Source organism: Pelobates fuscus, chromosome 6, assembly GCF_036172605.1.
Source record: "Pelobates fuscus isolate aPelFus1 chromosome 6, aPelFus1.pri, whole genome shotgun sequence".
NCBI lineage: Eukaryota > Metazoa > Chordata > Amphibia > Anura > Pelobatidae > Pelobates > Pelobates fuscus.
The window spans coordinates 230,596,325-231,671,147 of record NC_086322.1 but is presented as its reverse complement, the minus strand read 5'-3'; the positions used below and the strand labels follow the sequence as shown (position 1 = coordinate 231,671,147).

Sequence of the window (1,074,823 nt, the reverse complement as noted above, 5' to 3'; positions counted from 1 at the left end):
TATGGGGGGGGCAGTGTGTGTATGGGGGGGGGCAGTGTGTGTATGGGGGGGGCAGTGTGTGTATGGGGGGGGGCAGTGTGTGTATGGGGGGGGGGCAGTGTGTGTATGGGGGGGCAGTGTGTGTATGGGGGGGCAGTGTGTGTATGCGGGGGGCAGTGTGTATGCGGGGGGCAGTGTGTGTATGAGGGGGGCAGTGTGTGTATGAGGGGGGCAGTGTGTGTATGAGGGGGGCAGTGTGTGTATGAGGGGGGCAGTGTGTGTATGGGGGGGCAGTGTGTGTATGGGGGGCAGTGTGTGTATTGGGGGGGGGAGCAGTGTGGGCCTGCTTACCTGTAAAATCTGATGTTTTCTCCCTCCATCTCCTGAAGCAGCACTTGTCAGGCCAGGCTCCTCTTCTCGCCCTCCATCCATGCTAGGAGTGCTCCGTGTGAGAGGGAAGCAGCGGGTGATGTCACTTCCTGCCCCCCTCCCATCCTCACACGGAGCACTGAGCAGGCAGAAATAGAGGAGACCTGGCAGTGAGAGGTATGCTGCCAGGTCTCTCACTGAATGATGGGGGGGAGGTATTAGCAGATTGATGGGTTTCAGGGGCCCTTCGACTCATTATGGGCCCCCTGCAACCTTCTTACAGCACTTTCTTTAACTTCCTTCTGCTGTGGAGATCTTTGATCTCCACAGCAGAAGCATGGCTGTGCTGCCGGGCCCCCTGACTGACTCGGGCCCTCTGACTGACTCGGGCCCTCGGTCAGTGACCGATCTGCCCGACCTGTCAGTCCGCCCCTGGGCATGCCACTTGTGGCTGTCTTGCAAAAACACCATGCACAAAACCTGTTATTAAATTAGAAGAGCAGTAAGTGAGCATGCGTGTATGTTACATTCTACACAGCTTTTTTCCCCCCAATGAACAGAATGGGAGACCACTAGACCAGAATTTGGCTGATCTCAGCCAGTTCCTGGTTTCAACAGATGTCACTGGAAGAAGATCATAGCACGCAAGCTTGCTGTAAAAATGGAAATTTCAGAAATGAGCATTTTTATGTTTATGCATAATTTTTCATGGATTTTCTGTACAGTGAATAAAAATGACACGTGTAACCACCACGGAGTTTCTTTTATCATTAAATAAATTGGTGTGGAAAATGAAAGTGTCCTCTACAGATTAACCCAGACAAGCTAAACCCTCCTTTCTTAGTTTGGAATTCAATTCCTGAGATTCCCCTGATATACTATTAGCACATCCTACCATCACAACTTTCTGCCTTTCTTTACTGGTCCTTGGCCTTCCTTCTTAACCTTCAGCCACTGCCCTTTATCTCTTCTGCTTTCTCCTATTTCTCCTAATCCATCATGTGTCTTCTTTCTTAACCCTTCCTTCTCTCCATCTGCAATTATTCTTGCATTTATCACCTTCCTTCTCTGGCCTCACTCTTCTGTTCTTTCATGCCAACCACATCACTTTCCCCATCCCACTGCAATACTTTCTAAATCATAACTTTACCCAAATCATACACCTCCTGTCTACTCCCCATTACCATCAACACTTAGCTTTATTTCTCCCAACTATTTCCTACTTCCTTTTCTATCCACTTCTTCTCACACTATCTCCATCCCACCTTAGTTTAAATTACAGGGACCCTCAGAGTATCACTAGCTTTTACTACATTCTGCTCCTCCTTATCCTATCTTTCTTTTTTTTATTCCACCATTTCCCGAATTCTCTCTGTGACTTTTTATTCTCTCTTTTAAACCCTTCCTCTCTATCCACCATTTTCCGTATGTCTATTCTTACATTTAAACTACTATTGTCCATTATATAAATCAATCCTTATTTCTCTCGATCCTCCTTTTACTAAGTATCTCTCCTTGCAGTGCTTTTCTTGCCTCCCATCCATCCTTTTTCTCATGCCTCCACTCCTGTGACTTAAATCCCATCCTTCTCTCTGTGACTTTCCACTCTCACTTTCTCAAGACATTCTCCTTCCACATTCCATCCACTCCACATTCCATCCTTCTCCTTATGTCTCTCTCTTTTTCCCAACGAATGATCTCTGTCCTCTATTAAGCACAATCCCTTTCTCCAGTCTCTCTTATTTACTATGTATCCCTCCTTGCAGCCTGTTTCCTGTCCCCTCTGTCCTCTATCCTTTCTTTCCCCCCTCCCCTCCTCCAGTGTGACAGCTCAGCACCCCTCCCTGCTACATCCCCTGCCCTATCTCCCCCTTGCCTCCAGCAGTCTCTCCAGAGGAGGGGGAGGGGAGTGTTGGAGGAGGGAGAGGTGCTGTCATCCTGGGAGGAGGGAGAGACTTTCACAGAGAGACAGGGAGCCTGAGAGTGAGAGAGAGGGTCCGGCCATTGCCAGGGATTCCCGGCCCGTCCACCCAATGAATGGCGTGGCTTTCTGCCTGGTGGGATCCCCGTCTTCCCCGTCCTCACAGGTAGGTACTGGAGTGAGGTCAGTCCTCCCCGCCAGCCTGGCAGGAGCTCGGGTACCGCCGGTAATGGCTGGTGTGGAGGGATGTAGATTATTGGGGGCCCTGCTAGGGCGGGGGAGATTTATCCGGGTATCCGTGAATGAGAAGTATTTACTAAACTGCGAAATCATATCCCCAGCCCTACCGAGAAACACACTGTGAGGGACCCCCAGGGACAGCCAGCATGGACTGGGAACACGCCAACATATACCGGTGCCTTGTACAAAAAAATGCCACCCTGATCTGCTGGCTATATGCACAGTTTAATCTTTATCATACTGACAGTGTGTCCGGTGCTGATTATATAGGTAATACTGGCCGTGTGTTCAGTGCTCGTTGTACACTTTACAATACTGCCTGCAAATATGTTCAGTGCTGATTTGCCTAGTATAGGATGTACAGTATGTGCAGGGCTGGTTTATATAGTATGTGTAATAGTGTATATATGTAATAATGTGTATGTATATATCTATAATCTATATTTGTGTGCGTGTGTACAGTTGAGACCCTCACTTTCTTGGCCCACATTGTTTATAGTATGGGCAGTGTAATGTACTCTGTCCATAGCACTGGCAGTGCACACAGTGTTGATTTGCACTATTTTATAGTAGTGGTATGCTGTTCAGTGCTAATGTGCTCTGTTTGTAATAAGTATGGCCCTGTACTCTGTGCTGTACCTCAGTGTTTATAATAGGAGGAGTGAATTAAGTGCAGCATTCCAATTTTTGTAATTGAAGTATGATGTGCAGTGATGAACTCCAGTACTTACAGTATTGGCAATGTGCACATTTCTGAACTGCTGTGTTAGTGCTACTGCCAGGATGCACACTGCTGTACTGTACACTTTGCTGACTATTTGTACATTGTAAATTGTTATAATACTGTAGTTATTATATACAGTGCTGGATTTGGATGTTAATAGTTTAATTGATTTTTATGATTAGTATAAGCGCCAATATGTTCCTCAGAGCTTTACAATTATAGAAAGGTTTTGTTTTTTTTAAGTTGAAGAATGAGTTTACAATCTGAGGTTTACAGTGCAGATAGCTTGTACAAAATAAAACTTAAATGTTTATAATAACGTAAATGTGTACAGGGCTTGATTCCGGTGTTTGTAATACCACCAACTTGAACTTTCACATTTACGATGTTGATAATTTGTACACTGCTGGGTTTCAATGATTATTCTTGCAGTGTGTGCAGTGGTTGGCTTGTTTATATGTAAATCTGCTACTGTAAATGTTGGGTGTACTAAGCTTTAATGGTATCATGTAAAGAGCAGCAGTGTAGGCATGACTATTCCATTCAGACGCTTCCGGATGCTTTTAGGAATGCCTGGGTGTTTGTGGCAGTGGATGCATGTAGGGCTTTGAAGGGTGGTGTGCAGCAATGGATGCATGTGGCATTGGATGCATGTTTGGCTGCGTGCAGAGATATGAAGGTGCGTGTGGCATTGGATGTATGGGTGGTTGTGAGGGTGTGTGCGGCATTGGATGTATGGGTGGCTGTGAGGATGTGTGTGGCATTGGATGCATGCTGGTGTGTGAGGGTGTGTGGCATTGGATGTATAGGTGGCTGTGCGGGTGTGTGTGCGGCATTGGATGTATGGGTGGCTGTGAGGGTGTGTGTGCGGCATTGGATGTATGGGTGGCTGTGAGGGTGTGTGCGGCATTGGATGTATGGGTGGCTGTGAGGGTGTGTGCGGCATTGGATGTATGGGTGGCTGAGGATGTGTGTGCGGCATTGGATGTATGGGTGGCTGTGAGGGTGTGTGTGCGGCATTGGATGTATGGGTGGCTGTGAGGGTGTGTGTGCGGCATTGGATGTATGGGTGGCTGTGAGGGTGTGTGTGCGGCATTGGATGTATGGGCGGCTGTGAGGATATGTGCGGCATTGGATGTATGGGCGGCTGTGAGGGTGAGTGTGGCATTGGATACATGCAGGGCTGTGTGTGCAACAGTGGATGCATAAGGGGCTCTGAGCATGTGTGTAGAGCTGTAATGGGTATTGTGCACAAGTCATGGATGTGTGTGGCTCTGTGTACATGTTGTCAAGGATGTGTGGCAGTGTGTGCATGTTGTAGGGTTGTCTGTGATGTGTGTTACAATGTGCAAACTTGTTGAAGGACTGTCAGTGCGTGTAGTAATGTGTGTCTTGGTGACAAAAATATTTTCTGGAGTGCTCTTAAGGTTAACGGGAGATGTAGGCTTACAGGTATCCTAGTGAAACATTAGCTGAGATACAGGTACAGTGTGTGTACGGTATTTCAAGTGATATTATAAAAAGAATAACCACTACAGCTCATTTGGATGTCTTCTCCCCAGCGTGCATCAAACAGTTATGTGTAGGTTGACAACATAAAAGTGCTTTTCTTGGAGCCCAAGCTGTGACCCTCTATGTGGACGTGAACTTTTTAATTAGACATCAAACTTTTGACTAACCCGCAGCCAGTGCTCTCGGACGGCGATTGCTTTACACAGAGTTGGACAACTTAATGCAGTCACTTACTTCATCATATGCATAGAAGCAGCAAAGGGTCTGGTCTGTAGTCACTGGGAGAGACATGTTTTGGTTGTTGAACCACTGGGGAACTTTTCAACACATGCCTGTGTGACATTACCTAAAATTCCTATTCACCACAAGCCAGTGTGTGCGTGCGTGCGTGCGTGCGTGCGTGCGTGTGTTGAAAGCCACCAAGTATGATTCAAATATAGCGACTTATTGCCTGCAAACAATATGAATACAGTTTATTTGTATTTTTTTGTGATTTCCATTTGGCAGTTAATTATTATTATTACATGTATTTATATAGCGCCAGAATATTCCGTAGCACTTTACAATATTATCAAAGGGGGAGATTTAACAATAAATGAGACAATTACAAAAACTTACAGGAACAATAGGTTGAAGAGGGCCCTGGTCAAACGAGCTTACAGTCTATATGGTAAAACTAGTAAGTTTAGCTACAGATGTGCTTTGTACTTGATGTTTACCTGTAATAATGCTAAAAGTAAATGTGAAATGTACAAGCTTACAAATGTAGGTGTCTCTTGGAAATCTTTCTTTCATTGGAGTGTGCCTTGATCCAGCAATAGTTGTCAAACCGCTCCTCTTATCTGTAGTGGTTGTGGTGCTTAGAGTGTTCCTATAATGTAAACATGGCAATACAGTATTTTGAGTTCTGACTCTGAGAGCAATTGATTCCCGTTACTGGAGATGATCAATAATTGCCACTTCTGGTCGGCTTGTATTTTAACTTTTGCTAAAGTATTAAAAGGAGTAGTGAGGTCCTACATATCCCAGCAGTCTACTACATCATGAACTCCTATGACTTTAGGTCCAGCATTCCATTGCTGGGCTGCTCTGAATCACGTCACTACCCAGTCCTGACAGGGATGGCACTCACAGAAGTTACATGTAAGATCCCTTTTAAGGACTAGCCTGACAGGGAAATGGTACCAGCATGGACTATGCTGTGTGTGTAGATTGAATGAACTGTATTAGTCCACTAGACAAAATACCAGAGAAAAGCTTGTCTTTTAAATATTATGTTAGTCCAATAAAAAGGGTATAATTATAAATATAGTGTAGTGTATATGTATATATATCTGTGTATATCCTATATAACAGTGTATGTACAGTATGTATAAAGGGCTGTTAGTGTGAGCACTACCGTACTGTCAGTGTACAGAGCAGTGAACATGTCTTTCAGTGTGTTTAGCTGTTTATATAGTGCAGTGTGTATCAATGTATGCATGTACAAAAGGCTATCGATGTATGTCTGTATTATCATGTATCTATGTGAGTAGTATGTTCCTCTAGAATGTAAGCTCATTGAGCAGGGCTCTCCACCTCTGTTCCTGTACGTCCAGTTGTCTGGTTACAATTACATGTCTGTTAGTCCACCCATTGTACAACGCTACGGAATCTGATGGTGCTATATAAATAATACAATATTAATGATAACTGTTAGTGTACAACAGAGTATGTATATTGCAGTACTGGTATACATGTATAGGAGCAATGTATGTATTTAGAGGTGTCAGTGTCTTTATCAAAGTACGTATAGTGTATTGTAAGCTCGTTTGGTCAGGGACCTCGTCACTTACTGTTCACGTGTGTCTTGTGTGTTTCTGTAGAATCAAATGTTTCTTGTTTCCTATTGTACAGATCTGCTGAATATGTACGCACTATTTAAATGAATGTATATTTGTTGGGCAGTCAGTGTATAGTAGTGTTCACGCAGTAAGTGGTTGATTCTTTAAACCATAAATTGTAGGGATGCAACAAAAAAGAAGGACACCCCACTAATAATACATATACATGCAAACCTACTGAAAAAGTGTGCCCTCTAAAACACCAAACTAATAGTAATACAAAAACGAAAAAGTAGGAATGCCAAAAGAGTGAAATAATCACTTCTAAGATATAAATGGAAAAATACAACCTTATAAAATGACAGCTAAATGAACAATATCTGTAAAAAGATATATAAATCGCACATAGAATAATAAGAGTATAAATGAATGGACACGCAGGATGTGTATATATATAACTCACAAAATGTAAGTGAATCTCAGGCCCATCATCCTTAGTCAGAAGTAGTCTTCAGAATAATATGTAGAAGATCTTCTTTTGTGCTTGTAAAATAAAGAAAACCAAGAGATAGTGCAGATAATATGAAAAATACAAAGAATTTATTACAAATTGCACTTACAAAGGTCCAAATAAAACCAGCATATAATCCACTGCAGAGTGGAGATAAGAATACAGCAAGTAAATCCCCCAAATGTAGTAATCCAACGCGTTTCGTCCACTGGACTTCCTCAGGGATTGTAATCCTCTTCTTCCCAATCTTTGTTTAAATATGCCGCCACAAACACATCCAATGGAGATCACCTGTGGAGTAAGTCTGTCGCGTACGTTTCATGCTGGAACGCACTGAAGTCATCCGGCGTCATTTCCGGTTCCAATTTAACGAAAGAATATATCATGCGTTCCACGTTGGAACGCAACACACCATTAAAACACAATATATCTGAAAGTGTCCCATCTGGAAAGCGTCTGTATATATAAAGAAACAACCAAATCGAAACCTTAATAGAGTAAAACACATAACTAAAAAAAAATCGCCGTTACTTCCGGTTCCGGAATAACGGCCGAATACACTATGCGTTCTACATTGGAACGCAATAGCAAAAAATGCCTAAAAATAGAAAGCTTCAATCTGATATTATATATTGCCAAATACATGGATCTGATATATCCATAGAGATTCTAGTGGGGCAAAAAGGAGAGAATGTGTAAAACAAAATGATAATGAAATAATAATGTAAAAAATACATGATAATAAAAAACGTTATAAATAAATATAGATGAATTGAATACAAATCAATAATAAATATAAAAGAATCTAATAATGAAAAAATAAAATAAAAAATGTATTAAAGAAAAATTATACATAGCACAATCGAACCGGAAGTAACGCCGATTTTTTTAGTTATGTGCTTTACTCTATTAAGGTTTCGATTTGGTTGTTTCTTTATATATACAGATGATTTCCAGATGGGACACTTTCAGATATATTGTGTTTTATTGGTGTGTTGCGTTCCAACGAGGAACGCATGATATATTCTTTTGTTAAATCGGAACCGGAAATGACGCCGGATGACTTCAGTGCGTTCCAGCATGAAACGCACGCGGCAGACTTACTCCACAGGTGATCTCCATTGGATGTGTTTGTGGCGGCATATTTAAACAAAGATTGGGAAGAAGAGGATTACAATCCCTGAGGAAGTCCAGTGGACGAAACGCGTTGGATTACTACATTTGGGGGATTTACTTGCTGTATTATTATCTCCACCCTGCAGTGGATTATATGCTGGTTTTATTTGGACCTTTGTAAGTGCAATTTGTAATAAATTCTTTGTATTTTTCATATTATCTGCACTATCTCTTGGTTTTCTTTATTTTACAAGCACAAAAGAAGATCTTCTACATATTATTCTGAAGACTACTTCTGACTAAGGATGATGAGCCTGAGATTCACTTACATTTTGTGAGTTATATATATACATCCTGCGTGTCCATTCATTTGTACTCTTATTATTCTATGTGCGATTTATATATCTTTTGACAGATATTGTTCATTTAGCTGTCATTATATAAGGTTGTATTTTTCCATTCATATCTTAGACGTGATTATTTCACTCTTTTGGCATTCCTACTTTTTCGTTTTTGTTTTACATAAATTGTAGGGAATTGAAATTGAATTGCAAAATTAAAGCAAAAAGTGCTGATCTGGAGAAAAACAAAAATCTCCAAGTGAGCTAGTTTAGTCTGAATTTTGTAATTTGTCTGCCACAGTTTACTGTATTGTTAATATACTTTTTTGTATATCATACTGCTGTATATGTATAGTTTATTTTTATTTTATTTTCTCCTATTTTTGTCTATATTTTTGTTAGAGTATTATATAGATGTGTATAAAAAAAACAACTACCCTGTATTATATGTGTAGGCTGTTATTACGGTAGGTAACATACTGTAGTGTGTATGTTTTTGATAATATTTGTATGCTGTTGGTGCGTGTATTTTTGTTGATAGTGTGAACATCAAAATGTATAATGCTTTCTATGTAGGTATGTAGGGAAGTCTGTGTATACAATGTCCTTTTATTCCCCGCTCTCCCAGGTCTGTATCTAACAGTTATTGTACATATCTGTTGGAAAGTCATAGCAAGAATCCTCCTCTCCTTAAATGAATCCTGGATAATTTGGTTATGGTGAAAATAAATACATTTGTCTTTTGAGGAAATGCTGACAAATGATAAGCTTGCTGTAACTTGTTTGTCTCAGGTCGGTCTCTGTGCCCATTCTCCATATTTTAGTGCATTTTTGTGGTTAACAGTGAAGATGTCTGACTTGTTTGCTTGCCAGAATGTGTGGTTACCATGACAACAATCCGACTATAGATCTCTGTGTTTAATCTTTACATCATTTCATTTTCCTGCTTAAGTGCGTATGTTTTTAAGGTGATCTATTTTCATGAATCATTGCATATTTTATTTGACTCTTTTGATTTTTAGATATGTGTGGAAGTTTATTTATTCATTTAGCAATTCTTATCCAGAGAGACTTAAGTAGATTAGGAATGATTAAAATTTTAAAATTCAGTTGTAATACAGTCAGACAGTACTTTATAAATGATTAAAGGGGCACTCTAAGCAAATAACTACTGCAGGTTACAGAGTTGGGGGTGGTCTTCAGGCACTGGTAATAGCCCTGGTTTAGACTATACGAACTCTGTGTGTGTGTATGTATGTATGTATGTGTATATATATATATATATATATATATATATATATATGTGTGTTTGTATATTTCATTTGTATATACTTATGTTTCCTGTACCCGGCCAGACTGAAATATAGTGCTCACTGAGAGAGCACTTCCTGTCAGTCCGGCCGGGTTCAGGATACTGAATCTCCTGTACCGCGGTGTGCACTGCTCCACTCGGCTACGCTACCAGGAGACACACCAGGGAGCGGAGACCAAGGAGGGGAGATACACACCGGGGATCAAGGAGGTGAGAGAGGGACACTAAGGGACGGGGGGAGGGAGACACTATGGGACGGGGAGGACCAAGGAGGGGAGAGAGGGACACTATGGGACGGGGGTCGTAGAACACTATGGGACAGGGGGTGGAGGGGTGATAAGAAACATTATGGGGGAGGGGGTGGTAAGGAACACTATGAGACAGGGGAGGGGGGAGAACACTGCAGGTGATAGAGGAACATTAAGGGAGGACACTAAGGTACAGGGGAGGGAAGGGAAAATGAACACTGGGGTAGGGGCGGGACCACTAAAAGTGAAGGGAGAGGAATATTAAGGGGAATGGGGAGGAGGCAACTAAGATACAGGTAAAGGGGGCCACTAAGAGACAGGTATGGGGTGGGGGAGTTCCTACCGCACATAATTACACACAGACACACACACTGCATCCACTACACAAGCACACTACATCTACTATGCAAACACACACTGCATCCAATCAAATACTCTCACTGCATCCACTACACACACATATAAATATTCTTGAAAACATAAAAAATCTGACTGGCATGTATATTTTGTGCATTTACCACTTAATAAAAAAAAAAAAATACGGTAAATGTACAGAATATCGGTAAGCTATCGGTATCGGCTCTAAAGAAAAAATCAATATCTGTCGATCTCTAATGTGTGTGTGTGTGTGTATGTATATATATATATATATCTATCTCACTGAACAAAATTATAAACGCAACACTTGTTTTTGCTCCCATTTTTCATGAGCTGAATTCAGATTTAAGACTTTTTGTATGTACACAAAAGGCCTATTTCTCTCAAACTTTGTTCTCAAATCCGTCTAAATCTGTGTTAGTGAGCACTTCTCCTTTGCCGAGATAATCCATCCACTTCGCAGGTGTGGCATATCAAGATGCTGATTAGACAGGATGATTATTGCAAAGGTGTGCCTTAGGCTGGCCACAATAAAAGGCCACTATAAAATGTGCAGTTTTACTGTATTGGGGGGGTCCGAAAACCAGTCAGTATCTGGTGTGACCACCATTTACCTCACGCAGTGCATCACATCTCCTTTGCATAGAGTTGATCAGGTTGTTGATTGTGGCCTGTGGAATGTTGGTCCACTCCTCTTCAATGGCTGTGCGAAGTTGCTGGAAATTGGCAGGACCTGAAATATGCTGTCTTATACGCCGAGTCTGTGTAGTGTGTATATAATAAATGCAGAGTGTGTGTGTAAAGTGAATGTAGTGTGTGTGTGTGTGTGTGTAGGTATGTAATGTGTGTAAAATTGGGGGGGGGAGGAGGGCATTTTTATTAAAAAAAATAAATAAAATTTGTAAAAATCTAAACATTTTAGTCCCCCTCCCTGCTTCTTACCTGGCCAGGTAGGGGGGATATGGCATTCCCTGGTGGTCCGGTGGCATGGACTCTGCAGAGGGGGCCCAGCATCACTCTTACTTCCCTTCCCATCAGCTTCCTTCAGCTCCCCTGTCTGGTAACCTGTGGCAACGCTCTGACGGCCGCGGAACTCGCGAGATTTAGACAGGGGAGCTGCTGGGAAGGTTAGTAAGAGTGTGCTGCGGGCCCTCCAGGACGGACGGTTGTCATGGCCTGATGGCGGCCCTGGTTTGCATTATTGGCATATTGGTAACTTTAGGCTGATACGATATTGCTGAAAATTCAGAATATCGGCTGATAATAACGTCCAGACCGATAATCGGTCGATCCCTATCTGCAGCAAATAAAGATCCACCAACTTTCTGCTCAGACTTACTTCATTGTTAGAACTGAGCTTTGTCAAGTCAATTCCTTCTCATTGAAACATTGAGGACAAATCTTCAGTGCAAGGATTCTCATAGTGTTGAGTGGTTTTCACAGATAATTAGGGATTTATATAAAAAAAATCATGCATTATGCCTTGATTAGTTCAAGTGCTAATTTTTATTGTATTGATTTTAATGTGTACACGTGTTTTCTTTATTAGGAAGTTAGTGTTACATAGCCTGAGAGCTGGATAGCAGGAGGTTTCGACTAGCTACAGGCAACCTGTCCATGCCCTTTGGGGTTCGGATGCTGTATATTTTGACACTAGAAGCAAACGTTGCACATAATTGTTATTGACAAACAGGAAGTAAGTATTCCAGCTGACTAACTTACTGTCCAGGGAGGTGGCCCTACAAGCAAAAAAAAGAAGAAATAAAAAGTTGATCATCTGCAGGGTTTTTGCACAATAATCTCTTCAGTCAGCTTAAGTGGCTATAGTGCTTAGAATAATCGTCTAATGGTTTGAAATCAAACCAGGCGATGTTGCTAGGATACTGTAGACATCAGAAACAATACAGCAGGCTGAACTGGGTATGTTGCTTATAGTGTCCCTTTAAGAGTGTATTGCACTAAGTAATTGCAATAACAAAAACAGCTCTGATACCTTCAGGAGTTTTTGCATGTTTTGCCAAGATCCCAGATGGTGCCATCCACTCTGTGCATGTGGCAGCCAATGGATGAATCTGCAGTGAGTTATACTCATTCAGCTTTTCTTTGTGGTCACCTTCTTTCTTCGTTAGGTGATGCTTCACTGCTGTGTTCTCGTGCACGTGTGAGAGTACAGCATACAGGTCTATGGAGGATATTTCAAGGTCTTTCTTGGACCAACTTGTGCTAAAATGCTTGATTCCCAAATTGACAAAACTTGACAAAGGAAGCTCCATCTTTAGTCAAGTTTTGTCAATTTGACGAAGTAGTCACTACTTTGTCTTATATCTTTTTACTGATGTGAAATTTCAGTGACCCTCCAGCATATTCATATTTCAACATATTTTTATAAAGACTATATCTTTAATTTTTTATTTCAAAATTAGTAATTTTATTTTAGGTCTACTTTAAGTGGTCAGGGTGATTGTGCACAAGTAGTGGCGCAGTTATAGCCAAATAGAGAGCTAAGCAGTGCTTGCCTTAATCTAACATGGTCAACAGGTCACAAACTGATAACATACAAAATACGCACATGTAATTAGGCACTTATACCGCAACCTGTCCTCATGCAGAATTCTAGCTAGGATGCAGGTAGAGTGACCTCACAACATGTGGCACCTAGAGTCAAAATATGACCTCACATCCTGATTAACCAACTGAAAGTGTTACTCTAACTTTTTTACTTACATGCTTACCTGAAATCTTGCCCTAGACCAGCGTTTCCCAATTGGTGTTCCGCGGAACCCCAATTTTGTTCTAGAGTTCCGCGGAACACCGATTGGGAAACGCTGGTCTAGGACAAGATTTGTCGATCGGGTGGCCCATTAACTTATGGCCCTCCGATCGGTATCGCTGAAATACTGGGGTAAGGTCACAGTCTTAAATGGCCGTGGTGTCTGACCGGGCCCCTGTATTATTGGATGCTGGGAGGAGCTGACCGCGTGTCACATCCTCCCAGAATTAGAGTGCGCCGAGCGGGACCGAGGGAAGGCAGGAGAAGGGAGAGAGCAGTAGCCAGCAGTGCTCCATTACCCAGCAGCAGCACTCCAGCATCCAGCACTTAGCTCCAACACCCAGTATCCAGCACTCCCAACAGCCAGTATCCAGCACTCCCAACAGCCAGTATCCAGCACTCCCAACAGCCAGTATCCAGCACTCCCAACAGCCAGTATCCAGCACTCCCAACAGCCAGTATCCAGCACTCCCAACAGCCAGTATCCAGCACTCCCAACAGCCAGTATCCAGCACTCCCAACAGCCAGTATCCAGCACTCCCAACAGCCAGTATCCAGCACTCCCAACAGCCAGTATCCAGCACTCCCAACAGCCAGTATCCAGCACTCCCAACAGCCAGTATCCAGCACTCCCAACACCCTGCATCCAGCACCCAGCAGCAGCACTCCAAGCAAGTCACCATCCTCAAGATAAAAATCTGTGTGGATCTGTGTGTGTATGTGCAAGTGTGTTTCTGTTTGTTATTGTGCATGTATATCTATGTAAGTGTGTATGTGCATCCCAGTCATCAAACACCAACACAACATGCAAACACAAACCTGATATACAAAGACTCCCCTGAACTCCAACCACAATTATATATTAACACTCAAACACCCATACTACACACAAATGTACATCCGCATTAAAATCCAACACTACATCCAAACACACCACTGCATATAATTGTAAGCATAACATACAAACTCACCCCTGTATTAAAATGCTAAAATTATATACAAAAAAACTACACACAGAACTACACACCTGCTCCTAAGTACTACAATCTGTTTACTGTCTGTAGAAATTTGCCAAATATATAAAAACATTAAATTTTTTGGGGGGGTTCCACGATGTTGGTACACTATGTCAAAGGGCTCCACGGGAAAAAATAATTGGGAACCCCTGCCCTAGACACAGCTCCTGGCACTGATTTTCATGCCTCCATCCAACATCACTAAGAGCCTTGTGGGGTCTCATCAAATGCTTCTTATAAAAAAGCATTTGACTGGACCATTTCACCGGCCAGAGCGAATGCGTCCACTCTGATTTAAACCCCTGCCCAACAACTAAAGGCAATGGAGGAAGGCGGGTAGGGGCACATAAAGGGAGGGGAAAGCAAGACCTCTTATGGCAGGTGCTCTGCCTGAAAGTGAGAAGCTCATTACATATGTCACCAGCGTGCTGGATTTATATTAAAGGGACACTCCAGGCACCCAGACCACTTCTGCCCATTGGAGTGGTCTGGGTGCCAACTCCCACTACTCTTAACCCTGCAAGTGTAATTATTGCAGTTTTTTATAAACTGTAATAATTACCTTGCAGGGTTAACTCCACCTCTAGTGGCACTTCTTGCATCATAGCACAGAAAACCTGTGCTAGAGCGTCGCTGGACGTCCTCACACTGTGTGAGGACCTCCAGCATCGCTTCAATGCTTTTCTATGGGTAGCTCTAATGCGCATGTGTGGCATTGCCGCGCATGCGCATTAGGTCTCCCCGGCCGGTGGGCGGGATCAGCCTCGCCCACCGGCCGACATAATGCAGAGGAGGAGGAGCGGCGGCGGAGGAAGAAGCAGCGATGTGGGACATGTCGCTGCCTTTGGTAAGTCACTTAAGGGGTTTTCACCCCTTCAGCAACTGGGGATTGGGGGCTGGGAGGGAGAGGGGACCTGCAGTGCCAGGAAAACTGATTTTTTTTTCCTGGCACTGGAGTTTCCCTTTAAACAGCCCGGAACAGAGTTCTAGGCTGCCTAAGTCATGTGTACCGGGGATGTAACTAGCTCACATCACAAAAGTGCAAGTATCTCTGTGTGTGCAGCATTTCAAGCAGAAATGCTGCACTGCTGCACAAACAGACTCCTACCACCATTAACACTTAAATTCACTAAAGTGGTCATGGTGGTTGGAGTAACCATTTAACTAAAGCCATGGTCACTAATGCAGTTAGCATTCCCTTCTGCCCCCTTTTGTTTGACTCCATACTTTTTGTCCAAGACAATTTGTGGAGCATGATAGGCCTGCAACACCAGACTGCCATTTTGTGACATTATTGAATGCCATTTCTACTCATAATGCATCGGGCAATCATCACCTTGAGACTCCTAGCAGGGAGACTGTCACTTACGAGAGCTGTTATTACTGTCACTGGTATAAACCTTTCTCAGTACATGGGTCCTAGAGAGCAAAATGAGAGCTTAACATGTCAGGAAGTATTTTCCTATTGGGCTGATTTCCTGACAGAGTTGGTATTTCTTAACGTGATCCAGGCTCCTTGGAAAGGAAAATGGTCTTCTGGATATACAAGAAGCTGTACTGTACACGTTGGGGTACATTTGTTCGTTTGGAATGCATCAAAACCATTGAGCAAAGGGCATACTTGGCAATGCTGACTATTTTCTGTTGAGTTTAAATTGGTTGGAGTGGAGTACTACAGAGAACATATTTCAACATAAATACACCAACGCCTGTCTGTAAATACTGTGTTTATATGAATCCTACATTTTTACATGCCATCGAGATTATTCACAGAAGCTGAGCTCACTTTCCATTACTTTTAATCTCATGTTATTCTTAATGTTTTTGTAAGAGCCATGCCAGGGCCAGCTTACCTTTTTTATGCAAGTTCTATATTTTTATTTAATGTTTGATGATTTGATGATTTGTCTGCAATGACATTAATTTCAAATGTAAGGTGAAAATAGCCCAACTGAACACAAAACCAAGAATTTACCTATACCATATATACAATATATATGAAACCAGGGGGCTGCACTCATCTGAACATGCATAAATGGGGTGCTGCTGGGGGCCAATTTGTACAATACACAAGATCCAGCGCACTCACTCATCCACTAAACAGCAACTTCAAAGCTCACAGATTTTATTAGTTTTTCTAAATTAGCTTTTTTTTTTTTAAAACACGTAATCTAGGCAACTATCACAACAAGAGGACAAAGTCTTACAATTAGAAGGGCAAAGGTTTAAAAATAATTTCAGGAAGTATTACTTTACAGAGAGGGTAGTGGACACATGGAATAACCTTCCAGCTGAAGTGGTAAAGGTTAACACAGTGAGGGAGTTTAAACCTGCATGTGATAGGCATACGGCTATTCTAGACTTAAGATAAGGCCAGGGACTAATGAAAGTATTTAGAAAATTGGGCAGACTAGATGGATCGAATGGTTCTGATCTGCCGTCACATTCTATGTTTATAAAAATAATGGGGGTTTAGTTACAGTGTATGATCATACATTGCATAAGCCTGCCACAACATCAATGTACCGCATCTTTGGCAGGTACTACTCTAACAGCCTAATGTTTGCTCTTATGAAATTAACCCACTTACTTGGGGGAAAAAATACCATCTCAGGCTCTCTGCAGTACATTTCTAAATAGGGCCCTGGAATGAGGCACCTGTGACAGGGAGGGATGCAAAATATTTTCATCCATTCTAGTGCCGAGGCAAAGTTCTTCCTGTAGCCCAATCCCCCTTCTCTGAGGGAGACTGACGTGAGAGAGGGTGGGCTGAGGGGAGTACTTGGGTGGCATGAGGGAGGTGGGCTGCTGTCATTTGTTATCTGGAGCCAGCATGCATTGTGTGCTGTAATTCGCAGCCACATTTGCACAGAATTAACATTAGCCAGCATTGACTGGTCCCGGCAACTCAACCTAATGATGTGGCTAGAAGTGGAGTTATACCTAAGGCAGCAGAGAATTTTAAACTTTCTATGTGCATCATATCAGCCATATTTAAAGGGATTCTATAGTGTTATGAATACAAAGTTGTAATCCTAATACTATAGTACCCACTGGACCCCTCCCCTTCCGGCATATAAAGAGTTAAAAAAAAACAACAACAACTTTGCTCACTTACCCGATACCAGCACCAATGTGCCTCATCGTTTTGTCTCCTCCAATGTCATTCAACGGGGAGCTTAATACACATACGCGGTGAATGGATTAGACCCTCCCTATAGGAAAGCATTGCTTTCCTATCGAGATTTCATTAACGCTGGATGTCCTCATGCAGAGCGTGAGGATGTCCAGCATTGTTCAGAATCCCTTAGAATCTCGGAAGTGCCTCCAGTGGCTGTCTGATAGACAGCCACTTGAAGCAGTCTTAGACCTACAAGGTAATTCTTGCAGTTTCCCAAAAACTGCAGTGTTTTATATTGCAGGACTAAGTGGGACAGGGACACTGCTCCCAGACCATTTCAATGAGATGAAATGTTCTGGGGCCTATAGTGTTCCTTTAATTATATATCTGCCGGGATAACCTCTTCTATTTAGAATGTATTTTTTTTATATGTTTGAAAGCCAAATTGAAGGATATACATGAGGTTTTATCTGTGTGCAGTATGGTATTGCGTGAGTGTTTGGAAATGGAACAGAGAGTGGGACGTGGTGCTTTCTAAAGACACAAAATGTTTGAGGACCAATGACCTTGAATAGATAAATCCTTTTACTAGGGTTGGATTTCAACAAGTTGAAAATTTTTAGGCACTAGGCTACCAGGATCTGCCATCTCAAACCTATTATATGCAGGCTTTTACTGCCTGTGACCTTGTGATGTCTGTAGCATCTTTTTCCAAACTGGAAATTGCTTCAGTGTGGGTTTTGCCTTCTGGATTAATAGCAGCAACAGGGATAATTGAGAGGTTGAATCTTGGTGGAACAATGGTTTATTTTTCTTCTTCTTTTTCTCTCAACCTAAATAATGTAGTGTTAAGGATTGCCTGCTCTTTTTTTGCTGGATGTCTTTTTTTTAAATTCTATTTTTAAATCCTTTATTTATATCTCAATCCACAAGTGATAAAACTGCCAGAGTGCAAGTATCATTATGCAATTTAGATTAGACAACACAATAGCTACATGCAAATACATGCAAGTGGGGTGAGAGTTGTCTTTTACTAAGATAGCAGTTATCAAAATCGACTGGGTACAGAGATTGCAAAGGAGGCCACGTAGAGTTGTCAGTAGGATGCCATATTGGTATTATGCATGCCTACTGCGTACAGCAGCTGCACAGTCCACTAGAATTTAAGGCCATACCCTCACTTAACTGAAGACCCTGCTTTATCTATTTTTTACACAAGGTGAAAAAAAAAAGTTAAAATAAAGAAAGGCAACCATTTTCTTTTTTGTGTGTGTTTTTTAAATTTTTTTATGGGAGTGATAGTAGATGGATTTGGGAAACTAGCTTCTAAAAGAAACATTTAAAGTGTTATAAATTCCTAATAGGCTGGCTAAAGTGCCCTTGTAAAGAAAAGGTTGATAAATTACTATTACAGACACAACAGGCGTTCCTTAAATACAGAGGCTTCAGATCAATAAAACTTTTTAAAAGCTGAAACGTAGCACTTATATTGGATTTCGTGATGCACACATGCCACGACTAATACCACATGCATTCAAGATTTATTTATTTTTCTCACTCATAGTGCACATATTGGATTATTAACTCTATAACATCACAAGCTAGCAGTCCAGCTGCAAAAGAACATCAGGTAAACAGGAACTGGTTGATTTGTGATATCTAGTTATGGGTGTAAAAATTATATGAAGCTCATATACTTAATTATTAGAGTCTCCTGTCTATAAATGAGGCTGGTAGTGGAGATGATTAACCCCTTAAGGACACATGACATGTGTGACATGTCATGATTCCCTTTTATTTCAGAAGTTTGGTCCTTAAGGGGTTAAAGGGATGCTCCATTGCCCAAATAAAAAAAAATACTGTTTAATAGATATACCACAAATGAAAACATATATGCATTTAAAGGACCACTCTAGGCACCCAGACCACTTCAGCTTAATGAAGTGGTCTGGGTGCCAGGTCCCTCTAGTATTAACCTTTTTTTTTTATAAACATAGCAGTTTCATAGAAACTGCTATGTTTATAATAGGGTTAATCCAGCCTCCAAATCCTCTAGCGGCTGTCTCACTGACAGCCGCTAGAGGCGCTTGCGTGATTCTTACTGTGAAAATCACAGTGAGAGCACGCAAGCGTCCAAAGGAAAGCATTGTAAATGCTTTCCTATGAGACCGGCTGAATGTGCGCGCAGCTCTTGCTTGGGAGGATCGGAGGCGGAGAGGAGAGCTTCCTGCCCAGCGCTGGAGAAAGGTAAGTGTTTAACCCTTTCCTCTCCCCAGAGCCCGGCGGGAGGGGGTCCCTGAGGGTGGGGGCACAAGTATGTTTTCCTGGCACTATAGTGGTCCTTTAATTAAGACTTTGTTTTTATTTTTCTAAAAACATCTTGCAGAAGCTTCAAATTGTCTGCAGCCTTGCAAGCCCTCCCCTTCTTCTCCAGTACAGACTTTATGTGGCTGCCCAATCACCGTCTTCTGAATGCAGTAAGGCAGTTGCTCTAGGCTTTTGATGCCTCTTGAACTTTGTTCCTCTGAGCTACAGGGGGCTGTAACAAGCTATTTGTTCTAGGGTTCTGTGTGTCCATTTTAATCTTTTAATGCCAAAGGTGCATTGCAAAGCAGTGTTTCTTAGTCATTGCACGTGGCCATATCGTATTATAATAAGTTAAGTAAGTAAGTAAAATTATTGGCCTTAAAAGGGAATTGTCAATTTCCATGATTTTGTAAAATTCTGTTTCGCCATTCCCTGTATTTAGCAAATAGTATTGCAGTGTTGTTTAAGAATAAAATGAAACGTGGAAATACACACATATATCCCGCAACTGGACGCTTCCATCTTGGCTCTCTGTCAGTCTTTGTTTATAAGTTGTCCTGTTCTGCCATGGAACGGTTAGTGGATGAGGACAAGCCGGAACAATGTTTCTGTTATCCTCTTAATTTGCATGTGTACACTGGCTATGCCTGGACGGAATTGGATTGTGATGTCACTTGCTAAATTTTTAATACACATTTTAAAAGAAAACGGAGCATTTATTGAAAATAATTTCAACACAATCTATAGATGACTTTTATTGGTGCAGTTGAAAGTGAAAAAAATTTCACTTTAACAAAAACAAAATGCAGTTATTTAGAGGTTTGGTCAATCAATGCTGAAATGCATCAAATTAAAGCTTAACCCCTTCAGGACCGCTGACGGTTCAGGACCGTCAGCGGTAAAACGTGCGTTTGGACCGCTGACGGTCCTGAACCGTCATAACGGTTTTGGGCTACTTACCTGATCGCCGTCGGTCCCACGGCGGCGATCAGCTCTCCTCCCGGTCCAGGGGGACTGCCTGTCTGCCCGGGCAGTCCCCCCTCGGCAGATCAGGACCCCACGGCCATGTGATCACTCGATCACATGACCGCAATAGGGGTCTTTGTATCTGCCTGCAGGGGGACTGTCTGTGCTGACAGGCAGTCTCCCTGCAAGTGTAAAATCATAAAATAAAGTAAAAAAAAAACAATCAGTGTAAAAAAAATTATAATATGTGTATATATATGATATATATACATGTATTATATCTATATATATAATATATGTATATGTATCATATATATAATGTCACACTAAGTGTATTTTTATATTTATATATACGTATATTAATATAAAAATACACTTATATTTAAATTACACACGAATATATACAATATATATAATAACTATATATATGGTATATATATATTATTATAAAATACAAATAATATGTTAATAAAAATAAATAACAAAAAATAAAAATAATTTTTAATAATTAAAAAAAAATTATATATATATATTCAATTTTATTCTAACAGTATTTTGATATTGATATATATATATTTATATCAAAATACACTTAGAATGTAATGATATATATATCTATGTATAAATAAATAAATAAAAATAATACGAAATATACATATGTCCACATACAAAATTACATTATTAATTTCATAAATATACACGTAGACGTCAAATATATAAATATGTATATATATTAAAATTCTACGTGCATATTTATGTAATATTTTTACCTAATTAAGTAATTTTAATGATTGCAATTTGAGGGACCTGCCTGCCAACCCAGGCCAAAAGTCCAGATAATTTAATTTGCTAGCACTGTGCTTAACCCTGTAACTTTCTATGACACCCTAAATCCTGTACATGGGGGTACTGTTTTACTCGGGAGACTTCGCTGAACACAAATATTAGTGTTTCAAAACAGTAAAACATATCACAGCGATGATATTGTCAGTGAAAGTGAAGTTTTTTGCATTTTTCACACACAAACAGCTCTTTCACTGAGGATATTATTGCTGTGATATATTTTACTGTTCTGATACACTAATATTTGTGTTCAGCGAAGTCTCCTGAGTATAACAGTACCCCACATGTAGAGGTTTTATAGTGTTTGTGAAAGTTACAGGGTCAAATATAAGGCTTGATTTTTTTTATTGAAATTTGTCAGATTGGTTAGGTTGCCTTTGACAGCGTATGGTAGCCAAGGAATGAGAATTAGCCCCATGATGGCATACCATTTACAAAAGAAGACAACCCAAGGTATTGCAAATGGGGTATGTTCAGCCTTTTTTAGTAGCCACTTAGTCACAAACACCGGCCAAAGTTAGCGGTTTTTGCATTTTTAACACACAAACAAATATAAATGCTAACTTTGGCCAGTGTTTGTGACTAGGTGGCTACTAAAAAAGACTGGACATACCCCATTGTAAATACCCTGGGTTGTCTACTTTAAAAAATATGTACATGTTAGGTGTGTTTCGGGGATTTATGACAGATAACGGTGTAACAATGTCACTATTGATACATTTAAAATATATATATATTGAAACAGCAATTTCCTACTTGTATTTATAGGCCTATAACTTGCAAAAAAAAGCAATAAAGCATGTAAACACTGGGTGTTTTTAAACTCTGGACAAAATTTTGAATCTATTTAGCAGTTTTTTTCATTAGCTTTTGTAGATAAGTAAAAGATTTTTCAAGTAAAAGTCCAAAAACATGTTTTTTTTTTTATTTTTCACCATATTTCATTATTTTTTTTAAATACAATATATGACATAATATAAATACTGGTATGTAAAGAAAGCCCTTCTTGTCTTGAAAAAAACAATATATAACTTGTATGGGAACCGTAAATGAGAGAGCGGAAAATTACAGCTAAACACAAACACCACAAAAGTGTTAAAACTGCTCTGGTCCTTAACGTACAAACATCGCAAAAACAGGCCGGTCCTGAAGGGGTTAAAAGACAAAATTTAGTCTATAGCTGATCTGGAAACATTCACCAACACAGTTATAGTCCCAGCTTGGTTATTTCAGCCTAAGTTTTGCCATTTGAATTTTAGTATGCATGCAATTCAAAGTTTAGTGACGAACACTCTTAATTTAACACTTTCCTGGCAGAGAAACGGCTTATCTATGACCAGATTCTGCCTGGGTGCGAGAATATTTATGGTGCCACCAGGTGGACGTAGTTATATTTCTAACTCTTTCCCTTCACAAACAACACTTCTAACCACGCCTATTTTCTATGGAAACCACTTCACCTCTTTGTTCCCCCAACTTCACCAAGATTCCACTATCTTCTTGCATATAATGAAGTAATGTCTTATTACAAAGATTATTTACTAAAATGTTTTTCCTCCTAAAGTTCAATACGTTGGCATGAATTTAAAACTGTACTGGAAATTTAAATTTTAACACATTATTGAGCGAATTAACTTCCACCATTTGTGGCTGAAATGCAATTTTTTTTTTTTTTGTCTTTATGAACGTATGGGTCATTATGGCTGTCTGTATATTAGGTGGAGTGTGGTGGTTTGATGCATTCTTTTATGCATGGTATAGAAATGCATCAAATATTCAAAAACAGCCAGTAGAAACTATTAAAAAGAATATGAAAAGTGTGTAAAATTGCTAATAAAAAAAATATACTTTTAATAAGTTTTAATGTCCCTTCATTGTGTTCAAATTAGGGATCGACCGATTATCGGTTTTGACAATATTATTGGCCGATATTCTGATGTTTGTATTTTGTAAATATTGGTATCGGCCGATAATCACCGGCAATACCGATAATGGTAGGGGGGGGGCGCGTCCATAAAGCGGCACAAGTGGCAGCCTTAGGGCGCACCGGCCTCGGGTGCTCTAGAATAGAATGACCGGCCGGACTGAAAGGAAGTGCTCACTGAGAGAGAGTGTAAGCAATCTGTATGTGCAACATTTCTGCTTAAACATGGTGCCTAAACAGAGATATTTGTAAAGTTGTGCCTGGTAATATTTACACAATTGTAACACGTGACTATCTGGACTGACTTGTGTGAGTTCTGTGCAAAAATTATGTTTGACTTCCCCATGCTCCGCTTTTGTTACTGGCCCCACCCCATCTCCTTACATTTTTAAAGCCCAGTCCTTCCCATGCCCACCCTCCCCTATCATTTATGCAATCTTCCTCCTTGGAGAACTGGCAAGTCGGCAGGCTGTAGCGGTGAAATAAGTTGTCACTCATATCATCTTGTCACTTGAGAATGCTCACACAGCGCACATGTGTAGTGTAGCATTAATTTCTTTTGATAAAGGAGCATTGGATTCAATGCTTTTCTATCAGAAGAAGTTGATTGGCGCATTTACAATACTCCCTATGAATGCACCCAAGGTCAAACAATGCTTCTGTATAAAAAGCTTTTGATTGGACTGTGGACTGAAAGGTATTATGCAAAGTGAGTGGATTTAAAGGGACACTATAGTCACCAGAACAACTACAGCTTATTGTATTTGTTCTGGTGAGTATAAGACAGTCCCTTCAGGCTTTTTGCAGTAAATATACGGTCTTCTCAGAGAAAAGGCAGTGTTTACATTACAGCCTAGGGATGCCTCAACTGGTCACTCCTTAGATGGGTACGAGAGGTGCTTGCTGGGGCAGTGTTGCACAGTCATTCAGTGTCTCCACCCTCTGCATAGAGACACTGAACTTTCCTCATCGAGATGCATTGATTCAGTGCATTTCTATGAGGAGATGCTGATCGGCCACGGCTGTGTTTGGCTTATGTTGGCTCTGACCCTGATCTGCCTCCTTGATAAGCTCAGCCAATCCGATCATTTCCTATGGGAAAGCATTGTGATTGGCTGAGATCATCACTTCTCATGATGTCAGCCAAGCAGGCAGATCAGGGGCAGCAGCAGCAGACTGAAATAAAGGTAAGAGTTTATTATATTCAGGGGGGCTAGATTGTATTTTTAACACTATAGGGTCAGGAATGCATGTTTGTGTTCCTGAACCTAAAGGGTTCCTTAACCCCTTAAGGACACATGACACGTGTGACATGTCATGATTCCCTTTTATTCCAGAAGTTTGGTCCTTAGGGGGTTAAACGTAAGTTTGAAGCGTATTTTACAGGTTTTTATGTAATAAAACGTATTCCGTAGGGTCCAAGTGACAAATGGCCTTATGAATATAAATTGTGACATAAGTGATAAATGGCCTTATGACAATACGGCATTATGAATCGAAAAGATGAAAAATGTAAAAAGGATTGGACTAACTCTTTAACACCCCTTCTCGATGACAGGCGTGCTTTGCCGTCCCACAAAAGTAGGGCTTCAATGCAGTAGGGCGGCATAGCACGCCTAAACGATTGGGCCCTCTCCTGATCCTCTGCGGCAGTCGTGGAGACTGCCAGACAACAAAGTCAACCCCTCTGTTGCCAATCCCACACCCGCACAGAGTATGAAAGAGGTAAATTATGGTTAAAAAAAGCTATAGCTCAAATTATAGGTTTTGATTTGTTCAGAACTTTTAAAATTGCCTCCGTTCTTAAAGGGTTAAGATGCTGTATGCTGTAAACCATTTTGGAGAAAGGGGGAGGGGGGAGAGTATTTATTTTATAAAATATATAGCCGTATGTTTTTCTTCATTGTTGTGCATTTACACAAAATCTAAATTAAAACCATATACAATTGGGCATGCAAAAGTACAGCAAATGATTTTAGGCCAGCAAAATGACAAATTGTGTTGGTTCCTAGACTTTATTGTCGTTTAATACTGTACCTTCTCTTGAATCCTCTTTAATCCTGATCATATTTGAAAAAATGTTATGTACCTAATAATAGCAATGTTGAAAAATGACACCATAGCAGATTTCCTACCTTAAGTTGATAAAAGTGGCATTTTCCAGTTAATTATCTCTCTGTAAATTGCCCAATGGATGTAACAGACTGGAAAGGGGCGTGATAGGAGTGTCCGTTTATACTCTGTGTAAGTAATATTCACTCAAGTTGAATTAGCGGTGTTTTCACTGCCACTGAACTGTGAACGCACATGGGAAATCAAAACAAGCAGGTGTCACAGATCATTACGATTTGATTTATTCCTCGGAACATTTTTTTTTCTTGTTCAATAGATGCATTTACCTATGTAAATGTATGCACAATTTCTATTGCATTAGTTATGAAAGTCAAGCCAACAGGATTTGCATTTATCTTATAAGTATTTTTGCCCTCTAAGATAGGGAGATATATTAAAAGAAAAAGAAAATACAAATTCTCCCTACCCCAGTGATCAGACTGAACTAAGTTTATATATTCTCATATTTCATTGTGCCCGTATTTGTCTAAAACTATGTGAGCATAATTTCATGTTATGTTTGTATTAAATAGATGAACTTTGCTTGGCTGTGTTTTTGTCGTGTAAGAGGTTCAACCATCATTCTTGATTATTTAAAAAAATAAAAATTTAAGTGAAGCTGTAAATGCTACCTTAATGTGTTTACAGCACTTGGTGCAATCCTATAACATTGTATTCTATGTGTACAATACTGTGTGTATAAATCTGTAAAACATTTTATGCAGTCCTGAGATATTCTATGTATACAGTACTGAGTATAAATTGTTAATATTTCTAATGAATACTGGTGGTATTGTGTGTGTGTGTATATTAGAGTACTCTACATATATTTGTGATATATTCTATTTAGAATATACTGTGTCTACATCTATAACATTTCGAGTGTTTTTCCTGTGATATTTTGCACTAAGAATGTTACTGATTTGTATAGAATACTGTACACATTTTTTGTTTCCTGTTTACTCGTTGGCCACCCCCAGCATGTTTGGAGTTTATATTGTATTACAGAAACTGTCCACTTCAACATTGTGCATTGTATATTGTGTCTGTACATCGGTAAGATTCCTAGTGTGGTCATGTGGAATTCTGTGTGTACAGTACTGTGTATGTAATATACTGCATATACATTTTTAGCACTAACTGCAGTCATCTGCTAGAACACTACCGGGATTGTTTGGTAGCATTCTGTATAAATTGAATTCCTACGAGAATTAACCACTATATAAAGGTGCCGTTACTTCTCTGGTAATATCACCATTGACTAAAACATTGAAAGTTATTTATAACTTGTGTAAACCTTTTTAATCATTATTAGTTTTCTTTTAAAAGGTGCGTCAAAGGGACTCTCCAGGCACTAGTAAAACTTTAATGCATTTTATAGATTTTGCCTCATTAATATGCTGTATTTTTTTTTTTTGCATGCTCAAATCTTTATAGTTTTTGCAGAAAATAAATACATGTTTTGCATAATGCTGCACCATAAGCCTGCCTCCTTAGCCACACCCTCTCATGCCAGAAATACTTCCTTATAAATAGTGCGAAAACAGTCTCAGGCCCAAAAGTACTGTGTGAGCTGTGTGCAGTTTCCCTTACTGTATGCAATCAGGTTGTAAATTAAAAACAGGGTTTGATATCCTTACTATATGCCTCATTGGGTGTCCTCTGCTAATTTCGCTGTTCAGATCACTTAGTGCTGTCAGTGGCTGAGCTGTGCACATACCTTTTTAACCCCTTAAGGACGCAGGACGTTCTACGCCGTCCTTAAGAAACCGGCTCTAAACGCCGGAGGGCGGCATAGAACGTCCCCGGCGTCCTATGTACTTACTCGGTCGCTGGCGATCGCGGTATGGGGACTTACCTGGGAGCCAGGGAGTCCCCCTCTTTCCTCTTTGGCCCCTCTGGGCAATGTGATTGCGACAAAGCCGTCCAAGACATTGCCAGCAGGGGATGTGCCTGTAATGAAAGGTACTCCCCCTGCTGTCTAAAAAAATAAATTAAAAAAAGCATGTTAAAACAGTGTAAAATGAAATAATATATACTTAGATCATATATATATATATATATATATATATATATATATATATATACACACTTACACATAAATATAACATACATTGTCTAAGTGTGTATTTTAATATTAATATATATAAATATAATTTTATATATACATATCAAAGTACACATAAAATGATATTGACTATATATATATAATTATAAATATTAGTGTTTCAAAACAGTAAAAAGTATTACAACGATGATATCGTCAGTGAAAGTGTAATTTTTTGCATTTTTCACACACTTACACTGACAATATAATTGTTGTGATAAGTTTTACTGTTTTGAAACACTAATATTTGTGTTCAGCAAAGTCTCCAGAGTATAACAGTACCCCTCATGTACAGGTTTTATGGTGTTTTCAAAAGTTACAGAGTCAAATATAAGGCTTGCGTTTCAGTTTTTTCACATTGAAATTCGCCAGGTTGGTTATGTTGCCTTTGAGACCGTACGGTAGCCCAGGAATGAAAATTACCCCCATGATGGCATACCATTTGCAATAGTAGACAACCCAAGGTATTGCAAATGGGCTATGTTCAGTCTTTTTTTAGTAGCCACTTAGTGGCACAAACACTGGCCAAAATTGGCATTAAAATTAGTTTTTTGCATTTTCAAATATTAACATTAACTTTGGCCAGTGTTTGTGACCAAGTGGCTACTAAAAAAGACTGGACATACCCCATTTGCAATACCTTGGGTTGTCTACTTTTGCAAATGGTATGCCATCATGGGGGTAATTCTTATTCCTGGGATACCATACGGTCTCAAAGGCAACGTAACCAATCTGGCGAATTTCAATGTGAACAAACTGAAAAATGTAACATGCTATATTTGACCCTGTAACTTCCCAAAACACCATAAAACCTGTACATAGGGGGTACTGTTTTACACGTGAGACTTTGCTGAATACAAATATGTGTATTTTATTGCAGTAAAAGCAAACAGTATTATGACACAGTTAGAATGTCACGTAGAACTAGATTTTTTTTAAAAAAATTCTTATTTTTTCCCCCATTTTTTTTTACATTTTATTCATATTAAATTATGTTTCATACCTACATATTTGATGTTAAATGAAAGCCCTGTTTCCACTGAATAAAGTTATATATAAGAAGTGTGGGTGCACATAATAGGAAAAGGCGAATTACGCCTGAACAGACATAGAGCGCAAATTCAAGTTTTTGTTTACGTTTTGTTTTGATCACAACGTGTACATTTGGCTCAGTCCTTAAGGGGTTAAAAAGGAAGTCTTTTTTTTCCTGGCATGCGAGGGTGTGGCTAAGGAGGCAGGCTTATGGTGCAGCATTCTGCAAAACGTATTTATTTTATGCAAAAAGTAAAAAGATTTGTGCATGCATTAAAATATAGCATATTAAGGAGGTCAAATGCATTAAAGTAGTATTGCTGCCTGTAGTGTCTCTTTAAAACACAGCTAGGGCACACAATGCAAATGAGGAGGAGAACAGAAACATTGTTTCAGTTTTTTTCTTTTTCTAGTATCTATCAATGGCAAAAAATGGCAACATTTATAATGACGTTTGACAGAGAGCCAAGATGGAAGCTCCCAGTTCCAGGATAGAAGTGTGAATTGTTATATTTAAAGAGACACTATAGTCACCCAGACCACTTCAGCTCAATGAAGTGGTCTGGGTGCCAGGTCCCTCAGGTTTTAACCCTTCAGATGTAAACATAGCAGTTTACATAGCAGGGTTAATCCAACCTCTGGTGGCTGTCTTCCGGACAGCCGCTAGAGGCGCTTCTGCGACGTTGGATGTGAAAATCGCATCCAGCGTGCAGAACGTCCATAGGAAAGCATTGAGAAATGCTTTCCTATGGACTGTTTGAATGCGCGCGCATTCCCCTCCACTCGGGTGCTGACGCCGGCGGGGGAGGAGAGGTCACCAGTGCCGAGGGAGCCCGGCGCTGGATTAAGGTAGGTAACTGAAGGGGTTTTAACATCTTCAGCGCCAAGGGAGGGGGACACTGAGGGTGGGGACACCCTTAGGGCACTATAGTGTCAGGAAAACGGGTTTGTTTTCCTGACACTATAGTGATCCTTTAATTTTATTTTTCTGACCGCACACAAACAGTTGCTAAATATAGGGGATAAAAGACATTATAATAAAAACCATTTAATGCAGTTCTTTTGCACACACTGCAGAATATGTTGTTGCATAATACATAAAAGAGAGCATCTGTGGACAGTTAGTATTTAACATTCTTTGTGTTGGTTTTTCATACAGTCGTGTCATGTTCAATATTGCATTTTTTCCTTTAGACCAGGATTCTAAACGTACTGATCTAAAGGGCCACCAATCGTGGAATAAAGAGGTGTATGTGAGTCTAAGGAATACCTATTAATGTTCCAGATTGCTGATGGCAAGCAATCATGCCCTTATTAGCTGTGGTTGAGGGGGCTGGCCAGCTGTGGAACAGTGTTTGCATGCACTGTGTGCTACTGCAACAATCCTCAGTAAAGTTCTGGCATTTGTCAGTTGTGAACAAGAACGTTATGGCTCTGTGGCCCTTATTATGGCCAGTGGCCCCCATGTAAATGGACTTTAAGATCCCTGGTTAACACAGCGGTGTCATTGAATAGTGTTATACAGATTAAGTCTGGGTCATTATCAGTACTGTACAAAGAGAAATAAATTGATACTTTAAGAAAGGAGATTTCACCGACAGCAGTAAAAAAGGCTAACCCACTCCCAGTGGTCTCAGCCAGTCATTGCTGTGCAAGGTTAGACCATATCACACTTGATAATGTGGTAATTTCTGCTTTGACAGAGTTATTTACTAAACTGAGAATTGTTAGGAATTTAAGGACCATGAATTTCATATTTAAGTTCAAAGTAGCCGAATTGGAAGTGTAGCACCTTCCCTCCTTTGACCATTTCAGGTACAGTCAAGTACAAATGTCACCTTAAAACTCCTTTTTTTTTTTTTTTTTTTATAATTAATCCTTTCATCAAGTTCTGAAAGAAAATAGATGGGTTTTGTAAATGAAGTGAAAGAACTGTGTAAAATCAGCCTAAAATATATATTTATCACCAGGCTGTGGCTCCTTAGCCCTCAGCAGATACTGCCAACCACAGCACAATGAAATCAGACCACCCAGTTACCTTACTCTGCCAGACAATGTTTCGGGGAAAACGTGGCACCTCTTAAACCGGGTGGTGAGTCTACCATGGACATTAGATCAGGGTGCTATATTACCAAGAAGGGCGCTCAGGGACAAGTTATTTGATGACTGATGGGTGGCCAGCTATAATTCAAAAGTTACTTTGTGGGAAAAGGAGAGAGGTTCTGGCAGGGACACTGTGGTCGAGTATTGTAACTCCGCCACAAAGTATATGTAAAAAAAAATCTCTCATCCCTAACTTTAGTATATGACCGGATCCTTCCACCACAATCATAGGGCTCGCACCTTTCTTGAAAGAAAAAAAAAAAAAACAGCCATGCTAATTTGCATAATAAATTATATATGCATGACATCACATTATGCTGTAAATCGCGAACAAATACTTTCTGCTGTGTAGTGGGATTGCTCTGCAGTTTAGGAAGATTGAACTGCTCTTTTGAGTGGTCATTCAATGGACCCAGCAGTAGGCTGTCAGCATCACATCCCTGTCTGCATCATAGACAATATGTACAAATATACATGGGGTTTATTCACTAAACACCAAATTGTAATGAATTGCAATCCAAATGATGGATGTAAGAGCATTATGGGGAATGTAGTCTACAACATCTGGAGTGCCGAAGGTTGCCTATCCCTGGTAGACCAATGAGGGATGTATGTATATGACAGCCCTGATCTAGTCCTATTGTGCTTGTGGTGTATGTATAAGTAAAGCAGCAGGTGTTTCAATGCATTTATTGAGCATGACATGCATTTTAGATGGTTCTAGGCAGTGTGCACTGTATGTATAGTTACTGAACTGTGCATTTATATTCACGTCATTGTTCTGTTTAGATTCCATAAACAATATATATTTGTCTACTTTGTCTAAGGTTCGTTTTGTTAACCCAACTGGGAACTGTGGAGAATTGACCGACATTTTAGTCAAAACAGCAGAAGTGTAAACATTTATTCTCCAACGTTTCTGTTTTGGCAGAGGTTTCTCTGTGAAATTGCATTTTTTTTCCCAACATACTGGCGGAAACCTTTTTCCTCCTGCACATTTCACTTCCTGTTACAAATTGAATTGGGAAACTATCTGTCAGTATGGCTTTTTAGGTCTCAAAAAATGAATGCTCTTAAACGGGTACTGACAATGCTATAAGGCAAGCCTTTTTTTCTAGGAATTTGATGGATGATGGGGATAATGTTTTGCAGGGCCGCCATCAGGGGGTGACAACCGTGACGGTTGTCACGGGCCCGGCGGTCCTGGGGGGCCCGGACTGCTTTGGCAGTCCAGGGCCCCACAATTACACTCTGCACATATATATAGCGTTCATTGCTATATATATGTGCAGCCGCGGGCCCCCCGGCTCCCTGTATTTGCAGAGGGGGCCCAGCGGACTGCAGAAGCACTTTCCAGCATTTCCCTGCGTCAAACTCCCGCGAGATGTGCGGTCGATAGAGCGTTGCCATGGGTTACCATGGCAACGCTCCGCGCGACGCGCAAATCACGTCTCGCGGTAGTTAGACGCAGGGAAATGCTGGAAAGTGCTTCTGCAGTCCGCTGGGCCCCCTCTGCAAATACAGGGAGCCGGGGGCCCAGAATGCCACCGGACCGGACCACCAGGGATCAAAGAATCTTCCCCCCTCCCTGAACAAGGTAAGAAACAGGGAGGGGGGAATAACGTTCATTACATTACATACATACACTAATAAACACACTAACACACACACTGCATCCACTACACTGACACACACACTGCATTCATTACACTGACACACACACACTGCATTCATTACACTAACACACACTGCATTCATTACACTAACACACACACTGCATTTATTACACTAACACACACTGCATCCACAACACTAACACACACTGCATCCACAACACTAACACACACTCTGCATCCACTACCCTAACACACACTCTGCATCCACTACACTAACACACACTCTGCATCCACTACACTGACACACACTCTGCATCCACTACACTGACACACACACTGCATTCATTACACTAACACGCACTGTATTCACAACACTAACACGCACTCTGCATTCATTGCACTGACACACACACTGCATTCACTACACTAACACACACTGCATTCACTACACTAACACACACACTGCATTCATTACACTAACACACACACTGCATTCATTACACTAACACACACACTGCATTCATTACACTAACACACACTCTGCATCCACTACACTAACACACACTCTGCATCCACTACACTGACACACACTATGCTTCCACTACACTAACACACACACACTGTATTCACTACACTAACACACACACTGCATCCACTACATTAACACACACACACTGCATCCACTACACTAACACACTGTATTCACTACACTAACACACACACTGCATCCACTACACTAACACACACACACACTGCATTCACTTCACTAACACACACTCTGCATCCACTACACTAACACACACACTGCATCCACAACACTAACACACACTCTGCATTCATTGCACTGACACACTCTGCATCCACAACACTGACACACACACTGCATTCATTTCACTAACACACACTGTATTCACAACACTAACACACACACTGCATTCACTACACTCACACACACTGCATTCACTACACTAACACGCACACTACATTCACTACACTAACACACACACTGCATTCACTACACTAACACACACACTGCATTCATTACACTAACACACACTCTGCATTCATTACACTAACACACACTCTGCATCCACTACACTAACACACACTCTGCATCCACTACACTAACACACACTCTGCATCCACTACACTAACACACACTCTGCATCCACTACACTAACACACACTCTGCATCCACTACACTGACACACACTCTGCATCCACTACACTGACACACACTCTGCATCCACTACACTGACACACACTCTGCATCCACTACACTGACACACACTCTGCATCCACTACACTGACACACACTCTGCATCCACTACACTGACACACACTCTGCATCCACTACACTGACACACACTATGCTTCCACTACACTAACATACACACTGTATTCACTACACTAACACACACACTGCATCCACTACATTAACACACACATTACATTCACTTCACTAACACACACTGCATCCACTACACTAACACACTGTATTCACTACACTAATACACACACTGCATCCACTACACTAACACACACACACTGCATTCACTTCACTAACACACACTCTGCATCCACTACACTAACACACACTCTGCATCCACTACACTAACACACACATACTGTATTCACTACACTGACACAAACTCTGCATTCACTACACCGACACACACTCTGCATTCACTACACCGACACACACTCTGCATTCACTACACCGACACACACTCTGCATTCACTACACCGACACACACTCTGCATCCACTACACTGACACACACTCTGCATCCACTACACTGACACACACTCTGCATCCACTACACTGACACACACTCTGCATCCACTACACTGACACACACTATGCTTCCACTACACTAACACACACACTGTATTCACTACACTGACACACACTGTATTCACTACACTAACACACACACTGCATCCACTACATTAACACACACACTACATTCACTTCACTAACACACACTGCATCCACTACACTAACACACACACACACTGCATTCACTTCACTAACACACACTCTGCATCCACTACACTAACACACACTCTGCATCCACTACACTAACACACACATACTGTATTCACTACACTGACACACACTCTGCATTCACTACACCGACACACACTCTGCATTCACTACACCGACACACACTCTGCATCCACTACACTAACACACACACTCTGCATTCACTACACTGACACACACACTCTGCATTCACTACACTGACACACACACTCTGCATTCACTACACTGACACACACACTCTGCATTCACTACACTGACACACACACTCTGCATTCACTACACTGACACACACACTCTGCATTCACTACACTGACACACACTCTGCATTCACTACACTGACACACACTCTGCATTCACTACACTGACACACACTCTGCATTAACTATACACACAGCATCCACTACACAAACATCCTGTATTCACAGTACACACACTACATCCACCACACATTTAAACATTCTGCATTCACTATTCAGAGACGCTGCGTCTAAAACACACACTACATCCACTAAACACATTGCATCTAGTACACACAAAAACTACATCCACTACACAAACACACTACATCCACTACACACACTGCATCCTGCTACACAAACACACACTCTGCATTCACTGCACAAACAGTATCTAATACACACAAACACTACATCCATTACACACATTCTAATTCCACTATACACACCACATTCAGTCCTGCATCATTGTTTGCGGACTAGGTAAGAGTCCTGTGGGCGGACTCGTGGGTGGGGCGGGGGGGGCCCAGACCTTGTGCTTTGTCAGGGGCCCCAAAATTTCTGGTGGCGGCCCTGATGTTTTGTGACCTAAAAGCAGCTGTTAAGGCAAAACCGTTATGTCCCATGATATTTAGTATCATGTTTACTCATTCCCTATAGTATATGCTTGTAAGGGCTGAAAAGTAAAATTAAATTAAAGTCGCCAGGGGGCAGCAGTCTTTTACCTTGAAGGGTTAAACTGTCTTGCAATGATTAAATCCCAAAGGTGGAGATTAGGCACCCAACACCACTGCCCGCAGCTTAATTTATCTCTGCCTCTACAGTCATAGGAAGTTTTTGCCTGGTGGCCGACTCTCTCAGCCTATCACTAGCCACCTATTGAGAGAAGTAGTTCATATACCCTTATGTTAAACCAATGAAAAATTAGGCCAGTGATGGGCCGAGAGTGTCAATTTTGGAGTTAAACTGTTTAAAGAAACATTATAGTGTCGGGCATACAAGCTAACGCAATAGTGTTCTAGTAGCTTTTTGGATTATTGGAACCCTTGCGTGCATTGGATAAAATAGACCATATGGATTTTCCCCCTCCCCGGTTGAGATTATCAATACTGATGATGTCAGCCAAAACAATTCTTCTGAGTTTAGTGATCTGGCACACCAAATCATTGCACTGTGCTAATCCGCATCTCCTCAAAGAGACCACTATAGGCACCAAGACCACTTCAGCTCAATGAAGTGGTCTGGGTGCCAGGTCCCTCTAGTTTTAACCCTGCAGCTGAAAACATAGCCGTTTCAGAGAAACGGCTATGTTTACACTGAGGGTTAATCCAGCCTCTAGTGCAGAGGTAGGCAACCTACGGCACTAGTGCCATGCACGGCACTCGAGGTGTCTTTGCACGGCACTCAAGGCTGCTAGAGACAAATAGGCTCTGGCCTATTAGGAGTCCCAGTAAAACTTCAGATATCTGCTAATCCGAAAAGGTGGTGAAGGACAATCCTCAATTTATGCATTGCAGCACGTAGGAGGTAGTGATCTCAGATCACTTCCTCCCAGCACTTGTGAATAGGAATCCACACTGTAGTAGAGCAGCTCGCAGTTGCTGTTGCAGCTCCTGTCCTTGATATGTACCTGGCCGGTCTGGTCCCCACTGGAACCCAGGGAAGCCACCCAGACTGCTAGATATACACAGGAATGCAGAATCCTGCATTCCTGTGTAATCCCTCATACACATAGTACGGACAGCCCACACACAAACATACACATAATCTGCACAAACGCAACACCACTAACAATCCACATACATGCACACAACCCCACATGCAGTCTCTCACATGCAATACCTCAAACAGCCACCACACATACTACCAAACACACAATGTGACATATCCATCCACACAATTCCACAAGCGGCCCCCATACACAACTCACATTCATATGTATCATACACAATACCATAAACTACTCATGAACATATACAATATAATAGCTAATATACACAGGGCCGTCTTTAACGTGGGGCAAACTGGGCAGCTGCACCGTGAGCCCCGCTGGCCTCAACTATTTCTAACCCCCGGCCGGTAATCCGCACACTAAGGAGGCCCACCGGGTGGCCCGTGCACAAAGGGCCACCCGGTGGGCTTCTGTCAGCAGGGTCCCGGTGGCGCACTGAGGCGCTTTAACAGCGCGAGCAGGCCCCTTGATTTTTGGCAACAGGCTGGGAGGAAGTGACGGCCGTGCATCACTTCCTCCCACAAAGAGAGGAGCGCGCGGGAAAGAAGAGTAGGCAGAGTGGAGGGGGGCTGGCCGAGAGAGCCAGACCCCAACTCCCAACACCTTTAGCCACCAGCAGGAAAGGTAGGAAACTGGAGGGTGGGTTTAAGAGTGTAATTTTTGTGTGTGTCAGTATATCTGTGTGTGTGTGTATATGTCTGTGTCAGTATGTCTGTCAGTGTGTGTGTTAGTATGTCTGTGTGTGTCAGTATGTCAGTGTGTGTGTGTCAGCATGTCTGTGTCAGTATGTCTGTCTGTGTGTGTGTCAGTATATCTGTGTGTCAGTATGTTTGTGTGTCAGTATGTTTGTGTGTCAGTATGTTTGTGTGTCAGTATATCTGTGTGTGTGTGTCAGCATGTCTGTGTGTGTGTGTTAGTATGTCTGTGTGTGTGTGTCAGTAAATCTGTGTGTGTGTCAGTATGTCAGTATGTCTGTGTGTGTGTTTCAGTGCGTATATATCTCTGTGTGCGTGTATATGTGCATACATCTCAGCATTCACACACTAACACTACACACAAATACACCCCTACATTCAAATTTCAACACTATGTACAAACACATGTCTGTGTTACACACCAAAATTATATGTAAATACACCCCTGAATTCAAAAACCAACACTACACAAATACATGCTTGCAGTCACGCCAACACCACATACAAACATATTCCATACAAAAACCTGTTTACATTCGAACACACAAAAAACGCTTAGTGCTAAGACCTGGAAACATGGGTAAATGGTAGAACCCCAGCTGTCAATGCATTACTGGAGTTGCACGACAGATGGGGATCTACCTTTTAATCACTCGTGCAACAGGGAGGCCCAAAAAAATTCTTGCACCTCTCTACTTTAGGTCCGCCACTGCGTTGAGGTGGAGGACGTGATTGCACACCTGGGGAGGGGGGACAGGGTCCAGTCAATATTAAAGACGGCCCTGCATATACGCACAAATACAACGATACAAAGCAATTACAGTAAAATAACACAAGCAGGATACGGCAGCATACACACCTCATTTAAAAACAAAAAATAGGACCGGCACGCTACGGGACATCACAATCCTATATCGGCACAGTGCTGCTAAAAGGTTGCCTACCCCTGCTCTAGTGGCTGTCTCACTGACAGCCACTAGAGGCGCTTCCGCGATTCTCACTGTGAAAATCACACTGAGATGATGCTGGACGTCCATAGGAAAGCATTGAGTAATGCTTTCCTATGGGCGGTTTGAATGCGTGTGTGGCTCTTGCCGCGCATGCACATTTGGCGCTGACGTCGGCAGTAGGAGGAGAGTTCCTCAGCGCAGAGGGAACCCTGCGCTGGAGAAAGGCAAGTGCCTGAAGGGGCTTTAACCCCATCAACCCAGCAGGAGGGGGGCCCTGAGGGTGGGGGGGACCGAAGGAAAAACAAGTTTTTCCTGGCACTATAGTGGTCCTTTAAGTCAATACATCTGTTTGGGGATTGTTCAGCATCTCCATGAAAAGCGAATTTGCAGGTCCAAACCCAGGTAGTCCCTCTAGTGGTTGCTGGAGTAAAAGTAACTAGAGATGGCGTTAGGCAGCAGTGTAAACACAGCCTACAACTCCAAATGTAAAACCTGGGCGAATCAATTAGTCCTTTCCTGAAATAAAAGGAATTTGATACGGACAAAAACACCCGTTTGCCCAAGTCTAGTATTTGCCCCTATTACGGATGTGGCCACCGCCATCTTGACTACCTGTCAATCATTGTTCTAAATGTTACCCTGGTTTGCCATTGAAAATGGCGTTCTTGGTAACATGTTTCTTTTCTCCTCCTCATTGGTATGAGTTTGTCCTGGCTGTGCCTGGATTGGGATGTCCATTACTTAATCCTAAAATAGACGTTTTTAAAGGATAAAAGAACATCACATGATTTAGAAAAAAAGTAATAAATTGGCATATATTTGTAGGTGATTTTTCAATGTTTTATTAAATGTGTTAATTTGCAGAGAAGTGACTGCTCCATTTTAACAACATATTCACATACCCCGTAATATTTCAAACAAACTTAGAGGGACACTTTCATTTTAGGGGTATGTCTGGGGGTTTGGCAGGGCTATTATGAGAAAGTTTTGGTCACTTAAGAATAACAATTTATGCATCCTAAATGTAATTTAGAACAAGAACAATGTATCTTATTTACACGATTTCTACGCACTTTTATTTTATAGTTTACATTGTTTGTAATATACAGTACTCGGTTATAAACTTAGACACATCAACAATATGCAGGAACAGTGGAATTTGGGGCCAAAATAGGGACTGGCCAAACTAAATAGAGACACTTGAGAGGTATGAATATTTTTCTCCGCCCGCAATTTCATGCAACTAGGAGTAAATAGGTTCTGTGGATGGCAGTTTATTTTTAAAATTGAGTTCTTTTGAGGTGGTCAAGTGAACAATGATACTCAAGTCAATATGATTTTACATAGTGAAATTATTTATTTAAAACGTGTTTTACCAGGATAAATACACTACATTTCTTTCCTCTTCCTACATGTCCTGGTGAGCAGGAACAATGCAATAGTTTAAAGCAAGCATGTTAAACTCAAAATCTAGCAAGGGCCAAATAAACAAGGTCTAAGTTTATGTAGGCCGTAAACCACCCCACAAAACCTAAATTTTCATAGAAACGTAGGTTTATTTTGAAAAGTACAGTATTAAAAAAAACAAAAAACAGCATCCCCCTCTACTAAACCACAGCACCCCCAATATAATAAAGCCCAACACTCCCCTCTAGCCAACAAGCAGACTCTACTCACATTGCCGCTGCCAGTATGTGACTTTGGAGTCCGGCCTCTGGTATACCCAAATTGGCACCGTCCGCACCCTGTGCCAAAGCGGATCCTCCCGCTACTTCTTGAAACCCTGTGAAGGTTGAGCACGTCGTCGTCACGTTGGAATGTGACGTGGCGTTGCATGCCTCCATGCACCTCCAGGTCCTCCACTGTCCAGCTACGGCCAGCACAACACTGAGTGACACACACACACTGACAGACACACTGACTGACACAGGCACACTCACTGACTGACACACACACAGACACACACACTCACTGACAGACACACACACACACACACACTCACTGACAGACACACACTCACACATTTACACATTCTTGCACACACTCACATTCGTGTATTTATCCCTGGGGTCCAGTGGGGATCTTCTGTCTGGAGCTTAGCCTTCCTGCTCCTCACTGCTTCCTTGTGCGCAGTTTAGTGATGCCGGTTGCCGGAATATGACGTCATAGTTACATAGTTACATAGTTACATAGTTAGATAGCTGAAAAGAGACTTGCGTCCATCAAGTTCAGCCTTCCTCACACCTGTTTTTTGCTGTTGATCCAAAAGAAAAAAAAAAAACAAAAAAACCCAGTTTGAAGCACAATTTTGCAACAAGCTAGGACAAAAAATTCCTTCTTGACCCCAGAATGGCAGTCAGATTTATCCTTGAATCAAGCAGTTATTACCCTACATTGAAAGATTATATCCTTGAATATTCTGTCTTTGCAAGTATGCATCTAGTAGCTGTTTGAACATCTGTATGGACTCTGATAAAACCACTTCTTCAGGCAGAGAATTCCACATCCTGATTGTTCTTACAGTAAAAAACCCTTTCCTTTGCCTTAGACGAAATCTTCTTTCTTCCAGTCTAAACGCATGGCCTCGTGTCCTATGTAAAGTCCGGTTTGTGAATAGATTTCCACACAATGGTTTGTATTGGCCCCGAATATATTTGTATAATGTTATCATATCCCCTCTCAGGCGACGTTTTTCTAAACTAAATAGGTTTAAATTTGTTAACCTTTCTTCATAGCTGATATGTTCCATTCCTTTTATTAATTTTGTAGCCCGCCTCTGCACTTTTTCTAGTGCCATGATATCCTTCTTTAGAACAGGTGCCCAAAATTGCACAGCATATTCAATATGTGGTCTTACCAGTGATTTATAGAGAGGCAAAATGATATTCTCGTCCCGAGAATGAATGCCCTTTTTCATGCATGACAATACCTTACTGGCCTTGGCCACTGCTGATTGACATTGCACATTGTTGCATAGTTTGTTGTCTATAACAATTCCCAAGTCCTTTTCGTGTGTTGTTATCCCTAATTCGCTTCCATTAAGGGTATACCTTGCTTGTGTATTCTTTACGCCGAAGTGCATAACTTTGCATTTTTCAACATTAAATTTCATCTGCCATTTGAGTGCCCAGTCCTCCAGTCTATCTAAATCCTTCTGCAGCAAAGTAATATCTTGCTCACATTGTATTATTTTACAAAGTTTTGTGTCATCTGCAAACACTGAAACATGACTTTCAATGCTGTCTTCAAGATCATTTATAAAAATGTTAAATAGAAGGGGTCCCAGAACAGACCCCTGAGGGACACCACTTGCCACCTCTGTCCAGCTTGAAAATTTACCATTAACGACAACTCTTTGTATTCTGTTTTTAAGCCAATGTTCTACCCAAGAACAAGCATTTTCATCGAGACCGATTTCCTTGAGTTTGAACACTAATCTTTTGTGTGGAACTGTATCAAATGCCTTGGCAAAATCCAAATAGATCACATCCACTGCAACACCCTGATCTATACTTCTACTTACTTCTTCGTAGAACGCAATCAAGTTAGTTTGACATGACCTGTGCTTCATAAAACCGTGCTGATTTTTGCTGATAACCATATTCTTCTCAAGGAATTCTTGAATATTATCCCTTAATAACCTTTCAAATATTTTACCAGCCACAGAAGTTAAGCTCACAGGTCTATAATTTCCAGGCAAGGATTTTGAACCCTTTTTGAATATAGGAACCACATCTGCCTTCCTCCAATCCTCCGGAACACTTCCTGAAAGAAAAGAATCTTGAAAGATTAAAAACAGAGGTTCACTTATTTCTACACTTAGTTCCTTAAGTACACGTGGATGGATACCGTCAGGCCCTGGAGCTTTGTTTATATTAACTTTCTTTAGTTGCTGCAGCACATTGTCTTGAGTTAACCAATTACAATTATTCTGCAAGTTTTTAGTAGCAATCATTTGCACATCTATTGCCATGGGTTCTTCTTTAATATATACGGAGGAGAAATAGTTATTTAGAATTCCTGCCTTTTCTTGGTCTTCATTAACTAACACCCCCGTTTCAGTTTTAAGTGTACCTATACTTTCATTTTTGGGTTTTTTGGAATTTATGTACTTAAAAAATGCTTTGGGGTTGGTTTTGCTCTCTTTAGCTATCATTTTTTCATTTTGAAGTTTAGCAAGTTTAATTGCCTTTTTGCACGCATTATTTGCTTTCTTATATCTTTTATAAGATGCATCTGATTTGTCTGATTTAAATGCTTTAAATGCCCTTTTCTTATTTTTAATCTCTTGTTTTACTTCTCTACTAAGCCACATTGGTTTTAATTTGTTTCTTTTATACTTATTTCCCAATGGTACATACTGAGAAATGTACCTTTCTAATATTTGTTGGAAGATGATCCACTTATCCTCAGTGTTCTTTTCACTAAAGAGTTTATGCCAGTCAATATATTGTAAAGCTTCCCTTATCTTATTGAAATTGGCCTTTTTAAAATTATATGTTTTAGTGTACCCCATGTGCTTTTGTTTTTTTGAGTTTATTTCAAAAGTCATATTCCGGCGCCCGACATCACTACAGACGGCGCGAGAGGGGAAAGTGGGGTGCAGTGGGGAAAGCCTCAATATGGGAAAAGCAGGTGCCTACTCTGCTTGGAAAACCAGGCATGTACTCGCAAAGATGTCCTTTGTGGGCCGCGAGTTTGACATGCTTGGTTTAAAGGTTACATACATTTATCTTAAACATTCATCACAATTCATATTTGATAGGAGACAAATAAACTCATACTTTTTTCAAAGATTTTTACATGGAGGAAAATGTAATGTTATTGGAGTGTTTGTGGAATGTTTGTGACGTGGTAAGTGGAAATGTGGTAAATCTAATAGCATGTCAGAGTGCGTTACTGGGTCACAGCAACCTATTAACAGCAATCCTGTTACTGGCCTTGAATGAGTTATGTTTTGTGGTACAATGAGGGATATTTTTGAAGCTCTTGTGTATATACACAGAAGACACTAATGGTTGCATTATTTTTCAGCTTAGAGGTATTTTCGACTAATACGTTCCTTGCCCCAATCATCTCACTTTCTAGTAGGTTTATTGGGAGACACTAAAGTGCTCGGAGCACACGTAGTTAAAGAACTAGATTGGGCACCATAACAACTTCATTCAAATGATATTGTTATAGTGCCAGGAGGTCCCTGGCGCTAGCTCACCGTTAGTGGTTAAACAGTTAACAAATGTTTCAACCAGAAAGTCTGTGTTCCGGTGCCAGGTCTCTCTGTCCACTCTGAAAAGCTTTAAACAGAGGATTATGGCTGCCATGGGCAAGGGTGCTTATGCTCTCAACCAATCACTGGCTCATTGGCTCTTCATTCACAAAACTACTTGAAAAACTGATGTTTTTTGTTTTTTAAGGGAAATGCACCTAGAGGATGTGTGTAGGACTGTATGTTTATGCAGTACTTACTTTTTCTTCCAAAGTAACACTGTAGTATTATGAATGAAAATATTTATTCCTAACGCTGTAGTGTCACCCTACATATTTATGTAGAGTTTCTACAAAACAGGAATGATTTACATTACATGGTTAAAGCGACAGGGGCACTGCAACCATACCAGCTCATTCAGATAAGGTGGCCAGGATGCCTTTTAATGTCCCTGTAACTGGTAAGGCTCAAACTGTAGCAAATTAGATACAGGTTTTATATTCAGTGGTTTGTTTTTGGGGTGTATTTCTGGTTATGAGTGTTTTGTTGTTCTTTATTATAACAGCGCCTCAACTGGCATATAAAATGGGCATTCATAGCCCCCTTTACTATGGACACTTATGAAAAATATATTTGCAATAATATTGGTGCACAATTTTTGGGTTATTCCCAGTAGTGTGAATTTTTAAGAATTCAAAGTGGATTTAAAATTTTAGAGCAAAATAAAGAAATATTCTCGAAGTCAAATTGTTTTCAACTTGAATATTTTGGCCTAAAATTAGAAATTTGAAACAATGCATACTTTAGTGAATGCTTGTGTAAGTGCTGTTTGGCCAACTGCCTAGGCCTCTATACAATCTGACGACCATCTCTTGCCTTGTCGCCTTGCCTTGTAAAATCTTATCCTAAATTATTTTTATAAAGGCCTGCGTCAGGGTGCTGGAAGGTTTACTCGATACTGTAAAGTTCCAACTATTACCGGCATTCTAACTGTACATTTTCCAGGTATCATTATATAGCATCACAAGAGAGCCCTGTGACCAAGCGTGCACGCACTGCAGGAGGCTTGTAGTAAGTTTATATCCCCCTGACAGAGGGAGGGGGCTGGATAGACTGGGAACAGGACAGCAGGGAGGAAGGTGGTAAAATTGCCACTAATATCCTGTGCTGACTCCACAGGAACCTGCAGCCTGCAGAGCCTCTTCCTGCTTCCATTGCTGGGATCAGTGACATAATCAGACATGGATCACATCCACAGGACTCGGGGCTGACTGCTGCTCACTATTTGGCAACCCCACTTGCTGCTGTTTTTTATTTTTTTCCCATTCAGTTTCACAAACAATATTTTAAAAAAACTTGTAAGGTTAATCAAAAATAAATATTTCATTCCAATGTAGCACCTACAATAATTTTTGGTGCTTAGATCCACTTTGACTCTGAAACACTAATGTATTATTTTCATTTACTCTAAAATGGTAATCATTGGCAACGTTGATTTACATTAACTCACTGAAGAGCCATGCAAGTGCTGTTGCAGCCTGTGTAGTTTTTAGATCTGTTGTGTGATTTCAGAAGTCTAGGGACCGGGGAGAAGGGTTCATGAGCGGAGATGTGTGCAGGTGTATATCCCTTTTTTGTACTCCTACTTACCTCTAGGCCTGAATTCCAGTGACATATTTCTGTGCCACCCTCATTGTCTATGTCTGCTCACCCCCAAATAATGAGATGCAATGTGTTACTGACTGCGCAAGTTATAATGTGGCAAATCATGCATGGCAGTGCAACTCTAGCTTCTATTATTACCATACATGTGTAAACATGTTCTAGTACAAATATACATATTGCTGACCAACTATAAGGAACATGTGTGTGGCATAACCCTCGATGTAACTCTGGGACGTTTTGCAAATGAGCCCCTCTGCGATCCTTAGTGCTTTGTGTGGTTGGGGCATTCTATATCTTTCCGTTATGGGTTAATTCCCATATTCCCACTCCCCTCCAACCCTCTGCCCCTCTTTGTCTTGAATCTGTATGAATAATTAATTTCTAACTCCCACTTCTGCCAGTACTTTCTAAGGCATTTGCAATGCTATGTGAACAATGGGAATGATGTGGGAACATTGTTTTACTGCACACTCCTTGCCTAGTGAGCTTACTGTTCAACGAATGAAGCCTATGTGAAAGAACAGGGTTTTGTAGGGGAACCTGCACACAGTTATCATACAATTTCATGGTTCTATGTAAGAACTTCATTATTGCTAATTCGTTTCTCTGCAATTTTTGTTTCATCTGCTAGATAGATGTGTCTGTGTTTTTCCTGTGTCCCGATTTCCTTCAACCATGTCTACTGCTCTCCCCGTTGGTCCCTTCCCTGCCCTTTTTGTTGCTCCTGTTTTTCTTCTTTCACCTCTCTTTTACAGGCCCTCACCTATCTTTTGTTCTTGCCCATGACTGTCACTTGCTCTTTCCCACCCTGGTGTCCTGCTTTCCCCTTGTTTTGGTGTCCAGCTGTCTACTATATAGTCAGACCATATTGCCCACTTTTTCTACTTCACTACTTTGCTGCCACAGTCTCCTTTCTGCTTTGTTTCACTGTATCCCCCTGTCTGCCTCATATCCATCCATTGCCTTTATGATTGTCTTTTTTCATATTCCCCTGTTTAATTCTTTAACAGCCCCCCCCCCCTTTATTTCCCACCTTAAATCGTGTCTTGTACTTCTGTTCTTTTTTTTTTTTTTTTAACCTGTAGATTGAATTCTATTACAGTATATCATATGCTGGCTTGAGGTTCCAATTTACTTCATGAACTGCTATCAAATTTATACAAAAAAACTGTTAAAACTCTCTCTGGTTTTAGTCCACTGCCCACACCACACTCACTCTCACCTTGTTGCCATAGTCACCGTCCTCTTTTTCTCCCTGTCTCTCTTCCAGGCGTCCTGGCCTTGATTCCATATTAGAACATATTCAGGAAGGAAGGAAATGTAAAAAAGACAGATAGAGAACAGAGTGAGTGGAATAGAGGGAGTCGGAGGATAAGTGGCAGCCGCCAAGAACGGAAGCCAAGAAGAGTTCAGACAGATTTTGTAAACTAACAGTTTTTTCATTTAGGGAGTTATTCACTAAACTGGAAATTGTGGAGCATTCAATTGCATATTTGACATCAAAGTAGCTGTGTTGGAAAAATATCAGACATAAAGAATGTTCCCAATCTGACTTTCTGCCTAAAATTTAAGATCTCTTGATATCTCGTTCTTAAGTAAATAAACCCTATAAAGTAATCCTGTTTTGTTTATTCCTCCAAAGTATCTGAGATGGAATGAGGAAGTTTAATTTCTGAACTCTTCAGATTTGCCCTTTTCCTCTGTAAGGCAGAACACGTGCCTTATTGCGCACCCAGCCTGAAACTCTCAATACTCAGACCAGTAGTTGCTGCTTTTAATAATAAGAGATTCAGTCTGAATCTTTTGAAACAATTAGTGTGGCACCTCTAAAATCAGACTTGCAGCCTAGCCTCCCCATAAATTCTAAAACAAAATGATTAAAAAAGACCTTTAAATAAACCAACCTGGCCCACATCACTGGCATGAGCAGACAGTCTGGGCATTTTTGATGGGCAGGTTAAGCCTCGTGGCCCCCCCTCTCTCCACCCCCCTTCCCTTGTGCTGCTGTCAGCTATGGGGCTGGTAATGGAGGGGTGTGGAGAGCGATAGACGAAGGGGTGTGGAGAGGGACAGGGGTGGGTAGTGGGGGGGAGAGGGACAAGCAGGGTGGGGTGAAAGACCGTGGCAGCTGCCTCCCAGCCGGCCAGGAGTTTTCCCCTGTGTGTCTGGATGTCTTTCTCTAGCTGTGCCTCTCTCTTTGTGTTTGTTTCTGAGCCACGGGATGTCTTTGGCTACCTTTCTGTGTCATAATTTCATGTCCCTCTGTAGCTGTGCTTTTATTTCTATGGTTGTTTGTCTCTGTTTGTCTTTCTCTCTGTGTGTGCTGCTTGCTGTCTTTCCTTGTGATCTAGTATCTCCCTCGTGTCTGTGTGTCATTATGTGTCTGCTAGATCTGTCAGACAGACAGCTGAGCTGTTACTCTGTGCTTCCGCTCAGGGACCATCTCTTTGTGCTTCACTGTTTTCCCCTCTGTACTTTTGCTTTCATGTCGTAGGCCTCTTCATCTCCGCTTACCCAAACCCCACTTTCCAAATCCTGCAGTGCTATTTGAGAATCTGTCAAAGTTTAAAAGGGTTGCGCTCTTCCCTCCCCAACTAATTGCAGGGGGGGGGTTAAAATATTATGAATGAAGATGGACATGCCTGTCATGCAGGATAGTCTGTGTGGCCCCCAGCGTCCCGTCTGGTGTTGGGAAAAAGCAGTGGGAGTAGATTGCAGCTCTCCAGAGCCATGTTGCATTTGGCTCGCAAGATCAACGAGCAGAGAAACTGTGGAATCATCTTTCTATGATCAGAACAAAAGCCCCCACTGGAGTGGCACGCAAGGGGTAAGATGTGTGCCCCTTTAAACCTGTGTTAGAAGTGCAGATTGGAGCTCTATGAATATGTTTGCTCAGCCCAAATGTTCGACTGCAACTATGCAAAAAATGTCTAAATATATGTATACATATATCTATATATATATATCTACAGCTATGCAAAGAAATGTATAGTATGTAGAACAGGGCAATGCTACTTATATCATTTGTAAACAATGCCGAGTATGCAAGCTGTGTGCATGCGAAAAGCTATGGAGGCGTACAGGGGAAACCTGATGGATGTCACTTTGCTTTGGGTATCACTATTTTATGTTGTTTGTACATATTTGCTGGTATTGATTGGGTTCCACTTTAGTTCTGGTTCAGCTAGAAATCTTTTTGTTTTCTTACTGCAAATTAGCTTTTTTTTCTGACTGCAATATGCTTGTCTGTATACTAAATTCTAAAATCCGTTTTTGAGTTTACAAACTATTTTCCAACATCTTACAACGCAAGTAAAACTATCCACTTTTAATTCCTGACAAATCACACTTTGGTGAATAACCATAGTAAAGTTTACATGGTCTATGGAGAATCTCTAAATATTATCAAGAGGGGATTTCATGTGAAACAGTTATTCCCCACCCCCTTCTTCTGGATAACAAATATTGGACATAGGAATGTTTAACTGGATTAACTTTGTGGTTAATTGTGAAAATTAACACAAACACACTTGCATGTACATACAAGGCTGTGCGTTTCCTCTGGTCCAAATGCTTACGAGGAGTGACTAAATGTCGCAGGCAAGTTAGAAATTCTAATCTTGCTTTACAGAAGGATGGGTGGGCAAGTACATCTTTTTCCACAAAGTGTTAGCTCCTACCCCTTCAAGTGCCATTTCTTACTTTTTCATTTTAAGGTTAGTGTCTAGTGTTTTGGGTATTTTTAATTTTATTTTATTTTTTGTGACATTCATTGTACTTGTGTATCCATAATGTCACTTGTTATATCAACAAAGTTTTTTTTTTTTTTATTAACGCTGACATTGGATTTACCATGAAACGAGTTGCGTTTGCCTCTCATTATAAAAGTTATTAGGGCAAGGAAATTATTCATAGGTTGCAAAATGTTTCTGTTAGTACATTCCTTGAAATTATTTCCTTGAAAATAAGCGCTTTAGACACTAATCACTTATTGTATTGCAAAATTTAACTCATTCATGTCCAGAGACAAGACAGTTGTGACATGTTGGGTAATAAGGAATTTGTCTAAATCTGGTCTTGAAGATAGTAAGTGGTAGCATAAAGCTTTATTATGCTCCGTGAAGAAGAAAATTATTGTTTAACCCCAATGTCATGGAATTCAGTTTTTTTGCTATACCACCAGATTGTAAGATTGTTCTTGTTAGCATGGCACTGTGCAGTGTATTCTTCTTCCTGTTAGAGATACCACGTGAAGAGTATCCGTCAGATGGCACTGAGGGATGTATCCCTCAGACTGGGAGAGATGGCACTGAGCGTTTTATCCCTCAGACTGGGAGAGATGGCACTGAGCGATGTATCCCTCAGACTGGGAGAGATGGCACTGAGCGATGTATCCCTCAGACTGGGAGAGATGGCACTGAGCGATGTATCCCTCAGACTGGGAGAGATGGCACTGAGCGATGTATCCCTCAGACTGGGAGAGATGGCACTGAGCGATGTATCCCTCAGACTGGGAGAGATGGCACTGAGCGATGTATCCCTCAGACTGGGAGAGATGGCACTGAGCGATGTATCCCTCAGACTGGGAGAGATGGCACTGAGCGATGTATCCCTCAGACTGGGAGAGATGGCACTGAGCGATGTATCCCTCAGACTGGGAGAGATGGCACTGAGCGATGTATCCCTCAGACTGGGAGAGATGGCACTGAGCGATGTATCCCTCAGACTGGGAGAGATGGCACTGAGCGATGTATCCCTCAGACTGGGAGAGATGGCACTGAGCGCTGTATCCCTCAGACTGGGAGAGATGGCACTGAGCGCTGTATCCCTCAGACTGGGAGAGATGGCACTGAGCGCTGTATCCCTCAGACTGGGAGAGATGGCACTGAGCGCTGTATCCCTCAGACTGGGAGAGCTGGCACTGAGCGCTTTATCCCTCAGACTGGCAGAGGTGGCACTGAGCGATGTATCCCTCAGACTGGCAGAGGTGGCACTGAGCGATGTATCCCTCAGACTGGCAGAGATGGCACTGAGCGATGTATCCCTCAGACTGGCAGAGGTGGCACTGAGCGATGTATCCCTCAGACTGGCATTTGGCAGCTGTTGCTGTTCGGCGTACTGTGAATTAAACTCACAGAAGAATAATAACAGCTGAATGAAGGAGAATTGAAACAAATTGAATCAGACAAATTTGCAAAAGCAAATTTCTGTGTTAAGTGAAAAGATCCGATTATTAGAGGGCAGTCCTATTTAATTCCTTTTGTAGCATGCTGTCTTTATACTGGGGCAGACATATCACTATTTCTTTTTTTATGAAGCTTATGCATTTTGTTGGGCAGACTTTAAACATGCTGTCCATGTCACACAAAAAAAAGAAAACATCAGAAAAATGCCAAACCTAGCTTGGGGCAACTGCTTTTCTCTATGATGTTTTTGTAAAAAAATTTTTTATTCTTCATCTTAACTTGTACACTTTTTGACACCAAGCACATGCAAATCATTACTATTGGAGCAAGCAATGAAAGAGTGCAGTCACTTGTGAAATGTAATTAACACAGCCTTGTTTATAAGCATAGAAAAGACACCTGTATGAGAGGTAAACATGTCCCTAGCGTCATGCAAACATTCACCCTCCCTGTTTTTTGTTTTTTTTGTCCGAGTGGGCAAAAGGTAGATCATCCACTAACAATCTGGAAAAGCATTATAGGAAATGTATATATTTACATAAACATATTCTAGGCAATGTATTGTTTCCATAGGAAATATATTGGACCTTAATTATAATTTATTTTCTTTCAGTCACAGTTGGAATAATTTCTAGGTAGGCAGGTCCCATGTCCTCTGCAGCAGAGCTAAAGTCAGAAAAAGCTGCTACCTGGTGCCCGGCACTACATGTCCCGGGGATTGGGTGATAGTAACTCAGATATTCATGGCAGCATATCCAGCTGTGCGACACAGCCAGCTATTTATTAGCACATTGCATTGGGACTCTGAATGGATTGTTAAAGGTAGTAGTGTTGCCTCAACACTAATATTGGACCTATTAGACTTGAAGTCCCCCTCTCCATCTTGTAGAGAATTAAAATAGGTCTGAAAATGTTAAGAGTTTGTATCTGATGCAAGTCAGATTTGACTATTTGCATTACAAGGTCCACCATGGCTCTTCTTTGAAAGGGAACTTATAGCCTTAGGAATACAAACCTGCATTTCTAATGCTATAGTGCCCCTGTCCCTAGTAAAATGCTCTGCCCCTCAACTGGAATAAAAAAAAAAAAAAAGCTTTACTTACCTTTTGATCTCATCTCTCCACTTCCGTCAACATCATCAAGGAAGCATGACCTCTTCCCCCAAGGTTCCAATCCAAGGCTCCTAATAGTTTAGAGTATTGGGGACCTGATGCACATGTGTGGCCAGCGTGCACATCCAAGCTTCTCTGTAGGAAGGCACTGTATTTCCCATTCACAAGGATAAATAAAGTCACTGCAGTATGTTTGTGTGGGTATTTAGTGCATGTATAATGGATGCAAGATGTGAATGTATGTGTGTAGTGGATACAGAGAGTGTGTGGATGTGAGAGAACACAGACAGATGAAGATCATGGAGTCTACGGAGTCCTCTCTTCAATATATTACACAGTAGGAACCACAGCACACATATATATATATATATAGCGATACTCCCTCTATAAATCTGTGTGTGTGTGATACACACACACTCACACTCTTCCTTCCTTCCAGAAGAGAAATGAATGTGTCTAATGAAAGTTTTGCAATGTATTTATAGTGTTAAAATTTAAGAAAGATTCTTCACTTTGAATTTTATAATAGACGAGCTAATGTACTCTTCATGATGTGTTCCCATGAAAAAAAAGGCTAAATAGCACTGTTATAAAATATCATGGTGCATGAGGACATACCAGCATATATCTATAGGTAGTTTATTGTTTATTCTTTTTATACATTTTAATTGATCTTTCTGTAAAACGCTTAGATAGCCGTAAGGCGTTAACATTTTTGTTTAGAGGATGTTGCACAGGGTTAAACGTTGCCCTTGGTTTTTCTGGCACAGGTTTTAAAGCAGATGTGTGTGAGTCAGGGGAATGGGTTGGCCAACTCATATACAAATTCCAGCACTTTATTATTGTGGCATTAGCATATGTGTTGCCAAAGTAATAACGCTGAAAGATATGTCCAGTAATAAAAGAAAGATGGGTGGGATAATATGGTATAGAGACGGTGCACAATGTGTCGTCACTGTTTTTGTTTTTTACTTAGATATTTTTTTATTTGGTGTCTGTTCACGTGGCTCTTTTGTTTCATATGTTGTCGCAATTTTTCTGACATTTCTGAAAAGTTCCCTCCCCGTGTGCTTCTTGCTCACTCATTTGTGAATTGTTAATTTGTTTACAACTGCGTTTTTTTCCCTTTGAATATATTTGTGTTTAATGCAGTGCAGCAAGATATGTCTGCCACTCTGTCTCTGCTGTTGTACTGTGTATGTACTAGTACTACTAGGGGTTACTAGATGGGCAAATGCCAAGTTGTTGTTATTGATCTGCATATCATCCCATGATATCTTGCAAGTAGTGTTCTTCATTTCAGCAGTACCTGGTCTGTATACGCTTCCCTGTTTGTGATTTATGTGTGCAGTTCTCTGTTTTTTGTTGCCGATCCCAGACCCTTTTATTTTATTGTTGGATATTTTCCTTTAACAGTAGTTTGAAGTACTTGCTCCGTTGTATCCTGTTTGTACAGACTTCTGAGCATCTTTTAAGTACAATTGCCTGCTCTCTTTCTCTTTGGTGTTTTGTCTCCTCTGAGAAGGTCTGGATTTCAGTTAAACGTGAATATCACATTTATAAGAAAGGGTTGTACAATGTTCATTAAAAAACAAAAACATAGAAAGATAGAGTATACAATGACTATATCAAGTAATTACTTTGCATACAAATAAGAGGTGCTTGCTTGCTAGCTGCTATCCTGGGTATGAAACACAATGGTATGATTGCTGATATATCCCTGGTGGTAGACCTGACTGTTGCCATCAATAAAGGTTGTTGCATCATCTTTAAATTGCTGGAATCTTCACTGTGTTCCAAAGCCCTTTGTGTCACTAGCTCGTACTAGTCAGTTTAATTTCGGCTCGTGTCAAGTCATCCAATGGCCTAAGAGTGGAAAAGTCCGGGATTGATTTTGATACAAGTTAGTGATCTCTCGCTAAAGTGATTTGGGGAATTGTCCCTGTGTCTGTGCATTCAGTAGATGGGATATTACTCATTTAATGCAAACGTATGGGACCAGGTACCACTAAAACAACTTTTAAAGGTTTGTTCATTGGGATTGATGCATATAATGATGGAAAAAGTTGCCTCACATATTTCTGTTCAACAGTGGAGTTGTTTGGGGGTCTTAACTCCCTCTTCTATGCATCCAAGGTAAGCTAGTTTATGAGAAGTGGTCTATTTGTATGGCTTATAATGAGGATAATTTACCTTTTGGAGCAGTGTATTCATGCATTTAATCTCAAAGGGAGTGGGTTTTCACAAGCCTGTATGGTACATGCAACATTCCTAGGTCTTGGGTACAGTGTTTCTTCCAAATACTTTTAAACAGCAATTGTATTGGTGTGTTGAGTCACACACCCTTTCATTGGTCCATGGAAAGTACTTGGTAGTCTGTCCTGGTGATAATTTATAAAGCTTGCTATAGTAATTGTGAGTCCAAGATGTTATGGACCTTAGAAGTTATAGATGGAATTTCACACAGGTGATAAGATTGTGGGGACATTTTTGTTATCAATTACTTTTGTTTCTGCAAGTATCCGTGAAGATTACAGTCATTTAGGGCTATTCGTTAAAGTGTGAATTGTTGGAACTCCTCAGGCAAACATTTGCCATTTTGTATAATAACAGCCGACCTGAAAACAGAGCTAACAGAGATTTTTTATTTTTATAAGATGACACATGGATAGGTTCTCTTTGAAGAGTTGAATCCATAAAGAGAATTAAACAACAAACACAAGTGAAAATCTGACGGTTGTCTTGCTTGAAAAGCTATTTGTTACGATGTTGGCGTTAGGATAGTGTATGACTGTTCGGAATTACTTTACACAATAGTTTTGTATTTCATTTTCAAGTTAAAAGGACACTGTAAGCACTGCAACAGTTTCATTTAATTGAAGTGGTTATAGTGTCTGGAGTCCCTTGGCGTCGTCCTTTTAGTCAACCTTAAAGAATATTTCATTTTTATGATAAAACAGAGTCCTCGGCAGCTTATCCCTGTGTGTTGCTCGGGCTCCCGAGGAAGCATTATCCTGTGCAGCGAGCCGACTCCAAGCACTATATCCCAGAATAAATGGTTATAGTTTCCCTTTAAACAGCCAATAAAACGTTTGTAGCAGTGTCCCTCAGTTAGTCAAAATACACTTTATTATCCATGTACACTACAGCATTTTTAATGAATATCTGTACCATTTATTTTTGGGCCTTGGTAGTGTAAGAGAAATTTCTTCTAGAAGTACCGTAAGCTGTGTTAAGAATTGCTATAGATTAATTTGCTAACTTTTAAAATCAGTCAAATTGGCCTCTAGATAAGCCTATATGACTCCTGCATTTAAGGAAAGTTTTCTTTTTGAGTAGTTGCAAGACAGCTTGCAAAGCTAGAGTCAGCTGTGACCATCTCTTTCCATCTAATCACAGCTTGAGCCAGAAGGATGTCCATGGAGCTGTACTCCTGCAATATATGTGCATGCGATGCGAGTGCCGAACATGCATTAGACCAGGGATAGGCAACCTTCGGCACTCCAGATGTTGTGGAATACATCCCACATAATGCTCTTACACGCATAATGCTGGTACAGCATCATGGGAGGTGTAGTCCAAAACATCTGGAGTGCCAAAGGTGGCCTATGCCTGCATTAGACCTTCACCCATAGAACAAAAAAACAAAAAAAACTCAAAGTGGATTTTGAAGACTCTGGGCATCCTCAGGCAAAGCATGAGGACATCCAGCATCATTTTACAGAGTTAAACTTTGTGAAAAGCAAAGATGTGCCTGTAGTGGCTGTCTGAGAGACAGCAACTAAAGGCAGTCGTAACCCTGCAATGTAAACTGCAATATTTTTCATTGCAGCGCTAAGGGGACCTGGACACTGCACCCACATCATTTTAATGAGAAGAAGTGGTCTAGGTGCCCTTAGTGTCCCTTCAAGAAAATACATTTTTATACTGTAAATACATATACTGGGTTAGGGTTACGTTTCACTCCTGCTCTTGTAAAATAACAATTCATATCATGCACAACCTGCAAACATTTGACTGATGAGCAGGACAATAGCTGGACTGGAAGGGATTATATAATCATATAAGCATGTTTTGTTCTCTGAGCTGGCACGAATATATCTGCGCTCAGATCTACAACTTCAGCCATGCAGTATCATTGTTCGTTCTAAGATCCAACTCATTTAGAGTTAGCATAACTAATATTTATTCATCTATTTATTTCCAAAACTGAACAGTTTACCAGGAACCCTACATAGAGATTTCTCTAACTTTACTCGAGAAAAAAAAAACCCAATGTAATAGTTGCAGGGATATGTAAACAAAAAAAAATAAAAAAATATATATATATATATGTATGTTTATGTAGTGTGTGTGTGTGTATGTGTATATATATATATATATATATATATATATATATATATGTAATGAATTACATGCTTAGAAATACAAATTTAGGTAATTCTGATATTATAAAGCTGCAAGGTTACTTTTCAAGCCTTTTCGAGCCAGTTTTTGTTAGAACAGTATGGGTGATCTGACAATACTTACATTAAGCGGTTCCACTTCTGACCCATCGTCTTCTATGGCTCTTGGTGACTCCATCTGCCTGAAGCCAATATCACTACTGACAAAACTCAGTGTATGGAGGATCTCACAAGAATGAGGAGTCTTCCATAAGTAGTCTCGCAGATGTACAATAAGCAACTAATGTGTATTGCACAAGATGATATCTGTTCCTATCAGCTGTTGCTGCTTATCGGAACTGATGTTGGAAACTCTGCCTTTTGCCAAAAGATTGACAGTCCTACTTTGTCTCAAATATATTTCGATACACCTGTCCAAAATATATTTTTATAAAGATTCTATCTTTTGAATGTGACCGAGCCTATTTAAACTGTATGTTTAGGTTTTGTAAGGCTCCGCTTTGGTTTGTATAACAAAACTGTTGACTGCTTTACTATTGTTTTGGGGGGGGGTGGTATATGGGCTTGAATTCTGATTCAGATGAATGTTGCTAGAAGGCCCAGCTGGGTGGATAAAGAGACTGTGCTGCTTCAGTTTGTTTTTGCTATTATTAAAAAAAACACAAAAACCAACTCACATTTTTAGAAGATCAAATGTATGGGAAAGTTATCCAAAATGTCTGTTTTCTTTGTCCAGGAAGTGTTTACAGCAGGGGGCCGCCACTTCATTCCCATCTGTTTATTTTCTGGTCACTGACCACGTCACATCTCTGTATTTGGTGGTCACTGACCATAACATATACAGTATGAAACATGTACTACATATGGGGGGTTATTCTACACCGGGTTCAAAAAGACTTTTAAAACTGAAAATACAAAAGTATTTGAGCACCAAATACAATGTCTTACAATTTACCAGATCAGATACGTATCTCACACTCCCGGTGGGTGTTGTTTTTAACAAGTCCCACCATTTAGTGGTGTCTGTTAGTTCCAACTCTCTTGAACAGGTGTAAATTGCTACCTGAGCCTGTGCTGCCGACAGGTGCCTGTGTATATATAATTCTGATTAATTACCTTTGTAGAGGGTAAATGATGGGTTTAACCATGCTTGGCTTCCTCCGTTGTGGTAGGAGGGTCTGTCAGCTACTTTCTAGTTGCCTTTATGAAATGAATTGCTGTGCATTGCACTTTCCTGGCAGCTTTGTGGCTACAAAAGAAAGTGTATTGTTGAAAGATTCAGCTACCAGTGGTAGTCTGAATAGATTGGCCAATGGATTTCTGTCTGTCATCATCTATGTTTCCATGTTTTGCCTTTGCTTTTGTGTTGTGTGTTTTAAGAATAAAAACACAAAAGGACTTAATAGCTAAACAATGAGTTGTGGTAAGTTAACACAGACCTGCAAAATTAGTGCCAAAACAGCAAAGTTGGTGAGTAAAAAAAATCCAGATTGCTGAGTTACATTTACTTCAGCTTTCAATATGTTCCACGTGAATGATCGCAATCAGCTCAACAGGTTAATAATACATATACTAGCATAAAGGAAAAGTTTAGTTCATATTATTTAAATGACATCAGCTGTTGGTGTATCGCGCTGGGGTTTAAATGTTTCTTGGTTTGTTTCAGTCATTCGTTACAGCTTTGTGCTAGTAACCAAACCCTACTTTTTGATGCTCATTGCTTACCAACCATGTGCTCCTCTCAATGTGCTCCTCTCAATGTGCTTCTCTCATCTGTGTTGGTCCAGTGAGCAGAAGGTAGGTGGGTTCTGCTTGTGTGCAAAAGATTGTTGAGAAGATCTGGTAAGCAGGTAAATACTGTTCTAGGCGGGTGTGCAAGAGAGAGAGGATAGGGAGGTGTGCAGGAGAGAGATGGAAAGTTCCAATGATCAGGCAAGAGATTGCCATATTGGTGTTCAGCAATGATTTTGGAAGGTCCAGTGAGTACCTGTATGATTGTATGGTTCAGTGAGCAGGTGAGATAATGACTTTGTGGTGTGCAAGAAAGATATTGAATGGTCGGTTTAGCAGGTGAAATATGGTTAGACTGGTGTGCAGGACAAAGACAGGATTGTCTAATATGCCAGGGTAGTGTGCAGAGACATGGATTCTTCTACACGAGATGAGCTAAAGAGGAACATCCCAGGCTGGTGTGCAGGAGAAAGTTGATAAAGTCCAGTAAACAAAGAAACTGGATGGTCCGATGAGCAAGTTAGAGATGGACTGTGCTGGTGTGCAGGAGATGAAATTGAATAGGTTGTGTACAAGGGAGATGGGCTATTCTAGTGAGTAAATGAGAGACTGGGTAACTTGGTGTACCACAGTAAGATGTGATAATCTGGCGATGACAAGGTGATTGGTGTGCAGGAAAATTATGATCTGAAGGGCTAGGCTAGAGTGCAGAGACATAGTGTTCTATAGATCAGATGAAAAATGGGGCAACCTAGTGTGTAGAGAGATGAATAATTCAAGACGGACTAGACTGGTGTACAGATGAGAAATGGGATGGGATAGGCTATGTGCAAGAGAAAAGGACTATTTTACTGAGCAGATGAGAGGTTGGGTAGGTTGGAGTGCAAGGGAGAAATGGGAAATGTCCAGGAGCATTGTTAGAGTTGATGGGCAAGAGTTATACCAAGCTGGTGTGCAGAGGAGAGCTACGGACAGCTGGAGCACGGCATGACTTGCCTGTTCCTTGGCTTCTAAACTCTACAAATATTTGTCAACATCTGTGTTAGTGAATCTCTGTAAAGTTTTGATTTTTTTTTTTTTTTTTTATTTAGGAAGCCCTGAGTTTCAACCTGAATATGAAATTTGTTCCTTTTGGCACTTTAGTAAATAGAATACATACATTCAAAAAAAAAAAAAAAAGAGAGAGAGAGAGAGAAAAAAACACAATTATCCCCAGTAGCTTAGGAGTGAAATCCCAAACATTTACTGAATTATTATTATTATTATATTATTTATAGAGCGCCATCAAATTCCGCAGCGCTTTACAATGGGTGGACGAACAGACATGTAGTTGTAACCAGAGAAGTTGGACACACAGGAACAGAGGGGTTGAGGGCCCTGCTCAATGAGCTTACATGCTAGAGGGAGTGGGGTAAAATGGCACAAAAGGTAAGGATAGTATTAGACTAGAGACAGTTGCAGAAGAGAAATCAGTTGGGAGCTATTAAGAGTTTAATTGATACGCTTTTATGAAGAAGTGGGTTTTTAACGATTTTTTTAAGGAGTGGAGACTGGGTGAGCAGCTAACGTAGGAGGGAAGCGAGTTCCACAGGAACGGTGCAGCCCTCGAGAAATCTTGAAGGCGATAAGCAAAGAAACGTGTCCATTGGTAGCATAAGCTGTCAGTGAGCACAGTGTTAAACAGTGAACAGATGGGTATCTCCAGATCTCCATACAACCTGGAAGAAGTCCCATTGTCCCATCTATTAACCCATAATGGGTGGTTATTAAAATGAACGTCCTCAAACATAATATGTAACCAATTAGCTCTCACTGCATGTATGGTCTTACACCTTCCATGCAGGCTGTGCTATGGGAGGATTTCCCTACACAGGGTTTACCAAGACTAACCAGGGAGAGCAGATCTTTATATAGCCTGTCTTCACCATCTATACAAGGTGTGAGGGGTTGCTAAAGCCAAGCAGGGGTTACCAGGCTGTGCTAATGGACATTTGATTAATGAGCAGTCAAAACCTAAAATAACATTTTCCTACTTGAAATCTGTATGTATAGAAGGGGACTCTGAGCTCCACCATGGGTTAGATTTACCCTAAATTTACTAGTTTACTAAAGTTCTTTCTCTCATGGAATGAGGGATGGTGTTACATTAACGGAGCACTAACATCGCCCAGACCATTTAGTCACAATGAAGAGGTCTAGGTACAGTGGTCCTGTCTTACTTACAGTACAGGGTTTAATCCACCTAGAGGTGCTTCCTACTGAAAAACAGAATGAAATTCAGTCCAGGAATTAAATGCAGCTGATATAGCAGCATTTGATTGGAGGAGCGCTGTGTTTTACTGCGCATGGAGCAAGTGACGTCAGCTTGGATGCTGACATTCACAGAGGCAGAGCTGTAGGCTGCAGTGGAGAAATGAAATATCTTTATTTAACTTCACTTTTACTGAGCAATGGGGGGTGGGAGGGAATAGTTATCACATAACTATAAGGGAACCTGTTGTCTCGAAATAACAATTATTTTCTGGACTATAGGTCCCTTGTAAAATGTCAGATGGGTAATGGGATCATGAATACTGCGTGTCAATAAAACTACCTGCAATTGTATTAAGTTATACTTACCCAAAGATTGTATTATACCTTCTGCAAAATACACTCACTGGATGTTCAAACACCTGCCCTTAAATATTCCACCAATCACGCCACAGTGCATGTCTCAGTTGTCATTTGAGGGTTGACCTCTACTTATTTAGCAATTCATATCTGTTCTCTGGTTTGTCATGAAGTACCAGGAACACGTGTTATATTACGAAGTAATAAATGTATAATCAAGTATGAGCTAACACTTAATTTCAAATATGAAGATCTCTAAATTGCTACAATTCTCCAATGAAATGATTTTATTTTTTTGCTGATCCTGAGAGGACTTAAGGCAATAGTCCCTTTGATCCATCTTTATAATATAATTTTAATGCCATTGCTACCTTTGTTGAACAAAATAGTTTGCTAAGTAACCCTGGTGATATGTTATTCCAGTTAAAAAATCCAATATATCATTTATAAACAAATTATTTAATATACATTTGTATATAAATGTGGATACAGTGTCTCTAATCTCTCGCTACTGTCCGCTTTCATTTCAAATTTATATGCTGACACAATGGCATACTGATTGTAATCATTTAATCTTTCTATGAATTTCTAAGTTTGTCCTTGTAATAGCGACACAGACACCATGTCCCAGAATCCCATGCAGTCTGTCTCCTGATGCAGGCAGATTATAGCAGTCAGATGTTTTCTGTTTTTTTTTTTTTTCCGAATTGTGACACAGTTGTCTGGCAAAAAAAGAAACCTGTAGCTGGTATTGCTAAAGCTTACCTCGTAATAGTCTTGAATGTTCCATAAGCACATGAACAACTATCACAGAAGGAATTTGTTAGATAGAAAACCTTCAGTTCTTTTTATAGACAAACACAGATGTGATCTATAGAAGAAAACAAACATCTGTCCCTTTATCATCCCTTCAACATCTGTCTTTAGGCTGTTGTAGAAATGAGCTTAAATAAAACTTATAAGAACTCCAAAGATGGGCAAAAACTCTATTGGCCATCAATTAGTCCCCATTACATGATCTAGCTCATGTGTGGCATTGCAAAGGAACTTATACTTTTTGTATAATGGCTTCTGCAAATTGAATAAAAAAATAAAAAATAAAAAAAGGAAATTGAAAAACAAAAGAAATGGATCTATACTATAGAGCATGATACACTGACCAATCAAAACGGCTTGACGTGGGATATTGGATTTACGTGTGTGTGTTTATTTTGTTCTTCTATATATAAGTTAGCATATAAGATATGTATTATTAATATTATTATTGCCATGTATATAGCGCCAACAGATTCCGTAGAGCTTTACAATATTATGAGAGGGGGGATGTAACTATAAATAGGACAATTGCAAGAAAACTTACAGGAACAATAGGTTGAAGAGGATATAGGGTATTGACTCCTGCATATGTATTGACCAAAACCTCTCTCCAGTGATCTGTATAATATACAGTACTGGATAGGGAGTTTTCTTCCTGTATTTGCCTTGCTCTACTGTGTGCCAATCTAAATGTCTCTTTCCCTGCATGTGGGACAGCATAATTCTGTGGATTCTATGGGGCTAATCTATATATACGATGGTGCAGAAGTGACCTGTGCATTGTATAGGGGCTGTCCTGCCACCTGTAGGCTGGCACACAGTAATGGGATGTTGAGACCATGTCTCGCTATATACAGGCTGACACAGTAGGGAGTTTTTTTTTTTTTAATGTTTTAGTGCATTGTGCTTTCTGTGTACACCCAGCCACACCCCATGCATCACCCAGATCGAGCAGTCTGACTATATACGTAAGACTGTATAGTAAGTGTATCACATTGTTTATTGTGTATAAGTGCAGGTCCCACCTACCTTAGAACGGTGCAGTAAGGCAGTGGGTTAGTCTGGGAGTATACACGGTGTAAGAAAAGGTATGTTGGTGTATAACGATATAATTAGCAGAGCTTGCAGGCTACTCCCCTTTTCTTCACATGTCTGGAAAACTGTCTGTGCCAGTCGGGCATTGTTCACAGCTGTGTCCTTGAAACCCTCCCTAATTCGCTGCCCCCCCCATTAGATCAGCTGTATGTGGAATTGAATCATTTCCAGGATGTCTCGGTCTGTCACGGCTCCCCCTCCCCAAACTCCATATTAGAATGTTGTCATTGCTGTATTTAGTCTGCAGCAAGGAAAGGGTTAATTAATGAAAGCCGTGAACCGTCTCAGAAAGCAATGTGTTCATTCATTTTCTCTGGCTTTTTGGCAGGCCTGGGGTAGAATACTCTGCAGGAGCATTGGGTGTGATGCAGCTCTGTAGTCAAAGAAGGGCTTTATGAACTTGCTTGTTCTCTTTAACCTGAATAGGCACATTCCAACTACTGTGAGCCATGTCAGTCTAATTGCTCAGCCAGTTAAGAGTCTGACAGTGCCTAATAATTGTAGTCCACAGCTCCAATAATGATAGTTGGTGTGGACTTGGTTTCCTCTAATGCGCCCCTTAAAGACTGTGCCAATACAATACTGTATCTGCAGAATGATAATTTGATTATGATATGGGGAGGATAGCTCATGGGATATGTCATATGCATTTGGTGTAACCAGCACGGCCCTAAACGTACACTGTCTCAGTATTTTATACTGCACATGGGCTTTATTTATTTAAAATTGTAGCTAACTCTGTTAGAATCACATCTAGACCGTTTTAGCATTAAGGCGGCTCTGTCACCATCGAGGGTCTTGGCAAATTTTGTAAAGACCACAGATATTGACTGCTCCACTTAGTGTCTGGTGGCCATAGGGGATGGGGAACCCTGTACTTTGTGGCTGCCGCTATCTTCATCCGGTCTATCCTCCTCATCCCCCAAGAGCCTTCTTGTACACTTACACATAATGGGGTAATGTTGGATCCTCCATAGACAATGCCTTTTCCCCCCTCAGCTGTCACTAGTGATGGTCAGGGGAAATTAAAAAACTTGATGGCGGTACCTTCACCATAGGGAATATACTAAGACTATACTAGTACCTACTTTGTCTTACTATATCTTTTGGCTGCATTAGAATCTCTGTGAAGTTCCAAAACGTTCAATGTTAGTATTTCGTGGGGCGGGGGGGTTAAAGAGCCACTTTACTTTTGCCAATTTAATTTCTATTGGCTACAATTAGGAGTTACCTGAATAAATCCCTATGTGTGCCACTTGTATGCCGAGGTGTCTGTCTGCCAAGCCTGTTCCATGTGTTTAATATTGTTTTTTCCATTCTCCTCTATAGACCCCCTTGGTTCAACGAGATGGCAGCTGCAGCACTAACTCCCCACCTCTGGATGAGTCTTTCACGTGGGTGGGACCCAGGACTTTGGTCATCAGGAAGACTCGGCAAGGGTTTGGGTTCACACTGCGCCATTTCATTGTGTACCCCCCAGAATCGGCGGTGCATACCACACACCAGGTAAGTAGCCGGTGTAGCTAAATGCCCTCCTTATTCTTGCACATATATAAATTAAATTGTCTATTTTTGCAAGTAAACCTTTACCTACGCTCAACAAAAACGTACTCTCCTCGGCATACAATCTGTAGCCAGCATATTCTGTCCACCAGGGGTTAACACCTTGTGATTATCGAACCATTGTTAACTTGAAGCTACCATCATCCATTAGCTACATATAAAGAGTTAAAGGTTGGGAAACGATGAGCAATAAATCCATGACTATGTTGGATCATTTTAAGGAGGGGTTAACAAAGGTTCTATATAGCTAGATGTTATGATGGTGCCATTCAGACAGATGGGTCGATAGCTTGAAGTGATTGAGATCTATGGATGGGGGAATTACTGTAGTTTAAATGTAGCCTGTTACGTAGCCGTTATTACATATCCATTCTTTAAACAATACAGAGGTTTCAATGCTGAAGGGAAGAATTTTCATGTCCCTTGGGTGGAAGCAGGGGGAGGGAAGCACTGACCATGTTATTAATGATGTCATCCTTGTTACAATGGAAATGGGGAGGGCAGCATTATGCTTGTGCATGAAGTCAGTAGAAAATCCAGTCTGAGGAGGGCAGTTGGGAATAGTGGAGTGAATGAATGATGAGGGGGTGATTAGGTCACTACTAAGAGGTCAGTGGGGGTCTGGTAGGAAAGGGAGATACATGTAGGCTAGTGATTAGCATAGTAGGCAAGTGAGAAATTACAGAGAATATGAAGATGAAAAATAGAGAACATATAGCAAGTAGCTCTGTCCGTAAAGGGACATTATGCAAAGCACAAAACTGATTACTGCGTAAACATGTTTTTTTGAAGTTTGTGATAGCCAGAATTGTACAGATTATCCTCAGGAAAAATGCAGTAAATTTCTCTTAAAGGGTTATTACATAAAACACTGGTTTTCGTTGGCATAACCCTTGCCATGCTGGTCCCACCTCCAACCATAAAAAAATAAAGCTAAAATTCTCCTCAATCCAGCGCTGACGCAGCTACCTGATCTTCCACAGCTGACGTCACTCCCAGGAAAGCCGGGCTAAGGGAAGGGAATGGCTGGATTAGGGAGGGGAGAGGGGGGCATTCTGTCATTGCCAGTGACCATCAAAGCTGCAGTGCCCAGAAACCACCACCATTCAATGAAAGTTGCACAGAATTAACATTAGCCAACCCGGAACCCTCGTACTGGGCTGGCTGATGACACTCCAATGATGCTGCTGGAGGTGACGTTATTCCTCCGGCAACAGAGGGGTTAATCCCAGTATGTGCAGCCTTTAATAGAGAAATTATGCATTATCAGACTCCAGGCACCCTGGCCACTTTAAATCAGTGAAGTGGTTGTGGTGCTTGGAGAACCATGTAATCCCTTTAATCTTAGAGCAGCACCAGATCATACATGCCCGAACTGCCTGAGATTGGTGGGAGTTACATTTCTGGGTAGCAGCTGTTACTTCCTTATTGCTGTCCTCCTCTTATTACTGAGCTGATAATAGAGGGGTTAGAGGTACAGACGGTGGGATTCTCTCCATAGTTTCAATGCTGGCATAATCCTAATAGGAGAGGGGCTGAATAAATGGTGCATCTGGAAATAATAGCTAATTAATGGGAGTGTAAAACTCACCAAACTTGGTCAGGCCAGGACATACAAGTTCCAGTGCAGTGAGGGAAAAAGATTGTATGCTCAGTGTAGGTTATAATTTTTTTATTTATTTATTATTGCCATTTATATAGCGCCAACAGATTCCGTAGCGCTTTACAATATTATGAGAGGGGGATAATGTGCCATAGTGGTTTAATTGCATGGATTGCATTATTTACTACATTGCAAATGCATTGTTTCTAAGGCACTGTTAGTTTCACACTCAATCTTTAGTAACAGATGGCCAAATCTCCATTAATGTGTCAGTCTAAGCACCCAAACCACTTCACCGTAATAAGAAGTTTTGGTGCATAGCTCCTCTCTCATTTTTCTGCCTTTAGGATTTAAATTACGTTGCAGCCCTAGCCACACCTCCCTTGGCTGTCAGTCACACAGCATGTATTGACTTTATCTGAAAAGAAGTGTCCAGCCATTTGTTACCTTTTATCTAAGTTCAGCATCAGTTCACGTCAGAAAAGTAAGACATAAAGAAGGAAATAAGTCTTTCTTTCCTCCCAGCTTCAGAGCTGTGACGCTTTAATTGCCTGATAATTGAAGTGTTTATGGGTCTGGAGTTTCCTTTAACATAAACGTTATCATGCAGTGAGTAGAGAGTATTTGTGTAGAGTCAAAAATGCCCTATTTGTGCTGAAAAGGGGACATGCATATTTTAGGGTTTGATGTTGCCATAATTTATACGAAGCCTAAAATATTTGAAAACAGTCATTGATAAAAGTGACAGTGTATAAACTAACAGAAAATCAGACCACTCATACCAAAGTACTTACAAATATTACCTCGCTGTGAACCACATTGGCATTGTACCTCATGTTATGGAACATCAATGCATCTGATATGATTATCACCCTACAACACCTCTTCATTCTGTACCCCATACTTTTCTGTTAAAAAAAAAAAAAAAGTGACAGTGTATGTTGACACAGGCCTCTGTGCCCTCGTGAAGCCAACCAACCCCCACCCCGAAATAGAGTTAACCTTAAAAGGTTTAGAGTTAAAACTATGTTTTATGTTACATATATCTATCATGTTTATGAAGGCGATTATTTTCTTCCACTTTGCACGACTCCCTAAAAACGTGGGTTATACGGCAGTAACTCTGGTCTTTCTTTTTCTGCAGGAGGAAAATGGCAGCCCAGGTATGTGGCACACAACACATTGTTACAAGCTGTCTCTTTCTAGAGGCAGTAAATTCTTCATCTCTCTTGTCTCACACTCTCCCTGTATAAAATTATTGCAATAGGAACTTTGGCTAGCGTTGGCTGGAGATCCTTCTTGTATAAGTGACTAAAAAATGTAATTCTCCACCAGATTGCAAGAACTATTAATGTTAAGTCTGCCCTAGGAGCTTGCCATATTTTTGAGGTTGCACAACTCTTTTTCATGCTAGCTTTGCTGCTCCCTTTAACAAAATATTGCGAAATCTCTATTAAAATTTCATTTTATTTTTCTGTGTATATGTAATTCTGTACTTCTTTAATTTTCTAGTCTATTTTTCTCCCTAATCATTCATCAAACCCACTACATTTAACTATTGCAGAATTTTCCTCTGCGGCCAGTCGCCTGGAGCCAATGGACACCATCTTCGTTAAACATGTGAAGGAAGGTGGACCAGCGCAGTTGGCGGGGTTATGCACAGGTGATGTTTTAGTATAATGAGGGGGCAGGCAAGCAAATCACTGTTTAAAAACATGCCTGGTTTAAACACATTTGTGTCAATCATTAGCTCTTGATCAAAAGGGCACATCTTAGCACCAAATGATTTGAGGTTATGTTATGCAACCTCAAAATCTGGTCTTTAAAGATGTTATGCCAAAATGGTTCGATCTGCTGATTGAGCTATGGCTATAACTCTGTAATCTTTAATTGACTTTGTCATTCCATTTTGGAACAGTAACAGTATACTATTAACAAAAGATATAATGAGCAAGAAGACCATAATAAATCTAATTAAATATTTAGAACGTAATTAACACAAAATTAAAAAAATAAATACATAACGATGTCCATCTCCCACAGCTGGAGAATGTAGCTTTTGTTTCTTGAAATATTAAATATTGACCAGTAAACGTTAATGCGCAAGGATAAATGTTCTCACATGTGTGATCATGTAGGTTTTTTCCTTCTTGGAAAAGGAGGGCTATCGTTCTCTCTAAAATGAGAGGGATTTTGACTGAAACTGACTAGTTCTCAGTACATCTATCATAATGTTTGCCTAAGACATGCCCTGTTAATATTATCAAAAAGTCAGAGTAGCAAAAGAAATTAGGCTGAGAACACTTGGCAGAAATTCTTTGTTAGCCTGCCGAGAGTATGTTTACTAGTAGAGTCTGTCTGTTTCCTATATTTCTGTCAATGTCTGCAGTTGCATCTGTTTTAGCCCCACAAAAAATTTCTCTGTTTTCTGAAATCTGCCTTTTTTTTTTTTTAAATAGTGGAATGTTCCTTTTTATATTTAAGAATATCTTTTAGATTTCCTTTACTTTCATTTGTATTTCTCTTTCATGTTTGCTTGTTTTTATTTTTTTAAGGCGATCGATTGGTGAAAGTTAATGGAGAAAGCATCATTGGGAAGACATACTCCCAGGTTATCGCTCTCATACAAAACAGGTGTGATGTGGGGCCTGGGGAAGATGAGACAAGGAAAGAATGTGTGTGCGTGCGATCATGCTGGATTATAGACAGTAGTGTATGGACAGATTTGGAATCCATAAGTTCCATAATTCTAGATTCTTAATATCCTAACTACGTATTTATTTGTTTTTTTCCTGCAGTGAAGATGCTTTGGAACTCTCCATTATGCCCAGGGATGAAGATATATTACAACTGGTGAGCAACAGTCATCAATACTGTCAAGATTCTTGTTACGAACTCTTGGAGTTGTGTTGTGTATAAACTATAGGCAATTAATTGTTGGAGAAGGTAATCATGGGTATTGTGCAGGAATAGGATATCTTCATAACGTTATACTAGTATGTCATGTTTTTTTTTCTTGTTATTCTGTTTCTTTGGATGCATAGTCATGTTTATAATCTCTATCTCAAATTTCCAGGCCTACTCCCAAGATGCATATCTGAAGGGGAATGATCCCTATCGCGGAGGTGCACACAGCATTCCTGAGCCCCCTCCTCTCTTCTACCCATTGCGTGGTCAGACACCAGAACATATTCCTGGGTATCCAGCAAGCTCCAGATTCCATCATCCTAGCTTTGATGATGTCTCATCACCTCTTTATAGCGAGTTTCCAAGGTCCAGTCCAAGCCATCGTGACTACTCCCAGCCTGCTCCTACCATACTTCCTCCACCAAGGCCCTACTTAGGGTCACCAGCCTCATCAGACAGATTCAGAGGGCCTGGACCACCAGGCATGTCTAGTCAAGGGTGGACATCCCGCCATATTGCAGAGCCACCAAGCAAAGCATCTCCTGATTCTTGGGAACAGTTGACCAATCCCCGTTGGGTGAGTCAGTGGGAGCGGCATCAGGCCTTGTGCAACTGGATGTCCCATCAGACTCCTCGCAGGGGGACTGCTGCCCTCCCTCCCCGAAGACGGAGTGCCTCTCAAGATCGGCTTGGGGAGGTTACTACCCAGAGAAACTGGCCTCAAAGTGTGTCACAGGACACTCTTCATCAACCTCCCATTAATCATTCTTGGGGTCACCGAGCACAGTCTGACAACTTCCTGGCTCATTATGGACGATCAGTAGAGAAATTAGACTTATCTGGTCTGATTTCCCCACCCTATGAGCGCCCTATGTGGTCTTCAGATCACCCCCCACGGACAGCTCCTCCACTTTCTCGCATTCCTCAAAGCCAGACTGTAGCACCCGGCCCACGGGAACCTGTAAAACCCCAGACTCAACACCCCAGCTCTGGAGACTCTGGATACATTGGATACCGGAGTTACAGTCCATCTTTTCAACGTCGGACTGAACATCTCAATGCCTTCTCTTTTCGGGAGACTGCTTTTAGTGGTCTCCCAACTTTTAGGACAGCACAATACCCTGTTTCTCCCCCTTCTCCTCCAGTAAAGAGGGAGCAGTCAGTTAGTGTTAGCTCCACAGATGAGAGCTGCATCATTGGAGAGAGACGAGAGGAGGTTGTGCTGAGACAGAAGCCCCCAACAGGTCGCAAGGCTCCTCCTGTAACACGCCAAGTGAACTTAATTTTTCCAGAGGATGGAAAAGACCTTAAATATCCTACTTCTACTTGCAGTGATGAAACCTCTAAAGAAAAACCACTGCAAAGAGTACCTCCTCTTCCATGTTCTGAGGAGCCCTTAGCGTCTATTCCTTTTATAGGTAAGACAGTGGTGCTTGTTACATTCTGATATCATGACCAGGCATTTAATTCTGTGGTTCTCAGACAAGCCTTCAAAGAAACAAAATGGTCCAGGATTTCAGCATTATTGATATGTTCAACTGTTAATATTGGTCCCTTAACTGGGACCATTAGGTGGATTTTGAGGCATGTTTCGAGAAACCCTACTTTAATGTTTTGAGCCATTTTAGCACAGCAACTGTGCCAGGCAAAACTATACAAGTTAAATCATAGTTCATCCCCTATCTTGCTTGTCAAGCCCTTAATTCACAGCTGACTTCCACACATATGTTAGAGTTGCTTCCCCAGTGCTAACACAGGCTTTTATCTACTGCACCTGCACAGATTGCTGGTTGTCTTTATTCATATTGCTCACCTTATCTTTTTGTAGCAGACTGGACGTGCCAGTCTCCTCTTCATATAAATGTACCAGTCTGATTATATGTAACTGCACCATGTGTTTACATACTTACATAACTTTATGTTTGAATCTGTTGTCAGCCTCCTCATGTCAGCAAGTAATGAAATTTATGAAACTGCACTGCTTGCCTCAAGTATGCACGTCTTCATATGTGAAACTGTACCGCTGCCTGCAGTACCAGACTCCTCCATTACACATATGACTGGGTTTTCCTTTTGTTATCTCTCTATCTTCAGATGAGCCAACAAGTCCAAGTATTGACTTACGAGCCAAACATGTCCCTGCTTCCTGTGTTGTGTCCAGCGCCATAAACTCTGCACCTGCTATTTCTGCTAGTCCTTCTTCCCCAACATTCAGCTTTTCCATGAGCCGCCATTACTCTCAGGATTGTAGTAAGTTTCTCTACCACCAACAATTTTCATTTATTTTTTTTAACCCATCGATAAAGTCTCCTCCGTGCCTTCATCACTTTTTATTTCCATTTTCATTTTAAATTTTGTTTTTTGTTTTTAAATTTGACAGTTTTTATTAGTTTGTCACAGCCATGTATAGACAAATGCTTGGTACGGACATGCAATGTTTATAGGTGATGGTCCTTTTGTTTTAGGAATTCCTCCCATCTGGTTCTAGCTCTAGTGTTTTTCCCTCCAAACTGGTGCATAAAAATTAAGTCATACGTCCAGTTTATATCCACTTGGTTTAGTAAGTGTCCGAGATCCGGTGACGAATCCGTCTTTCATTTCCTTGCTGTTAGGAGGTTAGCCGAGATTAGAATCTGACATATTAGCGCATGCTGCTCTTTGGATAGCTTCACCAGTAGCATAAACAGGAGGCAGAACTCTGGTGTAGCAAACGTAATTTGCAGAAGATCTGACATAAGTTTCGCCACCTGATTCCAGAAAGGACAAATAATTCACGCCCCCACCATTATTGGAGAATGGTACCCATGCTGTGTTTACATCTTTAGCATATGTTAGATTTTCTGTAATTTTTTGGGTGCTAGGTACCAATGATAGAGGATTTTTCTTTGTCGCTCTAAGTGTTGTGCGCAGGAGCGGAGGTCTTTATGTATGGAGAAAGTTCTAGTCCAATTCTGTTTTAGGACTTTATAGCCCAGTCCTTGTCCCAAGCGTGTTTGAATGGGTCAGTATGCGAATAGCATGTTAGATGAGAGATTGTATTGCTACTGTAAACTCTGGAGGGACTGTAGTTCTGCACCTTGGTATAAGTGGTGTACTAGCGTTATACCACACGCTGTCCACGGTTTTGGATTGAATGCAGACTAGCCTCCCATATGATTAGCTGAGATCTTCTACACTAATGATGTCAGCCAAAGAGGTGACGTGGCAGGATAGAGATTGTCACTGAGAGGGCTTGAAGATATATAAATCTGACCTTTCAAACCCTTGCACAGTAGGGGGGGGGACACCAGAATAGAAAGGGATAACATTGAATTTGCTTAAATCATAAATTGGCTGGAAAGGAGGCGGGACCAGTGCCAGCAGACATGCAAGTTTTTTTTTTTTATTACCTTTTAAGAGGGATAGAAGTGGGGTAAGCCACCTAAATGTTTTTAACACTATAGGGTCAGGGATATGTGTTCCTAACTTTATAGTGTTCCTTTAATCACATTTTATTTACTGTTAACCCATCTCTATCGTGGCTTTCTATCACCTCTCTTTTCCATCCTCAGTCTCAATTCACTTTAATGAGCACACTTCTCTGTACCTTGTATCTCTACTTTCTATTTCCCTTTCTCTCATGCCTCTCTCTCTTACTTAGGCAGTATTAAGTCCAGTCGACGATCCTCATATCTCCTCGCTATAACCACCGAGCGTTCCAAGTCTTGTGATGATGGACTCAACACCTTCCGTGATGAGGGAAGAATTCCAAGGTGCGTGTTCTTGGCTAAATGTATAAAGGATTAGTATCAAAGGCCATCTGTATTGTGATTAATGGTCCTCTCTAAATCATAATATAAGGAACTAATAGACATTTTAGCCTGCAAATTATTCAGATTTTTGTTTTTTTCAACAGAAGACCCGTAAGCAGAGTTCCAAGCCTGAGGATGTTGCGTAGCTTCTTCACGGATGGGGTGAGAATTGTTTGTGTGTAATAGATGTCTGCATATAAGAATGACTGGCTAAAAATAATAATAATATTTTGGACATAAGGGTAGGATTTGGGATTTAAGTTTGGGTATAAACCTCCTCATGTACAGTGCCTTCAATTAATATAAATATGAACAAAGAAGGCTGTGAAAAATTGTCTATATTGTCTAACCTTTTGATCTTCTGTTCAAAAATGATTTCCTCTAATGGATATCAATCAATTGCAAATAAAATCATTGTTAAATATATGTGTGGCACCTTTTAGTCAATACTTTGCTACCTCCCTTTGCCAAGATAACAGCTCTCCTATAGCATCTGATGAGGTTGGAGAATACATATTAAGGGATCTGAGCCCATTCCTCCAGATTCTTCATATTCCAAGGCTGACACTGGTGAATTCTCCTCTTCAGTTAACCCAACAGGTTTTTTTTTTTTTTTTTTGTGGGATTCAATTTAGGGGACTGAGATGGCCACGGCATGACTTTGATTTTGTTGTATGTTTTGGATCATTGTCCTACTGGAAGATCCAACCAAAGCCCAGTTTAAGATTTCTGGCAGAGACAGTCAGGTATTCGTTAAATATCTCTTGATATTTGATAAAGTCCATGATGCCATTTATCCTAACAAAATGTCCAAGTACTCTGGCAGAAAAACAGCCCCAAAACATTAAAGAGCCACCACCATATTTAACCATTGGTAGGAGGTACTTTTTCATATGGCTAGCTCTAAGTGTGCACCAAACCCTTCTCTGGTGTTTATTGCCAAAAAGCTCTATTTTGGTTTCATCTGACCATTGAACCCGATACTATTTTAAGTACCAGTAGTGTCTGGCAAACTGAAGAATTTTGAGCTTGTTTTTGAATGATTCTAAACACCTTGTGGTTATGTAGGTGTTTTGGAGGCTTTTTGACCGCAAGACCTAATCCAGTTCTGCAATTCCATCTGTGATCCTTGAAGATTTTTTGGCCACTTGAACTATCCTCTTTACAGTGCCTTGAGACACACGTCCTCTTCCAGATTGATTCATAACATTTCCAGTTGACTAGTACATTTTCAGTGCTTTTCCTATTTTCTCAACATGCTGCACATCACAGCTATATTCCTTGGTGTTACCCATTGTGATGAATGACTAAGGAAATTTGGTCTATGTGTTATCTCATATTTATACCCCTGTAAAACAGGAAGTCATGTCTGAGCAATTTCCTGTTTCTAGTCACCCAGGTGTACTAAAAAATGTAAAAGATCAATAAAAAAAAAACTTTGAATATATTTGTCTCATATTCATAGGGGTGTCAATAATTGTGCCACACATACTTTACAAAGACTCTTATTTTTGGATAAACCAGTATTGTGTTTTGCAATTGTTTGATATCTATGAGAGAAGAGGAGTTTTGTGTATTTTATGAACAAAAGAGCAAAAGATGAAACAATACAGACATTTGTTTTAGAGATGCACTGAAATGAAAATTTTAGGGCGAACCGAAAATTCAGGATGCCCTTGGCTGAAAGCGAAACCGAAAATGACTTTAAATTTTTTTTTTTTTTTTTACTATATTTTACACAGTGTATGATGCCATGTAGTGTTATATTGTTTATCCCCACACACACACAGACACTATATATTGTATATCACACAGTATATTATATTTACTGTGTGATATATAATATACCGTATATACTCGAGTATAAGCCGAGTTTTTCAGCCCATTTTTTGGGCTGAAAAACCCCAACTCGGCTTATACTCGAGTCAAGGTCTGTATTATGGCAATTTGCATTGCCATAATACAGACCGGGGGAGAGGGGTGCTGGCAGAGCTGTAACTTACCTTTCCTGCAGCTCCTGTCAGCTCTCTCCTCCTCTGCGCCGTCCGTTCAGCACCTCGGTCAGCTCCCAGTGTAAATCTCGCGAGAGCCGCGGCTCTCGCGAGATTTACACTGTGAGCTGACAGAGGGAGCTGCACAGACCGCGCGGAGGAGGAGAGAGCTGACAGGAGCTGCAGGAAAGGTAAGTTACAGCTCTGCCAGCACCCCTCTCCCCCACTGAACTGCCACTGGACCACCAGGGAAGGAGAGCCCCCCTCCCTGCCATATATCAAGCAGGGAGGGGGGACGAAAAAAAAAAATATAAATAAAATAAGAAATAAGAATAAAAAAATAATAAGAATAAAAAAAAAAATTAATAATAAAAAAAAGGGGTATAAGGACCACTATGGGAGGGAGGGGGGGGGGATAAGGACCACTATGGGAGGGAGGGGGGGGATAAGGACCACTATGGGAGGGAGGGGGGGGATAAGGACCACTATGGGAGGGAGGGGGGGATAAGGACCACTATGGGAGGGAGGGAGGGGGGGTATAAGGGCCACTATGGGAGGGAGGGAGGGGGGGTATAAGGACCACTATGGGAGGGAGGGGGGGATAAGGACCACTATGGGAGGGAGGGGGGGGGATAAGGACCACTATGGGATGGAGGGGGGTATAAGGACCACTATGGGAGGGAGGGGGTGGGATAAGGACCACTATGGGAGGGAGGGGGGTATAAGGACCACTATGGGAGGGAGGGGGGGTATAAGGACCACTATGGGAGGGAGGGGGGTATAAGGACCATAATGGGAGGGAGGGGGGGTATAAAGACCGCTGTGGTAGGGAGGGGGTGGGATAAGGACCACTATGGGAGGGAGGGGGGGTATAAGGACCACTATGGGAGGGAGGGGGTGGGATAAGGACCACTATGGGAGGGAGGGGGGGTATAAGGACCACTATGGGAGGGAGGGGGGGGTATATGGACCACTATGGGAGGGATGGGGGGGGATAAGGAACACTATGGGAGGGAGAAGGGGGATAAGGACCACTATGAGAGGGAGGGGGTGGGATAAGGACCACTATGGGAGGGGAGGGGGAAGTAAGGACCACTAGGGGAGGGGAGGGTAAGGACCACTAGGGGAGGGGTGAGTCAGGACCACTGGGGGGGGGGGGGGGTGAAGGAACACGGGGGTGGGGAGGTAAGGACCACTGAGGGAGGAGGAGGGGAAGTCAGGACATATGGGGGGGGAGGGGGCGGCAAAAAATTTTTTGCCTACGGCGGCAAATATCCTTGCACCGGCGCTGCACACACTGCATTCACACACTGCATTCATACACACACACACTGCATTCATGCACACACACACTGCACTCATACACACACGCTGCACTCATACACACACGCTGCACTCATACACACACACATACGCACACACTGCATTCATTATACACACACTGTAAATAAATATTCAATTAATATATTTTTTTTAGGATCTAATTTTATTTAGAAATTTACCAGTAGCTGCTGCATTTCCCACCCTAGTCTTATACTCGAGTCAATACGTTTTCCCAGTTTTTGGGGATAAAATTAGGGGCCTCGGCTTATATTCGGGTCGGCTTATACTCGAGTATATACGGTAGTAATAATAAATATAATATACTGTGTGATATATAATATCTAATATATAATATACTATGTAATATATAGTAATAATAGATATAATATACTGTGTGATATATAATACATAGTAATAATATATTATACTTATTACTATATATTAGATATAATACATTACACAGTATAGTATATTATATATTACACAGTATAGTATATTTATTACTATATATTATATAATAATTGTACTATACTGTGTAATATATAATATACTATACTGTGTAATAATATATCATAAATATACTATACTGTGTAATATATAAAAAATAGGGTTTAGGGTTAGATTGGGCAGTTTAAGATTTAGGATTAAGTTGGGAATTAAAGGAGTATGTGTTTTCAGAATTTTTAAATCACTTCCTCATTACGAGCCAAGTAATGTGTTGTTGAGAATGTAATGGTTGTAGTGGCATAATCTAGTTATACTGTTCCTTATGGAGTTAGAGTTAGAATCGCGCTGTAACCTTACTATCTGAAAAATGCTTTTTAGCTCTATTATTCTATAGCAGTGCTTGATCAAATGAGGGCTTTCCCTTGATCAAATAAGATTGATTTAATTTCTAACATAAACAGATTAACTGTCTTTATCTTAGTGTCAGAAGCATCGCCCTAAGCATGTTACACAGACACCAAGGGATCGGCTGATGTTTTGAACACATTCTGTGTTAGGAAACAGACCCAGAGCCATGTTTAACATATCATGAGAAAAAAATCTATTGTAGTCGAATAAGTGGAATGACTGTTGGGATTCTTCAGCCTCCAGACGTCAAACACCCCCACAGTGTCCAAGACTGTACTAAATACAGCAGGGGCAGTGGTCTGAATGACTATGGGTGTGGATTACTTGCAGTATGTGTATAATTATCCATAATATAACATTATTTTAGCATATTTATCTGATCGTTTTAATGTAGAAGGACACTTCTCTCTCTCTGAATGGTGCTGGAATGCCAATTATCCACATTTTCTCTAAAGTTGTTTAGCTTGGACCAAATCCATTAAATAGACAAGAATAATCTTTTTTACGCAAATAGTCTCCCTTATTACGCGTGCGATAACTGTGTCTCATGGATGCACTGTTCTGTGAGTAATATTGTGTATTGCACCTTTTTACACTATCCTTTTTTCTTCTTAAGCCACCAACTGATAAACAGAGTCCCCCCTCCCCCCCAAAAAAACACCCCAAAACATCTAACAAATCTTAGAAGTGATGAGCATAACAAAAAAGAGAGCTTAGCTTCATTTAGGGGAGAGAGAGTGTGTATTATTCTAATACACGCTTCTTGTCCTACACAATAAAGAGATGAGCAGTTCCCCTTCTCCAGGTCTGATGTGCTGAACCTGCACTGATTGTGCTGGGGCCAGGTGTTCCCAGACCTCCTGACTCTTTCCCACCTACTGCCCAAGTTATCTTGCCCTATTCACTGCAGTATTTGTTGAATACTATAAGTTAGTAGCATGTGATAGACATTTTTAATATTTTTAGTTAATTTAATTAAAGTATATCATTTTCATATTAATGCATGGGAAGATTTTACCTTTAGCCATCCAGGCACGATTGCATTTCCTTCTGCAGCATACTTATTATTTTATATTTTAACAGTCAGAATTACATTACAGGGTTTATATTCACTTCTGGCTGTAGTAACTGAAGAATATGAAATACATTATTTTTACCCTCTAATCACTTTTATGTCTACCCCTTCCCTTATAAGAGTCAAAAATTGATTACGTAGTATATTTTTTAATACTGGGGGGGTTGTTTTAGGCTCGAGGTCCCAGCCACGTGGGTGTACGGGTGGGGTGATAAGCGTTTAGGAAGAGTGGACTGAGCATCCCCTGGCCTTGTTATCTTGGGTAAAACTGGACGTTGTCATATGATGTCTTATGTAGGTGCCTGTGTAATTACTGTGTGACATATTATTATGTAGCGTATCTATTTGCTGCCATGTGACTCAATCTTATTGGTTCCCAATACGATTATATAAATGCTGATATTTTGTAATATACTCTTTTCAGTCCTTGGATAGCTTGGTAGCCTCAGAGGATGGCCGGTCAAAACGTCACTCTGCATCTGAGCTGTCAGACACCGAATACAGTGATGTACGCAGGGAGGGCTGGCTGCTCTACAAACAGATCCTTACCAACAAGGGAAAGGTATGATTGGCTTGTACAAACACGTTTTCATTCTGGAATGGGTGGTTGAATGTGAGCATGTGACCAAACAGTCTTGTAAACCGCATTAAATTGCTCTCAGTTCATTATGGTGAAAGCTTGAGTAGCCAACATGCAAAACTTTGAGGTATTGTAATGCTACGGTTCCCATCATGCATTGCCAACCTATAGACCTTGAACTAGAAAACAATAATGAGACTTGTAAATCTTCTAGAAGACAACAGGTGTCTACCCTTAGAGAGACCAACCACTAATTTTTAGATTGGGAATGTATAATTGATGCATCCTACAGGACAGGAATGTCTGTATGAGATTCCAACAAAATGTGAAATCTGGTCGTCTCATTTAGGACTTTTTATCTGTGTCAAAATGATAATATATATCACATCACTGCTGTGGATATATAATGTGGGTCAGTAAGGATACCATCTCTCTTTTCTCTTTGGTCCCTCAGAAGGTTGGTGGTGGCCTGCGGCAGTGGAAACGAGTGTTCTCCATCCTCCGCCCTCACCTGCTCATCCTGCACAAGGAACGTCCTGAGTCACGAGGTCTAGGGCCAGGTGAGGAGGAGCTGCCAATCAGCATCCTCGGAAGCCTGGTGGACATCTCTTACAGCGAGACCAAGAAGAAGCATGTGTTCCGGCTAACTACACCTGACTTCTGTGAATATCTCTTTCAGGCCGAAGATCGGGATGATATGTTGGGCTGGGTTAAAGCTATCAGAGAGAATAGCCGAATTGAGGGGGAGGTAATGAGCAGCTCAAAATACACCAATATACACATTTGTTTAAACTCAATCATGCCTGCCGTTTTAAATGTATTCACTGCTTCAAACCTTTGACAGAAATCTTTTCATAAAACAAATAAATGGAATGTAACTGAGAAAATGTGAGGCTTCGAAAAATGTTGGGCATATATGTTTAAAATATTAACTGCCTATTTAATTTTCAAACTGTTTTTTACTTACAGGACCCCGGCTTTGCCAGCCAAGCTTTAATTAATAAGAAACTTAATGATTATCGCAAACTAAGGTAAGATAGCTGCAAAGTTTTCCAAACCACTGTTCTTCGATGGCATACATCAATAAAAAAAAAAAAAAAAAAAAAAATCTTTTATTATTTTATATTGTCACAGTATTTCTGGGGCCAAGCCTGAGACTTCTCCTAAAGGGACACGGAGTTTAGGGATCCGACCAGATCTGCTGTGGACTTCAGGAATTGGTGCTCCACGATCTCCAAAGCAAGACAGTGCCAGTAAAGGTAGGACCTGTACTCAGATTTAACCAAATTCTTGGCCATAACATTTTTGTTTTAATTTATTTAATTTTTTTTGGTACACAAGAAGACAGCCTTTTCTTATGTTTATATAAACAATCCTGCAACAGCCTTGTTTTGGGTGTTCTATAATTTGTTTGATGGCATAGTACTTGGCTTCTCACTACACCATGTCCTTGTAGATGAGGGACCAGCTTCCAAAGTTGCTTGGGGAATAAACCTGATGAAGAAGAACAAAAAGTGCCCTCCGAGAGCATTTGGTGTGAGACTAGAGGATTGTCAACCGGCATTAGAGAATATGGTAAGACTTGGTAGTGGGTTCTAGTGAAAGACAATTGTTTACCCGTTTCTGAAAACTGACACTTTTATCTTCAAAGGGTTGAGGGGCATATTGAACCAGGTTATGATTAAGGAAACCTTTCATGCAATTTGTTCTAGAAACTAGATTCTAGAACAATTCTCGTTCAATTCTCTTTTTTAATTTGGCGTGCAGATTTTCAACTTTTATGCTACATTTAGGAGGTCACGTGGAAAGTTCCCACATGATTGGACCACTTAATCTAAGACAACTAAAGCTTTGTCTTGCCATTCATGAGTAGGGTGAAATTGATGAAGCTGGTGTGGTATTTATTAGCAAACACTTAATCTTCACTTGGAATGTAGTAGTCCATGCATACCTTCTAATGCTATAAGAAATAGAAAACTGGTGGCCTAATTATTTCTAGGCTAAATCAGAAGGATCTGCAAATCTATTGGACTTGGAATCTGGAACACACTTAGCTAATGGTCACATCATTGCCCCATTTAAAAACCTATCAGAGAAAAGGTTCTATTATTAGTTCAACTTGGACACCATTACATTATTGTCAACCTCTCCCAGGAAGTTAACTGGATCATAAATGCCTAACATTAAGGCAAGCATAAGACTATGTGAATATCGCTGCTGAATTGTATTTAAAGGGACACTATAGCCATCAAAACATCTGTAACGTAATGAAGCAGTTTCGGTCTTTAGATTATGCCCAGGCAGTCTCACTGCTCAATTTTTTGCCATTTAGGAGTTCAATTACTTTGTTTATGCATCCCTAGGCACAACTCCCTGCATGTAACCTATGTAGCCTTCCTAAACACTTCCTGTAAAGACTCATGTAATGTTTACATTTCCTTTATTGCAATTCTGCTGGTTTTTTGTTGTTGTTTGTTTTTTAGAATTTCTTATCTCCTGCTCTGTTACTAGCTTGCTAGACCCTGCAAGAGTCTCCTGTATATAATTAAAGTTAGATCTACACAGCAGCAGATAAAAACTTTTAAAGTAAATTAACAACGGATTGAAAATGAAACCATTTTGTTTTCATGCAGGCTGTGTGAGTCACAGCCAGGGGAGGTGTGGCTAGGACTGCATAAACAGAAACAAAAGTGAGTTAACTGCTAAATGGCAGTGAATTGAGCAGTTAAACTTCAGGGGCATGATCTATACACTAAAACTGCTTCATTAAGCTAAAGTTGTTTTGGTGACTATAGTTTCCTTTTAATTTTACCCAAGTTGTATTTCCTTGTTTTTGGGCTCGGGTGAGAGATTGCTTTATTTTTGCTTTTGTTGCAATAATAGGACCAAAAACTTGGATTCTTGTTTATGACATTGTGGAACTCTTGGGCAACTCTTTATGCCCCCCACCGCCCATATGGAATAGTATACATGATCATTCGACTTCAATTTTACTGACCCTACAGCCAATACTTCTATTCTTCTATGGGATCCATTATTGGGAAATGGGGGAAAGCATAAATAAAAGGTGACTGTTGCTTTAATATGCTTCCATTGACAATATTCCGGTAGGGAGTTAATATGTACCACTGGGACTGGAGAGGATTTTTGTTCTGGGTCATGTGACAAGCATGTTGAAACCATTAACGCCAGGAGATTCATTAAAGCTTAGATAGTAATCCGTATTTAAGATTTATGCTGATTGTTTTCTTCCCATATTAAATCCTCCTCTCCTTTTATACCAGTATCATCCAGAGGATCCAGGACAAGTCTTTAAAACCTCTAGTTTGTGCAGTTTTACCATGTTCTGCCTAACTATGTTGTACATAAGACTAATAGCATTATCACTGTATATATTTTGAGCACATTTACTGGTTGGATGGGTCTTAGCAGGGATTCCATTGGCGCCTCTGGATATGTTGTATTTGCGCCTGTCGGGGTTATTCTGTACTAAAATAACCAACCTGGGGGCATAGCTTTTTTTTTATTGTATTTTTTTTCTTAGTTCAGGTGTTTTTCCTTAAATTTGAAATTCTCTTTGAATTCTCACTTTAGTAGATAAGCCTGTAAGCGTTGGATTTTTATCCATGTCATGCTATGTAACTTAGTACAGATTTTTATTATGACTCCGAAAAAGTTCTATTTAAAAATGTTCACATTCTGTGCCTTATCATTCATTCCCTCTGAATACATTTTGTCTTGTAGAGGGTTCCTCTCATTGTTGAGTTGTGCTGTACGCTGGTGGAACAGAAAGGGCTTGAATACATGGGAATATACCGTGTTCCTGGAAACAATGCGGTTGTGTGCAGTCTGCAGGACCAACTAAACAAAGGACTTTGTGAAACCAACATACAGGATCAGGTGAGACATTCACCTGACAAGCTTGCTCTGATTTTGCCGATATATATATTTAAAAAAAAATGTGTGTGTATATATTCAGTTGTAATCAAAATTATTCAATCCCAATTTAAAATCAGGTTTATTGTCAAAACTTACAGGCTTTCAGCTGTTTGTAACAAATAAATCAAACTTCAAGTGGTTTCCCCAAATTGAAGGGAAAATGCAACTTATATTTACTTCTCCAGTCTCAAAATTATTCAACTCCCTGAATAGAATCCCTCACAGCAGCACAAATATGCAAAACAATTGTCTCAAGCACACCTAAGGCAACTAATGAAGGGGTCTGACGAGTGTCACGTTCCATTGCATGTTAGCAATATGATGAAGTCAAAAGAATGGTCCACAAAGTTAAGAGAAGAGATCATTGCCCTTCACAAACAAGGAGCAGGATACAAAAATATAGCAAAGGCACTGTATGTTCCTAGTGACAACGTTGGAAGCATAGTTAGCAAGCTCAAAGTTGAAGTAACAGTGCTAACACTACTTTGACGGGGCAGAAAAAGGAAGCTGTCAATGGCTGCAACCAGATTTCTGAGAAGGCAGGTTGTGAAAAGCTCTCGAGCCCTCACAATCATACAAATAAGCTACAGAAGTTTTAAACTGAAACTTTTCGACTTAATGGATCAGCGGTATGTCTGGAGGAAGAAGAATTAATCTTATGCTGACAAGTACACTCTGCCTACAGTTAAGCATGGTGGTGGCCCAGTAATGCTCTGGGGCTTCTTTCATCCTGTGGAACTCGAAACCTGCAGTGTGTGGAAGGCAAGATGGATTAATTAAAGTATCAGGAAATTCTAGGAGAAAATTTAATGTTGTCTGTGAGTAAACTGAAGCTTGGACATCATTGAACCTAAAACAAGACAATGATCCCAAGTATACCTCAAATTCCACCAATGCTTAGTTTGCAGAAGAAGTCCTGAAAAATTCTAAAGTGGCCATCACAGTCACCTGACTTGAAACCCATAGAAAATCTCTGGTAGTATTTGATGCACGCAAACCCAAGAATATTACTAAACTGGTGGCCATTTCTCATGAGCAATGGGCTAAGATTCCTCAGGAACGATAGAAGCTGGTGGCTGGCTATGCATCTCGTTTGCAGCACATAATAACAGCAATAGGGTGCTCTACTAAGTACTACAGATGCTTGCCATGAAGGTGTGGAATAATTTAGAGACTGGACAAGTAATTATAGGTTACATTTTCAGTTGAATTTGGGGAAACCACTTAAAGCATTCGTTGTGCTGAGCTATTTCAATTGCTTTTGTTTGATTTATTCTTTGCAAACACCTGAAAGTCGGTAAATTCCGACAATAAACCTTATTTTTTTTTTTTTTAGTTTTTTTTTGTGGGAGGTGAATAATTTTAATTACAACTGTATATATATATGTGTGTGTGTGTGTGTATATATATGTGTGTGTATGTGTGTGTGTGTATATATATATATATATATATATATATATATATATATATATATATAATGCCAAAATACCAGCGTATTGTAGTATGCAATGATATCTTTTTTTTTTTATTGGACGAACATAATATTTCAAAGACAAGTATTCAATGTTTGTCTTTGAAATATTATGTTAGTCCAATAAAAAAGGTATGATTGCATACTGCAATCCTCTGATATTTTGGCATCTTGTCTACTGGACTAAAGTGGCTAATCCAATCCTCCCCCCCCCCCCCCATTAATATTCAGTCTGCATGAAGAACTCAGTGTTGATTTATTCCAAAATGCACGAGCAATCGAGAGCAAATACTTTAGCGCACGTGGCTGTATTTTTTGCTTCAGTGACAAAAACTTTGCAGGGCCCTTCTGTTTGTTTGTTTTTCACAGTTTTCTCTTGGATGTGGAGGACATCAGGCGTCCCCACTTCATAGGAACCTCCACATCCCTGCATAATACCCAGCCCTGCTAAGGGTTTTTGGACATACTTGCATTCATTTTGACCATTTAATGATTCAGGATTGTCACTTACCACAATCCCCGGTATTTACAATGTTCATCTTTCTCCTTTCTGTTGCTAGTTTACTCGGATGCTCTATATGTTTTAATCCCCTCTGTAGAAGCACTGAACCTGGTTTTTAGGGAACCCAAGTAATTCTAGTGGTAGAATCATCATTTCATGTGCAGGCAGATTCGTAAAAATGTTAGTCGTTGTAAAGAACACCTTCCTTCTTCTTTTCAGCGGTGGCAGGATCTGAATGTGGTCAGCAGTTTGCTCAAATCCTTCTTCCGAAAACTGCCTGAACCTCTGTTTACAGACGGTGAGTATCTATATCATTACTTTTGTCCTGTTGTCAATGTTTGAAAATAATTGTTAGTGAAGAACATGTGGAGTAGGAATTGAGCTCTGTCATGTTTACTCATGGTCTAAGGTGGTATAAATAAGTGTTGCATTTTGAAGGCTTGAAAAATGTTAGACTGGAGAGGGTTTGGGTTACTTGTACGTCAGCAGGAGAGGGTGGACTTATTTTCATAGTATGTGAGATTCTGTAATCCGTACATTTTGAAGAGAAGTGAATATATTACTGCGATTTGTGAAAGATTGCAAGAAAGGATAGACATTCGGACATCTTGAACGAATGGGGTGTTTGTGAGCTATAGTGAGAATTAAGTGGACTTTGCGAAGGAGAGATGTTATTTAAAATTAAGGGGAAATGGTGCAGGATTTGGGAATATGAACATGGGAGGGACTGGACTGATGGCCTGTACAGAGAAGGAAATTGGCTCTTAATATACAATGGAGGAAATAGCAAGGAAACGTCATGTTGTTGCCTTTCACTGTGAACGACGTGTGGCTTTCTTGTGCAGGATTCAAGGGTTCCTATTATATGAGGAGAATGAGATCATTGTAAAAAGTGAATGAGAGATTTACAAGTTCTCATTTAAAAAAAAAAAAAATATTAATTCTGTCTGCTTACCAAGAGAAATACAGATAATGGTTATGGGGAGACTTGGTAGATGAATAAACATGTCATGCAGACTTGAAATAGATAGTGATGAGTTTGTGTTGTATGAATGAGGAATGATCTAATCATGACAATATTGGAGGTTAGTTTTGTCAGTTTGATGTTTTGATTCAAGGCTTAGTTGATTCCTATAACGTAAGATGAAATGTGTTTAAAATGTGTTGTTTGTGTTTGTTTTTTTGCAGATAAGTACAATGACTTTATTGAGGCAAACCGTATAGATGACTCCAGAGAGAGGTTGAAAACGTTACGGAAACTGGTAAACTGGAAACTTGTGAAAAATTATCCTTTGCGATTTGTTTTGCAACCATCTATCACCATGTTCCATACTTTTACAATGTCTACCCATCCTTCTGCAGAGCAGCATTTCTCTCCTAGTTAAAATTCTTATAGCCCACACTCCATCTTTCCAACTCATTGATCATTCATGCAATGGGATCTTCACTTTACACCAGTTCGTGGTGTTATAATGAGGGAAAAATCAGTATATGATCTAATTCAAGGAACACTTCATTGAAAATAGTTTGTTCTCTGTTATACTAGTGTTATACTAGTATATATACCAACAGAAAATGTTTTTAAAACATTTTCTGCATGTATTCTTTGGCAGTTTATAAAAAAACTAACAAAAAAAAACAGCTTTGAAAAACCAGAGACCTATGTGTTTGGAGTGTTCCTTTTACCCTCCCTATACTTTCACAAATGGCTGTGCTAAATCCATTTAGTCTTCGAGGATTGCTTACAATCAGCAAAACATTGCTTCTAATAAGTCACGTCTCTTCAGAGCATTGATCAACCTATTCCAAGTGTGTTGTTAACTGCCAGTAGATTGACTTTTGTAGAAACAAACAAATGGAACTGCACTCATCCAATAAAACCACAGAATGGGTGGGATTAGGGGTCAGCACTATCCCTATAGTGTAGATAATCAAAGAAAAGAAACAATCTGGGCATTCCAAGGCTCAAAGCAAAAGGCACAGTTTATTAGAGCAAAAGTGAGCAGAGCAACGTTTGACCCCAATGTCTTTGACAAAAACCCCTTGGGGTTGAAACCTTATTCTGTGCACTCTTGTTCTAATAAAATGTGCCTATTAATTTGAGCCTGGGAGTGCCCGGACCCTTTCTTTTCTTTGAGTAGATTAACTTTTGTCATGAAATCAGTGAACTGCATATGTGATCCTTTAATGTACAGAGATCATATGGAAAAGGTGTTGACTTCATGAGTGAGATATATTTATTACAAAATGATACAGCCACATAATGTGTTTAAAATGCTCTTTGTTGTGATGTATTCATGTTGCACTTTATTTCCTATTATATGTTGGAGATACAACAAATACAAATATAATTGATTAAAGGATTACTCCAAGCGTCATAATCACTAGAGCCCACTGTAGAAGTTATGATGCCAATGGTTAACCCTCTTACTTTGGTTCCCACGGGCTTGTAGGTCCTATTGTGCCAGTAATAACTCCCACCAACCACTCGCTCGTTTAGAGCATCAGCTGATCAGTCTCGGCCACTTAATGCATTTCTGTGCTTAGGAATATATACAGAATTGACACTAACCAGCCTGGAACTCTAGTTGCTGGATGGCTAATGATGCTGCCGAAACTAGAGTTGCATCTCTGGCAGCAGTGGAGCTAAACTCTGTAAATGCAGCGTTTTGGAGCGCCAATGTTGCACATACAAACTGCAGACACCATGACCACTTTAAATCTTGGATTGGCCATTGTGGTTTGAGTAGCCCAAATCCCAATATGTTGTAGAACTACAACTCCCATAATGCTCTGCATGTCTTTAGAATGACAAAGCATCATGAAAGCTGTAGTTTAAAAAAACCTCTGGGGATCTACCTTTTGGGCACCCCTGTTTTAAACCTCCCAGTATTTTAAAGGACCATTTTATACATCTTGCTGAGGTGCATTATGGGTAAGAAGTATCCTATTTTAACCCTGCTTTTTAAAAATAGGGAAGCTTCTAAAAGGTTATTTCCCAATGAGACTGAAAGTCTATTTTGGTAAGAAAAGGGGGGACTTGCTAAGGCTGCAGCCTTTGCAAGCTCCTTTAACATATACCCCCAATGAACACATGCATGTATCAATTTGGGGTATATCTACTAAACAGTGATTGGAAAAAAAAATCCGCACCCCAGATGTTGTGCACATCTCCCCAGCATTATGACTGTAAGAGAGAGATGTAGTCCACATCTGTAGTGTCGAAGGTTGCCTACCCATGTTTTAAACACTTCTTTAAAGCTCTCTTTTCATAGAAGCAAAGGTTTAATAATGATTGCCCTGTGCATGAAGATAACATGTTGGTTACATTTAAACACATGTTATTTTATCACCTTCAGCGAAGTCTATCTGCTTTGCTTTCCGGGTTATTCACTGACGTGTGATTTGTTGAGAATTAAATTTGAATCCATAATACATTTCAAAATTTAGACCAAAATAGCAGATTTGGAAAAATGTTCATAGTCCATCTATGTTTTTTTTTTAGTTCAAGTGATTTGGCAGAAAATGTGAAATATACTTTAAATTCCAGACAAGTCACACTTGAGTGACACTATCTGTGACTGTAACCCATCTATAGGTTGCTCCAAGAGGAATCCATTTGATTTTATTCTGATTTGTTTTCTCTTTCATGTAACAATAGCATTCTACTTTCCTGTCACTGTGTTAGTGATGGCAGGCAAATGATTACACATCACTTTAAAAACAGCAGTGATAAAGCTATAATGAGGGTAATTTCTGTTTAAATGTTACATTTCCCTTAAGGAATTCTTCTTGAGAGATTTGGAAAGCATGCGTTCGAGTGTGAGAGAGAGACGTGATCTGAAAGTAGAGGTCAGGGCTATCAGTCCCAGAGGAAATGGCAGGAAGGTCTCACTAGTTCCAGGAAGAGTTAGGGATTTGTGGAATAGCCTTTCGGCAGAGGAGATGAAGGAAATACTTGAGATCTTTTATTTTGGGCAGAAAATCAGGGAAAAGATCAGATCAGGTTTTACTGCACGTAGTGAAATGGTAATATGGCAGACAGAGCGAAGAAATACTAGATTTAATGAAACATTGGGATGAAATATTTGCATGTTCAGTACAGAGCGTATGTAAATGTTATGTGGACACCTGACAGTAATAATTTATTAAGTGGAAACAAACACTTCCTCTAACATCATACACCATCCCTGCTCATTGATTTCGTAACCCTGACCTCCTCTCTGAGCTGCTGCTGGATATCAAAGTTTTGCTGTGACTTTTAAGGCTGCCAGGAAGATTGATCTTTCCTATATCTCCACTCGTGCCTTCAAATACTGTCGCCAAGACAGGTTAAAAATAGTTTGTGCAGATGGACAAATAAACATATGTATAGTATAGGTGTGATGATTTATAACGTATAACAGGTCTGATGATAACCATAAAAAAATCTTGGTCTTTGTATGGAATGTTTGGTGACTATTTATGATTCTGTATTCCTTGATATAGCTACACTGTGTGAAAGGTGTGCGCTCTGTCTGTCCACCGCCAAAGCTGTTCCATTTCTTGAGATGCAAGTAATACAGCAGGTATTGCCTGCTTCTGACTGCTGACTCTGCACATGCACTGGAGAAAATATATTATTCCAACATAGCTGGATTGAGTATGGAAGGCTAGTTTATGGATTTAAATACTTACATGTTCCTTCAAACCAAAAACTAAATGCATGTTGACTAGGTGTGTAGATGGGCTCATGACATAAAAACGGCATCTGACACTTTCCAGCTGACCATTTGTAGCACTTAAAATGTGTTGTTTGCATTTTGTATATGCTTAAATAGTGTAAACATAATTTACAAAACAGGATTCCTTTCTTTCCTCTAGATTAGAGAGCTCCCATCATATTATTTTGAGACCCTTCGCTTTTTAGTTCGACACCTGAAGACAATCGCTGATCACTCAGAAAAGAACAAGGTGAGAATATCTGTGAACTAAACTCTGTAACAAACATGGAACTTAAAGCCAATAACATGTATAACTGAAAAGCAAGATAATTTAAACTGCCTGCCCGGAGATCTGTTACTTCTTAGGTAAACACAAGGTGCTGTAGGATCTGAGTGAAAATTAAACCATTTTTATGCAGGCTGTGTGAGTCACAGCCAAGGGATGTGTGGCAAGAGCTGCATAAGCTAAAATATTTGACTCCTAAGTGGCAGGAAATTTAGCAATGACATTGCAGGAGTATGATCTGTACCCCAAAACTGCTTCATTAAGCAAAAGTTGTTTTGGTGCTTAAGGAATCCATTTCTCTCCAAATCCCATTTTTTCTCACTTTTGATTTGAATTTGTTTGCACATTTTTATGTAATGCTGGCACCCTTTACAGTTCATCTCTATCTTCTTTCAGATGGAACCACGCAATCTGGCCTTAGTTTTTGGTCCCACTTTAGTTCGCACATCTGAGGATAACATGACGGATATGGTGACACACATGCCAGACCGATATAAGATTGTGGAAACCCTCATCCAACATGTGAGTACATAACTTGACAACAAAAAGCACTTTGCTAAAACATGTACACACAGGGAGTGTGAGACCAGTCTGGCACAAAAAGTGTTATAGAAAGGTAAAATAGATCAAGAAAATCCAGTGAAACTGCATTTTTCTTAGGAAGGCCTCATGCAAATTACCTTTTTAAACACAGAAAAAAAAAAATCAGGCACATTTATTGCTTCTTTTGAAAAACTAGTTAACTGAAAAGAAAACAAACAAAACATAAAACAAATTCGAAAAACTTGTTCTAGAAATCAATAGATTGTACGAGAAATGTACGAGAAAAACATTGAAGCGCTGCAATAAGATGGGGAGCTCCTATTTAATGGGGGGAGCTGTTTGATTAGCATCGCTTGTTGCAGGTTCAGTAAAAGTAGGGATGGTCACTTTTTTCATTCTTCAAAGACACTTACAAAGTGCGAAACTGCAGGATCTTCCACATGATTGTGTTGTCACAAGCAGACAGTGAGAGCACCTACCTGTTGACACATTTTTATCAAAATCTTGTTCACAAAATAAAGTACTCCCTATTTTATCTTATATATGTGTGTGTGATTATGCTGGGATTTCCTTTCATTTTACCTTCATGAGAAACTCCAAAGTAAAGTGATAGTTTGCCTTTCAAATAGACAAATATATATATATATATATATACATATAAACAATTATTTTTTTTTATTCTTCACATTGTCTAAATAAAATTCACAGCCACCAGAAATGAATTGCGCAAGCAAAAGAATACAGGTTAAATATTTTACTTAATATGTCCGTGATTAAATAAGCTTTCCAAATGATTTAAATTTGTTAGAAAAGTTTCCAAGTGATTGATCTACAGAAGTCACCATTAAAGTCTATAGGAATTTATTAGATCCACAATTAGGAACGTTCTTCCAACAGTATTGAATCATTTGGAATGCTAATTAATGTCATAGATTGATATATATATTTTTTGAAATGGCTACGTGATCTTATCCACGTGCAAAAGAGAAAAAAACAAAACTTTGAGATCTTAAATTATATATATATATATATATATATATATGTGTGTGTGTGTGTGTGTGTATATATATATATAATATGCCCAATATGAGCTGGCTTGGACTAAGCAATCTTTGAAATAAATTTGCTAGTTACCCTCCCAGACACAGACATTTTTTTTCACGCCTGTATGTAAGCTTTCCCTGCACACATTGTGGCGAGTGGTGCAGGGAAACAATTCATCCCCTGTCCGTTTAATAGGTCTGGAATCTGGATTCATTGTTTTAGCAATTCACCCTATAGTTGAAGCAACTGGGTCACTTGTTTGGCTCAGTTTTTTTTATGTACAGTTTTGTCTCCATGGGACAGTGTTAATAGGCCAGTTTACAAAAAAAAAAATTGTATTAATTACATTTTTTTGAGCTGATGTTTGAGGGTTAATTAGCTGCCAATGTGACGTCTATGTTGGTTGTGTTTTTGCATGCCAAAGGCAGTTATGTGAGGGTACTTGGTAAGACACCTTAAATACATAGAGGCACAGGTATGGCTTTGAACTCTACCCACATTTATTCTTTAAGAATACAATACAGAGTGGTAGAAGCTGCTGGCTGCAAAATGTGAGGAATGTATGTGTTTTGTAAGCTTTCAGATATATAAACTTGCACCAACATGTTCCCTGAATGGGTAAGTATATCAACATATGTATGATTGGGGAGAATAACGAAGTGGCAGTGGGTTAGAAATGTTTCCAAGTATGTACAGGAAACCTTCAGGCCAAATTCGATAACCAGTAGTAACAGGGTTGTTCACTAAACACACAGCACTAGAAACCAGCATACAAATAGTTAAATAACACTCAGTGCTGCAAGTATTAACTACGAGGCAGCTGGACAGGGCTTACTAGCCAGCCACCTTATTAAAAATAAATAAAATATCCTATATTAGGTTTTAAATATCCAATATCCCTATGCTCCAACCCATGGCCAGTGGGTGGGTACGCATACTACCTAGTGCTCTCCCCCCCAGCCCTCACCCATTGGTGGTTGGTGGGGGCTATTCTAATATAACAGTGGAGGGATCTAGTGTTCCTATCCACTTTTGCCTGGTGGGGGCTCTACATAATCATTCAATTAGGGGCTTTCTGTCCCCTGCCCCCACTCATGGGATGCACATGAGGACATTAAATAATTATACAATTGTACCATGCCAATCAGTGGTATAGTCCATAGTAGGCATGCCCATATACTTTTGGCGATTATAGCACATGTGGCGTAACAATTTTATGCTGAATATTGCTGGTGGGAAGCTCGCATATAAATTGTATTTTTTTATTTCTCTCTCCTTCTCTTTGCTACAGTCTGATTGGTTTTTCAGTGAAGAGCAGGAGAAGACCGAGAAGGTGAGTGTCTGGATAACCTTCTATTCATACGTCTTGTAAGAATTCACTTACTTGAGTACCTCTCATTAGCAAGAGTGGTTACTGAAATTTGTGATCAATTATTGAGAAATATGATTTATGAAGATCATGAAATGTCTTAACTGAGAGTCATTTGTTACAAACCTGTGACTGATTCTATTTGTACAGAACATTGGCCATCCTTTTGCTCTGCATGTTCCTTCCTCATAACCTTGTTTCCTGTTTTAGACGCCAGTGGATGAATCAGATTCACAGTCTGTACCAAACATTGAACATCTTTTACCGAATATTGGACGGACAGCTGGAACTGGGGACACCTCGGGTAAGTCCCATGTCACTGGTGCGCATGGTAGAACATTAGTTATATATCCTGGTATTTAGTATCTTTGTTATGCAGTAGTGATTATTATATTAATGTATTCCTAATTCATTGGCAGCAACAGGATTACATGACACTAATTACATCTCTAAATATATATAGCAAGATATGATCATGTAACAGGCTGCTCAAACTTTGGCTAATTTTCTGACAAAAAAATTCAACTGCAAGAACATTGCCATTTATCCTCTGGAACCTTCATTGCATGGCTCCATGGGTGCCACATACATTGCATTTCAGTGGACTACAGTAGCCAGTCATCTTCTGAGGATATCTCACTTGGAGATTCCCTCACATGTAGAAACAAGAACCTCCACCCATCCTGGCATGTTGTGACCTGAAGTAATTCCCAGCCTTTCTTCCTTTCCTCCTTCTCCCGGCATCTGCTCTTCCTCTTCCTCTATCGTCTCTCAGCGGACCTTCTGCAGCTGTGATACGGGTATGGTTTGGTTTCTACCATTTTTTTTTCTATAATCCCTTGGGTGGTTGTAAGAGAGATGGCAGCTGTGCAATATACTACATTGAAAAAGGTAGAAAGCTGGTCTTTAGGTTGGCCTGTGATTGTACCAATATGGAATGTTAAGTCTGATTCAAGGTGTTGCACCTTGAAAATAGCAGCACTAATCTGCTGCTTTCATAAGATTTGATGTGCCACTGGCTAGAACATGGAGAATCTCATTAATGTAAATGAACCATTTATTATGGATTCTACCCTGGACCATAAAACCCTTTTTTTTCTTACGGTGTGCACAGTTGCAGAGTGGCGCTCATAATGGGGATTAATTATCAAAGTTCACAGAAATAGTGTACTAGCTGCTCTTACAGGCATCTCTCTTCCTTCCATCCCTTGCTCGGAGGTTTTAACACATCTCATGGCTTGTGCAGAGTTGTCACGCTGATGTCCTGTGTCACCTGCTGCTCTCACACACTGACAGAGCAGATACTGAGAGGTATATGTAGGCTCCCAATAGTAGAGACACATTCTGAACTATTTTCCTGCTTTATTTTTTCCTTCACCTAAACAAACCTCATTTGTCTACCGCTGTGCCCCACGTCCTGCTTTCTTCCCGAACTTTTTTTGTTTTCGGGCCCCCCTACCCCTTATAAACAAATCTGGTCTCTTCTGGTGGAGCCTGCAACATCTTGTATAATCCATGTGTCTACCAGTAACAGCAATTCAGTGTCTACCTGTGTGGTGTTTATAAAAGCTTTCTGTAATCCAAGAATACAATGTAACCCGTTACAAAGGCAAACATATTAACTCTGAACAGTCCGCAGCTGATATGTTGTATTGTGCTTGTGAATACTGTTTGTCATACTGTGTAATGTTGGCTGCTTGTGTGTTGTGACACTTTGCTACATGTAAACAACATGTTTCTTGAGAGAGGTAGAGGTGTGTACTTTACAGTGACAAGGGGCCGGGCAAATGAATCCGCACTTGCATATGGGTATAAACTTGGTGATAATGTCTTAGTTCAGCATTAAACAACATGCAGTCATTTCTTTGTGATGAAAGCTGGATACAAACAACTTCGGGAAGACTACTATTGGAATACCTATGTTATGGGCATTTAATAGTGGGTTTCACAGACATGGATCCACAAGCAGTTGTGAAAGGGCAAGTGTTATCATACCAAACCGTTTAATATCCTCCTGTGTTTTATTTCAGATTCAACCAACAGCGATTCTGCCAAAGCAAAAGTGAGTGACCAGTGGAAGGGTGGGGGAGACAAACTATTCATATATCTATGAAATTAAAAGAAGGTTATTGTGTCTTGAAGACATATTACTTTGTTTTTGTGTGCATGTAGAACAAGTGATATGAGGAATAGCACATGTATGCTGATGAAGTATTGTAAGAAAATACTGGCACTTAATTAAATGGTTAACCTTTTTTTAAAATAAGGAAACAATGTTTTTGCTGTGAGAAAATTACAACAAATTTTAATGTTGCATAGATAGGAAAGATACAGTACTGCATCAATTGGAAACTGAAATACATTACAGAAATATGAAATAAATACTAGTCAGTCTGGAATTGTCTCTGTAGTGATGGAGTAATTATATAAATGATTAACTTATCAACCAGTAAAAAGGGCCTAATTTCAGTTTTCAGGTCACATGTATTAAGTAAGTTTGTGCACTGTAACCATTGCAACTCGTTATCCGTGCGAACCATCAAAGCACCAGAGTTTCTAGCACCAGTGCTTGCAGCCTATCGCAACCCCAATTTGGAGGGTTCATATGTAAAAGTCCAACAGGGTAATTCACTAAGCTACTGACCTTAAGCAAATTACACAAAAAAAAGCTGTGGGGGAAACAAAATAATAATTTGATCCTCTGTCGGTGAATTATGTCCACACATAAGCAAAATTTAGGTCACTAATGCAGAAGTAGGAACACTTCTTACCAGAGGACAACGCACTGTAGTGTGGTGCTATATTTGTCAGGCATTTATAGAAAATGTATGTTTAATGCAAATGTGACAACCTATAGATTGTTAAGAAGGTATTAACCCCCTATTATTTGTTTCAGGCTTCTAGAAAAGAGTTGTATGCTCGGGATATCCTGTCTATACCCTTCATCTCTGCTGTCAACCGCAAGCGTAGAAAAAGGAGAGATGAAAAGCGCTTTGGAAGCAGCACAGAAGAGGATGACTCTGAGCAGGAGGTAACCAGGATGACACAGGTCAATGAAGAGGCTGATGTGATAAAGGAACAGAAAGAGGCAGAAGATACCAAGGCTCAGAATGTTCATCAACCTAGTGAAGTTGAGACTATAGGGGAAGAAAAAAGCGCTGAGAATCGGTGGCAGGGTCCAGTAGAGGAAAGAATCCCTGCTGATGCACGATCCATTGTCTCTGGATATTCCACCCTATCTACTTTGTGCTCAGAGCCCGTTTCTAGTGTACGTGGTGGAGATGAGGCTGATGATGAGCGGAGTGAGTTTAGCCACATGGAAACGGACACTGAGCTGGGAGGAGTTAGAGAGCAGGGAGACAGACCCCGCTCTCAGGATTCATTCACCTCTCAAAGGCTTATTCCTGGAGACACACTGGCTCGCAGAAGGTTGGTCAAAGGGAAACTGGAAAGTCCTGGGGATTTGAATCAAGGTCCCACCAGTTCTTCACTGCGCATCAGGCCAGCAGTAGATGATTTGTGCATGGCAGCTTTGAGAAAGCCTGGCTCTCCAGAAACTCGTAGGAGAAAAAGTGCCTGGCGCAGACACACAGTGGTGCTTCCTGGACAATTGACAGATTGCAACTTCAATGACTGGAAGGAACCACTCACAGGAGCCACAGCAGTTACAGAGCCAGGGGTTCGTTTGAGTGGAGGAGCCTGGGCAGAGGGGAGGGATTCTGGGCTCAGCAGCCTGGAATCCCAGAAAGCCAAAGCTCCATCTGTTCAGGAACCTGGAGCCAACAAAGGACCCAAGTCCCAGACTCCTTCTCTTCAGCCAGGGCTCCGCCACTATCTGTAAGTTAAATTTGCTGTCCTTTGCTTCTATTGTAGCCTCTATAAGGACACTACAGCCATGGTCATTCTCTATTCTACACCAACAGGATAGCCAGCCAGCTTCATCTCCGTTGCATTGCCACGTCTGAACATTCTAACTTTATGTCCTTCACTAGATAAAGCTAAAATGGGATCCTTCCTAGATGTTAGGCTTAAAGTTTATTCCAGGGTTGGGTAACTCTGACACTCTGGGTACAAATGATGGGAGTTTTATTCCAAAAAGCCTCAGTAACCTGAGTTACCTAATGCTGGTCTATGCCCATTACATGCCAGTCTAGTCATTCAATACAACAGGTGTCTGGTACAGAATGGATTACGGTGTGATGGCATTTCCTGATCCTGCTGTCCTGTTGGGTGATGCCAAGTATCACATAATTTCTGCTTTGTGTTTCCCACACCCCAGTGCTAAGTAGCTGCTGCAAAGTGCCACACGTGGGTGTCTACACGTGTACTGGACGTCAAAGGGGAAATTGTGTACTCATTCTTACTCTATGTGGCACCTTTTTATTGACAGCAGATGTCTGAGGATCTCATAGAACTTGATCAAAGAACTCTGGTGCCTTATTGCATTAGGTTTACAGATTTAAACCCTTTCACTGCTCATACCGATATTAAATGTATCTAGCTATGTATAAAGTAATATCACACGGACATAAAAAAGCACTGAGGACTCCAGTAGTGATAAAGTGAGAGGTATGTGTATGTTTGCAAGTGTTATTAACTCCTCCACCAATGATATACAAAGAGTATGGCTGCTTACTTTTATTTTCCACGGTGTACTGGTTATGAATATCCATGTTACAGGGCTGGAGGTTCTCAGTGCAGTCTTGCAGCATGTATTTTCATAAACAAACCTTTTAAATTGGAAATCCACTACCCCTTGTCTAAAACCCAACCTTCCTGTGGTATCTCTGCTATGTGACTAATGTCAATGCCATGAGGGTCCAGTCTTCCCCCTCCCTCTCACCAAGAGAAGGGCTATAAGGTTATTTAGAGGATTAACTTTTGCACTGCCGACAGATAAAAGCACCAAACTGGCCATGTATGCTGTTTATTCTGGCAGATGATATTGCTGCCAAGTTTTTAGATGTTTACAGTTATAAATCCAAAGTGTGAGGACAACTTGACAAGCTCAGTCTGACATATTATGCACCATTCTGGCAAACTGTGATTCTGCACCTCTGCTTTTAAACCCATCTCCTAAATGCAGATGCAAAACTTACCAAAGTATTTAACCTATCGATGGAGATTTATTAAAAGAATATAAGGATGAAACAGGATGAAACTTTTAAACCTGTGCTAGTATCTTGCTGGATCTGCAGAAAAAGATGATTGGCAAAATGGCAGAGTTGCTACATTTCCTTAACTGCTCAACACGATTACTGGTTATTGACTAAACCCTGATGCTTTTCCCAGAGATTGCAGCCTTTTCATGTATTTACAGCTGGTAAACATAAACACAGTTTCAGTAATCAGTATTTGAACTATTTAATGGCATAACCAAGGAACTTTCCTCACACAATTAGGAAATGCGCCACCTAGTGGTTGTTTTGAGTCATGATTCCGTTAGGTGTGTATGTGTGTGTTCAGTGTCATTTATTGGTTATTTATTTGTAAAGGGTATAACTGTGCTGGCCTTTCCGTACGCACAGCCACTGAAACCTTGACAAAACAGGTTAGACTTTACTCAAAGGAGAGAAAGCTGATCTGCAGTCAAAGGAGGTAAGTTACTAAACAGTAAATCAAAATCAGAATTGTACATTTAGGCCATGTGACAACATGGTGTGAATTACATCTTTAACTCTTCCCTTTTTACAATGTGGCTATTTGATTTACATGTACCAATTCACAATAAAAAAAACATTTTAAAAGAAAAAAAATAATAATAATTGCTGCAGAATTGTAGCTTTTGGCTTTTACCTCTAGATGTCAAGACATTTCAATGATGCTAATTTAAGTTGGTTTTGCTCTAGCAACAGAAATGGGCATGGGACCAACTTGTAGCACTGTCCTTGTTATACTACCACTTGCAGAGTGCCTTGAAACATCTTTGTTTTGCATAAATCTGTAATCAAAGTTACATATGTTAATATGCTGGCCACATTCCCCTATTGCACTAAAAGGATTTAGGTAAAGCAAAGCCTTTTAATACAACAGATAACACGTCAGAGAGCCTCCAATATCCATGGCAGGGATCCATCTAGGTCCGATTTGCCCTACCAAACCTGGGATAAAGCCTCACTGTGTGCCTCCCTTCATCTCTGAGCTAGAAAGGATTAAAGGGTCTCGCTATAATAAGTGCCATTAACAAAGTATCTTACCTCATTTTGACAGCTATTGTCCCTTCTTACCCCGGCGGGATGCAGACAGGTATTTTTCTGAAACCTCCATGTGCACCATTTTGCTTGTTCCTCATTGGTGAAGTTACCCAAGGCACATTAAAATGCTGTGTAATGCATTTTCATAGTTCAAAGTGGACAATGCATATTAGTTTGACAGGGTTACTCACTAACGTTTTAGGAATTCCATTTTTTTTTTAATTTTAGGCCAATATAGCCACTTTGGAAGAAAAAAAATGTAAATGTATGGCTAAATTTAAAGTTTCATGCTTTGGTGAATAACCCTACGAGTATCACTCAGCCAAGTGCAGTTAGGGTTAAAGATAAACAATCACTTGCAGAATTTTTAATCCCATGTTGACCTATACTTATATATAGTGTTTTGTGAGGTGTGAAATAATAAATATAGACATCCACAACGCAGTACCTGCCTATATTCTGAAACTGGGCACATACATCTTGGCACCCTGTAATCGCATGTCATCGAAAAAAAAGGTTATAGGTGATGGTTATCATCATTTTTAGGTCTTATTCGATGGTATAATTTGCTTTTCCCTATACTTATAGTCTGCAGGTTATTCATGAAATTGGGGCAAATTTAGATGATGGGATTGCTCAGATAGAAGGGGTAGTAAAAAAAGGGAAAAATCCAAGAAACCCGATGTTTCGGGTCTTCTCACAGGCTCTTTTTTCAGGTGTTTGTCAGTTCTGACAATTAAACAAAATAATAAGCCACTTTAAAGTTAACGTGTATTTAAAACAAAACTTCTAGTTCAAACAGTAGGTTGATCAGGGATGACCATGCCACTGTAGTATCAGGAATTCAAAGTGAATTTCTAGGGTTTATGCCCAAATTACCAAACTGAAAAAGTGGTCTTGGAGAATGTTTCCAGTTATGGTGAGGCATATTAACATTTAGTAAGGGGGCCCGTCAGATATGTCACCCGTTGCCTGACTTGGCGCATAGATTACACCACCACATTGTGTCAGCAATTTTGCTGCACTGTACACACTTAACTTATTTACTGTTGTACTTGAATGCTGCTCTAAATTTGATTAAACACCATGTAAAAAGTGGTGTTAAAATAAGATAAAATCTGGAAAGGCAAAAACACGGGGGGGTGGGGGGGGGGGGGTTATCAAAGTGTCATGATCTGAAAACTGTTGCATAGCAACAGGAAATGACTGATAGAGGAGTTGTGGTTGATATTGGGTAGGTAGTATTAAATAGGATGAAGTTAATTGATTTTTGGGGCATAATAGAAGGGAGAGGGAAGTGAGATCCAGGAAATACCATAAGGGAGTCCCCACATGTGTGTGTGACACAGTGCCAATGGTAAAGGTTGTATGTCAAAGCATGAACTGAAAGCTTCAAGTATAGCAAAATGAGGAGCTTGATAAGTTTTGGGATTCTAGCCTTTTCCCTTTATTACTTAATGGCTTTAAACAGTCCTTAGAGAGAGACTAGGGGATAAGTTTTGTTGTAAGTAGGAATCTACCAAAATGTGATCACAAGATTTAATGAATTAGATGATACCGTTTGACCAATGCCACTTATTACATGTATTACAATTTAAAATAAAGCAGGCTCTGATTTGCAATATGAGCTTTTAACGCAGGGCATATGCCATGTCAATTTTAAATTACCTCTGTACATCCCTATCCTTTGATTGTGTTTCCTCTAAGCAGTGCGAAAACACTTTCACCAGGCAGGGTATTATATAAATACATACATACCAGACGTTGCCAGAATGAGGTTGATCAATTTTCATTGCAATATTGCTAGACTGTTAGAAATTATTTTTATTATGAATGTTCTGTTGTCCTTTTCTGTTACGTCAGCTAACCCCACTTCCCTCTCCTATTTATATCTCCTCATTCTCCCTTCCATTTTAATGTTTTTTTGCGGTTTGTGTGCAATATTTATATTCTCCTGAATTTTTATTCCTGTTTAGCTTATTTTGTTTTCTACTACTGAATTTTAAAGGTTTGCATTCTTAGTAGAATCCCATCCTTCTCTTATCGTCTGTATCTTTAGCTTTCCCTTGGATTTTGAGATTATATCTACAAATACAAACACGGCATCCCGCTTTTCCTATTAGGATCCCATCCCTTTTCATCTACTCTAAAACTTGTCTTTCACATTCACTACACCCATACTTCTTCCATTGTATATATGTAGATTTGGTGCTGCTAACAAGCTGTTTAAAACATGTTATACCCAAGTTTGAAGTGGTCATGCAAAGAAATAAATGTTACTTAAAATATCAAAACATTTGTTCACATGGGTTATCCTTAAGTATACGTCTCAAACCAGGTCTTCAGACTTTTTAATAGTCCAGGTTTTATCTCTATGCCCTTTGGAACAGAGCTAGGTAATCCTTTACAAGCACTCTCTAACTTTAAAAATAAATTTATTTTTAATGTTAGAATGTTCCTATTGTTGTGTAGAACTCTGGAAACATAGGGTATACGAGTGGCCATCTGCTCTCTCTGCTAATCAAATGCTTCTCATAGAGAAGCATGAAGTTCAGCTCTTTTCTATGAGAGCATCGGATGTGTTTGGCATCAACATGCTGGTGCTAAATGTGAGGACCTTTTATCATTGAATGTCTTCGAAGAGGAAGCTCCTGTAGTGGCTAAAAGTCACTAGAGGCGTGACTTCAGACAAATGGAAAACACTGCTGTTTCTACGAAAAATGCAATGTTTTATATTGTCTAAATAATAGACAGGGTCTCTGCACCAAAAACATTTTCATTAAGATAATGTGGTGTTGATACTAAGAGCATCACTTTAAATCCTTGGTGGTCAATGCAGAAACATTTGGTTTAGGATAAGTTTGGAGTCACATCAAAAGGAACTTATAAAATAAGTACAAGTTATTGAATATATTTATTTAGTTTCCATCAATGATTTATCAAGCTTTTTTGCTCATAGTGACATTGCCATAAACACCTTAAAATAGTTCTGTTCTCTTCCCATATGTCCATATTCATCCTTCTTTTGACGGCAGGCTAAGAATTAGGAGTGAGAAGAAGCGATGCAAGGGCAGAACAGCTGAACTGAGCAGATTTCGATATTAAGAGTTGTCTATAAGGGACTTTTACAACTTCAAAACATAAAAAGTCAAGTGTTTCTGACTATAAACTGAACATACTTTAAGGCTGAGTGCCAAGATCATATGTCCTATTGCACCAGAGTACCATATCTGGAATCATCCCCAGGTAAGCCCCTAGAAATTATCTATGTCCTCCTCTATGAGACACTGAGGGGCTGTCCGGCACATCGTAGTGGAGGGGCTGCATTAATTCCTGCACAGTTATATGTAGAGCAAGTTAGTTTATAATTCATTTAACTTGAGCCTGAAAACTACGTATGAGCAACCCAGACTGCGTATTAATGAGACTTGTTATGTCAACTATATGGAAGGGATACAATTTCGTACTAATATGACCCAAAATCTATACCGAATGTGTGTTTTGTTTTCTTTTGTATACAAACCATTCCAGATTTGTATTGTGACTAATGTATAATCCTGTTATGCATATAATGTAAAGTTTTATCTTTCTTGTTCTGTAAATATGTTCTCTAATGTGTAACATAATATAAAATGTATAAGGATTTTTAATGTTTTTTTTTTCCCCCTTAAAAATGGAGTTAATGCTGAATAAAGCTTTCTGCATGTTTACTTGTTCTGAATATCCTCCTGTGATGATCTTTAATTTGTTAATAACCGATATTTATATATAATACATGTAGTTCTGGGGTGATATTTCCCTTTCTTTGCCCCAGGATTCCTCTTCATAAATGGAAATAACTCCCACAGATTTCAATGACCGGTAAAAGCCAAGGTTAGACTAGTCTGTCGATTTTAATTAACACATGCTTTGTTTTTAGTTGTGTGCTTTATGATTACAAGAAATGGTCTTTAAATATGAGGATAAATGCTCTTAATTAAACCCCAATGTCTAAATGGACATTAGAATCCCTGATTATGACTACACGGGGCACTTTAGCATACCTTACTATGTCCATTAACATTGACTTGCTTTACATATTTACTTCTTACTTTTAATTCATGTCACCTGGCTGAGGTGCCTGAGCAGCGTGTGAATGACCAAGTAACATTACAAAAAAAGGCACAAGGATACATTTGGAGAAGTAAAATAATTCCTAAATTACTAAAGACGGGGAGAAAAGAAAATTAGAGGAAAACAACATGTTTTATTAAACGTGGAGAAAGTAAATAAGAGATAAATAGATGGCACATCTGAGCTTTATATTTCAGTTTACGTGTAAAGAAAAACACAAGATATTTGTTTTTCACTGAATTTTTATGGCATCCATATATTTATACACAGAGCTATATACTACAAGTGGTAGCATTAAATTTACAAAAATGACATCATTAGCCAGAACCACTGCGAAGAGAGACGCTTTGAGAGGCCTTGAATGTTACACAATACTATCCATGCTTAAAGACAGACACATTGCTAAAAAAAATAAATAAAAACAAACCAAAAACGTCAGTTATCTAAAGATGTTATTTTTTCCCCCTCAAAATGTCAATATAGTTTGTTCCACTTTTTTTTTTTTATTTATTTATTAATATTTTTAATTTAAAACAACATATAGACAATATTGCTAAATTTATCATGCAAAGACCAGGTGTCCACATGCTTCTCCAATCTCTCTTACACAACATCATGAGGACGGTATAGTCTGAATTTTTTTGAATAGGTGATACACAATAAATTTTGATGTTTTCTCGGATGTCTGTATTTTAGTGCTGCAAACCTATTGCTAATGAGGCCTTCAATCAAAGTAAGACTTCCTAGTAGGAAACAAATATTACAACGGAAATTAATTAGGATTGGTGATATGCGTCAGCATCGGACAGACTCACCTGTTATGGAAGTATGGTACCTATACAGCAGAAACTCTTTAAAAATTTACAAAAGTAGATTTTGAGTATAAATAAGGGCATTTAACAATGGCATTCAAGGTTTTCATTGACTACATTTCTAAGATCTGGCTGAGCATTATGGTAAATGACTATTCTCTGCAGTGCCGAAGTGTGCCAACCCTGAACAGAGGCAGTGATCGCTAAACATCACACCTCAACAATTGTGGACCAAATGCCAGATACTCGTGGTAACATGCTCACCATAGTTGACCAATTGAGATCAGAAGTCCAATTAATGCTAACCGTTCTTGAAATGTATACATTTGTGCTTATTTATAAGCTCTCTGTCTAAAAGATTAAATATAATTCAATTTGAAGACAGGCGGAGGTTTCAACAAGAACCTTCTAGCTGGAACTGACACTCCTATAATGCAGTGACATAAAATATCTACTTTGGCTTTACAAGACTTGATCAATAACCGCTAGACCACCATGTGTCGGCCAAACATCCTTTCGTATAACTTGCTAAAAACCATTCCTGTTTTTTTTTTTCCTGTTTAAGAATGCCAGCTCTAGAATGAGCATTACATTGTGCACTGTGAATTTGCTATGTGCTATTACAGATCAGATTTCCATGGAACAGAAATGGCCTTTTAAAAAAAAAAAAAAAAAATCCCTGCCACACACGAGGCACATGCCACAGTGTCTGTTACAGGGTTTTAAAAGGAAAATACCATGAAAATGTTTGCTTTCAATTAAATGAGATAAAATATTTTTAGATAAATATATATATAATTTCATAAAATGTTTCTTCATAAATCACTTGTGCTTACATCTATTATAATATCTTCTCCAACTCACTTGATGCTGTCTAAATCCTGATCAGAATCCGCTATAGAAGAAAAAGAAAAAAAAAAGACACCTGTCCCTTGGAATCAAGAACGAAAATAAACACCTTAGAGGACCATATTAAAGGGAAATCATAGTCCCCAGAACCACTAAAGGGTAAGGTAATGGTTCTGGTGTCTAGAGCATGTCCCTGCAGGGTGAGCACTGGAAATGCTGCCTGTTCAGAGAAAAGACAGTGCATTGCTGCCTAGGAAAATCTCTAGTGGTAGTAACTCAAACGGCCACTAGAGGTGCTTCCTAGCACAGTGGTGTACATTGTGCAGTACTGGCATTCAGTGTCTCCATTCACTGCATGGAGGCCCTGAACGTTCTCCTCCCACCCCCTAAAGATGCATTAATTCTCCTTATCTCTACAAGGAGATAACAACCTAATGCGTTCCTATGGGAAAGCATTGCATTGGCTGAGATCATCAAGGTTGATGATTTTGGCCATGGAGAGGAAGTCAGGTGGAGCGTAGGAGAAGACGTGAGTAAAATCACCTTTTCAATGAGATCTAAGGGGGGCAGGAGATCTAAATAGTTTAACTTGTTTGTATTCCTTACACGATAGTGTTTCTTTAAATAATTGACCTTATTCTGCATTTCACTTAAGTGCACAAATAGATTTTTCATGGTAGTGTCCCTAGAAAATTAAAAGGGATACAAATTGTTTGTGTTTATCGACTTCAATTATATTTTAGTTAAAGCAGCAATAAGGAGAAACTACAACAAATCTACAAGTATTTTAAGATTATTTTGGAATTGACATAAATATGTAACTAATTCTATCCTTTGACTTGCAAAGCTTAGTAATGCAATGTAATGTGTTTTATTTAGAAGTAAGCAGGGTGAAGAAAGATTGGTCATTGTGTCAAAGACCTTACATTTCTACATGCAGCTGCCGGCCTGTTAAATAGAAGTTAAATTAAAACAAATTGATCAGAAGTGATCCAGAAGAATTGCAGACGCTTCACTGATAAAAAGGTCACTCGGTGCACAATCACTCCATTGCATGATTAAAAAGGTAATGGTGCCAATTATCAACTCTGAAAATTGCTTAGAACTGCAGCAATTTGTAAAAAGAGAGTCTTGAAGTACCAGGCTGTCTATAACAATTTTATCCAACTTGTACACGTACATCTTCAACTGAGAGAACCTGACTTTAGACTAATGCGGTTCATTAAACGGAGAACCAGGTTATTGGTATCCTAGTGATGAGTGGAACTGATCTTGGGGAATATACTACTTATCCCATGAACTTCTGTTGTGCAAGAGCTTACGATATAAGAGACTCTTCCTTGTCAGGGAGGGGTATGTTTGCAGCTTTAGGCAAATTCACCAAAAAGGGCTCTGAAGAAAAAAAACTTTGTGGATATGTATATTTTACATTATATTTAAATGCATTATCTATATAATGCATTAACAAATGGGGATTTTTAACCAATAATTTTTCAAGGCATCATATAACATAAATTTTCTGTGCAAACATGCAAGATATTAGGTTTGCCACCCTTCTGCTAACATCCTGGCCAGTCGGCTGTCAGTGCAGGTCCGCACCTCCAACTTTTGTGCAGACCACACTAACTGCTCCTTGCCAGTCTCTGAATGGTAGGGAGCATCGGTATAGAGCTGTTCCCAGCCAAATGACCAGACCTGCACTGTGAGATCTCCCCAACCATCAGCGCAGATACAGGAGAACTTAACAGAGCTGGTGTTAATATTAGCTCAGACTCTGCTGCCTGGGACCCCAAGGGGACAATTTGCTAACTACATTTGTTTGTATAAGTTACATTTTGCTTTCAATATAAAAAAACAAAAAACCCATGTAATCGTGCATACCTTGAGAATCGAGCATACACGAGTTCCATAGTGAAGGTGTTTAAGGGTAAAAATTGCTCCTGTTTCTTAATATATTATATAGATAGGCCCTAGAACTACTACAGCTTAATGTAGTGGATCTGGCGCATGGAGACTGCCCCCTGCAGGCAGAGCATTTTAAACACTGCTTTTTCAGCCTTCGGTGGCTGTCATACGGAAAGCCACTAGAGGGAGCTTCTTGCATGAGGTTCTGCAAAGATTACAAGATTGATTTTCGGCGTCTTTACTCAATGCATCTCTATGAGAAGATGCTGACTGGCGCAGCATGGTGATTTCTGCGCATGTGCACTAACCACCCCCAATACTTCCCAATGGGGAACCATTACCATTGAATTAGCTGAAATCATTAGTATTGATGGCCTCAGCCATAGGAGGAGGGGTGGCCGCAGCAACACTGGCGCAAGGTGGGTATAACCGGGGAGGCACACAATCTAACACTCTAGCGTTAGGAATATATGTTTGTATTCTTAATGCGAGCCTGTTCCTTTAATAATGATATTTACCGTGAATTCCTGACAATTCCATTAATGCAATAGCAACATTGAGTCCAGAAAAAAAGTATATGCTTTTGAAAGTGCTTACTGACTTGTTCTGGAGCCTGTTTACAGAGTCTCTACAAAGTGCTGTGCAATTCTCCAATTAATTACTTTTCTGGTGTTCTAGTTAATTTGTCTTTTTAAGATATAATAATACCATAGTGTAAAACAAATACAACATGCTACAAAAGCCTCCTACACTTTAGGGTGAGTTACTTGCAAAACGCTGAAATAGTTTGATTTATGTAGGGAGTTCCTCTAGTGAAACAATTGGCAGAGGTTTGGTTAAAAAGCTAGTGCAACAATAAAGACAGAGATAAGGATCAGGCATGATGTCTATTCTTCAAGATGAAGAGTATATCTATCTATCTATATAAATATATATATCTGCAAGGCCGGACGCCTGGTTTCATTAAACAGGAGGTGACATGTACAAAGTAAAATGTTTCACCCAGTCTACTAAAGTGTCATTTCAGATGTTTTATTGTTATCACAATATGGAATTGTTGATACGTACATTTCTCAATGCTTCTCACTTGGTCCTAAATGGGTGGAGTCTAATTTGTATAAAGGAACACTCAAAGCACCATAACATGCTGTAGTGGATATGCTGCCATGGTGCCCTCCCAATGAAAGTAGTAGTACCTGGGGTCTGCTGGTTTCCACTACCTGCCTTTCTGCACTCAGCCAAAGAGCAAACCATGCACTGTTTGCAGCGAGTACCTCTCTAAATTGTACTAAGCCAAACAAGGCAGGGTTTGCTCATTGGCTGAGAGTATCAACTGATTGCAGTGGGTACCTCTCTAAATTGGATTAAGCCAATCGGTTAATACTCTCAGTCAATGATCAAACCGTGCCCTGTTTGGGGAGGTTTTAGGGAGGTCCCTCCTGCAATCAGTTGATGCTCTCAGCCAATGAGGTGGTCCTACACTACAGGGCATATCGTGAGGGCTAATGTAACGTCTTAGCAAGAGCTTCTGGCTCTCTATAGGTAAATGGGAAAGGCAGGGATAGGCACCTTTAATATCAAAGTAACAATTATTTGCAATAAAAATAAAAAATCATAACTTTTTAAATTCCTCACGCTCTACTTTATCATTACTTTTATTCTTCCATGTGATAAGATGTAATTATTGCCAAAGGAGACTTGGCACTAAGAAATTTACCTTAGCTTTAAGTGTTCTCCGAGCTAAGCCTTTCAGTAGCTGCCAGTGCAGCGGAACCACCTTTGGCATGGTTCCACGTAATAAGGGGCCAGGCAGAGTTATGCATTTTGCAATTTAAAATAATTTATCTGCCAATTGCTTCATGGATGAAAGCAGAGAGGGTATGAACCCATGGGCACAATGGACAGGACAAAGCAGAATAAGACAAAGAGGATGGAGGAACCCAACAAAACCCTCTATACCCACTCCCACACACATAGATTCATTAAAGACGCTATTAAACTTTTTGGTAGAAATCAGTCTTCTAAGGAACCACAATCTGTATTATACATGGAGAGAACTACATAGTGGCTGTGTTTCTCACAATGGATGGGGTTTGCAAGTCAAAGAAAGATCCTACTACTTTCCACTAACGGAAAACAGAAAGATCCCAAAACATTTATTATGTAAACACTCCTCATACTGGACAAGGAATGGATTCTCTTAAAGTTATATATATTTATATCATATGTCAGTATTTTTATATATAATATGTATATATATATATGTATATATATTTTTTTTCTTCTTCATAAAACAATAGAAAATGTAAAAACACTTCACTGGATGGAGTTACTTTAAATCCAAAACAGTGACCTTGCAGATTGTTTATTTTCTTTATATAAACTCAATATCTGTACAAATGGATGGTTTAACAAAAAGAAAAGAAAAAATGATAAGAGAAAGAAAAAACATGATCCAAGTGATTACAGACAGAAAGAAAGTAAAAAAACAGAATTGCACTCTGGGTCTCTCCTCTGGCCATGGACATACAAAATCACCAACACACATACGTACACACTTCACATATATTAGTGTTATCAGTCTCTGTGCTTATAATATACAATGTTACAAGGAAATGCTCCCACCTACCACCACCCCAAGGACCAATTTTAAGGACAAAGAGCTGTTGAGGTCCACTAACTGCCAGAGTCAAACTATCCAGACTGTTGATGGTGAATGACCAGTGGACCTTCCCTAAACATGAAACCCTGGAGTCTATACCTCTTGCACCTGTCCATGACTTATGTGAGGACAGATATTGCTTTACAAAGTTAACAGTGTTGGTGTCAGGAACATGTCTTGGTGCCACTGTGCTTGGCATTTCTCACTCTTTGAGTGGTCATTTAATACCACCTAAAAACATCAGACTTTCTCCACTCTGTGCTTTCTGATATCTTCCCAGATAAGGAAAGGAACCTGCACCTGCTATTTGTAATACATATTATGCTACCTTGAAAGATAAATGCGGGTACAGTATAGAACATCCAATATACAAACTGCTCTCTTTGCTTATTGCTGGCAACGCAACACACACGCACGCACACAGAAGAAGGTCATCCTGGCATCTCTAGACTTCCACAAAAAATAAATTCTACAAATTAAATAATAAAACAAAGCAACATACAATGCTCCGGAATCCAGAGATAATGTCCGATAAAGTTCTGGCTTCCATAGGTTTCTATTTACATCATTTGGAGAGACGAGCAGCTCTGCAAGTGTGGTAACAGTCAGGCCTGGAGTGGTGGTAGGCACCATGGGACATGTTGGCTGTCTTGTCTGTCTTTCACACCCATCTCCGTGCTTTCAGCCCTTTGGCGCCTCAGAATTTTCAAAGCTGATAAAACGCAGAAGGAAAAAAAGATGAGGTGGTGTCTTTGTGGCAGAAGATGATGGCCAAATAAGACACTGTCCACACTTCAAAGGGTAGGAAAGAGAAGTCTTATGAGAGAAGAGTAGTCGAGCAAAAAGTCGCAATGTAGATTACATTTAGAAGGAAATAGAGGAGTTCCTTGTACCAAAGGAAGTTAGTACAGGAATAGAGGTTCGAGAAGGTGCTGTCTTATCCGACCCCAGATTAGTCTCATTCACACTACCAGCCTCTTTAGAAGGTCTAGCTGCCTGGAAAGAAGAAGAAGAACCAAGCTAAGCACCCAATTAAAAAGAAATATTAACTCAAAGTAGTAGTGTGGATAATGAGCGTGAGGGAGATGGGAAACAGAAACGAGGAAAGGTTGAAAAGATTACAGATGTGGACAACTCTGTCACTCAAAAAGACAAAATATAGATTTAGTATAGTAGACACTTTAAGATACACTGAGCATATTTAGCATACAATTCAAGAAAATCTGAAGTGACAAAGAAATAACACAAGCTCACACTACTGTCAGTAAAAATCAAGGGAACACTAGTTACTACATACAGCCTTTCCACCACTGAAATAAAATGTCCTTTAAGTTTTTTTGTTGTTTTTTTGTTGTTTTATTTTAGTGATGTAACCCCATAATATTATGCATTCAGAGATTGGAAATATCTCCTTTAGTGGGAGACCAAGAAAAACTTACCTTCATTGCACCAATTTTTTGGAATACCATTGCATGCAACGATGCCTGTGGGCATCAAAAGGAGAACATTTTGTATGTGTGCATGCATGCCTGGGTTAATCTCTAGCAGTGGCCTAAGTACACATACCAGCTTTGCAGATATAGTTTTTTTAAATTAATATTTTAACTGACTAACAAACACACAACTCTAAGCCCAACCAAAGGTTAAATGTGAGTTAGCTATCTGATTGTAATAAATGTGCAAGAATTTCAGCTCCTCTTTAAATTGCGCATTGGCTTAGAATTTGAGTGGTGCTTCATATTAAAAACATATTAATTTCTATGTATTAATTGCAAACTAATTCACGTAGGCTATATTAAAATTTCTTTAAATTAAATGTGCACTAAAGACACCCAGACCACTTTATGTCACTGAAGTGGTCTGGGTGCAGTGTAATTTTAGCTCTAGCCCTGCAATGTAAACATTGCAGTTTAGCAGACACGGCAATGTTTCAATTGCAGGGCTAAATACATCTCTAGTAGTTGTCTTCCTGACTGCCACTAGAACGTGCTCCCACTATGAGAACCAAGTCAGACTTTGTACTCACCACCTACTCAGAGCATTTGATTAGAGGAGTGTGGTACTTGCCACACATAGTCTTTTTTGTTTTCCATTGCTCCTCTATAAGGAGCTTTGAATTGAACAAGAAGACATAAAAGCGATGCCTGCCAGGTGGCTACACCGAGTGAGTTTCGGCACAGGGAAAAAGAGTAAGTTGTGTGTATTCCTAACTCTGTGTTACATTAAATTAAATCTGCTAACCAGAAACTGCAACTATGTTATTGTCATCTTAAAGAAAAAAAAAATTCATAAAACATTTAAAACAATATTGCCAAAAGTTTAATAGTTCTATCAAATGATGGCGTGAGTCCATGAACCGTAACATATGGGTTATCAGGAATAACTCAAGACATTGCTCCTTCATTTCAAACTCCCCATAACTATTTTGTGTAAGACCACGGTTGAGGCACTGAATATTTTTTGTTTTCAACTAAAGGACTGACAGATGGTCCCCTAACCCACTTGCAGAGGGACGAGATACTGAATGTTTGGATGCATTTTAGGCAGCCATGACCCAGGAAGGATCTCTAACAACCATCTGAGGAGTGGCCAGTGAAGTTATCACTAGGCTGTAATGTAAACACTGCATTTTCTCTGAAAAGACAGTGTTTACAGCAAAAAGCCTGAAGGTAATGATTCTACTCACCAGAACAAATTCAATAAGCTGTAGTTGTTTTGGTGAATATATTGTCCCTTTAACTGGAGGGAACTGCCCTCTGAGACACAGTCTCCTCTGCACTATTTATTGGCAAAAAATTGCTTAATATTCACAGCAGTTCATCCATTTAAGACTTTGAAAAAGGCTGTACATGTCTATATCTGCTCATGAGGCTGTAATTAAAGGCTCTTCCATGTTCATGGAGCTCAGAAAAAAATCCGATAGCCACTCTCCCTGAGAAGCATTGTTTGATCTGATGGTCTTGCTTGACCTCAAATATTTTTATTCCCATGACCCACAGCCAGCCTTCTGGTAAGGTTATCTATGTCTTGAGCGACCTTCCTGGTCCCTCAATCATAGCCCATTTACAGATAGAATTCTCATGTACTATTAGAATCAGAGAATGAAAAGAAAGTTGCCTATGTCAACCATCAAGGAGGCAATCCGTATCTTGCGGCTACTGAGTGAAGTATCCAGCATTTACACAAGGAGATGCTTTCACTGATCTTGGTGGCAGACTTACTCCATGAGTTCCATTGGAGTAAGGTCTTTATCTGGACCTCTTTGGTTAGGTAGCGCAGCATTGAGAGAGACCATTGATAAATTAAATGGCCTATTTGTTTATGGTCCTAGTTTATGGCTCCAGGCCATGAGATCAAAGAGCCTCTTCATTTTATGTGTTTACTCTGAAAGTAACAATCCCTAATTTTAGGGCTAGGATTTGTCAGAAACAGGCACCAGTAATGCCTATAATCCCTAAATGGCCATGCCTGACTTGGTTTGCTATGTTAGTGGCGATGTCTAGGCATAGCCCATAAAAGCTCTTGCTATGACCATCTTGTCTTCTCTTCCTTTGTTATCTCGACCTCCAAGCATGGTCTCTTATGGCCTGGAGATTGAGGAGATTTAAAAAAAATTAACAGGGAATTTTAAGATAAGCTCATTTAAACTCTAGTGCAAGCAAAGAAACAGACTACTACAAGGATTAGTGAATGCTCCTCTCACGGTAACCAATGGAAATCTTTCTGCATTCCACAAATTTTGGAATTCTTGCAGGTTGGCATTGGATAAAGGATTGGCTGTATGTACCTAGAGAAGACAAAGACAAACTTCTTCTCTTTTAGTGCAGATGTCACCTCGACATTCAAAACTTTATGCAGATCTGATTTGAATAGTTATTTGTCCATGAAGTCTAAACTTGCTTAAACATTTGCTATTTGAGCCCTTTGTAATCAATGGACTTGTTTAAGATCAAGGATGGCAAATGCAAGTATGAACTAGGAACTCCCAAACCAGACAAAACAATTCATGGATGGAGTGTGTTTTTTTTTTTTAATAATAAAAACAATCCATGCAACCAGAGTCTGGATGCAAGTTCTTTATTTAAATTAGCTTGACAAGAGATTAACCTGCTATGGATTTTCAAGGAGAAGTTGGTAAGAATGCTTAACAAAAACAAAACATTTCTTCCCTTTCTCTCTCATTGGTTCTTCTTTCTTTCCTTGTTGGATTGGTCCTGACAACCCACATGTTAAGTTCTTGGGCTCTCACCATCAAAATAAACAAAAAAAGAAAATAATTTATTGCACAAACATACATTTTAGTTTTTATCTATTCAGAATCAGGAATGTCCCCAAAGAAAGTGGTTTGCCTCCCAGTAATCCATTTTACAGAGATGAGAAAATGTTATGCTTGACTAATAAAGAATTGCCCAGCATGCCCACAGAAATTAAAGTTTAGTTAGAAACCTTTGTTAAGTTTTATGCCACCAATGAACTGCTCATTTGTTTTAAAATAAACATGAGACATACACGTTTAAATCCAAAAATAATTGTACAAAGAAAAGGTCGAATAGATATTATGTAACTGCTTAATTTGCCATTTTACCACTGGAGCTGTGAGAATGTCATCTACTTGGATTAACTTTCCCTGCACACACCAGAACATTATACTACCCCTCAAAGCAGTCACTTGACCAACAGTTTCAATTTGGCAGGAGATTGGCAACATGAATTTTAGCACATGACAGGAGGCTTCATATTTTGCATAACTTTTTTTTTTTTACTATAAAACTCAAGCAGCACAGATCAATAAACATTTTAACCAATCAAAACAAAAAGTAATTACAAATATAGACATCTAGAAAATATAAACGTCAAATCCTGTTTTCCAAAGGCAGAGTACAATAGGCTCAGGGCGAAGATGGTTTCTTCAGCAACATATTCTAAGTTCAGAACAAGACCGGAGACTTCCATCCTGTAATTAACCTACAACAACTCAACTCCTTTGTAATGTACCATTATTTCAAGATGGAAGGGATCCATCTGCTTCACAATCTTCTCCGACCGGTTCACCCTACTGGACCTCAAAGACGTGTACCTCTCTGTCCCGGTAGCTCAGTCTTGCCAAAAATTCTTACGCTTCCAGTGACACTGCCGTCCATGTCAGTTCACCTGCCTACTGTTCGGACTTAGCTTGGCTCCATGGTGCTTCACAAAGCTCTTCAAACCGGTTATGGCTCGCCTGCGATCTGGGCAGGGGCTTGCTCTCAGGCACTATTGGATGCGACCAAAGACATTTACAGCTTCTGTCTCTCCCACACAATCAACACTACGTGCGAAATACCTACCGATAATATCCATCCTCACAGCGGCTTGATACTCCCGACAGTGGCGAGATGGCAGTGACGGGCATCTCCATGAGTCAATCTTCAACAAATTGTACGAATGCAGGGAGTCCTCTAATTATCAACCTTTTCGCCTCACAGACCAACTGCCAACTTCCCATATTATTAAGCTGACTACCGGATCCGGAATGCGAAGCAGTAGATGCGTTCCTCCAAAACTGGCAGAGCCTGGCCGCTTACGCCTTCCTGACGTTCTCCATATTGGCGGGGGTGATACACCAGGTTGGAACCCAGATGATCTCCCTGTTTCTACTGACACTACTGTGGTAGAGAAGGGCGTGGTTCCAGGACCTGATAGAATTATCCTACAATCATCCTCCACTCCTACCATAGTTTCCCATCTTTTGTCCAGTCCTTGTGGGAGATCCCCACCCTCTCATCCTGCAAGAACGACTAGAAGTAGTAGCCTACACAGCTTCAGGGGATCTTGGATCGACAGACGGCTTATCGCAGACCACTAAGGATGTTTTATGGGATTCATGGGCACCTGGCACCAGACAATATTACCCCGCCACCTGGAACAAATTGTCCCAGGCAGCACCTATTCCCATGATTTAAGTTTCCTGTCTCACTTATTCTCTTTGGGTTGTTCATTTTGGCCCATCAATTCCTGAAGGGGCTTCTCGGTCTCGAGACGTAGTAAGACTAATTCGACGTCCGGTTTCTACCGTTTTTTTTCCTCCTCAATTTTGCGTGGTCAAGACGTTGCTTCACTATGTGGAGTCTACTGCTTCTTTACGTGGCTCTCTGATGGGTCAACTTCTTGTGTAATTTGCCAGACCGCACAAACCGCTATCTACAGCTAGTCTTGCAAGATGGGTAGGTTGGCTTCTGTCTTTGGCAGGTGTCTAATCTAGTTTTCCCCACTCTGTGCGGGGCGCATCGGCGATACATGCTTTTTCAACAGGTGCAGGAGACTGCAAATATCGTGTGTTCGCTCATATTTTGTCTTGTTCGTTTCTATATGTTTTCATGCTTCTACTAATACCAATGGTTAAAAATTCTATAGTTTAGTTACTAGTCTACGTATGTTTCATGTTTATAATAATAAATATTGCTAGGATTTGATAGTTTGGATGTATTATTTATCTATGGCATATTTATTTTAATGACTAAATCAGTTTATTATGACTAGTATGATATGTATCCTGGACAACATTGTTTATGTTGCCTTACGGTTATTTCAAGTACCTGTGTTCTTGTTCTTTCAGTATGAAAACCTTCATTTGCTTCCGTTGGGATGTTACTTCCTTACAAGCTACGTTACCTCATCCAAGGCTACCAGATTGGTTCTAAAGTTCTACAGTTTTTTCCATTCCTGTTAATTTGACTATCTACGTTCGCATCAAAAAAAAAGAGGAGGAGTTGGGGGCTGTCCTGACTTATATTTATAATGACTCTTTGTTTTGATTGGTTAAAGTTTCAATTGATCTGTGCTGCTGGGGTTTTATAGTAAAGAAAGTTATGCAAAATGCTCGCCTCCTGTCATTATTAAAATTTAGATTATTAACACACTACGTTAGCATAATCTACAATTTCTTGTTACATAATTAAATGTCAGTGCAGACACCATAACTGCTACAAGCTGATGCCATTAAGCTATGAGCAATTACTGGCTTTAACATATTTATTGAAACTGATATGCAATAGCCTGACCTGGGAGCAAGGCCCCATGTGCCTTAGGTTTCCTGATTTTGGTCTCCTTAAAAAAAAGTGTGACCATGAACAGGGATGCAGAGAAAGTTGCCTAATGACACAATAAAGACTTAATTTATGGTGCCAAAACCGGCCCTTCAAATATATATATTTGTTTTATTATTATTGAAACAAAAGATTACATTCAATATAGCCAGAGTGTGTATTATTTTGTGAGGAATACATACAAGTTAATAACCTTTCACTGCATCTCCTGGCATACTCTTGTTTCTCGGTGGTGGGTATATTTAGTTTTCTATGGTCTTAAGCACAGTGTATCTGCTGGAACCAAGCACAATCTGATGTTCTGGATCCATTGCAGAGTGACCTGCTGTCAGGATCGGGACAGGGATCCAACACGCAGAGCACAAACAGTAGCCAGATACGTATACCGGACCTTAGAATGGCCGGACTAACGTAAGTAGTACAGCATAGAATGGTCAAAGACAAGCCGAGGTCGAGGGTAACAGAAGACAGGTAAGCGAGAGACAAGCCGAATCAAGGGTAACAGAGATAAGCAGAGTAAGGTAAACAAGCCGGGTCAAAACCAAAAGGGATAATAGAATACACAAGCACTGAGTGACTAGAACAAGCTAGAACCACGACAGGGCAATGAGCTAATGAAAGAAGCTCTGTTAAATACCCTGTTCAGAGCAGTAACCACGCCTCCGAGGCGTCCTGATTGGTCCTGCAGCAATTGAGTGACAGGTCGTTCCGGAGGAGTGTCCTGATGACAACTTCCTGCCTAGATGCTGTAAAAGGCAGTCACTCCCTCGCGGCCGGCCTTGCATGACCGGATAGACCGTGGAGAAGGGAGCCATCAGGCCGTCTGGATGGAGGAACAGCTAAGTCTCTACCTCTTTCAGAGGTAGAGACCACAGGTACCCTGACAGTACCCCCCCTCTCAGATACGCCCACCGGGCGGAATACACCAGGGCGAGAAGGGAATCGAGAGTGAAACGCCCTGCGGAGACGGGGAGCATGCACCTCCTCCTGAGGTACCCAACTTCTCTCCTCAGGACCATAACCCTTCCAATCGACCAGATATTGCAGTTTCCCCCGGGAGATTCGAGAATCAACAATGGAATTGACCTCATACTCCTCCTGACCCTCCACCTGAACTGAGCGGGGAGGGGCGATCGTGGAGGAGAACCTGTTACATATTAATGGTTTTAGCAAGGAAACATGAAATGAATTAGGAATGCGTAAGGCATTAGGCAACGCTAAACGATACGCAACTGGGTTAATTTGAGACAGTACCCTGTACGGTCCAATATATCGAGGAGCAAATTTCATGGACGGCACTTTTAACCGAATGTTTCTAGTACTTAACCATATTCTATCGCCTGGAACAAACACCGGTGCTGCCCTTCTACGTTTGTCAGTGTGTTTTTTAACCAGCGTAGAATTGTGCAGAAGGATTTGTCGAGTTCGATCCCACAACTTTCTTAAATTGGCAACATGAACATCCACCGACGGTATCCCTTGAGAAGAAGACTCCGAAGGAAGGATGGAAGGATGAAAGCCATAATTCAAGAAAAAAGGGCTAGAATGCGTAGAATCACAAATGAGATTGTTATGTGCAAACTCCGCCCAAGGAATCAAACCGACCCAATCGTCCTGGTGTTCTGAAACGAAACAACGTAAATATTGTTCAACTTTTTGGTTAGTGCGTTCAGCAGCTCCATTGGACTGAGGATGATAGGCAGAGGAGAAATTCAATTTGATGCCTAGTTGGAAGCAGAATGATCTCCAAAAACGGGAAACAAATTGGGAGCCTCTGTCAGAGACAATTTGGGAAGGTATCCCATGCAAACGGAAAATCTCCCTGGCGAATATCTCCGCTAACTCGGGCGAAGATGGGAGTTTAGGTAAGGGAATGAAGTGAGCCCTTTTAGTAAATCTGTCTACCACAGTGAGGATGACAGTCTGCTTTTTAGAGATAGGCAAATCAACAATGAAGTCCATTGCCAGGCAGGACCAAGGCTTTTCAGGAACCTCTAAAGGGTGCAGAAATCCGCATGGAAGCGAATGAGGTAGCTTGGTCTTGGTACAAACTTCACATGCCCCGATGAATTCTTTAATATCCTTGCGTAAGTCAGGCCACCAAAAATCTTTAGAGACCAGCGCATAAGTCTTGCGGATGCCAGGATGCCCAGCCACCTTGCTGTTATGGAGACAGCGTAGCACCTCCAGTTGGAGAGCGGCAGGAACGAAGTGTCGATCCCCAGGGGTCTGTTTGGGTGCCACATGCTGAAACTTCATGACCTCAGAAAGCAATGGAGAGTGAATCCTGAGATTCGTGTTCGCGATGATATTCCCCTTAGGAACTATGGAGGACAGAAGTGGTTCAGTTATAGTGGATGGTTCATATTGACGAGACAAAGCATCGGCTTTAGAGTTCTTAGAACCAGGTCTATACGTAAGTACATAATTAAAGTGAGTGAGGAACAAGGCCCAGCGAGCCTGCCTGGCGGACAAGCGCTTAGCCTCCCCAATATAAGACAAGTTCTTATGATCCGTTAGAATAGTAACAGGGTGTAGTGTCCCTTCCAGTAAATGTCTCCACTCCTTTAAAGCCTTAATGACCGCTAACAGTTCCCTCTCCCCGATGTCATATCTGCTCTCAGGCCCAGAAAATTTTTTAGAGAAGAAACCACAAGGGTGTAACGGTTTATCCACCCCTAACCTTTGAGACAGAACAGCCCCAACTCCTGTCTCAGAAGCATCGACCTCGAGCAAGAAAGGCAGAGTCGTATCAGGATGAACTAGAATGGGAGCTGAGGCAAAAAGTTCCTTGAGAGTCTTAAAAGCACCAAGAGCTTCCTCAGACCAGAACTTAGTATCAGCCCCTTGTTTGGTCTTATTGGTAATAGGCGCAATGATAGAGGAGTAACCCTTAATGAAGCGCCTATAGTAGTTGGAAAAACCAATAAACCTTTGGATAGCCTTGAGTCCTTTGGGCAAAGGCCAGTCTAAAATAGATTGGAGTTTACCAGGATCCATTTTAAAACCTTCCCCAGAAATCACGTACCCAAGAAAGTCTACCTGAGACTGATCAAAACTGCACTTCTCCAATTTGCAGTATAGACCATGTTGCAGAAGTTTGTGTAACACCTTTCTGACCTGTCTATGGTGAGTCTCAATCTCCTTAGAGTGTATTAGTATGTCGTCCAGGTAAACAATAACACAATCATGCTGAAACTCCCTAAGTACCTCGTTAATCAAATCCTGAAATACTGCAGGAGCATTGCATAGTCCAAATGGCATAACAGTGTATTCGTAATGGCCATACCGGGTATTGAATGCCGTCATCCACTCGTGACCTTGCTGGATTCTCACCAAATTGTAAGCCCCTCTGAGATCTAACTTGGTGAAGATTTTGGAGCCCTTAAGACGATCAAATAACTCGGTAATCAGTGGGATAGGATAGGCATTTCTGACAGTTATTTTATTCAAGCCTCGGTAATTGATACAAGGTCTCAGCGTGCCATCCTTCTTCTTAATGAAAAAGAACCCCGCCCCGGCCGGAGAAGAAGACCTCCTGATGAATCCCTTTTCTAAATTCTCCTGAATATACTCTTCTAGAACCGAGTTTTCCTGAACAGACAAAGGATATACATGGCCCCTCGGAGGCATAGTCCCGGGTAGAAGCTTAATTTTACAGTCAAATGACCTGTGTGGCGGCAAAGAATCGGCATTCTTCTTGTCAAACACTGCCCTTAAGTCTAGGTAAAGGTCTGGTATTTGTCTTTCTGTGGACTGAGTAGGATTCTCCTGTATGTTAATATTAGCTAATGGAGAAACCTTGCACAAACACCGATCCTGGCAGCCCTGGCCCCACGAGAGTATCTCCCCTAACTCCCAATCGATAATAGGGTTATGTTCTTTCAACCATGGATACCCCAGAACTATGGGAACGGAAGGAGACGAAATGAGCAGAAGAGATAACTTCTCCACGTGTAGGATACCAACATTTAAATCAATGGGTATGGTCTCACGAAAGATAACAGGGTCTAGTAGTGGTCTACCATCTATGGCCTCAACGGCCAAGGGTGTCTCCCTTAGCTGGGATGGGAAATTGTTTTTACTAGCAAAGGCTTGGTCGATAAAATTCTCAGCAGCACCGGAATCTATCAAAGCCATAGCCCTTACTACTTCCCTCCCGCAAGTTAAGGAAACTGGTAGCAGAAGCCTGTGATCTTTATAATTAGGAGTAGAGGACAATATAGAAACACCCAAGGCCTGTCCTCTAAAGAGACTTAGGTGCGAGCGTTTCCCGGGCGGTTAGAACAGTTCGAGAGTAAATGACCCTTAGCTCCACAATACATACACAAACCCTCTCTTCTCCTGTACTGTTTTTCCTCCTCAGAGAGGCGGGTATACCCTATCTGCATAGGTTCAGGAAGCAAAGATACCGTGGAGTCAGGACTTGGAAAAGCGGGGGCTAACCTAAAAGAAGGTCTCCGGTTCCTCTCTCGAGTGTTCTGTCTCTCTCTTAAACGTTCATCTATACGAGAGATGAACGAAATTAAATCCTCTAAATTCTCGGGGAGTTCTCTGGTAGCAACCTCATCAAGGATTACTTCAGATAAGCCATTCAAAAATACATCCATATACGCCTGCTCATTCCACTTGACCTCTGACGCCAGAGACCTGAACTCTAGTGCATAATCCACCAGTGTTCGGTTTTCCTGTTTCAGACGCAACAGTAATCTGGCTGCATTAACCTTTCTACCTGGAGGGTCAAATGTTCTTCTAAAAGCAGCTACAAAGGCGTTATAGTTATAAACTAATGGGTTATCGTTCTCCCATAATGGGTTGGCCCATCTCAGAGCTTTCTCAATAAGTAGGGTGATAATAAATCCTACCTTTGCCCTACCTGTAGGATAAGAGCGAGGTTGCAATTCAAAGTGGATACTAATTTGGTTTAAGAAACCACGACACTTCTCAGGAGCCCCACCATAGCGTACTGGGGGGGTAATGCGAGAAGAAGCACCCACTGTGGCTACCTCTAGACCTGAACCGACAGGAGAAACAGGGGTATTACGTATCTCCTCTGGTGGGTTATTGGCAGAGATAATAGAGCCTGTAGCGCAAGCGCCATCTGATCCATTCTGTGATCCATGGCCTCAAACCTAGGATCAGGAGAAGCCAGCTGACTGTTTGTACTTGCAGGATCCATTGGCCCTGTCGTAATGTCAGGATCGGGACAGGGATCCAACACGCAGAGTACAAACAGTAGCCAGATACGTATACCGGACCTTAGAATGGCCGGACTAACGTAAGTAGTACAGTATAGAATGGTCAAAGACAAGCCGAGGTCGAGGGTAACAGAAGACAGGTAAGCGAGAGACAAGCCGAATCAAGGGTAACAGAGATAAGCAGAGTAAGGTAAACAAGCCGGGTCAAAACCAAAAGGGATAATAGAATACACAAGCACTGAGTGACTAGAACAAGCTAGAACCACGACAGGGCAATGAGCTAATGAAAGAAGCTCTGTTAAATACCCTGTTCAGAGCAGTAACCACGCCTCCGAGGCGTCCTGATTGGTCCTGCAGCAATTGAGTGACAGGTCGTTCCGGAGGAGTGTCCTGATGACAACTTCCTGCCTAGATGCTGTAAAAGGCATTCACTCCCTCGCGGCCGGCCTTGCATGACCGGATAGACCGTGGAGAAGGGAGCCATCAGGCCGTCTGGATGGAGGAACAGCTAAGTCTCTACCTCTTTCAGAGGTAGAGACCACAGGTACCCTGACACCTGCATGGATTTTGATTGGATAAACTGTGCTTCTGACCAATGCCCTGCTTTCAGATTTTTGGATATATTTTTCAAATTCATAACTACTTTTGAATAAACTTTATATTTAAATATTTGTTTTCAAATATATATAAAAATATCAAATATGACATTAGTTTTCAAAATATTAAATCCTTTCAAAAACGTATCCAAAAATATTAAACCGAGGCCCTGAGTTGGCTACCCCATAAAACAAGAAAAAAACCTTTGGATCAATAAAAAAAAGGTATTTACTTTTATGTATGCAGTCTTTACTTGTATGTACATATTACAGAAACATACACACAAAAACTAGAATACATATGTAATCTTTAATTTTAAATAATATTAATTGATTACTACATTCCTTTAAATTCATCCGATATACTTCCTGATAAAGGACTAACAAATTGTGAAATAGACAGTCCATCTGATTAGAAAAGTAATTATAAAAAATATATATATATTCTATATGCATAACTTTGGAATTTACAGTCTGAATTACACACATTTAACTAAAATCAAAAGTGAATTCAAACATTTTTGAGACAGTTTCTCAAACTCTTGGTGTATTTCTACTGAAGTAAGGGAAGGAAGGAGATTGTTTCAGAAAAAACGGATTTGTATCAGTCAATTCTCCTGGATAGAAAAGGATGTTATGAGGACTACTTATTTTACCAGGGATAACCTACAAAAAGATTTGCAAGCTAGTGGAATTTTTGGCGCTCGTATTCTATACCGGTGGCTGCTTGGGCTCCCCAAACCAGAGTCTCTTTTTTCTGGTAGTGTAGTTAATGTGCAAAGAACGGTGCAGGGAGGCATCGCCTGTAGTATTGTTCTCAGATCCAAGGCAGTATGTGTCTCTTTTATCTCTTTTTATTTTCTTTTACCCTGTTCAACACATACAGAGAGCACTATATTCTGTTCTCTTTCACTCTCCTGTATACTGAGGATGTCTGACTGCCAGACTGCGGCCCAACAACTAAGAACACTGGGAATAACATCTGCATACAAGCACAAGGATTACCACCATATCCACAGATGGGGTTTGTTCAGTCCACGTGCATACATCTGGAGCTGAACATAAGCTCCAGAAAATTGTAAGTGCAATTAGTTTTTTCATATTCAACTAGAATTTACAACATACTACACAATATTACGTTCTCTCTTCTTGTGCCACATACTGCCTTAGATCTGAGAACAATACTACAGGCACTGCCTACCTGCAGCCTTCTTTGTACATAAGTTACAAAAAGGTTGAGAAACAATGGGCTTTATTCACACATCTAATAAAGGTGAATTGAAAGCTGAAATCGCAAATAGAGTTCTATTTCCAAAACAGCTCTTTTAGCTTGAATATTGCAATTTGGTTTTCTGTTCTTAATTTACAATCCAGTGTAAAATGAATACAGAATCAGATGCCTTTGTAAAAGATTAAAATACCCCACTAAATAGTTAGTAAATCTGGTGCATTACTTGAGGCCACTTACAAACCTCCTCCAATGATAGCAGGTATACAACATTAAGAACAAAGACTAATGCAGGGTTAACGTAATTAGGAAATGTGGAAGGTGTCCCAGTAAGTGCTAACCTTGTGTTCATATCTTCTCTAGAGATAAACTACCTGCTGGTGGCCCTGGATCCTCATGTACTCCATCCTCTGCTTGGAGTGTTTGTTACTCTTATCTCCACCACTCTGCTGGACCACCTTAAGCCGAGAGCCCACAGGGTTCACCATCTTCATTGGGGGGATGGACACTCCCCCACTCTAAGGAATTGAAAAGAGTCAGTTAAAACAGGAAACATAACTGGTGGTTTCTTTTTTGTTATTTTGACAATCTATGCTCGGTACAAGCTGGGCAACCCAAGTGGATTCCAAGATCTGGTCAGCACTTCCAAGTTTTATGCATGTTTTATCATCTGATGTGGATACTTTGTGTTTATTTAAAATGTAAAATATTTGATAATTAATAAAAGGAATTAGACATTTTAGCTATGAAGAAAGGTTAACAAATGTAAACCTCTTTAGTTTAGAAATGCATCGCCTCAGAGGGGATATGATAATATTATACAAATATATTTGTGACTAATACAAACCATTGTGTGGAAATCTATTCACAAACAGGACTTTACATAGGACACGAGGTCATGCGTTTAGACTGGAAGAAAGAAGATTTAGCCTAAGGCAAAGGAAAGTTTCTTTTACCGTAAGAACAATAAGGATATGGAATTCTCTGCCTGAAGAAGTGGTTTTATCAGAGTCCGTACAGATGTTTAAACAGTAACTAGATGCATACTTGCAAAAACACAATATTCAAGGATATCATTTTTCAATGTAGGCTAAATGTTTCTTGATCCAAGGATTAATCTGACTGCCATTCTGGGGTCAAGAATGGCAGTAGTTTGCTGCAAAATTGGAAGTGCTTCAAACTGGGTTGTTTTGCCTTCTTTTGGATGAACAGCAAAAAACAAGTGTGAGGAAGGCTGAACTTGATGGTCACATGTCTCTTTTCAGCCTATGTAACTATAACTATGAAGGTAACAGGCAAGGGGGAAGCTGAAGAAACCCCTAGCTTCAAGGCGTGCAAAAGAAAGCAAACTGGCAACGTTTATACTAAGTTTATTACATACTTTTCTTACTTTATTTTAGTTTGTATATTTGTATTAAAGTGTTTACTTGTGGATTTAAATCAATGTAAAGTGATGCATGTCCCTTTAATATAACTGTAAATTATGATTTTTTTTTTCTCTCATATGAATTTCTAAATAAAACCATCCATCTCTGAGAAGCTTTGCAATGAGAGTCATTTCCAGTGCTTCTCTGCAAAACAAAAGCATTTGCTTGCACAATCTTCAGCACTAACAAACTTTATTTTGCAACTATATGTTCCCCATCTATTACAGCACCTTGTATCAGCCATGACAGGGAGGCTGATCACAAGTTATGAACTAGATCAGTCCATATGTCATACAAAGGCAATTCCAATAAACACAGGTTGCTAGTTTCTAACATTGTGGTGATTGTGTTCTAAAGTCCCTAAAAGAGATTAATACACACAAATGTGTTGTAAATACGGATAGGACACACTTACTGTGAAGCTAAAAGGTGCAGTGTGTTAATGCCTATTCAGATCTAAAAAGAGACCATTATGAGCACTCCAACACTAAAGCTTACATTAGGGCACTGTGTGTAGGTGTATGTGTTCATCTTGTGTGTAGGAGTGAGCTGACTCTTAAGGTGTAAAAAGTAACCTACTGTATGACAGTGTAAGTAAGTAATAAGCATGTGAGTAAGGTGTAGCTGGGTAAGAAGTCTGTGAACTTGCCTTTCTGTATGCAGGTATACCATATTAATCATCTAATCTGAACAAGAACTCTGACCATGCTCTAGCATTTAATGTGAACCCCTGAATCTCTTACAATGTATATATTGTTTGTATGCCACACAATGAATTAGAATTTTGAACATTTCAAAATCTGCAGACATGGGTTATCTCAGAACCAATTTTAAAGACTTTACATATTTCTGAGCTTCTGACATGACTTTACAGCTGCTCTTTCACCAAAAATAAACCTCATCATCTAATCTGCTTCTATTTAGCTCCATGTGTCTAAATAATTTATTTTGTTTTTTTCCTCGAGCGCACTGATTTTCATTAAATACATAAAGAGCAGACACTACTTTTTAAAACTTGACAATGGGCGGAGCTTAAAGCACGGCATTGTTCTGTTGCCAATCAGATTTACCCATAATTTATCAGTGATATCAATCCCACAGAAGGGCAAACAGCAGAAATCATGGGCTAAGGAAAAAGATGGCTGCGCCCAGGTATTGAGATTAAGCACAAGGACTAAAAGATAATACATAAAAAAGGAAAGTAACAAGGATGTAATATAGTATAATAACTAAGGTACATGGGCATTAGGAAAATAAAAACAAAATAAAATTCAATGACAGGGTCAATTTAAAAATATATATTTATATATTTCTCTAAGGTCATGTTGGGCTATAGCTGAAACATGTTGAGGTACAGGCGAAAACTTAACAGAAAGGGGGGTACTGAGAAATAATTCTACAGCCTATGAATAACAGGAAATCAAACTGGATTCCACACATTCTCAGTCACCAGGGGAGGGGTGAGTGGAAAAGAGGTTAAGAAGACAAGGGAGCCATATACGAAAGAGTACAGTAGTTAGATAGAGGGAACAGATGAAAGATGTATTGATAACAGTCGCAAGCTCATAAAGCTATTTACTCTTGTATCTTCATACAGTGCCTACCTACGAAGATGACACACTTCACTAAATAGACCATTACAGAGTAATTGAAGCAGCCAAATCACAGACAAGAACAAGGATAAAGAGCAACCACTTAATTACCAAAAACAAGAAGATGAAATTAACGTTATTGTTATTAAGAGGTTCCTCAAAAAACACACAGAGAAAAAAAGATATGCCTAAAAGAGAAGTTTTAACACTATATCAGAAAGAGTTACTCATCAGGAAGAAAATTTAAGAATAAGTATTCAGTTGTGCAGAAAGAGATCTTTCATCAAGGGGATTGTTTGTCACTTCAAATATTAAGGGCTCACTTCCCGTTCACTGTAGTAAAACATGTTCAAACTGGAAGCGTTTGTCTCCTGAGTCACAGAACAGTAATAATGGACACTTCCTTCCCAAGGTCAAGAGGACTATTGTAGCTCAGCCATCAATTTTGTGCATGATTTTAAACTTAGATCAGTTTTTATGCTTAACTAGTTTCTGTTGAGCCTTGTGATTTTCAGTAAAATTAAAGGCTATCAAAAAAAGGGGGCGACATTGGGTGTAGGGCCCATAAGATCTTAGCGATTTCTATGTCTCAGCCAGACTGATGTATCATGATGTAGGTGTTAAAGTGGTCATACCATTCGTTGTGACCCATCAAGCCAGAACTTAGTTTAATTCATAGCTCATTCATTCTCTATGAAAAAGCTCAGATCTTGGCCAATTTGTGTTTTAGGTACAGGTGCGAAGAAAATATAAAAACATTGTTTTAATGCTACCAGCATATGATAAAATGCATGGCTTCATTGAAAGTTTAACTGGCTCCAATCTAAACTCACAATTTACAATTATGAAAGGTGGAAGTGTCTAAAAGATATGAAAGAGGAAGATGTTAAAGTGCACCTTAGTGATTTGTGGTTTTGGAAGCAAAGGTGGTTTGGTTTTGGCCAGTGAGATACTGCCCACACCCTCATCTTCTTTCTGCAAGGCGGGACTTTTCCCTGTTGAATCACTCCCATTCACACCATGTAGATCTAGTGAGCCCAGGGGTCTTGGCTCAGGATCCACTTGTTGTTTGAAAGCCTGCAGGTTATTCTCAGCAGGTACAACCTGGCTAAAAACGTTTTTTTGCTTAGTGCCAATTTCACTTATGGTTATTTCAAGCTCTCTGATGCTTTCCTCCAGGCTATCTAGCCTCTTGTATGTATTCTTACAAATGTCCATACTCCTCCAAGCCACATGAGTTTCATCTGCGATCATTACATCTTTGGTTACCGTAGGGATATCTTGGGCACTTTCTTTTAATTCAGTTGCAATTTGCATTGTTTTCTGAACATCAATGACTCTCAGTTTAGAAGTGTATCCTGACTGAAGGAAATTTGACAAGGCAATGCTGTGTAGTTTAGGGAACTCTATTTTATTGTGCTTTGTTGCTTGGGGTTTTGCTTTTGGATCCTTTCCTTGCAGAAGTCTTGGTTTTGGCACTGGAGGTGTTGTTTTTGACAGAGTCCACAGATCATCATTTGTGAACTGCTGAGTCTGACCTACAAGGTCTTGAGGTGAACTCCGACCAAAACTCCTTTTGAATTCCTCATTTTTCAGTTCAGCGGTGACCTGTTCATGCCGACATCCATCATGCCCTCCAGACCAATCCTCACACTTTGTTATCTCCCACAGTCGTTTGTAAGCAGTTTCAAGCATCACTGGTTCTTCAAATACAATAAGGACAGGTTTGTCATCAGGTAGGGCAGGCTTGCTATCAGGTAAAACATTCAAATCTTCCTCTAAAAGTTCAATGCATGCTCCACCAACAAATCTCACTTGTATCACTCTCACATCTTCAGTTACCTCTAATTTGTTCTTCTCTTCTTGTGTTAAAGAGATAATATTCTCCTTTGTGATCATAAATCCCAATATGTGTTCTCTGGGCTCCTTATTATGCCAATCCAAGGAACTGTCCCTGACCAATTCTGCATCTTCAGAGTCAGATGTAGCTTTGAAATAGGACGAGACAGATACTTGAGTATCTATACTTTCTTGGCTGTTCTTACACAGAGGTTTGTGCTGGGTTCCTACAAAGCCCATACTAAACTGCCCTGATTCTCCAGTGCCCGACTTTGTATCTTGAGCATGCTCTAGTAATTCTGGATATGACCACTCAACAATATCTTCCACTGAAAAGTTAAATATTTCAGCTTTTCCTGATTTAGAGCTATCCGCATCCTCCCTGGTGGGAGAGGGAGGGTTAGATGTCCACTCTGTTAATATAATCTGTGGCAGGGAGGATATCGTTACACTGACTGATGTGGGATCAGGCCATCCCTAAAAAGGACCAACAAAAAAAATGTTATAACAGAACATTTAACAATGATAAATGATCCAACAAACTAGTCATTTTACCTCATAAAACAGAGCTATGCATATGCAAAAAAATAACACTGTAATGGTTACTTTTATGAGCAAATGCTTAAGAATGCCTTAAATGGAATGGACAGGAAACTGATAACATTACACTTCATCTTTTTAATACATGCATGTGGGTCTACATGTCCTAACAAGCCAAGGATAAAAACCAGAACAGGCTACTCTATATCATATTAACATTCTCAGCAGTTTTACATTTGGGAAAGGCCTTTTTCTCAAATTAGATAATTATTAGCACCCATTGCTATTTTTTAGACTGAACTGAAACATTTTCAAATTGGAAAAGCCAAGAATGTCCTGTGTATAAAATGGGCTACAACATCTTCCAGTGCCTAGCTTTATTTACAAATGAGATATGCACATCAAATATTCCTAATGCTGTGGGCTATAACTTCTGGTATCAATTCTTCAACTTGAAATTCAACCCCAAACTCTTACCTTGGTCTGGGGATCTAAATGAAGACTTGGAGGTGTAGGTGCTGTGTCTGATCTTTGGTCTCCCCAGTTGGAGTCTGCAGCCTGCCAGGACATGATTTAATGGCTCAGAATGCCATCAAATAAAACCATGTTATTGTTATTAGAGGGGAGAAAAAGAAGATATGGGCAAGTTCTGCCAATCCCATTAAAGAGAAAAAGATAGAGAGTTGTATCAAGCCGCATAGTGAAGGCAGAGAGAAGATAGAGGCATGTAGTGCGTATCTGAAGTCAGCACAGGACAGGTGGCTGATGAGGTAGTGGCACTGTTAGATTGTAGCTTGATGTTGAAGATTGAAGGTTTAATATGATGAAAGAGTTCTGAGTCCAAGAATGACAGCGAGACAAGGGGTTAGATTCATAATCCAGAATAGAGATCCAACATATACATCTGGTGAGTTCAGTAAACATCAAGAATGTGTTTTATTTCCTTATCTCCATGTGCTGTGGGATGGATTTCTGTCTGTAGGTGTAACTGCAGGTACTAGAGATATCACTCTAAGTATAATTTTGGCACGATGACATATACAAGCTGAAATCAATACCCCCATAACAATTAAGCTCAACACTCCTATGTAGAGAGTTCTCAACTTATCCAAAATGTACATCATAATTTAATGTCTATCATTATACGTTTCTGTGTTGTCCGTTATTTATGTGTGAATATCAGGTATCGTAAGCATCAATTGTGGGTCTGGATACAACTACATTAATTATTTAATTCATTACAACCTTCAGGAGTTAAGGGAAGGCTAAGAACCAAGCAAGACCTGTGGAAACAGCATCTCCATAGGTTTCAATTTAGACATTAAGGAATATTCTACCGTGCAGATTGTCCAGGACTGATCATTATTGATTTGAAAGATTTTGCTTCAGAACTATAAAATCATTGGGGGCATGATCTCCCATTTTAAGATTCATGGACTTTTCAAGATACCTCTGAGCTGTAACCGTAACTGCAGTATGATATGTCATCATTTGAATTCATAAACATTTATTTACATAATTATTTCTATCATGCATGGCCAAAAGAGAGACCCATGTCTGCTGAAGAACTACAACTACCATGACTGTTTGCCAGACTTAAGGTTCTAAATAACAGATTGAAGTAGACTGCTAAGCTACCACTGATGTATCAGATTGTGTTCCTCTCGAAAAACAAAGTGAAGTCTTTCGGACAAGGTCTAGCTTACAGTGTTACTTTTTGTTTTTGTTTTTATTTCCTAGGTGCTTGCTTTCTTATTATATAAAAACGTTATCTTCAACATTCGAAGTTCATTCTTTAGAGCTGTCCATTCACTGCAAGGCGATTATTGGTTAAGTCCTTCCTCACTGCATTACACTGGAAGAATATTATTGAAAGGTATTTAGGCAGGGATTTGATATGCATAATATGTTTTAATTTTAACACTAGATTGTAGTGTGCACTGCCAGCAGTTCTAGGGGATAGCATACCATACAACAACAATAAAATCTTATATCCCAAAAGAATAATAATTAGTTAAAATTAGATATTAGAGCTTCCTTGTAATGTTTTTTATTTATTTAATTCTATATATACCAAAAAGTTATTTTAGGCATAATACCCTATAAACTCAGTGGTGCAAAATTGTCCATTTTAACACTAGGATAGAGTCCTCCTGCTTAGTATATATCATTCAATTATTGGGGTTTCATGCTATTTCATAGCACTAGATCAATATATCCTGGATATACAATAATTTCTATCAATGCCTAACACAGTAGGTTGCTGACTACATCATTACATGATGTCATAGTGTAGTTTCCGTAAGACATTACATCTGTGATGTCACAGGGAATGTGATTCTCCTGGGAGTGACTAGGACATCGAGACACTGAACAGATGTACAGGAAACATGAACACGAGGCAGAACAAACTAGTAGGAGGCATGAAGGGTACAAAATACTCCCAGGTAGGTAGTGATATAGTATATTTCTCTCTTTCTATGTGTATATATATATATATGTTGATGTATTTATGATATATATTTATCAGACTGTCAGGAAAGACAAAGGTGGACTTGCCAGGGCAGGCTTATTGTGAAAATAAAAAAGGCTGAATTGCTGGCAAAGGTATTATATGAGTGAGAAGAGTTGGAGAAAAGGCAGGGCACACAAAATGTTTGTAGTAGGTAAAAGATAGTTTCCAAAAAAAGAAGCTTGTCTGAGAGAAGGAGAGGACAAAACACAGATGGGGAGGAAGGATACGAGGAAGAACAATCTAAGATGGAATACGTTAAGTCTAGGAAGGTTTAGTATTTCATTTCACTATCCGGGAATCTTCTAAACTCAGTCATTATATTACTGGATTGTAATGTTGTCATTTTCGTAGAGCACAAATCCTAATCATACCATGTAAATAGGTCTCCATTTATCACAACATATTTTGTATGATAAAATACAGCAATAACCTACCCTATTCTTATCCACTGCTTCTTAGAACTGGACCATTATGATTGCCATCAGTTAAATATGTAGTTGGCTTCAATTATTTATGTTATTAATACATACATTAAATGCATGCAGGATTTCTGCAGGTAAATTGATAGATCAAGAACAATATAAACCGCATTAGCTACAGACACAACAAACACTTCCTGTATAGAAACAATGTTATGCCCAGCACATGGTTTATTTCACTGTCAGAGGTTTGATTCCAGGGCCATATACATGCAGTTAACAAAGTCCCTGAGCCTGTTCAGCAGGTGTATGGTGGGAGCAGGCAGCATAGCTCTCTGTGATCCATGGCATTAGTAGGCTGGTCAGAATGCAGGCTGAGTTTAGCTCCACTGGTGAAGTGAAGGGGACAGAGAGCAAGTGAAAGGTGTTAGTTGGTTAACCGAGAATTAAGAGGAAAAGGAAAGTGAGGGAGGAGATGGTGAGAAGTGCACAGCAGCTTGGGACAGGCTGCCCAGAGCGCGAGCTGTTACCTTCCATCCTTCTGGTGCAACCATGGCCTCATTGGACCACAGCTGTGCTGGTCGTGGCAAAACATGAGATGTTGCTGTGTGCTCATAATGCAACTGAGGGATAAAGTGGGAGCCAGAGCTTCTCTGGAATACCTGAGGAGTCAAAATACAGCAGGATGGGAGGAAGAAAACCCACACATTTTTAATCATTGGCAGCTACAGCCCCAGTGTCCTCCCACAAAAAAAGTTTCCAGGCATCAGATTATTCCAGTCTGCATAAACTTTGACCAGAGGCACAAGAGCTGAAAAACCTGCACAACTGTTAACGATCTTTTACTCTAGTAATTTATTATAGTCTTGAATATATATATCACCTAGTCTCACGTTTGCCGATTAGAATGTAATGTAACTGTAGCACATAAGACATAGCACCAACGGCATGAGCTAGCACTTGGGAGAGATGTGCAGCAGCTATCAGGCAATGACTGGGCTCATGAGTGAATGAGAACTTCTTGCCCTGCATCTTTTGAACCTTTCTGCAGACGGACAAGATTATAACATTTATTTTAAAACATTTCTATTTCATTGCAGTTCCTATACAAAACTATATTTAAAAAAAATTAAGGCCATTGTACAGTTACAGTGCTAGTAGTGATCAGAAATCAAGATATTGATTATATTGGTATTTACACGGATAAACAATTCATGAAAATTGTGTAGTGTATTCGGACATGAGACTGTATACAACTGACAACTTAAATATAAAATAATAATTTATCTGGAGATTTTTCCAGATAAATTTTTCCATTTCACAGCCTGAATAAGTTTTGATCACTTTCTAGGATTCTTATTGGCTTGCTGGAAAAATGTAAAAGATAATTGTGAATCAGTGATTAGGGAAATAGTTCCCTGACATTGTATGTGAGATTTCCTCTAATGCAGCAGAAACATGAAGACATACACCGTTTTAGCACTTTTTAACCTGAAGACTGCCTAATGCTCACCTCAAGCATTCTTTTATTCCGTGTCTAAATCCTTTACTAATTCCATCAAACTCCTATTCCATTACTGCCATCTCTGAAGAGCAGAGTATAGGGTAAGATTCAATGTACCTAGATACCAAGATATTGTGTCTAGCTCTGGAACCAGTAGCACTTACCTCCAACTCTGCTATAATCCGATCTTCATCGTCATCGTCCTTAATGCCAGAGCCAATAATTGGAGGGGTTGAAGCTGGGCGCACAACCTCAGATACTGTACGGCGCAGCTTGACTTGTGGCTTTTGGCTTTCCAACTCCTCAGAGTCTGATTTCTAGAAAAACAGACTTTGTTTATAACAGGTATTCTCTAGCAAACACTTTATACCCTTCTGTAGTGAGCTTTCAGTATATCAGGGCTTGACAAACTTGCTTGGAATCTAGGAGCCAGCTAGAAAGGTTAGGAGTCAGAGAAATCAACGCCAAAAATACAATTCTTTAAGGGACACTATAGTCACCAGAACCACTACAGCTTAATGCAGTTGTTCTGAAGTCTATATCCTGTTCCAGAACGCTTTTCAATGTAAACACTAACTTTTTAGACAAAAGGCAGTGTTTACATTGCTGCCTGGTAACACTTCTAGCGACAGTCACTCAGAAGGCCTCTAGAGGTGCTTCCTGGGTCAGTGCTTCACAATGTGCATCCCCTACGTTAATGTTCCCTGTAGAGATGCATTGATTCAATGCACCTCTATGAGAAGTTAAACTGGCGCAGTGGCATTTTGCCGTGCATATGCAATAGTCTGCCAATGCTTTCCTATGCCGAAGCATTGGATTGGCTGAGATTGTCAAGATTGATAATCTCAGCCATGGAGGTGGGGCCGGCCGCAGCGTCATCAGCACGGCGTGGGGAACAAAGGTGATTAAAAACACTTTTCCCATGTGATTGTAGGGAAGACACTCACAGATATACAGACACACAAACACACTCACATACATACAGACACACACACACTCACAAGTAATTAATTTATTTAAATGCACCCAGCCTCCTTACCTCTGGAGAGCTGGAGTAGATAGGCTTTCCCTGGGGTCCAGTGGGGCTGCTGTCAATTCTCTACTCGGCTCCCTCTCGTGCACTGTTTAGTGAGCCGGGGCCGGAGTGACGTCATAACCTGGCTCCCGGCATCACTGTAAGCTGAGCAATGGAGCAGAGCAGGGAGATTGCAGCTCACTCGCCGCGGCATTAAGTCATCTGTCCTTCCACCTCCCTATGCTCTCCATTACCCGGCCACCCCCCTTCGTCAGCCGCCTGCCTCCCTTAGCTCTCCATGGGATTGCCGCCCCACTCCCTCCCTTAGCAATAAAGGAGCAAACCTCCCCACTCCCTCTGTCAGCCATATGCCTCCCTCTCACAGCTCTCCATAAGCCAGTCTTCCCTTACTTCTCAATTAACCGGCCGCCTCCCTCAGTCAGCCGGTCACCTCGGGGGCTGAAGAGGCTCACAAATCCCAGGTGCCAGGACAAATTTCCTGGTCACCATGATTTGTTGAGCCCTGCAGTATATGATTTACTTGTCAGAGCAAGGTTGTTTAGACAAAAGTGGTTATTACTGTGCTGCTCGCTCTTATCTAGTTCACTAATGTGCTAGAGTAACATATTTCAGAGTGGACATTAGTACCCATTAATGCAGTATTAATTAGGACCCTTCTTATTTCGGCCTCCTATGTATTGCGTTTCCAATTCTCTAATGTGCCCTCGGTTTTCATTTTTACCACTTTGACTATGTGTTTCCATTCCCTTTTCATATCTACTCCTCATGACATCCATAAACGTTTCCACATCTCCTTGAGATAGGAGCTGGGACATATAAAATTCAGGTATTATAAGGATGGAATTAAAAGCAAGAAGGGGATAGTAATATGGTCTGGGCAATCTCAGGTTGGATACATGGTCCTGCCTTCTCCTGGCTCTATTTGTTTATATCCATGCCTTTTCGTCAATCACTCATGGCATCCACTGCATTCTAACCTTAATGAAAGTGGCATCCTTTTTGCTGGTGACAATCACCTCTCCTGTTCGAGTTGTAGTGAGTCCATGTGAGGATGGAAAGCTTCGACGAGGAGGAGGTGGAGGAGGAGATTTAGAAGGCTTTTCAGTCCGATATCTAGGCACTGTCAGCTCATCTGGAGGTTAAGAAAAGAACAAGACAATCTTGGAGGTTCTACAAATAGGGCCTGACACTATTAAAATATTCAGACTTCAAATATTGTCAATAGTAAAAAAAAATAGCAATGTAGAACCATCTCATTGATCCCCTTACCTGAGCCCCTCCTTCCATTGGGATCTATCTTGGAGCTGAGTTTCTGTGCTGGCAGTGGTTTGCAAGCACGGTGCTCTGGGGTAGATGCAGCACTCCCAGTGGCCTTGTGTTTGGCTGCAAAGTCCAAGTCTGGAATGGCCTTCATTAGTTCGGCCTGGGTCTCCTCTAGCAGACGATTAATGTCTTTGGCAGTATACTGAGTGAGTGCCGCACGTTTCTCCTCCCAGTCCCGTTCAGCAGCCTGGACCAAGAGGGAGTGGAGGGGTTATAAGCACGCGTTGACACATTTTACACTTGCCAACAGTGTTTACAGTTGTCAATTTACCAATGCTTAAAAAGCTCCTTGTACGGATATCAGATTGGCCATTGTTAATATATGGGGTTTAGTTGAATGAAAGCAATAGGATACTTATGTAAACTAGCAACAATTTTAAATCTCTTGTTCATTTTTATAGCTTTTGGCTTAAAGGAACACTACAAGCACCACAGCTTCCGTTAGCTCTACTAACATTGCAGGGATAACTCATTGGCGGAGAGCATCACATCATTGCTCCAAGCCAACGAGCTCTGCCCTGGAGCTCTAGCCTTAGCTTAGGTAGAGAGCTTCTGACTTTCCATAGGAAGTGGTGGAAGCAGGAAAAACCCCAGGAAAGAAGTGAAACCATTTAAAACACTGATGATAACGACACAGACACTCAAGTACATGATATTTTAGTCTTCTTTTTCCCTCTCAACGTCTTAATTTTATTCATTCTATTGATATATACACTTTGTTACTCCAACATCAATGTATTTGCTCTAATGTATGTATGTGATGTATGCTAAATAATCATTTAAATTATCGTAAAAAAAAAAATTAAATACACCACAGCACCCATTTGGAAAGATTCTCTTGTGCCAGATTTGTTATCCTTAGACAAAAGTGCACTAGCTGACTATGAGGCTGCAAATAAATGATAATAGTTGAAAGGGGTCTTGGGAAGTAGGGATAAAGCTTGAACATAGAGTTGGACTGAAAAAGAAGGGACAAGACTGGAGGAGTTGACTACAGTACAAACTGTTAGGGAATGTTACACTCGAGAATGGAAGATAGACATGTCCTGTTACTTTGTCAGGTCATGCGACACAATGTATGCTAAGAACAGATAAGACGGTAGTAACTGATGGCCTCCTGTATATGCCTGGGGTACAGTCTCATGTAACCAAGAAATACAAGCATCTGTGGCCTTGGTAAAAAAAAGAAAAAAAAAAAAAGAAAAGGTACTTCAGTGTATTTTTCTATACATTATTTAACTTCATCTTGTGAAGGGGTGATACCACTTTAAGCTACAATACTATTCTGATGTGAGAAGACTTTCCAAGCTACAGAACTATAAAGTATGTTACCAGAACAGAGATCTGCAATAGCGTACATTAACTGTAGCCCACTTCTTACCTCAACGGACACAGATTTCTCTGCTCCCATTCTTTTGCTTTGCATCTCTGGGACGGTCTGAGTCTTCACTGTAACCATATCTCCACGGGTGGGATTACTGTTGTGGGAGGAAGCATCACTGTGACACAATGCATCCCAACTTTGCGTTGGAGTGTCACTCTGATGGAAGTTAGTTGGGGGGCTTGAAGGCAACTCAAACTCTGCACTTTTTGTGAACTCGCCATCAGATGTTTGTTTGGAAGAAGGATTATTGAGGTTCTCTGGTGTATTCCAAACCCCTTCGTCTACTTGTCTAGAGAAAGAAATAGGTGAGAAGAACAAAAGAATTGTAGAGCAGGACATATACTGATTAAAAAGCAGGCCAATTTGCATGTGCGCAGGAGAGAGAATGGTGAAAATAATGGAGAAGGGGTTCCTTTAGAGTGGTTTTCAAGATTGGAGGAAAGTAATACAAGAAGATTAGGGCAATATCATACTGACATTTTCTGGGAAGTGTAGGAGTCTAAGCTAACGCATGTGGAGAAAATATATAACATAGGAAAGGGCAGAAGAGGGTGGCAAGCTAAAAAAAATGGTTTTATGGAAAGATTGCCAAGTTATAGGTGAATTTCGTTGCAATTTTACAAATGAATGTTTTTCTGCAGCCATGTTTCATTAATGGCTACACCATTATTTAACCCATGACTTGTCAGAAGTGCATATTTAGATGTTCTCATGCTAGTATTATTTTAATGTATAACAACTATGACTTTAATATACAGATTTATGATAACTGCGGTAATGCGGAAAAGCTAAAGGTGTGTGTTGATAGAAAAGAAACAATTTAATGCACGAGCCAATGAAAAATAAAACAATACTCAACAAAAAATGGCCCTAATTAATTCATCACCTCGTTTACAAAGCTACTTTTATGACGAATGGAATCTGAAATCCGAATGCAGGATTGCGGCTGATTAACTCCGTTGCATCGGGATAGCCAACAGGGTATTTCCTAAATGAACCACTAACAAACAACGACACTTTTTCTTTCCTTCCACTATATGCCTGTGGTGGACCGCAAACTGGAATCTTGAATATAATCTGCAACTGGTTTGTGATTAATGGTTTACATATCTTGTTTGTCCACTGGTTCAATTGTTCAAATCAACGTATGCACATTCCTCTTCGTTTCCACCTATTTAGTATATATATGTGAATGTTTTTCAAATAGTAGCTGCTTACAGTCTTACTTGATGGCCAACTGAAATCATTTTAGAACCAAAATAAAAAGTAGGACTGACCCTCTCAGCAGCAATTCGTTATGGAGTTTCACTTGGAATGGCATGGTTCCCATTTAAATAGACACTTTAATGCAGGGGTTGCCAACCTTCCGCACTTGAAATGTTGTGGTCTACATCTCCTCTGATGCTAGGCTTGCATTGTGGCTGTAAGAGCATTTTGGGAGATGTAGTCCACAACATCTGGCGTGCAGAAAGTTGCCAACCCTTGCTTCAGTGAGTATACCAATTTCATCTCATTAAAGTAATGTACTTTACAGCATTTACAACAAGCAAAATTCAAAATTAGACAGTTCACATTTAGGGATGGGATAACAGGACTGGATGATATCTGCAGCATTATCTGTGGAAAGAAAATAATCTCTGCAACATGAAAACAAACTAATAGAAAGACAATGTGGTGAGAAGGATATTTAGAACTTTTTTTTTTATATCTTCTGATTGCTGGCATTCTATTCATAATGCTACCTTAGGCCAGAACATGTGCAATTCAGTCACATATAGAACAAGTCATTGATTTTGAAGACTTTACAGTAGAAGGATCAAGCCATGGTGAGAAATCTGTCTTGTGCTGGAATCTATGTTAGTTTAATTGCGCTTTAAGTTTTTTTTTTTTTTTTTGTGAGGCCAGTAAATCTAAACAGATAAAGGAACACAAATGACTTATGGTAATATAGTACTGCCTATAGGACAGGCTTGCCAAGTTTTTTTGGTTGGAGTAACCCTTTAACTTGTATTTATTTTTGGTTTCCTGTGCTTTTGTGCACTATTTATATAATGCATAGATAATGAGCCTTAGGTTGTACAATTAACGTAAAACTTGGAAAGGTTTTTTATTATATGAAAATTTGCAGGAAATAATCGTCTTTTAATAGAGCAATGATCTACTAGGGTAGGAACAACTAAATGAATTATACATATAGCAAACAAAAACCAAACCAAACCAAACAAACAAACAAACCTGAAATGTGCCACGGGTCATGCTCAATTCCACACACACACAGCAAAAGCACAGGTTTTATTCAGAGGTCTTCGTCCTAGAGTCTAGAATACAATGCAGTTTACTGTGTGTGTACACACAGTAAGCATCCTAGATTTGTGTCTATTAACATAACCCTGTCTCTGGATTTAGTTGAAACATTCTTTAAATGAGAACTGCCACTTCTTTTTTTTGTTTTTATTCTTTATTTTGTCTCTGACAGTATATCATAACGTTATTCTTGCATTGCAGTTGGTGGCTTGCGCAGAAGCCATGTATTCCATTAAGCATTGCGTTTTGATATAGGCTTGCGCGGAAGACGCATTTTCCATTTCAGGTTATTGTGCGCTAGGGGGCTTACGCAGAAGCTGATTATGCGTCTACATTTGCCTTTATCTGTCAGGGTTTTTTGTTTTTATTGAAATTGGTACCCGGAACGTTGTGTACCAAGAGAACTGCCAGTTCTGATGCTTTCCCTCACTCGCTTTTCTGAAATTTCCACCACTGAGTAAAACATTGAAAATCACCTATAACTTGTGTAAAAATTAAAACCGAGTATCTCCCGGGAAAAAAAAAATTGTTAAAGCTTAATTCTGTTAGGACCAGAGTTAATAATGGCGGCAAATTTTAATCTAGTTTTAGTCATAGTCTCATGACTAAAAAGCCAGTTTAGTTTCAGTTGTATTTTAGCCATATAATTGGATTTAGTTTTAGTCAATTAAAATCTGACTAAAATTGTTAGTCGACAAAATTAAATATTGAAGAAGAAGGCATCTTGTTTAATTACTCTCGTCTCAATATGCTTTTTCTATATTGACTGCCAAATGTAAAGGACAGGACTTATTACAATAATTAAAATAAATTTGTTAAATACAGGTCTAGATAAAAATAATATAACAAATTCTGTGAAGTGTTCATTCCCCTTTATTATTAAGAAATAGATTTGTGAGGTGTGATATCAAAATAAATGTAGAAATCGACACGTCTTTATCATGCAACTGGGTGCCTCAATCTTAGCTCCCTGTCAATCATTGTTACATGCCCTGTCCTGTGCACCTGGCAGTCACATTAAACTCATAGATACGATGAGAAATGGTGCAATGTTCTTACTCTTGTCTTCATTTGCTATGGTAGTCCCGACTTTGTCTTGTATGAAATGGAGATTATTTGCTAAATCTTAAATATATGAAAAGGAGACAGAGCATCTCCTAAAAACTAACTAAAGTTACAGATGAAACAAAGTATATAAATAAGAACGAGGGAGTATAATAAAATGAACTAAACGTTTAGGTGATAAACCCAAGACCAAGTAAAAATTGTGAAAGTTTGAGAATATTGTAGTACTACTAAATAGTCAGTAAATGGCCCCAAGTTGACACATATCAGAGCACATGTAAAGAAAATGCATAAATACACATAGTAGTGCAGATTGTTTTAAATGAGAAATGCTAATATCATCATCATTAATGTACCAAAATTCCCATAAAATCCCATATTAATTATGTTAAGGAAATCAGGTATCTGTCACATAATGATAAAGCTCTGTCATAGGCAAAGTGCAAAAAATGTATTAAAAACTCAGTGATAGTAAAAAATAAACAGACTGTCTCTTACAAGAGTACGTGGTGAGTGGGCTCAGCATACACCGTTACTCACTGCCAAGCTTTGTAATGTATCTGGTTGTGGAGTTGGAGACACTGGTTATGAATATGAGCGTGGTACTTCCGAGCTCCTGTAGTCACCATCTCCTTTATTGACGCCAACGCGTTTCTCCTGTCTGTCTTCCTCAGGATAAGATGTTGTCCTCGCCATCTTCAAACAGGGTATTTAAAGGTCTGAAGGGAGGTAATTCTTATTCCTGATAGGCGTTGACTTCAAAGAGGGCTGAGACTGCAGGAGCTTGGAAGTACCACGCTCACATCGTTTAGGCTGCACTGAAGCCGGATCACTACATTCCGGACGTTACAGCTATCCAGAACCAGTGTCTCCAACTCCACAACCAGATACATTACAAAGCTTGGCAGTGAGTAACGGCGTATGCCGAGCCTACTCACCACGTACTCTTGTAAGAGACAGTCTGTTTATTTTTTACTATCACTGAGTTTTTAATACATTTTTTGCACTTTGCCTATGACAGCGCTTTATCATTATATGACAGATACCTGATTTCCTTAACATAATTATTAGTGGCATTTTATGGGAATTTTGGTACATTAATGATGATGATATAAGCATTTCTCATTTAAAACAATCTGCACTACTATGTGTATTTATGCATTTTCGTTACATGTGCTGTGAGATGTGTCAACTTGGGGCCATCTACTGACTATTGAATAGTACTACAATATTCTCAAACTTTTCACAATTTATACTTGGTCTTGGGTAACGTTTAGTTCATTTTATTATACTGCTCCGCTCTTATTTATATACTTTCTTATTTTGATTTGTGTCTTGGGGGTACAACACATTGAGTGTGTTAGCAGCATTATAAATAATTCCTACCAACTCTAAGTTGCATAAAATTTTTAAATATCAGAGCGCTCCAAAATCAAATAAAGTTACAGATGATTGTTTATATTTTTATTCCATTGTGTACAATTCAGAGAAGTGGCAGTCCCTCTTTTAAACCAGTGGATTCTATGTTATATTTCCTATTTATCTGCAATTAGGGTAATATTGTAATACAATATGCAGTTTGGAAATTGTTAAGTTCCAAATATCTATTTATCGAATACCTATTGTTTTATTCCTAAACGCTAGCTTGCTTTGTAACAATAAGATAAGTCTCAATAAGATATTTTAATTAATGGAGAACAATCATTTTGCGCGAGAAGAATGGCACAAACGAACCTTTATCTTTATACTGTCAGAAGAGTACAATCTTCCGCATATTCTGTAAAAATGTGGACATATATTCCAGTACCGCATTCGGATTCCGAAAATACTTTCCAAATTATGGCCATCATTACATGCCACCCTGCACTAGAATCATCCCTTTCCAAATTCTCACTAAGACCCGCAAAGATAAAGTCCTCACCTCTGTAGTGTGTCAGCCAGTATGTCAAGCTCCCTTCTCAATTTCCCGCTGGAATGCACGCTCTTTCTGTAACAAATTTATAGCAATTCATGATCTCTTTAAGTCCATGTCCTTCATCCTAATTACTGACACTAAATTCTGACTCAATGGAATACACCCTCTCTCTTGCTGCAGTCTATATGTAGGGGATCTGTGTGTAAGTCACGGATGTAACCATGGTTACCAAGTAAAGCCCTGTGAACGAAACTTATTTTACATCCACAGCACCAATTTAAGGCCAATTTAGGACTTCCCTGAGTCTTGAAGGTTGCAATTTCCTGCAAAACGGAGATCTTGCTGTCCTAGTTACCAGTAGAGTAGAGTTTGTCTTACTGAAGCTTATGGCACATAGCGTTGCCACTTAAAGATTTCGTTTTACAACAAGGGCCGATGGGCTGTATGGCTAAGAAAGCTACTAACATACGTATATGCTTGTTATGTGAATAATGATAGCTCTTTATAGTGCGGATAATGAATAGTTCTGTTGTGTGGTTTTGTATGTATGCAGATAGTTCTTGCTGTAGTGGTTTAGCAGTTAACATTTCCTCCATGCTTTTAATTTTTGCATCATAGCGAGATGAAGGTCTTGTTGCAGGAACAGATAATTTGCAAAAGTTATAAACATGTTTTGTTTTTTTAATTGTTGTACTTTGTCTGGAAAACTGCACCGCCCAAATAAAACAAAAATCAAATCACTGTTTAGTAGATATACCCCAAATGAAGAGGACATACTTGGAGACCTCAGCAATCTGAATGTACCTTTCCTGGTTAAATACTATGTTGTTATTTAGGCTGTTAATTATGCATTTTTGTATTCCTTTTATATCTAAATGTTTTGCAAAAGCTACAGATATCTTCTCTGCAGCCTTGCAATCCCTTCCCTTCTAAACCTGCCCAGACATTCTGTGTCTGTCCAATCACAGACTTCCCAATGCAGCTCAATAAAAAGAGCTTGCAAGGCAGACACTGTGTCTAATTACTGCCTCTTGGGTTTAGCTGCATTGAGCTAACCAAACAAAAAGTAACAGGAGCAGTTGTTTGCTTGAAAGCCAAATGGGGGCAGGGTGGTGTAACCATTTTAACCCCTTAAGGACCAAACTTCTGGAATAAAAGGGAATCATGACATGTCACACATGTTAAAGAAGTGCCAATTTCTACTGAAATCTGTACGGTTTGTAAAATGAAAAAGAGAAGACACACTATTCACACACAAAGCATTTCATCAAGTTAAAGTGCTTTGGGGGTCTCAAGTATCCCTTTAAAAGGATAATATAATTTGATATTAAATAGGAACAATATGTAACTGTGGAACTCCACTCCTTCTTATCCTGTGACTGGGCACCTCCATCTTAGCTCCCCGACAATTATTGTTAGAAGTTCTGTCCTAGACACCTGGCAGTCAGCATAGCGCAAGCATACAGTAAAGAGGGAAAATAAAAATGCTTTCATTTATTCTCCTCATCTGCACTATTTACTGTGCTTTGTCTAGTCTAAACTGGATTATGATGTCACTTGCTACATCCTAACAGAAAATAAAAAACATAGAGCATCACGTGAAACAAGGTTAACAGCGTTATGGGAGATTTTCAGAGTTTTATTAAATGGTGTAAATTGCAGACAAGCTTTGAATATGTTAGTTAATTTTCAGGATACTGGAGTTTCTTACATAAGAATGGGGGGATAATCCAGACTCCTTGGTAACTGCGACTACAGAGCTGTATCTCAACTAAAGTCCATAATGATTATCTAACAGAAGGCTCCTGTTTCTCGTGTCCAAAGAAGGCTTGCTGGGTAGATCTGGAATGCCCTTAGGGGTGGAGCGTTCTGTAAATGATCTGGAAAGATTTCCTATGTAAGCTCAGTGAGCCAATATTCATCCCAGATGCTCCTGAGAAGGCAATCTATTAACCTGATTTTCCTTTTCAGGTGGTCTTTAATAGATATTGTTTAATTAATCCCACCAGTTAGGGACAGCAAGAGCTCAATGTCTTCAGGATGCAGTAAATAAAAGGCGAATATTAGGATATCACTTCTAAACTGCAACAGCAAGTGCTATAAGACAAGATACATAGACAGATACTTATCTCCTGTTGAGATGATGCCACTGTAGTTTTTTCCCCCAAGAAGCATTTCCTTTTGATCCAAGCCAACTATATAATATATCAGACATTGACCTACACTGCTCAGACACAACATTAAAACCACTGACAGAGGCAGTGAATATTTATTTTATAGTTACAGTGTTACCTGTTAACATCCATATTAGGCAGCAAGTGAACATTCAGCTCTTGAATTTCATGTGTTATGAAAGCAGGAAAAATGGGCAAGCAAAAAGATGTGAATGACTGATAAAATATATGTTGAGGGCTGGACGACTGGGTCAGAGCATCTGCAAAACGGCTAGTCTTGTGTGGTGTTCCCAGTATGCAGTGGTTAGTACCCAACAATAGTGGTGTAAGGAAGGACAACCGGTGAAGTGGCATAAGGGTCATGGGTGCCCAAGGCTCATTGATTCACATGGGAAGTGAAGGCTTGCCTGTTTGGTCCGTTCATACAGAAGAACTATTGTAGCTCAAATTGTTTCAAATGTAATGCTGATCATGATAGAAACGTGTTCGAATACACATTGCATCGCAGTTTGCCGTCTATGGGGCTGCGCTGACGCACTCCGGTCAGAGTGCCCATGCAGGCTGGTGGAGAGGCAGTATTATGCACTGGACAATGTACTGCTGGAAAATCTAGGGTCCTAGCATTCATGTGGACTTTACTTTGACACGTTCCACCTTTTGCAGACCATGTACACCCCTTGTGGCAATGGTGTTCACTGATGGCAGAGGCCTTTTCAGCTTGATAACACACTCTTCCACACTGCAAAAATTGTTTGGGAATGGTTTGATGAACATAACAAAGAGTTCAAAGTGTTACCTTGGCTTTCCTAATTCCCCAGATCTCACAGATTGAGAACCTGTGGGATGTGCTAGCACAGCAAATCTGATCAATGGAGAACACATTCAGAGATCTTGTGGAGTCCATGCCTCGACACATCAGAGCTGTTTTGGCAGAACGAAGGAGACCTACACAATATTAGGCAGGTGGTTTTAATGTTGTGCTGGGTCAGTGTATATTACCTTCCAACAAATCTACCTATTTAGCCCATCTTTATATTATTTTCTCAAAACATTAAATAAAATGATGCTCTCACACTAATTCCCTCTATTTTTTTTTCTTGATCCTCTCCAATATTCATTCTTTTCAAAAAATCCTTGAAGATAGCACGTTTCTTGTTCATTTGGACAGTATGATCACTAATTAGTTCTATTATATCAGCCTTCTATGCTGCATTTGAAATGGTCGACTGCTCATTTCTCCCCAAACACTATCTTGGATCTTAGCTATAGCATAGGGAGGCCACAATCCTCTCAGTGCCCTATTTATGTTCATGTACAAGGTAGAAACGGATGCTTTTTTAAGGCAGGACTGGAATACTCTTATAGAACTTCACTGTCTGCAGTTCCTGTATTCTAGCAACCTATTATAGCTGTATTGTGGCATTCTTTTGCATTGCTTATATGAAAAGAATTGTAATGCCAATCATAAAGTCCCACCTGCAATCCTCAGGTGGCAAACACTGAGCATATTAAATGTGTCCTCAACATCTTGTGGCTGGTGGAAACATGCTTATAAGGAACAATATAATATTCTAAATTAATATGATACTTAAGAATAGCAAAAAACATTTTAAAGGAGACCCTTGTGCCCCATAAACACTACAGCAGGCTGCCAGGCCATGGTGCAAGGAGTAAGAAGTCACACCGTTTGATAACAGTTTGACTTCTCACCTGGAGACCACTGGGCGCCACTCACGGCTACAAGCACCCATTAGCTCTCCTGAGCTAAGCACTGCAGTGTAGGGCACTACCTGGGAGAGTATTCTAATTCTGATCAGCCAATGTGATAAGTCCAGCACCGTCTGGATTATCTCCTAATATAACATGAAACATCAGAAATATGTTTGGATTAGGAGTAAGTAGTTGGATATGATTATACAATATAACAGAGGGAGGTTTAAAGAAAACCTTGAAGGGAGGAGAAACGTTAAGAGGAAAGTTACAACAAAGGAAAATAAAACAGACAGTGCCAAATCGAGTAAACCGTAAAGAGATCAGGTGAGTAAAGGACATATCTGTAGGGTAAGACAAAAGATGGGTGTTATATGAAAATAGCTGGGTGTTCTGAGTAAAATAAATGATTTCACTGTGACAGGTTAAGTTGCAAATGTTACACTAACTTGCGAATCTGAGCCAAGGTGTCAGTGACAGCTTTGCATCTCTTCAGCAGCCCGTCTAGGCGGTGTGGCTCCTCCTTCAGGAACTTCACAGCTTCCACCTCCACACGAAGAACCACACGCATTTTACTCTGCAGACTGGGGAACTTAGCTGCAGGTTACATAGTTAGAAAGTTAGTGAACTTGAAATAAATACAAAGGGTCATTCAGTTCCCATTTTTTTTTTATTCAAAGTTATAAAACAAAACAAAAACAAAACTATCCTGTATATATGATTATCTTATCTTTTATGATGAGCGATATATGTTGACTGTGCAAGATATTCTCTCACTCTAATCAAAAAGTAAAATGTAATTATTATTTTTTTGGTATCATGTGCAGCCAGCAAAAAAAAAAAAAAAATAATAATAATACATAAATTCACAAAACAAAAAACCCACATATTATATCAGTAAGATATCATGTGTATATATGATAAATGTACATATGAAAATGATCACTAAAAGTAGAAAATCTTCAATCTCAAGCATGGTAGCAGTTATCATTTTAGAGGTTTAAATATAATTAGTATTCACTCATTCTAACATAGCAATCACAAAAAGGCAGTATTATGTTTTTGGAGCCTAAAAAATACTACCTGTGTAAAAAAAAGCAATTAAATGTATGTGCCTATAAAATACAAATGGTGTACAATAATGAAAAACTTTTATAAAAAACTAAAAACTTAAATACTAATAGAGCACTCAGAATATAAGAGCTAATCCACCTATCTCTAGTATTGAAATCCTTTTGGGTCTGTAAAAAGTGACCCCTCCCTTATGTAAAGATGGGCAGACTCTTTTTATTGCTTGTAATACTTTAATGAAGGCAACTCAGAAGACATAAAACTGCATTTACAACAATGGGAGATGAGATAAATAACTGTAGTATACTGACAAGTGAAGAACCTTTTTATGTAAAATGGTTCATTACTTTAGCATTGCATGGTAAGGGACCATACCACCCTTTGCAAAGTATATGAAGACTGGATATATTTAAAATAGTATATACTTTATATTGATTTTGCAGTACTAATTACAGTCCTTTTATAAAGAATAAAATTTTAGAAAATACAGAAAAAGATTTTTTGGGAAATGCCATACAAGGGAACGGAACAAAATGAATATAGAATGGTCACTAGTACATACAAAAAGGAGAAGATCTTCAGAAGGTGAGGTAGGAGAGGTACGAGAGGTGGAAAACACTTACAGACATCATCTTAATCATTTTCAATTGTAGGTCGATTTAAATACATTTCGGAGAAACCTTTGTTGAAATAAATATTTTTTTAAAAAAATCCAATAGAAAGAGAAACTAATAATTCTCAGTTCAAATAAACTAACCTCAAAGAAAATCCACTTTTTCCCTTGTAATATGATCTCAGATCAAAATTACTTCCTTTGAATTTGTCTTTATTTTAAATGTTTTTTATTTCCGTCATTACTACAGTTTCAAAGAAAATGTAACTATAAAGAGGAAAAAGCTCTGAAAGAATTAGATAAACTGGGGGAGGGGAGGGAACAGAATTTTTTACTCACCGTAAATAATTTTTTTCTTAATATGGTGGCAGTACGTATGGGTTGTGCTTCCTAATTGGGACAAGGATCTGCAAGATGGAAATTAAGAAAAGTTCCTCCCCCTTTACCCTATAATGGGCTTACCCGGCAAACCCACCTCAGTTGTAGCAAGAATAAGCACCCACACCGCAAGCAAAATTTGTAATTGAAAGGGAGAGAGATTTGTACTGCCACCATATTAAGAAAAAAATAATTTATGGTGAGTAAAATTTTTTTTTTTCTGACATATGGTGGCTATACGTATGGGATATAGCAAGATCCCCAATTGGGTGGGCCTTATGCCTCAACAGCTTGTAGTACCTTATGCCCCAACGCTATTTTAGAGGAAGAGAGTACCTCTAGCCTGAAATGCCTGACAAAAGTGCTAAAAGATGACCAAGAAGCAGCCTTCTGGGTGAAGCAAGAGCTTTCTCTGCCCATGACGTGGGTGGCCATTGCTTTTGTGGAATGTGCTGAGAGAGAAGCTGGAGTAGCAAAACTACTGAAGCGCAAGACATTTTGATAGACCAAACAACAAGAAATATAATTACGAAAGGCTTCATTCTCATTAAACCTTCCTTAGAAGATGACACACAGGTGATCTGGTTCACTCTCTTGGCAGAGGTAATGGCCACTAAGAATGCTGTTGCAGCTTTAGAATCTTAAAAATGAACCACCTCCAAAGTCCAAGGAGACCTGAAAGATTGAAGAAAGATCCCAGGAGGAAAACATAACTTCCTGGGTGGCCTAAGAAGCCTATTGTGTTAAAGAAACTTCAAACTAGCATATACAAAGACCAATCCTTTCCTACAAAGAACTTATTTTGGAATACAATTTGGTCTTAACATGGAAACGCCCAACTTGTGGAAATATCATGAAGGAAGTGTAACTCTGAACCAACGGAAAATGAACTAGAAGACAATGATGTTCCTTACAGTAATGTAGAAACTCTAACCGACTCCTTATGTACAAGTTAGAGGCGGAACGACTAGTAGATTAGACGCAACAATTGGATTCTGCGTTATAAGAACTCAGAAGATGAAGGATCCACTATGCAGTTGCCCTGCCGCCTATTAAACACTTACAGACGCCCATCCTGTCTTCTAAAAGTTTTTTTTGAGATAGGGAGAACAAAAAACTTGGAAATCATCTCCAACAAGGCCGAAAACCAGCTAGTGTTTGGCCAGTACGGAAAGACTGACAGAACCACTGCTTCGTCTGTTCATATCTTTTGAAGAAGTCTTGGGATCAGTGTATAGGAGAAAAACGCAAGCCCGGAGAAATGTCCTGTATAGGGAGGCAAACCTGGGAATCTTCATGTTCTCCCTCCTTGTCATAAGGTCTATCCGGGCCCTCCAAATATCCCTTTAGAATGGTGAGCATTATAGGATCTATAGACATTCTCTTCATCCCACTCCCTCGTGCTGGGGTCGTAGGTACCCATTGTCGGTACCCCATAAGTTGAATGGAGCGAGGACCTCCCAGAGATCCTGAGCCCAGTACACAGTTTGGTACATAGTTGAAACAGACTATGCCACTGGCACCACCCTGTCTGGCGAAGTGAGAGAAACAGTTGTGGTCTGACTGCATCCTACTAAGTCTCTCCATTAACAAAGCTCTAAATCGGCGAGGGGAGTGAACAACTGCCTTATGAGCTCTGAAATTAGTGGACTTATTTTTCTTTGGACCAAAAATGCTGGCACATTACAAAATTTAGAGGAGCACCCCAGTCTTGGATAAATGCCTTATGTATGGAGAACTACCCATTCTATAGGCTGAAAGGTAAAACTTGTTGGAAAAAAACTTGACGTTGTCCACCAGTTAAACCGATGTTCCATGAAAAGAGTCTAGGAGATACAAATCCAAGACCGCCACACTTTTGACCCAGTGAATTTTACACTGTAGCAGCCATATTTTAGATTTTGCCCAGTTGCAGTAAATTTTGCTTTAGTAGAAATTGGACCTTTCCTTTTTAGTGTGGTCAGATGCAGAGATAACGTATTAGGGTTAATCCGAACACCAGAAATCCTGTGTTCCTGGAGGAAGAAATTACTTTTATAGCCTCCGTATCCAACCGTGATCCTGTAGCGTTCTGCTAGCTATCTGAACATACTTAAAGGACAACCGTAACAATTCGAGTTATGGGAGCCAGAAACCTCTCAACTATTCCTGGGCAGAAGACCGTCCAAAAGGGGAGTGTTTGTACTTGAATGAATACTCTTCAATCCACTTATGGATATCTTCCAAAAACATCTTGAGGGACCGCAATAGGGATATGTGGGTATATATTGCTGTGATCTATTTACACAACGCAATTCCCTTTCTGCAGAATAAGAGTTACAGAAGCATCAGTTTCAATTCTGAACCTCAGGAGATTTACCAAATAATTTAAATTCAGGTCTAAAGGAACGATCCAGCTTAGATAGCCAGGAGATTCCTGAGGAACTTGATGAACTTCGTAGTTCACTAGAACCATATCTCCAACTCCTTGTATCCAACAGGGACATTGTTTCTGTAAATAGAGTACCAGATGTTCGGAAGAATGCTAAGATAAACGAGGAATAATGAATTGGGCAGACTCGTAAGAGCAAGCGGTGCCCTCTGTACTAGATAAAGAAACCAGTGATTGTAAGTAGATTCCCCTTAAAAGCCAGGGAAGAGACATTTAGATATATACTGGTTCCCAAATGCATCCTGGGAATGTTAAGTGACCAGAAATGCAGGATTCTGCCTCCAACCTTCTTGGCATCAGAAACAGACAGAGCTTTTTTAGTTTTTGACATAGGTTATAAGATACCCATTTTCCTAATGGGAGTAAATAGAGGACCGAAAAGGATGCTGATTCGCAGTCCGAGCATAAGCCACAAGGACACAAGAGCAACAGAAGATCAACCCATGATTTTGGCTGTCAATTTCAAAATGTATTAGTCATGTCCATCACAAAAGTATGTGGCAATCACAAATACAGCAGTAAACCTAAAAGCTGCTATCTGGAGACTTCCATAACCTCCATTAACTATAGTAATCAAAGTTATAAGTTCTGGGCACCGCTGCACTTGCCAGCAAAGCCTTATACCAAAATTCAGCAGCCTGGAAGATCGTCTGTAAGAGGTCTCGGCCTTCTTGACCACAGGGTATTTAAAGCAGCTATTTCACCTATGGGATTAGGGGAGAGAAATGCAGAACTTTCTGGTTTCCCAGTGTATCTTGGGGATGTAACTTTTACTCCATTTGATGGTAAACATATTAAACGCCGGCCAATAAAGGCTTGTTACACAGTTTTCCCATTTCCTGCATATAAGAAAGACATGAGGTCTGAGGAACAGAGAACCCTCATAAAAGTTCAGCAGATTATCCTGCCCCATGATCGATTCATTCCCAATGAACCTTCTTAGTACATCAGGTGGGAACCAACTCAACACAATATGATGAACCAGGTATGTCTCAATAAGAGGTAGACAAACATACGCCAGAAGCCACATTAGATGTAGCCAAAGGCCTTCTCTTCTATCTGCCTCTTTGAACTCAGGCACAGCAGCTGATAAACTATTTGATTCTCCATAAGAATCCCAAGATTGAGCTTGATAATCTTGATGCCAGGCTAGGAATGATAGCATAGTCTTTGCTTAAATTTTACCAAAGAAATTGCAGCACCTTGGTTACAATTATATACCCCAGTACGATCAGGAAGGGGAATAGCACAGATACCACAAGAAAAACATGTTTATGGAAGAGGCATTCCAATTTGCATATACAGACCATTAAGCAAAACTTAAATTATTCTATTCCAAACACAACAGATTTTCAAAGTAAAGATTAGCCAATCTTACCTTAAAAACCTTTGAGCCGTGTGGGGGGCTGGTGACATGGGGAACCCTTCTGACAAGCGTCCTGCTGCCAGAGGTAACTGCACAGCGATCCGCACTCGGCCGTTTCCAGGAAGCTCTGGTTTGCACATGGGCAGTAGCGCAACCGCAACTTCGGTGGAACGCGACACCGCCCGGGCGTGCTTTTCACCGCTGAGCGCAAGGCCTGCCATGTACTCACTGCGTTCCCGGGCCATGCTTTCTTCCCAACCCCGGTACTTACTTGGCATACAATGATCCTGGTGTTGAAGCTCCGTACCTCCACGGAAGGAGCCTGGACGCTCAGCCTGCCACCCGGACAGCAATCGGGACGCATCCCCCAAGGTATTAACCAGTGTGCCTCACCTCCAACAGATGCCTGATCCGTCCCATGCTGGGACAAGGAAGAACTGAGGTGGGTTTGCCGGGGGAAGCCCTTTATAGGGCTTTTCTTAATTCCTATCTTGCAGATGCTTGTCCCAATTAGGAAGCACAACACGTACGTACTGCCATATGTCAGAAAAATAGTCCTTCTATTGAAAGAATTTTATTATTATGAAGCAAACAAAATTCTAAATGATAAAGACACCTATAAGAAAATGTAAAAAAACAAATCCAATAGAAGCAGATCAGAAAGAATGTTTAAAACTTTAAAATATTCTTGGTTAATCCAATTTCTTAAGCAAAAATAAATTTGAATACTTGTGTATAAAGCATCCAAAAATCAGTGCTCTATTTTCTCCCGAAAGTACACAAGAATACAAATAACCCTCCAGAGAGACTTATGGTAGCAGGGATCGACTCAATATCCCATAGATTATCAGACTATATCGATGTTCACTTGCAACCTCTTGTACAAAAAAAACTACCTCATACATTAAAGATACTACTGCAATTTTAAATATTTTAGATAAATTTAAATAGAATAATGATTTTTTTTTAGTTACATGTGATGTAACTGCTTTATACAGTAATATCCCACATATATGAGAATTTGAGGCAGTTTTATAATTTTGAAATAATTTTATAAAATTTCTGGACCCACAAATTAATTTTATAATAAAACGTATTAAATTAATCTTAGATACTTTTTTTTTTGTTTGTTTAATCAATAATATTTTATTTAAACTAAAGGAACAGCTATGGGGATGAAGTTCGCTCCCATCTATGTATATTTATGGCTTACTGGGAATCTTTTTTTATATCTACCAATCATACCTGGGAGCAGAACATTGTCACCTATGGCCGTTATATTAATGTCATTTTTATAAGGAAAGGAAAAAAACAGGAACTTAAAGGATTTTTTTTTTTTTGATTTCTTTATTTATTTCATTTTTTGTGAAACAAGGAATGGGGTTACAGAAAGGAAGGGAGGCATCAAAAAGTACATTTGTTAATTTTCTTCGTAGCTATGTTGAGCCTATTGTACACATTACCGTGAAATTCCGTACAGGTTAACCTTTGTTAGGGTGCACATGTCATGTAGAGGGCTTGACCCCTTGCCCTTTTGGGCGTCCTGGTGTATGTGTCCTTGTTGTTTGTTTGTGGTGGGTTTGACCTGCTGGATGCTGAGCAGGAGGTGCATTGCTATGGGTTTTTGTGTGCAGGGTTTTTAGGTGCCTGTACTTGGGCTTCCAATCGTCGTGTGTGTCGGAGGGGGGTTTTGGGTGAAGTGTAACTTGGAATTTGGGTTCCGTGTACAGGGTGAATCTGTTGGGTGTATGTGTTGTGGGTTGTGTGGTAGTGTGTGTCTTCCTTCGTGTGGGGTAGTATCGCTGGTACGAGGTTCATTTCTCTTAAGTTTTTGTCGTGAGGTCATGCTGGGATCGGGTGGGTTGGGAGATAGGTTGTGGGGGTTTTCGGGGATGTCTGCGGTGCGATTTTCGGTTCTTGAGCAGTGGGGTCTCTTTGCGGTGGGGTGGTGCATCCGTTACCTCAGATAGGGCACATGTGACTCTGCTCTGTTCTGTGTATCTGGCGGAGGGGCCTGCCCCCGGAGGAGATTTTTTTTTTTTTTAAATATCAATGACTGAGGCATCAAATTAAATTGTACATGGAGCAAAGAGGAGGTAGTATTTTTTGATCTTTTATTTTTTGTTGAAAATAATCAAATTAAAAAACACAAAAAACATTAAGCTACTGGATGCAATAGTTTTATCGATAAAGATAATTGTCACTTTCTCCCTTTGTTGGAAAATGCCTCTAAAGGGCGATTTTTAAGAATTAAAAGGAATTATACAGATGGACATGTTTTTGAGGAACAATCACAGAAAATGTAATTATTATTTTTTTTGGTACAGGGCTACAAGGAAGATAAATTGTAATGAAATTGTAAAGAGCTAGAATGGAAATCAGAAAGAATGAAAAGAATTTGTTAAGAATTGTAAAGTTGCAAAATGAAGGGGGGAGAAAAAAAGCTCAGGTCATCTGTTATTTTATTACCTCTGATAGCAAAGTTAGAGGGATTATTATAAAACATTTGCCAATTTATTTTTTACAGGATCCAATATTACAAAACAATTACAGAATAAACCTGTTTTCCTACATAGGGTGGTTGCCCGCAATATGAGAAATGTTCTAGTAAAATAGTCACACATACAACAATAAAAAGAAAGTAATTACTCTTTTTAATGAGTAAACAGGATTTTTTGAATGCGGAGAGGAGGGGATTTTAATAATTTTATTGGTAAGGTAGAAATGGAATATATTTTAGAACTAAATACACTTACACCATATGGGCTTAATAATGATTTATGGGCTTAGTAAGCAATTTTTTTTTTTTAAGTGATTCTTTTTTTAATTTGTAAAAATATTTTATTTTAGAAATAATAATTGGTATGTTTTTATATTTGTATATATTATTAGTACTATGGTGTGATAAATGACTAATGAATACTATATTTTAAAACTAGATGTATCCCATTGTATTGTAATACATAAGTAGGTAAAGATATGAATTTGTTTATGTTTTCATGTGTTATAACTTTTTTTTTTATATCTTATAGGTATACTTCGTTTGAGAGGTAGATATATTTAAAGCTTTAGATTAGTATTTCTTAAAAAGTACATATGATACAGAGGAGGGACTAATACCCTTGGATATGGTGGAATGCATGTTGAAATACAAACTTTGGGTGGGATAGGGATGGCAGAGTGAGGGAGGGAGGTAGTTGCAGGTGACAGAGCATGGGAGGAAGGGGGTGAGTGGTGGCAGAGTGAGGGGGTGACATAGTAAGAGAGGGGGTGCCTGATGGAGGGGGAGACTGGTGACAGTGAGGGAGGGTGTTAGAAATACCTTTTTTTCCCCTGGTGGTCCAGTGGTCTCTCCATTCTGCAGGTCCAACGCGTGTGAGCTGCAGACTGTGTTGTATCTCGCGATATCCAGAAGTCAGATTGTTGCCGTGGTAACTCACGGCAATACTCTGATTGGCCAGAGATCGCGAGATACAGCACAGTCTGCAGCTCACACCGAGCCGAGCTGCAGACGAAAGGGGCCTCACATCCAGCGGCATACAGGGCAAGCCGCCAGGCCCACTCCCAATGATGGGTCCTCGGTCATGGACCAAGGACCTGGCAAGTCACTGTCTGCCCTATTTTTGCAGATTTGACCAGTTTTGGGCCGAAATTGGATAGGTTCATTTTCGGCTGAAAATTTCGGCAGCCGAAATTTCGGTGCATCCCTAAAGATGAGTGATATTTGTTTAACACTATACACTACTGCACATTGAAAATAACGCTCCAGTGTTTTCTGTTTTTCGTATTATGTATTAGCACAGATTTTGTTTGCTTTTTTTTCTAATACAGTGAATAACATAATATGAACAATTTGTTCCACTTGTTTAGATTTTTGTTAAACATCTCCTTTAAAATACATGGTTGGTATAGTGAAAACTGTGGAGGAAATCCCCACATAATAGAGGAAGGGTAATCCTCATCATCTGTCTTTTTAAACAGTACATAGTAGGCATATATAAATACTAGCAACTCACACCTTAACACATACCTTTGCATGCTCCATGATATGCTACAACTGTCTATTACAGTTATTCACTAAAGTTCGAATTGCAGAGAACCTAAAGTGAATTTTAAATGAAAGGACAAAGCAGTCGAACTGACAGCTTAGGTGACTAGCAGAATTTTTCTGGTTAAGCTATTTTGACATTGAATTTGAAATTCACTTTGAGTTATCTGCAATTCCCACTTTAGTGACTACCCTGTATCTAAGAAATGGCAAAGTTTGTCAAATCTGTTTTCTTATATTAGTTTGTCCTTAGAAGAGAACTGACAAAAGCCACTAACAGAAAAAGATAAAGCGAATGGAGACGTAGTTTCATAGTGTATCCACCAGGTGGAGCTCCACTTGCACTAAATGTATCAAGAGGTATGAAAAATGCAGTCGTACTGCATGGAAATTACTTTCTAAGCAGTCATTCTTCAGATGTGAGAATTCCTGCACCTATTACTGCTGCACAACAAGTGTCAATGGTTTTACCGACAAAAAGATTTACACATTTTTATTCCTATATTTGTGCTGAAGCGCAACAAATTAGTATAATATAATCACGTTGCTGGAGCATTTATAACCTGTAAACTTAAATGATAATGAGCCAAATCTAATATTTTTGGATAGGTTTTTAAATAATTTGGAATATTTTTTAAAATATTTGGATGAATCTTTAAAATAATTTCAGATTTTGAAAAATATTTAATCCCTTAAGGACGGAGGCAATTCTACACGTTCTAATTAAAACAAAACTTTGATTTTGCGCTATAAGTCTGTTCATCCATAATTCACCTCTTTCATATTCAGTGCACTCACACTTAATACATATCATTTTGTTCCGGAGAAACAGGGTTTCATTTTATTTCACATCTAATATTCATATATGAAACATAATTTAATATGAATAAAATCTAAAACAATTTGAGAAATTAAGGAATGTTGTTATATTTCAAGTTCTGCATAATATTTTAACTGTGAATGTCATAATAGGGTTAGCTGTTACTGAAATAAAATACACATATTTGTGTTCAGCGATGTCTCACGAGTACTATAGTACTATAGTACTAGTGAGACATCGCTGAACACACACATGTGTAAGTTATACATATGTACAGATTTGAAGGGGTTTTAGAAAGTTACAAGGCTAAATATAAGGCTTTCCCCAACAACCGTTTTTACACACTAAAATTTGCAAGATTGATTTGCTGGGCCTATGTTGTCTATGGGACCGTATGGCAGCCCAGGAATGAAATGTACACCCATCGTGGCATACCATTTGAAAAAGTAGGCAACCCAGGTTATTCGAAATGGCCACATTATTTATGCAATTATGTGTATATAGTTTTGAATTACTTTATTTGTTTATATAATCTTTGTATTCTTTCATTTCAAGTGTATCTTGATACGAACATATTTACGGTATATTATCAAAACACAGTTAGGAAGAGGGGTGGGGCCTGACCTCTGAGCAGAGCGGAAGCAAGTCGATCCAGCTCCCACATTTTGTGTTGAAACTGCCTACTTAACTGCGATTGTAAGGCATAATCTGCCGCATCTCGGATACCCCATGAAAGGGGAAACCACCGTAATCACGGTGGTGAAACTCAAGATGTCTCTACCCACGGAATTACTAAAGCGAGTACTGAGGCCTACAGTGGCTGAAGTAGGGGAGGTGGCTGCCTCCCTTTCCCCACCATAACCATTTTGTTTTTTGCTTCCCAAGCACTACCAAGCCTCAATAAGCAAACCAGTAACCAACCTCATGCTGATTATTATTATGATGTTATTTATATAGCGCCATCAAATTCAGCAGTGCTTTACAGTGGGTGGACGAACAAAAATGTAGTTGTAATAAGACAAGTTAGACGGGAACAGAGGGGTTGAGGGCTCTGCTCAATGAGCTTACATGCTAGAGGGAGTGGGGTAAAGTGACACAAAAAGGTAAGGATAGTATTAGACTACTGACCGTTGCAAGAGAGGAATCAGTCGGGGGCTATTAACAGTTTAATTGATACGCTTTTATGAAGAAGTGGGTTTTTAATAATTTTTTGAAGCAGTGGAGACTGGGTGAGAATCTAACGGAGGAGGGAAGTGAGTTTCACAGGAACAATGCAGCCCTCGAGAAGTCTTGAAGGCGAGCATCAGAGGTGGGAGTACGGACAGAAGATAGACGTAAGTCTTCAGCAGAGCGTAAGGGCCTAGACATAACATACTTGTGTATTAGTGAGGATAGATAGGAAGGAGCAGCATTATGTCGAAATTTGAAAGCAAGAACCAGAATTTTAAATTGAGCCCTATATCTTACAGGAGACCAATGTAGGGACTGGCAGAAGGGTGAGGCTTGGGAGGTGTGAACTGACAGGAAGATGAGCCTCGCCGCCACATTCATTATGGACTGAAACAATGCAAGTTGGGAGCATATAAGACCACTGAGAAGTGCATTACAGTAGTCAAGGCGAGAAAGTACAGTGGCATGGACCAGCACCTTAGTCGCATCTGGCATTAAGTAAGGTCGTATGCGCTCAATGTTTTTGAGATGTAAGCGTCAGGATTTGGCGTTAGACTGAACATTAAGACCTGAAGGAGAGGTCAGAGTGAAAGAACACCTAGGCAGCGAGCCTGCATGGTGGAGCTGATGGTAGCACCGTTGACTTGGAGGGAGACAGACACAGGAGTAACAACACTTGAGGGAGGAAAGACCAGAATTTCAGTGTTGGTCAAGTTGAGTTTAAGGAAGTGGGCAGCCATCGAATTAGAAATAGCAGAGAGGCAGTCACAGATACTAGTCAAGAGGGACAGGAAGAGATCATGAGAGGACAGATAGATTTGCGTGTCATGCGCATAGAAATTATATTGTAAGCCAAAGGAGCTAATGAGTTTACCAAGGGAGGCAGTATAGATGGAGAACAGTAGGGGACCAAGGACTGAACCTTGGGGGACACCAACATGGAGGAGTTGGGGAGAAGAAGCAGAGCCAGAGAAAGAAACACTGAAAGAGTGCTGGGAGAGGCAGGAGGAGGACCAGGAGAGAACAATATCTTGTAGACCGATATTGTGGATGATGAGAAGAAGCTGTTTATGATCAACATCAAAAAGCCGCAGAAAGTTCAAGGAGAATTAGGATAGAGTAGTGACCAAGAGATTTTTCAGCGAGTAGCTCATTGGATACTTTGGTCAGTGCCGTTTCCACAGAGTGCTTAGCGCGGAAACCAGACTGAAGCGGGTCTAGCAGAGAGTTGGACTCGAGGAAGTCTGTCAATCTCGCATACACAACTCTTTCAAGGATCTTGGATGCAAAAGGCAGTAGCGAGATAGGACAGTAGTTGGATGGGGAGCCAAGGTTGGGCTTCTATAGAATTGGGGTTATAGTTGCTTGAAGGGCGATGGAAATACGCCAGAGGAGAGAGATTGATAATTTTAGTGAGAGGAAGAGAAAAAGAAGAAGACAGTACAGATGAGATGCGAGGGAATTGGATCTAGGGAGCAGGTGGTGGGGCGGGAGGACTGGAACAGAGCAGAAATCTCTTCTACTGTAGTGGGTGTGAATGAACATAGAACAGCAGAGGGAGTGAGGTTAGGGGAAGTATTGTAAAGGGAAGAAGAAAGATAAACACAATCTCTTTTCTGATTGTAGAGATCTTGTCAGTGAAGTGAGTTGCAAAGTCTGAGGCGGTCAAGTTAGTAGGTGGAAGAGGAACAATAGGGCAAAAAATGTGTGAAATAGTCGTTTGGGTTCACAGGGGAGAGTGGTTATGAGTGTATTGAAGTAATTTACTTTTGCAGAGGAAAGAGCCAAGCTGTATGAGGCAGTATAAATTTATAGTGGAGAAAGTCAGATGCACAGTGATTTGCATTAACAATGAAATTGCTGTCAATGAGTGGGTCACTGGCTTTGCATCTTTTCCTAAGTTGTGTTTCAAAGCAGTTGTATACAGCAAACACAGACTCAAAGGAATCCATGTTTAACCCCTTAAGGACTGAGCCAAATGTACAAGTTGTGAACAAAACAAAACGTAAACAAAACCTGGCATTTGCGCTATATGTCTGTCCAACCGTAATTCATCTCTTTCATATTAAATGCATCCCCCCTTATTATACATCATTTTATTCAGGGGAAACATGGCTTTCATTTAATATCAAATATTTAGCTATGAAACATAATTTAATATGAAAAAAATGGGAGAAAATAAGAAATGTTGTTATTTTCTTAGTTCTACATGACATTTTAACTGTGAATGTCATAATACTGTTTGCTTTTACTGCAATAAAATACACATATTTGTATTCAGCAAAGTCTCACATGTAAAACAGTACCCCCTATGTACATGTTTTATGGTGTTTTGGGAAGTTACAGGATCAAATATAGCACGTTACATTTGAAATTGAAATTCGCCAGATTGGTTACGTTGCCTTTGAGACTGTATAGTAGCCCAGGAATTAAATTTACACCCATAATGGCATACCATTTGCAATAGTAGACAACCCAAGGTATTGCAAATGGGGTATGTCCAGTCTTTTTTAGTAGCCATTTGGTCACAAACACTGGCCAAAGTTAGCGTTAGTATTTGTTTGTGTGTGAAAAATGCAAGAAACGCCAATTTTGGCCAGTGTTTGTGACTAAGTGGCTACTAAAAAAGACTGGACATACCCCATTTGCAATACCTTGGGTTGTCTACTATTGCAAATGGTATGCCATCATAGGGGTAATTTTCATTCTTGGGCTACCATAGGGTCACAAAGGCAACACAAGCAATCTGGCGAATTTTAATGTGAAAAAAATGAAACACAAGCCTTATATTTGACGCTGTAATTTTTGAAAACACCATAAAACCTGTACATGAGGGGTACTGTTGTACTCAGGAGACTTCGCTGAACACAAATATTTGTGTTTCAAAACAGTAAAAAGTATTGCAGCAATAATATCGTCCGTGTAAGTGCTGTTTGTGCGTGAAAAATGCAAAAAACTTCACTTTTACTGGCGATATCATCGTTGTAATACATTTTACTGTTTTGAAACACTAATATTTGTGTTCAGCGAAGTCTCCCGAGTAAAACAGCACCCCCCATGTACAGGTTTTATGGTGTCTTGGAAAGTTATAGGGTTAAATATAGTGCTAGCAAATTAAATTCCCTATACTTTCGGCATGGGTTGTCAGGCAGGTCCCGCTAATTGTAATTAATTAGGATACCTATTTATGTAAAAATATTACATAAATATATGTGTAGAATTAATATATGTATATATATATATATATATATATATATATATATATATATATATATATATATATAATTTTTTTTATATTTTTATTTATATATAGGTATATATATAGTGATATATACGTATATATTTATGTATATAGATATATATTATTTTGTTCTACGTGTATTGTGATATAAATATATATATATATTAATATCACAATACAGTTAGAACGAAATAACACACATCTATATATTTTTTAATTATTTATTTTTAAATTTTATTTTTTTACGTATTTACATATTTTTTTTATATTATATATAAATATATATATATAACAATAATTATATATATTTAATCAGTATCAGTCTACGTGTTATTTGATATTTATATATATTAATAGTACAATACACCTAGACAGTGTGTGTGTGTGTATGTATATGTATGTGTATATATATATACTTAGATCATATATATATTTTTTACACTTATTTAATTTATTTTAATTTGATTTCCAGCCAGCAGGGGGACTACCTGTCATTACAGGCAGTCCCCCTGATGGCATTGCTGCAGCCAGCTATCCCGGCCATGTGATTGTGAGGTCCTCGTAAGGACCTCACTCTCACATGGCCCGGGGGGGGGCTGAAGAGGGCGGACGTGCTGCGGGGGGGTCCCTGGGAGTCCCCCCAACCGCGATCGCCGGCGTGGAATTGCCGGCGACCGGGTAAGTAAAAAAAAAAAAAAACGGAGGGCGTACAATATTACACCCGGCGGCGTTTAGAGCCGCTTTAAAAAGGACGTAATAAGGCAGGGGTAGGCAACCTACGGCACTAGTGCCATGCACGGCACTCGAGGTGTCTTTGCACGGCACTCAAGGCTGCTAGAGCCAAATAGGCTCTGGTCTATCAGGAGTCCCAGTAAAACTTCAGATATCTGCTAATACGAAGAGGTGGTGAAGGACAATCCTCAATTTATGCATTGCAGCATGTAGAGCAAGTGATCTCAGATCTGTAGTAGAGCAGCCTGCAGCTGCTGTTGCAGCTCCTGTCCTTGACCTGTACCTGGCCAGCCTGGTCCCCACCGGAACCCAGGGAAGTCATTAACACTGCTAGATATACACAGAAATGCAGAATAACCCTCCCCTCATACAAATAATACGAACAGCCTACAAACAAACATACACACAATCCGCACAAACGTAGCCCGCTAACAATCCACATACATGTACACAAACCCACATGCAGCCTCTCACATGCAATACACCAAACAGCCCCCACACATACACACACAATGTGACACATCCATCCACACAATTCCACAAGCAGCCCCCATACACAGCCTACATTCATAAGTATCATACACGATACCATAAACTACTAATGAACATATACAATATAATAGCTCCTATACGCACAAATAAAACAATACAAAGCAATCACAGTAAAAATACCACAAGCAGAATACGGCAGCATACACACCTCAATTTAAAAAAATAGGACCGGCATGCTACAGGACATCACACTCCTATATCGGCACAGTGCTGCTAAAAGGTTGCCTACCCCTGTAATAAGGCAAACGTGATTCTTTGTTAAACTAATGTGCATATGCCCACCCAAAATCCTTTGCTATAAGCACATCACTGCAGACTTCTGATATCTGTGGGAAAAGCAAGTCTTGTGGCTTGACTGGTGTGCAGATTTTTGTTTAACATTGTATTAATTATCCACAGACTTCAGGTGGAAGGGGTTTTCAACCACAATTGAGACACAGACAGACACACACTTTACAGCAGCAGGGAGATTGCCTGAGAGCAAAGACAGTCCCCTCTGCACGCATCTCCATAGACGCTTATTGTGGCCATGTGATCACTCTATGTGGGGCCTGATATAGCAGGGGGTTACTGCCTGGGCTGTCAGGCAGCCCCCCCCAAAGCGGATCGCAGCGGACGTAAGTCCATCGGAGCACCAGGGGCGTTCCATGCCGCCACAACAGCTTTAAAGACCATTATTATGGGGACGACATGGAACGCCGTAACAGCAGGATGGGGTTAAAATATTTATATATATTTTTATAAATATGGTATACACTGGTCAGCCACAACTTTTAAATCACTGACAGGTGAAGTGAATAACCTTAATTATATTCTTACAATGGCTGTGTGCTGCATATAGGGCTGCGAAGCCACAGACAGGTCAGAGTGCCCATGATGACAACTGTCCACCATCGAAAGCACCTTGAATGGGGGCATGAGCATTAGAACTGGACCATGAAGCAGTAGAAGAAGGTTGCCCAGTCTGATAAATCATGTTTTCTTTTAACTCAGGTGGATGGCTGGGTGCATGTGTAATGTTTACCTGGGGAAGAGATCAGGCTGGTGGGAAATGTTCTACTGGGAAACCTTGGGTCCTAAAATTCATATGGATGTTATTTTAACACGTACCACCTACCTAAAGATTGTTGCAGACCATGTACACCCCTTCATGGTCTCTTAAGCAGAATAATGCACCCTGCAAAAAAATTGTATAGGAACAGTTTGAGGAACATGACAAAGAGTTTAAGGTATTGCCCTGGCCTCCAAATTCCCCAGATCTCAATCCCATTGATCATCTGTGACATGTGCTAGCACAATACATCTGATCAAAGGAGGCCAGGGCTGCCATCAGAAATGTTGGGGCCCCTGACAAAGCACAAGGTCTGGGCCCCCCCGCCCCCTCCCTCCCGGGCCCGCCCACGCCCTACCTAGTCCGCTGACAATAATGCAGGACTGAATGTGGTGTGTATAGTGGAAGTGAATTAGAATGTGTGTAATGGATGTAGTGTTTGTGTGTACTAGATACTGTTTGTGCAGTGAATGCAGAGTGTGTGTTTGTGTAGCGGATGCAGTGTGTATAGTGAACGCAGAGTGTGTTTGAGTAGTGGATGTAGTGTGTGTACAGTGATGTAGTGTGTGTTTGTGTAGTGGATGTAGTGTTTGTATGTACTAGATGAATTGTGTTTAGTGGATGCAGTGTCTGTAGTGGATGTAGTGTGTGTATTAGACGCAGTGTCTGTGTATAGTGAATGCAGAGTGTTTCAATTTGTGGTGGATGTAGTGTGTGTACTGTGAATAAAGGATGTTTGTGTAGTGTATGCTGTGTGTACAGTTAATGCAATGTGTGTTTCAGTATAGTGAATCCAGAGTGTGTGCATAGTTTAGTGAATGCAGAGTGTGTGTTAGTGTGTAATGAATGCAGAGTGTGTCAGTGTAATGAATGTAGTGTGTGTGTTAGTGCAGTGAATGCAGAGTGTGTGTAAATGTGTAGCGGATGCAGAGAGTGTGTTAGTGTGTAGCGGATGCAGAGTGTGTGCTAGTGTAATGCATGCAGTGTGTTAATGTGTAGTGAATGCAGAGTGTGTGTCAGTATAGTGGATGCAGTGAGTGTGTTAGTGTATAGTGTATGCAGAGTGCAAGTTGTATTAATGAATGCAGTGTGTGTATTGTATTAGTGTATGCAGTGTGTGTGTGTTAGTGTATGCAGTGTGTGTTGTATTAGTGTATGCAGTGTGCGTGTTGTATTAGTGTATGTGTATGTGTGTTGTGTTAGTGTATGTGTATGTGTGTTGTGTTAGTGTATGCAGTGTGTGTGTGTTGTGTTAGTGTATGCAGTGTGTGTGTGTTGTGTTAGTGTATGCAGCGTGTGTGTGTTAGTGTATGCAGCGTGTGTGTGTTAGTGTATGCAGTGTGTGTGTTAGTGTATGCAGTGTGTGTGTTAGTGTATGCAGTGTGTAAGTGTATGTGTTGTATTAGGGTATGCAGTGTGTGTGTTGTGTTAGTGTATGTGTGATGTGTTAGTGTATGCAGCGTGTGTGTTAGTGTATGCAGTGTGTTAGTGTATGCAGTGTGTTAGTGTATGCAGTGTGTTAGTGTATGTAGTGTGTGTGTTGTATTAGTGTATGCAGTGTGTGTTGTATTAGTGTATGCAGTGTGTTGTATTAGTGTATGCAGTGTGTGTTGTGTCAGTGCATGCAGAGTGTGTGTGTTGTGTTAGTGTATGCAGTGTGTGTGTGTGTGTTGTGTTAGTGTATGCAGAGTGTGTGTTGTGTTAGTGTATGTAGTGTGTGTGTGTTGTGTTAGTGTATGTAGTGTGTGTGTGTTGTCAGTGTATGCAGTGTGTGTTGCGTCAGTGTATGTAGTGTGTGTTGCGTCAGTGTATGTAGTGTGTGTTGCGTCAGTGTATGTAGTGTGTGTGTTGTGTGAGTGTATGTAGTGTGTGTGTGTGTGTTGTGTCAGTGTATGTGTTGTGTCAGTGTATGTAGTGTGTATGTGTGTTGTGTCAGTGTATGTGTTGTGTCAGTGTATGTAGTGTGTGTGTTGTGTTAGTGTGTGTAGTGTGTGTGTTGTGTCAGTGTATGTAGTGTGTGTGTGTGTGTGTGTGTGTGTAAATGTTCAATCTGGGTGGGGGGTGGGGGAGGAAGGGGTATTTTCACATAATTTTTTTTTAAATTAATGAAATTGTTTCTCCCCCCTCCCTGCTTACCTTTGTCCAGGGAGGGGGGAGATTCCATCCTTGGTGGTCCAGTGGGGGGACCCCGGCTCCCTGTTACCGCAGAGGGGGCCCAGGCAGCACACTGCTTCTTCTCTTCTCTCCTCCAATAACTCTCGCGAGACCTGCGGAGCATTGCCATGGCAACCGGGTCTCGCGAGAGTTATTAGCAGAGAGGAGAAGAGGCTGTGTGCTGCCTGGGCCCCCTCTGCGGTAACAGGGAGCGGGGGGGCCGCGGCTGCACACATAGATCGCGATATTCGCTATCTATGTGTGCAGAGAGGGAAAGTGGGGCCCAGGACTGCCAGAAGTCCTGGGCCCCCAGGGGCCGCCGGGCTTGTGACAACCGTCATGGTTGTCACCCCCTGATGGCGGCCCTGAAGGAGGCCCAACCTCGCAGGGATCAAGGGAGTCCCCACCTAGCAGGGGTCAAGGGAGGCCCCACATGTAGGACTTAAAGGATCTGCTGCTAATATCTTAGTGTCAGATACCACAGGACACGTTCAGAGTTTGTGTGGAGTCCATGTCTCAATGAATCAGAGCTATTTTGGCAGCACAAGGGGGACCTACACAATATTAAGCAGGCAGTTTTAATGTTAAGGCTCATCAGTGCATTTTTTTTACATTTTATTATAAATAAATATTTATAAATAAATAAATAAACATTTTAAAAGCTTATCCAAAACCATTAGTAAAATACCATAATGACTTGGATTTAGATCACTAAGTATAGATCAGATCCTTACGTGGAGGTGCATTAACAAAGGCAGCATAATTGTCCTCTAATAAACTTGCTATCACACACTCTGTCTATTTTTAAAAAACCTTCTCCATCATATCCCCCCCCCCCCCCCCGTTATTATTAGGTAGCTATCCAGTTAACTGTAAAGGTTCCCTTAATATCCATCCCGCACCCCCTTTGATGCCTCTATTATCTCCACACTCTCATCAAGTGTAAACAACTATATTCTAATTTGTTCCATTATTAGCATTACCTTACATCCCAGCATGCTATGAGGTTAAATCTGGTACCAAATTAGTACAGTGGCAACATGATTATTAGCTGGATGATTATGTCAGGGAGACAATTAGCTCCATCCTGATTGGATACAGTGCACACTATTATTTGGATGTACAGTCTCCGTATTATCATCAATTCCTTAACCCCTTAAGGACACATGACATGTGTGACATGTCATGATTCCCTTTTATTCCAGAAGTTTGGTCCTTAAGGGGTTAAAGCAACTAGCATCAAAGTGGAGCGGGACATGTCAACATGCTTGTATGGTAGGTAAAGTACAATAACAATGCATCCAGCTCAACTACAAGCTACATCCTCAATGTCATGGGTTAAGATTAAAGAGAGAACTGTGACTTACATTCATGTAAATATGGTAAAAGGCAGTCTGCAAACATTTACTAAAAGTAGCTCGGAAAGATGCATTTTCTAAAAGTATCCCTGAATGAATGATCCGTTTGTTCACCCAAGTTGGATAGTACAGCAGCAACTAACCTTTTAGCTCAGTCAGTGTTTCTCCCAGCTGCTTGAGAACCACGGCTTTCTCTTCCAACTCTTGCACAGAGATAAGGCGGTGATTGTGAGCTAAATCTCGCTTTATTTTTTCCACTGATTTCTCCAGATCACTGACATAGGAAAAAGGAAGACATTTTAGGAAATGGCAGAAAAACACTTGTTAATAAATCCTACGTCGGCGTATTAATAGCATTGCGTTGATCGCCCCTTTCAAAATGGCAACCTAGTCTCTTATTTGCAGAACAGGTACTGCTTGTAATTATATACCTTGTGAACACTCAATTGTAAACTCAAAAGGATAAATATTTTCATGAAAAAAGTAAAAAAACATATATAAGCAATGCCAGAAATCAGAACCAGCATCAACAATTCTGATTCCTGGCATTGCTATATAAGATTTTTACTTTTTTTCATGAAAATATTTATCCTTTTGACACTAGCAGAGCGTCAGACATGTTCAACTTCTGCTTGCATGGAGTATAAATCAAGCTTTACTTTACAGAACACGGCTTAATAAATCACTGGAAGCTATTTTTTTTTTTTTTTTTTTTTACTGTTTAAAGGGTCACTCCAACTATTTTAGGAGAGGTCATGGTGGTATGATTCAGAGCATGTAGTGGTCCTTTAGTTTTTACCCCTGCAATGATATGTCATTAGTGGTTCTCCTCTATGAGGGTCATGCATCTGCGGGGAGTCAATCTTGATGCTGGGGGAAAAAATACCTTTTTAAAAATTTTAGAATTTAGATGGGGGGGGGGGGGGGGGAAGGGCTGAATCTAACTTTCCATCTGAATCTGTCATAAAATTGCAAAGCCTTCAAAATGGCAATTACATTTGTTGCTAATCTTGCACTCTGCCTACTGAGCTTAAGGTATGATAATAAGAGGTAGACTTGGTTTTAAGTAAATAACAGTTTCTGATTTTAGAAGAACTACCGACCGAAAACGGGTGCATAACTTTTGGATTGTGATTGTGTTGAAAAAACTTATGCAATAGCAGCTGAAACTCAGAAAATGTATCGCTCAAATACCGATGCTGGGTCGTGGTCAGGGCCATAATTGGAAAATGCAAAGAACTGCCATGGGTTTTGCAAACTTTAAGCCAAAACGTTTCCATTATGACTATTATGGCCTATAAATCTGCTATTCCTGGTTTAGTGAATACCTTTGTAAGATACACTACTATTGTAGGAGTGGGGTAGTCCTGATCGATGAAGCTGTGAAAAAACACTAAAGAATGAAGAGTATCTCTATACTGAAAATGGAATTCGGACGATTTGTACTACACCACACAGTGACTTTGCCATGCCACTTTATTGTTTTGCTTCTTTATTTATTTTAAGTTTAACAAAGACAGATATTTTTCGATTTTTAATCTTTCCACATAACCATCTCTTCTTTGCAGAGATGGTCAATTTATATAACAATCAAGCTGGTTTTCCTATCCCAAACATATTGTGGTTTAAGCACTAAACAAACCGAATTGCAACATTTATGCCTCTAAAGGAACAAGCCAAGCATAATAAACCCAAGAGCACAAGGTTTGCAGTGCAAGTGACCTGGGCATGGAAGCTGAGCAGTGCTCTGTAGTGGTTATGGTGCTTGTTTTGTTCCTTTACTAGCTGATTAGAAACCATTTTTCAAACTCAACTCAACCTGAATTTTGCATTTGGGTTTTCAGTTCACTAACATATGCTGTTTAGTTAATAAATCCCACTAATTCCTCAGCATGGATACTAAAAATCACACATTAATATTGCTGTTTAGATAGAAACCTAAATCAAGAATTCTCACATTCTCCACAGTTCTGCGAGGAGCCCTGTACAGCTTGCTATTACATGAAGTTCATGAATTGCTCTTATTTTTTTTATAATTCTTTATTTTTCGTGCAATGGATTGTACAGCAAGCCTGCTGTGCCACGACAGCAAGTACAGGCATAGGAAGGCAATTGCTCTTATTTTTATGCCTCTTACTTGAGCTGTTGAGTGATAAGTTCCTCCTCGTTTAGATATTTCAGTCTCTCCTCCTCCACCATAGCACGTTGTCTCTGTAATGGGTCTTCTTGTTTGCGCATGGTGTCTGTCACTCGCGTGCTGATCTCTGTCTCTGTGAGTTTCAGCATGCTAAGCACCATCTCCTGATTTTGGAGCTGGAAAGATAACATATGACATTTTAAAATTATCATGTTTTCCTCAATACGATGGTGCCCCTCTCTATAGATCAAACGCCTGCAGTCTCAATGCTCAATTCTCATTTAGGTGTTAAATCACTTTTAATCACGTTTATGCAGCCCTAGAAACTCCTCATACAACCTCCATGAAAAAAAGGTTTCTATTTTCAATAAGATCTAACAGCATTGTGTTTAGTTGAGTGTGTTCATTGAACTTTTATTACACCATGAGACTGTAGCAGGCAGTTAACAGAGCAGGGAATTAGAAATTCTAAATTAAACACACTGTGCAACAAAGAAACCTGCGTGAGTCTCCACCAAGAGAGGTGTGGCTAGGGCTGTGTAAAAGCGACTTAACGCCTAAACAGTGGCGTACACACAACCCATGGGGCCCCGGTGCGAAAACTGATCCGTGGGCCCCCCCGCGCGCTTACTCGCGCGGGCTGGGGCCGCAACACATGGCGGCGGGCACCTGGTCGCAGGGTTGCGACCCCTGCGACCGTGGTATGTACGCCAGTGCATGCATAAACACATACACTTAAAGGACCACTACAGACACCCAGATCACATCAGCTCAATGAAGTGGTCTGGGTGCCAGGTCTCTCTAGTTTTAACCCTGCAGCTGAAAACATAGCAGTTTCAGAGAAACTGCTATGTTTCACTGAGGGTTAATCCAGCCTCTAGTGGTTGTCTCATTGACAGCCGCTAGAGGATTTTCTGCGATTCTCATTGTGAAAATCACAGTGAGAAGACGCTGAACGTCCATAGGAAAGCATTGAGTAATGCTTTCCTATGGGTGGTTTGAATGTGCGCGTGGCTCTTGCCACGCATGCGCATTCGAAGCTGAGAGGCGGATCGGGGCGGAGAGATCCCCAGCGCCAAGGGAGTCCGGCGCTGGAGAAAGGTAAGTGCTTAAGACACACACATTAACTGACAGACACACACTCAGTGACAGACATACATACACACTCAGTGACAAACATATATACACACTCACTAAGAGACGCACACAGAAACACACTCTAACACTAACACGCACACTCTAACACACACACACACACACACACTTACACACTAACACAAACACACACTCACTAACACACACTCACTAACATACACTTACACTAATACACACTCACACTAATACACACTCACACTAATACACACTCACACTAAGATACACTCACACTAAGATACACTCACACTAAGATACACTCACACTAAGATACACTCACACTAAGATACACTCACACTAACACACACTCACTAACACACACTCACTAACACACACTCACTAACACACACTCACTAACACACACTCACTAACACACACTCACTAACATACACTCACTAACATACACTCACACACACTCACTAACATACACTTACACTAACACACACTCACACTAAGATACTCACACTCACACACACTCACTAACATACACTCACTAACACACACTCACTAACACACACTCACTAACATACACTCACACACACTCACACTAACATACACTCACACATACTTACACTAACACACACTCACACTAAGATACACTCACACTAACACACACTCACTAACATACACTCACACTAACACACACTCACTAACATACACTCACACTAACACACACTCACTAACATACACTCACGCACACACACACACGTTTTTTTATTTTATTTATTTAATCCCCCCAGCCTCCTTACCTGTGGGAGAGCTGAGGGGATTCCCTGGGGTCCAGTGGTGTTACCCGGCTGGCTGGTCCTGCGGGTGCGCGAGGGAGCACTCTCCCCTGGGTGCTTCCTCTTCAGCTCCCTCGCGACGTCATCTTCCGGCTCCGGTTTCAGTGTGGTGCGCGAGGGAGCTGAAGAGGAAGCACTCAGGGGAGAGTGCTCCCTCGCGCACCTGCAGGACCAGCCAGCCGGGTGACAGCAGGGCCAGCCTCAGGGGGCCCTGAGGTGGCCGGCTCTTGGGCCCCCCAGCATAAGAGGCTGGCCCTGTGGGTACATACCTGGGTCGCAGGACGGCCGGGCCCCCTGCGACCCCGGTATGTACGCCACTGCGCCTAAATGGTAGAAAATTGAGCAGTGAGACTTCAGAGACATGCCCTACACACCGAAATTGCTTAATTAAGATAAAGTTGTTTTGGTGATTACAGTATGCCCTAAGGGGAATCAGTAAGATGAGCAACTGGTAATACATCTTGCCTGTGGTTTCAATTAGTTTGAGTATCAATAGTATCAGCTCTTCCATACGCCAATGCAACCTCACACTATCAAACTCTCCCCCCAACCCCCCCCCCCCATTTTAATTTGGGGGTCCGAGAAAATGATAATTGGCAATTGATAAGCTCTCTTTTATAAGATGGGTGCTCTAAAATACCCAAAACCCCACCTTCTCTTTTGCAAATTCAGGCAAAGGTATTGTAATGTGTAATATTACTCATGTGCAATGATTACACCCCTTGAATGATACCTGCGCTCTCTTGGCATTTGGCTCCAGAGGCAGCTCTCTAATTAGGCGGTTTAGGCGGCCGCCTAAGACCTCGCGCTGGCTGGGGCCTCGCGGCCGCCTAAACCACCTGTGGGCATAGTGTGTCAGGTCCTCGGTCACTGGGGGGTGATGGACCTGACACCAGGAGAGGGCCCGGTGGCTTGCCTGGTATGCCGCCGGGTGCGACGCCCCTCCTGGCTGCCCGGCCAGCCACCGCAGACACCGGTCTGCAGCTCCGCAGTGAGCAGAGCTGCAGATCATGTGTCTCGCGAAAACCGGCCAATCAGAGCGTTGCCGCGGGTTACCACGGCAACGCTCTGAAATCTTGCGAGATTACGCGGTCTGCAGCTCTGCGGACCACCAGGGAGCCCACTGGACCACCAGGGAAATTAAGGTAGGCTCTCCCTCACCATCACCCCCCACCACACTCAGCCTCACCCCCCCTTCACCCTCACAATCACCATCACCACCCTTAGCCTCACTCCCCTCAGCATCACCCCTCTTCACTCTCAGCCTCACCCCCCACCACCAACCCGCACTACCCTCAGCCTCACCATCCCCCATCACCCCCCACTTCCCTCAGCCTCACCATCCCCCATCACCCCCCACTTCCCTCAGCCTCACCATCCCCCATCACCCCACTACCCTCAGCCTCACCTCCCACTACCCTCAGCCTCACCATCACCCCCCACCACCCTCAGCCTCACCCCCCCACCACCCTCAGCCTCACCACCCCCCACCACCCTCAGCATCACCACCCCCACCACCCTCAGCCTCACCACTCCCACCACACTCAGCCTCACCACCCCCACCACCCTCAGCTTCACCCCCCACTACCCTCAGCTTCACCCCCCCACCACCCTCAGCATCACCACCCTCCACCACCCTCAGCATCACCACCCTCCACCACCCTCAGCTTCACCCCCCCACCACCCTCAGCCTCACCACCCCCCACCACCCTCAGCCTCACCACCCCCCACCACCCTCAGCCTCACCACCCTTAGCTTCACCACCCCCCACCACCCTCTGCTTCACCCCCCCACCACCCCCAGCTTCACCCCCCACTACCCTCAGCATCACCACCCCCCACCACCCTCAGCATCACCACCCTCCACCACCCTCAGCATCACCACCCTCCACCACCCCCGCCACCCTCAGCCTCACCACCCCCCGCCACCCTCAGCCTCACCACCCCCGCCACCCTCAGCCTCACCACCCTCAGCTTCACCACCCCCACCACCCTCAGCATCACCCCCCACCACCCTCAGCATCACCCCCCACTACCCTCAGCTTCACCCCCCCACCACCCTCAGCATCACCCCCCACAGCATCACCACCTCCCACCACCCTCAGCCTCACCACCCTCAGCCTCACCACCCTCAGCCTCACCACCCCCACCACCCTCAGCATCACTCCCCCCACCACCCTCAGCATTACCTCCCTCACCACCCTCAGCATTACCTCATCACCCCCCTGCTCCCTCTCACCATCACCCCCCGCTCCCTCTCACCATCACCCCCCGCTCCCCCTCACCATCACCCCCCGCTCCCCCTCACCATCACCCCCCGCTCCCCCTCACCATCACCCCCCTCTCCCTCTCACCATCACCCCCCTCTCCCTCTCACCATCACCCCCCTCTCCCTCTCACCATCACCCCCCTCTCCCTCTCACCATCACCCCCCTCTCCCTCTCACCATCACCCCCCTCTCCCTCTCACCATCACCCCCCTCTCCCTCTCACCATCACCCCCCTCTGCCACTCACCATCACCCCCCTCTTCCACTCACCATCACACCCCCTCTCCCTCTCACCATCACACCCCCTCTCCCTCTCACCATCACACCCCCTCTCCCTCTCACCATCACACCCCCTCTCCCTCTCACCATCACCCTCCCTCTCACCATCACCCTCCCCTCTCACCATCACCCTCCCCTCTCACCATCACCCTCCCCTCTCACCATCACCCTCCCCTCTCACCATCACCCTCCCCTCTCACCATCACCCTCCCCTCTCACCATCACCCTCCCCTCTCACCATCACCCTCCCCTCTCACCATCACCCTCCCCTCTCACCATCACCCCCACACCATCACTCCCTCTCACCATCACCCGCCTCTCCCTCTCACCATCAGACATAGGGTCTCAGACAAAAACGCAAACATGCTCACAGAGACATACATTCACACACACAAGGATACACTCTTTCTCAGACACACTCTCAGGCACATACACAGGTAGACAGTGCATCAATGTGTATATGTGACACTTTTTTGTTAGTGGGGCCTCATGTTTGCGTTTCGCCTAAGGCCTCAAAGTCTAGAGCAGCCTCTGTTTGGCTCTAATACAGGTACCTGTAGCTTCTTCAGCTGCTGTAGCTGGTTCCTCAGCTCACTGGCATTGTGCTGAATGTCATGTAGTTGAAGCTGCATGTGCAGGCGATTGATGGCCTTGCTTTGGTCTGCAGGGGTGACAGTAGACCCTGGTGTAGAAGTTGACTGGGGAGTCCCAGCACTATGGTGACTAGAGGCTGAAAAAGAGGTAAGGAAACTGTAGAAACCAGCTGTTTATATATAATAGTGGAATGAATACATGGGATTTTACGTAATAAGTTACATGTTAGATAGATTACATTAGCAACTCCCAAGAAATTGCAATATGTGCTTGTATAGAGGAGGTTAAATATATATAACTCCTCATAACGTTTTACAACAAAAACGTTGCCCATGCAAGGAGTTTCAATGAGGACTCTGGAATTCTGTTTCGTGACTTTTCCTGTTCTTATTATGTTTGCTATCCACTTAATCGGTCTGTATTCTAGTCCTGTGCTTTATATTAAACACTTATGTTCTGAAAAATAAAGCGGCCCTCCCAAGAATCCAAGGGATCCTTTGGATGAAGTTGGCTTTAAAATGAAAAACTACTATGTTCGCAACGTTACTTTATTGAAGAGAATATGAAATTCCAGTACGTGAACCAACAAGAAGGTCCATCCTTTGGAGTACCCTGATAAATGTCCTTAAAATAAATTAAGTAATGTCCATTATACTTACTTGTTGAGCACACTGTTCCTCCATTAGCAGGTTCAGCCTTTTCACTGCAAACCAGAAAATATATTTGAAAGAAAAAAAACGTTAGTAATTAGCAAATATTCTGACAGAAAATACTGCAGCATATGATGGGGAAATATGTTGCAATGCACCATCATAAATTGGTTAATGTATTCATTCTCTGATACCTGACATTATCACTGTCAGACCCTCTCATCAGCGCAGTCTGGACCAGTCCCGTCAAGCTCGCAATCTGTTTTTCCATTGCTTCCATACGTTCTCTGTCAGAAGAGACATAGGGGTTCAGTTGGTAATTAAAAGACATATTTCTACCTTTTCCATCAGCGGTTAACCTGGGGGGTAGTTAAAGGGGGCTTTTGCTTACTGGGGGTACCTGGACAGAGATAGCAAGTGCAGTCTCTGGCTTGAGTCAGTAATTGTCACAATCAATACAATTGTTATGCATAGAATTCTATATAGAATACAGATTTGTTTCCTGTTCACAACTTATGGTTTTGTATATCTGCTTCAACTTCAGATGCCCAGATCACACATGAAAGAATCCCTAAGCAGACCTTTTAATCTAATTAAGAAATAATATCCCTATGAATAATACAAAACCAGAAAAACACTCTAGTGATAAACAGCTAATTATTGGCCAGTTAGCTTGGTGTTATGCAAATGTAGTTAATGCAATAAAGAGTTAGAACTATTAAAGAAAAATAAAAAAACAACATCCTGATGGCTCATGTTATAACAGGGAAAAATAAACATATAATTAAAAATAAACACAACATAGAAAAGTTGTAAATAACCTTGGAAATTACCTTCTACAAAACATAATGCAACTCATATATAAAATGATTGATATGGTTTTGTAAAAATGGGAAATTTGAGGACGAGTACAACTGCAAGTATGGAATATAACTGAATAATCCATGGATTGTTATTTAACATAATCGAAGGAAGTTTGTCTATGTGCCTTATTCTTAATTAAAGCGACCAATTTGTCTCCTTTGAGTGCTCTGGGTGCAGTGTGTCTGTCCCCTTAGCCCTGCAATGTTAAACTCTGAAGTTTAAGTCTTTAAGTCAATTCTGGAAGTTTGATTCAGTGCTCACCTATGAGGAAGGCCTAATGTGCGTGCGGTGCTAACCAGACATGCGCATTAGGTTCCCCACATTGCCGACAGCAAAGGAGCTGGAGGCAGAGCCAGCACTGAGGGACCCTGCTGCTGGAAAGATGTAAGTGTTTAAATGTTTTTTAACCCTTTAACACGAGGAGGGGGTGAGGGATGGAGGGAGGGGATGGTGAGGAGGGGCAGACAATAACTTTATAGCAAAGGGACAATATACCGTTAGGAATAGTGTTGCTTTAAAATAAACTATTTACTTTTTGCCCAGAATCAATATCATTGTACCCACTAATTTGGTATTTTGGTTAATTAGTCTCTCTTCTACCCTTACTGGTGGCTGGCCATAGTCCCCAAACTCTTCCCACTTTCTAGCATGGCAACTGGAAATCTAGGTAGGGAAATGGAACACAATAACAGAAAAACCAAGCCCATTGTTTCAATGCTACAGACCAGTAGTAAAAACTATAAGCTGTCCATTAAATCCAAGACCGTTGTCAAGTATGTGGTTCTTGGGGGCGGGGCCTGACCGCTGAGCCAGATGGACGTGGGGCACCTCGGCTCCGCTATGAAAATAGCAAAATCAGGCAAAACTTACATTTCTTCCCCGAAAAAAAATGATCAACATCCACACGAAGGCAAAGGGGACACAGGCAAATACCCTGGAGGTCAATATCAGCCCCAGTCCTGCCGACTGAGATTGAGGCCTGTCGTGAGGCTCTGGCGGGAGAGGAGGCCGATCTCCCGTGCTCCTACTGAGGGCCCCGTTCTCCCACCCTGTGGGACGGGGGGACGTTATCCCGGACCCCACCGGAGAGGCAGTGACCGCTTCTATCATCTGAGCGGCGACACGATCACACAAGAACCGCGTGGCAAAATCCAAGATGGCCGCCGCGCCCATTGAGTCTGAGCTGGCTAATCACTCCTAATAGTGCTGCTGGAGATGTAGTTTCACCTTTGGCAGCACTGGCCTTTATCTCAGTATGAGCAGAGTTTCATAAACAAACCCTGTACATACACAGTCCAAGGACTAAGACTACTTAAAAGTGGGCATGTAACCCTTTAACATTCACAAATTGTTTTTCCTTTCATTTAATATATTAAAATATTACATATTATATAAATTGAAAATTTCATATTATCAAAAGCTTATGAATTGCTCACCTGGTTTCCACATCTTTGGCGGGAACTGGAGAGCTGAATCCAGACATAGGACGATCTACAGGTCCTGGGAATATATCGTTGTTGCCCGAAGACGAACTAGGGTTCCTTTGTTTGCCAACTGGACTTTCCATAAATACAGATGAAGAAGAGTCTTTGCGAAAAGTCTGGCGCACAGGAGAGGAACGGTTCGAAGGTCCTGAGTAAGGGCTGTGAGGGCCCTGGCCTTGCTGGACATCCACAAGCCTCCCATCTGACACTTTCTGTGGGGAAGATGGTGGAATTCGAAAACCAAGTCCAGGACCATATGTATCCCCATATATTTGAGAGTTGGGTTTGTACATCCCATCTTCTAGTTCAGTCTGTAGAGCAGCTGCTGAGTAAGTGCTTAATGAGCGAACTGACCCACGCTTATACAGTCCTCCTGGGTATGAGAAAGGGTCCCCCAATCCAGCCAATGACTGAGTGGAGGTGATACTGAGTCTGCCCTCATGCACCATGCCATATGGGTCTGAATACAATCCTTCATTCTTTACTAGCACTACATTCTTGTTGGAGAGATCTTCGTCAGGCTTGACATCCCTTCTCTCCAAAATGGCGCTAGGACTAGGAGACACACCTTGAGCTGGGGGCAAGCCTGACATTCGGTCACCATGATGCACAGGGCTTCCTGCGAAAGAGGGTGGACGTCCCCCACTATAAGACATCCGTGAGCGTGCTGGTGAAGAGGACTGTAGAACAGGTGGAGGGGAACCAGAGGCTAAGTGGGAGGCAGAAGACATGCTGTTCAGTCGTCGTGTTGGGGAAGAATCTCTGGAACTGTAAATCATCTCTCGCTGTGAAAGTATAGATGTAGAAAATTATCAGGAGACATAAAGGCCTCATAAATAGAACATAACGTTGCAGAGCAAGTTCTCACAAGTTAGTGGCGCTTTGATTTAGAGGCAAATCTTAGTAAGGATCAAGTCTAAAATAAACACTGCTCTTGGGCTGCAAAAGTAAACTAGGATTTTAATCGGTTTTACCTGTAACCGTGTAGACACATAACCATATTGTGAGATTATATAGTGTACATATAATCTGTAACTGTATACACATGCATACATACACACACTAAGTGGTGATACTAAATAAACAGTGGTTTATATGGCTGCAACTCAATCTGTAAAACATGCAGTCATGGTTAAGACTTTTTCTAAAACATTAGAATGGGGATACTAGATGATCTAAGCAACTATGACTGCTGGTGTCAGGGATATGGAATTCAAAACAGCTGACCTCCTTACTGTAGCATTTAAAAAAATTGTGGAACGCCCCCCCAAAAACATCCAGTGAGTAGCAGTCCTGTGAGTGAATAGAAACTTTGGAAACAACCAAAGACAACCAACTATTCAAAGCAGTGCATAAAGGGTGTCTGAATACACAATGCATCAAACTTTGAAGAGCATGAGCTACAACTATATGACTGTGTTCATTCTACTCAGTGAAGAACAAGATGATGACTCTTCAGTAGACACGTAATGACGAAAACTTGGTAATTGTCTGACTGATCTTGATTTGAGGGAGACATACACATGGAAGGTCAGAATTTAGCACTGACTGTATAAACCAGCTGTGGATAAATGTACTAGAATGTTTTGGCTGGGATAGGGATGATCCACATTTAAGGGATGCACAGTTGAATAGATCTTGGAAAAAAGAAAGAAAGGGTCTTGATTGTGTGGAAGGCAGACTCTGCTCACTTTCTTAAGATGCCTTGTGCCATTTTTTTTTAAATTCTTTATCTTTGTAGTATGTAGGTTAACAGACATGCATGGAAAAACATTTCACAAGAAGGCATATGACAAGGCACAAATACAACAGGTGTATGAAATGTCAAGAGTTGCACTATTTTTTGATATACATACATATATATATATATATATATATATATACACACACACACACACGATACAAGATATAGAGGGAGCTAGGTCAACATAGTGCTCAATAAGTAGTTACTGCTTTTATATGGTAAGAACAGAAATGTCAGCAATGCCTTGTGCTATCTTTATAGGCTGCTCAATGATTAACTGATCGGGAATATGTCTGGTGGTAAATATAATACCCCTTAATACCATCTGAGCATACTTTTAATGAGACTGTTCAACTAGACATGCTGCTAGGGTAATCAATTTATGCCTACTGGGTATCTGTTTTCGACTTTAATTCTTCCTGAAAAACAAGTCCTCGAAAAACATTCATAGTTTAAAACAGGTTCCATGAAAACAGTGGCCTGTGTCATTCCCAGGTTCTCTATCTAGTATATATACACAAAGAAAAAAAAAAAAAAAAAAAAAATCTCCAACCAGATATACAGCAACACACATACAATGTATTTTCAAAACAGACACACACACATATACAGAGTCACAAATATATTCTTCTGTGCACACAATCAACATTTCACTTTTACACAATAACATTCTTAGCACTTCATAATTCACATGCAATGCCATGGTGTACACATAGCATCAGCACAAAGTACACACACACACAAACATCTACACAATTAATTCATCAAATATAGTGGTCACGTTTACAAAATAAGATGCAGAGGGCAGTCTAGCTTGCAGTTCCAAAGATGGATTACTGAATATAATTACTGGCCTTGTTACCACCTTCTAGCTCTCTCAACTATTATGAGGATGTACAGCAAGCATGTCAAACTCGCGGCCTGCGAGCCTAATGCAGTGCACAATGGACATCTTTGCGGCCCGGCGAGCCGCGAGTGCATGCTTAGTGTTATAGAAGAGTAGGCACCTGCTTTCCCAACATCCCTACTCTGCTAAAACATCCTCAGCCGGTGAGGAGGGCCAGCAAGGGAGCTCAGTGTTCCTGCTCCTCACTGCTCCCTCGCACACACCGTCTGTAGTAAATCCGGGCGCCAGAATATGACGTCATATTTCGGCACCCGGCATCACTAAACCGCGCAAGGGAGCAGATAGACAATCACCACTGAACCCCAGGGAGAAGCCCCACATCGGCTCCCAAAGGTATGGAGCAATAAAGAAAATGATGTGTGTGCAAGAATGTGTAAGTGTGTGTGTGTGTGTGTGTGTGTGTGTCAGTGAGTATGTGCGTGTCTGTCTGTCAGTGAGTGTGTGTCAGTCAGTGTTGCATTGGCTGCGACTGGACAGTGGAGTCCCTGGAGGTGCATGGAAGCACGCAACTTTTCAAAATAAGCCTACGTATTTATGAAACTTTAAGGTGTTTATTTTATTTATGGCTCACATAAACTTAAATCATGTTTATGTAGCCCATGCTAGACTTTGAGTTTGAAATGAGGCTATTTTTACCAAACTTGCTCAAACCATGAGTTGCAGTTTGCCAACAGTCCACCAGTCACTACTTTACGAGGTCAGTTCTACTTGGGTAGAGTTTAGACATGGATCTGTATCAAATTATACATGCATTCTGAGAAATCACTTGGCATAAAACATTCACGCATTTACGAGTGTCACAGCACAGCCTGAGCCCTGCAGACAGCAAGGCGTGGCCACTCCTTTAAGAGACCTGGCTGGGTCACAGCTCCAGCATCCCAGTCAGGTTCTCTGCTGTGATATCCACCAGGGGGCTTCAGTATCTGTCTGCATTATTCTTCTTCCTGACCCCTTGCCTGGATTAAGCAGTACTGACCCACCTGTAGCCCTTTTCCAATTAGGGTCAGCTGCATCTAATTAGCAGGCTGTCAAAGTCAGCCATGCCTGAAACCTAGCATCTAGTCATTTTGCCGGTTTGGTGTTTTCTGCCGGATCTCTGCTTTGCTACTGACTGATTTCCTGACCTCTGCCTGCTTTACCGACTTTGTTACTCCGCTGCCAGCCCTGACTTCTGCTTCTCGTCTGACCCTGCCGTTGGATTTCCCCTAAATCTGTACTGCGCTTCTGGTTTTTGCCTCCTTCCTGTGCCATCTCCTGCAACTGGGATCCAACTCCTGGTAAACTGTTGCATAAGTCCCCTGGTGACTGTTACACCGAGCATGTGCCATTCTGTCATATTATTCCAAGGAAATATTGATTTATTATTTTATATTTAGGGAAACAAACATTGATAGTAATATACAAATGTTCTTAAAATTTGCACATGTATGTTTCTATTTTGCTTAATAAATATCCATACAAATGCAGCGTCGACCTCTCTCTACATACTTAAGAGTTTCACACCTATATTTTGCAATAGTGTTTTTCATTTTACAATTTTGGAGTTTTGTGCTACATGTAAAGTGAGCATGTCATCGATTAAAGAAAGTTCACGTTTTGATTGCTATAAGTGTAATCTATGAAATTGCCATACATGTACATTAAAGGGTATACTTACAAGGAGATCGCTCCTGGAGAGTTCCTTCACACACATGATGCTCTAATTGGAGCAGAGGGGTTCTATGTGAAACCTCCCCACCCGAAATGGTGCAAATTGCATTCCACAATTTTAAGTGTCATGACAATAGATATTATTGTGATTTGGAGATCAAGATAGTATGGTATGTGCAACCACTTCAAGCATTGTTATAAGATGTTTATACAACTGTGCCAATGAAATCACAGTAAAGCACAGGAAGTAAAGTACAAAAACACTACTTTTCAACATAATTTGCTAGCATTATGGCAATAGCAATTTATAGATTAACTGTGATGTTCTTTAAAGTAACACTGAGCCAGGTTAGGCATGTCAGATGAACTTTAAGCCTGTGTGGGGTAAAACCCCATTCCCAGTAAAGTGAACATACCCTGAGGAAGATGGAAGGTCTCTGGTAAAAGTTCATTCGACAGCTGGATTACAGTTTAATTTTATCCCATCAAGAATGCAACACAATTAATTTTATTTTGGGGTTATTGCATACAAAAACCTATATAATCTATAACAAAACGAACAAAAGGCATAGATGACTTTAGGATACCAATACAGGTTATAGGAGGGCCAAAAGAGGGCTGCTGATATAATCAATATTGAATAAAGTTCATCAAACAATAAGGAGTTTTCAACCCTTGTTTTTTTTTTTTGCCTCTTACAGTAAAAAAAAGTTAAAAAAGGAAAGTGAAGGTGGTGGAACAATAACTGGTTATGGGGAGACAATCTATTAGTCATTCCTATAGACTAAACTCGATTGAGCAGGGTCCTCTTCAACCTATCGTTCCTGTAAGTTTTCTTGTAATCGGCCTATTTATAGTTAAATCCCCGCCCCCCCTCTCATAATATTGTACAGCGCTACGGAATATGTTGGCGCTATATAAATGGCAGTAAAAATAATAATAATTTAAAGCTTTGAGAAGTTACCAATTGTTACAGCATGGGGAATATCACATAACCAAAAGCCAGAAAAGTGTTAGAAGGACAGTGAGGAAAAATTCAATCATGGGTACCATATTCTGTTATCATGAAGTCTCTCAGTAATTTTCTCCACATCTCACGTCCCTCCATATTTTTGTAATATTTAATCATGAGTATGCGGTACAAAGCATCCCTTTTAAGGTTGACACCAACTTGCTTCCTATTCAAAAGTGTGACAAGAGGGTCAGGCCTAAAATTCAGGTCTTCCTAACAGAGTAAAAACCTTAGACCAGAACTGTGCTCCTCGTGGAGTCAAAAGTATCACCTCAGTGTTTATCAGAAAGCTCCCACGCCAACTGAATCTGATAACATGTTTTCTATGGCTTTGTGAGTCAAGTAGCATAATATTTATCCCAGAAATAGCATGTGAGAAATTCATTAAAAAAATAAAAATAAATAAAAGTGTTGCTTCCTATTGGGACAAGAATGCTCACTGAAATCCAAAGCAATGAAATCACCTCTCTGTGGACAAACCTACCCACATACGTAATCCCACAATTCAACAACAATCCATACTCCTCATTAATGTGTCCACAGCATTTGTGGAATATTGGCTTCCCTATCACCTATAAGCATGAACAGTACTTTATGTAGATCGACATTTCAACCCATTCTGGTCTTTTTCAAGATCAGATCTGGAAAAATACCCAAATGGGTCAAAACATTGATCTACATAAATTTTGTTGAGCATATGCAATGTATTTTAATATTATGATTTTTCCATTTTCTTTATTAGATGTTTTTCACGTATTTTCTCTTATGGGGATGACAGAGGGAGGAGGTGCGGGCAGACAGGAAAATGAAAAAACACAAGTGTAGGCGCTCTCTAGAATGTATGGGTGAACGGCAGCAGTAAACCAGCAGGACTTCCCAATACCTGCTATAAACCAGAAAGTGCAAGAACAAAGTGGTAAACCGCGCCGTCTTGTGGCGCGGTTTACCACTTTGTTTTTGGACAGGAAAATGAGCCTCACCACACTAATTATTATAGACTGTAACGGGGCAAGTTGGGAACACGTAAGACCACCAAGGGAGGATAGCAGCATGGACCAGCACCTTAGCCACGTCTAGGGTTAAATAGGGCCGAAGGTGCGCTGTTTTTGAGATGGAAGTGGCAAGATTTGGTGATCAACTGGACATGAGGGGTGAAGGAGAGGTTGGAGTCAAAGAACCCCCAGGTAGCGAGCCTGTGAGGTAAAGCTGGTGGTAGTGCCATTGAAGTGGACACCTACAGTCAGGGAAGTAGCCCCAATTGAGGGAGAAAAGACAAGAAGTTCTGTTTTGGACAGGTTAAGTTTAAGAAAGTGAGCAGCCATTTAGTTAGATATAGCAGAGAGGCAGTCAGACACATGAGTCAAGAGAGGGATAGTGAGAGATCAGGAGAGGACAGATAGATATGCACGTCATCCGTATATAAAAAAAAAAAGGATATTGGAAGCCAAAGGAGCTGATGAGTTTACCAAGAGAGGCTGTGTAGATCAAGGACAGTAGGAGACCAAGGACAGAACCTTGGGAACTCCAACAGAGGGGGGTTGGGGAGAAGAGGCAGAGCCTGAGAAAGAGACACTGAAAGAGTGCTGGGAGAGGCAGAATAGCACCAGGAGAGAGCAGTATCCTGTAGACTACAGAGGATCAGAAAAATTTGTTGATGTCAAAAACAGCAGAATGATCAAGGAGAATTAGGACAGAATTTTGCAGCAATTAAATCATTGGTCAGACATCTTGATAGAGTGACAAGCACGAAATCCAGATATTATATTCATTATTTACTTGTGCAATCTGATTTCTTGTTATAGATGATACACACACATATCTATCTAGAGAGAGCAAAAAACGCAAAATATTCTAGGTGGGCATATGCAAATTAGTTCGAAAAAGAATCACCAGTTTGCCTCATTATTTCATTTATTTGCATCTCTTCCTGAGTTGTGTTTCAACGCGGTTGTATACAGCAAACACAACTCCAAGAAAATCCATGTTTAAAATTGAATAATGGGTCAAAAATGTGATTCTTTGTTAAAATATTTTGCATATGCCCACCCAGAATCCCTTGCAGTAGTAACTTCACTGCAAATTTGAGATTTCTGTGAGAAAAGCAAGTCTAATGGCTTGACTGGTGTGGAGATCTGTATATATGTGTAACCAGGAAACATTTTAACACTAACCTCAATATAAAGGTATTTAGAACCCATTTACAAATATACCCTGATATGTGGATGTTCTTATACCTCTGCTGTTACTTACCACTCTGTACGTGGAATCTGTCGCAAATAGGCTTGCACATATCCCCTAACCAAGATCCTATACAAGAAAATGTACAGCTCCTGCATTTTTATCTGCAAACATTTCATGACATCTCTGCTCATAAATATCACTCTGCATACACAACATACAATACCTTTGCAAACTGATGATTCAAACTGGCTATAAATCACGACTCAGATCCTTCAAGTAACAATAAAGAAGAAATGAATGTATGCAGCTGTTATAACAACTTATCTTGCATTTACACGGTTTCTTATTTACCTCCTGAAGCAAAGCAATTTATCAGCATTGCTTTTGCAATTAGCATACTAATTACCCATTCAGAGTGCTGACACACCATTCCACTCCTCTCACAGGCAGACTGTTCCCTGTCATGCACAATGATTACTGCTGTGTTTCATGAGAAAAGGATCTATCTATGTAGATTCCTATTTCAATATTACGTAGCTGAGATACAGGAAATAATGTTTATAGCAAATTTCTGTATTTCATTCTAGAATATTTGCCTGTATGGACTGAGAGCTATATATATATATATATATATATATATATATATATACATACATACACACACACAGTAAATACCTGACCCTTGCTCTGTGGACTCAGCCATCTTTAAGTGATCTTGAGCCAGAAACACTACTTTTCAGACTGAAGACCATGCACAATCTACGGCTACAGCTAGTTCAGAGCATATTTGGGAGATGTCTGGCACATATACGTGATGTCAGTCAGAAGCCTGAGATAATGTGTCATTTATAACTGAATTATTATTGTGGTCTACAAACAAAATTCAACCAAGTCAGATCATGAATATCACCAGTTTGCAGATCAAAATTGCTTATTTCTATGGACATATGGTCATACTTTCAGTTGTAGATTATAACAACTCAGGCAATTCATCTCAGTCCATACAGGCAAATATTCTGGACAAACACATCCTCCTCAATATAACAAACAGAAAATGTAATGCATATAATGTAGTATTTTAAATAACAAAAATGATCATATCAGTGGTGCTTTAACTTTAACTCCTTTTTGTGGTTCTTATGTTAACAAGAACCACAAGGAGTGCACTTGACAAGTTCCTACTTCATAGCAATAATGAGCTCACTCTTTATTCTTTGTTAATATGGCAAGGTAAACCATAACCTGGTGTGGCTTTTCTGAACAGCAAAAATACTAGAAGATTACTTGATCCAAATAACAGGCCTATGGACATCTGTGTGTCCTATGTTTAACATTCATATCGCCCCTCATCAAGAGTAAGCAGAAGGATTCAATCAGATATATACAGAGGATGAAACAGAAGAATTGTTATATCCAGAATTAGATGCACACCCAGAGATTGACAGAGATGCTTGCGAAAGATCTGAGTGGTGAAGAGAAATGTGTAGCGTGACATCAGATGCCTGTACGGTCACACAGAGACAGAAGGGAAGCCACCAGGTTGTAAGCTATACCACGATATCATGTTGGGACCTTCTTAAACCTCTCTCTCTCTCGGACATTGGGGATCCTTGATTCTCCCTGGGCGAGACAGTTCCGACTGTCACTTTAGCCACTTGGATCTTGTGAGTAGTTTCCATTTGGTTTGGTTTTATCTATGTGCTTTGAAATGAATGTGTTGCACAATGAATGCTTTAGAGTTAATTTGTAGAAATAGTTTGAAGGAAATTCAAGCCTTCAGTACCTAAGTATTATATTTATGTTTTTTTTCAGCACTTCTATGGATATCTATGTCAGTTCCTGGACATTTATGTTGTTGATGAAATATCTAGAGAGCACGGAATAAAATATGCTCCATGGCATGAAGTCAATATAGATGATCAAGGCAAGTAAGAACTTCAGAGCAGTGTGTAAGCGTAATGCTCACAAATGTATATATATAAAGATGGATTGCAGAGCACATCTGTAAAAGTGATGCTAGCTCCATTGAACCCAGGGGAATGTTACTGCAGGCTGTACTAGCTCTTTACTTTTGACCCCTACAACTCAAGCATAACCCCTAAGAGCGTTGGGGACTGTAATCTAATTTAACCAAAGTCAAAAGCTGTACTGCTAGGCAGACATTGATCACAAATTGTACCTAAAACTCTGTAAGATAGAATTTAAACATAACCATCATTTTCAGTGTGTTGCTGACAGAATCCCAGAGGCTTTTAGGGAAACAACCTAAATTGGAGAGAATTACAAATATTCTTTTATTGCTGAATAGCAGCAGCAAATTGCCAAAACAGATAGAGGGAAATGGGGAGAGAGTTGTGCTTTTAATAAATACATGATACATTAATGGAGTGTTATTATATTCTATTTATATCAATGCTTCATTCTCTTTTGGATAGGAACAGAATAAAACATTTAAATAAGAAAGCAGAAATAGAAAATCCTGAATATTAAAAATGTTTATCACATATTGTCTGCGTCTACTTCTACAACGAAGGTGAATGGGCATATTATCTTCTGCCACCTCGCCATGGAACATTTGTATATCTTCTTTATCCGTATTATCACTGTTGATAATAAATGCTATAGAATTGTATAAACACACATTTCCACATTACCGCAAGACTTAATGTAGAAAGTCTCCAATCATGGATAATTATGGATTTGCTAAAGATACAAATAATATTCTACTTTAAATACTTAATCTCCAAATCTGGTTTAATGGCGTGCACCCTCTGAAAAAAAGCATAAATTTTCAGCAGAGAACAACCAAAGTCTGTTCCATATGCACCAAATTAAAAATAATAATAATAATAATAAAAATAAATATATATATTTATATTATGTCAGATTGTTTCTTGAGAACTTGTGAAATTGATTAAAAGGGAGTCATTAACTAAAATTAGTAGCATTTATTTCCCGAGTTTTCCTCGGTAACCAAGAGTAGTCAAGTCTAAAGATAATTGCTCTTCAGGATTATACAGGATAAAAAAATCCCCATGCCTGATCAAAGGAATACATTAGCTTAATATATTGCAAAGTGTATTCACTGTACCAAGATATTCAAACATATGATTAAGGTGCTTGTAAGAGAACAGTGGTCAGTTCAATTTGTCAGTAAAAGAACAAAGAATTTTATCTGGTTTCCTGATCCCAACACAGCTTGGTAATCTAGTAGGCTCAGCTCTAGCACAAAAACAGTGACCTTGCATCTCTCCAAGATCCTCAGAATTACTACTAAATAGCAACATACAGGCTATTCTTCTGGAACCTCATACGTGACTTCAAATAGGTTCAAAATTATAGATTTATCAAGCGTAGAATAAGATTAGCCCCATAAGGGACATCAATTTGAACAATTTGCAGCAGCTATTTTGGGACATTTTGGTGGTCAAAGATTAATATGTGATGTTTGTCATGCCTGCACCACAACAAATAAAAGGGAATCAAAATCAGGTTATAAACCTAAGCTGTATTACTTGGGCATATTCCATAGCAACATAACGGCAACAAACGATAATCTCTATTTATTCACATGCATGCAGGCTCTTCTAATTTCACAAATATGCACTAGCAGCCTCTCAAAAGACAACTCCATACACGCAATGACACATTTAAAAATTATACAAAGACACCTCACAATAACGCATAAAGTCACTCTGTAACATCACACAGAGACAGCAAGCAACATCACACAAAGACACACATAAAGGCTTCTGGGCTGGGAGCAATTGCTGCCACCTACTTCCAGCCCCCAGCCCAGACCCAGCCAAAGCCGGTGACAGCAGTCTGACCAGGGTTCTTTTCCGCTTACTCTCACGTCCCCGTTGGTGATGTGAGGAGCAGGAAATGAGGAATAAATGGGCTCCTTCCGGTAGATCTTTATAATACTTCGGTCCTGGATGTCTCTGGGAAGAGATTTAAAAACAATAGAAAATACATTAATAATAAAACAATTCAAATACCTAAAGGAATGTTTGGGGAGTAAACAGGAGTAAAGGATGGGGAATATTCATTCTACAGTGAAACAGTAATATCACATTTATAGAAATACAGAAGAAAGAAAGAGAGAGGAGGAAAAAAAGCACAGAGTTGGTCAGTATTCGCTCAGGCTTTTATTAAACACAATATTTCATCTGCCCTAAATGAGGATAAGAAATTAAACATATTTGGTGGGTGCGTCTACAATTGTTACATAAATTATAAACTCTAGACTGGCATCCTAGTTCTAAGAATAATTCAAATTTTGGTTTCTAGGAGTACTACATATTTTTCAGTAATTTTATGTTTTGTACATGAACATATAGGTTCATACCTAGAGAGAATGTGTTTTGGAACATAAACGGTTTTACACACATATAGTCCTTCCATTATTAGAGTTTAAATAGAATGGACTGCATCCATTACAGTTATTCTTGAGTTAATGTACCCAATGTCCAATTACCCATCATCTATACCTCTTTAGGTTGGCATGAATTTCGTTTTGTCCATTGTTGTATTATTACAGTAGAAATCTGAGCTGACATGTCTTTGTCATGTATCCCTAGCTAACTGCTTTGCTTTTTATTCTTTATCTCAGCCTCTCTGTGAGCATTATCCTTGGTGCAGTGATCATGCCACTCTTGGGGAACCAGTCTGCCTGTTGGGGTTTAAATATTCCCTGACTGTGGTGACCCTTGCACAATGGATACCTGACATCCTCCAGTTCATAGAAGACATTGCGAGATTCATCCTTGATCAGGATTGCCGTGTTGTGGGATTTCAACATTCCCATAGTAAGTTTCTGCTGGAACATGTGCACAATGAGTGCATGAAGTGTGTCCATGCTGGTTATCTCATGGGTAATGTGCACACGTCTTGTTTCATCTCCATACTGCAGAAACAAGACACCTGGAGACAAAGAGCATTGCTATTACTATAAATCATTACAAAGAAGTTACCACTATCTTATTCAAGGTGATGTAAAACTCTAGATTTTAGATTTTAATGCTTGGTTTAACCAACAAGCCACCCCTCAACTCTATGTTTCCTTAGACACATACCTGGCATTAACCCCTTAAGGACCAAACTTCTGGAATAAAAGGGAATCATGGCATGTCACACATGTCATGTGTCCTTAAGGGGTTAAGCAGGGCACATTGTACCAGCCATGTGTAATGTAAAGGAGTCCTGTAAAGAGCATTAACCCAAACGCAACGATAAACGTGTTTGTGGAATGTGTAATGTACATTCCACATAAAACTCAACATTCTCCTACATGAGATTAATAATACAAACCCCCCCCCCCAAAAAAAAATAGAAAGAAACTATACATTGTTTTAAACTAACAGAGTTATTTAATTAAGTGAGAATTCAAACTAAATTTCATATATCTGTTTTACATTCAATACCTAAGGGTCCCATCTATTAGCCTGGGCTACAATTAGTGGCCCCAGACTGACAGATGAGCTGTGCACAGCACTCAACCTGACTGCTGCATAGAGCACTTAGAATGTATTTGTCCTCTGCAATCACTAGCCACAGTGAGTTAAAGTTAGACCTCCAGGGCAAGAAAAGACCCTAGTAAAGTATCCCTGCATGCCTCCCTACCATTTTTGCAGGCTGCCCAGCACCAACCACTGTGTGACGGACAGGAACAACAAGCAGGGGCTGCAGCATGAGAGGGACCTCTCCACATCAGCAGAAGACGGAATTCCTCTGAGGTAGGTTAGTGTTAAGCATAAGGTTGGTATCAGGGTTAGAGGTCAGATTAGGGGTAAGGCTAGGTTTATAAACAGCGACAATGTTTGACACTGCACAGTATGGCGACACAGAGCTTGTCATTTTACCAAATCGCATCCCAAGTAAGTGAAGAAGCATGTCAAAGTTAGGGCATGTCTGTTATTTGACGCTACAGTCTTGGTCAAGGTAGACTTGTGTTGTAATTGTATTTGAGAACAGTAGCAGAATATAAATATGTAACCATTATAGTAGTTTGACACACATGGTCTGTGAAATTCACTATGAAAATAAAAACGCATATGAAACACGCAAAAAGATAAATATAACCTTCAGATTTGACCAAGGTTAAAGATAACATGGTTAGATGAAAAATGTCAAAATGTTAATTAAATATCCTGAAAGATCTACTTTCTACAAATATATTTCATATTTCTAAGTAGCATTTTTCGATTCTGTGACTATTATTAAAGTAGTAAACTCAGCACGTCAAATTTTGCAAAGGTTTAGCTTTAGTAGAACATTCTAGCGACAGGGATACAAACATGTATTTGTAACGCAATAGTGTTCTCTAGGGATGCACCGAAATCGAAAATTCAGGATGCCCTTGGCCTAAACCAAAAATTACTGTATTTTTCGCTCCATAAGACGCACTTTTTTCCCTGTGCGTCTTATGGAGCGAATGTGAAGCTTTACTTACCTGTCTTGTAGCGTGGGCCGGCAGAACAGCGCGCACTGCGGTACTGGAACTTCAATTTCAGGTTCCGGTTTCGGGCGAGACTGAAAGGAAGTGCGCACTCAGTGTGCACACTTCCTTTCAGTCCTGCCGGAAACCGGAACCTGAAATTGAAGTTCCTGTACCGCGGTGCACGCTGTTAAGCCGGCCCACGCTACAAGACAGGTAAGTAATTATGGGGGGAGAGAACACTATGGGAGAGGGGGGAAAACACTATGGTAGGGGGAGAGAACACTATGGTAGGGGGAGAGAACACTATGGTAGGGGGAGAGAACACTATGGTAGGGGGAGAGAACACTATGGGAGGGGGAGAGAACACTATGGGAGGGGGAGAGAACACTATGGGTGGGGGGAGAACACTATGGGTGGGGGGAGAACACTATGGGTGGGGGGAGAACACTATGGGTGGGGGGAGAACACTATGGGTGGGGGGAGAACACTATGGGTGGGGGGAGAACACTATGGGTGGGGGGAGAACACTATGGGTGGGGGGAGAACACTATGGGTGGGGGGAGAACACTATGGGTGGTGGGTGGGGGGAGAACACTATGGGAGGGGGGACAATATGGGAGAGAGGAGAGAACACTATGGGAGGGGGGGGAGAACACTATGGGAGGGGGGGGGAGAACACTATGGTGGGGGGGGGGAGAACACTATGGGACAGGGGAGAAAAAAAAATATTCTGAACAAACTGTTCCATAGTAAGAAACATTATGGGACAGTTTGTTCAGAATATTTTTTTACTGGGTTTCCTCCTCTAAAAACTAGGTGCGTCTTATGGTGTGGTGTGTCTTATGGAGCGAAAAATACGGTACTTTTTTCCCCAAATGATTTTCAAATAGTTTTTTCTATAATTTTATTAATATTAGACTTTTTAATGAATTTAATGAATCCAATATGAAAAACTACAAGCAATGTTTCTCTCCCCCCCTTCTTCCACTAGTACATCCACTCTCTCACTTTCCCCCTTCTTCCATGTCTCTCACTTTCCGGGTTTCCTTTCTTTTTCCATCTCTCACTACCCCCCTCTTCCATGTCTCTCTTCCCCCCCTTCTTCCATCTTTTACCTCCCCCTTCTTCCACTCGCTTCTTCTTGCATCTAAGTGGCACCTGTCTCCCTCACAGAGCCAACACCAGCTCTGCACTCACACGGAGAGCCCCCTTCCCTGCTGTTATCCCTATCATGGCGAGGACGGGTGGCTCATTGAGGCGTGCTTTGCATGTTTCAAAGTGAGCACCGGGTAGTCAAATTAAACCCGGTGCTCCATGGTAGAGCGCGAAGGGGATGCGCTCTCTGCCGATTTAGTGCATGAGGTTCTCTTATGGAGCTGCGTGTTACCTTGTTGTGAGCTTGCCACGAACGATCACTTCAGAAGCAAAGGGGGGTAAGATCGCAGCGCAAGAAGGAGCACTCAGTGCTGCACAGAAATAAAACACATCACCGAGCCTTAACAGTTAGCTGCAATGAGGGCGGTCGGCGCCCCCCTTCTCCCACAATCACCTTACGCCTTGGCGCAGTGCACCCTGTGCACCCACCCAGGATCAGGCCTGGTATCATTATAAGCAGATTTTACCTTTTTTCGGCCGAAATGGGATAGGCCCATTTTTGGCCAAAAATTCAGTGCATCCCTAGTGTTCTCCTCACCATTTAAAACCCTAATTCACTTGTAATATTTGTTTTAAAACTTTGACAATTAATTTAAATCCTAGACATATTTTAACAATTAGGACTTATTAGCGAATCTATTTTCTGTTTTTTTTCTTTAGTAACACTTTTTGTGCAGAAATTATTAAATACAAAACTAAAAACTAAATATTTTTTCCTATTTAATATTAACATATGACAAAAGTGCCAAAAAGGCCTTTGTCACAAACGCATTGCATCTCAAAAGACTCTTGGTCCATAAGGCGTGAATGAAGAAAGTAGATAACTGTAAACAGACCTGGTGAACGCAGTTTGGTTTGGCTTGTGGAGCGAGAGAGGGGGAGACTCTGCCTGAATCGATTCATCCTGTTGAAACCCAACGGTAGCTCGGCTTCCGACATGGTCTCCAAAGATTCAGCAGAAGCAAAAGACAACTTGGCTGCTTGATCAGCAAGGCCAGGCTGAGAGGTCTGTGGGTGCCTTGTACTTCTTGTCTGAAAACCAAAAGAGATAAAGTGTAATATATTTACCAGGGGTAAGAGGTTTTGTGTTCATTCATCCAATGACCTATAAGTAAAAGTCAGCTGTTTAGCTACTAGTCCCATCCTTATGCCATTAAGATTTATGTAGCAATGACTGGTTCTGGCACTGGCAGATTATACATTATAAATCCAAGCTAACGATGGTACACAGAGGGTATATACTGGAGGATTATCTGTAACTGACAAAAGATACCAAACAGAAATTAATTATGGAATTTTAAGGTATCTAAAATATGCAATTTAAAATGCTTCCATGATGTTTTTGTTAAAAACAAACAGAAACTAAGACCATAAGCAAGATCTTCAGCTCTCCATGATATAGAAAGTAGCAGCACACAAAGACTCTGCAAAGCTAAAGCATCCTAAAGACAATGGGCATTTAATGAAAATGTTTTATATTTTATTACTATTCAGAATAAATGTTTCAGTGTATTATAGCCTCTGTGTGTATAAATTCACAGGGCATACATATAATTGATGCCTTCAATACCCAAAGAGAGTATAAACGCTTTTAATTTCATCTATTTTGCAGAATTAAATCTAGTCCATAAAGATTTGTTCGCTTTTATTTATATTCTAGGAGTGATTAACAGCCTGTAGAGCAATACATTTCTCAGCCAAAAGCTACTAGTCATTGATATAATGCTTGCATACGTGCTGAAAACTTCTTCCAAACAGTACACAAAGTTTTAATGGATATATCATTCCTACAGTCAAGTAAAAGGTAGGAATGAATAGACTATCAATTTTTGAAATACTAAAGCAATGTTTACAAAGACTGCTAGCAGCACTTTTAAATACCATTGACACTATAGTCACTAAAACAAATTTAGCTAAATGAAGCAGTGTTTGTGTATAGATTGTGCAGCTGAAGTCTCACTGCTCAATTCTATGCCGTTTAGAAGCTAAATAACTTTTGTTTCTGTCCTTGTACCCCTAGCCAACCCTCTCCTGGTTGTGACTCACACAGCCTGCATCAAAGAGATAAGACATTCTAAATTAAACCGGCTGTGTAATAAAGGAAGTGTAAACATTAGATCTCACATTACAGTAAGTGTGCAGGAAGGCTGCGCGCGTTACTTGCAGGGAGGTGTGACTAGGGCTGCATAAGAAAAGTGATTAAACTCTTTAATGGCATAGAACTGAGCGGCGAGCTTGAAGGGCATGATATATACACATAAACTGCTTCATTAAACTTAAGTTGTTTTGGTGACTATAGTGTCCCATTAACTCTATTTACTTTATGTGGACAATGTGCTCAAATGCCGACAATCCTTTTACATTCTGCAGCCATCTTTAGAAGCAGGACTGCTGGTAAATTGCTACATTTCACATGATCTTAGCACAACACATTATTTGTTATTTTGTACACCCCCATGGCTTTCAAGCAGGCAACAGGTCATGTTACCTTTTGCTCAGTGGAGCTAATCTCAAGAGGGAGCAATTACCCAGAGCACCTGCCTTGCAAATACTTAAAGGACCACTATAAGCATACAGAACACTTCAGCTCAATGAAGTGGTCTGGGTGCCAGGACTATCTAGGGTTAACCCTGCAGCTGTAAACATATCAGTTTCTCTACACTAGGGTTAATCCAGCCTCTAGTGGCTGTCTCACTGACAGCCGCTAGAGGCACTTCCGCGCTTCTCACTGTGATTTTCATTGAGAATGCTTTCCTATGGACTGACTGAATGCGCGCGCGGCTCTTGCCGGGCATGCGCATTTGGCGGATGATGTTGGAAGAGGGAGGAGAGTCCCCAGCGCCAGGGAGCCCGGCACTGGAGAAAGGACCTGTTAACACTATAGTGCCAGGAAAACGAGTTTGTTTTCCTGGCACTATAATGGTCCTTTAATTGAACTGCTTTTGAAAGTCTGTGATTGGACAGCCCCAGAAAGTCTGGGCAGGGTTTGAAGGCCACCGACTGGAAAAATGCAGATTTTGCAAGAGGATTTAAGACATAAATCCAATTTAAAAAATGCACAATTAAATACATGCATGTCGTCATTTGTGGTATATCTACTAAACAGTGATTTTTATTTGTTTTTGGGCAGTGAAGTGTTCCTTTAAAGCACTGTACCATCAATTTGCTTTAGCACTGCTAGTGATGTCTTTAGGGTCCTTGCAAATACCTATAAGTATAGTATTTATCTATTATGTCACATGAAAAATTGCATTACTGCTTTTAAACTAACATTTCAGACCCTGCATGAAATATTGCAATATAATGGACACTGTGTGCAGTCTAAAATATTTTATAAAGGATGGACGAATAATTAAAAAATAAAAACTGTGTTACATAATGTGAACTTTAAAGTTTGTCTGCAAAGCCATCCATACACAAAATTTCTCTGTGACATGATTATATACAAACTATACATTGCTTGCTTCAAATATATGTTATGCGAATATATTTTCAATCAAAAAGTGCTCTGTAGTGAAGGGGTTGAATATATTTTAGTGAATCAACTGGTTTGGATCAGGGCCGGACTGGGGATACAAAGCAGCCCTGGAAAAAAATGTTATGCCAGCCCCATAAGTCACTGCGCAATATATTGTCGCATGTAATATGTAAGGCTATGTCTTACCACCCCAGATGACAGATGATTGAGTAATATATATATATATATATTTATATATATATTGCTTTTTCTAATATAAAATATTGGTCCTTTCAGAGTAAAATGTTTAATTATACAGTAAGCATACTCACATGCAGACACTGACATCTCAATGACACACACAAGCTCATTGATACACACCTTCATAGACAAAGAATCTCACTGATATACATCAGCTCACTGACATAAAAACACAAGCTTGGGGGGCGGAGCCAACAGCTGAGCTGAGTGGTCGCATGGCGGACGAGCTCCGGGCCAAAAATCCTGTAATAAGCCTGAAGCCTGCCAAGACCCATAGCAAGTGGCCCCAAAAGCTAGTGCACTGACCCTGGCGACGGGGGGACCACAAACACAGCAAAACGCCAGCAAGGTCTAAGCCTGTACTGACCGCCACGACCTGGGGATAGATCTGCGGCCTGCACGAGGCCTACCTGAACGACAGGGGGGAGACGGCCGCTCCCTCTGCCGATCGCAGCACCAAGGACCGGAGGTCTCCCCAGTACACTCTATCCCCCCCCCCTGCCGGTGAGGGATATCCCGGCATAGAGTGTGACACAGGAGGGAAGCCCCAACAGAGGCCTACCTGCCGCGAAAAACGAGGACGACCCAACATGGCAGATGAAGCATGGGACCCTGCACCTCTGCCCCCTCTGGCGGAGCGGCTAGACCGCCTGTTCGACGCCTTCTGGGCCAGGCTAACAGTGCTTGATACCCCCAGCACTCACGGGTCAGCCGACAAAGCTACTCCAAACCGGGGCTGCCCAAATGACCGAAGACGGCAACAGAAGCGACCCTTACGGGCCTCCGGAGTGGAGGGGCGGCGGATAAAACGCAAGCAGCGGGTGAAACGGATGACCGCATGCAACCCCTCAGCCCAACACACTACTCCTCCCAGGCCCCTGCACGGGCACCCTCCTCCATACTCTGCCCCACAACGAGCACAGTCGAGACCACATCTGCCCACAAGGAACCAGGGGACAAGCTTGAAACTCACGAGGCTGACGCCTGTGCCCATATGCCGGACCTGGGGCCCGACGCACCAATTTACACCTCGGCAGGGCACCCAGCTGAATCACCTCCCGAGCAAAATGCCCATGTCTCACAGCCTCACATCTCTGCAGTCATCCTACCTCATCAGTGCCGGATGGAATCGCTGGGATATGGAGGCTCAGCTGGCTGTGCCGCGGCGAATCCTGAAGTCGGGAGTGGGTTGAATGCATATCAGAGACTGCCCGAGGTTACCCCGCAACCACATGCTGACACTTGAACTTTATTTTATGTTATATGCCTTCTGTTTTAAGTTTCTAACATCACATGGTCCACACTCCAACGCTGTCTGATACTCCACTCTTGTCTTACCCACACACCTCACACATCAGACACACTCTATTAGTCTCTCACTCACTCTACTTTAACCCACGGTTACTGCACGCTGTAAGTTTGCATGCCCAATATCTCTAACACAGACAGACGCACACACACACACACCATGACACACACACACACCATGACACACACACATATACCATGATACACACACCATGACGGACAGACAGACACACACCCCATGACGGACAGACAGACACACACCCCATGACGGACAGACAGACACACACCCCATGACGGACAGACAGACACACACCCCATGACGGACAGACAGACACACACCCCTTGACGGACAGACAGACACACACCCCTTGACGGACAGACAGACACACACCCCATGACGGACAGACAGACACACACCCCATGACGGACAGACAGACACCCCATGGCGGACAGACAGACACACACCATGACGGACAGACAGACACACACCATGACGGACAGACACACACACCATGACGGACAGACACACACACCATGACGGACAGACACACACACACCATACAGACAGACACCATGACACAGACAGACACACACACCATGACAGACACACACACGCACCATACAGACAGACACACACACCAGACAGACACACACACACACACCATACAGACAGACACCATGACACAGAGACAGACACACACCATGACGGACAGACAGACACACACCATGACGGACAGACAGACACACACACACCATGACGGACAGACACACACACATGACGGACAGACACACACACCATGACAGACACACACACACACCATACAGACAGACACACACACACACACACCATACAGACAGACACCATGACACAGACAGACACACACACACCATACAGACAGACAGACAGACACACCATACAGACAGACACCATGACACAGACAGACACACACACACACACCATACAGACAGACACACACACACACCATACAGACAAACACACACACACACACACACACACCATACAGACAGACACACCATAACACACATTACTACTACCTGCCAGGGGGTCGTGCAGTGCAGACGGCTGTCTGTGCTGGTGGCCGCTGGGGAACTTGTGCTGGAGTCTGGCGGCCGCTGGGGAACTTGTGCTGGAGTCTGGCGGCCGCTGGGGGAGGTCTGCTGGCGGCCGCTGGGGGTCTGGTACTGGCGGCCGCTGGGGGTCTGGTACTGGCGGCCGCTGGGGGTCTGGCGGCCACCAGTACCAGACCCCCAGAGGCCGCCAGCAGACCCAGGTGTCTGCCCGGCCCCAGGTGCCGACGGCCCACCGGGAAATTTCACGGTATCCCGGTGGGCCAGTCCGGCCCTGGTTTGGATCCTTTCCATGGGGGAAGCCACATTTAAATATTAGTTAGAGTATAAGTTAGATGCACCAAAGACAATGCATGTAATTAAGAGCAAGAGCACATTCATGAATCCTGGCATCATTTGCATATTCTGACATCTCAACATTGCATTTTGGTCCAGATACAGTCGATCAAATGATAGCAGATAAATGGCACTTCTGAACAAGAGTATTTAAAGATGGCTGCCCTGATGGACAAGGCAGATAGGCAACACACTGAAAAGGAGTGTAAAGTAACATGTATCAATTAATGAAATAATACATAAAGAGGCTTTAATATTTTTATTAATAAAATATTTGTTTTTAATTTATTAATATTTTGTATTAATAACAAAAATAATACATTGTCCTTGAGGAACAAAAAAAATAGATAAACAGTCTGTAGCAGGTGTCCAGTTAAGGCATAAATAAATAAAATATGCACCCTGTTTGTTCATTTCCTGGCTATATTTACAGAGATACTCTAGGAATCAAAACAATATGAGCTTAATAAAGCAGTTTTGGTGTACAGACTATGTCCCTGCAATATTACTGTTTAATTGGGAGTGAAACCATTTTTCATTTCTGTTTCTGCAGCCATAGCCACACTTCCCCTGGCTGTGAAACAATTGTATCATGTGGTCTGTGTGAGTCATTTTCAAATCAGATGTGACAGCAGAGTGTGTTTACTTTAGATGGTTTTATCTCCTGTTCTATGAATTAAACTTTTAGCACACAAATGAGGCTTCTGCAGGCTCTTTAGATAAGAAATTCTAAATGAAAGACTGGGCAATAAAGTTTAAATATTAGATCTCTCTTTACAGAAAATCAGTATGGAAACTGTAGGTCACTTGCAGGAGAGGTGTGGCTAGGGCAGCATAAACAAAGTGATTTCATCATTAAATGGCAGATAATTGAGCAGTCAGACTGCAGGGGAAATATTTATTCACCAAAACTGCTTCATTAAGCTTAAGTTGTTTTGGTACTTAGCGTGTCAAGAATCAAGAAGATGAGCAACTGGTAATATCTCTTGCCTGTCCTTTTTAATTAGTCTAATTTCTTCCATACCCCAATAGACACTTACACTACCAAACTCTTCCACTCTCTCCCCCCCCGTGTCAGTGTGGCATATGTGCCTCTAGCGGTTGTCAGGAAAATAGCCACTACTAATAGAGGTGTATTTAGCCGTGCATTGCAAAGATTGCAGTTTGCAGATTGCAGTTTCTAAAAAAAACTAAAACTGCAATGTTTTTCTTTGGAGGGTTAAGATGATATTGCAGGGTTAATATTACATTATTAGTTTTAAAATGTATGCAAAGCTGACAATCTGCTAGCTGAACATTGCCAGGAGATTTGATGCAGATTCAGAATGACATTAACCAACTGTACATTGGGTGGAAGTCATAAAATACACTAACCATGTTTGTATACTAGAAAATCCAAGCCATCTGGATACATTACAATTTCTGAATCACTTTCAAGTCTTGGATGTGTCAACATACATGTATATGAAAAATAAATAGATAAAAACAACTCTACAGAAATGTTAACGTATGGATGAAAAGTTTGTAATGAAAGAAAAAAAAATAAAGAGAATATTTTTTTTACTGAAATGCCCCATAAATAAAGTACAAAGAAAGTGCTGTACACCTTGTCATGCAAGTCATCTCTTCTATGTGACCTAAGGCCTGATATCTGAAACCATTCAATAACAATGGTTTTGTAGAATGCATTTTAAAAGTAAAAGTATTTCAAAATAAAGAGATACATTAGAACAGGGGTAGGCAACCTACGGCACTAGTGCCATGCACGGCACTCAAGGTGTCTTTGCACGGCACTCAAGGCTGCTAGAGCCAAACAGGCTCTGGCCTATCAGGAGTCCCAGTGAAACTTCAGATACCTGCTAATACAAAAAGGTGGTGAAAGACAATCCTCAATTTATGTATTGCAGCACATAGAGGAAGTGATCTCAGATCACTTCCTCCCAGCACTTGTGAATGGGAATCCACACTGTAGTAAAGCAGCCTGCAGTTGCTGTTGCAGCTCCTGTCCTTGACCTGTACCTGGCCAGCCTGGTCCCCACTGGAACCCAGGGAAGCCACACACACTGTTAAATATACACAAAATGCACAATAACCCTCCCCTCATACAAATAATACGAACAGCCAACAAAGATACACACAATCCGCAGAAACCTAACCTGCTAACAATCCACATACATGCACACAACCCCACATGCAGTCTCTCACCTGCAATACCCCAAACAGCCACACACTACCAAAGACACAACGTGACATATCCATCCACACACACAATTCCACAAACAGCCCCCATACACAGCCCACATTCATATGTATCATACACGATACCACAAACTACTCCTGAACATACACATTATAATAGCTCATATACGCACAAAAATGCTGCGATACAAAGCAATTACCGTATAAATAACACAAGCAGAATACGGCAGCATACACACCTCAATTTAAAAAAAATAGGACCGGCACGCTACGGGACATCACAATCCTATATCGGCACAGTGCTGCTAAAAGGTTGCCTACCCCTGCATTAGAATATGCCAGGTTTAGGTTCCAAGTTTGCAGACAAACTGTATATTGACCTGTTACAAAACTAAAGTATAATGGCAGCATTATTACGCTATAATATATATATATATATTATATATATATATATATATATATATATATATATATAATATGCAACTCTTAGCCACATATTTCCAAACAAAGTTTCAACAAGCTCCTCTAATGCTGTGGAACTGTGGCTGGGTGTAACTGAAAGGGTAGTCAATAGGAAGGGGGGTCTAAATGGCACTATGAAGACCCACAATGACAATCACTTGGCTCCCATCAACTCACTGTGATACATCAAGTAAGATTCAAGTTCCACCTATCTACAACCCACACATTACCCACTGTAACAATCCACAAACAAACCACTTATTAACCCTCCACAAATCTTCATATTAATTTCAACCCAATAACACTAGCACACACTCCCTCCAACCTTTATGGCTATGTTACAGGTATGATTGTTATACAGTAAACTTTATATCATTATTTCAGACACAATAATAAAAATAGATTATTTAATATTACATAAAAGTGATCCTTTATGATTTAATTTAACTGGACATGACAAATACATATTTTAGGTTTGTTACGTGCATTTTGCAGTATTACTTTAAATAAGCCTGTTATGACATAGTCAATGCATAAAGAGACACTATAGGCAAACAGATTGTACCTGAAGCCTCCAAACTGTAAACCGTGCTTTTTCTGGAAAAAGTTAGTGATTACACTCCTGGCTAAGGCCCGCTCTAGCGGCTGTCACTTTGACAGTCATTATAGGGACTTCCTGGTTGAGGAACTGCGAAGAATGCAGGACCTACAATTTAGCATCTCCACGCTCTGTATTGAGACTCTGAACGCTCCCCATAGAGATGCACCAACTCTCTACATTGAGGAAATTACTTTCAGATGGGGAAAGACCTATAAGAATTACAATTAGGTACCGTCTTTCACTGAAAAATACGACCGGGAATTTTTCCCTTGAAAAAAGCATTAGGGCTTATTTTCGGGGATGTCTTATTTTCGGGGAAACACGGTATTGACTGACAGGGAGAGCAGAAAAGACCTCCTACAGTCACAAATCCAGCTCGCCGAGCATAGCTCTAGCACTGGTTAGGGATTACAGGAGAGAAGTGATTGATGTTACTCCATACAGCCGCTAGTGTGCTGGTAACGAAGTTGTGTAAGCGTCATGTTAGTGGCTTGCTTGGTCTGGGTAAGTGCCCATAGAAATATTCTCCAAATCAGCTTTAATGAAATCCTAGCTAGTCTTGCCTGCTCTATGCAATTTTGTTTTCAACTGACTACAATTCATTGTTTAGTAAATAATCCTCTCACTATCCAAAAGTACTTTGAGTCAAAAGGGAGTCTTCAGCATTTATTTTTTATGGAATAAAAATACCGGCCATTAAAGTTGAATCTCACTGATACTACATTCAATACTAAACAATCTTACATAGTACTCTACGTAGAAAAAACATCAAGTTTATCAAATGATAACCTTGAATATTCTCCCCCGTCAATATCTTCCAGGTCTTTTTTGAAAGATATCTACAGAATCTGATAATATTTGTCAATACTGCAGATTCTTTGCCCACATAGGTTCTTAATATTGTTACTTACCCTGTTAGATTAGCGTTTTTCAGTGTTCCATACCCGGCAGTATTAATATTATAGTGTTACACTTCCTTCTCTATCGAAAGAACAAATGATAAACTTTCCACGCAATCATAAAAATTATGTATGTTGTAAAACAAACTGAATGTGGGTGTTGATATGCCGGTTGAGGAACAGGTAAAACTTGTATACAGCTGGGTAACATCTAGATGTGGTTGCCTGGTGGGAGAAAAGAGAGAGTGGGGACATTTCCTGGTAATGACCACCAAAGCAGATTCTTTGCCTGTCTCTGTGGAGATGTTGGGAATCAGCTGCAGAATGGCTTATCTGGAAGAGTCTGTTCCTTCTAACATTTGAGGAAATAACCCCTTGTGTAAGTAAAGGATCCAGAATGGCGTCATGGGTAGATAAGATGCTGGAGAAGGGGACTCTTATTAAAAAGAACAGACATGGTAATCTACTTCATAACCTGAGTGTTGTCTCCCAGGTGCTTGAATTTTTACGGAATAATTACGATAGATGTATTAGTATTGTTGGAGATTACCTACATTTGTATGAATGACAAAATAAGTGGAAGATAGAAAGTCCTGAAAAGGCGTTAAGAGAATAAGGTGATAAACTTTGCATGATATTTTCTAAAACATACATGTACAGTTGTGCTCAAAAGTTTGCATACTCTTGGAGATTTGGTAACATACATACCATTTCTATGCAGAAGAATGCAAATTGTCTGCAAGTATTTTCTGATAACATGCTGCATTCATCTTGCCATCAATTTTTACAAGATTCCCTGTGCCTTTAGCGCTCACATACCCTTAAAACAACCATGCTTTACCGTGAGGTATTCTTTTCACAATAGGCTTTGTTAACTCCTCTCCAAACATAGCGCTTATGGTTGTGACCATAAAGCTCTATTTTGGTCTAGTCACTCCAAATCACAGTGTGCCAGAAGCTGTGAGGTGTGTCAAGGTATTGTTGGGCATATTGTAACTGGGCTTTTTGTGGCATTGGCGCAGTAAAGGCTTCTTCTGACAACTCGACCATGCAGCTCATTTTTGTTTAACCCCTTAAGGACCAGTCTTCTGGAATAAAAGGGAATCATGACGTGTCACACATGTCATGTGTCCTTAAGGGGTTAAAGGGACTCTCCAGGCAGAGTCTTTTACTCACCTCATTCCAGCGCCGGGAGCCTCGTGAAGCCGCGCCCCCTATTTCGTCAAAATGCCGAAATAGGTGGGCGCGAGCAGGGAGCAATCAGACGCTTCCACATGCGCACATACTTCATAGGGCACATTCATGCCGCCCTCTGAAGTCGTGAGCGCACTACCGCGCATGCGAACAGCTGACTGACAGCTCAGCTCGCGGTCTTTGCCCGCCCCCCTCCTCTGCTGACAGGCTGGAGAGAGAAGGCGCGCACACAGTGCCTTCTCTCTCCTGCACACAGACGTATTTTAATACGTCTGACGTGTACAGGGCCTTTTTAGGGCCCTGCATAATAGGAAGTCCCTCTGGTGGCCGTCTGAGTGACGGCCACTGGAGGTATTCCTATCAATCAATGTAAACACTGTATTTTCTCTGAAAATACAGTGTTTACATTAGATTGCCTGCAGGGAGCTATAGATCATACCTGAACAACTACATTAAGCTGTAGTTGTTCAGGTGACTATAGTGTCCCTTTAAGTATCATTGTATTGTGCTCCTTGAAACAACCACACTGTCTTTTTCCAGAGCAGCCTGTATTTCCCCTGATGTTACCTGTGGGTTTTTATTTGTGTCCCGAACAATTCTTCTGTCAGTTGTGGCTGAAATCTTTCTTGATCTACCTGACCTTGGCATCAAGAGATCCCAGAATACTTCTCAATAAATGATTCAGCACGGACTGGTATTTTCAAGGCTTTGGATATCTTTTTAGATCCTTTTCCATCTTTATAAAGTTCCGTTACCTTGTTACGCAGGTCTTTGACAGTTCTTTTCTGCTCCTCATGGCTCAGTATCTAGCCTGCTCAGTGCATCCACATGAGAGCTCCCAAACTCATTGACTATTTATACACAGACACTAATTGCAATTTAAAAGGCCACCAGTGTGGAAAATTAACCTTTAATTGTAATTTTAACCTGTGTGTGCCACCTTGTGTGTTTGTAACAAGGCCACACATCCAAGGGTATATAAGCTTTTGATCAGGGCCATTTGGGTGATTTCTGTTATCATTATGATTTAAAAAGGAGCCAAACAACTATGTGATAATAAATGGCTTCATATGATCACTATCCTTCAATAAAATCCTTTTTTTTTTTGCATGATCAGTCATATTTTCAAACTCAATGGCAAAATTTCACAATTTCTGCAAGGGTATGCAAACATTTGAACACAACTGTAAGTATGTACAAGTAAATGTTTCCCATCAGTAAATATCTTTACTTACCCTTAATGTAGTGGGCCAGTCATCTTTAAAGTAACACTCTGGGCACCATAACAACTTCCTGGCGCTTTCTTAGAAAAAGGGGTCAAACCGTTCTTGAATGGTACTTTTTAGGAATAAGATGCTACTGATTGGCTTAGAGCAAAAGCCGATCAGCGGAGCCCTTGCCCGGCGGCACCCTCCACTTCCTGAAACTGAAGAAGCCGGATACCACTGGGGAAAGGGAAATCTGACTTTGCAGGCATCTTTTGGGGTCAAACCATCTGAAAATGATTTAACCCCTTTAGTTAATAAAGTAACAGGGACCTCCGGGCACCATAACAACGTCATACCATGTTTGTCAGTGGAATTGCTGAAACCAACTCACAAAGGTATGCCTGGGGTTTGCATATGACTTCAGGATTCGAAGCAAATAGGGATAAAGATGGCCAATTGGCCACATTCTTGCAAGGAGATCCAGTGAAAAGAGCGGTTTATTATAAAAGAAAGCATTACAGAATAATCATACAATACTTAAGTTTTAAAAAAAAAATCACATTTCTTTAAACTAGGAAAAAATTAGAGGGCACAGCGGATAAAATGTAGAGAGAAAAAGTGAAAGAGAGCTGGGGCTCAGGGGGTAAGGCAGTTCAGAAGTTTAGAGCAGGTGTGACTCGTGTGATTGGACTAAGGGTGGCAGTCATAAAAAAGCAGGCTGCTGTTGCAGACATGAAAAATATAAACTTATATTTTGGTATGGATAAAGACCAGCTAAAGTAGAGTGGAAGAGAAGTACATTTCATTCTAGTTTACTATACAGCTATATAAAAGGATTTTCTTCTATTATTTTGGAAAAAATAATGTTCTGCTTTCTGCAGTATTAGCATTGAAACACTTCCTGCAGTATTTACACACTGCACATAGTACAATACCTGAGCAATATGCCCTTCAATGTTACACAACCTGCAGTGCTGAGTTGTGTTGTGCGTCCTGCAGCAATAGCCATTATTAATATTATCTACATTGAATGTACTGTAGTTTTAATACTCTGCTTCATATTCTGCTGTAATATTGTACACTGTTCTACACATTGTCTAATATTATTTATGTTACATATTATCTCTACAGCAACTCACACAGATGCATATTGTACAGTAGTATCCATAAAATAGATTACACATCCTGCAGCATTGTTCATATATAACGTTACGTATCCTGCAGTATTGTTTATATATAACGTTACGTATCCTGCAGTATTGTTTATATAATGTTCCATATCCTGCAGTATCGTTCATATAATGTTCCACATCCTGCAGTATCGTTCATATAAAGTTACACATCCTGCAGTATAGTTCATATAATGCTGCATATCCTGCAGTATTATCCATACGGCGTTCTTTATCCTGGATTATTCATACAATATTACTTATCCTGCAATATCATCCATATAGCTTTACCTGTCCCACAGTATTATCCCCCTAATGTTCTATAATCTGCAGTATTAAACCATATTAAGATAGATCTCCTGCAGTATTATCCACACAATGTTACATGCAGTATTATTATTATATTGTTACACATCCTGCAGTATTAGCCATACAGCATTATGTGTCATGGACTATTATCCATGTAGTGTAAAATCACCTGCAGTATCAAAAACATCATAATAATAGATAGTCTTATAATGTCCCATGACCTGCATTATTAGTCTTATAACGATATAAAGTCTGATGACGTCACTTATCCAGCATTATTCCCTTTATAATGTTATGTATATCAAAGTATTAGCCGTAGTATATTCCTGCAGTGTTCTTCATAGAACTATTAGCCTTATAGTGTTCCATATAATACTGCAGGTCTTGCACTATTATTTATAGAGCGTCAACAAATTCCACAGCGCTGTACAAACACGTACTTGTAACCAGGCAAGCTGGACGTACAGGAACAGAGGGGTTGAGGGCCCTGCTCAATGAGCTTACATGTTAGAGGGAGTGGGGTAAAGGGACAAAAAAAAAGGATAGAAGTAGAAAAGTAGATTGGTTGTATAGTATTCGCTGAAGACTTGTGTTTTATTTAATTTTATGATAGTTGCAGGAGAGGAACCAGGGTGTGGTGGTGTTGTGGAGCTATTAACAATTCAGTTGATATGCTTTCCCGAAGAAGTGAGTTTTCCCTCACGTGTGGAGTTTAGTGATGCCGGCCCAGATAGATGTCATATTCCGGTGCTCAGCATCACCACAGAGGGCACGCGCGAGCAGTAACAGACTGCGCTCCCTTGCTGCCACCAAATTTCAGCAGAGTAGGCACCTGCAATGTGGGGAGAGCAGGTTCCTACTTTGCCTTAACAGTGCCTTACTTTGCCTTAACAGTAAGCACCGCTCTGGGGGCCCCCTAGATGGCCAGCTGCCCACCACATGAGCCCCCTGTTATAATACATCTCCCCGCATCTCATGTTTGACATGCTTGATGTAGAGATTAGTAAACAAGTATCAAAATTTGAAATAAAGCCCTATATATTATGTGAAGCCAATGCAGGGACTGACAGAGGGGGAAGGCATGGGAGGTGCAAGAGGACATTAATTATAGACTGTAACTATTAACTTTATAATATTACTTATATAAAATAGTTGCTTTATAAAGTTCATTATCCTGCAGAATTATCCTTCTAATACTATATATCATGTGGGTTATCCTCATATTACAATTTTTTTAATATAAGTGATACGTTGGATATCCTACAATAGTTGCATGATATTATTACAAATTATTACTTGGATCGTGTTGCACACATCCTGCTGTTTATGCCTTACACTATTACAAATTGTAGAAGAGCCAGAGCCTGCTCTTCCCAGTAGTCTTTCTAAATGATTTCCTGCAGAGGTGTGAGTTTAGTTTACCTGCCCTAGTACTCTGCTATCCTAACTTCCATCCAAAGGTTTAAACTCATGCTGGGTATTAGCCTGTAAACGTGTTCGGATCTTCACAATATGTGTCTAATGCTTTATTTGTTAAGCCTCTACATGACTAAAAAGAGATATTTTCAAATCCGAGATGAGAGTATGTAATGCTGCACATAAAAGCATCTATTACATAGATATCACAATGCCTTTAAATTAGACTTTCAGCACATATACAAACTAATAGGGGAGGAAATTGAGGAAGATTAAAAAAATAAACTTGTAGCCGAGTGGTCCCACCCACATATTTCGTGGCTGGGAAGGGTTCAAATGAGGGTTAAAATGAACCTCCTCCCACGATTACTTTACTTATTCCAGACACTCCCTATAACAATCCCTAAAAGATTTTTCACTGCCTTACGCACGTTGACAAGTACCTATATATGGAACGGGAAAAGACCACGTCTCAAATATCAGGCTCTCACTCTACCTAAGGAGAGGGGGGGGTTGGCCATCCCCGACTTCTATCTATATTACACAGCGGGACACCTACGGAGAGTTTTGGACTGGACCAAGACCAATGTCCACAAGCAATGGAAAGCAGTGGAAGAGACAGAGATAGCAGGACCAGTGTCGACCCTACCGTGGTGCTCCGGAGGTGGCCTGGGCCGGGGATGCTCCTCGTTGGCACAACATACCCTACGGGTGTGGCATAGAGCGTCCCGGGTACATGGCCTCACCCGACACCCCTCACCCTTATTACCACTCATCCACGACCGGGACTTTCCACCAGGTCTAGATCCGAAGGCCTTCAGAGACCTCATCCACAAACCCATCCCCAGACTACACCACATATACACACATAACGGACGGAAGACACTCATACAACTGACGGAACATACACACCCTACATTCATGCAAACCTTCAAATACAAACAACTTTCGAACTACATAGACTCACTGCCCGGAGGACAGAACCACGCTAGGGAACCGACCACCTTCGAGGAACATTGCATCCACCCAGACCCCCTTCCCCACAGCATATCTATCCTGTACTCACTACTACAGAGGGAGACTCCGACCGAGACTCCTGCCTTTAAGGGAACATGGGAAACGACCCTGGGGAGGACATTTACTGAGATGGAATGGGACAAAATTTGCTATCTCACACACCACTGTTCCACCTTTTCAAAGACGCAAGAGACGGCATTTAAACTGTTGAGCCACTGGTACCGTACCCCACATAGACTACATGCCATAGACCCCTCACACTCCGACCTATGTTGGAGGTGTGGAGAGGCTACAGGCACCACACTACATCTATGGTGGGAATGTCGTAAGATTAAACCATTCTGGAAGGATATCCACGCTATCTTGTCGAGGCTATCAGACGCACCACCACCGCTAGATCCAGCGGCAATGCTATTACACCACCACCGCCGTCTCCTACCCACCCTGGACCTATGACAAGGCTCCAGGTTCCAGTGGATGAAGTCAAGCAGGAATAGCTCTTATAAGAGCTAGTGATTAGAACCCAGGGGAGTATAAGGAGTATAGCAATCCCCCTCCAATTATAAGACCAAGATACGTGTTGAGGGTTAAGCAGGAACTCAATTTTAATGGAGGCACACTGGCCTTTTATGCAAGTTTCCCAACAAGGGTGACACCCAGGTGGACCTTGTTGGGCACAGGGACACAAAGGGAATAAACCAATAAGAACAGTAATTAACTGTACGACACTCCCATAACACACATACAATCCCTCCCCTCTGCCTGTGAGATAATTGAGGCAGATAATGCATTAACTTAATTATCTCCAGGCAGAAAAAAACACATATTTTTCTAAAGTCTTATAAGTACGCTAAAACACAACATATCCCCTGATGGCCCGGATCTGGGTGAACAACATATAAAAAAAATCACCCAGATCAGAGCAGGGGTTCAGGAAATTCCTGGAAATCTCTTTTTGACCAACCGCACGCATGCTTTCATGCCCAAAACAGTTCCAGAGAATTAGGCTGTGTGGCCGGTCTATTTCAAACCGTCAAAGTACCATTCGAATTACCGAATGGTACCCTTGTTCATGTGCTTCGACTCACCGAACGCCGTTCGACTCCCATTCGAATAACCAGACCATGGAAGGTAACTATTCAGTGGTGTTCGTTCCGTCGCATGTCCGATTTGAGTTCCATGAACTTGACGACCAAACACCGCTGAATTTTATTTTTCACATCAACTGAATGTGAGTAAAATAAAATATGCAATAAAAAAAAGTCTCCTTAATACACAAAGCATGCCAGGCTAAACGTTATAAAAAAACTATATTGTTATGCATACAAATGTGTATTCCTAATGCTAAGTGTTTTGGGGCACTATTCTATGATTGATTCCGGATTTGAACAATGCTGTGTCTGCTGCTCCAGCAAAACACTTCCTGCGTGAGAGACTCAGTGTGAGTGCAGAAGGAAGTGATCCTGTTCACTTCTTGTCCCGCTTTATACACAGACATAGGTGGAGCAGGGACAATACTCTATAACCATCATCTACAGCAGTGCTTTACAAACAATGCGTCACCTATAGTGGGCAGGTGCTTCACTCAAGCAGGGCTGGTAACCCTCCAGCTGTAATGATGTCTGGGTCATTGGGCTGCCAGGCACACCCAGTAACGGATTGCAAACAGAGACAGTAAAATTCAGGAAGGCAGCCAGGCGGCGGGCGCTGCCATTACTCAAACCGCACTAAACTATCTTTTGGCAACTGGCACCTGCTGCACACCACAGTGACTGAATTTGATGTAATACGATGAGGCAACGCGCAGGTGCAGCATCGGTGCACTCTGCCCTGTACGTGAGAAGATGTGAGGAAGGGAACACGGATGGAAGTGTGGCTAGCCGGCAGACCGGTGTCAGTATCTGCTCTACTTGGTGCACTTTGGATGCCTTCTACAGTCTCCCTACTGACACAATGATCCTGTCCATGCCAGGGGTTTATGCTCTAAACAGCTTGTGGTGAGTAATTATCATTTGCTAATATGTGTGCATCAGTACACTTGTCTGTAGGTCAGTGTGAGCTTGTCTTTAGGTCAGTGTCAGCTTGTCTTTAGGTCAGTGTGAGGTTGTATATAGTGAGCTTGTCTGTAGGGCAGTGTAAACTTGGGTGTGTGTCAGTGTGAGGTTGTATATAGTGAGCTTGTCTGTAGGGCAGTGTAAACTTGGGTGTGTGTCAGTGTGAGGTTGTGTATAGTGAGCTTGTCTGTAGGGCAGTGTAAACTTGGGTGTGTGCCAGTGTGAGCTTGTCTATAGTAAGCTTCGGTGTGTCGTGTGAGCTTGGGTGTGTATTAAGACACACATACTGTATTTGACAGTATATGTCTTACTGTATGTCTGACTGTGGGACTGTGTGCATGTGAAAAAATACACACCTGCATTCACACATGGGCCTACATGCATTTTTAGTTTTTAATCAATAAATAACCATCACAAATATCTCACACAGTCAAAACTGCAAGTAGCTCAATGTGAGCATAACCCTTTAATTAAATCATGTTTATTTTTATTATTTCATTATTACGATATATGTATGTGTCCATATCTCTTTTAATTGGTAAGTAGTGGTTTAACCTCCGGTTTGCTAGTAAAACGGATTTACCATGTCATGAAATGATGCATGTCTAAAGAGCGTGTCACTAACATGGAAAGTTTGGAAAGCATTGATCTATCGCACTGGACAGCCTACTTAAGGGACCACTCCACACTAAATATTTTTATTTATAAAAAAATAAATAAAATCACTATAGTAGATATACCCCCAATGAATACATGCATGCATTTTTTGCTGCATATAGTCACTGGGGGTATTTCTTTGCAAAAAGCTGCAGTTCTTCAGACTTCAGCCTTTACAAGCCCTACCCTGTTTTTACTAGCATTCAGTCTCTGCAGGGGAATTAACCAGTGTTGGTCTTCTCATTAAGAAGCCTCAGATTCTGAATTAAAAATGCAGCAAGGGGGAGAGAGGAAGGACTCTGAAACACTGGAGGTAGCAGCAGAGATGAGGAGGAAGAAAACCTGTCTAACAGCCAGGGAGGGGTCTTATAATTGATTTATAAACAGTCATGGTAATGGCCACTCCATACACATAATTTGGAGTAGTCCTTTAAAGCTCCAAAAAGATACGTTATGAGGGCTGAAACCAGGCGGCCCCTTCAGGACAGATGCCTGCCTAATGGCAAATGCATCTCTGATATCAATATGGCAGAGAGCAGGAGAACTGACTGGCAAGGGTCCTCCTATTCTACCACGTTATTTAAAGTAATTGATTTCTACTCCTAGGATTGATTAACAGGTGGGGGAGGAACCAAAGTTTATAAAAGAAGTACAATTCTATACATTTAGCAAGTATAGATGAATTTGAATGCGCTTTAAATTATATCAAAGTTTTATGTACGACACGTACACATTAACATGGCAATTCAACACATAGTGAATTCAATATCTCAAAACGCCTTTCGTATAAAAACATGATATTGCAGCCCATGGAGTAGCACAGATTAGTGGAACAGGGCCTTGACAGAGCTAGGAGGCGGCCATTCAGAATTATGGTGTTTGGATTGGCTAGTTATCTGGGATGTGCAGGCTGATACACATGGGCAGCCATCTTAAAATGTTACTATTCTATGTTTTCTCACAGACTTTGTTGTTGTCCCTCCCACCCTCCCTGATTTTGTGTTAGGTTTGGAGTTATGCTAATGCCATAGCATGCCATCATAATGCTCAAGAGTTCTCCCTTCATGAACCCTTCACATCCCTGGTTGTTAAAATGCAGATTTTGCATTACGAAAGGAAGGAGGTAGCCTTTAACAGTCTTGTCTGTCTAATGCTAAATCTTATTGGAGCCCTGGCAGAGAAATTAAGTTTCTCTACTTTGTGAATGCTGTTGCAAAGGCAAAACTAAATTTAGCTTATGTATAAACTAGGTTTGGTTACATTCAAAGCTTATAGTCCTTTAAAACGAGGACTACTAAAACAGATTTGATGACATTAATTCTATAGTTCCATATTAATATCTTTGAGTGTAAATAAATTAATGGATTTTAAAGAAAGGTAGACAGAACTAAAAATTAGCAGAACTGATCGTAGAATGATATACATATACACACAGTCACAAGCGATACAAGGCTTTTATTCTTTAAGTAGTTACTTGGCTAAAACCAGGCATCTGTACTATAGAGGGCACCACAGGCTGCTATATCTTTCCTATTTAACATCCCCTGGATGTCGGGCAAAAGTAACATCCATAGGACGTACTTGGAAACCAGAGTAATCTGAATGTACATTTCCTGGTTAAATAATGTGTTATTATTTACCCAGAATTCAACTTCCTGCACATGACACAGCACTGTAAGTAATTCCTGAGCTTTGCAGACCCCATTATTGTCGAGAAGGAAATGACACGAGTTACAGTCCCTATGCCTAATGGAGAAGCATTGATCTGAGTTGAAATGGCCACACAGCAATATTGAGAAATGTTGAAATGTGACCAGCCAGTCTTAAAGAGATTCTCCAGGGGCGGGGCCTGACCGCTGGTCGGATCAGACACGTTTTGTCTGAGCTCCTGTTTCTGAGCTTGGAAAACGGAGCTAACTGCGGACCAAAAGCTGAAACCGACCTGGAATTGTGACCACAGCACTACTCAGGCAACAGCAATCCAGGGGACACCTAACAAGACCCCCAGCAGCACCAAAGTAATCCGAACAGGGCCTGAGGCCTACGAGCTTGAGCCTGGGTGAGACGGGCGCTCGCCCAGTTCTCCGACCGGCGCTCTGCCACCCCCCCCCCCCTTGGACCGGGGGGGTCATCCCGGCCCCCACGGGCGGCCACCACAACATGCCGCAGCGCCTCCACCCAGGTCCTGCTGGACACAGAGGTTGGAGCAGTGTACTCCAAGATGGCCGACAGCCACCTCTCCTGAGTGGGGAAACTCCGCCGACACCAAGCAGCGCACCAGCGAATTTGGACTCTACCTCACGGCGGAGTCCTGCAGTAGCCCCCGCGACAAGCCTTATGCCCACTTCACGCCTGCACTGAGGATGAGGGGGTGTGGAGGCGGAGGGGGAGCGGGGATGAGCGGGTCCCCCCAGGGCACACTTCAGATGACACCGCTACCACACACAACGGGCCCACCTGGGCTGAAGGCCACCGTGGAAAGAATCCCGGAGCACTGGCCGCACACGTCGAATATCCGAGGCCGCTGGCGGCAATTACCACCGGGATCCACAGCAGTGCCCCCACAGGGGGAGAACTCAGCCTCCCAACACCCCTGAGACCTCCTACCCAAGAGACTGACCTGCCTCACACGCTGACGACCAAAGCGGCTCCCAGTCAGACACCCTCTCCAGCTACAACACCCCTGATCAAGCGGGGCATCAGCTGAAACAACCACACCATCGAGGCACCAGCCCCACACAGCGAGCGGCAGGCAGGTCAGAAGATCGGCTTATAGACCCCACACACTCGCACGCTGGGACTCTCTCATACAGATACCGTGGATCGGGTATTGCCTGATACGCACCCCTAACATGACTTTGCACAGCATCTTATAATGTATAACGTGTAATGCTCATTTTTTTGTTTCACCAGCTCTAAATTAGCCTGCTTCTCCCATTGTTCTAACCTGCCAGAACTATATTCTAGATGTCACTTCTTAACTTAATGCTTGTAGCCCACTAAATACAAATTAGCATGATATAGTATGTAACTTAGTTATGTCTTAGCAAGCATAGTGGCTATAAAGCATAGCATAGAGCAAACATGATCTCTATTTGTTTAAATGTGATATAATCTGCTGCGAAGTTAACTAGAAGCACTAAAAGATTATCCAAACCAAATGCGCAACATGACGGTTTTATGCTACAGTTATTATATGAAAAAATGTTTATTGCTTGTACCAAACGACAACAAAAAGAAAAATGTGCAGTTCTTTAGTGCCAACTTGCAAAACTTGATGGATAAAACATGCGTGCTGTTGTGGCACATTACAAATGCTTGTTATTTTCATGCACAGAAAAAATAAAGAATTAAAAAAAAAAAAAAAGATTCTCCAGTGCCAGGAAAACATATTCGTTTTCCTGGCACTGCAGGACCCTCTAGAGCCCCTCTCCCTCCCACCCCCTCTCCTCCCCCCCCCCCTCCAATCCCAAGATCCTGAAGGGGTTAAAACTGTCTAGTAGATAATTACACTTGCAGGGTTAAGGGTAGTGGGAGTTGGCACCCAGACCACTCCAGTGGGCAGAAGTGGTCTGGGTGCCTGGAGTATCCCTTTAAGCTGTCCCTGAAAAATGTACATAACTGGTAAGAATGTAAAAGCTGGAAGCAAAGTGTTTTACAAACTCTGCTTTGTCCCTCTGGCACTGAAATATAAACAGCACCCCAAAAATGTCATGGTGAATTCCTGTATCTCCATATCTGGACAACGTTTATTTAACGTGCACAGCGGTTATATATGCTTAGCCACATAAATGAATATAAAGCATTCACAGAATGACTACATAATTTCTGAGGAAGATGTAGGAATGCAAAGTCAAAGGTTTCAGCATTTTGTGACGATCAGATGGAAAGCTGCAGACAGCCCCACAGTGGCATATGCCCTTTCTAGCTAGCTCATCTCTCCAATGTTCATAGATCATGTTTCTTGTAGGCGACACGTTGGGTACTTACTGACAAACCGCACAGTGTCTGACAGATGCAGCAATTTGGTGCTGGCTGTCCCTGACCTCTTATGAACCATTAATCAGTCCCCTGTTAATGGCTTTATAAAAGAGCAGACAAGCGGCTAAGGCAGTTTGGGAGTGATGTCATGTGCTGTTAAGCGAGTACAAAAACACATACAAGTGTTTTTCTGCTTTAAAAAAGCCAGATGTTTCAGAATGGCATTGGGATGGCATTAAAGGCTAATTAGCTCCAATCATCCAGCATACATATGCTGTCGCCCTTTGATTCCTCTTCTAACGTATTTAAATAGATTACATATATTCAAAAGGTTACTTGGCCATAATTAGTTTTCTAATATGTGCATACTCTCCAGATGTGCATATAGAATTAAATATAAAAAGTGCAGAAACAATAGAAGAAAAGTGGGCACACCATACTCACACACACAATAAATCTGATGATTTTCTCAGTCCTATATGCAATGCATATAGAATTTGCAGATGTATAGGCACTTGAGTGAAAATAGCTCAATATAATTGGGGTGGAATTTTGCTTTAGTAAATGATTATGTCCAAATCAGTGACTGGTATCGATAGAGTAGGTATATATAAAGCGGACTTATCTAAACTAAAACAAATAGTGTAATACTGTCATCAAATGTCAGAAATGATACTGTAAGGCAAATGCATATTCTAACATATTGGGAGTGCATCAGATTAAAGTGCCTCCCCGAAAGTAGTGGGGGGCAAAAACCTCTTACTCCTCCTTACAGCTCGACACATGAATTGAACTCCGGAGTCCAAGGTAAGTAATACACAGCTTTTATTTTGAGCTGTAAAAGTTAAAACTTCAAAAACAAATAAAATAAGGTGGATACGCCTTTCATTCTACATGCTGAACCTCTTCAGGGTACACCTTCCATATCAACAAACCAAATAGTCCGTGCTGTAAAAAATCACAACCTTTGACTCTGGAATTTAGTTTCTTTGTTGGACTGTAAGGAGTAAAATGTTTTGGCCCAGACTTGGACTTGCAACTTTGACTGGTAGAGTTACCTCAAATGAAGGGCTGGACTCATGTTGGTGTGACTTGTGGGGATAAAAACGTCCACATGTACATAGCATACAGGCAGATTTATCCTGAGGCAGAAATGCACATCTTACTGCCAGGACAAACATGGTGTGACCTAAAAAGGGGAGCATTAGATGCCCCACTAAGCCATGTACAGGAGGAGCAGAGCTCCTGGTGTAAAATCTCAAATTGAAAGCATCTGGGACAGGGGTTCCCAACGCGTGGTATGCGTAATGGCAGTGGTGCAGCTGCCTGGCACAAGTTGGGAACCTGAGTGAAGGTCCATCAGGTGGCCCCTGCACTCTGGGTAACCCAATTGACATGTGACATGATGGGGAGGTGGGGAGAGCTGCAGGCCCTCATGGCACACATGAGCTTGGTGCTGTGGGGAGCTGGGAGGAAGTCTGGTCCTCATTCATTTCCTCCCATCTCAAACAGACTTTGCTGCAAGGGACTGCGAGCTTCCACACACCCTCAATGTATAAACTCCTCCCACATGCGGACATAACCACACCTCTGTCAACATAACTCCGCCTCTACATGTAGAGTCACACGTCAAGTTATCAGTTGCACTCGCAGGTAAACTTGATTTAAACGCCTTAAGGGGGCCACCCTTGATTGTAGTAGGGGGTTGAGTTCTTCCCTCTGACTCCTCTCCGGCATGGTCCTTTTTGTACCAAAAAATGATTAACCAGCGAATTATTCCGTAAAAAAGGGGATATTTATTTTATAAAAAATAATGATTAACACTTATTAAAAAGATATGGTTGTCCTACGCATTTTGTTCTCCATGAGAATGTCCTCAGGGACCCATATGATGCATGAAACAAATCACAAATAAGTCACAGCCTGTGAACCTGGGAAGAGAAAAGTGGGAGATGGGGCTGAAAATAAATAAATAAATAAAATGATACATTTGAAATAACAGCAACTATATTAGGAACAAATATTTTGCTAATCTGAGGAGTACAATTTATGGAAATGGGCTGCCATGGGGTACGCAAGTGAAAAAAGGTTGGGAACCACTGATCTAGGATAAAGACTAATGTGACCTTGAGGAATCGAACTCCTATGATATACAGATGACACCAGCTGGTACCAAGTGATAGTCACATTAGGCCTCAAATATTTTTGAAGTATTTGTTGCAAAATCTTAAAATATAAAAAAGGTATCAATGCATGAAAAAATATCAAAATATTAAAATATTTTTTAAAACATTAAATCATTTCAAGAGCGTGTACACATATATTAAACAGTGGCCTTATCTAGTCTAACGACAGGGCGGGAAATGGCAGTACACAACTAAAATGATGCAGCATGACTTTACTTGTACACAGTATCCTTTAAAGGAAAACATAATCCTCCAGAGTTCTAGTGTCCAGAGGGGTGACTAGGTAAATGTGCTAAAACATGAAGAAAGCTAGAAGCAGACCAAAGCCTAAGTTCTCTGTAATTTTGGTAAACGAGGATACAATTTGGTGTATGGGAAAGCAGAATAGGCCAGGTACACTGTTCAAAATTACCTTATCCAAGGCAGAGACCTCAGGAGAGGATGCTTTTAGAGCATCAAGAACGGTTATGGTGACCAATACCTTGAAAACCTGAGAGTCCCCATCAGAATCTTTTAGGAAGTAGTACTCCTAGAGAGAACCCTCCAGAAGATTCACCTGATAATCCACAAAGGGGTATGAGAGACTGAGCAGGGGGTTTTCTGGACCAGGACAGGCATGAGTCACACTGTTGGGAGTGGGCAAATTGGCAATGGCAGACTCACCCTGGAAAACATCAGAGAACAGTGACATAACTGTAAATTCATCCACTGGGAGCCCGGCACGCAGATCGACCCTAAACTGGAACATGGCTGGGCTTATCTCTGGAGAATTAACAGAAATTCCGTTTTGATTCCTTACTCCTGGCAGCATAATCACTGCATCGATCTTTAATGATTAGAATGCTTAGAGGGTTCCTTTAAATTACTAATAGTTAAATATATTTTTTATTCATTTTTTTCTGGTTTGAGTTATCTGCTTTTTTAATGTAGAAGGTTGTGATTCTAGAATACATGTGTAACATTCCTGAATTAGTAACAGAGTATCGCATAGGTAACGTTGAATATCAATCACTACATATAACCAGAGGAGAGAGAAAAATAATCTGAATTTTAAATTGCACTAATTTGCTACAATGTCAGTTGATTTATTAAGTGCCTATTAGATACTCTAAGCTGCATAATCAGCAGCTTCAACTAAATTTAGACTAGGAAATATCCAAATCCAAAACTCTTGTTATCTCAGACCCATGGCAGGCACAGCATCTTCTAAATGTCCAATGTGAGGTCCAAATGGTAAAATAAATGGATGAAAAGTGGTGAAGTTAAAAAAGTGATTAGTAGCTATAAAGAAGCAGATGTAGCCAGTTAGAACAACAAATTATGCCTATAAATGTTAAGAACACACAACTCCATTTTAGATGTGGCCTTGAAACTGAATGCCAGAGGGCAATACAGAAATTCCACTAGTGCAATATGATTAGCAGCTATCCCGAGTAGCGTTTTTATGGTCAGGATCACACTGGTTAAAAACTAGCATTGCGACACAAATATCCAGCCTTGGTATTGCGGTCTGCCACTTTCTTTCTCTCATTCGAAATCTGGCTTTGTTTGAAGAGCCCCCTTGCTGGTGTTACCAGCTGCCCGTCTCACGCTGGCACAGAGCTGGCTGTGAGCAGAACTTGGCAGCAGAACCAGAAACAGCTGCAGATGATTTCTGAGCTCAACCTCCCCTTACCCATGCTGAACACCATCCAATTTTTTTTCTAGAATAAAGAGTTTAATACATCTCTGTGGCCAGTATCAAAGGGTAGAAAAAAAATATAATCCATATTTTTCAGACCCGTTTCTCATTAGAATTTGGATACTGATAGGTGAAAATTAAAAAAGCAGACATCACAAAGTAGATGAGTTTAATATATGTCGTCTTGCTCACAAATGCTTCAGACTTGAGAAAGGGAGGTTCTACCGAAAGCTTGTCATGAAAAAAGATACAAATTGTATTGTTTTTTTTTAAACATATTTGTATACATACATACACATATATATATATATATCCAAATATTCATTCACCCTATATATTATACATCAGATTCTATACAAAGAGCCGGCCTTAGACCTTTAGGCGTCCTGTGCAATAAAATCTTCATAGTGCCCACCAGTCATCCCCTTATCAATGTATAGTGTGTGTATGGGGAGTGTAGTGTTTGTATAGGGGATTTATTAACCCCTTAAGTACGGAGCCAATCGTACAAGATGTGATCAAAACAAAACAAACAAAACCTTGAATTTGCGCTATATGTCTGTTCAACCGTAATTCACCTCTTTCATATTAAATGCACCCACACTTATTATATATCATTTTATTCAGGAGAAACAGGGATTTCATGTCACATCAAATATTTGTATAATAAACATAATTTGATATGAATAAAATCTAAAACAAATATAAAATTAAGATTTTTGTTTTAGTTCTGCATGGCATTTTAACTGTGAATTTCACTAAACTGTTAGCCGTTACTGCAATAAAGCAATGTCTCACTGGTAAAATAGTACCCCCCATGTACACCATAAAACCTGTACATTGGAGGTACTGTTACACTCGGGAGACTTCGCCGAACACAAAAATTAGTGTTTCAAAATAGTAAAGTGTATCACAACAATTACATCGTCAGTGAACGTACAGTTTGTGTGTGAAAAAAACTGCATTTTTACTGACTATAATTTAGGGATCGACCGATTATCGGTTTTACCGATATTATCGGCCGATATTCGGTATTTTCAGCAATATCGGTATCGGCTAATAGAGATACCGATATTGCCGACAATATCTCCTCGGACCGCTGGGCCCATTACAAGCCCGGCGGTCCTCGGGGGGTGCAGGAAGCTGTTACTTACCTCCCAGTAGCTCCCATGTCAAATCTTGCGAGTCCCGCGGCCGCAGAGCGTTGCCACGGGTTACCATGGCATACACACTACACAAACACTCACTGCATTCATTATATACACACTACACACTGCATCCACTACACACACACACTACACAAACACACACAGCTCCCCTGCCTAAACACACTTCATCCACTACATGTGGCATGTATATTTTGTGCATTTACCTTTAGAATTAGTTTTTTTTTTTTTTTTTTTTTAAATGGTAAATGTACAGAATATCGGCAAGTTATCGGCCTGAAAGTTCACAGATTATCGGTATCGGCTCTAAAAAAAAAAAAATCAATATCGGTCGATCCCTAGACAATATAATTGTTTTACTGTTTTTAAACACTAATATTTGTTTTCAGCAAAGTCTCCCGAGTAAAACCGTACCCCCAATGTACAGGTTTTATGGTGTCCTAGAAAGTTACAGAAAGGGCTTGCGAGCCAAATTCTCTGGACTTTCTGTCTGCGTTGTCAGGCAGGTCCCTCACATTGTAATTAATAAAATTACTTGATTATGTAAAAATATTATATAAATATATTTGTAGAATTTGTGTGTATATATATATATATATATATATATATATATATAGATAGATAGATAGATAGATAGATAGATAGAAGAATCCAGTATGCTTGCACTCCAGGTTTAAATGGGGTTAGTGCCCGGTGCAAATCCAGCAAAAAATGTAGATATAAAAACAAAATGGAAAGCACTCCAGGGTCTTGATTTGAATGAATAAAATATAACTTTTAATTCATATTGTATATAAAAAAAAAATATATACATCAACGTTTCGGCTCATATCAGGAGCCTTCCTCAGGATGGCAAAGATATGTATATAATTTTTTTTAAATATACATATATACATATTTATAACATAGTTGCATAGCTGAAAAGAGACTTGAGTCCATCTAGTTCTGCCTTCCTCACACTTGTTTTTTGCTGTTAATCCAAAAGAAGGCAAACAAACCCAGTTTGAAGCACTTCCAATTTTGCAACAAACTAGGAAAAAAATGGCTTCTTGAGCCCAGAATGGCAGTCAGATTTATCATTGGATCAAGCAGCTATTATCCTACATTGAAAAATTATATCCTTGAATATTCTGTTTTTGCAAGTATGCAAAGTATAACATCATTCTAAATGTATTTTGAATTATATATATATTTATTAAAATACACTTTTATTAATTATGTATGTATGTGTATATAAAAGTACTTGGATCATATTTAATCCAAGTACTTTTATTTACTTTATTAAACTTTTTATTAGCTTTTAATAACTTTATAAACTTTTTTTGCAGGCATTAGGGGGACTGCATGAGAGCTCAGGCACTGCATAAGCCAGCTACTCCGTCCATTTGAATGCGAGGACCTTGCAGTCACATGGCCGGGGGGAGGCGGATCGGGCAATGGGGGTCTGCCTGAGCTCCCAGGCAGACCCCAGAATCGCAACTGCCGTCGGGGACCTGGTAAGTACAAAGGATGGCGGGGACGTTCTATGCCACCTGCCAGTGTTTAGGACTGCCCCAAAAAGGACGGCATAGAACGTCCCCCGTCCTTAAGGGATTAAATTAATATGTATTTAAAAACAAATATTCAAGCCACACACAAGCGGTGCTTTGCAGTGATGGAGGACCACAGACAAGCCAGAAATGTCGCCATAGACGCAGTGTTCAGGGTACATAAACCCCGGAGGGCACCGGCATCAGCGTCGAGAGACCTGGTAGTAAAATACCACAACTCTGCAGACAAAATGTCGGTCCAGGATGCTCTCAAGGGAAAGACCCCGCTTACATTCTAGAACATGACCCTGTCCTTTTTTTTGTTTTGACAATCTTTATTTATCATTTTTTATGCTTTCTTGTTTCCAAGATCAGGTGGGGGTACAGAAAAGAGTAAAGAGCGGGGGTCAAATTGGTATTCAGGACAAGCATTAGCTATGATTGACAGATACATGCACATGCGGAGATATACAGTAGTTTTTTGACTTCATGCGGTTGTCTGAGGTTGGATGACCAGAGTAGCATTTATTGTTTGTTACAGTATTTCGCAGTAGCGTAGGTCTTTTCAATGTACATCTCACCCATGGTGTTTTTTTTTGTTTGTTTTTTGTGGTTCTGTTGCATTTGACTGTGAGGGTGTACATGGCAGGTGATATATTTTTAGGGATGGTCATTGCAACCCAATTTTCCGGAGCGGCCCCAGCCGACGAGCTGCAACGGAATCTTGTATGAACCTGCAGTGGCTCCTGCAGGCTCCAATACCGTGATGATGCATACTATATATGGTTTATACTTAACGCACTGTTTTTACTCGCTCTTGTGCCTATCTACTGCGCTTTTATTTCATGTTTAGCTTACTGTTATAGCGGGGTATGTTTATAAACTGAGCATCCAGACATTGCGAGTTTACATAGCCTTATACACCCAGCCGTCACTCACCGGAATGACTGACTAGCCTTACACAGCACAACGTTACTATAGTTTGATTCTTACCAAGTTAACTTACCACTGTCCCTCTTAATGCCTCCCCAGACCGGGACAACACCCATCCTATGACAGGAGTGGACTAAATGCCGGGAAGCCACACACCTGCTTCTCCTAGTCACAATTTATCGCACTCTTGTTTAGCCTAGCCTTAGTCTGCATCACACTATGCTACCACAGAGGTCTAAGCTCTGCCAATGTAGATGCCTTCACTACTAGCCTGTTAACCTGGTGTTTATATTTGCTTCAGCTTGTGTACCTACAGAAATATGCCTAGCTTGCCTTCACAGCGTAAGAAATCCCTAGCCAGTTCACACAGATAATTGTTGTTCTTATAACCTTGCTAGTCTTTTTTTTTTTTTTTAAATTCTTTATTTTTGTTGAGGCATGTGATTATAGGGGTACAGAAAAAGAGAGGGAGACTTTCAAAAGTTGTACAGGATAGGGTCGTCATAACATATTATCAACGTCTCCTAGGATTATCAACCTCATTTTATGTATAGTAACATGCTATGGCTAAATACTGTTATCTCTCGCTTTAATACTGTAATCTCTCGCATTAATACTGTTATCTCTCGCTTTAATATTTGTTATCTCTCGCTTTAATACTGTTGTCTCTCGCTTTAATACTGTCATCTCTCGCTTCAATACTGTTATCTCTATCTCTAGCTTTGATACTGTTATCTCTCGCTTAAATATTGTTATCTAGGGTATCAAGCTATTAAACTTTGTTTTCATGATATAGCAGGCTAAGCTAGGCATGCATAGAACAGTGCTGATTGCGCTTAAGATATGGAGCAGGCTGGTTGTTTAGGTGTTTGTCTTCGTAGCGCATTAATGACAAAAAATTAAAAGAGATTAGAGTAAATGATAATAATGAAACTGAACGTAATCAACGTATCACGCTGGTAAACTACAAAAGTGAATGCAGTGCGCTAGTTATGTGAGCAGGCTAGTGCTGGTGGGTCAGGTAATCTAATCATATGCTAAACATACTGCGTGAAACTAATAACATGCATGTCCGGGTAATGCTAAAAAAGATTTGTCGTTGACAGTTCAAATAGGAACACATATTGCGAGGTGGGTGTCCGGGCTGTGAGTTGCTGCCAGCGGTGATAGTGTTCCTTTAAGTTAGCCCCTTCATCCTATGCCCACCCGGCATACCGACCTGTCCAGCATGAGGGTACAGAGCAGGGACTCTGTACGGTCTGGGAAAGAATTAAAGTTCTTCAGCGTAGTCAGAGGCATCAGCCACCAGGGGTGAGTGCTGTACTTGCGGGTGCTAGTCTGCCGTGGCTTTTCCAGTCCTGTTTGTGGTGAGGAGTTGTGTTTCGTCAGATGTGTACCCGGTGGCCTGGTGTCTCTGCCCCTCAGGCCTGTTCGGTTGGCGGGTGGTGTCGGCAGGGGTTTTGTCTGGCAGGGGCGCCCTAGAGTTAGCGGTCTGTTGGGGCCCCCCTTTGTGATGGGCGGACTGCAGTATCCTCTCACCCGCTTCTGTGACGCCTGTGCCCGGCTTTTGTGGGGCGGGTTTGTGCTGGATGCACCCGGTCTGTGTGTTATCTTCCGGGTCTCCGTATCTTTAAACCGCTTTCGCGGTGCTTGTGCTGGGGTCGGATGGCCCGTCTGTGCGATAAGGGGGGCGCACCGGCTTCGTGCCGTTGAGGCAGGTACCTGTACAGGTCGTGGGCTCCCATCCTCGATGCGGTCCCAGAAGCGCTGGCAGATTGCGTCGAATTTAGCCTGGAATGCCGCCGCCCAGTCCTCATCGCTCCGCTGTTGCAGAGGAGCCTCTTTGTCGACTGCCATCTTGGCCAGGCCAGGCCTCGTGGTGCTGTCATGGCTGCGTGGCACGGGTCTGTGTCCCAGGGGAACGTGTCCTATGCTGGAGGACCGGGATGACCCCCACCGGTCCAGGGGGGGGGGACAGGGATCTGTCCACAGCGAAGCCCCCAGTCCTGGCGGGGGGAGAGCGGCCGTCTCTCTTGCTCCCGCCCGTTGACTAGGCCTCCGACGGCCGTCGGGCATAAAACTCTCGTTTCGCCGCTTGAGGGGCATCATTCTGTTCCTCTCGGCATTCCCCATCGATTGCTGGCTCTATCGGCCCGCTTAAGTCGCGTTTGGGTCGGGGAAAACCGGTTAAATTGCGGAGTCATGCAGGAGCCCACAAGGATGTCGACCGTTCGGCTCTGCGGTCAGGCCCCGCCCCACCTTGCTAGTCTTTAAAACATACCGAATATAAGCCTGTGTAAATCAGCTCTGCATAGTCCTGGGCTATCTAACTCACTACTAAGTCGCTTGGCTTCACACTAATATGTCTCCGGACTCACGGCCGACCTAGTTATTACCCCAAACTGGCCGCAACAAAATAAGTACAACTCTACGTAGGATACCTATATTGACTAACTATGCTGTCCGCCAGCTTCTCTGAGCCTGTGAAGTATTCTTGTTGACAACCCATTGCATGTTGTAATGGCACCTCAAGTATGATTGTACCTCTCTTGCATGGAAGTATTATGTATGTGTGTGGTGGAGTGGGCTGGGGGGGGGGGCTCTATGGGTATACGAAGGGTACAGTGGATGTGTGTGAGGAGTGTAGTGTGTACATGAGGGGTGCAGTATGTGTGTGTGATGATTGCGCTGCTGTGTGTGTGAGGGTGCAGGGTATGAGGGTGGTGTAGATGATGTGTGTGAGAGTGCTGCGTGGGATATATGTGAGAGTGCGGGGTATGATGTGTATAAGAGTGCTACATGTAAATGTTAGAAAGGATCGTGTGTTGGGTACTGTGCAGGATGTGTGTGCTGGGTAAAAGAAACAACAAATAACCCACGGACATAGATCTAAGCATGGCATACTCTACCCCTGTATTGGACTAAGCACATGACCTCAGAGTCCCCAATGTAATCAATAGACACCACCTTATTATCATCCTAGATCATACAATCCTTACTGCCCTGTGTCCCAGTGGCTAATAGGCTACCCTTCTAGCGAGTGCTATACACATGATTGTCATTTACTATTTTTTTTTTCTCTCTTTTTATTCTTTTTATATACGCATCTCGCAGCTAATCACTTTATCGTTGAGACATCTCACTTTCTATGCATTAGCGGCTTGTTTAGCTGCATTACTATATAAGAGATGGCATGCTGTCAGCCATACTAACAGTACAAGTATATTGTTAATCCTTCTCATAACTAATCATACTGTTACCTCATGTTGGAACCCCTGTTATATAGTCTAATGATTCTCATACAACAATCTACCCAGAAAGTCATTGCTAACGTAATAACATGTTCATAACAGTTAAAAAAATGTGCCGATACTCTCATGCCGTAAACGTCCAACTACTATGTTTATATCTTTTACTTATGCTGTTGTGGCATTGACAAATGTATTGTTATTCCATGCACAAGAAAAATAAAGAATTAAAAAGAAAATATGCATGTAGGCCCATGTGTGAATGCAGGTGTATATTTTTCCAGGTATATAGTCAAACACACAGTTACAGGCAGCCACATACAGGTATTGTCATTTTTGTTGTCATTTTGTCATTTTTGATGAGAAAATGTAGTCACAAGCTTTACAATGTCCACACCTATAAGTTTCCTTTGTAGATTGCAACCAAGTAGATGTTGGTTTTAACGGTTTAACATGGCTATGCACCAGAAGGACTTTTAAAATTTTAGATCTCCTAAAAGTCATTGGGGGGTGGGGGGGGAGAGCAGGAGAGCTTTAAGATATTATATTGGCCAATTCCCTTTAAAGATTTGTTTCGCTGGTTCCCAGTGTCGATCGAAAGTACAGATGAATCTAATGTTTGTAGTTGTAGTATCACTTTGAATTTTCCTTGAGGGTTTATGTAAGCTCTCCTTATCTGTCAACAGATTTCACTCGTTGGTAAGCCTTATTTAAAAACTCTATTGGGATAACCCAACTCCCTAAATCTTTATCTTAATTCTTTGGCCTCTTTCTCAAAATCTTCCTCTCTAGAGCAATTTTGTCCGTAGGTATTGGCCATACGTGAATGTTTTTTTCTAAATTACGGGGATGGTGACTTTACCAATGTAACAAACTGTTGGTAGGCATAGGCTTTCTAAATAAGGATGTGATGACTTACCCAGTCATTGGTTGACTTCTGACCTCTTTGTCCTAAGGCTTTTTTAATCATTGCAGTATGCAATGATACTGCTAATCCAATCAACACTATATATACATACATATATACACACACACACACATATATGCACACATAGCAAAGGTACACACTACAAACATGCAGCAAATATGCCTTCTCTATGTTAATTGACTGGTGCAAAGGACAGTGTTTATAAAATAATAACTGACAGGGAAATAAGATGGAGGCATACAATTGCAAGACAAAGAGTGGGGTGGACATCTGCCACCTTCCACTCCTAACCAATTGCGGCAGATCAGATCCTTTGTCCCATGTGGTGGTTGCCTTGTTACTAACAACCTAGAGCTGCTAAACCATCTTGCGAGACAAAGAAGCCTCACCTAAAATGGTGGATGCTGCATGTCTGACCAACAACAAGGAGTGCACTGATTTTCCCACGCTTACCAAGGTCTCTGAAGGTCCTTGGGATTATCTGACACAGGGCCTCAGCCAAACTAAGTTGAGAGTGGATTGACCACCCACCCCAGGACTTACCAGCAGAGTTCCAACAAACAACTTTGGCACCGGTCCAGGAGCTAGCCCAAACAGGGATGCGGTGCCGGAGACACTCTGGTACAGCTACCACAATGCATGACCCACCTAAGAGCCCACGTCTTGCAGTCGCCCACGTCCTCAGTCAGCCTCTTCCTCCACACCTGCTTCTCTGGACATGACTGGGGCTGTGGTATCCACCGGCAGTAGAACCACAGAGAGGCTATGCAAAGGAACTGGAGGGCATCGGCTGACTTCCGCTGACTCTCTGTCACTTACTACCAAGCCTTTAATTCGTAGCAATCTATTATTTTGTTTCATCTTATTTTATATTTTGCACTATACATTCCCATTAGCCTCCTGCTTCCTAAGAAATGGACATTTCATAGCTCTCACTCTAAAGCGTTGTCCCCGGGTGACAAATATTTAAGCATGTAACTAAAGCTACTCTATTTTGTTTTACTCAGTCTTTATGACTCCCTCTCAGTGCATACACCTCTACCAGCTACTAGTATTTTGTTAGAAAAGAAAGATAGCACCGAAGTGCTAAGTTCCCAGCTGTTGGGAACAAGAGTGTGTCTGCAGAACTGGTAGGGGGTAACCCTTGTGTTTGTACACAGACTGAAATGGTAAATGGGCGTGATCCGTAAGCTTGGACGGCCTAGGGAGCACTAAAAAGTAGTTCTGCAGATGTTGTTCTGCCTTAAGTAACAATCTTAAAAATAACTTTACTTTATTGCGGGCACCATAAACATTATGATCCCCAAAAAATATGAATCAAAAGAATAAATAAATAAATAAAACTTAATGCACCATCACCACTGTGAACAAAATATGGGGGGGGAGGGGACAGTATAGTCTATGGAAGTATCCAGAGACTCAAGTGGAGAGTAGTGGAGTCTGACGGGAATGAGCCTGCTTGTAAAAAAAAGGCTGTGAAAAATGTCTCTTAATGCAGAGACTCAATATAACAGCAGCAGGGTAAACCCAAGGCTCCAAAAGGGAGAGAGGAACCTTAATAGCAACATAGATGATAATCCAATAACTGAGTGTGAAAAGATGGGAGAACAATGTATCCCTTCCACTCCATAAAGTTAGCAAGTTGCCCAATACAGCAGATCTATCTGTATAAATCCTACTGTGTATACAGGGCTTTGGAAGAGTATCAACTTGAGAGGTTGCTGTGGAAGAAAAAAAGATTCTACTCTGAAGGTACTCTACTAACTGGTTCTAACATTGGTTAGACACCTAGTATACCCATTCCCCCAACCGAAGAATCACATAAAAACGTGCATAGTCTAAAAACAAAACAGTTAGAGGACCTAACGTACGTTTCGGCGCTGCCTAAGCGCCTTTGTCAAAGGTAGTATTTTGTTGTCAAGCCTAGCACTGTGTAGATTTTGCTTACCTCTTTAACAAAAAATATGTGCAGTTCATCTATATCTACATTGTTTACTAGCTATTGCTTCTTACTACTGGATTTACAATGTACGAAATTATATTCTGACTATGCTATGCACATCAAAAATAAAGAATAAAAAAAAAAAAAAAAACTCAAATGCTAGTTTATCCCACCTACAAATGCTACCAAAACACATTTTCAAGGTGAAGAATCACCTCCAGAGTTCAGAGACAACAAACAAACAAAATAAAATAAATAAATAAAAACAAACTCTACATTTTCATTCAGTTTCAAAGCTATCAGTCAGTCATAGGTCTGATGAGTCATACTGTCTTGATACAAAAGAAAAAAAAAACTGCTTTAATATATAAAAGGGTCTCCGGTCAAAACACTTATTTCCGTTCTAAACATAAAATGTTTTTTTTTTGCAATTTGTCATAAAAGAAGAAAAACATGTCACCAACACACTTAAAACCACTTAGCTTTGCACTTGGTGAGGCTTTTCACACTCTTTTCCGAAAACCCTCTCTGCAAATTAACATCTTGTACCTTTTTTAGAACATTCCTATTGATTTAAACAACGTGCAGCGTTTTCGAGTAGCTGAGAGATGGAAATCTATATAGAAAAATAATAAATAAATAGCTTGTGTGCTATATTAGAGGTTGCTCTGCAGTCATCTGTCAGTGTCACACCTCCTTGTTGCATTCGGAGGATATCCCTGTGGGTAGCAGAGCAGCTCCTGTCCTGTGGCAGGGCTAGCCTTCAGCACTTGCTCAGCATAGTGCTATACACTACTGATGGAGAGGACTGTAATGCATGTCAAATTCAATACATGGCAAACGTTGAGAAGCAACATTTAATGGAGAACCGTCAATTTTCTCATAATAGCGCTGGATATAACAATCATCTATAACTATGTGTCATTTTTTAATTTTTTTTTACATTTGATGCTCCAGGTATTAAAGATGTTTATTAACCCCCTCACTACCAATCTTTTTTGGGGTTTGAAGACATATTAGCATAACTGATGAAACAAAACTGCAATTTTGTGTACAGATTTCTGTTCATGCAAACAAACATTAAAATTACCATTATTTAATTTTTCATTCACAATTTGACTTGTTCATTGTGAGAATGAATGAGAGAGATCATTGAATCAATGCTTTCCTATCTGGGACTTGAAGACGCTGCACGTCCTCATGCAAATCGTGAGGACGTCATGCGTCGTCTTGTGGAGTTAAACCCTGTAAAAAAGACAGAAACCGCCTCTAGTGGTTATGTGAACCCTAAAATTGAATTATTGCAGTTTTTCTGAAACAGCAATGTTTTACATTAAAGGGTTAAGTGGACATTGACACTGCACCCAGACCACTTCAAAGAGGTGAAGTGATCTGAGTGCCTATATTGTCTCTGTAAATGTGACTTCTGTAGATAAATAGTTTGGACAGTTTTTCTAACAGAAATTAATCACTTGGAAAGCTAATTAAATCAAAGCCTTTATTAGGCTAAACACAAAAAAACATGACAGCAGCTAGGTTTGAACATATAATAACATTTTATGTATACACATTGTAGCAATTTCACTTCTCCCAAGTAAAGGGAGGTTTATTAACAAAGTTTCACCATGTTAAAAAAAAAAAAAAAGTGATGGATGGATGGGTAATAGAGACTACCGGTATATGTTTTTGTGAGAAGTGAACAATAGATGGGGAAAAAGGAGAAGCAATATATTAAAAACATCTATATATTTAATAAATGTATAATATAAAATAAAAAATAAATTTTTTTACTGCTCCTCCTGGTCCCAATTTTACGTAAAAAGAATAAAGAAAGGTGGCTGGTATCTTCTGCCACTTCCTCGTCTGAGGCAAATATTTCTCCTCCTCCTTCCCTCATACTTGTTTAAGAGATACTGTAGACACTTTACCTGCTTCATCTCATTGAACTGGTTACAATGTCTGGAGGCCCCTGGTGCTGTCCCTTTTATTCTGCATGAAACAGTTTTTATTTATTTTATATTTTAATGCTAAGCAAGTGCCCCAGCAGTCCATCCCCTCTGTGCTGCTTGGGCTAATGAGGACATATTAGCCTGTGCAGCAATAGACTAGTGTGAATAGCCGAGAGTGTCAGGCAACTGCTTTTAGCCTATCCAGTATACATGGGTTTGACCAGGAGGGAGTGTGTAATCTCTGCTTTGTCCACATTAGTGTTGTCGCGAACCCGAAATTTTCGGTTCGCGAACGGCGAACGCGAACTTCCGCAAACCGGCGAACCGGCGATTCGCGCGAACCGCCATTGACTTCAATGGGCAGGCGAATTTTAAAACCAACAGGGACTCTTTCTGGCCACAAAAGTGATGGAAAAGTTGTTTCAAGGGGACTAACACCTGGACTGTGGCATGCCGGAGGGGGATCCATGGCAAAACTCCCATGCAAAATTACACAGTTGATGCAGAGTCTGCTTTTAATCCATAAAGGGCAGAAATCACCTAACATTGACACCTGTCCTCAAAGCCCCTGATACACACTGACACAGAGCAGAATAGAGACTGTTCCCCGTCCTCAGAGACCATGATACACACTGACACAGAGCAGAATAGAGACTGTTACCCCTACATAAGGTCACTTGGCAGATATGGCGGGGTCGTGGGAGGGGGAGGATGACTTTCACCTCTTCCCCTGTTAGATTCCCGTTGTGCTGTGACATCACCCTTATACGCTGTGTAAAGCATACTATTTAATTTGATCAGCATGGCCACTTGAGTTTTTATAGTTTTCACGCTGCTTGTAGTTTATATATGGTTCACAAAAATCAAACAAACGATAAAGTAAACATGTAAGGATTCAGAATATTCTTTCAAACCCTTACACATTGTGTGTACGTATTTTTTGTCTTAAGTTTGTGACTTTAAAGAGGTTCACGTTGTTTCTATGATGTGCATAACATGTTCTTGTAAATGTTTGTTAAATTTTTCCTGGAATTGTAATTTTTTAATCTGAATAAAGATAGTCAAATCCCTGATACACACTGACACAGAGCAGAATAGGGACTGTTCCCCCTACATAGGGTCACTTGGCAGATATGGATTGACACCTATCCTAATGATCCCTGATACACACTGACAGAGCAGAATAGAGACTGTTCCCCCTACATAGGGTCACTTGGCAGATATGGATTGACACCTATCCTAATGATCCCTGATACACACTGACACAGAGCAGAATAGAGACTGTTCCCCCTACATAGGGTCACTTGGCAGATATGGATTGACACCTGTCCTCAGAGACCATGATACACACTGACACAGAGAAGAATAGGGACTGTTCCCCCTACATAGGGTCACTTGGCAGATATGGATTGACACCTATCCTAATGATCCCTGATACACACTGACACAGAGCAGAATAGAGACTGTTCCCCCTACATAGGGTCACTTGGCAGATATGGATTGACACCTGTCCTCAGAGACCATGATACACACTGACACAGAGAAGAATAGAGACTGTTCCCCCTACATAGGGTCACTTGGCAGATATGGATTGACACCTGTCCTCAGAGACCATGATACACACTGACACAGAGCAGAATAGGGACTGTTCCCCCTACATAGGGTCACTTGGCAGATATGGATTGACACCTGTCCTCAGAGATCATGATACACACTGACACAGAGCAGAATAGAGACTGTTCCCCCTACATAGGGTCACTTGGCAGGTATGGATTGACACCTATCCTAAGGATCCCTGATACACACTGACACAGAGCAGAATAGGGACTGTTCCCCCTACATAGGGTCACTTGGCAGACATGGATTGACACCTGTCCTCAGAGCCCCTGATACACACTGACACAGAGCAGAATAGGGACTGTTCCCCCTACATAGGGTCACTTGGCAGATATGGATTGACACCTGTCCTCAAAACCCCTGATACACACTGACACAGAGCAGAATAGGGACTGTTCCTCCTACATAGGGTCACTTGGCAGATATGGATTGACACCTGTCCTCAAAACCCCTGATACACACTGACACAGAGCAGAATAGGGACTGTTCCCCCTACATAGGGTCACTTGGCAGATATGGATTGACACCCGTCCTCAAAACCCCTGATACACACTGACACAGAGCAGAATAGGGACTGTTCCCCCTACATAGGGTCACTTGGCAGATATGGATTGACACCTGTCCTCAAAACCCCTGATACACACTGACACAGAGCAGAATAGAGACTGTTCCCTGTCCACAGAGACCATGATACACACTGACACAGAGCAGAAAGAGACTGTCCCCCCTACATAGGGTCACTTGGCAGGTATGGATTGACACCTGTCCTCAAAGCCCCTGATACACACTGACACAGAGCAGAATAGATACTGTTCCCTGTCCACAGAGTCCATGATACACACTGACACAGAGCAGAATAGAGACTGTTCCCCGTCCACAGAGACCTTGATAAACACTGACACAGAGCAGAATAGAGACTGTTCCCCGTCCACAGAGACCATGATACACACTGACACAGAGCAGAATAGGGACTGTTACCCCTACATAGGGTCACTTGGCAGGTATGGATTGACACCTGTCCTCAAAGCCCCTGATACACACTGACACAGAGCAGAATAGAGACTGTTCCCCGTCCACAGAGACCATGATACACACTGACACAGAGCAGAATAGGGACTGTTACCCCTACATAGGGTCACTTGGCAGGTATGGATTGACACCTGTCCTCAAAGCCCCTGATACACACTGACACAGAGCAGAATAGAGACTGTTCCCTGTCCACAGAGACCATGATACACACTGACACAGAGCAGAATAGAGACTGTTCACCGTCCACAGAGACCATGATACACACTGACACAGAGCAGAATAGAGACTGTTCCCCGTCCACAGAGACCATGATACACATTGACACAGAGCAGAATAGGGACTGTTCCCCCTACATAGGGTCACTTGGCAGGTATGGATTGACACCTGTCCTCAAAGCCCATGATACACACTGGGGGGAGCTACTGTCCTCCCCAACCCCTGCGCGGTGGGTGGGGGCCATAAATCACAATGGGGGGGCCTACTTTCCTCCCCCCCGGCCCCCATCCCTGCGCGGTGGGTGGGGGGCATAAATCACAATGGGACGGACCTACTGATAGGAGTGGAGTATTGTTCATATCAGTTTAATACCTTCCGCGTCTCCTATCAGTGGACATGTATATGGCAGCCATTTTAGGAACCGCACACCTGGGACCCGAGCAAGGTCACCTCTTTCAACAGGCGACATGATTTGGCCCTGTAAAACTATCCTGGGTATTCTCTACAATGTCTATGGATATGGCATTGATTTATGTAACAGGGAGATGGAAGAAGATGCTTGGTCGGTCCTCTTACTTGAAATTTGGGGCACTGCGCGGGCAAGCTAATGTGCCACCAGATAGAAGGGGTGAGTTTAGTATTGTTCATATCAGTTTAATACCTTCCGCGTCTCCTATCAGTGGACGTGTAAATGGCAGAGATTTTTAATTGTTGAATCACCTCCCCTTTTTAGGCCAAGGTGGGAAGATGCTTAGACCACTGGTATATTGGTGCCATCTTGGAGGATTTTTTTTTGGTTTGGTTTTTGAAGCCACAGTGCTGCACCAGTGGGCCTAAAAATTAGGCATGTACACATGCCTGAAAAATTTGGTATTGTTGCAGCCGCTGCTGTAGCAGCGGCCAGAAAAATTGATGTTTGTTTCACAGGCAGAAAGTGCCCTAAAATATGGCGGCTTGAACCCTAGTTGGTGGCGGATAAGTCACGCAAGTCAAACGTCATTCAGAGCTAAAATACAGCAGCGTGTGGACCATTTTTAGCCCAAGGCAGCTCATCTTATCAGGCCTTTTTTAATCGAATGTATCGCCCAGTGTCAGTCCCTTCGGGATCCATCCCTCATTCATCTTAATAAAGGTGAGGTAATCTAGACTTTTTTGACCTAGGCGACTTCTCTACCTCCTGCTGCACTGAAGGTCCTTTCTGACAGGACACTTGAAGCGGGGCAGGCCAGAAGTTCTATCGCAAATTGGGATAGCTCAGGCCACAGGTCAAGCCTGCACACCCAGTAGTCAAGGGGTTCATCGCTCCTCAGAGTGTCGATATCTGCAGTTAAGGCGAGGTAGTCTGCTACCTGTCGGTCGAGTCGCTGTCTGAGGGTGGATCCCGAAGGGCTGTGGCGATGCATAGGACTTAAAAAGGTCCGCATGTCCTCCATCAACAACACGTCTTTAAAGCGTCCTGTCCTTGCCGGCGTGGTCGTGGGAGGAGGAGGAGGATGACTTCCACCTCTCCCCCTGTTAGATTCCCGTTGTGCTGTGACATCACCCTTATACGCTGTGTAAAGCATACTTTTTAATTTATTTTGCAAATGCTGCATCCTTTCCGACTTGTTGTAATTCGGTAACATTTCCGCCACTTTCTGCTTATACCGGGGGTCTAGTAGCGTGGACACCCAATACAGGTCGTTCTCCCTCAGCCTTTTTATACGAGGGTCCCTCAACAGGCAGGACAGCATGAAAGACCCCATTTGCACAAGGTTGGATGCCGAGCTACTCATTTCCCGTTCCTCCTCCTCACTGATGTCATTGAATGTATGTTCTTCCCCCCAGCCACGTACAACACCACGGGTACCAGATAGGTGACAACGAGCACCCTGGGATGCCTGTTGTGTTTGGTCTTGCTCCTCCTCCTCCTCAAGGCTACAATCCTCCTCTGACTCCTCTTCCTCACAATCCTCTTCTAGCGTTGCCGCAGGTCCAGCAAGCGATGCTGATAAGGCTGTTTCTGGTGGTGATGGTGACCACAACTCTTCCTCTTCACGCTCATCTACAGCCTGATCCAGCACTCTTCGCAGGGCACGCTCCAGGAAGAAAACAAATGGTATGATGTCGCTGATGGTGCCTTCGTTGCGACTGACTAGGTTTGTCACCTCCTCAAAAGGACGCCTGAGCCTACAGGCATTGCGCATGAGCGTCCAGTAACGTGGCAAAAAAAATCCCAGCTCCCCAGAGGCTGTCCTAGCACCCCGGTCATACAAATATTCATTAACAGCTTTTTCTTGTTGGAGCAGGCGGTCGAACATTAGGAGTGTTGAATTCCAACGTGTAGGGCTGTCGCAAATCAAGCGCCTCACTGGCATGTTGTTTCGCCGCTGGATATCGGCAAAGTGAGCCATGGCCGTGTAGGAACGCCTGAAATGGCCACACACCTTCCTGGCCTGCTTCAGGACGTCCTGTAAGCCTGTATACTTATGCACAAAGCGTTGTACGATCAGATTACACACATGTGCCATGCACGGCACATGTGTCAACTTGCCCAACTTCAATGCCGCTATCACATTTTTTCCGTTGTCACACACCACTTTGCCGATATCCAGTTGCTGTGGAGTCAGCCACTTTTCCACCTGTGCGTTCAGGGCGGACAGGAGTGCTTGTCCGGTGTGACTCTCTGCTTTCAAGCAAGTCAAACCCAAGACGGCGTGACACTGCCGTATCCGGGATGTGGAATAGTACCTGGGGAGCTGGGGGGGTGCCGTTGATGTGGAGCAAGACGCAGCAGCACAAGAGGACTCAGCCGAGGAGGTTATGGAAGAGGATGGAGTAGGAGGAGTAGAGGAGGTGGCAGCAGGACTGCCTGCAATTCGTGGCGGTGTCACCAACTCCTCTGCAATGCCACGCATTCCTTGCTTGTCAGCCGTCAGCAGCACCAATGCGCAGTGTAGGTGATATACCTGCCCTGACCATGCTTTGCAGACCAGGTATCAGTGGTCAGATGGACCCTTGCCCCAACACTGTGTGCCAGACATGCCATGACTTCCTTTTGCACAATCGAGTACAAGTTGGGGATTGCCTTTTGTGAAAAGAAATTCCGGCCGGGTACCTTCCACTGCGGTGTCCCAATAGCTACAAATTTTTTGAACGCCTCAGACTCAACCAGATTGTATGGTAAAAGCTGGCGGGCTAATAGTTCGGACAAGCCAGCTGTCAGACGCTGGGCAAGGGGGTGACTTGGTGACATTGGCTTCTTACGCTCAAACATGTCCTTGACAGACACATGACTGTGGGCAGATGAGCGGGAACTGCTCAAGGCGGGAGACGGAGTGGCGGATGGTTGAGAGGGGGCAAGAAGGACAGCAGTGGTTGACGTGGCTGAAGATGCTGGACCAGGAGGAGGATGGCAGCTTAGAGTAGGCGTGCTGCTTGTACTCATGTGTTGATCCCATAGGCGTTTGTGATGTGAGATCATGTGCCTACGCAAAGCAGTTGTACCTAGGTGGGTGTTGGACCTCCCACGACTCAGTTTCCTTTGGCACAGGTTGCAAATGGCATCGCTGTTGTCAGAGGCAGACACACCAAAAAATGCCACACTGCTGAGCTCTGCAATGACGGCATTCTGGTGGTGGACACAGCATGCGTTGATTGGCGTGCTGTCGGGCTGACCCCGGGTGCCGATGCATGCTGTCTGACTGTGCCACTAGCTCCTTGCGACGACCCCCCCCCTGCTTCCAACTCGGCTCCTCCTCCTCTCTGTCTCCCCATCTGAACTTTCGCCCTGTTCTTCTTCTTGCCGAGCGGGCACCCATGTGACATCCATGGACGCATCGTCATCATCAACCACTTCGCTTGTATCTGACAACTCAGAAAAGGAAGCAGCAGCGGGTACAACATCATAATCACACCGTACCTTCATGTGTTTAATGCTGCCTGCCTGAGACATATCCCTGTTATCTACATCCTCTAGCAAGAATGGTTGCGCATCACTCATTTCTTCAAACGGGTGTGTGAATAACTCCTCTGACATACCAAGTAAAGCGGCTGTGATGCTAGTTTTGGTGGTGGCGGCAGGCGGGTGAGTGGTATCTTGAGAGATGCCTGAAGCTAAGCTGGAGGAGGATGGTGCGTCAAGGTTCCGAGCGGAGGCTGTACAAGATTGGGTGTCCTGTGTTAGCCAGTCAACTATGTCCTCAGAACTTTTCAAGTTCAGGGTACGTGGCTTCTGAAAACTGGGCATTATTCTAGGGCAAAAGGGAATCACAGCACCACGACCACGACGGCCCCTGCGGGGTGGCCTGCCTCTGCCTGTCATTTTTTGGGGGATTAGTGGTACTATGCGTGCAAGCTACTGTGAGACCAGATATGATTGGCAATGTGAACTGTAACAGTTCTGCAGAGCACACACTGTAGGCCTGAGACACCCGCTTGAAGACAAGTAACTGCTATTCAATCTATAACAGTGAAAAACAAATTTTGGTTTTAAAAGCACGCTATAGATACACCAGATCTATAAAATAGAAAGGTGAACAGCGCTAAAGATCAGAAATTGTACATACGTTTAGTAGAAATACTGGCCAGCGGAGTAACTTAAAAAAAAGGAGAAACAAAGATACAAATAATGGTACAGTATGTATGAACGATATAATTCCACAAGAACAAATGGGTTATATTCACACTCACACTTTGAGGAGCTATATCAGCTCGGTGTTAAGAGCTTGGACGGAATAATCCCGTCTATGGATTTCTTGAGGTTCCAGATCGTTGGTGAGTTTATAGGTGTAAGTATTCGTTATATGAAAAACAAGAGTAAAATACGCCACATGGTCTAGTACGTAAATATAAAATATTGTAGTAAGAGTAGATGATCCTACTTACATATACTAGAGCAACGACCTGCTCTAGTTTGGAGAATTTCAGGTGGAATAATCCCCACCTCGGGATATAGTGGACCCAGGTATAGCAGCAAAGCAGTATTAAATAGGAAGGAGGACAAAAAAAATGACTGGATAGTTTAAAAATTATATATACTTTAAAACAATAAGTAAAAAGTGAATAATACACTATAAAATTCACTTTTGAGAAAGCTTCGGCGAAACGCGTCAAGTGAGGAAGAATTTTGGACTTTTATACAGGACTGGTTTTATAGTGTATTATTCACTTTTTACTTATTGTATTAAAGTATATATAATTTTTAAACTATCCAGTCATTTTTTTTGTCCTCCTTCCTATTTAATACTGCTTTGCTGCTATACCTGGGTCCACTATATCCCGAGGTGGGGATTATTCCACCTGAAATTCTCCAAACTAGAGCAGGTCGTTGCTCTAGTATATGTAAGTAGGATCATCTACTCTTACTACAATATTTTATATTTACGTACTAGACCATGTGGCGTATTTTACTCTTGTTTTTCATATAACGAATACTTACACCTATAAACTCACCAACGATCTGGAACCTCAAGAAATCCATAGACGGGGATTATTCCGTCCAAGCTCTTAACACCGAGCTGATATAGCTCCTCAAAGTGTGAGTGTGAATATAACCCATTTGTTCTTGTGGAATTATATCGTTCATACATACTGTACCATTATTTGTATCTTTGTTTCTCCTTTTTTTTAAGTTACTCCGCTGGCCAGTATTTCTACTAAACGTATGTACAATTTCTGATCTTTAGCGCTGTTCACCTTTCTATTTTATCTGTCCATTTATCACAAGGTAGAGGGAACACCTTGTTGGTGAACTGCTGCTCACCCTTGAGAAGAGAGCGCTTATTACCCTTTTGCATTAGATACACCAGATATGATTGGCAATGTGCACTGGAACAGTTCTGGAGAGCACACGCTGAAGGAGGACTGACAGAGCCGCTTGAAGGACACTGACTGGCTGCTATTAGCTTACACTGGAAAACTTTTTTCTTTGTAAAAGCACGCTATAGAGACACCAGATATGATTGGCAATGTGCACTTGAACAGTTCTGCAGAGCACACACTGTGGGCCTGACACACCCGCTTGAAGACAAGTAACTGCTATTCAATCTATAACAGTGAAAAACAAATTTTGGTTTTAAAAGCACGCTATAGAGACACCAGATATGATTGGCAATGTGCACTGGAACAGTTCTGGAGAGCACACGCTGAAGGAAGGACTGACAGAGCCGCTTGAAGGACACTGACTGGCTGCTATTAGCTTACACTGGAAACCTTTTTTCTTTGTAAAAGCACGCTATAGAGACACCAGATATGATTGGCAACTGTCAAAGTACGCTGGCAGGGTTGTGCAGGGCACACGCTGAAGGAAGGCCTGACAGAGCCGCTTGAAGGACACTGACTGGCTGCTATTAGCTTACACTGGAACCCTTTTTTCTTTGTAAACGCACGCTAAAGAGACACCAGATATGATTGGCAACTGTCAAAGCACGCTGGCAGTGTTGTGCAGGGCACACGCTGAAGGAAGGCCTGACAGAGCCGCTTGAAGGACACTGACTGGCTGCTATTAGCTTACACTGGAAACCTTTTTTCTTTGTAAAAGCACGCTAAAGAGACACCAGATATGATTGGCAACTGTCAAAGCACGCTGGCAGTGTTGTGCAGGGCACACGCTGAAGGAAGGCCTGACAGAGCCGCTTGAAGGACACTGACTGGCTGCTATTAGCTTACACTGGAAACCTTTTTTCTTTGTAAAAGCACGCTAAAGAGACACCAGATATGATTGGCAACTGTCAAAGCACGCTGGCACAGGTCTGCAGAGCACACGCTGAAGTAGGCCTGACACCCAGACGCTTGCAGACAACTAACTGCTCTTCTATTACAGTGAAAAAAAATTATTTATTTTAAATCTAAAGCTATTGTAAAAACAGATATGAGTGGTGGCACTGGGCAAGTGGGCACAGTATCCAATGTGAACCTCACACAGAAGCTGGCAGGCAGGCAACTGCTCTTCTATTACAGTGAAAAAAAATTATTTCTTTTAAATCTAAAGCTTAACCTATTGTAAAAACAGATATGAGTGGTGGCACTGACTGTGCAAATGGGCAAGGCATCCAACCTGACACAGAAGCTGGCAGGCAGGCAACTGCTCTTCTATTACAGTGAAAAAAAATGATTTATTTTAAATCTAAAGCTTAACCTATTGTAAAAACAGATATGAGTGGTGGCACTGACTGTGCAAATGGGCAAGGCATCCAACCTGACACAGAAGCTGGCAGGCAGGCAACTGCTCTTCTATTACAGTGAAAAAAAAATATTTCTTTTAAATCTAAAGCTTAACCTATTGTAAAAACAGATATGAGTGGTGGCACTGACTGTGCAAATGGGCAAGGCATCCAACCTGACACAGAAGCTGGCAGGCAGGCAACTGCTCTTCTATTACAGTGAAAAAAAATTATTTATTTTAAATCTAAAGCTTAACCTATTGTGACCCCAGATATGAGTGGTGGCACTGGGCAAGTGGGCACAGTATCCAATGTGAACCTCACACAGAAGCTGGCAGGCAGGCACCTGCAATTACATTACACAGGAAAAAAAAAAAAAAAAAAAAGCAGCCTGATGTTCTAGCCCTAAAAAGGGCATTTTGGGGTGCTGTCCTTACAGCAGAGATCAGATGAGTCCTTCAGGATTGTAGTGGACACTGAATACCCTAGCCTAGCTATCAATTTCCCTATCTAACCAGCAGCAGCTAAACTTTCCCTCCTCTCACTAAGCATGCAGCTTCAGAATAAATCGAAAATGGATGCTGGGAGGGAGGTTGGAGGGTGTGGAAGGGAGGGAGTGCTGCTGATTGGCTGGAATGTGTCTGCTGACCGAGAGGCACAGGGTCAAAGTTTGCCCAATGATGACTAATAGGGGGCGGATCGAACTGCGCATGTGTCCGCCCGCCGCGGCGAACGCGAACACCGGCGGACAGTTCGGTACATCACTAGTCCACACTTCCAATAGCGGCTGGGCTGTGGGTGGCCAGAGACCTTTATTTAGTGTTAAATGGTCAAATATAGTTAAATACTTAATGGTGGGACATGCAAGGGAATTCCAGGCAGTATAACAAATTTGCAGGATAAAATAGCTATAGTGAGTACAGTGTCCCTTTAATACTGTGTTTTAGTACAAAAAATAGACCGACTCTACAGCAGGGACGTTTTAGCCGCTCGGCAAACAAGGTATTTGCCTTGGGCGGCATTTTCCAGGGTGCGGCAACAAAAGCCGCCCCCAAATCCCCAGGGCAAATGTCTTGTTAGCCTATCAGCCAGCCCAGCCTTCCTGGGGCTGCTGGACTGGCTGATGGGCGGGCGGCTGGCGAGGGAGCACTTTACCCTGAGCTGTCTGCTCAGCTTCCTCGCGCGCCGCCCACAGAGTGGGGCTGGGAGCCAGAATATGGCTCTACAGAGTGAATCTTCCTCACTCCTCACGCTTTTCAAATAAATATTTCAGTGATGGATTGGACGCCATTTGGATGTCAATATTTGTAATTTGCAATATTTCATCAGGCAGGAGAAAGGAATACAGAATGCACTCATTAATTGGAGCGGAAGGTGGGATTGGTAATTCGTTTCTTTACACCATACTTTCTTTGTATACCATATGTGAGGGCACAGTAAACTACCTGTACTTCCACACCAGGAGGCACAAGAGATCTTACAGACACCAAATAACTATTCAAGTTAAGCAGTAAACAGTAAAATTTCTGTACCCGTCATTTCAACTGCACCTCTTCTCTATTTTTCTATTTGTGAATATACTTCAAGTGTATGAATATACTCATGAGACTGCTGAATCCAAATATGTGGTTTTTTTTTTTGCAGTTGAAGCTAACAGTATTATGACATTTACAGCTAAAATGTCTACAAATTATTTTTTAAATCTTAATTTCTCATATTTTTTTTAAATTTATTCATAATAAATTATGTTTAAATTATGAATAGTTCATGAGAAATTAAAGCCCAGTTTCTCCTGAACAAAATGATACCTAATAAGTGTGGGTGCACTTAATATGAAAGAGGTGAATTACGATTGAACAGACATATAGCGCAAATTCCAGTTTTTGTTTACATTTTGTTTTGATCAGAACGTGTACTATTGACTCCGTCCTGAAGGAGTTAAGCTAAAGTTGCTTTAATGACTATAGTGTCATTTTAAATTTAATCAATGAAATGTTGAAACTGCACTTTAAGAAAGAAAAATTCAGAATCAAGGCTATATTTAACTTTGCGTATGATATTTCATCAGTCTATTTCTTCATAATAATTATTTATTTTCATTGTTTGTATTCTATTAAACATCCTATTTATAGAACTCTTCATAATAGTTTAGTTACAGAAGAAGAATACATTATTTTTTATATAAAGTCATGACAGATATAGGTTTGCAGTTTTCTAACCATCTGGCTTGACTCGTGTTATACAATTAAGTGGTTCTTTCCTTAATACTAAATACTTAATTTCAATTACAGCTGTCTCCTGCTGAGAGCAATCAATCATGTTTCAGTGAATGTTAAACTTACTGCAAGACAAACCTCTCCTGCTTAACCCTGTTTGAGAAGCACATACTTGATTCCCATAACAGGTTAAAAGTTCCTAATACTTTATGTTGGCTTTGTAAAGAAAACAAAACTTAACTGTTTTCTCTCTTTACGCTCATATTACCTGTTCAAAGCTTCTACAATAAATTATTCTGGCTGTTTATCTCCTCTCTCTATGCTGCTGCTCTCACACAGAGCCTGCCCCTCCTCCCTACACCTGCTGCTGCTCTCACACAGAGCCTGACCGTCCTCAAGCGGGACAGACACTTGCAGGAGGTTTCCCTGATAATAGGCATGCAGAGCACAGCCTTGTAATGTGGTAATCGGCACAGGTTTGGCAAAGAATTTAGAATCTAACAGAGGAGGAAAAGGGATGTTTTTTCAACTTTTTTTTAGATAAGTTGAGAAATTTGCTCGAAAATTACCTGCACAATAAATGGATGAAAGTTGATTCTCTATCATTTAAGAATTTGTTGTATTTATCATGACAGATACCTTTTAAATGAAGGTACCAAATATAAACAATTCAAAACGTTCCCAAACTTTCTGGGAGATTTACCAGAGTCAGGTTCTGAAAGTGGTGCAACGATCTAATAAGTTACCAGTCGAATTGTCTGATACACCTAGTTTCCATGGTGATTGAACTCACTTTTTGCACTTGGCACCCCTTCTTATCCTTTACTCATGTAAAATCCCAACTCAGTAATATTTTTCTGCAGGAAAGGTTAAAATCTAGCCATGTGACAGGAGCAGTGGGCACTGATAACTTGAGATGTTTTACTGTGACAATAACAGAACAAAAGCTTCCCATTTACAATATGACTAGCGTGATGCTGCAAGTGTTGCAACATTCCAAAATGTTTGACTTTCTAATGGCATACAGTGATAATCTTTATAATTCGGAAGGTAATGTGAAAACAAAGTCAACATGATATTTCTTCAATCAGTGCAGACAATTACAAGAACGATTATACAAGATAAACCCTTTTCCCTGTTTAAGCACAGAGTAAGGGATTTATGTATGATGAGTAAAGGACCTGCTTAATTACGGTCTAATCCTTCATTAGGTGTTCTAAGAGGAAAGATCCAAGCCTGATTTTCTCCAAAAGGTATACAAGGACAAATTCATTTATTTTAAAGGATGTATTGTTATCTGCCATACATGTTTCTGATATGTATCTATTTTCTTTATTCAATATTGCAGTGTAAATACAATTAACAACCCCATTCCTTTCAGATACAATATTTAAGCATTTTGTTCAGAGAGCAAAATGTGTATGTTTGAGACCAAATGCACTTATCAGGAAGCAAAGGCAAATGGTTATTGAAAAGGCAAAATGTATAGGCAATAGCCTTCTCCTGAATAGAATGATATCTAATAAACTGTTTAAAACATCAAAGTCTAGCATCTCTGTCATAACTCTTTTTAGATGTAAAACTCTTTTCCATCGTAAAACATTCCTTGGTTTAATGCCAGGGCTTACATCCTTTATTAGCTCATAAGGAGACATTCCTGCTGGTATTAATCTGAGAAACCCTTCAGGATATTCCAGCTGGTCACTTAGACAGTATGCCTAGCGAAGATAAACTTAAAAAAAAATAAAAAAAAAAATTAAAAATAATGATAATGTCCTAATACCGTCTCACGCTTTATAAGCAGTCCCTACTCCTGGCATATAGTCTAAAACTCTGTAAGCAGTCTTTTCTCCAGGCATACAGCGTAATACTCCGCATGTAGTCTCTTCTCTTTTATAATTATTATTATTTATATAGCGCCAATAAATTCCTAAGCGCTAAGTAGGTTGGTGGAATAGTATTCAGGGAAGACCTTTTTCTTTTATTTGGATTTTTGTTTTTCACATTCATTCTAAAATTTTATAAGCAGTCTCTTCTGCAGGCACACTGTTGAATACTTTGTAAGCTGTATTTTCCTGGCATACCATTCCAAGGCTTTGTAAACATCCTCTCTTCCTGATATACAGTCTAATATTTAGTAAATAGTCTCAGGCGTACAATTCATTGTTTTGGAAAACCTTGCATGGATAAGAGAATTTTCAAAATATTACATTGTGTGCTTGTAGTACAAATAGCTTGTAGTCTTTTCACCAGGACACATGATAAAAAAAAATAAAAGATTGGTATGCAGTTTGGTTTTCTAATGGCCTGATCTCCAGGCAGTTTAAACATTTTGTTGTTAAGCTCCAAAGACTCCTTATTTGTAACAGTTCTTATTTGTCTTTGAGTTGCTGAGCTGTAACATTGTAACAGTGTCAGAGTGAATGTCACCCGTATAGTTGTTCTACAGGGTCTCTTGATTCGAAAAACAGGCTGGAGGCAAATTTATAGTTGCTCTACATTTTCCAATGCTGATGTCTAACAGAAACATTGAAAATGCCATTTCACATATATATGTTAGTATGTTACAAGCATCTGTCTCAGAATATATACCACGCACAGTAGTCATGCACAGCTCATTTCATTAGGGTGTGCACCCAGGTGCGTGGGCATGTCAATGATGCAGATTTCATCACTAGTGACACCCAAAATAGTGGGTCCAACTAGAAAGGAGGCACGCTCGTCAACAGCATGGTGTCAAACTGGCATAAATGCATACCAGACTGACTGACCGCCTCATGGCTAGCCTCACAAAGAGCACATCATACAGAGAACACTGCTAATGAGCCTTCCGCACAGTGTAAGTGCATCTTATTATGTACTAGGGCAGTGTTGGTGTCCCAAGATATGGGACACCGGGAAACCAACCCGTGATGGTGGCACGGGACCCAGAAAGAGGAACTGTCCAGCAGAAATTGGGACGGTTGAATTCTTTCCCTATGTTACTTTTTTATTTTATATAAAATGAATATTTATTAAAACTCTGTTTTGTGTAGGTGCGTGGTGGCTGTAAGTGTTGTAGCTGTCTGTGTGTGATTGTATGTGGCTGTGAGTGATGTGTGTTTGTGTGGGTAGGTGTGCATGATGTGATCTGTGTGAGTGATATGCACATTAGTGCAGTAAATAAAAAAATAAAAACATAATTGTATGTTATACTACTGTGGAGAATTGAAATTCAAATTAGAAAGTTCAAGCCACATTATTCAAGCTGGACACCATTTAATTAGGGACTTTTTTTCTTTTAATATAGTTATTTTGGTCTAGATCTAAAATTAAATATTCTGGTCACCTCAATAAATTGCTTAGTAGATGAACTACATTCAAGAATACATTTTATAATTTTAACCCTTTAATCATCATATACAGAAAGACAAAAATGAAGCAAATTTAAAAAATACAGGAAATAACATAATGTTAAGTTATATGGTAAACAAAATTAGGACTGTATCAAGTATAATAAATACTACCTATGGTGGAAGGAACAGCCTGGTATGGATTCCCTTTATATGCTATATGGACAAAAGCTGGAAAACCTGACCATTACACCAACATGGACGTTAATGATATTACATTCTAAATACATAGACATTAATATGTAGTTGGTCCCCTGTTTGTAGCTGTAACAGCTTCCACTCTTCTGGGGAGGCTTTCCACGTGATTATGGAGCGTTTCTGTGGGAACTTTTGCCCATTCATCTCCGTTCCAGTTCATCCCAAAGGATTAAGGTCAGGGCTCTGAAGGCAACTCAAGTTCTTCCACACCAAACTCATCCAACCATATCTTTATGGACCTTGCTTTGTGCAAGGTGCATAAACACATGGTTGGATAAAGTCGTGCTGGAATACAAGAGCTCCGTCTCCAAACTGTTCCCACAAAGTTGGAAACATAGCATTGTCCAAAATGTCTTGGTATGCTAAAGCATTAAGATTTCAATTCACTAGAAGTAAGGGGCCAAGCCCAAGCCCAAGCCCTAAAAAACAGCCGCATCACATTATCCCTCATTTTATCACAAATAATTGTAAATGCAGACTGCATAGCAAAATGCTTGATTTTATACAGATGTGGTAATTGGATTGAAACACCTAAATGCAATAATTAAGAGGTGTGTCCCAAAACCTTTGTCCATATAGTGTAGTTGCAATGAGGCACAAACAATACTACAGAGATTTGTCATTCTGTATCGTGGTACGTCACATTGGGCAACTATAGAATAATGGTTTAATAAAAAAAAAAAATAAAAAATGATTATTTTTTCCCATACTTTAACAAAGCATGCACAAATTAAAGACACAATGCTAAATATTTTATGAGCATAAGAATAGGTAGTAAAAGTAATTTAAAAAGTGTGTCATAGCAGAAATTGCAGCACATTACAGATTGTAAGAAAAACCTATTTAAAAATATGCCCCACCACTTCACCTGCCAATCAATCTGGGCTTGCCCTCTATAATGCGTGGGGAGAGCAGGACAATTCTACACGTTCCTATTTTGCAAGCCCATTCTGCAGTTACCGTGACAGCAGTAATAAATGTTACTCCATTCTGATCAGGGCTGCCATCAGGGGGTGACAACCATAACGGTTGTCACGGGCCCGGCGGTCCTGGGGGGCCCGGACTGCTTTGGCAGTCCAGGGCCCCACAATTACTCTCTGCACCTATATATAGCGATCATCGCTATATATAGGTGCAGCCGCAGGCCCGGCTCCCTATACTTGCAGAGGGGGCCCAGCGGACTGCATCTGTACTTTACAGCATTTCCCTGGCTCTAAATCCCGCAAGACGTGCGGCCGTAAGAGCGTTGCCATAGGTTACCATGGCAATGCTCCGCGCGGCGCGCACATCACGTCTCGCGAGAGCGAGGGAAATGCTGTAAAGTACAGATGCAGTCCGCTGGGCCCCCTCTGCAAGTATAGGGAGCCGGGGGGCCCCACCATGCCACCAGACCACCAGGGATCATGGAATCTCCCCCCCCCCTCCCTGGACCAGGTAAGAAACAGGGAGGGGGGAATAACAGTTATTACATTACATGCATACACTGGTAAACACACACACACACTGCATCCACTACACGGACACACACTTTGCATCCACTACACTAACACACACTTTGCATCCACTACACTGACACACACTGCATCCACTACACTGACACACACACACTGCATCCACTACACTGACACACACACACTGCATCCACTACACTGACACACACACACTGCATCCACTACACGGACACACACTTTGCATCCACTACACTGACACACACTTTGCATCCACTACACTGACACACACTGCATCCACTACACTGACACACACACACTGCATCCACTACACTGACACACACACACTGCATCCACTACACTGACACACACACACTGCATCCACTACACTGACACACACACACTGCATCCACTACACTGACACACACACACTGCATCCACTACACTGACACACACTGCATCTACTACACTGACACACACACTGCATTCATTACCTTAACACACACTGCATTCATTGCAGGGCGGGAGGCCGGCCGGGCGGGGGGAGGCGCGTGGGGGGCCCAGACCTTGTGCTTTGTCAGGGGCCCCAAAATTTCTGGTGGCGGCCCTGATTCTGATGGTGATATGCTGGCAATGAAACCCAATATTTGCATAATAGGGAAGTGTTTCCAAGCATGGCCAGTCAGGTAGAAAGGTGCATGATGTAGGTGGCAGCCAGGTGTGGGCATTATATTCCATAAAAAATAAAAAATAAAACACAACCAACATTATGAACTAAATATACAATAAAATGTCATGCTTTTGTGTTTGCAGAGTATATAAATCAAGTGAAATTCATAAGAAAACATTAAGAGACGTTCAAATATATATGCAAATTTGTACTCTTGTTGGTCCAGGAATTCTGCCTTTTATAGCAGTTTTTGTTCTCACTGAACCATTTTCCAACTGCATTTTTAATCGTTGAAAATACAAAGAAGCCAGACAGAGTACATCCTACTTCATTTATATTAATAAGGGGAGAAAGGAAATGTTATGGCAGTTAGCAAATGGCCAAGTTGCTTCATTGAAGCCAAAACACTGGAAATGTAAGAGTTCATTTGCCTGCTCACCAATATATCACCAACTACGTAAAGGAACACTATAGCATTAGGAATGCAAATGTGTGCGCCTAATGCTATAGTGCCTTAATCATTGTTTAAGGTTAAACAAGTATTAAACGTACCCTTTTATTCTATCACTGTGTCACTCTCCTTAATTCCTGCAGATAGGCAAGACTTTACTCTGCATGATTAAAATGAGGGGGGAGGGGGGCACATGGCACCCAGACTACTTCATTGAGATGAAGTGGTCTTTGGGTACCTAAAGTGTTCCTTTAAAGGAACATTATAGACACAGACTACCATGCGCAAGTAATAACTGTCTAGAGGTGCTTCTGTGAAATAGAGTAAAACTCAGATGGTCTTAGAGAGACCAGTACAGTATTTTGATAGACATGCACACTAGCCTCCCAATTCTCTTATGGGATAGCATTGGATTGGCTGAGATCATCAAACTCGATGATCTCAGTCAAACAGGTGGATCTTTACCAAGAAGAACATCACGCCTTATTAAAGTAGCTATAATGTCTGGAATCCCCTGCGTCATCCTTCCATTTAGCATTAAACTGTTTTAATGCTAAAAAGAGTTTCAAGCAGCCCATCCCCTCTGGGGCATTTAGACTAATTATGAAGCACTAGCCCAAGCAGAAATTGAAGGCTCTGACTGGCTGATAGTGTCAGCTGATCACTTTCCGCCATTCACAGTTCCTATTGCTGGTATGAATTGGTATAGATAGAAGCAAGTGTGTAATAATAACCACCTCAGTCATTCTTCCAGTAGGTAGCTGATCTGTGCATGGTGAGAAACTGCAGTGTCCCTTTAAAGGAACATTCTAACCCGCTGTGCTGGATACGGTGCCAGGTGTGCCCTTGCACCAACTTGCAGGAAAATGTCAAATCCATTTAGTAAGGTTTGATAAATGACTTAGGTCCTGCCTGATGCGTGTAGCCTCATGCGGTCCTTTCCAGCAAAAGAATCTGGATTGCTCTACAGTACAAAGCAGGACTACGCAGGACCTCAGACATTAGCCGAGTGCCAATGAGGTGGGTCCAGTATCAGCCATAATTTAATTTACATCTGGCTTCTCCTGCTGCAGAAGACTGGATGCAGACAATGTGGTATGGGTGTGCAGTGGAACCCAGGTTAGTTGTCAAACCATACTAAAACAACTTTTCTGTCTAAATTGTCTAATTCTGCCAGATGATTGCCTACAAATATTCTAGAAGTCAGAAGTGTTCTGACAGTCAGTCAATGTAAATGTCCATACTACAGAAAGGAGAAAAAGCAAAAACATAGAGCACGTAAGTGTATACTTGGAGAGGGAAGCTGTTTTAAGTTAATAATTTCACTGCTAAAATGTGTCAGAGATTAGGGTCACCTGACCATGAGATCTGCAGAGCACAATTAGTTGATTAACACAAGCCCCAAATAGAAAGATTAAAACACAGAGAATTACACAGGTTTAGTGGGAAAGCCTGTGCCAATTTACATGGGCAGCAGCTGATAATTATGGCAAGTGGCAAACAGGGACATTTTATTTTTGTTCTACTTTTTATTTATTCATGGCAAATGGCTTAAATTGTGATCCTAAAAGTCTTATTTACTTATTGTTCTATTAGGTGGCTGGTATGAATATTCTTACAGGACAATGGTAAAAAATAGTCAGGGAAGTGAAGGGATCCAGCAAACCGTTCTGTGTATGGGGACGAGGGGAGAAAGACAGGATAGACCCAAAGATGAATAGTCGAGCTGTCGGAGAGCTAGAACTCCAATGAGTGAGGAGCAGGCACACAAGCCCACACATTCATCCAAATTAAATTGTTCTGACGGATATTAGTGACAGTACATTGAACATTATAAGGTCATTGGCACGGGAGATGAGAAAGAGACTGCTTGTTAAATTGGAATTAGAGGCAGTCCACAATTTACCCAGCTGCACAGAGAGCTTGTGAGGAGAGTAAGTGACTGCAGACCTGCATTTAAATTGTCCTCAAAGTAGGGTGTCAGTTACAAAAAGGAGTACACAGTCTCGCTACTCCCTCTAATCTTGCCAACAGTTAACACTTGTTAGTTATGCTCTGTGTTTGCCAGGATAACAAAAAAAAAAAAAAGCATTTTAAACTAACCCTCTGACATACAGAGGAGGACGCAAATCATTGTATATATTGCTGGCACTCACAGAAGAAAACTCTTATTAATCACTTAAAGACCACATGATGGTCTATGCAGTGTAGGGCTTTAAAAGCCTTGCATAGACCGTCATCCAGCAAGATACCACCAAGGTTTAAATCTCTGTTGCTACCAAGGACTCCCAAGTATCTTGATACCTTGGGATCCTCTTGGTCAACTGGGGCTATGATTAGTGGCCCCAAACTGACAGGAGAGAAATGAGCAAAACGCAAAATGAGCTCTGCTCACAGTCCTTTCAATACCACAGTAGCATGATTGCGGTAAATGTAAAAGTTGTCAATGTCCACCCAGCTTGCCATTGTCCACCCCCAGTGTCAGGGGTTTATCTATGCATTTGCTAGCACAGTGTAATGCTTACTGTGACACTGTCACAGTAGGGATTACTTTGTCTCTGTACTTCTCCTCCACCTGACTTTCTTAGGCCAAGGGGACACATCCTATGTGTAAACTGTCTAACAGCCATCACCAGTGACAGTTGCAGGGCATTGGTTATGTGGTCGATGGAGGATCTAGTGGTCTTGCGGAATCCCCATAGACCTCAATGATGTACTCTCGAACATGTGCATTGCGCCCTCAAGTCCTCTGGTTATGCATCTTTTGCAGTGAGTTCTGCCCGGGCCAGAAAATTGTGATGCTTTCCTAACTTTAATGGAACTGCTGAGTTTAAAGGAACACTTCAAGGACCAGAACCACTATAGCACACTGCAGTGGGTACAGAGCCATGAGTGCAATAGCATGCCCCCCAATGAAAGTACTATAGTTGATTGCCAACGGTTTGACAACTTATCTGGATCCCTCCCTAAAGTGCCATTAAAAGATGGAAGGGCCTGCATTAATTCTCCTGAGCCAAGGGCAGCTGTGCAGGGCCAGTTCTTGGGCTAAATCTGCCAGCTGATTGCTCTCAGTCAAAGAGATCCGTCTTGTATTTACGGTCTTAGCTCAATGCACAGAGCTTCTGGCTCCCATGGAGGTGGTGACTGGTAGACTTCAGGGCACTCCTGGCACCATAACCACTACAGAGTAAAATGTTATGATGCTTGGGAGTGTTTCTGTAACAGGCAACTTTCAGTTAAAAACGGACAGAAGAAACAGTCTTCTGTCAGAAGACTACAAAATCACGTGAACCCTTTTTGTGCAGTATTTCAAAATGGTACAATGAAGTATACATCTTCCCCATGACATATTTTATAGATTTATATAGGGTTATAGATGCATTTCAACAATGTTATAGATGCTGTAATTTTGAGGGATATCCTTACATCTAACCTAAACTAAATTGATTCTTTGAGTGCCCCTTTAAAATGTTCTTTAGGAGTGAAAGTTCTCTACATTTTCATAAGGTCAGAACCTGAAACTGCCAGATAAGAGTGTTTCGCAAGAATCCAGCTACTGAATAATCCCCAGAGCAGCTTGACTTCTTAGGCAATGTTTACAATATTTTGAGGTTTGCAAGCCGACTCTTGACCACAGTAACCACGTAACCAAGGGTTCCAAATGCATAAAATCTCTACTGCCATACCTGCCCGCTCCCAAACAAACATCACATGACCTTTAATTAGCTTTAGTATCCAGCATGGAAAGCTGGAACATTACAGATTCACAGGTACAAACACGTACACTACAATCAGCAGTCTCACAAGGGTTCTTACAACCAGATTTATAGTAGAATGTAGTGTTAAAAAGAGGTTTATTTATGGCAGCACTTCGTGATAACCAACACACAGGGAAAATTAATAAAATATATATTTTTCCCCCACTTCATCTATGCATTTGCTAGCACAGTGTAATGCTTACTAGCTTTCCCAGCACATACATAACATCCAGCCCCTCAAAGGAGAAGTATTTTAGATTATCATGGCATTTGACTTAATAAAGATTTAACATTTTAGAGAAAACCAGTTATTTAAATTAATTTAGGATTGCGATTTACATTTTTGGCTAGAATATTTTAGGAAGAGTTACGCGGCTTCAGTAAAAAAGACATTGCATTCTAAATACATTTGAATTGTAAATGGACAAGAACTTACATGGAACTTTTGATATAAAAATCCTCACACATGGACAATATCATTCTGTGTCAGCAACTGTCCATCAAAAACATGTAAATAATCTTATTTTGTATCTCATTGTGATACATTCACTTAATTTATGCCATTAAAGGGATGCTCCTCTGCCCATAATAAATAAATACATTTTAAAATTCACTATTTAATCGTTATATACTCCCAATGAAAACATGCATGCATTTAATTAGCATTTTTTTAATTGGGGTATATCCAATTACAGCTTGCAAAAGTTGCAGATCTCCTTTCTGAAGCCTTTGCAATAACTCCTCTTCTAACCGAGCTAGAGCTGCAACTACTAATCGATAAATACAATAGTAAATCGTGAAAATTGTTGTCAATGAGTCTCATTATAGATTTGTTGTTGCAGTTCTACAAACCCCTCTCGTGGCTGATTAACCTATTCCAGTGATGCATTAAATAAAATCTATACCATGTGGCCAAATCAAGGCCTGTCTAACACTACCCCCTCACCTCCCTCTTCACATTCTCCCTTAGGTTTTCAGAGCCTGCCTTTGGTGATGTGTGAGTCCTTGTTTGTCCGCAAGATGGCAGCTCACGGAGATGGCAGTTCTTCTACTCCTGCTTTTTATTCTGAGATGAGGTCTCTGATGTGCATGAATTTAACATGAATTGGGTGCAGGATTTGTTGGTGTGTATTGGCTTAAATGGTGAAAGTATGTAGACCTCATTTTGTGATCTGCAGTAGGGCTCATGCTGATGAACAGTGACACAGACTGTGAAAGGACAGTCTTACTTTGCTACCATAATTCTTGGCCATACGTTCACCAGCTGGAGTGCATATGAATTCTCCATACTGTAGAGTAGCACTTTTCATGTGCAGCCAATCAAACTTGATGTGCATCCAGGGAAATCTGATGGATACGGCATTACTAGGTTTATTCTATGTTACTAATAATACATAGCTAGACAAAGCAACATGGAAAATATTGGTAACATTTTAGGGTTCATGCAGCTTTAGTTTAGGTCATCGTGTACTCAGGATCACAGAATCATATGCATCCATCCCAATTAAAAAAAAGATAAAAAGTCTAATCTTAAAAATATATATATTTTTTAAACCTTGCATGTGAAACTATACAGGTTAAAACAGAACGGTTTGGATCATAGAAGATTAAATGAACTTTTCGTGGTTCACACGAGTTTATCTTTATACTGAGTGAACAGTGTTTTGTATCTCCATTCATTTGTTCATGCACCCTTTTTCCCAACACACGCTTGTTAGGCTGGAGAGTTGTGTGGACCACTCACCTGTGGGCTTGCCTGCATCCAGCACAGGAACAGTGTGACAGAACTTTGGTAGTGTGGGCTGGTTGTTCAGCCAATTAAGCTCAGTGCCGTCCAAGGGACCAGCCCGTCCACTAGTAAAGCAGGGAGCCAAAGTGAGGCAAAATTCAAATAGCAATTACTGTGAGGGACTCCTTTCTGCCTATCATACACTGTCAGGACAGGTAAGTAATGCTGAAATGTCGGAAGTGCAACTGCCCAAGGCCTGCAAGCTTAAAGGGACCCTATAGTGCCAGGAAAACAAACCCCCAGCGCTGGGTCAGGCTCCGCCCATGCTCAGTGCGTATTAGACCTCTCCATATTATTCAATGCTTTCCTATGGGGAAAATCTGAAGTGAGGACGTCCAGCGTCAGATAACGGACAAAAAGTCTGTTTGGATTCCGGAAGCCCTCTAGTGGCTGTCTACCAGACAGAGGGCAGACTTAGAACTGCAATGTAAACATTGTAGTTCTCTGTAACAGCAATTTTTACAATGCAGCACTAAGTGCAATAGGTGCACAGCACCCAGACTACTTCAATGAGCTGAAGTGGTCTGGGTGCCTACAGTGTCCCTTTAAGGGGCCCCATCAGGTTTCCCTAATACCAAGAATGTAAACCCTAACCCCAAATCCTGTGTCTACCCCTTGAATTGCGTATTTCCCTTACCTGCCACTGCTCGGTGTCCATATCAAAGTGTATATCTTCTCAATATACCTTCTATGTATCTCATCCAAATCCCTCACATGCTCACATGCGGTATCACTAAATATATTTTATCCTATTTAATTGAAAAACAGTAAAAAACAAAACAATTGGCCAATTATGAAAATAATCGTTAGTTGCAACCCTAAACCCAGCCTGGACATTCTGTGACTGTCCAATTACAGACTTGCAGCTCAAAGAGAGGTCTTTGCAAGGTAGGTACGAGCTATTGCGTCTCTTGAGTTTAGCACCACAGAGCTAAGCAAACCAGTAAGTTACATAGTTACATTGGCTGAAAATAGACATGTTTCCATCAAGTTCAGCCTTCCTCATATTTGTTTTTTGCTGTTGATCCAAAAGTAACAGGACAAGTTATGATTGAACACCCACTCTCAACTCCAGGGGTCTGGAGTGTCCATTAAACATTAATCACATCACTCATTATCCCTATTCAATACAGGCTTCATTTACTGATGGAAGAGCGTTGGTTACTAAGAAACACATTGCAGCCAGATGTTAGAAACCTCTCAAACTTTCTGTTTATAAAGCAGGCCAATGATTTCCTCTATCTTTAAAAAAAAAAAAAAAAAAACACCTTTGGCTTCAGCTCAAATACAACCCAGTTGTACATAGGGCAGGTTTAACAGCTTCCCAAATTGTTCTATGGGGATTTAGTCCAGGTAATCAAGTTTGAGCTTCACCATGGTGGCCTATACAGCTGAAATGAACTGATTAGTGCACCGGTCAATGCACATTGTACTGGATAGGATGGCAGAGTATTATAACATGCATATCCTCAAACTCAAGGTTTAGTGAATCAACAGTAATGAACAGTAACTTCAGGGATTGCAATCAAATTGATGAGATTCTGCAACTTCAGCAGCCAATGAATGCGATGTTTTATATTAACTTTCTGAGAGCCAAGAGATACATTGGACTCCATATAGTTAAACTGCTGATATAGTCCACTACAGGACAGAAGAAATGTTAGCAAGTACTATGGTTCCCAATAATGAAGCCAATGATAATAATTGCTTTACTGTTAACTGCGATTTTGCCAGCGCGGTTTTAATTTTAGTACAACGACTATGGAATAAACAAAAAAGATTTTCAGAAAACAAAAAAAAATCCACTGACTGGGTGAATATGGCACACTAGCTTTAAATAAACCTCACAATGTGTCCACATACAGGCAGGATACACAGAAGACGTACACTGTGATAGAAGCACATGCAACACAGAGAGGAAGAATATACTGACCTTAAAGCTCCAGTAGTTTGGTTGCTAACAAAAGTAACAAAAAAAAAAAAAAAAAAAAAAAAAAAAGACCATTAAGATTTGAGTTGATTTATTGGGTAAAACAATAAATAAAAATTAAATATTAAAAAAAAATTAAGGTTCCTACATCAAGTAACATCTCCACTCGCACACAACAGAGTAGATTAAATATCATAATAACTTTATACAACTGTATATTCCTATTTGTTTTCCACTACACTGGATAAATTAAGCAACAAAATCATACACATACAGCACTACTGTAAACCTTGAACACTGCCTCCCATTACACCCATAACATAACATCAATGCCTAGGTACACAACTTTTAAATGCACTCTAAAATTGGTCACCTAAACCATAATTGTTAAGGAGCCTTCCGCTACACTTCAATAATATTCCATTAGATGTAAACTCTTATCACACCACCAGGTTACACAGTGGGACTAAACATGCCTTGCTATCACATCAACCTCCCAGTTACATTTCCAGAATTTTATCTTCTTGGGATAGTGTATCCTGCTACACCATTTAAAGCAAATGACCACTAGAGATCAGGATCAGAGCAGCATGTCCGATTATACCACCACACAACTGGAGTGCAAACTATTCTGCATATCTTTACATAGTGCCCCTGTCCAGTGCTCTTTATATACATTAGAAACCAGTGAAATCAAACTGAATTAACAATGGCAAATGATGAAAGGATGAGTAGAGCGAAGGGTGATGGATATTATGGTGGATGTGTGGACAATAAAATTAGGAGGGATGATGCTTAGATAGTCTGGTTTCCTACTAAGGAAGAGTTTGGAGTCATGAAGGCGGCTCAATTCTGATGACTAAATTCTTATTAGTGTGTTTTTTTTACGCCTACGGTATATTGTCATTACTAGGTACAGAGACTTAGAATTCTTAAACACTCAAAGCCTGGGATATGCAGTTCCATTTGGGGGGCTTTTAGCCCTGCTCCTGGAGAGGACAGGGTTTGAGTAGGGAGCGTAAGGACAGCAAATCCAGCAGGTGCCAATCACAGCAATCTCTCCCTCATGGCCTGGCACGCACTATGGACTGCACCCACTGGAAGTGAAGACAAAACGCTCACCCACTAGACCGCCAGGTAGTTTGACCCTTAATGCACTGCAAACCTCCCATCCTAGAGAAAGCTATGCAAACCATCCCACATACAGTCAAACATCACACAAATATACACATTAAACAAAGGGAGCATACATTTCATAAAAAAAACACACAATAAACACACACACAAACAAAAAACATACAGACAGCAAACATAAAGCGCAGAGTACACAAAGCTGGAGCATATGTACATTACACACAAACAGCACATATCAAAACATTTTACATTCACCGTGCACTCACACACACAGTCACCGCACACACAATAGGATGGACTCTATTTGAGGCCTCCAGGGATAAGTATGTTTGTCTAAACATTTAAATGATTTAATAGTAACATATTCAATCTTAATATTAATATAGCAGAGGTGGAGAATATTTAGAAATGAGCGTTTGTCTCATTAGGATTTTTTTCTATAATTTTTTTTTAAATTAGTGTTGAGTTTAGTGAATAACCCAATGTCAATGTTCAGGGCTCTAGGATGTGCCCCAATCTGAAACAAATGTGTGATTACATTGGGCTACAACTTTAGACTCTTAGACCAGTAGATCTTTTTTCATATATGTTTCACATATTTGTCTCTAGGTACACATTTTCTTACCACTAACAGATAAGCTTGCACTCTTCCTTTTTGTTTAATGTATATAACATTTTTATTAAAATCATTAAAATTGTGAACATCAAAGAAAAAAGTTACCTGCGCTCACTCCTTAGTCCCTATGTATATTAAGACAAATGGAGGTCATTTAGTTACTCCAATGGCCATTGGAGGAAATGCCCGCCTGTCTAAATATACATAGGGATTAAGGAGAGAGCACAGGTAACTTTTTTCCCTTTGGTTTTTACTATATATTGGGGCTGATGTGTACTGTGGTCGTTGCTGCCGCCCAGAAGTGATGGGAGTGAGTGCAGGAATTATCTTTTTGTATTAAAATTGTGAACATGCCTATTTTTTCTAGTAATATTATTCATTATCGTTATTTTTTTTTCTATTTAATCAATGGTAAAATGCATGGACGGGAACAAAATATCTGAGTGATACAGGAATATAAAGTGGCAAAAAGATGGATGCACAAGAGAAATGGTGGTGGTGGGGGGCACCAATATATAATTGTGCATGCTCACAAATCTGGCCCAATGAGTGGAGAGGAATATGTTGATAGTCCATTGTATAAAAATAAAAATGAAAGTGATAGACTGGAAGTTGGGTAAAAATTCAGTATTGAATAAAAGGTCGGGGAGTTTGTTGCAAATATGGAAGTGGGGCATCAGGATGTTCAGGGTTGGCAATTGTATAATAAGAAAAAAAGAAAGAAAAAGAAAAGAAAAAAAGGTTCTGATTTCTAAAACATGGATCTAGGTGTTTTTTTTTTTTTTATGGGACAGGATTGAGGACAGATGATGTAGTTGGCTAGAATGATAGTACAGGCAGTTTATCCGGGAGATGTTCAGATGCATTCTTGCTGGCCACTTTACAGATTTTATAGACAACAATGTAATCCATATTCTACATACAGTTCCTATTGTTCTGACTACATTCTTCAGATGAAATGCAGATACGTTCTCAGAGCTTATAGCATAACCCCACTTCATAACATCTACTTTGTGTTACTTTATGGTGACATTAAGGATGTCTATAAATGGATAACTAGCTTGTTTTTTGCTGGACTCAAAAGAATTAAACAAACTGAATTTGTTTGCATCAAAAAGAATGGTAAACCAGAGACATCACAGCACAGAGTGAAGCAAGAAGAAGTTTTATTAAACCATAAGGACTAAAAAAAAAAAAAAAAACATACAGCGTTCAGTCCACACAGCCTTAATCATAAATTACTGAAATGTTGTATGTTTTTGGTTTGTCCTTATAGTTTAATAACCCTTCTGGCTTCACTGACACGGATGCCTGTGTGTAACTATTATGTTTCTTTCAAACTCTCCCCTAGTCTTGCATCTTTTAAGAAGTGCCTTAAAACCCATCTCTTTAGGAAAGCTTATGGCCTCCAAGACTAACCCCTACCTCACATACCTGCCTCTTGCCCACCTTATTTGATTGCAAATTCCTGTCCTAATGTGTTTTACACCCCACCTCCTATAGAATGTAAGCTCGATTGAGCAGGGTCCTCTTCAACCTATTGTTCCCGTAAGTTTATTTGTAATTGTCCTAGTTCATAGTTAAATCCCCTCTCATAATATTGTAAAGCGCTACGGAATCTGTTGGCGCTATATAAATGGCAATAATAATAATAATAATAATAATAATAATAATGCAAGTCTCTACAACAGAGCTCTAGTGTACTGCGTGCAACATGTCTCTCCCTGAACATGCTGGCATGGTATTTATAAGGTAAACTTTTTTAAGATACGTTTTTGTTTTAGAAGTGTTGTATAAATAATGCATTAGCAATAGTACTGCTAACTATTATAAAACTCAAATGTTTTACACAGCTAAACATATGAGTACACTCTGTGGCCATTAGTCATTATAGTCCAATATTCAAACAATGATGAATTATTATTAAGAAGCCTGACGGGTGCCAAGAAAACATTACTTCACCATTACAACAAACACTAGCTATCTCTACTGTTTGACAAAGCAGGAAGGATCGTGGATTTTTTGCGTGAAAGACATCATTTCATCCATCAGCACGAAGCAGAAATTCAGCCGCCTGCTGAGGTTGTAGACTCTTATTTCTGCTGTTATCTGATAGGACTGGGTTTTCTTTTGTGCTTGCCCCTTTAACGAGTATAGTTTAATGGTACATTGTAAACAGTTATTATTAACAGTTCATTTTTTATTTACAGAGGGGTGGGACAAAAAGGTAGGCGCTAGGACAATGTAACATCCACAGACTAAGGAGAATGGCAGTGCTGGAATGAGGTGCAGAAGATAAGTAAAAATGTAACAGATAAAGAAAAGATTGGCTTCCAAAAAGATTGGCATAGTAAGTCAACTTTTCTCCAAGTTAGATGCACATGCTTTTGTGACCGTAACACCAATGTTAAAGTCACGCATAAACTGTTCATCTGCCATATCCAGGTACAGATAATGGCTTGCTGAGTGCAGGCACAAACACACTGCTTTTCTAAAACATGCAAACGGCTCATCTGCTATATCCATACACATAAAAATCTTGTTTATGCTATGTACAAAACACCACTGGCCAGCTACATGCGCACACAAACCTCTCACCTGCCTATGCGAACATAAACATCTTAGTCAATCAACACACAAGCTGTTTGCCCGCTACATACAGAACAATTTCTATGGAACTGACGCATTTGGTCATCTACTGGTGTCATATACAAATCAGTGGGGGGGGACGTGATTGAACACTGCTTTAACCTGAAGTGAATGGGTAATAAATACATTGTTAAACCCAGATCTGCACAGCAGTCAAGCCATAAAACTTTATTTTCCCACAGAAATCTGAAATTTGCAGTGATGTTACTACCGTAAGGGATTCTGGGTGGGCATATGCAAATTAGTTCAACAAAGAATCACCTTTTTGTCTCATTATTCCATTTTAAACATGGAACATGTGTTTGCTGTATACAACAGCTTTGGAACACAACTCAGGAAGAGAAGCAAAGCCAGTGAACCTCTCATGGACAGCTGTTTCGTTGTTAATGCAACTCATACACACATATGCACACTAACCTCAATAGTTTGTATACACATATCTATCTATGATTAACATACACCAACATTCTTTGTAGACCAAGGATCAACAAAATTTGAATACACATATCATATTGCATCATACACATTCAAAAGGTTAAACCAACCTTATTAAACTGGCATACCAACAAGGTTGCTGTAGCTCTAGATTAAACCGTTGTGTAAGGATTTGACTTTTTGTAAAGGGTTCTTGGCCTCTATGCATTCAGTTAGCTACCATTTAACAAACCAAAATGTCTCAGATGTAGTCAGGGGTTGTCTGGAAAATGTTTAATTTATCATACTGATCTGTCTTGAAGACTGTTTATCTTGTGCCTGCAGCTGGGAGCTGGTTTTCCAGAATCCTTTCTATATCTCCTACTTGTTGATTTCTTTATGAAAACACATTATTGAAGTGACAGGAGAGGAGTTATTCTCTCTATTAAAGAAATAGTGATGATAAAATACAGGTCATTCTTCACTAAGTGAGCATTCTGTTATTTTAAGTACTATACATTGGTCTGCCTATATGTAGAATGGCTGGGCCCAATGCCTGATGTGGTCGTAATAGCTAACTCCTATACATCAGCCATCGCTAACTTAACTTTAACAGAAATACTCATCACTATGAAAGAATAACAAAGTGGGCCTAGGCTGGTATTTTTAGCTGTGCAGTACACACAAATTAATTCTGCCCATAGCAGCATTTAGCATAAAGGCATCCCTCTTTAAATTCTGCACAACATAGTGCGGGAGTGGTAAGGGAATGGCAACTACCAATTACAGAGACAATTACATTTTTTCCCAACCTCCCCAGTAAGGAAATCTTTTCTTATTAGCCTATTAAAAACCATTCTCCATAGAGAATCGATAAAAGCTAAATATTGTGGACCTTAATGCCTTTGATGATATGTGTCTATGCCAACATAAACCTTTATCGCCCTGTTATGCACTATTAGCGGACCTCTCTAGTACACAAAAATTCAAGTACATGTCACAATGGGAGAGGGAACTGAACATACAATTTTCTCTTGAACAGTGTGTCCTAGCAGTCTCTCAAATAAAGGGTACTACTCAGTACCAAAATCCTACTGAAACTCAAAGAAAATTACTCATGAGGTTGTATTTAAGACCCACCCCAACAAATAGCACATATATAACCAAATGTGTCTTCTATTTGATGGAGATGCAAACAAAAGGTCCTTATGCCACATCATTTGGTTTTGTTCAAAGTTGGGCTCATAATGCTCCCATATCCAGGATTTAATAATCACCTTTTCTGCTTAAACTGGAAATATATATTCTTGCCATGCTACCAGGTTATATTCAGAAGTCGGATAATTATAATTATGCATATTCTGGAAGCGGCCAGATGTACCACAGTGGGGGCTTGTAAACCCCCAAAAGCCCCAAATGGAACGGAGGTATTGAAAAGGCTGAGTACTATTAGGCTTTATGAAAAAAAATGATACATAGGATAGAGGGGACTCGTCAAAGGTTTGCTAGGTTCTGGTCCAGATGACACAAACTCAGATAACAATCTTGTAATAATGTTGTACCTAACTGTTTCTGGATTGCATATGTATAATTGCACTGTATGCTTGTTCATTGAGATGTTAATATGTGGAATTATATAAAAAATTCTATCAAAATTTGAAACAGGATTTATAGTATCTCTAACAAAATCAAAACCATTTTAAAATTGTACATGCTTTGTGAAGTAATACAGAGCACATGCAGTGATCACACAATTCTGAATTACATACAAACATGTGTGACATCATAAATGCTGTATTAAACCACTAAGCAAAGCAATGAGAAAGACCAGGAAGCGACAGGTAAAGGTGAGAGATGGCTGGTTAACAGGTATGAGGTTCTGATTTCATCTGTATACTTTGGTTATATATAATGCATTAAAAAATAATCATTTAAATAATAATCTCAGACTTTTCAACATAAATATATATATATATATTTTTTTTATACATTATAATTTTTTTTAAATGAGAACAATATATATATATATATATATATATATATATATTTAAAGCAAAGCTTATTGATATTCTCATATATATATTGAAACTGTGATCATTGCATGGTAGTTAAGAATTCTGTTTCTTAACAACCCATTTTCCTAAGCATTCCCTATGAATTACAGAGCTCTGCTGTGTAAAACAGGTAATGTGGAGTTTAAAATGGCTCCCTCAGCATGCAGAAAAAAAAAATCTGATGGTATTTCAATATGTCTTGTTTGTTAAGGTAAATCTTTGCTGTGATATGAATGACCACTTTTACAGTTTGCAATGTATCATGGCAGAACGTTTTAATCCTCATCAAGCCCAGAATAAAATCTCCCATCTGAGAGCTCTGTGAACACAGACCTTTAGCACAGTCCCAAAGAGACTCATCCAACTTGCCCTTTTCATGTGTTCTTGCGTCACATCCCTGCGTTAGCCTTTAGAATGATTTCTTTTCATTCCCATGGTATATTTTCTCTATTTGAGAAAAATGTGTTGCTAAAATGACCATTTGTGTGCTGTGCCATGCAGTGTGGCACTGGTTAAAATCATGTACTAAATGTGCAGAAAAGCTGAGTTAGTAGTAGCAAGATCTAAAACTGGGCAATCTGAGTGTCTCTTGGGTTTCAACAGTTATTGCAGGCAGAATACAGAATGTTACAGCAGCCTTCTATACAGTGAAAAGAGAGTGCAGCAAATACTGCTTCCCCCATTCTGATAAATACCACCATTGCTATTTCTATTATATGTGGAGATATAGGGATGGTATTTGTGAAAATGCATGCTCATAAAAAGTCCACTTGTATGGTATCAAATACATTTTCCTACAATTCATCAATTTCAATAATGATTAGTAACTCTGCTCCAAGTCTTGCTCACGGACTCACATTTGCTACTTTAGCTGCGATGGACTATAACATTCTTCCCAAAAAGTATATTAGCTGAGCATCATCAGACTTACAATCCAAAGGAGCTAGCTACAGTCCTAATGTTTATTAGTCCCTGATCGGAATGCCATATTATAACATGCTGACATCATATTATGTTAAAATGCTATTGCCTTCATTGTTGTTGACAAAGCCATTCTGAAACTCAGCGTAACAAATGATCTCATTTAACACACAACCTGCCCAAGAGTGGGAGGAGGGAGAGAAATGGGGGCTTACCGATGATGGGTTATCTAGGCACACAGGAACTGAATTATCCTGTGTCTCTCTATACATCAGTGTATCCGAGTTGCAAGAAGTCCCTGAAAGCAGGAGTGGTGAGGAGCCTTGAAACAACTGAGGAGAAAAGGGAGACAGGGTAAGGAAAAAAGAAAACATTGCACGTGCTGAACATTCATAAAATTAAATCCCATGATGATCAGTTTCATTATTTACAATAGGACAGAGTGGATAATTAAAAATTGCCTGGTTAAGTGTTAAGGGTAACTTCTGGAGGCGTGCTAAGGTTAGGGTTGGTTACAATTTATTGACAACGCATATGTATCACAGTTTTTCTTTCTTTTTCACTTTTAAAATTAGGGTCAAATAGAAAAACACCAATTACACATATAGTACTGATCAGGCAGGACATAATAACATAGCAATCTAGATTAAGAGAAAAAAAAAAGACTGCCATCAAGTTTGTCAAATTTTAAGCAAGTAAGAAAAGCAAAATTGGACAATAGATATCACAAAAACAAACAAACAATCTAATAGCCTCACAAATCAAGCCCCATCGTAAGACGCAAGTATCGGACATTCAGAGTATATATGCAGGCAGCTAGGTATATACGGTTTCTTTACATTCCTCAGTTTGAGCAAGCATTTGCACCAACAACTTATTTTAAATTGAAAGATCCTGAATTGGTGAAGCTTTTTTGATACAAATATTTTGGTTGTAACCATCTCTATATGACTGTATATGGCAATATTTCCGATGTAAAGTGGTTTTGTCCCTTTCCAGGATTTGCGTTTAAATTAATCCTTTTAGTTCCTCTATTTCTCCTTGTTTTTCTTATTATTTTGTTAAGTTTCCTTTAGTTTTTTTAATTATACAAAAGAAAGAGTAGGGACTTCTTTTTCTCATGGGGTATATTATCTTTGGCAAATTTAGGAATGAGGTGGAGCTTATGCAATTTCCATTTCAGTTGCTAAGCTGATTTATTCACAAACCATCAGTCAAAGGATCCCACAGAAAGACAAACTGCAAGTGTGATGGTCATGGGAAAACAAAATGGAGGCACAAGGAAGAAAAATAACCCAGACTGATCCCGCCCACCGGCCGAGGAGACCTAATGTGCATGCACGGCGCATTAGCGCTCCCCATAGGAAAGCATTGAAAAAGATTTTCAATGCTTTCCTATGGGGAACTGAGCGACGCTGGAGGTCCTCACACAGCGTGAGTCAGGAAGTGCCCTCTAGTGGCTGTCTAGTAGACAGCCACTAGAGGAGGAGTTAACCCTGCAAGGTAATTATTGCAGTTTATAAAAAACTGCAATAATTACACTTGCAGGGTTAAGAGTAGTGGGAGTTGGCACCCAGACCACTCCAATGGGCAGAAGTGGTCTGGGTGCCTGGAGTGTCCCTTTAACCCCTTGAGGACCAAACTTCTGGAATAAAAGGAAATCATGACATGTCACACATGTCATGTGTCCTTAAGGGGTTAAAGGACCCCTATAGTTCCATGAAAACAAACTGGTTTTCCTGACACTATATAATCCTTAGGTCCCCCCCCCACACTCAGGGCCTCCCTCCCGTTGGGCTGAAGGCATTAAAACCCCTTCAGCCACTTACCCTTATCCAGCGCCGGGCTCCCTCTGCGCTGGTGACCTCTCCTCCCCCTCCGGCGTCAGCACCCGAGTGGAGCCGAATGCGTAAGCGCGCCAAAGCCACGGGCACATTAAAAACGCCCATAGGAAAGCTTTCCTATGAACGTTCTGCGTGCTCAATGTGATTTTCACATTGAGCGTCGGGGAAGTGCCTCTAGCGGCTGTCAGGAAGACGCTGGGTTAACCCTGCACAGTAAACAAAGCAGTTTCTCTGAAACTGCTATGTTTACAACTGCTGGGTTAAAACATGGGGGACCTGGCACCCAGATCACTTAATTGAGCTGAAGTGATCTGGGTGACTATAGTGGCCCTTTAAAGTGCTTTACGGGTCTGAAGGGCCTCTTTAAGGCAGATTAATCATTACACTAAATTCTTTGATGTAGGCACCCCCATTACTTCCAGGTAAACATACTGTAACCCGCGCTATATATTGTCACAGTGAGGATGCATTTATTTTTGTTTTCTCTTACTAGATTTTGTATTCTCTGAAGATAAATCTTACTAAGTGTTTTCGTTACATATGCTTGCTACTATCTAAATAACATTATACATTAATAAGCCACTAAATTTACAATAATACAAAACTGAACAAAAATGTCAAGTAATTGCTAGGATATTAATTATCACACTATGCGTGATGCCAACAGCGTCTTTGCTTAGCCTCCTTCCTGCTGGGGGACACACACCACAAATCTTAGTCTCTTGTGTCGAAACGTCAGCTTCACTTTGTCAAAATCTTGCCAGTTCTTCCCACCAGACTGTGTTCCTCCACAGTAAGCATTTGTTTAATCCACAAGAATGTGTGTATGTCCTAACAGCTAATCTAGAGCCAAGCAAGTGATGTAATGATCATTTCAGTACAGGTTACAGAAAACCCTTAGCCTACCATCTGTTGCACACTACAATTCCCATTTTCTTCTGCTGGCCTGTGAAGCATGGTGGGTAATGTAGTCAGTAACAGGTGGTATCCTAGCAGTCATCAATCCCTTATCTACATGGCCGTCTCTTTGGTTATGAGCACAGAGTATCTCTTGCTGAGACTAACTGTGAAATGCACAATGACACATATTGCACTCAGTGTGATACATTCACATTTCAGACAGTACAATGTCAAATGTTCAATACGGCTCAAGTGGCAGGCAGAACAAAGATTCTATAAATTTAGTAAGTATTTTTTGGCTGAATTAATAAATACATCTATGAAGTTGGCATAATCACGGATTGGGAACTAGAATGCAAAATAGATTCCTGACTTGGGTAGAAAGAAAAAAAAGACAGAAGAAGGGTTTGTTTGTTTTTTACATGATACCATGATTGTGCAATTAACTGTGAACATCATATTAAAATAATACTTAGTCTACGGGCGATGTACACTAAAAATTTAGTTCACTGATTGTAAGGTGGTAGGTAGAGGATTTATTCACTTTATCAGCATACAAATACTAACTGCAGCCATCCTTCTGTCAATATAGCAATAAAATAAATTAAATGCAATATAAATCTATAGGAACACACATCCTCTTTGTGAACATTCAAATTGCTTAGTTCATGCATGAATAGATAGAGAGGAAAAAAGACATATAGCATACAACGGTAAAATTGTATTACAGAGATTATTTTATTGCTCAAAGACCATGAAATTACGTGACATACAAGCAAGATCTAGCAGCAACCGCTAGGCATGAGGAGAGCAACATTTTACAGTCAGTCAATTATAAAGATAGAACTCTTATTATCCTCAGCTGAAGATTGACTGGGGGTGACAGGAGTTAAAATCCACCCTCAATTTTACGGGTGCCCATCTGTAGTGCACAAGGATGGCAATGAGATCCAGTGCAGTGAAAGCAGTGATCAGCAGGTGTAATGCAGTGATAGAGATGAAGTAATGCAGCCAGTGTGTAGTGAATACACTATGCATATTTTATCAACAATTTATGCCAGGCTTTGCATACCACCATGGCACATAAAGGGTTAAGTGAAGGGAGGGGAGGGGGGGGGGGGGGGGGCAGTTGCATGGGAGCGTGGCAGTTACCTGTCAAGAACACCATAACTGGAGTGTGAAAGGAAATACAAACAAATGGGATTGTCTCAGGTTGCTGCTCCCAGCAGACAATACTGGCTCTGTTCTTGTTTACACCTGTCTGCAACAACTCTCCATTTACAACCTGCTACATGATAGCACAAAGAGAGACGGGAAGAAGCCGGTGAGGAGTGGATCACAAGGGGATATGTAATGCCTTGGTGCAAGCTGTCACCAAGGTAGTGATGTATCCTACTTATGATCACTAGACAGGACACTGGCTGATAATATAACAGGAGATGGAATGGTGATTGTCCGTGAAGAATGCCAAGCAGACAATTCAAAAATTCCTTCTTACCTATACAGGTACCAGTCTGAGGCTGTCACAGCTAAATCCTGCCCTGACTGCTAATCCATCACAAGATACATGTCCGTGAAGGTTCGATTACCAGCCCAGCATTCCATACTGACGGTGGTTGGGGGAGAGGGGGGGGGGGGCTTGCTGTATCCCCCCTGCCGGGCTCGTGCATGGAACGTTCACCCAGAGATCTGCAGCTGGTTCGGGCACCGTCCGGCTCTAGCATTCCGCCTGCCTCACTCCTGACCTTTGCAATGTGAGTTGCCTGCTCTCTCCTTATAAGGATGTGGTTGCCGTGGAAACCGGACTCCACCTGTCTCCCTGCACTTTGCAGTGTCGTAACATTGTAGCCATAGCCGAGGGAGGGAATGGCAGAGATGCTGCTGGCACAGGCTGATCAATCCATGTTATCCACAGCCACCTCCAGCAAGGAGAGGAATGCAGATTTTAGGGTTTTTTTACAGCAGCCTGAACCATCATCACTGTGAAAGGGGGAGGATAATGTGGGGGATGGGGTGGCTAATGCTGCAGGGAATGACTAGACCCTCATCTCTGCACAAGACAAATCCAGGATGAAATTGGGGGGAGTTGGAATAATCTCCCACCTGCGTGGTGCAGATAAACATAAGAAGCCCCCTCGTCAGCCAAAGAGAACTAGACAGGAGGTATTTATTATCTCTGCTTCTCCTGCTTTTCTCCATTTATCTGACAAACACACCAAGGCTTGGGTAAGCTCCATTCTCTAGAAACCTGAGCCATGCTATTTGCATTTAACCCTACCCGCGCCACCAAGCCTTGCATTTAGAACGGCCAAAACCCAAAACAAACTCTGTCACAATAAATCCTGGATTAAGGGCTTCATGAGCCCCGAGCTTTACTGAGTCTAATTAAATCCATATACAAACTGGAAATTAAACGAACATAAATATACAAATTGGATAATGCAAGCACTCATAAAGGAATCTCCACATACTTATAAACAGGGCATTGCAGGCAAATATTAAGGCATGGCTACACAAACTGGCTGTAACAGACATATATATATATATAAAAAAAACGAACAAAAAAAAACAACGTAATATCAATTGAGCATTGCAGCCACAAAATTATGTTGACTGTTATTTTGCTGTCCTCAGCCCTGCCAAGCCTCACTTAAAAATACCCGTGACACATATGTATGTAGTGAATGCGAAAACAGTTTCAGAAGTCTTTGGTCGTGCAAATGTAGGAATACAATATACATCATTCATACACATATCAGTGTTTGTGTACTTATAAAAAATCTTTCTCACACAATAAAAAAATATACAAACATCTGCACAAACATATATACAGAAGAATAGCAAACATTCTAACATCTAAAGTCACTATAATCACCAAGTCCAATTAACTGAATGAAGTGGTCTGGGTGCAGTGGCCCTGTCCCTTTAACCTCGTATGACATCCACCGGAGGCACGTTATACTAACTAATGCGCCTCTACTCAAATACTGTACAACTAATGGTGCATGTATATGGCTGTTATACTAAACGTAGTAGGGGTGAGATTTTATCTTTTTTTTTTTTTTTTACATATATATATAGAGAGAGAGAGATTTTTTTCCTTTCAAAACTTAGTGAAATGATTAATTTTGAGGTGAGAAGTGTCCTTACATTTTAATTTTTCATATCTTCTTACCCAAACCCCTTTACATTTTTTCCCATCTAAGTACACAAATGTCTTTGCTTCAGTCACAGTTAGATGGATCCACACTTGTACTTGTACTGTGCATGCAATAACAGCTCTGGCCACAATGCATAGATCCAGCCCAGTGCTTACAATTTGCCTGCAATACCACTTGTTGCCTTGCATGATTTACTGTTCTGGTGATCAAACATCTGTGGTAGGTTTCAGGTGTTTCCAATGGCAATCAAGTCCCTATAAATACAAGACTTGTGCATTAATGCTTTTCAGCTACTACAAACAAATGAAATTCCTTTTAATCTACACATCCGGAATTTGAATAAGTAAATCCCGGATAATCGATTCGTTTGGAATTTGGAATTAAAATGCATTTTGTTCGTAGCAGCTGAAAAGCGTGAATGTACAAGTCTACTGATTTATCCATGTGCAATGAGCATAGAGTTTCATTATGCTGGACAGCACCCTCTATTGTGTACACTACTGCTGACTTCCTGGTTCCTGCCTTCGCCTTGTTAATTGGCTTTTACAAATTTAGAGTTCCCTGATCCTAGTTTATATTCTGACCATCCCATTTTCTATGATTTTGAGCTTCATATATTACTGTTTTTGCTGGCATGTTATTTGTCACCAGGTTTCAGTTACTATACTTTAAGAGGTTTCACACCAAAATCCAGTAATACTTTTTTCTTATTCTTTACTACTAGATCCACATAGCCTTTTTCAGCACTATGGTGCCATTTTCCTGCTGTACCTGCTTGCCATTGCTACTGCTTTCTACTATCCAGCATCCTTTGTTCATCCAATTGACTCAATGCTGGTCTCAGTTCCCCATTTGTCCCCAATACCTCATCACTTCTCAGTCTCCTTGTCACTTTTCCCCCCCAACTCTTGTCTGTATATTCACTTGTTCCTTCCCATCACTGCTACATTTTCCCTATTTCTAATGCAGTTACCTCCACCTTTGATCTCCTGTCCTTTGTTTCGTGATTTATAAATTCACCACCACCTGTCCCATGGGTACTCCCACTTCTAAATATATATTTTTTGCTGTCTCCCACTTCCTTCAGATTAGTCCCTTTATGTCTCCCACCAGGGCCATCTTTACCATTCATTGATCCCAGAAGAAAAGATTTTCCACTACCCCTTTTCAGACAAGCATATACATGATTAGCCACACATAAATAACTCACTACATGCAAACTTCTAATTAGCCAAACACGTACAGAATTAGTCATACATATTTAATTAGCCACACACGTACATAACCAGTTACTCACATACTTATATAACCAGTTACTCACATACTTGCATAACTTGCCATTCATACAAAACTAATTATCACCACAATCACACAGATACATAACAGCACACATCCAATAGCAGATATTGCTAAGCACATCACGCCTACTTACCAATATAGATGATCCCCTATGGGCAGAACGTCCCATGCTGCCTTTAGGGTTCTTTCTTCAGTCTCCCAAAGCTGTAGTATCTTCCATGCTACTCACCATCCAGACAGTTGTTTTTATGGGAAGCCCTGCCTATGTCAACATGGCCACACCATATACTAGTCAAACGTTTCCCCTGTACATTTTTCTGAAGCCAAAATGACATTGTACATATGCAAAATTCACACTATAAAAGCATCAACCTCCTCCTCTAAAATCACACTTCTGTGGTTCATGTGACCACTTTGTGCTTTTTACTTGGCTTTTTTGTACTACTCTAGATTTTTCTGATTTTGGCTATGTAGCAGAACTTTGCAGAGATGCTCGCAGAGACTGTAGAACCTTTCTGATAGATATCACCCTCAAGCTCTGAAAGGTAAACCATCTAGAAAATCTTAGTACAAACATCTGGGCATTTGTATTTAACGGGTTTAATCTCTACAGACACCTAAAGGGTTAAGTCTGTGGCTCATAAACCAGTGTGGACTGAAAAGGTTTAATAGTGTGTTGGAGGGGGGCGGAGCCAGCAGCCATACCGAGAGGACGCATCTGCCTCGAGCTTCGAGGGAAACTCGCCCAAAAACCCTGAAAACAGAAGAAAAATCGTGTTTTAAAAGCAAAAATCAGCCACAGGATCGCAAGATAAACATGGGGCGGCGAAATAAAAAAGCTAAGCCGGACAAACCCCCCTATGCGGCTGACATCGGCAGTGGCGTACATACCAGGGTCGCAGGGGTCGCGGCTGCGACCGGGCCCGGCCCACCAGGGGGCCCGGCCGCCCCTGCGACCCGGTATGTACCCACAGGGCCAGCCTCTTCTGCTGGGGGGCCCAGGAGCCGGCCACCTCCGGGCCCCCCGAGGCTGGCCCTGCTGTCACCCGGCTGGCGGGCGCGCGAGGGAGCTCTGTCCCCTGGGTGCTCCCTCTTCAGCTCCCTCGCGCACCGCACTGAAACCGGAGCCGGAAGATGACGTCATCTTCCGGCTCCGGCATCAGTACGCGGCGCGCGAGGGAGCTGAAGAGGGAGCACCCAGGGGACAGAGCTCCCTCGCGCGCCCGCCAGCCGGGTGACCAGCAACACCACTGGACCCTAGGGAATCCCCCAGCTCTCACACAGGTAAGGAGGCTGGGGGGATAAAATTTAAAAAACAGAAAAAACGTGTGTGTGTGTGTTAGTGAGTGTGTTAGTGAGTGTGTTAGTGAGTGTGTTAGTGTTAGTGAGTGTTTTAGTGAGAGTGGTAGTGAGTGAGTGTGTTAGTGAGTGTTAGTGAGTGTGTTAATGTGAGTGTGTTAGTGTTAGTGTGTTAGTGTTAGTGTGTTAGTGTTAGTGAGTGTGTTTGTGTTAGTGAGTGTGTTAATGTGAGTGTGAGTGAGTGTGTTAGTGAGTGTGTTAGTGTTAGTGAGTGTGTTAGTGAGTGTGTTAGTGTTAGTGAGTGTGTTAATGTGAGTGTGTTAGTGAGTGTGTGAGTGTTAGTGAGTGAGTGTGTGTGTTAATGTGAGTGTGTTAGTGTTAGTTTGTGTTAGTGTGTGTGTGTGTTAGTGAGAGAGTGTGTTAGTGAGTGTGTTAGTGAGTGTGTTAGTGAGTGTGTTAGTGTTAATGTGAGTGTGTTAGTGTGAGTGTGTTAGTGGTAGTGTGTTAGTGGTAGTGTGTTAGTGGTAGTGTGTTAGTGGTAGTGTGTTAGTGGTAGTGTGTTAGTGGTAGTGTGTTAGTGAGTGTGTGAGTGATTGTGTTAGTGAGTGTGTTAGTGTGTGTTAGTGAGTGTGTTAGTGTTAGTTTGTGTTAGTGAGTGAGTGTGTTAGTGAGTGAGTGTGTTAGTGAGTGAGTGTGTTAGTGAGTGTGTTAGTGAGTGAGTGTGTTAGTGAGTGAGTGTGTTAGTGAGTGAGTGTGTTAGTGAGTGAGTGTGTTAGTGAGTGAGTGTGTTAGTGAGTGAGTGAGTGTGAGTGAGTGTGAGTGAGTGTGTTAGTGTGAGTGATTGTGTTAGTGAGTGTGTTAGTGTGTGTGTCTGTTACTGAGTATGTTTGTGTGCGTCTGTCACTGAGTGTGTGTCTGTCAGTAAATGTGTGCGTCTGTTCATGAGATTGTGTGTGTGTGTGTGTCTAAAGCACTTACCTTTCTCCAGCGCCGGGCTCCCTTGGCGCTGGGGATCTCTCCGTCCCGATCCGCCTCTCAGCTCCGAATGCACATGCGTGGCAAGAGCCACGCGCGCATTCAAACCGCCCATATAGGAAAGCATTACTCAATGCTTTCCTATGGACGTTCAGCGTCTTCTCACTGTGATTTTCACAGTGAGAATCGCAGAAAATCCTCTAGCGGCTGTTAATGAGACAGCCACTAGAGATGGATTAACCCTCAGTGAAACATAGCAGTTTCTCTGAAACTGCTGTTTTCAGCTGCAGGGTTAAAACTAGAGAGACCTGGCACCCAGACCACTTCATTGAGCTGATTTGATCTGGGTGTCTGTAGTGGTCCTTTAAGTGTATGTGTTTATGCATGCACTGGCGTACATACCGCGGTCGCACGGGTCGCAGCCCTGCGACCAGGTGCCCGCCCGCCATGTGTTGCGGCCCCAGCCCGCGCAGAGTAAGCGGGGGGGGTGGGGGGGCCCATAGATCAGTTTTCGCACCGGGGCCCGATGGGTTGTGTGTACGCCACTGGACATCGGGGAACTACTGCGGAGGTCTCAAAACTCCCAGAGGCCTGATATGGCGCCGCAAATCGAGGGCCTGTACCATTCGTACAGTGAGGCCATCGAGTCCGAAGAAGAAGACTATGGTATGGGAGCGGCGAGCAGACCGTCCCTTCCACCCCCGAAACCTAGCCTCACAGAGGAAAGGCTTACAGTCATGCTGGGAGAACTGCGCCGCAATATAGCAGCCATCGGAATTTTCCGAGATGAGATCAGCGGAGTGATGGCCCGACTGCAAAACGCGAAGCTAAACACTGCCGCACAAGACTCCCGCCTAACATCGGTTGAACAACAACTTGCCACCCTGCAAAAAACGCAGAAACAACACCAAATCAATATGGCGGCACTCGAGGATAAAAGGCGCGCAAGCAATGTAAAATTCCGAGGCCTACCTGGAGAAGTAGAGCCTACTGAGCTGCCACACCTACTCCGCAGACTGCTCAACACGTTATTCACGCCCAAGAAGGCCAAAGACATGCCGCTAGACAGCTGCTTCCGCATCCCTGGTCAGCACACCGGCACACCGGAGACAGGGAACGATGTAATCGTTCGATTTCAGCATGGAAGAGATCGCCGAGCAGTCATGGCGGCCGTGCGCAGTAAGTCACCTTTACACTTCGAAAACCGCTCACTGACATTTTACCCCGACTTGTCCAAGGCCACCATGGACTGGAGAAGATCCCTGCGACCCCCTGACTACAGAACTCATAGCACACAAAATACCCTACCGTTGGGGCTCCCCTAGGGCCCTGATCATAACCAGAGACACTGGCACCCATAAAATATATGAAGCTACCGAAATACAAGATGTCCTACGGCAACTAGCACTGGGAAGAAACAAGCCGGGTCCCACGGATTCTAGCAAGCAGACGACAACTACAACCTGGAATCCTGCCACAGCACAACCCTTCATACCAGCGGCCCAGCGAGGAGAACCGGCATCTGCCTCGGTGCCTTGACTTTCATGACACCGCCAAGGCCGCAAACCTTCGGCCCAGGCTCTCATCTCGAGCCCTCACAAGAAGCGTTCCATGCTTATGCTTTATGTTTAATGCTCTATGTTTAATGTTTTGTTTGCTCATATATGTTTTACACATGATTTTCAACTGACTACCGACGACCACTGACATTGACATATGTCCTCTCGAAAACTGCAAGTACCTGCTGCAATATCACCACATGTTCTCCCCCTCCCACCTCACCCCCTTTTTGTATTATTAGACGATACGATACACGACCGACTTTGCAGTCTCAAGAGTCCGGGAAAGGGGGTGCAGGTCGCTCTGACCCACTACTAATCTCATAACCTTAGTTTCACCCTATTGACCAAGTGGCGACAGATGTGCCCTACCCCATCAAAGCTTAGAACAGGCACCCGAAGTCGCACTTACTCAGGGGCTGCACACTTGTCTATTCAACACCTATAACTTACAACAGTCACTCCACAGTTAAACTGTATTATGCATCTATCTAATATAAAAAGTGCTGAGTTATGGAAGTTACCACTGTTTACCTATGCCCGAAAGAAATAACTTGTTTCAGCTGTTGTGGCTTGACAAGAATGTTTGTACCAACTATGCACAAATGAAAATAAAGAATTTAAAAAAAAAAATAAAAAAAAAAATAGTGTGTTGGAAAAAAAATATTTTCCAAAGGAGTACTGTATTTCATGTGGCAGAACTAAAAGCGTTAATTGTGCGTTGTGTTAATCTTTGTGTTTTTTTTTTTAAAGGTTTAAAAAGCAATACTCCATTTCATTGTTCTCCAACCGAGTAATCCTGGTCAGTTTAGCCAAAAACGAGTGTGCACCTTTGCGAATAGCACTACTCAGCCTCAAAGCACCAACTCAGCCAGTAATGTCGCAAGTACCCTTTAATTTTCCGGAGCGTGTCTCTTATTATTATTGACATTTATATAGCGCCAACAGATTCCGTAGCGCTTTACAATATTATGAGAGGGGATTTAACTGTAAATAGGACAATTACAAATAAACTTACGGGAACAATAGGTCGAAGAGGACCCTGCTCAATCGAGCTTACATTCTATAGGAGGTGGGGTGTAAAACACATTAGGATAGGAATTTGCAGTCAAATAAGGTGCCCTTTAGGAGAGGGCAAGAGACAGGTATGTGAGGTAGAGATTAGTCTTGGAGGCCATAAGCTTTCCTAACGAGATGGGTTTTAAGTCACTTCTTAAAAGATGCAAGACTAAGGGAGAGTCTGATGGCGGTAGGCAGGCTATTCCATAGGAAGGGAGCCGCCCGCGAGAAGTCCTTCAAGCGTGAGTTGGCTGTACGGGTGCGGACAACGGACAGGAGGTGGTCACGGGCAGAGCGGAGAGACAGAGAAGGGACATACCTATGGATCTGTGAGGAGATATAAGAGGGGCTAGAGTTGTTCAGTGCTTTACAGGTGTGAATTAGTACCTTGAATTGACTCCTATAGCATACAGGAAGCCAATGTAAGGACTGGCAGAGGGGTGAGGTGTGAGAGAAACGACTAGAGAGGAAAATCAGTCTGGCAGCAGCGTTCATTACGGACTGTAGCGGTGCAGTACGGCTTTTGGGAAGACCAATCAGGAGAGGGTTACAATAATCCGTGCGGGAAATTACTAGAGCATGGACAAGCTCCTTGGTAGTATCTGGTGCAAGAAAGGGGCGGATGCGAGCTATGTTTTTAAGATGGAATCTACAGGATTTGGCAACATGCTGGATGTGAGTCTCAAAGGTGAGACCAGAGTCAAGTATGACACCAAGACAGCGCGCTTGCAAGGATGGACTGATGTGGGTACCACAAACTTGAAGGGAGAGCGAAAGAGGAGGATCAGTATTAGGAGGAGGAAAAGACAAGGAGCTCAGTTTTAGAGAGATTGAGTTACAGAAAGTGGGAGGACATCCAGTCAGAAATGGAAGAAAGGCAAGCAGTGACGTCTGACCACTGATGTCCAGAATACTTGTCCTTTAAAGGATAGGTAGCGGATAGCATAATCTATCCTCTACAGAGAGTTCCTCTTTCTTTGGTTTCTCCCTAGTACACACATAGGGACTTGCTCCTTACCACCTCAGCCATTTGCTCAGTCTAGCCCAGATGTAACAAACGCGTTAGCAGGTTCAGGTTTGCATCCAAAGTCTGGTATCAAGCACCCTATTAACAGGCTAGTTATACAAGTTTGTTATGCTGACCAGGCAAGACTCTATATATATTCTGTTTATTACCTCCTTGGAGATATTCCATAACTTCATCCAATCTAAGGTCCTGTACCTACATCTCTAATACTTTATATACTTTACGGTCTGTTCCTGGGCGCTATGACCTAAGTTTGTGTGCTGGGTCATAGTACATCCTAACAGGAAAACGCTAGCATATATTTATTGACATATATACATATATGTCACACAGTAACATCCATTGACAAGGATACTTTTTAATGCCATTATCTATCCTTCTTGTCCACCCAGCACCTCACTTTTAGGCCTAGACTTCAAGTCTAACCTTTGTTCTTTGCATGTATGTGGAACTCTAAAATAGCTGAGTGTATAGAATATTACCAAGTATCCATCACATAACATCTAGTTATAATATTATCTTTTGTAGCTTTGGAATGCAGAATACTGCACTCCACAGAACTATTGTTGTACATTCATGACTTTGGGGCACTGTGAGAATTTGCACTCTGGTGTGGGTTTAATAGTTTGAGAGATGTCCTCAGATGTATAAGTAATGCATCTTAAGATCAGTAAGTTCACGGAGTCCCTCACAGCTTTCCTTGAGCCAAGTTGTTTTCTTTCCGTACCCCCACCTGAGTTTTGCTCTCATCTTTTTTTCACTCATCGCTCACCCGACATGGCCCAACTTCTACCCATACCTTTATTCTACTAACTACCATCCCTGCTCTCATTTCCTTTCTTTTTCTTTCCTCACAAATGGTGCTCCTAGGACATTGTGAGCTTCAAGGGACACTATAGTCACCTGAACAACTTTAGCTTAATGAAACAGTTTTGGTGTATAGAACATGCCCCTGCAGGCTTACTGCTCAATCCTCTGCCATTTAGGAGTTAAATCCCTTTGTTTATGAACCTTAGTCACACATCCCTGCATGTGACTTGCACAGCCTTCCATAAACACTTCCTGTAAAGAGAGCCCTATTTAGGCTTTCTTTATTGCAAGTTCTATTTAATTAAGATTTTCTTATCCCCTGCTATGTTAATAGCTTGCTAGACCCTGCAAGAGCCTCCTGTATGTGATTAAAGTTCAATTTAGAGATTGAGATACAATTATTTAAGGTAAATCACATCTGTTTGAAAGTGAAACCAGTTTTTTTTTTCATGCAGGCTCTGTCAATCATAGAGGGAGGTGTGGCTAGGGATGCATAAACAGAAACAAAGTGATTTAACTCCTAAATGTCAGTGAATTGAGCAGGGAAATTGCAGGGGAATGATATATACACTAAAACTTTATTTAGCTAAAGTAATTTAGGTGACTATAGTGATCCTTTCATCTTAATCCCCCCCACCCCCCCTTGTTTCTACACAAGATCTTATTCTTGCTTTCTTTCTCCCTATGATAATTTTTACAACTACAAAATAAAATTGTCAAAAAAACAAACAAACCAAAACTGTATAATGAAGATTCCAGTAACAGAAGCAGAGCTCTGTAGCCTAGCAGTAAAAACTCTGCTAGCATTGACGTTACACAAGCTGCATATGCAGCTAATGCTGTGGAGCACATTATATATTCAAAAGAGGCAACGAATTCTATAAATGTCTGTAAAGATGAATGTAATCTGCCCTGTACGTTAGCTGCTTTCCTAGCACACTGCACTTAACCGTTCCTTCTACAATATATAGCAGTTTCTCAGAACCATTTTCAACCAAGTACCACTTGTAACAGACAGGCTCTAGGATCCAAGTATTCCTAACAGCAACCGTTTTATTCGAAATGTCACTGACATCTGCAATGTAACAGATACTGAAGTACTATCTGGACATACCTTATAAGATAACCTTGACACTGGTTGCAATGTTTGTGACCAGGCTGTTAAAAACTCAACTAAGCCAATACTGCAAGGAACCACGAAAAAAATCTGGAATCGATTATGGAAGAGACTTTATACTCCTCCTGTCCAAAAACAACCAACGGGGGAGGTGGAACACTTGGGACAGTATACATATTGCAAATAAGTGGTTTTGTGATGGGATTTCAGCAAGGCCCAAAATTTAAACGATGTCACCACTCTTTAAGCGCTAGTATAATGGCCAACAATTCTCTGTTGACAATATCATAATTACGTGCAGGAGACAACTTTCTAGAGAAGTTAGCAAGGTGAGGATGAATATGTTACACCTAGTCCCACATAAAATCTAGAGCCACCCATAACTGCAATAAAAATTAGTCTTAAAGAAGCATTTTACTCACCTTTTTTCACCAGCGCCATGCCTCTCTAGGAGCAGCTGCCTCCTCCAGCTCACGCGACATCATCGTGGAGCCATTGTTTTGTGACTTGTTGTCTAATCCAGTGCTCCTTGCAAAGAAGCACTGAGGAAGTGATGCACACATCTAATCAAATACATGTCAATGTTTAACACTGATGTGTTAAACTACACTGTGGGAAGTTCTACCATTTTTGGCTTCACCACAATTGTTTTGGTACCTAGCTATATGCTCTCAGAGATACTGACATCCAGACTAGAACTAGTGCCATGTTGATGAGATGAACAAGATGGAAACTGCTGTTCATGGCTTGTTTCTGTTCACTGATCCTTTAGGATCATAGCCCATGCTTTGTTTGCTAGCTGTTTTTGTCTTGTTTTTTTAAAAGCTGTGTTTGACCCCTTCAGGACCGGACTGTTTTGGCCATGTTGTACATTAAGGACCAGAGCTGTTTTAACACGTTTGTGGTGTTTGTGTTTAGCTGTAATTTTCTTCTCTCTCATTTACGGTTCCCATACAAATTATATTTTGTTTTTTCAGGACAAGAAGGGTTTTATTTACATACCATTATTTGTATCATGTCATATAATTTACTTTAAAAAATTATAATAAAATATGGTGAAAAAAATTGAAAAAGGAAACATGTTTTTTGACTTTTACTTGAAAAATCTTTTACTTATCTACAATAGCTAATGAAAAAAACTGCTAAATAGATTCAAAAATGTGTCCTGAGTTTAAAAACACCCAGTGTTTAAATGTTTTTTTTTTTGCAAGTTATAGGGCTATAACTACAGGTAGGAAATTGCGGTTTCAAAATATATATTTTTAAAATGTATTAATAGTGACATTGTAACACTCTTATCTGCCATAAATCTCTGAATCACACCCCACATGTACATATTTTTTTTTTTTTAAAGAATATTGTGATGGATTAACTAGAGCTGCAATACATAGATACTCACACAGTACAATGTATCTATACAATGTTCCAGCTCTCTCAGTCTAACTAAGAGCTTCAATGCATGAATTAATAATTGTCCCCCACCACCACCTGCATTCACTTCTCTGTGTGCACTAGCAGATATCTGAAGTCCCATTGGGACTCCTGATAGGCCAGAGCGATGCCTCGTGAGCCATGCAAAGGCACCTCGAGTGCCATGATGGCACACGTGCCAAAAGTTGCTGACCCCTGTCCTGCCCCTGGTACTATGAGCCAATGATGGCCCCTGAATAAAGAGGTCAATAGCATGCATCCATTCATTGACAACTGGCTCTGTTGCCCGAATGGCAACTCAATGGGAGGCCTATGATAGGTCTCGTTATAGGAGACTAGTGCAAAAACTGCTGAAACAGGACAGATTTCTGTCCCATTTATTTGACATATTTAGTTGTGCTCAAGAAAGTTTTTCTACACAGTCACTAATAAGAAGGGAGTGGCTCTGGAAAACTGAAAAATATTAGAGAATTAAAAATACTTTTTTTTTTTTTTTTACACATACGTAGGCAATGAATTATGTTAATCTAACAGTCCCCATAATTTTTAGCTTACCTTCCTCCGCCCCATAAAAATAATCTTAGCATTTCTAAACTATTGCAAATCATTGTTTCCCACAAAAAAAAAACTGGTGGGGCACTGCCACAAGTGCCCCTATGTATCAGCTTCCACTGAGTAACTATATGCACTCCTCCCGGTTTACTAGCCCCCCAGTTTACTAGCAATGTACAAACTGCCTACCAACTCATGTAAATGCCACAATACACTAAAGACTAAAACTCAAGGAAAACTGAGCTAATCAAATGCTGCACTTTTAAGAAGTAGAACAATTATGTTCTTCTTAAACAAACATATTAAATATATTGATATATCAATTCATTAGACTCTCTCCGGAGGTATATCTACTCAGGTAAGATCAAATATAAGATCTCAGTTGACGTAGATGTTCTGCTTGCTTTACAGAATCCTTAGCTTCACTTCCCCCATTGCTCTCCTTACTCGGTAGGTTCTGACTCCTATCAGGATAGAAGATAAATCTTGCAAATGTTGTCTGATTTCATGTGTATTGCTTACTCCTTGTGTTCTAAGTTTTTATTTTTTATGAGCATATATTATTTTACAGATTTTCTCTCTCTCAGAGCCCTCTGTGATGGAACCATTTTTAGTTATCTCCTGTTACCTATTAATTTAAAAAGTGTGCAATGATACTGAATGCCATACAAAGGCCTCTTTATGTCTATTGCAAAGCCTGCTCTAGCTGTTGTGGCTCAGCAAGCCTGTTTGTCCTATATATGCACAGCTAAAATAAAGAATTATAAAAATAAATAAAAAAAATTACAAATCTTTTCAACTCCAGAGAGATGCTGTTTCTCCATCAATCTTTCCCCAGTTGATATTCTAAAAGTTACAAATTATCATGCTTTCATATCTTTCCAGATAAAATATTCACGAGTACATGTGACAACCAAAATCAGTAACTTGTTAATATGTCATAATATTATATTCCATATTCCATGAAACAAAAAAAAAACAAAAAAAAGTTCTGCTGAGCTTATAGGTCAATTTTCTACTCTTTCCAACATTCTATTCTTCACAAATAATTTTGTAATTAATGAAACAGAAGTGACTATTAAGTTCCTTTGTGCATACATGTATGTATCTATGTATGTATATAAAAATAAATAATTGACTTATAAAAGATGAGGCTGGGTTTGTAAGAATCATGCATTTGTTACTATGGAAACATCAGAAGGTAAAAATACATGCCTACTGCCAGAGTGATTTTACTCTGCACGTCCCTCTGTAAAGGGCTACGAGGCGTACTTTCTGCTTGCCCCCTCCATGTGCTCTCATTGAGGTCAATTACATATCCTCTTGTAATGGAAGTGGGATGGCATGAGTCTGCCAGTAAAGTAACCCTACTATATGATTAGATACGATTCTATTTAACTACTCAAAGCCCAATGATAATGCTTACTTCCATTGCTATCAATTTTCTAACAAGTCTATACCAACATGAAATGTTCTCACTTAGCACCAGCAGCTATATAGTGTTCTGCTGTAATTAAATAAGTAGAACATTTAATGATGTTATAAGACAATGATGGACTAACCATTGCACTGCATATGTCTGTGGACCACATTTCTCATGATACTTAGTCAGGAATTAGATCATCAAATAACTGCCGTGGCAATGGTAGCCATTTTTAGTGTAAAGGAACACTCCACTGCCCAAATTTTGTAATCACTGCTTAGTAGATATACCCCAATGCATACAAGCATTATTTTTTCATTCATGTATTCACTAGGTATATATCTTAAAAGAACTCTCAAAGACTGCAAATGTTATGAACTACAGCCTTAAAGCCCTCCCCTTTGTTTCCCAGAAGAGATTTTCAGTCTCTTCACTGGGAAATAACCGTTCTCAATGAGAAGCCTCTAAATTGGTGTCCACTCGCACTGGCTCGTGCACACTTGCATGTCTGGTCTATGGAGCTGAGGAGCTGATCTGAGGTCTGTGTGGGAGGGAACTAACGGAAGGAGGCTGCAAAGCTCTCTGGCTGTTTGACAGCAAGTGAGTGTTTCCTAGGAAATATAAAAGTACTGATTTATCATAGATAGCGGCACTTTTATAAACTGGGGTTAAACTAGGATACTCCTCACCAATAGCGGTGTGGAGTGGTCCCTTAAAACAGGGGTTCCCAACCTGCAGTACACGTACCCTCAGGGGTACGAACAAGTTCTTCCAGAATCTGTAATGGCGGAACTTATTTCCACATCCATTTCCAAATGGCAGTTAGCCATGAGGAGCGCCATATTCTCACGTCACCCCTCTCCAGCCGCCACCCAATGAAGGTCCAGAAGCCGGATGAGAGCAGTGAATTGGTTCACCGTAAATAGTTTCTTGAAACAATTCTCTATGTAATATAATGTAATATTAAATCAGTTTTTAGTGTTGAGACAGCCATATACAGTACACAGTATTATATATAATACTATTAATGTTATTGTATTTTAAATATTGACAGCTTAAAGACCAGTAACATGTCAGTATACCATGATATAAAGGGATTTTTCCTAGTCAGTGGTCTTTAAGAGGTTAGTTGAGAATTGGAAGATGAGAAGCAGTGGTAGCCTGGGGCAGAGGAGGATCAGGGAGAGGGTGGGGCAGAGGAGGATCAGGGAGAGCCTGGGGCAGAGGAGGATCAGGGAGAGCCTGGGGCAGAGGAGGATCAGGGAGAGCCTGGGGCAGAGGAGGATCAGGGAGAGGGTGGGGCAGAGGAGGATCAGGGAGAGGGTGAGGCAGAGGAGGATCAGGGAGAGCCTGGGGCAGAGGAGGATCAGGGAGAGGGTGAGGCAGAGGAGGATCAGGGAGAGGGTGAGGCAGAGGAGGATCAGGGAGAGCCTGGGGCAGAGGAGGATCAGGGAGATCCTGGGGCAGAGGAGGATCAGGGAGATCCTGGGGCAGAGGAGGATCAGGGAGAGCCTGGGGCAGAGGAGGATCAGGGAGAGCCTGGGGCAGAGGAGGTTCAGGGAGATCCTGGGGCAGAGGAGGATCAGGGTGAGCCTGGGGCAGAAGAAGATCAGGGTAGCCTGAGGCAGAGAAGAAGCAGGAGAGCTTGGGGCAGAAGGGGAGCCTAGGGCAGTGAAAAAGGAGAAATGGGGCAGAGAAAAATGTATACATTTGATAGAACAGCAACTATATTAATTACAAACATTTCGCTAATAAGAGGGGTACAATTTATGGAGATGGGCTGCCAAGAGGGCACACAATTGAAAAAACGTTGGGAACCACTGGTTTAAGGTTTTTAATGACCACATTGTGCAATGGTACAATCCGATTTTAATTTTTTTTTAAAATTTTTGTGGAGTAAGTGTGCCACATCAGTGTAGCTTTATAATACCACTAACATTTAATAATCAATTACATATTTCTGTAAACACTCACTAGAGTGAACTAGTCCATTATACATACTACTAGGGAAGTATTAGCTTGGTAAAAACACTCTTCAATGTTAAAATTAATTCAATGTCCCATTCTTTAACTGTAACGTAATACATGACATAATGAGTTCTACAAAACACCAACACTCTTCAGAATATCAAATGGCATCTCCATTACATTGTAGAAGGTAGTACAGCTATTTATTATCAATGGTTGCCTGGAGCTAGATGAATATAATGTGTTTATTCCAACCATTAGAAACCTGTAGTAATATATGTCCTTTCCAGGGCCGTGCGATCCTGGAAGCGATGTCATTCATGCCGGGTCTCTATTTATATGTAATTAGGCAATTTTTGATGGTGTGTGCTTGTATCCCATATGTAATCATAACCAAGCATAGAGTATAAATACTTCCTGGTTGTCCTTGTTTCCTTGCACAGTTGTGGTTCATGTTGCCTGAGAGTGTGTTTATACTGCCTATTAGGTTTACTGTTTTCTGACCTTGGCTTGTTTGACCATTCTTGCACTCTGTTATCCTTGCTTTGTCCTGACTATCGATTCTGTGTATCTCTTTTTTTACCTATACTTTAGCCTGTCTCTCGTTTATGCTCTGTTTGCTTGCAGACATTTTGTTTATCTGTATTAGGCTAGTGCGGCTCTCAGGACTGGTACATTTTCCTTTAAGATTTCCTTTAGATTTGCGTGTTACAGCATCTCCATTCCGGACATGACTTACATATAGAGCATTGACATCCAATTTTGAGTAATGACCCAGGGGTTTATTTTTTTCGACAATGTTTATTTAAGCTTATCAGACAATACAGTTATCAGTAGACATTGTAGGAATTCAACAGTAAAGCAGGGCTCGACAAATCCCAAGTGCCAGGTCATCATGGCGACTAGAAATTTCGCTCTGGAGCCTGGGATTTGTCTGCCCTTTAGTGGGCGGCCGGCTCAGGGAGGATTGTAGCCAGCATGAAGGTGGTCGGCTGAGGCAGCATGCAAGGAAGCAGTGATCTTCCTGCAGTTCCTCTCTGCTCCCTTGCACTGTTTAATGATGCCGGGAGCCGAAATATGACGTAATTCCGGCCCTGGCATCCCTACAGGGAGCATAGAGGAGCTACAGGTGGATTACTGCTCCCTTGTGCGCAAAAAGAGAGAGCAGCCCCACTGGACCCCAGGGAAAGATCCACTCAGCTCTCAAACGTAGGGAGGATTAAAATTAAAAATGTAAATGTGTGTGTATGTCTCTGTCAGTGTTTGTGTGTGTTTAGGTATCTGCCCCCCTCTGATCACAAGAGAGGTGTTTTTACTCACCTTTTTATCTGCACTGTGCCTGTTACGCTGCAGCTTGTCTCACCTCCATAGCGGAGATCATTTATTTTTTATGATCTTAGCGAAGACAATGCTTTCACATAGGAAAGGATATTGTGCATATTGTGCATAGGAGGATATTGTGCATGATCTCTATTGGTAAAATTCAGTGCCTCCATGCAAAGCATGGAGATGCTGAATGTGGCGGACAGCCTGGCACCCCGACTGGGTGCCTCCGCCAATCGCTGCTTCCTAGAACCTCCTATTACTTCCAAGCACTCAACCAGACACTATCAGCACTGTAGTCCCCACTTCCAGCCTTACAGCTTGGATGGGGTCTCGCTGTCCTCTACCCACCCTGGACCCAAGACCAGGATCCAGCTTCCAGTGGGTAGACCTCTCCTCCAAGAGAGTGTAGCAATATGCTCTTAAAAGAGCAAGTGATTATAATCCCAGGGGAGTATAGTGATATAGCAATCCCCAGAGTGATACAGCTGTTCCCCCTCCCACATGAGATGAGACTCTATGTTGAGGGTAAGCAGGAATTAGTTTACTGGCAGCCACAACTGGCCTTATATGCAAGTCCCCATGCAAGGTGCACTCCCCCCTGGACCTGAGAGTAGACTACAGTTAAAACACACACACAATTACATTGGCTCTCAGGTCCAGGACACTCCCGTACAAAATAAGTCAATCCCTCCCCTGTGCCTGGGAGATAATTGCGTTAGCACTGTATTAAACTCAATTATCTCCAGGCACAGAAAACATACATTTTTACAAAACAAACAAAACCCCCACAAAAGTGACATCCCCTGATAGCTCCGATCTGGGTGACCAACATATCCAAAAATCACACAGATTGGTTCAGGGGTTCAGGAATTTCCTGGAAGTCATAATTTAACCGACCGCATGCATGGTCCCATGCCCAAAACAGTTCCAGAGAATCAGGGCTTGCGGTCGGTCTAGTTCGGTAATTTAAAAACCGAACATAGTCAATGTTCTTACCCTGGAGCTTGTTCCCCTCATCCAGACAAACGATTCCACCGAACAGTGCGCTTCTAAGTTGTATAGAACCGAACGCAGGTGAAAGGAAGTCCAGCGGTGTTCAGGAGTTTCTGTGTCCGATTTTAGTTCCAGGAACTCGACGATCAAGCCCGCTGTTGATGCAAACAAGATGGCTGCCACCTCGTGGTCGTTCATGCGAACAGTGGCCACTCAAACAGACAAGTAGATCACTGCGGTTAGAATCGTTACTAAGTGTTAATAGTGTTTAACAAGCTCACGGTTCTCTGGTTCATGCTGCTGTTCGGAAACCAAACCATATAATCCCATTGCACAAACAGAGCCTTTTTAAAGTATTTTAGCCAGGTCTATTGCAGGAGGCCATAGTCCTAAAGAAGGAGGCTGGCAAGCAGGGTCCCCCAAATGCCTGTGGCGAGGTTTTGTTCACCACACTGAACATAGGTGCTGCACACTGACACAGGACTCTCTAGTGACGGTCACTAGAGATCTTACTAGGCAGCAATTCAAATACTGCATCACACTGAAAAGACTACAGGGACAGGCTATAGGCACCAGAACAACTTAATTAATCTGTGGTGGTTTTGATGACTATAGTGTCCATTTAAGAATTGCATAGTTCCATCACCCTCCTTTGGGGGCTGAAGCCTGTCAGGCACTCATATCTCTTGCCGCACTAACGATCACACCAGCGAACCCAGCTCCTCACTTTATTTCTGAGCTGAGGGCCCGCAAGGAGGGACATTCAGGCAGCCAACCATATACCCCTGGGAGAAACCAAGCCACAGAGATCCAGTGGGCTCAAGATTTAGCCTCTTGGAGAAGGCAGGTCAATGGACACAAAGCACAAGCCCTCATTAAGGCCCGGAGCTGGAGTTGTGAAGTAACTCAGAAAGAAGACATACCCCACCTAATGCAGTATGTTGGTAAACAGATTCGGTACAGCAGTCTGGTGGAGGGGTCACATAGCAGTCCTAACGAGACTCTGACAGGCAAAATTTGCTCTACCACAGGGACACCTCACACATGTTCTGTGTTAACTTCTATTGCTTAAGAGCTCTTTCTAAAAAGTGTGCCCTATGCTTTAATGTTATTTGCCTCATGATCTCTCTCACACTGTTGTCTACCCGGTGGTGTTAACATATAATCATATTGTCAGCTAGAGCAGCCTGTTGATTGATTTAATTTACTCTCTCTTCCTTGACAAGTCTAAACTTTATCATTTCATTTTTTGTTATTATAAAAAGTGCAGTATTTTGACATTTCTCAACCTTATTATGCCTACTCTTGTATACTCCCCTGTGTAATGTCACTGTAAGCTTGTCTGTTATACTCTGCACTCACAAAATCTTGCGACTAAACTAGTATAAATGCGGACTAACCATAAAAATGTGCAAGTACTAACATACTCCTGAATGCTGAAAAATGTTCTGTAAAAGCATGTGGATTGCCTTTGGGGTACCCTATGCGTGTTATCTCTTTTGCACTAAAAAATAAAGAATATAAAAAAAAAAAAGAATTGCATAGTTCTCGTTGTAAATTAAACTGTGCTAGTTATAAAAAACAAAACAAAAAACTGCCAAAGTCCCGAACCGAATTGCCGAAGTTCCGGATTTCGGAAGTGCTGAGTCTTTCTAAACCAGACAGCACACCATCACAAATTAGGTCTGCCGATGGTTTCAAAGTAGTTGAGGTGCACCACTTTTGAAGATAGGACCAGAGTCCTCAAAATTGCGTATATTGCAGTGGCCAAGCCCTTTCTATCACAGGGGTTAAACATTATGGGGTTCAGCGGGCTCGGGGTCGTAGGGAGTTCCAACTTCAACCACACCATATTCCAGACCTTTGAGTTGCCTTGATGAAGGGGTATCCCAAAAGCTGATGATCCTTTATGGTGTCAGATAGCCCACTGATGGCAACTTACCTTCCACCTGTGTTTTTCTATGTGTAACCATTTTTAGAGAAGTCACTTACAATCCAATACTGAGTATGTGTGTGGCTCTATAGTAAGTCTGGATTGATGGCAACCCACTTCCCTCGTAACGTTTAGCCAGCTGCAGCAAGGTACGTCTGACTCTGGATGTCCCTCCCCTCCAAATGAACCTCTAAATAATTGCATCCATTGTACCTAAAGAAGGCCCAGGGAAAGATGATCGGAATCGTCTGGAAAAGATATAGCAGTCTGGGCAGGAAATTAGTCTTGATGGCCTTTATCCGGCCAAACCAGGAAACACATAGGTTTCCATCACACAAGTTTGAAGAGAGTCTTTTAACGGGTTACAGTATGTTCCACCATCGAGATAGGCAGGTCCTCTGATTTATAAATGTTGAGCTTTAAATTGGACAAAGCTCCATATTCCAAAAAGGCTGACAGCAGGCAAGGGAGTGACACCATTAGGTAGGAGAGGGGGCATCCCCGACGGGTCCCTTCTCAGATGCTGAAGAGGGCAGATGATACTCCATTGATGCGGATGTTTGCACTCGGGATCGTATATAGTGAGGACACCTAGGCAACTAGGTTCAGGCCAAAACCCATGGGACTACAATGTCATAAGCAAAAACTGCCAATCCATCCCGTCAAAGGCCTTTTCTGCGTCTGATGTTGAAATCGTCTGCCACTATCAACAGACTCTCACAAAAGTTCTCCAAGGTCATCAACGTCCTCTTTGTGAAACTATGTTGTCTCCTATTAGTGGCGTATCTACACACATTAGTGTAGAGGTGTTCTGCAATCATGCTCTTAAGGAAAACGTAATGTCCCAAGATGTCAGCCAGTTCAGCGATGCACATAAATTGGATTGTATTGGCAAATAAGATTGAGACTCCAGCTTTTTTTGCTCACTGGTGATTAGCAAAGTAGCTCATGGAAAAACCTTGTGTACCTCAGTGTGGAAGCCATTCCACAACGGAAGAGTGTTTCTTGCAGAAAGACCACAGCAACTCTAAGTGCCACCTTCTCTCTGGAACGTCCATGCCCCTGTTAGACCAAACATGCAGAGGTGCCGTGGCAAAGCCATCTGCTAAGACGCTGAACATGCAGGGCAGGGAAGACAACAGTGCCAGGTGGCACCCTGGGCAACTATAAAGACTCACAGCAAAGTACAGCAAGAGAGAAGAGGCCAAGCAAAGAGATAGTGAAAAGGGGGAATAGTAAGGAGGGACATAAGATGGAAGGGGGAGAGAGGGGGAAAAAGAAAAAAAGCGGCGGGGGGGGGGGGGGGGGTAAACAGAGGCATGGGGTAGAAAATTAGCTTACTCAGAGCTCATCCTAATGGAGCACCCCACACTCTCCTCTGCCTATTGTAACAACTCTCACCGTGACATCCAGATGTGGTCACCCCAGATGTGCCCAACAGGGGATTTGAACCTGAGGCCGTATGCATCCCAAACCTGCGTTCCTGCTGCTCCGGTCTATCAAGCCCACCTGAAGCAGATATAAATCAGCTTGGTAGATAAGCACTGCCTCACCCTGAGAACTTTGTCAGTTCATTGTATCCTGATTCCTGTTGTTTAAGACTGATTTGGCTTGTGACTCCTGCTTCTGTATCTTCGCTATTGCCTGTTCACTGCCTGCCCTGACCTTTGGAAACTCGCCTGCTTACTCTTCTGGATTTGCCCTTGTCTTTTTCCTCGTACCCGGTTATTGTCCCTGCACAGCTACCGTGCACAGACTCACAGATCAGGTGAATTCCTACCTGACCACCTTGGTCTGTGTCTATTTGCAACGGTGAGACCGGACCAAGCGGACACACCATTGCTCCCCCCAGCCTATCACACAGTGTGACGCAGTGTCTAGTCATTGTAGATGTAAAGGTCTGTCTACAATAGAAGGTATAATAAAATAGGGTTACCAGTTGTACATAATGCAGTCAACATGTAAACATATACCGTATATGGAAAATGACAAAATCATTGCATGTTTATACTTTCTGCCTCCGCTGAGTAGCTGCTATTATTATTTTATTTATATAGCACCAGCAAATTCCACAGCGCTGTACAATGGGACTATTAAATCTACGATGGGGCTTGCTTGATATATAGAGAGAGACAAGTGAAGTCTCTTTCAGTTACCACCTGCTTTGTCATAAACTTGCCAAGAACTATAAAGAGTAGTCAGACAAGGGGTTCACAACCTCATAGTGAGTGGACCAAGGAATTTAAGCCACTGATGTAGATCAGGGTTCAATCACGGTTTGCCTGGGATTTATCAGCCCTTCAGAGGAGGCGGCCATCCAGGGTGTCATTGAAGGCAGCCAGCTGAGGCAAATCTTCCTTCAGTTCTTACTCTACTCCCTTGTGCGCTGCGATGCTCGGAGCCAGAATAATTTTTCAAGATTCTTTTGTTTCAGGTGTTGTACCAGGGGATTGGAGGAAGGCAGATGTTGTTCCTATATTTAAAAAGGGTTCAAAATCCTTGCCTGGAAATTATAGACCTGGGAGCTTAACTTCTGTAACTGGGAAAATATTTGAAGGGCTATTAAGGGATAATATTCAGGAATTCATTGGGAAGAACTTTGTTATTAGCAATAATCAGCATGGTTTTATGAAACATAGGTCATGTCAAACTAACCTAATTGCATTCTACGAAGAAGTAAGTAGAAGTATAGATCAGGGTGTTGCAGTGGATGTGATCTACTTGGATTTTGCCAAGGCATTTGATACGGTTCCTCACAATAGGTTAGTCTTCAAACTAAAAGAAATTGGTCTAGATGACTATTCTTGTTCTTGGGTAGAACATTGGCTTAAGGATAGAGTACAACAAGTTGTAATTAATGGTAAATTTTTCAGGCTGGACAAAAGTGATAAGTGGTGTCCCTCAGGGTTCTGTTTTGGGACCGCTTCTATTTAACATATTTATAAATGATCTTGAAATATGCATTGAAAGCCATGTATCAGTGTTTGCAGATGACACAAAACTTTGTAAAGTAATAAAATGTGAGCAGGATATTGCTTTGTTGCAGAGGGATTTGTATAGATTGGGGGACTGGGCACTAAAATGGCAGATGAAATTTAACGTAGAGAAATGCAAAGTTATGCACTTCGGGGTTAAGAATGCACAAGCAACTTACACACTAAATGGTAGTGAATTAGGGATGACCACACACGAGAAGGATTTGGGAATTGTTATAGACAACAAATTAGGCAGCAATATGCAATGTCAATCTGCAGTTGCTAAAGCCAGTAAGGTTTTATCATGTATAAATAGGGGCATAAATTCTCGGGATGAAAATATAATTTTGCCTCTTTATAAATCGCTGGTAAGGCCACACCTTGAATATGCTGTGCAATTTCGGGCGCCTGTTCTAAAGAAAGATATCATGGCACTAGAAAAAGTCCAGAGACGAGCTACAAAATTGATAAAAGGAATGGAGCATTTTAGTTATGATGAAAGGTTAAAAAAAATACATCTGTTTAGTTTGGAAAAACAGCGCCTGAGAGGGGATATGATAACTTTATACAAATATATTCGGGGCCAGTACAAAACTTTATCTGGAAATCTATTCATATACAGGGCTATACATAGGACACAAGGTCACACATTTAGGCTGGAAGAAAGGAGATTTCATCTAAGGCAAAGAAAAGGTTTTTATACAGTAAGAGCAATAAGGATATGAAATTCTCTGCCTGAAGAGGTGGTTTTGTCAGAGTCACTACAGATGTTTAAATTGCAATTGGATAAATACTTACAAAAACATAACATACAGGGATATAATTTCTAATTAGTGAGGTAATAGCTGCTTGATCCAAGGAGACATCTGACTGCTATTTTGGGGTCAAGAAGGAATTTGTTCCTAGTTTGTGGCAAAATTGGAAGCGCTTCAGACTAGGTTTTTTGCCTTCTTTTGGATCAACAGCAACAACATATGTGAGGAAGGCTGAACTTGATGGACGCAAGTCTCTTTTCAGCTATGTAACTATGTAACTATGTAATATGATGTCACATCAGCCCCAGCATCACAAAACAATTTGTGAGGAAGAAGAGCAGGAAGAGAGGAGCCACACTAGACCCAAGGGAAAGGATCTACTCAGATCTCCCAAAGGTAGGGAGGCTAGGTGGACTTAAATTAAAATATAACTGTCAATAATTTGTGAGTGTATGAGAAAATGTATGTGTGTTTTTCAGAGACTGTGTGTGTGTGTGTCTGTCAGTGAGTGTGTTTGTGTGTGTAAGTCTGCCTCTCAGTGAGTGTCTGTGTAGGGGACCTGCCCCCCTCTGATCGTATGGGAAAGGTATACTCATCTTTTTTCCCATGCTGTGCCAGTTTTGCCGCATCTGTTTTGGCCTCCATGGCTGGGATCATCAGTCGTGATTGTCTCAGCTACGCCAATGCTTTTCTTTTGCACATGCGGCAAAACATAACACTATGCCAATCAGCAGCTCCTCATAGAGATGAACTGAATCAGTGCATCACTATGGGGAACATTTAGCACTGAACGTAGGTGCATCTCTAGTGACATCACTAGAGGTGTTACTAGGCAGCAATGTAAACACTGTCTTTTCTCTGAAAAGGCAGTGTTTACATTGAAAAGCCAACAGGGATAGGTTATAGACACCAGAACCACTCCATTAAAGGGACACTGTAGGCACCCAGACAACTTCAGCTAATTTAAGTAGTCTAGGTGCACTGTTCCTTTCGCACTTAGTGCTGCAATGTAAAACATTGCAGTAACATAGAAACTGCAATGTTTACCTTGCAGCTCTATGTTTGCGCTTAGTGGCTGTCTACCAGACAGCCACTAGACGGCTTCCTGAATTGAAACTGACCTTTGTTCCGGTATCTGACGCTGGCCGTCCTCACGCTCTGCATGAGGACCTCCAGCGTCAGATTTTTCTCCATAGGAAAGCATTGATTGAATGCATTTCTATAGGGAGGTCTAATGCGCGCACTCGTCGCGGGAAGGAGGAGGGGCGGAGCGTTGACCCAGCGGTGAGGGACATCGGAGCTGGGAAAATGTAAGTAAATAAAGAGTGGGGGGAGGGAGGGGAAGCGATAGGGCCAGGAATACAGCTTTGTATTCCTGGCACTACAGTATTCCGTTAAGCTGTAGTGGTTCTAGTGACTATAGGGTCGCTTTAAGAATTGTATTATTTTCGTTCAAAATGAAAATTAGTTTTAAAAAAAACTGGCTCCTAATTTTTTTAGCTGGCTCCTAGATTCCAAACAAATTTGTCAAGCCATGATCTGTATCCTCAAGATTGCAGGCATCTTAGAAAGCCACAAAGAATATGCTTCAAAGATCATACTATAGTCTTCTAACTGTACAAGTAGTACATATTTATGACCTTCATATTCAACAGCAACATATTGCATTATACTATTTCTCTGAGCAATTTAACAGAATCTTCACATACTTTAACTAGTTACCTGTGATATATTGGCTGAACACTCAAAATAACTTTCCAACTCTCTTCTTAAAATAGATTTTCTTATTAGCAAATTCAACAAAGCAAATTGGAACTCATTTTCTTGTTCTTAATGGTAATGAGAAGGGATTTATTTCATGCTGCAGATTAAGTTATGACAAAAAGTATCTCTTCAAGATTAGATTTGAAACCTGGTAAAGTCACTTAGGGATGTAATGATCATATAGAAACAGACATTGAATTCCAATTCTAGGACTTTCACGTTTGCATAGTCGTTTTTACCACTTTGGTCTCACATACTGTAGAACAATTTCTCCAATTATGTAAACCAAAAGAATAGGGTAATGTTCGCATAAATAGTTTTGCAAGACAGGGTAAATGTTAACATCCTATCTAAAAATTAAAACCCACACAGTATAAGCATCTTTTTGACATGTGACCTATGACAAACTTGAACTGGACAACTGGAGTAGCCACAAGGCAATCAATTTAGAGTAAAGAAAACATATTGTATTTGCACTTTATTTCACTATTGTTTCATCATATTAATATTTGTTCACAGATTGTTAAAAATGTTAAATTAGCACTTAAAGGCACAGCGCACTTTTTTTCTTTATATATTATTGGGGTGTTTTTAGAGCAATTTTCACTTTCATTAGTGCTTGCTAGCCTTTTCTGTGGTTTTTAAATTTATCTTCACTAATTTTATAGCGCCATTTTTACTTGATTTTTATATATTGTAAAGAAAACATCTACCAAGCTTAAACTATGCTGCATAGATCTCAGATAATTGATGTCATAAGGAGAACAAATAGAAAATAAGACATAGCACTATACAGAATAAAACACTGGGGGATGTAGTTCACAACATCTGGAGTGCCGAAGGTTGCCTATCCCTGCTCTAGGATATCCTAAGCATAAGTATGTAAAAATAATGTCAAATCATAGGAAGATGACGCTTGTCAATATAAGTAAAGAAACGCACAGAGAAATGTCATATAACTGTAAACAAAAAACAATATCAACCTTCAGCACTCCAGATGTTTTGGACTACACCCCCCATGATGCTTTGCCAGCATTGTGGCTGTAAGAGCATTGTGGGAGATGTAGACCACAACATATGGAGTGCTGAAGGTTGCCTATACTATAAAGCAATTATCCCACTGCGACTACAGGAGAGTGGAGTTGAACCAAAGGTGAGTCACTCTATTAGCGCCTGGCTGTAATACAAGCCAGCACAGGCTGCGTGCAGATCTGGCCACTCCAGTTGCCTGAATTAAAGGTGTAGGAGAATCCCATTGGGTGCTCAAGTCATCATTGGAGGACTCCCCAGTGTCATGTACCATGTTAAAGAGGATTCCCCAAAAAAGCTCACATCCTAGGTGAGTGGTAGACAGTAGCAAGTTGCCTCAACTTGGATTCCAAAGTGAGGCTGGCTGACCAGGGGCCATTGGCTTCATGCTGATTAGGTGGAGTGTAATGACTGCACTGGGCTACGCCTGCCTAGATTCAAACATGGAGGGATAACCTCCACCATTCCAAAGGTTAATAGTGAGAGAAAGCAGAGCAAACTCTCTGTAATCCAAAGACTTGGTCCAGCCAAAGACCAGAGTGTTCTTTTGATGGGAAAGAGTGTGGGTACAGCTGTTAGCAATGAAAAAGTATGAATTAGAAGCTTAAATTGAGTCTGCTGCTAAGGAGCTCAGTCATGCTGCATCCTGCTTGATCGGCTTCTACGTTCCGCCCCTGACATTTGATGTCAGGCTTACTGTATGGCTCCAGGATTCTAAAGATATGGGGACTAGAAATTTTGTCCTGGCACCTAGATGTTCGGCAGATCGTTCAACACTGCTTGCACTAATGCCTGCCGTTGCATGTGATGTAATGTGCAGTGGCAGAACTATAGCAGTCGCTGGGGTCATGAGTGCAATCAGATCCTCAGTGTTCAGCCTGTGTAGGAGGGCCCAAGAGCTGGCCACCTTAGGGCCCTCCTCAAGGCAGGTGGTTGTGAACAATAGAGGCGGGCAGCGAGGAAGCTTTAATCTTTCAGCTAAGTGAAGATTACAGGATCATAGCAGCTCAACTAGACCCCAGATAAATTATCCACTCCAGGTCTCCCAAAGGTAGAGAGGCTGGGTGGATGTAAACTAAAATAAAACAAATAACAATAACTTGATAGTGTGGGAGAGAATATGTGTGTGTCTGTCTGTCCGTCTGTCAGTGAGTATGTGTGCATCTGTCAGTGTGTGTGTGTGTCTGTCAGTGAGTATGTGTGAGTATTAGTACTTTAATTCTAAAAATACAATGCACGTTCAAGGCCACAAAAAGCCAAATGAAAAAAACAGACACATGGCGAGACAAAAAAAGGATGTGTCACATCATAATATATTATCTGCATAATTTAAATGCCCATGATACTTGGTTCTAGTCCTCTTTGTGTGTAAATTTAAGATCTGTTATGTTTGCCATTGAAAATAAAGCTTTGTTAGTTGGTTCCTAACTTTTTTTTAGCTAGCTCCTAAATTCAACTCATTGAAGTTGTGCTATGGGTCTATTGGTGTAACGAGTATATACCCCTACACGCAGGATCCAGCCAAACAGAAGACAGCACAGAGGAGAGATACGTCTACCGGACCTTAGAGTGGCCGGACTCGACGTAATAGGAAAAGACAGAGTCAGGAACGATCCGAGGTCAAGGGCACAAAGAGACAGCGTAAACGAAAACTAGCCGGGGTCTGGTACACAGGAATCAGCAAGCCGGCAAACAGTACAGACAAGGATAAAGCGAAAACGAAGTCAGAATACAAAGCCAAGGTCAAATACGGAGAAACACAACTGAACACAACAAGCACTAAAGGGAACTGTAGCAGAAACCACGATAGGGCAAGGAACTAAGGGAAAAGGGTAAGTATAAGTAGCCTTCAAACTAATGTGATTGGCTACTGTCACTTCCACACCCCCAACAGGTAAGTGTATGGGGTGATTGGCATGACAGGAGCCAATGGGAGCCTTTTTGCAATTTAGGCTCCCACTGTCTCTTTAAGAGCGCGCCTGAGACTCGCGGCGCGCTCTTAGCTGCAGGCGGGACACGTGACCGCATCTCGCGTTCACTGCCCGTCTTCCTGTTAAGAGAGTCGGATGAGCCGCGCGCGGCTCGTGCAGCTGCAGGACCGCACGCGGCTTGAAGAGAGGACCGCGGCCGGCCCCCGGATAAGGTAAGTACCGCTACAGTCCCCCCCCTGAGGACACGCCCTCCGGGCGGGCAGGACCAGGCCTGGCAGGAAAACGCGAATGGAAAGAACGTACAAGGCGGGGAGCATGAACAGCATCCGCAGAAATCCAACTGCGCTCCTCAGGCCCATAACCCTTCCAATGTACCAAGTACTGAAGCCGACCCCTAAGGAAACGAGAGTCAATAACAGCAGACACTTTGAACTCCTCATGACCCTCCACAGAGACAGGAGGGGGAGTATGCCGGGTATAGCGGTTGCGTACGTAAGGCTTCAACAACGAGGTGTGAAATACATTAGATATACGCAGATTCTTAGGCAGACCCAAGGCATAAGAAACGGGATTAACCTTATGTATAATGCGATAAGGACCAATGAAGCGGGGAGCCAATTTCATAGAAGGCACCCGGAGGCGAATATTCAGTGTGGAAAGCAAAACCCTGTCCCCCACAACATAGGAAGGAGCCGCTCTGCGATGCTTGTCAGCCTGAGCCTTCTGGCGGGCAGCAGAGTCCCCAAAGAACGCTGAACCTGCTCCCAAGTGTTACGCAAACCAGCCAAATGCTCATCCAGAACTGGCATGCCCTGTGAGGAGAATGCAGCCGGAAGAACCACGGGATGCTGGCCATAGACAACGTAAAAAGGGCTTTTGCCGGAAGAATCATGAGTGGCGTTATTCCGAGCAAATTCAGCCCAAGGAAGCAGGTCAGACCAATTGTCCTGATGGTGAGACACAAAACAACGGAGGTAGTGCTCCAGAGACTAGTTTGCACGTTCAGCAGCTCCATTAGACTGGGGATGGTAAGCGGAAGAAAATGAGAGAGAAATACCCATCTCCGAACAAAAGGCTTTCCAGAACCTGGAAATAAATTGGCTACCCCTATCGGATACAATAGATAAGGGAATACCATGTAATCGAAACACTTCTCTAGCGAAGATAAGAGCCAGTTCCTTGGAAGTGGGCAACTTGCGAAGAGACACAAAGTGAGCCATTTTGGAAAACCGATCTACTATCATTAGGATGACTGTGTTACCATTCGAAGGGGGTAATTCAACGATAAAATCCATTGATAGATTAGACCAAGGTCTCTCGGGAACGGGTAACGGATGCAACAGCCCACAAGGAACTCTACGAGAGGATTTCATACATGCACAAGTAGTACAAGCACTTATATAGTCAGTAACATCCTTACGTAAGGTATCCCACCAGAAATACCGAGAAACGGCTGACACCGTTTTGGAAATACCAGGATATCCAGCAGTCTTAGTATCGTGATACAGTGACAGAATATCCCGTCTCTCGGGAACGTCAACGAACAATTTATCATTAGGCCTCTCGCTAGGTGCCATGCTTTGTTTCGCTTGTATGGCCTGCAAGAGGGACGAGGAAATAGACAATATAGTAGTTGCTATTATCCTGTCTGGGGGAATGACAGGAGTGACATCAATCTCCTGTTTGTCAATAGTCTCGAATTGTCTGGACAGAGCGTCCGCTTTAGTGTTCCGATCACCTGGCCTATAGGTGATTATATAATTAAAATGAGACAAGAACAGTGACCACCTAGCCTGCCTTGAAGACAATCTTTTAGCTTCGCTAAGGTAGGATAGGTTCTTATGATCCGTAAATATGAGGATAGGATCCTTAGTGCCCTCTAACAAATGTCTCCATTCTTTGAGTGCTAAAATGATAGCAAGGAGTTCGCGATTACCCACATCATAATTCCTTTCTGCTTTGGACATTTGTTTAGAAAAGAAGCCACAAGGATGCAATGGCTTGTCAGGAGACTCTCTTTGGGATAAGACAGCACCTACCCCTATATCGGAAGCATCAACCTCAAGTATATATGGCAATGAGGGGACAGGATGCTGTAAAATAGGTGCAGAGGCGAACGTAGTCTTAAGAAAGTCAAAAGCCTGAAGTGCCTCGGTAGACCAGGCACGTGTATTGCCATCCTTTTTAGTCATACGAGTAATAGGTGCTACGATAGACGAAAAACCTTTGATAAAACGTCTATAATAATTAGAGAAACCCAGAAAACGCTGGATGGCTTTCAGACCTTGCGGCAGAGGCCATTCTATGACCGCAGCGAGCTTCTGGGGATCCATCCGAAAACCCTTAGCGGAAATCAAATACCCTAGAAACTGGACCTCGGATTGGTCGAATAGACATTTTTCTAGTTTGCAATAAAGACCATTAGCAAGAAGGGTCTTCAGAACTGTCGTAACATGTCTGTGATGAGTGTGTAAGTCTGTAGAATATATTCAAATGTCATCCAAGTACACAATAACAAATGAGTGAATAAAGTCCCTTAAGACATCATTAATAAATTCTTGGAATACTGCTGGGGCATTGCAAAGCCCAAATGGCATGACGGTATACTCATAATGACCTGACCTAGTGTTAAAGGCTGTCTTCCATTCGTGGTCCTTTTTTATACGTATCAAATTGTATGCTCCTCTAAGATCTAATTTGGTGAATACCGTAGCATGTTTGAGCCTGTCAAACAATTCTGTTATTAATTGTATAGGGTAAGCATTTTTGATGGTGATTTTATTAAGACCTCTATAATCAATGCAAGGTCTTAAATCACCTTCTTTCTTTGATACAAAGAAGAACCCCGCTCCAGCCGGAGAAGAGGATCTCCTAATAAATCCCTTGTCTAATGATTCTTTAATGTACTCCTCCATGACACGGTTTTCTTGAACCGATAGAGGGTACACCCTGCCCTTGGGAGGTATAGTGCCAGGCAACAAGTCAATAGCACAATCGTAGGGTCTGTGAGGCGGTAATTTGTCAGCCTCTCTTTTATCAAAGACAGTCTTTAAAGATAAATACTGAGAGGGTATAGCCGTAGACAAAGGAGGAATGGTAGGAACATTAATAGAATTCACAGGCGTGACTTCAATAGTACATGACTCATGGCAGGCTTCACTCCATGATTTTATCTGCCCTGTCTTCCAGTCAAAAATGGGATTGTGGGCACGTAACCATGGATACCCTAACACCAACTGTGAAGAGGGAGAGGTGATGACCTGGAACCGAATGGTTTTATAGTGTAGAACCCCTGTGTACATATGTAGCGGTGCAGTCTCGTGAGTAACAACTGGAGATATCAATGGTCTACCATCTATGGCCTCAACGGCCAAGGGTATCTCCTTCTCCCTGATGGAAATATTGTTTTTCTTTACAAAACCAGAGTCTTTAAAATTCTCAGCTGCCCCAGAGTCAACCAGGGCGTATATATTTTCAACTATACAACTCTCTCCAATATGTAAAGAAACAGGGAGAAGCAGTCGGTTAGGAGGCAATGTAGGAGACTTAGAAATCACACCCAAGGCCAGTCCCCTATAAGGTCTTAGGTGCGAGAGTTTTCCGGGAGCAAAGGACACTCCTTTACCATATGGTCTCTCCTACCACAATATAGGCAGAGTCCCTCCCTTCTCCTATGTAATTTTTCATTATCAGAGAGTTTGGCAACCCCTAATTGCATGGGTTCCTCTTCAGATACTTTTACACTCTCCGGTGTATTAACTCTGGGGTGAATAGGTGTAACAAAACGTCTATTCCTGTTCTTGGTATAGAGCCTGTCACGAATCCTATTATCTATATCGATGAGGTAGTCAATAAGGTCCTCTAAGGCAACAGGAAGCTCCTTAGCTGCTACCTCATCCAATATAGAGTCTGATAAGCCTTCCATGAAGGCAGTAGTTAACCCATTGTTGGTCCAATCGACCTGTGAGGCAAGGGTACAAAACTGTATAGCGTAATCAGCCACAGACCTAGAACCCTGTTTAACCCTCATTAATGCTCTCGCGGCATTCTTAGACCTTTTCATAGTATCAAAAGTTCTGCGAAAAGCTGTAAGGAAACTGTGAAAGTCATGCACCATAGGTCCATTAGCCTCCCAAATAGGGTTTGCCCATTCAAGTGCTTTGTCGGTAAGTTGGTGCATAAAGAACCCAACTTTAGACCTCTCTGTGGGAAATGAACGTGGATACATCTCAAAATTAAACTCTATTTGGTTAATGAACCCTCTGCATGTCTTAGAATCCCCTCCATACCTAGGAGGAGGCGTTAAATGGGCCGTAGCATTAGGCACAGTCGATACTTCAGGAAGCAGGGGTGTAGGAGGGTTAGGTGCGGTTGCTGGAATGGTTCTAGCTAAGAGTGTCTGGAGAGCCTGAGCTATCTGATCCATACGGTGATCCTGCTCTACAAATCTAGCCTCATGGGATGCCATCTGTTGAGCTAAATCTGCGGGGTCCATGGCCCTATCGTAATGTAACGAGTATATACCCCTACACGCAGGATCCAGCCAAACAGAAGACAGCACAGAGGAGAGATACGTCTACCGGACCTTAGAGTGGCCGGACTCGACGTAATAGGAAAAGACAGAGTCAGGAACGATCCGAGGTCAAGGGCACAAAGAGACAGCGTAAACGAAAACTAGCCTGGGTCTGGTACACAGGAATCAGCAAGCCGGCAAACAGTACAGACAAGGATAAAGCGAAAACGAAGTCAGAATACAAAGCCAAGGTCAAATACGGAGAAACACAACTGAACACAACAAGCACTAAAGGGAACTGTAGCAGAAACCACGATAGGGCAAGGAACTAAGGGAAAAGGGTAAGTATAAGTAGCCTTCAAACTAATGTGATTGGCTACTGTCACTTCCACACCCCCAACAGGTAAGTGTATGGAGAGATTGGCATGACAGGAGCCAATGGGAGCCTTTTTGCAATTTAGGCTCCCACTGTCTCTTTAAGACCGCGCCCGAGACTCGTGGCGCGCTCTTAGCTGCAGGCGGGACACGTGACCACATCTCGCGTTCACTGCCCGTCTTCCTGTTAAGAGAGTCGGATGAGCCGCGCGCGGCTCGTGCAGCCGCAGGACCGCGCGCAGCTTGAAGAGAGGACCGCGGCCGGCCCCCGGATAAGGTAAGTACCGCTACAATTGGATTCAATCTCCTGGTTTTCTGTTAAACCTCTCTGAGGTGGTTTGACAAAACAGGGTTCTCCCTGGGATAGTGCTATCCTTCTGCAGCCGTACTACTAATGTGGAAATTAAACGTAAACATTATCATAGTGCTAAATCATTAAAACTTGGACAGCAGTAGTAGGACAAGATGGGTTAGCAATGGGCAGGCAGTTCATGCACTAGTTTGCATGTTGATATAACTACTACTTAAGACTATGAAAAGACATTGTTACTTGTTTTAGTTATTTATCAAATAACTGTGAAACACTAGTGGAGAGGCAACCTCAGATAGCAGAAATTGGGTTCCTAATATGGACACATCCAACATTTGGATACACACTGGGAGTCAGAATGCACAATATATTCTATGTTCTCTCAAATAATTTCCTTAATGCATATCAGATAAGAACACACGTTTTTCATGCCATTATAATATCAATTTATGCACAGCATGCTTTTCTCAAATCAGAGTAAATGTTAGGGAAGCAGAGATAGGGAAAGAGGTAAAAATAAATGGCGGAGGAGTGAATTGTATGAGAAATTAGAGTGAATAAAAAGTTAATTAAACTTAAAAAAAAAAAAAAAAACAACATTATTTCCATTTATCAAATGGCATTCATTTATAGCTTTCAATTGCCTAAAAGAACGGAGATAATTGCCTGTGTGGATGTATGGGAGGTGCTTACTGTGAATTCAGGAATTCATGACCTCTATCAGTGGTCTCCATAATAAAGTGTCTTCTCACCACAGATGGAGGGTGCAATCGTTATCTACTTTAAATAAAATAAATAAAAATAAATCATTTATTGATGATAATTTTCTTTTAATCTTCCCACTTGTAGCTAAACTGCCAGCAGGCTTATTCAATACAAGTGCATGTAATAATCCATTTTACTTCTTGCAATATTAATAATCCAGAAAGATTAAGATATATATTAAAGCGACAACTGTAGCTTAATGTAATGGTGCTGGTGTCTATAGCATGTCCTTGCATGCATTTTATTGTAAACGCTGCCTTTTCATAGAAAAGGGACCAGTGACCTAGACGACTATCTTACAGCTATAGTGTGAGGAAGACACATTTGTATTCCTGACACTATAGTGTTCCTTTATAGACCAAAATGACCTTATGTATCCATTCTCAAAAATATTCAACTCATTGTATTCTTGAAACTTAAGTCAAGGCCTGTTTGGTCCATTAGACTAGAAATATGCTATGATTCATTGTAACCTTGAACCACAGGAAGCTGAATGTTAGGTATATTGAAATCTAGTTGGTCACCTTGTGCCTCAGCCAAAGATTTTGCATGAGACAGTGTTTAGAAACTCATAGACGTTGGTAAATAGTAAATTTGATGAGCATTCTTCTCAGCTTAACCAAGCCATTTGAGAATTTGTGGTTGATAATCCAAAAGAATATGTGAGTTTACCCCACTAATAAGAAACATGGACTTATGTAACAGAGCTACCTGTACCCCAGCTGGGTACGTCAACCAAGAACTGCTTCCTAGCTGGTGCTGAGGACCATAAGCACCGCACCGGACACCATAATCGCCATAGACCCCACAAACCGCAGGAGCTTGGTTGGGGTCTCGCCGTCTTCCTGCCACCCCGGACCAACCTCTGATATCTAGGACCGTGTGGGAAAGACCTCTCCTCCAGAAGAGTGTAGCTCTGAAGCTCTTACAAGAGCTAATAATGATAGTTGTATAGCAGTTCCGTTCAATAAGAGACAGAACTCTAGATTGAGGGTGAAGTAAGTCTGTTTTAATGGAAGCCACACTAGCCTATTATGCAAGTTCCAAGCAAGGGATACGCCCACATAGACCTTGGGCGGTGTTCAGGAGTTTCTGCATCTGATTTCAGTTCCATGAGACTCATGCCCAAACACCGCTGCCTGGCGCTTGCGTTCATGCAAACAAGATGGCCACAACCTCGGGGTTGTTCATAGGAATCGCGGCCACCCAGAAGTACATATAGAACACTGCGGTGAGAAACGTTCCACGTTGTTAATAGGTGTTAACAAGTTCCAGGGTGGTCTCTGTTCCTGCGGTTGTTCGGTAAACTAACCATATAGTTCCAGTTGCATGAACAGAGCCTGTTTGAAGTATATTAGCCAGTTCTATTGCAGGGGCCATAGTCACAGGGTAGGAGGCTGGCAAACAGGCACCTCCAAAAACCAGTGGTGAGGTCACTTTCGCCACAACTTAACATTGACATGGCCAAATAGTTGCTTTGTTTGTGTTTTATATAGATTAGATTAAACCAGAGCTTAAAAATATTGTTCCAATTAGCTCTTGCACTCACGCTTTAGTATCCCTTTATGACCGGGTGCTAGCAAGCCAAGGCTAGTATTATCCAATCTCCAAAATAGGTAGCTGCACTCACGGATTTTAAAAGTCCAAAATGTATTGATTTAAATGTTAAAAGACGATCAACGTTGCAGTCCTGCACAGAGGACTTTCATCAGGATCCTACATATATGTATGTATATGTGTGTGTGTATACACACACACACATATATATATATATATATATATATATATATATATATATATAATTAAAAAAAACTAATTTGGCCAGTCATATTATAAGCAAAGTGTAAGAAACCCTTAGCAACAATAGACAACAATCAAAGGGACACTATAGTCACCAGAACAACTACAGCTTAATTTATTTATTCTGGTGAGTATAATCAGTCCCTTCAATCATTTTCATGCAAGCATGTTTTACATGTTTGTTTGTGTTCTTGACCCTATAGTGTTCCTTTAACAGACAAGATATGGGATGCTGAACCACCAATGCAATGGGGGAGGGGAGTGTACGGTTTCTGTTTGTGCATATTACATTTAAACAAAGATTGTAGAAATTACTGTTTTAAAAATAAAATGTGCACCATCTACACACCAATAGGCAGATTTGAGATCAACAATATCCTCTCATACACATAAATCCATAATCAGAAACTTATGGAAGGGGTCCTCTTTCAAAAAAGTAAACAACAAACAGAGGCCTTTATTGTTGGCAACGAACTAGAGTCTAGCTGTCACCTTGTGCAATGTGCCCTTTTGAATTTCACACAATTTCATCTACACCATCTTTAGATTTTCTCCTATTTTGTTTCCTCTATATTATGTTGCTTAGACCTTAGAAAAAGTAGAGATACACACAAACGATCATTGGACTTGCTTATTCATGAAAAAGAGTTTTACTACTCCTTAAAACATAGTAGATGCAATTATGTTGAAGGACGAAAATGGTGCAAGACAATGTATCTTGGTAAGGATACATTGTGTTAAATGGCTCTATAGAAGCCAAATGAATGATCAATGAATTAAATTATTACTACCTAACCTTTTCATACTGCAGAGGTCTAGACTGGATGTTTAGCAGGTAAATGCTACTGTATTGCATCTGTGGAATGAGAGGCCAAAGGGACACTGTAGGCACTATAACAATGTAATTTAAAGGGACACTATAGTCACCCAGACCACTTCAGCTCAATGAAGTGGTCTGGGTGCCAGGTCCCTCAGGTTTTAACCCTTCACATGTAAACATAGCAGTTTCAGAGAAACTGCTATATTTACATTGCAGGGTTAATCCAACCTCTAGTGGCTGTCTTCCTGACAGCCGCTAGAGGCGCTTCTGTGACGCTGGATGCAAAATTTGCATCCAGCGTGCAGAACGTCCATAGAAAAGCATTGAGAAATGCTTTCCTATGGACTGTTTAAATGCGCACGCAGCACTTGCCACTCGGGAGCTGACATCGGCGGGGGAGGAGAGGTCACCAGCACCGAGGGAGCCCGGTGCTGGATTAAGGGGTTTAACCCCTACAGCGCCACTGTGTTGTGTAATGTTTTTGTTCTCTTTTGGTTGATTTCTATGCTGATTACAACACAGCAGCAAAAGACCTCTTTGCCGACTAAATAGACAACTGTGAGGATTTTGTTTACTTACTTCCTTGTTTTCTTAGACTTTCTTACCCGTTTGCCAACTTGTGCCCAAAATAATATGATAATGTAGCAACAGCATGACACTATAATTTTCCTGCTGTAAAATTATTGATGCCGCAAATGATACCCAATGTAGAGTAAGACATATTTGCTTTGACACAAAATGTATGGCACATAATTTATTAATATCACATAATCTATCCATCACTGTTTTCAAAATGTACACTTTTTTTTTTTTTTTTTGCAATGCATATGAAAGAACAAATGTGCATGGGGTACCCCAACGGCAATCCTCATGCTTTTCAAACAATTTAAACAGTGGGGTATATGTTAGAACTTGCACAATTTTATATTTTAGTAAGATTATGCATGTTTTAAATAGACTAGTTGCAGGTAATATATGTTAATCATAGCTTGTTAGGAACATTAAGTAAATAGTGATTAGTAGGTTATGAAAAGGTAGTTTAAATCTTCCAGCTTATAATGTGACAGGTGGGCAATATACGCTGTTTACAAATCAGGAACATGATCTCTGTTCTCTGTAGGTATAGAAAAGTAAAAGAAACACACATGCTGATGCATTGAACCATAGTTAGATTTGCAAGATATGTAAAGACCACTGGGTCCAAGAATATACTCAATAGTGGATGGTAAAATAAAGGTAAGTGCTCATAACATGACAATGCATTTGTGTGGCTTTGGATGAAACAGCCTAATTGCTAGCCTGGCTTGAGGATTAGTCAGCTGTTTTCTAACGCGGCAGAGTCCCAGCCTCCGCCACTGTCAGCAGCTACGATGGAGTCTCTCCACTGTGCCCAAGCGATTATATTACTCAGGGGTTTTCCCCACCGGAAGGCCTCCTCTCTTCCAGCAGGAGTTAGGGTTCGCCAACCGCAGAGCCAATGTTGCTGGTTACCAGGGCGACTTGCCACCAAAACTGGATTGCCTCTGGAGTAAGTAAGTGCACCTGCCTGGTGTAAGGGTGTGGTAGCTGAAGCGTTGGGGTACTGCCCACAGCCTCCTGCATCGTCTCTTCGGCAGTATGATCGCAGCTATGGACTGCCATGAAGACTGTCTCTGAGCTGCTTGGATAGGTAGTGGTGTGCTCTGCGCTCTCTGCCACCATTTTAGGGCCCTCTGAGCTGCGTAAGCCTTGAGCCTCCAAAGTGAGCGTCGTTGGGGTGAGTAGCCACTCTTTTGTATCGGAGCCATTGGTTGTATTTTGCTCTCTAGCTTCTGCCAAAAGTCGGCAAATATTCTGTCCAGTTGTGCCATGATGTCGAGGCGGCCCATACTGGAGCCTGTGCTGTTCTTGGCATCCGCCATATTGGGTGAGTCTTCCCGCCCTTTCTCCGCCTGTATAGCTGCTCTTTGAGCTCTTGCCACCTCAGGGTTACCTCCCGTGGGGGGACTGGGATCACCCCCACGCACCTACAAGATAGGAGAGCGGCCACCTCTCCCACCCGATGCGCACCAGGCCGCAAGATCTGAGGAGAGGTAGTCAGGCTCCAATCGGGTCGCTGATCGCTCTGCATCATGCCCACTGTTGTGAGGATTAGGTTACTTGCGTTACTGGCCCAAAATGTGCAAATCTTTTAAACTGCTGAAGAGTGTAAAAACTGAATCACACATGTATATTGCATTTTACTTTTTTTTTCTGACTGATCCATGTGACAACTCTGCTATTGTGAATGAAAACAGTTTCATTCCTTTAGGACTCCCAATAATGTAAGTTAGCAGATCCCAATTTACAATGAAGTTACCGCCTAATCCCCCACCTTTTCTATTAAGATCCACACTTGTTTCAGGGATAAGTACTTCTACATACATTAATGCTGTGTGTTACTAGTGCTGCCCTGCACCATGTGTACTTCATGTCATGCAGGTTTAAAGGGACTCTATTGTGACGGTAGTCACCGTCACTGGGAATGGAAGTCAGACACTATGTGTGGGACCAAGATTCCTTTTATGTTTTGACCTCCCTGTGCCTTTCCCCCTCCCCCTTTTTCCTATTCTATTGTTTCCCCAGCAAGGCATTGTCCCATTCTCCCAGGGACAATGCCAGACCAGTTTAAACTAGGTACCCTGTCCCTCCTCAATCTTCCATTTGATTCTCAACCCTTACTATTGTCTGGCCCCACCCTTCCTTGTACTATAGTGCTCTATGCACCATATTGTATGTAAATGAGGCGATTGGGGGCATAAATATGTGTTCTATGTATATTGAAGTTAGTTTCTGTTTTAACCTTCACCAAGTGTCGTTGTGTGATTGGGGAAAGGAATATAATCTGCTGATGAAAAGGGTGTCCTGGGCTATAAACACAGTAGCCTGGTCCAGGATGATAAAGGCCCTGAGTGATCTTTATGGGGGCATAAATATGTGTGCTTTGTATATTAAAGTCAGTTGCTGTTTTAACCTTCACCAGGTGTCATCTGGTTTTTGGTGAAAGGGACATAATCTCCTGATAAAAAGGGTGTCCTGGGCTATAAACACAGTAGTCTGGCCCAGGATGGAAAAGGCCCAGAGTGATCCTAATCAAGCCTCAGCGACTAGGTCTGAAGTGCGTAGGTTCTAATCCCACTTCTGCCACCAGGTGTGACAAAGCTCCAGTACTCCAACCGAGTACCAGGGTGACCAAAATGCAAGAGGAATCTGGGGACCCACACATAGTGTATGTCTTCCATCCCCAGTGTGCCATACTGTCACATCTATAACCACCAAAACAACTTTAACTTAATTATTATTTATATAGAGCCAACAAATTCTGTAGCGCTGTACAATGGGTGGACTAGCAAACATGTCACTGTAAACTGACGAGATGGACGCACAGGAACAGAAGGGTTGAGGGCCCTGCTCAATGAGCGTACAGGCTTGAGGGAGTGGGATAAGTGACACAAATGGTAAATTAAGCAGTTTTGGTGTATAGATCATGCCTCTACAGTCTCACTGCTCAATTCTCTGCCATTTAGGAGCTAATTCACTTTGTTTATACATCAATATGCAGTCTCCCTGCATACTTCCTGGAGAGATCCTGGAGAGATCTAATGTTTAAAATTCCTTTATTGCACAGTCTGTTTAATTTTGAATCTCTTGAGGCATTGAGGCAATGCTTTCTTTTATAGAAGGCGTAATGCATGCACGGCGCTCGCCTCACATGCGCATTAGGTCTCCCATTGGCTGATGTTGGAGGAGGAGGACCGTGACCCAGTGCAGAGGGTATATATCTCATTTACCCTGCGTCCCTGCATCCTGAAAATTCTTATAATTCATGTACCCTAACTTAGAATTAACTTTTTGGGGGCGGGGCTCAACCCATGCTGTGAGGACACAGCAAGCTTGAGCTCTGTTAAACTTCATAAACTACAAGAAACAAGGGATTTACCTGACCTGATTATCTATTACCTGCTATTGATACCGACATCTGTCACCTCTTGGGTAACATCGGTGTTAAACTTGGGACTGATTCTTGTACTGTGCCTTTGCAGTGTTCTCCAACTGATTGAGGCCTAGTGCTTTAACTTTGGCGGGAGAAACGTCTGAGCTCCCCAACCAAGAATGCATGGGCCACTCCTCTGCTGTCCTTAGAGCTCCGTACTCCCCCCCCTGGAACGCTGGAGGATATCCCGGTCCCCACCTTCTTGTTGCTCCAGGGTGACGGGCAATAAATTGGGAGGAGAGATTCAACCAGGCGTTTAAAGCTATCTGTTGGCGGTTCTGGGCGAACCTGAATAGGAAGCAGTGCTCAATAGCCGTTTCAAAGATATAGCCTGTTCGCAGAGCCCCGGCTCAGAGATCACATCTCAGACATATATCTCCACAGCCCTAGCGTATAGAGTGCTGCCCACGCACCCAGGCAGAGCTACGCTCCCTGAGGTCTTGAGGACTTCACCTGATGGTTCTAAATAGAGCCGGTAGCTACAGAAGCTGGATAGCAGCGTCAGGGTCTAGAATCTAGGGGGCGACTGGACTCTGCCTGCATGCTAAAGGCATTGGATGAGAGAGCTGTACCAAAAGAGCTGTCTGCTTCAATTGAGACTCTCTGTAGTTGTTATAGGGATCTAAGCCTCTAATTACCTATGCCCTTCCTATCTTCCAATATTGTTCATTTAAGTCTACTTTACTAGCCTCAGATCTAGTGTTTACGCCAGCTGAATGTAATTTTGTGGTTTTATGGACACCTATAGTTCTAGTCTGCATGTCTAGAATTTTGCTTGAGCCAGGCTCTTTATTCAACACTAGGCATGTTAGCACATTTACTATATTACCTTTAAAAATGTGCAGTTTATCTTGACATTTTGTGCTATGATTCTAAGCATGTATTCACTCGTTTTAATTTACATTGTATGTTATTGTTCATCTGTGACTGCCTCACTGCACTTCAAAAATAAAGAATTTAAAATTGAATTAACATTTTTCCCCACAAAATATTTATTTTAAATTAATTAGAGTTTCGATAGCAGTATGTCAGAGTTTAATAACCAAAGACACCAGATTAGCATTTAATTTTTAAATATAACATCACACCACAAGCTGTGCATATAAGAGAACAGTGAGTTGAGACTGAAAATTAAGTTGACATAAAACAATGTGCCAATTCAAGAGAGTTGGCAAAACCTATGTCAGTTAGGTTGAGCTCCATGGTGAAGATATAAGCATGAAGTCCCTTCTCAAGGAATAAATAAGTAAAATAGTTTTCCTATTAATGTGCATATTCAATTGCTCCGTGCATCCAAGTCAAACTGGGGGTTGCCCATGAAGTATGGTAAATTGAAATGTTTGTTGAGTTAGAGATTGCCATTGGTGTAGTGCCACGCATGGTTTTATTTATAGTCTGAAGATCTTCTTTATGAATTTTTCCCATTATACTTCGTTGCCATTAGGATAACCTATTTCTGACTATTGAGTGATTTAGAGATAATGCTTTATGACTTTAACCCTTAGCACTTATTACAACTGCAGAATCCAGCACTATGGCCATCAAAGTGTGGAGTTTAGCAACTTTTGAGGATGGCTGTCCTGCAGGCTGTCCTGCTTGGTCATTCCCTGAAGCTACATTCCTCAATTTCGAACCCATCCTGTTGGGCAAATAACACATTTGTTTCTTAATTCCTTCCAGGGTCTATGCATTAGCACGGAAAACTATGCCTTTCGTACACTTTGGACATTTAGATGGGAAATATGTGCGACATTGAGATATTTTTCCCTCCCTAAATCTCAGCCCACAGAACATGTGAGATGGAACTTGGCACTGTTCAATGGTTCAGCAAAGGGAACATTTGCTTTGTGCCAGTTAGATTTGCCAAGATGCCAAATTAACAGATAATTATCAACAAAATCTTAATTTCAAGATGGGCAGGGACAAGACTACAGATTAGTGAGGCAAAAAAGGAGTGCAAATTAACTTCCAAGACAGGAGGTAATGTAAAAATACATGAGTACGGAGTATCTGTACCTATTCTTACATCGCTGGCATTGCACATTGCTTTGAATTCTCTCACTGTTAATAAACGCAAGAAATATAGTCTTCTGTTACACATTTAGACAAAGTGCCGCACTAGGTTTAAAGTGGCCACCAGCAAATATATAGTCAAAAGCTGTGTGGGATATAGATATGGTTATGTTAAACTTCAATATGGTCAGTCAAGGAATACTAATCAAACTGAACAAATGTATAATTGTATCATTATTCTTATGCAACCAAAATAATAATATTGTTTAATTATATACCATGAAAGGGACACTCTAAGCACCACAACATTTTAATATAGTTATTTGGGTGTACATTCCCATCAATGGTCTGTAAATATATTGCATGCACCAGTATCGCTACTCTTTGGTAAGTAGCAACGTTGGGCACTCACATACCTGCAATTGACATCAGGCTTTGTAGACATTTCTGAGATGGTCTGGCTTTCCCACCTATTCCAGATAAATAAAGTCAATAGTGACTGTACTCATTTGCAGTAGTCCCTTGGAAGGGTAACTAGCAGTATTCTAAACACGTGGAGGATTTTAGGGAGAACCATCATTTTGATCACGTTTATTCGACCTGCCCATGAGATTTTCTCATCATTCCATCGCTTCATCTCCTGTTTAAGGCTTGCAATAGTGGCAGATGGTTGTGTTTATGTAATGTGTCTAGTGATTTGGCTATCCATAATCCCAGATAGACCAAATAGTCCTTGAAAGAGCATTTAAAAGCAAAGTTGTGTTTCATCGCAGATAATAAAGTGTGGGGGTAGGTGTATGAACAATGCTTGGGGCTTTGTAGTGTTTAGCTTAATAAGAGACCTGTCTGAATAATGTCAGTGTTTTCAGGAGGTTCGGGAGAAATATCCTTGGATTTTTCAGAATCATAATAATATTGTCTGCAAACAGCGACAAGCAATGCTCTCTACTCCCTGCTATAATACTTCAGATATATGTGTGCTATCTTAGTTTGTGTACTAATGATTCAAGGGCTAGGAGGAACAAATCTGGGGACAGGGAACAACCCTGTCTCATCCGTTTGTCATAGGGAAAAGTCAGGAAGTGAATCGTGAATTAAATACAATAGCTAAAGGGATTATTATATAAAGCCATAGTGCCTTTAATGAGTTCCATAGGTATTTTTCTACAGCTTTTATCCTATGCAGTCAGTGAAGTCTATCCAAGGTCTTCTCAGCTTCTAGTTAGGGTCGGCGCTACCATAAGGCGGCACAGTTGTGCTAACAATTTTGCTTACCCTTGGAGACTTTGTAATATATGTACCATTTTTAAAGAAAACATGAGTGAGCAGGCAAAACACATTTCTTTTATTTCTTATGGGATTCATATTCAACTGTAGGTTATAACAAAATGGCACAATCATAAAACAAAACGTGGCAACAAAGAAAAAGAAAATGAAATGACCCCTGTTCAAAAGTCTGCATACCCAACACTCCCATTAACCCCAATTACCTACCTTTCCCTTTTTTTGGTTCTTTCTATCTTTTCTCTTTTTTATTTTCCTTTCTTTTACCATTTTGTACTATAATGAAAGCAGGTACAAGACACTACAGGAGCAGGCGGATAGCGGGTGGTTACCACATCTAATTAAGGGGCTTACAAAATCCAAGGAAACATAAAAGCTATGTTTAGATATCTTCTTACATGTTGTATAACCTCCCTAATGACGATGTTGAAATACATGTGTGAAACCGAAACACTGTAAAATTATACTGTATGCTTTGTAAAACGCCTACTGTATGTTTGTACCTTATAAAATACAAAAAAAAAAATGTCTGCATACCTTTAGTTCTTAATACTGTGTATTGCCCCCTTTAGCATCAATGACAGCGTACAGTCTTTTGTAGTAGTTGTCTATGAGGCCCCTAATTCTTGCAGGTGGTATAGCTGCTCATTCATCTTGGCAAAATGAGTCCCCAGAGTGACTCCATGATATTAAGGTCCACGTACTTCTTTTTACTATAGGCCTTGTTGACCCATCTCCAAACATAGCGCTTATGGTTGTGTCCATAAAGCTCTATTTTGGTCTCATCGATTTAAATTACAGTGTGCCAGAAGCTCTGAGTTGTGTCAAGGTGTTGTCGGGCACATTGTAACCGGGCTTTTTTGTGGCATTAGTGCAGTAAAGGCTTCTTCTGGCAACTCGACTAATTTTTGTTCAAGTATTGTCGTATTGTGCTCCTTGAAACAACCACACCATCTTTTTCCAGAGCAGCCTGTATTTCTCCTGAAGTTAACTGTGGGTTTTTCTTTGTATCCCGAACAATTCTTCTGGCAGTTGTGGCTGAAATCTTTCATGGTCTACCTGACCTTGGCGTGGTATCAAGATGTCCCTGAATTTTCCACTTCTTAAGTATTAAGTAGTAATAGTATGCTAGTATTGACCGGTATTTTCAAGACTTTTGATATCTTTTGATATCCTTTTCCATCTTTAAAAAGTTCCATTGCCTTTTTATGCAGGTCTTTTGACAGTTCTATTCTGCTCCCCATGGTTTAGCATCTAGCCTGCTCAGTGCATCCATGTGAGAGCTAACAAACTCATTGACTATTTATGCACAGACACTAATTGCAATTTAAAAAGCCACAGATGGGGGAAATTAACCTTTAATTGCCATTTTAACCTGTGTGTCTCTGTAACAAGGCCAAACATTCAAGGGTATGTAACCTTTTGATCAGGGCCATTTGGGTGATTTCTGTTATCATTATGATTTAAAAAGAAGCCAAAGAACTATGATAATAAATGGCTTCATATGATAACTATCCTCCAATAAGACTTTTTTTTTTTGCATGATCAGTCATATTTTAAAAATCAATGCCAAAATTTCACAATTTCTGCCAGGGTATGTAAACTTTTGAGCAGAACTGTAATCTGATGACCGAGAATAGAGATTAGGGTCTGTTTTTGGCATGTATAGGGTCTTATCGCATTGTGCATATTCTTCAACTATGTGGGAAGAATCTAGTATTTTATTTCCCTTCATATCTAGAAGGTATGACATTTTAGATGCTACTGTTTTGCGCTTTAATTATGAAGCCAACACAGCTCAAAATATTTTAGTTTTAGTTTTTGAAGCTTGAAAGCAGTTTGAGCCATTTCTAATTCCTAATTGATTTCTCACATCTTTCGGTTCTTGTAGCATTGCTTTAGATGACGCCATTTTACTGGCTATAGCTGGTTCGGCATGACATCTTGAAAGGGATAGAGATGTATTCAATTTACGTGTTTTAGCATAACTGACAAATTTGATAAGGACTACCCTTACGTATACTTTATGTGCCATCCAGAGAGAGGTATCAGGGTTTTTGTTGTTTGTTAAATAGTTGTGTAGAAGTGAATGTCTGCCCTCATTTGATCACCTTTTAGTAAGTGTCCATTTAGGCACCAGATTCCATTCCCAATAACAGGGTATGTTTCAGATAGCAACAGAACGACTGGGCATTGGTCTGCCCATGACATGAGGCCAATATGTGTAGAGTCGAACTCTGCAGGAGGACTCAGTCTATCTGGGAATACAAAATATGGACCATAGAATGTATTGTATAGTTAACCTCCAATGGATGAAGAACCCTCCATGGATCTATGTAGTTATGAGCTAGTAATAGCTGGTTTATTAAAGAGCTCATTGTGTGGTCTGGGTGTAACCCTGAAATATTAATTATAGCAGTTTCTTAGAATTAACATTGCAGGACTAAGACTGCATCTAGTGGCTATTAATCAGACAGCCGCTAGAGGCACTTCCTGCTTGCTGGACGACTCCCTTTACTAATGTTGAATGTCGACACACTCTGCATGAGGACATCCGCTTGCCACAAATGCGCATTAGTGTCCCCCATTGAGTGATGTTGGAGGAGCGGAGCGCTGACCCAGGGTCTATTAACCATTCCATTGGGGGGGCAGGGGGAAGTACAGTGCTAGGAATACAGATTAGTATTCCTAGCACTATAGTATCCCTTTAAATTGTCTATTGACCTTTTAATACCCATGGTTTGTTTTGTCACATTAATTATGAGGATGGATCCATACCTTCCTCTAAAAGAAAACTGGAGTCTCCCAACCCAATGAACATCTTACCAAACGCAAGCGATGTGGTCTGGAGTAATTGTTCTAGGAACTTTACCAGACGTTCATGGGGTCCATAGAATTAATCAGGGTATAGGGTAGATTGTCTATAAAACACTATAACAGAAGATATCTCCCTCTCCTGTTGCCCTTTTTAGAAACGAAAGATAAGGACACATCTCTGCTAATTAGTAGAGAAACTAACCATATTTTTTGTTTTGTAGCACACTGCATTCCTTGTACGTAAACAAATTATCTACAGCATCTACATATACTTTATAATTTATACACACACTACAGCCCCTTAACATACTATAACACCTGTATACACAAACTATCACTCTCTTCATCTCCGAGTCACACTTATTACACAATACAACTGAAACTGACCTATTGCATTAAACACACACAATCCCATAAGCAGCCTCCAAACATATGCACAATACACTTCAATGGCCCTTTTGTCTCTGGTATCCCACTTACACAGACCCCAGAGACAAGTCAAAAACAAATTTGCTTGCACTGTGCATTACAAACACAGGGTCCTTTTCTCATTCAAGAGCTCTTCAGCAAGGATCTGCACATGCTCACTTTCAGACAGGGTGTGCTGATCATTGGTGATGACAAACCCACCCACCCCTTCTCTGGCACTTCCCCCTTCACACTGGGTGACTGATTAACAAATTAACAAATGCCCGGGCCAAATTTGTTCCCAGTCTGGCCCGGATGCCAGTTCCCTTTTTGATATATCAGTTCTCACCTATTATTACACCTTCCCATTTTTGCTTTTTCCTTCTTACTTTGTTTTCTCCTTCATGCCAGATTGCCCACATATTCACCACTATAGTCAGTCGTGTTCTAAAAATTACCTTTTAATATAATTTTTAGAATTATGTCAGTCTCAGTCTTTATGTCAATGCCTCCTTTTTATTTAAATTTTTCGATCTATTCCTTTATTATGCCACAATCCACGTCCACGTTTAGATCAGTCTCATTACTTTATGCCTGCATCTATCCTCTCCCTCCTATAGAAAGTATTCCTCTTTTTGTATAATATTACAGACACATTCTTAGATAAAGTCCTGTACCTGTGTAAATGAACATTCCACAAAGTGAAGCAAACGAGATGACATTCTAAATCATCTGTTTTTACTGCAACACTGCAAACACGTACAAAGTGAAGTGTGAATGGGAGCTTAAAACCCACAACACAGTATGAGGTGAACAATTAGCATCAAAAGGGATGTCTAGTTCTTTAACTTTCACAACTAACATAGGAATATGCAATAAAATAAGAGGCATCTCATTAGGCAGACATATGATACGTTTTCCATTTTATGAGACAATGTGCAAACCATGAACCGTGTTTGGAAAACCGTATATACTTTATATGATGTATTTTTACACATTAAGGACCACGTTTTGATTCATAATCTGGTCTCTCAGACATTTGGTCATTGTAGGGTGTCCTGTGTATTTATCTTGGGAATCTCCATGAAGCCCAATTATATTTATCATAATAGGAAATCCTCATTTTTTTTTACAAGATATTTATCAAAAATGTCTAAATGCCACAACATCTACTTGACTACACAGATGTGAGTTAATATTTCTACTTTTTATAGCTACAATGTAATGTGTCGTCAACTGCAACAAATACCAGGCACTGATGGCAACCATGACACATAAAATCCAGTTATGTAGAGGTCACAAAATATTGAGGTAAGGTTATTTTCTTTCCATGGGCAGTGCACATTTTGTCTTCTAAGATAAAAACAAATTATTATATATGGCTCAGGAGACTACATTATATAGCCACACACCCTCCTAATGACACAGAATATAGTGCTTTTTTATCTAGAAGGCATAAGATCTATCTGTAATATGACATCATAAAATAGACATGGAGATAAAACAACTGGTATTATATAGTTGAATTTAAAGAGCTTGCACAGAAAAAAAATACTAGAGAGCATACCTCCCTGGTGTAACTATTTAGTTAGGACAGTACTTATTTTAGGCGCAAATCCCGCTCGGCTTCTTTTCTAACCCATTGTCCCTCTTTTCTAGAAGCTCCATATTGTTGGTGTGCCAGAGTGTGTAACAGAGCTCCACAACAATAACAATCGCAGTAATGGGTCTTTAAAATAGCAAAAATGTGTTTAGAAATCCGTCTGTGCAAATAAGATGCATTGCTTTTGTTCTAAATTACATTTTAGTTCCATAAATTGTTCTTAGAAAGTCACCAAAAAGGAACAGAACAGCTCCACCCCTGGCCACAGGGATTAAATAGATGATAAAACATCTGGATAAAACGACAGTCAGGAACAGAGGCTGCCTATATATAGGATATGAGTTTTGCTCTGCAATTTCACTAGTTATTACTGAAATCAAAACTACGGTAAATAACAAATTATGCAGTATGATTGAAGCATTGTAGAGATTTCATCAAGTTTTGATTAAGGAGGAATCTATTTCTGCTGCAGTTCCAGGACCCTTTATAAGACCTGGGACATTTTAAAATGAACTTACCATAAGACCATTTACAATATTAATACTTATGGCAACACTATAACCGTTTGGTACTTTGACGAATTTGCAAAATCCCCCTGACGGTGACATTGCCACTGGGGGTTCAGTGGCCAAGGGGGAAAGGTAAAAGTGACTCTGCGTGGTCCTTCTAAGCACTGTCGTCACTGATATACTCTCACGCATGTTTTGTTTTTAGTGGTACCCATGAGTGTTCTATTGAAGAAGAATTGTTAGTTCAGCCCCCCCCCCCCCCTGACATTTTTAGCAACATATAAATAGATCGGGGATGTCCTGAAATAATGGTTAGTAGGTCAAAAACAACAAGCCGGTTTTTAAGGGCTGCTAGAGGTTAAATGCTGAGAATAGCAGTTCAAAAATGAAGTCAGAAGAACCATGTGATAATGCAAGAAGGAGAGTCTAGAGTGAACAAATACTGTAACCACCCACAGGACAACCTTAGGGTCTAGGGGGATGGGCTCATAACAAGAAGCAGAAAGAATATGGTATGAATGATACAAGGCACCATAGCCAGATGCCATAAAGAAAGTTAGGTATGCATTATTCTGCTTAACTGGGTTTAAAAGGTCAGTTGGTAGAAAAAAAAGACCCTATTTGGTTGCATTTTTTTTGGAAATCCAACTGCCAGTGGTAAAGGCTTAAGAGAAATATGCAAATATTGTGATGGAGTTCCAGTGGACAAACTGAAAGCTCATTGTGAAAACGGAGAAAGAAAAAAAAATCATTTTTGGAAGATGATGAAACAGCTGCAGTTAAATCTTGCCTGTGAAGTGAATTGTAACCTGAAGGAATAGTTTGGGCATCATAACAACTTAATATAAATGGTATTATGGTGCGAGGATGACCCTGTGCATCGTCTCAAACAGTTAAACCCCATTGCTGTCTCCAGTGCAGATCTTCAGGTCTTCTAGGCTGTACCCAGCTTCTTAATTTAAGCAACTGTAAATGCGGAGTGCAGCCGGGCAGGGGCGCCGGTGAATGGCTAGATACAGTCTGGACCTGGAGTTCGGTACTAGAGGCAGCCTTTGAGGTTAAACCATTTGAGAACGATTTACCACTTAAGCTAAGACAGCACCTCCTGACACCATTGTCACATTGAGTTTTCCTTTAAAACCACACTCACTGACCAAAGATGAGGTGATAGCCAAAATTAGAGATGCCTACCTAATCAGAAACACTGAATCTGAAATTTTTAAAGATCTGACAACCATGGGAGGACCATATGGAAACATGAGAAAATTCACACTGCAGTAAAGATATGGGAAATACCTGACAAGGATACCTGGTGGTGTCCAGTACCCCCCCCCCCCCCCCCCTGAGGACAAGGTGGCAACACTTGACTTAGTATCTGACCCCTTAATGTCTCCCCACTCCCTACCTTTTCTTCACACTCTCCCCCTCTCTAGTGGGCAATGTCACTAGAGACAGTGATAAGAGGTGGCTTGACTGACGAGACACTGGCCAAATAGCCGAATAGGGGAACATGCCTTGTTAAGCTGGGCATTGGGTTCCATACTGTCCTTTACACCTTTATACACACAGGGCTTCTATTTCAACAGATACCAGACGCACGATTTTATGTGGCCACATACGCATGGTCTGGACACAGACAGACACAAAATAGCCCAACATGCAATAGTGGGCATGCCTGACCTCGCCTAGTGACCGGCAAGCTGGCCAAAAGCTTCCATGCACAGTATGCTTCTACAAGTTTCTCGATGTGATCCTTCCTCCCTATACTCCTTACTCGTAACCTCTTACAGAGCTGAGATGACAACAGTGATACAAAACAAGGCTATATGCCTTGACGTAAATATCATGTCAATAGTAAGCCTTTTCGAAAGAGAAAAGCAATTCCCACGATGAAAGTTAAATGGTTACATAATAATACTGAACCTTTCTTTCTGTTAGCACTATATTTTTCTCTTATTTGTCATATTGTAAAACTATTAATAGTCATTGTACAATTATTGGAACTGAGACGTTTTTTGCACATATTAATAGATACGGTTAAGAATAATCAGAATGTAAAAGACAATGTACTGTGCAGTCTTACCTTTCATATGTTTTACGATGTTTGGTATTTGTCATTTTCTGTACTGGCTGTCCATGAAAATAAAGAATTAAAAAAAAAAAAAATGGGCATCATGAATCCTAAATTAAATGAGATGGGGATATGTGCTCAAATATTCACAGATTAATTTCTTCCAAATGTTGTTAAATTCAAAAGGTATACAGGTTTTTTGACAAAAAAAAAAGTGTTCTAGAAAGTATGACATTGAATAGTGGACTGTGTTTAATTCTATGAAAGTTGGACTAAAAGAAAGCGACATGCAAACAGGTGAACAGCTGTTAACTGATGTGGCATCATCAGCTGGAGGAAAACACATATTTCTTACTTTTGGCTTGCACATTCCACATTGAGAAATTGCTTAGGGATAGAAAAAGCTCAATGTGAGCTATGCCATACCAAAGTTGAATGTAACTATGAATAGATGGTCACTCAGTTTTTTTCTAATGGGCATCAACCATAGTCGAGCATTCCATATTATGTATATTGTGGATGCAGTGTGTGTGGGATGGATGGATGAAGAGTGTGTGTGTAAATTTGTGGTGTGATTTCTGGGCAGTAAAAATTAAAAAAAAAATGTTCATTATTTTTTTCCATATTTTATTTCCCCCTCCTTGCTTCTTACTTATGGCAAGGGATTGGGGACATTGCACTCCCAGTGCAGGCTTCCAGCTTGCTTTTATAATGAAGGCTTAGGATACTCCGTGTTACACTTCCGGAAGACAGCAGGTCCTCTCCCTCTCTCGCGAGCCCAGGCATGTGTGCCATATCTGAACATTGCAGTGGTAACCCACAGTTACACTCTGACAGCAGGGGCTCACAAGAGGATCTGGAACTTGGAAGTCTCATGGGCCCCCTCTTCACTATAAAAACAAGAAGTGGCTAGGGAGTACTAGAGTTGATTATATATCTTGATCGGGAGTATATTGTAAGTTCTACTGTGCAGACTCTGGCAAGGTCCATGGAGACGAGGGTAGCTACATTAATACTTCCAGGTAAGGGGCTCCAGAGATATGCGTCCTGGTTACCCATAGGCGCATATTATTGAAGGGGCGGATCCATGCTTTAGACGCTTGCGTCCTGGTTGTCCAGGCAACGCAACATGGCAGACTAATAGATCGTGCCTTGGGGAACTGGGACATGATTATTTCAGCTGTGCCTCAGCCCCTACACATGCGCTCTCTGGATGATAGAACACCAGCCTCCTGCACAGTTGAATGGCGAGTTATTGATTAGGGTCCTATAAATGTGATGTTTGTGGTAATACACTTGTGTTTGTCCTGAGGAAAGTTCCAAATAGGAACTGAAACGTTGACTGTAAGTGACAATTTTTGCAAGTAAACTTTTTTTTCAAGAATCCCTGGAGTGTTGATGAATTACTACTTTGTATACATTTTAGTGCTATCAAGCACCGGGTGTTAAAGACTAAGTGGGAGTGCAAGTTTTTATATATAATATATATATATATATATATATATATATACACACACACATATAAATATATACATATATATAGTGACACACACACACACACACATTGGGAAGGTATGGCCTGGCCCACGCCCTAGAGCTGCAAGCCCCTAATGGTAACCATGGGCTGGAACAATGGGTACTCACTCAAATTCCATACTTATGAAGGTGCAAGAGCAAGAGAATTTAGCAGGGAGGTGTATTCTAGATTAATAGTCGAGTGCAGGGGTAGGCAACCTTTTAGAAACACTATGCCAAAAGAAGACTTTGAGGCCACTCGTACGCTGGTCCTATTTTTTTAAATTAATGTTGCTGTATCGTGCTTGTGTTATGCAAGGGTACTGCTCTATGGGTTTGTATTTGTGTGTATATGAGTTGTGTTATATTGTGTATGTGTGTTTTCTGCATGTATGTGAATGTGTGCTGTGTGGGAATGTCTGCCATTTGTGGGATTGTATGTGTGGGTGATATGTTATATTGTGTGTGTGGTTTTGTGTGTATGTTTGGCTAACTGATTGTGGGGTTGTGTGGTTGTATGAGAGTTTTCAGTAGTGTTTTTGAGGGTTGTTTAAATGTGGGTAGTTTGTAGTATTTGGGTGTTTCTTGAGGCTTCTTCTGGAGCTGTGTGTGTATGTCTGGCTGAAAGGGTAGCTTCTATGGGATCCACTAAGGACCAAGCAGGCCAGGTACCGGTCAGTCCAGCTGCTATGGTGGCTGCTCTCCTCTATTGTGTTTCCTCCATCATAAGTGCTGGTGAGAAATGGTCATTTTCTCCTAGCACTGTATTGAGTAAATTGAGGATTATCTCTCACCACCTGCTACCAATACTGCTGAACATTCAGTTGGAACTAGCAGCTATCTAAAGATGTCCCACTGGGAACCCTGATAGGTCAACTTCAGGGGAGATTTAAGGATCTGGCAGCCTTGCATGCAGTGCCAAACATAACATGTGCCATTGGCTGCTGATCCCTTATTTATGTCTAACCTATGACGTGGTGGGAGTGTCCCTCTACATTTAAGCCAGTTCTTTGAAATATTGTATTGGTAATTGTAATTATAATTGTATTAGTCTTGATAAAGAATTTCCATACAAAAAATTAAACTATTGCTGTTTTGCTTCAATTGCCAAGAATTTGAGTTTGTCTTGTTCTTTTTAAAGGCTCCTTGTGGGTAAATAATGGTCTGTTGGTTTTATATAATTGGGAGTCAACAGCTTCCTTTGCAAACCTCATGAAATTGTATTCAACTGATTAATACTATAGCCAGTGCTGTCAATTTTTCTACTATACAAAAAAACATGGATATTTGTTATTTCTGAAATGTGATAATGGGAAGAGCTTGCATGCCGGTCTCCAGGGAAAGAAAAATGCAGTTGATTTCTGGCTAGCATTTAGAAGTGCACCTGTGCTTTTTGATATTATCAGCCTGCTCATTTTCTGTCTGAGTAATGCTGTCATGCATATAACTGGCTGTAAAAAAACAAATCAAACTGTTCAAATCCAAAGACAAATTACAATTTACAAAATAATTAAACAAATAAGAAATGGCATAAAAACTTAAAACGGGCAAAATTATGAATTTTAATATTATATATAGACATATAAAACCCAAATACTTTTTGTAGCATCGATGAGCAATCCTTTTTATTATATCAAACAGACATTCTAACGTAGAGCTATCTGATACTGTGAAATGCAGCTAACACCTAATTGCTGATTATGTTACGGATGTGTATTGTACTTTTGTGTATCTGACATTCTGAATAAAAAAATGCAGTTTACAACAAAAATGCAGCTGTCAGACATGACATATTTCAGGGTAATATCTAATGCAACAGTAATAAAAAAAAAAGAGGTGTGTATATATAATTTAATTAAAATTATAATCACGCCAAATCCTGGTCATTTGTTATATTCAGAATCGTGAAGATTTTCTCTGCCGTGTCAGACCTGTCTATGTGTAGAAATGATCTGAGCGGCCATTTCAGAAATGTTTCGGGAAAGATGCATCTTAAACTCCAGACACGTCTCAAACTGCGTGACAGAGCCACCCAATCTTATATTCACCACTTCAAAGACCGCGACGGCTTCCACATCAAATTCTCCTGGCTGCAGGAATGGAGCACGATCGGATTTATCAAAGCTAACAATGTTATTGTGTCCCACGGGGCCTTTCATTGCTGCAATCATTTTTGTGAATAAGATGCTTTTTCATTGCTAGCATTTCAAGTAATGCAGAATATTTCATTAGGAGTCCACAAACAGAGTTACTGATCATTTTCCTTTTTGTACATGTGAAAAATGAAGGCAACGTGCTAAACGTCAAGGTAATTGATTGTATTCTAGATAAAGTAAAAAACATCTTTTGCTAACAGTTTGTGGGAAAGTCAAATGGGAAATCAGTGAATCTTGGTCCAAACAGCCCCTCTTACTAGTGGTAAGTAGTTGAAGAACCTGTTGTGGCTCACAACCCATAACTACTGGTTCTTCTTTGAAGCAACTCATCACTAGTGGTTTTCAATCAAAACAAGCTGTTACTAGCGGTTATTGGTTGCAATAACACCAATGCCATTCTGAAATGGCTGCTAATACCAAAAGCTACATAAAGCTATTCAAACTATTACCATCAGCGTCATTTCAGGATATGTAAATAAAAATAACACACCATGCATATTATGCCTGATATATCAATTCCAGCTGGTTTCGGAGCCGATTCAGACTCTATGATAAATGTCCCAAATGTGATCTGGAATAGGCGAATCTCCTTCACTGTTTCTAAGAATGCTTAAAAATTCAGGTATTTTAAAAACTGGTCTGTTATTATTAGCAAAATATGCTGAAGTGCCATGTATTTGTTTCGTATCATGCCCCTTACATTACATGAAAGATATACAAAAAAGGTATGGCATACATACTAAAATACACTTGAAAAGTGAGGAAAATATAAACAAACTGGTATAAGCGGATATGTGGAAATCCTATGTCTATGTAACTCTTAAGCCCGAAGAGGCCCATCCTCAAGACTAAAGCATTCCCGTTTGTTTATTCTGATTTTTGCTATACCTCTGCTGTTTGATAGATGTATCCATATATTATGCTGCATCACACTTAAAACTCAAAAATGTTTAAAGGACCACTATAGTGCCAGGAAAACATACTCGTTTTCCTGGCACTCAGGGACCCCCTCCCGCCGGGCTCTGGGGAGAGGAAAGGGGTTAAAACTTCCCTTTCTCCAGCGCCGGGCGGGTAGCTCTTCTCCTCCGATCCTCCTCCTCCTCTCCTCCCATTCGGCTGAATGCGCACGCGCGGCAAGAGCTGCGCGCGCATTCAGCCGGTCTCATAGGAAAGCATTATCAATGCTTTCCTATGGACGATTGCGTGCTCTCACTGTGAGAATCACGCAAGCGCCTCTAGCGGCTGTCAATGAGACAGCCACTAGAGGCTTTGAGGGCTGGATTAACCCATTTATAAACATAGCAGTTTCTCTGAAACTGCTATGTTTATAAAAAAAAATGGGTTAACCCTAGCTGGACCTGGCACCCAGACCACTTCATTAAGCTAAAGTGGTCTGGGTGCCTAGAGTGGTCCTTTAAAATAAAAATACAACCCTTTTCTGCTCTTTTCTTCTTTCCTATGTTTCTCTTCCCATCTCCCTTGAGGATAGAATGAAACCACGCAATGTTGTTTTTCAGAAGGAAGGTTTACGTTGAATAGCTAAATTGTGCAATACAATCATGAAATTAGTCTCACATAATAGTGAAGGGCTGAACGCCCCATTCAAGCGCCACGCATTGTATAGACAAATTAAAGAATTGAAGATTGATATAATTTTCCTCCAGGAAATGTACTTTAGGAAACGCGACCCATGTAGGTTTCAAAGTAAACAATTCCCATAACATTATCACGCAACCTCTGACACCAAATCTAAGGGGGTTTCTATTTTGGTCAGCAACAAACTAACTTTCTCCCTCCAAGGGGGAGATACTTAATCATAGTAGCCAATATCAATGATGTTGTATTCACAATAGCCAATATTTACTCCCCTAACGATCACCAGAAAGAGTTCTTGGGACAGGTACTCACAAAATTAGATAGGGTAAGGCAAGGTTTTTAATAGTCTGCAGCAACTTTAACTGCACTTTGGACCCCAAACGCGATACCCTCAATTCTAAGACTCCACTGAGGGACAAAATGTTGTCAAATAGAGCAAAGCACTTAGGCTCACTTTTTAAATTCTCGCAATTTATATGATGCCCGGAGGACACTACACCCCACTGACAGGGAATATACTTTTTTCTCCCCTGTCCATAACTGTTACACTAGTATTGATAGATGCTATGTCCTGGGTACTCACTTGCCCCAAATAGAAGACTGCGAAATAGGAGGTTTTGATTGGTCACACCATGCACCGGTGGCCCTCACGTTAGCAGACACATTCACATTCAAGGGCAAACATGGTGACTGAATGAGTCGTGTCTACAAAACCGGGACTTTGCGAAATCCCTGACTGACCACCTCATACAATATTTCTCAGACAACGACATACTGGGAAACTCCACTGAATCTATATGGCAGGCTCACAAGGCAGTGATGAGGGGTCTGTTTATTAAATGGGCATCCCACCTTAAAAAACAATCCCAATGCCAAAAGCTAGACTGGTCCCAGCAGCTGCAGGAACTAAACAGTACCAATCAAGTCACACCCAATAAACAGGCTAGAGATTAAATCCTACAGATTAGAGCGAAAATCACTGAATCAAATCTAAAACACACCAGCTTTAATATGGAAAAACTGAAAATGTGCCATTATACACAAGGGAACAGGGCAGGCAAGGTCCTTCGAAGCAAAGCTCAAGGATCAACAGGCACAAACTAGAATCCCATATCTTATCTCCCTTACAAAGAACAAACTGATTGCCCCATCTAATATTAGCAATGAATTTGTGAGTATTACAGTGAACTTTATAATCTCTCCAATGACAAAAGCCTTGAGCACGCATCAACTGCTGCATCATCCAGGTATCTGGACCCCATTGAGACCCCCACTCTTTCACAATCCCAAAAGGACGAACTGGCTGCCCCTATTATGACAGGGGAAATTATCTCCGCAATTGAAGGCATGCCCCCTAACAAATCCTCTGGCTCCGACGGGCTTAAGAACATATACTATAAATCATTCAAAACAACACTTTCTCCGTACATACGACTGTTTAATAATGCAAACAGCACATCTACACCCTGTTCCAAATTATTATGCAAATTATATTTTTCTGATTTACCTAAATAATTTATGTAAATAATAGTCAGCATAATTCTCATGTTATCAACTATTAAGAGTACAATTCAAATTTTATTGAACAAACCTCCCAATGATAACAGTATTTTTTTTTAAACATTGCACTGTTGCAAACAAGCATTGCAAACAAGCACTGTTCCAAATGATTACGCACAGTAAGTTTCAAAACACTTTATAGGTTGTAAAGAAATGCAAATTGTCATTTGTTGTGTTTGCAGCATATTTACTGAAATCAAAAGCTATTTCAATCAAACTTATAACAACATTTTAACTTTTTAAACATTTTAACAGGTCACGTTTTAACATAGGACCCCTTATTTGATAGCAGCTTCACAAGTCTTGCATCCATTGAACTTGTGAGTTTTTGGACAGTTTCTGCTTGAATTTGTTTGCAAGATATCAGAATAGCCTCCCAGAGCTGCTGTTTGGATGTAAACTGCCTCCCACCCTCATAGATCTTTTGCTTGAGGATGCTCCAAAGGTTCTCAATAGGATTAAGGTCAAGGGAGGATGGAGGCCACACCATGACTTTCTCTCCTTTTATCCCCACAGCAGCCATTGATGCAGAGGTATTCTTTGCAGCATGAGATGGTGCATTGTCATGCATGAAGATGATTTTATTATGGAAAGAATAGTTCTTCCTTCTGTACCAGGGAAGAAAGTGGTCAGTCAGAAACTCCACATACTTTGCAGAGGTCATCTTTACACCTTTGGGGACCCTAAAGTGGCCGACCAGCTCTCTTCCCATGATTCCGGCCCAAAACATGACTCCACCACCGCCTTGCTGTCTTCACAGCCTTGTTGGAACAGGGCGTCCATCCACCAATCATCCACTACTCCATCCATCTGGACCATCCAGGGTTGCACGGCACTCATCAGTGAACAGGACTGTTTGAAAATTAGTCTTCATGTATTTTTCTGCCCAATGCAGCCATTTCTGCTTGTGAGCATTGGTTAGTGGTGGCCGAATAGAAGGTTTATGCACATTTGCAAGACTCTGGAGGACTCTACACCTTGATGTCCGTGGGACTCCAGAGGAACCAGCAGCTTCAAATATCTGTTTGCTGCTATGTAATGGTATTTTAGCAGCTGCTCTCTTGATCCAATGCATGGATCTGGCAGAAATCTTCCTCAATGTGCCTTTATCTGCACAAACCCATCTGTGCTCTGAATCAGCCACAAATCTCTTAATAGCGCGATGATCGCGCTTATGTTTTTGTGAAATATCTAATGTTTTCATACCTCGTCCAAGGCATTAAACTATTTCACTCTTTTCGGAAGCAGAGAGATCCTTTTTCTTCCCCATATTGCATGAAAATGGTGCTCTGCTTAATAATGTGGAACAACCTCCTTTAGTAGTTTTTCCTTAAATTGGGCTCACCAGGTAATCTGATTATCATAGGTGTCCGAGATTATTTCAGTGATCAAAAGACCCTGAGACATAATGCCATCCATGAGTTAAACTGAATAACAAAATATTTAATCTTTGTGACACTTAAATAGAATTTGCATAATAATTTGGAACAGGGTGTAAATTGCCCCAGGAAGTGTTGACAGCCACAGTGGTGACCCTCCCAAAACCGGGGAAACCACCTACATGCTGCAAAAACTTTAGGTCCATTTCCCTGCTCAACTCGGATGCCAAACTATTTGCAAACGTTCTCGCAAACTGCATGAAACTGCTACTCCCTTTATTAATCCACCCAGACCAGACAGGATTTGTAAAAGGCAGACAGGGAACTGACAATACGAGGAAAGTATTAGACATTATACACTCCATGGCCAAAGCAAAAACGTGAGGAGTCCAGTTATCTCTCGAAGCAGAAAAGGCCTTTGATCGCCTCATTTGGAATTTCCTGGAGGTGGTCTTGAGAAAATTCAACTTCCCAGAGGCGATTTCTTTCCGCTGTGAAAGCCCTGTATAGCAAACCCACAGTAAAGGTATCCTATGGTGGATTCCCGTCTAATCCCTTTAATATCACGAATGGAACATGGCAGGGGTGCCCACTCTCACCACTTCTATATGTTCTAGCGTTAGAGCCCCTAGCCATTCTAATCAGTAAGAACGCAAGTATACATGGAGTCCAGATAAGCAGTACTACCCACAAGATGAGCCTATTTGCAGATAATGTCCTCCTTACGATTACAAACACTCAAGTTTCCCTTTCAAGCTTAATTGCAACCCTGAGGAAATATAGCAAATTCTCCTATTACAAATTGAATGAGACCAAAGCACAACTCATGCCGATACACTTACATAAAGAGACCGTTTAAGCTTTTCAAAAAGAGTTCCCATTTGACTGAAGGGACAATTTCCTTGTCCACTTGAGGATTAAAATCCCAAATCGTCTCCATAACCTTTTCTAATTAAACTATGGGAAACTGGAAGGGGAGATCTGTTTTACCATTATCAGATGGAGAGGTAAATTTATATCCTGGATGGGCTGCACTGCGGCTTTTAAAATGGTGTTGCTCCCTAAGCTGCAATTCCTGTTTCGATCCCTTCCCATAGCAATTCCCCCCCTTACTTGTCAACCTTACAAAGGGAAGTAGACAGATTCATCACAGCGAAACAAAGAGCCCGCATCCCTAATCGTACTGCAATGTAGAAAATCACAGACAGAGGGTTTGGGGAGTCCAGACCTTTGACGGTACTTTCACCACACCCCAAAGGTTACTTACCTTCCACATTCTGATAACCACAAATCTAGATAGATTTAGCCAGGGGTTGGAAAACCACAACAGCTCCTACTCAAGAGGTGGTAATAAGGACGGTGTCCCTTAACGGCTCATACAAACGTATGGCTCACATGGGCTCAAACAGGAATTATAAAACAATAGAAGCATGGGTCACTTGGAGAAGAATATTTAAAAATAATACACAATAATATAAAAAATATATATATAAAATAAAATAAATATATAGGCATGAGTAGACACGATTACAGATTACTATGAAAGTGATAAGCACTACTGACCCCTTATAGGTCGCAAGTTACAGATTACAGGTTTCGGGATATGTTTGTACGGACCTTGGACATACAAGTTGACTACACCCATAACCCAGTAAGACCCCTTTACCTCCCTATCCTCTTTCTCCCCCCTCCTTTCTTCTATTTTTCTTCCCTTTCTTCTTTCTTACTTCTCTCTACTCCATCACGCATTAATAAAAGTTGGATGTGGCGACATTCTAGATCAGGATACATATGGCACATCCTATGTATGACAAGGTAGCTCAAAGAGCGGAGGACCCATGAGATGCCATCCCTGTTCTACAACTGTGTTTTGTACCACATATGCTTTGAAGCCGCTTGTAGAAGTACCTGACTTTGATATGTTGTCACCTCTTCCAACAATAAAAGAACTAAAGTTGAAAAGAAATACAAAAAAAAAATGCTGGAGGTTAGTTTGTAAAGGAGCTCTACTACTACTGTTTTGGGGTTCATATCATGCGGCACCCCATTGCCAGGGAGTTAATAAAATAATCTCTGAGTTAACTGAATGATGTCCCAGAAACAGAGGTGCCAGGGCAGGGACCCATTGTTCACTATGATGACCCTTGTGGAGAATATCCCTATAAATATGCTTTCCTTTGGCGGTGTACAGGAGCCACATTACAAACGGTAAATTGTCTAGCCAGCTTCGAGAATTTGTAAGTAAATTTGAACGGTTTTGAAAGCTATTCACTGACTTTGTGGTTGAGCTCCAGCTTCCTTCAGGGGAACAGAAAGTGGTAGTCCTAATCATTTTAGGAGAACAAATTACTCCTGAAACATTATATCCTGAAAGCAATTTACCAAGAGTGGATTGAAGAGCTAAACACAAAAGATGTAACTTTGTTAACGTTATGGGTTACAGAAAAGTTCTATAGTGACTGGTGTGATTCACTATAGCTGGTGCCCAGTATTGATGGGACTGGAAAGTCAATGTTATCTTTAAAGTTGACGCATACACCATGTGCAGTTTTGATGACCTACTTAATATCTTTGAGAGGTAAACTAACATTAAAAAAAGGTTCACAGGTAGATAACTTTTAAGAAATATTCAAGCTTACAACACTTTTCCCAACCGCTATGGCCTATGGGTGTCTATCAGATTCTCTAAATACCATTTATCTTACAATAGGTCCCAGCTACCTTCTTCTAGCTAAAAAAATGATTTCAAAGCAACTGAGGGCATTGTATTGCAGCTGAAATTAAACCATCTCATTAGGTAACTTTGTTATGCCTCCCTCAAAAAAAAACTAAAGATAAAATAAACAGAGAACATAAAATAAATGTGTTGCAAAGAACATGCTTCTGTCTGCCATAGAACACCACTGGAGACTTGTCAGCATTAACATCATTAATACAGCTGCCCACCTTTCCTTTTAAATTGTTGCATGAAACAAGCCTGACGTCACTAAACATGGGAATAAAGCCATTATCACAAATGACACATCCTGCATAGGTGATATTGCTTGCAAGGAAATTCAAGTCTAATTCTATAGCATTGTTGTTACTGTTTTTCTCAAAGCATCAGGGGACAATAATTGTTTCCTTTTAGTTAAACCCATTTTGTTTTTTTTATTGCAGTTATTTAAATATCACTCTGAATGGATTTACATAACTTATTTTGCAAAGCAATTTGGTTACTTAATAGCAGTGAAATTTTTAAAAAAAATAAATTAACCCTTTACACCAAGACAGATCAGCTATGTACTGAGTTTCTTATCTCCAACTCCATGTGGGTGAATGATTAATGCCAGTGTCATTCTCCAGGTCCCCCGCAGCAAAATTAGCTAATAAAATCACCATTTATCAGCTTGGTTTATGCAAATCAGCACTAGATGATCTATAAATTCATTGATCGAGTAGCAATTAATTTAAAGAAATAACGGCATTATAATTAGTCTAAAAATAAACTGCTAATTTAATAAATACATAAATAATAAAGCAATGTTTACCAAGCACAACTCTATAGGATTTCAGGTTTAAGGCTGAATTATTTTGGCTCCGTCTAGAGATGTGTTTCTTTGCAATATGTAGGCAAGTTACAATGTTTAGGCTAGAGCAGTGGTTCCCAAGCCAGTCCTCAAGGCACTCCTACCAGTTCAGGATTTATGAAATACCCAATTGTGTGTAAGGGTTTTGTTTCTTCTAAAATTTGGATAATCCCTATGTTTTGGACGGGTATGGGTGCCTTGAGGACTGGTTTAAGGACCACTGGACAAGAGTCTTAAAGTGAACCATGGCTCGCCTTAACTCTGATCCAGTGCTGTTATGTCCTTACAAGAGTTGGCTGTTACTCTTCTGTAGCACCCACCTCCAGTGACAAAAGCTCCTCATGACAAACCTCCTCTGAGGTTCCAACACGCCGGCTTCACTGTCAGCATGCAGACATTGGAATGGAGTGAGGTTTGCCACTCCGTTTTTTACTCCATACCCAGCAATAACAGTCTCAACTAGGTAGTTACCAATGTCAAAAGAAAAATATATAAAATACTGTGTGTGTGTGTGTATATGAATATGTGTGTATCAGTCTGTCTGTATATGAATGTCAACATGTGTGAATATGAATATGTATATGTATCTACAGATAGTAAGCTCTTTTGAGCAGGGCTTCCTTCACTTTTTGTCTCTATTACAGTCTGTATGTTACTTATTGTCAAATATACCCATTCTATAATTGTAAAGTGCTGCAGAATATGTTGGCACTACAGAAATGCTAATTATAATAATGGTTTGTATGCTTGGAGAGCAGAAGAACCGCCTGTCGGAGGTCTCTTTTGCTCTCCTTGGCAGTCAATTCGGCGATAGGGAGTCTATGTGAAAGAAACGATTGACAGGTGGGAGAAATATCTACTTTTAAATAGGTTTTTCTCGTTCTATACATTAGCTAGCTAATCTGCTTGCAGAATGTATAGATAGAATTGTGTGGTCTTTAAGTTCATAAATTCAAAATAGAACGACAGGTACATTTAAATAAAATGTAACCATAAGTATAGCTGTGTTAGCAAACGTGTGCCACTCCAACTCTTCTACACTGCCTAGTTTCCCAAACCAGTCTTAAGTTTAAGTTTCTTTTTATTGGTTACATTGCTCAAGGTTACCCTGTTTGTTATTCACATCTGATCCAGGAAACACAGTGCTCTTTACATTAAGCCATACAAAATAATGATATGCTTATGTTCATTCAGCCGGTCTCATAAGAAAGCATTTACAATGCTTTCCTATGGACGCAGGCGTCTTCTCACTGTGATTTTCACAGTGAGAAGCACGCAAGCGCCTCTAGCTGCTGTCAATGAGACAGCCACTAGAGGCTCTAGAGGCTGGATTAACCCTCAGTGTAAACATAGCAGTTTCTCCGAAACTGCTATGTTTATAAAAATAAAAAAAAGGGTTAATCCTAGATGGACCAGGCACCCAGACCACTTCATTAAGCTAAGTGGTCTGGGTGCCTATAGGGGTCCTTTAACAAGTTACGAAATATGTTAAAAAATATACAAAAAAAAGTAAACTGCCATACAGCAATAAAGAAAGTTGTATTTAAGTACATATTATAAGGGTAATGCACTCCACATGTTAATTGTGTTATTTTCAATATCTTAAAAACAGCATATCTCATTAGTATTGTATATTATGTATATTCCGTTCAAGTTAGTACACAGAAGAATTTGAGATTCAACATAAACAAACTGTGAGTATATTCTGAGAATCTCGACAAATGAAGCCAGTAGTAGGATGTAATTTTGGCCTTAGTTTCTCCTATAGGTCACTGGAATCAAAGAACCTTAAATTTACATTAACTACCCCAAAAAAAGAACAAGGTCAACATTTTTTCTTCTGCATGTATAGTGAAATATGAAATATTTAGAAAGTCTTGTGCTCTCACCTGATCTCTAATCCTCTCCTGTTGACCTCTGATAGCCAATGCGTGTTGGGGATATTTGTTCTTCAGGTGGTCCATGAAGGCATCTCTCTTCCTTTCCATGTCAGACTTCTGTAGACCAGTTAGTGCTTCGAGGCTCTGGGCAGCAATCACAGTGTGCCGGCGCTCTGAAGTGTGAACAAGGCCCACATTGGAGAAACGGCGTGTCCCGTTACCAAGGGTTCGGTACTCTCGAGGGTATTCAGCATCGTCTGCAGAGATCATATGGGTCCCAGGCCGGCTGGAATCTGCAAGCAGAAGAAAGCATATAAGCATAATCAGAGTTGGAATCTTTCCATACTAATTGCAATGGGGTTATGAAGAGTAGAAATTAAAATTAGAGTTTATACAAAATGAAAACGGAATGAGTAATAAATGAATCCTTCAAGAACTTTATTTTAAAAGCATATGTTTCAAAGCTTTGTTTATTGCACAGCAAGGATTACATTAATTTATGGATTAAGAGGTAAATTATAGATTTTTTTTTTTCGTCAATCCTTTTATTGAAACAAGGCATCAAACAAGTCCGTACATAAACATTGACTTGAGAGAGATCAAGACAGTGGGAAAATAAGAAAGGGAAATGGATTCAAGAGGTCAAAATATACTTGCAGCTGGGGCTCTGCCATTACCAATCTCGAATACTCTGACAAACAATCAGTAAATAGCAGAAAGGAGATGTAAGAATACTTTCTAGGAATCTGCCCTCAAGCTCTGAGAAGAGTTCATGGTTTTAGGATCGATTTATATAAATACATTTTTACACTAGCAAAAACTGAGCACTTGAGTCATGCGTGCCTGACTTATTCTGAACCTTACAAGTTACTGACACAAAAAGCTCTGTTCCAGGGTTTTTTGTTAAACATGGGAATAGGATAGCTACACTCTAAACAACACAGCCTTCAATATTGTTCTCTCCCCACAGCAAGTCTGGTACAGTGTGTCTGCCACTGTCCCCCTCCTATGAAGCCATATACACAGTTAAGGCTCTATTTTAACAGACCAGGAAATGTTGTGTTTCACAGTTATTTAGGTGTATTTTTGTAAATTCCAAGTTGACTTTTATGTCTCTTGCAGTAAGGAGAAGCTTCTGTCGGGACAATCTATCATAAAGGCCATATTGATAGAGTGTTGTAGTGATGGTTGTCCTTAGGCAAATGGTCTCTAGTCAAAGTGTAGAATCATTTCATAGATGTTCCACAGAGATGGGATGCATATAAGCTAAATTTCAAATATTTTTGCCTTTCACTTTTGGGTATCGAGTGTAGATTGACGTAAATAAAAAAAAAAAACTATTATTTTAACCCCTTAAGGACACATGACGGAAATATTCCGTCATGATTCCCTTTTATTCCAGAAGCCCAGCAGACAGACCACAGAATAAAAGAAATAAGGAGTGTGGATACATCGCAGGTACCCTGGGAGTGTCCTCTGTCTCATCTTTTGTGTGCTTACAGGGGAGTACTGCAGAAATTGGTTGGTTTCTTCCCCTTAGAGCTACTACATGGGCGCAGTGGGTGCGGCCCAAGAGATGTGACCAGAGCGCAGTGTGAGATGGAAACAGGCAAATCAGTTATGTGTGGTGTGGATATGGCTGTTCTATGGCTTAGGGACAAAGGGCAAGCCTTTTTGGGGGAGGTGTGCGAACACATGAGGACTACCCCATTCATGGAGAACCAGGTTATGAAAAAGATGAGTGTATGAGGTAGAGGCAAAAAGGAACAAGTGTTGATACGCAAGGTAGAGGCATGTGAGCCTTCTCCCATTGCGTCTCTTATTTGGGGGAGGTGTCATGGCAAGGGTGCATAATTTAGTATTACACTATGAAATATCCTTTAATGTAATTTGCATAGTAAATGGCACAAATTACAGAGATGCTATTGCTGAGGTCAACAGCTTCTTTTGAAGCTGGAACACCCACAGAGGTCCGATGACAGAAGGGGTAGTATGAATGGCATAGGAATGTGAAAAAGATTTTACTATATGGACGGGAAGTAATTAAGGCTCTGCAAGGTATGAGGTTCTACACTTGGAAAAAGTCTGAATGTCTCTTCATCCATTTGGCATGAACCTTGTAAAGGATAGTTCAATCATTTGATATAGTAACAGGATTAGTTTCATGAAGATCCTTGTGTTCCAGTATCTTATCCAAGTGAAACATTAATACTTACCCACAGGTTAATAATTAAGCCTCATTTTTATTATATTTGGAATGGGACAAGCCCAATCTCTTAAGCCTAAACATGAGTTGCACAACTTAAACCGTGTGGCAGGAGTTGTGATGTCTGTCCTATTGGATCTTGGGCGGGACGTGCAACATGTCTATGGAATGGGAAAACAATAACAAATTCATAGAGGCAATTATTATTTCTGTGGCAAGTACAGTAGAGGAGATAAAACCAAAAGTTTATATTTGGCCTGTTGTTTTCTGGAACAAAGGAGGTGGTCACTTAGTATCTCCATAGGTACGCCTTGGCTCCACCCCTAGGTGAGGCGTGATAATCCACAGGGTATATCTCCTGTGATCCTGAAGGGTGGTAGTGTACTTGCTTGGGGGCCAGAATCTAATTCTAAGTGAGTCACCATATTTCCTTGCCAGAGACCCCCTGGACAGAAGTTGTACTTTGAAAACCTAAGTGAGTAATTAGGACTTCTGTATTTTATCCTTTTTGTTTTTTATCTGTTGTTGGTGTAAATAATTTGTTTATCATGTATTGTTATATGCACTGTGATTCATTTTTGCTCACAATAAACATTAATTTATTAAGTTCTGCCTTTGTCTGGTTAAGAATCACGTTACCTGAAGAGACTAGTTAGTATGTTTGTAATTCCTTAAATATTGTACTAAGTAATATTTGGTGGGTTTTATTATTGATTTACCTGGGGGACCAAGGCACCCCATTTATAAATTGTCTTGGTGGTGGCAGCGTTAAAATAGTAATAGTTATATTATTATGTTTAAGTGTGGGTGGTGTTAAAAAGGGGGAATTTTGTCATTATTTCCGGTCTAGTGCAGACAAATAGTGTACTTAAACCCTTTCACCACCACAACTACGTCACGCACACTCTTGGAGTAGGGTGCGTTTGTGACAGCTTGGATTCCACAAGACCTCTGTATATGTCCTATGGTATCTGGCACCAAGACTTTAGCAGATTCTTTAAGTCCTACAAGTTGCGTGGTGGGGCCTCTATGGATCAGATATGTTGTTTCAGCGCATCCCACAAATGCTCAATCGGATTGAGATATGAGGACTTTGTAGGCCAAGGTAACAACTTGAAATTTGTTTCATGTTCCTCAAACCATTCCTGAAGTGGCAGTGTGCTTTTTCTGCTGAAACAGGCCACGGCCACCATTGCTATGAAGGGGTTACATAGTCTCCTACAACGTCTAGGTAGGTGGCACGTGTCAAAGTAACATCCACATCAATGTCAGGACCCAATGTTTTCCAACAGAACATTGGCCAAAGCATAACACTGGCTCTGCATGCCTACCTTATTCACATAGTGCATCCTGCTGCTCTTTTCCAAGTAAACAACACGCATGCACCCGGCCATCCATCTGATCTAAAATAAACTGTGATTCATTAGCTCAGGAAACCTTCTTCCACTGCTGCATGGGACAGTTCTATCACTCAAGTCTCCATTGAAGGCACCTTCGGTGGTGGACAGGGGTCATCATGGGCATTCTGATTGGACTGTGGCTATGCAGCCCCTCACACAGCAAATTGCAATGCACTGTGTGTTCCGACACCTTTCTATCATGGCTAACATTAATATTTTAATTAATTTGAGATATAGTAGCTCTTCTGTGCAATCAGAAGAGACAGGCTAGACTTCATTCCTCATGTACATCAATGATCCTTGGGTACCCACGACCCTGATGCCGGTTCCCCAGTTGTCTTTCCATGCACCACTTTTGGTAGGTACTAACCACTGCATAAATGGAACACCCCCAAGACTTGTCGTTTTGGAAATGCTCTGACACAGTTGTCTAGCCAATTGTATTTGGCCCTTGTCAAAGTCACTCAGATCTTTTCACTTGGCCATTTTACTTGCATCCAACACATGAAATATAAGAACAGACTGTTCACTTGCTGCCAATTTATCCCACCTCTTGACAGGTGCCACTGTAACAATATTATTAATGTTATTCACTTCACTGCCATGGGATTTAATTTTGAGGTTGATCACTGCATAAAGGTACCACAAAAGGTAGTTGAGAATGAAAGGGTTAAGATCCTGAGGGGTTTCTAGATCCAGACAGACAAGCAAGTATTGCCAACCAACCAATCATCGTGGTGGTAGATAGGGAAAGATAGGTAGATAGGGAAACCTTAATATCAAGAAAAAGGTGCACATGAGAACATGAAAAGGTGGACAAATACCATTAACTAAAAAAAAGAGTTAAAAGGATGTGGAAAGCGAAGGACGTTAAATCCTAGTTGTGACAGGAGCACTAGGGACTGTAACCCCCAAGTTGTGAGAATGACATCAGCAAACTCCAGGTGGGACAAGATACCGCACAGAACCCTCAAACTTCCAGGCATCTAATAGAGGACTCTCAAAAATTAGGAATACACAAAAATACCACCAGAAAGTCTATATATGAGACATATGACATACAAGATCTAGCACACTGACTCACTTGGTTTTATTTATATACACACACACACACACACACACACACACCGGTATATATATACACCCCACTTGCTATGCTTATCCATTATTTGTATCATTAACCTCCTGCATGCACTGGTTTATCTGATCACTTTCCACGCGCTGTGACTAACAATCGCAAAGGTTTTCCAGCAATCTCCTGATTTGTCTGTTTAACCTTGATTCATTATTCATTTTCACAAAGGAGGAGAGGATTCATAATGGCTTTTAATTATTTATCTCCTACACATAATCGCTGGTGGGAAAACTTGTTGTGAATCTTATGAATGTTTCACTCATTTGTAGAGAAGGAAAGATGTGATATCTGATTGCCTACTTCTTGGCTATTCAATTATCCCATCTGATTTTTCCATCCTTGTCATCATTAACCCTTTTACACCATCACTGCTGGGTGATTTTTCAGAATTTGCTAACTGCATGTGCTACAGTGACTTCTTAGCGCATAGTGCCAGGTCTGGAACTGCACAAAGTGACAATGAACTTCATGTTCAGGCACATACATTACTTAGCCCCTCATTCCAAATGCTGTTGTTCTAAATTACTTATACACCCACCAGAACACTATTTTAAATGTAATTTATCTAAAAATCAAAGGTCTTAGATTGTCGTTTGCCAGAGACAGCAATGTTTTACTTTATCACTGGGAAGGGAAATGGTAAATTTACCAAAACCACTACATTAAGATGGTGATTAAAGTGTCTCTGTCTCTTTTGGGGTATTTGCCTATTTTTGCAATGACCCTCCCCCCAGCCAGCAAAGGTGACAAGCTATAGGGAGATATACTTATCTGATGCTCCACCACCATCTTCCTACTGGGATCTGTTTTTATTTTCTTGGGCTTGATCCTGACAATGGCCCTTGGTCCGTTATGAGAGTACATAACAGTGGTCTAGCCATGGTTGCTGGGATATGACAGTAGATGGAGGAAGCTCTACCTTTTGTCAACAGCAGCCTTGCCCATAAGACTTTCTACTTTTTCCTATCATACCGTTGGATTGAGCTAGAATACAATCCAATGCAGGCAGTATAAGTATTATATCAACATTTTATCTTTAAGAAATACTCAAAAGTGACAGAGCTACTCTCAATAGTCTGAAAATATGGTCAGTACAAAGGTCATCCATCCCTGCTATAAAGTAAGGTGCTCCAATATACTTTCTTTTACTGTATAATAGTTTCCTGTAGTTTAATTTTGCAAGGACATCGCACTCGGCAGGAGATATACATATGAAACAACAAATAATCTTTAGGGGTAACCTTTCTTTGCTTAACAGATCACCTGCAATATTATCTTGTGAATGTCTCTCTAACACCCTACTGTTCTTTTACACGCTCCCGCACCTCCCATGTTCCGTTCAGGCTTCATTAACCACTAAGAGTCACTTTTGCCCGGAAATGAAAAGTAAATGATGGAGAAAAGAAAAAAAAAAAAGTAGAGTTCTCGTTGACAGACCAATATCAACCGCTTCAAAAGCTGCTCCAAAATCTGAGAGGTGAAATTAGTCCTTCCAAATGTAGGTATTAAATAAACATTACAAAGAACTGCCTGACTACGAGAGAGCCAGGAGGTGTCTTGAATATATGATATAGGATCCGCATAAAACCTATTTGGTTTCAAGCCAGGACCCGTCTGGTTTTGAGTTGGCAGGTTAGCTATAGATAATGGGATTTTCTGCACAATACATTATTACTTAAAGTGTTGCAAAAACAATTAGAAAATGCAAAAGCAAACACTATTAACATTAGGTGGATAATGTAGGAGGAATAACAACAATCCTCCTCATTTTGGTTTAAATAATGCTTACAAATTCAGCAGTGCTACAGATAGCAAATATAGTGTCTGGTGGAAAGGTTAAACACAAAAGACGAGAGAATAGGCATTGTTAGACGGCTGCCCATCAGGAGATACGAGGCCTGGAGTATGCAATTTCTATAATTTTACTTGTAATAGGAAATGCATATCAGTGCTGTCCACTATATAAAACTGCAGACCATACATTGTTCACTGTACACTGAATCCTTCAGAATAATCAATGTGATGTAGTACAGCTTATGAATTTTTTAGGTAAGCTTTGTGACAAACAAGAAGATTTGTAGGTCAGATCCAGCCCAAAGGCCTTTAGTTGCCCTAGGGATATATGTATATATAGATCGCAATGAAGGGAATAGCACTTTGAAGAGTAAAAAAATAATAATAATATTATATGTAACCATGAATGGCCTTTACTGTTTGAAGACTCTGAAAGTTTGTATCTGCTGTATGTAAGACGAGAGTAACGGTTTCCTGCCATTGGCTTCCCCATTTACGGATGCTGTGGCCACTTGCAACCTTGCTACCACTGGCAGCTATCTGTCTGAAATGAAAAGGCTTTGTGCATAACAGACTAGAGCAGGGCTACACAAACCTTTTTATGGGCTTAACCTACTTTTGAAAACAGGAAATTTTTCGAGGCCCACTTGCTTTTAATGCATATTTTAAAAATGAACAGCATGGCAATCAGCTTTAGAGGCATACAATTGGCACACTATGGCAATCAGTTTTATAAGAAAAAATTGTCACACCATATCAATCAGTTTTAGAGGCATATAATTGGCACACCATGGAAATCTGTTTTAGAGGCATACAACTTGCACACCATGAAAACCCGCTTTAGAGGCATACAATGGGAGCATCATGGCAGCTTTAGATGCAGAAAATTGGCACACCATGGCAATCAGCTTTAGATGCAGAAAATTGGAACATCATAGCAATCAGTTTTAGATGCATAAACTTGGCACACCATGGCAACTTTAGTTGCATAAAATTTTCACACCATATCAATCAGTTTTAGAGGCATATAATTGGCACACCATGGAAATCTGTTTTAGAGGCATACAACTTGCACACCATGAAAACCCGCTTTAGAGGCATACAATGGGAGCATCATGGCAGCTTTAGATGCAGAAAATTGGCACACCATGGCAATCAGCTTTAGATGCAGAAAATTGGAACATCATAGCAATCAGTTTTAGATGCATAAACTTGGCACACCATGGCAACTTTAGTTGCATAAAATTGGCACACCATGGCAATCAGCTTTAGAGGCATACAATTGTCACACAATGGCAATCAGTTATAGCGGCATACACCTGGAACATCATGGCAGCTTTAGATGCATAAACTTGGCACACCATGGCAATCACCATTAGATGCATAAACTTGGCACACCATGGCAATCACTTTTAGATGCATAGACTTAGCACACCATGACAATCAGCTTTCGAGGCATAAACTAGGCACAGAGACAGGAGGTGAGGGTGACAGTGTGTGTGCTGGTGACATCGTAGGGGGACAGTGTGAGAAAGGGTGACAGTGTGGGGGTGATAAAGGGTGACAGTATAGGGGGGGGGTGAGAAATGGTTACAATGTGGGGGGGCAGTGTGATCAAGGGTTGCAGTGGGGGGTGAAGGGTGATAAAGGGCTACAGTAGGGGGGCAGGGTGAAAAAAGGGTTACAGTGGGGGGGGTGCATAGAGAGAAAGGGTTATGGTGGGGGGAGGCAGGGAGAGAAAGGGTTACAGTGGGGGGGCAGGGAGAGAAAGGGTTACAGTGGGGGGCAGTGAGAGAAAGGGTTACAGTGGAGAGGGTGGCAGGGAGGGAAGGGGTTACAGTGGGCAGGGAAAGAAGGGTTACAGTGGGGAGTGGGGCAGGGAGAGAAGGGGTTACAGTGGGGGAGCAGGGAAAGAAGGGGTTAAGGTGTGGAGGGCAGGCAGTGTCCTACCTTTATTTTTAATTGAATATTTAATTACCTGGTGGTCCAGTGGGTTAACTCTCTGGTCTGCAGCTCCGCCGGGTGTGATAGAAGTCTCGCAAGCACCCAGAGTGTTGCCATGGTGACGCTCTGGGAGCTCGCGATAAGTCTATTACACGGACTGCAGCTCTGCAACCGGCGGAGCTGCAGACCGCAGGTTGTGGGCTCTCTCTCGGGCAGACTGATGGAGGGGTCCGGCGGGATACAGGGCAAGCCGCCGGGCCCCCTCCTAGTGTCAGGCCCGCGGTCACGAACCAAGGGCTCCACTAATCAGTCTGCCTGACTGTCTACCAGGTCCCCGGCGGCACTGGATGTGTGGGTCAGCGCGACCCACTGGGAATCGCTCGGACGACCCACCAGTGGGTCACGACCCACACTTTGAGAAACCCTGGACTAGAGGGTATGATGCAGAGTTTTAATAGATATAACTTAAAATGGGGAACTGGTTTTGTGGAAAACAGATCACATGAATAAATGTGTTCGCTATAAAGCAAGCAGGACAAATCATGTCACTGATGTCAGCACATTGTCCCTTTAAATTTGAAATTTACTGTCAATTCACTTTGAATTCTCACTGTGGTAAATAACCATATACATTTCACCTTACATTCTCTATGTTTAATGATCACATTAAACAGCTACCATTTAACCACAAAGTCCACTAGTCTGCTGATGAAATGTAGACTTCCAAAGAGTCATGATAGTTTGTTCATGATAGAACTGGTAGACAATTGAATTTGTCATCTGCAACGGCTTTTTTCCCTTCAATCTGTGTATTTGATTTTAAATCTTGAAGCCTAATTTACATCAGCAGAGAGGGTTTGGTGGCAGGTGAGGCAAAACTTGCAGAACTAATTACTCATTCCTGGATTCACCTCCTGTCTCATGACTCCTCTGTTTAGTGCTGTCAGGATCAACTTCAACTAATGAGGAGGACTAAATTAATGGGACGGAATAATCATGCAAATCCTATGACAAGTGATTAAGGTACAGGTTTATTAAACATACAGAACTGTAAAAACGTATATTTAGAAAAATTCAAGGCTAATTTTAAAGCAGCTCTGTAACGATAGTATTTTTTTTTTATGTGCCCCCTCCCCAATTCCTTAACTCTTCAGTGTTCCCAATCAGTGTTTATTTGATCCTTATTCACTCCCATGAACCTTAAATTTAAAACATAATTTTAAACATAAGGTCACTGCTTTCTCTTCCTCATACTACGCATCGTGGGAGCACTTTGGAGATGGTCTCCAAAGTGTAAACCACGTGTGATGCAAATGGAACAGGGCATGTGTGGCTCTCGAAAATGTTGCAAGGCAATGGAGGTGAGTATTGTGGGAAAGTTAGCTTGACAAAGCTAAGCTCCACCGTTTTGTCACAAATGTCAAGTGTAGGAAAAAATTTCACAAATGTCAAGTGTAGGAAAAATATAAAAGACAAAGTAGTCCCTAAGCAAAAGAAAAAGACTAAGGTGGAATGGTTGTTCCACTAGAAATGGAAAAACTGGACATCCATTCCACCAAAAGATATCTCTAGAGTATAAAAATTATTATTAGGTATAACCTTTATTAAAACAATTAAAATAATTCACACCCACTTAGAAAAATATACAGAGTAAAAAGGATATACCACCTATTGCAGATATAGATATGGTGGTTACATCTGTAAAACAAATGAGACATACATAGTGTTTTCCATATAGGTAAAAACAAACAATTGTATCATATGAGGATTGAACTCACAAGGATGGAGCCTCTTAGGCTCTATGTACTTCGCTCTCGGGTGCCTATTCAGGCTTTCGATAATTTTCAGTTGAAGACCCAGACTCCACAAATTTAAGAGTAAATAAGGGTTTATTAATTGATGCACTTTACTGGACTTTTTACTGGGACTTTCATTTGGCGGTATTGTTATTTTGTGTATATGCTGTGGTGCTTTGCTGCTTTTAATTTTGGCCATTATTGCAGTACCATACCACGCTGTATTTTATACATATATCTGCCTATTTTTGTCCTATATTATTAATATTTTATATAATATTTCATCAATTAATAAACCCTTATTTACTCTTGAATTCGTGGAGTCTGGGTCTTCAACTGAAAATTATCGAAAGCCTGAATAGGCACCCGAGAGCGAAGTACATAGAGCCTAAGAGGCTCCATCCTTGTGAGTTCAATCCTCATATGATACAATTGTTTGTTTTTACCTATATGGAAAACACTATGTATGTCTCATTTGTTTTACAGATGTAACCACCATATCTATATCTGCAATAGGTGGTATATCCTTTTTACTCTGTATATTTTTCTAAGTGGGTGTGAATTATTTTAATTGTTTCACTTTACCTTTAGGTGTTAAGGGATTACACCTTTCTGTCACACTTACTTTTATTGTCTATTTTAAGTTGGAAGCGCCTACACAACTATACACCTTGTGTATATTTTGTTTGCTATAACCTTTATTAAGCCGAATACGAATAAAACAAAATAAAGTGTGATAACAGTGAAACACTCGTGAACAACAAGTGAACTAAAAACTGGGTAGGTGCAATATAGATACCCTCAAAAGGTAGTGGGAGTGGCAAAATATCCAAAATAAAGTTGAAAGTAAAAAGTTGTACTAAGTACAACATATAATAAATCGAGTATCGCAAAGCCACTCCTCTAGAGAGAGGTTCCCACAAAATGCAGGATTCTATAGATATCCCGGCTATGTAGAAATGAGTCCACATATATATGTAAACCCTTAAAAATTGTATTTATTTTATTTTTTTATATATTATATAGTCCCTAAGCAATCTCATGTTTTAAAGAGAAATAGAGCAGACATTAAGAAATAAAGAACAAATTTAGAAAGTGGAAACAGGAAAAAGTTAAGTTTTAGGTGACAGACCCACTTTAATGCCAAGAACAATAAGACGATTACAGGCCAACTTTAATACCACTATAAAAATCAACATGGGAGATTACAGGGGCACGCCACTGCCCCCCACCAAAAAAAAATAAACATTCATGCATTTAATTATACATTTCTTCATTGGGGTATATTTAAAAACAGCATATAAAATCTGCAGTTCTTTTGTTTGTAGTGTTTGCAAGCCTTCCCTTTTTTCCCCAGCACAGAATTTCAGACTTCCAGGAATGTAGGTAGGGAATGTTGGTATGTGTGTAAAAAAAGTTATAGGTCCTTGATCATGGTTATCAGCAAAAATCAGCATGGTTTTATGAAGCACAGGTCATGTCAAACTAACTTGTTTGCGTTCTACGAAGAAGTAGGTAGAAGTATAGATCAGGGTATTGCAGTGGATGTGATCGATTTGGATTTTGCCAAGGCATTTGATACAGTTCCACACAATAGATTAGTGTTCAAACTCAAGGAAATCGGTCTAGATGAAAATGTATGTTCTTGGGTAGAACATTGGCTTAAAAATAGAGTACAAAGAGTTGTCATTAATGGTAAATGTTCAAGCTGGACAGATGTGGCAAGTGGTGTCCCTTAGGGTTCTGTTCTGGGACCCCTTCTATTTAACATGTTTATAAATTATCTTGAAAAAAAGCATTGAATGGTCCCAAAACAGTTCCATAGAATTGCGGCTAAGTGCCACTGGAGGACAGACCGGGAACCGCAAGGTTTTCAAGCAGAAAATAGTTCCAGGGCATTCGCGGCTAAGTCCCCCTGAAGTCTATTCGCGGTTTTGGTCTATGCGAACAAGATGGCCGCCACCACGTGTTCGAATGTCGAATGGCAGCCACTTCGATTGTTCGGGAGTTTGAAGTGTCATTTCGAAAGTTCGAACTGTGGCCATATCCAAAAAGGCACAAAAAGTGATTTAAACCAAGTTGTATCACAGGGGCCATAGTCACAGGATAGGAGGCTGGCAAGTATGCCCCTCCAAGAACAAGTGGCGAGGTTACTTTCGCCACAGTAAGGAATGGGAGTAGTAGTAAACCAGTTAGATAAGCCTACCATTAGCATTTATTACAGACTGGAAAAGAGCAATGTGGGTATTGGAAAGGACAACACATAGTGAGTTACATTAGTCAAGAAGGGAAATGATAAGCTTATGAACACTTCCTTAGTTTATATTAGATAGAGGTAAATACAAGCAATATTTTAAGGTGAAGTTACAAAATTTGTATACAGACGGCATATTGAGAAAGAATTGGTAAGCCCAAGGCAGCAAAGCTTGGATGGTTAGAGAAATGGATTTCCATTGACCTGCAGGGAGACAGATGGAATTAGAATATTTGAAGCTCGAAATTTTTTTTAATTTTGGTTTTAGAAAGATTAAGCTTTAGAAAACAAGAATACATACCGTTCGAGACAGAACATATATACACTGTCTATAGTTTGTACTATTGGAGTGAGAGGTAGGATTTAATTTCTACAGTGATTTATTGTCTATGGAATTTCCAGTATTACTGCTGTATTTCTGCTAAAGTAAAAAAAACTTCCAGAAACCGTCATGATATCATGTACAGTTGTACATTTGAAGCAAAAATAACCAACCCGAAGTATGGTGTAGAAGTGTCACGGCGCCGATTAGGCACGACCATGTAACCATGCCTTATCAGCGCGGTCGGTCATGCTAGGTTAGGTCCCTCCAATAAACTTACCTCACAGCAGATTCACACCTGGTCTGCTTGCTGCGCATCTCCTGGCCGAAATGACGTTCAGAAGAATGCCAGTCGCATCAATATGCCGAAGGTGATGCACAGGTGCACGCGTCATCGACACATATACATATTTTCCCATCACATGGACAATTATGACCAATCCTTGCCCTCCTAGGACTGTTAAAATTTAAAGTTGATTTTCAATGGTGCACTGTTGTGGTTTCAATTTGTTTGGCTAAATCCAAGAGTGTGTTCCTTCTTATTATATGTATTTTCTGGCTTATCTGACCTTGGAATTTCCTTGACTATTCTATCTACTTTTGTGGTGGAATCTCAGTAAAAATAAATTTACTAGGACAAGATTGCCATGTGGCATATGTGTAAATGTTGTATCAGTTAGTTAGTTACACGTAGCTAAGATACAATCAACACTGTATTGAGCAAATGCAGAAACTGAAAACACTTCCCCTCCTCCATTGTTCTGGGTGAGCCATGTGGTCTAACAGGTAAGGGAAGTTAGGCTTTGTTCAGCTGATTGTGTAAAGAGTATATGTGGGTAGAGTTAACTATAGGAGGAGCTATATGTCTATATCATGCATTTACACAGTCAGTTCTGGGCTCAGATCTTGCTGTATTTTGGTGACATTAGTCCCTCTGAGCCCCGGTCGGTGAATCGAATAAAGAATCTCTTCCTTCCTGAAGAAACCTGTGTCCACTTCTCTGTGCTTGGCTTCCGTCAGTTTCTCCAGTATCATTTGGTGCATTGGGCCGGGAAGCTCATCGTTCAACGGTAGCTGAGAAGCAGAGGCGTGAGACGGTCTATCTTTGCCCACGTTCTCTACGGCTGCACCCCTGAACTTCTGTGTGGACCTCCCTTCGTCTCGGCGCCACTGGTCTGTTGTCCAGGAGATCATCGGCCTCTACGTAGTAAGTGCTGGGGTGTCCCCGTCGATGAGTGTGAACCCAGGTTCAGGAACGAGGAGGTAAGACGACTGCTGTTTTAGACGGCGGACCCACTAGGGGTATACCGATTGTGCGGTAGGCCCATAAGGGGTTTGAATTGTGTATGGAATCTGCCCCCTCTGTCGGAGGGAAGGAGCGAAGGCGCACCGCTCAATCGAATGCTCTTTAGTAAGACCGTTTGATTTGGTTAGTCAGGCGGGGTTCTGGTGTAAATAGCCCTAGCCGGACACCGGTGTCTTGTCTAGACTAGCGTTCTAGGGTGTATATTTTGTTCGCTAGGTCGGAGGGACCGGGAGACTAAGCGGCGTCTGTGTAAATTCGGTTCGCTAGCTCTCAACCTATCTTGGCTAAGTGGGAAGGCGTGTAAATTTGGAACCCACTAGATTTTTGATAGAGTAATCGACTAAGAGGCGTCTGTGTAAATTCGGTCCTCTAGCTCGCTATATGTGGTGCTTGGGCAGTGTGGCTAACCAAAACGGATGTAGATAGTTTTAGGTAGTCCATCAAGGTACTGGCCAATAGATTAGTTGGGAATTGTATATGTGATAAAGATAGTTTAGTAACGTGTATATCTTGCTAGATAGCGTGAGCTCTGCCGTCTAGCGAGAGTGTTAATAGTGTGTTGCTGTATTATAGTGCACGGTACCATAACCCTGTATATTTACTGACACTGTATATAAGTACTAATAATTGTCGTCTATTGCATGTCTAACACCATAACCACTAATAATTGTATTGTGACCTTAAATTGTACTCTAACCAATGCTAACCGTACTATAACTACTGTTTGTAAAGACGATGTTACTGGGGTATGTTATAGACGGGTAATTCAGATATAGGGAATAATAGCGTCGGTGACTGTATAGTTTCGCCAAAGGGCACAGTATTAGTTACTTAGTGACTGGTGTAACAGCTGTGTGTGTACGGGAATTCCCTGTATGTTTTGTTGTATGAGTTTGACCTAGTAACTGTGCCACATGGTGCTGTTGCCAGGGAAACGAGTGTGACTGTTAGAGGTGTGTTTGTTGTGTTTCTTTGAATTAGACGCTCCGTTGCTAAGTATGGCAGCGCCGGAATTTAAAGATTGTTGATCCCTTAGAATGTATGCTAAATAACTTTAAAAAGGGATATAATGTGTGTGATTTTGGGGACTACCTTATGTAGTAGAGAATGACCAGTTTTTGACTGTTAACACAGTTTGTGTTACTAGATGGTTATCAAAACTGGTCTATCCATCCCCAATGGAATCTGACCCATCTGACCATCCCTCAACTAAATTCTTTAGCAAAAACTGGTGCAGCTGGTATGTCCCCCTGTGCTCTAATTGTCTCTGGCTCTCAGATGCCTGTCCCCTCCTATTTCTGTGCCTACCTACCCCCCCAACTGGTTCTTTGTATTCAGTTTTATTATTAGCAGTCAAAATTGTGAGGAGAATTCTTAATAACAGTAACTGAATCCACTGAAATCAGATAATTCTCAGCAATTACAAAACACCATAACCACTGATAATACCATAACCACTGAAAACACCATAACCACTGAAAACACCATAACCACTGATAATACCATAACCACTGAAAACACCATAACCACTGAAAACACCATAACCACTGAAAACACCATAACCGCTGAAAACACCATAACCGCTGAAAACACCATAACTACTGAAAACACCATAACCACTGATAATACCATAATCACTGAAAACACCATAACCACTGACATAACACTATAATTACTGAGCCTTGTGTGCCTTTAGTAACAGTAAATTAGTTTTGAAATACAACTGGATGAAATGGTCAATGGTATAGGATGCTGGAATACACTTTTACCATTTTTTGTTACTGGTCAGGCTCCTCCTAGCCCTGTCCGAAACATTTTGTTAACCGAGTTACTGACCAGTACAATTAATTTATCCATTTCCACCTACCTCACCACTCCCCGACCGGAACCTATGACTAAACAACCCTATCTAAGTCCCACCCTAACCTGACAAATGACCGGTGCCCTCCAACTTTGACATTTACAAATGCCACTGCAGCTTACCCCTGGTCCCCCACACATTGATATTAATGGTCAATTACAGTTGGCAGACCCTGTATTTGTTTATGTCCCGTTCACCATGACTGATCTGTTTAATTGGAAGACCCATAATTCCTTTACGAAAGCAGACGAGTCACCTAATGCTTTCCATGAGAGATTGCTGGAGTCATATAGATTATATACTCCTTTTAATCCAGAGGCCCCTGAAAACTCTTGAATGAACAACTCAGCATTTGTCAGCCAGACCCAAGGTGATATCAAAAGAAAATTGCTAAAGTTAAAGGGATTTGTAGGAATGTCCATATCACAGTTAATGGAAATTGCAAGTCAGGTGTATATGAACAGGGAGGTGAATAGAGGAGTTGAGAATAGGCTGAGTAAGGGAGGAAGTAGGAATCACTGTGTGTATTGTAGAGAGGAAGGATATTGGAAAAGTGACTGCCCACAGAGGGAATATAAAGCAAGTTATAGATAAGACAAGAGAGAAGGTTACGAGATGGTTACAGAGGTGGCTATAGAGAAAGTCTTGGAGGGAATGACAGTAGTAACAGAGGATGTGTTCAGGGAAGTAGATACTATTCCCCTACCTAGAGATTAAGGGATAGAGAAGAAAGAGATTTTGTCGGTCTGGCTGACACTGTCATGGAAGACTATTGATACCGACTGGGCTCCATCCCCCTTTAGCCGAGTGCAGCCTATGGTCGATGTATCAATAGACGGAAAGAGGAGCTCTTTCATGATTGACACTGGTGCTGAGTACTCTGTGGTAACTAACCTAGTTGCTCCTCCTTCAGGAAGACTATAATTATGATAGGAGCTACTGGGAAAAGCGCTGCTAGACCAATTCTCAGGAGTCATACTTGTATTCTAGGAGGCCATTTGGTTAAGCACCAGTTCCTGTATATGCTGGAGTGTCCAGTTCAGCTTCTAGGACGAGATCTATTATTAAAGCTTCAAGCCCAGATAACTTTTTTTTTTGTTTTTAATTCTTTATTTTTGGCAGTGCAGTGGTAAATATATCATTCGGTAATGACAAGGAAAAGATACATAAACAACAGGCAATAGACATTATTGGTGTGTACATAGTTGAAAGCATTCTGCACTGTTTTTTTTTTTTAAGGGTAAAGTAGTGAAAAACAATATTCATGTACAAATTAGTAACATATCTCAGTTTGTACAGCAGTGGGTCATAAACGTTCAGTTAGCGTGGTAACCGAGACTATAGCGGCAGTCGGCTCCGCATTAGCTGAGTCAGTGATTAATACAACTGTTAACGAAAAGGTAATGTAAATAATAACAATAGTGGGCAAATACTTGTATCCTACATTTTGGGTAAGGACCTATTATTAGGAACATACTTGGTGCTCGACTGTGAGATCCTATGTGAGTGTGCAGACAAGGTAGGGTTAAACTTGCGTGTCCTTACACAGGAGATCCACCCCTGCGTTGCCGTTTGGAGCTTAGGTTTGCCCGAGGGGGCTCTACTATGATTCGGCGGGGGGGGGGGGGGGAGGGGGGGGGCGCATCCCTGATTGCAACCTCTAGGTGGGTATCGGGGTTACACTACACGAAACATCTAAACTGAAACCAAGTAAACCATATCACAACATATCAAAGGTTTGTGTTTGTAAAAGTCTCAGACGACGTAAAGTAAGATCAGGATAAAGCCTTGAACGACTCAAGTCGGTAGGCTGGCCGGTGTTGATCTCCTGGTTTCCCTCGGGGTAAACTCCTTTATGGTAGCCGGGTTGATTCTGGATAGTCCTGGCCGTTCTGCGGGTGCAGCTTGTAGTATACCCGTGGATGTTAGGAGAGAAGCCAGTTCTTGGTAGCTCTGTGCTCTATGTGTGGTCCCATGGTAGGTGAACGATACCGCTCTCGGGTTCCCCCAACGGTAGGGCAGCTCTCTGGAGCGGAGATGGTGCAATAACGGCTGCAATGATTTACGCCAGGTAAGGGTGTTCTTGGTAATGTCCTGAAAAAACGTTAGGCTGCTGCCTTCAAACGAGAAGGGGGTTTTACCCCTCAGTGCAGTAAGGAGTGCTGCTTTGTCTGACACGCTTTGAAATCGCAAGATGAGGTCTGCAGTAGCCTTTGCTGGAGCTCGGGTCGGCTTCGGTAGCCTGAACATCCCGTCAAGCCTCAGGGACTTCGTCTGTTTAGGCGGGAGCAGGGCGCCCAGGAGGCGCCTGATGTAATGGGGTTGCTCAGTGAAGCTGACTGAGTCAGGTATACCTCGGACTTTTAGATTGTGGCGTCTCCTTTGGTCTTCCATGACATCCAGACGGTCTGCTGTGTCATGTTGCTGTTTTGCCAGTTCAGCCACTTTTTGTTCCACCTGTGTTAATCTGGAGTCCTGGGTGCTTGTACAGGCCTCCAGCTGGGCGATTTTTGTCTGTGCACCTTCTATGGCCGCCTTGTAGCAGGCCATGTCGGCAGAAAGGTCTTTGCGCAACTCAGCCAGCATTTCCTTAATTTGGCTTGCTGTGACCGGGTCTCCGGGTGTTTTGGGCCCTGTATTACGGCTTGGTGTTGGCCCGAAGGACGCTGCCTCCATGAGGTCTGTGTCGAAGTCACCGGATGAGTATGAGGCAATATCTTCCTCCAGCGCCATCTTTGACCAAGCGGCCTGCTGCGTGTTCCGTAGCATTTCGCCGATATCTCGTCCGGGAGGGCTTCTGTCGGCCTTTGGTTTTTTAGATTTTCTGCCCATGTTACACCTTGCTTCTGCAGTCGGGTTTTCAGGTATTTTGCGGGTATTTTCCCCCCGATTTAGGTCTGTGAAGGTAAGTTGGAGTCGGAGCTCACAGAGATGCGTCCGGTCCGTTGCGCTGCTGGCTCCGCCCCCCCAAGCCCAGATAACTTTTAAACCCAACGGATCAACGTCTCTGAAGTTTAATAGATCACCAGGCATAATATCAGAATTGGTGCAAAGGGAAGAAGAAAGGCACTTCTACTCTATAATAAAAAATACAGACCCTAAGAGTGATGAATCCTTATTTGACATTTCAAGAATATGAACAGAGAATAATCCTCCAGGACTTGCTCGCAATATTCCACCAATACACATTGAATTAAAGCTTGGAGCGTATCCTGTTAGCCTTAGTTAGTACCATATATTATAGAGGGCTAAGGAAAATATACAAACCTATGTGGATAAGTGTGTAAAGTACCTGTGAATATTTATCCACCTGTTCATTCTTACCATCCAGGGGATCAAGTGTGGATAAAAGAATGGAACACTGTTCCATTAGGTTCCAAGTGGAGAGGTCCCTATGTTGTTCCTTTATCTACCCCAACAGTTGTAAAGGTTGTAGAAGTGACTCCGTGGATTCATCACTCTAGGGTAAAAAAAAAAACAGCGGCAGATTCCTGACAAGCTACCATAGATCCAGAGAATCCTTGCAAGATCCAGTTGAAGCGTGTGACCGAGTTGGATTAAAAGTGGTTTTTGCGAAGATAATATTGTTAAAAGGGAACATCAACAAAGATCTACAAGTGAGTGTTTTTGACGGCCATAATAACGCCTGTCCGCTCACCAAAGTGTTATTAAAAGCCAGGAAAGTCTCGAAGGGACCCCTGTGAAGACGAGCAGAACTCCATTCCCTGCAGCCCTTACATCCTGGAAGCTGAGGTGCCATCGCACGGACGAAGACTGAGGATGAAGACGTCGAAAGAAGTGCTTTTGATAATGTATATTTTTGTGTCTTTTTATATTCAGGAAGGTAGAGGTACCGACACTCCTAGCTGTGAGGTTTGCATTAAGACTACTAAGACAGGTAATCATATTTCCCAGACCCTAATTTGGCATTCACAATATGAGTGTAAAGGTGATGTGTCTAGGTGTATATATCTAGGTATAGAATATAGTGTATGCCATTTAGGAGTAGGAGAACCTAAGTGCTTCAATCCGGAGTATCAACCCCGTACAATTTGGTTGACCCTCAGGAATGGAGATCCACAGGGGACCTTAATAAATAAAACTGTATTAGAAACCATACATTCTTCGGGTGTTCTGCTATTTGATGCATGTAAGGCGATATCAAGTGGTAGAAAACCGTGGAATGTATGCGGGGATCTTAAGTGGGAGAGAACGTATGGGTCTAACGATAAGTATATTTGTCCCAGTAGTAAAAATAAGTACGTAAGCTCAAAATGCCCAGATAGGGATTATAATTATTGTCCATATTGGTCTTGTGTGGGGTGGGCAACTTGGGGACAGACAGCAAATAAGGATATGATTGTTACTAAGTTGCCTACAAAGCCATATTGTAAGTCTAGGGAATGCAACCCAATCCATATACTCATAAATAATCCTGAACAATTTTTAGATTTGGTTCGGTAACTTATTTGGGTTCCAAATATATGGGACGGGTTTAGATCCTGGGACAATATTATTTATAGGGATAGAGACCGATACCGTAGCATCCCAAACTCATCAGGTTTTCCATTCTTTTTATGAAGAGATGAGTGTAGAAAATAAGATCCCCCATAACGCTAAAAACATATTTATAGATCTAGCCGAAAACATTGATGGTAGTCTTAATGTAACCAACTGCTATGTGTGTGGAGGTACTAACATGGGAGACCAATGGCCATGGGAAGCAAAGGAGGTAATGTATTCCGGTTCTGAGACAGTTGAACAGTTAATATCTTCTCAAGCCGATTATCAAATGAGTGTTAGAGGTAAATTTGAGTGGCGATTAAAGACCTCCATTATAGGTTATGTTTGCATAGCAAGAAAAGGAATAATGTTTAACACATCTGTAGGAGAACTAACTTGTCTAGGGCAAAAAGCTTATAATGATAGTACAAAAGATACAACTTGGTGGTCAGCTTCAAATGTCTCAGAACCACCTAATCCGTTTGCAATTTATACCAATTTAAAGGATGTGTGGTTTGACCTATCTGCTACATCTAGTTGGAAAGCCCCAGCAAATTTGTACTGGATCTGTGGTAAGAAAGCCTATTCGGAGTTACCACAGGACTGGGAAGGGGCATGTGTATTAGGTATGCTCAAACCATCCTTCTTCTTGTTGCCAATTGAAACAGGAGAGACCTTGAGAGTTAAAGTTTATGATGTGAATCATAAAAAGAAGCTAGCATCCTTGAATGTAGGTAGCTGGGAAGATAATGAGTGGCACTGGCTACCTTAGCGCGCTTCATTGCCAATAGGAGGGATGTAATATGTGAGGGAACTGGTTAACAGCAAAACTGTATGCCCATGTAGTGTTATTGTATTCTAATACAGGGATTCAAGCCTCATTCTACCATTAGGCAATTATGGATTCCTCTGTAAAGCACATAGCCTTCTTACCAGGTAAACCAGTTGGGCTGTTGATAAAGTCCTCCATTCACTTCCAGTGCAAATAGAAGGAGGAGTATGTGGAAAGTTCAATCTCAGCAACTGTTGTCTGCACATAGATGATGAAGGGCAGGCAGTGGCTGATCTCACAAGCCACATGGCTAAACTGACGCATGTACCGACTTAAGCCTGGAACGGGTACAATTCTAGTAGTTGGTTTGGAAGTAGGTACGAGCAGCTTGGAGGGATCAAGACATTGGTAGGAGGAGTCATGTTGATTATAGTGTGTCTCTTTCTACCATGTTTGGTTCCATTGGTAATTAGGTCCATACAGAGTGTCATAGAGAGCACGACAGAAAGGAAACCAGCTGCGCATGTAATGGCTGTTTGCAAGTATGAACCCTTAGCCCAGAGAGAATCAGAATGAGGAGTGCTAAAGGAATTTGTAAGGATGCTAAGATGCTTACGAGGTCTGTTCTGATTCATGGCAACCTGAGGTGTAAGCAAACTATGGTTAAGTGATGCATCTGGAATTGTGAAATATCAGAAGCATCAAAGGGGGGAATGTGGTGGAATCTCAGTAAAAATAAATTTACTAGGACAAGATTGCCATGTGGCATATGTGTAAATGTTGTATCAGTTAGTTAGTTACACGTAGCTAAGATACAATCAACACTGTATTGAGCAAATGCAGAAACTGAAAACACTTCCCCTCCTCCATTGTTCTGGGTGAGCCATGTGGTCTAACAGGTAAGGGAAGTTAGGCTTTGTTCAGCTGATTGTGTAAAGAGTATATGTGGGTAGAGTTAACTATAGGAGGAGCTATATGTCTATATCATGCATTTACACAGTCAGTTCTGGGCTCAGATCTTGCTGTATTTTGGTGACATTAGTCCCTCTGAGCCCCGGTCGGTGAATCGAATAAAGAATCTCTTCCTTCCTGAAGAAACCTGTGTCCACTTCTCTGTGCTTGGCTTCCGTCAGTTTCTCCGGTATCACTTTTATTGTGCTTGACCTTTGGCTATTCTATAGTTTATTGTTATTTCTGTATCCATGACCTCGGCTAGTCTTGTACTATTCTGCTTAGCGCTTAGTCCGGCCACTCTTTAGCCTGGTAATACTCTTTTCTCTGTTTAGTAATTTTATTTTACTTATGTTCTGCAATTTGAGTACTGGCTCATGTAATATGTTTTGTTATGTAATACTTTTAGAAAGAAGAAAACTAATAAATTAACAGGGTTATCCATTTGAATGACAAAACCTAAATAACATATATGAGAACTAACTTCTGTGACCTGCTTAGCATTCATCTGAGTGGACATATTGCTAGAGACTATACTAAATCATAGTGAAAGCATTGACACTTCTAACGGATCCTGCTGTCATGGGTGATGTTTCCTAAATCTATATATTGGAGAACAATTTGCCAATGATATATTAGCATCTTAATGAAAAGGACTAGGTTCTATTAGCAGATAAATAAATAACTTCAAAAGAACATTTGTTCCTATGCTTTTTTTTTAAATCTTCCTGGCATTAAGATATGAAATAAAGGGTTGGGTTTTTTTTGCTTGTTGTTAAATCTAAAGGTACCTTTTTTCAGTCAGAATTATTTCTGCAGACACCATATCCCACATTATGTCCTATCTGCAGGGTGTCCTGCTGTCAATCTCAAGGTTTAGCGGTGATATGTGTTTCCGCCTCTGGTTTTGGATGAGTTGTTATTACAAGTGTTTGTTCCAAGGTCGGGAACACAAATTTAAACGGAAAAAAAACCAACAATGACTTCTAAAGCAGGATGTAGAATGTCAAAACTATGAATATTATGTACTAATAACCACAAATTTTAGTTGCAACATGAATGTTTGTGCTCTCGCACAATAAGTGGCCAAGATTAAAAATGATAAATGACTGTGACCTAAGGGAAAAATGCAATAGCTTGAGATAGCCAAGGGCGCCAACACCAATGTCAATGCGTAATCATTTTCTTTGTTTAACAAGAATGATCCATTATCCAAAAGATTATAATCTATGTAGTCTGATTTAAAGACACTGAAGGGATTAACTGCGCAAAACTCCAGGCAAGAGATGCAGTGGTTTGGACCAAAATTTCCTCTTCCAGCTTCAGCAAGTCCCTAGGGTTTGTAACAGGCCCATCATATTTATCATCCCACGTAGAACTGCTATACTGCAATTTTTAAAAGGATTTATTTTTCACATCAACCTTCACTCAATACCTCATAATGACAAAGCAAACTAAAATATCACATTTAAATCACTATTCAAACCCTTAACTTAGTAAGTACTGTATATACTCGAGTATAAGTCGAGTTTTTCAGCACATTTTTTGTGCTGAAAAACCCCAACTCGTCTTATACTCAAGTTAATGTCTGTATTATGGCAACTTACATTGCCATAATACAGACAAGGACCGCCGGGCTCATTACAAGCCTGGCGGTCCTGTTGGGGGCTGGCAGGAAGCATTTACTTACCTCTCCTGCAGCTCCTGTCAGCTCCCTTCTCCTCTGCGCCGGTCCGGTCAGCTCCTCTGTCAGCTCCAGTGTAAGTCTCGTGGATGGGCTGTAGGAGGGGGGCTGTCAGCTCCTGTCAGCTCCCTTCTCCTCTGCTGCCGGTCGGGTCAGCTCTTCTGTCAGCGAGAGACCGCAAGACTTACAGTGGGAGCTGACAGAGGAGCTGACCGGACCGACGCGGAGGAGAAGGGAGCTGACAGGAGCTGACAGCCCCCCTCCTACAGCCCATCCACTGGACCACCAGGGAATAAGAGCCCCCCTCCCTGGCCAGCTAACAAGCAGGGAGGGGGGACGGAAATAAATAAAAAAAAATGTAAATAATAAAATAAAATTTAAAAAAATAATAATAATAATAATATAACAAAAAAATTAATATTAAAATAATAATAATTAAAAAAATTATAATAGGGGGCGGAGCTACGACACTGAACTGAACGGTCGCAAACTTGCTGTGCTCCGTGACCAGAGGCCTATTAACCAAGCTTTTACTGACTTCAGCCCCAAAAATCAACTCTACCCGGACCCCCCGGCGACACACATAGCCATGGGTCGAAAAATAAAAAAAAACAGAGGCCAGACAAGCCGAAACCAGGTACCAGCATCGGGGACCTATGGCGGCAGGCACATGGCGCCTTGATGCCTAAGATGGCCGCCTATATGGGGGAGAGTTCCGACCTCTCGGATGACCAAAGTTTGGAGCTTGGGGATCACCATCCACTTGCTCCACGTGAACCGAACCGGAACCCGACATCGGCAACCCCAAAACCGGACTCAACACCGGTTACCAAGGCAGACATGCAGGAACTGCTGGCGGGCCTGCGGAAAGATATCCAAATGGATATGGCGACACTCCGCAAAGACTTACAGGGGCTAACTGGCCGAATAAGCACTGTGGAACATGACTCACACAATGCTAAAGCACACCTCAGCCAACTACAACAAGAGGTACACAAGCTGCAGGGACAACAAACCGCAACAGAGCACCGGTTTGCAGCGCTGGAGGACTCCAGACGCTACAATAACCTGAAAATCAGGGGTGTAGCAGAATCGATCACTGACGTGGAGCTGCCACATTTCCTAAGAAGGCTAATAACTGCAATTCTGCCCACTAAACAGGCGAAAGCGGTGACACCAGTTGACCTGTATCGGATTCCGAAACCAGCAAAGGCACCTGCCACAGCCCCGCGAGACCTGATCGTCCGATTCCAGTCAGGACAAGACAAGGCCGCGGTCCTGGGAGCTCTAAAGGGAAAAACCCCCTACAACTTCGAGAACCTACTACTAACTTTTTTCATGGACTTATCAGGGAGCACTTTGGCATGGCGCAAAACACTACAACCATTCACATTGCTCCTTAGGGAACGAGGCATCACCTACAGGTGGAAAGGAGCACGTACCTTAGCTGTCCTACACGGCAACGTCTCCCGCCCAGTCCAAGACCTTGAAGAGGCAGCGGCCATCTTAGAGACTCTGGGTCTCCCACGAGACTCCCTGATCGGAGGAGAGCAAAAGACAGCGACCGCAACACATGTCTGGGACCCGGCCGGCACAATCCCATTTGTACCGCGAGGATCCGCGGCAAACGCCTACAACGACGCCACAAAACGACCTCCAGATGCCGGACTTTATGGGAAACCTCAAGACAACCTCCCGCCATGATAAAACGGACTCACAACAAAATGCAGTTTAACCTTTATCATTAACCTTTAACTTTTATCTTTATTTCACTGTTTTACTCTAATTTATGTTATAGGTATTATCACCACTAGGCCACCCTCAGCCAGGGCTTGCCACTATACCTGCGGCACACCCCTTAGCTCATAGGGCGGCACACCACCCCCTCTAAGTTTACGGAGCACCAACAGGATAGTTCCCAAGCCTTAGGTGCCACTACGTATCTCACCGTATTGCATTGGAAAAAGCCTACAGGCTATTCAAGATCTACATCGATCTCACTAACTTCGCTAGTTTACCTTAACGGAATGCATGTTCAAGCCTTTATATAAAAAATTCTGCCCATTAACCCTATCTCAGGGCTAACGACTATTAAGAAGGGTCCCCAGTGTATATATGTTATCGTTCAATGTTACCTCCCTACATACCCTCTATCATAAACAAAGTCTTGCCATATTACGCAATATGCTCATTACTAAAATAGTAACGAATAGCACTCAAGTTAAATGTGACAGGTAACCTACAACTTATATCTTGTATTTCATGGTATCTTTATATGACTCTGGAGATCCAATCACATACTGCTAGGCATCCCACCTTGGTTACTGAAGTTGCAAACACTAAGCGAATTCTTACCATACACTTCGAAAACTACTATAGAGTTCACCAAGTATGACGTACGCTTAAATACTTATAACTAAATGATTGCATGACTCTTTGAATATGATATACCACTACTTTAACGCTGACACACGTTAGAATGACTGACTATGTTTATAATTTAAAAATGTGCACACTTCTCCCTGCCAATGTACTGATTGTTTATCAATATGTACGCTATTGTGGTGTGTTGAAACTGAAGTGTACTCACCTGCACAACAAAAATGAAGAATTAAAAAAAAAAAAAAAAAAAAAATTATAATAAAAATGTCTCCCCCCACCACCATGGCTCTGCATCACACACACACTGCATTCATACACACACACACACACACTGAATTCATAATATACACACACTGTAAATAAATATTCAATTAATATAATTTTTGGGGGATATAATTTTATTTAGAAATTTACCAGTAGCTGCTGCATTTCCCACCCTAGTCTATACTCAAGTCAATAAGTTTTCCCAGTTTTTTGGGGTAAAATTAGGGGTCTCGACTTATATTCGGGTCGACGTATACTCTAGTATATACGGTAGTTAAGAATCACCTTTGGGGGCGGCGCCTGACTTCCGGTGCGAATGGCGGCATTTTGTTAGAGCTCCACACAACCAGGCCCTCCAGAAGCTAATATCAGCCGCAATTTTCTTACCAAATCCACCCAAACACCTGCCACAGTGCCATCGACTAGCGGTAAACCCTGTAACGGAGCTCCGTGTACTCCGACCGAGTACCCTCCATTGATGGACGCTTCCTAGCTTGCGCCGAGGACCACAAGCACCGCACCGGACACCACAGCCACCGCAGACTCCACAACCGCCGAAGCTTAACTGGAGCCTCGCCGTCTTCCTTCCACCCTGGATCGGCTTCTGTCCTCCAGGACCGTGTGGGGAAGACCTCTCCTCCAGGAGAGCGTATCCGGAACTAGCTCTTAAAAGAGCTAAGTGATTAAAGCTCAGGGGAATATGCAGAGCATAGCAATCCCCAGTGTGATATAGCAGTTCCCTCCAATAACGAGACAAGGCTACGTATTGAGGGTCAGAAGAGGTCTGAGGTGCTGGCACACCCAGCCTGTTTTTTATTACGGTTGTGCACATACAGAACACACCCAGGGGGAGGCATAAAATAACCAATCAAATAACAGTACAACCCACACATCCCCTCCCCTCAGATAAGCAGTTAACATAATTATTACAGACAGTAAAAATACAGTTTTTACACATACACTGTAACTTTAAAACCATACATTCAATCTCCATAAATTACATATTTAGACTCAGCATACATCAAACATAAACACTTCCAAAAATCACACAAATCCCTCCGGCGGATCAAAAGTTAAGTGGAAGTCCTTTATGACTGACCACAAGCACAATTTCCTATATAAAGCCCCAGCGGTGAAACGCGTTAAATGGTTATTTATATTGTGTTATTTTATAATAAATGATTTTTTGGTCAAATTAGTGTACCACTATCATTTTATATACACAATTATTACTATTATTTTATTTTTTCCTGGCATTTTTATTCTACATATCCTGAAGTGGGGATTATACCACTAACGCTATTACTAAAGTGCAGTGTGATCTGCACTTTACCTGTGAGTATATTTTATCTTATTTTACTCACCACCTTTTAATTTAATCGGAGAGCACTATCTGCTGTTTTTATTTTCCCTCTTCTCCTGAGAGTTGGACGTACCCCTTGGAGGACAAGCAACAATATATCCCATAAGCGGGGATTATACCGCTGTATGCCTACAAACCCTGAGCTGGCTATAGCTCAACTAAATGTGAGTGTAACATATATCATTTTTTACTATCACATTAAGTGTATACACTCCGCACGATTAGTCCTTTTCACCTTGTGTCTTCCATACTACAAGACGGTAGAAAATACTACAACAAGAGAACCTACCCCCACAGCGGAATTAGTGACTATACCTACTTTACCTCAAGACATCTATTGGAACTGACCAACCATTCTGGACTATACCTATTTATATTTTTATTCATTTTTAAATTGTATTGTTGTTTTTACTTTTATTTTTATCCATTTTATTTGTGGCGCAACCTTTTTTCTTTACTGTATAGATACTATAAACAGAGCTACCTGGCCAACTCCCCAGACACTAAGACAAAAGGGGTCGCAATTATACTTAAAACCACATGCCCCCTAACGGAAATCAAGAGCACCATAGACCCACAAGGACGATACATCACAATAGAAGGGAAAATAGGCACAACTCCCTATGCCATAAGTTCAGTATATGCCCCAACCATCCCACACAGCACGTTCTGGCAACAATACGCCACACATTTACAAGCAACGCCACACACATTCCAGCCATTGATAGATCATCACTGGGGACGGATACCCCACAACCATTCAGAAATGATACATACTTCGCCCAATTCCTAACCACGCAAACGTTAGTCGACATATGGAGAGCGCACACCCATCCACCTGAGACTACACCTTCTATTCGCACCCGCACACCTCATACTACGCATATATCACTTCCTAATCTCCCCAAACTTAACACCCCAGATATCGACAAATTCATCTGGAATGGTCGCAAACCCCGAGTTAGCAGAACCACACTCTATGTTCCCAAAAAACACGGAGGTCTAGGGCTACCGAATTTCTCACACTACCACGCAGCCGCGCAACTGGCCCAGATCCAACATTGGCATGCCCCACCACAAACCAAAAGATGGGTAGACATTGAACACATAATCTTTGGCAAAGATCACCCATCCTTGTACATGTGGGTTCCTAAATCACATCGATCCTTACCCCCCACCTCCCCCCCAACCGCCCCAGCCATCACACATTCTCTGGACCTGTGGGACAAGCTACAGGACAAATACGAACTATCCTCATTCCTCTCCCCAATTTGGAGGAACAAACTATTCCCACCAGGGCTCACTCCAACTCACTTTGCCCATTTCGATCAAAGGGACATCGTAAGACTCAGCCACTTATACCCAAATAACAATACAATACTCAGAAATCAAAGACGCTGACACACTGACAACGTTTGACCACTTCCGATACATTCAGTTACGCAGCTTCGCCTCAACCCCGATAATCCAACAAGCAGGTACGGCCAGGGGCGTATTAGCCGCGAGGCAAACAAGGCATTTGCCTTGGGCGGCATTTTCTAGGGGGCGGCAAAAAAAGCCGCCCCCCAAATGCCCAAGGCAAATGTCTTGTTAGCCTTGCAGCTAACAGACATGCTGGGCTGCTGCTGGGCGGTCGGGCGGCGCTCTTGGGCGGCTGGCGAGGGAGCACTTCATCTGAGCTGTCTGCTCAGCTCCCTCGCGCGCCGCACAGTGAGGCTGGGAGCCGGAATATGACGTCATATTCCGGCTCCGCCTCCCAGCCTCACTGTGCGGCGCGCGAGGGAGCTGAGCAGACAGCTCAGATGAAGCCAGCCGCCCAAGAGCGCCGCCCGACCGCCCAGCAGCCACTGGACCACCAGGGAAAAAAGATGCCCCCCCCCCCCCCAGCATTCCCAAAGGTAAGGAGGCTGGGGGGGGGGTTGAAGTAAAAAAAAATAAAAAAAAAGTGTTAATGTGAGTGAGTGTGAGTGTCTGTTAGTGAGTGTGAGTGTGTGTGTGTGTCTGTTAGTGAATGTGTGTCTGTTACTGAGTGCGAGTGTGTCTGTTACTGAGTGCGAGTATGTCTGTTAGCGAGTGTATGCGTATCTGTCAGTGAATGTGTGTGTGTGTATTTAGAATGCGGGACGGGGTAAAGGTTGGGTGGGGGTGGCGCGGGGGGGGGGGGGGTGCCTGAGTTTTGTCCTGCCTAGGGCAGCACAAAACCAGGATACACCACTGGGTACGGCCACACTCTCCCGATTTGAAAAAGAATGCACACACCAACCAATTACACAAGGCCAAATCTCGGACCTATACACAACCCTGGCAACCCACCCCACCCCACCCAAGTAACATTACCTTACATCTTCCAGTCATGGGAATATGCAAACTGTCGGCATTCAAAGGTACATTAGGCTTTGGTGGGGGAGGGGGGGAGAAAGGCAGGGGGTATGCTCGGTATAACTCTCGTAATGTCAGCTTACGGAGCCAGATGTGGGAAACTAATGATTATTGTGATATAAAATAGGCAGAACTTAAACTCTAATCAACTGAGAAATAAAGAAGGAAGTAATAAAAACATATCCATATATTTTGCATGCATGCGTTGGATATAGCACAATGCAAGAGTTCTCTTCAAGGTGGAAAGCCCCTGGGACACAGAGCAGCTGCTTTGGGTACAAACGGGGTTATTCGGTCGACTGAACACTGCTGCCTAGTAGTCGTTGGGAACGATCCTGCTGGTAATCCCAGCTCTTGCAGTAGGATAGTTGCCCCGGAAAGGTGTGTAAGGGAGCAACTTCTGACGTCTTTTTCTCCTAGCAGTCCGTTCTTGCCCCACCTATACGCAAGTGTTGGGTAAGTTGTCGAAGAGATTGCCTCCACAGCACCATGTGTCTGGATGGAACTCGGTAAAGAGTAAGTGTAACGTCTTAAAAACTCATAGATTGGGTTTCTTGTTGCCCCCATGAACAGCCCTCTATCAGAGTCTCGGATACATTTTATTAAAACGTCCCTGGATGTTTCCGGGGTGCGGGGGGGGGGGGGGGTGAGCTGTAGGCTTAGGCAAATAGAAGCAGTAAATCACAGCTACTTGTTTAGCTATTTTTGTGGCAGCAGCATGGCAATGAGACGCCGTACAAAGTGGGGCAGCTCGTTTGCTGGTACTGTCTCAGGAACCCCTCTGAGTCAGAGATTCCTTTCCATGGTTCTATCTTCCAGGGCTGCCATGCGTCACATCATGTTAGCGTTTGCCTTTTGCAGCAAGCCGAGGGCCAAATCAGTGGCAGTTTGTGCTACCTTTGCGGAACCTAAGTCTCCTTCAGCTGTGGCAATTCTGTTGGCAAGTACGGCAACCTCCTCCTTCACTACTGCAACATCAGCTTGGAACATGGTTCTAAACTCCTGGAGCCTTTAATGTCTGCTTTAGTGGAAGCGGCTGTGTCCCCATCAGCAAGGGGCCCCTGAGGCACTGCAGATGCCTTTATATTGGTATTTTTACATTTCTATGTAATGATGAACTAAATCTTTCAATTAAAATGTAGCTATAAGAACACTATTTCATTTTGGATTAGTAGATTTTTCCACATTTTCCTTTTGTTGTTTATTCTTTCTTTTGTGTTTTGTGCTTGGCAATGCATATTTTCAGCATACAGTTTTTACCATTACAACGTCTAACTGCCAGGAAAATCTATACACGGTCTGAATAAAGTCCCACGGTCAGTTTATTTGTGACTTTATTCCAGTCAATTAATCATTAATTCATCCCTGTATCCCAACATGCTATATAACCAGATGGATTGTAAATTACACTGCTAATTTACAGGAAAATGAAGAGAAAATGACATGAACATAGCATGAGCTGACTTAGAGAGAATGCAACACATGAAGAAACCCGTCTGCACCGTGTTTAGCAATTTAGTAGACATCACTCAGCCAGACACCTAATCTTCTAGATCTCACTATCTCTGAGTGGCATCTGCCGGCAGGACAATGCAGTATTCATTATCAGCAAACAGGTGCCAGATATGATCACTCAGATCACATTTAAATTCACAAAGGGTGACATACATACATTTTTATTAGATCAGCAAATGTAGCGGAAGGATGTTTTCAAATGAGGATGCGGTTAACCTCTTGAGTGCCACCCAGGGCTCAATAAAGCGTATTTGATTCTCTGTCATTGCGGTCTCTGCAGACATGGCTGTGTTGTCTGCAATATGACTATAGATAGAAGTGACAACCTGTCTCCTTATGTGTCAAGTTGAGAAACTCTTGGACCAGGGTGTCAAAACTGCTATCAAAGATTATCGCTGGTACTTCCCCTTAGAGTGTATTATATAAGGCACTACAAATGCGCTTTTTCCATGGCTAAAAAATACTGTGCTAAAAAGACTACAAATGGCAAGGACTAGTACATTATTCAAGACGCAAAGATTAGATTCATTAGGGAAGACAAGACAGTCTATGGTGACATTGCATATCCTGGCTCAGTATAAAAGGCCACTTAATGATTAACTTCTACAAATCTATTTTAACATTTAGAAAAGAGATCACGGGGGGCGGGGCCTGACCGCTGAGAGCAGAGGATGCAAACTCGTACGGCTCCTGCTCTGCGGCACTAAATAAACAGATTTAGAAAGCCAAGACGGGATCCGATCGGTTTAAAAAGGACCCCAGAAGACAGGTGAAGCCCAGGGGCACACAACGATGCCACTTAAGCGACGACCCCGGCTTACTACTCCGGCCCCTCCCGTGAGGCCTATACATGTGGCCGGCGTGAGGGAGACGGCCGATCCCCCGCTGGCACTGGCGGCCAACAGGCGGAGACCAGACCCCCATTCCCCCCCATGGACCGGTGGGGGTTATCCCGGTCCACCTTTGGGAGACCCTGAGACAGCCCGGCAAGAATGTCGCGGTGACACAGGGGAGTGCCACAAGCGATGACAAGGCACTAAAAATGGTGGAGGCGGCGTGGTTCCCTAGCTCTCAAAGCGAGCTTCCAGAGGTCGAGCATCGGCTGAACAGTAGCTTCCAGATTTTCTGGGAGAAGCTTGAGACCCTTCTGTTCCCGACAGACCCAGAGGCTGAGCTTGGAACCAAGCCACACACTCACCTGCACAAGTACAAGCGGGAAGCAGCGCCGGCTACCCCGATATCTGACCGTCCAGAGGGCCGAGCAGCTAAACAGAACAGACAAAGGGGCATCAAACACCCAACTCTGACTTGTGGAGCCCAAGCAACAACACTACAGCCCCACTCGAACGGACCACTTAAACCCCCATCAACCAGTAAGAGCCGCAAGCACACACAGGGGGTGAGGCACCGACAACAAACCAGGAACCTACCGAAAGCCTCGGATCCCAGCACCACCACCAGCCTGACAACCAAGAGAAGCCGAGGTATACAGCCACCCACATTGCTCCTAGTCAGCAACGGAAATCTACGACAACCCAGAACTGGGACACCGCAAGCGGAATATCCTCACCGGCTCGAAGCCCAGAACCTGCTGCAAACTTACCAGATGACGCAGGGGAATCCCGCCACCACAAAGGCACCGGAACGGGACTGTGGTATGCCTCCCGCAGGCGTGGGCTGACTGGGACCCTGGAAGCCATAGAAGAGTCACCCACCCCTTGCCTCATATAGACTCTGACTGTAGTTATGGCAAATTTAATGTTTCTAATGACATCTAGTGATGCTTTTATACCCCTATGCTCCTGAGTTATGCTTAACATTAATCTGTTTTGACCACCTCTCCTAGCTAATGATAAGGGTACACCTTCCTGAAGACTCCAAGATGGGGGCCCTCCCTCTTAACGGTAAATTCCTTACCCCTTAGCTGTGCCCACCAACTGCCTGCTGTAACAAGTCTAGCTGTGGCACCCCAAGAGCTGCGCTGGCACCTGAGAACATAGCAACTCTCATTCCACCTTAGGTCTTCCCCTACAGCGCTGTAGCATACTATTTCTACTCATGCCAAATTGCCAACTGCCAGATCAACAAACCTGCTAGCACTACTGAGACTTTCATGCCAAAAGGTTCTTAACCTGTGTTTCATAGAAATTTACTAATAATGTTGAAAGCTCAATATCATATGTGATTAAGACTGCTAGCATACTTACCTTACTCTTAGCATAGTTACCCTCTAACAAAATACTATTGATTTAAAGCAAGTTTTCACACTATAATATAAAAATGTGCTGTTTTACATGCCACGCTATGTACTGTTTTGTTACCGCTTGTAACTGCTGTCGTGGCATTGCATGCCTGTTTGTTACTTTAAGCACACGAAAAAAAAGAATAAAAAAAAAAAATAGATCACTATGCTGTTTGTACTACCAAATAATTTCTAGGATACCATTTGGTGACACAGCATACATATCGGTATCCCTGTCTGACCACATATTATCCATTTTTAAGGGATACTATTTGTAGGATAAAAAGCCATGTCAGAAAGTGTGCATTATCTCCAGTATGTGGCTACTTGTACGTGACAGAGACTTGAGTTTAGTGCAGTAGACCAGCTGTCAGTCCAAGAGAGCACTTTTAGTTTGAGGTGTAAAGTAAGAGTGGTAGCATGAATATGGGGTAACACAACAACATGACTTCTCTACAAAGGGATTTGATAAATTGGGGGACTGGGCAGGCCAGTGTAAGATGGGATTCATTACAGATAACTGCAAAGTCATGTATTTTAAAATAAAAAACCCACAAGCCACTTATATATTAAATGGGGATAAGTTAGGGAAAACATTAAGGGAACACTGTAGAGTCAGGGAACAAATGTGTATTCCTGACCTTATAGTGTTAAAAACACTTTTTAGGTTCCTGCCCCCCATACCTCCTTTAAAAAGTTTAAAACTCCCCTTTTTTCCACCGACGCACGGGTCCGCCGGCACTGGTCCTACCCCTGATCCCCCTCTGTGGCTGACATCAACATAGGAAAGCATTGGATTGGCGGAGATCTTCAGTTCTGATGATCTCAGCCATAGAAGTAGGATGGGGGTGGAGCAAAAAACCGCCCTGGCCAATCAGCATCTCCTCATAAAGATGCACTGAATCAATGCATCACTATAGGGAAAAGTTCAGCGTCTCCATGCAAAGCATGCTTAAGCGCTTAATATGTCTGAAGTGTTCTTTTAAACATATATATGCAGAGGCCTCTGAAAACCTTCTCCTCTTCACTTTTGTCCGGGGTCAGATCCCAGTAGTCTTGGTTGTAAAAGGAGAAGTAGGTAAGGTAGCAGAGGTAAAATGTCTCTAACACACTTGTAACGGATCGCCTGGCACCCCGACTGGGTACATCCGTGTCAGGGTACCTGTAGTCTCTACCTCAGAGGAGGTGAGAGACTTAGACGTTTATCCTCCCAGAGGGGTTGTTTCTTCCGTTCCTCGCGGTTCTCTCGGCCATTTACAAGCCGACCGCGAGGGATCCACTTCCTTATATGACGCGACGCTCAGTAGTCGACGTCATGACGCCAACCCGGGTCGACCTGTCAGTCAAGTCCCGAGCACTAATCAGGACTCGTCGGGGGCGTGATTACCCTCTAGAATCAAGGTATAAAGTAAGGCTTTCGGCATCTGCTCATTGCCCTGTCGTGGTTCTAGCCTGTCTAGTCACTCAGTGCTCTTGTATTCTAGTTGTCTCTTTGGTTCTGACCCGGCTTGTTTGTACTACCCTGTTTATCTCTGTTACCCTTTGACTCGGCTTGTCTCTCGCTTACCTGTCCTCTCGTTCCCTCGACCTCGGCTTGTTCCTAGACCATTTTCTACTTACTCCTTACGTTAAGTCCGGCCATTCTAAGGTCCGGTATACGTACCCTACCACCTGTTTGTACTCTGCGTGTTGGATCCCTGTCCCGATCCTGACAATCCGTTAATGGATTCCTGAGGACTCCAAGCACTCTGGCAGACACCACAATCACCGAATCAGAGAAGCATATGAATCCTCTCAAGCCTCTGAATGCTGTAGACAGTTGAATAGGAACCATACGAATAGGTTTGCACTCCTTGCAGTCAAACTGGAACAGCATGCAATAAATCCTCCCCCAATAATGAGACGACACTTCACTTTGAGGGTTAACAGGAACTGAGGTCTGGCACATCCAGCCTGGCTTTTATTACAAGAGTACACATACAGGCCACACCCAGGGGGAGGCATAAAATAACCAATGACATAGATGTTACCTCCCACACATCCCCTCCCGTTAGTGTGACACACAATCCCATTATTCATACAGTTTAAAATATACTTTTTACACAATATTTATAACTTCAAAACCATATATCACATTCACACAAAATTACATATCCACAATCAATCCATTCAGGGGAACAACATATTAAAAAATGGCATGGATCAGACATGGGGTTCAAAAGTTACTAAAAGTATCTTTTGTCCCTTACTAGCCGCATGGCAAACCGGTTTAGACAGGTTTTACATAGGCCTCTATCCTGGAGACAAAGAGGAAAGTAATCCAATTATCCAGGGCTAGAAGCAGACTCCATTAACCACATGGTTACAGAAAGACATAAAACACTTTAAAATACAGAAAGTCACCTTTTACACATAACACACAGACATTTCACATATCCCCACAAAACTACCGAATATCGCGCAGATCCTATTCACACAGTTCAATTGCCATGGAGCTAAAGTCTTTCCCATAGTCTTTCATTATATGAATAGGCTCCATGGCATAGCTATCTGGGTTAACACATTCACATAAAGTCTGATCCATAGTCCAAAGGCAAGAGGCGGGCAAGCAGCCCCCTCCAAGGACACGTGGTGAGGTCGGTTTCGCCACACTTCTCCCCTTTACCCCCCAGACTAACAGGGTATCTAACCTCCTGCCGGTCAGTGCCCTGGTTAGTCCAGCAACCCACCCACGAAGCACAAACAGCAGTACCTCCCACCCACAATAACTGGTTACTACACCTGGGTAGAGGAGAACTTTGTCCAGGTCCAGGTGCCTCACCACGGCTGTGTGGGGGACTGGTAGTCTGCCTTGGTGGGTTGCTGAGGGGGCAGAGACCAGCGGTACTCTGCCCGGGTGCCAGTACTACCGCGGAAGTAGCCGGGTTGGAGTCTGGTTGTGGGAGGGAGAGACCGACTGTCTCCCCTCTGGTTACACCGCTCTGTGGCTGGGGGACAGGATCGACCGTCCCTACCCCTTGGGCTGTAAGTGCAGAGACTACGGTCCCATCTGCATAGTTGCGGGGCTTAACATCTCCCCTTGGTGGGTTAGGCTGCTGCTGGAGCGAGGGTGTAACAAGCTCCTCCCTCTGGACTGTCAACTGCCGCTGGGGAGAGGGGTTAACAGGCTCCTCTCCCTGACACTCTCTCTGCTGGTTAAGAAGGGGACCAGCTGTCTCCCCTTTCATTATTTTGTCCTGCTGCTGGGGTGTGAGACTGACGGTCTCTGCTCCCTGCAGGACACACTGCCGCTGGGGAGGAAGGACGACACCTTCGGCTCCCTGGGTTACACACTGCCGCTGGGGAGGAAGGACGGCACCTTCTGCTCCCTGGGACACACACTGCCGCTGGGGAGAAAGGACGGCACCTTCTGCTCCCTGGGACACACACTGCCGCTGGGGAGGAAGGATTGCACCTTCGGCTCCCTGGGTTACACACTGCCGCTGGGGAGGAAGGACGGCACCTTCATCTCCCTGGGATACACACTGCCGCTGGGGAGGAAGGACGATACCTTCTGCTCCCTGGGCCACACACTGCCGCTGGGGAGGAAGGATTGCACCTTCATCTCCCTGGGATACACACTGCCGCTGGGGAGGAAGGACCGCACCTTCAGCTCCCTGGGGTACACACTGCCACTGGGGAGGAAGGATGGCACCTTCATCTCCCTGGGATACACACTGCCGCTGGGGAGGAAGGACGATACCTTCATCTCCCTGGGATACACACTGCCGCTGGGGAGGAAGGACGGCACCTTCTGCTCCCTGGGATACACACTGCCGCTGGGGAGGAAGGATTGCACCTTCAGCTCCCTGGGACTTACTCTGCTGCTGAGGAGGAAGGACTGTACTTTCAGCTTCCTGGGATACACACTGCCACTGGGGATCCTCACAGGACCAGTCTAGGAGATCTGCTACCTCGGGTACCGCTGGTTGCTGTTGGGAAGGCGGACCGGTTGTCTCTTCCCGGGCCTCATTGATGAGTCGCAGGTAATCCCCCTCCAGGTTCCATTCCTTGGCGACCAAATACTGTAGGTGTGCCTCAAGGTCAATAGCGCTAGGGAGACCCAGCATGTCCTCTCGGTCGTAACACAGGTCCCAAAAACGAGAGTCGGTCACTTTCCCAAAGTCCTCATCGTCAATATTATCCCAAAATCGGCCAAGGTCAGTGTAATCTCCGCCTTCTGGGAACTCATACTCTGCCATCTCGGGGACACACTGAGCTGCGTACCATTGTATTGACTGGTATGCGTCGTCTAGCACCAGTTCTGCATATACTAGAATCTCGAGTCTAGTCACCCACGCTTCTTCGGTCTGTTTTCTCAGGAGGGGCATCCGTTCTGCCATTCGAGCCAGGATTCGCTGCCTTCTGCTGCGGCGCCGATCCCCTCGCGAATACTGTACTTCTTCTAGGGCTTCGTCCCACAATCTGGCTCTGGCCATCTCTCTGTACCTCAACATGTCCTCCTCTGAGACTGCTCCAGACCACAGGGATACGTAACTGTACAATCTATCTTGAAACTTCTCCTCCATTTTCTGAGTTCCTTTGTAGATGGGGTTGCTGTACGGGTACTAGCGTTGCCCTCAATTTGTAATCCAAACGAACTGTGTCTCCGAGCTGCTTTACCTCACACTAGGATGCCATCCCACCGCTTGCCACCAATGTAACGGATCGCCTGGCACCCCGACTGGGTACATCCGTTAATGTATGCTCCTAGCGCTTCCTGATGACTCCAAGCACTCTGGCAGACACCACAATCACCGAATCAGAGAAGCATATGAATCCTCTCAAGCCTCTGAATGCTGTAGACAGTTGAATAGGAACCATACGAATAGGTTTGCACTCCTAGCAGTCAAACTGGAACAGCATGCAATAAATCCTCCCCCAATAATGAGACGACACTTCACTTTGAGGGTTAACAGGAACTGAGGTCTGGCACATCCAGCCTGGCTTTTATTACAAGAGTACACATACAGGCCACACCCAGGGGGAGGCATAAAATAACCAATGACATAGATGTTACCTCCCACACATCCCCTCCCGTTAGTGTGACACACAATCCCATTATTCATACAGTTTAAAATATACTTTTTACACAATATTTATAACTTCAAAACCATATATCACATTCACACAAAATTACATATCCACAATCAATCCATTCAGGGGAACAACATATTAAAAAATGGCATGGATCAGACATGGGGTTCAAAAGTTACTAAAAGTATCTTTTGTCCCTTACTAGCCGCATGGCAAACCGGTTTAGACAGGTTTTACATAGGCCTCTATCCTGGAGACAAAGAGGAAAGTAATCCAATTATCCAGGGCTAGAAGCAGACTCCATTAACCACATGGTTACAGAAAGACATAAAACACTTTAAAATACAGAAAGTCACCTTTTACACATAACACACAGACATTTCACATATCCCCAGATAGCTGGGATCTGAGCGCACAAAACTACCGAATAGCGCGCAGATCCTATTCACACAGTTCAATTGCCATGGAGCTAAAGTCTTTCCCATAGTCTTTCATTATATGAATAGGCTCCATGGCATAGCTATCTGGGTTAACACATTCACATAAAGTCTGGTCCATAGTCCAAAGGCAAGAGGCAGGCAAGCAGCCCCCTCCAAGGACACGTGGCGAGGTCGGTTTCGCCACAGCACTAATCTCACTGTTGTGTTGAGAAAACCAACGGGAGGTTGGGTACAGAATGTCAGGAATAGAGGTACCCTAACACGCAAACATAAAGGAAACAGTAAAGGAACACGTAACGTCCTTAGAGTGGCCAGGCTAGTGTCTAAGACCGATAAAAGCAAACAGAGAATAAACAGGATGAAGTCAGGATGAAGTATAGGATAACTAGAAACGATAGTCAGGTCAAGGTTAAGATAACAGAGAGCAAGAATGGTCAAACAAGCAGAGGTAAAAAAATTATAAATCTAATACACAGTTTAAATACACTCCCAGGTAACCAGAACCATGATATGGCAAGGAACCCTATACTGGTTACATAGGGCCATGTTGTCACAAGTGTGTATACATCAAAAAGCTCCACATAGACTAACATTATAAAAGGAGAAGAATGGAAGGGTTCCATGTCACATATTATGTCATAATGAGCCACCAGGAAGCTTGTGATGAGTGTGTGTACATCAGAACACAGAAAATACATAATTTCTGTGATCACACAACGCAGCGAGGGACCGGTGTCATGACACAGAATAACAAATGCATACCCTGTAACTAGTTCAGAAGCCAAGCAAAATTTTCAATAGTAAGGCAAGGACACACTTGGCTACACACCTTAAAGGGACACTAAAGGCACACAGAACACCTTATCTCGATGAATTGTGGGAGTTGTATGACAGATGGGGGTTCTATCTATTGACCATCCTTGTGCTTGGGGAAGGGGCCAAAAAAAATTCTTGCTCCAGTGTCCTCTCTACTTTAGTTCCACCACTGCTCACATGGCATTTTCTCACACTTGGATTGAAGGTTAGGAGGAAACAAAATTAAGGTTTTTCTTCCCGAGTGCTGGATTTAGGCAAAGCGATGTGAGGATTTGACCCCATATCACTATCCACTGGTTGGGGTCAGTAAGCAAGGAGGGACGAATGCGGTCACTACCACCAAACCATGAAGAAACTGCACCAAACCCTACTAACATGTTCCAGCTGTAAAACTACCATTGTGGTAATCAAGGGGAAGAAAGGAAAAAACATTAAATCTGAAAATGTGTATGAAATGGTACCCAGATAAATGTTAAATGGACAATTCTCATATCCAGCCTTTAGAACACCAATCTTCCAGATTCTCATTCAGTTATAAAGATATATTTTATAGATTCACTTGCCTTAAGCCACAGAATTGCTTTGAACCTGACTGAAGCAGGTTCTTTAATATTCCCATTGCTTCTGAATAGTCTCATTAAGAGCATTCATCATTACTGCAATGCTTGTACTGCTTGCAAAGGTGATTATACCTCCTGCTGTGCAATATTCACCATTGCACTCAACACCTGTATTTACTCTGGTTGTATCATCCATGGCTTGTACAGTCCACAGAGTTTTTAGTGGTTATGATTTTATCACTACGTGACTAAAGTCACGTTCCGAATAAAAAATAAAATAGTTTTTACAAAAACTATGTAAATCAGAAGAAAATGAACAGCATTGCATGAATGCAGAAAGGGAGACCATGATGGATACATGATGGATCTTAGATCAAAAGTGTCACATACGTATCATAAAATGTTAATTTAAATCTATTTTAGTTTTTAGCCGAAAATTAAAAAAAAGAAAATAAAAAAATCCTCTAACTCCTCTATGTTTTCAATTGGCTTGTATTGACCAGTTTAAAGGGACACTCCAGGCTCCCATACCACTTCTGCCCATTGGAGTGCTCTGGGTGCCAACTCCCACTACCATTAACCCTGCAAGTGTAATAATTGCAGTTTTTATAAACTGCAATAATTACCTTGCAGGGTTAAGTCCTCCTCTAGTGGCTGTCTATCAGACAGCCACTAGAGAGAGACTTCCGTGTTCTTGCCGGAATCCCCATAGGAAAGCATTGAATAATGCTTTCCTATGGGGAGGTCTAATGCATGCGCGCAGCCATTGCCGCACATGCGCTTTAGGTCTCCCCCGCCGGCTGACGTCGGCGTGGGAGGAGCATGGGCAGAGCCTGACCCAGCACCGAGGGACATCGCCGCTAGATTCAGGTAAGCAACATGGGATGGGGGGCAGGAGGGAGGGGGGCACTGCAGAATTTTAATTTAAATGGACTCTCCAGTGCCAGGAAAACAAACCCGTTTTCCTGGCACTGGAGAGTCCATTTAAATTAAAATGTAATGCACCAATCACACTTACAAATGTATATTCAGGACCGGCCTTAGGGGTGTGCGAGCTTTGCGGCCGCACAGGGCGCCGTGGAGCAGGGGGCGCCGTGTGGCCGACACAGCTCACACATGACCAGATGACAGCTGTGCAGGGGGAGCTAATGCAAGTACCGGGGTGGAGGATTTCACTATTCTCCACCAGGGTAAACGAATAAAATAGCGAGGCAGCGGGGGTGGAGCTTACCGAGTGGTGGGGCGGAGCTTGCTGGCCAGCGGAGGCAGGGCTAATATGGCAGTGGAGGTGGGGCTAAAACCTACCAGAAGCCCCTGGTAATAACTGCAGCACAGAATGGGGGAAGCAGGAAGGAGTCCCTGCTTCCCCAACAACTAGAATACAGGAACTGCACTGCCTCCATTCCCCCCCCTGCCAGCCCATAATGGTAAGTGTGTGTGTGTCTGGCTGACTGTCTGCATGTGTGTGTGACTGTCTGCCTGTGTTTTTGTGTGTGTGTGTGTGACTGTCTGCCTGTGTGTGACTGTACTGTGTGTATGTGTGATTGTCTGCTTGTGTGTGACTGTAACCGTGTGAGTGTAACTGTGTGTGACTGTAATGTGTGTGTGTAGAATATTGCATATTCTATGTTTCTATTGATTATATATGGATGTGTGGATTGACATAAGTAACAGCTAGTATAAGTCACAAGTCTTTCTTTGTCTGAGAGCTCTGGAATGTAAGTTAGGGGCTTTGTCCTTATATGGCTAAAGTTACACTCTGACGTCAGTATGGGCATGTAACGGAACCGCTGGCACCCCGACCGGGTACCCTCCGCTGACGGATGCTCCTAGTGCTTTCCGAGGTCTCCAAGCACTCCACCAGACACCATAATCACTGTAGACTCCCACGAACCGCCGCAGCTTGGTTGGGGTCTCGCCACGCTACCCACTCTGGACCCACGACCAGGGTCTAGCTTCCAGTAGATGGACCTCTCCGAATTCCAGAGCGCAGGAACAGGAAACAGCTCTTAGCAGAGCTCAGCGATTATACCCTGGGGAGTATAGTGATTATAGCAATCCCCAGAGTGTAGTTCTCCAATCCCCCCAAACATGAGCCGAAACTTCATGAAGGTACAAGATGATCTGAGGTGCTAGCACACCCAGTCTGCTTTTATTTCCAACTTACACATATAAGACCGCCCACAGGGGCGGGGTAAAACAGCCAATAGCATAACGGTTACAACCCACAAGTTCCCTCCCCTCAGATAACCAGTTAACATAATTATTACAGCCAGGGAAAATACAGTTTTTATACATGTGCTATAACTTTAAATCCATACATCCAATCTTCCTAAAAACCACATATTTAGAATCAGCACACTTTAAACATAAACCCTTCCAAAAATCACACAGATCCCTCCAGTGAATCAAAAGTTAGGTGGAAGTCCTTTATGACCGACCGCAAGCACAATTTCCTGCCCAAAACAGTTCCATAGATTTGGGCTGTGCGGTCGGTCAATTTCATGCCGAAAAAAACGGCTAAGTCCCATTTCGAACTGGACTTAGTCTCTGGAGCTGCAAGTTCCGTATGGGAGAAGGTAAGGGTCAGCGGTGTTCGGCAGAATGTGTAGCCGATTTTAGTTCCACAGAATCTTTAGCATACACCGCTGACCGCATTCGAGGAAACCAAGATGGCCGCCGCCACGTGCAATTAACCGGCAGTAACCTCACAGCCTGGGAGGTAAATTGCCTGCACACTTTAACTTCTGGGTGGTCCGCCTGTGTGGTACTTGGTTCAGTAAGCCCTATTTACTGAACCAAGTGGGGGAAAGCCAGGAACAAGTTATTTTACCGGTCTGGGGACATAGTCTTAAAGGGGCATTGTTCACCAAAGTCACAATATGTCCCCAGACGGTTCTTAAAGGGCCATACACACCAATAAAAGTCCATACGTTTTCAGGGGCCATAGTCTTAAAGGGTATTGTTACCCAAAGTCTCAATATGTCCCCAGACAGTTCTTAAAGGGCCAGCAGCAGTACAATAAAATACCATTCACTGTACTTAAAGGGCCAGCAGTTGCACAATAAAATACAATATGCCCCAAATAATCCAGGGGCCATAGTCAGCAGGTAGGAGGCGGGCAAACAGGTTTCTCCAATGCCCAGTGGCGAGGTTGGTTTCGTCACAGGGCACATCTATATAGTCAAAGGGACACGAGATCTCTCGCTCTCTGGTTGTAACTCTCCCATCAGAAGTTCAGCAATTACCATCTGCTGTTGAACATCTATTATCCTGTAACATCCTTTGTTGTTTTATTATGTATCAGTAACTAAGAATAAACCTTAAGTCAGATTGCGTATTAGTACTTTTCATTAATATAGACATATATTGGGGCGGGGCCTGACCGGGGAGCCGAGCAGACACGCTTTTCGAGAGCTCCCGAGACTGGGCCCGATTTTCGGCGGAAAACGCGGGGAAACCCACCCAATCTGGACCCTCAGCACACCTAAACTAGCACTGAGACAACTGGGGTACGGAGGGGCACTTTTCTGACTCACAAACCCGCTGGGAATCCGGGCTGAGACCTTGAGGCCTACAACGCACGGTGGTGGGGAGAGGCGGCCGCTCTCCCAACCCACCAAATCAAGCAGCACCCGCAGCATCGGGCCCCTCTACCCCCCCCCCTGGGACCAGTGGGGGTTATCCTGGTCCGCTTCAGCAAATACCTTAAATCAAACGCATGAGACACTACGGAGAAAACAACCAAACCTACATGCTAAGCCTGCAGGCCGCAAGCGACACTAAAATGCCGGATGCACAACCTACTGAGGGCCATGCACTGCCAGAAGCTCAGCTTAACCCAGACAACTCCCTACACCTTCGCCTGCAAATGCTGCTAGAGAACTTCTGGGAGAGAGTGGAAGCTCGACATAATACCTTGCAGATGCGGGCACAATTGAACCTGGGTGCCCAGCAGACACGTGAGGACGCCAGTCGGAGGGTGCCCGGCGGACCCCCGGGTATTACGACAAAGCTGGCGACCACTCACCAACTGACCCAATCCGGGCTGAAGGCCCTCAAGGGCAAGAACCCGTTGTATCTCCCACAAAGGTGGAGACTCATCCGCCGCAGGCGGCGGAACATCGCCACGATCTCCAGACCTACCCCAAAGGGAAATGGCCAGGCCTTGAAAAGAACCCGAGCCCGTGGAGCACCGATACTGGCCTTCACACAGACCCGGAGCAGGGGGGCGAGCCCAGCCTCTCCCTGGCTACTCACTGCCATCTGGACTTACCCAACACAACCGCAACAGCCCCCACTCAAAGGCCTATCAAGCCGTAACCGGCCGAAGCTGACAGGACCCCAGGGTCTACCTACTCTCCTCGCCGCAACGATGCCGCAGCAGATCCCCAGAGACTGCAGCGACCGAGGCCCCCGGCTGCAGCAAGTACACGAACTGCCCCTAAGAGGAATAGGCTGAGAGGGACTATCATGACCTGACGACACGGCATATTTCGGAAAGCTGACCTGTTGCAATGGACTATATTGTTTAATGTCTTATTCTGCATATGTATTAACGGCAGTCAAATAGGCCTCGAAGATATGAAGGCGTCCCTTAATGTGGCTACCTCCTTAGCCTGGTCAGCCAGTTCATGTTTAAGACATGTTTATGCATCTTGTTCTTCCTGTTATTAGGTATTATGTACTACGCGAGGTCTAACTCACCAATTGCGATCTGCCTGCTTTCATTTTTTCTTATATGACATTTAATTAGAATAACGCCACTAGGCTGTGAATTAATGCACTTGCCTAGGAAACCCGAGCCAGACTGCCTGGTACTCTTGTAATACCCCCCAATGTCTAAACCGCATTACTCACTCAGTAGACACATGAACAAATTATTATTTCACTTTATTTGAGTACCTTGTGAGCTTTTATGTATCGCCTATATGAGGTAACGATGCTTAGCGTATACATACCCCATTAGCATGTACAGTATCACCGAAGTTCTATCGTTACTTGTTATCTTATTCATGTATAATCCCTTTCTTTACTACTACACGAAACTTCAAAGAATAACTTTCCATAATATAAAATGAGGCTACGAAATATTCAGGGATGATGTAAATTGCACTGTATTATACCCGTAATGTACGTCACTTTATCGTCTCCCTTCTTCTATTCTGTATCCCATATAATTTTATGCCTCAATAAAAAAGAGATTGACAAAAAAAATATAGACATATATTAATGTTGCGAGCATTGGCCCAAGACCATATATACAAAAGATGTGTATATATATCAATCAACCAGAAGAAATTAAGAAGATTTAACATTGACGATATCCAAGACAGATTTTACAGTGTGCGACTTTCTGCCTGTGTGTGACTGTAACGGTGTGCGACTGTACTGTGTGTGACTGTCTGTGTGTGACTGCAACTGTGCCTTTGTGTGTACCTGTGTGTGTGACTGCAACTGTGTGTGTGACTGTCTGTACCTGTGTGTGGCTGTCCGTCTAACTGAGTGTGTCCGTGTGTCTGTCTCTGCCTGTGTGCGTGTGTCTGTGCCCATCTGTCGCTGCCTGTGTGTGTGACTGCATGCCTGTAACTGTGTGTGTGACTGTGTGTAACTGAGTGTGTATCCTCATCACTGGTCGAAATGTTGGTGTTGTCACATAATAAAGGGGCTCTAACTACACTGAGGAGTGCTTCAGCTTTTTATCATTCTCCATGTATTCTCTGAGCATAAAGTAATTGTCAAAATTTGTTCTTATCCTTGTTCCATAGTCAGAACAAGGAAGGCTTATATCTAATAGAGAAATTGTCGTTATGTTGTAATTGAGTCCTTAAGATTCATTAGACTTCTCACCTCAGCCTTTCTTTCCCTACACTCGCTTCTAGCCAGATCAAATGGACTACTCAAACAAGGAAATTGAAGAAAAAAAAAAAAAATCACCCTAGAAGTGTTGATCACATCAGCATCGAGCTCCCAGAGTGTAATTACACGCACGGGAAGCTAAACGTGCCTGCCGGCTTCTCTCCTGATTGTTAGGGAGAATTATGGGACATAACAGAGAGGTGCATTTGTTGGCTATGTCTTTGGGCTCTGTGATAGAGAGAAAAGGAGTTCCCTGAGCAGTGCTTCAAAAGTTGTTTTGGTGCTTAGAGTGCCCCTGTAATATAAATATTGTAGTTTCGGTCACTAAATATTGTTAGTGGATGAGAAGACAATGCTCCTTTTCTCATCCTAATTTGCATCTTTAATAGACATTTTAAAATGAAATGGAGCAACACACGAGCTTATTAAAGGGTTAACACAAGTTAGAGTGGTTTTAGTTGCTTTAGGTGGTTTAGTGTTTTATTTGATGGTGTAGTGAAGGTACTGCTTTAACATGATGTGTTTCAATCACTAAATTGAAAAACTTATTGCAAAATGCAAGCAACTTAACTGAAAAAGTCATCTCTTTTAGGCTAAATTTACTAGTTCCATTTTAGATTCATTACAATTTGATGTTTAATGAATAATTCCTGATGGAATGGTGCTTTTTCTCAATAACTAAAGGGTTTATTTGCTAAACATCAACATCTATATAATGCATCATTAAAAATACAGGAGGTCAGGAGTGAGATTACTGCACAGGATTTTTGTATTTTAGAAATAATATAACAATTCAAACAAGAATACTGTACAGTACTGAGGACAAATCATACTGTCACAAGCTAAGCTCTGTATGCACCAATTACGTGAGTTATGTAATCGAAAGACAAGTATACTGTTTAGTGGGTATGTCGTTGGTGTAAGTAGAAGTAGTAGTGTTCGGTCACATGCTTAGCAGACATAATTAAATTAAAGGAAAATAAAATAATAACAATTGAGTGTCAGCTGCCATGGCGGCATGGACACGCACAGTGTAAGCAACCTGTCAAGGCAATAGCCTGGCTGTGAGATAGCCACACGTGACTCCAGTCCAGTATTATTCAGCCACATGTATAATAATACTAAATAAAATAAAGTACACCAAGGAGTGTGTGACTGTGAATGGAATCCTGTTTAAACAGGAGAGTGACCCTTGTATCTTGTGTATATGGGAGAGGTAGTCAGCTTGCCTATGCCCTCCCTATGGAGACCCTTACTCCAAGGTGGTGTGTTATATGCCTTTTGTTGACTGGGCATGTAGGTGTTGTAGTCTACAGGCATGAAAAGAGTAGGCAAAACATAGCTCATAGGCTTCGGCAATAAGAGGAAGGAGCTGGGTTAGAGGGTAGGAGCCCAACTACCAGCTGCTGGTTTGGTATGTGTTCCCATTAATATCAACTTGTGGCCTTTGCTAGGCATGCTTCACTTTGGGGCGGTGGGGGTGGGTGGGTAGTTAAAGCAAGCATTCAGCTCTAGGTCAGCTAGGAGGGCTTAAGTCTTTCAAGTCGTATTAATGTAAGGTAAACAAAAAATGTTAACGTAAGCTATCAAACTAAACAACAATTAGAACAGTGCCCGATGGGCTATGTGACTTCCCATTCAAGTGGTGACAGCAGCATATGAGTCCAGAGTGGCCCGTCACAGGAGAAATGGGGCACTCCTGGCCGGGTCCTAGGTATGGGGCGCTTGAGGTGCCGTGTGGTTGTCCGGCCAGCTAAACGAGTCTGGGGATAGACCCAGGTCTTCAGTAGTGCCGCTGAACTCTGGAGGTTCAGACACCAGCGGTGTCGGATTTCATGCTTTTGAAGTATGGATGTGAGTGGTTTCAGCGAGCTTCGCCAAGCCAGAGTGCTGCTTGATAGATCTGCATAGAATGTCAGCGACATATTCTGGAATTGGAAAGGTGAGTTCCCCTTCAGGGCTGTGAGGACTGCAGCTTTGTCCCATACATTTTGGAAGGTGGTGATTAGGTCCCTGGAGACCTCAGCTGGTGCCTTGGCAGGTTTGGGGATCCAAAAGATTCCACCCAAGGTAAGTTCAGGGGAGTTAGCAGGGCTGATAGTAAGTGTCTCATACAGTGTGGTAGTTCAGCCTCTGGGACTTCCTCTGAAACTCCCCTGATTTTCAGGATGTTTCACCGCCGGGTGTCTTGAGCCACAAGGCGGTGTTCATGCGACAGGTTTTGCTGCCTCAATTCCTGCACCTCCTGTTGGACCGTGGCTATCTGCTGCGTGCTCAATTTAGATTAGATGTACTCTCCAGAGTTCAGATGTGGCCTGTTAGGCCCCACAGGTCACTGTGGATCACTGTAATGTCTGCCAGTATATTTTTCTGCAGGTCCGCAAGAATGGTCTTCAGGACCGCAGTTGTCACCGGGGAGGCATACGGACCTGTCATAACCATCGGCGCTGGAGCCGGAGCAGCAAAATCCTTTTCTGCGTCCTCCAAGAGCTCCTCAGAGAAATCGGAGCAGCCGCCCAAGTGCATCGCTATCTTGGGCCCAGCGGCACCATGTGCTTGCTTCCACATGTCTCTGATTGTCAGGCTGTAAGTAGGTTTCTCCGGCTTCAATGTTTTCATTTTTTTTTTTTTTAAATTCTTTATTTTAGTTGTGCGAGTTGTACATTTTGCTTGGTTAGCCACAACAGCTAGGTCAAGCGCATGCGTAACATATATAACAACATTATGGCAATTGTGTTTACTGCACATTTTTTTTTTTGGTAATAGTGAAGCATAGAAGATAACCACCGCTTGCAATTATACGAAACCTCGGCAGCTATAACAAGTATAACATGTGTTAGTAAAGCGTCGGTATGGCAGTTATAGATGTTGCATTTTGCTAAGTGAAGTTAGCTAACTCTAGGGTAATGCAGTAGCTTGTAAATATGTAGAAAAGAGATTAGTTTCCACTTGGTCGGTGGCGTTAACGAGGGTAGTGGCACTGTGGGTGCTGCAGGTACCTAGGCGGATGCCTAGCGCATGCCACTACTACGCTTTTCTTTACTGTGTTAACAAGGTCCCCTCCATAGGAGAAGTGTAGATGTGCGTATGTCGTTGGGGAGTTGGGGACACAACTTGGGTTGACCGTCAAAGGGGTCAGTAAGTAAATTATGTAGAGAGTTGCATAGCATTTAAATGGCGTGTGATACAACTCCTGGTCGTTAAACTAAGATAGGCTGGGAGCCAATTGGAGTTGGGGGGGGGGGGGGGTGGGTGGTATACTGGAGCCAGCGTCCCGGGTCTAACCCGGTGTCTACCTACGAACATAAAATTGAAACGTGTGAGAAAATAAAGACATGTAACTTATTGTCCATGTTAAACTGGAGGTAGCGGTTCTTGGGGGTGTCTTCTCCGAAGCGCCCCCTGGTCCGGGATAAACGGAACGACATTTGCTGGGTCCCAAGTAGTTGTAGTTGGAGGGGGGTTAGTGAGGCCCAGTTTAGCCAGTACAGTGTCCATCTCTGTGATATCAGACACTTGGTGTTTAGTGTCCTGGTGTTGTATCGTGAGCACGTGAGCCGGTCCCCAGCGGTACGTCACCCCTCTGGCCGCCAGTAGAGTCGTCAGTGGACGAAGGGATTTCCGCCATTGTAGGGTAGTGCGGGACAGGTCCGAATAAAATGATATGTCCATGTCCTCAAATCTGTAGGGGTTCTTCCCTTTGATAGCACTCATGAGTGCCGCTTTGTCCTGCCCATTTTGAAGCTTGACCAGGAGGTCCCCGGTAGTGGTGCCAGTGAGCTGCGGTGGTTTGGGTAGGCGAAACATGCCATCTAGCTGAACCCCTTTTGCTTGTCTAAGTGGTAGCAAGGATGCAAAAAGCCTGCGGAGGAGATGGGGTAGCTCTGCTGGGGTCACCGTGTCAGGGATACCCCGGATTTTTATGTGCTTCCATCTGCACTTATCTTCCATGTCAGCCAGTTGGTGGGACAGTGCAGTGTGGGCTGTAGTGAGTTCCCTCACCTGTGTCTGGAGGGCTGTCACCTGGGTTGCCTGTGTTTGAGTGAGCTGCTCCACGGTGGTTAAGCGGGCGGTAAACTCCCTAACATCTTCCCTCACTTGGGAGATCTCCGTTGAGAGTGACTGGCGCAGGCCTGTTAGGAGGGAGGTGAGTATCTCTGTGGTCACCGGTTGGCCCCCTGTCGGCTGTACTTGCCTTGTCAGCGTTTGAGAGCTAAGAGTCTCCAGGCAGTGTTGGTGGAAGTCGTCCGAGCTATCCGAGAATTCCTCTGAGTCGGCCGCCATCTTGGGCCCTGTTGGGCCATGCGTTCTCCTCAGTAGGTCGCCGATATCGGCGGATTGCCACGGCCAATCCGGGCGCAGTTTTTTGTTTTTTTTCCCCATTGTTGTTGGGGTGCTCTGGTGATGGTCTGAGGCTGTGGGTCTCCGGTTTCGAGCGGTAGTCGCTGTTTTAACGCCGCCGATTGCCGGAGCGTTGCGGGCATGCGACCTCTCGGGTTGAGTGCTGGCTCCGCCCCCCAATGTTTTCGTTTTTTGCCCCATTTTGCTTGGGACTACCAGGTGGGAGATGAATTGTTTGTAATAATTGCTTTTTTCGTTGTGTATTACCCACAGCTGCAGATTAGTGCGACCGCTCGTTGCAGAGGTCATGCTCTGCCCCCCCAGGAGGTCAATTTTAAGTGTTCAGGCCCAGTTCAAGCTCAATAATCTCACAAATAGATCTGCAGCTCTTACAATAAATCATAAGTTTAAAGGGACACTATTGTCACCAAAACAACTTTAGCTTAATGAAGCAGTTTTCGTGTATAGAACATGCCCCTGCAGTCTCACTGCTCAATTGTCTGCCATTTAGGAGTTAAATCCCTTTGTTTATGAACCCTAGTCAAACCTCCCCGCATGTGACTTGCACAGCCTTCCATAAACACTTCCTGTAAAGAGTCATCTACAATGTATCCTTCCTTTATTGCACGTTCTGTTTAATTTAGATTTTCTTATTCCCTGCTATGTTAATAGCTTGCTAGACCCTGCAAGAGCCTCCTGTATGTGATTAAAGTTACATACATAGTTACATAGTTACATAGTTAGATAGCTGAAAAGAGACTTGCGTCCATCAAGTTCAGCCTTCCTCACACCTGTTTTTTGCTGTTGATCCAAAAGGAAAAAAAAAAACCCCAGTTTGAAGCACAATTTTGCAACAAGCTAGGACAAAAAATTCCTTCTTGACCCCAGAATGGCAGTCAGATTTATCCTTGAATCAAGCAGTTATTACCCTACATTGAAAGATTATATCCTTGAATATTCTGTCTTTGCAAGTATGCATCTAGTAGCTGTTTGAACATCTGTATGGACTCTGATAAAACCACTTCTTGTCAGGGTACCTGAGGCCTCTACCTCTAAGGGAGGTAGAGACTTGGTGGTTTATCCGTCCAGGCGAGCTGTTTCCTCCGTTCCTCGCGGTTCATCCAGTCACTTAAACACCGGCCGCGAGGAATCCACGTCCTTTTCTAGCAGGACGCTCAATACGTGACGTTATGACGCTATCACGAGCGACCTGTCACTCAAGTCTCCGATATCCAATCGGTACTTGTCAGAGGCGTGATTACCATCCAGAGCCAGGGTATTTAAGCTTACTTCTCACTTCAGCTCATTGCCCTGTCGTGGTTCTAGCTTGTCTAGTCACTCAGCGCTCTGGTATTCTTGTTTGCTCTATTGGTTTTGACTCGGCTCGTTGTACTACCCTGCTTCTCTGTTATCCCTTGACCCGGCTTGTCTCTCGCTTATCTGTCTTCTCGTTCCCTCGACCTCGGCTTGTCTCTGACTATTCTCTATTACTCTCGTTACGTTAGTCCGGCCATTCTAAGGCCCGGTATACGTACCTTTCCTCTCTTTGTACTCTGCGTGTTGGATCCCTGTCCCGATCCTGACCTTACGACAGGGCCAATGGATCCTGCAGGTACAAACAGTCAGCTTGGTTCTTCGGATCCCAGGTTTGACGCCATGGAGCATAGGATGGATCAGATGGCCTTGGCACTACAGGCACTTTTGTCCCGTGCTAGTAATCCACCTGAGGAGACACGTACTCCTTCTATTTCTCCTGCAGTCTCAGGTCTAGAGGTAGCCACTGTAGGTGCTTCTTCCCGTATTACCCCACCAGTACGTTATGGCGGGTCACCGGAGAAGTGTCGTGGCTTTCTAAACCAGATTAGCATCCATTTCGAATTACAACCCCGCTCTTATCCTACTGATAGAGCGAAGGTTGGATTTATTATCACTCTACTCATTGAAAAAGCTTTGAGATGGGCCAATCCTTTATGGGAGAATGATAACCCACTAGTCTATAATTATAATGCCTTTGTAGCTGCGTTTAGAAGAACTTTTGACCCCCCTGGTAGGAAGGTCAATGCAGCTAGATTACTGTTGCGCCTTAGACAAGACAATCGAACACTTGTGGATTATGCACTAGAGTTCAGGTCCTTGGCGGCAGAAGTTAAGTGGAACGAACAGGCTTATATAGATGTGTTTCTGAATGGGTTATCAGATGTAATTCTTGACGAGGTCGCTACTAGAGAACTCCCTGAAAATTTGGAGGATTTAATTTCTTTTATATCTCGTATTGATGAACGCTTAAGAGAGAGGCTGAACACTCGAGATAGGACCCGTAGACCCTCCTTTAAACTAGCGCCTACCTTTCAAATTTCTGAGTTCGAGGACTTACGTATTCCTGAACCTATGCAGATAGGCAGTACTCATCTCACAGAGAGTGAGAGACAGTACAGGAGAAGGGAGGGCTTATGTATGTATTGTGGAGTCAGGGGTCATTTACGCCTAAACTGTCCCAATCGTTCGGGAAACGCTCGCACCTAAGTTCCTCTAGAGGACAGGCCTTGGGTGTTTCTACTTTGTCCTCCATTCACAACTACAAAGAGCTCAGGCTTCTGTTACCCGTTTCTTTAAAGTGGGAGAAGGGAGTAGTTAAGACTATGGCACTAATCGATTCTGGAGCTGCTGAGAGCTTTATAGATCAGGGTTTTGCTGCCAAGCATGCTATTCCATCCCAGTTAAAAGAGACACCACTGGCCGTTGAGGCCATCGATGGTAGACCGTTACTTGAGCCTGTTATTTTCCATGAGACCATACCGATTAACTTAACTGTTGGCATCCTACATAGAGAAGACATATCCTTACTGCTCATTTCTTCTCCGTCTATTCCCATAGTGCTGGGGTACTCCTGGTTGAGGAGACATAACCCTATTATTAATTGGGAGTCAGGGGAGATAGTTTCGTGGGGACAGAATTGTCAAGAGAAATGCTTGCGGAAAGTCTCACCTCTCGGCTTAACCAATACAGCGGCTAACTCTGATAATCCTACAGAGACACAAATTCCGTCTCAGTATCTAGATTTAAAGGCTGTATTTGACAAAAAGAAAGCCGATACCTTACCCCCACACAGGTCCTTTGATTGCAAAATTAACCTACTCCCTGGTACCATGCCGCCCAGAGGTCATGTATACCCGTTATCTACGAAAGAGAACTCAGTTCTAGAGGAGTATATTCACGAAAATTTAGACAAGGGATTCATTAGAAGGTCCTCCTCCCCTGCCGGGGCTGGATTTTTTTTTGTTAAAAAGAAGGATGGTTCTCTGAGGCCTTGTATTGATTATCGAGGCCTAAATAAGATAACCATTAAAAATGCCTATCCAATCCCCTTGATTACCGAACTCTTCGATCGTTTGAAGGGCTCTACAATTTTCACCAAGTTAGACCTCAGAGGGGCATATAACTTGGTGAGAATCCAGCAGGGACATGAGTGGATGACGGCATTCAATACTCGATATGGTCACTATGAATATACTGTTATGCCTTTTGGGTTATGCAATGCACCAGCTGTATTCCAGGATCTGATAAATGAGGTTCTTAGGGAATTTCAGCAAGATTGCGTCATTGTATACCTAGATGATATACTCATTCATTCTAGTGACATTGAGATTCATCACAAGCAAGTCAGGAGGGTTTTGCACAAGCTTCTCCAGCATGGCTTGTACTGCAAGTTGGAGAAATGTAGCTTTGATCAAACCCAGGTAACCTTTCTCGGCTATGTGATCTCTGGGGAGGGATTTAAGATGGATCCGGATAAGCTCCAATCCATTCTAGAGTGGCCTTTACCCAAAGGTCTTAAAGCCGTACAGAGATTTATTGGTTTTTCTAATTATTATAGGCGCTTTATTAAGGGCTATTCTTCCATTATCGCACCTATCACTAACATGACCAAACAGGGGGCTGATACTAAGAATTGGACTACTGAAGCTCTCCTGGCGTTCAAAACTCTCAAGGAGCTTTTCGCTTCCGCTCCAATTTTAGTTCACCCCGACACTTCTCTGCCTTTTTTACTTGAGGTAGACGCATCAGAGACTGGTTTAGGTGCTGTCCTATCTCAAAGGTTGGGTGTTGATAAACCATTACATCCATGTGGATTTTTCTCTAAAAAATTGACCGGTACTGAGAGCAGATATGACATTGGTGACAGAGAATTACTAGCGGTTATCAAGGCTTTGAAAGAGTGGAGACATTTATTGGAAGGTACTTTACATCCTGTTACCATTCTGACAGACCACAAAAACTTGTCTTATATCGGAGAGGCCAAACGTCTGTCCTCCAGGCAGGCTCGTTGGTCGTTGTTTCTTACCCATTTCAATTACGTTCTGACTTACAGACCTGGGTCAAAGAATTCTAAAGCCGATGCGCTATCTCGCCAATATGAGCCCTCTGCCTCAGTTGAACCACTGTTGTCCTCCATTGTACCCAAATGCAATATTATTGCTAATACCAGTCTCAAAATCCATTCTCCGCTACTTGACCAGATCTTGAAGTCACAACATCTAGCTCCTGGAAACACTCCTGAGGGAAGAAACTTTGTTCCTCCTGAACTTCAACTGGAGCTCTTACAATGCTTTCACGAAAGTAAAATAGCTGGTCATCCTGGTATTCGCAAGACATACTCTCTGATATCCAAGGATTTCTGGTGGCCTTCACTTCGAAATGATATTGAGGAGTTCGTCGCAGCTTGTGAGACTTGTGCCAAGACTAAACTACTTCATGCATCTCCATGTGGTCTGTTACACCCCTTGGACATTCCTGAGAAACCTTGGTCCTGTTTGTCCATAGACTTTATCGTTGATTTGCCTGCTTCCAAGAGACAGACTGTTATTCTCACGGTGGTGGATAGATTTACTAAGATGGCCCATTTCGTGCCATTACCTAAACTTCCGACTTCTCCTGAATTGGCGGAGATTTTTGCGAGAGAGGTTTTTCGCCTACATGGGATTCCTTCAGAGATTGTTTCTGATAGAGGTTCTCAATTTGTCTCACGTTTCTGGAGATCCTTTTGTTCTCAAATGGGCATCAAATTGAACTTCTCCTCTGCCTATCACCCTCAGTCTAACGGAGCTGCTGAACGTACTAATCAAAAGATCGAACAGTATCTACGTTGCTTTGTTTCCGAACACCAGGACGATTGGGTCGGTCTGATTCCTTGGGCGGAGTTCGCACACAATAACCTTGTTTGCGATTCAACTCGCTCTAGCCCTTTCTTCATGAACTATGGCTTTCATCCTTCGATTTTTCCTTCGGTTTCCTCTTCTCAGGGGATACCGTCGGTTGATGATCATGTCGCCAACCTGAAGAAATTATGGGATCAGACTCGGCAAATTCTATTACATAGTTCCTCGCTGTTCAAGAAACACGCTGACAAGCATAGAAGAGCGGCTCCTGTTTTTGTTCCTGGGGATAGGGTATGGTTGAGTACCAAGAATATTCGCCTAAAAGTTCCATCTATGAAATTTGCTCCTCGTTACATAGGCCCTTACAGGGTTCTCACTCGTATCAATCCGGTTGCGTATCGCCTTGCTCTGCCACCTGCCTTACGCATTCCTAACTCCTTTCATGTCTCCTTGTTGAAACCTCTTATTTGCAACAAATTCTCCTCTAAGGCCTCCTCACCTCGTCCTGTTCAGGTGGAGGGTCGGGAGGAGTACGAGGTCAGCTCCATCATTGACTCCAGAATTTCAAGGGGAAAATTGCAATATCTGGTCAACTGGAGGGGATATGGTCCTGAGGAGAGGAGTTGGGTACCTCAGGAGGACGTTCATGCTTCTCGCCTTCGCAGAGCATTTCACCTCCGCTTCCCATCTCGCCCCGGTTCATTCCGCCCGGTGGGCGTATCTGAGAGGGGGGGTACTGTCAGGGTACCTGAGGCCTCTACCTCTAAGGGAGGTAGAGACTTGGTGGTTTATCCGTCCAGGCGAGCTGTTTCCTCCGTTCCTCGCGGTTCATCCAGTCACTTAAACACCGGCCGCGAGGAATCCACGTCCTTTTCTAGCAGGACGCTCAATACGTGACGTTATGACGCTATCACGAGCGACCTGTCACTCAAGTCTCCGATATCCAATCGGTACTTGTCAGAGGCGTGATTACCATCCAGAGCCAGGGTATTTAAGCTTACTTCTCACTTCAGCTCATTGCCCTGTCGTGGTTCTAGCTTGTCTAGTCACTCAGCGCTCTGGTATTCTTGTTTGCTCTATTGGTTTTGACTCGGCTCGTTGTACTACCCTGCTTCTCTGTTATCCCTTGACCCGGCTTGTCTCTCGCTTATCTGTCTTCTCGTTCCCTCGACCTCGGCTTGTCTCTGACTATTCTCTATTACTCTCGTTACGTTAGTCCGGCCATTCTAAGGCCCGGTATACGTACCTTTCCTCTCTTTGTACTCTGCGTGTTGGATCCCTGTCCCGATCCTGACACTTCTTCAGGCAGAGAATTTCACATCCTGATTGTTCTTACAGTAAAAAAACCTTTCCTTTGCCTTAGACGAAATCTTCTTTCTTCCAGTCTAAACGCATGGCCTCGTGTCCTATGTAAAGTCCGGTTTGTGAATAGATTTCCACACAATGGTTTGTATTGGCCCCGAATATATTTGTATAATGTTATCATATCCCCTCTCAGGCGACGTTTTTCTAAACTAAATAGGTTTAAATTTGTTAACCTTTCTTCATAGCTGATATGTTCCATTCCTTTTATTAATTTTGTAGCCCGCCTCTGCACTTTTTCTAGTGCCATGATATCCTTCTTTAGAACAGGTGCCCAAAATTGCACAGCATATTCAATATGTGGTCTTACAGTGATTTATAGAGAGGCAAAATGATATTCTCGTCCCGAGAATGAATGCCCTTTTTCATGCATGACAATACCTTACTGGCCTTGGCCACTGCTGATTGACATTGCACATTGTTGCATAGTTTGTTGTCTATAACAATTCCCAAGTCCTTTTCGTGTGGTGTTATCCCTAATTCACTTCCATTAAGGGTATACGTTGCTTGTGTATTCTTTACGCCAAAGTGCATAACTTTGCATTTTTTCAATTTTCAAGTTCAATTTACAGAGAAAGAGATACAATTGTTAGAGGTAAATTATATCTGATTGAAATCGAAACCAGTTTTCATGCAGGCTGTGTCAGTCAGTGCCAGGAGAGGTGTGACAAGGGCTGCATAAACAGAAACAAAGTGATTTAACTCCTAAATGGCAGTGAATTGAGCAGTGAAACCTGAGACACGTGTTCTACACACAAAAACTGCTTCATTAAGCTAAAGTTGTTTAGGTAACTATAGCTTTCCTTTAATGCTGTATATGTTAAAATTATGAGAAAACAAGGATTTTCTTTTTGGAGGACACTTGTCACTAAGGGCGTACACAGATGTCAGGGTTATAGTGCCATTGGAAAATAACAGGTCTAGTAAACTTCAGTGTTTTTCTAAATAGCCATTCTTGACATCCTATATTATAAAATGAAAGTGACTTGGCAGTTCAGGACATAAGTTCAATAAAATAATGCAGAAAGTGGAGATGATTCTCTGACTCTAATAAAAGCACTCCAGTTTATCGTGCTTCCTCCACAAGCATAAATGGACTACAAATAAATACGACAAAATGGTGCTTGCAGCGTTTTTAGGCAAGAACAGTTCAGCCAGCAACAGTCATGTTTTTTTCATGATAACCTCAGATCAGCTTTCCTCACATGTATTGCAAAGTATATATTCATAATTCCCTACTTTCAAAAGAAGCGAGTATCTGCTGACAGAGAAGGGAGTTCTATTCTAATACAGAAAATAAAGGGCCTAGTATCTCTTTAGATCAGAGATTCCAAAACTTCTTATAGTGTAAAATTACATACATGGACTTAGTTTGAAGACAAATTATTCAAGCGAAACATATGAAATTCAGCAAAATACCTTAACCCCTTAAGGACACAACTTCAGAAATAAAAAGGAATCATGACGGAATAGTTCTATCATGTGTCGTTAAGGGGTTAATCAGAATCTACTAAAAGAGGGCACCCATATAATTAATCAAATATATTGGGGGTTTTCCCCTATAATCGGAGGATTTAAAAATCAAGATGCAATTATCTATATATATTGGGAAAAACATAATAGTTGCAAAATATATATATATATATATATATATATATATATAAAAATTTAAAAAAAAAAGATACCTCAATCTTGCCTTGTTTGCAAGAGAGAAATATGACATTTGGATGGGGGAAGGGAGGCATGCATTTGTAAAATATGGGAATCAGAAAGGAGGCATGTCAGTCTGGCATGTGCATGCGCAGTATAGTCAGGGGGCCTTGCTAGCCAGCCAACAAGGGATGGCAGATGCAGAGAGCTGCAGATGCACACTTACATGGACTGGATGATGTACTGGAGCTTTATAAGGACAGAGGGATAATTCAGGTTTAGAAGAGATTTACATTCAGTTTTGATTTCTATACTCTGATTATATATACAGTAATATAAGATTGCAGATTTTGATAGGTCAGATAAGAGGTGCACTACTGATACCCCTGGTAATGTTTTGTGTCCCACCTGATTAAAGGATATACTTCTGAAAGTTAAAGGATTACTATAGGGTCAGGAACACAAACATGTATTCCTGACCCAATAGTGTTAAAACCACCATCTAGCCCCCCTGGGCCCCTCATGCCTCCATAAATATAGCAAAATCTAGCCTGAAGCTGTAGATCTGCATGCTGTTTGCCCTTTAGAAAAAGAAGCAGTCAGCTGACATCATCAGAAGTGGTAGCCTGATCCAATCACAATGCTTCCCCATAGGATTGGCTGAGACTGACAAAGAGGCAGATCAGGGGCAGAGGCAGTGGCGTACACACAACCCATGGGGCCCCGGTGCGAAAACCTGATCTGTGGGCACCCCCCGCGCGGGCTGGGGCCGCAACACATGGCGGGCGGGCACCTGGTCGCAGGGCTGCGACCCGTGCGACCGCGGTATGTACGCCAGTGCATGCATAAACACATACACTTAAAGGACCACTACAGACACCCAGATCAAATCAGCTCAATGAAGTGGTCTGGGTGCCAGGTCTCTCTAGTTTTAACCCTGCAGCTGAAAACATAGCAGTTTCAGAGAAACTGCTATGTTTCACTGAGGGTTAATCCATCTCTAGTGGCTGTCTCATTGACAGCCGCTAGAGGATTTTCTGCGATTCTCACTGTGAAAATCACAGTGAGAAGACGCTGAACGTCCATAGGAAAGCAATGAGTAATGCTTTCCTATATGGGCGGTTTGAATGCGCGCGTGGCTCTTGCCACGCATGTGCATTCAGAGCTGAGAGGCGGATCGGGACGGAGAGATCCCCAGCGCCAAGGGAGCCCGGCGCTGGAGAAAGGTAAGTGCTTTAGACACACACACACACACTCTCATGAACAGACGCACACATTTACTGACAGACACACACTCAGTGACAGACGCACACAAACATACTCAGTAACAGACACACACACTAACACTAACACACTCTAAAACTAACACACTCACTAACACAATCACTCACACTAACACACTCACTAACACACACTCACTAACACACACTCACTAACACACACTCACTAACACACACTCACTAACACACACTCACTAACACACACTCACTCACTAACACACACACACAAACTAACACTAACACACACTAACACACTCACTAACACTAACACACTCACTAACACACTCACTAACACACTCACTAACACAATCACTCACACTAACACACTCACTAACACAATCACTCACACTAACACACTCACACTAACACACTCACACTAACACACTCACACTAACACTAACACACTCACACTAACACACTCACACTAACACACTCTCTCACTAACACGCTCTCTCACTAACACACACACTAACACACTCACTAACACACACACTCACTCACTCACTAACACTCACTAACACAGTCACATTAACACACTCACTAACACACTCACTAACACTAACACACTCACTAACACTAACACACTCACTAACACTAACACACTCACTAACACTAACACACTCACATTAACACACTCACTAACACTCTCACTAACACTCTCACTAACACTCTCACTAACACACTCACTCACTACCACTCTCACTAACACACTCACTAACACTAACACACACACACTCACTAACACTAACACACTCACTAACACTAACACACTCACTAACACACACTCACACACACTCACTAAACACACACACACGTTTTTTCGGGTTTTTTTTAAATTTAATCCCCCCAGCCTCCTTACCTGTGTGAGAGCTGGGGGGATTCCCTGGGGTCCAGTGGTGTTGCTGGCCCTGCTGTCACCCGGCTGGCGGGCGCGCGAGGGAGCACTGTCCCCTGGGTGCTCCCTCTTCAGCTCCCTCGCGCGCCGCGTACTGATACCGGAGCCGGAAGATGACGTCATCTTCCGGCTCCGGTTTCAGTGCGGTGCGCGAGGGAGCTGAAGAGGGAGCACTCAGGGGACAGTGCTCCCTCGCGCGCCCGCCAGCCGGGTGACAGCAGGGCCAGCCATGGGGGGGCCCGGAGGTGGCCGGCTCCTGGGCCCCCCAGCAGAAGAGGCTGGCCCTGTGGGTACATACCGGGTCGCAGGGGCGGCCGGGCCCCCTGGTGGGCCGGGCCCGGTCGCAGCCGCGACCCCTGCGACCCTGGTATGTACGCCACTGGGCAGAGGCAGCATGATTCAAACACAGCACTGGCCAATCAGCATCTCCTCATAGAGATGAATTGAATCAATGAATCTCAATGAGGAAAGTTCAGTATCTGTATGCAGAGGGAGGAGTTACTGAATGTTTGGATGCATTTTAGGCAGCCATGACCCAGGAAGGATCTCTAACAGCTATCTGAGGAGTGGCCAGTGAAGTTATCACTAGGCTGTAATGTAAACACTACTTTTTTATCTGAAAAGACAGTGTTTACAGCAATAATACGGAAGGTAATGATTCTACTCACCAGAAAAAATTAAATTAGCTGTAGTTGTTCTGGTGACTATAGTGTCTCTTTAAGGGTTATAGCGTTGAGGGTTATAGCGCTACACCCACTGTTAAGTGTTAGTATTAAAGGACCACTATAGGCACCCAGACCACTTCAGCTCAATGAAGTGATCTGGGTGCCAGGTCCATCTAGGATTAACCCTGCAGCTGTAAACTATGTTTACATATGGGTTAATCCAGCCTCTAGTGGCTGTCTTATTGACAGCTGCTAGAGGCGCTTCCGCGCTTCTCACTGTGAAAATCACAGTGAGAAGACACGGACGTCCATAGGAAAGCATTGAGAATGCTTTCCTATGAACTGACTGAATGCGCGCGCGGCTCTTGACGAAGAGGGAGGAGAGTCCCCAGCGACGAGGGAGCCCGGTGCTGGAGAAAGGTAAGTGTTTAACCCCTTCCTCCCCTTAGAGCCTGGCAGGAGTGGGACCCTGAGGGTGGGGGAGGAGGGGGGGGGGGGGGCACAGAGTTTGTTTTCCTGGCACTATAGTGGTCCTTTAACAAGTTAGGATTTTAACTCTGATGGCCAATTGCAACCATGTTGTACTCAAATACCCATCATTCACAGAGAAGTGGACCTTACTTAAGAATGATTAGAACTGCTGTCCATTATGTCAATGCAAAAATACTGCTGATTTCAATCCCATCACTCCCAGCCAAGTGAAATGTTACTGAGATGAATGGTCTCACATCATCCTCAATTTACACATAGAATTTAGCATGAGGGCTAACAAGTACACAACTTGACAATGTGCTGTGACAAAGTATACAATTGTAAATGGCACTGTAATGATGTTGCATTTCTACAAAGGCACTTTGAAGTTGTTCAGCATTGTGAAAATACCCTAATAATGGCATTGCAATTAGAACTGATTGGGGGGGGGAGGGGGGGGGGGATCCCTGCACTTTATGGCACAGCTATGCTACCTACACACACAGATTTAATACACATGGTGTAGAGTATCCAAATATAGTCTGAACAGCTCAATAAATAGTAAGTCAGGTATAGACAAAGTCAAGCAGCCAGCAACCCTGACTAATAAAACTACCGCTGCTGGATTCTCACTATTAACTACTGAAGTCTATTTTCTTGCTCCCCCCAAATAACTGCCCCCAAGGTATAAATGTGTTTATTACACCACGCAGGTACCAGGCACATGTATGAAATACACCAGGAGCACAAAAGAGATTAGATAATAGGAATAGCAAAAGAATATCCAGTTTGAACATATGGAATGTCTACTTAGAAAATAAAACACTCTGCTGCCACTGCTGGTGGTCACATAACTTGACGTAGAGCAGGTTGTATGGTATTTATTCTCTCACTTAAAGTGCCTTCTACATAAAGCTGCTCAGTACATTCTCTCACTTGAGGTGCCCTCTACATAAAAGCTGCTCAGTACATTCTCTCACTTGAGGTGCCCTCTACATAAAAGCTGCTCAGTACATTCTCTCACTTGAGGTGCCCTCTACATAAAGCTGCTCAGTACATTCTCTTACTTGAGGTGCCCTCTACATGAAAATGCTCAGTACATTCTATTATTTTTGGTGCCTTCTACATAAAGCTCCTCAGTACACCTGACGCTTTTTTACCACGTAGGGACCAGGTAGTGCATATACCCAAACCATTATCACTGATATTATAAACTCTTATAAGCCAGAACCTCATCTCTTTATATCTCTCCTGCTTATACAGCATTGCGGAAGATACTGACACTTCATAAATAAATGATGAAACCAGTGTTAATAGTGGGAAGACTGATAAGGTGACAGGGTAAAGAGATAAATAGGGCAGCAAGGAGTGAGAAGTGGTAGGAGGGTGAATTAGAGTGAAGAAAAACAAACACGAGATGCGAAGGAGGTGATAACAGGCAGCAAAAATCATCAAGGAGAGAAATGAAGGAAAGGCACTCCTGAATTAATGAAAGAGGAGGTGAAGCAGAAGTATGAATGGTAAGTAGAGATGAGCAGTGCACGGATATTAACATTCAGAAGCAGACTCAGCCGTGTGCCAGGTACAGGATGCAGACCTCGGTAACGCACATCAAAGGATGGATGAATGTGCTGCCTCAGCCAGGCTGGGAGAAAGAAGTGCGGGGACCATTGATTTTCAAGCAAAGCTTACACAGTTTATACGGATTATGCCTGACTCCTTCCTGGTGCCAGCCCAAACCTTGGGAGACACGAAAGGCCCTGTGCCACGTACTGCACTCAATATAACTCGATTCCCAGAAGAGCAAAGTGCAAATGGGAACCAAGTCTGCTCCCCCCACACACAGAGGAACCGCACCAGCAGCCGCCCATAATAGAACTACCAGACACAATCATGAAGAGCTAATTAAGACAATAAAAAATGACACAAATTTTCGTTTAAAGCTGATTTAAACAGTTGGTCTGTTTAATTAATTTGTAGCATTTGATGCAGATGATTAGCTAGACACATTTCCAGGACTTCAAGCCGTAACACAGACACAAAATAAATACATAAAATAAAGCCATAGACCAGTAATTCCTTCTGTTACTCCACACTTCAACTCCATATAGCCGCAGCTGGCAAAGCATTTAACCCAGCTGCATTGGCTTCCCATTTAGTGGTAGTGGCGATCCTATTTTGAGTGCCTACATATACTGCTCTATTAGTTTACTGGCAGGGGCCTACGCGTCAGTATTTGAGGGTATGATTTGTGCATTAGAGATTAGGGAACACTAAATGTATAATGACAGGGTAACCATGTAATAGGCTTTCTCCAACCATAAGTCAGTCTTTTCATAAAATACTGGTTGTGCTTAGAGTAACCCTTTATTTTTGTAAAAAAAAAAATGTTTTGGATGTGGTGAGGTGGTCTGTATCCCCCCCAACTTAAAATAAATAAATAAATAAATACAAGAAACACTAAAACTTATCTCTGTTCCATCAATGGCTCAAAATACTCCTAGCAACCTAATCCTGCTTGGCTGACGTCCTCCCCAGAGAAGAAGGTGAGTCAGATGAGACAGACTGATCTATAGACGGCAGTGCTTTACAGTGCTGACATCGACTACTGGCAGCTGAAGCGCCAGGAGCTGAAGAGGATGCGGTGGATCAAGATGACGGCGCCCACAAGGGGCAGGTTCAAGTAAGTAAATCTCAACTTTCAATGCCCTGGCCACGCAGCAGTGATGTCATCGTTGAGTGTCTTTGCAAATTATGCAAAGACCCCAGACAGTGACAAAGCTGCTTTAACAGTATGTAAGGAGGTGGGTAGCTATCCGGCCACCCAACACCTTAAGTTTATACAATTAGTGAGGAAACCAAGCACAATAAACTGGATGATAAAAAAAAAAAATACCTATAAAGGTTCATTTAGGTGCCATTTGTGCACCAAAATAGAGATAGGGTTTTGATTAGAGTTTGTAATCGTAGTTTAAGAGAGACATTAAAGGTCCACTATAGTGCCAGGAAAACAAACTCGTTTTCCAGGCACTATGTAGTCATTAAGTCCCCCCCCCCCCACCCTTATGGCCCCCCTTCCGCTCGGCTGAAGGGGTTAAAATCCTTTTGTCAAGGCCTCAGCTGTCACTAGGCTTTGTCTATGGAGGATCCTGTGGTCTTGCAGGGTCCACCACATATCTCAGGGTTGTACTTTCATGCATGTGCAAGAGTCCAAAGCTGACTCCGGGTCCTGGCAGTTGACGCGCACAGAGATGAAGATGACGAAGATGGTGGTGGTATAGATTAGTTAATAGTTTTGAGGGGGAAGAGCAACCATAAGAAAGCACAAGCGGCCGTCTTAGGGCTTATCAATTTTCAGGGTGAGAGCCAGGAAGGAAGCGCACAGCGCTCCCCCCTCTTGAAGATCACTTTATGTATATGGCCGAGTGAACCGCGATAGAGGATGTTGTATCCTCTTCCCAGTCTGACCGTAAGTGCTCAGAGAGAGCAAGTAGCAGCTTCCTATCAGTTTGGGATGCTACAGAATATCCTCTATCATGGTCTACTTGTCCATGCTACAAAATAGAGGTAAGCAGGAGGAAAGAGTGAAGACCACAAAGGATGGGGGGAAGAGACACACACAGGGACTGGCAAAGGGATGATAGAGACACACAGTAGGGGCTGGGAGGAAAAGACTTACAAAAGGGGCTTTGAGGGACAGAAAGATGCACAAAAGGTGCTAGGTGTGGGAGAAAGAAGCACACACAACGGCTGAGAAAGGGAAGAAAGAGACACAGAGTAGCTGGGGAAGAGAAGAGCACATGGAAAGGGAGAAAGATACACAGATGGCCTGGGAAGGGGAGAAAGTCACACCTAGGGGAAGGGGAGAAAGTGACATACAAAAGATCTGTGGAGGAGAAATACACACAAAGGGGACTGTGAAGGGAGATAAATATAAAAAAGACTGGGGAAGAGCTATACAAAAGGGACTGAGCGTAAGAAACACATGAACGTGTTGAGTGGAAGTAAGAGACACACAAAGGGGCTGGGGAAGAAAGTAAGAGGGTGCAAATCCAGGGTGTTTTTTTCTTTAATGCAATACAAATGTGTAAAGCAACAAAAACTTAACAAAGGCAAAAATAGTTATGGTATTAGAAGTTCTCGGGAGCTTTCCGGTATGAACAGTTACGCTAAAAGGACCTCTGTAGGCACCCAGACCACTTCATCTTAATTAAATTGTCTAGGTGCTGTGGTCCTTTAGTTTTAACCTTGCAATGTAAAACATTGCTGTTTTTTACAGACTGCAATATTTACATTGTAGAGTTAAAATCACCTCTAGTGGCTGTCTTCACAACAGTCACTAGAGGTGCTTCTACCTCACTGACGGAGTAAAACTAACCTCTGAGTAAAAAGTCACGTGATGTGTAAGCTCATAGGAATTCAACTCAATGCTTTCCTATGAGGATAATCAGTTTTTAATGTTCTTCAAGACCCAGATGACATCAAGAGAGGCGGAAGTGTCTTGCAGGAGAGGGGGGGACGACCTAAAACAAACTTGCAAATATTGCACTTTAGTGTAAGGAATACAGGTTTGTATTACAAACACTATAGTGTTCCTTTAACCCCTCAACCATGATAACCTTCCTCTACTGTCTCCTATCTGCTGTGCTCCATTTGCCCAAACAGTGCTGGTTTGTAGAAATTACCATGCTCTTTATAGGAAAGCATTAGATTGGCTTAGTTATTCAGGATTTATCATCTCGGCCAACGAGGCAGTGAAAGACCAGCGTGCCGCAGGATATAAGGTAAGTAATGCACTTTTTTTAACCCTTGCAGGGGTGGCATGAAAATCTAAATAGTGAGAAGGACAAAATAGAATTAGGTATACATGTTTGTATTCCTAACGCTATAGTGTTCTTTTAAGTATATGTTTTTACAGTGTATGTTTGCATGTCTGCATTAGCATATCAACACATGCCAACTGGGATTTTCAGCAAACACATCAACCACAGATTTGTTCTAATTTGACTATTTTGTCTTAAATGTGCAATTTTCTTGTTAGTTCTCTGTGGTTCTTAATTAAAGGAATAAACCCCTATGATCCCTCATCTTTATAATTAACTTGCTCAAACTTCAAAAGAAAACTCATTTTACTAAAAAAAAAACGGTGGCATGCATTTTTGAAAATCGCTATTTAAAATACTGTGGATCTCTGCAATCATCACGTCTCATCTCCTCAGCAAACATGATAAGCTACACTTACAGAAATAAAACATCGAAATCACAGCTTTTCCTCAGGCAGCATCAGAGTGATCTATCAGTAGACTAACAGCAGAGGGCAGGCTGCAGCAAATGCTAGTTAACCAGTTATTGTTAAAGGATGATCATGTGAACTGTTTAATGGAGTCTGTGCTCTTCAGAGCATCATTTTTGTATGACTTTTGTATTATCACCGCATTGACTGTGAAACGATGTAGACTAGCTTAACCGTTCCAGTGATAACAGGATGCACTAGAAATCCTGCATAAATCCTGCAAAAAATGGATCCTGCATAGACGAATGGTGGATACAATAACCTCCATATATCCTGAATTTGTAGGAGTACAGCCAAACCAATCTGTGTATTAGAGATCTAAAGGGTTTATTAACTAATCAGTTAATTATAGTGTAATGGCAAAGTTGGTGGGATGCAATCCATGGCTGAGCAGTATGCCATAGTTCCTCCACCTTGGCTATTCTGCTCTAAATTGTGCAGATGTGTTCAAGGCTTACAAAAATTCACAATTTCTTAAACACACCATACACTTGTCCAAGAGATAAATGCAAGAGGAGTAGGTGGTAGTTATGAGGTGGATAAAATGAAACTAATTGGTGATGAGGTCCAGTAGTTTTGATGAATCATGGCAATGGAGAAAAATAATGCATACATGTTTCATTTAATTATTTTCATAGATAACAGTAATTTGCTATGGTCAGATGGCCTGCTGTGGTTATCATATCAGCTATTTAAAAATGCACTTGTATTGAATGGCACAGGGTTGCTGGCATTCACCAGCATGAATGAGAAATTATCCTGCTATATTAAAGCACCATATGGAAGATATCGCCCCTTTAGGCTGAAAGTTGCTAGCCTGTCCCTAAGAAAATTAATCACAGTTTTTCTACGGGATCTGTGACATGATTTATAGAATTCCCCAATGTTGGCCACATGTTAAGTCTACCTACTGCTGGCATGTACTTGACATACACTGACACACAATCTGTGGCTTTTTAAGTTGTCCAATACTGGATGCATTTATCAAATTATTGATTGATGCATGCCCAGTTGCCCACTATATAGATGGCACTACACAGCTCTTGTAGGAGAAACACCATGTGGTACATAGTTCTGCAGATTTTTATAGAGTTGGCAACCTTTGCCAACAATGGAGTTTTCAATGCCATTGGGAGCATGCCCAAGTAATGCTCCCAAAGCCTGTGTTTTCGAGTGTACTGCAGAACACAGTTTGTACATTTAGTTTTTGTTTTTATGTTTTACTTGTGTGGCATAAAAATACAGAACAACACTTTCCAAAAACTAACACGTCAACATTGCTAATTTTGTAAAATTGTTTTAAAATACATCATAGCTTTTTAAACTAAATACAGCTTTTTTTTAAAAATAGACACACACACATGCATAGTGGCTCTTCATAGTTCTTGCAGTAGTTGCTTCTTTCTGTTTTCTATATTACACCATTCTATAACTTCTTATTTCACTAAATTACACTAACCTACAACATCTCCTTTTGTTGCTTATTACACAATCCTCTAATTCCTCTTTATACATAACACAATAACTTTTTATATTGGAATGTACCGTACTGTGCTATGACTCCTCACACCGCTTTATATTACAACAATCTATAACATATTTATTTTCCTATTGCATATATCTATAACCATTCCCATTACACCATTTAACCCCCTGCCCCCCCCCCCCACCCCCGCCTCCTTCATTTGCTCTATCTGAGACTAGTCCCTGTCATTCTCTAATTTCCTATTACCTGGAACAACCTGCCCTTTACCATTATTTCTCACTCCCCACTTTGATGCCTGCAGACAAGCCGGTGAATTATCTGATCCCAAGTTGTCACAGTCCAGGATCTCCCACAATCCTCCAGGAGCAATCAAACCATGCTTCTTATAGTGACTATCCAGACGTCTAGGAAATCTTTCCAGTGTCAAACTAGGCTTTAAGATTTTTTTCTTTTAAACAACATGAGCAAGAAAATACCAGTATATTGAATCACTACATCTGCATTCAGTCCATGGTTTGCAGACACAGAAAGGGTGCATGCATAATGCATGCTTTTCAGATACACAGAGACTGCATCACAAGACAATATACTCCTTTCCTTTATCGCCCCAAGGTCTCGGAGTTACTTACCTGTACCAGGAGGTAGGTAACACAGGATAACAGTGACAATAAACTGGATATATCATTCTGCAGTCATCTTTTCCAAGCAAAGACTGTGTTCACTCACAAAATACACTGCCCTGCAGCCAAACTGAGAATTGATGTATAGTGTGTTTGGAAGAAGAATAAAAAAATATATATATATTAAGTATATAGTCTGAATGGTCCTTCCAAATGTGTAATCATATGGCCAATTCACTAGATCAGATGGCAAGGATAAAGGAGATAATGAGGGAAAGACAGATGTCTGTAGCTATTTGCATTTCCATCCATAAAACAGAACCGGAATTATCATAAAGTAGAGCTCCTGACACAGTGCACTGCTGCAGTTTTCGTAAATCTTCAAGAGGCGGCCAGACCCTTGATGGAGCATGAACATGACAGCAGGATGTGGAGCATGAAAAATAGATGAAAGCCCATGCATAGGACAAATAATATTGTATTAACAGTACTCTGACAAAGCCACACCGGGAATGAATGGAAAAGGAAGAGCTTGCAGCTAGAGAGTGGGGAAGGGTATAGTGCGGCAGCATTGACAAGAGCCTCGAACCACTGTACTATTCATCACTATTGTATCACTGTACACTGTACTATTCATCCAGCCCCACACACACGCACACACACTGCCTGGGGATAATGCTGGAAATCACAGATGCAGATGGTTACACTACTCTGCAATGTAGCACTCCTGCACCCCATCTCTGGGGCTACGCAAAAATGGGTTACACAACTAAAAACTCTCACTGTTCACAACAATAAATTCCCAACATGAAAAGCAAGCTGACTGTTCTCTCCAGAAGAGCTTGCACTCTAAAAGGTTTATTCACAAAAAAAAAGTGGATTGGGGAGAACGGAAACATGCATTGCAAAATTCAGGCTAAAACAGTGAAATAGAATAAAAAAATAAAAAAAAACACTATAGTCCTATATTCATTGTTTTAATATGAATTAAGCAACTTGGTTTTGAATTCACAAGAAGTCATTATTTGGGGATCTATCCACTAAATGACAAATTGGACCTGAATGAAATCTAAATAGCAACAAAAACAGCTGAGATAGGACATTTCTGTAACTCTGTTCTACTTGCAGCTTGACTATTTTGACCTACATTTTGCATATGGTTTCAATCGGGTACAATTCAGAGTTTAGTGAATAAACTCCTTAATAGTAGCAATATACTTTCTTAAAAAATAATAAAGTAGAGCACGGCGATGAACAGAATTAAGTATATAGATACACAGCTACTGTAACCAGTGATGGATTATTTTTGCATGGATGTCTACCTTAAAGCGGCACTGTCATCCTTCCGCGAAAAAATTGTATTTCATAACGATAGAATCTTTATAAAATACTCATATGGACGGTGTTGGAAATTCAGTGAAATTTCAACCTAGTCAAGAGATATACTGAGACAAAGTAGGGACTACTTTGTATGTGTATATTTCCTATTCCTGACACAGATCTACAGAATTGACGTTGGCTCCTGGTGTGAAGTGGACTAGATGGAAGAAGATGGTGACGCCCATGCGGGACAGGTTCAGGTAAGCAGAATTCACCTTACACTGCCCCTTTCCCTTGTCACTGGACTCCCGGAGACGATGAACCGTTGAGGGTCTTTGCAAATTCTGCAAAGTCTCCAGACGGCGACAGTGCAGCTTTAATGGGGCACTCTAGAAACATACTTTATACAGTTAAATGTAGTGGTTATGGTGTTTTATCAAACTGCTTTTAAGAGCGGTACTGCTGTAGAAAGGTATGGGAGCATTATCATTTGGTGAGTCACTTCATGGCTCACTGAAGAAGCTGCAATGTCTGGGTATTTATGCAGGAATTCAATCTATCCCCCCTCCTCCAATTTTAATCCACTATTGACATTTTTAAGTGAGTACCTAATTTTTACTTAAACAATGTAAGCGCCTGTAAACAACTAAACGCATAACACATACTTATAACGTTAAATAAGTTATTCTTTGAGTATAAAGTTTAAAAGAGCGACTGCGACTGACTCAACCTACTGTAAATGACCTCCTCTACTGGGAGGCGATTCTTTGAAGGTACCACACCAAACCATCTCAATGCTTAATGAGCTCAACTCTTTTAAAGGTTCAGTATGAATCACACAATATGCTCTGTCAACACCATCTTGCATTTCAAGTGGGTGTACATTTAAAACCAGTGCCAAACTATGATTCAAGAATCAAATTAACCAGAGAATTGAAAAACACATTATTCTGTTCTGCAGACTGCAAATTACTTGTGAACTTTCATATATAAATGTCCCTCTATCTAACGTACAATTTCTTGTATACGAGACAATGTTATTACATTGTGCCCACATACTCTATCAGATGCCTGTTTACATAGATAGACTATAAATGTTATTGAAAGCACTCAACTACACAAAATAATTTTTCTCTTCCTCCCTTCATTAGCCTACTCTTTTCAAATACACAAAGAAAAACACATTGAAATGGATTACTTCCTGATAAGACACATTTCAGAAAGTAACGTTACAAATAAACCACAATGTTAATTACTTAAATGGCATCATTTAAAATGTTAAACAAGAAAAATGACATATTTAAATAAATACATTGCGTCAATCATAAAGAAAGTAATACAAAAAGATTGCATTTTTTGAAGTTGAAAGAGTCATATGTCGGAGCTTGGCACAATCTCACACTAAATGTTAAATGCAGATTATGCTAATTATTTTTTCTTTCTTTTAATTCTTAAGTGATTACATTTTCAAATTTACATTATAAACTTGACTGTCATGGCATAGCAAGGGCATAATATGTAAATAACTTTAAGCTCACTGTGCTGTACTCATGAGCACCATGATGGCATTGATGTCTACAGCACTTTTTATGAAATGTCCAGGTGCTTGTCCAGTATTTTTCGGCAGAGGATCAAACATGCTTGAGTCACCCCGGACACGGATATGTACTAGTCTCTTCAGCAAATGATTCAACAGCAATTGCATTTAGAGAGCATAGTTACTCTTTAAAAACAGGTTTGTACTAGGACAAAATACTTTCTAAAAATATTTTAAAATATTTCAGAAAAGGGTTAGTAGATGCATCCAAAAGCCTTCCAGTGAAACTAGTAGAGGCCAACAGTGAATCCATTTAAGACTTTATGGATTGTGCATATGAACATATATGGTGTTGCTCTTTTCAGTTTGAGAGCTTGCTTAAAGGGACACGTCACTGCCGAAATATAAAATAAATAAAAATAACTCTTTAGTAGATATACCCCCAATGATAACATGCATGCATTTAATTATGCATTTTATCATTATGATTATACCTACAAACTGCTTGTAAAACATGAATTTATTTTGTGTGCTGCCTTTGCAAGCCCTCCCCTTCACAGGATTCTGTCCAATCACAGACATTCCAATGCAGCTCAATGAGAAGTCTTTGCAAGGCAGGTGCTCTGGGCAATTGTAGTATTTTGAGTTTAACCCCTTAAGGACTGAGCCAAATGTACAAGTTGTGAACAGAACAAAACGTAAACAAAACCTGGCATTTGTGCTATATGTCTGTCCAACCGTAATTCACCTCTTTCATATTAAATGCACCCCCCCTTATTATATATCATTTTATTCAGGGGAAATAGGGTTTTCATTTAATATCAAATATTTAGTTATGAAACATAATTTAATATGAAAAAAATGGCAGAAAATAAGAAATTTTTTATTTTCTTAGTTCTACATGACATTTTAACTGTCAATGTCATAATACTGTTCGCTTTTACTGCAATAAAATACACATATTTGTATTCAGCAAAGTCTCACGTGTAAAACAGTACCCCCTATGTACAGGTTTTATGGTGTTTTGGGAAGTTACAGGGTCAAATATAGCACGTTACATTTGAAATTGAAATTTGCCAGATTGGTTACGTTGCCTTTGAGACTGTATAGTAGCCCAGGAAATAAATTTACACCCATAATGGCATACCATTTGCAATAGTAGACAACCCAAGGTATTGCAAATGGGGTATGTCCAGTCTTTTTTAGTAGCCATTTGATCACAAACACTGGCCAAAGTTAGCGTTAGTATTTGTTTGTGTGTGAAAAATGCAAGAAACGCCAATTTTGGCCAGTGTTTGTGACTAAGTGGCTACTAAAAAAGACTGGACATACCCCATTTGCAATACCTTGGGTTGTCTACTATTGCAAATGGTATGCCATCATAGGGGTAATTTTCATTCTTGGGCTACCATAGGGTCACAAAGGCAACGTAAGCAATCTGGCGAATTTTAATGTGAAAAAAATGAAACACAAGCCTTATATTTGACACTGTAATTTTTGAAAACACCATAAAACCTGTACATGAGGGGTACTGTTGTACTCGGGAGACTTCGCTGAACACAAATATTTGTGTTTCAAAACAGTAAAAAGTATTGCAGCAATAATATCGTCCGTGTAAGTGCTGGTTGTGCGTGAAAAATGCAAAAAACGTCACTTTTACTGGCGATATCATCGTTGTAATACATTTTACTGTTTTGAAACACTAATATTTGTGTTCAGCGAAGTCTCCCGAGTAAAACAGTACCCCCCATGTACAGGTTTTATGGTGTCTTGGAAAGTTATAGGGTTAAATATAGTGCTAGCAAATTAAATTCCCTATACTTTCGGCATGGGTTGTCAGGCAGGTCCCGCTAATTGTAATTAATTAGGATACCTAATTATGTAAAATTATTACATAAATATATGTGTAGAATTAATATATGTATATATATATATACATATGTGTATATATACGTGTATATATATATATATATATATATATATATATAGATAGATATAATTTGGAAAAAAAAATATTTATATATAGATATATATATTATTATTATTATTATTTTATTACTTATATAACGCCAACAAATTCCGTAGCGCTGTACAATGGGTGGACTAACAGACACATAATTGAGATCAGACTACTGGACGTACAGGAACAATTTTATGGGTGTAACCAGTAAAATTCACAAAAGTGTACATTTCTATTGAAATCTGCACTTTATGAAAAAAGGATACACTCTTTATTCTCAAAACTGTTGAGTAAACTAAAGTGCTTTAGGGTTTTTGAGTGTCCCCTTAAGCTTCCTTTAGTGCCATTTTAGTTGCCTTGCTTATATCTATATGTATCCAACCAATAGTTTGAATCACTTCAAGATGACATCATAATATTCTGTAAGAAACTAAACTCATCAACACTTGGTACTTCTTGATGAACACCTGAAGGCAGGTGTTAACCTAGCCTGCCTTGCGGCTAATCAAACATTAAGCCACTCTCATTCTAAGTGCAAAGTGACTGAAAGATTTGATGTTTTTTCTCTTTCTGGCCTATATACACTTGAATGCCTTCTTCAACGGCATAAAAGAACAAGCTTTAGGGTTAAACTTGATAGACTTTAGACTTTTTTGCAACTTGGATAACTATGTAACATAATGGTTTCCAGGTCGTTTTCATGTTATTGCACTATGCAAAATGTTATGACTCTTATATGCTATGACACCCTAATATGTGCTTAAAGAAACACACCACTTTCCAAATAAAAACAATAAATAAATAAATAAAATTCCTATTTAGTATACATTCCCCAAATGAAAACATACATGCATTTCATTATGCATTGTTTTATTGGAGGTATATCTAAAAACAGCTTCCAAAAGCTGCGGATCTCTTGTCTGCAGCCTAGTCAAACTCTCCTCTTTTAAAACAACCCAGACTTTCTGTGACTGTTCAATCACAGACTTCTCAATGCAGATCAATGAGACGTCTTTGCAATGGCAGGTGCTCTGAGCAATTGCTGCCTCTTGCGTGTAGGTCCACCTGATAAACAAGCCAGGAAGTAATAGGAACGGTTTTCTGATTGACAGCCATGGGAGATGTTACAAGGTTCATTAAAATAAAAGTCAATTTCTATTGATATCTATTGAAACTGAAATAAGCACATACATGTTCCCACAAAGCAACATGGAAGTGAGGAACAGGAAAGTGATTTTCAATTCCCAACCAGACTTTATCCTGGAGTCGCAAACCAGCCTCCTAGGTTGGGGCACAACCTGCTATTGACACTTCACAGGAGGTCTTTGGTCTCCATCCAATGCTCCCTGCACATCAATTGTCTAGGATTGATTAAAGGCTCCTTTGCGATTTGCAGTTTCACCAAGGAGGTTTACAAATGTTTCCTTGTCCTTCATATGCACAATGTTTCCACTTTACGGTATGTGAATCATCTAGAGGGATCCCACAAACGAACTATGTCACTTTTGCATGGACTGGTACCTCCTACTTTGGGTGGAATATCTGGCAGGTACGGACGATCTAGTGGCAGACAGGATCTCCCATTACTGGAGAGACTTAAGCGATTGGCGACTCAGTCCTAAGATTTTTCACCGCCTGAAACAGCTTTATGGTCCTCTAGCTCTAAACCTCTTCATCTCAGTTGATTGCTATTTCCACAGTGCATGTCCCTGTGGACGACTCTTCTATTAGTAAAAGCCCATCCATCTACAGACTTTTACATGTTATACGAATAGCCAGACCTCCTGTAGCAAAATATTCTAAATTTTGGAACATTGCACACATTTTTGCGTTCCTGGAATCGTGGCCAGACAGGATGCCCTCTCTCTGACAACTTTCGGCAAAGTTGGCCTTGCTTCTCTGCTTGAGTTTTTAATATCCATGCCTTTGATGTCTACACCATCATTATTCCTTTTGAGGGTGTGTATTTTACGATTACCTGTCGAATGAAAACCCACTCGTCCTCGGTGTTCTATCTCTACTTTCCAGACAAATCCAAACCTTTTCTGGCTCATTTTGTGTTCATCTTTACACTCTTTGGGCCCCCGGTTCATCTCTTATGAACGTCCTCCTCACAAACCTGTTGCAAGATGGATTAGATGGTTTCTCTCCATGGCGGGTATTGATACACGTTTATGAGCTCATTAAGTAATAGGTGCAGCTGCGTCTTCTCCTGGAGACCACATCTTCAGAAGGATATTGATACTTTGAAAAGAGTTCAGAGAAGGGATACTAAACTGGTTCATGGATTGCAGGATAAAACTTACCAGGAAAGATTTAAGGATCTTAACATGTATAACTTGGAGGAAAGACAATGCAGACATCGACATTCTAGCACACATCAACACTGTGATTGTCCTAAATTCTAATAAATGCATATACCTATGACTTGAGAGCATAACTGATTTGGTGCATTTGCCAAGATTCAAAGAATAAACATAGATTGGTCTGCATTTATATGGTCTGTTTTACTGCCATATATGAACAAATAGATCAATGAACAGCACTTTTCATGGACATTCCTGGTGAAAATGCAAGGGATATGATAAGAGTATGGCTATTTTTACTTTTAATAAAGTTACTGCCAGATATGCCAAGCCTGCATTGCTAAGCAACGTCACTCCTGTTCTTTGGGTGACTGGCAAATAAAGGCATGCCTTAAATGTGGTTACAAGAATTATTGCAACAGCTTAAGAGAGCAGAATTACTGCGAGACTCTAAGAGATGACAGTTAAAGCATAAGAGTAGACAGATTGCAACGCATCTACCATGTATTTACCATGTATTCTCCAAGATCTGATTTTTGCATTAAATTCAGCGAGGAAGACATTGCCGAAATCAGTTCCTAATTGCCCACATGATGCTTTCTGAGGCGAATGACGCTGGCAAATCCATGTAAACGTATGATTCTGTATCTAGCAAACATCAGAGCTAATAGTAAAGGGAAGGAAATGGAGAACAAGGGAAAGCGAAAAATAAAAGATGAAACAAAAAAGAGAAGAAAAAAAAGTCAAATTGACGGAAGGATACTGCTTACGATGTGCCAAGTGGAAAGCCTGAGAGGCGTACACAGTACCTAATTAGCAGCCACTGACTGCAACTTCTTTCCTCACACACAGCTGTGTCAGGTATTGGAAGATGATGCAATGCTAGAAACACAGCATCCACAGAGACCCACATCTGGAAACATGTGCGTGTGTAGGGAACACGTCAGAAGCACACACAGAAAAATGCCCTTTGAATACTAGGATGAGTGACAAGGATGTGTGCATTATGTGCGTAGCAATCTGCACGCCTGCATACAAAACATTCTCTAATTTTATATGCACTAGTCCTCATCTCCATTTAACTAACCCAAACTACTTCTAATTTCTTGTTTGCATTATATATATTTAACATAAAATGTGCTGTCCACCTGCATGTCAAACCGATTTTTATATTTCTGAATTGTGCAATTATTTGAGTTAAGCTTGCAAATGAAAAGCTCATAGCCAAGGAGAGCAAGACCAACCATAAAATGTTTTTTTTTTTTGTTTTTTTTTAAAGTATGTTAATGCCAAAAATGTTAAGAGTGAAGGTGTTTGAATCTATGTCTGTAGATTTGAAAATCCCTGTTACAAAAGCCTTACAGCAAATAGGTGCTTGGGTTACACAGGATAACGCACTTTAGAAAGTATATAGTTCATGTAAACGACAAAGACCCAGGACCAGATGGCATTCACCCACACGTGTTAGGGAGCTTAGTGTAGAAATATCCATACCACTGTTTTTCATTTTTCAGGATTAATTTATTTTAGGAATTGTATCAGAGACAAGCAGATGTGGTGCATTAAGAAGGGTTCAAAAGCAACCTGGAAACTACAGTTTAATATCGTGGTTGGGAAAGGATTTGAAGGGCTGTTAAGGGATAATATCCAAGAATTAATTTTGAACAATAATATCATTAGCATGAATCAACATGGTTTTATGAAAGACAGGTCATAGCAAACTAACTTGATTGTATTATATGAAGAAGTTAGTAGAAATATAGACCAGGGTCATCCAGAAGATGTAATCTACTTGGATGTTACCAAGGCTTTTGATAGTAGAGTGCCACAGGGTTCTGTCCTGTATCCATTTGTATTTGATCTATTTATAAATGATCTTGAAGAGTGCACTGAAATTAATTTGTCGGTGTTTGCAGATGACACAAAACTAGGTAAGAAAATATATTCTGAGCATGATATAACTTCTCTACAGGAGGGATTTGGATAAGTTGGGAGGCTGGGCAGGCAAGTGGCAGATGAGATTCAATACACATAAATGCAAAGTCATGCATTTTGGAGTAAGGAACCAACAAGCCACGTATACATTAAATGGGGTTGAGTTATGGATAACATTAAATGACAGGGTATGCGAACAATTATAGACTACCAATAAGGCAACAGTATGCATTGTCAGTCTGCCGGTGCAAAAACTAGTAAGGTTCTTTCCTGTAATAAAAGAGGTTTTCATTCATGTGATGCAAATATAATTTTGCCTTTTTGCAAATCAGTGGTAAGACCCCGTTTTGAATATGAGGTGCAATTTTTGGCACCAGTTTTAAAGAAGGATATTGCAAAACTCTAAAAAGTGTAGAAGCAATTTACAAAATGAGTAAGAGGGATGAAAAGCATTAGTTATGAGAAAAGGATAGAAAAACTGGATTTGTTTTCTTTAGAAAATAGGCGGCTCAGAGGGGATATGCTAGCACTATACAAATATACACAGGGTCAGTGCAAAGCGCTACGTGCTATCCTGTTCATTAGCAGAAATATACAACAGACAAAAGTCACCCATTTAAACTGGAACTGGGGGGAAAAAAGCTGGTTTTGCTTACAGGGTTTTTTACAGTAAGAACAATAAAAATGCAGGATTTTCGTCCTAAAGAGATTGTGTTATCAATTTCTATAGATAATTTAAAAAAGACTTGGATGCTTTTATGCCTAAAAGATATATTCAAGGATATAATGGATATGCATACAAACAGGCTTTTGATCCAAGGAGAAATCTAATTGCCATTATGGAGTCAAGTAGGATTTGTTTTCCCCTTTTTGTAGCATAATAGTCGGTGTTAATAATAGTCGGTGTAACTGCAATTGGATTTTTTTTTACTTCTTTTGGATCAACAGCATAAAAGAATAGGTTTCAGGGTTGAACTCGATGGCCTTTAGTCTTTTTTCATCCTATGTAACGATGTAAAAAATTAGATTTTTAAATTTATTTTCAAATTTTATTCATACATAATATTGTGTTAGAAAAACATATAGGATATTAAAATAAAGACCTTTCTGTCTGTTTTTTTTTTTAATTTTTTATTTTTGCAGTGCATATTATGGATACAAACTGGCCTGAGGTACCCCAAAGGCAATCCTCTAGCTGCTTAGTATAAGTAACAAGTAGGGTAATCGTTAGACAATGCACAATTTTATATTATATGGTAGCAGTAACGTTGGTGAAACATAAGAGTATTAAAGGTAATTAACAAGCATGGCATGACATATCCCCTTACTGATAAGAGATAGGTACTGTGTGTAGATAGTCATGGTAAGGTAAGGGATACAGTAGAGTTTACCACCCCAGATAGCCCCAGCCCCCCAGCAGAATAGATTATAGGAATAGCAGCAGAATAGGTTGCATTACCCTCTGGACCTGGCAAAGTAAAAGAAGTGTGAGGTGCATCACTAGTAAGTTACACGTGTATGGCAATTAAGAGGTCCAGTACGGCCCAGGTACCCCATACTGGGTAGGCGCTGGGTTCAGAGGCCCATCTTGGTGGTCAGCCTATCCCCCTTATAGGGAATTTAGTGTCCCAGGGTGCTTGGCTTCTCAGGCTGTCCGCCAGGGGAGACTCCTGCATTTTTTTGTGCTGCACTTGCATTCTACTCCTCTCCCGGACCCTGTGCGTTTCCTTCTGCATGTAGCTGGGGTTAAGAAGCTTTGCGGTTTGCCAGCCGGCTAATTTTACCGCCTTACGCTGCTTAGGCCGTCGTCGCTGTCTACGGTGTGTCGGGCTCGTGGTGTGTGCAGTAGGTTGCTTCGGTGAGTAGAGGGATGGTTGTGGAGGTGCCTCGTGGTCTCAGTGGGTGTCAGCCTGCTTTCCAGCTTTTTCCAAAAGGCGTCGAGGATTGCCTCTAGGCGCCGGTGTGTATCAGGAATCTCCCCTCCAGGAGTATAGGGACGCGTGTCGTCCGCCATCTTAGCTGATGCTCCACCTTGCTTGCGGGTGTTTGTGGCTCTGCTGCGGCTCTCCGGTAGGGTTTGGGAGCCATCAGGGTAGGGACCGGGATAACCCCCGCCGGTCCAAAGGGGGGGGTAGCAGGGCTCCAGGTACATGTTCAGCACTTCGGTCGCGCCAGTCTGGGAGAGCTGCCGCCTCTCCCCTCCTCAGCGCTCACTAGGCCTCAGTGAAGCTCGGCGTCTGGAGTGCTTGAAAAGGCTGATGGAAGCATTCGCAAGTCGGGTCTTCTCTGTGTACAGTTAGGGGTAAGTCGCTTGATGCCCGGTTTTGGCTATTTCAGGCAAAATAGCCGTTTTGCTTAGTGTGTTCCTGGGAGCTCACAAGAAACACAACCAGTCGCCATGCTTATCAGGCCCCGCCCTTTCTGTCTGTTAAAATGCAATATGTGATATGTGATATGTGATATATGTGCAATTAAAAAGAAATCCTTAAATTATAGAAAAACAAACATTCTTCATCCATTCTAGATTTTGTTTTGGTTCAGAAGTTGAAACCAAATTCAGGACGGGCATTTGCATGAGGTTCAAGACAGCTTTGTAAGTCAAGGTACAACAAAGTTTCGGCTCCCAACAGAGCATTTTTCAGACTCTGGGCTGGAGGCACTATTGGGATTGTTATAAGCGTGTGCCCTCCCAGAACTGGATTTGGTTCAGAATTTGGACAATTGCTGCCATCCTTAATGGGTTAAAATTTGCAACCAGATATCTTGTTTATGGCTTGTTTATGTGTTACATACACAATGAGATTTCTACAATGTGAAAAGGGTTAATCACTCATATATGGAGAAACATTTAAATTAAAGGTGTGCATAATAATGGGATTAAGGTATTTTTCTGAAATGTATGTTTATTTTATGTTTGCTGTGAAAAAGCACGTTATCTTTGCAGATACAAGTTCAATTAACTTGGATTAATGGAATTTATTAACCAAAAATTTAAATGTTGCATGAATATACAGCCTTATGCTACATAATTAACTCCTTAAGGACTAAGCAAGTTGTACAAGTTGTGATCAAAACGGAAACAAAACCTTGAATTTGCGCAATATGTCTGTTAAGGCGTAATTCACCTCTTTCATATTATGTGCACCCACACGTATAATTTATCATTTTGTTCAGGAGAAACAGGGCTTTCATGTCACATCAAATATTTGTATATTAAACATAATTTAATATGAATAAAATATTTAAAAAAATTGAGAAATTAAGAAATGTTATTTTTTTTTTTAGTTCTGCATGGTGTTTTAACTGTGAGTGCACAATACTGTTAGCTGTTAATGCAATAAAGTACACATATTTGCGATGCTTCACAAGTAAAACAGTTTATACACATTAAAATTTGCCAGACTGGTTATGTTACCTTTGAGACCAAATGGTAGCCCAGGAATGAAAAAAAAACAAAAAAAAACATGATAGCATACCATTTGCAAAAGCAGACAATCCAAGGTAGTACAAATGGGGTATGTCCAGTCATTTTAGTAGCCACTTAGTCACAAACACTGGCCAAAGTTAGCGTTCATATTTGTTTTGTTTATCTGTGAAAAATGCAAAAAACTAAATTGAACGCTAATTTTGGCCAGTGTTTGTGACTAAGTGCCTACTAAAAAAGACTGGACATACCCCATTTGAAATACCTTGGGTTGTCTACTTTTGTAAATGGTATGCTATCATGGGAGTAATTCCCATTCCTGGGCTACCATACGGTCTAAAAGGCAACATAACCAATTCGGCAAATTTCAATATGAAAAAAAGGAAATTCAAACCTTATATTTGACTCAGTACCTTTTGAAAACACAAATATTTGTGTTCAGCGAAGTCTCCCAGGTAAAGCAGTATCCCCCATGTAGAGGTTTTATGGTGTCCTGGAAAGTTACAGGGTTAAATATAGGGCTTGCAAGCCAAATTCTCTGGACTTTCTGCCTGGGTTGTCGGGCAGGTCCCTCAGATTGTAATTAATAAAATGACAATTAGGTAAAAATATTATTTAAATATATTTGTAGATTCTGTGTTTTATTATTTTTATTTATATATAGCTATATATATATATATATATATATATATATATATATATATATAAAGATACATTTATATAGATAAATATGTGTATTTATAATGTAATTCTAAATATATTTTGAGGTTTATATATGTATATTAATATCAAAATCCAGTTAGAACAAATTAAAACTGATAGAAATATTTTTTAAATTGTATTTTTATTATTTTTGTTATTTTTTTTCAATTTATTGATTTGTATTTATATATATATAGATATATATATATATATAGATAGATATCTATATATATATATATTTATATATATTAAATTAACGTCATTCTAAGTGTATTTTAATATTACTAAATATATAATTATATATATATATATATATATATATATATATATATATATATATACAGTTGCAAGAAAAAGTATGTGAACCCTTTGGAATGATATGGATTTCTGCACAAATTGATCATAAAATGTGATCTGATCATCATCTAAGTCACAACAATAGACAATCACAGTCTGCTTAAACTAATAACACACAAAGAATGAAATGTTGCCATGTTTTTATTGAACACATCATGTAAACATTCACAGTGCAGGTGGAAAAAGTATGTGAACCTCTAGACTAATGACATCTCCAAGAGCTAATTGGAGTGAGATGTCAGCCAACTGGAGTCCAATCAATGAGATGAGATTGGAGGTGTTGGTTACAGCTGCCCTGCCTATAAAAACACACACCAGTTCTGGGTTTGCTTTTCACAAGAAGCATTGCCTGATGTGAATGATGCCTTGCACAAAAGAGCTCTCAGAAGACCTACGATTAAGAATTGTTGATTTGCATAAAGCTGGAAAGGGTTATAAAAGTATCTCCAAAAGCCTTGCTGTTCATCAGTCCACGGTAAGACAAATTGTCTATAAATGGAAAATGTTCAGCACTGCTGCTACTCTCCCTAGGAGTGGCCGTCCTGTAAAGATGACTGCAAGAGCACAGCGCAGATTGCTCAATGAGGTGAAGAAGAATCCTAGAGTGTCAGCTCAAGACGTACAAAAGTCACTGGCAAATGCTAACATCCCTGTTAGCGAATCTACAATACGTAAAATACTAAACAAGAATGGATTTCATGGGAGGATACCACAGAGGGAGCCACTGCTGTCCAAACAAAACATTTCTGCACATTTACAGTTTGCACAAGAGAACCTGGATGTTCCACAGCAGTACTGGCAAAATATTCTGTGGACAGATGAAACCAAAGTTGAGTTGTTTGTAAGAAACACACAACACTATGTGTGGCGAAAAAGAGGCACAGCACACCAACATCAAAACCTCATCCCAACTGTGAAGTATGGTGGCGGGGGCATCATGGTTTGGGGCTGCTTTGCTGCATCAGGGCCTGGATGGATTGCTATCATCGAAGGAAAAATGAATTCCCAAGTTTATCAAGACATTTTGCAGGAGAACTTAAGGCCATCTGTCTACCAGCTGAAGCTCAACAGAAGATGGGTGTTGCAACAGGACAATGACCCAAAGCATAGAAGTAAATCAACAACAGAATGGCTTAAACAGAAGAAAATACGCCTTCTGAAGTGGCCCAGTCAGAGTCCTGACCTCAACCCGATTGAGATGCTGTGGCATGACCTCAAGAAAGCGATTCACACCAGACATCCCAAGAATATTGCCGAACTGAAACAGTTCTGTAAAAAGAGGAATGGTCAAGAATTACTCCTGACCGTTGTGCATGTCTGATCTGCAACTACAGGAAACGTTTGGTTGAAGTTATTGCTGCCAAAGGAGGTTCAACCAGTTATTAAATCCAAGGGTTCACATACTTTTTCCACCTGCACTGTGAATGTTTACATGGTGTGTTCAATAAAAACATGGCAACATTTCATTCTTTGTGTGTTATTAGTTTAACCCCTTAAGGACACAATTTCTGAAATAAAAGGGAATCATGATGGAATATTCCCGTCATGTGTCCTTAAGGGCTTAAGCAGACTGTGATTGTCTATTGTTGTGACTTAGATGATGATCAGATCACATTTTATGACCAAATTGTGCAGAAATCCATATCATTCCAAAGGGTTCACATACTTTTTCTTGCAACTGTATATTAAAATACACTTTTATTAATGATGTATGTATGTGTATATTAAAGAACTTAGATCATATATGTGGCAAAACCGACCTCGCCACGTGTCCTTGGAGGGGGCTGCTTGCCCGCCTCCTGCCTGCTGACTATTGCCCCTGGGAGATTTGGCCCTTTAAATACAGTATTTGGGCATATTGTATTTTATTGTGCGGCTACTGGCCCTTTAAGCACAGTGAATGGACTTACTGAAACTTTTTGGACACTTCCTCTTCCCCTCCCCCGGATCCATTGTTCTCCAGCAGGGTGTTGTCCCAGGGACACTGTCAGACCAGTGGGAACTGGTCTGAGCAGGAAAAGCCATGCTTGCAAGTGAAAACAAAGGACTTCGACCTAACTGTTAAACCCCTGAACCTATTCAAGTGAATTTTGGATATGTTTGTCCCCAAGTTATACTGGTTAAAATAATATAAGTTTTATTCATATGTGATGTAAAATCAGGGAGTTAAAAAAATGTAATAAAAGTGTAACTTTTCAGCTTGGAGATAATTGAGTAGATACAGTAATTGACTCAATTATCTCCTAAGCAGAGGGGATGAATATGCTGGGTGTGTTTCTACTGTCCCATTGTGTCTGATTGGCTGTTGTACTTGCATTGTATGTGTGGTAATGTGTTTATTGGTTGTTCTGCAAAACCCTGTGGGCAGTATTATGTTTTGTGGATGGTAAATAAAAGAGGCTGTATGTGCCAACACAATTCCCAGATTTTACTATTAACATGACGTAAAGTCATGATTTTATTAAAGACACGGAGGTGAGTATTATGCATAACTCTTTCTTTATTTCCTCAGCAGCAAAGATAGAGGAATATGAATATTGTAAAAAATGAAGAAAAAACAGTATAGATACACAGGCAACCAATCACATAACAGAGGAAGTGAGTATATAAGGCCTGTGTTTCCCACAATCCCCCTCTTTCTTGCGAAAACCGAAGATCAGGTAAGAAGAACGAAATCCAACTTGTCCAGAACAGTAAACGGTAACCAACCGATAACATCAAGCTAAAAGAGAGAGAGAAATATGGTAATATCCAGAACTCCCAGCTGTAGACTTACCAAAACAAACTGTAGGCAATTCAATGAGAGAAAAACTTGAATCAAAAACATAATGTCGATAGCACCAATCATAGAAAACTGGAATCTGAAAAACATAACGAAAATCATTAATATAACATATAAATGACATGCGGAACTCATAACAAAAGACAGACCGAATTGAACTTACCCGAAGAATCCAATAGCATCTCATCCCAAAAACCCACCTCGGGAGGGTGGGAGGGAATAATACTCGCCTCCGTGTCTTTAATAAAATCATGACTTTACGTCATGTTAATAGTAAAATCTGGGAATTTTATTAAAGACACGGAGGCTCCTATTATGCAAGTTTAAAGCTGTGCTATCACCTGAGATGCGATATGTTCAATAGGTCTGAAATAGAAGTCGCGGAAGGTCGATTCCCTAGACCAGTCCGCTGCACGCATGATGTCCTCCAGTCGACAGCCGACTGCGGACGCTTTCGAAGCCATGGCGCCCCGAACAGAGTGAGGCGTAAAAACCGAAGTGTCAATACCCGCTGAGACAAAAGCCAGCGTACCCAACGCGCCAGAGTCGGAGTTGACACAGGTCGGTGAGGCGCTTTAAAAGACACGAATAAAGGATGTAGGTCCAAGAAGCGGATAGATTGAGTAGCGTCCAGATAAGCCTTCAAGCAGTCAACCGGACACAGAGCCGGACATTCTGGGAACCTAGGGTACACAAACGATTTGGATGCCGATTTTGTCCTTCTGGATATGTTGAAAGCGACACCTTCTGGGGTAAAAGCAATAGCGTCCCAATCAAGGGCCCTAACATCAGACACTCTTTTACACGAAATCAAACAAAGAAGCATCACCAGTTTGGAGGACAATTGCTTGAGGCTCAGTTCATGATTAGGGTACCATGAAGAGAGGAATTGTAACATGATGTTGACGTCCCAGAAGACCGAGAAACGGGATCTAGGAGGGCGAGCGAGACGGATACCCTTGAGAAGGCGACATACAAAAGGATGTCTGCCGACTGGTGAACCATCCAGACCACTATGCCCGGCCGAAATCGCCGAGCGGAAAAGGTTGATTGTGCGGTATGCCTTGCCCGCATCAAATAACAACGTGAGGAACTCCAGGATCAGATGGAGAGGGGCAGATATGGGATCCACTGCCCGTTCCATGCACCAATTATACCATGATTTCCATGAGGCCCGGTAGGCTGATCTTGTACCGGGAGCCCAGGCGTTATCGAGGAGCAGGAGAGTTGACCTCGGAACATCCGGGACAGACCAGGTTCCCCTGAAAGGAGCCACGCTACCAGAGGCAGTTGCTGCAGGAGCACCAGACCGTGCGAGTTCCCGTCCGGATCCAGAAGTAGATCCGGGAAGCTCGGAATCAATCAGGGGTAGTCTATTGACAACTCCAACAGGCGTGGGAACCAAGGCCGGGATCTCCACAGGGGAGTGACCAACGTCAGGCAACAATTGTGGCGAACCAACTTCAAGATCGTTCGGGCGATCATGTTGAACGGGGGAAACGCATACAGGCAACCCGAAGGCCATTCTGTCGCCACAGCTGCCGGGTCCGGCCTCCAACTGTAAAACTCCGGTAGTTGAGTGTTCAGACGGGACGCGAACAAGTCCATCCTGAACCGTCCCCATAGCTTGTCTAGGCTTTTGAATACCGAAACGTGCAAGTGCCAGTCTCCCGAGTCTCTCAAATGTCTGGAGTTCCAATCCGCGTCCGAATTGTCTAGGCCCGGAATGTGTTCCGCCGTCACTGAGACATTGTTGGAAAGGCAGAACTGCCAAAAATCCTTTGCCAACAGGGCTAACATCCTGGACTTGGTGCCCCCGAGATGGTTTATATAGCGTACTGCCGAAACGTTGTCCATCTTGAGGAGCACGCAGCAGTTCGCTCGTCTTGGGGTAAGGCTGCGAATCGCGAATGCCCCAGCTAAGAGTTCCAGGCAATTGATGTGCAGGGATCTCTCTATCTCGGACCATCTGCCTCCGGTGGAAACGTTGCCACAGCGAGCACCCCAGCCGTGTAAGCTGGCATCTGATTCGATCACCACGTCTGGGACAGAACCAAAGATGGCTCTTCCGTTCCAGGCTTCCATGTGTGCCAGCCACCACGCCAGCTCGTCCCTGGACTCCTCGTCCAGTCGTACTCGAGACTCGTATGAATGACCCGACCGGAGGTGCGAACCTTTGAGCCTCTGGAGGGCACGATAGTGCAGCGGGCCCGGGAATATCGCTTGTATGGAGGCCGCAAGGAGGCCAATAACCCGTGCCAACTGTCTGATGGACAGGTCTGCTACGCGAAGAGCCCTTCGCAACTCCTTCCTGATGGCCTTCACTTTTGAGTCCGGTAGGTATAGAAACTGGCGGACGGAGTCCACCCTGAAACCCAAGAATTCCATCGACTGAGCGGGTTCCAGGACCGACTTGTCCCAGTTGACCATGAAACCCAGGTTCTGAAGCAGATCGATCGTCCACCTCAAATGTACTAGGAGGTGGTCTCTGGACTGGGACATGATTAGAATGTCGTCCAGGTAAATGATCAATCGCACACCACGGGTGCGGAGGAACTCCATTACAGGCTTCATGATCTTGGTGAAACACCAAGGAGCCGAGGAAAGGCCGAATGGTAGGCAGGTAAAGCGCCAACGCCTTCCGTGCCAGGTGAAGTGCAAGTAGTCTCTGTAGTCTTCCGCTATCGGGACCGTGAAATATGCGTCTTTCAGGTCCAGCTTGGCAAGCCAGTCTGACTGCTGAAGGAGGTCCCTGAGGCAGTGGATACCTTCCATCTGAAAATGTTGGTAGCGGAGGAACGCGTTGAGAGGGCGGAGGTTTATCACTGGACGTACTCCGCCCCCTTTTTTCGGTACCAGGAAGAGATTGCTCGTAAAGCCCGGAGCGGCGAACGGCAATTCTTCTATGGCGCCTTTGGACAACATCTCCTCGACCTCCGCGGAGATCATCCTGTCCTGATCTGGGGGAAGAGACAGTTCCCTGGGGACATAAGATTGGACAGGTAGAGAGACAAAGTCCAGGTGATAACCTTTCACACATTGTAGGACCCAAGCGTCCGAAGTAATACATGCCCACCCTTGGTGGAACAGAGCCAGCCTCCCCGCTACCCGCCCGTGAGCGACAGGGGAAGAAAGGGTACTCACCATAAGGGCGTCTGCCCGAAGCGGCACCGCGGGGGTATCTGGAGCCCCAAGATCTCCCTCTGGCCGGGAAGAAAGGAGGCGTCTTTGAGTCTTGAAATCCCCGGGACGGGAAAAAGGAACCTCTGGAGGCACGGAATGAGCCTCGGTAACCACGGCCGGGTGGACGGTTCCTGCTACGCCCGGCCCCTCCAAAAACCTTGGGCGCGAACATGCGCTTCATGTTCGCCTGAGCCTTGTCTATGGCCGTAAAGGTTTTAACGTATGACCCCAGGTCCTTAACGAAAGAATTACCGAACAGGACCCCTTCTTCGGAAGGGCCCGGCTCCGCTACCGTCATGGCAGCCAATTTCGGGTCAATTTTGAGGAGAATTGCCTTGCGCCTCTCAGAGGACATGGCGGTACTAGCGTTCCCCACTAGGCATATAGCCCTTTGTACCCAACCGATGGCTACATCAATGTCTAAAATCGAATCGCCAGTTCTAGTGGCGTCCAGCAGCTCGTAGAGCTTTGAAAGTGGGCCCAGGGTATCCAAGATCTTGTCCTGACAGCCCTTAAGGGAGTAGTCTAGGCCCTTTTTGGATTTCCAGCCTGATTTATCCAGGAACTGGGCAATTTGGGGGTCAATATCGGGAGTCTTGCAGGCCGAGCCCGGGAGGGAAGGCCTGGGGCACTCCGCCCGCAGCTTATTGCGACCTTCCTTAGACAGGGGGGTACGCATGCGTCTGGCCACATATTGGGCTATGTGTTCTGGGGGAACCCATTCAGCTGACCGGGGATGGCGTAGGTCGTCGGGGTCAAACAGGGGGTTACCCTGAGGGTCAAATAGCGCTTTACTATCCCCAGCGGGGTCCTGAACAAGGCCCTTAGTAACGGTAGAGGAACCCGAGGGGGTTACGCCCGTAGGGGGCAAATCCTCGTCCGAACCATCCTCATCATAGGAGTCATACTCCATAGCGTCAGACTCATTCTCCACACTCCTGTCGGAATCCGACACATCATTGAGGGCTCTAGCCCGTTTCCATAATCTAGCCTTTTTAGCCCGGCCAGGGGCTCTTTTGCGCGTGGTATGCGCGCTGTCTGTGACCGCGTCAAGCGAGTCCATCATGGCAGGCATAGCCTGCATCGGGGAGTGGGAGCTGACGTGTTTTGCCTTAGCCCTTGCCTTACGGGCCCCAGGCATGGCGGGGGCTGGCGGGGGGGTCCCATCACCCAGGGGGAGGGAGCCGCCAACGAGGGCAAAAGCATACTCTGCAGAGATTGGGAAAACGATGTGGACACCGCTCCCATGGCAGAGGCAAAGGCCTTCTGCAAGGATGAAGCCATAGTGGCTTCCAAGAGGGCATGGAATTCCTGAGAAGCTATATTACCCTCTGGAGCATCCTGAGAAAAGGTGCCAGTAGGGCCTACTTGCCCTTCATCCTTGTCTTCCATAATGGTAACAATTACTCACAGATGACGTCGGAAAGGGTATGTAGAGCAACAGGGTTGATTAACCCACGAGAACAGGGAAAGATGCTGCTAGGTGTGCCAGGGGACCCAGGGAACGGCAGAGGCGGACAGCAGGCAGACCGCGAGCCGCAGAAAAGCAGTGGTACCGGCCGCGAGTAAGCTCCGCCTCCAAAATGGCCGCCGCCCGAGGAGGCCGGCGGATAGCTCTCGCGGTCCGGACCTACTGGGGGAAGGGGCGCGTGCACCCTATCCCCGCGGCACGTATGCCGAGAGGGCGAGAGACATGCAGCCGCGGTCGGAACAAACAGACCGCGGCAAACAGCCGCCCGCGGAAAGATAGCGAGCGAGCACCCAGCGGGGAAAAAACAACCGCAGGGGAAGCAAGGGGAAAATCTCCTCCGCGGAGAAAAAACAGTAATAGAGGGATGGGAAACCCACTAGGCACACCAGGAGAGAAAACGTTAAATACACAATCAAACGAGCAAAGTGTAAACAGCAATAAAATTCAATAAAATCAATAATTGCTGAGAACATGTAGAGCAAGATAAAATACTTAGCTGATCTGAGGAAGCAGCAAAGAAAGAGGGGGATTGTGGGAAACACAGGCCTTATATACTCACTTCCTCTGTTATGTGATTGGTTGCCTGTGTATCTATACTGTTTTTTCTTCATTTTTTACAATATTCATATTCCTCTATCTTTGCTGCTGAGGAAATAAAGAAAGAGTTATGCATAATAGGAGCCTCCGTGTCTTTAATAAAATCAGTTCCTGTTTAACCCTCAAAGTGAAGTGTCGTCTCATTATTGGGGGAGGATTTATTGTTTGCTGTTCCAGTTTGACTGCTAGGAATGCAAACCTATTCGTATGGTTCCTATTCAACTGTCTACAGCATTCAGAGTCTTGAGAGGATTCATATGCTTCTCCGATACGGTGATTGTGGTGTCTGCCAGAGTGCTTGGAGTCCTCAGGAAATGCTAGGAGCATCCTTTAACGGAGGTACCCAGTCGGGGTGTCAGGCGATCCGTTACAATATATATATATATATATATATATATATATATATATATATATATATGGCAAATCTAGCCACTTATAAGACTTAAAACCGTATATTTAAGCAAGCTGTCTATTTCTACTACTGTTCTCTGTATTTTGCAATGTATGCGGTATTCGTGTGTTACAGCACACGAATACCGCTAATGTTAAGCTTGGTTATCCACGAACAGTGAATCACCGCACTGTTCGTGGAATAAGCAAAGTACCGAATGGGAGACCACCCATAGCAGGTTGTGTGTCTCCAATTAGGTACTTTGCACATTGTATCAGTGTTAATTGTGGTCTGTTGCAGGTGGCCGCCATTCGTGTATCTTTGTTTGTGGAAAGCCAGCGGGGTTTTGTCGTAGAGTGCCTGGAACTAAAATCGGCTACTCGGCAACATAAGCCCCGCTGGACTTCCGAGCCGTTCGGGAGTTTACCATTTTCGGGACTTTCATTACCTCCATTCAGGCAATCAGTTAAACTAAGTGGTCCCGATAAGGGAAACTGAACGGCGTTTGGTGATTTGTGCTGGGATCTGAGCGCAAGTTTCCTTAACTGTGCGCTCAGGTCCCAGCTATGTAATCAATGGTTAACTAGCTGTCTAGCACAAATACTATGTTGGTTATGGATTTTAATATGAAAACTGTGTTTCTCTGTACCAAGGGATAATCCCATTAGCAATGCATTCTGGGATAATTATCTCCTTGGTACAGCATTGTATGGGTATTGTGTGTGTAAAACCCAGTCCCCCATGTAGATACCCTACTGGACAAACACTGTATTGTGACTTGGGAAACCCCTTACATTTGTAACCACATAAATACTGTGCCTGTAATTAAAAACCTCAGTTGACCTCCAAGCTATGTGTCGTCTAGTTCTTGGGAGGAAGGGATTGTAACTACGCTACCTGCATTTTGCCTGTTTTGTACCTGCTTCATCCTGTCTACCAGCGGAGATACCGTGGATACTACTACTACTCTGCTACAATATATACACACACACACACATTTATATATATGATCTAAGTGCTTTTTATTTAATTTAAAAACTGTTTTATAACTTTTTTTTAACTTTTAAAAAACATTTTTGCAGGCATTAGGAGGGCAGCCTGAGAGCTCAGGCAATTCTCCTGCAGGCATTGCATAAGCCGGCTATTCCGGCCATGTGATCGCGAGGACCCTGCAATCACATGGCCCTCGGAGGCCTGATCAGCCAGAGTGGGTCTGATTGCGACTGCCGTCGGGGGAATGGTGGGGATCTGGTAAGTACAAAAGACGGAGGGGATGTTCTATGCCCACCGTCCTTAAGGGGTTAATCCCTACTACATGCTGAATAACCTTTGGAGTATACTGTATCTTAAATAGAAAACTATACTTAGATAGATTTTTCCATCAAAAGCATTGCAAAAAAATGAACCCAATTTATATAAAAAAAAATTTAAATCATCGATTTTTATCTACCTTGTTTGTTATATTTGAGAGGTTCTGTGCCACTCTTCCTTCACTAGGTCCCTTTAATAAAATCCCCAGACAGACACACTACATGACAATACAAAGCATGCCTCAACAGTGTATTTTAGGCTGCAAGCGTTATTATGCAGTACCTGCACACAGGGTTGCCATCAGAAATGTTGTAGCCCCTTACACAGATGAAGTGTCAGGATTACAGAATGATCCAGCACGTAGAATTGTGTAACACAGAGGACTGATAGGCAAAGTATACCGGACCTTAGAATGGCCAGACTAACGTACCAAAGAATAGTCAGGAATAGTCGAGGTCAAGGGATACAGAAAGAGACACAACTATAAGGAAAAGCCAGGAGTCAGGGATGCCAGAAAACAGGGAAGTCAAAAACAATGCCAAAGTCAAATAACCAGAATCAATAACGCGCTCTCTCACAACCACAAGGGAAACCACGACAGGGCACTGAGCAGGATGAGAACTGGGCCTAAATACCCCTCCTCTAGATCTGATAGGCTGTAACGGCCTTTGACCCCAAAGTCAGTTACCAGGTTCCTATTTGCATAATTGCTGCTTAGCATTAACCCTTCTATGGATTTGGTTGCTGCTCGGCATAACTTTTCCTGTGTGGACAGTAAATGCCATTAACCACATTTTTATAAGCGGATGAATACGTGACATGAAGGCCTGGGCCCCTTTATATAGCATATGCAGTGTGTGTAGCATACACAGTGTGTCTGTGGTGGATGCAGTGTGTGTATCTAGTGTATTTAGTGTATGCAGAGTGTGTATTTGTGGACTGAGAGGATCTGTGCTGTGGAAATGTCCCCCCAACCAGATCTTACCTCTGGTCAGGATGAAGGGAGATTGCATTCCCTGGTCCCGTGATTTTTTTTTGCCAGGTGTCCATGCTGTTCTTGCCATGGCAGAGTGTTGCGTCGGAGCATTGCCATGGTAACTGTGACAGCGCTCTGACAGCCGGGGCTTGTGAGAGGGAGAGGACCCAGCGGGGGAGCAGATAGACAGCCTACTGGGCTCCCTCTCCTTCTGTTAAAGCCTGCAAACACGGGTACGGAGATCTTTTATCATCCTCCTCACGCTATATATGTATATAGCAATATTCAATAAATATATATATATATATATATATATATATTATATAAAATATGAAATTCCATCTATGCATTATGCTAGTAGTTTTGCTAGCAAATGTATAGATGTGGAGAAACACCTATTTTCTCCAATCTGTCTCTGACTTCCTTGGCAGACGCTCAATGCCAAGGGACTGAGATCCAGGGAGAGCAGAAGAGACCTCCCACAGGACGTCCTTCTGCTCTCCACCCACAGCAATCATAACGCATGCACTGTAGTAGCCGGCATTGATATCATCCACTAGGGAGTATAGGAACAGAGTGACATCATGGCAAGGAAGCCAGTTCATGGAGAAGGTTTGACCTGCATGGGGAAGTGTCCCCAAGAAGGGCACATCAGCGAAAACCTGAGTATGAGTGTCGGCGATGGGTGTTGCAGAAACATAACTCACAGAGTAATACTCACAGTAATGTGTTTCTAAACTACAGTAAATGTGTTTAGAAATCAGTCTGTGTAAATAGGTTTCAATGTTCTTGGTCTAAATTACATTCTATTTGCATACATTGTTAGTAGGTCACCTAAAGTGAGCCCACCCGTGATTACACCCCTAAAATTAAAGTGATTTAAATGTTGGAAGGTATGGGTAACCTGAGTCAACATGGAGCAGTAACAACAAGGGATGGGACTACTTCATTCGGTCTCTGATCTGGTCTTTTTTTTTTTTTTTTTTTTTTTTTAAGATATATATAATCCATTAACAGAAACATTCTATGCAGCAGATGAACAGAAAAAGAAAACTCAACATACCATCATAAAATAACAAAAAAACATATAGATGCAGCATTTATAGATTCATTAAAGAATCAAAAGAAGGTTAGACACTTATTAATGAACATTATGCAAAGCAGTACTTGATGGGGGGGAAAAGAAGGGAATGGTCATGAGGGGTTCCAGATCTGAGAGATTCATTGTTTCTGGGCATGTGTGAAAGTAGACATAATTTCATAGTTATAATTTTAATATGCTTTTCCCAGCGGTGTGCATCAGTGGGACACACTCTTCCAGCTTAGAGCTATTAAATATTTTGTTGCTATTTTTTTGAAAGAAATTGAAGTTGGAAAGTCCAACCGTAGGTATGTATCTAAATTAATAGGAACATCAGAAACTCCCAGCTGCCACAACACCCGGGTGGACACCGTTTATATATAGGCAAACCCAACATATATGTAACATACTTCTGATGTGCGTACCACAACACCAACATGTGTCCGAGGCAGTGGTGTTGCTTTTTTAAAGCCTTTTTTGGTGTTAAATACCAGCAATAAATACATTTTCAATGTGCCTCCAGGTGTGTACAATATCGCGTATGCTTCACAGAATTTAAGCCTGCCAAAATAGCTCAATTAAGGTGGCTGGCACATTCACTATATTTTGAATTACCTTGAATTAACAAGTCAAAGACTAAGAAATGTACCAGTTCGCCTTTGAATTGTGTTCGGCTGGTGGTAGACAGAACATGTGGGCACTACATGTGCAGCTCTTTAATGGAACCTTGAGGTGCAAATTTATTTGCATTCTACAGAAGTCAGAGAGCTGAGTTCATGTAGACTCTTATTAAAAATACATACTTTGGGGCTAAAATGTTCACCCAATGCAGCATTGATATATGTATTTTTCATGGACATATATAATCTGTCCATGTTTAAGAGCACACAATGTGTATGAGTTGTAATACATTACATGCCAGCTTTATATCTGCATTGCACGTTATATTCATTCTGCCATATGCATATTCAGTAGAAATTATTGTTCTTAAAAGAAGAACAAGGGGGAAAAAGTGGTTCTGCACAAAATTGCACATCCTAGTTGAAGCAAAAATCTGTACTCCTCAATAAGACAAACACAGAGAGATTGACGATTAAAGGAAAAGAAAAAGGCATAGAGAAGCTTCATCTGTATCTGTACATCTGCCAGTATGTGCATCGGAGTTCATTAAATATGAATGTCTCCGCAGGGTATATTCCTCACACAGGTGAATTATAGGACATGAATTATCTCTCTTTTTTATAACTTCACTAAGCTAACTCACCATCCATAAATCTGTAAATGTCTTTATCATAAATTTGCCTTGCAGAAAGACACAGATATTATCTCAAACAAAATAAGGTAATCTTGCTGCAAAAAATAAATATTGGTTTGAAATACCCAAAGTTAAAAAACGCATGATAGCACCCGGCCCATGCAACCCAACCAACTAATCTGCTGCAGCTAGACCATAAATGGGAATGTGAGCTGACAATAAGACCTTTTAAATGATTAACTCTTTAATGGTGGATATTGAATTTTAACATTGCAACTCTCCATTTCTGGAAACCATCTGGTTCTAAAACAATTGATTGTGTGGAATTGTACACTCCATCACTGAGTGCTTGGATGGGTGCCTCGAAGAGAGATTATACACCAAGCCTCAAGTTACACAAATACATAAAGACAATATTTTTGATCATATATTTTTTCTAGTGCTAAAAGAAATCCTAACTTAAATCCCAACATGCTTAGGTAGAAATTCTACAGCAAGACCTTGCCTATACGGATACATGATAAATGACATATCAGTACAAAGACCATTCATTGCTATGAAGTTAGCATTTTGCAGAGAAGCAGCTCAGTGATATAAAACCTAGATATTTTGTTTCCCGTGCTCCCCAAAATAGTTCCCAGGAATACCAACAAAAGAAAAACGCCAACATACGGTGTTGGCTATTTTGTCAGATAATACAAATACAAAACACATCAGTCATTTATTAATCCTAACTGAAACGAATCTAAACAAACATTGTAAATATATAGTGCATCCAGAGATATTTGTAATTAAGTGTTGGGGGCTACTGCCACCCCCAGCACACGTGACATTGGTAGCCTAGAACTCTGTTCCGCGCTGACTGTCAGTTCTGTGCATATGTTATGTCTGTCGTCAGTGTGTACTGCACTCTGCCGACAGATGTTAATATCTTCCTCCTTGCAGGCAGAGGCCCTCCCTCTCCGTTCCCATCCACTTCCCTCCATTGCAGGCATTTTACTTTTGCAAAAAAAAAAACACAACGCCCTCCCTCCTCTCCACACTGGCCCGGAGCATGCACATGCACTCTGAGCTGGCATTTAGTCCAACCACAGGCTTTTCTCCCTATGACGTAAGGACGGGACATGGAAGGCAGCGCCGGGAGTGTTGTACGGTGCTGGGGTCAATGTCATTAAAACCTTTTCTTATTTGCTTAATTTTTTTTTTTTTTTTACAGGTTTTACGGTAATCAGAGTGAGGTGGACCTTTTGCATTGTGCCAAATAAGGTCTTTGATACAGAAAAGGTGCCCACGCTCGTAATGGTTAAAGTAACCATTTAAATATAATATACCCAATTTCAACAACTGACATCTTTCTAGTCCGTTTTTGCTACTGCAATATCACATAGATAAAGAGATGGATACCTAAATTATTTCCATTACTGTCAATGACAAACAGGTAAACTAGCACCAAGGACATATAGTCTAAAAAAGATGGATGTGAACCTGTCACATTGTATTTTGGATTTTATCAAGTCAAACGTTTGACCCACATTTCTGGGGCCACAAAATGACAGAAGGCATCTCTTACAGTTTGGTGCTTAAAATCCCTGCCTGTGGGTGCTGTAGCTTGGACAATAAAAAGAGCTGTGAGCATGATTTCTATCTCATGTATCCTAAGCGGCCTGCTGCTTCGGTGACCTATCTTGTCAAGGGGCCATTGTCATCTTCAGTGTCTGCAAGAATGGCAGGGAAAGAAAGGAGGTCATATTCTGAAGTCAAAGGGGCTGACAAGCTAGAGTGCTCACTGCTAATGTGGGTGGTATCTTGAGCTAAAAAACAGGCACGAAAATGATCAAACGAGTCAAGTGTTGCTGCAACACCAGCCTGATCCAAGTGGGCCAAAGTTCATTAATACTGAGTATGCTATCTCTGTAAGACGTGAATATGTGATAGTAAAACATGCTTTTCTCTCTGAAAACAATGATCAATTCTGTCTGCTTTATGCATGGATGACAGTGCTCCAAATGGCCAGAGAGATCAACTGCTATTGTGAATGTAATCCCCCCCCCCCCTCAAATTTACATAGTTTTTTGTTTGGCACATAAGTCAATCAAATACAAATGAATTGGCAACAAAATTCCTTTGCTGTTGGGGTATAAATAAAGAACATTAATACAAACAAAGCAAAATGGACAGGTATAAGCATTATATTCCACAACGTACTTAACAGACAGAAAACTCTAATTAAATGTGGATCTCCACCATTCTGCCATTGTTGTTACAATGAGATCAATGAGCTATTCACAGCTTCATATGAATAATGGCTTTATTGAAGGCCTTCATTAAATTTTTTGCATACCTTTTCATTGTTTACACTTGCAAGTCCCAAAATAAAATAAAACAATTTACTTTAATACTTTACTGCAGAGGGATTTAGATAGACTGGGGGACTGGGCACTCAAATGGCAGATGAAATTTAATGTTGAAAAATGCAAAGTTATGCACTTTGGCGTAAAGAATACACAAGCAACGTATACCCTTAATGGAAGTGAATTAGGGATAACAACACACGAAAAGGACTTGGGAATTGTTATAGACAACAAACTATGCAACAATGTGCAATGTCAATCAGCAGTGGCCAAGGCCAGTAAGGTATTGTCATGCATGAAAAGGGGCATTCATTCTCGGGACGAGAATATAATTTTGCCTCTTTATAAATCACTGGTAAGACCACATATTGAATATGCTGTGCAATTTTGGGCAACTGTTCTAAAGAAGGATATTATGGCACTAGAAAAAGTGCAGAGGCGGGCTACAAAATTAATAAAAGGAATGGAACATATCAGCTTTGAAGAAAGGTTAACATATTTAAACCTATTTAGTTTAGAAAAACGTCGCCTGAGAAGGGATATGATAACATTATACAAATATATTCAGGGCCAATACAAACCATTGTGTGGAAATCTATTCACAAACCGGACACGAGGTCATGTGTTTAGAGTGGAAGAAAGAAGATTTTGTCTAAGGCAAAGTTTAGGTTTTTTTTACTGTAAGAACAATCAGGATGTGGAATTCTCTGCCTGAAGATTGGTTTTATCAGAGTCCATACAGATGTTCAAACAGCTACTAGATGCATTGCAAAATTGTGCTTCAAACGGGGATTTCTGCCTTCTTTTGGATGAACAGCAAAAAACAAATGTGAGGAAGGCTGTACTTGATGGACGCAAGTCTCTTTTCAGCTATGTAACTATGTAACTTAAAAATAATAATAAAACGTGGATCAGGCTGCACCATTTAATTTTATATTTTTTTTCAACCTGAGAAACTCTATCATCAGGCCACACACTGGACAGTTGTTTTAAGGAGAGAGTTGACTCTGGTAGAATGTAAAGAGATCACAGCTTTTAAAGAGAAAGTGCTCTGGCAAACATGTAGCTGGGTACGATCAGTGGATTCTGATCCAAAGGCAAGTGGAGTAAGACCTGCTCGTTTTTTTGTTACCGTAAAAATATAAATATATTTTATGGTAGTAAGACCTAAAGAAGTCTAATGATTATAAGTGAATGTTAGAAAAAACAAAACAAAACATGTTTTGTCTGTGAGAACTACTTTTGTACCTTAGCCCCCCTTCTTATTGATGTCTAAATATAATGTTTAGAGATTAGGTAACTGGTGTCAAGACTTATTTTTACATATAGCATTCTCAAACGTGTTCAGTCTGTTGTAACTGTATTTTTTACATCACTGATTAGTTTTGCACTGAGTAGTCAGTTCCTGGACATCGTAAAAAAAATAATAAAAGTCTGCGCACTGTTCAGTCTTTTAGGTCAGTCATTGGGTAACAGCATTTGGGACTAGAATCAAACCTTTTTAAAGTGGTTTGTGTTTACCGCAAGAGTATCTTGACAGTCATGACAGTCGGGGGTCATGAGGGTTTAGTACACAGGGTGAAATGGACAAAGCCCAACAAATCAGGGAAAAGAGTCAAATTCTGGGGAAAAAGTTAACCAGCCACCACAGGGTGGGATCGATCCCCTGGAACTATATGATCATCTTGGTTGCAGCAAATAAGTCAATGAGAAGCACCTTTTCTTTTCCTAAATATAGTAATTGAGATAATTCTGAAGACTACCCAGTCCGGTGTACACACAGGCAACCTCTGGTCCTATATAATCATAAAAATGGGACACATTATTATGTGGTTGCAAGCAATCTAGTGGTGAACATAAAAAATCTAGTGATGAAAATCAAAAATCTACTAGAAATGTGAGATAAAAAGGGGTGCAATGCACTGGCTCCATTCGGATTATGAGAATTTCAGGACCATCACTTTTTTTTCAGATGCATCTTGCTCTTCTTTACACCCACCTAACTCAGAAGGGGGAATAAAATAACACTTATATGGACTCTGCTTTTAACAGAATTTCCAGGGAATCTCAACATTTATATTTTATTTATTTTTCTGCAGGACATGGTCTTGATCTCTCCTACCCAGTGAATGCAGTAACTGCATTGCCATTCTGACAGGCTTTTTAAGATTTATTACCTAAGAATTTCTTTTTACACACAATGGCTACATTCTCATCTAAAACAACCTATCAGTGAAAAAATCTGAATTACAGGAGAACAACTAAGCAGCAGGAACAAATCACCTATTAAAGCTCTTACCACAACAGGGGACATCTATTAAAGCTCTTAACACAACACAACGGGGATGTATAGTGGAGGAACTCACGCCCGATTTCCTGACTTTCCCCCTACCACCCACTGACCTTATTTATTCTTCTCTTTCTCTCTTATTCTTCCACCTTTCTCTCTCTCTTATCTCCTTCTATGTCTCTTTCTCATCTTTCTTCTTCTCTAGCTTACTAGCTCTTTTACCCCTATCTTCAAAACCCACTGAGAGAGGCTGGTACCCTCTGATCACTCCATTAGCATGGTCAAGTATATCCTCCCCTACCATTGACAAGTAGCTTCGGAGCAAAAACTCCTCCTTCACACCTTCAGCCTGTGCACAGGCACACAGAAAGAAATAAAATTCACAAACTAACGAATACGCACAACCCCCACCCCGTGCTTACACTCAGAAAGTAAAATAATCAGTCTTCGTGGCTATTACCTTCTTACCTCCTCATGACTCCTCTCCCGTGAAATAGGAGATCTTTCTGCCATCATACTGAGACTAAAAAGAACAATGTATTGATATCAACACTGTAATGCATTAATACTTCTCCGAAACAGAATATTTCCCTGGATGTACAAAGGATTCTTTTATTGTACTTTGTTATTGCCTAACCCTAGTGATGTGATAACTACCCTTAATGTAATTTCTTTATTCCGTACCCTACTACCTAGCAAAAATTTCCATAAAGAATTTATAAAAATTATTTTTAAAATTTAAAAAAAGGACCAGCAGCGATAAATCTGAGGTTAGTGATCAGTTAGTGATCCCAGACTGATATCTGGATGGATGATCACAGTGGAGGCTGTCCTTTTCTGGATTGCCAGTGAGTAAAAATGGCAGGTTTTTTTGTTTATAATTTTTTTTACATAGGGGGCCTATAATCAAATGAGAAGGAACATGAGCATTAAAAATAAATATATAGGGGGCGGAGCCTGCAAGCCTAACGAGCGGACGCCATCTCTAAGAGCTCCCACACTCTTGACTCCATCCACCTAAATATCTTTGCAACTAAAGCCCATCCGACCCTCATACCACTTCAGCTGGGTCCCCAGAACCGAACCGCATCGATAGATGCCTTTTTTTCACAACCCGAGGCACTCCAAACCGCGGCGAAAAACCGCGGCCTACTGCACTCCCCTAAGCCTGGGACTGGAGGCCCTCCTCTGCGGCAACACCATACTCCCCCCCGCTGGGATCGGAGCCACTAACCTCTCTCCCACAACCGGAACATCGGAAGGCAATGGGGAGGCGCTCCCAAAAACCCACTGCAGTGGCTGAAGGCAGAGACATAGGGGACATGTGGAGACAGCCTGCACAGCCTAAGCAGACTCCTGCCGGGGACCAGAACGAGGAGAACCAGGCACAGGACGTACAGAGGGCTACAACACCCATTCAGGCAAGTCCACTCCATCCAACTGACATCCCAGATGGGACTGCTCCCACAACAAAACAGGACTTAAAACTCCTGCTGCACGACATTCAGCAAGTATGGACAGCTGACCTCAGAGCACTGAGAACTGACATACAGGCCATAAATGAAAGAGTACACACCTCTGAAAAGGACATACTAGCTGCCAAAACAGACATCTCAACCCTTAAAGAGACAGTACAACACATGCAAAATACCCAAGTCACACTGACATACCAAATCTCAGCCCTGGAGGACAAACAACGCAGGAACAACATAAAAATCCGTGGCATCCCTGCTGCAGTGACTGCAGAAGAACTCCCTCATTACACACGCAGATTACTTGCATTCATACTACCACACACAGCCTCCAAAAAGATGGCTGTGGATGGAGTGTTTCGTGTTACAGGCACTCCTCAAACCCCAACTCCAACTGGAGCGTCACGAGACGTCATTCTTCGCTGCCTAACCTCACAAGATAGAAACCAGGTCATGATGGCGCTGAAGAACAAAACTCCCCTGACCTTCGAAGACTCCACGCTAACATTCTTTCAAGACCTTACCAAAAATACTCTAATCTGGCGGAAATCACTGAGCGCAGTTACCTCTCAACTAAGAACTGCAGCCATACCCTACCGTTGGGGGGCCCCAGGAACTCTTGTAGTAACCCGCAACGGAACTAACCACACACTCATGTCAGTAGAAGGAGCACCGGCCTTCCTCCAGGCATTGGGCCTAACAAGCAGCCATCAGGACCCACAGTCGACCACCCCAAGGGGGACATGGGACCTTGCTCAAGTCACCTCCTTCATCCCGAGAGCTGGAAGCTCACAGGCAAATGATACATGAGGACGAATGAGGACTGGGTCAATACTTATGGCCGCGGCACCTGAACAAACGCGACTGGGCTGAAACTCAATATGAGTCGTTATACTTGTTTTAATTTACACTTGTCTTAATTTAAAGTTGCAACTGTATATTTGTTGTTTTTTTTTTTGTGTTCTTTCATTCCTGACTTCTCTTCATGCTAGCTCTCTCTTACACGCCTCAGACCACCACTTTATTAGTGACCCGCAGAGTCTGGAATCTTGGGGCACAATGACACACTACCCCTCCCCCCCCGCCACCCCCTACGGTTAGGGGTACACATAAAAAGGAGGACATACATCTCCACCCAGACGCCCTGGCAGAGCCCCATACGATACCCAGCCACACGCTCCAACATCTCAGCCACTAGGCAACTGCCACCCCATACACCGGGGACTCCTATAAAACACCACAGGCATACACAAGAGATGCCACTGCAACCCTCCATGCAGAACCTCAGTTGACACTCCCTCACATCACAAGAGCACACCCGAGAGCCTAGCACCTCGAGACACTCCACACACACAAAACTCCTCTCAGAAACGCACACATGGAAGATATTTTTTGTTATTATGCATGCAAAAGAACATGTGATAAATCCTGTTTTAAATTGTTTGATATTATTCTTGTTAAAAAAAAAAAAAAAGTGCAGCACATAATGACTATGCTAAGCGAAACACTGTCGACCTCTCGTTAAAACCATGTAAAAATGCTGAAACGTATACTTAACTCTGCACTCAAAAATAAAGAATTGAAAAAAAAAAAATATATATATAATTTTGTTATGATTGTTTGTTTAAGATTGCCAGGATACTCTATGAAGTAAAAACATAAAAGAAAGCTGTATATCTATATCCTTCTGGTGTTCCCGAAACCATGAAAAGTACACACTGACTGGGCCAAATGACTTGTACTAACAGTCAAATATTTGGTTTTATTTAGCCTGATTAATTCAGTCCTTGGAAAGAACGAAAATAAATATTCAAGGACAGATTCACAAACAGCAGGAAGAACCATTCTCTATGCAGAACCGATTGTATGAGTATAACAATGGGACAATATGTTCTCAGGATGGTTTACAGATGATTACTGTACTACAATACAGACAGCATAGGCACACAGTACAAGGATTCACGTGTCAAGAGAAAAAATAAAAACATTTTGAACAAATGTTAACCATTTGTAGTTTGAGTATCATTGGAATAAATGCAATAGAATACAATGTTAAGGGTATGGGTTCATCAAAAAGCCGTCCCATACAGAATGTAAAGGGAATAAAATATTTTTACAGGGATTAAAAGAAAGGCACAGCTAGCCAGGTTCTCTCTAACAGTATTTACATAAACAAATTCAAGCTGTCTTACCTTAGCGTACGTACGTACGTACCTACGTACAAACAAACATAAAACTTTTTTTTGGTCTCTTTTATGCTACATTTTTCTACACCTTTCAAATCAGACTATCTGGAGGAATCTGCTGGAGGAATTAGTGTCGATCTGACTAACTAAAGATGAAGGCAAATGTCCAAGCTCTGAACAAGAAAGAAAACAAACCTGAAATTTGAGCTATATTTCTTTTCAACCATAAATTACCTCTTTTACATTACATGCACCCACACTTACAGTTATAATCAAAATTATTCAACTCGGTACAACAGGCCCCACAGTGACATAGCACGACTGCGAGGTACTAGTCCCATTGAACATATCACACCCGACTTACTGCAATTCACTTCAGCTTGGTTATAACACGTTACCATTAATCGACACATGAAAAATAAAAATAAAGGCATTAACTCTCTGGAAATGTAATCAACTAACTGTTTTGCTGTATTAACCCGACGATGTAACTCATACATGCATTTCCATATTTTTCATTCTGTACAAAAATCAAACAAAAGCAATTACAATTGCTAAACACGACTGTTACAAGCGGCTTCCTCAAATTCAACTAAAAATGCAAATTATGATTTCTCCAATCTCAGAATTATTTAACCCCCTGAATAGAATCCCTCCCTACAGCACAAATACACAAAACTAGAATTTGAAAAGATTAAAATTTGGCCGAATTTCTGGTAATTCGGACATTCGAGTGCTACCGAATGTCCGAATAGCTGAATTGCCAAAGTGCCGAAATTACCGAATTTCCGAAGAGTAGTAGTGCCGAAGTTCTGAAGTTGCTGAAGTTTCGAGGTGTCAAAGTGCCGAAGTTCAGAAGCACAGTATTGCCTAAGTACTAATATACTTACCCAGTGAAAGAAGAAGAATGTTACATTGTATACAATTTTAAATAAAAAGTATACAAACACAGCCAGGATTCAGCTGTAAGCATTTGCAACACTTACAACAATCAAGTGACATACATTCATATAGAATGTAAGTTACTTAGCCAGTCATGTAATGACAGGAATGAATAAGTAGATAACTGCCTAATTCCCACGGTATTAGGGAGCTATCTACTAAAAGGCTGAAAGTCCTGAATTGGTCTTTCAGCCAAATTTACTAATACTAAGTAAAGATTACTTAGTATTAGTAAATCATGCCCCTACTCGCTATATCGCGAGTAGGGGCATGTCTATTAAACAGTGAGCAGCCCGTGGCCCCCCTCCTGAGCCCCCACCCGCGACGTGCGTGTGGGGGCTTTTAAACTAAAGGGGGGACCTTTTGCCCCCCCCCCCGGCCATCAAATGGTAAGTTTATTTTTATTTTTACAGGTACTTAGTTAAATGTCCCCCTCAATACTTTTAGGGTGAGGGGGGTAAGTAGGGGGTAATTTTTTTTGGGGAGGGGGTGACTAGGGTTTTGGGGACCCCTTGTCACCTGGGGGAGGGGGGGTTAAATTTGTATATAGGGCCCCCACCCGCCGCTCAGGGGTGTGGGCCAGTGGGGAGGATATTAGGTCCCCCCCAATTTGTATTTAGGGCCCCCACCAACCGCTCAATAGGTCCCCCCCCCTTATTCTAGTTTAGGGCCCCTACCCACCGCTCAGGGGTGGGGGCCCGGCGGGAGGACATTCGGTCCCCCCCAATTTGTACTTAGGGCCCCCACCCACCGCTCAGGGGTGGGGGCTAGGGGGGAGGACAATAGGTCCCGCCCCAATTTGTATTTAGGGCCCCCGGCCGCCGCTCAGGGGTGGGGGCCAGGGGGGAGGACATTAGGCCCCCCAATATGTATTTAGGGCCCCCACCCACTGCTCAGGGGTGGGCATTTTTTTTTTTTTTTAACAGTGAGCAGCCTACTCTCGGTATAGCGAGTAGGGGCGAAATTTACTAATACGAAGTAATTTTTACTTAGTATTAGTAAATTTGGCTGAAAGACAATACTGTGGGAATTAGGGAGTTATCTACCAAGCGGCTGCAAGAGAAGTCCCGAAATGCCAGAGTTCTGAAGTGCCGAAGTCCCGAATTTCGGAATGACGAACCGAGCCAAATATTTTCCCCATGCACATGCCTACACAAAACAGGTTTTGTATCAAGCACACCTGATGCAACTAATCAAGGGCCCCATTAGTTGCAACAGGTGTGTTTGAGATGGAACACTTGAAATACCTGAACTGGCTGAGGGTTTGTGGAGTGTCTTGTTTGACTGCATGTTAGAAATATGGCTAAGTCAAAAGAATGGTCCACAAAGTTAAGAGAGGAGATCATTGCTCTTCACAAACAAGGAACATCATACAAAAATAGTGAAGGCACTGAATGTTTCTAGAGACACAGTTGGAAGCAAGGATTTTTGGCTACACACGTGAAGATGCATTTTGCCACCCCATTCCCCTCTCCTCCAAAAATGCATCTTCACCGGTCTCCTAAATCCCCTTCTGAATTTCTTACCCCCTTTAGTGTATTGCATCCCCCATTATGTTGTCTTACACTCCCTTGTATGACTCACACAACCATCTTCTTTCCCACAGCCCTTTTCTGTGTCTCTCTCCCCTCAGCCCGTTTTGCCGCCCCCCCATCCCCATGGGCTGTAGAGGGGAGGACAGGGCAGTATAATGGAGGCAGGGTCTGTAGAGGGAGGACCGGGACTCTAGAGGGGGGCAGGGCCTGTATTATGAAGGCAGGGGCTGCTTTAAAAAAAGAAAAAAAAAGGTTTGATTATAAAAAATAAATCAGGTGGGACGGGCCAGACAGGAGCTGGAGGCAGGAGATCCACTGAAGACCGCTGGGGAGTCTGGGAGCAGTGGAAGCCATGACCCCTCCTCTGACATGATCTGAGGAGGCCGGAAGACTTCACTGCCCAGCTCCTGCTATGTGCTGGCTGCAGGGAAAGCAAGGTGAGTTAAAAATCCGAGTCATTTGGGGCGGGGCCTAACCGTCATGGCGGACAGACATGTTTCGCTTAAGCTTCTCCAGAACCCTAGCATTTATTGCACTAAAAGACCCCACACAGTCTGATCTCAGCGACAATTGGAGCCCACCCAGAAGCCAGACCTTGCTGGAACCGGTGGCAGGGGTCAGAGGCCCGATAGGAGCCGAACCGCCAGCTGGAGACAGGATGCGGCCTGGTGCACACTGGGCGGGAGAGGCGGCCGACCTCCCGCTCAGGGGCTACCCTGCCGCGGCTCCTGTAAAGCATGCACCCAGTTCCCCCCCCCCCCCCCCCCCGGGACCATTGGGGGTAATCACGGTCCAACCCAGGAGGATTTCTCCCGCCTGGAGAGAGGGAGAGGTGATGCCGAGCAAGCCTGCCGACTCACCCAACATGGCGGAAGCCACGCTCCTTCCCCGCCATCAGACCGAGCTACAGGACAAGCTCGAGGCCATCTTCAATGCCTTTTGGCTAAAATTAGAAAACCGGGCACTCCAACAAGCCTCACTGCAAGCAAGCAGCCACACGCCTGACCGACACCCCTCGCACACTGAGCACCAAACCGGGCCTCGAGCTGCGAGGAAGGCCCCAAGGGGAAGGCGGAACAGACCACACACCTCAGCCAAGCACAAGAAACTACACAGAAAGAAGCCGACGGGACCCAGTGTGGAACTCTGCCGAAATCCCACAGCGTACCTGGGCACTCCCACTAAGGGGATTAAACAACCGCACACGACCACACCGGCGCCCAGAGTCCTGAAACTCCTTACCGACCTGCAGTTCGATGAGGTGCCCGCAGCGGGTATCGGGTGACCGACTCAGAGGCAAGCACCATGGGGCCCATGACCTCCCTACATCACCACGCACAGCACCCACAAAGAGGACTGAGCAAAGGTTACCGTCATGATGCCACATCACCCCATGTTGCCTGACTGGCTGGAATCTGCGCAACCTGCCTAAACGGATTTCACCGGCCTGATGCTCCCTTTCCCTGGAGGGAACCTGGAGGACACCTCCTGGGGCAAGCAAACTCTGTGACATTAGTAACATGATTTAAAGCGTTTATTAGTATAATTTTGTCTGTCTCTACCGTGTTATTATGTTTAAAGCTGTTATACTAGGATTAGCATGTTATAAAACACTATGATTGAGCTCAGCATATCTTCGGACAGTAGCATGTCTCTGGATCCCTAAGCATACTAACATACCCAGTAAGCGAATGTCACTAACTCACTCTCAATACCGTGCCTGCTTTAGAACATGCCGTAGCCTGTTCCTTGATACACGTTTCCCATTTCATGTGCCTGGCATGCATTATAAGCGCAGGATTTGCTACACCTGCTCATATAGAAATGTTAACATTGAATCTGCCTAACATGTACCTCAAACGTTGATCTTAGCATTCTTGTGATTACTTAACATGGTAGGCAGCAATAGATGGTCAGACTAGCCTGTTTAGCATATGCTGTGACACTATAACAACGTAAGAATAGGCACTGGGATCAACCTGCTATGCAGGACTCTAATCGAGACTAATGTAATGTAACCTACAATACAGCGAATTACCTAAGTCTGTATATCATATGTTAACCTTTATACATTCTTGATGTTACTCAAAATGTCTATCCTACCGTTCGTAGCCACCAGCTTGATTGAAACTAATGTTATAGACATCTATACCTAGCCTGCTCCCGTTTAAAAAAAAATTGTGCTGTCAATGAATGCCATGGAACTGTATATTCTTTGTTATACCATCGGCTTGTATCTGCTGTCGTGGTAATACACGCGTGTATCATTCAGATTTTTGCACCCATCTGCACTGGCGCCCTAAGAAGGCTGCCTGTGTCGCCTTATGGACGTGCCGGCCCTGGTTGGAAGTATAGTTTGCAAGTTTAAAGTTAAAGGAACAGTCTGGCTGCAGCCAGATTTCCCAGTAGGCAGAAATCGAGGTTGGCAAACTCATTGCTTTGTTGCCAAAGCTGCCACCTGGAGCAGCGGGGAGGGAGTGGAACTGTTCCATGTGTACAAGGGCCACCTTACAGGTGTGGCATCGTATCATGGGAAGACATGCCCTCTTGACATATCCATCCCCACTACTCCCGTTGACACACGACTTCCCACCGGGGCTGGACCCTAACGCTTTCAGGGAACTCATAGACGACCCCATAAACACATATACACCACCTACCTCCTGCTCCTAAAATACAAACAACTGCAGAGCTTTGTTACAACACTCCCACAGGGGAAGGCGCTGTCTCGGGATCCCACATGGCTTGAAAATTAATGCCTAGACCCAAACCCTCTGGCACATGGGGTCTCCTTTCTCTACTCATTTTCACTTTCATGCTACAACCACAAACCCCTACTCAAAAACCAAGCTTCATAGGGACATGGAGTGGGAGAAAATATGTTACCTCACACATCACTGCTAAAGCATTAGCAAAACACAAGAGACAGCATACAAGCTGTTAACCTATGCTGGAGATGCGGTGAGGAAAGGGGCACACTACTTCACCTATAGTGGGAGTGCGTGAAGATTCACCCCTTCTGGAAGGGGATACATAACATGTTAAAGTTGTTCTCAGACTGTCCATCCCCCTTCGAAGTTGCAGATATGTTGCTAAACCACACCAAGGTCACTAGATCTTTGTATAAAAAAATGTTTCACGATCCGTATCCTGAACATAGCTAAAATGGTGATCCCACAATACTGGAAACAGACGGTGGGTGACTCCTCCGCTGACCTTGTGGTTCTCCCAGATGGACGAGCTAGAACAGTGGAGGACCTTCATGAAAACGCAGCTTGCGCACATGAATCATACATAAATACATGGTCATGCTGGCAATTGTTGACAGCTTCTGTAGACTTCGCAGACAAACTGCGGTATTGAGCGAAATCGACATTGACAGACTATGGCCCGATCAACCTATAGTCTTAAGTGACACCGACACTGACCTCGATGTACTAGCACCCACCCCCTTCCTTGGCCCCTCTCTCTGTTTGTGTTCTTACAATTTTAGATCAATAACATACGCAGGTCACCAGGACCCATTCTGAGGCTCCTTTTTGACGATTTCTAATTAACGGTAATATATAGGAAAAGTAAAAGGGGAGAGTACTGAGGTCCGAGACCCAAGAAATGACTCGTAACTGTTAAACTGGAAATGTGAGATCCGGGACCTGAAAGTCCTCAGATGTTTGGGGCCTGTGAGCCCACATAAAAATGCTTACATGAATATTTTACTTCTTTACTTGTCCTACTTGGGACCTGTGAGTTCCGCATTATTTCTTTCTCAATACGGTCAATTATACGAATGTTGATAAAACAATAAAAATTATATTTACAGAAAAAAATAAAGCATTGATAAAAAAAATAAAAGTTAAGAACATGCAATACTAGCACATAGCTAGTATTAGGATCGAAGTAGGTAGTAGAATCGAATTCCTCTCCTCCCTTTGGTAGAAAAGGCATTCTATTTTGGAGGTCCCACATACAAGCTGGGGAAGTACATGTAGGCTTTGAAGTGGTTGTGGAAAGCCCTAGGTCTGTGAACACTTCAGAGGTTTCTTTTGGGGAAGTAATTTTACCTGGGAGTGGCCCAGCAATATTCCACCAGCCGCCCTTATTTGTTGCGTAATGGGGTGTTGAGACTTTCTCTACTGTTATGTCGACCTCGGTAATTCCTGATAGAATGTGAGTTGAGAGGCTTCAAAGTCATAAGGAGTCTGGTCCTGCAGTGCCATCACAATACAACATTTATCCATTGATGCTTGGTAGCGGGCTATGACATCCGAGTAGCTAAAGATGGTGCTTTGAGGAATTTTTTATTACGATAAACCCCATATTTATTACAAGAATTCTGCATCTTTGGTACAGCAGTCTTTTTTCTACTAGTATACTGTCATTTGTGTAATGTGTAGTTTTTAGGAAGTGGCTTTACTACCATGGCACTTTAGCACTTGCACTGTTTTGTACAGTTGCCTGTATGTCTTAAGCTGCTGTCCATAAGGGTATCTTAGCCTTATTTGGCCTTTTATTATATTTTGCACCGTTGTGTGCTATTGCTTAATTTAATTTTATTGCTTTATTTTATTTCTTGTTTACAATAAAGTGGATTGTTATCTCCAGACATTTTTTCCTTTTTTATGTGACTGTGGCGCCCTGTTCACTCTGATTTACATTCAGGATTTTGGTGTTTAAACCCCATATTTGCCTGACTGGAGGGAAGAATGCCTTAGACAGTTAGACAGTTAGTTTAGGAGCTACTCCATAGTGACAGCATCTAATATACACCTAGTTTTAATATTTTAGCGTCTTCGATCATGTAGTGTGCTAGGATAAGTGTATAGTCTCTTGCGTATGTCCCGGGATCCCACACTGTTTCGTGTTGGTGAAGATCTAGAATACCCTCTTTTGAGGCCTTGAGTCTATCAATGACTGCCTGCACTTCAGCCTTTACCAGAGTCACATCCACTGTAAATGATTTCTGTATATCCAGAAAAATAATTTTGATGTCATGCTTTGTTGCAGGGCCAAAAGCATCTGAGTGTCAATGGAGAGCTGGAAGTTTAAGAGGAGGAGGTGGTTGAGTTAGTGGATCAGTTGAGATAATGTCATCTGTCAATATACAGAATCGTTCTGCTTATGAAAGAATTGGCGTTGAAATAGGGCACCTTTTTCTCTGGTTTCATTGTGGGCACTTGCCTATTTATGAGATCATCTGCGCATCTCTATGTTGTTTGGTAACTCATTATGAGGAGAAGTTGGGCCAGGCTTTTCTCCTGTGCAGGTGAGAGTTGAGGTAGGTTCCAAATTGTTGGTGTGGTATAAAAGCTAGCAGGGTATAAAAGAAAGGTATCGATTGAAAGCTTAGAATGTCAGGAACAAGACCCTTGTGAAACATCATCTGGATGCAGGAGTAAACCTAGGATATTTGCCAAATTTCGTCGAGGAGCACAGGAGCAACTTAGTATGGCATCTTCTCTGTCCCATGGCTAAGCTCCGCACCTCTAATTTAACTTTTTTTATAGCCTGTTACAATTTACTGCTATAAAACACTTATATTTGTGCTCATCAATGTCCCACAATTACAGTACAGGTTTAATGGATTTTCTGGAAATTAGAAGCCATATATAGGGTCTGCTCTAAGAGAAGTGAGACTTGAATCATGTCTATAACTCCTCTCCCAAAGGGATGAGTTTTCCTAAATTACTGACAGTTGAGTCTAGTTTGAAAATATGCCAGGCTGCCTGTCCATCATTTAAGCCAGCCCACAGAGGGCAGGACTGAACTGCAGGTTCCTAGTGCCCTGAACATAATATGATCATGTCTAATGATATGTTCAAGCTTTGTTTGTTGGGGACAGTTCTCTGGTATCCCCAAAAGGAAAACACCAATAAATAAGTTGAGACAGAGAGACAGGAACAAAGTAAAAAAAAGTTTTCCTGTTGAAATTGGGATAATTGGGACAGGGCCAGATTAAGAGCCCATTGCGCCTGGTGCTGACAATTATGATGTTACCTCCCAAGTGTCATGCATCTGGTGGAGGTGGTGCTGGAGGGAAACTTACAGGATATGGCTATAAGAAGACACATACCTTGCTAATCGCTCACTTTCATCTTTCAAATAAATCTATAACCCCTAACAGCAGTGTCTGGTGAAGCAGGATGTCAATGGGCGTGGTAAAAGGGTGGGCCACTGACGCAAATAACGTATCCAGAGATTACAATATCAAAATTCCAAAGCCAAATTCATCATACCAAAATAAGGAATGGTCAAGAAAGCCATATAATACATCAAGAATACAATTATAATTCACATACTGGGTCTCAGGAACCGTGATAAAGCTGGCCTAGGCATGAATTAGGCTTTTATACATTCAAGGAGGGTTGTATCACAGCTGCAAGGAAACATTCAAGTGAATAAAACATCAAACCACCACTGCCAGTATGATACTCAGCAGGAGGGTCATAAATAAGACTACATGGCAGAACGTCCAAAATTAGAAATTATAGAGGAGCATCGGGTAATGCCAGTCAAATGTAACTTTACCAAAAGACAGCAACATCTAGGTTTCTCATCTGTGAACATAGGTGTGTACACTGCATATGTCAGGTATAACTAGACACTCCATCATACAATGGGTGAAAGGGAGATCAGAATATTTCACTAACCAGCTCTACTCCCTCTTTTTGCAGCAATGCTGTAGCTCAGCCTGTGACAGAGGGGGGGTACTTTTTTATGTTCTATCCCCACCTCCATCCTCACAGCTCCCCATGCAAATCTCTGTTCAGGAAGGTCAGACCAATGCAATTTTGAAAGGAAGAACAGGGAGAGAGGGACAGGGAGCGAGCAAGGGGAGAATATGAAAAGAGACAGAAAGTGAAGTTGAGAATATAAAATAAAATAAAAAATATGAAGGTGTTAAGGGGAGGAATGTAGAAAGTGTTGAAGGGAAAAATACAGTATTGTAGAACATAAACAAAGGATAAGAAAATGTGGATGAATATAAAGAGAGGTACAGAAGGTGGGGAGAGAATATGGAGATTAGGAGAGAAGATGGAGAAAACGAAAAGGTGTAAAGGTAAAATATGAGGAGAAGGACAGAATATGGGGAATTTGTTATTACGATAAAACCCATATTTGCCTGACTGGAGGGAAGAATGGACACAGGGGCGGGCTGGGCCGGGGGGCAGGGAGGCAATTGCCCCCCAAAATTATTTTAGGACCGGCCGCGGCGGGCCGGCCCTTTAAATGCTGCAGCCGCCGAGCGCTCTGTAAAGAGCGCTCAGACGGCTGCAGCTACTTTTCCCTCCCTCCCCTCCCCTGTAGGTGGCCGAGCTGCACTCCGGTCCGCGGTCCCGGCCGGAGTGATAGGAAGGTGCACTTCCTGTCAGTCCGGCCGGGTACAGGAAACAGAAACTTCTGTTCCGCGCGGAACAGGAGTTTCTGTTTCCTGTACCCGGCCGGACTGACAGGAAGGTGCACACTGAGCACCTTCCTATCACTCCGGCCGGGACCGCGGACCGGAGTGCAGCTCGGCCACCTACAGGGGAGGGGGTAAGAAGGGGGGGGAGAGAGAGAGAGTAAAAAAAAGGGGGGGGGAGAGAGAGTAAAAAAAGAGGGGGGGGGAGAGAGAGAGTAAAAAAAGGGGGGGGGAGAGAGAGAGTAAAAAAAGGGGGGGGGAGAGAGAGAGAGTAAAAAAAGGGGGGGGAGAGAGAGAGAGTAAAAAAAGGGGGGGAGAGAGAGAGTAAAAAGAGGGGAGGGGGGAGAGTAAAAAGAGGGGAGGTGGGGAGAGTAAAAAGAGGGGAGGGGGGAGAGTAAAAAGAGGGGAGGGGGGAGAGTAAAAAGAGGGGAGGGGGGAGAGTAAAAAGAGGGGGGGGAGTAAAAAGAGGGGAGGGGGAGAGTAAAAAGAGGGGAGGGGGAGAGTAAAAAGAGGGGAGGGGGAAAGTAAAAAGAGGGGGGGAGAGTAAGAAGAGGGGGGGGAGAGTAAGAAGAGGGGAGGGGGGACAGTAAGAAGAGGGGAGGGGGGGAGAGTAAGAAGAGGGGAGGGGGAGAGTAAGAAGAGGGGAGGGGGAGAGTAAGAAGAGGGGAGGGGGAGAGTAAGAAGAGGGGAGGGGGAGAGTAAGAAGAGGGGAGGGGGAGAGTAAAAAGAGGGGAGGGGGAGAGTAAAAAGAGGGGAGGGGGGAGAGTAAAAAGAGGGGAGGGGGAGAGTAAAAAGAGGGGGGGAGAGTAAAAAGAGGGGGAGGGGGGAGAGTAAGAAGAGGGGGAGGGGGGACAGTAAGAAGAGGGGAGGGGGGAGAGTAAGAAGAGGGGAGGGGGGAGAGTAAGAAGAGGGGAGGGGGAGTAAGAAGAGGGGAGGGGGGAGTAAGAGGGGAGGGGGGAGTAAGAAGAGGGAAGAGAGGGAGTAAGAAGAGGGAAGAGAGGGAGTAAGAAGAGGGGGGAGTAAGAAGAAGGGGGAAGTAAGAAGGAGGGGAGATAAGAAAAAGAGGGGGGTAAGAAGAAGAAGGGGGGAGTAAGAACAAGAGTGGGGAGTAATTAGAAGAAGGGGGTAAGAAGAAGAGGGGGGAGTAAGAAGAAGAAGGGGGTAAGAAGAAGGGGGTAAGAAGAAGAATGGGGTAAGAAGAAGAAGAGGGGGTAAGAAGAAGTAGGAGGGTTAAGAAGAAGAAGGGGGGTAAGAAGAAGGGGGGAGTAATAAGAAGAACAAGGGGGGGAGTAAGAAGAACACAAGGAGGAGGGGGTAAGAAGAACACAGGGGGGTGAGAACACACAGAGGGAGGAGTGAGAAGAACACAGGGAGGGTGGAGGGGGGATGAGAAGAGCACAGGGAGGGTGGGTGAGTGTGAGAAGAGACCGCTAGGGGAGGGTGGGGGAGAGGAGAGACCACTAAGGGTCAGGGGAGAGCTCTAAGGGACAGAAGGGACAGCTCTATAGGACAGGGGGCAAGACAGGGAGCTCTTTAACACTACGCGCACACACACACACACACACAATGCATCCCTATACATACACAGAAACACACAATGCACCCCTATACATACACAGAAACACACAATGCATCCCTATACATACACAGAAACAGAACATGCTTCCCTTACACACAGAGAAACACACAATACATCCATTACACACACACACAATGCAACCCTTACACACAAAGACAATGCATCATTTGCACACATACACATACACATACAATGCAAACCCTTACACACACATGCAAACACACACACTGTTTTTCTTACATACACACAGAAACACAATGCATCTCTTACACTCAATGCACACACATACAGACACACACCTTGCATCCCTTATGCATACAAACACAGATTCACACAATGCATCCCTCACACACAACCAGAAACACATAATACATCCCTTATACACACAAACACACTGCATCACCTGCACAAACTGGTATCCCTATACACTACATACCATAAGCACACATATGAGATAACACATAAGACATCCCCTACACACTCCACTCCCTGTGAGCGAGCTCATGGGTGGGTGGAACAAATAAGTGGACTTATGAGTGGGCCTTATGGGCATACTCACCGTCAGGCACTGGGGCCCAGACCTTGAGCTGTGTAAGAGGCCCCCAAAAAATGGAGCTGCTTCCAATTCTCCCAGAACGTTGAATTTTGTGACCACAGTTGCAAACAGCCTCCAGAGGTCCTGTTCTACACCAGACCAGTGGAGCCAAACTGCAGCCCATCATCATCCTCATCTAATTGTAAGTAGGCAATCTAGTATATTATTAGTGACACTAATCTATAATTTACCTCACATTAAAGGGACACTATAGCTTAATGAAGTGGTTCTGGTGTCTATAGCTGGTCCCTGCAGGCTTTTTAATGTAAACACACACTGTGTGCAGCACTGGCATTAGTTCATATGGCAGATCATATGGGTGGGGCATTGTGATGTCACATGGGGGGGGGGGGGGGCAAATTTATATTTTGTCTAGGGCGGCAAAAATCCTTGCACCTCTGATCCTGGGCAGGTGCACCAGTCTACTGGTGACCCACAGGAGGGGAGTGCACTGATTGCACTGCACTCTCCTCCTGCCCAGACCCGTCTTGACCGCAGTGCAAGTGCCCTCTGCCCCTAATTTACAGTGGCTCACACTCACAACAAGCAGTGCCTAGAGCCCTTTGCAGAGACGGAAACAAAGAGGTTCTGCGGCAGCTGGCCGTCCTGCAAGCATTACATTAAACAGCTGTTCCCCATGCAGCCACAGATGGCGTTGTGCTGGGAGACTGTGATTACTCTTCACTTCCTCCCAGCCTACAGAGCAGCGCATGGGGGAGAGAGGAGGAGGCATGATTTAATCTTGAATAAATCCTCTAAGCCAACCTTTATAAATTTGGGGGGATCAGCTCTGTTTCCACAGTTTATTGGTGTTTGCTCTCATCTCTGTATTAATATTGAGGGATGTCTAAGTAGTAACATCAGTGTGTGTCAGCAGGGCCAGCCGTTAGGGTGGGCAAGCTGAGCGGTCACGCAGGGTACCATGACAACAGAGGCGCCCGGCGGCCAACACAGCTCACAAGTTGGGTACACCAGCATATTTAATTTAAACGATTCGCTGGTGGTCCACTGGTGCGCACCAGCAGTAGGTGCAGTCAGATCATATCCTCTCCCTCGTGGTTCCGGCGCTCAGTTAGTGAGTCAGAGCACAGGCTCAGAGATTCTCAGCCTGTGCTCTGACAACATTGAAAGTCAGAGCCGTGAAGGAGCGGGTATGGCAAAGAGCTACTGATTAGCATAACATCAATATCCGTTATAAAACCAGGAAAAGGTGGGCATGGATGGTGAACTGATTTGGTGGCGCAATGGGCCACTTGACTGGTTTTGCCCCCCAGGCCTAAGGCGGCCAGCCCTCCCCTGAATGGACACCATAAGATGCCTTAGACAGTTAGTTTAGGAGCTACTCTATAGTGACAGCATCTAATATACACCTAGTTTTAATATTTTAGCGTCTTCTATCATGTAGTGTGCTAGAATAAGTGTATAGTCTCTTGCGTATGTCCCAGGATCCCACACTGTTTCGTGTTGGTGAAGATCTCCACTGTCTAAGGCAAAAGATGCCTTAGACATTGGAGAGAAGGACAAAAGAAAGGTATGGAAAGAGGTACATTACTGGGGGAAGGGGTTATGTGGAAAAATAGAAGGAGCAGATAGGAATAAGCTCACAAGTAGAGAGTAATGGGGAACAGGTAAATGATGTGATAGTTTAATTGTTGTGAAACTTTGTTGCACACTCATACACAATAAATATTACATTAATAAGCACACAGGTTTATTCACTTTGAGGCATACTCTAGGCACTAAAACAACTTTAGTGTATAGGGTATGCCTTCCACAGTTAAGTGCTTTTACACAGCTCAAGGCTTTGATCTCTGGAGGACATCCCAAGCCTGCCCACAGGACTGGCCCCTAGTCTGACTACAGGGCCCAGCAGCCATTCCTCCCCCATCTAACAGACACTCAGCGCTTCAGTAAGCGACTTAGTGTGAGTTTGCAGGAGATGTAATGTGTGTGTGTTTAAGGAATGTAGTGTATGTGTATTGGGAATCCAGTGTGGATAGTGGCTGCAGTGTGTGTGTATATAGTTGATGCAGTGTATGTGTGTATATAAGGAGTGTAATTTGAATATAGAGTGAATGCAATGTATGTGTGTAAAATGAATGCAGTGTGTGTGTATATAGTGGATGCAGTGTGTGTAGTGAATGCCGGATGTCCATGCTGTGCTCGTGAGAAAGGGAGGACCTGGAGGAGGAGCAGACAGGCAGCTTCCCGGGCTTTCTCTACAGCGGTATAAAAGATGGGGAGGGAGATCTCTAAAGGATGAAGATCTCCATGTGGAGAGAGATCTTTGATTACAAAGAGTGCACATTTCAATAAAAAAAAGGCACTTTAAATGATCTTACACCTCCTGGCTGTGAGAGAATCGTTCCAGTTTCTTCCTGGTTTGGTCCGCTCAGTGAGGCAGCAATTTCCCAGAGTACCAGCCTTGTAAAGACTTCTTATTGAGCTGCTTTGGGAAGTCTGTGATTGGACAACCACAGAAAGTCTGGGCAGAGTTAAAGAGGGCTTGCAAAGGCTGCAGACAATTTAAAGCAAGTTTAGTTTTGTTTCTGGGCGGTGGAGTGTCACTTTAACAGTCATCAAAGAAGTAAATGTATTAGTAAATGTATTAGTTGGCTGGTTGCTAGTGGCTTTAGAATTGTTCAAGTATCATTATTTAGTTTAGCTGTAGCATATGAGAATAATTATATTTTGTAATATAAACAGGTATGAAAAAGTGTTGCTGTGAAACAACACAATGCCAGTGTGTACAACAGCACATAGTTCGATGCCATTGGTTACCAAGATCGACAAATAAATTCACAGCTCCTAAATAGATAATAAATTAGATTAGTCATTATAGGAATTATTAGGATAAATTGATGCCTTGCATAATAGCACTGGATTCCTACACTCAATACACAGGACTCATGACTAACATAATTTCATCTAGGTTACAATGCAACAATTATACCTTCCCTACCCCTCTTATAAGATGCCGGTGCTAGGCTTCTAACATAATTAATTGGGATTAACTTGAAAGGACTTTACATAAATTTGGTTTAGAGGCTCATGCTTGCAAGCTTTTCAAATGCTGCATAATCTTCAGCTTCTGGAAAAAAAAAATACTTTAGTGTAAAACACTAAAACTAAGGTGACCGAGCAGTGTTTCTTAAAGTGGAATTGTCACTTGGTGAGAAGTGGCAGTACCTTGCTCCCTCACCTAAGTTACACTACATCACTGTTTTCAGGTATGGCACAGCAGAATTAAAAGACAACGGCCATTACATTTCCACGTTTCATTTTTTAAAAGCTTAGTACATTTAATGAAACGTATGATATATTGTTTTTATATGATCTACATATTTTTTTATTTTTTTTTTAGAAAATGTAATTTTTTTTTTACCTGGCTGACTCTACTGACACTACTGTTATCTGACGAAATGCTGTTCATCCTAACTTGCCTGCTGCAATTGCTCTTTGTGTTCTCTGTGAAACTGTAGCAAAGGGCAAAGGACAACCGTCATCAACTTTTCAGTTCTGTTTTTTGTTTTTTGTTTTTAAGTAAAAAAATTTACTTCCACTGCGTTTTTGTGTTGTGGCAACTTCACTGCAATGCTTTGGGGACATGTGTGTGCACAATCAAGTCTCTAAAAGAGATATGTTGTATGTGTGCATGTGCAGTCTATATTTTCCAGCAGTACCATATTAGTGCTTCATGAACTCTGTATATAAAACTGCAAGAGTTAACCAAGCTACAAATGTTGCTGGGCATGTTAACTAAAAGAAAATTATATTAAAAAAATATATTTTTAAAAATCACTTGACTTTTAGTTGGTTATTAGGTTTAACCAAAATTGAAGAAGTAAAATGTCCTCTTTAAAGAGACATGGTAGGCAAGAATAACCCCCTTTTAAAGTATATTATACATAATGCATAAAAAATATGCAAAAAAATAAAAGTTGGAAACCTCATATTAACCCCATGATGACTCCTGTCCGAAAGTGTCTTCAATGTGGACGTGAGCATCAGAACTGGCCCATGGAGCAATGAAAGAAGATTTTTCTCATCTGTTAAATCAGGTCTTCTTTCAGATTAGGTGGATGGCCATGTGCATGTGCGGTCCTTAACCTGGGGAAGAGATGGCATGCGCTAGAGGATGAAGGCAGGCCGGCAGAGGCAGTGTTATGCTCTGGGCATTGTTCTGCTGGGAATCCTTGGGTCCTGGCATTCATGTGGATGTTTTGACATGTACCATTTATCTAGGGATTAAAACTGCACTGTAATAACAGGGGGAAGAAAAAAAGCTGTCGGTGAAAATTTACAGATGCAGATGTATTGGATGAATGTATTTATACCAAGAGTTGGTGAGTGGTATATCAATCACTGGATGTGAAAATACAAAACCTCATCAATTAATATATTCAGCATTTTTAAAATACAAAGTGATGAAAATATCCAAGTGTCGTGTTCTGAAACGTGTTTATATTCTGAAAAATTGGGCAATCAACATGGAATCCAATGCACTCAGCAAGAACATGTCACTGATGACTATTCCGCTTTTGGTAGCACATTTTGGATCATGCTACTTTGATAAATCTCCACCAATGTTCCTTTTAAAACAGTATTTAGAATGATTTTTAAAAACTAAACCGGGATTCTAAAAACTGTGCTCAAAGCACACTCTTTGGAAACCAGATGAATATTTATCTATGTAAGCTTTACATAATGTTCTATAGAAACAGCAGAAATGACTGCATTTGTAGATTTGTACTAACGTTCAGAAATTTATGAAGAAAGAAAAAAAAAAGATCAGAAATTTGGATAGACAGAATAGTACAGCTCTGTGATTTCTTCAGAACAAGGAGCTGCAGCTGTCTGCAGCCTCAGAATACAAAGACATGGCCCTGTTCTCGTTTCTCAAAAGACAGCAATTAAGACAAGTCCTTATTCCTGTTTGGTTTCCGGCACTTGGCGCAGTGCTGGAAGCTGCCAGGGAAAGGAAGGGAGAGAGTTGGGGGGGTTAGATAAATGTCACCTATTCAAAAATGCACAAAACCAATATATACTAGCTGGAAATCTAAAAAAAAAGGTGACAATTCTCTTATTTGTGTTGGCAGCTACATGGATTGATTGAAGAGTTGATTAATTAATTAGGAATTATATTAGATCCATCATATTCAGCGTCTTACTGCTGTCATCATTCTCGGCAGATACAAATTAACCATGCATAAGATAAATCTTAAGATAGATTTTAGTTCTCCAATTTCCCTCCTAATGACACTCGTCAATGCCAATTAACCTGTTTAAATGCATGCTGTGTACATGTTAAAGTATTATATTAACGTACGTGTGTTAAACGTGATAAAATCTTCCAATGTCCTTCATTCTGTGAAGACTGTATGTCTCTGTGAACTGTCACACATACACATTCACTTGCATGAGCGCACCTACTATACAGATACAGTTCCTGTCATTTTCTTGCCTTTTACCAATTCCCTTTCAAATAGGAAGCTTACCAAAAAACAATAAACAATTACGTTGCACTGATTAAAATGTATTTTTGCCACCAGGATTTCCCATTTCACAACTCAGCCTACTCTGAACTACCAAGACCAGCATTCACAAAGTCCCCTAAGCATTTCAGACAACCACAAAACCCTCTAACTACTGCAAAAAGAACCATGCCAAAACCTCCTGCCAGCTCTAACTGTACACTTAATATCACAATGCATGTCAGACACTTCTGCTCACTTTAGACCACTTCACATCTTGACTTCAGACCCCTACAAAGTCATGTTTACTTTCAGACCACCCTGCGTATTTCAGCCCACTCAACTTACATCAGTCTGTTCTGCCAATATTGGCCTCAATTTAATAAGCTTCACATATGGTTCGATATTGTTACTGAAACTTTCCAAATTATTTCTCTACCAAAATTCTTTAACCCCTTAAGGACACAACTTCTGGAATAAAAGGGAATCATGAAGGTATATGTCCGTCATGTGTCCTTAAGGGGTTAAAGGGGACTTCTGTAGTTACATGATTTGGTACGTTTTTCTAATAGTATTGAATCACTTATATAAGCTTATATAATTGAGGCCATTAACGGCTAGAATGCAGCAGCCTCTACAGGTCCATTCTACATCTGCATGTGATATTTGCCATTGACTAGAAAATGCTGTGCGTGTTCGCATGGAGTATTCCAAGTGGCTAAAATATTCAACAAATCCGTGACAGTGGGCTCCCATAAAACATAAAAATAAAACAAAAACCTTTTCCAAGTGCAGGATTTAAAATTTATATAAGCTTTATAAAACATCTTAAAATAGAACACATTAAGAACCTGGTCTAGACTAACAATCTCTGTGAATATTGAACAGGAACATACAGACTCTATTTTCATAATACCGTATTTACTCGAATCTAATGCGCACATTTTAAAAAAAATACAATGTAAAATAATTTGAATGTGCATTAGATTTGATGGCGCATTACATTCGGGGCAAAATACAAAATTTAGCAGCAAATGTCATTCCTGCGAATTTCATTCCCAACAATTCCCACAGGCGGATTAAAACTGGTGAATTCAAGCAGACAAATTCAAACAGACGAATACAAGCAGACGAATACAAGCAGACGAATTCAAGCAGACGAATTCAAGCAGACGAATTCAAGCAGACGAATTCAAGCAGACGAATTCAAACAGACAAATTCAAACAGACAAATTCAAACAGACAAATTCAAACAGACAAATTCAAACAGACAAATTCAAACAGACAAATTCAAACAGACAAATTCAAACAGACAAATTCAAACAGACAAATTCAAACAGACAAATTCAAGCAGACAAATTCAAGCAGACAAATTCAAGCAGACAAATTAAAACAGGCAACTTTTGTTCCTGAGGGAGGGCTTTAGAAATAATAGACTGAACATGTAACACTAAAATTTAAATACCATAATTGTTACTATGGTATATGGCAATAAACATTTTCATTGTAGCACAATGTTGTATAGTAGTATAGTCTTGTATGAATGCGCATTACAGTCGCTATCAAATGCATTTTTCAGCTTCCAAGTTTCAAAAATTGAGATGCACATTAGATTCGAGTAAATACGTTCATTTTCAACATAAGACGTTAATGTGGCTTTTCTTTGACTGCATACTGAGATACTGAACTGCTGTTTCTTAATGTAAAAGTTTACAATGCTAAACTTCATCCTCCTACATAGCATTAGAAACCATATAATAGTGAAGCATCGTTCAACACATACAGGCAGCCATCAGCAATAATGTGACAACATATCTGCAACATTTTTGTGACTTTTTTGTTTGGTGTGCATAAATGTGATTGATGTTTTTCACTATTACAATTGTACCTTTTGCGTTATTTGTTCGTTTTGATCTCGGATCTCCACCTACACAGCAGAATATAAAAATATTAGTTCTATAGTCAATAATATGTTGAAAAAGAAATCAGTTCTGTTTTTCATTACAATACCTTCCTGTTTACATGCATAAACCTAGACCATTTAAAAACGTTTTGTACCTTCAGTATTTACACTTTTTTGCTACCTCAAGTATCCCTCTCGTTCAGTTTTCAAGGAGCTCAGAACTTCAATAAAGATTTTAGGACAATGACATTTATAATTATCTGTGGCTAAAGGGACACTAAAGAGGAAAACTCTCTTTATCTCATTGAGGTGGTCTGGGTGCAGTGTCCCTGTTCCCTTAACCCTGCAATGTAAAACATTTTTATATTTTAGAGAAACCGCAACTGGGCAGTCAATTTCAGCTTCGAAGACCACCTGTCTAACATATTTATTTATAGCTTACAACAGTTCTGCATTTCTTCTTACAAAGCAATGAACTAAAGTTTCAAGACGTCAGTTCCTAGTACTATAAATCATTAATTGTTGTTATAGTGCCTGTGGTGGTTGTCACCATCACTAAGGATGAAAGAACGACACTTTAAGTAGGTTTCCAGATTGTTCCTATGTCTTAGTCGGCCTGTGCCCAGTATACGTATAGGGTGAGTATAATGTATTTGTTTGTTGTTCAGTTAATTTCTTCCCCCTTTTCATGTCTTATTGTTTTACCAGTAGGCCGTTGTTCTATTTTTCTTGGGCCACTTTCAGATCCGTTCCAAGTGGTAACCCTACTTCAACCCTACTACGTGGTCCTCAGCCCTTGTTATTGTCTGTCATCCCCCCATTCCCTTTCCTGGTAATAACAGGGCTCCATTCACACTGGTTGTAAGCTTTGTAGTGTGAATGGTTGCCATCCCAAGTCCATCCTGTTATTGGTTGACTTGGGATATGCACTGTAATTGGTTGCTATCCTAAGTCCATAGTGCCTATTGTATGTAAATGAGGATGTTGGAGGTATACATTGATGTGTTGTTTTAAAAAATAAAAATAAAATTGCTGTTCTCCCCTAGTGCTTGAGGAGCTGGGCTATAATCCTTACAGCAGCATTTCTTCCAACCTCAGAGGACTTCAGCGGAGATACTTGCTTGGAGTATTGGAGCTCCATTACCATACCAGAATATCACATTTATATTGATGCTGGTATAGTGTTCGTAAGGAGCACCTAATCAGGCCCGGACTGGCCATCGGGCACACCGGGCAAATGCCCGGTGGGCCACGGTGGCCATGGGCCGAGGCCGGCAGGGGAAGGTCCCAGGATCTCCCCTGCCGGTCTTTGCAGGGCCGGCACTATCCGAGCGCCGGCCCCGCTGTGTGCCATGACGGGCCAGTGGGGAGATCAAAGATCTCCTCACCGGCCCCCTTGGAGAGACCTGCGGCTGGGGAGGGAGAGGACCCGGCGGAGCTCTATCTTGCAGCTCCGCCGGGTTCCTCTCGCGAGATCCGGCGCGTTGCCATGGCAATGACCGGATCTCGCGAGAGTGAACTCTAGCCCGCAGACTAGAGTTCACTCACCAACAGGACCACCAGGGATGATGTCACCATGCCGGTCCCTCCCTCCCACTCACCAGCGTGCCAAGCTAAAGGTAAGAAGGGAGGGGGGGATTTAATGCCTGCTTAGATTTATTTATTTGTTTATTTACCCCAAAACACAATCCCTAACATTTACACACAGCACCCTCACACACATCACCCTTAGCACTCTCACACACATAATCCACAGCACTATAACCCTCAGCACTCTCACACACATCATCCACAGCACTATCACACTCAGCACTCTCACACACATCACCCTTAGCACTCTCACACACATCATCCACATCACTATCACCCTCAGCACTCTCACACACATCATCCACAGCACTATCACACTCAGCACTCTCACACACATCATCCACAGCACTCTCACACTCAGCACTATCACACTCAGCACTCTCACACACATCATCCACAGCACTCTCACACACATCATCCACAGCACTATCACACAAATCATCCACAGCACTATCACCCTCAACACTCTCACACACATCATCCACACCACTATCACACTCGGCACTCTCTCACACACATCACACACAGCACTCACACACAGCACACTCAGCACTATCACAAAACACATCATACACAGCACTGTCACACACATCACACACAGCACTATCACACTCGGCACTCTCACACACAGCACCCTCACACACATCACCCTCAGTACTCACACACATCATCCACAGCACTATCACATTTAGCACTCTCATACACATCACACTCAGCACTATCACAAAACACATCATACACAGCACGGTCACACACATCATCCACAGCACTATCACACTCGGCACTCTCACACACAGCACCCTCACTACTCATACACATCATCCACAGCACTATCACACTCAGCACTCTCACACACATCACACTCAGCACTATCACAAAACACATCATACACAGCACTCTCACACACATCATACACAGCATCCTCACACCGCACCCTCACACACATCACACACAGCATCCATCATACACACATGCTGCACCCCTCACATACACACAGAACCTCCCCAACACACTGCACCACCCACATACACAATACTTCCAAACATATGTGTGTGTGTATATACACACACATATATATATATATATATATATATACACACACACACACTGCATTCCTGACATACACACTCTGGATCCCCTATACACACACTAGATTCCTTGTACGCAAACACATACTACACCCCTAAACACACACTCTCTACAAACACTACATCGCCTATACACACACACACACACACTTGCTACATCCCCTATACACACATTCTCTACAGCCCCTAGCCACATATGCATTACATTACACCACACACACAACACAACTAAAACCGACCTTATTACACAATACCACACCACAATCAGCTCACTCTATAAACACACACAATCCCACAAGCAGGCTCCAAATACATGCACAATACTCTTTCCTGGCATTTTTGTCTCCTGGTATCCATTTATAGAGACACCAGAGACAAGTTGCAAGGAAACACAGTGCAGGCATGTTATTAAATTTGCTTGCGCTGTGCAGAACAAATACAGGGCTTTTTTCTCATGCTAGAGCTCTTTAGCAGAGCTCTGCGCATGGTCTGCCCTGACCTGCACTTTGAGAGGGTGCGTGTTTGTCGTTAGTGATGACAAAACACACCCTCTCTGCCCCGCCCCCTTCTTAGTGGGCCGCTGTGATAAAAAAATGCCCGGGCCGAATTTTTATCCCAGTCCGGCCCTGCACCTAATTCTAACTCTTGCGCCATAACATCTAGGGGGGGAATTCCTGAATGTAAATAGAAGGCCTAAAAGGGTGGAGGAACTTTATTTTAAATGGCAGAAAGTATCTATGCATTCTACTAGCGAAAGTGTTTTTAATATTTTTTATTAAAGGATCACTAAAGTCACCAAGGCTACTTCCTCTCAATGTAGTGGTCTTTTAATTTTCACACTTTTGTATTAAGTATGTTTACACTTAGCACTTTTATTATATATTTGTAAGCACTTTACTTTTTTTTTTTAATGCTTTATTTTTCTTTTGCATTGAGTAACAACAAGCGTGCAGAGCCACAACAGCTGCTGCAGGCATTTTCGTAGCATATTTAACAGCACATTTTTTTTTTAACATCAAAATATCTGGCTTTGTAACATCAGTGGATTGGTTTAGTGACGTTTAGGAACATGTTAAATACATGGCATTGCTTTTATGAGAAGGGTTAACATTTATACTTATGCCATATGTACAACAGCTTAAATTCTCGCTTAGTTAAGCGTTTTTGAAAAAAGATAAAACAAGCTAGGAACATCTTTAAAGCTTATAAACATACTGAATACATGCACGTTTTGCGCGTCTATTATGTTGGGTACGATAGTAAACATGCTATGAGTCCTCTGACATATTCGCAGAATTGTACACATTTTTGCTTAGTGAGCAAGAGAGGCACTTTTAAGGCAGGTAGTAATATTTAGCTTGGTTATGAAACAAATGCACATTTTTTATCATAATGAACTTGCTTAGACTAAAGATTTGAAAGAGAGCCCTGAATACGAACGGTGACATCAGGTTGTAATGACAAAACCTCTTCATGCTAGGAGTTATTGTTAGCACTCCCTGTGTTAAGTAGTAGTACATTGTATATTTCAATCTGCCTACTATTTTTCTTCTATCGTTCCCTCTTAAGTATACAATAGGCCGCCTCAGTGGTAACCTGTTTATGCTAGGGATTTAAGAGATTTTGATGCTTAAAGGTAAGTATCAAACCTGCCAGGCCAGGTAAGCGTATAATAGAGTCGGTCTTTTTCGATAGTTATGCTTCTAGATGTGCATGTAGCGTTGCGTTGGATGAGATCAGGGAAGTTTTAAAGAGGGGTACGGCCCTTTCTGCGCATTTCTCAAAGCAATAGATAGTTAACGAAGTGGATTAGTTTTAAAAAGACATAAACTTATATAAATCTAACAGTAATAGATAGCATCGTGAGGCTTCCCTACGGTTACATGTGTAGGCAGGTCGGTCGCATATCTCAAACATTGAGCATACAACTTAGTTGTGTTGTGCTATACAGTGTGGGAGGTTAGGTAGGATCAGCTTGCAAACCCTCCTGCTGTCGTGTAAAGTCTGTCATGGGTTTCTCAGGGGTAGTCGCTGTGTCAGACATGGTGAAGGTTGCGAGGGTATGTGGGGGGGACCGTCCCTAACTTGGCTTACGCTAGACTAAGACTTTTGTGTGCGTCAGGTCCTCTATTGGCCAGTTCCCCATTGCTGCAAGTCAGGCTTGTGTCTAGAGGTGTGTGGAGGTGTATATGTTGGGTGATCTGGTATGTGTGTGTGTGGTCAGTTGTGTGGTAGTGTCTATATTTGTGCCCCCCGGCAGCTCCTCAAATGTTGTGTGTCCATGTCCGGTCGTTTGTGTGATGAGTGTGTGTGAGTGGGGTATATCTTTTCACCACTGGTAGGTTTAAGGGGGTAGTAAAACTACTATACAGCCCTTCACTCGGGACTGAGTCTGTCTATGGGTCTTGTGTGATCAGGAGGGGTCATGGCCCTGCTGTGCCCCGGGGGGGGGGGGGGGTACCACCTGGTAAGTCCAGCTTATACATTACAAGTCCAGGGATAAATCGGGGTTTCTTGTAGGCATCACAGGGGTATCTGTTGGGGTGTCTGTCATTCAGCTTCCGAGGATTGTACAGTCCTTGGAATGTTGCGAGTATTAGGTGGTGACCGCAGCATAGGATACAGGGGTTGCGCCTCTTGGGATAAACGGGTTGATTTTCCCCGGGTCCCAATTATGTTCCGATGTGGTCGGGTGAAGGAGTCTTTCCTGGGTGAGTGAGTCCTGTGGGATGCCCAGAGTCCGCAGAAGGTCCGATGCGTCCTGGATATCGTGGATCAGATGGGAGTCCGTTCCTTGTTGTACGCTGAGAGTCCAGGGGTTCCGCCATCTGTAGCTCATTCCATTTTGTTGGAGCAGAGAGGTGAGTGGTCGAAGCGACCTGCGCCAGGCCAGGGTGCCATTTGATAGATCGGCAAAGAAGGTCAGTCCCCTGTTTTCGAACTGCAATGGGGTTTTGCCCCGGAGGGCCGTGAGGATCATTGTTTTATCTCTTCAATTTCGGAATGTGATTATGGTGTCTCTCGTGGCTGAAGGCGGTGCCCTGGGGGGTTTAGGGATCCGAAACTGGTCTGCAGGGATGATTGCTTCGGACTGTCCCTGAGGCAATATAGCCACCAGTATGCGTCGTATAACGTGCAGCAGTTCGGACTCCAATATCTCGTCTGGGAGCCCTCTAACTTTTAAGTTTTGACTTTTCCTAGTATCCTCTTGAGCCGAGAAGCGGCGTTCATATATGTGCTGATGCGGCCTGTCAGGCCCTGCATTTCTCCCCTGAGGGTATTGACATCCGTCAATATATTTTTATGAAGTCTCGCCAGTAGGGCTTTCAGAACCCCTGTGGTTACCAATTCCGCGTCGGTTCCCGTCTTATGGGCCCTGGTCTTCTGTGGTATGGCTGGGGCTGTTAGGTAGTCGTCCTCGGCATCTCCAGAGAGATCATCTGAAAAATCAGAACAGCCGCCGTGGAGGGCCGCCATATTGGGCTCCGTCGAGCCTCATGCTTGCCTCCACATATCGCCGATCGTCAGCCCGGAGGTAGGTTTGTCTGGCCCCGTTTTTTTATTTTTCTTTCCCATATTGTTTTGGGGGGGGTCTCTGCAGTTGTTTTTTGGGGGGGTCAGTGGTTATTTTTGTATAGGTTTAAGTAGTTTTTCGTCGTGTGATGTGCGGAGCTCTAGTTTCCTGCAAAAGCTTTCCTCGGCAGTTCGGCTCCGCCCTCTACTTTTTTAACTTTTATAGTGTATTTCATGAGCTATTGCACTTTGACAGGTGCTGCTATATTACTTAAAGGGACACTATAGTCACCAGAACAACTACAGCTTAATGTAGTTGTTCTGGTTAGTATAATTTGTTCGTGCAGACATTTTCATGCAAACACTGCCTTTTCAGAGAAAAGGCAGTGTTTACATTGCCCCTTAGGAACACCTCCAGTGGCCACTCCTCAGATAAAAAACAGAGGTGCTTCCCGGGGCAGTGCTGCATAGTAGGCAGCACTGCCATTCAGCATCTCGAAGCTGATGCTAAATTTTCCTCATAGAGATACCTCCTTACCGATTCCAGCCAATCCAATGCTTTCTCTATGGGATCTAAATTTTGATCATGTCACCAAGCAGGCTGTTAAGGGGCGAGCCCAACGCTGGAAATATGATGAGTTTTAACACCTTCTAAGGGGGAGCAAGCCACCTAAATGGTGGTTTTAACACTACAGGGTCAGGAATACATGTTTGTGTTCCTGACCCTATTGTGTTCCTTAAGTGTACATTTTTTTTAAAGAAATAAGTGCCATTATCACTTGGAATTTGTGTTCTTTGTGTTGCATTTAATTTTTACCCTACTAGCGAAAGCATTGCCAATGTGCAAATATGACAATCTTTATAATAAACATGCATCTATGGGCACTCATACTGACAGCCATTAAAACATGCTTCTGCTGCACTGATATGATCTTCAACGTCACACAGATGTTTGTAAGAAAACACTAAATTCAATGCTTTTCTTTAGGGAAGTTTTGATGTATATCAGGTCCCCAAAGCTCCCCTTTAAGGAGCCTTGGATTGGACCATTGCCAGAGGAAGCCATGCCTTCTCCATTACTTCACAGAGAGAGTGAGTTGAGCAAGTCTTGGCATTCTAAAACGGTCCTTTTTAAAAGGGACACTATAATCACCAGAACAACTACAGCTTAAAGGGACACTATAATCACTAGAACAACTACAGCTTAATGTAGTTGTTCTGGTGAGTATAATAGCTCCCTTTAGGCATTTTCATATAAACACTGCCTTTTCAGAGAAAAGACAGTGTTTACATTGCCCCTAGGGACACCTCCATGTGGCCACTCCTTAGATGGCCACTGGAGGTGCTTCCTGGGTCAGTGCTGCCGAAAAAGCAGCCCTGCCGTTCAGCTGAATTTTCCTCATAGAAATGCATTGATTCAATATTTAATGTACTTGTTGTGGTGAGTATAATCATTGCCTTCAGGCATTTTAATGCAAACACTGCCTTTTCATAGATGGCCACTGGAGGTGCTTCCTGGAGCAGTGCTGCATAGTGGGCAGTACTGCCATTCAGCGCCTCCCCGCTGTGCATGGGGATGCAGAATTTTCCCCATAGAGATGAATTGATTCAATGCATCTCTATGAGGAGGTGCTGATTGGCTAAAACTGTGTTTGGCCCCTCCCCATGCTGATTCAACTGCATTGGATTGGCTAAAAATTGGCAATTCTGATGATGTCATCAAGGAGGCGAATCGGGGGCGGGGACAGCGTCGGCAGACCTGTGCGCCTGTTTCTAAGGGGGTTAAGAGGGGGCAAGCCACCTAAATGGTGGATTAAACACTATAGGGTCAGGAATACATTTTGTATACAGTGTTTTTTTTGTTTTTGTTTTTAATCTATTTAGGATGTTCCCTGATAGTTTCTTTAAAACAATTCTAGGGTCAGCAAGAGGTCCTAAGCAGCAATAATAGCTAGAGGTCTAGGTGAATCACACACATGGCTGGGAAAACAGAAATGAGGATAACTAATAACAAGTCATGTCAGCATTACTAAACATAGCAAGAGATGTTTATAAAGGTACGTGGAGTGCAAATTAATGACAATGCAGGGACAACACTATATCATCTCTATGTAAACTCTCAGTTGACACTATCTTGAATCAGTTTTTCAAAATTGAGATATACACCATGCGTTTTTTTTTTTAGCAAAGAGAATGGAATGACAATGCCCTAGGATAAGCAGATGAGGTTTGGAGTCAGATACATTTACATTATCTTGTCTAAGAAAACTGAAATGACAATGCAATTTTAAAGGACAAAATATGCATGAGCCGTTTTGATGACTGCTATATTATAATACAAGACATGGGAAGAGAGAAAAGTTAAATAGGTGTTACATAGAACATATTTTAAAGCTAGATAATTATTACTTCATAGGATATATTAAAAATATAATATGACTATACACACAAATACAATCTATATATATATATATATATATATATATATATATATAAACACGCACACATAGAAGGTGGCCATTTTGTGACATCTACCTGTCTGAGAAATTAAACCATTTTAATTCCTCAGCAGCATGGATCCAGTTTATTAAAATTAGATAAATATAAATCTTATTAAAAGGATGTCTAGGAAAACAATTTTGAACGTTTCAAATATACCAACCCAAGGGATTATATGTTTATATGACTAATTTGCATATCTATACATGTCAGTCAGAGGACGCTTAACAACATAGAGAAGTAATTAGTGTGAGTATTGCAATTTCCCATTCTTGATTTGATGGCAGATAAAAATGAAGTGATTTTTTTTTTTTTTTTATTGCAATTATTCATATGGGTTTAGTCTAAAAGAATATACTATTTGATTTAATATTAAATATTTTTTGGTTGTTTCAGCTGCTTTTTTTATGAGTTTATTTATCACAAATACACATTTAATCCATAATAGTTTTTTGTGTCATACAGACATATATCTTTGTTTTCATTGTACATTTATAGGATAACTAATTAAAACTATTTTCTAAGGTTTGCTGTGGGCCACTAATAAGGAAGTGGTGAAGGGAATGATGATGGAGATAAGATCCTTAAATACGAGAATTGTATAAGAGGCTAAATAATTCGACAGCACTTTAAAATTATACATTGGGGATGCATAGCAGCGTTCCCGTACTGGCCATCTGGCAAACCAGGCAAATGCCCGGTAGGCAATGATGGTCATTGGTCGAGGCAAGGCAAGGGAGATCCTGCTGTCACATGCATGGTGTCCAATGTCAGCTGGCAAATCTAAATGCCGGCCCTGCTGTGTGTCATGACAGGCCGGTGGGAAGATCAAAGATGGGCACTTCGCTTTGGCAACCGGCAGGGAAGGGTGAGGAGAGGACCCGGCGGCTCTAGTCTGCAGCTCTGCTGGGTTCTTCCTCTTGTGAGGTTAGAGCATTGCTGTGGTTTAGTTAATTATGCTGTGTAAGTGTTTGGACAACTTATTTTTTCGGTCTTCATGTGAGCATTTAAAGGGCATCTTTCATGCCTCAAACAACCCATGCCCATTAGATTGAGCATGAGATTTTATGTATACATTGTGGTAGCAGTTTTGCAAGCAAATTTATAGATTAGGAGAAAAATGTATTTAAATATAGGTCTTTCTTCTAGCTGTGAGTGAATGCCCCAGCATGTCTCTGCATTGACTGAGAGAAACATAGAAACATAGAATGTGACGGCAGATAAGAACCATTCGGCCCATCTAGTCTGCCCAATTTTCTAAATACTTTTATTAGTCCCTGGCCTTATCTTATAGTTAGGATAGCCTTATGCCTATCCCACGCATGCTTAAACTCCTTTACTGTGTTAACCGCTACCACTTCAGCTGGAAGGCTATTCCATGCATCCACTACCCTCTCAGTAAAGTAAAACTTCCGGATATTATTTTTAAACCTTTGTCCCTCTAATTTAAGACTATTTCCTCTTGTTGTGGTAGAGGAGCTGTTATACATTGTGCATCAATCAGAGCTTCCCTTCCTCTGTGAGAGGTTACTAGTGGACATATATAGTAAAGTGATCCCTTCCTCTTCCTGTCCAGTCTCATACACATACACTAGAGGAGCTAGACCAACACTGAGTTTTATACCCTCTAAACCTGTCCCTGCTATTAAGACTGACTGGACTACAGAGGACACTCGCCAAGACTACATGTACTTATCTCTCCCGAGTCCCCACCAACATATTAAGTTTAAAAGGCACGTTATAAATACTGAAAACAGGCGCCCCCTAGTGGGCAGATGCCTACTACACATAATGGAAAATCTGGCTGTGTCTGTGGGGTTACTGATAATCCTGAATTTCTATTTGGGTTCTTTACATTGTATGCTTGTATATTTCTAATTAAAATGAATTATATGAGGTGGGTATTCTAGAAATATACAAGGACCACCCTTTTAAATATCTGCATTGGGGTGTTTTGAAACTACTGAAACACAGCAACTTTTTCTGGACATATAATAAATATTGGTTAATGAAAACTCCAGTGTGTATTGTGGATGTCAAATTCCTAATAAAAGTATTATTATATTATATTATTATATATAAGTGCAGATACTATAGTATCATCATACTTATGGTCATATGTGTTTGTTTTTATCAAATAACCAACATTTTGGTACGGTATAATGAATAATGGCGGGGATTGTACAAACCCACTGTGTGTTTAGGTATTGCACTAATAGGGATTTGAAAAAGGTATATTTTAACTGATTTTAATTTAATTCCTCATTTTACATATATGATGAATTTAGCACTTTAAAATGTTTAAATGTGGCATTTTAGTGGTTTACTGCGCAGAGGGAAATCAATCATCTCTCTGACAAACTGTTAACACTGCTCCTGTCATACATCCAAGGGAACAGTGGAGGGAGCTATTGACAGAAAATGTTTCTTTAATAGCTGGATGATATGCTAAGAATAACATGAAGCTGTATGACACATTTAAACTTAAAAGATGATTTAACACAATGACACAATCACAGTAACTAAATGTAGGATAATATATTAAAAGGAGATAGTTTACTGGGGGGGAGGGGGAGACATTAACAGCGTTATTCAATAAAGTCAGAATTCAAAGTGAATTTCAAATTTAGGGTCAAAATAGACAAACCAGAAACATTCTCTAAGACTCTATGCTTTCAGCTGGCTACGCTCTACGTTATATGCGAAATTCACTTTGAATTCCAACTTTGGTAAATAACCCGGTTAGACTAAAACATACTCAAAGACAAAGCACATAAATGGATCAGTGAATTCCATATAAAACAAGCTATGGATAAATGAAACTGGAGTTCTTTGACATAGCGACCAGTTTTTGTTTTTTTTGTGCAATTGTGTGAACGGATATATAGCATGTTTTGTATAGTGTGCATAGATCCCCTATGTATCACAGTGAGCTCAGTATAACACAACCGTGTTCAGAAACGGCAAAATGCATCATTCCTACTTGCCCTGACATACTGAAAAAGCAGCAAAGGTTTAAAAAAATATATATTATCTTTGGATCAGTAAAACCGAGGGATTTTGTGTCCTGTGCTTGTATTTCACATAGAATAAATTCTTCTTCAAACTTCACTGGTTCAGAGGATGAGCAGAGTTGCAGAGGAAAAGAGTGTGTATAAATGCAATCAGGATGACATCTGGGTTCAGAATTTGACCGAATACAGTATACAAAGACCAAATGGCTTTTATCTCGGCTCTAACATACATCTTGACAGAATAGCATATGTGGTACAAGTACCCTAATAATACTGATACATCCAAGAATACACTGAGTTAGCGGATAAACCAATCCCAACATAACTTGACTAGCTGAATCATAAATCTAAATCATGCTCTTCATGGAGACGCTGAACTATCCTTATAGAGATGCATTGATTAAATGCATCTCTATGAGGGGATGCCGATTGGCCAGGGTGGCTTTTGGCCCCATCCAGGGCCGGACTGGGGATACAAAGCAGCCCTGGAAAAAAAATCTATGCCAGCCCCATAAGTCATTGCGCCATATATTGCCATATGTAATATGTAAGGCAATGTCTTGCCACCCCAGATGGTTGAGTAATATATATATATATATATATATATATATATATATATATATATATATAACATAGATTGTGACGGCAGATAAGAACCATTCGGCCCATCTAGTCTGCCCAGTTTTCTAAATACTTTCATTAGTCCCTGGCATTATCTTATAGTTAGGATAGCCTTATGCCTATCCCACGCATGCTTAAACTCCTTTACTGTGTTAACCTCTACCACTTCAGCTGGAAGGCTATTCCATGCATCCACTACCCTCTCAGTAAAGTAATACTTCCTGATATTATTTTTAAACCTTTGTCCCTCTAATTTTAGACTATGTCCTCTTGTTGTGGTAGTTTTTCTTCTTTTAAATATAGTCTCCTCCTTTACTGTGTTGATTCCCTTTATGTATTTAAATGTTTCTATGATATCCCCCCTGTCTCGTCTTTCCACCAAGCTATACATGTTAAGATCCTTTAACCTTTCCTGGTAAGTTTTATCCTGCAATCCATGAACCAGTTTAGTAGTCCTTCTTTGAACTCTCTCTAAGGTATCAATATCCTTCTGAAGATATGGTCTCCAGTACTGTGTACAGTACTCCAAGTGAGGTCTCACCAGTGTTCTGTACAATGGCATGAGCACTTCCCTCTTTCTACTGCTAATACCTCTCCCTATACAACCAAGCATTCTGCTAGCATTTCCTGCTGCTCTATTACATTGTCTGCCTACCTTTAAGTCCTCAGAAATAATCACCCCTAAATCCCTTTCCTCAGCTGTTGAGGTTAGGACTCTATCAAATATTCTGTACTCTGCCCTTGGGTTTTTACGTCCAAGATGCATTATCTTGCACTTATCCCCATTAAATGTCAGTTGCCACAACTCTGACCATTTTTCTAGTTTACCTAAATCATTTGCCATTTGGCTTATCCCTCCTGGAACATCAACCCTGTTACATATCTTAGTATCATCCGCAAAAAGACACACCTTACCATCAAGACCTTCTGCAATATCACTAATAAAAATATTAAAGAGAATGGGTCCAAGTACAGATCCCTGAGGTACCCCACTGGTGACAAGCCCAAGCTTCGAATATACTCCATTGACTCTAACCCTCTGTTGCCTGTCACTCAGCCACTGCCTTACCCATTCAACAATATTGGAATCCAAACTCAAAGATTGCAGTTTATTGATAAGCCTTCTATGTACAACAGTGTCAAAAGCCTTACTGAAATCTAGGTAAGCAATGTCTACTGCACCACCCTGATCTATAATTTTAGTTACCCAATCAAAAAAATCAATAAGATTAGTTTGGCATGATCTCCCTGAAGTAAACCCATATTGTCTCTGATCTTGAAATCCATGTGTTTTTAGATGTTCAACAATCCTATCCTTTAACATGGTTTCCATCACTTTCCCCACTACTGAAGTAAGGCTTACTGGCCTATAGTTGCCCGACTCCTCCCTATTACCTTTCTTGTGAATGGGCACAACATTCGCTAACTTCCAATCTTCTGGGACTACTCCTGTTAACAATGATTGGTTAAATAAATCTGTTAATGGTTTTGCTAGTACACCACTAAGCTCTTTTAATAGCTTTGGGTGTATTCCATCAGGTCCCATTGACCTATTTGTCTTTACTTTTGACAGTTGAAATAGAACCTCTTCCTCTGTAAACTCACGTGTAATAAATGACTCATTTATCCTTTTTTTTTTAACGGAGGTCCCTTTCCTTCATTTTCAGATGTAAATACCGAACAAAAATATTCATTGAGGCAGTCAGCTAGACATTTATCCTCATCTACATACCTTCCTTCTTTTGTTTTTAATCTAACTAATCCTTGTTTTACTTTTCTTTTCTCATTTATGTATCTAAAAAAAATTTGTCCCCCTTTTTTACTGACTGTGCTATTTTCTCTTCTGTGTGTGATTTGGAAGCTCTTATAACTTGCTTAGCCTCTTTCTGCCTAATCTTATAGATCATTCTGTCTTCCTCACTCTTGTTTTTTTTTTATAATTACTAAGGGCTAACTTTTTGTTTTTTTACTATTTTGGCCACATCTGCGGAGTACCACAGTGGTTTCTTGAATTTTTTGCTTTTACTGACAAGCCTAATGCAATTTTCTGTTGCCTTCAGTAGTGCAGCTTTTAAATAATCCCATTTCTCTTGGACTCCATTTAAATTGCTCCAGTCTGATAATGACTCCTTTACACATATTCTAATTTTAGAAAAGTCTGTTTTTCTAAAGTCTAAAACTTTTGTTTTTGTGTGGTGTGACTCAGTCACTGTTCTTATATTAAACCACACTGACTGATGATCACTGGATCCTAAACTTTCACCTACAGTAATATCTGATAAATCTAGTATGGCCTCTTTACGAGTTGGCTCCTCAACGACTTGTTTTTAGAGACAATCCCAGTAGGGAGTTTAGAATATGTGTGCTTCTGGCACAAGTAGCTATTTTTGTTTTCCAATTCACATCAGGAAGATTAAAGTCACCCATGATGATAACTTCCCCCTTCATTGTCATTTTAGCTATTTCTCCAACTAGTAGATTATCTAACTCTTCAATTTGTCCTGGGGCCTATAAATCACACCTACACGAATTACTGTGTGATTACCAAATTCTAACGTAACCCAAATGGACTCTATGTTCGTCTCACTAACCTTTATTAGGCTAGATTTTATGCTATCCTTCACATACAGGGCCACCCCTCCCCCTTTCTTGCCTTCCCTGTCTTTTTTATATAAAGAGTACCCTGGTATTGCTATGTCCCAGTCATTTTTTTCATTATACCATGTCTCAGTAACAGCGACTAAATCTACACTATCAGTTGCCATTATTGCCACAAGTTCATGGATCTTATTCCCTAAACTGCGAGCATTTGTAGACATGACTCTAATATATATATATATTGCTTTTTCTAATATATAATATTGGTCCTTTCAGAGTAAGACGTTTAATTATACATTAAGCATACTCACATGCAGACACAGACAAACTCACTGACACACACAAGCTCATTGATACACAGCCTCATAGACAAACAATCTCACTGATATACATAAGCTCATTGGCATAAAAACACAAGCTCACTCACTCACTAGCAGGCACACACACACGCAAGCAAGCTTACTCACTAGCAGGCGCACACACACACCCACAGCTTTTTCCGAGAAATGGCAGTGTTTACATTGCTTCCTAGTGACACCTCTAGTGACAGTCACTCAGACAGTCACTAGAGGTGCTTCCTGTGTCAGTTCTGCACAGTGTGATTGCACAGTGTGCAGCACCTACATTCAGGGCCTTTGCAGCCAATCCTATGGCAGAGCATTGGATTAGCTGAGATCATCAAGCTTGATGATCTCAGCCATAGAGGCAGGGCCAGTCGAGGGGAGACCAGCACGGCGTGAGGAGAAAAAAAAAAGGTGAGTAAAAACACTTTTTAAATACACACAGACACGCACATACACCATGATACAGACACACACCATGACACAGACACACCATGACACAGACACAGACACACCATGACACAGGCACACACACCATGACAGAGACACAGACACATGGGGCCAGTGCCTGCAGAACCGTGGAGAGCTGGAAATAAAGAAATGTAGAAAGCTATATTGGTTGAGGGCATTCAGTTTGATTTCGAACAGTTGGAGTTGGCCACTGTAACTTTGAGACCACAACCACTAGAGCAGGTTATATAGTGGTGCTTATAGTATCCCTTTAAACTATTTTCAGCGATGACAGGGGGTTGAGACAATGGAACCATTGTCTAACTAGTGGATCTGAAATAAGAAAATAATTCCTGCATACCATACATTCACAACAAATTCTGGTATCTAGTCACATCTACAAAAAACAGAAAACGTCTTGGCTAACCTGGGTACCTGAAATGCTTGTGAGCTACACAAGACAACAACTGAAAAGGTGATGGTAAAACTAAAGACATTGATGACTAAAAGCAATTCACGCTCACGCTGCATAAAAACACAAGTTGCAGGACTAAATCTGAAATCAGATTTGAGTAAAAGGGTTTGTGCCAACTTCTTAATAGCAGTCACAGCTGGAGAATTCAACACTACGTTATTGATTAGGAAACAATTTCCTGTACATGTTAACAGCAGGAATGGCTGCTAGTGGTGACCTTCTCTAAATTCTGTGTGTCTGCAGATAAACCCCTCATCTATGTATTTCTCCAGTTCTCAGTGAAGTGTCCTTCGTTCACACTCTGTTGCCCGAGAGCCAAGCACAGGGAGTGCTGCAAAGCAATTTTCTCTGGAATTGAACCTTTATATTGAGCTGAAGGAGAGCAAAGTTAATCTCAAGTGGGTTAGAGATTTTGGAATCAATATGCAAGCAAATAAATGGTATTTAGTCTGAAATAACATGCCGGGATTTGGGAGGGAAGGTTAGCAAAGGAGACAGGAGACACAGCTGCAGCGAGTGCTAGTTATAATAGGGAAGGAGGTAGAGTTAGCAGAAAAGCTCACCCCTACAAATTTTTGTTTGTTCAATAGAAAAAAGATACTGCAATACTCCACTATTTTGATCTACATTACTGTATGAATATGGCAACTCAAATATTGCGAAAAAAGCTGAGAGAACAGATGAAAGAGGGAAATATGGGAGGATGGGGACAAGGAATCCACAGTTAATGGAAGTTGAAATAAGTAAACTGGTGTATTGTGTTGTAGAATGGGTTAGTGCTTTATAAACAAGGTGAAAATGTATACGTCACTTCCTTACTGCATGGATAGTTTTTGCTACAACTTGCCAGAACTTTGCCCTCCAAACGCATGGATTGGATAATTGCTCAGATGGGAAATAAGAAATACGAGGACCATTCGGAAGAGGCAGCATCACTCCAAATGAAGCAGATGAACTTCGAAACATGTTTTGGATTAAAGGAAAATGCATTCAAATTCATTCCCTAGCTGATTATGTTGTATGGAAGCTGAACATTACCCTTCTGTGTTCTGTATAATCAAGTTAGCCACCCAAGGTGACAATTAAAACATATTGCAGTAGCACTGGGAACTAGGCTTTCCAAATGGTGGAGTGTTGCAGTTCTTATACCATAAGTAAGGTGTGTCTTCCTCTTTTCCAAGTTACTTTTAGATGTCCCTGTTAAATATTTGGGTTTTCTCCCATCCCCAGTATTGTACTGTTCCCAGTATTGAGACATCATTACATTATGTCAAGGCTCCTTTGATATTGCAGCTATGAAGGAAATAACGGCAGTATATACCCCTGAATTGTACCACAATACCGTAGCAGAGATCCATTCCAGAACACACAAACCTATTCTGAGCTCTTAAAAGACAAGTGTATAGACTTCGTAAATAAGAACTTTTAATTGATTCACAAATGATGAACACACTATGGAAAAGCAAACTGTTGCACAGCACTTACTACCTCATACTTAAGGAATACTATAGTGTTAGGAATACAAAAGTGTATTCTTAATGCTATAATGTCCCTCAGCCATTAAGCTATTGTGCACCTCCCTCCCCGAAATGTTTTTTTAAAAAAAAGATCATGTGCATGCATGGTGAGTGCCAGATGCACATCAAGCCTTCCCCATAGGAAAGCACTGAGTCAATGCTTCCCTATAAAGATTTTAAAGACACTGGACTTTCTCAACGGAGTTAAACTCTGTATAAATTCAGGAAGCACCTTTTAGTGGCTGTCTGAGAGCAGGGCCGGACTGGCCCACCGGGCCAACCATTGATACATTTAATCCCAGGTATTGTAGAACAGCAGCTAGTAGAGATATTTTGTAAAAAGATGAACGTCTGATGTCTAACTCTAGACATGTGAAATATAGACATCTGGTCTGCCTCCGTACTAAAATTCTGTTATTGGCCTCTCAATTAGCTTACGTATCATTTCATTTTATGTTATTGTGCTGATAATCTGATAACAATTCTCTTTATTTTTTGATGATGCTGAAGTAAATGATATCCTGCTGACAAGAGCTGGAAACATGCCCGAACATACACAATGAAATGGCGAGATTCCTGCTCTAAATATTCAGGTATTTTGCTGCACATGCTCAGAATAGTTGGCATTGTTAAGCAAAGCAAATTAATGTGATGTTAAGGTAGGATGAAAAAAAAAAAAAAAAAACTCTGGAAAGAAACATACAGCCTGCACTTATTTTTTTTGGAAAACCAATAACTTTTATTTAATACCCAGCTGTCACAGAATGAACATTTCTAAATGCTAAATTGCTGACAGAGTAAGTGAGCATGAATGGGATTGATTGCAGTAGTGAGCAGACGGAACATAAATGGAAGGCAGGAGGAGGTGAGGCATGGGGAAAATGTGTATGTAATGGATGGCGCGTGCACTGACCACCATATTATTGATGCAAATCAGCAATTCTTTTATGAAAACACTTTCCACCACCCATTATGTTTGGATGACTGATGCTTTTTTAGTGAACACTTGCCCAAAGTAATAATTGTACATCTCTTCAGACTAAAGGTTTGCAGAGTTCTGGAGTGTTTTTTTTGTTGCAAATTCTTTATTTTTGGTTTTATCATCAATTAAATTGGGTTACAGAATAGAAAGGAGGGAGGGGTACATTGGTTAAAATATTCATAACAGCAGTTGCCCATTTGACAATACGGTAGGATTTTAGCGTTCTTACAGATCTAAGTGGTATCTTTCCGACAAAAGTCGTTTAGGTGTGTGAAGACTCCACCTTGCTGTTTAAGGATGTGGTCTTTCTGAGTATTTGAGTCTGTGATGGGTACGAGAGGCATCATATGAGGTCTTTGGGGTCTTGGAATGGTCTGGTTTGGTAAGGGTATTCGTGGTGAGGTTAGGTAATAGGTCCCGGGGCGTCCGGTGTCTATGTCTATGGGGGTGTGTGTTTAGGGGGAGAGGGTAGCAGGGGGGTGGGGTTCTGGGAGGTAGATCCTGTATGGGGGTTAGGATCGGTGTAGAGTTGTGTCCGATTAGCGGTGTGTGTGTTAGCTGATCCGAAATCCAGGGTGTAACGGCACCCCCAGGCAAAAAAGGGTTAAACCGCCGTTTAGTAGATCTTCCCCTTCCAGAGACACAGGCACAGCTACTGCAGAACCCCAAACTCCCGTACAGGATACCAAGTGGCACTCCAAACTCCCAAACTGGAACCTCACGAATAGCTGCTAGCAGCTGAACAGGAAAAGCACCCAAGCAGCTTACACTCCTGGCAATCAGTCTCTAACAGCATACAGTAAATCCTCCCAAGAACGAGACAAAGCTCCGTGTTGAGGGTCAAGCAGTGAACAGACAGAGCTGTGGGTTTATTGTTCTTATATACACATTAGTACCACCCACAGGGTTTTGGAAAACAACCAATAAACATGTACAATACACTCAGACACTCCCACACAAAATCCTCCCCTCTGCCTGTGATACAATTACCTTACACAATGGGTAATGTAATTATTACAGGCAGAGAAATACAGTTTTTCCACATTCATAACTTTAAAAGTATGCATCACATTCACATAATGAATTCTTACATTTTCAGAATCAGCATACTCCAAATACAAAGATACATCAAAATCATACAAATTGGTCCAGTGGTTCAAAAGATAGATTGTAGTCCTTTGTGACCAAATGAAGCATGGCTTTTCTGCCCAAAACCAGTTCCACAGAGTCTTCTATCCTGGAGATAATTGGGAAGTAATCCAATTATCTCCAAACACAGAGGCAAAACTCCATTAAGCACATGGCAGTAAAAGGACAGTAAAATACAATAAAATACACAAGGTTACATTTATTACATAAAATACAGACATGTAACATATCCCCAGATAGCTTAGGTCTGAGCACACATTATTACTGAATGGCGCTCATACCACACACATATAGTTCAATTGCCATGGAGCCAAAGTCTTTCCCATAGTCTTTCATTATACGAATGGGCTCCATGGCATAGCTATCTTGGGTATCACCGCTCAAACAGGGCAAGCACCGAATGACCCGGCTTTCATGTCTTTGCAGAGGAAAATCAAGCGTTTCAACATGGGGCCATAGTCTAAAGGCAGCAGGCGGGCAACCAGGCTCCTCCAATGCACAGTGGCGAGATTGGTCTCGTCACACAGGGGTCCCAGGTTTTATGGAAGTTATGGGTTGTTTTGTGACGTACGGCAGATAGTTTATCCATCTCCATTGCTTCTGCGATTTTGCGGTATGGATTGTTTGCCCCATTGTTCGGCGATCGTTCGCCTGGTGGCTAGTGTTATTTTTCCGACCAATTTGTTTTGTGCTCTTATTAGGGGGGAGTGTGGCTTGGAGAGCAGCCAGATCCACAGGTCCTCGGGGATGTCCGTGTGTAGGAGTCTGGAGGTGAGGTCGGTCACTGCGGACCATAGCTGGGAGATATGGGGGCATTCCAACCACTGGTGGATGTATGTGCCCTGGGCTCCGCATCCTTTCCAGCATGCGTCAGAGTCTGAGCGTCCCATCTGTTTCATTCTTAAAGGCGTTAGGTACCACGTGAGCTGTGTTTTGTAGGCCTGTTCTTTGTGGTTTACGCATATCGTGAGTGAAGCCGTGGCTTCCCATATGTCTGCCCAGTCCGAGGGGTCATTTGGTGGGCCTATGTCTCTTTCCCATGCTTTGGTGTATGAGAGTGCGTCTGCTGGGGAGGCTGAGTTCATTTGGAGGTATATGGAGGAGATTTGCCCTTTGTGGACCGGGGTGTGGATACATGTGTTTTCGAATTTAGTCAGTTTGGTGGTAGCTGTGGCAGTGTGGTGGGGTTCATTAAGGAAGCTTCGGATTTGTAGGTATCTGAAGTGATCAAAAGTATTCAGTGGAGTGTTCCTGGGTAGGTCTGGGTTGAGATCATTTGGTGGGCCCAAAAGAAATGGAGGCATCTCAGGAGCCAGTTATCCTCGTAGTGTGCAAAGTTTTGGGGTGTCATTCCTGGGGGGAATTATTTGTTCCTCAGGATGGGGGTAAGTGGTGAAGGGATGTTTACGAGGGGGTATTTAGGGATGGTCCTGTCCCATATTAGGAAGGATGTGTGGAGGGCTGGGGTTGTCCGTGGGGTTTCTGGCCTATCTCGTTTGGGGAGCCCGAAGAGTAGTGAAGGATGGTCTCTACCCATGAGGTTATGTCCAAGGTCTACCCATAGTTTCAGGCCCGGGTGATGATGTATTTGCTGTATTTGTGCCAGTTGGGCGGCCTGAAAGTAGCTATAGAAGCTACCCCCCCCCCCCCCCCAGTTTTTGTGATCTTGTACATTGTAGACCTCTTTATATGTGGTTTTCTGTTAGACCAGATAAAGTTGTCTATCTTAGCTTGTAGAGTTTTGAAGTCTTTGCTATGGGGATGGGCAGGGCCTGGAAAGGTATAGGAATCTGGGGAGGAGATTCATTTTAATAGAGGCTATTCTTCCTAGCCAAGAGATGGGCATGGGGTTCCATTTTTGTAGGTCTGCGTGTGCTTGTTGGAAGTAGTAGTAGTAGTAGTAGTTTAGTGCGTATGTCGTGGAAAGGGCCGTGGGCAGATGTATGCCCAGGTAGTGGATGCTATTTGTGTTTTATTTAAACGGGTGCGAGATTTTGAGGTTGTCTAGGGTTGGTTGTGGTTTTCATATTGGTAGAGGTTCGGTTTTCTCCAGGTTCAGTTTGTACCCTGATAGTTCAGCATATTGTTCCAGGAGTGATACATTTTATAATAAACAGAGGCGGCTCTAGACTTTATGAAGCATTAGGCGAAACTGACAGCATTGGTCAGCAGTTCTGGAGCCTTTCTGGAAGTCTCAGATTAGCTTGGTGTGCCAAGGTTGTAATCAGGTCGCTTACAGTGTTTAAATGTAGGAGGTGCAATGTTATAGTTGAGACGAGAGGGTGGAAATGTAGACAGAGTATCCAGAGCTAGGGCAGGTGAGGTTTGAATTGGATAAAACTAGAGTTTTGAGGTTGATGAAGAATTGATGTAGGTCAAGACAGAGGACATTTTTGCGAGATTGAGGGTTGTATAATTTGGTTACGTGGTATTTATTGACTCACATAGCAATTTTTTTTAACTTCGGTAATGTGGCAGTTGGCTAGTAAGTGCTGGCCAGCCACCTCATGAGTAGCCCTCACACCACTGAGGTGTTTTTTTTCTTTTTTTTAACTTCTAAGCTATTTTCACGCTATCAGACAAATAGTAGTTAAAATCATTTGGTTTCAAAAAGCAAGTGAATGATAATTTGCAAATAGATGCATTCGGTTTATCTTTGGCCGCCATGTGGTGACTGTTAAATCTCCAATTCCGTTGCTCTACATTAGTTAGGATGTGATTATCACTGATCTTATCACTGATCTTCCAAATGGTTTTGGACTGACCAAGTCCTGGCCACATATGGTTGTAGTAAATCTGTAAATTACCAATGCGGTCAGAATTTGGCCATTTTCTGAATTTAGTGAATGTCCCTGCCAATGTTTACTGAGCAGCTGCTGGGAATGGAAGTTGGACATTGCATCTTCTGTAATATGATGTTCGGTGTGCAAAAGCTGAAGTTGGACACAGCACTCTCTGACAGATGTTGAGTAAGCAGCCTCTGGGGATTGTAGTCAAATTCAGCAACTTCTGACAGGGTCATGCTTGCAAGTGGCATGTACTGCATGCATGCCAGACATGACTAATTAAAAAAAAAAATGAAAAAAATAAATAAAAGGATGTTGGCAAAACAAAATCCTCTAATGTCATGGAAGAATAACTGCCAAGCAAAAAAATCAGTTGGCAAATGCTCAAAATGCAGGTTTGATTCCTACCATGGTTAACTAAGCCTTTTATTCTCAATGGGCTGCTGGTTAAGAAATATTACTACAGAGGAGATACAGTTTGCCCTTTTTTTTCTTATTTTAATTAAAGTGACAATATTGTCAACAAAACAACTTTAGATTAAGGAAGGAGTTTTGATGTATAGATCATGCCCTTGCAGTCTCACTGATCAATTATTTGCCATTTAGAAATTAAATCACTTTGTTTATGCAGCCCTAGTCACACCTCCCTGCATGTAATGTGCATAGTATTCGTAAACACTTCCTGTAAAGTGAGATGTCATGTTTCCACTTCCATTATTGCACAGTCTGTTTAATTTAGATTTTTTTATCTCCTGCTCTGTTAATAGTCTGCTAGACCTTGCAGGAGCCTTCTATGTGTGATCCCATTGTACAGCGCTACGGAATTTGCTGGCGCTATATAAATAATAAAATAATAATAACAACAATAATAATTAAAAGCTCAATTTACAGCTCAATTTAAAAATGAAACTATTTTTAGATTGCATGATATGTCAGTCACAGCCATGGAGGAACAAAACAAGAATTAACGTGATTTAACTCCTAAATGGCAGAGAACAGAGCAGTGAGACTGCTGGGACATGATCTATATACAAAAACTGCTTTATTAAGCTAAAGTTATTTTGGTGACTATAGTGTCACTTTAAGGATGTGACAAAAGAGATGATAGACGAGAGAAGACAAAAAATATAATAGAAAAGGAGAGAAGGCGTAAATCATAGCGGGTACCAAGAATGGTTTGAATGGTTTGTTTACTTTGACAATTTAGTTCTAGAATATACAAGAAGAAATGTAAACCATGCATTACGTAGGATGGTGTCTATGGTTTGATTCCTTAGTATTCCTGTTATGGTCCTTGTATTGCTACATATATCTCCTATCAGCTACTTTTCTATCTGCCAGGCTCCTGTTTTAAAAGATAATTTCTGTCCTAAACAGATTAGATAAATAATGTTGAGTGACTTTCATAGCAAAAAAAAAATATATAAAGAATATGGGATATGATTAAGTAACTGAAAGTCCTACAAGTAATCTGCTTTCAAAATGACTTAAAGGGTTACTCCGAACATTATAACCACTACAACCACTGTAGTAGTTATGATGCCAGGAGTATTCTGGCCTTGTTCCCGATAAATGGTTTGCCCAGTTACCTGGATCACCTGCTTCAATGCTCCCTGGTGGTCTGGTGACGTGCTTCCGCAGTCCTGCAAAAACCAAAAGCTGTTCCAGATGCTATTTATTGGCTGAGAGAGTCAGTTGACTGACAATAACTGACAGTCTGCGCAATTAAATATGCACAGAATTGACATTAGCCAGCCAAGAACTCCAGCTAATGACACTGCTTGAGGTGGAGTTACACCTTACATCCCATTGCGCACTGGTCTCTGTGCTGCCGCTCCACCTCCGTGGCTGAGATCATAACTGATGTGAATGTGTGGTAGAATTATTAGTATGCACCTCTCTCAGCACAGTTAAACTGTCTCATATTACGCAATTATAAGACAGAAGGGGGAATTAAATGGTGTACAGCAGGCTTCCCCAAACTCCGGCCCTCCAGATGTTGCTGAACTACAGCACCCATGATTCTCAGCCTATCTACTTCATTCATAGAATCACAGGAGTTGTAGTTCTGCAACATCTGGAGGGCCGGAGTTTGGGGAAGCCTGGTGCAGGGCCGCCATCAGAAATTGTGGGGCCCCTAACAAAGCTCAAGGTCTGGGCCCCCGGTGCCTGCCTCCAAGCCCCGCCCACAGGAATACACACACACAGACACAAAAGGACACAGACATACACAGAGAAAGATACACAAATACTGAAACAGACATACACACGTTTAGACACATACACAGATACACACACATACTGACATAGACATACATACATACATACTGAAAAACAGATATACATACAAACTGACATACAAATATACATACAAAAACGTATATACATACTTACATACACGCACACATACAGACATACATACAGACATACATACACATACATCACACAGACATACATACAGACATACATACACATACATCACACAGACATACATACAGACATACATCACACAGACAGACATACATCACACAGACACACATACAGACATGTATACATACTGACATACACACACAGAAGTACATGCATACTGACATACACACACAGAAACATAGAAACATAGAATGTGACGGCAGATAAGAACCATTCGGCCCATCTAGTCTGCCCAGAATATATACATCTATATACATCTAGTCTGCCCAGAATATATACAGACATACATGCATACTGACATACACACACAGACAAACATACATACTGACAAACAGACATACATTTAGACATATATATATATATACATACTGGATATATAATCCTGATATTTACAGAGTGAGTGTAGCAGGAAGTGGATAAGACAGAGGGACAGTATTTAAGCTCTAAAACTGGAAGAATAAGAGTTCACCAAATCCTATAAAAACTTGCAAACAGTACACAGTAAATGTGGGTATCCGGGAGCTTAAAAAGTTAAATAACAATGAATAAAAATAAATATAAATATAAAGTGCCGATATGAATTATACTTTTCCTATACCCAAGTATGCAAATCGTTAAAGACATATAGGGAACAGCAGATACATTGCTTCTCAGTCTCTCAAACCATATAAATATAACAGTCCATAAGATAATCACTTGAGTAAATATTTCAGTCCCAACAGTGTTAAGAGTCTCTTATTATGTATCATGAACAACCTATATCCTGCTTGCATAAACAATCCAGGATTAGTTAGGTCCTTATATACAGACTGACATATACACACACAGACATACATACTGGCATACATACATACATACATGCAGACACATACATATACATATACACACACAGACATACATACTGGCATACATACATACATACATGCAGACACATACATATACATATACACACAGAGACATACATACTGACATACATACATGCAGACACATACATATACATATACACACACAGACATACATACATACTGACATACATACATGCACATACACACACAGACATACATACTGACATACATACATGCACATACATATACACACACAGACATACATACTGACATACATACATATACACACACAGACATACATACATACATGCACATACATATACATATACACACACACCTCATTTACCAGCCACCCTCATCTTACCTTTAAGTTGCAGGAGGGTGGCTGGGGATGATGGGAGTGGATGCCTCTGGTGTCCTCTGGTGTCCTGTCCTGTCCTGTCCTCTCATCTCATCTCAACTCCTCTCCTCTGCCTCTCCCCCCGCGCGGAGTTAGCTGGGAGGAAGTGACCGGCCGTCACTTCCTCCCAGCAGCACTTGCGGTGTGGCCGCAAATTTTTTTAAAGGGGCCCGGTCGCGCAATTACCCGGACGCAGCGCTGACCGGGCCCCTGAAGATATAGGGCCCATCGGGTGGGCCCCCCAGGGCCGCCGGGCCCGTGTCAACTGTCACGGTTGTCACCCCCTGATGGCGGCCCTGGCCTGGTGTACAGGGATTATATAAGAGGTGAGATATAGAATAAAATTATGCGAAGAGAACCAACATAATGGAGTGAGGCGACATGAGAGAGTCCTGCAAAGAAAAATCATATTGCACCTATCTATAGCGCAAGAATTGCTGCACAGAATTGACATGACAGTTCTGGATTGGCTCATATGCTGTTGCCACAATTAGCCCCCGGCACAAAAGTACTGATTTCTTTGTATGTACAGTGTTTCAAGCTGAAACGATGCACATACAGACTCCTGCCACCATGACCACTTCTAAAAAAACACTGTGAATAATAGCAGTATCTACAGCCTAAATTTCCAGCCCAGCTAGTAGTTAACACAATGGAATAAATTCAAAACTGCCTTTTTGGAAGCAAGCCTCCATAACACACAATGCTTTGTGTGTTCGTGTGTGCAGACATAAACATGCCAAACTGGATTATATACAAATTAAATTATATTCTTCAATCTGAGTTCATGTTACCAGTACACACACAGTATATATGTGTTTATGTATAAACTATAATCATAGCCCGTTATTCTTGGCTATGCCTACTACTTTTTTTAATAGCAAAGACTTGCATATAATCATAATGGTTATAAGAACAAAAAAAATACGGATTCAATTTTTGCTTTGGCTAGCACAGTAAAATGCTGCATTGTTCCTAATTAGTGGTCTACCCTTAATAATCCAACAACATTTTAAATTATAACATCAACAACCCCAAATGTGACTTGAAGTAGCTTCTATGAATAGTCAACCAAAATATCATCACCTCCTGATCAGTGTTACATGCTACTCTCAAAACTATCCTACCCCAGAACCACGACAAGCAACCTGAATATATCTAAATTCTCCCTTCAGTCAGATGGAACATGGAGGAGAGTATTTAGAACTTTCATGGCAGCTGGAGACCTACGATTTGGCCTCAGCCTGATAGAAGACATACGCTATTATGTCTGTGAATTGATAACTGTAGGTTTTTCAAATGAAGATCTTTACCTCGGTCTATGGTCCATAAATTCAGCTGGAATATGGTCAATTAATCCTTTTTGTAATGGTCACTGGAGAAAAATTATAGAAAGGTTTCTTATTTCGCATTTCTTTACTGTTCAAATGCTATCCTTCTGATTTCCTCAGAGAGTACGAGGAAGAAATTATGCCATCTCTGATTTGGACACACATTAAATAGGCATGATGCCAGGTGGAGTGAAGGGCACTGATACTAAGGGGAAAATGGATCTCACCCATTCACATTTCATCTAAACCTTTAGCTTAGGCGTCTTCTGTTTCTTGCTCTGGAATGCCTTGGTCTTTGTACGAGAAGAAGAAAGGTTGCATTCACTATCTTCCAGCCTGTCAGCTAACTCAGCCAAGCAGGAGCGCCATCCGGGGATGTGAGAGATGGGGGCATTTGTGCCACAGTAAATTTTTCCCTAGTTTATTCCATTTATTGCAAGACTTGCATTGTAATCAAACTAAATCAAGCATTAAATGTAAACACGTCCTGCTTTACAAAACGGGCACAGAAACTACGAGAGCTAAAGAGTTCTAAATGCATTCTCCTCGTGAAAGGCGACTAAGGAACACAACATGGGCAACAAGAAAACCGAGGCATTATATTAAATCTTGTAAGATGCATATATATTTTTATTTTGTAAATAAAATGCTAAATTACGCATGCTACAAATGAGAATCGCTAGGCATTAATGGTCAGATCAGTGTGAATAGTTGCACTCTTAAGCCCACAAAGGACTTACTTTTTTAGTTTATATATACACAGTTTTTCTATTTGCATTGGTCACCTTATTATTTGTACAGAGCATCACTAGCCTCATTGATATTCTCCTCATATGTGCAGAACACCTCTTTTTCAGCATTTCAAGAATGGAATTAACATATTCTGTGCAAATGAGAACACAAAAAAGATCACTAATGGTCCTAAAGAAATTTTTTTTGAATCACGAATTTGAGTGACCTCTGGATTAACTGCTGAGCATGAATGATCTATGCGCACTTTATACTTTTTGATATTCCCACAGACCTAGCGCACAATTCTTCAATTTTACTTGTTTTCCATTTTGTTTCACATCTACAACGCTCTTCTGTTTTCTCTATCATTATCCATTTAATACTACACAGTCACATCTCAAAGATGACTAAGCAGTAGATGTTTCTTTAGAATGCAATACATGTCCCACAAGCAATAAAGAAAAAAATTATAAAATATTTTTTTAAAACAAAAAGCAAAAAAAAAGAACTCTGATCTTTGAACATAACCTTGAATCCCAGCCCTTCCAAGTGACTCCACAACATGTCCCACTCACCTATCCAACGTACATGTAACAACAAGAAATATGTAGTCTCCTGAATAATTCACTTAGAAGCACTCATAGATCAGGGTGAATTTCAGAAGCAGTATCAGACTAGAATAATACAAAAAGGAATTGCAGTGGAATGTTAAGACTCATGGAAAATATATCTTGCTAGAAAGGTGAGAATCTCAGGCATAAACACACACTGAGCACTCATCGACACAATAACTCCAGCTATCAAGTAGAATAGGTACCAGTGAGATCACAGATGAGAGTAGGAGGAACACCAGGGGGAAAAATGAAATGAGAAAAAGAAAGTCGTGTAATCAATGTTATGACAGCATTTCAAATAGCAAGTAAAATACATGCAGAGAATTGCATACAGTTAATAAGAGCTATTTAAATAGTCAGAACTCTTTCACACTAGGATTTAGTAAAGATACAGTGATAAAGAATTAGCTAAAGGTGATACTCGAAAAATTAGAATATCGTGCAAAAGTTCATTTATTTCAGTAATGCCGTAGAAGGGGAAACTAATATATGAGATAGACGCATTACATGCAAAGCAAGATAGTTCAAGCCGTGATTTGTCATAAGTGCGCTGATTATGGCTTACAGCTCATGAAAACCCCAAATCCACAATCTCAGTAAATTAGAACATTACATGCAATCAATAAAACAAGGAGTGTACCTAGAACAATATCGGACCTCTGAAAAGTATAAGCATGCATATGGACTCAGTACTTTGTTTGGGCCCCTATTGCAGCAATTACTGCCTCAATGCGGTGTGGCATGGAAGCTATCAGCCTGTGGCACTGCTGAGGTGTTATGGAAGACCAGGGTGCTTCAATAGCGGCCTTCAGCTTTTCTGCATTGTTCGGTCTCACGTCTCTCATCTTTCTCTTGGCAATGCCCCATATATTTTCTATGGGGTTCAGGTCAGGCGAGTTCTGGCCAATCAAGCACAGTAATCCCATGGTCATTGAACCAGGCTTTGGTGCCTTTAGCAGTGTGGGCTGGTGAAAAGTCATGCTGGAAAATGAAGTCAGCATCCCCATAAAGCTTGTCTGCGGAAGGAAGCATGAAGTGCTCCAAAATCTCCTGGTAGACGGCTGTGTTGACCCTGGACTTAATGAAGCACAGTGGACCAACACCAGCAAATGACATGGTTCCCCAAATCAACACATACTGTGGAAACTTCACACTGAACTTCAAGTATCTTGCAGTGTGTGCCTCTCCATTATTCCTCCAGACTCTGGGTCCTTGGTTTCCAAATGAAATGCAAAAGTTGCTCTCATCAGAAAAGAGGACTTTGGACCACTGAGCAACAGACCAGGTCTGTTTTTTTTTTTAGCCCAGGTAAGACGCTTCTGACGTTGTTTGTTGTTCAGGAGTGGCTTGACAAGAGGAATACGACATCTGAAGCCCATGTCCAGGATCAGTTTGTGTGTGGTGGCACTTGATACACGGACTCCAGCCTCAGTCCACTCATTGTGAAAGTCCCCAACACTTTTGAATGGCCTTTTCCTGAAAATCCTCTCCAGGCTGCGGTCATCCCTGCTGCTTGGGCACCTTTTTCTTCCACACTTTTCCCTTCCACATAACTTTCTATTAATGTGCTTTGATACAGCACTTTGGGAACATCCAACTTCCTTCACAATTACCTTTTGAGGCTTTCACTCCTTATGGAGGGTGTCAATGATGGTTTTCTGCACAACTGTCAGGTCAGCAGTCTTCCCCATGATTGTGATTCCTACTGAGCCAGACAGAGGGATCATTTACAGGCTCAGAAACCCTTTACAGGTGTTATGGCTTACTTAGCTGATTAGAGTGGGACACTGTGAGCCTAGAATATTGCACCTTTTCACAATATTCTAATTTACTGAGATTGTGGATTTGGGGTTTTCATGAGCTGTAAGCCATAATCATCGCACTTATGACAAATCACGGCTTGAACTATCTTGCTTTGCATGTAATGCATCTATCTCATATATTAGTTTCCCCTTTTATGTTGCATTACTGAAATAAATGAACTTTTATACAATATTTTTCGAGTATCACCTGTATATGTGGGGCCAGGAGTCCGTCCCTGAGAGATTCTCAAAAATGATATCCTATATAAACCATGTCCTAACCACCTTGACTTAAATGTATACTGTGAGCAACAAAACAAATTTAGATTAATTAAGTGGTTTTGGTGTATAGATTGTGCCCCTAGAATGTACCGTATATACTCGAGTATAAGTCGACCCGAATAAAAAGTCGAGACCCCTAATTTTACCCCCAAAAACTGGGAAAGCTTATTGACTCGAGTATAAGACTAGGGTGGGAAATGCAGCAGCTACTGGTAAATTTCTAAATAAAATTAGATTCCCCAAAAATTATATTAACTGAATATTTATTTACAGTGTGTGTATATAATGAATGCAGTGTGTGTGTGTGTGTATGAGTGCAGTGTGTGTGTATGTGATGCAGAGCCTTGGTGGGGGGTGGGCATTATTATATATTTTTTTAAATATTATTATTTTAATATTTATTTATTTTTATATTATTAATAATTTTATGTCATTTTGTATTATTAAAATTTTTATGTTATTTTTTTTCGTCCCCCCTCCCTGCTTAATACCTGGCCAGGGAGGTGGGCTCTCATTCCCTGGTGGTCCAGTGGTGTGCACTGTGTAGGAGTGGGGCTGTCAGGAAGCGTTTACTTACCTTCCCTGCAGCTCCTGTCAGCTCCCTTCTCTCTCCTTCGGTCCGGTCAGCTCCCCTGTCAGTTACACTGTAAGTCTCATGATGTGACTGCCGCACGGAGGGTTGCCACGACGCTCTGACCCCGCGGCTCTCGCGAGACTTGCAGTGGAGCTGACCGGACCGGAGGAGAGAGAAGGGAGCTGACAGGAGCTGCAGGAAAGGTAAGTAAATGCTTCCTGCCAGCCCCCAACAGTACCGCCGGGCTTGTAATGAGCCCGGCGGTCCTGGTCTGTATTATGGCAATGTAAGTTGCCATAATACAGACACTCACTCGAGTATAAGACGAGTGGGGGGTTTTCAGCACAAAAAATGTGCCGAAAAACTTGTCTTATACTCGAGTATATACGGTAACTGCTCAATGCTCTTAGGAGTAAAAACATTTTGTTTATTCAACTCTAACCACACCTCCCCTGACTACACACATTCTAAAAATTATTTTTTAAAAAAAATGTTTTGCTCTGTTAAAGGCAATTGTCTGCAGCAGCCTCCCGTGCATGATTTACGTTCAATTAGACATAAGGTAAGAATTTCTTAAAGAAATTGTGGATTTGGGGTTTTCAGAAACACTCGGGGGGGTAGAGTTTTGGAGAGGCGAATGCAAGGCTCTATATAAGGGCCACAATATGGCATCCTGCTTTGGGCCCTGTGTGGTCTTAGTCGAGCTCTGAGTAGGAACCTTAAACTCCAGTTCCACAGGAGCATTTTATATGCCCCCAAATTAAGAAATACAGCAATGCAGTAACTGAGAATATGCATCACTGGTTGGCACATAGTAATATAGGGATAATTAGCACTTGCATCATTATAAAGTGTATGCAAGCCCAAAGCCTCAAAAAGAGAGAGGGTGCACCTGGCATCTCTAAGTTGGAATACACTGATGGCCCTTCACAAGTACAAATTCGGTGAATTCATACATCTGTAACATTTTCAAGTATATAATAAATGTTGTACACCATGTAACTGGACCACTTCAATGACACAAACAAATACAGATGGCGAGGAAGTTAGCTTAGCCCTATAGAAATAAGAAGTCATGAGAAAAAAATGCAATTGTAACTTGCATGTATATTCAAATTCCCATTGTTTGTTTGTGACTGTGTATATAAAACTTGGAAGACACAAACAGAGAGTGTACACATTACAGTAGTTGCTGAGATGTTGTGAGAGTGGTTTCACACAGACTGGCAGAGCCATCAATTGAAAATATATTGTGACGACAGTCACCATCACTGGGAGCAGAAGGACACTTTACACTGGTTCCTAAATGGCTCCAATGTCTAAGTCACTCAGGGCTGTATTTGCCATTAGGCAAACAAGGCATTTGCCTAGGGCAGCACTTTCAGGTGGGGCGGCAAAAAACGCTGCGCTAAGTTTTTAGGCAAATGCTTTGCTTGCCTCTCATCCTGGGGGGCACAAGAGGTGACCTATTGGTCACCTTAGGGCTCCCCCAATACGTTCAGATATGCATACTGTAGGCTGGCGGCAAGGGAGCGCAGTCCTCTAAACTCTTCCTGCTCCCTCGCACGTCCTATGATGCCTGGACCTGAAATATCACGTCACTCTGGCCCCGGCAGTGCGTGAGGGAGCAGAGCTCAGTTCCCTTGCTGCCTCCATTGAGCGCCTGCCCGTCACTCTGCCAGCCAATCCTGCAGCCCCAGCAAGGAGCCCGCCCAGCTGCAGTCAGGGACGGGATCCACGCCAGCTCTCCCAAAGGTAGGGAGGCTGGATGGATTTAAATAATTAAAACTAATTTAAAAAAATTGTGAGTGTATGAGGAAATGTGTGTGTGTCAGTCAGTGAGTGTGTGTGTGTAGCTGTCAGTGTGTGTGTCAGTGATTGAGTGTGTGGCTGTCAGTGTGTGTATGTCTTTCAGTGTTTGTGTGTGTGTGTGTGTGTGTGTCTGTCAGTGTGCATGTAGCTCTCAGTGTCTATGAGTGAGTGAATGTGTGTGTCTGTCAGAGTGTGTCAAATCAGTAAGGATGTTTGTCTCAGTGAGTGTATGCCAGTGTATGTGTATCTGAGAGTGTGTGCCTGTCAGTGAGTGTATGTCAGTGGTGGGACAAATTTAGATTAGGTGGGTGCCCAAATTTAGTTGTACCTAGGGCAGCAGAAATCCAGAATACACCACTATGTGTTTTGTGGGCTCTCCTGTCCTGATGATGCTTGTTTTTTCAACTAAGTGGATTTGGCTATGGAGCCTATATAACGCCATCTGTTGGTAGCAACAGCAATATGCACTACCTAACTAGCAAGCCTGGTTAATTTGCATTTCAGGTAGATTTGCATATTGTTAATTCAACAAGCAGGAGAGATATTTTGTGTTAAATATTGTCTTCCCCGCCCCTTTATAAATATATTATGTTATTATAATACTGTATGTTTTTGTTATTTGTATTTTATTAAGTTTGTGAAGCTTCTGCGATTGGGGCTGAAGCGTTCCAGGGTCCCTCCAAGCAGCTAGGAAGCAGACTTGGGGGAGGTACAGGAGCTCCGTCATATACATTATCTGCCTTACTTGTCCCCTATGCTGTATGTCACTGTAGACAAGCACAAATCTGATTTAGGATGGCAAATGTCGATGTCAGGGTTTAGCTACATATGGCCAGCTGAAAAGTTGTGGCATTGCACTAATGTCAGTTCAAATAGTATTAATTATTGGACATTATTGTGACTTCTGTTGTTGTGACTAACAGTGGTTAGTAGTAGTTGCAGTACAAACACAATCAGATGTATTGTGTTGTGTTTGGCTATTGTTGAATGCGGGTTATGTATATGTGTACAAAAATTCTACCATAGTGTATTCAAATGTGTATCTAGGTCATGGCTACGCTGAATATAGTATGCTCATGGTCTCTTCAGGCCTTCAGGGTTACATACCACTGTATTCTCACCGTAATGACACAAGGGCTGCATAGTGATGCAAGTGACAATGTACATGCCTGGAAGCACATTGTAATGCATGGTTAGCTCTGCCTACATCACCAAGGCGACACAGTGGTTTCTTACACATTAAATTAAATGATATCCATATTTTTACTGGTTGAATAAACTCACTGTGAGAGAAGTGATTCTACTAGCAAATTGTAGTACATATCTCTAAATACAGCTATGCAAATGAAGTCTGCTGGGTGTGCCGAGCTAAATGTAGAGAGCAAATAGATACCAGGTGGTATACCATTCTAAGAGTAAAGGGAGACCAGCAAGTGTATCCACCTAAATACATAAAAACAAATAAATGGGAGGGCGGAGCTTGCCAGCGAGCCTGATCGGACGCCATCTCCTTCAGCTCCCGATAGCCTGGAGTAAATCTGATTAATATTGCCCGATTACAGAGCCATCCAACCTAGACATGCCCTACCTTCGAAGCAGCAATGGCTCCGGAGTCTGTACATGCCTTTTTTCTTTCAAGCCTTGAAAGCGGCAAAACAGAAACACAGTTCTGGGGCCTGCAAGGCAGCGCCTTTCCTGGCTAGGACTTGCTCCTCGGCAGAACGCCACTTGAAAGTGCCACAACCGCTCCAATCCAGCCTCTCTATACCCATTGCCTCTGCATTAAAAATGAGGCGCAGAAACCAAAAGCCCCCATCCGGAACGGGCCCTGAATCCAGAGACACCAGAATGCAGTGAATCACCCTCTTCTCAAGACCAAAGCGCTGCAGCTGCCACTCACCTTGACTCCCTAGTGAGAACATCCACCAAGCAAGCTCCTTGACATTCAAATACTGCTGGCAATAGATACGGCAGTGATTAAGACGGATGTTCAGCATTTTACAGACCGCGTGGAGGCCACAAAGAAGGAAGTGATGGACATTCAAGGTTTCCAGCCTGAAGGAAACGCTCCCCACAGTACAATTTACCCAGCATGTATTCACCTCCCAACTGTCTGCCCTTGAAGATCGTCACAGACGCAACAACATAAAATTTCGTGGCATCCCAGCTGCAATTATGGCAGAAGAATTGCACCACTTTCTGCAACGCCTTGTGGCATTGGTGCTACCCCCACAGACAGCTAAAATATTCAACCTTTGATGGAATATAACGACTCCCTGATGCTACTAAGCCTGCCACTGCCGCTCCACTGGGCGTTATTCTTCACTGCAAATCCTCCTAGGACAAAAGGCTCCTCATGGCTACACTGCTGGGCAAGACCCATTCGCATTTGAGGACTCTCAGTTATCAGTGTATCAAGACCTAACATGAGCTACCCTGCAATGGAGCATGTCCCTTCGGAATCTCACTCTTCAACTACGCTAAGCAGTAATTATCTATAGATGGGGGGCAGTTCAATCACTGCTAGTGTCCCATAACGGAACTGTACAAAGACTTAACTCGGCATCAGATGCATCGGCACTTCTGACCAAATTGGGTCTCCCTGTATCACCTCCCACCACGACTCACCAGGCAACACAACACACCTGGGATCCTACCAACATAGCGCCCTTTGTGCAGGCAGCTAGTGGAGCTGCGCCTCTCAACACCTGGCTAAGCCTGCTGTCACGCTCATGCCTATTTATACAGTCACACGTTTACTGTTCTACTTTGTATTTTGCTTTTTTGTTCACAATTTTCCTTTGCACACCTCCCTCACACCTCTGGAGGCTTTCCTTAATTGCTCATATCCCTAGGGGCACTGGAGTGGGTAAAACCACCTGGCGCTCACCGGACCATAAGTGATCAGGGCACATTTTCCTCCTTACTGCTGACAAGTAATGTATCCACCTTTCTCTACACCCCCCCCCCCCTCTCCACAGCCTCCTCGGTTAGGGGCACATAAATTCACCCCCATAGTTACCCCAAACCAAAGTTCTTGCACTACCACCTGACAGCACACTGAGCTAGTTTATATATATCCTTACTGAATGTCTATTGTTCCCCACGGAACAATCATGGATATACCTTAAGCACGCAAGTTGTCTAACCTGAATCTAGTTATAGTACCATGAGCCCATCACAACCCTAAGCCTCGGGTATTTTATGTTCGTTTACCTGTTTGATTAAAAAATGGTGCTGACCATGAGACATGCTATACTAATCTGCATTGTATTATACTTGCTCTCGTGACCACATTCTTATGTCATTGTGATTTTTCAGGTTTTGTGCCTCCCAAGCACCGCTAAAATAAAGAATTTAAAACAAAAAAGCAAGTAAATGTAGGCCTATCACCACATTTACCTAAAAACACATGACTAAATGTAAGTCTGTTAGCACAACTGCCTAGCTGCGTACATCGAGTAAACAGAGGCACATGCATTCACTGTACTAACCTAAGAGCAGAGATAATTGATTAGACTGTAAAGAGGAAGAGAAGACAGAGGCGAGCAACATTAATAGGAGTAAAATGGCAAATACGAAAAAGCTCGATAATGATCCTGCAAGAAGAGGTTTCTCCAGAGGTAACTGTAATTATGAAGAAACGGTGAGCTTGGAAGATTATTATATAGCAGTGAGTCATTTTTTCCCCATGTCAGAATGATTAGGTGATTACATTCATTCATTTCTCAAATTACTTTGACATCTGGGGGGAGGAGTGGGGGTCTAAATGCGTGGCCCCATGTCCTATGTATAGTCCTGTTTATAAAAGATTTCCAGACCATTGTTTGTAGTGAAATAATACCACACTCAAATACTACTAGAGTAGTTACAGAAATTAAAATATACTTTATTTTGTTTCAAAAGGTAATTCATAAAAGCTATACATTCGCCAAAGAGGTTATATGACCTGAGAGTGTAACTGCAATGTTGTACATTATTATATTCAAGTGGAACACTATCTGTTAGATGATCCAATTTGTACTTATTTATGAACATTCATTTACAGACTCCCTAACTGACAACTCAGGGCTTCCTGTATTAAGTGCCGCGATGGAGCCGCAACAGGGCAGCGTAAATTTGGAGGGCCAGGACTGGAAGGCACAATTTGAAGCCAGAGTTGATGTGCTCTGCCAGTCGTTCTGGGCCCGCATTGCGAGCTGATCGACTCACCCTGCCTGTTGCCTGTGTGCCGCATGAGGCAAGCTCTACTGATAGTGCTCTTTCTGGGCTGGGGGCCAACATGGAGACATCTCCACACCAAAGTCCACAAATCCGTGAGGATGTCCAGACCTTGGAGATCCAGCGGGCCGATGATCCTGCCACCTGGAGTAGGGGGATCCGTAGACACAAGGAATGGGTTCCCCATCATGACCCGGAGCCGAGACTGCAGGAGCTTGCAGCGAAACAGACTACCATCTCCTGGGCAGCAACACATCCAGTACCATCCTCTGCCAATAGATGGAAACAACATGCCTGGAGAGGAGCTTTCCTTTCACTTATGGCCCAGCAGTGGAGTAGGGTGAGCCTGGAGGTTCCTACCATTGCACCAGGTGTACTATCTGAACTCTATAGGCTTATATTCATGTTTCATGTTATATATCTGCCCCTTCACCATTGTCACCTTCAACATACACCCAGTTTGAAGTAATAAGTCTCTTAAGTTGTGCACACTCTGTTTACTCATTACAGGACTGGGTATAATGCAAATCACTGTTCTTTACTGCTCTAAACCTCACATTAAGCCTAGTCTTGTCTTCACATCTTGTAATTTAACCATCTTGTAACTTATCAATACAGAGTACTATCTTGCTGTCTACTACTGATCACAACGTTACTCTAGCTTGATTTCTGGAATATTAAGCTTTATTTGCCTATCGACCTTCAGTTTTACTAGCTTGTTATCATAATACAAAAAATATGCAATTTCTCTAAATCCCATGATACTATTATCTGTTTTTCTCATGCTTTGTATTGCTGTCATGGGGTATCCAGCCTATTTGTTATTACTTGCACAACAAAAATAAAGAATAATAAAAAAAAAAATTAAAATAAAATGGCACCAGCATGGCATAACTCACATACATCAGCTATATTCAGAAAAAAGGCTCAAATCCATTCCAGAACTCCACGAGACACACTCACTACCACAAACATTTCCATATCTACAATTGAAAACACTCCTTGCGTGCGCCATAGAAAAAGATCAAAAAGTGAATATCAGACTAACTCCCTTTGAGAAGATGTGCCTGCATATAACCCCACCTAGAAAGACACAGGGTTACAAACTACAAACACATAACTATGCACAAAATAGTACCGCCCTGGGGGTTCATGAGAGACTAGCACACAGACTTAGGTCATGAGCTAACTCTGGATGAATGGAACCAAATCTTCAGGCCTCTCGAAAAACTCTGTACAGGTGGTATGTGGTGATGGCTAAACTGGCTAAATTATACGCCCACAGCCATAGGAACGATGCTCCACATGTGGTGGACATGCCCAGGGGTAAGAAAGCTATGGAATGGCGGCTTTGATACAAGCAGCGACAGGTCTCAGAATAGAATGCATGACAGAGTCCTTGTTACTAAAATTGCTTCCCCTGAACGTACCCAGACCGTACCAGGTAAGATGTCCCTCTCCCTGTCCCCTCACCCCATAAATCCCCAGGTGCTAGTAACTCTTCGAGAAAACAGTGAATATAGTACACCATAACTAGTCCAGACTAGGAATGCCTATACAATCAGAAACCAGACCACCAATCCTACTAACATACTGAACCTTCTCTGATTTCCAAAAAGGAGTAACTAAACGAGGGTACAATTGGCACCAGGCGTACTTACATGTAACTTGATATCTTACGTAAGAGGTGTATAGGATCAATTAGATGTTATTAAAAAAAAAAAAAAAAATAGAGAGAGATAGATCAATTCTCCTATCTTCTTCAGGCCGACAGAGACTTCGATTTTACTCTGTATTATTAATGGACTGTCATGAATATCCGGATGTACCTTTACCCCCCTTTTTCCTTTCTGTACCTTATTTTGAAATGCCAATAAACTTCAAGTTGAAAAAAAAACGAATAAGCTACATGCAGATTACATTCATACGGACAAGAAGGACAATGAGGAAGGACAATGGGTAAACTAGTGGGAATTGGTAGATCGGAAGCCATCGTGGATCTGTAGAGTAAGGTCACATAAAAGACAGCTGATTATTTAGCAGCTGCATAAATACATACAGATCAAGCCCAGTAGTCAAATCTGTTAAATATGACAACATTTTAAAGTGGAAGCAGATGTGTGGATATTTTTAGATATGAAATATTTGGAACAGGCAGGTGGAGGTAACAAAAGGTGTATGCTTATGAAAGTGGATATAGGAATCACATATAGCATATGCTGTACTAAGGGGATGGATAAAAACACATTTTTTGTAGTGGTTAGTTTCTACGGATTGTTTTCAAGTAGTGAACTACACATACCATTAAATCCAGGTTAATTTGGGTCCGGGGAAATAAATGCTCAGAACCCACATTAAAGCAGTGGTGAGCATAGGATTGGCTGACAGGTATCAGCAGCTACTTCCTAGTCTGGGCAGACCTCACTGCAGAAAATTCTAGGGATTTGCAGCAAATATACTTTAGGAGATTGAAAAGGGGGCATATTTCTTAATTGAATTTACTTTTTGCACTATTGCATTATAAATCGGGACAAACTTTAGTCTGAAGTGTACCCTTAAGATGCAGAAAAATCATCCAGTGAAACCACAGAAATCCAACAAGAGGCACAACATTACATCATCTTCAATTTAACCACTTTCAACTAGCTCGAATGCAACGGAAAGGTTTGCTTTTCTAGCTCGAATGCAACCGAAAGGTTTGGTGAGCAAGAGACATGTGCCAAGAAATGCAGTCTTTTTCGTAGAATGCCAAATGATGAGTAAAATGAAGGGTCATCTCTGTCAACATTATGCTACAAGCACTATGAAATATTCAACAAGTGACACTGCCAGGCTGCATGCTGTAATGGTTATGGTGCCAGGAGTACCCCTGCACCCTCCCAAGGTAAGTAGTCAAACTATTTACAAAAAGTTGTTTTGTAGCCCCAAATAGAACAGGAACATAATTTGTTCCTTACCAGGTTCCTCCATGATGTTTTGCCCTCAAGACAGTTTCTTAAAATCATTACCAATTTTAAAGAGGAACGGTCATCATCTGGGGACTTTGCAAAGGACACATAGGACATAGCTGCTGAAGGTTCGGTGCCGGGGGGTTGTCAAAGGTGAAATTAACTTACCTGAACCAGTCTCTCATAGGCATCGCCACTATCTTCCGTCTGGTCCTTTCCTGCTCTTGGCACCAGGAGCTGATGTCATGGATGTACTCTTGCGCATGCTCGAGAGTACAGCATTGGGGTCTATGCAGGATCCCACAAGACTGCAGGATTCTTCATAGATAGAGCCAATCCACTGCAGCCGTCACTGGTGATAGCTGGAGGACTGACACTTATGGACAGTGGTAACTCCTCCAGGTGTCTTGAAGTGCCAGGCATAGGAAAAATACTGAGTCATTATATCTTTTGACCGGGTTAGAATTTGAGTGAAATTGCAACACAGTCAATGATTATACCATAAAGATTCTATATTTATGAAATATTCAATTTGTGGGGTGGAGGGGTGACAGTGTTGCTTTAATTATGTGTTTCTGTGCACACAAAAAAGATAAAGCTATCATATTTCATGTCTTTGGCTTCACACTTGTTTCTGAAAGCTGAATTTGCCCTAAAGTAGTTTCAGAAAATGAGTCTCTTGATGTTCCAGTATTTTTCAATTTTCGCACAGGGTAATACACTTCCTCCTTCACAGACAGCTGTGTCTGCTTCTATCCAACCTCACACGACCTCCCTCCGGTTAGTGCAAGCATGACAAGTGGCAAAGATGGCATCTGAACTTTCAAAGATAGGAAAATAATTGCACGTCATGACAATGATTTTCACAATGTAATTTTGTTCCGAAAGGACAAAAATGGTAGCCTCCACGTGTGAATGTGAAGCACGCAGCCTGCCACCGACAAAAAAGTCTCTTGAATATCCAGTATTTTTCCTTTCCGCACTGGCTGATAAATTTCCACCTTCGTAGACAGACATGTTTGGTTCTCTCTAACCTCATGCAACGTCTCTACAAGCGAGACACGGGGCCAAGATGGTATCTGACCCCTTAAAAGATAGAAAAATAATAGCACATCATGACAGTGATTTTCTAAATTTTGTTCTGTTAGGACTTCAAATTGTCCTTTAATATTTTTTTTCTGAGGATTTGCAATCAGGCATTGTAGACGCCTGGATAGGCTAAAAGAAAATTGTGTTGAAGCCGCAATAACAGAACGATCGCCTTCCAATCAGACCACATTGATCAGGATGAAATTGCCAAAGCTGTGTGCAGAGCCATTATTCCTGGTGAAATGCAGCCACTGGGGGATAATTAGCAACATTATTGCCTAGAGATAAAAATAAACAAAATGCTATCCTCCCCGTAATAGTCCTCTCTAAGCGAGATAGATGCATATTTCTTTTTCTTTATTACATATTAAACACAGCAGCTGGCAGTTAGTATAGCCCAGACTTTTAAAATGTATGTTTGTTTTTACTAAGTTACAATATATTTATTAAACAGACAATCTAAGCAGCTTATTGTAGTGGTTTTGGTCGAAACTGTTTTTCAGTAAAGATCCTCCATTTTGTGTCACTTTGGATCCAGGGTTCTCCTGTTACCCAAAGCTTACCCCTCTGCTGACGCCAAGTTATACCCTTATTATTAGCTATAATTTTACCAGGATCTCTGTAGTTCTAGATGTGTCTGCCTGCTCTATAGACTAGGTTGGACTTAACCTTTCAATTTCTCTGCAGGAGCTCTAGCAAATCTGCTACTTTTTTATTCACATGGCTGAGACATAGAAGTAAAATCGTGTTACAAATGTATATTTTGTAAGTTTCCATCATGGTATCATTAGTCTGGATTTAAATCCTTCGGGGTGATCTATACTATAACTGATTGCTCTATTGATACAAACAAGAACTTTGATTTATGAATATTACCCCCTGCCGCCCTACTGTGTTTTAAGTGTCACTACTCACACATCACCTATTTTTGTACATACAGAGTTATTTATTATTGGACATGTTCTAATATGTCATGTGTTGTTGTTAAAGGAACACTATAGGGTCAGGAAAACAAACATGTATTCCTGACCCCATAGTGTTGAAACCACCATCTAGCCACCCTGCCCCACTCTTGCCTCCCTAAATATTGTAAAATCTTACTTGTATTCCAGTCTGCAGCTGTTGACTCTGCCCCTGTCTGCCTCAGACCTACTGACATCTTCAGAAGTGGTGGTCTGAGCCAATCACAATGCTTCCCCATAGGATTGGATGAGACTGTCAAGGAGGTAGATCAGGGGCAGAACCAGCACAAGCCAAATACAGCTCTGGCCAATCAGCGTTTCCTCGTAGAGATGAATTGAATCAATGCATCTCAAAGAAAAGTTCAGTGTCTGTATGCAGAGGGTGGAGACACTGAACGGCAGTGCTGCTCACTGTGCAGCACTGCCCCAAGGAGCTCCTCTAGCAGTCATCTGATGAGTGGCCAGTGGAGTTATCACTAGGCTGTAATGTAAACACTGCTTTTTTTCTGAAAAGACAGCATTTACAGCAAAAAGCGTGAAGGGAATAATTCTACTCACCAGAACACATTCAATAAGCTGTAGTTGTTCTGGTGACTATAGTGTCCCTTTAATCTGAAGTTGTATTTACCCAATTTTAAGACATGCTAAGAAACACATGATTGTTCTTATATACCGACATGTATAATCATACATTTTAAACATGGTGTACTTTTTTCCCATGACAGTGTATAGATAGACAGACAGAGGCAGAAAACTGCACAGGTATCCTGGCGCTTTAACAACACGGGTGTTGTCATCAAACTAGGACAGGGGCTACTGCTAATTGACGGTTCTATGTGCATTTTCCAAATAAAGGTTAAGTATTATCATTAAATATAAACAAAAGGAGGAATTCTGCACTCTTATTGGAATCTTGATGCAACCAGACCTGGGGTTGGCTGCCCCTACCACAATTTCTTTCAACTATCACAACCACAATTTCTTTCAACTATCCATGTATTATCATAAAGGCAGCTTTTTGAAGTTTCAATCCCAACATCGTTTTGTCTATTAAGAAGATACTTGTGGTATATATTCTTAATTGAATTAAACAAGATATACAAACTGTAATACGTTTTCAAAACTAAGTTACATAGCTGAAAAGAGACATGCGTCCATCAAGTTAGCCTTTCACACATTTGTTTTTGCTAATAAATTGCTAGAATTGCAATTCTATTTCTGGTCACTAGAGGGTGCAGGAATACCAGCCCACTAATTCTGAAGCTATCAAAAAAGACAAATATTTCTAGGCATTTCTTGTCTTTTAAAAAAAAATGATTAATTTAACAAAATATACTGTATCTGTATGTGAGAGACCATATCTATACGTAAGTCTCCCTGTGTATATTTATGTATAGATATAGCCTCTTGCTGATTGCATACATTTGTCTCCAGTGTATGAAACAAAAAATACACACATAGTGAAAGCACTTGGAAATAGTATCAAATATGCAATATAGCAACAAAAAAAACAACAAAAATTGTGGTTTGACAACCACCATATTTATAAATTGATTCTAAATGTATATTCATATATCATTTTATTTATTAAATGTTGGGGGGCGGGGTGTGTACATATGTATAACTGCCCGATATGGCATTGCAGTTCACCCTTTTGTTAACACCAAATTAACACGGTTCTATATGCATATTGTTTCTTAGTCAGACCTTCTTCTTCTTACCTTTTTGCAGCCAGTTTTGCTGAGGAGTTTGTCCTATAGATATACATGACAGTGCACATGTAGCAACTGAGCTCCCATGAGTACATTGTGAGGTCACACAGTGGGTCAGTGTTAATGGAATCTTTTCAGGATGCAACATAGTTTTCTGTACGCTGAGTGGAAATGCATTGTGTGGTCAGCATATGTCTATATTATAGGAATTTCATGAGTGCAATAGACTTCCATTATTTGATACAACATTCATAAAATAAATAAATAAAAACCACATTTTAGCTATTAAAGGAGCATTATCAACCTCCCCTCTTGCAAAATGAGTATTTAAAAATAAAATAAAATAAATAAATACTATATATTGACTGTGTTGGAATTTCACTCCAATACTTATATACGGAAAAAAGTAGGGATTACTTTGTCTCAGTATTTTTGTATGCCTGACACTTCATGACACTGGCCAGTGCTACCGCTGTGTAGAAGTGTCAATTCCACAGCCGGCTGCAGGGAAATTAGCTCTGTCTATGGAGGATCACAAAGAACATAGTGGCATCCGTGAGAGATAGGTACAAGTAAGTAAAACTCTTTGTCAGCCTCCCACCCCCCTGTGGCCATCAAAACCCTATTTGCAATATCACCGTTGGGGGTCTTTAAGTTTTCCTTCAAAATGACAGTTCTATTTTAAGGTACACAAACACAATGGTATGAGCAGTCACATACATTGATGAGCAATATGGAGTCCCTGTGGGGTTCATTTTCTCCAGTCAGATATGGTGTTGATGCCCTGGGCAACTACAGAGGATAATAGATTCAACAGGTGCACATCATGCACCTATGATAAGAACAAGAAAATGGGACTAATGCAAGATAAAACACATAGAACTAAAGAACCATCTACTAAATGCATTTTGTAACAAGTGAGATCTGCTGCCATTGGTGGAATGTATTTGATGGTAGCAAACACAAAGGAAGTGCACTTACAGTGTATAGAATATATGCACTTATGTTAGCTCCCATCAAATAATAGACATACTAAACTATATTCCATCCTTTGTCCTCTTTTTTTTTTGTGTGCATGGGTTGACAAGATGATATACATTGCCACAACAGCAAGCATAATCACAGCAATATCACAGGTTTCTACATATGTGGCAATGGAGTGTAAGCACATTTTTTAACATTTTTAAAAACGTGGTAAGTCAGTCTAGTGATTCGACATACAAGTATCAGCATTAGGAGATATGTTCTTTAAGCATTATTATCAGTAGTGTATTTAAGCTATAAACAGGTTTGAACAGTTATATCCTTAAGATTACATAGCTATGTCTAGACGCTTTTTACTGTTGGTGTTTAGGCTATTAGGCATGGAAAACATAGGCTAACAACATACTATAGGTACATAAACATTCCGAGTGCAGGCTAGCACCGCCCATCCACTGAGTCGGGCTACGGTATAGTCACCCTGCTTCGGTCTATCAACAAGCTTTAATTCTAATGTGCAATTAGGTCGGTCATTACCCTGCCTAGCTGGCTGAAAGTGTGAACACGGTTCCTTGTAGGCATGGCATTAAATCAGTGACATATTGTCATCAACTAAACATGCAATGTATGCAAACCTAAAATATAAACTAACGTAAGGTAGCATTAGTTCAGGTGCTTCTGAGGGGTGCATACTAGGCAAGACCTGGTCAGTGGTGTCTGCAGGAGAAAGTCCCGGCTTGCGAGTATGCATGGCTCGCATGTCAGTCCTCCGACCTGCCCTCTCCTCGCGTTGGAGGGTTGGAGCCTCACCAATGTGGCCCGTTCAGCCGATGCCCCACTTGTGCATGGGTGTTGCAGGTGATGCAGGTGTCTGGCTGGGAGCTGTTATGGTCGACTGCTTGCACAGTAGTACAGTCTCTTGGTTGAGTGTTCTCCAGGGTGCTGTGGGTGTATTGCGGGGACTCCTCGGTTGGTTCCGTCCCGACCGACTGTCATGAAGGGGCTGTACCTGCTCGGATCCTCCAGTCCGGGTTGTAGTGGAGAGCACTTCCCCGTGTCCTCGGGTCCTTTTCCCATATGTGGGGGGACCGTGGGCCCTCCGGAGCCTCGCTCTCCCGATGCTCCTCTGGGTATGTGGACAGTGGGTCGGATTTCGTTCCGGTATGCTCCCCTGCCCAGAAGGAGACTTGTTACTCCGAGTGGTTACGCGAGATTGCGGTCGGGCTTGTAGGGGTGGACAGGAACGTATGCTCTGTTGTGCTCGCTTTGCGCCGGCCATTTTGTGCCCAACTCGTGGTTGCGCTGAGGAGTGATTGTCACGCTTGATTTCGGCTGGGAAGTGTAGGCGCCGTGCCAGCCTGCGCCAGAATGCCGCAAAGATTTTATTTAGCCTTGCTGTGTAGTCAGCTTGATCAGTGAGGATCGTGTTTGGCTCTCTTGTGCTCTCTCTGGGTTGCTTGGGCGTCATCCTCGCCTCAATCCCAGGTGCTTTCCAAAGCCGTTGTGTGCCAGGCTGTAGTGCGGGGGTAGTCGCCCCCAGCGAGGACCGGAATGTCCCCCACCGGTCCAGAGGGGGGGGTTGCAGGGCCGTGCTGAGTGTTTGCTTGCGAGCGTGGCCTGTGTCAGGGGATCGGCCGTCTTCCCAAGTTGCAGGCTCCGCTCTGAAGTAGGCCTCGTGGCCGGTTCAGGCATGTTCAGGTGATTTCGACGCGGGTCAGGGATCATTGTGTGCCCCTTGTGGTTCTGTGTCGTTCTCTGGGCTCCGTTTGGTGTTGGCACCAGTAGTTCGTGCAAGATTTGTGTTTTTGTGCCTTCTATTGCAGGAGCTCTCAGAAAGCACGACCGGCCATCTTGGCTGTCAGGCCCCGCCCCGTCCTCTTTTTTTTTATTGCATATATTTGTATTTGAGGACTCCCTACTTCCCTCTTCCTATACCACGACAAGAAAAAGGAGAGACTGATTTGGGCTGCTTTAGCTACATTTCCCACTACACAACAAGTGCTAGAAAGCTACTCTTACCTTTAACCCCTTAAGGACGCATGACGAAAATTTTCCGTCATGCTGGTCCTACCCTTAAGGACACATGACGGAACATTTCCGTCATGCAGTATTTTTCCAGCAGGGTCCATTACCTTGCTGGTAACTATGAGCCCCAGGTATCATTTGATTCCTGGGGCTCCCCTCTCTCACCTGGGGCCAGAATTAGTGTCCCCAGACTGACTGATGCTCTGTTTGCAGAGCTCAAAGTGAGCGCTGCAAACAAGCATTTAAATGGGGATTTAAATCCCCACTATTACAATTTGGTGTGATCAGGGTTAAATCCCTGCTAACACAAGGGAGTTCCAGGTATCAATGGAAACCTGGGGCTCCCCTCTATCAGCTGGGGACATTTTTAGTGACCCCAACCTTTTTGATGAGTTACATGCAGTGCTGGAAGTCAGCGCGGCATGTATCTGCTTAAATAGGCATTTAAATGCCTATATCTAGATTGTGGTGTAAGCAGGGTTAAATCCCTGCTCACACCAGGAAACCCAGGTATCATTAGAAACCTGGGTCTCCCCTCTGTCAGTTGGGGTCATTTTTAATGTCCACAGACTGACAGCTGAGCTGCATGCAGAGCTCAAAGTGAGATCGGCATGCAGCTGTTTAAATGGGGATTTAAATCCCCATAGAGCACAATGCAGTGTGAGCAGGGTTAAATCCCTGCTCACACTAGGAAACACAAGTATAATTAGAAACCTGGGTGTCCCCTCTGTCAGCTGGGGCCATTTTTAGTGGCCCCAGGTTTTTTGATGAGCTGCATGCAGAGCTCAAAGTGAGGTCGGCAAGCAGCTCTTTTAATGGGGATTTAAATCCCCATAGACAGCAATGTAGTGTGAGCAGGGTTAAATCCCTGCTCACACTAGGAAACCCAGGTATCATTAGAAACCTGGGGGTCCCCTCTGTCAGTTGGGGCCATTTTTAGAGGCCCCAGACTTTTTGATGAGCTGCATGCAGTGCTGAAAGTTAGCACTGCATGTAGCCATTTAAATCCACAAAGAACACTGCAGCTGAGCGATCAAGCTCAGCTACAGTCATTCTCTCAAGTGATCTGGTGCTTGGGAGACCCCCAGGGTCTGAACAAACCCTGGAGGATCACCCTCTATGCCCAAATGCAATTCTGATCAGTGCTGGGCATTTTTAGTTGCCCAGCACAGATCGCATTGCATTGCATTGGGAATAATGTCTTCAATGTAAGAGATGGGAGACTGCAATACTGAAAATAGCCAGTAGATGGCAGCAACATACCACTGTGTTTTAGTTTAAAATCCCTTTACTAATATCAGCACTGATATTAGTAGAGGGAAACCTTTGGGATTAAGATTAAATTAAGGATTACAATTAAGGATTATTATTCGGTTTAGCATAAGTACTAGATTTATTATCAGGTTTATTACTGGGTTTATTATTAAGTTTATGTTTGAGATTAGGTTTATAATTAATTGTAGTATTGGGATTATGTTTCAGATTATGATTCAGATTATGGTTCAGATTAGGATTAGGGTCAGCACGGGCATCCCTTGCTGAATATAGCAAGGGAATTCCTCGGCTGACACCAGCAGGGGGAATCATTTTAACACTATTGCTAAAGGTAGGATTGAGATTTGGATTAAGGTTATAATTAGGGTTACACATGGGATTACGTTATGGGTTAGGATTGTGGTAATGGTTTATTATTAGATTGAGGGTTAGATTTAGGATTAGGATTTTGTTTAGAATTAGGGCTTGGTTTGGGATTAGAGATTTAGATTAATATTAAGATCGCTACTTTCCAAAGATATGCATATGGGGTATATTTGTACTGAGAAGATGTTGCTGAGTACAGCTAAGATAATTTTATGACAGTGGGAAACAGGATATTTAAAAAATAATCATCAGAAATACTATGTGTATGTAAAAATTTTAAAATAAAAATGAATATCACAAACTTTGAAACAAAATGGTAACAAAATGTCACTTCAATAAAGCTTATAATATTTTATATGAGGGTCCCCATGTTGTCCACTTTTGTAAATGGTATGCATTGGTGGCGTTATTTAAATATATGAGCGACTAAAATGCCCCAAAATGAAACGATGACCATTCGTCAATTTGCCATTTAAAAAAACCTGTAATGGGCCGGGTATGATTTTAGCCCTGTATTTTTTCACAAAAAACCTGGCTAAGGTGTACAAAGGGGGTAATTTTGTACTCAGGAAATATAGCTGAGAATAATTTCGTGATTTAATTTACAGTAACATATATCAAGATTCCAAAATTAACTACTAAAATACAACATGTGTGTATTAAAATGCAAAAATAAATCAATATGATAACATTTGAAAGTAATTGGTGCTAACATAACTGTATAATAAAGCTCAAAATATACCATATGACATAGCCTGTGGTGTCTACTTTCACAAATGGTATGCATTTATGGAGTAATTTTAACTGTCAAACTGCTACAATGCCCTAAAATGTGATATAGACACACCAAATCCATTTATCAAAATTCTAATTGTAAAAACTGTAATGGTCAGGACTCGTTTAAGGCACTGTAGCTTCACAGGATAGTGTCAAAGACATACATTGGGGGTATTGTTTTATTCAGAAGAGTTTGCTGAGCATAATTATGGGGTTTTGATCACAGTGGCACATACCAGACTTGAAAAATGACCCCAAAAAATGTAATGTGTATGTAAAAAATGCAAAAAAAAATATTTTACCACAAAGTTTGACATAAACTGGTGAAAAAATTGCATCACGCTAAGGCACAATATATACCATATGAGATACACTGTAGTGTCTACTTTCACCAATGGTAGGTCATTGAGGGATAAATTCAACAGTTAAACTGCTACAATGCCCCAAAATGAGACTTGCTCCATCAAATTCATCTATCAAAATTATCACTGTGAAAACTGAAATGGTCAGGTCTCTTTTATGGCACTATAACTTCACAGGATAGTGGCAAGGACATAGATTGGGGGTATCATTTAACTCTGTTGATATGGCTGAAAACAATATGGGGTTTTCTACAGCAGTAGTATATATCAACTTTATGAAATACACATTAAAAATCCTTGTTTTATGTGTGTATGTTAGAAATATGAAAAAAACACAATTTTACTACACGATTTAGCAGAGATTGGCAGCGAAATGGCTACGTAAAAAGTGTCAGAATACACTTTGGTAAATAGCCTGTGATGTGTGCTTTATATAAATATATACTTTTGTGCAGCAATTTTGCTTTCTGTGATGGCTATTAAGCTTACAAGACAAACATGCCAAATTCTAAAATTGCTCCACATTAAAAAAAGTTTTTACTCCTTGTATTTTGTGACCTGTAACTTTCAAAATAAGCTGAAATCCTAGACATATTATGTACTCTGAAAATCAGAACAACTAATTGAATATTTTTTTAAATTACTTTCCTTAAGCTGCACTTATTATACACACGTTATTATTGCCTAAACTGTGAAAAAAAACAATTTATTTCATTTTTTTTTTCATTTTTTTGAATTTTTTTTAATAATAAATAAGAATTTATATATGTATATGTCACATCAGATTAAAGCCCTTTTTGTCCTTTAAAAAACGATATATAACATGTGTTGGTGTAATAAATAAGAAAAATGCAAACAGAGGTTGAACACAAACAGCAAAAAATGCAAAAAATGCTTGTGTCCTTAAGGGTAAGTCCAGTTTTTGAAGCTGCGTCCTTAAGGGGTTAACTTGTGTGTAGTGTTTGTTTTTGAATGTAGGGGTGTGTCTGTATGTAGTGTTTACATTTGAATGCACAGGTGTATGGGTGTGTATTCTTTGCGTTTGAATGCCGAGAAGCATACAAATACATATACACTGCTATACACACATCTGGATTCACAGATACACATGCAGATACTGCATACATACAGATACCAACACTGACACACATATAGATACACAGGAACAGACATGCATATAAATAGACACACACAGATTCACAGACACATATATGCCGTTACACAGACACAAACTAATACACATGAACATACACACACACACGGATGCACACATGGGCCACAGATACACACACACAGATAAATACACTGACACACATGCAGACAGATAGATACACAGATACACATGAAGACACACATGGAAAATTTACACATTTTAAGGCAACCTCCTAATTTCCTGAGGCCCAGTCAGCTAGCTGAGGCTGCTCTTCTACTCCGCGTACCTCCTCTCTGCCTATTTATAGCATGCGGCTCTGTGTTACCTTGGAAGATGGGACCGGTTTTCACTTCTTTCCAGCGCTGAAGAGATAGCACTTTGAGAAATGAAAACACTTTGCCACCGGATGGCCCTACGTACATTTTGCCACCTGATGCCCCCCCTAAGCATGTGAGCCCCAGTACAGCTGCAGCAGCCATAGTTCTGCCGTTGTTTGCTACAGTGCTTGCCATTCAACACCTTTACCTAGCACTTCTTATCTTGAACTTCCAACTTCATCCTGGTACGGTACTGATGTCTAAGTGACAGCACATAATAAATCACTACAGTGTTTTTAAGGTGCCTTCAAAGACACTTTGCTCTTCTTGGAAAAATCTCTTTATATACATAATTCAATCACTTTGGAAATCAATGCACTGTTTTTGCTAATTGCTTAATGCTTAAATTTCACCCAATGGCATGTATGACTTATAGGGATACTATAGCCACCAAAACAACTTTAGCTTAATGAAGCGATTTGGTGTATAGATCATGCCCCTGCAGTCTCTCAGCTCAATTATCTGCCATTTATTTGTTAAATCACTTATGCAGCCTTAGTCACACCTCCCCTGCATATAACTTACATAGCCTTCGTAAACACTCCCCATAAAGAAAGATCTAATGTTTACACTTCCTTTATTGCACAATCTGTTTAATTTAGAATTTCTTATCTCCTGCTCTGTTAATAGCTTGCAGGAGAGTCATGTGTGAGATTAAGGTTCAATTACAGAACAGAAGATACAAACATGGAGGTTGTGTGAGTCTCAACCAGGGGAGGTGTGACTAGGGCTGCATAAAGAGAAACAATAGTGGTTTAATTCCTAAATGGCAGAGGATTGAGCTTTCAGAATAAAGAGGCATGATCTATAAGTTGAAAGGAATGGCCTGGAATCTTTAAACACCACAATCATAGACCACACTGCCTGCTAAAGACATTGCCCACCACATGAAGCTACATAGCACCTCTCATAGAATTGTATGTTATGCTCTGATAATAACATGGGTTTCAATCTGGCTACATTTGAAACCAAGGCTATATTTTCCTTTAGGCATTTAACAAATATGCCACTTTTTTAGGGATTCTGAAAAACAGGAGTGGGTGTGCTTAATGCTAGACATGTGCAGTTCGTTTAATTCCAAATGTAAATTTGGACGAATTTCGGCAATTCAGACATTCGAATGCTTCCTAATGTCCGAAATGCCGAATTTCCGAAGTGTCGAATTCCGGAAGTGCCGAATCGAACCGAAGTGCTTCAGATTTCTAAAAAGTGTCAAAACAAGAGAGGGAGGAAAAATTACGTGAATGATGACAGGAATCTAACCCTATCCCCTAACCCTAGATGTGTAAATGGTTGTGGTGGCTAGGGTTAGGGGTTAAAGGTAGGGTTAGGGCTAGGGGTAAGGTTAGGGTTAGGAAATTGCAGAATTTCAGAAGTGCCGAACCGAACCAAATTTTTGGCCCATGCACATCATAGTTACATAGCTGAAAAGAGACTTGCGTGCATCAAGTTCAGCCTTCCTCACATATGTTTTTGCTGTTGATCCAAAAGAAGGCAAAAAAACTAGTCTGAAGCGCTTCCAATTTAGCAACAAACTAGGAAAAAATTCCTTCTTGACCCCAAAATAGCAGTCAGATGTCTCCTTGGACCAAGCAGCTATTACCCCACTAATTAGAAATTATATCCCTGTATGTTATGTTTTTGCAAGTATTTATCCAATTGCAGTTTAACCCCTTAAGGACAGATGACGGATATATTCCGTCATGATTCTCTTTTATTCCAGAAGTTGTGTCCTTAAGGGGTTAAACATCTGTATAGACTCTGACAAAACCACCTCTTCAGGCAGAGAATTCCATATCCTTATTGCTCTTACTGTAAAAAAAACTTTTCTTTGCCTTAGATGAAATCTCCTTTCTTCCAGCCTAAATGCGTGACCTCGTGTCCTATGTATTGACAATTTTATGAATAGATTTACAGATAAAGGTTTGTACTGGCCCCCGAATATATTTGTATAATGTTATCATATCCCCTCTCAGGCGCCTTTTTTCCAAACTAAACAGATTTAAATATTTTAATCTTTCTTCGTAACTAAAATGCTCTATTCCTTTTATCAATTTTGTAGTTTGTCTCTGCACTTTTTCTAGTGCCATGATATCTTTCTTTAGAACAGGTGCCCAAAATTGCACAGCATATTCAAGGTGTGGCCTTACCAGCGATTTATAAAGAGGCAAAATTATATTTTCATACCAAGAATTTATGCCCCTATTTATACATGACAAAATCTTACTGGCCTTCGCAATTGCAGATTGACATTGCATATTGGTTAAAAGATCAACATTGTTTGTTATAACAAGATCCAGACAAGCATCCTTTCTATAACAATTCCCAAATCCTTCTCGTGTGTGGTTATCCCTAATTCACTACCATTTAGGGTGTAAATTGCTTGTGCATTCTTAACCCCAAAGTGCATAACTTTGCTTTTCTCTACATTTTAGTGCCCATTCCCCCAATCTATCCAAATCCCTCTGCAGCAAAGCAATATCCTGCTCACATTTTATTACTTTACAAAGTTTTGTGTCATCTGCAAACACTGATACATGACTTTCAATTGCAGAAAGATAAGTCCTGCGCTCACTCCCATTTGACTTTCAATGCCTATTTCAAGATCATTTATAAATATGTTAAATAGAAGCGGTCCCAAAACAGAACCCTGAGGGATACCACTTACCACTTTTGTCCAGCCTGAAAATGTACCATTAATGACAACTCGTTGTACTCTATCCTTAAGCCAATGTTCTACCCAAGAACAAGAATAGTCATCTAGACAAATTTCTTTTCGTTTGAAGACTAACCTACTGTGAGGAACCGTATCAAATGCCTTGGCAAAATCCAAATAGATCACATCCGCTGCAACACCCTGATCTATACGTCTACTTCTTCGTAGAATGCAAGTAGGTTAGTTTGACATAACCTACGTTTCATAAAACCATGCTGATTATTGCTAATAACAAAGTTCTTCCCAATGAATTCCTGAATATTATCCCTTAATAGCCCTTCAAATATTTTCTCAGGCACAGAAGTTAAGCTCACGGGTCTATTATTTCCAGGCAATGATTTTGAACCCTTTTTAAATATAGGAACAACATCTGCCTTCCTCCAATCCTCCGGTACAATACCTGAAACAAAAGAATCTTGAAAAATTAAATACAGAGGTTCACTTATTTCCCCACTTAGCTCCTTAAGTACTCGTGGTTGAATACCGTCAAGCTCCGGAGCTTTATTTACATTAATTTTCTTTAATAGCTGTAGCACCTTGTCTCGAGTTATCCAATCACAAGTTATCTGCAAATTTTTTGCAGCAATCATTTGCATATCTCTTGCCATAGGATCCTCATTAATATATACTGCAGAAAAAAGTTAATTAAAATTTCTGCTTTTTTCTGGTCTTCATTAGCTAACAAACCCATATCTGTTTCCAGTGTACCTACACTTTTTGTTTTTTTAGAATTTATGTATGAATTTATGAAAAACTTTTTGGGGTTAGTTTTGCATTCTTTGGCTATCAATTTCTCATTTTCTAGTTTAGCCACTTTAATTGCCTTTTTGCAAGCATTATTGGCTTCCTTATATCTTCCTTATATCTATATAGGATGCCTCTGATTTGTCCGATTTAAATGCTTTAAATGCCCTTTTCTCTTTTTTTTAATCTCTTGTTTTACTTCTCTACTAAGCCACATTGGTTTTAATTTGTTTCTTTTATATTTATTACCCAATGGTACATACTGAGAAATGTACCTTTCTAGTATTTGTTGAATAGTTTCCACTTATAGTTTATGCCAGTCGATATGTTGTAGAGCTGCCCTAATCTTATTGAAATTGGCTTTTTTTAAATTATACATTTTAGTATACCCCACGTGCTTTTGCTTTTTTGAGTTTATTTTAAAAATTACCATATTGTGATCACTATTTCCCAAATGCTCACCTACTTGAATGTTGGTTAAAAGATCAACATTGTTTGTTATAACGAGATCCAGACAAGCATCCTTTCTAGTTGGTGCTTGTACCAGTTGTGACATAAAGGTGTCATTTAACACATCCAAAAACCTGATTCCCCTTGCTGAAGTACTAGTCCCTCTGTCCCAATTTATGTCCGGGTAATTAAAATCTCCAATAATTAACGTGTTACCCTGATTTGCAGCTTTCCCAATTTCCTCTAACAGTTGTTCTTCCTCATTAATATTTACATTAGGTGGTTTATAACATATCCCAACCAATAATTGTTTTCCCTTTGTTTGCCCCAAGCAGATATCTACCCATAAAGCTTCCACATTTTCCACGTCACACTCCACATGCCTAAGATTTGACTTTAACTCATGGTTGACATACAAACATACCCCACCACCCTTCTTGTTTTTCCTATCCTTCCTAAATAACATGTACCCATTTAAGTTAACTGCCCAGTCATGTGTCTCATCCCACCATGTTTCTGTCATGCCTATTATATCATATTGTTTAGTGTATGCTATTGCGTCTAGTTCCCCCATTTTGTTATATAGGCTCCTTGCATTAGTAAGCATACATTTAATATTATCATGAGCAGGGCCGGACTGGGGAAAAAATTCATCCTGGGCATTTTTTATTCACAGCGGCCCACTGGAAAGGGGGCGGGGCCAGATAGGATGTGTTTTGTATACGCCCCATCTCAAAGTGAGCATGTTGGTTCAATGCTCTTCCAGGGCATGAGAAAAGGGCCCTGTATTTGTTCTGCACAGCGCAAGCAAATTTAATAACATGCTTGCGTTGTGTTTGCTTGAAACTTGTCTCAGGGGTTTCCATAATTGGGATACTCACTGTATCCCATTTATGGAGACACTATGTGTTTGCTTAAATGGAATCTAGTGTGTGCATAGGGTATCCAGAGTGTGTATGTCAGAAATGTAGTGTGTGTGTAGGTGGTGCAGCGTCTGTGTGTAGGGGATCTAGTGTGTGTGTGAAGGAGTGCGTATAGGAGATCTAGTGAGTGTGTGTGTGAGTGCTGCAGCTTGTGTGGGGGCTGCTGTGTGTGTGAGGGGTGTAGTGTGCATTTGTGAGGAGTATGGTGTGTGTGGGAAGGTGCTGTGTGTGTGTGTGGGAGGGTGCAGTATGTGTTTGGGAGGGTGCAGTATGTGTGTGGGAGGGAGCAGTATGTGTGTGTGTGAGGGCGCTGTGTGTGTGGGCGCTGTGTGTGGGTGCTATGTGTTAGGGTGCTGTGTGACGGTTCTGTGTGTGTTAGGGTGCTATGTGAGTGAGGGTGCTGTTTGAGCTAGGGTACTGTTTGAGCTAGGGTGCTGGGTGAGCGTTAGGGTGCTGGGTGAGTACGTTAGGGTGTTGGGCGAGTACGTTAGGGTGTTGGGTGAGTACGTTAGGGTGCTGGGTGAGTACGTTAGGGTGCTGGGTGAGTACGTTAGGGTGCTGGGTGAGTACGTTAGGGTGCTGAGTGAGTGTTAGGGTGCTGGGTGAGTATGTTAGGGTGCTGTGTGAGTATGTTAGGGTGCTGGGTGAGTATGTTAGGGTGCTGGGTGAGTGTTAGGGTGCTGGGTGAGTGATAGGGTGCTGGGTGAGTGTTAGGGTGCTGGGTGAGTGTTAGGGTGCTGGGTGAGTATGTTAGGGTGATGGGTGAATGTTAGGGTGCTGGGTGAGTATGTTAGGGTGATGGGTGAATGTTAGGGTGCTGTGTGAGTATGTTAGGGTGCTGGGTGAGTATGTTAGGGTGCTGGGTGAGTATGTTAGGGTGCTGGGTGAGTATGTTAGGGTGATGGGTGAGTATGTTAGGGTGATGGGTGAGTATGTTAGGGTGATGGGTGAGTATGTTAGGGTGATGGGTGAGTATGTTAAGGTGATGGGTGAGTATGTTAGGGTGATGGGTGAATGTTAGGGTGCTGTGTGAGTGTTAGGGTGATGGGTGAGTATGTTAGGGTGATGGGTGAATGTTAGGGTGCTGTGTGAGTGTTAGGGTGATGGGTGAGTATGTTAGGGTGATGGGTGAATGTTAGGGTGCTGTGTGAGTGTTAGGTTGCTGGATGAGGGTGATGTGTGTGTTTGCAAGGATTGTGCATTGGGGGTAGGCAGGTAAATGCCAATATTGTGTTTTTTTTTTTTTAATTATAAAAATAAATATCCCTTCCCTTCTTACCTGTAGCCTGGAAGGGAGAGGGGGGGCGATGACATCCTTCCCTGGTGGTCCTCGTGGTAAGTGAACTCTAGCCTTCGGGCTAGAGTTCACTCTCGCGAGGCCGGGCCGGTTGCCATGGCAACAGCCCGGATCTCGCGAGAGAAACCCGGCGGAGCTGCAAGTTAGAGCTCCGCCGGGTCTGCCTCTCCAGGCAAGCTGGCTCCCTCCCTCTCTCTCCCAGCCGGCGGCCGCATTTGAGAGCATGTGGGCCGGTGAGGGAGATCTATCTCCCCACCGGCCCTTCATGCAACACAGCGGGGCCGGCGCTCGGATAGCGCCGGCCCTGCATAGACCGGCTAGATCTCCTCGGCCCGTGGCCATCGCGGCCCACCGGGCATTTGCCCGGTTTGCCCGATGGCCATTCCGGGCCTGATCATGAGTCATTTGTAGTTTTTGTGAATTATCAATATTACATACCCCCCCTGTTCTGAGCTTTCCCCTCCCCCCATCTCCACACCCTTCGTTCTGAGCTAAAGCCCATCTCCTTTCTATTCTATCTCCATTTTCTAGATTGCTTTGACCCTCCCCTCCCTACTACTGGTTTAAAATCTCCTCACATCCATACTTAATGCTAATCCATCCATTTCACATTTATATGATCAATTAGGGTAGACCGATAATAAAAGTCAATATTCAGCATGTTACCAATAATTGGTATCGACCTTGTAATTTATCGATATTACTAATAACTAATTTACCTCTCCCAGTCACCACACACTGTCTTCTGCATCCAGAAATTCTCGCTGCCAGCCAAGAGTGATTGGAGTATAGCACTGTAAATGCTGGAATCTCACGGATTACAGAATGTACTGGCTGCCTGAGAGTGGTAGGAGTATGATTGTGGTCAGCATGTTCAATTAACACCAGATTTGTATAGAACTTGTGTTGCTGTTTCAAAAATTTAAATGTACAAAATATTGGAACTAACTCCAGAATAATGAGGAAAAATTACCCCTCCATGAGGGGCCCTTGGTTTCCTCAGAATAACTACCCCCTATTCAATAATCAGTGTAAAGGCTTACAAAATAATAATACACTTTATTAAAGACAAAAAAGGAAAAAATAGAATCAAGACACACACATGCACCCTATAAACTAGGGAGTTAAAATCCCAAAAGACTGCATAGATATATCTCCAGCTAAAAGTGACTAGAGAGCATAAATCCCTGACAAAGTAGTGACTGTTACACAAATGTAGCTAGTCAGTAGTATTAGTCATCTCACATGAGTGAGAGTCAAAACAAAGTAACAGATATGACAAAACATTACAAAGTCACTGTAGGGAAATATAGCCTAAAATAGGTCAAATAATGCCAGAGAAACAGCATGTCGTGCCCTAATATAGTGGGAGACTGACTGGAGGTAGTATATCTATAAATATTGGAACTAGTTATTGGCCGGAAAGGCAACCGATAATGGCAAACAAAGGGGTCTCAACTTTTAGGCCATAATAGCAGCATTATTATCGAATTAGCAACATTTTATCGAGCATTTTTATTTTTCCTGCTTGTACTTCTCAGTATTTTTTTTTTTTAATTCTTTATTTTCATTGTGCATGAAGTGACAATAGGCTTGCAGGGCCACAACAGCAGCTGCAGGCCTTTTCAGAACATTTTAGCATTTTAACCCCTTAAGGACACATGACATGTGTGACATGTCATGATTCCCTTTTATTCCAGAAGTTTGGTCCTTAAGGGGTTAAAGCGTGGCAGAGTAAACAGCACATTTTTTTTTTGTATATAAAACACATAAAAACATTCTGCTTTATAACATTGGTAAATTGGTTTAAACATGTTAAGCTAGGCAATTTTAAAATTAGTTTGGTCTCGTTTAAGGTTAATGATTCGTTTTTTTTTTTTTTTTGTAGATCTACCTGTCATTGAAACAGTGTGCTATGTGGTACCGAATGTCAACAAGAGTAAAAGAGTTAGTGCGTATGGCAAAGGTATGGGCAGAGGCCCAGCGGCACTGAACGTGGTGAGCCCGCAGGAGGGATGTTAGTTGGTGCAGGGATCGTCTCCACGCCAGCGTTGCCCCAGAGAGATCCGCATAGAAGGAGATAGTCATCTCCTCAAAGAGGTAATTGGGATGGTTTCTAGCGGCCACTAGTACTGCGGATCTGTCCTTTAGGGTCTGGAATTGTAGGATCACGTCCCTCGTGGCTGCGGTAGGGGCTTTGATGGGCTTAGGTACCCGGAAAATGCCGTCGAGTGTTATGGCTTTGGCTATTTTAGGGGTCAATAGGGCCGTGAGGAGCCGCCGTGTGACATGAGGAAGCTCAGTGTCAGGTAGGTTGTCGACAACGCCTCTTACCTTGAGGTGTTTTAGGCGGCGTTTGTCTTCAAGCTCAGCCAATTTTAGGTCGTTTTGAATGAATCGCTGTTTTATCTCCTGCACCTCTTTTTGCAGCCTTTGGATTTGGCTGGTGTGTGTGCCTGAGGTGTTTTCCACTGCTCCTAGTCGCCCTGTTAGGCCTTGCAGAGTGTCCCTAATTGAGGCAACATCCGCCCAGATCTTATTGTGGTGTTCCGCCATGAGTTCCCTAATGGCCTCCATGCTCACCGGTGTGGGGGCCGCGGGTGAAGGCGGCTGTTGTGATTGAGCTGGCGGTGAGTTATGTCTTGCTGGGTAGAGGTCCTCTCCGTCGTCCGACGTCTCGGCATAGAAATCAGAGCAGCCGCCGTGTAAGGACGCCATATTGGCGCTCGAGGCTCCTCAGGCCTGCCGCCACATATTTTATCGGTGTTCATGCCCATCGTGGGCTTTTTGGGCCTGAGTTTTTTACTTTTCCTTCCCATCGGGCTTGTGGTGCTGTTGTGATCCCCCAACGGGTGGTTTCAACCCTTGGAGTGGGGTTCTTTGTGGGATTTTCTCGGTTGTTTGCTCGGAGCCCAGCCGACATGCGACCGATCTCCTCCAGAGCTAAGCGCCGCCCTTCTCAGTATTTTTGACCTAAAATTTGAAATTGCTTTGGCAATTCTCTACATTTTACTTAGTAAAGCAATGCTGCCCATACATATTGTTGACATTCACTTTTTGAAAACGAGTATGTTTTAGAAATATAAATTATGCTTGAATTCTAGAGAGGAATCTGAGTCAGGGTAGAAAGATGAAGGAGAAATAATAAAGTATTACACTACACAAATATTGGCAAATTAATTATATTTATCGCCAGGCAAAGGTGATAGCAGAGCAGAATTCATTGGAACATTCAATGAAACTGCTGGACAGACAAAAAGATACCTGTTTTATTAAAAGTGGTTCTGTCACCTCTATGCTCTATGCCTCTTAGCATTCACCTTTAGTAATCCTCCACAACGTGTATTACTATTTTTCCACAACGTCCATTTTAAGATTGAAGTTATTTTACTTAAAAAAATAAATTAAAATAAAAGCTCTGCCTCATGCCCTATAGTGCCTTTTTGTAAAAGTTGCTTAAATTATTCACTCACCGACCTTCTCTGTGTTTTCCCTTCTGAAACTGCAAGCACAAATCATGGGTGGGATTGTTACACAAGGCACTCCAAGATGGCTGCCCCAGTAAGATAAGCCTATCAGACAATGATTGTTTCTTTAAGGAACAGTTAAAACAAGTAAAAAAAAAAATATTAAAACATTTAGTACATGTATATCCCAACATTTTCCTAAGGTAAATCTAACAGAAAAAATAAAAATAAATAATAATTCTGTTCACAGTCTCTAAAGTTATCAAATCTGTTTTTCTTTTGTTTTTTTTTGCACCATTACAATATGGTCAACCTATCAATCACAAATCTGGAGATTGCTAGGAGAAGGTGACTTTAAGACACAAATTGACCATTGTTACATGTGTGCAAAATGTACAATTGTTTCCCCTCGGTACATAATGAACATACTAGTGGAAACAACATGATACGAACATTTCAAGGCATGATCCCTTTATCAATTCCATGAATGGTACTAGACACAGAACACCGAAACAAAACAGTCTCCCCAAATGTTTGTCACAATATTCTCTTCATATTAAAGCTTGTGACTTTTATCAAACATTTGCCTTCTATGCTGATGGAAAAATAATCAAATAAAATTAGCGGGCAACATTGTAGGCTATGCATTTTCTTTTCTTATAATATAGTGGGCTGTGACAATGTTCCAACGGGATGTGCGTTCATTTTGAAGTTTGCCCCAGTATTCTAGCTACCCATGGATTTATATCAAATAACATTTCGGTAGAAAGGCATCTTTTAATGCACTACACATCAAAACCTTGATGCAGAAGAGCCACAACAGCAGACCTTACTGGATTATCTCCTGTTTCGTAGGAACAATAGATGAGGCTACAGTAGGCACGCTTCTAGATGTATAGGGTCACTTTTGAAGAGGTGACCGTTCATCTTTTTCTTTATTGAAGTGTTTACAGAGGTGAAGAGTGCAGCTGATGCATTAAGAAAACGCATAGCACGTGATCACACATCAAGGGGCTAGTCCACCATCTTTCAACAATTTCTGGTGTTGCACAGGCTTTATTATTAGAATTTATATAGCAGCACCAACATATCAGTGCTTTACAATCTACAATGAGCTTACAATCTATGAAGATTTGAGGTAGGCAAATATAAATTGTTAGGTGTCTTGTCCAAGGACATGGACAACATATTTTATAGCACAACTCAACTACCTTTTAGTAAGTGGGCTCTGCAAATATCTCAGAAGTATCAAGAGCATTTTGTTTTCTTGCAATAACATCACAATAGAGAGGCCGAATGTTCAGTTATTCACAATTTGCAATTCCTTAACAAGAACCCTTGCTTATAGCATAGTGGGGTCTATTCACTAAACACTGAATAGCAACCCAACAGAAGCGCAACAATGTTCAGTTCTCTCACTTTTGCGATTTAGAAAAGGCAAGTATTTCCACGAAATTTACTCATCCATTTAGCTGCTGTTTTGCGGTCTGTTAAAATCAACTGGACAAGCATCTCCTGTCTCAGTGCAACATTTCTGTAATGATATGTATGCAGGAATGCATATCTTACAGACAGTTCTTCAAACAATATTTACTTTGCTCTTGCGGCACTGTAATCTTAAAATGCTCAAAACACTCTCGTTTGTCTTACACAATTACACTCTTCCTCTGAAGGAATCTGCCAAGGATGCCTGCACACTAAATACAGACAGAAACCAGCTTACCCTGGAGGGATCCACCTCCCCTCCCAAGTCCCCCCCCCCCCCACCCCACCTCCCCCCAAAAGAAATACTAAATAAAAATAGAACAACAACTTGGCTTTTAATTACTGAAATAATTAGGCTGTCGCTGTGATTAAGTTAAATAATATTGGCTTACCATCCCAGGGAAAAGACAGAATATAGAAAATCAATGAGAAAAATGAGTTATTAAACAATGGCTTTAACCTTTACGCTGCCACGTGGAACAATACCAAAACACAAATGATCCCACAAGTTTACAGGGATTAGCATTTCATTGTTCGCAATATTAATTTGGCCAAATAAATTGCAAGATGTTTCTCACTTCTGCATGTATTTGTTATCTATATAAGCGGTCAGCAACGTTTTAACCTCTTCAGCCCAGCGGGAGGGGGACCATGAGGGTGGGGGGAACCTAAGGGTCAGAGCCGGCCTTAGGGGCCTGCGAGCTGTGCGGCCGCACAGGGCGCCATGGACCAGGGGGCGCCATGTGGCCGACACAACTCGCACATGGCCAGGTGAGTGCAGGGGGAGCTAAAGGAATGAGGATTCATTATTTCCCAACGGGGACTATGAAAGTAAAGGGGCGGGGGTGAGGCTTACCGCATGGAGGAGGTGGGGCTAAAATACCGCTGGGGCGGAGCTTGCAGCTCACTGAAGCTCCAGGTACTTGCTGCATAGAAACAATCCCTGCTTCCACTCCTCCCTTCCAGCCATAAGGGAAAGAGGTAATTGTGTGTGTGACTGTACTTTGTGTGTGTGCGACTGTACTCTGTGTGTGCGACTGTACTGTGTGTGTGTGTGTGTGAGACTGCATTCTGTGTGTGACTGCATTCTGTGTGTGACTGTACTCTGTGTGTGTGAGACTGTATTCTGTGTGTGACTGTTTGCCTGTGTGTGTGAGACTGTACTCTGTGTGACTGTAACAGTGGGGCTAGTGATAAAGGGAGGGCAGAGGGCTGGTGATAAAGGGAAGCAGGGGACTGATGAAGGGTGGCAGGGGACTGATGAAGGGGGGCAGGGTTTTGTTGAAGGGGGTGCAGGCGACAGATTGTGAATGTGCCTAAAATTGTCTAGAGGGGGTCAAACAAAGATGGCGAGGGGGGCGCCACAAGATTGGCTCGCACAGGGTGCCTTAACACCTAAGGCCGGCCCTGCTAAGGGTTATATAGTGTCAGGAAAACAAGTTTGTTTTCTTGACACTATAGTGATCCTTTAAAGTATTTAGAATTGTCTCTAGTTTTTATAAATGTGCCAATGTCAGACAAAACGCCTCACTAGTAATGAAAGAATGATTCGCACTGTCAGTATTTCTAAATGGACAAATTCAGTGTTACTCTTATCCATCACTCAGGGGTCAGTGAATTAAACTGGAAATAGCACGCAAAACAGAAAGGAAAGATAGTATTTATTTTATAGGGAAAAACCTAGTAGATAGAAAGCACAGAATTGCCTTAAGCAATAAACAAAGACTACCAATCAGTAGTAGTATATAGCACTTTATTTTTATCGGTAGAAATAATTATCACCCCCTCGGCCATTTGTCAAACTACAAAGTAAAACAAATGCCACTTGTAATAACGAAGATTTTAATAAATCAGTATGTCAGGTTGTGTTTTTTTGTTTTTTTTTAGATTCTTTATTTATTCACTAGAGGCGACCCGTTTCTTTTTTTATATATTTAATATTTTTATTGTAACATATCTGGGTTAGACATATAGGTATCAGCTTGGTACGTTACATTTTTAAGTGCATACATATATGGTAGGAAAAGTGTTGTACACTTATACAAAGAAACAAGATGCATGATATAACATTATTCCTGCCTAGTTTTGTATAATCTGGGAACAATTGCACATTATGGTGCGGACTGTGGAGAGTCATCAGGTGAACTCGCATTAAATGGGAGGGGATGAGAGTCCCGAGAGAGTGGAATATACCCTGCAAAAATGGTCGCTATGGAGCGATGTGGTAAAGTTAGAACTGAAAGATCAAAAATGAAAATAAAAAATTTAAAATATAGCAGTTCTCTGCATGGAATAAAACAGAGTATGGGTGGTCTTAGGGCCAACTTAAGCATTAGCATTAAAATGGTTAGGTGTACTTTCCCGCTACGGTTGCAAGCGTCTAGTGTCCTTAGGTGGTCCTGGTGTCGTGGCTCGCTTCTGCCTGGGGTAAAACGGCTGGATATTGGCAACGTCCCAAGGTGATGGGGTATGTTCCATGGAGGCAGGTGGGGTATGTCCCTGTACATTCTCCAATGCTGTCAGGTTCAGAGCTTTGAGAAAACGTCCCGCTTCTGAGGCTTGTGTGAGGTAAAATCTCTTTGCGCCGTATCTGCGGTATCTGACTCCATTCTCTCGCAATGACTTTGTGACCGCTTGCACAGATTGCCTCCATATTATGGTGGGTCTGGAGGTATCATTGAAAAAGGAGAGGCTTGCGCCTTCAAAGTGGAAGGTAGGTGATTCTCGGCTGCTCGACTGTAGGAGCTGTTTGCTCTGAAGTAACTGGAAGCTTAGGAGCAGGTCTCGTGGCGCTTCAGCTGGGGCCTTAGGAGACTTAGGAATCCTGTAGTAGTGGTCTAGTTGTATAGTTTTTGCCCTGGATGGTGAGAGCATTGCGCTTACGAGCCTTCTGAAGTAATGTGGGACCTCAGTGTCTGTTATGGAACTACGCGGAGCCTTAGGTTGCGCAGCCGCTTAGAGTCCTCCAGCACGGCTATTTTTTCTTCCATGGTGTGGGTGACCTGTTTGAGTCTGTCTATATCGGCAGACATATTGCTTTGTAGGTCTCTGGTGATGCACCCCTCCATATCTTGGCGGACAAGTGCGATGTCGGCCGAGAAGTAGGCCTTCATTTCAGCCAGCATGGTCTCCATGTGCTGTGTAAGGCTGGTACCTCTGTGTACTGGGGTCAGCTCTGTGTTGGCAGATCTCTGGCCGAGTATGCCACTGTCAGAGTGTACTGATAGACTCTCCTCCGAGCCAGATTCTGAGTCTCCCCTTGCGGGCGCCATTTTGGCGGCGTGCGGCATCGGCGTGCAACGGAGCAGGGCTCCGATATCTTTGGCGGAGGACGCAGCTTCTCCTTTACGGAGTTTAGTTTTCTTTCCCATCGCTTCTGGTTCGATTTGGGAAAGTTTGGAAGCGCTGTGGGTGTAATTTGTCTGGGTTTTTGTTGATCTCCCTCGGGAGCTCTCTGCATGTGCATCCGATCAGGTCAGTGGCTAGCTCCGCCCCCCCGACCCGTTTCTTTTTACAAATACGAAAACATAGCAGTTACATGAGTGAATCAGAGTGAACTACATATGGAAATCACACCAGAATAGCCTGGTATCAATCTAGAGCAGGGGTTCCTCAAGTACCTCCGGGCCCTACCAGGGATTACATTGTTGTGTTTAAAGTGTTTTTTTTTTCAGTTTTCTAAAAACACCTTAGGCACAACTGGGTCTAAATCCTGGACTGGTAGTGGGTACTTCAGGACTGGGTTGGGAACCACTGATCTACAGTATAATTTTTAAAAGGTAAAATGGATTTCACACCTAAGAGAGAAATATAAGAAAAAGGGAAAAAGAAAGCCAAGGAGACATACAATTAATTTGTCCTGGTCCCCTCGGGCTAGCTCTGAATACTCACACAGCTTGCTGACAACCGACACTGCAAGAGTTGGGATCGCAGCCTACTAACACAAGATGGCGGACAAGCTCTCTACACAAGTGCATGAGGCACTGCAGCCTCAAACGGTTCACTCAGTTGCAGCTGACCGAATACTACAGTGACTTTTTTTTATTTGATCTTTGAGTGCTTTTGGGCATAACTATCAGCATCACCATTATATTGAATATCAGCATCACCATTGCACCAAGAAGGTGAATGGAAAGGAGAGAAGCGAGGGCTGCAGGGGCCACCTCTGGGCAACTCATCATTTAAGACACGTTGAGCTTTGTTCACACTGGAGTGCATGGCTCCAAGATGCAGGTCTTACCTTATGCTTGGGGCTATAGACGTGCCCTACCGCAATATTGCCGCACTACGAGATTACCCTGCTTCACCAAAGGGCATTTGCGGACACTGACTCTACCACGGGCAAGTAGCCCACTCAACTCAAAGTCTAATTCCACCTTTCTGTCCTTCTTAGCTCATGCCATTGTTACCACAGACCATGTTTCCTATGTTGCTGATATTTTCATCATAGGTAGTGAAATGCAGTGCTAGGGAGCTAAGTTCCTGAGGTCTCTTACACTCCTGTAATTTTAGCTTGTTATACAGCATTTACTATATGTAAGGTGAATTGGCACAGCCTAATCTATGATGTTTCCTTTCATGCATATAGTAGCCTATTACACACCCTGTCTAGCATATCTCTTTTGACAGATTGCATTACTTGTTCTTTATACCTAGACATGTTTCTCACTCTACATACAGTATATACTACTAAAAATGTGCAATGCTGATCAACTTATGCTGTTTTTTCTTGTACTTGCATGTGCTAATTTGTTATTTTCATGCATGACAAAAATAAATAATAATTATTATTATTATTTAATAATGCTGCATGCACTAATGGCATGTTGATTCAATTAGTACTCAGGTTAGGATATATGATGAAATACAAATTGGTATGTGAGCGCTCCAAAAATAAAATATAATGAAATAGTGACCACTAAAGCACTGTACCTCAATTAATATATCAATGAAAATAAAATAGGACCTAGTAGTAAAACAGGGTTAATAAAAATTAATAAGTAGGTAGCATTAATAATCTTGCCATGTGTCAAAAGTATTAAACATATTTATTAGACATAGACACAATGTGAAAGCAACAAATTCATACCACAAAAATACATATATATCGGCAACATAAGAGTCCAGAGCAAATGTCAGAAAAACAAAAATTAGGCACAGTGTGGGGCCCCCTAAACACTGGCAGATGGGCTACTGGTGAAAAATGTGCACATATAAAAGAATATATGAAATATGAAAAAAAGGAGATGAGAAAAAGGTGGAATGGTCCCCCAGCTCCTGCACTATCCCTGTCGGGGGGAGCTCATAAACCAACCAGGCTATCGGGTCTGGGCTAAGGGGGCAGCAATGGTGAAAACCCAGAGTACAAAGAATATATAGATACTCTGGGAATCAGCCAGAGCAACTTACCCTGTTCGCCCGACATCCGAGCGAGGTAAGGGGAGCACGCCAACCCCTCCACACGAGATGTAAACGGGTGAGAGATCCGATCACGACAGCTACCACAAGTCACGGCCGGACCGCAAATGAAGGTCCGGAACGGAGGTACAGCGCAGAAAAAATAGGTGAAAGACTGTCTACGCGTTTCGTCCTTGCTAGAGGACTTTCTCAAGACAACGTCCAACTATCACCAAAATGGGTATATATACCCTCTCTTAAAGTGGTCACAATTAATCAATTAGAACAGATTAAATAAAACACTTTAATTAAAGCAACAAAAATCCAAATACTGATATACAATCAAATATAAAAAACTTGGTATAAAGAAATGGTAAAAAATAAAATATATAAGAATTATAAAAATACACAAATGCTCACATTTATGCAAATAGGGACTACCTTCACCCCCTTTTCTTTTTTTTTTTTTACAAATATAACCCCTGAGATGGGGAAATATAATTGCTACAAAGATAAATTGATAAATCTATCGATATGTATCTCCAATGTATGAATAAAGAAGTAACCAAAGGGATTCTAAATATTCTGAATATTAAAGATTCAAGTGTAAATAACCTTAAATTATCTTATAAGGCATACATATTCAATGTGGTAAGGAGTAGAACGATATTTCCTAGTACTAAATAAAAAACAAATCAATATATATTAAACCAGACCTCTGAAATTGAGGACATTAACGATATCTATGAAACAATTTCGAGAGAGAATCCCCCTCCATACTTAATACAGGGGTCATAGAGGTGGACAACGATGTATAAGCAACATAAACGTCATAATATGTAAATTTTTAATATAACAAATTTGGAATTTTGGCAAATTTTAAAGACTTACATTCTACTTCTTCATATAACAAATTTGGAATTTAAGCAAATTTTAAACCGTACATTCTACTTCTTCATTCAACCCATAAGGGTTAAGAGTATTAAGCCGAAAGATCCACTTGGTTTCAGCAATAATCAGGGTTGAATTCCTGTTACTGATCTTCTCTGGGATATGTTCAATACCCATCACTACTACTTGAGCTGAATTACTCTCATGGGCCATTTGGAAGTGCCTAGCTACCGGAGATTTCCTATCTTGATTGTGGATGGCTAGCCTGTGCTCCCTAAACCTCGCTTTCAAAGATCTAGTGGTTTAACCAACATATAGTAGGCCACAGGTACATTTGAGCAAATACACCACAAAAGAAGTATTGCAGGTTATTCTAGTGGATACCTGAAAATTCTCATTATTGGAGGAGGAACTAAAATCGGATTTCCCATGGCATATATATTGACATGTAAGGCAACGTGTTGCACCACATTAGGATATATGATGTACAACACTTCTAAAACCTCTGGTCAGTATAATGCGCTATTGCCCTTCACCCAGACCATTTACCAAAGTGATAATAAGCCCTGAGTGCAACCACAGTGTTCTGGGATGTTACCAGTTAAATATGTCAGAACTTTTCTCAACTGGACAAGCTTTTTTGACATATCCAAATACAAAATAATGATGACATTCAAGGGGGGTGAAGGACAGTTCCTCAGAACGTCCCTGTCTATTTTGGGTACATTTCGATTACAATTTACTTAGGTGTGTAGCCCATACTTGACTTTTATGTGTTGTTGTTTTTTTCTATGGTATCCCAGAGCAGTGCTGTGAATGTTCACTTTATCAATCATACAGTAAAACAGCAAAAGAGGAAAAAGGTTGGGTAAAAGGGGCAAAAAGGTGAATAAGTGACAAAAAGGGGTTTGTGACACAGGGAGGTTAACAAACGCAATGGGGGTAAGTGACACAAAAAGGGAGGTTAAGAGACACAAGTTAAGCAAAAAGGGAATTAATACACTTAAAGGGATACTATAGGCATCAAACTTATTATTTTAAGATGAAATAAGGAAAATACTCTTAATATACTTATGGATTAACGCACGCTTGTAAACGGTATACGACAGCAGCCATAAATAAATAAATAAAATCACACAACGCCCTTTAATCTCACCAACAGCAGTAAACAGGTGATAAGAAGTAGCCCACACGATGTTGACCATTTCTTGAAAAGAAATACAGGTGTCAGCACCTGCTGGGAAATTTTAATGTCATTCACAGTTTAGTTGCTACCATGAATTAAAAAACAGTATTAAGTAAACACTGTGAACCACACACAGCCTAAAATGTTCTCTAACAGGTATCGCTAAAAAGGTTTCAAGTGATGTCCCTAGTATATAATGAAAATAATTACCGGTATATCATGAATCAATTTCATTTGTGGCCTTCTCCAATTTACAAAATGGATATTATTTCAAGCACAAGCTACAATTTGGAAAAGTTTATTATTAAATACATTTTTTTTTTAAATGTTGTAATTTTCCCATAGTATAAAGTTTTCTGAATAAATTGCTAAAGCTGTACATGGACTTATGTACTAATGCAGCACAACAATCGTATCCATTGAATGTCTCAGCCTTAAATTCCCCATCACTCCATGCTCAATTCTCCTTTTTATCCTCACAGGGGTTTTTTTTATCTCCTCTAGAATTTTCCCACCAGCTCCATCTTGTCATCTTGTGTTTTCTATTACTTTCATTCTCTTAAAGGTTCCCTCTCCAATTTCAGTCTCTCTGCAGTCCTGAATGTTTAGTTTCCTCTATTCTCTATGTATACCTATATGATCTATAATCTCCCCCAATCTTCCGTCTATCCTGTATCTTGCATCTACATCCGTCCAATGTATTCTACTACTAATCAGATTTAATTTGAAATAGTGTGTGTATGTCGGGGGAAACCGTAACAAAATTATTGATATTAAGAAAAACTGATTTAAATAAAATACATTTTCTTACACCTTGATCACATTCCTGGCTTAGGCCAATATGCACAATGTAAAAGCTGAACCTGACAATCCTTCCAGCTGTGAGCCATAAATAAATATAAATCTGAGTACTTTTATAGAACGAATAATGTGGATGATCAGAATACACAGAAGATTACTTGCAACTGCCCATTACAAATATATATATTTTCACCATACCATGTTTCTAATGCTGACACTCTGCAACGAGGGGAGGAGGATAAAATTTTTATTTTTAATAATAGTGCATGAAAGTATAGACATTATATTGCAGTAAAGAGATTGGACAGTTTTTTGTCTTTGGTAGATAAAAAAACAGATAGATAGCAAATATTTTCAGAACAAAAATATGACATTACATCTTCTAAAAAAACAAACCCGACAGCATAAGGACAGCAAGAATCAAAGGGAACAGAGGGAACTGTTTAATTAGTTTAATTACAGAATATGAGCATGATAAATGCTACAAAATAATGCTGCAAAAGCTGTTGTCATATAGCAGAAAATAGTCAAATAGTAGAAAATGATTGTGTTGTCCAATTATTTTAAATTACAATTGGTCAATAGAAAGCAATCAACCTTGAGAATACGTCCCATGGTCTACATTATAATGTCCTAAGAAAACTGTTGCAAGGAGAGCAGCAATGGGGAAGAGGGGGGTTGGTCACATCAATGAGGCTTTGCTGTGTACTGCCATGTAAAGTGGGTCTGAATAACCCCTGAGACAGACCCAGTTCTTGGATAGAGTGTGGAGTGAGCAATTTGCCATTACCTTTTACGGACATCATAATTAAGATGTGGATATTAAGTAGCACTGTAACTACAGCAACCAAAGCTTAGTTCTGAGTGGAGATGCTTGCACAAAATGTATACTGGGATGCTGTACATAACATCATAGTTCTTTGGTGGCATGCATTTTTTATATCAATGAATAAAGGGATGCACTTATCACCTTTTTAATGGTAGCTTTCATTTCAGGAGCACTGTACTCTAGAGGGAGACAAGTCTAATAATAATGATAATAAGAAATGGTCTTTTCAGTAACATTTCTGCTACGAGAAACTAATCGCCATAAAAGAATAAATGGAAATCAAGAGAGGTTAGTCAAAAACAATAAAAATACCTACTGTGTCATTTTTATTTCTTTCCTCTCTAAAATCTAAATGCTGTATTCGGCCTGAGTTACCTTGTCTTCATTTTGTAAGACAGACATCTCAAGAGAGTAGGTTAGAATATGTCCTTGAATGTCCTTCGGCTTATGAATCTTGTAAAAAGTGTGTGTTTTGGCTCAGGAGTGCCAGTGAATCAAATCTTGCAAGGTTTCCGCAGTGACACAAGATTATTAACACAGTGTGAGGAGCACACTGCAAACAGTGTGTTACAGAGATATACAAACAGACTCCAAAGCGTTGACAAATTAACTGTAAGTTCTACATCCACTTTAAATGTAAACACATTCATATACGCTAGCAGAGTCCAAGCTTTCGTGTGGCAATAAATAACAGATTTATAAAATTTCTCTTTAACATTTGGCTTTTATGATGACGTTCTTAGCTTAAAATGTGTATGAATGTAGATTTAGTGCATTCATTCATAAAATCATGATTTAAAAAAATTATAATTTGACAGTAATTGTCCAGAAGCTGTTGTTCACTTATGAGAGAAACATTCTATGTGTTTTCACTAATTTCATAAAATAAAATTTAACGGGTTACTCCAACCACCATGGCCACTTCAACTTGAAACACTGCACATACTAAGATATTTGCAATTATATGCTGGGAGCTTGATGCACCCACAGCACATGTGACACTGGCAGACCAGAACATTGTTCCTGGCTGCCTAATGTTAATTCTGTGCATAAATTACATCTGTTGTCAACACGTAGTGCACACTGACAATAGATGTAGAAATCTTCCCCTCCCACACTCTCTGCATTCCCTCCCGCCTGCCTCCATTCCACATTGTTTTTGTGTTGTTGTTTTTTTCTGCTGGGGAAATGTTCCAATCACAGGATTCTCTATGATTAGACTGTGCACAGCCCCAGTGACGATGGAGAGGGTGCGGATGATCAGTGCTGGATGCTTCAGGTTTTACTGCAAACTGAGAGGGGGGACTTTCTCCACAGTGCTCAATAGGGCATATTACCCTGGAGAAGTCCCAACTCTCAAAAGGGTTAAAGTAATACTATAATTATCTGCATCTGCTTCTGCCCTACTCTACACAGCATTCCAACAAAAAACAAACTGTTTCTCTTGACATTTCATAAACACATGCACTGTGGGAGATTATGAGATATGTATCACAGTCACTTCTTGGGCCCCGCAAACATTCCATCAGAAGTTGCAGATCCTGGTGATTTGCTGCAAATAATTGGCAATCAAAAGAGATTCTTTTTTTTTATATTTTAACTTTGTTTTCATGTATCAAACACAAATGAACATAACCTTGAAAATACTTTAGTCTGTTTCAAAAAACAAACAAACAAACAAAAAAAAGTACCAGTTTAACAAATAGCAATCAAAAGATCAAAAAGTACCTCAAATGTATTTTCTTATGCCCAGTTTCCACTGAGCGGTACGGTTCGGGTCGGTACAGTCTGGTACACTATTTTGACTGTTTCCATTATGAAAGTGTCCCATACACCGAACCAAACCGCGCCATTCCTGGGCCCCCTTCAGATGTAGATCCATAGGAAATGGTACGGTACAGTAAGGGCTGAGCTACTGGCGTCACACTATACAATCCATTGATTGGCGGACAGGAAAACGTCAATGCTCACAACAAATGACATGCTAGGTGTTTGGTCTAAACCCTGCATGCCCCCTGACGTTCTGACTTGCATTTGAAACGCTCACCTGAATAGGCTTGACCATTGTAACCCTTTCGAACCGTATCAACATGAACCATACCACTCAGTAGAAACGAGGCATGAAAAAAAAAAAAACTGTCTTGCATTCGACCATTTCACAATTTGAGGATCATAAAAACATAATTCTTAACTGGTCAGCATAATCTCTGGATGTCAATCACTTTAAGTCATAGGGACACTATTGCGTTAATAATACAATTTTGTATTCCTAACACTATCATGTTCCTTTGAAGAGGAACAGAAAGCACAATATCAACTATTATATATTATATATATATATATCTACAAGATATTGCTCTCTCCTGGTGCTCCTCCTACCTCTCCCAGCGCTCTTTCAGTGTTTCTTTCTCTGGTCATGCAGATGACACGCAAATCTACCTGTCCTCTCCTGATCTCTCCTTGTCCCAGTGGCGTATTAAGGGGGGGGCAGGGGGGGGGGCGGTCCGCCCCGGGTGCCACTCAGCAGGGGGGTACCAGGCTCTGTACCTCCTGCTCTCCCGCAGCTCCGGCAGACCGGCGCTCAGTTTGTGAGTCAGAGCACAAGGAGGGGATTCCCAGCCTGTGTTCTGACTCACACTGAGCTGCAGGGAGGCTATTTCGGAGTGTACCAGCAGGGGGCGCAGAGCCAGGTTGCTCCCCCTCTGTACAGATCCCCTGCACCTGCTGCCTGCCTGGGAAGGAGCTGCTGCCCATGCACCCTCCTCAATGCCAAATGGTAAGTAACTTTTATACCACCCTCCCTGCCCTATACCCCACCCCCCACTGCCATTATAACCGCCCTGCCATATACCCCACCCCCACTGCCATTATAACCCCCCTCCCTGCCCTGTACCCCCTGCCATTATATCACCCCCCCTGCCCTATACCCCCTCCCTGCCCTGTACCCTCTGCCATTATATCACCCCTGCCATATACCCCACCCCCACTGCCATTATAACCCCCTCCCTGCCCTATACCCCCCATCCCTTATAACCCCCCTGCCATATACCCCACCCCCCACTGCCATTATAACCCCCCTGCCATATACCCCACCCCCACTGCCATTATAACCCCCCCTCCCTGCCCCCCGCCATTATATCACCCCCTCTGCCCTATACCCCCCTCCCTGCCCTGTACCCCCTGCCATTATATCACCCCCCTGCCCTATACCCCCCTGCCATTATAACCCCCCTGCCATATACCCCACCCCCCACTGCCATTATAACCCCCCTCCCTGCCCTATACCCCCTGCCATTATATCACCCCCCTGCCCTATACCCCCTGCCATATACCCCACCCCCACTGTCATTATAACCACCCTGCCATATACCCCACCCCCCACTGCCATTATAACCCCCTTTCCTGCCCTGTACCCCCCTGCCATTAAATCACCCCCCCTGCCCTATACCCCCCTGCCATATACCCCACCCCCCACTGCCATTATAACCCCCCTCCCTGCCATTATATTACCACCCTCCCTGCCCTATACCCCCCTGCCATTATACCACCACCCTCTCTGCCATATACCCCCCTGCCCTATACCCCCTGCCATTATATCACCACCCTCCCTGCCCTATACCCCACCACCCCTGCCCTATACCCCCTGCCATTATACCCCCACCCTCCCTGCCCTATACCCCACCACCCACTGCCATTATACCCCCACCCTCCCTGCCCTATACCCCACCCCCCACGGCCATTATACCCCCACCCTCCCTGCCATTATAATCACTCCTGCCCTATACCCCTACCTCCCTGCCATTATAACACTCCCTGCCCTATACCCCCCGCCATTATACTCCCACCCCTTTACCCCCACACCCCCTGCCCTATACTCCCACCTGACTGCCATTATAACCCCCCTGCCATTATACTCCCACCCCTCCTGCCCTATACCACACCTCACTGCCATTATAACCCCAGAGCAGCCACCAAATCGTGAAACAGACCCTGCTGATCCTGCACCCTCCTAAATGGCAAGGTACTACTATACCCCCCGCCCTATAACCCCCCTGCCATTATAACCCCACTCCCCTGCCCTATACCCCCCACCCTCCGTGCCATTATACCCTCACCCTCCCTGCCCTATTCCCCCATGCAATATCACACAAGAAGTCCCAGACCCCAATCTACTCCGACCCACCCAGGCACATACAACTGTTCCCCTACTGTCACATAGACACATTACACACAGGCTCACATTCACAAATTACATATGCAGTCACACACAATGCACATACATACGCTGTCACAAACACATTTTTTTACACAAGGGACAAGGAAAGATATATTCTGGGAGGCAGTGAGGTTAGTGCGCGCCCTGCAGTAAACCGGCAGCTGGGATAAGATGGCATCGTCATCACTACTGGGAGCACAGGTGAGCTGTGCAGGAAGAGCGCCCAGCAGCAACCGTTAATCACCATGGGGAAGATCCAAAAGCAAGGTAGGGAAGCTGGGTGGACATCTTAATTACTAAATGCGTGTAAGAATGTGATTTTTGTGTGTGTCTGTGATTGTGTGTATCTCTGTCGTTAAGTGTGTGTTTATTGTGATTGTGTATCTGTGATTAGGTGTATGTCTGGGATTGTGTGTGTATTTATATACACACACAACCACAGATGTACAAGTCTGTGTGTATATAAATGTGTATGTGTTTAGTAGATAGCTCCCTTATTTGGTGTCCTTAAATATGTCAATCCCACATAAGGATAACAAATACGGGAGTTATATACTAAACAACTGAAAGATTAAAATTAAGTAAAAGGCTTTTAAATGTTGATCTTTTAGCAGTTTAGTAGAAAATTCCCTAAATTAATGCTCTTATGTGAGATTTCCATATTTAAATATGCCAAATTAGGGTGCTCTTTAGATCTAAATATGGCAATCTCACATATGGATATCAAATAGAGGAGTTATCTGCTAAACAAAGATCGAAGTTTAGAGGTGTCAGCCAGCGCAGAACAGGAAATCTGGGTGGCTAGTATGAATTCTATGCAAATGTGTTGTCTGATTGTGTGTATATATTTGTGTATGTGTATATGTGCATACATCTTAGCATTTTGCCAACACTACACACAAGCACACCACTGCATTCAAACAACACTACAAACAAACACACCTTTAAACATCACCATGTTTTTGATATAACCACACCACTGCCCTATAATGCCAACACTACACACAAATGCATGCCTGCATTCAAACGCCAACACTACACACCCCTACATTCACTCACACATTTTCCATACAAAAACCCATGCTTACATTTAGATGCACAAACACTGCTCAGTGCTACATTCATTGTAAAACAAATTGTTGTTTTTTCTTACATTTTATGGGGAGGGAGGGGGGTGCCATAAGGAGGATCAGCCCCGGGTGCCAAATGCTCTAGGTACGCCCCTGCCTTGTCCATCTTGACTAGTGTCTCTGACTGCCTCTCTTCTGTTTCTGACTGGATGGCTGCCCACTTCCTTAAACTAAACTTGACCAAAACTGAAATTCTGGTCTTTCCTCCCTCAAGTGTTTACTCCTGTGTCTGTCTCCCTCCAAGTCAACGGTGCTACCATCCGCTCCACCACGCAGGCTCGCTACCTATGTGTTCTCTTTGACTCCGACCTCTCCTTCAAGCCTCATGTTCAATGTATTGCCAAATCCTGTCATTTCCATCCGCCCCTACTTAACGCCAGATGCGACTAAGGTGTTGGTCCATTCCACTGTCCTTTCTTGACTACTGTAATCCGCTTCTCATTGGTCTTACGTGCTCCCAACTTGTGCCGTTACAGTCACCCTTCTGTCAGTCCCTACATTGGCTTCCTATAAAATATAGAGCTCAATTTAAAATTCTGGTTCTTGCTTTCAAATCACTACATAATGCTGCTCCCACCTATCTATCCTCCCTTATACACAAGTATGTCCCATCTGCCTCTGTGTCAGTCTCAGCCAATCCTATGGGGAAGCACTGTGATTGGATCAGGCTACCACTTCTGATGATGTCAGCAGACTGCTTGTTTTTTTGAGTCAGGCTTGAATACAGTAAGATTTTGCTATATTTATGGAGGCATAAATGGTGGTTTATGGGGGCTAGATGGTGGTTTTAACACTATAGGGTCAGGAATACATGTTTGTGTTCCTAACCCCATAGTGATCCTTTAATACATAAATACATAATATGGTTATGTGTAGTTCTGTATTACAAAATATACAAAATTAAGCCCTGCACTTTAACTCCCACTACTCCTGGGTGGCAGCAATGACTTTATTACAGCCCGAATACAAACAAAAAATAACATTACTTGCACACTATCCCAAAAGGATTTTTAGTATCAATCCAATGTCCACTAAAGCGTAAGCTCACATGCTTATGGGTTAATAAGTATCTAGGGGTTTAGAAAAAGACCCTTCTCTATCTCAATATTTTGCCTTTTAGCTGATAGCAAGGGAAATTGTTAGTGTAGGACTCACCTAAACGGTTTTGCCTTGATGTGACAGGTGAGCTTACACTTTAATGGCCATTAGAGAGATACTAAACTCCAGGTATTTATTTATATGCACATGAATTTGGTACATGAATTTGGAATTCTTTATTTTTGTGGGTATACGAGAGTTAAACACGTAGTACATTATGTGCAAAAAAAAGAAATAACATGTATGAAATGCATTTGAGATAGTCATCATATAACAGGTATAATTGCACAGAAACTTTGCCACCCGGTTTTTAATAGGTAAAACCCTGCATTACTCCCTCATGCTAGTAACCGTTAAGACGTGCGACTTCTCAGAGGGGCTAGTAGACAGCGTTATGTGCTCTACTTAGGAATGTTGGGGCTGTAGGCTCAGCTTAGGCACTTGTACTATTGGGTAAGGGAGGGTGTTCATTATGGCCATTGGCCATTGATAGGAGTGGTGCAGGCCCTCACATAACAAACGGGATGTCTCCCATTGGGGAGCCTGTAAGTAGAATTTCGGGTCTCTGCATATGCTTTGTGTTAGGGGAGGGGCAGGTCCGCTTAACCAGGATCGGTGGTTGTCTGCTTATGGAGCCAGAGTTGTAAGTATGTCTGATGCTCTGTATCCTTCATAAACAAAAAAACCTTTAATGCCTTAGAGAACGTAAGAAACTAAAAAAAAAAAAAAAAAAAAAGAAATCGAAACCAAAAAGCAACTGCTTTTAAGGTGAGTAGAACGACCAGGTAAGTTTAGCATATAAAAAAAGTGTCCAATATATAGTCCTGCAGTAAGGGACCTATCGGACATTTCACAGGCGCACTTGCTTGTGCGGTCGCTTTTCACATTTTAAAGAATCCGTCATCCTCGGCGCAGTTCCTCTGGGCTGGCCCTTGTTGCTGCTGCAGGAAGCGAGAGTCCCAGTGACTGGAGAAACTCAGGCGCCTCAGATATGTGTGTCAAGTGGGCCGTCTTACCAGCGTGCGCTGTGGTTAAACGATGAGGGCCCCATTTATAGGGGATAGAGTTCTCACTCAGTAGCAAGGTGAAGTGGCGGAGAGATCTGCGCACGGTGAGAGTGTACCTTGAGAAGTCTCTGTATAGGGTCAAACTTGCTCCCTCAAACGTGATGGTAGGAGAGCCTTTCGCGGCTCCCAGGGGAGCCCCCCGATCGGAGTCCCGGACAAATTTAATCAGCACATCCCTTGGTGCTTCCTGGGGCGCTTTGAGTGCCTTGGGGAGGCGAAAGCAGGTGTCAATCCCTACCTGCTTCGCTTGTCTGGGAGTCAGGAAGGTTGCCACAAGCCTCCTAGAATAGTGTGGTAATTCCAGGTTTTCCATCGATTCAGGCACACCCCGGATTCGCAGGTTTCGGGCTCTAGTTTTGTCCTCCATTCCCGCTAGTTGAGCGGTCAGCACTGCACATGGTTTTTGTAACTGTACCAGAGCAGCGTCTGCCGCCACCTGTGCTACTCTTGTGCCCCCGAGGGACTCCTCAACGGAGACCGCCCGGCTTGAAAGCGTGGAGATTTCCCCTTGGACAAGCGCCATGTCGGCGTCAAACATCGCCTTGATATTTAACATCAGTGCCTTAATGTCGGCTTTCGTGGCAGGTGCTGCGTCGCCTAGCTCTTTAGGCTGCTGGGGTGTAACATGTACCTTGCTGGAAGTGTGGAAGGAATCTAGTACACTGTCGTCTGAGGACTGTGAGTTGTAGGCCTCTATCGGCGCCATCTTGCCGGGCACTTGCTGCTGTGTTGGGCACATAAGAGTGCCTATGTCTTTTGACCCCGAGCCAGGATCTGCTCTGCTCTTCTTCGTTTTTTCCCCATAATGTAGGGTGTCTTGGGGATCTGTTTGTCGGGTCCCAGAGGTAGTTTTTGCCGCTTGGATATCCCTTTTTGGGGTCTCACACTCGGAGCTGTGGTGAGTTGCGACTTGCTCGTTTCGGTGCTGGCTCCGCCCCCTGGTACATGAATTTGGTAGTAGTTGATAGTGTGCAAGTAATTTTACTCATTGGTTTTTATTGTATTACAAAAACATTCGAAGCTTGGGCTTGTCACCAGTGGGGTACCTAAGGGATCTGTACATGGACCCATTCTCTTTAATATTTTTATTAGTGATATTGCAGAAGGTCTTGATGGTAAGGTATGTCTTTTTGCTGATGATACTAAGATATGTAACAGGGTTGGTGCTCCAGGGGGGAGAAGCCAAATGGCAAATGATTTAGGTAAACTAGAAAAATGGTCAGAGTTGTGGCAACTGACATTTAATGTGGATAAGTGCAAGATAATGCATCTTGGACGTAAAAACCCAAGGGCAGAGTACAGAATATTTGATAGAGTCCTAACCTCAACAGCTGAGGAAAGGGATTTAGGGGTGATTATTTCTGAGGACTTAAAGGTAGGCAGACAATGTAATAGAGCAGCAGGAAATGCTAGCAGAATGCTTGGTTGTATAGGGAGAGGTATTAGCAGTAGAAAGAGGGAAGTGCTCATGCCATTGTACAGAACACTGGTGAGACCTCGCTTGGAGTATTGTATGCAGTACTGGAGGCCGTATCTTCAGAAGGATATTGATACCTTAGAGAGAGTTCAGAGAAGGGCTACTAAACTGGTTCATGGATTGCAGGATAAAACTCACCAGGAAAGGTTAAATGATCTTAACATATATAGCTTGGAGGAAAGACGAGACAGGGGGGATATGATAGAAACATTTAAATACATAAAGGGAATCAACACAGTAAATAGAAGGAGACCATATTTAAAAGAAGAAAAACTACCACAACAAGAGGACATAGTCTTAAATTAGAGGGGCAAAGGTTTAAAAATAATATCAGGAAGTATTACTTTACTGAGAGGGTAGTGGGTGCATGGAATAGCCTTCCAGCCAAAGTGGTAGACGTTAATACAGTGAAGGAGTTTAAGCATGCGTGGGATAGACATAAGACTATCTTACATAGTTACATAGTTACATAGCTGAAAAGAGACTTGCGTCCATCAAGTTCAGCCTTCCTCACACCTGTTTTTTGCTGTTGATCCAAAAGGAAAAAAAAAAAAAAAAAACAGTTTGAAGCACAATTTTGCAACAAGCTAGGACAAAAAATTCCTTCTTGACCCCAGAATGGCAGTCAGATTTATCCTTGAATCAAGCAGTTATTACCCTACATTGAAAGATTATATCCTTGAATATTCTGTCTTTGCAAGTATGCATCTAGTAGCTGTTTGAACATCTGTATGGACTCTGATAAAACCACTTCTTCAGGCAGAGAATTCCACATCCTGATTGTTCTTACAGTAAAAAACCTTTCCTTTGCCTTAGACGAATATCTTAGATATAAGAGACTAATGAAAGTATTTTAGAAAATTGGGCAGACTAGATGGGCCGAATGGTTCTTATCTGCCGTCACATTCTATGTTTCTATATGGAGCGCATTCTGAGTGCAGAAGTGTATAATATATGCTTGCCACAAACTGAGATAACTGAATTTCTGTAATCATGAGGTTTGGTATTTTTGTTGTTGTGCTGCAAAACAATTAATTAATGCATGAATGTGCGATAAGCAAGATAAGTAAGCAGACTCGGAATAGCATGCCCTGATAATATTAGGGCATCAAGGTTAACTTCATGCTCAATATGACACCACTGGCATGTTTATCATAATTTTATTTATTTTTTTTAATTTCAATTGGCTTAAATTTGCTTTAATTGTGAGCCTTTCATGACCCAGCATAGCACATGCTATGATTAAGAAAAAGTGTGATGGATTTTCGTGATATACGAGTTATCAGCATAGGGTTTGCATAACAAACCCATTATAACAACTGCAAAACTGGTTCCATGGTTAAAAGTACAATTTCCACATAAGCCTCCAAGACAGTTTTCCAAAATAATTCAAAACTATTTTGGAGTCTTCTTGTTCTGAATAGTCCATGTGTGTTAGCACAAAAATGACATAAGAAATGCTATACCTAAAATTAGAGGAAGATCAGGTTCATGGAGAATTTGGCCTTGGCGCTCGAAAAAAAAAGTACGTTTAAGCTTTCTTTTATTATTTATTTTGGTGCTGGTGGAACAGACTACCACAGAATGGTTTACTCTAACCAAAAAGTGTTGGAGTATCCATTTAAGCATGTTGTGGAGTGTGATGGTTTGGGGCTAATGTATTGCATCAGGGCGTAAGCGGCTATTTACCATTCACCCATACTCTGTAGAGTGAATCTGAAGATTTTAGAAGACAATAGAAGATTGTCCAAAGTACATGTACTGTAGCATTCATTGGGCATGTATGGCAGGGGCTTGACCACTGGTACGAAGGGACCTAACAGGTGGCACTCAGTGCTGACGTTTCCGCAGAACAGAATTTGGTATGAATACAGGAAAGGGTGAAAATACAGAGAATAACATGACAAAAGGGAGTTAAAATAAATGGGAATTTAAATGAAATTAGCTTTCTTGGCCACACTGATAGTGTGAAATTAACAATCAAATTCAAGTTCCTCCATTAGACAGCAGTGATTGTCCGAGAGTGCTGGGACAAGTTAGCAGGCCATATTGATTGAGCAGGGCCCTCTACCTCTCTTTTCCTGCCCCACACAGAGGATACGCCACGACTCCATAGCCTGCCAAGTCCTTGAGGAGGCTCAACGACGACTTTGAGCGCTTCTGGGAGAAACTGCAGCAGCGGCTCTCAGCCCCCCAGATGGGAGCTGGAAAAGCACAGCAGCGGAAGATGAAGGAGCCTATTAAGAGAGGCACTAAGAGTGGGAATCCTGTGCAAAAAACAGAAAGTGTTTGAGCGCACACAGTGATTGGGATATTATTTACTTTTTTTTATAAAATATAGAGATCCAATTGGATGTAGTCAAAATAGAGGTCTCTACATAAAATAGATAAACATAAAAAAACATAGTGTAATCTGTATTTAAAAAAATAACAAAAAGAAAGTAAAAATAACAAACGTACAATTTACAGCGCACTTAAAGTATGGCTCTGAACTGTAAAGACTTTTCATCCACTATTGGGATAAACGTGAGGTCTTTGCTGGAATCGGAAGGTTTCCAAAGGGAACAGGAATCAAATTCTTTGTGGTAGAAAACACTTTATTCCATGTACATACAATGCAAACTTTAAAAGACAGCAGCACAACTCGTTTCGACCTATATAAAGGTCTTACTCAAATGCAATCTAGGGTAACAGTGCCCTACTTGCGGCATATATACCCACAAACCAAAAAACATAATTACAATCAAAACAGGTGTAGCAATAATCAATGAGACCTAATATGGTCCGAACCAGATGCATAGTGCCCCACTCAAGATGGCGTCACATACGGCTTTGGTCATAAAGTCCTGAATGCCCCATCCAAGATGGCGGCACGTCACTCAAACGGATGCGTTCTGTTTTGATAGGCGATCGTCTATGTCCATCAAAGGAGGGGGCGGTAATGGAATGTTCCGATTTCGTGTGTCTGCAATCTCACACATCGTTGTAATGTATTTCTCACACATCGTTGTAATGTAGATCAAGTCAAGTCAAGGGTGGGAAACCTGTCCGCTCCACAGCACACCCCACTAAGCCGAAAGCCACAAGGTTCTTACCTGCCCGGCGGCACACTCGGAGACATGAGACTATCGGAGACAAGCGACGGAAGATGGCCCAATCATCCCGCAACCATCAGCAAGGGGTGAAATCAAGCGACACCCAGATCTATGATGCATCAAAGACGGCCCTCTCTCAAGCACGGGACTGGAGGGACTCCCGAACACGGAACACAGCGGCTGCCAGCAACGATACCAAGCGGGAACGCAGGGGCATAGGCTGACTACGAGCAAGGGACTGAGGCAAAAACCCTCAAGCTGCTTAAACGCAAGCAAACATTGCCTTAGTGTAGATATGCCTATCTATCTCTTCTATACACCACTATCAAATTGGTATTGTGCACTATATATTGTACAAAAACCTGAGGCAATATAATATGTTATCCCTCTCTTAACTCACCTTGTTTACTCTTACTAAACATAAGATAGGATTGCCCAGTATGTACCCCGAGCATGCGTCAGACTCGCCTTATACTGCAGTACATACTTTAGTTGCTAGCATGTTTTAATTTCTACTATATTTTTTCGTTTGTACCTGCTATTGATATTCTTTTGGTATACTTAAAAATGTACCTGTTTTCTAATGCTCTTACTGCTATTCATGACAATATGCTAGGGGATTGCTGTTGGGGCACCCTGAGCTTGTACGTTATTACCTTTATGCACAACAAAAGTACAAAATAAAATAAAAAGGTAGAAATCAAGCATGCTGCGTAATATCAGAGACTGTAGCACCAAAGTGTAAATGGCATATAAATGGTAAATCATTGGACATGTAGTGAGAGCAGTCAGTGTACGAAGAAGGAAAAATAAATCATATTATTACTCTGATTGGTGTTTTCAAATACAGGTTAGTGTTAGTGGTTTTGGGATAGAGCTAAAATTTCCCTCATGGTCAGTGACCTAAAAATGCTTAGTGTGACAACCACTATATCAGCTCACACCTCCTTAACCCCTTAAGGACACATGACATGTGTGACATGTCATGACTCCCTTTTATTCCAGAACTTTGGTCCTTAAGGGGTTAAACAAATAAGTTTGAACCGTAATGCTCAGGAATTCCTCTCCTTGCTTACGTGGAGATTCCCGATTAGACCTTAACCCCTCCCACTTACGCTGATAGCTCTCTTTAGAATCCCATGTCATAGGAGTAAGACTCTCAATTGTTTTGTTCCTATATAGTGCTATAACATTACTGTCTTCTTATTTCATTGTTGCCAAACTTTTGCCTGGTATTAACTCACTTTGCTGCTTATTTATCTAGCTTTCTGCTGGAATTGCACATAAAAGGTACCTACGTCTGCAAGCAGAGTTCCAATTATAACAATATAATACAGTATTGCAAGCTTATAATTATTCAGCTAAGAATTAATGGGCATTCCTTTAGGCTTATAAAATGCATAAATATTAGAGAAATACAATACAATTTTTTACATATACATTTATATTCAAGCAGCTCTAAAAGCACTGTTATAAAAGAGCAATTTATGTTTAAGCAATACAATGCATACATTTAAGTCATAAGTACAGGGCACAAAATACTGTACTGGGCTAAAATAGAAAATAAGAAAGTTATCCAAAGAGAGCATAGCCAACCACAAACATTTTTTTTAAAGTACATAAATTCTAAAAAACACAAAGTGAAAGTGTATGTTCACTGAAAACCAGGATTGGCGTGTTAGTTAATGAAGACCGGGAAAATAAAGAAATTTTAAACAACTATTTTTCCTCAGTATTTCTTTAAGGAGGAATCCATGACAAAATATATGCAAATGTTTCTGCAAAAAACCTTGTAGAAATTTTGTGATTGGATGACTCAAGACAAGGTGCTACAGCAACTAAAAGTTAATATAAACAAAGCTCTTTGGCCTAATGGTACTCACCCATAAGTATTTAAGTAGCAAAGTGTAGAAATAAGTATACCTCTGTATGTAATCCTCTGTATGTAATTATTTTCCTTCAGGAATTGTACCGGAAAATTGGAGAAAGGCAGATGCGGTTTCTATATTCAAAAAGAGTTGAAAATCCTTGCCTGGAAATTATAGACCTGTGAGCTTAACTTGTGTGAAAGTACTGGGAAAGTATTTGAAGGGGGATTAAGGTATGACATTCACGAATTCATTGGGAGGAGCAGTGTTAGTAGCAATAATCAGCATGGTTTTATGAAACATAGGCCATGTCAAATTAACTTAATTTCCTTCTACGAAGATGGAAGTAAACAATAGATCAGGGTGTTGGAGTGGAGGTGATCTACATGCATTTTTCCAAGGTGTTTAATACTGCACAACATAATAGATTTGTGTTTAAACTAAAAGAGATTGGTCTAGGTGATTCTTGTTCTTGGGTAGAACATTAGCCAAAAAAAAAAAAAGAGTATATAGAGTTGCCATTAATGGTACATTTTCAAGCTGGAGAAAAGCGGTAAGTGGTGTTGAAATAGGCATTAAAAGTAATGTTTCAGTATTTGCAGATGACACAAAACTCTGTAAAGTAATACAATGTGAGCAGAATATTACTTCAATGCAGAGGGATTTAGATAAAGTAGTGGACTGGGCCCTCAAATGGCACATGAAATACAATGTAGACAAATGGAAAGTTACGCACTTCAGAGTAAAGAATGCGAAAGAGACTTATACCCTATATGGTAGTGAATTAGGGATAATAACACACAATAAGGATTTGTGAATTGTTATATACCACAAACTAGGCAACAATATGCAATGTCAATCGGCAGTAAGGCCAGTAAGGTAGTGTCATGTATAAATAGGGGCATTAATTCTCTGGATGAAAATATAATTTTGCCTTTTTATAAATCAATGGTGAACCCACACCTTAAATATGCTGTGCAATTTTGGGCACCTGGTCTAAATAAGGATATTATAGTACTAGAAAACGTAGAGAGGTGGGCTACAAAATTAATAAAATAAATTAAACATTTTAGTTATGAAGATAGATTAATAATTGTAAATCTGTTTAGTTTTAGACAAACTGCGCCTCAGAAGGGATATGATAGCATTATACAAATATATTCAGGGGCCAATTCAAGCCATTGTCTGTAAATCTATTCAGGAACAGGACTATGACGGTCAGGCATTTAGACTGAAAGAAATTAGATTTAGTCTCATTAGTAAGGCACAGGGAAGTTGTTGTTTTTTTTACAGTAAGAGCAATTTTCTGCCTGAAGAGGTTGTTTTATCAGAGTCTGTACAGATAATCATAATATTCAGGGATATAATTTTTAATTTGTGGAGTAATATCTTCTTGATCAAAAGAGAGATCTGACTGCCATTTTAAGGAAAATAAGTTATTTCCCCCCCCTAGTTTGTTGCAAAATTGGAAGCGCTTCAATCTGGCTTGTTTGCCTTCTTTTGGAATAACAGCAAAAAGATGTGAGAAGGGCTGAACTTGAAGGACATGTCTCTTTTCAGCTTATGTAACTATGACATTTAACATACTATTATTCCATTCACCAAAATATTTAAAATAAATAATAATAATAACTAAAAAAAACAAACACTGTACTTTGCTTTTCTAGGGACGATGACACTTTCCCACCCCCTAAAAACTAGCATATATGAATGATAAAGGATCACAAAATTGCAAGTATATTTTTTTTGTATGGAGAATATCAGAACTAACATTACATCAAAAATATAAAACATCAGAATTCTTGCTCAAGTTCCCATCTCAGAATATATTTAAATTCCTGCAATTTTACTTTTGCTAATAGGTCAGTTTAATCTTTTTTTGAATTTTAAAAAAGATTGAAGGGAAAAAGCTGCTTTGCCATGAACTTTCCATTTTAAAACTTCTGAACGCAGAACAGCAATTGAAAGGGAAATGCGACCAGTCAGGCGAAACCCACAGCTAATGAGCTCACACAATCTCTCTCAAACTCATGACACTGTGGACTGTTGAATGTTGACAATTAGAAAGGAAAAACTTAGGGGAGGAAGGAATATCAAAGAAGGTTTCCATTTATGAACCTGACCCCTGAGATAATGAGGACAGGAAAAGTCACTGCGAATCCTCCTCTAAGTCAATCTTTACCTTTCTCTTGGGACTCAGAATACTTTGTTCTCCATGACCTTCTCTTTAGTGCAACTACCATAGAACACAAGTATCTTGGCATCCCAATCTATACACTATTCCATCAATTAGTATACCAGTTTTGATGTCACAAGATCAGGTGCATCAAGAAGCACAGAATTCTCAAGCGCTATCGAGTCTATAGAATATGTTCTATCTGACGCAGCAGGCCATACACAGATCAAGCTCTCTACTGTAAACCATTGCAAGAAAGAAACAAAAAAATAAGATGGAAGAGGAGGGAGCTGGGCATTAAAACATCATTTGCTTTTTCTTGCTTGGAGTTGAGCTAAACCGCATGTAGTAATGTAGTTATAAAACCTGACATAAACTGAGATTTGTGCCCAAAAATCAATGTTTTCAAATGTCCCTTAGACACCTAAGAACACAAGACAAGTGGGGAAAAAAACAATCACAGATCAGCATGCTGCTAAATTGGCTCCGGTTTTACAGCAGTCTAATGGGAAGAACGGGATTATCTTCACTAGAATACCAAGAGAATTAAAAGAAAAATACATGTATCCAGTCTCATTCTGCTCCTTAAGAATAAAATAAGAATATAATTATATTTGAATAACACTGTAACCTATATGAGCCATGAACCTCTCTTCCCTGACCCACCTCCCCTCCTACTAAATTTAAGCACCAGCGGCACAAAATAAATATTTTAATAAAAAATATAAAGCAGTTTGTAACTGTAACACTTGGCGTTTTATATACCATATATACTCGAGTATAAGCTGAGTTTTTCAGCACTTTTTTTGTGCTGAAAAACCCCAACTCGGCTTATACTCGTGTCAGAGTCAATGCAGCTCCCTCTGTCAGCTCCCAGTGTAAGGCTCTTGCGAGACTTACACTGGGAGCTGACAGAGGGAGCTGCACAGACCGCGCAGAGGAGGAGAGAGCTGACAGGAGCTGCAGGAAAGGTAAGTACAGCTCTGCCAGCACCCCTCTCCCCCCACTGAACTACCAATGACACTGGACCACCAGGGAAGGAGCCCCCCTCCCTGGCCAGCTAGCAAGCAGGGAGGGGGGACGAAAAAAAAAAGATAATTAAAAAAAAATAATTAATAATTAAATAATAAATAATAATAAAAAAATAATAATATAAAAAAAATTTAAAAAATAATAATTAATAATATATCAAATGCCCACCCCCACCAACACATACACAAACACACACTGCATCACACACTCACACTTCATTCATATACACACACTGCACTCACACACACTGCACTCACACACACTGCATTCATACACACACTGCACTCATACACACACTGCACACACACTGCACTCATACACACACACTGCATTCATTATATACACACACTGGAAATAAATATTCAATTAATATATACGCACACACACTGCACTCATACACACACACTGCACTCACTGCACTCATACACGCACTGCACTCATACACGCACTGCACTCATCCGCACACTGCACTCATCCGCACACTGCACTCATCCGCACACTGCATTCATACGCACACACTGCATTCATACGCACACACTGCATTCATTATATACACACACTGTAAATAAATATTCAATTAATATAATTTTTTTAGGATATAATTTTATTTAGAAATTTACCAGTAGCTGCTGCATTTCCCACCCTAGTCTTATACTCGAGTCAATACGTTTTCCCAGTTTTTTGGGGTAAAATTAGGGGCCTCGGCTTATATTCGGGTCGGCTTATACTCGAGTATATACGGTATATATATATATATATACACACACACACACACATATATAGTCATGAGAATAAGAAAGTACACCCTCTCTTTGAATTCTATGGTTTTACATATCAGGACATAATAACAATCATCTGTTCCTTAGCAGGTCTTAAAATTAGTTAACTACAACCTCCGATATTACACTGTGTCATGATTTATTTAACAAAAATAAAGCCAAAATGGAGAAACCATATGTGAAAAACTAAGTACACCTTATAATTCAACAGCTTGTAGAACCACCTTTTTGCAACAATAACTTAAATTGATTATTTTCTGTATGACGTTATCAGTCTCTCACATAGTTGTGGAGGAATTTTGTCCCTCTCTTCTTTACAATTGCGCTCTTGTGTTTTAAAGTGGTCAAACACCATAGTAACATGTAGAATGGATCTTGGACAGAATATCCATAGAACATGATGGCAGATAAGAACCATTCGGCTCATCTAGTCTGCCCAATTTTCTAAATAATTTTCTAAATAATTGACCTGCAAGATTGATGTCATGTAATTACAGATCTTGCCACTCTCTTATGATAGTTACTCCACGTACATCATGTTGAATCTCTGGTTTCCTTTTTTATTATGTCATCAATATGTTATTTTTTGTATTTGTAACATTCAATTTTTTTTTTTTTTTTTAAAAAGCCCTGCAACCCATCCTACTCATCCAAGTCATGATGTTTTATTCTGGAGCAGTTCATCAATTAACACAGACCATATTCCTGCTCCCCATTACAATTTTATTTAACAGATAAGAAGACTTTGAGTATACTGATATGATGTAAGTGTATCTTAGAAAGAAGTTTGTGCTGCCTGTGGTTAATGGAAATATTCTCTGGTAGTCAATATCCTATTAAAGGAATAATGTAACACTATGAATACAAATATACATTTCTAATGTTGGGGTAATTTATGGCCTTTATGACCTATTTAAATTGTTTGGGTCCCCTCAGGAGGAAGACAAAATATAGATTTACTTATCTTATTTCCCACTCTGTCTGAGATCATCATTACTGATGATTACAGCCAATGCAATGCTTCCTAATTTTAGTTTGTTTCCTCATGGGCTGGGCTAGTGTACAAGCACAGCAATGGCAATGCTGTACTAATCGACATCTCTTTATAGAGGTGCGTTGACTCAATGCTTCTATATGGGGAGTGTTTGGCGTCTTCATGCAGAGTGTGGAGTCTGTCCTGCAATATTTGCAGGACCTCATCCAGGAAGTCTCTCTATTGGCTGACCGAGTGATAGCAACCACAGGTAGCATTGTGCAGCGATGCAAAAATAGCCTTTTCTCAGACATTAAGCTGCAATGGTTCTGGTGTATAGAGTGTCCTTTTAGATAAACTTTATTGATCCACCACATAAATGGGCCAGCAGCCATTCAACTCTCAATCTCTTACGCTGTTTTTTCATCTCTTTTCCCCCAATAAAGGCAAGTAACTCCAGAAGAATCACTAGAATCACTAGAAAGCATACTACATCCGACAACACGTATCAAGCTATTTATTTACTACATGCCTCCCGAAAGACACAGATCTGGGAAACAAGGCCCATCATGAGACTCGTTCTGCCACCCTACGTTTTTCTTGTCTGGTGTACTTCTATTAACACAAGAGAAACGTCAACATAATGAGCAGATCTTGAGTATCATTAAAAGTGAATAGTCATTGTTATGCAATACTGTCTATGCAAGAAGTGTTCCGCAGCCTACAGTGCATGAGCAGAACTGTGTGGCCGGTGGTCACTCACTCCAACTTTTTTCACCAGTCACCATAAAGGTACAGAAACATCCCATGACTGTGATCAAAGAGTCATGGGGAGAAGCTTCCCTGCCCATTCGGGCAAATAGTGAAAGAAAATAGATGTTTCTGTAAGTACAAGAAATAGTCTTAAACCTCCTGACAGCCGGTTATGTTTTCACACTTCTATTTCTCATATGCTTTCTATCCAACCTGTCACATCAGATGTTTCAGCCAAGATGCACTTGAACTGACACATAGGATTATTTCTGTGACAGATTTGAAATAATTAATTTTTTTTTTAACGCAAGGCTGCAATATGCGCATCAAGAACAAAGACTTTTCCCCTCCTTTTTCTTCTATTTTTAAACTGAAATGAGAGGTTAATTTGCATCTTTTGAAAGTCAAATGTGGGGAGCATGCCGACGATGGTAAAAATATATCAGCCGCACAGAAAGTGTAGAGGCAAATGACTCATTTTAACAAGTTTTTATCTCATCAGCCGGAGATAATTGTCCCTTGCACCTGCATGCCTAGCAAACTCAAGAGAAAGGAGATGAGGCAGACTGAGATAGGACTGGTGTTAAGTATTAGAAATGAGAGGAATGAAAAGAGTGCATTAAAGTGCAGTAAATAGTCACACAACACACTCCTAAGTATAGACTTGCATAAATGAAATAATAAATAATACACACGCGCTTGCACACACACGCACAAACGAACACACACAATATATGAGTGTGTAAGCAAGCAACATAGATACATACATCTATACACATCATGAAACCATGCTCCCTGCATGCCCTCTCCTCGGTTGGCCAGCCTACATGATTGGCAGGCTTGCTTGTCAATTCTACAGGTGGATCGGTCCCTTTATGGGTGCATCCGTTAGGGCAGAGACAATGATTCTTTTGGGAGGTATACATCGTTAGCCAGTGTGCAACAGGCCTTCCAGGCTAATTTCAATTCTTTGTGTACTGGACATCTGTGCCACACAAGTCCTCCCCTCAGCCCGTCCTCCAGGATGCATCTTCCTCTCCAGTGATGAGCAGATGATGTCACAGGAAGAAATTGGGGTTGGTGGGAGAACTAACCTGTTTTTTTTTTTTTTTTTTTTTAATTCTTTATTTTTGTAGTGCATAAGCTTTGAACAGAAGCATGAGAGGTACCCCAAAGGCAATCCTCCAGCTGATAGTTAACAGTTGAACATAAGGATACATGCTAAGTCCAGCACATTTTTTATATAAGGAGAGAATGGGTGTTGAACATTATATGTGTTCGTCGCCTTGGGTATTCTTACAACAAGATGCTATAGCGTTTTACTATCTAGTTATGACATTAATAGGCTTTATCAGGAACTAGTATGTGCTTATAAGCTAAGCCTAGAAGTAATATTGTACAACATATTCAGGTACATGCCTATAGACTATGTGTCGCAGTTGCACGCATTTTTAAAATTTAAGTAGGATGGCTGCATGTCTTCCAACGTGACTCTGGTGTGTGTAGAGCATTTTCAGCGTTAGTTAGACAGATCGGGAGACCTACTTGAGTGTGTTGTTTAGCAAACTAGCGGGCATATAGGTTAGGGTGACGCTTTTAGGTGAGTTAGTACAGGCTTGTCGTCAGCCTCTTAAGTAAAATTAGAGGGATGCGTCCCGGTTACAGTAGGTAAACATACAGGTGTATAGGTAATAGGCTTTCATTGACGGCTTCAACATTAGTATGAAAGAGATGTTACAGTCAATGATTACTTTGGGTAGGCATGCTAGGTAGAGCTACAGTGTGTGCTAAAGATCAATGGGGCAACAATGTGGGAACAACAATTTAGGAACCATGGAAATAAAAGGGATGGCACATTAAGCTACTTGCTCTGTAGGCTCTATGGTACAGTAAGTATAGTTCATAAGTCTTTCAGCCGATGCCCATAGAGGGATAGTTCCTGTTACCCCTGCGTACTCCGATGGGGACTTTCTCACGAGCCCTGGCCTCCCGGTCGTTTGGCCCAGGCTTCTCCAGGCTCACCCTCCAGCTCTCCGTCCGAGCTTTGAGTCGCGCCTCTGCCATGGCGTACCGTGATTGGGGTGTAGCTCCAGCACTGGGCAATGGGGTAGATCTCCTGGGCAATGGGGTAGATATCCGTGTTGTGGCACTTGTATTTGCCTCGACCGTTGAGGGTGAAGGTGTGCCGCACTGGCTTCTGGTGTTCTGCTCGTTGGCAGCCCTTGTAACTGCACCTTGGTGGTCATCGCGGCAGGCACCACCATTTCTCCACTGCCGAGTTACACTTTGCTGGTCGGATGCTGTCGGGGCCGCTGTGTGTGGAGCGGGTTGTACACGTTGGCGGGCCCCGCACTGGTGTGCGGAAGCGTGGGTGCCGGCTCCCGAGGTTTCCCGCCTTTGCGGTTGACTATTCATGTGTTTTCGAATTACCGCCCTGAAGGTCTGCAGTGGGGATCCGTAGAGGCGTCGGCGGGTCACCGGCCGGAGCCATGATGCCACCATTTGGGCTGCTTGGAGGTAGGACATTCCCCTGTCACACAGTGCCATGTGGAAACTCGAGCAGAGTAGGTCTAGGGCTTCCAGGGAGTGTGATTGGAGATGGGTGCCAGTTTTCCCTCTCTGTGGTTCTTGCTGGGCGGTCATCGTGGATGAGCCCCTGCAGGCTCGTGCCTCTGCCGGTTGTGCAACTGGGGTCCTTTGCCTAGCAGGCTTGTAGGAGTCTTGTGGTGCTGCGCCATATGCTTCCGCCATTTTGGAGGCCCCACCGCACGCCTTGCTTGGGTTGGTCGTGGTTATAGTCAGGTGGTGCCGGGCGTAGGGCTCCACTGTTGGCGGAGACCGGGATGTCCCCCACCGGTCCATAGGGGGGGGAGGGAGTGTTCCGTGCTCACAGGTGGCTATGTGCAGCTTACTGGAGGGCGGCCGCCTTTCTCTGCCGCCTCCCGCTTTTGCTGTGTCCGGTGATTCCGGGCATCGGGTCTGGTATCAGTCGGTTCGGGATGGTCTTCCCAGGCCGATGGGCCCCCTTGCAGGAGGTTAGTGGCATTTTTGCCCGTTTTAAAAGTCGCTTTTGTGCCTGTTCTGCCGGAGCTCGTGGAGTGCACGTCTTCTCTGGTCGCTGGTTAAGCTCCGCCCCCCTAACCTGTTTTTTTTAACGTGAGGGTGCAGAGTAGTAAGGTTTTTTAAAAAAAACAAAACACTGTTTTGTTGTTTGAGTTACCATATAATAGTTAGATTCAGTGGCTCAAATTCATAAACTGAAAAATGTTGGTAGCACTAAACTTTGCACATGGAAGAAAGGAGTAAAGGGAAAAAGAAACAGTAACAGTAACAACATCTGTAAATGGAAGGGTAGGTAATTAAAGAATTAATTATTTTTAGTTGTTTTAACAATCAGAGGGTCCTAGATTACTTTTTTGCAGCAGAGTTGATAATATATATATATATATATATATATCTACATACACATTTCCACACAATACATATACCAGGGGCAGGCAACCTTCGGCACTACAGATATGGTGGACTACATCTCCTATAATGCTCTAAGTCATATTGCTGGCAATGTGTCAGGGAAGTCTACATCATCTGGAATGTCGAACGTTGCCCACCCATGACATATACACATGCAGCACAGACAAGCATAACTACATGAATAAATAGTTTTCCACACCAGCTCACTATTGGTATAAACTAGTGCACTATGTGAAATTACTGGCAAACTAGGTTAAAGGCCCCAACGTATACAGTTATAAAGCAGAATCACATAACGAGACCTTTAACTTGTGCAGAATGACAAAGCATAGCAGCAGGAGATCCGATAACTATTCTTATTTTTGTTATGTACGCATGACCTCACAGATGCTTTATGCAATGCTGACATGTAATGCTTGCACGGTTTTATTATTCAATATAGGTTTGAACATAAAGACAGGACTTCTTAGATTAGGCAGAAAGGCCTTGTTTTTAAGATGTTAATTCTTGCAAAACTGGCAGATGGAGGAAGCCATTTTATACTTTACCTCAGGCAACAAAATGAAAGTCAAACAGAGCCTTCCTTCTGTCACATAGGGTGCTCATCAAGAGTGCTACAATCGATCTCAACTGATTGTGGAGATCGATGCTGTAATGTGGTGGCTGAAACCGTAGGTAGAGTAGCCATGGGCCCTCAGAGTCTGGAATGTGTTAGGGTTGAATTAATACAGCTTGTTGCTGTTTTCTCATTCTGTAGCAACAGCTAAGTTACATCAAAATGTAGTTTGCTGGTTGGCAAATCAGTGTGAAAAGAGCAAGCTTTTTGACCAAAGCAAAACTCCATTGGAAACTCTAGAAATTCAGAGAAGCGCAAAACCATTAGGATAAGTCCCCGTTTTGTCAGGACAGTCTTAAATTTTGAGGTCCTCTTTCAGCATAAAAAAAAAATAAATAGTGCCCACAGGCCCACAGTTTAACCTGCGGAACAGATTTTAGGAGGCAGGAAGGAACAGGGCACTAGGATCATGCACAGGGCGCTTCAGCCACAATGCATGCATGGTTTGCCTTGAGGTAGGGACTGTTTGTCAGCCTTGCCACATACTTTAGGGTGGTCCTACTACCTTATGAGCAGACCAACCCTTTCATGTAAAGTTCCACCCCTCCAGACAGACATCTCCCATAAGTACCCACCTCCATTACAGATGGTGAACTGGCAATGTTGGCAACTATGCCTCACACGTTTTTAAGAAGGTGATGCAGTTTTCCAGTAATAACTGGAGCAGGGATTGTTATGTTTAGCTCCCACAAGAATTAGCAGGTAAATCCTGTACTAAACTCAATTAACATTATTTTTTAGAATTGTATCCTTCTTTTGGTTTTCATACCTTTTAACAAGATGTGGGCTTTGAAACCTTGATTCCCTGGTAGGAAGGGCACTATCTCTGTGTATTTCGCCATCTGACACACAAATTCTAGCAGTGCCCCCTCATTCTGCAGCCACTTACTCTTGAATGTGGCCAGAATCGGCTTCCTCAGGGCATTGCTGGGTGGGCAGGGAGATTTTATAATCCCCTTAACCAGTTAACAGCACTCCTGTAAAGACCAATGTCTTATCCCATTAAGACCAGTGGCACGGCAAATAATTTAAGTGTTAAATGTGTGCATTAGCTAGTCAAGAAAGATCATTGTAACATTACATGCGGTGCCCCTGTAGGTATCACTAACACTCAAATTAATAAGCTGAGCTGCATCACAACAATGAATCAATGTATAAAAAGGAAACAACGGTGTTTATTCACAAAACAGTGAATGGTGGTAAATTAGAAGCAAAATGCAAATGTGAGCTTAAAACAGCTAAGAACTTGCTGTAGAGAAGTTGGGAGATTTATCCAAATCCCTTTCTTATGCCTAAAGTTTAAATACAAAATGTAATTTATTTCAATATGGTGTTTACTGAATAAACCTTAAAGTGTCAAATCATCCTCCTGTCACTACGTATAATGTTCCATTCTATAGCGGAACTAATACTGTAATAAGTGAATACTTTTTATAAATACTAGTTTGTATTCCACACCTTATGCCTTATCCTTACAGTTAAGATTTATATACAAGGAGCAGGATCACACGGGCAAATCCCAAGGAATTTATTGTAAGATTAACGGTGACTCCTCATAAGCTTGGATCAATACACGATTCCCCTTCGGCTGTAATAAGGTGACAGACACATCAGCGTTAATCTTTCTACAGAGCTGGTAAATGGCTTTCCCACAAAGTCACTAACATACCAAGTGAAGCAGTTGACCTTCTTGCAGGAATATATGAAGTCCATGCTGACTTTGTTATTTTCCAATCAACCACAGGATTCCCCAAAACTCTGCATTTACCAGCGTGCAGGGCAATTGTTTGCTTACAGGCAATCAGTAGTGGTGGAGTCTTCCTTGACACTACAAAAGTCCACTTTTTAAAAAGATACTTTTTTCTATTACTGTGGTTGTCCACAATACAAGATGTTTTCATGGACACACATAATTCACTGATGCTAATGTATGGTACTTGAAAACAATTCCCCAGTCGTAGATATAGCACCAGTAGGGGCTCATCCATAGGAGCAAGTGGGGCAGTAACCCCCACCAGATAACTGAATAAATAATAAAACAATAACAAATTAAAAAAAAAAGAACAGAAAATCTATTGTCAGGGGAAGTGTTTAGGCTACTTTTTTTCTGTGAGGTAGGAATTAAAATAAATGTTAAATATACACCTTTAATAGATAGTGTTATTAATCCTGTGCTGTATGTGTCTGTGTGACAGTTCCAGTTCTGCAGTTCCCCTCCCTCTCGTTTGACAGCTGTCAGAAGCTACTAAGGGCATGTCAGAATTTCAGGGTGTCTGGTTAATCTGTCGAAAGAACTAAATACTGCAGCAGCTTCAAGCTTCCTCACTCATTCGATGTCTCTGTGAAAGGACCCTTTTAAACATCTGTTGGAGGACTCCCAGGAATACAAGCCTGTGCAATACCTGCTCTCTTGGCTAAAAGCAGCAGGGGGCCTCACTATTGACGGGAGAGATGATGTCCTTCCTTGTCTTCTTCTCCTCTTGTCAATCCTTACAGCATGGTATTATCATGGTGGGCTTACATTATATCAGCGTTAGGTCAGTGTTTATCTCCCCATTGCCCCTGCTCCCATTCCCTCCTCATCTCTGGTCTTACTTCTGCTATCCATGGGCCCCTTGTGCTCAGTGAGTGGCAGACTATGTCTCCCTATCCAGCTCCTGCAGCTCTTGGGGGGGTGTCAGAAGAGGTTAACCCATGTCCCTTGGGTTGGTTGCCAAACTTTAAACTCTGATGCCAATTTAGACAAGAGCCACCTGGAATACACACTGTTCAGATGTCTCCCCTTCCACTCCCCCCGTGCATATAGTGTGATATGTGGGTATAAACGTTAGCTCACTGTTGAAGAGGTTATCTTCTCACCACCTGTCTTTCTGCTTTTACTTTGCAGTTTGCTTATACATGCTGGCCTTATATTTTGTAGTAATGGACTCAAATGGCAAAGTGCAATTTTTCCTTTTTGTTGAGTCTGAGTGCTGCAGAGCAGGTGCTTGCCATTTAAAAGGACTATATTTATACTTTAAGTGATTATAGAGCATTGTATTTCTATTAAGGAAAAAGTAAAAAAAAAAAACTGTTTTGGAAAAAATATATAAAAATGTTAACAGTTAACTAAACGGTGGTTTGAAAATCAAATTGCAGACCAAACAACAGAATTCTCCAACTTATCTTTGGTTACAGCTGGACTATTTTAGTCTGAAATTTGCAATTAAATTTCCAGTGTACTGTTTCGTGAATAAACCCTTATGGCTAGGATAAATGAATCCATTTACTTCTCATTGTTTGCGTTTGGGTGATCCTGACTGCCCCCTACTTATGCTGACACAGACAGAACCTGTTACTAGCCACCCCATCTGTACACCTGTACCCAATTGTAAAGATGTGCTGTATACAGAGTGTGTGTACTGTCACTGTGCCATTGCATCTGGCTGTATGGATTGTCGTACCCAGTGAGTGTTGTCTGCACTATATCATCTTTGCCATATTATTTATAGATGGTCAACATAAAACTACAGAATGGGGAAATTACAGATTACATCTATGCATACCTCCCAAGTGCCCCATTTAGGAATGATAGTCCCTACTTTGGGCCTAAATCCCTTTGTACCTCTCTAAATCCCTTTGATCCCTCTTTTCTAGAAGCTCCATATTGTTTGTGAGTGTATAACAGAGCACCACAGCAATAATACTCACAGTAATTATAATTCTTTGTCCATTTGAAATGTTAAGAGTTATGTCTATGAGGAAGGGGTATAGACACATGAGGAATGGCATGGCAGAGGGGAGAAGGGATTGGTAGATAAAGGTGTGTCTGTAAGAACCGAACAGTGGAAGGAGAGAGAGAGAGAGAGAGTGAGGTGGGTTATGGAGGCTAGGGACCCGAGTAAGGCAATTGCAATGAGAGGAGTGTCACCCACCAAGATAGCAAAGTTTCCTAAATAGGTGTGTTTGGACTGGAGGACTAAAGGCTAGGGGCCAGTCTGCTGGCATGGGGTATGAAAGAATGAGACAGCCCTTGAAAAATCCTGCAGGTGAGAGTTGGCAGTGTTGGAACCACAGAGCACACTGAACGAGAACATGTGTATTTGTTGAATAAAGAGGAAATGGAGTAGTGGGGAGTGGAGTTACTGGATGAGTTTAGTAGTTTGAGGAAAGAGGAAGCCAATGTGATGATTGGCAAAGAGGTGAGGTGTGTGAGTTAGAAGAGGGCAAATGTGTGCCATACTTTTTAGTTGGCAGACCGGAATGTGAGCAGGAAAGGCAAGACCTGAGTCAGAATTAACTCCAAGGCAACAAGCTTTAATGTTTTGGGTAATCGTTATCCCATGCACATGCAGATAGATAGATGGGGAGTTTAGTTTTAGAAAGATTAAGTTTGAGAAAAAGGGATAGCCAGTGAGAGATGGGAGAGAAGCAATTTGCAATGGGATCCATGAGGGCAGGAGAGGTAAATTTCAGTATCATATAGAAGGTATTGAAATACAAAAGATTCAAAAGGTTTACTGCACATTCAGAAACATTAGTAATTGTGTGCAGGGAGCTAGTTGCACCCCCAGCACGGGTAACATTGGCAGCCCAGAAATCTGTTCCGGGCTGCCTAATGTCAATTCTTTGCATAAATTACATTCGTGCACTGATCGCTGACAACAGACGTTAACCTTGTTAGCCATCTATCCCTCCCACACGCCCTTCCATTTCCCTTTGTCGCTTATTTGTTTGTTTGGTTTTTTTTGTTTGTTTTTTTAAAAGGCCCTTCCTCCTCCTAACTCCCTTCCTCTAGTCGTCGGCCCAGAGAATGTGTTCTGACCCGGCTAATCAAAGGCTGATCAAAGAGAAGTTTAAGACAGGACCACGCACGTTCGCTGTGACGTCACTGGATTTCAGGTAAGTGAAATCTCTTTTTACAGGTTTTACAGTGAAATGATGCCTAATATGGCATATTACACAAGGAAAGTCCCCTCTCTCAAAAGGGTTATAGTAACTTTATGAAGGTTACAGAAAGAGGCAGTTTGTCAATGACACATGAGCAAGATACATGGCAGGAACCGGCCTAGACAAATCAAGAAGTGATATATAGATGCATTAAAGACCTTGACTGGGCATAGCACAAAGGAAAAACAAAAAACAAAAAATTACTTGCTTTGAGGTTACTTATTGGTGGGGATGCAGTGATGCAGAGAAGAGAGGTAAATTTATGAAAAAGGAAAGGAGAGTGAAAGAAAAGTAATGCAGTGGAGCTCAGATTTCTGGTGGGCCAGAGATTAGCTAGATTGTTGAGTGAGGGACACATTGACAGTGCAGGTTAGAAGATAGTAGTCAGACTGAGGAAAACGTGTGTGAAGTTAGAGCCAGAACAATGGTTGGAAAACACAAGGTCAAGGGTATTGCAAGCTATGTATGTAAGGGAGTTAGTCCATTGAGCAAGGTCAAAGGAGCGTGTGATATCTAGAAATCTAGGGGCTATAGGGTTCTTAGATTGGTCAATACGGATGTTGAGGTCAACATTCTGCTCTTGTTGTAGGCTAGCATGGCTGCCTTACAGTGATACCTGGAGAAACCCAACAAATGTCAGGATTTTTCCTTCAACCCCAGGGTGAATAGGAAACATGCCAGGGCCACCACAGAAGCTAAGGCTGAGGTCACCAACATCCGTATGTTGGTGACCTCAGCCTTAGCTTCTGTGGTGGCCCTGGCATGTTTCCTATTCACCCTGGGGTTGAAGGAAAAATCCTGACATTTGTTGGGTTTCTCCAGGTATCACTGTAAGGCAGCCATGCTAGCCTACAACAAGAGCAGAATAGCACACCACGTAAAAGTGAACCACTATGAAGACGTATTGAGTGTGTGTGAAATTCTAAGTACGAATAAGATGATATGCCCTTTTTCACAGCTTGAAATTTTTAAAATGTAAGCTGCTGGCAGGCAGACATTGCTGCTCAGGAACACTCCACCTCATTTTATATAAAATGAAATGTATCAAGTGAAATACTGCTCCTTTTCCCCTGCAATCTATATACTTTTGTTCTATTGAATGCTTGACACACTTGACTAAGCACTTAGATACCAGGTTGAGAATCAGTGATGTGAAATACATTTCAGTGTGACCTATCTACAAGCCTGCACACTACTGATATCATAGAGGAGATTTTTATAACTCAAAAGCTCCATCTGAAATAAAAGCATGTATAGTATGGAACTCCGATATATACACACATTAAATGGAGGTTAAGTATTTTCACAATTGAGCTAACCTCAGGACGATGTAACGATCTCCTCCTTGTATTTAAAGGGGAATTGTCATTTCCTAGAATTTGTAAAAATTATGTTTACGTATACCCTATAGATAACAAATGCGTTTGTGAGATCTGAAAATGAAATGTAGAAATCCACACTGCCAAAATTACTACTATGCTGGAACTGAGCAACTCCATCTTGGCATCCTGTCAATCATTGTTTTAAGTTCTGCCCTTTTACATGTCAATCAGTACAGAGAAAGGAAGAGATATTTCTGCTCATATTTTTCCACCACTACAATGCATGCCTTAGCTGTGCCAGGATTCAACTGTATGGTGACGTCCACTACTAAATCATTAATACTATTTAGAAAAAATTAATTATGGAGCATCACATGAAAAAAAATAGTTAACAGGAGAAGATACACACAGCTCATGTATACATATAATGAGTAAGAGCACATTTTATAAACTATTATCCATTTTATATTCAACCTCCTACCGTCATACTTCTCCCTATTAACCATTTATTATTATGTGTGCTTGCGAGCACACTATTCATGAATATAAAAAAATACGAGTGTTTACTTTGACATTGACTCAATGTTAAAATATTCTACATATGCAATGGTTTGATTAAAATGTCTATAGTATTTGACACAATCAAAATACATCAGTATTTTCCATTGTGTAACTATTCTCTATTGTTATTGTTTGTTTTTAATGTAAAACACATTAAACTGCAGAACTAGAAAAACTGCAGGTGAGGCGAACTACAAAACTGCTAAGGGGTGGAAAGCATTAGTTATGAGAAAAGGCTAGAAAACCTGGTATTATTTTCTTTAGAAGAGGGGATATCATAGCACTATACAAATATATACAGGGTCAGTACAAACCGCTATGTGCTAACATGTCTATTTGCAGGAATATACAACAGACAAGAAGTCACCTGTTGAGAGGGTAGAGGCATTTTTGCTTACAAAAGAAGAAAGGGTTCTTTACAGTAAGAACAATAAATATGTGGAATTCTCTGCCTAAATAGGTTGTTTCGTCAGATTCTATAGATTAATTTTGAAAAGGCTGAATATTAAAAGGATATAATTAATATGTATGTAAACAGGTTGTTAATCCAAGGAGAAATCGGATTACTATTATGGAGCCAAAAAGGTTTTTTTTTCCCCCTTTTTGTGGCATAATTGGAGATTGCTACCATTTTTTTTAGATAAACAGTATAAAATAATGCTTTTTAGGGTTGAACTTGATGGCCGTTTATTTTTTGAACCTAAACAGCTATGTAACTATGTAAAATAAAAAAGAGTTACAAAGATTATTGGTTATGGTGTTAGGAGGCAATATGTACTTTTAAATGTTTTTGTTGCAAAAATGTCAGTTGTTCAGTCTCAGGTAGTAAACACTACCATGACCATGCTTAGCTCAGTACAGAAGTTTCTGGAAGCAGAGTAGGCAGTGGCAGGAGCCTTGTTGACCCCAGGTAAGTTCATAAACTTTTTGTTTTGTTTTTTTACTGGGAGGGCGCCAGGACACTATTGGCACCATAACCACTACAACAGACTCTAGTTGTGATGGTGCTTGAAAAGGTCCTTTAAGCTGCAGGTCTCATTCTACATGAATCTCTTCTATTGCATTTATTATCCCAGGGCCTGTTGTCTTTAATGAAGGAGGAAAGAAAGCTGGAAAACCTATGGAAATATTAATGGAGGATACTTTGATGCGAATAAGACCCAAAAGCATTAACAAGTTGATTGTGACTGACTGAATGATTCATTAATTAATGTCCGCTTTGTTAGTCTGAGCTTGGGCCCCTACCCTACCGCCTAGGCCAGTTAACTAACATCCTGAAATCCATGGCTTAGTTGCTCTACCAAGACAACTCCAGCAATTGCTTTTGAATTTACATGAACTTAACTACTATTTTCCATATCATATCATGTAACATATGCTGAATAGTTCTAGCATGGGATCGGAGGTTTATGCACTACACATCTCAGAAGCTACACTAAGAAAAACAAAATATATTACCGTATTTGTTATTCTTAGTTGGAGAGGTAGCAGATTTTAAATTTTAAGAGAAATCAAGAGATGCAAATATATAGTGTGGAGCTGTAGTATTTCTTCCAGGCCGCTATTGTTGGGGTGTGCACAGATGCAGAAGATGGGGGGGGGGGAATAGTTGAATACAGCTGTCAAAATGGGAAAAAGCCATGTCTGATCGTTTTACGTACCTTTTTTGGGTCTTTTCCAATAGTGGTAAAAACAGATTGAGGTCTTAACCTTGCTAATTTGACTTGTGCCAGATTTATGCACTCATATATACAGGTGATACTCGAAAAATTAGAATATCGTCCAAAAGTTAATTTATTTCAGTAATGCAACATAAAAGGGGAAACTAATTTATGAGATAGACGCATTACAAGCAAAGCAAGATAGTTCAAGTTGTGATTTGTCATAAGTGCGATGATTATGGTTTACAGCTCATGAAAACCCCAACACCAACAGAAGCCTCGCGGCTAACCTTGCAGCTGCTCCAAAGCCTCGGGTACCAAACACCACCCGCAAACAAGCAGTCGTTGCCTCTCGACGAAGAAATGGGACGCAAAACCCCAAAACAGCCAGCGGGAGCTCCCAAAGACACCCGAGACATCAGGACTTTATAATCATGCCAAACTAATCCAAACTAATCTTATTGATTTTTTTGATTGGGTAACTAAAATTATAGATCAGGGTGGTGCAGTAGACATTGCTTACCTAGATTTCAGTAAGGCTTTTGACACTGTTGCACATAGAAGGCTTATCAATAAACTGCAATCTTTGAGTTTGGATTCCAATATTGTTGAATGGGTAAGGCAGTGGCTGAGTGACAGGCAACAGAGGGTTGTAGTCAATGGAGTATATTCGAAGCTTGGGCTTGTCACCAGTGGGGTACCTCAGGGATCTGTACTTGGACCCATTCTCTTTAATATTTTTATTAGTGATATTGCAGAAGGTCTTGATGGTAAGGTGTGTCTTTTTGCGGATGATACTAAGATATGTAACAGGGTTGATGTTCCAGGAGGGATAAGCCAAATGGAAAATGATTTAGGTAAACTAGAAAAATGGTCAGAGTTGTGGCAACTGACATTTAATGTGGATAAGTGCAAGATAATGCATCTTGGACGTAAAAACCCAAGGGCAGAGTACAGAATATTTGATAGAGTCCTAACCTCAACATTGTCAGGATCGGGACAGGGATCCAACACGCAGAGTACAAACAGTAGCCAGATACGTATACCGGACCTTAGAATGGCCGGACTAACGTAAGTAGTACAGTAGAGAATGGTCAAAGACAAGCCGAGGTCGAGGGTAACAGAAGACAGGTAAGCGAAAGACAAGCCGAATCAAGGATAACAGAGATAAGCAGAGAAGAGCAAATAAGCCGGGTCAAAACCAAAAGGGATAATAGAAAACACGAGCACTGAGTGACTAGAACAAGCTAGAACCACGACAGGGCAATGAGCTAATGAAAGAAGCACTGTTAAATGCCCTGTTCAGATAAGTAGACACACCTCCGTTGAGTCCTGATTGGTCCTGAACCAATTGAGTGACAGGTCGTTCCGGGTTGACGTCCTGACGTCGACCTCCGGACGTCATGCTATAAAAGGGAGTCATTCCCTCGCGGCCGGCTTTGCATGACTGGATGGACCGCGAGGAAGAGGGAAATCAGGCCGTCCGGATGGATGAACGACTAAGTCTCTACCTCTCCCGGAGGTAGAGACCTCAGGTACCCTGACAGTACCCCCCCTCTTAGATACGCCCACCGGGCGGAAGTAACCAGGACGAGAAGGGAAGCGAGAGTGAAATGCCCTGCGGAGACGGGGAGCATGAACATCCTCCTGAGGTACCCAACTTCTCTCCTCAGGACCATATCCTCTCCAATCGACCAGATATTGTACTTTCCCCCGGGAGATTCGAGAATCGACGATGGAATTGACCTCATACTCCTCCTGACCCTCCACCTGAACAGAGCGAGGAGGGGCGATCGTGGAGGAGAATCTGTTACAAACTAGTGGTTTCAGCAACGAAACATGGAACGAGTTAGGAATGCGTAAGGTAGTAGGCAAAGCTAGACGATACGCAACTGGGTTAATTTGAGCCAGCACCCTGTAAGGTCCAATATACCGGGGAGCAAACTTCATGGAAGGCACTTTTAACCGAATGTTTCTAGTACTCAGCCATACTCTATCGCCTGGGACAAACACCGGTGCTGCCCTTCTACGTTTGTCAGCGTGTTTTTTCACCAGCATAGAATTGTGCAGAAGAATTTGTCGAGTCTGGTCCCACAACTTCTTCAAATTGGCGACATGGACATCAACCGACGGTACCCCTTGGGAAGAAGAGTCCGAAGGAAGAATGGAAGGATGAAAGCCATAATTCATGAAGAAGGGGCTAGAATGCGTAGAATCACAAACGAGATTGTTGTGTGCAAACTCCGCCCAAGGAATCAAACCGACCCAATCGTCCTGGTGTTCAGAAACGAAACAACGTAGATATTGTTCAACTTTTTGGTTGGTGCGTTCAGCAGCTCCATTGGACTGAGGATGGTAGGCAGAAGAGAAATTCAATTTGATGCCCAGTTGAGAGCAGAAGGATTTCCAAAAATGGGAAACAAATTGGGAACCTCTGTCCGATACAATTTGGGAAGGTATCCCATGTAAACGGAAGACCTCCTTAGCGAATATCTCTGCTAATTCGGGCGAAGATGGAAGTTTAGGTAAGGGAACGAAGTGAGCCATCTTAGTAAATCTGTCCACCACAGTGAGGATAACCGTCTGCTTTCTAGAGATAGGCAAATCAACAATGAAGTCCATAGCCAAACAGGACCATGGCTTTTCAGGAACCTCTAGAGGGTGCAGAAATCCGCATGGGAGCGAATGAGGTAGCTTAGTCTTGGTACAAACTTCACACGCCCCGATGAATTCTTTAATATCTTTACGTAAATAATGCCACCAGAAATCTTTAGAGATCAAAGCATACGTCTTGCGAATGCCAGGATGCCCAGCCACCTTGCTGTTATGGAAACAGCGTAACACTTCTAGTTGGAGAGTGGCGGGAACGAAGTGTCGATCCCCAGGAGTCTGTTTGGGCGCAAGATGCTGTAATTTCATGATCTCAGTAAGCAACGGAGAGTGAATCCTGAGATTCGTGTTAGCGATGATGTTACCCTTAGGAACTATCGAGGAAAGGACTGGCTCAGTTATAGTGAACGGTTCATATTGACGAGACAAAGCATCGGCTTTAGAGTTCTTAGAACCAGGTCTGTAAGTAAGTACATAATTAAAGTGAGTAAGGAACAAGGACCAACGAGCTTGTCTGGCGGACAGGCGCTTAGCCTCCCCAATATAAGACAAGTTCTTATGATCCGTTAAAATAGTAACAGGGTGTAATGTCCCTTCTAGTAAATGTCTCCACTCCTTTAAAGCCTTAATGACCGCTAATCCCTATCACCGATGTCATATCTGCTTTCAGGCCCAGATAATTTCTTAGAGAAGAACCCACAAGGGTATAACGGTTTGTCCACCCCTAACCTTTGAGACAGAACAGCACCAACTCCCGTCTCAGAGGCATCGACCTCGAGTAAGAACGGCAGAGTCGTATCAGGGTGGACTAGAATGGGAGCAGAGGCAAAAAGTTCTTTGAGAGTCTTGAACGCAACAAGAGCCTCCGTAGACCAAGTCTTAGTATCAGCCCCTTGTTTGGTCATATTGGTAATAGGCGAGATGATAGAAGAGTATCCTTTAATGAAGCGCCTATAATAGTTGGAAAAACCAATAAACCTCTGAATAGCCTTGAGTCCTTTAGGCAACGGCCAATCTAAAATAGACTGGAGTTTGTCAGGGTCCATTTTAAAGCCTTCCCCAGAAATCACGTAACCAAGAAAGTCTATCTGCGACTGGTAAAAGCTGCATTTCTCCAATTTACAGTATAGACCATGTTGCAGAAGTTTGTGTAGTACCTTTCTGACTTGTCTATGGTGAGTCTCAATCTCCCTAGAGTGTATCAGTATGTCGTCCAGGTAGACAATAACACAATCATGTTGAAACTCCCTAAGTACCTCATTAATCAAATCCTGAAATACTGCAGGAGCATTGCAAAGTCCAAATGGCATAACTGTGTATTCATAATGGCCATACCGAGTATTGAACGCCGTCATCCACTCGTGTCCATGCTGGATTCTCACCAAATTATATGCCCCTCTGAGATCTAATTTGGTGAAGATTTTGGAGCCCTTAAGACGATCAAACAACTCGGTAATCAATGGGATAGGATAGGCATTTCTGATAGTTATTTTATTCAAACCTCGGTAATCAATACAAGGCCTCAGCGTGCCATCCTTCTTTATAAGGAAAAAATCCCAGCCCCGGCAGGAGAAGAAGACCTCCTAATGAATCCCTTCTCTAAATTCTCACGAATATATTCCTCTAGAACAGAGTTCTCCTGAACAGATAAAGGATATACATTACCCCTCGGGGGCATAGTACCAGGTAGAAGCTTAATTTTACAATCAAATGACCTGTGTGGAGGTAATGAATCGGCATTCTTCTTGTCGAATACTGCCTTTAAGTCTTGGTACAGGGGCGGTATCTGTTTCTCTGTGGACTGAGTAGAACTACCTGGTGTATTAATATTAGCCAATGGAGAAACCTTGCGTAAACACCTCTCCTGGCAGCTCTGACCCCATGAGAGTATCTCCCCTAATTCCCAATCGATAATAGGGTTATGTCTCTTCAACCATGGATACCCCAGAACTATGGGAACAGAAGGGGACGAAATGAGCATAAGAGATAAATTCTCCACGTGTAGGATACCAACATTTAAGTTAATGGGTATGGTCTCACGAAAGATAACGGGGTCCAGTAATGGTCTACCATCTATGGCCTCAACGGCCAAGGGTGTCTCCCTTAACTGGGATGGGATATTGTGTCTAGTGGAAAAGGCTTGGTCGATAAAATTCTCAGCAGCTCCGGAATCTATCAAGGCCATAGCCTTTACTACTTCCTTCTCCCAGGTTAAGGAAACTGGTAGCAGAAGCCTGTGATCTTTATAATTAGGAGTAGAGGACAAAATAGAAACACCCAAGGCCTGTCCTCTAGAGAAACTTAGGTGCGAGCGTTTCCCGGGCGGTTAGGACAGTTCGAGAGTAAATGACCTCTGGCTCCACAGTACATACATAACCCCTCCCTTCTCCTGTACTGTCTCTCCTCCTCAGAGAGGCGAGTATAGCCTATCTGCATAGGTTCAGGGAGCAATGAGACCGTGGAGTCAGGACTTAGAAATGCGGGAGCTAACCTAAAGGAAGGTCTCCGGTTCCTCTCTCGAGTGTTCTGTCTCTCTCTTAAACGTTCATCTATACGAGAAATGAACGAAATTAAATCTTCTAAATTCTCAGGAAGTTCTCTAGTAGCAACCTCGTCAAGGATTACATCTGATAGCCCATTCAAAAATACGTCCATATACGCCTGCTCATTCCATTTGACCTCTGACGCCAGAGACCTGAACTCTAGTGCATAATCCACAAGTGTTCGGTTCTCCTGTCTCAGGCGTAACAGTAATCTGGCTGCATTAACCATTCTACCTGGAGGGTCAAAAGTTCTTCTAAAAGCAGCTACAAATGCGTTATAGTTATATACTAACGGGTTATCGTTCTCCCATAGTGGATTGGCCCATCTCAGAGCCTTCTCAATGAGTAAGGTGATAATAAATCCCACCTTTGCCCTATCAGTAGGATAGGAGCGAGGTTGCAATTCAAAGTGGATACTAATTTGGTTTAAGAACCCACGACACTTCTCAGGAGCACCACCATAACGTACTGGTGGGGTAATGCGAGAAGAAGCACCTACAGTGGCTACCTCTAGGCCTGAACCTACAGGAGAGATAGGAGTAGTACGTAACTCCTCTGGTGGATTATTGGCACGAGATAATAACGCCTGTAGCTCTAGCGCCATCTGATCCATTCTGTGATCCATGGCTTCAAACCTAGGATCAGGAGAACCAAGCTGACTGTTTGTACTTGCAGGATCCATTGGCCCTGTCGTAATGTCAGGATCGGGACAGGGATCCAACACGCAGAGTACAAACAGTAGCCAGATACGTATACCGGACCTTAGAATGGCCGGACTAACGCAAGTAGTACAGTAGAGAATGGTCAAAGACAAGCCGAGGTCGAGGGTAACAGAAGACAGGTAAGCGAAAGACAAGCCGAATCAAGGATAACAGAGATAAGCAGAGAAGAGCAAATAAGCCGGGTCAAAACCAAAAGGGATAATAGAAAACACGAGCACTGAGTGACTAGAACAAGCTAGAACCACGACAGGGCAATGAGCTAATGAAAGAAGCACTGTTAAATGCCCTGTTCAGATAAGTAGACACACCTCCGTTGAGTCCTGATTGGTCCTGAACCAATTGAGTGACAGGTCGTTCCGGGTTGACGTCCTGACGTCGACCTCCGGACGTCATGCTATAAAAGGGAGTCACTCCCTCGCGGCCGGCTTTGCATGACCGGATGGACCGCGAGGAAGAGGGAAATCAGGCCGTCCGGATGGATGAAGGACTAAGTCTCTACCTCTCCCGGAGGTAGAGACCTCAGGTACCCTGACAAACATCTGAGGAAAGGGATTTAGGGGTGATTATTTCTGATGACTTAAAGGTAGGCAGACAATGTAATAGAGCAGCAGGAAATGCTAGCAGAATGCTTGGTTGTATAGGGAGAGGTATTAGCAGTAGAAAGAGGGAAGTGCTCATGCCATTGTACAGAACACTGGTGAGACCTCACTTGGAGTACTGTACACAGTACTGGAGACCATATCTTCAGAAGGATATTGATACCTTAGAGAGAGTTCAAAGAAGGGCTACTAAACTGGTTCATGGATTGCAGGATAAAACTTACCAGGAAAGGTTAAAGGATCTTAACATGTATAGCTTGGTGGAAAGACGAGACAGGGGGGATATGATAGAAACATTTAAATACATAAAGGGAATCAACACAGTAAAGGAGGAGACTATATTTAAAAGAAGAAAAACTACCACAACCAGAGGACATAGTCTAAAATTAGAGGGACAAAGGTTTAAAAATAATATCAGGAAGTATTACTTTACTGAGAGGGTAGTGGATGCATGGAATAGCCTTCCAGCTGAAGTGGTAGAGGTTAACACAGTAAAGGAGTTTAAGCATGCGTGGGATAGGCATAAGGCTATCCTAACTATAAGATAATGCCAGGGACTAATGAAAGTATTTAGAAAACTGGGCAGACTAGATGGGCCGAATGGTTCTTATCTGCCGTCACATTCTATGTTTCTATACCAAGTACTGAGTCCATATGCATGCTTATACTTTTCAGAGGTCCGATACTGCTCTGGGTACACTCCTTGTTTTATTGATTGTGTCATGGTACCTGCCACTCACACCTCCTTCTCCTCCAGCAATTTCGGCACTTTGGACGCCTTTTATGACGCGGCGCAACTCCACCGACGTCATGACGTCAATGACGTCACGACCCACGGGAAATCTCAAACCAGGATGTTTTGGGGGCATGGATATCAATTAAAGAGACAGGGTATAAAAGGTACTCACTAACTGTGAGTCATTGCCCTGTCGTGGTTTCAGCTTGTCTGTTCCCTCAGTGCGTTTATATTCTCTTAGTGTTCTATGGTTTTGACTTTGCTCGTTTCTTGACTTTGCTTACCTCTTCTATCCTTGTACTCGGCCCGGCTTACGCTTACCTGTCTTCTCGTTCCCTCGACCTCGGCTAGTCCCTGACCATTCCTTGTTTGCTTGACTTTAGTCCGGCCACTTTAAGGTCCGGTATACATCTTTATAGTTTTAGTACACTGCGTGTTGGATCCCTGTCTTGATCCTGACATTACGACAGGGCCAATGGATCCTGCAGGTACTAGTTCCCAGGGCTCCTCTCAGGACTCTAGATTTGAAGCCATGGACCATAGAATGGACCAAATGGCTATGGCTTTACAGTCACTATTATCTCGGCCGAATCTGCAGCCTGAGGAGACTCGTACTTATTTTATTGCTCCGGTTAACACAGGACTAGAGGTAGCTACTGTAGGGGCTTCCTCCCGGGTTACTTCACCACTATGTTATGGAGGTTCACCAGAGACTTGTCGGGGTTTTCTGAACCAGATTAGCATTCATTTCGAATTACAACCACGGGCCTATGTGTATAATTATAATGCTTTTGTGGCGCTAGATGTGCGGTCCCACACTAGTCCTATACTGTACAATCATGGCGTAAACACGATGCAGGATGGTCTTGAGGCTCCCTGACTTGAAGCAGAGTCAGACAGCCTAGCAACAGGGAGGTCTTTAGACGCCATTTAATATAAAAATAACCATGGCGACGGAAGCGGGCAACCGCGGGGTCCTCAACCAAACAAAAGCGTAGTCCCACTAAACAATGCTATAGACACACGACAATTATTACATGCTAGGGTACAAACACCTGACAAACTTAGGAGAGATGCCTATATCCCTCCACTAAATATGACTAATACAAAGCGTAACCACACTAGCCTGATTTCTTACCTAGCATTGATTACATGCATTACATAAGTTGATACTAGACTACCACAAGCACTAACCAAGCCTGCGTACAAAGCAACTTACATTAAAGTCGATGTTCTAACGTTAACAATTTTATGTTTTATAATAATACCTCAGAAACGTAAATCAATACTGTTTATAGCCTAAACAAAAATGTGCTTGTTCTAACATGTACCTCTATGTCCAACTGTTTTTAATGCGCTGGAGGATTGCCTTTGGGGTACCTCACATGCGAATGTTATAAGATTACGCACAACAAAAATAAAGAATTCCAAAAAAAATAATGCTTTTGTGGAAGCATTTAGGAGAACTTTCGATTCTCCTGGAAGAAGGGCCAACGCCGCTAAGGCGTTGCTACGTCTCAGGCAAGGAAATAATACTCTGGTGAATTACGCATTAGAATTCAGATCTTTGGCCTCTGAGTTAAAATGGAACGAACAAGCCTTTATGGATGTTTTTCTAAATGGCTTATCTGATGAAATTTTAGATGAGGTGGCCACTAGAGAACTTCCTGAGAATTTGGAAGATCTGATTTCGTTTATTTCTCGTATAGACGAATGTATGAGACAAAGACAGAACACCAGAGAGAGAATCCGTAGACCGTCCATCAGATTAGCTCCCTCATTCCAGAATTCCGATTCTATGGCTCTAGCACTACCTGAGCCAATGCAGTTAGGGGCTACTCGCTTAACTGAACAGGAGAGACAATACAGGAGAAGGGAGGGTCTTTGTTTATACTGTGGACAAAGGGGTCACCTACACCTTACTTGCCCCACTAGGCCGGGAAATGTTCGCACCTAAGTACCTCCAGAGGACAGGCCTTGGGTGATGCGATCTCGTCCTCTATAAATAAACAGAAAGACCATAGGCTTCTAGTTCCTATCTCGTTGATCTGGGAGAAGAGTTCGGTTAATACCTTTGCTCTAATAGATTCTGGAGCAGCAGAAAGCTTCATGGATCTCACCTTTGCCAAGAAACAACTCCTTCCTTTTCAGTTAAGAGAGACACCCTTGGCCGTTGAGGCCATAGATGGTAGACCACTATCAGAGCCCGTGATTGGCTGTTAATTTCTTCACCTTCATTTCCTGTATTTCTGGGGTATCCATAAGAAAACACAATCCCGTCATTGACTGGGAACTAGGAGAGATAACGTCATGGGGTTTAGGTTGTAATGGCAGATGCTTGCAACGGATCACCCCAGCTCCCAGAGCAGACATACCATAACTCTTCGCAGGTTTCTGACTTACAGATACCTCTCCAATACCAGGATCTTAAAACAGTCTTTGATAAAGGGAGGGCTGACACCTTACCTCCCCATAGGTCATTTGACTGCACTATTAAACTTCTACCTGGCACGATGCCTCCCAGAGGTACTCTGTATCCATTATCCACTAAGGAGAACCTAGTACTAGAGGCAAATATAAAGGAAAATTTGGACAAGGGCTTTATCAGAAGGTCTACATCACCAGCGGGGGCTGGATTTTTCATTGTCACGAAAAAGGATGGCACTGTGAGGCCATGCATAGACTACCGGGGTCTGAATAAAATAACAATGAAAAATGCTTATCCTATTCCTCTGATTACCGAGCTTTTCGATAGACTCAAGGGGTTCCAACATTTTTGCCAAGTTGGACTTACGAGAAGCTCATAACTTGGTTAGAATCCGGCAGGGTGATGAATGGAAAACTGAATTCAATACCCATTACGGTCACTATGAAGACACAGTTATGCCATTCGGGCTATGTAATGCCCCAGCTGTCTTTCAGAAGCTAATCAATGAGGTGTTGAGAGAATTCCAAGAGGAATGTATAGTATACTTGGACGATATACTAATACATTCCAGAGACAAGGAGATTCACAACAGACAAGTTAGAAAAGTGTTGCGAAAACCTTTACAACACGGGTTGTACTGCAAATTGGAGAAGTGTAGTTTTGACCAATCCCAGATAGATTTTCTGGGTTATGTCATTTCTGATAAGGGTTTCAAGATGGACCCTGGTAAACTTCAGTCTATTTTAAACTGGCCTTTGCCCACTGGACTCAAAGCCATACAAAGGTTTATCGGATTCTCCAACTATTATAGGCGCTTCGTTAACGGGTTTTCTTCCATAATAGCACCCATTACTAACATGACAAAGAAGGGTGCCAATACCAAAATTTGGTCTACGGAGGCTTTCGCTGCCTTCGAGACTCTCAAGGAGACTTTTGCTTCTGCCCCGATTTTTGTTCACTCTGGCACTTCTCTACCTTTTTTGCTAGAAGTTGATGCGTCTGAGACAGGTATAGGGGCTGTACTGTCGCAAAGACAAGGGTTGGATAAACCTTTGCATCCTTGTGGTTTTTTTCTAAAAAATTGTCTGACACGGAGAGAAGATATGACATTGGAGACAGAGAACTATTGGCTATAATATTGGCCTTAAAAGAATGGAGGCATCTGTTAGAAGGGACTCTACAACCAGTTACTATTTTAACTGACCATAAGAATCTATCTTTTATCAGAGAGGTCAAAAGATTGTCCGCCAGACAAGCTCGTTGGTCCCTGTTCCTTGCCCATTTTAATTACATACTTACCTACAGACCGGGCTCCAAGAATACCAAGGCAGACGCTCTCTCACGCCAACACGAACCTGCCACTTTCACGGAAGTACCTATGTCTTCTATAATTCCCAAACAGTATATTATCGCCAACACTAGTCTGAAAGTGCACTCTCCGTTGCTACTAAATATTTAAAAGGCTCAATGCATGGCACCTATACCCACTCCGGAGGGAAATTATTTTGTACCTCCCAATCTCCAGAGCGAATTACTTTCATGCTTTCACGACAGTAGGATTGCCAGACATCCGGGCATTCATAAGACCCATTCTCTAGTTTTTGGTGGCCTTCCTTACGCAAGGATGTTAGGGAATATGTTATGGCTTGTGTAGTCTGTGCTAAAGATAAACAGCCTCAAACCCTTCCTTGTGGTCTACTTAAACCTTTAGAAATTCCTAAAACACCATGGTCCAGTCTAGCTATGGACTTTGTTTATTGGATACTGGTAATTCAACAATAAACAGTTATTCTCACGGTTGTTGACAGGTTTACTAAAATGTCTCACTCTATCCCCTTACCCAAACTTCCTTCTGCACCCGAATTAGCTGAAATTTTTGCAAGGGAAATCTATCCCTGCAGATATTGTCTCTGATAGAGGTCCCCAGTTTGTCTCTCGTTTTTGGAGATCCTTCTGTTCCCAGTTGGGTATAAAATTTAATTTTTCTTTGGCCTACCATCCCCTACAATCTAATGGGGCTGCCGAACGTACCAACCAGAAGATCGAACAATATTTGCGCTGTTTTGTATCTGAACTTCAAGATAATTGGGTTGATTTGATTCCTTGGGCGGAGTTTGCGCACAACAATTTGGTTTGCGAGTCTACTCATAATAGCCCCTTCTTCATGAATTATGGCTTCCACCCTACCATTCTTCTGTCGGTGTCCTCCTTACAGGGTATACCGATGGTTGATGTCCATGTCGCCAATCTGAGGAAGTTGTGGGATCAGATTCACCGTGTTCTTGGTCACACTTCAGCTTTATTTAAACAACATGCTGATACACGCAGAAGGCCTGCTCTTGTTTTTTACCCGGGGGATAAGGTATGGTTAAGTACCAGACACATAAGGTTGAAAGTTCCTTCCATGAAATTCACCCCTCGTTACATTGGACCCTACAAAGTCTTACGGAGGATCAACCCAGTTGCTTATCAACTTGCTCTTCCTCCTGGTTTATGCATTCCTGATTCTTTTCATGTTTCGCTCTTGAAGCCTCTCGTTTGTAATAGATACACCTCTGCCCCGACTCCTCCCTCTTCTGTTCAGGTTGAGGGTCAGGAAGAATTTGAGGTTAATTTAATTCTTGACTCCCGCATCTCTCATGGATGATTACAGTATCTCGTTGACTGGAAAGGATATGGTCCTGAGGAAAGATCCTGGGTGTCTCATAAAGATGTCCGCGCTCCTCGCCTTCTTCGGGCATTTAACGCCCGTTTTCCGTCTCGTCCTGGTCCTTTTCGCCTGAAGGGCGTTCCTAAGATGGGGGGTACTGTCATGGTACTTGCCACTCACACCTCCTTCTCCTCCAGCAATTTCGGCACTTTGGCCACCGGCCGCGATTGCCCCGCCCCCTTTTATGACTCGGCACAACTCCGCCGACGTCATGACGTCACGACCCGCAGGAATTCTCAAACCAGGACGTTCTGGGGGCGTGGATATCAATTAAAGAGACAGGGTATAAAAGGTACTCACTTACTGTGAGTCATTGCCCTGTCGTGGTTTCAGCTTGTCTGTTCCCTCAGTGCGTTTATATTCTCTTAGTGTTCTACGGTTTTGACTTGGCTCGTTTCTTGACTTTGCTTACCTCTCCTATCATTGTACTCGGCCCGGCTTACGCTTACCTGTCTTCTCGTTCCCTCGACCTCGGCTTGTCCCTGACCATTCCTTGTTTGCTTGACGTTAGTCCGGCCACTCTAAGGTCCGGTATATTCTTTATAGTTTTAGTACACTGCGTGTTGGATCCCTGTCTTTTTTTTTTTTAATTCTTTATTTTTGTTGTGCTTTGGGTAACATAACAAATAAGCTCTTGGTGCCCCAATAGCATTCCTCGAGCACATTTTCAGGCAAAGCAGATGGGACATTAGGATTATCAGCACACATTTTTCTTTAACACGAAAAATGAATATCGATTAAGTCATATTATTAATATTAATAAATGTAAGTCGCAATAACCAGCGTTGTGGGTACAAAAGGTTAAAAACACATAACTGATCTAATCTATAAACATGTACCATTCTTTGCTAGTGCGTCCGTCTTATGAGGCCTATGCTCATTAATGTATACGTGATAGGCAGGCTACACTGATTATCTAGGCATAGAATCTAAGGCTACATTAACATAAAAAAAAATAAAAAAATTATATGCCTAAGGTTTCAGTAAGTTGGTCAAGCGGATGAAACAAGTCTAAGTATAGCAAATATAAAGTACTGTTAAACTATTAAAATATGTTGCATGTGAGCTAAACAGTAGCTTGAGTCATAGAGTCCTAGCAAGACTAGTAGTATGATCATCCTGTCTCATAACTGTAGTATTTAACCCCTTAATGACCAAACTTCTGGAATAAAAGGGAATCATGACATGTCACACATGTCATGTGTCCTTAAGGGGTTAAGGAGAAGCTTGTGTGGCAGGGCGATTAGTAGGTAGAGATAGGTGATAAACTAGTAAAAAGAAATTGCTACAGCGCGTCAAGATTATGAATATGACAAAGAATAAACACGTTTAAGTGACTGACACATTGCATATTAAGAGGTGCCACTGGACATGTAAATGGGCTATACAAGGGCTGTCAGCACTTAGTGAGCTATGTGGTAGTGGAACCTTGCTCAGCCTATGCCTAACATATTATGCAGTTGGACCCGTATAGAGAGATCACAGATGTCCCGCTGAACTGTACCCTTCCAACCCCAGTCCGCTGTACCCGTCTCCCAAGTCTCTAAGTGAGCTGCACACCGAGCATGAACCTGTGGCCAGCCGCCCGATGTCTTCATAGCTTGATGGGTAGGGGCCCTCAGCGGGTGTGAGCAGTGTAACTGGGATTGTCCCATGATGAATCTTGGCCCGTGCGGGTAAAGGCACATAGCAGGTTTCAGAGCATCGTCGGTAGTGACCTTCCGAGGGTATGTCGGCTGCGGGCGAGCAGTGCTCCTTCGTCGCTTCTTCCGCCTGGTTGTTGTGCTGATTATCCGCTCCAGCGGCTTTATTGCTTTAGTCTGGCGCTCCGGCTTCTCGTGAGGGGGTGCACGGTGCCGCACTGTCTATTTGGCTGGCCTCATAGCAGGAGGTGAGTGTTCCCCTTCTAGTTGCTCCCAGAATTTTTGGCATACCGCATCGAATTTCGCACGGAAGGCTGCTGCCCACTCTTCAGCGGTCTGTTTCTGTGCGCTGGCTTCCCCCTCGTCGGCCATTTTAGCTTGACCTCGTGGGATCGGCTGGTCATAGTTTGTCTGTTGGGTGCCCCCGAGATAGGCGTTCTCCTTGGGCTGGTGGACCGGGATTACCCCCACCGGTCCAAAGGGGGGGGAACGGTGGCCCTTCTTCACCGAGGCATCCATTAGTGGCGGGGGGAGAGCGGCCGTCTCTCCCGCGTCCGCCTCCCGAGTAGGCCTCAGGTGCCTGTCCGGCAAGTACTGCTCCTTTTGTCGCTTGAGGGGTCTCATTTTGCTCCGATTAGTGTCCACTTTTGGTGTCTGGCCTTTGTGGCCCGATTAGTTGCCATTTGGGTTGCCAAAAGAGGCTTTCTTTGCAGTTTAGTGCAGGAGCTCCTAAGGTTGTCAACCGCTCGGCTCTGCGTTCAGGCCCCGCCCCCTGGATCCCTGTCTTGATCCTGACAGATTGCATGTAATATTCAAATTTACTGAGATTGTGGATTTGGGGTTTTCATGAGCTGTAAGCCACAATCATTGCACTTATGACAAATCATGGCTTGAACTATCTTGCTTTGCATATAATGCGTCTATCTTTTTTACGTTGCATTACTGAAATAAATTAACTTTTGCACGATGTTCTAATTTTTCGAGTATCACCTGTATATATGAGTGTATAAATCTGGCACAAGTCAAATTAGCAAGGTGAAGACCTCAGTACGTCAATCTGTACCTCAATGCCCTAGGCCAGTGATGGCGAACCTCTGTGGGCACGCGGCCACAGGTCGCCGGAGGGAGGGTGCGCTCTGCCGGCGCAAGTGGCCGCCTTAGGGTGCACCGGCCCGGCGGGCGCAAAACCGGAGTGACCGGCAGGAGGTGAGCGCATAGCGCTCCCTCCTGCCAGGCACTCTGTCTAGCGTGGCCGAGCACGCAGCGGGACAGGAACTTATGTTTTTCCTGTACCCAGGCGGACGAAAATGGAGTGCTCACAGAGAGAGCACTTCCTGTCCGGCTGGGTACAGGAAACTGAGCTCCGCAGTGCGCTCGGCCCCGCTACAAGGTAGGAGATCAAGGACAGGGGGGGAGGGGGGGGATGAAAACTAAGGGAGGGATGGGAGGAGGAAGAAAATTGAAGGGGAAAGAAAACTGAGGGAGAGATGGGAGGAGGAAGAAAACTGAGGAAGACATGGGGGGGAGAAAACTGAGGGAGAGATGGGAGGAGGAAGAAAACTGAGGAAGAAAACTGAGGGAGACATGGGGGTGGAGAATACTGAGGGAGAGATGGGAGGAGGAAGAAAACTGAGGGAAACATGGGGGAGAGAAAACTGAGGGAGAGATGGGAGGAGGAAGAAAACTGAGGGAGACATGGGGGGAGAAAACTGAGGGAGAGATGGGGGGAAACTGAGGGAGGGATGGGGGGAGAAAACTGAGGGAGGGATTGGGGGAGAAAAATGAGTGTGGGATGGGGGAAATAAAACATCGGGGGGGGGGGGACATACACACAGCACCCCTGCCCTACACGTATCACCCCCCACACACACACACACACACATCACCCCACCCACACACACACACACACATCACCCCACCCACACACACACATCACCCCACACACATCACCCCACCCACACACACACACATAACCCCCACACATACACATCACCCTACACACAAACACATCACCCCACACACAAACACATACACTGTATCCCTCAATGCAGTGTGTGTACACTCAGCAGTCTGTCCGTGTGTGTACACTCAGCAGTCTGTCCGTGTGTGTACACTCAGCAGTCTGTCCGTGTGTGTACACTCAGCAGTCTGTCCGTGTGTGTACACTCAGCAGTCTGTCCGTGTGTGTACACTCAGCAGTCTGTCCGTGTGTGTACACTCAGCAGTCTGTCCGTGTGTGTACACTCAGCAGTCTGTCCGTGTGTGTACACTCAGCAGTCTGTCCGTGTGTGTACACTCAGCAGTCTGTGTGTGTATTCAGCAGTCTGTGTGTGTATTCAGCAGACTGTGTGCTCAGCAGTCTGTGTGTGTATTCAGCAGTCTGCTAAATACAGACAGACTGCTAAATACACATACAGACAAACTGCTTAATACACATACAGACAGACTGCTTAATACACATACAGACAGACAGACTGCTGAGCACACACACAAACTGCTTAATACACACACAGAGATGTTAATTAGTTCGGACAACTGTATGAGTTGTTTTTTCTAAACTTAAACCTCAGTATTCAGGTTTAATTGCCGTTTTGGCACTTTGAGGGAAAAAAAATTGGCATGTATTACGGTCTGGGCACTCGGGCTCAAAAAGGTTCGCCATCACTGCCCTAGGCACTATGCTAGTGGTGGTCTGTATAATGGAGCATAAGGGGTGGCAGCCTCCTAGTACCGTGATCTCAATGTAAAATTTTAACAACCATAATTATAATGTATACAAGTTTACAAGACTTTCTTTTTAAATCGGAACACAGTCAATATGCCATGGGTTGACAAATCCAGGATTTAGAGGAAGCGGATTGTGTACCTGTCTATTCATAGTCAATTTGAGCATTTTTTAATATTAAAAAAAGGACTCTTTGTTGCACAAGACAATGGCCAGTCAGCAATCCTTAACAGCTAAACTTGATAAAGGCTGAGGAAGAACACTGAAATTGGAAGACCAGATAGAGAAAGTCATTACTTCCCATAACACAGGAAGTGACCAGATCAACTTCATCCATATGAAAATACTCCAGCTCTAAGATATTGTGGAGAAACTACCAAACATATAAATGAGGAACAATGTACTCTTAAAGGGACACTCCACTGATCACATGAAAAAAATAAAAATTACTGTGAAGTAGATATACCCCACATGAAAACAGGCATTTATTTAATTATGCATTTTATCACAGGGAGTAAATTTAAAATCAGCTTGCAAAAGTTTCAGATCTCTTGTCCCAAACCTTTGCAATCCCTGCCCTTCTAATCCCACACAGACTTTCTGTGGTTGCCCAATCACAGACTTCCCAAAGCAGCTCAATGAGAAGTATTTCCAAGGTAGGTGTTCTGGGTTATTGATTGCCTCTTGAATTGAGCTCCACTGAGCTAAGCTACTGGATTAATTTATAAAAATGTCTCAGTCAGAGATGTATTAACTATCCACTTACTTCAGGTGGAAGGGTTTTTCAATCACTTTTTTCCCCCACCATAACTTTCTTGTTGCATTAACAATGAAACAGCTGTCCATGAGTGGTTCACTGGCTTTGCATCTCTTCCGGAGCCGTGTTTCAAAGCCGTTCCAAGTTTCCTGTTTAATCCATGTTTAAAATGTAATAATGAGGCAAAAATGTGATTCTTTGTTGAACTAATTTGCATATGCCCACTCAGAATCCCTTGCAGTAGTATTATCACTGCAAATCTGAGATTTATGTGGGAAAAGTACGTTTTATGGCTTGACTGGTGTGCAGATCTGGTTTTCAATTACTTTTTTCTCCCCACCATAACTTTCTTGGTTTATGCTTACTGGAACCTGTAGACCTAGGGATTTAATCCCTGGCAATCCACATGTTAAAGGGTTGGATTTATCCAACAAAAGGCACTTTCTACTAAGAAACATACCGTAATACAGGCTCAAGTTAATCTTCTCTTCATACAAGAGACATGATGCTAGATCTGCTCAGGTTAGATTAGCAGATCATATGTACACCAGATAAATTTTCCTGCAATATGAGTCTACAAGGTTAATATTACAAATTCTAAGGCTATGCTCTTCCTCTCCAGAGGGGTTATCGCTAACCTAACTCACTCCTTTGGGCTACAAAATTTTAACTAAGCCTTTGAATGTGTGAATCCATTTCTCTCCAGACCCAACTCATTATGTGAGGCAAACTATATGCTTAAATAGGTTACCTAAAAAGGAGATGGAGACATGGGACACGTTGTATCGCAAAGATCCACATTGTTTAGATTACACTACGCCAGGCCCGGACTGGCCATCGGGCACACCGGGCAAATGCCCGGTGGGCCGCGATGGCCGTGGGGCCGAGGCCGGCAGGGGAGATCACAGGATCTCCCCTGCCAGCCCCAGCAGGGCCAGCGCGCTACCCGAGCGCCGGCCCTGCTCTGAGCCTCCATGGGCCGGTGGGGAGATCAAAGATCTCCCTCACCGGCCCAGAGACACTGACAGGCGGCCGCCGGCTGTGGGGTGTGAGGGAGGCAGCAGAGAGGACCGGCGGAGCTCAATCCAGCAGCTCCGCCGGGTCCTCTCGCGAGGTCTGAGCGTTGCCGCGGTTACCGCGGCAACGCTCAGATCTCGCGAGAGTGAACTCTAGCCGGCAGGTTAGAGTTCACTCTCACCACTGGACCACCAGGGAAGGAAGCTGCAGAAAGGATCCCCCCCAGGCAGAACGGCTCCTCGCAGGCAGAACGGCTCCCCCCTCCCATGCTAAAGGTAAGAAGGGAGGGGGGGATATAACTTTTTTTTTTTTAAATATATTTAAATTTTAAAAAAAATTAATTATTAATAATATATTTAAATTAAAATATTTAAATAAAAAAAAAATCACACCAACAGCCCCCTCACACACACACATCACCCCCAGACACACACAGCCCCCCACCAACACACACAGCCCCCCCAGACACACACAGCACCCAAACACATACAGCACCCCCAGACACACACAGCCCCCCCAGACACACACAGCACCCAAACACATACAGCACCCCCAGACACACACAGCCCCCCCAGACACACACAGCACCCAAACACATACAGCACCCCCAGACACACACAGCACCCAGACACACACAGCACCCAGACACACACAGCCCCCCCAGACACACACAGCACCCCCCAGACACACAGCCCCCCCAGACACACACAGCCCCCCCCAGACACACACAGCCCCCCCAGACACACACAGCACCCCCAAACACACACAGCACCCCCAAACACACACAGCACCCCCAGACACACACAGCACCCCCAGACACACACAGCACCCCCAGACACACACAGCACCCCCAGACACACACAGCACCCCCAGACACACACAGCACCCCCAGACACACACAGCCCCCCCCAGACACACACAGCCCCCCCCAGACACACACAGCCCCCCACAGACACACACAGCCCCCCCAGACACACACAGACCCCCCCAAACACACAGCACCCAAACACACACAGCACCACCAAACACACACAGCACCCCCAGACACACACAGCACCACCCCAGACACACACAGCCCCCCCCCAGACACACACAGCCCCCCCCCCAGACACACACAGCCCCCCCCAGACACACACAGCCCCCCCCAAACACACACAGCACCCCCAAACACACACAGCACCCCCAAACACACACAGCCCCCCAGACACACACAGCCCCCAGACACACACAGCACCCCCAGACACACACAGCACCCCCAGACACACACAGCACCCCCAGACACACACAGCACCCCCAGACACACACAGCACCCCCAGACACACACAGCACCCCCAGACACACACAGCACCCAAACACTCACAGCATCTAAACACTCACAGCGCACCCAGACACACAGCGCACCCAGACACACAGCGCACTCAGACACACAGCACACTCAGACACTCAGCACACATCACCTTCAGACACACACATCACCTTCAGACACACACATCACCTTCAGACACACACATCACCTTCAGACACACACAGCACCCTCAAACAGACAGCACCCTCAGACAGACAGCACCCTCAGACAGACAGCACCCTCAGACAGACAGCACCCTCAGACAGACAGCACCCTCAGACAGACCGCACCCTCGCTCACACACATACACATATATAAAATAACCCTCAGTGAGTTAACAGACAAAGAAAATTAGAAACCTAGAATGTGACGGCAGATAAAAACACCCTCACACACAGCACCCCTCTTAAATACACACATACTGCGCCCCTCACACATACAATACGTCCAAATATATATATATATATATATATATATATATACACACACACAAACACACACACACACACACTACAGCACCCCTCACACTGCACCACCACACACATTACGCTCCAGATACACGCTAGATCCCTTACCCTATATGCACTCTTAATCCTCTATATACACACACACACACACACAATCTCCTATACACACTCTGGGTCCTTTACACACTAGATCTCCTACACACCCTCTCTACAACCCCTACACACACTACGTCACCTATACACACACACACACACTACAGCCTGTATGCACACACTCGCTACATCCCCTATAACACTATGCCCCCTATACACACACTATCTACAGCCCCTAGCCACACATATTACACCACAAACACAAATGAAATTGACCTATTTACACAATACCACACCACACTCTACACACACGCAATTTCACAAGCAGGCTCCAAACACATGCACCATACACTTTCCTGGCCCAATTGTCCTCTGGTATCCCACTTGTGGAGACACCAGAGACAATTTAAAAGCAAACACAGCGCAAGCCTTTTTCTAATGCCGGAGCTCTTCAGCACGGCTCTGCGCATTGAACCAACTTGCTCACTTTGAGAGGGGGTGTGCTTGTCATTAGTGATGACAAAACACACCCTCTCTGGCCCCGCCCCCTTCTTAGGGGGCCGCTCTGATTGAAAAATGCCCGGGCCTAATTTTTTTCCCAGTCCGGCCCTGCACTACGCCCTTAAACTATAAACTATATTTTCATGTTTTTCCAGTTGCAGTACCCAGAGTGAACTTGAAAGCCTTGCAAAGTTCAATTAATTTATATGGAAAGCCCATACTACTAACCCTGATCTCCCACAATAGTTGCTTTAAATGTAAAGATGAAGTGGGTGCTCAAAGGTGCCAGGATCTGTAAAAACAATGTACACACACAAACAATATATGGTTTGAGAACACGTGCATCTAGGGGAGTTATGAAAAGGGGCTTACTACACTTCTATACATCATGTTCTGCAGTCCCGAGATATATACTATTGTCATATGTTTCCTTATGCAAAAAAGTTATTGGGTCCTCCCTGGAGAGCAAAGAGTAGGAAGACAAGTGGGAGTCCAGGCCTAAAGTGTGTGTGGTTCTCCAATGCAAATCACATAAAATGTTAATGAGGTGGTATGTGATCAAAAGCTGTTGGAAGGACTGAGGGTGGAAGAGCTACTTTCTACCAGATATAAGCGTTACGGAATCTGTTGGCGCTATATAAATGGCAATAATAATAACAACAACATATGGTGGGAGTGCACAAAAGTGTTCAGGTATTATGTCAAAGTATAAGATGTGTTCTCAGAAATTTTAAGTATACTAGTTGATCAGTTTCCATGGGTATGCCTTCTCTCCAAGCAGGGCCGCCATCAGGGGGTGACAACCATGACTGTTGTCACGGGCCCGGCGGCCCTGGGGTACCCAGCCGCCCGGGCCACACGTGGAGCGGCGAAACTGCCATCAGGTGGCCCAAGCATTTCCTCCCAGCTTACTATGCGTGGGGGGAAAGGGAAAGGAGAGGCATCCGCTCCCATCATCCCCAGCCACCCTCCTGCAACTTAAAGGTAAGAGGAGGGTAGCTGATAAATGAGGTGTGTGTGTGTATATGTATATGTCTGCAAGTATGTATGTATGTCAGTATGTAAGTCTGTGTGTGTGTGTATGTCAGTATGTATATATGTCTGTGTGTGTGTCAGTATGTCTGTGTGTGTATGTCAGTATGTCTGTGTGTGTATGTCAGTATGTATGTGTGTGTTTATGTCAGTATGTCTGTATGTATGTGTGTATGTGTCTATCAGTATGTGTGTGTGTTTATGTCAGTATGTATATATGTCTGTATGCATGTCTGTTTGTCAGTATGTGTGTATGTCAGTATGCATGTATGTCTGTGTGTATGTATGTGTGTGTGTGTCTGTGTGTGTGTGTCTGTGTATGTGTGTCAGTATGTATGTATAGATCTATCAGTATGTATGTCAGGATGCGTGTGTGTGTGTGTGTGCGTGTGTATGTCAGTATGTCTGTATCTGTGTATGTATATATATGTGTGTGTGTGTGTATGCCTGTATGTATGTTTTCAGTATGTATGTGTATGTATGCCATTATGTATGTATGTATGTATGTATGTATTTATGTGTATGTATGTATGTATGTCTGTTTGTCAGTATGTATGTATGTATGTCTGTTTGTCAGTATGCAACAGCACCACAAAGCCGGGACGCTAAACTCCCAAACTACTGTTTACGGGGAAATGCTCATAATTATGTACGGGAGGGAGAAGAGGAGGGGAGGGCTAACCAACAAACCAGGCAACCATACACCTGAGACAGAGCCTCATCCTAGCATTGGGAAGGGCCGCTCATCGTGAAGGGACCTCCCCACCCAGAAGTGACCCAGAGACAAAGATGCAGAGACATGGAATAACCCAACCCGATCCTGGGGGCACCACAAAGGCCACGACCCGGGAATAAAAGGCCCACGTTCACATCACCAACTAGCATACCATAGTGTAACCCGCCAAAGACCGAACTCAACAGATGTTACAGGGGGGAGATGCAGCACACGCCCCTTACTGACAGCCCAAGAACCGGGGACAGGAAGCCCACCCCCAGGGCCCATAGCACCAACACCATGTCAGGCAACAACAGCAGAAGCACAAGGGAACCTGGGGGGGGGATCCGGGCGGGGGGCGGGCGGCGGGCTAAGGAATGTTAAACTTGTTGTACAAAAGTTATGTTTATGTTCATGTCTACATTATGTTCTAAACCTACCACTCAAATGTATGCTACTCTTAATGTTTAAAATGTTTTGTTCCCATAAAGGGGGAGGAAAGGGAAAACCCAGATGGACAAAAGACAGATCAGACAAGCAGGGGAGACTCCCACTGTGGACGACACACCTATTAACCCCACCACTCCACCGCCGAGGACAACCCCAACTGCGCTTCCTACGGAGACGTTGGACGATACCCCCCACCGCCTGCTGGCCTAAACTGTAAGTCCAGCAGCAACACACAAACACAGACCCGGCTGGTCCGGGTAGCAGAGCCCCGCGCCCCTCCACACCTCCTCCTCCTCCTCACCAACACCTGCCCAACCCACCACCCCAAAGAAGCCCCACGCAGACTAGCAACCAACATGCCACTTCACCTCAAATGCACCTCCATCAATGCAAAGGGCCTCAACTCACCCAAAAAACGACACGCGCTGCTAAGATGGTCCCAGAGACAACAAACAGACATCCTCCTAGTTCAGGAGACCCACTTCACCACACATAAAAACTTCCCCCTCACGAACCGGCTATACAAGACTAGCTTCCTAGCCAACTCCCCAGTACCCAAAACTAAAGGAGTAGCCATCATCCTGCGATCCACATGCCCTCTAACAGAGATATCCGCGAACCCTGACCCATCAGGCCGATTCCTCACAATCACGGGGAGAATAGGTACCAACCATTACTCCTTCTGCTCCATATACGCGCTAGCCCAACCAGACCCAGACTTCTGGAATAAATTCTCTGCACACATAGCCACACTCCCCAACACTCGCCTCATCATAGGCGGGGACTGCAACGCGGTACACTCCCCACACCTAGATAGATCACACCACGCGCAAGACCCAACCCGACCCGCCAGAAACGACACACTGTTCCAGCAGTTCCTCTCCTCTCAAAACTTAATAGACATATGGCGCGCCCAACACCCCTCCACCAAAGACTTCACCTTTTACTCCAACCCCCACAATTCCTATTCGCGAATAGACCACTTCCTGATCACCCCTAATGTCCTATCCCAGACAAAATCCACGAGCATAGGTACGATCTCATGGTCGGACCATGCCAACATCAACTTAACACTATGCATCGCAAACATCACACGACCATGGACGTGGAAATTAAATCCCTTACTATTACATGACCTCCCCCTCACGGACACCATCTCCAAAGACCTATCAGACTACTTTGAACTAAACTCAAACCCAGGAGAAACATCCCCTGTAAGCCTGTGGACAGCACGCAAAGCGGTCATAAGGGGCAAACTCATAAGCCTGGCCTCCGCCAGGAAAAGACACAGAACGCAACAGATCACGGACGCAATAGCGGAAATACACCGCTTAGAAGCCATCCAGAAGGGGGCCAGAGATCGCGATACCTTAGACCAACTGACCGAAGCACAAGCCCTACTGAAACGCATAACCATGGAGGACACCGCAAAAGCCCTCCAATGGCTCAAACAAAAATATTATGAAAAGAGCAATAAAGCCGACACCATGCTAGCAAGGCGCCTAAAACGCCGCATTGAAGCTAATAAAATAACAAGCATACGCGACCCAGACCGAAATATGTGTATCCAACCTGACCAGATAGGCAACATATTCCAAACCTACTACCAACAGCTCTACAACCACGCGACACCACAAGGAAACTCCATGCAGGACATCTCAGCCCTTACACAGACATTCCTAAACACACTCAAACTCCCAACACTAAACGAAGAGACAAGCCAGACACTGGCAGAGGAGGTGACAGTGGAGGAGATGACCATAGCTCTCCGCTCATTTCAGCCCAACAAAAGCCCAGGACCCGATGGATTCGGGGCGATATACTACAAAACCTTCAGCCACCTCCTTCTCCAACACCTCTGCCCGGTATTCAATGCCATGTTACGCGGTGAGAAGCTGCCGACAGACATGGTAGCAGCAAATATATGCCTCCTCCCAAAACCAGGCAAGGCTCTAGATGAACCAGGACACTTCAGACCCATATCCCTTTTAAACGTAGACCTCAAAATCCTTACAAAAGTCATGACCAACCGCATAAACCCCCTCCTCAAGGCCCTAATCCACCCCGACCAAGTAGGCTTTATCCCCCACAGACAAGATGCAGACAACACTAGAAGGGCCATAGACCTCATATGGTACACTACCCACAGACACATCCCTACGACAGTACTCTCCCTAGACGCCGAAAAGGCATTTGATCGCCTGCTCTGGCCCTTCTTTTACCGGACCCTGACCCACTTCGGCTTTCCCACACAGCTCATCTCATTCCTAGAAGCAGCCTACGCACATTCACAGGGATCCCTCCTTCTACCCAGCATCATCCCTCCCACATTCACTATCTCTAACGGAACAAGACAGGGATGCCCACTTTCACCAATACTATTTGCCCTGTCACTAGAACCCCTACTAGAAGCGATACGAGCCGACCCGGACATAATGGGCATCACTATCAGGGACCAGACCTATAAAGTATCCGCCTATGCGGACGATATCCTACTAACTCTGACAAACCCAAACACCTCCATCACCCACCTAATGGCACTGATCCACTCCTATTCCCGCATATCCGGATATAAATTAAACATCACAAAATCGGATTTAATGCCGATACATATCCCCCCCCATGAACTTGCAAGCATAAAAGATCAATTCCCCTTGTGCATTCGCACAACAGCCATCGACTACTTAGGCATAAAACTCACCGCCGACATTTCCACTATATACCAAACAAACTACACCCCCATACTCGAACGGGCACACGCAGACCTCCAGACATGGGCCCCACTAGGGATCTCGTGGCTAGGCCGAGTGGCCTCAATCAAAATGAACCTCCTGCCACGACTACTATACATATTCCAAACACTACCCATAGCAGTCCGAACGTCAGACATAAAAACCTTACAAAACGCGGTCAATAACTTCATATGGAACCACCGCAGGCCCAGAGTCCGACGAGAAACACTGTACGTCCCCAAGCGATCGGGCGGCCTCGGACTACCCAACTTCCTGCACTACCTCTACGCAGCCCACTTATCCCAAATCCAAATGTGGCACCTCCCGCCCATGGAAAAACGCTGGGTGGACATTGAACACTCGATCTTCGGGCGGGACCACCCTTCTCAATACATGTGGACCCCCAGACAACATCGACCCCTGCCCCCCCCAACTGCGCCCACCATATCGAACTCCCTCGATCTCTGGGACAAACTACACCTAAAATACGACCTCTCCTCTGAACTCTCCCCAATAACCTCAATTCTCTGAAACAAACTCTTCCCTCCGGGAATCACAGACCAACATTTTGCCCAATTCGAGAGGAGAGGAATAGTCAGACTAAGCCACCTATTCACAAACAGCCAGACCATCACCTACGAGGACATACCCGAAGCCACCGCACTCACGACATTTGACTACTTCCGCTTCATACAACTCCGCAGCCTAGCAGCAATGCCATGCATCCAACAAGCAGGCAAATCACAGCCCACCAAGTTCGAACGAGACTGCACCACAGCCCCAACCAGGAAAAGCCAAATATCCGACATATTCCTCACAATAGCAACCCACACAACTCACATCTCCCTCCCATATATCAAGGCATGGGAGACCGACCTAGGTGCACCGACAGACACAGGCGACTGGGCGGACATATGGGAAGCCACAGCATCCCTAACGATATGCGTGACATATAAAGAACAAGCCTATAAAATGCTGCTCCGCTGGTACCTCACCCCCCAGAGACTTGCATGCATGCACAAACTACCCACAAACCGGTGCTGGAAGCAATGCGGGGAAGCGGGCACTTTCCTCCACTGTTGGTGGTCGTGCCCAAAGCTCCGACCCCTCTGGCACTCCATAGGAGCAATTCTCACTAGAGTTCTGACCAACCCCTGCCCCCTAGACCCATGGACCATGCTCCTGTCCAAACCAATGGACACATTCACGAGAGCTGAAAACAAATTAATAGCAAGAGTGGCCCTGGCCACATGCAGAGCAATAGGAGAAGTGTGGTCCACCAATACAATACCCACACAACAGACAATACTCCGGAAAATCCAGGACCATATAGACACAGACCAAATCCGTGAAAATTCCAAACAGTTCCACAAAATATGGGACCCCTGGCTGATGAATGACACATCCCTACCTTGGTAAGGCAATCCCAGGATACAAACTTCAAATCTCCACCAATCGGACACGAACTACAACTCTCAACTAACTTAAACACACGCCCCTAGGCCCAACCCAAGCAATACACCACAGCCCACTCTACCCTCCACCTACCCCCCCCACCCCCTACCACCTGGAGGGAGCGCGGGACCCTGCAGAAGAACACACAACCACCACCTGCAGCCTACCCCCAACGGACGAACCCCACCAGACAAATACCCCTGTAACTACAGGAGACCCCGAGACGCGACACAATACGCCAGCACTGACGAGACACACCCCCCCACGAGACAACCACTACCTACCCCGAGGATCTACCTGACACAGTGACAGAGGGGGCCCTACACGGCCACAACAACTCGGAACAACGCTAAATCAGCATTGAAACTAAATGTATGCAAATCTTTGGATGCTACTCCGATATACGATGCCGTAATGCATGGACCCTCTAACCCATCTCTCCTTTTCTCATTCTGTATACCCCCCCCCCCCCCTGAATGCCAAAATTCTACAAATAAAGAATTTAAAAAAAAAATAATGATTTAACTATAAGCAAAAAACAAAAACAAACCTTTTATCCCTTTGATGTCAGTTTACAAATTCTGCCAATGTTTTAGTTAAAAGCTGACCTATGTCACAAGCCACATGTGACTTAGCACAAGAGATGGTGCCAGCACTGCCTTTAAAATAGGGCTCACTTGTCATAACGCTCTCCTGTCAATTTAAGCTGCTCTTTCCATGTTCAAAATCCGGGGATAGCAGTTCAGACAAGACTACTGCAATAGCTTTAATTATCCTCCGTCCAGCAAAAGGCATGCACACAAAGCCAATCACTGTAACCAATGCAAACAGAAAACAGTCTTTAGAGTTACTGTAGCGAAAATGAATACAGCAGCGTCTTTTGTTCTTTCTCAAAAATGAATTCTGGTGCCCGTCCCATCACGTACCACAATGGAAGGAAAAAACTGGATGTCATACTCCTGGCAAAACTATACGGTGAGGGAAAAAAAAGTATTTCATCCCTTGCTGATTTTTAACATTTGCCCACTGACAAATAAATTATCGATCTATAATTTTAATGGTAGGTGTATTTTTACAGTGAGAGACAGAATAAAAAAAAATCCAGAAAAATGTCAAAAAAGTTCGAAATTGATTTGCATATCAATGAGTGAAATACGTATTTGAGCCCTTTGACTTATTACTTGGTGGCAAAACCCTTGTTGGCAATCACAGAGGTCAGATGTTTCTTGTATTTGGCCACCAGGTTTGCCCACATCTCAGGAGGGATTTTGTCCCACTCCTTTTTGCAGATCCTCTCCAAGTCATTAAGGTTTCAAGGCTGAAGTTTGACAACTCAAACCTTCAGCTCCCTCCACAAATGTTCTATGGGATTAAGGTCTGGAGACTGGCTAGGCCACTCCAAGACTTCAATGTGCTTCTTCTTGAGCCACTCCTTTGTTGCCTTGGCTGTGTGTTTTGGTTCATTGTAATGCTGGAATACCCATCCACGACATATTTTCAATGCCCTGGCTGAGGGAAGGAGGTTCTCACCCAAGATTTGAAGGTACATGGCCCCGTCCATTGTCCCTTTGATGCAATGCTGTCCCCTTAGCAGAAAAACACCCCCAAAGCATAATGTTTTCACCTCCAAGTTTGACGGTGGGATGGTGTCCTTGGGGTCATAGGCAGCATGCCTCCCCCTACAAACATGGCGAGTTGAATTGATGCCAAAGATCTGACCACAATACTGACCACAATACTTTCGCCCAGTTCTCCTCTGAATATTTCAGATGTTCATTGGCAAACTTCAGACGGGCCTGTACATGTGCTTTCTTGAGCAGGGGGACCTTGCGGGCGCTGTCGGATTTCAATCCTTCACAGCTAGTGTGTTACCAATTGTTTTCTTATTGACTATGGTCTCAGCTGCCTTAAAATCATTAACAAGAGCCTCCCGTGTGGTTCTGGGCTGATTCGTCACCGTTGAAACTCTACAAGGTGAGATCTTGCATGGTGCACCAGACTGATGGAGACTGACAGTTATTTTGTGTTTCTTCCATTTGCAAATAATTGCACCAACTGTTGTCACCTTCTCACCAAGCTGCTTGGCAATAGTTGTGTAGCCCATTCTAGCCTTGTGTATGTCTACAATCTTGTCCCTGACATCCTTGGACAGCTCTTTGGTCTTGGCAATGGTGGAGAGTTTGGAATCTGATTTATTGCTTCTGTGGACATGTTTTTTTTATACAGGTAACAAGCTGAGATTAGGAGCACTTCCTTTAACCCCTTAAGGACACATGACATGTGTGACATGCCATGATTCCCTTTTATTCCAGAAGTTTGGTCCTTAAGGGGTTAAGAGAGTGCTCCTAATCTCAGCTCGTTACCTGTATAAAAGACACCTGGGAGCCAGAAATCTTGCTGATTGACAGGGGATTAAATACTTATTTTACTCATTGACATGCCAATCAATTTATAACTTTTTTGACATTTGTTTTTCTGTCTCTCACTGTTAAAATACACCTACCATTAAGATTATAGACTAATCATTTCTTTGTCAGTGGGCAAATGTTCAAAATCAGCAGGGGATCAAATACTTTTTCCCTCACTGGATATTGACCACTGTAAGCCTCTTTTTCCAAGCAGAACCAAATAAAGAAGTACAATTAAAAATAATGTGTCACAATAGGTGCATGTAGGTCCGCACACATAGATAATTGAAAATCATCCACAATCAAATTATGTATATAATTGCACCTATTGTGACACATTATCCAGCACCATGGCAAGAATCCTGTTACTTTAACAATGGAATGGCTCACAAGTACAATCTAATATTTCCTGGCATTTCTGAGATAATTTGGTGCTGCGGCTACACATGTGAACGTAATATTTTCTGCTCCACTATCTTTAGTTTATTATTAAAATAAAAAAATAAATTTTATTATATTTAATATATATAACTTATATTTAAAGTATATTTAAATATTACAATTTATAGTGCCTTTCTTAAAGGGAACTGACACTTCTATTTGCACCACTGAATACAACATTATCATCATACAGTGCTTTACAATAATATAAAAGAGGGAATTTAATAACAAATGTTTGAGACGTCATGGGCTATTCTAAAGAGGACCTCATAAAGGATTAAAGACTAGGGGAGAGTCTGCTGGTAGAACATAGGCAGAATGTTCTGTACTGACGAGTTAGCAGTGTGGGTACGAGCAGTGGAGAAGAGAATGTCACTGGTAGAGCAGAGCGGCTGAGAAAATACGTATTTATGAATTAGTGAGGAAAGGTAGCAGGGGGTAGAGTTGTTGAACGTTTTGTAGGTAAGAGTTAATTTTTTTAATTGAATTTTATAGGGTACCGAAAGCCAATTTAATAATTGACAGAGGGACGACGTGTGAGAGGAGCGAGAGGAAAATAAGCATATAACATATAACTTGCTCTGTTTTCTTTTAAATGTATTAAGATTTACCAAATAACATAATAAAACTGCCCAGACAAGGAAATTAAAGTGCAAACATTGAATTGGAATAATTCTCCTCTTCTCTACATGTTTTTTCTATGCTGACTGCTTGGTGCAAAAGAACAGAGCTAATAACAATGACTGACTGTGAGCTAAGATGGAGGCACCTAGTTGTAGGATAAAGATTTCTACATGAAATGTTATTTTTCACATTTACTAATACATATTGGTTAAATAAGGATAAGAAAACAAAATATTAAATAACATTTAAAGAGACAGTTAGAATCTTTAGGAACTCTTGTATACTGCATTGCAATTTCATTGAAATCCTATGACAATCAGAAGATATAATTTTTCCCTCTGTTTTCTTTCATGTAAGACCAAATTGTTGGCAAATGTGGCAATAAGTGATTGAGTGACGGCTATGAACCTGTATCTACTCACACGATGTACGATATCTTATTCTGCACGCATATGAAGATCTCCTGCCGTTTGCAAGGTCTTCCAAGATCTGTCCTGGATGCCGTATTTTACTCTAATATATGTGTGAAGTACACAAATAGTGTGTCTCAAATCAGGTAAAACTTCCAAGAGCAGAGGTAACAAGGTGATAAAGATGTCATCACCAAGGAGGTAGAGGATCAGTGAAGGACATGTCTTTACTTACTCTCCCTCTGGGCATCAACAGATTTAAAATACCTGACAAAATACTATGATTTCATTCAAGTAATCAAAGATAATTAAAGGAGCACTATAGGGTCAGGAACACAAATATGTAAAATCACCATCTAGCCACCCTGGGCCCCTCATGCCTGCCTAAAAATAGTAAAATCTTACTGTATTCAAGCCTGAAGCTGTAACTTTGCATGCTGTTTGCCTCAGAAAAACATGCTTTCTGCAGAAGTGGTAGCCTGATCCAATCACAATGCTTCCCCATAGGATTGGCTGAGACTGACAAGGAGGCAGATCAGGGGCAGAGCCAGCACAATTCAAACACAGCCTTGGCCAATCAGCATCTCCTCATAGAGATGAATTGAATCAATGAATCTCTATGAGGAAAGTTCAGTGTCTGCATGCAAAGGGAGGAGATACTGAATGTTTGGATGCATTTTAGGCAGCCATGACCCAGGAAGGATCTCTAACAGCCATCTGAGGAGTGGCCAGTGAAGTTGTCACTAGGCTGTAAAGTAAACACTGCATTTTCTCTGAAAAGTGTTTACAGCAAAAAGCCTGAAGGTTACGATTCTACTCACCAGAACAAATCCAATAAGCTGTAGTTGTTCTGGTAAATATAGTGTCACTTTAACTAAACACTTTTAGATGGAGATACAAACATATTTACATATGCGTACATATACCGCATGCTACCTGCCTATTTGATTATATTATCATCTATCCTTATAGTCCATAAAAAATATACATGCTGTCTAACCTAAAAAATTAAGCCTGTCAGCTGAGCTCTTTAATAAAAAATTCAGGGTCATTTCATTCAGAAGACAGGTGAAATAATGTATATAATTACAGCCATAATAACCAGTTTTATGACCTACTTGAGGGAATATTGCAATAATTTGAATTATGTAGCTTTTGTACAATATAAACAGCACTCTGGATAAATTCATGGGTGAACAAACATAAAAAGGATTATATGATATATGTTCACATGAAATAGCCAATCAATCACAGGACATGCGTGAAAGTGGAAAAAATTCAATAGATTCTTTCTTGTAAAATGTTTCATAAAATCGGCAACAGCCATGAGAGAGAAGGGAAAGAACCTATTTTTAAAAAAATAAAAAAAAATAGCATTTTTACATTTTCTGTATATATGCTGTAAACATGGATTCCTGACCCTACAGCAAGCATGTCAAACTCAAAGGCTAAGATGGGCCAAATAAACAAGGTTTACGTTTATAAAGGCCGCAAAAAAAACCCCAAGACATCAGTCTTCATAGAAACGTACACTGGACGTCCTCACGCTTGTATGGCTTCAAAGGAAACAAAAGAGCAAATTTATTTTAAGGAGATTGCATTTGCATATAATCCATGTTTCAGTCCAACTACCTTGACATATTAAGAAATATGTGGTAATGGGACTGAAATGGTGAATGTATGCTGTTGCACAGCTGTAAGAAACTAAATTATGAGTGTGTTCTTATCTTTGGCTGAGATCATCAAACTTGATGATCTCAGCCAATCCAATGCTTTCCCATAGGTGTGCATGTGTGTCAAAAAGCGGTGCAGCCAAACAGCATCTCCATGGGGAGCATTCAGCGCTTCCATGCAGACCCAATATAATACACTGCCCCTCTTCCTATTCTAATACACTGTCCACAAATCCAATACATTACCCCCCTCCCTCCACTGATTTACACGGATATGGCTCCTCCCTCCCCCAAGTTAATACACTGTCCCTTCCCTCTCTTAAATGAATACACTGCTCCCCCACCCCCATTTTAACACCCTGCCCCTTCCCCCTCAAACTATTACACTGGTCCCCTCCCTCCCCCAAATAAATACACTGCCCCCTCCTTCCTTCAAATACACTGCCCCCCCTCCCCTAAGCCCCTCTTCTCCTACCTTACAATTTGCTGTCCGTCCTCCAGTTCAAGTTCCAGCCCTGCTCATGCAGGCTAGATGCTCCTCTGGCACTGCGAGCAGGAGGGAAGCGGGAGTGGCTGCTCTGGTCTGCTCAGCAGATACACAGCCACTCTGCCCAGTTGTGGCCGGGAGAGCAAGAAGCAGGAAATATTTTTCCTGTCTTGCGGCTGGTCGCAACCACAGCTGAAAGCAGCACCAATGACAATTACCTAACCTTTTCATGATTAGGGCTATTTTGGACCTCAAGGACTAGAGATATGTTGTCATTTTTGCAGTGTGTGGGTTAAATCACAATTTATTTTCCCAAAAGTGTACCAACAGATATATTGTGGTTTTAAAAGCCACACAGAGGAATTTTTAAATAATGTGCATACTCAATATACAGGTATAGGGAAAGTGTGTGCACGCGTGTGAATGTAAGAGTGTCAATGCGTGTGAAAGGTCAGTGTATTGGCATGTAGTAATAGGTGAGTGCACTAATAAAAAAGTGAAGGGTCAGTTTGTGAAAATCTAGCTTTGTGGAGTTTGCCAAAGGTCAATGTATAAAATTGAAAATATGTGTGTGTGTATGTAAGAATGCAGGGGTGTATTTTCACAGTATTTCTCCTAGTCATGTCACTTCTCCTCTACCTCCACAGCATAAGCAACATGGGATGGAATGTGACATGCGGAGAGCGAGTCACATTTGGAAGATGAGGGAATAGGGACATGAAGAAGAATGCCGTATAGTGCTAGGTTATATTTCCCCTTTATCGTCATATCCCAACTCCATCACAAATGCCCCCTGTCCCTCTCCATCTCACAAGCCCACCCTACTTCTATCTCATCTCACTTTCCCAACGTCACCCTTTATTTAGGTCCCAATTAATTTCATATGTTCCCTATTTCTTTCCAACAACCATCTCCGTGTTTTGTTTCTCTTTTCTTACAAGCCCCTGTCTGTTTTTATTTTTGTTTTGGACAGGGAGTAGGGGATCATCTTTGTTATCAAGCAGAGAGCTGCTGCCCAGAGCTGTGCTTCTTGTGGAAGCGATCACTGTACAGTTCCTGATGAATCATACAGTACAGAAGCCAAACAATCTGTTGGTGTACTGCTTCAATGCAGAATGAGCCACTGAGAGCTACGCACTCCATACTGCCAATAGGGTGTAAGGGGCAAGAACACCTCTCTGCTTTCTTCTTACCCAAGAGCCTCTGATGATCTGCAACAACAGGAAATCAAAACCCTTACAACAACTCAATTTCTACTTATAGGCAAGGGAGCAAGTTGAAAATGTGAGCCTTGCTATCAGCACACCTTGTGAATCCATTATTTGCTGCCCGCCTCAGGGTCTTAAACCTTTTCCAAATAAAAGGTGAATAAAGGGTTTTATTCACCTTTTTTCCAGTGCCGAGACTCCCTCAGCACTGCTCACCTCTACTTCTCCCATGACATCATTTAGGAGGCATTTGTAGCATTTGGGACCTGGTGCGCATGCGCGACGAGCAATGCGCACGCATCCAATACTTCTCATAGGAAAGCACAGAATCCAATGCTTTGCTATGAGCAGTAACGCCACATAAGAAACTTTAACTAGGTCAGTGCAGCGGAAGTGACAGTCAGTATGATATATTTATCCTTTTAGTTGTCTTACCAATTCTCTTCTTAAAAGTGGGAGGCCAAAAAAACAAACCAAAAACCAAGCACCTGTTATCAAGCATAAAACTTTGTAATGTCCCTTTAATCCATGCTCCTACACTTAGAATACAGAAACATGTTTAACGGTTATGACCTAGGGAGTGGCTGCCCGTGAATTGTGCTGATTTTGCAGACAGTCTGTTAATACACTGTTTTATTGGATTTGTGCGACCTTTCTAATAACTGTGAGGAAGGACAAGCTGTCTCACAACCTCGACCTTGAGGAGAGTTCATAGAGGTTAAGTAAAGTGGTAATGAAAGTGTGATTAGGGCTTTGGAAACTAAAGAGGGGAGGAGAACGCATTGTTGAGAACTGCTAATTGAGTATACCTTTATTAGGACTTGCTAATTAGGCTATAGAACCTTCAGTCTCTCTATCAATGTGCATAGGTGGCAGACATATTTTTTTGATCATAATTAAAAACAACAATAACAATTCAAGTATGATTCAAAGACTGTTTTCAATTTGTCAGCAAATGGATAGTTTATTAAGTAAAGCTGCTCCCTCAAGAGATAATTATTTAGTGAAACGTAACAGTCCCTCTGTAGAGTGCCTCAGAACATGCTGGCCCTTTCCAAATAATAACAATATTAATAATCAGGGCTGCACAACTTGCAGAGATTGCTCTCTAATAACAGCTATGCAATCCCAAATTACAGAGTCTGAATATGCTTTTTACATGTCTGCAACAGGAAAGATTTGATTATGGTGCAGAAAACGCAAACAACAAGATTAGAAAATGAAATGGTTCTGTTTATATGGCCCAGTGCTACCTGCTAACTAATCAGAAAGAGTCATTTGCAAGAAGATTAAAAAATGTAGTCATCTTGTCAAGTCACAGTTTTATATCAGTAATCACCACAGTTATATGCAGATCTAGAACTTCTGAATTATATCATTTGTCCTACAGCTTGTCGGTGTTGAAATGCAGATCCCCAGATGTTTTTGGACTACATATCTCATAATGTCAATATGCCAGTAGCTGTCATAGGATTATGGGAGTTGTTATCCACCAGTACCTGGAGGACCACAGTAAAAACTTGTGATATAGCCGACGATTAAGTTGCTTAAGGGGAAACATGACTACCATAAACTTCACAAAACATTTTACGTATTATTATTTAATAGACAAAGAAGTCGTGTGCACACACAGTAAATTTAAGATGTGCACACAGATCTTGCAGCAGGGGTATCTACACATTAATGGGGCCACTTTAAAAACCATAACCACCATAGCTTATTGTAGTGGTTATGTAACTGAAAGTTTATATGAAGCGACCAATTACACTGTAGCCACACTGATCATGTGGAAATTATACCTCCATGTTAATTGTGTATGCTGCCTCAGTTTTAAGATAGGGTTAGGAGTATGACAGCATTCCTACTTTGGAAGGAACCCTAGGATGACTACAAAAGCTGTGGTCTCTATGACTTAAGTATAGGCACCATAGCTCATTGAAGTGGTGTCCCAGGCCCCTTAACCCTGCAACTGTAATTATTGGGTTAACTCTACCTCTAGTGGCTGGGACCTCCGCATGGATAGGTAACCTAACTGACACTGGACGTCCTCATGTTTTCCAGGAGGACATCCAGTGTCAGCTTAAAACCCTATAGGAAAGCATTATACAATGCATTCCTAGGGGGGAGTCCTAATACGAGTGTGTCTCTGGCAACATTAGGTCCCCACTGCCGGCTGAGTCCCTCCGCGCTGGAATCAGGTAAATGATAAAGGGATTTTTAACCCCTTCAGCACCACGAGGGAGAGATGCAAGGGAGGTGGGCACCATAGGGAGCTATACTTGTTTTCCTAGCACTATAGTTTCCCTTTTAATGCAAAATAACATACTTCTGGTTAGTGGATATTTACTAAATACATAGCTCAACATTCTTTCTACTCTCACTGTACAGTGTTACAAAAACAAAGGTTTGTTCACACACCATATACCTTGAGAAAATAGACCATGTTGTAGTGTTTCAGGTGCTGGCATAAAAACTTATAATAGCCTATGTTGAGGTGTATTTGGTAACCACAGAAACCACTTACTGATTTAGAGAATCTAATCAAGGAACTTCAATATCAGTGAGATTACAAAACTATGCCATTTCTTGGTAAAATAGTCTTGGGAATACAGTTTTAGATATCAATGTAGCAATTCTCAAAATGACACTACAAATATATTAAAGAACAAAAATGACAACTTTGCACAGCAGACATTGCACATTTTGTTCCAATAACATTTTGACACATCCCCATTGAGACAAATATCAAGATGTATTATGATAGCATATCTCCAAGCAGATCCCAAGACTTGCATCAGTTACGACCCTGTTGCACAGTGGAATCATGTTGTTTGTATATATTTGCTGACGGAGAAAAGAAAGAACAGTCTGATGCTAGGACAGTTCCTTACCATCAGTCACTGAGCCGCAGACTCACTGTGAATGACAGAAATCCCATATCTTGTAGATTTAGACAGGATTAAGATAGTGTTGGAGGCTTTACAGAAGGCTAGAAGAGAAGACTTGAAAGATTCACACAATATTTTCTATCAGTTTATCTTTAATGAAAAAGTACCACTGGCAAAAAATAAAAATAAAATAAAAATAAAAATATTGGGGGCCCAGGTTCCATTTTTGTCAGCAACTACAAATGGAAAAATAAAGACCGCTACATATGTTAATTTCTTATAGTTAAAAAGGAGCCTACAATCACTTTCCAGTAGATTAAAGTTAGTAAGGATTGTGGTAAGGAGAGGCCTTCGTGTGTCCTCACCTGGAAATATGGTCCTGTCTTCTCAGAGTTTGTCATATGACAATTCCCATTCCCAGGTAATTAAGATTACAGGCAATGGAAAGAAACCAAGACATCTTTCCTCTAGAATGGTAAAAATAGCTACAGTATATGGCTGGTCTACTGAGATGCATGGCAGAACCTCAAGCAAGATTTATCTCACTTGTGCTTGAACGGATAAAATGTTTCCACGATTAAAGACTGGTCTCATTGATAGTCTAGATCGAAAATTCCAGACAGTCTCCCTCATCATTTAAAAAAAATAAAAAATAAAAATTATTAAAGTGCCATCCTAAGTGAGGCGTAGAATTGCTGATGGAGGAATAAATAATAATAATAATAACAACAAAGTATTTAACCAGGAAAGGTACATTCAAATTACTCTGGTTTTCAAGTACGTCCTGGGGATGTTACCTTAGCCCAACATCCAGGGGTTGTTACCAGGCCCGGACTGGCCATCGGGCACACTGGGCAAATGCCCTTTGGGCCGCAGCGGCCACGGGCCGAGGCCGGCAGGGGAAAGTCCCAGGACCTCCCCTGCCGGTCTATGCAGGGCCGGCACTATCCTAGCGCCGGCCCCGATAAATTCCATGACGGGCTGGTGGGGAGATCGAAGCTCTCCCTCACCGGCCCATTTAAATAGACCTGCAGCTGGGAGCTGTAGTCTGGGAGGGAGAGGACCCGGCGGAGCTCTATCTTGCAGCTCCACCGGGCTCCTCTCGCGAGATCCGGAACGTTGCCATGGCATCCTGGTATCCATTTATAGAGACACCAGAGACAAGTTGCAAGGAAACACAGTGCAAGCATGTTATTAAATTTGCTTGCACTGTGCAGAACAAATACAGGGCTTTTTTCTCATGCTAGAGCTCTTTAGCAGAGCTCTGTGCATGGTCTGCCCTGGCCTGCACTTTGAGAGGGGACGTGTTTGTTGTTAGTGATGACAAAACACACCCTCTCTGCCCTCTTCTTAGTGGGCCGCTGTGATAGAAAAATGCCCGGGCCTACATTTTTATCCCAGTCCGGTCCTGGTTGTTACTAAATCACTTTTTTCATAAAGCTATTCACTAATTACCTGCAGTGTTTTATGGGTTGATCTCTGTAAACCAGAATGAGAGCCTGCTGATGGCAGCAAAAGATAGGAAGGAGAGTTTTCTTTTATTTCTTTAAAGGGGGACACCTGCCATCAAGATATTTCAACAACCAAAAACCAAAGTGTTAAAGTACTTTTTTTGGTTAAATGGACACTATAGTCTGGGTGCAGTGTCCATGTCCTACTTGGTCCTGCATTGTAAATCTGTTTTTGAGTTTTTAAGGAAATTTGAGAAATTACAATAATTACATTGCAGGACTGAGACTGGCTCTAGTGATTGTCAATCAGACAGCCACTAGTGTCTCTTCCTGGTTGCTAACAGACTTTTGTTCTCCATGAGGACATCCAGCGTCAGTTAAATCCGCATAGGAAAACACTGAGGCAATGCTTTCCTATTTGGAGGGCCTAATTTGCCGCACATGTGCATTAGCCCCCCTGTCGGATGACATCGGAGGAGTTGGAGCACTTACCCAGCGCTGAGGGATATTGGTGCGAGAACCAGCTAAGTTACTAAAGTTTTGTTGTTTTTTCAACACTTTGGCTGACCGTCAGAGGGGTGTGTGAGGGAGGGGACCAGTGGGCTCTATAGTGTTAGGAATATATATTTGTTTTCCTTACACTATAGCAGTGGTTCCCAAATAGTGATTATGAATGCGTGTGAGTACGAGCGTATGTATGAGTGTGTGTGTGTGTGTGTGTGAGTATTTATGAGTGTGTGTATGAGTATGAATGTTTGTATGTATGTATGTATGTATGTATGAGTGTGTGTGTATGAGTGCGTGTATATGTGTGTGAGTATGAGTGTGTGTGTCAGGGTGTGCATCTGTGTGTGTGTGTGTATATATATATATATAAATATATATATATATATATATATATATATATATGTATATATGTCAGTGTGCTTCGGTGTATGTGCATCTGTGTGTCAGGGTGCATGTGTCAATGTTTGTGTGTGTCAGGGTGCATGTATGTATATGTTGGAGTGTATCTATGTGTGTGTATGTATGTGTCAGTGTCTATATGAATTTGTGTGTATGTTTCAGTGTATTTATGTGCATGAATATCTGTGTAAGTATCTATGTATGTCAAACACCAGCACAGCATACAAGCACATTCCTGCAATCAAACACAAATATTACATACAAACACACCCCTGCATTCAAACTAATTTAAAAAAGTGTATATATATATATATATATATATATATACATATTATATATATACACACATACACACACACACACATATATACACACACACAAACACTTCACACAAATGTACATCTGCATTTAAAAGTGAACATTCAGACACACCCCTGCAATCAAACGCAATCATTACATACAAACACACCCCTGTATTAAAACACAATAACTGTGGACTAATATCGGCCAGCAGAGCAGCACACCAGACGTGTTTATTTGGAGCTCCTGCTTCACGAATACAAAACCGACCCAAAAGCCACGAAAAAGCCGAACCGAGACCCGAAAAGCAAACAGCAACAAACACCAAACCCCCTGCAGAGATATGGGGAAAAAAAATAAGAAAATCACCCGCCCAGAGAGCTCCCACCAGCCCGACATTAGGCGCTCCTTTACAAGGCCGCAACCAGCTATGCAGGCCAAAATGGCGCCGAGCAGACCCCATAGCGACAGTGATTCCGATTCCTCGGTGGAGAGGGAGGAATCCCAGGCCGCAACCCCGACACCCGCGTTATACGGGTCGGAGACCTCGGACTCTGATGACTCACCCTCCACTAAAGGTGACATCAAGAAGCTCCTCATCGATCTCCGAGAGATGTGGAAATCTGACCTGGCCGGCGTAAAGACGGAGGTCGCTGGACTGAAAGGGCGCCTGGACGCAATTGAAACCCGAGAGGGTAACAGAGACAACTCCCTGACGGACACCAAAAGACAGGTAGAGGCACTGACACTTCAGCTGCAGGGGCTCAAGCGCACGGTTACAATGATGGACACACGCCATCGTAAACGGAATGTCCGCATACGCGGAGCCCCTGAGGATATAGACTCTGAGGCCCTACTGGATTACACAAACCAAGTGGCAGCGGCTATGGGAGCAAAACCTGATGGAGACACAAGGCCGATAACGGCCGCGTTTCGAATCCGGAAATCCCCGACCGCCCCAGCGGATGCCTCAAGAGATATAATAGCCGTTACCCGAAACGTCGCAGTTAAAACGGCGATGATGGCCTACTCCAGGAAAACCCCCACCGTTACCGTGGACAACCACCAAGTAAGAGTCTTCGCAGACATCCCATTTACTACACTGCTCGAGCGGAGGAAACTCTCGCCGATCACCCAACAACTGCGAGACAAGGGAATCCGGTACCGGTGGGGCGCAACAGGCACATTGGTGGTCCCACAAAAGGACTCAATACTCACGTTGTCTGCAGACGAAGACCCGGCAGGATTTCTCCAGACCCTCCAGTTACAGCAGCAGACACCCATGGATGGGGAATCAGAGAACCGGGAGGACAAGAACCGAGGAAGCGTCGGCAAGGCTGAGAGGAAAAGGAGCAAACAGCACTCATACAACCCCCCACAGACCTAAACGAGCAGGGAACTTATGACTCCTACCGCAAACCAGCTGCACGGCTGCAAAAGACCTATGGGGAATTTAAGGCAATGACAGCAGATAGAGACTCTGAGCCAGGACTTTATACTTTATAGTTTTGCATTCCTTACTTTACAAATTATTATGATTTTCTTTATGATGTTTCCTTTATTTGCATTTTACTTTAATATTATATATACATGGGGCATACAGCTAAGGGAGGGGAGTCTTGGTGCGAAAGGTATAGGCGATTCTTTCTTGGGCATCAGAGACTTCCAGCCTGACCCAATAGGCCACCGCCAGCGGATACATGCACCCATTAGGCTATTATCCCTCGTTAAGATATTTCAATGGGAGTTAGCCAAACGGCACTACTGGATCCAATAAACACTGTACATAGTATCTCATTCCATCTGGAGCCAGGGGCGTATTAGCCGCGAGGCAAACAAGGCATTTGCCTTGGGCGGCATTTTCCAGGGGGCGGCAAAAAACGCCGCCCCCAAATGCCCAGGGCAAATGTCTTGTTAGCCTCGCGGCTAACTGACATGCTGGGCGGTCGGGCGGCGAGGGAGCACTTCCAGAGGTGTGTTTCCCTGGTGGTCCAGTGGCTGCTGGGCGGCACGGCCGGCGAGGGAGCACTTCCTCTGAGCTCTCTGCTCAGCTCCCTCGCGCGCCGCCCGCAGAGTGAGGCTGGAAGGCGGAGCCGGAATATGACGTCATATTCCGGCTCCCAGCCTCACTCTGCGGGCGGCGCGCGAGGGAGCTGAGCAGAGAGCTCAGAGGAAGTGCTCCCTCGCCGGCCGCGCCGCCCAGCAGCCACTGGACCACCAGGGAAACACACCTCTGCAGAGACACCCCCCCCCAGCATTCCCAAAGGTAAGGAGGCTGGGGGGGGTGTTTAAATAAATTAAAATTTTTTTTTTAATGTGGGTGAGTCTGTGAGAGTGAGTCTGTGAGTCTGAGTGTGAGAGTGAGAGTGAGTCTGTGAGTGTGAGAGTGAGTCTGTGAGTGTGAGTCTGTGAGAGTGAGTCTGTGAGAGTGAGTCTGTGAGAGTGAGTCTGTGAGTGTGAGAGTGAGTCTGCGAGAGTGAGTCTGTGAGTGTCTGAGTCTGTGAGTGTCTGAGTCTGTGAGTGTCTGAGTCTGTGAGAGTGAGTCTGTGAGAGTGAGTCTGTGAGAGTGAGTCTGCGAGAGTGAGTCTGCGAGAGTGAGTCTGCGAGAGTGAGTCTGTGACTGTGAGAGTGTCTGTGACTGTGAGAGTGTCTGTGACTGTGAGAGTGTCTGTGACTGTGAGAGTGTCTGTGACTGTGAGAGTGTCTGTGACTGTGAGAGTGTCTGTGACTGTGAGAGTGTCTGTGACTGTGAGAGTGTCTGTGACTGTGAGAGTGTCTGTGACTGTGAGAGTGTCTGTGACTGTGAGAGTGTCTGTGACTGTGAGAGTGTCTGTTAGTCTGTGAGTGTGTGTGTCTGCTAGTGAGTGAGTGTGTGTGAGTGTGTCTGTTAGTGTGTGTATCTGTCAGTGAATGTGTGTGTATTTAGAATGCGGGGCGGGGGGAAGGGTTGGGTGGGGTGGCGCGGGGGGGAGGGGGGCGCCTGATTTTGTCCTGCCTAGGGCAGCACAAAACCAGAATACACCACTGTCTGGAGCACCCCTTTGTAAGATGGCCCGACACTAGAAGCGCTATATTGTCAGTTAACCAGGGGTCATCAGATCAGTGGTAACCCATGATTTATGTCTCCCACCGTGGCTTGGATGCCGCACAATTACCAGACATGCGGACACGTAGACGTAGCTACTTGTATTATGATCCCAATAGTTCCTAGTCTCGCAAACAGATAGGTCCTCAGCACAACCTTTCCCTTGGTTGTACTGGCTACCAAGCTCTTTAATTTTCAGTGAAATGGGCCGGCAGCACCAGGCTGGGGATTCACCATGCATGCCTAACCTGCTAGAATTAAATGATCCGGCACCCGCATAGTACCCGCTACTCATCCTGCTTAGTAAATATGGCCGGGCAGACGGTTTCACTGTATAACGCCTTGATGTCTATGCCTTGCCTGATGTACCTAGACGCGCCACAACAGATACGCCGTATCCGAACAAATTTGCCCCCTTACATATCCTACCCTTTATTAATACTAGATATGCGCAACTAAGAATGTCTCACACCTATTTTCTCGTTATTAATTATTAATTTTTATGTCTAGATAGACTCGCTTCTATGCCAACTTAGTTTTCACTAACCGCCTAAGCAGTATGATATTTGATTGTTTTCCTTACAAAAATGTACAGTTTCTCTTTGAGACATGTAAAACTGGATACTTCTGTCACTAAGCAATGTCATGATTACTGATATCATTTGTATTATTCTGAAACACAACAAAAATAAAGAATTAAAAAAAAACAAAAAACACAATAACTATGTACAAGCACCCCTTTAAACACCAACACTGTACATTACACTATAGCGCCAGTAAACGCCGGAGCACTGTACAGATATACAACCTAGAAATTTTGATTTGGGGTGCCTTGGAAAAATACTAAAATATTAAAGGTGCTTTGAACCTAAAAAAGTTTGGGAACCACTGCACTACAGAATCCCTTTAATAGCCATTTTCATCTGAAAAACGTTTTGATTAGGTTATCTGAATTCTCCCTATGAATGAATAGTATGCTCGCTGTCCCTTGAGTTATTTTGCCTGTAGCACTTTGGCAAATCATACTACAGACCATCATACATATATTTGCTGGGTTTCTAATGAAAGAATCTGCCAGACACTTCAGTTTTCTTCCTGTTTTGAACCAGCATGATAGGCTCATCAAAATGCATTTTCTTTAGATAGAGTTTGCAAAACTAATTTAAAGAAGCACTATAGGGTCAGGAACACAAACATATATTTCTGACACCATATATGCCCCCTGGCCCTCTCTTGCCTCCCTAAATATAATAAAATATTACTTGTATTCAAGCCTGAAGCTGCTGGCTCTGCCCCTGTCTGCCTCAGACCAGCAAGCTGTCTGCTGACATCATCAGAAGTGTTGTTCTGAGCCAATACCAATGCTTCCCCATAGGATTGGCAGAGACTGTGAAGGAGGCAGATCAGGGGCAGAGCCAGCACTCCTCATAGAGATTATTTGAATCAACAAATCTCTATGAGGAAAGTTCAGTGTCTGCATGCAGAGGGAGGAGATACTGATATGGTGTGACGCACACTAGACAAGACTGAGATGGGAAGCAGCTCTAGCAGCCATCTGAGCAGTGGCGAGTGAAGTTATCACTAGGCTATAATGTAAACACTGCATTTTCTCTGAAAAGACAGTGTTTACAGCAAAAAGCCTGAAGTGAATGACTCACTGTAGTTGTTCTGGTGACTATAGTGTCCCTTTAACATTAATTCTTTCTTATCCAAGACAATGTTGCACATTTTATCAACCTTGAATGATGAAAGTCTAAACTGACACTTTCAGGACTCACATCTACAATCCTAAGGTTTGACCACTCACTACAGTTGGAGCAGTCATCAAATAAGCTCCCTCACCAGCATTCAAGTGGACATTACTTTCAATTAGTGCTGACACGTTAAAACAGTATTGCATTCCCCCCAAACTTTGCAACATTGCCCTCAATTTTCGTAACATTCTTTCAGCTTACAAAAACCAACATATAACAAATGCTTCGGTTTTGCTCGATGCAGGTTGTAATATAGTACACTAGAGGTTCATATGGTACATGGATTTCTAACATACATATACTTTACCTTGCAGCAAAGCGAGAAAAGCGTACTTTATAGTGGTATGCCTATTTTAGACATCTTTAAATTGTATCCTTGATCTGTGGGCAACCTACTTGTTTACTTTCAGAATACACCGAGATTTATATATCATGCTAGAAACCTATTCAGTATTTTTTTCCGGTTTTTGTTTACGAAGCCATATGTTGGATGTATGTATCAAACACAAGCAAACACTGCACTGAATGTCCTTACCACCTGAATACAGACGTCGTAGTATCTTCAGCTATTCACCTGCTGGTAATTTGTCAAATACGTTATATAGCTCACTTTACATGCTCCTTCTAATGTGCGCGGTCATAATTGTATTCCAGGTGGTCGGTAAATTATGGCTTGGTCATGGTTTCGGAGACACTACATAACATAACTACTGCGTTAAATTAAACCATGATGTAAAATGTCTATTCTACATAAAGTCACACCAAGGAACTTTTGGTGCAAATGTTCACTGAGCCTGATAAAAAATATTTACTTCACGCAGCGGGCCAGTGTTTCTTAGACTTTCTTCAACATGGATCCCAACTATACCCATGGTATTAGTTTGACAATCCACTTTTGACTTGCAAAATTAGTTTAGTTATAGAATTTAAAGCAATATTAACAGTGATTTTAAAATGGTCATGGAGTCTGTATGTGCGAAATTCCACTGTGAAACACTGCTGGAGGTTAAATTCCACCTCTTTGGGGGTCATCAGACAGCCCAGAACTAGAGTTCCGGTCTGGATTTGATCAATTCTGTGCAAATGTTTTTAAGCGCAAAGAGCGGTCAGCGGATGTCCAATGCCTGTCGCAAATGTAGTGATACAAAATAATGTCTCAGGGCCCCAAATTTGCATTTTGACCCAGGGAAATCAATACTCTACACAGTAGACGACCCTTTGCACATATTGCACTAAAAATAAGTTTAACCCCTTAAGGACACATGACATGTGTGACATGTCATAATTCCCTTTTATTCCAGAAGTTTGGTCCTTAAGGGGTTAAAAAATAATAAAATAAAATAATACTACTATTTAAAAAGGGGAGCGAAAAAAAAATACTAACCAGTAAAAGTTCTCCTCTACAGGCGTTGCTGGTTGAAGTTTCCCTTATTGGTGGCAACAAGGAAATCAATGGACATTTGCAAACATTTGGGTTTTATAGATATTATTGCAAAAACCTCATTATCTGCTAATCTGTAGCTAATTAAATGTGAATACATGGAAAGCTTCAACAAAATGTAACTTATTTAACTCTGCATCTCTCTCTCCAACCTAATTTATGATGTAGCAATGCAATTGAGACTAATTTAGTGTTGAGCAGTGTGAGCAATGATAAATAGGAGTGGGCTTGACTGCTCATCTATGTTCCAGTAGACAAATTCAATGTGCTGTTCAAGCAGGAGATCTAACAGCTGGAGGATCAATGTAGGAAGTAAATGAATCGGTGTAAAATGTGTGGCCCTGAGTGAAGATTTGTTTATTCCCCTGAGTTTAAAATTAAAACTTTCAGCTATTTAGTACCAAAATAAAGCACAGTAAAGGTTTCTGGTTTCAAAAAAACTCTCAGAGGTCCTTCAGCATTATATATACTTATTGTATGCATACAGATGTGTATGTAATCCTGTTTACTAGTGAACTATCACCGCAATGTGTGTTATATATATATATATATATATATATATATATATATATACACACACACACATTTATATAACAAATATACATATTTACATACATACACACCCCTCGATATTTTATTCTTATAAAGTATCTATAGGATGTGATACCATTTACTAATGATTGTTGGTATTTATATTGAGGATTATATATCTCTGCAGTCTCAAAAATAGAATATATTGATAGGTCACCTGTAAGGGATTCTATAACGGATCTTTACACAACAATACCATTGACATAAGAGTTTATATATATATTATAACTTGTAAAAAAAGGGCTCCACTTGCTGCTGCATGACTTTCCCAAAATAATTAAGGTACACAAGGGAGATACAGGCACAGTAGGCCTGTACAGCACAACATTCTGTATTAATAGTATATATGCAGAGATCGACAATGGTGTACATGAATAAACATGTAGACAATGGTGGGAAGTTTTTTTTTTTCTTCTTCAAGGTGACACTGAAGTGGGTCACACAATACAGATAAGATTATGGCGATAGAAATATTTCACTTCTGCAGAGAACCTCCATCTCTGCAAGAAAACCTCACTCCATCCCAACGTTCCCTACACAAAACATTTAACGGAGACCCGTTGTTTTTTTTTTTGTTTTTTTTTAAACAGAAAATGGCAAAAACCTTTATTATTCCCTACCTCTCCAGAAATATTTAGATTCTTACTTGTTGTGGATATAAAGGTTCCAAGACATCCAAATTCCCAAAACGTAATATACAACAAACATTAATACCACCAACGGCATAATAACATAATCAATTCACTCCCAACCTCAAAACACACAATGCATGTCTGAAGACAATAAAATGTTACTGTTATTCTGTATCTAGCCGTCACAGAAGGCCAAAGACTGCAATAATCTTGTATATCTGACTTGCACAGATAATTTTTTTTGTGAAAACAAAATACACACTCCAGTGTTTTAAACACCCTCTTCAAAACCAATTAATATATACATTTTATAAAATAATTGATCGCACATCTTAAACCAATGCACACTGTCTTGTAGCTCGGGTTTCTTAGTTACAACAAAACCATGAGAATACAAAACATTCTCATTCACAAATATTAATGTCAAAACATATATATTCTTATTTAATCTGTGTGCAGTTTCCAGGGCAGGGAGCAGTGTGGTCCCTTGAGTCATGAAAACCTTGTTTTCACCACATGCTGCTGGGAGCTGCCTTTCGCATCTCGCTTTTGCTACAATCCCCTTTGTGAGAGAGTAGCTGCATCTTCTAAACAACTCCATCCTGCCCTAATCTATTATTGTTCTCAATGCCGCTCTCCTCCTGGTCCTCTGTAAACGTTCTGGCTGCCTGGAAACAGCTCAGCATCTTCTCTTCGCCTGGATTTAACATGCAGCGTCTGCTGCATCACAAACCCCACTTTCGCACCTCTATTACCCATCTGCTTAACACACAAATAAAGAGATACCTGCTACTTAAGAATGGATGCACAATTTGGGGGTGACATGCCTTGAGAAGGTGTGTTTCCCATGTTCTTTTCTTTCTTCTCTTTTAAGCTCTTCTTCCGCGTCGATCAGGCCCAGCCAAGCATTGAGGTGGGAGGTGTGTGGATGCAGGAGAGGGAGATTCAGACACAGGGAGAGAGGGAGTGAGAGAGAAAGAGAGTGAGAGAAGGAGAGGGTGTGCAGTTGTGTGATGTGCAAAGGACCAAACAGGAAGAGCTCAGTCTCTCATGATACATTAATGGGCAGCGATCACGCTTTCTTCTTTCTTTCTTAAAGGGTCCAACATTGAGTAATAGATGTCTCGAATAACACCGGGAGATTATTACAGGAATAAGAAGCAGTGGATTTGTCACAAGCAGGGTAGTGGGGGAAGGGACTGAGAAATCAAGTGTCATTCATAAACATGACATGAACGTATCAGGTCCCTGGAATTCCCTGTAGAAACTACCTCCCACTTTCATTAAACAATTATGAACTAAGACTGGCTTGTAAACCAATATTGATTGGATTTTGGGAAGAGAAAAACATGGACCACTGCATACAGAGCCTCTTCAATGTTTTTTTAGGCCTGTACAATGCATGTTCTTGATGACATACAAACACACATGCATACACACTCACACACATATATATATATATATATATATATATATATCCAAATAAACAGAGAGCACTCCAGGGTCTTTATAACATAGTTAAAATATACCTTTTAATTCATCAAAAAATGATAAAATAATATCAACGTTTCGGCTCACATCTGGAGCCTTCTTCAGGATGACAAATATGAAGAAGGCTCCAGATGTGAGACGAAACGTTGATATTATTTTATCATTTTTTGATGAATTAAAAGTTATATGTTATATATTATAAAGACCCTGGAGTGCTCTCCGTTTATTTGGATTTCTACTAATTTTGCTGGATCAGCACCGGGCAATAGCAGCAGTTTTCACCAGGAGTGCAAGCATATTGGATAATATATATATATATTACGCATACTATGTTGGGAAATGTATATTTATTCAGTACTTAATTATAGAAACACAGAGAAAAAAATCCCTACAAGCTAGAAAATATTCTTACTTTGTGAGTGGTGCAGTAGCCATATCTGAATGTTATAAGCTACCGTATATACTCGAGTATAAGCCGACCCGAATATAAGCCGAGGCCCCTAATTTTACCCAAAAAAACTGGGAAAACTTATTGACTCGAGTATAAGACTAGGGTGGGAAATGCAACAGCTACTGGTAAATTTCTAAATAAAATTAGATCCTAAAAAAATATATTAATTGAATATTTATTTACAGTGTGTGTATAATGAATGCAATGAGTGTGTATGAGTGCAGCGTGTGTGTATGAGTGCAGCGTGTGTGTATGAGTGCAGCGTGTGTGTATGAGTGCAGCGTGTGTGTATGAATGCAGCGTGTGTGTATGAATGCAGCGTGTGTGTATGAATGCAGCGTGTGTGTATGAATGCAGTGTGTGTGTATGAATGCAGTGTGTGTGTATGAATGCAGTGTGTGTGTATGAGTGCAGTGTGTGTATGAGTGCAGTGTGTGTATGAGTGCAGTGTGTGTATGAGTGCAGTGTGTGTATGAGTGCAGTGTGTGTGTGTATGAGTGCAGTGTGTGTGTGTATGAGTGCAGTGTGTGTATGAGTGCAGTGTGTATGTATGAGTGCAGTGTGTATGTATGAGTGCAGTGTGTATGTATGAGTGCAGTGTGTATGTATGAGTGCAGTGTGTATGTATGAGTGCAGTGTGTATGTATGAGTGCAGTGTGTGTGTATGAATGCACTATGTATGTATGAGTGCAGTGCGTGTATGAGTGCAGTGTGTGTGTGTGTGTGTGTGTTGCAGAGCCTTGGTGGGGGGTGGGCAATTTTTTTTTAATTTTTTTTATTATTATTATTTATAATTATTTTTTATTTAATTTCATTATTATTATTTTTTATTATTATTTTATTTAATTATTATTATTATTAATATATATTTTTTTCGTCCCCCCTCCCTGCTTGATATATGGCAGGGAGGGGGGCTCTCCTTCCCTGGTGGTCCAGCATTGGCAGTTCATTGGGGGGGGGGGGGCTGTGGGGGCTGTCAGAGCTGTAACTTACCTCTCCTGCAGCTCCTGTCAGCTCCCTTCTCCTCCGCGCCGTCCGTTCAGCTCTTCTGTCAGCTCCCACTCTAAGTCTCGCGAGAGCCGCGGCTCTCGCGAGACTTACACTGGGAGCTGACCGAGGTGCTGAACGGACGGCGCGGAGGAGGAGGGAGCTGACTGGAGCTGCAGGAGAGGTAAGTTACAGCTCTGACAGCCCCCACAGCCCCCAGTCTGTATTATGGCAATGCAAATTGCCATAATACAGACTATTGACTCGAGTATAAGCCGAGTTGGGGTTTTTCAGCACAAAAAATGTGCTGAAAAACTCGGCTTATACTCGATTATATACGGTAAACTATAGGGTTGAGCCATTCTGTTTTCCTTCATACATGAAGAGGCAGAATGTTCTATTCATATAGCATTTTAACATACATTCATGCTAGGATTTCACACAATGAAATATCCAACTTAATGCAGATTTATGCTTTGCAAAATAAATTGATCCTCATTCTGTCTATACGTGCTTGTGGTTTTTTTTCCTAACGGTCTAGAACAGGGGTAGGCAACCTACGGCACTAGTGCCGTGCACGGCACTCGAGGTGTCTTTGCACGGCACTCAAGGCTGCCAGAGCCAAACAGGCTCTGGCCTATCAGGAGTCCCAGTAAAACTTCAGATATCTGCTAATCCGAAAAGGTGGTGAAGGACAATCCTCAGTTTATGCATTGCAGCACATAGAGGAAGTGACCTCAGATCACCTCCTCCCAGCACTTGTGAATGGGAATCCACACTGTAGTAGAGCAGCTCGCAGTTGCTGTTGCAGCTCCTGTCCTTGACATGTACCTGGCCGGCCTAGTCTCCACTGGAAGCCACCCACACTGCTAGATATACACAGAAATGCAGAATAACCCTCCCCTCATACAAATAATACGTACAGCCCACACACAAACATACACACAATCCGCACAAACGAAACACCACTAACAATCCACATACATGCACACAACCCCACATGCAATACCCCAAACAGCCCCCACACACTACCAAACACACACTGTGACATATCCATCCCCACTCACACAATTCCACAAGCAGCCCCCATACACAGCCCGCATTTATATGTATCATGCACAATACCATAAACTACTCATGAACATATACAATATAATAGCTCATATACGCAGGGCCGTCTTTAACGCGGGGCAAACTGGCCAGCTGCTCCGTGAGCTCTGCTGGCCTCAACTATTTCTAACCCTCTGGCCGGTAATCCGCACACTAAGGAGGCCCACCGGGTGGCTCATGCACAAAGGACCACCCGGTGGGCTTCTGTCAGCAGGGGCCCGGTTGCACGCTGAGGCACTTTAACAGCGCAAGCAGGCCCTTTGCTTTTCGGCAGCAGGCTGGGAGGAAGTGACGGCCACGCATCACTTCCTCCCACAAAGAGAGGAGCGCGCAGGAAAGAAGAGTAGGCAGATTGGAGGGGGGCTGGCCAAGAGCGCTAGACCCCAACTCCCAACACCTTCAGCCACCAGCAGGAAAGGTAGGAAACTGGAGGGTGGGTTTTAAAGTTTATGTCTGTGTCAGTATGTCTGTCAGTGTGTGTGTGTCATCTGTGTGTGTCATCTGTGTGTGTCAGTATGTTTGTGTGTCAGTATGTTTGTGTGTCAGTATGTGTCAGTATGTCTGTGTGTCAGTATATCTGTGTGTGTGTCCGCATGTGTGTGTGTCAGTATGTGTCAGTATGTATTTGTGTGTGTCAGTATATCTTTGTGCATGTCAGCATGTCTCTGTGTGTGTCAGTATGTCTGTGTGTGTGTGTGTGTGTGTGTGTATCTGTGTGTGGGCAAATTTCAGTGTGTATATATCTGTGTGTGTGTGTATATGTGCATACATCTCAGCATTCACACACTAACACTACACACAAATACACCCCTGCATTCAAATAATAACACTACGTACAAACACATGCTTGCAATCACGCCAGCACCACATACAAACATATTCCATACAAAAACCTGTTTACATTAAAACACACACAAACTGCTTAGTGCTAAATACAGACCTGCAAACATGGGTAAATGATAGAGCCCCAGCTGTCAATGCATTTCTGGAGTTGCACGACAGATGGGGATCTACCCTTTTTAATCACCCAGGCAACAGGGAGACCCCCCAAAATTCTTGCACCTCTCTACTTTAGGTCCGCCACTGCGTTGAGGTGGAGGACGTGATTGCATGCCTGGGGAAGGGGTACAGGGTCCAGGGGGCCCCAAGCAAATGCTTTGCCCAGGGTCCAGTTACTATTAAAGACGGCCCTGCATATACGCACAAATACAACGATACAAAGCAATTACAGTAAAAATAACATAAGCAGAATACGGCAGCATACACACCACAATTAAAAAAAAAAAATAAGACCGGCACGCTACGGGACATCACATTCCTATATCGGCACAGTGCTGCTAAAAGGTTGCCTACCCCTGGTCTAGAACATGATAAGTATAAAAACTCAGAATTCAGACTATGAATATAAAATATAAAATATGAAATAATTTAACGCAGTGTCATCTCTAGAAAAAGGTAAGGGACAAAGGTAACTATATTGAGGCATGAAATTTAGATTGAGAAAACATTTCAGTCCAATATGTAACACAGCAAGTAAGTTGTTAAAGGAACTGTATAGATAAAGACAAAAATGCATCGGAGGTTGACTGGCAGGGAAGGGGTTAAAGGGACACTATAGTCACCTGAACAACTTCAGCTTAATGAGGTTGTTCAGGTAAGAACTATAGCTCCCTGCAGCCTCTCTCATGTAAACACTATATTTTCTGAGAAAATGCAGTGATTACATTGAAAGCTAGGAACACCTCCAGTTGCAGTCACTCAGAGTGAACCAGAGGGACTTCAGAGTTGATTGAGGGATAAAACTCCTCAATCCACTCAGATCTGCTGTCAGCAGAGCACAGGGCAGCACTGTGTCTCCTCCCACTGCATGCAGACACTGAACTTTCCTCAGAGATTCATTGAATTAATTGATCTCTATGAGGAAATGCTGATTGGCCAGGGCTGTGTTTGAATTGTGCTGGCTCTGCCCCTGATCTGCCTCTTTGTTAGTCTCAGACAATCCTATGGGAAAGCACTGTGATTGGATCAGGCTACCACTTCTGATGATGTCAGAAGACTTTTTTTTTTTTAGGCAAACGGCATGCAGAGTTACTGCTTCTGGCTTGAATACAGTAAGATTTTTACTATATTTACGGAGGCATGAGGGGCCCAGGGGGGCTAGATGGTGGTGTTAACACTATAGGGTCAGGAATACATGTAGTTGCACTGGTGACTATAGTGTCCCTTTAACACTGGGTAGTGAGGTTGGCTGGCAGGGAAGGGGCTAACACTGGGTAGGGAGGTTGGCTGATAGGGACTAGAGGAGAATGTATTACTTGCATTACTAGGAGGAAGGCAGAGGAGCACATATGGGCTCTAGCTGCAGTGCTGTATGTGCTGTGAACATTCTTTACACTAGATAAGACATGCCTCTATTTTCATTGGCTGCACAAGGTACGTTTCTTTCAGAGAGTGGGAATCTGGAACATGTTGAAATGTGAGAGGGAGGTGGCTAAGGAGGCTGTGTTACACTGCTTAAAGGACCACTATAGGCACCCATACTACTTCAGCTTAATGAAGTGGTCTGGGTGCCAGGTCCCTCTAGGGTTAACCCTGCCTGCTGTAAACATAGCAGTTTCAGAGAAATTGCTATGTTTACATTAGGGTTTATCCAGCCTCCAGTGGCTGTCTCACTGACAGCCACTAGAGGCACTTCTGCGCTTTTCACTATGATTTTCACAGTGAAAAGACGCCAGCGTCCATAGGAAAGCATTGATAATGCTTTCCTATGGACTGACTAAATGTGCGCGTGGCTCTTGCCTCGCATGCGCATTCAGCTGATGCGGCCAAAGGAGGAGGAGAGTCCCCAGCGCCGAGGGAGCCCGGCACTGGAGAAAGGTAAGTGGAGGAAGGTAACCCCTTCCTCCAACTTCAGCCCGGCGGGAGGGGGGCCATGAGGGTGGGGGCACCCTCAGGGCATTATAGTGCCAGGAAAACGAGTTTGTTTTCCTGGCACTATAGTGGTCCTTTAAATCAGCAAAACATTTTAAAGCACTGCAGGAAAACTACACAGAATTAAAAGGTATTTAGAGCTTATTAGCTTTAATTTAAGCTTAACCTGTTTAGCTGCCCGGAGTGTCCCTTTAAGTTTGGAGTCTTCCACTTCAAATGTTGTGGATTCCACAGACCAGGAAACCTCTGCTAGAGGTACAGTGATAGAATGGACATTACAGTACAGTTTTAGGCTTGGAGTTCAGTGAGGTACAAAGCTACCTCAATAACTTGGTCAGTATGTGTAGGGTACAGGGGTTTTAATATGAGTCCTACAAAACAGAGGCAACTCATAAAACGTCAGTGCGAGGACAGGGAGATGGTAAAAGGTTTAAATTAACTTTGGCTATTGTTTAAAATTCACAATACCTATGTATCTGTTGTTACTGAATTACTTTTGACATTTAAAAAAAAAATAGGCTAAAGATAGGAGTTTTAGTAGCTTTATAACAGATACATTCAGTTTAGAGAGAGGTGGAGATTACAAACCACAAACTGACATTTAGTTATAGGATATGGGAAAGAATTTAACAAATATTCCCAAGATTAAATAAGAGATTGGGCAGGTAAGGTATATATATATATATACACATATACAGCGGGGGTAAAAAAGGCCTGAGTGAAAAGGGGGCACGGAACTAAAGATTTGGATCGGCCAACTGAAGTGCATAGTGACCATATATAAATAAACGGAAATCAATCATGGAAAACAGTGCAATATTATTTGCTTACATTTTCCAGTTCGATATTCATCATGGTTTGACTGATCCCTTATAGCGGTCTACGAAATAGGATTATACATTTTTACCAATATACAATGTAGCAATCCAGGCACTACAAGTAAATTAGAGTAACTGCAAACTATAAACATAAAATAAAATGTTAACAATGGTCAAATGTCAATTCTTCATCCATTAGAAATCATTGTTCTTGATTCTGTCTAAGAAATATTACTCCCCTGTGGAGTGATTTCCAGGGGAATGCTTTATTTGCAGCATGAAAGACACTATAAACATAAATAATAGATTAATAAAGCACAAGGTAGTTGGGTTTCAGTATACTTCCATATATATTAAACACATAAAAATGCAACTTCAGAGGGGGCATCCATATTGTCACGATTTGCATGATTATTCCTTGTATTAATTACTGCAGCCTTTGATGATTGCTTCAGGAGTGAGTGAGATGGAAAGAGAGAGGTCACACAATTCAGTGATTCATTAAAAAGGGTTTGAGACTGAAGGTACAATAAGCCAGAAGGTGGAGCGCTACAGAACTAAAACAATTGCTAATGACCAAGTTCTATGGAAACATATCAGTGCTTTCAAAATAAAACAACTAGCTACAGTTTTAAACCAAAGAATGTTACACTATATGACTATAAAGATAATACTATACCTCGCATGAAGGACACACACCAATCTAGGGCTAATCCTCACACACCGGGGATTAGACAGAGTCATGCCAGGGAGACCCCACACCACACATACCAAAATACGCCTCCATAGCTGGTCTCGTTACAGACCTATAAGAAACAACACATGTCCAAAGACACACCCAAAGACAGCACACTCACAGACTCCATCAGGTCTTGGACATGCCCGGAGTACTAGCCGACACCACAACTATATAATTAACATATAAAAAGTGCTGTGTATATGAATGCCGCTACTGTGTTGGAATATGTTGCTAAGTATGCCTGCATAAGCTGTTATGGCAATGTGGACATTTATGTTGAATCTGCACAATAAAATAAAGAATAAATTTTTTTTTTTTTTTAAATTATAATACTATAGAAAACATAGAATGTGACGGCAGATAAGAACCATTTGACCCATCTAGTCTGCCCAATATTTCGAAATACTTTTAATTAGTCCCTGGCCCTATCTTAAGTCTAGGATAGCATTATGCCTATCCCTATCTGTAATTACCAAGAGTGACAGCCTGTCTCAATAGTAATTATAACAATATTTGTTTCAAAAAAACAAAAGCTTGTCTTTTTATTATATGTGCACTTGAGGTCTTGTCATTTTCTGGCGAGTATTAAGGTTTTCTTCCTATTTAATCAATTCATTAAAATTACTAAGGTACAGTGTTATTTACCAAAGTGAAAATTGTTGGGAATCCAAAGTGAATTTCAGATGTAGTGCCAAAGCAGCCAACTTTTAAAGATTCTCCCAGGCAGCGTAAGATGCTACGTCACATTCAGTTTGCCACCTCATGCGTTCAAAAGGCAGTTTATCTTCTCAAGCATTACTGGTGACTTTGCGGCTTTCTTAATGTCTGTGCAACACAAATACACAATCATACATAAGATGGTGGATGCCACGTGCCCCTTGGAACCCAGAGGATTGTCACATAATGTCATGGCTCATCTTCTGGCTGAAACTTGGCAAACATCTGCAAGTTACAGAGATAAATGAGCTAATGCAGGACCTGCCTCAGAAGCAATCGCAGAGTGCGCCTCAAACATAGATGGTGTATAGGGGCTCAAGCCTCTGAACTCACGAAGAGAACAACGAAGTTGCCTTCTTGCCAATGAATATTCAGGAGGCTTATTGCCCTCTACCACATACTCGGGCTGAGGGCCTATAGGGGCGACCCCTGGGATGCAACTCAAGGACTTGGAGGGACTATAACAGCCAACACCAAGTGACAGTACCCTTCTAAGTCACAGATCTTGGTGCCAGAAGCAGCGGATCTGTGGGCAACAAATGCAGCTCTTATTGAGGTCAAAGGCCAGTGGAGTGGATGGTTCTGCATGAGGGAGACAGTGTCTCTCTTTTGTTCCTAGCTTGGGAGTAGGATGAATACAAAATAGGCAGGATAATGAGAAAGGTGATGCTTTTCTTTTCCTTTTTGCATTTGGTTTTCCATCACATTTGCCGTCTCTGGATATATTTGTATAAACAAAGTGAATTGACAGTTAGCAAGGTGTTTACTAGTGATGTTTGTTAACCTCATACAAACCTTAAAAGTATATTCACGCAAGTAGTGCATTTATCATTTATATTTAATAACATACTTGTGTAACCTGCATTTACATATTTTATTTATAGTAAGACTGACATGTTTTGAGGATTGGAGAAGACAATGAAGAAGGAAATATGAATCTGCAAGTTAAAGGACTAGTTTGGGCACCATAACAACTTCATCACAATGAAGTTGTTATGGTGCTCGGAGGTCTCTGGCACTGGCTGACCTTTAGGGGTTAAACCATACTCAAATAGTTCAACCCCAAAGTCTGTGTTCCAGGGCAGGATCTCCCAAACCCTCATTCCTTCCATTTGCTCAACAGCTCTTGCAACTTTGGGCAGCAGCACTGCAGACTGTCTGAGAGCAGTTAGCTGACTCCCTTTCATAGAACTTAAAAAAGATAAGTTACGGTAATATATTTAGGAGATGATGAATGCCACAGTGTGGCTTTTGCAATGTATGCAAATTAGGCCCCAAATTCTTCTGTATAGACAACCATTGGATTGGAAAAAGGCAGTGTCTGTGGCGAGACTGGGGTGGTGTGGAACTAAAGAGAAAAATGGCAAAAAAGTTTTAATGCCATAGCAGAACTTAATATCGTTAATACCTCTCACTTCCTCTTCTGCAACTGTGTCATCCAAAAAATAATAATTATATCAGAAATATGGAATGTCCTGTAAAATGAAATCCATGTGTATCAAAAATACATGAATTGTAATTTGAAAGGAATTGTTTGTAAAGATATAAGAAAATATTATGAAAAATAAAATATATAAAAAAACAAAAACAAAACACAAATTAAACTATAGCCAGTAACTGTGGCCAGCATTTGTGATAAAGAGGCTAGACCAAACAACTCAAAATACCTTTTTTTAAAATACCCTGGACTGTGTGCTTTTAAAAAATTATATGCCACCATTGCTGACAATTTCCTAGGCTGCCATACTGTCACAAAGGTGACATAGGCCAAGAAAATATATTTGTCATATTTCCATGTATGAAAACTAAAATTGGGCAGGCCCCACATTTTACCATGTAACTTCCAAACAAAAAAAACACAAAATAAAATAATTCAACCTATACATGGGGGTATTGGTTTACTTGTAGAATATTGCTAAAAATAAATAAATATGGGTGTTGTATTGCAGGAAAACATAGAATGACAGTGATATTCACACATATAAACACTAAAAGTAGCCACTAAATGGCTACATAAAAAAACTGCAATGCAACACATATTTGGCAAATCAATGGACAGGCCATATATTTCACTAAGGGGCTATTTATATATTGCTAAACATTGCTGTATACAAATATGGATTATGATATAAGCAGAACACATGCAGTGAAAACCACAAAACCAAACAACAACAAAATTGTCCAGGTTGTGTTTCTAAAAAGGTTATTCTAAAAAGGAGGGAGCTCATTTTAAAGCAATGCTCATTGCTTACACTGATTATCAAAAAGTCATTTATATTTGGACAAGGCAGATTCATATCTTGGTCACTTGTCACTCAAGATGGAAATGTATGTTGGCCCCCCCCTCCCCCAAATGTTAACCTTTTGTGGATCTACTCATTTTCAATCCTCTGTGTGTTACTCCTGAGCCTTCCTCTGATGCCTCTTTCAACTATGTGTGTATTTTAACACCTTTCACCTGTGTCTCTTAACTCATGATACCCCTTGTGTAACTCGCGGTGTTTGTGTTTAGCTGTAATTTTCCTCTTACTCATTTACTGTACCCACACATATTATATATGTTTTTTCTCGCCATTAAATGATCTTTCTAAAGATACCATTATTTTCATCATGTCATATAATTTACTATAAAAAATTATAAAAGCTGATGACAAAATGTAAACAAATACACTTTTTCAAACTTTGACCCCCAAAATCTGTTAAGCATCTACAGCCGCCAAAAAACACTTGTTCTAAATAGTTTCTAAATGTTGTCCTGAGTGTAGAAATACTCAATGTTAACATGTTCTTCGCTTGTTTTGGAAAGTTATAGGTTACATAGTAGACACTGATATCCGTCAGGAATCCCTGAATAACCCTTCACATGTATATCTTTTTTAAAAGAAGACAACCTAAGGAATTAAACTTGGGTTATTTTGACTCTTTTCATGCAACCATTTACCACCAATCTATGCCAAATTTTAAAAAATAAAAAATAATTGGTGATTTTTTTGACACACATGTACAGGGAACTTGAGGGTTACTACCAAAGAACACCCCAATATGTGTTCAGCAACATCTCCTGAGTACAGTGATACCCCCATTTATGGGTCTGTCAGGTTCTCTGGGGGCTAAAAGACCTTATTTGAAGGGTGCGCATTTTCAATTTTCCAACTTGGAATTTTTACAACTGGTCATCATGCATCCATGTCCTATTTGGGACATTTTTGAAGCCGGTCAATGTAATTTATCCCCATCAAACCATATATAGTAGATACCCTAGGGTAGTTCAAATGGTGGTATTTTAACACTTTCCATGCACTCATTCTACCATCAGTCTTTAACAAACTTTTGGGTGGGTAGTAATTTTTTTGTTATTTTTCTCTCACATTGTACTTTAGGCATGGATTCTCAGTTCCTGTTACATGTTAATGACAAAGAACACCCCAATATTTGTTAGGCAACATTTTCAGAGTACAACAGTGCCCCCAATGTACAATCTTATGAGTTTTTGCAAACTTACAGTGGTCAAATGTAGGGCTTTCCTCTTTTCCATGTTTGCATATTAAAGTTTGCCAGATTGGGTTGCTGAGCCTATGTTGCCTTTGAGACCATATAGCAGCCCAGGAATGAAAATAAACCCCATCATGGCATACCATTTGTAAAAGTAGACAACCCTGTGTATTCAAAATGGGGTATGTCCAGTCTTTTGTAGCAGCCACTTAGTCACAAACGCTGTCCAAAGTTAGCATTTGTTTTTGTTTTTTGCATTTTCCTACACAAAAACTGCACTTTTACTGGTGATTTCATCGTCGTGATAAGTTTTACGGTTTTAAACACTCATATTTGTGTTCAGTGAAGTCCCCTGAGTATCGCCAAATCCTGCCGGTCAAAAACATGGCACGCATCCAACCCTACTTAACGCCAGATGCGACTGGTCCATTCCACTGTCCTTTCTTGCCTTGACTACTCTAATCCGCTTCTCAGAGGTCTTACCTGCTCCCAACTTGCACCGTTACAGTCCATAATGAATGCGGCAGCGAGGCTCATCTTCCTGTCCGCCCGCACCGCCCACCCCTCACCCTTCTGTCAGTCCCTACATTGGCTTCCTGTAAGATATAGGGCTCAATTTAAAATTTTGGTTCTTGCTTTCAAATCTCTACATAATGCTGCTCCCACCTATCTATCCTCCCTAATACACAAGTATGTCCCGTCTAGGCCCTTACGCTCTGCTGAAGACTTACGTCTATCTTCTGTCCGTACTCCCACCTCTGATGCTCGCCTTCAAGACTTCTCGAGGGCTGCACCCTTCCTGTGGAACTCACTTCCCTCCTCTGTTAGATGCTCACCCAGTATCCACTTCTTCAAAAAATCATTAAAAACTCACTTCTTCATAAAAGCATATCAATTAAACTGTTAATAGGTCCCGACTGATTCCTCTCTTACAACGGTCATTAGTCTAATACTACCCTTACCTTTTGTGTCACTTTACCTCACTCCCTCTAGCATGTAAGCTCATAGAAACATAGAATATGGTGGCAGATAAGAACCATTCGGCCCATCTAGTCTGCCCAATTTTCTAAATACTCTCATTAGTCCCTGGCTTATCTTATAGTTAGGATACCTTAAGCCTATCCAACACATGCTTAAACTCCCTCACTGTGGTAACCTCGAACACTTCAGCTGGAAGGCTATTCCATGCATCCACTACCCTCTCAGTAAAGTAATACTTCCTGATATTATTTTTAAACCTTTGTCCCTCTAATTAAACCCCTTAGCACCGCAGCCAAATGTACAAGTTGTGAACGAAACAAAATGTAAACAAAACCTGGCATTTGCGCTATATGTCTGTCCGACCGTAATTCACCTCTTTCATATTAAATGCACCCCCCCTTATTATATATCATTTTATTCAGGGGAAACAGGGCTTTCATTTAATATCAAATATTTAGCTATGAAACATAATTTAATATGAAAAAAATGGGAGAAAATAAGATTTTTATTTTTTTAGTTCTACATGACATTTTAACTGTCAATGTCATAATACGGTTTGCTTTTACTGCAATAAAATACACATATTTGTATTCAGCAAAGTCTCACGTGTAAAACAGTACCCCCTATGTACAGGTTTTATGGTGTTTTGGGAAGTTACAGGGTCAAATATAGCGTGTTACATTTGAAATTGAAATTCGCCAGATTGGTTACGTTGCCTTTGAGACTGTATAGTAGCCCAGGAAATAAATTTACACCCATAATGGCATACCATTTGCAATAGTAGACGACCCAAGGTATTGCAAATAAGGGATGTCCAGTCTTTTTTATTAGCCATTTGGTCACAAACACTGGCCAAAGTTAGCGTTAGTATTTGTTTGTGTGTGAAAAATGCAAAAAACGCCAATTTTGGCCAGTGTTTGTGACTAAGTGGCTACTAAAAAAGACTGGACATACCCCATTTGCAATACCTCTAAGCAATCTGGCGAATTTTAATGTGAAAAAAATGAAACACAAGCCTTATATTTGACGCTGTAATTTTTGAAAACACCATAAAACCTGTACATGAGGGGTACTGTTGTACTCGGGAGACTTCGCTGAACACAAATATTTGTGTTTCAAAACACGAAAAAGTATTGCAGCAATAATATCGTCCGTGTAAGTGCTGTTTGTACGTGAAAAATGCAAAAAACTTCACTTTTACTGGCGATATCATCGTTGTAATACATTTTACTGTTTTGAAACACTAATATTTGTGTTCAGCGAAGTCTCCCGAGTAAAACAGTACCCCCCATGTACAGGTTTTATGGTGTCTTGGAAAGTTATAGGGTTAAATATAGTGCTAGCAAATTAAATTCCCTATACTTTCGGCATGGGTTGTCAGGCAGGTCCCGCTAATTGTAATTAATTAGGATACCTAATTATGTAAAATGATTACATAAATATATGTGTAGAATTAATATATGTATATATATACATATGTGTATATATACGTATATATATATATATATATATATATAAAAATTTTTTAATATTTTTATTTATATATAGGTATATATATATATATATATATATATATAGTGATATATACGTATATATTTATGTATATAGATATATATTATTTCGTTCTACGTGTATTTTGATATAAATATAAATATATTAATATCACAATACAGTTAGAACGAAATAAAACACATCTATATATTTTTTAATATTTTATTTTTAATTATTTTTTTATTTTATTTTTTTACGTATTTACATATTTTTTTTAATATTATTTATAAATATATATATAACAATAATTATATATATATATATATTTCATCAGTATCAGTCTACGTGTAATTTGATATCAGTCTACGTGTCATTACAGTTAGTCCCCCTGCTGGCATTGCTGCAGCCAGCTATCCCGGCCATGTGATTGTGAGGTCCTCGCAAGGACCTCACTCTCACATGACCGGGAGGGACCGGAGGAGGAAGATCTGCCGCGGGGGGCTCCCTGGGAGTCCCCCCAACCGCGATCGCCGGCGTGGGACCGCCGGCGACCGGGTAAGTTACTAAAAACCGGAGGGCGTACTATTACGTCCTGCGGCGTTTAGAGCCGCTTTTAAAAGGACGTAATAGTACGCCCTCCGGTCTTAAGGGGTTAAGACTATGTCCTCTTGTTGTGGTAGTTTTTCTTCTTTTAAATATAGTCTCCTCTTTTACTGTGTTGATTCCCTTTATGTATTTAAATGTTTCTTTCATATGCCCCCGTCATTGAGCAGGGCCCTCAACCCCTCTGTTCCTGTGTGTCCAACTTGTCTGGTTATAACTACATGCTTGTTCATCCACCCACTGTAAAGCGATGCAGAATTTGTTGGCGCTAAATAAATAACAGCATAATAACATAATAAATAATATATATATAATTTATTTTTAAGTGTATTTTGCTAAAAAAAAAAAGATATATATTAATATCAAAATACAGTTAGAATAAAATTACATATATATTTTTTTAAATTATCTTTACAGTTTTTTATTTTTAATTATTTATTTTTTATAATAATATATATATATACACACAATATAGTTATTATATATCTATTATATATATATACACACACACGTGTGTAATTTTACTCTAAGTGTATTTTTTTTATTCATTTATGTATGTATATATTAATAAAAAATACACTTATTCTGACGTTATATATAAGATATATATTTATATTATTTTTAATTTTTTTTATATTTATTACCTTTACTTTTATTAATGTTTTAATATTTTTACCAGCAGGGGGACTGCATGTCTTTTAGAGCGGTCACATGGCCCCTGGGGGTCCTAAATTGCAGAGGGGGGACTGTCCCCATCAGAAGAAGACCGATCACCGACAGGGGAGCGGCAGCCATTGGTAAGTACATGGGGAGGGAGAAGGAAGGAGGGTAGGGGTTAAATTAAAAAAAAAATGTATTTAATTATTTACTTTTTTTTTTTTTTTTTTTTTTTTTTTTTTACTTTTACTGAGTGCCTTGACGCCTTGAGGCACTCCGTACAGGCAGAGCGTCGGACGTGGAGCAACCCGGAAGTGATCGGCAGAGAGGGGGCGTATTCCAGGATGCCTCGACATCGAGGCATCGTGCAATACCCTTAGAGCGGCTGGAAGCGCTCACGATTGCTTCCAGCGCTCATATTGGTTTTGTAAACAAATAAAAAAACAGGTAAATGTCTGTAAAACTAATGGAAGGGTTATGCTGGAATTCTACAAGAGCTGTATTAGGACACATGGATTTTTCATATACAGGAGCTGTGAGTGTAAGGGAGACAAATGGTGCAAGTCATGAGTGACCTTTTTTTCTGTTAATTTTACATTCCTATCTACTGCAGCTAGTACAATTTAAAATGTTCTTTGACTCTACTTTTACAGTTTTTTCCACTCTAGATACAAGGAAAACACTCACACAAACGATATAAATTACTCTTACATGTCATTAACTAAAGTGAGAATTCACAGTGAATTTCAAATTAAGACTTCGAGAATATTTCCGGGTTGGCTATTTTGACCTTAAAATTGGTAATTTATTTTGAATTCTCATTTTAGTGAATACACCTGTGAGTTATGCAGAGCACTTCTCAATTGTATGTCCTAGTTAGTAGATTCAGAAACTAAAATGTAGAATGTCTTTCAAATGCTGGAGTAATAGTATACAGATTTTTATTTAGTCTCTTTTTAACATTTTCACTAAAGAAGCTTTCTTGGCTGGCACTTGATGTTTAAGAGCATGGTCCTCTTTTTCCTACTGTTCCTGTAAGTTTTTGTAATTGTCTCATTTATTGTTAAATCACCCCCCTCCTATAAGATTGTACAGCGCTACGGAATTAGTTGGCGCTATATAAATGCCAATAATAATATAAGAGAGCTTGTGGTCATACACTACCCCTAGTGACTGCTCGTGCTCTAAATTAGAGAACTATCTGTCATCCTGGAAGGCATTGGGCTGATCTTGCTGCAGTCCAATTGTCATCAGATGGTACCCTGCAAGTAAAATTACCTCTGTTGTATCCAGCTTCAGACTGTGCCAGTTGGCACTCCTCCACCATTAGAGATTGGCCAGACAGTTATTTATCATAATGACTGGATTGTTTGTACTTGGATTGTATTTCTGCTTGGCTTATTTCCAAGTCACTAAATGCACCCACCCCCTTCCTTCTGATTATCCTCTGGTCTACTTAGACTCTTTACTGTTATCTATCTTTTCAATGTCAATATAGCAGGCTACCTAGAGATCCATATCTGTCATTTCTCTTCTTTAAACATGGCAGTTCTGTTAACCAACTGTTTAAAATAAAATTATAGTAATATTTTTTTTAAAGGGATATTTGTGTACAAAGAGCAATAGCAGCCTTACTTATGTTGTGTCAGAATGTCATCTATTGAAGGCATTCACATTGCAAACATGAGAGATAAAATAGATTCACGTGCCAGTGGTGCAGGTGAAAAGAAGCATCATCAGAATGATAATGAGGTTTCTAACTGGGTGGCATCAACTCTTACTAAAAAACCTTCAACAGAAAATTATTAATCATTATTAATATTAATAATTAGCTGCCGAGTTGGTCCTCGAGTAGATATGATTAACGTTTCATTTACTGATCCTACTAAGGTCTCCATTTCTAAAAAAAGCATTGCACTGGGGGGGGGGGGGGGGGGGGAAACGTGGCCATTAACGCCACATTTAGACTCCAACGACCATGACCACTTCAAAATACTGATGTGGTAAAGGTATTTGGGGTAACCCTTTAAAGTGAAGCTGCAGACCCCTTACATATTTCAATTAAATTGCTTTAGGGGTTAAGCATGTCCCTCTTTTCTCAGTTTATAAAAGTATTGATTTCAGGAGAAATCCTGAGAGACAAAAATTCTAACAGTATTAACGTTCATTATATGCTCACTTAGTCTATTAGGGTCATAGTCATTGCATCTGCAGAGTTCAGATTGAGTAACAACTGAGGGCCCGTGTTCTCTAGGGGGCTAACTTTCAAGCTCTTCCACAAGCAATATAATTCAGGTGGCACAGATTTACATGGGTGCGCATTGGGCATAAGCTTCACTTATGAAAGAATTTGACTGGGTGATCGTTTGATCGAAGCATGTTTCACTGACATTCTCCCAGAAAGCAGCAGCAACAGAGAACTTGCCACTGTATAAAAAGGTGGATAAACATTATTTTTTTAGTTTGGAAGGGGGCACATGTAAAGGGTTAAGGAAACACTCTAAACATTAAACCTGAATATTGTTTTTTATCATTGGAGTGTTCATCTCATTTTCCAACCTTTAATTGGGGCAGTCTATTTAAGTTGTAGTACAACAATGACATAGCCGTGTACACCATGGTTTCAGTAAAGGAACAGCTTTGTGGTAGAGATTTTAAAATTAATATAAATAAAATAAATGCAGATTTTTTTATTTTTATAGCTTTCTCTTAGGGATGCCTGTGTCAACCATGACAATTGGCAAATATGACACTTGGTAGACAATTACTCTTTGTAAGAACACACAATTACTGATTACTTAGACTGTTACATCACTAAATCCTGTACCATCATCAGTCCAAAGCTCAGCATGCTGGGTTTAGAACCACAGAGCTGTTTCCGATGTTTATAGAAAGAAGTTATAGTTATGGTCTCTGTGAAATAAATACTCTCCATAACCACTACAGCTCATTGACTGAAAGCAAGCCGCTGACGATTTCAGATAGGAGAAACAATGGAAGCTTTTAATAGAGGCAGTGACCACCTGACAGCATACCACAGGTAAGCTGTCAAGTCGTTGACCAGTGTTAAACTAACTATTTAGGAACGCTGCCTGGCCTTCTTTAGATCACACTGGAAAGGTGTTTTCACTCACCTTTCCTCCCATGCCGCACTGGTCTGGTCGCTGTTGGCTTCATCTCTATGGGCAGTGCATGTAGACACTGAATACTAGTACTGCACAGTGTGCAGCACTGGATTAGAAAGCAACTCTAGTGGCTGTCAGAGTAACTGCCACTAGAGGTGTTCCTAGAAAGCAATGTAAACACTCCCATTTCTCTGAAGAGGCAGCGTATACAGTGCTCAGCCTGCAGAGACAGGCTATATACACCAGAACCACTACATTAGGCTGTAGTGGTTCTGGTGACTATAGTTTCCTTTAAGACGAACTGTTGTAGAAAAACAAAACTTCTATCACACAATATTGAAATTCTTCAATTATTTATATGCCCCAAATAAACAAGTCACACATAACAATATCCAAACATTCCCAGGGTTATTAAAGGGACACTATAGTCACCAAAACAACTATGTAACGACACCCCCAGGTATAAAAGGGGTTTAACGCCATTTAGGAGATATTCCCTTCCAGTTACACAGGCAGCTACTGAGGACACCAATCTCAAGAACTGGAAACCATACAAATACTCCAGCTCCCGAACCGGAACCATACGAATGCTGTAAACAGCCGAACAGGAAAAAAGATTTACACTCCTGGCAGTCGAACTGGAACAGCATACAATGAAATCCCCCCAAGAACGAGACAAGGCTCTGTGTTGTGGGTCAAGCAGTGGTCTGATTTAATGGGGCTACCTGCCCGGTATTTATGCAGGTCTCCCACCAGATGGACACTCCCCTAGGGGACCTGGTGGAAAACTGGGACAAAATGTAGCATTGACCAATCACAGTAGTACATGGATAAACACTCCCATTCATTCCAGCAAAATCCTCCCCTCTGCCTGTGATATAATTACTGAACACAATGGGATAACGTAATTATCATAGGCAGGAAAATACACAGTTTTACACAATATTCATAACTTTAAAAGTATACATCAAATTCACATTCACATACATTTTCAGAATCAGCATAATCCAAATACAAACATTCTCAAAAATCAGACAATTCCCTCCAGTGGTTTAAAAGTTAGGTCGAAGTCCTTTGTGACCAAATAAAGCATGGCTTTTCTGCCCAAAACCAGTTCCACAGAGTCCTCTATCCTGGAGATAATTGGCTTAACTGGGTGTGGTAAGCCAACTATCTCCAGGTACAGAAAATATCTCTATTCACAACAACAGCAAAAATACACAAAAATACATAATTCCTATCTGAACAGAACCCCCACATTCAACCTATCCCCAGATGGCTTGGATCTGAGCGCTCAATATATCCAAACAGCGCTCAAAGCCCACAAACACAGTCACATCGCCATGGGGTTTAAGTTTAGCATGGGCTGATGTGAGGGGCCATAGTCATGAGGCAATCAGGCTTCTCCATAACCCAGTGGCGAGGTTAGTTTTGTCACAAACTACAATATTGTTGTATTTGTTCTGGTGAGTAGAATCATTCCCTTCAGGCCTTTTACTGTAAACACGGTCTTCACAGAGAAATTGCAGTGTTTACATTCCATCCTACTGATAACTCCACTGGCCAATCCTCCGATAACTGTTCAAGATCCTTCCTGGGTCATGGCTGCCTAAAATGCATCCAAACATTCAGTATCTCCTCCCTCTGCATGCAGACACTTTCCTCATTTCCTCATAGAGATGCATTGATTCAATTCATCTCTATAAGGAGATGCTGATTGGCCAGGGCTGTGTTTGACATGTGCTGGCTCTGCCTCTGATCTGCCTCCTTGATAGTTTCAGCCAATCCTATGGGAAAGCACTGTGATTGGCTCAGACCACCACTTCTGATAATATCAGCAGATAGAGAAAGTTCAGAGGTAGAGCCAGTAGCTACAGACTTGAATACAAGTAAGATATTACTTGTTTAGAAAGGCCAGAGGGGCTAGATGGTGGTTTTAACACTATAGGGTCAGGAATACATGTTTGTGTTCCTGACCCTATAGTGCTAATTTAACTTAAATTTGAATTGCCCTTTACCGAGTAGGGGAGCAAATTCCAGACATGGATCACGCTATTAAACAAACTCTTAATTTTGTCTGAGTTTCAGCCAGACCAAATGCTGGAGATTAAATCTGGATCAGAATGCTTCAAATCTGGGCCAGATTAAAAAAAATAAAAAAAAAAATTGCCAGTGGGCAAATAGTTAAATAACCTTCAAGGAAAAGGTTAATTATGTGGTGGCTGGCCAGTAATTGTTAAATGGTTTTCACACAAAAAAAAAAAAAGCAATAAATAAGTAAAAACCCTGTGGGGGTGAATAGTACCCTCATATCACTATAAAGGAGGTTAAAAACCTACCTATGTGGCAGGTGGGGGCATATCTACTAAATGTTTCAAACTAGTAACTGGGCCCTCATTGTTGCCCAGTCACTAGAAAGGCATCTTGCCATGACACAAGCAACAGGGATAAGGGTGGGGGGAACTTTAAAATACATAATCGGGTGTGGACAGACCACTGTCCTGTAATCAGTGGGTCAGTGATCTAATATCAGCAGTCCCAACGATTAGCAACAGGTGGGAGTCTCTAATTCTGATATACAGAGGGGTATCTCCTCTCCAATCCCTCACCCATGGGCAACAGGTGGGGGCTCTAAATAATTAAACAATGGGGGTGGGTGGCATTTTGAGGGGTGGTGACTTGTATAACTTACTACCCCTGGGTGGCTTGCGGTTCCCAGTCTCATACCCCCCCCCCCCCCCCCTTTAAATTTAAAAAAACCTCTACATATTCACCCTCATTCTAATAATAATATGGGGGGAATGGGCATGAAAACTAATACCTGTGCAAAAATAAATACATTATATTTACCATCTGAAGTCTTCTGTCTTGTAAATCCATCCTGACAAAATATGGTGTTTAGTGACCCACCCTACCAGTGTTAGTTACTAGTTTAAGAATTCAAAGAAAATTTAAAATTTAGGCCAAAGTTGCCAAATTGGAAGCATTGCTGACTGAAAATTCAGAGTGTAGTTAAAGGAAATTTCAAAATCAGAATAGATGAACAGGAAAAATGCTCTCTTTGTTGAATAACACAGACAATATATATTGTTTTAGTTAATAAACCTCTACAATTATTGCAGTAAAAAACAAAATTATTGTTGTCATAAAAAATTTGTTTTCTACCAAATAATGAGTTATCCTAAATAACCACAAATAGGCGCAAAAGATTAAAAATGTCACCCAACATCAGGGACAATGGCACATTTTGACAGATTAATTATTAGTTTAAGAATTTTAAGCATTCCTATAATGGGTGGCCTTAACTGCATTTATTCTGTATTAAGCATAAGAGTAAATACAAAATCTGAATTAGATTCTTTAAACCTCAACAAAAATATATGCTATGCTTATATTACTATAATTTCATGTTATACCGTTTGCTTTGCCCTGATGTGACTGACATATCTTCAGGTAACGCTTCAGATCACCTCGCTGGTGCCACTGTACGACATCCATTCTGATACATACTAGCCATCCCTTAATGTGAAATATAATGTTGTAACGGATCCACTGGCACCCCGACTGGGTACCTCCGTTGAAAGATGCTCCTAGCGCTTCCAGAGGACTCCAAGCACTCCACCAGACACCATAAGCACCGCAGGCTGCAGCTATCTCCCTTCAGAACAAAGCAGGAACAAGCTCTTACAAGAGCTCAGTGATTATAGCAAGGGAATATGCCTAGCATAGCAATCCCTTGTAGCAGGTTCCCCCAATAAGACACAGGACTCAAGTTGAGGGTAAAACAGGAACTCTGGACTGGCTCATCCAGCCTGGCTTTTATTACAATAATCCACATACAGGCCACACCCAGGGGGAGGCATAAAATAACCAATCACATACATGGTTCAGCCCACACATCCCCTCCCCTCAGATAACATTAAACCCAATTATCCGGTACACTTTTCCAGCCAAGTTCTGGATGTACCCCAAAAACAGGGGGTACACCTTTAAATCCAGTATTGCTGGATAGCCCTTATTCAGGGGGGAAACATATCCAAAATTCAAGTCATTCGGATGAACAGTTCGGGAGATATGGGGTTCCAAAGATTTGACCGACCGCATGGGTAAAGTATCCGAAAACAGTTCCATGCATTTTGGTCACAAACAAGGGAATGAAAACAGGCGAATTGCCTGTGTTATAGAGCCTGGAGAGGGTTTGAATGAATTCCCTTGTTTGTGGGGTTCTTTCTACCGAACGGCGGGTCATTCGGTAGTTTCCATACGAATTTCTGGAAGTATGGAGGTCTCAGCGGTGTTTGCCTAGTCAAGTGTCCGATTTTAGTTCCAGACACTCGACAGCAAAACACCGCTGTTCGGTAGTTAAAGATGGCCGCCGCCACGTGTTTGTTTCCCGAATGGCGGCCACCCAGAGGACAAAGAATACATTACATGGATTGCCAATTACCTGTTTGCAACATTGTTGCAAACTGTAATTGGAGGCACACTTATTCCTGGGTGGTCTGGTTGTTCGGTAGTTTCACTCAATATAATGAATGGAGTGATTCTACCGAACAATCAGATGAATGCTGCATACATATCCCAGGTTAAACTCAACACATAAATACATATGTAATATTAAAGGCAGTATACTGGAATATGCTCCACAGTCTTAAAGGGACAGTAGTCCCAAAAGTCCCAATATGTCCATCGCTGATTTTAAAGGGCCAGTAGCAGCAATATAAAGTACAATATGCCCCAAATATGTCCAGGGGCCATAGTCGCAGGGCAGGAGGCTAGCAACCAGGCTTCTCCAGTTCACCGTGGCGAAGTTGGTTTCGCCACAATTCTCCCCTTTTCCAATTAGACTAACAGGGTATCTGACCTCCTGCCGGTCAGTGCCCTGGTTAGTCCAGCAACCCACCCACAATAAACCGTTACTACACCTGGGTGAGGGAGAATCTTGTCCAGGTTCAGGTGCCTCACCACGGCTGTGTGGGGGACTGGTAGGCTGCCTTGGTAGGTTGCTGAGGGGGCAGAGACCAGCGGTACTCTGTCCTGTTGCCAGCACTACCACGGGAGTAGTCTGGTTGGAGCCTGGTTGCTGGAGACGGACTGTCTCCCCTTTAAATACACCGCTCTGCTGCTGGAGACCGACTGTCTCCCCTTGAGTTACACCGCTCTGCCGCTGGAGACCGACTGTCTCCCCTTGAGTTACACAGCTCTGCTGCTGGAGACCGACTGTCTCCCCTTTAGTTACACAGCTCTGCTGCTGGAGACAGACTGTCTCCCCTTTGGCTAAACAGCCCTGTTGTGGGGGGGCAGGACCGACCGTCCCTACCCCCTGTGCTGGAAGTGCAGAGACCACGGTCCCATCTGCACAGGTGTGGGGCTTACAGTCTCCCCCTGGTACATTAAGCTGCCGCTGGGGAGAGGTGGTAACCAGCTCCTCTCCCATTAGAACACTCTGCCGCTGGGGAATGGAGACTGGGCTCTCTATTACCTGTACATTAATGATCCGCCGCTGGGGAGAGGTGGTAACAATCTCCTCTCCCATACATACTTTCCGCCTTTGTGGAGGGAGACCGACTGTCTCTCCTCCCAATACAGTGCCCTGCTGCTGGGGAAAGGAGACTGGGCTCCCTATTCCCTGCACATCAATGATCCGCTGCTGGGGAGAGGTGGTAGCAAGCTCCTCTCCCATACATACTTTCCGCCTTTGTGGAGGGAGACTGACTGTCTCTCCTCCCAATACATTGTCCTGCTGCTGGGGGGGGAGGTCGATGCTCTCCACTTTCTGTAACTCCAGCTCTAGTTGGGGATCTGGGCCGGTTGCCCAGCATCCCTGTAGGGCCGGTGGAGAGATCTCGGTCCCATCTCCACCTGCCTGCAGGGGGTCCTCCCAGGACCAGTCTATGAGGTCCTCTACCTCGGGTACCTCTGGTTGCTGTTGGGGAGGGAGACCGGTTGTCTCTTCCTCCAATAACCCATTCTGCCGCTGAGGAGTGAGACCGACTGTCTCCCCTCCCTGTAAAACATACTGCCGCTGGGGATCTGGGCCGGGTGCCCAGCATCCCTGTAGGGCCGGTAGAGAGACCTCGGTCCCATCTCCACTGGCCACTTCGGTTTCTTCCTCGTCCCACTCTACCTGTGGCTGGAGTTTCTCCCAACGTGCCCACTGGCCTTCCCTCAACGCCCTGTGTTGTAGGTTCCGGGTCACCATGTCCCACACGAACCGCACGTATTTCTCCTCTGGATTGGGTCCGTAAAACTTCAGGCGCAACCCTACCATCGTGCCAAACTCTAGTACGGAGTAGCTATACGCCATGCTTGCTGTAGCCACTGCTGGTTCCATTATGTTGCTGAAGATAGGGACGCTGCACAACTCCACACGTTACCGGTGTCTCTGAGCTGCTTCTCCTCGCACTAGGACGCCATCCCACCGCTTGCCACCAATGTAACGGATCCACTGGCACCCCGACTGGGTACCTCCGTTGAAAGATGCTCCTAGCGCTTCCAGAGGACTCCAAGCACTCCACCAGACACCATAAGCACCGCAGGCTGCAGCTATCTCCCTTCAGAACAAAGCAGGAACAAGCTCTTACAAGAGCTCAGTGATTATAGCAAGGGAATATGCCTAGCATAGCAATCCCTTGTAGCAGGTTCCCCCAATAAGACACAGGACTCAAGTTGAGGGTAAAACAGGAACTCTGGACTGGCTCATCCAGCCTGGCTTTTATTACAATAATCCACATACAGGCCACACCCAGGGGGAGGCATAAAATAACCAATCACATACATGGTTCAGCCCACACATCCCCTCCCCTCAGATAACATTAAACCCAATTATCCGGTACACTTTTCCAGCCAAGTTCTGGATGTACCCCAAAAACAGGGGGTACACCTTTAAATCCAGTATTGCTGGATAGCCCTTATTCAGGGGGGAAACATATCCAAAATTCAAGTCATTCGGATGAACAGTTCGGGAGATATGGGGTTCCAAAGATTTGACCGACCGCATGGGTAAAGTATCCGAAAACAGTTCCATGCATTTTGGTCACAAACAAGGGAATGAAAACAGGCGAATTGCCTGTGTTATAGAGCCTGGAGAGGGTTTGAATGAATTCCCTTGTTTGTGGGGTTCTTTCTACCGAACGGCGGGTCATTCGGTAGTTTCCATACGAATTTCTGGAAGTATGGAGGTCTCAGCGGTGTTTGCCTAGTCAAGTGTCCGATTTTAGTTCCAGACACTCGACAGCAAAACACCGCTGTTCGGTAGTTAAAGATGGCCGCCGCCACGTGTTTGTTTCCCGAATGGCGGCCACCCAGAGGACAAAGAATACATTACATGGATTGCCAATTACCTGTTTGCAACATTGTTGCAAACTGTAATTGGAGGCACACTTATTCCTGGGTGGTCTGGTTGTTCGGTAGTTTCACTCAATATAATGAATGGAGTGATTCTACCGAACAATCAGATGAATGCTGCATACATATCCCAGGTTAAACTCAACACATAAATACATATGTAATATTAAAGGCAGTATACTGGAATATGCTCCACAGTCTTAAAGGGACAGTAGTCCCAAAAGTCCCAATATGTCCATCGCTGATTTTAAAGGGCCAGTAGCAGCAATATAAAGTACAATATGCCCCAAATATGTCCAGGGGCCATAGTCGCAGGGCAGGAGGCTAGCAACCAGGCTTCTCCAGTTCACCGTGGCGAAGTTGGTTTCGCCACAAATGTGTTTGTTTATTACTCACCAGATATACTTCTTATAGATCAAGATGAAGGGCCACTACCTGCAGGGACGAGAGGTTTGTTCTCAAACTCTACCACTATGAGACACAAAGATTAAAAACATAATAAATAGAGCTGATCAGAATGGGATACACTACACCTGTAACCCTAGAAGAAGGGGAGGGGAGGAGAGGCTCACCTTGTGCCAACAAGCAGAAACCCACTGCATATATCAGGTATCCAGCCAAAAGGAACATATGCTGCATGCTAATGTGGATACAAACACTCCATTAATTCAGAGGTGATGTGTAAAAGCTAGCACGACAATAGCACAATGAACCTTCACACTGATGCTTCTCTGATTGCTTTTAATGAGCAAAAAATATAATGAATAATATGTTGAGCGAGTCCTCTTTTTTTTGACAGCAGAGGTTGCAAAAAGCAAAGAAAAAGAAGGACTATGGCAGTGTTACAGGCATGGGTAAAACTACAGAGAACTGGCAAACAAACCTGATAAATATCCCGAGCACTGAGGTACTCTATAATGGAAATGATGAGAGTTAAATCCTGCGAAGGCCCGAGGGGTAAGCAAAGCAAGCTATTCATTATCCTTTCTTAACTCAAAGGGTTAAAGCTGGATCCAAACTCCCCAGATGCTAGTACAAGGTTTATGGATGTTGAAAGATCAGTCACCCAGAGGAGATGGTAAGGAATAATAAAATGTCAGCTTAATACTACATACAAAAAATAACTGCCACTGACCAGAGAGGTAAATAGTATATGTAACAGTATATATGAAACAGTATATAATCATACATTGCATACAACGTCATTGTTGGACCTGCCAAGAATGGGGTACATTGATGTTGTGGCAGGTTTATGCAATATATGATAATTTAATGTAACTAAACCCCCATTATTTTTTGCCTGGGGCAGGTGTTTATGGTCAAGTGAGTGCAGCCCTCTTGGATATATATATATATATATATATATATATCCAAGAGGGCTGCACTCACTTGACCATGCATGCATTCTAGGGTGCTGCTGGGACCAATTTATACAACACACAAAATCCAGCACACTCGCTCTAAACAGCAATCTCAAGTCTCACAGAATGTAATAGTTTTATTTATAAACACCTGCCCCAGGCAAAAAATAATGGGGGTTTAGTTACATTAAATTACGTGGGTCAGGTCTCTCAGACTACTCCTTTCAAGTGATGCACCAAAAATGGAACTGATACATAGTTTAAACAAGCACCATACATCGGTGCACTGTCGCACTGGGAGGATTATGCCTTTCGATACATTTCGGTCTGGCAGAGTGCATATCCCATCACCCTCTGCCAGCTCAGATCTCCCGACCTCACTCATTGAGGGGAGATATTGGTGCTTGATAGTAATAAGGAGAGTGTTAGATAAAACATGTGTAGCCTCACTCAGAGACGGTCAGCCGGCCGATATGGTCGTATGTAAAGATGAACTTGTACTACTATACCCCATATGTGGCAGTATAACTCCTCCCATCTGTCTATCGCTGAATCACTCTCCCGTAGCAATAAGAGGGGAGTGGGCAAATACACAAACTATAAACATACACTAAGAATGGGGGTTTATTTTACAGTCGGTTAGTACCTCTTTGTGTTTAGCTATATAAGTATGTTACGGCCATCCTGATGAAAGCCCATGTATTGGGGCTGAAATGGTGATATATTTTTTAATGATACAAAAGAAAAGTTAGATTTTATTTTCACTATTGCTTAGTCCTTGGAGTGCGGTCATTTTCAAAACACACACACCCTCCCTTCCTCTCCTCATCACCTACACATTTACTTGCAATTCTGCTTGCACAATAAATACAAATGGTTTTGACCCCAACCACACGATTTAGGCTAGTGTTTCCCATTGCTTTTACAGTCTTGCATTAATAGCAAAGGATTTATTCCAGAAATATTGTGCGCAGAGGATTCCAGGATTATCATATCGTATACGTTGCTGCTGCATATGATATAGGAAATTGATGAGTGTTCTATGTAATGTCTTTGGAGGTTTGTGTGGGATGGGTGAATGATGGGTGCACAGTGGCACAGCAGTTCTGGATTGGCGTTCAAATTAGTTTTTTGCATTTTTCACACACAAACCAATATTAACACTAACTTTGGCCAGTGTTTGTGACCAAGTGGCTACTAAAAAAGACTGGACATACCCCATTTGCAATACCTTGGGTTGTCTACTTTTGCAAATGGTATGCCATCATGGGGGTAATTCTTATTCCTGGGCTACCATACGGTCTCAAAGGCAACGTAACCAATCTGGCGAATTTCAATGTGAAGAAACTGAAAAATGTAACATGCTATATTTGACCCTGTAACTTCCCAAAACACCATAAAACCTGTACATAGGGGGTACTGTTTTACCCCTGAGACATCACTGAATACAAATATGTATATTTTATTGCAGTAAAAGCAAACAATATTATGACACTCACAGAACTTCGCATTGGTAATTTCTTTGTTTTATTTTTTTCACATACATTGCAATTCAGGTATAAATTCGCAGATCCTGTTTTGTGTTGCTGCCAAAAACACTAATATGTGTCCAGCAATATCTCCTGAGTACAGTGATACCAATGATGCATAGGTTTGTCGGGTTGTTTGGGGGCTACAAGGCCACGTTTGGCAGGTAGGCATATCCGTTTTCCAACTTGGAATTTTGACATGTAGTCAACCTGCGCCATGTCCAATTTGGGACATTTTTGAAGCCGGCCAATGTATTTTACCCCCATCAAACCATATATTTTTGAAAAGTAGACAACCCAGGGTATTTCAAATGATGGTATATTAACACTTTCCATGCACTGAATTTACCACCAGCCTTTCTCAAACTTTTGGGTAGTATTTTGTTGTGTGTTTTTTTCACACACATTGTACTTTTGGCATTATTTAACAGATCCTTTTATGTGTCACTGCCAAACAACACCCCAATATGTGTTCAAAAGGCCATGATAGAGACTTGTGCATGTCAGTTTTTCAACTTGATATATAGGTGTGCTTGGCCTATCTTCAGTTTGGCTTATTTTTACATTTCCCAGTTCATGTTACCATCATGAAAGTATATATTTTTATAAAGTAGACATGCCAGGGTATTGTATATGGGGTATTTTAAGAAAATTTCAGAGAAAGTGCATGGTGGTAATTTTTTAATTCTGCTTTTTGATTTTAGCCAGCTGGTTATATGTTACTACCAGAAAACACCCCAGTTTGTTTTCTGCAAAGTCCCCTGAGTACACCTATGCCCCCCATGCAGGGGCCTACCTGGAGCATTTGGCACCCGGGGAGGATCTTATATTTGTATATTTGGCCAATTTTAAAATGTAAAAAAACACCCACACATTTTTTTAGAATGTATTTAGCACTGAGCAGTGTTTGTGTGTTTGAATGTAAACTTGTTTTGTATGAAGTATGTGTGAGTGTGTGTGTGCATGTAGTGTTGACATTTGAATGCAGGCGTGCATTTTGTGTAGTGTTTTTTTTTAATATGTGGTGTGTTTTTATGTAGTGTTGATATTTGGATGCAAGGGTGTATTTGTGTGTAGTGTTGGATATGCATGCACATATACACATATACTCAAATATACACACACATGCAGATACATAGACACACAGATGCACACACTGGCATATACAGATACACAGACACATAGGTATACACATGCAGATATATAGAAACAGTCATGCACAGATACAAACACTGACACACATACATATAGACACACACAGATACAAACACACATATAGATACAAACACACACACACTTACAGACACACACTGACACACATGTACAGACACACAGCTACACATACACACACACACACACACATACAGATACACAGGCACACAGGTATAAGTGTGTGTGTGTTTATTGTATGCAGTGTGAGTATAGTGTGTATGCAGTGTGTGTGTAGTATATGCAGTGCATGCAGTATGTGTGTGTATAGTGTGTATGCAGTGTGTGTGTGTAGTGTGTATGCAGTGAGTGTGTATAGAGTATGCTGTATGTGTGTGTGTGTGTGTAGTGTATGCAGTGTGTGTGTGTATAGTGTATAAAGTGTGTGTGTATAGTGTATGCAGTGTGTGTGTATGCAGTGTGTGTGTGTATGCGTATAGTGTGTATGCGTATAGTGTGTATGCGTATAGTGTGTATGCGTATAGTGTGTAGTGTCCAGTGTGGTCGCCCCTTGGGAGCCGTGGAAAAGTAACATACAGTGATAATAGTATACACAGCCTATCGTAGGTCAGAACCGGTTACGCTAAGAGTTAAAGTCACTGCGGTGTGGAGCCGTATGGAATATGCGTTCTGCTCCCTAAATTGATCGATCCCAGTCGTGCTAGATAGCAGGTCTAAAATGGTTGCTTATGGACCTGGCGCTGATAATTCTGGAGGCTCAATTTAGAGAGAAATTTTCCACTGACGCCTTCTTTTGGGAAGCAGCTAGAGCACGCTGGTGGGCCGTCGGAGGCCGCAGGTGCAGAGGCGTTAGTGGGGGTGTCCCTCCAGCCCCAGGCTGGTGGGTAGGCCTGCATCTCATTGCCACGTTTCTTCCCCGTGTGGGAGTAATGGAGGGCCTGGTGGACTTCGGCCGCTTGTGGCGTTAGAGCCTCCATGGGTGTGGGTGATGCTTCCGGGTCTTCACTCTTTTGGCCTCCAGCCCGAGTAGGCTCTGGGATTTGGAGATAGGTGGATGGTCTAGCGCTGTGCCCAAGGGTCTGTCCCTCGACCCCTGCTGCCGGCAGCCCCACTCACCCGATGTCTGCGGGGTACCTTGTGCGGTAGGTGCTATTCGCTGACTGTGACGAAGTGCCCTTCGCCACTTGTGCCTGGAGGGGACTACTGGCTAGCCTCCTGCCTTCCGACTATGGCCCCTGTGCTGATAGCTGTATTTTCTCCTGCAGAAAGGTTTATTTGTGTATTTCTGCCATCAGGTCCCCTGGGGGAGTGTCCACCTGGTGGACACTTGCATAAATACCAGGCAGGTAGCCCTCAATAAACCAGACCTACTTGCACCTTTCTTGAAGCCTTGGCTCATGCTTGGGGGAAGGGATACCTACACTCTGGGGATTGCTATAATCACTTACTCCCCAGAGTAAGCTCTTGTAAGAGCTTGATTTGTTCCTGCTATGCTCTCTGGATTTAGGAGAGGTTCGAGACCCCGACGCAGCTGCATCGTTGGAAGTGGGTTCCGCAGTGCTGATGGTGTCGGTTGGAGTGCTCGGAGTCCTCGGCAAGCGCTAGGAGCATCGATTGGCGGAGGTACTCGGTCGGAGTGCCAGCGGTCCGTCACACTGACTGTCTCGTAGTTTGGCCCAGAAGCGGCAAAATATTTCATCCAGGGGCTGCATGGTGCTATGGTGGAATGTTGGTTGAGGGAGCAGATTCTGCAGGAGCAGTGTGCTGTCAGCTGCCATCTTAGGTGTGCTGCGTGGAGCACAGCACCGCCCTGTCGCTGCTGCAAAGATTGATGTGGGCTGATCGCTCCAGACATGCCGTGAGGACCGGGATATCCCCCGCCAGTCCAGATAGGAGGGGGAGGGGGGTAGGAGGTGTGTAAGCTGGGGAGTCTATATTCAAGGTCACCCATGAGGAGAGCGGCCGCTTCTCCACAGCAGGGTCACAAGTGGGCCTCTTAGTTCCCAGTCAGTTTCAATTTAATGCTCGGTGTATATAGATTCACCCGGGTGTCCCCGACTTATCGGTCACCCTCCATTGGCAGTACGTGCCAATTTTCTGAGGTTTTTGCCCCGAATTGTGCAGGGTTTGTCAGGAGCTCAGTCTCGGCACGTCCATGCAGCCTGGAAGCCAGGCTTCGCCCCCAGAAATTTTAAAAACTTTTTAAAGAACAAATGTGCAGGTATCAAATGCACCTTTAGCAGCAATCTCTAAACTAACTCCTGCAAAAATAATCTAACTGGTCATTTAACCCCTTAAGGACCAAACTTCTGGAATAAAAGGGAATCATGACGTGTCACGCACGTCATGTGTCCTTAAGGGGTTAAAGTAAAAAATGAGGAACAAGTATTATAAAAAGGTATATTGTGGTAGAGTTTAAACTAAGTTTCATTACACAGTTCAGGTTTTCTAAGAGCAATCGGGAAAGTAAAAGTCTGTCTTTTCCCCTTTTTTGTAACAGACTCTGCAACGTTTCAAGGGTTGGCTTTTTTTTTTCAGTTGGCGGTATCTTGAAAATGTAATGTGTAGCCCCAACTCTGGACTCATCTAGCACTGTTGTTGGAACTTGACCATCTTCATAAATTATTGTTGAAATCAGCTTGAGCTGAAATTGGAGAAAGGTGGTTCTTCCTGGATTCCTTTTTTTTTTTTTTTTAAAGTAAAAATATATTGTGCGTTGCTACTTGCATAAGATAGATAGCCACCTTTTTATGACAGGCTTTTGTCTTTCTTAAGATCAGATATGGCTGCATCAGCCATATCATCCAAATCTACACCCCCCCCATGTGCCTGTTATAAGCCCTGATGCAAACAGGTTTGGTCTGTACTCTGCCTTGTACAGTGACGTCTGACATTGTATTTTCGTGGATGGTGGTTATTATGTTAACATCCTTTCTGTCCTTAAATTTTATTGCTAACACTTCAGCTTTGCGCAGAGCTTTGCATTCTCCTTTCTTACATTTGGCCTGTATGAGAGGTCTGGGGAAATCTTTGGCATTTTTTCACACAGTGCCGCAGGCCAGTGTCTGCAAACCATACAGTGTTTGAAACAAACGGACACTGCTATCGAAATTGTCCACATAAAGGTGGTAACCTTTATTGAACAAGTGGATCAGTAGGTCCCAAACAATTTTCCCACTTGTCCCCAGAAAGTCAGGACAGCCAGGAGCAGGGGCGGACTGAGAACCCTCAGGGCCCCCGGGCAAAATAAATCAAGGGCCCCCTTACAGGCCCCACCCATACTCCGCAGCAAGCGCCACCCATGTCCCGCCTCCATGCACCGCCTCCAGCCACACCCTACACAATCTTTAGACACAAGGAACAAAAGTGCAATAATCCCTTCGAGGCCCCAGTAGAGACTACAATTTAGGGCTAATGGGCCATGGAAGGGGGTCTTTCTAGCAGAGGCTATCTCAGTGTCCTTTAGAGAGTGTGTTAGAAAGAATTTCCTCCAGGTCCCATTAGAGACTACAATGGAGTCTAATGGGGCCTGGAGGGGGGTCTCTCCAACACTCTGGTTCCTATTCACAATATAGCAACACAACATAGCTCGCTGATACCTAGGCCAAGTTGGCTCCTCTTACCTTAATTACTGTTGCTGGCTGGCAGTCTGTGGGCTTGCTGGAAGGCTGTGGGCTTACTGGCTGCGGCTGGCAGGCTGTGGGCTTGCTGGCTACTGCCGGCAGGCTGTGGGCTTGCTGGCTGCGGCTGGCAGGCTGTTGGCTTGCTGGCTGCGGCTGGCAGGCTGTGGCTTGCTGGCTGGCAGGCTGTGGCTTGCTGGCTGCGGTTGGCAGGCTGTGGGCTTGCTGGCTGTAAGCCTAACTGGTGGCCTGTGGGCTGGCTGGCTACTGGCCAGCCTGTGGGCTGGCTGGCCGGCCTATGGGCTGGCTGGCTGGCCGGCCGGCCTGTGGGCTTGCTGGCTACTGCCGGCAGGCTGTGGGCTTGCTGGCTGCGGCTGGCAGGCTGTTGGCTACTGTCGGCAGGCTGTGGGCTTGCTGGCTGCGGCTGGCAGGCTGTTGGCTTGCTGGCTGCGGCTGGCAGGCTGTGGCTTGCTGGCTGCGGCTGGCAGGCTGTGGCTTGCTGGCTGCGGTTGGCAGGCTGTCGGCTTGCTGGCTGTAAGCCTAACTGGTGGCCTGTGGGCTGGCTGGCTGGCTACTGGCCAGCCTGTGGGCTGGCTGGCCAGCCAATGGGCTGGCTGGCTGGCTGGCCGGCCTGTGGGCTGGCTGGCTTGCTGGCTACTGGGGCACTTGTAGATTATTTAAAGAAATAATCCATGCACAATAACCACTACTGCTCTGTGTAGTCGTTATGGTGCCAGGAGGGCCGGGCCCCCCTTTCAGAGTAAGTAGTCAAACCGTTTAAGAACAGTTTGACAACTTACCTGGGGTCTGCTGGGATATGAGGCTGTAGTAGGGTATAGGAGCAGTGGTGCAATGTGTAAGTGTGTGTGAAAGGTTCAGTGTGTGTGAGGGGGTGTAGTGTGTGAATGTGTAGGGTGTGTGGGGCAATTTGTGTATGAGGGGGCTGTGTATGTGTGTGGCAATGTTAGTATGGGGGGCTGTGTGTGTAGGGGTGTATGTGTGTGTGTGAGGCAATGTGTGTAAATGTGTATGGTGTGTGTGGATGCATGGGGGGCAGTGTGTGAATGTGTATGGTGTGTGGGGGCAGTGTGTTTATGGGGCTAGAGTTAACTCTCACCACTGCGACCACCAGGAATCCCTGGTGATCACAGTGTTGAGAGTGAACTCTAGCCCGTAGCTCCAGGGCTAGAGTTTACTCTCGCAAGAGAGAGAAGGACCCAGAGGAGCTGAAGACTGAGCTCCCGGGTCCTCTCTTCCTCCCTCCCCTGCAGGCTGCCCGCACGGTGCCTGCGGACAGGGGAGGGGGCAATTGCCCTCCTCTTACTCCCCCCTCTCCCTTCTTCGCCCCCCCTCTTCTTACTCCCCCCTCACTCTCTTCTTACCCCCCTTCTTACTCTCCCCCCTCTCCTTCTTCTTACTCCCACCTCTTCTTACTCCCACCTCTTCTTACCCCTCCCCCCTCTTCTTACTCCCCTCCCCCCTCTTCTTACTCCCCTCCCCCTCTTCTTACCCCCCTCCCCCTCTTCTTACTCCCCCCCTTCCTCTTTTTACTCCTCCCTCCCCCTCTTCTTACCCCCCTCCCCCTCTTCTTACTCCCCCTTCCTCTTTTTACTCCTCCCTCCCCCTCTTCTTACCCCCCTCTTCTTACCCCCTCCCCCCTCTTCTTACCCCCTCCCCCCTCTTCTTACCCCCTCCCCCTCTTCTTACTCCCCCCTCTTCTTACCCCCTCCCCCCTCTTCTTACCCCCTCCCCCTCTTCTTACCCCCTCCCCCTCTTCTTACTCCCCCCTCTTCTTACCCCCTCCCCCCTCTTCTTACTCTTCCCTCCCCCCTCTTCTTACTTCCCCCTCTCCCTCTTCTTACTTCCCCCTCTCCCTCTTCTTACTCCCCTCTTCCTCTTCTTACTCCCCTCTTCCTCTTCTTACTCCCCTCTTCCTCTATTTACCCCCCACCCCCCTCTTCTTACTCCCCCCTCTTCTTACCCCCCCTCTTCTTACTCTTCCCTTCCCCCTCTTCTTACTCCCCCCTGCCCCTCTTCTTACTCCCCCCCTTCCTCTTTTTACTCCCCCCTCTTACTCCTCCCTCTCTTCTTACCCCCTCTCTCTCCTTACTCCCCCTCCCTCTCTTCTTACCCCCTCCCTCTCTTCTTACCCCCCTCCCTCTCCTTACCTCCCCTCCCTCTCTCTACCTCCCCTCCCTCTCTCTACCTCCCCTCCCTCTCTCTACCTCCCCTCCCTCTCTCTACCTCCCCTCCCTCTCTCTACCTCCCCTCCCTCTCTCTACCTCCCCTCCCTCTCTCTACCTCCCCTCCCTCTCTCTACCTCCCCTCCCTCTCTCTACCTCCCCTCCCTCTCTCTTCTTACCCCCCTCCCTCTCTCTTCTTACCCCCCTCCCTCTCTCTTCTTACCCCCCCTCCCTCTCTCTTCTTACCCCCCCTCCCTCTCTCTTCTTACCCCCCCCTCCCTCTCTCTTCTTACCCCCCTCCCTCTCTCTTCTTACCCCCCTCCCTCTCTCTTCTTACCCCCCCTCCCTCTCTCTTCTTACCCCCCCTCTCTCTCTCTTCTTACCCCCCCTCTCTCTCTCTTCTTACCCCCCCTCTCTCTCTCTTCTTACCCCCCTCTCTCTTCTTACACCCCTCCCTCTTTCTTCTTACCATATCTAGAGTGAGGGGATGCACTGTTTGAATCCTAATCTCCCTTTATATTTCATGAAAGATATAGCAATTGATATATTTTGTTGGGGGAGTTTAAACTTCAGAAAATTTGTTTTGAAAATGATCTACCAATAGGCGTATTTTATAAAGCCTATCATATTGGGGGTGATCTCTGGGATGACAGAGGGTATTGTCATTAAAGTGTAAAAAGCAGAGCAACAACTCATATGTTGCTCTAGACATGGTTTAGGAGTGCACTGGATTAGCACAGATAGGGTTGGTGCTCCAGTAAGAACGAATTGATGGCTTCTTTATAATCCCCATGAGCATAGTAAGAGCCCAGAATGTTTCAGTTCAGGGACATGCCAAGCATGTTCCCTGACTGCATAGCTACCCGGATTGGTATTAATAAATTGGGTAGCATATAGATTAGTCTGGGAAGCAATCTCCTCCCATATGGTATCCCCTAAAATAACTCTATATATTGCATAGGGGAGAAGTCATGTACATTGACATTAATGCCTGCGTTCGCACTAAAAAGGGGGATGTTGGGCTCAGCTAACTCTGGAGGTACCCACTCCCACATTTGGTGTAGCAGGGAAAGCACAGCTTCTTTTTGCAGCCGGCTCACACACAGATGACGTGTCACTAGACGTGCCAAAAAACTGACCTGGGACAAAATTGGACACAGTGTCAGTGGCGTCAGAGTATGATGCCAAGAAGGCATATGCCTCCTCCAAACTGTACATGCTGTAGCAAAAGCCACTTCGCCACTGTGTTTTGGAGGGGGCTGCTTGCCCGCCTCTTACCCTGTGACTACGGTCCCTGGGCGATTTGGCCCTCTATGCACGGTATTTGGGCATACTGTGGGTTATTGGGCTGCCCCTGGATTATGGGCCCTCTCAGCAGCCCATACGAAACTTAAACCCCATGGCGTTTGAACTGTGTTTGTGGCATCTAAACGCTGTTTGGATATGTTGAGCGCTCAGATCCAAGCCATCTGGGGATAGGTTGAATGTGGGGGTTCTGTTTAGTATAACAGGAGTTATGTATTTTTATGTCTTTTGGTGGTTGCTGGTAACATGTGCTTAATGGAGGCTGTGTTTGTCCCTGGATATAATTAAATCAGCTTCTCCATTGTCTCCAGGATAGAGGATTCTGGGGAACTAGTTTGAGCTTCTAAAAACCATGCTTCCAGAAGGTCAAATGCACATTTGTACTAACTTTTGAACCCCTGGTCCAATTCGTATGATTTTTGAGTATGTTGTTCCCCCGAATGGATTGATTGTGTATATGTATTTTTATGCGAATGTGATGTATATTTTGGGAGTTATGAATGTTGTGTAAAAACTGTATTTTCCCTACCTAGGATAATTGTATTTCCTGTGTGTACAGATAATTAGTTTACAGGTAGAGGGGAGGGCTATGTGTGGGATGTAACTATTGTGTGATTGGTTAATGTACGTTACTGTGTGTGTCCCTCCCCTTCATGGGAGCACCTAATAAAAAGGGCTGCAAGCTAGCAGCCAGAGAGTTCTATTTTTACCCTCAACTTGAGTCCTGTCTCTTATTGGGGGAATCTGCTACAAGGGATTGCTATGCTAGGCATATTCCCTTGCTATAATCACTGAGCTCTTGTAAGAGCTTGTTCCTGCTTCGTTCTGAAGGGAGATAGCTGCAGCCTGCGGTGCTTATGGTGTCTGGTGGAGCGCTTGGAGTCCTCTGGAAGCGCTAGGAGCATCTTTCAACGGAGGTACCCAGTCGGGGTGCCAGGTGATCCGTTACATTGGTGGCAATCGGTGGGATGGCGTCCTAGTGCGAGGAGAAGCAGCTCAGAGACACCGGTAACGTGTGGAGTTGTGCAGCGTCCCTATCTTCAGCAACATAATGGAACCAGCAGTGGCTACAGCAAGCATGGCGTATAGCTACTCCGTACTAGAGTTTGGCACGATGGTAGGGTTGCGCCTGAAGTTTTACGGACCCAATCCAGAGGAGAAATACGTGCGGTTCGTGTGGGACATGGTGACCCGGAACCTACAACACAGGGCGTTGAGGGAAGGCCAGTGGGCACGTTGGGAGAAACTCCAGCCACACGTAGAGTGGGACGAGGAAGAAACCGAGTTGGCCGGTGGAGATGGGACCGAGGTCTCTCTACCGGCCCTACAGGGATGCTGGGCACCCGGCCCAGATCCCCAGCGGCAGTATGTTTTACAGGGAGGGGAGACAGTCGGTCTCACTCCCCAGCAGCAGAATGGGTTATTGGAGGAAGAGACAACCGGTCTCCCTCCCCAACAGCAACCAGAGGTACCCGAGGTAGAGGACCTCATAGACTGGTCCTGGGAGGACCCCCTGCAGGCAGGTGGAGATGGGACCGAGATCTCTCCACCGGCCCTACAGGGATGCTGGGCAACCGGCCCAGATCCCCAACTAGAGCTGGAGTTACAGAAAGTGGAGAGCATCGACCTCCCCCCCCAGCAGCAGCCGGAGTACCAGGGGGAGGTAAGTGATATTTCTCCTCCCCAGTCAACTCCTTTGTTCCCTGACTCCCCAGCAGAAGAGCTGGCAACTGGGCAGAGTGCCGCTGGCCTCTGTCCTCCCTTGTTTCCTTCCCCTGAGCCTGACTTTCTACAGGCTGCCCCAGCGGAAGAGCTGGCAACTGGGCAGAGCGCCGCTGGCCTCTGTCCTTCTTTTTTTCCTTACCCTGAGACTACCCCAGCTCTGACCCCGGAGCAGAGCACATCGGGCATCTGGCCCCCAAGTACTCACAGCCATTTGCCTAGCAAGGCCGAGGGTGCCACAGTTTCACCCCACAACTTGGGACCTACAGGCCAGTATGACTTATTGTGGGGGGGCTATTCTGTGAATTCTTTATTGTGGGGGGGCTACACTGCTAAATTTGTTTTGTGGGTTAGACCCTCTGTGAACTATGTACCGTGGGTGGGCCATTCTGTGAATTCTTTATTGTGGGGGGGCTACACTGCTAAATTTGTTTGGTGGGTGGCCTACTCTGCTAATTTTGTTTTATGGGTGGGCTGCCCGACTAATCTAGGTACTGACCGGCAGAAGGTCAGGTACCTGGTTAGTCTACCCCCGAATGGGAAGATATGTAGCAAAAGCCACTTCGCCACTGTGTTTTGGAGGGGGCTGCTTGCCCGCCTCTTACCCTGTGACTACGGTCCCTGGGCGATTTGGCCCTCTATGCACGGTATTTGGGCATACTGTGGGTTATTGGGCTGCCCCTGGATTATGGGCCCTCTCAGCAGCCCATACGAAACTTAAACCCCATGGCGTTTGAACTGTGTTTGTGGCATCTAAACGCTGTTTGGATATGTTGAGCGCTCAGATCCAAGCCATCTGGGGATAGGTTGAATGTGGGGGTTCTGTTTAGTATAACAGGAGTTATGTATTTTTATGTCTTTTGGTGGTTGCTGGTAACATGTGCTTAATGGAGGCTGTGTTTGTCCCTGGATATAATTAAATCAGCTTCTCCATTGTCTCCAGGATAGAGGATTCTGGGGAACTAGTTTGAGCTTCTAAAAACCATGCTTCCAGAAGGTCAAATGCACATTTGTACTAACTTTTGAACCCCTGGTCCAATTCGTATGATTTTTGAGTATGTTGTTCCCCCGAATGGATTGATTGTGTATATGTATTTTTATGCGAATGTGATGTATATTTTGGGAGTTATGAATGTTGTGTAAAAACTGTATTTTCCCTACCTAGGATAATTGTATTTCCTGTGTGTACAGATAATTAGTTTACAGGTAGAGGGGAGGGCTATGTGTGGGATGTAACTATTGTGTGATTGGTTAATGTACGTTACTGTGTGTGTCCCTCCCCTTCATGGGAGCACCTAATAAAAAGGGCTGCAAGCTAGCAGCCAGAGAGTTCTATTTTTACCCTCAACTTGAGTCCTGTCTCTTATTGGGGGAATCTGCTACAAGGGATTGCTATGCTAGGCATATTCCCTTGCTATAATCACTGAGCTCTTGTAAGAGCTTGTTCCTGCTTCGTTCTGAAGGGAGATAGCTGCAGCCTGCGGTGCTTATGGTGTCTGGTGGAGCGCTTGGAGTCCTCTGGAAGCGCTAGGAGCATCTTTCAACGGAGGTACCCAGTCGGGGTGCCAGGTGATCCGTTACACATGCGCTGCATATTTCACCAACACACTACCTAACTAACTGACTAAACTAACAAATTACTAACATTTTTTATATTTTTTTACAATCTACCTAGCCCTATGCTAAAATGACTAAACCGACCTAATACACAGCTTTTTAACAAAAAATAACCCTTAAGGGTAAAAAAAATAAATAAATACAGACAGTACAAATGCACTGCTGTAGCAGGACTTGGCAGGGAAGGGGTTAAAAAGGAATTGTATTCATTTCTTCACTGGTTCTGGCACTTCTGGCAACAAACTATCATGATCTCGGTCTCTCTCCCTCTCAAAACGCTACAGTGGATAGAGGGGCAGAGATCACTGTCAAAGTGAGTTTTTGTAACAACCACTTTGACAGCAGCCAATAATGAGTGATCGCGTGTACATAATAATTGGCTGTTACTATCTGCCTTACATGCCTGGCAGATAGTAACAGCGGTATATCGTCGGGAGAGATCGAGCTGCTCGTTTTAAGTTATGACGGTTCAGGGCCGTCATCAGTCCTCAAGGGGATGTTTCAAATTATGGTCCTGAACTGTTATCGGTCCTCAAGGGATTCAAATTCTTTTACATTACCCGAGTGTTTCAACCCCCTCTACCATTTGCATATAGTCAGAACTACTAATTGGCCATTGAGGTAGTGTAATTTTGCTGCAGACACAATGTATCTACCTACTGCAAACAAGAGCTGACAAGCATCAAGGTCATTAGTGGGCAAGACGCAATTCCAACTACTGTTTTGCCCATTGGTGGAATGTAAAAAGTGGACTGAGGTGCACAGTAATAGAGGGTGTAGATCAATGCATATAATACAAGTCTTTATGCTGCAGGTAGCAATGATCGCAGCAACAAGACAGGCACCTCTAAAACCAACGCACCTGTAGTCAACTATCGACTTTGTTTACTGTCAAATCCAGTTCTGAACCAACTTCCTCTAGACTGCAAGCTCTTTTTTGGCAAGACCCTTCACCCCTTGATTCTGTTCTCCTTGTGGCCTTGGTGCCATCTCCCTGTCAACCCTGCAACTGAAAACACTGCTATTCCTACAGGGTTATCATCCCTCTAGTGACTGTCCGTAAGACTAAGCCTGCCAATGAAAACATTGTGGTTTCACAGGACCAGGTATGTTTACATGGCAGGGTTAACATGTCTCTAATGGCTATCACACTGACAGCCACCAGAGGGGCTTCTAGCCGAGAAATTCTCACAGAGACCATTTTATTGGAACAGCACAGCGTGTTGATATGCATTGGCCTCTCCATGTTTCCCTTTAGGAAAACATTGGATTGGCCGATATCATCTAAACTGCATAAAACATGCATATCAATAGGGTAGCCAGATGTTTCCTTTAGGCAAAAGACACAAGTTGCCGTGTGAAAAAGAAATACCATCATTGTCCTGTATAATGACTTGGATAAACCACAAAAAGGGAAAATTAGTCACCATACCATCACTTGTTGAGAGTGTTAAGCAATGTTCTGCAGTAACATTCACAATAGAATAATATGAATACAGAAGATTTATCGAGGAAGGAAAAATACTGACCATTGATTCTAGTGTGCAAGTTGCGCACATTGAGGTCCAGAGACAAACTGATGTAATCTTGTTATCCTAGAAGATCTTATCACTTCTGTCCATATGTAGTAACCGGCACCTCATTATTTTTATGTTGCTCCTTATTCCCCTAGAGCCAGGTTCTAAAAAGTAAATAAATAAGACAAATCAATGCCAGCTTCTTCAACTTTAAAATGTAGAATTTGTATAATCATTGTGCATAAAAATAAAGTGAAAGTGTGAATTGTCAGGAATTTAAAGTGAATTTAAAATTTTAGGTACCAATAGCGAAAACTAGATCTCCAAGTCAGCTATTATTTGAGCTTGGACTAGAATGTGAAATTCACTCAGAATTTTGAACAGTTTCCAAGAATTCCTGGTTTATTTGCCAACCCTGAATGTGTGAGCTATCTATTGATGATGCTATAAGTGCTGTCAAAGATGTAAAAACAAGCAAAACTGAAAGTGATGTTTTATTCTTACCTATACAAATATGCCATCTCTTCTACTACTACTCTATCTACTATTAGTATAAGGAGGCCTAACATGTCAAACTGCCCCATGCCAACTTCAAGCGCTGTCTAGATGTATAACTCTAATCCAGCTTCATAACAGCAATGCCATTGTGACATCACTATGTGACAGCCAAGATGTACAGTGACATCACACGTTGTGGCAGCCAAAGTGCTTAGAAAGAAATATACTCTTGATATAAAAATGATTAATGTCTGCAAGACTTTTTGACCCTTCAGCAAAGTAGGTTTTATTCATTTTTACCAGGTTTTTGTTTGTGTGTGCTTTTATGCAAGATGTCTTAAAGGTTTCAGATTTAGTGGTTTTAAAAATTGCAAGTTTGATGTTTACCCACCAGCAGGCAAAGCTGGGTAACCTGCCAACATCAATGTGGAAAAAATTCACAAAAGCTTAGACCTAATAAAGGGGAGAAATCCCACGATAGCAGGGGTTTACTTTGTTTAAAGCAGAGGCTCTATAATCTACATGGTGACTCTGCTTCATTAGACTCCTCCGTCCTCTTTAAAGAAAAAAGGTCCGAGGTTGTGACCAATTGGAATATCCAAGAATATATGTATGTATTTTCTGCATATATAAATCACTAGGCGCGGTATACGCCTTCTTTTCTGTTGCCTATACAGCCAGCACATACCACACACACACAAAACATACAGTGAGTGCGCTTTACATGGAGTCTAGCTGCTGAGATGGGTTAATGGATGTTGTTCTGGACTTCTGTTCAGTAGTCTGCCTTAATTGTTTTGGGTTTTCTTTTCTTTTTTCTTATTGTCTGGCTCCTATTTTTTTACCTACTATTTTGGCTGCTATCTGTCCTTTGGATATCAAATACTTTCTTTATGTGCGCTCTTAGAATAAATGTTTGTACACACACACACACACACACACATACATACATATATATATATATATATATATATATATATATATAAATATAAATATATATATAAATAAATACTACTTAGATGTTTTCCTAAGGTACTGCAGCCTCTATTTTGTTAAGAGGACACTGTAGGCACCCAGACCACTTCGGCTCATAGAAGTGGTCTGGGTGCAATGTCCTATGTCCCTTAACCCTTAACCTTGCAGTCTTAACTCCTCCTCTTGTGGCTATCTACCAGACAGCCACTTGAGGGACTTCCGGGTGCTTAGATGACTTTCGGTCATCTAAATGACGCTGGACGTCTTCACACCATGCACGAGGACTTCTAGTGTCACCAGAATCCCTTTAGGAAAGACTTGATTGATGCTTTCCTATGGGGAAATCCAAATGCGAGTGCGACTATTGCCATGCATGTGCATTACATCTCCCGGCCAGCTGACGTCAGCAAGGGAGCAGCATGGACGGTGCCTGACCCACCGCCAAGGGACATCAGCGATGGATTTAGGAAAGTGACTGAAGGGGTTTTAACCCCTTCAGGAGCGCAAGGGAGGGGGGCACTGTAGGATTCTATAGTGCCAGAAAAACAGCTTGGTTTTCCTGGCACTATTGCATCCCTTTAAGTTCGAATACCCTGGTTTTCTTGTTTTTTGTGAACCAGCTGTCCATGACTAGGGAAGCTTCTATTATCTTGTGCGAACTATACTAGTCGCAACTTTATTTTCTCATACCGATTAACAGGTATAAATGTACCGTTATCTGCGCTCATATATGTTACTTTCCAAAAAGATGGTTCTTTACTACAGTGTTTTTACATTATGTACCCCTTTATGAATCGCCTAATAAAGATTTAATTTTCTTTTTTTTTTTAAGTTCCCTGTTGTCTAACATTCATGACCCAGGAAGGATCTCTAACATCTATCTGAGAAGTGGCCAGTGAAGTTATCACTAGGCTGTAATGTAAACACTGCATTTTCTCTAAAAAGACAGTGTTTACAGCAAAAAGCCGGAAGGTAATGATTCTACTCACCAGAACAAATCCAATAAGCTGTAGTTGTTCTGGTGACTATAGTGCCCCTTTAAGTTAACAAATATAAAATAAATCCAAAAGCCTAAGACATATTACTGGAACTTAGAATGGCTGGATTTAACGTTAATATAGAAAAGTACAGGACAAGCCGAGGTCAGAGAAACAGAAGGTACGTAAACAGTAGATAAGCCAAAAGGTCAAGGGATACAGAAGCCAGAATAGTCAAAAAATAAGCCAGGGTCAAAATATACAAGAATCAATATAAATAATGCGCTCTCTGATAACCACAGCAAAATTGTCTGTGCATGGTAAAAGGATAAACCACTAGTCACTCCCAGTACTTCTAGGCTGCTGAGAAGGGCACTGATGAAGAAGATATAGAACTCTTCTGCACACATAGTAACGAGGAGATTATATCTGACATATTATCTGCATCAAAGTGGTTAATACACTTTCTGATGTTTAACCTGCAAAAACAAAATATGTATGTGTGTGTCAGGCTGTTTACATGCTGTTTCAAGCAGTACCCATTGTTTATGCACATGTATTGGAAAATATTTCATCCAGACTTATTGAGCCAGATTTACAGCCACTTACAGCTTACCATAGAAGCCAGAGAGAGGCTGTGGAATATTGATTTGCGTCCAGGCAGAGAAAGGCAGTGAAGTGTGGGAAATCTAGATGCTATTTACACTCTTAGTCTTTCATCCACCCAGCTGAGGCACACACATTATATCTGTGAGAGAGAGGGAAGGTAATCTGCTTACCCAACTGCAGGAGTATAAGACTCTTTATATGCTTTTATCACTGAATAATGTGTGTGCATGACAAATAAGTAAAAGCGATGGAACCGGGTTCATAGATTTACACCTTGGTTGGTCCAACTGAAAATTCAAAAATATATGTTCCTTGGGGATCTGTTTAGCCTCTGTTTACTAAAGCATTCTGTATAATAAATAGAACAGATATATCCATATTTATAAGGATGTGTCATAGATGAATAGCGCTAGAGCGCAGCAGCAATTTGCGCAGCAGCCATTAAGATAAGGAATGAGCCCTGGAAAGATGCATTCATAATTAGTTATGTAAAAAACAAAACAAAAAACACAACAGTGATAAAAATTTCAGAGCAGAAAATGATTAGCATTTGTCCGGCGCAGCACATATCTCGCTCTCAATTATACATTATTTATAAATCTCTAATATATTCCAATGCCCTGTAGAGGAGGCATTATACAGAAACCTGCAAACGTATTCAACGATTTAGGCATTTCAACATTTTATACGATTGCAATCTGTAATGAAAAGGGATTGCTACTATTCAATTTACACAACACACCTAATAATTGTGACATAAAAATAATTAAAGTGGGCATTAAGCTCCATAACCAATAAAACTAATTGCAGTGGTTATGGTACATTTGGGCATGGTCAGGATTGAGGGCAGGATAGATGGAGCCAAACACAGGGTAACTTTGTAGCAAAAGTATGTAAAAAATTGCAAAGGGTTTAAATGACATAGCAATGCTAAGTACATGCCCAACCTTATTGCCAATATTTACATTTAACCCCTTAAGGACTGAGCCAAATGTACAAGTTGTGAACAAAACAAAACGTAAACAAAACCTGGCATTTGCGCTATATGTCTGTCCAACCGTAATCCACCTCTTTCATATTAAATGCACCCGCCCTTACTATATATCATTTTATTCAAGGGAAACAGGGCTTTCATTTAATATCAAATATTTAGCTATGAACATAATTTAATATGAAAAAAATGGGAGAAAATAAGAAATTGTTATTTTTTTAGTTCTACGTGACATTTTTTTTTTTTTTTTTTAATTCTTTCTTTTTTTGTGCTTAGAGTAATAAACAAGCTTATATTGCCACAACAGCAAATACAGACTGAAGGAATAAAACAGTGTTATCAATAATCATGGCAATCATTATCAGCGCATTTTTTTTTTTTTTTAAAACAAGAGGAGTCAAGCTAGGTAGAACATTCTGTAACTTTACAAGGCAGATATTGGTAGCTTAAACTTTCAGGTTGTGAGAGTTGTGTTGCACGTTAATTGATTTAACAGTGTTTAAACTAGTCTGGGCATCACAGATTATGCACATAAAGCAGAGGAAGAGGAAGAGTTAAACATATAAGTTGCCAGGCAGGCAGCAGTCTAATTAGGATCATGGCCTATGCGTACTGCAATGCATAGTGCAAGTGTGGGAAGAATATCGTGAGCGCTAAACAATTTACACATAATAAAGTGTTGCACAAATACGTTTTAGGGGTGCGTACTAGGTAAAGTCAGATCAATGTTTTCTGCAGGAGAGAGTCCCGTAGTGTGAGTATGTAGGGCTTGTGCGCCAGTCGTCCGACTTGCCTGCATCTCTTGGAGGAGGGCTGGTGCGTTGATGGTGTAGCCGTGTCAGCCGGTACCCCGCTTGGGCAGGGGTGTGATAGCAGGAAGGGGTGTCTGAGTGGAAGCCGCTTTGGTCGTCGGTGTGCGAGGCAGGTCGGTCTCTTGGGTGGGAGTTCTCAGGGGAGCCGTTGGTGTGCGGTAGTGTTTCGCTGTGGGTCTTTGTTGTTTCTTGTGTGGATTCTCCACATGGTGGGAGTTGGTCTTCCTGAGTGTAGTATGGCTGCAAAGGAGTATTCCCTGCTGGGGGGTAGGACGACTCACTGCTGGTCGTTGTCTGCTGTGTCGCGGTTTGTGTCGGGTCATCCGCCACCTCCTTCCCGCCTTTTTAACTTTGCCCTTGTTCCGGACGGGAGCCGTGGGTCCCTGCCCGGCCTCTCCTTGGGTTGCTGCTGGTGGGGTCTCCTCTTCTATGCCTCCTTGGTGGCATATTTTGGCCCAAAAGGCAGCGAACAGGCGATCTAATCTTTCCTCCAGAGTGGGTAGCGGAGTGCTGCTCAGAGGGCTACACGTGGCGACCATCATGGCTGCCTGTGCTGTTTCGGCTGCGTGGGATAGTCACCGCTGTAGGTTTGTCCCTGTGTCTCAGGCTTTGGTTGCCGGGATATCCCTCACCGGCATGGGGGGGGGGGGGGGGGAGTGTGCCGGGGAGACCTCCAGGTGAGTGACTGCTGACAGCGTAGGGATCGGCCGCCTCCCTCGCTCGTCTGAGTAGGCCTCTGGTAGGCCTCAGGTCTATCCCCGGTTAGAAGCCGCTGTGTTCGGTCTGGATGCTTGGCGCTTGATTCTGCAGTTTAGAGCTCCCGTCTCCAGGTCGACTAACTGACTATTTGGTAGGTTTTTGCCCCAATTTTGGCTGATTGCGAGCCTTTTTGCCCGGAGCTCTTCTCATGTGCGACCGCTCAGCGTGGCCGCTTGGCTCCGCCCCCAGTTCTACATGACATTTTAACTGTCAATGTCATAATACTGTTTGCTTTTACTGCAATCAAATACACATATTTGTATTCAGCAAAGTCTCACGTGTAGAACAGTACCCCGTATGTACAGGTTTTATGGTGTTTTGGGAAGTTACAGGGTCAAATATAGCACGTTACATTTGAAATTGAAATTCGCCAGATTGGTTACTTTGCCTTTGGGACTGTATAGTAGCCCAGGCATTAAATTTACACCCATAATGCCATACCATTTGCAATAGTAGAAAACCCAAAGTATTGCAAATGGGGTATGTCCAGTCTTTTTTAGTAGCCATTTGGTCACAAACACTGGCCAAACTTAGCGTTAGTATTTGTTTGTGTGTGAAAAATGCAAAGAACGCCAATTTTGGCCAGTGTTTGTGACTAAGTGGCTACTAAAAAAGACTGGGCATACCCCATTTGCAATACCTTGGGTTGTCTACTATTGCAAATGGTATGCCATCATAGGGGTAATTTTCATTCTTGGGCTACCATAGGGTCTCAAATGCAACGTAACCAATCTGGCGAATTTTAATGTGAAAAAAATGAAACACAAACCTTATATTTGACGCTGTAACTTTTGAAAACACCATAAAGCCTGTACATGAGGGGTACTGTTGTACTCGGGAGACTTCGCTGAACACAAATATTTGTGTTTCAAAACAGTAAAAAGTATCGCAGCAATAATATCGTCCGTGCAAGTGCTGTTTGTGCGTGAAAAATGCAAAAAACATCACTTTTACTGGCGATATCATAGTTGTAATACATTTTACTGTTTTGAAACACTAATATTTGTGTTCAGCGAAGTCTCCCGAGTAAAACAGTACCCCCCATGTACAGGTTTTATGGTGTCTTGGAAAGTTATAGGGTTAAATATAGTGCTAGCAAATTAAATTCCCTTTATTTTCGGCATGGGTTGTCAGGCAGGTCCCGCTAATTGTAATTAATTAAGATACCTAATTATGTAAAAATATTACATAAATATATGTGTAGAATTAATATATGTACGTATGTGTATATATATATATATATATTTAAAATATTTGTATTTATATAGGTGTATATATATAGTGATATATACGTATATGTATGTATATAGATATATATATTATTTTGTTCTACGTGTATTTTGATATAATTATATATATATATATATATATATATTAATATCACAATACAGTTAGAACGAAATAACACATCTATATATCTTTTAATTATTTATTTTTAATTATTTTTTTAATTTTATTTTTTAACGTATTTACATAATTTTTTATATTATATATATATATAAAAATAATTATGTATATATTTAATCAGTATCAGTCTACGTGTAATTTGATATTAATATATATATATATAATTATATAATAATAGTAAAATACACCTAGACAGTGTATGTGTGTGTATGTAAAGGTGTATATATATATATATATATATATATATACACACACACTATATATATATGATCTAAGTATATTATTATTTTTTTTACACTGATTAACTTTCATTTTTTATTTTATTTCCAGCCTGTCATTACAGTTAGTCCCCTTGCTGGCACTGCCTCAGCCAGCTAACCCGGCCATGTGATTGTGAGGTCCTCACAAGGACCTCACTCTCACATGGCCGGGGGCCCCCAGGAGGACGGATGTGCCGCGCAGGGCTCCCTGGGAGTCCCCCCAACTGCGATCGCCGGCGTGGGATCGCCGGTGACCGGTAAGTAAAAAAAAAACAGAGGGCGTACTATTACGCCCGGCGGCGTTTAGAGCCGCTTAAAATAGGGCGTAATAGTACGCCCTCCGGTCTTAAGGGGTTAAGGATTGAGCCAGTTGTACAAGTTGTGATCAAAACAAAACATAAACAAGACCTTGAATTTGCGCTATATGTCTGTTCAGATGTAATTCACCTCTTTCATATTAAATGCACCCACACTTATATATTATTTTGTTCAGGAGAAACAGGACTTTCATATCACAACATATATATTTTTTATATTAAACAGTTTAATATGAATAAAAAAATAATAATTAAGAATGTTTTTGGTCTGCGTGGCATTTTAACTGTGAATGTCATAATACTGTTAGCTGTTTCTGCAATAAAATGCACATATTTGTATTCAGTAAAGTCTCACGAGTAAACTAGCACTCCCCAAGTATAGGTTTTATAGTGCTATGTAGAGGAAACCTTCTAGGGAAAATGTGTCAGGTTACTCAAATAAAGGGGGGTAACCCCCAGAGAGAATTTATAATTAAGCAAAAGAAACACTAGAGTTAACCGCTTAGTAGATGAACCCTTAGTGATAAGAGTAACCCAGGTAAAATATAACTTTTAATTAATCATTTGAAATATTCAATTTTAGGTCTTTGATCACGGATATAATTGATATCTACAGTAGGAGAATAGATTCATACAAAATAAATAATATAATGATAGATAAATATTCAAAAAACGAAAATAAAATATAACAAAAAAACACAAAATCAACAATAAATAATAATTAATTATGTGATGTCTTTATAATTACACCATGCATTGCAATGTGTAGAAAAAATTTAAAATAAATATTGGCTGAAGTTAAAGTAACAAAAAATGATAGAGGTTACATTTGTTGCATAACCAATTAACCAGGAGGGGAGAGACACAACAAAGTAACAAATTTGATACTAGAGCGGGAGAAAGCCCTGCAGGAAAAAAAGTTTGATATAAATGCTGCCTTCCTTACTCTGCTGTGCCTTTGAGGGCACCCCTTAAAAAATGCTAGTCCCCCCACCTCCTCTAAGATGTCCTGCCTAATAGCCTATAAATAGCTAAGTAGCTATAGAGATATCTCATTGGCCTAATCGGCTATAACTGTTAGTAACCAAAGTTGAAGATTAAGAACGGTGAGAAGAGAAAATAAAATCTAATAAGTGAATAATAAAGTATGGGGGGTAATGTCATTAGGGTATTGTTGCATATCGTCCCATATTCCTTAGACCGTTAAGGCTCTTGCAGAAGCCGTCTCTCAGTGTATGTATATGTGTAGGTGTATGACACACATTCAGGTACACAGATACACACACTGACTACATACAGATACACAGATATATTGACACATATACTGTCAGACATACTGACACACAGACACATGCACAGGCAGGCATACTGACACACACAGATACATACACTGATAGACATTCTGACACACAGACACAATGACCCTCACACACACACATTCACATATACTGACATAAATAGTAACACACACAGACATACTGAAACACACAGACAGACATACAGACTGACACAGACAGACATACATGTAAAATTTACATTTTTAAACCCACCCTCCAGTTTCCTACCTGGGGTCCAGGGTGGTGCCTGAAACACACAGCCATTAATGTCTAAACCGTTGGCAACAAAAGTGAGTACACCCCAAAGTGGAAATGTCCAAATTGGGCCCAATTAGCCATTTTCCCTCCCAGGTATTATGTGACTTGTTAGTGTTACAATGTCTCAGGTGTGAATGGGGAGCAGGTGTGGTAAATTTGGTGTTATCGCTCTCACACTCTCTCATACTGGTCACTGGAAGTTCAACATGGCACCTCATGGCAAAGAACTCTCTGAGGATCTGAAAAAAAGAATTGTTGCTCTACATAAAGATGGCTTAGGCTATAAGAAGATTGCCAAGACCCTGAAACTGAGCTGCAGCACTGTGGCCAAGACCATACAGCGGTTTCACAGGACAGGTTCACTCAGAATAGGCCTCGCCATGGTCGACCAAAGAAGTTGAGTGCACGTGCTCAGCGTCATATCCAGAGGGTGACTTTGGTAAAAAAAAAACGTACGAGTGCTGCCAGCATTGCTGCAGAGGTTGAAGGGTTGGGGGGGTGTCAGCCGGTCAGTGCTCAGACCATACGTCGCACTCTGCATCAAATTGGTCTGCACGACTGTCATCCCAGAAGGAAGCCTCTTCTAAAGATGATGCACAAGAAAGTCTTAAAATAGTTTGCTGAAGACAAGCAGACTAAGGACATGGATTACTGGAACTACGTCCTGTGATCCAATGAGACCAAGATAAACTTATTTGGTTCAGATGGTGTCAAGCGTGAGTGCCAGCATCCAGGTGAGGAGTACAAAGACAAGTGTGTCTTGCCTACAGTCAAGCATGCTGGTGAGAGTGTCATGGTCAGAGCCTGCATGAGTGCTACTGGCACTTGGGAGCTACAGTTCATTGAGGGAACCATGAATGCCAACATGTACTGTGACATACTGAAGCAGAGCATGATCCCCTCCTTTCAGAGACTGTGCCGCAGGGCAGTAGTCCAACATGATAACAACCCTAAACACACCTACAAAAGGACCACTGCCTTGCTAAAGAAGTTGAAGGTAAAGGTGTCTCCAGACCTAAACCTTATTGAGCATCTGGGGGCCATCCTCAAATGGAAGGTGGGTGAGTGCACAGTCTCTAACATCCACCAGCTCAGTGATGTTGCCATGGAGGAGTGGAAGACTTTAGTGGCAACCTATGAAGCTCTGGTGAACTTAATGCCCATGAGAGTTAAGGCAGTGCTGGAAAATAATGGTGGCCACACAAAATATTGACACTTTGGGCCCAATCTGGACATTTCCACTTAGGGGTGTACTAGGCCATGGCCATGGGCCGAGGCCGTCAGGCATTGGCGGATCCAGGGGGGGGCAACGGGGCAATCCCCCCCCCGAGAAAATATTGCTGCCCGAGGCTCTCCCCTGCCGGTCCATGCAGGGCTGGTGCCCTGCTGATTGCCTTCACGGACCGGAGGGGAGATCAGTGATCTTCCTCCCCGGCCCACAGGCAGATTGCTGGGTGGCCGGCAGGGGAGGGAGTGAGAGAGAGAACCCGGGGGAGCTCTTACCTGCAGCTCCGCAGGGTTCTCCTCTCGCGAGCACAGAGCATTACCATGGCAACGCTCAGTTCTCGCGAGAGTGAACTCTAGCCTGAGCTGCAGGTTAGAGTTCACTCCCCCACTAGAACCACCAGGGACTGGAAGAGAAAGCAATGTCTCCCCCTCCCTCAGCAAAGGTAGGAAGGGAGGGGGGACATTAGCTATATGTATTTATTAATTAAAATAAAAAATATATAATTAATCTGCCTCCCTATCCCCTCACACACTGCACCACACACAGCCCCCCTTACATACACAGCCCCCCCTTACCTACACAGCCCCCCTTCCACACACAGCCCCCCTTACCTACACAGCCCCCCCCTTACATACACAGCCCCCCCTTACCTACACAGCCCCCCTTACCTACACAGCCCCCCTTACCTACACAGCCTCCCTTACATACACAGCCTCCCTTCCACACACAGCCCCCCCTTACCTACACAGCCCCCTTACATAAACAGCCCCCCTTCCACACACAGCCCCCCCTTACCTACACAGCCCCCCCTTACCTACACAGCCCCCCCTTACCTACACAGCCCCCCTTACATACACAGCCCCCTTACCTACACAGCCCCCCTTACATACACAGCCCCCTTACCTACACAGCCCCCCTTCCCTACACAGCCCCCCTTACCAACACAGCCCCCCCTTACCTACACAGCCCCCCCTTACATACACAGCCCCCCTTACATACACAGCCCCCCCTTACATACACAGCCCCCCTACACACACAGCCCCCCTTACACACACAGCCCCCCCTTACACACACAGCCCCCCTTACATACACAGCCGCCCCCCTTACATACACAGCCCCACTTACATACACAGCCTTCCTAACACACACAGCCCCCCAACACACACAGCCCCCTTACACACACAGCCACCCCTCACAACAAACAGCCCCTCCTTACACACACAGCCCCTCCTTACACACACAGCCCCCTTACACACACAGCCCCCCCTTACATACACAGCCCCCCCTTACACACACAGCCCCCCTTACACACACAGCCCCCCCTTACACACACAGCCCCCCCTTACACACACAGCCCCCCCTTACACACACAGCCCCCCCTTACACACACAGCCCCCCCTTACACACACAGCCCCCCCTTACACACACAGCCCCCCCTTACATACACAGCCCCCCCTTACATACACAGCCCCCCACTTACACACACTGCCTCCCCTTACACACACAGCGCCCCATACATACACACACAAACACACTGCACCCTTAACACACAAACACACTGCTCCCAATATACAAATTGCTACCCCATACATACACTGCACCCCTCTCACACACGCACTACCCCTCCATACACATATTGCGACCCTCACATACACTGCACCACTCACTCACTCACACACACACACACACACACACACTACAGCCACTATCCCAGCAGACCCTGGGTAAGTTATCAAAGTTTTTTTTAAAACACTACTTACACTAGGAGGGCACCACAGCAAATCCTGGCACCAAAACCACTACAGAGAGCTGTAGTGGTTATTGTGCCTGGATTGTTTCTTAAAATGATCTGCCAGTGCCCCTCCCGAGATTAGCTTCTGGATCCGCCACTGCCGTCAGGTGATGTCTATCCGAGCGCCGGCCCTGCTGCATTCCATGACGGCTGGTGGGGAGATCAAAGATCTTCCTCACCGGCCCACTATCACTTACAAGCGGCCACCGGCTGCAGAGGGAGGGAGAGAGGACCCAGTGAAGCTCTATCTTGCAGCTCCGCCGGGTTCCTCTCGCGAGATCTGGAGCTTTGCCATGGCAATGCCCCCGATCTCACGAGAGTGAACTCTAGCCTCACAGTCTAGAGTTCACTCACCACTAGCACCAACAGGTGTGGAGTGAGAGTGCTGGTGCCCCCCTCCCAGGCACCATTGTGCCGGTCTCCCCTTCCCAGGCTAAAGGTAAAAAGGGAGGAGGGATATAATGCCTTGTTATTTTAATTTAAAATAAATAAATTCTGGGGGCGGAGCCTAGCCACAGAAGCAACCGGTTGCATGATTCCTGAGCTCCGAGGCTTGCAGCCCTTCAAAGGCCGAAATACACAGCAAACCTAACCCTAACGGTATCTGAGAAAGCCCCCTGGCCTCTGTAGACCCAATGGGGTGCAAAAAAAAAAAAAAAAAAAAAGCAATTAAACCCAGGGAAGGACTAACAAGAGGGGATCTATGGCGGCAGGCCCAGGGCACACACGGGCCCAAGATGGCATCCCTTGTGGATGACGGTTCAGATTTTTCAGACAATCTATCCTATAACACAGAGCTGGGCATGTTACCTGCTCCGACCCAGCACGCGTCGAACCAGCCAGCATCCCCACAAACAAACCCAGACTCCGCTCCAGTAACCGTGGCTGTCCTGAGGGACCTCCTTGCAGAACACCACGAGAAAATAGCAGCCGATGTAAGAGCACTGGGAGGAGACCTGCAAGGTCTAACGGGCAGAATCAGCAAGCTGGAACATACCTCCCACACGGGAACTCAGCACATCACCTCACTGCAGCACGCAGTGAAGGAACTACAACAGCAGAACCGCTCCTTTGAGCACCGCCTCGCTGCCCACGAAGATGCCAAGAGGAGAAACAACATAAAGATAAGGGGTGTCTCGGAAACAGTGGTGGAGGCTGAGATGCCACACTTTATTAGGCGCCTTATGATGGCCCTGCTGACACCAAAGGGCGCCAAATCAGCGATAATCACCGGCATGTTCAGAGTGCCTCGACCTGCCAAAGCACCGGACACAGCCCCAAGAGACCTGGTGGTCCAATTTCAAAACACCAAAGATAAGGTAGCGGTGATGACAGCTAACAGGGGGCGGCAGTCTTACCAGTTTGAGGAGATGGACTTAACCTTCTTCTCGGACTTGTCGGGCAGTACACTAGCGTGGAGACGCTCTTCTGCGGCAGCACAGCATCTGCTACCAATGGCGCCCCTCCAGAGCCATCACTGTCTTCCACGGAGAGACCACGTACACGATTCAGGAGCCAGACGAATGCGACTTGATCCTACAGAAAATAGGACGCTCCAGCTGACCCGCAGAACCACCAGGTTCGGGATGCTACCCCTAGACTGAGACACCAGTGGAATCCGGCAGGAGCCTCTGAGTTCGTCCCACAAACATCCACACCGGAGTCTTATGTCTTGGCTACAACCTGAACAACGGACAATCTAACCAGAGAAGAGAGAGTGTTTCAGACTCCTGTGGAGCTCTCCCCACTTCTCTAGTATAAGTTTACTACCTTGTTTTTTATCCTTTGTTTCTCTTCTTTTCGTAACATAACATTTTGTAACTGCGCAACACTTATGTGTAGAGTCACACACATTACTCATACTAACCGCAAGATAATAGGAAAGAAAGGACTACACCCACACCGTCTAAGAATAGGCAACAGATGTCAGTATTTTTTCTTCTTATAACGATAGGTGGCTATCTTCATCTTCTTTATATGCACCCAGTCTAGAACATACAGGATATATCTCACTGCACTCAACACGCCACTACCACCAGGTGCACTTCACAGGCCGATAGACTCAGCAGGGCAGTAGAGCAGATAAGCAGCTCACCTAAGAGCAACAGCACGAGGGGCACATAGCACACATAATTACCTACTCACCTCTGACTAACCTTCCCCACACATGGGATAACGTTGTAGACCATCTCACCCAGCGTATTCCCACCCTCACGACTCCGCAGACGAGGAACAGCCTTACAGGAGCCAACCTACTCCACAGGCCACTAGGTGGGCACGAGATACAGGGGGGAGACCATGTATTACACAGAAACCGTAATAACTTAAAAGCTAGTAGACTACAGCTATCACCTGCATTGAATACATAGTCTATTAGACAAAGTACCACAAGACACGGCTCAAACTAGCCATATCATCATACAACATCAACTAATTTAGTTCTCAGTTAGACACAGAACTTAGAGAGCAGCGTTTAGATAAGAACGTTATATACACGATGCAGGTTACTTCAAAAAATCATAAAAAACTGTGCAGAACCCTCAAATGTCACATGGTATATTGTTTGTTGATACCTCATATGTCCTGGCACCGCCGTTATGCCATATTGTAACCAACTGTTAATAAGTGCACAACAAAAATAAAGAATATAAAATAAATAAATGAATTCTTATATAGGCATTAATCTGCCTCCCCCCACCACACAATCCGTCCTAACATATACACACACACACAGATCCTATCCTGACAACCAAGAAATTGTTTTATTTTATTGCTGCAGTACCTGTTTCTCGCCTCTAGTGGCCTCCCTAGCAACTAGTCAATCCTCAGTTGCTCTCACCTGCCTCATGTGATCTTCCAAGTCTGCTATAAAATGCCACACCCAACTCTTCTCATGGCCTGGAAGTCAGTTTTCTGACATTGAAGTCAGTGTTCTGACATCCTGTATCCTGTGAAGTCAGTGTTCAGACATCCTGTATCCTGTGAAGTCAGTGTTCTGACATCAAACATCCTGTATCCTGTGAAGTCAGTGTTCAAACATGGGACTTCTGATCCTGGCTCCTGAAAACAACCTGTATCCTGGCTCCTGAAAACATCCTGATCCTCTATTGATACTGTGTGTTCCGTCACCGGTATCCTCCTGAAACTCTTATCTTCAACTACTGCATCACTGCAAGATCCTGTAAGCAACCTATATTACATTATTCTGGAATCTACTTACCTGTTTCAACTGCTGCAACACTGCATGATCCTGTAAGCAACCTGTATTACATTATACTGGAATCTACTTACCTGTCTCAACTGCTGCAACTCTGCATTATCCTTTAAGCAACCTGTACTATATTATACTTAAAGTACTTACCAGCTTTAACCCTTTCAACCCTGTATCATCCTGAACCTGGCTGCAGTGTGACATTCCACAAATTACTAATCTACTTGGAAATAACGTCAAACCTACTTGTATATAAAAGACTTTATCCATTTATTTTCAAGATATCCTGTTTGTGGCACATTGCCTTTATTCTGTTTTACTCTCAAAGTATCCTGTTTGGGGCTTATTGCCTTAATTCTTTCTTTCTAGGGGATTGTTGTGTCTAAAAAGACAAAGTTTCAACCAATAACCCTGGCAATCGTCTCCTCTCTAACATGTTCAGGAACATGACACACATCACTCAAATCGCACCCTCACACACACACACATTACCCTCACACCCACACACTATGGCCCTTATGCACACAATTTCTACGTCCCCTATACACACACACACACAATACATTACACCACAAACACAACTAAAACCAACCTTATTACATAATACCACACCACAATCCAAACACATGCAGGCTCCAAACACATGCACAATACTCTTTTCTGGCCCTTTTGTCTCCTGGTATACCATTTATAGAGACTCCAGAAACAAGTTGAAACACATCGCAAGCATATTATTACATTTGCTTGCACTGTGCAAAACAAATACAGGGCCTTTTTCTCATGCTAGAGCTCTTCAGCAAAGATCTGTGCATGGTCTGCCCTGGAAGAGCATTAAACCAACATGCTCACTTTGAGAGGGGGCGTGCTTGTCATTGGTGATGACGAAACGCACTCTCTCTGCCCCGCCCCATTCTTAGTCGGCCGCTGTGATTAATAAATGCCTAGGTTGAGTTATTTTGAGTTATTTTGAGGGGACAGCAAATTTACACTGTTACACAGGCTGTACACTTACTACTTTACATTGTAGCAGAGTGTCATTTCTTCAGTATTGTCACATGAAAAGATATAAAATATTTACAAAAATGTGAGGGGTGTACTCAATTTTGTAAGTTACTGTAACTCTAGGATTGCAAGAGCTTTTTACTCATTTGCCTGCTATCTGGTAGGATTGGAGGATTCTCTGGTCCAAGGGTTAATACAAGGGGCTTGGTGATACCCTACTCCTTTTACATAATCTTTATTAAGTTCCAATCTATTGGCTACAGGGGGAGGAAGAGTCATGGATTACTAGCCAGGCTCCTACCTGATTACTATATTAGTGACCATCCCATCCCATGTATATATATATATGTGTGTACTCACTACATGAAGCATCAAAAACAGACTAAGGTCCACACTGCAAGCTGAACAATGTTTAATACTATAAATAGTTTTTTGTTTCTCAAGAAAGAACATTTTGCTGGATAGTATTCTTTTTGTATTGTTCATTGAACCTTTGCAGATGTGGTGGAGAAAGACCGTATCGTACACATTAGCAAGGGTAAGACTAATGGGTCGGGACGAGGGAGTGGTTCGTTCTTTGATACCCCCTTTATGGGATGAACAAAATAGGGATCAATTTATAATAAGTCACAGTGAAATAGAATGTGAGGATTTAGTGAGAGTCGTTCGTTTACATTTAGCTGCTGAGCTGGTTTTACACTGGCAGCAAGTACAGAGAAAACTGTATATCAATAATAGATGATTCATATTATTATTAAATTATTAGTCTTCCAAAATAAAGTCGAGCAGATGTTTCATGTGAGATCCTAAAGTATGCCAGACTTGCAAGTCTGAAATATTGTGAGTGGGAGGCGGCTCTCTTATCTTCAGAAATAAGGTGCTTAATAGGGGAGTCTAAGCACCATAACTACTACAGTATGTTGTAGTGGTTATGGTTCTAGTAAACTATTGGGAATTCCCCAGTTCCTTATGAAAGCAGTTTTAGCGTATAGATCAGGGGTCAGCAACCTATGGCATGTGTGCCATGCACGGCACTAACGGCTGCCAGAGCCACACAGGCTCTGTCCTAGCAGTAGTGTGACTTCAGATGTCTGCTAGCGCAAATAGAGCGGTATTTGCAGTTGTTGATGGACAATCCTCAATTTATGCATTGCAGCTCTTAGAGGAAGTGATTTCATGGAGTAGAGCAACTCCTGCCCTTGACCTGTACTAGGGCAGCCTGGTCCCCAGGGAAGCCACCTGCACTGCTAGATGTACACAGAGCTGCAGAATAAGCCGCCCCCTCATAGAAATACCACCACTGACAATTCACATACACAATCCCACAATCAGGGCCAGATTAAGAGCCTAGTGGGCCTGGTGCTGACAATTATGATGGGGTCTAATTACAGAATCTTATCGACCAAAAACTCTAAAACAATCATACCTCTCAAGCGTCATGTATCTGATGGAGATGGTGTTGGAGGGAAACTCAAAGGATGCGGCTATAAGAAAAAACACATACTCTATGCTAATCTCTCTCTAATTTATGCTTTAATCTTTCAAGTAAATCCATACCCCCTAACAGCAGTGTCCAGTGAAGCAGGAAGTCAATGAGCGCGGTAAAAGGGTGGGCCACTGACGCGAATCACGTGACTAGAACTGCCAAAAGGGGGCAAACATGTCCAAAAAGGGGGCATGTCTGTCCAAAGAATTGGAAGAAGTGTCCCTATGTATCACAGTGTCAGTGCTCCCATGTCGCCCAGTCCCCCAGTGTCTCATTGTCCCTATTTCTCCCAGTGTCCCCATGTCTCAGTGTGTCCCGTGTCACTAGGATACTAGAGGACACCGAGAGACCGGGGGACACAGAGACGGGGGACACTGAGAGCACAGACACTTGGCGACATGGGGGCACTTGTGGATACAGACATGGGGCCTATTCCATGGGCCTGGGCCTGGAGCTGCAGCTCCATCGGCCCCTATGTTAATCCGGCCCTGCTCACAAACAGCCTCTCTCATGCAATACTACACACATACACACAATATGATGTATAATCGACACATACAATTCCATTAGCATACACAGCTGACATATACCACAATCTACTCATAAACATATATAATAAAGCACCCCACATACGCACAAATACAACATAACTGCAGCTCCCATAAATAACACAAGCAGAATACAGCAACATATTCTTCTTATATCCTGCTCTGTTAATAGCCTCCTAGATCCTAGACCCCGCAGAAGTGCCTCCGGGTCTGATTAAAGTTTGATTTACAGAGCAGGAAATAAAAAACTGCTTAACCCCATCCCAATGTTGGGGAGTGCTATGTCGTCCTACTAAAGGAGAGCTGTCATGCCATTAGGCTGGTATAGCGTGCCCAAACGATCGGGACCTCCATGCAGCCCAAACACCCACCCCCTCCTTGTCACATAAGATGGGAGAAATGACAACGGAGACCCCTGCAGTCAATCCTGACGATACCGCAATCACATTCAAATAACCCGGATCGATGTGATTGACAGTTTGCCACATCATATAACAAATAAAAAAAAGAATAATAACAATAATAATATAATTACTTTATAATAGATATAAAATACACTATATATATATATATATATATATATATATATATATATGTATATAAACATATATTATTTTTAATTAAATATATAAATAACTAAATATATTTTATATATCCTTTGTATATAATTATATTCTATTATTAACTATATATTGAGGGATCTGCACTAGAATCCAGGCAGAAATACCAGAGCATTTAATTTGAAACCCAATAAAAACCTGTACGTTGGGAATACATTTGTACTAATGAAACATACACAAACGTGAGTGTTTTAGAGCAGTTAAATATATAGTAATGATGATATCACCAGGGGAAGTGCAGTTTTTGTGTGAAAAAAATGCAAAGAACAAAATATGAACATCAACTTTGCCAGGGTTTGTGACTAAATGGCTCAGGGATGCGCAATTCCTATTGCCCAATGCCTGGGACATGCAGTTCCGGGCGCCAGGCAGGTAGTTATTTTTTTCTTTTAACCCTACTTTGGGCTAGCAGCATAGTGACTGGTCAGGTCCTCGGTCTAGGACCCGATATTGGGAGGTGGCCATGCCCGGTGTGCCGCCAAGTGTGAGGCCCCTCCCGTCTGCCCAATGAGAGATCCAGCACAGTCTGCAGCTCCGCCGGGTGTGAGCTGCAGACTGTAGGGTATCTCGTGATCTATGGCCAATCAGAGCATTGCCGTGGGTTACCATGGCAACGCTGACTTCTGGAGCTCGAAAGATGCAGCACAGTCTGCAGCTCACACCCGGCAGAGGTGAAAACTGGAGAGACAGACCACCGGACCACAAGAGAGCCAGAACACTGGACCACCAAAAAAAAAAAAAAAGGTATATCTAACACCCTCTCCCTCAGTCACTGTCACCAGTCTCCCCCCTTCCTCAGTCACTGTCACCCCCTTAGTCATGGTCACCAGTCACCCTCCCCCCCCCCCACTCAGTCACGACCATCAGTTAACCCATCCCTCACTCTGTCAGTCACCCAATGCCTCACTCTGTCACCCCCTCACTCTGACACCAGTCGCACCCTCTCTCCCTCACTCTGCCACCCCCTCACTCTGCCACCAGTCACCTTCTCACTCTGCCACCTGTCACCTTCTCACTCTGCCACCTGTCACCTTCTCACTCTGCCACCTGTCACTCCCTCCCACACTCTGTCATCCCTCCCTCCCACGCCCTGCCACCTTTCACCCACTCACTCTGCCATCCCTATCCCACCCACACTATGTGTCCTACCCATACTACATCCCTATCACCCCAAACTATGTGCCCTACACACACTACATCCCTATCACCCCAAACTATGTGCCCTACACACACTACATCCCTATCCCACACTATGTGCCTTACGCACACTACATCCCTATCCCACCCCACACTACGTGCCCTACACACACTACATCCCTATCCCACACTATGTGCCCTACACACACTACATCCCTATCCCACACTATGTGCCCTACACACACTACATCCCTATCCCACACTATGTGCACTACACACACTAAATCCCTATACCACACTATGTGCCCTACACACACTACATCCCTATCCCACACTATGTGCCCTACACACACTACATCCCTATCCCACACTATGTGCCCTACACACACTACATCCCTATCCCACACTACAACCCTATCCCACCCCACACTATGTGCCCTACACACACTACATCCCTATCACCCCACACGATGTCCCCTACACACACTACATCCCTATCACCCCACACTATGTCCCCTACACACACTACATCCCTATCACCCCACACTATGTCCCCTACACACACTACATCCCTATTACCCCACACTATGTGCCACACACACACTACATCCCTATCCCACCCCACATTATGTGCCCTACACACACACACACTACATCCCTATCCCACCCCACACTATATGCCGTACACACACTTCATACCTACCCCACACTATGTGCCCTACACACACTACATCCCTACCCCACACTATGTGCCCTACACACACTACATCCCTATCCCACCCACAATATGTGCCCTACACACTACATCCATATCCCACCCACAATATGTGCCCTACACACACTACATCCCTATCCCACCCCACACTATGTCCCCTACACACACTACATCCCTATTACCCTACACTATGTCCCCTACACACACTACATCCCTATCCCACACTATGTGCCCTACACACACTACATCCCTATCCCACACTATGTGCCCTACACACACTACATCCCTATCCCACACTATGTGCCCTACACACACTACATCCCTATCCCACCCCACACTATGTGCCCTACACACACTACATCCCTATCACCCCACACGATGTCCCCTACACACACTACATCCCTATCACCCCACACGATGTCCCCTACACACACTACATCCCTATCACCCCACACTATGTCCCCTACACACACTACATCCCTATCCCACCCCACACTATGTGCCCTACACACACTACATCCCTATCACCTCACACGATGTCCCCTACACACACTACATCCCTATCACCCCACACTATGTCCCCTACACACACTACATCCCTATCACCCCACACTATGTGCCACACACACACTACATCCCTATCCCACCCCACATTATATGCCCTACACACACACACACACACACACACACACTACATCCCTATCCCACCCCACACTATATGCCGTACACACACACTTCATACCTATCCCACACTATGTGCCTTACACACACTACATCCCTACCCCACACTATGTGCCCTACACACACTACATCCCTATCCCACTCACTATATGTGCCCTACACACTACATCCCTATCCCACCCCACACTATGTGCCCTACACACACTACATCCCCATCACCCCACACTATGTCCCCTACACACACTACATCCCTATTATCCTACACTATGTGACACACACACACACACTACATCCCTATCCCACCCACACTATGTGCCCTACACACACACACACACTACATCCCTATCCCACCCACACTATGTGCCCTACACACACACACTATATCCCTATCCCACCCTATATGCCCTACACACACTTCATACCTATCCCACACTATGTGCCCTACACATACTACATCCCTACCCCACACTATGTGCCCTGCACACACTACATCCCTATCCCACCCACACTATGTGCCCTACACACTACATCCCTATCCCACCCCACACTATGTGCCCTACACACTACATCCCTATCCCACCTCACACTATGTGCCCTACACACTACATCCCTATCCCACCCCACACTATGTGCCCTACACACACTACATCCCTATTCCACCCCACACTATGTGCCCTACACACACTACATCCCTACCCCACCCCACACTATGTGCCCCTACACACACTACATCCCTATTCCACCCCACACTATGTGCCCTACACACAATACATCCCTATCACCCCACACTATGTGCCCTACACACACACTACATCCCTATCACCCCACACTATGTGCCCTACACACACACTACATCCCTATCACCCCACACTATGTGCCTTACACACACACCCACTACATCCCTATCCCACACTATGTGCCCTACACACACTACATCCCTATCCCACACTATGTGCCCTACACACACTACATCCCTATCCCACCGACACTATGTGCCCTACACACACTACATCCCTATCCCACCCACACTATGTGCCCTACACACACTACATCCCTATCCCACCCCACACTATGTGCCCTACACACACTACATCCCTATTCCACCCCACACTATGTGCCCTACACACACTACATCCCTATTCCACCCCACACTATGTACCCTACACACACTACATCCCTATCCCACCCACACTGTGCCCTCACACACTACATCCCTATCCCACCCCACACTATGTGCTCTACACACACTACATCCCTATCCCACCCCACACTATGTGCCCTACACACACTACATTCCTATCCCACCCCACACTATGTGCCCTACACACACTACATTCCTATCCCACCCCACACTATGTGCCCTACACACACTACATTCCTATCCCACCCCACACTATGTGCCCTACACACACTACATTCCTATCCCACCCCACACTATGTGCCCTACACACTCTACAAACATACAAACTGCATACCTATCCCACACTATATGTTCCATACATCCATATCCCACACAACACCATGTTCCATGTTCCATACACACACACACACACACTACATCCCTATCCCACACCACACAGTGTCCTTAACACACTCTACTTATCTATGCTGCACCACACCATGTTCCCTACACACACTATATAACCTACACACATACACACTACATCCCTTTCCCGCATCTCACTATATTCCGTACACGCACTAAATAAATACACACCACATCCGTATCCCACCTTACACTATGTTCCTTACACACACTGCATAACATACACACTACATAGCTATTTATTAAAGCTATTTTAAAGGGGGTGCTCTAGGCACCAGAGCCACTACAGTTTAATGTAGTGGTTCTGGAGCAAAGAGATTGACCCTGCAGGCTCAGCAGTGTAAGCACTGCCTTTTCTGTAACCAATCATGTCAATGGATATAAATGGCCTCATTAGGTTGCCTCAGTTAATTATAGTTCTATTTTTTGGATAAAGTAAGCTACAATTCTCATTTGGAAATTATTCTGTTCACTACCTACTTGCATTTGTTAATTGCAAGTATTGTTTGGTCTGTCTCCTAAATTACTATCAATACGGTTTTGATTATTTATTTTTTTATTGTATCTGGACAAGTAGATTCTCACGGCGGACAAGTAGATTGGGCTTTAGTCCCAAGTATTTTTTTTTATTATTATTTCATCACCCCTGTGGCTACAAAAGACTGGACATACCCCATTTTGAAAATCTTTGGTTGTCTACTTTTGCAAATGGTATGCCATGATGGGGATAATTTTCATTCTGGGCTGCTATACGGTTTCAAACAATTAAGGGGTTAAGCTTGTAATTCCTATAGTATCCCTTTAACTTATTTTTGATGTTTTTATCTCCTGCTCTGTAAATTGAACTTTAAATCACACACAGGAGGCTCCTGCAGGGTCTCGAAGGCAGTTAACAGGGCAGGAGATAACTAATTTTAACACACTCTTTACAGGAAGTGTTTAGGATGGCTGTGCAAGCTATTTGCAGGGAGGTGTAACTAGGCCTGCATAGACAAAGTGATTTAACTCCTAAACGGCAGCCTGTACCTCAAAGCGGCTGGATGCACAACCTGTGACCTGCCATTAAGCAAAGCCGCAGGGGCTGCCTTGGAAGGCAACTAGGGTGTGCTTATCATTATGTGCCCCTAAGGTTACAGTGAGGCCAGGTGAATTCGCCAGGTGGGAGAGGTGGCTACTCTCCTGAGCTCTGTAAGACTCAATCCTCACAAGCTTCCTATTTCTGCAATGTCTTGCAGTGTCTAGGGCATAGCTTTTGCTCCAACGCACGAGTCTCCTGTTGACAGTCCACCTAGGCTGAAAGCCACCAGGAGATTTTCCCCAAAGCATCGCCCACATGGCCGGAAGACCAACTGATACCGGAGAAACTGACGGAAGCCAAGCACAGAGAAGTGGACACAGGTTTCTTCAGGAAGGAAGAGATTCTTTATTCGATTCACCGACCGGGGCTCAGAGGGACTAATGTCACCAAAATACAACAAGATCTGAGCCCAGAACTATATACATATAGCTCCTCCTATAGTTAACTCTAACCACATATACTCTTTACCCAATCAGCTGAACAAAGCCTAACTTCCCTTACCTGTTAGACCACATGGCTCACCCAGAACAACGGAGGAGGGGAAGTGTTTTCAGTTTCTGCATTCCTGCACTTGCTCAATACACTGTTGATTGTATCTTAGCTACGTGTAACTAACTAACTGATACACCAACATACACATATGCCACGTGGAAATCTCGGCCTAATAAATTCAATTTCTACCGAGCCTCCACTACATTCCCCCCTTTGATGCTTCTGATATATATAATAATTCCAGATGCATCACTTAACCATAGTTTGCTTACACCGCAGGTTGCCATGAATCAGAACAGAATCAGAACAGACCTAACCAGATCTTAGCATCATTACAAATTCCTTCAGAACTCCTCATCCTGAATATATTCTCTCTGGGCTAAGGGTTCATACTTGCAAACAGCCATTACATGCGCAGCTGTTTTCCTTTCTGTCGTGCTCTCTATGACACTCTGTATGGACCTAATTACCAATGGAACCAAACATGGTAGAAAGAGACACAACACTATAATCAACATGACTCCTCCTACCAATGTCTTGATCCCTCCAAGCTGCTCGTACCTACTTCCAAACCAACTACTAGAATTGTACCCGTTCCAGGCTTAAGTCGGTACATGCGTCAGTTTAGCCATATGGCTTGTGAGATCAGCCACTGCCTGCCCTTCATCATCTATGTGCAGACAACAGTTGCTGAGATTGAACTTTCCACATGCACCTCCTTCTATTTGCACTGGAAGTGAATGGAGGACTTTATCAACAGCCCAACTGGTTTACCTGGTAAGAAGGCTATGTGCTTTACAGAGGAATCCATAATTGCCTAATGGTAGAATGAGGCTTGAATCTCTGTATTAGAATACAATAACACTTCATGGGCATACAGTTTGGCTGTTAACCAGTTCCCTCACATATTACATCCCTCCTATTGGCAATGAAGCGCGCTAAGGTAGCCAGTGCCACTCATTATCTTCCCAGCTACCTACTTTCAAGGATGCTAGCTTCTTTTTATGATTCACATCATAAACTTTAACTCTCAAGGTCTCTCCTGTTTCAATTGGCAACAAGAAGAATGATGGTTTGAGCATACCTAATACACATGCCCCTTCCCAGTCCTGTGGTAACTCCGAATAGGCTTTCTTACCACAGACAGGGCCGGATTAACATAGGGGCTGATGGAGCTGCAGCTCCAGGCCCAGGCCCATGGAATAGGCCCATTTAAAAAAAAAAAAAAAAAAAAACTTTTTTTTTTTTTTTTTTTTTTTACACACTACTCTTAGGTTTGCCACCTGACTGGTATTTTACTGGCACAGACGGTATTTGAGGCTGTCTGGCCGTGCCGGTATTGCGGTAATACCAGCAATACAAATGCAGGTATTTTTTCTCTGAATAAATGGAGATTACTCTGCAATACCAGCACCGGCCAGTAGGGGTCACTGTGTGTGGAGAGAGGCAGGTATAGGAAGTTACAGCATATCCCTACCTCTCTCTACTACTCACTGATCCATGAGGGAGCAGTAACACAGCACAGAGTCCAGACAACAGCTCTACAGTAAGTGAGGTATGGGGGGAAAGATAGTAGGGACACATGGGGACACTGAGACACATGGGGACACTGAGACACTAGGGGACACTAAGGGACATATGGGGACACTAAGGGACTAGGGGACACAGACACTAGGGGACACTGAGACACTAGGACATATGGGGACACAGACACTGGGAGACCTGGGAACACAGACACTTGGGGACACTGGAAAACATGGGGACACTGAGACACTAGGGGACACTGGGACACATGGGGATGCTGAGACACATGGGGATGCTGAGACACATGGGGACGCTGTGAGACATAGGGACATTGGGAGACACTGAGACATTGGGACACGGAGACACTATGTCCCCATTTCTCCCAGTGTCCCCATGTCCCCCAGCCAGTGTCCCTAGTGTCTCAGTGTCCCCAAGTCTCCCAGTGTCTGTGTCCCATGTCTCTCAGTGTGCCTAGTGTCCCCATGTGTCCCTATATGTCCCAGTGTACCCATGTCTATGTCCACAACTGTCCCCATGTCTCCCAGTGTCCCCAAGTGTCTGTCTCCCAGCCAGTGTCCCCTAGTCTCCCAGTGTCCCCTAGTCTCCCAGTGTCTGTGTTCCCATGTCTCTGTGTCCCTAGTGTCTTAATGTCCCCAAATGTTTCAGTGTACCCATGTCTCTCAGTGTCCCCAAGTGTCTGTCTCCCAGCCAGTGTCCCCTAGTCCCCCAGTGTCTGTGTTCCCATGTCTCTGTGTCCCTAGTGTCTTTGTGTTCCAAAATGTTGCAGTGTCCCCATGTCTCCCAGTGTCTGTGTTCCTAGTGTCTCAGTGTGCCTAGTGTCCCCATGTCTCCCAGTGTCCCTATATGTCCCAGTGTCCCCATGTCTATGTCCACAACTGTCCCCATGTCTCCCAGTGTCCCCAAGTGTCTTTCTCCCAGCCAGTGTCCCCTAGTCTCCCAGTGTCTGTGTTCCCATGTCTCTGTGTCCCTATATGTCTTAGTGTCCCCAAATGTTTCAGTGTCCCCATGTCTCAGTGTCTGTGTCCCTAGTGTCTCAGTGTCCCCATTTCTCCCAGTTTCCCTAAATGTCTCAGTGTCCCCATGTCTCCCAGTGTCCCCATGTCTGTTTTGTTCCCGGGTCTCTCAGTGTCCCCATGTCTCTCAGTGTCCCCGGGTCTCACTGTGTCCCCAGTATCCTAGTGACATGGGGACACACTGAGACATTGGGACACTGGGAGAAATGGGGACACTGAGACACTGGGAGACTAGGGGACTGGGCGACATGGGGACACTGACACTGTGATACATAGGGACACTGAGACACTGGGTGACTTGCGAGACTGAGACACTGGGAGACAGGGAGACATTGGGAGCAATCCATCTATACAGCAGAATCAAACTGTGAGTAGTTTGTTTGTGATTTTACAGAATTTTCTCTGATGTCACTCCTTGTATTATACAAATGATTAAGGCTGGTATTTTTTCAAAAGAAAGGTGGCAACCCTAACTACTCTTCACATACTCTTGCTTAAAGGAGCACTACAGGGTCAGGAACACAATCATGTATTTCTGACCCTATTATGTTAAAACCACCACCCTGGCCCCTTCTTGCCTCCTTAAGTATAGTAAAATATAACTTGTATTCAAGTCTGCAGCTGCTGGCTCTGCCTCTGAACTGACTGTCTGCTGACATCATCAGAAGTGGTGGTCTGAGCAAATTACAATACTTGAGACTGTTAACTAGGCAGATCAGGGGCAGAGCCAGCACAAGTCCAACATAGCCCTGGCCAATCAGCATCTCCTCATAAAGATAAATTGAATCAATGCATCTCTATGAGGAAAGTTCAGTGTCTGCATGCAGAGGGTGGAGACATTGAATGGCAGTGCTGCACACTAGGCAGTACTGCCCCAGGAAGCACCTCTAGCAGCCATCTAAGGAGTGGCCAGTGGAGTTATTTTCTCTGAAAAGACAATGTTTACTGCAAAAGGCCTGAATGGAATGATTCTACTTACCAGAACAAATACAATAAGCTGTAGTTGTTCTGGTGACTATAGTGTCCCTTTAAGTTTGGAAGCTTAAGAGGGATGTATGGGAACAAAACATGTGTGGACTGGCTGACCATAAAATTAATTGAGGTAATGCTGTTGGTCTCTCTAACATTGTGGTATGTCCCCTCCTTTCTTCTACACTCACTACATACATCTTTTCTCTGTCTCAGACTGTATACCAGGAACTTCTGCCTGCTAGTAAGAAGATAAGGAGACAAGTGGACCAGTGAGTGCTAGGGGACAGTCCTTAGAAAGCATGGAGTGAGCGCATCATTAGACGCATTTATGTCAAGCTCAGAATGCTGCCAGCATAGTATGCCCTTAGTTGGCCAGCCTGCAGGATTGGCGGGCAGCCTGACATGCATTCATGCCAGGCTGTCCTTCAAATTCTTTGGACAGACATGCCCCTTTTTGGGCATGTTCTCCCCTTTTGGCAGGTCTGGTGACGTGATTCGCACCAGTGGCCCACCCTTTTACCCCGCCCATTCACTTCCTGCTTCACTGGACACTGCTGTTGGGGGGTATGGATTTACTTGAAAGATGAAAGCATAAATTAGAGAGAGATTAGCATAGAGTATGTGTTTTCTTATAGCTGCATCCTATGAGTTTCCCTCCAACACCATCTCCATCAGATACATGACGCTTGGGAGGTATGACCGTTTTAGTGTTTTTGGTCGATAAGATTCTGTAAATAGGCCCATCATAATTGTCAGCACCAGGCCCACTGGGCTCTTAATCCGGCCCTGACCACAGATCCAGTAGCAATTTGCTGGGGCTTTCCAACTAGATGTAGCAGATAGGTCAAACCACACATCCTTTAAACTGGTATAAATTGCAAACGGATTAGGTGGTTCTGAGACATTTGAAGCTGACCACCAAGTTGTATCTTTTGTACTATCATTATAAGCTTTTTGCCCTAGACAAGTCAATTCTCCTACAGATGTATTAAACATTATTCTTTTCCTTGCTATGCAAACATAACCTATAATGGAGGTCTTTAATCGCTACTCAGATTTACCTCTAACACTCACTTGATAATCAGTTTGAGAAGATATTAACTGTTCAACTGTCTCAGAACTGGAATACATTACCTCCTTTGCTTCCCATGGCCATTGGTCTCCCATGTTAGTACCTTCACACACATAGCAGTTGGTTACATTAAGACTACCAGCAATGCTTTCGGTTAGATCTATAAACACGTTTTTCGCATTATGGGGGATCTTATTTTCCACACTCATCTCCTCATAGAAGGAATGAAAGACCTGATGAGTCTGGGTTGCTACAGTATCGGTCTCTATTCATATAAATAATATTGTCCCAGGATCCACCTGTTCCATATATCTGGAACCCAAATAAGTTCCCAAACCTATATATGAATCGTTCTGGGTCATTGATAAGTATATGGACTGGGTTACACTCCCTAGACTTACAATATGGCTTGGTAGGCAACTTAGTGACGATCATATCCTTATCTACTGTCTGTCCCCAGGTTGCCCACCCTACACAGGACCAATACGGACAATAATTATATCTTTATTTGGGAACTTTGGATCCATGTATTTGTACTTACTACTGGGGCAAATATATTTATCATTAGACCCATACGTTCTTTCCCATTTAAGATCTTTACATACATTCCACGGTTTCCTACCACCTGATATCGCCTTAAATGCATCAAATAGCAGAACACCTGAAGAATGTACGTTTTCTAGTATGGTCTTATTTATTAGGGTCCCCTGTGAGAGTCTCCATTCCGAAGGGTCAACCAAATTGTACGGGGTTGATACTCTGGACTAAAACACATAGGTTCTCCTGCTCTTAGATGGCATACACTATAATCTATACTCAAATATCTACACTTAGATACATGTCCTTTACACTCATATTGTGAATGCCAAATAAGAATCTGGGAAATATGATTGCCTGTTTTCGTAGTCTTAATGCAAACCTCACAGCCTGGTGTGTCGGTACCTCTACCTTCCTGAATAATTAAAAACACACATTATCAAACACATCACTCCTGACATCTTTGTCCTGACTCTTCGACTGTGCGATGGCACCTCAGCTTCCAGGATGTGAGGGCTGCAGGGAATGGAGTCCTTCCTGATCCTCACTTTTCTTCACAGAGGTTTTTCCTCTGGCTTAACGTTGGTTGGAGGTCAGGCTTTATTGTGGCCGTCAAAACACCTACTTGTAGATCTTTGTTGATGCTCCCTTTTAACAATATTCTCTTCGCAAAAAACACTTTTAATCCAACTGGGTCACACGCTTCAACCAGATCTTGCAAGGATTCTCTGGATCTATGGTAGCTTGTCAGGAATCTGCCGCTGGTTTTTACCCTAGAGTGATGAATCCACGGAGTCACTTCTACAACCTTTACAACTGTTGGGGTAGATAAAAGAACAACATAGGGACCTCTCCACTTGGAACCTAATGGAACAGTGTTCCATTCTTTTATCCACACTTGATCCCCTGGATGGTAAGAATGAACAGGTGGATAAATATTCACAGGTAATCTATCTTGTACCCATTTCTGTACCTCCTCCATAGTTTTACCCAACTCTACAACCTGCTGCCGGGTAATTCCTTCTCCCAACTGACTCAAATCCCCCCTTAAGTTACCAAGTATGGAAGGTAGATGCCCATACATAATTTTTCAGCAGTACCCCAGAAACAAAAGAAAGCATCTTTGAGGTCTAAGAAGGTATAGTAGGTTGCCCCACCTGGTATTAAAGCAAGCAGATTATAGGGGATGGGTACCACTGGGTGTATATTGACTACTGCATTATTAACTGCTTTTAGATCTTGTACAGGATGATACTCATCTGATCCCAGCTTCTGAACAGGTAATAATGGAGTGTTCCAAGGGGAGGTACAGAATTTTAGGATGTCATACTTTACACACTTATCCACATAGGTTTGTATATTTTTCTTAGCCCTCTATAATATAATATATGATACTAACTAAGGCTAACAGGATACGCTCCAAGCTTTAATTCAATGTGTATTGGTGGAATATTGCGAGCAAGTCCTGGAGGATTATTCTCTGTCCATATTCTTGAAATGTCAAATAAGGATTTATCACTCTTAGGGTCTGTATTTGTTATTATAGAGTAGAAGTGCCATTCTTCTTCCCTTTGCACCGATACTGATATTATGCCTGGTGATCTATTAAACTTCAGAGACGTTGATCCGTTGTGTTTAAAAGTTATCTGGGCTTGAAGCTTTGATAATAGATCTCGTCCTAGAAGCTGAACTGGACACTCCAGCATATATAGGAACTGGTGCTTAACAAAATGGCCTCCTAGAATACAAGTATGACTCCTGAGAATTGGTCTAGCAGCGCTTTTCCCAGTAGCTCCTATCATAGTTATAGTCTTCCTGAAGGAGGAGCAACTAGGTTAGTTACCACAGAGTACTCAGCACCAGTGTCAATCATGAAAGAGCTCCTCTTTCCCTCTATTGATACATTGACCATAGGCTGCACTTAGATAAAGGGGGATGGAGCCCAGTCGGTATCAATAGTCTTCCATGACAGTGTCAGCCAGACCGACAAAATCTCTATCTTCTCTATCCCTTAATCTCTGGGTAGGGGAATAGTATCTACTTCCCTGAACACCTCCTCTGTTACTACTGTCATTCCCTCCAAGACTTTCTCTATAGCCACCTCTGTAACCATCTCGTAACCTTCTCTCTTGTCTTATCTATAACTTGCTTTATATTCCCTCTGTGGGCAGTCACTTTTCCAATATCCTTCCTCTCTACAATACGCACAGTGATTCCTACTTCCTCCCTTACCCAGCCTATTCTCAACTCCTCTATTCACCTCCCTTCCCTGTCTCTCTACACTTATGATAGCTACAGCTAGCATATCTGCCTTCATCCTCATTTTACGTTCTTCCTCCTCCTTTGTTTCAATCTCCCTGTTCATATACACCTGACTTGCAATTTCCATTAACTGTGATATGGACATTCCTACAAATCCCTTTAACTTTAGCAATTTTCTTTTGATATCACCTTGGGTCTGGCTGACAAATGCTGAGTTGTTCATTCGAGAGTTCTCAGGGGCCTCTGGATTAAAAGGAGTATATAATCTATATGACTCCAGCAATCTCTCATAAAAAGCACTAGGTGACTCGTCGGCTTTCGTAAAGGAATTATGGGTCTTCCAATTAAACAGATCAGTCATGGTAAAAGGGACATAAACAAATACAGGGTCTGCCAACTGTAATTGACCATTAATATCAATGTGTGGTGGACCAGGGGTAAGCTGCAGTGGCATTTGTAAATGTCAAAGTTGGAGGGCACCGGTCATTTGTCAGGTTAGGGTGGGACTTAGATAGGGTTGTTTAGTCATAGGTTCCGGTCGGGGAGTGGTGAGGTAGGTGGAAATGGATAAATTAATTTTACTGCTCAGTAACTCGGTTAACAAAATGTTTCGGACAGGGCTAGGAGGAGCCTGACCAGTAACCAAAAATAGTAAAAGTGTATTCCAGCGTCCTATACCATTGACCATTTCATCCAGTTGTATTTCAAAACTAATTTACTGTTAACTATCAAACAGAGGAAGTGAGAAAAGCTCCCCGTAAGAACGGGGTCCTTAATCTCGCAACCACTACCCCCAGTTAAAACAAAGAAAATAACAAAAACTTTAATAGAACAAATTTTATCCAAAAAAGAAAAAAAGTATAATATCAAAAAACACACCACCTATTAAATCACCCCACAACGTGAGGGTTAAAAACAAAATGATGATAAGATGCGACTGTAAATGTAAACTGGCGGACCAGTATGGCTGGGAACCTAATGGGATACAGGCAGCAACAGCAATCACAGAAATGCTAGTGTATCAAGTTTCTAAGCAAGATTACAATTGTGAAGATACATAGTTGCTAATACAGCCTCCCTTGGACTATCATTTGTACCTACTCCATCATTTGACAGATTTAGTTGGATCAAGGATCTCCACCTTTTTATCCGTAAACTGGCTTTACACAAGTTCCATTCAATTCAGAATGAGAAAAAGGCTAGAGATTCATGACCAAAGACTATCAGTGCCTGACCACTCTCTTGTCTCTTTTGGACGAGAACGACCCAAGTACCACCCATAAATATACCGACCTTAAACCTAAGAGTAGATACACACCAAGCTTTGCTGGCTTCAGAAATATTGAACTTTTTCTTGAAGCAGCAAGGAATGAGATCGAAAAAATTAATTTTAAAACTCTCTCCATCCGATCAAGTGACAACCTCCAAAAAAAGGAACAGCGGGCCTTGAAATCACTTCAAAATGATAGTGATATCATTGTTAAACCAGCGGACAAGGGGGGTAATGTCGTGATAATGGATGTAAATAAATATGTTGAAATGGTGGAACACGTTTTGGGTGACTCTGAGACCTATAAAGTTATCAAGTTTGACCCGACAAATGATTATCTCCAGAAATACAAAGAAATTCTGGATGACGGCCGCAGTAGGGGGTTGCTATCTAGGGACGAGTATGACTTCGTCCTTAATCGTCACCCTAAGATAGCAACCTTCTACTGCCTGCCTAAAGTTCACAAAAACAGAGAGAACCCCCCCCGGACGCCCAATTGTTTCGGGGGTGGATAATCTCACACAGAACGGCAGTCTGTATGTAGATAAGATCTTGAGACCTTTTGTCGAAGCCCTCCCTTCGTATATCAGGGATACAAAACAAGCCCTAAACAGACGATCAGAGCTCAAATTTCCATCTACAGCGAGTCTTTGTAGCCTGGATGTTGAATCCCTCTATTCTTCCATTCCCCACGAGAGGGGGATTGAACATGTAGGATTCTATCTTAATGAGAGACCACCTAAGGATGATCCCCATACCACTTTTGTTCTACGCTTACTGGGTTTTATTCTGTCACACAACTATTTTTTGTTCAATTCCAAGTTCTACCACCAGGTGAGGGGTACCGCTATGGGCACAGCGTGTGCTCCATCGTACGCGAACCTTCACCTGGGTTGGTGGGAACGTTGGATATCCACTCTGGAGAATATGACAGAGTACTTACCCAAGATCCTATGGTGGGGTCGCTATATTGACGACGTTCTAATTGTTTGGCAGGGCACCCCTCAGGAATTCTTAACCACAATGAAGAGAATCTCCGCTTTACATTTGAATTTGGGGGACGTTCTATCAACTTTTTAGACGTGACCATCACCATGGACGAGGGGGGTACATTCCAATCCACACTGTACAAAAAACCAACTGCTACAAACTCGCTTCTCCATTGGAGTAGCTATCACCCAAGACCATTGAAGGCAGGTATCCCTACGGGTCAATACCTCCGTCTCCGTAGGAATTGCAGCGATATTCTAGATTTTAAACTCAAAGCACAACAACTCAGAGCCCACTTTAAGGCTAAGGGCTATCCGAATCGCTGCTTGAAGATGGCATACAAAAGGGCATTAGGGACCCAGAGGAGTGTACTCCTTAGTGACCAACCTGACAAGGATGATAGGGAAGCTGGCAAAATACGCATGATCGCGACATATGATGCAGGCTGGCCCGAGGTTAGGAAGTCACTGGACAGATTTTGGCCTCTATTGCTGAATGACGTCCATCTTAAACAGGTCCTTGGCCCTCACATTGATATTACGGCTAGACGGGGACGTAACATCCGAGACATGTTGGTACCAAGTCACTTCTCTACTCCAACACAACCAAGAGCCACCTGGTTAGGTACCCCACCCTGTGGCTCATACAGCTGCGGTAGATGTGTCGCTTGTCGATACATCTCCAAAGGCTCAAAGACTGTAATTGATAGCACAGGTGAAAATTCCGTAAAGATAAAAGATTTCTTTAATTGCAACACCAAGGGACTAGTATATCTTTTATCCTGCTCCTGTGGACAGAAATATGTAGGCAAGACCTTCAGGGCCTTCAAAGAGAGAATTATGGAGCATGTAAGGTCCCCAAGGAATCGTTTAGAAACACCAATATCTAGACACTTAAAGGAACATCACCACGGTGACTCTAATAACCTTAGATTTTGTGGCCTTGAACTGGTAAAAAGGAACCAAAGACGTGGAGATTTCGATAGAATCCTAAGACAGAGAGAATCCAAATGGATTTATCGGTTAAAGACACTCCAACCCAGAGGCCTAAATGAGGGCTTCTCTTTTGCCCCATTCATCTGACTTGTCTATATACGTATACTTAATTTATAATTTATATTTGTATTGTTTTGATATGGACTAAATATTTAGTTTTTTGTTTTTTTAACCATGCCTTTTCTTGTTTCATAAACCACTCTTTCATTGTATACAATCAACTTAGTTTATAACATTTGATTGGACTTTTTAAATTTTATTTATTTTCTCCTATTGATACATAATATGTCATTTATTATGAATTGTTCCTCTCCTAAATGTATGCCCTCACTAGATACATAATTATATGATATTCGGACTAACAAGCCGCCCTACATACATCCGCCTTCCCCTTCTTTAAACAATTTCGGGGATATTGGTTGAGATGCGTAACCCCTATCGTACTATGACAGAGACTAACCATAGATGCCTATTAGCAGACACGGTTTGACCAATGATATCCCGACGTGGGAAGTATATGCCTATATTCTGGGGTCCTTAATACTGCTTAAGGTAATCTTCTCTGGGCTCTTCTAGAGTTCAGACTCCGCTGAAATCGTTAGGGGATACTCCGGTAGGCAGCCGGTTTATTATTTATCATCTATACCAAGTGGACCGCCTGGTTTGGTGATTAAGTTCAGACGCATGTGCGAGAGAACATATTTGTAAGTATAAAGTCCGCACGCATGCGCCAATACTTGACAACGGACAGGCGCACCTCCACGAGCGGATCGCCCAACCCTGAGTCCTGCGCGATCAAACGGACATATATTTGCAAACAAAGTCCGCGCGCATGCGCCGGTATCTAGCAACGGACATGCGCATGTCCATTATCTAGCATGTCCGGTATCTAGCAACGGACATGCGCATGCGCGAGTCCCGACGCATGCGCATGCAAAGGAGGTTTTATACCCACGAAGGGGAAGAAGTTCCCGCGCATGCGCCGGAGAAATGGACATGCGCACACCACCAGCGGTAATCAGTGTATTCGGCTGGCGGGTACTTTGAAATCCCACCTCCTACTGGATTAGTAGGTTGTTTGGGTATATAAACAAAGTAAGGGGAGGCTCATTATGCACTACTATTTGCCCTTGAGAAAGGCGGTGAGACCGCCGAAACGCGCGTTGGGCAGTTTGTTCCACATGATTTTGTAATCGGACACACAGAAAAACTTTCGATGTCGACTGCTTTGACAGCCTGAGGGATACCCCGCAGTCTGAGGTACAGACTAGAGGGATTACTCTGAGTTAGGAGCAGCTATGGTAACTGAATATTTTGCTTAACTCTGTCTAGACTCAGCCCCTTTCATTACTTTGTTTTCTCTATATATTTTTTGATCTCACTTTTCTTTCGATTTACTTTCCTTTTGGTGCATTAGATATACCAGGTATTTTGACAATTGACTAAAGTTAAGCACACCTTAGGACTATCGGAAGTTATTATAGGGATAACTAGATTTCAGCTGTTCCTAGGACTGCTTTAATTGGGGGAATCCCTCGGTTTTTTTTCTGTCTCCTGGCATAAATTAGTGACAGGTAGGCTGAGGTTCCAAGGGAGGCTGTATTAGCAACTATGTATCTTCACAATTGTAATCTTGCTTAGAAACTTGATACACTAGCATTTCTGTGATTGCTGTTGCTGCCTGTATCCCATTAGGTTCCCAGCCATACTGGTCCGCCAGTTTACATTTACAGTCGCATCTTATCATCATTTTGTTTTTAACCCTCACGTTGTGGGGTGATTTAATAGGTGGTGTGTTTTTTGATATTATACTTTTTTTATTTTTTGGATAAAATTTGTTCTATTAAAGTTTTTGTTATTTTCTTTGTTTTAACTGCTTTGATACTAAGACTGGGGGTAGTGGTTGCGAGATTAAGGACCCCGTTCTTACGGGGAGCTTTTCTCACTTCCTCTGTTTGATAGTTATATATTCAGGGTTAAGCCCTATACTACCCCTGTAACCCCTCCTTAACTATTGGTCAGAGTTTTCGCTTTGACTGATAGTTCCTTTGCTAATTTACTGTTACTAAAGGCACACAAGGCTCAGTAATTATAGTGTTATGTCAGCGGTTATGGTGTTTTCAGTGGTTATGGTATTATCAGAGGTTATGGTGTTTTCAGTGGTTATGGTGTTTTCAGTGGTTATGGTATTATCAGTGTTTATGGTGTTTTCAGTGATTATGGTATTATCAGTGGTTATGGTGTTTTCAGTGATTATGGTATTGTCAGTGGTTATGGTGTTTTCAGTGATTATGGTATTGTCAGTGGTTATGGTGTTTTCAGTGATTATGGTATTATCAGTGGTTATGGTGTTTTCAGTGATTATGGCATTATCAGTGGTTATGGTGTTTTCAGTGATTATGGTATTATCAGTGGTTATGGTGTTTTCAGTGATTATGGCATTATCAGTGGTTATGGTGTTTTCAGTGATTATGGTATTGTCAGTGGTTATGGTGTTTTCAGTGATTATGGTATTATCAGTGGTTATGGTGTTTTCAGTGATTATGGCATTATCAGTGGTTATGGTGTTTTCAGTGATTATGGCATTATCAGTGGTTATGGTGTTTTCAGTGATTATGGTATTATCAGTGGTTATGGTGTTTTCAGTGATTATGGCATTATCAGTGGTTATGGTGTTTTCAGTGATTATGGTATTGTCAGTGGTTATGGTGTTTTCAGTGATTATGGTATTATCAGTGGTTATGGTGTTTTCAGTGATTATGGCATTATCAGTGGTTATGGTGTTTTCAGTGATTATGGTATTGTCAGTGGTTATGGTATTGTCAGTGGACTCAGTTACTGTTATTAAGAATTCTCCTTACAATTTTGACTGCTAATAATAAAACTGAACAATAATAAAAAAATACCCTTCCACCAAAAAGGGCCTCAGGGTACAAAGAACCAGTTGGGGGGATAGGTAGACATACAGGTGGACATACCAGCTGCACCAGTTCTTGCTAAAGAATTTAGTTGAGGGATGGTCAGATGGGTCAGATTCCATTGGGGATGGACAAACCAGTTTTGGTAACCATCTAGTAACACAAACGGTTTAACAGTCAAAATATGGAAACTGGTCATAGAATTCAAGCATAATAGATACAGCCACATGTACACGCTGCACTAGATTTAAATCAAGACAGATTACCACAGAGGCCATTCTCTACTACATAAGGTAGTCAGGTGATTTGGAGCCAATTTAACCCCAAAATCACACACATTATATCCCGTTTTAAAGTTATTTAGCATACATTCTAAGGGATTATTAATTTTTGAATCCGACGCCCCCATACTTAACAACGGAGCGTCTAATTCAAAGAAACACAACAAACACACCTCCAACAGTCACACTCGTTTCCTTGGCAACAGCACCATGTGGCACAGTTACTAGGTCAAACTCATACAACACAACATACAGGGAATTCCCGTACACACACAGCTGTTACACCAGTCACTAAATAACTAATACTGTGCCCTTTGGCGAAACTATACAGTCACCCACGCTATAATTCCCTATATCTGAATTACCCGTCTATAACATACCCCAGTAACATTGTCTTTACAAACAGTAGTTATAGTATGGTTAGCATTGGTTAGAGTACAATTTAAAGTCACAGTTCAATTAGTAGTGGTTATGGTGTTAAACATACAACATAGACGACAGTTATTAGTAGTTATTTACAATATCAGTAGTTATTATACATGGTTATGGTACCGTGCGCTATAATACAGTTACACACTATGCACACTCTCGCTAGACGGCAGAGCTCACGCTATCTAGCAAGACATACACTCTACTACAACAATCTTTAACACATTTACAATTCCCAACTAATCTATTGGCCAGTACCTTGATGGACTACCTAAAACAATTTACATCCGTTTTGGTTAGCCACGCTGCCCAAGCACCACAAATAGCGAACTAGAGGGCGGAATTTACACAGAACCCTCTTAGTCTATATACTCTATCAAAAATCTGGTGGGTTCCAAATTTACACGCCTTCCCACTTAGCCAAGATAGGTTGAGATCTAGCGGACCGAATTTACACAGCCGCTTAGTCTCCCGGTCCCTCCGACCTAGCGAACGTAATATACACCCTAGAACGCTAGTCTAGACAAGACACCGGTGTCCGGCTTGGGCTATTTACATAGAACCCAGCCTGACTCCAAACCAAATTAAACGGGCTGACTACAGGGCGTTTAATTGAGCGTTGCGCCTTCGCTCCTTCCCTCTACTGAGGGGGCAGATTCCATACACAAATAACCCCTTATGGGCCTACCGCACAATCGGTATCCAATACCCCTAGTGGGTCCACCGTCTAAAACAGTAGTCGTCTTACCTCCTCGTTCCTGAACCTGGGTTCACACTCATTGACGGGGGCACCCCAGCACTTACTACGTAGAGGCCGATGATCTCCTGGACAACAGACCAGTGGCGCCGGGACGAAAGGAGGTCCACGCAGAAGTTCAGGGGTGCAGCCGTAGGGAGCGTGGGCAAAGATAGACCGTCTCACGCCTCTGCTTCTTAGCCACCGTTAACGATGAGCTTCCCGGCCAATTGCACCAAATGATACCGGAGAAACTGATGGAAGCCAAGCACAGAGAAGTGGACACAGGTTTCTTCAGGAAGGAAGAGATTCTTTATTCGATTCCCCGACCGGGGCTCAGAGGGACTAATGTCACCAAAATACAACAAGATCTGAGCCCAGAACTGACTGTGTAAATGCATGATATAGACATATAGCTCCTCCTATAGTTAACTCTACCCACATATACTCTTTACCCAATCAGCTGAACAAAGCCTAACTTCCCTTACCTGTTAGACCACATGGCTCACCCAGAACAATGGAGGAGGGGAAGTGTTTTCAGTTTCTGCATTCCTGCACTTGCTCAATACACTGTTGATTGTATCTTAGCTACGTGTAACTAACTAACTGATACACCAACATACACATATGCCACGTGGAAATCTAGGCCTACTAAATTTAATTTCTACCGAGCTTCCACCACACAACCAGGGCCTTCTGTTGCTCCCACCAGGGGAAGTCCTTGAAACACCACAGAGTCCGTGGCTCAAAGATGCTGGCCTCCACATAGACCTTGGGATGGAGAAGGGACCTACCTCTTCTCCAACCCTCTGTGGCCTACATGTACCACCTGCCTGTTTGCCCGATTGTGGACATCCTAGCCTGTGGAAAGCTATTGTATTTTAATTACGTACATTATTTTGTTGCCATCTTGCCCATCCTAGACCTGATGTGATCACTTGTTACTGCTAATTGTTATATTTTATTTTCCTTTTATATGTACTTCCTTGTAATTTGCACTGTGTGTGAGGCTGTTCGAGGGAGGTGTGCTGAGCCTTGTTGGTTTTCAAGCATGAAAATTTAGCTGTTGTCACTACTAATCATTGTTTTGCTATGTCTCACAGTGTCAGGGCAGCATTATATTCAGTCCTTCTAACTCAGTACCAACTCATCACCCAGACATGTGTGCTTAGCCTATAATACCTTGTTATATATTATCTATAATAATAAAAAAAAAGTGTGACTTAGCCAGGCATTACTTGTGATACTTGCCGGTTTTATCTTTGTTCATTTACACAATATATGTCTTTACTTGCTCATGTATTTCATGCCGCACATCAAAAATAGAGTGTCGAAGAGAGGTACATGTGAAAAGATAGAGAGAGAGAGAGAGAGGAACCAATGGTGTAGTAATACTTTCAAAACTACTACACCATTGCTTCCTCTCTCGTTCTCGGTCTCTTCACATGTACCTCGGAATCATCCAACAATCGAAAGAAGCAATATTGCTAGGCTAAAGGAAAAAAATAATGGACTGTGTCCCTTGCACTTTTTTTAAAATAATTTTCCATAGACATTACGTGAATCCTGTTATTTCTTTTTGTGTTTCGTTTTGCTATCAATCCCTCCAGACTCTAAATAGCCACCTCTGGTTTGGGAAGTCAGAGCAGCCATCACTATCCATCTGCTAAATTATTGTATAGATAATAAGCTCATGGGCACAAATTTCTCTACCCTCTGTGTAGCCCTACATTAGTCAGGGCTCCACAAGCAAGAAGTAACATACTGCATCTCTCAGAGTCCGAAATACTCTGACTTGATTCACTCTACAAGAGATTTGAACCCTTCCTCCCTACAGGAGCTTACCCTTTAAACAGATATAAGCCTCTCTACTTAGGCGCTGCATGCAAGCATTTAGTTTTTATGAGCACAATAAGAAGTTAGAATTTCTAACCAGAGCCCTTAAGGCAAAGCCTCATTTCACTTTTATAACATCCATACACCCACCCTTGGGCAATACCCATCACCTAACCCGCCAAATAGCAGACATGCTTTGATCCTATTAGGAAAGCCTCCAATAGGAAAGCATGTTCTAATCAGCATCTCCTCACAGAGATGCATTGAATCAATGCAACTCTATGAGGAGCATTCAGCATCTACATGCAGAGTGTGGAGATGCTGAACGTAGGTGCTGCACACAGAGGTGGGGGAATGGTGTTCCGTGGCTGTTGCCAGCATGCAGAGCATGCCAACGATAGAAACCAACCATGCCAAGAATTAACATTAGTCAGCCCAGTACTCTTGTTTCGGACTGGCTAAGGAGGGAACCAGAGGTGGAGTTACACTTCTGACAACTCGTCGCATTTTTCTGTATGTGCATCGTTTACACACAGTGCTGCAAACACTAAGCAACATGAACCCTAAATCTATGAAGAATATTACTCACAACCATCCATTTGCCAGTCAAGTAACTGCAAAAATCTTAATTCACTAGATTATCACCTGTTTTGTTCCATTGCAACCATATACTGAGTATCCAAATAATGCAACTCTATTCTGTAAATATAATTATTCAGTAGTTTTATGCTTTATTGTGAGCTTGAGATGTGTGCAACATGTCTGGTTTCACAGAGTTTGAGCTGTAAATGTGGTTTCTACTTAGGTTTTCCCCTTCTGTTTTACCTTTTAGTACTTCTATTTTTTCTTCTGCGAGCCGTCTTTCTTTGCTTTCTTGCCCTTTTTCTTTCTTTCTTTCTTTGGCTCATAGGCAGCCATCAGGAATTCTTTTTCTAGGTATTTAGACCCTTGTAGAAATTCTTCAGGATTGATGGTATTTACTTTACTTTTTACATGGAGCTTTGAGATCGTTTCCAGCTGCTCTTCATTGATGGGGGCCTTTTTCATCTTCAGGACTGTGGTAAAATTTTCCTCATCGATATTTCCATCATCTCTAGCTACTTTCTGAAATAATTCACGGAGAGCTTTCTGATGTTCAAATGTCCAGTCGTGTAAGGTGATTGCCCATGATGGATTTGGATTTTTCCCTCCTGGCTTGGAATATTTTTCCAGGCGGCTCATTAGTTTACGCATTTCCTTCCCTGCTGCCTTAAAACCAGATTTCTTTGCAATGTCTCTGGCTGTCTGGAATTTTCGATTTTTCCAGTTGAGATTGCAACCCCTTTGTCCTAGAAATTTGCAGCAGTTGGCAAACCCCCCAATTGCAGCGTGGTGAAGAGCCGTGTTTTCCTCTTTATCAAAAATACTCATGTCAGCGTTATATGCCGAAAGCAGCTTTAGAACCTCCAAATAACCACCTCTGGCAGCAAAATGAATAGCAGCATGTTGTTTTTCATCAATCATGTTGACATTTCCACCTTTTTCCAGGATGGCACGAATGACTTCCACTGCTCCGTTTCTAGCTGCCTCCATTAAAGCAGTGAGGCCTGTGGCTGGGTGGACTGCGTTAGGATTAGCTCCTTTGTCCAATAGTCGCAAGCACATATCCTTACAGCCCCAAGCAAGTTCACAGGCCATCAGTAGAACTGGGATGCCTTCAGAGGAGCAGTTGTTGGCATCTGCCCCATTGTCCAGCGCAATATTAAAACAGCGAAGATGTCTATTGTTAGGGTGGATACAGTAAAATAAGATGCCTTTCCCTTCTTTATTGATAACAGTCATGTCAGCTTTTGCCTTAGCCAGTATTTCCAATGGCAAGTCGTGGCCTAGCTGTGCTGCTTTCATTGCAGGTGTATATCCTTTTGCATCCTGAGTATCTGGATCAACTCCGAATTTAAGAAGGGGCTTGCACATTATCCCACAATAATCCTCCACAGCCAAATGCAACGCTCCAGCTCCATTACACGGCTCTCTTAACTGTATTAAATTTGGCACACCAAATTTAATAAGTTTTTCTAACTGGGCAGCATCTTTTTGGCGTACAAATTGAAGGGCTTTGTAAAGTTGTACAAATTCCAGCAAGTCTGTAGCCATAGCCATTTTCAATCCCTTTCCTACAGATGCTAATTTGTGCCTTTCGGTTTCTTCAATAATTGATGTAAATAATTGTCAAACCCCTGAAAATGCTAAGGTTAGATATTGAAAAAGCTTTCAGGATAAAACACTGAACAATCCAGGATTGGAAATTGCACTGTCAAACAGAAATGCTAACAGCAAGTGACTCTGGTTAACATCTCCCTTGTATACACCGGCAAATGTCTTATGTGATATCATTTTATACATCACTATCAATGACATCATCACATGCACTGACAACCTACCCTCTGCTTAAAGGACCACTCTAGGCACCCAGACCACTTCAGCTTAATGAAGTGGTCTGGGTGCCAGGTCCAGCTAGGGTTAACCCATTTTTTTAAATTAACATAGCAGTTTCAGAGAAACTGCTATGTTTATTAATGGGTTAAGCCTTCCCCCTAATCCTCTAGTGGCTGTCTCATTGACAGCCGCTAGAGGCGCTTGCGTGATTCTCACTGTGAAAATCACAGTGAGAGCACGCAAGCGTCCATAGGAAAGCATTGTAAATGCTTTCCTATACGACCGGCTGAATGCGCGCGCAGCTCTTGCCGCGCGTGCGCATTCAGCCGACGGGGCAGAGAGGAGGCGGAGAGGAGGAGGAGAGCTCACCGCCCAGCGCTGGAAAAAGGTAAGTGTTACCCCTTTTCCCCTTTCCAGAGCCGGGCGGGAGGGGGTCCCTAAGGGTGGGGGCACCCTCAGGGCACTCTAGTGCCAGGAAAACGAGTATGTTTTCCTGGCACTAGAGTGGTCCTTTAAACTGAGAGTTGGTTGGTTGGTTTTGCTTGTGATGTCATTGATAGAGATGTATGGAGCTACCAGGGCTCACTGATTGTATTACACAGTTGGTATTGGAAATTTTACGTCTCAATAAATAAACATAGGATCATCTGATAGCTAGTCAAACCAATTTCTAAAAAATGAATGTATATACTGCCTTAGTTCCCATAATACAGGGATAATCACGAGTTGCATCTATTAATAGACTAATCAGTGGATTTGTTTTGTTCAAAATTAAATGTTACTTAGAGTTTAAAGGAACACATAGAGCACTTTAGCTTGCTGAGGTCCTTTATGTGTGAAGAGTGTGTCGCCTTTCTTCATTTTACAAAAAGTGCAGATTTCAACATAAATTTACACTTTTAGAAATTAATCTTTTTACACTCTTTTTAGTGGGCAAATGGGAAATAATCTCTTCCACTTCCTGTCCAGCATCAAAGGCAGACACTGGAGAAGCTGGGACAGCACTGAGCTTTACACCCTCCATAACTGTTCCTGCCAGGGGTGTTGCTAGGTTACAGAATCTAAAGAAAAACATAACACCTACATTAACAGAAGAGTAAGGTTATGTTATGAATTATCCTCTCTTCTATAGGTTATCTCCTCGCTTTTCTTCCAAGAAGAAGAAAACAGTGACCCTTTAAAGGGACATTGCAGGGGGGCGGAGCCTGACGACGAACCTGCACGGACGCCATCTTCCACAGCTCCCAGCCTGTCGCCCGCAATCTTGCCAATATCTCCTACCAGAGGGGCCATCTGCCCAAACAAAACACACACCCGGACCCACAGTGAGAGGGCGAACAGATCGATGCCCTTCTTTCAAGCCGCCAAACAACCTAGGAAGCGGCGCAAAACCGCGGCCTACCACGCGACACCAATCCTCAATCTAGAGGCACTTTTCGGCAGACAAGGGGATTGCGTGACCACCAGGCATACACCCCGCCGGACACATTAAACATGGGCCGCCGCACTCCCAAGCCTGCAACCGGAGCCAGCACCCAAGGTAGGGACATAGGTGAAATGATGATCAGACCAGGGCTGGCCACACCAAAACAAACAGACACCCCACCAAACATGGCCCCCACCCCAGGAACGGAGGGAAGGGGGACCCCAAATGCACAGTACCCTCAGGAGGGCCCAGCCAAACCCCCTGTCTCCCCAGAGGACTCAGCCCCCACCACCAAAGGAGACCTAAAGGTGCTTTTGGCAGACATCCAAAAACTGCTGGCCGCCGACGTTGCCCTGATTAAAAGGGACATGCAACAGATTACAGACAGAGTCACTACCACAGAATTGGACATAACACAAGTCCACAACACCATAACCACCTTGCAAGACTCGGTCCAGCAACTACAAACAGAACAACATGTCCTAGCAGCACAATTAATGTCCCTAGAAGACAAACAACGCCGAACACACATTAAGATCCGCGGCATACCTAACACCATCACCACTGAAGAATTGCCGCGCTACACGCGGCGCCTCCTGTCTACAATCCTGACGCTCCCAGTGGCGGAAAAAATCACACTGGATGGAATATACCGGGTAACCAGCTCAGCCCGCATCTCACCTAACACCTCCAGAGACGTTATCTTAAGATGTGCTACCACGCATGACAAAATCCGAATAATGACTGCCATAAAGGGCAAAACGCCACTAGAATTTGAGAACGCAAACCTTTTGTTTTTCCAAGACCTAACCAGGGCCACATTACTCAGACGCAAATCTTTTGGCCCAGTGACGACTGCCCTGCGTAAAGCCAACATCCCATATAGATGGGGCAACACAGGCTCCTTACTCGTCCATCATGCAGAGACCACCCACAACCTCACATCCCCAATGGGGGCCCCGGCATTCTTGTCCGCACTGGGACTTCACCTGGAACAACCGCACACTGCAGATGACGCCCAAACCACTACCTGAGGAACATCAGCCAGCGCCTCAACCGAACAAGCTGAGAGGAGCCGACAACCCCAGAGCACCTGAACCCACTAAGGGACAGTGAGGAACCAACCTTGAGACTCCTAAACTTAATTTTATTTTTGTATATATATATTACTGTTTTTTTGTTTTGTTCTTTTTTCTTTTTGTGTTTTTTTTTTTTTTTTGGGACTCCTGCAGCTTACTCACTATATATATAAATGTCCCTCCTGCTATTTTTACCTTGCCCTGCAGGCATGGGGCACCCACTCTCACAAGACCGACGGATGGTCCCCCACGCACAATAGCATTGTGGCGCTCACCATGAACACCGCCACTCCGCCCACCCCCCCACCTCCCCCAGGGATAGATAAGATGCCATACAGGTACAACGCACACCGGAGCATCCCACACACATGTCATCCCAGCCAACCTGGTCCCATCAAGAGCTCCACAGGCGAGTACACACAGGCATCCAGAACCACAAACCTGAACCAGCTTGCAACACGTATACACATGCTCCCATACATGACGACACACTGCAGCCCGACCCAGGGAGCACCCTTACACCTCCACACTTGTAGTACACCAGGGGAATAACGCACATAACACCAAACATGTAGCAACCTTACCTACCCCGGGTATGTCACCAAGCCTGTCTGTTATATAAAAATGTGCTTCACAACTATGCAACCTCAATGTTAACACTGTTATACTGTACCGTTTGAAATTGTCCTACCATTTTATGTAGGAAACTGTTAACTTGCCAAACCAAGCGCACAAAAATAAAGAATTTAAAAAAAAAAAATAAAGGGACATTGCAGGCACCCAGACCACTTCTGCCCATTGGAGTGGTGTCATGTTACATGATATTGTTTTAGTCTGGGTGCCAACTCCCACTGCCCTTAACCCTGGAAGTGTAATTATTGCAATTTTCAGAAACTGCAATAATTACCTTGCAGGGAACTCCTCCTCTACTGGCTGTCTACTAGACAGCCACTAGAGGGCACTTCCGTGTTTATAGCACATGAAAAGTGTGCTATAATGTCGCTGGACGTCCTCATGCTATGTGAGGACCTCCAGCGTCGCTGAAATCCCCATAGGAAAGCATTGAAAGCTTTCTCCAGAAACTTAAAGGGTCACTCCAGATCCAGACCCCTAACAACGTTAGCTTGCTGAAAAGCTTTATGTGTAAAGAGTGTGTCTTTTTTGCAAAAAGTGCAGATTTCAATATAGATTGACATATAAATTAACCTGGTTACACACACTTGGCTTTCAAGCAGACAACAGGTAATATTACTTCCTGGTTTCATTAGCTCAATGCAGCTTACCTCAAGAGCACCTGACTTACAAGGACTTCTCATTGAGCTGTATTGGGAAGTCTGTGATTGGACAGCCACAGAAAGTCTGGGCGTGGTCAGAAGGGGAGAGCTTGCAAAGGCAGCAGATAAGAGAACTGCAGTTTTTGCAAACTGGTTTTAGATATATCCCTAAAGAAAAAATACTAAATTAAATGCATGCAAGTTTACATTTGGGGTATATTTACTAAACAGTGATTTATATTTATTTTGTATTTGTAAAGGGGACACTGCAGCCACCAACTCAACACACACACCATCAATTGGTATTGGTCTTCATGTAGGTTCCACCCCCACTTCTATTTGCTTTAGTTATTAACCCGTTAACGCCGTTACGGCGTTCCATGCCGTCCCGCATTTAGTGGGCTTTAAAGCCGTTGCGGCGGCATGGAACGCTGTAACGGCTTTGAGCCCTGGAGGTCCGGCGGTACTCACCTCCGCCGCGATCCTCTTCTGGGCGGCTGCCTGAGAGCCCAGGAAGCCCCCCTCCGGCAAATGAGGCCCCCGGGGGCCATGTGATCGCTCTCAAAGAGCGATCACATGGCCCCCTATAGCTGGCTATGGATCTGCCAGCAGGGGGACTGTCTAAAATATTAGACAGTCCCCCTGCTGGTAGGTAGTGTAAAAAAAAAATATTAGACAGGTTATAAAATAAAACAATATATTTATATATATATATATATATATAATATATGTATATATATTATATATATAAATATATATACATATTATATATATTTAATGTCATACATAGTGTACATATAAGTATAAGTACATATATTAGTATTAAAATACACTTAGAATGACGTTACATATAACATGCTAAAACATGTTAACATTTTACCGTGGGATATTGCCAGGGCACTCCATTACCACTACAGCAGGTTACAGTGGCTATGGTGCTTTGAGTGTTCCTTTAACCCTTTAAGTCCGCCGGGCGTATATTTACGTCCTTTTAAAAGCGTCTCTAAACGCCGCAGGACGTAAATATACGCCCAACGTTTTTTTTTTACTTACCCGGTCGCCGGTGGTCCCACGCCGGCGATCGCGGTTGGGGGGACTCCCAGGGAGCCCCCCCGCGGCAGATATTCCTCCTCCGGTCCCTCCCGGTCATGTGAGAGTGAGGTCCTTGCGAGGACCTCACAATCACATGGCCGGTATAGCTGGCTCAGGCATTGCCAGCAGGGGGACCAACTGTAATGACAGTTGGTCCCCCTGCTGGCTGAAAATCAAATTAAATAATGTTAAAAGTGTAAAAAAAAAATATATATATATACTTAGATCATATATATATACTAGAAAAGCTACAATTTCTGGGGAAATTGTGTAAAGTGTTCTTGCCTCCACCAGTAGTCTACAACTGGAGTGGGCGGAGTAACTGTTATCATTTATATTGCAGATTTAATTGCAACGTTGTTGCCCAAAGTGCTTCACAGTTACATTAAAACATACAGTTATACAAACCATTAGCAGGTGCAAAAGGCCCTGTCTATGACATCACTTGCTGCAGCAGCCTTGCACAGGTCAGAGTATTTTTGCGGTTGCCATCTTCAAACGGTCGTATTTTAAAAACTATACATCCTACAGTGAAGAGCTTTATATTGTGAGAATCACAAGACCCAGACCTACATTTTGATGTATAGTATGTCTCTGATATATTAACAATGAAGGCACAGTCGCAGTTTAGAAATTGCCCTTCAAATGTGAGCTTTGCAGAGTGGAGTTTCAATGAATGTCAATGGACTGCGTGAGTTGCAAACAAATGGTCATATTGTGAAAACTATAAGGACTATGGCTTAGCTGTGGACATTTTTAGTGACAGCAGGGATAGCTGAACGTTTTGATATAAGATTTGTGTAGGTGGCCCTGAAAATGAGGGAGTGGTGGCAGTTTAGAAATCATGTCCTGATTTTTCAGCTTTTGCCAGCTCCCACTCTAGCTTTGCCATTCATTCCTATGGGACAAATTTCGCCACAAGAACGACGATATTCCGAGAACCATTCGGTGAAACATTCCACAAAGTAATAGCAATCCGATCGGGAACAATCTGCACGTTTTGGTATATTTTTGTCTATGTAGTGTAAAAACTGTGGGAGGAGTTAGGGTGGCAAATTTGGCTATAATAAGAATAAGAATAAGAATAATATATATGTGAGATAACATTAAGTGGTCTTGCTATGCAAGAACACTTAATAACTAGAAAAGCTACAATTTCTGGGGAAATTGTGTGAAGTGTTCTTGCCTCCATCAGTAGTCTACAACTAGAGTGGGCGGAGTAACTGTTAGTATTTATTTATATAGCACATTTAACCCCTTCAGGACCGGCCTGTTTTTGCGATGTTTGTACGTTAAGGACCAGAGCAGTTTTAACACTTTTGTGGTGTTTGTGTTTAGCTGTAATTTTCCGCTCTCTCATTTACGGTTCCCATACAAGTTATATATTGTTTTTTTCATGACAAGAAGGGCTTTCTTTACATACCAGTATTTATATTATGTCATATATTGTATTTAAAAAAAATAATGAAATATGGTGAAAAATAAAAAAAAAAACATGTTTTTGGACTTTTACTTGAAAAATCTTTTACTTATCTACAAAAGCTAATGAAAAAAACTGCTAAATAGATTCAAAATTTTGTCCCGAGTTTAAAAACACCCAGTGTTTACATGCTTTATTGCTTTTTTTTGCAAGTTATAGGCCTATAAATACAAGTAGGAAATTGCTGTTTCAATATATATATATTTTAAATGTATCAATAGTGACATTGTTACACCGTTATCTGTCATAAATCCCCGAAACACACCTAACATGTACATATTTTTTAAAGTAGACAACCCAGGGTATTTAAAATGGGGTATGTCCAGTCTTTTTTAGTAGCCACCTAGTCACAAACACTGGCCAAAGTTAGCATTTATATTTGTTTGTGTGTTAAAAATGCAAAAACCGCTAACTTTGGCCGGTGTTTGTGACTAAGTGGCTACTAAAAAAGGCTGAACATACCCCATTTGCAATACCTTGGGTTGTCTTCTTTTGTAAATGGTATGCCATCATGGGGCTAATTCTCATTCCTTGGCTACCATACGCTGTCAAAGGCAACCTAACCAATCTGACAAATTTCAATAAAAAAAATCAAGCCTTATATTTGACCCTGTAACTTTCACAAACACTATAAAACCTCTACATGTGGGGTACTGTTATACTCAGGAGACTTCGCTGAACACAAATATTAGTGTATCAGAACAGTAAAATATATCACAGCAATAATATCCTCAGTGAAAGAGCTGTTTGTGTGTGAAAAATGCAAAAAACTTCACTTTCACTGACAATATCATCGCTGTGATATGTTTTACTGTTTTGAAACACTAATTTTTGTGTTCAGCGAAGTCTCCCGAGTAAAACAGTACCCCCATGTACAGGATTTAGGGTGTCATAGAAAGTTACAGGGTTAAGCACAGTGCTAGCAAATTAAATTATCTGGACTTTTGGCCTGGGTTGGCAGGCAGGTCCCTCAAATTGCAATCATTAAAATTACTTAATTAGGTAAAAATATTACATAAATATGCACGTAGAATTTTAATATATATACATATTTATATATTTGACGTCTACGTGTATATTTATGAAATTATTAATGTAATTTTGTATGTGGACATATGTATATTTCGTATTATTTTTATTTATTTATTTATACATAGATATATATATCATTACATTCTAAGTGTATTTTGATATAAATATATATATATCAATATCAAAATACTGTTAGAATAAAATTGAATATATATATATAATTTTTTTTTAATTATTAAAAATTATTTTTATTTTTTGTTATTTATTTTTATTAACATATTATTTGTATTTTATAATAATATATATATACCATATATATAGTTATTATATATATTGTATATATTCGTGTGTAATTTAAATATAAGTGTATTTTTATATTAATATACGTATATATAAATATAAAAATACACTTAGTGTGACATTATATATATGATACATATACATATATTATATATATATAGATATAATACATGTATATATATCATATATATATATACACATATTATAATTTTTTTTACACTGATTGTTTTTTTTTTTAACTTTATTTTTTTGATTTTTCACTTGCAGGGAGACTGCCTGTCAGCACAGACAGTCCCCCTGCAGGCAGATACAAAGACCCCTATTGCGGTCATGTGATCGAGTGATCACATGGCCGTGGGGTCCTGATCTGCCGAGGGGGGACTGCCCGGGCAGACAGGCAGTCCCCCTGGACCGGGAGGAGAGCTGATCGCCGCCGTGGGACCGACGGCGATCAGGTAAGTAGCCCAAAACCGTTATGACGGTTCAGGACCGTCAGCGGTCCAAACGCACGTTTTACCGCTGACGGTCCTGAACCGTCAGCGGTCCTGAAGGGGTTAATTGCAATGTTGTTGCCCAAAGTGCTTCACAGTTACATTAAAACATACAGTTATAAAAAATTAGCAGGTGTAAAAGGCTTTGTCTATGACATCACTTGCTGCTGCAGCCTTGCACAGGTCAGAGTATTTTGGCGGTTGCCATCTTCAAACGGTCGTATTTTAAAAACTATAAATCCTACAGTGAAGAGCTTTATATTGTGAGAATCACAAGACCCAGACCTACATTTTGATGTATAGTATGTCTCTGAGATATTAACAATGAAGGCACAGTCGCAGTTTAGAAATTGCCCTTCAAATGTGAGCTTTGCAGAGTGGAGTTTCAATGAATGTCAATGGAAGGCGTGAGTTGCAAACAAATGGTCATATTGTGAAAACTATCAGGACTATGGCTTAGCCGTGGACATTTCTAGTGGCAGCAGGGATAGCTGAACGTTTTGATATAAGATTTGTGTAGGTGGGCCTGAAAATGAGGGAGTGGTGGCAGTTTAGAAATCATGTCCTGATTTTTCAGCTTTTGCCAGCTCCCACTCTAGCTTTGCCATTCATTCCTATGGGACAAATTTCGCCACAAGAACGACGATATTCCGTGAACCATTCGGCGAAACATTCCACAAAGTAATAGCAATCCGATCGGGAACAATCTGCACGTTTTGGTATATTTTTGTCTATGTACTGTAAAAACTGTGGGAGGAGTTAGGGTGGCAAATTTGGCTATAATAAGAATAATAAGAATAATAATAATAATATATATGTGAGATAACATTAAGTGGTCTTGCTATGCAAGAACACAATAATAATAATATATATGTGAGATAACATTAAGTGGTCTTGCTATGCAAGAACACTTAATTATATATATATGATCTAAGTATATATATACACATATACACACATACACATACACCGTCTAGGTGTATTTTAATATTAATATATATATATATAATTATATATATATATATTAATATCAAATTACACGTAGACTGATACTGATTAAAAATATATATAATTATTGTTATATATATATTTATAAATAATATAAAAAAAATAAATATGTAAATACGTAAAAAAATTACCAGCGGAACGAGCAAGTCGCACATGGCGGGAGCTCCCGCATCTGAGGCCCTGATTCTGGGCATTGCGCCCGACAACCGCAACGTGCCCGCAGCGGACAACCACCTTCACACCCAGGAGGTGGTGCGGAGTCTGGAGATACCCGGTTCGGGACTCCCCGACGCAGAATCGCCCACTTCACAGCCCGCGGCCTGCACGGGTGGGAGCCGTGGAGAGACGGCCGCTCTCCCGGTTCTCAGGCTGAAGAGGGGACACCCACGCACCGCTTCCCCCCCCCCTATGGACCGGTGGGGGATATCCCGGTCCGCACCAGCACGAGACACGCCAAACGGAGACTTTAAAGCAGATGCTCCCCCAAGCAGTATGGAAGCTGTAAGGCCCAAGATGGCGGACAAGCCACACACCACTACACGTGGCCTGCTGCAACCACAACGCAGCACTGACAGACTCGCAACGAAGAAGATAAGGGAGACGAAACATGGCACAAGGGACACCCTGGCCACCCCACCCAGACACCCCCAGGAGTTCTTTGACCAAATCTGCTCCAGCTTATGGCCACAAATCCGCTACAAGGTCCAGGCCTTCAAACAGGCAGCTCGAGCAGTGGCAGCATGGGTCCGACCAGCTACCCGGCGGCACCTGTGTGAGTATCCACAACGAGCCCCCAGGGCGACCTCTAGAAAGGGACGAAGACAGAAGACGAAGCAGCGAGTAGCTCGCCTCTCAGACGCCAACACTCTTTTCAAGCATCCACAACCAGCACAGAAAGCCCGCGGACGAGCAACAGCCCAGCCCCAGCAATCCCCCGAGGCAAGCAGACAAGCTAAGGGGCCAGCTCAAGAGACTGTTCTCAGCCGGAATAATACAACCCCAGCACTAGCGGTGTCCCCCACGTGGCAAGCCTCGGACCGCTCTCAAACCCACGCCATCAGCCTGCCGCCCACGGGCGTAGGGTAAAAGGGGACATTTGCCTCTAGTTGGCACAATAGTATGACACTGTGCAAAACCAATAGGCTACCTAGCTCTCTTAGAACTTTCCACGCTATTTGTGTCTCTCCCAGATAGGCGTTTATTTTCTACCAACGTGCATTGGCTTATATCAGCATTTTAGACCGCAAGTTGAATAAGTTGAAACATGTCTCTACTAATATGCCTTCTCTTCTCTTCTTCTCACCTTCTCAGCCCTGTATTGCTGTAAACTAAATTGCGCTCAGGCTGCTTATAGACGAAATCACTTTTGGCATTGTATTACTTTAAATACCTGATTCAGTTACGCTAGTTACCTTACTATTTTAATATATGTCAATAAGTCTATCTGTATGTACACCTGCATGTGTAATCCTCCCTGACACATTAGACTAAAGCATTGCAAAGCATACATTAACATGCAAACTACTGATAAGCGAGGATATGCAACAGCAACGTTCACCTTAAGCTACTGTTACCGAGCGATGATGTAATTTACTATAACTAAAGCGAATAACCTATGTGTACCTAGCCTGCCTTAATAACATAAAAACTGTGCTTGTTCTATCTAAATGCTATATAACATGACAAATCTATATGCTCAATGTGTTGGAATATGCTGTTGTGACATTGCTGACAAGCGGTTGTTATTCATGCACAACAAAAATAAAGAATTAAAAAAAAAAAAAAATACACGTAGAACAAAATAATATATATATCTATATACATAAATATATACGTATATATCACTATATATATACCTATATATAAATAAAAAATATTAAAAAAAATATATATATATATACACGTTAGCGGGACCTGCCTGACAACCCATACCGAAAGTATAAGGAATTTAATTTGCTAGCACTATATTTAACCCTATAACTTTCTAAGACACCATAAAACCTGTACATGGGGGGTACTGTTTTACTCGGGAGACTTCGCTGAACACAAATATTAGTGTTTCAAAACAGTAAAATGTATTACAACGATGATATCGCCAGTAAAAGTGAAGTTTTTTGCATTTTTCACGCACAAACAGCACTTACACGGACGATATTACTGCTGCAATACTTTTTACTGTTTTGAAACACAAATATTTGTGTTCAGCGAAGTCTCCCGAGTACAACAGTACCCCTCATGTACAGGTTTTATGGTGTTTTCAAAAATTACAGCGTCAAATATAAGGCTTGTGTTTCATTTTTTTCACATTAAAATTCGCCAGATTGCTTACGTTGCCTTTATGACCCTATGGTAGCCCAAGAATGAAAATTACTCCTATGATGGCATACTATTTGCAATAGTAGACAACCCAAGGTATTGCAAATGGGGTATGTCCAGTCTTTTTTAGTAGCCACTTAGTCAAACACTGGCCAAAATTGGCGTTTTTTGCATTTTTCACACACAAACAAATACTAACGCTAACTTTGGCCAGTGTTTGTGACCAAATGGCTACTAAAAAAGACTGGACATACCCCATTTGCAATACCTTGGGTCGTCTACTATTGCAAATGGTATGCCATTATGGGTGTAAATCTATTTCCTGGGCTACTATACAGTCTCAAAGGCAACGTAACCAATCTGGCAAATTTCAATTTCAAATGTAACACACTATATTTGACCCTGTAACTTCCCAAAACACCATGAAACCTGTACATAGGGGGTACTGTTTTACACGTGAGACATCGCTGAATACAAATATGTGTATTGTATTGCAGTAAAAGCAAACAGTATTATGACATTGACAGTTAAAATGTCATGTAGAACTAAAAAAATAAAAAAAAATCTTTTTTTCTCCCATGTTTTTCATATTAAATTATGTTTCATAGCTAAATATTTGATATTAAATGAAAGCCCTGTTTCCCCTGAATAAAATGATATATAATAAGGATCTTCGCTGATCAAACCCCCTGGAGGAAATTTTTTTTTTTAAAGTTAAATCCCACCCCCCCTTTCCCCTGTTTTAATAAAATTAACCCCTTCCCTGCCAATTGATCACTGACTACAGTGATCAGTTGGCAGGGTATACATTTTAATGTCATCTGATTTTTTTTTTTTTTAACCCCTGAGGGTTTAATTTATTGTATTAATTAATTTAAATATTTAAAAATTATATATTTAGCTAGCTGGGATGGGTGGAAGTTAGTGGGGAATTGGGGAATTTGGTGTTAGGCTAACTAGGGGTTAACGTTAAAAAATGTTTTTTAAATAAGCTTTAAAAAGGTAAAAAAAAAATTTTTTTAACTGTTTTAATAACGTTTAAGTAAAAAAAAAAAAAATACCACCCCCTTTACCCAGTCTAAATAAAAATTAACCCCTTCCCTGCCAGTTGATCACTGCCTACAGTGATCAACATACAGATCGCAGTATTATACTGTGATCTAATTTTTTTTAACCCCTGAGGATTAACTTTTATTTATTTTTTTTAACCCTCAGGGGTTAAATTTATTTAATTAACTAATTTAAATATTGTATAATTAAATATTTTGCTAGCTGGGGTGGGTGGGAGTTATGGGAAAATGGGGAATTTACTGTTAGTGCTGCTTACTGCTAGCTAGGGATTAACGTAAAAAAAAAGCTTAGAAAAATGTTAAATCTGTAAAAAAAAAAGTTTTACGAAAGTTTAGGAAACTTTAAAAAAAATTAATAAGCAAAACAAAAGTTTAAAAAATAGTTTTAAAAAGTAAAAAAAGTTTTAAAAAGTAAAAAAATACATTTAATAACGCTCATTACCACTACACCTGGTACAAGCTAGCGGAAAAATTATCCCACGCTAAGGTTCAAAATATGCCTTTTGAAATACCCTGGGATGTCTTCTTTAAGAAATGGTATGGCTTTATGGGGTATTTGGATTATATAGCCTGGTAAAATACTCTAAAATGGGACATGGGCACAGCGTAAAAATTGAAAGTTGGAAAAAAAAATGGAATGGCTGTGTCCCAAATGTGCCCCTCCGATGTCCACATATACCTGGCAAAGGTACATACGGGGGTATTTTTGTACTCAGCAGACATAGCTGAGCAACATATGAAGTATTATACAGTGGTAGTACACATATGGTTTGCAAAATATACTGTGCAAACTCACTTTGTGTGTCAAAAAGGCAGAAAAAAACGCTTATTACCACTACACCTGGTACACGCTAGCGGAAAAATGATCCCACGCTAAGGTTCAAAATATGCCTTTTGAAATACCCTGGGGTGTCTACTTTAAGAAATGGTAGGCCTTTGTGGGGTAGTTTAAAATTTAAAACCTGCGAAGATGCTTGGAAATTGCACTTAGGCCCGGCGTCAAAATTCAAAGTTCGGTAAAAACTGATATGGCTTGGTCTCCTATATGGCACTGTAGCTTCACGAAATAGTGCCATAGACATACAATGGGGGTGTCCTTTTACTCAGAAGACTTAGCTGAGCATAATTTGGGGGGTTTGAACTTAGTGGCACATATGAAATATACAAAATGCCCAGCAAAAATGCAATCCGTATGTAAAAAATGCACAAAATTATTTTTTACCACATACTTTGGCATGTAATGGTAAAAAAATGGGGGCATGTTAAGGCACAATATGCACCTTATGAGATACCCTGGGGTGTCTACTTTTACAAATGGTAGGCCTTTGTGGTTTTTTTTTGAACAGTCAAACTGTTATAATACCCCAAATGGAAGCATAGGCTCATTAAATCCGTCTCTCAAAATTCTACTGTGAATACTGAAAAGGACAGGTCTCCGACACTGTAGCTTCATGAAATAGTGCCAAAGACATACAATGGGGGTACCGTTGTACTCAGCAGAAGTAACTGAACACATAATAAAACTTTGTACAGGAATAGCACACACCAACTTTACAAAATACACATGAGAAGTTCTTTGTTATACGTTTGTGTGCGAAAACCCCCAAAAAACACAATTTTACTCCAATATTTAGCAGAGGTTGGCGGTAAAATGGCTACGTAGAAAGTGTCGAAACAGCCTTAGGTAAACAGCCTGTGGTGTCTACTTTATATAAATATATACTTTTGTGTGGCAATTTTGTTTTCTTTTATGGCTATTAGGCTTACAAGACAAACATACCAAATTCTAAAATCGCTCCATATTAAAAGTTTATTTTACTCCTTGTGCTTTGTGACCTGTAACTACCAAAAAAAACTGAAAATCCCAGACACATTATATATTCTGTAAATCAGAACAACTAAATGAATTTATTTTTAATTACTTTCCTTAACCTGCACTAATTAGGCACACATTATTATTGCAAAAACTGTAAAAAAAATAAAAATTTCTCATTTTTTTTGCATTTTTCTTTATAATAAATAAGCATGTATATATATATATGTTACATCAAATGAAAGCCCTTTCTGTCCTTTAAAAAACGGTATATAATATGCGTCGGTGCAATAAATTAGTCAAATGCAAATTGCAGTTGAACGCAAACAGCAAAAAATGCAAAAAATGCAGTTGTCACAAAGTGAAAGACAAGCTTCCGAAGCTCTGTCCTTAACCCCTTAAGGACAGAGCTTCGGAAGCTTGTCTTTCACTTTGTGACAACGGCATTTTTTTGCATTTTTTGCTGTTTGCATTCAACTGCAATTTGCATTTGACTAATTTATTGCACCGACGCATATTATATACCGTTTTTTAAAGGACAGAAAGGGCTTTCATTTGATGTAACATATATATATATATATATATATATATATATATATATATATATATATATATATATATATACATGCTTATTTATTATAAAAAAAATACAGAAAAATGCAAAAAAAATGAAAAATTTTGATTTTTTTTACAGTTTTTGCAATATTAATGTGTGCCTAATTAGTGCAGGTTAAGGAAAGTAATTAAAAATAAATTCATTTAGTTGTTCTGATTTACAGAATATATAATGTGTCTGGGATTTTCTGGTTTTTTTTGGTAGTTACAGGTCACAAAGCACAAGGAGTAAAATAAACTTTTAATATGGAGCGATTTTAGAATTTGGTATGTTTGTCTTGTAAGCTTTATAGCCATAAAAGAAAACAAAATTGCCACACAAAAGTATATATTTATATAAAGTAGACACCACAGGCTATTTACCTAAGGTTGTTTTGACACTTTCTACGTAGCCATTTTACCGCCAACCTCTGCTAAATATTGGAGTAAAATTGTGTTTTTTGGGGGTTTTCGCACACAAACTTATAACAAAGAACTTCTCATGTGTATTTTGTAAAGTTGGTGTGTGCTATTCCTGTACAAAGTTTTATTATGTGTTCAGTTACTTCTGCTGAGTACAACGGTACCCCCATTGTATGTCTTTGCCACTATTTCGTGAAGCTACAGTGCCATATAGGAGACCTGTCCTTTTCAGTATTCACAGTAGAATTTTGAGAGACGGATTTAATGAGCCTATGCTTCCATTTGGGGTATTATAACAGTTTGACTGTTCAAAAAAAACCCACAAAGGCCTACCATTTGTAAAAGTAGACACCCCAGGGTATCTCATAAGGTGCATATTGTGCCTTAACATGCCCCCATTTTTTTACCATTACATGCCAAAGTATGTGGTAAAAAATAATTTTGTGCATTTTTTACATACGGATTGCATTTTTGCTGGGCATTTTGTATATTTCATATGTGCCACTAAGTTCAAACCCCCCAAATTATGCTCAGCTAAGTCTTCTGAGTAAAAGGACACCCCCATTGTATGTCTATGGCACTATTTCGTGAAGCTACAGTGCCATACAGGAGACCTGTCCTTTTCGGTATTCACAGTAGAATTTTGAGAGACGGATTTAATGAGCCTATGTTTCCATTTGGGGTATTATAACAGTTTGACTGTTCAAAAAAACCCCACAAAGGCCTACCATTTGTAAAAGTAGACACCCCAGGGTATCTCATAAGGTGCATATTGTGCCTTAACATGTCCCCATTTTTTTACCATTACATGCCAAAGTATGTGGTAAAAAATAATTTTGTGCATTTTTTACATACGGATTGCATTTTTGCTGGGCATTTTGTATATTTCATATGTGCCACTAAGTTCAAACCCCCCAAATTATGCTCAGCTAAGTCTTCTGAGTAAAAGGACACCCCCATTGTATGTCTATGGCACTATTTCGTGAAGCTACAGTGCCATACAGGAGACCTGTCCTTTTCGGTATTCACAGTAGAATTTTGAGAGACGGATTTAATGAGCCTATGTTTCCATTTGGGGTATTATAACAGTTTGACTGTTCAAAAAAACCCCACAAAGGCCTACCATTTGTAAAAGTAGACACCCCAGGGTATCTCATAAGGTGCATATTGTGCCTTAACATGCCCCCATTTTTTTACCATTACATGCCAAAGTATGTGGTAAAAAATAATTTTGTGCATTTTTTACATACGGATTGCATTTTTGCTGGGCATTTTGTATATTTCATATGTGCCACTAAGTTCAAACCCCCCAAATTATGCTCAGCTAAGTCTTCTGAGTAAAAGGACACCCCCATTGTATGTCTATGGCACTATTTCGTGAAGCTACAGTGCCATATAGGAGACCAAGCCATATCAGTTTTTACCGAACTTTGAATTTTGACGCCGGGCCTAAGTGCAATTTCCAAGCATCTTCGCAGGTTTTAAATTTAAACTACCCCACAAAGGCCTACCATTTCTTAAAGTAGACACCCCAGGGTATTTCAAAAGGCATATTTTGAACCTTAGCGTGGGATCATTTTTCCGCTAGCGTGTACCAGGTGTAGTGGTAATAAGCGTTTTTTTCTGCCTTTTTGACACACAAAGTGAGTTTGCACAGTATATTTTGCAAACCATATGTGTACTACCACTGTATAATACTTCATATGTTGCTCAGCTATGTCTGCTGAGTACAAAAATACCCCCGTATGTACCTTTGCCAGGTATATGTGGACATCGGAGGGGCACATTTGGGACACAGCCATTCCATTTTTTTTTCCAACTTTCAATTTTTACGCTGTGCCCATGTCCCATTTTAGAGTATTTTACCAGGCTATATAATCCAAATACCCCATAAAGCCATACCATTTCTTAAAGAAGACATCCCAGGGTATTTCAAAAGGCATATTTTGAACCTTAGCGTGGGATAATTTTTCCGCTAGCTTGTACCAGGTGTAGTGGTAATAAGCGTTTTTTCTGCCTTTTTGACACACAAAGTGAGTTTGCACCGTATATTTTGCAAACCTTATGTGTACTACCACTGTATAATACTTCATATGTTGCTCAGCTATATCTGCTGAATACAAAAATACCCCCGTATGTACCTTTGCCAGGTATATGTGGACATCGGAGGGGCACATTTGGGACACAGACATTCCTTTTTTTTTCAAACTTTACATTTTTACGCTGTGCCCATGTCCCATTTTAGAGTATTTTACCAGCCTATATAAACCAAATACCCCATAAAGCCATACCATTTCTTAAAGAAGACACCCCAGGGTATTTTGAACCTTAGCGTGGGATCATTTTTCCGCTAGCTTGTACCAGGTGTAGTGGTAATGAGCGTTATTAAATGTATTTTTTTACTTTCTAAAACTTTTTTTACTTTTTAAAACTATTTTTTAAACTTTTGTTTTGCTTATTAATTTTGTTAAAGTTTCCTAAACTTTCGTAAAACTTTTTTTTTACAGATTTAACATTTTTCTAAGCTTTTTTTTTACGTTAACCCCTAACTAGCAGTAAGCAGCACTAACAGTAAATTCCCCATTTTCCCATAACTCCCACCCACCCCAGCTAGCAAAATATTTAATTATACAATATTTAAATTAGTTAATTAAATAAATTTAACCCCTGAGGGTTAAAAAAATAAATAAAAGTTAATCGTCAGGGGTTAAAAAAAAATTAGATCACAGTATAATACTGTGATCTGTATTTTGATCACTGTAGGCAGTGATCGACTGGCAGGGAAGGGGTTAATTTTTATTTGGACTGGGTAAAGGGTTTATTTTTTTAAATTTTTTACTTAAACGTTATTAAAACTTTTTTTAACTTAATTTTTTAACTTTTTAAAGCTTATTTTAAAACTTTTTTTAACGTTAACCCCTAGTTAGCCTAATACTAAATCCCCCAATTCCCCACTAACTTCCACCCTCCCCAGCTAGCTAAATTTATAACTTTAAAATATTTAAATTAATTAATAAAATAAATTTAACCCCTGAGGGTTAAAAAAAATAATAATTAACCCTCAGGGGTTAAAAAAAAATCAGATCATAGTAAAATGTAATCCCTGCCAATTGATCACTGTAGTCAGTGATCAATTGGCAGGGAAGGGGTTAATTTTATATTAAAATGGGTAAAGGGGGGGTAAAGGGGGGTGGGATTTTAATTAAACTTTATTTTTTAAACACCAGGGGGCAGGATCAACACTGATCCGTCTCCCTGCACTTCACACTGAACCCGGAAGTGCAGGGAGGCGGAGGTGAGTATAGAGAGCACATGTGCCCGCTCTGGCATGTTGTCAGAGCGGGCACATGTACTCTGACAGCCCGATCCGGTGCTCCCGGTCTGCCTCTAATGCAGAGGCAGACCGGAGCACCATTAACCCCACGATAGCCGCGATTGCGGCGATCTGGGGTTAATTTTAACGGGTGACGGACGAGGTCCGTCACTCGTCGTTAAGGCAATCCCCTGAGTGACGGAAGGGGTTAAGGGGTTAAGCGTAAGACAAGCTTCTGAAGCTGTGTCCTTAAGGGGTTAACAGAGCAAGTTTTTTTTGTTTTTGTTTTTATTGCATATCTGTTTGCAGTAAAAAGAGAGAAAGTTGTTATGGAGTGTTCCCTGGAGTGTTCCTTTAAGGCCAAAGTAGCCAAACTGGAAGCATAGCTGACTTGGAAACTTTCCAGTTTGGCTACTCTGGTCTTAAATGTAACAATTCTCTCTTAAGTGAATAACCCTGTATATGTAATATCTGTAGGCTACATAATATATGTTTTTACTGAGAATTCCAAGAGAATTTGAAATTATAGGCCAGAGTAGCCAAACTAAAAGCATAGCTTAGAATATTTTCCAGTGCGACTATTTTGACCTTAAAGTTGAAATTCACTTGGAATTCTTTACTTTAGTTCTATTACTTTAGTAAATAACCCTATAGGAGTTGCCAGCTTTACCATATTTTCCTGGGAAAATATATTGTCTTCAAGTTGATGGGCAGTATATGAAATGTACTACCCTGTAGCATATGGAATTCATATGTTGCTGGATACGCAAGTAATAAGTTGTTTTACAAACAATGGTATTTGAACTCCACACACTGCAGAACAGCACTTTTCTGTATCTATTAAAATGTGTCCATGAAAACATGGCGGATATGACAGCCCTACAGTAACAAACACAAAACCATGCACTATCCACAGTCTTCTGTCATGCCTCATCACACATGTCCTGAATAGTTTTAGTCTGAGTCCTGGTTTCTCTTCAGGAGAAGGCCTAGGTATATTTGGTAGGCTATATACAGCAAACCTGATCAATACAGAGACTTACCTTTCAGAATGTAGCCCATGGATCAGCACAGCTAAGAGGAATAGGCCTTGACAGAGCCAGGAGGTAGGCATAGCAACCACAGGAAGTTAGTGACAGCTAGCATGCTGGGTAGGGCGGAGCCATAAGGGGAATATTTACACAAGCCATTATATGAAGTGGCCATTTTAACTGAACCTAAGCTTACCTGTCAGCTGTGAAAGCTGCCTGCCCTGGAGGGAGAAGGCAGCAGCATGGAGGCAGCATAGAAGAACAGAGCAGTATTCAGGCAGAAGGCAGCATAGCAGAAAATTTTTAATCAGAGCTTCACTTACCTGTTAATTGTGACAGGTCTGGGAAGTTCTTCTTTTTTCTTTTTCTGCAGGTCCATGGCGTCCCTGGAAGAGATCCTGGCTGGAGTGAGGGCAGCAGTGAAGGACCGTGGGCTGGCCTGGCTGCATGAGCAACTGGGGGCTGCAGTTCCCCCTCCGGCACCAGCGGAGCGCAGGACGGCGCGAAGAGCACGGCCGCCCCAGCGTTTGAGCCCGGGAATGGCGCCCGCACCACGGCGTCGGAGGAGCCCGTCAGAGCCCAGTCAGGAGGCAGGAGGGTCGGCGGTTGCTGGAGGACGACCGGCGCCGTCTGTTCGACGCGGCGCCGGTCGGGCGAGGACGCCCACGAAGCGCGGGCCTGCAGTGGCAAGCGCCCCACTTAAGATGGCGGCTGGCGGCAAGATACCGCGGGAGGAAGGCTCCAGCACGGCAGGAATGGCGGCCGGGATGGCGGAAGAGCACATGGAAGGAGGCAGTTCGCTGAGGCGTCCCGGTGAGTCTATACTTGTCACTGTGGGGCAGGGGACTGGTGGGACAGGTGACGACTCCGCACAGGTGGCTCGGTCAGCAGGATCAGTTCGGAGACGTCCTGGGAGGTGGCCCGGACGAGAGCGGCAGGGGTACCCTCAGGTTGCCAGGGGGAGCAGGGTGTCCCAGAGCCAGGCGCAGCGGGCAACGTTGGGCCAGGCCCAGCGGACAGGGGAGAGTCACGGGGTGCTGCACTGGACAGGGATGACAGGAGCTGCTGCAGCGGGAGGATGGGCCCCTCAGGCTGCTCTCACGGGGGGCACCGCAGCAGGGACACGGATAGGAGGGATTACAGAAGGGAGCGGCGCAGCGTTAGCGCCAGGCCCAGCAGCGGAAGGAGGTCAGCGGGTCGGCAGTGGAGTAGGGACAGGAGCCCGTCACACAGCAGGCGCAGTGGTTCCAAGACCAGCTGCAGGGGGAGGAGAAGGAGGTCCAGTTCCACGGACAGTCGGGGGAGGAGGCGGCGCAGCACATCTGGTTCCTCGGGCTGCAGTGCGCAGGGACGGCGGAGGGCCGCCAGGAGCAAGGAAGTTAGGCCGGTGCGGAGGTGCGAAGCTTGGAACAGTGAAAAGGAGCATAGGGAGGAAGGACGGGTAGGGTCCCAGCGGTACAGTCTACCCAGGTTGTCTTCTCCTTACAGGTCGCGGAGCAATACCCCTACGGTCCTGAGGAGGGATCAGGCGAAAAGGAGTCGGCGTCATCTGGACACTCCGGGGCCTGAAAAGGTGGACGGAAGGGCGGCATCCCCGGGGCCTGGCACGGCCGGGTTCTCCAGCGGTCGAGGAGTGTTACTCCTACGAGCTTGAGGCGGGACCAGCGCGGACAGGAGTCGGCGTCCACCAGATACTCCAGAGCCTGGCAAGGTGGACGGAAGGACAGCACAGACGGGGGTTCGGGCGGTGAGTCAATAAACACACCACACTTTTAAATTGAAAAAATAATTTTAGAGTCATGATCAAGGAAAAAAGGGGCCGTCCCCGCGGTGCGGAAGGGTGGGGTCACCGAAGGGCGGTCGGGAGGCAGAAGTTAGGGCGGTGGTGATGGCGTGCCGAGAAGGGAAGGGGAATAGGGTGTACCGGTACCGGGGACATTCGACGGGGCAGGAGAACAGTTAGATGTGTGTCAATATTCCAGGCGCGGCGTGACGAAATGGGCATGTGTCCATCGCGGGGACATTGGGGGGGGTCACTTGAAGGCGGAGGATAAGTTTTGATTAAGGGATTTTGTTAAAAAAAAAAAAAAATGTTCCTGTCTTCCGCTCGAGGAGTTCCTTGATTTTAAAAGGGGATGATAGAAAGGAGGCCGGAAAAGAAGAGGAGGGGAAAGGCGGAAGTATCACAAGATACTGAAGACTTTGGGAATTGGCTTAGGGCTTTTGTATCCTAGTAGGCGTAATCGGGGTAAGGTCCCCGTTTCCTAATGATGGTGCAGGAAATTTGCTCTTTCTGGGGGCTGCCGGTGCGCCTCCAGGAGCAGGCAAATTCAGTCTGATAAAAAACTTATCACACCCGAAAGGGGCATCGGTAAATGAGGACATCGACACGGACCTGTTCTGTATCTTTGGCATCATTCGGCCTTGCCGTCGAGTTGGTTCGGGGGAGCGGGACGTGTTCGATTATTTACGACCCTTCCATCTTTTGGAAGCGCACCATGTTACTTGGAGCTTCGCCCGGACATCCCGGGTGGCTTACTGGTAAAAGGGGACGGATCGGCGCGGTCACGATTCAATTCACGCAGGGGTTTGTTCGGAGGGGCTTGACAATGTTGGGTTTGGATCCCGGGCACTTTGGGGCCCAAGCTTCCCGGATAATGGCGGCGACAGAGGTGTCCCGCCTGGTTTTAAGTGAGGACCTGGGGAAACGTTTAGGCAAGTGGGAGTCAGTACGGTTTAAGTCCTGTTTACGGCCGGTCTATTTGGTTTAATGGCTATGGACGTATGGGCTTGTGTTTGGGGCTATGCTGCTTTCGTTTCGGGTTTAGTGACATGGTTGGTGGGCCACTCTTCCATCTAAGGGGCGCAGAAGGGAGACGCGGTTCGGGTCAAGCGCAACTGGGCTTTCCTTTGGAATTGGTGGAGCTGGAGTGGTTTTGGTTTTCGGGGGTTTTGGTGGCAAGGCAATAGTGGAGGAAATTTTCCGGAAGGTAACTAGGGGTACTGTCTAGGACATTCTGGTAATCCGCAAGGGTGGGAAGGATATCGGCATGGTCCCGGAAAAGGAATTGAACAGGTGGAGGCAGAGGGAGGTGGACTGGCTATGAGAGCTGGCCACAGGTGTGGTGGTGGTGCGGTCCGAGATGGTTCCTCGGTTACATTGGAGACATACTAGGTACCCGGTCTCGGTGGCGAGGACGAATTAATAAAAATAAATAAATAAATAAAAAAAATAATTTGATGGCGGTATTTATCAGATGTGGGGGCGGTGTAACAGTGAGACACAACGGACTGGGAGGCAAGCTCCCTGGGTACTCCAGGGGGGATGGAGTACGTTTTCGGATGTAAGGTGTGATCTGTTTAAATTGGGCCTTCAGGAAGGCATTTAACAGGCCTTATTCCGGTGTGGTGGGGGTCGCTCAGGAGCTTTAGGTGTCAAGTCCTGAGCTGTGGCGGGGAATGGCCTGGTTAAATCAGAGGGTAGATGGAGGAGAAAGTGGGCATCCTGAGGTTTAGTGTGGATTGGGCAGTGTCGCACGTGGTTGGTAGGTTCGAGCCCGTCAGTGGCTCCGAACCTGGGGGTGTGGTGGTGTCTTGGTACACCCTACACTGGAACTGGTGGGTAGCGGTGTCTTGGTATACCCCTACAATGGATATGGTGGGTAGCGGTGTCTTGGTACACCCCTACAATCGATATGGTGGGTAGCGGTGTCTCGTACACCCCTACAATTTAACCTGGTGGAAATGTGGTCATATTGGATGGCCAGTTTCTGTATTAACATGTTTTTAGATTGTTATCTATTGTTATTATTGTGGGGTCATTGCTAGGGGTATGTTATGTATATGGGGGGATGTTAACTTTAATAAGATTTGTTGGCAATGACCCCATTTGTTATTCCTTAATTATTTTATTAATAATTTAATAAAGCTGTGGACTAATTATTTCCAACAGTATAACCTGTGTCCGTGTTTTAATGGGTGTTTGGGTAAGGTTAGCGCATATGCCGGCAAATCCGACTGTGCGCCTGTCATGTTCAGCGTGTTTATGTGAGATGAAACTTGAATGTGGGCAATGGAGGTGATCATAGTGATCTGTTAGCTGTGCTGACAGATTTAGGATGGGAACTGTTAGTAATAATTGCTACTGCCTAGTCTGTATGTGTTGTAGGACTTCCTGTTGCTGGCAACATTTGGTTATCTGACCTCTATGGTCTCAGTGATACTGCATATGAAGTATTTTGACTTCCTGTCTTTCTTCCCTTCATCTCCCTCTCTCTTGCACTGCAGCCATTTTTTGCCCCGTGAGATCATCATTTATGTGTCCTGCCCAGACCTCTATATGCTGCTGCTGTGTTAATACAACTCTGCTAAATTTCAGCATCTGGGTTATGGCAGTTGCTGTGCCTGTTCCCACATCTACAAATTATCTGTAATGCAAGTTTAAAATGCAGAATGAATTTGGCAGAAATAATCAATTGAGAGAAAAAAGCACAAAATAACAAGAGCTCAGGTCTCTGCTTATGTGAGAACAAAAGACAACAAATACAGGGTGCGCTAAATAAAATAAAGGGAGATGAAAAAGTCTTTATAGGTACAATGTGGACCTTGAGTGAGTGTTCTTATGTTCTTTCTTTGGGATCTCAGTAGTCGAATATGGAATACAAAAGCAGAGAGGGGAGACCAATAGTGCAAAACCGTAATGCGGAAAGGATCACGAACAGCACAGACGTGGAGAAGTGCCAACTTACAATTTAAAGAGCTAAGCCCAGCTCTAGGTAAAACCGCATACAGTGGTATGTAGTACTCCCCACATGTAGGATATTGCTGGACAATTGGAGGTGTCTTCACAAGATTCTTTACACCATCCCAGACAGACGTCTGCTGGTGGGAAGTGTAAAAAAAAAAGATTAGACATGTTATAAAATAAATTAAATGCATGTTTTTATATATTTTATTTATATATATATATATATATATATTATTATTATTATTATTATTTTATTATTTATATAGCGCCAACAAATTCCGTAGCGCTGTACAATGGGTGGACTAACAGACACATAATTGAGATCAGACCACTGGACGTACAGGAACAGAGGGGGTTGAGGGCCCTGCTCAATGAGCTTACATGCTAGAGGGAGTGGGGTATAGTGACACAAACGGGTTAAAGTAGGGGAATTAAATAGTTTGTTAGAGAAGGGTTTATTGAGTGCTTGGTAGGTCATTTTTGACAGTTGCAGGGAAGGAGTCAAGGGGTGGGGGATGAGAAGCCTGCTGACAGTTTAATTGATACGCTTTAACGAAGAAGTGAGTTTTCAAAGATTTTTTGAAGGAGTGGAGGCTGGGTGAAAGTCTGATTGAGGAGGGAAGTGAGTTCCACAGAATAGGTGCAGCCCTAGAGAAGTCTTGAAGGCGAGCGTCAGAGGTGGGGATCCGGGCAGAGGATAGGCGTAGGTCTTGGGATGAGCGCAGGGGTCTCGACGGAACATACTTGTGTATGAGGGAGGATAGGTATGTTGGAGCAGCATTATGTAGGGATTTGTAAGCAAGTGCCAGAATTTTGAATTGGGCCCTATATCTAACTGGAAGCCAATGCAGGGACTGACAGAGCGTGGAGGCGTGGGAGGTGCGACCGGACAGGAAAATAAGCCTCGCAGCCGCGTTCATTACAGATTGCAGCGGTGCAAGCTGGGAACATGTAAGACCGGTCAGAAGGGGATTGCAGTAGTCGAGGCGAGAGAGAACAACAGCATGAACCAATATCTTAGCCGCGTCCGGCGTTAGATATGGGCGGATGCGCGCTATGTTCTTGAGTTGGAAGCGACAGGATTTGACTATCGATTGGACATGGGGAGTAAAAGAGAGGTCAGAATCGAAAAGAACCCCTAGGCAGCGAGCCTGCGAGGTAGAGGTGATAGTAGCGCCGTTGACTTGGATGGAGACAACAGGAGTAGCAGCACTTGAGGGAGGAAAAACTAGAAGTTCTGTTTTGGACAGGTTGAGTTTAAGGAAGTGAACAGCCATCCAGTTAGAAATAGCAGAGAGGCAGTCAGAAACACGAGTCAAGGTGGGCGGAGAGAGATCAGGGGAGGACAGGTAGATTTGCGTGTCATCTGCATATAAATGATATTGGAAACCAAAGGAGCTGATGAGTTTACCAAGGGAGGCAGTATAGATAGAGAACAGTAGGGGGCCGAGGACAGATCCTTGGGGGACGCCGACAGAGAGGGGTTGGTGAGAAGAGGCAGAACCAGAGAAAGAAACACTGAAAGAGCGCTGGGAGAGGTAGGAGGAGCACCAGGAGAGAGCAGTATCCCGTAGACCAAAGTTACGAAGAATGTGAAGAAGCTGTTGATGATCAACAGTGTCAAATGCGGCAGAAAGATCAAGGAGGATTAGGATAGAGTATTGGCCGTGAGATTTAGCGGCAATTAAGTCGTTGGATACTTTGGTCACAGCAGTTTCGACAGAGTGACCAGCGCGGAATCCAGACTGAAGGGGGTCAAGCAGAGAGTTGGATTCGAGAAAGTCTGTCAATCTGGCGTACACAACTCTCTCGAGGATCTTGGAGGCAAATGGGAGTAGCGAGATAGGGCGGTAGTTGGATGGGGAGTTGGGATCAAGGTTGGGCTTTTTCAGAATCGGGGTTACGGTTGCATGTTTGAAGGGTGAGGGAAATGTGCCAGAGGAAAGGGAGAGATTGAAAATGCTAGCAAGAGGAAGAGCAAGAGAGGGAGACAAAGTGCGGATGAGATGCGAGGGAATAGGATCGAGAGAGCAGGTGGTGGGGCGGGAGGACAGGAGCAGTGCAGAAACCTCTTGTGCTGTAGCAGGTGCAAATGTGCATAGGATGGCAGGGGGAGTGGGGTTGGGTGATATAATGATAGGGGAAGGAGAGAGATTAGAGATCTCTTTCCTGATTGTAGAGATCTTCTCAGTGAAATGAGATGCAAAGTTTGTGGCGGACAAGGTGGTGGAAGGAGGGGTAGTCACAGGGCGAAGAAGAGCATCAAAAGTGTGAAACAGGTGTTTGGGTTGATGGGACAGTGTGCTTATGAGGGTTTTGAAGTAGTTTACTTTTGCAGAGGAAAGAGCCATGCTGTAGGAGCGCAGCATAAATTTATAGTGGACAAAGTCAGATGCAGAGTGAGACTTTCTCCAGCAGCGTTCAGCAGTTCTGGAACATTTTTGGAGGTAACGGGTCAGCTTAGTGTGCCAGGGTTGTAGTTGGGGGCGCTTGCTGCGTTTAACTGTAGGAGGTGCCATGATGTCAAGTTGAGAGGAGAGAGTGGAGTTGTAGAGTGAGGTTGCAGAGTTAGGGCAGTTGAGATTTGAGATGGGTAAAAGGAGTGTTTGGAGTGTGGTGGAGAAGTGCTGGAGATCGAGGGAGTTGAGGTTTCTGCGAGGTTGGAGAGTTGATGGTGTTGAAATTTTGGTATGAGGTATGCAGATATGTTAGCAGATGGTGGTCAGACAAAGGAAATGGATCAGTGGAGAGATCAGAGGTGGTACAGAGATTGGTGAAGATGAGGTCAAGAGTGTTTCCTGCAGTGTGAGTTGCGGAGGAGGAAATTTGTGTGAGTCCAAAGGAGGAGGTTACAGAGAGCAGACGGGAGGCATCAGGGCAGTTGAGCTTGTTGATAGGGATATTGAAGTCCCCAAGTATGAGAGAGGGAGTGCTAGAGGAAAGAAAATGGGGTAACCAGGAGGAAAAGTGTTCAATAAATAGTTTAGGGTGACCGGGGGGGCGATAGATGATGGCAATTCTTAAAGGAGTGGGCTTAAAAAGGCGTACAGTGTGAACTTCAAAGGAAGTAAAGGATAGGGCAGGGGCAGGGAGGATAGGTTGAAAGGTGCATTGAGGGGAGAGAATGATGCCTACACCACCTCCTTTACAGTCGAGTCTAGGAGTATGGGAGAACTGTAGACCACCGAAACATAAAGAAGCAGGAGTAGCGGTATCGGATGGGGACAGCCAGGTCTCAGTGAGTGCCAATATTGTGAGCGAGTTAGAGATGATGAGGTCATGTATAGCTGTAGATTTGATGTAATGTATTTTAATATTAATATTAGTATATATATATTAGTATTAAAATACACTTAGAATGACGTTACATATATATATGTATATATATTATATATATATATAATAGATATATACACATATATTATATATATATATATATATATAATTACAATAATAAATAAAATAATTAAATAAATAAAAAACTGTATTTTGTTATTAATATATATATATATATATATTGGTAACAAAATACACTTAGAATGACATTCTATATATATCTATCTATCTATATATAAAATACAAATAACCGCATATATATATATATATATATATATATATATATATTTAGAGATAAATACATATAATTACCGTATATACTCGAGTATAAGCCGACCCGAATATAAGCCGAGGCCCCTAATTTTACCCCAAAAAACTGGGAAAACTTATTGACTCGAGTATAAGACTAGGGTGGGAAATGCAGCAGCTACTGGTAAATTTCTAAATAAAATTAGATCCTAAAAAAATTATATTAATTGAATATTTATATGCAGTGTGTGCGTATGAATGCAGTGTGTGCGTATGAGTGCAGTGCGCGTATGAGTGCAGTGCGCGTATGAGTGCAGTGCGTGAGTGCAGTGCGTGTATGAATGCAGTGTGTGAGTGCAGTGTGTGTGTATGAGTGCAGTGTGTGTGCGTATATATTAATTGAATATTTATTTCCAGTGTGTGTATATAATGAGTGCAGTGTGTGTGAGTGCAGTGTGTGTGTATATGAATGAAGTGTGAGTGTGTGATGCAGTGTGTGTTTGTGTATGTGTTGGTGGGGGTGGGCATTTGATATATTATTAATTATTTTTTTTATTTTTTTTTGTATATTATTATTATTTTTTGTATTATTATTTATTATTTAAATATTATTATTTTTTTTTTTTTAATTATCTTTTTTTTTTCGTCCCCCCTCCCTGCTTGCTAACTGGCCAGGGAGGGGGGCTCCTTCCCTGGTGGTCCAGTGTCATTGGTAGTTCAGTGGGGGGGAGAGGGGTGCTGGCAGAGCTGTACTTACCTTTCCTGCAGCTCCTGTCAGCTCTCTCCTCCTCCGCGCGGTCTGTGCAGCTCCCTCTGCCAGCTCACACTGTAAGTCTCGCGAGAGCTGCACTATGACCCCGCGGCTCTCGCGAGACTTACAGTGGGAGCTGACCGAGGTGCTGAACGGACGGCGCGGAGGAGGAGAGAGCTGACAGGAGCTGCAGGACAGGTAAGTACAGCTCTGCCAGCACCCCTCTCCCCCAGTCTGTATTATGGCAATGCAAATTGCCATAATACATACTCTGACTCGAGTATAAGCCGAGTTGGGGTTTTTCAGCACAAAAATGTGCTAAAAAACTCGGCTTATACTCGAGTATATACGGTACATAAAAGATTACATTAGTATACATGTAGAATTTAAATACCTATAAATGCATATATATTAAAATTCTACGTGTATATGTACCGTATATACTCGAGTATAAGCCGACCCGAATATAAGCCGAGGCCCCTAATTTTATCCCAAAAAACTGGGAAAACTTATTGACTCGAGTATAAGACTAGGGTGGGAAATGCAGCAGCTACTGGTAAATTTCTAAATAAAATTAGATCCTAAAAAAAATATATTAATTGAATATTTATTTACAGTGTGTGTATAATGAATGCAGTGTGTGCGTATGTGTGTGTGTATGAGTGCAGCGTGTGTGTATGAGTGCAGTGTGTGTATGAGTGCAGTGTGTGTGTGTGCATGAATGCAGTGTGTGTGTGCATGAATGCAGTGTGTGTGTGTATGAATGCAGTGTGTGAATGCAGTGTGTGCAGGGCCGGTGCAAGGATATTTGCCGCCGTAGGCAAAAAATTTTTTGCCGCCCCCCCCCCCCCCCATATGTCCTGACTTCCCCTCCTCCTCCCTTAGTGGTCCTTACCTCCCCACCCCCGTGTTCCTTCACCCCCCCCCCCAGTGGTCCTGACTCACCCCTCCCCTAGTGGTCCTTACCCTCCCCTCCCCTAGTGGTCCTTACTTCCCCCTCCCCTCCCATAGTGGTCCTTATCCCACCCCCTCCCTCTCATAGTGGTCCTTATCCCCCTTCTCCCTCCCATAGTGTTCCTTATCCCCCCCCATCCCTCCCATAGTGGTCCATTTACCCCCCCTCCCTCCCATAGTGGTCCTTATACCCCCCCTCCCTCCCATAGTGGTCCTTATCCCACCCCCTCCCTCCCATAGTGGTCCTTATACCACCCCTCCCTCCCATAGTGGTCCTTATCCCCCCCCCTCCCTCCAATAGTGGTCCTTATACCCCCCTCCCTCTCATAGTGGTCCTTATCCCCCCCCCCTCGCTCCCATAGTGGTCCTTATCTCCCCCCTCCCTCCCATAGTGGTCCTTATCCCCCCCCCCCTCCCTCCCATAGTGGTCCTTATCCCCCCCCCTCCCTCCCATAGTGGTCCTTATCCCCCCCCCCTCCCTCCCATAGTGGTCCTTATACCCCCCCTCCCTCCCATAGCGGTCCTTATACCCCCCTCCCTCCCATATTGGTCCTTAACCCACCCCCTCCCTCCCATAGTGGTCCTTATACCCCCCCCCTCCCATAGTGGTCCTTATACCCCTTTTTTTTGTTATTATTAATTTTTTTTATTATTATTTCTTTTTATTTATATATTTTTTTTTTCGTCCCCCCTCCCTGCTTGATATATGGCAGGGAGGGGGGCTCTCCTTCCCTGGTGGTCCAGTGGCAGTTCAGTGGGGGGGAGAGGGGGGCTGGCAGAGCTGTAACTTACCTGTTCTGCAGCTCCTGTCAGCTCTCTCCTCCTCTGCGCCGTCCGGTCTGCTCTTCTGTCAGCTTACACTGTAAGTCTCGCGAGAGCCGCGGCTCTCGTGAGATTTACACTGGGAGCTGACCGAGGTGCTGACCGGACGGCGCAGAGGAGGAGAGAGCTGACAGGAGCTGCAGAACAGGTAAGTTACAGCTCTGCCAGCCCCCCTCTCCCCCCAGTCTGTATTATGGCAATGCAAATTGCCATAATACAGACCTTGACTCGAGTATAAGCCGAGTTGGGGTTTTTCAGCCCAAAAAATGGGCTGAAAAACTCGGCTTATACTCGAGTATATACGGTAAGTAATTTTTTAACATAATTATGTCATTTGATTAATAAAAATTTGATTGACATGCCTGACAACACAGGGAGAAAGTGCAGAGAATTTAATTCGCAAGCACTATATTTGACCCTGTAACTCTCCAAGACACCATAAAACCTGTACATAGGGGGTACTGTTTTACTCGGGAGACTTCGCTGAACTCAAATATTAGTGTTTAAAACTGGTAAATTGTATTACAACGATATTTTAAGTAAAAGTGACATTTTTTGCATTTTTTACAAACAAACGGCACTTTTATGGACTATATTATTGTTGTAATATGTTTTACTGTTTTAAAACACTAATATTTGTGTTTAGTGAAGTCTCCCGAGAATAACAGTACTCCCCATGTACAGGTTTTATGGTGTTTTGGAAAGTTAGAGAGTCACATATAAGGCTTGCATTTCATTTTTTTGACATTGAAATTTGCCAGATTGGTTATGTTGCCTTTGAGACAGTATGGTAGCCCAGGAATAAGAATTACCCCCATGATGGCATACCATTTGCAAAAGTAGACAACCCAAGGTATTGCAAATGGGGTTTGTCCAGTCATTTTTAGTAGCCAGTTTTTTGCTTTTTTCACACAAAAACAAATATGAACGCTAACTTTGGCCAGTGTTTGTGACTAAGTGGCTACTAAAAAAGACCAAACATAACCCACGTTCAATACCTTGGGTTGTCTACTTTTTCAAATGGTATGCCATTATGGGGGTAATTCTCATTCCTGGGCTACCACACCGTCTCAAAGGTAACATTACTAATCTGGCAAATTTCAATTTGAAAATGGAACGTTCTATATTTGACCCTGTAACATTCCAAAACACCATAAAACCTGTTAATGGGGGGTACTGTATTACTCATGAGACATCGCTGATTACAAATATGTTCATTTTTTTGCAGTAAAACCTAACAGTATTATGACATTTACAGCTAAAATGTGAGGCGGAACTACAAATGTAAAAAAAAAAAAAAATCTCAGTTTTTTTAATTTTATTCATAATAAATTATGTTTCATATATAAATATTTGATATGGAATGAAAGCCCTGTTTCTCCTGAACAAAATGATATATAATAAGTGTGGGTGCACTTAATATGAAAGAGGTGAATTACGGTTGAACAGACATATAGCGCAAATTCCAGTTTTTGTTTACGTTTTGTTTTGATCAGAACGTGTACTATTGACTCCGTCCTGAAGGGGTTAATTCATGCACCAGAAACAAGAGAGAAACTCTTTAAAGGGACACTATTGTCAATAAAACAAATTTAGCTTGGTGGAGTAGTTTTGTTCTACAGATCATGCTCCTACTGTGTCATTGCCGTTTAGGAGTTATTCCACATTGTTTATGCAGCCGTAGTCACATCTCCAAGCTGTAGCCATCCTACATACTTACTGTAAATTGATATTTAATGTTTATACTTCCTTTATTGCACAGTCTGTTTAATTTAGAATTTCGGGTCTCCTGCTCTGCTGATACCTAGCTAGACCCTGCAGGAGCCGCCTGTGTGTGATTAAAGTTCAATTTACATATATATATATAGAGGATTCCACCCGAAATCCAGCACCCAGAGTGTAGACCAGCCGGAAGGAAGGAGGTCGGGGCCTGATGAGTGTCAAGGACACAGTCCTGAATGAAACATAGAGCATTCACAAGTACATCGTGAAGATGGCTCCCAAAGATGAACTGCTAAGGGAATGTCTGAGACAACAACAGATAGAGGATGCAGAAAGAGGAGGTTCCATGGCGAGACAAACCTCTCCATGGGGTGTACCACCGGCAGATAGTGGATGTAGCTCACATGACAAAATCCTACCAGTGGTTGGAAAAGGCAGGACTGAAGGACAGCACTGAGGCACTAATCCTAGCAGAACAGGAACAGGCACCAGATCATTAGAAGCTGGAGTCTACCACACCAAGCAAGACCCAATGTGCAGACTGTGCAAAGAGGCCTCTGATGCAAGATGTTAGCAGGAACAGCATACACAGAGAGACACAAAAAAATTGCTGGATTTGTGTACCGAAACATCTGCACAGAATATGGATTGGACCTGCCTAAGTCCAGATGGGAGACACCACAAAGGGTAGCTATGAATAACAGGGCTAAATCCTGTGGAATTTCAAGATCCAGACAGACAAGCAAGTGCTGGCCAAACCAACCTGACATCATGGTGGTAGATCAGGAACGGAAGACTGCAGTAGCGGTGGGTGTGGCAATACCCAGTGACTATAACATCAGGAAGAAGGAACATGAGAAGGTGGAGAAATACCGAGGACTGAAAGAAGAGCTAGAAAGGATGTGGTAAATGAAAACCATAGTAGTCCCAGTTGTGATAGGAGCACTCGGGGTGGTGACTCCCAAGTTGGGTGAGTGGCTTTAACAGATTCTAGTTGGGACATCTGAGATTGTTGTCCAGAAGAGGAACAGATAATGCGCAGAACCCTCAAACTCCCAAGCCTCTGGTAGAGGACCTGAGAATGAGCAATAAACATACCACCCAGGAGGGGTGAGCAAATCAATTTTTATATATATATAAAAAAAGTAATTGTAATAGCCAATGTTCTTAATGTGCTTAAACGAACACTATAGGGTCAGCAGCACAAACGTGAATTCCTGACCCTATAGTGTTAAGACCACCATCTAGCCTTATAAGTGTTGGCTTATATTAGATTGCAATATTTAGGGACACCAAATAAGGGAGCTATCTACTAAACACATACACAGAGATACACATACAATCACAGACACACAATCACATACACACACAAACATTACATACATACACACATTTAATAAATAAGAGGTCCACCCAGCCTCCCTACCTTGCTCTAGAAGGGCTGGAGTGGATCCTCAGTCCCTGGTGGTCAGTGGTTGCTGCTGGGATCTCTGTGCTCTTCCTGCACAGGTCCCTCGCACGCCCTATAATGACGCAGAGGCCGTGATGACACCATACCCCGGCTGCCGTCTCACTGCAGGGCGAAGACCGTCAGATGCACACAGTCACACATTCACAGACAGTCACACACACGCACGCAATCACAGGCAGATAGTCACACATACACACACACACAGTCACAGACAGTCAGACAGTAAGGGAGCATACACAGAGATACACACAATCACTCACATAATCACAGATATACACAAACACAATCATAGGCAGGCAGTCACACATACACACACACAGTCACAGACAGTCAGACAGTAAGGGAGCATACACAGAGATGCACACAATCACTCACATAATCACAGATATACACAAACACAATCATAGGCAGGCAGTCACACATACACACAATCACATACAGTCAGTCACACACACACACACACAATTACAGGCAGACAGTCACACATACACACAGTCACAGACAGACACACAGTCACACACACTCACAGACAGTCACACACACACAGAGTTACACAGACAATCACACACACACACACAGACAATCACAGGCAGTCACAGATAGTCACACACACACAGTCAAAGACAGTCACAATCACAGTTACACACAACACAGACTCTCTCCCCCTTACTTACAGTAAGCTTGGGCTGGAGGAGGAGTGGATTCAGTCCCTCTGGCTCCTGTGTTGTAGTTGGGGAAGCAGGGACTCCTTCCTGCTTTTCCTCTGTGTGATCAGAGAGAGGCTGCATGTAGCTCCGCCCCCGCATCCGGCTTGGCTCTGCCCCCATGGCCGATCTTGCTCCGCCTACAAATCTCCATGCAGCCAGCTGAGCCAGGTCTCCTGCTTGCTCCCAGCCCCTGCGTGTGAGCTGTGTCGGCTGCCCAGCGCCCCTGCTGCTATGGCACCCGGTGCAGCCACACAGCTCACAGACTCCCAAGCCTGGCCAGCCCTGGTGGCACCCCCCTGCCTGATGGCACCCGGGGCGAACCGCCCCCCCCCCCCCCCCCTTTATTCGTTCCCTCAGGTTTGTCTGTATATTTATGATGCAGACTGACAGGGATCTTTCTGTGCCTTCTGGGTCTACAGCACCCATGCAGATTAATTTCAGCTATTTCTAAAAATGAGGCTGATTTCTCTGCTGATTTTACTGCTCCTGCTGATATGCAGGCTCTAATTGACACTTTAATGTCAAAAGCAATGATGAAGCCCCTGGTGTCAGCAATGGGGATTATGTCTGACTCACTTTCACAGTCATTTGCCCAGGCCCTGTTATAGGCACAGAGATCGGCTCGGCCGACTACTCAGACGGCAGCACCTGTACTCACACCTGCTCTGCCTCAGCCTGGCCGTAAGGCCTCATATACGGCTAAGCACTCCTCGAAAACAAATTTTTATTTGTTTGTATGTTTTATCTTTCCCGTTTGGGAGTTATGGTATACGAACACTCTACATTCAACTCCCGAGCGAGGACCACCCTGGTACCCCATTAGAACGTTCCCACCTAGTAACTTAAGTGCGAAACCACAAGGAAATTTTGCCTAACGCACAGCATTTGAGCCACATCAACAGTGCGGCGGACTGGTATTCACGCCACCTCAAAGATTCCAGCAACTGGCACTTGGATTCCATGGTCTTCCAAGATATCTGGAACAGCTTCCCTGTTTTTTCAGTTGGAGACCAGATCCAACAGCAATGGCTACAAATATTTTTCCCCAAGATTGGTCTTCTGCAAGGAATTACACTTTTCCACCCTTTGCACAGATTCCCCCGTTGCCATCTATGTTGACAATCCAGCACCCTGGTAATCATGGCTCCTCTATGGCCGTCCCAACCATGGTTCCCTCCTCTTCTAGAGATGACTATCGACCTTCCACGTCTCCTTCCACCTCTCAAGTGCCTTCTTCAGGACTTGTACAGTCTGTCTCATCCCCTTGTTCTGCAAGGCCTCTTGCATCTCATGGTGTGGTTGATTTCAGGTCTGTGAGGGAGTTTCGCTATTCACTCCGCATGGACGTGACAGGCTTATAGGTCTGCTTGGAACAGATGGCATTGTTGGTGCATGGAACGAAATTTGGATCCCATTTTGACATCTGTGCTCAATTTTCTGATTTCTCTGTGTGGTGAAGGTAAAGCCTATCGCACTGTGAACCTTTACCGATCGTTCGTTTCTGCTGGTCATCAAGGTTTCGATGAGACACCTGTCGCGACATTCTGTGGTATGTCGACACCTTTGAGGAATTTGTTTTGCTCATCCACCCTTACCTCAATACTCTATCTTGTGGGACATCTCTATTGTCTTGAATATTTTCGAATCTTGGCCAGATAACGCTTCATTATCAAACATCTATTGGCCAAATTGGTCATGCTTTTGTATTTAATCTCTTGCAAGAGGGTTCCTGACGTATGAGCTCTTGATGTGGTTCTCCTTTCTTTACTCCAGGTGTCCGCTTTGACATCTCTCGAAGGACCTCTTCTAGATCACTTTTATACCCAGCTTTCCCTGATAGGCCTCTCCTTTGCCCTGTTGCATGCTTACAGGAGTATGAACTTTGTACTATTAGATTACGGAATCCTTTGAAACAGGAACTCTTCATCTCCTTCCAAAAGCCACATTTTTCGGTGTCTACCTCTAACCTGGCCCCGTGGGTCAAATTATTATTATTATTATTGCCATTTATATAGCGCCAACAGATTCCGTAGCGCTTTACAATATTTTGAGAGGGGGGGATGCAACAATAAATAAGACAATTACAAGAAAACTTACAGGAATAATAGGTTGAAGAGGACCCTGCTCAAATGAGCTTACAGTCTATAGGAGGTGGGGTATTAGAAACATTAGGATAGGAAATATCAAGTAGGAGTGAAGCAGAGCTGGAGGAGAGAGCAAAGCACTATCCCATAGGAGAGCAAGAGACAAGTATGTAAGGGAGAGATTACTCTGGGAGGCCATACGCTTTCCTGAAGAGATGGGATTTAAGGCCCTTCTTAAATGATTGAAGACTAGGGGAGAGTCTGATTTATGTCTCTATCAGGTATTGATACCTCTGTATGTTGCCTTATTCAGTTTGTGGGGCAATTGCTTCTAAGGCTTCCTCGGTTGGTTGTCGCTTGGAGGATATTATGAGAGAGGTTGATCTTGGTCTTCAGAGTCTACATTCCGTTACTTCTACTTTAGACCTATTTAACACTTCGCAGGTAACATCATTTCCCAGCTTTAAACTAGCGTAGTGTATTAATAAAATTCACAGATTTTACTATTAACACAAAGTAAAGTCATGATTTTATTAATGACACATTAATAGTATTATCTCTCCCTCCCATCCCTGGAGGTTTGGTCTTCTCTGGGTAAGTTGACTTCACAGTACGTATTATTTGATTACTGGGTTTTATCCTTGTTGTGACTGTCAAGAGCTTAAGGTTTGACTAAACTGAATTTCATGTAATGTATTTATATCCGATATTCCATGTAATGCGATTTTATGCATAAATCCAGTTTTATACTTGGATATTACCATATGGAGCCCTCCTTTCATTTGGATTTGTTGTCTTTGTTCGAGATTGCAAGAAAGAGGAAGTTATTTACCGGACACTGCAAATTATGCTATGGAGAGAATGCTGATTGGCTGTTCCTGTTGGTATGAAGATATATCTCTCATGTTCTTTACTGGTTTTTTTTTTGAGGGGGGGGGGGGGGGGTTACGTCATGTTAATAGTAAAATTTGTGAATTATACTCACCAGAACAAATACAATAATCTGTAGTTGTTCTGGTGACTATATTGTCCCTTTAATGAACAAACTCGAATGGATATTAATCAAATGAGTAAAATATGAGCAGCTTAATAAATTAAACTAAAATCTATATCAGCTTATTATATATAGACAATAGGAATAATTTCGTGCATTTTTTTCACTAAATGGCAAATTTAAGTAAATTAAAAACCTAATTACTAAATTCTCTATAAAATAGCAAAGCAGTGACTATAGCTGAGCTGGAGACTTTTTCCAAAACGGCTATTCTGGCCTAAATTTTTTATTTTTTTAAAATTCTTTATTTTGTTGTGCAGGTAGGTACAGTTCAGCATCAAACGCCACAACAGCGTGCATATACGTTAATAGGATTGACAGTGGCATGAGTAGTTGCACATTTTTATAATTAGGTATACAAGCGTAATGTAACATGTGATGCTTCAAGATAAAGTTAAATATGCCTAGGACAGAAGAATGTATTACAAAAGTATTATATAATTCAAGCAGGCAAGATTCCTAGCATATAGCGCATATAAGCAAGGTTGTTGAACTGTGTCAGATTGAAATCAGCTATATATCTGAGATTTTATAATGTTGAAAACAGGCTAGACTATAATGGTAAACTACAGTGTTAAACTGGCGAGCTGCAAAAAAATAGACAACACTGCTTCTATCTGGAACAAGCTTGTGGCAGGACAAAATCACCCACACAAGCCAGCATTATGCGTGAGAGCTGAGACTCATGATCGTCAGGTGGGGCAGTTAATGTTCAGGGTGTAGTGGCTGCTTGTGAGTACGGCTCTCAGCAGTCATGTTGTCCCAGGGTAGGTCTGATCCCCGCCCCCCTGGCCTAAATTTCGCATTTCTTTTTACAATTCTCTACAATAAAGTGATTAGTGAATACACCCCTGTGATTTCACAGAATAACTGGCAAATCACACTTTAGTGAATAATTCTGCCTATTGTAGTGAACTGAACCCCCAACTGGAAAACAAAATCTCCAGCTTAGTGAATTAACAGGGTTATTTAGTAAATTGTGAATTTAAAGAGAACTTCAAATATATGGTCAAAATAACCAACTGGAACAATGTTTGAATGTTTTCAAACTTGCTACTCTGGCATTTATTATTATTATTATTGCCATTTATATAGCGCCAACAGATTCCGTAGAGCTTTATAATATTAAGTTTAAACTCACTTTTAATTCTCACTGTAGTAAATAACCATGCGAGAATTGTCTAAATTTGTTTTTGTTAAAATAGAGAAATTAACAACATAGCCGACTTGAAGAACTTTCAGTTCAGCTATTGGGGTCTATAATCTGAACTTTACTTTCACCGTTTTTCGTCCAATAAGAGTGCTATGGTTATCGTAAAACTGAAATTGGGATAAATAAATCACCATTGGCTAAATAATTAAACTTGCAACTTCTGCTATCTCTAGTAACATAACTCCCACCATTGTGTATCCCCCAAGGTATACACCACTGCAAAAAAAACATGTTTTTCCAACAATTCAGATAAACATCAAACAAGGTCTGGGGTATGGGGTATGGATATAATTTCACTATTAACACCCAACAAACCATTCAATAAGAAATATGCATATACTCAAAAGTTTTTATTTTTGTTTCTATCGCTTTTAAAAGTTTTGGACAAGGGACCTCAAATAACGGATTTATTGTTATATGGACATATAGACACTTTAAGAAGATTTTGTTACAGACAAGCATAAATTATGAACTTCAATATGGACAAAAAAATGGAGTCAGGAACTTTATGAATATTTGAAGAATTCATTTAATCGTTTTTTGCGCTGGTTTTTTTTTAAATGGGAAAAGAAGAATTAGCAGGTATTGCACCATTCTTATTACTGAAAAAAACCCATCTCTATTTTACTTAAAGGACCACTCTAGTGCCAGGAAAGCATACTCGTTTTCCTGGCACTAGAGTGCCCTGAGGGTGCCCCCACCCTCAGGGACCCCCTCCCGCCCGGCTCTGGAAAGGGGAAAAGGGGTAAAACTTACCTTTTTCCAGCGCTGGGCGGGGAGCTCTCCTCCTCCTCTCCGCCTCCGTTCCTCCCCGTCGGCTGAATGCGCACCCGCGGCAAGAGCTGCGCGCGCATTCAGCCGGTCACATAGGAAAGCATTCATAATGCTTTCCTATGGACGCTTGCGTGCTCTCACTGTGATTTTCACAGTGAGAATCACGCAAGCGCCTCTAGCGGCTGTCAGTGAGACAGCCACTAAAGGATTAGGGGGAAGGCTTAACTAATTGATAAACATAGCAGTTTCTCTGAAACTGCTATGCTTATAAAACAATTAGTTAACCCTAGCTGGACCTGGCACCCAGACCACTTCATTAAGCTGAAGTGGTCTGGACGCCTAGAGTGGTCCTTTAACCCAAATTTCTAGATCCAGCCCAGATTTGTATAATCTTCTGTAGCTAAATTTCCAGGAGCCAGCTAATCGCTGGTTTTCCAATGCAGGATGAAGTGCAGAAAGACGGTTCTGGCAAAAAAAACCTTTTGTAAATTGAGCAAGTAATTTCACCCTTGTCAGGGGTTTCCCAGCAGGGATTTATAGATGGACGCTCTTGATAACACTGAGAAATGTCATTGTTCTTGTTATATGTGTGTGAGATGCCAGGGAGGCACAGAACTTGCCAGCACTCAGCAGGTGGTGAAATGAACTGTGCTCCATACCAGCTGCTTAAAACGATAACAATGCTTTGTGACACACTATGAGTTGTGTCTCTGAAAGTCTAAGGGGGGGGTCAGAGGTCAGCCCCTTTTTGGACACTAAGAAATCCAGTGGCCATAGTTTGTTGTTGAAATATGAGTATAATCTATAGAAGAGATAAAGCTTCTGCTTTACATTTCCTAATTTATTATTATTATTACATTTATTAATAATGTATAATTACATTATTCTAATGTTGCATAATATGCAAAGTAATAATGGACTCCCTCTTAAACAGTCACTCATAGCACTATAATTACCACTGAATCAATGCATCTCTATTGGGGATATTCAGTGTCTTTATGCAGAGCGTGTAACACTGGACTAGGAAGTACCTCTAGTGGCCATCTGAGTGACTGCAGCTAGAGGTGCTACTAGTCTGCAATGTAAACAAAATACAGTGTTTTTACAGTGCTTAGCCTCCAGGGACCGGCTATATACACCAGAACCACTACATGAAGCTAGACACATTAGAGATTAGTGACCATACAGTCAGCACTGATGTTTAGTAAATGCACAACCTATTCCTGCATACACATTGGTGAAATAAAAAATTGGCATGATGTTGCAGGAGGAGGAGAGCGATCCAGCATTAAGGGATCTCAGAACTACAATTAAAGTGAGTGAAAAGGTTGCTTTATAACCCTTTAATCTGGGTGGCAGTGGCAGAAGGACACTATAAAGTTTTTGTACAGTTTTGGATTCCTAACTCTACAGTGTTCCTTTAATTATAGGCATAAATAAATATAAAGTTACAGTTACTATTTAAGCAAATGGAGCAGAGATACACTCCAATGGTATTGAAAAATTTAAATAACAGCAGTTACATTTATTTTATAAATCAAACTCCCCAAGTAGACGCTACTTGAAAACTGCTCCTGGCAATATTGACAGCCTGCATTCACATACGCAGACTTCACTTTGGCTGATGGATTTTCCTGCCTGTTCAAGTAGCTCAGATGTATATTTTTAATTCTATAGCTCTCCACTTCCTATACAAGCTATTGTTTGTCTGAATTCATTAACCGCTTGCAGCCCAGCTCACCTGAAAATCAATTCTATGGATCAACTGTCTTTTATTTAAAATAGTGCTGGCAAAATTTTCAGGACCTATAAAACACAAAGCAGATTGCCTAATTATGGATTTTAAGGGAAAATGGGCAGAATAGATCACTGGCTTTAGTGACAGGAGAACAATAATATGAGGCAAAATTCAATAACTGTATTGATGGAGGTGGAAAGAACAGAGATACAGGAAACAGAAAAACCTTGGAAAATCAAAGCATTGAAAGATGGAAGAGTGGCTGAGGAAGATAATTCGGAAGATTATACTGGGTCAGAGATTATGAAGTGTTCTCCATAAGGAAGTCCCTTGTGTCACGGCAAGGGTGCCTAATTCATTGTTGCACTATGGAATATTGTAATTTATTGTAATGTGTGTAGTGCATAGATAAACTGGCTGCTTGGTAGAGGTGGGATTGTCAATTTCAAAAGGGGTTAATTTGATTGTATGGGAAAGCAGAATGTGTACATCCTAAATTCCTCTTTGAAGCTGGGAACCCAACAGAGCTACTCTGTAAGGTGTGAGAAGTCACACATAAGTGGCCTGGAAGTCTGGTTTAAATATGAACTAACTTTCTAATTTACCATATGTCTAGATTCCCTCTTAGATAGTGTCACGTACCCTTCGTCTCCATGTGACAAACACATAGATAATTACCCCTCTAAGACTAAGAGGAGTGCCACTCAGCAGCCCTCTGCCATAATGCCTGGCATTTGCGACATGTCGTTGGACGCCGGCTGCTGCGGATCCACTCTATTATATAGCCCCACGTCCGTCCACGGTAAAGAAGACGTCGACGTGCGGGTGACATGCAAAAGATGCACACGCACATTTGGGGGTCAAAGGCCAGGTACGATCAATCGGATCTGCAAGAGGGTTATTTCAACTCACTTATTCCTTTGGTTTATTGCCCTGTCGTGGTTTTTCCTTAGATGGTTATTCGAGAGTGTGTTCCTGATCGTGTGTTTGTTTTTTTTTACTTTGGCTTCGTTTTGACTTCCCTGACTTCTGGTATCCTTGACTATTGGCTTTTCCTTATCGCTGTGTTTCGTTCTGTGTCCCTAATCTTGGCTAGTATATTGACTATTCTCTGGTACATTAAGTCCGGCCATTCCAAGGTCCGGTTAGACGTTACCTTTAGTCCTAGTTGTGATACTATTCTGTGTGCTGGATCAACTGCAATCCTGACATTACGACATGGCCATAGATCCTGCACATATGTGTTGGCACATAGTAGCTTGTGGGAGAAAGCTAGAGGAGAATGATCATCGTACGGATCAATTCGCCCAAGCTTTCAATACACTACAAATACGTACGGCTCATTTACAGCCTGAAGTTCCTTCAGCAGGTACATTTCCACCTACTGTACCTATGCCTATCGAATATAGGGCACCTACTATCACCCTATATTTTCACCCGCATTTTGAAGGTAATATTCAGGAATGTCGGGGATTCCTAAATCAAATTTGAGTACCATTTTGAAGCCCTCACCTGGGTCTTTCTCCACGGATAGAGCTAAAATTGGGTACTTAATGAACCAACTACAAGGGTAAAACCTTAGCTTGGGCCAATCCATTATGGGAGAGTAATAAGACTGTTGCCCATAGTTACCAGGAATTCCTTTGCGGAATTCAAGCCAACGTTTAAACTATTGGGAAGGGAGAGCAACGCCTCCACTGCCCTAATGCATATCAAACAAGGGAACCGGTCTGTCTCAGAGTATGTCATAGAATTCCGCACCGTGGCTTCTGAGGTAGACTGGACCAACAATGGATTAATCACCGCATTCTCAGAGGAATTATCCGAAGCTATCCTTGATGAGATTGCAGCCAAAGAACTACCAGGGAGATTGAATGAATACATCACTTACGTGATGCATATAGATAACCGACTTAGGAACGGGGAGATAAATAGAACCAGATGTATGAATATGTCACTGGCGCCTCATTTCTCTAGTCCTGTTGATTCTGGCCCTCCTGTGCAGTCTGAAACTGAACCTATGCAGTTAGGGGTTATGAGACTGTCAGAGGCAGAAAAACAGTTTAGGAGAAGAGAAGGCCTTTGCTTTTACTGTGGCAAGAAAGGACATATGAGAAATGCTTGTCCCATATGTCCGGAAAACTGCTGCACCTAAGAACCATAAGGGGACAGGTCAAGGGTGTGATATAAGTCTCCTGGTACTACCCAAAGTAGATCTCTTCTTGACATTACTGCCCTATGTTACGATAAGAGCTTTTCATGTAAAGCCCTGATGGACTCAAGTGCTGCAGGAAACTTTATCGACATACAGTTTTTCAGGAAACACCTTTTACCTATCAAGGAGAGATCATCACCATTGGCCGTCAAGGCCATTGATGGGAGATCTCTCTCTCAACCTCTAATTACCCACGCAACTTTGCCTAAAACGGGGACTATAGGAGCATTTCATAAAGAGATCATTACATTTCAGATAATTGCTTCCCCTTCTTGTCCCATTATATTAGGATTTCCATGGCTTGTTAAGCACAACCCTCATATTGACTGGGCAAAAGGGGAAATACTGGAATGGGGTAAAGAGTGTAGTGAGAGATGTATGTCACCCATCACTTAAAGAGTGAGCATCATTACTCTACCTACTCCTACGCCTCAGCCTACTGAAATTCCTGTACAATAGTGGGAAGTTAAAGAAGTGTTTAGTAAAAATCACACCGATACGCTACCTCCCCACAGATCTTATGATTGCTCCATAGATCTGTTAGCCGGCACTATACCCCCTAAGGGGGCAGTATATGCCTTATCACCTCAGGAGAGTAGGGTTATGGAGGAATACATCAAAGAATCTCTAATTAAGGGTCACATACAGAAGTCCTCTTCACCTGCAGGGGCAGGGTTCTTTTTTGTATTCAAGAAAGATGGCGGAACTACGACCTTGTATTGACTATAGGGCCTTGAACAAGATCACCATCAAAAATGCTTATCCCATTCCCCTTATCTCAGAATTGTTTGATAGACTCCAGGGCGCTAAGGTACTTACCAAACTCGACCTTAGGAGTGCTCACAATTCGGTAAGGATTAAGGAGGGTCAGGAATGGAAGACTGCATTTAATACAAGAAGTGGTCACTATGAGTATCTTGTCATGCCATTCGACTTGTGTAATGCTCCGGCCGTATTTCAGGATTTCATTAATGACATTCTCAGAGACTACATTTATACTTTTGCATCAGTATATCTAGATGATATCCTCATTTACTCCCCCGATCTCCAGACTCATCATAAGCATGTGAAACAAGTATTGCAAACTTTGCTTGTAAATGGTCTTTATTGCAAACTTGAAAAAGGCATATTTGATCAGACGGAGGTACAGTTCTTGGGTTGTAATATTTTGGCCTCTGGTATTCAGATGGATCCTTGTAAACTGGAAGTCGTCCTACACTGGCCAATACCTAATGGGTTAAAGGCCATTCAAAGGTTTATTGGGTTTGCTAATTGCTATAGGAGATTCATCAAATGTTTCTCTACAGTGATAGACCCCCATAACCAATATAACACATAAGGGGGCTAACTGTACTACATGGTCTAAAGAAGCTAGACATGCTTTTGAGCTTCTTAAGAAATTGTTCACTTCTGCTGACATATTGGTACATCCGGACACTAGCAAATCCTTCATACTGGAGGTAGATGCTTCTGAGACAGGAAGATACTCCTTTGCATCCTTGCGAGTACTTTTCTAGAAAATTGTAACCATGATATTGGTAACAGAGAATTGTTGGCCATTATACTAGCTCTGAAAGAATGACGACATATTTTGGAAGGTTCCAAGGACCCACTTCTGATCCTAACTGATCACAAAAACTTGCCATATATTGGAGATGCTAAAGGCTGTCTTCTAGACAAGCTAGATGATCTTTGTTCTTGTCACGCTTTAACTTTACCATCACGTACAGACCAGGTCCATAGAATGTTAAAGCTGACGCCCTATCTAGGCAATTTGACATAGAATCTGAACAAGAGCCATCCCCTATCATTCCAAATGTATGAATGTATTATTGCCTCTACTGTCCTTTCCCTGTCATCTCTTCTTCTTTGTACTATCATGGAGGCTCAATCTCAGGCACCTAGTGATAAACCACAAGATAGATTATTTATTCCGATGCTGGAAAGAAAGGAGATACTAAGAGTGTTAGTCATGATAATGTGACAGTCATGATAATGTGACAGCTGGACATCCGGGTATTAATAAAACTGTATCCGCTGTCTCCAGATCATTTTGGTGGCCTTCTCTTAGAAAAGACATCAGAGAGTTGTGGAGGCCTGCACTGTCTGTGCAGTCTCTAAAGTTCCCCATAAACTACCATGTGGGTTTTTACATCCACTTCCTATACCCATGGTCCCATTTATTTATGGACTTCATTGTGGAACTCCCAATTTCTAATGGATATACCACCATCCTTATTGTGGTTGACCGCTTTTCTAAGATGGCACATTTCATCCACTCAAAAAGCTACCTTCTTCCCAAGATCTGGTTCGTATATTTATACGTGAAATGTCAGGCTACATGGTATTCCTCTAAATATTGTGTCAGACAGGTTCCCAATTTGTGTCACGATTTTGGAGAGCATTTAATAAAGTTGGGTATAGAATTGTAATTTTCGTCTTTGTACCATCCTCAAACTAATGGTGCGGCTGAGAGGGCTAACCAGTCATAAGAACAGTATCTACAATGTTTTGTTAAAACCACTCAGGAAAACTGGTCTGACTTACTGCCTTGGGCCGAATTTGCCAGGAATAATGCTACCCATGACTCATCTGGACATAGTCAATTCTTTGTCAACAGTGGTCGTCATCCTGCCGTTCTTCCTGCGATATTCTCTGACACGCATATCCCTGCTCTAGAAGAACATCTCGCATGTATACATGAGACTTGGACTAAGGTCCACACGACTCTTGAAACTACTGCTGTTTGTTTCAAATCTTATGCTGACCAGCGGCGTAGTGCCAACCCTGTTTATCAGGTGGGTGATCAGGTATGGCTATCCTCACGGAATATCAAACTCAAGGTTCCTAGCATGACGTTTTCAGATTTATTGGTCCCTTTCGTATTGTTCGGAGAATCAATCCTCCACCAGGTCAGTTTCTTCTCTGCCACCAGGAACTCTGGAGCGCTTCAAAATCAGCCTACAAAACTTGACTGGGTCTCTCATGACTTCTTCTTCAGACCTGGCTACAGTGAATAGAGTTGTAGAAACTTTATCTTTATATAGTAGTGATTATAGCCAAATTGACCCTTCCACCTGTATACAAGTTGAGACTCGGCATAGGGTGAAACACAACTGAGCTTTATTGAAAACAGTAAATCTGTTTATACCCTGTTTAACAGCCTCATTTACATGCAATAGTTACCCTTCAGGTCCCCTGCAGTCTCCCAAATAATAGAGTGAGTCCAAGTCAACCAATAGCAGGATGGACTTGGGATAGCAACCAGTGGAGAACTGTGGTTACAAGGCAGGATGGGGACTAATCATAACACGGGCTGGTACCACATGGGAGATTTAAAGAAGTGACATGGCAGCCACTCTGAATTAGTATGGAAGTGTCCCTGGAACAATGGGACAACACCCTGACAGGAAAACGATAAGACTGGAAAGTGGGTGAGGGAAAGGAACATATAAACTGAACAATCAACACATTAAATTCCAGCTACATAACACAGAATATCCCCACCATTTTAAACAAGATGACAAGCAATTGAAAGTTGGGGAACCGTCTGTTACAATAGTTATTCGTGGAACTTGTCAAACCCATACCAGGGGAAAGAAGTAGTCCCAACTGTCCTCCTATACCCACCTTCCCAAAAACAGAACCCCTTTCAAGGCCAAGGCCCATAGTCAGTGGGGAGAAGACTAGCACTTAGTGGAAAAATAACATGGAAACCAATGGGATTATCCAGTTGATTTATTTTCCATGATGATTGCTCCACATAGTCATAAGAATCAAATGTGTAAAGAAGGGAGAGAGTGTGTGTTTGTGTGTATATATTTATATATATATTGTGAGAGAAAAAGTGGAATGGTTGTTGAGGGAATATATATTAGGCCTGATTTACTAAACAGCAGCCTAAGGTTTCTTAATTAAATGCCCCATGGAGAGATGTTAGGTTTGCAAGATACATTGTTGGTACTCTGCAAACCATGGTTAGGGTCCCTGGGGCGGAGCATTTGGAGAGCAGGGTGGGCCAGTGCTCCAATAGCACTAGTTTCTTTGGAACAGCCAGGCCAGATCTTGTGTATATACCTTAGGAGATCCAGAGATATAAACTAATTGCTACTCCCCTGTAGCTGGTCAATTAGCAGGCAGGCTTTTAAAAGAAGGGATCAGCCTGCTGCAGAGTGAGGGAGAAAGAGCCAGAGGAATGGTGTGTTTTGCAGCTATATTTTGCTATTGTAAATTGGTAAGTGGGAAAGCCACCCAATTCCAGTTAGTGATTACTGTGTTTAGTAAGTGCACAAACAAGAGCAAGGAATTTTTTGTTTATTTTTTTTGACGCACCTGTATATTTTGCATCAAATAAATCAGAAAAACTGAGCTGGATGTGTCCTGGACTTTGATTACCCTAGAAGGCTGTGGTTACAATACGATCTGTGACAAAATCCTACCAGTAAAAGAGGTGGTTTGTTAAAATATATATATATATATATAATCTCCAAAGTAGGCAGGAGCACTCACTTGTTAAAAGTCCAAAGTTTATTAGAACATATTATAAAAAACGATCAACGTTTCAGTCCTGCATAGAGGACTTTCATCAGGAGTCCTCTGATGAAAGTCCTCTATGCAGGACTGAAAAGTTGATTGTTTTTTAAATGTTCTAATAAACTTTGGACTTTTAACAAGTCGGTGCTCCTGCCTACTATGGATGGATGAATAACACTAGCCATGGCATGCTAGCACCCGACCTTTAAGGGATACTTCAAACGTGAGTGCGGGAATATTTTGTTTATATATATATATATATATACTCGAGTATAAGTCGACCCGAATATAAGTCGAGACCCCTAATTTTACCCCAAAAAACTGGAAAACGTATTGACTCGAGTATAAGGCTAGGGTGGGAAATGCAGCAGCTACTGGTAAATTTCTAAATAAAATTAGATCCCCCAAAAATTACATTAATTGAATATTTATTTTGTGTATATAATTAATGCTGTGTGTGTGTGTGTATGAATGCAGTGTGTATGTGATGCAGAGTGTGTAACCTTGGTGGGGGGTGTGCATTTTTATTATTATTTTTTAATTATTATTTTAATATTAAATAGTTTTTTTATATTATTAATATTTTTATTTTATTTTAATATTATTCAATTTTTTATTTTATTATATTATTATTTACATTTTTATTTATATATTTTTTGTCGTCCCCCCGCCCTGCTTTTTACATGGCCAGGGAGGAGGCTCTCATTCCCTGGTGGTCCAGTGGATGGGCTGTGGATGAGGTGGACTGGGAGCAAGCTGTAACTTACCTTTCCTGCAGCTCCTGTCAGCTCCCTTCTCCTGCGTTCCGGTCAGCTCCAGTGTAAGTCTTGTGGTGTGAGTGTCGCGCGGAGCTGACCGGAACTCAGGAGAAGGGAGCTGACAGGAGCTGTGGGAAAGGTAAATTACAGCTCGCTGCCAGCCCCCAACACGACCGCCGGGCTTGTAATGAGATCGGTGGTCCTGGTCTGTATTATGGCAATGTAAGTTGCCATAATACAGACAGTGACTCTAGTATAAGACGAGTGGGGGGTTTTCAGCACTAAAAATGTGCAGAAAAACTAGTCTTATACTTGTGTATATGTATGTATGTATGTATGTATGTATGTGTGTATATATATATATATATATATATATATATATATAAATAGTTGGTTGCACTCTCGGATTTCCATTAAAATATAACTTTTATTCCAATTACTAAAACAGATCAACGTTTCAGTCCATCTTGTGGACTTTCATCAGGATCCTGATGAAAGTCCACAAGATGGACTGAAACGTTGATCTGTTTTAGTAATTGGAATAAAAGTTTATATTTTAATGGAAATCCGAGAGTGCAACCAACTATTTTTCTGTTTGGATGTTTAAGCCCTGGTGCTGCACCCGGTTTGACAATTTTGGAGCCTGAGTGCAAGGTACAGTTTAACTTTTTATATATATATAATTTTTTTTTATTTTTTTTTCTTCTAATAACACAATGAGACTTTATATTTATGCATGATTTTTTTCTTCTCCATTGCTACTGGATGTTTCCCTAATTCAATGCTGTGTTTTGTTGTAGCTTATCCAGAGTTTTGTGCCCTCTACTTGGGCATCACACCAGAGCAGACTATGCCTCGGTTTGCAGTAGACTCAAAGATGATCCTAAAGCCTGCCTTGGATTTTCATTTGGTATTGTTAAATGTTTTAAAACCATGTACACTGAAGTTGCTAATGCATTCGTTTTTATAATGAACCCAGCCATCCTAGAAAGATCATTTTGAAACAGCAAGGGTTTATTCAGTGAAATCATGTCATGGGAAATCATAATTTTAACTAGAAAACCTACAATTTCTGGGGAAATTGTGTGAAGTGTTCTTGCCTCCACCAGTAGTCTACAACTGGAGTGGGCAGAGTAACTGGTTGGAGTGGCTTGAGCAACTGCTGTGTGATTGGAGTGGCTGGAGTAACTGTGGAAAGTTTGGAGTGTGGTTAACTCACTCTACAGCAAGGGCAGACAAGAGCTTTCAAATCTTTCAAATCCCTCGAACATTCCACCAACTGCCAACAGGAACTAATAGATTCCAAATAGGGCAGAGAAGAGCGGTTAAAAACAAACTGCTCCAAATTGCTCAATAAGAATAATACTATATATGTGAGATAATAGTAAGTGGTCTTGCCATGTAGGGATATAAATGTACCAATTTATATCAAAACGTTCAGCTATCCCTGCTGCCACTGTGATGTTTTGTACAAATCAGCCAATAATTCCTGTATAACGAAGTACTCACTTTATTAATACATATATAACAGCATCTTCATATTGCAGCCTTGTTACATAGAGTTTCTGCAGCCGCCATTTCAAATCCTTCGAACATTCCACCAACTGCCAACAGGAACTAATAGAGTTCAAATAGGGCAGAGAAGAGCGGTTAAAAACAAACTGCTCCAAATTGCTCACTTCACTGGCGGTTGCCATCTTCAAACGGTCGTATTTTATAAATCCTACAGCGAAGAGCTTTATATTGTGAGAATCACAAGACCCAGACCTACATTCTGATGCATAGTATGTCTCTGAAATACTAAAAATGAATTCACAGTCGTAGTTTAGATATTGCCCTTAAAATTTGAGGTGGCTAGAGTGGAGTTTCAATGAATGTCAATGGACGGCGTGAGTTGCAAACATATGGTGACATTGTGAAAACTATCAGGACTATGGCTTAGCCGTGGACATGTTTAGTGGCAGCAGGGATAGCTGAATGTTTTGATATAAGATTTGTGTAGGTGGGCTTGAAAATGAGGGAGTGGTGGCAGTTTAGAAATCATGTCCTGATTTTTCAGCTCACACTCTAGCTTTTGTCAGCTCCCACTCTAGTTTTGAACATTCCACCATTCATTCCTATGGGACTAATTTCGCCACAAAAACGACGATATTTTGTGAACCATTCGGCGAAACGTTCCACAAAGTAATAGCACACCAATCGGGAACAATGCGCACATTTCGGTATATTACTGTCTATGTAGTGTAAAAACTGTGGGAGGAGTTAGGGTGGTACAGTTGGCTATAATAAGAATAATATATATGTGAGATAACAGTAAGTGGTCTTGCTATGCAAGAACACTTAATGATTTGAACTCCCCTTTCCCTCACCAAAAAGTAAAACGTTTACTAGAAATCCGTTAAAACTGTATTTCGAATGTGTACATTTTTAAGTAGTACCTTTAAATTTTCAAGATAATTCTATCTTCTGCAGTGTGCATAAGAGAAAGCTTTGAAATTGAAGCATATTGGTTAATACAACCGCTGTGCCCCCTGCAGATTCTCAGAATCTCCCAGAATTCCACTTCGATGGAAAGCTCTTGACGGTGTTCTCGTAGATCAATAAGCTAAGATATATGTTGCAGATAGACCTTTGTACATGGTGTAAAGAGTCATCTCTCTGTATCTGCAGCTTGAGATAAATTAAGCTCATGCTTCTTCTCTCTGTCATATACCAGAATATGTAAAAGTATGGGCCTTTGGGGAATGTAAGAATTGGGGCACTGCAGGCTGCTAACATGGCTGTATGAGCAATGCAGACTATTGTCACCGGAAAAGAATATTGCTTTTTCCAAGGATCTGCTGTGGCTTGGATGTAATGATTTTTTATTTTTTTCCAGACAGTCTGTATGCTTTCCTTGATTACCCTTTGTATTTATTAATTTGTTAATATTGGGGTGTTTTTTTTGTTGTTTGTTTTTTTAAGAAAAAGCAATATACAATGTGACAAAAAGACAAAGCGATAAAGTTATTATGGGGACCAAAGCCATTCGGGGCTTCTTTAAATGCTGGGGAAAGAAGTGATGTTAATAGACAGTCACCTCCCACATATGAAACACAACCTCACCATAAGCACAACACGCAAAGCCTACATGTGAGCCTCCCTTACACACAACACAATCTATTTAAAAGCTGTGGTGACTGCCGGAGAAGCCGGCGGGCCCAGCATGCACCGGCTGTCTGCACTTGAAAGGAAAAATAAGGGACAATTAAATTAATTCCTAGCATGTCCAGCATTTGCCGTCCATTGACGTAATATACCAAGTCTATGCGTGTATTGCTCATTGACATGCTATAACATGTTAATGCATTTTACTGCTCATTGGTGTGTTTGTTTTAAATATTTTTATTGTCATCACTGTATAAACGCGGACATCGAACATAGTACTGTTAAAGCAAATGGTTTCCTGTGCGTGTTGAGGATGTATGGCTGACAATTGCAGTTTTAGAAGAAGTATTTATCCTATAATGCGTCAAACTGGTGTATATTGTAGCTAATCTCGCAACACACATATAGGAATACATAAACAAGCAATTGCAATAAAGAAAAAAAAATGTTCATCCTATAATGTGCAATCTGGTGTAGTCTAGGCGAAGTATTCATCCTATGGCGTGCCATTTTGGTGCAGACTTTCACTAGTTATGCAATACAGGTGAAAGGATATAGAAACAAACAAGTAGGGTAGTAGATAGAGTCAAAGTGTTCATGGCAGAGGACTCTGTAATACTAGGTCCTGATAACATAAAAAGGTGAGTCCCTTCTCTGGAGGTGGCATTGTAGCGCCCGTTGCGAGGGGACCATCCATCACGAGGCTGATGGCTTCCTGGGTAGATTTCGTTTAAGCCTCCCCTACTATAACTTCTGTTCAAACTTGTGACATGGATGCCTATATATGTTGGGCTGGTTGCTCACTACTTGGGCCTCCCAACGCCCCCCCGTGTGGCAAATCCCCTCTGTTCCCTCAGGGCATGCCCCGTCATGCAGCAGAGAGTTCCACAGTGTTGTGGGCACTCAGGGACGCAAACAGTCCGGCCGTCTCCTCATTGGTATATATATATATATTTATTAAATTCATATTTATAAAGCGCCAACAAATTCCTCAGCACTGTACAATAGGTGGGTGTAACGGATCACCTGGCACCCCGACTGGGTACCTCCATTGAAGGATGCTCCCTGCCTGCGCCGAGGACCACAAGCACCGGACCGGACACCACAACCACAGCAGACTCCACAACCGCCGTAGCTTAACTGGAGTCTCGCAGTCTTCGTCCACTCTGGATCAACTTATGTCCTCCAGTACCGTGTGGTGAAGACCTCTCCTCCAGGAGAGCGTAACAGGAACAAGCTCTTAAAAGAGCTAAGTGATTAAAGCTCCAGGGAGTATGCAGAGCATAGCAATCCCCAGTATGAGTATAGCTGTCCCCTCCAATCACAAGACAAGACTACGTGTTGAGGGTGATGAAGAACTGTCTGTACTAGCACATACAGCCTCTTTTATTCACATTCTACAAACATAGTACTACCCACAGGGTTTTGAAGAACAACCAATCACTCCCATTCATTACATCAGAAATCCTCCCCTCTGCCTGTGATACAATTATCTCAACACAATAGACTAACTTAATTATCACAGGCAGGAAAATACAGTATTATAAAACATATCACAGGGACCCCAAAACATGCAATAACGCCATAAATCCTCGGAACCGGGGGATCTGGGTGAACCACATATCCAAAATTCACCCAGACCCGTTCAGTAGTTTGGAAGATACAGTTTAATGCAGATTCCGCAGAACATATACAGGCTATATGAAAAATAATTACTGATAAATGTGTCCCCTGTTCTGTAGTTTAAAACTACTGAACAATGTCATTGTGCACCAAATACCGGCGAGATGGCACCATGTAGAAAAGTCAAAACCGTGTCTGTGAGTTAAAATGGCTGCGATCCATTGTTCTCACCATGTGCTTCATCCATTGTTCTCACCATGTGCCTCTGATACATGAAATGGTGGCCACCCAGTAACTCCACCGTTTGTCTGAAAACACATAGGGAACAGTGCAATAAACGAAGGGAATCATAAAACATATGGACAATAGTCATATTTGTGCACAATCTCCAGTTTTGTCACAGGGCACAAATAGTGTTTTCAAATGCCATATATCCCAGGGCCATAGTCATGTGGCAGGAGGCTGGCAATCAGTCCTCTCCAATGCCCAGTGGCAAATGGCAGTTTGTCAGAGTGGGCTTATAGCTAACAGACATGTAACCAGTGGAGTTGGACACATTTGCCACCCCTCCTTGTAAGGGGCTTTTATTTACGTTTAGACTTTGAGTGCTTAAAGGAGCACTCCACAGTTTGCTGAAGTGCTTTATGGGTGAGGAGCATCACACTAAAAAGGCACGGTATAAAGTGCTGATTTCTGTGAGAATTATTATTTATCTTTTTAAAGCTTTATTAAGGCGTGAACTTTTAGGTATGACACATTAACTTTGCAGTAATGGCTAGTGTGAGACTCTCAAGTCTCCTAGCTGTGAGGTAGCGATGTAATGAGACATGAAGAATGCAATAATTAATTATTCAGATGTCACATACATTGCGATAACATAGGAACTAATAGGATTTAAGTAGTTTTAGTTTTATCAGAGTATGTTCTGTGAGAAATGTTATTATTAAATAGTGAAACACACCATGGCTGAGGTTTGCTTCTGACTTTCGTTGTGCGGAAGTGACAGGTGTGCTTCTACTCTTCAATCCTTTGCTACATTTTTCACACACAAGCAATTATGAACGCTAACTTTGGCCAGTGCAAAAATCTTTTATTCCAAAAAAAGTGTAAAATTAGCGCAAATAAGCGCTTAAAATTCTAAAAGTGAAATATCAGCTCAAAACACTTAATTGTAGGAATACCCCAAACCCCACACACAGAAAAAGTACAAATGTGAGAAAAAATTATAATGTGGAGTGCAAAAAAAAAAAAAATAAGTGCTAGTGCCTTTATATTTATACTTAGTACAATGGTATATCACGGGTATATAACGAATGCATAAAAGTAGTAAACCAAAAACAAGAATATATAGTGTAGATGGTGTGAAGAAAAGAGACCTCAGCTAACCTTTTCTTCTATGTTTTGTGTATTTAATTTCCCTTTTCTGCCTATAGTAGTTTATCCGTTCGGCAGTTTGCATCTACCGAACCACGACCTCCCTCCTTGCTTGTTGTGATCTGAAGCACCGACAATTAAGTGTTCCCTGGGTGGCCGTTGTTCGTATAGCCGAACGCCACGAGGAAAAGAAAACGGCGGCCATCTTGTTCGCACGAGGCGAGTCAGCGGGACTTGGTCGTCGAGTGTCTGGAACTAAAATCGGACACTCGACCGTGCGAAGTACCGCTGAAAACTACCGAACGGCCGGTTCTCCCACTTGCCGAACACCCAGAAGAGCGGCATTCGGTAGTTATATCCGTATGAACCAGGGGAACAATCGCTCCTATGAGCCAGGAGGGTATTTTCGGTACTTTTGACCGCTTTCGCCTTTTTCCCCAATTGACCGACCCCACACACTGAATTCGTGGAACTGTTTTGGGTAGGAGCCTCGTGTGTGGTCGGTAAACTAAGACTTCCACACTTTTTAAGAACCCCTGAACCGATCTGGGTGAAATTTGGATATGTTTGCCTCCCAGATCGGGGCTATCAGGGGATATGTATTTTGTGGGGATACCTGGTGGGGAAAGGGGTGTTCCAATGTTTGGGTAAAATGTGTGCCCTCTGCCTGGAGATAATTGATTTAACCTTTAACTTATCTCACTATCTTCCAGGCAGAGGAAGGGGCGTGTAGTAAGAAAATACTGTACAGTGATTGGTGATATGTTTGTTTTGTTTTGGGAGGTCCTCTTGCATGAGGATCCCCATAAAAGCCAGCCTGTTTCAATAAAGCTTTAGTTCTGTTACACCCTTCATGAAGTCTTGGCTCATGTTTGGGGAAAGGATACTCTAACTACTGGGAAGGATTGTCGTGAAGCTGTATTCATCTCTACCCCCTGCTGGAGCTATGATCACTTATACTCAGCAGCTGAAAAAGGAACAAGGGACCGCAGCAACATCTCCCCTGCAGGTCTTAACAACTGGTGGCAAGCGACGGGATTGAATGGAACGCAGAAAGACAACTGATGAATGGCCCAGCAGTACGAGAAACTAAAAAAGACGACGCTACAAGATCTACTGGAAGCCCGAGGCCAGGTGGCAAGCAACAAGAGAAAAGCTACCCTCATAGCAGAACTAATGGAGGGCGACCAAACCAACAGCGTGACGGACGTCAGCCGAGAGGAAGCGGAGTTCCAGCGGAAGGTGATGTGGAGGCTAAATTTATATGGGCCGAACCCACCACCGGAGGCGATAACGCAAATCCTGGCACAAGTGAATGCAGAACGCAGTGCCCTACAGGCCAGCTTGAACCAAGCAGACAATGCATCACTAACAGGATCTATAAATGGAGGACAGCGGAGAAAAATTAACTATGCTGCATTTAAAAGCTTTGCGGACGGAGAAACAGAGATTGACACATATCTACAGGATTTCGAACGTCAATGCGCTTTGGAGGGTCTGGAATCAGAGCAATGGGCATCGATCTTAAGCAGCAAGCTCACGGGCCGTGCAGCCGAGGCCTACAGAGCAGTTCCTGACACAGCCATACATGACTATGCCAAGGTAAAGGAAATTCTGCTAGCTAGATATGCCGTGACCCCAGAGACTTACAGAAAGAAATTTCGGGCCTTACGGAAAGGGGGCCGAGACTCCTACACTGAGTGTGCTTTTAGGCTGTATCTAGCAGCCCAAAACTGGATACAAGGCTGCCTAGCCACCACATTGGAAGAGGTACTACAGCTCTTCTTACTTGAACATTTTTTTGAGCACACCCCGACAGACACCAGGGATTGGGTCAGAGACCGAAAGCCGGCTACCATCGAAGCCGCAGCCAAGCTGGCGGACGAGCATCATGAAGGCCGAAAGGGGGAAGCTGGTGGGAACCGTCCTCTGGTAAGGTCCAGTGCTCCACCACCAGGACCTGTGACCAACCCCAGACCACCCACACCCCAACCTGGTTTTGCCCGGAAACCTCCACCGGTATGTCACCAGTGCAATCAGCCCGGGCACTTCAAGATCCATTGCCCTCAGCGGAGCCGAACCAGCTGGGAACGGCCCCCACAAACCCCAAGGGCGGCCGCTCACCACTATCAGCACACCCAGGTGGGCGAGCCAGCACCCGACTCCGAACAGTGGGCTGTCCTACATGAGGTAGACCTAGCCAAAGCTGAAATAGACAATCGAGTCCACCACCGACAGTTGGTCACCGTAGACGGTCAAGAAGCAGAGGGGCTCCGAGACACGGGCGCCACCCTTACACTGGTACAACCACATACCGTAGCTGCCAAGGCCCGCACCAACAAGACTGTAGCAGTACGAGTGGCCGGGGGTGCCATCCACAAGATACCCACTGCTCGGGTACAGCTGAATTGGGGCCATGGTGACAGGCCGATGGAAGTAGGCATTATGGCGGGACTACCAGCAGACGTTTTGTTGGGGAATGATTTAGGGTGCCTAACTTCAAAGCTGGTACAATCCGAACCTGCTGGAGCCTGCGCAGTGACCACTAGGGCGCAAGCCCGCCGAGCTGGACCAACACACTCCGAGGAACCACAGGTAGGAACTGAAAACCCCGTAGTCGCCCCTAACCCTATCCCATTCTGGGGTACCCCCCAAGATTTTGGCCAAACCCAACAAACAGACCCCACCTTAGCCGGTTACAGGAAGGCAGTAGGGACACCCAGAGAAGGGAATAACCACGAGGGATTCCAATGGGATAAGGGGTTGCTGTATAGGGTTACCGGGGGAGTGGGGAGGGGGGCAGCACAAGTGATAAAAAGGCAGCTGGTAGTACCCCGGAAATACAGGGCGGAGCTTCTAAGGCTCAGCCATGATATCCCGCTAGCCGGACATCTGGGTATCAAGAAAACTAAGGACCGCCTTACCCAGACGTTCTTCTGGCCAGGGATATCCACCGATGTGCAGTCTTACTGTAGAACCTGTGATACCTGTCAACGAATAGGGAAAAGGGGGGATCACCCTAGGGCCAAATTAAGACCCCTACCTATAATTGACGAGCCATTCTACCGGGTAGCAGTAGACCTGGTGGGGCCTCTCAGCAAACCCAGCTCCTCCGGAAAGCGCTACATACTCACGGTGGTGGACTATGCCACCAGATACCCTGAGGCGGTGGCGCTCTCCAACATTGAGGCGGAGACGGTGGCAGAGGCCCTAGTTAAGATCTTTTCCCGAGTAGGGTTCCCCCGGGAAATACTTTCCGACCAAGGGACCCAGTTCACGGCAACTGTAACGCAACAGTTGTGGCAGAGCTGCGGGGTTAAACCCTTATTCAGCTCCCCCTATCACCCACAGACCAATGGTCTCTGTGAACGATTTAACGGCACGCTTAAGCAAATGCTCACAGCGTTCACGGTGTCCTACGGTCAATGGGAGAAGTTTCTACCTCACCTCCTGTTTGCCTACCGGGAAGTGCCTCAGGCGTCCACTGGGTTCTCCCCCTTCGAACTCCTCTACGGGAGAAAAGTTCGGGGACCCCTGGACCTCATACGAGAGCACTGGGAGGGCAACACAGGAGAGGAGGGAGTCCCAGTCCTGCCATACGTGCTGGAGTTTCGGGACCGCCTGCAAGCTCTCACCGAGTCCGTTCGGGAGAACTTGCGGGCGGCCCAGAAGCGCCAGAAACAATGGTATGACCACGGGGCAAGAGATAGGAACCTGGAAATAGGGCAAAGGGTGTTAGCCCTCAGACCATCCAAAAAGAACAAGCTCCAGGCAGCCTGGCAGGGGCTATTTAAAATAGTAGAGAAGATTAGTGACACCACGTATATCGTGGCTAAATGTTCGGATGAAAGAGTAAGACGGGCCTTTCATGTCAACATGTTGAAGCCCTATCACGGACGCTCGGAAGATGTGGCTGCCATATGCGCCCCATCCACGGACGACAGTGAGGGACTCCCCTTACCAGACCTACTAGCAGCTAACCCCGGGACGGTAGAACAAGTTGGGTTAGGAGACAAGCTAGACCCCCCTCAGCAGGCAGACGCTAAGCACCTGCTCCAGGAGTACGGTGGGCTATTCTCCTCTCTACCCGGATACACGTCCGCCGCAGTACACCGGGTAGAGACCCAGGGGGAAAACCCCTTGAGACAACAGCCCTATCGTATACCAGCAGCAGTACGCACGAGCATGTGGAAGGAACTCCAGGAAATGCTCGAACTAGGGGTTATTGAGGCTTCCCAAAGTCCCTGGGCGTCTCCGGTAGTGTTAGTACCAAAGCGAGACGGCACCACTCGCTTCTGTATTGACTACCGGAAACTAAACGACAGGACAATCACGGATGCCTACCCTATGCCGCGGATCGACGAATTGCTCGATCGCATGGCTAGTGGACACTTCCTGACTACCCTAGATCTGTGTAAAGGCTATTGGCAAATTCCCCTAGACCCGGCTGCCATCCCTAAGTCAGCCTTCGTCACCCCATTCGGGCTATACCAATTTAAGGTTATGCCGTTTGGGATGAAGAATGCCCCGGCTACATTTCAACGGATGGCGGACCGACTTCTGGAAGGAATGCAGGACTTCGCATGTGCTTACTTGGATGACATCGCCATCTACAGCGGCACATGGGAAGCTCACCTGGGACACTTGGCTTTGGTATTTAACAAATTACAGGAAGCCGGCCTTACCCTGAAACCCGAGAAGTGCCATGTGGGCATGGCAGAAGTCCAGTATTTGGGGCATCGGGTAGGTTCGGGTAAACAGCGGCCCGAGCCCGCCAAAATAGAGGCCATAGCAAATTGGCCCCAACCCCGCACTAAGACTCAGGTCCTAGCTTTCTTAGGCACAGCAGGGTACTATCGCAAGTTTGTCCCCGAGTATAGCACTCTAGCCAAGCCCCTCACCGATCTAACCAAAAAAGCCCTACCCAAGCAGGTATTGTGGTCCCCGGAGTGTGCAGCAGCGTTTCAAAGTCTTAAAGCAGCTCTGAGCAAAGCTCCAGTATTGGCGGCCCCAGACCCTAATAAGACATTTCTCGTTCACACAGATGCCTCTATGTTTGGGCTGGGAGCCGTGCTGAGCCAGGTGGGGGAAGATGGCATGGAACACCCGGTGGCATACCTCAGTCGGAAGTTACTACCTCGGGAGGTCAGCTATGCCACCGTAGAAAAGGAATGCTTGGCGTTGGTATGGGCCTTAAAGAAGCTTCAACCCTACCTCTACGGCCGAGCTTTTACGTTACTAACTGATCACAACCCCCTCATTTGGCTCAACCGAGTCTCTGGAGACAATCCCCGGTTGTTACGCTGGAGTTTAGCGTTGCAACCATACAATTTTACACTGCAGTACCGTCCGGGCAAACAGAACGGTAATGCGGATGGACTTTCCCGTCAGACGGACTTGGACTCTTAATGCTACCACCCGGACATCCCCTAGCCAACCCGGCAGGGGCTAGGCGGGTATGCCGACCCATGGAACTAAGGGGGAGTAATGTGAAGAAAAGAGACCTCAGCTAACCTTTTCTTCTATGTTTTGTGTATTTAATTTCCCTTTTCTGCCTATAGTAGTTTATCCGTTCGGCAGTTTGCATCTACCGAACCACGGCCTCCCTCCTTGCTTGTTGTGATCTGAAGCACCGACAATTAAGTGTTCCCTGGGTGGCCGTTGTTCGTATAGCCGAACGCCACGAGGAAAAGAAAACGGCGGCCATCTTGTTCGCACGAGGCGAGTCAGCGGGACTTGGTCGTCGAGTGTCTAGAACTAAAATCGGACACTCGACCGTGCGAAGTACCGCTGAAAACTACCGAACGGCCGGTTCTCCCACTTGCCGAACACCCAGAAGAGCGGCATTCGGTAGTTATATCCGTATGAACCAGGGGAACAATCGCTCCTATGAGCCAGGAGGGTATTTTCGGTACTTTTGACCGCTTTCGCCTTTTTCCCCAATTGACCGACCCCACACACTGAATTCGTGGAACTGTTTTGGGTAGGAGCCTCGTGTGTGGTCGGTAAACTAAGACTTCCACACTTTTTAAGAACCCCTGAACCGATCTGGGTGAAATTTGGATATGTTTGCCTCCCAGATCGGGGCTATCAGGGGATATGTATTTTGTGGGGATACCTGGTGGGGAAAGGGGTGTTCCAATGTTTGGGTAAAATGTGTGCCCTCTGCCTGGAGATAATTGATTTAACCTTTAACTTATCTCACTATCTTCCAGGCAGAGGAAGGGGCGTGTAGTAAGAAAATACTGTACAGTGATTGGTGATATGTTTGTTTTGTTTTGGGAGGTCCTCTTGCATGAGGATCCCCATAAAAGCCAGCCTGTTTCAATAAAGCTTTAGTTCTGTTACACCCTTCATGAAGTCTTGGCTCATGTTTGGGGAAAGGATACTCTAACTACTGGGAAGGATTGTCGTGAAGCTGTATTCATCTCTACCCCCTGCTGGAGCTATGATCACTTATACTCAGCAGCTGAAAAAGGAACAAGGGACCGCAGCAACATCTCCCCTGCAGGTCTTAACAGATGGTAATACACATGAAATTTGGGATAATAAATTATAAGATCCACTCACATGGGCCAGAGCCTGTAACTACTAGCTCTGTAATCAACGCCGTAGCATACCACCATCTATCAAGTGGGTCTCCAAAGTCTGGATATATAAAATAAGAAAAAGAGAACTCCAATGGTAAAGTATATTTCGTACAGAGGCGTACCTAGGGTCTCCAGTGCCCTTGGTGTGGAAATGTATCGGCGCCTCCCCCCCATCATGAAAACACTAAAACTTTTTTCGATCAAAGTTTTCCACCATGTAAAGGGAAGCTAAAGAAATATATCTAGCATTATATTTTGTTTCCTCATCCTCTCTGTCCCATAGAAAACTGAATAAAGAGGGATTGAAAGTTCCTGACGTTTCTTAGGAACAGAGTCCTACCTGTCACCCAAAGCCCCTCCTCTCTGTATGCAACCACTACAAGGAGAACTCCATCAGCTAGTGCACATGAAATCACAAATATTCTTATACAATGCTTTCCCAATAATGCCAATGATAGGGTTTGCTCTAATGAATCTGTGTTATCAGCCTCAATTCATAAATCTATATTTACACTTGTGTGATGATAGTGATGTGCCAGTGGAATGCTTGTCACCATATTGCTAGCATAACACAGGCATATCACACCTTATGACAAGCATAACACAGGCACATCACACCTTTACACACAGGCCATTACACTTTATTTCAAGTACAACAGAGGTAAATCACACCGTTTTACAAGCATAAACACAGTGTGACCATGTGGGGGCAGTTCTTTTGGAGGAGGCAGTGTGTGAGGTAGGTGACAGCGTGGGGGGCAGTGTATGGGGAGGGTGACAGTGTGACAGTGGGAAGGGCAGTGTGTGGAGAGTCATGACATAGGCACTGTCGTTATTCGGCAGGTGTTAGTTTAAAATTACCTTAATAAGACTCGGACACCAGTTATTCTGTTGGAGTATAACGTCCACAGCTTTATTAAATCTCAAACAAATTAACAAATTTAGGGTCATTGTCATTTCTGACATTTTGTTACTATCCCCCCATACAATACCCCTGACAATGACCCTAGCACTTAAACAATAAATAACATTTCAATAACATTTAACTTATAACACACGGCCTACCAAAGAGGCCCCAACCAAACGTAACTGTAGGGGTGTACCAAGACACCCCTACCCCCTAGGTTCGTAGCCACCGAAGAGCTTGAACCTACCAACACTCTTATCCACCTGGCCTACTCCGGCCTAGGCCTTGGCCTATCCACTTCCAATTCCAGCCAACTTCCGACTTTACCATGCCCTGTTCCCGCCGCTGTGACCAAACGGGAACACAACCAAACCTAAAGGGAGGGTGGGTGGGACAAAAACAGGTGAGTGAATTTCTGTTAAAATGGCTCCTCTCTAAGATGGCCGCTATTTAACTCGCTCTTAGACCACCCCCACGCTGCATTACCCTAAGCCCACCCCCAATTCTTTACCCTGCCCACTCTCTGGCCCTGTCAAGGCCCACTCCCCCTCTGCGTTGTTCAGTGGGCTTCAGTATGACTGTGTGGAGCAGTGTGTGGGGAGGGGGCAGTGTTACAGTGGGAAGTAGGCAGTGTAACAGTGGGAAGGGGGCAGTGTGACAGTGGGGAGGGCAGTGTGTGGGGAGGGGGCAGTGTGACAGTGGGGAGAGCAGTGTGACAGTGGGGAAGGGGCAATGTAAAAGTGTGGGGGATCAGTGTGACTGTTTGAAGCAGTGTGACAGTGGCAAGGGGGCAGTGTGACAGTGGGGAGGGGGCAGTGTAACAGTGGGAAGAGGGCAGTGTGACAGTAGGGAAGGCAGTGTGTGAGGAGGGGACAGGGTGGGGGGGAGTGTGACTGTGTGAGGCAGAGTGACATTGGGGAGATGGGCAGTGTGACTGTGTGGGGCAGTGTGACCATGGGGAGACGGGCAGTGTGACAGTGGGGAGGGGGGCTGTGTGACAGCGGGGAGGTGGCAGGGTGTGGTAGGGTAGTGTGACAGTGGGGAGATGGGCAGTGTGACAGTGGGGAGGGGGCAGCGGAGGGGGGCAGTGTGACAGTGGGGGGGCAGGGTGGAGGGCAGTGGGAAGGGGAAAGGGTGGGTGCAGTGGGAGGGAAGTGTTTGGGATGGTGACAGTGTGGAGGGGCAGTGTAACAGTGAGTGAAGCAGTGTAGCAGCATGGGGGAAATGTGGAAGGGCAGTGTGTCAGTGTGGGGGGCAGTTTTTTTGGAGGGTGCCGTGTGTGAGGAAGGTGACAGCATGTGGGCAGTGTATGGGGAGGGTGATGGTGTGACAGTGGGAAGGGGGCAGAGTAGGGGGGCAGTGTGACAGGGGGGAGACGGGCAGTGGGGCAGTGTGATAATGGCGAGACAAGCAGTGTGACAGTTGGGAGGGGGGCAGTGTGACCGTGGAGATGGGGCAGGGTGTGGTTGGGCAGTGTGACAGTGGGGAGGGAGCAGGGTAGGGGGGCTGTGTGACAGTGGGGAGACTGGGAGTGTTTGGGATGGTGACAGTGTGGAGGGGCAGTGTAACAGTGAGTTGAGCAGTGTAACATCATGGGGGAAATGTGGAAGGGCAGTTTTTTTTTGGAGGGCGCATGGGGGCAGTGTGTGGGGAGGGCGACTGTGTGACAGTGGGAAGGGCAGTGTGTGGGGATGGGGCAGTGTCTGGAGGGCCAGGGTGACTGTGTGGAGCAGTGTGAAAGTGGGGAGGGCAGTACTTTCCAAGCCACTGAAGTTATGCTCACAGATCTATAATTTCCAGGCAAGGATTTTTAACCCTTTTTGAATATTGTTCACATCTGCCTTCCTCCAATCCTCCGGTGCAATTCCTGAAAGTAAAGAATCTTGAAAAATTTAAAATATAAGTTCACTTATTTTCACACTTAGTTCCTTAAACCCTTAAGGACAGAGCTTCGGAAGCTTGTCTTTCACTTAATGACAACGGCATTTTTTGCATTTTTTGCTGTTTGCGTTCAACTGCAATTTGCATTTGACTAATTTATTGCACCGACTCATATTATATACAGTTTTTTAAAGGACAGAAAGGGCTTTAATTTGATGTAATATATATATATATATATATATATATATATATATATATATATCTATACATGCTTATTTATTATACAAAAATACAGAAAAATGCAAAAAAAAAAAAAGAAATGTAATAATAATGTGTGCACAATTAGTTAAGGAAAGTAATTACAAATAAATTCATTTAGTTGTTCTGATTTACAGAATATATAATGTGTCTGGGATTTTAAGTTTTTTTTGGTAGTTACAGGTCACAAAGCACAAGGAGTAAAATAAACTTTTAATGTGGAGCGATTTTAGAATTTGGTATGTTTGTCTTGTAAGCTTATTAGCCATAAAAGAAAACAAAATTGCCACACAAAAGTATATATTTATATAAAGTAGACACCACAGGCTATTTACCTAAGGTTGTTTTTTTTTTAAATTCTTTATTTTTCATGTGCAAAAATTTCACATCAAGCGTGTATAGCTACGACAGCATCTGCAGGCAATTTGCATAGAATTTCAAGTCGTAGTAGTTGTCAAGACAGCACATATTTTTAAAATTAACATGAGGTTAACAGGTCAATAAACATTAGTGATCAATAGTTTAGCATGCTAGGGTAAACGAGTGAATAATAAAGAACTGAAGTTTAGACATGTATTACGTTTAAAGTATTGGTTACATGTTGTGAACTGCAGGGATAGGTTATCAGGTCCACCGCTGATTTTTACATTTTTACATACTGATTTTTACAGGTTTAAATTTAAATTCGAGGTGTCCCTCTGTCTATGATTGACTAGTTAGAGAATGCATGGGTGGTTACAGAGATTAACAGCGAAGCACTATGACAGGAAACTCCTCGAGAGGGGATGTACCAACATATTGAGAGCGACTATTGCTGATTAAATAATAATAAAAGATAAAAAATAAGAAAACATTTAGTAAGCAGTATTAATGGTACTAGGCATGGTGTGAGGTGAAAGTCCGGCAGAAATGAGACATGTCTGCTAGTCCTCCATCTCCAGCCTGTTCATCCGATCCCTCTTGGTTGCGATATGCAGTCTCCGGGAGCCACTGTCTCCTGAGGCGGCAGAGGCATAGTCGTGGTGAGGTACTCGGTGTCCGAGGTGTGATGGTGCAGCTGTAGTTTGACGGTCACTTTGTGCTGACCTGCTGGGTAGGGAGCTTCTGTTCTGCTACAGGGTTGTTGCGGCTTGGCTTTGTTACGGGTGTTTGTCGTGGGACAGGCCCTGCGTCGGTGCTTGCGCTGCCAGTTCCTTTGTTGGTTCCGCTTTGAGGAGCCTCTGGCGGCATTCATTCCGCGTTCGCCCCCGGGGATCGAGGGTGCCAAGAGTGTGAAAGCTGGGATAGTCCGTTTGGCTGTAGATTCGGTCAGCGCTCTTTCCGATATCCTGGCCCAAAAGGCGTTAAAGATCTCGTCCAGCTTAGCCATGGTGTCCATTATCAACACTCCTCCTGTTCCCATGCTTGCTGGCTGGTTTGAGGAGGCCGCCATTTTAAAATTGGTGACCCCCGATGCATGCGGTCTCTGGGACATGGGTGTCAGTGGTGGCCCTGCTGCTGCTGCCAGGATGACCCCCACCGGCGGGGGGAGGGGGAGGTAGGCTCGTGGGTGGACCTCCGCAGGTTGGAGGTTTGCTTTTGAGGAGCTCCGGGGTGGGTGATCGGCCGCCTCACCCGCGCCCTTTCTCCTATTCAGGCTTGTGGTCGTTGCGGTAGGCCCCATCCGTGCCGCCCAAGTTCCCAGCGGGGTAACGGTGCAAGAGTGGTCTTATCCTGTTCTCCCCTGCATCCCCTGCTTGGGTGTTGCGTTTTCGATCGGTTTTGTAGCCCAGGAGCCAGGGTTTTTCAGGCAAAACTGGATTATATACGGGAGCTTGTGCTGTGCACGTCTGTGCAGCTCCACAGCCAGGCTCCGCCCCCCTACCTAAGGTTGTTTTGACACTTTCTACGTAGCCATTTCACCGCCAATCTCTGCTAAATATTGAAGAAAAATTGTGTTTTTTGGGGGTTTTGGCACACAAACTTATAACAAAGAACTTCTCATGTGTATTTTGTAAAGTTGGTGTGTGCTATTCCTGTACAAAGTTTTAATATGTGTTCAGTTACATCTGCTGAGTAAAATGACACCCCCATTGTATGTCTTTGGCACTATTTCGTGAAGCTGCAGTGCCATACAGGAGACCTGTCCTTTTCAGTATTCACAGTAGAATTTTGAGAGACGGATTTAATGAGCCTATGCTTCCATTTGGGGTATTATAACAGTTTGACTGTTCAAAAAAAAACCACAAAGGCCTACCATTTGTAAAAGTAGACACTCCAGGGTATATCATAAGGTGCATATTGTGCCTTCACATGCCCCCATTTTTTCACCAATATATGCCAAAGTATGTGGTAAAAAATAATTTTGGGCATTTTTTTACATACGGATTGCATTTTTTGCTGGGCATTTTGTATATTTCATATGTGCCACTAAGTTCAAAACCCCCAAATTATGCTCAGCTAAGTCTTCTCAGTAAAAATACATCCCCAATGAATGTCTTTGGCACTATTTTGTGAAGCTACAGTGCCATATAGGAGACCAAGCCATATCCGTTTTTACAGAACTTTGAATTTTGACGCTGGGCTTATGTGCAATTTCCAAGCATCTTCACAGGTTTTAAGTTCAAACTACCCCACAAAGGCCTACCATTTTTTAAAGTAGACACCCCAGGGTATTTCAAAAGGCAATAAGCGTTTTTTCTGCCTTTTTGACACACAAAGTGTGTTTGCACAGTATATTTTGCAAACCTTATGTGTACTACCACTGTATAATACTTCATATGTTGCTCAGCTATGTCAGCTGAGTACAAAAATACCCCCGTGTGTACCTTTGCCAGGTATATGTGGACATCGGAGGGGCACATTTGGGACATAGCCATTCCAGTTTTTTTTCAAACTTTACATTTTTACGCTGTGCCCATGTCCCATTTTAGAGTATTTTACCAGGCTATATGATCCAAATACCCCATAAAGCCATACCATTTCTTAAAGAAGACATCCCAGGGTATTTCAAAAGGCATATTTTGAACCTTAGCGGGGGATCATTTTTCCGTTAGCTTGAACCAAGTGTAGTGGTAATAAGCGTTTTTTTCTGCCTTTTTGACACACAAAGTGAGTTTGCACAGTATATTTGGCAAACCTTATGTGTGCTACGACTGTATAATACTTCATATTGATACCGGAGAAACTGACGGAAGCCAAGCACAGAGAGATGGACACAGGTTTCTTCAGGAAGGAAGAGATTCTTTATTGGATCACCGATCGGGACTCAGAGGGACTAATGTCACCAAAATACAGCAAGTTCTGAGCCCCGGACAATAGTGCAGGCTCCTTATATAGGCATATAACTCCTCCCATATTAAGCTCCACCCGCACATTCTCTTAACCAATCAACACAAATAAGAATTAACTTCCTGTTTGACCGCATGGCTTGTCCAGCACAATGGAGGAGGGGGAATACTATATCCTGTATTCTTGCACATGCTCCGTACACTACTGATCGTATCTTGCCTCGTGCAACCAACTGATCGATACGTCAGCATATGCACGTACACATGCCACGTGGTAATCTCGGCCTACTAAATTTATTTTTACCGAGATTCCACCACATTCCCCCCTTTGATGCCTCTTGATATTTTACAATTACTTGAGGCATCACATAACCTTAGTTTTGCTTACACCGCAAGTTACCTTGAACCAGACCAGACTTATCTTATGATGTGAATCTTTTAACACTCATCTTCCTGCATTGGTTCTCCTTGATCTAGAGCCTTATACTTATATATCGCCATTATCTGTGCAGCAGCCTTCCTCTCTGCTATACTTCCTATCAGGCTTTGCACAGACCTAACTACTAAGGGTATAAGACACGGTAGGAGTAGACACAACAGTAAAATCAGTAGGACTCCACCTACCACTGCCTTAAGCCCTCCAAACCACTCATACCAGCTACCAAACCAACTACTTGGATTGTACCCTTTCCATACCTGAGTAGGCACATGCGCTAGTTTAACCATATGGCTAGTAAGCTCAGCTATTGCTTGCCCTTCGTCGTCTATTTGAAGACAGCAATTGCTTAGGTTAAACTTCCCACATACACCTCCCTCTACTGCCAAAAGGTAATCCAAGGCTAATCTATTTTGGTAGACTGCTGTCCTCATCCTGGTGTTATGCTTCGCTAGAAGATTGAGTGCTTGTGATGTTTCGTTAGTGATAATCTCAACCACCGCCTGTAATCTTATAATGCGGTTGAGCATATAAATAGGGGTTCTATAACCAAAGGTACCATCCTCAGCCCACGTGGCTGGCCCATAATAATCTATGATACGCTGGGGAGGCCATTCATTATCTTCCCAGGTGCCTATCTCTATGGGTCCCCTTTTCTTCCTATGATTCACATCATACACTTTAACACCTAAAGTCTCACCTGTTTCAATCGGTAACAAGAAGAAGGATGGTTTGAGCATACCCAACACACATGCCCCTTCCCAGTCCTGTGGCAGCTCCGAATAGGCTTTCTTACCACAGATCCAGTACAAATTTGCTGGGGCTCTCCAGGTAGATGTGATGGATAGATCAAACCACACATCCTTTAAATTGGCGTATCTAGCAAACGGGTTAGATGGTTCTGAGACATTTGAAGCCGACCACCAAGTTGTATTCTTTGTATCATCATCATAAGCTTTTTGCCCTAGACAAGTTAATTCTCCTACAGAAGTATTATACATTATTCCTTTCCTTGCTATGCAAACATAACCTATGATGGAGGTCTTTAATCTCCACTCAGATTTACCTCTAACACTCAAATGATAATCGGCTTGTGTAGATATTAGTTGGTCAACTGCCTCAGAACCGGACATTACCTCCTTTGCTTCCCAAGGCCATTGGTCTCCCATGTTAGTACCTCCACACACATAGCAGTTGGTAACATTAAGACTACCGGCAATACTTTCAGCTAGGTCAATGAACAGGTTTTTAGCGTTATGGGGGATCTTATTATCTATACTCATCTCTTCATAAAAGGAATGGTATACTTGATGAGTCTGGGAGGATACCGTATCAGTCTCTATTCCTATAAACAATAATGTCCCAGGATCTAAACCCGTCCCGTATATCTGAAACCCAAATAAATTGCCATACTTATCTAGGAACTTGTCGGGGTTATTAATAAGTATATGGACTGGGTTGCATTCCATAGACTTACAATAAGGGCTAGTCGGCAACTTAGTCACTATCATGTCTTTATCTACTGTCTGTCCCCAAGTCGCCCACCCCACACAAGACCAATATGGGCAAAAGTTATAGTCTTTATTTGGGCATCTAGGACTTACATATTTATTTTTACTACTGGGACAAATATATTTATCATTAGACCCATACGTCCTCTCCCATCTAAGATCCCCACATACATTCCACGGCTTTCTACCACTCGATATCGCTTTACACGCATCAAATAGCAGAACACCCGAAGAATGTACGGATTCTAACACCGTCTTATTAATTAGGGTCCCCTGAGGATCTCCATTCCTGAGAGTCAACCAAATTGTACGAGGTTGATACTCCGGACTGAAGCACTTAGGTTCTCCTACTCCTAAATGGCACACACTATAGTCTATATTTAAGTATCTACATCTCGATACATCTCCTTTACACTCGTATTGTGAATGCCAAATTAGGGTTTGGGAAATATGGTTACCTGTTCTCGTAGTCTTAATGCATACCTCACAGCTAGGAGTGTCGGTACCTCTACCTTCCTGAATATAAAAACACATATAAATAAACACAATCAAAAGCACATCTTTCGCCGTCATCCTCAGTCTTCGTCCGTGCGATGGAACCTCAGCTTCCAGGATGTGAGGGCTGCAGGGAATGGAGTTCTGCTCGTCTTCACAGGTGTCCCTTCGAGACTTTCCTGGCTTATACACTATGTGTTGGTAAGCGGACAGGCTTTATTATGGCCTTCTCACTCACACCTGTAACAATAACATTTGTAATCCACAATAATTCCTCGTTACTCCGACTGAGTAGTGCGTTTCAACCGGATCTTGCAGGGATTCTCTGGATCTGCTGTAACTTGCCAAGAATCGACTGCTGCTGGTTTAACCCTGGAGTGATGTATCCACGGAGTCACTTCTGCTACTTTTATCGCTGTAGGGGTAGACAAAAGAACAACATAAGGACCTCTCCACTTGGGCCCTAACGGTACATTATTCCACTCTTTAATCCACACTTGGTCTCCTGGATGATAACTATGAACAGGGGGATAAATATTCACAGGTAATCTATCTTGTACCCATTTCTGTACCTCCTCCATAGTCTTACCCAACTCTACAACCTGCTGCCGAGTAATTCCTTCTCCCAACTGACTCAAATCCCCCCTTAAGTTACCAAGTACGGGAGGTGGTCGTCCATACATAATTTCAAAAGGAGAGAGGCCCATCCTTCTGGTAGGGGTACTGCGGATTCGCAATAGAGCTATAGGTAAGAGAACGTTCCACTTAAGTTGGGTTTCCTGACACATTTTAGCCAACTGGTTCTTAATAGTTCTATTCATTCTCTCTACCTTACCAGAACTCTGGGGTCTATATGCAGTATGAAGCCTCCACTTTATACCAAGCATATGAGTCAGTTGTTGTAGGCACTGGTGAACAAAAGCTGGACCATTGTCCGATCCTATAGAACAGGGTAGTCCATATCGGGGTATTATTTCTCGTAGCAGGAATCTCACAACTTCTCCTGCTTTCTCTGTACGAGTAGGACATGCTTCTACCCAGCCTGAATAGGTGCACACAATTACCAGCAGGTAACGATGTCCACCCGATTTAGGCATCACTGTAAAGTCTATTTGTAGATCGGACATGGGGAGTCCCCCCATAAACTGGACTCCTGGTGGCTTTACTGGTCCTTGTCTTGCATTATTCTTAGCACACGTTACACATCTGCGTACAATGGCCTGAGTCAAGTTGGACAATCTTGGTATGTAGAAATGTTTCCTGAGAGATTCTTCAGTACTGTCTCTCCCAGAATGTGTCCCGTTGTGATAATTTTGGACAATTTCTACCGCTAGTGATGCTGGTATGACTATTCTTCCATCTTCTAGCTGATACCACTTGTTCTCCAAATACTTTCCCGGTTCAGTCTTTAACCACTCCTCTTCTTGAGTTGTATAAACTGGAGTCCATTGAGACAGTGGGGTTGGTATTAGAGCAGCTATATGCCCCACATACTCCTGTCTTCCTGATTCAGCAGCACGCTTAGCTGCACTATCTGCCATCCGATTTCCTTTGGTTACATCACCATCTCCTCTCAGATGCGCTCGACAATGTATGATACCGACTTCTTTCGGCTCCCACACTGCTTCCAATAGTTGTAGGATTTCAGCTGCGTACTTGATTTCTTTGCCTTCTGAATTCAGTAGTCCTCTTTCTTTATACAAAGCTCCGTGGGCATGAGTGGTTAAAAACGCATACTTAGAGTCCGTATAGATATTCACTCTTAAACCTTCAGCCAATTGTAACGCTCGTGTTAGTGCTATTAATTCTGCCTTTTGTGCTGATGTTCCTTTCGCCAGTGGCCGAGCTTCTATCACCTTGTCTATTGTTGTTACTGCATATCCTGCATAGCGGATCCCTTCTTTCACATAACTACTGCCGTCGGTATAATATTGAACATCGGGGTTCTGGATGGGAAAATCACGAAGATCTGGTCTACTTGAGAATACTTCATCCATTACTTCCAAACAATCATGTTGACTTTCAGTAGGTTGTGGCAAAAGGGTAGCTGGATTTAAGGTGTTTACAGTCTCTAAATGCACTCTTGGGTTTTCACACAACATTGCTTGATACTTGGTCATACGGCTGTTACTAAACCAATGATTTCCTTTGTAATCCAACAACGTCTGTACTGCATGTGGGACTCGTACATAAAGTTCTTGACCCAGAGTGAGTTTATCGGCTTCAGCTACTAGCAGGGCGGCTGCAGCTACGGCTCTTAGACAAGGTGGAAGTCCGCTGGCCACTGCATCCAGTTGCTTAGACATGTAGGCAACAGGTCTTTGCCATGATCCCAAGTACTGTGTCAATACTCCCACAGCCATTCTTCTTTGCTCGTGTACATATAAGTAGAATGGTCGTGTGTGATCAGGTAGACCTAATGCTGGGGCACTCATCAAAGCCTTCTTCACATCTTCAAATGCCGTTTGCTGTTCTTGGGTCCATAAGAAGGGGTCGTGCTCTGTACCTTTGATAGCTGCGTACAGAGGTTTTGCTAGTATCGCATAGCTGGGAATCCATATCCTACAGAAGCCTGCTGCCCCCAAGAATTCTCGCACTTGTCTTCTATTCTTGGGTATTGGTATTTGGCAGACAGCTTCTTTTCTCTCTGGCCCCATAATCCTTTGACCTTCAGAGATATGGAATCCCAGATACTTGACAGTTGGCAAACACAACTGAGCCTTCTTCCTGGACACCTTGTATCCTGCCTTCCAGAGAATGTGCAGTAGATCGTGCGTTGCTTGCTGACAGATTTCTTTTGTAACTGCTGCTATCAACAAGTCATCTACATATTGTAACAATACACATTCTCCTGGGATAGACTCGAAATCCAGTAGATCTTGACTTAGGGCTGAACCAAATAGGGTAGGTGAATTTTTAAACCCTTGGGGCAGTCTTGTCCAAGTCATTTGGCGTTTTGAGCCCGTTACAGCGTTCTCCCATTGGAAAGCGAAAATACATTGACTTTCTGCGGCAATTCGGAGGCAAAAGAAGGCATCTTTGAGATCTAAGACTGTGAAGTAAGTAGCCCCGCCCGGAATTAAAGCAAGCAGGTTATATGGATTGGGTACAACTGGATGTATACTAACAACCGCATCATTGACTGCTCTCAAGTCCTGCACAGGTCGATACTCATCTGTACCGGGCTTTTGAACAGGCAGCAATGGGGTGTTCCAGGGGGAAGTACAGAATTTTAGGATACCATACCGTATGAACTTATCCAGATAGGATTGGATGTTCTTCTTAGCCTTCTGTGGGATGTGGTATTGTCTTAGGCTCACTGGATAAACCCCAAGTTTTAGTTCAATTTTTATAGGTGGAATATTGCGGGCCAGTCCTGGTGGGTTGTTCTCTGCCCAAACTCCTGGTATGTTAAATAATGTCTCATCACTCCTAGGGTTTTGGCTAGTCAACACTGTATAAAGTCGCCACTCTTCTTCCTTTGGTACGGATAAAGTCATAATACCTGAAGGTCCATTAAACTTTAAGGATGTTGTTCCATTTGGTAGGAACGTAATCTGCGCTTGTAATTTTGATAGCATATCACGTCCCAGCAATTGGACTGGACATTCAGGCATATAAAGGAATTGGTGTTTTACTACGTGGCCTCCCAATGTACAGAGTCGACTTTTAAGAACCGGTCTTTCAGCACTTCTTCCAGTTGCTCCTATCACAGTAATAGTCCTTCCAGATGGAGGAGCAACTAGATTAGTCACCACTGAATGTTCAGCACCAGTGTCGATCATGAACGCACTCCTTTTTCCCCCTATTGATACATCGACCATAGGCTCCGCTCGACCAAGGGGGATGGAGCCCGGTCGGTATCAATAGTCCTCCATGACCGTGTCAGCCAATCCTACGAAGTCCCTACCTTCTCTATCGCGGGACCTTTGCGCTGCTGGAATATACCTGTCTTCCCTAACACTTCCTCTGTTCCCATTACTCCCTCTATAACCATTACTCCCTCCGGGGCCTCCTCTACCTCTCGCTCTGCCTCTAAAGTTTCCGTAGCCTGCCCTGGGTTGGTCTCTCTCGTACTGCTCTCTTTGCGGACATTCGTTCCTCCAATGCCCTTCTTCCCTGCAATACGCGCACTGATCCCTACTCAAAGGCTCCCTACTCCATCTATTATTGCCTCTATCTGGGCCCCGTTTATCTACGCCTGCGATCGCTACCGCTAGCATATCAGCCTATTTACGCATCTTGCGCTCTTCCTCTTTCTTACTTTCTGTATCCCTGTTCATATAAACCTTATTAGCTACCTCCATTAGTTGGGTGATGGACATACCTGCAAACCCTTCTAACTTTTGTAGCTTGCGCTTAATATCTCCGTATGCTTGGCTGACAAAGGCGGAGTTAACCATTCGGGAATTGTCTGCGTCTTCCGGATTAAAGGGGGTATACAAGCGGTATGCCTCCAATAATCGGTCATAAAAGACACTGGGCGCTTCATCGCTTTTCTGGATCACCTCAACTGTCTTCGACATGTTAATGGCTTTCTTTCCTCCTGCTTTCATGCCAGCAATTATAGCGTCTCTATAGGCTCTGAGTTGAACCATATCAGCACCATTTACGTTCCAATCGGGATCAGTGTTGGGATAATGTGTTGCGGCCCATGCTGCTGGATTAGCTTGGTTCAAAGCACGGGCTCTATCTTCTAATGCTTTAATGGCTGCTTGATTTATTCTTGTCCTTTCCTCATTGTTAAATAAAGTCATTAATAACTGCTGGCAATCAGCCCATGTCGGATTATGCGTCTGTACTATTGAGGTGAACAGATCAGTCATGGCTTGTGGTTTCTCAGTATACGAGGAATTATGGGTCTTCCAGTTTAAAAGGTCGGTAGTGGTAAATGGGACATATACGAAGACTGGGTCAGCGTGTGCCATTTGACCTGCGGCATCGATATAAGCTGACCCGGGATTTAGGCGAAGAGGCATCTGATAGTGCTTTAATTGTTGGGCACCAGTCAACTGTCGGGTTTGGATGGGGCTACGTAGAGAGGCGTCAGTCATGGGTTCCGGTCGGGGAGAGGTAGGGTATGGGGATGTGGGAGGTTGGTTTTGGGAAAAGGTCGTAAATAAAACACTTCGAGCCGAGCTAGATGAAGCTTGACCGGAAGTCTGAAGTGGCGCCAAATCAGGATATTCGTTTTTAATGGGGGTGGGTTCTGGTTCCGGAAGGGGAGATTTAGTACGAGGGGGGGTGGATCCTGTACTGGAGGAGGAAGCGGAAGTGGATGAGGGTAATGAGGGGAGGGGTGCAGGGCTTCCTGCGTTTGCGTCACTTCTTCTTAACGGAAAGTAAGGGGGCGGCAAAGGGATCTCGGACTCAGGGGGCGTGTCCAAAATGGGCCTAACACCAGTCCTAGTGGACGAACAAGTCCTAGCTACCATGAGGCGACACTGCTCCTCGTGGCATGTCTGAAGCCATTTTGGCGAGTCATTTACGGCCTGTCTCCAACAGTCAATATAAGGAAACTGGCCGTAAAGTTCAGGCCTACCTGATACAGCCACGTGTAAGCGCTGTACCAGAGTTAGATCCAAACTGCCACGTGGCGGCCATGCCGCAACCAAAGTAGGCCACTCCCTAGTGCACAAAGTAACTAAACGTACAGGAGACATTTTAACCCCAAAATCACAAGTTTTGAATCCCTTTTTAAAATTCTTCACCATACAACCTAAGGGATCCGGAATCGTTGACTGCGACGCACCCATACTTAACAATGGAACGTCGTCGACAACGAATACTATACACGCGTACTATTCAACAGTCACACCCGTTTCCTCTGGCAACAGCACCACGTGGTACGGTTACCAAGTGAAACGTACACAATAACAATAAACACTCAGGGAATTCCCGTACACACACAGCTGTTACACCAGTCACTATATAATCAATATTATGCCCTTTGGCGTAACTATACAGTCACCCACGCTATAATTCTCTATATACGAATTACCCGTCTATAACACACCCCAGTAACATCGTCTTTTACAAATAGCGGTTACAGTACGGTTAGCATAGGTCAAAGCACTAGTTAAGGTCACAATACAATTATTAGTGGTTATGGTGTTAAACATGCAATGGACGACAATGATTAGTACTTATATACAGTGTCAGTAAATATACAGGGTTATGGTACCGTGCACTATAATACAGCAACACACTATTAACACTCTCGCTAGACGGCTGAGCTCGCGCTATCTAACAAGATATACACTTTACTAAAACAATCGTTAACACATTTACAATTCCCAACTAAACTATTGGCCAGTACCTTGAATGGACTACCTAAAACTATATACACCCGTTTTGGTTAGCCACACTGCCCAATCACCACATATATAGCGAGCTAGAGAACCGAATTTACACAGGCGCCTCTTAGTCGCACTATCAAAAGTCTAGTGGGTTCCAAATTTACACGCCTTCCCACTTAGCCCAGATAGGATGAGAACTAGCGAACCGAATTTACACAGGCGCCGCTTAGTCTCCCGGTCCCTCCGACCTAGCGAACGTAATATACACCCTAGAACGCTAGTCTAGACAAGACACCGGTGTCCGGCTAGGGCTATTTACACCAGAACCCCGCCTGACTAACCAAATCAAACGGTCTGACTAAAGAGCGTTCGATCGAGCGGTGCGCCTTCGCTCCTTCCCTCCGACAGAGGGGGCAGATACACAGATTCAAAACCCCTTTGGGCCTACCGCACAATCGGTATACCCCTAGTGGGTCCTGCCGTCTAAAACAGCAGTTATCTTACCTCCTCGTTCCTGAACCTGAGTTCACACTCATCGACGGGGACACCCCAGCACTTCTCACGTAGAGGCCGATGATCTCCTGGACAACGGCCCAGTGGCGCCGAGACGAAGGGAGGTCCACGCAGAAGTTCAGGGGTGCAGCCGTAGAGAACGTGGGCAAAGATAGACCGTCTCACGCCTCTGCCTCTCAGCTACCGTTGAACGATGAGCTTCCCGGCCAATGCACCAAATGATACCGGAGAAACTGACGGAAGCCAAGCACAGAGAGATGGACACAGGTTTCTTCAGGAAGGAAGAGATTCTTTATTGGATCACCGATCGGGACTCAGAGGGACTAATGTCACCAAAATACAGCAAGTTCTGAGCCCCGGACAATAGTGCACGCTCCTTATATAGGCATATAACTCCTCCCATATTAAGCTCCACCCGCACATTCTCTTAACCAATCAACACAAATAAGAATTAACTTCCTGTTTGACCGCATGGCTTGTCCAGCACAATGGAGGAGGGGGAATACTATATCCTGTATTCTTGCACATGCTCCGTACACTACTGATCGTATCTTGCCTCGTGCAACCAACTGATCGATACGTCAGCATATGCACGTACACATGCCACGTGGTAATCTCGGCCTACTAAATTTATTTTTACCGAGATTCCACCACAATATGTTGCTCAGCTATGTGGTCTGAGTACAGCAATACCCCCATATGTACCTTTGCCAGGTATATGTGGATGTTGAAGGGGCACATTTGAGACGCAGCCATTCAGTTTTTTTCTAACTTTGAAGTTTTACGCTGTGTCCATGTTCCAATTTGGAGTAGTTTAGATGGTTGGTTATTGAAACTTCCCCACAAACACATACTATTTATTAAAGAATACACCCTGGGATAATTCAAAAGGCATATTTTGAATCTTAGCGTGGGATCAGCACTGATCCGTCTCCCTGCACTTCACAGTGAACCTGGAAGTGCAGGGAGGCGGAAGGTGAGTATACACAGCACATGTGCTCGCTCTGACATGCGGTCAGAGCGGGCACGTGTGCTGGGACAGCCCGATCCGGTGCTCCCGGTCTGCCTCTAATACAGAGGCAGACCGGAGCACCATTAACCCCGTGATCGCCGCGATCTGGGGTTAATTTTACTGCGTGACGGACAAGGTCCGTCACTCGTCGTTAAGGGTTTCCCCTGAGTGACGGACCTCTTTCGTCACTCGTCGTTAAGGGGTTAAGTACTCGTGGGTGAATACTGTCAGGCCCTCGAGCTTTGTTTATAGTAACTTTCTTTAGTTGCTGCAACACCTTATATTGAGTCATCCAATAGACATGTGCAATTTGTTTTGGTCCGAATGTGAATTCGGACGAATTTCGGGCAATTCGGACTTTACCGAAGTCCCGAATTGCCGAACCGAACCGAATGGCCGAAGTTCTTTGGATTTCTGAAAAGTGGCAAAACAAGAGAGGGAGGGAAAATTACGTGATTGATGACAGGGTTAGGTTAGGGGTAGGGTTGGCTTAGGGTTAGGGTAAGGTTATGGTTAAGGTAGGGTTGGGTTGGTTTATGGTTAAGGAGCCATACAGATTTGCCGAAGTCCCGAATTGCCAAAGTCCCGAATTTCGGAAGTGCCGTATTTTTTTTTTCTTACTAGAATTTCCAAACCGAACCAAATTTTTGGATCATGCACATCCCTATCATCCAATCACAATATTCTCCAAGGTTTTTTTTTTTTTGCATATTTCTAGCAATAGGCTCTTCCTTAATATAAAAGAAAAAAGTAGATAAGAGTGGAGCAGTGTATCATAAGGTAATTGTTTAGGTGATATACCCTAAATATATATGAATATGTGAGGAAGTTAAGATAAATCAAAAGTAATACTTAATATTCAAAAGGTGACTTCCATACAGGAATTCTTCAGCACATACAGGAGAAAAATACATAAAAACAAATAATAGTGCAGATTGTACAAAATTGGTAATATTATGTGTATTCCCAGAGAGTATACCCTAAATGAAGGAAATACACTAACAAAGTGAGTTAGCTCAAATAAATTTCAAATAAAGAATTTATTACAATGACCAAACAGGTATTAGATTTCAAACACTTGTGCAAATAGACAAACTGACTCTTACAAAAAAGAGTGGTGAGTTATGCACGTCTTCCGCCGCTACTCACTGCCCGGCTTATTCAGGTCTGGTGCTGGAGATGCTATCCTTGATGGGTGAAATTGGAGCTGAATTGCGGCTTCACAAGGCTGAAATTCAGCATGTTAGTTCGAGATACAGTTGTCTCCGCCCCCTTTGACGTTTACGCATTTGCCCAGCTTCCTCAGGATGTTGATGCTACGGTGGCCATCTTAGATGAGTGTTTTTAAAGGACCACTATAGGCACCCAGACCACTTCAGCTTAATGAAGTGGTCTGGGTGCCAGGTCCAGCTAGGATTAACCCTTTCTTCTATAAACATAGCAGTTTTAGAGAAACTGCTATGTTTACATTAGGGTCAATCCAGCCTCTCGTGGCTGTCTCATTAACAGCCGCTAGAGGCGCTTCCGCGCTTCTCACTGTGATCTGGAGGAGGAGAGTTCCCAGCCCGGCGCTGGAGAAAAAGGTAAATTTAACCCCTTCCAACCCCTAGGGTCCAGCGGGAGGGGGGCCCTGAGGGTGGGGGAACCCTCAGGGCACTATAGTGCCAGGAAAACGAGTATGTTTTCCTGGCACTATAGTGGTCCTTTAAAGCCCACAGTTATGTGTTCAGTTTTTTCAATAGGTTCTGCTATCAGTCCTCATTTACATATGAAGTTGTCGGCATTCCAATAGTCTTTCGCAACCAAAATTGGAGTGCATGTAATTTGGACAAGAATATATAGAATACAATACAATAAAAAAACATGATCTTATGTTTAATGATCACACATTAATATAAAAATTACACATTAATACAAAATGTAATAAGTAAGAAATCTCCTTCAGAACTATCTCGTTCTTGGGGAGAGAATAGCTGTAATTTGAGAGAAAAAGAAGATACTTTTATTAAAATCATTTATATTTTAAAACATTTATAAAAGCAATATTTTTGGGGGAGTTCTGTAAAATGTAGAATAGCTGCATATGCATCAATAACCATTTAGAAAAATAAAAGACATTTGCAGGAGTGTAATAAATTTGCAGTAGTGTAAAAAATTGACATTCTTAAAGTGGCTACGTGTAGATTGGAGGAAATGTTAAAGTGGCAGTGATCATGCAATTCCAAAACATATTTCTTAATTCTTATTGGTGAAGTTGGAATTCATAGAAGAGTAAAAATTGGTATTCATAAAAAATATATAATAAGATAGAGGCACCAAATGTAAAAATTGGAAAACAATTCGAGAAAAAGATAATATAAAATTTAAATTAAAAATGTTGGAAATGTGGCGTGGCTTGGACTCTGAGAGTGATGGCAGCCTAACTCCGGAGCTCCGCACCAGAGGCTCTGTGATACACCCAGTAATCCGCATCCAATGGCAGCGAACACCCCTGCACACAACGCCGGCATCGGCAAACACACAGTGCCACCCGCGAACCATGTCACAATGGAAGGCGGCGGCAAAGAGGTGGCAATCCCTCCGTGGCAGACATGCTTGCCGCCATTAAGCCCGCGCCACATGGTGCACATGGCGCGGAAAGCCCGACGGGCACCTCCACTCCTGGCTCACCGGCCACGACAACATCACTATTTGGGACACTGAGGAACACTGAGGAACCCCAGAACGCCATACTGCACTCTCTGGAAGAGGTAAAGGGGTATCTGGCGGGGGAAATAGACAGATCAGCGAGGGAGGTGAAGGCAGAAATCCAGGCCATAGGCATTCATACAGAGGCCTTAGAGAGCAGGCTAGAAGACGTGGTAGCAGCACATAATGATAATACCACAGCCACCAACGCACTACTCACCAGGGTAGCTGAATTAGAAATGGAGCTGGAAGACAACTCTAATAGAACATGGCACAACAACATGCGCATTCAAGGCCTATCAGAAGAGGTCAGAGATGGCGACCTTGAGCAAATAATGGTGGGGATTTTCCGCGCCAGCCTGCCACAGATACCAGACCAGCTGTGGCACATCGACAGAATACACAGGGCACTGCGAGCTAAGGGACCGCAAAATAGCCCTCCCAGAGATATCATCATTAGGTGGCATTTTTATTCCACAAAAGAAGCAATACTCAAGCAAAGCAGGATCCAGCAATACACATATAAAGGAATGGCGCTGCAGATATATCAAGACATCGCTCCAACTACCCTTGCAAGAAGAAGAGAATGGAAACCCATCGCTGACCTCGTCAGAGCCAAAGGCCTGCGCTTTGCATGGGGCTTCCCCTTTAAGATGCTCATCTTTAACGGCCCAAGACCTACAGTGCTGACACCATCCATGGACCCCAGGGGCGTCCTCCGAGACCTAGGTATCGAGGTACCAGGAGACCTAACCTTACCAACGAGGGGCCCCAGGGCGCTAGGCCTGCTCCCAAGGGAGTGGTTGGAGCACAGAGCAAGACCGACATAGGCAACAAGGACGGCGATCCGCATCGGAGGGGCATGAAAAATGGACACTGTAACACGCAAGTTGATATAAAATGCACCACACTGAAGGGACACTGTGGATATAGTTAATATTGAAATGTTGTAGGGGATAGAGAGGACGTGGGGTCTGACGAAAGGCGGGGGGGAGGTGGGGACGAGATCACCCAAATGAAGAAGGTCACAAGTTAAGCCACACCACAAAGGGGTTAACTCACAAAAAAAAAAAGAGGTAACAGGAAAACTCTCTATTTTGGGGGGGGGGAGCTATAATAAAAACCCTCTTGTGGTTATACACAAGCTATCCCACATGTACTTTGGGAGGTATTTGATTAAAGGGCGCAGGGCATTGACCAGACCAAACCACCGGTCATGAACCTGATGGCAGATGGTTTCCTATTTTTGTAGCCGCACAAGTCGGACCTGAACTAGATGGTTTCCACTAGGCGATGCTTAAGAAACCAGGCAAGAGCTTTAGCTACATGATAAAGGCGAAAGGTGAGGGAGGGCAAGCACCCATACACCTACATCCACCCCCCCACTGGGGAAAGGTTAGAGTGGACACAATTGCACGACCAGCACTTCCATATAAAGGGGCACACAAAGATGGGATGCATGCAATTAAAAGGGGCCCAGATAGATGAGGAAGATCAGATACCTAAGACATGTAGGGAAGACCACAAGAAATTCAAAGCATCCTCCACACCCTCTCCCTCTAGGATATGCCTATACAGATCAGCAGGCAGGCTCACAGGAGCCGGAGACCATCACACCCCATGTCGCAGACACCCACGAAAAGTCATCCATAAGTATAGAGCCTCGCGAGGGTGCTCGAAGGCTGTACACCCGCCCCGTTTGAGACAGCTCCTCGGCGCGGCAGGTGGCCACCCCCGATTGACCTGGCTAGAGATAAGACTGGGATCTTAGATCCGACAGGTATAAGGATCACGGATGGACATCCTCCACCAAAATGGGTTTACTGTTCTATTGGTTATGTTCTAGGATATCAATACATGTTTTCATAACCTGTTTTATTTCCTTTCCCACCCTCGCCCACAATCCTGCTGAGACAAGGCTCATTCAGCAACCACCCTGGGGGGATGACACACCACACTACGCACCAACCACTCACCAAGACACACCACACTACGCACCAACCACGCATAGATGCTCAAGGTACACCAGCACACCACCCGCATTGTCACATGGAACTTTAAATTACATCACTGAATGTCAACAGCCTTAATGTGCCAAACAAACGCAGACTCTTACTCAGGGAACTACATAGACAGAAGGCAGACATAGCGTTCATACAGGAAACCCACCTCCCTAAGACTTCCAAGATTCAAATCATAGACCACATATACACGAAAGCATACGCGGCCTGCACGCTCCGCAAAACAAGGGGGGTAGAAATTGTCATCCACAAAAGATGCCCACTGGTAATACAGTCCATACACAGAGACACGGACGGAAGGTATATAATACTCACGGGAACGATCAACGCCACCAAATACCACCTCATAAACGTATATGCCCCTAACATCCCTGACGCTCAATTCTGGACAACACTGGAAAAGCGCACAAACTCACTGACGCATACTGATCCTGGGGGGGGACCTGAACGCAGCGCCGTGTCCCGCGGTCGACCACAGTGGCAAAACCGGTCAACCCAGATCACAGGGCAGGGGAGGACAAGATCGCCTACTAAACAACTTTCTACAGAACACTGGGCTCCTGGACCCCTGCAGGCTGCAACACCCAGGCACACTAGATTATACCCATTATTCAGCAGTACACTCCACTTACTCCCGAATACACTTATTCCTTACGAATCAACAAGGTATGAGATGGGTCAAGTCGTCCGCCATATATATGATATCCTGGTCAGACCACGCTGACCTTGCCCTGACCCTACAAACACCGGGGCCTCGAGCCCCCTGGAGGTGGAGGCTTAACAACTCCCTCCTTAGAGACCAGGAAACCCTAGAGCTACTTAAGACAGAAGTAAATAATTACTTTGAATTAAACACCACGGAAGGGCTATCCTCCACTATGACATGGGCGGCCCACAAAGCCATCCTGCGGGGAACCCTGATAAAAATAGCGACACACAACAAAAAACAAAAAATGGAAAAGCTCACTGAACTACAGAAGGCCCTACGTAAATCGGAAATTCAACGCAAACAGAACCCGATACAGACCAAACTAGACGAAATACAAAACATCAGACACACACTGAAGAATCTCCTCTTGGATGAGTTAAGTGGAGATATCACTTGATCGAGAAGACTTTTCTATGAAAAGTCCAATAAAATGGACACGTTATTAGCTAGAGCCCTCAGACCCAAACAAAAACACAAACACATCACATCCATAACCAAAGAAAGGGGCCAACCCCTCACTTCCCCACAGGACATAGCCGAGGAATTCACCAATTTCCTACAGCAGCTATACAATCACTCCCCGGGGAAAGATGAGACTAACAAGAAACATGTAGAGGCAGTCGCAAAATTCTTGGACAACATAAACCTACCCAAGCCAACTAGGGAAGACCTAAAAGACCTAGAGTCACCAATTACGATAGAAGAAGTAGACGGGGCCATAGGGTTGATAGAGGGCAATAAGACACCGGGACCGTATGGGTTTGACGGGGCCTACTATAAAGCACTGTTTTTTGTTTGGAGATAATTGAGTTTAGTATAGTGCTTGATTAAATTATCTCACAGGCATAGGGGAGGGATTGACCTGTTTTGTAGGGAAGTGTCCTGGACCTGGGAGTCAATGTGATTGTTTATTTCTATTGTGGTTTACTGTCAGGTCCAGGGGGGAGTGCCCCTTGCATGGGGGTCATAAAAGGCCAGTTGTGGCTACCATACAACTGAGATTAATTTTACCCTTCATGAAGTCTAGGCTCAGGTTTTGGACATTGGCGAGCTATATTCACACTCTGGGGATTGCTATAATCACTACACTCCCTTGGATCACAACACTTGCTCTTATAAGAGCAGCCTGCTTCTCTCTCTCGACTAGGAGAGGTCTACCCACTGGAAGCTGGATCCTGGTCTTGGGTCCAGGGTGGATGGAAGACAACGAGACCCCAACCAAGCTGTGGTGGTTTGTGGGGTTTACGTTGGTTATGGTGTTCCAGTGCAGTACTTATGGTGCTCGCAAGTCCTAGGAAGCAGCGAGTGACGGAGGTACCCAGTCGGGTTGCCAGGCGCTTCGTCACAGTAGCCTGCATTCTGCTAGCATTTCCTGCTGCTCTATTACATTGTCTGCCTACCTTTAAGTCATCAGAAATAATCACCCCTAAATCCCTTTCCTCAGATGTTGAGGTTAGGACTCTATCAAATATTCTGTACTCTGCCCTTGGGTTTTTATGTCCAAGATGCATTATCTTGCACTTATCCACATTAAATGTCAGTTGCCACAACTCACATTAAATGTCAGTTGACCATTTTTCTAGTTTACCTAAATCATTAGCCATTTGGCTTATCCCTCGTGGAACATCAACCCTGTTACATATCTTAGTACCATCAGCAAAAAGACATACCTTACCATCAAGACCTTCTGCAATATCACTAATAAAAATATTAAAGAGAATGGGTCCAAGTACAGATCCCTGAGGTACAACACTGGTGACAAGCCCAAGCTTCGAATATACTCCATTGACTACAACCCTCTGTTGCCTGTCACTCAGCCACTGCCTCACCCATTCAACAATATTGGAATCCAAACTTAAAGATTGCAGTTTATTGATAAGCCTTACTGAAATCTAGGTAAGCAATGTCTACTGCACCACCCTGATCTATAATTTTAGTTACCCAATCAAAAAAATCAATAAGATTAGTTTGGCATGATTTCCCTGAAGTAAACCCATGTTGTCTCCGATCTTGAAATCCATGTGTTTTTAGATGTTCAACAATCCTATCCTTTAACATGGTTTCCATCACTTTCCCCACTACTGAAGTAAGGTTTCCCCACCTTTCTTGTGAATGGGCACAACATTCGCCAACTTCCAATCTTCTGGGACTACTCCTGTTATCAATGATTGCTTAAATAAATCTGTTAATGGTTTTGCTAGTACACCACTAAGCTCTTTTAATAGCTTTGGGTGTATTCCATCAGGTCCCATTGACTTATTTGTCTTTACTTTTGACAGTTGAAAAAGAACCTCTTCCTCTGTAAACTCACTTGTAATAAATAACTAATTTATCCTTTTTCTTAACTGAGGTCCCTCTCCTTCATTTTCATCTGTAAATACCGAACAAAAAATATTCATTGAGGCAGTCAGCTAGACCTTTATCCTCTTCTACATACCTTCCTTCTTTTGTTTTTAATCTAACTAATCCTTGTTTTACTTTTCTTTTCTCATTTATGTATCTAAAAAAGTTTTGTCCCCTTTTTTTTACTGACTGTGCTATTTTCTCTTCTGTGTGTGATTTGGAAGCTCTTATAACTTGCTTAGCCTCTTTCTGCCTAATCTTATAGATCATTCTGTTAACTTTTTGTTTTTTACTATTTTGGCCACATCTGCAGAGTACCACAGTGGTTTCTTGAATTTTTTGCTTTTACTGACAATAACTCCTAGCATGACGAGGTTTTGTCATTACAACCTGATGTCACCGTTAGTATTCAGGGCTCTCTTTCAAATCTTTCGTCTAAGCAAGTTCATTATAATAAAAAAATAGCATTTGTTTCATAACCAAGCTAAATATAACTACCTGCCTTACAAGTGCCTCTCTTGCTCACTAAGCAAAAATGTGTACAATTCTGCTGATATGTCAGAGGAATTATAGCATGTTTACTATCTTATCCAACATAATAGACGCGCAAATGGTGCATTTATTCAGTATGTTTATAAGCTTTAAAAATGTTCCTAGCTTGTTTTATATTTTTTTAAAACTCTTAACTAAGCGAGAATTTAAGCTGTTGTACATATGACATAAGTCTAAATGTTAACCCTTCTCATAAAAGCAATGCCATGTATTTAACAGGCTCTTAAACGTCACTAAACCAATCCACTGATGTTACAAAGCCAGATATTTTGATGTTAAAAAATGTGCTGTTTAATATGCTACGAAAATGCCTGCAGTGGCTGTTGTGGCTCTGCACGCTTGTTGTTACTCCATGCACAAGAAAAATAAAGAATTTATAAAAAAAAAAAGTCTCTGTTCATGTGAGTTATGTACTTTTATACTCCAGACAGAGAGATCGAACGTTAGCCCTAAAGCCCTGGAACTGTTTTGGGCACAGGACCATGTGCACGGTCGGTCAAAATTATGACTTCCATGGAAATCCCAAACCCCTGAACCGATCTGGGTGATTTGTGGATATGTCACCCAGATCAGGGCTATCGGGGTATGTAACTTTTGGGGGTTTCCATGGGTTTTGGGGTGTTTTTAAAAGTTGAGTTTTTTTATGCCTGGAGATAATTGAGTTAGATCAGTTCCTGACTCAATTATCTCCCAGGCATAGAGGAGGGATTGTCTTGTTTTGTATGAGAGTGTCCTGGACTTGAGAGCCAATGCAAGTGTGTGTATGTTTTTACTGTACTCGACTCTCAGGTCCAGGGGGGAGTTCCCCATGCATGGGGACTGTCATAAAAGGCCTGTTGTGACTGACGTTAAACAGAGCAGTTTACCCCTTCATGAAGTCTTGGCTCATGTTTGGGGGTATTGGAGAGCCATATTAACTCTGGGGATTGCTTTAATCAGTTTACTCCTTTGAATCACAATGATTGCTCTTGTGAGAGCAGCCTGTTTTGCTCTCTGGACTGGGAGAGGTCTACCCACGAGAAACTGGATCCTGGCCTTCGGCCTGGTCCAGGGTGGATGGAGGACAGCGAAGCCCCAACCAGGCTGTGGCGGTTTGTGGGGTTTACGGTGGCTATAATGTTCAAATGCAGTGCTTATAGTGCTCGCAAGTATAAGGAAGCAGCGATTGATGGAGGTACCCGGTCGGGGTGCCAGGCGGTCCATCACTGCCACCCCATCCCCTCATCGGCACTTCGGCAATTCAGAAGCATCCGAATGTCCGAATTGACCGAAATTCGGCCGAATTAACATTTGGACCGAAACGAATTGCACATGTCTAGTGTTCATGCCATTGTACAGAACACTGGTGAAACCTCACTTGGAGTATTGTACGCAGTACTGGGGACCGTATCTCCAGAAGGTTATTGATACTTTTAGAGAGAGTTCAAAGAAGGGCTACTAAACTGGTTCATGGATTGCAGGATGTAACTTACAAGGAAAGGTTAAAGGATATTAACATGTATAGCTTGGAGGAAAGACGAGACATGGGGGATTTAAATACATAAAGGGAATCAACACAGTAAAGGAGGAGACTATATTTAAAGAATATTTAAAAGAAGGAAAACTACCAACAGGACATAGTCTTAAATTAGAGGGACAAAGGTTTAAAAATAATATCAGGAAGTATTACTTTACTGAGAGGGTAGTGGATGCATGGAATAGCCTTCCAGCTGAAGTGGTAGGGGTTAACACAGTGAGGGAGTTTAAGCATGCGTCGGATAGGCATAAGGCTGTCCTAGTTATAAGATAAAGCCAGGGACTAATGAAAGTATTTAGAAAATTAAGCAGACTAGATGGGCCGAATGGTTCTTATGTGCCGTCACATTTTATGTTTCTATGAGATATGTCACGGAAGATCCCGTGCCACAGCCTGCTGGATTTCTGTTTCCAGTCATGCTTGGGATGCAAAACAAAATGCCATAGAGAATTTTGATGGGGCCAATTGGCACTCTTTTGTAACCCTGTATATAGAATTAAATCTATAATTTGGCTTACAAAGTTGTTGTAAATTTATATAGTTTTAGATCATTTGGAATGAAATTAAACTATATGAAAAAGAGGGGTTTTTTTGTTTGTTATTTTTAGGTTCTTTTATTTTTGATGTGCATGAAAATAACATAACTGAGCTTGCAATGCCTCAACAGCACGGGCAAGTACAATAAAAACAAAAAACAAAAATTAAAGCATAGCATAACAGTTGGTCAGCATCAGACTTGAGAAGTCTGCACATTTTATAACAAGTATATGTGTAGAGTAAGAGACATTTTTGTAGAAATATGTTTGAGTAAATTACATAGGTGTTGCTATGGCCTAGTGATCGTGTTGTGGCTGGAGTACAACTAGCAGTAGCGGGTACCAGGTCAATTTCAGTGGGGACCAGGGTATCCCGTCGAGGCCCCTACGCTCTGCCGAAGACCTACGTATATTCTCTGTCCGTACTCCCACCTCTAACGCTCGCCTCCAAGACTTTTCCAGGATTGCACCTCTTCTGTGAAACTCCCTTCCCTTCTCCGTAAGAATTTCACCCAGTCTCCATTCATTCAAAAAATAATTGAAAACTCTCTTCTTCAAGTAAGCATATCAATTAAACTGTTGTTATCCCCACCCCCCATGACTACTCTCCTGCAACTGTCAAAAATTACCTACTAAGCCCTCAGTGAATACTTTTCTAACAACCTACATCGTACCCCTACTTTTACCCTTTTTTGTCACTATACCCCACTCCCTCTAGAATGTAAGCTCATTGAGCTGGGCCCTCCACCTCTCTGTTCCTGTATGTCCAGTTATCTGGTTACAATTATATGTCTGTTAGTCCACCCATTGTACAGCGCTACGGAATCTGATTGCGCTATATAAATAATAAAATAATAATAATAATATCCCCTGCTGGTCCAAAGGGGGGCAGGAGGGGTAAGTGTGCAGCAGGTCTGTACCGGGATCAGTCGAGTGGAGAGATTGGACTCCTCTCCTCAGCTCAGCCCAGTGCAGGCCGCATCAAAGGTGTTCGGGTTCACAAGGGCTCGGAGACTCGAATAAAGGCTTAATGTGAAGGTCTGGGAAACCCTTACACCTGTGGAGCACCGTAATGGTAATCACAGCTTATGGGCCAGGGATAGTACCCCTGAACCGGCCCAATGATCAGGAGCTTGTGTGCCACAAGAGAGTAATTTTTTTATTTTTTTTTAACTTAAATCCTAAAACAAAATGATGCAGGAATCACAGCAATGTTTAATTCTCAGAAGAATATGTAAGTATAGAAATAATATCTTCACTGATTTAAATCCGAAATTGAGAATACCCCCTTTAAGACCTAGCAAAATTTGTGCATGCGCAGAACATATTAGCGAATGACAAGCCTCTCATGCCAATTTTCCCCCCAACAAGGCTAGAAAAGCTGGCGAAATGCCCCAGCACTGCTCTATGGAGCGTCAGACATTTGTGCCCTCGAAAAAGGAGCGAGCTAGAAACCAACAACTGGGGAAACTGGCAAATCCGTTTGCTCTATGAAACCAGGAGATCTGAAGGACTCCCCCATATACATACCTGCTCTCTGTGCTGGAGGATTGCGATTGAGATGAGGAATATGCTGGGAAATAAAAGGAATAGTAAGTACTGATGTTGCCAAAATGCTAACTATAAGGAAAACATTCCTGTCTATTCGGCTGAGGACAGGAAAAGACTGTTGTATGGAAGAAGGATGGACCTTCTATACACTCTGCCTAGTTTTTTTTCGGTTTATTTCCTGTCCTGATCTGGCCAGGGAAGAGCTACCCATAAGTGATGCTGCCATGATTAGCCAGGAAGTACAGTTTAAGGGAACAGCGCACACACAGAAAATTCTGTTTTTAATTTTACAAGGCTCCTTATCCCCCTTTTTTCTATGTATATTTGGAATCCAGACCAGATTCCCTTTTGGGTTGAGCACCCCACCCCACACGCTCCTTTGACCATAGGAAAGTATATATTTGAGATTAATCAATCAAATCAGTTTAAGCAGCATTGCAGGGTTATTAATTTAAAAAGCCTATATATGTGCTTCTGATTTTTCTTGAACAGCTGACCCGTTTATCAGAATTTCGTATGGCATTAAATCCACTTGAAATTTGAAAAATGCGCCAAAACTCTTGATATTTATCTACCCTTTTCAACTGATAGAACTAAATAGGGCCCATGCTTTTTTTTTTTAATTCTTTATGTGACATACATACTTGCATCGCCTTATCAGCATAGACACATTGGCAATCGGCATGGTTAATAGCTTTGTTCAAAGTTAGGCAATACGTTTACAGGTGCAAATTGATAGGAACTAAGAGTAGGTAGCAGTTATGTTGTGTTTGTCTTTCTGTGCAATGGTCAAAGGAGTTAGCTTGTGCCTATGTGGTCAGGGAGAACGTAGTGGAAATGCGTCTGCACATTTTCTTTTTTCTTGTTGGTCAAGTGTGCCCATGCTAGGGGGCGGAGCTAGCAACTCAACACGAACAGACGCCATTTCTAACAGCTCCCACAACCGTCAGACAAAATCCACAAAATATCCCGAAACCCTGAACCCATCTACCCACAACACTAACGCCAACGGCAGCAGCTCACCGTACTGCATCCATCGATGCCGTTCTTTCAGCCACAGAAGCTGCAGAAGCGGAAAATCAAGACCGGGGCCTACCACGCACCATCGAGCCTGGACCTCGAGGAAATCCTGTGCGGATACCTGGCGAAAAACACCAGCCAGATCAACCCGCATCCCACTGACTCATCGGATCATACTCTGGCAATGGGACGCCGCTCTCAGAGACAGCAAGGTACTGGGGACAGAGATATAGGGGTCATGTTCCAGAAACCCAACAATCCCCCGCCGGCACCCGCGGCATTACCGCCGGAACATAACCAGGCACCGCTCCACGCATGGCAGAGCCCAGATCACCCGGGTAGCTCCCACAATGCCCAACCCAGGGAGGCACCCAGGGCAACAGGACAGGGGCCTGAAACGCAAAGGCAACCCACCACCCAGACAGTGCTGGAACAGCCAGAAGGCCCAGAGGCTCGGGAAGGACCCAAGGGGAGGCCCCCAACACCCCCGCAAACCCAACCGCATACAGCCCAGCCAATAGCGCCCAATATGATCCCAGCGACAAAGCAGGACATAACGGACCTACTGCATGAGATGCGGCAGCTGCATGCAGCGGATCTGGACTTGCTCAAAACGGAGATAACTGCGGTCGCAGCGCGCACACAGACCTCAGAAGGAGACATAATAGAACTAAAGCAAGAAGTTCAAAGCCTAAAAGGCGCCCTGCAACTGCTGCAAAATTCCCAGGCCATGCTACTTACTAGGGCAGACCAGGCAGAAGACCGCCACAGGCGGGCGAATATTAAGATAAGGGGCATACCCGAAACTATTGGCTCCACGGAACTCCCCCACTACATGAGACGGCTCACCGCCTCCATCATGCCACACACTCAAACTAAGAAAATCACCTTTGAAGGCTTATTTCGTATACCCAAGCCGAGGCAAGCACCACAGGGGGCACCGCAAGACGTCATCGCCCGCTGCCACTCAACCGCTGACAAAATTCAAATAATGACAGCGGTCAGGGGTAAAACCCCACTAAACTTCGAGGGTGCCCAACTCACTTTCTACCAAGATGTCACCCACACCACACTCTTATGGCGCAGATCGCTGGGCCCGGTGACCAACCACCTACGCACCATGGGCATTGAATACCGGTGGGCACTACCACGCACTCTACTAATCACGAAGGATGGGACCACTAAGAGACTATCCACGCTGCAAGACGCTACCTCATACCTCCTCAACCTGGGGATCCCCATACCGAATTCGGAGGCAGCAATCCCATCGAGCTCACATTCCTGGGATCAGTACCCTTTACTCCGAGAGACAATGAACATGCAATGGCCCCAACCTGACAAAACAGGCCAACACAAAGAAACATGCCATATAGAAAAACCAGGACTCTGAGCCACAGTTACACCAACTGATGGCCCCCGCTCTGCTTTATTATGTTTTATTATGTTTCAGTTTTGACAGTATTATTTTTAAGTGCATCACAATGTACATTAACCTATCCCACACTGGCACTACCGCGCCAAGTTAGGCTTTGCCCCTTAAACGGCACATGGACTCTCCCACGTACCCAACACACACATACCAGACAAGAGACGAGACATATCTCAGTCACGCCTCCCCCACCCTCACAACCCAACGGCAATATATGGAACACGAGACTACGCCCCCCCCCCTCTCACTACTACCTCCCGAGGTTAGATGACCCCCACATATGACACCGCAAGAGGCACAAGGGACCCCCATAGGTCCACGCAGACAGGCACCGTGACTGCCCTCTTACACGGTCAACAGACACGACCAGACTACCCACAACCATGCACGCATAACCCACGCACAAGGGACCGAAGCAACCCCCGAAACGCACCTTACCTCCCCCACAGGGGGACACAAAGAGACAGGGGATCTACAAATAGACACCCCACTGCACTAGACACCCCAACTAAATAACCGAGCATGAACATGAAAGGAAGACACAAAGCGGACCCGCAACACTTGCTTGAAAGTCAGTAACACGCACGACCAAAACCAAACACAAACAACAAACAGCTTGAGGCCAATCTACAGACCACACAAAAACCGCCCACGCCTAAGGACTATACACTTAGCCCCCAAACCAAAAGTCAATATAAACACATACAGGCAGAACACATGGAGGCCTATGACCAGGGACTTCATCCCTTATAGCCTCAACGGGTTAAATGGCGTACTATTCATTACTCTCTGCAGTTCACGGCGACTACCCCTCATCTTAGTGAGACGTTACATGCTACACAATAGTCGAGACCTGCAGCACACGAGTTATAACATCTTGTTTACCTTAATCCATTAATAAAAATGTGCAGAAACCAAAATATCATACAAATGTACTACTATGCCAAAATGTACTTCTGTGCCTAAACTACGCTTACTAATGCTGTTGTGGCAATGTAGGTTGTACTGTTAATATCTGCACAACAAAAATAAAGAATAAAAAAAAAAAAAAGTGTGCCCATGCTATTGGTGCCCATGCTATTGGTCTAGGTGTGGGTGAATATGTCGAGTGTGTGTGTGGTAGTAGAGTCTTGTAGATGGTTGATTAGCACCATCCTTGGCAGTTTGGGGGAGGCATAAGGTGGTTGGTTAAGTTGTCGTTTATGCCCTTTTGTGGTGGCGTGTATGCCTCGGTGTGGGCCATGCGCTTCTGTCAGTGCTTTGGTGTAGGTTGTGTGTCGGGTATGCTATGCGTGGTAAAGTGGGTAGTGTTGACCCCTAACCAAAGGGGGTCACGGGGGGGGGGGGGGGGAGGGTGTACCTCTCAGTCTTTGTAGGGGGTGGCTTTAGTCAAACTTGGGGTTTCAAGAGAGTAGTAGGGTGAACTTAGAGAAGACAACAGCAGAGCATGGAAATTTGCGGTTTACATTTTATGTGGTGTTCAGGTCGCTGCCTCCTGTCTCCTGTTACCCCTGGGAAAGAATGGAACAGTTCTCCCTGGGTCCCATGAGTGGGGGGCTGTTGTTGTGCCCGGCGTTGAGGTGTTCTGTGTCAGTCCCAGTTTTTGGAGGAGCGCAGGGGCCTCCGAGAGTGAGGTGAGTTTAGGACCTCCGTTCCACTGATGACCGCCAAGGTTCTTGGCAGCAGCCATCTGTACGCCACTTTCCCTTTCCGCAGTTGTTCCGTTACGTCGTTCAAGGACTTTCTCTAGAGTAGGGTTTTCCGCGTAATGTCTTGGAAAAAGGTGAGTTGTGAGTCTTCGAAAGCCAGCGGTGTCTTGTCTCTTACCGCTGCTAGTATGCGGAGTTTTTCTGTCATGGAGTGGCAGCGGACTATGACATCCCTTGAAGCCGTTGTGGGTGCCCTTTTGGCCTTGTTTATGCAGAAGTGGCTTTCAAATTCCAGCTTTTTAGCATGTGTGTGTGGCAGGATAGTTGCTGTGAGCCTCCTCAGGTACTGTGTTAGTTCTGAGGGTCCGACTGTGTCAGGGATTCCCCGGATCTTAATATGTGTGCGCCTACTGCGGTCTTCCATGGCGTCCAGAGTGTTTTGGAGCGCTGTGTTTGCCGATTTTAAGTGTTTCAGGGTATCTCCTATGCTTTTTATCTCTTGTCTGAGGTCTAGTATGTCCTCTTCAGAGGCCTGTACTCGTGCTGTCACTGCCTGCGTCCATGTGCGCATTAGGTTTAAATCAACATCGAACATCTGCTTCATTTCTTGTAGAAAGAGTCTGATATCCTTTTTAGTGGCTGGGGGTGAGTCATCCCTTTCTGTTGGTGGGCTGCTGGGGGATTCAGATCTCCTGTCTGCTCTGCGTTCTTGTGTCTGCTGTTCTGTCTCTGTGGAGCCAGTCTCCTGGTCCTTGTCGGCCGCCATTTTGTGGCCTGCAGTGCGCTGTAGTAGGGCCCCTATGTCTTGTGAGTCCCTGGGTGCAGCTTGTTGTGGCTTTTGTGATCGCCTCCCCATTTGGCCCATGCTTTTTTTTAAAGAAATTATATAGGTTATAGAAGAATTGTGGTACATTGCATCACTGGCAAGGACAAAGTATTATCAACCCTCTCTGCGTCTGGTTACTGAAAATGCACATACTTGTGCCTGAGCAGAACTCTTTTTTTAATTTTTTTTATTAATTCTTTATTTTTGGTGCAATTCACATATTTTAGACACAGTTGTCTTGCCACGGCAGAATAAGCACTGGTGGACATAGTACAACATAACCGCATAACACTTTCAAGCATGGCATGCATTCTTGTTGCACAATTTTTGAGTGTGGCTGTCTGTTCATTTGTAATCATATGTGTACGTATGTGACAATGACTCCTCGCTATGGTAGCTGTAGTGGGACCGCTCATTTAGGGGTTCTGCCGGGCCTTCTTCTCTTAGTCTTTTTAGGAGATTGACTATGGCATGGCGCCAGCTTAAGTATTATACATGCTACTCAGCGAGCTCAGAGGGTCGTGGTATAGGCCAGTGTAATATTCTGTCTTCCAGTCGGCAGGCTAGCTACGGGTCTATCGGTGTTTGAGGGGTAGTGGCCATGATACAGGTCCTAGCGGAGGAGTTATAGCTCCTATGGGTATCTAGTGTGGCACCTATGGTAAGTTTGAACCTAGGGAGCCGGTGGATAGACTTTAAGAGAAGTCCGAGTGTTGTTTTGGGCCTGGGGGTTAGTCCCAGTAATGTGTCCAGTTAGACCTGTTTCCTTGGTCGCTGAGCGGGACCCCTCGTACCCCTGCGTTCTTTACCCTGGTACCCTGGGGTTAAGGGGGGGGTGACAGTAATGGATCCCATGGAGAGCGCCTTGTGTGCATGTCACTGACAGAGTGCGGGTGTTGTGCTGTTACCCCCCCACAAGCAGCACTCTTATGATTACTTTCACACTGTAACTGTTAGATGATCCTATGACATCAAATCTTCTGTTTTTTGTTTCATTTACCAGCAGTGTCCACCAAAATCTTAAACCTGAGAAGCCCTTAGAGATCATTATTACTGATTTGTGGAATTTAGCTAAATTCCTGTCTTTTGCATTCACGGCTGTCAAAATCTTGAGCCTAAGCAGAACTTGTATCCATTACATCTTACTTTTTGTGTTTTCCAAATCAGTGCTGTCAAAATACTTCCTTGAGCCTGCGCAGAGCAGGCATCTATTTGTGATCATGATCTGAATTCATCATCAGATTTTGTATTATTTTTTTGACACGTTAGACCTTCCCCACTATTGTGATTCTGATCTGGTCACATGTCATAAATTTTGTCCTTTACACCCATTACTAGAATTTCTTGCTTGTGCATAAGACCTTGGATCCATGCTACCTATTCTGATTGAGATGTGAAATTGTTTCTTCTTTATTCCCATTGGCCATCCTGCCCACCATGGGTATGGTGGATTCTTGATCCTCAGCTAGTCTTAAATTAGAATGGCAAAGGTTTAAAAATAATATCCAGAAGTATTACTTTACTGAGAGGGTAGTGGATGCATGGAATAGCCTTCCAGCTGAAGTGGTAGAGGTTAACACAGTAAAGGAGTTTAAGCTTGCGTGTGATATGCATAAGGCTATCCTAACTAGAAGATAAGGTCAGGGACTAATGAAAGTATTTTTTAAAAATTGGGCAGACTAGATGGTTCTTATCTGCCATCACATTCTGGGTTTCTTTGTAACCTTTTTTTGTAGCATGTTAACAAAACCGGTTAAACACATTGTAATTAGGTGAGTGAATAGCTGCACCTCGCTAGGTTAAATCATACGTATTGCCTGCGCTGGTAAAACATTGTATTCTAGCATGGCTAGTTAACAGGTCTGTATAATAATACATTTTAATATTTGTTGAGTTAAAGTGTTAGGCTAGGTTCAGTTCACCCGTACATGCATTTAATAGATTTGGCATGTCTGAGAGTGCTGGGGGGCATAAGTGATCAGCCCGCTCACTAAGGGGTTGTTAGCGCTTTAGACACATGTATTATGACCTTTAGTTTTGGCATGGTACGGAGGTTAACTTATGTCATATTTGGAGCTCACTTCGGGTCAGGTTGCCATTTAGAGGTGTAACGGAGCTCCGTGTACTCCGACCGAGTACCCTCCGTTGATGGATGCTCCTAGCGCTCTCAGAGAACTCCAAGCACTGCAGACGACACCACAACCACCGTAGCTTAACTGGAGCCGCGCCGTCTTCCTTCCACCCTGGAATGAACCTCCAGCATTCAGGACCGTGTGGGGAAGACCTCTCCTCCAGGAGAGCGTATCCGGAACAAGCTCTTAAAAGAGCTAAGTGATTAAGCTCAGGGGAATATGCAGAGCATAGCAATCCCCAGTGTGATACAGCAATTCCCTCCAATAACGAGACAAGGCTACGTTTTGAACGGTCAAGAAGAACTGAGGACTGGAACACCCAGCCTGCTTTTTATTACAAAAAGGTACACACAGGACACTCCCAGGGGGAGGTTGAAATTAACCAATCACATACATGGTACCACCCCCACGTCTCCTCCCCTCAGATAAACACATAACATAATTATAGCATACAGTAAAAATACAGCTTTCACACATACACTGTAGCTTTAAAACTATACATTCAATCGCCATAGCAATCTCCTCAGCATACATCAAACATAAACACTTTCAAAAATCAGCCAAATCCCTCCAGTGCATCAAAAGTTAGCTGGAGGTCCCTTTATGACCGACCGCAAGCACAATTTCCTGCCCAAAACAGTTCCATAGATTTGGGCTGTGCGGTCGGTCAATTTCATGCCGAAAAACGACTAAGTCCCATTTCGAACGGGACTTAGTCTCTGGAGCTGCAAAACGAAGTGTAGGAGAAGGTAAGGGTCAGCGGTGTTCGGCAAAATGTGTAGCCGATTTCAGTTCCACAGAATCTTTAGCATACAACGCTGACCGCATTCGAATGAACAAAGATGGCCGCCGCCACGTGCAATTAACCTGCAGTAACCTCACAGCCTGGGAGGTAAATTGCCTGCACACTTTAACTTCTGGGTGGTCCGCCTGTGTGGTACTTGGTTCAGTAAGCCCTATTTACTGAACCAAGTGGGAGAGAGCCAGGGGCAAGTTATTTTACAGGTCTGGGGACATAGTCTTAAAGGGGTATTGTTCAGCAAAGTCACAATATGTCCCCAGACGGTTCTTAAAGGGCCATACACACCCAATAAAAGTTAATAAGTTTTCAGGGGCACAATCTTCCAGGGGCCATAGTCATGAGGAAGGAGGCTGGCAAATAGGCTTCTCCACAATCCAGGGAAGCAGGGCAATTTTCCATTTAAAGGGCCAGTTACAAATAGCGATTTGTAACAAGAGGCAAGCTGTAAGTCAGGTATGTACGGGCTGGGTGTCGCTGGGCACGGTGCGTGGGGGAATATAGCCGCCTCGCTGTGAATTTTTACGCCTGATTATGACAATGTCTTACGTGCAAGGCAAGTTATGTTCGGGTGGGGGGGGGGGGGGGTATTGGGTGTTATGGTCTGAGGGTAGGAAATGTAGGGTTACCTGCATTTTATGGGAGCAAAACTGTTGACAAGGGAGGGTAAGGATACGTCCTAAATAGTATCTATTTTGATATTCCAGCACAATCATAGGATATGAATGAGACAAAAAAAATACAAAAAATTCCAACACCGTCAATTTAACTTTTTCTCCTCTCACCTATTTGTTGGATGTTGGTGTTATGTGGTATGGATAGTGTTGTTGACCATATATGGAAACTAAAATAAATCATCTTTTTTTTTTTTTTTTTTTTTTTACCCTTTCAACAGACCCTACAAATTATTTCCAACATCCAGTAGGCAGTATAATATAGACTTTACTTGCATTGGTGCAAGTCTATATTGATTCAAGAACCACCAGTTCTGTTCATTTTGTAAGCCAAGCCTTACAATAAAATACATATATAAAAAAGTAAAATTGAAAGGACAGCCTGATCTGAAATCACACTATGATGTGTTATTTTCTGCATAATAAAATGAATCAGAAAATTATAGCACAAGAGCCTTTGTCTAAAGCACATTTTGATAATAGGTAACCTTTGCTAAAATATTAGTTATTTTTAAAAAGAACACATGACATTTCATTTGCTTTTATGACTTCTTAAAGTTTGCTTTTTCCCATTGCAAATTATCTGGCTGATTTCAGATCACAGCTTCATATCCTCAAGGGTGAAATTAGCAAAATTACATGTACTTGAGCTTAAAGTCGCCCTGTTACCCAAAGAAATATAGCTGTAAAGTCCCACGTTTGTTAAGAAAAGTCTGGACAGTGTTTTATTATAGTTTTGTTTAGTTTTCCACCACTGCTGTCTGTAGGAAGTAAACCTTTTGGATGCCTACAATGCATACAAACAGTGTATTGTGGTCAATAGTTTCTGTCTAAAGTCCTGTGGATTCTGTGTCAAATCAGCCCCAATTTTACCATTTGTGCTATAATAAAGTAAAGACGGGGTTGCAAAATGCTACGCCCGCTATGTGCTACCTGGGTCCTTGGGACATACTGATATTTTTTATGGGCCAGCTCTTTTAGATAGCACTGTCTCAATACAATGGATGGTTGATAGTGTTACTTTTTAAAAGGGAATCTATAGGCACCCTGACTACTTCATCTCAATGAAGTGGTCTGGGTGCAGTGCTTCATTCTTTTTAACTCTGCAACTGAAAACAATGACGTTTTGCAGGAACAGCAATGTTTTCATTGAAGGGTTTACATGCCTTTGGTGACTGTTTTTCTGACATCCCCTATAGGTGCTGATCCAGTTATAACCAATTTATATGATTTGCACTGGGCTGCATTTGCACATGCGCAATAGCTTACCAATCCTGCCCAATGGAAAAGCATTGGATTGGCTGGGATCATCAGTCTTGTTGTTCTCAGCCAGGGAGGTGGATCGGCAGTAGGGAGATCAGCACTGTGGGATGTAAGAGAAGTGCAGGTGATACTCTAAAAATTATAATATTGTGCAAAAGTTCATTTATTTCAGTAATGCAACGTAAAAGGGAAAACTAAGATATGAGATAGACGCATTACATGCAAAGCAAGATAGTTCAAGCCGTGATTTGTCATAAGTGCGATAGTTATGGTTTACAGCTCATGAAAACCCCAAATCCACAATCTCAGTAAATTGGAATATTGTGAAAAGGTGCAATATTCTAGGCTCACAGTGTCCCACTCTGATCAGCTAAGTAAGCCGTAACACCTGCAAAGGGTTTCTGAGCCTTTAAATGGTCTCTCAGTCTGGTTCAGTAGGAATCACAATCATGGGGAAGACTGCTGACCTTACAGTTGTGCAGAAAACCATCACTGACACCCTTCATAAGGAGGAAAAGCCTCAAAAGGTAATTGCGAAGGAAGTTGGATGTTCCCAAAGTGCTGTATCAAAGCACATTAATAGAAAGTTATGTGGAAGGGAAAAGTGAGGAAGAAAAAGGTGCACAAGCAGCAGAGATGACCGTAGCCTGGAGAGGATTGTCAGGAAAAGGCCATTCAAAAGTATTGGGGACTTTCACAAGGAGTGGACTGAGGCTGGAGTCAGTGCATCAAGAGCCACCACACACAGACGGATCCTGGACATGGTCTTCAGATGTCGTATTCCTCTTTTCAAGCCTCTCCTGAACAACAAACAACGTCAGAAGCGTCTTACCTGAGCTAAAGAAAAAACAGACCTGGTCTGTTGCTCACTGGTCCAAAGTCCTCTTTTCTGATGAGAGCAACTTTTTGCATCTCATTTGGAAACCAAAGACCCAGTCCAGGAAAGCGCAGCCATCTACCAGGAGATTTTGGAGCACTTCATGCTTCCTTCCGCAGACGAGCTTTATGGGGATGCTGACTTCATTTTCCAGCAGGACTTGGCACCTGCCCACACTGCCAAAAGCACAAAGGGAGGGAGGGAGGATTCAACAGGCCTAAGGAAGTCAAAAACCTAAAAGCATCACTAGGCAAGAGAATTGACAATAGTCCATAGAAATTGTTTACATTGAAAAAAGTTAACAAAAATGTTATATATATTTCAATTTGCAGCATGTAAGTATTTGCTGTTTAAACTGCCTTTTCAGTATCATTAAATTAGGTGATGAAAATGTCTGTCCTGGAAAACCAACAAAAAGCTTTTTCCTTTCCTGGTTAAAGAAGCCCAATTACTTTTAATGTTTTCCCATAGAGATAATCTATGAAATATCATATCCTTTTATGATACTGGAGTTCACCAACAATTCCCAGATTTTACTATTAACATGACGTAAAGTCATGATTTTATTAAAGACACAGAGGCGAGTATTATGCATAACTCTTTCTTTATTTCCTCAGCAGCAAAGATAGAAGAATATAAATATTATCAAAATGAAATAAAAAACTGTATAGGTACACAGGCAACCAATCACATATCAGAGGAAGTGACTATAAAAGGCCTGTGTCTCCCACAATCCCCCTCTTTCTTGCGAACACCGAAGACCAGGGAACATGAACGATATCCCACTCGGCAAGAACGGGAAACAGGAACAAATCGATAACTTCAAGCTAAAAAAGAGAGAGAAATATGGTAATAACCAAACTCCAAACTGCAGACTTACCAAACAAAACTATCGGTTGTAAATCTGGAAACTGAAACCTGTAATATATACATATATAAAATATGATTAATATAAATCGTATCCAATCAACAGACATCAATAAGTAAGCATAGCTAACATATGCATTCCATATTAACTATACCAGAGTGCAACATACCTGACAAGTCCAGTAGCATCTCATCCAGTAATCCCACACCGGGAGGGCGGGTGGTAATAATACTCGCCTCCGTGTCTTTAATAAAATCATAACTTTACGTCATGTTAATAGTAAAATCTGGGAATTTTATTAAACACACAGAGGCTCATATTATGCAAGTTTAAAGCTGTGCTATAACTTGAGATGCGATGTGTTCAATGGGTCTGAAAAATAAATTACGGAAGGTCGATTCCTGAGACCAATCCGCCGCTCGCATAATGTCTTCCAGTCGACAGCCGACCGCAGAAGCCTTCGATGCCATAGCACCACGTACTGAATGCGGCGTGAAGATAGAAGTGTCAACCCCAGCCAAGGATAAAAGCCAGCGCACCCAATGCGCAAGATTCGGGGTTGATACGGGTCGGTAAGGAGACCTAAACGAAATGAACAACTGATGAAAGTCCAACAAACGAAAGGACCGTGTAGCATCTAGATAAGCCTTTAGACAATCCACGGGACAGAGTGCTGGATTCTCCGAGAATCTAGGGTACATAAATTATTTGGATGCCGATTTAGTCCTCCTGGATATGTTGAAAGAAACCCCTTCAGGAGTAAAAGTAATGGCGTCCCAATCAAGGGCCCTGACGTCAGACACTCTCTTACATGAAATCAAACAAAGCAACATCACTAACTTAGAGGATAATTGCTTAAGTGTCAGTCCCTGGTTAGGGTACCATGAAGATAGAAACTGTAACATCACGTTGACGTCCCAGAAGGCAGAGAAACGAGACCTAGGTGGACGAGCGAGGCGGATACCCTTGATAAGGCGACATACAAAAGGATGTCTGCCGACGGGTGAACCATCCAAACCTCTATGTCCAGCTGAGATAGCTGAGCGGAAAAAGTTAATAGTGCGATACGTCTTACCCGAATCAAATAACAATGTGAGGAACTCCAAGATCATATGGAGAGAGGCAGATACCGGATCCACTGACCGTTCCATGCACCAACCAGACCATTAATTCCATGAGGCGCTATAGGCCGTTCTTGTACCTGGAGCCCAGGCGTTATCAAGGAGCAGGAGAGTCGCTCGCGGAACGTTTGGGACATTCCAAGGTCCCCTGAAATGAGCCACGCCATCAGAGGCAACTGGTTCTGCAATACCAGGCCGTGCGCTTTCCCATCTGGATCCAGAAGGAGCTCCTGGAAGCTCGGAATTAGCTGAGGACAGTCTATTGATAACTCCATCAGGCGCGGGAACCAGGGTTGCGATCTCCACAGGGGAGTGATCAGTGCCAGACAACAATTTGACGAGCCAATTTTGAGATTGTTCGAGCAATCATGTTGAATGGGGGAAAGGCGTATAGGCGGCCCGTCGGCCACTCCTGGAGGAAAGCATCCGTTGCCACCGCTTCCGGGTCTGGTCTCCAACTGTAAAACTCCGGAAGTTGTGTGTTCAGGCGGGACGCAAACAGGTCCATCTTGAACCGTCCCCACAACCTGTTCAGAGAGCGGAACACCGAAACGTGCAAGTGCCAATCTCCCAAGTCTTTCAAATGTCTCAAATTCCAATCCGCTCTCGAATTGTCCAGACCCGGGATGTGCTCTGCTGTCACAGAGACGTTGTTGTACAGACAAAATTGCCAAAAGTCTTTCGCCAATAGAGCCAACATTTTGGATTTGGTGCCTCCCAGGTGATTTATATAACGAACTGCCGACACGTTGTCCATCTTGAGGAGAACGCAGCAATTCGCCCTACCTGGGGTAAGGCTGCAAATCGCGAAGGCTCCCGCCAATAGTTCCAGACAGTTGATGTGTAATGACCTTTCTATCTCCGACCATCTGCCTCCTGTGGAAACGTTGCCACAACGAGCCCCCCAGCCGTGTAAGCTGGCATCGGACTCTATCACCACGTCTGGAATGGAACCGAAAATGTCCCTTCCGTTCCAAGCCTCCATGTGTGCCAACCACCACACCAGTTCGGCTCTGGATTCCCCGTCCAGTCGTATCCTGGATTCATAAGAATGACCCGACCGTAGGTGTAACCCTTTGAGCCTCTGGAGTGCCCGGTAATGTAACGGACCCAGAAAGATCGCCTGAATGGAGGCTGCGAGTAGGCCGATAATTCTTGCCAATTGTCTGATGGACAAATCCGACAACCGAAGAGCCCGTCGAAGCTCTTTCTGGATGGCCTTCATCTTGGATTCTGGCAGATACAGGAATTGTTTAATGGAATCCACCTTGAAACCTAGGAATTCCATCAATTGAGCTGGAGTCAGGATTGACTTGTCCCAGTTGATCAAGAATCCCAAGTTCTGTAGCAGATTGATCGCCCACTCCACATGGATCTGCAACTGATCCCTGGACTGGGACATGATGAGGATGTCGTCCAGGTAAATAATTAGGCGTACGCCACGCGTATGAAGGAAGGTTACCACCGGTTTCATGATCTTGGTGAAGCACCAAGGAGCTGAGGAGAGCATGTAAAACGCCACCGCTTCCCTGCCAGGTGAAGTGGAGGTAGTCCCTGTGTTCCATCGCGATGGGAACCGTAAAATATGCCTCCTTCAGATCTAGTTTGGCCAACCAATCCGACTTTCGGAGGAGGTCTCTGAGGCAATGTATGCCCTCCATCTGAAAATGTTGGTAGCGAAGGAACGCGTTTAGGGGTCGGAGATTTATCACCGGCCGGACACCTCCCCCTTTCTTTGGCACCAGGAAGAGGTTGCTCATAAAGCCCGAGGTGGCAAATGGCAGCTCTTCTATGGTGCCTTTTGACGACATCTCTCCGATTTCCGCGGAAATCATCTAATCCTGCTCCAGAGGAAGGGACAATTCCCTGGGGACAGAAAATTGGACAGGGAGAGAAACGAACTCGAGGAGATAACCCCTCACTGTTTGCAATACCCAAGCATCTGACGTCACAACTTCCCATCCCAGGCAGAATAAGGCCAACTTTCCCGCCACCCGTACATGAGCGAGAAAGAGAAGAATGGGTACTCACCATAAGGATGTCTGCCCAAAGTGGCACCGTGGGGGTATCTGGGGCCTCATGATCTCCCTCTAGCTGGGAAGAAAGGAGGGGCTGTCGGATCGTGGAAGCCCCGGGATGGGAAAAAGGTACCTCTGTTGGCTCTGTTGGTTCCTGCTACGCCTGGCCCCTCCGAAAACCTTAGGTGCAAACATGCGCTTCATGTTGGTCTGGGCCTTATCGATGGCCGTGAAGGTCTTAACGTAAGACCCCAGGTCTTTCACAAATGTATTGCCAAATAAAATCCCTTCTTCAGATGAACTCGGTTCCGCCACTGTCATGGCAGCTAACTTGGGATCGATTTTTAATCAAATTGCCTTACGCCTTTCCGTAGACATAGCGGTATTGGCATTTCCCAAAAGACAAATAGCCCGCTGGACCCATCCAATGGCCACATCAACATCCAGGACTGAGTCGCCAGCCCTAGCGGCATCAAGAAGCTCATACAGCTTCGACAGAGGGCCCAGGGTATCTAAAATCTTGTCTTGGCACTTATTTAAGAATTGAGCGATCTGGGGGTCAATTTCAGGGGTCTTGCAAGCTGAACCCGGGAGGGAAGGCCTGGGGCACTCAGCGCACAGTTTATTGCGGCACACTTTGGAAAGGGGAGTACGCATGCTCCGTGCCACATATTGGGCGATATGCCCAGGAGGTTCCCACTCCGCCGACCGAGGGTGGTGGAGGTCGTCTGGATCAAACAGGGGGTTGCCCTGAGGATCCAACAGTGTCTTATTAACCCCAGTGGGTCCCTGCAGATCACCCTTGGTAGTGGTAGAGGCCCCAGAAGGGGTTATACCCGTATGGGGCACATCCTCACCCGACTCATCCTCATAATAAGAGTCGTATTCCATCACGTCCGAGTCAGCCTCCGCACTCCGGTCCGACCCTTCCTCGAGGGCCCTAGCCCGTTTCCACAGTCTAGCCTTTTTAGCTCGGCCAGGGGCTCTTTTGCGCGTGTGATGCGCGCTTTCTGTGACCGCCTCTAGCGTGTCTGTCATGGCAGGTAGAACCTGCATCGAGGAGTGGAAGTCGACGTGCTTAGCCTTAGCCTTGGCCTTACGGGCACCAGGCACGGCAGGGGCAGACGGGGGAGTCCCAACACCCAGGAGGGCGGGGGCCGCCATAGGGGGTAACAACATAGCCTGCAAGGACTGGGAGAACGATGTGGACACCGCTCCCATGGCAGAAGCAAAGGCCTTCTGCAAGGATGAGGCCATAGTGGCATCTAGTAATGCTTGAAACTCCTGTGAGGCTACAGTACCTTCAGGATCATCCTGGGTGTAAGCCTCAGCAAGGCCCTCAGGCCCTTCATCCTTATCTTGCATAGTAAAAATACCAAGAATTTTCAGAATACAGCAAAAGGAAAATGATAGGGTAACCCACAGCACAAAATAAAACAGAGGTAATTCACCTGCAGGTGTGCCCAGGGGTACCAGCGGTCCGTAGCACCGTGCAGCAGCTCGATCGTGAGCTGCAGGGAGCAGTGAGACCGGCCGCGATTAAGCTCCGCCCAGAAAATGGCCGCCGCACATGGGAGCCGAGCAGAGCACTATCGCGGCCATATCACAGGCGGGGGAAGGGGCGCGAGTGCATGGACGCGCCGAGGTCGTCAGTGAGCCGCGGTAAAAGAGAGACCGCGACCCGCACGACCAAAACGGTAATGAAACGCCGCAGTGAGGCAAGGGAATAAAGACCCCGGCGGGCGAACCGCAATACCAAAGGGGGGATCCTCGCCAGGCACACCGTGCAAGTAAACAAAGAGAACACAGTAGAGACAAAATTAACAGTGCATTAAAGTATAAATGCAAGTAACACAATATAAATGAACAAGGTAGAACAATACCAAGTATAATTCACATAGGATGAGGAGCACAAATATACTTAGCTGGTCTGAGGAAGCAGCAAAGAAAGAGGGGAATTGTGGGAGACACAGGCCTTTTATAGTCACTTCCTCTGTTATGTGATTGGTTGCCTGTGTACCTATACAGTTTTTTCTTTCATTTTGATAATATTTATATTCATCTATCTTTGCTGCTGAGGAAATAAAGAAAGAGTTATGCATATTATGAGCCTCTGTGTCTTTAATAAAATCTACTATTAAAGAAGTTGTTAATTATGTACTAGAAAATAAGGGGTACGAACTGGCTCTCAGGCAACCTTCTTTGCAGTTAGATAACCTTAGACACTACTGGGATTAATGGGAAACAAGGATTAAAAGAGAAAGTGCCTATTCAATACTTTCAAAATGGATTTGCAAATGGACATGATTCATTGATATTTACTCTTTTTTTATTTTATTTATTGTAAAAGTTATTGTTATTGTAAAAATATCTCTTTAATCAAATATATTTGAAAAATAATCTATGAAAAACTTGTAAAGACAGCATTGGTATTTGAATTATAAATCGCTATGCACTACTTTGCTTTATTGACAAGGTGGTTTGTAGCAATGTATGGTACTTTTTATCACGTTTTTATTTTCTTTGAGATTGTGTCTTTTTTCCTCCACTATCCGTGTTAACTCTCTTCCTTTTGTGATTTATTCTCATTCCTATCCCTGTCCCCTTATAGGGTTTTCATTGCTTTGTCCCCTATATCCTGAGTTTATTAAAGGACACGGAGGCTCATATTATGCTTTATCTCTTTCTTTATTCCTCAGTAGCAAAGAAAGGATACTGTAATTTTCTTAGAAAAATTCAAACATGCACCCTCAAGGGCACCTCAGGTTACTGGTATGGCTCCTCTCTAGGGACTCTGCTTCATTCCAAATGTTCCACGGTCAACTCTGGACCTCCTGGCAGGAGCTTGGACTCCAGGCACACGAAAGTCCTACCTGCATGCCTGGAATTCATGGAATAGTTGGTGCATGGTACAACACGTGATCCCATATCGGCACCTGTGAGTCATGTGTTGAGGTTCCTCACTTCACTGTTTGACCATGGCCTAGCCTATCGTACGATAAATTTATACCGATCGGCTATTTCTGCGGGCCACAATGGCTCGGACGGCTAACCTGCAGGAAAACATCTCTTGGTGTGCCGTCTTCTTTGTGGCATCAGATTTTGCACACCCACCTCAACCTAAATACTCTTTGTTATGGGATGTGGACCTTGTCCTCTCACTCTTCACAAACTGGCCAAGGAATGAAGACCTTTCACTAAAACAACTCACGACAAAGCTGGTGATGCTGTTTTGCCTGATCTCCTGTAAACGTGTAGCAGATGTGCGTACACTTTCTGCATGTTCGTTTACTCCTGAGGGTGTTTCGTTCAATATCTCTAGTCGTATCAAAACGTCAATCTCCTTTGTTTTCTACCCAGCTTTTCCTCAGCATGTTAACTTATACCCAGTGACCTGTCTCAAGGAAGACGAATCTAGGACTTCCTCCCTTCGTGATCCAACACATCCAGACTTGTTTCTAGCACTCAGAGGCCCACATAACCTTGTCTCAGCAGTTACACTGTCTTGTCGGGTTAAATGGATTAAGAAGTTGGTTGGCATTGACATTTCAGCGTTTGGGGCAAACTCTGTTAGGGGAGCCATGGCGTCTAAAGCTTTCTCCCGGGAATGTAGATTAGAAGACCTTCTCCGAGCTGCTGACTGGTCCCATGAATCTACTCTTCGAGAATTTTATTTTCGTCCAGTTTCTCATTTTTCTGACATGGTAGTTTCACAGCTTTGAACTAGCATAATATGAGCCTCCGTGTCCTTTAATAAATAGATTTGACTAATTTCATGACGTAAAGTCAAGATTTTATTAAGGACACGGAGGCGAGTATTATCCTACCCGATACAGGTAAGTTGCGCCCTCCCTTATATGGGTTTTCTCAAGTGTTTAGGTCTGTTTTGATGTCGCTGTATATTTACCTAATTGAAGGTTTTATTATGATACTATTCTGTGTATATTGGATATGTTATTGTGTTTAATAATGCATTATAGATGTATTTATTTATTTATTTATTTTATTTAAATTCTTTGTTTTTGTAGTGCATATGAGAGAACAACACGCATGGGGTACCCCGACGGCAATCCACATGCTTTTTCAAAACATTTATAACAATCAGGAGTATGTTAGAGCTTGCACATTTTTTATATTTAGTATGCATTTGATCAAGTATTTTCACAAATTAACTTTTGTGGAGCGTAGACGCAACTTAGGTAGGTCACAAAAAATGGACGTCTTCCATGGAATACTGGTGTCATCCACCTACGAAGTTGCTGTTTCTTCTTCAAGTTTGTTAGATTGAGATGTTAGTCTGCATCATCAAGAAAGAGGAGTGCCTTAGGGTCACGTGAGGACTTATGGTTCAGGGAGCATTCTTATTGGATGTCATGTTTGAATTTTTCTAAGAATATTACAGTGTCCTATCTTTGCTGCTGTGGAATAAAGAAAGAGATAAAGCATAATACTCGCCTCCGTGTCCTTAATAAAATCATGACCTTACGTCATGAAATTAGTAAAATCTGGTAATTGTGGTTGCATTCCAATATGTGGCTTTTTGTTGAGTCAGGTGTAAATGATGTGGCATGCTTTCCACTCAGTGCTTTATTGCCCCCCTCTCACTATGTACCATGTACTGGATTAGGTTAAGAATAATTAACTGCCCTAGAGGGCATACACCAAGGCAGACACTAGATCAACTTCATCACATAAGGAGGTACGTTCCTCTTTCTCTGTAACCTGTATGAAGCAGGTAGGTAACATGGTTTATGAACATATGGTGAAGTACTTTGAGGAGGAGATCCCAGCATGACAATGCTTTGAAGGACCTTTAATATACTAGTGAAACAGCTTTCATTTCATGGGTATTTTTAAAAATGCCATCCTATTCGTTCTCATCAAAGGTCTCTGCCTGATCTGCCTCCTATTTATAGATAAAGTTGGCCTCTGAGTAAAGTGAACCTCCAACAGACAGGAGTAAAAGAGTGAATTTAAAATAATATGGACAATTTACTTCCTGCGTATCAGAATTCCCTGCTGTGCAAGTCTGGAATATGCTCATATATTTTCATAAAATTATCTGCAGCTCATTTATCAAAATCTGCCTTGTTCTGATAGCCTAATAAAATAGAAACTCTAATCAATGTGTTAATGCCCTATTTCCAGCCCTTTGCACTGGCCTAGCCCAGTGGACACATTATTTTTATTATTGAAGTCTAATGATATTTGTGTCCTAGATCATAACATGTTTAAAGAAAGAATATAATGGCCAATCAGGTGAATCTTTTATTATTTGACCTCTATGGAGCCGGCAGGTTTTGACTTTAAATCTAGGCTGTCTTATATTAAAACAATATTCAGATGGATGCTTTTTTTTCTGCACCATGTACAGAGCTGTAGGTTTATGTTCGGATCAGCAGCAGTCCAATCTCAGAGCAGGTTACTTTTTCCAAGCTGGAGAAAATAACCCTCAATTTAATGGCAGCACAAAGAGACTGCAGGAACAAAAAGCATTAACCCTTAAACGTTCTGAGTGCAAATGCCAAACATCCTTCCCATATGAAAGAGCAGTGCTTTCCTGCTTTGGCAGTCTAAATATTAACACTCATTGACCAATAACCGACTTTCTGTTAGACTTGTTTGATATGTGTGATTTGATGTATGATGTGCCCCTCTCCAGCACTTCTATTTCCCTCTATAGACCCTGCCCCACCATACTGCCCATGTCCCCTCTACGTCCCTCTATAGCCCCTGCCCCATGTGCCCCTCTACAGCACCTCTATAGCCCCTGCCCCCACCATACTGACCCTGTCCTCTACTGCCCCCTGTGCCACTCTACAGCACCTCTATTTCCCTCCATAACTCCTGCCCCACCATACTGCCCCTCTACAGCTCCTCTCTTTCCCTCTAAAGCCTCTGCCCCACCATACTGCCCATGTGCCCCCTATACAGCCCATGCCCCCCTCTACAGCCCCTGTCCCCACTATACTGCCCATGCCCCCCTCTATTGCTTTTGTGCCCCCCTCTTTATCCCGTGTGCCTCCTCTATTTCCCTCTACAGCCCCTGCCTCTGCCCCCCTTTCACACGCCTCTACTGCCCCTTTCTCCCCCCTCTACTTCCTCTACCCGCCTCAACAGCCCCTGTCCCCCCCTCTACTTCCCATTTACCCCCTACCATACTGTCCCTGTGACACCACTTTATTGCCTCAGTGTCCCTCGTTACAGCCTGTGCCCACACCATACTGCCCGTGTCCCCCTCTACTGCCCCTGTTTCCCACCATACTGCCCGTTTCCAACCACATTGCCCCTTTGCTCCTTTGCTCCCACCACAGCCCCTATACTCCCTTCTACAGCCTCTAACTCCCTTACTTCACATCCCTTCCACTCCCTTTTACACCCCATAACTCCAGTACAGCCCCTATTCCCTTACTACAGTCCTTACCCCCACTACAGCCCCTCTCCCCCAATTGCTGCCCATATCCCCCACACTACAGCCCCTGTTCCCACTTGCAGCCATCAACCTACTTCAGTCCCTAACCCCCTATTACAGCCCCAATTCCCCACTACATTTCCTAAGCCCCCAATTACAGCCCCTAACTCTCAACTACAGCCCCTGTCCCCCTACTACAGCCCCTAACTCCTCAATTAGAGCCCCTATTACCCCACTGAAACTCACTACCCCCCCCCCCCCCCCCCAAGATTAGGTTCTGGATCTGCCCCTGCTCTGTATACCTGTCTGCATGTCTCTGTATGACTATGTCTGTCTGTGTATGTCTGTGTCTGTATGTCTCTATGACTGTGTCCGTGTGTTTCTGAATGTCACTGTATGCCTGTGTCTGTATGTCTCTTTATGACTGTATCCATATGTCTCTGTATGCCTTGTTCTGTATATCTTTGTGTGACTGTCTGTGTATATATGTCCCTGCATGCCTGTGTAAGTATGTATCTGCATGCCTGTATGTATCTGTATGCCTTGTTCTGTATGTCTCTGTATGCCTGCATCTTCATGTCTCTGTATGTCTGTGTTTGTATAAATGTGTCTTTATTTATCTATATGCCAGTGTCTGCATGTCTCTGTGTGTGTGTCTGTATGACTGTATGTCTGTGTACCTGTATGTGTTGATTGTATGACTGTTTGCCTGTATGGCTGTGTTTGTTTGATTGTGTGCCTGCATATTTCTGTGACTATGTGCCTGTATGTGTGTGTAGCTATATATCTATGTCTATATGGCTTGGGAGGGAAAAGTTACACAAAGGAGCCTGAGGGGAAGAGGGACACACAAAAAACAGGCTGATGGGAGAGACCCACAGAAAAGGGCTGTGGGGAAGAAAGACACACAAAGGGGCTGGGGGGGAAAGGAGATACACATGGGGGTTGTAAGAGACATACAAGGGGGTGTAAGACACACTAAAGGGGGGTACAATACACTACATGGGGATTTCAAAAGGCTGGATATGAGACACCGCTAAAGATACATCTTATTCGTGTGTGGGGGGGGGGGGGCGGCAAAATTCATCTTCGCCTGTGTAGCAAAAAATCCTTGCACCGGCCCTGTGTATTATTGAATTTGACGTGCGCAGAAGATCTAGAGAGAAAATGCCTGTAATTAGTTTTTTAGTGTTTTTTTTTTTTTTTTTTTTAATTGATAATTTTTTTACTCCAGCATTCTTTTTGCATTAATTATTTTTGAACATAGTGGCAATCTATTCAATGTTTCATTTTTTTTACTGTTGAAAGATGAGAGATGACTCAGAGATCTATGATGAGCGGTTTATTTAAGCAAAAGCTTCCAATTTATTGTAAATGTAATTAAGGCAAATAAATGTTATAGAACAAAAAATAATTTAGTGAACTGAATCACACTAGAGTGTATATTTTTAATACAGTTTAGAACTATCTGCATCAAAAGAACATGTCACATATTTTCTTCCCCCAATTGATTTGTTTTCACCTCCCCTCCAAACCCACCTCCACCCCCAAAAATGCATTTACTATTTTTTTTATAGGTAGAGTAACGTATAATGAAATAACGTAAAATTAGGTCTAGAGGTTTGAGCATTTCCACGCAGGCGTGTAGCATTAACATTGCTTGGGTGAGCAGTTATTCTAGTGTGGCCTCACGTTTGGTATGCTTTAAATAAAGCTGCACTCGTTTGCAACTGCATTGATATTGCTTTTCAGGCACCTTCTCCTTGTAATCAGAGCAAGAGAGGTACAGCATTCAATCTGCACTACAAGTTTTGGTAATCAATGCAGTGGTGTCAGGGGTATAGGGACATTTTGCTTAGGGGTACGTGCTAGGGAGGTGAGCGTTAGTGTGTTACTCGTCGTGTAATACATAACATGTGGAGCTCAGTGTATATTCTCACTTTAAATGAACAAACAAAGGCTGCAGAGCATATAACATTGCCTTTCATGCTAAAGAGGATGTCGTTATACTCAGTTTAGTAATAGCGTGCTTTAGACAAAGGAAAGAAGAATTAAACCATCAGTGTTATGCCATTTATAAGCAGGTTTGGATTGCTGCCTTAAGTTGTGTTGGCAGGTGGCCTAATGCAGTGCTAGGTTATCACATAGGAAAAAAAAAAGGCAAAAGTTCTATAGGAATTAAGTCTGTGATAAGTGTAGTGCAGCGACCTTACACAGACTATGGACAACCAGTGTGGTAACTGTCTGTAGGCTCTGCGTCCCGGTTCAGGTGGTGGCTACCGCATAGGGTTCCGCTGGTCTTTGCCGTGGCACAAATTCCGGTGCGCCGGCCGAGTGTGTCCCAAGGCTGCAGCTTGTGAGGCTCCTCTCTGCCGATGTACCTTCCAGGGTTGTCAGTGGGAGGTTTAGCTTCTCCAAGGCCTCTGTGGCCTCTTGTAGGTTCCGGATCAGCACAGGGCCACTTGCGCTCTCTATGCACAGAGTTCGTCCTGGTCCCCAGCGGTATCGGATCAGTCGTTGCCATAGGAGGGAGGTGACCTGCCAGAAGGACCTTCTCCAGGACAAAGTGCCACTCGATAGGTCTGCATAAAAAGAGAGGGACATTTCTTCGAAGGTATAGGTTGACCGGCCCTTGATGGCATTGAGTACTGCCCTTTTGTCCCTTGCTGTTTGAAAGCAGAGGATTACATGCCCCGTGGCCGTTGGTGGTGCTGTAGCCGGCTTTGGGATGCGAAAAATCCCGTCTAGCGTTACCGTTTTTGCCACTTTAGGAGACAGGAGTGCGGTTAGCAGTCGCCTGGTAAGGTGAGGGAGTTCCGCCTCTGGTGTGGAGTCCGCGACCCCTCTTAGCTTTAGGTTATTTTGGCGTCTCCTATCTTCTTGGGTGGCCAATTGTTGTGCATGAAGTGTCGCTTGCTGCTTCAGGTCGCAGACTGCCGCTTGCAATTCCGCAATTTGGCTTGCGTGTTCTCTGGAGGTGTTTTCCACCGTTCCCAGCCGGGTGCACAGGCCTCGCAGTTTTGTCCTGATCGTTGCCACCTCCGTCGAAATTTTGTCCTGGTGGGAGGCCATGAGTGTCATGATGGCCTCCATGGTTACTGGTGTGTGGGCTGATGCAGGCGGTCAAGGTCTCTCAGGCAGTGGTGGTAAGCCTGTCGGTATGAGGCTCCCATCTCCTTCCTCGGAGGTCTCATCTGAAAAATCTGTGCACCCTCCGTGCAGGGACTCCATTGTTGCGCTCGTGGCCTCGTGGGCCTGTCTCCACATGTCCCCGATGTTCATACCCTGACGGGGTTTATTGGGGTTAGGCTTCTTTGTTTTTCTGCCCATCGTTGTCGGGTGTGTTGGGGGCACTTTGGGGGTCCGTTGAGCCGTGGTAGTCGCCGATATCGTCGGATTTGTGTGATTTTAGTCGTGAGCTCCTCGGCCATGCGACTTTCCTCGCCAGTAGCTTGACTCCGCCCCCCTGCATTTACTATTTTAACTAGTTTCTGCAGCTGCTGTAAGCCCTCTGTTATTTGTCCTGTACAGACTTGTTAAAAGCCCAATATTTATAGGATTTTAGTAAATTTTTACTACTTATAGGACAAATATTGCAATGACTGAATTACAGTTTTAAAGACAAACCTTTGCAAAACTAGGTGTGCTGAGACTTCATCTGTGTTTTTCATGGGAAACATCACAAACCATGTGTGTTCCACTACTGTAAAGACCTGTTTTTGTGTCCTATTGTCCTTGAGTACAACCATACCCCATATGTACATTGTCAGGTATTTCAGGGGTATTTCTCATTCTTTCATTTGTGCTTTAATGTATTAACTTGGCTAACCCCAAGTTAAAAGGATAATCCAGACGTGGACCCCGTGCTCACTGTGCCTATAGGGATATCTGCTACACCTCACTGACGAGGCCCAAAAGAAGGCCGAAATGAGCGTCTGGGGTTGTTGTATCTCTCGTGCAGAGGGAACTTGCTGGCATTTCAGATCTGGACCGCCCGTATGGGTGGGATCAGGCTGTTCTCTCAAGTGAGCAAAAACTATTTTGAGACCTGAGCGGGGATGTACCGAAGGGCAAGCTATTAAGTTTACTTTAAGCTTTTGTCTGTTCTTGGAGTTCCTATTCCTTCTTTTTTGCTTGTAAATAACAAAAAAGCACATGCTAACAATTAAGCAGTACATTGAACTATCTGTTCAACTGTATGCCGAGATACCTCCACGTGACCTGCACTATACCTTCATTAAAATATGCCGTTTTCTTTTTTTTTAATTCTTTATTTTTTTGTGCATCAACTCAGTAACATGCGCACTTGCAATGCCACGACAGCACGGGCAAGTTAATTATTGACATACATAGTAGAATAAAGCATGGCTTGTATAAACATTGCACATTTTTAAATAGTAATTAGGCGTAATAGAGGAGTCAGGAATATCTAACCGTTGGACTAACAGTCAAATTATTTACCGAAATTAAAGTCTAGCGTGAAGAGCTCCCGTGGTTATATGGAGTCTAGGTGTAGTGCCCTCGAGGGGGTGTTATAGTCGGTTGTTGGGAGCTAGACCGGTCTGTTTAGGGCCAGTGTGTTCCCTATGGTCTACTTCTCCTACTGTGGGGTATGTATGTATTTAGAGAGACATAGTGAATGCGTGGGAACCCAAAACCTATATCCACTGGTAGTATGCAATGGTTGCTGTCAGAGTGTAAAGGCATTAGAGTGTGTTCCAGTGTGCATAGGCTTTTGCATAGTGCCCCACCATAGGGGATGTCTGGGGGGGGAGGAAAGTGTTGTGAGGTCATTCTGCGGTGAACACCGTGAGTGTCGTCGCTAGGGTTTGGACTATCTTTAGTACAGGTTATTCTGGAGCTCCAGTCAGGTCAGTGCAGTCAAGGTGTTGGGAACAGGTGAGAACGGGGTGGCGAGTGTAAAACAAAAGGAACAGAAATCTGAACTTAGCAATTTGTAACAAAGTGTAAAGTAGAGTAAGGTGTCACATTATGTCACTGCTCCCTGTCCATTCCGAGGAGTAAAAGGGGTTATATTGTCCATGTCCCAAGTCCCTCCTCTCCTGCGGACATCGCTTATACCGACCGCTGCCAGGAAGGTGGCTGCCTCTGCCACGTCTGTGGCCTTGAGTTGTCCTCCTTCTGTGAGTGCTGTAAGGGTTCTGGGCATAGTCCAGCGGTATTGTATGCCAGCCTCTTGCAGCCGTTGGGTGATGGGTTTCATAGAATTTCTCCATAGTAGGGTGGAGCGGTGGAGATCCTGAAACGGTGAGATCTTGTGGTTCTCAAAGTCCAGAGGTGACTGCTTATGCATAGCTCTTAGTAAGGCTTGTTTGTCTTGTCTCGTGCCACAGCACAATATTATGTCTCTTGGAGCTGTGGGTGGTTCCCTAGGGGACTTGGCGATGCGGTATGATCCATCTTGTGTGAATTGCTTGGCTAGTTTCGCTGGGAGTAACTTAGTCACCATTCTCCTGATGAGGTGTGGTAGTTCCTCGTTTGACACTGTTTCTGCTACTCCCCTGATCTTTATATTTTTCTGGCGTGTCCTTTCGTCAAGTGCATCTATTCTGTGGGAGGTGTCAGAGTGTTGTGTCTGCAGCAATTTGGCATTGTAAATCGGCTATAGTTGCGTCTGTTGCCTGGACCCGGGCGGTTACTGCCCGTACTTCAGTCCGCACCGCGGCTATGTCGGCAGCAAAGAGCTTTTGGATGCGGTCAAACTGGTTGTCTATGTCCTGCCTGGTCGCAGGTTCTGAAGTAGCCGGGGTATGCGTGGTTTGGGTCTCTGCTAGGGGTGGTTTTTGTGCAGTGTCACTCACCCCTTTGGAGCAGCATGCCTATGTCCTGTGTATCTGGGGGGCATGTGCCTGTGATTTATGTGATTTTCTGCCCATCTCTCCTGTCCCTTGTACCTCTGTTTGTTGGAGGTCGGGTGTGAGCCAGTCCGGGTCCCACCAGGCTGCGGAAGTGTGCGGCGTGGTTCTCAGGCCAACTGTGTGAAAGGCCTTGGGAGGCCGTCTTTTTGGTTTTGTGCCCGATGTTTGAAAAAAAGGCATCGGAGCGTGCATCTCGGGTTCCTGCAGCCGATGGAGGTGTGCCCGTCGGTGTTTACCCGGTGGGTTAGCGGGTAAGTCACGTTTTTCGGTGCGCGGCTCGTGGAGCTCCAGAAATGGCGCCTGTGCTGAGCGCCCGCTAAGCCCCGCCCCCTCCAAAATATGCAGTTTTCTAAATGTTTCATTGATCCTTCCCAGCTTAACCCTTTTTGTATTATACAACATTAAATAGTGTAAATGTAACAAATTTGTTTTTTTCCAAGTGCACTCTATGGCCTGATCTTTTTTATTTATCCACACTGCTTACTCAGCAGACCGTTTATTATTGAATGCATAAAATAGTAGTACATTTAATACATAATACATTTGTATTGTTTGTACCATACTGTGATATGGGGATTGGCTTTAACACTGTACCTATGCTATAAAATTAGTTGTTTTTTTTTGTTTTTTTTTATAAAAACCCTTCATATTCCTGATAACCACAGACAAGAAAATCACACTGCGAATATATTTCACCAATTGTTTTGTACTTGTTTTTTCCATTGTTCGTACAATTTTAAAATGATTCTGTCCGCAAAATGTAATTGTGTTCTTTTGTATTACATTGCTAAAAATAAAACTACAAATAAAGAGAAAAAAAACATTATATCCTAAACTACTTACTCCAAAATAACCTATCTGTAGGTACAAATTAACTTTTATATTATGTAGTAAATGTGATATATTATATGTTATAATATGTAGTAAACTTTTTTTCTCCCAACTTCTAAGGCCTCAATTTAATTTTAGCTGATCACATTTATCAGAGACCATTTTTTCAGCTACGGATAAGCTATTTAATGGTTTTTATCAATTTAACTACAGAAATGAAAGTCTGATCGGGAGCCGAAAAATATCTGTTATCATATTTTTACATTGAAAATATAGGCATCAGCGATCCAATTCGTTTTCTTTTTTTTTTTTTGCAATTTAAGTTTTTTTTTTTTATGGCGGCATAAAAGTAATACATTCTGATGAGAGCATGTGTTGTACAGTAGATACATGTCGCAGGAAGAGCATAGTAAAATAAATTGAACAAGATGAATAAGGCCTAATTTATAGTCTGTATGATACGCTTAACTTGTAGCATGTTGAAGATAAATGTTTAGACCAGGGGTGCCCGAATGGTAGACCCCCGAGATGTTGGAGAAATACGACGCCCATGATGCTTTGCCTTTTGAATGACAATACACCATAGAAACTGTAGTTTAAAAAAAATCTGTGGATCTACCTTTTGGGCACCCCTGATTTAGACAATAAATGTAGTAATTATAGCATGCAACAGTAAGTAAAACCCAGTTGAGGTTTTTAATCCATTTGAACTTTATTATTTTTTTATTTATTTTATTGTATTGCACTTTTGAATAGCACAAGTTGCTCTTTAGTATTAGCCCATGTGCATATCACTTTCTAGCACATATATTACTGGCATATTGGAATTCAGAAATTGACCTGCCATGCCTCTCTCCTGGGAATAGAATTCCATGAGTAGGGAACAGGTGTGGAATGAAGTAGAGCCTGGTGGTGCATTCTGGGAGGGAAACGAGAATAAGGCAGCATGTTGCTATAGATGTGTGCTAAAGGGAGGGAGCATAGAGCTGGCGTGTATGTTCGAATGTGAGCAGCTGTTTGATTCTGACAGGCGGTAACAAGAGACTTTTATGTGTCACATCAACGTTGAGAAAAGAATGGCCTTATGGGTGACAATACCTGCATGCTAAACAATATTACAGAGCTGCACACAGTCTTGGATGTTGAGGTTTTTAAGCTATTCCAGCTGTGTGAAGATTAACCCCTCGTTCTTTCCTGACCATGGCCAACTTGGCCACTTTGTTTCTCTAAAGATCTTATCTCTTTGCTTGTTTTAGTCAACAATGTGTACCATATAACAGCTAGTTTATTGTCAGATGAGTGATGATCGCTTAAGCTTGATGGGTTAACGCAAGGTAAATTCAACATTGTTAACAGCTCTTTGGTAGCCATGAACATGCCACTAAAGTGGGGGAACCTAAACAGCTACAGGATACTATAGCGTTAGGAATACACCATTTTATTTATAGCGCTATATTTTGTTCCTTTAAAAGGGACCCAGACCACTCCAGCACCCAGACCACTTCAGCTCATTGAAGTAGTCTGGGTGCACTGTCCCAGTCTCCTTAACTCTGCAATTGTAATTATTAGAGTTATTGATAAACTGCAATAATTAACTTGCAGGGTTAACTCCATCTCTAGTAAGTGTCTACCACACAGTAGTCTGAGATGTAAGCCTTGAGTTTTGTGCTATTTCTCTGAGCATTGGGGTGAATTTGCTGGGATGTCCACTCCCGGGCTGATTGGCAACGTTCCTAAATGTTTTCCACTGTTGAATAATCTTTCTTACTGTAGAATTATGGACTTTAAATTGTTTGGATATGGCCGTAAATCCCTTTCCAGTTTGATGGACACTAATTCTCTAAGATCATTGCTGGTGGCTTCCTCCTTGGCATTGTGTTAACACACACCTGCATGCTCGAGACTAGCAAACTGCTAACACTTCAGGTTTTATAGAGGTGATTACAGTTGCTGATGAACAATTAATCAAGGGCATTAGATTAGCAGCACCTGTCTGCTACTTAGGCTCGTAATTCCTATGGAAGCAGTAAGGATGTTCTTAGCTTCTCCATTTTGGCTTTACGTTTGCTAAATAAATCATGACATAGTGTAATATGTCATGTTTTGTTGTTCATCTGAGGTTGTATTTACCTAATTTTAAGACCTGCTAAGGAACAGATTATTGTTATTATGTCCTGATATGTAAAACCATAGAATTCAAAGAGTGTGTACTTTCTTTTTCCCATGACAATGTGTGTATGTATGTATGTATATCCATACATATATACACAGCAGTAGGCATTTATGTATGCATTCTTGTGTGTCTATGTGTGTGTGAGGATGTTTGTTAATATTTTTGTGTAAGCTTTTGAAATGATTTAATGTTTTTGAACAAACTTTTAAATTGATTTCATATTTTGAAAAATATGTTAATATTTTAATATTTTGTATATATTATTATATACGAGGTCTGTCCGGAAAATGTCCAGCCATTTTAAAAAAAAATAGATTATTTATTTATATTTTTCAAAATTTAGTATAGCGAAAACAGGGATTACAGAATAAAGAAAGGGAACTGGGTACAAATCAGGAAAATATAGCATTGCTGGCAGCCATTTTTAATATAATGAGAATGGTTTGTGCAACATTGATGTAACCTGGCAGTCAAGGAGAGTGGACTGGAATGCGCATGTGTGAACAATGATAACTTGACTGTACTAGTCAGTGGGGGCACTAGATCCCATTGAGTGGGTATGTGTACTGTGTGACCGTCGCATTTAAAATGACTGAGCGAGTAGAGCAACGAATCTGCATAAAATTTTGTGTTAAGGTTCCTCCGCTGAAACTATTTGGATGATTCAGAACGCTTTTAGGGATGATGCAATGAGTGCAAAGCAAATAAAAGTGTGGCACATTGGCTTCAAAGATATTCAAAAATCCCTGTGACTTCTGGCTTTTCCCAAAACTGAAATCACCTTTGAAAGGGAAGAGATTTCGGACCATCGATGAGATTTAGGTAAATACGACAAGGCAGCTGAGCGCGATTCCAACAAAGGATTTTACAGAGTTGCTGAGATAACTGTTTGAGGTTTCAAGGTGCCTACTTTAAAGGGGATCGAGGCGTCATTGTCCTATGTACAATGTTTTTTGTATCTTCTTCAATAAGTGTCTCTACTTTTCATATTAGATGGCTGGATACTTTCCGGAATATATCTACTGTATATTTTTTTATATTTTGAAGAATGTCAGTATAACAGTTTATCCACAAATATTAAATCATTTGAAAAGTATTAAATCAAAGGTATTAAAAATTAAATGAAGGCCTGTGCTGGGTATGTGGCTAGCTATGTATGTGTGTTTGTGCATGTGGCAAATTGCGTGTGTGTGTGAGGGTGGGTGGGGGTGAGGGTGGATGTGGGACCCATCACATTTTTCTTAGTCAAATGGCCAGTAAGCAGGGAAATGGTAAGAGATGTGAAAATAGAACGGAAAATCACAGGAAAGTGAATGGAGTCCAGTGTGAGAACAGAATTAAGCAATTAAAGGGGGCAAAGCAAAACAGTCATTAGAAGACTATCTAAACACATAATGTAGAAAACGTGATGTTTGTGTGTCAAGGCCAGTTATCCCTCCCAACCCCCGCTTTAGATACAAGAGTTTAATGGAAATACTGTCTGTTGTAGTGATGGCAGGCTGGTGCAGCAGTAGATAAAGTGATTGCCACTACTTGCATACTGGTACACTCAGAAACTTATGCTAGGTAAAACGTATCCCTTCATGTTATCTTCCCATGTGAGCCCTGGGTTTTCCCTGCACATCACCTGCTTCTCATATTGTCGCTTGAACCGTGGCAAGTAATTTAAGGTGGTTGCCATGGAAACCGGCAATCCTTACAAATCTTTTATCATCACACATCTGAACATTGCCTGGTATCCTCCGCACATTGTGTTCATGCTGCAGATGCTTTCAGGAAATAACACTGTCTCGTTCAGACCTCATTAACTCATATACTTAACAACGAAATTGCTTCTACATTTTGATATCTGAAGGGTTAATAGAATTTTTATGGGAGAAAGCGGGTTAGTTGTTTTGCATCTGACGAAGCAAAGCAAGAAAAGGCATTGTAGCAATGGGAGATCATCTACCCAATACCATTTCCACTACAGAATATAAACCATATTTTAGGAAACCAATAATGCTTATGAACACATGTACTAGATGTGAAGGAGATAGCATACTGGGGTATATGGAGAATTTTAGGACATTATTAGCTCTGTTTGCTTGCTTTTGGAAGAGGAAGACAATGGGGGGAGGGGGGAGATCTAGGTACAATTTATTTAATTGCTTGATGTCCAAATGCATTCTTCTTTTTCATACACGAAGTGTCCCTTTAAGAATCCACCTAGTCTCTTTAATTTGAGTAAATCTTGAATTGCTGAAATATAATCTAAGGGAGTTAATGCCACCTAGTGGCAGTTTATGGTAGTTTAACATTGCAAAGTGAATCTGACCTTGAAAAATGTTTTTATTCATAAATATGACAAAATTAATATTTTAATCTGCTAATCAAATGCCCTTGATGAATGGATCATCAGTAAATCGAACCACTTCCATCAAAGCTGAAGTTTTAGGGAGTGGACATCTTCTGGTCCTGTGTAAGGGTTGGGGTGGGAGATTAGTTTCATATAGACCTGCAACAACATAATGAAGAAAATCGATAATAATCAATTATGAAAATAGTTGTCAACTAATCTGCCGACTAATTTGTGAAAGATGATGCCTGTCTGCCTCACTACCATGCCACTTGAAGAAAGACATAGAGCAATGAACATCGATGAATGGTTGGAGAAGGTAACTGCAAGGTTTGAAGTCCACCCTGAGAAAATCATTGCCATTGTACATAACAATGGTGCTGCAAATTTACTGCAACAGAAGCATGGGTAGGCCAATATATGCATCCCTGGCCACACCGTGTAGGTGGTGATCCCTGTCACATTAAATGATACAAGTATTGAAAAAGCTGTTGGGGCTGCAAGCCTTGTTGGACATTTTAAAAAAGTGAGCTAGCCAGCAGCAAGTTGAAAGAGAAACAGAAACAAATGGGAACATATGAGCATACATATGAGCACAATTTTCTTCAAGGCTCAAGAACAAGATGGAACAGTAAGTACTGTGTGATTAACCAGCTGGTTGAGCAAAGGTGGCCTGCAACTTCAACCCTGTCTCAGCCATCCAACACGCCAAGGGGCAAAAACATGACCAGACCAGTGGAGTTTGGTAGAAGAGCTTTCCGCCACACTTAAGCCTTTTTTTAAATGTGCCACTGTGTTTGAGTTGACAAGCATATATGGCAATCTCTTCAGAGCCTGCACTTGTGAAGAGGCTGTTGATGTTCACTAAGGGTGCTGCCTTTGAGACATCTCCACTGAAGTCTTTGACAGTCACTGCAACAGAACTGTTTCAAAGCCGATAGAAGGTGATTCTTTTTATCCAAGTGCTAAACCGGTAATTTTCTTCTGTATTATGGATCCAAGGTTCAGAAGGCTTAAATTTATGACAGGGAACTGCAAACAGAGATGCTTATAGTGAGACCACATCAAACGACCACCTCAACCATAACATTAACTTGCTGAATCTTTAATGTTGTTTCTTTGCTTGACTCACTCCTTGCGTATAGAGGCAGCAGCGAGGAAGAGAGTAAAGAGGGGCAACCTGAGGAGGATATAAACAGTTAAGTTAAAAATAAAGCCCAGTCTTACTTTGAGAGTCCATTGCTAAGAATAAAACTATTTGCATAGGTGGAGAGTGAACAAAAATAAATATCTGTCCATGGCCATATTGTAAAAACCCTACTTATGCATCCCCATCAACTCCACGTCATCTGAGTACCTCTATTTTAACCCCTTAAGGACTTCTGGAATAAAAGGGAATCATGACGTGTCACACACGTCATGTGTCCTTAAGGGGTTAAAGGGACACTATAGTCACCAAAACAACTTTAGTTTAATGAATAGATCATGCCCCTGCAGTCTCCCTGCTCAATTCTCTGCCATTTAGGAGTTAAATCACTTTGTTTATGAACCCTAGTCACACCTCCTTGCAAGTGACTTGCACAGCCTTCCTAAGCACTTCCTGTAAAGAGTCATCTAATGTTTATCCTTCCTTTATTGCAAGTTCTGTTTAATTTAGATCTTCTGATCCCCTTCTATGATAATAGCTTGCTAGACCCTGCAAGAGCCTCATGTATATGATTAAAGTTTCAATTTACAGAGCAATAGATAAAATTGTTTAACCCCTTAAAGACCAAACGTCTGGAATAAAAGGGAAACATGACATGTCACACATGTCATGTGTTCTTAAATTACATCTGATTGAAAGTGAAACCAGTTTTTTTGTGTGCAGGCTGTGTCAATCAGAGCCAGGGGAGGTGTGGCTAGGGCTGCATAAACAGAAACAAAGTGATTTAACTCCTAAATGGCAGATAATTGAGCAGTGAAACCTGAGAGGCATGATCTATACACTAAAACTGCTTCATTAAGCTAAAGTTGTTTAGGTGACTATAGTGTTCCTTTAACTTTGCTTGTAAAACTAGAGCTAGCCTCGGCCATGAACATGTTGACATTTTTGTGTTTCAATGCAAAGTTTCTGTAACAATGAATAACAAAATGTTATAAACAGTGATAGTTTACCTCATTATAATTCTACCTATTTCCAAACAGTTTGTGGCTTTGTCTTGCTCAATAAAAAATAAAATTATACTGCCTAAACATTGGAAAAACAGTTGTGTTAATGTAAAGGTTTAGCCTGTCGTTTATATTTGTAACAGTTTTTTAAATATACAAAAAATGGTATCAAATTATTTTCCAATTATAAAAAAACAAAAAACCAATTGGCTGACAGACATAGTGGATGTTTACACTCTAACACACTTCACACTGTGTGGAGTATGGTTAGAGATGGATTGTCAGGGCCCCTAAACAGTATTTGATTCCCTTTACCCAACCCTTTGCACATGAGTGAAGAGAGCAGTGACCATTCACTTAAAAGAACACAATAGTGTCAGGAACACAAATGTGTTCCTGACACTAGAGTTGTAAATAAACCCTTGCCTCTCTTTAAAACATTCGTTTACTTACGTTTATTCCAGTGCCACGCCTGTCTGGATAATCTGTCTGGATAATCCAATGCTTTTCCATAGTAAGTCACTGGAAGGCTATTGCACATGCATGCCAAAATGCAGCGCTGCGCCAATCAGCATCTCCTCGTAGAGATGCATTGAGTCAATGCTGCTCTACGGGGAAGTTCACTATCTCCACTGAATGTCAGTGCTGCACACTGTTCAGCACTGACCCAGGAAGCACCTACATTGGTCGTCTGAGAGACTGCTACTAGACTACTAGAGATGTATGGCCTTCATCTTTTTCCCCTAGTAAGACACTGTCACTAGGCAGGCTGTATAACTGCAAAGAGTTTTTCGTAATAAAGACAGGATGAATTCCTCCCAGTGCACTCTGAACATTTCTGAAAACTAGACGCTCAGGAATATCTTCGATATAAGATACATAAACCTAATTTTCAAAATTGCTTTGACTAATCCAGATGCTTTCTGTTCCAAATAATAAAGCTGATTAAGACTATTGCACGTAGCATTATAAAATGATGTCTGAAAACAGTAGTGACCCAAAATTAATATCAATAAATTTGAATGAACAAAACACAAAGTCACACGTATAAATGGCTTTAATGGCTTTGTGTTTTTCCCATTATTTTGGACAAAGAGCAGAAAAAGAAACGAGTACTTGATGGACAGTTGTTGTTTTTTTCTTCAATCTAGATTTCTATATACTTTCATAAAACAAATGTGTCAGCCTTACTAACAAGTTAATATTGGCATGCAGCACAGTCATTGTTTTGACAAGACACAGAATCTAGAACTACCGCTGTTTTATAATATTGTTTTCAAGTTGACAGCCAAAAACCCAGCAAGTAGCAATGGTTTATGGAAGTTTAAATCTTTATATAGCTAGAAGACAGTATTTGACTATTTGTGTTGCAACAAGTCAAGCAATGATCTTCAAGTTCTGATCTTGTTTGTTCAGTGTTTTCCAATAATTTCTTCTAGTGTGTTTAATTCACCAGCTACTTGCATTGTGTAGCACTGTGGAATGTGTTGGCTTTTTAATAAGTAATCTAATTATCCTTCAGATTGAAGATCGCTTTGGCAGAACTCTCTTCACTAACCCATTGGCTTTAGTAATTGATGTTTGTCTCTTATTTTTCTTACACCCATATACCAAATACCAACATATACTTACATAGTGATGCAGAATGCGTTGGCACTAGTGATGTCCCGAATGGTTCGCTGGCGAATAGTTCCTGGCGAACATAGCGTGTTCGCGTTCGCCACGGACGTCGAACATATGCGATGTTCGGTCCGCCCCCTATTCGTCATCATTGAGTAAACTTTGACCCTGTACCTCACAGTCAGCAGACACATTCCAGCCAATCAGCAGCATACTCTCCCTCCAAGACCCTCCCACCTCCTAGACAGCATTCAATTTAGATTAATTCTGAAGCTGCATTCATTTTTTTTTTTGTATTATTATTTTTTTGTGTGTTTGTGTTTATTATACATTATCCTCCATAGCCAGTAAACTGTGTTTATTATACATTATCACCCCATAGCCAGTAACCTGTGTTTATTATACATTATCCCCCCCATAGCCAGTAACCTGTGTTTATTATACATTATCCCCCCCATAGCCAGTAACCTGTGCTTATTATACATTATCTCCCCCATAGCCAGTAACCTGTGTTTATTATACATTATCCTCCCATAGCCAGTAACCTGTGTTTATTATACATTATCTCCCCCATAGCCAGTAACCTGTGTTTATTATACATTATCCCCCCACAACCAGTAACCTGTGTTTATTATACATTATCCCTCCACAACCAGTAACCTGTGTTTATTATACATTATCCCCCCATAGCCAGTAACCTGTGTTTATTATACATTATCCTCCCCATAGCCAGTAACCTGTGTTTATTATACATTATCCCCCCATAGCCAGTAACCTGTGTTTATTATACATTATCCCTCCATAGCCAGTAACCTGTGCTTATTATACATTATCTCCCCCATAGCCAGTAACCTGTGTTTATTATACATTATCCCCCCATAGCCAGTAACCTGTGTTTATTATACATTATCCCCCCATAGCCAGTAACCTGTGTTTATTATACATTATCCTCCCATAGCCAGTAACCTGTGTTTATTATAAATTATCCTCCCATAGCCAGTAACCTGTGTTTATTATACATTATCCCCCCACAACCAGTAACATGTGTTTATTATACATTATCCCTCCACAACCAGTAACCTGTGTTTATTATACATTATCCCCCCCATAGCCAGTAACCTGTGTTTATTATACATTATCCTCCCCATAGCCAGTAACCTGTGTTTATTATATGCAAATAAGTGAAAAGTATACCCTTTGCCTCTAGAAAAATACACAAATAAAACGTCAATAAAATTACTCATGTAATAAATGCAACAGACTAAATAATAAAGTCCAATAATAGTCTGTGTAGGTCCCTTTGTTCCCGATGTTTTCTGGTGTTACTCCATGATCAAATAAAATATGAAAATGCAAAGAAAAAAAGGGGGTAAATTAGTGATACACTATTTCACTACAAAAAGGGAATCCTTTGTACAAATAAGAATATTAATAAATTGACTTTATTTGAATCTTAGCTGGAAGCTAAGTATCAGTGTAAAAAACTTCACATAAATTAAAATTAGAATTAAAACAAACTCCAGATATCTTTAAATGAATAATAGTAGGGCTTCGTTACGGTATGCCTACTAGTTAGTACAGAAAGTGCTGGGTGCAGACCTTATGCTGTTCTCGGCGTCCCGAAATCAGCAGTTCAGATGTTGGTTTGCTGGTAACAGTGAAGGTGAATGCTCCCCAGGCGCTGGCTTTCTGTGATGTGAGTTGTGTCCCTCCAAACGCGTTTCTCCGTTCCAACGGCTTTATCAATGGATGCGGACTTTTCAGGTAAATGCCGCTTTTATAGCGGACTCTGATTTTCATTTAACACTTAATCAAAAACGATGTTTCAAACTTCTGGAATTCCATAACATTCATTAATAATACAATGTGAATAGTCTAACACATATTTTCAAATTCTTATTTGCGATCATGCTCACAATGTTACATTTTTGTTATTATGTGTCGCCATGGTTACTCCCGCTGGATACAAATTCAAACGTAACTGTCTTTCTTTTAACTTTCAATATATGGACATAATTCACAGGGCATTTCTACAATATACAGTCATGTATCGGTACACTTTTTATTGTTAGTGCTTTCTAACCAAGGGAGTAATACCAGTGCACTAAAAATTAAATGTATAAAAATAAATATATTTAAAAATAAATGTATTAAAAAATGTATTAAAAAATGGTATTCACAATCCGATGTTTTGCAGTGAGTACTATACAAGTAGGTATAACTCTCTACCAATTGCTAATATTGATTCACAACAATATAGATCCATAAAATATGCTCAACAATAAAATAATAATCATAAAAATAATATGAAAAAAAGAAGTAGTTTACTAGATACAATTACGAATCTATGTTCTCTGATTTAAAGGTGTATACATATTGGAAAGTTGTGTTTTGTCACTGGAATGCAAAATGGGGTTATTAAGTGAGATCACCTATCACATAGGGAATCTAACAGTTTATTAAACTAAAGATCATGGAAAATAGATAGAGCTATGCCATAATTAATGCAAAAGAATAAATTGCATGAGGGGAGATAAGTATGATGTTGTACCTCTTAATTATATATTATTATTGTACTCCTATGAGGCACTATCATTATTATTATGATTCGAGATAAATACTATTATGGATCAGTGAATGACCGAATTACTATTCTTTAGGAATCGATAGGTTATTATCTATCGCTATTTATCCTAAAAAATGGCATAATTCAAATTCTGCATTCAAGCCATTTGGTTGTAGTGTATTTAAATTATATATCCATTTCATCTCTTGTATGCCTAGCTGTTTCGTGTGGTCTCCACCTCTCCAGTGTTTCTTTACTTTGCATATGGCTTTAAAGTTCAAAAGGCTCATATCTGCTCCATGGTACTGTGCAAAATGTGCCGATACTGTATGTTGCATAAATTTCTTTTTGATATTTAGCATGTGCTCTCTGACTCTTATATACAACTGTCTTTTTGTTCTGCCCACGTACTGGAGTCCACATGGGCATTCCAGTACGTAGATTAAATTCACACTTTGACACGTAATGAAGTCCTTAATTTTAAATACTTCATTACGATTATTAACTTTTCTGTTAGAGATTTCATGTACTCCTTTCAATGTAGTGTTTCTGCTGGTTTTGCAAGCAATACACTCATTGCAGTAGAAGAAACCCTTTTTTGTTCTTTTTCCTTCCTTCTTGTTTCCTTTCAGATGATTATTTGTTAATTTATTTTTGAGGTTCCTAACTCCTCTAAATATTATCCTGGGTTTTTCGGGTATGGTACTAGTCAAAGATCTGTCTCTTTTTAGTAGGTGCCAGTGTTTCATCAGGATCTTTTTAAGTTGTATATTCTCTTTACTATAATCCAGAATGATGGGTGGAAAAAGGTTAGTTTGCTGTGGTGTTGCTCTGTCATTTCTTTCCTTTTCTCTTAGCAGGTTACTGCGTTCTATATCCTTCACTCTCAGTAGGTCATATTCTACTTCCTTAGGATCATAGTTTTTAGCCAGAAAATTTTCTTTTATTTTCTCTGCCTGTTCTATATATACTTGTTGGTCTGTACAATTGCGCCTTAATCTTCTAAATTCATTGTATGGTACATTTTTCAGCCATGCTGGAAGATGGCAACTTTCCTTTAAGATGAAACTGTTGACATCAACTTCCTTGAAATGTGTCCTTGTTTTCAGGATACCTGACTCAATATAGATGGTAAGATCAAGGAAATCCACAGATGTAGTGCTGTGGATTGTATTGAGTGCTACTCCCCAGGTATTATTGTTGATGTATACAAGAAATTTATCCAGTTCTTCTATGCTCCCTTCCCATACAAGAAAGATGTCATCAATATACCTCTTGTACCTATGGATATTTTTATTCCATGAGTGGGTGTTCCAGATATAATTGTTTTCCCATTCGCCCATGAATATATTGGCAAAACTGGGAGCAAATTTTGTCCCCATTGCAGTCCCTCTCTTCTGTAGGAAAAATTGGTCTTCAAAAAGGAAATAATTGTTCTTAAGTATAAATTCAATGCTTTCGATTATAAACGTGATTTGTGACTCTTCTAGATCTCCAATCCTCCTCAGGGTGTTCTTAACTGAATTGCACCCTAATTCATGTTCGATTATGGTATACAGTGATGTTACGTCCATGGATACCAGGATGAGATTTTCCTTCCATACCACGGAAGCCAGTTCCCGAATCATCTGCGTTGTGTCTTTTAGATGTGATTTCACTCCAAATACATATGGTTGTAAGAAATGATCAATGTACTGAGACAAGTTTGAAGTGATGGAATTAATGCCAGAAATAATAGGTCTGCCTGGTGGTGTTCTCAGGTTTTTATGTATCTTTGGTAAGAAGTAGAATGTTGGAGTTTTCGGAAAATTTATATCCAGGAATTTGTATTCTGACGCTTTTAGGATTCCTACCTCTTCAGCCTGTATAAGCATATTTTTCAGTGCTCTTTGTATCTTTTCCAATGGATCCTTGGGTAGCTTTTCATAAGTTTCCCCATCTCCTAATAATCTATATGCTTCTTTTAAGTAATTTTCTTTAGTCATAATCACGATTCCTCCACCTTTATCCGCCGGTTTAATGCATATCTCTTCGTTATTCGATAGGTTCTCCAACGCTTCTATTTCTTTTCTCGTAAGATTATTTCTTTGTGTTTATTATACATTATCCCCCCATAGCCAGTAACCTGTGTTTATTATACATTATCCCTCCATAGCCAGTAACCTGTGTTTATTATACATTATCCCCCCATAGCCAGTAACCTGTGTTTATTATACATTATCCCTCCCATTGCCAGTAACCTGTGTTTATTATACATTATCCTCCCCATAGCCAGTAACCTGTGTTTATTATACATTATCCCCCCATAGCCAGTAACCTGTGTTTATTATACATTATCCTCCCATAGCCAGTAACCTGTGTTTATTATTATTATTATTGCCATTTATATAGCGCCAACAGATTCCGTGGCGCTTTACAATATTATGAGAGGGGATTTAACTATAAATAGGACAATTACAGCTAAACTTACAGGAACAATAGGTTGAAGAGGACCCTGCTTAATCGAGCTTACATTCTATAGGAGGTAGGGTGTAAAACACATTAGGACAGGAATTTGCTATCAAATAAGGTGGGCTGCCCTTTAGGAGAGGGCAAGAGACAGGTATGTGAGGTAGGGGTTAGTCTTGGAGGCCATAAGCTTTCCTAAAGAGATGGGTTTTAAGGCACTTCTTAAAAGATGCAAGACTAGGGGAGAGTCTGATGGCGGTAGGCAGGCTATTCCATAGGAAGGGAGCCACCCGCGAGAAGTCCTGCAAGCGCGAGTTGGCCGTACGGGTGCAGACAACGGACAGGAGGTGGTCACGGGCAGAGCGGAGAGACCGAGAAGGGACATACCTATGGATCTGTGAGGAGATATAAGAGGGGCTAGAGTTGTTCAGTGCTTTATAGGTGTGAGTTAGTACCTTGAATTGACTCCTATAGCATACAGGAAGCCAATGTAAGGACTGGCAGAGGGGTGAGGTGTGAGAGAAACGACTAGAGAGGAAAATCAATCTAGCAGCAGCGTTCATTACAGACTGTAGGGGTGCAGTACGGCTATTGGGAAGACCAATCAGGAGAGGGTTACAATAATCGGGAAAATACATGCGGGAAATTACTAGAGCATGGACAAGCTCCTTGGTAGTATCTGGTGCAAGAAAGGGGCGGATGCGGGCTATGTTTTTAAGATGGAATCTACAGGATTTGGCAACATGCTGGATGTGAGGCTCAAAGGTGAGACCAGAGTCAAGTATGACGCCAAGACAGCGCGCTTGCAAGGATGGACTGATGTTGGTACCACAAACTTGAAGGGAGAGCGAAAGAGGAGGATCAGTATTAGGAGGAGGAAAGACAAAGAGCTCAGTTTTTGAGAGATTGAGTTTCAGAAAGCGGGAGGACATCCAGTCAGAGATGGAAGAAAGGCAAGCAGTGACACGTTGCAGGACGGCAGGGGAGAGGTCCGGGGAGGAGAGATGTAGCTGGGTGTCATCGGCGTACAGGTGGTAGTGGAATCCAAAAGAGGTAATAAGTTTGCCAAGAGAGGCAGTATAAAGAGAAAATAGAAGGGGACCAAGGACTCCAACCGAGACAGGACGAGGGGAGGAAGTATCATTAGAAAAAGAGACACTGAATGAGCATTGGGAGAGATAAGAGGAAAACCACGAGAGGACAGAGTCAAGCGGAGTAGTGGCCTTTGGAGTAGTGGCCTTTGGATTTAGCTGCGATTAGGTCGTTGGTAACTTTGATAAGGGCAGTCTCTGTAGAGTGGAGAGGGCGGAAGCCAGATTGAAGGGGGTCAAGGAGAGAGTTGGAATTGAGATAATGAGACACACGGGTAAAGACAAGTCTTTCCAGCAGCTTTGAGGAAAAAGGGAGCAGGGATATGGGACGGTAGTTAGAGGGGGTGGATGGGTCGAGGGATGTTTTTTTTAGTATAGGTACTACAGTGGCATGTTTAAGGTCAGCAGGGACGATGCCAGAAGAGAGCGAGCAGTAGAAGATGTGTGTTAAAGAAGGCACGAGACAAGTGGAGAGAGATCTGATAAGGTGAGATGGGACAGGATCGAGTGGGCAAGTGGTGGGGCGAGAGGAGCAAAGAAGAGCAGCCACCTCTTGGTCAGTAGCTGGGGAGTAGCTGGGGAGAATGTCTGAAGGGTAGGAAAGGCATCTGGGGTCTGCCTTGACGTTGGCAGGCGGGCATTCCCTCCAATGGCCATTGGAGCAACTAAATGACCTCCATTTGTCTAAATATACATAGGGATTAAGGAGAAAGCGCAGGTAACATTTTCTTTTCTTTGGTTTTTACTATATATTGGGGCTGATGTGTATTGTAGTTCTTGCTGCTGGCCCAGCAGTAATGGGACTAAGCGCAGGACTTCTTTTTGTATTTGTATTTACTTTGTATCACACAGCCTGGTTACAATGCTGCTGCCCATCCCATGTGTTCCTTATTAAGGGTTAATAAGTATAGGGGTGTATATAAAAAATACCCCTTTCTGTCTCATTAGAGATATCTTTGCCAGAAGCTCAAGGAAGCAGGCTGAAGGGTCAGTGTTAGGACCCGCTTAGGGGGGTCTGCCTTGACGTTGGCAGGCGGGCATTCCCTCCAATGGCCATTGGAGCAACTAAATGACCTCCATTTGTCTAAATATACATAGGGATTAAGGAGAAAGCGCAGGTAACATTTTCTTTTCTTTGGTTTTTACTATATATTGGGGCTGATGTGTATTGTAGTTCTTGCTGCTGTCCCAGCAGTAATGGGACTAAGCGCAGGACTTCTTTTTTTATTTGTATTTACTTTGTATCACACAGCCTGGTTACAATGCTGCTGCCCATCCCATGTGTTCCCTATTAAGGGTTAATAAGTATAGGGGTGTATATAAAAAAATACCCCTTTCTGTCTCATTAGAGATATCTTTGCCAGAAGCTCAAGGAAGCAGGCTGAAGGGTCAGTGTTAGGACCCGCTTAGGGGGGTCTGCCTTGACGTTGGCAGGCGGGCATTCCCTCCAATGGCCATTGGAGCAACTAAATGACCTCCATTTGTCTAAATATACATAGGGATTAAGGAGAAAGCGCAGGTAACATTTTCTTTTCTTTGGTTTTTACTATATATTGGGGCTGATGTGTATTGTAGTTCTTGCTGCTGGCCCAGCAGTAATGGGACTAAGCGCAGGACTTCTTTTTGTATTTATGATCTATGTGTGGTTGAGAAACAGAAAGGCAAGGAGGGGAGAATTCTTTCCTTAGTTGTTCAATCTTGTCAGTGAAGTAACATGCAAAGTTATCAGCAGTAAGGTTAGTTTGGGGGGTGGCCACAGCAGGGCGAAGATGAGAATTAAACGTGTCAAAGAGACGCCTGAGATTGCAGGAACATGAACTAATGAGAGTGGAAAAATAGGACTGTTTGGCAAGGGCAAGGGCTGCATTGTATGAACACAATATGAATCTATAATGGAGAAAGTCTGATTGGGTGCGAGACTTCCTCCAGGAGCGTTCAGCACAACAGGAGCATCTTTGCAGGTAGCGCGTTGATTTAGTATGCCATGGTTGGGGGCGGGTCCTCCTCGAGGTACTTGTTTGGAGTGGTGCTGCAGCGTTCAAGGCAGATGTAAGAGTAGAATTATATGTGGAGATGGCCAGTGAAGGACAGGAGAGGGAAGGGATGGACAGCAGTCGTGAATCAATGTCAGCTGACAACTGCTGGAGATCAAGAGAATTAAGGTCCCTCCTGAGTTGAGGGACTACTTTGTCTCTGTATATTTACTACACCTCACACTTCGAGACACTGGACGGACCTACTGTCTAGAAGTGTTGTAACAGTTTACCAGAAGTTGGAGCCCAGTTGCAGGAAATAGCACAGGGAGGAGGCAAGAACCAAAAGCACAGTACAGATTAAGGGGAAATCCAAAGGCAGGGTCAGACGAGAGGTAGAAGTCAGGGCTGGCAGTGGAGAAACGTAGTCGGTAAAGCAGGCAGAGGTCAGAGTCCAGGAAATCAGTCAGCAGAGTGGCAAAGATCCGGCAGGAAAAACCAAACAAACAAAATGACCAGATACTAGGTCTCAGGCAGAGCTGGCTTTTACATCCTGCTGATTAGGAGCAGCTGACCCTAATTGGAAAGGGGCTGCAAGTGGATCAGCACTGCTCCATCCAGGCAAGGAGTCAGGAAGCAGAATAATGGTGGACAGCATGGTAGAGAACCTGACTGGGATGCTGGAGCTGTGAGTTCAAACCCAGCCAGAGCTCTTAAAAGGGCTGCCACACTTTTCTGTCTGCAGGGCTCGGGGTGCACCGTGACAAGTGTCAATCCCTGCTGCCATTAAAAATATATGGCTCTATCTATGAAGGGTCTCTTGGGATCCTCCACAGACCTCAATGTTGTACTTATGCTGGAGGAACATGGCAATGTCCGCAAGGCAAATAAAGTCCCCAGACAGTGACAGTGCTGCTTTAAGATGTAATCATAAAAAAAATTGAAACTAGAACTCAAGCATAAAAATCCAAAAGGTGCAGGTGCGCAAAGTTGTTTAGAAAATAGCAACCAGAGAAATATACTTGAACAGATATGTGAGGTATACCAATATATACACACAAGTATAAAAGAAGTATAAAAACAAGATCAGTGGGCAGCTGAAGCGTGCATAAAACACCAAGTGGTGCAAAATATGTAAAATATAATGTAATCAGCAAATTTACAATTGCGCTTGTACTTGTATATAGGAACAGCTTAATCTAGAATACATAAAAGCAAGAACCTAGTGCAATATTGTACAAATTATATGTAGAACTCACAAACTATCATGTTCTGGGAGGGGAGGATCAGCCCCTGGAGATCGTAGGATCCAAGTGCAGTGTGCTTGATGAACTCACTCTCAGCCGAAGGGTTGAAGTATACAAACATATTCCTTTAATTGCCAAATAAACAAATATATCAATGGTAAAAAATAATAAAAAGTATTTTATAATAAAATAATAAAAAGTAAAAGTAGATCAAGTATAGTCCTGGATGTCAGTGGATAAACCATACAAGTTCTATCTCACTGTGTGTTCCAGCTGATCGCAGACTCTCCATCCACTTGTAGTGACTTGCGGGTTCGGCGTGCTACATGTTTTGCCCTGCCTCTCAGGGCTTTCTCAAGCATGCTGAGAGTCTGCGAAGGGGTAGGGTTAGTGGTTGCGGTGTAATGTAGATCAGGGCTCAAAATATCAACTCCTCTCTAGCCACTAGAAATTCACCCCGGGTTAGTGTGCCATGGATCATTCACACATGCATTGACAAGAAACTTTTAGGCCTGGCTAGTAGCATAGCACTTAAAAATTCGACCCCTGACGTAGATATTTTGTTTGTTTTCCATAGACAACTGGACTACAGCCAAATGGAAGGGCATATTATCTTTTTGTGAATAGCCAAATGGGTTAAAACTAGGCATGTGCATGGGAAAAACTTTCGCTTCGGTTCGGCATTCCGAAATTCGGGACTTCGACAATTCGGGACTTCGTCAATTCGGCACTTCGACACTTCGGAACTTCGGCAACTTCGGCACTTCGACACTTCGACACTTCGGAAATTCGGTAATTTCGGAACTTCGAGACCTCGGCAATTTGGCATTTCGGCATTTCGGAACTTCGGCATTTCGGAACTTCGGGACTTCGGAATGTCTCTTGCAGCCGCTTGGTAGATAACTCCCTAATTCCCACGGTATTAGGGAGTTATCTACCAAAAGGCTGAAAGACCTAAATTGGTCTTTCAGCCAAATTTACTAATACTAAGTAAAAATTACTTAGTATTAGTAAATTGTGCCCCTACTCGCTATACCGCGAGTAGGGGCATGTCTATTAAACAGTGAGCAGCCAGTCCCCCCTCCCGAGCCCGCACCTTTTAAACTAAAGGGGTGGGGGCTATTGCCCCCCCTGGCCCCCACCCCTGAGCGGCAGGTGGGGGCCCTAAAGTAAAATAATGGGGGGGAGCCTATTGTCCTCCCCCCAGCCCCCACCATTGAGCGGTGGGTGGGGGCCCTAAAATACTAATTAGGGGGGGACCTAATGTCCTCCCCCTTGGCCTCCACCCCTGAGCAGTGGGTGGGGGCCCCTAAAATACTAATTAGGAGGGGACCTAATGTCCTCCCCCTTGGCCCCCACCCCTAAACGGTGGGTGGGGGCACCTAAAATACTAATTAGGGGGGTGACCTAATGTCCTCCCCCTGGCCCCCACCCCTGAGCGGTGGGTAGGGGCCCCTAAAATACTAATTGGGGGGGACCTAATGTCCTTTCCCTGGCCCCCACCCCTGAGCGGTGGATGGGGGCCCCTAAAATACTAATTGGGGGGGACCTAATGTCCTCCCCCCTGGCCCCCACCCCTGAGCGGTGGGTGGGGGCCCTAAATAAAAAAAAATAACCCCCCCTCCCCCAGGTGACTAGGGGTCCCCAAACCCCTAGTCACCCCTCTCCCCCAAAAAATTACCTACCTTCCCCCCCCTCACCCTAACAATAATGAGGGGGGACCATTTAACTAAGTACCTGAAAAAAAAACTTACCATTTTATGTTTTCTTTCTTCTAAAATCTCCTTTTTCAGCCCCAAAAAAGGCCAAATAAAAAGCCATAATAACCGATGCACTTAAAAAATAAAAATTAAAAAAATCCTTCTTCACCCGGCGAGGGCTCCGCGCAGACTGAGCTCTGCAGGGCGGGGCAAGGCTTATAAAGCCTTGCCCCACCCTGCAATTAGGCTCTGAGCACTCTGATTGGTGGGTTTAAGCCATCCAATCAGAGTGCTCTGACAGGTAAATGAAGAGACTGACAGGTAAATCTCTACATTTACCTGTCACAGCACTCTGGTTGGTTTGAAATCCACCAAACAGAGTGCTCTGTGAGATTTTACACAGCGTGGGAAAGTTCTTTGGAATTTTCCCACGCTCTGTAATTTGACTAATAATTAAGTAACCAATCAGAGAGTTATAAGTCAAATTACAGAGCAATTCCAAAGAAGTTTCCCACGCTGTGTAAAATGACACAGAGCACTCTGATTGGTATTAGTAAATTTGGCTCAAAGACCAATTCAGGACTTTCAGCCTTTTAGTAGATAGCTCCCTAATACCGTGGGAATTAGGGAGTTATCTACTTATTCATTCCTGTCATTACACTGACTGGCCAAGTAACTTACATTTTATATGAATGTATGTAACTTGATTGTTGTAAGTGTTGCAAATGCTTACAGCTGAATCCTGGCTATGTTTGTATACTTTTTATTTAAAATTGTATAAAATAGAACATTCTTCTTCTTTCACTGGGTAAGTATATTAGTACTTGGGCAATACTGTGCTTCGGAACTTCGGCAATTCGGCACTTCGGGACTTCGGCAACTTCGGCACTTCGGCAATTTCGGCACTTCGACACTTCGTAAATTCAGTAATTTCTGAACTTCGGGACCTCGGTAATTTGGCACTTCGGCAATTCAGCCATTCGGAAGTACCCGAATGCCCAAATTGCCCGAAATTTGTCCGAATTCATTCAGCCCGAAACGAATTGCACATGTCCAGTTAAAACAGCCAAATTGTGATAACTGAACAGCATTTGGTTGCTGTACAGTTGCTAGTCGCATTTAGTCAATAAACTCCACTCTACTATTTGTACAGCACTGCGGAACTTGTTTGTGCTTTATAAATAATAATAATAACATGTAGTCAAAAAGTGCACCAGTCATGTTACACACATTTTTTTAAATTAAACTTCAGAAAATTTGATCTCTACCTCGTGGTCGCAGAAGATGTCTTTTAAAAAAATTCTGTATGGGGGGTGTGGCCTGACAGCCAAGATGGCTGGACGCACTTGCAAATAGTTCCGGCAGCAATGGGCACAATCTAAGCCCTAACAGCGACTTGCTAAGCTAAATGCAACATAACTGACTCAGGGGACTGATCTGCTCTAAAAAGCGGCATAAAACGATACCAGACTCTTGCAGCTGAGACAGCGGGAACTGGAGCCCGGCAGTGCGGCCTGCTATGCAACGAGACAAGCAGGGGAGCCGTGGGAGAGACGGTCGCTCTCTCAGGCGGCCACACCACGTCACAATATCAGCATGGGTCCCCGTTCTCCCCCTTTGGACCGGAGGGGCTATCCCGGTCCCCACCAACCCAGGGCAATCGACGCAACAAGCCCCGACTACACCATACAGCCTGACCAACACAGCCAGTAGGCCGCATAAGATGGCGCCCGCACACCAGAGGCAGAAGCTCGCGCCAATGCACCAAGGCAGCCAGAGCGATGACCCAGTGGAGCGGTACACCGAACAACTGGACAGTATCTTCCAGAAGTTTTGGGTGTGTCTGGACTCGGAGCAACGCTACAGACAGGAGCAGCCTAATCCTGTGAAAGCGGTGAGGAGAGATGAGGTGTGGAGCTGAGGGACGCCTCCATCAGATGAACCCCACAGAGAAACTAACACTGGCTACGCCAGACACCCTCCTGGGCTGAGGGCCTTGGAGAAAACCTCTGCGGCAGGGGCGTACCTAGAGCATATGGCACCTGGGGCGGGTCCTAGTTTTGGCACCCCCCCTCCCCCCCTGCACTTTAAAATGTACAAAACACCCACATTTTTTTTAATGTATGTAGCATTGAGCAGTGCTTGCATGTTTCCATACATGCTTTTGTATGGAGTAAGTGTGAGTGAATGAATGGGTGTGTTTGTATGTAGTGTTGGCATTTTAATGCAGGCATGCTTTTGTGTGTAGTGTTGGCGAGATGCAGTGGTGTGGTTATATATAATGGTGATGTTTTAATACAGAGGTGTGTTTGTATGTAGTGTTTGCACTGGAATGCAGGGATGTGTTTGTGTGTAGTGATGGCAAGATGCTGAGATGTGGGATTGCCATATTTAAGGACACCAAATAAGGGAGCTATCTGCTAAACAGCACCCTAATTCGGTATCTTTACATATGGAATCTCACATAAGGGCACCAATTTAGGGAATTCTCTACTAAATAGCTAAAAGATCAAAATTTAAAAAGCCTTTTTCTTAATTTTAATCTTTAGGTTGTTTAGTAGATAACTCACTTATTTGTTATCCTTATGTGGGATTGACATATTTAAGGACACCAAATTAGGGAGCTATCTACTAAACATATACACAACCACAGATATACAAACGCATTTAGTTATTAAGAGGTCCAACCAACCTCCCTACCTTACTCTGGGAGTGATAAGCGGTTGCTGCTGGGCTGGGATCTCTGTGCTCTTCCTTCACAGCTCACTTGCACGACCAGTAGTGATGCCGATGCTAGGATGACGTCATACTCCGGGCTGCCGGCTTACTGCAGGGCGTACACAAACTCCTATATGGTCCATAAAAATGTTTAATCTCACTGCCTTCCAGTATATATCTGTCCTATCTGTCTGGGGGAATGTGACAACGTGGATGTATATGTAAGTGGGTGAGTATTACTATCAGGAGAAAGGTATATGGCAGGGTGGGACAGTGTGGTGGATACTATGACAGTGTGTGCCATTGCACACAGTGGATTGAAGGAGGCGACTGCAGGTGAGGTGGTGAGTATATGGTGTTTATGTCACGGGTGGGAACAATGGGGTTGGGTGTTATATGGAAGAGAGGATATTATGTCAAGGCAGGGCCAGGGTGTATGGCAGGGTGTGTATTATGATACGGTGGAGGTATATAGCAGGGAGGGGATTATGGCAGTGTGGGTATTCTATGACATGTTAAAGGGGTATATGCCAGGGTGGGAATTATGACCAGGTAGTGGGTTTATAGCAGGGAGGATATTATGACAAGGCAGGGGTGTATATGGCGGGGGTGTATATGGCAGAGAGGGCAGGGGTGTTGAAATTAAAAAAAAAAAAAACTACTTGTCCAGGGACTAAAGTGTTTGCCCAATCTACTTGTCTGCCGTGACAATCTACTTGTCCTGATACAAATCTTTATTGATAGTAATTTAGGAGACAGACCTGGTGTAGGGGGGATAGGGATGTAGTATGGGTAAGACACATAGTGTGGGGGTGGGATGTAGTGTGTGTAGGGCATTGTAAGGCACATAGTGTGCTGTGGGATAGGGTTGGCAGAGTGAGGAGGGGACAGGTGGCAGAGTGAGGAGGGGACAGGTGGCAGAGCGTAGGAGGGAGGGGCTGACAGAGCGTGGGAGGGAGTGACAGGTAGCAGAGTGAGGGAAAGAGGGAGTGACAGGTGGCAGAGTGAGGGAAGGAGGGAGTGGATGACAGGTGGCAGAGTAAGGGGATGACAGGTCGCAGAGTGAGGGGGTGGTTAGTGACAGAGTGACTGAGGGAGGGGGTGACAGGGTGACTGAGGGAGGGGGTGACGGACAGATTGACTGAGGGGGGTGACTGGTGACTGAGGGAGGGGGTGACTGGTGGCAGAGTGAGGGGGTGACTGGTGGCAGAGTGAGGGGGTGACTGGTGGCAGAGTGAGGGGGTAACAGAGTGACTGAGGGAGGGGGTGACTGGGTGACAGGGTGACTGAGGGAGGGGGTGACTGGTGACAGAGTGACTGAGGAAGGGGGTGACAGGGTGACTGAGGGAGGGGTTGACTGGTGACTGAGGGAGGGGTTGACTGGTGACTGAGGGAGGGGTTGACTGGTGACTGAGGAAGGGGTTGACTGGGTGACTGAGGAAGGGGGTGACAGGGTGACTGAGGAAGGGGGTGACAGGGTGACTGAGGGAGGGGGTGACTGGTGACAGTGACTGAGGGGGGGTGACTGAGGGAGGGGGTGACTGGTGACAGGGTGACTGGGGAGGGGGTGACTGGTGACAGAGTGACAGGGTGACGGAGGGAGGGGGTGACAGGGTGACTGGTGACAGAGTGACTGAGGGGGGGTGACAGGGTGACTGAGGGGGGTGACAGGGTGACTGGGGGGGTGACAGGGTGACTGGGGGGGTGACTGGTGACAGGGTGACTGAGGGGGGTGACAGGGTGACTGGGGGGGTGACTGGGTGACTGAGGGGGTGACAGGGTGAGGGGGGGTGACAGGGTGACTGAGGGAGGGAGTGACAGGGTGACTGAGGGGGGGTGACAGGGTGACTGAGGGAGGGGGTGAGTGGGTGACTGAGGGAGGGGGTGACAGGGTGATTGAGGGAGGGGGTGACAGGGTGATTGAGGGGGGTGACAGGGTGGCAAGGTGAGGGGGTGACAGGGTGAGGGGGTGACAGGGTGAGGGGGTGACAGGGTGACTGAGGGAGGGGTTGACTGGTGACTGAGGGAGGGGGTGACAGGGTGACTGAGGGGGGGTGACAGGGTGACTGGTGACTGGGGGGGTGACTGGTGACAGGGCGACTGAGGGGGGTGACAGGGTGACTGAGGGGGGTGACAGGGTGACTGAGGGAGGGGGTGACAGGGTGACTGAGGGGGGTGACTGGTGACAGGGTGACTGAGGGAGGGGGTGACAGGGTGACTGAGGGGGGTGACTGGTGACAGGGTGACTGAGGGGGGGTGACAGGGTGACTGAGGGAGGGTGTGAGAGGGTGACTGAGGGAGGGGGTGACAGGGTGATTGAGGGGGGTGACAGGGTGACTGAAGGAGGGGGTGAGGGGGTGACAGGGTGAGGGGGGTGACAGGGCTTCAGGCCTATAGGCGCCCTGTGCGAAAAATCTTCACAGCGCCCCCCCCCGTCATCCATGAATGATGTAATGATTGTGTTGTCTGTGTATGTGATAGTAGGTGTGATGACTGTATGTGATATTTGTGCTGGGTTTATTGGCTGTGTGTGATGGTTATTTAATTCAGATAAACATGCATTTAAGCCTGTGTGTGAATGCAGGTGTATATTTTTGCAGAGTTATGTGCACACAGTCAGATGCACACAGTTATACATATATACTGTCAAATCCACCACATGCGCACAGTCGCAGGCAGATAGTCACATACACAAGATCAGGCAGAAACACAGAGGTACAGGCAGTAACACACATACACAGTTACAGGTAGATAAACACACAATTACAGGCAGACAGCCACACACAGACACAGGCAGCCACACATACAGTTTTACACACACACACACACAAAGCCACACATACAGTCTTACACACACATACTTACATGCAGACAGCCACACACACACAAGCAGACAGCCACACACACACACACACACACAGACAGCCACACACATACACACACACACACAGAGAGTCAGATGGCCACACACACAGGAAGACAGCCAAACACGTACACACACACAGAGGCAGGCAGTCATACACACAGGCAGACAGCCAAACAAACACACACAGGCAGACAGTCACACACACACACACACACAGGCAGACAGTCACACACACACAGACAGACAGTCACGCACACACACAGGCAGACAGTCATACACACACACAGACACACAGGCAGTCATACACACACACAGACACAAAACACACACACACAGGCAGACAGTCATACACACACAGGCAGACAGTCACACACACAGGCAGACAGTCATACACACAGACACACACACAGGCAGCCATACACACACACAGGCAGACAGTCATACACACACACACAGGCAGACAGTCATACACACAGACACACACAGGCAGTCATACACACACACACAGGCAGACAGTCATACACACAGACACAGACACACACACACAGGCAGACAGTCACACACACACACACACACACACACAGGCAGACAGTCATGCACACAGACACACACACACAGGCAGACAGTCATACACACAGACACACACACAGGCAGTCATACACACACACACACAGGCAGACAGTAACACACACAGACACACACAGGCACACACACACACACACATATTACTTTACAATAAAGAAATTATTTTGGCATAAAACACTCTATAGCCATTTTCTTTCCTTTTTAACCCTGACTATACATATATTGTCCACCTGACGAGAAGCCTAAAGAATCCTTAGGTGGGGATGATACCACCCAAGCGCCTACATTGAGCAGTACAAGTCTGCTCTGTATATTGTGAGTAGTATATTTATTCTCTTTTTATACCTTTCAACTATTATACAGAGAGCACTATATACTTTATTTTTCTTCCCTGGGTCGAATAATACCAACTTGGACGTCGCATTTGAGCCAGATACTCGCCAACTAACATTACTCCGCATATCCTTGAGTGGGGATTATTCCACTTCACGTGCGTTATATCAGAGCTAGGTTTTAGCTCTGAAAAATGTGAGTAAGACTACTTTTATTCTATTTTATATACCATTTTATTCATCTATATACTGTGCCATTGGAGTTCCTCTTGTCTTTTTCTCCACATATTACTTCACTGGATTGCAAGTACACAATTGTGAAGACACACCTCATTTTACGCCTCAGGATCCCTGTTTTTATACATGGCATCTACCATTATGGACTTATGATAAGTGTTTTGGACTATTGCCAATTATCCATTTATATTTCATTTAATATTTGATATTAAATTGTATTATTTTATATTACTTTTTATATACACTCTTATATGTTTTACTGTATATTTTAGGCGCAACTTTATTTTGTTCTGTTTTGTATCATTTCTTACCATTAGGGGATTATAGGGGACTCCCCTTTAAGGATTGCAGCCTTACTATTATTTTCTTGTGTGGCAACCTAGCGCTGATTTTTCTCTTTCCATTTTACACACACACACAGGCAGACAGTCATACACACAGACACACGCACACAGGCAGACAGTCACACACACAGACACACAGGCAGACAGTCACACTCACACTGACAATCACACAGTTACCTGTGGAGTTCATCGTGGAGGCAGTGCAGCTCCTGGAGACTGTTTGGTGGGGAAGCAGGAATTCCTTCCTGCTTCCCCTGCAGCAGTTATCCGGCACTTTTAGCCCCGCCCCGCCGCAGGGAAGCTCCGCCCCCGCCGCACGGTAAGCCCCACCCCCGCAGCAAATTAAAAAAATAAATACATTTATTCCGGCCGGCCATGTGTGAGCTATGTCAGCCGCATGGCGCCCCCTGCTCCATGGCTCCCTGTGCAGCTGCACAGCTTGCACACCCCTAAGGCCGGGCCTGTCTGTGGACCGCAGGTGCTGGCCCTCACACCGGCCTGGGGTTGGAGAGCTCCCTCCTTGTACCTGCAACTCACCGTCCTCCCGCAGACGCAGCCAGCTTGAGGTACCATCCTTCCCAGCAGGGGAATCGGCTGACTGCTTGTTCGTTAGCCCGCAGTCCCGCTAAATAACGCTCCAACCCAAGAGCTCTCTGGGACTCTATTAGGCTCTCTATTAGGCTACCACCGAGCAGACATGTTCATTTTGCTGTCTTTATGTATGGTATCCCTTTGACTAGCTCCTTGGGTTGGAGGGCAACCTAACATGTTTATTACCGCGATACACACACTTCACTAAATACCTACACCAGGTTATCGTTTATTAAATACTTACTCAGTATACCAATAGGTTAATTCGTACTAAATCACTAACTTGCCTCATATCGCCTAACTGGCAACCATAGTTTACTTGTGTAAAGCCTCACACCCTTCTTAGACTAACTTTGATGCAGCAAGCATATAGTCTCTCATGAAGACTACAAGACAATGACTACACTAGGCTTAACCAGCATGTTTAACCAGCATGTTTAACGCTCTTTATATTCACAGGCGCAGCAGTTTAGCATGTATCTAAATACTCAGCATTTAAATAATCTAACCGCACTAGCTTGTTATAATAATCAGCATATTGTTTCTACATTAATCGTACTGTTACAAACGCTGCCACAGTAATGTTTTAATAATTTTGCATTATAGTTATGGGCATGCCATTAATCTACTTAATATAAAAAGAGGCTGACAATTCTCAGAGATGATATATATTGCACCGTACTATCCCCAGTCTGTATGTATCTTTATCGTCTCCCCTTCATTATTCTGTACCCTTGCAACTTTACGCCTCAATAAAAGAAAGATTGACCGAAAAAAATTCTGTATAAGGATATGGTCCCTTGCTTCAACTATATATCTGTGTTGAGACCAGGAAGAGCATGTTAAACCTTCTTTAGACCACTTGCTCTCTGCTACAATTGGAGTACAACACTGTAGTTGCTGTGATCATTCCTTTAATGAGGACATCTCAAACTTTGCTATAAGCCTGTAGCAACAGAGTAACGAATATCACTTTTTTTGGGAGGTGCATCCAACTTGAGGAAGTGTTGCCTATTGTGATGGTGTGATGTAATTCCAGTAAAATACAAGTTTAGCAGGCTAAGATTGCCACAAGGCATATGTATGTATATGTGTTTGTAGTATCAGTTAGTTAATTACACGTAGCTAAGATACTGTCATCACTGTACTGACCAGGTGCAGGAATGTAAGAACTGGAATTACGCGTCCCTCTCCTTTGTATCAGATGAGCCACGTGGTTAGACCGGATGGATGAGTTTAGACTCTATTCATTAAATAGGTTAAGGGTATGTGTGGGTGTAGTTAATTGTGGGAGGAGCTACAGTGCTATATAAGGAATGTACTCTATGTATTCAGTACTCAGACTTTGCTGTATTTTGGTGACGCTAGTCCCTCTGAGTCCCGATCGGTGATCCAATAAAGAATCTCTTCCTTCCTGAAGAAACCTGTGTCCATCTCTCTGTGCTTGGCTTCCGTCAGTTTCTCCGGTATCATTTGGTGCATTGGCCGGGAAGCTCATCGTTCAACGGTAGCTGAGAGGCAGAGGCGTGAGACGGTCTATCTTTGCCCACGTTCTCTACGGCTGCACCCCTGAACTTCTGCGTGGACCTCCCTTCGTCTCGGCGCCACTGGTCTGTTGTCCAGGAGATCATCGGCCTCTACGTAAGAAGTGCTGGGGTGTCCCCGTCGATGAGTGTGAACTCAGGTTCAGGAACGAGGAGGTAAGATAACTGCTGTTTTAGACGGCAGGACCCGCTAGGGGTATACCGATTGTGCGGTAGGCCCAAAGGGGTTTTTGAATCTGTATCTGCCCCCTCTGTCGGAGGGAAGGAGCGAAGGCGCACCGCTCGATCGAACGCTCTTTAGTCAGACCGTTTGATTTGGTTAGTCAGGCGGGGTCCAGGTGTAAGATAGCCCTAGCCGGACACCGGTGTCTTGTCTAGACTAGCGTTCTAGGGTGTATATTACGTTCGCTAGGTCGGAGGGACCGGGAGACTAAGCGGCGCCTGTGTAAATTCGGTTCGCTAGTTCTCATCCTATCTGGGCTAAGTGGGAAGGCGTGTAAATTTGGAACCCACTAGACTTTTGATAGTGCGACTAAGAGGCGTCTGTGTAAATTCGGTTCTCTAGCTCGCTATGTATATGTGGTGATTGGGCAGTGTGGCTAACCAAAACGGGTGTATATAGTTTTAGGTAGTCCATTCAAGGTACTGGCCAATAGTTTAGTTGGGAATTGTAAATGTGTTAACGATTGTTTAGTAAAGTGTATATCTTGTTAGATAGCGCGAGCTCAGCCGTCTAGCGAGAGTGTTAATAGTGTGTTGCTGTATTATAGTGCACGGTACCATAACCCTGTATATTTACTGACATTGTATAATAAGTACTAATCATTGTCGTCCATTGCATGTTTTAACACCATAACCACTAATAATTGTATTGTGACCTTAACTTGTGCTTTGACCTATGCTAACCGTACTGTAACCGCTATTTGTAAAAGACGATGTTACTGGGTGTGTTATAGACGGGTAATTCGTATATAGAGAATTATAGCGTGGGTGACTGTGTAGTTACGCCAAAGGGCATAATATTGATTATATAGTGACTGGTGTAGCAGCTGTGTGTGTACGGGAATTCCCTGAGTGTTTATTGTTATTGTGTACGTTTCACTTGGTAACCGTACCACGTGGTGCTGTTGCCAGAGGAAACGGGTGTGACTGTTGAATAGTACGCGTGTATAGTAATCGTTGTCGACGACGTTCCACTGTTAAATATGGGTGCGTCGCAGTCAACGATTCCGGATCCCTTAGGATGTATGGTTAAGAATTTTAAAAAGGGATTCAAAGTTTGTGATTTTGGGGTTAAGATGTCCCCTGTACGTTTGGTCACTTTGTGCACTAGGGAGTGGCCTACTTTGGTTGCGGCATGGCCGCCACGTGGCAGTTTGGATCCAACTCTGGTACAGCGCTTACACGTGGCTGTATCAGGTAGGCCTGAACTTTACGGCCAGTTTCCTTATATTGATTGTTGGAGACAGGCCGTAAATGACTCGCCAAAATGGCTCCGGACATGCCACGAGGAACAGTGTCGCCTCATGGTAGCTAGGACTTGTTCGTCCACTAGGGCTGGTGTTAGGCCCATTTTGGACACGCCCCCTGAGTCCGAGATCCCTTTGCCGCCCCCTTACTTTCCGGTAAGAGGAAGTGACGCAAATACAGGAAGTCCTGTAACCCTTCCCTCACTACCCCCATCCACTTCCGCTTCCTCCTCCAGTGCAGGATCCACCCCCCCTCGTACTAAATCCCCCCTTCCGGAACCAGATAGACCAACCTCCATTAAAAATGAATATCCTGATTTGGCGCCACTTCAGACTTCCGGTCAAGCTTCATCTAGCTCGGCCCGAAGTGTTTTATTTACCTCCTTTTCCCAAAACCAAACTCCCACATCCCCATACCCTATTTCTCCCCGACTGGAACCCATGACTGACGCCCCTCCACGTAGCCCCATACAGACCCGACAGTTGACCGGTGCCCAACAATTGAGACACTATCAGATGCCTCTTCGTCTGAATCCCGGGTCAGCCTATATTAATGCCGCAGGTCAAATGGCACAAGCTGACCCTGTCTTCGTATATGTTCCCTTCACTACAACCGATCTTTTAAACTGGAAGACCCACAATTCCTCGTATACTGAGAAACCACAAGCCATGACTGATCTGTTCACCTCAATAGTACAGACACATAATCCGACATGGGCTGATTGCCAGCAGTTATTAATGACTTTATTTAACAATGAGGAAAGGACAAGAATAAATCAAGCAGCCATTAAAGCATTAGAGGATAGAGCCCGTGCTTTGAACCAAGCCAATCCAGCAGCATGGGCCGCGACACACTATCCCAACACCGATCCCGATTGGAACGTAAATGGTGCTGATATGGTTCAACTCAGAGCCTATAGAGACGCTATAATTGCTGGCATGAAAGCCGGAGGAAAGAAGGCTATTAATATGTCAAAGACAGTTGAGGTGATTCAGAAAAGCGATGAAGCGCCCAGTGTCTTTTATGACCGATTATTGGAGGCGTACCGCTTGTACACCCCCTTTAATCCGGAAGACGCAGACAATTCCCGAATGGTGAACTCCGCCTTTGTCAGCCAAGCTTACGGAGATATTAAGCGCAAGCTACAAAAGCTAGAAGGGTTTGCAGGTATGTCAATCACCCAACTAATGGAGGTAGCAAATAAGGTGTATATGAATAGGGAAACAGAAAGCAAGAAAGAGGAGGAGCGCAAGATGCGTAGAAAGGCTGATATGCTAGCGGTAGCAATCGCAGGCGTAGATAAACGGGGCCCAGATAGAGGTGATAGTAGATGGAGTAGGGAGCCTTTGAGTAGGGATCAGTGCGCGTATTGCAAGGAAGAAGGGCATTGGAGGAACGAATGTCCGCAAAGAGAGCAGTACGAGAGGGTCCTACCCAGGGCAGGCTACGGAAACTTTAGAGGCAGAGCGAGAGGTAGAGGAGGCCCCGGAGGGAGTAATGGTTATAGAGGGAGCAATGGGAACAGAGGAAGTGTTAGGGAAGACAGATATATTCCAGCAGCGCAAAGGTCCCGCGATAGAGAAGGTAGGGACTTCGTAGGATTGGCTGACACTGTCATGGAGGACTATTGATACCGACCGGGCTCCATCCCCCTTGGTCGAGCGGAGCCTATGGTCGATGTATCAATAGGGGGGAAAAGGAGTGCGTTCATGATCGACACTGGTGCTGAACATTCAGTGGTGACTAATCTAGTTGCTCCTCCATCTGGAAGGACTATTACTGTGATAGGAGCAACTGGAAGAAGTGCTGAAAAACCGGTTCTTAAAAGTCGACTCTGTACATTGGGAGGCCACGTAGTAAAACACCAATTCCTTTATATGCCTGAATGTCCAGTCCAATTGCTGGGACGTGATATGCTATCCAAATTACAAGCGCAGATTACGTTCCTACCAGATGGAACAACATCTTTAAAGTTTAATGGACCTTCAGGTATTATGACTTTATCCATACCAAAGGAAGAAGAGTGGCGACTTTATACAGTGTTGACTAGCCAAAACCCTAGGAGTGATGAGACATTATTTAACATACCAGGAGTTTGGGCAGAGAACAACCCACCAGGACTGGCCCGCAATATTCCACCTATAAAAATTGAACTTAAACATGGGGTTTATCCAGTGAGCCTGAGACAATACCACATCCCGCAGAAGGCTAAGAAGAACATCCAATCCTATCTGGATAAGTTCATACGGTATGGTATCCTAAAATTCTGTACTTCCCCCTGGAACACCCCATTGCTGCCTGTTCAAAAGCCCGGCACAGATGAGTATCGACCTGTGCAGGACTTAAGAGCAGTCAATGATGCGGTTGTTAGTATACATCCAGTTGTGCCCAATCCATATAACCTGCTTGCTTTAATTCCGGGCGGGGCTACTTACTTCACAGTTTTAGACCTCAAAGATGCCTTCTTTTGCCTCCGAATTGCCGCAGAAAGTCAATGTATTTTCGCTTTCCAGTGGGAGAACGCTGTAACGGGCTCAAAACGCCAAATGACTTGGACAAGACTGCCCCAAGGGTTTAAAAATTCACCTACCCTATTTGGTTCAGCCCTAAGTCAAGATCTATTGGATTTCGAGTCCATCCCAGGAGAGTGTGTATTGTTACAATATGTAGATGACTTGTTGATAGCAGCAGTTACAAAAGAAATCTGTCAGCAAGCAACGCACGATCTACTACACATTCTCTGGAAGGCAGGATACAAGGTGTCTAGAAAGAAGGCTCAGTTGTGTTTGCCAACTGTCAAGTATCTGGGGTTCCATATCTCTGAAGGTCAAAGAATTATGGGGCCAGAGAGAAAAGAGGCTGTCTGCCAAATACCAATACCCAAGAATAGAAGACAAGTGCGAGAATTCTTGGGGGCAGCAGGCTTCTGTAGGATATGGATTCCCAGCTATGCGATACTGGCAAAACCTCTGTACGCAGCTATCAAAGGTACAGAGCACGACCCCTTCCTATGGACCCAAGAACAGCAAACGGCATTTGAAGATGTGAAGAAGGCTTTGATGAGTGCCCCAGCATTAGGTCTACCTGATCACACACGACCATTCTACCTGTATGTACACGAGCAAAGAAGAATGGCTGTGGGAGTATTGACACAGTACTTGGGATCATGGCAAAGACCTGTTGCCTACATGTCTAAACAATTGGATGCAGTGGCCAGCGGACTTCCACCTTGTCTAAGAGCCGTAGCTGCAGCCGCCCTGCTAGTAGCTGAAGCCGATAAACTCACTCTGGGTCAAGAACTTTATGTACGAGTCCCACATGCAGTACAGACGTTGTTGGATTACAAAGGAAATCATTGGTTTAGTAACAGCCGTATGACCAAGTATCAAGCAATGTTGTGTGAAAACCCAAGAGTGCATTTAGAGACTGTAAACACCTTAAATCCAGCTACCCTTTTGCCACAACCTACTGAAAGTCAACATGATTGTTTGGAAGTAATGGATGAAGTATTCTCAAGTAGACCAGATCTTCGTGATTTTTCCATCCAGAACCCCGATGTTCAATATTATACAGACGGCAGTAGTTATGTGAAAGAAGGGATCCGCTATGCAGGATATGCAGTAACAACCATAGACAAGGTGATAGAAGCTCGGCCACTGGCGAAAGGAACATCAGCACAAAAGGCAGAATTGATAGCACTGACACGAGCGTTACAATTGGCTGAAGGTTTAAGAGTGAATATCTATACGGACTCTAAGTATGCGTTTTTAACCACTCATGCCCACGGAGCTTTGTATAAAGAAAGAGGACTACTGAATTCAGAAGGCAAAGAAATCAAGTACGCAGCCGAAATCCTACAACTATTGGAAGCAGTGTGGGAGCCGAAAGAAGTCGGTATCATACATTGTCGAGCACATCTGAGAGGTGATGGTGATGTAACCAAGGGAAATCGGATGGCAGATAGTGCAGCTAAGCGTGCTGCTGAATCAGGAAGACAGGAGTATGTAGGGCATATAGCTGCTCTTATACCAACTCCACTGTCCCAATGGACTCCAGTTTATACAGCTCAAGAAGAGGAGTGGTTAAAGACTGAACCGGGAAAGTATTTGGAGAACAAGTGGTATCAGCTAGAAGATGGAAGAATAGTTATACCAGCATCACTAGCAGTAGAAATTGTCCAAAACTATCATAACGGGACACATTCTGGGAGAGACAGTACTGAAGAATCTCTTAGAAAACATTTCTACATACCAAGATTGTCCAACTTGACTCAGGCCATTGTACGTAGATGTGTAACGTGTGCTAAAAATAATGCAAGACAAGGACCAGTAAAGCCACCAGGAGTCCAGTTTATGGGGGGACTCCCCATGTCCGATCTACAAATAGACTTTACAGTGATGCCTAAGTCGGGTGGACATCGTTACCTGCTGGTAATTGTGTGCACCTATTCAGGCTGGGTAGAAGCATGTCCTACTCGTACAGAGAAAGCAGGAGAAGTTGTGAGATTCCTGCTACGAGAAATAATACCCCGATATGGACTACCCTGTTCTATAGGATCGGACAATGGTCCAGCTTTTGTTCATCAGTGCCTACAACAACTGACTCATATGCTTGGTATAAAGTGGAGGCTTCATACTGCATATAGACCCCAGAGTTCTGGTAAGGTAGAGAGAATGAATAGAACTATAAAGAACCAGTTGGCTAAAATGTGTCAGGAAACCCAACTTAAGTGGAACGTTCTCTTACCCATAGCTTTATTGCGAATCCGCAGTACCCCTACCAGAAGGATGGGCCTCTCTCCTTTTGAAATCATGTATGGGCGACCACCTCCCGTACTTGGTAACTTAAGGGGGGACTTGAGTCAGTTGGGAGAAGGAATTACTCGGCAGCAGGTTGTAGAGTTGGGTAAGACTATGGAGGAGGTACAGAAATGGGTACAAGATAGATTACCGGTGAATATTTATCCCCCTGTTCATAGTTATCATCCAGGAGATCAAGTGTGGATTAAAGAGTGGAATAATGTACCGTTAGGGCCCAAGTGGAGAGGTCCTTATGTTGTTCTTTTGTCTACCCCTACAGCAATAAAAGTAGCAGAAGTGACTCCGTGGATACATCACTCCAGGGTTAAACCAGCAGCAGTCGATTCTTGGCAAGTTACAGCAGATCCAGAGAATCCCTGCAAGATCCGGTTAAAACGTACTACTCAGTTGGAGTAACGAGGAATCGTGTGGATTACAAATCTTATTGTTACAGGTAGTGAGTGTTTAGACGGCCATAATAAAGCTGTCCGCTCACCAACATATAGTGTATAAGCCAGGAAAGTCTCGAAGGGACACCTGTGAAGATGAGCAGAACTCCATTCCCTGCAGCCCCTCACATCCTGGAAGCTGAGGCGCCATCGCACGGACGAAGACTGAGGATGACGGCGAAAGATGTGCTTTTGATAGTGTTTATTTATATGTGTTTTTATATTCAGGAAGGTAGAGGTACCGACACTCCTAGCTGTGAGGTATGCATAAAGACTACGAGAACAGGTAACCATATTTCCCAAACCCTAATCTGGCATTCACGATACGAGTGTAAAGGAGATGTATCGAGATGTAGATACTTAAATATAGACTATAGTGTGTGCCATTTAGGAGTAGGAGAACCTAAGTGCTTCAGTCCGGAGTATCAACCTCGTACAATTTGGTTGACTCTCAGGAATGGAGATCCTCAGGGGACCCTAATTAATAAAACGGTGTTAGAATCCGTACATTCTTCGGGTGTTCTGCTATTTGATGCGTGTAAAGCGATATCGAGTGGTAGAAAGCCGTGGAATGTATGTGGGGATCTTAGATGGGAGAGGACGTATGGGTCTAACGATAAATATATTTGTCCCAGTAGCAAAAATAAATATGTAAGTCCTAGATGCCCAAATAGAGATTATAACTTTTGCCCATATTGGTCTTGTGTGGGGTGGGCAACTTGGGGACAGACAGCAGACAAGGACATGATTGTTACTAAGTTGCCTACCAATCCATACTGTAAGTCTATGGAATGCAATCCAGTCCATATTCTTATAAATAACCCCGACAAGTTCTTAGATAAATATGGTAATTTATTTGGGTTTCAAATATACGGGACAGGTTTAGACCCTGGGACAATATTATTTATAGGGATAGAGACTGATACGGTAACCTCCCAAACTCATCAGGTATACCATTCCTTCTATGAAGAAATGAGTATAGATAATAAGATCCCCCATAACGCTAAAAACCTGTTCATAGATTTAGCTGAGAGTATTGCTGGTAGTCTTAATGTAACCAACTGCTATGTGTGTGGAGGTACTAACATGGGAGACCAATGGCCTTAGGAAGCAAAGGAGGTAATGTCCGGTTCTGAGGCAGTTCAACAATTAATATCTTCACAAGCCGATTATCAGATGAGTGTTAGAGGTAAATCTGAGTGGAGATTAAAGACCTCCATCATAGGTTATGTTTGCATAGCAAGGAAAGGAATGATGTATAATACTTCTGTAGGAGAATTAACTTGTCTAGGGCAAAAAGCTTATGATGATGATACAAAGAATACAACTTGGTGGTCGGCTTCAAATGTCTCAGAACCATCTAACCCGTTTGCAAGATATGCCAATTTAAGGGACGTATGGTTTGATTTATCCATCACATCTAGTTGGAGAGCCCCAGCAAATTTGTACTGGATCTGTGGTAAGAAAGCCTATTCGGAGTTGCCACAGGACTGGGAAGGGGCATGTGTGTTGGGTATGCTCAAACCATCCTTCTTCTTGTTACCTATCGAAACAGGTGAGACTTTAGGTGTTAAAGTGTATGATGTGAATCATAGGAAGAAAAGGGGACCCATAGAGATAGGCGCCTGGGAAGATGATGAATGGCCTCCCCAGCGTATTATAGATTACTATGGGCCAGCCACGTGGGCAGAGGATGGTACCTTTGGTTATAGAACCCCAATTTATATGCTCAACCGTATTATAAGATTACAGGCGGTGGTTGAGATTATTACTAATGAGACCTCACAAGCACTCAATCTTCTAGCGAAGCATAATACCAGGATGAGGACAGCAGTGTACCAAAATAGATTAGCCTTGGATTACCTATTGGCAGTAGAGGGAGGTGTATGTGGGAAGTTTAACCTGAGCAATTGCTGTCTTCAAATAGATGACGAAGGGCAAGCAATAGCTGAGCTTACTAGCCATATGGTTAAACTAGTGCATGTGCCTACTCAGGTATGGAAAGGGTACAATCCAAGTAGTTGGTTTGGTAACTGGTATGAGCAGTTTGGAGGGCTTAAGGCATTGGTAGGCGGAGTCATACTGATTTTAATGTTGTGTCTGCTCCAGCCATGTCTTATTCCTTTAGTAATTAGGTCTGTGCAGAGCCTGATAGAAAATATAGCAGAGAGAAAGGCTGCTGCACAGATAATGGCCATATATAAATATGAGGCTTTAAATCAGGGAGAACCAATGCAGGAAGAGGAGTGTTGAGGGATTCACATCATAGAAAAGTCTGGTCTGGTTCATGGTAACCTGAGGTATATGCAAACCAAGGTTAAGTGATGCCTCAAGTAATTGTGAAATATCAGAGGCATCAAAGGGGGGAATGTGATGTAATTCCAGTAAAATACAAGTTTAGCAGGCTAAGATTGCCACAAGGCATATGTATGTATATGTGTTTGTAGTATCAGTTAGTTAATTACACGTAGCTAAGATACTGTCATCACTGTACTGACCAGGTGCAGGAATGTAAGAACTGGAATTACGCGTCCCTCTCCTTTGTATCAGATGAGCCACGTGGTTAGACCGGATGGATGAGTTTAGACTCTATTCATTAAATAGGTTAAGGGTATGTGTGGGTGTAGTTAATTGTGGGAGGAGCTACAGTGCTATATAAGGAATGTACTCTATGTATTCAGTACTCAGACTTTGCTGTATTTTGGTGACGCTAGTCCCTCTGAGTCCCGATCGGTGATCCAATAAAGAATCTCTTCCTTCCTGAAGAAACCTGTGTCCATCTCTCTGTGCTTGGCTTCCGTCAGTTTCTCCGGTATCAATGGAGGGGAGTGGGATATAAGTGGAACAGAATGGAAGCATAACCTTAGTTTGACACTAAAGCACCCAACAAAATGTGAGAGAGGAGATAAGTAATTAGTTAATAACTAAGAAAGCAATGGGATGTGTTGTTTACCATTATGATTATTTATATGTTTGTTGCTTACGGGAGCATAAGCTGTTAAAGTGAACCTGTTATCACAGGTTCACTTTAAACAATAATTAGATCATTTGCCACAGCTGTTGCATTGGCAGTTTTTGTAGAAGTAATTATTTTGTACACACATACAGAGGATAAGTGGGATGCTAAATGACAGAATCAGCGGGAACCTTCATGATAATGAAGATAGTTCTACATGAGGATGTTGGGCTGTTCGAGATATAGAACCAGCAGGACTGTTTTTATACAGTGCGCAAATTCAACTTTACCTTAACTATTTTATGTCCAGCTAATCCACGATAGGGTTGCTCCCCGGTATTCCTTCCTAAACGCACTCTGTATGAAATTATAAAGCAAGAGTATGTGGGGAAACTGGAAACCTTTTTTTTTTTTTTAAGTCAGACAGTGGTCCTATGTCATAGGCATTGGTCAGGAAGTGCAGCTCCATTAACCCTTATGCTACTCTGGCCCTGACTACTTGGAAAATAAATTGTCTTTGTTTTTACTAAATGCAAACATTCGTAAGGAATTTTTCTGCACTTTTAGGTAAATATGATTTTTATTGTTTGTTATTTTTATTTTTTTCAGTGCGGCATTAACATAGAACAATGGAGTACTCCAAACAGTGAGGAACACAGGCCTCCAAAAATGTTAGGAACTGTTGTCATTTATTCGTAGTATGCGTTGGACTTGCAGGTCCTCTTGGGTTAAACATGACATTGTTTTTTTTTTTTTGTAAATCTTTCTTTTATTGAAGCATATTAGCTGGGGTACAGAAACAAAGAGAGGGAAATGTAAAAACGGGTTACATTAGAGGGTAAGTACATCAGTAGCTTGAGATAATACATTTCCTGAGTGAGAATGCTTCATTTTTTAAATTGTGTTAACAAAGGCTTGTTGTAGCTAGTATCAATGCCTATTCTGTTAGACTATTAGAGGGTAACGGTGGACTATACAAAGCTTAGGTACATAGTTAGTAAGTAATAAGCGAGGTCCTAGCAGAAAGAATAATAATGCGAAGAACCATAGGCGAAACATCACATAAGTTAAGACAGTCATATATCAGAAGAATCAAGGCTTATGCGTTATAAATATGACATAGCAGTAGCTTATTACCGCATGCCTATCGGATCATGTGTGTTCGGCTAGCAGGTATGACCTTATGCGATTAGCTGACAGTATGCTCTCTGAACAACCACTAAGTAGGAGCTGTACATGCTAGGTTGTGGGAGACAGGTTAAAATGAAAACAATAAAGTTACATTCGAGTTTGAGACATGCAAGTATATGAGATCACGTTAGTCTATCTGGCAACAGCAACATTTCAACATAAATAGTAGTATACCATGCAGTAAGTAGGGAGATATGAGTGGTAGCAAGCTTCTGTATCTTATCCCTTTCATAACCAGTGCGTATTCCGGCAAGCCAGTGCGTGGACTGGAGAGAGTCCTCGCCGCAGTACGGGTGATGGTGTGGGAGACTCCCCAGCCCTAGGTTGATATGCAGGCCTGCGTCCTCTTGCCCCAAGTTCGGTCGTCGCTGGGGTCTGGATTTACTGCGCTCGGTTCCTCTGGCGGTCTCTGTGGGCGGGTGGTACAATGCCATGTTCCCTGTAGTGGCTTCTCTGCATCCGAGGGCCGCTTGTCTTCGGCCTGAGGCCTGTATGGGTGCTCGCGCCCGTCGCCATTGGACCCATCATCAGGTCCGTGGGCCCAGGGTTCCACCGGGTCCCAAGCTTCTCCCTGGGTGTATGGCCGGCTGTGGGGGGGGGGATTCCCCCTTGTGAGCGCCCGGCTCAGATGAAGAGTGAGCGGGCCTCCCGACAGCGATATCCACATGGGTGGCAATTGGTATGTATCAGATGCCAGGGGTATCTCCTGAAGTGTGGGCCTTTGCTCGTTATTGCCCCGAGTGCAAGAGTGAGTGATGGCTGCCGGTATACCTGTGTTCGATGTTGCCTGTTCCGTCTTGTGTGTGGGTCTCAGGCTACATGTCGGCGGTTTCACAGAGAGCTGTTTAGCCTGGCTCAGTTTAGCTTGGACCGGGATCACCCCCCCGGTCCAGTGGGGGGGGAAACAGGGCCGGGTCCGCAGGCTTTCCACTCGTGTCGGGCTCCGTCGGGCAGGATAGCGTTGCGGCGGCCGTCCGCTTCACTCACTGCCAGCATAGGTCCCGCCTGTTGCAGCGGGCCCCATCCTCCGAGGGACTAAAACTGCGAGAGCAAGCCTCTCCTCAGCTCAGGCAGCCCGATTTCGTCGAGGGTCGCAGTAATTCTCCGGTATTTCTCCCCAAAATTCTTGATTTGTAGGCTATTTGTGACCCAGTTTGCAGGAGCCGAGCTGTCCTGTGACCACTCAGCTCGGCGGCCCGGCCCCGCCCCAAACATGACATTGTTGATTCATATTTCGTAAACCATTATCAATGACTAGGTGTGTCCGTCTGTGGGTATGTAGTGGCTTTGCGAGGGATGTAGTGCCCTCATTGAGTTATGGAAATGTAATTGGTGTCTGCTTGTGTAGTTGTGTCGTGGCGGCCCTTCTCTATAGTTAGTGGGCATCCTATCAGTGGGGCGCGCAGGTCACCAATGAAGGTGATTGCTATCAGTATGATGACATTGTTTATTTTGGACTCGCAGGTCCGCATCAATAAAACATAGCCTTTTTATCCCGGATTCCAAAAACAATGATTATGGGAAGAATGACCTTCCATGAGCGTTGCGTTCCCTTCTGTGTGGTGTAGTGTTCCTATTATATTGTATAATGATTATTGCTATCGGTGTGAGTGGCTTCTGCATTACATTTTACATGTTGGGTTGTTGAGCCTTCATACAGTGAGAGGCGCAGGTCTCAGCGATTATAGCATTAAGTACATTGGTGCTATTTAGTTTGGACTTGCAGGTCCGCTAGAGTAATATTTAATATGTTTGTCACATATTCCAGACAGTTTACTCAAGGGTAAGGTAACTTTCTGCAGGTGTTTGGTTCCCTAACGTAGAGTATGCCTTTCCCAGTTTGTTATCCGGTTCGTATTCCCCAAGTTTGTGTGTGAGTACTGAATTGCGTGACTAAATTGTCATTGTCTTAATTTTGTATGTCTTCTGTTTATTTATTAGTATCCTTTTGTTTTGTTGTCTTATGTTCCTTCCTGTTTTTTTCTGCACTTTTAAAAAGTATCCAGTAGAGGGAGCCGCCTTTACACTTTTTTCTGACCAATTAATACACCGTATTATGACCCTTTGAGTGCCTAAATGGTGTGTGTGAGACTGTGATTAACGAAACTGCTTCCATCTGTGACTTATTAGTGTTTTAATGATTGTAAAACATGGAGAATTTCACTAGTCTGGCCACGCACACAGAACTGAGAGCCAAAGTCTGGGTGAAATTAATACTGCTTGTGATGGATGCAGAGGTCAATAATTACAAGAATCCTAATTACATAAGCATTCCATGGTGGAGGGGGAGAGTGACGTCAGATATTAATTTCTTCTATACCATACCATTTAAGTCATGTATTTGTATGTATCCTCTGTGTCTGAATCTGGATCCACGCAAAGGAATATGAAACACTGGACTTATTAAAAAACATGCAAATTGCAAATACTGCAAATTTACTAAACTGCAACTTTTAGGGAATTAAATCCAAATGGCAGAAATAGCTGTTTTGAAAATAATTATTTATATAGCACTTGAAAGTTTGGCTATTTTATCCTCCGTTTTGCAATTCATATTTTAATTTGCTAAAATTTAGAGTATAGTGAATAGCTCTGATTGTAAATTCTGCACTCTTCCACATTGTCTGGGATATTTACTAATGTGAGGATTTAAGGTGAATACAAAGTGAATTTCAAACTTAAAGGGACACTCCAGGCATCCAGACCACTTCTGCTCATTGGAGTGGTCAGGGTGCCAACTCCCACTACTCCTAACCCTGCAAGTGTAATTATTGCAGTTTTTTATAAACTGCAATAATTACACTTGCAGGGTTAACTCCACCTCTAGTGGCTGTCTACTAGACAGCCACTAGAGGGAACTTCCTGCTTCATAGCACAGGAAACCTGTGCTAGAGCGTCGCTGGACGTCCTCACTCTGTGTGAGGACCTCCAACGTCGCTCAAATCCCCATAGGAAAGCATTGAAATTCGTTTTCAATGCTTTCCTATGGGGAGCGCATGCACATTAGGTCTCCTCGGCCGGTGGGCGGGATCAGTCGCGCCCACCGGCCGACGGAAGCACAGGGAGGAGCGTCGCGGAGGAGGAGACAGTGGCGAGGCACACTGACGCTGCCTCAGGTAAGTCACTGAAGGGGTTTTCACCCCTTCAGTAACTGGGGATTGGTGGGTGGGAGGGAGAGGGACCCTCCAGTGCCAGGAAAACGGATTGTTTTCCTGGCACTGGAGTTTCCCTTTAAGGTGAAAATAGTGAACTGGAAGTTTAGCTACTCTGGCCTTAAAATTTTAATTCACTTTGAATTCTCTCTCGAGTAAATAATCTGTTGTGTGTGACTGATGATAAAAACGACAAAGGACTGGTGAAGTAATGTAAGACAAGTAGAGCACTGTGGATCAGATAGGGCAATGTGGGTCATACTGAGCAATGTGGGTCAGAGCAACGTGGATCCGATAGGATAACGTGGGTCAGAAAGAGCTATGCAGGTCCGAGCACAGTGAATCAGATAGGGCAATATAAGTCAGAGCAATGTGGATCAGAGCACCGTGGATCAGATAGGGCAATGTGGGTCATCTAGAGCAGTATGAGTCAATTAAAGCAAAGTGGGACAGACAGAGCAAATCAGTTGGAGCACAGGTGTCAAACTCTACAGATGTTGTATAACTACAACTCCCATGGTACTGTGTCAAATCCGTGGCAAATCCTCATGGAAGCTATAGTTATTAAACTTCTTGAAACTCATGTTTTTTTTCACCTCTGAGAGAGCAATATGGTAGTTTACTGAAGCCATTTCACAGATTGTGTATACCTAAAATAGGGATTGTAGGATGTTAAGAAGCTGATTGTAGATTGTGAATGTGACGGTCTGAATAATTATCACCGTCAAGTATTCCCTTATTTCCATAAAACAATATCGCCAATAATCCACAGGGTAAAATATCGCTGGTATTGCATAATAATCCACACATGAGCCAAAGCTTAATGCTGGAACAAGACCGATTTAATGGAAGCAAGGGCATTCAATTTATACAGTAACAGACTCCTCCTCTGGGCCAGGCTAGATAATTGAGTTTCAGCAACATACTAAACTCAATAATTTGCTGGCCAGAAAAAGTTAACAATTTCACAATTTTTAGAAATATACTTTATACATATCAAAACAACATAATACCCATATCCCTGGGTAGCTGAGCTTGATGGGAGTAACATGTAAAAAATTCACAAAAATCCATTCGGTACTTTTCGAACGGCCACGTGTGGAAGTTTGACCGGCTCGCCACGAGGTTGTAGCTGACCAAGAGTTCCATAGAATTGGCAGCAAGAGCCCTGTGGCATAACTATTTCAATTATCATCTGGGACAGTAGTCACCATCACCTGGACCTTCAGACAGACTATTTATGTAGGTTGCTGGACTTTTCTTATGTTTTAGTCTGTTTTAGTCTGTACCCATTATAGGTTCAGGGTGTGTGTAATGTAATTGTTTATATTGTGTGTGTGTGTGTATTGTTAAGTGTTTTGCCTGCTCTCCTGTACTGCTAAAGATTGCTACCAACTAGGTGGATTTGGCTCTGGAACCTGTGTAGTTCCCTCTCTTAGTAGAAACAGCCAAATGCACTACCTGAATAGCAATCTGTGCGGGCCAGGGCCGCTACACATGGCGTCGTGCACCTGGTCTCAGGGCTGCGACCCCTGCAACCGCAGTGTGCACGCCAGTGCATGATACACTTACACTTAAAGGACCACTATAGGCACTCAGATCACTTCAGCTCAATGAAGTGGTCTGGGTGCCAGGTCCCTCTAGTTTTGACCCTGCAGCTGAAAACATAGCAGTTTCAGAGAAACTGCTATGTTTCACTGAGGGTTAATCCAGCCTCTAGTAGCTGTCTCACTGAGAGCCGCTAGAGATGTGTGACGAAGTGCCCTTCGCCACTTGGGCCTGGAGAGGACTGCTTGCCAGCCTCTTGCCATGTGATTATGGTCTCTGGGAGATTGGGCCCTTTTAAAAAAACGTATTCGGCAACAGAGTGCATGTCACTCATTCTGGCCCTTTAAACACAGTGGGGCCATTCGGTACTTGCCCTGTGTGAGCGGTGATACCCCCAGATAGCTATGCCATGGAGCCTATTCATATAATGAAAGACTATGGGAAAGACTTTAGCTCCATGGCAATTGAACTGTGTGAATAGGATCTTCGCGCTATTCGGTAGTTTTGTGCGTTCAGATCCCAGCTATCTGGGGATATGTTACATGTCTGTGTGTTATGTATAAAAAGTAACTTTATGTATTTTAAAGTGTTTTACTGTCTTTGTGTAACCATGTGCTCAATGGAGTCTGCCTCTATCCCTGGATAATTGGATTACTTCCCCCCATTGTCTCCAGGATAGAGGCCTCTGTAAAACCTGTGTGAACCAGATTTTGCCATGCTGCCAGCCAGGGCCCAAAAGATACTTTTACTAACTTTTGAACCCCTGGTCTGATTCATGCTTTTTAATATGTTGTTCCCCTGAATGGATTGATTGTGGATATGTATTTTTATGTGAATGTGATGTATGGCTTTAAAGTTACAGAGTATGTGTGGAAACTGTATTTTTACTGTATGTAATAACTATGTTAACTGTTTATCTGAGGGGAGGGGATGTGTGGGTTGTACTGTTACTTGATTGGTTATTTTATGCCTCCCCCTGGGTGTGTCCTGTATGTGCACAACCGTAATAAAAACCAGGCTGGGTGTGCCAGCACCTCAGACCTCTGCTTGACCCTCAACACGGAGCCTTGTCTCGTTCTTGGGGGGATTCACTGTATGCTGATAGAGACTGATTGCCAGGAGTGTAAGCTGATTGTCTGCTTTTCCTGTTCGTCTGCTAGCAGCTATTCGTGAGGTTCCAGTTCGGAGTGCTATTTTGTATCCAGTTTGGGAGTTTGGTGTTCTGCAGTAGCTGTGCCTGTCTCTCAGAAAGGGGCATATCGCCTAAACGGATTTTAACCCCTTGTCTGATGAAACGGTCCGTTACAAGGCGCTTCCACGATTCCGCTGGACGTCCATAGGCCAATGCTTTCCTATGGGCGGTTTGAATGCATGCGCGGCTGAGAGGCGGATCGGGGCGGAGAGATCCCCAGCGCCAAGGGAGCCCGGCGCTGGAGAAAGGTAAGTGCTGAAAGGGTTTTAACCACACACACACTCTCACGAACAGACACATACACACTAGGTAACAGACACACACATTTACTGACAGACACACATTCAGAGACACACACATACACACTCACTTACAAAACACTCACTAACAGACACACACTAACAGACACACACAAACTAACACACTCAGTAACAGACACACACATTAACACACACACTGACACTCACTAGCAGGCACACACTCAATAACAGACACACAAACTAACACACTCAGTGACACACACACACACACACAGTAACACTCACTAACACACTTACTGACACTCACTAGCAGACACACTAACAGACACACACAAACCAACATACACACAGTAACATAGTCACTGACACACACACAGTAACACACTCACTGACACACACAAGCTAACACACACACACATTAACACACTCACTGACACACACAAACTAACACACTCATTAACAGACACACACACAGTAACACACTCACTAACACACTTACTGACACTCACTTGCAGACACACACAAACTAACACACACTGTAACAGTCACTGACACACACAGTAACACACTCACTGACACACACAAACTAACACACTCAGTGACACACACACAGTGACACACACACAGTAACACTCACTAACACACTTACTGACACTCACTAGCAGACACACTAACAGGCACACACAAACTAACACACATACAGTAACACAGTCACTGACACACACACAGTAACACACTCACTGACACACACAAACTAACACACTCATTAACAGACACACACAGTAACACATTCACTGACACACACACACACACACTCAATTTTTTTATTTTTTTTATTTAATCCCCCAGCCTCCTTACCTTTAGGAGTGCTGAGGGGATTCCCTGGGATCCAGTGGGGCTGCCCGGCGGCCGGTCCTGCAGGTGGCAAGGGAGCACTCTCCCCTGAGCGCTCTCTGCCCAGCTCCCTCGCGCCCCACTTACTGATGCAGGAGCTGAAATTATGTAATCTTCCGACTCCGGCATCAGTGCGGTGCGCGCGAGGGAGCTGAGCAGAGAGCGCTCAGGGGAGAGTGCTCCCTCACGCGCGTGCCAGCCGGCAAAGTGAAGCCACTGCCAGCGTCGGGGGGCCCTGAGGTGGCCAGTGCCTGGGGCCCCCAGGAGAAGAGGCTGGCAAAATGTGGCCACACTGGCGTACATACCGGGTGGCGTACATCTACTTTTTACTATTATCTACTTTTTACTATTATCTACTTGAAGAAGCCCTTGCGGCGAAACGCGTTTAGATATTAATTTTATTACTTTACAATAAAGAAAATACTTTGGCATAAAACATTTTATAGCCATTTTGATTTCTTTTTCACCTGACTATACATATACTATCTACCTGACGAGAAGCCTAAAGAATCCTTAGGTGGGGATGATACCACCCAAGCGCCTACATTGAGCAGAACAAGCCTGCTCTATATACTATACTCGCCAATCAATATTACTCCGCATATCCTTGAGTGGGGATTATTCCACTTCACGTGCGTTATATCAGAGCTAGGTTCTAGCTCTGAAAAGTGTGAGTAAGACTACTTTTATTTTATTTTATTTACCATTTTATTCATCTATATACTGTGCCATTGGAGTTCCTCTTGTCTTTTTCTCCACATATTACTTCACTGGATTTCAAGGACACCTTTGTGAAGACACACCCCATTTTACGCCTCAGGACCCCTGTTCTTATACATGGCATCTACCATTATGGACTTATGATAAGTGTTTTGGACTATTGCCAATTATCCATTTATATTTCATTTAATATTTAATATTAAATTGTATTATTTTATATTATTTATTATATACACTCTTATATGTTTTACTGTATATTTTAGGCGCAACCTTTTTTTGTTCTATTTTGCATCATTTCTTACCATTAGGGGATTATAGGGGACTCCCCTTTAAGGATTGCAGCCTTACTATTATTTTCTTGTGTGGCAATCTAGCGCTGATTTTTTCTCTTTCCATTTCCCCTGGAGGCCCAGACCCGGTCGCAGCCGCGACCCCTGCGACCGCAGTATGTACGCCAGAGCTGCAGACTGGTCAGGTGGAAAAGCTCAAGAAGAACCCCAGTCTAGCGGCTAGGAAGCTGACTGGGTGGAGGTACTCGGTCGGAGTACAGGAGCTCCGTAACATCAGCCCTATAGTTATCATCAAAGCCCGATAGTTAACCCTGCAACTTTCCAAACATCATAAAACCTGCATAGGGGGTACTGTTTTCCTCGTCAGACTTCCCTGAACACAAATATGAGTGTTTTAAAACAGTAAAATATATCATGACAATGATATCGTCGGTGAAAGTGCAGTTTTTGTGTAGAAAATGCAAAAAACAAATATGACCGCTAACTTTGGCCAGGGTTTGTGACTAAGTGGCTACTAAAACAGACTGGACATGGGGGTTATTGTTTTACTCGTGAGACATTGCTGAATACTTATATGTATATTTTATTGCAGTAAAAGCAAACAGTATTATGACTTTCACAGTTAAAATTCCATGCAGAATTAAAAAAATTACATTTCTCACAATTTTTTTTAAATTTTATTCATATTAAATTATGTTTCATAGCTAAATATTTGATGTTAAGTGAAAGCCATGTTTCCCCTGAACAAAATGATATATATTTAGTGTGGGTGCATTTAATATGAAAGGGGTGAATTACGGTTGAACAGACATATTGCGCAAATTTCAGGTTTTGTTTTGATCACAATTTGTACAACTGGCTCCGTCCTGAAGGGGTCAAAAAGTGATTGAGGTTTCAGTGTAAAACAAACATATATACTGTATTAGTTTTATTGTGTCACAGAAAACATGATTACATATATAATTGGCATTAACCAATATCTTAGAAATCACTTTGTAAGCTTATAATAAATGAAGCCTCTTTGTAGAGAGATTTTCAATACAAAATGTACTTTCGTTTTTTTTTATTGATTTTAGAAAATATTATGCCAGGAAATTTTCCACACTTGTAGTTGTGATTCCCTATGCTTGACAAATGTATACATAGTCATGGGTGATCTGGCAGTCTTGTTAGTTCCTTCATCCTATAGGAAAAGGAAGACCAAAGTCTTGGGCAAACATGAGTGAATTATTCTGAAAAAGAAGGTATAACAGATTGTTAATTAGCATATTTGGAAATTTGCCAAGCATACCCAGGACTCTGTATTTTACACAATTATTGCTAGGCCTGCACATCAGTTTATTGATCTGTTACTCATCCACTCGTTTCTGGACTGTGTCCTCTAATTAATTAATGATAGTTCCCCCTCAAAAAACTTGATTAAAAGACCTTTATTCAGCCATGACAAACAATCTACAATGTTTTCATTCCTTACAGGCATTTATCAATACTTTTTTCAGACTCACAGACCACTGTGCTGTTAGGGACAAGATTACCAAATCTATTATATTCCTTTCCTGACCCCACTCATTATCAGTGCCAGATCTCATTTTGACCTGGAAATCCCAATCTGCTTTATGAAGGGACAAATCTCTACAGCATATTTAACATGGTTTGGGCATAGGCCAGGTAGGTCCTCAAACCAGGGCCGGACTGGCCCACCGGGATACCGGGAAATTTCCCGGTGGGCCGCCGGCACCTGGGGCCGCTGGCTGGGGAGGTCTGCTGGCCGGCGGCCGCTGGCTGGGGAAGTCTGCTGGCGGCCGCAGGGGGAGCAGGCTCTTCTGTCTCTGCTCCCCCGCCCTTGCGCGCAGCTTAATGAGCATGATGATCTGAGCCAATCCAATGCTCTACCATAGGATTGGCTGCAAAGGTGCTGCACACTGTGCAATCACGCTGTGCAGCACTGACACAGGAAGCACCTCTAGTGACTGTCTGAGTGACTGTCACTAGAGGTGTCACTAGGAAGAAATGTAAACACTGCATGTGAGTATGCGTAATGTATTATTAAATTAAAAGGACCAATATTATATATTAGAAAAATAAATATATATATATATATATATATATAACTCAACCATCTGGGGTGGCAAGACATTGCCTTACATATTACATACGGCAATATATGGGGCAATGACTTATGGGGCTGGCATAGATTTTATTTTTCCAGGGCTGCTTTGTATCCCCAGTCCGGCCCTGCCTCAAACCTTTCCCATCAGGGCCGGACTGGGGATACGAAGCAGCCCTGGAAAAAAATATATGCCAGCCCCATAAGTCATTGTGCTATGTAGGGTGTATATATGTATGTATATATATATAGGCAATTGAAATAGTTGGCTGCACTCTCGGATTTCCTTAAAACGTAACTTTTATTGAAATATTTAAGAGAAGATCAACGTTTCATCCCCTCTTGTGGACTTTCATCAGGATCATGATGAAAGTCCACACGAGGGACTGAAACGTTGATCTTCTCTTAAATATTTCAATAAAAGTTACGTTTTAAGGAAATCTGAGAGTGGAGCCAACTGTTTCAATTGCCTGGATACTGGAGCCCTGGTGATGCACCCGGTCACACAACTTTGAAGCCTGAGTGCAAGGTACAACAGCTTTTATTTATATATATATTGATACATTTCTTCTTCTAATTCAAAATATTAGTTCTTTCAGGTTAATTAAATTATACAGTAAAGCATACGCACTTGCAGACACAGACAATCTTACTGATGCACACAAATAGGCTCATTGACAGACAATCTCAATGACACACACAGACAAGGTTACTGGCACACACACAAACTTAGTACAGGCAAACTCTGATACACACACAAGCTTACTACAGACAAGCTCACTGTCACATACACATGCTCACTACAGACAAGCTCACTGATGCGCACACACTCTCCCTACAGACAAGCCCATTGGCACTTCATACAGAAGAGCTCACTAACACACAGATTCACTACAGACAAGCTCACTGACACACGCAAACTCACTAGCAGGCGCACACACACAGGGGCTCCCTCACTAGCAGATGCGCGCGCACACACACATACACACACAGATGCTCGCTCACTCACTAGCAGATGCACACACACAAAGGCAGACAGTCACTGACACCGAGGAAAACATCCACACATACAGAGACAGGCAGACAGTCACTGACACCGAGGCAAACATCCACACATACAGAGACAGGCAGACAGTCACACACACAGGCAGACAGTCACACGCACGCAGACAGTCACACATACAGTCACACACACAGGCAGACAGTCACACACACAGGCAGACAGTCACACACACAGGCAGACGGTCACACGCAGACAGTCACACACACGCAGACAGTCACACACACGCAGTCACACAAACGCCGTCACACACACAGGCAGACAGTCACACACACACACAGTCACACACACACAGGCAGTCACACACTGACACACTGACGTGCTTCTTACCTCCACATCCCTTGGAGCTCCTGGAGGCTGGTTGTTGGGGAAGCAGGGACTCCTTCCTGCTTCCCATGCTGCAGTCCTTCCTGCTTCCCATGCAGCCGCATCGCAAGCCCCGCCTCACACTAAGCCCCGCCCCCACCGCACACTAGGCTCTGCCCCACCGCAATTTTTTTTTAAACATTTTTTTTATGATCCCAGCCAGCCATCTGTGAGCTGTGCCGGTCACCTGGCTCCCCCTGCTCCCATGGGATCCTGTGCGGCCGCACAGCTCACACATAGCCGGCCGGGATCACAGGAGCCTGATCACTGAATGGGGCTGTCAGCCCAGCCCCAGGTTCCGCGGCCCACCGGGAAATTTCCCGGTATCCCGGTGGGCCAGTCCGGCCCTGTTTCCCATTAAATGTCTACGAATGCCCATAAAATTACAGTGCCAGGGCAGAGCCTAATCCCCTGGCTCTTATGGAACGCTCTTTGGTATAGTGCCAGAGGGAGCTCATTTCCACTGGGGCCAATAGTTTATTTTACTATTCGTTTATGATTGTGTAATAAAAATATATTTTTTTCTCATTTTATTTCAAAAGTTATTAATTTCATTAAACAGAAGATAAGGATATTTAAGATCAAATTAACAGCTCTGGATATTGTATGAAATGAATATTGGAATATTTTTCTTTTTATTTATTTATTTATTATTATTATTTTTTCTTTGTTCCACCGCGAACCGAGCAAATGTCTGTCCAAATGTTTGTATGTTTGTTAGTCAGTCTGTCTTGTATTTGATTGTTTAATAAAATTGTAATAGTGTTAAATAAACAAAAGAATGAAACAGAAATTAAGCAGATAAGGATAGAGAGAAAAAGAGAAAATAAATAATACATATGATGATTTGGTATTTGATAACTTCATCTATGATTACTCAAGAAATGAAACAACAAATACCATATTCTGATGTTTAAAAAAAAAAAAAAGAAAGAAACATATATGTATGTGTGCATATATATTTTAATATACACATTGGGATTGTTTTATTGAATTTCACTATTGGATCTTTCCCTTCTATGTATTTTATATGAGATGCGCACATCCTGAGAACAGATGTACCTATATTCCTATAAAGATCCTGTTTGAATCTTCAACGCATATCCTGTGACAAGGATTATATTGTCAGTAGTGAATACAACAGAGCCAATAGTGGGCTCCTTGTTTGTGAGTGTATTTTATTTTTTTTTTTTTAATTCTTTATTTTTGTTGTGCATGGAGGTACAAAGCGCATTTAAACGCCACAACAGCGTACAGATATATTTAAACATAGATTAAACAGTGGCTTGGAAGATTTTGCACAATTTTAGGTTTTTAAACGTAACATGCTATGCAGACACGTCTAAACGATATCTATTTGTTTGTGTTCGAGCTTGCTTACGGCATCCTGATATCGTTGTCATGCAGAGGTTAAACATTAGAATAAAAATAAAACAAAATTAGTATACTAGCTTGAGGCATCACGTAAAATCAACAAGTTTTTAACTTATGATAGATAACAATGAGACAGAATTCGCCTGCCATGTTTTCACCACACATACATAGTAAATTAAACAAGCTATTCACGACACTTTGCAAGTTGGATTGGTATAACCTACGTGTATAGTCATGATGCCTGAGTCTTTAAACGACTATGCTTGTTCTAAGTGGTGTGCGTTTAATTGTACGTAGATTTAAAGATTGCACAGAGACCCACAGACCAATGCACAAGTGTGAATATTCTTAATTTGCTGTGAGATGAATCAGAAATGTGTTTTTAGCTAACAAGCTTAAGTAGTGTAACTTTAATGCGTCAATTCAAGTGTAAATGTATCCTGCAAGCTGTCCTGTCTCACCTGTTGACCAGGTCAGCAGCAACATGGCCAAATACCCGAAGAGCAGTAAAAACGCTTAAGACATCAGTTGGCTAGCACATTTGTATCTCATGTGAGGTGGAAGAGTTGGAACCCTCATGGAGAACATAGAGTGAAAAGATTCTGTTAATAGCCAGCGGGTGTACATAGATTAACTATAGGTGAGTTAAAATGTCACGCTTGCAGTACTAGAGCAGCATGTATATAGATTAGACTATACAGACTTAAGTAGATTGTCATTACGTCGTTAGTGAGTTTACTGACTGTTTAAGCTAACATAAGCTACATACTAGTGACTGCAGTAAATAATTATGCTTATTTTATCCCGCTAAATACAACATTACCATTCAAGTAGTTGATAACTGCTAGTGATAAAGTTTTGCATGCTAGTTGTTAAGCTCTTCTGAGGCTGACTGCAATAATGAGTAAACATCTGTCTTGGCTGCCTAAACTTAGTGAGAGTGGTTGCAGGTTATGCTGGGCTAGAGCTAGTGAATGAGTGGCTATATTAAACTCTAAAGCAGCCTTAACACTTAGGATTAGACTGTAAAATGTCCACCCTAGGTGGGTTCCACGTCGGCCAGGCGAAGGTCTGTGTGTGATGAAATACAGATACAGAGTCTAGCATCAGGGAGCTCTGTTGTTGCTTTTAGCCCCTGCCACACTTCGCCACGATAGAGCAGTCCTTTAATTCTGGGTACTCCACTGGTGTGGTGATGGCAGTGTGTTGGAGTAGCAGCCCGGCTGTCTGTATGCTTTACAACGTCTTCCGTCATGGTGTAAATTGCGGCATGGATAGCTCTCCGTGTGGGAAATTGGTTCTTCGGCACGTCTGAGGTGGTTATGCTTACTCGTGTGCCGTCCGTGTGGTCCCTGGCAATGCGGGTACTGGCTTGTTGTGCATCATTCTCTTTTGTTGGTTTCAGACCCGCCGTGGAGCTGGGTCGGAGCCCCAGAGCACAGAGGTTAGCTATCCCGTCGGGGTGCCTGAGCACGAGTTCACCTCTGGGCACAGTGGGTGACAGGCCAGCATGTGCTTGTGAGTGCTTCGCGTTGGGGCACTGGGTTGTTGCAGGCTGTCGGCGCGCGTGGCGTCCGCCATCTTAAGGTTGAGGCCGCAGCTTGTGGTGGCGAAGCTACTAGGTCTTGGGTGGCCTGTTGTTGTTGCCACTGGATCGGGACCGGGATCACCCCCCCGGCCCAGAGGGGGGGGAACGGGGCCAGGTCTGCGCCGATCCGGACCTCCGGTCGGGTGCTGCTGGGCAGGATAGCGGGGCAGCGGCCGTCCGCTCCGCTCACCGCCTGAGAAGGCCCCATCTTGGGGAACGAAGTCCTCTCCCCCAGGGGACTGTAGCTCGGGCAGCCAGCCTCTCCCTGGGGTCAGTGCCCCTTTTGTTCCGAAGATCCATGCTGCCGGCCTGTGTTTTCGAGAGAAAAACATGTTTTTTTAGGGTGAGAGAGTAGTAGTTTTCAGGAGCTGCTCAAGCTGCGACCGTCCAGCTCGGCGGACCGGCCCCGCCCCCTGAGTGTATTTTTTTAATCAAATTATTGCTGCTATTTTTTGTTATATACAATATCACATTATTGTTGTCTTTCTTGTCAATTATTATCATATTAAACATATTGAACTACACAGTGCAAACACCATCTTTATCTAAGAATTCTCTTCTGCAATACAGCAAGGCAGTGGTGTATCCTGGTTTTGTGCTGCCCTAGGCAGGACAAAACTCAGGCGCCCCTCTCCCCCCCCCGCGCCACCCCCACCCAACCCTTTCCCCCCTCGTCCCGCCTTAGAAATACACACACACACACACACACAAATTCACTGACAGATACGCATACACTAGCTAACAGACACACACACTCACTAGCAGACACACACACACTCACTAGCAGACACACACACACTCACTAGCAGACACACACACTCACTAACAGACACACACTCACTGTCAGACACACACACTCTCTGTCAGACACACACACTCTCTGTCAGACACACACACTCTGTCAGACACAGACACTCTCATATATATAATATATAATATAATATAATAATATATAATATAATATATAATATAATATATAATATATAATAAATGATATATAATATATAATATATAATATATAATAAATGATATATAATATATATAATATATAATATATAATAAATGATATATAATATATAAATATATAATATAATATATAATAATATATAATAAATGATATATAATATAATAATATATAATATTATAATATATAATATATATATAATATAGAATATATAGAATATAATATATATAATATAGAATATATATAATATAATATATATAATAATATAATATATAATATAATTAATTTAACCTACCCCCCAGCATCCTTACCTTTGGGAATGCTGGGGGGAGGTCTCTTTCTCCCTGGTGGTCCAGTGGCTGCCGGGCGTGCAGGCTGCTGTGCGCTGGCGGGTAGGCGGCTGGCGAGGAACTCTTCCTCTGAGCTCTCTGCTCAGCTCCCTCGCGCGCCGCAGAGTGAGGCTGGGAGCCGGAAGATGACGTCATATTCCGGCTCCCAGCCTCACTCTGCGGCGCGCGAGGGAGCTGAGCAGATCGCTCAAAGGAAGAGCTCTCTCGCCAGCCGCCCGCCCAGCCCATCAGCCCGACCGGCAGCCTTGTTAGCCGCAAGGCTAACAAGGCATTTGCCCTAGGCATTTGGGGGCGGCGTTTTTTGCCGCCCCCTGGAAAATGCCGCCCAAGGCAAATGCCTTGTTTGCCTTGCGGCTAAAACGCCCCTGCAGCAAGGACTATTTTTGTAACTACCTAGCTAAGTTACTACCACTCTTTTTTGAGACTTTACCATTCCAGTACTATACATTTACTGTTGTTCCGGTGTTACCCATTTCCTTTCTTTGTTATTTGTCTTATATCCTTGGATTGTTAGGGTATCCAAGTACCAGTGTTTGCTGCCAGTTTTGGAGTCAGCGCTGTATCTATTTGTTTTTATCCATAAGCTCTTTTGGCCTCCTATATAATTTCTAAAGTACATACCAAGACAGTTGTGGTGGGGAAAAAAGTGTGGATGAAAACCCCTTCCACCTGACGTAAGTGGATAGTTAATACATTGCTAAACACAAATACACACACCAGTCAAGCCATAAGACTTGCTTATGATGAGTTGCATTAACAATGAAACAGCTGTCCAGGAGTGGTTCACTGGCTTTGCTCCTCTTCTTGAGTTGTGTTTCAAAGCTGTTGTATACAGCAAACACATACTCCAAGGAATCTATATATAAGGTGTATTTGTTGAGCTCATTTGCATAGGCCTACCCAGAATCCCTTGCAGTAGTGAGAGCACTGTTAAAGTGAGATTACTGTGGGGAAAGCAAGTCTTATGGCTTGATTGGTGCGTGTATTTGTGTTTAGCAATCTATTAACTAATATAATTTCTATGTAGATGACAGGTAAATCTATCTGTCTACTCCTTATCTCTTGCAGTTCCTCTTGATTCGTGATTTCTAACTAAATGGCAGTAATTAAACTTAATCTATCCAAAACAGAACTTCTTGTCTATCCTTCCTCAAATGTTGCTACTCCCTTTTCTGTCTCCCTCCAAGTCAATTACACTACCATCAGCTCTAGTACGCAGGCTTGCTGCCTAGGTGTTCTCTTTGACTCCAACCTCATCCTCACCACTCATGTCCAGTCACTCACCAAATCCTGCTGCTTCTATCTCAAAAACTTGCTTCCTCCTCTATCTAACACTGGATTCGGCTACGGTTGTGGTCCATGCTGCTATCATCTTTTGCCTTGACTACAGCGATCTGCTTCTCACAGTTCTTACACGTTTCCAGCTCGCACCATTACAACCTATAATGAATGCAGTGGCAATGATCATTTTCCTGTCCATTCGTACCTCCCATGCCTTGCAAGATTTAGGGCTCAATTTAAAATTCTGGTGCTTGCTTAAAAATCGCATCATAATGCTGCCCCTGTCTATCTATCCTCACTAATACACAAGTGTGTCCGTTCTAGGACAACACGCTTTTCCAAAGATCTGTGTCTATCCTCTGTTAGTACCCGCACCTCTGATGCCCACCTTCAAGACTTCTCTAGGGCTGCGCTGTTCCTATGGAACTCCTTCGTTAGACTCTCATCCAGTCTCAGTTCCTTCAAAAGATCGTTAAAAACTCACTTCATTAGGAAAGCATATCAATTAAACGGTTAATACCTTTCCCTACCCGCACCTTGGTAACCCACCCTGCTTCCTCTCCTACAACTGTGTCATCCAATAAACTAACTATTTTAGTAACCTACTCTTACCATACATGAAATAGATTCTACCCTTTCCTCTTGCCACTTTACCTCTAGAATGTAAGCTCACTTGAGAAGGGCCCTCTATTCCCTATGTTCCTGTGTGTCTAACTCGTCTTGTTACAAATACTTGTCTGTTAGTCCACTAACTGTACAGCGCTGCAGAATTTGTTGGCGTCTTATAAATAATAATAATCTGACTTGCTTAGCAGGAAACCAAATCCATTCCTTTCTGGTTTATATGTTGTAAATAGATGCTGGTGAAGGCAATATATAGCAAGATCTGTATTACAATTCCTGTTGCTACAGGACTTATATTGTGTATTGAAGTCCAGGTTCAATGAATGTTCTGCAAAGCAGGAGATCTTTCAGCAGAATAAAGGTACATAACATAACTATCTACATGTTTGTATTTAGAAATGAATTCCGACCAGTCTGCAGGAATTTGTCGGGTAAGGGGTTAATTACTTTGCTGTAGGTGACTTTTTCTTGACAGGATAGGGGTTAAACTGTACTGACCGAGAACTGATTGATGTGTATTCTGCATGCTTCTCTGAGCTGGAAGAACTTAATCTTTTGGCTTTATGTGCTTTTAACTAGAAATGCATTCATCTATGCTGTGCAGTCTCATTTTTACAGATACTAAGTTAGAATAAATTCACTATTAATCTAAACATTATATTGTTTGTACTTTAATTTATGCAGTGTTATTATGCACCCACTCGAGAAAAAGACTGTACCAATTATCTTATTTCATATTTTTTTCTGTATTGCAATACAAAAGTATTTAAACAGAACTTTTGTATTTATTTTTTGGTTTGTTTTAGCTTTTTAAAAATATATATTTTATTCAGTTGTTCTCTTTCTATTGAAAGAGCAGTAGAAACATGTAACAAAATTAAGTACGTAGAAACATAGCGTACCTATTACAATACATAATATGAATTATAAGAATAGCTTGTACATATAATTAAAGTTTGACATGCATAATCTATAATCTATGAATTATTATTAGATACTACTGATTAAAAAAGTAAATTAGGGGGGCGTGGCCTGACCGCCGAGAGGACGCTTACCTCGACGGCTCCTGCAAACTGGGGCGACAAAACGGAGGAAAACCTCCCTAACAAGGCATCAAATCACACACAAAAGGCCTCCTGGCGAAAGGGAGGACCAGGGCGCACAAAACGACACCCGATAACCGACATCAGCTGCGGTACATACCGATAACCCCAGAGAGGCCTACCAGCATGGCGGGCATGGGGGAGACGGACGCTCTCCCGCCGCCGAATACGGATGAAACCCCACATCGGAACCCACGTTCCCCCCCCTCTGGCCCGGCGGGGGTTATCCCGGGTCACCCCCACAAGATCCCCACACCAAGAGACACCCAAGCACCAAGCCCACAGGGCCCAGAGAGAACCAGTATAGCTCTCAAAATGGCGGATGGCTCACGCGACGCAACCCTAAGCACAGCATGGCGGGTTACAGAGCAACGTCCAAACCGCATATTCAGCGCCTTCTGGGGGAAACTGGAGGCCCTCACTTGTCCCACAGAGCAGGAACCCCCACCGGACCACACAACACGGCGCCTGCCGCGGGCAGATCCGGACCGGGACACAGCAACCCCAAGGCACTTCTTCCCCAAGCCGAGCAGACACAAAAAACTAACCACTCTGCACTGCAACAAGAATAGGAGCAGCCAACAAAAAGCAACCAGGGGGCACCCACAGCCATGCGCCAAAAGTCACTTCACCCAAGCGCAGAGATCCGGCGCGGACCCAGGACCGGTGCAACAACGGAGCTAGTGGGGAAAAATGGCGCACCGAGACCCCTACATCAACGGCAATACCTGCTCACCTACACCGGCTCAACAACAGACCGCGAATGCATCGACCACTGAGACAGCTAAACAGGTCCACACAAAGCCCGCCAACGGGACTGCCTCCCCGCAAAGGCACCGCTCCCCCGACCACCATCGGTCCACAGAGGACGAAGCACCACCCAACGCAATGGGAGACCAACATGAGCCCACAGGGCATAGGATGACTCATTACTGGGACAGCCGCACAGAGGCCAGGACCGCGGCCACACACATATTAAAGATTCACCACGCATAACACCGCAGACCTAACATTGTACACAGGCACCCTCCACGCACACACGCACCTGGCCTCAGCACGAACCCACATGCAATCTAACACAGGGAAACAGAGGGGGGTAACACTCTTATGCCACTCACACGATGAACCTTCCAATATCACTAACAATAGACCCAAACAGTGTAAACAGAATGTAATGCCTGCTATACCAGGTCGCACCTAATAGCTAGCGCAACACCCCACGTAAACTGTTTACTTAGCATCGAAAGACTATCTTATACCTGCTTTATTCCTGTCTAGTAATGTTCTCAAACTAGCGACACACAATTTGTTACCTAGTCTAGACCATACTGTACAGCATGAAGTACACATAAAATATAATAATTGTGCACGTACTCTCAATCAATGCTACCGTTAACACATGTATGAAACTGCTTTGTTTGCCCTGCTGTTGTGGCGATGCAAGCCGAATATGTTTATTCTTTGCATAACAAAAATAAAGAATACAAAAAAAAAAATGTAAATTAATTAAGACAGCTACAAATTGTGGAAGTAAAGAAAAACAAATGAATAGTATATGAGAACAAACACGGAAATAATTTATTAAAAGCAAATGGTAGGGAGGGGGCTTTTATCTGGCACAATAGGTGCCCTTATCTGGCATGCGCCTTTAGGCAAGTGCCTACTCAGCCTAATGCAAAATCAAGCCCTGAGGGCACTGCTTAAAAGAACTTGATAATGTGGTTACAGAGAGTGAATACCCAGGAAGCAATTCACTGCAGTGACCTGATGTTTGCAAGTGTGAATTTTCAGGAATTAACGGAACGGAAAATACAGCTTGCTTGGAAAAACTTCTAAATTCAGTTTTGGACTAAAATCAAATTTTGGAATTGTGCACACTTTAGTGACAAACCCTATCAGGTCTTGTGAAACTTAGGGACATACAGACAGCCTATTAATCAAATGCCGAAACTACCTAATGGAACCCATAACCCAGTTTATGAACATCTAAATCAACTGTGTTAGCCTTGGTTTTGGGAACATACAAAGCACATTGCTCAGTGACACACAATGCGAACTGTCTGATTGTATGTTAATTTGATGAATACTAACAGGATTAAGGTCCTTGACACTGCAGGGTTCTATTTTTGTCGCTTTTTTTTTTTTATAAAAAGAGTTTGACTGCATCACTAGTAAAGGGTTTTAACTATTGTCCTGGAGGCCTCTTCAGGCACAATTAGTACAGGAAGGGTAAATGTCCTCAGTATTACTTTGAGTATCTTTGGCAAATGAGAAAAAGGATAAATGTGGCAGTGATGTTAGTTACTTTTGTATGAAAGGGACTGTGTTTAGAAAAAGTTGCAAGACAGTGAAACTATGACAAAGGAATAGCACATGCAATGAGACAGTTGAGAAGAAACCAGTAAGGGAGTAAGGGAGGGGGTTAGCATGTCAATCAAACAATAAACTCAGGTCAGCTTCAGAAACAACTGGCTACTGCTTATCATGTGTGTTGAACCTTGAGAACACAAAACCCTGCTGGTAATAGCCACTGTGCAATATTTCTGCCCTTTAACCCTAATTGTTATGGTGAAAATATGGATTAAAAGGCTAATGACATGGAATTGTAAGCGCTGACATTGATTAAGTGGGAGGGTGGAAGAGGAAACATATTTTAACCACTTCATGACCAAAACTATTTTTGACCCTAGAACCAGAGCAATCCTGATTGTTTTGTTCATCAACATATGTTTTGGTTCAATCATTTTTTTGTAGGGTACCTACGAATATCCTATATTGTTGTTTTTAAAAGACAGACAGAGATTTATTTTGACACATTATGTATATCCATAACAAAGCAATAGATTTTTTTAAATAAAATGTTTTAAAAATCAAGATAAAAAAAAATAATAATAATAATTATAATCACCTTTTCACCCAAAGTTCTTCCAGTAATCATTTATACACAAATAGTGAAAATAAAGAAAATGTTCTTATGTTAGATTAATGTATTATAATTTTGTTAATGAGTTTTCAGGTCTCTCTGTTAATCATCGTTGCTGTGAGTGACAGACAGATAGATGTCAGTGTCCCTTGTATTGTATTACTCATTGGATATTACTAAGGGGATGCAATATATTGCAAAGCCAGGGGGGCTTTGGGGATACAAGGCAGAGGTGGGGGCAGGGTCTTTACCATGTGCAAGGCTCCCGCTCATTCATGATTGTTGTGAGTATCAGGGAGACATCAAGTGCTGACACAGCATTAATAATGTTTTTTTGTGACCACTAAGTGTTCCATTCAAATCACTGGGGAGGAGGGGTCTTGTCCTATTTACTCTGGTCCAGGAGCAGTTAGGATCTGTGTTTTGCAGGGGATAACATAGCAAAAAAATGGCTCTTTGGAAATCCGATATGGCTATGTCATTTTTTCTATAGAACCACATTTAAAGGGACACTATAGTCACCAGAATCACTACAACTTAATGTAGTGGTTCTGGTGTCTTTAGCGTGTCCCTGCAGGTTAATTACTGTAAACGCTGCCTTTTCAGAGAAAAGGCAGTGTTTACATTGCTGCCTAGACCACCCATTGTACAGCACTGAGGAATATTGTTGACACTTTATAAATATTAATAATAACAGTAACACCTCTAGTAGCAGTCACTCAGATAGCCAGTAGCGGTGCTTCCTATTTCAGTGTTGCACTGTGTGCAGCACTTGCGTTCAGCGTCTCCACCCATAGACATGCATTTGAGTCAATGCATTTCTATAAAGAGATACTAATTGTCTCCCCTTGGAGTGGCTGAGATCATCAAGATTGATGATCTCAGCCATTGAGGCAGGGCCAGCCACGGCAGGAGTAGCACGGCAATAGAGAAAAAGTTAGTAAAGTTACCTTTTATCTTTAATGTGAGTGGGAGCTGGGGACCTAAACATGTGATCCTACACTATACTGTTAGGAATATGTTTGTACTCCTAACACTATAGTGTTCCTTTAAAGGACCACTCTAGGCACCCAGACAACTTCAGCTTAATGAAGTGGTCTGGGTGCCTGGTCCCTCTAGGATTAACCTTTTTTTTAATAAACATAGCAGTTTCAGAGAAACTGCTATGTTTATACTGAGGATTAATCCAGCCTCCAGAGCCTCTAGTGGCTGTCTCATTGACAGCCGCTAGAGGTGCTTGCGTGATTCTCACTGTGAAAATCACAGTGAGAAGACGCCAGCGTCCATAGGAAAGCATTGTAAATGCTTTCCTATGCGACCGGCTGAATGCGCGCGTGGCTCCTGCCGTGCATGTGCATTCAGCCGATGACGTCGCTAGGAAGAACGAGAGGAGGAGGAAAGCTCCCCGCCCTGCGCTGGAGAAAGGTAAGTGTTTAACCCCTTCCTCTCTCCAGAGCCCGGCGGGAGGGGGTCCCTGAGGGTGGGGGCACCCTCAGGCACTATAGTGCCAGGAAAACGAGTATGTTTTCCTGGCACTATAGTGGTCCTTTAAGTCATGCACTAGTATGGCAATGGTTCCTAATAGGTGAAATAAACAATTTGTCTCCTTTTTTGGTCTAAAGTATTACAACAATTCCATCATTGCAGACAAGATCTTTTCAGAATTTTTCATTATAATACAGAACACAATTATGTAAAACTAAGGTTTAACTTCTTCAGGACCAATGATTGTCTGGCTTGTCAAAGCAATATGGTCAGAACAATATGACAGATGGTCAGATAAAATCCTCTACAAATCCTTCAATCTAATACAGAACACCAAATATTATGTGACATGTAAACTCAGTTTTAACTCCTTCAGGACCCATGATTGTCTATGTTATCATAATAATATGGTACTTGAAGATCTTATTCCATAATGGCATTGTTGAGATTTTAGAGAATGAAGAACTATCCATGGTAACATGGGGTCCTAAAGGATTAGGCATATTCCAAGCAGAACCTTTAAATGACCACCCCACATCTGTAAAGCACTGCAGCGTGCTGAAGTGCTTTATGGGTGAGTAGTATCCCATAATTATGACAGTTTATAAAAGTGCCAATTTCTTTTAGAAATCAGTACTTTTATAAATAATTAATGAGACACCCCCTGGCTGTCAATCAAACACTTCCCGTCTGCACACCTCAGACCAGCGTACAGACCTCATTTCAGAATGCTGCTCATGCGCACACAAACCGAAGCACACAAAAAGGCAAAAGTTTTTCCCGTGGAAAAAGGGGAGGACTTGCAAAGGCTGCAGTTCATAAGAAAATGCATGCATGTATTTGTTTAGGGTGTATTTACTAAACAGGGATTTCTATTTTTTTTCCCAATATGGGCAGTGGAGTGTTCTTTTAAGCTCCACGCATTTTTGTCAACATGACTGCTATACATCATTTAAAGGACCACTATAGTGCCAGGAAAACATACTCGTTTTCCTGGCACTATAGTGCCCTGAGGGTGCCTCCACCCTCAGGGTCCCCCTCCCGCCGGGCTCTGGAGAGAGGAAGGGGTTAAAATCTTACCTTTCTCCAGCACCGGACAGGGAGCTTTCCTCCTCCTCTCCTCCTTCCTCGCGACGTCATCGGCTGAATGTGCATGCGCGGCAAGAGCTGCGCGCGCATTCAGCCGGTCTCATAGGAAAGCATTTACAATGCTTTCCTATGGACGCTGGCATCTTCTCACTGTGATTTTCACAGTGAGAATCACGCAAGCGCCTTTAGCGGCTGTCAATGAGACAGCCATTAGAGGCTCTGGAGGCTGGATTAATCCTCAGTATAAACATAGCAGTTTCTCTGAAACTGCTATGTTTATAAAAAAAAAAAAGGGTTAACCCTATCTGGACCAGGCACCCAGACCACTTCATTAAGCTGAAGTGGTCTGGGTGCCTATAGTGGTCCTTTAAAGGGTCACTATAGTGTCAGGAAAACAAACCCGTTTTCCTGACACTATAGTGCCCTAAGGGTGCCCCCACCCTCAGGGTCCCCCTCTCTTGGCGCTGAATGGGTTAAAACCGCTTCAGCAGCTTACTCTAATCCAGCGCCAGGCTCCATCGGCACTAGTGACCTCTCCCCCCTCACCGATGTCAGCTCCCGAGTGGAGCAGAATGCGCATGCGTGGCAAGTGCCATGCGCGCATTCAAACAGTCCATAGGAAAGGATTTCTTAATGCTTTCCTATGGGCGTTCTGCACGCTGGATGCAAATTTTGCATCCAGCGTCGCAGATGCGCCTCTAGCGGCTGTCAGGAAGACAGCCACTAGAGGTTGGATTAACCCTGCTATGTAAACATAGCAGTTTATTTGAAACTGCTATGTTTTCAGCTGCAGGGTTAAAACTAGAGAGACCTGGCACCCAGACCACTTCATTGAGCTGAAGTGGTCTGGGTGCCTATAGCGGTCCTTTAAGTTATTAATTCATCGTTAAGATATTTTCACTGTATTCTACATTATTACTTCGAGAAACTGTTGTATAAATGTTGGATGAAAAATAGGAAAGAGACTTTGGGGTTTATTCACAAAAACAGAAAATTGCACTGGATTGAAACCTGAACTGCAAAATTCAGTCGATTTGGACAAACTGATGTGGACTCCGCTATTATGATAACTTTTTTTTTTTAACTTGAAGTTTCCAATTCAGTTTTGTTTTTTTGTCAATCAATTTTTATTGAAGGTTTTCTTTTCGTTATGTTAGCGTTTGGTTGGATACAAAAATAAAAGAGGGGTAGGGTGCATAATACGTTACATGAGACAACATATGTCATGAAAAGACAATTGGGTGAAAAGAGTAATAAACAACAACCATAAATTGACATTTTGACATGAGGGTAATATAGCTTAGGGAGAGCAGCGGCATAGTCCGTGTCTACGGTTTTGTGATTAAGGATCAAATGAGTGGTTCAGCTGCCTTCTAAATGTACCCCAGCGGGGGGGGGGGGGAGCGGGGATTTTTTTAGTGTGGGAGTGCGCTCCACCATACGGGTGGGCACTCTAGCTGCAGGGAGCCGGAGCTTCTCACTATGGGTGGGGGGTGTTTAGGCTCCTTTGAGCGTTCTGGACTGGGGTGGCCAATGGAGCTATTTCTGGTCAAACTATAGTCCAATAAAACTTGCTATAAAAACATGGGAGACATACTGTGTGCGCTGTGGCACTAATCACAAAGAGTTCAGACTACATCTTCGTGTTTGTCATTGTCCACTATATTCAAGTCCCTGATGAGGGGGTCTGAGGCCTCCTTGAGGTGGAGGGGTCGGTGTTCTGTGGGTCCCGTGCTTGAATGATTGATCGTTGAGCAGGAGTTGTCTTCGGGGCCATTAAGCCCAGTTTCCGCAGGAATTGTGGTGCTTCTGCCAGAGTAGATATTTTATGTACTGTCCCTTCGTGAGATACCACCAGGAACCTAGGTGATCTCCAGTGATATTCCATCCCGGCTGTTCGCAGCTGGCTGGTAACAGGATTCAGAGATCTTCTCCACTGCAGAGTTGACCTGGTAAGGTCTTGATAAAAGGAGAGTGTGGCGCCTTCAAATGCTAGCGGTGTCTTTCCTCGTAGTGCTGTCAGCAGGCTTTGCTTATCTTGCGCGGTTGAACAGCGGACTATGACATCTCTTGTCCCTGGCAAGCGTGCGTTGCTCGGTAACGGCAGGCGGTAGGTTCCGTCTAGGGAAAACTTCTTTGCCTGGCTTGGTGGGAGCACCGAGGCCACCAGCCTCCGGAGATAATGTGGGAGTTCGTCGGGCGTGATTGGGTCGGGTATGCCCCGAATTTTAAGATGATTGCGCCTTGACCTATCATCTAGTGCTGTGAAATGGAGTGCCAGGGCTTGTTGAGTCGCGTGCATGTTGGAAACCGTGTCCGATAGGGCCGACAGATCCCTACGGAGGTCGGTGATGTCGCCCTCTGACACTGCCACCCTGTCATTTACCGCTTGTAGGTCGGTCTTTATTCCTGCCATATCGGCTGCTAATAGGCCTTTTATCTCTGCGACCAGGTTACGGAAGTCGCGTTGTGTGACCGCGGCTGATCCCTCTGTGTCCCCTGCTGGGTGAAGTACCTGGTCAGGGGCCGGGTCGGCCTGTATCCCATCCGTTACGGCCTGCTCGACTTCAGGCTCCCTTGCCGCCATTTTTGTCAGTGGCTGCCGTTGGAGCATGGACCCAATGTCTCTGGACCCCGTGGGTACCTCTGGATTCTGCCTCTGCGTCCGACGCCCCATAGTCGGTGTCTGGGTAGGTGGCGGGGTGGGCAGGTAAGCTTCCGAGTCTGAGTCGGCCAGGGGTTCAAGGCCTTGGAGCAGCGCCGACAGGTCTAGGCCTGTGTGCGGTCTGTAGGCCCCAGATCTCCGCTTCTGGCGTTTCGGTTTGGCGGCTTGTAGGAATGGCATAGGACGCCTCTTGGTGGGCTCCTCTGGTAGAGCCGGCGTTTCTATGCTCCAATGTGGGGTGATTCCCCCGAGAATCTGCCGTTTTTCCGTGTCGGGAACGGAGCGTTGGGAGATGGCGACCGCTCCGGCTCGAGGTTAGGCTCCTCCCCCTCCAATTCAGTTTTTAGTTCACTGCAGCTGACTGCAAATCACAATTTACTGAATAAACCCTTTGCCATCAGTGGATTTAAACAAATACCATTTTATTTGCTAAAGTAGAAATTGTAAGCAATTAACAGTAACAATGCAAATTTTAACTCAGAGCAGCCAAGATAATAATAAAAAAAATCCATCTTACATATTTTAGTCAGAATTTGCAGTTCCATTGTCAATTCTCCACAATTCCCAATTTAGTCTTTAGGTTTTTTTTTTTTGTTTGTTTTTAAACTTTTCAATTCTTGATGGTTTCTTTATCAGTTTTGAGACAGATAAGGCTGAGTGTGAAACAGTTCAGGCTTCAGTTAGTCATAGTGTTACATATCTTCCCTTAACATGTGATTGCCTTTGTAAAGCCAGAGTCACAGGAGAATCTAACCCAGTAGGAGTCTGAAAGGCTGACCTTCTACTGGAGATCCTGGAGGAGATACTAAGGATAGGTTATTTATGAACTGAGGTGGCTTCATTTGTTTATCAACATGCAGTTGATAAAAAGTGCATCTGGCTTTATTTTGAATTGGCCAAACAATCCGGCCTTCTTCACATCAGAGGTCACGGGTAGTTTTTGATGCAAAGCAGGCTGTGGGAAAAGTCAATGTACTATCTGAAGGAATCTGTGGTTAAGAATAATATAAGTATTTTCCCAGCCAATATGTTCAAAAAGACTAAAGTACATTGAGTTTATTTGCTGTTAATTTACACATGCAGGTGACTTCACAATGGATGGGCTGTGCAGTGTACAGAGTGCTGAGTCCAGCTCACAAGACTTCAGAAAATTAAATATTATATGATTTGGACACCGAAGATTAGTCGAGGAACGGTTTGTTTTACCTCATAATTTACTTTGGTGACAAACGGCAAAGGACACTGGGTAAGATGTCTCTAGCCACACAAGTCTATACAATTATGCCATTGTGTCTTGCTTTTGTTAGTAGTGCTATAACCAATGTTGTAATAGGTGAAGTAGGTTTGGGGAAATGCAAGGAGAGACAAAATGGAGGTTGAGATTGAGAGTGGTGAGCTGAGGGTGAAATGGGAGAAAAGCACCCACACCCACACCAAGATATTGTGTGTTTGAGGGCTGCTAAATAAAAGATGAATAAAAGCATGGGGAAAATGCTCCATGTCAATCATTACTACAAGATCTGTCTTTCGCACCTCGCAGTCAGCATAGAGAAACCATCCGTAGAAGAGGAGAAATTAAACTGTGTTTCTATTACTCCTCTTAATTTGCAGTGCTTGCCCAGGCATTGCCTTGTCTGAACTGGATTACGATGTAATTTACTAAATCTTTAATATGAATTGAAAAGAAAATGGAACATCTCATTAAAAAAAATGTTAACGCGTTATAGCTGATTTTATTTTATTTTTATTCAATGGTATAAATTGAATAAATATAATAATGTCTTAACAGGCTATATGCAAGTCTATAAAAAGATATCTGCTCAAGTTTTCTTCCATATATTATAGGACACAATTTGTATGTAGAGATACATAGTGATCTCCAGCAGGTGGTAAATTAATATTGGGAAATGGTACTGTTTAATATTTTAGAGCTATTATTCCCACTCGGATCATTTTCTTTTTAATTCTCCTTATAAAACTAGTGACTGATAATTATTGTATACCAGTAAATTGCTATATTCCCTGTGAAATCTAGAGTTATCAGTGTCGCTTCAAAGAAACACTAATTGGATAACATTAAAAGTCCAGTAATCCGTAATTGCTGTATTCCAGTAAACCGCTATATTCCCGCTGAAAATGTCCTTTTGCTCACTCCCACCAAAACAATAACTTTAACCAGTTAGTCATGAGTGCACGGCCACGCCTGTATGTTACACATGCAAAATTCAATTTTCAATAATAATTTATTTTAAGCATTCTCTTCTGATAGCCGCAAAAACAGAGAATGTTCTGCTCATCTAAGTGCAATTCTGGGACCCTCAGTCAGGAAGAACCAGGCTGACACACACCTTCCCATTTCCAGATGGGACTACTTATTTTGGAAGTCACCAGTAATGTCCCCAAAGGCCTACAGATTCCCCTGTCCTGGTTTCATACTTTGCAATGTTGGGAGATATACAGTTATCTGTACAATGTGCTCTCTTTGGAATTGAAAACCAAATGTCAAAACTTTGCTAAAAGTGCTTATTTCAAAAAGATTCTCCATAGAAAATATTACCATGCTTACTTACTCTATCCTACAGTTTGCAATTTGATTTTCCGTTCACTTCAATTAAAACCTCTGGCAAATACAAAAATAAGATGCTTTCAGAGTTAAAATTTGGGACTGTGACTAAAATCCCAGTTTGAAGTCTGATGCTTTTTTTTTTTCTTACAAACTGCAGGCTGCACTGTTAGTAAAATTGGATAGGGGGAACAGATGCTGCTGTGCTGCCCACCCCAGTTAAATAAATCTTGTTATACGCTGGGTCTAATTCAGAGAAATGGTTGTTTTCCTTGAAAAAAGGAAAAATAAAAATATTTCAGTGGATCATATTACCCAGTATGTCACTCACTTTGGCTCTGTGTACAGATGGTCAATCTCAGTATCTTATATGGTCCATGAAATTTGAGGTACATATGACTATGGGGCTTATACACTAAACCATTGCAGAGATGTGAGATGGCAACTTCAAGGAAAGAACAGCTCATCTGGATCACAACAACGGAATTTTATCATTTATATTCTCTACAATACAAAGTTTAGCACATAACCTTTCTAGTGTGTTTCTCATACACAAAGTGGAATCTACACAACTGTACCTAGTCACATATCACTTATATATACAGTTGTGCTCAAAAGTTTACATACCCTGGCAGAAATTATGAAATGTTTGTATTGATTTTGAAAATATGACTGATCATGCAAAAAAAAAATATATTTCATTGAAGGATAGTGATCATATAAAGCCATGACATGCGCACAGTCGATTATTCGGCAGGTGCGCTGTTTACCCCAAACCCCCCAATAACTTACAGACACCGTATTTCTGTTGGAATAAAAAAGTCCACAGCTTTATTTATTATTATAAACAAGGTAACAAATTGGGGTCATTGCCACAAAAGTAAATATACCTCCACCCCCCACCGTACATAAATTACCCCCGGCAATGACCCCGCCAATAACAATAAATAACATTATAAATAACCAATAACACATAACATATGGCCTACCAAAGAGGCCCCATATCCATAACTTTTTAAACTGTAGGGGTGTACCGAGACCCCCCTACACCACCTGGTTCGGAGCCACCGATGAGCTCGAACCCACAAACCATTTCACACTCCAGTTTAATCCAGCCTAACCAATTTATACTCCTCCTACCTTCCAATTACCCAAGCCCTATCCCGCCGCTGTGACCAAACGGGAACTCCAAAACAACAGGGAGGGTGGGAGGGACAATTACCAGGTAAGTGTCAGTTTAGTTAAAATGTCCCTTAGTCATAAAATGGCCGCTTAATATACTCCTATAGTCCAACCCCCATTTACCAATAACCACACCCCTTTAACTGGTTACTCCCCTGCCTACTCCTGGCTCTGTCAAGGCCCACTCCCCTGACTGCGCTGTTCCATGGGCTACATGACATGCGCACAGTCGATTATTCGGCAGGTGCGCTGTTTACCCCAAACCCCCCAATAACTTACAGACACCGTATTTCTGTTGGAATAAAAAAGTCCACAGCTTTATTTATTATTATAAACAAGGTAACAAATTGGGGTCATTGCCACAAAAGTAAATATACCTCCACCCCCCACCGTACATAAATTACCCCCGGCAATGACCCCGCCAATAACAATAAATAACATTATAAATAACCAATAACACATAACATATGGCCTACCAAAGAGGCCCCATATCCATAACTTTTTAAACTGTAGGGGTGTACCGAGACCCCCCTACACCACCTGGTTCGGAGCCACCGATGAGCTCGAACCCACAAACCATTTCACACTCCAGTTTAATCCAGCCTAACCAATTTATACTCCTCCTACCTTCCAATTACCCAAGCCCTATCCCGCCATAGCAAGAGACTTGACCCCTTAATGTCTCGAGCGACCCCCACCACACATAAATAGGGCTTTGGAAATACCCTCCTGGAAACCTAAGTTTAATAGATCACACCCCACATCAGACAGGTGCACACCATCCCGCCTAAAATAACCGGGCAACCCGCCCTCCAATTCAAAGTGCCTCACTGGGACCCCCCCTATTCTCCTAATAAAGACAGACATGGCCTTATTTACTTTACCACGGCAACGTGCCACAGCCGCCGGGTCCCTGGCATGCCTCCAGTTCAACCGCGGCACCATTTCAGACCACACTATTGTAACTCCAGGGACCAGAGCCCTCACCCTGTCCAGGACCCTCTTCATTCTCCTGACCAACACCTTCTGGGGGACCAAACCTAAGTCATTGCCCCCACCATGAATCAACAGTATATCTGGGGCAAACCCCCTGGACAACATCCAAAAAATTTCAACACTTATACTCTGCCAGCTGAAACCCCTAAAACCAAACCACCGAAGGTCCACTGTGTCCAGAAGAAAACCCAGTTGTGTGCCTTGTCTCCGAACTGCGGCCCTCTTCTCCGCCCAGTAGACAAACGAGTGACCCACCAGCCAAGCGACCAAGCCTGAAAGGAAACAAATTCAGTTAACCGGCAGAGCACCCTTTTCCCACATCCACAACATTCCATTCACACCAACCTTTCCGGCCTTACATATGCACGGAACCTGATGGATTCCCATCTCCCAATCTGCTTTATCCGCTCCTCCCCCAGCCCGAGACGCGCCGCCTCAGTCGCAGCCCCGATACGGAAGGAGTGCGTACCAAATTGTCCGGGCTGCAAGCCCAATCTCGTCAACCCCATGCGGAAGACTCGCAAGAACTGAAAGCGCGACAGCGCCTTCCCATCCTCGTGAATCAGGAAGCAACCACCAACCTGCGGGCGAACCCGTAAAAACACGTCCCCACACGCTACCGGGCACACCGGGGACCCTGGTAGTGAGGACAGGACAACATTCTTACCCTTTCCGAAGACGTCCGTTTTCGAGCGCCGGAGCCAAATCACGACCTTGTCCTGTTCTATAGCCACATCCTCATACCTGAGGCCCGATGCCCCCGACCTATTGGCGCTCACCAATTCGCCAATACGAAAAGCCCCAAAGAAAGCCCACACGAAAGCCACAGAGAACAAAGTTACTTCAAATGCCGAACTACACACTTCGTTCAACAACCCCACCAACCCTTGAAGGGTGGCAAAGGACACAGGCCTCCTCGTATCCACAGACCTCCTGCCCTTCTTGAAACCCTTCAAAGTTTGCTTTACCAAGAAATGTTTGGTCAGGTCTTCCCACCCGTTAAACTTGAACAGGAAGGCTAACGCAGACATGTAGCGCTCCACCCTAGAAGGGGATGACCCACCTGCCACCAACCTGCAAAGAAGCCACAACAGCGTGTCCAACCTACCAGCTGCAGAATCGCCTGCTCCCGCCTGGGACAACATTTCCTCCCATTCACACCAGACCTTAGTATAAGCGGTCCAAGTCCCCGGCGCCAGTGAGCTCCTTATGTATCGCCCAAGCACAACGTCCCGAGCCGCCACATCTCCTCCGGGCATGCCTGCCCTGTCGCTTGTGCGTCCGGCGCTGCTTCCCGGAACCGCACCCACTGTGAACGAGACAGAGCGTCAGCGACCACATTCAGCCGGCCCGGCACGTGCCGTGCCCGGAAGACAATGTTCCAAGACATACACAAGAGCACTAGCTGCCGCAACAACCTAACCACTGGCAGGGACGAAGCCGATAGACTGTTAATTACCTGTACCACTGCCATATTATCAGAGTGGAAGATAACTTTCTTGTCCCTGAGCTCCTCGCCCCATAGTGACACCGCTACCACAACTGGAAAAAGCTCCAAAAAGGCGAGGTTCCGAATCAAGGGGCTCTCGGACCAAGCCTCAGGCCAAACCTCGGCACACCACTTGCCCCCAAGGTAAGCCCCAAAGCCAATGCTCCCCGAGGCGTCCGTAAACAGCCCGGCTTCGCCAGATGCCTTCATCGCATCCCTGAAAAACACCCGTCCGTTAAACTCAGTGAGGAAGCGGTCCCATATGTCCAAGTCCTCTCTCATACCAACCGACACCCTGATGTAATGACTCGGCAGACGGACCCCACAGGTAGCCCTAGCCAGCAATCTACAAAAAACTCTTCCCATAGGGATCACCTTACAAGCGAAATTAAGGCTGCCGAGCAAGGACTGCAGTCCCCGCAGCGTAACTTTCCTAGCGCCCTTTATCGCGTGCACCTGCTGGCGGAGCACCCTCAACTTCTCCTCCGGCAGCCTACATTCCCCCACGACCGAGTCGATTTCCAGCCCTAAAAAACTCAGACACTCGGTCGGGCCCACTGTCTTGTCCTCAGCCAGAGGAATCCCAAACTGTTGGGCTAACCTCTGGAACACCCGCAGTATTTGGGCACATCTGTCGGACCCAGCCGGGCCCACACACAGAAAGTCGTCCAAGTAATGGACCACCGTACCCCCGCCCGATTCCCTGCGCACTACCCACTCCAGGAACGTGCTAAACTTTTCAAAATACGCACATGAAATGGAGCAACCCATGGGTAGGCACAGGTCCACGAAAAACTTACCCTCAAAAAGGCACCCTAACAAATGGTGACAGTCTGGGTGGATAGGAAGGAGCCGGAATGCTGCCTCCACATCCACCTTCGCCATCAAAGCCCCTCGCCCTGCTCTCCGAACCAACTCGACAGCATGGTCGAATGATGCATACGATACGGAGCACAGGGCCTCATTGATATCATCATTTACTGACGCCCCTTTCGGGAATGATAAATGATGAATCAACCTAAACTTACCCGCCTCCTTCTTGGGGACTACCCCCAGCGGGGATACCCTCAAGTCAGGCAGCGGCGGAGCCTCGAACGGCCCAGCCATCCTACCCAGTTGCACCTCCTTCAGCAACTTGTCCCTCACAACTCCCGGGTGTTCACCCACCGACTTGAGGTTACTGCATAACCTCCCCACATCCCTACACCGAAACGGTATTGAAAAACCCTCCGTAAAGCCGTGCCATAAGAATTCAGCGTCCTGACGGTTACCGTACTGTTTTAGCCACGGCAGCATCTCGCCTACTTTCACCGGGGTTGCCCCCCGCGGCAGCGGAGGGGGCCGACGCTCCAACGGCTCCCGCTCCTGGCGCAGACTTACCTCGCTTAAAACACCGGCTGGCTCCGTGTGCACCCCCACAACCTGAGCACTCGTGCTTAAACCGGCACGACGTACCCCACTTACATTGGCCCTCGTTAAAGAGCCAACAGAAGCCTTTCTTTTGCCCGGCCGATGCAGGTCCCCCAGGGGCCGCACCGGCCGTCCCTTGAAAGGGCGCAGCCTTTTGCGCCATCATGAGCCGCATCCAGAGGGGAAGGTCCATTTGATCCCACCGCATGCTGGGATTCGCCGCTAACCTCTGGCGAAATTGCTCGTCGTACCGCCACCAGGCGACCCCGCCATAGGTCCGGTACGCTTCCCCAATCCCATCTAGGTAGCAAAACAATTGGGAGCATTTATCCGGCGACTTTTCCCCTATCACGCTGGCCAGGATACAAAAGGCCCGCAGCCAGTTCCCAAACGTTTTAGGAATCTTCCGATACCTACGCTTTTTCTCCTCCTCCTCCTTCTTTGCGTCCTTCTTGTCCTCCTCCTTCATGTCTAAGAACTCCTCCAGCGGGAGCAAGGAAAAAACCTCCACAAACTCACCCTTCCAAATTTTCTCCTTGATGTCCATTTTCAGATGACAACCTAATGGGCCCGAAAAAGACACGTGCACGTTTTGCCGCGCAGCGTCGGTAATTTCGCCCCCAATACCTACCTTTTCCCCCGACTCCTTACTAGTTTCGGACACAGATAACCCCACTTCGCTATCCAGTGTTGGGCCCACGGCCCTACCTTGTAACCCCTGGCCTTTCTCACACGTCCACACTCTCCCAAACTGAGGTGAAGCCATTTCCCCACCCGCCCATGAATCTAAGAAAGATTTTAAGCAATTCAATAGTGTTCCTGCGTGTGGTGTAACAGTTGACTCACCGCCTGAGCCCGAAGCCGCAGAAGGCTGTGGGTTCGTTTCCCGTCCGTCCGCCATGCTTGGCTCCGGAGCATCCAATTGGCGCCGACTCCCGTCAGCCTGGCCCTGCCTCAGGACCGCGGGTGTAGTGCTGCGAGACCTGCAAGGAGAACGACACCTGGGTAGTGTGTCCACATGATCACATACCCGCCCAACCTCCTTATGTTCCTGCCTGTAGTTCCGCACCATATCCCGTCTCCCTGCCTGGCCCTCCCGGCCGTAAGCACTGCGCCGCTGACCTGGCGAGCTCCTGCCTGATGACCCAGACGCACTGCGCCGCTGCCTCCACCTCCGGTCCCTTGAGGCCGATCTCCTTCTGCTAAACCTGCTTGCAGACCTGCTCCTTTCTCTACCCCTCCACCCGTCAGCCTGCCTCCTGTCATGCCTGGCACTGACGCCGTGCTGCTCCCTGCTGCGATGCGGCCTAGGGCTCCGCGAGAGACCCCTCGGTCCCCGGGAGCCGCCCCTGCGGCCCTCCCGCTCTCTCCCAGCCCGTCCTGTCTCCATGCCCTGAGCTGAGTCCTGGGAGCTATCCCGACCTGCTGAACCTGGCCCCTTTTGGGCCGCCTTGCGAACTGGGGATTCCGCCTGTCTATCCTGGCGTTTTCTGTCTGCTAAAGCCGCGGGCCCTGCCGGCCCCAATGTACCTGGCTGAGCGGACCCGCCGTCTGCGTCCCTTGCGCTGAACCTGGCCCCACTAGAGGCCGCCCCCGATGTGTCCCCTTGCCCAGGGGCTCCCCCTGCCATCAGGGGGACCGCCTGATCACTAGAGGCCTCCGCTCTGCCCCCCGCCCGCTGCCCAGCCCCAGCGCCATTCCCTGACTCACCGGGCCGCAACCGCTCACTGCTTCCACCATCCGATCTGCTCTGGGTCCTGGCTCCAGCCGCAACCGTCCCGCCTGCCGCCTCCCGGCGGGGCGCACACCACGTGGCAGGCCTCGGCCTAGCTGCTGCCCGCGCCCGGCCAGCACCGCGTCGGACCGACGGTGCCGGCCGCGGTACATCCACTCCGCTGGGGCCCGCTACCTCATCCAGGGCCCCAACAGACTCCGCTGACGGGCTCCTCCGTCTGCCGACTTCGGGCTCCATGCCCGGGCTCAGCCGCTGGGGCGGTCTCGCCCTCCTCATGGAACGCCGTGCAGCCGCCGCAGGGGTTGTAGGGGGGGGACCCTGAGCCCCCAGTTGCTCGTGAAGCCAGGCCAGTCCTCTATCCCGCACAGCAGCTCTCACTCCCTCCAGGATTTCTTCCATTGATGCCATGATCTGCAAGACAAAAGAAAAAACCAACACAGACCTGCCAAAAACAATTACCAGGTAAGTGTCAGTTTAGTTAAAATGTCCCTTAGTCATAAAATGGCCGCTTAATATACTCCTATAGTCCAACCCCCATTTACCAATAACCACACCCCTTTAACTGGTTACTCCCTGTAGCGGATTGGTACCGGGCTGTCCCACGACATGTATGAGAATAAGTGTATTTGGTCATATGGCTGGTTTAATGTGTATGTACATGTATAGAAAGCATGGTATCCGGGTATAATGACAGTTAAATGTATGTAAAGAATTGTATTCCTCTAGTTGTTCGGTAGAATCATTCAAATAAAACAAGGGAATGAAACTACCGAACAACCAGACCACCCAGGAATGAGTGTGCCTCCAATTACCATTTGCAACAATGTTGCAAACAGGTAATTGGCAATCAGTGCAGTGTGGTCTTTGTCCTCTGGGTGGCCGCCATTCGGGAAACAAACACGTGGCGGCGGCCATCTTAAACTACCGAACAGCGGTGTTTTGCCGTCGAGTGTCTGGAACTAAAATCGGACACTTGACTAGGCAAACACCGCTGAGACCTCCATACTTCCAGAAATTCGTATGGAAACTACCGAATGACCCGCCGTTCGGTAGAAAGAGCCCCATAAACAAGGGAATTCATTCAAACCCTCTCCAGGCTCTATAACACAGGCAATTCGCCTGTTTTCATTCCCTTGTTTGTGACCGACCGCAGGGCCAAAATGCATGGAACTGTTTTCGGATACTTTACCCATGCGGTCGGTCAAATCTTTGGAACCCCATATCTCACGAACCATTCATCCGAATGGGCTAATTTTTAAGTATGTTGGTCCCCCAGAATAGAGCTATCTGGGGATGTTGGATTTGTGGATGTACCCCAAGTATTTAGGGTACATCCAAAACTCGGGGAAAACTGTGTACACAATAAGGGGATTATGATGCTAGAGGAGGGGAGGAGATCTGTGGGAGGTTACTACTTAGAGATTGGATAATGTCTTAAGTGATAGAACCTCCTCCCTTGCATGGGAGAGGGCTTTATAAGGAACTGTGGAATAAAGCTTGTCAGACTACTCCTGAAACTGTGTGTCGTCCAGTTATTGGGATTGCGATGGGGATACTGCTGTATTACTTTACCTGCTGGAAACCTTGCCTATGGACTTAACATCACCTTGTTCCTGAGCCTCACTGGAATCTCTAGTGGAGAATAGCTGTGCAAGATCGGCTCTCCGCTACATTGGTTGGCAGCGCTGGGATCCAAACTCACAGAGGAACAAGCGTAAATGGAGTACGGATGGAGATTGATTTTTCTGCGCTAAAACGCTCCACGCTAAAGGACCTCCTAGAGGCAAGGGGTATACAAGCCAGCAATAAGAAGAAAGCAGTACTTGTTACAGAACTCATGGCAGAGTACAGAATGGAGGGCGATTCAGTTCCGGCACAGAGGGAGCCGGGAGGAACACCACAAGGATCGGAATTCCAGAGGCAGGTTCAGTTCAGGCTATCCTTTTATGGGGAAAACCCCCCAACAGAAATTGTTACCAGGACAATGGCCGAGGTACAAGAATTCATCCTAAGGACACAGGCACCAGAACAAAGCTCTGCAATTAATGTGCCACAGGAAGGTAAGCCTAAAATACCATACCAGGCTTTTAAAACATATGTGGAGGCAGAGGAAGATATAGACGCTTTCCTGCAAGACTTTGAAAGACTGTGTGCACTGCATAAAATTAACGCAGAGGACTGGGTACCTATTTTGGCTGGAAGGTTAACCGGGAGGGCAGCAGAGGCATATCGGACTGTACCTAATGACGAAATAAGGAATTACAGTAAAGTGAAAGAAATTATACTCGCCAGGTATGCTATAACACCCGAGGCATACCGGCGGAGGTTCCGGGATCTAAAGAAAACAGAGAAGGACTCGCACGCAGAGTGGGCATGCCGATTACAGGGGGCAGCGCTCGGGTGGGTGCAAGCTAGCAAGGCACGTTCTATGGAGGATGTAATACAAATGTTGCTGATGGAGCAGTTCTATGAGGGAGTAACCAATGAGGTCCAGGAATGGGTAAGGGACAGAAACCCTACTTCCCTTACCGAGGCGGCTAGGAAAGCGGATGACTACCTGGATGCACGCAGGTCACAAAAACCTGCAGCTCCAAAAGCAACCTTTAAAACATTCGGGGGAAACAACTACACCCCAGCTCCACCGAGACCGCTACCACCACCTCCACCACCCGCTGCACAGCCCCGGTTCCGACAACCCACCGCTGGCCCCTGTCATCACTGCCAGAAGTGGGGACATTATAAAAGGGAATGCCCACAGCTACGGGACCGTTCCACCTGGATTCGTCCAGGCCCACCTCCACCCAGGGCGGCCGCAGTCCACCACTACCAGGACCTAGTCACCACCCCATATGGTTCCGCAATCCCCATTACTACTGTGGAACAATGGGAGGTACTGCACGAGGCAGATCCGGTCCAGGCCAATGTGGATAATCTACGGCACCATCGACAGACGGTATATCTGAATGGTACAGCAGTCCGGGGATTACGAGATTCGGGAGCCACCATCACTTTGGTACAGAGCCACCTGATTTCAGATCAGGCAAAACTGAACAAAACTGTTGCCGTCCGGGTAGCTGGGGGAGCAGTGTATCGGCTACCTACAGCAAGGGTACATTTACATTGGGGAGCGGGGGCAGGGGAAGTGGAGGTGGGGTTGATGCCACATTTACCGGCGGAGGTTTTATTGGGGAACGATCTGGGGAGGCTCACTTCTGCTTTTGAGCCCCAGTCACCCACCACAGGAGAGGTCAACCCTGTAGTCACCCGACAACAGGCCCGCACCCAGGACCACAACACACTGCCGGAGGTCCAGGTAAGCAACCCTACCCCCCCTCTAGAATGTGTCCCCTGGGCTCCACCTAATGAATTTGTAGCTGAAGTCGCAACAGACCCCACGCTTCAGGTGTATAGGGACAAGGTTGGCACGGGTTCCCCCGGGGCAGAGGGAGAGAAGTTTATCTGGGATAAACAACTTTTATACAGGGAAACAACCAAACAGATTACGGGGTTAGACCCGATAGCGAGGAGACAATTAGTGGTACCACAGCGGTACCGGGCTGAATTACTCCGGATAGCGCATGATATTCCGCTATCCGGACATCTAGGGGTTAGTCGCACCAGGTACAGACTAACCCAGAGTTTCTTCTGGCCAGGGATTAGCCAGGAAGTACGCAGATATTGCACGACTTGCGATACCTGCCAGAGAGTGGGAAAAAGGGGGGATCGCAGGAAGGTTAAACTTCACCCCTTACCCATAATAGAGGAACCTTTTAGCCGAATAGCGGTGGATCTGATAGGCCCCCTCAATAAAGTTAGCCCGTCAGGAAAACGGTATATTTTAACGGTCGTAGATTATGCCACCAGGTATCCAGAAGCAGTGGCTCTGACCAACATCCACGCTGAGACGGTCGCGGATGCCCTCATGCGGATATTCTCCCGGATGGGATTACCCAGGGAGATTATCTCGGATCAGGGTACCCAGTTTACCGCAGAATTCACCCAACACCTCTGGAGGATCTGTGGCATTAAACCTATTATCAGCGCCCCTTACCACCCCCAGACGAACGGGCTCTGCGAACGATTCAATGGTACCTTGAAGCAGATGCTCCGAACCTTCGCAGAGACCCACAAGGACTGGGAACGATTCCTGCCGCACCTCCTATTTGCATACCGGGAGGTGCCGCAGGAATCCACAGGGTTCTCCCCGTTTGAATTATTGTTTGGAAGGAGGGTCCGAGGCCCATTGGATCTTATTAGAGAGCATTGGGAGGGAGACCGGAGCACAGATGGCACTCCCATCCTACCATATGTGTTGGCCTTTCGGGACCGCCTAGAAGCGTTGACCAAGACGGTACGGGAAAACCTTCAGGAGGCCCAGACCCGCCAGCGCACATGGTATGATCGGGGAGCCAGGGACCGTAGCTTTCAGGTCGGGCAGAAGGTACTAATTTTAAAACCTGTCCGACATGATAAGTTACAGGCCGCCTGGCAGGGCCCATATAAGGTGGTGGAGCAAAGATGCGATACCACCTATATTATCGGCCCCTGCACAGGGACTGGGGGGCGACGCATGCTCCATGTGAACATGCTGAAGCCCTACCACGAGCGTACTGAGGAGGTAACCGCCATCTGTGCCCCTAACACGGAAGAGTTTGACAGCTTACCCCTCCCCGATTTGCTGGGGGATGGGCAGCTGTCCGGAGATTTAGGGGAGGTTACGCTGGGAGATCGGCTGAGCCCACAGGAGCGGATCGAGGTACAGCAACTATTGGAAGAGAAACGCGACACGTTCTCTAATGTACCTGGATACACGCCTCTGGCAACTCACCGGGTCGAGACCCCAGGGCAACTACCCATGCGCCAGACGCCATACCGCATTCCAGAAGCGGTACGGGCAAACATGCGTAAGGAGATCGACGAAATGCTCCAACTGGGGGTGATTGAACCCTCAGACAGTCCTTGGGCATCTCCTGTAGTCCTCGTACCAAAGCGAGACGGTACGACCCGCTTCTGCGTGGACTATAGGAGATTGAACGAGAAGACTGTATCTGACGCCTATCCGATGCCCCGGATAGACGAGTTACTGGACAGAATGGCCAGGGGCCAATACCTCACCACTATTGACTTGTGTAAAGGGTATTGGCAAATCCCCCTGGCCCCAGACGCCATCCCGAAGTCGGCCTTTGTCACCCCATTTGGCTTGTACCAGTTTAAGGTCATGCCATTTGGGATGAAAAACGCCCCAGCCACCTTCCAAAGGATGGTGGATCGACTCCTAGATGGATTCCAGGACTATACATGTGCCTACCTGGACGATATTGCTATTTTTAGCAATACGTGGCAGGAACACTTAGCTCACATCGGAGCTGTACTAGATAGGATAAGGGAAGCAGGTCTGACCTTGAAGCCGGCCAAGTGTAGTATCGGCATGGCTGAGGTACAATACCTGGGACATAGAGTAGGGTGCGGTAAACAAAAACCCGAACCCGCCAAAGTAGAGGCTGTAGCCCAGTGGCCCACCCCTAGGACTAAGACCCAGGTTTTAGCGTTTCTAGGGACAGCAGGGTATTACCGGAAGTTTGTTCCCAATTATAGCGCCCTGGCCAAACCCCTCACTGACCTGACCCGTAAGAACCTTCCCCGACAAGTAAACTGGACCCCGGAGTGTGAGCAGGCATTCCAACAATTGAAAAATGCACTGATAAATGCCCCTGTCTTGGCAGCTCCCAATCCAACTAAACGTTTTCTTGTTCACACAGACGCTTCTATGTTTGGATTGGGGGCAGTACTGAGTCAAGTCGGGGCCGATGGCGGGGAACATCCAGTGGCTTACATCAGTCGCAAACTGTTACCTCGAGAAGTAAGCTACGCCGCCATCGAAAAGGAATGCCTGGCTGTGGTGTGGGCCCTAAAGAAGCTACAACCCTATTTATATGGACAGCCCTTTTCCTTGCTCACGGATCACAACCCGTTAGTCTGGCTGAACCGGGTGGCTGGAGACAACGCCAGGCTGCTGCGCTGGAGTTTGGCGCTACAGCCTTTTGACTTTAATATCCAGTACCGGCCGGGTAAGCAGAATGGAAATGCTGACGGGTTGTCAAGACAAACTGACTTAGAGAAATGATCCGTGAGCCCCCGGACATCCCCAAGCCGATCCGTGTTGGATCAGACTGTGTATGCCGGCTTGTGGGCAAGGGGGAGCAGTGTAGCGGATTGGTACCGGGCTGTCCCACGACATGTATGAGAATAAGTGTATTTGGTCATATGGCTGGTTTAATGTGTATGTACATGTATAGAAAGCATGGTATCCGGGTATAATGACAGTTAAATGTATGTAAAGAATTGTATTCCTCTAGTTGTTCGGTAGAATCATTCAAATAAAACAAGGGAATGAAACTACCGAACAACCAGACCACCCAGGAATGAGTGTGCCTCCAATTACCATTTGCAACAATGTTGCAAACAGGTAATTGGCAATCAGTGCAGTGTGGTCTTTGTCCTCTGGGTGGCCGCCATTCGGGAAACAAACACGTGGCGGCGGCCATCTTAAACTACCGAACAGCGGTGTTTTGCCGTCGAGTGTCTGGAACTAAAATCGGACACTTGACTAGGCAAACACCGCTGAGACCTCCATACTTCCAGAAATTCGTATGGAAACTACCGAATGACCCGCCGTTCGGTAGAAAGAGCCCCATAAACAAGGGAATTCATTCAAACCCTCTCCAGGCTCTATAACACAGGCAATTCGCCTGTTTTCATTCCCTTGTTTGTGACCGACCGCAGGGCCAAAATGCATGGAACTGTTTTCGGATACTTTACCCATGCGGTCGGTCAAATCTTTGGAACCCCATATCTCACAAACCATTCATCCGAATGGGCTAATTTTTAAGTATGTTGGTCCCCCAGAATAGAGCTATCTGGGGATGTTGGATTTGTGGATGTACCCCAAGTATTTAGGGTACATCCAAAACTCGGGGAAAACTGTGTACACAATAAGGGGATTATGATGCTAGAGGAGGGGAGGAGATCTGTGGGAGGTTACTACTTAGAGATTGGATAATGTCTTAAGTGATAGAACCTCCTCCCTTGCATGGGAGAGGGCTTTATAAGGAACTGTGGAATAAAGCTTGTCAGACTACTCCTGAAACTGTGTGTCGTCCAGTTATTGGGATTGCGATGGGGATACTGCTGTATTACTTTACCTGCTGGAAACCTTGCCTATGGACTTAACATCACCTTGTTCCTGAGCCTCACTGGAATCTCTAGTGGAGAATAGCTGTGCAAGATCGGCTCTCCGCTACACTCCCCTGCCTACTCCTGGCTCTGTCAAGGCCCACTCCCCTGACTGCGCTGTTCCATGGGCTACATGTATTATCTAATAGTTGTTTGGCTCTTTTTTAATTCATAATGATAACAGAAATCACCCAAATGGTCCTGATCAAAAGTTTACATACCCTTGAATGTTTGGCCTTGTTACAGACACACTAGGTGAAACACACAGGTTAAAATTGGCAATAAAAGGTTAATTTTCCACACCTGTTGCTTTTTAAATTTCAATTGGTGTTTGTGTATAAATAGTCGATGAGTTTGTTAGCTCTCACGTGGATGCACTGAGTAGGCTAGATACTGAGCCATGGAGAGCAGAGAACTCTCAAATGTCCTGCGTAACAAGGTAATGGAAAAGGGATACAAGATGGAAAAGTATATAAAAAGAAATCCAAAGCCTTGAAAATGCCAGTCAGTACTGTTCAATCACTTATTAAGTTTCTGGATTAAGGTCTCCTGACCTTAATATCATCAAGGTACTCTGGGGAGATCTCAAACGTGCGGTTCATGCAAGACAAACAAAGACTTTACATGACCCGGAGGCATTGTGCCAAGACGAATCGGGAGTTATACCACCTGCAAGAATTAGGGGCCTCATAGACAACTATTACAAAAGGCTGCACTCTGTCATGATGATGCTAAAGGAGGCAATACACAGTATTAAGAACTATGGGTATGCAGACTTTTTATTTAATTTTTTTTCTCAGGAAAAATTATTAAGACATTCAAATTACAATATAGTACACAAATCGGTTTACAGAGCAAAGTGCATTACATAACTGTATTGCATAGTACGGTAGAAAAGAATGTGCAGGCAATGTAAAGGCCTCCCGCCCGTACTCCCGCCCGTCTGGCTTCTACGTGGTTTGCAAAATAGCCCAAGGGGAAACGGTGGTTTTTAAGTGTTGGGCCATCAGTTCCTCGGAAGTATGTTTCCTGAAGGAACGCCACCGAACCATAGGGTTCGGAGTAGTTGAGAGCTTCTCCAGGATGTTTAAGCCGTGGACATTATTTGTCCTAAACTTCAGAGAAGCTGTAATGAAACCCGAGCACATGTTATTTGTGTGCGAGAGTTGGAGGAGTGGAATAAAAAAAGGGGGGGGGGAGGAAGAGAAGATAAAGTGGAGAAAGAAAGGTATAGAGGAAACAGAGGAGTTCAAGAGCTCATGGCAACTATGCCTCTATATAGGGTGTGTACAATCAGTGAAGGCGGAGCTATATGGTCAGGCATGTACAATGTCCACCAGCAACCGGTGTAGGGGGTGCCAGGGAACCCTGTGTGGGGCATAGTTGCTGCAAGGGCAGTATTCACCACACCAGAGGTGGATTGGAAGAGGGGTCAGCAGACGGCCGTCTTCATGATACTTTGACATCACCCTTCAGAGGAGTCCCCTGAGACCCATTAATGTAAACCCACGCAAAGTGAAAGGCAAGGGGCACAGCCTGACCATCTCAGGGACTGGCCTTACTGCAAGGTTTTTCTGTGACAGCAATGGCCTAGGCCCCACCCGTTACTCCCAGAAAGTACAAACCATGTCTTGAGGACAAGTCTCCCAACAACGGAGCAGCAACCACCAGGGGGCTTAGGTTCAATTTCAGGCAGGGGGGAAGGCAGCGGTGGTCAGTCATTACCAATGGCCCGTGTCAACTCATACTCAATCACTCTTCTGGGCAATTTGGTCCACCTTTCGTCGTCCCAAATCAACTTAATTCGCACCAGGTCGGATACCGGGTCACCCTGGATTTTATGGGCGGGGTGGAGGGCTCTTGAGTATCCAGTTTGTTATGGCTACTGCTGGTAGGCACCTGGCGTGATGAAACCTTAGGGGAATCATTGGGCCACCAGATGATGTGGCATGCGTTGCCCACTTTCGCTTGTAGGCTAAAGGAGAATCCCTATATGTATAGTATTCACTTGACGTGTAGCATGCAGGTCAGCGGTCTCAACGCAGGTCTAGCTTCTAGTGTGAGGACGAAGAGATCCTGCTGCTGGTAGGCACGTGGCGCGAACAAGCCTTAGGGGAATCGTTGGGCCACCGGATGATGTGCCATGTGTTACCCACTTTCACCTGTTAGCTAAAGGGGAATCCCCATTTGTATAGTATTCGCTTGTCATGTAGCATGTGGGTCAGCGGTCTAGCTTCCAGTGTGAGGACGGAGAGTGGGCATCCATATAGAGGATGGTTTGGAGCAGTCTGCCCGCCTTCATGATAGTGTAATTTATGGAGAACAAGAGTAGGCAGCATATTGTGTCTCTCGGCTGACCATCCCCTCTAGGGGATTTGAGCGCTCTGTGGGCGTGCTCTATGCCAATACTGAGCAACGCGCCGGGCCCCCTCCCAATGTCGGGCCCTCAGTCACCTTTGTCAGCGCGAGGCCTTAGACGGCCGCCTAAATCGCCCAATTAGGGAGCCGCCTCTGCCTGCCGCCATGTGTTTCGGCCCTGACCTTCGCGGTAGAACTGCCAGGGCCGCACATTCAGGGGCCCATTGGGTGGCCCAAAGGGTGGCCAATGCTGTTAGAGTCACCCGATGGCAAAGTATTTACAGACTGTGACTGGGCCCCCTGTGATATCAGAGCTGGGAGGAAGTGACTGTCCCGGTCACTCCTCCCAGCTTACACACAGCACCAGAAGGAGAGGAGGGAGTCAGAGTGGGAACTCTGACTCCCATCAGCCTGAGCCACCACTGGACCCCACTGTCACCCTCCTGCATCTAAAAGGTAGGAAACAGGAGGGTGACTAATGTATGTGTGTGTCTCTGTATGTGTGTCTCTGTATGTATGTGTGTATGTCTCTGTATGTGTGTATGTCTCTGTATGTGTGTGTGTCTCTGTATGTGTGTATATCTCTGTATGTATGTGTGTCTCTGCATGAGTTTAGGGGTGTCTTTTTATGTTATGTTTGTGTTTGCAGGAGTGTGTGTTGTGTTGGTGTTTGATTGATGGGATGTCTGAACATGTACTGTCACATATATACCTACACATTAACAAACATAAACACACCAACACATACACAGTCATATACACACAGACTCACACACTGACATAGATACACACACCTTGACACACAGAAACACAAACCGGCACATACAAACACAGATACACACTGGCACATAAACACAGATACACACAACATTGGTACAAAGATACACACACTGACACACAGATACACATGCCTTGACACACAGTGTGTATCTGTGTGTGTATGCATCTGTGTGTCAGTGTGTGTATCTGTGTGCCTGTGTGTATCTGCCAGTGTGTGTATCTGAGTGTGTGTGCCGGTGTGTATCTGTTTGTATGTGCCAGTAAGTGTATCTGTGTGTCAGTGTGAATCTGTGTGTGCGTGTGTATGTATCTGACACACAGATACAAACACTGGCACATAGTGGCACACAGATACAAACAATGACACACAGATACACATATTGACAGATACACACACCTTAGCACACAGATACACACACACACTGGCACAATGATACACACATAGGCTCATACACACAAACACACACTGACAGATACACTGACACATACACACACTCACAGCTACACTGACACACAGATATACACACACCTTGACACATAGTTACACAAACTGGCACATACACACACAGATTCACACACGTTGGCAGATACAAACACTGTACAGGTACACACACAGACACATACACACAGATTCACACACATTGGCAGATATACACAGGTACACACACACACATAGACACACACACACAGATTTACACACATTGGCAGATACACACACTGACACAGGTACACAGACACACACAGATTCACACACATTGGCAGATACACACACATAAACACACACACACACACACACACACAGATTGGCAGATACACACACTGACACAGGTGCACACACAGATGCACACACATTGGCAGATACACACACACATACCCACAGATTCAGACACATTGGCAGATACATACACACACAGATTCACACACTATGGCAGATATACACACACATTAGCAGATACACACACTGACACAGGTACACACACACAAATAGACACACAGATTCAAACACATTGGCAGATAAACACACTGACACAGGTACACACCACATAGGCACATACACACACACACACACACACACACATATGTTTAAATTTGCTGTTCACTTACCTTTTTTCTGCAGGAGGGTCTTCAGTACTGCTGGCTGAGGTTAGTCCCCGCTGCTCCCTCTCTACCTCCAGGCGGCGAGCTCTGTCTGGGATAAAGTGCTGTCACTTCCTCCCAGCATCCAATACTACAGGGGTCCGGTCACGGTCTTAGATGACCACAGCACCTGACTGGACCCCTGTTTAGAGAAACCCATTGGGTGGCCCCAAATGCTTGGGCCACCCGACGGGCAAATTGCCACGGAGCCCCAATTTTGTTCCTGCAGGACCCTAGGGTTCCACAGAACACAAATTGGGAAACCCTGGTAAAAGCAATACAATAGGAGAGAAATATGCAAAACAATTGCAACTTGGGGACATCTCTCGGCTCGGCTCCCCTCCTTTCATTTATTGTGCAGGGGCAGGAGAGAGAAAACTGACACCAGAGCTTGCTCTGCATCACACTGATCAGACTTTCTTTCTTCACACCGTCAGGATGTTGCAAGGTAAAGAAATTGTCCAACTGCACTTTTCTAGCATTCCTAGGGATAGGACACTGATTGGTTAAATCAGTGTTGTTCCTGTAGCATGTGTGGAAAGTATAAGAAAAAAGAAGAAGGTAAACATGAAAAAAAGTGATATTTACCTTCTTTTTTCAGCCTGCAGAGTGAGGAAACGGTCTCATGCAAAGCTAAAACTTTTTAATGAGACGTGTATCAAAGTGATACATGTGCCTTTAAGGTCAAAGTGTTCGAACTGGAAGCATAACTGACTGGGAGATCTTTTCCAGTTCTTCTACTTTGGCCTTAAATTTGAAATTTACTTTGAATTCCCAACATTTTTCACTTTAGTAATTAATCCTGTAGAATGTGAATTGCTGTGTATTCTAACAAGATTATTCACTATTATTTAGTTAAGTTTGTTATGTTCCTGGTTGACGTCCTCCCCAATACTAATACTACTGCTTTGACCTCACTGATAGATGAACAGTGTAAAGCGGTTCTCCATACCGCAGGGCCCGAGCACTCCCCCACTTCCCGCCGCCCCTAGGACCCAAGGGATATTGGGTGCTGTAAACACCAGCTTGTCAGCCAAGGTCGAATCAACCATTACCTCCCTCGTGTGTATCACTTCAACGCACAACCTACTACGTTCACTCGTATATTATTTATTAAGCTTTCTTTTTACTGCATCGCATTTTCCCATCATCTCTCTACCAGAGAAATACCAGTTGACATGCCTCGCTAGGCTTAACCACAGCAGACCTCAAATACTATCCATGAACCGCGAGTATTTCCCATCTAGCAATCACAGCATCAGCGGTCTGGGCAGGACTGAAGGCATGGCCCATTCCTAAGCAGTGGCGTCTCTAGGATTTATTTTTAGGGGGTGCACAGGGGGGGCCAGGGACAAAAGTAGGGGGGCACATTCAACCCCGCCCTCGCCGCAGTTTGTCCCCGCCCCTGCCGCATGTTAAGCCCCACCCCCGACAAAATGTGTTGTTGGTTTTTTTTTTTAGAATCCCTGGTGGAGGATTCATTATTTTCCACCAGGGATTATTAAAAAACCAAACACATTTCCTTTGATACAGTGACATAGTTGCCAACATTTGAAAAAATGTTCCAAGGACATTTTGCAGCACAGCTATCAATTACTGTCTGTGTATAATATCCCTGGACAGTCAGTGCTCTCTGTATAATACAGGGTTGTGTGTATAATAAATTGGGACAGTCAGTACTCCCTGTATAGTGCTGCTCTCTGTATAATATAGGGTTGTGTGTATAATAAATTGGGACAGTCAGTACTCCCTGTATAGTGCTGCTCTCTGTATAATACATGGCTGTGTGTATAATATCCCAGGACAGTCAGTGCTCCCTGTATAGTGCTGCTCTCTGTATAATACAGGTCTGTTTGTGTATAATATCCCAAGACAGAGAGCAGCACTATACAGGAACACTGACTATCCCGGGATATTATACACACACAGATCTCTATTATACAGAGAACAGCACTATAGTATTATACAGATAGCTGAGCATATACCCCATGTCCCAATCTCTAGACTACTAGTACCTGTCAACAGCGGCTCCCAGACGTGTGTAACAGGGCTAAAGTGTGCGGCAGCTCACACAGATGATTCAGCTGTAAAGCGCACTCGCTGGCAGAGCCAAACTGAGAATCCAAAGCAGCCCTGGAAAAAAAATGTATGCCATTTCTACAAGTCAATATGTATATATTGTACAGTAAGCACACAAGCTCACTGACATGCGCAAATAGGCTTACTGACAGACAAAACTCTCTGACTCACACACGCTTACTACAGACAAACTCACTTGTATAAACACAAGGCTTACTACAAAGAAGTTCAGGAACACACACAAGCTCACTAAAGACAAGCTCACTGACACACACATGCTCACTAAATAGAAGCTCACTGACACACACAAGCAGTACCATCGTAACAGCGTTAAGGGCCCCCGGGCAAAGCAGTGCACTGGGGCCCTTCCTACACAACAACTCACAGGAATAAAATGTTTAATTATTGATAGACTGCTGAGTACATACACAGTACACTGAATACACACACACACACACACACACACACAGATTTCTGAATGCACACAGACTACTGAATGCACACAGGTGTTGCTGAATGCACACAGGCTGATTTATACACGTACACACAGACTGCTGAGTCCATACACACACACAGACATAGAGACTGCTGAGTCCATACACACACAGACACACACACAGACTGCTGAGTCCATATACACACACAGACTGCCGAGTTCATACACACATGCAGACTGCTGAATCCATACACATACACATACAGACTGCTGAGTCCATACACACACACAGCCACACACATACACACACAGACTGCTGAGTCCATACACACACACACACACACACACACACACAGACTGCTGAGTCCATACACACACACACAGACTGCTGAGTCCATACACACACACACACACATACAGACTGCTGAGTCCAGACACACACACACACACACAGACTGATAAGTCCATACACACACACACACACACACACACACACAGACTGCTGAGTCCATACACACACACACACAGACTGCTGAGTCCATACACACACATACAAAGCTAGTCCAGACACACACACACAGACTGCTGAGTCCGTACACACACACACACACACACACACAGACTGCTGAGTCCATACACACACACACACACTCACAGACTGCTGAGTCCATACACACACACACACACATACAGACTGCTGAGTCCAGACACACACACACATACAGACTGCTGAGTACACACACACACACACACAGAGACTGCTGAGTCCATACACACACACACACACACACACACAGACTGCTGAGTCCATACACACAGACTGCTGAGTCCATACACACACACACAAACAGACTGCCCAGTCCACACACACACACACACACACACACACACACACAGACTGCTGAGTCCATACACACACACACACACACACAGACTGCTGAGTCCATACACACACACACACACACACACAGACTGCTGAGTCCATACACACACACAGACTGCTGAGTCCACACACACACACACACACACACAAATACAGACTGCTGAGTCCAGACACACACACACACACACACACACACAGACTGATAAGTCCATACACACACACACACACAGACTGCTGAGTCCATACACACACACACACAGACTGCTGAGTCCATACACACACACACATACAAAGCTAGTCCAGACACACACACACACAGAGACTGCTGAGTCCGTACACACACAGACTGCTGAGTCCATACACACACACACACTCACAGACTGCTGAGTCCATACACACACACACATACAGACTGCTGAGTCCAGACACACACACACACATACAGACTGCTGAGTCCACACACACACACACACACACACACACAGACTGCTGAGTCCATACACACACACACACACACACACAGAGACTGCTGAGTCCATACACACAGACTGCTGAGTCCATACACACACACACACATACAGACTGCCAGGTCCACACACACACACACACACACACAGACTGCTGAGTCCATACACACACACAGACTGCTGAGCCCATACACACAGACTGCTGAGTCCATACACACACACACATACAGACTGCTGAGTCCACACACACACACACAGACTGCTGAGTCCATACACACACACACACACACACACACAGACAGACAGACTGCTGAGTCCATACACACACACAGACTGCTGAGCCCATACACACAGACTGCTGAGTCCATACACACACATACAGACTGCTGAGTCCACACACACACACACACACAGACTGCTGAGTCCATACACACACACACACACACACACATCAAGCCTACCTGTTGCTGGGAGTCAGCCATCTTCTGGCCTTTGCAGCAGCAGCAGCATGGGCTGCTGCTTAACGGCAGGGGCGGAGCTTATGTGCAGGAGGCGGGGATTCATTTGGGGGCGGGGCCTGTGCCAGGGAGCCTGTCAGTGCTCCCTCCGGCCACAGACAGCCCCCAGCCTCCAGCTGAGCTGCTCTGTCCTGCATTCCCTCGGGCTGTCACAGACTGTTACAGCCCGAGGGAATATAATCTAAACACATGGCCAGCAGGTTGCTGGCATTTGGGGGTGCCCAAGGGGGGGCAGAGCATGATGTAGGGGGGGCCATGGCCCCCTCTGCCCCCCCTTGCAACGCCACTGTTCCTAAGGTAGATTTCCACCTAAGACCTAGTCATAGCCCTACTCGCTACAGACCACGTAAAAAAATAAAAAATTCTCCTGTTACAGAGCAGCACCCACGACGTAATAACCCATTATTGCTAAGCCGGTAATTTGCCCTTCCTAACTTCAGTGAACTTAGCACTGAAGTAAAACCCCACAGCATTCACTGAATTACAGCTACGAACAGAAAGAGAATAGTTGAATCCTGTTTCCCCTTATACACCAAAAAAACGCAATTTTTTCTATTTGATGCCATTACAATGTTACCAAATGTTTGTAATCTGTGTGCACCAGCTGTTGTGGTAGTACACATATGGATGTTTAAAGGGACACTATAGTCACCTGAACAACTTCAGCTTAATGAGGTTGTTCAGGTGAGAACTATAGCTCCCTGCAGCCTTTCTCATGTAAACACTGTATATTCTGAGAAAATACAGTGTTTACATTGAAAGCTAGGAACACCTCCAGTTGCAGTCACTCAGAGAATATGCCTCCATCCACTCAGGTCTGCTGTCAGCAGAGCACAGGGCAGCACTGTGCACAGCATCCTGTGATTCAGTGTCTCCTCCCTCTGCATGCAGAAACTGAAGCCAATCCTGTGGGGAAGCACTGTGATTGGATCAGGCTACCACATGTCAGCAGACTGCTTGTTTTTCTGAGTCCAACAGCATGCAGATATACAGCTTCAGGCTTGAATACAGTAAGATTTTTACTATATTTATGGGGCATGAGGGGCCCAGGGAGGGCTAGATAGTGGTGTTAACACTATAGGGTCAGGAATACATGTTTGTGTTCCTGACCCTATAGTGATCCTTTAATCTTTGCACAAAAATAAAGAATAAAAAAAAAATGACACACCATCACTGGAAAGGATAATAGCTAATAGCTATTAGAACTATATAAACTATGACCTCATATTTTGAAATACTTCTAAATATGCCATTTTCACACCCAATTAAAAAAATAATTGTTCAGTAACGATATAGACATTAAAAATATATATATTGTACATTTAAGTCTTTCTCTGATATTTTTACATCTTCTTGTTAAATGCTATTGTTTTAAGGGACGATATCCAACTAATGAAAATATTTCTTAAATAGTAAAACATATCATTTTAAAATCTACACAATGGTGTGGTATGTTTTTTTATCCCTCTCAATTCCCCCTAGATTGTCTGGGGGGAATTTAACCCTCCACCCCTATGCTTCCCACATATATTTAAAGGACTATTACAGTCACATATCACATGACACCCACCACTCTAACCTGAATAAAGATGTATTAGCCATGTCACATGGCACCCTCCCTAACCTTAATAAAGATGTATCAGCCATGTCACATGACACCCTCCCTAATCTGACTAAGGATGTATCAGCCGTGTCACATGTCATCCACCCTAACCTGGATAAAGGTGTATCAACCATGTTACTTGACATCCACCCTAACCTGGAGAAAGAAATGTCAGAGCCATCTCACATGACACCAGCAAACTATATCAAAACGGGTATATACATCCTATAACATGCATTGAATAAAGTGATAGAGCAGAATAAAAAAAATGATCACACCAAAAAAAATTACAAAATATAAAATTGTTAAACAATGTGTGACAAAGTATTAAGTCATAAAACCATAGTATCTAACAGCTGCTGGAGATTAGATAGAATGTTATGACTTTAATATTTAGGTGTCTGGTAGATGATATAACAGTGTGGAGTTGAATTTTGCAGCAAGCTATCTGCATTGGGATAATCACTGTACTGCAAGCATTTTTTTTTTTTAAATCATTAAAAGCAGCTACGAATAGGCAGAATTGCAGAATGTTCTTGCATTGGAACATGTAACACTTTGTAATAAGTATTTTTTTAACTATAGTTATATTTTTATTGTAAAAAAAAAAATACTACTTTTTAGTTTCATTAAATATGTATGTTTCAAACTTATACAGTGAAACAGACGGTTAAAATAAAGTAAATAAAAGAATAAAAAAAACATTGTGAATTTGATGATTAGATGGTGGGATAGAATTTTTTCTGTCTGTTTTGCTTTTAAGAAAGTCTTTTAAATGTTGCCAGTCCCTAATCTATCTTGTTCTCTTTCAGCCTTTTGTTAGCACATAATTAAGAAGCTATCATTACTCAAACAGAGGCACATTATTAGCTGATCTCTGTGAATTAGTTCAGTGTTCCCAGAGGAGGGGGACAAATGCTAGTATCAAATTCAGTTTATAATATGATTTGGAGATTTAAATAAGTAGTCAAGGCTCCATATCTGCATTTTAATCTTATTCCCCACCCTATGCTGTTATAAACTGTGTACGTGTTAGTTAAACTGAAGCTCTAAGCACCAAAACCACTATATCTTAAACGATTGGTTTTAGTGCAGAAACATCATGCTTCTCTGGGAAATGTAAAATGTTGCTTTTTCTGAGAAACAGCAATGTTTACCTTGTGCCCCAAACACTCCTCTAGTTATCATACAACCACTAGAGCTACTGTCTCCACATTGATATTTGAAGGTCTTCATATTTGGTGTCATCACCACAAGATGGTTATTTTTCCAGAACGCAACTAATGAAACATTGAATATTGTTATCCACGTGTCCCATGTCCACAATGCTTCTTTACAGTGAGGGGACAGAAAGACACGTTGTTCCAGCAATGTAAACTAAAAAAAAAACAAAAAATAACAAAAAAAACCCACTAGCATTAAAAATAAATATATTTGTTTGTAATGCTAGAATGTTCTTTTAAGATTACACTAATGTACTAAAACCTCAGGACAGGTTGAGTGAAAGTATGAAATTTTTCAGACAGTATGTAGCAAGAATCCCAGAAGAGAGATTTTATTCTTACAAAAAAAACAAAAAACCTTTGTCTTTATTTTTTTATTGGTCATAGGTAAACAAGGCATACAATAGATTGCAGGGACAGAAGTTTTACTTTCCCACCCACAGACACAGACCCACCTTTTATAGCCTTTCTGACCTTACTTCACAGCATGATCTCATCCCTTCCAGTCTCTAATAGCCAATTAACAGCTAAACACTAAACAATAAATCTATTAATTGGATCCAATATGACTCACAGCATCTAATCAATAGCTCTACATATGTGGAACCTCTGTTTTCAGGGTTTTGTTTTTTGTTTTTTTTTGGGGGGGGGGGGGTTTGTAGATTGGTTCGAAATTACACACTAAGGGATCTAGTAAATGCAAATAATATTATTGGATTTTTTTTATCAAATATTTGAAATCCATGTTGGTTGATGGCCAGTAGTGTCATTTAGAGTAAATATACAGCTGGCCTTGAAACCTGTAAAGATGTATGATGCCACATTCAAATGATAGAGTGATAGCAGTGTGCCCTACTTGTAATCCCTTGTCCGTGGATCACTGGTGTGAATCGGCTTTCTCTCTTGTCTTCTGAACACTGGAGGTTTCCCAGTGACCCAAACTCTTTAGCAATGGGAAAGTACAAAAGGAGGCACTGTTGCTTTCTACTTGAAGGATGCACAGCCTTGTCAAGAGAGCTTCTTTAACTCAGTACAGGGGTGCCCAAAAGGTAGATTCCCAGATGTTGCAAAACTGCATCTCTCGTGATGCTTTGCATACCTTTCAAATGACAAAGCATCATGGAAGCTGTAGTATTAAAACATCTGGGTTCTACCTTTTGGCCACCCCTGCTTCAGTAGTTTTTTTTTTTTTTAAATTCTTTATTTTGGTTGCGCAGGTGAGTACAATAACAATACAAACGCCACAACAGCGTACTTGTGTATGCCAAACCTTCAAAACAGTGGCATGGGCAGTAGCGCATTTTTTTTTTTTTTTGATTACAGGCTTATTTCAAAAGTTGAACTTACAACGGTAACAGAAACAGTCGCATATGCTAAGAGTTACAGGCTTTATATATTCAATGTTAAACACTAGCTTAGACGTCGTGTTAAAGGCAGGTAAGCATACACGTCAAGTCAGACATTATAATGTTTAGAGGGCTAGTTATCACTGTATGTTTAGTTAAGTTTTAATCTTTCCTGCCTCAATTATGTTAGTAGATATGCTATAAACATGCAGGTTATCATAGTTGTACTAGTAGTTAATAACTAATAATTAGGCGTGCTCGATTGTTAAGGACATTGACATAGTGTCTAGGCACACACTTATAACTTTCTAGAGCAGCTTGGAATGTCTTACACATCGATCAGGATTTAGACCTGGAGTATGGTGTTATCTAAGATAGATGTTCAGGCTCTATTTGCTGGAATCTGCACACCATACAGGCTATGTCAGTGTGCCTGAGTTGGTGCCACTGGGTGGGTAACCACAAAGGCAACAAAAATGAGAAAGAAAACATGTGTAACTAACAAGAGCAAAGAAGAGAGAAAAAAAAAAAAGGTGTCATACAGTTCTGTTCACCCTATGCCCCGGTTGGGCCATGGCAGAAAGTTCTTCCCCACATCAGGATCAGCACCCCTTCCCTCCGGCTTCAGCCTTGGTAGGTGTAATTGGATACCACCCTGCCGGTCGCCTGTTGCGGATCTCTCCCTCGCTTGGTGAAGTCTTAATGACTCTGGTGCCGCTACAAAATGCGCTACTCCAGCTCCCGGTCGCAGCTTAGTGGTTAGCCGGTCAGAGGTGTTGCATTGTGGTGTGCCGCTGGGCCCTTGGGATTGTCCGGTCTGCTCGTCACCGCTTGTGTAGATGTGGGTATATGTGCCCGGATTGGCGCAGTCTGCTTCCGGCTTGCATGTTTGTCCGTGCTTTCTCCGACAGGCGCCCGCCTGGAGGGTCTCCTGTGGGACACCGTAGTAGCGTCTGCGGGTCGCCGGGCGGATCCACGAGGCTACCGTCTGGGCCGCTTGATGGTAGGGCATACCTCGGCCGCGCAGCATCAAGTAGAAGGCCGAGCAGAGCTGGTCGAGGGCCTCCATGGAGGTAGGCCTCAGACCGCTGCTCGTGGTCTCTCTCTGTGGCGCTTGGCGGGCGGCCATCTTGGACACGCTCCGACTGCCCTGTGCTTCTGCCTCGTATCCTGCTTCAGTAGTTTGTGATACCAGAGTTCTATTCACTCTTTTCCCATTAATAAAATGCTTGCACCCAAGTCGTGTTGTATGCCTTTCAATAGATGCACACAATGGGAGGACCATGATTATCTTGATCTGCTGCAATGAGGTGGCATTCAGAAGAGAATTACTAATTGAATGGGACGAATGTGACCTCTCTGCTGCCCCAAAGCCAATTTCTTCAATGCACTCTATTCCCCAACCCATGTGTGGATGTATAACACTGGCACTGTGCATCACACACACACACAGGCACAAGCACTCACTAACATACACACACAAGCACATGCATATACTGACACAAGCAATCACTGACACACAGGCACTCACAGACACAAGCACACACTGACACACACAAGTACTTACTGACACAAGCACTCATTAACACAAGCACTAACTCATGTAAACGTGTCCTTATCACCAGATGGAAAGATTCTTTCAGGCTCTCAGTGCCGCCCCTGTCCCAACTACCGCCCCAAGGCCAAGGCCATGGCCTCTAAAAAATCCAGGCCTGGGGGCAGTCTTACAACTATAACCACCACAGCATGATACATTCGGAATAAAGAGGACGTTGAATTTTTTACGACACAAGGGGATTCCTTGAATCATAACTACTACAGTGTGCTGTAGTTATTACTGTGCTTATAGCTCCCCATTTAATGTCATTTTTATTATTTATTATTCCTTTATTCTTTTATATATTTCAATGCATAAATTCCATTATACATTCATAAGCGTGTGCAGTAGGTGTGACGGTTGTGCCCAGGTGCACAGTAATGTGGGGTCAATTTGTTTTTTCTCTTCCAGTTATAGTCTAAAATTTACACTTCTGGGTAAATATTAGTTAAATATATGAATGATCTCTATATGTATGCCTGGCTATTTTAGATTTTTTGTTAGTTTAGCTTTTACTGATTTCTCTTTCCTATCTACATTTCTATTGATGGTTTGTTCTGTAACAATTCTATTTAAACTGATTAGGAATATATTCTAGGCTGCTAGCAGTCTGGGAGCCAGCCTGGGGGAAACTGGTTCCAGTGGGAGAGGAAATTCACAGCAAAACAAAAACACGTGTAATTTGCAAAAGGAGGATTTGCCTGTGGGCAAGTAAATGGGAGAACACTTGCTATTGATCCAGGATTAAACGCTTATGGGGGTGGGGAAAAACACATAGATGTCTGGCAAGGATGGGGAAAAAAAGAGACTGGAAACACACCCAAGGAGAAAACAGAACAGAAATGTGTGTGTGTGTTTTTGTGTGTGTGTGTATATATATATATATATATATATACACACATACACCTATATACATAAACGCACACTCACACAACACACATATAGCTACAGAGCTAAATATATATGCTTCCCATGGTTAGACATATATATATATATATTATAAATAGATAGATCTACAAGCAAATATACAGTATGCTATCTGTTGTACGTAGACATATGTTTGCCTTGCTTTTAGCCCTGTGACGAGGATGAATATAATACTATTATATAATATTCTGATGACATATAATACACCAAACTGTAATATTGTGTATTAACAATACTTACCGTATATACTCGAGTATAATTTTTTGTGCTGAAAAAGCCCCACTCGGCTTATACTCGAGTCAAGGTCTGTACATTGCCATAATACAGACCAGGACCGCCAGGCTCATTACAAACCCGGCGGTCCTGTTGGGGGTTGGCCGCAAGCTCTTACTTACCTTTGTAGCAGCTCCGGTCAGCTCCCTGTCAGCTCCGTGCAGCTCCCCAGTTCAGCTCACAGTGTAAGTCTTGTGACAAACGCGGGGGTCAGAGCGTTGCAACACACTCTGCATTATATACTCTGCATTATATACACACACACTCATGCAAACACACACTCTGCATTATACACACACACTCTGCATTATATACACACACTGCATTCATTATATACACACTCTGCATTCATTATATACACACACTACACACAAACACACACACTGCATTCATTATATACACACACTACACAAACACACACTGCATTCATTATATACACACACTACATAAACACACACACACACACTGCATTCATTATATATACACACACTACACAAACACACACACACTGCATTCATTATATACACACACTACACAAACACACACACACTGCATTCATTATATACACACACTGTAAATAAATGTTCGATTAAAGTGTCCCCCTGGACAAATAGGGAAGGGGGAGCATGACTGCTGCCCAGGATAGTGGGATGGAATAATGGGAGCAACAATGTTGCAAATATGGAAGGACTTATAAGGGGGGAGCAGGGGAGGAGACTTACCAGTCAGAAGGTGATTGTCATTCACCCTGGTTGAATTTATTTTCACTGACTGTACTTTTCTCCTGGAATTGCTTTCTCCTTGTCTGTTGGGGAATACCTGGGCCTGCAAAAAAACAGCAAAATCGATAGATCTTTTACTGATTGAGGACTAGGCTTCAATATGGCCACCCCATCTCTTGAAGAATTGGTGCAAATGATGGCAGCTTACCAGGAGTCCCATGGATCTTTGGACCAGGTGCTGTCTCAAGTTCAGCAGGCTGCAGGAGGACGTCCAGATCGGCGTGCGGGAGCTGAGTCATCGCTGACCGGGCGGAGGGCCAGGAGGTCGAGGCCTCCGTCGCGTTTGTCACCGAGTCCTGTGCGGAGGAGCGGAGAGAGGAGTGCCCAGCGGTCCGTGGAAGGGAGCGGTGATGCCGGGCGCTTACCAGCGCGAAGTGTTGCCAGCCGGAGGCAGAGGAGGGCCGGACAGGTGATTGCTTAGTCCGGGTCCCAAGATGGCGGCGATCGGGATTGTGGGAACCCAGCTGGAAGGTCACGCAGCCCACGAGCTTCTCTTCCGGCGCGGGCAGGTGAGTCGTCATCATGCACGCAATCCTGCGGGCGTGCAACGCCGGACGTCAGGACGCAAGGAACGCGGCGGCGCGCATGCGTGCGGACGGCCCTGGCTGGAGCTGGAAGATCATCTGCTGTGCAGGAGCACCCCGAAATGGTACGAAAAGGACCGCAGAGGTACGCATCCGGCGCCTGCGGGTCCCAGGAGCGGGAAGAAGATGGACTCAGTCTACAATCGGGATCTGAAGAGGAGGATACAGTGTTCCCCAGTGGGTCCGGTCTGCCTCCTGCAGCATCAGCGCGTGAGTATTGCGCTGGGATGCGCTGGCTGAGGATGATAGGGGGCAGGGTTCCCAGGAACAAGGGGAGTTAGTTAGACAAGGGGTTTAGTTAGACAAGGGGATTTAGGTAGACATGGGGATTTAGTTAAGTTATTGAGGTCAGTCTTGGAGAGGTTGCCTGGTGCTGTCCCCTCTTCTACTCCACTAGTTATGCGTGGGGCTGCGTCGCAGCTTCCGGTCAGGGACAGGGTGATGGGTATTCTGCGTCCACGGTTGCCGGGCTGTGAGCTGTCCCCACTGGGTCTGCATGTAGCAGCAGACGTCAGGGACAAAATAGTCCGGGGTGAGTATGTCGACTTCCTGGCTCTGGTTCTTCCAGATAGGGAGTCGGTGGATAGACCGCGGCATGGTGACATGGTTGACGGTGATAGAGCTAAGCAGCTACCCCGCACTTTTGGGAATAGGCTTCAAGGTTTTTCGTTTTTTGCGAGTATCTTAACGGGTAGTTTTCCGGACAAGGCTCCCTCCTTGTTCGGTTATTTGGATCTCATTTGGGGGGCGTACAAGATTTATGGGGGGCAATGCTGGTACCGGTACGACCAGCAGTTTCGGCAGAAGATGACGGTCAGCGAGGGCATGGATTTTGGGGTGCAGGATGGCAGCTTATGGCTGCTGTTGATGACGCTCTGCTGGCCATCCCCCTTTCCAGGGACGGCCTGCGCGCTGGCTAGTGCCCCGGCAGGACAGCGTAGGGGAGTCTGTTGGCTCTTTAATGAGAGCCACTGTAAGTGGTACAGTTCATGCAGGTTCCGGCATGAGTGTTCGCACTGCGGCGGAGCACATCCCGCCGTGCGCTGTTTCAAAAAGGGTAAGACAGGGGTGCGCCCCAAGGACGACGTTCCTAGACAGGAGGATGCCAGTGAGCGTCGAAAGGATGCGCCCGTGGCTAGACCGGTATCCTAAGCGGCAGGAAGCGAGTATTCTATTGGACGGGTTTTTATTTGGTTTTTGGATTCCGTTTTTTCTGAGGCGCCGTCGTTTGCGGTCAATTTACGGTCGGTTTCGGGTAAGGAGAATATTCTTGAACAGAAGTTGGACAAGGAGGTATCCTTGGGCCGCATGGCAGGACCGTTTTCTGAGCCCCCGTTTTCTAACCTGCGAGTGTCGCCCCTGGGCTTAGTCCCTAAAAAAGAGCCTGGGGCCATTCACCATTTGTCCTATCCATCCGAAGGGTCGGTGAATGATGATATTGACAAAGAGGTGTCGAGGGTGCGTTATGCTTCATTTGACAGGGCTTTGGAGTTGGTGAGAGACGCAGGGTCAGGGGCATTGCTCGCAAAATCGGACATTGAGTCGGCCTTTCGTTTGCTTCCGGTCCACCCGGACTGTTTCCACCTCCTGGGTTTTCAATTTAATGGGTTGTTCTTTTATGACATGTGTTTGCCCATGGGTTGTTCTATTTCCTGCTCCTATTTCGAGATGTTTGCAACATTCTTGGAATGGGTGGTGTCCCAGGTGTCGGGTTTGGCCTTGTTGACCCACTACCTGGACGATTTTTTGTTTGTCGGGTCGGGGGATTCCGACGACTGTGCGTTGTTGTTGAGGGCGTTCCGGCAGATCACGTCGGAGTTTGGCGTCAAGTAAGACGTTTGGGCCGGTGGTTAGGTTGGCTTACTTGGGGATCGAGATTGACTCTAGTGAGATGGTCTTTCGATTACCTGAAGATTAGCTGGGTCAGTTACTCTGCCTTATCGACCGAGTTAAGGGCTCAAAAAAAGTACAGTTGCAGCTGATGCAATTGCTTTTTGGTCACCTTTGCTTGTCGGGTTCTGTCCATGGGCCGAGCATTCTGTCGTCGCCTGTCCCTGGCCACGGTAGGGGTTAAGCAGCCATTTCACTTTATCCGGATTACAAGTAGGCTGCGGTCGGACTCAGGTGTGAAGCGACTTCTTAGGTACGTATAATGGTCATTCTTGTTGGTTGCATTCGGAGGTGTCTAACGGTGAGCTGGACCTGTTTACCGACGCGTCGGGGTCCATAGGTTTTGGGGCCTATTTCCAGGGGCAGTGGTGTGCTGCGGAGTGGCCTGCCAACTGGCGGGGCTCGGAGCTGATGGGTAATCTGGCGTTCCTAGAGTTGTTCCCCATTGTGGTCGCGGTCAAAATGTGGGGCGGGGCTTGGCGCACAGGAAGGTGATTGTTCACACGGACAACATGAGTGTGGTCCAGGTGATCAATCGTTCCACGTCTGGGTCCCCTCCGGTCTTGGCATTGCTCAGGCGTCTAGTGCTACTCAGTCTTTAATGTAATTGTAAATGTGGTTGTTAGCCAGGCATGTGCCGGGGTGGACAATGTCATTGCTGACTCTCTTTCTCGGTTTCAGTGGGACCATTTTAGGGAGGCGGCTCCAGGGGCAGCGCAGACGGGAACCCCGTGCCCGCCCTACTTGTGGAACCTGGTTTCGGACATCTGAGACGATTGATCCGGGGGTCCTTATCGGAGTCTTCATGGTGTCAGGATCGGGACAGGGATCCAACACGCAGAGTACAAACAGTAGCCAGATACGTATACCGGACCTTAGAATGGCCGGACTAACGTAAGTAGTACAGTATAGAATGGTCAAAGACAAGCCGAGGTCGAGGGTAACAGAAGACAGGTAAGCGAGAGACAAGCCGAATCAAGGGTAACAGAGATAAGCAGAGTAAGGTAAACAAGCCGGGTCAAAACCAAAAGGGATAATAGAATACACAAGCACTGAGTGACTAGAACAAGCTAGAACCACGACAGGGCAATGAGCTAATGAAAGAAGCTCTGTTAAATACCCTGTTCAGAGCAGTAACCACGCCTCCGAGGCGTCCTGATTGGTCCTGCAGCAATTGAGTGACAGGTTGTTCCGGAGGAGTGTCCTGATGACCACTTCCTGCCTAGATGCTGTAAAAGGCAGTCACTCCCTCGCGGCCGGCCTTGCATGACCGGATAGACCGTGGGGAAGGGAGCCATCAGGCCGTCTGGATGGAGGAACAGCTAAGTCTCTACCTCTTTCGGAGGTAGAGACCACAGGTACCCTGACAGTACCCCCCCTCTCAGATACGCCCACCGGGCGGAATACACCAGGGCGAGAAGGAAATCGAGAGTGAAACGCCCTGCGGAGACGGGGAGCATGCACCTCCTCCTGAGGTACCCAACTTCTCTCCTCAGGACCATAACCCTTCCAATCGACCAGATATTGCAGTTTCCCCCGGGAGATTCGAGAATCAACGATGGAATTGACCTCATACTCCTCCTGACCCTCCACCTGAACTGAGCGGGGAGGGGCGATCGTGGAGGAGAACCTGTTACATATTAATGGTTTTAGCAAGGAAACATGAAATGAATTAGGAATGCGTAAGGCATTAGGCAACGCTAAACGATACACAACTGGGTTGATTTGAGACAGTACCCTGTAAGGTCCAATATATCGAGGAGCAAACTTCATGGACGGCACTTTTAACCGAATGTTTCTAGTACTTAACCATACTCTATCGCCTGGAACAAACACCGGTGCTGCCCTTCTACGTTTGTCAGCGTGTTTTTTAACCAGCGTAGAATTGTGCAGAAGGATTTGTCGAGTTTGATCCCACAACTTTCTTAAATTGGCAACATGAACATCCACCGACGGTATCCCTTGAGAAGAAGACTCCGAAGGAAGAATGGAAGGATGAAAGCCATAATTCAAGAAAAAAGGGCTAGAATGCGTAGAATCACAAATGAGATTGTTATGTGCAAACTCCGCCCAAGGAATCAAACCGACCCAATCGTCCTGGTGTTCTGAAACGAAACAACGTAAATATTGTTCAACTTTTTGGTTAGTGCGTTCAGCAGCTCCATTGGACTGAGGATGATAGGCAGAGGAGAAATTCAATTTGATGCCTAGTTGGGAGCAGAATGATCTCCAAAAACGGGAAACAAATTGGGAGCCTCTGTCAGAGACAATCTGGGAAGGTATCCCATGCAAACGGAAAATCTCCCTGGCGAATATCTCCGCTAATTCGGGCGAAGATGGGAGTTTAGGTAAGGGAATGAAGTGAGCCATTTTAGTAAATCTGTCTACCACAGTGAGGATGACAGTCTGCTTTTTAGAGATAGGCAAATCAACAATGAAGTCCATTGCCAGGCAGGACCAAGGCTTTTCAGGAACCTCTAAAGGGTGCAGAAATCCGCATGGAAGCGAATGAGGTAGCTTGGTCTTGGTACAAACTTCACATGCCCCGATGAATTCTTTAATATCCTTGCGTAAGTCAGGCCACCAAAAATCTTTAGAGACCAGCGCATAAGTCTTGCGGATGCCAGGATGCCCAGCCACCTTGCTGTTATGGAGACAGCGTAGCACCTCCAGTTGGAGAGCGGCAGGAACGAAGTGTCGATCCCCAGGGGTCTGTTTGGGTGCCAAATGCTGAAACTTCATGATCTCAGAAAGCAATGGAGAGTGAATCCTGAGATTCGTGTTCGCGATGATATTCCCCTTAGGAACTATGGAGGACAGAAGTGGTTCAGTTATAGTGGATGGTTCATATTGACGAGACAATGCATCGGCTTTCGAGTTCTTAGATCCAGGTCTATACGTAAGGACATAATTAAAGTGAGTGAGGAACAAGGCCCAGCGAGCCTGCCTGGCGGACAAGCGCTTCGCCTCCCCAATATAAGACAGGTTCTTATGATCCGTTAGAATAGTAACAGGGTGTAGTGTCCCTTCCAGTAAATGTCTCCACTCCTTTAAAGCCTTAATGACCGCTAACAGTTCCCTCTCCCCGATGTCATATCTGCTCTCAGGCCCAGAAATTTTTTTAGAGAAGAAACCACAAGGGTGTAACGGTTTATCCACCCCTAACCTTTGAGACAGAACAGCCCCAACTCCTGTCTCAGAAGCATCGACCTCGAGCAAGAAAGGCAGAGTCGTATCAGGATGAACTAGAATGGGAGCTGAGGCAAAAAGTTCCTTGAGAGTCTTAAAAGCACCAAGAGCTTCCTCAGACCAGAACTTAGTATCAGCCCCTTGTTTGGTCATATTGGTAATAGGCGCAATGATAGAGGAGTAACCCTTAATGAAGCGCCTATAGTAGTTGGAAAAACCAATAAACCTTTGGATAGCCTTGAGTCCTTTGGGCAAAGGCCAGTCTAAAATAGATTGGAGTTTACCAGGATCCATTTTAAAACCTTCCCCAGAAATCACGTACCCAAGAAAGTCTACCTGAGACTGATCAAAACTGCACTTCTCCAATTTGCAGTATAGACCATGTTGCAGAAGTTTGTGTAACACCTTTCTGACCTGTCTATGGTGAGTCTCAATCTCCTTAGAGTGTATTAGTATGTCGTCCAGGTAAACAATAACACAATCATGCTGAAACTCCCTAAGTACCTCATTAATCAAATCTTGAAATACTGCAGGAGCATTGCATAGTCCAAATGGCATAACAGTGTATTCGTAATGGCCATACCGGGTATTGAATGCCGTCATCCACTCGTGACCCTGCTGGATTCTCACCAAATTGTAAGCCCCTCTGAGATCTAACTTGGTGAAGATTTTGGAGCCCTTAAGACGATCAAATAACTCGGTAATCAGTGGGATAGGATAGGCATTTCTGACAGTTATTTTATTCAAGCCTCGGTAATCGATACAAGGTCTCAGCGTGCCATCCTTCTTCTTAATGAAAAAGAACCCCGCCCCGGCCGGAGAAGAAGACCTCCTGATAAATCCCTTTTCTAAATTCTCCTGAATATACTCCTCTAGAACTGAGTTTTCCTGAACAGACAAAGGATATACATGGCCCCTCGGAGGCATAGTCCCGGGTAGAAGCTTAATTTTACAGTCAAATGACCTGTGTGGCGGCAAAGAATCGGCATTCTTCTTGTCAAACACTGCCCTTAAGTCTAGGTAAAGGTCTGGTATTTGTCTCTCTGTGGACTGAGTAGGATTCTCCTGTATGGTAATATTAGCTAATGGAGAAACCTTGCACAAACACCGATCCTGGCAGCCCTGGCCCCACGAGAGTATCTCCCCTAACTCCCAATCGATAATAGGGTTATGTTCTTTCAACCATGGGTACCCCAGAACTATGGGAACGGAAGGAGACGAAATGAGCAGAAGAGATAAATTCTCCACGTGTAGGATACCAACATTTAACTCAATGGGTATGGTCTCACGAAAGATAACAGGCTCTAGTAGTGGTCTACCATCTATGGCCTCAACGGCCAAGGGTGTCTCCCTTAGCTGGGATGGGAAATTGTTTTTACTAGCAAAGGCTTGGTCGATAAAATTCTCAGCAGCACCGGAATCTATCAAAGCCATAGCCCTTACTACTTCCCTCCTGCAAGTTAAGGAAACTGGTAGCAGAAGCCTGTGATCTTTATAATTAGGAGTAGAGGACAAAATAGAAACACCCAAGGCCTGTCCTCTAGAGAGACTTAGGTGCGAGCGTTTCCCGGGCGGTTAGAACAGTTCGAGAGTAAATGACCCTTAGCTCCACAATACATACACAAACCCTCTCTTCTCCTGTACTGTCTTTCCTCCTCAGAGAGGCGGGTATACCCTATCTGCATAGGTTCAGGAAGCAAAGATACCGTGGAGTCAGGACTTGGAAAAGCGGGGGCTAACCTAAAAGAAGGTCTCCGGTTCCTCTCTCGAGTGTTCTGTCTCTCTCTTAAACGTTCATCTATACGAGAGATGAACGAAATTAGATCCTCTAAATTCTCAGGGAGTTCTCTGGTAGCAACCTCATCAAGGATTACTTCAGATAAGCCATTCAAAAATACATCCATATACGCCTGCTCATTCCACTTGACCTCTGACGCCAGAGACCTGAACTCTAGTGCATAATCCACCAGTGTTTGGTTCTCCTGTTTCAGACGCAACAGTAATCTGGCTGCATTAACCTTTCTACCTGGAGGGTCAAATGTTCTTCTAAAAGCAGTTACAAAGGCGTTATAGTTATAAACTAATGGGTTATCGTTCTCCCATAATGGGTTGGCCCATCTCAGAGCTTTCTCAATAAGTAGGGTGATAATAAATCCTACCTTTGCCCTATCTGTAGGATAAGAGCGAGGTTGCAATTCAAAGTGGATACTAATTTGGTTTAAGAAACCACGACACTTCTCAGGAGCCCCACCATAGCGTACTGGGGGGGTAATGCGAGAAGAAGCACCCACTGTGGCTACCTCTAGACCTGAACCGACAGGAGAAACAGGGGTATTACGTATCTCCTCTGGTGGGTTATTGGCACAAGATAATAGAGCCTGTAGCGCAAGCGCCATCTGATCCATTCTGTGATCCATGGCTTCAAACCTAGGATCAGGAGAAGCCAGCTGACTGTTTGTACTTGCAGGATCCATTGGCCCTGTCGTAATGTCAGGATCGGGACAGGGATCCAACACGCAGAGTACAAACAGTAGCCAGATACGTATACCGGACCTTAGAATGGCCGGACTAACGTAAGTAGTACAGTATAGAATGGTCAAAGACAAGCCGAGGTCGAGGGTAACAGAAGACAGGTAAGCGAGAGACAAGCCGAATCAAGGGTAACAGAGATAAGCAGAGTAAGGTAAACAAGCCGGGTCAAAACCAAAAGGGATAATAGAATACACAAGCACTGAGTGACTAGAACAAGCTAGAACCACGACAGGGCAATGAGCTAATGAAAGAAGCTCTGTTAAATACCCTGTTCAGAGCAGTAACCACGCCTCCGAGGCGTCCTGATTGGTCCTGCAGCAATTGAGTGACAGGTTGTTCCGGAGGAGTGTCCTGATGACCACTTCCTGCCTAGATGCTGTAAAAGGCAGTCACTCCCTCGCGGCCGGCCTTGCATGACCGGATAGACCGCGGGGAAGGGAGCCATCAGGCCGTCTGGATGGAGGAACAGCTAAGTCTCTACCTCTTTCGGAGGTAGAGACCACAGGTACCCTGACACATGGAAGGCTTACACCGCAGTATGGGATCGCTGGTGGGCCATGGGTAGGAGCGGGGAGGTGGCGTCAGACTCCGGAAGATTGAACATTACGCTATCTTTACTGGAGTCGTTGTGTTCCGCAGGTAGGTCGGCTGCGGCGGCTGAGCAATCGTTGGCTGCTCTCTCCTTTCTATTTCGTTTTTTAGGTTGGTCGGATGTCACCAAGGCTTTCTGCATTTCTCGCATTTTGAAAGGGTGGAAAAAGCGCCGCGTCCCCGACAAACGGCAACCTATCTCGGGGGCCATGCTACTGCAGCTGTTGGAAGTTCTTCCGGAGGTGTGTAGCTCTACGTACGAGGTACTTTTGTTTTGGGTGGCATTTTCATTGTGTTTCTTTGGGGCGCTGCGGATCGGAGAGCTAGTGGCACCCAGGGCGAGTTCAGTGTCAGCGCTGAGGCTTTCCGACGTCTCAGTGACACCGGAGTGCGTGATACTGTTGATTCGGCTGTCCAACACGGACCAAGAGGGTACGGGAGCGAGGGTACGTATCGGTCTTACTGGGGGTGTATTTTGTCCGGGGAAATTGTTGCGGGCATATCTAGGCGCCAGGGATGGCGCTGATGGCTCGCTGCTGGTCCATCTGAATGGGTCTCCACTGAGCCGTTTTCAATTTGCGAGCATACTGTGGAGCTGCATTTGTAGGTTGGGGGCGGGACCCCAGGCTATATTCCACGCATTCATTTAGAATTGGAGCGGCGACGCAGGCGAGCGAACTGGGTTTCCCGAAGGAGGCACTTATGCGCCTGGGGCGCTGGGAGTTGGGGCGGTTCCAGCTTTACGTGCGTCCTCATTTGCTGTGATGCTGGATAAGTGGATAAGCTGGATAAGTGCAAGTTTAACTGTTGTTCTTTGTTTTGTAGGCCACGTTCCTCGTTATGTGTGGATCCTGGGGCATTCATATGTTTACTGGGTGGCTAGGAGGGCGGAAGAAAGATCACATGGCCGTAATTTGGGGTTCCCATTCCAGGAAGTTAGGGTACGTTGGCAGGGATTGAGGGGGTTACGTTGGGATCAAGTGTACAGGGAGTGTGAGCAGCTGAGTCGCTGCGTCGCTGCCCCAGTGACTCTGATATTGCATGCGGGCGGTAATGATGTTGGCCGACGGAGGTCGGTGGATCTCATTCACGCTATGTGTCATGATCTAGCGCGCTGTTTTGCGCTTTTCCGTGACTTGACTCTGATCTGGTCAGAGATAGTGCCCCGCCCAGTGTGGAAGGTGGGAGGCTATGGGAAGGCGTTTGAACGCTGTAGGCATAAGATTAATGTGGCTATTTCACGCTTTGTGCGTAGTTTGGGCGGAATAGTGGTACGGCACTTTGAGTTGGAAGGGAATAATTCAGACGGGATGCATCAGGATGGGGTCCACTTGACCCCAATTGGGCTGGACATATTTAATGTGGGGCTGCAATCGGGCATTGAAGTGGCGCTGTCTGCGGGGGGGCGCGAAGCCGGCGCAGATCAGGCTGCGGCAGGACGGCTTCGCGGTGGCGGTTTTCCCTGGACAGCGGAATCGAAAAGGAAAGGAGTATGACGCAAGGTCACCTTAGGGGCCGAAAGTCGGCGCAAGGCTGATGGCTAGCGACGGCTGTGTTGGGCTCTTGGAGAACAAGGAAGGAGAACTGTCTGTTGGGTCCTCACCCAACAGCTGGCACGAATTAAGAATTACGTTTTTTACTGTTTAATAAAGCTGTGGCCCCAAATAATACCCTTATCCACTTAAAAGGTGTCCAGGGTATTATTTGGGGGCAACGGTGGGGATGGGATATGGGTCAGCAGTCATGTAATTTTATTGGGATCTAATTTTATTTAGAAATTTACCAGTAGCTGCTGCATTTCCCACCCTAGGCTTATACTCGAGTCAATACGTTTTCCCAGTTTTAGTGCTAAAATTAGGGTCGACTTATACTCGAGTATATACGGTAAGTATTTCCTTTTTAATGAAGTAACATTCAATTAAGGACAAGCCTTTGAGTAACAAACTCAGTTTACCCAGCCTTAAAATTATATATAATTTTATATACAAATATAAAATGTATAAATATATTTAGTCAGTACAGTCATTCAATAAGGTATATGTCCAGCTTTCAAACTATAAGAATATGTAAAAATTTTATTGACGAGGGCATCCTCCTATATTTCATGTTTTCAATCAGGTCTTCCCCATGGATTCCTCTCGTTTTCTTCCTCCATTTCCCCAGAGGAAGACTGAGGCTGGAACAATGCAAAGTAAAAGGACTCTTCGTGCCATAGGGGAGACGGTCTGTGAAAAGGCCAATTCTGCACGTGAAATGATGGCAGGAGCTTGAAAGAACATGTCCTATCGTGGAGAAGAATTGTGAATAGTCAGTGCTAGAAACCATTCATTCAATCTTTGATACTGAGACCAGTTTTCTATGATTTAAAATTGACAAGTATGAAAAATATCAAAAGGGTGTGAGAAGATTGTATATTATATTATTTTTGTGACTGACTTTAACATGTTCCTTATTTACCACTACATTCTAAATGTCTAATTTCTTAGCAGCTGGACCAGCAAAAAATAAAAAAGCAGGAATACAGTTACTCCAGTTGATGTTAAGTTAAAGGGACACTATAGTCACCTGAACAACTTTAGCTTAATGAAGCAGTTTTGGTGTATAGAACATGCCCATGCAGCCTCACTGCTCAATCCTCTGCCATTTAGGAGTTAAATCCCTTTGTTTATGAACCTTAGTCACACCTCCCTGCATGTGACTTGCACAGCCTTCCATAAACACTTCCTGTAAAGAGAGCCTTATTTAGGCTTTCTTTATTGCAAGTTCTGTTTAATTAAGATTTTCTTATCCCCTGCTATGTTAATAGCTTGCTAGACCCTGCAAGAGCCTCCTGCATGTGATTAAAGTTCAATTTAGAGATTGAGATACAATTATTTAAGATAAATTAGATATGTTTAAAAGTGAAACCAGTTTTTTTTTTTTATGCAGGCTCTGTCAATCATAGCCAGGGGAGGTGTGGCTAGGGCTGCATAAACAGAAACTGATTTAACTCCTAAATGACAGTGAATTGAGCAGTGAAATTGCAGGGGAATGATCTATACACTAAAACTGCTTTATTTAGCTAAAGCAAATTAGGTGACTATAGTGTTCCTTTAAGCTACATAAATACATTCTTTCTAATGAAAAATAAAGTATTTTTGTGTAGTAGAAAAATATTCTAAACATTATGTTATAGCAGAATAATGCCGCCTCAGCAGGGCCGGTGCAAGGATTTTTGGGTACATGGGCGAAGAAGATTTCTTCCCTGCCCCAAAAAATAGCATCTTCACCTATGTGTCTGTTAACCTCCCTTTTGTGTTTCTTATCCCCTCTTTTAAATGTCTTACCCACTTTAGTGTATATTATCTCCTCTTTTTCCCCCGTTGTGTGTCTCTTATCTCCCCGCACCTGGGTATCTCTTACAACCCCCCTTGTGTGTCTCTTATCACCACGCTTTGTATGACTCTTACATCCTCCCACATTTTATGTGTCTTTTACTCTTCCCAGCTCCTTTGTGTGTCTCTTTCACCCCCAGCCCATCTGTCTCCCTTTGTGTGTCTCTTTTTCCCCTTCTCAAGCCCTGCTCTGTGTTTCTTCCACATCCAGCCCCTCTCTCCTCCCCGTCCCTTAGTGGTCCCCTCCATTTCCTGTCACTTAGTGTTCCTCTCCCCTCCTTGTCCCCTAGTGTTTCTCTCCCCTCCGCTCCCTGACCGTTGTTGCTCCCACCACCCCCTTAGTGGTCCCCTCCAATTCCTGGTGTGCCCCCCACCTCTCTTGTAGCATGGCGGAGCAGATACGGGTACAGGAGCTTCAGTTTCCTGTACCCAGCCGGACTGACAAAAGTGCTCTGTCAGTGAGCACTTCCTGTCAGTCTGGCCAGGTGCAGGAAACAGAAGCTCCTGTACCACAGTTCACTCCGCTCGGCCACGCAACACTCAGTGGTATATGCACACTGACAGTCACACACTCAACGACAAACACACAGACGTCACTGACAGACACAGACTCACTGATCTGACACACACTAATTTATTGACAGACACATAAACGCACACTGACAGACATACACACTGACAGACTCATTGACAGACACTGGTAGTCACACACAGACTTAATGACAAACAGACTCTCACTGATTTGACAGACACTCACACATTGACAGACACACTCATACACTCACAGACACACACACACTCACATACTCTCACAGACACATACTCACTAATTATTAATATTATTATAATTAAAAATATTCCACCTAGCCTCCCTACCTAGAGAGCTGGCGTGGGTCTCTCGTAGAAGGTCCAGTGGGGCTGCTGTGAGACGTGTGGCTGTATTGGCATCCGAGGCGGCGAGGGAGTTCTAATCTCCCTTCTTTGCTCCCTCGCACCTCGCAGGGTGTCTACTGATGCCAGGAGCCGGAATGAAGTCATATTTCGGCTCTCGCGGCATCAAACGGCGCGAGAGCAGAGCAGGGAGTTCAGAGCTCCCTCGCTGCCTCTGATGCCAATACAGTTGCACGCCGAGGGCTCCAGAAGGTAGCCTGGTAGGAGGGAGCGCTTCCCTCCTGCCGGTCACTGGAATCTTGCGCCCCCAGAGCCTGTGCGCCCTAAGGTGGATGCCTGGGCCGCCTTATGGATGCGCTGGCCCTGGCTGTATGGATACATCTTGAACCATTACTTCATCCATCTTATGGTTTATGGTCTCAAGAACTCTTCAGTGGCATTTTGTCTGCTACATCTGAGGGAACGTTCAACTCTTACATCCACCACCAGGGCCGCCATCAGGGGGTGACAAGCATGACGGTTGTCACGGGCCCGGCGGCCCTGGGGGGCCTGGACTGCTCTGGCAGTCCTGGGCCCCACTTTCCCTCCCTGCACACATAGATAGCGAATATCGCTATCTATGTGTGCATCCACGGGCCCCCCAGCTCCCTGTTACCGCAGAGGGGGCCCAGGCAGCACACAGATTCTTCTCTCTTGTAATAACTCTCGCGAGACCCGGTTGCCATGGCAACGCTCCGCGGGTCTCACGAGAGTTATTGGAACAGAGGAGAGAAGAGAAGCTGTGTGCTGCCTGGGCCCCCTCTGCGGTAAAGGGGAGCCGGGGGCCCCCCCACCGGACCACCAGGGATCATGGAATCTCCCCCCTCCCTGGACAAGGTAAGCAGGGAGGGGGGAGAAACATGTAATTAGATTTAAAAAAAAAAAATATGTAAAAAATTTCCCCCCGTCCTCTGAGTCCCACCGGGTGGCCCATGCACTTAGGGCCACCCGGAGGGCTTGTATCAGCAGGGGCCCGGTCGGGCGCTCTTTCCCCCCACGACCGGGCCCCTTGCTTTCCGGCAGCCGGCTGGGAGGGAGTGAGGATGGGGGATCCTCACTCCCATCATCCTCAGGCACCACACTGGACCCCAGGGAATCCAGGGAATATGTGTGTGTGTCAGTATGTCTGTCAGTGCATGTGCATGCATGTGTCAGTCTCTGTATGTGTCTGTGTGTGTCAGTATATGTGCCTGGATGTGTGTCAGTATTTCTCAGTGTATATGGGTGTCAGTGTGTCTGTCAGTGTGTGTGTGTGTGTGTGTGTGTCAGTATCTCGGTCAGTGTATGTGCCTGTGTGTGGGTGTCAGTATTTCTGTCAGTGTATGTGTGTCAATATGTTGATCAGTGTGTGTGTCAGTATGTCTGTATATAAGCCTGTGTGTGTCTGTCAGTACGTCTACCAGTGTATGTGTCTGTATGTGTCAATATATGTACCTGTGTGTCAGTATGTCTGTCAGTGTATGTGCCTGCTTATCTGTATGTAGTCAGTGTATGTATCTGTGTATCTGCTTGTGTGTCAGAGTATGTACCTGTGCATCTGAGCCGCAGCTTTATATACAAATACACCCCTCCATTCAAACTTCAACACTACATACAAGCACACTCCTACATTCAAAAACAAACACTACACATAAATGCACACTTGCATTCAAACTCCAGTACCACATACAAACACATTAACACAAACATACTTAATACAAACACATGCTTACATTCAAACACACAAAACAGTGCTAAATACAACCCTGCAAGCATGGGAAATTGGTAGAGCCCCACCTGTCAAAGCATTGTTAGAGTTGCTCTACCTTTAGTCCAATCTTGCAATTGGGTGTCCCAATAAAATTCATTCTATTTAATGCCGCCACTGCATTGGGATGGATGCCTTGATTGCATACCAGGGAGTGAGGGGCGACGGCGGCAGGGCCCAGGGAGCCCAAGCAAGCAATTGCCCAGGGTCCAGTCATTATTACCTGCACACACACACTGCATACACTGACACAACACACACACTGCATACACTGACACAACACACACACTGCATACACTGACACAACACACACTCTGCATACACTAACACAACACACACTGCATACACTAATACAACACACTGCATACACTGACACAACACACTCTGCATACACTGACACAACACACTCTGCATACACTGACACAAGACACACTCTGCAAACACTGACACAACACACACTCTGCAAACACTGACACAACACACACTGCATACACGAATACAACACACACACACTGCATACACTAACACACACACACTGCATACACTAATACAATACACACACTGCATTCACTAATACAACATGCACTTTGCATACACTACACACTAACACACTCACTGCATCCACTATACTGACACACACTCTGCATTCACTACACTAACACACACTCTGCATCCGCTACACACTAACACACTCTCTGCATTCACTACACATTAACACTCTGCATTCACGACACTAACACACACTCTGCATCCGCTACACATTAACACACACTCTGCATCCGCTACACATTAACACACACTCTGCATTCACTACAAATTTACACACACTACATTCATTACACTGACACACTCTGCATTCACTACACCCTAACACACACTCTGCATTTATTACACCCTAACACACACTCTGCATTTATTACACCCTAACACACACTCTGCATTCACTAAACTATGCACACACTCTGGATTCACTAAACTGACACACACTCTGCATTCACTACACTAACATACACTCTGCATTAACCGTACACACAGCATCCACTACACAAACATCCTGTATTCACAGTACACACACTACATCCACCATAAATTGAAACACTCTGCATTCACTACACACAGACACTGCGTCTAATACACACACTACATCCACTACAGACACTGCATCCACTAAACACATTTCATATAGTACATACAAACACTACATCCACTACACAAACACACACTACATCCACTACTCAAACACACTCTATGTTCACTATACACACTGCATCCGCTACACAAACACACACTCTGCATTCACTGCACAAACAGTATCTAATACACACAAACACTACATCCATTACACACATTCTAATTTACTTCCACCATACACACCACATTCAGTCCTGCATCATTGTCAGCGGACTAGGTAGGGCGTGGGCGGGCCCGGGAGGGAGGGGGGGGGGGCCAGACCTTGTGCTTTGTCAGGGGCCCCAAAATTTCTGATGGCAGCCCTGTCCACCACTTCAACACAGCTGGTGCACCTGAAACATCAAGCAATCAAAAAAACATGAAGTAAAACAACCTCCATAAAGAACAAAATAGTCCATGTCTCTAATTACATAAGTAAAGTTCATACATCTTTGCAATATCATGAAATAGTGACTGTTTTACAAGTCAATTTAGGTATGAATGATGATGCTATCATTTAGTAAAGCTCACAGCACATTAAGCTACTTAAATGTTTTGAAAAAGTGTGAGCTGTTGAGAATTAATAATAAATTCAAAGTGAATTCCAAATTGTGGGACAAAATAGCCAAACTGTAAAATGACAGATATGTTTTCAGTTTAGCTATTTTTGCCTAACAAAATGGCTTCTATGGCTGCAAGGTATGATGGGAGATGCAGTATTCAGTGGCTCTTAAGAATGTGGTTTGGTCTTCTGATAATCGATGTGCACTTCCTTAGAATCCAATCAGTTGCCATAGAGAGGCCAAATTGCTCATAACAAATTTTCTTAGACAAATAATATACAACCTTATCCCACACTGTACACCTGTATATTCATGATATAGAGCTTGATCACTCCTCTTAAACATTTAAATGGTTCACAAATCTTTTTTAAATTAATAACAATACCAAGGGACTACACTGTTTAGTTTTTTTTTTCATTTAGATTTTAGATTTAAAGTTATACACACGATATCTGTTCAACTGGTAAGAAGGTTCTGTGTTGTGTTCTATAATCACTCTATTGCACTAGCAATCATTATGCCCCTTCAACATTTCTGTAAAACATTTGATTTATTTTCACCTTACATTAGGAGTATGAGGATGTATTTGCACTCTTCTGTTGATCCCAGGGATTTCTGAAGTTTTTTTTATCACTCCATAACCTGGAGCTCATGGTTATTTTCATGCATAACATCCATGTAAATAAAACAGATGCATTGCATTATATACAGTTAGTCCCATTTTGGAATGTGATTTTTTTTTTTTAACTAGTGTAATGTAGGGTTAATTAGTATTAAAACACAACTATGCCTTTAAAGAATACAAAGAAAGACAAATGAACAGAAAAAAAATAAATAAAACTTGAATAAAGTGAGATTACCATGTCCTAGGGCTATATTACACCTTTGCAGGATACGAATAGCAGAATTGTCAAAATAAACATCAGTGTGAGGTGAGGGGGAGAAAGACAAATACGTCCCTAGGCTAATGTCAATGCTAATGTCAATGGAAGAAGAAGATCTACTAAGACGGGTTGCTAAATGTTAAAGAAAACCCTTAAACAAATATAGACCGCTATAGTGTTGAAGGGAAGGACCCAATCCTCACATCCATTGGACATAGCGTTGTTCCATCATGAAGGACCAAAAATAATCTTGGTAGTACCTATTGGTATTGTATGTACTGAGATTGAATATCCTGAGACAGAAAAACCCTGTACTTCTTGAAAGATCAGGAAAAAAGGGAATATTCCTCACATGTCACAGTGTAAGGCTGCCTTATGATGACATTTTCAAGTCTCTTGGGACAGTAGTGGGTGCTTTCAGGATTCTGAACATAGAAACATAGAATGTGACGGCAGATAAGAACCATTCGGCCCATCTAGTCTGCCCAATTTTCTAATTACTTTAATTAGTCCCTGGCCTTATCTTATAGCTAGAATAGCCTTATGCACTGGCGGAAGTACCGCGGTCGCAGGTGTCGCAGCTGCGACTGGCTTCCGTCATTCCAGGGGGCCCGGCCGCCCTGTCGACCCCTGGGACCGAAGTGCCCAAAAGCATTTTGATGCGGCCCGACCGTGCCGAAAAACTTCCGGGGCCGCATTGAAGGAGCCTATCGGGTGGCCACCCTGCTGGTAATGATTTTGGAGCCTGGTCAGAGCTGTGGTGCTTTAAGAGCGTGACCGGGCCCCAGTGATGATGTCAGAGCTGGGAGGAAGACGTCACTATCTCCCAGCCAACATAGCGCCGCACAGGAGGAGAGGAGGGAGTCACAGTGGGAGCTCTGACTCCCATCAGCATGAGGCAGCCACTGGACCCCGGGTAAATCACTAAAAAAATTTAACAGTTTGTGTGTGATAGAGAATGTCTGTATCAATATATCTGTGTGTCTGTCTGTATGTTGGTCTGTCTCTGTGTGTTTGTATGTCTGTCTGTATGTCTGTATGTCTGTCTGTGTCTGCATGTCTGTCTGTGTGTATGTCTGTCTCTGTGTGTATGTGTGTCTGTATGTATGTGTGTGTTTGTATGTCTGTGTGTGTGTGTGTCTGTATGTATGTGTGTCTGTATGTATGGGTCTCTGTGTGTGTGTATGTATGTGTGTGTCTACATGTATGTGTGTCGGCGGGTGTATCTGTTTGTCTGCATGTGGGGGGGGGGGGCGTGGACGTATGGGGTGGGGGGTAGAGGTTTGGGGGGGCAGGGCAATTTTTCTAATTACGCCTTATGCCTATCCCACGCACGCTTAAACTTATTCACTGTGTTAACCTCTACCACTTCAGCTGAGTAAAGTAATACTTCCTGATATTTTTAAATGATGAACATTTCATCAGACTGAGTACATCAGGCCTGTTTAGGTGTTTAGATATGAGGTATGTAACCTGACAAGGAGATGCCTGAGTTCTGCCAAGGTAATCTCTTCAGCCAGGCCCCAGGATGCATTTGTTCTCATTTTATTTCCCATCAAGTATAATTTGGTTTTAGTTGCTTACTGTGAATGTTGAAGAAGCATGACTATATGTTTCTAGTAGAGTTGGCAGGATTGTTGTTCCCCATGTCCTTTATTACAGCCTGGAGTCTACATGTCTTGACAGTAATCTCTGTAATGATAGAGACATCCACAGCTATAATCTTGTGTTTATCATCAAAAAGGGTGTGCACTTTGTCTTTAGTAGTTGATAGGTAAGCCTATATAAAGAATGAAAGTGGGAGGGTTGGAACTGGTAACCTGCCTAGGCTCTGTGGTATCTTATTCCTTTTTAAATTAAAGCCAATAATCTGTTAGTAGGCCTGGGGCCTGCTGCCCTCTTAGTGGGACTGTAAGCTGTTGCTCTGTTACTCGGTTTAATGCTGTCAGTGGGTTTAATGCTGTCAGTGGGGCTGTGGTCCTGTCAGCGGTGGTGGCCTTCTCCCAGCAGAGAGACCATTCAGTAGCACTTGTTCAACTCTGATAGATAAGAAGGAAAATACTTGGAGAAGGACAAGAACCCTTTATGGGAGGCAGTGGCGTACACATGACCTATGGGGCCCCGGTGCAAAAATTGATCCGTGGGCCCCCCACCCCCGCACGCTTACTCTGCGCGGGCCGGGGCCGCAACACATGGCGGCGGGCACCTGGTCGCAGGGGTTGCAGGGCTGCGACCCCTGCGACCGCGGTATGTACACCAGTGCATGCAGATGCACACACACTTAAAGGACCACTACAGACACCCAGATCACATCAGCTCAATGAAGTGGTCTGGGTGTCAGGTCCCTCTAGTTTTAACCCTGCAGCTGAAAGCATAGCAGTTTCAGAGAAACTGCTATGTTTCACTGAGGGTTAATCCAGCCTCTAGTGGCTGTCTCACTGACAGCCGCTAGAGGAGCTTCCGCGATTCTCAGACACTGAACGTCCATAGAAAAGCATTGAGTAATGCTTTCCTATGGGCGGTTTGAATGCGCGCATGGCTCTTGCTGTGCATGCGCATTCGGAGCTGAGAGGCGGAGGGATCCCCAGCGCCAAGGGAGTACGGCGCTGGAGAAAGGTAAGTGCTGAAGACACGCACATACACACTCTCACGAACAGACGCATACACACTAGCTAACACACGCATACACACTAGCTAACAGACACACACATTTACTGACAGAGACACACTCAGCGACAGACATACATACACACTCACTTACAAAACATACACTCACTAACAGACATCAAACAGACTCACTAATACAAACACACTCAGTAACAGACACACACAGTAACACACTCACTGACACTCACTAGCAGACACATTCAACAGACACACTCACTGACACTCACACTAACACACAGTAACACTCACACACACACTAACACTCACAGTAACACTAACATTCACAGTAACACTAACACACACGCTAACACTCACAGTAACACACACACTAACACTCACAGTAAAACACACACAGTAACATTAACACACACACTAACACTCACAGTAACACTAACACACTGTTATCCCCTCAGCACTCCAAAAGGTAAGGAGGCTGGGGGGATTAAATAAAAAAAAATGTGTTAGTGTTACTGTGAGTGTTAGTGTGTACTCACAGTAAAACACACACTAACACTCACAGTAACACTAACACTAACACACACACTAACACTCACAGTAAAACACACACACTAACACTCACAGTAAAACACACACTAACACACACAGTAACACTAACACACACACTAACACTCACAGTAAAACACACACTAACACACACAGTAACACTAACACACACACTAACGCATTTTTTTTTTAATCCCCCCAGCCTCCTTACCTTTTGGAGTGCTGAGGGGATTCCCTGGGGTCCAGTGGTGCTGCTGGGCTCCTGGGGGGCCGGTCACCCAGCGGGCAGGCAAGCAGGCGGGCGCGCGAGGGAGCACTCTCCCCCTGAGTGCTTCCTCTTCAGCTCCCTCGCGCGCCGCGTACTGATACCGGCGCAGGAAGATGACGTCATCTTCCGGCTCCGGTATCATTGCGGTGCGCGAGGGAGCTGAAGAGGAAGCACTCAGGGGAGAGTGCTCCCTCGCGCGCTTCAGGACCGGCAAGCCGGGTGACAGCAGGGCCAGCCTCGGGGGGCCCGGAGGTGGCCGGCTCCTGGGCCCCCCAGGAGAAGAGGCTGGCCAAGTGACATACATACCGGGTCGCAGGGGCGGCCGGGCCCGGTCGCAGCCGCGACCCCTGCGACCCTGGTATGTACGCCACTGATGGGAGGGTGTATTAGCACACAGGGAAGGGAAGGTTACATCATAAATGACTAGAGAAGGGACTGGAAAGGAGTCTGGGAGCATCAGAAAAAGGGAGCAAAAGCTTTGTGGAAAGGTAATAACACAGCAGAACGGACAAGGCAAAGTCCAGCAGTTGAGGGGATATTTTTCTATGAGATGTTATGGGTAGCTGTTAAATGTTCGGGCAGCACTGGAGTGTCGGTGAACATAATGAGTTACAGTCCTTGGCAGAAGCAATTTCAGCCAACATTCTTAATTCTGCTTGGCATAGTAGCAGCTCTCACTAATCTCAAATAGACCAGGACATATCATTGAGTGGTCAAGTGCAGAACCTGGAGAAGAACATTTATTTTCCTTTATTACACGCCATTCGCCATTATTTATATTTTATATTGAATTCGATTTTTTTTTTATTGTTTTTATTTATTATTATTGTTAACGGGACACTTTAGTCACCTGAACAACTTTAGCTTAATGAAGCAGTTTTGGTATATAGAACATGCCCCTGCAGCCTCACTGCTCAATCCTCTGCCATTTAGGAGTTAAATCCCTTTGTTTATGAACCCTAGTCACACCTCCCTGCATGTGACTTGCACAGCCTTCCATAAACACTTCCTGTAAAGAGAGCCCTATTTAGGCTTTCTTTATTGCAAGTTCTGTTTAATTAAGATTTTCTTATCCCCTGCTATGTTAATAGCTTGCTAGACCCTGCAAGAGCCTCCTGTATGTGATTAAAGTTCAATTTAGAGATTGAGATACAATTATTTAAGGTAAATTACATCTGTTTGAAAGTGAAACCAGTTTTTTTTTTCATGCAGGCTCTGTCAATCATAGCCAGGGGAGGTGTGGCAAGGGCTGCATAAACAGAAACAAAGTGATTTAACTCCTAAATGACAGTGAATTGAGCAGTGAAATTGCAGGGGAATGATCTATACACTAAAACTGCTTTATTTAGCTAAAGTAATTTAGGTGACTATAGTGTTCCTTTAACTGGGCTTGGGTCTGTGTAAGCTGGGTTAGTGATGGAATAAGTAAGGACGGTGTAGTGGTTAAAGCCATAGGGTCACTGCCACTTGGGAGTTGACATGTTTATTCCGGTTCTGTCTAATATTAGAAGTTTTCCATAGTGCATGGTGTCAAACTGTGCATTATTCCCTGTTCTTTATGGCAAATAATTGCATGGGTGATATCACCATCCACGCACTACGGTAATTTGAAACATAATCTTGCCGATTGAAATAGCAGTTTTGTTCATGGGCCAGGTTTATTCACTAAACTCCAACTTGCAGTGCATTGAAATAAGTTACAAAGATACACTAATTGGAAAGAGACATGCGTCCATCAAGTTCAGCCTTACACAAATCTGTTTTTGTTGTTGACTAAAATAAGGCAAAAAAACCCTAGTTTTATTAGCAAAATTTAAGCAAAAAATAGTGGATATTTCTCTCTAACTCATATAGTCACAGCTTGAATATTTAAGCCACTCAGGTTCCACGTCACTACAATTTATTATTTTGAGAATAAACACCAATACGTTTGGGTTGTGGCTGCGGCATATTTTCAACTTACACCAACTTTCCTTGATTATGCAGCAGCAATATTTATTCATTCAGGCTTTTCTGCTACATGGTCTTTTCTTTCAATGTCCTCCATTATCAACCAGTGACACGTGACATCACACCTTACCTACTCACGCAGGTGTAAAAAAAGAGACTTCCTCCCTCTTACACTGAAGAAAAATAAGTTATTTTAAGTATTTGTTGTGCAGCTTGAATGTTTGTCTGGCTCTACGTCTCTCAATTCTGCACCTTGCCTCAATGTCCCACATGTCCCAACAATCCTGCCAGAGTCAACTCCCACAATCTTGACACTTCCCCCAACTCCCATAATTCTGCTACAACCTCAATTTTCACTATTTTCCAACTGTCCTGTTACTGCCTTAAAGGGTTACTCCAATTAAAAAAACAGTAATTTAAAAAAAAAAAAAAACACTACTTATGGTTAGCATAACCCTGGTGTCCCTTCCCCAAAACTTGAAAAATAAAAACAAAGCATAAACTAACCTCTGTCCCAGTGCCAGGGGAGGGGAGCAGCTGCCACTGGATGCCTAATCCCAGTGTTCTGTGCACACTGATCACAGATATCCAGTATGCGCAGAATTGACATTAGCCAGGACAGAACTCTTGTTACACCTTCAGCAGAAAGGAGGTTAAAGGGACACTATAGTCACCAAAATAACTTTAGCTTAATGGAACAGTTTTGGTGTATAGATCATGCCCCTGCAGTCTCACTGCTCAATTCTCTGCCATTTAGGAGTTAAATCATTTTTTTAATGAACCCTAGTCACACCTCCCCACGTGACTTGCACAGCCTCCCTAAACACTTCCTGTAAAGAGTCATCTACTGTTTATCCTGCCTTTATTGCGAGTTTTGTTTGATTTAGATGTTCTTATCCCCTGCTATGTTAATAGCTTGCTAGACCCTGCAAGAGCAATTTTTATATGATTAAAGTTCAATTTTCAGAGCAAGAGATAAAATTGTGTAAGGTAAATTACATCTGTTTGAAAGTGAAACCAGTTTTTTTTCATGCAGGCTCTGTCAATCATAGCCAGGGGATGTGTGGCAATGGCCGCATAAACAGAAACAAAGTGATTTAACTCCTAAATGGCAGTGAATTGAGCAGTGAAACCTGAGAGGCATGATCTATACACTAAAACTGCTTCATTAAGCTAAAGTTGTTTAGGTGACTACAGTGTACCTTTAACCCCTTAAGGACACATGACGTGTGTGACATGTCATGATTCCCTTTTATTCCAGAAATTTGGTCCTTAAGGGGTTAAACTCTGTATGTACATCGTTTCATTGTAAACCATGACCAGTTCAATGAATAGATCATATAGCCCTGGGAGTAAAATGTTAAATATCACTATTCTGCCTCAACACTCACCATCCATTATCCTGCCACTGTCTTATCTCCCACAATTTTGCCACTGACATAACTCGCACTATAATGTCACTACTTGAAACTTGACATTGCATTCCCATAAACTTGACCCATATAGATCTCTGCATTCCCATGAGCTGAAACTCTACAGATACAGCCCATAGATCATACAAGTACGCGGCCATATTTTATTTTTCTTTCCCAGTCTAGTTTGTGAATTCAACGCCGGAAACCAGGAAAGTTTAATTTATTTTTTGTACTTTCACAAATAAAATGCACATCCCTGGACGTATAGCTAAAGCTGACAATACATAACCACAAATAAAAAAGTAAATAAATAAAAAAAAAGTTAAATATTGAATGAACAATAACTTTTTTTAATACAATATGAGCATACCAGAAATGGCTGTGGTTCTGATAGGGGGTTGTTGTACAAATAAATCTTCTTCAAGGGAGAGCTCTGACCCCACACTCCTCCCTCCATTTCATTTAATAGGAACTCATTTAGATGTAAATAGCCACTTACAGGAGGATCCCAGTTAGCATTTAGTAAGGATTGGAGCAAGATATCAAGGGGAATGCCTGTTTGATTCATCTCTGCAGGCCTCCTGCCTCTGAGAGAGGAGGTGTGGGTGAGAGGGGGGCGAGGAGGGGGTAGAGAAGGAGGAGGGAGAGGGGTCTGTCTCCTGCCTGGGTTTGGTTTTGTCCCTGACACTCACAGGTCAAGTCTGCATTAACCTCCATCCTGCTAATTTGCATGAAAATCAAACAGACGCTGCTTAGTTTAGCTGCTCACAAAACAGCCTGAAATTATACTATATTTAACAAAAAAACACATATAACTAGTCCCTGAGATTATCCAATGGCCAGCCTTTAAACACATAGTAGAATTGTCTCCCCTTGTCCCTAGAACCTTTGTATTTGTATCTTGGGAATTGAAAGATAATAGCCAGCCCCAACTCCTGATGTAAATAAAGGCCATTTCTCCCCATCCCACTATGTCCTTGCTTGAATTCCTGTTTTCTCCTCCAGAGAATAATCAGATTACCAGAGCTGACCCCAAAACTCACTCGCCGGGTTTTAGTCACTAAACCAGTAATTGTGAAGAAGTGACAAGGAAAATGCAAAACGGAAAGCCTTAAATAGTCAAATTGGGAGAATTCTATACATCTGATATTTCCTGCACTGCAACTGTAGCCTAAAATTCACAGTTCCCAGTTTATTGAATAAACCCTGCAGAAATATATATTTTGTACCAAGCCCAAGAGTGTAAAGTGGGTTTGTGCACAAAATAACCTGTAATCTTTGTAATCCAAGAAACACACAAAAATATGTGGAGCTTATTCACTAAACAATGAGATGCAGTCAGTTTTATAAAATAAAGTTGGATCTTTTTTTTGTTCCACTGGCTACTTTGGTGTTAATTTTTCTAACCAGCTATAAATTGTTTGGTAAATTAACCCATTATATAGACACACATACACCTTAAACCCCACTCACTGAATGGTACATTTTCCACAGATATGGCCCAGTCTCTCTTTTATTTTGCCAGTTACTTTCAGCTATCAAACCTTTTGCTGTAGGCATCAATACCTTACCCCCCCCATTCCCTTCATCCAACACTATGAAAAAAAGTTTGTATATATATTTATAAGTTTATTTTTTTTTTATTTCCACTTTTCCATGATTCTCATTTTATACTCGAAATACAATGTGGCTAAACTTCAAACCATTAAAAAAAAATGCAGCCACTACCTATCCTGGCTTGGTAATTTAAAACTATAACAAAAAATGAATTCACATAATTAACAGAAAACCAAAAAATGTAGGTATCCCCTCCCATCAAAATATTATCCAATGTGTACAAATAGTATACAAAAATACAATGCTTTTCAAAAAGCTGCAATAATAACAACCAGATGTCTATGGTACAGCTCAATGTGTGTAACAGCCACAATTTAACACACTCAACAAGGTCGCATAGAAAAAATAAATACACATTTCTTTTGTGATTGCAAAAAAAAAAGTCAACAAAGAGATCAGAGAACATCCACATGGCTTCAGTCATCCATTAGCTCTTTAAATACTTTTGCTCCGCAATTTAGATCCTATCATAGTCAAGTAAATTGTTACAATAGTAAATCACCTGATATTATTCTAAATGTCTGCCTGTCGTGTAGAAAGAAGCAGTGCAATCAATGGAAACCCCTACTAAATGAGTGAAGGGTGAGGTCTGGTTCCCACTCAGTATTATAAAGGACAGCAGTGTTAAAGGGGTTACTCAAAAATATCCAAGGGGTAGGATCTAAATTTTAGACTTGGAGGTACAGGTATAGCACTTCCTCCAGGATGCCAACCCCACAGGGGGTGAGCTGTGGGCACCATTTTTGGATTCTTGGCCTTCAAAGAATAAGCGGGGCATAGGTCTCCATCTTCTCCCACCATCAAGGAAGGAGGTGCAGGGAAGTTCCCCAGAAAGCTGAAAGGGGGTCGGACAGAGGGTTGTGGGGTGTTGTTGACCCTTTTGGGATGAGCTCCAGATTCTTTTCCACCCTGCGATTTCTTGGATCTTTGCCCCACTTTAGAACCAGCCTTTCCTGCTTTCCTACGGCCTGTTGACCCCTTAGGTCTACTGGCGACCAGTGGGAGGAGGTCACGGATATCTGTCCTGAACCCCCGGGCATAGCACCAGAGTTTGGACTTCCTGACCAGCCTATCAAACTGCTGAGTTCTGGTCTCGGGGACCGGCGTTTGTACATCCCTGTCCACATCCTCTGAAGGTGGTTCTTCTTCTGGGGGCTTCTCCTCTACTTCAGGCTCCTTTGGAGTCTCTACCTTCTCCTCCACCTTAGTGTTCTGTTCTACAGGGTCCGGTTCTGGACTCTGGAGCCTGGGTGGCCACTCTGGCTCACTGATCGTGAATGGAACAAACTCCGCTTCCCGGCTCCGCGTTCTAATGTGCCTATTGCTCTCCGTTCTCACCCTGGGGCGGTATTCCCCTGACGCCCCACTGCTATCTGACTCCGCGTCAGAAGAACAAGTCTGCTCCAGGTTTGAATCCGAATTGCTGGAGTAGCCCACCGAAGTGACGGGGCTGTGAGGGGCCCCAGCAAACAGATTGGATAAGCCCTGAGGGAAAGTGGCTCTCATCCTGGGGGACACACAGTCCTTGTCATTGGCCTCCTCAGAATTTTCATCATGCAGGTCGCTGGTGGCAGAGGAGAGGACCTGGGGGCCCCATGAGGAGCAGAGAATGTGCAGATCTTCTAGGGTTATGAGGCAGCACTGAACGGCTCGGCTGGGGACCGACCTTAGAGCTTTAAGGGCCCGAAGTTCCCGAAGGTCACACCGTCTGCTCTGTATCTGAAGCCTCTCCATCCGCCGACAGACACGCCCCCGCGGAACCCCGCGCAAGGGACCGCTGAGTACCTGAGCCAGAGCAAAGAGCTGCCTTCCTCCCACTCGGAGGTAACCCAGCCTGGTCCCCGCGATCTCCTGGTATCCAGCTGGAGGTTCCATCACGTTCCATGTGGATCACAGCAATGCAGGAGGTAGTTCAGGGCTGCTCCTGGTTCTTTAAATCCCAAATCTCACTTCCTTCTCAGCAGTGTGCTTGGCAGTGCAAACGGTATATTTCCAGTGTGAGCAGGCGGTTTTAAATCTGCAGCATCCTTCAATGGGCAAAATCCATAGCAGCCAGCTCCTGGGGTCAGTGTGTCTGAGCAGCAAGTTCAAGGGTGCCGGATCTGGGGCCACTCCAGTGGTGAGAAGCAGAGGCACACAATCTGGGGTCCAGGGCATCGGGAACCTGGCAGGAGAAGCAGCAGCCCAGGGCACAGAGGGTGCGGGCAGCCCCTGGCTAGAAGTTGGCAGAGTCCAGGCTCAGCGTACGGTGTGTGCTGTGTTTTAGGAAAAGCTCAGCCCACTCTACACTATAGAAGATCCCTCCCCACCAGCCCCCTGTGCCCCTCTCCAGTGGCTGCCTTTGTGTGTGACATCACATCCCCCTCCTCACACACACACAAAAAATACACCTCCCCCTCCACATGCACAAAGAAACTATCCCAATGATAGCAACGTGATATTTTTTTTATATTTTTGATTTAAAAAATATAAATATTGTGTAAATGGCTGTAGTATTTCTCTGTGTCCTTTTAAATACAAGCATACATCTAAATAAACACTTACATTTTAACTTATTTCCACCTAAAATACCCCTTGCAACAATCCTGAAAGTGTGTATTCATCTGCTTATTTTTTTGTTTGTTTGTTTGTTTCATTGTGCGTTACAAGGCAAATTACGCTTTGGATGTAACTGCTTCGTTTTATTATAAATATAATTAGCATTTTCTTGAGTATTTATTTTGTGTCTGCTATGATTTATTTTTTATTTTTTTCAAATTTGGTTTAATTAGTGAATTTGTGCAGACATCGGTTAAATGCAATCAGCGTTCAGCAGCAATTCCTGATAATTATTTGTGTACAAAGTTCTTATGTATTTGGCTATAATTCTGCACAATACCGTGTATTGTGGGTGAATTGTCCAGACCTTTCCATAGATTCCATGCATGTGGAACGGTGAGATGTAATGACCTGAATGCAACACCGATTATCCTACCAAATCTGTACTTTTAGGTAAAATACAAATGTTTTAGAAAACACATGTAACTTACATAAGATTAATAGCAGGCAGCTCTGGAGACAAATACTTAAATCAGACATATCTCCTAATACTATATTTTTTCGTGGAAATGTCCCATAAACGTTTCTATCTTAGCTAAACAAGTTCCCAAAATCTCCAAATGCCAATATATTTAATTAAAGCTGTCTTTCCTTGTACTGTTTATTTTAAAACAATTTGTCAAATATAAAACAAATACCATTCTATTAAGTTTATATGGGATTGGGGAGCAATCACTTCCCCCCCATTATGTGTAAACCGAGAACTATTCATCTAAATCATTTCTACACATACATACCTTTTAGCACATTCTAAATGTATACTCTTTTTTGTTTCCAACTGTTTGTTTGTTTGTTTGTTTGTTTGTTTTAATTAAATGCTTTATGATTTTATTATTTATACATTCACTCTTTTATAATCATGTTCCTTGGATGGGGTGGGAAGGGAAGAGGTAGGCTGGTTATTTAGATTAGTTTTATAAAATTCAAGTAAAATTTTTGACCCAATTCATCTAATTACCCTCATCTGCAGCCCCTTGCTGTTGTTCATGATTATCCCTATTCATCTATTGTTCCCTATTCATTCCCTAATTTGTAGATAAATTGGAATCATTGTTGAAATGTTAGGTCAAAGAGAATTTCACTACTAGTTTTAGTTTATATTTTCATGGCATTTTATATGTAAATATTACTTGCTTAAAAAACCACTGGGGGTTACCATCCTTTTATTATTCATTGTACATAGACTATTAATTACAAATATGTAGATGAATGTTGTTTTTTTTTATTTTTTTATGAAATTGCAAAACAAAAAAAGCAACAACAAAATAAAAACAATGTATTTGTATAATCATCTTTTGCAGGTTTTCATAGAAAACAAAAAAAATATTTTTATTATTAAAAATTCTGACGCGTGGCTTCTAATTACAATGTCTCCGTTTCTCTTGAAAAAGCAGGATCACGGGTGGAAATATGACTGTGGAATGTGGATTTGTATTTTACATAAACAGAACATTTATAATTCTAATATTAGAGTTGTCCAGTGAATTAAAGGGACACTCCAATCCCCTGAACACTCTAGCTTGCTGAAGTGCTTTAGGAGTTAACTGCATGTCCCCTCTGGCTTATTTTACAAAAGTGCTGATTTCAAGAGAAATCAGCATATTGTTAAATGCCCTTAATAGCACCTACTGGCTGTCATGCAAACAGCCAGGAGACTTTCCTGCCTCACTATAGTTGAAAGCGGAAGTGAGTGGTTTTCTTAGAGAAGCATTGATTTCAGTGCTTCTCTACAAAAAGAAATGTTGGTGGAGTGCAGCATTTGTTGCATATTAACCGTGTATATCCCAGTGTAAGTGTACTTGATTTTTAATCCTTTCAATGCTAAAATGGAAAAAATGATATATATATATATATATATACATATATATAGATATACATATTAATTTAAGCGGAATGTTCCTTTAACCCCTTAAGGACACATGACATGTGTGACATGTCATGATTCCCTTTTATTCCAGAAGTTTGGTCCTTAAGGGGTTAAAGGTGGACATTTAGGATTCACGCGGAAAGGTTGTTATTCAGGAGTGAGCCTGTGATATGTGGGTGCAGATTTTTCGGCACCCACCTATGGATGTGGCTAAACTGATAACCCCCGTCTCTTTATGGATTCCTTTAACGCCCAGCCCTTTATCTTTAAAGCCTGGCTGACTTTTACGGAACGTAGGAAGACTATAGTCACTAGAAATGATGAATTATATTGGAACAACAGATGCCATTTCCATGACGCTCAGCCAGCCTTTAATCCACAGAATTGTACTCTACAAACTATGGCTACATTGCAGATATTGAGGACGGCATTAGTCATGAATCTTATGCATCTAAAGGTCTGGCTAAGCATTATGGGTAAAGTGCAGTCTTGAACATGTAGGGATTTATAGACAAAGTAATTTTAATGAAATGAAAGTCAAATTGCACAATTTAGACCAAAATGGCTGGTTTGGAAAAATTCTCCAACTCTGCTTAACTCAAAGCTTGGCTATTTTAATCTGAATTTTGCAATTCATTTTTTTAAATTCACTTTCATTTACTGTTTATCAATAGACCACGTTTACATGTCCGTCCACAAACAATGCCTAACATTTTTTCACACATTTTTTTCGAATCCCATTTTCAAAAATGAATTCACGAACCTTGCAGTGACACTTTACTTGTGTTTGTGGACCTCATTCCCCATCATATATAGCCAGTAATGTAAATTAGCACACTCCATGCAGAGCCATTCCACCTTCAGATTAATGCACTCTGGACCACAATGTCTGTGTATGGGTGAGAGCATAAGTATCAATATAATGGAGGAGTAGTGAGGGCACATCATATGGTCACATGTGAAGTAGGGAGTGCAGATAGAAACATAGAATGTGACGGCAGATAAGAACCATTCGGCCCATCTAGTCTGCCCAAAATCCCATGCAGTCTGCTGCCAACTAATTAAATGTCATCACAATATTTCTACCACGAGGTTCTTGATAAAGGAGATGTTAATATTAGGAGTTATTAATAGAGAAAGGTTGGCGTTAGAGGATTGTGGGGAAGCGAAGGCCGATCTTAAGAGATTTCAATGTAGGAAACGTTGACCTTATGGGTTCTTCATGGAGGAAAGGTTGGTGTTTGAGATATTATCAAAGAAAAGATTAAAGAAGGAAATGATGGTAGTAGGGGTCCTTGATGTAGGAAATGTTGATGTAAGGGGTTCTTGATAAAGTAAAGGTGTGTATATATATATATTGGCTTTTGATGAAGGAAAGGCGAAAGGCTGATTGATTTAAAGGATAACACCAAGAAATATAACCAGTACAGCATGCAGTGGAGCCTGACCACTGTTAGAAAACTCTATTCACCAAGCTAATCCTGGAGTTGCAGGGCTTAGCTTATTGGCTGAGAGCGATCTGCTGACACTTTCAGTGAATGTGCAGGACCTACTTTGAGCGGATTAGTTTATGAGGAGACGCTCCTTGCTCCCACTTGCAGTGTTGTAGTGGAGGCAGGGAGTACCACCAGGTATACCCCATGTAAAAGTCAATCCATTCTAAAACAGTTTAACTCCTTACAGTGCATTGCTCCAGGTCAGTCACTGCACCACAACCTCCTCCTCGTGCTGAAGTGGTGACGGTACTTGCAATGTTTCTTTAAGGAACGTTTCTTGAGGACGAAAGGATTGATATTATGGGTTCTTGAGGAACAAAGGGTTGATATTTGGTGTTTTTGATTAATAAAAGGTCAATGTTATGGGTTCTTGATGCAGGAGAGGTTGACAGAGGTTCATAACAATTAGAAAGTTGATATCAAGGTTCTTGATAAAGGAAAGATTGGCATTTGCAGTACAAAAGAAAGAGAAGGAACAATTTATATTAGAGACTCTTGAGAAAAGAAGGGATAATATTAGTGGTTCTTGATGACAGGTTGATATTAGGGGTTCTATATGAAGGAGATATTGATATTAGGGGTTCCTGATAAGGAAACATGTGGTTGATCTTGATGAAGAAAAATGTGGTATTAGATATATATATATTTGTATTTTTTTTTTTTACTAGTAGGAGTATTGCTGATTAGTTATTTGTGCAGCCTCAGTCAAGATGCTGTTTTGAGTACATGGCTTTTAAATTAATGAACAATATTTTTAAAAACTTTTCTCTATTATACTAACCCAGATAATCCGGTGTGATTTAGTGCTGGTTACTGTAATTCTGGAACTCTTGGCTCTTAGATGCCTCTTATTTATTGGTGTATACTATTTCACACACACATGTCATTTTTTTTTCTATCTCCAGGCAATGTTTTGTCTACACTGCACACTATTATCATCTTACTTGCTTAGATTGGAAGCCTGCATTTGCAGGAAACAAAGCTTAATGGGTCACTGCCAGCACATGGATAACATTAATGCATAACAAACCTTAAAGTTAAATTAATTTAGATTCTGTCTGATTCTATGAATGACAATTCATCTTTAGAATGGTATGAGAAAATCGTTGTTGAATTATCAGAGGTAAACTTATTGCTGGTCATAGATTCCAGCCTCCCTGATTCACAGCTGAATGCTGAATGTTGATTTGCAAAAAAAGAAAAACATTTGTTGCTGCTGAAAAGGAAACCAGCAAATTAATGCGGCTTGATTCAATGTTGTCATTGAAACAAAATTGTGCTTCCAGTCCTGTCTTACTAGACAGGTGTAAAAAATTTTTGGGGCAGACCGACAGATGTGAATGGACAGGAGTGCGGTACACACAGCCTCTCTCCGCCAAATAACTTGTGCACAATTCTTATCCAGGGCCGGTGCTTGGATTTTTAGGTACATAGGCGAAGATGCATTTTTCCGCCCGCCCCCCCCCCCTAAAAAAAAACATCTTCACCTATGTGCCTCTTAACCAGCCCCTCCCTGGTCCCTTCCCTGTCCCTTAGTGTTCTTCTCCCCTCCCCCCTCTTTTCCCTGTCTCTTGGTGTTTCTCTCCCATTCCCTCCCTGTCCCTTGGTGCACCCCACACCCCTTCCTGATGTGTCAGTGTGTACAGAGTGTAGCGGAGCGGAGCGCGGTACAGGAGCTTCAGTTTTCTGTACCCGGCCGAACTGACAGGGAGTGCTCTCTCTGTGAGCACCTCCTGTCAGTCTGGCCAGGTACAGGAAACAGAAGCTCCTGTACCGCGCTCCGCTCCACTACACTCTGTACACACTGACAGTCACACACTCAATGACAAACACACAGACGTCACTGACAGACACAGACTCATTGACAGACACACTGATAGTCACACACAGACTCAATGACAAACATACTCTCACTGATTTGACAGACACACACTCATACACTGACAAACACACTCATCATACACTGACAGACACACTCATACACTCACATGCACACACACAGACGCACTCACTCACACACACACGCTGTCACTCGCAGACGTACACTGTCACTCGCAGACGCACACTCTGTCACTCGCAGACGCACACGCTGTCACTCACAGACGCACACGCCGTCACTCGCAGACGCACACGCCGTCACTCGCAGACGCACACGCCGTCACTCACAGACGCACACGCCGTCACTCACAGACGCACATGCCTTCACTCACAGACGCACACGCCGTCACTCACAGACGCACACGCCGTCACTCACACTCACACACACACATACACAGACACATACACTCACACTCACACACAGACACATACACTCACACTCACACACAGACACATACACTCACACACACACACATACACTCACACACACTCACACACACACACACACACAGACACATACACACACATACACACACAGACACAGACACATACACACACACACATACACACACACACAGACACATACACTCACACACATACAGACACATACACTCACACACATACACTCACACACATACACTCACTAATTATTTTACAAATAAATATTTCCCACCCAGCCTCCCTACCTGGAGAGCTGGTGTGGATGATGAATCCTTCCCTGAGGTCCAGTGGGGCTGCTGGGCGGCGTGCGGCTGTGCTGTAATCAGACGCGGCGAGGGAGCTCTAACCTCTCTTCTCTGCTCCCTCGCGCGCTGTCTGCTGATACCGCGGGAGCCGGAAAATGACGTCATATTCCGGCTCCCGCGGTATCAGCAGACAGCGCGCGAGGGAGCAGAGCAGAGAGGTTAGAGCTCCCTCGCAGCGCCTGATCGCAGCACTGCCGCACCGGGGGCCGAGATGGTGGCCCGGCAGGAGGGAGAGCTTCCCTCCTGCCGGTCACTGAAATCTTGCGCCCCCAGAGCCCGTGCGCCCTAAGGCGGCCGCCTGTGCCGCCTTATGGACGCGCCGGCCCTGTTCTTATCATTCACTATTATTAAGAGAGTAGATAGGGTAATCTGTCACTCTGATCGACTCAACCGGACAGTTTGCTGTCTCCCGGGTGCTCGGGTCCGGCATGTTGCCGACAGAGTGGAGGGATTATTGGGAGGGGCTGGGGATGACCCAGCTGTCATGGTCCATATTGGTACCAATGACAAAGTCAGAGGAAAATGGAAGGCCCTAAAGAGTGAGTTCAGGGATCTAGGAAGTAAGCTAAAGAAAAGGACCTCCAAGGTAATATTTTCAGAAATATTAGCTGTGCCGCGCGCTACAGCAGAAAGGCAGCGGGAGATTAGAGAGGTCAATGCGTGGCTGAAGTCTTGGTGCAGGAAAGAGGGTTTTGGGTTTTAGAGCACTGGGCCGATTTTGCGCTTGGGTACAACCTGTATAGTCGTGATGGATTGCACCTAAACGAAAGAGGGTCTGCTGTGCTGGGGGATAGGATGGCTAGAAGGTTGGAGGAGATTTTAAACTAGTCGTAGGGGGGGAGGGTCAAAGCAATCTAGAAAATGGAGATAGGATAGAAAGGAGATCGGCTTTAGCTCAGAACGAAGGGTGTGGAGATGGGGGGAGGGGAAAGCTCAGAACAGGGGGGCTATGTAATATTGATAATTCACAAAAACTACAAATGACTCATGGTAATATTAAATGTATGCTTACTAATTACTAATTACAAGGAGCCTATATAACAAAATGGGGGAACTAGAGGCAATAGCATACACTAAACAATACGGTATAATAGGCATAACAGAAACATGGTGGGATGAGACACATGACTGGGCAGTTAACTTAAATGGGTACACATTATTTAGAAGGGATAGGATAAACAAGAAGGGTGGTGGGGTATGTTTGTATGTCAGCCATGAGTTCAAGTCAAATCTTAGGCATGTGGAGTGTGACGAGGAAAATGTCGTTGGTTGGGATATGTTATAAACCACCAAATGTAAATATTAATGAGGAAGAACAGCTGTTAGAGCAAATTGGTAAAGCTGCAAATCGGGGTAACACGTTAATTATGGGAGATTTTATTTACCCGGACATAAATTGGGCTAGAGGGACTAGTACTTCAGCTGGGGAATCCGGTTTTTGAATGTGTTAAATGACACCTTTATGTCACAACTGGTACAAGCACCAACTAGAAAGGATGCTTGTCTGGATCTCGTTATAACAAACAATGTTACACACAGCACCCCCAAACACACACAGCACCCAGACACACACAGCACCCAGACACACACAGCACCCCCAAACACACACAGCACCCCCAGACACACAGAGCACCCAGACACACACAGCACCCCCAAACACACACAGCACCCTCAGACACACACAGCACCCACACACACAGCACCCCCAAACACGCACAGCACCCACACACAGCACCCCCAAACACACACAGCACCCAGACACACACCGCACCCAGACACACACACAGCACCCAGACACACACACAGCACCCCTAAACACACACAGCACCCAGACACACACAGCACCCTCAGACACACACAGCACCCAGACACACACAGCACCCAGACACACACAGCACCCCCAAACACACACAGCACCCCCAGACATACACAGCACCCCCAGACACACACAGCACCCAGACACACACAGCACCCCCCAAACACACACAGCACCCTCAGACACACACAGCACCCCCAAACACACACAGCACCCAGACACACAGCACCCCCAAACACACACAGCACCCAGACACACACAGCACCCCCAAACACACACAGCACCCCCAGACACACACAGCACCCCCAGACACACACAGCACCCAGACACACAGCACCCCCCAAACACACACAGCACCCCCAGACACACACAGCACCCCCAAACACACACAGCACCCAGACACACACAGCACCCTCAGACACACACAGCACCCTCAGAAACACACAGCACCCTGCGACACACAGCACCCCCAGACACACACAGCACCCAGACACACACACAGCACCCCTAAACACACACAGCACCCCTAAACACACACAGCACCCCCAAACACACACAGCACCCCCAAACACACACAGCACCCCCAAACACACACAGCACCCAGACACACACAGCACCCAGAAACACACAGCACCCAGACACACACAGCACCCTCAGACACACACAGCACCCTCAGACACACACAGCACCCCCAGACACACAGCACCCAGACACACACAGCACCCCCAAACACACAGCACCCAGACACACACAGCACCCTCAGACACACACAGCACCCGCAGACACACACAGCACCCTCAGACACACACAGCACCCTCAGACACACACAGCACCCCCAGACACACACAGCACCCCCAGACACACACAGCACCCCCAAACACACACAGCACCCAGACACACACAGCACCCTCAGACACACACAGCACCCTCAGAAACACACAGCACCCTGCGACACACAGCACCCCCAAACACACACAGCACCCAGACACACACAGCACCCCCAAACACACACAGCACCCTTAGACACACACAGCACCCCCAAACACACACAGCACCCTTAGACACACACAGCACCCAAACACACACAGCACCCAAACACACACAGCACCCAAACACACACAGCACACTCACACACACAGCACACTCACACACACACACATATATATATATATATATAATATATATAAAATAACCCTCAGTGAGTTAACAGACAAAGAAAATTAGAAACCTAGAATGTGACGGCACATAAAAACACCCTCACACACAGCACCCCTCTTACATACACACACACTGCGCCCCTCACACATACAATACGTCCAAATATATATATATATATATATATATATATATATATACATACATACATACATACATTCTCTAAACACACCCTCTCTACAACCCCTACACACACTACATCACCTATACACACACACTACAGCCCGTATGCACACACTCGCTACATCCCCTGTAACACTATGCCCCCTATACACACACTCTCTACAGCCCCTAGCCACACATGTTACACCACAAACACAAATGAAATTGACCTATTTACACAATACCACACCACACTCTACACACACGCAATCCCACAAGCAGGCTCCAAACACATGCACCATACACTTTCCTGGCCCTTTTGTCCTCTGGTATCCCACTTGTGGAGACACCAGAGACAATTTAAAAGCAAACACAGCGCAAGCATGTTATTAAATTTGCTTGCGCTGCACAGAACAAATTCAGGGCCTTTTTCTAATGCCAGAGCTCTTCAGCGGGGCTCTGCGCATTGAACATGCTCACTTTGAGAGGGGGCGTGCTTGTCATTAGTGATGACAAAACACACCCTCTCTGGCCCCGCCCCCTTCTTAGGGGGCCGCTCTGATTGAAAAATGCCCGGGCCTAATTTTTTTCCCAGTCCGGCCCTGTTTGGGACCGCTTCTATTTAACATATTTATAAATGATCTTGGAATGGGCATTGAAAGCCATGTAGCAGTGTTTGCAGATGACACAAAACTTTGTAAAGTAATAAAATGTGAGCAGGATATTGCCTTACTGCAGAGGGATTTGGATAGATTGGGGGACTGGGCACTAAAATGGCAGATGAAATTTAACGTAGAAAAATGCAAAGTTATGCACTTCGGGATTAAGAATGCACAAGCAGGAGCCTGATGCCTGAAGCGAACAGACGCACATTCTTTGAGCTCCGGCATTCTGCGATAACTTTGCTTAAAACGTACATTTCACAACAAAAACTACCCTGCTATCGACTTCAGCAAGCATGGGAAGGAAAACAAAAAAGCAGAAACCCGACAAACCTCGGATGGGGATGAATATCGGTGATATGCTCCGCAAAGTGCACGAGGCGGCAAGGCCCAAGATGGCCGACTACCCAGACGAATACACAGAATCCTCGGACGAGGACCCACTGTATGGGGAACCCACTGACACACCAAAACGGGAGCCCATCCCACGACCCTCACGGAGCCCAGACTCCCAACCGGTCACGATGGGGGCACTGAAAGACCTACTCACAGGCCTCCAGAGGACTCTCCAGGCCGATGTGGCCTCCCTCCGCACAGATATCACAGGCCTAGTAGGAAGGCTAGGCACGCTGGAGACCTCGTCAGACGCACAGACACAGAAGATTGCGACACTGGAAAACATGGTGAGAGACCTCCAGTGCCAACAAGCAAACACCGAGAAAAGGTTTGCCGCCCTGGAAGATCAGAGACGGCGCAAAAACCTTAAAATACGAGGAATACCTGAGGAAACCCCGGAGGCTGAACTCCCTCATGTGGTGAGACGCCTGCTGGCAGCGCTGCTGACTCCCAAGCACGCCAAGGCCGTCACTCTGGATGGTGTGTTCCGCATACCTAAGCCGAGGAAGGCCCCAGCGGAGGCCTCAAGGGACTTGATAATCCGCTTCCAAAACATGAAAGACAAAGCGGCAGTGACTGCGGCCCTCCAGGGGACTACCCAATACTCCTTCGAGAACATGGGACTTACATTTTACGCGGACATCTCCGGGAGCACGATGGAGTGGAGAAGGACGCTCCAGCTATTAACCATCCTCCTCAGAGATCGCAGCATCCGATACACCTGGCGGACACCCCGAACCCTCCTGGTCACGCACGGAGGAACCACCTACTCGATACGAGAACTGTCTGAGGCGGATTCCTTACTGGAGGCACTCGGCCTCACACGGGACTGTCTGGGCCCGCCCGGACGGGAGAAGGCCCCAACGGTATCACGCAGATGGGACCCCACTAAAATCACACCATTTGTCCCACAACGAGTGACAGCCAGTGCCGGCGCGGCAACGGCTTCTTAAGACTTACCCTAGAAACGAGGTGAAACAGGACTATTACCAGCCAACCCCAGCAGATCCTCGCATAGTTTGTTTAATTTGTTCCTTACCTTTGTTTAATTTGTTCTTTACCTTTGAAACATGTCTCTGATGTGATATTTGTTTCTAACAATGTTCACCACATATTTACCTAGCTCAAGGAAGCTAACACACACCCAGACGGATAGGCTACAAAGCCAATGCTAAACCCCCCCCCCCCCCCCCCCCGCCTCTAACCATAACATACAGCCATATTGTTATTGCTTTTTATCAGTTACGCGTTTTTTATTTTTAGACAGCAGTCTACTACACCTAACATTAGTCAGCGGACACACCAGCGTCCTAGGGGACACCCCAGATCTACAAGTCCATGACTACCCTCGCACTCACTGAAGAGCATCGCCCGAGCTAGCAACTCATACAATGGGTAATATAACGAGTAGTCACACAACAAAGTTAATATAACGATTGTATATAATATATTTACCTAATGAAATTTAAATAACATAATTGTGCCGATATTGTATGCCACATATGTTTAGACAATATACCTTTCTTATTACTTATTACTTAATACAATAATCATTATGACACAACATCGTAGAAGGGCACAAATGCTGACACCATCTTATTGTTTTCTATCTTAAGTGCAATTCTGAGGTCCAATGAAGTCAGGATGATGCAAACCTGTACGTTCACTAATAGTCTACAGTTTAGACATACCTGCTTAGCTTACTATGCCTTTAAACAAAAATGTGCAAGTTTCCCATGCCATTGTTTACCTCTTTATGTTTATATGTAAACATACGCTGTTGTGGCGCATAACTATGCTTTGTACTTACCTGCACAACAAAAATAAAGAATTCAAAAAAAAAGAATGCACAAGCAATTTACACCCTAAATGGTAGTGAACTAGGGATAACCACACACGAGAAGGATTTGGGAATTGTTATAGACAACAAATTGGGTAGCAATATGCAATGTCAATCTGCCGTTGCTAAGGCCAGTAAGGTTTTGTCATGTATAAATAGGGTCATAAATTCTCGAGATGAAAATATAATTTTGCCTCTTTATAAATCGCTGGTAAGACCACACCTTGAATATGCTGTGCAATTTTGTGCACCTGTTCTAAAGAAAGATATCATGGCACTAGAAAAAGTGCAGAGACGAGCTACAAAATTCATAAAAGGAATGGAACATTTTAGTTATGAAGAAAGGTTAAAAAATGTAAATCTCTTCAATTTGGAAAAACGGCGCCTGAGAGGGGATATGATAACATTATACAAATATATTCGGGGCCAGTACAAATCATTATCTGTAAATCTATTCATAAACAGGACTATAAATAGGACACAAGGTCACACATTTAGGCTTGAAGAAAGGAGATTTCATCTAAGGCAAAGAAAAGGTTTTTTTACAGTAAGAGCAATAAGGATATGGAATTCATTGCCTGGAGAGGTGGTTTTGTCAGAGTCTATACAGATGTTTAAACTGCAATTGGATAAATACTTGCAAAAACATAACGTACAGGGATATAATTTCTAATTAGTGGGGTAATAGCTGCTTGATCCAAGGAGACATCTGACTGCTATTTTGGGGTCAAGAAGGAATTTTTTCCTAGTTTGTTGCAAAATTGGAAGCGCTTCAGACTGGGTTTTTTGCCTTCTTTTGGATCAACAGCAAAAGCATATGTGCGGAAGGCTGAACTTGATGGACGCAAGTCTCTTTTCAGCTATGTAACTATGTAACTATGTAACAAAGGTCGAGCAGTCGGAAAACATTACATAAAATAACATGTTTATAATTTCACACCTCCCAACATTGCAAATGGACAGAGAGGGGGATTTTTATTTTTGGGGTGTGGCTGGGGTGTGTCCAAGGGCGTGTCTGTTCTGCAAATTTTATGTGACTTCACAAAAAATGAAATGTGACTAAAACATAATTCATAACAAGAACTATTTATCTTAATTACACTGACTGAATTCTAAACACATCTGTTGTAGTTTAAAGACATGTTACTGTGAGTATTTTGCTGTGCAGCTCTGGTATTCCAAGAGTTCATGGAAAAGAGGAACATAAGGATAGAAGGAATTTACCTCCTAAATAGGGACACCTGGGAAGTATGCAATTTGGTTAAAATTCTAATTGTGTACTAGCAGGGGTTTTCACTGTGTAAATATTTGTGAATGAAATTGATTTTTTTCAGTGTTTAACCCCTTAAGGACACATGACATGTGTGACATGTCATGATTCCCTTTTATTCCAGAAGTTTGGTCCTTAAGGGGTTAAAGTAATACTGAGGGTATTCGGCTGTCCATGGTATATTCCAAATTATTTAATTTCCAATCGCCAGGGTTGACTTTATACTAGTGGGCAATTGGAAATTTTAAGCCCTGCATTATGGTACAGTATGGGAAAAAAACACAGATTGAGGTTTTTCATGGGAGCTGAAATCAAAGGGGAACTATAACCAAAATAACTTTAGCTTAAAGGGAAACTATAGTTCTAGGAAAACAGTTGTTTTCCTAGCACTATAGCTTCTTAAAGTGCCCCCTCCAGTGCGCCCCAACCCCCACCTATGGTGCAGAAGGTCACTTACCTGGTTAAGGCTACGCCTCCGTTCCTCATCTGCCGGCAGCAGGACCTAATGTGCATGCGTGGACGAGTGTTCTCGCATTAAGATTTTCCCCATAGGAAAGCATTATATAGTGCTTTCCTATGGGGTTTTGGGTGACGCGGGATGTCCTCATGCATAGGTGTCCAGGCTTGAAGGTGTCCAGTGTCAGGTGACCAAAAGTCGCCTAGCCACCCGGAAGGTGAGTTTACCCTGCAATGTAATTATTGTAGTTTATCAAAAACTACAATAAAATCACAATGAGCTGAAAGGGTCTGGGTGCCTATAGTGTCCCTTTAATTAAGCAGTTTTAGTGTATAGATCAGGCTTCCCCAAACTCCGGCCCTTCAGATGTTGCTGAACTACAACTCCCATGATTCTCATTCATAGAATCATGGGAGTTGTAGTTCAGCAACATCTGGAGGGCCGGAGTTTGGGGAAGCCTGGTATAGATCATGCCCCTGCAGTCTCACTGCTCAATTTGCTACCATTTGAAAGTTAAAACACTTTTTTTTCTGTGTATTAAGCCATAGCCTGGATGTCACTTACCCAGCCTGCATGGGGGAAAAAAGTTGTTTCATTTCCAATCAGATGTTAACTTGCTTCAGAAGTTTTTATCTCCTGCTCTGTAAAGTGAACTTTAATCAAACATAGGAGACTGCTGCAAGATCTAGAAGGCTATTAACAGTGGAGGAGAAAATATAAATTAAAAAGACTGTGCAATAAAGGAAGTTTAAACATCAGATCTTACTTTACAGGAAGTGTTTAGGAAAGCTGTGTACGTTACATGCAGGGTGACCAGAGCTGTATAAACAGTGATTTAACTCCTAAATGGCAGTGAACTGACCAATAAGACTACAGGGACATGATCTATACACCAAAATCACTATAGTGTCTCTTTAATATACAAAGGACACAAGGAAAAGTAAAGGGAAAGAAAAGAAAACATGACAGGGGACGGGGCTCAAATGTTCATTGTATTTTCTTACACATTGTCTGCATAAAGGAACGTTGTGCTTCATTAAGCTAAACTTGTTTTGGCTACTATAAAGTCCCTTCAAGTAACAATTCTTTCCAAAAAAATTCACTGTTAGAAATAAGGACAGAGATAAAAATAAAAAATAGAATGAAATTATGTTTTATTTAAGGAGACATTTTATCAGCCTCGACACTTCTGTCTTGAAAAGGCAGAACTCCTGAATGCATTTGTCACTCTGATTGATGTCTGTGCAGGGGTGACAGCAGCGGAGAAAATTTGGTGAGTGTGCATTCTTCTGTAGAACATAGATCAGGCAGTTATTTAATCTATTGGTCTTACATATCGTTAGAAAGACAATACAAATCAAGTCCTGATTAACAGTTATTGTAATTGTAAAAATATTGTCATTAAGACATCCCTAATCCTCCCCTGAGTCATAGTATGGCGCATTTCATCAACATCGAAACCTGCAAATTGAATAGGGTACCTGAAAATGAAATAGACAGAATATAGTGTGATATGTTTGTATCAATAGTGTTGAATTACTAGAGATCCAATGGATGTTAGAGTCTCACAATACTCCAGTTGTATGTGAAAATAAAAATGGAATAAAAAAGAACATTTTGGATTTTGCGTACTAAATGTATATCCTTTTCACCACAGTTAAATAATGATTAACTAGCTTACTGCATTGTTTGCATGTCTATTTTTATTTATATGTACATAATATATACAGTTGTGCTCAAAGTTTGCTTACCCTTGGAGAATTGGTAATATATGTACCATTTTTAAAGAAAACATGAGTGAGCAATCAAAACACATTTCTTTTATTTCTTATGGGATTCATATTCAACTGTAGGTATAACAGAATGGCACAACCACAAAACAAAACATGGCAGCAATGAATAAAATTAAATGACCCCTGTTCAAAAGTCTGCATACTGTTATTTCTTAATATTGTGTATTGCCCCCTTTAGCATCAATGACAGCATGCAGTATTTTGTAATTGTTGTCTATAAGGCCCCTAATTCTTGCAGGTGGTATACCTCCATGTCATGCAAAGTCATTAATTGTCTTGCAGGAACCGCATGTTTGAGATCTCCCCAGAGTGGCTCCATGATATTCAGGTCAGGAGACTGTGATGGCCACTCCAGAACCTTCACTTTTTTCTGCTGTAATCACTGTAGGGTCAACTTGACCTTGTGCTTAGGGTCATTGCCATACTGGAAAGTCCAAGAGCGTCCCATGCACAGCCTTCATGCAGAAGAATGCAAATTGTCTGCCAGAAGGGCTGCCATCAGAAAATTTTGGGGCTCCTGACACAGTTCAAAGTGTGGGCCTCCCCCGGACCTGCCCCCGAGTCTGCCCACGGGGCCCATTCTGAGTCCGCCCACAAGGATGCCCTGTCTGTGTGGTGTGTAAAATGGATACAGATTGCACATTTGTATAATGGATGTAGTTTTGTGTGTTTTAGATAAAGTGTGTGTTTGTGTAATGAATGCAGAGTGTGTTTGTGTTGTGGTTTTAGTGTGTGTATGGTGACTGCTGTGTGTGTTTGTGTTGTGGTTTTAGTGTGTGTATGGTGAATGCAGTGTGTGTTTTGTAGTTTTAGTGTGTGTATGCTGAATGCAGTGTGTGTTTGTGTTGCGGTTTTAGTGTGTGTATGGTGAATGCAGTGTGTGTTTTGTAGTTTTAGTGTGTGTATGCTGAATGCAGTGTGTGTTTGTGTTGCGGTTTTAGTGTGTGTATGGTGATTGCTGTGTGTTTGTGTTGTGGTTTTAGTGTGTGTATGGTGAATGCAGTGTTTGTGTTGTAGTTTTAGTGTGTATGGTGAATGCAGTGTGTGTTTGTGTTGTGGTTTTAGTGTGTGTATGGTGAATGCAGTGTGTGTTTGTGTTGTGGCTTTAGTGTGTGTATGGTGAATGCAGTGTGTGTGTTGTGGCTTTAGTGTGTGTATGGTGAATGCAGTGTGTGTGTTGTGGTTTTAGTGTGTGTATGGTGAATGCAGTGTGTGTGTTGTGGTTTTAGTGTATGTAAATGTGTAAAATAGGGGGCTGCATTGGGGGGTGGGAGGAGAGCCTTTTTGGTTGTATTTACATTTTATGCTCCTCTCCCTGTTTCTTACCTGACTAGGGAGAGGAAGATTTCATCACTGGTGGTCCGGTGGTCTGGTAGAGGGGGCCAGCCGCTGTAGGATGTAGACGGGGGCTAGCCAGCCACATGTTAACTCTCCAGCAGCTCCTGTGTCTGTAACTCTCGCAAGCTGTGCCTGTTTGCCGCGCGGAGCATTGCCATGGTAACCCATGACAATGCTCTGCCGGCCGCAGAGCTCGCAAGAGTTACAGGCACAGGAGCTGCTGGAAAGTTAAGATAGTGCTGGCTGACCCCCGTCTACATTGTGCAGGTAGCCGGGGCCAGAGGTGAACATATAGATAGCGATAATCGCTATCTATATGTGCACAAATGAAATGTGGGGCCCGGGACTCCAAGAGCAGTCCGGGCCCCCCAGGACCGCCGGGCCCATGACAACCGTTATGGTTGTTATGCCCTGATGGTGGCACTGTCTGACAGTATTTTCTAATAACATGCTGCATTCATCTTACCATCAATTTTCACAAGATTCCCTGTGCCTTTAGAGCTCACTCCCCCCCCAAAACATCAGTGAGCTCACCGTTACACAGTGGGGATGGTATTCTTTTCACTAAAGGCCTTTTTTTTTTTTTTTTAATTCTTTATTTTTGTAGTGCATGGTTTAGTCAACAAGTACACAGTGACATTTTCAAGTGAGAAGTTTTTCCAATACAATGAAGTTAAGATCAAGTTGGTTGTGAAATGTCAGCAGTACAGCACTTTTTTTTTTTTTTTTTAAACATGAAAGAACAGTGATGGAAACTATACAGTGCACATGAGTGGTTAGAAAACTAGTTTCGTTATAGTGAGTACATATAGGCACTGATACGGATTGCCCCTATTAATAGCAAGCTTAATCAAATACATATAGGGGAATAAAGGGGGAGTAAAGGTGAAGTGACCTCTAGGTCTTGACGTTACAAGTAAGTACATGAGTTAACTATGTTAGGCTTATATCCTAGTTTAGCAGTACATTGCGAAAAAGATAAGCTTGACTACTTAGTTAGAACAGCAATGTAAAAGTAAAGGTAAAGAAAACAATTGATGCTTAGCAAAAAGGGCATAAAAAGCATTTGTCAGTAAATAATAATTAACAATATCATTACAAGCTAAACTAACTGACATCATGTGTGGGACTAGCCGAGGTGAGTAGTCAGGGTATGGCATCCGGATACCTGTTAGCTTAAGCTAAGGTGGCGCAATACCCATAGCAAAAATTGAGCAATGCAACAGTAAGACAAATGATCAGTGAACCCATTACAGGCTGGCCATGCATATACTGTAGGACTGCAGTGTTGAGACAGTAGTAGGGAAAAGCAATTTAGTAAATGAAAAAATGGAGATAATGAATGCAAACTGAGTTCAGCTGCTTTTAAGAGTCCTTTCTGCTGCAGACCGTCACCCGATGCCGTTAGTGTGTTTGAACAGATAGTCAATTCTTTGGCCCGGTTCCTCCTGCCGAGGTGAGAGTTGGCCATTCGGTGGTGGGTTGAGGCCCATGGGCATGCTGTTTAGGCTTGTGGGGTGTCGTGGTACTTTCTCCCGTGTGGTCTCTTGATTCGCCGCTGCTGTTTGGGAACGTGGTGCTGAGCTGCTTAGGGCTCGAGTGTGCAGGTCAGATGGGTTGCTCCTTTGCAGTGTTGTATGCTTGGGTGGAGTGCTTGGGGCCTGCCCGGTTGTCTCGCTCTTCTGAGGATGATAGCGGGTGTGTGGGCCCAGGTCATGTGGCTTTGTTGCTCGCAATGCCGGCTTTCGGTTTCTGTGTGGTCGGATTGCCGCCTGGAATGCCCGGGATGGGAGCTCGTAATGGCGGCGGCGGGTTATAGGTCGAAGCCATGCGGCCACCAGTGTAGCTGCTTGCCGATAGGGTACCCCCTTGCTCCGCAGTGTCATGCAGAGGCTCAGACACAGCCGGTCTAGGGCTTCCAGGGAGCGGGAGGGCTTGTAGCCGTCTGTGTCCTTTGTCTTTCTCCCTTGCTGGGAGGCTATCCTTCGTGTAGCTGGGTCGTTCCGCGCTGCCATCTTGGAGGCCGTCACCGCCACTTTACATGAGAGGCTAGTAGGGGCCATCGCTTGGTGTGGCGTGCGAGGTCTCCCTCCTGGCGGGGACCGGGATATCCCCCACCGGTCCACAGGGGGGGGGAAAGCTTTTTCCATACGCTTGTGGGTCGCTGAGTCGGGCGGGAAGGCGGCCGTCCTTCCCCCTCACCTCCTCCGGTAGGCCCGAGCCGGCCACGGCGGTTTTCGGGCACGCCGGGTCCCGATTTGGGTGTCGCAGGGTGCGCAGACGCTGCAGCTTTCCAGTGGGCTTGTTTTCGGGTGAGTTTTGTCATTGTGTCCTGAGTTATCGGTTCAGTTAAGCCCCCACGGCCGGAGCTCATGGTGTGTGCGACTTGTTGGTTCGCCTGCTCGGCTCCGCCCCTTCACTAAAGGCCTTTGACCCCTCTACAAACATAGTGCTTATGGTTGTGACCATTACGCTCTATTTTGGTCTTGTCACTCCAAATTACAGTGTGCCTGAAGCTATAAGGCAAGTCATAGTGTTGTCGGGCATATTGTAACCAGGCTTTTTTTTTTGGTTTGGCGCAGTAAAGGCTTCTTTCTGGCAACTCGACCATGCAGCTCATTTTGGTTCAAGTATCATCGTATTGTGCTCCTTTAAACAACACCATCTATTTCTCCTGAAGTTATCTGTGGGTTTTTCTTTGTATCCCAAACACTTCTTCTGGCAGTTGTGGCTGAAATCTTTCTTGGTCTACCTAACCTTGGCTTGGTATCAAGAGATCCCCAAATTTCCCACTTCTTAATAAGTGATTGAACAGTAGTGACTGGCATTTTCAAGGCTTTTGATATCTTTTTATATCCTTTTACATCTTTTTAAAGTTCCATTACCTTGTTACGCAGGACTTTTGAGAGTTCTTTTCTGCTCCCCATGGCTCAGTATCTAACCTGCTCAGTGCATCCATGTGAGAGCTAACACACTCATTTACTATTTATACACAGACACTAACTGCAATTTAAAAAAACCACAGGTGTGGGAAATTTACCTTTAATTGCCATTTTAACCTGCATGTGTCACCTTCTGTAACCACGCCAAATGTTCAAGGGTATGTAAACTTTTGATCAGAGTCATTTGGGTGATTTCTGTTATCATTATGATTTAAAAAGGAGACAAACAACTATGTGATAATAAATTACTTCATATGGTCACTAGCCTTCAATAAAAGACATTTTTTTTTTTTTGCATGATCAGTCATATTTTCAAAACCAATGCCAAAATTTCACAATTTCTGCCAGGGTAGGTAAACTTTTGAGCACAACTGTATATATCCAGGGGGGCGGAGCTTGGAGCCTGAACGGAGAGGACGCCATCTCTCAGAGCTCCGGAGACAAAACACTCTAATCGGCTAAAAATCAAAAGCATCCTACGAGATACACGGCCCCTGACAAGCGAGGCAGCTCCAGCGTAACCTGCTGAACATACAGATGCCCTTCTTTTCCACCCCGGGCAGAAAACCCCGAAAACGAGGCACCAAGGCCTACCTCGAGTGCGGACTACCGGCAGAGCTCGCCTGGGGATACGATCCGCGATACACGCCGGACTGCCACGGACAAACAGAGGCAAGTGAAATGGGGCGAAGGTCGCAAAAGCAACCTCCTCTCAACCCGAAAATGCAGCGAGATATCAGCCTCATGCTGCAATCCTCCTCTTCCCCAATGACTCCGGCGCCCCGCGAGCCATCACCTGCCTCCTCAACGGAGCGAGTCCACGCGGACACTACCCCCTCCAATGCTCATCCTCCGGAGGCAACATTAAGGGCAGGGGACCACACTGATATGCTCCCCTCCAACACTCACTCCCCGATAGCACTACCGACAACAGGGGGCCACACACCTGCCTCTAAAAATGATATACAGGAAATGCTCACCGGCCTACAAAATAACCTGAAACGAATGTGGGAGGCTGATCTAGCAGCACTCACCACGGAAGTACACTCAGTGACAGCCCGCACACAGGCAACTGAAACAGGCCTGACAGACCTGAAACAGGACTTTCACACCCTGAGGGAAACAGTGCTGAACCTACAATCAACACAAGCCTCAATGGCCAGGCAACTAAATATACTGGACGACAGAGGCAGGAGAAAAAACGTAAAAATAAGGGGAGTCCCAGAGAACATACAACTAGAAGAGCTGCCCCATTTCGTCAGGCGCCTTGTGGCGACAGTCCTACCGCACAAGGGGGCCAAGCAGTTTGTCTTTGATGGCATATACAGAATAGCAAAATCGCCCCGTGCTCCCACGTCAGCGCCACGAGACCTCATCCTACGCTGCTGTACCATGACTGATAAAATGGGACTAATGGCGGCATTTCGGGGACGGACCCCCTACAAGTTCGAGAACTGTCAACTCTCCCTATTTCAGGACTTAAGCAGAGAAACACTCATATGGCGTAAAGCGATGAGACCAATCACAACCTCCCTCCAGGAAGCAGGCATTAACTACAGGTGGGCGACGCCAAAGACCCTATGGATAACTAAAGAAGGGACGCATTATAAAATATCAGACCCCACTGAGGGACCGGCACTGCTAACGACTTTGGGACTACAGACCCAAGGCTTGACCACCACCCCCAGCCTCGGACAGAGGACAGCGAGAAGCGGAGGAGCATCAGACCTCAGGGGACCACGCGACGATACGACCTGAATCAACATCAACTCCTACCTACCCCGGCCGGGGACAATGGGACATTTCTAGTTCAACAGTTGGCCCCAATACCCAAGACGAACTGTCCTATCACCAGCCGCCACGCGGTTACACACACTCCGGGACTCTTTTACTATAACACCTCTTCCCTCCCCCCCCCCCCAACCCCAGGGTCACAGGGGAACTGCTTGCAACAGAGCCCACACAAGACCTAAATGGCTCTGCACATACAAACGACACACACATACAGGGACTCTGCTGGACAGCACAGGCGGACCACCACTACATGGCCCAACATTGACATCTATAGACTCGCACTAGCTGACATTACTCATGAACGGACGTGTACTGTGCAACTAGACCACTCACTATTAGACCTAACCTAGCGAGGCACCACACAGCGTTACACCTACACAATTAAGCCGTGGACATACGCAATTAGCCTAGCCACTCATAGGGTATATTCCCTGAGTATCCCTCCAGATAGAAGTCAAAGCCTATTGAAGTCAATAGACCCAACATCCACTACCAACCAACACTAACAGGTTACGCTAGTGGTGCTACTGACTATAGAGTGACATACCCACTTTTATTACCATAAGATCACATGCCGATACAACCCGACAGTCCTGCTATAACTAAAAATGTGTTTAATGTACCTTGCTAAAGTTTTTTTTTTTTTTCTTTCTCGTAACTTGATTACAGTGTTGCTAACTTAACATAGCCTCTACGGCACAAGTTTGTGAAACTCGTACATTTTGCACTGAAAATAAAGATTTACAAAAAAAAAAAAACTGTATATATCCATAATGGATATATAAATAATATATATATATATATATATATATATATATATATATATATATATATATACGTGTCTCTTTAACCCCTTAAGGACCAAACCTCTGGAATAAAAGGGAATCATGACATGTCACACGTGTCATGTGTCCTTAAGGGGTTAAATAAGATAACCATTAATCTGAGATCATTGCTAAATGCTTACTTTATCTAGTAATTGGTTGGAAGGAACAGTATGTAATAGAACTGTCATTTCTCTAAAAGGGATAGTTGCGAGTTCTTTCACTCTAGTAACTAATATTGAATCATTTTCCGGGGTCGATGGTGCAGTGCAGGTAAGTGGAAAATTGCACTTACCCAATTGCATTTATCAAGATTATAGATTATAAAATAACTATACAATTATTACTAAAATAATAAGTGATAATAAAATTGTAATTCACAGGGCGGGGCTTGGCAGCTAAGATGGCCGGACATGTTCTCTCTTAGCTCCGACTCGTTTCAGCACAAAACCTGCTATAAATATACAAACCCACACTGGTTGCAGCATCCTAAGCACTGTGGACTGACCGGTACCGAGTGGGAACTCATTGACTCAGAATTTGTGCCGATACACTGGAAATCCAAGCCATCTGGCTATAAGGCCTAGCTTGTACTGCAGCCTGGTGCCCGAGAGAGGTGGCCAATCTTCCAACATAGGGGGCGGCTCCTCATGCCGCCCCACATCCCCCCCCCCCCTTTGGACCAGTGGGGGATATCCCGGTCCATGCTGGGGACACTTACCTCACAGCAACTGAAAAACCTGTGGCACCAACAACAGCACGGCGCACCCAAAATGGCTGCCACATTACAACTCCCATGTCCACCGGAGAGCACGCTGATTACAAGCTGAAGGGAGCGATTTGAAGCTCGCATTGATCGCGGAAGCAGCCTCTAGTGGCTGTTAGTGAGACAGCCACTAGAGGCTGGATTAACCCTCAGTGAAACATAGCTGTTTTTAGCTGCAGGGTTAAAACTAGAGGGACCTGGCATCCAGACCACTTAATTGAGCTGAAGTGGTCTGGGTGCCTATAGTGGTCCTTTAACATTCACATTGTATTCCCAGGAGGTATCACTGTGATGACAACCCTGTAAATGTTGACTCGAAATAAAAGTAGTTCCTGATTGTACCACCAGGAGGCAGCATGACTGTGCAGAACTACAAGAAACACATCGAATAATGAACAAATTAAGGGATTAAACTCCCTCACCCATTCATCCTCTTAGCAGATATCCTTAGACCCTTCTAAATTCTCTTAATAACTCTTCCTTCCAGGCAGGGGCCATCCCCCACCGTGCCATGCCAGTGAGCCAGTCAGCTACGAAATCTGCTACCATCAGCTGCCAGACCAATGCCACCCCTCCTTTTTCACTTTTATCAAGAAATAACAGTGTGCTCACAAGCTGCTTCACAAACCGAGCCTTTTCTCTAAGCCCATGGGTGCAGACATAGGTCCCACATTGCAGTGCCTAACTAGCTTGCATATTTCTTTTGCTTTGACACATAAAACAAGGCTGTGTTACGCAGGAGTTTATTTCATCCTTTCACCCGATTGTATTATCTTGTTCCGTGTACACTAGTTTTAGTTCTGACTTCTATTTTCTGTATTGTCACATATATGCCTCAAACAAAGAAAGATTTTAAAAAAGGAAAAAACACTATGCACATAATTTAAAAAAATAATTTTTTTGTTTTGTTTTTTGTTTTTATCTTTGTAGCTGTTGTAGCCCTCCATTACCCATAGCCAATAGACTGTTAGGTATGGAAATAAAAGATTTCCATCTAAATGATCACTACTAACACTAGGACATACATGAGGTCCGGCTGAATAATCTGCCTGCTGTCTGTGTTTGACTATTCATGTTCGTATTTCTTGGTTCCCATTTAGACTTCTTGTACTTTGTCTTGCGTTTTCGAAACCTGCTTCAGTGAGGCCTGGGAGGGCAAAAGGTTAATGATTAAACACACCTACACATTTCTTTATCTTACCTTTGATCCTCCGACTTGTTTTTTGCCCTGACCAATCCTGTTTAAGCAGAAAACACAGTAAGAGGAAAATAAACCCTTAATGCGTTCCGTCCCTATATTTTCCTAAGGGATTAAACTTCCCAACCTTGGCATAAAATCTTAAAATTTCCTTCTAAATTCCTTTGATAACTCAGATACAAGAGGTGTTATGTTCGCCAAGAATACCGACTACCACAAACCCCACAAAGGGGGTAGAGGTAATTGCCTATCAGTTAACCCTTTTCCTTTCAGGGTGTGTCCATCCCCCGCTTTGCCTTGCCAGTGAGACTGTCAGCTATGAGTTCCTCTGGCGCCCCAGCCGCAAAAACAACCCACCATGGCTGGTGGCTCACTGCCCCACTGTCTCTTCTCTCCATTGACCTCTAGCGCCACCCTATTAAATTCCCTACACCAGACATAGGCAATCTTCGGCACTGCAGATGTTTTGGACTACACCAGCATAATGGGTGTAAGAGCATTATGGGGGATGTAGTTCACAACATCTGGAGTGCTGAAGGTTGCCTATCCCTGCCCTACACCTTCCTTTTACAATGCTGCTATACATTCTTTGATGTTTTTTAGTAAAAGATCAGTGCCTGACTCAGACACATGGTCATGCCTATACAATTCCGGTACATCCACCCTGATGTTCATGTGCTTAAAGGAACACTATAGTCACCTAAATTACTTTAGCTAAATAAAGCAGTTTTAGTGTATAGATCATTCCCCTGCAATTTCACTGCTCAATTCACTGTAATTTAGGAGTTAAATCACTTTGTTTCTGTTTCTGCAGCCCTAGCCACACCTCCCCTGGCTATGCTTGACAGAGCCTGCATGAAAAAAATAACTGGTTTCACTCTCAAACAGATGTGATTTACCTTAAATAATTGTATCTCAATCTCTAAATTGAACTTTAATCACATACAAGAGGTTCTTGTAGGGTCTAGCAAGATATTAACATAGCAGGGGATAAGAAAAACTTAATTAAACAGAACTTGCAATAAAGAAAGCCTAAATAGGGCTCTCTTTACAGGAAGTGTTTATGGAAGGCTGTGCAAGTCACATGCAGGGAGGTGTGACTCGGGTTCATAAAGAAAGGGATTTAACTCCTAAATGGCAGAGGATTGAGCAGTGAGGCTGCAGGGGCATGTTCTATACACCAAAACTGCTTCATTAAGCTAAAGTTGTTCAGGTGACTATAGTGTCCCTTTAATGACATGCCCACCTGAACGGCTCTCATCATGTCCCTGTTTAGCTTGCTTTTGACTCGGAAGATGGCTCTTTTGCATGCAGCCCCTCTGATGGTGACTCTATGACGACTGCCCAGTGTATCTAAGAGTAGCCTATAATCCAGCTCCTACTGTACTGTCTGGTTCCACCTACAAGAAACCATATGTGCAAAAAATACAGAATATTGGGACTTGGCCTTTCTCACAATTGTGCTTTTTTGCTTCTGCCTATCTAGCTTGCTCTGATTCTAAAAGTGTCTGATGTAACCCTTATCCTTCATTGACTTCCACCTGCCTAAAGTTTCCAATGCACATTGCAATGCTGCGTCCGTAGCAGCTCCTATTCTGGATCAGTGTGGTGAAATAGCTACCTTTCCCCATCCTAAAATCTTTCCAGCTATAGACAGTATGTATCTGAACTGGTACTTCAATAAAACGTCCTGTCCCTGTGTAATAAAAATGCTTCTCTGTTGCAAGGCCTTATATAAGTATATGTTTCTACTGCTTGTACCGCATATATCTCAGCCTTCTGCTGCATGGGCAAGTTTAAATATTTACCTTTTGTTGTCTGGTTTGTTTTGGATTTAGATATAAAAATCATTACCCTGTCTCCCTCAAGTCTTATGTCCTCCTGTGTCAGACCATCCCCTAGAACATTTCGGGATGTTGCCGCAACCCCGCTGATGCTTAGTGCTGTGTGGTATGCTAGTGTAAATACGGCCGTGATTAGAATCGTTTTCTTGGCGCAAACCTGGTACAACACTTTGATGAGGTTCTGTAGATTCTTAGTCATTCTTTAACAACCTATCATTGCCAGGGTGATCAAATTTTGGAAATAAAAAAACGGGACACCCATTAGCTAAGGAAGCAAGCAGGCGAGGCCGGTACAGCGCAGGATATAAAGTGAGTAAAAACACCTTTATAGCGGGGCAGGACACCTAAACAGCATTCTTACTACTACTATAGTGTCAGGAATACATGTTTAAACAAATTAAAGGAACAGTATGGCCACCATAACAACTTCAAGCTGTAATGATGCCAGGAGGCCTGTGCATGATCACTTTCCTTTAACCCCTTAAGGACACATGACATGTGTGACATGTCATGATTCCCTTTTATTCCAGAAGTTTGGTCCTTAAGGGGTTAAGGGGTCAAACCGCACAAAGGCTGCATTCAGTGTCAAATTTACAGGTGGCCGAGCGGCATTCGGCTTCTAAAACTGAATTTCAGGAAACACAAACGTATGTCAGGCACGGGTGTCGCTGTTTGGCTAGAGCGGTCAGCTGATGCTCTAAATCAATTCATAAAGCGATTTATGAAAATGTTTAACTTTTTTTTTATCAATGGGAAGCTCTTAATTGGCTTAGCATACAAGCTGACCCCTCTAGCCAATCAGTGGTGGCCCTACCTGGTGGCACTCTGCGCTTCCTGATACTCAGTTTCAGAAGCCGGATCCTGCTGATGGACCTGAAGATCCAGCAATGGAGGGTATTCAAGAATGTTTTCACCCCTTAAGACGTTGCAGCATGACGTCACCACACAGCGTGGTTTCTAATTGGCTGGTAATCAGCACAATCCGAGTAGTATCAAGATGCGTATCGGCCCATTGCCAGCAACACCGCGGCAGGAGGAGAAGATCCATTTTTGTAGCAGCTCTCTTATTAAGTACTAGTACAAAAAAAAGTGGGACATTTATGCGTCCCGAGAAACTTTCTTGGGTCGCTGAGACATTTAATACAAAATCTGGACGATCCTGGTAAAATCAGGACGATCCCAGTAAAACCGGGAAATCTGGTCACCCTGATCATTGCTGCCTTTGCCCAAAAGCTTTTGGTTACATCCCATTACTGTTTTGAGAACTGTTTAACCCACTAAGAAAGCGCCAGAGACCTCTGGACACCATAACAACTTAATTCCAATGAAATTGTTATATACCCATACCGTTCCTTAAACCCTGATGCCCAAACCTAATATTGCCCTAATTTCCCATAATATTCCCATAATTTCCAATACTAGGTTTGCTCTAAATGTTTTTGTTGTATTTAGCAGTGTAGACATTACTACTAGGTTTCTATAAGTGACACAGACATTAACAACTCATGGTTTCCAGTGTGATATTTTAAAAATATATGATGCCAATTAACTCCAGTACTTCCTTGTACATAATCAATGGAAATATTCTGTATTGTGTTTGTTTCTTAATTTTGGGATTTATTTGTTTAACATTGATGCATGGTACATAAAAAAAACAAACAAAAAAACAGACAAATTAACTAAGCTGAAAATACAAATTTAGAGAATTATCCCAAAATATTGCTATTTTTGGCATGTTATTTTTTATTTTTTTAAAGGAATTATAACATTTTGATGGACATGAATGCACATGGGTCTGTATCTATTAGCATATGTGTATTCATGGCTGTCAACATGTAATAAAATGTTTTTTAAAAAATAAATGTGTAAAACCTTGGCAAAATAGCATAATTGGCATAATTCTCTAACTTTATATTTCTTCTTGGCTAATTTGCCTTGAATAAATCCCAACATTTATAAAACAGAATACTCCCTTGGATTATGTGCAGGGAAAACCTGTAGTCAATTGGCACTGCATACTTAAACATTTTCACAGTGGAAACCATACGTTTTAAATGTCTGTGTCACTTTTAGGGAACCACAAATGTTTATATTTAGTGATGTCGCGAACATAAAATGTTCCGCAAATGTTCGCGAACGGGCAAACCGTGCGAACCGCCATAGACTTCAATGGGCAGGCAAATTTTAAAACCCACAGGGACTCTTTCTGGCCACAATAGTGATGGAAAAGTTGTTTCAAGGGGACTAACACCTGGACTGTGGCATGCCGGAGGGGGATTCATGGCAAAACTCCCATGGAAAATTACATAGTTGATGCAGAGTCTGGTTTTAATCCATAAAGGGCATAAATCACCTAACATTCCTAAATTGTTTGGAATAACGTGCTTTAAAACATCAGGTATGATGTTGTATCGATCAGGTAGTGTAAGGGTTACGCCCGCTTCACAGTGACAGACCAAACTGCCCGTTTAACGCACCGCAAACAACCGCAAACAGTCCATTTGCACAACTGCAAACTCCCCATTTGCACAAGGTTGGATACCAAGCTAGCCATGTCCCGTTCCTTGTCCTCACTGATGTCATTGAAGGTCTCTCTTCCTCCACCCAGGAAGCGGGAGATGGAAAAAGATGCTTGGTTGGTCCTCCTACTTCAAATTTGGGGCACTGCGCGTGCAATCTAATGTGCCACCAGATAGGAGTAGTGTGTTAAGTAGTACTATTCTTATCAATTTAATCCCTGTTACATCCCCTATCAGGGGAAATGTATATAAGGCATCGATTTTAGGAAGCGGGAGATGGAAAAAGATGCCTGGTCGATCCTCCTACTTCAAATTTGGGGCACTGCGCGTGCAATCTAATGTGCCACCAGATAAGAATAGTACTACTTACTGTGGGAGAAGGTACGCCGACTTATGCAAAACATAGACAACATAGATTTACCACTAGCTCCAGAAGTGTTCTTACTCCAGCACTTTCCCAAAACTCTAGCCAAACACCACAAATATCTGGCATACCATATCATTATGACAGTTCTTACAGCCATAGCCAGATCATGGCTTAATAAAGATCCACCGCTTTTAAAAGCGTGTATAGGACAACTTGAAACAACAAAATTATATGAAAGCAAAGCCAGAGCGTACAGGACACCACAAATGTTTTGGGTGCAAGCTTGGAGGCTGTGGGACAACTACAGAAACACACAGCCAAGGGACGAATGAGCAGGTCAAGAAACAGAGGGGCATAAATAGAAACCCGCACGTAACTGATGTGACCCTGCTACCCCTACCCCCCCTACCCCCCCCCCCCCCCCCCGCTTCCCCATCACTCTCTCATCACCACTTAGACCCTTTCGCCCAAAACCCTGTTACAAACCCCCACAAGTTGTTATGAATATCACTGGCAGACAAAAGACAAAAGTACAAGGTAACACAGATTATCATGACACATAAGACAACAGAATGACTCAAATAAGGGGCTCACAACATTCCACGGAAATAGCAAGGTGCTGGCCGCATATTCACCTATCTTTGTATAATCCCACCTAGGTTGTAATGTTGTAATACTGAAATATTATGAAATTGTCTATGTAAACCAAGAAATTATTACAGTTCATGACTGTGTTTAGAAAACAATGCCACATGGTATTCAAGATGTTTTTGCATTGGGTTGTTAATGTACAACGTTACCCTTTCCCCCCCTTTTCTTTTCTGTATCCCATTTTACATGTTTTACTTTCTGAGAAAACAATAAAAATTGTCAATATAAAAAAAAAAATCGATTAAACTGATAAGAAAAGTACTACTTAACACACGACTCCTATCAGTTTAATCCCTGTTACGTCCCCTATCAGGGGACGTGTATATAAGGCATCGATTTTAGGAAGCGGGAGATGGAAAAAGATGCTTGGTCGGCCCTCCTGCTTCAAATTTGGGGCACTGCGCATGCAATCTAATGTGCCACAAGATTGGAGTGGTGTGTTAAGTAGTACTATTCCTATCAGTTTAATCCCTGTTACGTCCCCTATCAGGGGACGTGTTTATAAGGCATAGATTTTAGGAAGCGGGAGATGGAAAAAGATGCTTGGTCGGTCCTCCTACTTCAAATTTGGGGCACTGCGCGTGCAATCTACTTCTCTTCTACTTCGACTTCTCTTCTCAGTGACAATACCTCCTGCTGCACTGAAGGTCCTTTCTGACAGGACACTTGAAGCGGGCCAGAAGTTCTATCGCAAATTGGGATATCTCAGGCCACAGGTCAAGCCTGCACACCCAGTAGTCAAGGGGTTCATCGCTCCTCAGAGTGTCGATATCTGCAGTTAGTCTGCTACCTGTCGGTCGAGTCGTTCTCTGAGGGTGGACCCCGAAGGGCTGTGGCGATGCGTAGGACTTAAAAAGCTCCGCATGTCCTCCATCAACAACACGTCTGTAAAGCGTCCTGTCCTTGCCGGCGTGGTCGTGGGAGGAGGAGGATTACTTTCACCTCTTCCCCTGTTAGATTCCCGTTGTGCTGTGACATCACCCTTATACGCTGTGTAAAGCATACTTTTTAATTGATTTTGGAACTGCTGCATCCTTTCCGACTTGCCGTAATTCGGTAACATTTCAGGCACTTTCTGCTTATACCGGGGGTCTAGTAGCGTGGACACCCAGTACAGGTCGTTCTCCTTCAGCCTTTTTATACGAGGGTCCCTCAACAGGCACAACAGCATGAAAGACCCCATTTGCACAAAGTTGGATGCCGAGCTACTCATGTCCTGTTCCTCGTCCTCAGTGATCTCTCTGAAGGTATGTTCTTCCCCCCAGCCACGTACAACACCATGGGTACCAGATAGGTGACAATGAGCATCCTGTGATGCCTGTTGTGGTTGGTCTTCCTCCTCCTCCTCAGAGCAACATTCCTCCTCTGACTCCTCTTCCTCACAATCCTCTTCCAGCGTTGCCGCAGGTCCAGCAAGCAATGCTGATAAGGCTGTTTCTGGTGGTGATGGTGACCACAACTCTTCCTCTTCACGCTCATCTACGGCCTGATCCAGCACTCTTCGCAGGGCACGCTCCAGGAAGAAAACAAATGGTATGATGTCGCTGACGGTGCCTTGTGTGCGACTGACTAGGTTTGTCACCTCCTCAAAAGGACGCATGAGCCTACAGGCATTGAACATGAGCATCCAGTAACGTGGCAAAAAAATTCCCAGCTCCGCAGAGGCTGTCCTAGCACCCCGGTCATACAAATACTCCTTAATGGCTTTTTCTTGTTGGAGCAGGCGGTCGAACATTAGGAGTGTTGAATTCCATTGTGTCGGGCTGTCGCAAATCAAGCGCCTCACTGGCATGTTGTTTCGCCGCTGGATATCGGAAAAGTGCAGGAACGCCTGAAATGGCCACACACCTTCCTGGCCTGCTTAAGGACGTCCTGTAAGACTGGGTACTTATGCACAAAGCGTTGTACGATCAGATTACACACATGTGCCATGCACGGCACATGTGTCAACTTACCCAAATGCAATGCCGCCAACAAATTTCTTCCATTGTCACAAACCACTTTGCCGATCTCCACCTGTGCGTTCAGGGCGGACAGGAGTGCTGGTCCGGTGTGACTCTCTGCTTTCAGGCAAGTCAACCCCAAGACGGTGTGACACTGCCGTATCCGGGATGTGGAACAGTACCTGGGGAGCTTGGGGGGGGTGCCGTTGATGTGGAGCAAGATGCAGCAGCAGAAGAGGACTCAGCCGAGGAGGTTATGGAAAAGGATGGAGTAGGAGGAGTAGATGAGGTGGCAGCAGGCCTGCCTGCAAGTCATGGCGGTGTCACCAACTCCTCTGCAGAGCCACGCATTCCATACTTGGCAGCCGTCAGCATGTTTACCCAATGCGCACTGTAGGTGATATACCTGCCCTGACCATGCTTTGCAGACCAGGTATCAGTGGTCAGATGGACCCTTGCCCCAACACTGTGTGCCAGACATGCCATTACTTCCTTTTGCACACAGGTTGGGGATTGCCTTTTGTGCAAAGAAATTTCGTCCGGGTACCTTCCACTGCGGTGTCCCAAAGCTACACATTTTTGGAACGCCTCAGACTCCACCAGCTTGTATGGTAAAAGCTGGCGGGCTAAGAGTTCAGTCAAGCCAGCTGTCAGACGCCGGGCAAGGGGGTGACTTTGTGACATTGGCTTCTTACGCTCAAACATGTCCTTGACAGACACCTGACTGTGGGCAGATGAGCAGGAACTGCTCAAGGCGAGAGACGGAGGGGCGGATGGTTGAGAGGGGGCAAGGAGGACAGCAGTGGTTAACGTGGCTGAAGATACTGGTCCAGGAGGAGGATAGCGGCTTTGAGTTTGTGTGCTGCTTGTACTCATGTGTTGATCCCATAGGCGTTTGTGATGTGCGATCATGTGCCTTCGCAAAGCAGTTGTACCTAGGTGGGTGTTGGACTTCCCACGACTCCGTTTCTTTTGGCACAGGTTGCAAATGGCATCGCCGTTGTCAGAGGCAGACACACAAAAAAAATGCCACACTGCTGAGCTCTGCAATGATGGCATTCTGGTGGTGGCAACAGCATGCGTTGATTGGCGTGCTGTCTGGCTGACCCCGGGTGCCGATGCATGCTGTCTGACTGTGCCACTAGCTCCTTGCGACGACCTCCCCCTGCTTCCAACTCGTCTCTTCCTCCTCCTCTCTGTCTCCCCATCTGAACGTTCCCTCTGTTCTTCTTCTCTTCTAGCGGGCACCCACGTGACATCCACGGACGCATCATCATCATCAACCGCTTCACTTGTATCTGACAATTCAGCAAAGGAAGCAGCAGCGGGTACAACATCATCATCATCACACCGTACGTGTGTAATGCTGCCTGACTGAGACATATCCCTGTTATCTACATCCTCTGGCAATAATGGTTGCGCATCACTCATTTCTTCCAACTGATGTGTAAATAACTCCTCTGACATACCAAGTGAAGCGGCTGTGGTGCTAGTGTTGGTGGTGGTGGCAGCAGGCAGGCGAGTAGTAACTTGAGAGGTGCCCGAAGCTAAGCTGGAGGAGGATGGTGCGTCGAGGTTCCGAGCGGAAGCTGTAGAAGATTGGATGTCCTGTGTTAGCTAGTCAACTATGTCCTCAGAACTTTTCAAGTTCAGGGTACGTGGCCTCTGAACACTGGGCATTATTCTAGGGCCAAATGGAATCACAGCACCACGACCACGACGGTCCCTGCGGGGTGGCCTGCCTCTGCCTGCCATTTTTTTTCCGATTAGTGGTACTATGCGTGCAAGCTACTGTGACAACAGATATGAGTGGCACTGGTGTGACACTGTGCCCTGGCAGGCCCTGAAACGCACACTCATGAAGGAAACTGACTGCTATTATATTACAGTCCAAAAAGTTTAGTTTTTTGTTAAATGCAAGCTATTGTGACACCAGATATGAGTGGTGGCACTGGGAAGGCCCTGAAACGCACACTAGTGAAGGAAACTGACTGCTATTATATTACAGTCAAAAAAGTGTTTTTTTTTTGTTAAATGCAAGCTATTGGGACACCAGTGAGTGAGTGGTGGCACTGGGCAAGTGGGCACAGTATACGCTGTGAGCCTGACACACGCTGGCAGACAACTAACTGCTATTCAATCTATTACAGTCAATTTTTTATTTATTTTTTTAAATGTACACTACTGTTACACCAGATAGGAGTTGCACTGGTGTGACACTGTGCCCTGGCAGGCCCTGAAACGCACACTAGTGAAGGAAACTGACTGCTATTATATTACAGTCCAAAAAGTTTAGGTTTTTTTAAATGCAAGCTATTGGGACACCAGAAATGAGTGAGTGGTGGCACTGGGCAGGCCCTGAAACGCACACTCGTGAAGGAAACTGACTGCTATTATATTACAGTCCAAAAAGTTTAGTTTTTTTTAAATGCATGCTATTGGGACACCAGATATGAGTGAGTGGTGGCACTGGGCAGGCCCTGAAATGCACACTCGTGAAGGAAACTGACTGCTATTATATTACAGTCCAAAAAGTTTAGTTTTTTTTAAATGCAAGCTATTGTGACACCAGTGAGTGAGTGGTGGCACTGGGAAGGCCCTGAAACGCACACTAGTGAAGGAAACTGACTGCTATTATATTACAGTCAAAAAAGTGTTTTTTTTTTGTTAAATGCAAGCTATTGGGACACCAGTGAGTGAGTGGTGGCACTGGGCAAGTGGGCACAGTATACGCTGTGAGCCTGACACACGCTGGCAGACAACTAACTGCTATTCAATCTATTACAGTCAATTTTTTATTTATTTTTTTAAATGTACACTACTGTTACACCAGATAGGAGTTGCACTGGTGTGACACTGTGCCCTGGCAGGCCCTGAAACGCACACTAGTGAAGGAAACTGACTGCTATTATATTACAGTCCAAAAAGTAATTTTTTTGTTAAATGCAAGCTATTGTGACACCAGATATGAGTGGTGGCACTGGGCGAGCGGGCACAGTATACGCTGTGAGCCTGACACACACGCTGGCAGACAACTAACTGCTATTCAATCTATTACAGTCAAAATTGTATTTTTTTTTTTTAACAATGTACACTACTGTTACACCAGATATGAGTTGCACTGGTGTGACACTGTGCCCTGGCAGGCCCTGAAATGCACACTCATGAAGGAAACTGACTGCTATTATATTACAGTCCAAAAAGTGTTGTTTTTTTTAAATGCAAGCTATTGTGACACCAGTGAGTGAGTGGTGGCACTGGGCAGGTCCTGAAATACACACTAGTGAAGGAAACTGACTGCTATTATATTACAGTCCAAAAAGTTTTTTGGTTTTTTTTTTAAATGCAAGCTATTGTGACACCAGTGAGTGAGTGGTGGCACTGGGCAAGTGGGCACAGTATATGATGTGAGCCTGACACACAGGCTGGCAGGCAGGCAACTGCAATTACATAAAAAAAACAGATTGATGTTCTAGCCATAAAAAGGGCCAAAAAGCTGTCCTAACAGCAGAGATCAAATGAGTCCTTCAGGACTGTAGTGGACACTGAATACCCTAGCCTAGCTATCAATTTCCCTATCAAATCAGCAGCAGCTACACTGTCCCTACTCTCACTAAGAATGCAGCTTCACAATGAATGTAAAATGGATGCTGTCCAGGAGGTGGGAGGGACTGGGAGGGAGGGTCTGCTGCTGATTGGCTGGAATGTGTCTGCTGACTGGGAGGTACAGGGTCAAAGTTTACTCAATGATGACGAATGGGGGCGGATCGAACAGCGCATGTGTTCGCCGTCCGTGGCGAACGCGAACAAGCGATGTTCGCCAGGAACTATTTGCCAGCGAACAGTTCGGGACATCACTATTTATATTGCTACACACAACATAACTATTTATATGTTGATAATATTGTATGGTAAGATTATGGTAAAGATTAGGTTTTGGCCTCAGGTTAAATTTGGCTGAGATTGATATGAATTAGAATTCACAGCATCTTGACAGGTACCTGTAGCCTTACAGGGGTACTATAGACTCCTAGAGCACTTCAGCTTGCTTTATGTGTGTAGACTAGCGTGTGTGCTCTTTTTTTCCTTTTACAAAAAGTATAGATTTCAAAAGAATTTTACGAATGAGCCTTGTTACACCCCTCACCCCTGGCTGTCAATCAGGAAATGGGTACTGTTACTTCTTGGTCATGTTGGGTGAGGAAAAGATGTTAGTTTTGCTCATTGGAGCTAATCTCAAGAGGCAGCCAATTGCCCAGAGCACCTGCCTTGCAAAGACTTCTCATTGAGATGCATTGGGAAGTCTGTGATTGGGCAGCCACTTAAAGTCTGGGTTGGGGAAGAAGGGAAGGGTTTGCAAAGGCTGCAGATAAGAAATATTCAGCTTTTGTATGGTGTTTGTAGATATAAAAACTGCATAGTAAAATCCATGCATGTTTTCATTAGGGGCATATCTACTAAACTGAGATAAAAAAGAAAAAACATTTTGCATTTGGGCAGTGGAGTGTCCCTTTATGTCCTCTTTATCCCTCAATATATGTTAGCCCCAATATATGTAATCTATGGAACACCACCATAAATATGATTAAATAACATAGAGGATTGATCCCATAAACATGTTACATTTATACATACTACAAGCAAACAAAAAATCTGCTTCCAATTAAAAAAAAAAAAAAAATGAAAAAACAAGCAAAACAAAGACTTGGAAACATGTATTTGGGTCTATCAAAAGGATTGACAACAACTGACACCTATGGGTCAAGCAAGATCATCGTGGGTTGAAAAAACACAAAGCATATATCAGATTTATATATCAGATTTATTTAAAAACCTGTTAGATTTTATGTTGAGTGGTTGGATCAAGTTTAATTATGTAATAAACTGTTGTTTATGTGAGCTATGATATGGGCTACAGCATCATGACATTTGTGCACCAAATGTTGTTAAATTGCACCTGTTATGATCAACATGATGTGATGTCACTTTGAAGAGAATAACGTGTAATATATACAGTGGTAGCTATACTAGGAACTGTGGGAAACAACTAGCTTTATTTCAGGGCACAGCTGCACTGTCCATTCCATGAAGCCATGTTGGGTGAGGAAAACAATATTTTCAGGGAAGTATATCTGTTAATTCACATATTTTCTGTTAAAACCAATAAAGACATCAAGATAACTTAGTAGTTTAATGACCATTTTAAAACAAACAGTGACGAAAAAGGGGGAGGATGAGATTCACTTGACTAGAGCATGATTGCTTTGCATACTCCTTGACCATACCTCCCGAGAGCCCCTATTTTGGACTGACAGTCCCTATTTTGGACCCAATTCATCTGTCTTTTTCTCTATTCTAATGTACATCTTTTCTAGGAGCTTCATACTGTTGGTGTGTCTGAGTGTATAACAGAGCTTTAAAGCATTATTAGTTACAGTAATCTGTATTTAAAGGAACACTATAGTCACAAAACCAAAGACTGTGTTTTGACAGTAATATGCCATCATTTCATCAATGTAAAATGTAAAACTATATATATATATATATAAATATACACACACTCAAACACAGGTATAATTTTAGGCACACACGCAGCAACATTTTTGGGCTGCACAGGCAAAGATGCATTTTGCCCCCCAAGTATGTCTTAGCCTCTGCCCATTTTACCCATCCTTTTGCCCTTTAATTGTTTCTTACAGCCCCTTTTTCTGTCTCTTTTTCCTTTTGTGTTCTGTATCCCACTTTTGTGGTCTCTTAACACATCTTGTGCTTCTTATCCTCCTTTCTAAATATTGTAATCCCCTTCTGTGTCTCTTATCCCCACATTTGTATCTAACACCACATTTTAGTGTTGTATATTATCTTTCGCCATTTTGTGTGTCTTAACTTCCTTTGTGTGCCCCCCCCCCTCCCCCACCCCCCCTGGTGTGTCTTTTACACCATCCCATTTTTGGTGGCTCTCACCTACTGTTGTAGCATGACTTCAGAGACCGCGTTAGAAGGTCTCACTGCTCCTGGCGAGTAGATTCCTGTCAGACCAGATAGAGCATAAAGAAGGTTTTTCTACTACACAGTATGACTGGCCGGTAGGAGGACCTCTGTGTGCCTATTCCCACTGTTCACGTGGACATTACACCCCGGGCCTGTGTGCCCTAAGGCTACCACCTGAATCTCATATTAATCTCTATTGTAAGCAGGTATTAATCCAAAAACTAGTCACTAAACGAAACGCCCCTAGCTGCTAACTAGATTGACAGCATATATAGCGATTACCAACTTGTCACTAAAAGATATCAAAAAAAGCATCGGCGGACGAAGGTATTTAGAGGTGGGTATCTATCTACGTATGTTGGAGTAGAGCTTGTAGCTGTATTATTCCAGATGCAGATGTAAAATAACAGGTGAAATTCGTAATATCCTTGTAATACCTTTGTTATTGGACTAAAAGAAGCTGAAAGCATTTCTGAGCAAAAACAACACATTGAATTCAAAGTCTGATTGTGATACAGGGGTTAAAGCGTCCCGTGCAGATAATACACAGGTCACTCTCTGATCCTCACATTGAATATTTATTAACCTCTGGAAGAATGGTGTCTATTTTCTTTTCTTTTTTTTCCTTACCCTAATCAGACCCGTGCATTATCTGCACTCGGGACGCTTTAACCCCTGTATCACAGCTCAACTTTGAATTCTATGTGTTGTTTTTTGCTCACAAATATTTTAGACTTGAGAACTGGAGCATTTCCCGAATTCTTGCCATTCCAAACTTCTGTTAGTCCAATAAAATAAAGGTATTACAAGATACTAATGTCATCTGTTATTTAATATCTAATCTATCTATTTATTCATATTTACCTCTAGCACACCATAAAGTAACCTCTTCTATTGTAATGCAGGTTTTTCAGTGCTTTAGACGCCCTAAGCGTACCCAGCCTGCAGCTGCAGCACACATCTCAATGCAAGCTTCACCCTGAGCGGTTTATCTTTGCACACAGCTGTTCATGATAATTCACTTCAAGAAAGTCCTCTTCCCAAGGGGTTCTTCACTTTCCATCCATATGGACAGTTGATGTATAGTTAATTTCCCTATCTAAGACTCAACTTGTTGCTGCTGTCATGAAGATCTGCTTGTGTTCCATGTGCCCTATTCAAGAGCTTATCTTTTCTTTGCCTCTTTGCACAGGCCACAACGAAATTGGTCTCTATACAACAGGAGGTCTGCAGTATCTCAGCTGCCTAGCAACCAGCCTGCAAATCCCAGACCACAAATAGGGTCAGTGTGAACTGAAGTGGGTCATACTCAGGGAGCCAGAGGAAAATGAAGGAGGTATCCAAAGGACATTCTATACAGTCGTATTTTTAGTCCGCCTCATGGTCATCTAATCTCAATCTAATCTCACATTTTCAGCAACCCGTCTCTAGATTCACTTACTTTTCTTCTGTTTTTGTTGCAGTTAAATTACATTTTTCATTTTAATGGGGTTTATTTACTTAATTGTGAACTGTGGAGAAATGAACACTATATATTGTAGAAACATGTGCTAAAGTAGCCAAACTTGTATTGTACTTAAATGTGTACTTAAATTGTACAGTATAGTTTTCAGTTTACCCCGGCTGTTTTCAATTCTCTATATTACTACATTAAAGTGGTTTATTCACCAAACTGGGTTTTGCAGATAAGAGTCTTGCAAATTTTGGGGCAAAACAGACAAAATCTGCTTTTCCTTTGTCAATTCTTTGCAATTTCCAGTTTGGTAAATACACTTGTGGGGTTATTCACTAATGCCTGAATGATCCTGTACCAAGTGGGGCTGCATACGAGGCCATTCAAATAGCAAAATCTGGATATTGTTTGGGCTATTCAACAATGTCCATATTTTGCAATTCAGGTCCAAAACTTTATCCAGACCCAGAGCATTCAAATCTAGGCCGGATTTTTTAAATCTGAACTATTTACTCTCTTATCTGCATCTGGCCAGTGCTTGCTAGCCAGTCGACAAATTACATATTAGAAAATTAATGAATTCATAAAATAAAAAGAGTACAAATAACAATGTGCAAAAACACAAAGTAAAGTGCACCCTCCAAAAGCAAACAAAAATGCAAATATAAAATGTAAAATACTTATATATACAATGTTGATGGCAAGTAGATGTCAACTGTGCCTAAAAAAGAATAATATAGCACATAGTGTGTACAGTACTGTAAAATAATAGGAAAAAATGGATGGTAAATGATAACACTCACGAATTCCAGAGCTGTCCCAGGCTCTGTATAATAAGCCCAATGGTGCCTACACAAGCTGAAGGAAAGTGCCCATGGTTACCAGTGCCGCAGTTACCATGGCAATGCTCTGAATCTCGCGAAAGTGAACTCTAGCAGCTCCCGAGGTTGCTAGAGTTCACTCTCACCACTTGGACCACCAGGGTTTCTCCACCGGACCACCAGGGATTGCCTTGTACTGTCCCCCCCCCCCCCCAGGCAAAGGTAAGCAGGGAGGGGGATATCAAAATTATTTTTTTTTATTTTTATTTTTTTTATTTTATTCTATCCTCCAACCCCACAGACCCACAATAATGATCCCCTGTACACACACACACACTGCCCATTCACACACATTGCCCCCTATACACACACTGCCCGATACAGACACCCTGCCCCAACACACACTGCCTCCCATACACAAACTGCTCCCTATACACACACACAAACTGCTCCCTATACACACACACACACACACTGCCCCCATACAAACAGACTGCCCCCCATACAAACAGACTGCCCCCTGTACAGACACACACTGCCCCATACACACACTGTACCCCTCACACACACTGCCCCCCATACACATGCACTGTACCCCTCACACACACACTGCCCCCAAACACACTCTGCCCCATCACACACACATGGTACCCTCTAATACACACACACTGTACCCCTCAATACACACACTGTACCCCTCAATACACACACACTGCCCCCACACACACTATATCCCTCACACACACACTGCACCCTTCAAACAGACACAATGCACTCCTCACACACACACATATTACATCCTTCACAAACATAAAGCACCCCCGTACACACACTGTACCCCTTACACACACACACACACACTGCACCCCTCACCTACTGAACCCCTCACACACATACACTGTGCCACACACACACACCACTGCCGCTATCCCGTACTATAGCCCCTAGCGTACTGTAGTGGTTATTGTGCCTGGATTGTTTATCTAAATAATCTACCAGTGCCCCTTCTGAGATTAGGTTCTGGATCCGCCCCTGACAGGGAAACATTTCTGTTGAACAGGGGTCCAATATATGCCGCAGTGCTATACATGTATACAACCTAGACATTTTTTTGACTTAGGGCGCCTTGGAAAGATTTTGAAATATTAAGGGCGCCTTGAACCTAAAAAGTTTGAGAACCACTGGTCTATAGGATAGATGGGTTTGATGTGCCTGTTCCATTTACCAGTATCAATACATTTTTGTTTATATACACAAATATGCAATAACCATCTAATATCAAAGAGCACTCTTTAGAGATAAACCTGGAGGTAACTGCACCATGAAGTATTTATTTGTTCCTCTACTGACTCATTAATCATTTCTTTGGCATACACAATGGGGAGAGGGACAGAAATAATGACAACATTTGCAGCCAAACTGGAGATGTAAACTACAGATACCAAGAGCCATAGCTGCAGCCTCTGAGTGTGGTACCCATAAATCTCAACAGAATTGAACATACATGACCTGGTGATGCTGCACTAAGATTTAGGGATCCTGCAGTTCAGTGTAAAGTCACACTGTGAATTATGTTTTTTACTGTATAGATCATGTAATATACATTTTACATGATCTGCTTGTTCAATGGGCATAGTATCTTTTCAAATACTATACTGCACACAGGGCCGGATTAACATAGGGGCTGATGGAGCTGCAGCTCCAGGCCCATGGAATAGGCCCATTAAAAAAAAAAAAAAAATTTTTTTTTTTTACACACACTACTCTTAGGTTTGCCATCTGACTGGTATTTTACTGGTTTGCCACCTGACTGGTATTTGAGGCTGCCTGGCCGTGCCAGTATTGCAGTAATACTGGCAATACAAATTACAGGTATAAATACAGGTATTTTTCTCAGAATAAATGGAGATTACTCTGCAATACCAGCACCGGCCAGTAGGGGTCACTGGAAAACATGGGGACACTGAGACACTAGGGGACACATGGGGATGCTGTGAGCCATAGGGACATTGGGAGACACTGAGACATTGGGACACGGAGACACTATGTCCCCATTTCTCCCAGTGTCCCCATTTCCCCCATCCAGTGTCCCATGTCTCTCAGTGTTCCTAGTGTCCCCATGTGTCCCAGTGTCCCTATATGTCCCAGTGTCCCCATGTCTATGTCCAGAACTGTCCCCATGTCTCCCAGTGTCTCCAAGTGTCTGTCTCCCAGCCAGTGTCCCCCTAGTCTCCCAGTGTCCCTATGTCTCCCAGTGTCCCTATGTCTGTGTCCCTAGTGTCTTAGTGTCCCTAAATGTTTTGGTGTCCCCATGTCTCCCAGTGTCTGTGTCCCTCGTGTCTCAGTGTGCCTAGTGTCCCCATGTCTCCCAGTGTCCCTATATGTCCCAGTGTCCCCATGTCTATGTCCACAACTGTCCCCATGTCTCCCATTGTCCCCAAGTGTCTGTCTCCCAGCCAGTGTCCCAGTGTCCCCTAGTCTCCCAGTGTCCCCTAGTCTCCCAGTGTCTGTTCCCATGTCTCTGTGTCCCTAGTGTCTTAGTGTCCCCAAATGTTTCAGTGTCCCCATGTCTCCCAGTGTCTGTGTCCCTATTGTCTCAGTGTCCCCATTTCTCCCAGTTTCCCTAAATGATTCAGTGTCCCCATGTCTCCCAGTGTCCCCATGTCTCTCAGTGTCCCCATGTCTCTATGTCCCCGGGTCTCTCAGTGTCCCCATGTCTCTCAGTGTCCCCATGTCTCTCAGTGTCCCTAGTATCCTAGTGACATGGGGACACACTGAGACATTGGGACACTGGGAGAAATGGGGACACAGAGACTAGGGGACTGGGCGACATGGGGACACTGACACTGTTATACATAGGGACACTGAGACACTGGGTGACTTGCGAGACTGAGACACTGGGAGCAATCCATCTATACAGCAGAATCAAACTGTGAGTAGTTTGTTGGTGATTTTACAGAATTTTCTCTGATGTCACTCCTTGGGATTAAACAAATGATTAAGACTGGTATTTTTTTCCAAGAAAGGTGGCAACCCTAACTACTCTTCACATACTCTTGCTTAAAGGAGCACTATAGGGTCAGGAACACAATCATGTATTTCTGACCTTATTATGTTAAAACCACCACCTTGGCCCCTTCTTGCCTGCCTAAGTATAGTAAAATATAACTTGTATTCAAGTCTGCAGCTGCTGGCTCTGCCTCTGAACTGACTGTCTGCTGACATCATCAGAAGTGGTGGTCTGAGCAAATTACAATACTTCCCCATAGGATTGGCTGAGACTGTCAACTAGGAAGATCAGGGGCAGAGCCAGCACAATTCCAATCAGTATCTCCTCATAAAGATAAATTGAATCAATGCATATGTATGAGGAAAGTTCAGTGTCTGCATGCAGAGGGTGGAGACACTGAATGGCAGTGCTGCACACTAGGCAGTACTGCCCCAGGAAGCACCTCTAGCAGCCATCTAAGGAGTGGCCAGTGGAGTTATTTTCTCTGAAAAGACAGTGTTTACTGCAAAAGGCCCGAATGGAATGATTCTACTTACCAGAACAAATACAATAAGCTGTAGTTGTTATGGTGACTATAGTGTTCCTTTAAGTTTGAAAGCTTAAGAGGGATGTATGGGAACAAAACTTGTGTGGACTGGCTGACAATAAAATTAGTTTAGGTAATGCAGACGCTGGTCTCTCTAACACTGTGGCATGTCCCCTTTCTTCTACACTCACTACATACACCTTTTCTCTGTTTCAGACTATATACCAGGAACTTCTGCCTGCTAGTAAGAAGGTAAGGAGACAAGTGGACATGTGAGTGCTAGGGGACAGTCCTTAGAAAGCATGGAGTGAGCGCAACATTAGACGCATTTATGTCAAGCTTAGGGTGCTGCCTGCATAGTATGCCCTTAGTTGGAAAGCCTGCAGGATTGGCGGGCAGCCTGACATGCATTCATGCCAGGCTGTCCTTCAAATTCTTTGGACAGACATGCCCCCTTTTTGGGCATGTTCTCCCCTTTTGGCAGGTCTGGTCACGTGATTCGCACCAGTGGCCCACCTTTTACCCCGCCCATTGACTTCCTGCTTCACTGGACACTGCTGTTAGGGGTTATGGATTTACTTGAAAGATGAAAGCAAAAATTAGAGAGAGATTAGAATAGAGTATGTGTTTTCTTATAGCCGCATCCTATGAGTTTCCCTCCAGCACCATCTCTATCAGATACATGACGCTTGGGAGGTATGACTGTTGTAGTGTTTTTGGTCAATAAGATTCCGTAATTAGGCCCATCATAATTGTCAGCACCAGGCCCAGTGTGCTCTTAATCCGGCCCTGACTGCACACAGTATGACATCACTCTTGGGCTGTAGCTGCGGTTCACAATTAATGTCATAACCTCTACTGATATCATAGTGAAGGTCTGAAGAGTGAGAGCTGCTCTGGGGTTTTTCCCTAACCTCCAAATGAAGGGAACTGTAAATGGAGTTGCAACATTTTTCAGCGTGGCTGTTTTCACTTGAGTTTTGCAATTCGTTTTCTATAATGCGTTTCGTCTTCCCAGCACACACATCATATGAGTTATGCAAAAAGCAAAATAGAACTAGTCACTTCTCAGTGAAACAGAACCTTCAAAAGATTCTATGGATTTAAAAACTATAAGCTCGTTTGAGCAGGGTCCTCGTCTACTTATTGTTAATTTATTGTTAAATTTAATGGCACTGATGTTTGAACCTCAGGTAGAGTCCTATCTACATTCTGAGAAATTTTAGGTGACTTCGTAATAACAATTTATAAAACTAAAATGTAATTTAGAACAATTACAATGTATCCTTTTTAAATATACGGATTTCTAAGGCATTTATTGTAGTTTAAAGACACATAACAGTGAGTTTTATTGCTTTGAATGTTGTACACTCATGTATGTACGTAGTGGGGAATCGCGATGCAGCCTAGCACAAAATCTAACCCCATTCACCCCCCCAGTAACGACAGACTGCTTAGTATGGATGAAACAGGCCACAGCATTTATTATCACAAACGAAATTACTGCATAACACATCCATAACTTTATTTATTAAATCTCTTCTTTTCTGTAATCAAAATGTTAGACATAAATAAGCATGAATTAACATATATACATATATAACTCCACACATAGTGTTATACAGTGACCCAACTGTCCTTGCCAATAAACATAGAGTGGTTCCTAATCACCACTTCCTCTCACCTCCCCCCTCGTCATAAAAATCATATCTTCCAATGCCCGCCATCAGCCGACCTTATCCACGCTCGATGGGCACGAGACCTCAGGCAACCTAATGTTTAACCTTTGAAGCAGGGGAGGTTTGAGACCTTAAAAAACTTGTTCATCTCATTCCATATACTTAAACGTAACCTCAAACTCAATTGGCAAGGACATACCCCCGGCTAGCTGTGACTAAATATACTAATAGGGCGGGCGGGAGGGAAGCTGTTTGCTGGCCCGAATCCCAAGTGGCACTGAGGTAAGACCTCCCCCACACTAACTTACACAGAACATAATCCCACCCACAGACTCTTTCCCAACCAATCCCATGCATCTATCCCCACACTACTACATGTGCCCTTGTCCGCTTAGCTGCGCTATCTCCCCAGGGCCTGACACACCAACAATAAAGAACTTCTAGAAAAGAGGGACAATATGATAGAAAAGAAGGAGTAATAGAGACTGTTATGTTGTTGCTTATCAAAATGAAAAATAAAATAAAATGCCCCTAGCAATTTTAAGTTGTTCTTAAATGTAGACAGTAATCTCTATGTTGTCGGTTTATTATCTAGTGTAATGGGTTTGGATTGCTGGCGTGTTTGTCCAGACGAGGGTTATGCTTTTGTCACAGTAACAAAAATACAGTAGCTATAAAGAAAAAAAGCTGAAAAAGACTAATTTAAAATCAATCCAGGAAGATTGTGTTTCCAAGAAATCTGATTCTTTCTTACAAACCAAAAATTCTTCATGGCTGATAGCATCTCATATTCAAGCTAAACATCAGGTCATAATAACCATGCCTATTTATTTGTATGTCTTTAATTACTTGTGCTGTGAAGATAAATACTGCTTTATCCCCATACATAAAATTCCTATAATCCTACTAAATGCTGTAAACTCTCCGTGCTGATTGGCGTAACTTGTGATACAGATACCCTTGTGAAAGCATTTTTTAACGGAGATAGAATTAGACTAATGAAAGCTTTTTACAGCTTTTTAGTGAGCACAGATTGAATTGACAGAGATTAATGTGGAAAACTAAGTAATTTTCATAATAATCAACATGGCATATCAAAATATCTACGTGTCATGTTTCTATGACGGATTGCCCGGTCACTTGCAACAGCTGGTACTGGACTCTACTCACTTTCTCCATTAAAGAGTTCTTTTTCACAGTACCAACCTTCCTTGCTGTGTCTCCCAGATAGAGAACCAAAACAACCACTCCAAGGCTCTCGTGGACTCGCAAAAGGGTCTCTCAGGTACAGCGCACTTGACCAGGAGCTACCAAGGAACTTCATGGAACTATGATTCGGATTGTGGGAATGCCACGGTCCGGTCAAACTTTATTGAGGGAGCTCTCGGCCCAAGGACCAGAAGAGAAGGGAGATCAAGGAGGTGATTAGGTGACACCAAGGACTTGGAAGAGCTCCTTTCCCTGGTCTCCAATAAGCAATTAACAGAGATTGGGACGTATCCGCACATCATCTGGAACACTAACTCCGATTGGAGGTTGGTCACGGCCCTATTAAACTTTAACCAATGACACTTGACACTTCCAATCCAAATGCTTTTTACACTGTTTGTAATCCTTGATCAGAGCTTGACCAGTGAAGTAATAAATGTGGGAACATTTGGTTTTGGGGTCATTATTGTCTTGTAGGTAGTTAAATTACCTCATCTTGAGTCAGCTAGATGGGGGGGAGGGGGGCTGCATTTCATACTTGGATCCAGGCAGCACAATGTCTTGGGCCGGCCCTGAATGGTCTCTATAGTGATCTATAAATTGGACCTGGGGGTTTGTCTCTCTGCATAACCATTTAAACTGTAATGAAGCAGACTTTCTGTGCATTTTGCAGTAGCAAAGTCAACTCCTACTGTCTTCTTCTTTAATTACATTGGGAAGCTTTTTTCAATTCAGTTCCCCCATCATATTGCCTATAGACTTGCTCTACCTGTGCTTCCCCTGAATGTGAGCACATCAGCAGAAGCAGAAGTTAAAGAATTTAGTACTGTCAATAATCCAGAAGATCCTTCAAAAAGCTAAGGATCAGTACTAGAAGGAAGATAAAAATAGAGGTGTATTAATATTAATATTTGCCTTAGAATGGTCAGGATTAATGCATGAAACCTCAGTGGAGGCGAAATTTAAATGTAGTATACATAGAAAAAAATGCAATAAGTGTGCTCACCTGTCCGAATCATTATTCAGGCATAATGGTTGGAGACAGCATTCTGGGGTAAGTTCAACAGCTTGGCTTGGCACTTGAAACAATGTCCAGAACAAAAGAATTGCTGACACCCCAAGATAAGATAAAACTTCCCTTTTATTATTCATGTTTGAAATTAATCAATTGCATAGATATAAATATAAAAAAGTGCTTCAATTCTCACCTACATCAACCTGAAACAAGTTCCCCACTCCTGAAAGGAAATGTATTCTGAGACCGGTTTAAGGAAACCAAGGGAACACAAAAATTGACTGGTCAAGGCAGGTCAAGGATATCAGAGGTCTACAACATGAAAACAAGCCGATTCAAAATCATAAAAGAACCAAATACAGAGGAACTTGCTATTGGGTCAAGAAGAAACCACAAAAGGGTCCAATACATACTAAATTGAAGTTTAAAAAAGTAGACTATACTGTGTTATTCCTGCGTTTCAAGAACATCACTCAGTATGGGTCGAGAACAGGTGCCCACATGTTAGAGTTGCCTGATTGATGAAAATGCTGGCGTGAATAAATGGGTGTAGTATTACAGACATTTGTAGCATGGTTGACATAGGAGGGACTATGGAGTCCATGATCTCTGATAGAATCAAGAGGATAATGTCCACGGTTGGAAATATGACAGAAATTGCATGTTAGAAAACCGGCTGCCAGATCCCTGGCAGGCAATGTTGTAATGTGCTCACCCTCACAGCCCCAGCACTCTGAATGTATCTTATACTTATCACTGTTTTTTTTTTATTAAATTCTTTATTTTTGAACTGATAGACATGCAATAGAGTGACAAGACATGCTTATGTAAAAGCCATGACATAGTCGCGTTATCTTGTGGGTTACAGAAAGAAAAATTGTGTCGTTAGTACAGTAGTCATCTTACATACAATGAACAACAATTGTTTGCAATGTCATCAGGGTTTTTCCTGTTTTTCTAATCTACATTAACTATATACAGTGGCAGTGATTCGAGGAGCTGGCTGCGTTAACTAGTTACATTTAACAAACGTAGACTTGAAGACAGGTGTTACACAGTTACAAGTGATTATGGTACATTCCTTCATTACATAACGATTACATCAGCCATTGTATGGAGCTTTTACTAGCCTATGGCAGTTAGCTGTATCCATTTGTATATATTGGCCGGATTCCTGCCAGTCCCCTCCTCCTGCCGGGTTGCAAGTCTAGAGTACTTGCGAGAAGAAAGGATAGGAAGAAGGATAGAATATCGGAAAAAGAAAAAATTAAGAAGAGGTATGTGATCTCTTAGTTGGCTAGGTCCAGGATCGTATCAATCTTCCTGTGAGTTTTGGTGGCCAAAGATCCCACACCCTATTGAGAGTTTTCCTTTTTTTTTTTTTATAAAAACTCTTTATTTATGTTGGCAGATAAGGCCTACAGATCTCGAGAGCATTTTGTAATTTGCGACAGTTGACACATGTATACTATACAGGGTACATCCATTCTGTCACCGCATATACTTGCGGTGGCTGCCTGTCGTAGGGCCACCACCTTTCCCCCTGTACCATATGTTTTAGCCTTATCTAAGCTCTCAGACCTATTTAGCTGCATAGTGTCAGTTTTTAACTAGGCAATACTTTTCACTGTTGTGATGGCTTGGGCATTAAAACAAAAAGCAATGTTTCATATCTCCCAACTTTTCAAATGGAAAAAACAAGTACACTTTAATTTTAGGGGTGGGAGTGGAGGTGTGGCCAGGGTTGAGGGTACTCTGAGAAATGTTATGTGACTCTGTCACGACTGCTAGTGTGGTCCAGCACGCAGAAACTATGTAAACATATACATAAAAAAGGAAAGGAAATAAAAGGACAGAACGGAAACCGGACCTTAGAATGGCCGGACTAATACGCTAGAGACAGAGAATGGTCAAAGGGAAAGCCGAGGTCAAGGAAGCCAGAAATACACAATACCGTTTACACAAGCCAAGTGAGGGAAACCAGAATTCGGAATAACCAGGGAAAAGCCAAGATCAGTATACCAGGAAATCAGATTCACAAAGATAAACGCACTCTCAGGAAACCAGGAACAGGAAACCACAACAGGGCAAGGTACTGGGGTGAGTTAGGGATTTAAATAACCCTCTCTATGCTCTGATTGGTCAGAGGGCGACCTCTGACCCCAGAACATGTACGTGCGTTGACGTTGTGACGTCACGCGCACGTTAGTATAATTTTCGGGGGTGGAGCTAGAGATGGACGCCATCTTTGATTTGTGCGCGACGCCCAGAAGACCTGGAGGAGCGGTTCCCGGCTCGCCGACGAGCAGGTAAGCTCGTGATGTCAGCGAGGCCGTGCCGGTTGGGCACGGCTGTGCCACGCGGCGGGCCGGTGACTGCAACAGACTTGCTAATAACAATTTATGCCAAAAAAATGTAACTTGGAACGCAAAAAATATATTTTCTATTTTTATTTTTATACAGACGGATTTCTAAACACATTTATTGTAGTTTAAAGACACACTACTGTGAGTATTATTGCTCTGGAGCTCAATTATACAGTCAGGCACACCAACCAACAATATGGAGCTCCTAGCAAAGAGGGATAGATGTATTTGGGCCCAAATAGGGGCTGTCCCTCCTAAACAGGGACACTTTAGGTATGCTATTTGACAAGGAGGTGTCTTTGTACATGCACGCTTGCAGTACAGTTTCTGCAAGCAGAGACGGATTAAGAGCCCATTGGGTCTGGTGCTGACATTATGATGGGCTTGATTACAGAATCGTATCGACAAAAAACACTGAAGCAGCCATACCTCCCAAGTGTCATGCATCTGGTGGAGGTGGTGCTGAAGGAAACTCCCAGGAAGCATTTATGCATTTATAAAAATACACATACATACCCTATGCTAAACTCTGGCTTTCATCTCTCAACCAAACCCATATCACCTAACATTCACATCCAGGCAAGCAAGACGTCAGTGGGCGGGGTAAAAGAAGGTGGGCCAGTGAAGCGAATCACGTCACCGCCCAACGGAATGGATGACCCAAAAAGGGGGAAGGTCTGCCCAAAAAATTGGAAGGTCAGCCTGACGTGAATACATGCCAGGCTGCTTGCTAATTACACAGGCCAGCCAATTTAGGGTGGACTATGCAGACAGTGTTGTTTAACCCCTTAAGGACCAAACTTCTGGAATAAAAGGGAATCATGATATGTCACACATGTCATGTGTCCTTAAGGGGTTAAGCACTTTGAGCTTGGTGCAAATGCATCTCATGATGCGCTCGCTCCACGCTTCCTAGAGACATTTCTGTGTTCAATCCTCCTCTTCCCTTCTTACTATCAGGCAGAAGTTCCTGGTATGCAGCGTAGGACAGAGAAAATGTAGATGTAGTGAATGTAGAATTAATGGGACATGCCACAAAATAAAGAAATGATACCGCCAGGGGCGTACCTAGAGCATTTGGCACCCAGGGCGGGTCCTATTCTTGGCCCCCTTCCCCTCCCCTCCTCTTTAAAATGTAAAAAAAAAACAATCACAATTTTTTTCTATGTATTTAGCACTGAGCAGTGTTTGTGTGTTTGAATGTTAGCATTTTGTATGGAGTATGTTTGAGTGAATGTTAGGGTGTGTTTGTATGTAGTGTTGGCGTTTGAATGCAAGCATTCATTTGTGTGTAGTGTGGTTTTTGAATGCAGCGGTGTGGTTATATGTGTGTAGTGTGGTTTTTGAATGCAGTGGTGTGGTCATATATAATGGTGGGGTTTGTATGTAGTGTTGACGTTGAATTGCAGGGGTGTATTTGTGTGTATTGTTGGCGAGATTCTGAGATGTATGCACATATACACACTGACACACATGCAGATACATATATAGTCATACAGATACACAGACACACACTGACACAGTGGCGACTCTAGGAACAATATATGAGGGGGGCACATTGTAACGGATCACCTGGCACCCCGACAGGGTACCTCTGTTATTGGATGCTCCTAGCGCTTCCTGAGGGCTCCAAGCACTCTAGCCGACACCACAACCACCGCAGGCCGAACCTCTCTTCCTTCAAAGCGAAGCAGGAACAAGCTCTTACAAGAGCTTAGGAGTGATTATAGCAAGGGAATATGCAGAGCATAGCAATCCCTTGTAGCAGATTCCCCCAATAAGAGACAGGACTCCAAATTGAGGGTGAAGTAGAACTCTGGTTTAATGACACACACTCTGCTTTTATGCAATTCTCCCATGCAAGGGAGACGCCCACAGACAATTATACATTAGCCAATCAAACAATGGTTACAACCCACAGATTCCCTCCCCTTAGCCTGAGAGGTAACACAATTAGCCCTACAGTTTAAAACATACTTTTTATCCAACTTTTATAACTCTAAAACTATTCATTCAATCTTCATAAAATCTTCTTCAATCTTCATTACATATTCGAACTCAGCACACTTTACTTACAAACATATCCAAAATTCAACCAATTCCATCCAGGGGTTAAAGAGTTAGCTGGAAGTCCTTTATGACCGACATTTTCCTGCCCAAAACAGTTCCATAGATTTGGGCTGTGCGGTTGGTCAATTTCACACTAAAAAAATGACGTGTGTTCAAATCTTCGAATGGGACTTAGTCTCTGTGGCTGAAAACTCAGTGCATGAGAAGGTAAGTCAGCGGTGTTCGTTGAAATGTGTAGCTGATTTCAGTTTCATGGATTTGGCTACACATACCGCTGACCTTGTTCGAATGAACAAAGATGGCCGCCGCCACGTGTTTGTTTGTCGAATGGAGGGCACTTCGGCTGTATCCGAAGTGCCAATTTAAAGTTGCAACACTGCTCCAAAGTAATTAAAGGGCCAGAAACAGCATTATAAAAATTTATTAGCATTATGCCCAAATACAGTTCTTAAAGGGTCAGTAACAGTATAATATAAGTCCATAAGCCCCAACTCAGTCCCTAGAAGGGCAATACATCGCAGGGCAGGAGGCTGGCAAACAGGCCCCTCCAAAAAACAGTGGCGAGGTTACTTTCGCCACACACATAAGATACCAAAGTCAAAACTAGGGGGGAACTAAAACTTTTCACTAGGGGATAAGGTAATATGCTGCCATTGGTTGCCATATGTCCAGGCAACAAATTTGCATAGAATTCACATTAGCCACCCAGATTTCTTGCTGTGGGCTGGAGGCACCTCTCAACTTTGATCTTTGTTTATCAGATAACTCCCCTTTTTGCCATCCTTATGTGGGATTGCCATAGTTAAGGAAACCAAATAAGGTTATTGCTAAACAGCACCCTAATTTAGTATCTTTTTGTTTTTTATAATCTTTATTTTTAGCGTGCAAGATAATAAATGTTTTGAGTAACAGACATGCTGGTATAGGTTATGTCAATTGGTGATGAGCCGATAAGCATATATGGAACATCACATGTGGGCTGACATTAACATTTATAAGCTGAGAAGGGAAGAGAACATGCTAAACGATAATTAAGATTAATTTTAGAGCGTGGTAACCGCTGGGTATTGAGGTTTACGGCAACGGGAGGTAGCTCTTTCAAAGGTGGTAACAAACATTGCAATATAACATGGTACATAACATGTATCTGAAGGTTGGCTGGCTGAGAGGCTTATTGCCGGTCTCTGTGGGTATCCCTGTGTAGCAGGTTGGGCAAATTGAGTAATGGGAGTGAGCTGTGTATTAGGCGGTCTGTAGCCGTCGCTTGAGGCTGTTCAACCAATGCCCTCTAGTGGTAGCTCGCCAAACCTGGGGGGCCTGAGTGTCTAATCATTGGTCAGAGACAATTTAGCTGCGTACAAGTGTGTAGCTAGACAAGAGAAATTATCAGATAATATTAGAACCACTGTTCTATTAGAACCACGTGAATTATGATCATTGCAGTGTAGAAGAGTGGTTGAAAAATATTTGCCAGGGTGAGGAATCAATACTGGGCTTTAACTGGCAAGGCAAAAACTTTGGGTATTAGTGCCGCTAGGCTTTAAGGAGCACCCAGAGAGTCTGCACCTGCACAAATAATATATAAGGCTAAACATAACACAGAAACAAGGCAACAAGCTGATATAAATATGTTCATCTGATATTGAAATATCATGACTGGTGCTGCTGGAGACAGTACTGCCGCAGGTGTCTCATGTGGCAAGCCTCATGCCAAAGTCAGCCGATTCCCCTCAGAGGTAAAGATGTTGTACGGCTTGGAGATTCTCAATCTTTCTTCATGTGAGGGTGCCACCGGCCCCAAGTGCCTGTGCGCTCCTGCTCCGTACCGACTAAGAAATAACATAGTCCAGTGATCTGACCAGGTCTCAGTGCCTGTAGTCGGTGTTGCCGGCTGTGAGCCGTCTGGCGGGGCGGCTTGTGAGCGGGGACTCGGCTCCCTCCCGTGTGCCATGCAGGAAGGCAGCGGCGAGCTGGGACAGGGAGTCGTTGTGCCCTCCTTGTTCTCCAATGTGGCAGGTGGTGGAGCCACATGCACTGCACGTCTCAGATTATGATTCTTCTGCTGCTGGTGAGTATTTTTCCCCAGCAGAGACAGGGATCTCCCCCCGCCGGTCAAGAGGGGTGGATTGCGGGGCTTTAAAAGTGTAGTCGCTTCCGGCGGACCTCGTGTCTGGGGATCTCCCCCAACTGCCAGGCCGCCTTCCATGACAGGCCTCATATACAGGCTGCTGAGATTTCGGCAGAAATAAATATTTCTCGTATCTGTTTGCTCCTAATCGTCTCAGCATTAGGCCTCCTCAATTACTGAGTGTTGGTTGCATGGATTCAGGCTGTAAGAGTCTAATTTAGGCTTATCTGAGCTGGAGCTCTCAAAAAGCATGTCTGGCCTTCTTGGCTGCCAGGCTCCTTTCCTAATTTGGTATCTTTAAATCTGGAAACCTCACATAAGGGCACCAATTTAGGAAATTATCTACTAAACAGCTAAAAGATCAAAACTAAAAAAAGCCCTTTTCTTAATTTTAATCTTTCAATTGTTTAGTAGATAAATTTGTTATCTTTATGTGAGATTGCAATATTTAAGGACACCATATAAGGGATCTATCTACTAAACACATACGTATTTATATATATACACACTAACACAATAGATGTAATATCTGTGTGTGTACAAATATATATATATATATATATATATATACATAGATAGATACATATATACACAATCAGTGACATACATCCACATTCACAGACCCACACATACAATCACAGACCTACACACACAATCACAACACACACACTTAACCACATAGATGCACACACAATCATCACATACATACACACTTTTAATAAGAGGTCCACCCAACCTTCCTACCTTGCTCTGGGAGGTCTGGAGTGGAGGGCTGGTGGTCAGTGGTTGCTGCTGGGATCTCTGTACTCTTCCTGCACAGGTCCCTGCCGGCTCATTGCAGTGCAAAAAGTGGTACACGCAGTCACAGGCAGACAGTCAAACATACTATCACAGTCAGACAGTCACAGGCAAACAGTCACAGACAGTTACAGGCAGACACTCACACACACACACAGTCACAGACAGTCACACATGCAGTCACAGGCAGACAAACACAATCACAGTTACACACACACACACAGCACACACTCTCTCTCACTTACTAGAGGAGGAGTGGAGTCACTGAAGTCCCTGCTGTGTAGTTGTTTGGAAGGTGTGTAGTTGCTTCCCTTTTGTAGCAGCAGCAGGTGGAGGCCGCCTTAAGCTCTGCCGCTGCTGCCGATTTGGCTCCGCCCCCAGCTCTCCGACGCCCCTACTGCCATGGTGCCCTGTGCAGCCACACAGCTCACACCTTCCCAAGGCCAGCTCTATTGGCACCAGGCCCGGACTGGCCATCGGGCATAATGGGCAAATGCCCGGTGGGCCGTGATGGCCATGGGCCGAGGCTGAGATCACAGGATAGCGCCGGCCTTGCTGTGTGCCTTCATGGGCCGGTCGGGAGATCATAGATTTCCCTCACAGGCTCACAGGAACTGATATGCGGCAGGAGGGAGGCAGGAGAGGACCCAGGGAGCTCTAGCCAGCAGCTCCGCTGGGTTCCTCTCGCGAGGTTGGAGCGTTGCCGCAGTTACCACATTATTTCTTTGCCTAGGTGAGGTTTTTTAAATAAAACTATTACAATCTCTAAGATTTTAAATCACTGTTTAGTGAATAAGCGAGTGCGCTGGATTTTGTATTTTGTGTATTTTGGCCCCAGCAGCACCCTATAATGTGTGCATGTTCAGAGTGCAGCCCTCTTGGTTTCATTTATATATATATATATATATATATATATATATATATATATATATATATATACACACACACACACACACACACAACACCCCTCACACTGCACCACTACACACATTACTCTCCAGATACAAGCTAGATCCCTTACCCTATATACACTCTAATTCCTCTTCACACACACACACAATCTCATATACACACTCTGGGTCCTTCACACACTATATCCCCGACACACACACTGCACCACCTACACACTACATTCCTACAGCAGGAGCTTATGTAATGATGCAGTGCACATGGCAGTTTAGCGCTTGAACTGTATTGGTAGGATAGGAGAGGCAGTCCAGAGTCCAGCTACTATGCCCCACTGCCCCCCATTGCATGCCACCCCGCAAAGAACCCCTCCCCCCTCTACATACAGCCATTAAACATGTATGAACACCTTGTCACACACATACACGCACTATTATATACACACACAGAAACAGACACACAATCAGATATACATAGACACACACACAAATTGAAACACACTGGTGCATACACTCAGAATCACACTGACACATACACTCAGATACACACACTGGCACAAGGATGCACACACTGGTACATACATTCAGATACACACACTGGCTCATACACAGATAGAGACACTGGCACATACACTCATATACACACGCTGGCACATACACTCAGACACACACACTGGCACATACACACAAACACTGATACACACACTGGTACATACATTTAGATACACACTTACATACAGATACACACAATGACACATAGATACACACTGGCACATACACACACTCATACACATTGACAAACACACTGGCACATACACATACTGGCATACAGACAATTTGACACATACATGTCATACTTTATTTATTTACAGCCACCCCCTGTTTGTTTACCTTTGCGCCTAGGAGAGTGTCCTTGATTGGGGTTCAGGTCCTGTACAAGGCTCTCCTCTGCCTCCATTCCTGTGTGCCTCAGCCTCCTCCTTTCTCCATTCCTGTGTGCTTCTGCTGCCTCCTCTGTCCATTCCTCCTGGGCGGGCGGCTCTTTGTGAAGTGAGGAGGAAGTGGCTGCCACTTCCTCCCTGCTGGCTGATATCAGAGGTGCTTGTCAACTCTTAAAGGGCTAGCACCCGACTGGGCCCCTGTTTAGAAATAATTATGGGTGGGGGGGAGGCAAATCATATGAAATACAATGGAAATCATATGCATTCAAAATAAGACTTGGGATGTGTAAGATGCTTGTACGAGATGGAGGCACTGTGAGGTGCTACTCCCTCCTTGTACAATCATGTAATGATGCGCTTGCTTTGCAGGACACCAGAGTACTAAATCAAGACAGCGGGACGCTGCCGCTGCCACCCACCCCATGTGTTTCCTAGTAAGGGTTAATAAGTGTAGAGATTTAGAAAAATACTCTCTGTCTTATTAGAGATTTTTTTTTTACCTGAAGCTGAAAACAGCAAGGTGAATTGTTAGTGTAGTTCTCACTTAAGAAGTTTTACCTTGACGTGGCAGGTGAGCTTACAGTTAAATGGCCACTGGAGTGATACTAAAAACCTCCAGTAATTATTAAAATATGCACAGGAATTTGGTATAGTGCGCAGGTAACTCTTTACTTTTGGTTTTTATTGAAATCAGTACTGTTGAGAGGTCTGCTTTTGGGTTCGGTCTACGTTGCCCCTAGATGTGGGACACCAGATCAAGACAGAGAAATTGGGAATGTCCATCCGATACATGACAGTTGTGAGCTATGTATACATATACACCAAGTAGGGCAAGGGAAAGGTGGTATTTTGTGTACCTGCTTATAAAGTTTATGTACTGGAACTAAAAGAGTCAGTGTATAAATATAAGAATCCATTGTAACTTTATTTCCAATAGATGTTTACAATGTATTAATAAATAATATCTAGTGTGCACATCCTTATAACATTAACTGCTCACACCTGCGGCTGCCAGGCAAAGCTGCCAAAGTAAATTGTAGCACACAGCCCATATACATGTTATTGTTAGTTTGGTTGCCAGGCAATCATATCCGCAGAGAATAGCGGGGGGGCCAAGTACGCATGCGCACGAACGACCACATCCGCTGTTCTCCACATCCGTCAACAGGCGCATGCGCAATGCCTCTCCAAGCAGATTGGCTGCTACGCATGCGCAGTCGTTCCGGAGCGCTCGCCGTCTGCGGAGCGGGACGCGCATGCGTATTGTCCCCGGTTGGTCGGCCGCCCGGCCCCGGGGAGAACGGCGGCTCAATGGGAGGATGAAGGAGATGGTCGGAGGCTGCTGCGTGTGCTCGGATGAGAGGGGCTGGGCAGAAAACCCTCTGGTCTATTGTGACGGACACGGGTGCAATGTGGCTGTCCACCAAGGTAGGGAGAGAGCTGGAGGGGGAGGGGCAAATAGTGACAGGAGGGTGGGGGCTAGTAATGGGCAGGGGGCAAATAGTGACAGGAGGGTGGGGGCTAGTAATGGGCAGGGGGTAAATAGTGACAGGAGGGTGGGCGCTAGTAATGGGCAGGGGGCAAATAGTGACAGGAGGGTGGGGGCTAGTAATGTGCAGGGGGCAAATAGTGACAGGAGGGTGGGGGCTAGTAATGGGCAGGGGGTAAATAGTGACAGGAGGGTGGGCGCTAGTAATGGGCAGGGGGCAAATAGTAACAGGAGGGTGGGGGCTAGTAATGGGCAGGGGTTAAATAGTGACAGGAGGGTGGGGGCTAGTAATGGGCAGGGGGTAAATAGTGACAGGAGGATGGGGCTAGTAATGGGCAGGGGGTAAATAGTGACAGGAGGGTGGGGGCTAGTAAAGAGCAGGGGGTAAATAGTGACAGGAGGGTGGGGGCTAGTAATGGGCAGGGGGTAAATAGTGACAGGAGGGTGGGGGCTAGTAATGGGCAGGGGGTAAATAGTGACAGGAGGGTGGGGGCTAGTAATGGGCAGGGAACAAATAGTGACAGGAGGGTGGGGGCTAGTAATGGGCAGGGGGTAAATAGTGACAGGAGGGTGGGGGCTAGTAATGGGCAGGGGGCAAATAGTGACAGGAGGGTGGGGGCTAGTAATGGGCAGGGGGTAAATAGTGACAGGAGGGTGGGGGCTAGTAATGGGCAGGGGGTAAATAGTGACAGGAGGGTGGGGGCTAGTAAAGGGCAGGGGGTAAATAGTGACAGGAGGGTGGGGGCTAGTAATGGGCAGGGGGTAAATAGTGACAGGAGGGTGGGGGCTAGTAATGGGCAGGGGGCAAATAGTGACAGGAGGGTGGGGGCTAGTAATGGGCAGGGGGCAAATAGTGACAGGAGGGTGGGGGCTAGTAATGGGCAGGGGGTAAATAGTGACAGGAGGGTGGGGGCTAGTAATGGGCAGGGGCAAATAGTGACAGGAGGGTGGGGGCTAGTAATGGGCAGGGGGTAAATAGTGACAGGAGGGTGGGCGCTAGCAATGGGCAGGGGGTAAATAGTGACAGGAGGGTGGGCGCTAGTAATGGGCAGGGGGCAAATAGTGACAGGAGGGTGGGGGCTAGTAATGTGCAGGGGGCAAATAGTGACAGGAGGGTGGGGGCTAGTAATGGGCAGGGGGTAAATAGTGACAGGAGGGTGGGCGCTAGTAATGGGCAGGGGGCAAATAGTGACAGGAGGGTGGGGGCTAGTAATGGGCAGGGGTTAAATAGTGACAGGAGGGTGGGGGCTAGTAATGGGCAGGGGGTAAATAGTGCACAGAGACATGGACACTGGGGGATTGGGAGATAACGGCAGGACAAAGGGCAAATACTGCCAACAGCATGGCTTTTATATGGATTTACTGCTTGGCATGGCTACATAATGGGAGTATAAAAGGCCATGTCAAACAACATGGGGTATTGGGCATGGAGAATAGAGGAAACACCATAGGGTTTTTTACAGAATTAAAGACAAACACAAATAATAAGTGTTAGTGTAGGGCAAACATTATAGGGTATTGTGCATGGAGAATTGGTAAACATCATAGGTTATTGTGCATGGAGAATAGGTACACATCATAGGTTATTGTGCATGGAGAATAGGTAAACATTATAGGGTATTGTGCATGGAGAATAGGTAAACATCACAGGTTATTGTGCATGGAGAATAGGTACACACCACAGGTTATTGTGCATGGAGAATAGGTAAACATAGGGTATTGTGCATGGAGAATAGGTAAACATAGGGTATTTTGGATTGAGAATAGGTACACATCATAGGTTATTGTGCATGGAGAATAGGTACACACCACAGGTTATTGTGCATGGAGAATAGGTACACACCACAGGTTATTGTGCATGGAGAATAGGTAAACATAGGGTATTGTGCATGGAGAATAGGTAAACATAGGGTATTGTGCATGGAGAATAGGTAAACATAGGGTATTTTGGATTGAGAATAGGTACACATCATAGGTTATTGTGCATGGAGAATAGGTACACACCATAGGTTATTGTGCATGGAGAATAGGTAAACATAGGGTATTGTGCATGGAGAATAGGTAAACATAGGGTATTTTGGATTGAGAATAGGTAAATACAATAGGGTATTGTGCATGGAGAATAGGTAAACATCATAGGGTATTGTGGAAGGAAAATATGTAAACATTACTGGGTATGGAGTATAAACTGGGGTTAGCATAGGGTAAACATCATAGGTATTATGGCCGAAGAATAGCTAAAGCTAAACACCGTATGGTATTTTACAGAATGAAAATAATTTTTTAAAAAGTGCTAGTGTAGGTTAAACAGCATAAGGTATTTTGCATGGAGAATAGGTAAACATCATAAGGTATTGTGGATTGAGAAGATGTAAACACGGCAGGCTATTTTAAATGCACTATAGGTAAACAGTACAGGTCATTGAGTATAAACTGGGGATTTGTGTAGGGTAAACACTATAGGGTGTTTTAGATGACATATGTAACTACTTAATTTGCATGCAAAATAGGTAAATGTTTGAGTGATATATAAATAATCACTGGGATTCATTGATTTGGGGTTTATAATTGGTGATTATGAGTATTATGAATGAATAATTGGAATACGGTTGATTTGGGAGTAAGTAAATGCTTGGATGAGGGAAATTTGATTGAAGAATAAAGTAAACACTTGGATAATGAATGTTTTGGGTGAAGAATAGGTAAACACTTTGGGTGATGTATATTGTAAAGGAAGAATAGGTAACTTGGATGATTTTTATTTTTTGATTTTTTTATTCATGGTAGATTCACTTAACAAGACAGTAAAAAAGAAAGTTCATAGATTAATTATTCTAATCTGAGGAACAAGTACATTTGGGAGATATTTTGGAATAAAAAAAATGGTTAATTCAGGAGTAGTTGGATTTTGAATTAAAAATTGGTAAATATTAGTAAGCATTTTTTTAACACTTCTAGAGAATTGTGGGTAAGAATTAGTGTATTTGGACGAAAATATTTGAAAATATTTGAATTAAGAATACGTAAAGACTTTATTATAAAGGGTATTTACTAAATTGTGAACTCAAAGTGAATTTCTAATATAAGGCCAGACTTTGAAACATAACAGACTTTCAGAATGCCCTAGTTCAGCTAGTTTGGCCTTGAATTTGAAATTCACCTTGAATTCTCACTTCAAGTAATAATCCTGATACTTTTACGATGTTGGATAGCTAAATGATGAGGAAATCATGTAAATAGCATGTAAATACTGGAGTGATTAGTTATTTGGTTAAACGAATATGTACCTTCTTGAATAAGGAGTATCTGGGCTAAATAAAAGATACACATAGTTATTAAAGTAGTTTTTAGTGTAGAGCAGATGTAATGAAAAAGTATTTTGGCTGAAGAGCAGACAACAATGCAAGAAAAGGTAATTTAAATGCAAATTAGATAGATGAGTGAGGGGTTATTTGGGGTGAATAATAGTTAAAACACTGGAATGAGAAAGTAACATCCTATCTGTGGAATTATATCGCGCATAAACAGACTAAAATAGTTACACAACAGAAATGGGATATTTTGGATGGAGAATAATCAGGTGAAGGTTATTTTGCATTAATAGCATGGGATGAAACTTGGGTACGATATATTTTTGTGACGTGTAAGTAAACACTTGCGTAAGCGATATTTTGGATGAACAAAAACAGGGTTTTGTTTATATATTTGGGCTGCTGAATATTAAAGCCATCCTACCACCTTTGAGTACCGGGAGTTTGAGGTCTGGGCTTTTTCTGTTTATATTTTGGATGATAAATATGTAGACACTGGGTTGATATGCATTTTGCAACAGGTAAACACTGCAGTTATGGGTTATTTGGGTAAAGAGTAGGTGAATACTTGGGTGAGGGCTATTTTTATTTGAAGAGCGCATAAACATTTGGGAGAAAAAAAAACAGTTGTCATAGTTATTTTCAAAAAAGTATAGGTGACAATGTGATGATGGGTAGTTTAGATGAAGAATTTTTATGCACCTTGAATGCAGAATTGGGATTTTTTTAAGGAGTATTTACATAGTTACATAGTTACATAGTTAGATAGCTGAAAAGAGACTTGCGTCCATCAAGTTCAGCCTTCCTCACACCTGTTTTTTGCTGTTGATCCAAAAGGCAAAAAAAAAAACCCAGTTTGAAGCACAATTTTGCAACAAGCTAGGACAAAAAATTCCTTCTTGACCCCAGAATGGCAGTCAGATTTATCCTTGAATCAAGCAGTTATTACCCTACATTGAAATATTATATCCTTGAATATTCTGTCTTTGCAAGTATGCATCTAGTAGCTGTTTGAACATCTGTATGGACTCTGATAAAACCACTTCTCCAGGCAGAGAATTCCACATCCTGATTGTTCTTACAGTAAAAAAACCTTTCCTTTGCCTTAGACGAAATCTTCTTTCTTCCAGTCTAAACGCATGGCCTCGTGTCCTATGTAAAGTCCGGTTTGTGAATAGATTTCCACACAATGGTTTGTATTGGCCCCGAATATATTTGTATAATGTTATCATATCCCCTCTCAGGCGACGTTTTTCTAAACTAAATAGGTTTAAATTTGTTAACCTTTCTTCATAGCTGATATGTTCCATTCCTTTTATTAATTTTGTAGCCCGCCTCTGCACTTTTTCTAGTGCCATGATATCCTTCTTTAGAACAGGTGCCCAAAATTGCACAGCATATTCAAAATGTGGTCTTACCAGTGATTTATAGAGAGGCAAAATGATATTCTCGTCCCGAGAATGAATGCCCTTTTTCATGCATGACAATACCTTACTGGCCTTGGTCACTGCTGATTGACATTGCACATTGTTGCATAGTTTGTTGTCTATAACAATTCCCAAGTCCTTTTCGTGTGTTGTTATCCCTAATTCACTTCCATTAAGGGTATATGTTGCTTGTGTATTCTTTACGCCGAAGTGCATAACTTTGCATTTTTCAACATTAAATTTCATCTGCCATTTGAGTGCCCAGTCCTCCAGTCTATCTAAATCCTTCTGCAGCAAAGTAATATCTTGCTCACATTGTATTATTTTACAAAGTTTTGTGTCATCTGCAAACACTGAAACATGACTTTCAATGCTGTCTTCAAGATCATTTATAAAAATGTTAAATAGAAGGGGTCCCAGAACAGACCCCTGAGGGACACCACTTGCCACCTCTGTCCAGCTTGAAAATTTACCATTAACGACAACTTTGTATTCTGTTTTTAAGCCAATGTTCTACCCAAGAACAAGCATTTTCATCGAGACCGATTTCCTTGAGTTTGAACACTAATCTTTTGTGTGGAACTGTATCAAATGCCTTGGCAAAATCCAAATAGATCACATCCACTGCAACACCCTGATCTATACTTCTACTTACTTCTTCGTAGAACGCAATCAAGTTAGTTTGACATGACCTGTGCTTCATAAAACCGTGCTGATTTTTGCTGATAACCATATTCTTCTCAAGGAATTCTTGAATATTATCCCTTAATAACCTTTCAAATATTTTACCAGCCACAGAAGTTAAGCTCACAGGTCTATAATTTCCAGGCAAGGATTTTGAACCCTTTTTGAATATAGGAACCACATCTGCCTTCCTCCAATCCTCCGGAACACTTCCTGAAAGAAAAGAATCTTGAAAGATTAAAAACAGAGGTTCACTTATTTCTACACTTAGTTCCTTAAGTACACGTGGATGGATACCGTCAGGCCCTGGAGCTTTGTTTATATTAACTTTCTTTAGTTGCTGCAGCACATTGTCTTGAGTTAACCAATTACAATTATTCTGCAAGTTTTTAGTAGCAATCATTTGCACATCTATTGCCATGGGTTCTTCTTTAATATATACGGAGGAGAAATAGTTATTTAGAATTCCTGCCTTTTCTTGGTCTTCATTAACTAACACCCCCGTTTCAGTTTTAAGTGTACCTATACTTTCATTTTGGGGTTTTTTGGAATTTATGTACTTAAAAAATGCTTTGGGGTTGGTTTTGCTCTCTTTAGCTATCATTTTTTCATTTTGAAGTTTAGCAAGTTTAATTGCCTTTTTGCACGCATTATTTGCTTTCTTATATCTTTTATAAGATGCATCTGATTTGTCTGATTTAAATGCTTTAAATGCCCTTTTCTTATTTTTAATCTCTTGTTTTACTTCTCTACTAAGCCACATTGGTTTTAATTTGTTTCATTTATACTTATTTCCCAATGGTACATACTGAGAAATGTACCTTTCTAATATTTGTTGGAAGATGATCCATTTATCCTCAGTGTTCTTTTCACTAAAGAGTTTATGCCAGTCAATATATTGTAAAGCTTCCCTTATCTTATTGAAATTGGCCTTTTTAAAATTATATGTTTTAGTATACCCCATGTGCTTTTGTCTTTTTGAGTTTATTTCAAAGGACACTATATTGTGATCACTATTTCCCAAGTGCTCACCTACTTGAATGTTGGTCAAAAGATCAACGTTGTTTGTTAAAACCAGGTCCAGACAAGCGTCCATTCTAGTTGGCGCTTGTACAAGTTGTGACATGAAGTTGTCATTTAACAAGTTTAAAAACCTAATTCCCTTTGCTGAGCTACTAGTCCCTATGTCCCAATTTATGTCTGGGTAATTAAAATCTCCAATAATTAAAGTGTTACCAAGATTTGCAGCTTTCTCAATTTGCTCAAACAGCTGTTGTTCCTCGTCAATATTAACATTAGGTGGTTTATAACATATCCCAACCAATAGTTGGTTTCCCTTCTTTTCCCCCAAGCAGATATTTACCCATAAAGCTTCCACATTTTCCTCATCGCATTCAATTTGCTTAAGATTTGGCTTTAAATCATGGTTGACATACAAACATACCCCACCACCCTTCTTGTTTTTCCTATCCTTCCTAAATAATGTGTACCCATTTAAGTTAACTGCCCAGTCATGTGTCTTATCCCACCATGTTTCAGTTATGCCTATTATATCATATTGTTTAGTGTATGCTAATGCCTCTAGTTCCCCCATTTTGTTATTTAGGCTCCTTGCATTAGTAAGCATACATTTAATATCATGCGTCTCTTGTTTATTTTGTGAATTACCAACATTACATAGCTTCTCTGTTCTGATCTTGCCCCTCCCCCCGTCTCCACCCTCCTTACACTGTTCTAAAGCCCATCTCCTTTCTGTCCTATCTCCATTTTGTAGATTGCTATGACCCTCCCCCCCTACTACTAGTTTAAAATCTCCTCCAACCTTCTAGCCATCCTATCCCCCAGCACTGCAGACCCCCTTCCGTTTAGGTGCAATCCATCACTACTATATAGGTTGTACCCAATCGCAAAATCGGCCCAGTGCTCTAAAAACCCAAAACCCTCCTTCCTGCACCAAGACTTCAGCCACGCATTAACCTCTCTAATCTCCCGCTGCCTTTCCACTGTAGCACGTGGCACAGGTAATATCTCAGAACACAGGTAATATCTCATATTTAGGTGATGGATGTTTTTATTTGATTAGAATAAACAGTGGAATGATGCTTATTTTGGATGAAGAATAGGTAAACACTAAGGTTATGTTTTATTTTAATAAAGAACAGGTAAACAGTTGGTGAGGTATATTTTGAATGAAGAATAGTTAAACATAGACAGTGATGGGCAATTTTTGAAAATGAATAGGCAAACATTGAAATTAGAGTAATTTTGTATGAAGAATTGGAAACATGTAAATGCATATTTTGGATGAAGAGTAGATTAAAACTGGAAGACAGGCTGTATATAAAAATACAAAATGTGAAGTGGTACTACTAGTCTGTGGAAGACGCATGCTTCTTTCTTTGTAAATGTTCTCTTCCATTATGGGTAAACTGCATTTATGCTGTTTGTTTCATTACTCTTTTCCCTCATTCCTGAACACTGACAGACAAAATGATGATAGTAACAGAACCCAGTAATTTAATGTTTAGCACTGGGTTACAGATCTCTCTCTTTAATGTGCTGGTGCCTCTAGACAGCTATATACAGATAAGATCACCATTTTATCAGTCAGTGATGTGGATTAAGGCAGAGGAGAATGATGTGAAGGATTCTGTTAGTCTATTAGTGTGCTCCTCTTCTTTGAGAAATCCGGTCAGCCAGGACTCTTAAGTTACCATGGACTCCTACCTTCACGCACATCTCTATCACATTCACATAGGGTATGCCTGAGGCCATGTTACCACTACATTGGCAGAAGGTGGAGCATATGTACCAGTAAGTAATGTTAGTAGCAACAAGAAATTAATTGAGAATAAAATAAAACTTTTGAAAAGTGTTTTTAGCCCCTCTGTTCCTGAGAATATGCCATGCACTGGTCGAGTGGAAAAGAGTTCAAGGATTTAGGAAGCGTTTGTGTGGTCCACTATCATAATGGAATAAAATTAAAATAGAGAATCGGTTACAGAACAAGTAAACTTTTATGTAATGAGTACTTTTTTCTTTATTCAGTTGCATCTTTTTTATCAAAATATACCCAGTATGTATCTCTAAGACTGAAATGGAAAGAAACAATATTCAAAATGGAGTTCCCATTCATATGCATTACACAGTTCATTAGTTCACTATGTAGTCCTCAAGGTATACCTAGAATCCTAGATTTACACATTTCTCAGTTCTTCTGTTGCATTGTAGAATACTGACAAAGCCTGCATTGTTTGTGGGCCTTGAGGACTGGGGTTGGAAACCACTGACATAGATAATGCAATAAAATATTACATGCAAAAATAAATAATTAAAAAAACAAACAAACAAACAAACCTTGTGAGTGGCTTCTTCTCTTTCTTTGCTCTTCCTTATCTACTTCTGTATTTTCTTGTCCGTTCTTTATCTCTATATCTTAATCATTATAATTCTTATATATGTTTGGTAGGTAATGTTGCATTTATAATACTACAATGTCAGATGGGAATGTACAAATGTGATCTGCTGGGTTTTTATTATCACTGTTACTGGTTGAACATTATTTACTCTCTGATGAAATAAAGAATTAAAAAAATAAATAAACCTTTTAAAGATCATACTGTTATCTGCACACTTACGAGTATGAGTAACTGGTAGAGGCTCACCAACACAATACATGTACTTCTACACTCTGGGGTCTGATTACTGACCCCTAAACCCCTATTCAGCTTGGTTTTATGCAATAAGTAATTTATCCCCAGCAGCAGTTCTACTCGTCACTCTTCCAGTAATAAATGGAACAGCTTTACCAACTGTTAGGAGCCCTACCACTGGCCAGTCACAGATTAACGAACCAGGTTGTGTGCAGCGAACAGCAGAAACGCCACAGCTTGTCTTGCACTCACAAGTTAGACAATATGTACACATACCATACGGTAACTGAGCATTCTGTCTGCCTGATGGGCTGCTCTTGGATTTCTCTTATTGCTGCAGCAATTTAATACTTACATTTTTTTTAACATCACTCTTGATGCTGAGGGTGAATGCATAATGCTTTGCTTATAATCTTCTAACTGTGTCTTGCAAAATGATTATATGAAAATGTTTCTGGTACTCTGGAGAGGGGGGGGGAGGGCAGAGAAAGGGGAGAGTTACTTACTAGGAACTGTCACTCATGGGCGCCACCATCTTCTTCCGGCTGGTACTCTTCTGAACTGACGTCACTGCTGTACTATCGTGCATGCGCAGGGGTACATCATTGAGGCCTATGGAGGATCACGTGAATCCTTGGGATCCTCATAAGATACAGCTAATATCTCTGCAGCTGTCACTGGTGACGTCTGGGAGATTGACACTTCTAGATGGCTGTAGATCCACCCAGTGTCTAGAAGTATCAGGCATGGGAATAATAGAATAATACTGACACAAGTAGTCCCTACTGTCTCTCAGTGTAACTTTTGACTGAGTTGAAATTTCAGGGAAATTCCTACACAATCAGTATGAGTATTTCATAAAGATTGTGATTGCGGGTTGATAGTGCCACTTTAAGTGTATATGTACACAAGACTCTTTTTTTATCTATTCTGTATTTTTTTTTGTGCAAAAAAAGTGTATATTATTTTGGCAAGTTTTGTTTTACTGTTGCACAGTCACATAAATTCATACATTGTTATAAAGTAAATGTTTTCTTAGTACTAAAACAAATGTGTGTTTATATGCTCTGGTGGGTGTCAGCGACTGACATGCGGATGTGGTGTTTCTGTGATTCAGATAGTAAAAAAAAAAACATCAGATCACAGGAAACCAAAATGAGGATGGAAGAGTGAGAGATGGTGTGTGAATTAATACATACAGCTTTTAATGGCATAGTTAACATGTAAGAAATGTGGAGATTGCATATTTATTATGTATTCTAAAGTTGTAGAAAATTTAGTATTAACTAGTATCAGCATGGTTTATTCGCGTGTGCATATTTTTTTAATCTGTACATTCAGCTGGTAAATTGTATAGACTAAAAAATATATAGTTATCCAAAATCCATTGGTGTGGGATACAGCTATATCACTTGGTGGAGGTAAAGTTGTGCACACTCATTCTCAGTAGACTTCATATTTTTAGTTTTGGCATAGCATTAAAAGACCACTATAGTGCCAGGAAAACATACTCATTTTCCTGGCTCTATAGGGTCTCTAGGTCCCCCCCACCCTCTGGGTCCCCCTCTCGCCATGCTCTAGGAGGTAGAAGGGGTTAATCCCTTACCTTTTTCCCCCGCCGGGCTCCCTCGGCGCTGAGAACTCTCCTCCTCCTTTTCTCCGTCATCGGCTGAATGCGCATGCGCGGCAAGAGCCTCGCACACATTCAGCCAGTCCATAGGAAAGCATTCTCAATGCTTTCCTATGGACGCTGGCGTCTTCTCACTGTGAAAATCAATGAGACGGCCACTAGAGGCTGGATTAACCCTATTGTAAACATATGAGTTTCTCTGAAACTGCTATGTTTCCAGCAAAAAGGGTTAAACCTAGATGGACCTGGCACCCAGACCACTTCATTGAGCTGAAGGGGTCTGGGTGCCTATAGTGGTCCTTTAAAGGGACACCTAAACTAAAGCACTTTAGCTGACTGAAGTGCTTTATGTGTGAACAAGTGTTGTCTTTTTTAATTTTACAAAGAATGCAGATTTAAATAGAAATTGGCACTTTTATAACCTAACCTTGTTTACACCAATCTGGTTGTCAGTCCGATAACTGGTCGTGTTACTTCCTGGTTCCGTTGGCTCAGTGGAGCCAAACTCAAGAGACCGCAATTGCCCAGAGCACCTGTATTGCAAAGACTTCTTAATGAGCTACATTGGGAATCTGTGATTTGATATCCACAGAAAGTCTGGGCTGGGGAAGAAGAGGTGGGCTTACAAAGGCTGCAGATGAGATTTGCATGCTCGTTTTAAGAAATGCATGCATTTTTTCTTTGGAGGTATATCTACTAAATAGTGATTATAGAATTGTAAGTGGAGTGACAGGGAAAAAATTCACATCAATGCATGTCCTAGCACAATTTATAGCTTACATATTATGACCTACAAAACGACACACCATGTAATAGTTGACATGACAGACACACTTTAAAGGGACATGCAAAGCACCATAACCACTACAATGTACCAGTAGTACTGCTTAACTTCCTTTTCGTTTTAGGAACACTGTAGCATTAGGAATAATAGTTAAAAACACTGTAATGTGTTCTCTATTTCTAACTCCATAGTATGCCAAGCCCTAACTTACTAGGTCCCTCCACCTGCAGGAAAGAAAGGGTTAAACAAAAATAAATAAATAAATAAACTTGTTTCAAATGGCAAGGTCTGTTGGCGCTGGATTGATTTTCTCTTCCAGCGACGACACTCTGATGGAGGAAACCTAATGCGCATGTGCACATTAGGGCTCTCCTATAGAAAAGCATTACACTAATGCTTTTCTATGGGGATTTTGAAGACGCTGGATGTCCTCATGCAGTGCGTGAGTTAAACTCTGTTTCAGTTCAGGAAGACAGCCACTAGAGGTTGACTTAACTCTGCAATGTAAACATTGCAGTTTCTCTGAAACTGCAGTGTGTTACATTGCAGTCTTAGGGTGGCGGGGGCACTTCACCCAGACTATTTCCATGAGTGTCCCTATAAATAATAATTGTGTCTACTGATGTTGCCCTCGTCTTTTGCCAAAGCTGGCATTCAGAGGCGGTTCTCCAAGTCATATGCTTTGGTAATGGGGGGGTGGGAGGGATAATAAAGAATTGTAATCTAGTATTTTTAGTCTACCTGTAAATATCATACGGTAAGTAAAATTTTGTAGTGGCATATTATCCAGGCCCGAACACGGTGAGCAGTTCTATTCTTCTTATTGAACAGTTGTTTCCACTAGTGATTATGTCTATTGATGTCTATGGATTTCTGGTGGTAGGATCATGAACGCTAACTTTAGCTGAGATGAAAGAAGTGTTCAAAACTCTGGCTGTTATTCTCTGGTTTTCAGGGTTTTGTGACATATTCAATGATGGATAATAACATGCTTCTTGGAAGGCTCAACATCTCAAATTGTCCACTGCTAGCCAGGTATTAAGGTAACTCAATACTGGAAACCTCCACCAGTACTGTGACCACTGGGCAGGTGAAAAAACAAGATGGAAATAACCCTTTAGCTAGACATTTGCAAGAAATTTGACTTGCACAATGAATAGATAAAATTCTAATCATTTTTTTTTTTTTGTAAATCTGTTTATTGAGATGATATAATCAACATAAGTGGCTCGCAGGCCAAGCAAAAACGTAATATTTCCAAAACAAGATAAGGCCAGCATAGAATATTCTAGTATCAGAACAGTCTGAGTAAAACAATTTTAGTACAGTTAAACTTCACAAAATCAGGTAAACAAAGTATTGACCTAGGTTGACAAATTCCGTGGTTACTTCCCTTTATCTGTGGGAGCAGAGATCAGGAATCAGTTTTGAGCGCCTTCATGTAGTATTTGCGTGTATATGAGTATTTATTCACGGCGTGATGTAATTCTGGCTAGACATGGATTACAGTTGGCGCTTGCCTATGGTGGACAGGGGGTGAATATGTCACATAGGTAGTTACTACCTTAGATAGTTGAGGCTAGTTCGGGGCGTAATATAGTTTCAGGGTAGGGAGACCAGTGAGTCTCGAGTTTAGAGCTATGTGGGGTCGGGTCAGCAAAGGGCGGAAGATAGAGTATGGGCAATGACACCAGCAAGTCTTCCACATATGTGGGATTGTTGGTGGTAGGGTCCCAGGTGTAATCCGGGGTACATCCGGGGAGAGATATAATCTGTTCAGTGATGTTGAAGTACCCCCCGTTAGGTAAGGTATGTGAAAGACCTATCTTACAACACCTCCATGTCCCGACGCCCCCACCCTAAGTGGCCAAATGCTCAGACTGAAGGTAGAAAACTAAGTCCCAATGCAAGTGCTGACCCATCCAAGGCGGAGCCCAAAACATGTTCACCGGTCACCCCTACCTCAACATCGCTGAGTCACCTAATGGTTCTAAGAGCCTCTGATCACTCCTGTCATGGGCGGTGTTTTCTGTTGCGTGTGCATGTGTAGGGTTTCTGTCAGTCCATATGTCAAAATGCTAGTGAATTGGATCAGAGCGTATTCAGATTGTGGAATGTCCAGTACAGTAAGTGTCCCTGAAGGCGATTTCTACCCTCAGAGTCTTCCGTCCAATGTCAAGTCCTAACTCGTAGGTTTCTAGTCAGTGATTCCTATTCTGTCAGTTGTCACGGAGCTCCACCTATCTGCTTAAGTCCAGTCTGTCCAGTTTCGATCTCAGACCCCTCGAGATCCTGCGATCAGAGGGAGGAGAAGAAAGGAAAGGAGATTAGGAGGAGGGGAGCATTGGTGCATGCGCCGTGTGTCTCTGATTGTCTCCATCTTGTCGGTACTGAGCAATATAGTAAAACCAGGGCATCCACATGTCGGTGTGCCTGGTTCTTCAACCTGTGATGGTGGCGTGTGCCTCCTCCGCCCCCTGAAAAATTCTAATCATTAACCACATGATTTAAAATGTCATCACAATGTTAGGAAACCAGTACATAACTACATAAAGTTTTCTCATCTTTGCTTTAAGAGTCATTAACAGCATATCCATAGCTGACTTGCCAGGGTGAAAGTTCCACCCACCAATGGCTAGTGGCTGTGTGAAAATTTTGACCCTTGCTTCTAGGATAGAATGGTGTTGGAAAGTAGTCTCTGGTTAAAGGAACGCTAAAGGTACCCTGCACACTTTATCTCACTGAAATGGTCCGGGTGCACTATCCCTGTCTGTTCAAACCTGCAGTGTAGGCATTGCCGTTCTTTCAGAATATAAATATTTAGATTACAGGTTTAACATGCTTCTTGTGGCTGTCTACCTGACACCCATTTGAGGCCCTTCCTTTGCTAAAAGGAAGTTAAGGTGCTATAGATCAAATGCTGCTTCTCTGATTAGCACAGCTGAACATTTATGATCATGAGGCATAGCATCAGCAAGACGATCAGGGCTGTAGGGGCTGAAAGCTAAGTAATACTCATCTTTCAAATCCTTTACACGGGGGGCAGGATGGGGGACACTTAGGTAGCAGGACAATATATCGTTAAGTTTGTGTTCCTTTAATGTAAACTGCTTGTAATTTACTTTCTATGTAATTGTACATTTCAATCAATTCCAATCTCATCTCTTTTCCTACAGCTTGCTATGGAATTGTGCAAGTGCCCACAGGACCATGGTTCTGTCGAAAATGTGAGTCCCAGGAGAGAGCCGCCAGGGTGGTAAGTAGAAACATTCTATTTACAGATCACTCTATAAACCTAAAGACTTTCAGGATATCCTCAGTGTAGTCTATAAACTCTCACACTATACAGAAAAAAATAAATGGCACTGTTTATGTTTTGCAATGCCCGTGCCAACTAGCGGCCAGCCATCAATCAGACAATCACTGATGGCTTTAGATTATCATAGATTTAATATCTGAATATACTTTACATCCAGAACCAGTTAATAAAGCTTTAGGGCTATTAAATTGTTTCTAATCTCTGGTTGAGGGATATGTCAGATAGTCAGTAGGTGGAAGAGGGTTGTAATTTCAACTTCCGTCTTAGGCACGTCTCGGGCTAGAGGTGCTGCGTTTCAGACAGCTGTGCTATTGACCTGTCATTGTTCTGTTAACAAGAAAACAGCACCAGTTGGTGAGAGGCCCTTGTAGATTGAGAGGGAAAGTTGGGGCATGGCGAACAAGCAGAATTATCTGTGAAATAAGGATGTGAATAATAAGAATGATGGGAGATTTAATGATTTGAAATGGAGGAAAAGACCTAATAACACGTGAAGTAAGGGAGCAAAAGGGTAGAGCAAATTGAATGAGGATAACTGGAGATTTATTGAAAAAAGAGAATAGTTCAAATTGGAATGAAAATATTCAGATTGGAATGGGAAGGTAGGGATGGTATTATTTGTGTGTGAATAAAAAGGAAAATGGTAAAATAGATGAAGGGAGATTTAATGAAAATGTAGAAATGGATACAATTGGATTTTCCTGTTAACTACAGCGCAGTGCCCTGGAGTTCACTAAGTGGTGTTTTCCTGCTTCGAAATTCTTTGCGATTGCAGATACAAGTGTTACATTTTATGGTACACAGAACACCCTGTCCACTTACATTTACAAATGGTACATGCTGCAGAGGTAATGAGCTTGATGTTTTGGTTAGAAAAAAAGATGATGTGACTGAGATATGTGGAGGGCCAGGTTTGCGGAGATGCTGTCTTTTAGAAGAGGGAGGAGTGAGAGGAAGTTGTGGAATAGACACAGGAAGTAGACAGTTTTAAAAACATTTTTAATTCTTTATTTAAGTATGTGCAATAGAGCACAACACTATCAGTAAGTTCAGTAGTAGAATAAATAACATTCAGAGGAAGGTGATAGGTCTTTGATTTGAAGCATTGAAACACTTTGATTGAAACAATTACAGTTCTGTATATTGTAGTACCAAAATCTTCCACAGCATTTTACAATAGGTAAACAAGACAAACATGCAATTCTAATAAAACATGGATGACACACGGGAACAGTAGATGAAGAGGCCCCTGCCCAAACGACTTTGCAATCTAAGGAACAGTAATAATAAGTTATAGTGCAGTTTTTATGAAAATAGTTATGGGATATAGGGGGGAGGGGGGGTGGAGTATTTCTACCTCCAGCACTGCCTTATGTTCCTTATGTAGCAGTTAGGAAGAGCTCAGTGCTCAGATCAAATCAGTGAATTTTATGTTGCAGTATATCCACAAATTTGTTTTACATGGCAACACATTTTTTGACATTAGAGGATTACTGAAAGTACCATGATCACTTTAGTGTTTTGAAATGGTCATGGTCCTTGGAGACTGTATGTGCAGTATTTCAGCATGAGATAGTTAGGCTAGCTGCTGTCGATGTAACTACTCAGATAATTTTTTACTGGAACAATATAGCACAAGAAATACAAACCTGTATTACCAACGCTATAGCGGCCCTGCCCTTAATTTATTAATGTTTGATTTAAAATTTAACTCATTAAAAGTTTTACTTACCTTTTTCTGGAGCTGTTTACCTTTCCACCTCCCTCAGTGTCATGGAGGAGTTAAACACTCTTTCGCTGTGGTCCAATCCAACGCTCCTCATAGAGGGGGACCTAATGCACATGCGCAGTGAGTGCTGCAAGCTCATTCAAACGTCTCCATTTCCTATGGGGGCTTCCACATTGTGTTGAGTTTTTGCTATGAAGGCCTCTAGAGGTGAACTTAACCTTGCATTTTTTTTACATTGCAGGGTTAAAAGGACAGGGGCACTGCATCCAGACCCCTTCATTGAGAGGAAGGGGTCTGAGTGACTGTAGTGTCCCATTTAAGATCCTGTCCCAAAGACGATTGCCCAGGTCATGCAGTAATCATTATCATGGGTCCTTTGTATTTAACCTTTATGATTTTTCCAGCTAAAATTATTTTGTGATATTGTGAATCCTAACTGTAATACTTATACTTGACCTTCCCTCTCATCTGTTATTATAGAGGTGTGACCTGTGCCCACATAAAGAGGGAGCACTGAAAAGAACTGACAATGGAGGTGAGTTGTAAAATTGGGGTTTGCTTAGGGACTACACAAAAAAACTAGACTTGGGAGAAGCTCTCTCCTGCAATGACTGCAATTTGTCCTTTCGTAATTCAAATATTTTTATTTCACTGCCATCTCATCCAGTCTGTTTTTCTCATGTATCTTTTATCTTGTTCTCTATTTTTGTAGGTTGGGCACATGTGGTATGTGCTCTGTATATCCCAGAGGTCCAGTTTGCTAATGTCTTGACCATGGAACCCATAGTGTTGCAGTATGTGCCTCATGAACGTTTCAATAAGGTACACCCCCAAGACAAATGTTTGCTGTAACAAAACTCAACTCAATGACCCCGTGTTCTGGTGTCCCTCATCACTTATTGACCAGGACTGTATATCTGTATTACATCTGTCATTTAACCCTTATTGTATTGTTGTCATTATTTCCTCAGACCTGTTATATCTGTGAGGAACAAGGACGAGAAAGCAGAGCTGCATCTGGTGCCTGTATGACTTGCAATCGGCATGGCTGCCGGCAGGCATTTCACGTGACGTGGTAAGTAGTAAGTAGAGATAGCCATGTTACACGTCATGATGAGTGGGAATGCTGTGGTCATGCAGTAGTCATATACTTTCCATCAGCTATATTTAACAGGAAATACAAAATGTGGTTTATGTTATTGGTCATGATTTGTACTTGAAATATTGTCTTAACCATATGTATAGATTGTAATGGAGTTAGTATTTATTTGTGCTAAGCTTGAGCAGTGTATATTAGCAGAGCAAATTAACTATGATTGACTTGAAATAGTGTGTTAGTTATGTAACTTATGTTATTGCTTATGTTATTGCTTGCTTGTGTTTTTTATTTAGGATAATATGTATTACTTATCTTGTACTTTCAGATACTCTGTAGGCAAATATGAGACTTGTGATCATGAGATCACTATGGATGTATACTGCACATAAGAGACAAGTAGTTGTGTTACGTATAGGACATAGAACGGATTAACTGTGCTGCCACTGAACACTACACTAGGAAGCATTGTATATGACACATATTAAATTGTCATCTTGAATTAGTGCAATGGGGATGGATCTGAAACAGTAGAGAACAGATCCCAACAAGATGACAGACTTTAGAAAGTATCTTAATGATGAGTAAGTTGGTACAGTGAAACAAAAATGTTGGATTTGAGAATGTGAAATAATTGATGCTTGACTATATATGGGTCAGGTTCAGGGTCTGTAAAGGTAAGGTGCAATGCTTGAGGAGACTTTCAAGTTGAGGAGGTGGCTTCAGCATGTAGAGGCTGTAAAGTTGAAGTGCTTTGACTTAGGACACATTATATTTGAGAGTAAGGGTGATAGAGGTAGTGCTGGAAAGGCACTACTTGAAATTATTTTGTTTAGAAAGCAGCACTTGATACTAAATAAACATTGTACATTTCCTTCCATCACAGTGCTCAAATGGCTGGCCTGCTATGTGAAGAGGAGGCTCAGGAGGTGGATAATGTCAAATACATAGGATATTGCAAGTACCATTTCAGCAAGATGGTGAGAGACCCACAGGTACCCTGCTTAATACGTACAGGTATACCCTGCTTAGTCCCACTAGGTTCCCTAATTCATAGCATTTGTGACCCATAGCATATGTGACCCTTAGTTAAAGGTACACTATAGTCTCCCCGACCACTGCAGCTCATTAAAGTGGTCTGGGTGCAGTGTCCCTGTCCCCTTTAGTATTGCAGTTTTAGAGAAACTGCAATGTTTACCTTGCAGGACTAAGACTGCGTCTAGTGGCTGTCAATCAGACAGCCACTAGAGGTGCTTTCTTGATGTTACGGCACTCCGATTCAGAGGAGGTGGAGCAACGACACAGTGCCGAGGGACATAGGCACTGGAATCAGGTAAGTTACTAAAGGGTTTGTAACCATTTATATTCCTAACACTATAGTATACCTTTAATGGGCCAGTGTACACAATTCTTCAAAAACAAACAAACAGATTTTTTCCCCCAAAGGCATGACCAATCTTCAGGCAGAAAATAGTTTTTTTTAATTCTTTATTTTTGCGTGCAAGAGTGAACATAGCAGCTTACTCTGCCACAATAGCATACGTAAGCGTGGACATAACACATTGATTTTACAATAATGGCATTCGAAGTAGTGCACATTTTTTGAGTATAGATGCTCAAGTATAGACTTCTATTGAATACAAATTGCATTTGAACTTGTTAGCTTGATCTGCGTATTTTATGAAAAGTATACAAGCTAGATAAGTACAGTGCTAGAGGGTAAACTGTGTGGAACATGAGGAGAAAACACTGATTTGAAAAGTAAAAAATAAAAGTAAAGCCCCCTAGCTACATCTTAGCCTAATATGCAGACCTCCATTTTGGCTGCGAGTGATGGGATTTTAAGAAGCAAAACTGAACAAAATAAGAAAACGAAATAAATGATATATGTCAGCAGACATTCGTGTAAGATCCAGTGGGTCAAAGAGTTATGTGTCTGATACTATGCCTGGGTTAGAGTCTCAGTCCCTTTGGGGTCAGCCGATGCCTTGACGGGGCTGGGTGAGTACCCCCTGCTGTAGGTGGTGCAGCTGGTGCGATCTCCTTGGTGTGTGGGTGCTGAGATCTCCTGGGCTGTTCTGAGTTGCTGTGGGTGCTGAGTGTAGCTTCACCTGCCTTGGTTGGGGTGGTCTGGTGCTTGTCTTCAGCGGTTCCCTCTGCTTCCCCGCCTTGCCTGGGATATGCCGGTGTTTGGCCACCCGCCGCCTTCCATCATCCGCTTTTTTGGGTTGTGCGTCCTGCCTCTGCCCCTGCTGGTTCGGGTTAGTGTCGCCCTTTTGCTGCGTCTGCCGTTGGGGTCGCGCTGCTGTTTTTCCCCATTTGGCGTCTTGTGGGGTACCCTGTGGCAAAGTCTGGGGGATCTCTTCAGGCTCTGAGCCCCTCATGTGGGCTTCTAGGGACTCCCAGAAAGCATTGAATATACTGTTTAGTCGCATCTCAGTTTCCCGCCATGCGTTAGACGTGTCGGCGGCGCTAGAGGCTTCTGCCATCTTGGAGGTTGCAGGAACGGTAGCTTTTGGGCTCCACGTAGCCGGTACTGGGCCATTGCTTTGCCGGGAGTTGGTTGGAGGTGGACCGGGATGACCCCCACCGGTCTAGAGTGGGGGGAACGAGGGCTTCCAGTCAGCTTTCCGGCGTGGCCTTGCTGCTGGGGAGCGGCCCCCTCCCTTGCGCCTGCCACGCTTGTAGGCCTCATTGTGTGCTGTGCTCGGTTTGTCGCTTGAGAGGTACCGATCTCTGCACCTCGGTATCCTCTCTCGAGTGGTAGCTTTGGCGTCATGATTAAGTGCCTGTTTGGCGGTTATTTTTGGCGTTAAGTGCCCGGTTTAGTAGGAGCTGCTGAGATGAGCGTCTGCACAGCTCTGCGGTTAGGCCCCGCCCCCAGAAAATAGTTTGGGGTTCTTTTGTTAATGGATGTGAATTTTCTGCTGTAATAAACTGCAGCATTCATATTTAATTACTTCCTATTATGACTCTTGAAAGGCCTTTGTTTAATAGACTTTTACTTTTTTTTTTAAATGTTTTTTCCTTTGACATATTTGTGATGTGCACATTGCATTATAGGGTGATAGAAAGTTTTCATGCGATAGAAAGCCAAAAGTATATGACAACTGTGCAATATTGTTAATCTTAAAATACAGATACTATTAGGTATTATATTCCAGGGCTCAGCATTTCCACATGCCACTAGCCAATTTGAGTAATAATTTAATTCAGGTTGGTAGAAATGTACTTATGGTGTGTTTACTATAGTTAGCAGTGGCAAGTAACTTTTAGTTCTGGCTAGTAGCACAGGATTTCAAATTTTGAGCCCTGATACGGCATTCACATTTATTAGAAACATTCCAAAGATCAGCGATGATAGGTGAAGTTATAGGATTCCCACATGGGATTTGCTTGGACTCCGCAATGTCACCCATATCCCTGATACAAAAAAAATACCTTCCAAATTATGTAAAGTCACAAAATACTATATAACTACAGAATTCTAACATAGCTTAACATTCTAACATAACATATGTAACATACACACATACTCTAGTTGACTCAACTTGGCAAATTATGTATTTGTAGTACAATCCCACTTCAAAGTAACAATCGTTAGAAGTAATCGGTGTAGCATAGGTAAATCAGGAGCAACACACGACCAAATAGTGCCCGATGGCAATGATAAAACTCTTACATTATATCCAAATGGAACGTATACACTCAGGATGGCTCTTCCCATCAACTATCATATTGTGATATTTGTCCGTTACATCCAAGATAAAAATACACAAATCAATAGCTTGTGGTCATAGACTTTTCTTTATGTAATATTTGTAATGTCAAATACGTTCTCTTTATCCCTTCAATAGTTTATTGGAATATGTTGTTGTACGTAGATTTTCATACTAAAACGTAGATAACTTTTAGTATTACTGCATTATTTTGAGAGAAAAAAAATATTATTATATGTTAAACCCATTGAGTCTGTCTTTGTAAAAATATGGTTGTGGTCAACCAGAGGTTTTCTGTGCCTAATAATTAATCCTGCAAATTGACTGGATACATTTTGTCCAATTCCAGGCTACAGTTCTTCCTTAGCTTTTGAAATGTCAAGATTTTAATGCACAGTGTTTTCTTAAAAGAACATTCCATTAAATTATTATTATTTTTATATATATATATATATTTTTAATTCTTTATTTTTAGTCGTGACACGTAACAATGTGCAGTTGGTATTGCAATGGCATGGCTTGCGCAGAAGCCTGTATTGGCATAGTAAAACAATTTTATGGTTGGACAACATTGCGGCTTACGCAGAAGCCAATATTAACATAGTATCGCAGGCTTGTTTATTCAAAATTGCAGGTATGTTCATGTTCCGTCACTATTATTTTTTTTTTTTTGAGAAATATCTATTTCGGTCGTGACGAAAAATGGTACCCAATTGTTGTAACATTATGAGGGCTTACGCAGAAGCCAGCATTTATTTATGCAATACAATATTTTGTGTTTACAGTGTTGTAGTTTACGCAGAAGCCTTTGTTAACATTGTATTACTGTGGCGGTTCGTGCGGTCTCTGCAATATAATGTACTGTCACTTTTAAGTTTTATAACTTCCTAACTTCATTAAAAGCTTAACACCAAGCAAAAAATGAAAAGAAAAGGGGGTATAGAAGAAGGAAAACGGAGTGGATGGCGGTGCCATTCTCCCCATGGGTGGTGTTGTTTAAGGCGAGGGGCCGTGTGCGTTGGTAATGAGGTTCGTTATGTGATCAAGTCGTTGGCCCGTGGTTGCCAAGCGTAGCACGTCTATGTGCATACGCGCCCTTTGCAAGCTATCATATACCTGTCAAGGATAGTTGCTGTTCATTGCAACGGGCAATACAGTGGTTATTTTTATATTTTTACTATTTAATATGTTTGTTTTTTTTCCTGCAAATTTTATTTAGGGGTATATAGAAAAAGGGGGCTTGCAGGGGGGTGGGGCTTGGGAGCAGAGCTGAACGGACGCCATCTCCATCGGCTCACGACCTCGCAACGATTAATCTGTAAATATCACGAGCATCTCAACCCAATTGACAACGTTAACACTACTGCGAGTCTAGGGAAACCGAGAGGAGTCGACTGATGCCTTTCTTTCACCAAACAAAGACAGGAAAGGTGAAACAGAAACACCGGGCCTACCTCACACACACGAGATACAGCCTGGAGACTCTCCTAGACAGCATCGGGACACACTACCACCTGGTCTCGGGGAAGATTGTCACCCCAACACACAGCAGCACCACTGTAACCATGGGGCGCCGCCCGCAGAAACAGCACTCGGCCTTAGCAGCAGACCAGCCAAATATCGGAGAGATGCTGCAACGACAAGTACCTTCCAAAATGGCCGTCATCAGAACCTCCACAGAAAGCCCACCGCCCGCACTACCGGTGACAGCTCACTCACTGGAGCCAAGGTCTTAGGACACACGACCCAACTCACCCCTGGCTTGCACAGGCCTGGGCGACAACACCTTCGCCACAAAATAAGACCTGCAAAAATGGATGCAGGAGATACAATCCTTGCTGGCCACAGATATTGGAACCCTGAAGACTGATGTACACCAAACTGCGGAGCGGGTGTGTGCTATGGAAGGGGATATACAAGCACTGACCAGTGGGGCGTCAAATCTCACCGAAGCCCTGCAGACAGCCCATCAAGCACTAGCGACACAGGTGGCCACCCAAGAGGACCGCCTGCGCCGCAATCATATCAAGCTCAGGGGAGTGCCGATAGGAATCACCCCAGAGGAGTTGCCCCACTTTATAAGAAGGCTTTTAACCACCATACTACCACCAGCTATAGCCAGAAAACTCACACTAGAGGGCATATTTCGCCTACCAGCAGGAAACAACACACCTGCCGCAGAGGCAAGAGACGTTATCCTGAAATGTGCCACATCACAAGATAAAGCAGCAATAATGGCAGCAATCAGAGGCAAGACTCCCCTACCATTCGAAAATTCACACCTGCTTTTTTTCCAAGACCTAACTCGAGCAACACTGCATTGGCGACGATCGATAAAGCATCTAACAAGCCGCCTGAGGACCACAGGCATACAGTACAGATGGGGCGTGCCTCGGACTATGCTAATCACGCACAACGGGACTATTCACAGAGCCACATCGGAGGCGGACATACTTGCAGTCCTCACACTCCTAGGACTACCGGACGCACCCCAGACAACTGCCCAGACAGGAATATCCCAGATGGGAGACCCAGCCACCACAAGACCATTTACCCCCGTGCCCCAAGAACGGACTCGGAGACCTGACAATGGCTGCATGCGAAATTAGCCAACCCGGCTAGGCCGGAACCTATTATGCCTGTACACAGTACTGTTAATCTTTTAGTTAAGCTGTTTAGTTATAACTTTTGTTTTTCATCCCCATGGTGTACACACATCCGATGACAACCACACAACACCTCACTAACTTAGTGAGGCTCCAAACAAGCTCCCTACCTCCCCCCTCCTCGTTGCCTCATAAGTTAGGGGCTTTTACAATCCTGGCAACAGACGTGACCTCACATTAACACTCCATCACGGCCGACTAGCACAAAAAGGGTGAAAAGCAATTCACAGAAAACCACTGGTAGAACTAACCCCTGACTACTCATGAATAACACAAAATAGTGCACCTACACATAGCAATACGTAGCCTCACCAATGGTTCGAACTTGAGACCCCAACTAAAACGAGTAGAAATAAGGGGTAACGCTATTCCATGAAGGGCTATAAGCCCAGGAGCAAATGTAAGCACTAATATCCGCAATTATTACGCACATGTATAAAAGTAAAAATGTGTGCTGACCAACTTGACAAATACTTTGAAATGTATACTCTTATAAACCAAACTGCTTTATCTCCTGTAAATGTCAATATAATGCATGAAACCTAATAATGCACCAATAAAATAAAGAATTTAAAAAAGGGGGGGGGGGCTTAGGGGGCACTATAGCTTCCCCCATTATCAAGACAACCCCTCCTTCTGTCACATAACCCCTTCTGTCACTTACCTGGGTCCAGCACCGATGTCCCTCGGTGCTGGCTTAGCTCTGCCCATGCTCCTCCCCCGTCAGCCGGGGAGACACAATCCGCATGCGCAGCAATTACCACGCTCGCATTAGGATCTCCCCATAGGAAAGCATTATTCTGTCCTTTCCTATGGGAATTCCGGTGACGCTGGAAGTTCTCATGCATAGCGTGAGAATGTCCAGCGTTGTTTAGACCAGTGTTCCCCAACCCCCGGGCCGCGGACCGGTACCGGTCCGTGGATCAAACGGTACCGGGCCGCCCAGGGGTGTGGGGTGTGCGAGCCTGCCGGCTAATGCAGGGCTGGCATTGCCCAAGTGCCAGCCCTGTAATGTGCCTGCGGACCGGAGGGGAGATCAGAGATCTCCCTCCCCGGTCTGCAGGCACATTGCTGGCAGCCGGCAGGGGAGTGAGAGAGGACCCGGAAGCTCTTACCTGCAGCTCCTCCGGGTCCTCCTCTCGCGAGATTTGGAGCGTTGCCGCGGTAACCACGGCAACGCTCCAAATCTCGCGAGAGTGAACTCTAGCCCTGTAACTGGGCTAGAGTTCACCTCACCACCACCGGACCACCAGGGAATCCCCACCGGACCACCAGGGATTCCCCACCGGACCACCAGGGACTAAGAAATGTCCCCCCTCCTCCCAGTAAAGGTAAGAAGGGAGGGGGGACATGAATATATAAATAATAAATTTAAAAAAAGCCTCCTTACCCCCCATACACACACTGCCCACACACTACACACACTGCCCCACAAACACTGCCCCATACACACTACAAACACTGCCCCATGCACACACTACACACATTGCCCCACAAACACTGCCCCATGCACACACTACACACACTGCCCCATACACACACTACACACATTGCCCCACAAACACTGCCCCATGCACACACTACACACATTGCCCCACAAACACTGCCCCCATGCACACACTACACACACTGCCCCATACACACACTACACACATTGCCCCATACACACTACACACATTGCCCCACAAACACTGCCCCCATGCACACACTACACACACTGCCCCATACACACACTACACACATTGCCCCATACACACACTACACACATTGCCCCATACACACACTACACACACTGCCCCACAAACACTGTCCCCATACACACACTGCCCCACAAACACTGCCCCATACACACACTACACACATTGCCCCATACACACACTACAAACACTGCCCCATACACAGACTGCACACACTGCCCCACAAACACTGCCCCATAAACACACTACACACATTGCCCCATACACACACTGCCCCATACACACACTACACACACTGCCCCACAAACACTGCACACACTGCACACACTGCCCCACAAACATTTCCCCCATACACACACTACACACACTGCCCCACAAACACTGCCCCCCACACACACACTGCAACTCTCACACACACTGCCACCCTCACATACACACTGCACCGCTCACACACACATACACACAATTTTGAGTCTATGTCTTTATGTGACTGTGTTTGTGATTTTCTGACTATGTATGTGTCTGCGTGTTTTTTTTAATATATGTGACTGTTTGGTTTTTTTTTGTCTTATTAAATCAAAACAAGCGGGCCACGGAAAAATTATCAAATGTTTACCGGTCCGCGGCGATAAAAAGGTTGGGGAGCACTGGTTTAGACGACTAAAAGTCGTCTAAGAACCTGGAAGTCCCTCTAGGGGCTGTCTGGTAGACAGCCACTAGAGGAGGACTTAACCCTTTAAGGTAATTATTGCAGTTTATAAAAACTGCAATAATTACATGCTCAGGGTTAAAGGTGATGGGAGTTTGCACCCAGACAATTTCAATGAGCTGAAGTGGTCTTGGGGCCTACAGTGTCCTTGCGATATGTGGAGTACCCTTGCCCATTCCCCAGTAATGGGCACATCTACAACCTGTATTTCCCCCGGCCTCATAGGTCCTTGCAGGTCTGGTGACACGCACCTAAATTCATCAGAAGCCAGGTGCTAGTTCCTTTGCCATTCATTGACTGAGCGTCAGCTGATTAAAATATGTGCAGAATTGACATTAACCCGCCTAGAACTCTTGTTTCAGGCCAACTAATGATGCCCATCTATTTAGTGGTCATTTTCTTGTGTATAAGCATGCTGCACCATTCAGTTCAATGGATGGGCACCTTAGTATTTGCTTTTAAAATTAGCTAGTACATTCCAGAGTTCACTGTTCTCAGATTTTTAGTGTGAGCAACAAAATTATGAAATATTTCCAAACAGCAGCATTATTTACATGCCAGTGACCTTTATTCAGGTATCCAAGACGGTCATAGCAATATTATTTATTTATTTATAAAATATTTTACCAGGAAAGATACATTGAGATTTCTCTCGTTTTCAAGTATGTCCTGGGTCCTTAAAACATTGCATTGATACATTAGGGTACAATAAAATACAAAACCAATATTAATACACAATATATACAAAATTTAACATAGAACAGGTAGGAAATATATATTCAACCATGACAAGGTGCATTCTGTTTTGAGGTACGGTATGTAGAGAATTGGGTTTTGGTGTTTGTCAGTTTATTTCATTGAATAAGCATAGATTTTCTAAAAAAAAATCCTAATACTCATTAACAACCAAGTTGTAAAATATTGCCCTAAAATCTCACTTCCCTTAGCATCTCTATTTATCAGTCACCCTCTCTAACTGTCTTTATTTTTTCCCTTCACCACCCCATTATACTTCTTCAGAAGGTTACCCGTCTCACCTGTCCATTTATCCCAGGCCGCTGTAGCCGATCTGAGTCCCCTGCTTTGGAGAAGCCAGTTCTATACCGAGAGCGTCAGAAAAGGGTATGTGTTTCTTTATATTAATAACAAGGAGGGTAATGTGGCCCCAGCTGAACTTTATCTTATAGGAATATTTATAATTCTTTACAGTGTGAACTATGTATTTGCAATAGCAGAAATGAGTTACCTATATATGTTTTTTATCTAATACCATTTTTGTTTCTGGGGCGAACAGAATAACCTCAAACCATTAAAGTCAATCTGCCACCTCCTCCTGCCCATTGGAGTGGTCTGGGTGCCAACTCCCACTACTCTTAACCCTGCAAGTGTAATTACTGCCGTTTCTTCTACTAGACAGCCACTAGAGGGCACTTCCTGGATCATAGCACAGGAAACCTGTTCCTTTTCAAGTACGCTATGTGAGGACCTCCAGCGTCGCTCATTTCCCCATAGGAAAGCATTGAAAAGCATTTTCAATGCTTTCCTATGGGGAGCTCTAATGCGCATGTGCGGCATTGCCGCACATGCGCATTAGGTCTCCCCGCCGGTGGGCAGGATCAGTCTTGCCCACCGGCCGACGCAATCACAGGGAGGAGTAGTGCCGAGGAAGAAGCAGCAGCGACGTGGGACATCGTTGCTGCCTCAGGTAAGTGACTGAAGGGGTTTTCACCCCTTCAGGAACCGAGGATTGGGCGGTGGGAGGGAGAGGGGACCTGCAGTGCCAGGAAAACGGATTGTTTTCCCTGCACTGGAGTTTCCCTTTAATGGCTGACTGTCATCAAATTTTCACTGTTTTTGAAACAATTTTCCTGTTTTTGAAAAGTTTATTTACATGTAATGAAACTTAACAAATTTAATACATTTATAGTTAATGAAACTTCATTAAACATTTTTAAATGATGTATATTGTTTTGTTTTGTTTTTTAGATAATTTCACTTTTTATCTGGCTGAGCATCCAAGTTGGGTCAGACTCTGTCTGACTATCTGCTGCTCATCCTAACTTGCCTGCTGTTATTTCTATGTGTGACACTACAGCAATTGGTCAAATACCAGAATCTGACCCAACATGGCCAGATAAAAATGTGAGATTTTCTCTAAAACAAAACAACACACTGCAAACATCCTTAAAAAACATAATTGTTTCATTAAATTGAATAAACTATTTAATAAAGAAGTGACATTTGATAACTCCACTGCCCAAATAAAAATAAACACAATTCACTGTTTAGTCGATACACCCCAAAGAAATGTGCATGCATGTAAATATGGGTTTTTGGAGGTATAGCTAAAAATAGCTTGTAGAACCTACAGATCTCTTGTCTGCAGCATTGCACACCCTCACCTTCTAACCCAGCCCAAACCTTCTGAGGATGTCAAATTAACCCCTTAAGGACATGTGTGACATGTCATGATTCCCTTTTATTCCAGAAGTTTGGTCCTTAAGGGGTTAAAGACTTTCCAATAAATCTAAATGAGAAGCCTTTGCAAGTCAGATGCCTGCATTGTAACACATTGTGAGTGCGCGGCAATCGCCATAATCAACCCTACAGGGTTTCTAAGAGAAGCACTGAATACAAAGCTTCTCTGTAAGAAACACTCACTTCACTTTAAACAGTAGTTCAAACCATTTGTGAAAGGAGCCACTAAATTACTATGGTCATTTAAAAAATTGTAGATTTCTCATGACTTCTGCACCTTTTACAAAATAAGCGTCTGTGAATATTCAGAATTATAAGATAGTTTTATTTTCGTTTCCATAATTATTATGTAGCTGTATAGTTAATAACTTAAATACTAAAGCTATCTTAAGATCTTTAGGAAACTCGATGATCCCTTTAAATCTGCACTATCATGTTGGTTTGCCCGCTGTGGTCTACTCTCCCTCTTGCCATATTTTTGCTTTAATTTATATATGTGTTTTAGGTTGACCGATATCAGTTGGAAAACTATGTTTTTTAATAGTTTTCAAAATTTACATAAAACTCCCTAGGTTTATAGTCAGTAACTGAAAATTGATATAATTTTGAATAATAAATGGTTCTCACAAAATCTCAAAGCAATGTTGTAGATTGTTCAATTAATCTTGATCACACAAACCAGATGGAGACTGCCCCATATTGGGGCAAATAAAAACGTTATTAGTACTTCATTTATTAGATCTTTGAAAATACAGTCACTACAACATTTTGACCTTTCAAATGACTTGATAACCTTGCACTGTTTACATGTTAAATTTAGGTATGACTATGATTTGTCATCAGAGTTGCATAGTTACATCGGCTGAAAAGAGACGTGTCCATCAAGTCCAGCCTTCCTCATATTTGTTACTTTGCTGTGGATCCAAAAGAAGGCAAAAAAAATAAAAAAAATTTGAAGCACTTCCAATTTTGCAACAGACTAGGAAAAAAATTCCCTCTTGAATGGCAGTCAGAATAATCCTTGGATCAAGAAGCATTTACCCTATATTAAAAAATTATATCCTTGAATATTCTGTTTTTGCAAGAATGCATCTGTACGGACTCTGATAAAACCACTTTTCAGGCAGAGAATTCCATATCCTTATTGTTCTTACGGTAAAAAACCCTTTCCTTTGCCTTAGACTAAATCTTCTTTCTTCCAGTCTAAACACATGACCTTGTGTCCTATGTAAAGTCCTGTTTGTGAATAGTTTTCCACACAATGGTTTGTATTGGCTAGTTTGGTAGTTGTTGCACCTTAAATAAGAAAAGCTAACCCTTTCTTATGTTCTGTAGTATGGTGTCGGCATTCCAAATTTCCCTTGCTACCTCTTGTCTCAAATCACCACGGTATCCTTTAGATTGTAAGCTCATGGGCTATCTAGCTATGCACTTTGTATAAAAGAGCTTAAATGGCTAAACAAAGTGCTCTTTTTTTTGTTGCTTTTTACCTGCTTTCATCGTTTATATGACCTCTCTCTTTCTGCATTAGAGTCATAAGGACAGGGAACGGGTCCGGCATAGGAAGCATCGTGATTCCCCTGGTCATTTGACAGCTCCTGCCCTGCTGCCCATCACTGCAGAGAAGGTATTTAGTCTACAATAGGTTCTCAATTACTAAGTGTCCTTCTTTTTAAATAATTCACCCTCACCCATTTCTGTTTGTCTACAGTTAGAGAGTAGTACAGACAGTACAGAGGTCTCCAGGTCAGATGTGAAATCAAAGAAACAAACCCACAGAGGTCGCAAAACTGGGAATGGAAAAGGAACTTCTGGGGGTGCCCCACCTATAGGTACAAGTAGCATTTTAATACCTAATTTCCACTCCCAAACATTGCCCTTATTGTATGTTAATCTTCTTAGCAAGGAAAGAGGTACAAAATGCTATGACTTGTCATTTCCATGACATACCATCCCTAGCTCACCTTCACGGGCACCATCTGAATATCTATTAATATTATCTACACTATTTTACCATTTCTCACACAGGAGATAATCTTCTTATCTTTAATTATTTAATGAATTCATACCTCCCATTTTTTATTCAAATGAAACTGCATCTCTGGTTGTTTGAACTGGTTGAAACTGCATCTGTGGATGTTTATAATGAAACTATTTTTCCAGTAAGAATGTTATGAGATCTCTCAATTTCAGTCGTGTTCTGGAATAGATGGTATTGGTACCCAAATGAGCGGTGCTTATTTTATTATGAATGATACAAAGCTTAGATGATTCTGCCAAGTAAAGAACCCGTGGCTTTTATGTTTCAACAGTTTAACTCCTTAAGGACCGGACTGATTTGGCCATGTTGTACGTTGTACCATAGAAATTATAAAGGAAAATGTATTCCTACTTACCGTAATTTTCTTTTCCTGGTCATAGGCCATGGCAGCACAACAATGGGGTAGCTCCTCCGTATCCCTAATTAGACAGGAACCTGATTAAAACAGAAGGTATAAGTAACCCCTCTTGCCCCTCCCACCCTCAGTCTTGTTTCCAGCAATATCCCAGGGCGGGATCTTTGTGATGTCATGGCCTATGACCAGGAAATGAAAATTATGATAAGTAGGAATACATTTTCCTTTTTCCTGGCCATATCCATGGCAGCACAACAATGGGTAATATCCAAGCAATAACCAGGGGAGGGAAAGAAGCACACAAGACTTCCAAAATATGAACGCAAATTGACAAAACGCACACACACACACACCTCATAAGGACATTGGAAATTAAAAACTGATTGCCCACTATTGACACATCAAATTGACCAACTCAAATGTACCAAAAAAAATGTCTGAAAATTGATTGAGGGCCAAGCAGCCATGTACCTACAAGTTCCAGGGAAACCGATGCTCAAGAGGGAGAAATTGCTCTAGAGCGCAAACAGACCTTAAAGTACTGTAACCCCTGGGGCTTAGTAGTCTAAAAAACAGCCAAGACTATCCATCTGTGGATGGCTTATATAGAGTCGTGAAGATCTTTATGATCTATTAGTAAAGATAAACAGACTATCAGAAGAAATCCAGCAAGCGGATCTATAGAAATAGATCTTAAGACATCTGTCTAGGACAGGAGGAGAAAGTTTTATTACTGACTATACATTCTAATCAATAGGCTTTAAATATATTGTGGAAGGCAGTAAAGGGTTCTATGCAAAATATTGCTTGAGGATCTACTATCCTTCAGTCCATGCTAATGTCACCGATAGAGCTAACTTAATATTAAGCAGTTGTGGAGAGATATACTCTCATGGTTCAAAGGGCCCTAAAAAAAAAAAACAGGGTAGAATTCCACTGGGAGCAATGGTTAACCGTGGGATCATATAAATACAGCCGACAGAAATGTAAATACCTCCATATCAAAGCCCTTTCACGAGAATGAGAGATCAGAGAGTACTGAGACATATCTCTGAGGTGTTGTGGCTAATTCCTAGATGAGTCCTGGATTGAAGAACCTAGAACCTCCATGGTACAATGAACTTGAATTATCATCTAATTAGAAATAGACCAGGAAAAAAGACATCTCAACTCTGTAAAGGTAGCCAAGGATATACTTTTCCATGGTCTTTAGAAGGGTATTAATTACTGTAGTTCAAAAAGGCTTATATTTAAGCTCTTCTTACACTATCGAAACCTTCAGAATGAAGGGTAGAAGGGGTTATATCCATATATATGCTCTGTATGTGCCTGCCCAGCCTGCTACTCCTTGGTCACTGCAGGAAATAGGGTGATGGCAAAATCTTGCTACCTCTAGGGTCACAGCAAGTAAATCCATGGGAAAGTACAAGATAGTGAATTGTACTTTAACCCTTTCAGTGATGGAATGCTAGTCCATCTCACATTCACTCCTTCAGGGATGAAATAATAGTTAATCTCATAGAATCCTTGCAATTCATATCATTTGTATGTGCATGTCCGGCCTGCTACGGCCTGTTTTTTTACTTTTACTTGAAAAATCTTTTACTTATCTACAAAAGCTAATGAAAAAACTGGTAAATAGATTCAAAATTGTGTCCTGAGTTTAAAAACACACAGTTATAAGTAGGAAGTTATAAGTAGGAAATTGCTGTTTCAAAGTACCGTATATACTCGAGTATAAGCCGAGTTTTTCAGCACATTTTTTGTGATGAAAAACCCCAACTCGGCTTATACTCGAGTCAATAGTCTGTATTATGGCAATTTGCATTGCCATAATACAGACAGGGGCTGTGGGGGCTGCAGAGAGCGTTACTTACCTTTCCTGCAGCTCCTGTCAGCTCTCTCCTCCTCCGCGCCGTCCGTTCAGCACCTCGGTCAGCTCCCAGTGTAAGTCTCGCGAGAGCTGACAGAAGAGCTGACTGGACGGCGCGGAGGAGGAGAGAGCTGACAGGAGCTGCAGGAAAGGTAAGTAACGCTCTCTGCAGCCCCCCTCTCGCCCCCCCCCCCACTGAACTACCAATGCCACTGGACCACCAGGGAGTAAGAGCCCCCTCCCTGGCCAGCTAGCAAGCAGGGAGGGGGGACGAAAAAATAAATGAAATAATAATAATTAAATAAAAAATAATAATAAGAAATAATAATGAAAAAAAAAAATTAAAATAATAATAAAAAAAAATAATAAATAAAATAATAAAATTGCCCACCCCCCCACCACTGCAAAACACACACACACACACACACTGCATACATACACACACACACTGCACTCATACACACACACACACACTGCACACACACACACACACTGCACACATACACACACACTGCACTCATACACACACTGCACTCACACACACTGCACTCACACACACTGCACTCACACACACTGCATTCATACACACACACTGCATTCATACACACACACACTGCATTCATATACACACACACTGCACTCATACACACACTGCATTCATGCACACACACTGCACTCATGCACACACACTGCACTCATACACACACACACTGCACTCATACACACACACTGCACTCATACACACACACACTGCTTTAATACACACACACACACACACACACTGCATTCATACACACACACTGCACTCATGCACACACACTGCACTCATACACACACACACTGCACTCATACACACACACACTGCACTCATACACACACACACTGCACACATACACACACTGCACTCATACACACACTGCACTCAAACACACACTGCATTCATACACACACACTGCACTCATACACACTGCATTCATATACACACGCTGCACTCATACACACACTGCATTCATACACACACTGCATTCATTATACACACACTGTAAATAAATATTCAATTAATATATTTTTTTTAGGATCTAATTTTATTTAGAAATTTACCAATAGCTGCTGCATTTCCCACCCTAGTCTTATACTCGAGTCAATACGTTTTCCCAGTTTTTTTGGGTAAAATTAGGGGCCTCGGCTTATATTCGGGTCGGCTTATACTCGAGTATATACGGTATATATTTTTAACATTTTTCAATAGTGACATTGTAACACTGTTATCTGTCATAAATCTCTGAATCACACCTCACATGTACATATTTTTTTTTTCAAGTAGACAACCCAGGGTATTCAATATGGGGTATGTCCAGTCCTTTTTTAGTAGCCACTTAGTCACAAACACTGGCCAAAGTCTCCCCAGTAAAACATTACCCACGATGTACAGGTTTTAGGGTGTCATGGAAAGTTAGGGGGTTAAATACAGTGCTAGCAAATTAAATTCTCTGGACTTTCTGCCTGGGTTGTCAGGCAGGTCCCTCAAATTGCAATCAATAAAATCACTTAATTAAGTACAAAAATTACATAAATATGCACATAGAATTTAAATATATTTACATATTTGAAGTCTACGTGTATATTTATGAAATTATTTATGTAATTTTGGATATATATATATATTTATTTTGTATTATTTTTATTTATTTATATATATATATATATATATATAAAGTTTTATTCTAAGTTTATATTCTAAGATATATTCTAAGATATATATAAATTAATATCAAAATACAGTTAGAATAAAATGACATACAGTATATATTATTTTTTTAAATTTATTTTTATTCACTTTATTTATATTTTATAATACTAATATATATATATATATATATATATATATATATATATTTTTTTTTTTTTTTTTTTTATTACTCTGACTGCTTTATTATTACTTTTTAAAAAATATTTTTTCACCAGCCGGTGGACTGCCTGTCAGTTCAGGCAGATTCACGGACGCCTATTGCGGCCATGTGACCGCTCTGTTAGAGCGATAACATGGCGCAGGGGCCTAATTCGCTAAGGGGGGATAGTCTGGGCTGTCAGGCAGACCCCCCAGACCGGGAGCAATGGCGATCGCTGGTGGGGAAATGGCGGCGATCGGATAAGTAAATATTTCTGTTATGACGGTTCAGGACCGTCATCGATCCTCAAGGGGATGTTTCAGATGATGGTCCTGAACCGTCTTCGGTTCTGAAAGGGTTAAAAACGTTGTGCAGTTTGGCTATCTCATACGATTCCATTTCAGGGTCTTCATTCCTTTAGTTTCCTTCATAGCTGAAACTTTTCACATCAGCCTTTCATACAATAAGTCTGTTCAACTGAGAGCTCTGTATTTCTCTGTCTTTTCCTATGCACACTGTTATGAATGACGTGGTTCCACTTTCCAGCACAATAACTTTTCTGCTCTGCCTAGCTTCATCTTCTAAATTTGTTTTTATGTTGTTGTTTTTTATGACAAGATAAGTGTACTTTTCTCTCCTTTAACTGGATTTAACCAGATGTATTGCTACAGGGAGCGCATCTTCTCCTTCGGACCTGGTCAACTTTCCCAAACTGGAGGAGCAAGAAGCAGAATATGAGGATGATGAAGAAGATGATGATGAAGTTGGAGGTCCATCCAGACAAACTCCCCATTCTCCACCAGAGCTCACTTTCTCCAGCTTCGGGTCAATCATGCGTTTCTCCAGCGATTCAATGCAATACAGCAGGCCATGGGACCCCTCCCCGGGGGAGCTTCGATCCCAGAAGTGGTTAAGAGAGGGAACTGAGCCACCACGTGAGAAGAAACACAAGGGTAGCAGGAAGAGCAGACATGGCCCTGGGCGACCGAAAGGGAGCAAGAATAATCCAAACCACAGTACTGCATCCTCCACCTTGCTTCCTCCACCTAGGCATTACACACACCCTTCCTCCATGCACTGTGTCGGTATGGAGTCCTCCATGCTCTCCTCAGGTAAAAGAGAACTAGTGTAAAATGTAATCAATCCTTTAGCCTATACCAAATCATGTATTTTTTCTTTTGCACTAAAGACAAACCTCTCTTTATGTATTGTAAATAGACCTGTTCATGGCAAATGTTTGTATATCAGGGAAGACAATTTTATCTGCATATGTCCATATCTTCTTTAAATGGCTGCTACCAGACAGCTGTCTGTGACCATTTGCTGTGACTAACCTCCCACCTCTGCCTGCACTGTCGCTTCCTATGCAAGCACATTGTCTCCGCATTCTATGTCTTTCAGCCCTTCGCATTTCCTCTTATTGTTCCTCCCACCCTTTTATTGCTCCTCACTGGCACCTGCTCACCCAGTGACGTTATTATCTACCCCTATTGCACAAGGATAATCCAAAATCGTTTTGAGTTGTTGTAATATTCATCTTCACAGTTTCTCAGGCTTGCGTATGTCAAGAATGATTTGATCAAACAGACCAACAAAAACCTGCTCATTACTCCCTTACCTCTAAGAATAACACACTTTTTTCTATGTACTTTGATGCAGCTATAAAATATTTTTTTGCTCTTGGCTGGAAATTCTTTTTGAGGTTCCCTGCAAATGGTGATGTTAATGGTTGTCTGTTAAATGTGAAAGTAGCCATGCAATGTTACCCACAGAGGAGAGGATGACCCTGTGGGTTAGAGTACCGGGTTTATAAATGTCCCATGCAGGGAGGGAGTTTGCTGATTCCATTTCCCCATGAAATAGTGGGCTACAGAATATGATTTGTATACAAGTGCTAGCTACAGACCATAGTTTTGTTTGATAGAGAATGTGTCTTAGAGCTTCAGTAAGCTTAGCTATATAAAAGGAATAGTGACAAATTGATGTCACGATAATTATACATAACTAGTTTTTTTGTGTTTATTTTTTTATTATTATTCTAGGATTTTAGGTAAAATTTAGATTGGGGATGGGGAGAAAGAAGAGGGATAAAGGGACAATATATTGGAGGAAGGGAAGATGTAGACATTGATAGCAAGTTGTAAGGGAAGTAAGGTAACATAATTTCAGTCCACATTAAATCATTTGTGATTCAGAACATGAGAATTAGGGCACATGAGGGAGGGTCCTTATACAATCACTTTGTTGCCAAGATATTTAGGTGTTATTCTCTCCTCCTCTAACTTTTTAATTTTAAAATATTTACTGAGTTTGGGCAACTAAATAATAGAAAGTGTCATGTATACATAAAAAATTTACAAAAAAACTTACTTGATTATTTTTAACAAAAGGTAAGTTTCAAGGAACACTAGGCACCAAGACAACTTCATCACGTGCACCTCATTTTAATCCTGCAGATGAAAACATTGCTGTTCTGCAGGAACAGCAATGGTTACTTTGCAGGATTAACTTCCCACTAATGGCTGTCTATATGAAAAAGCAGAGTAAAACTCTACTACAGTGGGACCTCGGTTTACGAATTTAATGCGTTCTCCGGGATATTTCTTATTGCGAAACATTTGCAAACCGAAATGCGGTTTCCCATAGGAATGCATTGAAAACCAATTAATCCGTTCTGGAGGTCAGAAATAAGTCAAAATGAGTTGGCATGGAAACCAACCCACAATGCAGAACACACAATAAAAGGCATGCAAACGATGAAGCTCAGCTCCCTACCTTTCCAGTGCTTGAGAAATGCACCAAAAAAGTTCCAAAAAGTCCCAAAACCACTGCAAACAAGTTCCAGAATGGCACCAAAACTTGATGCAAAAGCCGCTCCAACACCTCCACACTCGACGCCACATGCTACCAACAGGCTCCAGCATGCAGGGGGCGGTGCTATAAACCTCCCAGGTGCAATTGTGTATTGCGAAACAAATTTGTAAACCGAGGCATTATTTTCAATGGATTTTCATTTGTAAACCGAAAATTATGTTAACCGAGGCGTTTGTAAACCGAGGTCCCACTGTATTTTAATTAGACTGTCTCAGAGAAGCCACCTGTTTGGTGCAGTGTTTTACTGTGCATGTGCACTAGCCTCCCAATGCTTTCCTATAGGAGAGCGTTGGATTGGCTGAGCTCATCAATCTCCATCTATCTATCTCCAAAGTGTCAGAGCTTTCCAGAGCTCACCGTTGCTGCAAGGGAGAGAAGGTAAGTGAAATAAATTTTTTAAACCCTGGCAGTGCTGGTCTCATCACCTAAACGGTGACTATTATACTATAGGATTAGAAATACATATTTGTAATGCTATAGTGTTCATATGATGCAAAGTGTAAAGAATTGCTTCAACATTTTGGACCATATTGCATCACACGCACATGAACTCAAACATTGACCCCTGATGAGCTGTCTTTGGGGGATATATTTACATCAATTCTAAACTTCTTGGGGCCACAATTAGGAAAAAAGTTGGCAGTGGCTCCAGAGCCACTGCTGACACTAATGAGCCCATCTGCACCGAGTCTGCTCAATGTAGCATAAGTGCAGCTCTTTCTGACAAGAGTGATGCCTTACCTTGGGAGGGCTCCTGCACTGTACAAACACATTCCAGTAGCGTTCCACTGTCTTCTGGGGCTTTGCTTGGGGCGCTACAGACTTCAGATCTCAGTCAAAGTTACCCCACAATTTTATAGCATTATGACGAATCTTAGGCAAAACATTACAAATATTCAGTTCACTTCCTCTCTCTTTTCCAGTTTACTTTTGTGTTTTTCTTTTTTACTTATTATCTCTGTCTTTCTCACCAGCTGTTTATTCCATCTCATTTCTGTCTTTTAAAACCTGAATGACAGTCAGAGTAACAGATATAAGATGGAAACAAAATTCTGGGACAAAACTAGAGAGAAGATAACCTGGAAATAACACTGAGGCACATAGATGAGATAGGAAAACACTGTAGTGTTTATGGTAAGTAGCCTAGTATTCCCCTAATGTAATCAGTCAAACCATTTTGCTAAAGGCTTACCTGTGGATCACCATGTGCCACTACCTGCCTCAGTGAGAGCCAGTAGATCTCTGCTTGAGCAGTACTGGGCTTAGCCTATTGGCTGAATGTAGTCACCTGATCCTCTCTCCAATGAACTGGCCCTGCATAGCAGGAGAGCTAGTGGAACCTCCTAGCATGAGGAGAGGTGGGAGCAGCACCCGCTGGACCCAACTTCTTAAACAGTTTGAATACTTGTATTGGAGGGAATGCTGCTGCACCTGTGGCTCCATATCTACTGCAGTAGGCTGAAGTGGTTATGGAGCTTGGACAGTTCAGTTAAGAATGGATGACCGGTGTAATTTTCATGTTACATCTGTCCCTCCATTCACATTCATAATATCATGAAAAGTCTGTCTCTCCATTCAGTAGTGAATGAGTTTGACAGCTTACGTTAAACATTTTGTAAGTAACTAGAATGGAATATATCCACTCTTTTTATTGACATACTAATTTTTGCTCAGTATTGTAATTTATAACCTCTCCAGATTTTTTTTATTTTATTTTGATTGAGTGTGTGGTTACATGATTAGGATATAATATACATGCACACGGTTTTATTCATCACTCACATTTCTATTTACCCCTGCATCGTATCCTCTCACCTCAGGTATATACACCAGTAATAAGGACCCCATCTCTGTGAGGACGGCTTGCAGTACACCGCTTCCTTCCAGCCTCCTGTCTCACCAGAGCTCCCTCCCACCATACAGCAGAGCCTGCTCCATCACTCCATCTCCCACTGCTTCTACCACACAGGTCTGAGATAGGTGCCATTCTACGTGCATCAATTGATAATATAGGGCTGTGGTTACTAATATCTCAAATGCCAATAATATTACTTGAGAAGTTAGTTATAGGAGTTATAAAAAAAGATAAGATAAGTCTGGAAAATGACTACATCACTAGTTGACATACCTGTTTTTAAGAAAAGACAGTTTTTCATGTGGACAGATCTTAAGGAGAATTGAAATGCATCCTGAGTGTAATATATGTTCTGTATTAACCAGTGAACCTTCTATGCAATTGATTGTATTTTGTGGTGTGCAGTTAAAATATTCATGCATTGCATCATTATAGCTGGCTGAAATGTTTTATTGATGGAATTATTTGCACTGCTCTGGACTAGTTAGGGTAGACTGAACAGTATAGTGCACTTAGAGAAAGTAAAGAAAGTATGTGTTGCAGAATGCGTGTTTACAATATAGCTTGCTTTGTAGTGTGCTACTTAATGCAGGTTTTAATGGGTAGTTTGTTTAAAAGTAAACAGGCATGTGGTATAGCTATTATAGGTATATTTAACTGTTTACGGTCTAAATTTTGGGAAGTGTGTGTTAGCTGCTATTGCAAGCTGCACTATTTGGTGTAAAGTGGTATATAGATCATTTACCCACCCCTTTCTTCCTCCCTATTTTGCATCTTTCACCACTCACCTCTATAGGTATTCTCACTGACCGGCACTACGTTCAGTATCCCCTCTTCTCATATTTTCGGCAGCTCCCTGTCGATGCCTCCTCTTCTTAGTCAGGCTGACAACAGTCGTGCAGGTAATCTCAGATTTATTAAATATTTCACATTTATTTATACTGACATAATTCTTCACGGCTTTGTAGAGATTTAGCAAAAATGGTTACAGCAGATGTGATTAGTGTAGTGCATGTTTAGATCAAACCAAAGCAATCTTTATCTTGCTTTACTGAGACACCGATATTTCCAACATTATAAATGTGCAATGGGAGCTAGCTTTTCTAAGGGCCCACTTCCAACCTTTATGTACACTTCATATCTCCTTGTCCCTGGCTTATTTCAGTCTTCCCACTTAAGACAACACAACCAATTTCAGGTTCCTCCTGGTACTTTTACAAACTTAACTCCTCCTGATCCTTTAATATGTTATTAACTTCTCCAGATATGTCAGTCTGCTCTGAACATTTTTAAACTCCTCAACCCACCTCAGATCAATCTACCCATTTCGGATCCCTGTAGACCCTTGTTTATTTCAGACACCCTCCCCTATTACCCTCAAACCATTACAGGGCTTTTTGTCTACTTCAGATTTATCTGCTACTTGAGATCCCTACCATTACCTATGTCCACCTCATTGTACATGTTCATGATTTTGTAAAATGCAACTGACTAGCCCGTTCTGTTGTGCATTTCCATACTGTGTTGTCATTAGCTAAAATGCTTTGTGCTTGTGAATACTGCACTCCAGTTGGCTCACCATGCACCATTTACATATAGATTATTTATGTGGATATTTAATATATGCATGACTGCCACTATTTAAAAAAGATTCCAGTAATTAAAATTCTTAGAATGTACTACTGACGTCAGCCTCTATGCATATCCATAATTTGAGAGCATGAGAAGTACCGTATTTATCGGCGTATAACACGCACTAGCGTATAACACGCACCTCATTTTAAGAAGGAAATTCCAGGAAATTTCCCCCCCTCCCATAGTATCCCCCCCCATCCCATAGTGTTCCCCCCTTTCCATAGTATTCTCCACCCCCTCCCATAGTATTCTCCACCCCCTCCCATAGTATTCTCCACCCCCTCCCATAGTGTTCCCCCCCTCATCCCATAGTGTCCCCCCCTCCCATAGTATTCTCCACCCCCTCCCATAGTGTCCCCCCCTCATCCCATAGTGTTCCCCCCTTTCCATAGTATTCTCCCCCCCCCTCCCATAGTATTCTCCACCCCCTCCCATAGTGTGTCTCCCCCCCCTCCCATAGTGTCCCCTAGTGCACTTTCCCTCCCCTTGTCCCATAATTACTTACCTGTCTTGAAGCGTGGGCCGGCTTCACAGCGCGCACCGCGGTACAGGAACTTCAATTTCAGGTTCCGGTTTCCGGCGGGACTGAAGGGAAGTGTGCACACTGCCTTTCAGTCCTGCCGGAAACCGGAACCTGAAATTGAAGTTCCAGTACCGCGGTGCGCGCTGAACACCGGCCCACGCTTCAAGACAGGTAAGTAAATATGGTATATCGTCGTATAACACGCACCCATCATTTCCCCCCTATTTTCAGGGAGAAAAAGTGCGTGTTATACGCCGATAAATACGGTAATCTACATGCCGTGAATCATGTAACATTGTACTGGCCCTGATTTCAACAATGCCAATTTCGATATGCATCCATTCCTAGAATTTTTTTTTTGATTTGATTTAAAGTCCCTGTAATTATTAATATTATGGTCTGCAAGTGACAACTTGGGACAATCCGCATCATATCTAATATGTTTTTTTGTTTTTTTTAATGGAATTAGAGAAAACATTGTATAAAGTATGTTCACAAAAAAAAACCACAATGGAAGACAATATGATGAAGCTGGTGTATTTCTCCCTTATCTAGAGCCTGAGTTGGAAGATTGCAGTTTTGTATGCAGAGGAAGTTCACCCCGAGAAAGTCTGTCCTCAATGTAAGTGTCCAGTAGGGAGACAGTAGGCAAGTGATTACATAATGTGGATTTGTCACAAAATATAAACTTTATCTAATCTGCTTCCATATAGCTCCCTATGTCTGAATCTCATTTTTTTTTTTAATTGCTCAAGTTCATAAAATACATAAAAAAGTTAGAGACTATTTTTCCTTATGTATAGGAGTCAAGTTGACAGAACTTGACAATAAGCGGAGCTTAAAGCAAGGTCCTGTTTATTTGCAAATCGAACCATCAGTACATTTAATCCACTTAAAGAGTAAACAGCAGTCATCGGAGCAGAGGAGAACAAGATGAAGGCACCCAGGTATTGACATCAGGCACATGGGGGAAAAAAGCATTTCCTGTTATCTGTCCTCCACTATTTCTAGGGCTATAATCCTAATTGAGTGAGGCCAAATTAAGTTCCTAACCCTGATTTTAAACCTCACCTTAAAGGGACACTATAATCACCAGAACAACTACAGCTTATTGAATTTGTTCTGGTGAGTAGAAAATGCAGTGTTTACATTACAGCCTAGTGATAACCTCACTGGCCACTCCTCAGATGGCTGTTAGAGATCCTTCCTGGGTCATGGCTGCCTAAAATGCATCAAAACATTCAGTGTCTCGTCCCTCTTCATGCAGACACTGAACTTTCCTCATAGAGATTCATTGATTCAATTAATCTCTATGAGGAGATGCTGATTGGCCAGGGCTGTGTTTGAATCATGCTGGCTCTGCCCCTGTCAGTCTCAGCCAATCCTATGGGGAAGCATTGTGATTGGATCAGGCTACCACTTCTGATTATGTCAGAGGTCAGAGGCAGGTCAAAAGGAAACCGGTACAAACTATGCAGCTGCAGATTGGAATTCAAGTAAGATTTTACTATATTTGGGGGGGGGGGGGGGGCGGGGGGGACGGGGGACGGGGGCTAGATGGTGGTGTTAACCTTATAGGGTCACAAATACATGTTTGTGTTCCTGACCCTATAGTGATCCTTTAACCCCAAATGTCCTTTTTTCTATCCTCCACTATGTCTAGGGTTATTTCCTGTTATCTGCTCTCCACTATTTGTACTATTTATAGGGTTAGGGTTAGAATAATAATTGAGTGAGACTAAATTAGTTCCTAACATTATTTTTCTTTCGAATTTTCTCTTTTAAATTTTAACTGTTTTAAACCTGTTTAGCCGTTAGCTTCACTGAATTATTAGTGGAAAAAAACGCTATTGTGCAATTCTATGCAGAAATAGTGTAGAGGTGGAGCGCTTTAAGGAATAAATCACTTACTCCTGCAAATTTCAGGAGACAATATGGATGATGTAAAAGTCCATATGGATGTTGTTAGAAGTTGGAAAACCTCAAATAGGAGACAAAAAATGGGAGAAAAACAGGGAAGCAGTGCTGGCCCTGGTGTAGAAATCCTTGGTAAGGTATGCAGTAAGATGTAAATCACAAATCACTTTTCACCTTGCTAGGAGCCTATAACTGGGCTCCAAGTATATAGGTATACTGACAATTATAGGGTGACAGTTCCCTTCTTGTAGCAGCATAAGTCACTAGTCCACTTGGTAGGAGAAATTAACATTTATTGTAAATAAACATAAAAACAATAAAATAAATTCAATTCAATGTACTCAAGTGCCAGTGCTGTTGTCCGAGACGCGTTTCGCCGATGTGTTTCGGCTTTCTCAGTCGGTATACATAATGCTGCTAAGTGGGAATTTAAATATCCCTAACTGAAAGCCCATTGGAGGATGACGCCCGTGATACATCCAATCACGGCGTTCTTCCTGATGGGAGTCAACAGACCCGGCTGTTGGTGATTTCTTCCGATAGCGTGACGTCATTACGCACAACGTACCGTGCGGATGACGTCATACACGGAAGTAAAATATGTCCGTGTATTCGTCCCACATTGATTGAGATAAGGGGATGCTGAATTATTTCCAAGTGTCCCTTTCGGCTTCCTGTAGTCTATCGTGCGTTCCATTTCGGCCATCTTGCCTACTGGCAAAGTGTGCCCTCTTCTCCACACACATTTCTCGTTCGTAGAGAGTCCACAGTAAACATCCGATAAAATTGAAATTTGAAATTTGCAGGAGTAAGTGATTTATTCCTTAAAGCGCTCCACCTCTACACTATTTCTGCATAGAATTGCACAATAGCGTTTTTTTCCACAATTGATTGTTAGTAGGTTGTAGAGTTCCTACTTTTGGTGTGTTAGCTGCTATCACTATACTGTACATCTACCACGATATTGTACATTGTATTCATTAATTTGAAGCGCCCTGTATCACAGAATTTATTCACTTATATTCACTGAATTATTAATCTAATCCTAAGAAATAAAAGAAATTGTGGAGGGCTGATAAGATGATATTTAGGGTTAAGTGAGGTTTAAAATTATGGTTAGGAACTAATTTAGCCTCTTTTAATTATAATTCTAACCCTAATGGTAGAAATAGTGGAGGGCAGATAACAGGAAAGGTCCAGAAAAAAAAGATAATAAATATGAATAAAGGCAAGGTGCATTAAGATGCAGAGAGCATAAGGAAATTAAATTTGAAAGGGAAAAAAAATATGGCTGAGCTGATTTAAAGGACCACTCTAGGCACCCAGACCAGCATAATGAAGTGGTCTGGGTGCCAGGTCCAGCTAGGGTTAACCCATTTTTTTTATAAACATAGCAGTTTCAGAGAAACTGCTATGTTTATAAATTGGTTAAGCCTTCCCCCTAATCCTCTAGTGGCTGTCTCATTGACAGCCGCTAGAGGCGCTTGCGTGATTCTCACTGTGAAAATCACAGTGAGAGCACGCAAGCGTCCATAGGAAAGCATTGTAAATGCTTTCCTATGCAACCGGCTGAATGCGCGCGCAGCTCTTGCCGCGCGTGCGCATTTAGCCGACAGGGCGGAGAGGAGGAGGAGAGCTCCCCGCCCAGCGCTGGAAAAAGGTACGTTTTAACCCTTTTCCCCTTTCCAGAGCTGGGCGGGAGGGTGACTCTGAGGGTGGGGGCACCCTCAGGGCACTCTAGTGCCAGGAAAACGAGTATGTTTTCCTGGCACTAGAGTGGTCCTTTAATATAAAATAAATGTCCTCCTCTTCTCTTATCCTAAACAGCTTGTGTATCCAGTGTTTATTGTATTACCATGTGACATCAATTGAAAATATGTCTACTATATGAGTAGTGTACTTGAAGAAAAAATTCAGTGTTAAAAAAACAATAAGTTTATGAAAGTCCCAGAATCACTTATGGGTGAAGGGACTTGTTCTATTCAAGCCATGTGCAGAGAAGTGGTGTACCTATAGGATGTAACTAGTTAAAGTGGATGAAAATTCTATAACTGTATGGTTGCAATTTTCTGTTCAGTGAATTAAACCATTTGTACCTCTATATAGAAGAAACGAAGATAGACACATTGCAAGCCTGATTGTGCAAGGACTGTGTGCATGCTGGACTGTGCACATGGGTTTGTGTGAAATACAAGTAGGGAAGAAGTTTGTCTACGATATTAAATTGTGTCGGATGTGCATAACATCTATATTAATCATTTTACATTTTAGGTCACCCATCAGCAGTCTGCCCCCCTTATTTGATCCAAGCGGCTCGTGCAGTCAAAATGAAAGTGTTCCTCAGATCACTGCCAACCTTGAGCAACTCTTGGAAAAGCATGGAGAAGCAGGGATTAATAGTAAGTTTACAATTAACAAGGTGAGGGTGGTATTAGCAAGATCTTGATTAGGCAGGTACATAAATATGGTGCTAGTAGGCTGCAGACATCATAACCTGGTTTTGTGTCAAACCATTTTGAACATTTTGACACATCCAAGGTCCCACTTGGTGCCTTTGGCCCAGCATCTGGCTTGCTGTATTACCTATGTGAAAGTTACATTTCCTCATTAGCAGTATCAGATCTGACCAAATTTAGATTAGAGTGTCACGCTTATCAATGCCATCCACATCTGGAGGAAATTGACCTTGCCAATACAGGCTTTTGTGGACCCTTGGTTTGTGACAAATTGCTTAAAAAAACACTTGACCCAGAATCCTCTGATGACAGTAACCTTTAGAGGGCCCTCTAATCAAGCTGAAGAATTAACTTCTCAAGTGAGTGCAATCAAGAGAAATGGGAACTTTTATAAATCCACTCAGTAGCCATTTCTGACTTTCAACCAACCAGACAGGAGGGTTCCCTGCTTCACTTCCTATGAACGGTCATTCAAGTCAGAAATGAGTGTTTATTTCCTATAGATAATTATTGTTTTCAATGCTTCTCTATGAGAAATATTGTTGGCAGATTACTGTAATAGCCGTGCATGGAATGCTTTTCTCTGAGGAGCATCTAAGTGGACACACATCATCTGTATTGATGACTTCAGCAAGGAATTATTCGGTGGCAACAAGGAGACTGTCTCACCACTGGCATGCAGAGAAATTTAGTAGCTTTTAAGTCCGGAATAGGGTTAATAATGTGTGTATGTGTGCAGTGGTGTATTTTGAAATGGTGCTGCCCTAGGTATGACAGATCTCGGGCACCCCCTAATTTAAATTTACCCACCCCTTCCTGCCAATGCCACATCTCTTCCTGTTAACTTTTTTTGACTGACAGGCACACTCACGGACCAGCACACACTCTCAGATACACTGACATACACACACATACACTCACTGATTTTACACAGTTTTTGATTTGACACAATCTGACAGACACATACAATCATTCAGACGCATACACTCACTGACAGACTGGCACACTCACTAAAACACACACACTCACTCAAATTCACTGAAACACACACTCACCCACATTCACTGACACACTCACTCACATTCACTGACACACACACACACACACTCACATTCACTGACACACACACTCACATTCACTGTAAACACACACAGACGTTTTCCCCGAACACTCACAATTATTATTATTATTTATTTATTTTTCAAATTTAAATCCACCCAGCCTCCGTACTTTTGAGATAGCTGGGTGGATTTTTCACATGGGGTCCAGTAGGGCTGCTGGCCGGGCTGCTGGGCAGGAAGGCGGCCGGACGTGTGGGCAGCCGCTCTAAGTTGTCAGTGAAGGAGCTGTGATCTCTATTCAGTGTCTCTTTTTCTAATGATACCTCCTCCCCTCGTACTGTCTCGGTTGGAGTCCCCCAAGGCTCCGTCCTTGGTCCCCTTCTATTTTCTCTTTATACTGCCTCTCTTGGCAAACTTATTACCTCTTTTGGATTCCACTACCACCTGTATGCTGATGACACCCAGCTATATCTCTTCTCCCCGGACCTCTCCCCTGCCGTCCTGCAACGTGTCACTGCTTGCCTTTCTTCCATCTCTGACTGGATGTCCTCCCGCTTTCTGAAACTCAATCTCTGAAAAACCGAGCTCCTTGTCTTTCCTCCTCCTAATACTGATCCTCCTCTTTCGCTCTCCCTTCAAGTTTGTGGTACCAACATCAGTCTATCCTTGCAAGCGCGCTGTCTTGGCGTCATACTTGACTCTGGTCTCACCTTTTGAGCCTCACATCCAGCATGTTGCCAAATCCTGTAGATTCCATCTTAAAAACATCCGCCCCTTTCTTGCACCAGATACTACCAAGGAGCTTGTCCATGCTCTAGTAATTTCACGCATGGATTATTGTAACCCTCTCCTGATTGGTCTTCCCAATAGCCGTACTGCACCCCTACAGTCCGTAATGAACGCTGCTGCTAGATTGATTTTCCTCTCTAGTCGTTTCTCTCACACCTCACCCCTCTGCCAGTGCTTACATTGGCTTCCTGTATGCTATAGGAGTCAATTCAAGGTACTAAGTCACACCTATAAAGCACTGAACAACTCTAGCCCCTCTTATATCTCCTCACAGATCCATAGGTATGTCCCTTCTCGGTCTCTCCGCTCTGCCCGTGACCACCTCCTGTCCGTTGTCCGCACCCGTACGGCCAACTCGCGCTTGCAGGACTTCTTGCGGGCGGCTCCCTTCCTATGGAATAGCCTGCCTACCGCCATCAGACTCTCCCCTAGTCTTGCATCTTTTAAGAAGTGCCTTAAAACCCATCTCTTTAGGAAAGCTTATGGCCTCCAAGACTAACCCCTACCTCACATACCTGTCTCTTGCCCTCTCCTAAAGTGCAGCCCACCTTATTTGATTGCAAATTCCTGTCCTAATGTGTTTTACACCCTACCTCCTATAGAATGGAAGCTCGATTGAGCAGGGTCCTCTTCAACCTATTGTTCCTGTAAGTTTATTTGTAATGGTCCTATTTATATGCAAGAAAAAAAGAGAACAGTTCTGTCCCTGTATAATGTACAAGAAAATCAATAAAAATCCTTTATTAAATAAATCTACAAACACACACTAGTAGTAACAAGGTCATTGGTCACCACTGCCGCAGTAATGGATAACTGAGGCAGAAGAGATGACTCAAACTAAAAATACTGAGTGAGGAATATATACAAACGGGGAGTGAAAGGACAAAAATAAGTGGACAAAAAACGGGGGCACAAATCACCATGAGAGGTGAAGTAGATATGTCCCCAAAGTGGTGGCTGTACAGTGTGCACGATACAATAGCAAGAGTAGCGAAAATATAATGTATCAGTGCAATCTAACAGTATCTATTTGGATTCCAAAAATAGATCCGATATGTACAGCACACCAGAAAGTGGTAGCTGTAGTGTGCTCGATACAGTTGCAAGAGTAGCAAAAGTATAATGTATCAGTGCAGTCTAACGATATCTATTGGGATTCCACAAATAGATCCGATATATACAGCCCACCAGATAATGCCCCAGTGTAAGTGGGGCTAGTATAATCTACTGTATGATGACAGAGAGTTATATGGGAACAATTATCTTAATATATGCCCCTAAAGAAACAAAGACCCGATCTAGTACCAGCCTTTCAAAATCTCACTGTTAAGATAGGGTATCTGGGTGTCCCAATCCATATAGCAAAAGATATAGCCCTTAGTTAGCAAACAATAATAAAGTAGGTAGGAGTCCTAAGCTGTGCCTTCGAGGGCACCTGTATGTAATAAATAAATATATAAACTAACTACCTACATAAATAGCTGATGCCCTAATCTGTGCCTTCGTGGGCACCTACCGATAATGCTTGTCACAGTGCTAGGCTAGTACACTAGAGAAAGTCTTAATAGTCTGTAGTCTATGGTTATCGAGCTACAGTGAAAGGTCCAAGGATCCTGGGTGTAGCGATAATAACTGAAAAAATAATAAGCGTGTAAAATAGCACGGCAATGACAGGAAATCACACCGAGCAGGATCAAATGTCAAGAGCCCCGACGCGCGTTTTGCCGAACACACAGGCTCATCAGGGGGAACTGACTCCCCGAACAAGGTGAGTTTAAATAGCCCGCCAAGAGTCCTCATTGGACAGACCGCGGGCATGATGTCATCAGTAATCATTAACAAGTACAGTGGCTCACCGCGATCAAAATAGAAGACAAAGCGCATATCAAACAAGTCCGCCGTGATTGTCATGTTTTGAATGTATATTTATAAGCATCCAAATGATTGATGCCCATCTAAATACTTAAATATTGAAAATAGTATATGGATATTACATGTTGATGACATATGCTAGCGACTTGTGCTTTGTCACTAAAGTAAAGATACCAATGTAAATGTGAGGTAGAAAGTTATATTAACCTAAACTATCAAAATATTAATTACTGCACCAAGAGGTGCTAATCAATTAAAGGTGAAGTCAAATGAAGTATATAGTGCTCATCAGTGAATGAATGCTGTATAATTAAATTCTTAATTCAGTCCTGATGGGACCAATGTCTTAAAGAGATAAATCCATTTGGATTCTTTTTGTAACAGAATTCTGTTAAAATTTCCTTTTCTGTGATTGGGTAGTAGTCTTTCTATTGCCTGGAATTTTAAATTTTCTGGTTTGCCTTCGTGGAAATTGTTAATATGTCTGGCCACAGGTGTTGGAGTGATAGTATTGTCTATGGAATTGACGTGTTGTAGAATTCTTCTACGAAACTGCTGAAAAGTCTTGCCAATATACTGGGTGCCGCAACTACATGTTATTAAGTAGATAACCCGTGTAGTGCTACAGTTCACCAGTGCATTGGTAGCTATGATAATCTTGGATTGTGTTGATTGAACAGTTTTGGAAGGTGTGATATACTTACATGCCTTGCAATGGCCACACCTGTACGTTCCTTTTATACTTGATAGCCAATTGCCAGGTGGAGATGGTGATGATAGGTGGTTATGGACGAGAAGGTCCTGTAAATTGGTAGGTCTGCGGGCTGTAAGGGGTGGATGATTCGGTAAACTGTTCCTAAGAAGAGGATTGTGAAGTAGGATGGGCCAATTGTTATGCAGTATGTGCGACATTGTGTTCCAACCTTGATCGAAAGTGGCAACACACCTAGGTGTCTTTGAGTCCAGTTTTGGTTTGGTCATAGTGAGGCTCAGGTGTCTATTGATGCCACTGGCCCTTTGGAAAGCATGCTTGAGAACACGATTTGGATAACCTAATTCTTAGAATCTAGATCTTAGGAGTTGAGATTCTTTATAGTAAGTGGAATCTTCGGAACAATTTATTTTCGCTCGTAAGTATTGGCCAAATGGAATAGATGCCTTTAGTCTGTAAGGGTGATGGCTCTCCCAATGTAAAAGACTATTGGTCGAAGTAGATTTCCGAAACAATTCAGTTTGGATGGTACCGTCTTCTGTGAGTATAATTTTTAGATCTAGGAAGACGAGTTTGTGTTCATCGATCACATGTGTTGGCTTGAGATTGATCTCATTGTCATTAAGGGTTTGTACGAATTCCTCAAAAATATGAATTGGACCTGTCCATAGGAGCAGCACGTCGTCAATATATCTGTGCCAGCTCAAAATGAAACCGCGAAACTGGTCAAATCTGGCTGATGTGACAACATGCTGTTCCCATCATCCCAAAAATAGGTTAGCATATGTAGGAGCGCAAGTTGTCCCCATAGCTGTCCCAGAGATTTGCAAATAATACTGACCATTAAAAATGAAATAATTATGGGTCAGTATAAAGTGGAGGGCAGTGATAAAAAATGTTTTTTGGGAGTCATTGTACGTGGTATTCTCCAGAAAAAATTGGCATGCTCTAAGACCAATATGATGAGGTATGTTCGTATACAGAGCAACCACATCCAAGCTGGCTTGCATGGCGTAAGGAGGAACTGTCTTGTCTAGTAAGAATTGTAAGGTAGTTTTAGTGTCCTGAAGGTAGGACGGTAACGTTAGCACAATTGGATGTAAGATTTTTTCCATATATTGGCTAAGACATTCAGTTAAACAGTTATTCCCCGACACTATAGGTCTCCCTGGCGGTGGCCGAGTCCCCTTATGTACTTTAGGTAAACAGTAAAATGTAGCAATTATTGGATTGTTATGAGGTAATAGAAATTAGAATTCCTCTGGGGTTATGATCTGAAGTGTCTTGGCTTCAGTTAACAGAATGTCTAGTTCGCTTAGGAACATAGTAGTTGGATCCGTGGAAAGGGTTCTGTAAGATAGTTTGTCATCCAAATGACTCATACACATGTCAATGTATTCTTGTCTGTTCAATAGGACGATGTTACTCCCCCTTATCCGCTGGCTTGATAATTATATTATCAAGTGATTTTAGTTCTTTTAATGCTAAACGCTCTTGCGAACTCAAATTGTTGGGAGTTTGAGGGTAATTAGAAGTCATTTCAAATTGGTTTAGGGACATTTCCACAAATAAATCTACATGAGGAGTATCCTTAAAGTTGGGGGTAAAGCAACTAGGAGGTTTCAAGTTAGTGAGGGGTCTACAAGGGTCCTGTTCGTCCTGGAGACTAGTCAGTATTTTGGATAGCTCATAGTCCTTAGAAGAGAAACCTAACTCATTAGCCAACTGTTGGTCTTTTTTTGCATGCATGATGTTTAGGGCAAGTTTCCTGCCAAATAGATGTATATCTTTTGACCAATTGAATTTACTGCAGGTAGGGGTGGGTACAAAAGAGAGTCCTTTGCTAAGGAGGGTGATGTGACGTGTTTGTAATGGAAAATCTGACCAATTAATGATTCTATTACTGATTATGTCCTTTGTGTTCGACCCTGTGTTTTGTAAGCCCAACGATCTCTGTCCCTGAGTCTCCCCCGTTGCTGACGAGGGGAGTCCTGCTTTAAAAAAGTGGCCGATGGTGCGGTGGACGGAGTGGGGGGGTTACTAATTTCAAGGGGGATTGGGATGTCCAAAAAAAGACACAGATTTGTCAGTATTTCTAAGAATGCTTTTATTCTGATAAGATTGGACACTTGAGTCCCTTTTGCGGTCAGTGCTTTTGTTACGTCTGGGTCTCCGAAGTTGGTCTGGTCAGACCAGTCAGTCTCGCCAGAAGAGGACCCTCTATAGCTGTTAGGACTTCTGTTGTTTTTTCTCTTTTGCCTGAAAATCTCACCACTGTTGAAATCTTTAAAATCCCTTTGGAATTTATTGTGTTTTTTTATCTTTAAATGTTGTCTGAAATTAGTGATATTTTGCTGTAGCTTGTTTTCCATAGGTACATACAGGTTATCGGACTTAAAGTTTTTTATTTTTATGATTTCATTTTGCAGTTTTGAATTGGTTTCATCAAAATTAGTGGTTTCTAATTTGATCAAAAAGTCCATCAGCCGAAAAGAACAGTCCAATAAAATTGTGTTCCATTCACCGAGCTGTTCTTCGGTCTGAACTTTATCTGGTAGAAGAATGTCGGGGTGTAAGCCCCTAGGTACTAGTTTTGTTGTGAATATTGTTTCAGGCTAGTCAATTCCCCAAAACTCCTAGTTTGTTCTTGATATAATTTTTGAATGGCAAAGAAGGAAATATTAATGTCATTATTTATAGTATCATTGTTGGTAAGTGGATTAGTAGAAAAGACATTGGTGATCTCATCCTGACCTAAATTGGGATCACCCAATTTTTCCAATAGGTCAGTCATAAGATGCGAGCACAGTGTTGATTAGGGAAATAAACAATTCTAATAAGAGCCAAAGAGGATACAGAGGCCTAGGCTCGTATTTCCCAAAGAGGGCCAAAGTAGGTACTGAAACCTTAAAGATAAATTGTAGGGGGGTGGGCCCTATATAGATGTAGGAGAAATAATAGGAACAGATAAGGGGATAACCCTAAATTGGTAAATGCAAGAAAAAAGAGAACAGTTCTGTCCCTGTATAATGTACAAGAAAATCAATAAAATCCTTTCCTATCCTATGTCCTATTTATATTTAACCCCTTAAGGACCAAACTTCTGGAATAAAAGGGAATCATGACGTGTCACACACGTCATGTGTCCTTAAGGGGTTAAATACCCTCTCATAATATTGTAAAGCGCTACGGAATCTGTTGGCGCTATATAAATGGCAATAATAATAATAATCTCTCTGCTCTGCTCCCTCGCGCGCTGCACAGTAATGCAGGGAGCCGGAATATCCGGCTCAAGGCATCACTGTGGGTCGTGCGAGGGAGCTGAGCAGGGAAAGCTCAGGAGAAAGTGCTCCCTCGCTGGCCGCCTGCCCCGGGGGCATTTGGGGCTGTGTTTTTTTTCCCCACCCCCTGGAAAGTGCTGCCCAAGGCAAATGCCCTGTTTGCCTCGTGATAGATACATCCCTGTATGTGTGTGTATGTATAAATATATATATATATATATATATATATATATATATATATATATATTAACTTATTTAAAATTTGAGTATTTTTAAAAGTTATAGCAATTTCCTGAGCATTTACAAGACAACATATATTCTTTTTAGTTTTAAACTCTTATGGTTATGGAATAATAAGATTGATAAGTAAGACATTCACGTGAAAGGTGAAAAATGAACCGATATTCTTTTTATGCATGTATCGTAAGGCCCATGGTCATCGTTGTATCTGTCCAAGTATGAGAGCAAAGGATAAGCAGAGGTAACAGTGAGAATACACTGGTAATATGAAATGAAAGTACATGAACAACAAGGGACAAAATAAAAAAATATATATTTGGGATTACAAGTTAAATTGTCTAGAGGTCTGTCCCAATGTCATTACTGTAGAAAAATACATAAAATGTGTTAAATGGTAAACCGTATAAAAATAGTGAATTGAGATCATCTTTGGCAGGCCAGAGTCTGCCGCAAGAGTTCTATGGATAAAATCTCTGATAGTCAAGCAAAACTTCAAGCAGGAATACTCAGGCACCCTCCCAGGAGGTAGCACCAGGGCTGCACTCATTACCTGAGAGCATCAGCTGAGAATTTGTATCAGCTCATGTTGTTTGTGACCCGTCAGTTGGAGATATCATGTTTGTATTGACTGTCACTGTGTCAGTTGTAGAGATGCTCCAGGCCTTGCATTCCCTTCAGAAGGAAAATCGCTCCTTGCAGGATCAGATAATGACACTTACTGCTCGTAAGGAGAAACTGCAACTACTGAATGTTCAACTGTCCTCCCCTTTTCCGCCAACCCAACCACAGACCATCTCTGCCCAAGGTGAGTTTCTATCCCAGATTTCATATCTTTTTTGTCTCCTTGTTCAGACTTCTTGTGCTGTCTCCAACTCTACTTTTTGCATTCTCTGGGTTTTAGGAGCTTTTGCTTTTATTTATTTATTTTTCTGATCATTTTTTTTTTCCCTCCCCTTCTTCGCAGTGGGATCCCACGACTCTCTTAGCAATAGGAGTCCAAATTCCAAGAGCAGCTTTCGCAATGAGAACTCTCTATCGTCTGAGGTGAGGCTTGTGAAGGAGTATGTTTTTAATTGTATGTGAGGCACAAGACTCATCTCACCTTAATGCCATGTTTCTTCCATTGTCTTTCTCCAGATCATTTCCATGCTATGCCTTATGTCTTTTTTTGCAATTCATCCACAGGAGACACACTCTGGCTGTCCCAGCAGAAGTAGTTCCTGTTTATCTTTGCACAGTACCCCACCCCCTGGTCCTGTTCCACAGACAGGGCCCTCTCTTCCTCCTATAGCAGCAGAGCAGCTAATGAATGGATTGATGCGAGCTACTGGCCCTGGTGGTCCTTCAACGCTTGCTACCATACCTTTACTGGGGGCTCTCTCTGGGGGCTCTGGAACACTGTCATTGAATGGAATACTGGGAAGCCTCAACGGAGGGCTTCAGGGAGCCACAGCACTATCCCAGCATACTCTGCGCAGTGGGCCTGCCACTGCACAATTACCAACCAGGTAGTAATGTGTTATAGTCACAGCTTAATCTTGCAATTTGGATTTCCATTCATTACAATGAACACCACCATCTTAGTCTGGATGCCTGGAAAAAATAGTCTCTTTACTTAGAAACAGTTTATAGGCGTAAGAATATGGTGGCAATCAGTGTTTCACATGGTTGTGGCAAGGAGACGATTATTCCTATACCTTCTTACTCCCTCCTGTTTCTTTTGTATGTTTGTGTGAGTGAGTGTGTGTGTATGCATGTATATATATTTTATTAATATTATAAAATATTATATTTTGTTATTATTATTATAGAATTTAATTATTTTATTCCATCTTTAATAGTTAGCACTGTTTTGTAATGCTGCTTTGTCTCCTGTTACTTACCTTCAAGTTTGCTCTAGAATTTTCTGCGCTTTGTTATTATCCCTGTTTTTCTCTTACAAATGTCATTATATAATTAATTATGTTTGCCATTTACCTTTGTTCTTTCATTCTTCTCCCATTCACAGTATATCACCCCTTACCTCCTTATCAGAGCAGCAGAGGCATCTTATCCAGCAGTTACAGCAGATTGCCTCGTCACATCCGTCTTCGGTAAGATATGGCAGTGTCCTGAAATTTTATCTAAATCAAAAAATAGCACTCAGATAGCTAGGAGACACTAGGAACTTAAACTTAGTGTCGGAATGGGAACAAAGTCATTTGGAGCCTTTAGAGGGATGTCATGTGCCACCCACCTTGAAATAAGCAAGAAAATACACTATAGGTGGAGCCTAATCCAATCCAGGCTGCAACATTTTGGGGGCTTAACCGCAGAAGATGCTGGAGGTGTAACAGAACTGTGACACATATATGGTGGAGATGTGAAGCGGTACTGTGAGCATAGAAAAGGTGGAGAAATTGGTTAGAAGCTCCACTGGACAGACTACCAAAATCAGTAGAACTGTACCTACTAATTACGTTACCACTCGTCAATAAATTGGCTAGATATTAGAGTACAAAAAACTGTCCCACAGTAGATGACTTAATCTTATCTGGTGAATATGAGTGAATGATGATAAAGCATAAAACCATAAAATCAAAGGCAATAAAATCATAGGAGTTAGGGTTAGGTTTTCTGCAAAACAGATCACCTGGACAGGCACTTACCCCTAAAATAATATTCAACTGATAAAGCAGGGAGAAAATATATGCTCAAGAAGGGCATAAGCACAGAGTGAATAATCAGGAAAGCTGGTCTGTATTGATCCTGAAGGCAAATTAGATCTCCTGAGCCTTGGTCTCATAAGTGATATGAGGAATACCCACGCGCACAGATAACTCACTTTACTATTTATCAAAAAATAATTGTCCACAATCTCTGGATCACAGTCTTTCTTTGTCCTAGGATCAACAGAATATCTTGTATCAGCTTGTTCAACACATCCAGCAACGACAGGAGCTGCAGCGTCTAATGACATCACCGCCTGCTCCACCACTGCTTCCTGTCACATCCACCTGTAGCACCATGGCCTCCTCACCTGCCCCTCCCATACTGACAGCACAGCCACCCACTTTTCTGAGTTCACAGAGTGAAGCAGGGTTACAGAAAAGCATGGTGAGTACATATATACTGGCTCACTTTATTTTACTTACTGTTAACCTACTCATGTTGTTTTATTACTATATGTCCACTATTGTTTCCTAACCATTTTCATTGTTCTAATCCTCTGTTAAATATTGCTTTGAAGAAGTTTTACGTCCTAATCACTTTAAATGCACACTCTAAGCACCAAAAAGGAACTTTAGCGGGGGCGCAGTCAAGTAGCGATACAGACGCCATCTCTGGCTGCTCCCAATCAACCGGACTAAATCACCCTAATATCTTGCTAAAAACACGCCATCCAGAGCCACAACCGCTAGACTCGAGCAGGGGAACCCCTACTGCATCGCCCTATGCCCTTCCAATACACGCCAAAACATTAGCATTTTTGAGATTTGATAATGATTACATATCAGGACTGAACCCTGATAACCACTAGATTGTACTTCTGCAGTGAGAACAGTCAAACTAGGTTCTTGCATGAGGACATTGAACATCGTCTGATGCTTCTCATACTGAAGCATTGGATTTGCTACCTCTCTATGAGAAGCATTTGATTGGATAACAAGTTGCCAAACCATCATCATGCTTGTTGATGGAAAAGGAGGATGATTGGACAGCAGGAGGGCAATGGAAAAAGGTAGATAAATATGTGTATTAGCTTAGGTACTTTTTACAGAGATGACATTGATGCTGGGGACCATTTAAAGAAAAAAAAAGAATTTGAATTTGCACACTATAATTTCCCTTTAAGTCTATTTGTGAAACAATAAGTTTTAACCTTATTTGAGCAGGGCCATCTTCACCTCTTGTTTCTGTCAACATTACTTTGTATGCCAATACTTGTTATTTTATATCCCCTTTGTATGTAAGCGTTTTTGAAATATGTTGATATGTTGGCATTATATAAATGCTAATAATAAATATGTTTGTGAATTACGTCCATATGATAAAATAAGGCTTAAATAGCTGATTCTGCTAAATTATCACCGCTCTAGTCTTAGTTCGACTGTTTTAGCCTCAGTTTTACCATTCAATTTAATTGGCTAAAATTTGGCGTTTATATTTTTGGTTTTAAATCTCATTGTACTCTTTTATTATTTTTATTTTCTTTGCAGAGGGGAAGTGAGAAGACCCCCACAAACCATGACAAGGGATAAGTTAAACCCCTTCCACTCACCTCCAGTGGACTTTCTTTACCAAAGTGAGCAGAAGAAACAGGAGGGAATGGACCAGACATAAAGAAGATATAGGCTCATCAACAGGAGAGCATGTCAGAGAAAAAGCGGTGTCGAAAAGACACAGAGGCCAAGAACACACATGATATTCCATATATAAGCAGCAAAATAAACAGTGTGTATTAAAGTGTATGTATGTGTATGCCGTCCCACGTAGGTGCATGTGGCATAGTGTAAGTGGCACGTATACGTGTACATTAACCATGTCTATACCTTTTATAGGTGTATATTGGTAGACCACAGAGAGATTGCGAACAACTTATGTTATGTGTCAATCATGCAGTGCATATATATGTGTGTACACACACACTTTATATCTGCAGTCTAAAATCTGGGTAGCCAGACCACTGGGGCCCTTATGTTTGTCCATTAATTTTCATTCTTTAGGCAGGTCCATGTTTTCAGATATATGTTTTGAGAGTTTGGTTTATTGGCATTGCTTTAATCCCAAATGTGTTTGTTTTATTTGCGCCAGTGAATATCTCTTTTCAGATTCCACTAGGTTTATTGTTTATTTTCAATGTAAAGCAATGCTATATGAACCCTACTTTTAACATGGTAGCCTCCCAGGTAAAAAAAAAAATTGTAAAAAAAGACCTGGCAAAGCCTGTTGATGATGTTCATTGAGCCTTGATAGTGTTAAGCAACTTTACACACGTGCTCAGAATACAGTTTGTTGTATCCCTTGCTTTAGTCCTCTTCTTATTTTGGGATCTGAGCCATTCCTCCCTTCTAGATGAAAAGCTTCGCACTTTGGAAGCAAATAATTGTGCCCCTGCGCCAAGAATCTTGTAGCTTCCAGCCTAATTCCGTTCTCTGGCGTCAGGGGCGGATCCTGAAGCACCTTGTGATACATAGTATCAATCCTCATGAAGGATAAGCGTCTCTGCGTTATGCTCTCTGTTGCACTGTCCTTGTGTTTTTACTTGTACATGAGACCCATATTATATATATATATATATATATATATATATATATATTTATATTCTATTAATTTCACGTTTCCATGTGTGAATTGTTAGTTTCTATACAGAGAGCAATAAATGTAGCTGTTTATATTGTGAATCCATTAGCACAGGATGTAGATTTGTGTCAAGCCGGGTCTTTGGAGGCAAATAGGAAATATTATCTTCTGGGGTTCTGTTTATTATCCAGAGCATACCCCAATATTTTGCACCTTCCAAAAGTCGCTTTTGGCGTCTTAATGACTGTTTAGTACAGAGGAAGCTTTGTTTTCCAAATGAACCCTATAACTGCTGTAAGTTGTCTAATTCTTTTGTAAGATTATGTGCTAAATGGTTCATTTTGATTAACTGAAAACCGAATTGTATATTCTAGGTCAAAATTCAAGAAATTTTCTAATTCAACTATTTCAGTTAAAGTTAGTTCGCCACAATTCACTACTGAATAAATGCATCCATTTTGTGTAGGATTTATTAAATCCTAAAACTATTCTGTACCAAACAACTAGTACATAGAGAGTCTATACAAGTTATCAGAACACCATATATATCATGCCACAGTATCTACTACTGACCCCAAATTTCTTATAGTCATCTAAGGGCTTGTCAAATATTAAACTTTCTCTTTAATTTATAATTCCATGTTTTCACAGATCTATACCAACACATGCTGTCATTATGTAATTTGCAGACAAGTATTTTGCAATATCACTTAGTTGGAAGGTAAACACACGTGGAAAATTGACATAAATCAAATTATATGATTTTGTATAGACTTGGTTAATTTGATGTTCAACATAGTTTAGATCCAGCAAAGATAATTTTAGACAGAATATAATGCAATGTGTATTTTTAAATCTTCAGAACATTCTAATGGAACATATCATGCAGGATAGGAAGAACTCTGCATTACTTGTAAGATGATGGTAAAACCAGATTGTTGTTTTTTCTTTAACTAAAATCTCATGTTTTGGGAACCTGAAGACTACAAGCCACTCTTCTTATTAAGCAATTTCAGTTTGTGATGACTTGCAGAACGTCTACAAAAGCTTGAATGCTGTTTTCATATGTTTGTTTAGTCCAAGCATTATTTAAGATTATGTTTAAGGATGCAAGTATTATATAGAAGTTTAACCCATCCGTTGGCGCTGAAAAGGGTTGACTGTTTTTTTCATCCGTCCTTACCGTCGAGAGAATGATGGTTTGATACAGCTGAGATATGTTCAGATGGCTGTGTCCTTGAACAGGGTGCCCATAGGATATATAATCCTGCAGTATACTTGAATGACGAGAAGTGGGTGTCAGAAACAGGATCGCAACAAGAAAAATGTTGATTAAGCTTTCAGTTATGTTTAAATGCCAAATGTAGCAAAGGAATCCATAACTGCTAAAATATAAAGCATGGCTTATGCCTTTACCTTCAAGACACAAGGAGTAATTTTTGTTTATTTTTACATTTTGCGTTTTTGTTTGTTCTTTTTAATGTCTATGCAGTGTTGCATAGCCCTGTGTTAGTATCTGTTAGTAAAGCCCACCCATAATTCTGTAATTGTTTTTTTCCCGTCCCATATGGTGGGTTAACTGCTTGAGATCCTGGTTTCTTATCAGTTGAGTTTAATTCTGCTTTTAGAGTATTAATTGTTCAATAATTATAATCTTAGAATTATAATCATCGTTGCAATGATGGCTAAGTTGGTGGTGCATGTGTTTTTGGACAATGATTCCAATTTTGCAGAGCTGTTTGATGCTCAGAAATGCAGAGAAACATGACAGTTAAAGTACAATAACCACAGGGGAGCTGTAGCTATGCACATAGACTATACCTTTCAAGGTTTAATATCAAGTGGAGAAAAAGTGAACAGCTTTAATCGCTGTCACTTTGTCTATTTCCCCGAGAAGCACTTTGTAGTTGAAACATGCTGCACAAATTTTAATCTATAGTTAGAGTGTTTTACCTTTAAAAGTCAATTGGCAAAGGCTGGGGAGGCAAAAGTAGTGTTAAGAAAAAAGTAGGAAGAGTCAGTTGGGTAAAGGTTGTAGGGAATTTGGCGTAATAATTACATAATTTGAGTGGCTTAACCCGGCCTGTCTCACATTAATAGGAAATAGGAGCTATAAACAAATGGCAACCTTGATTTGACTTACTAAATCCAGAGTTAAGTCCTACAACTTTGGGTGATTTGGAGCAAATATAGTATTACTTACTTGGCTCTAGTATGGTTAATTAACAATTAGCAGAGCAGTCGGGTCCCAATTAATTTCCATGTAGACTTGAATCATTGCACCTTAATTGGCCATGAGTTTCTTGCTGATCAACCCAACTAAATTGGACACTATTGTTACACCAGATTGGAAGTAATAATTTTTTAAGACCGTACACAAATTGACAGCTCTCAGATTTGCACTTTAGAATTATTGCCCATCTAGTCTTCTCCATCCATCTTGTGATTTAGTGAATCCGGTCTAAGTCTTATACTCCCTTAGTTGTTTTGTGCACTGGATAGAGAAGATGAGAAACCATAGCTTTGAAAAGTTTGTCCATGGACTGTACTTCTGCTTCTTCTGTCCTGGGGAGCAACATAGACAAAATGTGCAATAGGGGCAAAATGGACAGGCAAGATAAAACTCCCTGTCTGTTGAGCAGGTTTATTATGACCTATACCCAGCACATTTATGTGGACAGTACAAGAACTAACTATTAGTTTTACTAAGTCCTTGATAATAACAAAGATTAAACGTGAAGTTTAGATGGAGTAGAGAGTATCACATTGGGAATAATGAAGTGGAGTGAAGGTCACCTCCATCTGGTTCTCTCCATTTTGCTCTGGGATATTCTTGTGTAGGTCTTATTATCTGCTCTCTAATTGTGGCACATTTATTTGCCGACTATGTAGTCTCTGCCTTTTGACACTGCCGAAATCAGTCTAGCAACAAATAAACAGATGACCAAAATATTAATTTGGTAGAAGTCTTTTAAACAATATATTAAATCCCCTTCCACAAGACAGACCACAGACATCTCAACAATTCCATATACATTTATATCTGTGTGTCCAGTTTTGGAAAAGGAAGCTTTTATAATTTCTCAGTGGGTTTGTGGAACACCAGCAGTGGATATTTCTGAAGAAGGTCCGTATATATTTCCTGGGTGATTCTATTCCTGTGAATCTACTGGAATTCAAATGGTTTTTTTTTGTTTTTTTTTGTTTTGTTTTTTAAATTTGGGGTAAAAAGCTTTTACATTTTTTAATAAAAGTAATTTTAAAAAAACATTGCAAGAAAAAAAAAAAAAAGGTAATTGATGTACAGACAATGAATTTTCTGGTGAAGGTAACATTAAATTACTCCTGGGGTGAGTGTGGTAATTATCAACATAGGTTTGCTTTGCAAAAACCATCTATACGGACGGGAGTTCATACATCATTAGCACATTGACAAAGAATGAAATGTAACTGTAAAATGGCACCAAAGTGTATCTCAGTAAGCAGAAGCAAGATATTTTAATGTGGCAATTCAGATGAAAGATGCATTATTCTAAAATCTAAGTGTGTCTCAATCCAGTTTCTTCACTAAAGTGCATACATCCCAAATCACAAATGTTGATAAACAAATATAAACCATTATGCTGCTGAATGCTCCCAGTGGTTTATGGGAGTTGTATTCTGAGAAAAAGCAGGACCGCCATATTTAGCTGGATAACACTCCTAAAAAAAGTTTCGATAGTGAATCAGTATGTAGTCTAACACTACAAAAAGCTTGCCCTTAATTTCATCTCATTTTTAGATTTCAAATTCACGTTATGAAATTTTAAAACGGCTTAAAAATCTATTACATAAAGCAGTGCATTAATCAAGCGTAATTAAAATTAGCATCAACTATTTTTTTTTCTAAATTGATCTAGAAATTATGCAGCTATAGATATGATGTGATGTAGTGTAATCATTACTTAATTTCTGTTAATTAAATATAATATAAAGAAAGTTTATATTTTTAGGAGGAGTGCATTTGCATACATGCCATGTGACTTCTTGGAATTTTTAGAAGTGGCACCTGTCTTGATTGTCTATTATCCCCACTTATAAATATTACTATAGAGGCAGAATTGATTTGGCTCTGGTGCGTTGAGTAAACACTGTAACTGGTAGGTCATTTTGAAATCACCTTTCTCACCTCAGGAGTATTTGGATAAATTTCATGCAGTGTCACTTTATGGATTCCACACCAGAATCTTCCCATGCGTACACACCCAGTTATTATTAAATAAATGGTTTTCTAGTTTTTAGCTATTTATAATGTGTAGTTTTATTAAATAAGGAAATAAATATGACAAAAAAAAGAACAAATCAGTTTTTTATTTTCCTTTTTCTAGCAATCTGTTTTGTGTATCCTTTCACAGGATCCCTTTGTATGCTTGCATATATCCCCTTCTTTCCTGTAGTCTCCATTGTAAAAGGGTATGACGGATTGTACAGGGGACTGTTTTATCATGTCTAAATAAAATGTCTGGTTTTGTTGCTTTTTAATGAAGTATTTTTTTTATTGATATTTATTACTACACAATCTGTTATGAGCACAAGGTGAAAAAAACATGTTTTAAAGGTGCATGAATTAATAGGGACATATCAGATATGTATTTATTTATTTTCTAATTACTTTAAAAAGATCATACATATCTTTAAAACAAATATTTTGCCTTGATCTAAGCCTGGTGTGTAGACCTGCAGGGCACAATTCTTTACTTAGTCTGTTTACTCTTATCTATTATCCTATCAGGGTTTTTTAATAGGGTTATTTAATAAAGTGAATTTCAATTTTAACGTCATAATAGCCAAACTTTGAAATTGATGTCCACTTCGGTTACCTTGGCCTTAAAATTTAAATGCACTTTGAATTTTCACTCTAGTAAATAACCCATTTGTATAACCTATGAATCAGTCTTTATAAATTCTAATCCCTCTCCCTCAACATGGACCAAGAAAAGGAGACATGGTCCTGAGAAAAATGTTAATGCATTGTGTGTTCTATGAAATTCATTTTGAGCTTAGTGACACACACTTTGACACAGATTCACACACATTGGCAGATAATACACACTGACACAGATTCACACACATTGGCAGATAATACACACTGACACAGAGTCACACACATTGGCAGATACACACTGACACAGATTCACACACATTGGCAGATATACACACTGACACAGATTCACACACATTGGCAGATACAAACACTGACACAGATTCACACACATTGGCAGATATACACACTGACACAGATTCACACACATTGGCAGATAATACACACTGACACAGAGTCACACACATTGGCAGATACACACACTGACACAGATTCACACACATTGGCAGATACACACACTGACACAGATTCACACACATTGGCAGATACAAACACTGACACAGATTCACATACATTGGCAGATATACACACTGACACAGATTCACACACATTGGCAGATACAAACACTGACACAGATTCACACACATTGGCAGATATACACACTGACACAGATTCACACACATTGGCAGATACAAACACTGACAGATTCACACACATTTGCAGATACAAACACTGACACAGATACACAGACAAATACACACACACACACACACATCTATTTAAATGTGCTGTTCACCACCTTTTTTCTTCAGTACTGCTGGCTGAGGTTGGTGTGCTGCTCAGTCCCCGCTGCTCCCTCTCTCCCTCCAGCTGGCATGCTCTGTCTGGGAGGTAGTGCTGTCACTTCCTACCAGCATATTTTACAACAGGGGTCCATTTGCAGTCTTAGATGGCCAAGGCGCCTCACTGGCCCCCTGTTTAGCGATACCCATCCGGTGGCCCTAAATGCTTGGACCACCCGACGGGCAAATCGCTGCGGAACCTTAGGGTTTCGCAGAACATTGGGAAACGCTGGTATAGCATTAAATGTGTTTGTTACACTGGGATTTCCTAAAATGGTTTAAGGATTTTAAACAAATTGCATCTTCTCTCATTTGTTCCTATTGTTGAGCTATAAACTGTATCATATAAAAAGGAGAGTTGATTTGAGATGAACTTATAGTTTTGTCTCTTTACAAATAAATTATAAATGCAATCTTAATATACAAGAACACATTACTGTCTTTGACAGCTATGCCTTACCTAGGGTTGAGGCTGGTGCCTGATGAGCTGATTTCTACAATCTCTTCAGAGCTTTAAAATGCCAGTGGTCGTCTCTTTTTAAAGGCATTCATGAGCATACATTGCAAGTGTTTTGTTTTTTTTACTGCTAAACTGTACAAATTTGCATTTGAATCTAATGGGCTACTTGTCCGCCTATTTCCCAGAATTACCTTAGCGCCTGAGTAAAAAAAGTTATATCACTTGTAAGTGATTTACTTTCCAGATAAAGGAAAAAAAAAAGTGTAAAAACAGAAACTTGACTATCTGTATTATTATAGGGACACTATAGGCACCAGAACCACTACAGCTTAAATTGAGGTAGTCAATGTAAAATTTTGAGATATATGCACCTCCTCTTTGTTCCAGAGCCTCATTCTGAGCTTTGTAGGTGCGTCACCCACCTCTGGTCTGTCCGAGCAGTCTTCTGTGATTTCCTGTGTGATGCGACACAATGGCTTTGTTGCCACCATGTTGGCGTCCTATACTCCTTAACCAGCACTAGCAGTGTTGTGTAGAGATTTTCCCTAGGAACAACAGTGCGTGCGCAATGGTTGCTAGGTGTGGAGAGCGGTAGAACTGCATGTGAGGCTGTCCCTACGGGCTCGGCAGTGTAAATACTACCTTTTTTGAGGAAAGGCAGTATTTACACTGCTGCCTAGTGCCACCTCTAGTGGTTGTCAGAGTTTGGTCCCCAACAACTCTGTATGGAGACTCTGAACCCTCCCTATAGAGACTCAATGCAGCCCTATGAGGAGATGTTTATAGTTTTACCCCACAGTCGAGACTAAATGTAGTGATTATCCAGCATTGATTTTATTGTAGCTGTGCAGTTATTTATAACAGCAGAGGTCATTTGCATACAATAGTGTAATTAACAGTTCTCCATTAAGTCATCTTCCCATAACTTCTTGTTTTCCTTGCTGGGAAAAAAAAAACCCTTAGCCCCACCAAAACAAACAAATACTCAATGCCATTTTGTCCAGATAATTAACCTGAAATAAATAAACATATTGTTTAATACAACGAATGCCCCTTGTAAAATTCCCACCCAAGGAAGGAGAACCTTTACCCTGCAACCTCATCCTCATGGGTCTGCCAGGGCTGTCCTGGACAGTCCACACCCGTCTTTTATGGTTCCAATTCGGTCAGAAGTGACATTTTGGCATTCACATTCTATTTGCTGGACCGGTATTGGATGTTTAAAGATTTGCAGAGCCATGCTCCACATTAACAGACTGCTGTTATCTCGGGATACGCGATTTAACCGGATCAGTGGGTTGTGGTTAGCACTGTGAAGAAACGTACATACAAATAGGGAACACTAAGTATTCCTTTTCGTTTGCTGCATAAGCCACCTCCCAGAGCAAATAATCTAGACCACTGATTTTTCACTCCATCTTCTCCTACTTGGCTTAACACCACTCTCTACCTGAATATTCAAGTATCTGTGTGGATAAGGGAGCAAGTTTTAAGATGTTAAAAGCAGTATCTCACTCGGGGGACCACATGACCTATCCGGGAAAGTTTTAGTGAGGTCAGGCAGGGGTTTGGCAATGGTGCTGTAGTTGGGTACAAATTTCCTGTAGTTTCATAGTCACTGCCCCTATCTTGGTGGACTCCAGTCACTGTCGCCTCCTCCCCAATCTGTGCCTCAAATACTGGACTTGGTACTCCAATGGTACATTTATCATGTCTCAGGATCAGTCCGGCATCCTTGATCTAATCCAAAACCACACTCAGGTGTGTGGCTGTAGATCACAATGTATGCACATGTATAATCCTGGAATCCATCAAGGAGTCGATCTATCATCGAACGGCATTACTCGAAACTGGTATAAGCCAAACAGGGTGATGGAAGCCAACTTCAGAATTGCTTCTGGGTCCAACGGAATTTGCCAGTACCCCTGACATAAATCAATGGTCACAGAGAAAGGATTGGGGGCACACCCAAGACCTGCATTTTGCATGAAAGGTGCTGCCGCAGTGACCAAACTTCATAATGAGAAAATAAATAGTTGCGGCGCACTCAGACTACAAAACATAATACAAAGAAGGCTACTAAAATGCCTATCTAAGAATAAATATGGGGATTTGGTTCCACCATATGGCCATATGTTGTTAAGCCCACCACTACTTTCAAAGTACCCCAATATTGGTGGGTCCTACGCTAAAATGTGGGGGACAAATTAAATAGTACTAGTGTTAAAAATAAAAGGTGTTAAATTAAATCCTAGTAAGAGCATAGTGAGTATACAAAAATAAGTGATGAAAGCAATTAAAAACAGTGTTAACACTAAACAATAGAGATGTCGCGAACATAAATATTTCCGTCCGCGAACGCGAATTTCCGCAAATGTTCGCAAACGGGCGAACCACCATAGACTTCAATAGGCAGGCGAATTTTAAAACCCACAGGGACTCTTTCTGGCCACAATAGTGATGGAAAAGTTGTTTCAAGGGGACTAACACCTGGACTGTGGCATGGAGGGGGATCCATGGCAAAACTCCCATGGAAAATTACATAGTTGATGCAGAGTCTGGTTTTAATCCATAAAGGGCATAAATCACCTAACATTCCTAAATTGTTTGTAATAACGTGCTTTAAAACATCAGGTATGATGTTGTATCGATCAGGTAGTGTAAGGGTTACGCCCGCTTCACAGTGACAGACCAAACTCCCCGTTTAACGCACCGCAAACAACCGCAAACAGTCCATTTGCACAACCGCAAACTCCCCATTTGCACAAGGTTGGATACCAAGCTAGCCCTGTCCCGTTCCTTGTCCTCACTGATGTAATTGAAGGTCTCTTCCTTCACCCAGCCAAGTACAACACCAAGGGTCCCCGAAAGGTGACAACAAGCCCCCTGGGACGCCTGCTGTGTTTGGTCTTCCACCTCCTCAAAGCCACCTTCCTCCTCTGACTCCTCTTCTTCAGACTCCTCTCTCTGCATTGCCTCTCTCTGCGTTATTATAAGGTGTGTTAAGTGGTACTATTCCTATCAGTTTAATCCCTGTTACGTCCCCTATCAGGGGACGTGTATATGGCATCGATTTTAGGAACCGGGAGATGGAAAAAGATGCTTGGTTGGTCCTCCTACTTCAAATTTGGGGCACTGCGCGTGTAATCTAATGTGCCACCAGATAGGAGTGGTGTGTTAAGTAGTACTATTCTCATCAGTTTAATCCCTGTTACATCCCCTATCAGGGGACGTGTATATGGCATCGATTCTAGGAACCGGGAGATGGAAAAAGATGCTTGGTCGGTCCTCCTACTTCAAATTTGGGGCACTGCGCATGCAATCTAATGTGCCACCAGATAGGAGTGGTGTGTTAAGTAGTACTATTCTTATCAGTTTAATCCCTGTTACGTCCCCCTCATCAGGCCTTTTTTAGTCGAATGTATCGCCCACTGTCAGTCCCTTTGGGATCCATCCCTCATTCATCTTAATAAAGGTGAGGTAATCTAGAGTTTTTTGACCTAGGCAACTCAGCAAAGGAAGCAGCAGCGGGTACAGCATCATCATCATCACACCGGACGTCCATGTGTGTAATGCTGCCTGACTGAGACATATCTCTGTTATCTACATCCTCTGGCAATAATGGTTGCGCATCACTCATTTCTTCCAACTGATGTGTAAATAACTCCTCTGACAGATCAAGTGAAGCGGCTGTGGTGCTAGTGTTGGTGGTGGCGGCAGGCGGGCGAGTGGTAACTTGAGAGGTGCCCGAAGCTAAGCTTGAGGAGGATGGTGCGTCAAGGTTCCGAGCGGAAGCTGTAGAAGATTGGGTGTCCTGTGTTAGCCAGTCAACTATGTCCTCAGAACTTTTCGAGTTCAGAGTACGTGGCCTCTGAACACTGGGCATTATTCTAGGGCCAAAGGGAATCACAGCACCACGACCACGACGGCCCCTGCGGGTCGGCCTGCCTCTGCCTGTCATTTTTTTTTCGATTAGTGGTACTATGCGTGCAAGCTACTGTGACAACAGATATGAGTGGCACTGTGCACTGGCAAAAGTTGGCAGAGTAGACGCTGTAGGCCTGACACACGCTTGCAGACAACTAACTGCTATTCAATCTATTACAGTCAAAATTGTATTTTTTTTTTTTTAAATGTACACTACTGTTACACCAGATATGAGTTGCACTGGTGTGCAGAGGCGGCTCTCTAATTAGGCGGTTTAGGCGGCCGCCTAAGGCCTCGCGCTGGCTGGGGCCTCGCGGCCGCCTAAACCGCCTGTTGGCAGAGTGTGTCAGGTCCTCGGTCAGTGACCGAGGACCTGACACCAGGAGGGGGCCCGGCGGCTTGCCCGGTATGCCGCCGGGTGCGAGGCCCCTCCTTGCTGCCAGGCCGGCCACCGCAGACACTGGTCTGCAGCTCCGCAGTGTGCAGAGCTGCAGACCATGTGACTCGCGAGAATTGGCCAATCAGAGCGTTGCCGCGGGTTACCACGGCAACGCTCTGAATCTCGCGAGATTACACGGTCTGCAGCTCTGTGGAGCTGCAGACCGGGAGCAGGGGCCACCGGACCACCAGGGAGCCCACTGGACCACCAGGGAAAGGTAGGCTCTCCCTCCCCATCACCCCCCACCAAACTCAGGCTCACCCCCGACCACCATCACCACCCACCACCACCCTTAGCCTCACCCCCACCACCCTTAGCTTCACCCCCCACCACCATCACCCCCACCACCCTCAGCGTCACCCCCCACCACCATCAACCCCACCACCCTCAGCCTCACCCCTCACCATCACCCCCCACCACCCTCAGCCTCACCCCCCACCACCATCACCCCCCACCACCCTCAGCTTCACCCCCCATCACCCCCACCACCCTCAGCCTCACCCCAACCACCATCACCCCCCACCACCCTCAGCCTCACCCCCACCACCATCACCCCCACCACCCTCAGCCTCACCCCCACCACCATCACCCCCCACCACCCTCAGCCTCACCCCCCCCACCATCACCCCCCACCACCCTCAGCCTCACCCCCACCACCCTCAGCCTCACCCCCACCACCATCACCCCCACCACCCTCAGCTTCACCCCCCACCACCATCAACCTCACCCCCCACCCTCACCATCACCCCCCACCCCCCTCAGCCTCACCCCCCACCCCCCTCAGCCTCACCCCCCACCCTCACCCTCACCATCACCCCCCACCACCCTCAGCCTCACCCCCCACCACCCTCAGCCTCACTTCCCACCACCATCACCCCCACCACCCTCAGTTTCACCACCCACCACCATAACCCCCACCACCCTCAGCCTCACCCCCACCACCATCACCCCCACCACCCTCAGCCTCACCCCCCACCACCACCATCACCCCGCACCACCCTCCGCTTCACCCCCCACCACCATCACCCCACCCTCAGCCTCACCCCACCACCATCACCCCACCCTCAGCCTCACCCCACCACCATCTCCCCACCCTCAGCCTCACCCCCCACCACCCTCAGCCTCACCCCCACCACCCTCAGCTACACCCACCACCACCATCAGCTTCACCCCCCCACCACCGTCACCATCACCCCCCACCAACCTCAGCCTCATTCCCCACCACCATCACCCACCATCACCACCCTCAGCCTCACACCCCACCACCCTCAGCTTAACCCTCAGCTTAACCCCCACCACCATCACCCCCACCACCCTCAGCCTCACCCCACCACCATCACCCCACCCTCAACCTCACCCCCACCACCATCTCACCACCCTCAGCCTCACCCCCCACCACCCTCAGCCTCACCACCCACCACCATCACCCCCACCACCCTCACCATCACCCCTCCCCACCCTCAGCTTCACCCCCACCACCCTCAGCTACACCCACCACCACCATCAGCTTCACCCCCCCACCACCGTCACCATCACCCCCCACCAACCTCAGCCTCATTCCCCACCACCATCACCCACCATCACCACCCTCAGCCTCACCCCACCACCCTCAGCTTAACCCCCACCACCATCACCCCTCCCCACCATCACCCCCACCACCCTCAGCCTCACCCCCACCACCCTCAGCCTCACCCCCACCACCCTCAGCTACACCCACCACCACCGTCACCATCACCCCCCACCACCCTCAGCTTCACCCCCCACCACCCTCAGCTTCACCCCCCACCACCCTCAGCTTCACCCCTGCCCACCCTCAGCTTCACCCCTGCCCACCCTCAGCCTCACCCCCACCACCCTCAGCCTCACCCCCCACCACCCTCAGCCTCACCGTCCCCCATAACCCCCCACCACCCTCAGCCTCACCCCACCCTCAGCTTCACCACCCCTCAGCATCACTCCCCCCACCACCTTCAGCATCACCCCCGTCACCCCCCCCAGCATCACCCCCCACCACCCTCAGCATCACCCCCCACCACCCTCAGCATCACCCCCCACCACCCTCAGCATTACCCCCCACCACCCTCAGCATCACCACCCTCAGCATAACCCTCCGTCACCACCCTCAGCTTCCCCCCACTCACCATCACCCCCTCCTTCTCACATCACCCCCTTCTCACTCTCACATTACCCCCTCTCACTCTCACATTAGCCCCCCCACTCTCACATTACCCCCCCACTCTCACATTACCCCCTCTCACTCTCACATTACCCCCTCTCACTCTCACATTACCCCCTCTCACTCTCACATTACCCCCTCTCACTCTCACATTACCCCCCTCTCACTCTCACATTACCCCCTTCTCACTCTCACATTACCTCACTCTCACATTACCTCACTCTCACATTACCCCCTCTCACTCTCACATTACCTCACTCTCACTCTCACATTACCTCACTCTCACATTACCTCACTCTCACTCTCACATTACCTCACTCTCACATTACCTCACTCTCACATTACCCCCCTCTCACTCTCACATTACCTCACTCTCACATTACCTCACTCTCACATTACCCCCCTCTCACTCTCACATTACCCCCTCTCACTCTCACATTACCCCCTCTCACTCTCACATTACCCCCTCTCACTCTCACATTAACCCCCTCACTCTCACATTAACCCCCTCACTCTCACATTAACCCCCTCACTCTCACATTAACCCCCTCACTCTCACATTAACCCCCTCACTCTCACATTACCCCCTCTCACTCTCACATTACTATCACCCCCTGCTCCCTCTCACATTACCATCAACCCCCCGCTCCCTTTCACCATCACCGTCCACTCCCTCTCACCATCACACCCCCGTTCCCTCTCACCATCAGCTACCCCATACACATAGGGTCTCAGACAAAAACACAAACATGCTCACAGAGACATACATTCGCACACACAAGGATACTCTCTGTCAGACACACTCTCAGGCACATACATAGGTAGACAGTGCGTCAATGTGTATATGTGACACTTTTTTGTTAGTGGGGCCTCATGTTTGCGTTTCGCCTAAGGCCTCATAAAGTCTAGAGCCGCCTCTGCTGGTGTGACACTGTGCCCTGGCAGGCCCTGAAACGCAAACGTGTGAAGGAAACTGACTGCTATTATATTACAGTCAAAAAAGTGTTTTGTTTTTTTTTAAATGCAAGCTATTGTGACACCAGATATGAGTACTCCAACACTGTTTTTAATTGCTTTCATCACTTATTTTTGTATACTCACTATGCTCTTGCTAGGATTTAATTTAACACCTTTTATTTTTAACACTAGTACTATTTAATTTGTCCCCCACATTTTAGCGTAGGACCCACCAATATTGGGGTACTTTGAAAGTAGTGGTGGGCTTAACAACATATGGCCATATGGTGGAAGCAAATCCCCATATTTATTCTTAAATATGCATTTTAGTAGCCTTCTTTGTATTATGTTTTGTAGTCTGAGTGCGCCGTAACTATGTGTTTTCTCATTATGAAGTTTGGTCACTGCGGCAGCACCTTTCATGCAAAATGCAGGTCTCGGGTGTGCCCCTAATCCTTTCTCTGTACACATTATATTTGGAATACAGACCAGATTCCTTTGGGGTTAAGCACCCCGCCCAAGCCCCCCAGCTTCAGAGGCTCCTTTAGAGGTGGCAACAGGTGTGTATATATAGGAGGAGTTTCTCAATAGTCAGGTCACTTTTATTATTTTCTCCATTCAGCACAGATATCATCTGCATTA

At 42.7% G+C, this 1,074,823-nt stretch overlaps 5 protein-coding genes and 1 long non-coding RNA gene across 20 annotated transcripts; 3 read left to right on the top strand and 3 right to left on the bottom strand.

Moving 5' to 3' along the window:
* Window positions 1-2,208: 2,208 nt before the first annotated feature.
* ARHGAP23 (Rho GTPase activating protein 23) lies at window positions 2,209-98,120 on the top strand. Of its 3 annotated transcripts, XM_063458838.1 has the most exons (25): window positions 47,073-47,751; window positions 63,210-63,386; window positions 66,191-66,209; window positions 66,611-66,709; window positions 67,602-67,680; window positions 67,845-67,899; window positions 68,123-69,371; window positions 70,048-70,203; window positions 71,594-71,705; window positions 71,849-71,906; window positions 77,413-77,550; window positions 78,023-78,316; window positions 78,538-78,599; window positions 78,703-78,827; window positions 79,025-79,143; window positions 81,313-81,468; window positions 83,700-83,778; window positions 84,669-84,742; window positions 88,344-88,433; window positions 88,866-88,991; window positions 91,348-91,389; window positions 91,636-91,729; window positions 92,201-92,225; window positions 93,456-93,487; window positions 94,322-94,376. In XM_063458838.1, the coding sequence occupies exons 1-23, from the start codon at window positions 47,551-47,553 to the stop codon at window positions 92,218-92,220; spliced, it is 3,624 nt and encodes a 1,207-aa protein (XP_063314908.1). In that variant the 5' UTR covers window positions 47,073-47,550; the 3' UTR covers window positions 92,221-92,225; window positions 93,456-93,487; window positions 94,322-94,376. The 3 variants fall into 3 exon arrangements, with proteins under 3 accessions (XP_063314907.1, XP_063314908.1, XP_063314906.1); XM_063458837.1 differs by lacking the exons at window positions 47,073-47,751; window positions 92,201-92,225 and adding an exon at window positions 2,209-2,435 and having other exon boundaries at window positions 94,322-98,120; XM_063458836.1 differs by lacking the exon at window positions 92,201-92,225 and having other exon boundaries at window positions 94,322-98,120.
* Window positions 98,121-104,186: 6,066 nt separating this feature from the next.
* SRCIN1 (SRC kinase signaling inhibitor 1) lies at window positions 104,187-611,088 on the bottom strand. Of its 11 annotated transcripts, none has more exons than XM_063458818.1 (25): window positions 610,880-611,088; window positions 458,353-458,391; window positions 334,020-334,303; window positions 264,141-264,257; window positions 256,141-256,164; window positions 191,939-192,134; window positions 188,233-188,431; window positions 187,287-187,449; window positions 175,964-176,796; window positions 173,858-173,950; window positions 173,673-173,716; window positions 172,974-173,149; window positions 167,937-168,112; window positions 165,943-166,073; window positions 145,264-145,411; window positions 140,937-141,002; window positions 135,644-135,935; window positions 134,209-134,449; window positions 133,917-134,071; window positions 132,068-132,220; window positions 130,930-131,061; window positions 127,943-128,023; window positions 125,984-127,402; window positions 122,442-122,585; window positions 104,187-108,956 (listed from the first exon to the last, which is right to left on the bottom strand). In XM_063458818.1, the coding sequence occupies exons 1-25, from the start codon at window positions 610,899-610,901 to the stop codon at window positions 108,825-108,827; spliced, it is 5,460 nt and encodes a 1,819-aa protein (XP_063314888.1). In that variant the 5' UTR covers window positions 610,902-611,088; the 3' UTR covers window positions 104,187-108,824. The 11 variants fall into 11 exon arrangements, with proteins under 11 accessions (XP_063314888.1, XP_063314895.1, XP_063314892.1 ...); XM_063458825.1 differs by having other exon boundaries at window positions 104,187-108,672; XM_063458822.1 differs by having other exon boundaries at window positions 187,356-187,449.
* An 84,357-nt stretch (window positions 611,089-695,445) lies between these two features.
* LOC134566138 (ankyrin repeat and EF-hand domain-containing protein 1-like) lies at window positions 695,446-696,747 on the bottom strand. Its single transcript, XM_063425843.1, has one exon. The coding sequence runs from the start codon at window positions 696,745-696,747 to the stop codon at window positions 695,446-695,448; it is 1,302 nt and encodes a 433-aa protein (XP_063281913.1).
* A 182,258-nt stretch (window positions 696,748-879,005) lies between these two features.
* On the top strand, window positions 879,006-1,065,040 carry LOC134614725 (uncharacterized). The gene is made up of 2 exons (XR_010091270.1): window positions 879,006-879,043; window positions 1,062,511-1,065,040. It is a non-coding gene; the product is annotated as an uncharacterized LOC134614725 (long non-coding RNA).
* EPOP (elongin BC and polycomb repressive complex 2 associated protein) lies at window positions 940,225-942,534 on the bottom strand. Its single transcript, XM_063425372.1, has one exon. It carries the CDS (start codon window positions 942,111-942,113, stop codon window positions 940,872-940,874), a length of 1,242 nt encoding a protein of 413 aa, XP_063281442.1. The 5' UTR covers window positions 942,114-942,534; the 3' UTR covers window positions 940,225-940,871.
* MLLT6 (MLLT6, PHD finger containing) lies at window positions 1,000,698-1,065,040 on the top strand. 3 transcript variants are annotated; one of them, XM_063458817.1, is made up of 20 exons: window positions 1,000,698-1,000,900; window positions 1,015,627-1,015,706; window positions 1,017,979-1,018,033; window positions 1,018,211-1,018,320; window positions 1,018,470-1,018,573; window positions 1,019,481-1,019,574; window positions 1,028,406-1,028,507; window positions 1,031,395-1,031,490; window positions 1,031,575-1,031,695; window positions 1,036,693-1,037,133; window positions 1,040,716-1,040,864; window positions 1,041,547-1,041,652; window positions 1,043,464-1,043,530; window positions 1,047,097-1,047,224; window positions 1,055,880-1,056,041; window positions 1,056,201-1,056,280; window positions 1,056,422-1,056,744; window positions 1,057,245-1,057,329; window positions 1,058,123-1,058,332; window positions 1,059,436-1,065,040. In XM_063458817.1, the coding sequence occupies exons 1-20, from the start codon at window positions 1,000,729-1,000,731 to the stop codon at window positions 1,059,475-1,059,477; spliced, it is 2,727 nt and encodes a 908-aa protein (XP_063314887.1). In that variant the 5' UTR covers window positions 1,000,698-1,000,728; the 3' UTR covers window positions 1,059,478-1,065,040. The 3 variants fall into 3 exon arrangements, with proteins under 3 accessions (XP_063314887.1, XP_063314886.1, XP_063314885.1); XM_063458816.1 differs by having other exon boundaries at window positions 1,019,481-1,019,589; window positions 1,055,886-1,056,041; XM_063458815.1 differs by having other exon boundaries at window positions 1,019,481-1,019,589.
* Window positions 1,065,041-1,074,823: the final 9,783 nt, after the last annotated feature.

Bases quoted from the DNA above. Each gene is read 5' to 3' on its own strand.
- ARHGAP23 (XM_063458836.1), top strand. From the start codon at position 47,551: ATGAAGATGGACATGCCTGTCATGCAGGATAGTCTGTGTGGCCCCCAG. The intron at 69,372-70,047 runs GTAAGACAGTGG...CTCTATCTTCAG, and splicing joins AGCGTCTATTCCTTTTATAG to ATGAGCCAACAAGTCCAAGT. The intron at 91,390-91,635 runs GTGAGTGTCTGG...TTCCTGTTTTAG, and splicing joins AGCAGGAGAAGACCGAGAAG to ACGCCAGTGGATGAATCAGA.
- LOC134566138 (XM_063425843.1), bottom strand. From the start codon at position 696,747: ATGGCTATGGCTACAGACTTGCTGGAATTTGTACAACTTTACAAAGCC.
- SRCIN1 (XM_063458818.1), bottom strand. From the start codon at position 610,901: ATGGGAAACACACCTTCTCAAG. The intron at 135,936-140,936 runs GTGAGGACTTTA...TTCTTTCTCTAG, and splicing joins CTGGCTGACACACTACAGAG to ACAAGTAGACGAAGGGGTTT. The intron at 132,221-133,916 runs GTTAGAATGCAG...CTGTTTTTCTAG, and splicing joins AGGATGCCACTTTCATTAAG to AAATCAGACTCTGAGGAGTT.
- MLLT6 (XM_063458815.1), top strand. From the start codon at position 1,000,729: ATGCGTATTGTCCCCGGTTGGTCGGCCGCCCGGCCCCGGGGAGAACGG. The intron at 1,040,865-1,041,546 runs GTCTGAGATAGG...TCACCTCTATAG, and splicing joins CCACTGCTTCTACCACACAG to GTATTCTCACTGACCGGCAC. The intron at 1,056,745-1,057,244 runs GTAGTAATGTGT...TCCCATTCACAG, and splicing joins ACTGCACAATTACCAACCAG to TATATCACCCCTTACCTCCT.
- EPOP (XM_063425372.1), bottom strand. From the start codon at position 942,113: ATGGAACCTCCAGCTGGATACCAGGAGATCGCGGGGACCAGGCTGGGT.